At 41.9% G+C, this 1,153,433-nt stretch overlaps 6 protein-coding genes, 1 long non-coding RNA gene, 1 other non-coding gene and 2 pseudogenes across 27 annotated transcripts; 6 read left to right on the forward strand and 4 right to left on the reverse strand.

Moving 5' to 3' along the window:
* Nucleotides 1-42,782: 42,782 nt before the first annotated feature.
* On the reverse strand, nucleotides 42,783-153,445 carry CNKSR3 (CNKSR family member 3). Of its 5 annotated transcripts, none has more exons than XM_005211065.5 (13): nucleotides 152,922-153,445; nucleotides 84,390-84,553; nucleotides 75,910-76,112; nucleotides 75,377-75,464; nucleotides 68,839-68,880; nucleotides 65,047-65,166; nucleotides 63,408-63,467; nucleotides 58,207-58,275; nucleotides 57,793-57,939; nucleotides 51,071-51,195; nucleotides 48,329-48,534; nucleotides 47,773-47,862; nucleotides 42,783-44,307 (listed from the first exon to the last, which is right to left on the reverse strand). In XM_005211065.5, the coding sequence occupies exons 1-13, from the start codon at nucleotides 152,971-152,973 to the stop codon at nucleotides 44,009-44,011; spliced, it is 1,665 nt and encodes a 554-aa protein (XP_005211122.1). In that variant the 5' UTR covers nucleotides 152,974-153,445; the 3' UTR covers nucleotides 42,783-44,008. The 5 variants fall into 5 exon arrangements, with proteins under 5 accessions (XP_005211122.1, XP_005211121.1, NP_001179041.1 ...); XM_005211064.5 differs by lacking the exon at nucleotides 152,922-153,445 and adding an exon at nucleotides 147,827-148,457; NM_001192112.3 differs by lacking the exon at nucleotides 152,922-153,445 and adding an exon at nucleotides 116,108-116,393.
* A 7,517-nt stretch (nucleotides 153,446-160,962) lies between these two features.
* Nucleotides 160,963-161,340, forward strand: LOC783190 (non-histone chromosomal protein HMG-17-like; annotated as a pseudogene).
* Nucleotides 161,341-293,456: 132,116 nt separating this feature from the next.
* On the forward strand, nucleotides 293,457-317,534 carry LOC132346160 (mitochondrial import receptor subunit TOM5 homolog; annotated as a pseudogene).
* Nucleotides 317,535-351,198: 33,664 nt separating this feature from the next.
* SCAF8 (SR-related CTD associated factor 8) lies at nucleotides 351,199-572,548 on the forward strand. 8 transcript variants are annotated; one of them, XR_009495878.1, is made up of 27 exons: nucleotides 351,199-351,891; nucleotides 392,989-393,072; nucleotides 398,057-398,101; nucleotides 402,455-402,616; nucleotides 403,838-403,991; nucleotides 404,881-405,011; nucleotides 407,877-408,053; nucleotides 409,664-409,743; nucleotides 411,369-411,486; nucleotides 417,081-417,212; nucleotides 417,475-417,587; nucleotides 418,997-419,190; nucleotides 421,335-421,435; nucleotides 423,836-423,949; nucleotides 425,595-425,751; nucleotides 427,619-427,752; nucleotides 429,562-429,706; nucleotides 431,551-431,619; nucleotides 434,720-434,938; nucleotides 436,123-437,584; nucleotides 543,833-544,049; nucleotides 545,019-545,099; nucleotides 546,598-546,917; nucleotides 552,966-553,365; nucleotides 553,451-554,732; nucleotides 565,460-565,651; nucleotides 569,104-572,548. XR_009495878.1 is itself a non-coding variant. In XM_024997100.2 (21 exons), exons 1-21 carry the CDS (start codon nucleotides 351,323-351,325, stop codon nucleotides 437,568-437,570), a joined length of 4,044 nt encoding a protein of 1,347 aa, XP_024852868.1. In that variant the 3' UTR covers nucleotides 437,571-438,231. The 8 variants fall into 8 exon arrangements, 4 of the variants coding, with proteins under 4 accessions (XP_024852867.2, XP_059745947.1, XP_024852868.1 ...); XR_009495880.1 differs by lacking the exon at nucleotides 543,833-544,049 and having other exon boundaries at nucleotides 545,024-545,099; XR_009495879.1 differs by lacking the exons at nucleotides 546,598-546,917; nucleotides 552,966-553,365; nucleotides 553,451-554,732.
* A 1,638-nt stretch (nucleotides 572,549-574,186) lies between these two features.
* TIAM2 (TIAM Rac1 associated GEF 2) lies at nucleotides 574,187-810,953 on the forward strand. Of its 6 annotated transcripts, none has more exons than XM_015472916.3 (30): nucleotides 574,187-574,370; nucleotides 663,204-663,297; nucleotides 690,561-690,671; nucleotides 692,014-693,159; nucleotides 699,488-699,923; nucleotides 703,084-703,256; nucleotides 704,516-704,740; nucleotides 717,332-717,517; nucleotides 718,553-718,699; nucleotides 724,155-724,226; nucleotides 734,727-734,888; nucleotides 736,264-736,368; nucleotides 736,568-736,646; nucleotides 739,308-739,400; nucleotides 739,979-740,242; nucleotides 760,018-760,121; nucleotides 788,898-789,077; nucleotides 791,660-791,728; nucleotides 792,650-792,775; nucleotides 793,846-793,954; nucleotides 797,740-797,919; nucleotides 799,762-799,880; nucleotides 800,828-800,936; nucleotides 801,534-801,592; nucleotides 802,162-802,267; nucleotides 803,176-803,263; nucleotides 803,628-803,782; nucleotides 805,024-806,640; nucleotides 807,036-807,158; nucleotides 810,597-810,953. In XM_015472916.3, the coding sequence occupies exons 4-28, from the start codon at nucleotides 692,020-692,022 to the stop codon at nucleotides 805,617-805,619; spliced, it is 5,082 nt and encodes a 1,693-aa protein (XP_015328402.2). In that variant the 5' UTR covers nucleotides 574,187-574,370; nucleotides 663,204-663,297; nucleotides 690,561-690,671; nucleotides 692,014-692,019; the 3' UTR covers nucleotides 805,620-806,640; nucleotides 807,036-807,158; nucleotides 810,597-810,953. The 6 variants fall into 6 exon arrangements, with proteins under 6 accessions (XP_015328402.2, XP_059745946.1, XP_024852863.1 ...); XM_024997095.2 differs by lacking the exon at nucleotides 574,187-574,370 and adding an exon at nucleotides 650,464-650,640; XM_059889963.1 differs by lacking the exon at nucleotides 734,727-734,888.
* On the reverse strand, nucleotides 671,156-671,299 carry LOC112448163 (small nucleolar RNA SNORA67). Its single transcript, XR_003036556.1, has one exon. It is a non-coding gene; the product is annotated as a small nucleolar RNA SNORA67 (small nucleolar RNA).
* Nucleotides 804,486-871,850, reverse strand: TFB1M (transcription factor B1, mitochondrial). Of its 3 annotated transcripts, XM_024996707.2 has the most exons (8): nucleotides 871,664-871,850; nucleotides 868,253-868,404; nucleotides 850,376-850,484; nucleotides 848,951-849,102; nucleotides 839,926-840,045; nucleotides 809,418-809,545; nucleotides 806,200-806,461; nucleotides 804,486-805,666 (listed from the first exon to the last, which is right to left on the reverse strand). In XM_024996707.2, the coding sequence occupies exons 1-7, from the start codon at nucleotides 871,794-871,796 to the stop codon at nucleotides 806,230-806,232; spliced, it is 1,026 nt and encodes a 341-aa protein (XP_024852475.1). In that variant the 5' UTR covers nucleotides 871,797-871,850; the 3' UTR covers nucleotides 804,486-805,666; nucleotides 806,200-806,229. The 3 variants fall into 3 exon arrangements, with proteins under 3 accessions (XP_024852475.1, NP_001108082.1, NP_001070364.1); NM_001114610.1 differs by having other exon boundaries at nucleotides 804,865-806,461; NM_001076896.2 differs by lacking the exon at nucleotides 809,418-809,545 and having other exon boundaries at nucleotides 804,865-806,461.
* Nucleotides 824,824-827,789, forward strand: CLDN20 (claudin 20). The gene has a single exon (XM_005211069.5). The coding sequence runs from the start codon at nucleotides 825,525-825,527 to the stop codon at nucleotides 826,236-826,238; it is 714 nt and encodes a 237-aa protein (XP_005211126.1). The 5' UTR covers nucleotides 824,824-825,524; the 3' UTR covers nucleotides 826,239-827,789.
* Nucleotides 871,851-871,909: 59 nt separating the features above from the next.
* LOC132346141 (uncharacterized) lies at nucleotides 871,910-891,227 on the forward strand. Of its 2 annotated transcripts, XR_009495881.1 has the most exons (5): nucleotides 871,910-872,034; nucleotides 876,426-876,590; nucleotides 880,163-880,271; nucleotides 887,788-887,947; nucleotides 889,393-891,227. It is a non-coding gene; the product is annotated as an uncharacterized lncRNA (long non-coding RNA). The 2 variants fall into 2 exon arrangements; XR_009495882.1 differs by lacking the exons at nucleotides 887,788-887,947; nucleotides 889,393-891,227 and having other exon boundaries at nucleotides 880,163-883,740.
* A 46,811-nt stretch (nucleotides 891,228-938,038) lies between these two features.
* Nucleotides 938,039-1,004,104, reverse strand: NOX3 (NADPH oxidase 3). The gene is made up of 13 exons (NM_001191333.1): nucleotides 1,004,057-1,004,104; nucleotides 1,003,327-1,003,422; nucleotides 1,003,100-1,003,210; nucleotides 1,002,008-1,002,092; nucleotides 992,911-993,056; nucleotides 990,244-990,425; nucleotides 984,825-984,948; nucleotides 979,295-979,387; nucleotides 976,701-976,954; nucleotides 969,883-970,045; nucleotides 955,275-955,421; nucleotides 950,255-950,379; nucleotides 938,039-938,165 (listed from the first exon to the last, which is right to left on the reverse strand). The coding sequence occupies exons 1-13, from the start codon at nucleotides 1,004,102-1,004,104 to the stop codon at nucleotides 938,039-938,041; spliced, it is 1,701 nt and encodes a 566-aa protein (NP_001178262.1).
* Nucleotides 1,004,105-1,153,433: the final 149,329 nt, after the last annotated feature.

Consider the following 1,153,433-nt stretch of genomic DNA (forward strand, 5'->3'; position numbering starts at 1 on the left):
TTCTCAAGGGCAATAGGATTGATGACCTCGATTCAGTGCCAGCTGTTACCCCGTAGGTCTCCCTTCAGTCAGTTCAGGACATGGCGGCTGGCCTTATCAGAGCAAATAAGTGAGAGTGAAGGAGGATGGGAATGAGGAGTCCAGCTCCTCTTAAATCCCCATGTGTCACCTTTTAGACCTGATCACAGGCAATTATGAAGGCTCTCCCTGGAAGGTTTCATAGGGATACTGCCTTCCCCACACCAGACTTGGTGACAGCAGGACCTCACAGGATCTGAGGGGAGTGGTGGTCAAAGTCCCAGGCTCCCTGTCAGTCCTGCTCTGTGGCTTAGTTACATTCCAGAGTCATTTTACCTGAGGCCTTGGGGCAGGGTTCTCTTCTGGGGCCTCTGCTAGAGGCCTCCTTATGAAGGGAGGTAGGGAAATCCCCATTACTCAGTTAGGACCAGTCTATTCCTGGCCCTCCTCCCACAGACCTACTTGCACCTCAGGGGCCATAAAACTGCCAAGTCTTTCCTTTGGGGATGGCAAACAGATGGGGAAACAATGGAAACAGTGACAGACTTTATTTTCTTGGGCTCCAAGATCACTGTGAACAGTGACTGCAGCCTTTAAATTAAAAGACACTTGCTCCTTGGAAGAAAAGCTATGACAAACCAAGACAGCATATTAAAAAGCAGAGACATGACTTTGCCAACAAAAGTCCATTTGTCAAAGCCGTGGTTTTTCCAGTAGTCATGTATGGAAGTGAGAGTTGGACCATAAAGAAGGCTGAGCACTGACGAACTGAAGCTTTTGAACTGTGGTGTTGGAGAAGACTCTTGAGAGTCCCTTGGACTGCAAGGAAATCAAACTAGGCAATCCTAAAGGAAATCAATCCTGAATGTTCATTGGAAGGACTGATGCTGAAGCTGAAGTTCCAATACTTTGGCCAACTGATGCAAAGAATTGACTCATTGGAAAAGACCCTGATGCTGGGAAAGATTGAAGGGGGGATGAGAAGGGGACAACAGAGGATGAGATAGTTGGATGGCATCACCGACTCAGTAGACATGCGTTGAGCAAACTTCTGGAAATGGTGAAGGACAGGGAAGCCTGGCGTGCTGCAGTCAATGGGGTTGCAAAGAGTCGGACACAACTGAGCAAGCGAACCACAGCACATCAGTCCCAACCCTCCCCATGCACCTTCCTAAACCTTCCTCCAGTTGTAAACTCACCTGTGCCTTCACAGTGAGTGACCTTTCCTTTGTGGCTTGTTACTCCAACCCCTGACAACTCAGCTCTCCCTTGCCCAGCTCAGTGGACCTTCTGACAGAAAGAGTCTGTGAACAAGACAGAAGTCACAATCTTTTGTAACCTTTTCTCAGAAGTGATATCCTAATACTTTGTCACATTCTGCTTGTTAGAAGCTAAATTCTTGATCCAATCTACACTCTAGGGGACAGAACTCTATAAAGCATGCGTTCCAGGAGGTGGGGCTCACACAGGTTGTTCCTGTCCATCCAAATATTAACAAAAGGGAAGACTCACCTAAAGATATAATCTTCAGTATAGTCATACCAATAAGGGAAAATCTGAGACTTTCACCCAGGCAGTAAATCAGCCTGCTGCCCACTCCAGTCATTACCAAGATTACACTGCTCAGACCTGGACACCTAATGATCTTCATGATTCCATCTCCAAGAAACAAAGTACCACATAAGAACATCATAAATGACACTATAAAAGTAGCCTAGAATCTGGAAAGTAGCTGAAGCAATTTCAGTGGGAAAAAAAAAAGTATAACTTTTTACCTAACCACAGGCATGAGAAAACCTCAACACAAGCCCAGAGTTGGACCTTTCTGTAAGTTTATGTGGGTTTATATAATCACCTTAATCATTTGTCCCATTAGGATCAGAAGTCCCTGACACCTGGCCCTCTCCTCTTAAGGGTCAATGAATCTGCTCCTTCCAAGGATGACAAGGCAGAGTTTTATTGCATGGAGCCCCCACCAACCCCACCAGACACAAAAGCAGGTCACTCCTTCCATCTTCCTTTGTGAGCATGAACTACTTAGACCAGCACAAACAGAGGGTCTGTTTCCTAGTCCACAGCCACTGGGGATGAGGAGAGAAGGGTCATTCTGGGAGGAGAAGTAAATAATTCTAAGACCTAAATTGACTTTGGATCTTCCTCATGTGAAGAGGTGCTGATAACAGCTGACAGAGACCAGTGTCACTGGATTAAGAGCAACATTCTCAAAAGCAAAGTGGAAATCCTCTGTAAGGCATGGTTTGTGTCTCTGTTTTTTCAGAAGTTATTTAATTTATTGATTAAACATAGTCTGCATTCCAACACCTCCCATACCTCACCATCCAATGTCAATAAAAACTGTATTAAAAATAAATAAGTGTTGAAGGAATGAAGAAAGAGAATATATAACCAAGTTACTACCTCATTCAAAGCTTTGCCTTTGAGGAATAAATAAAGTTTGAAAACTAGTTCAGTTTCTGGTCTCAGACATCCTTTCATTTCTTTATATTAATTTCATGAGATGATAAAAATTAAATCAAATCTGTGGAGGAGTGACAGGATTATAAGAAGACGCTGTACATTTTCACCAGGGATACAATGAAAGTTCTCCCAGTGGCTTCTTGCTTTAGAAACATCTGTTTCTAGGCAGTTCTGCCTCATCTTTTCCCTGTGCTGAGTTGTCCTCTCGTGCTTTGCATCAGGCAACAGCAGTGCAAAAGTAACAGATGATATGGAAAGTATTTAGTCACATCAGTAGCAGGACCTTGTTTCTCATCAGGCTTTAAATGCCATCTTCAAAGACATCCTCAAAGGGCATGCAATTTACAACTGTGGGGACAGGATTGAAGCCACTTAAATCCTCCAAGCATAATCACCTGATTTATAGAAGTGGAATCCTCTAGTCCTTCCAATTCAAGATGGGTTTATCACAGATTTCTTTTTTTTTTTTTTTTGCCCCTTTCCCTCCTTCCCAAGACTCCATTAAAATGATAGGAAAAGTAGAAAAAACATATAAGGCCATACTACTACTTCTGCAGAAGCAGAAATGGAGGAAGAGCATTAGAGCTTGAGAGATCTCAACAAATTTCTGGAAGATGGGATGACGGAGGAGGGGAAAGAGACGAAGGAGGGCAGAGGAGTCACAGAATTCCATCCGTGAGTAGGACACCATGGTGAAGAAACAGGTCATCTGTGATGCAGAATGCCTGAGAGCATCAAAACTCAGTAAGCCAAGAGAAGGCGGAACATCTAAGTAAGCAAGGAGGATGAAAATTGGAAGATTCGTTGAAAATCTCTAAGAACCTAGCCTTCTCCCATACCCCTCTGCCAAATACCTCTATCGGCCCAGCCTTTACATATCAAGTACACACAGTCCTCCAGGCAGCATTTCACTCTACCCTGAGCAATATCATGAGGGATTCTTCTTTTAAAAAATTTAAAGTTATACAGAGAATACAGACCATATGTGCATATGGGTGCTTCAGAGGGAAAGCACCACATTCTGGAATGACAGTGTCACTCAGGATGTGCTGAGGCATACCATATCACCTTTTTGGGTAAACAAGAAATGTGAAGAAGAAGGGAAAATGATCTTCTGATAGGTATTCTTACAGATATTTATGAAGATGGTATATCCATAAAAAAATAAAAGGCTGTTGCTGCTGCTGCTCCTGCTGCTAAGTCACTTCAGTCGTGTCCGACTCTGTGTGACCCCATAGACGGCAGCCCACTAGGCTTCTCTGTCCCTGGGATTCTCCAGGCAAGAGTACTGGAGTGGGTTGCCATTTCCTTCTCCAGTGCATGAAAGTGAAAAGTGAAAGTGAAGTCACTCAGTCGTGCCTGACTCTTAGCAACCCCATGGACTGCAGCCTACCAGGCTCCACCGTCCATGGGATTTTCCAGGCAAGAGTACTGGAGTGGGGTGCCATTGCCTTCTCCAAAAGGCTGTTAAGAAAGATAAATAATCTGAGAACAAGAAAGAACCCCTCAGTTCAGTTCAGTTCAGTCGCTCAGTCGTGTCCGACTCTTGGCGACCCTGTGAATTGCACCACCCCAGGCCTCCCTGTCCATCACCAACTCCCGGACTTCACTCAGACTCACGTCCATCGAATCAGTGATGCCATCCAGCCATCTTATCCTCTGTCGTCCCTTCTCCTCCTGCCCCCAATCCCTCCAAGTATCACGGTCTTTTCCAATGAGTCAACTCTTCACATGAGGTGGCCAAGGTACTGGAGTTTCAGCTTTAGCATCATTCCTTCCAAAGAAATCACAGAGCTGATGTCTTTCAGAATGGACTGGTTGGATCTCCTTGCAGTCCAAGGGACTCTCAAGAGTCTTCTCCAACACCACAGTTCAAAAGCATCAATTCTTCGGCACTCAGCCTTCTTCACAGTCCAACTCTCACATCCATACATGACCACAGGAAAAACTAGAGCCTTGACTAGACGAACCTTTGTTGGCAAAGTAATATCTCTGCTTTTCAATATGCTATCTAGGTTGGTCATAACTTTCCTTCCAAGGAGTAAGCGTCTTTTAATTTCATGGCTGCAGTCACCATCTGTCGTGATTTTGGAGCCCAGAAAAATAAAGTCTGACACTGTTTCCACTGTTTCCCCCTCTATTTCCCAGGAAGTGATGGGATGGGATGCCATGATCTTCATTTTCTGAATGTTGAACTTTAAGCCAGCTTTTTCACTCTCCACTTCCACTTTCATCAAGAGGCTTTTTCGTTCCTCTTCACTTTCTGCCATTAAGGGTAGTGTCATCTGCATATCTGAGGTTATTGATATTTCTCCCAGCAATCTATTATAAATATGACTGCAAAATAAAGATTTTAATGGAAGGCTTGGATGATAAATTCAAGGAAATCTTTCAGGAAATGTTACTCAATGACTTCATCAAAGAAATAGCATGAAAGATTTCCAATAAGTGAGGTTCAAGAGTATTTGGATTAAAAAGCCTCATCGAGGGCCCAAGAGAAAGTTTCAACTCACAATCAAATTCCCAAACATAAAAAAGAAAAAATCCTAAAATCTCCCAAGTAGAAAAAAAAACAAGTTACTTCCACAGAAACTAGAAACAGAAGGGTTCCAGACTTCTCTGGAAGTAGAACTAAGGGTTAGAAGGCAAGTGAGTAAAACCTCTGAAGTTCTGCAGTATCTTAATTTTACACTATTTTCATTCATTCATACGATCAGCAAACATCTTGGTGCACCATTCCAATGGTTACAGCAGGGATTGAACGATAGAACGCTGCCTTCAGGAGCCTTCCAATCAGGATGGTGTGCTCTCTACACAAAATAAGCCACATCCAGCCTGGATGGAAAGGGAGTTTGGGGGAGAATGGAGACATGTATATGTATGGTTGACTCCATTTGCTGTCCACCTAAAATGATCACAACATTTTTAATTGGCTATACTCCAACACAAAATAAAAAGTTAAGGTTAAAAAAATAAGCCACGTCTAATGCATTAGGTAGTAATAAGTGCTAAGAAGGAAAAAGAAAAAGCAGGTTAAGAAATTTAAAAAAAGAAAAAAAAAGCAGAGACATTACTTTACTGACGAAGGTCCGTCTAGTCAAAGCTATAGTTCTTCCAGTAGTCATGTATGGATGTGAGAGTTGGACCATAAAGAAAGCTGAGGATCAAAGAATTGATGCTTTTGAACTGTGGTGTTGGAGAAGACTCTTGAGAGTCCCTTGGACTGCAAGGAGATCCAACCAGTCCATCCAAAAGGAAATCAGTCCTACATATTCACTGGAAGGACTGATGCTGAAGCTGTAACTCCAATACTTTGGCCACCTGATGTGAAAAGCCAACTCATTGGAGAAGACCCTGATGATGGGAAAGATTGAAGGGAGGATGAGAAGGAGACGACAGAGGATGAGATGGTTGGATGGCATCACTGACTCGATGAACATGAGTTTGAGTAATCTCCGGGAGTTGGTGATGGACAGAGAAGCCTGGCATGCTGCAGTCCATGGGGTAGCAAAGAGTCGAACATGACTGAGTGACTGAACTGAACTGAAGAAATACATAGGATACAGGGAGAGAATCAGGCTAAAAATTAGATGAGGTGTCCGGGGAAGAACTCACAAAGAAGATGACCTCTGGGTAAAGATCTGAAAGAAGTGGAGAGAACCAAGAGACATCTGAGGAAAGAGAATGACTGGAAGAGGGAAGGACAGATGTAGAAGTCCAGAGACCCTGTAGCCTGAGTGATGATAGGTGAGAGGAATAGCAAGGAGGTGAGTTTGACCAGAGTAGAGGAAAAGCATTCAGGAAAGTGCAGGAAGGCCATACAGAGTTATGGTTTGATTGCATCAAGTCAGTGAGAACTTGGCTTCTGACTCTGACCACCTAACTAGCAATCAGCAAGCTTTGTCTGTAAAGAGTTAAATAGTAAATATTTAGGTAATAAATGGTCACAGATCACTATTCACCTCTGCTGCAGCCTGAAGGCAGCCATAGACATACATCAAAGAATGAACAAGACTGTGTTACAATAAAACTTTATTTATGGTCACCAGAATTTGAATTGCATATCATTTTCATGTGTTACAAAATATTCTTATTCTTTTGATTTTTTTTTCATTCATTTAAGAATGTCAAACACTATCCTAACTTCTGAGCTGTACAAAAACTGGACAGCAGCTACGTTTGGCCCATGGCAGAAGCTTGTTGATCCTGAACTAAGCTATCAATTAAGCATGAAGGCAGAACGTGCCTATTTTCAGACCCAGAAAGGATGACTCAGAAAGATGACCTCCCACAACCCTTTCCTAGGAAGTTCTTTGGTGAGGTATCCTGGCAAATGGGGGGAGTAAACCAGACAACGAAGAGGTAGAATCCAGCAAAGAGGAGACCAAGCTAGCAATGGAGTGAAAAGAAGTGATGAAGTGGCTGATGTAGACAGCAATGCATCAGACTGAAGCAAGGGGGAAATGTCTTCAAAAGCAAACTTTCTGGGAGAAAAAAATGGAATCACAGATTGTGGTACTATCCTTGAAAATATGGAGTAAGCTAAGGGTCAGTAGAGAATTGAAAATACAAATTGAAAAAGTAATTAGAATACATCAAAAATAAAAACAGTGAAAGAACTGAACGTTGATTGCTCTATATAATTTGGCTGTAAAATAAGCAATACTTATATAGTCATGACAATGCAATACTCACAGCAGATTTCCAACACTGAGAATAAAGGTATTGAGAAAATATAAAATTAGGAAAGACAGTAAATAAGCCTTGATAATATAAAAGTTAAAACATGCTAGGCTATACAAAACAACAGCCACTAACTATTGAAATATAATTTCAGTTAACTAAGATGAAATGAAATTTAAAACTCCAGTTCCTCGGTCACACTAGCTGCATATCAAGTGCTCAAGATGACTTGCCAGTCGCTACCAGGCTGGACAGCACAAGTATGGAACATCTCCACTAATGCAGAAAGAGCCACTGGAGAATTTGGGAAGTGGAAGGAGAGCTTTGAGGTACTAACTATGTGAAGAGTCAGGAGATGCTACATAGGCATCTTTACAAAGTGTAAGCATATTGTTTAAAAAGGTCACCCAAGTTATAGCAGAAACTAACACAATATTATAAAACTATTTCTTTCCAATAAAAAAAAAGGGGGGGAAAGTGGGTGAACCTAGAGCCTATTATACAGGTAAGGGAAGTCACAAAGAGAAAAACAAATATTGTATATTAATGCATATATATGGAATCTAGAAAGATGGTACTGGTGAATCTATTTGCAGGGCAGCAATGGAGATGCAGACAGAGAGAATGGACTTATGGACAAGGGTGGGGGAGGAAGAAGAGGGTGAGATGAATGGAGAGGGTATCGTGGAAGCTTATACACCACCATATGTAAAACAGATAGCCAGTGGAAATTTGCTATATGACTCAGGGAACTCAAACTGGCCTCTGTAACAACCTACAGAGTGGTTGGGAAAGCGTAGGAGGTGGGAGGGAGGCTCAAGAAGGAGGGGACACATATACACCTATGGCTAATTCATGTTGATGTGTGGCAGAAAGCAAACCAATATTGTAAAACAATTAGCCTTCAATTAAAAATAAATAAAAATTTTTTAATGCATCTAAAACACACACACCAAAAAAAGGAGCAGGAGGAAGTCACCCAAGTAACCAACACTAAAGCACTGAAGATGGAGATTGTATTATCATGGGATGAGGAAGGTGTTCTCAAGTGAGCCAAACCCTCACCTCTTGTCCTCTGAGGTCAAAAGGTAACATTTGAAATTGACAGCAACAACAAAAAGACCAAGAACATGGTGTAAAGAAATCACAAGAAGGATTCAAAACAGAAGAGCTAAGTGGGAAGCCTATCTTCAGGTTGGAGTGGAGAGGGCTGACACAGAGGGCAAGTGCTGTCCCTTAGCTCCGCTTGACTGATCCCTCAGCCAGACCTAGCTACCATCCTTCAAGGTTCAGCCCACGAGTCATTTCCTCAGGGAAGCATTCCCCATCTTTCAGACTGAGCTATTCCCTCCTCGTTGCTCTCACAGCATTCTGTACAAAATCTCGAATTATGTTTTATTATAATTATGTTTATAAGCACATGTGACATGTGTCTTCTCAAGTCCTGGTCCTTAGAAAGGCCCCCATTCTGGTTTAACACTCACCCTTTCAAAATTCTCAATAATCCTCAGACAAGGGTTCCCCTGCTCTCAGTTTGAACTAGGACCTGCAAACTGTGCAGCTGCCCTGTTTGGAAGTTTTCTTCCTAACTGGACTGTCAGCTCTTCGAAAGCAGGGATGGATTACTGTTTTTTAAAATTGTATCCCCATAAACTAGCATAAGGCCCTCAGTAAATCACCATTCTCATAACTGATATTTATGCGTATTTTACTGGTGAGGGCTATAATTTTATACTCTAAGATCCAAGAACATAATCTATCTTTCAGGAAAGCTGTGATTTGTAGTATGCCAGGGGTCACCCTAACACCATCCATAAAACATCTCTGACTCTTTCTTGGGTGGCTGAAATGCCATAATTACAGTTTTATTCCTGTCTTTTTAAGACGTTTCCTTCTCTTCACTGTCAATCCCTCTGGGAGGGCAGCCTTTAAGCTCTACTAGTGAACCTGAACCAATATGAATTTGTTAGATCCTTTCAGTTCAGACAGAAACAACCCTATTCCAAAAGCAGGCAAATCATTTCAAGATCACATTTTGAACACAACCCTCAGCTGTGTTACTGATTTAGGGCCGTGTTGGTAAAACATATATACAAATAACTCAACTTTCTGAACCTCAGCCACTGCATATCAGTTAAGTGTGATACATAAAAATACATCAATATTCAAGATTCAAAAAAAAAAATACATCCATCTAAAACATATGCCATCATCTCTAATTTCTGCCTGACCTGAAATATTTTTTCAACCTTTTCCACTAGTCAATATAATTACCCTTACTTTATTTATTATTTATTACTATTATATACTATTCAAGATTGAAGGCAGAAGGAGAAGGGGGCAGCAGAGGATAACATGGTTAGACAGCATCTCTGACTCAATGGAGATGAGTTTGAGAAAACTCCAGGAGATGGTGAAGGACAGGGGAGCCTGGCATGCTGCAGTCCATGGGGTCGCGAAGAGTCAGACACAACTTAGAGGCTGAACAACAGCAGCGAACAGTATCTGACTCTGTGACCCTAGCCCACGAGGCTCCTCTGTCCATGGAATTCTCCAGGCAGGAATCCTGCAGTGTGTTGCCATTTCCTTCTCCAAAGGATCTTCCCAATCCAGGGATGGAACCCAAGTCTGCAGTGTCTCCCGCATTGCTAGGCAGATTCTTTACCACTGGGCCACCTGGGAAGCCCAGTTTACGAACAGATATTCATAGAGATGAATAGTATATTTTCACCTGAGTCTAGAAACAAAGTATTTTTGGCATGGCTTTAATATACTTTAAAGTATCATCACTTCCGAATGTATCCTATAAATCTCTTTCATTTAGAAGTTTATAAAGAACAAGTTACCATTTCAGAAAATCACAATAGCACTGGAAGGCTGGCTTATGGAATCAGTCTTTTGTACACTTGTGTTAGTAGCCATCAGGTTACACAGATTTGACATACGTATGAGGATACAGTGAGTTAGGTGTTCTTCAAAAGCCAGATATCCTTTCAAATGTCAACAATACTCAGTTGAATATCTTGCTTAAATAAAAACTTACTCCTTATGAATCGGAGTAAGGGTCTGACTATTTCATTTGTTTTGCTAATGTGATCATGTCTGAGCATTCATATATTAAAATATAAATTATTTTATTATAATCTACTTTTATTTCCTCCTTATATCTCACCGAGGACATTATGAGGTAACAGAGAGCTTATTGTGTGCCATATGTATTTTAAGAGCTGTACATATGACTCACTTGTGATCCTCACAATAACCCTTTGAGATGGGTATTCTTACCCCCATCTCATAGAGGAGAAACTAAAGCACAGAGAGGTCAGGTAACTTGCCCAAGGTCCCATGGCAGACACTGGATTTGAACCTGAGCAAGCTGGCTCTAGGCCTCCTGCCCTTAGTCAAATTACTGTACTGCGTTGTATGGTTTGTTTGTTTAAGTTTAAAGGTAAATAAGGATTTCCCGGTGGCTCAGATGGTGAAGAATCTGCCTACAATGCAGGTGACCTGGGTTTGATCCCTGGGTCGGGAAAATCCCCTGGAGAAGGGAATGGCAACCCACTCCAGTATTCTTGCCTGGAGAATCCCATGGACAGAGGAGCCTGGCGGGCTACAGTCCATGGGGTCTCAAAGAGTCGAACACAATTGAGCAACTAACACACACACAGGATTTTTTTTTAAGCTTATAAGTATGCTGTATCATTTATGAATCTCATTCCAAGCTAGTAAAGAGGACATTTCTACATATTTTTATCAAGAAAAGGAAAGCATTGAGCTGGGTAAGGAGGAGAATCAGTGGCACAGTTGATAATTGAAGCTGATGAGAAAGAAAAGTAACAAATAAAAGCAGAAGGACAGCTGGAACTGGGCACAGCTCACCTGCTAAGCCAAGGGGTGTGGGGTAAGTTGTATAGAAGGATCCCAGCCTCCTTGAATAAAAACCATCCTGAATATAATGTAATTTCTTAATATTCTATTATTTTTTCTGCAGAAATCTTCTCCTTGTTAAAATAAGGAAGATTTTGAAAGGCATGGATTTTTTTTAACTATAAACCCCAATATACAATGCGTATCTAATGATCAAGTAATGTTGGTTGAATTATTTATATGTAAAAGCTCGGTGCTTGGCCTCTCTCTCTCTTTCTCTCCCAATCCTCAGTCACTTGCTTAATAGGAAAATCAGTAGCTCCAACCTGATTCCTTTGGAGTCTTCCTCTTAGCCAGCAAAGATCCCCATATCAGTCTCACCTAATGGGTTGTTTTATCAGCTTTCAGAAACCCCTATGCTTGTGAATTAAAAGTTTAAAATAACCATTCCCTGTTTCGGTGAATGAATTGGTAAATGGGGCAATTTTAGCCTTTTAGCAAGCTGCTGACAAATCCCATGGAGTCTGCAATGCTATTGGTTGAGAACCTTATAAACCATCTTTGAATCAAGCAGTAATCAATAAGAAGAAGACCATGCCTAGGTGAGACACAACATCTCAGCCATACTTATCTTACTCAGTTTTGAGGACAGGACAAAACCAATATTCTGTAGGTGAGGCCAGGGCCCACCCAAGGCACACAGTAGCTGGTTGGCGAAGCAGGCCTTTGACAAGTGAGGGTCGCATCTCTCAGCCACAAATGCTTCTCCCGAAGGACTCCTTCTAACACTTCTGAGTACTCTTTACCCATCTCCTACATTTCCAGCCATGATTATGGCTCAGAGGCTCAGCGCCACTGGATTTTCCATGCCATGTATGAGTGCCATCCATCAGCAGACAGTCTGGAGCCTGCAAGGATGGACAGTGGTGGAGGCAGGGTAAGAGACTCTCACAAAACAGATGATCAAAAAATTTGACATACAAGCAATGGGGTAGGTGCTGGAAATATTTTTAAACATATATCTGTGGCAAGTTTTCTAGTATACATTGTTGAATTTTCAAGATGTTACTAGCAACTAGAGACAGTATAGAATGAAGACAGAAGTGTTGAAGAACAAAGTTTCGTCTAGACATAGGACTTACTGATAGTTTCTTCAAAACCTACAAGTCCAAAAATTCATGATACAGTAAATTGAAGTACTTCTATGATAATAATTCACTCTACACTATAAATTTCTAGAAGCCAAGGCCAGTCTCTTCTTCACTGATATATCTCACAATGCTCAGCACGTAGCAGACACTCCATAAATATTTGTTGAAAAAATGAAGGAAAAGAGGGACGAAGGAAAGAAACAATGTAAGTGGACGCGTCAGTTTTCCATTGTTCTTTTTTTGAATTTTTTCATGTGTTCCATTTTTAAAGTCTTCATTGAATTTATTACACTATTGCTTCTGTTTTATGTTTTGTTTTTTTGACCTTGAGGCACGTTGCAGCCCCATGGACTGTAGCCCACCAGGCTCCTCTGCCCATGGAATTTTCCAGGTAAGAATACTGGAGTGGCTTGCCATTTCCTACTCCAGGGGATCTTCCAGACTCAGGGATTAAACCCGTGTCTCTTGCATCTCCTGCACTGGCCGGAGGATTCTTTACCACTAACACCACCTGGGAAGCCCATTTTAAAGTCTTTATTGAATTTATTACAACACTACTTCTGCTTTATGTTCTGGTCTTTTGGCCCCGAGACATGTGGGATCTTACTTCCCTACCCAGGGATTGACCTCATACCCCCTGCATTAGAAAGCAAAGTCTCAACCACTAGACCACCAGGGAAGTCCCTCCCATTGCTTTTGTAACAAATCACCGGAAACTCAGAGACTTAAAGCATCACAGCCCTATTACTGTCCTACAGCTGTGAAGGACAGAAGTTCCAGACGGTCTGTCAGGGCTGGACTCCTTCTGGAGGCTCTAAGGAGAGCCACTTCTTTGCTTTTTCCACCTCTAAAGGCTGCCTTCACTTTCGGCCCACTGTCCCCATATCACTCCAACCTCCGCTTCTGTTGTCAAATCACCTCTTGCTCTGACCTTCCGACCTCCCTTTTGTAAGGACCCTGTGACTGCACCGGGCCCACTAGGATAATCCAAAATAATCTCGCCATCTCAAGATCCTTAACTTAATCATGTTTGCAACGTCCCTTTGCCAGGTGAAATAACATATTCATAGACTACTTCCCAGGTATGCTAGTAGTAAAGAACCCGCCTGCTAATGCAGGAGACATAAAATGATATGTGCACTGATCCCTGGGTCGGGGAGATCTCCTTCCTGGAGCAGGGAATGGCAACTCACTCCAGTATTCTTGCCTGGAGAATCCCATGAACCTCTAGAGAAGCCTGGCAGGCTACAGTTCATAGTGTCTCAAAGAGTTGGACATGACTGAAGCAACTTGGCACACACAAGGATTAGAATATGGACATTACTGGGCAACTCAGACAGTAAAGAATCTGCGGTTTCAATTCCTGAGTCAGGAAGGAAATGGCAACTGACTCCAGTATTTTCCAGCTGGGAAATCCATGGACAGAGGAGCCTGGCGGGCTACAGTCCATGGGGTCGCAAAGAGTTGGATACACCTAGCAACTAAACAACAGCAAGCCAAAGCAAGAGAGACACTAGATTTTTGTTTTCCAGATCCCTATCTATCCTCAGGAGTAAATCACCAAATTTTATTATTTTAATCTCCTTCCAGCTCTGCCAACCACCTCATTCCACGTGCAGCTCTCATCCTCAGCAGAGCTGTGATACCTTTCCGACCAACCCCCTCACCTCTAATGGGTCTCGCCAAGTCATCCTCCCTGATTCAAGTAACCCCTTAAAGACACACATCTGTCCCTCCCCAGGAGTTGCATATAACACCAAAGAAATATTTGCTGAAATAGTTGTTGAATATAATAACTGGTTATAATAGATACTGATTTGAAAAAAAAAAAAAATTCTTTGAAAACCAGATCCTATCATCTGGAATCTGCCACTTCTTTATTATTTTGATTTTGTGTGTGTGTGTGTGTGTGTGTGTGTGTGTGTGTGTGTGTGTTTGATCAGAGTGCAGTTTTTTTTTTTTAATTTATTTATTTTAATTGGAGGCTAATTACTTTACAATATTGTATTGGTTTTGCCATACATTAACATGAATCCGCCACGGGTGTACACGTGTTCCCAATCCTGAACCCCCCTCCCACCTCCCTCCCCATACCATCCCTCTGGGTCATCCCAGTGCACCAGCCCCAAGCAACCTGTGTCCTGCATCGAACCTGGACTGGTGATTCGTTTCTTATATGATATTATACATGTTTCAATGCCATTTTCCCAAATCATCCCACCCTCTCCCTCTCCCACAGTCCAAAAGACTGTTCTATACATCTGTGTCTTTTTTGCTGTCTCGCATACAGGGTGGATTTCACATGTTTCATTCTATAAGGAAGCCTGTCACTGGTCTATTAGTTTGTATGTAATTCACATGAGTGGATACTGCATATTTATACCATCAGATTTCCACGATCCAGATGAATCACAGGAGTCTGTGATCGACTCCTCAGGCAGGTCTGATCACTGCCACCATGTGGCAAATGCTGTCATTGAATCAGCGAGCCAGACACAGCAGCCTCTCAATCTTCCCATTAAGCCTTTGAAGCATAAGGAAGGTGGTGAAATATGTCTCAGACCTTCACCGGTCATGAGCTGAGACTTAGAATAGCAATTTGTGGGGTTTTTATATCACAGTAGGAAAAAAGATGTAAAAATTCTTTTGAGTGTCACCATAGAAATCAGTTTTTTCCTTCTGTTTTCCACATTCAACCTTGCAAAACACAGTAATGCCTCATTTTTTCTTGATATTAAAGGGAATATGACAAACTAGAAGGTTATTTTCAAGGTAACTTGTTTGTGTCTTCAAGAATTATTTTGACAATTTAACCATCTATAATGTTCTAACTTCGCTGTCACAGAAGTTAGAATAACAAGATGTGTCTGTTTCCCTTGGTGCAGCCATGAAAAGCCAGTCACTGCTTGGAGGGCTGGCTCCTGCTATTATTGTTCAGCTGCCCAGTCATGTCCGATTCTTTGTGATCTCATGTACTTCAGCATGTCAGACTCCTCTCCCAGAGTTTGCTTCACCATCTCCCAGAGTTTGCTCAAATTCATGTCCAGCGAGTCAGTGATGCCATCCAACCATCTCATCCTCTGTCGCCCCCTTCTCCTGCCCTCAATCTTTCCCATAATCGGGACCTTTTCCAGTGAGTCAGCTCTTTGAATCAAGTGGTCAAAATATTGCAGGTTTAGCTTCAGCAACAGTCCTTCTGATGAATATTCAGGGTTGATGTCCTTTAGGATTGACTGGTTGGATTTCCTTGCAGTCCAAAGGACTCTCAAGAGTCTTCTCCAGCACCATAGATGAAAAGTGTCAGTGCTTTGGGGTTCAGCCTTTTTTATGATCCAACTCTCACATCCATACATGACTACTGGAAAAACCATAGCTTTGACTATATGGACCTTTGTTGGCCGAGTGATATCTCTGCTTTTTAATATGCTGTCTAGGTTTGTTGTAGCTTTCCTTCCAAGAGGCAAGTGTCTTTTAATTTCATGCCTGTAACATTGTAAATTCACCAACGTCCAGGATCAGGCCCATCCTTATGACAAAGAAACTCCACTTTGTGCTTGCCTTGGGATTTTCCTGGACACAAGGATGCTGACTCACCTTAACCAAGTCACACACAGATTTATGCATTTGTTTGAGGAAAGAAATGCAACACATGACTTTAACCTAATTTTTCTTTTCTGTACCTGCAACAGGGATTGGGGTTCAGGGCAGGAGGAAAGAAGAGGGGGACACAAAGATGCCCCCCTAACAGAGAGAAGCAGGGAGCTGGGTTCCAAAGGCATTTTTCCTCCTATTCTAGTTCCCGTAGCGTAGCAATCTGTTCCCCTATTCCTGAGATAAATTACAAGAATCTCTGATCCTTGAAAACAAAAGAATGAGCTAAAAATAGTATCAATATTAAACCCGAAAGTCATTAGTGGGGATGTCTTGGTTTGCTTTTTTAAGTTTGGAGCACTGATCATTTTTTAATCATTGTTTTGCTATTTATCTCTAGATCTATCACAAAATAATAACTAGATTGTAAGATGTACAATTTATGCTATGTAAAATAGATTTGTATTATCTGAGTTTATGATTAATTATCATATATGTCCCATGAATGCTTTTTAAAAGGTCAGTTCTTTGTACTGTAAATAATTTACATCTATTATTTCTACTTTCAAATTATGTCATGCTTTTTAAACCTTTATTTACTTTGTCTGCTTGATCTGTCAAAGACTGAGGGACATTTGTTAACTTTGATGACATCGGGTATTTGTCAATTTCTTCTTATATATCCAGTAGATGTTGTATAATATGTTTCAGGTTCATGTACTTGGGATAGCATAGGTTTTTGAGTATTATGTCTTCCTTGTAGACTGTATCTTTCATCTAAAATGACATTCTGTCTTACCCAATGCTTTTGCCTTGAAATTTATCTTATCCGAAACTAATACCGTCATTACCCATTTTCTTGGGTCTGTTTTCTAATCTTTGCCCACCTTTTTTTTTCCCTGCACCTCTAAGCAATTTCATTTTAGGTGTTTTTTGTTGTTCATAGGATATTGTCTGATGCTTTGTAGAAACATACTTTAAGACTTTATGTCTGCTTCTGTTTCTTAAAACTGCTGTACCTACTCTTCTGTCAGCTTGTTTTATCCTTTATGCTCCTTTGTGTTTCATTAATGGTCCAGAGCCCAGGGCTAGAGCATGTGACTAGGCCTAAGCCAATCAGAGACTTCCTTGTGATCTGAGCAGGTCCAGTCAGCCAGCTTCCAGCATTTGCACAGGAGTTCTTGGAAAGAGAAGCTCTTTCATGCTGAACTTAAGTTTGTTAAGATGTGAGATTACAGTCACTATGGCCACCTTGCTGCAATGAAAACGGAGCCAACACAATAGAAAAATAGTTGAAAGGTAGAAAGAAATGAGTGTCAGAGGTTTTGTTCAAACACCCAAATTCAGTTATACTTGAGGAAAACTCTACCTCTAGTTTCTTCCTTCAACAGAATTTTCCTGCAAAGACAGAAATGTTTCATGATTTACAGTGTCCAGGATGGCAGCCACTAACCTCACTGTGACTATTCCACACCAGGAACTGAGATCCTACAGGCCGCAAGACCAAAAGAAACAAAGAAGAAGAAGCATCTTGACTACATTCACAGAATTAGTGGCAATGCCAAACTAGTGGCCAGGTGTCCTAGAATCTATTACTGTGGTCTGAATATATGAGCTGGGAGAGAAAGTGAAAGTGTTGGTCACTCATTGGTGTCTGACTCTGTGACCCCATGGACTACATGTAGCCCACCAGGCTCCTCTGTCCATGGATTCTCCAGGAAAGAATACTGGAGTGGGTGGCCACTCCCTTCTCCAGGGGATCGTCATGACCCAGAGATTGAACTCTGGTCTCCTGCACTGCAGATTCTTCACCCATATGAGTCACCAAGAACTTTGCGAGCTGAGATATGCAGTCATTAATTAACAAGGCAGCACTGAGGAACTAAAAATTAAGATTCTGTATTTGATCTGTGGACTTCTGACTTTTCTCTTCCGTTTTTTCCTTGGTTGTGGCCACTGGCATCAATCTAAACAACAGTCTTTGGAGGGAAATTATCTCTAATTATGACAAATATAAACAAATTGGTCTTATTATGTTTTCACCTATAAAGCTGATGTGCCAACTGTTTTTTAAAATATGGTTAGGAATCCTGTTCAGAAAACTTTAAATGATTCTGATTCCTCTTTTAGATCAAATATTTCTTCCGACATCTAAAATTACAGGATGGAAAATATGATTCTTGAAAAGAAGAGTTCTGGAATAGCCCCTCTAAGCTACTTAGAAGTATCTGATGCAAAGAACTGCTAATACATGCATACAGATGGGCCTAGTATCAGAATCACAACATGGTTCATTTTTCTTTTTATACAGGCACTGTCCATTATTTTTTGCCTTTGCCTTTCTCTTTTTTGAGTGCCTGGAGAATCCCAGGGATGAGGGAGCCTGATGGGTTGCCATCCATGGGGTCGCCAAGAGTCGGACATGACTGAAGTGACTTAGCAGAGATTTTTTTTTAATATTTATAATAATATTGTGGTATATTTAGATTATAATTCTTGGTAAAATGCCACCCCTCAATTATGTTTGAAACACAGCTATTAACTCAGGGAATTTCAGGAAATTTCTGAAGCCCAAAATATTCACTTACAACTTCTCAATCATTATGCTGTTACTGCCTTCCCTCTCTTTCTCTCTCTGCTCAGTCGTGTCTGACTCTCTGTGACCCTTTCAACTGCAGTCCACCAGGCCCCTCTGTCCATGGGATTCTCCAGGCAAGAATACTGGAGTGGGTTGCCATGCCCTCCTCCAGGGGATCTTCCTGACCCAGGGACTGAACCAGTGTCTTCTGCGTCTCCTGCACTACAGGCAGATTCTTTACCACAATATGTTCCGAACAGGTTCTTCACACCCAGGAAATCTAGGTAGCCACAAACATTGAAACAAGCTAAAATATAGCTGAGTCTTTTTTTTTTTTTTTTTAACGTGGCATTTCTGATTTAAATTTCTGCAGACCCAAGTAAAGTGGAGGAGATTTTCACATGTTGATTGTAATTGGGAGAAAAAATTGAACATCAGAGCCAAACCAGTTAGATTTAGGGCTCACACTATGACAGCCAGAGAGCAGAGAAGCATGAGAAACCCCAGAGACTGGATATTGAAAAGACTATTCTCCCCTACAAGTTGGGCAAAAAAACCACCCAGGGCTTAACATCATTCAACTCTCAAGTCAGCGATTTCTACAGTGAAAACTTTCATAGAAAAGTTCCACCGTTTATCATCAGTATCCTAGCTGTGGGGCAGATCTAACCCTGTTTGTTTTCCTACAGAGCTGACTGTGGCTCTAATCTCTGCTGGAGACAGAGATGGCAGCTCACTCCAGTATTCTTGCCTGGAGAACCCCATGGACAGAGGAGCCCGGCGGGCTGTAATCCATAGGCTGCAAAGAGTTGGACATGGCTGAAGTGACTTAGCACGCACACATGCTAAGCTCTGCATTTCATGGAGAAAATTCCAGGGCATCTTCCTGCAGGCTCACTGTTCTCAGCCTTGCATGACCCCCTGGGCCATGCTGCTCTGATATCCTTCCAGACAGCAAGCAGGGACAGAGAAGGAACCAAACGCGTGACTAAGCTCACAAAACATACCCCAAGCACCACCACTGAGCCAGACAGAACTCCAGTTCCCATCAAAGGCTGCGCAAGCCCCCTGGATCTGAGCAGCCAACACCAGACAGCCCTCCTGCAGAGTGGTCCAAGCATCTCTCTCTGGAATCTGCACATTTTGCTCCTGGCGGGAATTCACAGAAAAACCCTCACAGGCACTGGGAGAAGGAAAACAAAGCCAGAAAACCCTGGCTCTGTTTGAAAAACTGAGTCCAAACTAAGACTATAACTATAAGGCTGTGACTGGCAGCAAAGTGCATCTAAGAGTAAGTTAACATGAAGTTGAATGTGGAATTCAGGGTCACATCTGTAAGGGACACCTCAGTTTTTAAAATTATGAGCATGGGGGAAAATGCTACTGGGATCATTTGTGACCCAGAAAAAGAAGCCTGAAGAAATGGGCCTAAGGCCATACTACCCTGAACGCGCCTGATCTCATCTGATCCCAGAAGTTAAGCAGGGTAGGCCCTGGTTAGTATTTGGATGGAAGGAGAAATGGTGTCAGAGATTAACTTAACAGCAGCGATAGCATTTTATAAATAAACTTAAAATTTTGTATTAAGATGATAACATGTGCTTGCATGCTAAGTCGCTTCTGTCATGTCCACTCTTTGCGACCCTGTAGACTGTAGCCAGCCAGGGGTCTCTGTCCAGGGGGAGTCTCCAGGCAAGAACACTGGAGTGGGTTGCCATGCCCTCATCCAGGGGATCTTCCCGATCCAGGGGATCGAACCTGTGTCTCCTGTACTGTGGGTGGATTATTTACCGCTGAGCCACCAGGGAAGCCCCAAGGTGATAATATATGTGGTTTTATTGTGTTAATATGATTTTCCTTATCAAAAAGTAAGAAATAAAACACATCCAGATAAAGAAATTTTACATATACACAAAATTATATAATGCAACAGTTCCAATATGCCTAAACTTCTATGTTTTAATTAGATGACACCAGATGTGCAATTACATGGCACAAATAGCAGGTTACTGAAGTGTATTAACTGCGGGCGACTGCATAAACTTCACGGCTAGGCTTTCCGTCCCCTAATCACTACGTAACTAGCAGGCACACACCAAGAGCAGTGATCTGACTTCTACCACAGTCTTATCAATGAGGGTCACTGTGCATCTGTTGTTATTCAGATCACAAAGAGCCAGCAAGGTGTGTACCAAAGTGGACAGTGAAATGTGCAAACGCTAAAGTGCAGCAAAGAAATAAGAAGGAATAAGGCTGGAAGTCAATTTCCAAGCAAATGCAGGGTTAGAGAAGAAAGAGTCGATCATAGGAACATAGATGTGGCCTTGGTTCCTGAGACTTCAGACATGCAGCCAGAAGATTAAGGAGGATGAAGTTAGTCACGATGAGTGAGGACGCAGCTGAGACGCAAAACAGGGAAGCAAAGTGATGTAGGCAGAAAACAACAGCAATTGAAAGAACTCTGAGAGCTATTCCTCATTAACACACAAAGGATAAAATGCTGAGAGTTGCTTCAAATTTTAAAAGGAGTATAACAATTCTTTAAGACGGAGAAAAGATCCAAAGAAGGCAAGCCGTACAAACTATTCTTGACATAGCTTTTACAAAGAAATAAAATATTTTCATTCTCAATCTTTCTAACATTTGAAATTACTGGGTACTAAATATAAATATATATGTACCATACATACATACATCAATTTTACAATTTTTTTCGTTTCTCTATAGTCCGAGGGAAGCCACGGGACTTCCCTGGTGGCCCAGACAGTAAAGAATCTGCCTACAGTGCAGGAGACCCAGGTTCAATCCCTGGGTTGGGAAGATCTCCTGGAGAAGGGAATAGCAACCCACTCCAGTATCCTTGCCTGGAGAATCCCATGGACAGAGGAACCTGGCAGGCTACAGTCCACGGGGTCCCAAAGAGTTGGACATGATTGAGCAATCAATTGACAACATCAATATATTCATAACTTACAGAAAGGGAGCGTTTGATGTTCTGACAAATAAATTTGAGAGTTCACAGAAGAATTATAACTTTGCCCCTTGATTATTAAGATCACTTTGCAATGTGTCGGTCTACAAGATCGTACCTATGGTCCTGCACAAAGCAAGAACTGTCTACCCTATTTTAAATGGGAAAGTAAATTGCTCTTTTTGCCCAAGGCATTGATGCGTATGCTCTTGATGAGAATTCCGAAAGCAACATCACCTCCTGCCTACCTTGCATTGCCACATGTTCTCCCAAAAAGAAAAAAATAAATGGTCAGCAACATCATCCTTCCTCCAGATCAACAAAAACACACTGTTAGAGTGAAAACTCAATGCCCTTTTTCAGGGATCATCATCGTTATTTCACATATAAAGAAAACTATTTCAGTAACCACCCCTGGGTGACCATCTGCTATTCAAAGACAGATTGCTAAAACTTGGGGTGCCCCCCACCTCAAGCATCTTTCCCCATAACAAGCTGAATATACCTGGAATGTAGCTGCCATCTTCATGCCCATTCTTAGCCTCAAAATAAGGGATGTGCATGAATTTCTCCCCTCAGTCTAGTCTCACATATTACACTTTCACATATGCTGTTTCTATGCTGAATGCCAGCTGCTCACTCGAACACCTCTTTCTCTGATGGCCCAGATAGTCACAGAGTCATTTCCCCTCTAGAATGTCTGCCCTGCCCCCACTGTCCAATTGCCTCACTCAGAGGTCTGTCTGTTTATCTTTACAGCCTTAGCCTCTGCCACAGCCTAGCCAGTAGTACATGCCCAGTAAAATCTATTTTGAATAAATGAATGGATGACTGAGTCCTCAAGTCTCACCTCAGACAACACCTCCTCCGAGAAGCCTTCCCACCTCCTCCACCAAGTGGACCATGGACCAGCCCTCTCCTCGCCTCTGCAGCTCGTACTTCCATATCTTTGTACTCATCAATGCTTTGTCATCAAAAATGAGTTAAAATCATTGCATCTCTCCTGCATCCTCAATATCTCAGATAAAGTTCAAACTCCTTAGTTGACATTCTTCGTTTATTTCATTCTTTCACTCAACAAGGATGTTATCAGTCATTGGATGTGTCAGGAATAGGTTAAAGGTGATCTCAGAGTCAGCTGTTTGAACTAGCTGACAGATACACAAACAAATAATTACGGCCCAGTTCAGGGAGTGCAGTGTCAGAGATCTGCCCAGTGTATTTTAAAAACAGAGGGAGGGACATCTAATCCATCTTGAGAATGAATGGGAAGCACATGTATTTCCCTGAGAAGCAAGTGCTTGTTCAGTTCAGTTCAGTCGTTCAGTTGTGTCTGACTCTTTGTGACCCCATGGACTGGAGCACTCCAGTCTTCCCTGCCCATCACCAACTTCCGGAGCTTGCTCAGACTGATGCCATCCAACCGTCTTATCCTCTGTCATCCCCTTCTCCTCCTGCCTTCAATCTTCCCCAGCATCAGGGTCTTCTCCAATGAGTCAGTTCTTCGTATCAGTACGTAAAGTAGTGGAGCTTTAGCTCCAGTGAATATTCATCTTCCAATGATTATTCAGGACTGATTTCCTTTAGGATTGACTGGTTTGACCTCCTTGCAGTCCAAGGGACTCTCAGGAGTCTTCTCCAACACCACAGTTCAAAAGCATCAATTCTTCCGCGCTCAGCTTTCTTTATGGTCCTACTCTCACATCCATACATGACCACAGGAAAAACCATAGCTTTGACTAGACGGACCTGTGTCAGCAGAGCAATGTCTCTCCTTTTTAATATGCTGTCTAGGTTGGTCATAGCTTTTCTTCCAAGGAGCAAACATCTTTTAATTTCAAGGCTGAAGTCACCATCTGCAGTAATTTTGGAGCCCAAAAAAATAAAGTCTGTCACTGTTTCCGCTGTTTTCCCATCTATTTCCCATGAAATGATGGGACCAGATGCCATGATCTTAGTTTTATGAATGTTGAATTTTAAGCCAACTTTTTCACTCTCCTCTTTCAGTCTCTTGAAGAGGCTCTTTAGGTCTTCTTCACTTTCTACCACAAGGGTGGTGTCATCTGCATATCTGAGGTTACTGATATTTCTCCCAGCAATCTTGATTCCAGCTTGTGCTTCATCCAATCCAGCATTTCGCATAATGTACTCTGCATATAAGTTAAATAAGCAGGATGACAATAGACAGCCTTGACATACTCCTTTCCCAATTTGGAACCAGTCGTTGTTCCATGTCCAGTTCTAACTGTTGCTTCTTGGCCTGCACACAGGTTTCTCAAGAGGCAGGTAAGGTGGTCTGGTACTCCCGTCTCTTTAAGAATTTTCCTCAGTCTGTTGTGATCCACACAGTCAAAGGCTTTGGCATAGTCAATAATGCAGAAGTAGATGTTTTTCTGGAACTCTCTTGCTTTTTCAATGATCCAACGGATGTTGGCAATTTGATCTCAGGTTCCTCTGCCTTTTCTAAATCTTGCTTTAACATCTGGAAGTTCTCAGTTCACGTACTGTTGAAGCCTGGCTTGGAGAATTTTGAGCATTACTTTACTAGCATGTGAGATGAGTGTTATTGTGCAGTAGTTTGAGCATTCTTTGGCATTGCCTTTCTTTGGAATTGGAATGAAAACTGACCTTTTCCAGTCCTGTGGTTCTTGTTTGTGGGGACAGGTAAGGGAGGCATTTTATTTGGTTTAAATAAAAATGGTACACAATTACATGTGCAAACTCTAGGTAACTAATGATGTAAATGAAAACACAATCCATGCTGCAATTTAAAAGCTAGACTATCACAATATCCTTGAAGCTACCTGTGTGTTCTTACTTGATCCTCTCTCCTTTCTTTCCTTCAGGCCTCTGCCAAAGAGGGTGTGTGTTTGCTTTTGCTAAGAGCTGAGTGATGACTTGGGGCCACCTTTGCCTCCTCTGTGTCCTACTGGGTGAGACTCTGTGTTATACAGACAAGGCTTAGGCTCCACATGTCAGGACTAATGTAAGAGTTTGCCCTCAGGAACACTTCCTTGTCCATTCTCCTCATTCTGAGCTCACGCATCATTACAAATATTCCAGAGCCTTATAAAATATCTTCACGATGATGAATGCAAGATTTATTTGTTGTGTAGCAAGAGGGTTCTTCGTAGTAGCTAGGGGCCCAAACTGTTATGAGTGGAAGTCTGTGGTTTCATAATTCTAGGCTCTGGTCTTGCAATGGAATCTCCCTTCCTGGCTATATTCTAAGGAAGGATTACAACAAATCCTATTTCAAATTCTACTACCCCTTAAAAGCGTTATTATCTATGACAGTTTCGAATAGTTGGTAGTAGTTACCGGAAATTCTGTCTTGAAGGAGTTTGGATTGTTTTTTCTAAGCCCCTCAGGAATGCATGTTCAATTTCTACCGTGAGTAGGCATGCAATGAGTGACATCCCACCAAGAATTCAGCCTTGACAGCCTCAGTTGACAGCCTCTGCATTTTTCAGATGAATGTATGTTGGTTGGTATTTCACTCTTCAAGGATTAGTTTTTGATTACCTAAATCTACCTTCAGAGCCCAAGTTACTAATGAGATTGTAAGAATTTAAAAACCAAATGTCTTCTCTCCCTGTGCTGTGCTTAGTTGCTGCTCAGTCATGTCCGACTCTCTGTGACCCCATAGACTGTAGCCTGCCAGGCTCCTTTGTCCATGGGGATTCTCCAGGCAAGAATACTGGAGTGGGTTGCTGTGCCCTCCTCTAGAGGATCCCAACTCAGGGATTGAACCTAGGTTCTCCATATTGCAGGTGGATTCTTTACCATCTGAGCCACCAAGGAAGCCCAAGAACACTGGAGTGTACTGGGGTGGGTAGGCTATCCCTTCTCTGGGGGATCTTCCCAACCCAGGAATTGAAGTGGGGTCTCCTGCATTGCAGGTGGAGTCTTTACTAGCTGAGCTACCAGGGAAGTCCCTTCTCTCCCTACCCCATTTCTTATTTCATCCTTCACTCACTCAAGCCCTGCTGTAACTCACGCACTGCTTACAAAGCAGGCTTCTCAAACTCAAGAGCTTTGCATCCCCTTGATTTTTAAAATCCTAGTAAAAATTATGCAGTGAAGAAACACTTTTTATCTGAACTTGTGTCTCATCTCAGGTCCTATTCTCATTATTCTTAATGACTGACTCTAATTTCTAGCTCATAATCATCACTTAGTATCTGTTATCCATTGCTGTAGAACAAATCCTCTAAAATATAACAGTTTGGAAAAGCCATAACCATTTATTTTCTCATCCTGTTTATATTAGTCAGAAATCTGGGGATGAGCAGTTGAGGGACTCCAGATCTCATGTGGGGTTACCATCACAGTGTCAGCTGGGGCTGCGGTCATCTGAAGACTTGACTGGCCAGAGGATCCACCTCCTAACTGGCCCACTCTCATGGCTGGTGAGTCAGTGCTGAGTGCTGCTGGGAACCTCAGTTTCTCAGCACGTGGTCCTCTCTGTAACAGGACTGCTTGAGTATCCTCACAACATGGCAGCTGGCTTCCCCCAGGTTGAGTGGTCCAAGAGAGAAGAAGGTGGAAGCGTCCTCATCTCCAATGACCTACCTCAAAAACCACAAGCTGTCCTTTCCACTATATCACTATTGCTATCACAGGTCCTCTCTTTTCAGGGTGGGAGGAAATTACACATGGGGTTCAACACTTAGTGATGGAGATCACTGGAGGTCTCCCTTAGGCTGCCTACCAAGCCTGGCAAATATTTTTCCTGTAAAAGGGATTTAAAACCAAAGATCCACAAAACCTGAAGCTTGCTAACTTGTAAACTACTCCAGTATGCTGCATAAAGAGCAGAAAGAAAGCTGTTACATTTTCTGTGCAAAAGATGATGACTTTACATTTTTGCAAGAAACCTCATAGCTTTGGGGCTTATCTTATCACCTACATCTTTCTGAGATTCCAGAAATGAAATTACATTTCATGACTAAAGACTGAGGAGCAGCCAAGTTGACAGAAACAATAGGATCATGGCAGAAAGTTGTTATTGGAAGGTTCCTAAGTATGTCTCTTGAGAGTTTTGGGGGGTTGGTTATTTTTCCACAGAATAATAAGTTCCATTCAATGAAAAAAAAAATAGTCTTGCCCTTGTACTTCTGACAGTAACCGTAATTGTGGAATCATGGCCGACTCCATTTCTTTGTCTTGTTTTGCTTTCAGGAATTCTTGATAGGCTAGCACCTGCAGGGATTTTGGAATTTCCTTGCCTTAGTCTAAGGAGGTGGGAAGTCCTAAACCTAATTATAAAACAATGTTAGCCTTGTTACTGCTCGGTTAGCAAGCCAGAAATCTGCCAAAGTTCCACAAAGCAGTGGTTATAAAATATTTACATAAAACTGCAATTGCCAAACCCATAAAGAAGCGGTGGATCTTTCCACAAGGCACATCAACATTACTAATATCTTCTGAGCCCCTCCTCCTCCTGAATAATCAAATTCAAGAGATGTGTATGAAGCTACCACCAGAATGTGTCAGACAATTTTCTAGAATTCCAGGAGATAATAAGAAAGTTAAGACTTGCCTGCCCTTCAGGAGCCAACACATCACAGCTCAGTGTGGGAAACTCCTTTGACCTCGTGATGTGTGTTCATGATGTCCCCTCCCTTATCCACTTGTAAGAAGACATAAAATCTGGTGATATGGGAATTTAAGGACACCTCTGCCTTACTCTTGTATTCTATGCACCATGCCCCTCACTGTTCCTGGGAACAGCACACCTGGAGAGGGCTGGCTCTAGAAATATTTTTCCCTCCAAATTTTAGATGTTTGGAATCTGATTTTGTTTAAATCTTCCCCAAATCTGCTCAACATCTATTGTGAGCCTGTTTGAGCATTACTTTCAGATTTTAGACTTTTCGTCTTGCCAGTGTTTTGGTTTTATGATATAACAGTATCCAGAAGCAAGTCTCAGCCCCTGGTGATTTACACAGGAGGGTAGGTCCAGGGCTCCCCCACAGTCTTGTCTGCAAGGAACGCTGTCCAAGTGACAGAGAATGACAACCTTCTAGGGAAAGGAGAGTATGAGTGGCAGGAACAATGTCTTTCCAAATAGACTCTTTAGGTGGCTCAATGGTAAAGAATCTGCCTGCCAATGCAGGAGATGCAGGAGACACGGGTTCAATCCAGATGGCTCAGTGGTAAAGAATCTGCCTGCCAATGCAGGAGACACAGGAGACACAGGTTCAATCCCTGGGTTGGGAAGACCCCTTGGAAGATGAAACACCAAATAAACTCTTCAGGATACATACATCCTAGGAACTTTCTTCTTTTCTTGAGGAAGGAAAATAATCCTACCCCATCCAAACTAAAGACTCACTCAAATGCTTAATCCTGTTTATATGCATCTACTTCCCTCCATTTATCTAGCTCTCAGAATTCTTTGAAAAGAAAAATGCACAATGAAAAAGCAGCTAAGTTTATGGAACAGAGCTCTGCGTCTTTTCCATCTTGCAATATCTACATTTCTTAAAAACGGCATCTTTCTTCTTTGAAATATAATTGACATATGCCCTTATATTAGTTTTAGGTGTACAACGTGAGTCAGTATTTGTATGTATTATGAAACCATCACCACAGTAAGTCTAGTTAACACTCATCACCAACATAATTACAACATTTTTTTTCTCGAGAACTTTTCTGGGGGGCTCCAGAATTTCCCTGGTGGCTCAGATGGTAAAGTATCTGCCTGCAATGTGGGAGACCAGGGTTCAATCACTGGGTCAGGAAGATTTCCTGGAGAAGAAAATGGCAACCCACTCGAGTATTCTTGCTTGGAAAATTCCATGGATGGAGAAGCCTGGTAGGCTACAGTCCATGGGGCTGCAAAGAGTCTAACATGACTGAGTGACTTCACTCTCTCTCTCAAGAGCTTTTAAGATCTACATTCTTAGCAACTTTTAAATATGCAGTATAAGATTACTAACTATAGCTGTCATTAAATCCCAAGACTTACCTATTTTATAACTGAAAACTTGCGCCTTTTGATTCCCTTCACCCATTTTGCTCACCCTCAACTCTCCACCTCTGGGAACCACTGAATCTGTTCTCTACGTTTATCAGCTTGAGTTGTTTTTTGGTTTGTGTTATTTTAAGATTCTACATATAAGTGAGATCATATGGTATTTGCCAAATATACCTTGCTGCATTGCAGACTAGCAATCCCCAAACCTTCCATTTAAAACTAATTTTAAAGTCCTTATCATCATTGTTGTTAAGTCTCTCAGTCATGTCCGACTCTTTGGCCCCATGGACTGCAGCAAGCCAGGCTTCCCTGTCCATCACCATCTCCTGGAGCTTGCTCAAACTCATGTCCATTGAGTAGATGATGCCATCCAACCATCTCATCTTCAGCCGCTTCCATCTTTTGCCTTCAATCTTTCCCAGTACCAGGGTCACAAAGATTCATAAGAAATTATCAGCATCCCGCCCTCCTGTGTCCCTCCTCCCTAACAAAGAGCACATGTTTCAGACATCATCCTTCCACCTGTTTGTCCCCAGGATCAAACATGGTAACAACCGTCCCCTGAAGCCCAAAGGCAAGGTCCCCCTGGGGAGTGCTTCCCTTTTGAAATTGGACCAAGTCACTAAAACCTAAAATTTTAAAGGGGGAAAAAAAAGTCTCCTGACAAATATGGCAATTATCAAAACATGGAGAGTAAGGTACTTCTTGAATGATTAAAAATGTGTTTAGCCCTGGAGAACTGCCCTGTAAGTGTGTCAGACGCTTTCTGCTTGTCCCTTCAGTTCTACCCTGCGCTCCCTTGAACCTCCTACCAATGCCAAGAGCCAAGGAAGCTGCTCTCCATGGATCACTCCATCACTAGGGCTCTTCAGCCCTCTGGCTTCTGTTTGGGTCCTGCCAATCAGGGGGGAACTGACAGAAGGAGAGAAAGGTCAGGATTCATTTTCTCCCCTCTCTTTCTCTCTCTCTCTCCATCCACCTCCTCTGCACTGGCAGAGATCTTCTACCAAAGGTCATGGCTCCTGATGGGTATCCCCTACTCCAGCTGCCACATTCTCCCTGGGTTCCGGGGACCTGCCCCTCCCCTAACCCTCCATCCTCTTGCTGAGTCTGGGATGCTTCACCACCCCTTCTGGAATCTCTGCATCTACTGGCACTTCTGCAAATCACCCATTCATGAGACTCACCCGTGACCCTTTCAAGGGTGCCATCTGTTTCCTGCAATGACCATGACCAGCACTGGGCATCAATGACTTTTTTAGCCTTTGTATCAATACATCAAGTAGTCCACTCTCTTCCAAAGGAGAGTAAGTTAGAAAAGAATAAGCCAACCGCAGGGTGCACAGCTTTACATAACTCATGAAATAACGAAGGCACTGCTGCAAAGAAAATGAAAGAAAGCTGTTTCACTGTGTACATTACGAATCGAGGCAGTAGGAAAGGAATGTTAAGAAAAGTAGGAATGTTTGCCATGTTCAGGGTCCATGATAACCATGGATTGTTGCCTGTTGAAGGCATGTGAGTAATTCACAACAGACTTGAACGTGCACATGCAACAATTCTTGAGTTTTTAATGAAACATAAGAACCTGGCAAGCAGTGGAAATTAGGAACATATGTATTCGATTACTTTATTAGGCCTTATTTAATGACAAATATTTTCTATAATCAAATGTACATTCTTTTTTTAACATTGGGTGGGGGGTTTAGGAGAGAATGGATAAATGTATATGTATGGCTGAGTCCCTTTGCTGTTCACCAGAAACTACCATAACATTGTCAACTGGCTACATCCCAATAAAAAAAAATTGAAACTTTGGGAAACAATAAAATAATAAAATTAAATGAAAAAAAAAGAAAGAATAGCTCATGAATAAAACTGGTCAGAGACATAATAGTTGAATTTTTACCAGATATTTGACCCCTTTTGTCCCCCAAATAGGTTTAAATTAGCTTTTTAAAATAACCAACCAATTTCCTGGATGTAAGGAAGAGTAAGGGATTCTCAGAATTGAAAAGCAGCTGCTATTCTCTTTCGAACAGAAAAACACACATACTCAGAAACACAGGATTGAATTAAGCATCATTTAGCCTTTGATTCTTTGTACATCATCATTACCATCATTGTCCTCTTACTTTTTAGATTTTATTTTAAAAATAATAAAATGAATACCTACAGACCCACTATCCTAACCAAGGACTAGCATATGACTGATGAGTCACAAAATCCAACCCAGCTGGGCTCCTGGAGTCCCTTGTCCAGGGCCAGTCAGGGCAGAGCGTCTCCTTAACCACTGACCATGGCCAACCAGGCCAACCTCCTGCATATCCAGCTATTCTTGCCCTTTGTGGACTCAGGTGAAAGGCTACACTGCATGGCATGGGGGCTGGCATTTTGAGCACTCACTAAAGAGAAGTAGGTGACACAACAAAAAAGTACACGGACTTCCCACAGGCTGCCCTGACCCAGAAGATAAATCCTCCCTTCAGCCTCCCCCTTTAGAGATTCCAGATGAGCCTCACTGAGTGGAGCATAGTTGCCTGGAGACCTGCTGTGTGTCTTCTGGGGTAATCTGAGAAGTGACTGTGGGTATCTCTTTGTGTTTTAGTCTGCTCAGGATGCCTTAACAAAGTCCCACAGACTGGGCAACTTACGCAGCAGGAATTTATTGTCTCACAGTTCTGGAGCCCAGGAGTCTGAGATAAGGATGTCAGCGGGGTTGTTTTTTACTGAGGTCTCACCCCTTGGCTTGTAGACGGCCACCTTCTCCCTATGTCTTCACATGGTCCTTTCTCTGTGCACATACATGTCTGTGTCCAAATTCCCTCTTATAAGGACACAACACTGAGGGACCCAAGTAGGGTCATCCTACTTGGACCCTAACTGAGTAAGACCTCATTATTTCTTTGAAGATCTGATCCCCAAATCTAGTTCTGTTCTAAGATACTGGGGTTAGGACTTCAATACATGAATTTGTGGCGGAGACACAATTCAGCTCATAACACTGTGTTGCTTCACATCTTCTGCCTCCCTTCCTTTTCTTCTCACTCCAGTTGCCCTGAGCTTTAACTTGCAATTAAAGCATCAATACTTTCATCCTTGACTCCAGAGAGAGCTGAGTTAATACGAGAATTCATTATGTACATCTGCCAGTGGGTTCCTTCATTTCCTATGCTCTTGCCATCCCACAAAAGATAATCAACAGCTCAAACTAAATATTTTCATCCCCTCTCTTTTCTCTCTTCACTTATACATTATGTCTAAATAATATTTTCTTTGGTGTTGCCTGTCTTAGAATATGATAAGGAATGTTACACTATATGCTGCATTCTGGTACTTACTTTTTCCACTCAACATTACATTGATAAAATTCATCTCTTTGATGTGAACAGCTATCATTCATTCATTTTCACTGGCTGCAGACTGTTCCATTTTAAGAATAAGCCACAGTATAAACATTTTTTGCTGATGGACATCAGCTGGTGGTTCTGTAAACAAAGGCAGGTGGCCAAGCAAGCACGAACAGACCTTTTAGAGACCATGTGCTGAGGACCCTCAGGAAAAGCAGCAGAAGGAATGTGGGTCCTGCTGTCAGTTTCATGGAGAGCAGCAGACAGAGGTCCGACAGAGCCCACCCTCGGTCTCTGGAAGAGAGTCCTTAGATCTGTGGGCTTTCAAGCTTCATCTTTAAGGAAGCAGCAGGCCCTCCCTTGGCGTGATCAGGGTGCAGGATTGCAGCTGAGCCGCAGAGTTGCTCCCTTACCATCAGTGGTCAGGGAAGAACCCACCGTCCGTTCCCCTGGTAGACCCAGCTAAGTAGGTTCGAAGCCTTGCACATGATCAGATTTTACTGCCCTAAATGACAGGTCATAGTTAGCTTCTGTGGAGCTCTGCAGGAGCCCACCTCCTTTACTGGGATAAGAGCTTAGGAGGAATCAAGCTTTGACCTGTTAGTATTTATGTCTCCTGCGTGCATGTTTAGTCGCTCAGTCGTGTCTCTTTTGCAATCCAACTCCATGGAGTGTAGGCTCTCTGTCCATGAGATTCTCCAGATAAGACACTGGAGTGGGTTGCCTATCCCTCCTCCAGGGGATCTTCCCAACCCAGGGATCGAACCCAGGTCTCTGGAGTCTCCTGCATTGGCAAGTGGATTCTTAACCACTGAGCCACCTGGGAAGCCCATTCACATCTCAAGTAGTTAGCATTTGTTCTCCAGCATATATTCCCAGGAGTGAAACTGCTAGATCGACAGTATGAGCATTCACTGCTAAGTCAACCTCGTACCAGCCATGATCCTCTGAGTACATCCCCCTAGCATGTCTCAGTTACTCCATTTCTGATAATCAGTTAGATACGGAAGACTATCTCCCTGTGGTTTTGACTTAGACTTCCCTGATGAATAATGAGTAGCTTTTCACGTGCATGTGGATGATTTGCAGGGTTTTGTGTGAAATGTTTTTTGCTCATTTTTGTACTGATTTGTCTTTCTCTAACCAATTTGTAAGGATTATTCATATACTCTAGACTAATCTTTAAGATTTGCTATCTTCCCTCAATTTTTTATTTATTTTTGGCCAAGTTGTGTGGCATGTGGAATCTTAGTCCCTTGACCAGGGATCACATCTGTAGCCCCTGCTTTGGAAGCACAGAGTCTTAACCACTGGACCTCCAGGGAAGTCTCAATGTTGTCTTTTATAGTTGGCCTTTTTATTGTCTTATATAAGAAATCCTTCCCTATCTCAATGTCATAAAAATATATAAACCTAAAAATGATGTGTGGACCAAAGACTAAATAATAACAGAAATTTTAAATTAGTTGGAATTAAATGGTAATGAAAACATTACACACCAAACCTTGTAAAATGTAGCAAAAGTAATGCTTCGAAGGAAATTTATAGCCTTGAGTGTTAACATTAGACAAGAAAAATCATATATTAATGAACTAAGTATCCAACTTAGGGAACATGGCAGAGACCATTAGTTCTCACCAATATCCCTTTCCGAACCTCCCTTGTAGTAAGGTGGCCACGACTGTCATTTCTAGGCCAACATAGTTAACTACTCAGTTTCACTTTCTCATGTCTCATACCCCGGTCTACCAGATGGATAATGCCAGGGAAAGCTTGAAGCCCCAAGTTGGAAAAACCAGAGACAGAAGTGTGGCCTGAGTCCCTGAGTCATTGGTTGGAGCAGGGCCATGGTAGAGTGTTTTCCATCCTGGAACACCCACCATGGACTTTGCATGTGAGAAAATATAAACTCTTCGTGTGTTAAGTCAGTGAGATATTGACGGTGTTACGGTATGAATCTAAAACAAGAAATTAAAAAAAAAAAAAAAAAACAGCAAAACCCAAAGGAAATGGAAGGAGAAAATAAAAAAGCAAAGAGCAATGAAATGGAAAACAAAGAATCATCAAACTCAGCAGAGGAACAACTGTTCTTTCCTGAGCCTTAGAAAAGCCATCAGGTAATTGATTGCCCAACCCTGGCCTTGGACCCCTTGTCAAACGTGTTTCCATCTCTCCACACTATTCGAAAGAACACACTGAGAGCCGACATATATGAAACTGAATGGGCCGGAGTACTTGTTTCTTGTTCTTCCAATTGGCAAATAAATGTGCTATGTTTTCTCAATGTGGGAAGAAAGAGTTGAGGTGGACTGAGCAGACAGAGCAAATCCGAGGAACAGAGGTGGCCAGGGTTTGAACTGCATCAAGAAATCACAAAGGAAAAAAGCAGAAAAAGAGGCCAAAAGTAGAGGGTGAAGGTGAGGAAAAGGCAAGAAGAAGAAAGGCAAGCAGAGCAGGAAGCAGGGTTTCCTGGGGCACTCAGGGCAAGGGCTCCCCATGCAAGGAGAAGAGACAGAGTAGGTTCTGTCATTTGAGTGCACAAAGTATTTGCCACTGCCAAGAAGAGGATCCAATCCCACTTCCCATGTAATAAGCATAGTCCACATTTTCAGCTAATTCAACAAGAGCACTTTTGATCAAAGTGAAGAAAAGAAAAGTGAAAGTGAAAGTCTCTCAGTCGTGTCTGACTCTTTGCGACCCTGTGGACAGTTCATGGAATTCTCCAGGCCAGAATACTAGAGTTGGTAGCCTTTCCCTTCTCCAGGGGATCTTCCCAACTCAAAGTACATAGCTGTATTCATCGGCGCAAGCAGCCCTCCAGAGGCCCAGGCATCAGCACCATCACTAATTTTGGTCTGGAAAGGAGTTTACCTAATCATCTGATACTTCTTCCTTTTTCACTTTATTGTTGGTCTTTGAGCTACATCCTAGTGGAATGTCTCCTGCTACCTGTCATCCGTTTGGAGAGTCAGATTCCAGGAGGGAGCAGATTTTCTGCTTGTCTTCATACATCAACAGAGTAGATTTCCACAGGCTCAGGTGAGTCCCGTGTAGCCTCAAGCAGAGGACATTATTTTAAAGCTAGACTTTCAGGTCTGAAGACGGTATGGGCAGCATTTGCTGGTTGTCTCTAAAACACAGCAACAATATTCTCAGTAATTCTATCACTGAATCTCCTAGGATGAACTTCTAGACAGAATTCCACTGTCTCATCAACAGCTTTAATATTTATACACTTGATTTTCTCAGGTCAAACTACTCTCCTTTGACCAAACCTCACAACTGAAATTGTCCTCCATCTTGCCTGAATTTCTAAGAAGGTCCCCAACTCCCCACTACTAATTTTCCTATGGTTAATTTGAAACTGCCTGTACGATTCTTAAATGAGTCCTCTGTAGACTTCTGCAAGTGCTTACATTCTCAGCAGTTACTGTAATCCTGTAAGCAAAGGAGCTATTGCTGACAGCCTAGGTTTATTCTTCCTATAAATATGATGAAGTTCTGACACCTGGTATAATGTTTTCCTTTGGAATGAGAGCTTATGTCATGAAATTCTATATGTAGTAGTATGCAAAAAAATCTTAATATAAAATCTTTTTTCTCACCTAAAACTTCAATATTTTTTTAAATTTTTTCCCAACTGTACAGTCATTAATTTTACCATCTAGTTACTTCAATAATATTGACTCTACCTACCATGTGAGTTAAAGGGACCCTGCTTTAGGAAGGTTCATAATCCAAGCTGGAGAGCCAAACATTTAATAGGAGGAGTCAATGCTACAGAAAAACAGCAGAGACCAGTGAATTCTGTCCAGAGCAAGTTCAAGGAAGGCCTCATAGCAATGACCTTGGGAGTCACCTTGGGGGCTGGACCTAGAAGGACGAGTCCATCCTCAGGATGAAAACCCAGAAGGAAGTGCTAAGTCAGGGGTTTCAGGAATAGCATTAACTAAAAAAAACTAGTTGTTAACTAACACACAAACAAAAGCTTACACCCTGATCATTTGTATTTTATGTTATCTAAAGAGTAGCATTCAATTAACATCCATGAATGCCCTCTGGGCATGGTGGGTTCAATGACATTCCTTCCTTGAGGAGAAATCTGAAAAAAAGCAATAGCACTTTCAAGTAAAATACAGTATTCTAAACAAGACTGGCTTAAATATTTTTCTATTTATTAAACTGTCACAAGAGCTAAAAAGAGAAGTAAATATTGAAAGGTCTGGGTTAATTTCTTTTCTTCTCCAAAAATCAGGTTCCAGGGTGTTTGTTCTGTTTTGTTTTGTGTGCTTTTTTCTTTGTGTGTTAATTGCTCATCTGAGCTAAATAGCCATGGCCAACCCTTGCTTATCCTTGGCAGTGCCATGAGCATTATAATGTAAAAATGCCAGTTTAGTCATTCACCCATAATCGTCTCCCTTCTTCCTAGGAATTAAACAGATTATTTTCTAGGAAATAAACAGATAAGTAAAGTCAAATTTGAGGGTCATCTTCGGATGTTCAGGGCAATAGGGATGAGAGATCCACAGAGGCAGACAGTCATTACAAAGTGGAACTAACACAGGACACAGAACAGAGTTGAGTTTTGCCAGAAAGTAAAAAGAAACAAACATGATCTCTGATCTTGGGGCATCTGTAATCTACTAGATCAAATCAAACTGACTGCTGGCTCTGTAGGTTTTTATTCTAATATGGCCAAATAGTCACGACTCATATGATTCTGCTTAACAGGTGAGTGAGACAAACACGAGGATGGGCAGGAATGGAGCTGCAATGTCTGTATTAGCTGAACATCTATCTCTTGGTCTGTGTGCTCACTGATACATTTCATGCGTCCAGATGGTTGACAAGCAAAATGCCAAAAAAAAGAAAAGAAAGTAAGCCTAACAACCATTTTCTAGTTCCCCTTGACCCTCTCAAGGAATCTCTTTCCCTATGTCTCCCTGGACCTACCAGAGCATTAGTTGGGAGTAGCACGTGAGGACAATCCTTTTCACCTCCTACAGAGGCAGCACAGTCTCTTAGTTTTACATGTATGAAGGAGTCCTTTTTCATGAGACTTCAACACAGAAATCATTCCACATGATTCCCTTTTTTTTTCTAATTATATGAAACCCAGAAATAAATTTAGGGTGCTGCTTCAAACCAGGGATGGGAGGCAAAAGTCATTCAGTCAACTAGGAGATGGGGAAATGCTCAGATTTCCTTTATTTTATACATTATTCTGTTGAAGAAAGGTGGGGGGGGAGGTGCGGTTAAAGAGAAAATATGCTGATAAATCAAGCCAATATTAAAATAATACTCTATTATTCAACGTGCATCCAATCATAAACTTTTATCATTTTTTTAGTTTTGACCCATCCAAAACTTCTGAATAATTGAGATCTGTACCAGTAAAAGCCACATTTCCAGGCTGCAGACTACCTAGCAGCCTTCTAACAGTGTGGCCATAGCATAATTTTGCTGGTTATGGACAAAAGCCTATTGACCAGCTCTGAATGCCTTATTTAACTAGAGGTTAGGATAGAGCACGGAGAAGGCAACGCACCCCACTCCAGTACTCTTGCCTGGAAAATCCCATGGATGGAGGAGCCTGGTAGGCTGCAGTCCATGGGGTCGCTAAGACTCAGACACGACTGAGCGACTTCACTTTCACTTTTCACTTTCATGCCTTGGAGAAGGAAATGGCAACCCACTCCAGTATTCTTGCCTGGAGAATCCCAGGGACAGGGGAGCCTGGTGGGCTGCCGTCTAAGGGGTCGCACAGAGTCGGACACGACTAAAGCAACTTAGCAGCAGCAGCAGCAGGATAGAGCAAGGAGCTTCCCAGGTGGTTCAGTGGTAAAGATTGCACCTACCAATGCAGGAGACAGGTTCAATCCCTCAGTCTGGAAGATTCTCTGGAGAAGGAAATGGCATCCCACTCCAGTATTCTTGAATGGAAAATTCCATGGACAGAGGAGCCTGGTGGGCTACAGTCCACAGGGTCGAAAAGAGTCAGACATAACTGAGCATGCATGCAAGATGGAGCAAACACTGCTACTTGTGTTCCAACAAGAGTGGACATCTCCTAAGTGCTGGGTGCTGGAGGATCCTACAGGCCTTAGGAACACTATCTCATTTAATTCCCGTAAGCCTATGAATGAGATTCTATTTTTATCCCCACTTCATAGATAACTGAGGAGCAGAGAGATAAGTAACTTGTTTTGTGTCACAGAGCTTGTAAATGCTTCAGTGAGGCAGCTGGATTATCTAACTTTAAAAGCTGAGCCCTCAACTGCTTCTAACTACTGGATGCCAGCTTCCAAAGGTCAGCGACTTCTAAATTAACACTAATTCCTAAAATCCCTCCATTCTTACCCTGGCATGACCTCAGCTGGAAGGACACAGAAGTGCAGATGAGTAAGAAAACAGAACCCCACACTCACAAAATTAAAATGGACAATTTCTTACTTCAGACAAAATATTACTTTATATTAAAAGTTCATTTTTAAAGTCCTTCCTGTTTTCTTAAGATAAATCAAAATGTTCACCCAGAGATATGTCAAAATGTTGAAGGATCATCCTCAAATCCAGTCTTCGTCATCCAAAAAATAAAGTCAAATGGAAAATCCCTTTCAGTGGGTCTAGACAATGAAAGAACAAGGGAAAAAATACGATTTTTTTTATCCTCTGATGTTTTCTCTCCTTTTAATCATTCCTTTGCAAACATTTGAGGATTTACAATGCTCCTGGCAAGGGGAGAGAAAATGATAAGACTATCAATATCCCTGGATTTGAGGGGGTGATGGAGTCCTTCTTTTTAAAACACCTTTGAGGTTGATTTCTTAATTTTCTCCTACAGCTTCAGTTTCACAACTTTTCTGAGAAACAAGAAGCTTGGGAAAGGAGAGCATGTGTAATATTCAGCTGCAAGGCATGACATGAAGACCTCGGGCTGGGAATTGCCTTTCTCTGCACAGTGACTCCAGGGCGGTCAGATCCAGGAAAGAGTGAGGATTAACATCCTCTTCTTCAGGTGTTTCCTCACATGTTTTAACCCCTGCCGGCTGTTGTAAACTGGCATCCCATGAACAGTAAATGTTTGACTTAGAAGATGTGCTTCATAAACACTGCCACAGAGTTTTACCACACGCTGAGGAACGACCGGGTTACATCCAGAATCTAGACCTTAAAAGCTCAACCCCAGGTGCATTTCTAGGTAAGGGGAGCCCCAAAGGTTCTGAAATACTGTCTGTGACAGCCTGTTGACAGAGTGACATTATTTTGTTGCTTATAGACAACTCTTACCGCTTCTATTTCCAAAATCAATAGGTCATAGGACACCGTTTCAGGACTTTTGTAGTAGGAAAAAACTCTCTTAGAAGAAACAAGAAAAAATTTTCTCTTTATCTGTTTCTCTGTCTCTCTCTTACACACACACACACACACACAAAGGGTTTGGGACAGGCCTCAAGTTCCTAAAACTAGAGAAATACATGACCCTCCAGTAAATTCAAATTTGATGTAATCACTTTTTCCTTTACTTCTCTTTGCCAAACCTCAGTCACACACCAGAACACTTCTAGCAACAATTCTGGCCCCAAATAAAAAAATCCCTAAGTCAAAACTTAGCATTTGAGAAATTTCCAGAGAATTATAATTTTTACAATAAGATTAATAATTTTTTTTCTAATCTCAAATTCTACAGTTTATATAATCTACTTTATGAGTCCCTTTGTGAAATGAAAGTGTCTAAGTCGACCCCACAGACTGTAGCCCGCCAGATTCCTCTGTTGATGGCATTCTCCAGGCAAGAAGACTGGAGTAGGTTGCTATTTCCTTCTCCAGGGGATCTTCCCCACCCAGGAATCGAACCCAAGTCTCTTGCAATGCAGGCAGATTCCCTACCAACTGAGCTATGAGGGAAGCCCTATGAGTCCCTTTCAGTTCAGTTCAGTTCAGTTCAGTTCAGTCGCTCAGTCGTGTCCGACTCTTTGCGACCCCAGCACGCCAGGCCTCCCTGTCCATCACCATCTCCCGGAGTTCACTCAGACTCACGTCCATCGAGTCGGTGATGCCCTTTAGGTATCAGTAAACTTGCATTAAAGTCCTCCTGGGCTTGATTCGTCACACAAGGTCTTCCACATATGTGAAAAAACATCAGAAACGTCAGCTTTGTATGATCTTTACCGTCCGAGCCATCAGGGAAGCCCTGCTTTGCATACTCTTTAAGCCAGTTTTTCATCAGCAGATTTTTAAATACTCACCTTCCGGGTGATTAGCATGAACATATTTTTGAAAATAACACAAGAAGGAGGGCCTTGGGTCCTGGAGGATACCAGCTGGCATCACGGTGCAGAAACTTAAGTGCCACAAAGCAGAAGCTGCTGAAGGAGTTGGACTTCCCTGAACTGGGAGGTCAGGGATCACAACCTCCACGAGCTGCGTGTGTCGCGACGATGTCGCTGCAGCTGCGAGAGAACTACACGCTCCAAGCCGCGAGGTGGGGCGGGTCGCGAGCTTTGCACGGCGCCTGCGCAATCCTCGGCGCCTGCGCAATCCTCGGCGCCTGCGCAATCCTCGGCGCCTGACCCATTTTGAGTGCTTCTGCTGCCGGCTTCGTGCCCGCACGGGTCGGTGGAACCGTGCGATGTCCTCACGGCCTCGACCCTCTGCCCTGCCCAGTGTGCTCCTCAAGCTGCGCGTGACACAAGCACCTCCAGGCCACCGTGGCATTCCTGGAGCAGGGCCACGTGTGCGTGGGCCGCCACGTGGTCACTGACCCTTGTCTCGCGCAGCCTGGAGGGATTTCGTGTCCCCTGGGCCGACTCGTGTGAAACGTGCTGGACTATAATGACGACCTCGATCCAAAAGCTTAGAGGGTCTTCCCTCTCCAGGCCTACATGTTACAGATGGAGAAGCTGAGCTCCGCGAAGCCTGAGGTTCTGTGACGGCGCTCTCCCCGAAAAATGGGGTGTCAGCCAGTGGTCGGGTCTGAACAACTTGGCTCCTCAGCAACAGATCACACACGGAACCAAAGGGTACGCCCCTTTCCCACGAAATTTTCTTAGCCTTTGGCGATTGGTAATTAAATTACTGCCTTAAGAGACAATGGGAAGCGGTTTTGTACTGCACCGGGGAATTGTTAACATTCTTACAGCAGAAATACTGAAGTGTGAAAGTGAGGACTTTGGAAGGGGGGGGGGGGAGGGGGGGGAGGGAGGGGGTGTGCAGGGCATAAGCGGTCCCCCAGTTTTCATTTCCTTGTAGCAGGACAGTTTGGTTTAATTTATTTAACTCGACTTCTTGCTCTTGTTCATGATTAAGCTGTGTACAGATGCTAGAGAGTTTGGTCTCAAGTTTTCATAGACTGGGTGAGATTTTAGTGTTCAGAGTTCTTTCTTTTGTTTAAAGGAATGCTCTCCTAATGCTAGTAAATAGCCTAACTGCCTTATAAGTAGAAAACACACACACACACACACACAAGCAGGGGAACTACAAAGGTGAATGAAATCAAATGTCAGTGAAAGTGAAAGTTGCTCAGTCCTGTCCAACTCTTTGAAACCCCATGGACTATACAGTCTATGGAATTCTCCAGGCCAGAATACTGGAGTGAGTAGCCTTTCCGTTCTCCAGGGGATCTTCCCAACCCAAGGATCGAACCCGAGTCTCTTGCATTGCAGGCAGATTCTTTACCATCAGGGAAGCCCTCAAATGTCATTGGCCAACCCCATACCAAGAGGAGGTTTTTCCTTTTCAAGGTGCCCACCTTCCGTATAACCTCCAAGGAAGAATTGGGCAGAAGTCTCATCCCAAAGCAAACCATGCAGTGATTCTGTTCATAAGGGTGGAAGCAAAATGTGATCAATGTCTGGTGGCTCAGACAGTAAAGAATCTGCCTGCAATGCAGGAGACCTGGGTTCAATCCCTGGTCGGGAAGATCCCCTGTAGAAGGAATTGGCTACCCACTCCAGTATTCTTGCCTAGAGAATTCCAAGGATAGAGGAGTTTGGCGGGCTACAGTCCATGGGCTCACAGAGTCAGACACGACTGAGTGAGTTAACACTCTCTGCAAGTACTAACCACATATTCAACAGGTGGAAACAGCCACATTAGGCCTGCATGGTCATTCCATTTATGCCTGTGGTGGCAAAAAAGCAATATGCTCAAGTGTCAGAGATTTACTTATACCAGCTCTTTAGGGGGATGAAAAGGTAAGTATAAATACCTCTAAGAGTTCTCTGAGGGCTAATAAACTGAAATGTGGGAATACTGATGGTCTTCAGGCCAGGAGGCAACTGCTTTACTTTCAGGGAGGAAAAACAAAATGATAGTAAACCCCCACAAAACAGATACATTCAGTTTGGTGGAGAGAGACGTAGAGAGAGAAAGTCCCCATCTTAGGACTTCAGGGAACAGTCTGAGAAACACCAGTCTAATACAGCTACTTGAGTTGCGCACTGAAAATTCACTTGAGGATGGTCATTTGATCACAAAGGGCATTCAGTCCACAGCAAAGGAGCTGACCTGCAGCTAAGACCGCCACAGCCACTGAACTCATAACTCAGGGGATCTAAAGCTCCCCTAAAGCTAAGGAGTGAGAGGAAGAGTCGTCCCCTGCCCCCACTGTCTGGGCTTAAAGCCAGCCAAGCCAACATACAAAGGCCGGGCCTAGCGCTTCCCCTTTGCCACAGTCCTCCCATCACCCGTCCCCTAATTACCAGACACCCCCCCCCCACACTCTGCCCCTACACTGTGCTGTCAAGCACCCGTGAATCACGCACTCCACGCCTCTTCTTCCTTCCATTTGCCAAACCCCGTAACCCCCGTGAAACGGCTATATCTTCACTGCAGTTCCCTTGGGGGTTGGGTGACACCAAAACAGCCTGACTGAATTCATTCACACAAATACACAAGTGGTTGCCAGTTCCCTGAAGCTCACCAACTCCCTCAATCGCATCTAAAGGAAGATGTTTGCTAACTCCAAGAAATCTCTGATTTCAGGCAGTTCAGCAAAGTAGACAATTCAAGACAAATACCAGCTTTGTCCAGGGGTACAGCTCAGAAAAGTCCCCAAATGTAAACTCCACACATGCCCCCTCCATGTCCCCATTTCTAATCCATACAATTCTAAAATTGCTTCAGAGGGTTTATTTTTTTCTTTTTTAACAATAATGCCCACGGTGGCAACAGCCATGGTGGTCACTGGTAAACCTGAAAACATCTTGAACACTTTTTCATTAGCTTCCTGTAGGACACCAAACAGAAATATACCAATTACATGTGACTAAGGTAAGAAAAATATACAACTATATTTAAAACACTTAAATTAACAAGATAGTACTTTTCATTCTAACAAAGTATCATACATTCAGTTTAAACAAGAGTTAATACAGACACACTTTTCCAAAATACCATATGCTAGTTGAAAATGAGTGACCGTGAGATTTTTCCAAGAGGTTTCTAATTAGCAAAATGTACAATTTTGAAGAACTGTCCATTCTTTTCTGGAAGATAGTCACTGAACAGGTTAAAATGCAAATTGATGTCTCTCTCATAAACCTAAGTATGCTTGCTTCATTTTTCTGAATGAGACTTTGGGCTGTCAGCAAGTCTATTATAGCTTCTTTTCCCTTAAAGACAATAATATACACCATTAACAATGACACCCCTTACAAATAACCATAAACTTTGTGTGTAGTAAGCCCTATCTAAATGTTTTCACGTGTTTCTGTATTAACTGACCTACACTGATTGTTATGCAAACTGCGTTAAACAAGTGTAACAGGCCTACATTTATACCTCTGCTCTGAAAGAACATCAGATGCTGCCCACGTGTTATTTCAAGGTCAAGGCTGCTACACGTTTGCATGTGGTACAAAACAAAACTTTTCTCCACTGGCTTTTTCAGGTGAAGAGGTTGGACCAAAATCCAACACATCTGTGTGACAGCGGCCACCAATTGTAGTTCGACCCTCAAAACGAACAATGGCCTGTTCTCTGTAATGATCATACCATTCCTGGCCAAGGCTCTGCTTTACAGAATGTGTCTCTGTGTTCTGACTCTTAAGGAAGCAAAAAAAAAAAAAAAGGTGGGGGCGGGGGGCAGACTCTCCCCATTTCTCTCCTTTGGCCGCCACAAGTCAGCATCTGATCTAAGATTCTCTGGATTTATTCCCATCCAATGACTTCAAAATTCCAAGAAGTGCAATACACAACTTTCCAAAAAAGAAACCCACGAAATTGCAAAAGATGGCTACATAATACTGTGAATGAGAATCACAACAAGATTGCCAACCGAGGAAACAAGGCACTTGGTAGCAGGAGTCCAGGAGGCCCCAGGGAGCGTGGGGCTCAGTGAGTCAACAATTTCAGGCGAGTCAACCAGCTGACCAGCAGGGATGGTTCTGGAGACGAGGACTTGGCGGCCGAGGAGCCGGCTTTCTTTTTGGTCCCTTCTTCCGGGAACGGAATCGTGGCGCTGCTGTGGAGATCCGAAGTGATGTAGCACCTGCTGCCTCGGATGTAGTCTGCGCCTCGGACCAGCTGCCTCTCGGTCCCGGGCCTTGAGAAGCGGTACGTGGGCGAGGAGCTTTCTTCGAGGATGGGAGGGATACGCTCGTTACTGAAATACCGGCAGAGGGCATCCTCACCTGTTATCGGATAAAGCCCACAAGCGGTCCATTAAAATACCCATCATCCGCACACCCGCTGCTCAGACTTGCCCTGCTTCTGAAACAGACACCGCACCCTGCCTTCCACTCACGGATGGGCTACCAGGTCCCCCAGGCGGCTGGGCCCATCCCGCAGGGCTTTGAGAAAGCAGAAATGGAAGACATTCACACTTCAGGCTGCTTTTCTATCTGAGAGGTAACACGGGGGCAGAGAAGAATCAGTGAGCCTGCCCTTTTTAATCAGTATAGGATTTTCATAATTTCACTTGAGATCAAAAAACAAAGAAAATCTTGTAATGCTATCACTCCTTCCACACCTGTGCTTGTTCAATACCTGCACCCTGGAGCACCGGCCCTTGGAACCACGGTTCTTACGCAGGAGCATCCCTCAGGGGCATTCAGGAAGGTGGGGTGCCTTTGCTTGTCACCCTGACTGCAGGGCAGGCACTCTCCACCTTTAATGGGTGGGGTTCAAAGATTCTACTGCTCTGCAAGGCTTGGGACATTTCTGGAGAAGAAAGAATGATCCTACCCTAAAAGTCAGCCCCCCTGGGCTGGGGAGCAGGGCCGGGGAGGTAAACGTAAAATACAGGGTACCCTGGCAGCATGCAGCCTTCTTTTGATCAAGAAGTTCCACTTCTAAAAATGTATGAAGATTGGGACTTCCCTGGTTAGGGAACTAAACTCCCCTGGTTAGACTCTGCTCTTCCACTGCAGGGGTCACAGGTTCAATCCCTGGTTAGGGAACTAAAATCCCACATGCTGTGAGATTCAGCCAAAAAAAAAAAAAACATAGGAAGATCTATGTACAAGGTGTTTCTTGAAGCATTATTTACAATTGAGAGGAAAAAAACAGAAATAACCTAAATGTCCAACCATAGCAGACTGAATAAGTGGTTCAAATGGTAAAGAATCTGCCTGCAATGCAGGAGGCACAAGTTCAATCCCTGGGTCAGGAAGATCCCCTAGAGAAGGAATTGGTAACCGACTCCAGTATTCTTGCCTGGGAAATCCCATGGATAGAGGAGACTGGTGAGCTACAGTCCATGGGGTCATAGAAGAGTTGCACAGGACTTTGCAAATAAACCACCTACATTGATGAAAGTGAAAGAGTAGAGTGTAAAAGTTGGCTTAAAGCTCAACATTCAGAAAACGAAGATCATGGCATCTGTTCCCATCACTTCATGGGAAATAGATGGGGAAACAGTGGAAACAGTGTCAGACTTTATTTTTCTGGGCTCCAAAATCACTGCAGATGGTGATTGCAGCCATGAAATTAAAAGCTTACTCCTTGGAAGGAAAGTTATGACCAACCTAGATAGCATATTCAAAAGCAGAGATATTACTTTGCCAACAAAGGTCTGTCTAGTCAAGGCTATGGTTTTTCCAGTGGTCATGTATGGATGTGAGAGTTGGACTGTGAAGAAAGCTGAGCACTGAAGAATTGATGCTTTTGAACTGTGGTGTTGGAGAAGACTCTTGCAAGTCCCTTGGACTGCAAGGAAATCGAACCAGTCCATCCTAAAGGAGATCAGTCCTGGGTGTTCATTGGAAGGACTGATGCTGAGGCTGAAACTCCAATACTGTGGCCACCTCATGCAAAGACTTGACTCACTGGAAAAGACCCTGATGCTGGGAGGGATTGGGGGCAGGAGGAGAAGGGGACGACAGAGGATGAGATGGCTGGATGGCATCACCGACTCGATGCACATGAGTTTGGGTGAACTCCGGGAGTTGGTGATGGATAGGGAGGCCTGGCGTGCTGTGATTCATGGGGTCGCAAAGAGTAGGACACGACTGAGCAACTGAACTGAACTGAACTGATTGCCGTAAGACAGATTACTAACGCAATTATTACAAAAAATGCACGTGTTCCTCTTACATAGTATTTCTGAACATCTATCTATTCCATTTTGCATATTTTTCCTAAGTGTATAATATGTAAATACAGAAACAATTAGAAGATATACAGAACACTCAGAGTGATTATTTCTAGGTTGGGGAAGCAGATTACAGGAAGTTTTCTTATATTTTTTATTTGTTTTGCTTTTGTAATCAAAGGGGGAAAAAGTTACTTTTAAAAAGCGCCCGTAGGAGTCTATTCATATGAAATGCCTTAAATAGGTAAATCAAGAGATAGAAAGTAGATTTTTGGTTGCCAGGAGCTGAAGGAGGTGGGAATGAGGAATGACTGCTTACAGGGTTTTCTTGTTGAAGTGACAGAATATTCTGGAATTAGTACAACTCTATGAATATACTGAAACCCACTGAATTGTACATTTTAACAGGGTGAGCTTTATGGTATGTGAGTTGTCTCTCCAAAAAAAGGTCATGTTCTGTTTTGTTTTGTTTTCCTGAAGTATCCATTATTTTATGCAGATAACTTTCCTTCTAAAATGATAACACCAGGAAAATGTGGAAGGTGGGATAGAGGTCAGGTATCTTTCCATTTTCCCAACCTCACACTCCCCACCCCTACACCCCGTATCTCAAATATTAAAAGACTACATCTGGGGCGTCAAAGCCTAAAAAAGACTGGCAACAAGGCTGTGGACATCTCAGATCTAAACAAAGGACTGCCCTGCCCCCTGCTGTCTGCTCCACAGATTTTCCATGTCAGCTAAGGGTGTCTTGGACCTCAGATGGCATCTTCTTCCTTTTTCCAATTTAGTATCATCCAGGTAATTCAGCTACTTAGGTGACAAACTTTACCAAGTCCCAGGGAAATGTCAGGGGTTGAGCACTTTGGCAGTTGAGGCACCAGAATTTATTTCTTCTTCCTTTTCCTATCTCAGGCCAACCTGCTGTCTATCTTTTCAACAGCTCTTTGTTCTAGCACTGCAAAATCAATGTTAGGCTGTCTTGACAATCAAACGTAATCTGGGTCAACATTTCCCTTAAGAGAAGCATCATCATCAGTAACTTGGAATAGAGTGTAAATTAAACACAAGTTTCTTTTCCAATAGTAATTATTCTCTAATATAAGGACGGGGAAGAAAAAAAGCTACGCCTGTCCATCAAAAATAAGACAGACTCCAATAATGAAAAGCTAAAAATTGAGGATGGGATTGTTTAATGAATAAGGTATTTCTACTTGTTTAGAAATTGGACCATCGATGTCTACAGCCGGTGTAAAGCACACGAAACTAATTAGGAGATTTACAAGCACTAACTAGGATTCACTGATTCAATGGACCTGAGTTTGAGCAAACTCCCGGAGACCGTGAAGGACAGGGAAGCCTGGTGTGCTGCCATCCATGGGGTTGCACAGAGTCAGACATGACTGGGCAGCTGAACAAAGACATAGGTAGAAACTTAGAGGCCTTCAGCAGCCCTGATGTAGATGAGAAGATGACTTCTGTGGTCACTGACCACACTTAGGAAGAGGCCCGAGATGAAGGCCTGGGCTTTACGTTTGGTGCTTTTCCGTTTGCTTAAACTTACTTTTCCTCCCATGACCTCGAGGTCTAGCAAAAGGGTCCACGATGCCCATCCAGCTCGCGTCCGCAGGCATTGACAGAGGCCGGGGCTTGCCTTCAGAGGAAGGGGAAGAAAAAGGAGAAGTTGAGAGTTTCTGGACTCCAGAGAACCCTTTATTTAGAACTAGACCGTCCCGCACCCCAACACCACACTCACTGCAACGTAAGCAAAACCTAAAGTAAGGAAAAAGTGTTTTAAAGCGGTGGGTTTCCTCAGCACGCCATGAGGACAGAGGCGTGCTGAACTTGAGTCTGTGGGTCCCCGGAGCAAAACAACTGCAAGTTGAAATGCAGGCACTGAAAGTTAAAACCGTAACATGATCTCACCCCACTGGGCCTGGATGCCAGGCGGTGTGATGACTCAACCAGCCTTGGCTTTGGAGAGATGAATAAAGGTCTCATACTTGGAATTTCATTGAGGTTTATGTTTTCCTCAGATTACCCTGCAAGTCTGCCAAATTCATCCAACAGTCCCAAATAAGGAAGGGGGAGGGGAAGAGGACAAACACCCCGCAGCGTACCGTAAGATGGCGTTTTCTCTCTCATCTTTGCCGGCAGAATGTTGGTTTCCACGGAATAGCCAGGCAGCTGATCAGAATCCGCGATGGTGAATCTCCGTCTCCGGCTTTCCTGGTCCAGGAAGGAATTGGGGGACTCGGAACCCTTAGGACCAGGCTGTGGCTGTTTACATTTACTGAATCCGTAAACAGAACCCCCATTCTCTTCCCTGCAGGATGGAAGGCAATAATTAAGTTGCTTACAAAGATCCTCTCAAACAAAAGAATTATGAGGCATACTATTGCCAGCACACAGAAGACAACTTAAATTCTCCTTTTCCTCTGGAGGAAAGAGCAATACTTTTTCAAGCACAGCTGCTTCTCAAATACATAAAGATCCTATTAAATAAAAGTAAATATCATGATCCTACTAAATAAGGGGAAATGAGACTTTTTCGTATGTGTAGTTTAAAGGATACAAATATACCTTTGAAAAGCTAGCTCTGGTTTCCCTGTACACCTATCCTATAGTAGAACTGGATCTCCTGTTTACTACAGACACCACAAGTGAAGATATAACCAAACCTTTTTTCTCATGCCAAGATTAGTATCTTTGCCAAGATCAAGCAAAGAAGACACTTGAAGTATGGCAGTTGTTAGATTTGAAAATGATGTCAAAAACTACAAAGGGGCCTTTATAGTGACCAATGGAAACTGTCTATTTTCTGAACTAAGTACAGAAAATCAGCAAAAATTGGACCACTGCCTGCAACTTAATTCTTTCTGAATGCCAGCTTATACTAAGACTTATAAAATTAATTTTAGTTGAGTCCAAGTTACCAGCTGGTTAACTTTTTTGCATTTAGTAAATTCCATTAGGGGATCATTGCAAAACAACTATATAAATACAGAGTCTACTAAGTCCAAACAGTCTAAAGATCAGCCTGGCCTACTGGTATTCCCAGTGAGTCTGCTACTTGTACCCACCCTGACTGCCACCATGAATCTGTCTCCTTCTATACTTTTAAACCTGGAATACAGCTTCCCCATTTGCAACGCTTTCCACACTCACCGCTTGTCCTCTGTGACCATTTGCATGTTTCATTCCTAATAAAATATGCTTTATTAATGGTGTCTTTCAATATGTATGTGTCCCCACATGTCTTCTCCAAATACATTAAGAGCCCCAGTTCCCTCTTGCCCTTACTATGTGCATACTCTTTTTCTTGCCATGGCTCTTGTGACCCCCTCGCTGAGACTCAGGCAAGAATATTCAGGATTAGGGGTGTTGGGGTGATCCTCCCTACAGTTTCTGATAGAACAGTTCACATGCTGGTCATCAAAGCAACAAACAGCTCCTTATAGTTTTAAACACACTTAAGATCCAACAACCACAGGAACCCTTGTCTGTGAATACGGGGAAGAGTCTTATCTACCAACCGGAATGCCCTGATCACTGAGGTCACTGCTCCACCTGCTGTAATAAGTTCTGGGCAAACCAAGACTCAAGGAGGAGGATAATCATGTTACTTCTTTTTTGTGCCCAGGAAAGAAACACAGTGGATGCAAAGAGTTCAGCTTAAAACAAAAACAAATGAAAAACTCCAATATAAAGTGAAACATCACTACAGGTTCAGTCCAGACTTCTATCTTATGAAATATTACAGCATGATTACGTATTTCTCAATTTATTCTTGAACAGTTGACTAAGACACTGGCAGTTCTCTAGGGGCAAGAACTACATCTGTTTTGCATAAGATGGTAAATCAGGCCCAACTCTCAGGAAATATATGTTGAATAAATGAGCCAGATTCTCTAGTTTTACTAGCATATGTAAATATGTCAGATGGTATAAATAAGCCTGTATTTCATACCTCAATCACCCCCTATATAACATCTGGCATGACCATCCTCACTTCACCATAAACATTTAAAATAGCCATTAAGAAAGCAATGATCTTTAAGAATTCATAATAGATAAATACACATAAACACATATGGATGCACAAATACAGGCCATTCACACCTGTTTTCACGTTTTTTAACTCCTATGAAGAACACGTGTCTCTCTCAACAAGATAAAACTAACTTTGATCTTGCAGAAATATTTATTATCTTCCTCCCCAGAGTTAAGTTTACCATGTAGTTAATGAAACTTCAGCTTCAGAGAACCCCCAAACAGCCCATTCCACTGCCCAGTGAAGAATGAAAATGACATGACCCAAAAGCACATGCTTTAAGGACCACCCTCCTCCCCATCAAACTGTCTGACTATCTGGATCTATCCCTACACTTCCCCTTTAAGAATTACACTTCCGTCCCCCAGTTTTTCTGAGATATAATTGACATATAATGTCATATTCATTTCAGATGTGCAACATAATGATTTATGTATATATTGCAAAATGATCACCACAATAAGCTTAGGTAACATCCATCACCCCACACAATGACTAATTCCTTCTTTCTCCTGATGAGAACTTTTAAGATCTAGTCCCTTTGCAACTTTGAAGATACACAACACAGTATTGTTAACAGTCACCATGCTGTTGACCCCAACAGTCCATTCCCAGGACTCAGCCTGTAACTGGAAGTCTGTACTTTTCTGAACCCTTCACCCATTCCTGACCCCCACACTCAGGTCGACGCTTTCTGACAGTGGATTCGGGCCTCAGCCTCCTCTTGAGATGCTCGTGGTCTTCCCACCACCAGCAGCATCCCCAGGCCCAGGAGACGAGCACACCACGAAAATGGGCACGGACTTACCGGGGCGAGTAGGGAACACTTGGTGGAGGAGGAATATAAAGATCCAGGATGGCTGGCTTCTCCTTCTTCAGCGAGGCATCCATCGTGCTGTCCGGGGACTGGGTGGTCGTGGTGGGAGGTGAGGTCTGAAAGGGAGCAAGCGTAAAAGCTTGGAGGTTAACTCAGAGATCGTTCTCCACAAAACCAACCCCAGCCTCTGGGTAAACAGGGTCCTGGGTCATTTGCGTGTCTGCAGCTACTAGCAACATTCAACATATATTCTTCTTTGAGACACTTACAATCTCTTTGTTTCTTGATATGGTTGATTTACAATGTTGTCTTAGTTTCAGGTGTACAGCAAAGGGATTCAGTTATACGCATGTATGTATGTGTAACTGAATATATTTCTTTTCAGATGCTTTTCCATTATAGGCTATTACAAGATATTGAATATCGCTCCCTGTGCTACACAGTAGGTCCTGTTGGTTATTTTATGTATATTAGTGTGTATGTGTTTAATCCCAAGTTACTAATTTATCCCTCCTGCCCTTCCCCCTTTGGTGACCATAAATTCATTTTCTGCCTGTGAGTTTACGTTCTGTAAATAAGTGCATTTGTATCATTTTTAGACTCCAGATTAAGTGAAATCATATGATATGTGTCTGACTTACTTCACTTAGTACGACACTCTCGAGGTCCGTCCATGTTGCTGCAATGGCATTAGTTTATTGTTGCCTATGACTAATGTCCCATGGTATGTATAAACCATTTACCAAGAGTTTTGAAAGGCTAGATGCATTGTGAGAATCCGAGGCCTGGGAGTCAGGTAACCAGGAGGTTAGAATTCTGGCTCTGAGCAAAGCACCTAAACTCCCAATCCTCGGCTTCCTCCTCTGAAAAGCAATCATACTGACAGCACCTCTCACGGAGGGCTGCGGTGAGGACAGAATGAGTTAGTTCACACTGATCACTGACAGCACTGCCACTGACTAGGAGTGTGGCCTCGGAACTCGGACTCTCTGGGTGCAATCCTGGTTATACCTCTGATTCGCTGTGTGTCTCCAGGCAAATCACGCAACTTCTCTGTGCCTTATCTACAGAATGGGCATAAACAGGAACAAGCATAAAACTCCCATGGACAGAGGAGACTGGCAGGCTACAGTCCACAGGGCCACAAAGAGTCGGACACGACTCAGTGACTGAGTGTGCACGCACACACATGCACACGCACACACACACGCACACACACGCACACACGGTAGCAACAAAGGGCAGCTGTGAGAATTAGGTAACACATGTAACGGGCTTTAGCACAGGCTCATCACACAGTAAGTACACAACCTTATGCTGTTTGAGTATTCACGAGCTAATTTTTTAAATTTAAAATTCACATGGCTTCATTTTAATCGTGTTATTGGTCTCAGGGGACCTATTTTTTTTTTAAATCTTGTGAGACCTTCAATCGTATCTCTCCTATAGTCTAACAGTGACGATCAGCCCTTTCTGGTTGGTAAAAGAACAGTGAGAAGGCCATGGCAACCCACTCCAAAATTTTTGCCTGGGAAATCCATGGACAGAGGAGCCTGGCGGGCTACAGTCCATGAAGTTGCAAAGAGTCGGACATGACTTGGCAACTAAACAATAACAAAAGGAACAACAGCAAGGAAATCTGAGTCAAGGCACGAAGATATGTGGGGAAGGCCAGGGGGAAGCACCATGTGAGAACTGCGCTAGGCCCTGGGGAGACAGAGAGAGACACCGAAGCCCTGTCTGGCCCAGGTGATGATTGCTGGAGACCCTCCCAGAAGTGAGAGTGTGAAATGGAGTCTGAGGCTTGGCAGGATGGGAGTAGCAGTGCTCACAGAGTGACGGCCCCATTTGGGGGAGGACGTTGAGGCTCAGGGAAACAGACTCCCCAAGCATATACAGAGGGCCTGTGAGCTCTCTGCACCAAGGAATGGATCCACACCTCAGCCTGACCATCTTAGACGACATCTGAAGACACGGGGCCCAGGACCCAGGCTCTCCACAAACAGAAGTAGAAGGAAATGGGCATTTCCATAGAGCAGGTATTTCCCTAAACTCCAACACTGATCGTTACTTCTAAATCAATAACCTTCGTTTACCAGGGTGGTGGCCTAAAAACAGAGCACTGAATACCTTTCTAGTAATAACATTAATGATACGGACAAGAACTAGAGATGCTCCCTCCCAGCAGAGGTGGGCACCCAGGCATACAGACCCCTGAAGAACAACACAGAGGGCAAAACCCAGGATGGGGGCTGAGAAAGTGTACAGAGTACTGGTCTACCAGAGTTCTTGTTCTGAGAAAATCGTGGACTCAGTGCCAGGATACTAAGCTATAAAATGGCCTCTGAATTTTGTTTTTGGCTGCATCAAGTCTTAGCGGAGGCACAAGGGGTCTTTGCTGCAGTGTGCAGGCTTCTCTCTAGTTGTGCTCATGGACACACAGGCTCCAGAGTGTTTGGGTTCTGTAGTTTGTGACACATAGGCTCTTGAGTTGGTATTCTTGCCTGGGAAATCCCATGGGCAGAGGGGCCCCGCGGGCTATGGTCCATGGGGTTCCAAAGAGTTAGACGTGACTTAGCGATTAAACTGAAGAAGGCAATGGCAACCCACTCCTGTATTTTTGCCTGGAGAATCCTGTAGGCAGAGGAGCCTGGTGGGCTGCTGTCCATAAGGTTGCACAGAGTCAGTCACGACTGAAGCAACTTAGCATGCATGCATTGGAGAAGGAAATGGCGACCCAGTCCAGCATTCTTGCCTGGAGAATCCCAGGGACAGAGGAGCCTGGTGGGCTGCCATCTATGGGGTCACACAGAGTCGGACACGACTGAAGCGACTTAGCATGCATGCATACACTGGAGAAGGAAATGGCAACCCACTCCAGTATTCTTGGCTGGAGAATCCCAGGGACAGAGGAGCCTGGTGGGCTGCCGTCTATGGGGTCGCACAGAGTTGGACACAACTGAAGCAACTTAGCAGCAGCAGCAGCAGGCTCTTGAGTTGGGGGCTTGGTTTTCCTGTGGCATGTGGGATCTTAGTTCCCCAACCAGGGATCAAACCTGGGTCCCCTGCGTTGGAAGGCAGATTCTCAACCCCTGGACCTCCAGAGAAGTCCCCAGCATCTGCATTTTGATGGCTGTGCTCTAGCTGGGTTGGAAGTGAAGCTACATGTTTCATTCCTCACCTTCATCTCTTCCCCCAAACTGCACAGTGAGTGGAACCTGGCAGGAAGGTAGACAAAGGAAAAAGGAAGCATGTCCCTTTTTAAGTGAATTTCCAGAGGTCAAGGAACTGACTCTAGCCTATACTTAGAAATAATGTTCGCTTTCCTTCTGAACACATCCACCTGATTTTTCCTCTGTCATTTCAAACTCAGTGATGATCAGAAGACCTGCGTTCTCTGCTTCCTAGATGGTTCTCTTCTGATTGTGTGATTTCTGTCACTGGTATCACCACGCAAGGTCACTGCCACATTTCACATCTGCTTCTCACTTTCCCTGCCTGCCTACCCCTAACCCAAAGACTTTTCTAAAGGTTACTATGAATAATTAGAATTGAGATTTAGAAATACTAACTACTTGTCTGAGGTCTCACAGCTGAGATGAGTCAGAGATTGGATTTGAATGCAAGGAGTTCAGTTCTGGACCCCCTTCCTCTGTTTTGTGAGTCCTCTTGATACTTCTTCCAAAGGATCTCTTGAGTTAGTCTTTCACAGAATCGCCCCTGTCCCAGCCTCACCCAGAAGCCAGGTGGCTCAGTGGTAAAGAGCCTCCTGCCAGTGCAGGAGATGAAAGTTCGACTCCTGGGTCAGGAAGAAACCTGGAGAAGGAAATTGCATCACCCTCCAGTATTCTTGCTTGTGAAATCCATGGACAGAGGAGCCTGGTGAGCGATAGTCCATGGGGGTCACAAGAGTCAGACATGACTTAGCAACTAAAAATCAAAAACAACAAAAGACATGTAGCACCTCCCACCTGCTGTTTCAAGTTTAGATAGTGTCATGGGCTAAACTGTGTCCCCTGAGCCCCCAGTAGCTCACAATGTGACTGTACTTGCAGTCTTTAAAGATACGCTTAATTTAAAATAAGGTCACATGAGTGGACCCTAATCCAGTCTGACTGGTATCCCTGTAAGAAGAAGTGATTAGGACACAGACATACAGAGCAAGCTCCAATACTCTGGCCACTTAATGTGAACAGCCAACTCATTGGAAATGATCCTGACACTGGGAAAGACTGAGGGCAGGAGGAGAAGGGGGCAACAGAGGATGAGCTGGTTGGATGGCATCATCGACTCAATGAACATGAGTTTGAGCCAACTCTGGGAGATAGTAAAGGACAGGGAAGCCTGGAGTGCTGCAGTCCATGGGGTTGCAAAGAGTCAGGCACGACTTAGCGACTGAATAACAACATACAGAGCAAAGACCACATGAAGACACAAGGAGAAGATGGCCATCTGCAAGCCAAGGAAAGAGACGTTACAAGAAGCCAACCTTGCTCTCAGATCGCCAGCCCCCAGACTTCTGAAGGAATACACTTCATTTCAGTGACCTGGTCACTGGTACTTGGTTATGGCGGCCCTAGCAAACCAACCCAGACATTAGTGTAAAAAACCAACTGTCAACCTGTTGACATTACCTGCGGGATGAGGTCCGTGCTCCCTAGCCTAGAACTCTATACCCACCTGTCCAGCCCAGCCCACTGGTCCAGCTTTCTCTCCCACCCCCTGCCTGAGAGTCTGGTCTACTTATTCATGCCGGAGAGCTGTGATGTTCACCCAGAGCCCCTCTGGTTAGCCAGTGAACCCAGCTGCTGTGAGTATCTATTGCTAAAAGCTCACGGTCACCCCCTGCTCCATAGAATTGCTCTCAGCCGACAGCAGACACCCCTGCGTATAGCTGCCAGAGCCTGTGTTGTGTGGTTACACCTGGGTAACAGCCCAAGACTAGACTCTACCTGAGACAGCACCTTGCGGGCTTCCCCTCCTTCGTCTGCCTCCCTCCCTCCTTGCCAAGTTTTACGGGAAGTACCTGCCCTAAATCATTTCACAAGAACGTCTGCCACACTCTCTGCCTCCAGGAAATCCTATCTGGGCACCACCCGCCCTGACGGCAGTGTATCCTCCCTTGGTGGCTGTGTGAACAGCGTTCATCTACTCCACCAAGAGCCTCCCATCTGCCTACGAAATCCCATCGAGTTTTCCAGGCTCCCACCTCCTCGGAAGAGGTGCTTTCGCTCACCTGTTCATGCCCATCACCCCTTCCTCAGAACCCAACATTCACCCCCCTGCACCAAGGAGCTGGCAGAGCTGGCTGGCGGGAAGCCCTCCATCAACTACCGATGGTAAAGTAAGACCTCTTCTGTGTTAAGTAACACATTCTGAGAAATCCAGAAGTATTGAAAGACAGTGCCCTGTGTGCTGAGTGATGCAAGCAGAACAACAGGGAAGGCTGGCGAGCTGCAGTCCATGCAGTCGCAAAGAGTCGGACACGACTGAGCAACTGAACTGAACCGAAGCAAACAGAAGCTGCTGGAGTGTGATTGATACGTTCCCTTTTTATTTAAGAAGTGGCTTTAATTATGTGCCCCTCCTGGCTCCACTGTCCACATCCTGTTCTTTATTTTTATGGGTCCCCTGCCCCACTAAGGTACACACGCAGACAGATTTCCAGCGCTCTGTGCATCACGAAACAGCCATTGATAGTGTGAGGTACTGCCGTTCCTTCCATTTGAAGATGGACAGTAAAATCACAGAGAGTTACACATAAGTGGCAATCTCAATCTTATAAAAGAGCTTTAAAGTGTGCTGCTTTTCTTTCATGGTTTAGAAATTAAACACAAAGAACTGATGATATAAGGAGAGGGTTGGTGGGGTGCATGTCCACCCAAGTGTAAGCAGTAAGGAGTGCATTGTCTGTAGAGAATTCAAATAATAAAACTAAAAGCCAGTCAGCTTTTTATTCTCATCCAAGACTACTAAATCTAACAAAGGAGTGACGGAGCTCCCTGCCTGGTGGGTGGGTCTCACAGTCCCTACCCCTGCCTGGATAAACCGATGTTGAGGACTCTACCCCAGGCGGTCTCAGAGCAGTGTTCAAACTGGATTCCTTTATGGGAGTGTGTGTTTGAAACGGTAGAGGAGAAGGGCCAGAAGGGCCAGAAGTCTGCCACCGTCTGCAGCGATGACAGACAGTTGCCGCAAGCGGCTACCCAGCACCTGAAATGTGGCTGGTGAGACAGAGGAACTGAAGCTTTCCTTTTAATTATTGAAACAGTCACAGGTGGCTAGTGGCTGCCATATTAGTCAGTGCAAATCCAGCAAGTCTGCTCTCATGTACGTAGGATTATTGGATGGGCTTCCCAGGTGGCACAGTGGTAAAGAATCTACCTGCCAATGCAGGAGATGGGGGTTCGGTCCCTGGGTCGGGAAGATCCCCTGGAGGAGAAAATGGCAACCTGCTCCAGTATTCCTGCCTGGGAAATCCAATTGACAGAGAAGACTGGCAGGTTACAGTCTATGGAGTTGCAGAGTTGGACGCAACTGAGCAACTGAGCACCTGTACATACGGGATTATAGAATAATTATCCGTTCACAGATAATCCATACACTCCCGAAACCAATCAAACTGTAACCTTTTTTTTTTTTTTAGACAACTCAGGTATTATACATTGTTCCTGCACCAATGTCAAAGAAAGGCTTTCAACCAATAACAGTACCTGCACCAGAGGCGGCTTCCACCGTAGGTTTTTCAGCGGGGCAGGAGTGAAGTTGAAGGAACTCGTGGGGCGCTTCTTAAGCAGTAACACAACTCCAGTAGGATTCTCTCTCAACTTTCTCACCAGATTTTTTAGCTGCCATCCCACCTTCAAAGAAAGATAGTGAGGAGAGGGGACTTACTCATGAATAATGAAAACTCAAGCCTATTTGAGTTCAAGGAATTCAAATTTCCTTGAATTCATCTCAAGGAAATCAGCTATGAGCAAATAGGCAGATACAAATCTGTTCATTCTAGCACTGCTTAAAATTATGGAAAGCTGGATATAAACTGCAAATTTTTTAAATGCAAGCAAAATGGTTTAGAAGTTTTAGAAGGGGAAGATGAAGTCTGAAGCTTCAACGAACAAACTCACCACAGTTTGCTGATTAACCTGAATGACTTCATCACCAGCATGAATCTTCTGAGATCTGTCTGCAGGAGACTGTTAGAGACAAACAGAGAGAGACCTGTCTTATTTTTTAAGCCTCCTTTTTCTTTCTGCTTCTATTTCATCTCCCTTCTTTCTTCTACACAAAACAAGCAATGGGAATACAATTTTCTCAAGAACAGTTACACAGTGTGCTGGAGATTCCTAAAACTACACAGCCTGTAGAACTTGGCATGTGAATACACGTGTTATCTCCAGTGGTTTGTTACAACAGATAATCTGTCAGTAGGAACAGCCAAGGTTCATCTAACCTACCATGAAGAGTGGGACGCACTGTCCACCTAACAGGCTGATCAAAGCCACTGGTTCATCTAAAAAGTACCTTCCCTATATTCCTGTCAAAATTAATCTTGTAAAAGCTGACCAACTGCTTAACATGTAAAGATGGTCACTGTAACTCTGTCACATAATTGCTTTTTATGTGATTATTAAAACTAACTCTTTATTTTACTCAAACTTGTTTTACATGTTATCATCACATTGCTAAAATAGAAAGATAGTGAAAACAGAAGATATTTAGAAAAAATTTAAATTTTTTTTGTCTTCAGGTTGAATTCTAAATGGATGCATTTTCACAGTATCAAAACAAAGTCCAGACTTCGTGTGCTTCAAACAACAATTTGCTACAAATTTGCAAATATCTGTGTATGTATATATATATATTACAAATTTGCAAATATTGTATATATATATATATATATATATATATCTCCCCACATATGTGTGTATAGGCAGATAAATATATGTAATCTATTTGTCAAATATTTTCTCATGGTTTCTTGTTCATTTAATCAAATTGTAACTCAATGTGTAAGAAATTTCATACGATTTTAAAATATGTTTAAAAAATTCTGCCAACAAACTTTACAGATATCATTAGGCTTATTTTATGGAGTTTTGAGGAAACTGACATTCAGTGGTAAATAACTCAGTTATGGACACACAGTAAGTGAAAGATGCAGAATATAACTTTATGCTTATTAGGTGGTTTTTAACATGAAAGTAATACCTTAAAAATTTTCCCCTGATAAATTGTAACTATATGTCGAAGTATTATTTCATCTTAAAGGGAACCTGTGCCATAATTTCTTCTCAACTTTTTTTCTCTCATTAATACCTTTTACAGACTAAACATTTTGACAAAGAATTTGAAAAGTATTTTAGGATAAGTGTAATGTCTAATCCTACCTAGAAGTATAGGTTTATTATCATTATTTAATTGCAAAAACAATAAATTCATGGAATAAAATAAAACAGAATTATGCAAAAAAAAAGATACTTCATATGATTAAAAGAGAAGGAAAGGATGAAACTTTGATTTCAAATTCTAATCAACTGTTACTGAAGCCAGAATGTTTTATTTTGTGACTTATATAACTGAATCTTCAAGCAATTTACAACCATCCTTTATAAATAGCACCTTTGAACACAGTGATGGGGGTAGCAACTAAACTCAAGACACCCTTGCTGAACTTTCTCACTCAGCTGTTGTGATAGGCTCAACAAGAAATGAGCAGGGAAAAAAAAGAAATGAGCGAGTAGCATTAAACTATCGGAGAAGGCAATGGCACCCCACTCCAGTACTCTTGCCTGGAAAATCCCATGGATGGAGGAGCCTGGTAGGCTGCAGTCCCTGGGGTCGCAAGGAGTCAGACATGACTGAAACGACTTAGCAGCAGCAGCAGCAGCAGCATTAAACTGTAGAAACAGTCTCTTGGATTCTGGGCCAACACAAGGCACAGGTAACTAGGCCAGCTACTTTTGAAAACATTTAACTTGCCACCGTGACTACCGGCTGTGCCTCACCCGTGAGACCAGCATCGTGGGTACCACGGGGAGATAGTCTGTCTCCAATCCCCTGCTCCTGAGGCACTTCTTAAACAAACAAATGTGTCAATGCTCCTTTCTTGCCCCTAGTGTCAGATGCCGAACCCATGGTTACAGGTCAACTTTAGCAAGTCTGATCATAATCAGTCCAGTCCCAGTTAATCTTCCTGGGCTGGGGATTCATCTAAGGTAAGCGTCACTTTCTAAAAGATAGCCTTGAAGCCAGAAAGTCCCTGTTTACAGATAAGCAATCTTAAAAAAAAAAAAAAAAAGTCCCAGTGTCCTGAACTGACTTCCATTCCTAAGGATCTTCACATATTCATTTCTCCAATGTCCTACCAAATGATTAAGCGTTGTGCTTGGCAGAACACTGGTAAAGAGAAAGCCTGATACCAAAATTCTTCCTAGGGTAGTTGCTCTTGATGATCTTCACTGTGTGCTGGACTACTGAAAAATGACGCTTGATCTGGCCTACTGCAGAAGAGTGATGCCCTGGAGAAGAATGCATCCATTCTTCAGAGGCTCATCTATTTCCCAACTCATGTCAGGGGTAGGGAAGAGGAGTAGGGCTAAGATCCCATCAGACTTCTGTCAAGGTCCTGAGCAACATCAAAAAAAGAAGATAGACAATCACCAGATCCTGTTTGTCTGATCTTGGAATGATCCTGACTTCTCAGGTAACCTCAAAAAAAAAAAAAGGACTAAAGGCCTGAGATGACCTGCTGGCATTGCTGGCATTGCATCAACTGGAGTCCAAGATAGAGGAGTGTGGAGACAATTCACATGAGAAAGAAGTTGGTGAATTCTGTCCACTCTAACCCTCCAACACCAGGCTTTTATAAAAACATTCTGACTCTAAAATCATAGCAACCTTCAGTGATAGACAGAAAGCTGTCCTGGAACTGGCATTTTCTACTGGCATTTAACATTTAAGTGTAAAATATCCAGCACTAAGTATAAAATATTCAGATCAAGTCCTTGAGAAGTGGGCTCTTACCTAACTCCCCACTGTCATCGACAAGAATTACAGAGTATGTAGCATATTCCAGACAATGAACATAAGGTGACTGCAAGAATGAGGGACATTTTCCAGCAGATTACCAGACGGAATAAGACCAGTTTCCCCTTCTCTGATTTTGAACAAGAAGGAAACCATTTCTCTCTAGGATGACTTAGGTACCATCCTACGTGGAGGCACTAGGAGCAGCCACATCCAGGTAAATCCTGAATCTCTCACCCAGTCCTAAGAGTCTGGTAGGAATTCTACGGAATGTATCAGTAGACATTTGATTTGATTCAAAGCTGGTTTTCTTTAGCTTACAGTGCGTGGGGGGAAAGCAGGCTAGGGATGAGGTAGACAGTGAAAGGAAGTAACATTATAGTGTTCTATATGTTTATCCAAGATTGAAATTGGTTCAAAGACCTGACTGAGTCTGGAACTGCACAGGTCTGGGTTGTTAATGCAATCACCAAATTACTAGATGCAAAACTTCAACTGTTTAAAAGCTAAAATAGGACTTTCCTGGTGGTGCAGTGAATAAAAATCTGCCTGCCAATACAAGGGACATGGGTTCAATTCCTGGTCTGGGAAGATTCCACAACTAAGCCCGAGTGCTGCAACTACCGAAGCCGGCATGCCTAGAGCCCCGCTCTGCAACAAGGGAAGCCACCAAAATGAGAAGCTGGAGCAGCCAGCGAAGAGTAGCCCCGCTCACCACAGCTAGAGAAAGCCCGTGCAAAGCAACGAAGACCCAGTGCAGCCAAAAACAAAATAAATAAAATGTAAAAACTGAAGTGACATTCACCATCCCTCTGAATCTATCCAGCTTCAGAACAATGTACTGAGTGGTACATGAGCATATTCGTGTCATGGTGCGGCTAAATACACAAAGTCTCTGACAAGGATGAGGGAGGAACATTTGTTGTGATTTTTTTTTTGCACCGGCCCCAGCCTAAAAGGAGAGGATCCTGGGCCATTTTTGCCTCTCGGGTGCCACGGTATAAAAATTCCCAGTGGTCTGAGTGCTCTCACTGTAACTCAACAAACAATGCTTAAAGACACTACCAGCTTCCACTCACTTGTCTGCCAGAACCACACAACTTATTTGTAATTCATTGAATGCCTTACAGTGCCACTTTCTTTCTTATTATAAAAATCAAATGTGTCACAAACTCTCATCAAAGATCATGCCATTTTATTTTATCAACAGACCTAGCAGCTGAAGCTCAAACTTCGACACATATTTCCATCAGATCAGAAAAGTATTTCCCTGGTGGCTCAGTGGTAAAGAATCTGCCCACCAGTGAGGAGACCCAGGTTCAATCCCTAGGTCAGGAAGATCCCCTGGCGAAGGAATCTGCAACCCACTCCAACATTCTTGCCTGGAGAATTCCATGGACAGAGGAGCCTAGAGGGCTATAGTCCATGGGGTCGACAAGAGTCCGACATGACTCAGCGACTAAAACAACAACGATGAACAAAAGTAGTCACCAAGTTTCTTGTGTCTTGAATTACATCCTCTTGTCTTATTTGATTAAATAGCAATTAATTCCATAGACACATGCTATTTTTACACAGATGCAGAGAAGTTTTTCTGACATTTCAAGCTCTGTATCAATGTCATTCAAAAGCTAGCTGTATTGTAGGTGGCATAAAGAAAGCATTCAATTAGCTCTACTTTTCACAAATTCAAAATGTTTGAGGAACTAAGGGAAAACCTTTTATGTAGCAGAATTTTCTAAAGGATGATAACAGAGTACAAGTTCCTCACAACAGAAATGGCCCTGCTTTTTCTATTCAAATGATTAAGGGGGGAAAAACTAAATTTCAGTATCATGCAAGTATTATGAAATACAGCTCTATAAAAAGAAACTTCGTCATGCAAAAACCCGAAAATAGTTGCTTTGGTGACACATATAAATTCCACTTTAAAAAAAAAACACTATATTTAACACATATGGTCACCAATTCCAGCTCTTATAAGAGTGATTCTCAACAACAAAGAGATCACTGCTTTTGTATTTATGGGTTAACACTTCCAAGAGCGCAAAAAAAATAACACAGGATGGCAAAAGCTGGGCAAAGTGTGTGAATGAGAGCAATAAAGGACAATTTAAATAATACATTGATGACAGCTGGTGATGAGCAGCACACTAGCAACAGAAATAAACAAAACCGGCGCCCACACTCCCTTACAGATAATAGAACAACATACACATAGTTAAATGAAAGGAATAGGGACGCTGTCAAATCTGCTTGAAGGTACAATAGCTTTTGCATTAAATGGATATGCACTTACATTTTCTGTGGTTCCAGTAATCACGTGCAATCCATCATAGGTCGATTTGATGTACATACCCTAGAGTGAGTCACAAACATATTAACTCATTACTCCAACGTTTAGAAACAGAGCCACAAGTGAGACTTAGACTTGACAAAACATTAAAGGCAGTCATTTCTGAACACCCCTCATTCTTCAGCCTTCTGAAACACTGTAAAACGAGATCCAAAGAGCAGTGAAGGGGAACTAACCAAATACTAGTGAAGGAGATCAGAAACGAGATCTCTTTGATATTATAATTTGTGTACCAGGCACACAGAATTTTGCTCTATGTCTGAGGACTCAGAAGGAATGTTCTCAGATCTGCTGCATGAATGAGGCAGTTCAAACAAGGCCGGTCCTCTCCCGACCATCTCTCTGTGTAGTGACACAATATATTCACTTAATTTGGTCTCAGCAGTCACTGCACGGTGACTTATTCAAGCCACGAACAACCAAACCAGGATGTAAGAGCAGAGACTGCTCAGGAACACAATATAAGAAATAAATTAGAAACAGGCATTCCTGCATTTTAAGGGAGGCATAAATATTAATACACTCCATCCTTAAATGCCCAGTGGGCAAACTCAGAGGTGAACGCAGAGCCTGGAAGAAATATCTCTGCAGTTTGAGGCACTTTGTATTATTTTTAAAAAATGTTTATTAAACTTTTATAAGACGGGGAAAGAGCAAAAGGTAGAGAGAGCAAAGAGTGGTTGCTCACCCTGGTACCAATGCTGTAATAACACAGAACCTCCTCAGGAGTCATTTTGACAGTGAACTTGCCCTGCTCAGCAATCTACAAGCCTCTGGGGATGAGTATCTCACCCAACACTAACACCTTCGTTTCTGCCCAGGCTCTCTGTTCCTGCTATTCACTATCAGAGTAATCAGCCTCTCCCTCTGCATGGTATTCCTCTTCACAGAGCTTTGCTTGGGTAACTTCACCATTTGGAACGGCAACTCCACTTCTGCCCACTCGGGCACTTCTCCACTTCAATATGTGGATAAGCCCACCTCCAGGAAGCCTTCCATGTTTACTTCAGTATAACCAATCATTTACTTTGAATTGGAGCAGTCTCGGTATATACATTTCTCCTTACCAAGAATGTGGACCTAGGTGCTGATCTAGGTATCCACCTGCAGACTCTCGGGGCCTGTTACTACAGAGCTCATACATTATGTCTAAAACATTTCTGAACTTTTTTAAAACCATCATTTCTTTCAACCTGTCTCTTCTCACATAAAGCCTAAGTGCTAATAGAGACGTCATAGCAGACGTTGTTTCCTACCCAGAGACCATCTTTACTTTGTGGAAATGTGCTCTATCTCCTTGTATTGCTAAGACCTAAAAATAAAACTGTTAAGACAATTCCTCAAGACACGAGTTTACAGTTTTAAAACTGTATTTATTTTTATACTTTGAAGACGCTTTGATATAAAACATATCAACAGTTCAAGACGGCAAATTCTTAACCGCATAATGGAAATCAGTCTAATTCTACTATTCAGAATTCTAGTGAAAGCAATATGGAATTATTGTTTTTAAAAAAACACAGCAACTTTAATAAAACAATGATGCTATCCAAAAATAAACAAATGCTGTTAGACGCCTTACCAAACCTTCCCCAGGTTTAATGTTTGGTAGGTGAACTTCTTCCAGACACGCACACTGGCTCATTACAGGATCCGTGGTAGATCGGATGGTCTTGTCACAGATGCCATTTAAAACCTTGACCTAGAGTTGGAGAGGCAAATAGAGGTCAATCATTAACCAAGTTTATCTCCGGCTGAATTCTTTTTTAAAATGCACTTCACTGATCATCCTTAGCTCTGGCCGTAACACTGTGATAAAACCACCCAGTCCACGTGGCACGTGGCTTCCATATTTGCAACGTGTAGAATAGTGCCATGAGTCCAGCTTTGCTTTAAAAGTGCAGCTTTTAGATTAACTTATTTACAGCCACTGAAGTGCACAGGCTGGGCGGAAACCCCCTTTCAGCAGCTAAAGAGAACCATGTATTCCCAGCCATCTCTGCGTTTTTTTAAGAATGGCTCACATTCTCTGCATACCAACTACTGACAACATAAAAAAATAATCATCTTGTCCTGCACCTTTTTTGAAAAATGCATTTCATATTTTAAAATAGTTTTAAGGACTTCCCTGATGGTCCACTGGTTAAGACTCTGTGCTTCCAATGTGGGGGGTGTGGGTTCGATCCCTGGTCAGGAACTAAGATTCCACATGTCACTGGAGTGGTACAGCCAAAATATTAAGTAAGTAAATAAAATTAAAGCTGTTTTCATTTTAGAGAAAAAATAAGCAGAAATTACAGAGTTCCATCTATTTTCTTTTCCATCTCAACAGTTTCTAACACAGCTATATTATTATAATGGTTAATAATAAGATACTATTAACATCAGGACTTCCCTGGTGGCTCAGACAGTAAAGCGTCTTGCTTACAATGCAGGAGACCTGAGTTCGATCCCTGGGTTGGGGAGATCCTCTGGAGAAGGCAATGGCACCCCACTCCAGTACTCTAGCCTGGAAAATCCCATGGACAGAGGAGCATGGTAGGCTACAGTCCCCAGGGTCGCAAAGAATCAGACACAACTGAGCGACTTCACTTTCACTTTCATTAACATCTTGCATTAGTATGGTGTATTTGTTACAACTGATCAAGCAACAGTGACACATTATTGTTAACTAAGTTCCATAGTTTACATTAGAATTCACTCTTTAGGGTGTACAGTTCTACAGGTTTTGATAGATGCACAATGTCATATATTCACCATCACAGTGTCATAGAGAATAGCTTCACTACCCTAAAAATTCCCTCAGTTCCACCCACCTGTCTGTCCCTCCTCCCCCAGGATAAACCCCTAGCAATTACTGATCATTTTATTTTCTCCATAGGTTCTCTTTTTCTAAAATCTCATATGGTTAGAATCATACAGCATATAGATTTTGGATTTTCAGATCGGCTTCTTTCACTTGGTCACGTGCATTTCAGGGCCCTCCATATCTTTCCATGGCTCGATAGCTCGTTTCTTTCTATTGCTGAATAATATTCCATTGTCTGGATGTTCCAGGTTGTTTATCCAGTCACATACTGAAGGACACCTTGGCTACTTCCTAGTTTGGGCAGTTATGATTAAAGTGGCTAGAACAGTCCATGCAGCTTTTGGTGAATATTAGTTTCTTTCATTTGGGTAAACACCTAGGTGGATAACTGCTGGTTTGTAGGGTAACAGAATGCTTAGCTTTGTAAGGAAAAAAAATGCCACAACGTCTTCCAGTGCGGCTGCACCATTTTGCATTCCCACCAGCAATGAACGAGAGTTCCTCTTGCTCTACATTGGTGTCATCACGAGGTAGAGTTTAGTTACCCTATTAAGTGTGTAGTGGTACCTCACTGTTATTTTAATTTGAAATTCCTTAATGAAATGTGATGCTGAATATCTTTTCATATACTTACCTGCCAACCGGTATATCTTTTATCATGAGGTGTTTGTTCGGATCTTTCACCTGCTTTTTAATTAGGTTGTTTGCTTTCTTATTATTGAGTTTTGAAGAGTTCTTTGTGCATTTTGCACACAAGTTCTTTATCTGATGTGTGTTCTGAGAACAACTTCTCCCAGTCTGCGCCTTGTCTTTTTGTTCTCTTAACATTGCATTGATGGAGCAGAGATATTAATTTTAATGCAGTCTACCTTACCCATTTTTCTCTCATGGATCACACTTTTTTATTTTTTCACTCCTGAGTTTCCCAGTGGACTCAAACATCCAGATGTGCTCTCTAGCTGGGATTGGCTCCATCCTTCATTAGTAAAAAGAGTCAACAAGTTGATCTATCCATAATCCAAGGCATTCTTTTTTTTTTTTCAAGCAGACTATTCTAATCTTCTTATTTGTTTTTATTTATTTATATTTTGGTTGTGCTGGGTCTTTGTTGCTGCATGAGCTGGACCTTTCTCTAGTTGCAGTGAGAGGGGGGTGCTCTCCAGTTGCATTGCGAAGGCTTCTAACTGTAGCGATTTCTCTTGTTGCAGAGCATGGGCTCTGGGGTATGCAGGCTTCAGCACTTGCAACGCATGGGCTCAGTAGTTTCAGTGTCTGGACTCTAGAGCACAGGCTCAGTAGTGTGGTGTGTGGGATCTTCTCGGATAAGTGATATATCCCAAGTCCCCTGAGTTGGCAAGTGGATTCTTATCCACTGCACCACCAGGGAAGCCCATGGATCACACTTTTCACATCATATCTAAAAACTCATCATCAAACCCAAGGTCAGCAAGATTTTCTCCTGTTGCTGCTAAGTCGCTTCAGTCGTGTCCAACTCTGTGCGACCCCAGAGACAGCAGCCCACCAGGCTCCCCTGTCCCTGGGATTCTCCAGGCAAGAACACTGGAGTGGGTTGCCATTTCCTTTTCCAATGCATGAAAGTGAAAAGTGAAAGTGAAGTCGCTCAGTCATGTCCGACTCTTAGCGACCCCATGGACTGTAGCCTACCAGGCTCCTCCATCCATGGGATTTTCCAGGCAAGAGTACTGAAGTGGGGTGCCATTGCCTTCTCCTTTCTCCTGTTATTTCTAGGCATTTTATAGTTTTGCATTTTACATTTAGGTCTGTGAGCTTTACAGTGACCACTCACATTCTCTGAACACCAAACACTGACCAGATAAAATTACTGTAGAGACATGAGGATCCCTATTAAGTGGTCTCCATGTAGAAATCCTAGTGGCTACGTGTGGTTATTTCTCCCAATCCCAGATTCATCTAACCTTTCAAAATTAAACAACCAAAGAAATCAGGATTTTATAAAGAGTGATGTTTTTCTTCTAAGGGGGAAGAATCTAAGAAGTGACACTCTTTGCATGCCTCCAATGTGTTTAACCTCCCTATTTATGGAAAATATATTTATAGCGGTTTCATTGCTAAATTCCTCAACATCAGTAGGAAGAAGGCCTTATCAAAAGAGCACAGGCTGGCTTATGTCAAAAGGAGGAAGTGATGATGAATAGTTACAAAATGCTCTTTAAACAGTCACAGTACATCCCCCTTCCATCATAAGATTTTTGCCAAGATTTTTTTTAATTAAAAAAAAAAAGTGAAATTTGCACATCAGTTTAACCCTGAGAGCTGAGAGTTAGCTATCTAAATATAATTATACCTTGAAGAAGTGTTGGGGGGAGCAAAGCAGAGACCCTAATATACCCAATTTAGTTGGTCTTGTTGTTAAATAACTTGTATTCTTGCCTTTCTACCTAAATTAAGAGATTCATATCCCAAAAGTCAGTATTTCAAAGCATATCCCGAAATACCTAACCACAATACATTTACTTTAATTAATGTGATTCCCACTGTTTTGGGAAAAGGAATTTTACAGTAACTTTTAGAAGGTATACTTACTACAGCCAAAACTTTATCCTCCATTTCTGCTACAAGGCAATCCTAAAGGAAGAAAGAAGAAAATTAAGCTATAAGAGATAAAAACTTTCAGATACAATTGGCTTAGCTTGCTAGCTATTTCCTGGGACCCAAGGAGGTCCCTGACACACACACCCCCGACCCTGCAGCCTGTAGTCCTGAACTTCAGGGAAGAGAAGACTTCGAAAAGAGGGCAGACATTAGATTCCTCCTAAGACTCTACTGTCTCCAGATCCAGGATGCTAATCATCCAAGGAACCCATCTGACCAATTATTTAATCAGAAAGCCTATAGAAATCACCTGAACTAAACTCTACCCACTGTCCAGACTGTACAGAGAGTAGGAAGCCAGAAGTCAGAGTCCAGGAAAGTTGATGATGGTTCTCAAACCTGACCCCAGGCTGAGTTAGCACTGAGCCAACAAGCCGGGAGCCTTTAGTTCTGGGCCTGCCCATAAGAATAGCTTTCAAATAAGGGTTTGAGTAAACTTAGCCACAAAGTTTATTTTAAGCACCACTGAGATTAAATCAGATATTTCAGTCCTTAACGGATGAAAGAGGCTCAACAAAACATTCATTAACACGCTGCCAAAAAAGTGGTCTTGAAGTATGCTATTGATGACATTAAATAATGGGCCGGAATGCAAAGCATTGTTTACTCAGCTTAAGAACAAAAGACTCAGAACCCTATGAACCCAGTTAGCTGATTATAGGAATCACCATTGTCCTGACTGAAAGCAGCCAAAGTGAAACTGACAACGTGAAACTCTCCGTTAACCTTCTAGAACAGGATCTACAGCAGAAGAGCTCAAGCTACGCAGCACTGTGTATGCCGAACAAGAGGGAGACCAGTGAGGTCCTGAGAGTTTATCTGGCACCACTGCCCGCCAGTGATGAGAGATGGTGGTTCGCTCCCCAGTCTGGATGATCCCCTGGAGAAGGAAATGGGAACCCACTCCAGTATTCTTGCCCCATGGACAGAGGAGCCTGGCAGGTTACAGTCCATGGAGTTGCAAAGAGTCAGACACGACTGAAGCAGTTCAGCACCCAGCATGCACTAAATATAATCCCAAACTGCGGCACCCTAAGGAAAATTCAAAGTATTTCATGTACGGGAAGGACACTCATCAACTCTGTTGGAATGATCAAAGATTTTTGCTTCAGTCAAAATGTCCTTTTAGGTCATTTTTTTCTGCCACTGGGAATAGGGGTTAAAATGTACAGCATTCTACCCTATGATTTTATAATCAGATTTTAGTGCTTTCTGAAAATTTTGTTTAATTTTCTCTACTAGATAAAAATGTGGGAGATCATAGTCACTTTACTGCTCTTAAAATTTACACTGACTCTCAGGCAAAGAGCAGCCTGGAGAGAAAATACTTAAAAAAATAAATTCAGGAGTATGTTTTTGCACATGTGAGTCTGATGTAAATTCAAACTCCAGGAGCAACTTCTGTAAAATATGAGTGATGACAGCCCAAAAATGTGCTTTTCATCCTCCATCTTGTGCACGAAACCAAACCATCAAATACCATGACGACCCCTCCCCTAATTCAAACCAGCTGAAGGACAGAAATATTAAGTAAATGTCAACTTGAGCAAAACAGAATATTTACAAGGTCTTGTTCCGGAAATAAAACTAATGGTTTGTGTCTATGATTTTTCATTTTGTATACGTGTGTGCACGGTCGTGTCTGACTCTTTGCACCTCTGTTGACTGTAGCCCACCAGGATCCTCTGTCCCTGGGATTGTCCAGGCAAGAACACTGGAGTGGGTAGCCATGCCCTCCTTGAGGGGATCTTCCTGACCCAGGGATCGAACCCGTAAGTCTTACATCTCCTGCGTAGGCAGGCGGGCTCTTTACCACTGGCACCACCTGGGTAGCCCAGCATTACAAATCCCCAAATAACAGGAGGACTGTCATCCTGGTGAGGCAGAGAGCTCCTCTCCATACACCGGGGCCCAGACATCAAGGTGCATGTGTGACCTCGTGGTTCCTCACATTTGATTCTTTGACGGATCCAAAGAGCCACCAAGAAAGAAAACGGGCTCCCGTGGTGATGGAGCCAAGTTGGGTGAGGGGTGCTCCTGCATCCCCGAACCATCCAAGGCAGTGTGTGAAAGGGCGCGCTTTTTACCTTCCGCCCTCGGGGACGTGGGTTCCCACACCCATTCCTACCGGGAGGAAGCAGCTGCAGGCCTGACTTCATGCTGTTTGGCATGAAGGCAACGGAATGGAAAAGAGAAGCGCTGGAACCAAGTCAGGCCCTCGGGGCTCCGACAGCAGGGCTGAGGTCTGTCACATCCCTTGGTCAAGTGGATGAGCCGAGCCCCAGTTAAGGATAGCATCCGCTCCCCTCCCTCCTTATTCTCCCTTCTTACTGACTGAGGAGCCTTGGAAGATGGGTTTAACCTCTCCACACCTGAGCCTCCTCCTCTGCAAAGCCAGGAGGAGAACAGCTATCTCAGAGAATTGTTGAGAATTAAATGTGATAAGACACGTCAAGTGGGGTAGTCCACAGCTGAGACCCAACCAATAAAAGGCCCAATAAATGGTCCCCTGGCTCTCCGTTCTCTGAGGATGGTCCTCTCTCCTTCTCTGTTTCCTGGGCTCTCTAGGACTTCCCTGGTGGCTCACATGGTAAAGCGTCTGCTTAGAATGCAGGAGACCCAGATTCAATCCCTGGGTCAGGAAGATCTCCTGGAGAAGGAAATGGCAACCCACTCCAGTATTCTTGCCTGGAAAATCCCATGGATGGAGGAGCCTGGTGGGCTACAGTCCATGGGGTCACAGAGAGTTGGACATGATGAGCATCTTCACTTTCTAGGGCTCATTCCCCCATTTCGTTCTACACTGGGACCCAGCGACTGCCCTGACATTTTGTCCCTCGCCAGCACAACACGTGTTCACGTCCTCACAAAGAGGAGAGAAGGAAGATAGAGGTCAGAAGGCCTTCCCACCACAGGAGGCTTCCGCTGAAATACAGCCTGAAAACTGGATGGAAGGTCTCTCCGTGGACTCGGGTGGGGTGGCTGGGGACTCCAGCCCAAGCAGGCTTAAAAGAAGTGTGCAACAGGACTGAATCACTTTGCTACACACCTGAAACTAACATGACATGACAGATCAACTGCACTTCAATTAAAAAAAGAAAAGAAAAAAATTACTGAATACGCACACACAAAAGAAGTGTGCCGTTTCCTTGCAGGCGAAAAAAACAACTCTCTATCCTTCCAATCAGGAGAGACGCCCACTGTCATGGGAGGGAAGGATGCAGAGAAAGTTACAAGAGGACAGGAAAGAGGCAGCATGTGGAACAGAGGAACAAGAAAAGGGACAAACGCCTCTCTTCACAGACAGGAACACCAAAATAAAGACTCCAGGAGAACGTGTCCCTTGTCACTAGAAATAATAGAGACCCAGCTTTTACTCCTTCAATTCCCCAGGAAGAAAAAGCAATAAATGGAAAAGGCAGGCTTCTTCCTAAAGAGTCAAAAGATTCTCTGCCAAGAAGTTCTGAGAAAAACTGCACGTCCCCCAGTTGTGAGAGGGTGTGAAATCCCTGGCAAGGTGAGCCTTGCGGCTGCCATGACACCTCCCGTGGAAAAAGACAGTCCACACATCCTTCCACTGTGCACGCAAATTTTACCATTTGCCAAAGTACCTATGCGCTCTAATCTCTACAGAAAACACATGTTCCTCAGGAGCTAAACATGTTTTTTCAACCCAAGTTCATAAAATGGCATTCCATTTTATGATGTATATATTTATACATATATATATGTGTATATATATACATTTATATATATATAAATGTATATATTTTATACATTTCCAGTCTAATCTGTAACAATTGTTCAAATTTCAATAAGCTAGAAAATACCAGAAATATTAACATATGTGGTAACTTGGTCTCCTTCTTAAGCCAACAAGTTTGGTTCCAGAAAACTGGTACCAGAAAAGACTTTTATATTTCCTACTATAGGTTATTATTTCTTAAGTAGACATTGTGCTTTTCATATATCTTCTTTAATCTGCATAATCTTTTTGAGGTAGATTTACTATGTTTTAAATATTTTATATTTCTCTTCTAGATCCATTCTTACATGAATACATAAACATGATCACATACATGCTTTTTTGTAAATGACAAAATGTTTTCTTGTTTTTAGCTTGACTCATACATCATTCTCTCTCCACTTTTCTCCCTGCCAAAGTAAACCCAACTTTTCTTCCAAATTTCCCACTGTATTTAGATATTTCTTTGTATATAGGTTTTCAGATGTATATGTGTATTACAAATACACATACATTTTAAAATGTGTCTTCATATTACACTTTCTTCCTCCTTTGTTCTTATTCCACAATAAATTGTAGAAATTGAAGCAAATCATCTGGTAAGGTAATTGTTAGTATTCCCAATTAACACATGGGAAAATTGAGGTTCATAAGTTTTAAGTGAATTGTCCAAAGTCCCAGGGCTAATTAATGGTAGAGGGAGAATTTGAACCCACAGCTATCTATCTCTGAAGCATATGCTCAATGCGTACCAATGGGAAAACAAAATAAACACAAAAACAATACCTCTTGTGTCCCTTAAGTCTGGGTTAAATTTTTCATGTTAAGAAGTAAATTCTCATCAGCTTATTTGTCAAAAGCATTATCTCATTCATTTCAACACACATTTAGAAAGCGTCAATAATCATGGACCAGGCATCACATGGCCCCAGTGAACAAGGCCAAACGCAATGAGTGGGTACCCTTCTGAACAGGATCTGTACACCTGGGCACCCTCCACCAGAAATGCCAGGACATGATGGCTACATAATGAATACAGCATGACTGGTATCCGATTTTTTGTCAAAATTACTTTATACACCATAAAGAAAGAGCTGAAACTCAGCATCTCTCTATTGCTCTGGGCACTTTTCTAAAAACATGGCCTCAAAAGCATATGATGAAGTCACACATGCCTCAAGTTCAAGGGCCGCTCAGGACTGGACCCGAAACAACAGCCAAACTTCACTCTTCATGTTCCAGGAACAGTCAGAAAGCACGTGGCTTTTCAGAACTGCATCATTTTATGGCGTGGTTGGAACTGAGGAAAGGATGTTCTTTACTCTGCCAAATCAGCAGTGAGAACAAACGTGCAATCTCAGAATATCTGAACCAAGTGGGACATGAAAAAAGAACAAGCTCTTCCTTACATTTTTATGGCTTCAACTCAATTTAAGAATAATTTCACAAGAGTCTGCTACGTGCCAGTTAATATCTTCCTGGCCTTCACTAAGGTTTGAAAGTCTGGCCAATGAATGGTGCGTGAAACGTGTCACTTCCAAACCAGAACATCTGTCAGTGTGAAAATCACCCAGGTTCTCTATCCCTCTGCCCTGGGGAAAAACAACGTGAGATTCTGTCAGCCTACATCCTGAAGTGAGGAGAGCTGAAGCAGATCTCCCAGCTGACCCATATACACGTAGATAATCCAGGAATAAGTTGCTGAGGTGTGAGGGATGCTTGTTACTGCATCATCACTGACTGGTAAATCCAACTACCACAGCTCAAACCAAAAAGAAAATTAAGAAGCAGATACAATAACACTGCAGATGGTGACTGCAGCCATGAAATTAAAAGATGCTTACTCCTTGGAAGGAAAGTTATGACCAACCTAGATAGCATATTCAAAAGCAGAGACATTACTTTGCCAACAAAGGTCCCTCTAGTCAAGGCTATGGTTTTTCCTGTGGTCATGTATGGATGTGAGAGTTGGACTGTGAAGAAGGCTGAGCACCAAAGAATTGATGCTTTTGAACTGTGGTGTTGGAGAAGACTCTTGAGAGTCCCTTGGACTACAAGGAGATCCAACCAGTCCATTCTGAAGGAGATCAGCCCTGGGATTTCTTTGGAAGGAATGGTGCTAAAGCTGAAACTCCAGTACTTTGGCCACCTCATGTGAAGAGTTGACTCATTGGAAAAGACTCTGATGCTGGGAGGGATTGGGGGCAGGAGGAGAAGGGGACGACAGAGGATGAGATGGCTGGATGGCATCACCGACTCAATGGACGTGAGTCTGAGTGAACTCCAGGAGTTGGTGATGGACAGGGAGGCCTGGCGTGCTGCGATTCATGGGGTCACAGAGTCGGACACGACTGAGCGACTGAACTGAACTGAACTGAACAATAACATACTCAGAACAAAGATTAGGGTGAAATGTTGTTACTCCAGAATTTCTATTTTTTAAAAATTTAGTGTTCTAACATTTTAGAGAAAGCACAGGATTATTAGGTCAACTGTTTTGAAACAAAAGAAGGCAATCTTTGATGTAAAGGCCACTGGTCATTCTTTACAGAAACTATCTGTATAACACATCTAATTTAAAGCCTTTCATCTCTCCCTAGCTCTGATGGGGAATAGGGGGGAAGAAGGAGAGAAATACAGACTGGTACTTCATACCTGAATGTAAATCCTTTGAAGAAAAGGGAAAAGGAAAAAACTTTTAGAAAACAACAGTGATGCACTGACCTTCTGGACTGTAGTGGTCAGGTCCAAGCAAAGCTGAATAATTTTATTCTTCGTCACTGAGAAATCAGTGATCCCTGTAAATGGAGCCCTAGAAAGCAATAAAAATTCTCTTTAAAAAAAAAGTGAAAACACTGAAGCCACCAGGATCCCACACCGTGTATTAACAACCACAATATACAACAAGCCAGTTTAAATTGTTATGTAAGTTTCCTCCTAAGTAACACACAATATAGGAATCTGAATAGCAAAGAGACAGAGAAGTTCTAGATTAAAACCCAACCAAAAATGAGCCAAGGGAATGAACATCCCTTCAAAAGTCAACTAATAGCCTTCATGGAACCAGATAATCAGTAATGTTTAACCTCAGTAAAGCTCAAGTCTTCTCTAAGCTGAGGTTAATCGTTCCTGCTACTCACCTTCTCCAAAACTTCCAAAGGGACCCTAAAATGGACCCCGAACTCCTGAGGCAAAGGACAGACTTCTACGTGCCTCAGACCTCCTTTCACAGGACAGTAAAGCACACCATCACTTACCTGTCTAGCCAAGCTAACAAGGCCTTGGCAGCACCTATGAGCTCCACCACAGAAGTCAGGAACTCATTGGGGGGCTTGTGGGAGGTGTTCCCATCATAAGCTGGACTTTTCCTCCTGCTGCTTATGTAATTCTGTAAATTGTGGGAGGACGCTCGCAGTTTCAAAACCAAGTTCTTCATATTGTCAGTTTCAAGGCCATAATTCTGGAAAACAAAATCAAAGGGAAAAATTCAAAACAATCAACAATGTCCAAACTCTCATAATAACTCAAAACCCACTGAGTCACTTGAACAACTCCTATGTCAGCCACAAAACCCTACATGATTTACCCGCAGTATTGATCTCACCCACATGAGCCACACCAGCCTTCCCTCCGTTACTTCCATAGCCTACTCTTGCCTTAGGAACTTTATTCTCGATAGTTTCTCTTCCCAAAATGCTTCTCCCACAAATTTTGTCAAAGACAGCTCTTTCTTATCACTTCCATCTTGGGTGTTCAGTTGCTTAGTCATATCCAACTCTTGGTAACCCCATGGACTGTAGCCTGCCAGGCTCCTCTATCCATGGGATTCCCAGGCAAGAATACTGGAGTGAATTGTCATTTCCTTATCCAGGGAATCTTCCAGACCCAGGGATGAAACCTACATCTCCTAAGCATCCCCTGCACTACAGGCAGATTCTTTACCACTAAGCCACCAGGGAAGGCCATTAACATCCTAATTAGCTCAAATATGCCCTCCTCTTCAAAGCTTCCAGGACCATCTAGAGCAGGTTCTCAACCTGGACCCTACTGACATTTAAAATCTAATAATTCTCTGCTTGGATGGTAAGGTAGGATTCCTATAGCCATAGAATGTTTAGCTGGCTTCCACTTGTTAAAATCGGTAGTATCCCTTCTCCAGTTGTGACAAACAAAAATGTCTCCAGATATTGCCAAGTTTCTCCTGAGGTCACTCTCTAGCCCATCACCTCTCCGTCATCTCTAGACCACCTTGTTCACTGTCTTCCTCACTCAGATACATGGTCCACCAGAGCTTGGCTCTGCATACATCCCTCAGAACTGCTCTTCCAGGACAGCAGACATAAAGCAGTCAGTGAGTAGATAAATGTCCATCAAATGAAACTCACGCAGAAACACAGCAGCACTGTCGAAACACCAGTTCACCTGAAAGGTCATTTCTGTCCCATGAGCTTCTAATCTCTGTTCCCTCTGAACAACGTTCAACCTATGTGGGTGCTTTTAAAAAATTCATTGTGTATGACAATATTGCCCTAGACTACTCCTTTCTCTGCAAGGAGATCAAACCAGTCCACCCTCAAGGAAATCAACCCTGCCTATTCATTGGAAGGACTGTCACTGAAGCTGAAGCTCCAATACTTTGGCCACGTGATGCAAAGAGCCGACTCATTGGAATCTAATGCTGGGAAAGATTGAAGGCAAAAGGAGAAGGGCACGGCAGAGGATGAGATGGTTGGATGGCATCACCGACTCAATGGACATGAATCTGAGAAAACTCCTGGAGACAGTGATGGACAGGAAAGCCTGGCATGCTGTAGTCCATGGAGTCGCAAAGAGCTGGATAAGACTGTGTGACTGAACAACTCCCTTCCAGATAAAGAACAAATCCCAAGAGACAACATGAAGTTTGAGACAACCTTAGGGGGGAGGGATGAATTTCAGTATTTCATGTACATGTCCTAAATTGGTGTTCCATCACTCTTTAACAAAAATAAATAAATAAATATCTCTGGGGTATATTAAACTATGTCAATAGCATCCCAAAGCAAGAATGTGGTACCATGTAAAATTTGGTCATAATATATGGCCAACACTATCGAACATGTTATGCCAGAAACTGGGCTAAGTGCTTGGCAAACATTATCACAGGCAAACGGCTTATGAAGGTGGAAGTGGTATTATCTATATTCTGCAGGTAAGCAGACTGTGGCACAGGGACATTAAATAAATTCTCCGAAGGTACACAGCTAATCCGTGGAGGTGGTAGAATCTAACCAAGGTGATCTGCATCAAGGTACAAGCTTTGGATCCCAAAGCCATATATCCCCCCTTCCATACCCCCTGTCCAAGAAAGGGCAGAGTGATGAGGCAGAAAACAGGATGGATACGGGACAAGGAAAAAGAAGAGTGGCCAGTCACCCCGGATCCAGCCCAAACTTAACCTCTCTGAGTTCTATCCTGACCCGCTCCATTCCCTGTGATACGTTAGAAGCTTCCTTGGCAGGCTTCGGCCGTCCGGAACCTCACCCTTCTGGAAAGCCAGCAGATTTTCTTTGGATCTAACTGCTGCTTCTGTCCCCCCTGTATCTAGCCTGTCTTTTCGCCCCTCCTCTGTTACCGCCTTCATTTCTTTTTTTTTTCCACTTTTTTATTTTTTAAATTATGAAAGCATGACAACATTTACAGGAGACTTGGAAAACACAGAACAAAGTTACATATAGTTCCTCTATATATTATGATTATATTTTAAGTAGTAAAATAAGATTTTTTTTAGTTGGAGTTTCAATTTCAAAGTCTTAAAAATTAATAGAATTAATATACTGAAAAGTAGAAGGATATAGTAGACCTGAAAAGCACCATGAACCAATTCAACATAATTAAGATTTATACAATTTTCACACAACAGTAGGATACAAATTCCATTCTAGCTACCATAGACTATAAACCAGGAGACAGACACTGGAACATATCCAGGGACATTAAATAAGGTACAAAAAGTTCATGGTCTTAAGGTATTGAAATTATACAGTCTTTTTCTCTTACAGCCCTCATTTCTAATGTCTCCAGGAGGGGTGAGCAATGGCCCCAAGTCAAGATACATAAAGTATAAATATACCAGGGAGTCTGTGAGAACTTTTTCTTTTGGCAAAATGAGCAATAGCAAATAGTAACAGTAACAAAAGACAATACCCTGAATGAAAACATTTCTAACTCTAATTAGATTTTATGTGAAGTTTAAATTTATGTGGCATCTTACTTCTTAGTAAAATTTTTTAAAAATTTTAATTTAGATAGAGGGAATTCCCTGGTGGTCCAGTAATTAGAACTCCATGCTCCCACTATAGGGAGCATGGGCTCAGTCCCTGGTCAGGGAACTAAGATAAGATTCTGCATGCCACACAGCGCAGCCAAAAAAAATAAAAGAATTTAGATAGAAAAAAATTAAGAACAAATATAAAGACAAAAACTCTTCAGCTGCATTAACTGAAAACTCTTTGCAAGTTTTTACAAAAATCTAAATTTCGCAACAGAAATGAGTCTTCTGCATCAACAGGAATGTTCCATCTAAACCTTACATTCATCCATTCTTTTTTTTCACTGTCATTTTCTGGAAACCAAAACATGTCATCGTCCTTTAATAGAGAAGACGGAAATAAAAACATGGATTTTCACCGTGGCTTTTGAAATTCAGAGAATCAAAGACTCACAACTGAATGGATAAATAGCCACCTGACGCAGCCTGTTTGAAGGACCTGTGACTATGATTAAAAGGAACTGTCCCCTTATTCAGTTAATTACTCAGCCTGCCAACTTATGGCAGGAGTTCTGAACTAAGAGCAGGAAGCTCGGCTTTCTATGGCTAGTGTCACCATGAATTACTTGGAACCTTTATTACTGTACAGTATTTATTACTGTACAGCATTTATTTCTTTAATTCAAAGAGGATTAAATGCATTTTAGTGTTACAGAAAATTTTAAACCTCAATCTTCTATTAAGCAACCAGTTTTAATATTAAAGGAGGAATGTAGCTTGTTAACTGGTTCTTTTCATTTCCACTGAGATGAAAATTGTTTTTCATTTCCCACAAATCATGGGACTAGAAGGATGAACAGATGTAGTATGACAGATTATAATTCTATTTTTAAGGTACTTTAGATATTTTAATAGGCTTTATTAAGGTATACTTTGTGATCCATAATATTTACTAATCTTAAATGCACAACACAGTCACTTTTAACAAATGTATAACAAACAATTATAGAACACTTGCATCACTCCCAAACATCCTTCACACCACTTTACACTTTCCCTAACCCCTCGTCCCCAGCAACTTCTGATGTTCTTCCTGTCAGTCACTATAGTTCTGCTTTTCTTACATAGATTATGATTTTAAGAAGCAGTAAAGAAGGAACAAAGGAAGAAAGGAAAATGCCTTCCCCTTCCACCCTATTCCACAATAAGAAAACAAGAAACTGATTATTAGTTCCAAAGAACTACTGTAGAAACATAATCAGGAAAGGATTATTGACTTAAGTGCCCCACAATGAGAGTAAATGAACAATTTCCCAGACCAGATTTGATCATTTTCACTAACCTTTTCCTTAACGTCTATCTCCTTCAGAAACTGCTTAATTGAAGATAAGGTATCGAGAAGGTACAAACTAAGAAATGAAATGAATCTCCAGAAATTTAGACATGTACTAAACACTTTCCACCAAGATCCCACTTCATTAGAAGCTATCCATCAGGGGTCATTTCATGGTCTGGCCAGAGAAACAATAGATGAGACAGCGAGAAAGAGGCAGTCCGCTCTTCTGGTGTCATTAATTGCACACATTTTCACTATGGACAAATCTTGCACATCTTCTCTTCTACTTTCTTTTCCCATTCATAAGCAAGACCAAGGTAAACACAACAGCCAGCAAAGATTCCTCTTCTTGAGTGATTTCTCCCACAAAAAGGATATTTGGTGGGAGGGCGGGCGGTAATTCTCTGGTGGTCCAGTGGTTAAGAATCCGCTTTGCAATGCAGGGGACGTGGGTTCAATCCCTGGTTGGGGAACTAGCCTCCCACGTCTCAGAGCAATTAATTAAGCCCACTCACCACAACTAGAGTCCATGCACCCCAGTGAAAGACCCCACATGACACAAGAATCCTGCATGCCGCAACTAAGACCCCATGCACCAAAGAAATGAATACATATTGAAGCTTTAAAACATTGTTTTAAACTGTTTTGCTGAATGGTAAATGATGAATGATGGGTCATCTCTGGGGTACACAAGTGCACAGAAGCACCCTGGGCAGGTAGACACATCACAGGTATTCCGTTTTAAGCACATATGTAGATGGCATCACTTGATATGTGTATGACTTCCAACTCTGTTCACTTTCCTCAGCCTACTCCAACCTTAAAAATATATCTGTCCCTCTCTTGGTCTTCAGGAAACTAGGGTCTGGTTGATCTGGAAAGGAAATGGGTTTTACAGTTATATTAGTACCTTCTTATTCTTCATCCCACCCTAGAGATGAATGCTGTCCAACAGAACCTTCTGCAATGATGAAAATGTTCTCTGGCTGCACTGTCCAAATATGGTAGCCACTGGCCACAAGTACCTACCGAGCACTTGGAATGTAGCTGTGCGACTGAGCAACTGAATGTTACTCTTTCGTTTTAATTCATTTTCATTTAAACGGTCACATGTAGCAGCTACTGGACAAAAGCAGTTCTACAGCCTGTCCCAGTCACCCCCTGCCCCAGATAAGAGGGAGGAAAAGCTGGATTCTGAACTCAGTCCTGAGAAGTGGTCTTGGTTCTGCCTCAGAAAACAAGTCTCTCTCCTAAGCCACTCTAGCCAGCTAAGGCCAGTGTTCACAAAAGGGAGTTCTCCTTGTTCTGTATCCAGAACCAGAACCAGTGGCCCATCTGTTTGCTGGTTTCGGGATCTTAATAGCAATTCCTTACTTTAGGTTCAATAGATTCTATCTGCCCTTTTCTTTCCAAAACTTTCCAGTGTTTTTGTTTTTTCCTCCCTCTCTTGCTTCTAATTCTACTCATTTCCTGTCCATCATAAAATCAACATCCACTAAACTGTTTACATAGAAATGTCTCTCATAATACCAGGGACAATTGCAAATACATATTAACTGTCCCAGGGATGGACTAGTTAAGGCAAAGAAGTTATTTAAATATACGCTTATTAAATATACTCTTGTTTAAATATACAAAGATCTATATGGTGTAAATGGATTAAACATGGTATTGATATAATAAACAGATGTATTATAATAAGAATATTTTAAAAGGAGATTATAGCCAGGCTAAAGATATTTTACTGAATGCTCGAAAACCCTCCCTGACTCAAAATAGGCACATTCATTTAAGACCCTTCCATGACCCTCCTGTCAAATGCATTCACTGGCACTCTGCTACACGAAACATGCCCAGAAAGAGTCTGAGGTCAAAACTTTGTCTACAAAGGAAATTAGAAGGAAATTGTAGGAGATAAAACACAGCTTTAGGTTCTGGCATTTCTCCAGCTTTGTTCACTTTAGTCTAATATTTTAAGAGGTAGAGAAGGGAGGGGAAGCAGAGAGGCAGCTGTTATGTTAATTATCCTGCTTGATGTCCACAATGTGCCTGTAGTCCATCCTGCCTCCTCTCCTTCCATCTTGTGGATTTCAAAGTAATTTACCTGCCCTCCAAGCCCTACCGCAAAGCCAAAGAGATGATCTGAAACAGCAGAAAAAGACCAAAAAGCAATATTCCCAGAAAGCGCAACATGAGTAAACTCAAACATGTCTTACTGGATGAAACACGTAAGTTTTAATCATAAACAGGACTAGGACATCTTCTGGGCAGCGCAAAACACCTACGTGTTACTACACAGCTAAATGCTGGTTCTGCTGCCGTACTCTGTGGGGCAGGGAGGAAGTCTCCCCGACCCCGAACTCCCGCCCCCATCCCTCTGACCTCTCTTTGCCCAGATACACATGATCCTGTGTGATGAGCAGCTGTGTCTAAAAGCTCGCACCAGGCTCTAGAGAAGCAGACTGGCATGCTAGTACGGAGGATGGACACCTTGATCGAGCTGCTCAGCACTGTCCTGGGGCCATGGCCACTTCCAGAACCAAGCCAGAAGGCCATGTAGCAGCTGGACCCATCCAGGAAGAACCAGGCTACTTTCCCCAGGGATTGAAGTCAAAGACAATCTCCCTGCTGCTCCTGACGCAGCCCCACGCATGAAGCCCCCAAGGTGTGAGGACCACAGGGGGGCCCACCTTGGGGTGGATTGACTCCCTGATTGGTGGATGCTGGACAGGTCACCGGCTGAAGAAGGGAGGCTGGGGCCCATCTCCTACTGAGGCTCCAAACGGGAAATTGATCACCCCTGTCCCATATGCCCTCAGCAAAAACCTCCTCACTCTGCTGCTACAGAGTGTAGGCTTTCACATCTAAGGGAGTGTCACTGCACAAATGGGGAAAACAGACACTGCGGTCTCCCTGGAGGTCACAGAGCCAAGAGTGTGCAGCAGAGCCTGGATTAAAATGCAAAACCCTGCCTCCCAGGCCAGCGCTCACACCACTTGGCCACAGCGTGTCCCTGGTGGCAGCTCATTCATCAACCACAATTTCCCCCGTTACTTTCCTAAACAAGTGTAGGGCATCTCAGAGCAGAAGACAAGGCTCTGTCCATTTTAAGAAGAACACGCAGAATGCAGCAAGTGTTATGTAATCAACGGGACGCGGACTGCCAATGGCAAGCAATCGGCAGCACATTTTTTCCCACCATTCTCAGTGATGTAATTGTATATGCCCTTGGCTCAGGTTCACAGCAGAGCAGTCTGAATGCTGCCGACTTTGTCCAAAGCAAGACAGTTAAGGAAATGGCATCCTTTGCATGGCACCACAATTGACGTGGATCCCACCCTATGCCAGCCAGTTTATAAGCACGATGCCCTTGGAGGTGGTTTTAGCCCACGCCTAAAAGAGCTATAAATACTCGCCACATCACAGATGCAATGAAGAGTCAGAACCTGGCCAGATTTAACTCACTCATGTTCAAGCCAAAACTCAGTCAACTGCGAAATGTAACTAAGTTCACATTTCTTTTTCCCCATCCAGCTGCCATTTCATAGGCTGAATATTTCAAGCACCAGCATCAGTTATTAAACTATCAAAAATATCTGTAAAATATAAAAATGATTTTTACGTAACAAAAACAGACCAAAAAAATCAAACCCCATTTGTCATTTCAATGGAGAAGATGACATGTTCATTCAGGACCATCTTCATCTTTTTATTCTTTATAAAAGATAGGAAAATAAAATGAATACAGAATTTTTTCCATAAAAGGAAAACTTTTTCTGTAAAGGCCAAGAGAGCAAATATTTTCAGCTTTAAGTGGATACACTGTTCCTGAAACAACTACCCAACTCTACCACAGTAACACAAAAGTAGTCACAGATAACACTTAAATGAATGGGCATGGCTGTGTCCCAATAAAACTTTATTTACAAAAATAGACAGCAGGCCAGATTGAAGGTTCAGGCTATTGTTTGCCAGCTCTTCCTAGAAAATTATTTCTTTTCTTCCCTTCTGATATTATCTTCAGCTCATGCTCTACTTCAGCGGATCATTAAGAAAATGATGACAGCAAGATAGCAAAACCAAGGAGACTTAAAAGGTGAGACCCTTAAAAAACCATCATCGCAGTACAGATCACCTTTTCCTGAACTAACCAGTGCACAGAGAAGGTCGACAGCCTCCAGCACAAGTTCCTGGTGTCCAATGCGTGTGACACCCAGCTCCTCGAGATCCTGGTGGGAAATCTGTAGCAGCTGCTCTCCGTTAATCTTCTCTCGTTCAAACTTGTGGACATACTGCTGCAGGCAATCATCTAAGCCTACCGAGAAAGCAAAACAATCCATTATTGTCATTTTGTTCCCTTACTCCAAAAAATGCCCACATTTAAATCAACCTCAGGAATCACCGGTTACGCTCCACTATTTGATGGTCCACACAATCAAGTGTGTTCTCATCTTCTTAAACAAGTTTTAAATCTAAATTTTAAATTTAAATCACAGCTTAAATTTCCAGATGGATCCCACAATTTTGACAGTTATCTTTCCATTCCCTTTTAGCTAGAAGAATAAACACTAACCCCTGGTGGTTTGAAAAGCTAGTTATCTGTGCTACACATACATTTGTCTGTTGGCTAAGCAGTCTTTCTCTGGAACATCAGCCCTCTCCCAGCCCATGTGATTCCAGTGGACATGCCAATGAAGATGCTCTGCCACAGTGATTGGTCACACTATTCTATCCACCAGACAGTAATAGGTTCAGGGATGAACATGTGATTCAAGCAGAACCAATCAAAATCTCCCCTGAGATTTGATATGTGAACAAACGAAAACAAAGTCTCTCTCTTCTTTTCCAATTAGAAGTCATAAAGATACAGTCTTAGGGATTTTGGGAGTCACTTTTCTGATTTGTTTTTTTTTTTTTAATAAATCCATTTGAGGCAAAGAAGATGCCCCAGTAATATCCTACGTGTCCCTGGATCTAATCCTGTTTAAAGATACTTCTAACCCCAGAATATTTTTACTTATATCAAAATAAATTTCCGTTTTAGCTTAAGCTTATCTGTGTTGAATTTCTGTCCCTTGCAAATGAAAAGTTCTGATGAATACAGAACCCAGAGGAGAAGCTTTCAGGAGTGGAGCCAGACAAAGACAATGTTCAATGGGTTCACTTATGGGAATTTTTCCAGGTCAAATACTATGACCAACAGGGCTGTATTTTAATATTCTTATACAATGATTGAAATAGGTAAGCCCAATAGAACTTGGGATTCTTTATTCCTTTATAGAGAACTCTCTTGTCAATATGTTTTAATGGTTTTACTAGCATATTTCACTCTAAATCAGTTTATCTATTCAAGCCTAATAAAAGCCACCTGAGTGTTTTAAAAGACTAGATTTATATAAATTCAATCCCACACAAAGGAGGAAAACTCAATTTAACCTGAAAAAGTATGTGGAAGGCATGTTGCTCTCCCCTCCCCAGCTAAACACACACACACACACACACACACACACACACACACACACAAACTTCATTTACCCCTCCCGAAAGCTATGTGGGTACTCTGAACCAGGAAAGTAGACATAGGTCTGGCACTTACTTTTGGCAATACTAGAGTCCACGAATCTCAAAATCTAGAGTCCATTTAGCACTCAAAATGTGTTAAGTGATATCTCTGTCCCACTATTTTGAAAGTTTTTAAAGGGGCAAAAACTTTCACCATTTGCCTCCTGATAAGATGTAGAAAGAGAAACAGATGCTAACAAGTATGAAAGGAGAAATTAACAATAACACAATAATAGTGGGAGACTTTAATACCCCACTCACACCTATGGATAGATCAACTAAACAGAAAATTAACAAGGAAAAAAAAAAAAAGAGGTGTGTAAGGCAACTGGAAATTTAAACATCACTGGATATTTGATGATATTAAGAATTTATTCTTAAAAAAAAAAAAAAGAAAGAAACCAATATTCATTGCAATACTATTTACAATAGCCAAGAAATGAAAGCATGAATAAAGAAGATGTGGTACATGTATACAATGAAATATTACTCAACATTAAAAGGAGTGAAATAATGCCATTTGCAGCAACATGGATAGACCTAAAGATGATCATACTAAGTGAACAAAGTCAGAGAAAGACAAATACATATGATATCACATATGTGAAATCTTAAAAAATGATATAAATGAACTTATTTACAAAACGGACAGACCCAAAGACATAGAAAACAAACTTATGGTTCCCAAAGAGGAAAGAGGGAGAGGGATAAATTAGGGATATTAGATTAATAGATACACTCCTATATATAAATCAGAAAAGCAACAAAGTCCTACTGTATAGCACAGGGAACTCTACTCAGTATTCTGTAATAACCTATAAGGGAAAGAATCTGAAAATAATATGTGTAACTGAATCATTTTGGTGTATACCTGAAACTAAAGAACACTGTGAATCAATTATATTTCAATTAAAAAAAAAAAAAAAAGAAATACAGAGGACCATAAGAGACCACCGTGAGCAACTATAGGTGATAAAATGCACAACCTGAAAGAAATGGATGAAATTTTGGAGTGGTACAATCTTCCAAGACTAAACTAAGAAGAAACTGAAAATATGAACAGATCAATCACAAGCACTGACATTGAAACTGTAATTTAAAAACTCCTGACAAACATGCATCCAGGACATGATATATTCTCAGTTAAATTCTATCGAACATTAGAGAAGAGTAAACACCTATCCTTCTGAAACTTCCAAAAAACTGTAGAGGAAGGAAAACTTCCAAACTCATTCTTAGGCCACCATCACCCTGATGCCAAAACCAGCCAAAGATGTCACAAAAACAGTTAATTATAAGCCAATATCACTAATGAACATAGATTCAAAAATCCTCAACAAAATTCTACCAATCTGAAATCAACAGTACACTAAAAAGATCATACACCATGATCATGCAGGATTCATCTCAGGGATACAAGTATTTTTAAATATCTGAGAATCCATGTGATACACCACATCAGTAAATTGAAGAATATAAATCATGTGATCATCTCAATGCATGCAGAAAAATCTTCTGACAAAATTCAGCACCAATTTATGATAAAAATTCCAGAAAGCAGGCATAAAGGGAATATACCTCAACATAATACAGGTAATATATAAGAAACCTATAGCTAGCATCTTACTCAATGGAGAGAAGTTGAAAGAACTTCCTCTAAGATCAGGAACAAGACAAAGACATCTACTCTCACCACTTTTATTCAATAGAGTTTTGGAAATCCTAGCGAAAGCAATCAGAAAAGAAAAAGAAGTATAGGGAATCTAGATTGGAAAAAAAAGAAGTTAAACTGTCACTATTTGCAGATAACATGATACTATACATACATCTTTAGAAATACTAAAGATATTACAAGAAAACTACTAAAACTTATCAATGAATTTGGTAAAGTTGCAGGTTACAAAATTAATACACAGAAAGCTGTTGCATTTTTATACATTAACAACAAAAGATCAGAAAGAGAAACTCAAGAAACAATTCCATTTACCATCACATCAAAAAGAATAAAATACCTAAGAATAAAAAAAATAAAAATAAAAAAAAGAGAGAAACAGTCCTATTAACTATTTGGGACTTATATCTCTGAAGCAGAGATTAAGAAAAAATTAATTTTATGGTAACAAGTTACTATGGTAACTAGTAGTAACTAGTCTAACCCACCCTCCCTGAAGAGACATCTGTCTAACAGAGGGGTTCTGTCACACAGCAGCGAGGTTGTGGCAACTATATAAACCCACCTCCACTTTGATGGCCTCGGGGGCCTCCATTGCATGTGAGTCGAGCAGGTAGTGGAGGCCACACCAGCCAGCAGGTATCGAGGGTCACCGTCCAGGGTACCCAGGGCGGTCTGCAAGGGGGCAGAGTCTATCTGCAGGGCACAACAGTGACAGTTCTAGAGACAAGGAGAGCCTCCTTACAACTCCATTCCCATTTCATGGATGACTAGATCAAGGCTCATGGAGATTCTGTACCTTGTCCACGGTGACATAGCTGGTACCATGCCAAGAGGACGATTTTGTTAGCCATTTTCTTCAGCCCAATATGGAAGAAAAGAGCTCAAATTCAAATCAAGGTTTGTTGACACAAGCCCCAATCCTTTTGCATTCTACCCAGCAAACATGGGACTATAACAATTCCTCTCCACGCTTGCCCCTAAATAAGGAGTAAGGTCTAATCACAGCTATTAAAACAGAAGCATGGAAACCCAGGGGTCCTGAGAAGGTACTTCACATTTCATTGACCCCCAAAACTGGGAAAGTATGAACAAAAGACTAATCACTGTGAATTTTACCCTAAATTACTTAGCCAGTTTTAAGCCAGATTGATTCAATATCTTATACCCTCCCCTCCTTCAGAATGTTCTCTTTCCTTGCCTGCACTTAAGCTTTAAATAGATGTTTAGGACAATTATATTAAACATTTAAACCCTGTTACAGCTGAATCAATCTTCCCAAGATACATATGTTGAAGTTCTAATCAGCAGTACCTCAGAACATTACTGAACTTGGAGGTAATGTTTTTAAAGAGTTGATTAAGTCAAACGAGGTCATATGGGTGAGCCCAAACCCAATATGAAGGAGGAAATGGAAACTGACTCCAATATTCTTGCCTGGAAAATCCTATGAACAGAGGAGCCTGGTGGGCTACAGTTCCTGAGGTCACAAAGAGTCGGACACGACTGAGCAACTGAGCACACAAACCCAGTATGACTGGTGTTCTTATGAGAAAAGGAGACATACGTACCCAGAGAAGAGCATGTGAAGACATATAGGGGAAGGTCTCTACAAGCCAGGAAGAGAGGCCTCAGAAGAAACCATCTCTGCGAATACTATGATCTCAGACTTCTGGCCTCCAGAATTTGGAGAAATTAAATTCCTGTTGTTTCAGCCACCCAGTCTGTGGGGCTATGTTATGACAGCTCTAACAAACCAACACAAACCTAAGGATACTTTACTTCATGTTCATCCACACGTGATTAACTTTTTCCTAAAATAAGCAAGGCCCAGTGACCAACAGAATTACGATTCATGTTTACTGTGCCAAGCAAGTTATTTGCTCAAAATAGGAGAATGAGACCGGCTCACGTGACTTCTCATGTGGAGAATAAACTAGTCCATTACACTTAAAGTGCAGGACCACACGCACCACAGGTGTTCACAAAACTCCATCCTTTAATAGTAAGTAGAAAGAAAGATGAGGCCAGGTTTCTCTTTTAACTGCGAAAAGTTCCACTGAAGAAACAAGATTTCAGAAATAGCTTCAGAGCATTAAGTAAATATTTTGGACACAAAGAAGGAGGCTGACATGGGAGATGTAAAGACGTTTCTGGATAGGACGAGAGAAAAGTGAAGAAAACAGCAGAACATTTGCCTGCGAAAGGTCCAGCATCTCCTGGAGGATTCAGAGGACTATAAATGATTTGACCTCGACTAATCAAAAGATCCACAAGATGTAGTAGAATTACCAAGTAGAAACACCATGTGATTACCTGCCCAAATACAGAATCTAGAGCGACTTAAAGACTCCCCACTGTGGAAGCAATCTAAATGCCCATCAAAAGACAAATGGATAAAGATGTGATACACAACACACACACACACACACACACACACACACACACACACTGGGATATTCAGTTCAGTTCAGTTCAGTCGCTCATTCGTGTCCGACTCTTTGCGACCCCATGAATCGCAGCACGCCAGGCCTCCCTGTCCATCACCAACTCCCGGAGTTCACTCAAACTCATGTCCATCGAGTCGGTGATGCCATCCAGCCATCTCATCCTCTGGCGTCCCCTTCTCCTCTTGCCCCCAATCCCTCCCAGCATCAGAGTCTTTTCCAATGAGTCAACTCTTTGCATGAGGTGGCCAAAGTACTGGAGTTTCAGCTTTAGCATCATTCCTTCCAAAGAAATCCCAGGGCTGATCTCCTTTAGAATGGACTGGTTGGATCTCCTTGCAGTCCAAGGGACTCTCAAGAGTCTTCTTCAGCACCACAGTTCAAAAGCATCAATTCTTTGGTGCTCAGCTTTCTTCACAGTCCAACTCTCACATCCATACATGACCACTGGAAAAACTATAGCCTTGACTAGACAGACCTTTGTTGGCAAAGTAATGTCTCTGCTTTCAAATATGCTATCTGGGTTGGTCATAACTTTCCTTCCAAGGAGTAAGCGTCCTTTAATTTCATGGCTGCAATCACCATCTGCAGTGATTTTGGAGCCCCCAAAAATAAAGTCAGACACTGTTTCCACTCTTTCCCCTTACTCGGCCATAAAAAAGAATGAAACAATGTCATCTGCAGCAACATGGATGAACTTAGAGATACTAAGTGAAGTAAGTCAGAGAAAAGTAAATAAATAATATCACTTATATGTAGAATAAAAAAAAGATACGATGAACTTTGAAAGAGACTCATGAAGAAAACAAACTTATAGTTACCAAAGAGGAAGGGATAAATTAAGAATTTGGGATTAATAGACACAGTACTATAAATAAATAACCAAGAAGGACTTACTGTATAGCACAGGGAACTATATTCAATATCTTATGATAACCTACAATGGAAAAGACTCTGGAAAGGAATAGAAAAATACATATATATGTATAACTGAATCACTTTCCTGCATACTCGAGACTAACACACCATTGTAAATCAACTATACCTCAATAAAAAACTTCAAAAATAAAAAGACTTTCCCCTCAAGGGACACATATATTGAATATGCTATGTTTTAAATAGTATTGTCTCCAGTTTTATTATTCCAATACATCATGGCCTATTGTTCAGTTATCCTATTGTTTAGAATACAATTAAACATTCACAAACAGCCAAATCAAACTATTATGCAGTCCCACAAAGGAGGGGAAAATCCCCAATTTAAAATGAACCGGTTTTAGAATTTGTAATACACCTTGCACTTTAACTTATTTGTCAAATGTATCTATTTACCAGTTCTTTGCTTCAAGGAACTTACAGAAAGTCTAGCAGAGCTGAGAGAAAGACATAATTACACAAAATTAGATTAAAGACATTCCATTTATACAAATTAAATTAAACACACAATTCAATGTGAAAAGAACCACGAAGGAAAAGGATAGGGTTCCCACAGAATGGAAGCCGCAGGGAGAGACACCCAGACTCCCCCCATTCTTAAACCTGCAAATAATCCTACACTCTCAAAGAAATCCCAAAGGCAAAAAGGAAAAAAACAAACATCTCATGATTTTTAAAAATACTGTTCTCTGATTTATGTCAGAAAAGCCAAGAGGGCAGCGGTTAAGAGCCCGAGTCCAATCTCCGTCCACTTCCTGCTAACTGGGTACCTAGAACAAGTAGCCCAGTTGGCTCACTTGTAAAACAGAGATAATAACACTACCTACCACCCAACTCTATGCTTCTGGAATTACTGTTCTTTGTCACCCCGTTTTGTCAAGGTTTGTTGGCCTTAAGTTTAAAGCTGGTTGATACCAGTGGTTTAGGTAGAGCTGTCCGAGTTCCGGCAGTAACACCATGTTTGAAACACAGGGTGTGCTGAGTTTTAGCTCAGTTAAAGGACTGAGGAATACTTTTTGCTTTATCAGACAAGCCCTTGACCCACTGGCCTTTCTTAATGAGTCAAAAGAACAACCAGTGTCTCTAGAAGGAGAAAGGGAGGTGATTCTGTTGCTGACCACGGTGTTTGGCCTCCTTAATCAATAGAAATTGATAAGAGATCAGACAAGAAATTCAGGAAAGGCTTTACTGGGGCCCCTGTTGCAGCAAGGGGAGCAAAAACAGGTAACATGTCCCCTTACTCCCTCCCCGAGGCGGGCAAGCTGGTTCCTTATATGGAGGGAGGGTAGGGGCGGGTCCAGGGCTGGTTTGGTGGGGAGGCTTAGCGGTTTGCCCAGCACTTTGGTGCTCCTGTGTGCTGGGGGCAAGTGCAATACCCTGTTTTGCTCCCAGCTCTTCAGAAGTGGCAGTTGGGAGTTTTTGGTCTTTTTGTATCTTATTGTCCATAACTTGCCCCAATTGGGCATGCATATGCTTATTTTTGTCCCTTCTAGTTTCTTTGTATTCTGTTGCTCCAGGAGATGTTTGTCCAAGCACTGCAGCAAAGGGTCCCGGGTCCCAGCCTGGCTCAGCCCCAGGGACAGCCTGAGACAAAAGGGCACAGCCAGCCTTTGTACCTGCCGATGGAAGCACAGTTCCTCCCCTCAACCTGGAAGAAGCCGGTTTCCTCCCAAGCCATCCTCTTTCTCCCCATCATAATATCCCGTATCCACTCTAAGGAGAGAAACTACAGCCATGACTTCTCTTTTTCGGCTCAAGATCCTCTGTCTTCCCCTACTGATCTGAAAAGCAAGAAAAGCAGAATGAACTGCACACTGAAGGTAACCCAAGCACAAGCTAACTATTACAAGGGGTGAACTGATGCTTTTAACCTAATCATGACCAAATCTAAGAGAAATACAGTATCACATCTCATGTTAATGAATAGTCACACATTAAACAGGTATTTGTTTTGTGATTTAAAAAAAAAAAATATTTCTTACCCCTTTGGAAATGCCTATTTCTTATATTGGGGCTTCCCAGGTGGTACTAGTGGTAAAGAATCCACCTGCCAATGCGGGAGAAGAGGGTTCCATCCTTGAGTCAGGAAGATCCCCTGGAGGATGGCATGGTAACTCACTCCGGATTTCTAGCCTGGAGAAGCCCCATGGACAGAGGAGCCTGATGGGCTACAGTCCATAGGGTCCCAAAGAGTTGGATACGACTGAAGCAACTCAGCACACTTCTTATATTGAAGGCAAAAGGAGAAGGAGGCGGGAAAGGATGAGGTGGTTAGACAGCATCACTGACTCAATGAACATGAATCTGAGCAAACTCCAGGAGATAGCAGAGGATGGAGGGGCTGGCGTGCTACAGTCCATGTGGTCCCAAAGAGTCAGGAACAACTTAGCAACTGAACAATAAATTTCTTATATTAGGTTTCATAATATGCACACTAGTCCAGCAGAATGTGTGCATTGCTTATAGTTAAGTATCCATGTATTGCTGATGTGTGCCCTGGGAAAGCACCATCAAAAATCTCAAAGCTACAGGGGCTTTCCAGGAGGGCCAGTGGTGCTTCCACTGCAGGGGGCACAGGCCAATTCCTGGCTGGGGAACCTAAGACCCCGCATGCTGTCCACTGTGATAAAAAAAGGAAAAACAAAAAGCCTGAAAGCCACAGATCTCTACAGTGATGCCTCCCAGGTTCTTTTAACTAATCTAAAACTCAAAACAATTCAAACCTGAACTCCTCATCTTTCTCATCAAGCCTGCTTCTCCCCCACTTTGATCATTTTGGTCAATGACTCCAAGACTTACAGAGTTGTCCAAGCTAGAAAGTGGGAGCCATCCCCCTCCTCCTCCTCCAGATTCTTCCTCCCCAGGACTTCCAGTCTTCAGGCCTTTGCATTCTCGCCCTCTCAATGTTGAGTTGAGAGGGCCTCCACCAGAGCCCTCCATCTCATCTCATTGTCACAGCTGCCTGGGTGTCTACACTCATCTAGAAACTGGTTGCCCTGTGCAGTCCCTTCTTCCCCTTAGTTCAGCCTCCACAATCCCTGAGCAAAAACCATCCTCTGCTTAACAGATCCAAATCTGTGAGCTTAGCAGGGCATTCCAAGACTTTCAGGAACTGTCCTCTTCCAAACACCTCTACAATCCTACTTTTCTATAATATTCCTCCTTCTGCTGATGATGGAGAAAACACCCTGAGTTTCTCTGAAAGGAACAAAGGTGTAACTCAGAGACTGGCAAATACAACTGATGGGCCAAATCCAGCCCACTGCTCCGTTTGGGAGGTAAAGTTTCATGGGAACACAGCCACGCTCTTTTGTTTACATATTGTCTCTGGCTGCTTTCGAGATACAGTAACAGAACTGAGTAGTTGAGACAGAGACCAAATGCCTCCAAGGCCTAAAATATTTACTCTCTGGCCTTTGACAGAAAAGGTGCGCCAAGCCTTGGTATAACCAACAGCAGCAACGACTAAGTAGTTCTGAGGGATGATAAATCTGCCAACTGGAAAAACAAACAAGACTGGGAATGAGGTGACTCTGATTCCTTTCTTTTTGTATTTTTAGAAGAATCACTTGATATAATTACACCGAATTAAAAAGCAGGAAAAAAAAATGTTATCTCCCTTCCTCTCACCCCAAAAAAGTCCTGAACATGTTTTAGGAGACACTTTACAATTTTTTTTTAATAATTTTATTTTTATTTATCTGGCTGCACCAAATCTTAGTTGTGGCACGGGGAATCTTGAGTCTTCACTGCAGCGTGTGGGATCTAGCTCCCTGACCTAGAGATCAGGAACCCCTGCATTGGGAGCGTGAAGTATTAACCACTGGACCACCAGGGAAGTCCAGACCTCTTACAATTTCTATCCACTTTATATACAACAAAATTCACCCCTTTTCAGTTTACAAGTCAATGAATTTTGACAAATACATACAGCCATATAATGACACCTCAATCATGATGTGAACATTTCTATCACCCCAAACAGTTGCCTTGGGCCCTTTTGCTGGGTCAATTCTTTCTCCATGGCCCCTGGTAACCAATGCCTAATGGTTAAGGTTAATGCCTAAGGTTCCCTTCTAATGAAGGGAACCTGGTTTCTCACCTGGCTTTGGTCCCTGTCCTGCCATGCACAACACTAGCAAAATCACTTTATTTCCAGTTGTTGGGCCCCTCGTGTGAACTAACAGACTTCCATTAAGACTGACACCCCCACACTCACTTCTTTGATTTTCTCAGTCATCCTACCAGGCTTCTGGTTAAATATAATTTGAAAAAAGAGGACCAGAACTAAAGATAATGTCTGAAAAGAACTCTCAGGGGTGGGAGAGAGGTTCAAGTAGGAGGGGATATATGTACACACATGGCTGTTGTACAGCAGAAACTAATACAGCATCATAAACCAATTATCCTCCAATTAAAAATAAACTTAAAAAAAATAATAAATTTTTAAAAAGCTCTCTCGGTACTTTTCAGATCTAAAAGTCTACACTTCTCCACTTAGTACTGATACTTGCACTTACAGTTGCAGAGTATAAAGAAGGAAATAAACTGCTCAGGAACTGGAATCCCAAACCTCCTTAGGGCCAAAGACAATCATCAAAATGAAAGAATCTGGTCTTGAGAAAAACTCCATCAGGGTTTCTGCCCTCATTAGAACTCTGAGTATACGAAGTCATGCCCAAGGCTGCCGCCGCCCCGAAAGCAGAAGCTGCTTAAAATCCAAACACATCCAAAGATGCAGCCACAGGGATACTAGAAGCTCAACTGCGAACCAACAAAGCCTCTTCACTATGTTCATGGGATGGAGCAGCTTATTTTGAGGAGGAGGGACACTCTGCTGACTATCTAGGGTGGGGAGGAGGCGGGCAGGTACCAAGCTGAAAAAATAGAAATACTGAAGACAAAATAAAAGTCTGTGCTTTTCTGTTTACAATAGCTAGGGCATGGAAGCAACCTAGATGTCCATCGGCAGACAAATGGATAAGAAAGTTGTAGTACATATACACAATGGAATATTACTCAGCTATTAAAAAGAATGCATTTGAGTCAGTTCTAATGAGGTGGATGAAACTGGAGCCTTTTATACAGAGTGAAGTAAGTCAGTAAGAAAAACACCAATACAGTACATTAACGCATATATATGGAATTTAGAAAGATGGTAACGATGACCCTATATGCAAGACAGCAAAAGAGACACAGATGTAAAGAACAGACTTTTGGACTCTGTTGGGACTCTTTTGGACTTCTCTGTGGGAGAAGGCGAGGGTGTGATGATTTGAGAGAATAGCATTGAAACATGTATATTACCATATGTGAAATAGATCACCAGTCCAAGTTCAATGCATGAAATAGGACACGCAAAGCCGGTGTACTGGGACAACCCAGAGGGATGGGATGGGGAGGGAGGTAGGGGGTGGGGGGATTCGGGACAGGAGGACACGTGTACACCTGTGGCTGATTCATGCAGATGTATGGCAAAAACCACCACAATATTGTGAAGTAATTAGCCTCCAATTAAAATAAATAAATATTATTTTTTAAAGTCTGTGCTTTTAAACATTTAGGAGAGGCTGGTCCACACATCATGGAAGAGCTGCAAAAGAATGTAGCTTTGATGTCTTATGGAGAAGCAACCAAAGTTTCTAAAGCAAACCAAGTTTCTTGCTAGTAACCAACCTCTTCTAAGACTTACATCACTCTGAGGACATCAGAAGATGGAACCAAATAGCCAGCCAACTCCTTGGGTTTTACTATATACATGGATTTATGACTGAAACAAAACTTGGAAATAGCAAATATATCCATGCCAGGATAATTTAAGAAAGTGAAAATAGGAGTTCAAGGATTCAAGTTACCCAGAAAACAACAGTCAGATGAGCTGCCTTCATTTGAGGTTTATGAACTAGGAAAGAATGCAACTCAACCGAAGACTTTCACCAGGAAACTCTGGCTTCCAAGATGCAGGTCTGGCAACTCCTCCCCTGTCCCCTCCCCTGTCTGAAGTTGTGTCAGACTCTGCACAACTTCTGATGCTGTGAAAGGGCAGCCTGCTATGCCCCCAGCATCCTGAGTCCAGCCTCAAAGGGGAGACCAGAGTGGGGACAGGGGAAAGGACAGAAGTTACTGTTGTCTGAAACCATCGTTTGGGGAAGATATTTATACTGCTCTAAATCACTGAAAAAGCACTGACATGCGAATCAGAATCAACCAAAGAACTGATGGTCTACAGGGATGATGAAAATTCAGAATGTAATAAGAGCTCAGCACTGCATTCCCCTTCCCTTGCCCCCAACCCCCAAAAGTATGATAAACCTGAAAGATAACACCGAGGGCAGGAAAGAAATTCAACAGTGATGTAGACGTCTGCAGCTCTGTGTGTGCGTACACAGACATATAACCGTTGTTATTAAACAAAGACAGCAAGGCAAGTGTTCAGATGCTAAAAACAACAAAAAAAAAAATTGTGAAGATGAACACAAAGCAAGCCACAATACTCTGGGGTAAAAGAAATGTGAACTTTCCAAGGCCGGTGTTGTAATTCAGTAACCAAACCGCTGTATCCAATTCTGGAACCATGGACCGAGACGGGAGGGAGGGGGGCAACACGTGAAAGATGAGAAAAGAATTTACTGTCCTTTGCCCAGTGAATTATACTCTCCCCCACCCCCAGCACAGTTTATTTTTCCAAAACTATAAATTAGATTTGGTCTAAAAACCAAACATTGGCTAAAAACTATTGTCACTGGCATGCTTACCCTGAACCCAGTTTCCTGGACACACAGCAAGTTCAAGTTCATGGTGCTACAGACAAGCCACTCAAGAGTGTGGACCAGGTGGCGGCCACAGGAGCAACCTGGAAGCTGCGCTCATTGCTTGAGTGTCAATACCACCCAGGAGCACGTTCTACCTTGAGGAGATGAACACGCAACACAGTCACCTCCAGTTTGCCTGAGTCCATTGAGATATCCATGGAAAAACTACAGTCTGTCCGATCCTCTGGGATTCCCAGGTAGTGCAGTGGTAAAGTACTCTGCCTGCCAATGCAGGAGACACAGGAGACATGGCTTCGATCCCTGGTTCAGGAAGATCCCCTGGAGGAGGAAATGGCAACCCACTCCAGTATTCTTGCCTGGAGAGTCCCATGGACAGAGGAGCCTGGTGGGCTACAGTCCACAGGGCTGCAAAGAATTGGACATGACTGAGCAACTGAGCACATGTACACACACACTCACACACACATGTGAGCCATGTGAAAGGACAGTACGGAAGCCTGTATGAGATTGGAAGACCTGAGGGTTTTGTTACCCTCCAGAGTTCTTCGCCTCCTTCAACAGAAATTGATCAAAGGCCAGGCAAGAAATTCAGGCAAGGCCTTATCCCCCCTAATTCAGCAGGGGGAGTGAGAACAAGCACCAGGGTGAGAATGGGGTGTGTCCAGGGGTCGGGCTGGAAGGATGACAGGTGGCTTGACGACCCCTTAGGTGGTGTTGAGGGCGGGGGGCATGCGCAGTATCTGCTTTTGTTCCTGACCGCCTACTTTCACTCTGGACTCTTCAAAAGGGGCAGTTGGGTTTCTTGGTCTCTTTGTATCTTCTTGTCCATAATTTGGCCCAATTGCTCAAGCATGTAGTTATTTTTAGTCCCATACAGTTTCTTTGTATTTTGTTGCTGGAGGAGAGGTGTGTCCAGATGCAAACGTTGCAGCAAGGGGTCCCAGGTCCCAGCCTGTCTCAGTTTGATGCAAGAAGCTGACAATATCAGCAGCTGATGAAAGGGATGTTCACATACAAGGAGAGTGGAGAAAGGCCCGCACAGCTGCAAAGTTGGTGACAGATGCCTAGGACAATGGAGCAGGTTTGTCAGGCGGCATCAATCTTTTTTTAATAACAGCTTTATTGAACTAGCATGTACAGAACCTACAATTCACCTATATAGAGTGTACAATTCAATGAGTTCTGATATATTCTGCAACCATAACCACAACCAAATTTACATTTTCAATCCTACCCCCCCAAAAAAAAAATCTCTGGACCCTTAAAGTATTTACTGCCCATTTCACCACCCCACCCCCACCAGTAGGCCAAATGAACCTACTTTCTGTCTCTCTGGCTATAATGGAGTCTAGATATTGCACATAAATCGGGTCATATATGATTCTTGGTGCTTGACACCTTTCACGTAGACTAACATTCTCAACGCTCACTAAAACCTTCTCAACACACAGTTTAAACGTTACTCCCTTGCTCCAAGTCCTGCTGGCTCCCATGGCACCTGGGGTAAAATCTGCAACCAGCAAAGTTCAGACTGGTCTGTCTGGGTCCTGCCCACCTCTCCAACTTCATGTCCTGCATTATCCTCCTCAGACCACCATGCTCGACATGGAGGATATTTGGTCCTTTCTACCTCAACACCTGTCCCCATGATACTCCTTGAACCTGGAATGCGGATTCCTCCTCACCCCTCATCTCAGCTCAGATATCACATTACAGGGAGACCCCAGGAAGGTCTCCACTGAACATCACCATTGTTCATCACTGAATGTCCTGTCTGCTTCCTTCCTAGGACTTAGCGAGCCTGTGAGCACCTCTTTGTTCATTAGTCTGCATTTGCCTCTCTCTCTAAAACATGAGGCCCGTGCATGCTTCTGTTGATGGACCACCTCAGATACTGGCTGGATAAAATAGAAAACAGAAAAGAAATCCTGGCTGAGGTTGAAGACCCCAACTCCGAAGGGGTGAATGGTGAAGGCTGTAGGAGCCCACCTCCCTCCATCTGCCATCCTCCTCTGAGGGATGCCGTCTGGCTCTCACCTCCTCATCTTTCTTTCTGGAACCCCCTCAGACCAGAGCTGTGGACATTCCTGATATTCCTGATGGGAAAACCCATACAGAAGGTCCTAGCCCTTGCAGCTGTGATGTAGCAGGGGAAGAATCTTCTGGGTTCTTTCACACAAAATCCCCACAAGTTTTCCATAATCGTGGCTTGAGAAAATGTCCACTCTGGTTTCCTGAAGGATTAAAGTGACACTTTCTCCTCATCCTCCAGAAAAATCCCAATTTTCACTACTCTCTGGTAAAACATGAAACGTCCCACGTCCTGTGCTACTGAGTGGCACTGATCTCATAGTCGTCAGCCTGCAAAGTCACTTTTGTGTTGTGCGGAGTGAAGAGCATGCAGGCCTGTGACTCCAGGTCTCAGGAGCTGGGCGACCTCCAGCAGACTGTGTTGTCCATCCCTCAGCGTGCAAAGGCAGGGGCTGAGAAGCTGGCCCTGTGTCAGAAAAGCACCACATTCCTACAAGTCTCTAGTCTTTTGTTTTTGTCCTCAGGGCATGGCTTACAGGATCTCAGTTCCCCAACCTGGGATCGAACCCAAGCCCACAGCCATGTACTCACCGAGTTCTAACCACTGAACTGCCAGAGAATCCCCATACAATTCTGTAATCTTGGGGCTTTCCTGGTGGCTCAGACAGTGAGGAATCTGCCTACAGGGGACCCAGGTTTGATCCCTGGGTCAGGAAGAGCCCCTGGAGAAGGTAATGGCAACCCATTCCAGTATTCTTGCCTGGAGAATCCCATGGACAGAGGAGCCTGGCAGGCTAAACTACATGGAGTCCCATGGATCTTAGGTCACCAGCTCCTTCTTCCCATCCTCAAATTAGTAAAACACCACCATCATCCAACCCCCTGTTAAAAGAAAGGGCAAGGGCTCAAATACCAAAGCCAGTCCAGTCAGTCAGTTCGATCACTCAGTCATGTCCAACTCTTTGTGACCCCATGGACCGCAGCACCCCAGGCCTCCCTGTCCATCACCAACTCCTGGAGTTCACTCAAACTCATGTCCATTGAGTCGGTGATGCCATCCAGCCATCTCATCCTCTGTCGTCCCCTTCTCCTCCTGCCCTCAATCTTTCCTAGCATCAGGGTCTTTTCAAAGGAGTCAGCTCTTCACATCAGGTGGCCAAAGTATTGGAGTTGCAGCTTCAACATCAGTCCTTCCAAAGAACATTCAGGACTGATCTCCTTTAGGATGGACTGGTTGGATCTCCTTGCTGTCCAAGGGACTCTCAAGAGTCTTCTCCAACACCACAGTTCAAAAGCATCAATTCTTCTGCGCTCAGCTTTCTTTATAGTCCAACTCTCACATCCGTATATGACTACAGCTCCCATCCAAAGGACAGGCAGTTAGCACTATTAATACACAGTAACTAACATGGGGAAAAGAGTACTTTGTAATACCTTATAAGATCATATGGGCTTCCCTGATAGCTCAGTTGGTAAAGAATCCACCTGCAATGCAGGAAACCCCAGTTCGATTCCTGGGTCAGGATGATCCCCTGGAGAAGGGAATGGCAACCCACTCCAGTATTCTTGCCTAGAGAATTCCATGGACTGTATGTATAGTCCATGAGGTCACAAAGAGTCGGACACAACTGAGCAACTTTCACTTTCACAAGATCATAAGGACCAGAATGAAGGCGGAATTGTAAAGTGTATACTCCTTGCCTTTGTTTTGTATATAATTTAAGGACTGGCCCTGTGCTGGCTCAGTGAGGACTCATTCAGGACTCAGTGTAACCCACCTCCCTGGATCTACTCCCCACTCATGAAGCCGGGCCAGCCATGCCCACTCTGTTGATGTCTCATTTCCTAACAACACTCTAAGACACAAGTGAGACAAATTTGTACTTTTATCCTAAGAAATTTTAAGTCTTTTCTAGCTCTCCCATTTTTTAAAGTGACTCTGGAAACCAGCCTTTTAGGCCAGTGATGACCATAAGAGGGTAGCAATACACCAATAAAAATGACTGCCTTTAAAGAATTAAATATCTGTAGGATTCACCAAACTCAGAACACCTATATTTCTCAGATAACTTTTCAAAACCTTGAACTTAAGAAAGGCAAGCTATCTCTTTCTGAGATCAAATAAAAATAGGGAAGATCAGGCAGTATACTTCAAGTTTTCTGCATGCCATTAGCATCCCAGAAAAAGACAAAGGCAAAGAGAGTAAATACAACAAAAACAAAGAGAAAGAAAGAGAAGGGGAAAATGAGAAGCAGCTGTCAGTACAGGGCAACACTTAATTGTATATCCTAAGGGCGACAGAGAAAAAAAAAAGGTATGCACCCCAGTGTTCATAGCAGCACTGTTTACAACAGCCAAGACATAGAAATAACCTAAATGTCCATTAACAGAGGAATGGGTAAGGAAATATGGTATACATATACAATGGAATATTACTCAGCCATAAAAAAGAACAAAATAATGCCATTTGCAGCAACATGGATGGATGTAGAGACTGTCATACTATGAAGTAAGTCAGACAGAGCAACACAAATATCATATGATATCACTTACATGTGGACTCTAAAAAAGTGATACAGAGCACTGGGTTGAGCCCCCTGTGCTGTACAGCAACCTGCCGTTAGCCATTTATTTTACATGTGATAATGTGTGTGTTTCGGTGCTACTCTCTCCTTCCCCTGCTGTGTCCAAAGTCCGCTATGTCTCCATCTCTATTCCTGCCCTGCAAGGAGGTTCATCAGCACCACTTTTCTAGATTCCACCGTGACAACCTAGAGCAGTGGGATGGGTGGGGGTTGGGGGGAAGGTTCAAGAGAGGGGGACATACATACACTTATGGCTAATTCACACTGTTGTACGGCAGAAGCCAACACAATATGGTAAAGCAATTATTCTCCAATTAAAAATAATTTTTTTAAAAAACGGATACATTTCTCCAAAGAAGACATACAGATGGCTAACAAACACATGAAAAGATGCTCAACATCACTCATTATCAGAGAAATGCAAAGCAAAACCACTATGAGGTACCATTTCACGCCAGTCAGAATGGCTGCGATCCATAAGTCTACAAGCAATAAATGCTGGAGAGGGTGTGGAAAAAAGGGAAGCCTCTTACACTGTTGGTGGGAATGCAAACTAGTACAGCCACTATGGAGAAGAGTGTGGAGATTCCTTAAAAAACTGGAAATAGAACTGCCTTATGATCCAGCAATCCCAATGCTGGGCATACACACTGAGGAAACCAGAAGGGAAAGAGACACGTGTACCCCAAAGTTCATCGCAGCACTGTTTATTATAGCCAGGACATGGAAGCAACCTAGATGCCCATCAGCAGATGAATGGATCAGAAAGCTGTGGTACATATACACGATGGAGTATTACTCAGCCATTAAAAAGAATACATTTGAATCAGTTCTAATGAGATGGATGAAACTGGAATACAGAGTGAAGTAAGCCAGAAAGAAAAACACCAATACAGTATACTAACGCATATATATGGAATTTAGAAAGATGGTAACAATAACCCTGTGTACGAGACAGCAAAAGAGACACTGATGTATAGATCAGTCTTATGGACTCTGTGGGAGAGGGAGAGGGTGGGGAGATTTGGGAGAATAGCATTGAAACATGTATAATATCATGTATGAAACGAGTCGCCAGTCCAGGTTCGATGCACGATACTGGATGCTTGGGGCTGGTGCACTGGGACGACCCAGAGGGAGGGTAGAGGGAGGGAAGAGGGAGGAGGGTTCAGGATGGGGAACACAGGTATACCTGTGGCGGATTCATTTCGATATTTGGCAAAACTAATACAATATTGTAAAGTTTAAAAATAAAATAAAATTAAAAAAAAACTGATACAAATGAATTGATTTACAAAACAGAAATAGACTCATGGACATAAAAATCAAATTTACGGTTACTAAGGGGGACACTGTAAATTTGATTTTTATGTCCATGAGTCTATGTCTGTCTGTGGGGTCGCACAGAGTTGGACACGACTGAAGCGACTTAGCAGCAGCAGCAAAGGGGAAAGGCGGGTGGGGAGGGTAAATTAGTTGAGGATTAACAGATACACACAAGTACGTATAAAACAGATAAACAGCAAGGGCCTACTGCATAGCATGGGGATATATTCAGTGTCTTGTAGTAACCAATAATGGAAAAGAGTTTGAAAAAGAACAGAAGTTTATTTATATATGTATAACCGAATCACTTCTCTGCACACCTGAAACTAACATAACGCTGTAAATTGACTATACTCCAATTTAAAAAATCAGCCAAGTAAACCACAGGGATGGGGAGAGGGGGGAGCCTGTGTATGTTGCACTTTCTAAGCAGAGAACAGCTCAGTTCGCTGGACTCCTGTATGGACTTGCATCTACCACAGAATCAGAAACAAAGAGAAGCACCTGCCCTCCAGAAGCACGGGCAAGCACGAGCAAGGATGGTGCAAAAACTGGGGAACAGCACAAAAGTGGAGAGCTCTACCGCAGTCTGGGACCCAGGCTCTGCTCTCAGGGCAAGACTGGAGAACTCCCAGGAAGAAACCCTAGTGGGGAAGAAGAGGAAGAGGGAGAAAGGTGTCCTGAGCTGTTGTCTTGCACTTGTATTTTCTTACAACACCAAGAAAATGTAGGGGTGCTGCTCCATGAACAAGAGTTAACTCAAAGAGAAAAGCAGGACAGGGAGGCAAGCAGGCAGGCTCAGTGAGTTCCCTCCATACAAACGCGGGCCACTCCAAGAGCACATTTGTAAGCCCAACAGAGTTAGCCAAGGAATCCAACTTAACACAATCCTATCTATACAGTACTGCACTGTACCAGGTTTATAATAATTTTCACCTAAATAATACAGAAAGAACAAACAACCAGAAAAAAATAAAGAAGACATTTTTAATCTTACAGTCCAGCACAACAGCTGGCATACAGGGGCTGGCATCGAGTGAACAGACAAGAAGAGTTACTGCCTGGAGGACAGACAGGAGGTGGGAGATGTTAGAGCTGAAAGATCATCAGCGACGGAGAGCAAGTTGCATCTCACTCGTGCCTGACATTGATGGCACAGTTCTGGTTCCTTCCTGGATTCAATTCTATCTGCCCCCTGGAAAACACGATCAGGTGATGTCTGGGTAGCCCTGCACTCTATCCAGTCATCGCTGCCATTGTTTACTGTACAATAAAGTACACAAAAGCACAACCACTTGCCGAGGATGTACGTATGTGACAGACACGTGACCTGACTTACATGATTGAACTTGCAAACGCACGTTCACATCTTTGACAGTTTGCAACTTGAAGGTGCATATATAGGGGACTTGGGCTTTCCTGGTGGCTCAGACAGTAAAGACTCCGCCTGCAATGTGGGAGACCTGGATTCGATCCCTGGGTTGGGAAGATCTCCTGGAGGAAGGCATGGCAACCCAAGCCAGTATTCAGTATTCTTGCCTGGAGAATCCCCATGGACAAATGTGCCTGGCAGGCTACAGTCCATGGGGTCGCAAAGAGTCAGACACGACTGGGAAACTAAGCGCGCGCACACACACACACACACACACACACACACACACACTCTTGGGGACGTACGGTCCTGGAAAGTAAAGAGAGAGCTGAGGCTTTGAGAAAGAGGAACTGCAGATTCGATGGCTACTCTGTTTCCACTGAGAGCCCCCAAAAAGCCTTGACATTCATCATGGATACCAGACCTTAAAGACAACAATGGCTACTGAAATCCTTTTCAGGGGACCTCCTACCTCATCCTCCCCAAATCCCACCGCACCACCACTACCCACTGCTCGGAAGCTCACAGTATTTGACTCCAATCACCTCTATCCTTTCATCAGCCTGTTTCTTATTTTAGAAAAGCACGGTACTACCAACAAAACACGGGCTTCCCTGGTGGCTCAGATGGTAAAGAATCTGCCTGCAATATAAGAGACCCAGGTTTGATACCTGCGTCGGGAAGATACCCTGGAGAAGGGAATGGCACCCCACTCCAGTACTCTTGCCTGGAGAATTTCGTGAACAGAGGCACCTCATGTGCTGAGATCACAGAGTTGGCTACTACTGAGTGACTATCACACATACACACCAACAAAACACAAGCTTTCTGCTCGTAAGTCCTGAACGAGTGACATTTTCCTCAGAACAATGAGTTCATTCTATCTGAGCCAACTGTGATCTATTCATTTAGCATCAACTATTTGCTGCCTGGGGCTTCCCTGGTGGCTCAGATGGTAAAGAATCTCCCTGAAATGAGGGAGACCTGGGTTCAATCTCTGGGTTGGGAAGATCCCCTGGAGGAGGGCATGGCAACCTACTCCAGTATTCTTGCTTGGAGAATCCCTATGGACAGAGGAGCCGGGAAGGCCACAGTTCATGGGGTTGCAAAGAGTTGGACACAGTTGAGCGACTAAGCACAGCATAGCACATTCACTAGCACTGATGTATAGAGGGTTTGCAAATGCCTTCAGCGTGCAGGGGTTTTGGGGGGGGGTGTAGTCTCATGAAATATATGGTCAACAGGTGGTCCTGATGAGGGCCAGCAACTGGAGACATCACCTTCTTCCACACTCATCATGACAACTGTTCAGTCACCCAAGCAAAATCCATTGGTCAGATTCCTAAGAGGGAACCGCTTCAAGTGATTTCATAAAAGGCTTATGCCTGATGGGAAAATCACACCTCCAGATTATCTTTCTATTGAAAACATATTTAATTTGAAATTGATTTTTATAATTGTTTATTATTTATTCATTGATACTATATAGCATCAGATCAGATCAGATCAGTCACTCAGTCGTGTCCAACTCTTTGCGACCCCATGAATCGCAGCACACCAGGCCTCCCTGTCCATTACCAACTCCCGGAGTCCACTGAGACTCACGTCCATCGAGTCAGTGATGCCATCCAGCCATCTCATCCTCTGTCGTCCCCTTCTCCTCTTGCCCCCAATCCCTCCCAGCATCAGAGTCTTGATGCTTTTGAACTGTGGTGTTGGAGAAGACTCTTGAGAGTCCCTTGGACTGCAAGGAGATCCAACCAGTCCATTCTGAAGGAGATCAGCCCTGGGATTTCTTTGGAAGGAATGATGCTGGGGCTGAAGCTCCAGTACTTTGGCCACCTCATGCGAAGAGCTGACTCATTGGAAAAGACTATATAGCATACCATGTGTGTATATCTATAGATACACATGTAGATACACACACGTAAGTGACATCATATAGAGAGATATACACACATACACACACATATGTGTGCGTGCTCAGTCACTTCAGCTGTGTGAGACTCTTTACGAGTTTGTATATAGGTGTATACTTCTATCACTTTCTACTTTTTCGCAGTATAGATATACACACAGTATATCTGGCAGTATAGATATAGCCAGAAGACCAGAACAGTGGTCTGTCTCAGAACAGTGGCTCAGAATCTGCTTCCTAGAAGAGCACAGGAATGCTGAGGGTCTGCACTACACCGCATGTTCTATAGTCTTCTGCCAGATCTTTACCCAGCTGACTTTCTCAGGTCCTTCTGATCTCAACTTGATGTCACTTCTCAGAGAGGTCCTCCCTGACCACCTAATCTTTAAAAGTCCAGAGACGTGTCCCAGTCACTTCTATCTTACCATCTTATTTTCTTCTGAAGACATCACTCTGAAAGTGCCTGCTTTACTAGCTAATGGCCTCCCGTCAGTCTCCTCCCTCTAAACCATCTAAAGCCTAGGAGTTGGAGTCCTTATCTATCTTATCACCTGCATGACTCCACCTCCGAGAACATTTTTGCTCCTACGAGGCACTCAGTAACTGTCAAATGAATGAAGAATGCATGGATCCACACGCTCCAAACAAAACATGAGGAAAGAACAGAGAGACAAAACACAGCAGGCATAGAGTCAGACAAACCGGCTTAAAATCCAGCTTGACTCTGCCATGTGTCCAGGGCCAACTATTTAACTTTTAGACTTCAGTTAGCTTTGAACTAATACAACAAAAAGTACTGAGCTTGAGAGTACTTTGCAAATTATGAATTATTCTATCATTGTTATGAAAGACATCTTGAGTGAATATTTGTAGTGGCCCCAATGAAAAGGTTCATGAGAATACATCTGTAAATGAGTTAATCTGGCAAGAGAGAACTTTTCTCATCTTCTGAATTAATCATATTTTAATTAAAAATTTTAAAAGTGTAAAATTCAGTGATATTTAGTCTATTCAAAAGGTTGTGTGACCACCATCTAATTTGAGAACATTTCCATCACCCCAAAAAAAAATCCCACACACACTGGCAACCACTCTCCACCCTCCCTCTACCCAAATCCTGCAGTCACTAATCTATACTCTGACTCTATGGATGTGCCTTTTCTGGACAGTTCTTATAAATAGAACCCTACAAGATGTAGCCTTCTGTGTCTGGCTTATTTCACTTAGCACGTTTCCAAGGTTCATGCATGTTGCAGCATGCATCAATACTTCATTCCTTTTTATGGTTGAATAATAACCCATGGTATGGATATACTGTATATTATCTTTAATTGATTCAGCAGTTGATGGACAAATGGGTTGTTTCTACTTTTTGGCCATAATGAATAAGGCTGTCGTGAGCATTCATGCACAGGTGTCTACCTGAGCATATGCTTTCAAACCTCTTGAGTATATACCTAGGAGTGGAATTATTGAGTCATACCATGACTCTATATTTTAACTTTTTGAGAAATTGCCAAAATATGTCCCAAAGGAATTGCACCATTTTTCATTCTTACACTGAATTTATGAGGGTTTTAGTTTCTCCATATCTTCACCAACACTTAGTATTATCCATCTTGTTTTAGAGTCAAACTAGTCAGTGTGGTGTAATATTTTATTGTGTTATCAGATTTTAACATCCAAATTATTAATAAGTCCTCCAACACAGAATACAAATGCCAGATAGCAGGAAAAAGCCCAGATGATACCAAGGCAATGTTTCCTAACTTCAGTCATTCAAGAACCACCTTAATGATTTTGTCAACCCTGGGTGCCATTTCTACTATTTCATACTTCATTTTTTAAAAGTCAGTTCACTTTTCACTTCATTTTTTAAAAAGTCTGTAAATCACTACTATAAACTAGTATCACTTGCCACAAGCAGAAAGTATCATAAACATTATAAGGAAAACAAAAAGCAAAGTTAGCTAGCTATTAATCTCCGAGGGCTTGCTTCTTCATGTTAAAAGAGAACTTGCAAGGAACGGGTGTTGAAGAAAGGCTAGCTACAAAGACAGTTCCCTTGACCTGTCAGACTCTAAAATCATCTCTAAGACTATCATGAGCTCCTCACTTTGGAAAAGTCTACTGCAACTTTTCAGGAAATACCTCTCCTGAAAGAGGTCAGGAAATGAGTCCCATCACGATGATTAGATTGGAGGGGTGTTAAAAGACTGCTCCCTAACAGCTGTCATATTTCGGTAGCCTGTTACACTTGGTTGAGGGGTGTCCCTTCTCTGTGTTAACGAACTTCGTTCAAATTTCCAATAAGTTGGCCCATACTCCAGCTGCAAGCACCTGGCCCTCCAAGTTCCAACAAAAACAACTTTCCGAGCAAACAGACGTAATGCGAATTAGAACTAAAGAGCATCTGCCCCTGGGCAGACAAGTCCAGACAGCGCGACCAGTAATGTGACAAAGTGCCTGGAAGAGCCTGACTGACGGCGCTGGCCCCGAGTGCAATGAAAACACACGCCTGATTGCACTCAGGTACACTCAACCTCCCTCTCCCAGCCCGACACATGCACTATTTACGCACAAGTGAGATAAAAACAGTCAATGACAGCATATCCAGGCACCTCCAGGTTTGAACACTAATTATCATCCGTCATCATCCAAGCTTCCCAGAACACTAAATTGCATCTTACTTTAAGAGGAAACGAAGAAGCAGTCCATCTGAAGGTTTCCTCTGCCTCTTTGGGTACTCCGATTCACCCCTCAGATCTCAGTTGAAACATCTCTTCCAGCGGGAATATTTTCTTGGCCCTCAATACTGAATCCCCTTAGCACGCATCTCCCAGCACCTTCACTTGCCCCTCGTGACACATCTCGCTTTATCATTTAATATTTGCATGCTGGTGTCTGTCTCCCCAGCAGGATGAGCTCCAGGAGGACAGGAAGCAGGTTGGTTTTGTACATCATTATTCCCGCCACGGTTCAGCCAGTTCTTGGCACAAAGGAGGTGTTCGAGGATTATTTGTTGAATGAATGAGTTCAAACAATGTCAAAATTTTGCTATACAGTATAAGGCTTGCCTATGTTTACAAACATAAGGGGGAAAAGCAGAAGCAGTGATAGATTTTATTTTCTTCGGCTCCCAAATCACTGCAGACGGTGAATGCAATCATGAAATTAAGACACTTGCTCCTTGGAAGGAAAGTCAGGACAAACCTTGACAGTGTATTAAAAACCAGAAACATCACTTTGCCGACAAAGGCACGTAAAGTCAAAGCTATGGTTTTTCCATTAGTCATGTATGGATATGAGAGTTGGACTATAAAGAAAGCTGAGCACCAAAGAATTCATACTTTTGAACTGTGGTGCTGGTGAAGACTCTTAAGGATCCCTTGGACTGCAAGGAGATCCAACCAGTCAATCCTAAAGGAAATAAGTCCTGAATATTCATTAGAAGGACTGATGCTGAAGCTGAAGCTCCAATACTTTGGCCAACTGATGCGAAGAGTTGACTTACTAGAAAAGACACTGATGCTGGGAAAGACTGAAGGCTTCCAGGATAAGAGGGTGGCAGAGGATGAGATGGTTAGATGGCATCACTGACTCAATGGACATGAATTTGAGCAAACTCTGGGAGATACTGACTGACAGGGAAGCCTGGGTGGGCTGTAGTCCATGGGGTCGCAAAGAGCTGGACACGACTTAGTGACTGAACAACAACAACGTTTACAATGACCATCAAAACTGTGTTTCAAAAAGACCAAAGGGCTCAGGACAGATGTTCTTCAACTTCCTAGCATTTCCTGCTACTGGACTGCAATCCAGTTCTTTCCATACAATAGAAGCCTCTCTTTCTTTCACGTAACTTCCAAACAATGAAATTAGGACTGGAGTCTATCAATGAGCCTTTATGGGGACCTGTTGGTCAGTGGTGGAGGAACTGGCGACCAGGGAGGGGAAAAAAGGCACAAAAACTAAAATTTACAGAACGTTTACAATGTGTCACATACTTTCTTTAATATACAAAAAAATCCTTTTTATCACATGAGACAACTGAGACTTGTAAAATGTAGTAACTTGCTCAGTCACACAGCTAATAAATGGTCAAAAAGAAGCAAGTGTCTGGTTCTCTGTGAGCTGAAGAAGTTACGTAAGTGCCAGGTAGATGATGCAAACTGTGTGTGTGCTCAGTCGCTCAGTCGTGTCTGACTCTTTGAGACCCCAGAGACTGCAGCCCACCAGACTCTTCTGTCCATGGGATTTTCCAGGCAAGAATACTGGAGTGAGCTGCTATCTCCTCCAGGGGATCTTCCCGATCCCAGGACGGAACCCACATCTTCTGCACCTCCTGCACTGGCAGGCGGATTCTTGACCACTGCGCCACCTGCGAAGCCCAGTGCAAGTTGGAAAAGGCCTGAAAGAACAGACGAAAATGAGCTGAAAGAGGCAGAGGAGGGCACTTAATACAACTGCTTATAAGAGCTAATAGGTACAGACCCTTTTCCATATGCCAGGCACAGAACTAAAGCATCTGGCACACGTTATTTCACTGGTTCTTCATATCAGCTTTATGCAGTGGCATTACTATTATTCCCCTTTTATGGAGTACAACTGTGGTTTCAGAGAAGTGGCCTGACCAAGGTGAGACAGTGGGTACAATGTCTGAGAGCTGAATCTGGTTGTACGAGTTCATGTCAGAGCACTAACCCCTTCCTGAACTTCCTACCATGATACTGGGAGAGAACGGTGTGAACTAGGGCCCAGAGGAGGGAGGAGGAAGTCATGCAGTGAGTGCCTTCAGCGGTGTCTACTGTTTGTCAGGACACGGCATGGAGCATAGTGACCAGAGATGAATCGCATGGATCCTGCTCCCTAGGAGTTTATTTGGAAGGAAGACAGTGAAGGTCTTAAGGCAGGTTTTAAGGCAGGTCTTAAAAGTGTAGGGTCTGGAGCCAAGTTGCCTGGGTTCAAACACGGACTAAGTTGTGCAAAGTTGAGGGCTGAAATAAAGAAAATGGTCTAAGTCCTTAATACATACCTGGTTCACAAGCAGCATAAATCAATGTGAGCTATTATTACTCTAAGAGCTAATGAAAAGCAAAATTAGATGGAAAAGGTATGGCTACACCAAAGGACTGTGGAAGGACGGAGGTGTTCAGTGAAATCTAAAGGATGCAAACTGGACAGACTGACCAAAGTCAGAAAGCTTCTGAGAAATCCATTCGTGACCCGATGTGAGCCCAGCACAGATGGAGACAGTAACATCACAAGAGAAAGACATTAGCTTCGCTATAGATGTCATATGAGGAGGCTTACCTGGTGGTCCAGTGGCTAAGACTCCATGCTCCCAAGGCAGGGGGCCTGGGTTCTACCCCGAGGTGGGGGGCCTAGATCCCACATGCTGCAATTTAAAAAGTTCACAAGCTGCCACTAGGACCCAATAGAGCCAAATAAATAAATATTTTTTTAAAAGAAGAAGAAATGTCACATGAAAGGCAAAAATTAACCAAAGATGACACCAAGGGTTTGAGCTGGGTTAACTTGTAAGAACTCAAACTCTAAGGAGAAGGGGGTGACAGAGGACAAGATGGTTGGCTGGCATCACCGACTCAATGGACATGAGCTTGAACAAACTCTGGGAGATTGTGAAAGACAGGGAAGCCTGGCGTGCTACCGTCCTTGGGGTCACAAAGAGTTGACTACGACTGAGTGACTGAACAAGCAGATTAAAAAAAGAAAAAAAATCCCACCACAGAAAAGGGCAAATGGGAAAGACCTGATATGAGAGAGGAGACGTTTAGAAGACAACGTAATGCATTTTGTCCCGCACCGACTGAGTTGACTGCACCTACAAGGGAGTCAGCAAGTGGGCACAGCCTGTGGGCATCAGGAAGCCGCAGCGCAGGGCCCCGAGGAAGGGCTAGCCCAAGGAAACGAATAATGACTAAGCACATACTGTGCTTCTGTGGTGCACGGTCAAATATAAGGCTCATACTCTTCTGAAGAGTCCACAGACCAATCTTATTATCTCCCTTCCTCTTACAAGGAAGCTGATATTACAGGGATGAAGAAAGCTGCTGAAGGGGACGCAGCTGGAGAGTTGTAGAACTGGTCTTGGGACCAGTTCATCCAACTCCAGAACCCATTGTCTTTCCACTGGGAGGCTCAAAGAGAGAAGCCTTCTTCTTGAGCAGAACAGAGTCATGACACACACCTGGCCTTTCGACACCCCTCCCCTCCCCATCCTAGCCCTCTCCTCCTCTGGGCCAGCCCTCCCACTCCTGTGATTCAGCAACAGCACTCAAATCATCAAGATCCAGCAGTAACCCTCCTGGGAGAATGGACACAGGTATATGTGTACCTTCGCTGACCACCTCAAATTATCACAAGGTTGTAATCAGCAATGTCATTGTTCAGTCGCTAAGTCGGACTCTTTGTTATCCCATAGACTGCAGCATGTCAGGCCTCCCTGTCTTTCACTATCTCCTGGAGTTTTCTATACTTCCATATAAAGTAAAAAGTAAAACAAAAAAAACCCTCCCACTCCATGCAGGTTTCACGAACCACTCCCCGTGCAACGTGGACATGATCACCTCCCTCTGACTCCCGTGGCCCTCGCTGTTAACGCCACCCTCCAGGCACATGCAGACAAGCTTTAATTAGGTATGCTGACCTGGTCACTATGCACCACCCTGTTGATGGACATGGCCGATTGGCTGCCGAGCCTTATTCGGGGCTCTTCCTTCCCCTTGGCTCCATCTGAGTTGTCTTGTCAAGCTTCTGGAGACACGTCTCCTGTTCAGCCCTGGTCTTTCTAGGGGTACACCACACTGCTGCGTCCCCTTTCAACGTCCAAGAGCTGCAGTTGTTTATTCTCCACTACTTGCTCTTCCAAACTAGGGTTTAAATCTCTAGGAAGAAGGCACTTCCTGTGTTGTGTTGTTCGCAGTGCCTTATGTATGGTAGATGCCCAGAAAGTCATCAGAGATGATGACAACCTTTAGTACAGAAACACTTCAGTGACCTCATCTCACACACCTTCAACCTAAAGGAAGCAATGGGTTCTCTGGACAAACACTGTAAGAGGCTTGGGCATTTTTCTTTCCCTTTGCAAACCCAGTGTCGATACAGTGGAAGAGATAATATTATAATCTTTTTTTTTTCAGATATAGATTATTTGTTAGGAAAACTTGAAAAATAAAAAATGAGTCCTCTTTCTTTGAAATGTTAAAGCTATGATAAAGTCAGGACTTCCCTGGCTGTCCAGTGGTTAAAATTCTGTGTTTTCAAAGCAGTGGGTACAGGTTCAATCCCTGGTCGGGGAACGAAGATTCCACACGCCTTGTGGCATGGCCAAAAAAATAAAAATAAATGAATAAAATAAAATAGATAAGCAACGAGGATTTAGTGTATATCACAGCTATATTTTTTTAAGGATATGAGAAAGTCTGTGCAATAAAATCCACTCACTTGACCTATCCAGGTCTTCTGAGATGGAGCCCCACACACAGCCTATTTACTCTCATTTTACAAAGCAAATGAGCTATCTTGTCTCCCAGGCTTCAAGAGGAAGGTTGAATTAATTCAAGAAAGGCACACGTGGGTATGCTGCTGGGAGCACCCACTACCTAAAAAACAAGGATGGTAACTCTGAAAACCTGGCATTCTGGAGTCATTTGTCAGGACTCACAAGTGGCCAATATGTTGTTGTTGTTCAGTCACTAAGTCATGTCTGACTCTGCAACCCCATGGACTGCGGTATGCCAGGCCTTTCTGTCCCTCACTATGTCCCAGAGTTTGCCCAAGTTCATGTCCATTGGGTCAGTGATGCCATCCAACCATCTCATCCTCTGTAGCTCCCTTCTCCTCCTGCCTTCAATCTTTCCCAGCAGCAGGGTCTTTTCCAATGAGTCAGTTCTTCACCTCAGGTGGCCAAAGGATTGGAGCTTCAGCTCCAGCATCAGTCCTTCCAGTGAATATTCAGCCAATCAATTATCATTACAATAACCATGTGCCTCAATCATGGTGCAAAAATTCCTTCTTTCCCAAGAAAGGAATGCTGAATACACTCTGCTTATGAACACAAGAAAGTAAGTAATTTTAGGAAAATTTTCATCCAAAGTTGAAGAAAAAAATAAACATCCAGATCTTAAAGTGATGAAGTTATGTTACCAAGAAAAGTTATATATGGGGAACTGTTCACTCCTTCCTCAAGTCCAGTCAACAGGATGATACATCATATTAATGCTCTCAGAAGAACTGCAGAATGTCCTCTCTCTTGTTTTTTAACTTTCCAGACAATCTAACTGCAAGACACAAATAGCTATGAGGTCAGCTGTCTTGAAACTACTAAACCTATCTTTACATAAAGAATCCATTTCATATTAAAGCATTCAAGGCATTTCAAAGAAAGATAATTCATTAAGATTTCTCAAATGTATCATGGAAGTATAAATAAATGAAATAAATGATCACCATATTATGACATCAACCTATTTTTATTTTTATTTATTTATTTGGCTGCCCCAGGGTCTTAGTTGTGGCATGTATGATCCAGTTCCCTGACCAGGGATCGAACCCAGGCCCCCTGCATTGGGAGCCTGCAGTCTTAGTCACTGGACCACCAGGGAAGCCCTCAAACCTATTTTTACATAAAGAATTCATTTCACATCAAAGCATTCATGCATTTCAAAGAAAGATGCTTCAGTGAAGTATCAATAAAGAAAGAAAGTGATTACCATACTACTGTGATTATTATCATATTAGTGTGATTAAAGTGATTATCATTATCATATTATGACATCAGGACATCTATTGGAATGTTCAGGCAGCTACTGGGTTGTAAAGGAGGAAAAAGAAAATTCTTGGAGCTTCTCTGTAACATTTATTAAAGTTTCAAAACATCTGCTATAGAATGAGATCAATACTGTGGGTGTTAAGTCACTTCAGTTGCGTCCAACTCTTTGTGACCCTAGGGACTGTAGCCTGCCAGGCTCCTCTATCCATGGGTTCTCCAGGCAAGAATACTGGAGTGGGTTGCCATTTCCTCCTTCAGGAGATCCCGACTCAGGGATCGAACCCACGTCTCTTAAGCTTCCTGCACTGGCAGGCGAGTTCTTTACCACTAGCACCACCAACTGATAATTAACCAGGGCAGCAAAAGCTGGGCCCCATCCAAGGCAGCCGAGGAGCAGGATCACGGCTTCCTTCCCTTGCCCTCCGTATGCATCAAGGAGCTTCCTTCCTCACCTGTCATCAGCTGGACGTGACATTCACACTGCTCTTCCCAACACCCCGGTCACTTGTGTGACCCCACCCCACTCCTGGTCAGCATCTTCAGTGGTTCTCCAGCACTCAGAGGATGAAGTTCAAACTCTGTAACATCACTGGTGTCGGCACTGGGGACAGCCATCCATCCACACAGGAGGAAGCCCCTGCTCTCCTGGGGTCTCCATTTGAACAATGGGGCACAGGCAACAAACACACCAGCCTATGAGAGGTCAGCGGGTAAGAGCTGGGATGAAGGCAGGGAAAGGAAATCAGATAGGTACTAATCAGAGAAGGCCTCTCACGTGAGGGGAGCAAAGTCCAGAAGGCAACAGCAAGACCCTGTGACCTACAAAGGCCTTTGGAAGTAAGCCCTCAGGCTTCCTGACCAGGCCCCTCCCCTGCCTGCTGCCTCCCGCATCAGGCAGCTCAGGCCTCCCAGAGCTGGAGTTCCTTCTCCTAACACATCCTGCTGCTTCCTACGTTCATGCCTTCACATTTGCTCTCCTTCTGCCTGCAATGCCTCCCACACTCCTATGTGATCTGGCAAATTCTTCCCCATCTTCTGAGATTCACCTGAAGCTTCCCTTCCTTTATGAGGTCGTCTCTGGACACCAGCCACCCACCACCTCCCACCCCAGTAGAGTTCATCACTCCTAACTTCCTGCCATCTGGACGAGGTATTCTGACTCATGCCTCTGACTCCTGAGTAAAAGGGGCTTCTCTGATGGCTCAGATGGTAAAGAATCCACCTGCAACTCAGGAGGTGCGGGTTCAATCCCTGGATGGGGAATATCCCCTGGAGAAGGGAATGGCAACCCGCTCCAGTATTCTTGCCTGGAGAATCCCACGGACAGAGGAGCCAGGCAGGCTATAGTCCATGGGGTTACAAGAGTCAGATGCAAACTTAGCAATGAAACTGCCACCACCACCACTTAAAGGCCAAAATGACACTCATCCATACACTGCCAGCACCTGGCCCTTGGAGACAGCAGTACCTTAGGGACTCAGTGAATGAATGAATGAAATGTATGTCCTCCTTTAAGACTGTCATCTTTGAAAAGGTCTGCCCGTGAGCAAAGCATAAATCCACCAATACCCTTTTATTTAAAACTGTCTTTGTAAAACTGACTTATTTTTTCCCCTGAAAGCTGCATGCTTTAACAGTCTTTGGGGGGTTTTCCTCCCATAAAATGATCTTGACACCTCGCCATGCGTCATGGCACATGAAGCAGTTATAAATCTGCAGTTGGAAAAACAGTCTGCTGTGAAGGACGCGCCCCTATGTGCCAAGACACTTTACAAGGATTGCTAACGACGCGACGAGAATGTGGCGTTGGACCCAATGAGAGCAGCTAATCCTTTCTTTCATAGCCTGGAATCCTTCCTTATCACAAAACTTTCTTTTTCAGGAGGATCAAAACACACTCTTTTTCTGGTTTTTTCTCTTTGTACAACTAAACTCTGGACCTGTAACAACTCAGGCTATACCTTCCCCATCCTCATGGTACCCAAGCAGTTGAAGGAGAAGGCAAAAAAAAAAAAAAAAAAACAGCAGAGACCAAGACACAAGACATATGGGGCTTGATAAAAAAGACAGATTTTAGGGTAAAAAAACTTCTTCCATCAGTGCAGATTTCTCTACCACTATTTTAGCTTCCACTTTGTTTTCAGGGTTGGACACATCAGAGTTTTAGAAAGGAGGGCCTCCTGTTTTGGGGTAAGGATGCCGGATCCAAGGCCAGATCGCACGAAGACCAGCCTAAGCCACACTGCCAGCTGTCCCGCTCAAGCCCAGACTGGAATTCTGAAACTGAAGACCCTTTAAAAATAACAATGGAAAACAACTCAGCGGCTGTATCCCAACTCAAGCACAGAAGAAAGAGGGAGGAGAAATCGTTTCCATATTTCACATAAACACAGATCTTACTGCGGCCGCGAGGAATGCATGAGTCAAACCAGGGCTGACAGTGATCACCACACAAATCGAGCCCCCTGCGAAAGATTAATAGGAAGATGTGCAATTCAGAACTGTGACGGCTTTGTGAAATGGTCGTGTTCACGTGTTGCAAAATGGCTTTTTAAATAACCCAGTGTCTTTTTTCTGTGGAATTCTATCGTCTTTGGTCTGGAGGAAGCACCTGGAAGAGACTTACAAATGTAAAATTTGTGCCAAAGTCATAATTTGAGGTTGTGTGCTTGCAACTTACTGTAACTCTATATGGTAGGTTCCCCCACCCCCACATGCCTTCACACTGTGGTTAAAATTAGTTCTTCCCTTGAACAGACCTGGGGTTTACTGCACTGCAGTGGTCAGGCTGGGGGAGCAACAGAGGGAGACAGATGGCGGGATGGCTGCAACTCCAGGAGGGTGATTTTTAAAGAAATGAACTTTCGTTTTGTTGACTGTAAATCACAGAGAGTTATCCCTGATGAATGACAACCAAGCACCAGAATGTCCAGGGCCGGGGCCATCTCATTTAAGGACAGGGGAGTATGAAAGACAAAGAAAGAAATCACAAGTTCAATTTCTGGATCTTTCTGTATTCGTAACATAAGCTGGGCACTCACTCCCAGGGTCTGATTAATCCTCAGAAGAACGCTATGATGTATTATTATCTCCATCTTCTTTCTTCTCTCTCTTTTTTCAATTGGAGGAAAGTTGCTTTACAATGTTGTGTTGGTTTCTGCCATACTAGAAATCAGTCAGTCATAATTATACATATAATCAGTTATAAATATATACATATATCTCCTCTCCCTTTTGAGCCTCCTCCCCTCCCGCAGCCCACCCCTCCAGGTCATCACAGAGCAACCAAGATGTCCATCGACAGATGAATGGATAAAGAAGATGTGGTACATATATACCATGCAACGTCGCAGGCAGGCATGCTCAGTTGCTTCAGTTGTGTCCAACTCTGCGACCCTATGGACCATAGCCTGCCAGGCTCCTCTGTCCATGGGATTCTCCAGGCAAGAATGCTGGACTGAGTTGCCATGCCCTCCTCCAGAGGAATCTTCCCGACCCAGGGATCGAAACTGCATCTCCTGCGGCTCCTGCATTGCAAGCAGATTCTTTACTGCTGAGCCACCACGGAAACCCCACAATGGAATGCTACTCAGCCACAAAAGGAGCTGATCTGAGGCAGCTGTAGTGAGGTGGATGAACCTAGAGCCTCTACTACAGAGAGAAGTAAGTCAGAAAGAGAAAAACAAATATATGTTGAACACATATACATGGAATCTAGAAAAACGATACTGATGAACCTAGTTTCAGGGAAGCAACGGAGAGGCAGATGAAGAGAACGGACTTATTATCCCCATTTAAAAACATATACGTATTTGTTTAATTTTGGCTGCATCAGATCTTAGTTGCGGTGTGTGGGCTTCTCTCTGGTTGAGGCTCCCAGGCTCAGTAGCTTAGTCATTCTGAGACATGTGGGATCCTAGCTCCCTGACCAGGGATCAAACCTGTGTCCCCTGCAGTGGACGGTGGATTCTTAACCACTGGACCACCAGGGAAGTCCTTATTAGCCCCACTGGCACATGAGGAAGCACGCTCTGAAGGGCTCCACGTGTAAGGTTATCCCCCCAGGAAGCACCGGAGTGATAACTCCACACAGGGTTTTCCATTCCGCCCAACGCTGGCTCAGCCTTCTCCCTCCCTCCCTGTGGTGTGACCTCCCCGGGCAAGTACTGCCCTCAAGTGTGGGAGGATCACAAGAGCAGGAAGGATCCAGGCAAACAGAGCTGTCTCCCTGATTGGTCCTTCATGTGATCAAACTGGCTGATGCTTCATTAAGCAAAGGAAGGCAATGGGTGACAAAGAACAACACACGAGCCTGTTCCTCTCATCCACTGTGACATGACACCACAGAGCTGCAAAGCCGACGGAATACCACACTCCTAACCTCTTTATCTCCCACCAACCCCAATTTCCTTGAAAACCAGAGTAAAATAGTTAACTATGCACGTTCCCTTACAGCTAGAAATTAGGATTTCTTTATAAAGCCACCACATGGCCCCACATGGTCAAGAAATGTGAAGGTCACTGCAGTGCTTATTTGATAATAGCTAATTCCAGTAAAAGATCTAAGTAACTGTCCCATGAAAGTCCACCTCTCTTCTAGAATGTTCCCTTTAAGGCAGCAACTGGCCACATGAAATATGAGAGACTGATGCCGTCAAGAAAACAGATGAGGAAAATAGGCACCCATTGCCATGTGTCCTCTGTAATGCATCAGCGTCTTGGACTTTGTGATTTTACGCATGCCCATGTTGTTATTTTTACAAGAGGCCTGATGACCATGTTCTGGTCACTTTCAAAGCACTGAAGAAAAAGAATGACAGCAGGTGGCTGGCAAATTGTCAAGCCGAGCAGGCATCTTCCCCCTTTGTCTAAACAACATGCACAGAGGTCATAATGACAGCATTCCAACAGCTCCTGGGACAATTGCTGCTGTACTTTGGGGAACGGCCACAAATGCCCACAGTCTGTTTGGGTTTGGCAAGCTCAAATGAACAATTTTAGCAAGAGGTCATCAACTGCTTCCCATGATGTCAGCAGCCCATGAATGTATCATAACAATGACTGGTCCCATTTCCCCTTCCAAAGGTTTCCCTCTCATCATTTCTGGGTCCCAGTTCGCTGGGTTATAATTCAAAGTTCCCTTGTCCCTTGGGTCAACTTCTCTTAAATAAGCTCTGCAAAATTATGAAGCACGCTTTGAGGAAAGAGTCAAGTCCCACATTCTCTCGATGAAGTCAGAGATCTTAAAGACTGTATCAGCCATCTCTCACTTTAATATGATTCTGGCAAGAAAAGACCAACTGTGTGCTTAAAACCAAGCTGGTGTCACAGTAATAAACTCTCACAGCAGGAGATCAGTTTTCCCGTCAGGCTGACCCAAGATATTTTGCCAGGTGCCAGCCCGTCTGCCATAAAACATCCTGAATCCTTGTTGGGCACCAACATATAAGCCACCACAACCTCCTGTTCCTAAAAGACACCCAGATCTCTATACCTCCATTCCCAAGTTCCTGACAAAGTTAATTAAGTTTGATTGTATAAACAAATTACTTCTAAAATGGATTATCTAAATAGAGTGACAGACCTTTAAAACAGTATGAAATGTGAAAAAAAAAAAAAAAGAAAACATGGATCAGATTCAAACTATATGTAAATCCATTTACATAAATGAAAATAATTATACATGAACCTGTATAAACATGTATGTAAACGTCTAGGAAGGATTCTAGAAGGTGCTCACACCCAACTCTGACAAAGGAAAAGGGTTTAGCACAAAGGTGGAAGTTAGATATACTTTTTAATTATCTGGTGTGTGAGCTTAGTCTCTCAGTCGTGTCTGACTCTTTGTAAACCTCTGCACTGTAGCCTGCCAGGCTCCTCTGTCCATGGGATTTCCCAGGCAAGAATACTGGAGTGGGTAGCCATTCCCTTCTCCAGGGGATCTTCCCAACCCAGGGATGGAACCCAGGTCTCCTGCATTGCAGGTGGATCCTTTACCATCTGAGCCACCAGAGAAACCCTAATTATCGAGAGTCAGCTTGTTTAAATTTTTTTACAAGGAAACATTTCTGTGTTATTGGATGAATAAAAATAAAAGCTGCAAGCAACAGAAAGACAATGGGGGGAGGGGGTAAACAGACAAAAACAAGCCACATTCCACAGCTCCCAGTGTTTAATCAGAAAGGACTTCGCATGAATATTCTCGTGATGACCACGCTGCTCCATGAGGCTGCATTTCTGGCTGCCACGTTAGGAGCAGCTGTTTCCTATCACCCATTATCTGTTTCCTCCAAAGCCATGAAAACTGAAAGGCAACGGTGTCTGGTTCCAAAAGCTGAACGTGTAAACCTGAATCCACACCTTCACCCACCGGCCTCCTGGAGGAAGGGCAGGAAGGCTCTGGACACAACCTGCTGCCTTTCTGAGTCCAAAGCCAAGCACTGTTCCTGAACCTTCTTCCCTGATGACACCGGAGCCACAGAGCCCCCAGGGACCCGGCAGTCCACACTCGCCACCGCCTCTCCCGGGCACACCAACCGTCCTATTCAAAGACACTTCACGTTCTTTAGCCCAAAAGGAAACTCAGTCACTGATGAACTTTCCATATCTCTCTCCATTCTGAAACCGACTGGAGGAAGTGAACAATGTGAGTACCACCTAGAGACGTCTGCAGGCGGCCGTGGTCCCACCCCCAGTTCATCCTCCAGCGCCGCCAATGGACTGCTATTTAGTTCCCCAAAATCTTCACCTAGAAGACTCCATCCTCAACCTCCATCTGGCCGGCAAACTCCCCTTTATCCTTTAAAACCTTCACAAACAACTGTCTCCTAAACACACGCACACACACACACACACACACACACACACACACAATGCATTCTCTGCTTCTCTGTACAGCTTCTGGACCTGTAAACACCTGTAAATCACTGAATGCACTGCACCATATGGTATAATAATCAGTATTGCCACCTCCCTGCTAGACGGAAAGCTCCTCCCCACTGGACCCCCCGTAAGCCCACACTCAGTCTGCATCACAGATGGTTAACCAGGCTCACTGCCCTTGACTGCAATACAGACGGGCAAGTGACGTTCCACACCACTGCTGGTAGGTGGGACCTACAAGGTTATCAATTTTATAGGATTTGTGGGTAGAGGGCAATTAGGGTAAGGTTGTGGAAATACTATAATCAGAAACATCCAGAACTGGGAATCCAGAGAATTCCCTTTCTAGTCTAGGTCCTGCCGTTACATCTTAGCCATGGGACTCTCTGGGCCACAGTTTCTTTAGCTTTAAAATGAAACAACTTATTTATTCAAAAGAACATGTATTTGGACTGCATGACCTATGGTTATTGCCAACCCTCAATATTAGACAGCAATGGGGAAAAACAAACATGAAAATCAGAGTGCTGGAAGCACGGTAGTACATGTACGTGCTAAATCACTTCAGTTGAGTCCGACTCTGTGATTCTATGGACTGTAGCCCTCCAGCCTCCTCTGTCCATGGAATTTCCCAGGCAAAAATACTGCAGTGGGTTACTGTGCCCTCCTCCAGGGGATCTTCCTGACCCAGGGATCGAACCTGCATCTTCTGTGACTCCAGCACTGCAGGCGGATCCTTTACCGTGGAGCCACCAGGGATGCCCACTGGAACCATAACCCTAGGGAAAAAAAATACCCTTTTCTTTATACTCCCAGCTTTCCTGGTGGCTCAGGAGTAAAGAATCCACCTGCCAATGCAGGAGACGCAGGAGATGCAGGAGATGCGGGTTCAATCCCTGGGTTGGAAAGATACCCTAGAGAAGGAAATAGCAGCCCACTCCAGTATTCTTGGACAGAGGAGAAATTCCATGGACAGAGGAGCCTCAAGAGCTACAGTCCATGGGGTCGAAAAATCAGACACGATTGAGCGACTGAACACACACGTTCTCAAGGGGGAAAGGGCCTGATACAGATTTATCTGGTTTTAAGAGAACTCGTCTACATTCATCACTGCTGAAACCCTGTTCTGGAAGCAAGTAGAAATGGACTAAAACAAAAAGCACTCCCTCCACTCAAAGATGCCTGACAGAAAGTACTCTACCCATAGATAGGCAAGTGAGGTCAACTCCAAGCTTTCTCTTTAGCCCCCTGTGCCTTCCTAAGAAACATCAGGGATGGGTCTTGCCCATAAGTCCAGGTCTGCTCCAGCATGGTCCACCTCACTCCAGGTACCTACCTGCAAAGATGCCTCTTTGAGATCCATGGGGACTGTTCTTTCTCCCTCTGCACGGGTAACCCTAAAAATCCTTTGAAAAGTTTGCAACTTTCTGTGGTTCTCAAACTGAGGGAATCAACCCTGGGGACTAAAGAACACAAGCAATCACCATGCTGACAGCTATTCCCACAGTGCTTACAGGAGCACATCTTACGAAATAACTCCTTGGCTCCCAAGAAGAAACTGGGCCGGTTTCCTTAATTGGGGCTTGGCGAGACGGAGCACCTTCCATGTGCGGCTAATGGAGGTAGTTGATGACAGAAGACGATTAGTCAGTGGAATACACACTACGGCAGGGACACACCCAGGGATTACTGTCACACCCACCGGTTATCAAATGCCACAGCAGAGCAGGCAGTGGAGTAAGTCGTGGACTTCAATCGTGATAAAACAGAAAATACGAACTGAAAGGGCCCGTCGCCGGTGACAGCCTTTCTTCTGACTTTTGTGACCATATCCTACAGATTGCTATTGGAAGCTCTTAAGCCTCCCAACAAACGTTGGTGGAATAACTAGGGAGAAAGATTCATAAATCGCCCTATCTTAAAGTTTCAGAGGCAGAACTGGCATCTCCCATTTTCAGTGCCACCTGATATCAACACGCTCCCCAAGGGGTGTGTGGGCCAGTTTCTCTCTTCACCATTCTCCTCACTGAGTTGCAATTTACCATTTGTCAAAAGCAGAGTATGTGTTCATGCACGCATGCTAAGTCGCTTCAGTCATGTTCGACTCTTTGCGACCCTCTGCACTGTAGCCCGCCAGGCTCCTCTGTCCATGGAATTCTCCAGTCAAGAATACTGGAGTGGGTTGCCATTTCCTCCTCCAGGGGATCTTCCCAATCCAGGGATTGAACCTGAGTCTCCTGTGGCTCCTGCATTGCAGGTGGATTCTTTATCACTGAGCCACAGGGAAATTCTCTCAGAAATGTGAAAAATGTTTTCTCCAGGATATCCCTGTCACGTATGTAACAAAACAAGGGCTAGAGTATTTTTAAAGCACTGACTATATGCCATAGAGTTTATTTCATCATTTATTGTGGGAAATACTTTACCAGCATTATCTCACTGAATCCTCAACATAAACCCTAAGAGTTTACTAACAGCGTGATCCCAAACTTAAAAATAAGTTAGTTGAAGGATCTCTCAGGCGGTCCCAGCGGTGAAGATTCTGAGCTCCCAATGCAGGGGACATGGGTTCGATGCCTGGTCTGGTAACTAAGATTCCAGATGCCACGTGGTGTGGCCATGAAAACTAGAACAAACTAAAAATAAAAATAAGCTAGTTGACTAAACAAGGCAAAAAACTGGTGAACATCACACATCTCGTAAGTGACTGGTAGAGGATCCAGACGTAAGCAGCCCTCCCTGGTCTTAACCACCATGTATCGCTGGAGCAGCCACAAGTGTTTTTAGGATGAGAAATGGCCCAAACACAAACACACAAATTTAGACAATCATAACAGACAGAAAAGAGGGAGGCTATGAATGGGTACACGAATACATTTTCTCTCCGGGCAAACTCCTTAAAACAGTTATTCCTCTACCACAGGCAATTACTTACAGAGTAAACACATTCCATTGACAGCCATGATTTTTAAAAGCTGACTCCAACTTTGTTAGATTTTACCTTCTCCCCCATCCAAGTGCTGACCAAAGAGCTTTATTGCACAGGCAGGCCCTCATTTGAGTAGAAAAACACCACGCCTGACCACCTCAAGTGCAAATGTTAATCCTGTCATGGGGCTTTGGAATGAAACTGTGTTGTTATTTTTTAAAAGAGAAAAAGAATATTAACTGCATGAAACAAAAAACAAAACAACTCTACTCTTCACATCTCACTGCAACAATGTCACTTTCATTATACTTTTGGATCTATAAAAAGCAAACAAAACCAACAATTATAACAAGGTCTATGAATGAAGTCTGCTTTTACAAGAAAAATAGCCTAGCTATGTTTTTATAACATTATAGTTATCACCTATCCAAGTCTATGCCCCAACCAGCAACGCTGAAGAAGCTGAAGTTGAACGGTTCTATGAAGACCTACAAGACCTTTTAGAACTAACACCCAAAAAAGATGTCCTTTTCATTATAGGGGACTGGAATGCAAAAGTAGGAAGTCAAGAAACACCTGAAGTAACAGGTAAATTTGGCCTTGGAATACGGAATGAAGCAGGGCTAATAGAGTTTTGCCAAGAAAATGCACTGGTCATAACAAACACCCTCTTCCAACAACACAAGAGAAGACTCTATACATGGACATCACCAGATGGTCAACGACGAAGTCAGATTGATTATATTCTTTGCAGCCAAAGACGGAGAAGCTCTATACAATCAGCAAAAACAAGACCAGGAGCTGACTGTGGCTCAGATCATGAGCTCCTTATTGCCAAATTCAGACTTAAATTGAAGAAAGTAGGGAAAACCACTAGACCATTAAGGTATGACCTAGATCAAATCCCTTATGATTATACAGTGGAAGTGAGAAATAGATTTAAGGGCCTAGATCTGATACATAGAGTGCCTGATGAACTATGGAATGAGGTTCGTGACATTGTACAGGAGACAGGGATCAAGACCATTCCCATGGAAAAGAACTGCAAAAAAGCAAAATGGCTGTCTGGGGAGACCTTATAAATAGCTGTGAAAAGAAGAAAAGCGAAAAGCAAAGGAGAAAAGGAAAGATATAAACATCTGAATGCAGAGTTCCAAAGAATAGCAAGAAGAGATAAGAAAGCCTTCTTCAGCGATCAACGCAAAGAAATAGAGGAAAACAACAGAATGGGAAAGACTAGAGATCTCTTCAAGAAAATCAGAGATACCAAAAGAATATTTCATGCAAAGATGGGCTCGATAAAGGACAGAAATGGTATGGACCTAACAGAAGCAGAAGATATTAAGAAGAGATGGCAGGAATACACAGAAGAACTGTACTAAAAAGATCTTCACGACCCAGATAATCACGATGGTGTGATCACTGACCTAGAGCCAGACATCCTGGAATGTGAAGTCAAGTGGGCCTTAGAAAGCATCACTACAAACAAAGCTAGTGGAGGTGATGGAATTCCAGTTGAGCTATTCCAAATCCTGAAAGATGATGCTGCGAAAGTGCTACACTCAATATGCCAGCAAATTTGGAAAACTCAGCAGTGGCCACAGGACTGGAAAAGGTCCGTTTTCATTCCAATCCCAAAGAAAGGCAATGCCAAAGAATGCTCAAACTACCACACAATTGCACTCATCTCACACGCTAGTAAAGTAATGCTCAAAATTCTCCAAGCCTGGCTTCAGCAATATGTGAACTGTGAACTTCCTGATGTTCAAGCTGGTTTTAGAAAAGACAGAGGAACCAGAGATCAAATTGCCAACATCCGCTGGATCATGGAAAAAGCAAGAGAGTTCCAGAAAAACATCTATTTCTGCTTTATTGACTATGCCAAAGCCTTTGACGGTGTGGATCACAATAAACTGTGGAAAGTTCTGAAAGAGATGGGAATACCAGACCACCTGATCTGCCTCTTGAGAAATTTGTATGCAGGTCAGGAAGCAACAGTTAGAATTGGACATGGAACAACAGATTGGTTCCAAATAGGAAAAGGAGTCCGTCAAGGCTGTATATTGTCACCCTGTTTATTTAACTTATATGCAGAGTACATCATGAGAAACGCTGGACTGGAAGAACACAAGCTGGAATCAAGATTGCCGGGAGAAATATCAATAACCTCAGATATGCAGATGACACCACCCTTATGGCAGAAAGTAAAGAGGAACTCAAAAGCCTCTTGATGAAGGTGAAAGTGGAAAGTGAAAAAGTTGGCTTAAAGCTCAACATTCAGAAAACGAAGATCATGGCATCTGGTCCCATCACTTCATGGGAAATAGATGGGGAAACAGTGGAAACAGTGTCAGACTTTATTTTTCTGGGCTCCAAAATCACTGTAGATGGTGACTGCAGCCATGAAATTAAAAGACGCTTACTCTTTGGAAGGAAAGATATGACCAACCTAGATAGCATATTCAAAAGCAGAGATATTACTTTGACAACAAAGGTTTGTCTAGTCAAGGCTATGGTTTTTCCTGTGGTCATGTATATGAGAGTTGAACTGTGAAGAAGGTTGAGTGCCGAAGAATTGATGCTTTTGAACTGTGGTGTTGGAGAAGACTCTTGAGAGTCCCTTGGACTGCAAGGAGATCCAACCTGTCCATTCTGAAGGAGATGAGCCCTGGGATTTCTTTGGAAGGAATGATGCTAAAGCTGAAACTCCAGTACTTTGGCCACCTCATGGGAAGAGTTGACTCATCGGAAAAGACTCTGATGCTGGGAGGGATTGGGGGCAAGAGGAGAAGGGGACGACAGAGGATGAGATGGCTGGATGGCATCACTGACTCGATGGACGTTGAGTCTGAGTGAACTCCGGGAGTTGGTGATGGACTGGGAGGCCTGGCGTGCTGCGATTCATGGGGTCGCAAAGAGTCAGACATGACTGAGCGACTGATCTGATCTCATCTGATCCCTTCTCCATCGGATCTTCCCCATCCAGGAATGGAACTAGGGTCTCCTGCATTGCAGACAGATTTTTTTTTTTTTACCAACTGAGCTATCAGGGAAGCATAGTTACCAGCAAGAATGATAATTACCTTCATGGCGATGGTTTAGTTGCTAAGTCATGTCCAACTCTGCCACCCAATGGAGCCCACCAGGCTCCTCTGTCCATGGGATTTCCCAGGCAAGAATACTGGAGTGGATTGCCATTTCCTTCTCCAGAGGATCTTCCTGACCCAGGGGTTGAACTCACATCTCCTGCACTGTAGGCAGATTCGTTACGGCTGAGCCACCTGGGAAGCCCAATTACCTTCCTTAACCCATAAGACTGTTTTCAGATATTCTGATGACAATTATGTCATTACAAAAGATTGATTTCACTGCATTTACCACTTCCAGGAAGCCTACCACAGCTACTTTTAATGAGAGAGCTTTTCCTTAGTTCCTTTGCGTTCTCCCTGAATTTCTATGGTTGCTTCTAGGCATTTGTACTTTTCTTTTCTTTTGTCATTAGTCATAATGGTCATAAATGTTCCTTTTCTCCTTGATTCGTTATAACATGATTTTAGAAGCTGGAATTTCTATAGCAGAACTGGAACATTACATACTATCTCAAGGTAACTAGTTTTAAAACAGAAAATAGGAAAAAGGTATCTATATACATGCTACCTTAATAAAATGCTTTTTTAATTTTTATTTTATATTGAAGTGTAAGTGATTAACAATGTCTTATTAGTTTCAGGTGTTCAACAAAGTGATTCAGTTTTGCATACGCAAGTATCTGTTTTCAAATTCTTTTCCCATTTAGGTTATTACGAAATATTGAGCAGAGTTCCAGTGCTATACAGCAGCTAATAAAATACTTTTGCAATATCCATTCTAAGGCTTTTTTTTTTTAAGACGAAGGAGAAACAGGAACACCTTCAGTGATGCAAAAAGAATTGATATTACAGAACTTCCAATTGCTAAAACATATAGTGAACGATGTGAAATTGATTACAGTAAAAGCTGTAAAGATCTTCGAAGAGATCCCCATACTCAGAAATCAAAGGGAAGCAGGCAGGGAGGATAGAAGCAGAAAAACTGGCTGGGATTTTTAAGTGGTAACTATTAAAAACTAAAATTTTACCTTGTTAAATTATTTTTAAAACCACATTCCACTGAATGATCACTGTGGACTGTTGAAGATGGAAGCTTTCCCAGAACTGGGTATATGTTTAACCCTGGGAATGATGTGGCCACATCCACCACCCAGAACAATGCAGAGCAGGAGGAAGGGCAGCCACACCCTGCAGAGGTGGGTCCCCATTTGTTGTTCTTCACCCTACCATAATCAAGTCCCATTAGTTTTAAGTATAATCTGCGTGTCCTTCCAGAGTTCAGGACCTCAGAAATGAATACCCATGCAGCCGCTTCTGGTAGAGCCAGTGTGATTCATCTGGGCTTGCATCTGAAATGTTCGTAGTATGTACTGTTAAGGTTTCAGTGATCAACTGCACCAAACTAAAACTGTAATCGGGAGTAGGGGACAGTATTTCTTACATGCTCCAGCATACTTTTGGGTTGCAGGGATGGGGAGACTTGCAAACCCTTGGATGATATTTATGGCCACTTCTTTTTTTTCAAGGTTTTACTGTAAAAAAAAAAAAACTTTTTATTTTATATTGGACTATAATCGAAAACCAGTGTAATAGTTTCAGGTGTGTGTGTGCATGCTGAGTCACTTAAGTCGTATCTGACTCTTTGTGACCCCATGGACTGTAGCCCGCCAGGCTCCTCTGTCCATGGGATTTTCCAGACAAGAATACTGGAGTGCGTGGCCATGCCCTCCTCCAGGGGATCCTCCTGACCCAGGGATTGAAACCACGTCTCTTGCATCTTCTGCGTTGGCAGGCAGGTTTTTTACTACTAGTGCCACCTGGGAAGCCCCAGGTTTCAGGTGCACAGCACAGCAGGTCATCCATACACACACAAGTATCCATTTTCCCCCAAAACTCTTCTCCCACCCAGGCGGTCACATTATGACCACTTCTAGAGCGTAAATTCCTACAAATAACTCTGCTCTTGCTTTAGCTCACCCACTAGAGTGAAAACTCTGACTCACATAAAGACTACATTATATCAGAGCTAGGACGGATCGTTAATCATTAATCAGCCACGGGCAGCAGACTGCAGGTGATAACACACTGAACACCCACAGCTTGAGGTGTGACCTCCAGGCCACACCCCCTTAGCCTCACTTCCTCCTGCTCCCCGGCCCCCTCCTCCTCCTCAGACGCCTTTCCCCTCCAATCCTCACCACCTCCTCCCCTCTCCCACTGCCTTGCTGCCCAACTCCTATCTCTTTTTTCAATCAAGTCAATGTTTTAATAACTTCTTTTTTTTTTAATGAAGAGTTATGTTCCCTTGTGCTATAAAAGTCTGGTCTATTTCACATTTACAGATCAAAGGAAATAAATACCCAGGAAGTCAAGTTAATTTTTGTACAAAGGCTTTAACTGCTATTTCTCCTTGAGATTCAAGGGTTTCCCGTACATTTCGTGTGTGCTCAGTCATGTCCAACTCTTTGCAACCCCACAGACTGCAGCACGCCAGGCTTCCCTGTCCTTCATCATCTCCCGGAACTGACTCAAACTCATGTCCATCGAGTCGGTGATGCCACCCAACCATCTCATCCTCTGTCATCCCCTTCTCCTGCCTTCAGTCTTTCCCAGTATCAGGTCTTTTCAAATGAGTTGGCCCTTCGCATCAGGTGGCCAAAGGATTGGAGCTTCAGCTTCAGCACCGGTCCTTCCAAAGAATATTCAGGATTGATTTCCTTTAGGATTGACTGGTTTGATCCCCGTGCAATCCAAGGGACTCTCAAGAGTCTTCTCCAACAGCACAGTTTGAAAGCATCAATTCTTTGGAGCTCAGCTTTCTTTATGGTCCAACTCTCACATCCATGCATGACTACTGGAAAAACCACAGCTTTGACTAGACAGACCTTTGTCGGCAAAGTAACCTCTCTGCTCTCTAATATGCTGTCTAGGTTTGCCATAGCTTTTCTTTCAAGGAGCAAGCATCATTTAATTTCATGGCTGCACTCACCATCTGCAATGATTTGGACCCCAAGAAAATAAACTCTGTCACAGTTTCCATTGTTTCCCCATCTACTTGACACACTTCCTCCCAAAGGAAGGCCACTCCAAGACATAAAGTCCTCCATTGTCTTCCACCTGCTCAGAAGCATAAACAGGTCGCTGGGGACGCAGCCCACGTCACACACACCACTCCTCCAGGCTCATCTCTCGCCACACCATCTCTGGACAGACCCAACACAATCAAGTTCTTTCAGTTGCAAGTAAATGCCATGCCTCACTGGTCGCCCAGTTTTCTCCCAAATCTTCTCTTTCCCCTCCTCTCTTTCCTCTCCTCCCTCCTCTAGGCCTGGCTACCTTCTGCTCACCCTACAGGTCTGGACTTCAATGTGGTTTCCTCCAAGAGCCATCCACGCTGTGCCCATTCAAATACTCGATTACTCCTCTGCACTCCTAGGATGGCCTGGAGCTGAAGTGCCTATGGGCTTGCCTGTAAACTCCACTCAACAGAAGATGCCAAAGACACAGGGACCCCATCACTGCACCTACTAGAGACAAAGGATAGGTGCTTGATGAATGTTTGATGATTTACATTTAAAGTTGACTGGTTTATCTCTATTTGCACCAGTTCTCCTGCTAACAAATGGCTTCCACCTCCAGGCTGTAATAAACGTCATTTATACATGATTTCAGGACTTCCCTGGTGGCTCAGACAGTAAAGCGTCTGCCTACAACACAGGAGACCCAGGTTCAATCCCGGGTTCAGGACGATTTCCTGGAAAAGGAAATGGCAACCCACTCCAGTATTCTTGCTTGAAACATCCCATGGATGGAGGAGCCTGTGCGGCTACAGTCCATGGGGTCGCAAAGAGTCAGACACGACTGAGCGACTTAGCTTTCACTTTCATACATGATTTCACTGCATTCAAAACATTCATAAAAATCTTATATGAAGGTGAGTATCACCAACAAGGGATTCTTCTGAGGTCTTGGGTCCATCCATAACAAATATTTTCTACCTAAGTGGGTAAACTATGGAATAACACAAAACTATGGAATAACAAAAAATAACACAAAAATATGGAAAAACTTGAGGGATTCCCAGGAGGAACAGTGGTAAAGAATCCACCTGCCAATGCAGGTGATGCAAGAGACACAGATTCCGTCCCCGGGGAGGAGATCCCCTGGAGGAGGAAATCGCTACCCACTCCAGTCTTCTTGTCTGGAAAATTCCATAGACAGAGAAGCCTGGCAGGCTACAGTCCTTGGGGCCACAAAGAGTCAGACACAATTGAGCACGCATGCATGAAGCAGAGAGAGAGTTTCTGTGGAATAACTCTTCTCTATAGAAGCCACTGGTCCATAGTCATTCAGTGAATGAATAGCTTTGTTAGTATTAAAAGTTAAGAGACTCCATAATCTACAGTGTTCTGTTACCCAGTTCAGGGAGGGCAAAACATGTCTTAATTCATCAAATATCTAGTTACCAAGCAGTCACCTATTCCAAAAAATGGTTACAGATTTTAAACAATTAAAATGCATTCAGCCCTTAAGTCATACTCAGACTAAAACAGTGCTGTATTCATTTGGGAAGTCACTTTAACACTGCGTGGTCTCTCGGGACATCAATGCCTCTTCTTCCATTTGCTCTTGAGTTTATTCAGGCTTTTGCATCCATCAACCAACCAAAACTGTCAAGTTCACCAATATCTCCCACACACTAAATACTCTGGTCAACTTTCAGTCTCCCCTTATTGGCCCAGCAGCAGTACTGGGCCCAGCTGATCACTCTGTCCTGTACGTCACCCATCCACACACACACAAATGTCCTTCTATTTGCTGGCAGCAACTTGCTGGTTGCTCAACTCCTCCAGACTGGTTAAGGTGGGGATACCCTAGATTTCTTCTTTTCTCTTGTCTCCCTCTGCCCGCTCACTGGGTGATATCATCCAGCCTCAGAGATTTTAACACCACATCATATACCCCTGCTGCTGCTGCTGCTAAGTTACTTCAGTTGTGTCCGACTCTGTGCGACCCCATAGATGGCAGCCCACCAGGCTCTTCTGTCCACAGGATTCTCTAGGCAAGAATACTGGAGTGGGTTGCCATTTCCTTCTCCGATGTATACCCCAGTGGCCACCAAATGTTTTTCTAGTCCCAAGCTCCCCCATTAATGCACACACACTCATCCAACCACGGGCTTCATTCAGCAAACCAGTAAGCACTGGATATTTCAAATCCGGATATTCCCTTAACCACCTCCTCCCACATTCTCCCACCTCTCTGTGGACAGCAACTCTGTCCTTCCAACTCCCCAGACCAAAAACATCATGGGTATTCTCTCATACCACCACTCGATTTCTTGGTAAACCCACTGGCCTTTCACAACACCCAGGATATGGCCACCTCTTGCAGAGGGGCCACAGCTACCACTGGGTCCCAGCATCACCTTTCAGATGATTATTGCCCCAGTGTCTTTTTTTAGTATTATTATTTGGGGGCCATGCTAGGTCTTTGTTGCTGCATGGGCTTTTCTCTAGTTGCAGAGAGCAGGGGCTACTCTCTGGCTGCAGTGAGAGGGCCTCTCATTGCAGTGGCATCTCTTGTTGCAGAGCACGGACTCCAGGGTGCACGGGCTTCAGGAGTTGTGCCTCCCAAGCTCTAGAGCACAGGCTCAACAGTTGTGGTGCACAGGCTTAGTTGCTCCACAGCGTGTGGGATCTTCCCAGACCAGGAATGGAACCCGTGTCTCCTGTAATGGCAGGTGGATTCTTTATCACTGATCCACTAGGGAAGCCCACCCCAGTGTCTTAAGTAGCTCCCTGATCCCCGCACTTGCTCACTTCTGTCGACTCAACACAGCAACCACTGTAACCTTAAAAACATACATCTGATATCACTCTTTGGCTCCAAACCCTCCAAAGGCTCCTCAAACACCAAATTAAAGCCAAAGCATACACAACGATCCCTAAGGCTCTGCACGATGTGGGCCCCGCTCTCCTCTGACCTCATCTCCTGCTGCTCTCCTCCTGGCTCCCTCTGCTCGAGACACCCTGGCCTCCTTGCTCCCTCCACATGCCAGGACCTGGCCCGTCTCAGAGCATCTTCCCTCTGCCAAGAACATTCTTTCACCTGTTTAGCTGAGGTGCCCTCCCAAAGCTTTCCCCTGGTCATCCCAGCGAACGCTGCATCCCTGACTTCCCCTGCATCCACCTGTGGGCCTGGCCAGCAGCATGTGCCACACCCACATGCTACAAGTTTTACTTACTGTCTATCTGCCCATTAGAACGTCCGCTCCGGGAAGACAGGAACTACACTTTCTTCTCTTCGCTGCTGGACCCTCAGCTCTCAGAACAGCACCTGTACAGGGTAGGCACTCGATACAAATCTGCTGAATGACTGCCCGGTGACTAGCTACCCTCACCAAGCCTGGTGCATGTGCCAGCTAACAGGGCACTCGAGTTAATAGATGGAAAAGTTAAATGCAAAAGAGTTAGGGTTGTATTTCTCTTAACATGGCCTAGTGACACTACTTCATCCAAAACTTCATTTCCAGAGCTACACTTAATGTGAAAGACATGTGGCGTCATTTCAGAATACCAGGTAGGGCAGCTAGTATTTAAAAGTCACAGTTGAGAAATGAGTAGATTTTAAGAGAAATGTCAGGTGTGCAGAATACCAGGCGAGATGTTGTAAGAAAGATCGCCCATCATTTTATGGTGGTGTTAGTCGCTCAGTCATGTTCCACTCTTTGTGATCCCATGGATTGTAACCCACTAGGCTTCTCTGTCCAGAAGGATTCTCCAGGCAAGGATACTGGAGTGGGTTGTCATTCCCTTCTCCGGGAGATCTTCCCAACCCAGGAATCGAACTTGGGTCTCCCACATTGCAGGCAGATTCTTTACCATCTGAGCCACCAGGGAAGCCCCATCGTATTATAGTGGTTCCTGTTAAGTAAAGAATCTATTAGCTTTACCTGAAACTCACAGAAAAGATCATATTATTTCTAAGGGTTGGTAAAGCCAATGACGAATAAGAAAACAGGTCATGGCACGCCTGTGGAGGACAGACCTGTCATCCCCTTGAGTGCCAGGCCCTGGACAAGACCTACACACCCTTGGCGCTTTTCCAGCCGCTGTAATGCAAAGGAGCCACTAATCTCAGGGAACCGGCTCCTCAACCCACACAGGAATGGCAGCCAGAAACGCTGATCTCACTAAGCGTTGAACAAGACTGAAGGGATTACTCTAAGATGCCTTTTCTGCACTGAGCGCTGACTGTGTATCTCCACCGACATGCTGTCCTGTAGGACTCTCATCTTCTCTACTTCACTTCGTGTGCCATGTCTTAGACTGCGCCGTACTGAAATAATTCAGGGTGTCAAATTCATGTGTATTGCATCATTTCACACTCAAGGTGGAGGACCTAAATTTCCACTAACACTCTCCTATTTTAACACATTCTGTGTGCCAATCTGCATGATATTTACACCTCATTAAAACATGAGACGATCAGAGTGCCGCCGTGAGAGAGGGCACTCTGTTTTCCAGAGTGTTTGAATCATGCGAGATGCTGGTCCCGTGCAAAAGATGTCTCCTCCACAAACCAGAACGGCTTTTGAGGGTGGTCCCTGTAAGGTGCGCTCACTCCCAAACCCACAAAGCAGCTCTTCCCCAGAATTCCAGAGACTCCAGGGTGGCACTGCCATGCTAAGGCAGGGAGACACAAATGGTCCCCTTCTCTCCATCTCCAAGAGCAACCTTGCCAAGGCTTCAGGACCGCTCATGGGCCATGCCTCTCTCAGCAGCCCTTCCTCCCACCCCCCACAAGACCCCTGCTCTTACACAGGCCTCTTTAACTCTCTCCAAGAGGCCAGATCAAATGCCTCCTGGAGCTGGTCTCAGACTCCAACCACTCCTCCATCCAAAGCCCACCCCCACCCGGCAACATCCCACAGTTCTGCCAGCAATATGCCTTCTTTCAAACCCCTGTATTACTTCTCCATTATCCACTGAATTAAGAACAAACTTCCTAAAGGCCAGTGGCTCTCAAACTGTCGTTTATAATTGGTCTTTCTGTTCCTCGCATGAAGCAGAGGAACTAGTACCAAAAAGGAAATCTATATATTTTTTTCATTTTAAATTTTCAAAAAGAATAAATAGTAGAAATAAACACTTAATGAAAGTTTAACAAAAGATGATCCATGATGAATATGTGTATATATTTTTATAAATACAGCCTGTATACTTACATTTATGTGTGTGTGTTTATACACACATACATACACTGTTCATTTACAAATGGACTGTTTATTTACAAAGCAAGCTAGGACACTGAAATACCCTGAAATCTTTGTCGTGAAGTTTTGTGGACTGCATTTTGGGGTGAGTACTGCCCCAGCGTGAGCACTGACTACTGCTTTCCCTGTCTGTCTCCCAATTCAGCACACCGGGAAGACAGAAAGACCTTGAGTAGACTGGTAAATTTTCAAACACGACCACAAAAGCCCACAGAGAAGTTAGGAGCAAATGCCTTATTTCAGGGTGTATGTTTTATTTTATACATAAAATCTTACTGTACAGACAGAAACACTTTCTGTCAGGCACCAATACCACAAACCCAGTGGCAAAGTAAACTCAATCAAGAGAAGCCAAATTCCTGTTTTCACACTAAAGAGTAACTACTCCATGGTCTGCTGGGTTCATCAAGGCATTGGTATTTCTGGCTTAATAATACTTGTAGGGAATTACATATTACAATACTAGAAATAAGAGAATTCATAAAGTAGCAACACGAAATTAAAGATAACAGATTTGCTAAATCATGAATGGACCACTATGCAGCTAAGTGTATTCACATCTTATACGTCTTTTTCTCACTAAGACCATTAACATCTGACCACAACTGTCCACAGGCTTCCCAGATGGCTCAGCAGTAAAGAATCCACCTCCCAATGGAGGAGACATGGGTTCAATCCCTGGGTAGGGAAGATCCCCTGGAGTAGGAAAAGGCAACCCACTTCAGTATTCTTGTGTGCAAAGTTCCATAGACAGAGGAGCCTGGAGGGCTATAGTCCATGGGATCACAAAAGAGTCGGACACAACTGAGTGACTGAGTAGGCACCACAGCTATCTGCAGGAGAATCAACACACTAGCCCATAGCCCATGCCAAAAAAAAAAAATGTTGACAGATTCCTAAAAACTGGAAAATGACACAATAAAGCCAGACAGCCAGCTTCATTCGAAAACAAAAAGAACAACAAAAAAATCAGAAGATTCTGGAAAGTGTAGGTTCATGGTCAGCAGAGACTGAGTAGCACATGTATCTTGGGGTTTGCCACAGTCTCCACCACTCCCTATTGCTCACTTGCCCCCACATTTCAATCTCTGACATTGCCTCCAGGCCCCTGTAGGCATCTAAGTCTGCAACTCTTGTTGCAAGTCTCAGCACCACCCCTGGTCCTCAGGGTTCACTTCTGTAGCAGCTTTTTACTTCTGGATTCTCTGGGCCTTTGTCAACTGCAGGAGGGGGCTCTCAAACTGCACTGACTCATGTCCATGGACTAAAACAAAAGAGCTTTTCACCTTGGACTGCAACATGTTTGCCACTGTTTTCTGCTTTTTCTTTACCTCCCTGCCCTTTACAACTGCACGGCTTGTTCAAAACCAGCCCGCTCAATGAAAAAGAAAAACTATCCTCTCTCCCTCAAAGTGGAATGGGGGAGGAGGTGTCACATTCTGCTCCTGCCTGAGCACCAGGCCTGGAAATCCCATACAAAAACCTAAACAGGTGCTGCCTGGCCATAAAACATTCCCCTCATTCTGTGTTTTCCTGGGGCTGAACACTCACCTGGGTGAGTTACACAACCAAAGGATCCCCTGGGCCTGGGGTGGTGCAACTAGCTAGGAGCCCAGAGGTGCAAAGGCTTTGACCCTTCCCTGCCTACTCTGTGGAAAGGATGCTTACAGACCTCGTTGCCTTGACGCACCTACCGAAATACGTAACAATGGTCCCTGCTAGAAAAGTTCTCTTTCCTAATCAACCATGATGTACTAGCTGAAAACCAACTGGAGACAAGAATTATGGAGGATGGTCTGACATACATCATTTATGGTTCCACACGAGTGGTAAACATCGGTGGTTCTCAAATTTTAGCCGGCACCAGAATCACGGACAGATTGGTTAAAACAGAGCTTCCTGCATTCCACACCCAGAGTCTCTGAAACTGTGGGTCTCAGATAGGGCCTGAGAATTTACATGTCCAAGTTCTGATGTTGAAAAGGGAAGGCGAATGGATAAGCAACCAGGCCCTACTATATAGCACTGGAAATTATACTCAATATCCTGTAATAAACCTGAATGGAAAAGAATATGAAAAAATGTGTATATAGATACACCTGAGTCACTCTGCTGTACAGCAGAAATTTGCAAATCAACTATACGTCATTAAATTTTTTAAAAAAACCTTACGCTTAATTAAATTAAAACAGGATCCAGCTTTTAAATATATACACTTGTTTAAAACAAAAAGTAGATTGCAGTTTGTAAACACTAAAAAAGAAAAAAAAAAAGAAAGTTCAAGAGCAGTGGTGACAAGACATTGATCCACATTATGCCTACTTCTTGTAAATGTCAGGAACCACAGACAATTGTCACAGATTTACAGGTGTTCATTAAGTATCCCAACTAAGTGGCCCAGTGGTAAAGATTCTGCTGGCCAAGCAGGAGACCCAGGTTCGACCCCTGGGTTGGGAAAATACCCTGGAGTAGTAAATGGAAACCCATTCCAGTATTCTTGCCTGGGAAATCCCATGGACAGAGAAGCCTGGTGGGCGACAGTCCATGGGGTCCCAAAGAGTCGGACACGACTGAGTGACTAAGCACAAGTAAGAACTAGTGTTTCTCCACTTCCAAAAAGAGTCTTTCTTTGCATATCAGTTTTAGATGAGATTCTTAAACCTGGCTGAGGGGTTCAGTTTGGTCATTCAGTCAAGTCTGACTCTTTGTGACCCCATGGACCACAGCATGCCAGGCCTCCTTGTTCATCACCAACTCCCAGAGTTTACTCAAACTCATGTCCATTGAGTCGGTGATGCCATCCAACCATCTCATCCTCTGTCATCCCCCTCTTCTCCAGCTTTCAATCTTTCCCAGCATCAGGGTCTTTTCCAATGAGTCAGTTCTTTGCATCAGGTGGCCAAAGAATTAGAGTTACAGCTTCAACATCAGTCCTTCCAATGAATATTCAGGACTGATTTCCTTTAGGATGGACTGGTTAGATCTCCTTGCAGTCCAAGGGACTCTCAAGAGTCTTCTCCAACACCACAGTTCAAAAGCATCAGTTCTTTGGTGCTCAGCTTTCTTTATAGTCCAACTCTCACATCCATACATGACTACTGGAAAAATCATAGCTTTGACTAGACGATCCTTGTTGGCAAAGTAATGTTTCTGCTTTTTAATATGCTATCTAGGTTGGTCATAACTTTCCTTCCAAGGAGTAAGTGTCTTTTAATTTCATGGCTGCACTAACCATCTGCAGTGATTTTGGAGCCCAGAAAAATAAAGTCTCTCACTGTTTCCACTGTTTCCCCATCTATTTCCCATGAAGTGATGGGACCAGATGCCATGATCTTAGTTTTCTGAATGTTGAGTTTTTTGGGTTTTTTTTTTTGTTTTTTTTTATGCTTTCAATTTTTCACCATTGAGGATAATGTTTGCTGTGGGTTTGTCATATATAGCTTTTATTATGTTGAGGTATGTTCCTTCTATTCCTGCTTTCTGGAGAGTTTTTATCATAAATGGGTGTTGAATTTTGTCAAAGGCTTTCTCTGCATCTATTGAGATAATCATATGGTTTTTGTTTTTCAATTTGTTAATGTGGTGTATTACATTGATTGATTTGCGGATATTGAAGAATGCTTGCATCCCTGGGATAAAGCCCACTTGGTCATGGTGTATGATCTTTTTAATATGTTGTTGGATTCTGATTGCTAGAATTTTGTTAAGGATTTTTGCATCTATGTTCATCAGTGATATTGGCCTGTAGTTTTCTTTTTTTGTGGGATCTTTGTCAGGTTTTGGTATTAGGGTGATGGTGGCCTCATAGAATGAGTTTGGAAGTTTACCTTCCTCTGCAATTTTCTGGAAGAGTTTGAGCAGGATAGGTGTTAGCTCTTCTCTAAATTTTTGGTAGAATTCAGCTGTGAAGCCGTCTGGACCTGGGCTTTTGTTTGCTGGAAGATTTTTGATTACAGTTTCAATTTGTGCTTGTGATGGGTCTGTTAAGGTTTTCTATTTCTTCCTGATCGAGTTTTGGAAAGTTGTACTTTCCTAAGAATTTGTCCATTTCTTCCTCGTTGTCCATTTTATTGGCATATAATTGTTGATAATAGTCTCTTATGATCCTTTGTATTTCTGTGTTGTCTGTTGTGATCTCTCCATTTTCGTTTCTAATTTTATTGATTTGATTTTTCTCCCTTTGTTTCTTGATGAGTCTGGCTAATGGTTTGTCAATTTTATTTATCCTTTCAAAGAACCAGCTTTTGGCTTTGTTGATTTTTGCTATGGTCTCTTTTGTTTCTTTTGCATTTATTTCTGCTCTAATTTTTAAGATTTCTTTCCTTCTACTAACCCTGGGGTTCTTCATTTCTTCCTTTTCTAGTTGCTTTAGGTGTAAACGTAAATGGGTTGAATGCCCCACCCAAAAGACAAAGACTGGCTGAATGGATACAAAAACAAGACCCCTACATATGTTGTCTACAGGAGACCCACCTCAAAACAGGGGACACATACAGACTGAAAGTGAAGGGCTGGAAAAAGATTTTCCATGCAAATAGGGACCAAAAGAAAGCAGGAGTAGCAATACTCATATCAGATAAAATAGACTTTAAAACAAAGACTGTGAAAAGAGACAAAGAAGGTCACTACATAATGATCAAAGGATCAATCCAAGAAGAAGATATAACAATTATAAATATATATGCACCCAACATGGGAGCACCGCAGTATGTAAGACAAATGCTAACAAGTATGAAAGGAGAAATTAACAATAACACAATAATAGTGGGAGACTTTAATACCCCACTCACACCTATGGATAGATCAACTAAACAGAAAATTAACAAGGAAACACAAACTTTAAATGATACAATAGACCAGTTAGACCTAATTGATATCTATAGGACATTTCATCCCAAAACAATGAATTTCACCTTTTTCTCAAGCGCACATGGAACCTTCTCCAGGAGAGATCACATCCTGGGCCATAAAGCTAGCCTTGGTAAATTCAAAAAAATAGAAATCATTCCAAGCATCTTTTCTGACCACAACGCAGTAAAATTAGATCTCAATTACAGGAGAAAAACTGAATGTTGAGTTTTAAGCCAACTTTTTCACTCTCCTTTCACTTTCATCAAGAGGCTCTTTAGTTCTTCTTCACTTTCTGCCATAAAAGTGGTGTCATCTGCATATCTGAGGTTACTGATATTTCTCCTGGCAATCTTGATTCCAGCTTGTGCTTCATCCAGCCCAGCGTTTCTCATGATGTACTCTGCATGTAAGTTAAATAAGCAGGGTGACAATATACAGCCTTGACGGACTCCTTTCCCTATCTGGAACCGGTCTGTTGTTCCATGTCCCGTTCTAACTGTTGCTTCCTGACCTACATACAAGTTTCTCAAGAGGCAGGTCAGGTGGTCTGGTATTCCCATCTCTTTCAGAATTTTCCACTGTTTGTTGTGATCCACACAGTCAAAGGCTTTGGCATAGTCAATAAAGCAGAAATAGATGTTTTTCTGGAACTCTCTTGCTTTTTCCATGATCCAGCAGATGTTGGCAATTTGATCTCCAGTTCCTCTGCCTTTTCTAAATCCAGCTTCAACATATGGAAGTTCCACAGTTCACGTATTGTTGAAGTCTGGCTTGGAGAATATTGAGCGTTACTTCACTAGCGTGTGAGATGAGTGCAATTGTGCAGTAGGTTGAGCAACAGTATGAAAATGCCTAGGGGTGCTTGTAACCAAATCACTTCATACCATCTACCTCTGGATGTCTTACCAGCAAGGAGTATTTGTGTTTTTTATTTAATACTTATTACCAACAATTTTAGCTTCTGGTGTAGACAGTCATTTCATAAACTCTACTCACAGCTGTGTCATCTGCTCACAGCGAGTTTAAGACTCCAGTTGAAATCCATGCTAAGATGGTGCTGACGATATCAATGACGCTTCGTGACGTCTGGTCCCACTCTACATCGTGAGCTAGTTCTCCTGTTTCAAAGGTCATATTCCAGGTAGACTTTTGACTTGATTCTCTCCAAGACATGGTAATATAAAATTACTCTGAGAACACAAAAGTCTGTTCAATTAACATAGGTTAAAGTTAGAAACACATAAACACACACTTACTCACGTACACACACATCCACTCCTAAACCCCAAACTTCTGAATTTCCCCTCTGCTGCAAATCTCTGAAAATAGGAAATAGAATATTTCCTTTCACTAAAAGGTCTTCCTCAGGAAGGCATGATTCATATGGTCATGCTCACCGCCTTTTCTGACTGATGACACATAGGGGGGGTTTCCTCTAAAAGCCTGAGAGATACCCTCCTTAAAGGGGTGGGGCTGACATCAGGTGTGTGAGGTAAAGCTTCTAGGTTATTCTAATATAAACCTGTGCTGCTGTGCTAAGTCACTTCCTTCGGGTCCAACTCATTGTGACGCCATGGACCACAGCCCGCCAGGCTCCTGTGTCCGTGGAATTCTCCAGGCAAGAATACTGGAGTGGGTTGCCATTCCCTTCTCCAGGGGATCTCCCCAATAGAGAGAGCAAACCCACGTCTCTTATGTCTTCTGCACTGGCAGGTGGATTCTTTACCATTAGTACCAACTGGAAAGCCCCAGTATAAACTTGTGCTGTGCTGTGCTGTGCTTAGTAGCTCAGCCATGTCCGATTCTGTGTGACCCCCTTGGACTGTAGCCCACCAAGCTCCTCTGTTCATGGGATTCTGCAGGCAAGAATACTGGAGTGGGTTGCTGTGCCCTTCTCCAGGGGATCTTCCCAACCCAGGGATCAAACCTATGTCTCCTGCATTACAGGCGGATTCTTTACCATCTAAGCCACCAGGGAAGCCCAAGAATACTGGAGTGGGTAGCCTACCCCTTGTCCAGGAGATCTTCCTGACTCAGGGATCCAACTGGGGTCTCCTGCATTGCAGGTGGATTCTTTACCAGCTGAGCTACCAGGGAAGCCTCAGTATAAGCCTACTGACCTTCAGTTCTCTCCCACTCACTCCTTCACTGTTGGTAAGTGATGCATTGCAGTTTTTTTTTTTTTAATGTGTTCAACTCTCACCTGTTGAAAATTTCTCAAAATACCATCTGCTTAATCAAAAATATGGTGACTCAATTTTCTAAAGTAAAATTATGATAGTCTTTTGGTGGAGCAAAATATTTTCCATTAGATCTATTGATCAGCTTCCTTTGACTCAACTATTTTCAAGTTTTCATACAAAAAGCTTTCTGATTTTTTACAACCTACTGAATTTTAAGGAACTGTTTTGCTCTAGTAAACACAACTGCCTCTGCCCTCCTGATCCCAGGTTAAAAACTGTTCAGTCATTTGATGTCAAAGAAAACAAACTAGGCTAAGTCCACTTTCACAAAAACCCTATTCATAGATGGATAAACAGCCTCAGAAACTGTAGCTCCCAGCAAAATGTGCCAGAAGAAAACAATGACGTGAACGAAGCATGTGAACGCAGAGAGTAGCCCTGCACCTCCCTTTTAAATGACAGGAGAGTAATCAGGATGCGGGGAGCGGAGGGGAGCTCTTAACCCTGGCAGAGAAAGGAGAAAAAAAAAGAATCTACATCCCAGCTTCAAAGATAATTTTTAAATTATCCAGATGTGATGTTACCAGTGAACCAACGGTACCTAGACCTTGGCTTCTCAGATGCTGGAGTCACTAATACCTTCACCTAAGACAGTAATAACGTTATCTCCAGAATATCGCAGTGCCTTCCAGCGGGCCTCCCTAAACTCATTCTGCCTCGAGAATCCAGATACGATCATGTCACTCCACTGCCTTCCATAGTAACTAGAAAATATCGCAAACGACTAAGACCTGTAAGACCCTCCATGATCTGACTGCTGTGTCTCTCTCTCACCCCAATCCCATCCAGCACAGCCCCACTGTCCTTGCTCTTCATGACTCCACCGTGCTTCCACTCCTCAAAGGCTCCAAGCTCACCTCAGGGCCTTTGCACTGGCTGTTCCTTGGCCTACAATGGTCCTCCCCCTAATTTTCCAGTGACTGGTTCCTTCTTGCCTTTCATACCCAAGTATCGTGTTCTCAGAGGGAGACATCATCCAAAGAAGCCTACCAACCAGTCATGCTCCTTCACCTCTCTGCTTCACTCTCTTCTTAGCGCTGATCACGACTGGATATTTTCTTGTTCATCTGCTTTGTTCAGAGAAGGCAATGGCAAGCCACTCCAGTACTCTTGCCTGGAGATCCCCAGGGACGGGGGAGCCTGGTGGGCTGCCGTCTATGGGGTCGCACAGAGTCGGGCACAACAGAAGCGACTCAGCAGCAGCAGCACCTGCTTTGTTTGGGTGGTGGTTTTGTTACTGTTGTTTGTCATCCCTACTTCCACCCCATTAAAGCAGGCACCCAGCTGGACCCCCGCACCTAAAACACAGATGGACCTCCAGCACCTGGAACTGGAGGTGTAAGTTCCACAATGCCTGGAGCTTAATAGGTCCTCAGCAATCAGCTGCTGAACGAAAAAAAATTCTCTTTTTACTCAGCACGGAATTTGACATCAAGGAAAGTGTTCTTCCTGAGCTCTCTCCAAGAGAGCCACGACTAAACCTTTCCATGGTACCACCTTCCTACAGGACATGTGCTCAATTGTTCAGTCATGACCAACTCTTTGCAACCCCTTGGATTGTAGCCCACCAGGCTCATCTGTCCACAGGATTTTCCAGACAAGAATACTGGAGTGAGTTGCCACTTCCTCCTCCAAGGGATCTTCCCGACCCAGGGATCGAACCTGCACCTCCTGTGTCCCTGCATTGGCACATAGATTCTTTACCACTAAGCCCCCTGGGAAGCCCCCTACAGGACACACAAGGTCCCCAAAGGAAGTGAGAGAAAAGTGCCCAAGGAAATAACAAGGAGAAGGCAGAGAAAGAAGTTAACTCACCACCTGTCTATCAACACAGAGGAGGATGGAACTGTCATAAATTATTAGTAAGCATGAAAGGTGACGATCAGTCACAACAGAATAAAATATTTAAGCAATAATAACCCAATTATAGTACACATTAACTTGGGGGTTCAGATGGTAAAAGCATCTGCGTACAATGTGAGAGACCTGGGTTCAATCCCTGGGTCGGGAAGATCCCCTGGAGAAGGAAATGGCAACCTACTCCAGTATTCTTGCCTGGAAAATCCCATGGACGGATGGAGGAGCCTGTTAGGCTATAGTCCACGGGGTCGCAAAGAGTCAGACAGGACTGAATGACTTCACTTTCACTATTATGAATTAATCAGTAACAAGTTTGTGAACACATATACGCCATAGATTATGCAAAATGCTTTCCTTACATTACATGTTTTTAACTCTAACAAAAACACTGAGTTAATTAGCAGTCCCATTTCACAGATAAGAAAACTCAGGCAAGCTTCGGGAAGATAAGATACTTAACCAAGTTTTCAAATCAGTTACTGTCAAATACAGAATCTGAATCCAGCTCTATTTTATTCCAAACCATGCATATTATTCACCAGGCCTGATCTCTCCCATAGCAGTTACAATGAAAAAGCTGTGAAGAATCAAAGGCAAGCAGAAAATGAAGCCATAAAAATCACAGGTGCTGTTGAAGAAAGTTAAATGTATGGATGGATGGATGGATGTGGTTCCATCAAATAGAAATGTTAATTGTAGCAGACAAAAAAAAAAAAAAAAAAACTATCATATGACACTCAAAATAAAATAAAAATCAGATTAAGAGAATCAAAAAGTGAAATGATTCATTCCATTACAGAGCTGCATTCTGAAACATTACAACACAGTCAGCAAACTACAATAAAAATAAGTAACTGGCAAGAAGTGTCTCAAATGCTTAAAGGTCAGGTCCCAAATATGTAGGGTTCTGCTCAAGGTGTGAAATAAAGAAAGAAGGAAAGAGAAAGAAAAGGAATGCATCCCAAGAGCGGAAACCCTGAAGGGATCCTCAGGAAATACAAAAGTCCAAAGTTCTTTGAAGTTGCCCCTCTCATCACTTGTTGATGGAGAGAGAATGGAAAGCACCATCTTGACCAGAGGAGGCATAGGGGCTGCACAGAACAAGAGAACAAGAAGTCTGTGGGGTCTGGCCTTCTGACCTGGGACAACTCATTTCATGTCCGAAGCCTCTCTCCTCATCTGTGGTAGAGGGATACCTTCACTGTGCCCCTCTGGGGCTTGTACAAATGTCAGATGAGCACAAATATGGAAAAGCTTGGGTAAATAAAACCTGCTTGAAAGCCCCGCTAATGGCTAAACCCGGGGTGAAAACCCCAGAAACCTCATGAAATGAGAGCAAAGAGGAAAAAGAGGTGAGAACACGGATGTCCCGGAGCTGGAACACAACAAGCTAGGAATGGACAAACATCGAGGTGGTGACACAGAAGCAGCGAGACAGAAAAGAGGAGCGCCGCAGCTTTCCGCAATGATGTGATTGCAGAAGGGCGGCGTGCAGGTGCTGTGCGAAGTCTCCACCGTCACAGAGCTCAGACACCCGCCCTCGATGAGCTTCCAAATTTTGAGACCTGCCCTGAAATGACATTCAGTGTCATTTACCAGCAACAAAGAAGTCTCCCTTCAGAATCATCTAAGTTCGGTGAACCTGGTTCAGTAGCAAACGTTACGGCCCAGTGATTGGCTAAAAGGCCATCTCATCCTCCTGAGTCCACTTGAGGATCTTAAGAGCACACTTCAACCATACACACCCACGGCCACCCCACGACGCCCCCCAAAAAAAAATTAGGAAAAAAAGTGTTGTTATGAGAACGCTTCATGTCCCAAGAAATATGGAAGAAAGCTCAAGAGAAATGTCTATTCAGTTTGCGGAGAAACACCTGATGCTGTTGCTAGGTGGCGCTTATAAACATAAACACACACCCTAAGATTGCTTTTCTGCTTTAATTAGTGGCCAAGTCAAGCACCCTGAAGTTAAGTGTCATCCCTGGGGAACTTAAATGAAACAGATGGAGCCCAAGTCCGATCAGACCAGCAGGACCTACCAGCGAAGGGAGAAATTGCGTTTGCAGTGGCTGCTAGAACAGAGCTCTCCGGCGGCATTGAGCACAGGGATCACCAGGGCCTCTTGTTAAAATGCAGATTCTGAGTCAGCAGGCTTGTAGCTTCTGCATCTCTAACAAGCTCCCGGGTGATGCGGGTGCCACAAGTCTTGGACTAGGCGCCAGACAGGAGTCCACAGTCCAAAGCAAGAGCCAGTCCTAACGCCATGGTCAGTGGAAGTCCAGTTACTGCAAGGAAACAGTTGAGAAAACACAACTGAAACTTATTTACCCAAAGAAAGTGCATGACGTTGGCGAGAAGCACCTATTATCACACGGCCAACTAAGAATCTTCCCCTGATTAGTGATGTTGAGCATCTCTTCATATACTTGCTGGCATCTGTGTGTGTGTTGTCACTTTTTATTATTTCTGCATTTTAGTATTTTTAAAAGAAATTTGCCTAAGATGAATTAATAGTCTTTCATATGCTTTTTTCTAATATTTTTAAGGTTACTCTTCTTAATTAAGCTTTAGCTACACCTAGAATTTACTTTGCACATAGGAGGCAACAGTATTGTTATGAGTATAAAATGTAGAGAATTTCATAAAATATCAACTTAGAAAAAGCCAGTGGGGGAGGGGGCAAGAAACAAGAACCTTCTTAACCAGCTACAAGTCCCACCCCGGGTCCTCTGCGTGCCTGGCAGAGACATCTCCACGACACCGACTGGTGTCCCTGAATGGCAAGAATCAACGTTTTGACAGACAAGGCAGCTCAGAGAGAACAATTTATGTCCTGGAGCTATAGGATAAAAGAGGAGAGGAAGCAATAAAAACAAGGAGTAGTAATATAAGAGCTTATATAAGCTCATACAGGCAGAGGAGATACCAGGATACAAACCCAGAGTCTGATTCCACAGCCCCTGCTCTCTCTGTTCCAATACCTGGTATAAGCCACAGAAGTAATGAAATAATGGAGCATCACCGCCTATCAGCATGGGACCAAACACTCCCTCTCTCTGCTTTAGTTTCTTTGTCTTTACTAAGGGCTAATAATGGTTTATACCCCTCTCTGGGTTTTCTGAGGATGAAATGAAGAAGCCTAAATGAAGTATGTGGCCGACTGTCTGATACATAATAAATGAAGTATGTGGCCCACCGTCTGATACATAATAAATGCTTCAATGAATGTTTTTCTACTATTATGATTAAGAAAACTCTATGGCTGGAATCCAGGAGATAGAACTGGCAAGAAATTGGAATAAAGCAAAGAGTTCTTGACCCACGGCCAAATGGTAGACCTACAGCTGCCAAAAGAAAAGGACCTTCGTTTTTCAGCAACCCTAGAGGCTAAAGGAAGAAGAACAGCTAACCGGAACCAGGATGACAAAGAGCCTGGGATCCTGACAGCACCACAAAGCCCCCATGAAGTCCTAAATTCCCTATCCCCAGACTTCTTTTACAAGGAAAACCAAAACTCATTTGGTTAGTCCACCAAAAACTGGGTTTTCTGTTACACACAGTTGACCTTTTTTTGCCTGATACGTACTGTAAAAGCTCATTTGCTTTGCAAAATCCTTTACCAAATCATCTGGAAGGCATGGTGCCATGAAACGATGAATAGATATGACTTACAAATAACTTTCCTGACACATACAGAATACGGAAAATAAGACACACACAGCAGATGAGTCTTCCGCATTAACACACGACAGAGAACTCATGATGGGGCTTCTGATGGTCTCCTCATCAGCGTGGTAAAGATGCTGCCAGTCCTCTACAGGTGACCCTGGGAAGAACCTCCTGAGAAGATAGAAGGAAACAAAGCCAACCCGTCTGTGGTCAAACACTTCTCAGCTATGGTCAGGATACTTAACTTGCCTGTGCCTCAGTGTTCTCAATTGCAAAATGGAAATGACAGCTCCTGCCTCAAAGGGTGCTTACGTATTTAAGTGAGCTAACACAAGTACAATGCTTAGACCTGCGCTAACACTCACTGAGGATCTACTAATATTATGCTACAGTTTCCCTGGTGGCTCAGAAGGTAAAGAACCTGCCTGCAATGCGGAAGACTCAGGTTCGATCCCTGGGTTGGGAAGATCCCCTGGACAAGGGAATGGTAACCCACGTCAATATTCTTGCCTGGAGAATTCCATGGACAGAGGAGCCTGGGGGACTACAGTCCATGGGTGTGCAAAGAGTCAGACACGACTGAGCGACTAACACTTTCGTTTCATTTCACTTCACTACTAATATTGCAACACTGGTGGTGGTAGTGCTAGCGATTAACAAATAAAAATAGTAACAATAATAAAAACCAGATGAATTACTTCATTCTGTAGACATCAACCTTTTTCCTAGTGTATGCGTCTGCCTAATAACATCAGCATGAAAGCAAGCTGTAGATTGTGGTTGGATTTAGACAGTTTTAAATCTAAGGCTTTCTCCAGTGCTCACCATCACTGCCGCCACACTCATACGATGCCAAGAGTGGTAAAGTCTACACGAAGAGCTGCTTATCAGTAGGATGTATTTATAAAATGGGGGTTGGGTAGAAAGGTTAACAAAGACAGCTAAAAATAGTCCTATAAGCAAACAAGTTTGCATAAGCCAACAGTTCATTAAAAAGTCAATACTTTCACATCATGACTCTTGAGAAATATTCAAGTAATGTGTCACACAATTTGGGAGAATGTAGCCTCTTGTCTAAGAGTTGGCTACACACTTGCTCTTTTTATCTTTTCTAGATTCTAACAGGGAAAGTATCCGGGTAGTTCTATGGGGCTGCACCTAAGGGTCTAAAGGGCACAAGCATTTTGTATAAAGTTGCCACGTAGTAGCCACAGGTATGTACCCTAATCAGCACCCAATGCTCCAGACATCAAGACACTGAAAACTGAACCACCCATAACTGCTCTTGCAGGCCAATAGGAAACTTTCCCCCAGTGAAAGCAGTCTCAACTAAGTCACAATGTCAAGGCAGCAGGATCCCAAAAGCAGTTTAATCTGCTCTGCCTTTTAAATGCTAAACAAGCATAACAGATTGTGAATTTACACTTCTCTCCCAATCCCAAGGGGGATCAAAAAAAAAAAAAAAAAGACAAAAATCTTGAGAGTGTGAAGACCTCCAAAATCCCCCTGTGTGCCTGTTACTGCTTTTCTGGTTGTACATTATCAGGTAGGCTGGCAACTGCTCAGGAAAGCCAAAGACTGGTAAGTTTAACCCTTTCTTTCACTCCGGAGCAACACTGTCCACGGAAATACAATGGGAGCTACAGAAGTCAGCCACCTGTGTAACTTCACATTTTTCAGGAGCCACCTTTCAGAGGGTAAACATACACAGTCAAAACACTATCAACATGCAATGACTATAAAAAAAAACTAGTGATGAGATAGCTTATATGCTGTTTTCACCCTAGTATGTATTTCACACTTAGAGCACAGGGCATCGGACCAGCCATATGTCAAGAGCCCAAGGCCCATGAGTGACTACTGGCTACCATATTAGACAGAGCAGCTCTCCAGATCAAAAACTGATGTCTTCAGTTTTTTAGGTTGCTTCTCTGATGGACACAATGGTAAAACAGATCAACCAACTCAGACCAGGCAAGTCGCTAGACAAGGGACCTAGTAGTATCTTGGATGGGGGAACACATCCCATTTCAAAATAGCATCTGGGTCTCTACAGATTTTATGTTTTATATCAAGCACGGACATTGTTAGTTACACATTACTCCACATAGAAGTATTTGGTGTTTTCATCTTCGCTTTAAATAAGAGCCCCCAAAACTTTGGTCCCTGGACAAACCTCTTTTCAGGAGAGAGTGTATCCTGTCCCTTCTCCCAGAATGAATGGTCAGACATGCCCCCCACTGACACCCCACATCTCCCACAAGTCTGGGACACCCCATTGCACATGGTCTGTGTGTACTCGGCAGGCGGGAGAGATGAGATGCAGAGATGACCGGGGTTGGAGATGCTGCAGCCATGGGTGAGACAGAAAGATGACCTGATCTTACCCACATTACCTACCTCTCAGGCTTACGGATGACCAAGGGCAATAACAGAGACAGAGCTCTTAGCCAACTGTAAAGCGCTACACAATTCTAGTTATTATTATTGAGAAAGGACACCATTCCTCACCTGAAAGAGCAGATAGAAGAAAGAAAACAAAATAGTAACTTGACACAGAGAGATGCTGAGCTGGGCGGGGGGTGTGGAACCCACGAAAACACGGGTTGTTCTTGGCGGACCCGTTCTCTTGAAGGGTTCATAGAGGCTGGAGGAACCTCTATCACTTTTGCTTCGAAATCGTGGGAGGCACCTAACAGTAAGAGTGCCAGCTCAGAGTCCAAGCCCCCAGCCTTGGTCCAGCACCCGCGGCCTCTCCAACCCACGGCCTGTCCTCGTCCCCAAAAACGGCGTAACTCAGGATAATGGTTCCAAGCAGACTTCTTCCCAGGGTTTAAATGTGGCCTAAGACTGCGGCGCCAGCGCGGGGTACTGGCGCCTTCCCGGAGCAAAAGTCACCGAGTCCCGGGGAGTCTGGCTCCAGGTTTCTCGCCGGCGCGAACGCCTCAGTGTTGGCTCCGGTGCTGCCCTGTCTCCTTCTCCAACAAAAACAGAGGCTCGCCGGGCCGCCGGAGTCTCCCTGTACCTGTCCAACCGCCTCTTCATGCTGCGAACTGCTCTGGGCAGGCGGCGTTTTTACGAGGTCCGAGGGGAGTCACCCACACAAAGGCGCCTTGTGCTTCTGCGCTCCCGGGTGGGTACCCGGGCCTCCGGGCACCGCACCCGGGTAGGGCAGGGCGGGCGCCCCGGCCCGATATCCGCGCCCCCAACCCTCATCCTCCATTCAGAGGCCACCCGTACCCCCCGGGTTTAAAGATGAGGCTCCCCTCGGCTGGCCACAACCCTCACCCCCGAAAGCGGGCACCAGAGTGACAGGCGCAGAGAAGTTTGCAGGCTCACCGCGCTGTGCTCTCAAAGCTTCTCGCGGGCAGAGGGGCTGAGCGCCACCCCCCACCCCGGATCCCAGCTCCCCGCCGGCCCGATCCCCCGGGCTGGAGACGCCGGGGTACCCCCAGGCTCGCTCACCTCTAGTCCAGTCCACCACTTGCTTGGGGCTCCACTTGGTCACCGGTTCCATCTTGGAGGGCCGGGAACCCAGCGGAGCTGGAGTCGGCGGTGAAGTCCTGCTGCCCTCCCGGGAGGGCGCGCCCCGCGGCCGGTCCCCGCGCCCGAGCGCCCTGTCAAGGCTGCATGGCCGCCGCCGTCAGCGGGGCATCCCAGCGCGGCGCGGCCCGGGCGGCGCGGCCCGCTCCCCGGCGCACGGGACAGCGGCGCGGCTCCTCCTCCGGCTGCCACCGTCCGGCTGCAGCTCCTCCTCCTCGTCCCCCGCGGCCGCCGCCGCCGCCGGGACTCCAGACACAGCTGCCGCTCCTAGGCTACGGCCGCTGCGGGAACGCGGGGCAGGGAGTCCAGATTCCCCCGGGCTCAGTTCCGAGCGCGGGACCTTTCCTCCGCCCCTCTGCGCCCCCGGGCCGGGACCGCTGCCTCCGGTTCTCTGGCCGCACGCTCGGCTCCCAGTCCAGCTCCTCCTCTGGGCGGCTGAGCTCTCCGAGGTCCCCGATCCTCGTGCGCTGGCGTCCCGAGCCTTCCCGCCCGCAGGTCCCACCTCCTGCTCCTCCCCGGAGGGCCGCACCGGGGCGGGGAGGAGCGCAGAGCCAGCGCGCTCGGGTTACAAAGTTCCAGCTCCCGGTGGTGAGCGCGGAATAAAAGAGGGGGCGGGGCCGGACACCCGGCGAAACTCGTGGGAGGGGGCGGGGCTGCCCCGGTCGGCCGACTCCGGTTACTTTCGCCCTGGAAACCTGCGTTCGCTCACCCGGAGAGGTCCCTGCCGACTTTCCTTTTAAGGGGGCGCATTGTAGATGCGCGTGCATCCTGGAGAGCCCGTTGGGCTTGGGGGAGGCCAGGGTCTTATTTAGTACCTGTTCAGTTTGTCTGACTGTGAGCAGCAACACAATGAAAAATAATAAAGTCAAAAACTAAAGTTCAGATCTCCGTGTTTCAGTGTTTTGCGTCAATATTGCTCTGCGATCCCGACCTCCTCCTTTCACATTTCTTTAGGAAAAAATATTTTATTTATATCTTGGATGACATTGTGGCAATTTAACTCACTGCTCTTCTGTAAATTTATTTAAGTATGGTTGATCTGCTGCTGCTGCTGCTGCTGCTGCTGCTGCTAAGTCGCTTCAGTCGTGTCCAACTCCGTGCGACCCCGTAGACGGCAGCCCACCAGGCTCCCCCGTCCCTGGGATTCTCCAGGCAAGAATACTGGAGTGGGTTGCCATTTCCTTCTCCAATGCATGAAAGCGAAAAGTGAAAGTGAAGTCGCTCAGTCGTGTCCGACTCTTGGCGACCCCATGGACTGCAGCCCGCCATGCTCCTCCATCCATGGGACTTTCCAGGCAAGAGTACTGGAGTGGGGTACCATTGCCTTCTCTACCATGTGTTAATTTCTGCTGTGTGGTGCCATGGTAAAGAACATGCCTGCCAATACAGGAGACACAGGAGACTCTGGTTCAATTCCTGGGTGGGGAAGAGTCTCTGGAGGAGTAAATGGCAACCCACTCCAGTATTCTTGCCTGAAAAATTCCATGGACAGAGGAGTCTCGCTAGGTATAGTCCATGGGGTTGTACATTCTTTTTCATATTCTTTTCCACTATAGTTAATCCCAGGACGTTGAATATAGATCTCTGTGCTACACAGTAGACTCTTGCTTACCCCTTCTATGTATAATAGTTTGCATCTGCTAACCCCAAACTCCCAGTCTATTCCTCTTTCACCTCCTCACACCTGGGCAACCATAAGTCTCTGTCTGTAACTCCTCTTTTAACGCTGTTGCAATATTTCAACTTCGCAACTAAAATGAATCATAATAACCTGGTAGCGTTTAGCGTTCTATATTGCTGTATAGTAATACTCATCTTTGCGAAGCGAGCTAATGCTCATTTGAATTAGTCATCAATCGTGAAGGGAAAGTTGTTAGCCAGCTCTTTAAAAAAAAAAAAAAAAAAAAAAGCCTGTGCACAGTTTCAGCGACTGACAGAGGGCCCTTTTGCTTTCACGGACTCTGTCTGAGGCCAGAGTTAACCCGGAACTGGAAGTCCTAAATTGGAATATCTACCTCTCCTCCCTCAAGTCCCACTGCACGGCCCCCCACCCCAGTCCCTGTGTTCTCCACCTCCCACTCACAGAGATTCTTTGGCATTTAGTGATTCTTACCTTCAATTGCATTATTCATTCACGTCTTCCCCTTGGAGACTGGTAACTCCTTGTGGGGAAGGGGGGCAGAACTTACCTGATATTATATAGCGCTTTTCTCCTCTCCCTCTTCCTATCACTTGGCTGGTGGCACCTAGCAGGTGCTGGTGTTTATCCATTCACTTAATATGTATCTGTGAATGCCTCCTCGGTGCCAACCAGCCACTGCATTCATGAACTATCTGTTGAATTGGTGACATGTACTATTTATACAGGTCTGCTTTAATGCACATGTTGGAAGGATGACTAACAGAAGGCCTACGCTTCTGTTGTATGGTATGATGAGCTGGAGTCCCCAAGAAGAAAAAACATATTTGGAAAAGTGAAACATCAGACCCACCTTCCATGCAACTTACCTATAGGACAGAGAAGCCATAACAACACCGATATGCAGTTATCAAATATAGTGATTTTTGTTGTTGTTGTTTGAGCAAGAGTTACCGGTAGACCAGGAAACTTGGTAAAGGCAATGACAAAATTCCAAATCGAGTAGTTGTCTTTCAAAAAAAAATGACTTTTTAAAATTAATAACATCAGTTATTAACCATCTTTTCTTTATGGCAACAGATAAGGAGGCTCTCAACATTTGTCACTGAATTCACTGGAAAATGTAACCAATCTTATCCACAGCTTTATTTACAATAATCACTGAATTTTGTGACTTCTTTTAGTCATGATTAGCATGACCACACAATTTATCTCCAAACCAAGATATTCCTGAATCTGAAAGGGGATTTATCAGTACTTAAGATGGAATAACATGAATTAACTAAGCCATATGGTCCCTGTAATTATGAAGAAAACGTCAAATGATTTTACCATAGCGTCCTACTTGTTGTTTTCACAGTGTTTTCAAACTCGTTTGCATTTGTCACTACCAGAGAGTTAAAAGCTAAAATTCTGAGAGTCAAACAAGAGTTTGCAAAATTTCATCCCACACATTATCTGTGTGTTGATGATAAATACATCATTGCTGAAAAGGAAGGCCATGTGAAGATCTCTAACCCGGAAGACCAATTAACTACCTAAATGAATTAGCGTTCTGTTTACACTTCAAGTCCTGAAGGCTAATTGCTATTTAAATAAGGCCTTCTACCTTAATTACAGCTGTTAGCATGTGAAAGTTTGAGGGAGGCCTGCCTTTCTATCTGAAATGCAGACTTGAAGATGTCCAGTCACTAATGGCAGATAATAAAGGCAGAATCTTAGGTAAATAACTTTGGAAATTAAAGTGGATACAAAACGATCATTTATAAATGTGCCAATTTTTCTTCTCTGCTTGCTATAATCTTCACCATTCTATTACACTGTGCTTGCATGCACATTACCAAACAGCAGCCAGGCTAGATTCTTGAGAAGTAGAATTTCTCACCGGCAGCTTGATGTTTACCGCAATCCCTGACACAGAACAAAGAGCTAAATAGATCCTTTTTTTAATTGAATTTGTAGAACTGATACTAGAGCCCAGGCTCCCTAGATTTCTCTTTTCAGCGCCTTTATTTTTCTGCCTTGGGGTCGCCTTACACACATAGGTCATTTATTCAGTCAATGAGATATTTACTCTGTATTAGTAAAGCACAAAACTAGGCACAGAAACAAATGCCAAGTAGCCTTTGTCAGTTCAGTTCAGTCGCTCAGTCGTGTCCGACTCTTTGCGACCCCATGGACTGCAGGCTTCCCTGTCCAGGCTTCCTTGTCCATCATCCACTCCCGGACCTTGCTCAGACTCATGTACATTGAGTCAGTGATGCCATCCAACCATCCCATCCTCTGTTGTCCCCTTCTCCTCCTACCTTCAATCTTTCCCAGCATCAGGGTCTTTTCCAATGAGTCAGTTCTTCACAGCCTTTGTAGAATAAAGATATCATGTGATTTTCAGAGGGGGGAGTTTCTTCTCTAATCTTTAATCAGAGGAAAGTACCCTGCTTGACCCAAAGAGTTCTAAGGATCAATACGATATGAACATTTTTGACCTAGTCCATACATTATTAATTTTTTGAGAACTAGAGATGAAACAATTTGTGTTAGTAGTTATTACCATAATTTAGTTGATAAACACAAGAGAAGCAAAATAAGCAACCTGTGCAAATTAATCTGTAAAGACCCAGGCCCCTCCCCCAATCCAAAGCAATGCTTTCCAGAATGAGAGACAAAAAGTAATAAAGTGAGCTTCTCCAGTCTACTCTATGTCACAATTTACAATCCTTCTTTTGATTCATTTTTTCCTATCACATTGGTTTTTTTTTATTATTTTCAGAACATTTGAAATTACTTAATATTCTCTGCACATATAATTGTCTCATTATATCTCTTATGTTATCTTTCATCTTGAGAGATCCCAAACCATTCTTCAAAATGCTGCCTGGGAAGTATTCTACTTGGTTTGCATTGAGCATTCTTATCTGTGGCATGACCTCACTGCAAAGTCATTGGTTAAGTAAATTATCCAAGCTGTTGATGATCTTGTCTGTCAGTCAGTTCCATTTGGTCTGAACTTCACACCACAATCATGCAGTTACCCTCCTAAATATTCCGAGTTTCCTATCAGATATTTCAAGTAGGAAAGTCCTCCAACTTTTTTTGTTTTGTGTTTTTAGTTCTCACAAGGGCTGCCCTACTTATCCATATTCTTCTGATCAGTTACATTAACGCCTCCTACAGTAGGAAAGTTGATATTTGGCTTTCTTTTACTGAGCCCTATTTGTAACTCAGATCAATTTTGATTGGATAAATGTTCAGAAACCTCATCTTTTGAAATCAGAGTTGCAGAAATTGGTGACATTTTTCTAACACAAAAGAGAAGTGTTGACACTGTTAAATCCTCTTTTCCAGGACTTAGAGCTGTATTTTGAAAGAATTGTTACATGAGGCCATACTCAGAAAAAAAGTTCTTTATGTGCAACTATTAAATTAGCCATTAGGGGAGCTTGCTATAGACCAAGAAGAAACACTCAATCTTACACATTCCCCCACAAAATTTAATGCTACTTTTCCTTCCAGCTCTCAAGCCACCAAGAGTCCAGAAGGGAACCAAATGCCATTTGTATTAGTTGCTCTTGCAGTTTCCATTTAACTTTGTGAGACTCATCATCTCTGAACATGAAAATACAATGCCAAGAGTTTCAGATCCAGTGATTTCTGTTTCAAACACAAGTTCCCTCTTGATGATAACAGACAAAAGCTTAGGGTGAAAAAATACTTTTGTTTGTCATAATAAAACTTAAAAATAAAACTATAATTAAACAAACCAAGTAAAAACGTTTCTTTATATTTTTTAAATTGAGGTATAGTTGATTTACAATGTTTCAGGAATACAGCAAAGTGATTCAATTGTATGCACATATATTTGTATCTATATATTCTTTTCCAGATTCTTTTCCATTTTAGCTTATTATAAGATATTGAATATAATTCCCTGTGCTATATAGTCGGTCCTTATTGGTTTATATACAGTAATGTGTATACTAGTGTGTATACTATATACTATATACAGTGTGTGTACTATATAGTATATGTGTATAGTAGACCCATTTTATATATAGCAGTGTGTATCTATTAATCTCTTCCTAATTTATGCCTCTCCCCACCCCTCTTTCCCTTTGGATAACCATAGTTTGTCTTCTATGTCTCTGAGTCTCTTCTGCTTTGTAAATAAGTTAATTTGTGTCATTCTTTTAGATTCCACATATTAGTGATATCATGTGGTATGTTTCTTTCTCTGTCTGATTTATTTCACTTAGTATGATAATCTCTAGGTCTGTCCATCTTGCTATAAATGGCATTATTTCATTCTTTTTTACTGCTGTACAATATTTATTGTACATGTATACCACATCTTCTTTGTCCATTCATCTGTCAGTGGGCATTTATGTGGCTTCCTTGTCTTGGCTATCATAAACACTGCTGCTAAGAACATTGGGGTGCATATATCTTTCCTATTAATGTTTTGTCTTTTCTGGATATATGCCCGGGAATGGGATTGCTGGATCCCACTGGTAACTCTATTTTAGTTTTTCAGGGATCCTCCATATTGTTCTCCATAGCAAACCAAGTAAACTTTTAATGTTAGATATAAAACACAGATTTGAGAATCATAAACACACTATGCCACAATTTCACAAAAATCTCTAAAGTGTTAACAGGAAGGACATACAAGTAATTGTTTACTTACTATCTTATGTTTTCCTAAGTTGACTTTGGCATAACAGCGATATTTTATAATGTCATTTTACATCAAATAGAAATATAAATCCAAGTGCTCAGACTATAATTAAGCAGCTTTAATGAACTTTGAGTTCATTAAAGAAGTTTGCTGTTTCATTATATAGCTACAATTGCACACCAAAGAGGAAAATTTCTTCTAGTTGTAACCTATCAGAATATTTAAATTCTTCAGGCTCTGCTATTCAACACACCCAGATTTTCACTAAACGCACGTTTATGCCTTCTATTCGGGATCTTTTTTGAGGATCTGTAATGGGACCCTATCCCTTAATTTTCCACAACCAGGCCTTGTATTTGGAAATACTGTAGTCATTGGGGATGGAGGAAAGGTAGAAATAAAAGGAACATGTTAGAAAAGCAGGAAGTGTTTCAGGCTACTTCAGCATCAAAAGGGAAAGGATGAAAATTAATACCAATCAGTGTTTTCCTGGAGGGAATCAGATGATTCCACAGGATTTTAAGAGCACTCCCAAAGATCTAATTGAACAGGAAAACTCACACTTGCTGCCAAAAAGTCAGTAAAATGGTTGCTAAACCCACAACCAGCTCACAAATGCTAGCAACAATAATTGTTTTACAGTAATCATTTTACAGTATGCATGCCACTCTGGGGGAAAAAAAGAACCTCCCAGATCAAATCTCTTTTTCCATTTGAGTTCCGTATAAGTTTTGCTTCGAGTTACAAAGGAATGAGGTTGTATTTGTTCATTTTTCATGTTCTTTCCCTTCTTCTGGGTTTGGTCCCAGTGAAAGAGCTGTGGGGTGGGGGTGGGGGCTGATTCCAGAAGCTAAAGGAACCTCAGTTTAAGGGCCAACAGAAAGCCCTTTGCTGCTCGAGCTTGTGATGCCTGGGTCCTGGAAAATCCTTGGTGTTTGTAGGAAAGAAACAAAGGAAGGACCCGCATCACACCAGAGAGGCCTCACCTCTGTCCTGCTCCAAAGAATGTCCACTGTGGACGCCAGCTAGGTGGAGCAAGAGATAAGAACAGGAGAAATACGATGCTGGCCTCATGTGTGAGGACCCAGGCAACACGGTCAGGAGGCAGGGTTTGCCTGCCGTCTGCATCGCCTCTGCTTCCAAGGCCACCTCCTCCCACCGTGTGCCCATGTCCTGTGGTTAAAATAACCTCATCTCTACTAAGGTGCTGGCCCAGGATGGTCTTATTCTTAGTGAATCCACATCTTGAAGGGAAATTCTTTGAGATCCTAACTGACTTGATCACCCCAGTCCTGAAGCAGTCTATAAGCCACCCTGTAACCTTGAGCAAGCCAGCTTCTCTGGGCTTATGTATTGAAGATTTAGGTCTAAAGGAACTTTGGGGATCCTTCTAGCTTCTAAATTCTCTTTTCTCGGACTTCCCTGTGGCCCACCTTCCCATGCGGGGAACCCAGGTTTGATCTCTGGTCTGGGAACTAAGATCCCACTTGCCGTGGGGCAACAAACCCATGCACCACAACAGAGAAGCTTCCATGGCACAGTGAAGAGCCAGCACAGAAGAAGAGATGAGAGGGACCCCTGGACCGACCAGTGCCCACATGCCCCTGCATGTCCGGGTGCAGCATCTACCTCCCGCCACCGCCATCACCATGCCCAAGAGAAAGGTTGAAAGTAATGCTACAGGAGATTAAAGCCAAGGTGAAAGACGAACACAGAGAAGATCTGCTAAGGTTATCTGCTAAACCTGTTCCTCCAAAGCCAGAACCCAAGCCTGCAAAGGCCCCTGCAAAGGAGGAAGAGAAGGGACCCAAAGGGAAAAAGAGGAAAGCTGATGCTGGCAGGGATGAGAATAACCCTGCAGAAGATGGAGTTGACAAAACAGACCAGGCACAGAAAGCTGAAGGTGCTGGAGATGCCAAGTGAAGGGTGTGCATTTTTGTTAACTGTGTACTTCCGGTGACTGTACAACTGGAAATACGATTTTTTATGAAGTTTTATAAAAATGCAGAATTTTTTCAAGCTATGTTGTTAGCACAAAGATCACTTCATTGTTGTTTTGGGGGTTGTGGGGGTGGGGGAAGGATACATGTCACTAACGGAGCATCTCCAAGGCTGGGTTGACATGGGGGGGAGAAAAATCTTTCCCGTCTAGCTTTGAGAGACTTCTTGATTCCCAGGAAGGAGGGATTCCATGATGTTGGCACACATTAGCCATCTTGGCATATGCGCCTGGTGGTATGGAAAAGCTAGAGTTAGCTGTTATGTCCTCTTCTTCCACTCTACTTCAGCGCAGACTTGACTCCCCTAACCCCAGAGACCTGTGGAACCTGACCCCCCCCAAAATTGGTTGCCAGTATGTCAGGCAATTTGGACTTTCCAGTGTCAGCACTGAGATGGCATTCCTCGAAAGAGCAGGGGTTCCTTTTTTAGACTGTGGCTCCTCGGATTGATACCTCCCCCATTTTCATTCCCGTTTCCTGAAAGGCAGGGTCAGCTTGTGAAAAGCTGTTAAACAACATGCGAAATGTGAACTGTCAGCCCTCACTCTACACTTTCCCTGTTCAGAGCATCGCACAAAGACTTCACTGGGTTTTATAGTGGCTTTCTTATTTTGGTGGTCCATTGAAAAAGGGAGTTTGAAAGTTGTATGCTGTTAACGATTGCCCATGTCCTGCCTGAAATACCATGATTGTTTATGAAAAGTATCTTTAATAGAGCTAGATACAGTTTGGCTTGGGGAAAAAAAAAGGCCCAGAGCAGACAAAAAAAATTTTTTTTAATTTTGTTTAAATCATCAGAATTCTCTTTCCTAATGCTGCAGTATCAATTAGTCGGCAGATGAGAGGGAGGGCAGTTTGGCATGAGGAACCTGACACCCTGTTTCCTGGCTTCTATAAATCTGGACGACTCATCGTGATTGTGTAAACTGACTTGCTGACACTGAGTTTCAAAATAAGATATGAAGTAGTGATAAGAGGAGAAACAGAGGAGATTCAGTATTCTGTACATTGTTTATAGATTTTAACTCAGAGTGGAGATAGAAAAGTGAAAGAGGAGAGTGAAAAAGTTGGCTTAAAACTCAACATTCAGAAAACTAAGATCATGGCATCCAGTCGCATCACTTCATGGCAAATAGGTGGGTAAACAATGGAAACAATAAGAGACTTTATCTTTGGGGCTCCAAAATCACTGCAGATGGTGACTGCAGTCATGAAATTAAAACACGCTAAAGCTATGACCAACCTCAGTTCAGTTCAGTTCAGTCGCTCAGTCATGCTTGACCCTTTGCGACCCCATGAATCGCAGCACGCCAGGCCTCCCTGTCCATCACCAACTCCCAGAGTTCACTCAAACTCACGTCCATCAAGTCAGTGATGCCATCCAGCCATCTCGTTCTCTGTCGTTCCCTTCTCCTCTTGCCCCCAATCCCTCCCAGCATCAGAGTATTTTCCAATGAGTAAACTCTTCGCATGAGCTGGCCAAAGTACTGGAGTTTCAGCTTTAGCATCATTCCTTCCAAAGAACACCCAGGACTGATCTCCTTTAGAATGGACTGGTTGGATCTCCTTGCAGTCCAAGGGACTCTCAAGAGTCTTCTCCAACACCACACTTCAAAAGCATCAATTCTTCGGCACTCAGCTTTCTATATAGTCCAACTCTCACATCCATACATGACCACTGGAAAAACCATAGCCTTGACTAGATGGACCTTTGTTGGCAAAGTAATATCTCTGCTTTTGAATATGCTATCTAGGTTAGTCATAACTTTCCTTCCAAGGAGTAAGCGTCTTTTAATTTCATGGCTGCAGTCAACATCTGCAGTGATCTTGGAGCCCAAAAAAATAAAATCTGACACTGTTTCCACTGTTCCCCCATCTATTTCCCATGAAGTGATGGGACCAGATGCCATGATCTTCGTTTTCTGAATGTTGAGCTTTAAGCCAAGTTTTTCACTCTCCTCTTTCCCTTTCATCAAGAGGCTTTTGAGTTCCTCTTCACTTTCTGCCATAAGGGTGGTGTCATCTGCATATCTGAGGTTATTGATATTTCTCCTGGCAATCTTGATTCTAGCTTGTGCTTCTTCCAGTCCAGAGTTTCTCATGATGTACTCTGCGTATAAGTTAAATAAGCAGGGTGACACTATACAGCCTTGATGACAGCATATTAAAAAGCAAAGACATTACTTTGCCAACAAAGGTCTGTCTAGACAAGGCTATGGTTTTTCCCGTGGTCGTGCATGGATGTGAGAGTTGGACTATAAAGAAAGCTGAGCGCTGAAGAATTGATGCTTTTTGGTGGTGTTGGAGAAGACTCTTGAGAGTCCCTTGGATTGCTAGGAGATCCAACCAGTCCATCCTAAAGGAAATCAGTCCTAAATATTCATTGGAAGGACTGATGCTGAAGCTGCAACTCCAATACTTTGGCAACCTGATGCAAAGAACTGACTCACTAGAAAAGACCCTGATGCTGGGAAAGATTGAAGGTGGGAAGAGAAGGGGATGACAGAGGAGGAGATGGTTGGATGGCATCACTGACTCAATGGACATGAGTTTGAGTAAGCTCCGAGAATTGGTGATGGACAGGGAAGCCTGGGGTGCTGCAGTCCATGGTCACAGAGTCAGATATGACTGAGCAACTGAACTGACTGACTGGAGATATGCTGTTTGTCAGGATGAAGTTTGTGAGAAGCTATCAAAAATGTAATGATACAAATCATGCTTTTCGTGTTAAATTAGGGTCTCACTTGTGCAAGTATCAAAATAAAATAAATATTAAATGCACAGAAAAGTACTTACTACTATCAGATGCCCACTCTGGCCTCACCTTGAGGGTCTGGCTCCCCATGAAATAAATCACCTGGTGTGAAGCGAGTTACCCCAGTTTCATTTAGGACCCAAACTGCTGCCTTACTTCCTGCCCATTCACCCTATCTTCTTCCCAGCCCAGGAGGTCCCACAGGCAAACACTGTTTGAATTATGATTTCAATGGAATTTTTTTTTTTTTTTACAATTCCTGTTCTATTTAATTCTGTGGCTCTTGTTTCTTTTTCTTTCTCCCTCTCAGATGAAAACATATCCACACAATAGCCTCTAATTAAATTACTGTTTTATAAAATGTAAAAATCAAAAAATCAGTGGTTGGGTTTCTTCAGGAAAAAAGTGATGTACTGGAAGTTTCTAGAACTAGCTCTGACCACATCCCTTCACCAAGTAATGATTCATGAAATCATTCCATCTCTCTGGGGTCAGAATCAAACCCTCTACAAAGTCTCTCCCAGCTCTGGGTCATCATGAATTTAACCATCGCAACACTGTATAACGTTATTTAAAAACAAACATAAGTACTACATCTGAGGATTGCTTCATCTAATTCAAAAGAACCCTGGATCCAACTATGGCTTTATTCAGCACTTGTTTCCCGCCCCCCCCCACCCCCAAGGAACCATCTAACCTGAGTGAGAAGTCAGGGTTCTTTTGCGGGGGGCGGACAGGAGGCTATGCCAAGTCTTGGTTACTTTGCATGGGTTTTCTCTAGCTGCAGTGCATGGGCTTTTCATTGTGATGGCTTCTCTAGTTGTGGAGCACGGGCTCTAGGCATGCAAGCTTCAGTAGTTGTGGCTCATGGGCTCTAGAGCTCAAGCTCAGCAGTTGTGGCACACAGGCTTGGTTGCTCCACGGCATGTGGGATCTTAGTTCCCCAACCAGGATTCCAACTGGTGTCCCTTGCATTGCAAGGCAGATTCTTAACTACTGAACCACCCAGGGAGCTCCCCAAACCCTTAATATGGTTCATCATTTTGCTCTCAGGCTTTCCAGGTGTCGAAAGTGGTAAAGAACCCGCCTGCCAATGCAGGAGAGGTCAGAGGTGCAGTTTCAATTCCTGGATCGGGAAGACCCCCTGCAAGAGGGCATGGCCACGCACTCCAGTATTCTTGTCTGAAAAATCCCATGGACAGAGGAGCCTGGAGGGCTACAGTCCATAGGGTTGCAAAGAGTTGGACACGACCGAAGTGACTTAGCATGCCTACATATGTAAACTAGTATGTTTTTCTGAAACAAATAGCTTCCATCCTTCTCTACAATTAGAAATGTCTCAGATATTCAAGACAGTAAACTCCCACCAATACAGGGGGAGAAAAACTGCCTCTTTTGTTCCCCCTCTCCTCAGCACCTGACTCCATCAGTAGCTTCTTCTATCTGGGGCAGGATCTAGAAGTAGGGATGAAATCTTCACATAAATGATAAAGTCTGAAATTTGATCATCTTTTATTTGTTTTTCTCCTTCTGATGGCACTTGTTTCTGCCGTTATTTGTCGTAAAAGTGGGAAGAATTCAAAGAATGGTGCTATTTTCAGTTACTAATTAATCCACTAAGAAACTTAAGAGCATTCTTCCCTTCTGAGAAAAGGAGGCTTTAAACAGTTGACAAGAGTCTTTTATCTTTAAAGGTCCAAAGGCTAAATCATTGTCCATCTCCAATAGAGCTGCTGTACTTTTAAAGACTCACTAAAGGCTTCCCATGGAAGACTGCCCAAAGGGGAAGTCCAGTCACAGAGAAAAGTTAAGCTTGATGAATTCCAAATTTATCATTTCAAGTCATTAAGAGATAAGCCCTGGAACTGTCGCCACACACGGGCCACAAAGGGGTGCCTCTCATCTGTTCCAATCAAAATACAAATATTATACCACGTAGCCAGAGAATTACCCATGCTTATCTATATGTTATTTGCATCCTCTGAGCAACCATACACAATCTCTCACCAGGTTTCTAAGCTAAAGTGTTCAGTTCAGTTCAGTTCAGTCGCTCAGTCGTATCCGACTCTTTGCGACCCCATGAATCGCAGCACGCTAGGCCTCCCTGTCCATCACCAACTCCCAGAGTTCACTCAAACTCACGTCCATCGAGTCGGTGATGCCATCCAGCCATCTCATCCTCTGGCGTCCCCTTCTCCTCCTGCCCCCAATCCCTCCCAGCATCAGAGTCTTTTCCAATGAGTCAACTCTTCACATGAGGTGGCCAAAGTCCTGGAGTTTCAGCTTTAGCATCATTCCTTCCAAAGAAATCCCAGGGCTGATCTCCTTCAGAATGGACTGGTTGGATCTCCTTGTAGTCCAAGGGACTCTCAAGAGTCTTCTCCAACACCACACTTCAAAAGCATCAATTCTTCAGCACTCAGCTTTCTTCACAGTCCAACTCTCACATCCATACATGACCACTGGAAAAACCATAGCCTTGACTAGATGGACCTTTGTTGTCAAAGTAATGTCTCTGCTTTTGAATATGCTATCTAGGTTAGTCATAACTTTCCTTCCAAGGAGCAAGCTAAAGTGTAGCTGACCACAATTTTAAATTGTCGTCTCATGGTACAGCATTTATGGTTAGACAAGTTTATGTGGGTTCTATGTAGGAGTTATGTTTCCATAGACTTTATTTTTTTAATTAATTCATTTATTTGGGGCTGCTCTGGGTCTTTGCGACTACATGAGGCCTTTCTCTAGTTGTGACAATCGGGGGCTACTCTCCTGTTGCAGAGCACGTGCTCTTGACGTTCGGGTTCCATTACTTGAGGCACACAGGTTTCATTCCTCCGAGGCATGGCTTGTGGGATCTTCCCAGACCAGGGATCACACCTGTGTCCCCTGCACTGACAGGCGGATTCTCAACCACTGTGCTAGGGAAGTCCATGTTTCATAGACTTTAGATGCCCCACCAAAAGTAACTTATTTGAGAACCAAAGGGGATTTTAGTTTACTCTTGGGCCATGCAGCTCCAGTCTTCCAGTCATTTAGACAAATCATGTTCAATACAAATGTGGAGTAATATAAATAACCTTAAATTCATCAACTAATTCCAGAAATGAAAAAAAAAAAATCTAGAGTATTTTCATCTGTGGAACCCTAGACAGTGTTGACAGCATAGTAACAAAACAGCCAAAACAGTAAGAAAAAGGTAAAGTTCAGGAAACCTAAATTTTCAATGATTTTTTTTTGTCTAAAAATGATAGTAATAAACAATTTTTAAAAACCAACAGCTGCAAAATAAGGCACAACAAGGCATTATATACTGACAATGCATATTTAAAACGGCATAATTCATTGTGGAATAGCTCTGTAACATATTTAATTTGCTTAATTTGCTCTTCAATGTATCTAGGTAATTATGGTGGTTTTTAAAAAATGTACAAATTCTTAATACTACCCCTTTAAATGATAAACCCTAATTCTCCCTCCTTGAGTGAGTGACTCTCTTCTAACAGAATATGGCAGAGGTGATAATGTGTTATTTTGAGACCATGGCACTTTAAGGACATGTGGCTTCTGCCTCTTCCTCTTAGATCAGCCTCAATGGGGGATCTCCGTGTTGCGACGACCCCCAAGCCCTGCAGAGGGTCTACGTGGTCAGGAATTGAGGCAGCCTGCAGTCAAAGACCAGCACCAATTTGCCAGCCCTGGGAGCTTCCTTGGAAGGAGTTCTTCATGCCCAATTCACCTTCAGATAACTCCAGCCTTGGTCAGTATCTTTATCATGACCTCATGAGAGACTCTGGGCTGAACCATTACCTAAGCTAGTCCTGGATCCTGACTCATGGCAAGAGGGTAAGATAACCTTTAAATTATCAGCTAATTTAGGGTTAAGCTCTGTAGCAATAGATAACTCATACAGAATATTTAAACCATTTCTACACAGACTTCTTTCACATATACAGTGTGTAACTATCTCAAACTTTATTAATTTGCCCACTGTCAAACCCCTCTCAGCAGAATATAAGCTGCATGGAAGCAGAAAATTCTATTATGTGCTGTGCACTTACAGTGAAAAACAGTGTATGGCACAGAGTGGGTCCTCAATATATATTTCTTGAGTACACAGTTCATTTGATGAATTTGTCATAATCTCTATCCAATGAAGAGTGCAGGATTTTAAAAAAATGTTTTCAACTGCTGTTTCATCAGTAGTAAACTTAACTGTGGGCTTCCCAATTTAGTTTGGGAAGGTGGTGCAGTGGTAAAGAATCCGCTTGCCAATGAAGCAGATGCAGGAGACATGGGTTTGATCCCTGGGTCAGGAAGATCCCCTGGAGGAGGGCATGGCAACCCACTCCAGCATTCTTGTCTAGAAAATTACATAGACAGAAGAGCCTGGGGAGGTACAGCCCATGGGGTCTCACAGAGTCAGACACGGCTGAGAGACAGAACACACACACACTAAATAAATATCAGCAAAGGTGCTAAATGGTAATAATATTTATACTAAATATGGAATAACCTTTCTAATGTTCAGATAATTTTTATTTTATAGGCATAATATCTGTGAAGTCTATCTGTTGACAAAAGGAACAGGCTCAACTGGAGATAAATTCTATAATCTTTCCACATAATGTTAACCAACAAATAAGTATGAGAAGAGAGTTTAAAGAAACAAACGAAAACCAAAATAGTAACACACATGCACACCACACCCTAGAATCCAGTGTGGGAGAATGGACTAAAAGTTCTCTAGGTCATGTGATTAACTATTGATAACTTGAAAAGGCTGAGAGGCTGTAACATTACACAATGTGGTAAGTCTTCTCAGAACCAAAATAAATAGTACAGTGTTCATTTTCAACAATTACAAAGCAGCTGCTTTCCTGAGTTTACTACAGACTCAGAAAAATCCATTGGCTTTCTCCATTTCAACAGCTTTCCTATTTGCATCTAAAGACCCATCTAGTCAATCTAATTATTTTCCACTTGTGTCCAGCTAAATCTTTCTCTATTAAATTAACTCTTTATTAAAGTTGTACAATTTCTCTGTGCTCTTCCATGGCACTCATTGTGCCATTTTCTTTTTTTTATACTCACTAGACATAAAAGAGATGCTTAGTAAATGACTATGCTACATTTTTACCCTTCGGGTCTAAGACAGCTTTAAAAAGTCTATGCTTTATCTTATCATTAATTCATGAAGGAGGTGAGATTCTACCACCAGCCCCTACTGCTCTAAGTAATTTATTAAATGAAATAAGATTTTTTTAATTAAATAATCTTTTCTAAGAGGAAATAAAACCCACTCCCTGAAATGTTATTGTAATAGACAGGATTATCACACTAGTCTTCTGTTAGGCAATTGGAGAAATTGTATATTGATTAATTCAATTTCCTGACTGAATTATGTAACAGAAATGGAAACTATAGAAGCTTGGCAATATCAAAAATACATAAACACCACTGCAGTATTCTTGCCTGGAAAATCCCATGGACAGAGGAGCCTGGTGGGCTACAGTCCATAGGGTTGCAAAGAGTCAGACATGACTAAAGAGACTTAGAAAGCAGCAAAATGCAAATATAAGTATCTAGAAATCCTCTTTAAGATAAATAAGTAACATATAGTCATCAGTTTTTAGGTAATCTGGTATTGGCAAAAAGACATGGATTAGCAGTCTGAGGACTGGTTTGTTCAAGTACACGAGTGACTGGGCTCCGTCACTAATTGGCTATGAAGTGAAGTGGCTCAGTCTTGTCTGACTCTTTGCAACCCCATGGATTGTAGCCTACCACACTTCTCCGTCCATGGGATTTTCCAGGCAAGACTACTGGAGTGGGTTGCCATTTCCTTCTCCAGGGGATCTTCCAGACCCAGGGATCAAACCCAGGTCTCCCGCGTTGTAGGCAGACGCTTTACCGTCTGAGCCACCAGCTATGGGACCCTGATAAAACCTTTACCTCTCTGCCTTTATTGACAAATAGGAATCTATCATACAAGAACCACCCTGATGATTAAATGCTAAAGGTGCTTCATCAACCATAAAGCACTGCACAAACGTCAGTCATCTCTTGCACTGGAAGCTCCAGAGCCTGGTGTGAGACCTGACACAGAGCTAGAATTCAAAATTCACAGAGCTAAATGAGTAACTGATGAGCTGTGTGATCTCAGGCAACAAAAATCTGTCCTCCTCCTCTACTTCCTCCTCCTCCTCCAGTGATATCATTGTCACCCTTGTTCACTGCAGTACAGTCATACTGTCCTTTTTCCTGTCTTCCTAAACAGCAAGCTGCCCCCTGCCTCGGGGCCTTTGCACCTGCTGTTTCCTCTGCCTGGATCACTCTTCCCCAGCTCTTTGCACGGCCACTCCATTCTCATCAGTCAGGTCTTAAGCCAAATGTCATTTATTCAGAAGCTTTCTCTTACCACCGTGACTAATGTTCCTCTCCTATCATTCACCCAATATATATTCCTGTTTTATTTTCTCTACCTGTTGACATATTACATTGTCCTTCATATAATAAAAAAACACTCTACTAGGGAAAAAAAATACATAAACATTTCAGGAGAAAACTTTAATGCCAGGTCTTGTATGAGTTGTTCAAGCTAAAACCAAATTGTCTTACACATCTTGAAATAAACAATCTTAGAAAATAAAGAGAAAAAGAACCAACAGAGAAAAACAGTGGCATGCAAATCAGTTAGTTACATAAAAAGTAACTAAATAGTGAGATTCTTCCTTTAATAGAAAAATAACAATTGATTCTTTACTAATTATTGGTGCCAGAGGAAATAATGAAAATTGTTTTATGATCTTGTGTTGGGAAGAAGAGGGAGTGAGTTGAGGGGTGTGTAGGTAACCAGAGTGGTTCCTGGATGGGTATGGTCAGGAGACAACCACAGCTCTCTGTTGGTCAATTATTTTGGAAATGCAAACACCAATAAACATCATGAGCCGGGTGGAAACAGCTCTCAAATAACCATAATATTAGGGGGAAGGAAAATAATGGTAAAGACAGAATAAGATGATAAAATTCAGCATCACAAGTAATCTGATGTATGAACACTACTATCTATACATAGTATAGATATGGACAGAGGAACCTGGCGGGTTAGTGTCCACGGGGTCACAAAAAGCTGGACACAACTGAACGGGCACACACACACACATTCATAAAATAGATAACTAATAAGAACCCATTGTATAGCACAGGGAACTCTACTCAATACTCTGTAATGACCTATGTGGGAAAAGATTCTTTAAAAAAGTGGATGTGTGTATATGTATAGCTGATTGACTTTGCTATACAGTAGAAACTAACACACTGTAAACCAACTATACTCCAATAATATTTTTTTTAAAGTAACCTGAACTTGGCCTCCTCGCCTTCCTCCCCCGCCCCCTGAGTGCTGTCTTTCTCCCTCATCACCCACATTCCCAGATGGCACTGCTCAGCCTCCTGTGTGCCAGGCCCTGTGTTGGCTTGGGCACCCAGCAGTCAACCAAACAAACAAAAATCTCTGTATTCTTGGGGCTTACTCTTTAATGTGGAGGAAACAAACTAGATAAAATACATAAGAAAAAAAAATGTCTATATAGGACAATTCAATGTTATTTTTTCACATTAAACAAATACCTTTCAATGAAATTTTAAAATGGGGTGCAGGGGAAATCTGTGATAGTGACCTACATACTTACCCTTCCCACAGAATTATCCTTCCCAAAGAACTAAGAACTTCAGTATCTGTGTCCCAACCATCCTCGTCATGGGTTGAGGGCTGCTCCCCGGGGAGTGTTAGTTCCCTGGCACAGAGCAGGCTCCTTTAGCCAGAGATAACCTGCCGGCCAAGGGAGGTAGATGCTGGCAGTAGCTCATAGACCCAGCTTGCTCTGGAATGGCAAAGGCCAGAGGAAAAGGTGGGGCAGAGTTTGGTACAGTTTATAATTACATATTGGAGAAGGAAATGGCAACTCACTCCGGTACTCTTGCCTGGAAAATCCCATGGACAGAGAAGCCTAGTAGGCTACAGTTCGTGGGGTCACAAAGAGTTGGACACAACTGAGTAACTTCACTTTATAATTACATATGCTACATTACAGAGTACATTGTTCACAGGCACATTTCCCACTGGGCCCCTGTGGTCTTCCTCTGTATAGGTCCGGGACCTTCCTCTGCTAAGAGGACTTGGCCACATGGAACCTATAGACCCTTCTGGGCCATGCTCCATGGAATCCCAGGATTTCTGTCTGATAAGGGTAAATCACGTCCTTCAAACAAAAAGCAAGATGGGATCCTAATCCCCAGTACCACAGAATGTGCCCTCATTCGGAGACTGGGTCTTTACATAGATGAGTTAAAATGATGCCATTAGATATTTACATGTTTGTTTTATTTGTTTGGCTGCGCTGTGTGGCATGCAGGATCTTAGTTCCCTTACCAGGGACTGAGCCCATGCCCTTGCAATGGAAGCACCAAGTCTTAGCTACCAGACCACGAGGAAAACACCAAAATGACATCTTTAGACTGGACTCTACTCTAATACGACTGGTGCTCTTATTTAAAAAAAAAAAAAAAAAACAGGAAATTTGAGTACAGAAGCAAACCCAAGTAGAGCAGAGATGATGCAAAGACACCCAGGGACAAGATGGCCATCTACAAGCCAGGAGGAGGGGCCTCCCAGCCCTCAGAAGGAACCAATTTTGCCAACATCTTGATTCAGACTCCAAGCCTCCAAAACTATGAGGCAATAAGTTTGTGTTGTGTAAGCTGCCCAGTACCCAACATACCCAAATGGTACTTTGTTATACTGCCTTTTAGTTTAGGAAAATGTGTGAAAGTTGCTCAGTTGTGTCCGACTCATTGTGACCCCATGGGCTATACAGTCCATGGAATTCTCCAAGCCAGAATACTGGAGTGGGTAGCCTTTCCCCTCTCCAGAGGATTTTCCCAACCCAGGGATCAAACCCAAGTCTCCCGCATTGCAGGCAGATTCTTTACCAGCTGAGCCACAAGGGAAGCCCTTAAGAAAATAATACCGCCTCAATAGACCGAAGTCTGCGGTCAGTGCCTGTGCAAAGCTCTTCCTCAACTCCATCTTCCCAAGTGTGGAGAGGCTGCCGGCATGCTCCATCAAGTTGTAAAGTGGGCTATGTGTAGGGGGTGGAGATAAAGTTTGGGTATCCATATACTCACAGCGTTAGCCTGTAGGTGACAATAAAACAAAGCCAAACCCTCAGAGATTCCCCAAGCAGTTAGATTTCAGCTCTTTCTTTTTAAGGGATCTAATCACAAAACTAGATTCAAATAATAATTCTGTTCTCAATATTAATTATTATATATAATTTAAGAGCAATGGACAAAGGCAGAAACCATAATAGAAGCATTTAGGCTAAAAAAGATCTTCATGATCCAGATAATCACGATGGTATGATCACTGACCTAGAGCCAGACATCCTGGAATGTAAGTCAAGTGGGCCTTAGAAAGCATCACTACGAACAAAGCTAGTGGAGATGATGGAATTCCAGTGGAGCTATTTCAAATCCTGAAAGATGATGCTGTGAAAGTGCTGCACTCAATAAGCCAGCAAATTTGGAAAACTCGGCAGTGGCCACAGGACTGGAAAAGGTCCGTTTTCATTCCAATCCCAAAGAAAGGCAATGCCAAAGAATGCTCAAACTACTGCACAATTGCACGCATGTCACATGCTAGCAAAGTAATGCTCAAAATTCTCCAAGCCAGGCTTCAGCAATACGTGAACCATGAACTTCCTGATGTTCAAGCTGGTTTTAGAAAAGGTAGAGGAACCAGAGATCAAATTGCCAACGTCCTCTGGATCATGGAAAAAGCCAGAGAGTTCCAGAAAAACATCTATTTCTGCTTTATTGACTATGCCAAAGCCTTTGACTGTGTGGATCACAACAAACTGTGGAACATTCTTCAAGAGATGGGAATACCAGACCACCTGACCTGCCTCTTGAGAAATTTGTATGCAGGTCAGGAAGCAACAGTTAGAACTGGACATGGAACAACAGACTGGTTCCAAATAGGAAAAGGAGTACCTCAAGGCTGTATATTGTCACCCTGCTTATTTAACTTCTATGCAGAGTACATCATGAGAAACGCTGGGCTGGAAGAAGCACAAGCTGGAATCAAGATTGCCGGGAGAAATATCAATAACCTCAGATATGCAGATGACACCACCCTTATGGCAGAAAGTGAAGAAGAACTCAAAAGCCTCTTGATGAAAGTGAAAGAGGAGAGTGAAAAAGTTGGCTTAAAGCTCAACATTCAGAAAACAAAGATCATGGCATCTGGTCCCATCACTTCATGGGAAATAGATGGGAAACAGTGGAAAGAGTGTCAGACTTTATTTTTTTGGGCCCCAAAATCACTGCAGATGGTGACTGCAGCCATGAAATTAAAAGACACTTACTCCTTGAAAGGAAAGTTATGACCAACCTAGATAGCATATTGAAAAGCAGAGACATTACTTTGCCAACAAAGGTCCGTCCAGTCAAGGCTATGGTTTTTCCAGTGGTCATGTATGGATGTGAAATGGACTGTGAAGAAGGCTGGGCGCCAAAGAAGTGATGCCTTTGAACTGTGGTATTTGAGAAGACTCTTGAGAGTCCCTTGGACTGCAAGGAGATCCAACCAGTCCATTCTGAAGGAGATGAGCCCTGGGATTTCTTTGGAAGGAATGATGCTAAAGCTGAAACTCCAGTACTTTGGCCACCTCATATGAAGAGTTGCTTCATTGGAAAAGACTTTGATGCTGGGAGGGATTGGGGGCAGGAGGAGAAGGGGACGACAGAGGATGAGATGGCTGGATGGCATCACTGACTCGATGGACGTGAGTCTGAGTGAACTCCGGGAGTTGGTGATGGACAGGGAGGCCTGGCAAGCTGCGATTCATGGGGTCGCAAAGAGTCGGAAACGACTGAGCGACTGAACTGAACTGAATGGGTTGAAACGTGTCTGCCTAAAAGGTACACTGAAGTCCTAACCCCTGGTACCTTGAATGTGACTTTACTTGAGAACTGGGTCTTTGCAGATGTCATCAAGTTAAGATGAGGTCATTAGGGCAGGCTGTAATTCAATATGACTGTTGTCCTTTTAAGGTAAGAAGACACATAGAGACAGAGACATAAACCAGGAAGATCATGTAACAATGGACCTAGAAATTGGAGTGACACAGATAGTAGCTAAGGGACTCAAGGACTGCTGGCAAATATCAGAAGCTAGAAGAGGCAAGGAAGGATTCTCCCCTGCAGGTTTCAGAGAGAGCATGGCCCTGCCAGCACTTTGATTTCAGACTTCCAGCTTAAGAGCAAGTTCGGTTCAGTTCAGTTGCTCAATTGTGTCTGACTCTTTGCTACCCCATGAATCGCAGCACGCCAGGCCTCCCTGTCCATCACCAACTCCCAGAGTTCACTCAGACTCATGTCCATCGAGTCAGTGATGCCATCCAGCCATCTCATTCTCTGTCGTCCCCTTCTCCTCCTGCCCCCAATCCCTCCCAGCATCAGACTCTTTTCCAATGAGTCAACTCTTCACATGAGGTGGCCAAAGTACTGGAGTTTCAGCCTCAGCATCAGTCCTTCCAAAGAACACCCAGGGCTGATCTCCTTTAGGATGGACTGGTTGGATCTCCTTGCAGTCCAAGGGACTCTCAAGACTCTTCTCCAACACCACAGTTCAAAAGCATCAATTCCTCGGCGCTCAGCTTTCTTCACAGTCCAACTCTCACATTCATACATGACCACTGGAAAAACCATAGCCTTGACTGGACGGACCTTTGTTGGCAAAGTAATGTCTCTGCTTTTCAATATGCTATCTAGGTTAGTCATAACTTTCCCTCCAAGGAGTAAGCGTCTTTTAATTTCATGCCTGCAGTCACCATCTGCAGTGATTTTGGAGCCCAAAAAAATAAAGTCTGACACTGTTTCCACTGTTTCCCCATCTATTTCCCATGAAGTGATGGGACCAGATGCCATGATCTTCGTTTTCTGAATGTTGAGCTTTAAGCCAACTTTTTCACTCTCCTCTTTCACTTTCATCAAGAGGCTTTTGAGTTCTTCTTCACTTTCTGCCATAAGGGTGGTGTCATCTGCATATCTGAGGTTATTGATATTTCTCCCGGCAATCTTGATTCCAGCTTGTGCTTCTTCCAGCCCAGCATTTCTCATGATGTACTCTGCATAGAAGTTAAATAAACAGGGTGACAATATACAGCCTTGACGTACTCCTTTTCCTATTTGGAACCAATCTGTTGTTCCATGTCCAGTTCTAACTGTTGCTTCCTGACCTGCATACAAATTTCTCAAGAGGCAGGTCAGGTGGTCTGGTATTCCCATCTCTTAAAGAATTTTCTGCAGTTTGTTGTGATCCACACAGTCAAAGGTTTTGGCATAGTCAATAAAGCAGAAATAGATGTTTTTCTGGAACTCGCTTGCTTTTTCCATGATCCAGAGGATGTTGGCAATTTGATCTCTGGTTCCTCTGCCTTTCTAAAACCAGCTTGAACATCTGGAAGTTCACGGTTCATGTATTGCTGAAGCCTGGCTTGGAGAATTTTGAGCATTACTTTACTAGCGTGTGAGATGAATGCAATTGTGCAGTAGTTTGAGCATTCTTTGGCATTGCCTTTCTTTGTGATTGGAATGAAAACGGACCTTTTCCAGTCCTGTGGCCACTGCCGAGTTTTCCAAATTTGCTGGCTTATTGAGTGCAGCACTTTCACAGCATCATCTTTCAGGATTTGAAATAGCTCCACTGGAATTCCATCACCTCCATTAGCTTTGTTCGTAGTGATGCTTTCTAAGGCCCATTTGACTTCACATTCCAGGATGTCTGGCTCTAGATGAGTGATCATACCGTCATGATTATCTTGGTCAACACCGAAATCAGAGTGATTATATTTTTTGCAGGCAAAGATGGAGAAGCTCTATACAGTCAGCAAAAACAAGACCAGGAGCTGACTCTGGCTCAGACCATGAACTCCTTATTGCCAAATTCAGACTTAAATTGAAGAAAGTAGGCTAGTACTTCATACTTTTGTTTCAGCAGCCCTAGTAAAGTAACAGAAGAATCTTTCATGGTTCATCATTTCACCTAATAGGAAATGGCCAGCCAGTGAAATGAAAAGATTTGCCAGAGCTCCCACAGCAGAAGCAAGACTAGAAGAACCCAGAGTTTCTGACTCTTTTTCTAGTCTTGCATGAACTTCCTGCCTCCAATACAAGCATAAGAATTCATTCATTCACTCACTTCACAAATATTTATTAAGCACCTACCAAGTGACAGCCATTAGTATAGACAAGGACATACACTGGTCCAGAGAAAGTTTTTTTTTTCCCCCATGCCGTGTTTAGAAGCCCTGGGGAAAATAGATGACAATTAATACAGATAATCATAATAAAAAAACAATTACAAGAAAATGTAGCAAATGTATATAAAAATTCAGTATTCTGGTAAGGGAAACAAAAAGTGAAAGAATGAAAACAAAAAATTAACAATAATAAGATATTTTCGCAAAACGAAAAAATTGAAGAAGGAAATTAAGTCCAATATTCTTGCACCCATTTTGCTGAAAATTAAGTTAGACTAAACTGTTATAAATTTACAATGACAAGACCAACAGTCTTCAACAGGAGGTGATTTTCACCCCCAGAGGACATTTGGTAAAATCCGGAGATATCTGTGATCATCGTGGCTAAGGGCGTGCCATGGCACCCAGCAGGTTGGACCAAGGAAGCTGCTAACCACCTGACAATGCACAGAACAGCCCCCGACAACATTGAATTAGTTATCCACTCAAAACGTCAGTGGTGCTCAGGCTTAGAAACTGAACTAGACTAAAATAAAGGCTATTTTCTCAGCTATACTTCTTAAGCTTACCACCACCTCGTTATTGAAAAGGACCTAAAGATCGATATCTGAACCCATTATAAACCCATAAGAATTTAAGAAAGGTCTATAGGAAAAGTATATATTTCTCATTTCAAACTCAATAAATCCTTCTGTCTTCCCAGTAATTTCATAGCTATTATTTTATACATGTGTCTGGACTGGGTGAACTCATAACAGTTGCTACCAAGATTCTGGCAAACTCTAATATGTATCACCCTTTAGAGGGTGCTGTCTCAACCAAAGCCATCTCTGCTAGGGGACCCCATGTATTTCACTTGTATCAAGAATCTGCTTCTCACATAAATCTGTGCATTATTGAGATAGGCATGTTCAGATTTGTTGCTGCTGCTGCTGCTAAGTCGCTTCAGTCATGTCCGACTCTGTGCAACCCCGTTCCTGGGATTCTCCAGGCAAGAATACTGAAGTGGGTTGCCATTTCCTTCTCCGATGCATGAAAGTGAAAATTCAGGCACCAAGAACTAGCAGATGAAGCTTAGACACTTGTGAAGTGACCATCAAGGAGCCAACCCCAAAAAATTGGATGTGAGGAATGCAGAAAATAATCATATAGATATTAGGTTAAGTAGGAATGCATTAATACAGTACAGGAATGAACATACACAGAGGGACTTCCCTGGTGGTCCAGTGGTTAAGAATCCACCTTGAAATGCAAGGAGGCAAGTTCCACCCCTGGTTAGGGAACTAAGATCCCACAAGCTGCGGAGCAACTAAGCTTTGGCACTGCAGCTACTGAGCCCACTCACCACAACTAGAGAGTTTGTGCATCACGACGAAGGTTCTGCATGCCGCAACTAAGACCCAATGCAGCCAAATAAATACATAAATTAAACAAAAAGAGAATATATACGGAATCAAAATCAGAGGAGCGGGAACTTACAAATTTAGCCTAGTTGAGCAAGAATAATCAGGAAATTAAAAGTTTACTAAAAATAGATAGCTCCAAATCCCATACAGGAATAACAGGGCAGAATGAAGCACATTCAAGCATAGCACAGGCAAAAGGCAAGTTCAGACTGCTTGCCTGAGAGCTAGAGATTCTGCCTCAGAGTTAAGCAACCCTGGACTGATGAGCCAGGCCCAGCTTAAGCGTGACCAAGGACAGGAGTGAAACATAAGATGTATGGTCATGCACGAACAATATTAAGCATAAAGATAAGAAGATGTAGTCAAAAGTGATAGAATAATCTAGAATTTTGTAAATAATTTTGTATTTATTTATTTTTGTTTTTGTCTGTGCTGGGTCTTCGGTGCTGGGTAGGCTTTTCTCTAGTTGCAGTGAGCAGGGGCTACTTTCTAGTTGTGGTGTGAGGGTTTCTCTTATTGTGGAGCATGGGATCCAGGGCTCATGGGCTCAGTTGCAGTTCAAGAGCTCCAGAGCACAAATTCAATAGGTGTGACGCTCAGGCTTAGCCGCTCCACAGCACTCGGGATTTTCTTGGACCTGGGATCGAACCCTAGCTTCCCACATTGACAGGCAGCTTCTTTACCACTGAACCACCAGGGAAGCCCAATCTAGACTTTTTAACAAGTCTTCAATGAGCTGATCATGATTGCAATTATATTATCATAATTGTCTAATGAAACTTCAGAATCACCCAATAAAAGGAAAATTAAAGAATGATTAGCAACTTTCAAAATAAGTCTTTGATTCATAAAGTGATGATGATTATGATTAGCAATATGTAAAACATACGCTTCGATGGGCCAAGGATAAGATATTATTTTTACTTTCTCATTTAATAATCACAGTAGTCTTATGAGGTAGATACTAGCAGTAACTTCAACTTTCAGGTTAAAAAACTTGGTAAGAAACAGGTCAAGTAACTAGGTCAAAGTTGTGTGGCTTCCTGGTAGCTCAGACAGTTAAGAATCTGCCTGTAATACAGGAGATCAAGGTTTGATCCCTGGGTTAGGAAGATTCCCCTGGAGAAGGCGATGGCAATCACTCTCAGACTTTGTGTGGGTAATAAATGGTAGACTAAGGTTCTAAGTTGAAGGAGATCAAAACAGTCAATCCTAAAGGAAATCAGTCTTGAATATTCATTGCAAGGATTGATGCTGAAGCTGAAACTTCAATATTTTGGCCACCTGATGCGAAGAACTGACTCATTGGAAAAGACCCTGATGCTGGGAAAGATTGAAGGCAGGAGGAGAAGGGGATGACAGAAGATAAGATGGTTGGGTGGCATCACTGACTATATGAACATGAGTTTGGGCAAGCTCTGGGAGTTGGTGAAGGACAGGGAAGCCTGGCGTGCTGCAGTCCATGGGGTCGAGAATAGTGGGACATGACTGAGTGACTGAACTGAACTGAACTGAAGGTTCTAAGTTAAATCTTTCTCATTCTAAAGGTTTTGTTGTTTTTTCCTTTTGTTATTAGCTACATCTTTTAATTGAGAAACTATTACATGCATCTGGTTAAAAAATGGTGGGGACTTCCCTGGTGGGCCAGTGGTAAAAAGACTCTGTGCTTCCACTGCAGGGGGCACAGATTCAATCCCTGGTCAGGGAACAAAGATCCCCCCCATGCCACATGGCATGGACAAAAAAAATTTTAATAAAAAACAAATCATGAACCATAAATGGGAGGTTTGTGTGTTTGTGTGTGTGCGTGCGCACTCAGTCATATTCAACTCTTTGAGACCGCATGGACTGTAGCCGGCCACACTGCTCTGTCCATGGCATTTCCCTAGCAAGAATATTGGAGCGTGTCACCATTTCCTACTCCAAGGGATTTTCCTGACCTAGGGATTGAACTTGTGTCTCCTACATTGGCAGGTGGATTCTTTACCACTGTGCCACCTGGGAAGTCCATAAATAGGAGGTAATCATGCTTTTCTACTCCAAGATTCTGTTCCTAGGCATCACGCCAAAAAGAACCACTATTCCTAGTTTTTTATATATTCTTCTAGAAAGTCTATGAAAGTCTCTCTTCCTCACTCTTTACTTTTAACACAAAGGGGAGCACATAGTGCTCTGCACCTTGTAAAGCAATTTTTCTTAACCATTGCATTATGCTGTTTACTGCCAAGCATCAGGATTTTCTGAGAGCATGTAAATGATGAAATTCACACACACACACAAAAAAGGAAATCCTCAAATGCAGTCATGGAAAGGCACCGTACAAGCACACCTGTGGATAGCTAACATTTTGAAGGGGTTTACGGATGACTGTCAGACTTTACTTTTTTGGGCTCCAAAATCACTGCAGATGGTGACTGCAGCCATGAAATTAAAAGACGCTTACTCCTTGGAAGGAAAGTTATGACCAATCTAGATAGCATATTGAAAAGCAGAGACATTATTTTGACAACAAAGGTCCGTGTAGTCAAGGCTATGGTTTTTCCAGTGGTCATGTATGGATGTGAGAGTTGGACTGTGAAGAAGGCTGAGCGCCAAAGAATTGATGCCTTTGAACTGTGGTGTTGGAGAAGACTCTTGAGAGTCCCTTGGACTGCAAGGAGATCCAACCAGTCCATTCTGAAGGAGACCAGCCCTGGGATTTCTTTGGAAAGAATGATGCTAAAGCTGAAACTCCAGTACTTTGGCCACCTCATGCGAAGAGTTGACTCATCGGAAAAGACTCTGATGCTGGGAGGGATTGGGGGCAGGAGAAGGGGACGACAGAGAATGAGATGGCTGGATGGCATCACTGACTTGATGGACGTGAGTCTGGGTGAGCTCTGGGAGTTGGTGATGGACAGGGAGGCCTGGTGTGCTGCGATTCATGGGGTCGCAAAGAGTCGGACATGACTGAGCGACTGAACTGAACTGAACTGTACCTATTAGAAATAGCCTCTTAGGTTCTTCTAAGCCTTATCATGGTGGTTGAGTGTAGCTGTTATCAAAGTGTGGTTTGGAGACTATCATGGTCCCAAGACCCTCCTGGTGTTTCATGAAGTCAAACCATTTTCATAATAAAACAAAGTTATTTGGGCTTTTTGCAGTGGAATTTTCCAGAGGCTACATGATGTGTGATATTGCAACACATTGAAGCAGAAGCAGATATGAGAATTCAGCTGTCTTTTTAATTTATTTATTTTTAATTGAAGGATAATTGCTTTACAGTATCAACTGCCTTCTATTAAAGCAAATAGTGAAGTCATTTGCCAGAGTGTAAAACAATGCTGTTCTCACAAACTCTTTTGGTCTGGTATATTTTTTTATTAAAAAATAATGTTGCTTCAGTTAACATTATCATCGCTACTTTAAATGAATTATAAATAAACATATCACAATTTTCTCAGTTTTAATTTCCATTATGGGTAAACATTGGTGATCTTCCTGACTTCCCTGGTGGTCTAGTGGCTAAAATTCCTTGCCCCCAATGCAGGGAGCCTGGGTTCAATCCCTGGTTGGGAAAATAGATTCTACATGCCACAACAAAGATTGAAGATTCTGTGTGCTGCCACTAAGACCTAGCATAGCCAAATAAATAAATTAAGATATTAATAAACTTATTTTTTAATTGGTAGTTACATCCCATAAAAAAAACACATAAAAAGATCCCAAGACTAAAGAGTTTGAGAACCACTGATTTGGTCATTTAGAGACTTGCTTGTACCTTATAAGTAACATAAACCTCTCTCAACTTAGAGAAAAATGATCTGAACGTGAAATTCAGAAGGCAAGCTTAAAAAGCAAGAGAAAAGTCTTTAAGAGCAACTATTCCCCAGCTGTGAAGAGTGGGCTGAGAATATTTTGCCATCTAAAATCAACAGATTTTTAAAATCTCATTTAAAAATTAAATGAACTTTTTTTCTTATTTTAGAATTAGAAAAGCGTAGGATTAGCAGGGCAGCAGTTCAATATTTAATAAGCTATGGTGGAATGTTTTATACATGGAAGAAGGCTTCCTAAGATGACTCATAGATGCAACAGGCCAGATGTCAGCACAGTTGAGGATTTTTACGGTTCCTTCAAATTCAGAAGGATAAACAGAATGTGATAACATGATTCGAATGAAAACTGTAGGAAACAATCTCCAAAAATAGGGTAGTCTTTTTTTCATGGTTTGAAAATTGCAGTTAATAATCCTTGCTGAGATGAAAAAGTGGACCCGCCTCCGAGGGCCCAGTCTCCCTTTGTTACGGTTCTCCACGACTGCACAGAGATGCAAATGAACTGAGGCCAGGGCAACAAGAGGGGAGGGGAAGACAGGAATTTCCTTCTCAGGTCTCCACCTTCCCTTTTCTTTCCCTGCGCCTCACAGCATCTCCTCTAAGCCCCCCACTTCATGAGCCAGGGTTCTGGCTCAACCACCAGCTAGTTACAGGATGGCTGCTCTCTGAGTCCAAATGAATTGTTTAAAAATAGGTATAATTGAAATTTCTTAAGAGAGTAGACTTTATTTTCTTGAGCTCCAAAATCACTGCAGACAGTGATTGCAGCCATGAAATTAAAGACACTTGGCTCCTTGGAAGAAAAGCTACGCCAAGCCTTCAGTTCAGTTCAGTCACTCAGTCATGATTGACTCTTTGCGACCCCATGGACTGCAGCACACCAGGCTTTCCTGTCCATCACCAACTCCCGGAGCTTGCTCATACAGAAGCAGAGACATCGCTTTGCTGACAAAGGTACATCTCATCAAAGCTATGGTTTTTCCAGGAGTCATATGTGAGAATTGGACCATAGAGAAGGCTGAGCATCAAAGAACTGATGCTTTCAAACTGTGGTGCTGGTGAAAACTATTGAGAGTCCCTTGGACAGCAAAGAGATCAAACCAGTCAATCCTAAAGGAAATCAATCCTGAATGTTCATTGGAAGGACTGATGCTGAAGGCGAAGCTCCAATACTTTGGCCATATCTTTGGTGAAGAGCTGATTCATTGGAAAAGACCATGATGCTGGGAAAGACTGAGGGCAAGAGGAGAAGGGGGCAACAGAGGATGAGATGATCGGAGGGCATCAGTGACTCAATGGACATGAGTATGACCAAACCCTGGGTGACAGTGGACAGGGAAGCCTGACCTGCTGCAGTCCACGGGGTCTACTAACCAACAAAAACCAAGACAGTAGAACTTAAATGTTCTCACCGAGGAAAAAGAAAGATAAATATGTAAAGTGATAAACCTGTTAATTAACCAAATGGGGGAATTCCTTCACAATATTATGTTGCTGTTTAATTACTAAGTAGTGTCTGACTCTTTGCGACTCCATGGACCATAGCCCACCAGGTTTCTCTGTCCATGGGATTTCCCAGGCAAGAATACTGGAATGAGTTGACATTTCCTTCTCCAAGGGCTCTTTCCAACTCAGGGATTCAATCTGCATTTCCTGCACTGATAGGCAGATTCTTTACCACTGAGCCACCTGGGAATCCCTCACAATATATAAAAGTATATCAAATTATTGAGATGTACGGTTTAAATATCTTACAATTTTATATGTCTGTTATACCTCAATGAAGTTTACATTTTTAAAATTATTTTTAAATGGGAACAACAGTTATGCTTATCTGAAAACACTGGTTTTATAGTTCCAGACCCAACTGGCATGTTATTACTGGGTTGGCCCAAAAAGGTTGTTTGGGTTTTTCCATAATATTCTAGGGGGAAATGGACAAACTTTTTGGCCAACCTGCTGTCATTAACCTCCTTAAATTCAGTCCATGTAGAATATTCGCACTAGGCATGCAACATGGGGGTGTCAGAGACACTATGTGAGTCCTAATGGGAGATGGGTGAGAAGTCTGTGGCTTCAGATCGGGGTGGGGGATGGTGTTGAGCAGAGGGTGAATAAGGTGCTTATGAGGATTCTGGGGATTCAAGGATTCTGGGGAGCCAGGCTTCAGTCTCAAAATGGGCCCTCTTATTCCTATATGACTGTCCTTGAACTTCGGCTTCCTTCCCTATTATATCAGGTTGTTACTTTCTTACTCACCCTTTTATGATGGATTATTATCTTCTGGCTCACCCACCATAGAGTCCACAGGCCTCGTGCTCACCCCTTGGTTTCGGGGTCAGGAGGCGTGGTGTAAGGGCCCCCTAGTAACGGGTAGTGCAGCAGGATGGAGGAGGCTGGGGGAGGGTCCGAGTGTACAGGCAGGATGTTGGCTGGGGGAGACAGAAGGGATGCTGTAGAAGGCAAGGGGTCCCAAGTACTCCGTGAATAAATGTGGTTGGAGTTGGTGCTGATGATGACAAAAAGGAATGCCAGGTTTTACGGAGAACATTCTGGGCTGATTACAAATACACCAAAGAAGCAATTAAAAACCTCTGCTTTTTATTTAATAAAAAATTATTATTTTAGTAATTTATGTAAGATGCTAACCATCGCTGCTTGCTTACCATGTGTCTCTGCGGTGATTATATTTCTTGCTGGGCATATGCGAGCACACCTGTGTTGTTTTCTTTGACAATAGAGCTCAGCTGCATCTGGGTGTTCACGGGTCACCATGCGGTGTGCTCATCGGTTCCCGGTCCTGAGCAAGACAATGAAGGCCATAAAACACCGAATGAGCCTGCAGGGTGGTCACAGAGGCAGCTGTGTGTGTGTGTGTGTGTGTGTGTGTGTGTGTGTGCGCGCGCCCCTTCTTCTCTGTGTCTTCCATCTCTCCCTTTTATTGACTTGCTTTAGTTTGAAGAAGAGAAAAGGTTGGCAAGTCCTGAAAACTTGCCCACAATAACTGTGTCTCGGGTAGTGATTTAAGAGTTCTTTTAATGGTAGCAGCAAACTAAAACATTCAGACAAAAGGTCCTTGTGTGATTTTTCATCTATAAAAGAATTTGGAGAGACTGTCCTGATTTTATATTCCTTATTTGTTTTGCAATTTTTCATGCTATTGAAATAAATGACTAATTGGCACAAAATAAATTTTATCTTTTTTAGAAGGTATATACTTACAATGACCTTACTATTTTTTGTAAATCATCTTCCAGGAAGAAAAAAAAAAAAAACCAGTGATGAGAAACATTCTCCCCCTAATAATTTATTAAACATGTTAAAAGCCAAGGAGAAATGCAAAAATAAATAAAACTCTAGCCCTGATTTCAGAAGTATTACAACATAGTACCAGGGTCAAACACCCGCGGATACTGTAATTGTGATATAAGGAGACACTGTGGCCTTTTCCCTTTTAGCAATGCACTAGGAAACTGCAGAACAAAAAGCTTATGTTTTCATTAAAGTTTTAGGTTAAAAAAAAAAGAAGAGGAGGGCAAACAATGCTTAATTACAATATGTGATCAAAATCTGCTGAACAGATTTAGCAATAATCATGATAATTTTTTAAGCACTAAATCCTATATTAAGAAGCTCATCAGTGAAATGAGAGGGTTTTGTTTTGTTTTGTAGTATGTGTCTATTTGTCAATTTGTTTTTAGTTTTTAAATACTAAATTCCTTCCCCAGCCACACATTCCTTGATGCCATTATCAAGTACGGTGGACTCGCTTTACTAACTGTAGCATTTAGATCACAGCAAAGATTGCAAGAGACACAGGTTTGATCCCTGGGTCTGGAATGTCCCCTGGAGTAGGAAATGGCAACCTGCTCCAGTATTCTCGCCTAGAGAAGCCCATGGACCGAGGAGCCTGGTGGGCTAGAGTCCACGTGGTCACAAAGAGCCGGACACAGCTGAGACACACACAAGCAAAGCAGAAGCTGAGATTTTTGTGATCAAGTCAGGTGCAAACCTTGAACATAATGTGAGAGTTTATGGGAAAGCAAACCTGAGACTCAGAATGCTTACAGGGGCGAGAGAGATTCAGGCACGTTGGCAAGAAGTAATCATGAGCAGAGCTGGGCCTGTACAACCTGTATCCTGGTAGCAGTGAGGATAGGGCTTTGGGAAACTGAGAAATGACTAACTATACCAAACAGCTTTAGTAAAAGTTTCTCCAATTTTTTCCCATTGCAACTATTCAGGTCTGCACCTCCTGGGATCATATAAGGACCCCAGAGACCAGCATTCATAGCTCTAGAGTATGAAGCCAGAAGAGGCTCTGAACGTGTGACTGGAGAACCAGAAAGGGGGAAAACTATTAGGATCTATTTCATTATAGAGTAAATTGAATTTATTTAAAATCTTAGAAAAGAAGGAGAGAAAGAAAGCGCCTAGCTACAGTATATGACAAGAAATGGTCCCTTGAAAGTGACTCAGTCGTGTCCGACTCTTTGTGACCGCATGGACTATACAGTCCCTGGAATTCTCCAGGCCAGAATACTGGAGTGGGTAGCCTTTCCCTTCTCCAGGGGATCTTCCCAACCCAGGGATCGAACTCAGGTCTCCTGCATTGCAAGCAGATTCTTTACCAGCTGAGCCACAAGGGAAGCCCAAGAATACTAGAATGGGTAACCTATCCTTTCTCCAGGGGATCTTCCCAACCCAGGAACTGAACTGAGGTCTCCTGCATTGCAGGCGGATTCTTTACCAACTGAGCTATCAGGGAAGCCCCTGTACTCATTATTATTAATTTAACATGTATAAGATGCCACCAAAAACATTTTAATTTAGTGTATTATTTTCTTTATTTAAATGTAAAAATAGGCACAAGGGGCTGTACAGACTAAGTGAATTTTCAGCACACAAAGATTGTTACCAATCAGATCTTTGTCTGCTCTGTAAAGAATTAGTTTTGCTTTATACAGAGAAGCCATGCTGAGCCTCTGCTATAGAGACAGCAAACACTGGCATTCCAGTATTAACCGAACAGTGGTGAAAATGCCTCCACTATTTAAACACAAAGCAGATTGTTGATACTTGGTGCCTTCACCAAGTGTTAGGACTAAAAAAAGAGATTCACATCCCAGATATACATATAATATTTTTTAGGTATGATAGTGAAAACCATAAACCATTAGGTAGACATTGTATGCTTGTAGTAATGTTCTTAACAATACCGACTTTTACTTTAGCTATTTCCAACAATGCACTCTTGAAAAACTATGTTGGTTAAAAACCCAGCCATGATTCTTTTACAAAAAGTTCCTAATGTCAGTCTGCTAAGAAGAAGAATGTGCCACCTCGCAGCTGCCACTCTCTTCTCCCCAGGATTCTCCTCTCTTTTAGGGATGTCATCGAGACGTCTCCTGGTATTTAAACAGCCAGGTTGAGAGCGCCCAAACTAGCAGACCTGGTAATGATTCCGTTTGCCTCCATGTTTTGGAAGCATCTGTAGAGCATCATAATCTTCTGAGAAACTTTGCAAAATGTCCCAACTATAGATCTCCAACTACAGGGGATCTGTTTAAAAATCTGCACATATTTATTTACCTGGCTGCGCCAGGTCTTGGTTCTGGCACACAGGATCTTCAGTCTTCATCGCAGCACCTGGAATCTCCTTTGTTTCGGCCGGTGGGATCTAGTTCCCTGACCAGGGATCACACCTGGGCCTCCTGCATTAGGAATGTGGAGTCTTAGCCACTGGACCACCCTGGAAATCCCCAGCTACAAGTGATCTTACAACAGCTGCAGAAGTTTTTGGGTGCTTTTGTGCTGATTAATGTTCCAAGTTTGATTGTTATTAGCTAGAGTCGGTAAATCTGAGGAAAGAATTGATTGGCTTATGGCCCAGTCTCTGATCTCTATTTTGTTATCCCATAAGGTATTGCATTTCTGAAATGTGAATTCTTTCATATCTTCTGGAACTCTGGAATAAGGGGAACTTTAGATCAAGAAAGGCACAACCTGCTACTATGATCACAACTAACAGAAAGGATCTACAAGTGAGCCCCAGAGTCAAAGCACCTGCCCAAGCTACCATCAGGGGCAGGAGAAAACACTCCCGCCGAACACACTTTAAAGAAGAGGAAAACAAAGCTCTATTTTGGAATTTACGCTGCGCTCAGTGTACTGATTTTCATTGGTTTTTTTTTTTTTTTTTTGCCTTACCGTGAGGCTTGTGGGATTTTAATTCCCTGACCAGGGACTGAACCTCAGCCCTCGGCAGTCAAAGTACTGAGTCCTAACCACTGGACCACCAGGGAATTCCCTTCATTGTTTTTGAATGAAGCAAATAGGCCAGGCATAAAATTAAATTTTCTCATGATGGCCAAATTGTGTCCACTTGAAATACATAGGAATTAATGTCTCCATATACAATATTTTGGAGAAATAAATTCAATTCAAAACGACTCTCCTTAATCCCAAAGACTGGGAACACAGTTAAGCTAAACCAAAGAGTTTGGCTAAGGCTGTGCATTCACTTTACATATTCTCCTCAGGCCTAGGTCTCTTTCTTGGTTTTTAGGGATCTCTTTTCAACTAGGGTGACACTTCCTCATGATCGTGAAGCCAGAGACCACATCTTACTCATCTACAGCGATGACACTCATTTTATATGGCACAAAGTGCTATGCAATCATTCTTAATAACTTTTTATTAAATGAATTTCTTTAGTCACTTTTAAAATGAATCTTATTTATTCTTAATACGTTTTCTTGAGGGCTTGTCAGTCAAAAATCTTATGTGCTGTTTTTGTCCCATTTCACAGCTGAGGAAACTGAGGCTCAAAGAGGCTGAGTAATAAAAGCAAGGTCCCACGGGAAGAGTTGGGCCTGAATTCACAGTGATACAGAGGCTGTGCTCTTAATAACTTTACTGTATGCCTATTTCCTACTGGTTTGCTCAATTAAAAATACATAGAGGGATGGCAGAGCCTGGTGGGCTGCCGTCTATGGGGTCGCACAGAGTTGGACACGACTGAAGCGACTTAGCAGCAGCAGCAGTAGCAGAGTTCCTGCCACGTGCCAAACTCTGTCCCAGACGTTAGAGACAGAGCAACGACCAGACAGAGCAGGCCTGGACTGTTATGGAGCTTACACTCCAGGGATATGGGAAGAAGGGGGAAGGAGAGAGAGATGGGGGAGTGGAGCTCCCCAGTCACACAGGAACTCCGTGTTTACGCACTTACAAAGTGCCAGACTGTTTTCCAAAGGGGCTGCATCACTTTGCATCCCTTCAACAAAGTATGTGGGTTCCAATTTCTCTACATTCTCACCAGCATTTGTTATTATCTGACTTCCAAAAAATAACCATAATGAACCTCATTTTTAAACTGATATATTTACTTCTGAAACAAAATCACAGATAGTGTCACAAATCACCCAGATTAGGGGGAAAAGAGGGAGCTTCCCTGGTGGTCCAGTGGTTGAGACTCCACGCTTCCACTATAAGGGGCACAGGTTCAATTCCTAGTCGGGAAACGAAGATCCCACATGCTGCACACTGCAGCCAAAAAATAGAGAAAAGAAAGGAAGGAAGGAAGGAAGAAATTCTTGAATTCCGGAGCCCTGGTGAAGCCGGACACCGTCTCGCAGAGCTTCTCCGTGCTATGTGGGGCTACGCGGCTCAGCACTCGGTGTTCAGGAGGCCCACCGGCTATCTGCAGGCAGGTTTCCCAGATGGTCTTTAAAGGATCAATCAGGCTACCTTTCAACACAAGACCCTTTCTCACACAACTTGCTCCCTGCTGAGTCTGTGAAAAACCAAGTAAAACACGGCCTGTTATACAGCCAACAGAAAGCCAACTGGGAAGTATGGGTTCATTTTCTTTCTTTCCTTTGCATTTGTGTTTTATAAGGGTCATATCTCATTAGGACAAAAGCAGATCAATAGTGTATTCGATCTTTACCAGAAAAAGCAAGTCACCTCTTTTTAAGCGGCTTACATCAGACTTGAGGTTGTTTTAAAAGACATAAAAAATAAATTATTTTATTTATGGGGTGTATTTTTACACCTAAAAGTGCAACTTTTACCTTTTAAAAGACATGTTCCAACTCTTGGGAATATTTTAAAAGCTGGCCTAAGACAGTGTTTGAACAGTGTGTCCATTTGGCAATTACATTACATATGGTACAAAATGTACTATCTAAAACCTCAGCATAGCAACCTCAGCCAACATATATTCCTGCAAGAAGATGCTGCAATTTGTAATAGGCATGAAAACTTAGTACACATTTGGACTTCCCCATTTCTCTTTGTTATGATTAAAGAACTGCCAAACTCAATAGAACAACCAACAGTATTTGTACTAAAATTTGAGAAAGAAGTGGAGTGGGATTAAAACCATGACTTCATGCTCTTTTAACTCTGAAAAAACATCAATAAAATGTAACTGAAAATTCTTACCCTCAGAATTCTTTAGATAGAAGTTACATAAAATTCTTATTTCCTGGTTTTTCACTTCGTGCTTTGATCTTATAACTGTCTTTTCTTGTCGGGAACTCCCACTGACTCTAATTTAAATAAATAAGGTTTGTTATGAGCTTGGCTTCCTTGGGCAGGCACCCCTGAGAAGTGTGTGCTCAGTACCTATAGTACAGTCATTCCTTCCACAATTTTCTTTTGCCACTTACATAAAACATCTCACGCTCCTTTTCCTACAACATTTGTGACTTTCAAAATAATACTATTTTAAAATCATACTGAATATAACTTGTATCTTTCACTTGAAGACCTCACAAAACTTAATTTCTCATACGAATAAAATCTCTCCCTGCCCTTGTTTTCCAAGTGCCATGAATGTATAAACTTTTGTTTGTTGAGAAAGTTAAGGTAAGAAGGTTAAGAATTTTTCATGCAGGATCTATAGTGGAAAAGATCCCAAAAAAGAATATATATGTATATATAAAACTGAATCACTTTGCTTACACTTGAAAGCAATACAATGTTATAAACTAACTATACTTCAATGTAAAAACTGGTTAAAAAGAAAAAAGAAAATCACACTGACTTCAGCAGGGCATTGGGGAGCTTTTTGCCCTGATGGGAAAATCTTAATACCTTGCTTTTGGTGGTGATTACACGCATGAATATATTTGTCACAGCTCACTATTTCCTTAAGATTCATGCATTTCACTGCATATAAATTATACCTCAATAAAGTTGATTTAAAAAAAAAAAAGAATGCTTTTGTGCAGGAAAAGACCTTTAAAATTATCTCTAAGCCACTAGTTTTCAAAATGTGGTTCTCAGACGACCTGCAAACCTATCAGAAAGGCAAATTCTTGTGCCTCACCTGGACCTATCGAATCAGAAGCTTGGGGACTGAGCCTACACAGCTAGTTTTGAACACATTCTCCAGCTGATGCATGGTAAAGCTTTGAATCACTGATGTAGGTTAGCGCCCCCCCGCCTTTTTTTTTTAACAATTGAGGCATCTAAGCCTAAAATCATTAATGTCAAAATTGGGATTCAATTCCAAATCTCTTTCGGGCTTCAAGGTGTGAAACATAGCAAGGCGAATCTCATCTGCATTTCCCCCTGATAACTGCTTAGTTAGCTCCCTTTGGTTCAGAGTTGTGAGTTCCAAAAAGGCTGGACTTAGCAAAGAGAACTCGGTGCTAATTGCTTTCAAAATCCTGCCCAGCCCGCCTTATTCTTCCTACCTCCACTTACATGATTTGTGGGCTAATGTGGAGAACATTGAATCTGGAGGCCTGAGTTCAAAGCTGGCTCCAGGGCTACCACTAAAAACTAAACATCTTCAGACAAATCACCTCGTTCTTCTGCTTCCATCTTTATAAAAATAGGAGAGTTGTATTAGATCATATTAGAATTAAAGATTCTCCATACCTCAGAAATTTCATGATTCTCTGATCTGGACTTCCAAATTTTCTCCCCATCATCATGCTTGATGGGGGAAAAAAATATCCATTTCCTGGTGGCCAGAAAATCTAAATCCCCAGTGCTGTTACTTCATATTTACCCTCCATCCTAAGCCTATGTTCTTTAAAATAACATATAGGCTAGGGAATTCCCTGGCGGTCCAGTGGTTAGCACTCCATACTCTAATGGCCGGGACATGGGTTCAATCTCTGGTCAGGGAATTCCCACAAGCTGTGTGGTGCAGCCAAAAAATAAAAAAACTAATATGTTGTCTTGTTCAAATATCAAACTACATTTTGTTGTGATCACTAAAGCAGAATTTAAAGCCTAAATTATAAAACCATCAAGAGAAAACAATTGCCCAAAAGCAATGGCTATTTTAACTTTTCCAAGAGTGGAAATTTAACTTGCATAGAAATTTAGTCGAATATAATATTTGCATCATTTCCATTGAGAATTTGATTACAGTCCAAAGACAGCAAGAAAATTGTAAAAATACTTAAAGCAAATAGTGTTATAATATAAATTAAAGCATTGGTAATTGGCAAAGGCAGCTGCTTTTCAGTCATGTGGTGGCATATGTTTACAGACTTGATATTCAGTGCATAGATGCTATTTATTATATGTGTTTAGTCGCTCAGTCACGTTTGACCCTTTGTGACCCTTTGGACTGTAGCCCACCAGGCTCCTTTATCCAAGCAATTTTCCAGGCAAGAATACTGGAGTGGCTTGCTGTTCCCTTCTCCAGGGGATCTTCCCATCCCACAGACCGAACCTATGTTTCCTATGTCTCTTGCACTGCAGGTGGATTCTTTATCCACTGAGCCACTGAGGAAGCCAGATGCTATTCTATAGCTACATAAGACAACATACAACTTCAGTTAAAACTGAAGAGGAATAGTCCAGAAAGTGGAGCCACTTGGCCTGCCAAAAGGAGTCACAGCAGCAGTGAAGGGATCTAGATGGTACAAGGATTGCAATTACATTCAACTCTGGTCAGATTTTCAAACCAACATCTGAAATATTGATGTAAATTTCTTAGACTTAATATCAGGGAGCCTCATTAATAAACCCCGTGCAGTGTCTTTCCATCTCTTCTCATGACTCTCCTAATAATAGCCATTTAACAGGAAAAGGTCACTTTCTAAGAAAAGTCAAAGACAGCTACTTGTGTGAAGATCGTCCTTCTACTGATCAGCAATAGATGTGTGTGTGTGTGTGTGTTAGTTGCTCAGTCAAGTTAAACTCTTTGAGACCCCATAAACCATAGCCCTCCAGGCTCCTCTGTCCATGGAATTCTCCAGACAAGTATACTGGAATGTGTTGCCATTTCCTTCACCAAGGTATCTTCCCAACCCAGGGATTGAATCCAGGTCACCTGCATTGCGGGCAGATTCTTTACTGTCTGAGCCACCAGGTAAGTCCCAGCAATAGATACTGCCTCCTAACTTAAATGCAAGTCTAAAGCCATAAATATATTCTGGATTTTTAATTTCTGTGTAAGAAAACTTTTTTAAGGATAAGAACCTTAACAGTTAGCTACCAAAATAAAGATGCTGCTAACTTCCAAACTAAATTTGCAAGTACGTGAGAAAAAGGAAGAGAAAGAAAAATAACAGTACTTCAGGAAATTTCACAGGTTATTTCATTAAGACAAGCAACAGCAGTTTATAGAAAAGAAACATTATGAAATCAGTATCACAAAGGATTAAATTAACTTCTTTTATTAACAGCTACATGAAAATACTTGTATATTTTATTTTTTATATAAAGAAAACAAGACATGCAAAAGAAGTTTAATTCACGTAATGACTTCAAAGACAGTGGACATTAGGAAAATAAAAGCATAGTATTTGAATGGTGAAGTTACCTATTTTTGTTGAGCAAGGAAAACTAGTTACAAAGAAAAATAGCACAAAGTTTAAGTAATTTTTTAGGATAGGAGTATTATAGACATATTCTATGCTTTCAATTATGTTTTCAAATTGCAAAAAAAAAAAAAAAAAGAATGAACTGGGTATTTAAATCCATCAAAATATATCTTAATTGGATCTTCTACCATATAAACTGTATAGCAAAACATTACATATCAATGGCTACTCCTCAGGTTCTTACTGGATGTAACCAAATCGCATAGCTCTTCCCAGGTAGCTCAGCGGTAAAGAATCTGCCTCCAATGCAGGAGACTTGGGTTCGACCCCTGGGTGGGGAATAGCCCCTGGAGGAGGAAATGGCAACCCACTCCAGTCTTCTTGCTTGGGAAATTCCATGAACAGAGGAGCCTGGCAGGCTACAGTTCAAAGGGTTGAAGAGTCAGACACGATTGAGCGACTGATCAGGCACGACACACATATGGATGGGACCTAGATGTAAACTGGCATGGCCACCGTCAGCATCACCAAGGCCATCCTTTCCAAGGTGAGGTCCTGTTTCCAGGTACGAGTCTTCAGGTTGGACCAGACTCAGGTCAGCTTGGGGGATGAGCAGGGAGCCCCTCCCAAACATGTCCCCGGCCAGCTCTCTTGGGTACTGCTTTCCTGTCAAGTCTTATGATTGTAATATGACTTCTGTTGTTCTTGGAATCAGTACAGACAGACTTCACTTTTGGATACAACTGTTGGCTTAAAAAAATACTTCCAGGGAAAAAAACATCACTCAACCACAGAGCAACAAGAACCTTAGCAACCGTAGCAGTTCCTGACCCCCCTTGGCCTCCTCCCCAGCAGCTTTCTAAATGTTATCATTCTCCTCCTGGCCCCATCCTGCTCCTCCCTCCAGGCCCTCACTCTCAGAGAAGTCCCTCAAGTGGTTCTCCAGGACAATACTGTTCATAGCGGAAGAAGCCCTTCAGCTCCTTCTGCCCTGTTTCAGCATCTTTCTCCCCTGTATACAATCTTCCGGGTACCTGTCTGCTATGGTGCCAGGCATTATGCCAAGCCCTTAGCACTTGAAAGCCGAATTACCCAAGGGTAATTCTCTAATCTGTTGACTTCCCTGGTGGCTCAGACAGTAAAGCATCTGTCTACAATGCGGGAGACCTGGGTTTGATCCCTGGGTTGGGAAGATCCCCTGGAGAAGGAAATGGCAATCCACTCCAGGACTATTGACTGGAAAATCCCATGGACAGAGGAGGCTGGTAGGCTACAGCCCATGGAGTCGCAAAGAGTCGGACACGACTGAGCGACATCTACAAAAAAAGACTCAGAGAAGTTCAGGAATTCACCAGAGTTTCTTCATTTATGTATCCCTCCTCTAAGTCTAAAAAGAAGCATCCCATTGTTGTTAGCCCTGTGTTGCATAATTGCAATTTGCTAGAGCTTCCCTACACTACACTTGATTATAGAGTGCCTGATGAACTATGGACTTTGTTCGTGACATTGTACAGGAGACAGGGATCAAGACCATCCCCATGGAAAAGAAATGCAAAAAAAGCAAAATGACTGTCTGAGGAGGCCTTACAAATAGCTGTGAAAAGAAGGGAAGTGAAAAGCAAAGGAGAAAAGGAAAGATATAAGCATCTGAATGCAGAGTTCCAAAGAATAGCAAGAAGAGATAAGAAAGCCTCCCTCATTGATCAATGCAAAGAAGTAGAGGAAAACAACAGAATGGGAAAGACTAAAGACCTCTTCAAGAAAATTAGAGACACCAAGGGAACATTTCATGCAAAGATGGGCTCGATAAAGGACAGAAATTGTAGGGACCTAACAGAAGCAGAGGATATTAAGAAGAGGTGGCAAGAATACACAGAAGAACTGTACAAAAAAGGGCTTCACAACCCAGATAATCACGATGGTGTGATCACTCACTTAGAGCCAGACATCCTGGAATGTGAAGTCAAGTGGGCCTTAGAAAGCATCACTACGAACAAAGCTAGTGGAGGTGATGGAATTCCAGTTGAACTCTTTCAAATCCTAAAAGATGATGCTGCACTCAATATGCCAGCAAATTTGGGAAACTCAGCAGTGGCCACAGGACTGGAAAAGGTCAGTTTTCATTACAATCCCAAAGAAAGCCAATGCCAAAGAATGCTCAAACTACCGCACAGTTGCATTCATCTCACACGCTAGTAAAGTAATGCTCAAAATTCTCCAAGCCAGGCTTCAGCAATATGTGAACTGTGAACTTTCTCATGTTCAAGCCGGTTTTAGAAAAGGCAGAGGAACCAGCGATCAAATTGCCAACATCCGCTGGATCATCGAAAAAGCAAGAGAGTTCCAGAAAAACATCTATTTCTGCTTTATTGACTATGCCAAAGCCTTTGACTGTGTGGATCACAACAAACTGTGGAAAATTCTTCAAGAGATGGGGATACCAGACCACCTGACCTGCCTCTTGAGAAACCTATATGCAGGTCAGGAAGCAACAGTTAGAATTGGACATGGAACAACAGACTGGTTCCAAATTGGGAAAGGAGAATGTCAGGACTGTATATTGTCACCCTGCTTATTTAACTTCTCTGCAGAGTACATCATGAGAAATGTTGGGCTGGAAGAAGCACAAGCTGGAATCAAGATTGCCAGGAGAAATATCAATAACCTCAGATATGCAGATGACACCACCCTTATGGCAGAAAGTGAAGAAGAACTAAAGAGCCTCTTGATGAAAGTGAAAGAGGAGAGTGAAAAAGTTTGCTTAAAGCTCAACATTCAAAAAACGAAGATCATGACATCTGGTCCCATCACTTCATGGGATATAGATGGGGAAACAGTGGAAACAGTGTCAGACTTTATTTTGGGGGGTCCAAAATCACTGCAGATGGTGACTGCAGCCATGAAATTAAAAGACGCTTACTCCTTAGAGGGAAAGTTATGACCAAACTAAATAGCATGTTCAAAAGCAGAGACATTACTTTGCCAACAAAGGTCCGTCTAGTCAAGGCTATGGTTTTCTCAGTAGTCATGTATGGATGTGAGAGTTGGACTGTGAAGAAGCTGAGCGCTGAATAACTGATGCTTTTGAACTGTGGTGTTGGAGAAGACTCTTGAGAGTCCCTTGGACTGCAAGGAGATCCAACCAGTCCATTCTAAAGGATGTTTAGAATCCTGGGATTTCTTTGGAAGGAATGGTGCTAAAGCTGAAACTCCAGTACTTTGGCCACCTCATGCGAAGAGTTGACTCATTGGAAAAGACTCTGATGCTGGGAGGGATTGGGGGCAGGAGGACAAGGGGACGACAGAGGATGGGATGGCTGTATGGCATCACCGACTCGATGGACGTGAGTTTGGGTAAGCTCTGGGAGTTGGTGATAGACAGGGAGGCCTGGCGTGCTGCAATTCATGGGTTTGCAAAGAGTTGAACACGACTGAGCGACTAAACTGAACTGAACTGAGAGCTTCCCTGGTGGCTCAGATGGTAAAGTATCTGCCTGCAAGGCAGGAGACCTGGGTTCAGTCCCTGGGTTGGGAAGATCTCCTGGAGAAGGAAATGGCAACCCACTCCAATATTCTTGCCTGGAGAATCCCAGGGACAGAGGAGCCTGGTAGGCTACAGTCCATGGGGTCGCAAAGAGTCAGACATGACTAAGCGACTTCACTTCACTTCTTCAAGAGAGTAGAATAGAAATGTTCTCATCAGAACCCCCACCCCCGCAATAAGTAAATAAGTGAGGTGATGGCTGTGTTAACTCCATGGGGGGATATCTTTCACCATATATACACCTATCGAATTATCACATTGTGCACCTGAAGAACCTTACTTATATTTGTTCATTATATACCTCAACAAAGCTAGTCGGGCGGGGCGGGGAAGTTTTTAAATAAAATAAAACAGGACTTCCCTGATTAAGAATCTGCCTTCCAACTCAGGGGACATGGATTCGATCCCTGCCCTGGGGAGAGTCCACATGCCGAGAAGCAACTAAGCCCAGGTGCCACAACTCCTGCATGCTGCAAGGGTCCACATGCTGCAGCTACTGAAGCCCACCTGCCTGGAGCCTGTGCTCCGCAACAAAGAAGCCACGGCAATAAGCCCAGCCACCGAAACTGGAGAGTAGACCCCGCTCCCTGCAACTAGAGAAAACCTGCGCTCAGCATCGAAGACCAGATGGCCGAAAGGAAATAAATAAAATTATAGGGAAAAAAAAACAAAGCATCTCTATTATACACACACACACAAACACACCTGTGAATGCACACCCATGCCTCCCACCTCCTCTGGGGGCTTTATCGATTACTCCATCTGTGAGGATAAATTTTAATGTGTCAACTTGATTATGCTGAGGGATGCCCACATAGCTGGGAAAACGTTATTTCTGGGTGTGTGTGAGTGAGGCTGATTATCCAACAGTCCTTGCTGCTGCTAAGTCACTTCAGTCATGTCTGACTCTGTGCGACCCCACAGACGGCAGCCCACCAGGCTCCCCCGTCCCTGGGATTCTCCAGGCAAGAACACTGGAGTGGGTTGCCATTTCCTTCTCCACTGCATGAAAGTGAAGTCACTCAGTCGTGTCAGACTCTTCACAACCCCATGGACTGCAGCCTACCAGGCTCCTCCATCGTTGGGATTTTCTAGGCAAGAGTACTGGAGTGGCTTGCCATTGCCTTCTCCGAACAGTACTTGAATCTGTGTAAAGAGGAAAGACATGCACGTCCAGGTAAGGACGGCACCCTCAGCCTCCCAGGGGCCCCTAGAGAGCAGAAGCAGAAGGAAGGTGAATCTCCACTCACTGCCACCCTCAGCACATCAGCGCTGCTGCTTCTCCAGCCTTCGGGCTCTGGGCCTTAAACCAGCCCATGGGCTGGGACAGAACCCCACCTCTGACTTTCCCCGGTCTCCTGATGGCCTTCCATTCCAAAATGTCCTAAATGCCACCACTTGGCAACATCCTGGTGCCCAAAACCTGGGCCTGGTCCAGACCGGGCACTCAGGCCTCACCCACCATGCCTGCCTCCTAAGGGTTCTCACTGCCACGTCTCCTGTCCCAGTACTGGGGGAAACACACTGACTGGAATCACCTACCCTGGCCAGGCACCATAGTAACCATTCATGTGAGTTATTTTATGACAGGAGAACCTAGTAAGGAGCACGAAACTAAAAAGCCAGCGCCACCCCAAAGAGTTCAGGAAAGGTCAAAAGGAGACACCATGTGTCCTACCACCTCCCAGAATCCTTCTGGCTGGAATCTATCTTGTCTGAGCAAGGCGTGCACCACCAGGAAGGACCCTGAGTCAGAGTGATCGGTCAGAAGCAGCAACCCGGAAACTAATCCCGTGTGTGCATGCTAAGTCGCTTCACGGGTGTCCGACTCTGTGTGACACTATGGTGGACCGAAGCCTGGCAGGCTCCTCTGTCAGTGGGATTCTCCAGGCAAGAATGCCGGAGTGGGTTGCCATGCCCCCCTCCAGGGGATCTTCCTGACCTAAAGATGGAAACCACGTCTCTGACATCTCCTGCATTGGTAGGCAGGTTCTTTACCGCTGGCACCACTTGGGAAACCCAAGAACTGAAGCCACGTGGCTGCGCAGTCCTCCTGGGTTCCCTTACCGTGTTACTCTCTGCCCAGGTCTTCCTTCCCAATGAAGTCTGTTGCTTTGGCGGCACCTGTGTCTCCTCGGATAATTCATTTCTGAGTTAGACAAGAGCCCCCTCTTGGGCCCTGGAAGGGGTCCCCCTACCTGCAATACCAACAGACTCTTTCCATCAATAGCCAACAAGGAAAAACAATCCATCCTCTCTCTATTTCAAACCTCCAGTCATTTTCTACTGAAATTCAAACAAAAGCCAAACACTTTGTTTTGACTAGCCACGGGTGAGCTGACCCTGCCTGGGTTTTCACCTCCCCTCCTGTAGCCCTGCTCCTGCTTGTCCTTCCTTCTCTTCCACCCACCTCCCCGTCACCCCCAATCCCCTCCCCCCACTCCCTGGCTGCTCACCTGGGTGCCTGGGTGCTGCCCCTCCCCCTCATCCCAGCCTTGGCATCCACAGGGGTCCTAGCCTCTGGACAAAGGGCTCCTCTCCCACATCACCCGCCTTGCAGGTTGTTTATGCTGCTGCTGCTGCTGCTGCTGCAGCTAAGTCGCTTCAGTCGTGTCCGACTCTGTGCAACCCCATAGACGGCAGCCCACCAGGCTTCCCTGTCCCTGGGATTCTCCAGGCAAGAACACTGGAGTGGGTTGCCATTTCCTTCTCCAATGCATGAAAGTGAAAAATGAAAGTGAAGACGCTCAATCCTGTCCAACTCTAGCGACCCCATGGACTGCAGCCTACCAGGCTCCTCCATCCATGGGATTTTCCAGGCAAAAGTACTGGAGTGGGGTGCCATTGCCTTCTCCAAGGTTGTTTATAACCTTCCCCAAATCTGAAAATGTTTTCACATGTTCAGAGCATGTATCTGTCTCCCCCACTAGAATGGGGCCCCTAAGGGCAGGGTTTTGTTGTACTGCTCCATGCCCCCTCACCCAGTAACAGTATCTGACACAGGAAAGCTAGTCCATAAATATTCACTGCAAAAATCATATTCGATCCATTGCCTTATCCTCTCAGTTTACACACATGCTCTTGTTTCTTTTCCGAAGACATTCTGCCTCCCAATATGCATTCCACAGATCCCCACTGCTTTCCTGAATGCATGCTAAGTCACTTCAGTTGTGTCCAACTCTTTGTGACCCCATGGACTGTAGCCTGCCAGGCTCCTCTGTCCATGGGATTCTCCAGGCAAGAATACTGGAGTGGGTTGCCACTCCCTTCTCCAGGGGATCTTCCCGACCCAGGGATCAAACTCGCGTCTCTTTCTGTCTGCTGCATTGGCAAGTGGGCTCTTTGCCACTAGCGCCACCTAAGAAGCCCAGTGCTTTCCTGCATTTCACCCCAAATTGTCTTGAAGGAAGCTCTTCCCTTCCAGCCAGCCCTCAGCTGCTGTGGCTTTACCCCGATCCCATCACTTTGTTAAAACTGCATGAAGGAGAAGAGGGTGTCAGAGGATGAGATGGCTGGGTGGCATCACCAATGCAATGCACATGAAGTTGGGCAAATTCCGGGAGATGGTGAGGGACAGGGAGGCCTGGAGTGCTGCAGGATCCCAAAGGGTCAGACACGGTTGGGCGACTGAACAACAACAAACCTTCCTGGGGGCAAAATCCAGTGACCTCTCCCAAATTGGCAAGCCGCCAACGACTTTGCAGCCTTTGTCTTTTCATCTTTGTATCCCCGGAGCCTAATTCCCCGCCAGGCACAGGAAGAGCGCTTAATTGTTGTTGAATGAATTAATAATTAATTAACTAATTTGACCCAGGTTGTCACAGACCAATTCCTGCCTTCCACAACTTTGTCTTGCTTTCTCCCAACTGAACACTTTACGAGCAACATTCTTCTTTCTCAGTCTTTTTTACTGGTTGTCTCCTCCATCGTCAATATATATTCTTCTTATTGTCCGAAATGGAGTTTTAATCATGTTTCCCGTTTCAGATCCATTCTAATCTCGAGTGTGTTAGCAGCAGCCTCACCCAGTCAGTCGCCCAAATTTGGAGCCTCAGAACATCGCCCTCAGTTTTCTCCAGACTTTGTAAAACATTCAGAGCAGAAGAAAGGGGGGGAAATGAGAAAGGGGAACTGAGAATTGTACGTTGTACTCTTCTTCGTGCTTTACAAATACCAACAGTGAGTGGACTATTTCACACATTCCAACGGGGATGTGCAGAAAAAAATGTAATTTCTTTACACTGGTCTTTTTCATAAGTCTGGTTAATAAAAAAATAAATTCAGTTAATGTTCACATCTGTTAAAAGCATAGCTCAATGCAGTAATTGAAATAGCACGTGTAGGAATGCCAAGTCTCTCTTTGGAAAAGATACTTAAGACGCCTGCCCGTCTCCCGCTTCTTTCTTGAAGTGTTCTGGGTGAACAGAAGCAGAGGTATGGGACAGAGGTGTCTCTGAGGTTTGGGGGAGATACTGGGATTCCTCGATCCACACAGCATCATCCAGAGTTCCTCCGCATCCCAGGTGCTGGTGGGACCCGTGGTCGGGTCCTCTGGGCCTGGCCAGGACCAGACGTGGCTACCCCACCTCGTCCTGGGCTCCTGCCGCCACCTTCTCTGACCCGAGTGCCCTGGGCTCCCAGCCCCACAGCAGATTGCCCTGTTGCACCTCAGCACCCCAGGCTGACTTAGCTTCACCCTCACACAAAAAGGAGGCTGAACCTCAAAAAGTACCCACCCTACTGTATTTTTTCGAGGCCATACACCACAGTGGCTATGGCAATAGCTCCCCAACTTGCCCTCAGTGTAACCCACTGGTTTCATGGGTCCCTACCCTCTCAGAGGAGCTTCCCTAGTGGCTCAGACAGTAAAGAATCCTCCTGAAATGCTGGAGACCTGGATTCGATCCCTGGGTTGGGAAGATCCCCCGCAGAAGGGAATGGCTACCCACTCCAGTATTCTTGCCTGAAGATTTCCATGGACAGAGGAGCCTGGTGGGCTACAGTCCCTGGGGTCGCAAAGAGTTGGACATGACTGAGCGATTAACATTTCCACTTTCACCCTCTCAGAAGCTTGGGACTGACATCTGTCTCTCCTCCCTCTCCTTACGCTTCACACAGGTGGATCCTGAGACAGCAGGCAGCCCGTCTGTCTGATAAGACATCAATCAAAACAGGAGTTATCTGCTGACTCTTCCTTAACTCTGCCCTCCCAAGTGGCCCTGGGAAGCCTGGTGAACTCAAGACTCCTCTTCAGTCCACTCAGCTAAAACTCATCATGATCCCAGCTTTTCCAGCTAACAGTCAGTGGACCTGGTTTCAAAACACCTTTTTTTTTTTTTTAAAAAGGCCAGAGTTTATTTCTATTTAAATCATTAAAATATCCAAGTCCCAAGGATTTCCAGGTTTAAGATGATATTACAGTCAGGTGGCAACCGTTGGTTGTTTTTCTTTCTAAAGCCTTACAAGGATCCTGAGCAATTCTCCTCCTTGAAAATTTTTCTTGTGTGAAAGCTGATACCTTGTTTGCTTCACACAAGTACATCAGTCCAGTGAGGATGAAAAACACAATGCCGGTAGCAATCATTGTTGTTACCAGGGCGAAGGGTGGATGATCAGAGGACAAAGTGATGAAAACACCGCCGAGTAGCAGTGCTAACGTCACAGCGTAGGACAAATAGAAGCACAACCAGCATCTACGCGAGACCTCTTCTTGCGAGATTCTTTGAAACCAGGTCCACTGACTGTTAGCTGGAAAAGCTGGGATCATGATGAGTTTTAGCTGAGTGGACTGAAGAGGAGTCTTGAGTTCACCAGGCTTCCCAGGGCCACTTGGGAGGGCAGAACTCTAGGTCTCCCTTCTCCTCCCCATGCTCCCCAGGACCAGAAAACAGGTGGACTTTCCTCGTACTTTGCACCATCCTGTCCTCCTCTTTCTGACTCCATCTACAGTTGAGGTAGGAATCTCTCCTCTACACTGTGGGAGAGTTCTGTAAGCTCATTTCTCCAAGCTTAGTTAGTTGTTGGTATGCTAAAAAAAAAAAAGGCATTAAAAGAATTTGGAAAATATTTTCTCAAGATAGCCTGGCAAGTCTGATATAAATTAAAGCTGATGAAGCAAACTTAATCTGGCCAGCTAAAGGAATTTTGATTGATTGTAAAGGCAATATGAAGAGCCACTGACTGTTATAAACATGATTATATTTTCTTTTAAAGGTCACTTTGGCTGCAATGTAGAAAGCGGATTAGATGCTAGTGCTTTCCAGATTTTGTACCCATGACACTCGTGGAAAATAGTAATACTATAAGGCACAATGAGGGAACAGAAAGAGGTCACTCTAGGCCCTGCCGTGAGAGATGAAGAGATGAACACACCTGGAGTCTATTCATGGTTACACATTGATAAAGCAGGAAGTACAAGTCTGGAAGGTTCAAAGCAGTTAAAAGACAATTGCCATATGATCCAGCAGTCCATTCCTGGGCATATACTCTGAGAAAACTCAAATTTGCAAAGATACAGGTACCCCTATGTTCATAGCAGCACTATTTGCAATAGCCAAGACATGGAAACAAACTAAATATCCACTGACAGATGAATGGATAAAGAAGATATGGTACACATATACAGTGGAGTATTACACAGCCATAAAGAAGAATGGAATAATGCCATTTGCAGCAACATGGATAGATCTAGACAGGATCATACCAAGTGAAGTAAGTCAAACAGAGAAAGACAAATACCATATAATACCAAATATGTGGGAATCTAAAAAAGTGATGCAATTGAACCTCCTTATAAAAGTAAAACAGACTCACAGCCATAGAAAACAAACTTATGGTTACCAAAGGGGAAAGGACAGGAGGGATAAATTAGGAGTTTGGGATTAGCAGATGCAAACAACTATATATAAAATAAAAACAACAAGGTCCCACTGTATGGCATAAAGAGTTACATTCAATATCTTGTAATAAAATATAATGAAAAAGAATCTGAAAAAGAATATATATATCATATATGTATGAATAAATTAATATATATATGTATATATTATTGTTGTTATTCTGTAGTTAAGTCGTGTCTAATTCTTTGCAACCCCATGAACTGTAGCCTGCCAGGCTCCTCTGTCCATGGGGATTTCCCAGGCAAAAATACTAGAGTGGGTTGCCATTTCCTTCTCCAGAGAATCTTCCTGGATCAAGGATCAAAACTGTGTCTCCTGCATTGGCAGGTGTCAACCATATGGCTTCCCTCAGTGGTGAAGAATTATGTATACATATGGGCTTCCCTGGAGGCTCAGATGGTAAAGAATCTGCCAGCAATGTGGGAGACCTGGGTTTGATTGCAGGTTGGAAAGGTCCCCTGGAGGAAGGCATATCAACCGACCCCAGTATTCCTGCCTGGAGAATCCCCATGGACAGAGGAGTCTGGCAGGCTGCAGTCCATGGGGTCACAAAGAGTCAGACATGACTGAGCCACTAAGCACAGCACATTATTTTTGTGCTTATATATATGCTGAATATATATATGTATGTATATATATGTGTGTATGTATTTATATGTATACATGTGTACATATATGTATATATGTATGTGTATACATGTGTGTACATATATATACATATGTGTGAGTGCTGAATATATATATATGCTGAATCACTATGTTGTACACCTGAAACTAACACATTATAAATCAACTACACTTCAATTTTTTTTAAAAAAAGGCAATTGGAACAATTAATGCAAGAGATAATCATTTAAGTTTCAGACAGTTCTCAAAGTAAAACAAACAGGAAATTCAGTACTTTCATAAGTGGATGAAAGTTGGAAGAGAAACTTAGATTTCTAAATGAAATTTAACAGTTCATACACCAAAATGGCTTCGAACAGCATATAATCCTAGGCTATTAGATAGCAACTGACAAGATTAGTGGAGATGATGAAGAAAGGGGGGGGAAAGAGAGAGAAATGATATAAACAGTAGTTGTTTATGGCAGTGATGATTTGGGATAAAATGAATGGATTTGAGGGATACTATTAATACTATTAGTACTATTAATACCATTAGTACTATTAATTATTAGATGGAGGGCTTCCCCGGTGGCTCAGAGGTAGACTCTGCCTGCATTGCAGGAGAGACAGGTTCAATTCTTGGGTAGGGAAGATCCCCTGGAGGAGAAAATGGCAACCCACTCCAATATTCTCGCCTGGAAAATCCCATGGACAGAGAAGCCTGGTGACTCATAATCCATGGGGGTCGAAAGAGTTGGACACAACTTAGCTACTAAACCACCACCACCGATTAGATTATAAAAAGACATTGTGTCTGATTGAACAGCTAAATAAAAATGGCACCTATTAATGGAGGTTAGGAGTTTCCAAAGCAATGGGGAGCATGTTGTTGTTCTTGCAAAGTCTTAAGTAAGGAAGGTATTAATTACTATGGGGCAAAGGAGTTGCTGCTAACAAAGACCCTAGAGGTCATGTTACCCAACTTGTCCATATTGTAAATAATAAGATTTCTTATTGTTTACTGAGGACCTCCTACTTTTTAGGCAATAACTCGGTTGCACAACAGGTATCGTGGCATTAATTCACAGGAAACTCTATGAGGTAGTTGTTTTTATTTAAGAAGTAGTGGAATCCCTGAGAGAGTCCAAGGGTAACTTGCCTGGATGATTCAGAAATTCATTCCCAGAGCCAAGGTTCAGACCTGATCTCTCTGCCACCCAAACCACTCGTTGGTCCCCTTATCCTACATGATTTATTTTTAGAAGTTGCAAATCTACATATGTTTTATCACTTCTAAAATGCTCCCATTTTCTGCATAAAGTCATAGAGACAGTTCAAAGTGAGCCAGGATAAGACCCAGAGTTCTGCCTGCCCTTCAAGTTTCTGTCCTGGCCCTGTGCCTTTTGCTTCCTGAGCAAAAAGGAACGTTGGAAAAAATGAGACGGTTTTGTTTGTGACACATGGAGACTCAACATTTAACCCACAGCCACACAATTATCTCTAGACCCTCCCCACGGCCATCGTGTTACCATGCCAAGGCTCTCTGCAGAGACAGGAGTTCTAGGCATCAGCCACCCCCTTTTGTCACAGAATCCCATTTAGTGGTGTCAAGAGTATCAGAGGCAGATAAAGAATGGGGAAAGGTGGGCCACTTCAAATTTTCCCCTGATCCAGTTCACATATAGACAACTGCTTCATTGAGTCCAATTCTAGGAGCTCCAGTATGGGGGAGTGAGAGGGTTGGCTGCACCACGTGGCATGCCAGATCCTAGTTCCCCGACCAGGGAACCAATGCCCCTGCAGTGGAAGCCCAAAGTCTTAACCCCTAGATCGCCTGGGAAATCCAGGAAGCCCAGTTTGAAGACTTTGAAAATGATCTGCATTTAATTTGATTTAAACCTGACATCTTTCCCTCTCACGGTGAAAGACACAAGATAACGCTCTCCCTTATTAAGGATGCAAGCTGTACTACCCATGTGGCCAAATGCCCAAAGGAGAATAATGTCACTTCTCTGTTCAACCTAACCATGCCCTAGCCCAAGGGAATGACTCCTTCTACTCATGATAAAAAGTCACAGTTTTGCACCTGGGTTAAGCTATGCTCATCTGATATGATTTCACTTTTGAACCATGACATTTTCTAACACCTTACGTTCATGCCAACTTAAGCGGCTTAATGGTGTATGTTGTTGGTGTAAACAATGCCAAGCTTAGCACCAGCACTGTCGAATTCCTTAGATACCTCAGCACAATTAAGAGAACTAAGTTGCAAGGTAATTACATAGTCTGGATTAATGCGTAATCTTGGAGCCCAGTAATACCCACCGCAGGCAAGCAGGAACTCTGTTTTGTTACTGCGATGGGGGGAGGTGAGAAGTCAGAGGGGTCAGAGGTCGCTGATCTGAGCAGGCTGCAGTGAGGAGTTGGTGTTTTGGTAACAGGACATCTAACACTCCTGAATTCTTCAGCTGCAGCTGGAATGCCCTGGGAAACGCATTCCATCCGAGGCCTGGCACAATACTGAAAGGGTTTTTCCAACAGAAGAGAGGAGACAAGCATCCTTATAAAACTTATTCTAGGGTTTAAACTGGCAACTGTTCCTGTAACTCTCACTACTTATTTTCTGGGGAAGAGAAAGGATTTTTTGTATTTGTCTTTCTTTCATATGGACAAAAAAAAAAAAAAAGCTCTACAAATATTTGCTATCCCTGACCAGGTACAAGGACAGCAAATCAGAGTAAAAATTTGGTTATAATGTTCTGATGGAAGTGTTTTCCATTTTGCTACATGTAATGACTCTATAGAGGACAGGGTAAATAAACCACATTCCCCACATTTAAAAGCAGGGTTGAGGGACTTCCCTGGTGGCCCAATGTCTAAGACTGTGCTCTCAAGGCAGGGGACCCAGGTTCGATCCGTGGTCAGGGAACTAGATCCCATACGCTGCAGCTAAAGATCCTCCATGATGCAACTAAGACCCAGTGCAGCCAAATAAATTAATTAAAAAAAAAAAAAGGCAGGGTTGATGTGAGGGAGAAAACAATTACCTATATACAAAGCAGATTATCAGCTATTCAGAATAACTGTCTGGAAATTTACATCTTTGTGCCCCATTAGAACTTTTAGGAGCCTGGGGAAGAAAGTGTCCACAGACTGGTAGGTTACGAGTGGACAGGCCCACGGGTGACCTGCAGTGAGTGTGCTCCAGAGACTGACCAGGTTTCATGAGCTTGCCCCCTTTGTGGCCTCCCTGTGTGCCTACCCTGTGTGGCACTCTGTGTGGTCACTCTGACCACACCTGGCACGGCCAAATGGGGTAATCTTGGAAAGGGCTGCCTCCTTCCTGATGCTTCAGGGGACTGGGTGGCGGGGGGAGGCACAGATGTCTCCCTCAATTCACCCAAGCTCCCTGCATTCTCCTGTGCTCAGGGTCTAGCTACAACTCAGGATGAGCAATCGTGGAAATGACCCGAGAACTCAGACTGTCAGATGTGGAGAAAAGGCATTTTGAAATCCTGGGATAAGTTTAAAGCCAAACATGTGCTGTGCTCAGCCACTTCAGTCGTGTCTGAATCTTTGCGACCCCGTGGACTGTAGCCCACCAAGCTCCTCTGTCCATGGGATTTTCCAGGCAAGAACACTGGAGCGGGTTGCCATTTCTTTCTCCTGGGGATCTTCCCAACCCAGGGATCGAACTTGCAGCCCCTGCGGCTCCTGTATTGCAGGCAGAATCTTTAGCACTGAGCCACCAGGGAAGGTCAAAACTCAGACCCAGTTCACATATTCACCAGAACAAGCTGCAGGCAAGAACCAAGGAAACATGTCAGGAGACTGGTTTTGTCCTTTTCTGATTTCCTTATTTACCAGCTTCACTGCACTCATGTTTATAGTTATTTGTTCCTTCGTGACCGCTAGGTAGCTCCTGCTTATCTCCCCAAGTTCACCTCTTGCTCTGGGCACACTGCTGTTGTTCAGTCACTAAGTCGTGTCAACTCTTTGCAACCCCATGGACTGCAGCACACCAGGCTTCCCTGTCCATCACCATCTGCCAGAGTTTGCTCAAACTCATGTCCATTGAGTCAATGATGCTTTTCCCAGCATCACGGTCTTTTCCAATGAGTCGGCTCTTCATATCAGGTGGCCAAAGGATTGGAGCTTCAGCTTCAGCATCGGTCCTTTCAGTGAATATTCAGAGTTGATTTCCTCAAGGACTGACTAGTTCAATCTCCTCGCAAGGGCATACTGAACTGTTTGCAAATTCTCAAACACTCTCCTCTTCCCCTTCCTGTCCCCAGGGCATCCTCACTTGTTCAACTCTGAAATTAGCGTTCACTCTCTGCCACCAAGATGGGGGGACATTACTCCTTCAGTGCTCTGTGCTTCATGGACCAACCATGTTAAATTACACGTCTTTCTGTCGTTTAACAAAAAGCTCCATGAATTACAGGGACAGACAAAAAAGCTGTCCTTTTCATTATAGGGGACTGGAATGCAAAAGTAGGAAGTCAAGAAACACCTGGAGTAACAGGTAAATTTGGCCTGGGAGTACAGAATGAAGCAGGGCAAAGGCTAATAGAGTTTTGCCAAGAGAACACACTGGTCATAGCAAACACCCTCTTCCAACAACACAAGAGAAGACTACACATGGACATCACCAGATCGTCAACACCAAAATCAGACTGATTATATTCTTTGTAGCCAAAGATGAAGAAGCTGTATACAGTCAGCAAAAACAAGATCAGGAGCTGACTGTGGCACAGATCATGAACTCCTTATGGCCAAATTCAAACTTAAATTGAAGAAAGTAGGGGAAACCGCTAGATCATTCAGGTATGACCTAAATCAAATCCCTTACTATTAAACAGTGGAAGTGAGAAATAGACTCAAGGGAATAGATCTGATACACAGAGTACCTGAAGAACTATGGACAGAGGTTCGTGACATTGTACAGGAGACAGGGATCAAGATTATCCCCAAGAAAAAGAAATGCAAAAAAGCAAAATGGCTGTCTGAGGAGGCCTTACAAATAGCTGTGAAAAGTAGAGAAATGAAAAGCAAAGGAGAAAAGGAAAGATATACCCATTTGAATGCAGAGTTCCAAAGAATAGCAAGGAGAGATAAGATCAGTGCAAAGAAATAAAGGAAAACAATAGAATGGGAAAGACTAGAGATCTCTTCAAGAAAATTAGAGATACCAAGGGAACATTTCATGCAAAGGTGGGCACAATAAAGGACAGAAATGGGATGGACCTAACAGAAGCAGAAGATATTAAGAAGAGGTGGCAAAAATACACAGAAGAACTATACAAAAAAGATCTTCATGACCCAGATAATCACGATGGTATGATCACTCACTTAGAGCCAGACATCCTGGAATGTGAAGTCAAGTGGGCCTTAGGAAGCATCACTACGAACAAAGCTAGTGGAGGTGATGGAATTCCAGTGGAACTATTTCAAATCCTAAAAGATGATGCTGTGCAAGTGCTGCACTCAATATGCCAGCAAATTTGGGAAACTCAGCAGTGGCCACAGGACTGGAAAAGGTCCGTTTTCATTCCAATCCCAAAGAAAGCCAATGCCAAAGAACGTTCACACTACCGCACAGTTGCACTCATCTCACATGCTAGTAAAGTAATGCTCAAAATTCTCCAAACCAGACTTCAACAATAGGTGAACTGTGAACTTCCAGATGTTCAAGCTGGTTTTAGAAAAGGCAGAGGAACCAGAGATCAAATTGCCAACAACCCTTGGATCATATAAAAAGCAAGGGAGTTCCTGAAAAACATCTACTTCTGCTTTATTGACTATGCCAAAAAAGCCTTTGACTGTGTGGATCACAACAAACTGTGGAAAATTCTTCAAGAGATGGGGATACCAGACCACCTGACCTGCCTCTTGAGAAACCTGTATGCAGGTCAGGAAGCAACAGTTAGAACTGGACATGGAAAAACAGACTGGTTCCAAATTGGGAAAGGAGAACGTCAGGGCTGTATATTGTCACCCTGCTTATTTAACTTATATGCAGAGTACCAGATGAGAAATGCTGGGCTGGATGAAGCACAAGCTGGAATCAAGACTGCTGGGAGAAATATCAATAGCCTCAGATATGCAGATGACACCACCCTTATGGCAGAAAGTGAAGAAGAACTAAAGAGTCTCTTGATGAAAGTGAAAGAGGAGAGTGAAAAAGTTGGCCTAAAGCTCAACATTCAGAAAACCGAGATCATGGCATTTGGTCCCATCACTTCATGGCAAATAGATGTGGAAACAGTGGAAACAGTGACAGACTTTATTTGGAGTGTGGGGTGGGGGGGGGGGGGCTCCAAGATCACTGCAGATGGTGATTGCAGCCATGAAATTAAAAGACGCTTATTCCTTGGAAGAAAAGCTATGACCAACCTAGACAGCGTATTAAAAAGCAGAGACATTACTTTGCCAACAAAGGTCCATCTAGTCAAAGCTATGGTTTTTCCAGTAGTCATGTATGGATATGCTGAGCACAGAAGAATTGATGCTTTTGAACTGTGGTGTTGGAGAAGATTCTTGAGAGTCCCATGGACCGCAAGATCAAACCAGTCAATCCTAAAAGGAAATCGGTCCTGAACATTGAAAAAACTGATGCAGAAGCTGAAACTCCAGTTCTTTGGCCATCTGATGCAAAGAACTGACTCATTTGAAAAGTCCTTGATGCTGGGAAAGGTTGAAGGTGGGAGGAGAAGGAGAAGACAGAGGATGAGATGGTTGGATGGCTTCACTGACTCAATGGACATGAGTTTGGGTAGGCTCCAGGAGTTGGTGATGGACATGGAAGCCTAGCATGCTGCAGTCTATGGGGTCACAAAGAGTCGGACACAACTGAGCAACTGAACTGAACTGGACTGATACATATATATATAAAGAGTATTTGCTTTTGTGAGTGAGCAGATGGAGTTCTTCCTTGTGATCTGCAGTTTGTAGATGACATGAGCATGGGAGGCCTGTAGGTCAAGACCACCATGTCCCCTGTGCTGAAAGTGGTGAAAACAAAATTCTCAAGATCTTCTCTGGAAAAGAAGGTATTGCTCCCCATTGTTCTAAAGGAGGAAGACTGGAAGGTGTGTCTGGTCTTACAAATGGCTACAAGAGTTTCCAACAATTCTCTCCCCTCCTCCTTACCTCTCTATCTCTCTCTGTCTCTTCCCATATCTTATCTCTGCCCTGGATAAAGTAGGCAGCTTTCTCCAAAGATTAAGAGAAACAGGAACAATCACCAGAAACAATGAACTTGCATCCTGCCAACTTCCCAGGGAAAGCCATCTTCTTGTCTTGGTCCTGGTTTGTGTCCCGCATAGAGCCTCTTGCGGCTTGGGTCACGTGCTTCCCTGCATTTATTGCTGAGTCCTCAGTTTTCTAAATAATTCACCCCTCTCCTTCCATTCCCACCCCATCCCTTGTGTTCGCTGTTCTCTCAATAGTTAGGATAACTATTGATTGGTCCTCTAATTTCCTTTCCTCTTCCCTTTCTTTATTTCTTCCTTTTTTTTCCTTCTGTTTTCTATCCCAGTGTCTTTTTTACTTTGGGGAAGTTTTCTCAACTTCATTTTTCTTACCTTCTATTTAATTTTTTAGGAATGCCATCTTTGTTTTAATACCCAGGAGTCTCTTTCTTGTTCTCTGAATGATACTTTTTTTTTTTAAGTTTTCTCTTTTTTATAAGAACTTTGTCTCTCATCCTCTCCAAGTATATTAACTGACAGTGATTGGTTTATTTCTTTGCTTGTTTTCATGTTTCCTTCTGCTCTTTTTCCAAGTTGTCTTTATCTGGGATCACTCCTGTGTCTTAAAGACTGTCCTCAGATGCCTGGCCATCCCTGGCTGTCTGTTTATATTTGGGTATAAAACACTCAAATGCCTCTTAAAGGTTCTGAATGTTGCTGGACTTACAAATAGGGCGACTGTGATGGTTAATTTTATATGTCAATTGGCTGGGCCATAGGGTGCCCAATATTTGGTCAGTTATTATTCTGTGTATTTCTTAAGGGTGTCTTGGCATGTGATTAACATTTAAATGGATAAAATGAGTAAAGCAGACTGCCCTCCCTCATGTGGGTGGGCATCACTGACTCAGTTGAAGGCCTGCTTAGAACAAAAAGCTGACCTTACTCAGAATAAGAAGATTTCTGCTGCCTGACTACTTGCAAGGGGGTACATTGTTTTCTTCGAACTTCAGGGAGTCTTCAGCCTCAAACTGAAACATTACTTCTTCCTTTAAAAGTGTTTCAACCAGTTTCCAATCATCAGAGTTTAACCGCAGCCCCACCCAGCACCTCTACTTCCGGGTTGCTTCTGCCTCAAATTTCTGAGACTTCCTGGGGTCCTGCCATGGCAATTGGCTTGTTGCTGATTGGCTGCCACGTACCACCCCTGGCAGGTACTTAGAGTTCAGGGTTCTCTAGTCTGAGACATTTACACCTCGTCCATTCACAGTTCAGTTTCCAAAATCAGTTAGAATCATTTACTGTTATCTCCTCTCTTCTTTCTATTTGGTTTTACGCTTTAAATTTTTTTCTTTACTATTATTTTAGTGGGGTTTTGAAAAAAAGCAGAGATGAAAACATGTATTAATCTTCTACATTTAAGCAGAATTTACGGGGTTATACCAACCTAGGTAGCATATTAAAAAGCAGAGACATTATTTTGCCAACAAAGGTCCATCTAGTCAAGGCTATGGTTTTTCCAGTGGTCATGTATGGATGTGAGAGTTGGACTGTGAAGAAGGCTGAGCACCAAAGAATTGATGCTTTTGAACTGTGGTGTTGGAGAAGACTCTTGAGAGTCCCTTGGACTGCAAGGAGATCCAACCAGTCCATTCTGAAGGAGACCAGCCCTGGGATTTCTTTGGAAAGAATGATGCTAAAGCTGAAACTCCAGTACTTTGGCCACCTCATGCGAAGAGTTGACTCATTGGAAAAGACTCTGATGCTGGGAGGGATTGGGGGCAAGAGGAGAAGGGGACGACAGAGAATGAGATGGCTGGATGGCATCACTGACTTGATGGACGTGAGTCTGAGTGAACTCCGGGAGTTGGTGATGGACAGGGAGGCCTGGAGTGCTGCGATTCATGGGGTCGCAAAGAGACAGACACAACTGAGTGACTGAGCTGAACTGAACTGAACTGAATCACATACAGACGATTGTCCATGCACTGCTAATGAGTATGGGATTTCTTTTGAGGAGGATGAAATATTCTCAGATTGATTGTGGTTATGGTTGCACAACTCTGTAAATATACTAAAAACCACTGAATTTTATACTGCAAACAAGTGAATTGTATGGTATTTAAATTATATATCTATAAAGTCATTACAGTAAAAAAAAAAAAAAAACAAACAAACCAAGAAGGAAAGACTTCCTGTGTAGCTAAAGTCCTCAGTAATGACAAGAAGCAAAGCTGCATACACCACGTTCAAACATGGATCATGGACGAGTGAACAGATTAGTGGATCTATAAGAAAAGAAAGTGTAACGCAAAACCTTTTCTAAAATCCATTGTAATTCCTAAGAAAAGCACAGTAAGGCATCTCTATATTTTGTGACTGTAATACAAGACAAAAACTTGGGTTTGAAAATATGAACTCGAACAATAAATGAAATCAGGTGATTCAACAATAAATTCAATCCATCGATTTAAAAGATATAAAACTGAGGGTGCTTGAGTGGGTTCACTTTAGCTGCCTGTGTCCTAAACAGCTGTCAAAATAGCATTTGGGGGTGGGTACTTTTTCTGATAAATGTTATTGAGTGATATTTTCAGCTCTTTCTGTATACGCCAGCGGTTAGGTTTGTGGGGGGAAGCATCTTGTAATCTGAGGACATGTCAAAACCAGAAGGCAAGTTCATTTCATATTTCTGCATCAGTTAAACTGTTGCCAGGAAGTAGATGAGCGTCCAGGAAAATTTCAATCAGGTACCAGAAACCTACAGGGATAGCTTTGTGTTTCAGTAACCATTTTGTGGATACAATGAGGGGAAATAGCCCAACAGAAGAATAACATCTGGAGTGGTCCGAATGCACGACTCTAGACCTGGTCAGTTTAATGCCACCAGATGGATGATAGTATCATTTTAAAATACGTTTCTACTGAAGTGCCAAATGGGGTTGGACACAGTATTATTCTACGTGGCATGGAACATTTGCTCTCCTAACATCCTGGAAAGTGATATTTACTTTTTGGTTTGTGTTTTTATGACTGGCTGATACTATGTTCTTTGCGGGCCAAAACCTCATCTCCCAAGAAACAAAACAGGATCCCCCAAACCCAGCATTAAACAGGCCAGCTGGCCCTGAGTCTAGTGGAAATGAACTGAGAGACTCACATGACCTGGCTTCCAGCCGGTGGCACATTCACCACAGATGTGAGCTTACTGTGGTCATAAGGTCCCTGACCTTGAGTCTCCTCCTTTGTTAAACATGTGGAATCCAGGGTAAGGTCAAGGAGCCATAGAATAAGGTCTGCACATGTGATCTGTCAACAACACAGTGTTAGAAGTTATCATTTTAGGTGGACAGGAATATCGTATGTAGGAGAAAAAAAGAGGGGGGGAGAAACAGCAGGACCTGCCCAATAAAAAAAAATCTCACCTCTAATCCAAACCATTTTAGGGTAAAAGGGATACTTGGACATATTTCTTGGGAAAATTCTTGATGCCTGGTTGCTTTTAAATGTCTATTGGCCCTGATTCTCTCACACCATTTCAGACACACACATACAGAGGTCCCCCAAATGCAAGAGCCTCGTGTTGTTGTTCAGCTGCCAAGTCTTATCCAACTCATTGCGACCCCATGGACCACAGCACACCAGGCTTCCCTGTCCATCACCAGCTCCCAGAGTCTGCCCAAGTTCATGTCCATTGAATCGGTGATGCCATCCAACTATCTCATCCTCTGTCACCCCCTTTTCCTCCTGCCCTCAATCTTTCCCAGCATCAGGGTCTTTTCAAATGAGTCAGCTCTTCGCATCAGGTGGCCAAAGTATTGGAGCTTCAGCTTCAGCATCAGTCCTTCCAATGAGTATTCATGGTTGATTTCCTTTAAGATGACTGGTTTGATCTCCTTGCTGAGAGAAGGCTCTCAAGAGTCTTCTTTAAAAGATGGTAATGATGACCCTATAGGCAAGACAGCAAAAGAGACACAGATGTAAAAAACAGACTTTTGGACTCCATGGGAGAAGGCAAGGGTGGGATGATTTGAGAGAATAGCATTGAAACATGTATATTATCATATGTGAAATAGATTACTAGTCCAGATTCGATGCATGAGACAGGGTGCTCAGGGCTGGTGCACTGGGATGACCCTGAGGGATGGGATAAGGAGGGAGGTGGGAGGGGGGGTTCAGGATGGGGAACACATGTACACCCATGGCTGATTCATGTCAATGTATGGCAAAAACCACCACAATACTGTAAAGTAATTAGCCTCCAATTAAAATAAATTTTTTAAAAAAGAGTCTTCTTTAGCACCACAATTTGAAGTTTGCCAGATAGTCCACACAAAAACCCTAATCTTTACAGATGTTTTGATGATGGCTGCAACAAGCAAATCAACTTACAGAAAATGCTGTAGGATATAATTTTGTTTACCCAGTTCTGAACAGCCTGACACTACCCACACTGTATATCCTCTGAGGAACTAAGGGGATTCTTGTTTGCTGAGAGTTTAGGTACCTCAGTCATGTGAGAAAGGGCTGCTTGAGTCAACAGTGGGTGTGGTGGGCAGGAGGGAGCTTCCCAAGCCTAGGGCTCATGGCTACTGAGTTTCGGATTAGGCTCAAGGTGACTGATTTTGAAGTCTGCAGAGACACAGAAAATGTTTGCTGTATTGATTATAATCATGGTCAACCAAGAACTATATTTATTTTGTATTTAATAACTAAAACCTAATACCTCCAACAGTAGGGGAACTGTTTCATTGATCGAACTGGCCCCTTGATAATATCCATTAGGAAACAGGAGAAATAATGGCATTGTTATATTCTGTATCTGGTGCAGGAGTCATGGATGAGTCAGTCAAACTGTAGATGGTTCATGGAATACAGGTGATCAGGGGGACCCCCAAAGGCCCCTTGATTTAAAGCATCAGTGCCCTCCTGGGAGAATCAGGCAGCCTGAGTACAACGTTGGTGCAGGGGGGATGGGAGAGAAGGAGATCAGAAGAAGGTGACAAAATCGCATCATAAAATATTAGTAACAACATTGGAGATATTAATAATTGTCTATTGATAAATAATGTCATAATAATATTAATAACATATACTGAATAGAAGGTGACTTAGTGGCTAAGACTCCACACTCCCAGTGCAGGGAGCCTGGGTTCAATCCCTGGTCGGGGAACAAGATCCCATATGCTGCAACTGAGACCCAGAGCAGCCAAATAAATAAACGTGTGTGTGTTCTTAAAAGAGTTTAGAAAGGAATTACATTTTAAAAAATTAAAGATAACAAACAAGGACACTGGATACTGACGCTGCTCCTTCACCATCAAAGCTCAGTCTCCCACTGCCTGCTTTGCCACCTTCCCATGATTGCTACCTTTGACTTGAACAAGACTTCTACGAGATAAAAATGTCAGAAACAGGGACACGGGATTTCTCACCCGGTGTTATTTGGGAGTTTCCTTTAACCCTCTTTGGAATATTATAGGACTGTCTAGAAAAAGACCGTGTGGACTCACATCCCATCTTCCTCATTTCCACTCATTATTCAGATACTCAAGAGCAAGTCACTTAACTCACTCAAGCTTCATTTTCTTCATCTATAAAGAGGAGTCTGCACATTATAGTGCTCATCTTAGAAGGGGGTGTGTGTGTGTACATTAAATGACATATAACCCATTAGGCAAGTACTCGGTACATGTTCAGAGAAGGCAATGGCAACCCACTCCAGTACTTTTGCCTGGAAAATCCCATGGACGGAAGAGCCTGGTAGGCTGCAGTCCATGGGGTCGCTAGAGTCTGACATGACTGAGCAACTTCACTTTCACTTTTCACTTTCATGCATTGGAGAAGGAAATGGCAACCCACTCCAGTGTTCTTGCCTGGAGAATCCCAGGGACAGGGAAGCCTGGTGGGCTGCTGTCTATGGGGTCGCACAGAGTCAGACATGACTGAAGCGACTTAGCAGCAGCAGCAGTACATGTTAAGAGCTATTTTTTTTTTTTTGAGTTATTATTGTTCTTGCCTTTACTAATGGGCTTTGTATTAAGGGATTATTTTTTTCAGGAAAAAAAATTAGAGTGTTCAGGGACAGTTATGGTTTTCAAATTTAAAGACAAGTATCTTATTTGAGGGCTTATTAGCCTATTTTCTGTGAGTATGGTTTCAGTGTGTCTGCCCTCTGATGCCCTCTTGCAACACCTACCATCTTACTTGGGTTTCTCTTACCTTGGGTGTAGGGTATCTCTTCATGGCTGCTCCAGCAAAGCGCAGCCACTGCTCCTTACTTTGTCTGATTCAATGAAACTAAGCCATGGCCATGGGGCAACCGAAGACGGGCAGGTCATGGTGGAGAAATCTGACAGAATGTGGTCCACTGAAGAAGGGAATGGCAAACAACTTCAGTATCCTTGCCTTGAGAACCCCATGAACAGTGTGAAAAGGCAAAATGATAGGATACTGAAAGAGGAACTCCCCAGATCAGTAGGTGCCCAATATGCTACTGGACATCAGTGGAGAAATAACTCCAGAAAGAATGAAGGGATGGAGCCAAAGCAAAAACAATACCCAGCTGTGGATGTGACTGGTGATAGAAGCAAGGTCCGATGCTGTAAAGAGCAATATTGCATAGGAACCTGGAATGTCAGGTCCATGCATCAAGGCAAATTGGAATAGGTCAAACAAGAAATGGCAAGAGTGAATGTCGACATTCTAGGAATCACTGAACTAAAATGGACTGGGATGGGTGAATTTAACTCAGATGACCATTATATCTACTACTGCGGGCAGGAATCCCTCAGAAGAAATGGAGTAGCCATCATGGTCAACAAAAGAGTCCGAAATGCAGTACTTGGATGCAATTTCAAAAGCAACAGAATGATCTCTGTTCGTTTCCAAGGCAAACCATTCAATATCACAGTAATCCAAGTCTATGCCCCAACCAGTAATGCTGAAGAAGCTGAAGTCCAACGGTTCTATGAAGACCTACAAGACCTTTTAGAACTAACACCCAAAAAAGATGTCCTTTTCATTATAGGGGACTGGAATGCAAAAGTAGGAAGTCAAGAAACACCTGGAGTAACAGGCAAATTTGGCCTTGGAATATGGAATGAAGCAGGGCAAAGACTAATAGAGTTTTGCCAAGAAAATGCACTGGTCATAGCAAACACCCTCTTCCAACAACACAAGAGAAGACTCTACACATGGACATCACCAGATGGTCAACACCGAAGTCAGATTGATTATATTCTTTGCAGCCAAAGGTGGAGAAGCTCTATACAGTCAACAAAAACAAGACCAGGAGCTGACTGTGGCTCAGATCATGAACTCCTTATTGCCAAATTCAGACTTAAATTGAAGAAAGTAGGGAAAAGCACTAGACCATTCAGGTATGACCTAGATCAAATCCCTTATGATTATACAGTGGAAGTGAGAAATAGATTTAAGGGCCTAGATCTGATAGATAGAGTGCCTGATGAACTATGGAATGAGGTTCGTGACATTGTACAGGAGACAGGGATCAAGACCATCCCCATGGAAAAGAAATGCAAAAAAGCAAAATGGCTGTCTGGGGAGGCCTTACAAATAGTTGTGAAAAGAAGAGAAGTGAAAAGGAAAGATATAAGCATCTGAATGCAGAGTTCCAAAGAATGGAAAGAAGAGATAAGAAAGCCTTCCTCAGTGATCAATGCAAAGAAGTAGAGGAAAACAACAGAATGGGAAAGACTAGAGATCTCTTCAAGAAAATTAGAGACACTAAGGGAACATTTCATGCAAAGATGGGCTCGATAAAGGACAGAAATGGTATGGACCTAACAGAAGCAGAAGATATTAAGAATAGATGGCAAGAATACACAGAAGAACTGTACAAAAAAGATCTTCACAACCCAGATAATCACGATGGTGTGATCACTGATCTAGAGCCAGACATCCTGGAATGTGAAGTCAAGTAGGCCTTAGAAAGCATCACTACAAACAAAGCCAGTGGAGGTGATGGAATTCCAGTTGAGCTATTTCAAATCCTAAAAGATGATGCTGTGGAAGTGCTGCACTCAATAAGCCAGCAAACTTGGAAAACTCAGCAGTGGCCACAGGACTGGAAAAGGTCAGTCTTCATTCCAATCCCAAAGAAAGGCAATGCCAAAGAATGCTCAAACTACTGCACAATTGCACTCATCTCACACGCTAGTAAAGTAATGCTCAAAATTCTCCAAGCCAGACTTCAACAATACGTGAACTGTGAACTTCCAGATGTTCAAGCTGGTTTTAGAAAAGGCAGAGGAACCAGAGATCAAATTGCCAACATCCACTGGATCATGGAAAAAGCAAGAGAGTTCCAGAAAAACATCTATTTCTGCTTTACTGACTATGCCAAAGCCTTTGACTGTGTGGATCACAACAAACTGTGGAAAATTCTGAAAGAGATGGGAATCCCAGACCACCTGATCTGCCTCTTGAGAAATTTGTATGTGGGTCAGGAAGCAACAGTTAGAACTGGACATGGAACAACAGACTGGTTCCAAATAGGAAAAGGAGTACGTCAAGGCTGTTTATTGTCACCCTGCTTATTTAACTTATATGCAGAGTACATCATGAGAAACGCTGGACTGGAAGAAGCACAAGCTGGAATCAAGATTGCTGGGAGAAATATCACCTCAGATATGCAGATGACACCACCCTTATGGCAGAAAGTGAAGAGGAACTCAAAAGCCTCTTGATGAAAGTGAAAATGGAGAGTGAAAAAGTTTGCTTAAAGCTCAACATTCAGAAAACGAAGATCATGGCATCCGGTCCCATCACTTCATGGGAAATAGATGGGGAAACAGGGGAAAGAGTGTCAGACTTTATTTTTCTGGGCTCCAAAATCACTGCAGATGGTGACTGCAGCCATGAAATTAAAAGACGCTTACTCCTTGGAAGGAAAGTTATGACCAACCTAGATAGCATATTGAAAAGCAGAGACATTACTTTGCCAACAAAGGTTCGTCTAGTCAAGGCTATGGTTTTTCCTGTGGTCATGTATGGATGTGAGAGTTGGACTGTGAAGAAGGCTGAGTGCCGAAGAATTGATGCTTTTGAACTGTGGTGTTGGAGAAGACTCTTGAGAGTCCCTTGGACTGCAAGGAGATCCAACCAGTCCATTCTGAAGGAGATCAGCCCTGGGATTTCTTTGGAAGGAATGATGCTAAAGCTGAAACTCCAGTACTTTGGCCACCTCATACGAAGAGTTGACTCATTGGAAAAGACTCTGATGCTGGGAGGGATTGGGGGCAGGAGGAGAAGGGGACGACGGAGGATGAGATGGCTGGATGGCATCACTGACTCGATGGACATGAGTCTGAGTGAACTCTGGGATTTGGTGATGGACAGGGAGGCCTGGCGTGCTGTGATTCATGGGGTGGCAAAGAGTCGGACGTGACCGAGCGACTGGACTGAACTGAACTAGCCTATTTAGAGCTTCACTGGTGCCTCAGATGGTAAAGAATCTGCCTGCAATACTGGAAACTCAGGTTCGATCCTTGAGTCAGGAAGATCCCCTGGAGGAGGACATGGCAACCCACTCCAGTATTTTTGTGTGGAGAATCCCATGGACAGAGGAGTCTGGTGGGCTACAGTCCATGGGGTTGAAAAGAGTTGGACATGACTGAGACAGACTAATACTTTCACTTTCATCCTGTTTAAAAAGGCGGGTAATTCAACATGAGCTTTGTCAAGAGAGCTCTGTATATCACACAATCAGCTTCTTGTTCACTGCTGCTCTTCAGTAAAAGTACACAAAGTCCTTAGAGACCTGATAATAAGTAAGAATTTTCACCAGCTTCTTCCTAAAGCTCCTTTTAATGACTGACTCAATATTTGGGTGGTCTTTCAACTGGCTGCTTTTGTTGTTTTTAAATCTTCTCTAGTTCTCAGTCTGGAATAAATGGGGAAATTTCTAAATCAGAACATTCGTTACACCAGTGTCCTTTCCTATTCTGATTTCAATAGTGAGATGTTTTTATTCTAGACAAACCTTCTAGAAACTGAATACTGTTTCAAAATCTGCTTATTTATATTTTTCCTGGAACTTTCTGCAGCACGCTGTGTTCCGTAGGAAACATCTGTCTTCAGGGTTTTTATCACCGAGAGGCAGTTTAGCACAGGGCATGGCGGACCTGGGTGCAGGCAGATAACTCCCCCGCAGGGAGCAGCCCGCACACGTCCAGGGGCATCCACAGCTGTACCTTCTAGGGAGCACTGGTGCTCATGGGCTGAGAACACACCAGGGTGTGGTCCAAGAGGAAATGACCCCAAAGACTCCAAAAAAGTGTCTCTTAGTGATAAGAGACCAGCCTGTTGCTAGGAAGGAGTCCTCAGTACTTCCACGATGTGGTGACATTGGGTACTCTTCTTAAAATGAGCTTGGGTCCTTTGAGGGATGTGTGCTTTGGAAAATTCTGACTAATCAGACTACTGACTTTCCACTGAGATCTCTCATTTTGATGGGACTCCTGTGTAAGAAATATGATTAAAATCTTTTCTTGTTCTTTGTTTGCTTAGACCTGACCTTCACGTATTGGACTAACAAATGAAATCCACAATTTTTTAAGACCTGTAGTACCTTACAGAGGCCAAGGATTTAAGAGAAAAGGAAGAGTACAAAGACTGCTTCTGCTGCTGCTGCAAGTCTCTTCAGTCGTGTCCAACTCTGCGAGACCCCATAGACGGCAGCCCACCAGGCTCCCCCGTCCCTGGGATTCTCCAGGCAAGAACACTGGAGTGGGTTGCCATTTCCTTCTCCAATGCATGAAAATGAAAAGTGAAAGTGAAGTCGCTCAGTCATGTCCAACTCTTCGCAACCCCATGGACTGCAGCCTACCAGGCTCCTCTGTCCATGGGATTTTTCAGGCAAGAGTACTGGAGTGGGGTGCCATTGCCTTCTCTGTATTCAGAAGGCAAACCTTCCCAGATGGAGACCAATACTCATCAGATATTTTTTTACATCTATAGATGTTGTTAGTTTTTAATTGAATTGACTGATTAAAATTTCCCACTGTGATTGCCGTACATCCCTGATAATCTGGAGCAGTATTTGATAAAATAAAAAAATTAAATGAGCCTCTGCAGTTCTTTTTTTTTTTTTGGACGCACCACGTGGTACACGGGATCTTAGTCCCCTGAGTAGAACCCACGGTGCCTGGAGCGGAAGCACAGAGTCTAAACCAATGAACCGCCAGGGAAGTCCTCGAGCCTCTTCACTTCTAAAATGCTGTTACCAGCAGTGGCCTTTTGGAGCTGGCCCCACCACCGTCTCTTCCCCAAGCCACATTCTATGCATCCTATCAGAAGCTTGAAATCAACCTTGGCAGAAGTAGTTCTGCCATGGATATACGCATGATGCTGCAAATCAAGGCTTGCTCTTTCCCCAGACTGCCGGCTGTTAATGTTTCCAGGCACATCCCTGGTTGTAGGCCTCCTCTGTAAAGCTGAGGCCACGGGAAGCATGTCAACCACAGTGAGGCTGTGGAAACAGCTGAAACAAAGTTGTGTAAGATGTCAAGGATCACTTAGGATGTGGGAATCACCCTCTGCAATACCCAAGCTGCCTACTGAGCAACAACCACCAGAATGAGGGTTGGGTTATTTCTTCCCATTCTATGTATGTGTGTATAAGGTTATTGTTGGTTTTTGTTTTTTTTTTTAAGCCTAAGGCTTGTCTTTTTTTTTTTTTTAATACAGAGAATCTGGCTAGTATTTTATTTTTTTATTTACTTATTTATTTGGCTGCATCAGGTCTCAGCTGTGGCACCTGGGATCTTTCCTTGCTGTGCTCATATTCTCTAGTTGCAGCCCACAGGCCCAGAGCATGCAGGATTAATTAGTTGTCACACGTGGGCTTAGTTGCTCCATGACATGTGGATCTTAGTTCCCTGACCAAGGATTAAACCCACCTCCTGTGCATTGCAGGGCAGATTCTTAACCACTGGACCACTGGAGAAGTGCCAATCCTTGTCCTTTTATAGTTTTTCTTATTTGATTTCACATCTTGAATTTAGCTCATTTTTCAAGATACTTCAGTATTTTATTTGGCTTGTTATTCTGTGAGGCAACTTGTTAATCAGCCTAAGTTGAAGCATTTGGTACCTATAAAACACAGTGTAAACAAACAAGATTGCTAATATTCATGCAAATTTGACAGAGTCACTTCTGAATCCCTGACACTCGTATTGAAGAGGACCGTGCCTTGGTTTGGGTTTTCCTGATGCAAAGATTTGAGGGCAAATAGTTTAAAAGATGACCCAAGGATGCCCCATGGGGTCACAAAGCATCGGACATGATTGAGAGACTGAGCAACAGCAAGGACGCCAGAGCATGGAAGGCGGAGGGAACGCCATGAAGAGGGCTTCTGAGCTGCTCGCCGATGTGGACGCAGCCCTGCTGGAGACTCGGAGCAGCTCTGGAGAAGGGACTCGCTGTCCCTCTGAAGAAGGGCACCCTGGCACTTACCCCTGACTCCCTTCCTGGGGCTGGAGGATTGCCTCTGGGCTGTAACTCTCCCGTACTTCCAGGCTGTGAGGCAACTCCACACACAGTTTCTGAGAAAGCCTGATGCACAGAAACAGGGGACTCAGCCTGCAGGTGAAGTGAACCAGAGTCCACCTGCACAGAAATTCCACTCCCCCCACCCCACCCCCACCACAGCTATAGGCAGAGCTAGGCAGAAGGGTTGTGGCACAGCGTACCAGCAGTGTCTGCTGCTGATGGGATTGAAGGAGGCTTTTGTGAATTCAATAAATCTTAATTAAGTCATTTATTCATTGATTGGTGATGGTTTAGTCACTCAGTTGTGTCCAATTCTCTGTGACCCCATGGACTGTAGCCTGCCAGGCTCCTCTGTCCATGGGATTTCCCAGGCAAGAATACTGGAGTGGGTTGCCATTTTTTTTTCCAGGGCTTTCTTTCTCGACCCAGGAATCGAACCCAGGCCTCCTGCATTGCAGTTGTATTAATTGATTAGATCATCAAATATTTACTCAGCACCTACTATCTCCAGGCACAGTTTTAAGGACTACAGATTCAACAGGAAATAAAATAAGTCCCTTCCCTTGGTAAGCTTAGCAATCTAGTGAAGGAAGACAGACTTTTTTTGTAAGTAATAATATAACATATTATATCAGTCAGTGATTTGTGCTAGGAAAAGCAATTTTTAATTTAAAAAAAGCAAAGGATTCAGAAGTGATGGACTTGGGGGAGGGGCAGGGAGTGTCATTTTAGAAAGGGTGGTCAGGGAGGGCTCTTGAATAAGGGACATTTGAGCAGAATCTTGCATGAGATGAGAGAGGGGCATGCAGGCACAGTGGGGAGGAAGATGGCTTTCCAGGCAGAAGGAACAGTTGGCACAGATACCTGGAGTCAGGACCAAACCTGGTGTGTTAAAGAACTAGGGACCATTAAGTACAGGATTCAGGGCCAAACAAAAGAGAGATGCTCCCTGCCCATATGGAGCCTAGAGTCTATTGGGGGAAAGTGAAACTCACTCAGTCCTGTCCACCTCTTTGTGACCCCCATGGACTATACAGTCCGTGGAATTCTCCAGGCCAGAATATTTAAGTGGGTAGCTGTTTCCTTCTCTGGGGGATCTTCCCAACCCAGGGATCGAACCCAGGTCTCCCACATTGCAGGTGAATTTTTTACCAGCTAAGCCATATTGGGGGAGGCTGCCATTAACTTAAGAACAATGACACAGATGAAAGCAAATTTATACATTGTGGTCAAGGCATAATCAGACTTGTGTTTTTGAATGATTACTCTGGCTACTGAAAGGAGGTCTGAAGGGAGTCAGAACATGGAGTCCATCTACCATTTGATACTGTTCATGGTATTTGTGTTTGCTTCTCACTATCAATATTATCTGGACTAACTCTGGGTGTTTAGTGAAATTCATGACAATCTGCTTCATAGTGTGCTTTCTAGAAACATGTTGGTTTGTAAAATTTGAAACCACCTGTATCCTATCATCCAGCCCTGCACAGAGAAACTAAAAGGAATCTGAGCTTAAACTCAAAAGATAGTGATGATTTCCAATGCCATGCCAAAGAGTAACTAAAGATTCAAGATCCAGAATGATACAGTGAAAAGAATGTACTCTTGGATTTAAACCTACCTAGATTTCAATTCCAGGTCTAATAATTACTATGTAGATTTAAACAAACTGTTGTACCCTCTAAGCCTCATGGATAAAAGGGAGATAATAATGCCTACTCTGGAACATTATGGGCATTAAATCAGATCATGTGTATAAAACATCTGATTGACAATAGAATCTGGAAATGGATTATTATTTTATTATTATTGTATTGATGGAAGCATTACGATGTGTATACTTTTTTAAATCTAAACCAAAAAAAAAAGTATTAACATAGCACACACAGAATTGAAGTTTAGCAAACAAATAAACTAAAAGGAGCCTGTAAGTAGATCTGACACACCAGTTTAGTCCAATTAGCCTAAGATACATATTTACTATTCATGGGAAACCGCTGGTGGGTAGTGAGGAAGGGCTAACAGTAGGAAGTAAAAGTCAATAGCATGTTTACGACTTCTGGAAAAGCGTTTTTTCCAGATCTCTTGTTTGAGGACAGGTCGACTGACGATGAAACCCAGATGTTGAAGCCCCAGACCTAGGAGTAAGATTCTACAAGGTCCAGTCCCCAAAAGGGAAATAAATGCCTTTTGATGATCCAGCAAGAAATTCTTGTTAGCACAGGAACACATGCCTGCCATCTGTCAAGGGAGGCTGTCATCACGTTCCTGCCTCCCACACAGCGAGCAGGGCCATAATCATCTTTTACTGGCCAGCCGAGATCACAGGAGTAAGCATGCCCTCTTAGCCCCAGGACTGGCACCACCCTGCAAGGTAAGGAATTCACAGGGGTGTCTGGATCTCCTTCAGGTTGGCCAGTTTGTGGTAGCTACAAGGAACTACTTCCAACCCAGAGATGGAGGTCAGTCCTGGGCGGAAGCTCCCACAGCAATGAAGGAAGCTGGGTACCACATGCACCTACTTCTCTGTCTCTTGGGCATTGCTTAATCACATTTAGATCAGACCATAAGCAACGACTATAGATCCAAAAGGGACATGAAAACTGTGTGTTTTCAGTTTCAATACTCTGAAAAGAGTATTGAGAGCAAAAGTTTATAGTTGTTTGATCAGGAACAGCAGCAAAACATTACATTCAGATGTACTGGTCAGCACATTTCAGACCTTGGAGTCTTTCAACAGGCCCCCTGCCCTGCTCATCATCACTGGCCACAACAGCAATGCACACATGGATGGTGCGTGTAGGCACATGTGCATACGATGCTCTGCGGCTTACAACTCACTCTGACATACATTGCATTGTAATCCTTATATCAACTCATGAGCAAAGTTGTTATTGTCCTCATTTTAGGGTTGGAGTCATTGAGCCTCAGAAAACAATTAATTGGTTTTCCCCCAGGACCCATATGAAATAGATCTTGGGTCGGGCATTTGAACCTTGGGCTTCTAACAACAAGTTTTCTTTTTGTGGCTATACATTCCATAGAGTTGCAGATCCCAAATTTCCCATCACAGCCCCACGGTGGTATTGCAGCTACTTCACTGTCTGGAACATTGGATCTATAGTCATTGCTTACAGTCTAGTCTAAGTGTGATTAAGTACGATGCCCAAGAGACAGTGAAGGAGGTGTGTGTGGTACCCAGCTTTCCTTGGGGTTGGGGAGGGGGACAAAGTGCATTTTACATGAGGCCACATCAGAGAGTAAACCAGAGAATCCGTTCAAACAAGCCAAGCGGTCATCAATCCACAATTCAAATTTGCCAGATCTAAGGAATTGTGTTCTGAAAGTGGGATCCCAGCCAAACCAATAATTCTTCAAAAGCCAAGGTGATCCGGGGCAACTGGGTTCTGTGAGAGAGGAGTCTTTTTCCTCTTTCAGGAAAGCACCATGTGGATTGAGCAAGATTATTTTATAATCTCTTTGAATCTATTAATGTATTTGAAGCAAACATCAAAACTGGATTGGACACTCTGGTCTTCAGCTTTGGTTATGCACTTCTTCGGAGCCATGATTTTTTAAACATGGAATTTTTTTCAAAGATTTGGAAAGAAGCTTTTACTTCCATTTTGTAAACTCTAAAATTCTCATAACCTGTTTTACTAGTTAACGGGAAGTATGTGATGTGGAAACTCTGTCTTTAAATTTGAGGAATATGTGGGACTTCTTTGGGAGTCCAGTGGTTAAGAATTCACCTTGCAATGCAGGAGGTGCAGGTTAGATCCCTGGTTGGGGAACGAAGATCCCACATGCCACAGGGCAACTAAGCCTGCACAATGCAACTAGAGAAGAAACCGGCGTGCCACAATGGAGAGCTCATGAGCTGCAGCGAAGACCCAGCAGAGGCAAAAAACAAAAAAAGACACAGATTGTTAGATTGAAAATAGCAAGACCTAACTACAGTGCTGTCTATGAGAAAAGCACTTTAAAAAAAAAAACCTGCCAATGCAGGGGACACTGGTTTGATTCCTGGTCTGGTAAGTTCCCACATACCCAGGAGCAACTGAACCCATGTGCCACAGGTGGCTCACTGGTAAAGAATCCGCCTGCTAATGCAGGAGATGTAAGAGATACCAGTGCAATCCCTGGGTCAGGAGGCTCCCCTAGAGAAGCAAATGGCAACCCTTTCCAATATTCTTGCCTGGGAAATCTCTTGGACAGAGGAACCTGGTGGGCTACAGCCCATGGGGTGACAAAGAGCCGGACGTGACTTAGCGACTCAACAGCTTAAAGGTGGAATTATACAGTATTAGTGACTGGTTTGTTTCACTTAGCATAGTGTTCTCCAGGTTGATCCTCGCTGTCTCATATGTCAGAATTCCTTCCTTCTTTCCTTTTAGATTTTCTTTCATTGACTTATAAATCATAGTTTTCGTCTACTGTGGGATTGTTGTTTAGTTGCCAACTGAACACTGTTTCAACTCCATGGTTTTCTACACTTGTTCTAATGTGAACTCATTGAAAGTTTTCTTGAAGTTCATTAGAAAACATACTAAGATATATTCATTTGTGCTCATGTACACATCATTGGGAGAGCTTGCTTTCTATAAAGAAAGATTTCTATTTATCCTGCCAAAATGTCCCATATTTGTACAGTAAGTTCAGTGTTTCTAGCCTATATCTATTATAGGTGTTAGACAAATTAATGATGAAACTTCTAACAATCATAGCCTGCAATTTGTCATCTGATATTTATCTGAATGGGATGATTTTAGTATGGGTACATTTGAAGATGAAGAATAGACATTTTCTTTTGCTGCTTACAAAATTCAAAGATTAAGAAACAATTGAAAGTGTAATGGTAATAGGATAAAAGAAGCATTATTTGAGCTACAGTATTTTTTAAAATGAAGAAGATTTTTCATCAGGTTATAAATTCTCTAAAGGCAGAAACGCCATTCATTCAACAGAGATTTCTTGAGAGCCATTTCATGCCAGACCCATTTAATTGCTTGGAGTAAAATAATTTAATTCTAGAACCATAACCTTAATTTGTATCTAAGTCTAATGGTTTGCCTTTTTTTTTTTTTTTTTTACCTTATACCTCTTTCCTCAAAGGAAAGCTCACATAGAACTCCAATAAACCCGGTAGGTGTAAGTAAAACTGTGTCATTTGAGCAGGTACTATAGGATTCCAGAGCCCCAGGGTCCTTGTGCCCACTGCCTCCATCCCATGCGGAGGTCTCTAATAAGAGTACCCACAGTCACATCAAGGCTTTATAGTGCACAATTTGAAAACCATTGATCTATTTATCCCCTAGTTTACAGATAAGGAACTGAGAACTAAAGAGACAGAGGCCAAGAGATTCAGCTATCCAAGGCCAAACAGCAGATGAGTAATGAAATCGCCTAGAACACAGTCTCTGATGACAGAGGCTCATGGGATCATAGATGTAGCAGATCCTGGGTCTAAAGGGTTTCCAACTTCAAACCTGGCCAAAAGGAATCCAAGTTATATATAAGAGAGCAAGAATTTTTTTAATTAAAAAAAATGAGCTATTTTATATTTTGTATGGCATATCTGTTTACTCACTCTCATTTACAGATTTTTGTCATATTCATCAATTAGAATAGCTAATAAAAATGTGTTCAGTAAAGAGGTTTGTAAGAAATGAGTTTTAAAAAAACAAAGCTGGTATTTCATCTTGATATATGACTTGTTTGTAGTTAAATATAACATTTCTGTTTGGTTTCAGAGAAAATATACCAGATTTGTGGATTATAAGGATAGTTGGACATGTTTCCTATTTGGAGGTGAGTAAAGTTTTATCAGGCTGATCCTTAAGCTGAAACTCCAATATTTTGGCCACCTCATGAGACGAGTTGACTCATTGGAAAAGACTCTGATGCTGGGAGGGATTGGGGGCAGGAGGAGAAGGGGACGACAGAGGATGAGATGGCTGGATGCCATCACCGACTCAATGGACATGAGTTTGAGTGAACTCCAGGAGTTGGTGATGGACAGGGAGGCCTGGTGTGCTGCAATTCATGGGGTCGCAAGGAGTCAGACATGACTGAGCGACTGAACTGAACTGAACTGAAAGTTTTATCAAAATGTGAAAGTAATTTAAAATAATTTTTGTATGATATAATTAGAAATTTACTTTAAAATCATTACCATCTACTGAAACTTGCTCTATGTAGTAAGCTTTTAGTAAAATTTATATTATGCAGGCACATGAGCTAGAATTGCAATTATATGTAATCGACTTTGCCAATGTAACTGAAATGCGTAGCCTTACTGTATAATTTACAAATCTGTACACAATTAGTTCTGTGTGATCTTTTTGATCTCTTTTTACAATGCTATACTACTCTAAGTTATGTGAAATCCAAATGCCTATTACTAAGGTCATTTGTAGCTTAGTACATGTCTCTGCCACCCTTAATAAATCCATCCCTTTGCCATTCTGGCTCTTGGTTCAACTGATTAAGCAATAGCTCTAGTTAAGAGAGCCAAACTGGTTCTCTGCTTAGAAGAAATTATGTTCATCCTAATTATCTCCACTTTCTGTGTAATCCTCAACAGCCACCACTATCACACAAAGCATTGATTAAATATTTCTCTGTATATTTCATAAAGAAAAGCTTTACAAGTGCATATTTACTGCCTTCCAGAAAATAATACCTTAAATGGAATATATGTTAATAATCTGCCTGAACTTATCAATACTAGCCAAAACTTTAATGCCTCTAATTTACACTCAGATTACTTGGAATTTTAAACAACAATTCCAGAAAACCAAAAGCTTTTTGGCCATGTGTGTATATCATAGGGAAGGGACTTCCAACTCTCCTGTAACAGTTGATGTTATAACAATGTAAAAGGATTAAATAATTAGTAGAACTTCAATTTCTTTACCTTAGCCACACCCTGTTCAGTGATTTCAGTTACTCTTGGTATGGTCACTTTTGCATGGAGCCATCTAGGACTGGCTGGTTTGTTGTTGTTGTTCCGTCACTAGGTCATGTCCTACTCTTTTTGACCCATGAACTGCAGCATGCCAGACTTCCCTGTCCTTCACTATCTCCTGAAGTTTACTCAAACTCATGTCCATTGAGCCAGTGATGCCATCCAACCATCTCATCCTCTGTCGCCCTCTTCTCCTACCCTCAATTTTTCCCAGGATCATGGTCTTTTCCAATGAGTTGGCTCTTTGTATCAGGTGGCCAAAGTATTGGAACTTCAGTTTTAGCATCAGCCTTTCCAATCTGATTTCCTTTAGGATTGACTGATTTGATCTTCTTCAAGTCCGAGGGACTCTCAAGAGTCTTCTCCAGCACCACAATTTGAAAGCATCAATTCTTCAACAATCAGTCTTCTTTATGGTCCAACTCTCACATCCATACACGACTACTGGAAAAACTATAACTTTAACTAGATAGAACTTTGTCGGCAAAGTGATGTCTCTGCTTTTTAGTATGCTGTCATAGCTTTTCTTCCAAGGAGCAAGTGTCTTTTAATTTAATGACTGCAGTCACTGTTCACAGTGATTTTAGAGCACAAGAAAATAAAGTCTGTCACTGTTTCCATTTTTTCCACATCTATTTGCCATGAGGTGATGGGACTGGATGCCATGACCTTAGTTTTTTGAATGTTGAGCTTTAAGCCAGCTTTCTTACTCTTGTCTTTCACCTTCATCAAGAGGTTCTTTAGTTCCTCTTTGCTTTCTGCCATAAGGGTGGCCCTGGAATAAACCTTTCTCTGCTTCAAACTCCCATGTTTTAGTTTGTTTTCACTGTATGTCAGGCACGTGAACTTGGGTTTGGTAACAATCAAACTGCTTAACCTTGTCTTCTGCAATCAGAAATCAGGTTAGACTACCCTGCTTTCTGCTAACTTTCTAGTGTCATTAATTTAGGAAACATACAAACTTCAAGTCCTGATTCTCAGCTTTTGGAATAATATTTTTTTTAAGTTTACTACTTGAACATGTAATAACCACTAAGATTTCTGAAAGTTTAAAAACTAAATATATTTGAACTAATGATTAGTTTCTAATCATTTCTCCTCCATTCTTTTCAAACCCCTGCTACTTGGGATGATGTACTTCTTCAAAAATAAAGATGCTGTCCAACAATGTTCAGTGGTTTCTCAGTCAAAAAGGATACTGGAAAAATAAACCTTGCACTCTCATTAATAGCAGTTTGGAAGTAACACTTCCTACTCATTATAGTACCATCATTTTCCTTAAAAATGTGCAGTGAAATATGTGTTATTTCTCAGTTCCAAGAAAAAATGGAAACTGACATGAAATAAACAAGTAGCTAAAAACGAATCCAATATTGTGGGGTCAACAAAGCCTGTGTTATTTTGATCTGATGATAGCACCACTGCACTTAAATTCTATGCATCTGCTTCTATCAAATATGTTCACATATTTACTCTGAGGAAATGAGAAAGCAAAGCTGGCTCAAGAGCAGTTAAAGTAAACAGCATTGCACCTACTCTCGGCTGGAATCGTTTGCACACCTGTCCTTCCTGGAAATGTTTCAGCTGGTTGTTTTCTCAGGTTCGTGTACAATTTTATTAGGTTTTGGAAACACCTACTCTGCGTCAACCGTGCCAGCCATTAGAGAGACAGACAGAAAACATTCAATACTCGATTCAGTCTTCTAGATGCTTGTTCATGTACGTCGGACACAAATATAAAACCTTATAACTGTTACTGAATCCAAGCTCATACTGCTCCTCACATGGTCAACACACCAGTAGATCAAAAGACAAGTTGTTGGGGCAAGAAACAGTAGCTTTATTCAGAAAGCCAGCAGACAGAGAAGATGATGAACTCGTGTCCCAAAGAGCCATATTCCCTGAGTTAGAATTTAGACCTCTTTTTCACTAAAAGGGTAGGAGGTGTGGATGGTTGCTGCAAGCATCTTGGTGCTGGTGTTCTTTGCTCTTGCAGCTGTCCACATTGGTCTGGTCACAATGTTCCTATAAACCTCCAGCAAGATGGTATTATTCTCTGTTCTGCAACTTAATCTCTGTATAAATGGGAAAGTGTTATACCTTTAAAAGTCAGAACCTTGAGAATGGGCTTTCCTGGATATTTCAGGCTATAGACCACATTCTTAGCTTGTAGGAAAAACAATAGAATACAAAGGTCAGAGTAAAAAGAAACAGATTCAATATGGAGTCAGATTTGTTTTTCTCTATATATAACTATAAGATAAGACAACACATAGGAACAGAGAGTTGCATGCATATTAAGGAAGCAGAGAAAAGGAATCCTAAAGTAACTAAGGGAGAATTAAGGAAAAGAATTAGGAAAGGCTTCCTGGAAACAGTGACCACTGAATGTTTAAAGAGGAGGAATGAATTAGAAGAAAAGACATTTTCTAAAAAAGAACATAGCAACAAAAAGGACTGAGAGATAAAGAGCTGTTCAAAGTCTCTAAAATCTTCTCTGTGGGACACAGGGTACTACAAGATGTTTAATATTGCTAGAATTTAAAGTGTGAGTCAAGCAAGGATTGAGAGATGAAGCTAGCGAGATAAGCAAGACTAAAATCATACACAGCCTTGCACACCACCTTGTTTGGAAAAGGCTACATGTTAGGAAAAGCTGTTCAATACAATGTAATAAAAACTAATTATCATGGACTCATGAAAGCTTATCCAAGACACAACCTGTCATTTTAATACCCAGGCAGGATATTAAATATACTTTCATATTAAAAATCTTTGTAACTCTCATCTCTGTGATGTTGCCATCTCCTCTTTCATTTCCAAATTCTAGCTACTTAGAGCAGCTGGCATTAGGCAATGGCAACTTTAAGAGTGTAGGAAAAGGAAGTACAAGCTATTTTTTAAAAATTGTAATTAAAAAATCAATAAAAGAAATAACCAAAAGAGTCCACTTAAATTTTGCTTTCTGAATTGCAAAGATCATGGTAGATTTAGGAAGCTTAATTGAAGAAAAGTCCTATTTGTCCTAACCAACTTTTTCTCTAAATATGAGAGGCTGAATATGTTGCCATTGTGCAAGGATTTGCTTATATATAACTCTGATGTTTCTCAGGACAAAGGAATAAGAAAAGATTCACCCTAAGCTCTTACAGGGAGTAATCAATCCTTGTCACTGGTGGCTGACTTGGTCCTTGAAATCTCTGAGTAATCCCTGCCTTCCTTTCTTCACCTCCACTGTCCACTTCTCTTTCCAGCTCCAAGTAAAGCAAGTTCACCAGATGGACTGAGATCTAGCCACCTTGGTCTGTATGCACATTGCTTTACTCCCCAGCACACAGAAAGGGTGACCTGGGCTCATCAATTTCTACTTTTAGAAAGTCAAAGAGTCTTCTAGGAGGGTGACCAGGAACAGTCCTAGTTTATGTCTTTGCTGCCAACATAGATACCAATCAATAGTGGCTTTTTTAACTCTCAATATTGTCTCTGGGTAATAAATTACATGGTCACCCTGCTTCTAATCAATTTCAGTAGGTGCTCAGCCTCTGCTTCTGAGCCTCTCCCTCATTTATTCCACACAACAGCTGATAGGATGAAATCCCATGAATTCTTGTGAAACATAATTTGAGCAGTGCCTTAGATTTATGGTCAAAAGCTTGATCTATAATTCACACATTCCAAGAACCTTCAGATCAATTATAGAATTATGTTTAATAAACATAAATCCTTGCTGCAGTCCTCTGAAAAATAAATGGGTAATTTTTTTCAAACACAAGGAAGGCCCATCTCCTCTGTTAGGCAGAGATGATCAAGAAAGCCTAAGCAAAGAGTTTAGAGAAAGCAGACCCAAGAGGAGGCCTTTGGAAGTGCCACTCATAAGGAGATGGCAGTTGCTCGTGGTGTAGGTCTTCCGACCTGGTGATCACCTGTGAACTGAGTGGGCAGCTTTTTCAAAATAATGTTTTCCATATGCTCTCTGGTCATTTGGAAGAGTTTGGTCAGCAGAGTTTCTGATTCTTTGGCTTTCTCTCTTTCTCTAACTTTTTACACAGTCTTTTTGTGAAATGGTGTTTCATTTGTTTCATTTTTTATAAACAATCTTGTTGAGCTATAATTGACATAGAACAGACTGCACGTGCTTAAATCGTATGATTTAATTAGTTTTGAGGTATGTTTGCTCCTATCAGGATGATGAACATCCTCATCGCCCCCCAAAGTATCCTCCCACTCCTTGGTAATTCTTCCCACCACCCCTCCCACACCCCAACTTGCATCCCCAGGCATTGCTTAAAAACTAATAGAAATAAGCCAGAGTTCACCATTTTTCCTGTAACTATGGGAGCCTGTGAGCCCTTTCACTTTGGCTTCTTAGGACTGAACTACAAGAATCTTCAAAGTCTCCTCGAGAGACTTTGGCTTAAAAACAAAACAAAAGAAACAAAAAAAATTTTTTAAGTGATTCTTTACAAATACTCTTTTAATTGCTTCATCTAAACCTTCTGACACTCTAAGGCTTTTTGCTAATCCATGTGCAATTTACACGACAATCTGCCTAGTTGTCTGGCATGCTTCACCTTCAAAAACAAATAAAATACAAGAAAATTCCAAGGAAGCGAAGAACGTATTTGGCCCATTTAGCAAGCATCGGGGGGAAAAAAGTATTTGCTTTAGCTTAAAGCCATTAAAAGCATTCTTTCCTATGGAAAAGGGAATGCCAGGAACAGCTAGACACTCAAATGGTCCAAGTTTTTGTTAAAAAGTGAGAGATGGCATTGCTAAAGGAAATACCCACTCAGACAATAGAAATAAGCCAGACTTTGCCATTTTTCCAGTAACTATGGGAGCCTGGGAGCCCTTTCACTTTGGCTTATTGGGACTGAACTACAACTGTCTTCAAAGTCCCCTCAAGCTCCCAATTTTAGTGTGTGTGACCTATTCAGGAATATTTTTGTCCAACAAAGGGCTCAGTTGGCTCAGATTTACCCTGGAAGGGGAAGAAGTATTCAGTACTCTCCTACCTGGTTCCCCTCTCATAGACTTTCTGTGTTCTGTTACGGTACAGCTCTTCTGGAATGTTGACTGATTGAAACAGAAAATGAATCTATTAAAAAAATGTTTAAGTGTTAGCTGAAGGGATGAGAACTATGTTGCAGAAGTGATCCCGGGAGAAGACATTCCACCCAGGGCGACCCATGACCTGGTCTCTTGCAGCGACCATTGAGTCACAGAGAGAACCTCGGATTCCAAGGTCTCCGTAACTGTGCCACCAGATCCCAGTTCAGTTTCCTAGTCCAGTGTCTCACAGCTTTTTCATGCCACAGCCCTACAGAAAATTGTATTTTTACAGTGCCTGGGGTACAACGAGGATGCTGTAGCCAGAGGTGACGTGTCCAAGAGCTTTGACACTTCCAGGGACTGAGGAACTCCCTGTCTCGGGCTTCCTATGACCTGTTCACAATCTATCGCTTTGCCACAGCTTGGTGGTTGAGAAGCTCTGCTCTAGGTAGATGCGTCTGCTTGGCTGAGTATAGGTCATATTCCCCAGGTGCAAAGGAGTCTGGGAAAGCAAGTGTCAACTGTCATCTTTTACTTCTATAATAAGGGGCAGGTTCTCACAAACTGAGGAATTCCTCAAATAGATGCAAGCAGTTAAGGGGTGGGCAGGGATGGGACATGTTGCCCAAAACCTATTCGTGTACACATAGCTATTTCAATGGACCCTGCCATGACCAATGGTGGGCACCCTACTTGGGCTTAGAGACCTCACTTTAAGAGGGTTTAATATCTCATGATCATGAGATCTGGCTGCCTCCCTGGAGCTACTCAAAATAGCAACCCTGGATTTAGTGAGCCCTTTCCTTCAAGGTTATAATGCTAAGCTGCAGACTATAAAAGAAATGCCCCCATGGACCCAGGTTCTGGAGCCCTTGCTTTAGAGAGTCCTGTTCTGGCCCGTCTCTAGCCACACCCCTTCTGTTCAGATACACTCACATGGGCGCGCACACACACACAAGACAAAATAAAGCAAAAACACTTGATTTCACCTAAGCACCCTTGAATATGTCCAACTTGAAGCCCAGAGAAACTTAACTGGAAGTCTCTGCGGTTCAAAGTTGCCTTTCAAGATTCCGTTCATACAAAGCAATGTTCCCAATGTCTGCCATTCAAGTTCCACATTCATTCCATATGGAATGCATGAACCACCTCACCCTGATGACACTTGGCCCAGTGACCTTTGCTCATAGGATGATGGGTCACTGCCTTCCAACCCTGACTTTCCCTGAAACACCATCTATTTCCTCTACACTGAGATCCTGGCACAGAACACCCTCCATCACCCAGACAAGATCCCCCCAACACACATGCCACAGAAAAGAATGGAGTCTGGTCTTAGTATGGTTCCTCAGAGAATGGCTGCATCACACACCAGGCATCGTGCCATCAGCTCCTTCTCGAAGAACTGCCTGTTATACCCATTCCTCACACTGCACTCTGTCCTGCTTTAAGTACTCTAACTTTTTTTCTTTCGGCCACACTGAACAACTTGTGGGATCTTACTTACCTGACCAGAGATTAAACCCGGACCCTCAGCAGTGAGAGTGTAGAGTCCTAACCACTGGACCACCAGGGAATTCCTACAGTCCTTGAACTTCCAACTTTTCAAATGTATCTATTTCCACACTTTGATTTAACACCACGTGCTGCCCTTCTGGGCTTCCCAGGTGGCACAGTTGGTAAAGAACCCCTTGCCAGTGCAGGAGATGCAAGAGACACAGGTTTGATCCCTGTATCAGGAAGATCCTTTGAATAGGAAATGGCAACCTGCTCCAATACTCTTGCCTGGAAAATTCCATGGAGAGAGGAGCCTGGTGGTCTTCAGTCCTCAGGATCACAGTGACCACACATGCACACTATCCTTCTGGATACATCCTTGGCATCTCAATATTTAAAATCAGAGTTCACACCAGCTACTCTTCTCTGAACACCCTCTACAGACCCTCTGATCAATAGCAACCCTCTCCCATCCCTCCCTGATGGAAGTGTATTTCTCCAGTGTATTTCTCCAGTGTAACCCAGACCAGGAGGCAGGTACCAACCACCAGCCTTCACTCTTCCCTAGGCACAAAACTGATCATTTGTCTAAAACAGGAAAATCATTCCTGCAAAACTGTAGAGAATCAAAACCCTCTGAGTCACAGCTGTGCTGAACACTTCTCATACCAAACTTTAAAAAATCCCATTAGACACATAGCTTACACAAATTCACCTTTCAAATATAAGCTGTCACAATGAAGTTCACAGAAACAACAGTCCAGGGAGAATGTCATTATCTGCAGTTGAAGGTCTTAATCTGACTGGCGATGAGTGAAATTATCCACAAAGAGTAATTCTCCAGAGACAGCCTCTAGTGACCTGAGTTAAGCAGCCAAAGAGTCTTTTTTTTCCCCCCTGGTAGAAAAGCTAAACCTAAAAACTCCAATCACTGATGATTAAGGGCATGGCTCTTCTGAGCGATACCCAAAGGGATTCAAGGTTTATAGAGTTAAACAAACTGGCCCCCCAGGATCATCATTTCTCTGCTTTTCAACTGAAGCCTTCTGAAAGCTGCCAGCCATTCTTATCTAGGAACTCAAATTCTCCTGTAACACAGAGGCCACCTGAAAGCCGTGGAGGCTTTGGCCAGATCGATAAACCTGAAGCTCTTTGATGTTATCCAGAGGTGGGCACCTCCTCGCCCTTCCAGCTTTGTTCGCGCCACCAACCCTGGTTGTGGTTTCACCCCTCCTCTCCTCCTATTGAAACCCCAGCTCTTCTTCAAGGCCCAGCTCAGATTCCACACTATTCAGCAGTGATTTTCTCACAGCTGTGGGTTCTGATAGGGCTCGCTGCCCCTGCCGCTAATTTGGGATCTGTCCCGGATCGTGTTATGCTGCTGACTTTCAATGAAGTCAACTTTGTCCCTCCATTTCATTTCTTTGGAACTCTGGTATCTCTCGGCAGTCAGCCCTCTTTGTTCAGTGATATCAAGATAATTAGGGCTCCGTAAACTAATTTTGCCGTATATATCATGTCTATGTGGAATTTAAAATATGACACAAATGAACAGAAAAGACTCACAGACACTGAGAACTGACTTGTGGCTGCCAGGGGGAAGGGGACGCAGGAGACGGATGGGTGGGGAGCTTGAGATTAGCAGATGCAAACCGTTATATATAGGAGAGATAAAGTACAAGGTCCTATAGTATAGCACAGGGGACTATATTCAATATCTTGTTATATATCCCGATAGAAAAGAATATGAAAAAGAATGCGTATGTGCACAACGGGATCACTTTGCTGTACACCAGAAACGGACAGTCCACTGTAAATCAGCTCCATTTCAGTTTTTAAAAATTCATTTTGATTGATTGGAATAGAGTGTTAATGACATATAGGCTGATTTCTAAATATATCAAATTTTTATAAGGATTATTATAATGTTTAAGGACAAAGATTTAAGCTGATGAGCTTCAAAGCAGTACAAGAGCCTCAAGTATCAAAGAAAGATTTAATTCAATGGATCGTATAGACATAAAGCAGAAATGGATACAGGCATTTGAGAAAGATTTTGAGAAACAAGATTTGAAATAAATTGGTTTGTTCAAATCTTACTCTTGGGTTTGGAAGGGCCTCATAATATGTTGGTCAGTTGGAACATCCTCAATCCTGGGTCTGGCTGAACTGGGACAGGAGTTAAGCCAAAGCAGTCTGAGCAGGTGTAGATGGACAAAAGCTCTAACTGTGGCCCACAAGAACCCGGGGTCTGAACACCAAGTTCAAGTTTCAAGATTAATCCAGAGAATGGAAAAGCAGAAGGAGGAAAGAATGTCATGTATTGAATAGTTTAAGGCAACTGTTTCAAAATTATAGCTGTTAACCAGCTATAAAATTCTGCCGAACCTCTCCATTATGATGCCTGGCACCATGACTTGGCAATAGAAGTGGAGAATTGATGTAACCGTACAAGACTGGGCAATGATTCTTAAGTGTTAACACTCAAAGAAGCAGAAAACTGTCTTTACTGGTACTCACATTCTCCCCATCTGTGAATATATTCCATCATTCATGTATTTCCTATACAGCCAGAACTCGCTTTTTCCTTGGTGTATCTCCAGAGTACAGTTTAGTGCCTGGAACGCAGGAGGCCCTCAGTAATAATATATTTAGCTCCAACCCTAAACTTAGCTGCCTTCTTCACAGTTGTATGTTCAGCACCTGAAACATGCTTGACTCACAGTAGACTCGATAAATATTCCTTGAATGAATAAGAATGAATGAATTGGTGAATGAATGCTTGCCCATGTGCCAGACCTCTAGGATGGGGAACGCATGATTTTTCTCTAGTAGGTTAAAGGAATTCAATAATCATCATATATTTTATGGATGAGATGGATATATCATTAAATAGAGGTGAATGTGAAATAACTACTGAGTCATCTAAGACCAAATGCCCCCAGATGATCTAGGTCTAGTGCTATTAACAATTAAACAAAAGACTATGCAGTCATCAGCTCATGGCAGACATTCACAGTCAACATTACTATTTAATATACAGGACAATCAAATTTTAGTCACAGAAAGGCTGGGCTAGTCGTCATAGCTCACTCCCACAATATTAATGAGAACTAAACACTTCTCAGTAACAAACAGATGCCGTGAGTCAGGCTGATAACCACCACCCCCAAGGACCTCCAGATCAACTATAAAAACACTTGCACTTTTCTTCACATCTGTATCACTGGTGAAAATTAACTTCCAATGCAGTTTATACCTTGACATAGACAACAGCCATTAACCTCACCTTCAGCATGCATGTATGTGCACATACGGTCATGCACACATTCACACAAGTGTGCACACACACACACCAATATATCTCCTGAAGGCAGTCAAGTAGTACTTCTCTGAAAAAACATCAGCTTAAGGACTACTGAATTAAGATATATCAGTTAATTACTCACTTATTAATTCATTCACTTATTCTTTCTTCATTCATTAAACCATTATTGAGTCCCTTCTCTTGTCAAGTATATTTCTAGATAGTGGAGAAGATTCTAAGATAAAATTAAGATACCTTCCTTATCTTCAAGGAGACTGCAATCAGTTGGGAGAAAGAGACAATCAAAAACTCACTGTGGAGTGGGATCTGTGATCACACAGAGGACAGGAACCCACTTTTCCTGAGGGCATGCCCTGTGGGAGGTGCTTTTCTGAGGGTATATCATTCATTCTTACAACAATCTAATGAAGTAGGTATTATTACATTCATTTTCAAAGTTTCAAAAAGGAAACTTTGAAGAGTATTTGTTCATAGTCACACAGACACCAGAATTCAGAACCAGGATAACAGAAAGGATTCTAATCTAGTTGTATTTGACTCAAAATCTGATACCTGGAGTACTGCGGCATGGCCTCACTGAGCAGATGAAGCTTTAATCAAATATTGAAAGATGAAAATTCATTCACCAGGAAGGACTTGTGATTTGGTGAAGGGACAGTCCAGTGTAGGAACTGCATGTCTGGGGCCTCCAAGGAGGAAGACTAGTTACGGTCCAGCAAATAGACCCAGTGTAGCTGAAAAAAGGATCAGGTAAAAGATTGCACTTCATCTGGATCACCTCCCTACATTTCCTTGTTCCTTATGGAAGTTATTATTCTGGACCAAATATACCATCTCATCCTGCATAACGAATCTGAGTTTGCAAACTCGTGAGCATGGCTAGCCAAAGGAATTCTATTTCCCTCCCTTCGCTGTCAGCTTAGATATGTTTATTTTTCATCACTACCTCTAACTCATTAACCTCACTGGGAGGAATTCAAGCTCATCAAAGGAGCATTACCAATATTTACGTCAGTTTTGAAACTTAATTTCTCAGTGTGAAGGAGGAAACAATACTGCTGTGGGATGTTTTCATTTCATGAGCACAGAATTTCTAAAATTGCTTCTCATTTGGGCTGTGGTTACAGAGATGGCCCTGTGTTTCCAAATAGTAAACACTTCCTCGGACTTCCTGAATAAGAAGATAAATAATAATGACTCTAACAAATTTCATTACAATGATCCATATTTTAAAACTCATTGTAGACGCTATGTAGTACATCCTAGGTGAAATAAGATCGATGAAGAAAATGATGATTCATCTGACAGTCTAGTTCCACCGTATCCCCATCCCAGCGGCTGGGCCATCTCCAGCTACTTTCCACTTTCAGGTTGGGTGTTGATGGAGCCTGCAATGGCCTTAGCATTCCCGCACCTTTATTCAGCTCTCTCTCTTCACAGACTGTAAGCCCCCTGAGGGCAGGGTCTGCCCCCTTGTTACCGCCAGCATCTGTCATAATGCCTGATACACAGTAGGATCCTGGAATTTTTTAATATTTATTCATTTATTTGGCAGGACCAACTTTTAGTTGCGGTATCATCCATCTTCGTTGTGGCATGCAGGATCTTTTGATTGCTGCATACAGAATCTTGAGTTATAGCATGCACACTCGAGTTGTGTCACGTGTGTTCTCGTTCCCTGACCAAGCATCGAACCTGGGTCCCCTGTACTGACAGTACGGAGTCAGCCACTGGACCACCAGGAAAGTCCCAGATCCTGTCATTTTTTTTTGTTAAATGATTCAGTAAATTATCCCCAAGTGTCTCTTCTACCATTTGCTGGTGTTTGACAAAAAGTTATGTTAGTAACACATCGGAAGAATCTTATAGAGTAGTTAATTTAGGTCAACCTCCAAGAGGAAAAAGTCAGTTTTGATCAAGGGAGAATGAAAGAGAAACATGCTTGGACAAACTGTAAGACGTGACTACACCTGATTTCTACCTCCCTCTGCTTTTTACTGCATCATGAATAACATAGTCCTTTGTCTCTGATCCTGGAGTTTCATGTCTTCTGCCATTTATCTATAGAATTGTGACAGGCTAACTCACTAACTTGTAGGAGGGATAACACCTCAGACCCATCATAGTTCTTGACACTAGTTGGGAGCAGAGGCAGAAGGAGATGGCTGATACTCAATGAAGTGAATGATTGTACTGATTTCCTTAGTGGCCTTTGCATTTTATTTTTTTGTAAATTAATTTATTGATTTTAATTGAAGGCTAATTACTTTACAATATTGTGGTGGTTTTTGCCATACATTGACATGAATCAGCCATGCGCGTACTTGTGTCCCACATCCTGAAGCCTCTCCCACCTCCCTCCCCATCCCATCCCTCAGGGTCGTCCCAGTGCACCAGCCCTGAGCACCCTGTCTCATGCATCAAACCTGGACTGGTCATCTAATTCACATATGGTAACATACATGTTTCAATGCTATTCTCTCAAATCATCCTACTCTCGCCTTCTCCCACAGAGTCGAAAAGTCTGTTCTTTACATCTGTGTCTCTTTTGCTGTCTCACATATAGGGTCATCATTACTATCTTTCTAAATTCCATATATATGTGTTAATATACTATATTGGTGTTTTTCTTTCTGACTTACTTCACTTTGTATAATATGGCCTTTGCATTTTAAACAGGGGCTAGCTGAAGAGAGATCATTCTTATTAACCTTAAAAAAAGAGTCAAATAATGAAATTGCTATCAGTCTTCCCTGGTGGCTTAGTGGTAAAGAACCTACCTGCCAATGCAGGAGAAGGTGGATTCAATCCCTGGGTCCGAAAGATCCCCTGGAAAAGGAAATGGCAACCCACTCCAGTATTCTTGCCTGGGAAATCCTATGGACAGAGGAGTATGGTGGGGTACAGACCATATAATTGCAAAAGTGTTGGCACAACTTAGCAACTAAAGAACAACTGCACATTAAGAGGGTTGTTTGAGCATCCCTCAGGTGTAAGCATAACTTCATGCAAATGAATAGACTAGTTGTCATATAAGTCACCTAACCCTGATCTGGATGTCTCCCCACTGCTCACCTACTCTATCTGGAGAGAATCCATGCCCTGCCTCGAAGGTGAGGCCCTTAGCTTCAGTCTTCCTCCTGCAGCTGCCCAGCTCAGAGCCTAGAGGCTGCAGGACAGAAAAACAGAGCCGAGGAAGTCCTGTGCTTTCTGCGTCCCTTTCTGGGTCCCACTGCTGCTGCTAAGTCGCTTCAGTCATGTCTGACTCTGTGCGACCCCATAGACGGCAGCCCACCAGGCTCCACCGTCCCTGGGATTCTCCAGGTAACAACACTGGAGTGGGTTGCCATTTCCTTCTCCAATGCATGAAAGTGAGAAGTGAAAGTGAAGTCGCTCAGTCGTGTCCGACTCTTAGCGACCCCATGGACTGCAGCCCACCAGGCTCCTCCATCCATGGGGATTTTCCAGGCAAGAGTACTGGAGTGGGGTGCCATTGCCTTCTGGGTCCCACAACCACTGCTAAATGGCAAAATAGTGCTCCTTCCAGTCTCTCTCCCTTCCCCACGCGTGTCCCTCCCCGCTTCAGCCAGAGCCGGGCAGGTGGGGCTGCAGAGCAGTGCTCCCTCCCCCAGCCCCTGTCCTCCTGCTAAAGCCCTCATCTGGGCCACTTTGAATTGCAGTTGTTTTCCCATCTCTGTTTCCCTTATCAAGTTGTTAGCTCTTAAGGACTCCGCTTTACTTACCTCTTCTCAGTAAAGCTTAGTACAGCATTTCACTTGGGCAAGGCACTCTGTGACACAGACTGCATCACCTCAGACCTGGTCTTTATTGCTTTGGATCTGTGGCCATGCTGCACAGCTTGTGAGATTTTAGTTCCCCGACTGGGGATCAAACCATGCTCCTTCCCCTCCCCCCGCAACACACACACACACCCAGCAGCGAAAACACAGGAGTCCTAACCACTGGACCACCAGGGAATTTCCAAGCTACAGTTTACCATGACAACTACTGAGTTTACAGGAATAAACCTTCCGAGAAAACACTGGAAAGAACATAATAGCATTTGCAAGAAATGCATTAGCAGACATTCATCAGAGAAAAGAGAGGCTACAGCTGCCCAGAAAAGCCTGAAGAAGTCTGTGAAGGGCCGGAGTAGAAGAAAGTTACTTTGCCTTTTTCCCTAAGATGAAGCCAAGAGCCAACTTGTACTTGAGAGTGAGACCTCCCAGACGCCTCCTTCCTTTCGGCTAAGAGGAGCTGTCTAAGAAGCCAGTCTTCAATGTTTGTGTTTATTTTTCTCGCAAATCTAAACTCTGCTTTTTATCCTCTGGTTTTATCAGCTTTTCTCACTTTTGTCTTGTGTTTCTTTCTCCCAACAGAGGTAATGGTGAGGAAGCGTCCACATGAATCTTGCCTTGACTTCCCAATACCACCTCAATCTGGTATTGCAACAGCTTCCAAATTCCTTTGCTTCATTTTTATTCAGTGCTGCTTCTTCCATAGGTAGCAGTTTCTATTACAGCCATAAATCAGTCATTTGCAGATGGCCTGGCACCTTTTTCTTCATCATAAAATACCTTACACTAACAAGGTTAACATCATCCACTTGCTATTTTCACTGGGTGTATATATTTTAGCTCTGAGTCATAAGACAATAATATAGCCAGCAAAAGACACATTCCCTATGGCAGATGACAAAGAAGATTTTCAACGCAGATTTCATTGGGTTGAGCCAGCCCACTGCAGATACTAATAATCCCCTTTGGTAGACTATTTAAAGCCTATTTCTATGATTTTGAACCTGGAAAAAAAAATGGTAGAGTTAATCATTTTCTATCATTGAATTTTCCAAAAGAGAACACTTTTGAATTTGAATTGAATGTGAAATTTCCTGCCTGATGCTCGAAGCAAGGAAATGTCAGAGACAGGAGAGAAAGGCAGATATCTCCATTAAAAAAATATATATATATATATATACACACATACATACATATATTTGGCTGCACTGGGTCTTGGTTGCAGCACGTGGGATCTCTAGCTGTGAAACACAGGCTTAATTGCCCCACTGCATGTGGGATCTTAGTTCCCAGACCAGGGATGGAAACTCCATCCCCTGCATTAGAAGGCAGATTCTTGACCACTGGACCACCAGGGAAGTCCTCTCTTCATTTATAAACAAGTTGTTTCTGAGAAAACCAAAATGTTGTTCAGCAAAAATGTGTTATGAATGCTTTGCATTTAACAGGACTTCAATAAATATCATTTTACTGAGTACATGTTTCATGGTAAATGTTTAAAAAAAAATCACTGGTGATAAATCACTAAATGGAGAAGAGAAAAACCTTTTGCAGAAAAATTCCAAGTAATCTATAAGAAATTCTGTCCCCAGAGAGTTGGAGCATAACTTCCTATTGCTTAAGTATGGGCTACTCAAGAGTGACTTCCCTCCAAAGAGGACAACGGGGAAAGGCGCAGGGGAAACTAACAAATATGACCTCAGCCAGGATATCAAGGTCAACATCGACCACAGTGATAAGTCAGGTTGGTAGCAGGTACCTTGGATTTGATGTCATGAGAAGGATACTTCCTGTCTGTGCACTTCCTTGCCAAAAAACAACCCCCGGTCTAACCATGAGAAAAACATTAGATAAATCCCGATTGAAGGACCTTCTACAAAGCACCACACTAATACTTCTCCAAACTCTCTCAAACTAGGAAAATCTGAGAAACTGTTACAGCCAAGAAGAGTCTAAGAGGCATGACAAATCATCGCCACGTGCTCTTCGGATGGAGTCCTGGGACAGAACAAAGGCATTAGCTAGGGAGCTCCCTGGTGGTCTAGTGGTTTGGATTTGGTGCCTTTACTGCCAGGGTCTGGGTTCCTAGCATCGCATCACCGCCACCTCAACAGAATTAACACTGTTTGGTCCTACCTCAGCCCCTATTCTCTCCCTGATCACGAGGAGTTGTGTTTTTACATGTTTATCTTTGTTTCCTGTATTAGCCTGTGAGCTGCTCTTGAAGGTGGGAGCTTGGTATCACCCATCTCCATCTCCATCTCCACTGTCATCTCTAGCTCCATCTTCATCTCTGCCACCTCCTGCAGAGATGCCAAGGCCCAGTAAGTGCCTGTTGAATGGAATGGAACCAAAGTGTAATTAATCCCAGGTCAGATGACATGTTTTTCTAATAGCCCCAGTGTTGGCAAATTTAAATGTTCTGAGGATGGACACATGATGAGAAAAAGACTAAAGCCGTTTAGCTCCTAGCTTGATGAACAAAGTGGGTAATTGGGCTGAACAATGCTATGTAATACAAACCCAGAAATATCTACAAATAATGAGATTAATGCCTTTATATATTTCATAAGGTAAATAGATGCAAAAGTCAGTCTTAATATTTTATAAATAACTAAATCTGTACCTACTACAAAAATGCTTATGTATGTATATAATAGAGTCTAGTTGTTGCAATAATTCATTCATTCATTCAACAGAGTACTTTTTAAAAAAGTAATAAGAAAAGCATTGTCTAGGTCTGAGATACTGCAAGAATGCATTAAGACCTGGTCTCTGACCTAAGGAACTCACATTCAAGGGTAGAATAACCAAACATCTACCTGGTTATCACTCAAGTCAGATTGTGATCAGTAACAAATAAAGATGTGATCAAAATATACTTTGGAAACTCAGATTCTGGAGTAGGTCCTTTTTAAAATTTTGGTAATAATTAAAGATTCTATCTGGTTTAACTTTTTTATTGAGGAGAACACTTAACATACAATCTACCCTCTTAACCAAGTTTTATGTGTACAATACAATCTTGTTGACCAGAGGTACAATGTTCTTTAGAAGTTGTTCATCTTGCTTAACTGAAAAGTTGTGCCAATTTATTAGTAACTCCCCATTGCCTCCTCTCTCATCAGTCCTTGATAACCACCATTCCATTGTTTGATTCTATAAATATGACTGTTTTAGTTAACTCATGTAAGTGGAATCATACAATGTTTATCTTTCTGTGATTGGCCTATTTCATTTAGCAAATGTTCTGAAGATTTATTCATGTTGTCACATATTGTAAAATTTTCTTTCTTAAGACTGAATAAGATTCCACTGTATTTATAACACATTTCCTTTTTTTTACTATAAATTTATTTATTTTAATTGGAGGCTAATTACTTTACAATATTGTATTGTTTTTGCCATACATCAACATGAATCCACCATGGGTGTACACGTGTTCCCCATCCTGAACCCCCCTCCCACCTCCCTCCCCATACCATCCCTCTGGGTCATCCCAGTGCACCAGCCCCAAGCAACCTGTGTCCTGCATCGAACCTGGACTGGTGATCCATTTCACATATGATAATATACATGTTTCAAATGCCATTCTCCCAAACCATCCCACCCTCGCCCTCTCCCACAGAGTCCAAAAGACTGTTCTATACATCTGTGTCTCTTTTGCTGTCTCACATATAGGGTTATTGTTACCATCTTTCTAAATTACATATATATGTGTTAGTATACTGTATTGGTGTTTTTCTTTCTGGCTTACTTCACTCTGTATAATAGGCTCCAGTTTCATCCACCTCATTAGAACTAATTCAAATATATTCTTTTTAATGGCTGAGTAATATTCCATTGTGTATATGTACCACAGCTTTCTTATCCATTTGTCTGCTGATGGGCATCTAGGTTGCTTCCATGTCCTGGCTATTATGAACAGTGCTGCGATGCACACTGGGGCACACGTATAACACATTTTCTTTATCTATTCATCTATTAGTGGACGCTTAGGTTGTGCCCACATCTTGGCTATTGTGAGTAGTGCTGCAATGAACTTGAGAGCTGTGGGTTTTAGGAGGACTAGGAGAGCTTTCATTTTTTATGAGAGTAGTTCATTGACTAGGAGGATATTAAGGAAATACACCCAGTGAATTGTCATTCATCAGCCATCTTTGGCTCTGGATGTTTCGGGTGTAGGTGGTGTGGTATATGGTAGGAGATGGAACTAGAAAGGAAGATTTAGTCCAGATTGTGACAACATTTCAATGCTAGTATACGGTATCATTCAATTAATTAATAAATAAACAAAGCCATTGTAACTATCTAAGTTCAAGTCAACTAGTAGGCCTCTGTCTCAGGAAGAAGACTGTTGTTTGTGATCAGGGTAGGGACAAGTCTAGAGAAGCATGAGAAGTAAAGACATTCTTTGAGGCCGATAATTCTCATACTAATGACCTCAAGACCCCTTTACCATCTTAAAAATTATTAGAGACCCCAAAGAGCTTTCCTTTATGAGAGTTATATGTATCTAAATACTACTGTATTATAAATTTAAGAGAATTCTTAAATACAAGAATACAAGCACTCATTCTGTTAGCCATCATAAACATGATATCATCATAGTTTCTGTAACTTCTGAAAACCTCCACTTTCTACTCCTCAAAAAATGAAAGTGAAAGAAGATATTAATATTTCATAATTGCAATGAAAGTATTTTGATCTCACAGCTCTTCTGCAGGGGTTTTGGGGACCCCAGGGATCTTGAGAACCTACTTTGAGAACCCAAGGCACAGAAAGCGTGGATGAATAGAGAACAGACAGATAACACTTCAGAGGTGGACTCGGTGCGACTTGGGGACAGATTGAATTTCTGGTGGGGTTGAGTAGGGTGGTTTGGGAGCAAATGAAGGAGAGAAAAAAAGCTAGGACTTTTACTTGGAATACTGCATCGAAGTTGAGTCTCCCCATCCCCTTCACATTTAACAATTAATAGATAAACTGCAATAAATAAAAATTTTAAATGCACACATGCTTACGTAGTACTTTAATTTTTTAAAATCTTTCTCTTGAGATTCTGAAGCAAGCTTGTGACATCGACCCATGAGAATCTATGAATCTCTTCCTCCTACTGACTTAGTACCAAGTACAGTAAAGGTGAATGAATGGGCATTGACTAAACTAATTGAGTCTATTAAATAATTTTCTTAGCCCTCAGATGAAAAACATAAAAGTGCAAATGTTTGATCTTAAACAATGACTCACCTTTTAAATATTTATTGAAGTTATTTTCATAAGGGGACAGCCTTCAACACTGCCAGTCCAAGAACAATAGTGATAAACCAACTTTAAGAAACACCCATCCCTTAACTGTGCTTTTCTTTAAGTAGGGCATGTTCATTTAATTAGCTTTAATTTAAAGCCCAATTAATGAAGTTTCAACATAGAACAACAGGATAAAAGTCAACTTTTTCTTTCCCAAATTACTGAATCGGTCTCTGATGATTCTGACTGAACCTGAACTCCTTTTTTAAAATGTAATTTTTTAAATTGAAGTACAGTTGATTTACAATGTGGCATTAGTTTCAAGTATACAGCAAAGTGATTTGGTTATATGTATATACATATATGGGCTTCCCTGGTGGCTCAGATGGTGAAGAATCCACCTGCAATGCAGGTTCGATCCCTGGGTTGTGAAGATCCCCTGGAAGAGGCATGGCAACCCACTCCAGTATTCTTGCCTGGAGAATCATGTGGCCAGAGGAGCCTGGCAGACTACAGTCCATGGGGTTGAAACGAGTCAGACACAACTGAGCAACGAAGCACAGCACAGCATATGCAAGTGTATATCTATATTCTTTTCTCTATTCTTTTTCCGTTACAGTTTATCACAAATGTTGACTACAGTTCCCTGTGCTATACCATAAATTTAAAATAAAATTTTATAGCAGAATTTTTATGAAGCCCATTTTCAGTTAATCCTCCCCATATTCAGTTTCCCACCCCTCTTTTAGCCTATTAGCCTCAATAAGTGTGTTTGGTTTGGTATTTGACTCAATCAGCCACTTTAATCTGTTTTTTTCTGTCCTCCAACTGTAGTGTTCCAACAAACCCAGATACACTCCCAGAATCCCATGCTATATCTTGTGATGTGGTATAGTAATTAACATGTTTTTAAAATTCAGAAAATTTTTTGCTCAGAACGTGTAGAGCCATTATGAGGCCTTAGGTCACGTACATCTAAGTCCTCCTCCAGCTTTCCATGGGCCCTGCATGGACACAGACCCCTGTGTCCTGGGGGTCTTGTCACTCTGTGACCAGCTTATTCAAAGCACACTTCCGTGCCTTTCTTCATGCTGTCTCCTTCATCTCGTTGGCTTTTCCCTGCCCCTTATTTCTCTCCTTCAAGGGACAGTTCAACTGCTCCTTCCTCTGGAAAGCCTTTTCCACTCCTTTTGGCCTGGTCTAATCACTCACTTCCCCACAGTTCTTCTCTGGCAGTTTCACTGTCCTTTACCGCATGACTCATTTGGCTGTGGGCTGCTTTTATCCATAACATCCTCTGTATAATCAGCTCTTCAAAACTGTTGTTTGGATGGCATTGGACACCAAGCAAGGATAAGAGGAGATAAATGCAAACCTCGTGACTCAGCACATGTGTGGGAGTTTCCCCAAGTCCCTAGTCTGTATTCGATCTCTTTCCTTGTCTATAAGAAAAAGCATTTGCTGGGAGTCCCCTGTATGTTATTACAGACATATACATATATCTTTGACTACAGGGCATGCAGAATTTTAGCTCCCTTCCCAGGGATCCAACCCATGTCCCCCGCATGGAAGTACACAGTCCTAACTTCTGGACTGCCAGGGAATTCTTGTGTCATTATATTGTAAGACATTAAGACATTGTAAGACATCTCGTCATTAAATGATTAAATTTCCAATTCGCCTTCTCAGAGAGAAGATAAGATACTTTTAACTGGAGGGAAACCAGATTAGATGAGATCCAGAACGAGTGGGCTAAACACTGCCCTCCAAATCCTTTCTGTTTTGGCATTGCTCTCACCCTCTGTCTAAACTGTCCTGTACTTTGCTCTGTGAATGAACTTATGAGGTCTATTACGGACCCCAGGAACACAGCTCATCTGAACTCATCGCGGAGCTTAAATTACTCCCCTAATCTGAACTGCCGTTTCATAATTCCTTCACTTCTCCCTTCAAGATCAAGTTCTTATGATTTTCCCTCCAAACTTCCTTGATTAGAATCAGAAAATGTTAGCAATTCTACTTCTATTGCTCACACTCTTTTTTTTTGGCCACTCAGCACAGCAAGTGGGATCTTAGTTCCTCAGCAGGGATGAAACCTGAGCCCTTTGCAGTGGGAGCTGGGAGTCTTAATCACTGGACTGAAGTCCAAATTACTCACACTCTTTATTATTATTATGATTTATTTTTCAATTGAAGGATAACTGCTTTACAGAATTGTGTTGGTTTCTGCCAAATATTAACATGAATCAGCCATAGGTATACATATGTCCCCTCCTTCATGAACCTCCCTCCCATCCCACTCCTCTAGGTTGATACAGAGCCCCTATAAACACAGAATTATATAATTCTGACAGCATATTCCCATGGGCTATTTTACACGTGGTAATGTATGTTTCCACGTTACTCTCTCCGTGCTCACACTCCTGACTGACAAATGGGAGACTGAGTCCAATTAGGTGAAGTCACTCACCTAAGAGTACACAACTGCCTTGGAATCGAAGTCTCTGGATTTATCATCCTCCTCACCATTCCCAACTCAATCATTTCTCACCTTGTTCTTTTCTCAGCAGCTATATCTGGTAGAGTTTCTTTTTATGTGGGATAAATACTTGGATTTCCCACAAGCTGGTACGATTCTGGCCCTGGATTGTGGGGGTCAGTGTGATGCAGTGGAGAACACATGGCATTTGGAGTTAAACCCAGACTCCAAGCAGGCTCCATCAGACTCCAGGTATCAGACCTTGGGCAAGTGATGTAACTCTGAGCCTCGATTTCCTCATCAGTGAAGTAGAACTAAACGTGAGTAGGGCCCAGTATGGTGTCAGGACATTGGAGTAGCCATCCAAAGATCAACACCTACCAGAACCTGCAGTGGAGATGAGGGCAAATCCCTCATGATGGATGTCCTGGAGGTGCAGACCATAACCCTGTGGTCCCCTTTTGGTTCTAAACAGTTCCTTAACTCTGGGACCCAGGGTAATGTCTACTAACGCAAAACCCCAGCTTGTTTTCAAGAAGGGAAGTGTTTATGCTGCCTCTGCATAAGTCATCAGGAAAAACAACAGATAACCTTCCAAGGATGTGGTCCAGAGCATAAAAATAAAAAACTTCAGCTCTCTGCCAAAGTGACTTTGAAATATTCTTGAAGAGTCCAAAACGCTAAAGCCTGACCTCATGGTCAAGGGTGTCAACCTCCCAATGCAGCTCTTTTGATTCTCTTACCCTGACCAAGGGCCACGCTTCCTTCTTGACCGGATATGACATCCTGTAACCCTCGCCTCTGGGTCCCCGTGTGTGGAATTCAACTTTTTATGATTTTCAAGCAGAGCTAAGCACAAATGGTGCTTACTGAACCCTGTGCTGCAGTGTGTCATATGTCTACTTTTTTTTAGTTAATCCTTTTTATTTAAAAAGTAGAAAAAGAAACTTTAAGTGCTTCATGTTTTATGTGTTCAGGCTGGTTCAGAGACAGAAGAGACGAAATGACTGTCTCTTTGTTTAAATACCTTGCATACTCCAAATTGTACCATTAAACATGCATTTTATTTTGGCATTTAATAAAATAAATTATTATTTTTAAAGACATTCCTTTTAGTTTTTAATAAAATGGTGTCAAATGCTGTTTTTAATTCCAGCTATTGGTCACTTCCCTAAAGAGTTACAAAAGCAGTTTCAGAGATGGTGGACAATTTGATCAGGGCTTACCAGGTTCAGTGGCAAAGAATCTGCCTGCTTACGAAGGAGACACAGGAGACACGGGTTTAATCCCTGGATGGGGAAGATCCCCTGGAGAAGGAAATGGCAACCCACTCCAGTATGCTTGCCTGGAGAAATCTCATGGATAGAGGAGCCTGGTAGACTACAGTCCACGGGGTCACAAAGAATCAGACATGACGGAGCGACTAACACAATGAGGGACATTTATATAATTATATATGCCTTTATCCTAGAGGAGGAAATGGCAACCTAGTCCAGTATTCTTGCCTAAAGAAACCCTATGGACAGAGGAGCCTGGCCAGTTACAGTCCATGGGGTCACAAAGACTGAGCATGCACATACATGCACTTATAGTTAACATATAAATTTATGTAATTCATACAGTTAAAGGATTTCATAAAAAATTTTCATAAAATTGATAGTTGGTTGAATCCTAATTTTTTTAAATTTACAATGATTATAAAAAGCAATTAACTTCCTAACCCACTTAGGCAGGTGTGACAAAATCCAAAATGTTGTTTAGATTCATAGCAAGAACCAATGCTCCAAAGCAAAGAATTGAGGACCAAATGCAAGCCTGGTACCTGGCTCACATGATGGACGTTTCACATACACTTAACAATTGAAGACTTTTTTTTTTTGCCTAAATGTACTTGATTGAAAGAATGACAGTGACTGAAAACTGAATGTCTTTTAAAAATATTTTTGAGACTTATGAAATTTTTGGATCCCAGAACACTCGGTAACTGTATCCCTCAGGCAATAGATGAAAGGGAGTTTTGGCCACAATCTGATGTTCAGCTAGCCATTGCAGATTCCAATGTGATCCCAACTCCATTTCCTGCCCAGAATGGATCCTGTCTGGTCCCAAGAGAATCCTTTGTATCTCTAAGAGCACCTTGAGAATAGGGCTAACCACTATACAAAATCATTTTTGAAATCCACAAAAATGTATCAACTTTTTTTAAGAGAAAATTTTGTTTTTGTTTTTAATTTATTTTCATTTGTTTGTTTATTTGGTTGCACTAGGTCTTATTGCAGCATGGGGGATCCTTAGTTGTGGCATGCAAACTCTTCATTGTCGCATGTGGGATCCAGTTCCCTGACCAGGGAGCGAACTCTGGCCCCTTGCATTGCGAGCTTGGAGCCCTAGCCACTGGACCACCAGGGAAGTCCCAAAAGTGTATCAACGTTTTATAACTGAACTCTTTGAAATTTTAGTTGATAGATTAATAAAGTGAAACAAGAAAGAGAAAGAAAATGCTGACATACTGGTCAATTATTCAAATAGAAACTATTTTTTATTCATAGGGTAAGTTGGAATTTTCCCTTTTTTCAGGAGAATTATTTTATAGCATGATCTTGATCCAAAATAATTGCATATAAATAGGACTTTAGGATAGAAAAACAAATTATATTCTTACCCACTGTAGATTTAGAGTGATAATGCTAACAACCAAAGGAAAATCTATTATGTAATTTTTCATGAAGAATGCAAGCAAACGACAGAAATTTCATTTATTCCAAGGAAATGCCAACCCACTCCAGTATTCTTGCCTAGGAAACCCCATGAACAGAGGGGTCTGGCAGACTACAGTCCATGGAATCACAAGAGTCAGACATGACTTAGTGACTAAACCACCATCACCACCATGAGTTCTAAAGATAAAACAAGCCATATTTTAAAATATGTACTTATAACTTAAACATCTGAAGAGACTGTGTATGCTTGCAGGAGTCAGTCCAGGAAAATATATCCTTTTTCCCAGTGAGGTTGCCATTATTTAAGCAATTTAGACAGCTTCTTTTAGAATTACCTCTGCAGACTACAGCATATTCTCCTAAAAGTTTTCAATGATGATAAATCTTTGCCTTTGGAGGTTGGATTTGACCTTCAAAAACAAGCAACACCTATTTTCAGACAACCCTGAGGAAAACTGAATAACAGACAATCACAGATGTGTGGTAATTTACAAGAACATTCATGCAGAGGAGAAGTTAAAAGAGAGGTGGTCACTATACTCTTACCTTCTACATCCTGGCCCTGCTGTCTATCTCTGCATGTCTCCATGATATTCTTTTCCCAGATGGATGTTAAAATCTGTTGAGTTTTCTGTATAGCCATAAAATTCACATCTCAGGATATAAATCAAATCATAGAATATGCTAATACCATGCTCAGCAGAAATCTTTCCATGATACTAGCTTCGAGTTTGACTCCTTGCAGCCGATGTGCTAGTCAATTCCATCACCATAAATCTTTATGGGACCAGGATGTGTGCTAAAAGTATGGACCCAGGGTTGAAATCCCTGTTCCAATACTTGATATAAAGGCCAATTGCTTAACCTCTCTGGGCTTCCACTTCAGTCAGTCCAGTCTCTCAGTCGTGCCCAACTCTTTGCAACCCCATGGACTACAGCACTTGGACAGGCTTCCCTGTCCATCACCAGCTCCTGGAACTTGCTCAAACTCATGTCCATAGAATCGGTGATTCCATCCAACCATCTAATCCTCTGTTGTCCCCTTCTCCTCCCGCCTTCAATCTTTCCCAGCATCAGGGTCTTATCAAATAAGTCAGTTCTTTGCATCAGGTGGCCAAAGTATTGGAGCTTCAGCTTCAGCATCAGTCCTTCCAATGAATATTCAGGATTGATTTCCTTTAAGATTGACTGGTTTGACCTCCTTGCAGTCCACTTAATCCTCTGTTAAATGGAGTTAATAATTGTACTTCCCTTATGTTGTTCTTCTACTGTGAAAGCCATAGCTTTTCTTGTGAAGATTAAGTAACTTAATATCGCTCAAGTGCACACAACAGTGCCTGCTGCAAAGTCAACACTAAATATTTGTTGTTGTTTAGTCGCTAAGTTGTGTCCGACTCTTTTGCGACCCCATGGATTGTAGCCTGCCAGGCTCCTCTGTCCATGGGATTTCCCAAGCAAAAATACCAAAGTGGTGTGCCATTTAAATATTAGTTATCATTATTTATGTGATGGCTATAATAGGCAAAGAATGAGAAGCTAGCCTTCAAAAACAAAACAGAAAAACCAACCCTTTTTTGACTCAAACACTATATACTCTTAATCCAAGTCAGAGGACCTTAAGAAAATCAGAAGTATATAGGGAATGACAGGCCTCTGAATATACAGGACACAGACAGCTGTTGAGAGGGAGGAACATTAGATGCCATGAAACTATAGATTGCAGTGTAATTTTCAATTCAGTTCAGTTGCTCAGTCATGACCGACTCTTTGCGACCCCATGGACTGCAGCACAGCAGGCCTCACTGTCCATCACCAACTCCCAGAGTTTACTCAAACTCATGTCCATTGAGTTGGTGATGCCATCCAACCATCTCATCCTCTGTTATCCCTTCTCCTCCTGCCTTCAATATTTCCCAGCATCAGGGGCTTTTCAAATGAGTCAGCTCTTCACTCAGGTGGCCAGAGTATTGGAGTTTGGGTTCAACATCAGTCCTTCCAATGAACATTTAGGACTGATTTCCTTTAGGATGGACTGGTTAGATCTCCTTGCAGTCCAAGGGACTCTCAAGAGTCTTCTCCAACACCACGGTTCAAAAGCATCAATTCTTTGGCGCTCAGCTTTGTTTATAGTCCAACTCTCACATCCATACATGACCACTGGAAAAACCATAGCCTTGACTAGACAAGAGAAGACTCTACACATGGACATCACCAGATGGTCAACACTGAAATCAGATTGATTATATTCTTTACAGCCAAAGATGGAGAAGCTCTATACAGTCAGCAAAAACAAGACTGGGAGCTGACTGTGGCTCAGATCATGAACTCCTTATTACCAAATTCAGACTTAAATTGAAGAAAGTGGGGAAAAGCACTAGACCATTCAGGTATGACCTAAATCAAATCCCTTATGATTATACAGTGGAAGTGAGAAATAGATTTAAGGGCCTAGATCTGATAGACAGAGTGCCTGATGAACTATGGATGGAGTTTCGTGACATTATACAGGAGACAGGGATCAAGACCATCCCCAAGAAAAAGAAATGCAAAAAAGCAAAATGGCTGTCTGAGGAGGCCTTACAAATAGCTGTGAAAAGAAGAGAAGCCAAAAGCAAAGGAAAAAAGGAAAGATATATCCATTTGAATGCAGAGTTCCAAAGAATAGCAAGGAGAGATAAGAAAGCCTTCCTTAGTGATCAGTGGAAAGAAATAGGGGAAAACAATAGAATGGGAAAGACTACAGATCTCTTTAAGAAAATTAGAGATACCAAGGGAACATTTCATGCAAAGATGGGCTCAGTAAAGGACAGAAATGGTATGGACCTAACAGAAGCAGAAGATATTAAGAAGAGGTGGCAAGAATACACAAAAGAACTATACAAAAAAGATCTTCACGACCCAGATAATCACAATGGTGTGATCACTCACCTAGAGCCAGACATCCTGGAATGTGAAGTCAAGAGGGCCTTAGGAAGCATCACTACAAACAAAGCTAGTGGAGGTGATGGAATTCCAGTGGAGCTATTTCAAATCCTAAAAGATGATGCTGTGAAAGTACTGCACTCAATAAAACTCAGCAGTGGCCAAAGGACTAGAAAATGTCAGTTTAATTCCAATCCCAAAGAAAGGAAATGCCAAGGAATGCTCAAACTACCACACAAGTGTAATTTTAGGAACCTCTAAGGATATGTCATTACCACCATTTTCAGAAAGTGTGGGTCATGGGACTTCCCTGGTGGTCCAGTGGCTAAGAATCTGCCTGGCAATGCAGGGAACTCAGGTTCGATCCCTAGTCAGGGAACTAAGATCCCACATGCTGCCAAGCAACTAAGCCCAATCACTGCAACTCAAGAATCCATGCTCAAAAAAAAAAAAAAAAAGAATCCATGCTCACAACAGAAAGATCCCCCAAGTTGCAACGAAGATCCTGTGTGCTGCAACTAAGACTGGAAGCAGCCAAATAAATAAATAAAAATAAATAGGCAATAAATGCTGGAGAGGGTGTGGAGAAAAGGGAACCCTCTTACATTGTTGGTGGGAATGCAAACTAGTACAGCCACTATGGAGAACGGTGTGGAGATTCCTTAAAAAACTGGAAATAGAACTGCCATACAACCCAGCAATTCCACTGCTGGGCATACACACCGAGGAAACCAGAATTGAAAGAGACACATGTACCCCAATGTTCATCACAGCACTGTTTACAATAGCCAGGACATGGAAGCAACCTAGATCTCCATCGGCAGATGAATGGATAAGAAAGCTGTGGTACATATACACAATGCAGTATTACTCAGCCATTAAAAAGAATACTTTTGAATCAGTTGAATCAATTCTAATGAGGTGGATGAAACTGGAGCCGATTATACGGAGTGAAGTTAGCCAGAAATAAAAACACCAATACAGTATACTAACGCATATATATGGAATTTAGAAAGATGGTAATGATAACCCTGTATGGGAGACAGCAAAAGAGCCACAGATATATAGAACAGTCTTTTGGATTCTGTGGGAAAAGGAGGGGGGGATGATTTGGGAGAATGGCATTGAAACATGTATAATATCATATAAGAAACGAATCGCCAGTCCAGGTTCGATGCAGGATACAGGATACTTGGGGCTGGTGCACTGGGATGAACCAGAGGGATGAAATGTGGGGGGGAGGTGGGAGTGGGGTTCAGGATTGGGAACACATGTACACCCATGGCGGATTCATGTTGATGTATAGCAAAACCACTACAATATTGTAAAGTAATTAGCCTCTAATTAAAATAAATACATTTAATTTTTTTAAAGTAAAAAAAAAATACGTAAACATTTTCATTTTATAAAAAAGGAAGTATTGGTCATTACACTGTATTTTATTGAATATAAGATGACACAGATGGAAATAAGCGTCTCTGTGTCAGAAATACTGATAAGAAAAACTGTGTACCTCAGAATCAGTGAAGAAATAACAGAGGTTCAGAAAAGGATATTGTGCCTGCCAGCTTCAGCGGATTCTTCCCCATTCTAGGTGGAACCCCAGCCCCGCAAGGGAAACAGTTGCAAACGTCAGGACTGAGCTCTGACTTCAGCAGTGAGAAGGGGGAGGCCCTCAAGGGAAGGCTATATTTTATACAAGGTGAAAAAAATTGCAGAAGAAAGTGGACATTTTTGAATGAGCATAAATTGTTCTACTGCAGGTGTTAAAATCTATGCAAGTAGATTCTGAAATTCAGATCTAAATTTCCACCTGTGGAAAGAGTACATTGTTCCAGTAGGATGTGACACAGCCACCTGAGAGGGAAACTTTCAAACTTCTCAAGCTTCTCTTCCATGTTGCCCTTGGTTTTCTGGTAGCTCCAGGTTTGCACGGCAACCAGGATTACTCTTCCCCGGGCGGGCTAGTCTTCATCTAACAGCACCAGAGCCCAGAGACCTGGTAAGTAGCATTCAGTTCAGTTCAGTTCAGTCACTCAGTCGTGTCTGACTCTTTGCAACCCCATGAACTGTAGCACGCCAGGCCTCCCTGTCCATCACCAACTCCCAGAGTTCACCCAGACTCTTGTCCATCGAGTCGATGATGCCATCCAGCCATCATCCCAATCCCTCCCATCATCAGAGTCTTTTCCAATGAGTCAACTCTTCACATAAGGTGGCCAAAGTATTGGAATTTCAGCTTTAGCATCAGTCCTTTCAAAGAACACCCAGGACTGATCTCCTTTAGAATGGACTGGTTGGATCTCCTTGCAGTCCAAGGGAGTCTTAAGAGTCTTCTCCAACACCACAGTTCAAAAGCATCAATTCTTCAGCGCTCAGGTTAAATGAATGCAAATGTGTCAGGAGCCCCAAAGGCTCAGATCCCCTTTGTAACCAACTGTTTATATTCTGATTCAACAAATATTAATCAAAGCATCTGGACCACATGCAAGGTATTGTTTTAAAGATGGAGCCAGGTGCAGAGTATTTGGTCCTAAGGGACAAGAAAATGATTCAAATTTGGCATCCACCTGGAACTTCATTCCGTGCATGGAATGAAGGGAATGTGAACAGGGAGGGAGGTATTGGGGGGAAGAGGAGAGGGAGAGGTTGACATCTGTAAAAGGTCCAATTTTCCTAGTGTCTTACCCCTAAAAAGAACTTCACAGAAGTGTAAGGAAGCCTGCCTTCTGGTAATCCTTTGTGAAAGTTTTGGTCACTCAGTCGTGTTCTACCCTTTTTGACCCCACGAACTGTAGCCCTCCAGGCTCCTTTGTCCATGGAATTCTCCAGGCAAGAATAGTGGAGTGAGTAGCCATTCCCTTCCTTGTAATCCATCACAAATTTGTAAGAAACTGAAAAAGTAGTTCCAAGTTTCTTTGCATCTCATTCTCCACTACCCTCACAAGCCTATGACTGTCTCATTTTAAAATACATACCACATTCCCTATATAAGAATGTGACTTTTTTTATATACATACCACATTCCCTATATAAGAATGTGACTTTTTTTATATACATACCACATTCCCTATATAAGAATGTGACGTTTTTTATATACATACCACATTCCCTATATAAGAATGTGACTTTGGGATCCATTTCCCCAGCTGGTTTGGAGGCATTTTGGGCATAAAGTTTAATCTTCTGAGCAAGTCTCTGAGTGAACCTACTGCTATTTTGCAGACAAATGGAGTATCATTCAAGGTTGATTCATTCCTTAGTATGACAACTAGGAGATGATCAGCAGCATAATTTATCATCATTATAAAATTAGGGTAGAAAAAAGGTAACCTATTTTATCCATTCAAAAATAGCTTCTTTGTAAACTATATCCATACATTCAATGGAATATTATTCAGCCATGAAAAAGAACACTTTTGAGTCAGTTCTAATGAAGTGGATGAACCTAGAGCCTACTATACAGAGTGAAGTAAGTCAGAAACAGAAAAACAAATATCATATATTAACATATATATATGGAATCTAGAACGATGGTAGGGACAAAATTATTTTCAGGGCAGCAATGGAGACACAGACATAGAGAACAGACTTATGGACATGGGGGTTTTGGGGAGAAGGAGAGGGCGGGATGCACGGAGGAAGTAAGGAAACATATATCACCATATGTAATTAGATAGCCAATGGGAATTTGCTGTAGGACTCAAACCAGGGATCCGGAACAACCTGTGGGGGGAGGTGGGGAGGGAGGTGGAAGGGAGGTTCAAGAGGAAGGAGACATATGTATACCTATGGATGATTCTTGTTGATGTTTGGCAGAGACCAACACAATACTGTAAAGCAGTTATCCTTCAATTAAAAATAAATTTAAAAACAGAAAAATAGCTTCTTTGTAGAACAATTAATAGTTATGTTTCTGTACTTTCACAAAATAATAGTATTGCTCTTTCAGCTCAGTTCAGTTCAGTTGCTCAGTTGTGTCAGACTCTTTTCAACCCCATGGACTGCAGCACACCAGGCTTTCCTGTCCATCACCAACTCCCAAAGCTTGCACAGACTCACGTCCATTGAGTCAGTGATGCCACCCAACTATCTCATTGTCAACCCCTTCTCCTCCTGCCTTCAATCTTTTCCAGCATCAGGGTCTTTTCCAGGGAGTCAATTCTTCATATCAGGTGGCCAAAGTATTGGAGTTTCACCTTCAGCATCAGTCCTTCCAATGAATATTCAGGACTGATTTCCTTTAGGGTGGACTGGTTGGATCTCCTTGCAGTCCAAGGGACTCTCAAGAGTCTTCTCCAACACCTCAGTTCAAAAGCATCAATTCTTTGGCACTCAGCTTTCTTTATAGTCCAACTCTCACATCCATACATGACCACTGGAAAAACCATAGCCTTGACTGCTGCTGCTACTTAGTCACTTCAGTTGTGTCTGACTCTGTGGGACCCCATATACGGCAGCCCTCTAGGCTCCTCTGTCCCTGGGATTCTCCAGGCAAGAATACTGGAGTGGGTTACCATTTCCTTCTCTAATGCATGCATGAATGCTAAGTCGCTTCAGTTGTGTCTAACTGTGCGTGTCCCTAGGAACAGCAGCCCACCAGGCTCCTCCGTCCACAGGATTCTCTAGGCAAGATTACTGGAGTGGGTTGCTATTTCCTTCTCCTTGACTAGATGGACCTTTGTTGACAAAGTAATGTCTCTGCTTTTTAATATGCTGTCTAGGTTGGTCATAACTCTTCTCCCAAGGAGCAAGCATCTTTTAATTTCATGGCCACTGTCACCATCTGCAGTGATTTTGGAGCCCAAGAAAATAAACTCTCTCACTGTTTCCATTGCTTCCCCATCTATTTGCCACGAAGTGATGGGACCGGATGCCATGATCTTCATTTTATGAATGTTGAGTTTTAAACCATCTTTTTCACTCTCCTCTTTACTTTCATCAAGAGGCTCTTTAGTTCTTCTTCACTTTCTGCCATAAGGGTGGTGTCACCTGAATATCTGAGGTTATTGATATTTCTCCTGGAAATCTTAATTCCAGTTTGTGCTTCATCCAGCCCGGCATCTCACATAAGATACTCTGTATATAAGTTAAATAAGCAGGGTGACAATATACAGTCTTGCTCTTACCCTATTACAAATAATTTTAAATTGTTTAATGTCTTCCATTTATGAACTGGATCTAATGTTACTTGAATTAGATCACTGAACATCTGGGACTTGGAGATCTGATATTTATATAGAAATTTTTAGAAAGTAAGATTGGTGTTTATTGCATCAGGAATTGGCAGGCATCTATCAGGAGACTGTCTCAGATAATCATTATCTAACTCAAATTTTCCTTGATTTTTTCCCCCATCTTATGTATTTTTAAAAGACAACCGTACAAAAAATAGAAATGAATATGCTTGGTTAAATTGTCTCTAGTCTTTTTTTTTATAACTAACCTGTTGATGTCATTGTTAAAAGTTTTTGTTTCATGTTTTCCTCATTGGCAAACTGAGTAGTAACATATTCAGAGCCTGCCAGCTCTAATTTTTTTATTATCTCTCAAGTTTACTGACCTCATGGCAAAGAATTTGAAGTCTTCTCTACCACCCCCACACTTCCTGGTATTTTTCTGACATGCCTGAGTGCTAGGGTTTATGCCATTATGTCTGTGTATCTAAAAGATGGAAACGATGAAGCACATGACGTCATGTAAACTATGTAATTTTGACCTTTAAGTTTTCCTTCAGTATAAATCCTGGCCCAGGCTGCCAAGAGGTCTGACAAAGGTCAGCCTGGTTTTACTCTAAGTGGGTGAAACCGGAATTCCTTGGCCTTATAAATTCCTTTGGTCTCCACAAACATCTCCTCTTTTCTAACATCAAGTTCATATTCCATGTTTACTCAAATGTGTTTGGCCCACTAATACCTCTTTTAACGAGGATGCAGTTCTCTGCCAGAAATCCCATTTGGATCATTTACTTTTCCTTTGTTGATCATATCAAGCATCATTACAAATAATAATACTGTAATCACATAGTTCTTTCCAGGAAATGTCATCTTGCTGATGGCATCTAAGACTGGATATTATTAAAATCTGCTTTGTTTTTTCATCCTGACTGCACTGCACTTTAACACCCTTTGAAGAGAGACGACGTGGAGAGATTTTTCTGGCTTGCGATCAGCATTTCAGGTTGGTGGTCAGATGAAAGCTCTGTTAGAGTTCTTTCCAAGGATTTGTTGTGCACACTCAGATTTCTTGTTCTATGTTGACTCAACCTTTTTTTTTTTTTTACAAGATACCTCTATAAAAACAGGTCACAGAAGCAGTTCAGAATTAAATAGAATTTTTTCATTCTTTTTTAAATTTTTGGAACATGCATAATCCAAGTGAGTTTATTATCCCTTAATGAGAAATTAATGCAAAATATGCCAAGCTTCATGCAAAAACTTTCCAAAAATCTCCATTCTGAAATAAAAGCATTTGCCTCAATCTTATGTTTGAAGAGTCTCCTGAATGAAAGAGTGGAACACAGCCGGTTTCGATGAACCATACAAAATCTGTCCAAAGCAGTATTTGTTTCCAACAGAACTTTGTGGAGCACACTTGTAAATCACTTCTCAAAAAAATGGCAAGAAGTGCTTCTTTGGCAGTAGGTAGACAGCAAGAAAAAAAGAGTCTTGGGGGATAAAAAGCACATATAATCTTAATATCAGGATCTATTTGGCTATAATCACAGAATACTCAATCAAAAATGACAAATAATATAAGAATTTCTGTTTCATTTAACCAGAAGTCTGTTAAAGGATTGCTAGCACTGCTTAACCACATCAGAGCCCTGAGTCGACAACATCTGTTGAGTTCATTCATTCGTTCATCCAAAATGCCTTTCAGTATTCTCTTGGCCTCCTAGGCACCCGATCATGGATCAGGAGAAGGTGGCACCTGGTGCCCTGGACCAGTACCTTGCAGGACTCCCGGGCTGATACAAACAAAAAGCAAGGTAGGTCCTTCACAGTTTCAAAGTTAGCTTCCTCTTCATCAGGAAAAGGCTCATATAAATGAAACCAAAGTAAAACAGTTTGACATAGTACTCAGACATTTATCTGATTGTCACAAACAATATCCATCTAGGTATGGGTTCTAACAAACTTAAGGTAGAAGGATTTTCCAGAAGGTTATTGAGTGGCTCACAAAACTGACTAGAGGTTTGGAGGACTACATTTGGAAAACAGGACAAAACCAAAGGAATTCACAACTGGGATCAAGTGAAAAGAACTGCTTGGTTGCCAAGCCACCACCAGACTCCAGGTACAAGACAGCCACTGTCAGATGGGTTCTGAGTTTCTGTTTGGTTGCCCTGTTGGCCCCTTCACAGTAAGAGTTCACGTCTGCTGTGAGTTTACATTCTGTGAAGTCTGTTCTAAGCAAGTTAACACTATCTCATTTAATTGTCCTGATAACACTTGGAAGAAAATAATTGTCCCATTTTATACGTGAAAACTAAGATCACGGCATCCAGTCCCATCACATCATGGCAACAGAAACAGTGAGAAACTTTATTTTCTTGGGCTCCAAAATTACTGCAGATGGTGACTGTAGCCATGAAATTAAAAGATGCTTGCTCCTTGGAAGAAAAGCTATGACCAACCTAGACAGCATACCAAAAAGCAGAGACATTACTTTACCAGCAAACATCTGTCTAATCAAAGCTATGATTTTTCCAGTAGTCACGTATGGATGTCAGAATTAGACCATAAAGAAAGCTGAGTGCTGAAGAATTGATGCTTTTGAACTGTGGTGTTGGAGAAGACTCTTGAGAATCCCTTGGACTGCAAGGAGATCAAACCAGTCAATCCAAGGAAATGAGTCCTGAATACTCATTGGAAGGACTGATGATGAAGTTGAAATGCCAATCCTTTGCCACCTGAGGCCAAGAGCTCACTCATTAGAAAAGACCCCGATGCTGGGCAAGATTGAAGGCAGGAGGAGAAGGGGATGACAGAGGATGAGATGGTTGGATGGCGTCACCGACTCAATGGACATGAGTTTGAGCAAGCTCCTGGAGTTGGTGATGTTGTGGGAGACCTGGTGTGCTACAGTACACGGGGTCTCAAAGAGTCTAACATGACTGAGTGACTGAACTGACTGACTGCCGGGTGAAGCTACTGAGGCTCACAGAGACTGGGCACCTTGCCTAAGATCCTCAAACCCAGGCAGGCCAGCTACACCACTTCATCTGTCTCTCAAAGTCTAAATAGCAACCTCTGAATTCCTGAGCCAGTGGCCTCTATCCTAACTGCCAGAAGTCAGGAGAAGCACATACATGAACTTTTTGGCTTCCTAAACTTACACATGGCTGATTGCTGATTTTCCAACATGTGAAGGCAGGTCAAATGCTGACAGGGAAAGTTTTACAAATATCACTCCAAAGACTACAGAGAGAAACATAAAAAGCAAAATAAGTGAAACATCCAAACTGGGAAGAAATATCCTAATTATTCTCAGATTGTAATTTTCTATGTTTAGCTATATTCTGTGTGCTTCTTTCTGCTTAAGAATACCTCAAGGGAAGAAGGAGGAGGGTTCAGGATGGGGAGCACGTGTATACCTGTGGCGGATTCATGTTGATATATGGCAAAACCAATACAATGTTGTAAAGTTAAAAAATAAAATAAAAAAGATACTCAATGTTTTGTTATGTTTATGGAAAGACAAATTGAAGTCATGTATGACACTCTTCCTTTCGGCTCTCTTTAAATTATTCCAAGATAATTCTGGTAAAAATAGCTATCTAGTTTGGCTATTCAAATCAATGGAGATAAAAGTGTCCTTATTCCATCCTACTTCTCAAATACCTAAATGATTTTCAAGAAATCATATATGCAAGCATGAGCTCAGAGATGATCTTATTAAACACAAAAGAAAGAACAATGAGCAAAACCAAAGAAGCTTATATGTTTATTCTCCCCTATATCTTTGGCTCTGGAGTGGAAGGAAAGAATGACCATTTTATGGAGGGAAAGTTAAGCCAGCCAAGTTGAGGTCATATTTTCTTTCTAAGAGACAGAGTTAAACAGCTGTGACCAGAACTTGCTTTTGTCTCTCTGCTTAGCATTTTTCCCTGAATCTATGGACTGTTTCCGTTTACATTCTAATACTAGCACAGAAATGACCCAGACTGTCAGTGTTCACACAGATCAACCCTATTTGTTTCCAAATATAGAGAAAAAGAAATTGTGTTATTCCCAAATTACAGGCTGAATTTTTGTAACCAACATACAAGATATTGATGTGTTTTGATAGAAGAGATAGGGAATGCAAGAGATATCAAGGGAAATTTTAAACTCTTTAGAAAAATGGAGCCCTATTCCAAATCACAAGGACAAAATTTCAAAGCAAATGCTGTCTTCTTTGACAAAATTATATACATAGGTATCCAAAGTATATGTGTACTAAGTCACTCCAGTCGTGTTCAGCTCTTTGCGACTCCACTGACTGTAGCCAGCCAGGCTCCTCTGTCCGTGGGATTCTCCGGGTAAGAATATTAGAGTGCGTTGTTATGTCCTCCTCCAGGGGATCTTCCCGACCCAGGGATCAAACCTGAGTCTCCTGTGGCTCCTGCACTGCTGCTGGATTATTTACCACTGAGCCACAAGGGAAGTCCCATCCTGAGTATATGCTGCTGCTGAGTCGCTTCAGTCACGTCCGACTCTGTGCGACCCTAGAGATGACAGCCCACCAGGCTCCCCTGTCCCTGGGATTCTCCAGGCAAGAACACTGGAGTGGGTTGCCATTTCCTTCTCCAATGCATGAAAGTGAAAAGTGAAAGTGAAGTCACTCAGTCGTGTCCGACTCCTAGTGACCCCATGGACTGCAGCCCACCAGCCTCCTCTGTCCATGGGGTTTTCCAGGCAAGAGTACTGGAGTGGGGTGCCATTGCCTTCTCCATCCTGAGTATATAAGTACTCAGTATTCTACTCACAGAAGAAAGTCTGCTTGGCAAAAATCCCAAATGTAAACTTACAAGAACATGTGCCACAGGAGCTGGCTTAGCTAAGTTAGGAACACAATTCAGAAAGAATTCTGCTTCATATTTTCCTTTTCCACATTTTGCAGACAATCTATCCTCAATTTCCTAAAATGTAATTACTCTCCACTTCATTAATAACAGATAAAGAGCAAGTTTTGAAATCAGTGACAAATAGTCTTTATTTGATTTTTTTTAAACCCATAGTTACCTTTAAAGGTCATTTTGATTTTAAGCCTAGAGCCAGTGACTTTTTGAGAAGTTTCCTGTTTTCTTTTTAGAAGAAAAACAACCAGCATGAATGATAAGAATTTGTGGTGAATTCTAAACATAAAGCCTTTGGCATTTAAATATTTCTACAGATTTTAGTTCTCACCACAGGACTCTTGGCCTTCAAAACTTCAATTCTTTTTATAATTCCACAAATATGAATTTCCCTGAATCTGCTTCTTGAGAGATTTCTAATAGCCAAAATGGGCAATTGACTTTATTGTTTGTCTAATCACATGGACAGTTAGGACAAAGGAATTTCATTCATATCTGACTGTTCCTAATATTTGTTTTTCATTTAGAAGGACAGATATTCTGGAGGGAAGTTTTTGGTGACTGGGAGAGACATAATGTTATTTCTATTTAAACTGACGTTCACTAAGAAAACTTCCTACCGAGTTAAACCAACCTATTATCCTTTTCCTGACAGGGATGTATTCTGAAAAGCCATGGTTACCTTCCACGAAGTTAAACTCAAAAGGTTAAAAATGTACTCAGAAAAACTCTAGTTTTTTTTAATAATTATAATCATTCATAAACTTAATCTATTTGTAGTTTAACAGGGAGCACTTTCTGTGGAAATACGTTCCATGAACTTATTCTTCACGTAGAAAAATCATTTTTGTTTGCCCTAAAATGACACAGTTGAGCTTTTCAAGCAGCCCCTAAATCTTTCTAATATTTGAAAACTTATTTCAAGTAATTTATTTACAAGGCAATACATTTTACGTTCTCTTAGGAAGATTGATGAATTAAATGATTTTTATTTTCTCTCCCTATTTTCTGTATTTTTATGTATTCTTATAAACCAATGGTCTGCCTTGGTGTCTCAGTGGTAAAGAATCCACGTACCAACGAGGGTGACACGGGTTCAGTCCCTGGGTTGGGAAGATCCCCTGGAGGAGGAAATGGCAACCTACTCCAGTATTCTTGCCTGGAGAATTCCATGGACAGAGGAACCTGGTGGGCTTCAGTCCATGGGATCGCAAAAGAGTCAGACATGACTTAGCAACTAAAACAATAGCAAATACATCCATACATACTTTGTTTTAAGCCTAATAGCTAGTAATATGAAGTCTGTAGACCTGTTATCTGATCTTTTTGATCCTTGATTTCTTTCTTTTTTTTTTTAATTTGACTGTGCCACTTGGAATCTTATTTCTCTGACCAGGGGTCAAACCCACAGCTGCTGCATTTGAAGCACAGCGTCCAGGGAAGTCCCCATCCTTGATTTTTTAATCAGCAAAATGAAAAGATTGGCTAGAGATGGTCTCTAAAGTAACTTACAATGGTTAAACTAAAGTTTCAATGAAAGCTTAAACTTATTCACAATATGAGTTCTACTTCAGTCCTACATTGGCTTGAAAAACAAACAAACCAACCAACAAACAAACAAACAAAAAATGCACAATGTTAAGAGCTGTAAGTTGAGTCTATTCAGTGTCTTAAGAAGGTCTACAGCCTAGGAGACAGCCTCTCAGAGAGCTTGGAGAAACTGTTCCAAAGAAGTAAGTGTAAGAGTCAGCATATGTGTGATTTTGGAGAAGCAGGTACATGCAACCAAGCACACCTCTAACAGGTTCCTACTAGTCACAAGTAACAGATACCTTTGTTCTTGCTGTTCAGTCGCTCAGTCGTGTTGACTCTTTGCAGCCCCATAGACTGTAGCACACCAGGGCTCCCTGTCTTTCCTAAGTATGGGAAGATGCAAGAAACCAGGTTCATGAACCATGTCTTATGAAAATATGTAACTTTTTGAAAGCCTGTTCTGCCGGTTTTCCCAGAGTACAGAATGCCTCATTCCTGATTTCTGTCCTGAATTCCTTTCAGGGTGTGTTGAAGGTCAACGACTGCCCTGGCTAATGACTTAATTCTTGTAGAACTAGGCGGCAGCAGTGACCTTCTTTAGCTAGCACACTGGAACAAAAACAGCAAACCCCAACCAAGGTTACTTGGGTAGACACAAATCCAAAATGTTTTACTTAATTGAATTATCCATTTTTACTTCAAATTCCTTAATTTTGTTCAGTGAAACTTAGCAAAATGATAGAGAACATTAACAATTTTTCTTCTGTCTTTGGCCCTGAAATCTGTATATTGAAATTTACTATATTTCCATGGTGGTATCCTTGCAATGCCCCCATTTAGGCAAAGTTGAAAGTTGCTGAAACTTTCTGATGATCTGGCTTACAAAATGACCTTTCACATGGAAAACATCCTAAACACATCAATTAAAATTACTTTACCTAATATGTTAAACACTGAGTCTTTTGCAAGAAATATTTATTTTGAGAAGTGCAGTTAAGTTCAACCTCAAATGATGCAAATTACATTTTTCCCACCATAATATTAAGATTTTTTCAGGATATAATGGAAAACAATGTTTATATGGTTTGCAATCTACTAGGTAGTGCTTTCAATATTTCATAACTTTCAAGGGCACACTGATTTATTTCTTACTAGATTCAAGATTTTTCCTTCTAAAAGACTTTGTTGGTTCTATAAACGTCACTTATATGATAACTAAATTCATGACAGTGGGCATATCAACAGCAAAGTAATCATTTGATATGGCAACAAATTTAAGTTAAAAGATCTCACAAATTATACCAAAATAAATTTCATGTGGATCAAAGAGTTAAATGTAACTGAAGAGAGAAAAAGTCTTAAAACACAGTGAAGGTCTTTTTAAATATGACTCAAATATAGAAACCAGTGAAGAGTTGCTAATTTTGGCTACATGAAAGTAATACTAATCTGGAAAATACTTGCAATTCTTGTCACTGACAAAGAGCTCATTTTCCTAATATATAAAGATATCCCAGAATCAATATGAAAAAAACAAAACAATAGAAAAATAGATTAAAAACGTTACCAGATAGATCACAGAAAGAGAAATACAAATAGCTTTTTAGCATAGGGAAATGTAGGCTATCTCACCTGAAGTAAAGGAAATGTTAATTCAGCTTTTGCTGTTGTTCAGTCACTAAGTCATGTCCAACTCCTTTCAACCCCAAGGTCTACAGCACACCAGGCTCCCCTGTCCCTCACTATCTCCCAGAGTCTGCTCAAACTCATGTCCATTGAGTTGGTGATGCTATTCAACCATCCCATCTTCTGTCAGCCCCTTCTCCTACTGCCCTCAATCCTTCCCAGCATCAAGGTCTTTCCCAAGGAGTCAGCTCTTTGCATGATGTAGCCAAAATATTGGAGTTTCAGCTTCAGCATCAGTCCTTCCAATGAATATTCAGGGTTGATTCCCTTTAGGATTGACTTTTTTGATCTCCTATCTGTCCAAGGGACTCTCAAGGTCTTCTCCAGCACCACAGTTCAAAAGCATCAATTCTTTGGCAGTCAGCCCTCTTTATGGCCTCACATCTATACATGACTACTGGAAAAACCATAGCTTTGACTATATGGGCCTTTCTTGTGAAAGTGATGTCTACTTTTTAATATGCTGCCTAGGTTTGTTTTAGTTTTCCTTCCAAAGAACAAGCATCTTCCAATTTCATGTCTGCAGAAATCATCCACAGTGATTTTGGACCCCAAGAAAATAAAATCTGTCACTATTTCTCCACTTTCTACCCTTCTATTGGCCATGAAGTGATGGGACTGGATGCTATGATATTAGTGTTTTGTTTTTGGTGTTTTTTTTTTTAGTAGAAAGTATTTTTATTTATTTATTATTTATTTATTGGAGGCTAATTATTATACAATATTGTATTGGTTTCGCCATACATTGACATGAATCCACCATGGGTGCACATGTGTTCCCCATCCTGAAGCCCCCTTCATGTTAAGTTTCAAGGCAGCTTTTTCACTCTCCTCTTTCACTTTCATCAAGAGGCTCTTCACTTTCTGCCATAAGAGTGGTGTCATCTCATGATCCTCTACATAGAAAACCCTAAAGACACCACCAGAAAATTACTAGAGCTAATCAATGAATACAGTAAAGTTGCAGGATATAAAATTAATACACAGAAATCTCTTGCATTCCTATACACTAACAATGAGAAAACAGAGAAATTAAGGAAACAATTCCATTCACCATTGCAATGAAAAGAATAAAATACATAAGAATAAATCTACCTAAAGGAACAAAGATTCGGACACAGCTGAGCGAATTCACTCACTCACTCACTCAAAGAAACAAAAGATCTATATATAAAAAACTGTAAAACACTGGTGAAAGAAATCAAAGATAACACAATAGATGGAGAAATATACCATGTTCATGGATCAGAAGAATCAATATAGTGAAAATGAGTATACTACTCAAAGCAATCTATAGATTCAATACAATCCCTATCAAGCTACCAAAGGTATTTTTCACAGAACTAGAACAAATAAATTCACAATATGTATGGAAATACAAAAAACCTTGAATAGCCAAAGCAATCTTGAGAAAGAAGAATGGAACTGGAGGAATCAACCCACCTGACTTCAGACTATACTACAAAGCTACAGTCATCAAGCAGAACGGTACTGGCTCAAAGACAGACATATGGATCAATGGAACAAAATAGAAAGCCCAGAGATAAATCCACGCACCTATGGACACCTTATCTGTGACAAAGGAGGCAAAAATATACAATGGAGAAAAGACAATCTCTTTAACAAGTGGTGCTGGGGAAACTGGTCAACCACCTGTAAAAGAATGAAACTAGAACACTGTCTAACACCATACACAAAAATAAACTCAAAATGGATTAAAGATCTAAATGTAAGACCAGAAACCATACAACTCCTAGAGGAAAACATAGGTAAAACACTCTCTGACATAAATCACAGCAGGATCCTCTATGACCCACCTTCCAGAGTAATGGAAATAAAAGCAAAAATAAATAAATGGGATGTAATTAAACTTAAAAGCTTTTGCACAACACAGGAAACTAAAAGCAAGGTGAAAAGACAGCCTTCAGAATGGGAGGAAATAATAGCAAATGAAGCAACTGACAAAGAATTAATCTCAAAAATATATAAGCAGCTCATGCAGCTCAAGACCAGAAAAATAGAAGACCCAATCAAAAAATGGGCCAAAGAACTAAACAGACATTTCTCCAAAGAAGACATACAGATGGCTAACAAACAGGTGAAAAGATGCTCAATATTATCAGATCAGATCAGATCAGTCACTCAGTCCTGTCCGACTCTTTGCGACCCCATGAATAGCAGCACGCCAGGCCTCCCTGTCCATCACCAAATCCCAGAGTTCACTCAGACTCACGTCCATCAAGTCAGTGATGCCATCCAGCCATCTCATCCTCTGTCATCCCCTTCTCCTCTTGCCCCCAATCCCTCCCACCATCAGAGTCTTTTCCAATGAGTCAACTCATGAGGTGGCCAAAGTACTGGAGTTTCAGCTTTAGCATCATTCCTTCCAAAGAAATCCCAGGGCTGATCTCCTTCAGAATGGACTGGTTGGATCTCCTTGCAGTCCAAGGGACTCTCAAGAGTCTTCTCCAACACCACAGTTCAAAAGCATCAATATTATCAGAGCAATGCAAATAAAAACCACAATGAGGTACCATCTCACTCTGGTCAGAAAGACTATCAAAAATTCTACAAACAATAAATTCTGGAGAGGGTGTGGACAAAAGGGAACCCTCTTACACTGTTGGTGGGAATGCAAACTAGAACAGCCACTATGGAGAACAGTGTGAAGATTCCTTAAAAAACTGGAAATAGAACTGCCATAAGACCCAGCAATACCACTGCTGGGCATACACCAAGCAAACCAGAATTGAAAGAGACACATGTACCCCAATGTTCAGTGCAGCACTGTTTACAATAGCCAGGACATGGAAGCAGCCTAGATCTCCATTGGCAGACGAATGGATAAGAAAGCTGTGGTACATATACACAATGGAATATTACTCAGCTATTAAAAATAACCAGTTCTAACGAGGCGGATGAAACTGGAGCCTATTATACGGAGTGAAGTAAGTCAGAAAAAAGAACACCAATACAGTATATTAACACATATATATGGAATTTAGAAAGACGGTAACAATAACCTTATATGTGAGATAGCAAAAGAGACACAAAGAACAGACTTTCAGATTCTGTGGGATGATTTGAGAGAATAGCCTTGAAACATGTATATTACCATATGTGAAATAGATCACCAGTCCAAGTTTGAAACAGGGCACTCAAAGCCGGTGCACTGGGACCACCCTGAGGGCTGGGATGGGGAGGCAGGTAGGAGGGGGTTCACAATGGGGGACACATGTACACCCATGGCTGATTCATGTCAATGTATGGCAAAAATCACTACAATGTGGTAAAGAAATTAGCCTCCAATTAAAATAAATTAATTAATTTAAAAAAAGAGTGATATCTGCATAAATAAGGGTGTCAATATTTCTCCCAGCCAACTTGATCCCAGCCTGATTCATTCAGCACAGCATTTCTCATGATGTACTCTGCATATAAGTTAAATAAGCAGAGTGACAATATACAGCCATGTTGTACTCCTTTCCTAATTTTTACCTGCCCATTGTTCCATGTCCTATTTGACCTATTGCCTCTTGACCCAAATACAGGTTTCTCAGGAGGCGTGTGAGGTGGTCTGGTACTCCCATATCTTTAAGAATTTTCCACAGTTTGTTGTGATCCACACAGTCAAAGGCTTTAGTGTAGTCAGTGAAGCAGAAGTAGATGTTTTTCTGGAATTCCCTTGCTCTCCATGAGCCAATGAATGTTGGCAGCTTGATCTCTGGTTCCTTTGCTTCTTCAAAACTCAGTTTGTACATCTGAAAGTTCTCAGTTTATGTACTGCTGAAGTCTAGCTTGAAGGATTTTGAGCATTATTTCGCTAGCATGTGAAATGAGAGCAATTGTACAGTAGTTTGAGTATTGTTTAGCATTGCCCTTCTTTGGGACTGAATTTGAAAAAAACACTTTTTTCCAGTCCTGTGGTCATTGCTGAGTTTTCCAAATTTGCTGACATATCGAGTGTAGCTATTTAAGCATCATTTTTAAGGTTTTAAGTAGCTCAGCTGGAATTCCATCACCTCTACTAGTTTTGTTTATAGTAATGCTTCCTGAGGCCCACTTGACTTCACATCCCAGGATGTCTGGCTCTAAGTGAGCGATTATACCATTGTGGTAATCTCAGTCATTAAGACCTTTCCTACACAGCTCTGTATATTCTTGTGACCTCTTCTTAATATCTTTTGCTTCTATTAGGTCTTTCCTTTTCTGTCCTTTATTGTGCCCATGCTTGCTTGAAATGTTCCCTTGATATCTCAGTTTTTCTGAAAAGATCTCTAGTTTTTCCCATTCTATTGTTTTCCTCTATTTCTTTGCATTGTTCATTTAAGAAGGCTTTCTAATCTCTCCTTGCTATTCTCTGGAACTCTGCATTCAGTTGGGTATATTGTTCCCTTTCTCCTTTGTCTTTCAACTTCTCTTCTTCACTCAGTGATTTGTAAAGCCTCCTCAGACAACCACTTTGCCTTCTTGCTATTCCATTTCTTGGAGGGGTTTTTTTCCGACAGTAGTAAATAAAATGGTCATCTGAATTAAATTCTCCCATTCCCATCCATTTTTAGTGCACTGATTCCTAAGATATGGATGTTCATTCTTGCTGTCTTCTGTTTGACCATGTCCAGTTTACCTTGATTCATGGACCTGATATTTCAGGTTCCTTTGCAACATTGTCTGTTACAGAACTGGACTTTACTTTCACACCAGACACATTCATAACTGAACATCATGTCTGTCTTGGCCCAGCTGCTTCTTTCTTTCTGGAAAGTGGAAGTGTTAATCGCTCAGTCGAGTCTGACTCTTTGTAACCCTATAGCCCGCCAGGCTCCTCTGCCATGTAATTCTCCAGACAGGAATACGGGAGTGGGGTACCATTCCATTCTCCAGGAGATCTTCCCAACACAGGGATCAAACCCATGGCTCCTGCATTACAGGCGGATTCTTTACTGTCTGGAGTTATTTGTTATTGCCTTCCACTCTTCCCCAGTAGCATATTGGAAACTTTCTGACCTGGGGGAGTTCATCTTCTGGTATCAAGTCCTTTTGCCTTCTCGTACTCTTCACAGGGTTCTCCTGGCAAGAACACTGGAGTGGGTTGCCAATTCCTGCTCCAATGTATCAAGTTGTGTCAGAACTTTTCACTATGACCTGTCCATCTTGGGTAACCCTGCCTGCCATGGCTCATAGCTTCATTGCATGACTCAGAATGAGTTATGCAAGCTCCTTCACCACAACAAGGCTGTGATCCATGAAGGACAATTCTAATTTTACTGAGATATTTTTTCCAATCTTGTCAGATTTGTCAAGATGAAAATTTTAATGATTCCATGTGTTAGTGCATACATGAACAATAGTGACTTAGTTGTACTTGATGTTTCCATGGAAGGAATTTAGTAGTGACTACTAATATTTAAAATATGCATACCCTTTAACCTAGCCAGTTAGACATACACACTCTACATATATATTCACACCTCTGTAAGATGATATATTTTAGGCTATTTATTAATTACAGAAAGATATTAAATGACAAATGGCAGGCGTGCCATAAAAGTCAATCAAGGGTTGGTTGATTTGGGGGAATTTCTTGGCTGTCCAGTGGTTAGCACTCTGCACTTTCACTGCTGAGGGCTTGGATTCAATCCCAGGGGACTGCTGAGGGCTTGGATTCAATCCCAGGGGACTAAAGTCCCTCAAGCATGTGGGATCTTAGTTCGTTGACCAGGGATTGAACTCATGCCCCCTGCAGTGGAATGGTGAAGTCTTAACCACTAGATCACCAGGGAAGTCCTGAGAGTTGGCTGATTTAAAAAATTTGACACTCCCTGTGTTAGAATGGAATGCTTAAAGAATTATTTAGAGAAAGGATGAGGAAGCTCCTTATATTCTGAAGTGAAGCAAAAAAATCAAGATGTATTTTCAGATTAAAAAAAAAGCAAAGTGCAGAATATCTTTTGGGTGAAAATGAACGTGGGGGAACCGTACATGTAATTATTTGCATATGCAGTTTATCATTGGAAGGACATCCAAGAAAATGCTAATATACTCCTCTGAAGAGGGGAACTGTGTGGATGGGGAACAATGTAAAGTGAAACTTTCCAAAAGTTGGAGACCAGCTGAGTACTTATTGCTTGTATAGTACTGAAACCACACAACTCAGATGGGACTTGAATCCATGGCCCAGGACTCCAACCCTGCCAGAACCCAGGTTGGGACTTGAACTGTCTTCTAATTGAGATCACATACCTGGTGTCAGGACATAATGAAGCTTGAGTTCTTTATGTCTCATTATAGAAAGAATTCAGTCAGAGACTGAAATAGATAGATAAAAAGCAATAGATAAAAAGTGGATTTGTTTAGAGGGAAACAGACTGACTGTGTGCCATCTCAGAAGATAAGAGGCCCCAAAATATGGCATGGTTAGTTTTTATGGGCTGGGTAATTTCATAGGCTAACCTTCCACATATGAAAGTGAAAATGAAAGTCACTCTGCTGCTGCTGCTGCTGCTAAGTCGATTCAGCCGTGTCCGACTCTGTGCGACCCCATAGATGGCAGCCCATCAGGCTCCACCGTCCCTGGGATTCTCCAGGCAAGAACACTGGAGTGGGTTGCCATTTCCTTCTCCAGTGCATGAAAGTGAAAAATGAAAGTGAAGTTGCTCAGTCGTGTCTGACTCTTCGCGACCCCATAGACTGCAGCCTACCAGGCTCCTCTGTCCATGGGATTTTCCAGGCAAGAGCACTGGAGTGGGGTGACATTGCCTTGACACGTCCAAATCTTTGCAACCCGATGGACTATACAGTCCATGGAATTCTCCAGGCCAGAATACTGGAGTGGATAGCCTTTCCCTTCTCCAGGAGATCTTCCCAACCCAGGGATCAAACCCAGGTCTCCTGCATTGCAGGCAGATTCTTTACCAACTGAGCTATCAGGGAAGCCATGTATGTATCTATGTGGGTTATTCCAACTAGTTTGCAGAAAGGGGTGAAGATTTCCATGAGTTGGGCCACTGCCAATACTCTGGCCTTTTGTCATGGCACGCCACGTTATGCTGTGTCATGTCTCGGGACTGTCATGGCACTGGTGGGTGTGTCAGTTAGCTCATGCGAGTCTATTTCAATGATCGTGTAATGAGGCTCAAGGTGCCCTGGAAGTTGAATCATTCACCACCTTGGACCTAGGTTTCTTCTAACCAGTTTATGTCATACCCTCAAGGGTTATGTCATTCTTTTAAAGGTTATGCCCTCTCCACTTCCCTCCTGTTTCAGAATCACCAGGCACTGTGACACAGGGAGAATCTCTGCCCTTATGAAGATCGTTGTTGTTGTTTAGTTCTCAGTCGTGTCCAATTCTTTGCAACCCCATGAACTCCAGCACACCAGGCTTCCCTGTCCTTCACCATCTCCTGGAGCTTGCTCAAATTCATGTCCATTGAGTCAGTAACGCCATCCAACCATCTCATCCTCTGTCATCCCCTTCTCCTCCTGCCTTCAGTCTTTCAGAGCATCAGGATCTTTTCCCATGAGTCAGCTCTTCACATTAGGTGGCTTGAGCTACCTATTAGGTACTGGAGCTTGAGCTTCAGGATCAGTTCCTCCAATGAATATTCAGGATTGATTTCCTTTAGGATTGATTGGTTCGATCTCCTAAGTGTTCAAGGGACTCTCAAGAGTCTTCTCCAACACCACAGTTCAAAAGCATCAATTCTTTGGCACTCAACCTTCTTTATGGTCCAACTTTCACATCCATACATGACTACTGGAAAAACCATAGCTTTGACTATGTGGACCTTTGTAAGCAGAGTAATGTCTCTGCTTTTTACACTGCATAAGATACAGTGTATTAAAAAGAGAAGGCTAGCAAATATATTAGAAAAATACTATGTATTTAGTTCAGTTCAGTCTCTCAGTCATGTCAGACCCTTTGCGACCCCATGAACCGCAGCACACCAGGCCTCCCTGTCCATCACCAACTCCCGGAGTCCACCCAAACCCATGTCCATTGAGTTGGTGATGCCATCCAACCATCTCATCCTCTGTCATCCCCTTCTCCTCCTGCCCTCAATCTTTCCCAGCATCAGGGTCTTTTCAAATGAGTCAGCTCTTCGCATCAGGTGACCAAAGTATTGGAGTTTCAGCTTCAAAATCAATCCTACCAATGAACACCCAGGACCGATCTCCTTTAGGATGTACTAGTTGGATCTCCTTGCAGTAATGTCTCTGCTTTTTAATATGCTGTCTAGGTTGGTCATAGCTTTCCTTCCAAAGAATAAGCTTCTTTTAATTTCATGGCTACAATCACCATCTGCAGTGACTTTGGAGCCCAGAAAAATAAAGTCAGCCACTGTTTCCACTATTTCCCCATATATTTGCCATGAAGTGATGGGACCAGATGTCATGATCTTAGTTTTCTGAATGTTGAACTTTAAGCCAACTTTTTCACTCTCCTCTTTCACTTTCATCAAGAGGCTCTTTAGTTCTTCACTTTCTACCATAAGGGTGGTGTCATCTGCATATCTGAGGTTATTGATATTTCTCCTGGCAATCTTGATTCCAGCTTGTGCTTCCTCCAGCCCAGTGTTTCTCATGTATTAAACTACTTGTAAATGCAACTGATATGCAGAGAAGCTAGAGACAGAAACACTCAAGGAAAACATCTCTGTTGTCATAGAAGAGTCAATATTTCAGGCCAAGGTACTAGCTGAAAAATGTGGAGCCAGCCTACCTATGCCAGGAATTTGGCAACAACTACTAATACTTAAAATAGTGGGAATTGGTAATTTATTTCTTTTCTTCTTTCTTTCCTTTTCTTCCTTCCTTCCTTCTTTTCCTGGCCTGCTTCTGCCACTTTCTCCTCCTGCTCTTATTCTCCTTTCTTGTCCTCCATCTCCTTTTTCTTTTTCCTTCCCACCAATGGGGCTTTTCCCATTCATATTTCATGGCCATGGGTTTTTCAAGCACTTTAAGAGAGGTGAGTACAGGCCAGCCTCCAGTGATCTTGCCAGCACTTTCCAGGGAATAGAATGAGATCTTTATTTTTTGTGTGTTTTGAGTACATACTTATCCAATTGTCATGAGATCATTCTTATGTACCTAAAACATTGGATATGGCCAACTGCTACATACACACACACACACTCACACTCACACATACACACATATATATATGTGGGCTTCCCAGGTGGCTCATGGGTAAAGAATCCAACTGCCAATGCAAGAGATATCAGTTTGATCCCTGAGCTGGGAAGGTCCCCTGGAGGAGGAAATGTCAATCCACTCCAGTATCCTTGCCTGGAAAATCCCATGGACAGAGGAGCTTGGCAGGCTACAGTCTATGGAATCACACAACTGAGTGACTGAGAACACACACACATACACAAATACATAGTGAAAACAAATTAATTAAAAAGCAAGTATTAGGAAGTGTCCATATTTAATAACAACAAAATTATATTCACAGCAAACAAAAGTACAAGAGAAGCTTCTGTCTCTCCCACTCTTGTTCTGTCTCTCTCTCCCTCTGATAAGCTATTGTGAATGAGAAATTTAATTAAAATACGTGTATTTGGTATATGGAAGAGAAAGCAACACAGTTAAAACTTCACTGCTGGCTGTGATTCAGCAGGTTAGAGGAACCAAACTTCTGGGTTGTAGTCACTTTTCTCATCATAATATTTCTTCCATCTTCCCACGTCAATTCAGAATTGAAAGTTCCTAATAACTGTCCAAGTCTCCAACAGACATACACACACACACAGCTTGCTTCCTACTCTGGAAGTCTTTCTGTGCCCTTGGCTGGAAAGAAGGCAGCAATCAAAGCATTTCCTTGAATAGGGGAAGCCAAGATAAATCTACTTATTCTGAGAAACAATAGAATTTCCACTAGGATCAAACTCCACAGAGCTGATTAGCATTTCTTTCATGCTAAGTATTTGGCTTAGATGTCAGGTCAGGGGTTAGTAGAGGTGAGTCCATTAGCCATTATATCAAATAAGAACATTCACATTCAGCTTCCCTGGTGGCTCAGATGGTAAAGAATCCAACTGCAATGCAGGAGACTCAGGTTCGATCCCTGGGTTGGGAGGATGCCCTGTAGGAGGGCATGGCAACCCACTCCAGTATTCTTGCCTGGAGAATCCCCATGGACAGAGGAGCCTCACAGGCTACATGCAGTCCACGGGGCCACTAAGAGTCAGGCATGACTGAGCGACTAAGCACACCCACAATTCACATTCAATTAACTTGTGTTTTATTTCTTCAAATGCCCTTTCTCATTCTTAATGATAAGTATTATCTTATCTTGGGCCATATTTCTTGTTTAGTTCTTTCATTTTTCCAGTTTGACAGTAAGAGGCTTAATCTATGACAATCAACAAGCCAGACCACCCACCAACAGCCAACTGGTAATATTTTGTTGTATTTTATGTTGTGTGCTTTAATCCATCTTTAGGAGAATTTATATTCTGTTAATGAAAAGACTGAAGTTCCTTGCTGTTTTTTCTGTTCAACATGTAATCTAAGTGGACTGGAAGAGGAATCTAAGAAAATACCAGAAGATGTAATCTGTTCTTGGGGATGGGGGGAGAGGAGAAGTTTAGATAAATAACTTTGTTTATGCATCCTGTACCAGGTAATTAAAGCTTTTATCTTCTTTTCCATGAAGACGGTACTTCAAACAGAACCAAGTGCAGTCTATCTGGGTTTGCTGTTCTTGTGGGTTCTGTGCGTTTCAGAATTATATCACATTTCCTGCATTTATATTTTTTCATCTTGAGTGTCTGTTCATTATTGTTCCCCTGGCCATCTAACCACAAGTACTCAACCTTAATATCAAACCTCTGATGCCAGCAGTTACCAGTGCTTCATTTTATCCTTCTTCATTCTCTTTTAGGACATTTATCTCTCATCCCCTTCTACCCTGGATTCATCTCTGTTGCCCAGGTCTCACATTCCTGACTTCAAAACCTGACCTCTTTATCTTCTGCTGACTTGCTTCACCTTTTTAACCAACCTCCAAATTCCTCTCTCGGTTTATAGACCTGTGCTTTCCTTTGATCTTTCGAACTCTACACACTTCCTTCATTTTTGGCATCCATTGTTACCTCCTGTGAGATCCCCCTCGGGCAGCTCTCATCCTTGGGCAATCAGGGAATTAGGAAATACCCATCTCAGGAACTTGTTTTGAAAGGAGCAGTCTACACTCACCTTTACACTGAGGTCTGTGTTCACTGAGATCCAGTATAAACATCATGTTCATTATTGTATCTCCAGCATCCTATACAATGTTGCACCTATTAGATTCTCAACCAAAAAATTACCCACTGAATGAATTTCAAACATAACAACAAAAGCTCTTTCTGCCTTTTGCCCACAGAGTTAAACCTATGATTCTAATTTGTTGATAAGATTCAGGTTACTGTCCCTGACATTTATTTTTCTGCTTTATGAACATAGCTACATTGGGTGGCACAAAATCAAACACAGTGGATTCCATGGATTCAACTAGACCTCATTAAATGACCTTCCATCAAGAAAACTGTCTGAAGGAAATCATAACACTCCTCTGAAGTTGCAATAAAATTCTAAGATTCCCAAATTAATAGCAAGTAAGAAAATGAGAAAAGGCTCAGAAAATTGGCTTAAAGATAATAAAAAAATTTTTAAATAAGATTCATAATTTATCTGGGAGGCTGTGAGAAGAACTATTATTTTCTTTCCCTAAAGCCTCTATTTCCTTAAACCAGCTTTCATAAGTTTCTAAACTATAGCACCAAACATTCCTTGTCTGAGACAAAGATGTGTAAGAAACTATATTGCTATGGAAAGAATTTTTATTATCCTTTCAGGAATGACTTGTCAAAGCAGCATCAGTTCAGTTCAGTTCAGTCGCTCAGTCGTGTCCAACTCTTTGTGACCCCATGAATAGCAGCATGCCAGGCCTCCCTGTCCATCAGCAGCTCCCAGAGTTTACTCAAACTCATGTCCATTGAGTCGGTGATGTCATCCAGCCATCTCATCCTCTGTAATCCCCTTCTCCTCCTGCTCCCAATCTCTCCCAGCATCAGAGTCTTTTCTAATGAGTCAACTCTTCGCAAGAGGTGGCCAAAGTATTGGAGTTTCAGCTTTAGCATCAGTCCTTCCAATGAACACCCAGGACTGATCTTTAGAACGGACTGTTGGATCTCCTTGCAGTCCAAGGGACTCTCAAGAGTCTTCTCCAACACCACAGTTCAAAAGCATCAATTCTTCGGCGCTCAGCTTTCTTCACTGTCCAACTCTCACATCCATACATGACCACTGGAAAAACCATAGCCTTGACTAGACAGACCTTTGTTGGCAAAGTAATGTCTCTGCTTTTGAATATGCTATCTAGGTTGGTCATAACTTTCCTTCCAAGGAGTAAGCGTCTTTTAATTTCATGGCTGCAATCACCATCTGCAGTGATTTTGGAGCCCAAAAAAGTAAAGTCTGACACTGTTTCCCCGTCTATTTCCCATGAAGTGATGGGACCAGATGCCGTGATCTTAGATTTCTGAATGTTGAGCTTTAGGCCAACTTTTTCACTCTCCTCTTTCACTTTCATCAAGAGGCTGTTTAGTTCTTCTACATTTTCTGCCATAAGGGTGGTGTCATCTGCATATCTGAGGTTATTGATATTTCTCCCAGCAATCTTGATTCCAGCTTGTGCTTCTTCCAGTCCACCGTTTCTCATGATGTACTCTGCATATAAGTTAAATAAGCAGGGTGACAATAAACAGCCTTGATGTACTCCTTTTCCTATTTGGAACCAGTCTGTTGTTCCATGTCCAGTTCTAACTATTGCTTCCTGACCTGCATATAGGTTTCTCAAGAGGCAAGTCAGGTGGTCTGGTATCCCCATCTCTTTCAGAATTTTCCACAGTTTGTTGTGATCCACACAGTCTAAGGCTTTGGCATAGTCAATAAAGCAGAAATAGATGCTTTTCTGGAACTTGCTTGCTTTTTCCATGATCCAGCGGATGTTGGCAATTTGATCTCTGGTTCCTCTGCCTTTTCTAAAACCAGCTTGAACATCTGGAAGTTCACGGTTCACATATTGCTGAAGCCTGGCTTGGAGAATTTTGAGCATTACTTTACTAGCATTTACTTTACTAGTGAGATGAGTGCAATTGTGCAGTAGTTTGAGCATTCTTTGGCATTGGCTTTCTTTGGGATTGGAATGAAAACTGACCTTTTCCAGTCCTGTGGCCACTGCTCAGTTTTCCAAATTTGCTGGCATATTGAGTGCAGCACTTGCACAGCATCATCTTTCAGGATCTGAAATAGCTCAACTGGAATTCCATCACCTCTACTAGCTTTGTTCGTAGTGATGCTTTCTAAGGCCCACTTGACTTCACATTCCAGGATGTCTGGCTCTAGGTCAGTGACCACACCATCATGATTATCTGGGTTGTGAAGATCTTTTTTGTACAGTTCATCTGTGTATTCTTGCCACCTCTTCTTACTATCTTCTGCTTCTGTTAGGTCCATACCACTTCTGTCCTTTATCGAGCCCATCTTTGCATGAAATGTTCCCTTGGTATCTCTAATTTTCTTGAAGAGATCTCTAGTCTTTCCCATTCTGTTGTTTTCCTCTATTTCTTTGCATTGATCGCTGAGGAAGGCTTTCTTATCTCTTCTTGCTATTCTTTGGAACTCTGCATTCAGATGCTTATATCTTTCCTTTTCTCCTTTGCTTTTCGCTTCTCTTCTTTTCACAGCTATTTGTAAGGCCTCCCCAGACAGCCATTTTGCTTTTTTGCATTTCTTTTCCATGGGGATGGTCTTGATCCCTGTCTCCTGTACAATGTCACGAACCTCTGTCCATAGTTCTTTAGGCACTCTATCAGATCTAATCCCTTAAATCTATTTCTCACTTCCACTGTATAATCATAAGGGATTTGATTTAGGTCAGACCTGAATGGTCTAGTGGTTTTCCCGACTTTCTTCAATTTAAGTCTGAATTTGGCAATAAGGAGTTCACGATCTGAGCCACAGTCAGCTCCCAGTCTTGTTTTTGCTGACTGTATAGAGCTTCTCCATCTTTGGCTGCAAAGAATATAATCAATCTGATTTCGGTGTTGACCATCTGGTGATGTCCATGTGTAGAGTCTTCTCTTGTGTTGTTGGAAGAGGGTATTTGCTATGACCAGTGCGTTCTCTTGGCAAAACTCTATTAGCCTTTGCCCTGCTTCATTCCTTACTTCAAGGCCAAATTTGCCTGTTGCTCCAGGTGTTTCTTGACTTTCTGCTTCTATAAAATTTACAGAGGAAAATATGTGGAAAAGTTTAAAATTGATATGTAAAATATATATACAGCTAAGTGCACAAATCTCATACAGGTTGATGAATTTTTAATTTGTATACACCCATGTGACTACACTAATCACATAAAATTCCAGGACATTCCCAGGACTCCAAAAGACTCCCTCGGGCCCTTTCTCTGAAGTGTGTGTGTGCTCAGTTGTGTCCGACTCTTAGCAGCCCCATGGACTGTAGCCAAGCAGGTTCCTCTGTCCATGGAATTCTCCAGGCAAGAATACTGGAGAGGCTTGCTATTTCCTTCTCCAAGGGATCTTCCTGACCCAGGGATTGAACCCATGTCTTTTACATTGCAGGCAGATTCTTTACCACTGATGCCTCCTGGGAAGCCCTGTTCTCTGAAAAATGTTTCCCAAGACATTGAGTGGGCATTCTACTGAAGGAATTTTAGGGGATTTTCAACTTTCTTCTCTACACTGTTCTGTTGCTAGGGTTTTCTGTATTAGTATTACCTATATAATCAGAAAAATAACAACACCATTTTCCTTGTTGACTTTTGGAGCAGCAGAACTACTAAGGAACCAATCTCAAGGAAAGAGACTTGAGGCATCCCAGTTCCTGACACCAGCATTTACCTAGCTTTCATTATTTAACTATTATTTTTGTGCTTTTTTATATGTTCCTTTTTTTAAATTTTTTGCAGTCTGAAAGGTTACACTTCATTTACAGGTATTACAGATCATTGGCTTTAGTCCCTATGTTGTATGATACTTCCTTATAACCTTATACTCAGTAGTTCATACCTTCCACCCCTCAACTCCTTTCCTGCCTGTCCCCACTGATAACCATAGTCTGTTTTCTATACCTGTGAGTCTGTTTCTTCTTTAAGTATTCATTAATTTGTTTTATTTTTAGATTACACGTATAAGTGACATCAGCTTCCCAGGTGGCACTAATGGTAAAGAGTCCACCTGCCAATGCAGGAGATGAAAGATTTGCGGGTTCAATCCCTGGGTCAGGAAGACTCCCTGGAGTAGGAAATGCACCCCATTCCAGAATTCTTGCTTGGAAAATCCCATGGACAGAGGAGCCTGGTGGGCTACAGTCCATGGGGTCACAAAGAATCAGATATGACCAAGCAACAGAGCACAAGATCACAAAACTAAGTGATATCATACAGTATCTCTTTTGCATATTTCTTGCATTCCTTTTCTGATCTCTCCTTAAAACTTAGCAAAGCTTTCTTTTTAGTCTAACAATCTAATCTGTTCAACTGTTCAGGGCCATAGGGCCCTGGTTTCTGAGCCTCGCAGGAAGAACAGCACACTCCTGGACGCTGTGTGATGCTACAGACTGAATGTTTGTGTTTTCCAAAATTCATGTGTTAAATTCTAGCTCCCGATGTGATGGTTAGGGTTAGGTATTTGGAAGGCGGAGCTTTGGGAGGTTGATTAGGTCCTGTGGGCAGAGCCCCCATGAGGGAGATTAATGCCCTTTTACAGAGAACCCCGAAAATTGCCTTGCCCTTTGCAGCATGTGACAGGACAGCCCTTACCAGACATCAAATCTACTGGACACTTGACCTTGGACTTCCCAGCCTCCAAAACTGTAAAAAATAAATTCCTGTTCTTTATAAGCTACCCAGTTCGCGATTTCATGATAGCAGCCTGAACACACCAAGAAACGCAACCATTTGAAATCAAGGTAGAATAAGACCAATTAAGAAAGAGACGGAGTCAGAGAGAAAAACAATCAAAGTATAAGATAATTGCTGTGTGTGTGTTACTAGATCAGTCGTGTCCAACTCTTTGTGACCCCACGGACTGTAGCCCGCCAGGTTCCAGGGTCCATGGGATTCTCCAGGCAAAAATACTCAAGTGTGTAGCCATGCCCTTCCAGGGTATCTTCCCAACCCAGGGATCAAACTCTGGTCTCCTGCATTGCAGGTGGATTCTTTACCATCTGAGCCACCAGGGAAGCCAGATTTATTACTGACGAAAGCATATTGAAGGAGACAGCCTGGACCCATAACCACAATCAACTTCCTGGTGCCTATGGCCAGGAGTTCAGCTTATACTCCCACAAGCCCACCCTCTGCAGAGCCAGCACCATCTTAAGGAAGGGCTGCATCAGATGAGAGATAACGCCAACAGCCACAGGACCCACGGCTCTGAGAGAGACAGGGAACCAAGGCACTGAGGACTCCGAGTTCTCTTCCAGTCTCATCAAGCAGATAAGTCATCAAGTGCAGGTGGATGACGGAAGAGCAGGTTCCTTCCAAGAAACTAGAGGGGAAGTTCTTCTTTATGGAAACAAAGATTTGGCCATATGGCCAAATGGTCCCCTCAACTCTCTGCACACATGATTGACTGAATGATCCTTAAGGACTCCCTCAATCGAGATTCTGCGATTCCTAAGGAAAGAAACGTAGTCTTCCTTTTCGGTCTTCCACTATGTGCATGTCAGCCACTCGGTTGTGTCTGACTGTTTGCAACTCTGTGGACTGTAATCCCCCAGTCTCCTATGTCCATGGGATTCTCCAGACAAGAATACTGGAGTGGGTTGCCATTTCCTCATCCAGGGGAACTTCCCAATCCAGGGATCTAACCATCATCTCCTGCATTGGCAGGCAGATTCTTTACTGGCAAGCCACTGGGGAAGCCATCTTTCACTACAGGCTTTTTAGAGCAAGTTCTTCTCTGTTTACTTGGCTGTGTTGGGTCTTAGTTGCAGCATGTGGGATTTTCCTTGTGTCATGCAGTGTCTTTTCCTGCAGTGCACAGACTCCAGTTGTAACGTGGGGGCTCCAGAGCACATGGGTTTAGTAGCTGGGGTATGCGGGCTTATTTGTTCCATGGTACATGGCATCTTCATTTCCTGACCAGGGATCGAACCCACATCCCTTGCATTGCAAGGTGGATTCTTAACTACTAGACCACAGGGAAGTTCCTTAAGCAAGTGTATAAACAAGTAAACAAGCAATTTCAGGGAGTTAAAAAGAAACACTCAAGAACTTGTGGAGTCTTATATTCGGAGCACACCTTCAGCCATGCAGACGGCTGAAAGCCATCTGCATCTGAGAATACCTGCATTATTGAAAAGACAAAACAGAGAGAAACTAGTTTACCACTAACTGATCCCCTCTGTGTCTGAACGTCCAGACTCACCTTAATGTCATTGTCACAACCTGAAATGATGAGTCACCGGAGTGTCTCTGTCAAGTGCAGTTGGCAGTAGATTAAATGCTGAGGCTGAAAATCCCACCATGCCTGTTTTTGTAACCCATGAAACACATTCAATTTAGGACCCATTTCCGGAAAGGATTTTCTCAACTTTCCAGCTACTCTGCTAACTTAAAATTGGAACCAGCTTTCAGCTGAAGAGTATGAGGACCCTGAAAAGGAAACAATTCTTTTCTTCAAGTAAAAAACTACAGGGTGGGGTAGGAAAGGGAAAAGGTCACAAGATAATGACTTGCTTCCCCTTCAAAGATTTCTCAAAAAGACTCCAAAGTCGAAGTGTTAGTTGCTCAGTTGTGTCTGACTCTTTTCGACCCCATGAACAGTAGACCACCAAGCTCCTCTGTCCATGAGATTTCCCAGGCAAGAATACTGGAGTGGGTTGCCATTTCTTTTTCCACGGAATCGTCCCCACCCGGGGATTGAACCCAGGTCTCTTGCATGGCAGACTGATTCTTTACCACCTGAGCCACCAGGGAAGCCTCCCACAAAACACTCCATGCATTTACTTATTTTGTAAGTTCATTTCATTTCACTGAAGTATAGCATGCCTGTAAGAACGTTCATAAGCCATGAGAGCTTGTTGCATGCTTTAGAATGAATACCTGTGTGTAACCAGCCCCAGATCAAGATCTAGAGCATCATCAACACTGCCAAAACTTCCCATGCCCTCTCCTGCCCATTACCATCCCCAAAAGGACCGCTATTCTGGCTTCTAACGCCATACAGTAATTTTGCCTAACTCTGAGCTTTGTGTAGTGGAATCAGACAGTATGTACTCTGCATTACTCTGTGTTACATTTGAGAGATTCAGTCGTGTAGTTACATGGAGTAATAATAGTAGTTCCTTCATTCTCATTGCTGTAGTTATAAATAAATAATATTTACTTTATTATTACAGTTTATTTATTTATTCTACTGCTGCTGGACATTTGGATGGCTCCAGTCTGGAGCTATTCTGAATAGTGCTACTCTGTGGATTCTAGCACATGTCTCTTGATGAGTATTGGTACACATTTCTGTTGGATTTATTCCAAGGAATCAGGCATAGATTTATCAGAAAGACTCCATACCTGTTTCTGTAATTATTTAATAAGTTAACTTTATTTCACTGAAGTATAGCATACATGTAGGAAAGTTCACAAGCTTTGAGAGTTTGTTGTGTGTTTTAGAGTGAATGCTCACTAAGCTTGTGGCAACTTGTTACAGCAACAATTGGAAGCTCATGTAATAACCTTTTCATGTGTTTATTGCCTATATGAGTGAGTGAGTAAAAGTCACACATTTGTGTCCAACTCTTTGCAATCCCATGGACTGTAGGCCACCAGGCTCCTCTGTCCTTGGAATTCTCCAGGCAAGAATACTGGAGTGGGTAGCCATTTCCTTCTCCTGGGTATCTTCCCAACCCAGGGATCGAAACTGGGTCTCCTGTATTGCAGGCAGATTCTTTTGTGCCACTAGGGAAGCCCCATATGTATTCCTTTTTTGGCCATGTGGATACGTTTTTTTATGAAGAGGCTATCTGGTTAAGTCCTTTGTCCATTTTTTTAAACTGTTTGTTTTGATTTGTGGGAATTCCTTATATATTCTGCATTCAAGATCTTTGTAAATTACAATATTTATTATGCTTTCTCTCACTTCATGGCTTATGTCTTTTATTCATTGCTAGATTTTGGTGAAACAAAGTTTCCAATTTTAATCATGTCCAACGTATCTATCCTTTTCTTTTTGGTTACCCCTTTGGGGGAATTTTCAAGAACACTTTGCCTATAAGCTCCTGATGACATTTTTCAAGTTGTCTTCTATAAGCATTATCATTTTGACCCGTCTGGAACTGATATTTGGATAACACATAAAGAAGGGGTCCAAATCTACTTTTGTCCATTTAGATAACCACATGATCCAGCATCATTTACTAAAAATTCTGTCTTTTCCTTACTGTATCACAGTGACACCTTTGTCATATATCGGGGGTGTGTGTAGATCAATTTCTGGACTTCCTTTCCCATTCTATTGTTCTATTTACTCATCTTTGCACCTGTTCAGAAAAGATTTAACAAAACAGGCCTGGGGATGCTATTCTTTGAGAGGCCAGAGGTCGTTGGCTGGAGTGTGGGAACTCAGATTTGGGGAGAGTTTCTATCACTCCCAGAAGTAAGGAGTGCCTCACTGTGTCAAAAATGTTTGTACCAACAGTATGGTTTTCTGTTATCTTTGTCTGTTTGCTTGGCTGCATCTGATCCTGCATGTGGCTCACAGGATCTTTTGCTGTGCTTCACGGGCCTGTCTCTAGCTGTGGAGCACGGGCCCAGTAGCTGCAGCACACAGGCTTAGTTGCCCCACTGTATGTGGGATCTTAGTTCTCCAATCAGGAACCGAATCCCCATGCCCTGCACTGGAAGGTAGATTGTAAGCCACTGGACCACCAGGGAAGTCTTCAAACGATACGGCTTATGCTGAACCCTTCTAGGTGTTTGGAACTTGGGTGTATGCTTGGCAGAATATGCATACATGACAAGCCCCCAATAAAACCCTGGGCAGTGGATCTCTGAAGGCTTCTGTGCAAGACGACATCTCACACGTGTTGTCATCCTTTGCTGGGGGACTTAAACGTGACTCCACTGGGAGAAGACTTCTGGAAGCTTGCCCCGACTTCCTCTAGACTTCATCTCCTGTGCCTTTTCCCACATCTGATTTTGTTTATATCTTTATGTGGGTATGTGATAAACCATACCCATGCTGAGTCATATGTGCGTCCCCTAAAAATCTTCAAACCTCAGGATGGTCTTGGGGACCCTTGATGCAGTGCAAACTACTACAGCTTTACAGTCATGATATCTAGTAACATAAGTTTGTCAAATTTGTTCTTCACTATGCTCTTAGCTATTTTTCACCCTTTGAATTTTTATATAAATTTAAAGATCAACTCAAAGTCCACAAAATTAAATGTGCAGTAATTTTTTTATTGGGATTTTATTTGACCTACAGATCTACTAGGGAGAATTGATATTTCTGCTATATTGAATCATTTATGTGATACAGTTACATCTTCTTTCATTTCCTCTAATTTTCTAAACAGCGTTTTGTAGTTGCATTTTTTTTTTAGGTAAAAATGTTTTCGTGCATCATTTATCAGATTTGTTATTATGAATTTGGTGGTCTTGATACTAATAAATCATATTTTAATGTCTATACTCTTTTTTGCTATTTTATAGAAATACAATGATTTTTATACATAAACTTTATATCCAGCAGCTTAAATAAATTCATACATTAATTCTAATAGTTTAACCATAGAGCCTTTATCTGCTGTGTAAACAATCATGTCACCCATGGATAACAGGAGTTTTGTTTCTTCCTTTCTAATCATTGTTATGGACTGAATTATGTCCTTCCAAAATTTACATGCTGAGGAGGCCGCTGAGAACAGAGTGGGTCTGCCGGAAGCCGTGCGGCAGAACTGGAATGTTCCGGACAGAGGGCCTTTCACCCAAGCTGGACCCCGAGGAGATGAAATGAAAGATGTGCAAGGATGTGATCTCCACCAGATGCAAATTCCTCATCTGTGTGGCCCTGCTGCAAGTCACTCCTGTTATTGGACAGCGTGTGAAGAGTGGGCATCATGGGTAAATGCATGATGCGAAGAGCCTGGTTACAGTTTCTGCTCCTATCTGTGAATGAATGGGCCCAGAAGGACGTAAGAGACTCTTTGAATGGATGTAAAAATTCTATTTGTTAAGAACAAGTTTGGCTCTGGTAACTGAACTTTATAACTAAAAGATAAAACAATTTGGGAAGTGTCAAGAGTCATTTTATGGTCATGGTACTCCATCATGGCTGTGATATTCAGCCTCTATGAAAGTTGGTGCAATTGTACATGATGTCAAACTCCATTTTCTAGCAAGCAATAATTATAACGGAAGGATATCTGCAATGGCACTGTCTTCTGAGTCATTTCTGTGTGCTTTTTCACTTCTGTCTGGAGTATATTTGTTGAAGAGTTCCTTTCCATTAGTTATGTTTTATGGCAGCCAGCGCACAACCGTGTCATTTAAGCACGAAATCATTAGTCTATATTTTTAATAAATGTACCAACTAAGGAAAATAGGGCTTTTGTTTTTCTTAACCCACTTTTTGCTGCAAACCAACCATCACTGGTGAGACTACTATAATCTTGTGATTATTACAAACTGCAGTAAATTGAGTTTGTCTTGTTTTGGACTGGAAAAAAAAATTTTTAGGAGCTGAAATCCTAACCACCAATACCTCAGAATGTGACCATATTTGGAGACAAGGCCTTTCAAGAGATAATTAAGTTAAAATGAGTAGCGCTGGAGAAGACTCCTGATAGTCCCTCGGACAGCAAGGAGATCAAACCAGCCAATCCAAATGAAATCAACTCTGAATATTCACTGGAAGGACAGATGCTAGTAGCTGAAGCTCCAATACTTTGGCCACCTGATACGAAGAGCCAACTCATTGGAAAAGACCCTGATGCTGGGAAAGATTGAAGGCAGGAGGAGAAGGGGGTGACAGAGGATGAGATGGTTGAATGGCATCCCTAACTCAATGGACATGAGTTTGAGCAAACTCAGGGAGATAGTGAAGGACAGAGAAGCCTGGCCTGTTGCAGTCCATGGGGTGACAAAGAGTTGGACACGAGTTAGCTACTGAACAACAACAGAAGGGTGGACCCTTATTCAGAATGACTACTTCTTAGAAGAGCTTAGAACACATGTAGAGAGGAAAAATCATGTGAAGACAGGGAGAAGGTGGATGTCTACAAGCCAACCCTGCCAACACCTTGATCTTAGACTTCTAACCTCCATAAAAGCCACCCATGGAAAGCAAATGTGCACTTACATTGTGCTGTAATACGATAGCTTTAACTGAATGTATTGGGTTGTGAAATCATCACCACAATCTAGTTTTAGAACATTTCCATCACCCTAACAAGTTCCCTGGTGCCTGTTTACAGTCAAACCCCACTCCCACACTCAGTCTCAGGTAACCGCTGTCAAACCTATAGATTTTCCTTTTCTAAACATTTTTATATAAGTGGACTCATACAGTACATAGCCTTTTGCACCTTACCTTTTTAGCTTAGCATAACATTTTTAGATATAATGTTCCTCAGTGCTATAGCATGTGTTGTTTTCTAGTCACTAAGTTGTGTCCGACTCTTTGTGACCCAGTGGATTGTAGCCTGTCAGGCTCCTCTGTCCATGGGATTTCCCAGATAAGAATACTGGAATGGGTTGCCATTTCCTTCTCCAGGGGATCTTCCCGAGCCAGGGATCAAACCCGAGTTTCCTGCATTGGCAGTCGGATATTTTACCACTGAGTCATCAAGGAAGTCCCCCTATACCAGGTAACAGTAATTTAGTCCTTTTTATTACTGAATTGCCTTTCATTGCATGGATATATTACATTTCCAGCAGGCACATAGAAAGATGCTTCATATCACTAATCATCAGAGAAGTGAAAATCAAATGAGTTATCACTTCACATTTGTCAGAATGACTATCATCAAAAAGACCACAGATAACAAATGTTAGAGAGGATGTGGAGAAAAGGAACCCTTACATACTGTTGGTAAGAATGTAAATTGGTATATTCACTGTGGAAAACAGTATGGTGATTCCTCAAAAAACTAAAAGTAGAATTACCATATGATCCAGCAATTCCACTCCAGGTTGTATATCCAGAGAAAATGGAAACATTCTAAAAATTCTAAAAGATATGTGCACCCCAGTGTACATCAGATCAGATCAGATCAGTCGCTCAGTCCTGTCCGACTCTTTGCGACCCCATGAATTGCAGCACGCCAGGTCTCCCTGTCCATCACCAACTCCCGGAGTTCACTCAGACTCACGTCCATCGTGTCAGTGATGCCATCCAGCCATCTCATCCTCTGTCGTCCCCTTCTCCTCTTGCCCCCAATCCCTCCCAGCATCAGAGTCTTTTCCAATGAGTCAACTCTTCGCATGAGGTGGCCAAAGTACTGGAGTTTCAGTTTTAGCATCATTACTTCCAAAGAAATCCCAGGGCTGATCTCCTTCAGAATGGACTGGTTGGATCTCCTTGCAGTCCAAGGGACTCTCAAGAGTCTTCTCCAACACCACAGTTCAAAAGCATCAATTCTTCGGCACTCAGCCTTCTTCACAGTCCAACTCTCACATCCATACATGACCACAGGAAAAACCATAGCACTATTTACAACAGCCAAGAAATGGAAGCCACCTAAGTGTCCACCAGCAGGTGAATGGATAAAGATTTGATATATAGATATAGATGTACTGGAATACTGCTGCTGCTGCTAAGTCGCTTCAGTCGTGTCCGACTCTGTGCGACCCCAGAGACGGCAGCCCACCAGGCTCCCCCGTCCCTTGGATTCTCCAGGCAAGAACACTGGAGGCGGTTGCCATTTCCTGGAATACAATTCAGCCCTAAAAAGAAGGAAATTTTGCCATTTGCAACATGGATGGACTTGGAGGGTGTTACGTGTAATCAGACGGAGAAAGACAAACACTATGTGATATCAGTCATATGTGGAATCTCTACAAAAATCTAATGAATATAACAAAAAAGAAACAGACTCAGAGACATAGAGAACAAACCAGCGGTTACCAGCAGGGCAAGAGAAGGGTGAGGGACAATACAGGGATGGGGATTGAGAGGTACAAACTACTGTGCATAAAATAAACAAGCCACAAGGATACATTATAAACAGCACAGGGGTCACAGCCAATATTGTATGATGACTGCAAATGAAATATAGCTTTAAAAACTATGACTCAGTATTATTATATACCTGAAACCATTATATAATATTGTACATCAGCTAATACCTCAACTAAAAAACCACTGTATTACCATTCAATGTAAGTGCAGTGGGTGAATTTATACCTCAATAATACTGTAAGAAAAATAACCAACACAGGATTAGAGGTAGGGACATACCATTAAAATAAGATAGATGATGGGTAATGGTGTTTCGTTAGTCTATTCCTTCTACTTTTATGTACATTTGAAATTTGTCTAAGTTAAAGCATTAATAAAGGTAATGAGAGATTAAGCTAAAATTTCTTTATAAAGACATACTTTATTAAATACTTAATATAACTCAAAATATATTTACTTTTCAAACCATTCCATTAAATGTGGGAATATTTAAGAGAAACTTGGCCAAGGAGATGCAAATGACCAACATGTTAGCCAGATCTGTATTTGTATGTTGCATCCAACATCCTTAACTGACTTCATACAACTCAAAAATCATGTCAAGAAACCATGAAGCTTAAAGAGACTTAGAGAAGTCATCATATGGCCTCTGCTTCTTAAAAAGTTTCACACAATAACGTTATCTTTTTAAGTATTCAGAGATACACATAGAAGAGTTATTCAAAATCCCTTTGGTATTTTATTAATTGTTGTTATTGTTGTTTAGTCACTAAGTCACATCAGACTCTTTGTGACCCCATGGACTGTAGCCCACCAGGCTCCTCTGTCCATGGAATGCTCCAGGCAAGAATACTGGAGTGGGTTGCCCTTTCCTCCTTTAGGGGATCTTCCCAACCCAAGGATCGAACCTGTGTCTCCTCCATTGGCAGGCGGATTCTTTACCACTGAGCCACCAAAGAAGCATTTTGTTAATAGGTCAACACAATCCAGCTGTGTTAATAAATACCTTGCTTTAATCTACTGACAGCCAAGTCAATAGAACTAAGTTGTGCACCCATTATATGTCTGGCTTTCAATAAAGAGAAGAGGCTCATATAGGAAAACTACTGAGAAATTAAACACATGTATTATTAGAGAGTTTTTAAGAGACTTTTTTCTGAAGCTATTATGATACTGGATTGGCTCATGGGGCAAAGGTACCTGAACCAGTGGTTGATAAGTGGAGAAAGGGATTTATTTTATTTATCTGAAGGGTTTGTCCTGGAATAGTTGGCAGTAAGATAGCACCATCTGTTGGAAAGATGCAATGTCAATCATCAGTTAAGCATTTTTGATACATGAAAAAAATGTTTGTCTTTCCAAAGTGCTTGATAAAGAACCATATTAGGATCAGAAGCCACAAGTTCAGTGGAACAAGTAATAAATTGCGTTTATATATCACATCCCCCATGGAAACAGTCTATTTGTGTAAGCTGGGCTGTTAAACGTACACAAAATATAAATTATTTTATACATAATAAATAACTGTATATAATTCACGTATTGTTTATATGTAATATACAAAGTCTTCATTAACTGTTGTAGCCTTGTAGATCTCTTTGAAAGTTACCACCTTTACTTCCTCCCACTTCTTTAAACTCTTAAACAATTCCACTTGTCACACAGAATCTGTTCCCCTGACTTCTTGGAAATTTCTGGTTTAGATAATTCCTACAAACCATGACCAGATTTGAAGGGACTCAATATTATTTTGCACAGTATATTAAAACCCTCTTTCCAAAACAAATTAAAACATAGACACTTCCATTGCAATACCAGTTCTTAGGAAAGATGATATGTTTATTTTGTATTTTGAACAAAATTCCTGGCCTATTACAATGCATCAAGATCTAAACACCAGAGTACCTGATCTTCCCACTTGAGTTCAGTAAGTAAAAGAAGGAAAGAAAATGCATTATCACTAGTCACAGTGATCTAGAAGTCCGTCTTTTAGATCCAAATTCTCTCCTCAACCTTTCAAGGTCCCTGAAAACTCAGTGCTTCTAAAATCACTTTCTATGATAAAGATAGATAAAACTTGGGTAGTTCCAACCATGAACACAGAAAGTTCTCCAGTAATTTTCTGAATGATATTAACTATTATGCGAAAAACCTAGTAGCTTCTGTCCTTCAAATTTATGATTCCTAAGCTTATAATTAGTTTTGATAGGAAATGTTGTAGATGAGTCAAAGCGCATTTACTACAAAAAGTTCAGGCATCTTTCATATTGTAGAAACAATGTATGAAATCTTACAGATGCTATTTATAGTTTCTGGATCCAATTTGCTAACTGTTCTGTAACAGCTTGCAGTTGTGAACTTGCAGATGCTTGTAGATTCCTCTGTGCAGTTATCCACTTGATCCAGCTTAGGAAAAACCAGCTTGAAAGAGTCAAGGAAGAGTTGTCAAGGGGTGTAATTTAGCATGACCTACAAATGGAGACCTGGGGTGGGATGTCTTGTGATAATAGGAAAGACACAAAAATGAATGTCGAGTAGCCAACTCTTGCAAGAAAATCCTAACTCTAATCATTGATGTCAACCATCTGGAGCATATATCGTTCTCCCTTTGCTTGACAGATATTGCTACTCAGTAAGAACTGAGCCTTAATCTGACCTGAGAATCCAGTTCAACAAGTGCTAAAGAACTGTTGTGTCCAAAGTGGACAGATAAGGTGGTTTTTAATGGGGTAGGAAGAAAATATCAGATTGCTTATTTCTAGTTTTAATTTCTATTCTGTCAATGACTTTCAGCATATGCGATAGATAGTGTACACGTTTAGTTGCTCAGTTGTGTCTGTTTCTTTGCCCACCAGGGTCCTCTGTCCATGGAATTCTCCAGGAAAGAATACTGGAGTGGGTTACCATTCCCCTCTCCCAGAGCTCTTCCCAACCCAGGGATCAAACCCCAGTCTCTGCATTGCAGGCAGATTCTCTACCATCTGAGTTACCATGGAATAATTAAATATATATTGCATTTCTTACTCCAGGGGATCTTCCTGACTCAGGGATTGAACTCACGTCTCTTGAGTCTCCTGTATTGACAGGCAGATTCTTTCCAACTGCACCACCTAGGAAGCCTATAGGGATGTGAAAGTAAATAAGTTACATGTTTTGCCAATAGAAGGAAGAAATCAAAGAAGTTTGGAGTCTGCTATTTTAAGGTGCCATACCAATAAATTAAAATATTTATAGAAGAAAAATCTAGTTGCCATCACTACTCTAGAATCTCCCTAATATACTACCACATCTTCCACACACACACAAAAAAAATATGGCTTACTACTTTACTTCCTGTTCAAAAAAAGAGCTTCCTTTCCCCTAAGCTCATGACCAACATCTAACGATTATGTTAACATTCCGTTTTTCTCCCAACCTTGAACCATACTTCTCATTTAGTTATTATAGCTATGAACAAGCATCTTGGAATAGTTCATTTTTCAGATAATTGTATCCTCAACATCACTAGGAAAAAAGATGTGATTTACCAGGGTCGCATCTATTTATCTGTGGAGTGTGATAGCCATTAGCACTATTTACCAGTATTTCCAGTTCTCTGCCTTCTGGGCACAAGGCAGAACTGGACTTTCTGTTCTCGGTAACTATGGAGCCACACCACTGATCTGGCCAGTGGACTATGAGCAATGTCACTTTTCTAGAGCACTTGATTTTCAGTGTGAAATTTCCTGGGTTCTCTCTTTACCCTCCCCCCACCCCACCCCCACTGTCACAGTGACCTTCTCCATCGGCGTGAATATTTGAAGGACCACTGGAAGCGAAGTCCCTCTGCCAACCTACTAGAACATGAAACACAGGTGAGAAAGAAACCTTTGCTGTTTTCAGCCACTGAGATTCAGGGGTTGATTGTTACCAGAGCATGATCTGGTCTGCCCCCATGACAGCCTCAGAGATACCTGAAATTCCACTCAAAACCCAACAAGCCATAACTCAAAGTTTTGGTCAATAAGCTATTGTATATTACAAGAGATCTAGTCTTAATATAAAAACTACAGGAGGTTCTATCAATAAATCCCCAAAGAGACAAGTGGGTCCTACCTCTTCCTGTGGTTTGAAGGGAATTTCTCCCTTTCAAATTGCAAACAGGAGTCTTTGGTAGCAGGTGCCAGGTTGGTCTGCTCAGAGAGCAGCAAAGCAGGAAACTGTCCTGTTTGACCCCAACTTGGAATTTTCAACCTTGAGACCTCATGTCTCAAGGTGAGAGCAGATAAGATTTGCAGAATTTTCAGAACCGGTTCTTCTTCCGCATTTTTCCTTGATGTCACTTTACGTGAAAAGAGAATTAATCTGGTGAAATCAATTCCTCCCCCCAAAGCCCATCTCTATTTCACAGGGGATTAGTGTCTAAATATACTCTTGAGAGTCTCTTGGACTGCAAGGAGATCAAATCAGTCAAATCTGAAGGAAATCAGTCCTGAATAATTGAAAGGACTGATGCTGAAGCTGAAGCTCCAGTACTTTGGCCACCTGATGCAAAGAATTGACTCATTGGAAAAGAGCCTGATGCTGGGAAAGATTGAAGGCAGGAGGAGAAGGGGTCGACAGAGGATGAGACGGTTGGATGGCATCACTGACTCAATGGGCATGAGTTTGAGCAAACTCTGGGAGATAGTGAAGGACAGGGAAGTCTGTTGTGCTGCAGTCTATAGGGTTGCAAAGAGTTGGACATGACTGAGCAAGTGAACAACAGATATTCTCATATGGACTTTTCTGGTGGCTCAGCAGTAAAGAATCCACCTGCCAATGCAGGAGACATGAGTTTGGTCTCTGGGTCAGGAAGTTCTCCTGGAGAAGGAAATGGCAACCCACTCCAGTTCTCTTGCCTGGAGAATACCATGGACAGAGGAGCCTGGTGGGTTGCAAAGCCACAGGGTTGCAAAGAGTCAGACATGGCTTAGAGACTAAACAACAAGGCATATTCTCATGGTGTTTTATTTTCATCCTAGGTCACTATGTTTCTTTCACCCCAGGAGAAGAGGAAAGAAGAGATCTGTGCTAGGCTTTTCCCCAGAGTTTCACTTAGACATAGGAGGCAGAACCACACGGTGGGTGAGGACTGAACTCAGCACCTACGTGTTCAGGTCATAGCTCTGTCACTAGCTGTGTGGGTTCAGACGCCCACTTGTGTCCGACTCTTTGTGACCCCATGGACTACATCCGCCAGGCCCTTCTGTCCATGGGATTCTCCAGGCAAGAATACTGGAGTGGGTTGCCATTTCCTTCTCCAGGAGATCTTCCCAACCCAGGGATCAAACCCACATCTCTTATGCCTCCTGCATCGGCAGGTGTGTTTTTTACTACAAGCACCACCTGGAAGCCCAGCCAGCTATATGACTGCTGAAGTCTCTCAACCTCTATCGGACCATCTTGTCTTGTGAAAAAGCTACTCTTAAAAACATCTCTGCCTAGCTTTGAGACTTGTCAGTTTCTAAAGAGCCTTTACATCTGAAAACAAACAGTTGAGCTACATTATTGGAAGGATCATCTGTTTGTGGATATTTACTTTGTATCAACACAGATTTACCATCTTCTCTTAACATTTTAAGTGAAATTGTTCCTGACACTGCTCTATGGTTGCTAATGTTGTATTTCTCCTTTCTAACACTTCTCATCTCTGTCTACAGGGCCAGACATTCTGGTTTATCCCCTAAGCAGGAGAGGTTGGGTCAAGGCAAAATGGAAAGCTTCAAGCTCTCAGATGCCACCACCTCCTTCTTCTTCTGGGTACCTTCCTTTGTGCTCCGCTGTACTTAGTTGCTTCAGTCGTGTCCGACTCTTTGAGACCCCATGGACTGAAGCCCACCAGGCTCCTCCATCCATGGAATTCTCCAGGGAAGAATACCAAACTGGGTTGCCATGCCCTCCTCCAGGGAATCTTCCTAACCCAGGGATTGAACCCAGGTCTCCCGCATTGTAGGTAGATTCTTTATTGTCTAAGCCACTGGGGAAGCCAAAGAATACTGGAGTGGGTAGCCTACCCCTTCTCCAGGGGATCTTCCTGACCCAGGAATCAAACCGGGGTCTCCCGGTTTGATTCATCGCAGGCGGATTCTTCACCAGCTAAGCTGCTAGGGAGCCCTCCTTTGCTTTGGTTCAGTTTCAGGTGCGGACAGTCACCTGAAGTTTTTCCTGTCTGTCCGTTGTCCTTACACCTTGGGATGTGACTTTCTGTATTTGCCCACTTGCCAGTCAGTTGACCTGACAGGATCACGTGTTAACGAAGCCTCTCCTGCCTCCAGGGTGGCATTCTGCCCCCAACTGCCTCACTAACAAGAAAAGCAATTCTGTGGTTCGGGTTTGGGAGCAGATGGAAGGGCAGAACAGTATTTGGAGAAAGGAGAATTTGAATCACATTCTTCAGATCACTGTGTTCACAGCCCATAAACAGGGGACACTGGCTAAGCCAGTTTGAGACATGAGCTGGAAGCCTGGGCCAGACCCAGGAAACAGGCAGGCGTCAAGCTCTGTACCAGTCACTGCTGGAAACAGAAAGAATAACCCCAGGGACTCCGAGAACGCAAAGGAAAATAGTGCTTCTTGTTTCTTTCTGTAAGAGATGGAAACTGTATCTTTGGTGTCTGCCTGCCAAAGGAAACTTCTGGAGTTTGCGCGGCTGGCCTTGAGCAGCAGAATGTCAAAGGAGTGAAGGGGATGCGCTTGTTTGATTTTTAAATGATCGCCACGGGCTGGTTAAGAATTCCTGATTTTGTGATGCGGTGTCCTGCTGTCATTTGTTTTGTTTTTTAACGACGTGGAAAACGTGCCATTTTCAGGGAGGAGGGTCTGGATAATAGGGAGGTTCATGGAAAAGAAATCAAAACAAGATTGGAAACTCCCCGAATGTTCAAGCATCTCAAAGCACATGACCGCAGAAGCAGCGGCAGCTGAGGAATCAAGGCGGCCTTTCCCATGAATCATGTATTTCTTTGTGATCACAACAGCGCTTCCTGTCCGAGTCAACAGTGCATTCAGGGTGGAGTTCACAAGAAAATCTGTCTTAGTCACGAAATATCAGTTTTCAGCTCTTTAATACAGCCAGGCAACATCCCTGGAAGAATATTGTGTCCAGAGTTTGCCAAAAAGGTTTTTGAAGAAGTCTTGAATCTTATGTCCAGCACAGAAGGGGTTACAAAGTTATTAATAATTCAAGGCACGTCCCCTGCCCGGAAAGAGCTGTTGGAGGCCTTCTGGGAAGGGCGGCCCTACTGAGAACTGCGACGGGAGGATGAAGCGCAGAACCACAGCGAAAGGCATTGGGCCTGACGCGGTTTCAATAGCCCCCATTGAACCATCAGTCTCTCTGGAGCCAGACCCGCTGAGCGCATCCACTCGGCCTGCCGGTCCTCTGGTTTGCTTTCTCAGCAGACAAGGGCAGGATAGTTCAGCTGTCACTACAAATGGTCTCACAAGCATTTGCCTGCCTGGATGACAAAGTGGAAGCTGGGAGGGCTCCCTGCCCAAAATACCAGCCCCTCACCTATTATAGCATCTGAGATGCTATAGAGAGTTCTTCCGGTAGGCAGTGTGATGAAACAGAAAGAGCCTGGACTCCAATTTTAAGCAGACTCGAGCTCAAGCCTCAGCGCTTCTGCACACTATGGACCTTTAGCAGGCCACTTCTTCTGTGACCCCTTGTTTCCACATCTGTTACCTTAGGATAATGTATGTGAGAATGGTGAGACAAGAGGAACTTAAAATATACTATTTCCCTTTCTATCTTTTCTGAGTCTAATAGGGTAAACACGCCAGAGCTGAGTGACATCCTAAGCTCTTGCTGCTGCTGCTGCTGCTGCTAAGTCGCTTCAGTCGTATCCGACTCCATGCGACCCCATAGACGGCAGCCCATCAGGCTCCCCCATCCCTGGGATTCTCCAGGCAAGAACTCTGGAGTGGGTTGCCATTTCCTTCTCCAATGCATGAAAGTGAAAAGTGAAAGTGAAGTCACTCGGTGGTGTCCAACCCTCAGCGACCCCATGGACTGCAGCCTTCCAGGCTCCTCCGTCCATGGGGTTTTCCAGGCAAGAGTACGTTGTGGCAAATTGGAAGTCCCTGTAGGGAAATTACTTACTACCTTCAGCTGTTATCCACATACTGGTACTCTAACCACTCAAGGATGTAATACCTTTGGCAAAGATTTCTCTCTTGTGGTTTTTTCCCCCTTATTGTCATAATCTTCTCACTTCATTAGACCATCCTGGAGACCAAAGACTATCTCTTCTTCATTTTTGTTCCTGATGCATGGCATAGAACGTGCTCAATACGTGTCTGCTGGATGAATGAATACATGTATGGAAATGACTTCTAGGGAAAAGAGTCAAAGGGAGGCAATATTAGTTAAAGGAGAAAGGAACCCAGGACTAAGAAGAGGAAGGTGAGAAAGTCCCCAAACAAAACCTTTTTTTTTTTTTTTTTTGCCTAATCTAAACTTTTATCCAGAATAAGAACTGCTGCTGCTTACTAAGTAAAACAGCTAGGACATGGAAGCAATCTAGATGTCTATCACCAGATGAATGGATAAGAAGTTGTGGTACATATACACAAGGGAATATTACTCAGCTATAAAAAGGAAGTCGTTTGAGTCTGTTCTAATGAGGTGGAGGAACCTAGAGCCTGTTATACAGAGCAAAGTAGGTCAGAAAGAGAAAGACAAATACTGTATATTAACACATATATATGGAATTTAGAAAGATGGTACTGACGATCCTACATGGAGGGCAGTAAAGGAGACACAGGGATAAAGAACAGCCTTTTGAACTCAGTGGGAGAAGGAAAGGATGGGATGATTTGAGAGAATAGCATTGAATCATATACATTACCATATGTAAAATAGATAGCCAGTGCGAGTTCGATGTATGATGCAGGGCACCCAAACCCGGGGCTCTGTGACAACCTGAAGGGATGTAGGGGCAGGGGCGATTCAGGATGGAGGGACACATGTATGCCTATGTCAGATTCATGTTGATGTATGGCAAAACCATCACAATACTGTAAAGTAGTTATCCTCCAATTAAAAGTGTCTAAAAATTGCTGCTGCTGCTTTAAAGAGTAGTTATATCACTTCTCCAACTCCCCTCCCCCCAGACAACCCCCTGCAGGGTCACAGGTGCTGCTAAGTGTGATGATGATATGGTGGAACTGGACTAGGAAATCACCTTTTCTGAAAATGACTTTGGCAATTTTTGCAACTATTTTGCTGTTGATTTTAGGAAGCCTTTTAAGCTACACTTGCTTTCTAAGCCACACCTGCTTTCAATATCTTGACTACACTAAGTACAGAACAGGTTGCTGCTGCTAAGTCACTTCAGTCGTGTCCGATTCTGTGCGACCCCATAGACGGCAGCCCACCAGGCTCCCCCGTCCCTGGGATTCTCCAGGAAAGAACACTGGAGTGGGTTGCCATGTCCTTCTCCAATGCATGAAAGTGAAAAGTGAAAGTGAAGTCGCTCAGTGGTGTCCAACCCTCAGCAACCCCATGGACTGCGGCCCACCAGGCTCCTCCATCCATGGGATTTTCCAGGCAAGAGCACTGGAGTGGGGTGCCATTGCTTTCTCCAACAGAACAGGTAGGACTTATTATAATACAAATCCAGGCTCCCTGGGGATGGGATGAGTGCCTAAGGGGGCGTGCAGCATCTCTCTCAGGCTTCATGAGCTGTCCCGCTGCCCCTGGGGCACCCAAAGGTGCATCAGTGCAGGCTGACCTGTGTCCTGTGTTGAGTGCCAGAGCCTCATTCTATTTCTGATGGTGACGGCCAGTCAGACATTACATCCCAAGACAAAACTTAAAACAAAGCTTCCCACCCGTCATCAGAATGATCTGTATCTCCACCTGAGTCACAGATCAATGTGGTCGTATTTTATAAACACGGCCATCTCATGGACATGCCCTGCATGCAGGAACTGGAACTGTGACTTCCCTCTCTGAGCACCACTTCACTTTAAAACTCAAGTGATGGGAGGCAGGATGGAATAGACTATGCGATGGAATCAGTACCCCTAAAGTCCGGGGACTTGAAAGCCCCAGAAGTTTATTTCTTACAACATACTCTGATGCCGGTTGCATGGCTCTCTCTCAAGGGGTGAATCAAGAACATATATATGCTATGGGACTTCCCATGTGGTCCAGTGGTTAAGAATCCATCTGCCAAGTCAGGGGCCACGGGTTCAGTCCCTGGTCCGGGAAGATTCCACATGCCGAGGGGCAACTAAGTCCAGCACCACAACTGCTGAAGCCCAGGTGCCTACAGCCTGTGAGCCTAGCTCCTGCTCACTGCAACTAGAGAAAGCCTGGACAACAGACACCCAACACAGCCAAAAATAAATAAACAAATAGTGTAAGAGGAACATGTACATTCTATACAAATTAGTGGTTTCAAGCTATCTCCTATTGATGCTTTTACAAACAATCCTGCATTTTCCAGAAGGGGAAGGGGGCAATAGGGAGGAAGAGGAGAATGGAAGCTAGATATCTCTGGGTAATTTTTATAAGTGACCTTTATTAAAAGTCTATGTAAAAAAAAAAAATCCTACAAAAATGACCATTGTCTCAGCGATGGAGTTAGCTTTGCTAACGAGGGAGAAGGCAGATGAACAATGGGTGAGCGAATATATTTGTGATTCAGTGTGTCAAGTCTTCATGGGAAGGTCATCTAGTGGTGACGCTAGGCGGCAGTTTGGACCTGGCAATGCAGTGAATGCGAAATTCAGCCCCCACCTTCCATCCTCAAGCCTCAGTGAAGATTGAGCGAGACTTCATGGAGGTCCACGCCCCACCTCATGTGGCTCAGTGGCCGTTAGCAATAAAGGTTTTTATTTATAATGAGAAAGAGCTGAAATATGGAAGGAAATGACAGAATGACAGGATTTCCTGTAAAGTGCATGCACAAAGCAATAATACACAAGGTACCTTTACAAACAGCTCTAATAAGTTTTACATAAACGCCTGACATGACCTTCCGTGCATCTGAATTTCTTCAGTTACAGTAACATCAGAGACAGAGGACAAAGCATTTACTCTAAATTTAAATTTACCATAGATTCAAATGATGTCCTAGTAATGGGAATCAGTGTATGAAAATCAATGCATACTTCATGTTTAGACACACTCAGAAACGGTAGGCACACACACAGGGGGAAGAGAGTACCAGTGCCCTGATCTCGTTTTCTTTGAAAATGTTACACTCAAGGAGCACCAGCAGACTGGTGCTCAGCAAACTGTAGACTTCATTAAGCAATTAAGAAATGCAAGTTGACAAATCAGCATTCCTAAATCGTCTGGGAATGACTTCACTGAGGTTTTCCCAAATAATTAACAAGCCCAACACTTTTTCCTTAAGAGCCAAGAACTCTGCAGTATTAAAGAATCATTTCATTAGTTGACTTTTTAAGATTCTCGGACGTCTCATTTATAAACGTATTTGTCTGTAAAACTCTTTTTGGTTCAGCTGCTAAGTCATGTCCCACTCTTTTTTTACGTGTAAAGCATTTTAAGTTTAAATTATTTAATTTTTAGAAATAAAGGGGAGATAATCTCATTCCAGTCTTCACTCTCAAAGCTTTTTTTCTTCCTTTACATTAGTCAACTGATCGCTATCAAAGAAAGCAATTTCCTAAAACATTTTATTCTACTCTCAGATGATTTTCCAGTACTTTATCTGGAATAGATATCTTGCTGTTGCCTCAGCACCCACATCAGAGTGACTGGAAGGCAAGACATTGATGAAAGGGGCCAGGTGAGAATAAGGAGAAGGGTAAGCCTTAGGGTCTTGGTGTATCAGAATAACATGAATCGCTATTCAAAATGCATGTCCGGGGCTCACTCTCCGAGGTTCTAGTTCACTACAAAGCGCATGATGGGCACACATTTCTTCGCCACAGGGACTGTCCGAACACTCTGGGGTTCACCTCCTTCCGTGTGCAGAAGTAGCCAGCATTGCGCATGCCTCCATCAACGTCCCTCCTGGCCCCGCCTCTTTCCTCCCCACGTTTTCTATTCCCCTACATTTCCTTACTTATTTTCAGTTGATCTTGATAAATGATGTGCATCTTTATAAGAAGACTTGAATTCCTTTCATTGGATAATTTTTAAGTAAAAATTATTCAGTGCATAATTTTTAAGTAAGTGAATAAATAATAATGATGCTGGGCACGCTTTTCCCTAGGCAGAGTTTCTATTCGCTATTACAATTCTGTCCTTTCCATGACCGTTTGGGTCGTCATTACAAAATTCCACCCTTGTGGTTGCCTCCTCACACCCTCAACACTGTTCTCCGCAGAGCACCTCAGACTCGTCATTTATACTCAGAATAAACTTAAATCAACATACTACCCCTCCCACGGGTATTTGCTTTTTCTCTAATTGCAAACTAAGATGTACTACCTCGAATGGATTTTAGATATTGAGGCAATGGGCGAAAATAGAGAAAACCATCATGAACCAAAAGGTGTCTTCTCAAGATTGCAAAATAATTTCACCCACATAGGATTATTTTTGCTTGTGACTTTTTCTGATGTGGATCCTTTTTAAAGTCTTTATTGAATTTGTTACAATGTTGCTTCAGTTGATGTTCTAGCTTTTGGGCCAAAAGGCCTATGGGATCTTACTTCCCCAACCAGGGATTAAACTCTCAACCCCTGCATTGGAAGGCGAAGTCTTAGCCACTGGCTCACCAGGGAAGTCCCACTTGTGATAGTTTAAAGCAAAATGCATTGTCATGTGGGTTCTATACCACTCACGCCATATACCCCTCTGTGTAATTCCAGCTGGACACCTCGAGAAGATAATGACAATATCTGAGGACCTACAGGGCAGGCGTCCAGTCCTAGCCCTCTCCAATGACTAATCACTTCATGGCGTTTTATCACTGCCCACCCAATAACCATACACATTAATCCAAGGCCATCCTTGTGACTGCACCTTCACTCACAACAACCGGACTTCCTGTGATAGCCAGAACCAGCCCATTGGTAGCGCTAGGATGTCTTCGTCTCCATGGAGTCTCCATCTAGGTGGTATGAGGTGACAAGCACAAACGTGAATCCCCCCTTTTGTAGAATGGCTCCCTCATCCTTGTGATGAGTCATCTGTCCTCCACTTATTCCTGCCAAAGAGATTGCTAAGAGATTATTTTATCACAGAATGATAGAAACTACAGGGACTGTCGTGTTGGAGAAGACTCTTGAGAGTCCCTTGCACTGCAAGGAGATCCAACCAGTCCATCCTAAAGGAGATCAGTCCTGAGTGTTCATTGGAAGGACTGATGTTGAAGCTGAAACACCAATACTTTGGCCACCTCATGCTGACTCACTTGAAAAGACCCTGATGCTGGGAAAGATTGAAGGCAGGAGGAGAAAGGGATGACAGAGGATGAGATGGTTGGATGGCATCACTGACTCAATGGACATGATTTTGGGTAAACTCTGGGAGTTGGTGATGGACAGGAAGGCCTGGCATGGTGCGGTCCAGGAGGTCGCAAAGAGTCGGACATGACTGAGCAACTGAACTGAACTGAACAGGGACTGTATTTATTCTTGTAATAAAAATGCTGACACTTGTTGAGATTTTACTTCCTGTCCGGCAGTGTTCTCATCTCTCTGATGTAGGTACAGTCGTTCACATTTTAAGCCTGGGAAACCAAGTCACAGGAAAGTTAAATAACCTGCTCAGGGCCAAAAATTTAGAAAGTGACAAATCCTGTGTTTTAACCCTGGCTCTGACTCCAGAGCCTTTGCTCCAAACGACTAAATTATGTAGCTTTCAGTATAAAACAACACGTGAATGCAAAACGATAAATCCATAAAACAGGCTACAATCATTAAAATTGAATTCTAGTACATTCTCTTCACAGGGAAAAGAACTGAACATCACTGATGAGTTTGAATATGCTCAGTACTTACACTCTCACCCTTCTTCCTTCTAATTGCATATTGTCCCAATGGTATTCTGAACCTTTACACATTCAATGACAAAGAACATTTCCAAGGCTTTCTCACTAGAGGTCACTCTCCTGTGGGGTATGGGTGTCTTATTCAATGTGTCCAGCAGGTGTCAGCAGAGTCCCACAGATCCTGAGGTTGCTTTTTTTCACCAAATACACTTCACTGATAACTAAATAAAGCATCTCACTTCTGTAAAGAGAGATAATGCTGTTTATTCTTTTAATAAAGTTTGAACTTGGTTGTCAAGCTGTCTGTCTGTGTTAGTTGGTCAATCCTGTCTGACTCTGAAATCCCATGGACTGTAGCCCACCAGGCTCCTCTGTCCATTTGATTCTCCAGGCAAGAATACTGGAGTGCGTTGCCATTTCCTTCTCCAGGGGATCTTCCTGACCCAGGGATTGAACCCAGGTCTCCTGCATTGCAGGCAGATTCTTTATCATCTGAGCTATAGTCTACCCAAAACTCAAACACAACTCACTTATCTTCTGGCAACACAAAATAGGATATCTTGTTTGCAATCACAAGGTAATGGAGGGAAAGATAAGAGGGTTAATGGACAGGAATGACAGCTCAAGCTGGGTTCAAGGTTGTTTTCTCAATAGCTTTCACCAAAAACCACCCTACACCTCAGACCACAGACACAAATGAGCGCTCCAACATTTCCATTGTTCTCTCAACAAGGTGCTCCCAAGCGTCAGTTTGGGCTGCTGTAACCAAACACCATAGGCTTAACAACAGAATTTATTTCTCAGGGTTCTGGATACCAGGAAATTCAAGATCAAGTTGACAGCCAACTCAGTTCCTGGTAAGGACTCATCCTGGCTTGTACACAGCCGCCTTCTTGATGCATTCTCACCCAAGAGAGAGAGGAAGAGAGCCCTCTGAAAGCTCTTCTTACTAGGGCACCGATCCTGTCCTGAAGGTCCTGCCCTCATAAACCTCATCTTTGTTGTTCAGTCGCCCAGTCATGTCTGACTCTTTGCGACCCCATGGACTGCAGCACGCCAGGCTTCCCTGTCCTTCACTATCTCCTGGAGCTTGCTCAAACTCATGTCTATTGAGTTGGTGATGCCATCCAACCATCTCATCCTCTGTCACCTCCTTCTCCTCTTGCCCTTAGTCTTTCCCAGAATTAGTGTCTTTTCTAATGAGTCAGTTCTTTGCATCAGGTGGCCGAATGATTGGAGCTTTAGCTTCAGCATCAGTCCTTCCAATGAATATTCTGCCAAGGACCCATCTCCAAATACCGCCACATTGGAGACTAAGGCTTTAACATGTCAATGGGGGAAAGGGGAGAAGGGACACAATTCAGTCGATAGCACCAAGTTAAGTGGTCAACAGAGGTGGTCAGTGCAGCCCAGGTTAAGTAAGGACTTGGCCGTGTCAGAGGAACCCAGAACGCAAGTTCACGGTCTTTTACGCCATGTATGAATGAGGCCAGGTCAGCCTGGAAGGACCAACCCTATTACCTTATAAGGAGCGTCTTGTGGCACCAAGTGCTTGCTTTCGAGTTCTAGCCCCATGCCTTCAGCATACCAACAGCAGCTCTACCCACACAGTTCCTCCTGGACTTGACTTGACATCTCTGGAGAGCTACCTCGGTTTACCACATCATATGCAGATGCAGCCTATATGAGACATTCGTGAAGGTCCCTTGTCAACAGCCCCCGGAGTCTGGTGAATCTCACCCTATTCTATTTACCGCTCATTTCGTAAATACATAAATATGACATTCCAAGAACAAAAGTCTCTCCAGTAAGGATGGGCATGGAGATAATCATTAACATCTTTTTTTTAAATTATGACAGCCTTTTAAATTATTATTTTATTACAATAAAAATATTTTATTTTTTATTATTATGACAGTTTTATTATTAAAACTTCTAGTCCCAGTTACAAAGACTCTTTTACCTGAGGTACTATCTACCCCAATTTATCAGTGCTGTGGCTTAGAAGAACCAAGTACTAAGAAAGACATGGCCAAAACAGTGAACAAGGGCTTCCATGGGTATGTTTACTCATTTTAGTTTTAAAAACATGAAGTATATTAAAACATATATCTATGAATCTTGAACTATTAAGATGAGAGAGGAGAAAGCCCTGAGGAAAAGTGGACTTTTTAGGCAGGCTGGGACATTGAGAATAGATCGTTCATAGGTAAAGGGTTAAAGGAACTGGAGAACTCACCCAAAAGACAGAACACATTTCTGGAATATTCCGTGCCCATCTTTTGAGTGACTTTTCAGAGACTATCTCTTTTGTTTGAACTGTCCTCTCTATTTATAAATCATATTCATCATTTAAGGTTAAGTTCAAATAGTTCTACCATTGTAAAATATTCCCCAACTGCCTCAATCACGGTCAAAATCAACAGCTCTGACCTCCTTCCATATATTTCACAATCAGCCATCAGGAAAGAGCTTGTCGAATTAAGTCACTCAAGGTAACTTGAGGCAGTGTGTGTAGTGCTGAGAAACACGGGCTCCAGAGCAGACTCTGGTGTTGATGCTTGCTTCTTCCACATTCTGATGCTCTAGACTGGTTCAGTCACTCAGTGGTGTCCGACTCTGCAACCCCATGGACTGCAGCACTCCAGGCTTCCCTGTCCATCACCATCTCCCGGAGTTTACTCAAACTCACGTCCATCGAGTCAGTGATGCCATCTAACCATCTCATCCTCTGTTGTCCCCTTCTGTTCCTGCCTTCAGTCTTTCCCAGCATCAGGGTCTTTTCCAATGAGTTGGCTCTTACACATCGGGTGGCCAAAAGATTGGAGCTTCAGCTTCAGCATCAGTCCTTGCAATGAGTATTCAGGGTTGAATTCCTTTAGGATTGACTGGTTTGATCTTGCTGTGCAAGGGACTCTCAGTAGCCTTAGATATGTCATTAAACTTTGTCCTGATTTGTTTGATCATTCATAAATGGAAGTTACAGTATATTCATCCTATTAGGTTATTGGAAGAATAAAATGATATAAAATATGGAAAAAGAATAATGCCTGGCATAAAGCAGTCCTCAATAAATGTTAAGTTGTATTAGCTCACCTATTAGGTTAATTGGTCTTCACCATATATTATTAATAGAATCACCTGGGGAGCTTTTGAAAAAAATACTGATGCCCAGACTCCACCCAAGACATATTTTTTAAAAAAGATTTTGAATGTAGCAGCTCAGGTATTGATATGCTTTGGCCTCTCCAAGTAAGCAGCATGCCCTAGGTTTGGGAATCATTGCCTTATATTGTTACCACTGACAACAGAAACGACTCATCTTTGCATCTCCATCACTTGGGTTAACATTGCACATATGGAAGAAATCGATAATGTTTGTTGAACTGAACTAATATGAGAAGATCCAGAAGGACATCAAATCAAAAATATATCCTCAAGGCACCTCCCAAGACCTAGAAATGGTTTTACATGTCACTATTTCCCAAGGCCACACCTATGTACCCAGGAGTGGAAGGTTTACCAGAGTACGTTTAAGGACATTCAGGGAATAAGGAAGGGAGGGAAAACATTGATCAGGTGCAAAGTTTTCCATACCAAAACTTTCATACCAAACCCAGAATTCACACTGATGGAATGCTAACAATTGTAAGGCTAAGTTAAACCCTCATTTGGAGGGCTTCGGCATAGTAAAGATACTGTCCAGTCTCCGGAACTACTCACTAGTCGTCTCCTGATTCTTCCAGCGGGACTGGCTGTACCCCGAACAAGCAAAATGTTCTACCCCTGGGTGCAGGATGGCTGATAGAGCTAACTAGCTCAACAGAAAAACACTGACTATTAAAGGAAAGACAAAGGACGTGGATTTTAGGAGCTGAAAACAAAATCACCCGGAGTTTTCCCTCAAGAATTTAGATGCTGTTAAGACTATTGAGGGAATCACAGGGGAATTTTTATACTGCTTCACAAAAGGTAGATGCTGGGAACCATGCAAACTGAAAGATAAAGGCTCAGATTGCTGAAATCAGGAGCTATTATGAGGTCCTCTTCTTTCTTGTGTGTCTGCTTTGCAATGGTTATTGTAACCACAAAGGAGACAGCATTTTGAATCACTTTGTTGTTTTTGAGTGTTCTTTCACCTGACTATCCCCAATTCAATAGAGCTCAGTTTTAGTAGTACAGAATTGTGCTAAAGATTTCCTTGGAATCAATCAAAAAGCATTTATTAAGTACCTATATACTCAAAGCACGGTACTAGATACTTCAGAGATTGGATTACATACATGATACAAGCTCTCAAGTGTTTCATAATATCAATAATTCAACTGCAAAATGGTTCAACTAACAACTCAGAGCTTGAACAGACTGTGATAATACATGTAGCACTTTGTGCTTACGTGGCAATTTCTTTGGCTTCACGCTGAGGGAATTCCAGAGTGTCTCAAACCACGTACCACTTATTATAAGCCTGAAAACATATTTCAGTGGGAACACCGAAGACCATACACTTTTTTTCCCCTCACCTAAAAGCTCTATTAACAGCTGGCCATGGATATGCCAACCAAGTGAGTAAATCAGATGACTGTACATGAACTGAGTGAAAGATTATTCCTAATAAACTGATGGAGAGCTATCGCATTATCATCTGCAGTGAAATAAACATCCAAGCTCTTTCACTCTTAACCCTGAGGCCTGTACCACCTTCTTGCCCCCGTGCAAACCTCTTCATTATCTTTATATGGTCACCAGCCAGAGGCAGAAATCCAGACTTCCCTTCTAGAAAGTGAAAAGTATCAAGTGAAACTCTGGATGCTGTCATCTTCGGCATTTTCTTGTTTCCTCCTAAGTCTCTAAATGTAAGAGGCTGGAATCTGGGGACCTCAGATGGCACGATTTCTATTTAGTCATTACAGGGAAGAATTTCAGAGTAAGGAATAGGGAATGAACAATACAATTACTTGGCAATGAATCATTTTATTCAAATCTAAATCACGCTCATTGGGCGTTGCTGTCCTAACTTTCTTCAGTAATTTAAAATGTGTAGGAAGCCCACGTCTAGTATCTTCTAGCGACCTGTGGGTTCTTTGCTCTGCCTCAGGTTTAAATTGTAACTTAAATCATGGCTAATCAGCTCACCAATCTGGAGATGTGGGTGTATTCAAACTTGTTCGGGTCGATCCTTCCAGTAGCCATGACCTAGACTTTAACATAGACCATATATTCTCCTTTTAATCATCTGAGAGCACATCAAGGGGGCTCAGATCCACCTTCTCATTGTTGAAATCCCTTACATATTTGTTTCTGCCTTCTCCCATTTCTAACCTAAGTAGTATCTGCCTCTCCTTTTTCCTCTGATTTTCTTATGAGCTATGACTCAATTATAATTTACAAATGAAACTTTAAATACATTTGCATCTACTTGTGACTGCATATAATAATCAAGTCACAGAACATAGCAAAAAAAAAAAAAACCACATTTACTTACAAGAGTAATTTTTAAACACATACACAGGGACATTCCTGGCAGTCCAATGGTTAAGACACTGCACTGTCGGTTCACAAGGCACAGGTTAGATTCTAATGGGGGAATTAAGTTGCCACAATCCACACTGCTCAGTCTAAAAAAATAAGTAAATTTTAAAAATGTAAATACATACATATATATATATATACACACATACAAGCAGCAGTGGGGAAAAGAATCTGTCTTTTCAGTAAATGATGCTGGGTCAGTTAGGCAACTAAATGGAGCAATCAAAGTTTTCCATACCTCACACCGTTCACAAAAATTAATTCCAGGTGGATTATAGATCTAACTATGGAATACAAAGCAATAAAGTTACTAGAAGATAGCAGAGGAAAAAATTCATTACCTTGGGATATAAAAATCTTTCTTAAACAGGATACAGAAAACACTTTCAATTGAGAAAAATGATAGAAAAATTATTTATTAAATAATTAAAATCAAATTAATAATTAAATTAATAATATTATTAAATAATTATTAATTAAGTTATTAATAATTAATTATTCTCCATAAGCAGTTTTATCCAAGGAAAGTATTTCTTAAAAATTTGGTCCTGAAATTGCCTGTAAAACATAAGCAAAAAACTTTCTGCATTTCTTTTTTTAAAACTTTTTAAAGGAACTTTTTAAAAGATTTTTTTCATGTGGATCATTTTTTAAAGTCTTTATTGACTTTGTTACAATATTGCTTCTGATTTATGTTTGGGTTTTTTGATCATGAGGTATGTAGGATCTTAGCTCCTTGACCAGGGATTGAACCCACGCCCCCTGAATTGGAAGCACAGTCTTCCCTGGACCAACAGGCAAGGCCCAATAGAATTCTATATTTGTGATGCAAAATAGAATTGCTGCTGCTGCTAAGTCGCTTCAGTCGTGTCCGACTCTATGTGACCCCATAGACGACAGCCCACCAGGCTCCCCTGTCCCTGGGATTCTCCAGGCAAGAACACTGGAGTGGGTTGCCATTTCCTTCTCCAATGCATGAAAGTGAGAAGTGAAAGTGAAGTCGCTCAGTCATGTCCGACTCAGCGACCCCATGGACTGCAGCCCACCAGGCTCCTCTGTCCATGGGATTTTCCAGGCAAGAGTACTGGAGTGGGGTGCCATTGCCTAAATACACTAGCTGAATAATAGAAATGAAAATAATCTCTTTAGCCTCAATGCTCTGAAAGTTTACAGTGCTGTGTTTGCGTGTTGGCTTTTGCTGGCCCTCCCACGACTCCTATAAGTCTGAAGACGCACACTATCACTCTGGGAAGCTCTCCTTTCCTCGCCCCTGTTGTTTCTAATCTCTTATTTCAGGTCCATCTTGAATGTCCCGTACACGCTGTGGACCGCACAAGCCGCACAACGACAGACAACTCGCCTGTTGTTGGACCCGCTGCAGTGATTCTCACCCTTACCTTATTTTTTCCATCTGGTTTTACTCAACTTCCTGAGATTTCTCTTCAGCTTCCCCGCCCCCCACCCCACCCTCAGGTATTCCATAGCATTTTCGTTAAGAAAATCTTTCTTCTGATTGTCGCTTTTTCAGGGTATCTTTCCCTTGTTACAAACCTAGGATTTTAAAGAGACTAGTCATTAGAGAAAAATAAAATCATGTTCTAGTATGTTTCCTGTGTCCATTTGTTTCGTCTCAGATCAGTTTTCCTGCTTGCTATCTTGTTCTTCCTCATTCATTTCCATGATCTTGAGTCATCGTATTTAAGACTAGAGAACTGGAAAAGCTGATGGGATGTTCTGAATCTATGGCTGAGTCTGCCAACCGGCAGGTGTTGCTTAAAGATGGACACGGAGGAAGCCCCATGTTCCAGAATGCCAAAGGTGCCCTGATTTTGCCCAGACATTTCTTCTCCTCCAGATTGTGTCCACTTTATTTACTGTCTCCAGAAAAAAAAAAAAAAGAAGACCCTCCATTATTCCTCACATTACTTTCGCTGCTGTTAGCATCCCCTACCGTGCATGGTGGGGTTTCCCTGGTGGCTCAGTTGGTAAAGAATTTGCCTGCGATGCAGGAGATCCAGGTTTGATTCCTGGCTTGGGAAAAACCCCTGGAGAAAGGGATGGCAACCCATTCCAGTATTTTTGCCTGGAGAATCCCATGGACAGAGGAGCCTGGTGGTGGGCTGCAGTCCATGGGGTTGCAAAGAGTCAGACACAACCAAGTGACTAATACATACACACGCTGCGCATGGTGTCTGCAAATTCTGAGTGTCTGCAACGTTCAGCATGGCCAGTAGGCCGTCTTATGACAGCAATGTACATTGTTTTAGGCGATGGGCCACCTATTCTACATGATCAGCTGTTGTTTCACCTGTTTCCCATCTTACCTAATAGGTTAAAATCCTTGTCCATCTTTCCTCTCCTTTGCTGTGATGATTTTACACATTTTTTTCATTATTACAAGTTTTCACTGGGATGGAAGAAAGAAAAGTTAAAAGGCATGAGCTCAGCTCAGCTACTTGAAACCAGAAATCTTGAAATTAATTTGAATATTAAAAGGAAATTTGTATCCCAAACTAGACTACATTATTTGTACATAATTAAGGTAACATGTTGGAACTTCCTAATTGATAACCCATCATGTAATGAGCACAAACAAATAGAATCTAAACTTTTTTCTGATTTTATGTAGAGAAGAATACCAGGAAATGAAAGTAGTGCCTGAAGAAGGGGGATCCATGAAGACACTGGGGAACTGCTCAGAAAATCAGGGCTGGAAAGACGGACAAACTGTCAGACAGCTCTCCTTAGGGTTGGCCTCACTGGTTTCCAATCCTATAATGACACCACACTTAGGGAAAATATTTTCATATGATTTTGGAAGTTTCTTTTTTTAATATGGAAAATATTATAGAGGTTCTTGGTTACCAGGGCACTTATGGATCACCAATGGTTTCTAATTTCCATTCATTCACAATCTATTTCTTGATGACTTCTTACTGTTGGACAAGTGCAACTAACTGCTCTAGATACCAAAAAGAGCAAGACCAATAAAAACCAAAAAACAAACAAATTCCCCCCTCACATTCTAGACCTATAATTGTTTTACAGTCTTATGGTAAAATGGAGAGATTAAAATAGACACATTTACCTCAAGACACGCCATGAGACCATGGAAGAGGAAGCTCCGGAAGTTTATCTTGAGATAAGGAAATAATTGTGGGCAACCCAGGTGGCTCCGGAGAAGGCAATGGCAGCTCCCACTCCAGTACTCTTGCCTGGAAAATCCCATGGACAGAGTCGGACATGACTGAGTGACTTCACTTTCACTTTTCACGTTCATGCATTGGAGAAGGAAATGGCAACCCACTCCAGTGTTCTTGCCTGGAGAATCCCAGGGACGGGGGAGCCTGGTAGGCTGCCGTCTGTGGGGTTGCACAGAGTCGGACATGACTGAAGCGACTTAGCAGCAGCAGCAGCAGCAGCAGCAGGAGGTGGCTCAGTGATAAAGAATCCACCTGCTAATGCTGAAACTGCAAGAGACACGGATTCAATCCCTGGGTTGGAAAGATCCCTTTAGAGAAGGAAATAGCAACCCACTCCAGTATTCTTACCTGGAAAATTCCATGGACAGAGAAGCCTGGCCGGCTAGAGTCCATGTGGCTGCGAAGAGTTGGACACGACTGGGTGACTGAGCACACGCATGCACACACAAGGAAATAATTGTAGAGGCCATAATATTTCAGCCTAGACTTAGAAGAGCAGGAATCTGCAACATGTAAGCTGGGACGGACATACCAAACAGCGCTGGAGAAACGCGATGTGCTGGCTGAGCACGTTACACTTGCAGACTTACAAGTGGTTTGATATTTCTGGAGCATGAAGTGTAACGAGAAGAATTCTATTTGGCACTACATATAGCAAATGCAAATTAGTGTGATATGGACCGTTGCTGTCACAAAAGTGTTTATAAAGTAGATTGTTATCAAGTGTATAAAAATACTTTGCAAATAGTACAGAAACCCTGGCATTTCCTCCTAAGCCAAACTCATATTTCAGCTTCTTTAAAATCTCCTTAGGTTATCTCTTAGTTTCTTCTATTAATAGCAAATTATCTGGCACAAAAACAGAAATACAGACCAATGGAACAAGATAGAAAGTCTGAAGATACATCCACTCACCTATGGACACCTTATCTTTGACAAAGGAGACAAAATATACAATGGAGAAAAGACAGTCTCTTCAACAAGTGGTGCTGGGTCAACTGGTCAACTATGTGTAAAAGAATGAAATTTGAAACTTCGTAACACCATACACAAAAATAAACTCAAAATGGATTAAAGACCTAAATATAAGACCAGAAACTATTATACTCTTAGAGGAAAACATAAGCAGAGCACTCTCTGACATAAATCACAGTAAGATCTTCTATAGCCCACCTACTAAAGTAAAGGAAATAAAAACAAAAATAAACAAATGGGATCTTATTAAACTTAAAAACTTTACACAACAAAGGAAATCATAAGCAAGGTGAAAAGACAATCCTCAGAATGGGAGAAAATAATAGCAAATCAAACAACAGACAAAGAGTTAATCTCCAAAATATACAAGGAGCTCATGCAGCTCAATACCAGAAAAACAAACAATTCAATCAAAAAGTGGACAGAAGACCTAAACAGACATTTCTGCGAAGAAGACATAATAAGCACATGAAAAGATGCTTAAAATTGCTCATTACTAGAGAAATGCAAAAAAAAAAATTACAATGAGGTATCATCTCACATCAGTAGAATGGGCATCATTAAAAAATCTACAAACATGAAGTGCAGAGAAAAGGGTCCCACCTTACACTCTTCGTGGGAATGCAAACTGATGCAAGCGCTATGGAGAACAATATGCAGATTCCTTTAAAAGCTAGGGATAAAACTACCATATGACCCAGCAATCCCACTACTGGGCATATACCCTGAGGAAACCAGAATTGTAAAAGATACATGTACCCCAATGTTCATTGCAGCTCTATTTATGATAGCTAGGACATGGAAGCAACCTAGATGCCCACCAGCAGATGAATGGATAAAGAAGTGGTCGTACATATGCACAATGGAATATTACTCAGCTATAAAAAGGAACACATTTGAGTCGATTCTAATGAGGTGGATGAACCTAGAATCTATCATACAGAGTGAAGTAAATCAGAAAGAGAAAGACAAATATCGTATATTAACACATTTAGAATCTAAAAGGATAGTACTGATGACCCTATGTGCAGGGCAGCAAAAAGATAGAGACATAAAGAATAGACTTCTGGACTCAGTGGGAGAAGGAGAGGGTGGGATGACTTGAGAGAACAGCATTGAAACATAGACATTACCATATGTAGAACAGATAGCCAGTGGGAGTTAGACATATGACTCAGGGAGCCCAAAGCTGATGCTCTGTTACAATCTGGAAGGATGGGGTGGGGAGGGAGGTGGGAGGGGGGTTCAGGAGGGAGGGGTCACATGTATGCCTATGGCCAATCCATGTTGACATACGGCAAAGACCATCACAATATTGTAAAATAATTACAATATTAATATTAATATTAATCTATATATATAATATATATTATATATAGTTAATATATATAATTAATATAAATATATATAAATTATAATATATAAATATATATATTATATTTATATAATATAAATAAATAAAGTTTTTAAAAAAATAGCAAATCATATTGGTCAGGTTTTCTTCTCTCCTAGAAATGCAGTTTTCTCCTCCTCTTAAGAAATTCATTGACGCTAAAACTAACCGCTTATACACCCATCCTTTATCAGACAGTCAAGGGTGTATACCTATAAAACTTTGTAAACAGCTATTTATTGTGTCATTTTCATCAGATCAATGGCACATAGAGTGGTTGAACAGAACACTTAATTCTATTTCAAGCTGGCGAATAGGAGCTATATGTACCTTTAACATCTTACGAAACCAGAGGTAACTTCTATTTTCTCATTTTATACAGGGAACACATGAATTATGAAGATCAACAAATTCACAAAAAGACACCCAATAGTAAAGACTTTCAAAATAAAATGAAGTACCGGTACAACTCAAACTGAAGAAGACGCTTTAGTGTTAAACCAAGGTTCCATTCACTAAACTTTTTCTTTAAATATCAAAACTGATCATGTAATTTAAGATGTTTGACTCCAGTTTCAAAGGCCTCACTTTTCCATTTCACATTTCTGGCATACTTAAGTACTCATGGAGGATTTTTTAAAATTTATTCTTGAATTTGTTCTAACATTGTGCTTAAATATAGAATCTCTGGTGAGTAAGTATTTCACCACAGTTTACTCCTAAACAAGCCCATATGCCCTTTTTCATTTTTAACATTGAATCTGTATATATTTAGATTCTTTTCTTATCTAAATAAAAAGGAATGGTTTAAGCTAGAAAGTGTTTGTTCTTCACAAATACTTCTATTAGGGACCAATGTTGCAATTAGGGACTAATATTGCACATTAAAAAATTTTTTTGTTTTGTATTGGGGTACAGCTGATTAACAGACAATGTTATGATAGTTTCAGGTGAATAGCAAAGGGACTCAGCCATACACAGACACGTATTCATTTTCCCCCAAACTCCCCTCCCATCCAGGCTGCCATGTAATATTGAGCAGAGTTCCATGTGCTGTACAGTAGGTCTTTGTTGGTTATCCATTTTAAATGTAGCAGCGTGTACATGTCCATCCCAAACTTCCTAACTATCCCTTTCCCGCTTCCCTCCCCCACCCCCTTCCCAACTATAAGTTCATTCTCTAAATCCGTGAGTCTCTTTCTACATTTTAAGTAAGTCCAGAAAATCACATTTTAAAAAAACATTTGCCTTGGCAAAATCTTTACTGGATGATCCGTTCAAATAACAGGAACTGGTAAATCATCTATCATCAGCATAATGTTCAGCATGGAAGAGTAAAAAGAATGAACATAAATATAATCCCTATGCATTAAGAGCAGGCTTCCCGGGTAGTTCAGCTGATAAAGAATTCGCCTGCAATGCTGGAGACCCGGGTTTGATTCCTGGGTCAGGAAGTTCCCCTGGAGAAGGGACAGGCTACCCACTCCAGTGAGTATTCTTGGGCTTCTCTGGTGGCTCAGACGGTAAAGAATCGGCCTGCAATGTGGGAGACCTGGGGTCGATCCCTGGATTGGGAAAATACCCTGGAGGAGGACATGGCAACCCACTCCAGTATTCTTGCCTGGAGAATCCCTGAGGACAGAGGAGCCTGGTGGGCTGCAGCCCACGGGGTCGCAAAGAGTGAGACATGACTGAGGAACTAAGCACGCACGTACATCTTCCTGAGGAGACAGACAGGTAACAATAAAAGGCTATCAATGATTCCAGGACAAAGGAAAGCGTGATATGTCAGTTTCCTAAACTTTCCAGTCAAAAGTATCTCCCGGAGGAAATTTCCAGAATCCTCCTCTGGAGAGCTTATTGATTAGGTCTCGGGAAGAGTCAAGTCGTCTGCATTTGTAAGAGCCAGATATTGACGATTGTTAAGATAAAAGCAAGAGCAAAGCAAGCTGCTATGCCCAATGAGTTTTCATGAAGACAATAAGCGCCCCACAGAAGCTGACAGGATGCTTTAATTAGGTTTGAGAGGTGGGACAGGTTGTGGATGTGCGCGCGCGCATGTGTATTTTAAGAAGTGTGCTAAATAACGTGGTTGGCTGGGGCAAGAGGACTCATTTATTTTAGAAGTAGCAATAATTAAAACAGGATTTTGTTCAGGCCAACATTTTTAATTTGAGTCAATAGATAATGCAAGGGTATTTGAGCAGAGGAGTGACGCGATGAAATCAGCTTTTTAGCGATATTAATACAACAGGGGCATTTAAGATAGGTGCCTGGTGAAAGCCAGGAGACCTAGCCATTCATTCCCATAGCAAGTATACATGGAACAACCAAATATTGTGAAATGCCCCGGGCTTAGTGGGTAGAATGCACAGCTGTAGGCCCCAACGGCCAGAACTACAGCACCAATTCTGTGAATTCTCTACGTTTAATCTTTTTTGTTCACTAAAATTTCCTTTTGTTGCCTGACTTAAGTTAGGACCATCCTAACGGCTTTCACTTCTGTATTTATGCTAATTTGCCTAGCTATTTGGAGTGGCTGCATTTGCAATTAAAATGTTTTATGTCGTTGTTAGAAAACTACTCTGGAAGTGAGATGAAAAACAAATTTGTTCCATCCAAAATACACTTTAAAGACTCTGAGGAAAAAAAACTAAATCCGTATTGATGGGTAGCCAGATCTTGAAATACAGAGAATAGGTAAGGAAACTGGTTTAATGCTAATAATGCACTTATCAGAACAAAAAGGAATCAATCAGTATTTATAATCATGACTAGTGAACTGAAAAAGATTTAAGTTTATAAGCCTGGTGAATCACATTCTGATTGGAGACTTGGTCTCTGGGATAGAGCTTAGTAAACATCAGGTATCTCACGCAGAACTTTTGAACTCAGTAAGAAGAGGCACCATCAGATACCAAAGTATTATTTGTGTAATGAGTTACTGTATCACACATGCCAACCTGTAAGAAATAGCAAATTTCTCCATTTTCTTTTAATCAATTTAAATCTCATCCTGAAAACCCCATCCCCACCCCATTAAATGATGGGAAATTTAATCTGAATTATCTTGCCTGGTCAGACTCAGAAGGTATTTATTTTCATTGGAGTATAATTGCCTTACGATGTATTAGTTTCTTCTGTACAGTGAAATGAATCAGCTATATGTGTACCCATATCCCCTCCCTCTTGGACCTCCCTCTCACCTCACCCCTCCATCCCACCCACCTCGGTCATTGCGGAGCACAGGACTGAGCTCCCTGTGCTACTGAGCACGTTCCCACTAGGTATCAGTTTTACACATGGTGGTTTATTTATGTCAAACCTAATCTCCCAATTTATCCCACCCTATCCTTCCTTCTTTGTGTCCACAGGTCCTCACTTTATGTCCGCATATCTATTCATGCCCTGGAACTAGGTTCACCTGCACCATTTTTCTAGATTTCCACATACATGCATTAATATGTGATGCGCGTTCATGCTCCCTCACTTGTGTCCAACTCTTTGCAACCCCAGGAACTATAGCCCACCGGGCTCCTCTATCCAGGGGATTATCGAGGGCAAGAATATTGGAGTGGGTTGCCATTTCTTCCTCCAAGGGATCTTCCTGACCCAGGGATCGAACCTGCATCTCCTGCATCGGCAGGCAGATTCTTTACCACTGAGCCATCTGGGAGGCCCAAGGTGTGGTACATATGTGCAATGGAATATTTCTCAACCATAAAAAGGAACAAAATTGGGTCATTTGTACAGATGGACCTAGAATTTGTCATACAGACTAAAGTCAGAAAGAAAACAAAGATGGTGTGTTAACACTTGTATGTCAGAAGGTATTGAGCGCTGAAGAATTGATGCTTTTGAACAGTGGTGTTGGAGAAAACTCTTGAGAGTCCCTTGGACTGCAAGGAGATCCAACCAGTCCATTCTGAAGGAGATCAGCCCTGGGATTTCTTTGGAAGGAATGATGGTAAACCTGAAACTCCAGTACTTTGGCCACCTCACGCGAAGAGTTGACTCATTGGAAAAGACTCTGATGCTGGGAGGGATTGAGGGCAGGAGGAGAAGGGGACGACAGAGGATGAGATGGCTGGATGGCATCACTGACTCGATGGATGTGAGTCTGAGTGAACTCCGGGAGTTGGTGATGGACAGGGAGGTCTGGCGTGCTGCAATTCATGGGGTCGCAAAGAGTCAGACATGATTGAGCGACTGAACTGAACTGATCTGATCTGATGCAACGGAGGTCGCAAATTGGTACCCACTGGCTTGGATTTAGTTCACTGGTGTGTTCTGTTGGCCTTCTAAGCATATATATTATAAATAAATAAAATTTGTAGATACTAAAATGTTTCTAAGTATCAATAGTTGCAAAAATTGACACAGGAAGTATTCATGTAAAATTTGTATTTGGGGCTTCTCTTACAAAGTCATAAGATCTCGCAATATTTGCAAACAGTTTTTGGCCACAACTGCCCAGAGGTGGAAAAACCCTATCCCTCTTACAAAGGGTATTTTTTTGTGTGATCGCCACAAACCCAGCCTCCTTCATTAGCTCACTCACAGTGCCTCAGTCATTGTTTTACCTCCAGACCCTTATAGGCATTAGATTTTTGCCACTGTGGCGTAGTGGGATTTTGGGGAGAAATGTGACCTGTGTTCCTTGACTAGGTGCTCTGAAAACAGGACCCTAATACATGAGAATTGTTTCTGAAATCTTTATGTTGTTAAACCACTGAAGTCAGCATGAGAAATGCCAGAATTGTATTGGGTCTCCCAATGTCTATTTTACAGTTTAGGATTTTTTTTAATTAAATGGAGAAGGGGCATATTGATGATTTTTCAGCACTAGGACAGTAAAAAAATCATGACAAGGACCCTAAGTTGGGATTCAGGAAATTTTCTTGCCCCAAGATTCTCAGGTATGTTGAATCAGAAATTATAGCCTATACAGTTGAAATCACTTGGAGTCCTTTGCCAGAGATCACAAATAAAATTAGTCCTGTGCCATGAACTCCCATATTCAGTGGTACGGGTATAAAAATACCCAAGGGTTGGTGGCAAGAAGCTCTTAATTTTGTTCTTCATTAATTGGGGTCAACGTGAAATATATATGAAACACCCAAAGCTATGCCTAATCCCTTTGATCTTAGCCTGTAGTCATATCTTCCCTCATATTTTAGTAAGATTTAAAGTTGCTTTTTGCTTCATGCCCAGACAAAGCAGCCTTCAGGGCACAATAATGAGTGGTAAGAACTGAAACAAGCTAAAATATGCAAAAATAGAAAACTTAAATTCACTATAGAACAAAACACATATTAAAGATTGCTCTCAAAATGAGATTAGCTAATATTAAAAGTAACTTTATTTTATTACTTTTATTAATTATTTTATTATTAAATGTATCTAAATTAATTTAAATTATTAAAACAAGAAGAAAAGAAGAAAAGAGGGAAGGGGAGAAGACTGAACAACTTATACTGAAATTGCTTGCCAGAAATGAAAGGGATTCAAAAGATTTTTCTTTCATGATTGATGTTGACCATTATAGAAGTATTGATTAAGGACTGCTTTTGAAAAAAAAAAAAGGTCACTAATGGTCAGAGAAGGTGGGAGGACTAGGGGATGACAGAGGATGAGATGGTTGGATGGCATCACCAACTCGATGGACATGAGTTTGAGTAAGCTCTGGAGTTGGTGATGGACAGGGAAGCCTGGTGTGCTGCAGTCCATTGGGTCACAAAGAGTCAGACACAACTGAGCAACTGAACTGAACTGAACTGAATGGTCAGAGACCTAAAAAAAGTATTATAGATATATTTAAAAGAGCAAGTACCCTACATCAGTAAGTTTTAAGTATTTTTGGAATATTTATAAAATGTTCTATCTTAAGCCATGAAGAGCCTCTCATGGTATAGGCCAACCTCCCAGTTCCAGAAATGATGGCAAACTCACTCAGCTTTAAAGGCAAATGGAGCATTAAGGCTAAGAGTATAACCAAGAAACAATTTCTAACGTCTTAAGAGATATGTAGCAATAATTGGTAAAATTACAGGGGAAGATTGGTAAATTGATAAACATAGCTGAGATTTTAACAGATCTTCTCAGAAATTTAATAACAGCATAGGAAAAGTAAGTGAAGACACAGATTCTTTAACATGATTAATAATTTCACATAGTTATATAACCAACCAGCAAACAAAACTTCTTTTGGAGCATACAGGAAACTTGGACCAAGTTCCGCAGAAGTATCTTCAGCAGGTCTTTGCCTACCTCTCACTGACAGACAGGTGTCTGAGGGCCACTCCCTAGCTGTACAAAGCTTATAAGCAGGCACTGGGATTTACCAGCCTCTGTTTGGTGCAGTGGTGAGGAATCCATCTGCCAGTGCAGGAGATGCAAGAGATGAAGGTTTGATCCCTGGGTTGAGAAGATCCCTACTAGCAGGAAATGACAACCCACTCCACTATTCTGGAAAATTCCATAGACAGAGGAGGCTGCCGGGCTACAGACCATGGGGTAGCAGAGTCAGACACGACTTAGCATGCATGTGCGTATGCACACACACACACACATTGGAAAGGCAGGTGGGAATGGAAATGTTATCAGCCAAACTTCAATGTCTGTCACACCTTAGTTATGTCTTGGACCTACCCTGACTTGAATGATCAAGAGTAACTGGATCTAAAAATTCACGTCCTAAGTGTTTACACGCAGAATTTCGAAGGCATTGCCTGCTAGCATCCAATCCATCTAATAGAAATGTTATATATGTCTCTTTCAAACTCTTTTGCAGTCGTCCTACTTTTTACTCTCTGGAAGCTTTTAGGATCTTTATATTTACTCATTTTCTAGCATTCTGAAATTGCGTGTGAATGTGTCTAGAAGTGAGCCTTTTAAAAATTCATCCTACTCAGTAATGATCCCTTTTAATCTGATGACTTGAATCCCTTTCCAATTCTAGAAGGTTTCTTCTATTATTTCTGTGACACATATTATCCATTTTCTTTTCCTGCCACTTTAATTAGTTCCATATGTTGGCTCTCCGAGATTGTCTTTCTGTCCTCTTTTTTTAAAAAATTGTATTCTTCATTCATGTGGCTGCGTTAGGTCTTAGCTGCACACACGGAATCTTTCGTTGCAGCACACTGGCTCTCCACTTGTGGCGCTTGGGCTCCAAAGCACACAGGCTTTAGTAGTTGCGGCTCGCGGGCTCAGTTGCTCCACAGCATGTAGGATCGTAGTTGCCTGACCAGGGATCGAACCTGCATCCCCTGCAAAGTGGATTCTTAACCACCGGATCACCAGGGAAGTTCCTCTCTTCTTTTTCTTGTTTCATAATTTTGGACTCTCTCTCATTTTTTAAAACTTCTATACCTATGGCCTTTCTACTCAAAGTGTGTTCATGGCCCAGCAGCATTGGCCTCACCTGGGAGCTTGTTAGAAATGTAAAGCTTCAGGTCTCACCTCAGAACTACCGAATTAGACTCTTTGCTAATAAGATCCCCGGGTGATTCTTATGCACGTTAATCCTTGAGAGGTACATGGGATAATTTTCAACTTTTATCTTCTAGTTCTGTTGAAATACTTTTATTGTCGCATTCCTATTATTAGTTAATAGTAGCTCCTTCTTGTAGTGTTTCTTTTTCAAAGCCTTCTGTTTTGTTTTATCTATATAATATTTCTGAGACTAATTATTTTATTTCAAGCCCTTTTTTGTTTCTTGAATTATCTATTTCCTCTGGGATTAATTTTTTCTTGTGTATGTTGATCTAGCTCATTCATGTGTTTTTTTTTTTTCCCTGATAAATCTGTTGATCCTTGTTAGTTCCTTTATTGTTGTTGTCGTTTACAATATCAGTAAGTCGTATCCGACTCTTTGCGACCTCATGGACGGTAGCCCACCAGGCTCCTCTCCGTCCATGGGATTTTCTAGGCAAGAATACTGGAGCAGGTTGCCATTTCCTCCTCCAGAGTATCTTCCTGACCCAGGGATCAAACCTGCGTCTCCTGCATTGGCAGGTAGATTCTTGACCACTGAACCACCAGGGAAGCCCTAGTTGCCTTATATTTAAGGATAAAAGAGGTGATGGATTATTTCATCTCACGGGGTGAGTTTCTCCTTCTACTGCCTCCTGTTATGCCTCTTTCCCTAAATGGGAAGCTGTTATGTATTGGAGAGACATTTAGTGTGGCTGCTGTACTTCTTCTTTAGGGAGTCCAACCCAGTACTTATAGTGGAAAACATAGCCTTCAAACAATTTAATTTCCTTAGGTATCAGGATATTTTTTTTTTTTTCTTTTGGTGATGCAGCCTCTGGCAGGTAAGGCAGAAAAGCTAGGAGTAGATTAGCACAACTCTTTCATATTTTCAGCCCCACTCTGCTTTCCTATTCTCTGATTCACAGATTCTGACTGGTCTCCTAACTACACAGCTACCCCACCTGAGGGGCTTCCTTGGTGGCTCAGCGGTAAAGAATCCCCCTTACAATGCAGGAGCTGCAGTTTCGATTCCTGGGTTGGGAAGATCCCTTGGAGGAGGGCATGGCAACCCACTCCAGTATTCTTGCCTGGAGAATCCCACAGACAGAGGAGCCTGGGGCTACAGTCCATAAGGTCACAAAGAGTCAGAATCGGCTGAAACAACTTAGCTCACACCCCAAAACCGAACTGCGGTTTGAGCTCCACTCACCCATTACGTTAAGACGCTTCTGTCCACTTTGGCCTTCCGGATTTGTTTGACATTTCCTATCTGCTGATAAATCCCCTCACCATTTCCCCTCTTACAGTGTTCATATGACTTTTTACAATTTCATAGTGAAATATCAGTGGAGTCTCTGAAGGAACATGAGGCAATTGCTCGTGTTCAGTCCATTATCTTGAGGCAGAGGTTTTCAAAGCACTCTGTGGTACTGTGCAGTATTTCAGTCATAAAAGGGAGGTCTTTAGCTGTAGGCTTAAAGCCATGGTACCCACCATGGAGTTGTACTTAAAGATGATTTCTGAAAAGAGTACTACAGCATTTAGAAGGAATGTCAAGCATCCCACGATGCTTTTGTAGACAAGATGATGTGACGTGGGTGGATCTGTATTCAGTGAAGTAATCAGAAAAGGCTGAAACAAGGGCTGAGAGACGGCTTTAAAGCTAAAGAGCAGACTGCTTAGTAATCAGACTTTTTATATCATTATTGACATAATGACATTGAGAATGCACTGATTACATCCTTAGATAAAGTAAATGTAGAAGGCTAATAGATTTGACAGAATGACAGTCAAAAAGGTAGTAGGTTGAAATGATGGGCTTAATCCAGGAGAACAAAGTTTAATATAGACAAATGTAATGGCTGGAACTTGGCCCAGGAAACCAACCACACAGGAGTACAGTTTAAGAGCAACAAATGCAATGTGATACAGATGCTATAAATAGCAAATGGGATTTTAAGTCCGAATGGAAGTATAATAGAGGCCTTCCTAGGTCTGGTCTTCTCTGAGGTGGGCCATCCTTATTTGTAGTACTGTGTTGGGGGCCACTGTCGAGGAGGTAAACCACCCTCTGGAGCTGATCTGAGGACAAGGGTTTGGCTCGTGAGAGGATCATATGAAGAATGACTAAAAGAAGTGAGGAAAAGTATAGCTGTTTATGTCAAGTAAAAAGTGTGGCCGTTTTTTAAAACATTCTTTGAAGGATTATACTGTGGGAGAGGAGTAAAATCTATGGAGTGTGACTGTGGGTACAAGCCTGAGACAAATGGGTGAAAATTTTTATGGCAGCGTATTTGGGCTCAGTTTGAGACAGAACTTTATAGCAAGCAGAGCTGAAATCAAATGGACAATCAATCGGACTTCTCTACCACTGGCACTGTATGACTCCTTGTCAAATTCCACATAGGGGCCGAGCACTGGTGTATGTTTACACTCTTTTCAACTCTGAGATTTTATGAAGAATGGAAGGAAATACAGGAGGAGGAGGAGGAGGAGGAGGAAAGGAAATACAGGTTTGATGCTTTATTGAGTTAGAAATGAAAAAAAGTCAGCTTAACTATATCTCGACAATGAATCAGTACTTTATAAATTATGGCCTTGTTTTCAGAGAGGCCTAGGATTTCTCAGATCCCTTGCAAGGGAAGAAGGAATATAAAATGGTGATTAATCAGATTTGCTATCTGGTATATCAAAAATCAAAAAGGCTTGGGCTTCCAATGGAGCACTTATCTTAACTGTTCTCCAAAATTTTCCCACTTTATGTGAATTAAAAATTTTTTTTTTTATTATTTCATTTTTCTTCATCTGTGTCCCACAGCATGTGGGATCCTAGTTCCCCAAGCAGAGATCAAAGCCATGCCCCTCACATTGGAAGCATGGAGTCTTAACCACTAGACTGCTCGGGAAATCCCCACCTTCTGTCAATTTTAATTACTCGCTCCAGGCCTGTATTTAACATCATAAATCACCAAGAATTATTTGAGTATTACAAAGATCAAGTTCCTTTGATGATTGATGTTGAAGTTTAATAAGAGAATCTTTAACCATTGTTATATTCTTGGTTATATGATAACTTCTAGGGATAGGTTTGTAAGAGTACTAATAATTAAGTTTTTTAATTCATTCAAATAATTAATGACCTCTTCACAGAAATTATAGTTTGAAGGATAATCTCTAAAAAGATAGTTTTACAGTATACATTTTACAAAATAATTCTGATGGGCTAGTTTAAAAGACTTAAGAAAGGTCACGGTCCCTTGCCTCCTTCTGTCCTACTTCTCTCCTTATCTGGTGGAAATTGCACGGTCACTGTTTCCGTATTCCCAAACACTTCATCCTCCGTTTTCTTGTCCTTCTGTTGCCTTGTGATTCCTTCTTGGTTAAATCACAACCCTGAATAAGTCCACCTCTTGCCTCCTCCGAGCCTCTACCCACATGGTTGAATGTGGCTGAGAACTGAGCACAATTCTTACTGTGAATTCACAGTCACTAGTCTTGAATAGGCCCTTCATGCCACCTGTTAGAAAGACCACGGTCCCCTTCTCCTCTTTGTATTCTTTTATTTTTGGCTGTGCTGGGTCTCCGTTGCTACATGTGGACTTGTCTCTAGCGACCAGGGGCTCCTCTTGAGTTGTGGTGCAGGGGCTTTTCTTGTTGCAGAGCACAGATTCTAGAGCTGAGGGCTTCAGGAGTTGTGGTGCACGACATTAGTTGCTCCTCTTCATGTGGGATCTTCCTGGACCAGGGATCGAACCTGTGTCCCCTGCATTGCAAGGCAGATTCTTAACCACTGGACCACCAGCAAAGTCCTTCCCTTCTCCTCTTAACACTGCCTTTCAGATCCTCATTCTGCCCAGCTTTCTATTTCACCTAGAAAACAGGAGACTGTCTACCCCAGCCTACCACTGCATCTACCCATCAAACTGCGTCTCGGCAGGACCCTCTGCCTTGTCTCCTGCAACTATGGGTGAGCTGTTTGTGTTCCTAGCTGAAATCAATCCCTGAGGGCCTTTGAACTTGCCACTCCCTTTATCTGGAACATGAACTCCCTTCCTCACTTCATTAGAGTCTATACTAAAATATCATCGGGGGACTTGCCTGGTGGTCCAGTGGCTAAGACTCCATGTTCCCAATGTAGGGGGCCTGGTTCTGACCCCTGGTCAGGGAACTAGACTCCACACGCTGCAATTAAGAGTTCACATACCGCAACTAAAGATCCCGCATGAGGCAATGAAGAGGGAAGGTCCCATGTGCTGCAACTAAGACCCAGCATGGCCAAATTAATTAATTAATTAGAAAAAATATCAATAAGTCTATCATTTAGAATATCAGCCTCTATCCCCACCATCTGGTCTCATTCTCTGACTTATTTAGCACTAATCATCAAAAAATATGTCTATCTTATTTTGATTATTATCTATCTATACACAGAAGACTAAATTTAAAAAGGATGTCAGTTCCTTTTGAACTTATTTGTAAATTTAATAGGATCCCAATAAAAACATCTATGGATATGTATGAGAGTAGGTAAATGACTTCCAGTTTCATATATAAAAAGAATCAAGAAATAAGACAGTCAATCTTTTAAACAGAAGAGCAATAAGGTGGAACCAACATACCATGTAATGATATATAAAAGCCTAAAATATTAGAATAGTATTATGCTCTTCAGTAGCCAAGTCGTGTCCAACTCTTTGCTATCCCATGGACTGTAGCCCGACAGGCTCTTCTGTCCATGGGATTCTCTGGGCAAGAATACTGAAGTGGGTTGCCATTCCCTTCTCCAGGGGATCTTCCCAACCCAGGGATCCAACCCAGGTCTCCAGCATTGCAGGCAGATTCTTTACCATCTGAGCCACCAGAGAAGTCCATAGGCATACATACATACGTAATAAATCTGTAGGGGAAAATACCAAGGACACAGTAAATGCTCATTAACTGAGTGGTTACTCGATGGATGGAGGGTGAGTGTTCGGGATGGAGGTTTCAGGATTTGGAATGCGCATAAACAGAAAGTGCATACCAGAATAAATCGCAGGCCTGGGATGCTATCCTTAGAAAGACCTGCCTGCAAGTTTGACCTTGGCTGGTGTCTGGGAGGTTAGATTTCATCTTGAGGGGAGGGGTTCCCACCACTGCCTGGTAAGAGTGGCTCACTGTGCCTAGACAATATGGTTTATCCCAGACACTTGCTTTCCATCCAGAAGTCTTGAATTTTGGTTTTCAATATATGCTGGGCAGAGGGAGCCTGCATGTCCAGTTCCCAGGGAAAACTCTTGGGGCTGAGTCTCTAATGAGCTTCCCTGGTAGGCAACATTTTATATGTGTTGTTACAACTCATTGTTGGAAGAGTTAATCACATCTATAAGACTCCCCTGGGAGTGGACTCTTAGAAGCTTGCAACTGGCTTCCTTGTGCCTTTTCTCTTTGCTGATTTTGTTTTGTATCCTTGCTCAACCACTCAGTCATGTCCAATCCTTTGTGACCCCATGCACTGCAGCCTACCAAGCTCCTCTGTCCATGGGAATTCCCAGGCAAGAATACTGGAGCGGATTGCCATTACCTCCTCCAGAGGATCTTCCTGACCGAGGGATCAAACCCACGTCTGTTGCATCTCCTGCAATTGCATGTGGGTTACTACTCTCACTTTGTTTACCACTAGTGTTACCTGGGAAGCCCCTTACACTGTAATAAATCATACTACGAAAATGACCATATTCTGAGTGTTTGAGTTCTCCTACTGCCAAGTTATTTCCGTCGTGTCCGACTCTGTGTGACCCCATAGACGGCAGCCCACCAGGATCCCCCCTCCCTGGGATGCTCCAGGCAAGAACACTGGAGTGGGTTGCCATTTCCTTCTCCAATGCACGAAAGTGAAAAGTGAAAGGGAAGTTGCTCAGTCGTGTCTGACCCTCAGTGACCCCATGGACTGCAGCCTTCCAGGCTCCTCCATCCATGGGATTTTCCAGGCAAGAGTACTGGAGTGGGGTGCCATTGCCTTCTGAGTTCTCCTAGCTAATACCAAAGCTAGGGTTGATTTTAGAAATCTCTTTCAGTGAGGGTTACACAGGTGTTCTTTCAAAAAATTCTTTAATATATTATAAATATTGTAATGTGAAAAGGTTAGTCGATTAGTCGTGTCTGACTCTTTGCAACTTCATGGACTGTAGCCCACCAGGCTCCTCTGTCCATGGACTTCTCCAGGCAAGAATACTGGAGTGGGTAGCCATTCCCTTCTCCAGGAGGTCTTCCTGACCCAGGGATCGCACCCTGGTCTCCTGGGTGTCAGGCAGATTCTTTACTATCTGAGCCACAAGAGAAGCCATAAATAATGTATGTATTTGCTGATTAATCAAAAGAAAACTAGAAGAAATATAGGAGTTACCCAAATAAAGAATAAATGTGATTGTGTAGAAAGCATTTCAGTAAAATGAAATAGCATGGCATTATCTAGAATCAAACCATAGAATATCTCATTCAAGGAGCTGGAATTATAGACAGAGTAATCAGAGGAAATGGTGAAACTGGAGAAGTAACCAGAAGTAGCCATCGTTGTGACTTCCATGAAATGATCTTCCCAGTTCTCCCCAATCCCATCCTCCCTCCATGTACTGTTCCATCTCCTCCTAATTTTTATCTATTTTTAATATTGAGGCACATTTCCTCTCATATGGATCCCCCTTTTTTCCACTGCTATTTCTTGGAAAGACGATGAATTACGTTGATACCTTTGTTGAAAATAATAAACTGGACTTCCCTGGTAGCACAGTGAATAAGAATCTGCCTGCCAATGCAGGAGACACAGGTTCAATCCCCGATCCAGGGAGATCCCACATGCTGCAGAGCAACTGAGGCCCAGCACCGTAACTACTAAGCCCGAGAGCCCACGAGCTCTAGAGCCCACGAGCCGCAGCTGCTGAAGCCCATGTGCCCTGGAGCGCATGCCCTGCAACAAGAGAAGCCACGTCAGTGAGAAGCCCTGGTCACTGCAACCAGAAAAAGGCCCATGCGGCAATGAAGACCCGGAACAGCCAAAAGTAAATAAATAACTCTAAAAAAAAAGAATAAACTGTATATGTGTGGGAATATGTATATACAACATCTATTTCCAAATTTTCTAATCCCTTCTAGTGAAATATTGATATATAGATTTATACCACACTACCACATTGCCTTGAAGCTGTAGCTTTATAATAATATTTATTTATTTATTTTGGCCACACCAGACGACTTGTGGGATCTTAGTTCCCCAAGCAGGGATTGAACCTGGCCACAGCAGTGAAAGTTCCAAGGCCTAACCACTCTCAGGGAAATACCCTTCCTCTTTTTTAGATCATGTAGTAGCTGTCCTTCCAATTTTCCTTAAAATTGTTGTAGTATTCTAAATCCTTTTCATCTCCATATAATATTTGGAATCAGCCTGTCTATTTCTAGGGGAAAAAAGACCCTGCTTTTTTAGAAAAGTGCGTTGAACATTTAAAACATTTTGAGAACTGATATCTTAACAATACTACCTTCACTCCTTGAATGGGGTTATCACTCTTGGATTATAATTCAATAATATTTTATTTTGTGTAAACTGTTCCTGCTTTGGCATTGGGAACTCTCTCAGTTGGTTCCTGTGTTACTTGGATACACACCATCATTGTGTGTGCATGTGGGTGTGTATTTGTGTGTCTATAGTTTTTCCCAGCTTTTCAGTAAGGTTTCTCTGCTCTGGTTGATGAGAATTCAGTATCTCCTAGTTCCGCGAATTATTCAGCTTTGAGCTCCCAAAAGCTTTGCTTTGCCTGACCTTGTAGTGTTTTCTCTAGACACGTGTTGCTTTGTGTTCAGCCGAAACTCAAGGTGACCTTTATGTGAATTTCTGGAGCCCTTTCTGCACATAGCTCTCTCCTCTCGAGTATCCCGCCCTCCAAACTCCAGCCGCTTTTTGAAAACCTGAACTCCGTCTACTCAACTCAGTAAGACTCTCATGCTGTTTGGGCTCCTCATCCCCCCATTGTGGTTCAGAAAGAGCCACCAGGAAGAAACTAGAGGTATTGCTGGATAACTGTTTTAAAAAGATTAAAATATATTTATGTATTTGGCTGTGCCGGGCCTTAGACGCAGCAGTTGGGATTTCATCTCTGTTGCGGCATGCAGGACCTAGTTCCCTGATCAAGGATTGAACCCAGGACCCCTGCCTTGGTAGCAGTGTCTTATGCACTGGACCATCAGGGACATTCAGGATAATATTTTTACTATCCTTCTCTATTGCCCAATGTCTGAAAACAAGTGTTGCTTATATTTTGTACATCCTTTAGTTGTTACTATAAAAAGCCAAGTGTGGTTCCAATATTCCATTACAGCAGGAAGCACAACAGCCTCTACTGTTTGGGTTGCTATTTTACATGGTATATATTTCTGTAACTTATTACAGTTGCTAATATAATCCACATATGCACATATAGAAACACAATTGACTTAAACTATTATTAATTCTATAACTTATCTGGAGATGTTCTTAAAGTTTTCCATTCAGATAGTTATTTTAAAATAATATTTTTGTTTTTCTTTTCAGTTCTTAGAATTCTTATGTCTTTATCTTGCAGTGTTGGTTTGGGCTTCTGGGATAATGTAAACAGAAGTGGTAATAATGGGCATCCATTCCTATTCCTGGTTTTAAAAGGAATGATTAATATTAGCTTTAGCTACTGTTTTTAGATCCTGATTAAAATACAAGTTAAGGAAGTTGTCTTTTATAATTCCTTTGTGGTTTGTTTTGTGGTATGCTGAAAAAAGTGTCTCCTCCCCCCCAAGTTATATTTACTTCCTAATTGCTGGACCATGTGAATATCATCTGATGCAGCAAGAGTGAAAATTAATTTATATGGCAAAAGATGTGATTAAGGATCTTGACTGGAATTTATCTTGAATTATCAGGGTTGGCCCTAAAAGCAATCACATGTATCCTTAAAAGAAAGAGGGAGAGGGCGATTTTATAGACAGACACAGAGGAGGGGTCCACGTGAAGACACACTGAGGTCAGAATGATGTCACCATCAGTGAAAAAACACCATCAATGACAAAAGTCGTGAGAGGCAAGAACCAACCCTCCTCAAGAACCTGAGTGGAGCCTGACCCTACTGACGCTTAGGTCTTTTATTTACAGCCTTCAGAACTGTGAGAGAATTATTGCTTTAAGCCATGAAAATCAGGGTAATTTGTTATAGGAGCCATTGGAATCTAATGTTTTTATTTAATTGTGATACTGAATCACAGGCTTCCCAGGTGGCACTAAGTGGTATAGAATCTGCCTGCCAGGAGACGTAAGAGACGTGGGTTGGGAAGATTCCCCTGGGGTAGGAAATGGCAACCCACTCCATTACTTTTGCCTGGAGAATCCCATGGACAGAGGAGCCTGGTGGGCTACAGTCCATAGGGTTGCAAAGAATCAGATACGACAGAAGCGACTTAGCACATTCAACTACCTCAAAGGTTTTTTTTTTTTTTAATCCACTGGAACAAGCATATAGTTTTTCTCTTTTAATCTCTCAAAATGTGAATTACACTAATGAGATTCTCTGATGTTAAGCCATGTTAAACCAACCCCCCATTCCTACAATAAACCCAACTGGTTCATGATATATCAATATATGTGCAGGCATGTATGTTTCATCTGTCTTTTCTGCTGATTCTCATTCATGGTCTATAATTTTCAAATGTTGCCCCTAGAGTCTCTAGCTAGAAGAAACATAGCCCTGTTCAGTTCAGTTGCTCAGTTGTGTCCGACTTTGCGACTCCATGGACTGTAGCACCCAGGTTTCCCTGTCCATCACCAACTCCTGGAGCTTGCTCAAACTCATGTCCATCGAGTAGATGACACTCGCTGTAGACACCTTGATTTTAGCACAGTGAGACCCATCATTGACTTCTGACCTCTGGAACCGTAAGACAATAAATTTGTGTTATAAGCCTCGACCAAGTTTGCAGTAACTTGTCACAGCAGCAATGGGAAACAAATACACTCATTTGCCTTATGAATTCATTTGAAGGATTTCCTTGAGGCCTTAGAGGAAGGACCAGTCTTTCAACGAGGACTTGTGTTTGTTTCTCCTAGTCGTTTCGGGGCACTAGCCTGGAAATGCTTCAAACTACATTAAGGGCTTAAGGTAATGTGTTTTGAGCAAGTCCATGTAAAGGCTAAGCTATGTTATACTTTTCACTATTTTCTTTCTCTTTTTTTGGCTGCACCATATGGCACTCAGGATCTTAGTTCCCCAACGAGGGATGGAACCTGTGCCCACTGTATGGAAAGCATGGAATCTCAACCACTGGACCACCAGGGAAGTCCCTCCTCTCTCTTCTCGCTCTGTTAGACAAGGAAAAATTTCTCAGAGTCCCTGGGTGGAGAAAGAGAGAGTGAGTTTACTTCTGTTTCACCCTAATCCTGAGTTGTCACTCTCTGCGGGTCCAGCTCAGTGTAGTGAGACCCTCCTCTTAGACTCCTCAACTTGGGGCCACCAGGCTTTGATTTCTGCCCCTTCTACCCCAGAAGGCTGTCAAAATCCAAAGTTCAAGTTTGCCCAGAATAGAAAATGCACCCAAGGCAAAAGCAATTTCAAGGTTCTTTCTGGTTCTCTTTCTTTAAGCCTTGTCCTGTTTGCAATGCTTTCAGAGTTTTTCTCACTTACCTTTCTTTTAACCAGCATTCACTGCGGTTTTTAGTGATGGGGCTGATCTGAATCACCTGGCCCAAAATATTCCTGGACACCTGTTAAAACTTTGTTTCTTCCGAATCTGTCAATTCCACCATCTAAACTTTTGGCTGGTCTGATTTTGCTGTCTTGTATTTCTGTTGGCTCCCACTCCTGATGTTCTGTTTTCCTGTTCATTCGTTTGTTCATTTAATTATAATCTCATTTTAAAAGACTTTATTAAATTTGTTACAATATTGCTTCTATTTTATATTTTGGTTTTATTTCTTTTATTTATTTTTTTTGGCTACAAGGTATGTGGGATCTTAGCTTCCCAACCAGGGATTAAAGCTGCAATCCCTGCATTGGAAGGCGAAACCTTCTGGACCACTGGACCATCAGAGAAGTCCCCATAGACCTGGGTTCAATCCCTGGGTCGGGAAGATCCCCTGGAGAAGGAAATGGCAACCCATTCCAGTATTCTTGCCTGGAAAGTCCCATGGACGGAGAAGCCTGTTAGGCTACACAGTCCGTGGGGTCACAAAGAGTCGGACAAGACTGAACGACTTCACTTTCACTTTGATTATCCTCAGTAAACCTGTATTTGTCAAACTTCTTGGAAGGTTACATTCATGTCACTTTCCCGCAGAAAAAAAGGACTGCTGTTGTGCTTTCAGTTGCCTGGAGGCAGGCCAACACAGTTCCGATTTAAAACAATTCCTTTGCTTGAGGTTTTTCACATTACCCAGGTATTATGAGTTAGACCACAAACATGCAAGAAGTTTGACTTGTGGTTATACATTCTCAGGGGAAGTTTTTTCCTCTCTTCACTCAGTTCCTGTTGATACAGATGCAGGAATGTCTGTGCTTTTCCCTCGTCCCTATAATTGTGTACAGTTATCAAAAGCAAAGCTTAGTGACTAGAGATTGGCAGAGCTCTACCATTACAGTGCTCATTAGTTTTCTAACTACAATGGTGTGAAACTAGAAATTAATTACATAAAGAAAACTGGAAAATTCATAAGTATGTGGAGATTAAACAACATGCTACTGAACAACCAATGGGTCACTATGTTTTATGTCTGAAACATATAATATTGTACATCAACTATTTCACAATTTATATACATGTCCCCCAAGTTCATCCATGTTGTTGCAAATAGCAGGATTTCCTTCTTTTTTTTTTTTTTAATTTTTTTTTGCATGTATACGCAAAGAATACCTAAAAAATAAAAAGAAGGAAATTCTGCTATTTGCAACAACATGGATGAACTTGGGGGACACTCTGAAGTGAAATAACCTAGACATAGAAACAAATATGCAATCTTACTTATCTGTGAATTTTTTTTTTTTAAAGTTAAACTCACAGTAACACAGAGTAGAATGGTTATTACCAAAGGCTGGGGGTTGGGGGAGGGGGGAGAGGATACAAACTTTTAGTTACAAAAATGAATAGGTTCTGGAGATAGCATGATGACTGTAGTTAATAATATTGTAATACTATAGTATTAGTATTTATTAATTAATAGTGTATAATATAAATTATAATTAATATATTAATTATATATATAATGTATATATTAATAATATAATAAAGTATAATTAATAGTGTATACTATAAATTACACTTGAAATTTGCTGAGAGTAAATCTCAGGTGTTTCCATTTCCCCAAAAAAGTGGTTTTTTTCCCCAAAAAGATAGCATGATGACTGTAGTTAATAATAATGTAATACTATAGTATTAGTATTTATTAATCAATAGTGTATACTATAAATTATAATATATTAATTATATACATTAATGTAATAATATATATAATATATAATATTAATATTATAATAAAGTATAATTAATAGTGTATACTATAAATTATACTTGAAATTTGCTGAGAGTAAATCTCACGTGTTTCCATTTCCCCAAAAAAGTGGTTACTGTGGGAAGTGATGGATATGTTAATTAGCTTGATTGTGGCATGCATTTCACAATGTACATCTAAACCACCTTGAAACTTTAAATATATGTAATTTTGTCAATTATGCCTCAAGCTGGGGTGCAGGAAAGACCTTATTTCCACATACAGCCACACTCTGAAGTACTGGGGGTTAGGTCTTCACATATGCATTTTGGGGAGACACAATATAGTGTATTAGTTAGTTAGTTCAGTCGCTCAGTCATGTCTGACTCTTTGCGACCCCATGAATCGCAGCACGCCAGGCCTCCCTGTCCATCACCAACTCCTGGAGTTCACTCAGACTCAGGTCCATTGAGTCAGTGATGCCATCCAGACATCTCATCCTCTGTCATCCCCTTCTCCTCCTGCCCCCAATCCCTCCCAGCATCAGAGTCTTTTCCAATGAGTCAACTCTTCGCATGAGGTGGCCAAAGTACTGGAGTTTCAGCTTTAGCATCATTCCTTCCAAAGAAATCCCAGGGCTGATCTCCTTCAGAATGGACTGGTTGGATTTCCTTGCAGTCCAAGGGACTCTCAAGAGTCTTCTCCAACACTACAGTTCAAAAGCATCAATTCTTTAGCGCTCAGCTTTCTTCACAGTGCAACACTCACATCCATACATGACCACAGGAAAAACCATAGCCTTGACCAGACGGACCTTTATTGGCAAAGCAATGTCTCTGCTTTTCAATATGCTATCTAGGTTGGTCATAACTTTCCTTCCAAGGAGTAAGCATCTTTTAATTTCATGGCTGCAATCACCATGCAGTGATTTTGGAGCCCAGAAAAATAAAGTCTGACACTGTTTCCCCTGTTTCCCCATCTATTTCCCATGAAGTGATGGGACCAGATGCCATGATCTTCGTTTTCTGAATGTTGAGTTCTAAGCCAACTTTTTCACTCTCCTCTTTCACCTTCATCAAGAGGCTTTTTAGTTCCTCTTCACTTTCTGCCATAAGGGTGGTATCATCTGCATATCTGAGGTTATTGATATTTCTCCCGGCAATCTTGATTCCAGCTTGTGCTTCTTCCAGTCCAGCATTTCTCATGATGTACTCTGCATGTAAGTTAAATAAGCAGGGTGACAATATACAGCCTTCACGGACTCCTTTTCCTATTTGGAACCAGTCTGTTGTTTCATGTCCAGTTCTAACTGTTGCTTCCTGACCTGCATACAAATTTCTCAAGAGGCAGGTCAGGTGGTCTGGTATTCCCATCTCTTTCAGAATTTTCCAGTTTATTGTGATCCACACAGTCAAAGGCTTTGGTATAGTCAATAAAGCAGAAATAGATGTTTTTCTGGAACTCTCTTGCTTTTTTGATGATCCAGCAGATGTTGGCAATTTGGTCTCTGGTTCCTCTGCCTTTTCTAAAACCAGCTTGAACATCTGGAAGTTCATGGTTCACGTATTGCTGAAGCCTGAAGCTAAGCTAAGCCTGAAGCTATATAGTGTATAACACTGGAAAAGGCAATGGCACCCCACTCCAGTACTCTTGCCTGGAGAATTCCATGGATGGAGAAGCCTAGTAAGCTGCAGTCCATGGGGTCGCACAGAGTCGGACACGACTGAAGTGACTTAGCAGCAGCAGCAGCAGCAGTGTATAACACCACCCAAAATTGATTTTTAAAATCTGCCTTGAAGGGCTTCCCCTGTGGCTCTGCCTGCCAATGCAGGAGACATGGGTTCAGTCTTTGATCCTTGAAGATCCTCCATGCTTGCTGAACAACTAAGTCCATGTGCTACAACTATTGAGTCTGTGCTCACCTGGGAACCCCAACTACTGAACATACACGCTGCAACTACGGAAGCCTGTTCACCTGGAGCCCATGCTCTGCAGCGAGAAGCCACCACCGTGAGAAGCCCACACACTGCAACCAGAGAGTAGCCCCACCGCTTGCGGCTGGAGAAAAGCCCACGCGGCAGCGAAGACTCAGCACAGCCAAGATAAACTAAAAACATTTCTTTTTTAAAGTGTCTTGAAACTTTTGGATTTAGATTAAAATCTATACAAATTAATATATAAGGAATAAAGTCAAATCGTCAGAAAGCCATGGTTTTGCTTGTCGTATTATAGGCTTTGAATTTAGCCAAAAGATATTAGCGTAAAAACAAAAGAGGTATCAGAGAGATGTTTGCAGTGTTATTCAACATGGTGTAGGAAAAAGAAAAACTGATGCTGGGGTATAAATCAGGGGGAAGGATATAAAAGTTCTAGTCACTAAAATTTTCTTTTTTACAACTTAATAATTCAAAGCAACTGTCAGATTATTAGTTTCCCAGGTACCTTGGTGTAGAAGACTTTGACCTGAATAGCTGACATGAGAATTCTAGTCACTTGAATGAGATAAATGATACAGCAAATTAATAGACTTGCATTCTGGGGGGCATACATCAGCGTCTTGTGTTTGGTTGTTGTTGGTTTGTCCATGAGGCTCTGATCTAATCTGGGTGAATTACATTGGGTTACTAGTCCACCAACATATGAGGAATACAATGGTCACAAGATATTGTCACCACGTGAAGCATTATTTGGACAGCCACCTTGATGCCACTTGTCATAATGCCTTCAATTTATAACAGCTGTTTGTACCAGGAAGTTAAACTGAGTCTAGGAATGTAAGGCAATGCCTTCTGGCCGATATAACTTCTTTCGTTACACCCTGAGTCTTCTCTCATTCTATTGCAACAAAATAATTTGGTCTCCTTTTCAATGATCTGAAATGAATGAAAATTTCTATAGTCAGAAAATTCCTGTCATTTCACAATAGCTGCATAAAACTTTAAGGCACGCAAAACAGCTTCCTCTCACCAGCAACTTGAAGTAGTGTCCATTTGGAAAGTCTGGGGAAACACTGAAGGATGTGTATGTGGGTTGGGCAAATATATTGGGTCAGGAGTGTGTCCAAGAAGTAAGAAAAGATTCATCGTGAACGAGAAAAAGACACAGATCTGTTGGTTTACTCATTGAGGAGCAAATGTTATGCTTAAATCAATATTCAAACTACAAAGCCTGAAAATCTAGAGGTTTTTTTTTAATCGTTGATCACTATTACTGACAATGTGTGATGTTTTACTTTTAGCTGTTTGAAGAACCACTTCTTTAACGCGCAATAAAACACACCTGCCAAAATCAAAATTTCTAAAAGTGAAACTGGTAGAAGTAAAATATTTACTACGTACCTTTAACATGTTGTGATTCTTTCAGGAAATATACTTGGTTTCAGTATCAAGTTTGGTGAGTTATTTTGGGTCCATCTAAAATAATAAGATTGGGAATTCCCGGTGGTCCAGTGGTTAGGACTTCATGCTTTCACTGTGTGGGTCTGGGTTCAATCCCTGGTTGGGAATAAGATTCCACAAAATGCATGGCACAGGCAAAAAGAATAAAAATAAAATGTATGTGTGTGTTAGTCTCTCAGTCATTTCTGGCTCTTTGTGACCCCATTGACTGTAGCCCACCAGGCTCCTCTGTCCATGGGATTTCCAGTTCCTTCTCCAGAGGATCGTCCCAACCCAGGGATCGAACCCAGCTCTCCTGCATTGCAGACAGATTCTTTACTGTCTGAGCCACCAAGGAAGCCCAAAAGATACAAATTACTGAATTACTGAAACCAGGCAAAAATATTTTTTAAAAAACCTTTGCCAACTCAGCACGCTAATATAACTATTTTTGTATCATTTTCAATCTTTGCATATATATTCTTAAAACTAAAATATATTAGTGATTTGATTCACATTCCTTTGTATTTAATAACATAAGTATTTAACATATGCATTTATCCTTTCCTATATTTCTAATCTTTTTCTAACCATTAAAATATTTTAAAAATTGTAATTAAATATCAATAACCTCAGATATGCAGATGACACCACCCTTATAGCAGAAAGTGAAGAGGAACTAAAGAGCCTCTTGATGAAAGTGGAAGAGGAGAGTGAAAAAGTTGGCTTAAAGCTCAACATTCAGAAAACTAAGACCATGGCATCTGGTCCCATCACTACACGGGAAATAGATGGGGAAACAGTGGAAACAGTGTCAGACTTTATTTTTTCAGGCTCCAAAATCACTGCAGATGGTGACTGCAGCCATGAAATTAAAAGACGCTTACTCCTTGGAAGGAAAGTTATGACCAACCTAGATAGCATATTCAAAAGCAGAGACATTACTTTGCCAACAAAGGTCCGTCTAGTCAAGGCTATGTGAGAGTTGGACTGTGAAGAAAGCTGAGCGCCAAAGAATTGATGCTTTTGAACTGTGGCGTTGGAGAATACTCTTGAGAGTCTCTTGGACTGCAAGGAGATCCAACCAGTCCATTCTAAAGGAGGTCAGTCCTGGGTGTTCATTGGAAGGACTGGTGCTGAAGCTGAAACTCCAATACTGTGGCCACCTCATGAGAAGAGTTGACTCATTGGAAAAGCCCCTGATGCTGGGAGGGACTAGGGGCAGGAAGAGAAGGGGACAACAGAGGATGAGATGGGTGGATGGCATCACCAACTCAATCGATGGACACGAGTCTGGGTGAACTCCGGGAGTTGGTGATGGACAGGGAGGCCTGGCGTGCTGCGATTCATGGGGTCACAAAGAGTCGGACACGACTGAGCGACTGAACTGAGCTGAACATAGTATTTACCATTTTAACTATTTTTAAGTGTACAGTCATATAACACTAAATATAAATACTTCATACTCTTGTGCAACCATCATCACCATTCATTTATAGAACTTTATCATCTTCCCAAAATGAACTCTATGCCCATCGAGTACTAATTCCCCATTTCTCCTCCTCTGGCAACCACCATTCTACTTTCTGCCTTCATGAATGTGACTATTCTAGGTACCCCATGTAAGTGGAATCATACAATATTTGCCTTTAAGTGAAATAAGCCAGAGGCAGATATTGTAGGATTCCAACTTATATGGGGTACCTAGAATAGTCTTCAAGTTTCATTCATGTTGTAGGGTACATCATTATTCCTTTCATGTTAAGGCTTAGTGATATTACATTGTATGCATATACCCTAGTCTGCTTTGTTTATATAAATGTATATACTTACATAAATGTATCTGGCAGTAGTGGCTTTCCTGGTGGCTCAGTGGTAAAGAATCTACCTGACAAAGCAGGAGACTTGGGTTTGATCCCTGGGTTGGGAAGATGCCCTGGAGATGGAAATGCCAACACACTCCAGTATCTTGCCTGGGAAATCCCATGAAGAGAGGAGACTGGTGGGCTATAGTCCATGACGTTGCAAAAGAGTCGGACACGACTTAGCAACTAAACAATGTCTGTCAATGGACACTGGGGGTGCTGCTGCCTTTTTCAGTTCTTTTGGATGAATACCAGGAGTGGAATAGCTGGAGCATAGGCTAATTCTATTAAAATTTTGAGGAACCATCCTGTTGTTTCTCATAGTCTCATCATTTTATTGGCTGTATAATATTCCATTTTGTTTCTATGCCCTAATACTAAACCACTCCAGAAGTGTTTCCTGAGGAATCTCAAGTTTTCATTTTCTCTGTTGGATGGAAGTTAGTTCTGGCTTAGACAATGCTTCAGATTTTTTTGCCCTAGTTTAAAAATAACTCATATACATACATTTTACTGAAACGGAGCAGGACCCTATGGTTCTTGCCCCCACCCCCCAGCCCCCAATGTCCTCTGCCTGTCTTTCATCTATGGAAACTTTAGTCAAAGAATATGTTTGATCAGAGACATGAGAACGTGCAAAAGAAAACTAAAAAAATAGAAAAACTGTCAAAGACCAAATAATAATAACATAGTCATTTCAGTTCAGTCGCTCAGTCATGTCCAACTCTTTGCAACTCCGTGGACTGTAGCATGCCAGGCCTCCCTGTCCATCACCAACTCCCAAAGTTTACTCAAACTCATGCCCACTGAGTCATTGATGCCATCCAACCACCTTATCCTCTGTCGTCCCCTTCTCCTCCTACCTTCAATCTTTCCCAGCATCAGGGTCTTTTAGCATAGTCAAAGACCTTTAGTTCCTTCTCAAGGGCTATCAATAATATTCTGAGCCATATCCAGTGAGCTGTCCTAAAAGTGATCCCCGTCCCCACTCTGCAAGGGTGAAGAAGTTAACTACATGATGATCAGACTGTACCTGAGACATAAGCTGCCACAGTTCCAAGAACTGGCCTCAAGGACATGGAAACAAACTGACCCTGGAACTGAAGAATTAACTGTACAATCAAGATGAGGGTGGTCAGACCATCAGTGATCAATCTGATGACTGTCAGAGCTGACTGTGCTGTTTCTGCATGTAGCCCACCCCACCCCCGACTAGAAAAGCTCTTGCACAATTGATCGTCAGTGGAGAGAGCTGGCCTTTGAACACATGTCTGCCCTCCCTACTGGTTGCTGGTAACTGAAATAAAGCAAATCTTTCTTTCTACCAGCCTGGCCTGCTTACTGGCTTTTGAGTGGCAAGCAGCTGCCTCCCACCTTCTGGTAACATTACCCCTGATAGCTGATAACTGTTTTTGCTTACTGCCACCTCAAAATGACTCCCCTTCTCAAGGATGTGCCCCATTGATGGGAGTAAATCCTGTCTAGCTTGATCTCTGCTTTCCCATGTGGGGGCCACTAGCATATATTTAAACTTGAGTCAATTAGAGGGAAATAAAATTAAAAACTCATTTTCTCAGTCGCACCTGACATATTTCAAGTACATGACAGTCACAAGGAGCTTGTGCTACTGAATTGGGCATCATGGATACAGAACATTTCCACCATCTCAGAAAGCTCTATGGCGAGTGCTGCTCCAGACTGTTTTTGACTCTGACCACTTTGTTAGCTGAATCAGAGCCTATGAGTTACTCCCCCAAATGATTAAATCCTAGGAGAAAGGCCAATGTTAAACACATTCAGAAGAGAATACCATAAACTCTGGAATGTGAGTTTCAAAATTCACCACTGGGAATATCTCTTCCAGTGGCTGGACTACCCCTGCCTGCTGTTTCCCACGTCAAGTGTTCTTCAGAGTATGAATTCCTGGTCTTAAATTTGTTACTGATGGTCGCCTAATCCAAGCTGGGTCAATCCAGTTCCTTACTTTTCCCTTAAGGTATTTGGAACTGGGAGAGATTGTCAGTCAGGTGGTCCTCCAGCTGTTTAGAACTATAAATTTAGGAGAAACAGTCATATCCCACTATGTAAAACTGAGCTGGATATAGCAATGGAAAGAAAGCTCAAGCAGGTAAGCGGAGATTAAATTGCTTTGGACTTTCAAATTCTGGGTTCAGGTTCCTTTCTCAGGCCCATCAGCATCCATAACTTTGCGTTACAGGAGACAAGTCTGCATCCTAACAGTAAATTATTTAATGCTTAAGCTAGCTCCAACTGGCTTATTATCTGGGACCCAAGAGTCCTAACATACATGCATCCGTAAACTACACACACAGGCATCGACATACAACACAGAGGTGTGCATAGTTGTACACAAACTTTGCATTAAGTCATCACACTGGGCTCCCAGACTACTTTTCCTTTTCCTACTTTTAACCTCCTTCTCACTCAAAGTGTGCTTAGGTTGTCCTCTGCTTTCTTAATTCTTTTCCTTCCCTTGATCAAAATATGCCTTCTGCAATTCTGGCTATGGAAGCTTTAGGAAATCAAGTCCTGTACTACTGTTAACAATGGATTTAAATCTTTTTTTTTTTTAATGTAATTCTTCAGCTTGTATAGCACTTTAATCTCTCAGGCCTAAATAATTCAGTCAACATTCATCAACGACTGAATCGATAATCCCTCACAGGCCAGAGCAGCAAATGGTGAGTGTTAGGATCCCACGGGACCAGAACTGAGTGGGCACCTCTGCAAGTCCCAGCATGCTACTGCAGATGAACTATTAGGAGAAACCTCCTCTGGCAGGAGGGAAGAGGATGAGGAGTCAGGTAGTAAAGAACAGAGCAATAGCACCCGAGGGCAAAGGCACATCCCGTGGCCTAGGTAGGAAAGCGCTCAGTGTGGTCAAGCAACAAAGGAAACCAGAGTGGCCAGAGTAGACAGCAGGGGGAAAAGTAGTGTGAGCTGATAGGCAGGGCCTTTAAGCCAAGGTAACTGGATAAGATAAAACCTGAAGTGCAATGGGAAAGTCTTAAAAAAGATTTAAAACAGGGAGTGAGCTGATCTGATTTGGGTCTTAAAAAAGAATTACCCATTCTGGCTAGAGGAGGGATAGGGACCAGTTTAGGAGGCTACTGCAATTGTTGGCAAGAGATCACAACGGCTTAGCCTATGAGGATGGGAGGCAAAAGGAGCTCTGGAAAGTATCTGAGATTTTTTAAGGTGGAAATAGAAGCTCTTAAGAAGTTTTCCATTTTACCTTCTAAGTAGCCAGCGGCCATATTAAAGTTGTCAATGAAGAAGACTCATAAAAACTAGGCCCTACCAAGTGAAGAAGGGTCTGTCTCCCTGTTTCACAGGGCTCAGGGCTCAGCTCTTACCTTGATTCCAATAATCCTATAGAGAAAAATCCCGCAGTCATCTATCTCCCTTTCCTTTGACGAGCAGCAACTGCTGAAAAACGACTCCCAGCAAAACGACAGTGGTGTCTGGGGTTCACTGATACACACCTAACTTTTCATTTAAATGCTCACTTTTAATTTGGTATCGGTTATCTTACATCGCATCAAGTGACAGAGGAGGCATTTTGCTAGCAGCATCTCCTACTTCATCTAGAAAAACTGTATTCACCATCTGATTCTCAGCAACCTGGGGCAAAATTCCTTTAGAATAATTAACTGTTTATAGAGGACGGGTGCCCTTTCGCCTATGCAGATCTCGTGCGTTCTGGGCACCGCTTCCCGCCGCGCAGACAAATGCACTCATTGTCTGCACCACGCCAGTCCCCCCCGGATTTTATGCAGCGTGCATTTCCTGCACCGAGAAGCTGGCTGCAGGCGTGCTTCCCTCGTTCCCCTGCCCCCGCCCGAATCCCAAGCTTTTGTTTCTAAACGTTTTCTCCCGACGCTATTAAAAATGCTTGGGCACATCGTTCCCAAATAAGTGACCAACTAGGAAGTTTTCTGCCTGTTAACCTCGAGGCCAACGTCCAGTAAAGTTTTGAAAAAATCAACTAAACCTCGTGTAAAGAGGCCAGTCCCTATGGAAACAACGGAAACGCGGATATTATTGCCTAAACTTGCCAGGAGGGCAGTGGGGGCGGGATTTGGGTTTTTCTTAACATCTACGCTTTGCAGTGGCTCTCTCCCCCTGCAAGGGCGCTCCAAGGGGCTGCAGCCCGCATTCCCGCAGCGGCGAGGAGGTGGTGTGTGGGGGGGACGCGGGGGTGGGGGTGGGTAGAGCTGAGCCCGGCCTCCCGGCGGCGACGCTCTGGCCCGCCCGCGCGCGCGCGCGCGCTCGATGGTTCCGCGCGGCGGCCCAGGCCCGCGCGGTCCCGACGCCAGGGGGCGCGCTGGCCGGCGCCGCGGATCTCCGAGCTGCGCGGCCCGACTCGCGTCCGCCATATTGGATGCCGCAGCCGCCGCTGCCAGCGCTTCCTCCTCCGTCTTCGCGGCGCGCCGCTGGTTCCTACGGGCCCCGAGCGGCGGGGAGGCGAAACAGGAGCCCGCCGGAGGAAAGAGGAAGGAGGGGGTGGAAAGAAGTCGGGGACCGGGGCTAGAGGGTGGAAGCCCGAGACCGAGTGGGGCGGAGAAGAGAAGGCGCCGCGGCCCGGCCCCTCCCCCCCCGTCCGCCGCCGCCGACCCGCCCCGGCAGCGCCTCTGTTCCCCTGCCCGGCGCTCCGCCTGCCCTAGCGGCCATGCCGGGGCCTCGCCGCCCCTAAGGGAGAGCCCTTCCCCACCAGTGCTTGCCTCGCCTTTTCCCTCGGGCCCGGGGGGGTCGCAGCGGCCCGGCCCCCCACCCCCCGTCCCCGCCGCCGTCGGCGCGCCCGCCCCCTCACACCCCCCACCCTCCTCGCGGCGCCGCCGCCGTCCCCGTCTCGCTCTCCCCACCCAGTGCAGTGGCCGCCGCCTCTTCCGCCGCCGGGCTCCGGGCCTCCGCACCGACAACATGGAGGCTGTGAAAACCTTCAATAGCGAGGTTGGTATTGCAGTCTTCGCCTCTCCTCTCCCCCTCCCCCGCTCCTGCCCACGCTCCCCACCCCGACCTCCGACCCTCGACCCCCGGCCCAGGACGAGGCCCGCCGCGGGAGGACTGGGCACGGGCCCGCAGGGCTTTCTCCAGGGTGGGGCGAGCGGCTGCCTGGCCGTGCCCGTGGGGGAGGGGTGTTTCTCGGTCCCGGCGCCCCTCCCCCGATCCCGGGGTGGTGGTGGGGGCGGGGGAGGTTCCGGTGTCTCCAGCACCTACTCCCGAGTGGCTGCGGGGGTGGAAGGGGAGGCCACCGGTTGGGCCCTCCCCCGGAGGCTCCCGACGGGTCTCTCTGCGGGTCAGTTCCGCCGAGGCCTGGCCCGCCCACCTCTTTTCCTGGGCCTGCGGGATTTTTAACTTGGAGGCCAGGCATCCCCACTTCAGGCCTTCCCCCGGTCCTTAATGAGGCAGGCACTGATGGGGGTAGTAGGGGGTGGGAAGTGGTGGAAAAGCACCTCCTGGGATGATCGTCTGTGGTCACATTGCAAGCAGTGTTTGTTTATAACCGAGATATTGTTGGCTAGGTAACCTGCCAACCGGGGACTTAAGCTTAAGGGGATGGTTGGTCGGGAGGCGAGGTTATTCTGCAAATTTCCCCTGTCCTTACCCGCCCCCCCCCCCCCAAACTCTTCTCATCATCACGACATAAAGCAACAGAGCTGTGCATGCCGAGAGGAAAGATGTGGGAGAGGCATTTCCCACGGGTTCCTTCACGTGTCATACATAAGGCTAGATTTTAAATAAGCAGCTGTCCAGTTTTCACTATTTGATTGAGTTTGCTAGTCTGAAGGGAGACACGTTTCGATAAAAATAGTCGTGTCCGACTCTGCGATCCCATGGGCTGCCAGGCTCTATCCAGTCAAGATTACTGGAATAGATAGTTATTTCGTTTTCCAGGGATCTTCCCCACCCAGGGATCAAACCCGGGTCTCCTGCATTGCAGGCAGCTTCTTTACTGTGTAGCCACCCTGGAAGCCCTAAAATATTTTAAAACCTTTTAAACACTCTAATGTGAATAGACTTAATTATGTTAAACATTTAACAAGTAGATGTCTACACAGCTTATCCGTACTTGTATGCCTTAGATACAAATATTTTAATATGATGTTAATTAGATTTGCATCAATTTTATGAACTTTTCATGTGGAGGCACTAATACTCTGTTCAGTATAGTCTAATAGTGATAGTCTAAACAATTCTTCTTTTCTTCTTCCCTCCTCCCTCCCTCCCTTCTATCCTTCCTTCCTTCTTTGGAGAATTAGCATTTGAGAAACTTAGAAGAGGCTAAAAGTTAGATCTAACAATCATGTGAATTAGACTTTCCATATTAAAGCAGATAGCTGTGACAGTTATATGAAAGAAGCCTTTTTTTTTTGAAAGGATTTTCATTTGAATACAAGGTTTTCTTTACTGCTTTTTGATAGAGATTAGAGTGTAAACTTCGGAATCTTTTCCATTTTATTTATGAATTTGTAGCTGATAATTTGGATCAAATTTATAAAATCTGCTTTCACTTGTCCTTAAAATCTGAAATAAAAAATAAGCATACTATATGAAATTTATTGTTGATAATTTCACAGCTCTGCAGGGGAGGGGGAAAAACAGGTCTGTGTAGCTTTTTTATTTGCTACATGTAGTGCTACAAGCACTAAGTAGTGGTCTTCATTTAAATTATATATAAAAAAGGTTTCTCCTGTTTCCTTCCAATTATTTGATGTACCCTAGACTTTTTTGATGGGTGTCTCCTGTTTATCTTGGGGTTCCTAATATGTACCCTCCATTCTCAGCCCTCCCTGCCATGTGATAGATACAAACAAGTGGTTAGTACACTGTGGTTGATCACAATGGAGCAGGGAGGAGTAGAAATGTTACAGTTGGTTTTATTTATTTTACTATTGACATGAAGGATAAGGAGCCTAATATTTACATGACTAGCTTGATGTTTCAGCTCTTTTCTCATCTAATCTTCACAAGAACTTGAGATTTGTAGTGGTATTCCCACTTTAGTTTATGTAACACTGTCTCCTTTCCCCGTATGTATTTTTTCCCCCTTATATATTTTCAAAGAACTTAAACCATCTTTTTACTCTCTTGTTTACTAGTATTATGCTCACACCTCTGAAAATGGGGTTGGCGCACAGCATAGTTATAGAATTGAGGAAGGGAAATATATTTTGAAGAAGATTCAGAAGAATGTACTTTTTAAGGGGGTTTAAACTCAAAATAGATAATTTTTTTTCCTGATTTTTGAAAAAAGTTTCTGTGAATATCTATGCTTGCTAGTATAGTAAAAATTTGTGGTTGAAAGTATATAGTGGGAAATAGTTCAGTAATATTTTTCCATTAAATCATATGTTACAAAGTGCAAAAATAAAGGAATCTGAATTACAGAATTAGGAGACAAGGATGTTTTAGAATGTTTCCTTAAAATTAATTTGGCTTTTAAAGGCATTTATCCTTGGGCTGAGCCCAACAAAACTTTCTCTGGCAAATTTAAAATTATCTTTGAAGCACTGAATTGTCAAATGCCACGTACTTGATAAGGCAACACAATTTATCTGTAAGCATAATGTTCAAAATATGAAATGCTTAGCTTTTATGACTTGCTTAAAAAAACAAGCGAACATTGGCTTGAAAACAGAAATGTGCCATGGATTTGTAAAGTTAAGAATATAGGTCTTTAATCTGAAAATTGTGGCTAAGTTTCGGTCCGAAAATCTGGTCTTATGCATAACGCTAGGAAGCAGTCATGATTGGTATGTCTTCCTGCCTGCCAGCCTTCCCTCCCCTTTTGTCAAAGGCGCTTTATGGCCTCCCCACCCCACTTTCACATTCACTGTCGGAGGATCTTTTTTTGTGTGTGGTAAATTCCTCTTAATTGTCATCAGTGAAATGAGATGGAGGCTCAGGAATTGATTAAGTGCCCTCTGTGCTGGTTTTGTGGGGAAACTTTAATTTCCAGTTAAGCATCATTGTGATGAAAGTTTAATCCCATGACCACTAATGTCAGTTCTGAAATGATGAAAGAATATTGTCCAGATTGAAATACAGGATTCCCTAAGGGTCAGTGCTTGACCCGAGCAGTTGACTCCAGAAGAGTTATCATCATTACAAGGTATCGCAGTTGCTGCTGCTCAGAGATGGTGGCGCTTACTTGTTAGGATCGTTTAGAGCCCTCACCTCGGTTGGAAGGGTCTCCTGTTCATCTTTTTAAATCTGTGTATTCACCTTAGGACCAGTTTATTACTGGAATGCAGCAGTTTTATACGTGAGTTGCATATCTGTACTCAGTCCTTAAGAATGCTTCTTTATGGAGGTCATTATGGTAGGTTTTTTTTTTTTAAAGAAGGAAAATACAAAATCAGTTCATAACCCTTTTCTTAGAAAATTATAACTTAATTGGCGAGGGCACTTTAGTAATATAGGAACTCTTAATATGTGGAAAATATAAGAATTATTACATTAAGAATATAAGAATCTGTTATGCTTGTGTGTGTAAAATTATTGCAGATTAATTTTTGGATTTACCTTGGTTCTTAAATTCTTTACTCATCTGTAGGATATCTAAATTATTAGTGTCTTTTGTTCTTAGGATCCTTTGGTTAGTCACATAGCTCACCCTTTAAACTGTCAGGTTGTAGACTTTCCAGAGTCAGTTTAACACCCAGTATATTTTCCTCTTCTCTGCCTTGTCTTGACACCAGTAGTGAAATCCCTTCTTTGTTTTATTCCATTTCCAAGTTTGTATCCAGGGTATTCGTTTGCCTATCTAGAGGACTTAGAGTCTTTCCACCAGTATCTGGTAGTAGGCATGGGGTGGTAGAGGACAGTGGCAAAGGTAGTGGAAGTAATAAAAGCGTGTGAAGTGTGATTTTATACTTTCCCCTTGCGGTTCAGGAAGGGGAGGTTATGTGAAGCAGCTGTAGAACATTGCCTTTTTCTTTGATTTTCATGTATCAGGGAATATCTCTGTCTCTTCTGGTTTAACTTTCCAGTGGGAGTTTTGGTTAATTGTAACGATTAGAAGATTGTTTTGGTTTCTACTTTGTGAAAATCTCTTAAAGATGTAGCAGTCTTAGTATTAGAAAAGAAGCCTTCACTGCCCTCTCCCTGCCCCGGTGTTCAGGTTAGGGATCCTCAGCCTGGGCTTTGTTGGTCTTTTCCGCTGGATAATCGTTTGCTGTGAGGAGCTGATTTGTGCACTGCAGGCTGTTCAGCAGCAGCCCTGGTCTCTACCCACTAGAGTCCCTTGTTGTGACAACCAGAAATGGCTCCAGATAGTACCAGGTGTCCCTTGGGGGCCAAAGTCAACCGTGGTTGAGAATCACTGATTTAGGTCCCCTGTTAAACTGCCTTGAAACATTGTGTTTTTCCTTGTAATGATGACTACAGTTTTAAGTAATTAGGAGTAATTTCCCCCACCTTATAAGTTCCATGAGGACAGTGACCACATAATTTCATTGCTTCATATCCTTGGTACATAGCATAATGCCTTGGTATATGCTAAATAAAGATTCTCAAATGCATGGATTGATGATATAGTAGGCAGCTGAATGGCTTGGACCAAGGCAGTTAACATTTTTGAACATTTGGTTTTCTCTGGTGTAAAATAAATGATATGAGATTTTTAGGTTTCCTATTAGTTGCAAGATTCACTGACTAAATATGAAATTAATACTTTGGAGGACTTAGTAGGTATAAGCATTGTTTTGAGGGTCATTTTATGAAATTGTAGGTTTATAGTAGTTTAGATGGAAAATTTAAAATAAAAACTCTGCTTACGATTCTTACTAAGGGGAGAGCAGGGAGGGGACTATTTCATTGAAAGTTCCAGTTAGGCTGAATCAGTCCTAAGTTTTATATTGTAATTATGGTATTTTCAAGCCCTTTATGCTTTGTTTTTTCATTTTAGAACAACATATGGTAAAAGTTTTTTTAATGAATAAAGTTAGAGTACAAGCATAATTGAGGTTGATAATGATTTGGGGGACTGTATGATTTGAGAGTGTTTTAGTCATTTTCAGGATTAAGCATAAAATTTTTTTGGCAACATTGAAATTCATGAGATATATATAGTTCAGTCATTTTTATTTTAGGCTAGCAGTGAGTTTGTTACAGTAATTTGATTGGCATTTGGGGGACAGTATTCCCCAGTCTTCTAAATAGTCATATTTTATGATCACTTGCTCCTCTTTTTTTAGAACTATAGTTGGCATAGAATTAATGCTGATATTGCTGCTTGTACATGAAATTTTAGGTATTTCTTTCTAGGGCCAGTTTTCCTGTACTGGACAACTGCTAACTCGTAATGGTATGAGAGAATGTAATCAACCTTGACCTTGAACACTGGCTGGGCTCCTGAACTCTTGAGTGAGCGCACTTTATCTGGTTTTGTTTTCTCAACATCTTTCTCTGCTCCTTTCTCTCAGGATTGTGCCTCTCTACTCCTGCTTGTACAGACTGCTTTCCAGCAGCATGGACACAAGAAGCATAGTAAGATGATTATAACCCACATAAGGCAGGCCCTTTGGAAAATGATGAGGTTTAAATTGGTAGTCAAATGATGTCTTGATTGTATGGGAAGTGCTTGGGAAGCAGAATGAAGTTGTCACTTAGAATATATTGGTAAGCTTAAAGCAAGCATGTAGGGAATGAGTTGAATTTCTTCACAAAAAATAGGTGAAGTGAAAAAAAAGTTGTGCTTACGAGTGAGCATCAATCATATCTAAACTCTTGTGCATTTACTTGCATTCTGCTCCACGTAATTTTTTGTAAAAGAAATATTACTTATGTGAGATGGGTGAATTGCTAATTTCTGAATTTGATGGTTGGAAATGAAATACATCTTATATTTTGAGGAAGTTCTTCAAACTATAAGATGATAACTGGCAGATACTCTGTAGTATTGGAGACACAAGACTAAATCAAATTTTGGATTTTCTAATTATAGAGGAGCAGATTTTGTTAGAGGTACTATTATAAGACATAAATGCCCGTGAGAAATGTTACCATGGCTTCTGATTCCTTGTCTGAGTTAGTTCTCTTAAGTTTGGTGGTAAACACGATGTGTTTGGTCTCTCTGATTTTGATTTTATGCGTTTATTTCATCTTTCTATTTCTGCTGTACCAGTTTCTGATACACCATATTTTAAACTCAAGGAAGAGTATGTAAATATGCTATCTACTATAGGTCAGGAGATACATTAGGAACTCTGACATTGCTGTAGTTAGTCAGAATGGGGAATAGAGATGATTTGTTCATGTTTTTAAAAAAAGTTTATGGCTTTTAATTCAATGTATGTTAAATTCATTAAGATAATTCTGCAACTTAGTATGATTTGTAGAGGCTGACTTGAAAGACCTAGGATTTGATTTTGTTTATTCATTTAACCAATACTTAATGAATACTTACTATTTACCAGGCACTTTTCTATCTGCTGAGGTACAGTTGTCAACAAGACTGGCAAAAAGCACACCGTCTTGGAGCTTATGCACTTGTCATCCTTTCTCTTCCACCTCATCAGCGTTGAGCGCAGTGCCCTTGCTGCAGAGCCAGTGCGGCTGCGCAGGCGTCACTGACTCCGGGCTCGCTTCTTCGCTAGGGCCGGGGTGGCTGCAGCACTTCTCTCTATGCTCAGTTCTGCCTGGTCTACTCTCAGTATCTCACTTTTACAGAGTCCAGGTTGCTTGTCTACTGTTCAAAATAGAGATTGAGGGAGTAGACTTCTTAAACATGAATGTGATCTGATCTTTTCAACAATGGGGAAGGGAGACAAGCTACACTGTTCCGTTGTATACTAATTTGCCTATCCTGTTGAATCTCCATTTGGTATTTTGGAATCATAACTGTTTTTAGAAAGTATAGCTTTAGGGGTATTTTCTTTTGTCATGATATATTAATTAGTCTCTGCAAATATTAAATAATTTTAAGTGGTGATCAAACCCTTATGAATTGGGGAGGATTGATTATTTTTATTTCTAAAACTTTTTCTTTAATTAAGTACATGAGAAAAATTTGGTGTCTCTTTCTCTTTTATGAACACTGTTTTCTGAATTTGATTTGATTCCTTGGGGCTGATTTGAGTAGCTTGTAAGTGCAGGATGAAAGTTTGGATTATGTATTTTATGATTTTGGAAACTTGGGAAATGATATAATGGTCTTTTTATTTTGGGTCATGGTATCTAAAAGATTGACCAGTACCCTTGACACTAATACAGGTTTTATGTCAACTGTATCTTATTTTTTTTTTTAAAAAGGTTGATAATGCCTTGGTTAATTACTTTCTTTAGTAATGTCTTGCTACTATAAAGTTTTATGGTTTAAAAAAGATACAGGTATTTGAATTTATTGAAATGGTAAGAAGAATGTTGGATAAGTTAAAAATTTTTCCAAACCAAAACACATAGCAAATGTCTAGTTTCTAAAACAGCCGCTTGCTGTGATGAAAAAAAAAAATGTCTGGCTTGGGTAATTTTAAAGTACTTTTTATTTACCAAACATTTTAAAAAGCGAACCACTTTATAATATATGGTGTTTTATATGTGCTTATTTTCCCCAGCCATTATTATGTTTCAGTGGGTCTTAGGATAAACTTGTGAGAAAGGTAGGATAGGTGCTGTCCTCATTTCACAAACGAGGACTCTGAGGCCGGCCAGTGTGACCTTCCCAAGGAAGCGCCGCTTGTGTTAGAGCCGAGACTGGAAGGACCAGGTCTCACTCAGCTCCTGGTTGAGATGTAAAGGACAGCCAGCTGTGTACAGGGGAGCCATCACGCGATCTTTCACAATTCTGTTTGCTGGTATGATGTCCAAATATAAATTAACGGTTCTTCCCCACTTTTTAAACTTTATTTGTACAACTTCAGATTTACAGAAGAGTTGCAAGAATGATAAAGAATTTTTATATACACTTCATCCTGATTTCACTATTTAGTACATGTAATCATATTTGCTTTCTTATTCTCTTTGCAGTGCACATAAATGACTTGTAAACCTTGTTTCTGAACATTTGGGGAGTAAATTGCAATTAATGCCTTTTATTTCTAAATATTAACTGTATTTTCTGAAAACAACCACAGTACAGGTATCAAAATCAGGAAGTTGATGCAGTTGTCTGCAGACCTTCAGATTTCACTAATTGTATCAGTTAAGTCTTGAGTAGAAAGGAAATCTAAATCACATCACACTTGTCTCTCTAGTGTCCTTTAATCTGGAGCAGTTGGTTATTTGTCTTTTATGCCCTTTGATGATTGATGAGAATGGGCCAGTTATTTTTAGAATTCCCTCAATCTGGAATTGTCCTCTGATGCTTCATGATTAGTTTCAGGTTAGGCGTTTTTGGCAGGAGTAATCCAAAAGAGATACTGTGTCCTCAGGAAGCGCATGACGTATCCCATTAAAAAGGATGTTAACTTTTTTCTGCAAGGTTTTTCTGTTGTAAAATGTCTTTTTTCCTTTTGTAACAAATATTTCTTTAAAAAATGGATTTATTTATTTTTGGCCATGCTGCAAGGCTTGCAGGATCTTACTTCCCTGACCAGGGATTGAACCTGTGCTCCCTGTAGTGGAAATGTGGAGTCCTAACCACTGAACTGTTAGGGAATTACCTGTAACAAATATCTTATGGGAAGTCATTTTTGAAACTATACAAATAGCTTGTTACTCATCAACTTTCACCCTTTATTTTTTTAAGCATCCAATTCTTGCCTGAATCAGTACTCAGATGGTCATTTTCTGAGTCTATTGTTTAATTATCGGCCTCCTACAATAGCTTTTTCTTCTCCCCGTTTATGTATGTATGCATATCAGTATGAATTCAAAGATTATTTTTTATTCATTGGGGTCTTTTGATGGCACAGCTCCTTCACGCTGGCTCCTGTATCTTCAACATGTGCTCATCAGTTTTTGGGTATTCACTTCTTGTATAATAAGATATTCCCACCCCAACTCTAGAATCAGCCATTTCTCTGAGGAACCTTAGTTTCTTTTGGTGGTTATTGAGCTAGAAATTGTGTATTTGTTTGAACATGCTTATATATATATATATATATATATATATATATATATATATTATATCAATATACAAGAAATTTTTTTGTCCATCTGTGTCTCTAAAATGCCATGAATTCATCCTGTCTCCAGTAACAGTCCAACACTGTTCACTGGTTCATTCTAGTCTTTCCCCTTTGCAGATTTGTGATTCCTTTTTCGGTAGTGAGAAAACACTAGTTTCCGTTGTCCACAATATATTTGTGTATTGTTTGATCCTAAAATACACAGAAAGTAGTTTCAGAGTTGCTAACCCATGTATCTCAAAACAAGCCTATTAACTACAATTGAGTATTTGTTCATCTTTTTTAGCCTGAGGGTATAAAGTCAAAATGCTGCGTTCAAAGTTGCTTGGTTAGTTTTTTCCCTCTTAATGTATTCTTGCTACTCCTTTGAAATATAATTTGGCTTCTTTTTTTCTTTTTCTGTTTGTATTCCATTTTGTTTTTTTATCCATTTTTATGTTTTAGTATGTAAAATATTAAATGTAAATCAACTGTAATCCTTCTTTACTTATTATCTTTGTCATTATAACCACTTATCCTCTGGTTAAAAAAAAAAACAAAGGTCATTTCCTTGGTATTCTTCAAATCAAATAAGCTAATTTAGAGATTTAGACAATGGAGGTCTTAAGTGAAAGATGTTTCTGGTAACACAGATTTTCAGTTCATAGGTGAAAGTAAGTTAAAGCTTTCATTCTCTCTCTCTCTCTTTTTTTTTTTTTAATTTTTTGCTGCACTGTCTAACATGCAGAATCTTAGCTCCCTAACCAGGGTTTGAACCCTTGCCCCATGCAGGGAAGCATGGGATCTTAATCACTGGACTATCAGGAAAGTCCCAACTTTGGTTTTCTTTTGAATGAAATCTCAATTCACAGGGTCAGTAGACTTTCTGTAGAGGGTCAGATGGTAAAAATTAGGTTTAATGGGCTGCTTAAGGTCTCTTTTGCATAATCTTGTTTTTTTCACAATTCTTTTAAAATGTAAACCAGTCTTGGCCTGAGGGGCTACAGAAATGGGCCCTGGGCCATAATTTTTATGACCCTGCTTTAATCTGAAACCTGAGAACTTGGTTAATAGTATACTATTTGCAAATCAGAATTATAATTGAGCTTTATAAGCCTTATTTTAACATCAAAAACAGAAACAAAATACTTTTAAAAGCTGCCTTAGTGAAAATATTTATTCAACATGGTTTTTTGAACACCTGCCACCATGTACACATGTGCAGACACTTACTCTAGGCTCTAGAGATGTAAGTGTACAAAACAGACCCAAAAAAAAAAAAAGCCTCCGCCCTCGTGGAATTTGTACTAAGTTTTGGTGTGTGGGTGTGTACTGGAAACGCATGTTTCTTATTTTTCAGCACGTAGTGAGATTGAGCAACTAAATTCTTTTTCATATTAACTGCAGAGCGAGCATTCTTTCTTGAAAACGTGACAAACAATGCAGCCAAAGGGGCAAACTTTGAAAAGCTTCGTTCCTTTCTTCTGATCTCCCATTTGTGACACTTTCATTATGTAGCTACACTGACTCATTAAAGGAAGAGAAGAGAAACCCCATTAACTGGGCACAGAACGCAGACCTCATTTAGTGATAAGGACACATGTATTCTCCTTGGCTTAGTGGTAAAGAATCCGTCTGCCAGTGCAGGAGATGCAGGTTCAATCCCTGGGTCAGGAAGATCCCCTGGAGGAGGAAATGGCAGCTCATGCCAGTGTTCTTGCCTGGGAAATCCTATGGACGGAGGAGCCTCCGTGGACTACAGTCCTTGGGACTGCAAAGAGTTGGACGCGACTGAGCATTCATGCAAACATGTACAATGGACTCTTAAGAAAATACTGTTTAAAAATATTACCCACAGTTGAGGGACTCTGAAAGTAGTTGGCTTGTGTAGTTTTCTTGAAATAGGAAGTTTCCTGATAATGCTAATGTGCATTTACCTAATAAAATCTTAAAAACTATATGCAGGTTATTTATCTTGTACCTGGCTAAATGTCAACCCCTTTGAATAAAAATCATCAAAGTGAGTTTTTTTTTCCATATTGCATGTTAGTTGCTGAAATGACTTCTTTCTCTGAGTAGTTTTTCTGTAAGCATTTAACAAGCCAGCAAGTGCCCTCCACCTTTAAATGCTTTATTGAGGTTTGTGTGTGAGTCGCTTAGTCATGTCCGACTCTGCAACAACATGGATTGGGGCCCTGCCAGGCTCCTCGGTCTGTGGGATTTTCCAGGCAAGAATACTGGAGTGGGTTGCCATTTCCTTCTCCAGGGGATCTTTCAGACTCCAGGATCTAATTTGGATCTCCCACATTGCAGGCAGGCTCTTTACTATCTGAGCCACAAGGGAAGATTATTGAGCTGTAATAGTGACTGCTTTTTGTTAGGATCCTTAGCATATTTGGCTTTTTTTTTTTTAATATGCCATGTAACAATTTCTCTTATTGGACAGGAGTTTCTCAATCCCAGTTCATGTTCTTGTTCTGTCAGAGCACTCAGAACCTCTCATAGAGATCTATCTCTGCTTTGGTAGTTCAGATAGTTCAGTTCAGTCGCTGAGTCGTGTCTGACTCTTTGTGACCCCATGGACTGCAGCACGCCAGTCCTCTGTCTATCACCAACTACCAGAGTTTACTCAAACTCATGTCCATTGAGTTGGTGATGCCATCCAACCATCTCATCCTCTTTCGTCCCCTTCTCTCTCACCTTCAATCTTTCCCAGCATCAGGGTCTTTTCAAGTGAGTTACCTCTTCGCATCAGGTGGACAAAGTATTGGAACTTCAGCTTCAATATCAGTCCCTCCAGTGAACATTCAGAACTGATTTCCTTTAGGATGGACTGGTTGGATCTCCTTGCAGTCCAAGGGACTCTCAAGAGTCTTCTCCAGCACCACAGTTCAAAAGCATCAATTCATCGGGGCTCAGCTTTCTTCACAGTCCAACTCTCACATCCATACATGACCACTAGAAAAACCATAGCCTTGACTAGACGGACCTTTGTTGGCAAAGTAATGTCTCTGCTTTTTAATATGCTGTCTAGGTTGGTCATAACTTCTCTTCCAAGGAGTAAGCGTTTTTAATTTCATGGCTACAGTCACCATCTGCAGTGATTTTGGAGACCCCCAAAATAGTCTGCCACTGTTTCCCCATCTATTTGCCATGAAGTGATGGGAACGGATTCCATGATCCTTGTTTAAGTCAATTTTTTCACTCTTCTCTTTCACTTTCATCAAGAGGCTCTTTAGTTCTTCATTTTCTGCCATAAGGGTGGTGTCATCTGCATATCTGAGGTTATTGATATTTCTCCTGGCAATCTTGATTCCAGCTTGTGCTTCATCCAGCCCAGCGTTTCTCATGATGTACTCTGCATGTAAGTTATATAAGCAGTGTGACGATTTACAGCCTTGACGTACTCCTTTTCCCATTTGGAACCAGTCTGTTGTTTCATGTCCAGTTCTAACTGTTGCTTCCTGACCTGCATGCAGGGTGTCTCAAGAGGCAGGTCAGGTGGTCTGGTATTCCCATCTCTTTCAGAATTTTCCACAGATTATTGTGATCCACATAAAGGCTTTGGCATAGTCAATAAAGCAGTCAAAGGCTTTGGCATAGTCAGTAAAGCAGAAATAGATGTTTTTCTGGAACTTGCTTGCTTTTTCCAGGATCCAGCGGATCTTGGCAATTTGATCTCTGGTTCCTCTGCCTTTTCTAAAACCAGCTTGAACATCTGGAAGTTCACGGTTCACGTATTGCTGAAGCCTGGCTTAGAGAGTTTTGAGCATTACTTTACTAGCGTGTGACATGGGTGCAATTGTGCAGTAGTTTGAGCATTCTTTGGTATTGCTTTTCTTAGGGATTGGAATGAAAACTGACCTTTTCCAGTCCTGTGGCCACTGCTGAGTTTTCCAAATTTGCTAGCATATTGAGTGCACCACTTACACAGCATCATCTTTTAGAATTTGAAATAGCTCAGCTGGAATTCCGTCACCTCCGCAAGCTTTGTTCATAGTGATGCTTTCTAGGGCCCGCTTGACTTCACATTCCAGGATGTCTGGCTCTAGGTCAGTGATCACACTATTGTGATTATCTGGGTCATTAATATCTTTTTTGTATAGTTCTTCTGTGTATTCTTGCCACCTCTTCTTAACATCTGCTTCTGTTAGGTCTGTACTGTTTCTGTCCTTTATTGTACCCATCTTTGCATGAGATGTTCCCTTGGTGTATCTAATTTTCTTGAAGAGATCTCTAGTCTTTCCCATTCTATTGTTTTCCTCTATTTCTTTGCAGTGATCACTGAGGAATACTTTAGTATTCCTGCCTTGAGAACCCCATGAACAGTATGAAAAGGCCTTGGTAGTGATTACAAGAAAAAGGGTTGTGACGAACTTAGCTGAAGACAATTAATATTCTAAAGGAGTTGCCCTAAAGGAGGCTACCACTACCGCAATTTTGTTGCTAGTACAAAATTTCCCAGTCAGTACTTGGGTTGATTTGATCCTTTGCAAAAATCAAAAGATTAGCTATCTCAGACCTCTTAGAGCTGTTAAGCAGGGAGTAATTCCAAATAATTCTGTGAGTGCTTACTTTGTTTTGCTAGTCCTTCAAGATTGGAGGAGAAAGGGGCGACAGGATGAGATGGTTGGATGGCATCATCGATTGAATGGACATGAGTTTGAGTAAACTCCAGGAGATTGTGAAGGACAGGGAAGCCTGGCATGCTGCAGTCCATGGGGTTGCAGAGTCAGACATGACTGAGCGACAGAACAACAGGATTGTCAGACTAATTTTTTCATTCTATTTTAATTATAATACAGTTGTCAAATTGCTAGAACACAGTAATAACCCATGAAAGTTCTAATGTAATAGCAACTAGTGGTTGGAAGGAATACTAGAATGTAGTTGGCAGGTCCTTTGAGCTTTGTTATTTATGCGTGTTTGCCATCTATCAGGCATTGCAGAGTGGTTACCATGTTTATTACATCCTTTTTCTCAGCTCATATTTTAAAAGGGTTGGGGTTGTGAATGGATTATCACAAAGAATAAAGATAATATGAATCCTGTGATACAAAGAGTAGTGGTGTAGACATTTGTAGTATGTGTACACTATTCTCTGTATATAATGTTGGACAGAGTATGAGACATGTATAAGGCAAAGTCAAAAGATCTTTTTCAGGGAAATGGGTAAGGATCTTCAGATGAAGGGTCTTTGTATATACAATGCCCGAGATTTCCTTTTTAATCAGGAGAATGGAGATTCTGAAGGGTTTTAAGGAAGAGTGTGGTGCCAGGGCTTTGAGTTACAGGGTAGATAAGATGATGTGGTCCAGTTACAGTGATGGTAAATCAGGAGGAGCAAAACGTTTGAGGAGGAAGGTAATTTGGCAGGATGGGTCAGATGAGGGGGCATTTTTTTCCCACCTAGAATAAAAGAGTTGGGGTGGGGAGAATTGAAATCACCCATATATCTCAACCCCCAAAGACCACTGGTTTGTTAAATACAACAGTAGTTCCATGCATCTGGACAATTTGATGTCATCAGGGTGGAGGTGGATATAGGTCAAGTACTTAAAGAATAGGCTAGAGATGGAGATTAGGGGGAGATGATGAAGACAAAAAGGCTTAAGGCAAAATGTTGTAGACTCTTTTAGTCAGTTTTTGTTTGTTTTTTAGGCTTGACCTTTTCTATCATTTTGTGTTTGTGAATATAAGGACATCTTAAAGCAACTCTGCTTGGAATTTGCTTGATTTTAAATTCTGTTTATACAAGCATCTGATTCTTATATATAATTAAAAGTTAAGTAGTGAATTGTGTGAACTAGAAGTAAAGATTTAAATTTTGTTCAATGAGATTTTATTAGAATTCCTTAACATTGAGCCTACTCATATGATCACGTGTTTCATTAGCTCCTCTTGGTTACATAGTTTTTTATTTTAACCCTGTCTACAATAACCAGTTTATTGTGAGCATGGAATTGTGGTGAATTTAAATGCTATATTATTAGAAATAGAACCCAGTAAACTGAAGTTATTTTTATATATGTGTGTGTGTGTTTATACCTTTTGTTTTCTCCCATGGAGAATCATTTCTGTTCTCTGATTTTTAAAAATGAATTATATTTATTTTTGGCTGTGCTGGGTCTTTGTTGCTGTGCACAGGCTATCTCTAGTTGAAGCAAGTGGAGGCTACTACTCTTCCTTCACTGCACAGGCTTCTCACTGTGGTGACTTCTCCTTTTGTGGCACGTGGGCTCTGGGGCACGTGAGCTTCAGTAATTGCAGTGTGGGCTCTTTCTGGGCTCGGTGGTTGTGTTGCATGGATTTGGTTGCTCGACAACATGTGGAATCTTCCTGGATCAGGCATAGAACCCACATCTCCTGCATTGGCAGGTCTTATCAACTGTACCACTGGGAAAGTCCTGTTCTCTTTGATTTTAGAATGATGTAGCTAGAGACCCTTGGCTTCCCAGGTGGCACAGTGGTAAAGAATTTGCCTGCCAATGCAAGAGATGGGTTCAGTCCCTGGATCAGGAAGATCCCCTGGAGGAGGAAATGACAATACCCTCCAGTATTCTTGTCTGGAAAATTCCATGGACGGAGAAGCTTGGTGGAATACAGTCCACGGGGTTGCAGAGTCAGACGGGACTGAGCACAGCACCCAGCAGAGACCCTTACACTCATGTTACACATTTGTAGTTATCAGTTCTATGATTGGGTTCCTTGTTTACTTCCTTGTTAATGCTTCAACTTGATTTCCAGAAATTACAAGTTTTAGACCAGAAACACTTGTGATAGTATATCATTTAATAGATGGGTGAAGAATCAAGACCCAAAGATGATGAAATTTGTTGAGTCACAGCTTATGAGAGGCACATAGTTAGCAGCCAAATTAGAAGTTTCTGCTCTCTGTCTTGGTTCATTGTTTTCACTTTTTCAGTATAACTGAGTGAGATTTTTCTGTATGTTGTAGGTGGAGGCGGAATAGGAATTGGTGATTTGTAGTAAATTATTATTGCATTATGCTGAACTTGGACCAGAATGAGCAACAAACTCCTGGGCTGCTGCTTTCCTGCTCATAGAATAAGATGCCATAGGAAACCTGCATTCCTTGGCAAAGACGTATTATACAACAGGCAGTACACCCTCTGCAGAAAAGTGAAGGGAAAAAACCCTTTGAGTAACATACCTTGTAGCTTCCTTGTAGGAGAAGGATACAGTTACTCTGTAAGCCTGTATTGGTAGCACGTTTTTGATTTTAATAATGTGACTACTCTGTAACTTCTTTCTTAATTTTTCACAGACTGCTGTTTAGAAAGCTGCTAGTACAGGTATTTTAAAGCACAACAATGCTACAAAATTAATAATAGCTGTTTTCAAAGTAGAGTCAGACAGGACTGAAGCAACTCAGCCTAGCAAGAAAACTGCCTTTTTTTTTTTTTTTTTAAAGAAACAAATCTGGGACCATTTAGTGTCATTGTGGATGTCTTTGCGGCCCTGGAAAGTATTTTAATATTGTAATATTTTGATAATGGGTAAAAGTTTTGGAAAATATGAGCTATAAAGAGCTAGATTATATTCGGCATATTTTCCAAGTTGGAGAAATACTTGAACAAAACTTTTGAATGTCAGACACTAACAAAATACAGACCATGATGTATTTTGGATCAGTGTTATTATTGGTCTTCATTTATAAGAGTTTCAGTGTTGTACTAAATCCAGCAAGGCTTTTAAGAGAATCAATTATTAAGTAGTTAATAGTATAATTTTGCACCAGATTGTATTTAAAGTATGTATGTCGCATACATACATGTATACATTTACCTTTATACACACACACATACATACATAGATGCCTATAGAAAATTCTGATAAGTAGCCTGTCAGCCTTTAGCAGTGGTTATTTCTTAGGAGAGAAGCAGGTGTTTAGGAGAATGAGAGTTTTCAATGTTTGGAATTTTTCACATTCCATGTTTATTGCCATGTTAGTTTTGTAATATTGCCTTCAAACCCAAAATATCTTGTGTCTTAGCTTTGGTGAGAAAGATGGAGTTGGTCTGTGATAATGTTAATTGACTTAAATCTTTTAGAGAAAGTGAGCTTCCTTGTTAAGGGTTGGACGACTTAAAACTTAGCTGTTATTTGATCAGTAGACATATAAGCTTCGTAATGTGTTGTCTTCAGATCTTCTTGGTTATCAGTTAGGTTGATGCTGTTACGTGGTTGTCTCCACAGTTGTCTACCATCAACTCCATGACTCAGTTGTGTATATCTAGTTGGTTGCTACCTGGTGGACTTTGCTTTATTTTGGAAACTGAATGTTGGGGGGTTAGCCAGAATAATTGGGTTTGAGACATGCTTCTGAAGCTTAATACCAGTTTGAATTTTGTTAGGTCAGTTACCATAAGTTTATATATCTATAAAGTGACAAAATGAGAATAATTAAATACTAATCTTACTGGGCCATTCTGAAGCTAAAAGCGATACAGTACATATGATCGTGCGTAAGAGTTAACAGCGTGCCATAGAAGTAAAAAGTGATTACTCCCCTCCTTTGTTACACTACTGCCTGTCTCTCTGTTTCAGTCTTTGTATTTGTTGCTCATATTTCAGAAATGATTTTACTCTAAGGCCTAGTATGCTTTTGGTCTATTCTTTTTCTGATATTTAGTTTTCATTATTTATTCTTCATCGCTTCAACTCTTAGCTCTTTAGGAAAGACTGTGTTTTTTGCTTTTCTCTGAATTCTTAGGGAGTTTAGTCCCATATCTTCTGAGTACTGTGTGTACATAAAATGATACTGTTATCCCCCAATCTAAACTTCTCTTTCTTCTAAAACTTACTTTTAGATCTCCTCTTTATGTTAGTAGTAAAAATGTGTTCCTGACACTCAGACCTGAAAACTTGGATTTTTCATAGGTGCCTCTCTTTGATTTGTATCTTTTCAGTTGTGAAATTCTATGAATTACTTTTAAAAACACATTTTCTGTGCTTCCCTTCCTTTTTCTTCTTAGTACGAATACTTTAGTACAGGTTCTCATGGCTCTCTGCTTGGTTTAATTGGTTTTTAATGTATTATTCTTTGTTCTCTTCAGTTCATACAGTAGGAGTACATTTTTTTAGATTACTAAATTAATCTCAACAACTTAGCTTTTAATCACCTTGTATTTTGAGAAACCTTCTAGGTTCCTTTGCCTTCAAGTGTACAGATTTTATTTTCTTAATATATATATTTTACTGAAGTGTAGTTGATTTACAGTGTTTCAAGTGCACAGCAAGGTGATTCAGTTATTCAAATACACATGTTATTTTTAAAATTATTTTCCGTCATGTTATTACAAGATATTGACTGTATTTCCGTTTTATACAGTAAACCTTTGTTGCTTGTTGCATATCTGTTTTTTAATTAAAAATCTAGCATTCTACTCATACTGAGTCAAACAAGTAGAATCAAAAGTCATAATTTTTTTAGTTAGGCAAAAATTAATGTTTTCTAAAATACATATATTACACATATTTATATGTCCGTATCGGAGAAGGCAATGGCACCCCACTCCAGTACTCTTGCCTGGAAAATCCCATGGACGGAGGAGCCTGGTAGGCCACAGTCCATGGTGTCGTGAAGAGTCGGACACGACTGAGCAACTTCACTTTCACTTTTCACTTTCATGCATTGGAGAAGGAAATGGCAACCCACTCCAGTGTTCTTGCCTGGAGAATCCCAGGGACGCGGGAGCCTGATGGGCTGCCGTCTATGGGGTCGCAGAGTTGAACACGACTGAAGTAACTTAGCAGCAGCAGCATGTATCCATATACAAAAGCTTTTCTACTACACTTGATAAAATAAAGGTTTGAGAAAGAACATCAGAAAAGAAGGAGTTGGAAAATATTGGAAAAAAATTGGAAAACTTAATGAAATGGGAGCACTGAATATGAAATAGAAAAAGTGAAACAAACTAGATAAAAGTAAAAGATCATCATACAGTTTAGTGGTTTTTAAACATGGCTGCTCATTGGAAACATATGGAGCTCTGGAGAGAGCTATACCTGGGCATCTGTATTTTTCAACAAATTTCAAGATAATTCTGGTATGCATCTGGATTTTAAAAAGTGATTACAGGTTTTTCTAGTAAATCATATAATTTTTCTATTGACCAGTCATGATACAGTAGTTTTAAGTAATAGTTGCATAATCACAATAGTAAAAGATTTATCAGTTTTAAAAGTTTATCAGCTTTCACAGTCAAGAGCCGGACAAAAAATAAAAGATAATTACAATTACAAGCCATAATGGGAACATGATTAACTTAACAATGTAAAATAATTACATACAGTGTGAGGGGGGTCAAGCAGAGTGATGTGATAAATGAAAGAGCTTGTGCTGTGCTTAGATGCTCAGTGATGTCTTACTCTTTGCAACTCCATGGACTGTAGTGCGCCAGGCTCCTCCTCCAGGCAAAAATACTGGGGTGGGTTGCCATGCCTTCCTCCAGGGGATCTTCCCAACCCAGGGATCAAACCCAGGTCTCCCACATTGCAGTCAGATTCTTTTTACCATCTGAGCCACCAGGGAAGCCCGTGGAAAGTGCATACGTGCATATTTTTCATCCACCCAGCCAGTCTACATCTTTTGGTTGGTGCATTTAATCCATTTACCTGTAATTATCGATTTGTTGTTGTTGTTCACTCAGTCATGTTCCACTCTTTGCGACCCCATGGACTGCAGCGCGCCAACCTTCCCTGTTCTTTACTATCTCCCAGAACTTGGTAAAACTCACGTGCATTGAGTTGGTGATGCCATCCAACCATCTCGTCCTCTGTCATCCCCTTCTCCTCCTACCTTCACTCTTTCCTGGCATCAGGGTCTTTTCCAGTGAATTGGCTCTTAGCATCAGATGGCCAAAGTATTGGAGCTTCGGCCTCAGCCTCAACATCAGTCCTTCCAATGAATATTCAGGACTGATTTCCTTTAGGATTGACTGGTTTGATCTCTTTTCAGTCCAATGGACTCTCAAGAGTCTTCTCCAACACCACAGTTCAGAAGCATCAGTTCTTCGGCGCTCAACTTTCTTTATGGTCCAACTCTCACATCCATACATAATTACAGGAAAAACCACAGCTTTGACTAGATGGACTTTGTCTGCAAAGTAATGTCCCTGCTTTTTAACACGCTGTCTAGGTTGGCCATAGCTTCTTTGATTTCATGGCTGGAGTCGCCATCTGTAGTGATTTTGGAGCCCAAGAAAATAAAGTCTGTCACTGTTTGCTTTTTTTCCCATCTCTTTGTCATGAAGTGATGGGACCTGATGCCACAGTCTTAGTTTTTTGAATGTTGAGTTTTAAGCCAGCTTTTTCACTTTCACGTTAATTAAGAGGCTTTTTAGTTCCTCTTGGGTTTCTGCCAGAATGGTGGTGTCATCTGCATTTCTGAGGTTATTGATATTTCTCCCAGCAATCTTGATTCCAGCTTGTGCTGGAATCAATAAGGATGCTGGATGAATCTTCACTCCAGCTTCTGCATACAAGTTATATAAGCAGGGTGACAATATACAATCTTGACGTATTCCTTTCCCAATTTTGAACCGTATTATTGATATATATCCCATTTTCTTAATTGTTTTGGGTTTATTTTCTGTAGGTAGGTCTTTTCCTTCTCTTGTTTTTCTACCTAGAGATGTTCCTTTAGCTTTGTTGTAAAGCTGATTTGGTGGTGCTGAATTCTCTTAAATTTTCCTTGTCTGAAAAGCTTGATTTTTCCATCAAATCTGAAGGAAAGTTGCTGGGTAGAGTATTATTGGTTTTAGGTTATTTCCTTTCATCACTTTAAGTATATTATGTCATTCCCTTCTGGCTTGTAGAGTTTCTGTTGAGAAATCAGCTGATAGCCTGAGTGATGTTTCCTTGTGAAACCATTTACCAGGGATTGAGATTTGAACCCATGTGCTAGAACTCGAACCCAGCCGAAACCCAGTTTGGGACTCAAACCCACGTGACTGGGACTCGAACCCAGCCAAAACCCACAGTACTTGGTTTCAGGACCTAATGAAGCTCAGGTTCTTAATGTCTCACCACAGAAACAATTAAATGAGAGAGAAAATGAAAGGTGAGAACTGGATTTTTTCAGATTAAGAGAGAAGCACACTCCACAGACAGTGTGGGCCATCTCAGAGGGTGGCCAGGAAATGTGGCGTGGTTAGTTTTTATAGGCTGAGTAATTTCATACTAATGAGCGGGAGGATTATTCCAACTGTTTTTGGGAAGGGGCGGAAATTTCCAGAATTTGGGCCACCGCCCACTCCTTGGTCTTTTAACAGTGCCTTGGAACTGTCATGGCACCTCTGAGTGTGTCATTTCACTTGCTGAATTGAGGATCAAGGTCTAGTTTTGTCTGCTATCTTCAGCTCAGTCATATCTGACTCTTTGCGATCCCATGGACTGCAATACCCCAGGCTTCCCTGTCCTTCACTATCTCCCAGAGCTTGCTCAAACTCATGTCCATCGAGTCAGTGATGCCATCCAACCATCTCATCCTCTGTCGTCCCCTTCTCCTCCTGCCTTCAGTCTTTCCCAGCATCAGGGTCTTTCCAGTGAGTCAGTTCTTTGCATCAGGTGGCCAAAGGATCGGAGCTGCAGTCTGCCATCTTGGTCCCGATCGATTCCAATCAGTTTATGTTCTGTCCTGGACTGTGTCATTCTTTGAAAAGCTGTGCTCTGCCCCTTTCCCTTTTGTTACACTTGCACATTATTTGTCATTTCCCCCTTGTTGCTTTTAATATTTTATCTCTGTCTTTAATTTTTGTCAGTTTGATTACTGTGTATCTTGGTGTGTTCCTCTTTTGGTTTATCCTTCCTGGGAGACTCTGCTTCCTGGATTTGGTTCACCATTTCCTTTCCCATGTTAGGGAAGTTTTCAGCTGTTACCTCTTCAAATATTTTCTCAGGTCCTTTCTCTCTTCTCTTTCTGGGACCCGTATAATGTAAATGTTGGTGTGTTTAATGTTGTCCCAGATGTCTCTTAGGCTGTCATTATTTCTTTTCATTCTTTTCTGTATATTCTGTCCTGTGGCAGTGATTTCTACCATTCTGTCCTCCAGGTCATTTATCTGTTCTTCTGCCTCAGTTATTCTGCTATGGATGCCTTCTAGTGTATTATTCGTCTTTATTATTCATCTCTGTATGGTTCTTTAATTCCTGTAGGTCTTTGGTGAACATTTCTTGCATCTTCTCAATCTTTGCCTCCATTCCTTTTCTGAGACCCAGAATTATCTTCATTATCATTATCCTGAATTCTTTTTCTGGAAGTTTGCCTGTCTCCATTTCATTTGATTGTTTTTCTGGGGTTTTATCTTGTCCCTTCATCTGGAACATAACTTTCTGCTTTTTCATCATGATTAACTTCCCGTAATATGGTTTTTGCTTCAGCCTCTGTGAGGCTGTGCAGATTCTTCTGTCTGCCTTCTGATGGATGAGGCTAAGAAGCTTGTGTAAGCTTGTTGACGGGAGGGACTGGCAATGGGAAAAACTATTTTTTGCTCTAGTGGGCAGGGCCTTGCTCAGTAAAACTTCACTCCAGTTATCTGCTGATGGGTTGGGTTGTTCTCCCTCCCTGGTAGTTGTTTGGCCCAAGATGACCCAGACTGTGGTAGGGTTAGGAACTCCAAGAGGATTTACGCCAAGGGAAACCTTTCTGGCCTCATCCCTGTGGCAGCCCCTACTGACCCTTGCCTCCAATAGGAAGGCCCTCCAACACAGCAGGTAGTTTTGGTTCGGTCTCCTCTGGGTACACTGCTCCTTTCCTCTGGGTCTTGGTGCGTGCAAAATTTTGTTTGTGGCCATCAAGACTGGAGTCTCTTTCCTCCAGTCCTCTGAAAGTCCTATAATCAAATCCCACTGACCTTCAAGGTCAGATTCCCTGGGGATTCCCAGTCCCTTTTTTGAATCCCCAGGCCTGGAAGACTGGGATTCAGAACCTTCAGAACAGTGCTAGAACTTTTGTATTATTGTTCTCCAGTTTGTGGGTCACCCACCCGGTGGTTATGGGATTTGATTTTATCGTGATTGTGCTCCTCCTACCAACTCACTGCTGTTTCTTCTTTGTCTTTGGACCTGGGGTGTCTTTGATGGTTTCCCATGTCGTCCTGTTGATGGTCGTTCAACAGCTAATTGGAATTTTGGTGCTCTCAGAGGAGATGAGCGCACATCCTTCTACTCCACCATCTTGAACCAGAACTTGTACAGATTTTTAACTGTGGATTCAAGGTGTCCACTGAAAAGAGCACAATTTGAGAGTTGTGAGTTCAGTTTATCTGGGGCAAAATGATTGATTGCAGCCAGGGAGGCAGCACATCAGATAGCTCTGAGAGACTGCTCCAAAGAGGCAGTGGGAGGACCATCAATACATGAGGTTTTGGTGAAGGTTGAGTTCAGTACCGTTAAGCACTCATTTTACAAAAGGTTTTCTGCTAGTTCCAGAGCATCAGATGTTACCATGAAGGGGTTTAGTGCTTTTCTAGGTATGAGGGGCCGAAAGGATTGAGATTATAATGTTCCTAGAAACTAAAGACACAGTGCGTCACTCCCCTGAATTCCCTCAGGGGATGTTGAGGGTCAGCAGCTGCAGCAGCACAGGGTTCAGTCTCTGCAGAGGCAGATGGCAAGTACCCTTGCTCAGCTGTTGGCAGTGTAATTGGTAAGTGCCAATTTGTAGCTGACAAAGGCTTTTTATAAGACCCTTATAAATAAGTTATTTACATGTAAATGTACTTATCATATTGGAGAAGGCAATGGCACCCCACTCCAGTACTCTTGCCTGGAAAATCCCATGGACGGAGGAGCCTGGTAGGCTGCAGTCCATGGGGTTGCTGAGAGTCAGACACGACTGAGCAACTTCACTTTCACTTTACACTTTCATGCATTGGAGAAGGAAATGGCAACCCACTCCAGTGTTCTTGCCTGGAGAATCCCAGGGACGGGGGAGCCTGGTAGGCTGCCGTCTGTGGGGTCGCACAGAGTCGGACATGACTGAAGCGACTTAGCAGCAGCAGCATACTTATCATATGCAATGCATATTTGCAAATGCTGTGAAATGGGAAGATTTACCATATCCAAAGCTATACAGTATATATTCCCATCCTTGTGTCTTATTTTTGGCACTTAGTGATCCTCCAGTAGGAAAGCACGCAGTCTGTTGAGATTTTAATGCATTCCCATTAGAAAATAGCCACTTCTTCAGTCCTTTGTGAACATTACTGCTTGTCAGGAGAGGTTTGTTGATGAATATGCTGTACATGTAAACCGTTTAGAAGCAGAATCATAGCTGTCACAGGCATGCTCTCTTTTCCAGTCCATTTCACTTCCATTTTCTTTTTTTTTTTTAATTTTATTTTATTTTTAAACTTTACAATATTGTATTAGTTTTGCCAAACGTCGAAATGAATCCGCCACAGATATACCTGTGTTCCCCATCCTGAACCCTCCTCCCTCCTCCCTCCCCATACCCTCCCTCTGGGTCGTCCCAGTGCGCCAGCCCCAAGCATCCAGTATCATGCATCGAACCTGGACTGGCGACTTGTCTCATACATGATATTATACATGTTTCAATGCCATTCTCCCAAATCTCCCCACCCTCTCCCTCTCCCACAGAGTCCATAAGACTTATCTATACATCAGTGTCTCTTTTGCTGTCTCGTACACAGGGTTATTGTTACCATCTTTCTAAATTCCACATATATTCGTTAGTATACTGTATTGGTGTTTTTCTTTCTGGCTTACTTCACTCTGTACAATCAGTTCCATTTTCTTTATTAAACCTTTTGTTATTTCTGACTACATTTCATTTGTCTGAATGCCCTTCCCAGTAGCATTTTTTATTTTGGCACTGAAATATATTCCCTGTGTTCTTATTTTCATGAGGCAAAGTCTTAAGGTTCTCATGGATCCCGCAGTTTCTGAATACTATTTTAGTAAGTTACTCTTTTTTAAAATGCATGTGGGAACATGAGAGGGGAAAAAATAAAGGTGCTCAGGCACTAATTGTTGACCTTACACAACTTTTTAATATATGCATTTCAAATTAGTGTCTCCAAAAAATTACCTGTGAGTCAGACACGACTGAGCAGCTGAACATCACCACCACATTTCAGAGACCTTTGAAATCATTAGTGAACTATCAGAGCTGACAATGGTAAATCTCAGAATATCGAGAATCTATTGTTGTTGTTCAGTCACTCAGTCGTGTCTGACTCTTTGTGGCCCCATGGACTGCAGCACACCAGGCTTCCCTGTCTTTTCACTATCTCCTGGAGTCTGCTCAAACTCATGTCCATTGAGTTGATGATCCATCCAACCATCTCATCCTCTGTCGCCCCCTTCTCCTCCTGCCCTCTATCTTTCCCAGCATCAGGTCTTTTCCATTGAGTCAGCTCTTGGCACAAGGTTACCAGAGTATTGGAGTTTCAGTCTCAGCATCACTCCTTCCAATGAATATTCAGGACTGATTTCCTTTAGGATTGACTGGTTTGATCTCCCTGCTGTCCAGCTGTCCAAGGGACTCTTCAAGAGTCCTCTCCAGCCACCACAGTTCTAAAGCACCAGTTCTTCAGTGCAGTATGCAGCCTTTTTTATTGTCCAGCTCTCACCTCCATACATGAATACTGGAAAAACCATAGCTTTGACTAGACGGACATTTGTAGGTGAAGTAATGTCTCTACTTTTTAATATGCTATCTAGGTTTGTCATAACTTTTCTTCCAAGGATGAAGCGTGTTTTAATTTCATGGCTGCAGTCACCATCTACAATTATTTTGAAGCCCAAGAAAATAAAGTCTTACTGTTTCCATTGTTTCCTCATCTGTTTGCCAAGAAGTGATGGGACTGGATGCTATAATCTTAGTTTTTTAAATGTTGAGTTTTAAGCCAGCTTTTTCACTCTTTTCTTTCACCTTCAAGAGGCTCTTTAATTCCTCTTTGCTTTCTGCCATAAGGATGGTGTTGTATAATACTACAGCAATTGTGTGTCTATTACCCTCCCTTTCCACTGTAGTAGATTGTTAGATAGTTGGGGTGAAGGTCTTCATGTTACCTTTTATCCCCTCAAGAGCTTAATGTATTGTGCATATCTACAGTGGCTTATCAGTGGATATTGATTTAAGTCACTGATTAGCTTTGACCTGTTAATTGGTTCAGTTTGGCTTCATATTTCTCAGTTCTTTGTTTTAGTTGGTTTTACCTGGAAAAAACTTAGTGATCTGAGAAAGGTTATTTTGTGAGTGCTTATGATTAACTCTCAAAGTAAATTTGAAAATAAGTATACAAGGGTGATTATGATACATCAGTCATAAATTATGTTGGAGATTGTTTCAGAGACATTCTGCTTCTTTGAAATAATTCTTTATTTCCATGGATACTGGCATAGGGTTGTAGATACAGGGTTGCAAAGATTATTAAAAGTAAAGTTTGGGGGAATGGCGAGTTAAGAAATGTACACCATCAGTCTGGCCTTGGCATTCTGCTCCTTTGAGCAAAATAGATCTGTTGCATTCAGGTGCATTTAGATATGAAGAAGCTGGATACATTTCTTTTTCTAGCTGGAATTTGTTTACATGATTATCTTTAGAACCTAGTAAGCTAATTTATCATTTAAATCAGTTTCTATCTGACTGATGTGTGCAAGGAACTACTTTAGACATTGCAGAGGATATAAAAAAAGACTGATATTGGTAACTGTTTATTGAGAATTTGTAGTATGTAATGTCATTGTTTTCTGAAGTGGATGGATGAATGGAGATATTGGGAAATGGACCAAACAGGAAACAGATTATGGGCAAAACAATTTTACATTGTGATTAAGTTGCCATGAAGAGAGTGAGCAGGGTGTATAACACTTACAGGAGGAGAAGGATCTGTGTCTATTTTGTCTGCACACATATATAAATACATACATAGCACTGTTGGCGGGGTATGGTTTTATTTTATTTATTTTTTAGGGTATGATTTTAGATACGAAAATTTCTCCCATTCCCATTCTTCTGATTACAACTAAGAAAAACAACTCTGAATTTTATACTTGTGTCTTTTGCATCTTTAGATCTTTGCTAATCTTTTAAAAAAAGAAAGAAAACAAAGATTGCCCTTTAAGCCTATCTTTTGGCAAGCTGAATTATCCAGAGAGAAGTTAATCATGTTTTATTTTCTGTATAATTAATTTTAGTATTACTTTCTACCTACAAGTGTGAGCTAGAGCAGTGCTTCTCAAAATTATTTTTTTTGCTGCAGCCCATTGTAAGAAATATAGTTTGTATCATGAGCCAGTAGTTACATATGTAAATATATAACAGGGAAAAAAATCTCATCAGGGATTAGTCATTGTGCTTTATTATTTTCCATTTTGTTCTGTTTTGTTTGAATTGGACTAGAATTACCTTGAGAACCTTTTTATTTAGTAGGTTAAATTATAACTTGAAGGAAAGTAAAAGATGAAGAAAAGATATATTCTATGGTGGAAGGAATGGTGTGAAATGGAAAAAGAAATGTGTGATAAGACTAAAAAATTGTCTATGTCGAATAAATTGTATTCAGTTTTTAGAAATTTTTCTGAACATTTTTCCTGGTCTTGTTTTTGCACTTCTTTTATTTATGAAGTTGCAATTATATAAAGTGAAAGTGAAGTTGCTGAGTTGTGTCCGACTCTTTGCGACCCCATGGACTGTAGCCTACCAGGCTCCTCCATCCATGGGATTTTCCAGGCAAGAGTGCTTAGTAAAATTTACAGCTATTGGATACAATGGTATACTATCATTTCCCTCAAGATATTGTATTTTTCACTTCTGACATTTTCATTTGGTTCTTTTTTGTAGTTTCTCATTCTTTGCTGAAAACATAGCATTTATTGGAAGAGTTTTCTCCTTTACCTTATTTGTAATGATTATAACTTCTTTAAAGTTCTTAGTGATAATTGCAACAGAAGCATTATCTTGTTGTTAGCATCTGTTGGTTATTTTTTTTCCCTTGATCAGTGTGGACAGATTTTCTGGGAGAGTGGGTGAGTGAGTGAGAGCGAGACAGAGTGTGTGTGTGTGTTTTGCTGTGTCAAATACATTTGGCTCATATACTGGATATTTTCAGTATTGTGTTACTTTATTCTCTGAAAAATGTTGATTTTTGTTTAGCAGACATTTAGGTTGGTTTGATTCAGGATGCAAGTTCTGTCTTGCCTTGTTCAGTTCAGTTCAGTCCCTCAGTCATGTCCCAACTCTTTGCTACCCCATGGACTGCAGCACGCCAGGCCTCACTGTCCATCACCAACTCCCAGAGTTTACTCAGACTCATGTCGATTGAGTCAGTGATGCCATCCAACCATCTCATCCTGTCGTCCCCTTCTCCTCTTGCCTTCAATCTTTCCCAGCATCAGGGTCTTTTCAGATGAGTCAGCTCTTCGCATCAGGTGGACAAAGTATTGGAGTTTCAGCTTCAACCTCAGGCCTTCCAATGAACATTCAGGACTCATTTCCTTGGATTGACTGGTTGGATCTCCTTGCAGTCCAAGGGACTCTCAAGAGTCTTCTCCAACACCACAGTTCAAAAGCATCAATTCTTCTGCGATCAGCTTTCTTTATAGTCCAGCTCTCACATCCATACATGACCACTGGAAAAACCATAGCCTTGACTAGACGGACCTTTTTGGCAAAGTACTATCTCTGCTTTTCAATATGCTATCTAGGTAGGTCATAACTTTCCTTCCAAGGAGTAAGCGGCTTTTAATTTCATGGCTGCAGTCTCCATCTGCAGTGATTTTGGAGCCCCCCCAAAATAAAGTCAGCCACTGTTTACCCCATCTATTTGCCATGAAGTGATGGGACCGGATGCCATGATCTTCGTTTTCTGAATGTTGAGCTTTAAGCAAACTTTTTCACTCTCCATTTTCACTTTCATCAAGAGGCTTTTTAGTTCCTCTTCACTTTCTGCCATAAGGGTGGTGTCATCTGCATATCTGAGGTGATTGATATTTCTCCCAGCAATCTTGATTCCAGCTTGTGCTTCTTCCAGTCCAGCGTTTCTCATGATGTACTCTGCATATAAGTTAAATAAGTAGAGTAACAATATACAGCCTTGACATACTCCTTTCCCTATTTGGAACCAGTCTGTTGTTCCATGTCCAGTTCTAACTGTTGCTTCCTGACTTGCGTACAGGTTTCTCAAGAGGCAGGTCAGGTGGTCTGGTATTCCCATCTCTTTCAGAATTTTCCACAGTTTATTGTGATCCACACAGTCAAAGGCTTTGACATGGCCAATAAAGCAGAAATAGATGTTTTTCTGGAACTCTCTTGCTTTTTCAATGATCGAATGTCAGTTCAGTTTTCAAAGCATTTCTTACGCTGTTTGGATGTGCTCAGCATTTGTGCCACTCAGTTGTCTGGGTTCTGGGTAGTGGTTTACATAGGTATTAATTCTCAAAGCCTTTTCACGGCTTCTTTGGGTCTGTTTCACGCAGGCGCATTTCGGATGAGTCCAGGACTTCAGTTGGTGCACAGATTCAGGGGCGCCCCTTCTCTAGTTCTCTCTGGGATTCCCCTTCTCTCTCCAGATCCCAGTGCATCCTTTTCCCTGTTCTCTGGCCAGAAAGTTAGCCTTCAGAGAGAAGTGACAAGAAAAAGAAAATGGTGTTTTTTGGGTAGTATGGGCCTTTTTTCCTGTCTGGAGATGGCTTTTCTCTTGGGTTTTTGGTGCTGAAGTGGCACCAGTGGCTCACCTTTAACACTTAGCAGGGCCTGGGAAGATCAGGGGGAGCAGGAGTTTTTCTTCCCTCACCCCAGCCTCCCCCCAGTAGCAGGGAAGATTCCTTTTACCTAGTCTTTTGGGTGGCTGAAGGGGATTTCCCTTCAGTGCTTTTGATTGTAGTATGGGCTTCCCTGGTGGCTCAGAGGGTAAAGCGTCTGCCCGCAATGCGGGAGACCTGGGTTCGATCCCTGGGTCAGGAAGATCCTGTGGAGAAGGCAGTGGCAACCCACTCCAGTACTTTTGCCTGGAACATCCCATGGATGGAGGAGCTTGGTAGGCTACAGTCCATGGGGTTGCAAAGAGTTGGACACAACTGAGCGACTTCACTTTTTGATTATAGTATTGTCTGCACCATTTGATAACGCCAGCTCTGGGATCAAAGCCAGAGACAACAGAGGAACACAGAAGACCGTGAAATTTACTTCAACATCCACACGCAGCTCCCTCCCCCGCTGTAACTAGTCATTATTCAAGTTTAACTCCAGTCGGTCTGGTGTCCCCTTTTCAGAGTTCTCGTGTAGCTAGTTACTTTTTTATATTAGTCTGTAGGGTTTACTTTTGACAGTAGGGGAGAGACACCACAGTTGCTTACTCCGTTTTGACTAACTCCTGTGTACTTTTTTAACTTAAACTTTTTATTTTGTACTGGAGTAGAGCCGATTGACAGTATTGTGGTAGTTTTAGGTGAACAGTGGAGGGACTCAGCCATGCATATGCATGTACCCATGCTCCCCCAACTCCCCTCCCATCCAGGCTGCCACAGAACATTGAGCAGAGTTCCGTGTACTATATGGTAGGTCCTTGTTGGTTATCCATTTTAAACATAGCAGTGTATATATATATTCATTGGGCTTTCCTGGTAGCTCAGTGGTAAAGAATCCACCTGTCAATGCAGGAGACCTGGGTTCGATCCCTGGATCAGGAAGATTCCCTGGAGGAGGAAATGGCAACCCACTCTAGTATTCTTGCCTGGGAATCCCATGGACAGAGAGGAGCCTGGAGGAGCCTACAGTTCTTGGGGTCGCAAAAGAGTCAGACGCAACTTAGCAACTAAATAACATGTCTATTATAAACTCCCTAACCATCCCTTCCCCACACCCCCCCAACTGCAAACCCTAAGTTCCTTCTCTAAGTCTATGAGTCTTTTTCTGTTGGTAAGTTCATTTGTATCATTTCTTTTTAGATTCCACATGAAAGGGATGTCATAGGTTATTTCTCCTTCTCTTTTTTTTAAGAGTGTTTTTTAACCCCATTTATTCCAGGCACTTGGAAAGGTTGTATAAATTTGAATGTTGAATGAAAGGACCATGCAGATAAGTTCTTGTGGCCTGTATTTAGTTTTCTAAAGGATAACCTTTTGGGGGAGAGTTGATAGTTTTTCTTCGTTACTAATGCAGTGTTAAGTGTTCCTTTTTGACAGTATTCAGAACTGTAATATTAACCTTAGATGTCTGTCATGCTTGAGAAATGAGGTATTCTGCTTTCATGCATTGGAGAAGGAAATGGCAGCCCACTCCAGTGTTCTTGCCTGGAGAATCCCGGGGACGGCAGAGCCTGGTGGGCTGCCATCTGTGGGGTTGCACAGAGTCGGACACGACTAGCAGCAGCAGCAGCTTAATAATAAGCTAATTATTTATGTGAAACTGCTTGTAGCTGATAGTTAAAGATAATTATTATGAAGGATATAAACATTTGTGTTCGTTACAGTACTCTTGTTGGCACCTTTATATATATATGACCAAATTCTGGCCCCGCCCCCCGCCATTTTTTAAACTAGAGAATTTCTCCTTCTCTCTCCAAAAGCTTGGTATATAGATTTGATCTTATTGGACAGATTTTTGCATAATTCAGATTTAAAAATTTTTAAATAGGCGTTTCCTTTTTATAATATCTTATAATTTAAAGGGATTCTGGTTTTGACATTCTGAGAAAGATGTACAATACTCTTCCCCATGTCACGTTGTTACCTTCATTGTTTACTCAACTATACTGTCCAAGGTGTGTCTGTTTGTTCATTGGAACGTTGTCCATCTCCAGAAGCAGCCCGGCAGTTCGTGAGAAGGGACTATATATACTTGCGCTCTATTGGACCCATAGTGCCTGGCATTAATTGAGTATCTTTGGAATGAGTGATGAATTGTTGGATTATGGGTGATTTCAGAGAAGGCAATGGCACCCCACTCCAGTACTCTTGCCTGGAAAATCCCATGGATGGGGGAGCCTGGTGGGCAGCAGTCCACGGGGTCGCTAAGAGTCAGACACGACTGAGCGACTTCACTTTCACTTTTCACTTTCATGAATTGGAGAAGGAAATGGCAACCCACTCCAGTGTTCTTGCCTGGAGAATCCCAGGGACGGGGGAGCCTGGTGGGCTGCCGTCTATGGGGTCACACAGAGTCAGACACAACTGAAATGACTTAGCAGCATGGGTGATGTGCATATTTTGCCGTCTACATGCTTTTTTTTGCATTTTTCAGTTTTTCCATTCTAAAATATTTTTATAACCAGAAAAAAAACTTATTAAGACTTTTTTTTAATATTATTTTTTATGTTCTCTCACTGGTTTTTAGATGTCACATCTCAGGTTTTGTGCTTTGATGTTTGCAATTATTTTAAGGGCCCCCCCCCTTTTTTTTTTCTTCCTTTAAGATGCATTTGAAACTTTGTTCTGAAGTTGTCATAGTGTGTTAATGTTAGTCCCTCAGTCTTGTCCGACTCTTTGTGACCCCATGGACTGTAGCCCAACAGTCTTCTCTGTCTTTGGACTTATCCAGGCAGGAATACTGGGGTGGGTAACCATTCTCTTCTCCATTTGAACCACCAGGGAAGTTTCCATACTGTCACAGGATTCAGTATAAAATTGGGAGTGCTGCCTTGGTTAAAAGCCTGATGTGATGGTCCTCACAGAATCTGTGATATGTCTTTTACTTAGCCTTTGCTCTTTAAAACATTCTGTTTGCTCAAGAATATTGCTGCTTCAGTAGAAATTAACCCAAGTTTTTGGAGAGTTTTGTTTTACTTTTTACAGAGATATGCTTTCAGAACCTTAGGAAAAAGTCAATATTGTTCACATTATTCTTGCAGAATATGATTTTCTTCATGTTGAATCTACTACTGTTAGTCTAATGTTAGTGTTCTCTGGTCACATTTTGTTATGTCCTGTGTGTCTGATTTTATATGTCACTTTGTTACATGCTTCTGGTATCAAACTTTTTTTTTTTTTTTGGTATCAAACATTTTTATGTTGTGTTCCAAACCAAAATTAATATGGAAGATTGTGTCATATAAAGAAAGGAGACCTTATATATTAGGGAGTGAGAAATTTTGGATATAGAGAATATATAATTTTTGATTTGTTGAGGCAGAATTTGTAATGAAGTGTATTGATTTTCAGGTATTAAAGTTGGTGAATATTATGCTCTTTAAAATGACTATCAGTGAAACTAGACTGTTACTCAACTTTTCATTCCTATATGCAGAATACTGAGTTTCTGTTTTTTAAAGTTATTTAGGAAAAGGCAGAGAAGTTTTTTATTTTGAAGTTATAGTTTCTGCTTTGAATTATAAAAATGATTTTTTTTGCAAAAATATTTATGTAAAGTAAAAAGTCTGTACAGTCAAGTTAGAAAACTTCAGATAATCACTCACAGCTTTCTTCTGCTTTATTCATTTTCTGTTGCTGTGTGACACATTGCCACAAATTCAGCTCGAGGCTTAAAGCACCATGTGTTTATTTCACAGTTTCCATGGATCAGAACCAGGTACGGGTTAGCTGGATCCTCTGCTTATGGTCTCAGCAGGGCGAGGTCAATGCGTCAGCAGGGTTGTGCTCTCATTTAAGATTTGTGCTCTCCTCTCCCCCGGTTCATTCACATTGTTGGGAATATGGTTTCTTAGCGTTGTAGATGGATCGAGGCCTCATTGTATTTGCTGGGTGGGGGTGGAGGAGTCCCTGAGTTCCTAGCAGCCACCCTCGGGTCCTGCTTGTCATGTAGCCTTCTCACGTGTGTATTCACATGGCCATAACGGGGTTAGTTCTCTGGTGTCTCTCGTGTGCATGTGCTAAGTCGCTTCAGTTGTGCCGGACTCTGTGTGACTTTATGGACTGTAGCCTGTCAGTCTCCTCTGTCCATGGGATTCTCCAGGCAAGAATACTGGAGTGGGTTGCCGTTTCCTCCTCCAGGGAATCTTCCTGACCCAGGGATTGAACCTGTGTCCCTTATGTCTCCTGGATCGGCAGGTGGGTTCTTTACCACCAGTGCCACTTAGGAGGCCCAGGAGTCTCTTCTTAGGAGGGCATAGTTCTGTTGGATGAGGACTTCACTCTCAAGACCACGTGCCTGTGTGCTTGCTCACTCGCTGAGCTGTGTCTGAGTCTCTGCGACCCTGTGGACTGTACCCCACCAGGCTCCTCTATCTTCGGGATTTCCCAGGGAAGAGTACGGGAGTGAGTTGCCGTTTCCTTCTCCAGGAGTTCTTCCTGACCCAGGGATCAAACCCTGCATCTCCTGCATTGGCAGGCAGATTCTGTACCACTGCATTGCCTGGGAAGCCCACCCCTCCATCAAGGCTGTTTCCAAGTACAGTTGACTTTAACAACATAGGTTTGAACTGTGAGGGTTCACTTACATGTGGAAATTTTTCAGTGGTAAATAGTACAGTACTATGCAACCTGTGGTTGGTTGAACCCATAGATGTAGGACCTTAGGTAGTAAGGACTGACTATAAGTTGTGTGTGGATTTTTGACCATGTGGAGGGTCATCATCCGTAACTCTTGGGTTGTTCAGTGGTCACTACACAGTCACACTAGGGGTTGGGACTTCAACATATGAGTTTTGGGGACAGATACACTCTGGAAGGCCAGGATTGGCCTTAGAATTAGAACAGGGTTGTATTAAAATATAATTGTTATATTTTTCAGAATAATGTATGCATGTAATTTTTTTTCAAGTACAAAAGAGATTTTATTGGAATCTCTTCCTTCTCATCCTATGGTGGATCTCCAAACAACTTCAGTTCTTCTGATAATGTTCATATCACTAACCAATAATTTTATATGTGTTTCTTTAATGTTCAGTTTTAGACATTATTTATTGACGTTTTGGATGAGGTGTTAGTTCATTGTGCTGCTCATGCTCTCTGAGTACCTTGATTTTAATGGATGAGACTCTGGATTTTTGCAGAGCAAGTTATTTCCCTCTTTGGCTGTATCTTGTGTATATTGTGGCTTGTGGTTTCCCCTTTGTTTCATCAGTTAACCAGTCCTCATCACGTTTCCACTTTCTGGAAGTAGGTGACAGCTTAACCTTTTCCCCTACTCGTAACACCTGTAAGAGATTATTCCTTTTTTACCGTGCCAGTAAGGGGAAGAAAAGGAAAAAGTGGTTAGCATGCTATCTTGGATCGAAAGTACTAAAATTGCGTCAGTTCCAGGAACTTCTGTGATTTCTGATTTCTAAGGGCATTTGAAGGATCCTGACTAGTATCCTCAAGGCCTAACGGACCACTGTTGGGAAGAATAAATTGGGTTGATTAACATCTTAGGTTCACACTTAAGTTTAATTCCTATTAGACCTAGAATCAGCAGTCTTGAAGCATAAGATTGATCTGTAAATGAGCAATACTTCACCCTAATTTGCTGGTTCTCTTGGATTTTTCATGTCATAAGTTTTTTGTTGCATTCTTTTCAGGGTCATAGTAGAATTCATTTACTATTGCTTAAATTGGAAAGGCACTAAACTTTTTGTAGTGAAGCGTTTGCTTGAAATAGCAAGCATGAAGTACAACATTTTGTTGAATTTTGGGTAATGAGCATTACTCAGTACATAGATGAGGGAGCACCTGAATACACTTTGCAGGACATGAGATCGTTGTGTTTATTCAAAGGTAGACAAGTGAACGAAACTGTTTATAAGATTAAGAAATAAAATTGCCTGCTGTCTTGCCATTTCCACCACATCTGCAGTTAGCTTCCTCCATGAAGTCTTGAACCCCTCAAAGTCAAATACCATGAGGGTTGAAATCAACTTCTTTCAGACCCCTGTTAACATTGCTATGTTGACCCCTCCTATGAACCATGAGTGTTCTCAGTGGCACCAAGAATGGTGAATCCTTTCCAGTAGGTGTTCCGTTTACTTTGCCTAGAACCATTAGAGGAATCACTATCTGTTGCAGCTATAACCTTACTAAATATATTTCTTATTAAGACTTGAAAGTTGAAATGAATCCTTGGTCGAAAGTTGAAATGAATCCTTGATCTATGAGCTACAGAATGGATGTTGTGTTAGCAGTCATGTGAACACCAATCTCCATCAGAGCTCTGGCATGATCAGATGTGTTGTTGATGAGCAGTAATATCTTGAAAGGGTTTTTTTCCTGAGCAGTAGATCTCAACGATGGATTTAAAGTATTTTCAGTCAGCCACATTGTACATAGATGTGCTGTCATCCAAGTGTTGTTGTTCCAGTTAGAGAGCCCAGGCATAGAGGATTGAGCATGATCCTTCAAGGCGGTAGAATTTTCACAGGGTGGATGAGTATTGGCTTCTACTAGTCATTGGCTGCATTGGCCCCTTACCAGAGTGTCAGCCTGTCTTTTGAAACTTTGAAGGCAGGCATTGATTTCTCGTTAGCTATGAAAGTCTACCTGACTTCTTCCAGCTTAAGGCTGTTTTGTTTACACTGAAAATGTGTTGTTTATGGAGATACCTTCATTAATTATTGGAGCTAGATCCTCTGCATAACTTGCTGCATCTTCTCCATCAGCATTTGGTGCTTCACTTGCGCTTTTATGTTGCGAGATGACTTCTTTGCTTAAATCTCATGAATCAGCTCTGCTAGCTTCACACTTCTGCAGCCTCCTCACCTCTCAGCCTTCAGAGAATTGAGCAGAGTAGAAACTTGCTCTGGCTTTGGCTTTCCGGAATGTGGCAGCTGGTTTACTCTTCTCTCCAGACTAAAACTTTCTCTGTATCCGCAGTAAGGCCACTTTGCTGGCTCATCATTTGTGTGTTCATTGGAGTCGCACTTAATGTCCTTCAAGAACTTTTCCTTTGCATTTACAGCTTAACTGGTGCAGGAGGCTTATTAGCATGTCCTCTTCACTAACTAACCCAGAGTTGCCACAGCCTTCAGTATGTCTGCAAAACACAGTGAAGTGAAAGATGCCTCTTATGTGATAGCAGCTGTGTAGCCTTCAAAGACTAAAATACGTGCTGTGCTGAACCCTGGCCTACTCAGTAGTGGACAACTTTAAAAGTCTTTGTTAGAAATAAGCTTTTTGGTGGGGTAGCCAGACAGCAACTAAGAAACTGTTTAGGTTAAAGATTCCTCAGGCCTTGATTAAAGTCATTAGAAACGGATTTGATTTGAAGTTATTTTCAGATCTAAAAATACTCATTTCATATGGTGCCTACAAGTGATAAAGTAGAAAATTTAAATGTTACTGATTCTTCAGTGTACCTGAAGGGAGTTGGAAAAACAAAAGAATACCTGAATTGGACTGAAAAGCCAGGCTGCTGTTTAGTATCTTTCCTGTGAATCAATAAGTCAATCTTTCCTGTGAATCAATAAGCCAAAGAAAGGGCAATACTGGGATGTTGTTAAATCTGAGTAAAGGCATTCTGTGAAGAATTAGATGACATGATCTATGCCTCTTCTCTGGTGATTAGATTTTAAGAAGAAGTGAGATTTTAGAGAATCTTGTTGGATAGTTAGTTGAAAGCATATGTATTAAGTGAACCTTTGAAAAGTACTTACTAATTGCTTAGTATTTCTCTAAGTAGTACTTTTAAGTTTTTGCAGTAGGTACATTTTTTAAAAGAGCGTCTCTGATAAGAGCTGACTTTTGACACTGTTGAAATGTTTTGTAAGTCTAAATTACATTTCCCCTACTTGGTTCTTCCCACCCCACCCCCAGCGCCTCCCTCCCTCCCAAAAAGAAGAAAGCTTTTGATCTGCTAGAATATGGACTAGTGCTTGATTGAAACTCTAGGGTGATTGAGACTTTAGGGCTTTACCACACAAAATGAAGTGAATTGTCAGCTCTGGGAAGACCTTGAGGCGTCTTCGTTGTCCCAGTAATATAAATTAGCGTGGAATGTCCCTTCAGGAACCTGAGGGAATAGGTGTTTGATGCACACTTGAATATTGTTCATTTAAATGGAAAATGCCTACCAAAGATAATTTTAATAATGGCTAACCCTGTTGAGTGATTTAAGTGTGTTTTAAAGCTTTATATGCAGTGTTTCTGTGAAATTAATATTTTTTCTATTTTGTAAATGAGAAAACTAAGGTTCAGAGGTTTGGCAGCTTGTAACATAGTTGGAATTCAAATTCAGGTGTTTCTGTGCAAAGCTTGTACAATCCTGTGTCTTATATGTATTTGTCCGCTTAAATTTATTCTTAACAAATTCTTATTCTCTATCAGACACTGAGGATAAAGAGTGGATAAAGGGAAACAAAGATGTAAGCAGAAAAGGCAGAGTTTCAGTTCTTAGAGCTTGTTTTCTAGTAGAGTAGTAGCAGCAGAAGTAGAGTGGTGCTCAGTCATGTCTGACTCTTTGCGACCCCCTGGATTGTAAACTGCCAGGCTCCTGACTGTCCATGGAATTATCCAGGCAGGAATACTGAAGTGGGTTGCCATTTCCTTTTCCAGGGGATCTTCCCAACCCAGGGATTAAACCCAGGGCTCCCACATTGCAGGTGGATTCTTTACCACTTAGGAGAGGGCAGGTCTGGATCTCAGATGGGCTGCAGTCTGTACCTGCCAACAATTTCTGGGAAATTGAACTTTGCTTTACACAGTTTACTGTAGATACTGCAGAACGTGTTCATGTTATTTTGCTCCTGGCGAGTTGACTTGCATGCAGTTAGATTTTATAAAACAGTCAAGTAGAAATTGAGGCCATGAGCATATTAAAATTTGGTGTGAGTTTAACAGAGGAGGCTTCTTAAAGGATATGATGAGATTGTGACCCTGGTTAGGATTACATCAACAAGTGGACACCTCTGTGGGAACTTAAAGGGAAAGATGTTTATATTTCTACCAGGGTTCATTTCAGCTTGCATAGTTCTTGGGGTACAGTTCACCTCTTACTGCTTAAACTCCTTTTAAAGGAACTTATATCATTTGTCTCATGATTGTCAGTCTTTGTCATCCTTTGGAACAGTCCTTTTAAAAATCAGATATTTGTTAAATAATCATACAAGTGTCACATAACTGTGATGAATGTTTCAAAGGTGAATGACAGTACAGTGAGGGTATAAAGGAGACAGTTCTGATTGGGCACATGTAGGGAAGGCTTTCCTCATTAGGAAAACCAGTGGGGATACCCTGGTTCTGTACCAAATAGAGGAAGGCTCTGTGGTAGGGAACTGAAAAAAGGCCATTGTGCCCAGGGCAAAGAGCTGGGGAAGGGCGCATGGCAGGAGATGAGACAGAAATTAAACCAGGCACGGGCATTGTTTACTTAGATTTTTGTTTGTGTAGCAAGTGGAAAATCATTGAACTTTTTAAGGTGGTAGAGGAGGTGGGTGAGTATCAGTCACCTGATCAGATCAGTTTTTGAAAAGATAGGCATGCTATCTCCATGTGAGAGCTGAAGGTAATTTGGATGTGGGTCATGGTGGTGGATGGAGGAAGAAGAGATAAATATGGGGAAAACTGGGTAAAATTCAGTAGAATTCAGTGATAAATAGGTTATAAGGGGTGCTGGAGCAAATACGTTAGAGGACTACCTAGTTGGTTAACCAGCTAAAGCTGTTTTGAATTGCTTTCATAGTCTGTTCCAGTTTTTTTTTTTGGCTGCGCTGGGTCTTTTTGGAGAGGGCTTTTCTCTTGTTTGGCGAGTGGGGCTGCTCTAGTTGCAGTGTGCAGGCTGCTCATTGCTGTTGTCTTGTTGGGGAGCACAAGGGCTTTAGCAGTTTGGGCTCGTGGGCTCAGTCATCGTGGGTCCTGGGCTTCTAGAGCGCAGGCTCAGTAGTTGTGGCGGACGGATTTAGTTGCTCGGCGGCATGTCACATCTTCCAGACCAGGGACTGAACCTGTGTCTCCTGCTTTGGCAGGCAGATTCTCTACCACTGAGCCACCAGGGAAGCCCTGTTCAGGTTGGTTTTTCAGGATCATGATGGCCAAAGCTTGGTCTCTCGACTTCTAGTTAATTGTAGTTAAATTCCTAGCATTACCTAGTACCCACTTTTCATCCAGATTTGTTTAAGCTTAGTTGTCTTTTGGTTAATTCCCCTACCTTGTCTTCAATTGTTTTCTCTCTAAGCAGTAGTATTCTTTGCTTATATGAGAAATTTTAAAACAAATTTTGGGGGGAATGGTGGGATTGTTGCTAAACATGAGGTCTCTTGACTTCTGAAAGCAATTATATGGAGACATCCTTCACATACCACACAATTAACCAATTGAAAGTGTGTAATTCAGTGGGTTTTGGTATGGTTGTGCAGTCTTCACCTCAGTCCATTTTAGAATATTTTCATCACCTGAAAAAGAAATGCTGTACTCATAATCATCACTCCTCATTTCTCCCCAACTGGCCCAGCTGTGGACAGTCCCCAGTAGATTTCTTTTTCTGGACATTTCATATAAATGCGTTTCTATAACGTGGTCTTTTAAGTGCGACTTTTTTAACTGAGCCTGTTTTCAAGGTTCATCTGTGCTGTAGCATGCATCAGTACCTCATTCCATTTTCATGGTTAATATTTCATTAATTCGGTAGAACACATTTTGCTTATTCATTCCTCATCTGATGGACATTTAGCTACTTTCCAATTTTTAAATGAATTTTTAATAATGCTGCAGTGACTGTATACAACTTTTTATGGGAACATATATTTTCACATCTGTTGGGTATATACCTGGGAGTGGAATTGTTGCCTCATACTGCATATTATTATGTTTAATTTTTTTAAGAACTGTCAAACTGTTTTCCAAAGCTGCTGTACCATTTTGCATTCCATTAGGGATATGTCAGGGTTCCAATTTCTCTACATTCTTGCTAACACTTGTCTGTCTCTTTGATTATAAGCAAGTAAGTGTAAAGTGATAATCTCATAGTGGTTTTAATTTGTATTTGCTTGATGGCTAATGATGCTGAACTTGACTTTTAAAAGAAAAGCAGCACTTTTAATTTCACTGAGGATGTAAAAATAGAAATGTTTGGTAATTTCATGTAATTGCATAGAGACCATTAGTTCTACTGTGTTTAAAATTTGTTCTTTTTCATCAGTTGTATTCCCTGAATGACTACAAGCCACCCATTTCTAAAGCGAAAATGACCCAAATTACTAAGGCAGCCATCAAAGCTATAAAGGTGAGTAACACTTTTTACTCTGCTGTTTTCAAAAGGAAATACTCCACTGATATTTTGGAGGAAGGTTAATTTTTACAGATTATGTATTTTCTTCATCTTTACAAAGTTAGTACATGTTCCAAGGTTGGAAAAACACAAAAATGAAAATCTGTCACGTACATACCCTCCCAACTAGAGATAAACATTTAATATTTTCATAAATATTCTTACATAAACTTTGAAGCAGTCATTTTCCCTTTTCATAGGTAAGATTTTGGATTCAGGCACATTGTGGAGAATGTGTTTAACACTGTTATTTGTCACACTGACTTTATAGAATCTTGAAATACTAGTTAAGAAGAGTTTTCTAAATAAAACTTAATGTGTTGGTTTTTTTATCCTATTGATTATACTATAGATTTGAAAATGGACCTTTATGGAAAATAATTGGATTACATTGTACATAGGACATTTAAACTCTGGGAAGAGGCCACAGGTATTTAGCTGTTACTTTGACACAGTAGTTTTGAACCTGTGTTGATATATGGGTACTGCTACTGCTTTGTCGCTTCAGTCGTGTCCGACTCTCTGCGACCCTGAAGACGGCAGCCCACCAGGTCCCCCGTCCCTGGGATTCTCCAGGCAAGAACACTGGAGTGGGTTGCCATTTCCTTCTCCAATGCATGAAAGTGAAAAGTGAAAGTGAAGTCGCTCAGTCGTGTCCAACTCTTAGCAACCCCATAGACTGCAGCCTACCGGGCTCCTCCATCCATGGGATTTTCCAGGCAAGGGTACTGGAGTGGGTCGGCATTGCCTTCTCTGTGACTTATGGATACTTCTGAAAATCTCAGACAATTGGACTGTCCAGAGAAATACACACATATAAAAAATTTTGCCTCAGAAGGTTGGACTGTTTCTAGAGAAATGCACATATGTACAAAATTGTGAATAGAAGTTCTTGGCTTTAGGGACCTTCTGAAGCTCAGCCATAGACACCTCTCCACAATGTCCTTGTCCCCAAAGCTAAGACTCCCTATTCTAGTCTGGTTGTTAAAAGTGAGTATGAGTGAGTGCTTATTTTTAATTAAGTAGATCTGCTGTAGATTTTCAGTGATATGTTTTTCTACTCTGTGTAAGAACATCAGCCATAACCAGAGGCACCATTATTTAAGTAAGTTACCTTTATTTTTTTGTTTTTGTTTGTGTTTTTGGCCTCACAGAGGAGCTTTTTGAATTTTGGTTCCTCAACCAGGGATCCAGCCCTCGGCTCCCAGCAGTGAAAGCGCTAAGTCCTACCCACTGAACTGCCAGGGAATTCCCTGGATAAGTTATCTTTGAATAACAGCATTATCTGTTAGATTTAACAGATGATTCTTCATAGACAGTCTCTATTAGGAGAAAATTTAGATAGTTGATTTTGCAGCATTCTAACGGCCAAACCTTAGTTTTCATACTTGTAATCAATGTCTAAACAGTATTAGAGTTCAAATGTAGAATATGAAAGAGAGATAAGGACAGTGAGCAATAAACACGTTTAACCTGGAGAATTTTCTTCAAAGAAGTGATTTTTCAGGGACTCTGATGAGTAATAGTTTCTTGTGCTTTCTTTTTGTTCTCCATCTTTGTGGTCTGATTTCTGTGTGATCCTGAGAGTGTGCAGCATACATATTATCATTTTTGTTCTGTTAAATGGTTGATGCATTTTTTTTTTTCCGAGTTTTCATTCTCTGAGTGGTTGATGCATTTTAATAAAAGCTTTTGTTGGACAGAATACTTTTTAATTCATGACCTTTAAGGAATAGGTATTAACATTGTTTACATTTTTCAGATGTTGGAAGTGTCTAAGAAAATTAATTTGCAACAGTCAGAATAAAAACAGCTAGATTTTAATTTTTCTCTTAGTCAAGAGAGAAAGCATGGTTTACAGTCTAAACATGGTTTACTGTACTATTTTGATTTACTGGTCTTAGTTTTTTTAATTTTGAAAAAATAAAAGCATGTTGCAAAATACAGTGAGCAGTACATAGCCGCTTAGCATTGCCAGGTATTAGCATCTTGGCTAGTATATTTAGTTAGTTCTCTGCATGTACACACAGACACACACACATACTTTGTCAGGTTTTTTTGACTGAGTCATTTGAGAACTCATTTCAGAATTCATTTAGAATAGTACATAATCCCTAAATACTAGAATTTTAATGTCCTAAAACAAAGAGATTTCATAGATCAGCAAAACACATCCCATGCAAGAAATTTTACTTTGATGCAACATTATTATCTAATATAATCTACACTTTGATTTATCAGTTGTCTCAATACTAACTTTAGTAGCTAATCCCTGCACTTGTGCATTTTCTGGATCCGGTCAAGATCCTGTCCTGTATTTGTCCTTTACCCAGCCTTTTGCTGTGTTTTTCTTTTGTTTTTCATTGACATTTTTGAAGAGTTTAGACCAACGGTTTTGCAGTACTGCATTACTTTAAACTGAATTTGATGCATATATAAATTGATATTTGAACTGCCTTTTTCAGTTAAATGACACTGTGTTTCATGTTAAGGTAAGTCATTGGTTTTTTGTCAGTGTTAAGAGATGATTATTTTGATGGGTGTTTGTTACCATTGCACGCTGTCAACAAAACCTCTGATCACCTGTTATGGAAAAAGACCTATGTGAATAGAATCTTCGAATTAACATTTAGTAAGCTAACATTGGAAAAGGCAATGGCACCCAACTCCAGTACTCTTGCCTGGAAAATCCCATGGACGGAGGAGCCTGGTAGGCTGCAGTCCATGGGGTCGCTCAGTCGGACACGACTGAGTGACTTTACTTTCACTTTTTACTTTCATGCATTGGAGAAGGAAATAGCAACCCACTCCAGTATTCTTGCCCGGAGAATCCCAGGGACAGAGGAACCTAATGGGCTGCTGTCTGTGGGGTCACACAGAGTCAGACACGACTGAAGCGACTTAGCAGTAGCAGTAGCAGCAAGCTAACATGGCAGAAAGTGAAGAGGAACTAAAAAGCCTCTTGATGAAAGTGAAAGAGGAGAGTGAAAAGGTTGGCTTAAAGCTCAACATTCAGAGAACGAAGATCATGGCATCTGGTCCCATCACATCATGGGAAATAGATGGGGAAACAGTGGAAACAGTGTCAGACTTTATTTTTCTGGGCTCCAAAATCACTGCAGATGGTGACTGCAGCCATGCAATTAAAAGATGCTTACTCCTTGGAAGGAAAGTTATGACCAACCTAGAGAGCATATTCAAAAGCAGAGACATTACTTTGCCAACAAAGGTCCGTCTAGTCAAGGCTATGGTTTTTCCTGTGGTCATGTATGGATGTGAGAGTTGGACTGTGAAGAAAGCTGAGTGCCGAAGAATTGATGCTTTTGAACTGTGGTGTTGGAGAAGACTCTTGAGAGTCCCTTGGACTGCAAGGAGATCCAACCAGTCCATCCTAAAGGAGATCAGCCCTGGGTGTTCTTTGGAAGGAATGATGCTGAAGCTGAAACTCCAAGACTTTGGCCACCTCATGTGAAGAGTTGACTCATTGGAAAAGACTCTGATGCTGGGAAAGATTGGGGGCAGGAGGAGAAGGGGACAGCAGAGGATGAGATGGTTGGATGGCATCACCGACTTGATGGACATGAGTCTGAGCAAGCTTTGGGAGTTGGTGATGGACAGGGAGTCCTGGTGTGCTGCGATTCATGGGGTCACAAAGAGTCGAACACAACTGAGCGACTGAACTGAACTGAAGCTAACATTTAGTTTTAGTCTGAATTACAAATCATACATAAAGTAACTAGAAGTAAGAAGCTCTGGCAAGGTATTTTCCAGAAGAATTATTATTTAATAAAAACCACTCAGTGTGTAAATAACATTTTATATATTGATTTAAAATATTTAGTTATTTATAAAGTGCCTGCTAACTTTTAAGTAGTTGTTTTGGCAGGTTTTTTTTTTTTGCTTAACTTTCTGTTGAGTAGACTGTTACTTTGCAGTAAGGAAACTGTATTGTAGATTTTGATTTGGTGAATATGATTAATGAGGGTTTCCTATGTTTTTTACTTTATAAATGTTGGATTTTATGCTGCAGTTGAATGGTCTTGTGTCTCAGTCTAAGTGGATGCGCCTTAAAAGCCTAAATTATGGGATCACACATATAAAACAAAGCACAATTGAGGCTAGTTTTTTAAACAGAAATATGTTGATTATGCGATTGCCACTGAGCTATTAGGTACAAATTCCAGATAGTTTTTGTTTAACCTATAATTTTTATTTTTTCATTTTCAAGTTTATTCATAGTGTTGTTTTATAAAACTTAAACATAAAGGGTTTTCTCAAAATTAATAAAAGCTCATTTCTGATTTTTAATCCATGTGCTCCCTTCTCTTCTGCTGAATTCATTTTGACTGATCCATTCAAACATTGTACATCTCTATATTTTGTTATATATACTTGCTAGCTTAATATTCTAGGAGAAGCAGAAGATAATGAAGTTGAAGGCAACTCCCTTGCATACATTTATTAATGTTCTTTATTTTCAGTTATTTGATTTTTCTATGGCAACCCACTCGAGTATTCTTGCCTGGAGGATCCCAGGGACTGGGAGCCTGGTGGGGTGCCGTCTATGGGGTCGCAGAGTCGGATACGACTGACGCAACTTAGCAGCACTAACCTAATTTAGCCAATAAAACGTTACTACAGGAGATCTTTACTTTTCCTTCCAGGAAGGAAGAGTGTATATCTACCAGTGGCCTACCACCGTATTTTGCATGTAACACACTTTGGGTATATTGACTGTATACCTGCTTCAAGGACCTTTACTGACCATAGCTGGTGCCCATGTTTATGTTTGTTTATGTTACGTTTATCTCAGAATTCATGATTAAAATTCATTGCTTTGTTGATAATGAATTTTGAAGACCTTTGAAGCTTTTTTAAACCGTAAATTTAGCAGGAAAGTTCTAATCAAACATTTAAAACCTCTTTTTTTTTCTTTTAGTTCTATAAACATGTGGTACAGAGTGTTGAGAAATTCATTCAGAAAGTAAGTATATAGTTTTCCATGTACATGCTAAAGTTCTGTAACTGTAGACTAACACCTTGTGCTATTCTGTTTTCAAATACCCAACTTTAAATTGTTTTGATGACTGTTCAAAAGTGATTCCATTTGTTTTAATTTCTAATTAAGAAATAAAATGAAACTGCCTTTCAAATAATTCTAAAAACGAAAGCTTTCAGGTAGATGTGTTTGTTAATTTGCATTGCCATAGTGAGCATCTGTTCCATGAAGAAAATATTTCAGTATGATTTTTTTAATGAAATTTTAGATTCATTGCTTTTTATATAGCCTTTAGAGAAATTCTCCTTATTCATTTCAAGCTTAATGCCTAGAGAGCAGTCTTCCTTGTAGATAAGATGTAGTAAATGTAGTAAAAATGCTAGCCGCTTTTCTTCTGCTGATTCATTTTGTTCATCCGTTAGGACAGTATGCATCTCTACTTCTTATTATTAGACCTGAAGTTCCATTTTCCAGGGTAAGCAGAGGGAGACAAAGTTGAAAACAGCTGTTTTTGCATACATTTAGTAATTTTTTTGGTAACCAAAGCCCAAGGTGGCTAGGTTATATTTCTTTGCCCCTTGTGATCAGTGCCTTATCTCTGCCGCTTTTTTTGGGCAGGAGTACCATAAGACTTAGGATTTGTAAAATGATACTGTAGGAAATCTGTCACTGAATTGAGGTTTAGTATTCTGCCCTTTGTTCACTTGCCTAGATGTGAGCAGAACCAGTGTGACAATCAGAGGTGAATCAAAGGACGTAAATTGCAGTGTGTTTCTTGAGTGAAAATAGCTGACCGGAGGAGGGTGCGTGGATCAGAGTAGTGTTACTGCGTCTCCAAACTATCTGGATAATCTTGAATAAATCAGTTAACTTTTATTTGATTCAGCTTTTTTCCCCTCTTAATATCTTGTTTTCTCAAAACTTAAAGTATTGATAAAACATATTTTGAGATGAACAGCTAGTGAATTGAAGCTTAAGGTATGGGGTAAAATAACAGGTATGCTGTATGACTAAGGTAAATCTAGCTGTAAGATAGAAATGTTGGTGGTTAGAAAGTTTCATTGTTATAAAACTTTAAAAAGATTCAAATGTCTAAACAGTGTGTCTTAAACTTTTTTTGTGCATAAGAAACTTGCACAGATTACCTAGGGATCTTGTTGAAATGCAGGTTCTGATTCCCTGAGGGTGGGTCATTTAGACTCTGGAAAACCAAAGCAGATCAGGCTCTGATTAAGTGTGTCCTGAGAGTTGTTCAGTCTCTCATTGGTATCCAACTCTGTGCGACCCTATGACTGCAGCACACCAGGCTTCCCTGAGAGTAGACCTTGTTAAAGCCCTGGATGCTCTGACTCTCTTGGAAAGGTTCCTTTTCCTCTCCTTCTGTTGGAAGCATGCAGTATTCACTTCAGAATTCGTTTGGTATCAGGTATAACTGTGTCCTGAGACAGCCCTCTTTTCTTACATGCTGCTGTCAGCATCATTTAGTGCTTTGTAAGTGCCACAATTAATTCAAAGTATAAAAAAATCCCTCATGATATTGGAGGCTTAGGAATTCTTGTGTTTTTGCTGATAGAACTTGAACAGTTGAAAAACATTTCAGATTTTTTTAGTCTTAATTCTTCTCTCAAGTTTCTAGTTGGTAACGTAACCAAGTTTACCAAATACTGTTCTTTTAAAGCTTTTCTACATTTAAATCATACATAAGTTTTTTTTTTTTTTTTTTGCCATTTTATGTGGCAGGCACATAAAAATACCTAGTGTTACCAGTGAAGGAAATTCCGTACTGTAACATCATAATATGGTGTTTCTAAAGGTTATTGTGAAAGAAGTGTTCATCTTTATAGCTTAATACTAAAACCCCTGACACTTTTGAAGCTTTGGAATCTTCATAGTAGGGAAGAAAGGCCCATTCATTGTGTTGTGTACTCATGATTCTTATGTACTGTGAGTTTATAATCAAGAATTTTTGTTATAAATCAAAGAAAAAGGTGTATTTGTTTTTTTTTTAAACTCACTACACTAATCGCTTTTATTACTTACCACTCAGTATTTAAAAACTCTTACCAGCAACTTAGCAATTTTATTTAGCCTTACTCTCAAGATAATCATTTCTATAAAATAATACATTAAATATGAGATTATTTTGTCTGTTTTTTCAGCATTGAGGAATAGATGACTTTTAACAAAGAAATGTGTTGGGTTTTCATTAAATTTAAACAATTTTTTTAGTGGATGTATTATTTGCCTGGCTAGGTAGATAATTATTTGCTTGTATACCACCTTATGACAGAAAGTGAAGAGGAACTAAAAAGCCTCTTGATGAAAGTGAAAGAGGAGAGTGAAAAAGTTAGCTTAAAGCTCAACATTTCAGAAAACTGAGAACATGGCATCTGGTCCCATCACTTCATGGGAAATAGATGGGGAAACAGTGTCAGACTTTCTTTTTTGGGCTCCAAAATCACTGCAGATGGTGATTGCAGCCATGAAATTAAAAGACGCTTACTCCTTGGAAGGAAAGTTATGACCAGCCTAGACAGCATATTCAAAAGCATAGACATTACTTTGCCAACAGAGGTCCGTCTAGTCAAGGCTATGGTTTTTCCTGTGGTCATGTATGGATGTGAGAGTTGGACTGTGAAGAAAGCTGAGCGCCAAAGAATTGATGCTTTTGAACTGTGGTGTTGGAGAAGACTCTTGAGAGTCCCTTGGACTGCAAGGAGATCCAACTAGTCCATTCTAAAGGAGATCGGTCCTGGGTGTTCTTTGAAAGGACTGATGCTAAAGCTGAAGCTCCAATACTTTGGCCACCTCATGCAAAGAGTTGACTCATTGGAAAAGACTCTGATGCTGGGAGGGATTGGGGGCAGGAGGAGAAGAGGACGACAGAGGATGAGATGGCTGGATGGCGTCACCAACTTGATGGACATGAGTTTGAGTGAACTCCGGGAGTTGGTGATGGACAGGGAGTCCTGGTGTGCTGCACTTCATGGTGTCGCAAAGAGTCAGACGTGACTGAGTGACTGAACTGAACTGAACGGTAGTCAAAGGAAAATAAGTCAGATATATGAACTGAGGAACAAATATGCTAGATTTGGGGGGAACATCAGTGAAAACTATTTCAGACTTCTAAAACAATAACTTTGAACAGAGCAGACAGTTTTGAACCTTTGGTTGGTTAAACCTAAAACTTTAATGTCCACACATCAACATTACTGCCCTTTTATTAAATATTTCAAGTACTAAACAGCCAGAACCTTGCAATAGATACTTATAAATTGGTGGTATCAGTCTCTTCATTTTTTTAATAATGACCTTAAGAAGAAGGGATTTGAAGGAACAAGTGATGGATCATCTAGTCTTTTTGCAGAATGAAGTCACTCATTGTCTTGACTGAAAATACTGTTTAGAAACATGTATCTGTGTGTTGGAGGTGGATTGAAGATCCTTTACTCACTGGTCCTTGGGTCTAAGAAATTTTTCAAGAATGCAGTTTTGATTTAGTGCTATATATGATTTCTATGAAATGATTCTGGGTGAAATGCTTACCTAATTACACTCAAAATTTGAACCTGCTTTTAGCAGCCATAATTTCATTTTAATTAGTATGTATTTGGGAGGCAGGTTTTCTCATGCTTCTGGACATGGAAAAAATTGAAGCAGTGAAGTTGATGGTGAAGGGTTCTTCGTTGTGCTTAGGGAAGGTCCCAGAAGACTGTCATGTTCTTCAGACTATAAGAAGGATAAGAAACACTGATCAGTGAAGCAGCTAAAACATATTTTCGTAGGACAGATTTTTAGAATCATAATGGTAGTGTCTTATCTTTCATATAGGTTTGCATTTGAGAAAAGTTTTAAAACTTCAGGCTCACTGTGTTTAGAATGTTGTAATTTGCCATTTGATTCCTTCCTTCATTCATATAGAGATCCTTTTCCTGTGTGTTTTTTGGATGAAGTCTAAGGCTTGTTGGCAGTAGTTTTTTACCAGAGCTTTTCTTTCTTGAATTCACTGCTTGAATTCACAAGTCATTAAACTATATATATATATATATATATATTTAATTTTAACCACACCTTTTATTTGTTATTGTTCAAGCCAGTTACACAGGGCTGTTTTGGAACTTAGGTGATTGGCAGTTGAACTGAATATGTAGAGTAGCCAAAGTAGAGTCTTTCAAATGCCATTCCAGAGACAGATGGTGTGGAATGGTCAACCTCTGAGTGTTCATCACCTCAGTGTGAGCAGTGTGTTTGTGTTTTTATAGATTTATGGTGACATTTGTCTGTTGAGAATTTTAACCTTCTCATTTGCTTCCTTTCCCATTCTTCTTTTTTCATCAGTGTAAACCAGAATATAAGGTGCCTGGACTTTATGTTATTGACTCTATTGTACGACAATCTCGACATCAATTTGGTCAAGAAAAGGATGTGTTTGCACCCAGATTTAGTAATAACATCATTAGCACTTTCCAGAATTTATACCGTTGCCCTGGAGATGACAAGGTATGCTGCCTAAGTTGGTGAAGTAATTACCTTTTTGGTCTTAATAAGACTTTACATTATCATAATTTATCATTTTATATTACCATTTGTTATCCTGAATTTGAATAGTTATTGCACTGTCCATGTTTCTTTTTGTTATTAGACTTTTCTTAAACAGAATGAAAGATATAGTTGATTTTGCCACTTTTTAATTTATTAAAGCCATTGGTATTAAAGAAACTGGCTCTAATAAGCATTTTTAATTATCCTAAAATCTTATTTACTTACATGCACAACCAATTCATAATTTTGGTCATTTGACATTAGCTGATATTTACCTACTTAGTTGTCTGTGGAAAATGATTTTACCAAGTAATTAGTAGACCATAACTGCATATCAAAATTCCTTTGTTATGGAAGCGTTTTCTTAGTGCTGGAAACCGGGATAGTAGAAGGTTACATTTCTTGGATGCTGACTTGGAAATTTAGCGTCCTTATTCTGACAGACTTGATTGCAGTGTTGATTGTGTAGAAAAGTAAGAACAGGTGAAGACTTACTCTGAAGAAGAGCAACCAGACTTAAAAGCTTACCACAGATCTTTTACCTCCTCTCAAGTACAACAAGATTAGGTAGTTTTTATTTTTAATAACTGTTATACAGTCTGCAATCAGAACAAAGTCTTGTTAGAGTGGATCGATGTGGAGAAAACACGTTATTGTGTCAGGAGTTGTAAATTGTTCTTGGATATGCCTCTAAAGTCAGGTTTTTTCCTTCTGATTAACCTTGGTACGTTGATTCTTTGCAGGCAGAAAGAATGCTTCCAGTTTTAATGTGATCCATCATGATTGAGTCTTAAATACCTTAGAACGCCACCTAAAATAACTCATTTGAGATTTTATATAAACATTTTTGAAGTAACTTAGACACTTTGATTTAGGAATTTCACTAATTTGGACTTGGATTTATGTCAGTTACAATGAATAAGTCAGTCTTGAATTTGTAAACTTCATAATAATAATATTTGTCATTTATAATGAAGTTTAGTGTTTAGGGATTTTTTGATAATCAGAGTCGGAAAGATTATACTGATACTGTAATCTCAGTGCCTGAACTCCATTAAGTGCCCAAGAAGTATTTTAATCCATCCTTCCTGTCCATGGCCTGAGGAGCCTCTATGATATGACTGTTCTGAAGTTTTGAAAGCAAAAAAATAAAAATAATCGTTTTCTTTTTTCCTCTAGAGTAAAATAGTGAGAGTATTAAACTTATGGCAGAAGAATAATGTATTTAAGAGTGAGATTATTCAGCCTCTTCTGGATATGGCAGCAGGGATTCCTCCTCCAGTTGTCACACCTGTTCTGGCCAGTACTACTGCTGCTATGAGCAATACTCCAGGTATGTTGCTTTGAGAGAGATTTTCTGAGTGTTCTACTCATGCATTTCAGGCAATTATTCATATATGAAATAATAATTTGACAGTGCAGGATAATTTGTTTCACTTTAAGTAAATGAAAGGAAGTCTTAATTTGAAGGAAAAATAAAATCAGAAATTATATTTGTGTTTCATTCTTTTCAAAAAAATTAAAAAGCTAAGCTTTTAAAGTTCCTAGAAACATAACATAATCATCTTGGGAAGTTGGTATTTCAGTTAAATTTTTCCTGATATAGACTGTAATCTTCTAAACTTGCATATATATCAACTTGATATTCATAGTGAGCTAAGTGTACTTAATATATAAAGAGAACCCTGAAAAGATTTATTTAGTGGATCCAAGAATGAGTAATAATCTCAAAATCATGGAGGTTTTTTTGAGGTATTTAAATGACATTTGAATTTTTTTTTTTTAACCACAGTCTAAGAATTATATTTGTTATCATTTTGATGTATGTTTATTTTGGAGTATGTACATATACATTTTGGAACAATAATAATTTTATGTACACTTTTATAATACTTTTTTCATCAGAGATTGAATATTTCCTTATGTCATTGAATTTTCTTCTTTAGTAAAGTATTTAATGATTTCCGAGGATTGTAAGCTCCTTTAAAATGGTAGCTTAGTTAATTGAAAATAAGTATGAAAAGCTCTTTTTGGTCATTTTTGTTGTTGCCATTTTGTTTTATTTAATGAACCTAATTCTGTAATGGTTTTTAAAGATGAAGACAGTAAAATTATATAAATTTGTACATATTTTTTAAAAGTGACAGAACAAATCTAATTTTCTACATCTTATTTATGTACTTACATATTTATTGGGGATGGGTTTGATGTCTTTCTAAAAGGAACTCCTGTGACACCTGTTACTCCAGCCAATGTGGTCCAAGGTTTACCTGATCCGTGGGTGTCTCAGATAACAAATACAGATACACTTGCAGCAGTAGCTCAGATCTTACAAAGTCCTCAAGGCCAACAGGTGAGCAGCTTTTTTTTGTTATGTCAACATGATTTAGAACTCATTGTTTTCCTAATGCATTGTTTGATTATGTACCACCTAAAGAGTGTTTTTTTTTTTTAAGTTTTTTTAAAATGACCACCCTACATACAATACTTTGTAACTTGCTTTTTTAAATTTAATAGTGTATCATGTACATTTGTATCATTGAAGATTATTTTACAAATAATTCATTCTACACCAGAATAATTGATTTAGTTTAGCACATAGTTTTACCAAGCATTATTAGGTGCTATTGTTAATCCAGTAATGAGACTGGGAAGCCTTCTGCCTTGGAGAAGATAGCTTTCTGTTTAGGGGAGACAGACAATAAAGAAGTATAAAACATTATTTAGATAGAGATATATGACTTAAAGGGACTTCCCAGGTGGCGCTAGCAGTAAGGAACCTGCCTGCCTGCAATGCAGGAGATGTAATGAGATATAGGTTCGATCCCCGGGTTGGGAAGACCCCCTGGAATAGGAAATGCAACCCATGCCAGTGTTCTTGCCTGGAGAATCACATGGACAGAGGAGCCTGGCAGGCTACAGTCCATAGGGTTGCGCAGAGTCGGACACTACTGAAGCGACTTAGCACAGATGACTTAAAACGGCAGATCTTTAGAGTGACTAGGTTTGGAGGAAGGGGTCAGAGTTAGGGTAACCAAGAGAAAGCATCTTTGACAAAGTGACATTTGAAGAACCTGTTACGGCAGATATGAGATTGTCTTTCCTTAGCATCTGTGGTTTTTTGTTTGTTTGTTTTTAAGCTTATCCTTTAAACCCAGGTTAATTGTGATCTATATAGTAAAACTCCCCGAGCTGTCCTTCCCGCATGTTCACACATTTCAGCCTCCTGTCTTTGTTTAAATGCTAGCCCAGTAAGGCCTTCAGACAGCTATTTAAAACTGCAAATGCTGCCTTTCATCTGGTCTGCTCCCTTTCTTTGTCACCTGCCTTCTTTTCTTCCTAGCACCTAATATCTCATGTACCTTCCTCATTTGTTCCATTCACTGTCTCTTTCCACTGTAATGTATGCTGTACACGGGCAAGGGGTTTTTCTGTTTTGCTCACTCCTGTATTTTCAGTGTCTAGGTTATAGCAGGTATTCAGTATATTTTGTGAAACGAATGACTGATGTATAGAGGCATAACAATGTTGGGGTATAGAGAAGATATCTTAGAATTGAGTTTTCTAGAGGATAAGATAGTCTACGTATGTAAGTTACTAGTCATGACATTGAAGTGGTAAACCTAAGTGTGGGACCTGGGCTGAGAAGTGAAGGATTCATGTACTAAGCAGGGAGGAGTTGCCAGAGATTTTTATGTTGAAGTCACATGATCTGAAGAGTACTTGAATGGATGGGAAAAAGGAGAAATCTAGAGATAAGGAGTATATTTGTTGGTAACAATGATAATAGAAAGGCAGTAATACACATGTGAAAAATAGTACAGTTGTGGACTCTTTAAAAAGACAATCTTTAAACAAATGGAACCAGTTCATTTATTTAGCCTTAGATTGGATCCCGTTTCTACATTTTTGGGACAGCTGTGAAATCAAATTGAATATTAGATTAAATTGTAGAATTTACTAACTTTCTGTGATTATGATATTTTGAAAAGAACCCATAAAAGCAAATCTAATTTTAAAATGTATCTATTAAAAAGTGCTTTTGGCAGGAGAATCGGTATTCCAGAAAAATAGTACAAAGAGTCAGGGGGACACAGTAATCTGAGATGTGAAGTCAGAGTAGAGGAAGAAGTAGGACGCTGCAGCCTTCGAACCTGGGTGACGGAAAGGATACTGCTGTGGGGGCGTGGAGGGGGGTGCAGGTGTCAGGAGGAGCGTTTAGAAGGTGTGAAGACGTTTCCTTCCTTCCTTCTTTCCTCCCTATAATGTTCCATCTTTTAGTCACCCATCCTGTCTGGCTTGGAGCTGCTTTGGTGCAGTAGCTCAGCTATCATATACTTTTGTACTTTGTTTCCTATCACAATTAGTACTTTGTAGTAAATGTTGATTGATAGGTGGAGACTGGTTTGTTTTCCAATGTTCCTTTTTGGCGATAGGCAAGGAATTGTTTCACTACTGTCATCATGCATATTTTTATCTTCTCTCACTGTAAATTGAACTTAATACAGATGTCTTGTTTAGCAGTAGCTTTGCTATTTTTATATTCCAAACTGATAATTTTCAGATTTAACTTCGGTTTACATCTTAAGTAGAAAAGTAATTACTTGTGGGATATATGTAGGGCTTACTTACCTGAAATATCTTTAGGATTTTATTATTATTTCTATTTTTTAAGAGAGAAGGTGAATAGAGGGGGGACAGGGGTTGCTTTCAACTCTTATTGACACTATTTGTCTTTAATTTCCTTAGTTTCAGACTGCTCCAAGGGAAAGATTCCTTATTTTCTTTCCTCCTTTCAGGAATGTGTTGTCAGATGGTAAATTTGAATGATAGCAAAAGCAGTTGTTGTAAGTGCTTGTCGTTTTACATAGATTGAGTTCATTGAAGAAGGGAATGAAAAGCCTAGTGAAAAAAAAATTAAGTCTGCTTGCGATGAGTTTTTATTTTGTTGTTTGTTATGGTATGGTCATTTTATTTTGTTTAAAGTTCCTTGACTTTCCAGAAGTAAAGACAAACCTATTTAGAACTGTTCCATAGGGCACACACACAAATCTTATTTTAAAAATGAATTGTGTTGAGTCAGTATATATTTTTTCTTGGTCTCTAGACTGTAGAACGATAAATTTTATTGACTAAAAGTTTAGATGAGCATTCTTATGGGTAAAACCCAACACCTGTTTGTAACAATTTTCTTTTCTCTCCCCGCACCCCGCTGCAGCTTCAGCAGTTAATACAGACTTTACAGATACAGCAGCAGAAGCCTCAGCCCTCCATCCTGCAAGCCCTGGATGCTGGTCTTGTCGTCCAGCTGCAGGCTCTTACAGCACAGCTTACAGCAGCAGCTGCAGCAGCCAACACCCTTAATCCCCTAGAACAGGGGGTGTCTTTTAACAAGGTAGAAATTAGGATAACCAATCTGTTCTATATGAATAACTGAATTTTCTATACTATCATGTAGATTGCAATTATGTAAACTACATTTTACCGTAAAACTGTTTTATGTTCTAACATCCATTGTACTCTATAAGGGTTTTCCTGGTGGCTTAGACAGTAAAGAACCCACCTGCAGTGTGGGAGCCCTGGGTTCAATCCCTGAGGGTTGAGAAGATCCCCTGGAGAAGGAAATGGCAACCTTCTCCAGTATTCTTACTTGGAGAATCCCCATGGGCAGAGCAGCCTGGCAGGGTACAGTCCATGGGGTTGAAAAGAGTCGGTCGGACATGACTGAGCGACTAAACACAGCACTGTATAAGGGGCTTCCCAGATGGCTGCCAGTGTAGGTGACATAAGACGTGCAGGTTCATTCCCTGAATTGGGAAGATCCCCTGGAGGAGGGCATGGCAACCACTCGAGTACTCTTGCCTGGAGAATCCTATGGATAGAGGAGCTTGGCGGGCTACAGTCCATAGGGTTGCAAAGAGTCAGACATGACTTAAGCGACTTAGCACATGTGCATGTACTGTTATTAAGTAAATGTTACTTAATAACTTAACAATTATTAAGTAAATATTACTGTTTATTAAGAAATACATTTTACAAAAGATTCAAATTTCTGAAAGGAATTTAAGTAATTTTATAAATCCACTTGAAACATTTATTTTCTTTTGACTAAAGAAAACTAGTCAGTAAAATTGTATATTCACTATTGAGGCAAATGATTGTTTTTGAGCTGATTTTTATGGATGTTACAAATTAATTAATTATAGTGTCTAGCCTGTAATTTTAACCTGCTAAAAGTAAAATTGTAAAGTATGTGAAAGTTCAAAGGAAAGCTTCTTTATAAGTTGCTACTATAATATGATAAATTGAGATATAACTGGAAAGAATAGTGTTTTCAAAGTTGAAAATCTTGGCTGTTTAACTCGGGTGATATCCTCAGTATTCTTGCTGATTATAGGAATATTATCCCTTGGAAATGTTATCTATATTCTTTTTATTTCTGCTGTTATTTTCATAGAAATATAAATATTGATTTATTAGATTATATTACTTAGGCTTGTTTAGCCCACAGCTTTCAAAAAGCCTTTATATTGATCATTTAAAAGACAGTGGAGCATTCTGAGAGAACTGTACTAGTAGTAGATCTGTTGATTATAGTTCTGTAGATTATAGTTCTAGATTTTTTTTTTTAATAAAATTGTTTTACATTTGACAAGCCACTCAGTTATTTAAACCCTAATCTTCTCTTCTATAAAGTTAAAGTATTGGTAATTATCCTATGTGTCATGATTGTTCTGCTTCATAAGACAACGTCTGTCAGAATTCTTTGAAGAGAAGTAAAGGTCCATTCAAAATGTTTTTATAGTATAACAATAAACAATAAAATTATATGAAATAAACAGCATGTAACAATAAAATTATATGAAAGAAATAGTTACATTTTAAATGATAGAGATAAGTTAATGGAATGTCAATGATCTTTAGAATAGCATTTGTAACTTGTATTTGTGTAAAGTACTTTTAAATTTATCTCTTTCTCTCCCTCTTTTTTTTTTCCCCACTTAGAAGTTGATGGATAGGTTTGATTTTGGAGAAGATTCTGAGCATAGTGAAGAACCCAAAAAGGAAATTCCAGCTTCTCAACTGTAAGCGTTGCTATGTTTTTCTTCATAAACCATAACTTTTTTCTGTTATCTTTATAAATATTGCCATCTGAGCTACTCAGTATACTTTGAGCATTGTTTCAGGCTCTCACATAGGAAGATGGGGGAGTTGCTGCTTGTTGCCTCCCTATATTGTTTTGACTCTAAGAACTTTGCAGATAGTTGGGATATATAAAAATTCTTTACTGGAAAATTGATAAGTACTGATAAACTTGGTTGTAACATTTGCTGTTGATATAGTAAGCTTTAGGTTATTTAGCTCAGTTGAAATAGTAGGAGAAAGAAGTTGCTTCTAGTGTCCATGGCTGCTTCTAGGAAGTATATAGTAAATTCTGGGAATGTATCAGACTGATTAGAAGTAAGGAACAGGGTTGTAGGGATTTTGTTTGTTAAAGAAATAGATTGTGAGTTTTGATTTAAATCAGTGATTCCCCTGCTTCCTCACCCGAAACAATTGTGCAGAGCCTTGGGTTCTGTGAGGGTTCAGGAGAGGACCAGTGGGAAGGAGGATGTTGGAGAGGAAGGTGGAAGGTGGGAGAATAGGAAAGAGGTGATGAGTGGGGAAAGCCTCTGGATGTCTTATTTCAGCAGTTATTAGTTTTCTATATTGTGATAATATATTAAAATATATATATATAAATGTAGTTATATGCTGATGATAAAGAGATTCTACTTGAAAAATTAAGAACTAATGTTTTAGACTACAAAGCATTTGAGATCATGTAGATCAGTGTCCTGAGCAATGTAAGAATCTCCTGTAACAGTCCTGATAGGTTTTTTAATCTGTTGTTTTAATGCCTCCTATGACAGAGTTAAGTAGTTGTTAATATACGGTTTGATCTTTTGTTACTGAATCCTACGGGATTTGCTTTCTACACACTGATCCATTTTGCTTTCTGAAGCAAGGAAGCAAATTTGCTCCATAATCTATTGAGACATAGCCATTCAGTATTTGAAGATAGGTATCATTCTTCCCCTTAGGTTTATTTGCTCCAGATGAAGTACACTTTTTTCCAACTGTTTCAAGACTTCTCACCATCCTGATTGCCCCTTTTGGGGTGCCCTCTTTTTTGTTCATGTCTTACCTTGTGGCACCCAGAATTCCAGGTGTATTCCAGGTGTGAATTTCCCAGAGTATAGTTAAATTATTATTTCCTCTTATCTAAACACTCTTTCTGTTAACATGCCTAATAATGTGAAAGCAGATTAGTTTTTTTTTAAGTGTATGATCAGTTTTGATTGTAGATTGCATATATACTGATTGATGGAACATTTTTCCCATTGTGTCATGGTTTATAAGTGTTTCATTAAGATTTTCTTAAAATGCTCTAATGTAAAAAGGTACTAATTTATAGACAGTAATAGCAGATTTTCATCAGAGTATGTCTAACATGTAGTCAATCTGTTGAAACTATTGAAGAAGTATATTTCTATTTCAACATATTAATGTTCCGAGTTACTCTGTTTTCTGTATTAATATTAAAAGTAAACGCTGTAATAGAGTATATTCCATTTGTTGGCATTTTGGGGTGTTTTTGAATATTCTTTTACTTTCATATTATCTTTATTGAGTTTTAAAATATATTAACACTTTTTTTTCATTGTAGTTCTCATGTTTCGGAATCTGTGAACAATTCCATCTTTCATCAGATAGCAGAACAATTGCAGCAGCAAAACCTTGAACATCTCAGACAGCAACTCCTGGAACAGCAGCAGCCTCAAAAGGTTGGTAACCCCACCTTGTGGTCTTTCTTGTTACTGCTGTCTGCTGTCTGTCACCTGGTGATTTTTCTTCAGCTGGTTGTTACTCGGAAGATGAGTCTTTTCAGGACCTTTACAGTTTTTGTTTGTTCTGTTTTTTTTTGTAATCTTGAAATGTGTTCTGGCAGCTTATATATCTGTTGAGAAATTATAGAAATTATTTTCAGTATACTGGAAGGAATTAGAGGACAGAAGACATGGTGGTGTTTCAGTATTACAGTGTGAAACTTTTCTTTCCTCTCAGTTACCTGTTAAGCAAGATCATGGTGATTTTGCTGTTGTTGTTGTTGATGATGACAAAGTAGGTTGCTATCTTTAATTAGACTCTTGGTAGATGGCAAGAGCTTTATTAGGCATGATTACAGTTAATGCTTATCAGATAGTTTTTTTACAGTTCATTTTTATCTTTCATTTGATCCTTTTCTTTAAAAAGGTATAGTTTCTTTGACCACATCTTTTATATGCTATCATATAGGTATTTTGAGTCTCATTTACACTGTAGGAAATTGAAGCTTAGTGAAATGAAGCATCCACTGTTAAAGTGCACTGCTAGTATGAAATACCTTCTGTCCTAAGACTCACCATTATTTTATATATACCCAAGAAGTTTAGAATATTTCTGAAGTATATGTAGGCTTCCCAGGTTGCACAGTGGTAAAGAGTCCACTTGCCGACGCAGGAGACACAAGAAATGGAGGTTCAGTCTCTGAGTCAGGAAGATTCACTGCTCCAGAATTCTTGCCTGGAAAATTCCATGGACAGAGAAGCCTGGCAAGCTACAGTCCATGGGGTTGCAAAGAGTCAAACAGAACTGAGTGAATGGACACACACACACACAAATTACATGTAACATTCCGTATAGTTTTAAGAATCTTCTAAATTTCAGGCATGATGAAATGTAAAGTTGTACCTTAGAATGGATAACATGTCAAATTATTGTGAAGCTAAGGTTAAATCCATTGCAAAGCCTGATTTTTCTCTATTTGAGAAATAGTTATGGATGTAAAACTCTTTACATTATGAGTTTCTGGGAATCTCATACTTCTTCTAATCAAATCTTTCTGGCGCTAATGAATTTAATACAATACCACAAATGTTTTTAAAGTATGAGCATTGTTAGACTGATGATACATCCAGAGAAGAACAGAGAAGCATTTTGCCTCAAGTAAGCTCTTCTCTAGTAGAGCATGTATATCTGTTTGATTACAAGGCAGGATACTGGTTTCGTAATAGAGGTATAAATGAAGGACTATGGGAATATGGAAGAGGGAAGATTAGTTTCGATAGCAAACCTTAGACGCTGTTAGGGTCTGACATTGTCCTTTCAATGCAAATGGTAATGGATTTTGTTGATATTTGTATGTTGGAACTTGTACCTGGAATCATGAGAATGAAATTCCATACCTTGTTTTGAAGAAATAATTCTGATAGAAGTAGGTGCATTATTTTATGTCAGGAAAATAAAATATATCTGCTTGAGAATTTAGGAACTTGAGGACAAAGAGTAAAAAACATTTGAATATTATTTAAAAGCACAAGTTGTGATTCAAGGAAAGGAAACAGATTGTCAGTGATATAAGAAACTTCAGAGCTATTACAGAGCCAAGAGGTAGTAGTAATGGACGTTTACTCACCTATAAATGTGACACCTTTGAATTTCCTTAGTTCTAATTTCATTTCAGAAGTTTTAGCAGAAACAATAAAATGAAGGTTTAACAGAAAAAGAAAAAAAAGAATTCTGGTCATAGTTGATTGCCTTATATATCATCTCCACAATTTTAGAAGGTATAGTAATAGAATCTCTTTGAAAGGAGTAAATGTTCTTAAAAGTTTCCTTGTTCAAAAATGGCAGTGAAGAAAAAAAGCAACTTTTCTTAGGCATAAGATGAATAGTGTTTAAAACCTATCACAAATTTAAAATTGAAGAGTAAACATCAACAGAGTAGCAGTTAAATTCAATCAGTTGTGTAATTGGCTCTACCAAACCAGTTATGTATTTAAGATGGGGTGGAATATGCAGAAAAGCTAAGTGTTTCTAGTCACCGCTAAGCTCAGTGTGGCTACCTGAAAGTTTCCATAGTCTCAGAGTGAAGAGGGTATTAGGATTGCTAGTGCTGCTCTGTTTCTCGCAGCCCTGACCACACTGGGGTAAGGGCTTGAAGTCTTTTGTCTAATGATGGAAGGCTGGTGGAAGATGGGAGAACTTTCTGAAACTGGTTGAATCATGAGGAACTAACAATCATGTCATAAAAGGAATGGTTTCTGTTGTCTTGAGTAGGTTAGAGTTGTGCTTTTGATAATTGTTTTATCAGATATCCAAAAGATGTCAGATAACTCAGAATGAAATGCTCATGATGAAAGTGATAAGACTAATAAAAGAACTTTAAACAAAGTGTTAGAAATAAAAAGATTAGAAAAGATTCAGCCAATTAATAATACAGCGCTATCAGTGGGATATCAGCAATATGTAACTTAACTTTGCTTCAGTAGTTTTGTACTGTTGTTTTTGGTCGTTGTCTTTTCCAGCACTTTGCGACCCCATGGTCTGCAGCACACCAGGCTTCCCTGTCCTTCACCGTCTCCCGGAGTTTGCTCATATTCATGTCAGTTGAGTCAGTGATATTATCTAACCATCTTATCCTCCGTCGCCTGCTTCTCCTCTTGCGCTCAGTCTTTCCCAGCATCAGGGTCTTTTCCAGTGAGTTGACTCTTTGCATCAGGTGGCCATAGTATTGGAGCTTCAGCTTCAGCATCAATCCTTCCAGTGAATATCCAGGGTTGATTTCCTTTAGGATTGACTATCCAAGGGACTTCCAAGAATCTTCTCCAGCACCACAGTTTGAAAGCATCCATTCTTCGGCTCTCTGCTTGCTTTATGGTCCAACTGTCACATCCATACATGACTACTGGAAAAAACATAGCTTTGACTAGATGGACCTTTGTCAGCCAAGTGATGTGTCTGTTCTTTAATATGCTGTCTAGGTTTGTCATAGTTTTTCCTCCATAGCTTAGACCTTAGATGTAGTTAAGGGTCCAGTTGTCCTAATGCTAATTGCAAGATCATAAAATAAATTATAGTTGAATTTTATTGTAATTTTTAAATACAGTTTTATTTTTTGGCTGTCCTGGGGCTTCCTTGCTGCTTGGACTTTTCTCTGGTTGGGATGAGCTAGCTTCTCATTGCAGCAGCTTCCCTTGTTGCGGAGCAGAGGCTCTAGGACACTCGAGCTTCAGAAGTTGCAGCACATGGGCTCAGAAGTTGCTACTTCCCGGGCTCCAGAACACAGGCTAAATAGTTGTGGCGCACGTGGAATCTTCCTAGATAAGGGATCCAACCTGTGTCTCCTGCATTGGCAGGTAGATTCTTACCACTGAGCCACCTGGGAAGCTCTGTAGTTGAATTTTTAAAGTAAATTTTCTCTTTGTTCTTCATAAGATTTCAAAGAAAAAATAGAGTCATGAACCGCAGCCTTTTCAAATAGGTAAAACTGCTCAAAAAGAACCTCAGAATCTAACATTGGTTGCAGTGGATTCTGCTGGTTATACCAAGCAGACTATTACACAGAAAATCAGAGATGAAAGACAGAGGTGGGGTGGATGGTAGATGGGATGCTCCAGGTGGGTGGCGAGCTAAGAAGTACATTATGTGAGGGGTGTAGCAGTACTGAATTAGGGCCAAACAGTAGGGCTCGGGATAAAATGGAATATAGTCTTGCTGTGTTAAGAATTTTATTTTTATTGTACCACTTTGAAGGCTGGGACTGTGCTTAAAACACACTTTGATTTGTTCTCAAAAGTATACTAATTTACCAACTTTTTGGTCAATAGTGTGGAATAAAGCAGGCATTTAATTAACAAGTTTTTTAGCTTTAATTTATTTCTAAACCTTGAAAATGTTACTTGTCTTTGGGGAGCCTGTTCCTTCATAAATTAATACATTGGAATGGTTATTTTATGCTTTTTTGACTCAGTTTTTCTACTGCTTGCTTTTCTTTCAGTTTAAATGTCGTTAGAATAAGAGTAATTAAAAATTTTTTTATGAGATATAATTGACATAACATTGTGTGAGTTTAAGGTGAACAACATATTGATTTGATATGATTATATATTGAGATATGATTACCTCTATTGTTAGCTAACACCTCTATCTTGTCAAATAATTATTTCTTTTTTGCGATGAGAACAATTAAGATTTAGTCTCTTAGCAACTTTGAAATTTATAGTATTCTCTGTAATCACTGTACTGTATTCCTTTTACACACAGAGACAAATTCATAGCAAGAGTAGCTTTGTTCTTCGTAATAGATTTGTAGGAAGGGAACAGTAGTTTGAGTTATCCTTTTCTGTTAATAATTATGATATTCAATAGTTCCCAACTTGTGTACTACCAGGGACTCTCTTTATTCATTTTTAGCACCTGTGAGATCATGTTTTAGGATGTTTAATTAGGGAGTCATTTTTTTTTTCCATAATAATCAATTTCTCAGTTTTAGTTAACATCATCAGTCAGTTCAGTTCAGTTGCTCAGTTGTGTCCGACTCTTTGCGACCCTATGAATCGCAGCACGCCAGGCCTCCCTATCCATCACCAACTCCTGGAGTTCACTCAAACTCATGTCCATCAAGGCGGTGATGCCATCCAGCCATCTCATCCTCTGTCATCCCCTCCTCCTCCTGCCCCCAATTCCTCCCAGCATCAGAGTCTTTTCCAGTGAGTCAACTCTTCTCATGAGGTGGCCAAAGTATTGGAGTTTCAGCTTTACCATCATTCCTTCCAAAGAACACTCAGTTCTTTGGAAGGAGCAGCAGCAGCAGCATATAAGCAGAGTCCCTGTATCAAGTTGCTGTAATTGTAGTCCCAGGTTGGGGGGTGGGGCGGGGATTTAAATTTGTTTTTTTCCTATAGTTAGGCTTCATTGCCTAACTTTTGTTTAGTCTTTCTAAAATGTTTTACATATCTGCTGCTGCTGCTGCTGCTGCTAAGTCGCTTCAGTTGCGTCCGACTCTGTGCAACCCCATAGATGGCAGCCCACCAGGCTCCTCCATCCATGGGATTTTCCAGGCAAGAGTACTGGAGTGGGGTGCCATTGCACCTCCTAATACTGTTTTGTGAATTCGTAGAAGTGGAGGTTGAAAAAGACCCAAGTTCTAAACTGATTTTACTGGATCAGTGATTTTGATATTCAGGTTTGAGCTTTGCTTTTGCTTGTGTATATATAGTGGGTGACTTAGTTCTTTATATATCATTCATGATACAGTCCCTTTATTCACGATAGTTTATCTTTCTCACAATGAAAAATTTTGTTTGGAGACTTTCTTAATCTTACCAGTCTCTTCTAGTGTTACAGTATCCCCCTTTATGGAGGTATTCTGTGCTTTCAAGTAAACTTGGATTTATACAAAAGAGCCATTTTAGATTGATCATTAAGGATGTAACAGAATTTTTTTGGTATTGGGTTTCTTTTTAAAAATTTGATTGTGATGTTTGCATGTAAATTTTCATTTATAATGTTATTCATTATTTCCCAATGCTTGTGTGTTTGTGTACATACTCAACAGGCAACTCCTCAGGATAGTCAAGAAGGAACATTTGGGTCAGAACATTCTGCATCACCGTCACAAGGGAGCAGTCAGCAGCATTTCCTTGAACCTGAAGCAAATTTGGATGATTCTATAGATATTCAGCAACAGGTAAAAAGTAAATGTTTCCTTGGGTCATAAAGTTCTAAAATTGATTTCAGAAAAAAGTCTTAAAATATGGTAATATTTTTTATTTTATGTAAAATAATATAAATGTGAATGTTTTTTCCTCCATGTTAAGCTGTTCATTGTAACCATTTTACTGTTAGGCATTAATGTTATTATAATAAGGTGAATATTTTGGAATGCAGAAATAATCAGTAAAAACTGAATCTCAACCAGGCATTTTGTTTGTGTTCCTTTGACTTTCAAGGATATGGATATAGATGAAGTGCAAGATGCAGTGGAAGAGGAGATCTTTGAACAGGAAGCAAAGAAAGTGGCTGTTCGTTCAAGATCAAGAACACACTCCCGATCTCGTTCAAGGTTCTGTAGTACTATTTAAAAATAGCTGTGTGCAAACTTTTAAAATGTTGGCTTTTTCTTTTTTTGCATCCTTTGTTTCTTTGCATCAAGGTAAAAGAAAATGTTTCTCTCAATATGTTTTGAGAGAAAAGAAAATGTTACTCTCAGTATGTTTGAGAGTAACATATTGTCTCATGAGAAAGTAGCTCAGAACTTCAAAAACCGAAAATATGTTCTGTTTTGTTTTCAGTTGGACATGTCTGTGGCTTTTTATTTGAATTATTTACATGAGTCACAGCAATATCGTGAGTCTTGGATTTGGGGTTATATATGGTTGCAGTTAATAATAATATGATGATAGTCAGCTTAGGACGTAATTGTCCCTGAACAGCAGTTAAATCACATGATAGAGGAATAGTATTAGAAATTCCATTGTTTTTTTTACATTCTGTTTCATCTTGTAATACCAAAAATGATCATGAAAATCAAACTATAAAAATTGTTTTTATTAACAGTAAGCATATCGGACTCTCAAAAAACATATCCTAGAAATGGTTTTCTCTGTGGGCTTAGCCATGTTAAGGCCCATTAATGTACATGCTCAATCAAATTTGAGTTAAGGTACATTATTCTTAATCTGGTAAATTTTCTTGTTTTTGTTTTGAACTGTCTTAAATATATGTTGTATTTGCTATAAATTAAAACTTTAAGTCATTAATCTGTAACATTTTTATGCTGTGTTTTCCGCACATGAATGCCCCACGAAGTCTGAACAGTAAATGCTGGAAGAGGGACAGTATCTTTGATGTTTTTTTCAGTCATTTCTTGTGTGTTTTAAGAACTTCCTTGTATTTACTTGAAAGTTTCAGGAATTTATTTTCAAGAATTTCCTTGCAAGTGAGAGCTTGTCAGTTCATCTTTCTCTAAACTGACTTCTCTCCAGGGAATTACAGTGCTAGTCCTGAAAACATCTTTGTCTTAGCAAATTCTTTGTCTTTGCAACACAGGAGTATTTTGAATAGAGTTCAGTGGCATATGACTAATAGGAAAAAGGAAACAGTATTTCAGTATCACATTATAAAGTCAAGTACTATGAGATTTTAGATGAAAACCTATAAACTGAATTGTTTAGTGGTCTACTGTTGAAAACACTGTTTCCTAATTTTAAGAATGCAACATCTTTGTCACCTAAAGAATCTGTTTTCTTTCATCCCTGTTCTTGACCTCTTGTTTGTAAATTAGACACTAAGAGAAAGTGAGGTCCTAACTAGATTCTCTTTCTCTTCCTTGTATCACCCAGACTCAATAAGAATCATTGCAGACACACATCTGTGTCTAATGTGGACCTAAGCAGTATAGAGATTTAAGTGCATGTTTGATGCTTTAACATTGTCGTTAGTAAAATAAGCGTTTTTTTTGGTTACTGTTAGATCACCAAGAAAACGAAGGTCTAGGTCACGATCTGGTTCTCGAAAGCGTAAGCACAGAAAGCGATCACGCTCCCGCTCTAGAGAAAGAAAAAGGAAATCATCACGTTCATACTCAAGTGAAAGGAGAGCTAGAGAAAGGGAGAAAGAACGGCAGAAGAAGGGATTACCTCCAATTAGATCTAAAACATTAAGTGGTAAGTGATGTACTTTATGAGCTTTGGTTTCAGTAACATTGAGAAAATAGTTACCTGCTGTTAATACACAATCTGTCAACCTGATTTTTCAGACTGAGAAGTTGAAAACTGGTTTGGTTTTTGTAATGTGACAGAGGAGGAAGATAAGTAATAGGTTTCTACTCAAATACTAAAGTCGTTGAGAGTTGATTTTTTTTTTTGATACTAGTTTAAAAATATGACTTGACTAATGATTTACAAAGCAGAATAGGCCTTGTATCTATAATGTTTCACTGACACCATGATTTCCACGTGTGGTGTCCTAACCAGTTTTGAACACCAGGTCTATAGGAGTAATTATTATGGGAAGCATGCCAATTTAAAGCTAATTATAAACTTGATCAGTACTCAAAGAGAGAGTTCTGTCGTAAAATCTTTCCCTCCTTTATAGTTAATCTATAATGTATGATTAGACCAAATTTGGTACTAGTGGGGGTTTGTTTTGGGAGAAACCTCCAGGAGAATTGACTTGACAGGCACGTGAAGTGTAGTAAAGTAAGTCATACTCAGTGTGGGATTCTGCCTAAACGATATTTAGAGGGGTATGACTTTTAGGGTAAACGAACAGGTTGCAGATGGGTGAAGTACATAAAGTGGAGCAAATTGTCATTCTTTGCCAAGAGCTGAGCACTGATCAGGTTATCTAATTTCTGAAGATCTCCAAATTCTTTCTGCCATGGAGATAGATGGGTAACTGGTACAGCTTACATTGCTGAAGCATCCTGGAAACCCAGGCATTTACATGGCATTTACATGGCATTTACGTGGCATTAAAGGTGACAGCATCTTCTTAGTACATTCCAGCAATCTGAACCAGCCTTGGCTGTCTTTCCAGAATCTTACCTGATTATGAGAACCAGTAGTAAATGATTAATAATGTTGGTGCTCGTAACCCTGATTCAAACATGAGGGTTGGGATCATGAGCGGAGGAATGCAGATAACTTGTAGAAGCTAGCCAGCAAAGGTAGGAAACAGATTTGCTCTGAGGGCCTCCAGAAGGAGGGCAACTTGTTCACTGATTTTAGACCACCAGAGGTGTAGAAGACTACCTTTTTGTGTTTTAAGGTACTGATTTTGTGGTGTTTTGTTACAGTAGCAAAAGAAAACTAATACATTGCCCTTTGAGACTTCGGTTGAATGGACAGGTGAACTGCATGAGACCCAGAACAAACAGCAGGGAGAGAACAGTCTTTAGGATCTATTAACTGAATGATTCCCAAAGCTCTCTTAGGTCTGGAAGACATTCATGTTCTGACCAGCCAGAGTAGAGAGGCCTGATTGAAATCCACATTTAGTAGATATCTTGCAATGGTCATATTTTAATGTAGGGCTGAATTAGCTTTAGAGTAAAGCAGTAACCCAAAAGCTGGAGACTTTTTTTAAATAACCTTGACACAAATCCAAATATAATAAAACTCTGCAAATATATCAGCTGTAAGTATTTTTAAAATAAATGTTTTCGGGGAAAGGAGATGTTTCTGAAGGCATGAACAGTGCAGCCAAAAATAGGCCAGATGTGTCTCCTGTGTAGGACTTATTAAAGGGAGGTGGCTTCTGGCTTTTAGTATCCCTGGGTCTTTCATGGTAACAAGTTAAGTTCTGAATCAGCCTTTTCCTTTTTTTTTTTTTTTTTAATCTAATTATTCTTTTCTTAAGGGTAAGATACTGTTTTCATATTTAACTGTTCATTTCAGCACAGAAAGATACTTAAAAGGTTCCCAAATAGGACTGCAGTGAAAAGGGATTTTGAAACTTTGTTGCACATTAGAATCACCTACAGAATTTTTAAACTACCCCAGTTCCCAATTTTCTGTACCACGTATCTTGGATTATCTTTTAGAGTGTGTCTCAGATATCCACAAATGTGTGCTGTCAAGCTTGAGAATATGTGATAATAATGCAAGATGTTGTCTTGGCATAGATGTACATGGGTACCTGGCATTTTAGTTGATTTTAAACATAACAAATAAAAATATCAGTTAATAAGTATTTAAAATATGCTATCTTAAATTTTAATTTATTACTGTTCCTAGTGCTTTTCCTTAGCTACTTGAAAGAGTAACTTCTCTGCGATTTAGGTAATCTGTCTCTTCTGTCTTGGCAGTATGCAGTACTACTCTGTGGGTCGGTCAGGTGGACAAGAAGGCAACACAGCAGGATTTAACCAACCTGTTTGAAGAGTTTGGACAGATTGAGTCCATTAATGTAAGTATCAATTCTTAAATATAATAGTGTAGGGTTTGGAAAAATATAGGGAGTTTTTAGTCACTTTGCATCTGCCTTTAATCACATTTTTGTGAGGATTATTTGACTCTGATCATTTTTGTGTTTATTCTCCTGCTGTCTCCATAATTAATTTTTCTTTTTTTAATGGAATTCTTAACAAAATATTTTTAGGGGCCTTACTACAGTGTGGTAGTACTTGATTGCTAAAAACATCAAATGAGTTAGCAGGAACCATATGTATGATCTGGTTTAATTCTTTTTTTCCCTTTTTTAATGAAAATGGAGAAACTGAGTTAGAATTATCATTATTTGCACCTGAGCATGTCGGTGATGGTGGAGACACAGCTGGACGGGAGGTCCCAGTCTTCTGCCAGCCTCCTTCCTCCCCTTCCCCACCTCGCCCTCTCAGAGCAAACCCCGAGGCAAGAGAACCTATGTGGCCTGAGCACAGTTCCCTCTCTCCTCAGTGTGATTCTTTCCCTGTACCCAGTCCCCTTCTTTGAATATTTTCTTCTTCCTGAAGGACTAGTGTTTCTCCTTGGAGCTAAAACTAAGCCATGAAATGTTTTGTAGTCATTTGTTTGAGGAGACTTCAATCCTGATTTTATTCACTGTTACTGTACATTAATGTCTTTTGGACATTTTTCATCATTATTTACCAGGAAATTAACTGGTTTTTCCTTTCTAGTCTTAGAGTTCTTACAGTCTCAATGTTCCTTATATGGCCAAATTTGACTTTCTGGTATAAGTAACAGCAGTGTTTATTTAAATTGAATTAGACCATTTTGAATTTTACTTTCAGTGGAGTGTGACCACATTGGAGCCTCACAGGAAGCTGGTTAATAATTATTCATATATTGTTACTTTACCAGGGAGGAACCTAAATGATTTGACTGAGTTACATGGATAGTAAATAACTGATTAGTTAATAAATAATAAATAATTGGTTGAATGTTTCAACTTAGGTATTTCAGATTCCTCTTTTTATACCATAAAAGTGTTGAAGGCTTCTCTTTTTGTCTTTTTAAATTTCACCTGTCAGAATTTAAGTAATCTTTCAGAGTTTGTAATCATGTAACCTCTCAAATTTTTTCCTGATTTTGTACTACGTTTAAACTAATGGTTCTCAGCTCTAGCTGCATATCAGACATGGGCTGACATTTGAAAAAATATGATGCCCATGATCAGTATCTTTAGATTCTTATCAAAGTGCCAAAATTACACGGGTGAATTTGATACAAAACCAGGAATCATTGCTCTGCACAGATCCTGAATCCAAGTGGCGTGCTGTATTTCACATTGTGTATGCCATGTCTAGGCTTTCTCGCACCACAGTCATTTGGACATCAGTGTGTCTCCCTCTTCTTCTGTCTTACCTTATAATAGTGTATTATTTACAAGTAATAGGCATTAAGTTATTTTGTGAAGTGAAGTGTACTAAATGGCTAGTGATAAAATCCAGGATTTGAAACACTGATGGAAGACTTAATAAACCTTTCAGTTGGTTTGGGGGGAATTTGAAGACTGAGAAGAGTCCATTAGATTTAGAATTTAGTAGGTCATTAGCTTGAAGAAAATATTTTTGGTGGTTTGGGGAGGGTTTGGATCTACATTGCGAAAGATGAAGAATTATGTAAGGGGTTAGATAAGCTTCTCTTTTGAGAAGTTTGGAATTAAGAGTTGATAGCAGCAGCAGCAGCAGCTTGAGATATTAGCAAGACTGAGGGAAAGGTTATTTTCACAGCGAAAGCTTATGTGATGACTACTAATAAAGGGGTAGAAGACCTTGTAAGTTCTTTATAAACTGAAATACTCCATGTATTTTTCTGAATTAATACGTTAAAGATAATTTTATGATTTGGCAGTTCATAGAGTAGTTAAATGCTACAAAAATTGAGATCCTTATGGTGAGGCTATCTTCCTATTCATACTAAAATCTTTGGAAGTAGTTGGGCAAAGTAAAGTTTTATAAAATTGAAAAGCTTTCATTTTATTGTTGTAGATTTTGGACTTTAATATTAAAGATAAAATATTTTGGCCAAACAAAAATCCTTCTCACAATACCCAACATAACATTTGTAAAATTATAAATACTACTGTAAATAAATTACATGCTTCAAATATTCATTGTGTAGTGAAACTTTGATTGATATGTGATATTTAAGATTTCGTGTATATTAGGCTTAGAATGAGTCCCAGCTAGCTTCTGAACTTTTCTTTTTAAGTAATTGTATATGAATTGTACCAATAAACAGCCAGAGGAAGAAAGGGGGAAAATGATTCATCAGTAATCAATGTTCTGTTCTATTAAAACCATAAAATGCCAGAAATGACTTGCCCTCCTAATACCGTTTCTAAAGAAAAAAAATTTTTTAACAGATGATTCCTCCCAGAGGCTGTGCGTATGTCTGCATGGTTCATCGACAAGATGCATTTCGAGCTCTTCAGAAACTTAGTTCCGGCTCGTATAAAATTGGATCCAAGGTCATTAAGGTGAGACTGGGGGACACATGCTCTTGTTTTATTAGATTGTAGAATTCTGTTTCCTGTATTGGATCCTTTCTTAGCATTATGGGTAAACCTTGACAGAAATTTATTATTTCAGTATTATTAAAGTATAGAATTAGCTTGAGGTTAAACAACAACCAAACAAAACCTTATTCAAGCAGTTCTTTGAAATCGCACCTGCACAGTGCTCTTTAGTCGACCAGGACCCCATTTTATGAGCAGAGCTTTATCAGGCTTGTCTTTCATTCCTTTCTTGCCAGTGCTTCCTAATCCTAACCCAAAATTATACTATTGATGTCTCCTTTTTAACATCTTGTAATTCACATTTTATTTCTCCTATTTTGAAGATAATTTATTTTATCAATTTCTGTAACTGAATTAATAAATTTAAAATTACTTTCAAAGGAGTTAATACACCCATACTTTGTCCTTTTATGGCAGAGAGTTTCTCTTTGTAAGCTGAAGTGTCACTGGTCTCTTTCATGGAGTACCAAGATTTTGTTTAGCTAATTATCTAAGTATCTAATTGCTTAATTATAAGATTTTTTCTAAATAATTATATCTAAGTTGAGATTTTTATGGTGAAAAGTAGATTTGGATTATATTGAGGAATGTATTGTTTTAGGATCATACTAAGAAGTGTCAGAAAGTGAAGAGGAACTGAAAAGCCTCTTGATGAAAGTGGATGAGTGAAAAAGTTGGCTTAAAGCTCAACATTCAGAAAACTAAGATCATGGCATCTGGTCCCATCACTTCATAGGAAATAAATGGGGAAACAGTGGAAACAGTGTCAGACTTTATTCTTTCGGGCTCCAAAATCATTGCAGATGGTGATTGCAGCCGTGAAATTAAAAGACGCTTACTCCTTGGAAGGAAAGTTATGACCAACCTAGATAACATATTCAAAAGCAGAGACATTACTTTGCCAACAAAGGTCTGTCTAGTCAAGGCTATGGTTTTTCCAGTGGTCATGTATGGATGTGAAAGTTGGACTGTGAAGAAGGCTGAGCGCCGAAGAATTGATGCTTTTGAACTGTGGTGTTGGAGAAGACTCCTGAGAGTCCCTTGGACTGCAAGGGGATCCAACCAGTCCATTCTGAAGGAGATCAGTCCTGGGTGTTCATTGGAAGGACTGATGCTGAAGCTGAAACTCGAATACTTTGGCCACCTCATGTGAAGAGTTGACTCATTGGAAAAGACTGATGCTGGGAGGGATTGTGGGCAGGAAGAAAAGAGGACGACAGAGGATGAGATGGTTGGATGGCATCACTGCCTCAATGGACATGAGTTTGAGTAAATTCTGGGAGTTGGTGATGGACAGGGAGGCCTGGCGTGCTGCGATTCATGGGGTCACAAAGAGTTGGACACGACTGAGCGGCTGAACTGAAGAAGTGGAAATAAACCCCATATTACAGACACCGTCACTGTCTAATGCAGGTTTCATTTTACAAACAAAATCAGGAAACACATGGGAAAAAATTCTTTGATTATTATTATTCCAGCAGTGATTTTTGTCCAGCTGATTTTTGAAACTAATTTTATTTGTATTTACATCATTAGCTTATAATTTTGTATGTTTTAGCTTTTTTTTTTAATAGTATAAATGCACTTTTTTTTTCTTCTCTTATAGATTGCTTGGGCTTTAAACAAAGGTGTGAAAACAGAATACAAACAATTCTGGGATGTGGATCTTGGAGTTACGTATATACCATGGGAGAAAGTTAAAGTGGATGACTTGGAAGGTTTTGCAGAAGGAGGCATGATTGATCAGGAAACTGTAAATACTGGTAAGAACCCTATGGGGAGTTTTATTGTTTAAAAAGTACGCTGAAAGTGTAACTGCTAAACATTTTGCATGATGGGGTGAATTGTGTTATTTCCTGGATTTTTTCCCCCTTGCACACAAGTGGGGAAAAAAATGAACCATTACCCTGTTCCATGTATATGCTTACTGTGATCTATTCATAAGTGTCAAAGTGTAGTGTTCTAAAACTCTGAATGTAGCATTTCTTATGTATGCCTTTTTCTAAAGCTTCAGTCTTTGAGAGAGTTGTGAATATGGAGGCATCTTTAGACTAATTATTTTATTTACTTGAGTTTAAATAAGAACTGGGGATTTAGGATGGTGTTTCTTTAAAAAAAATCTTCCAAGATTATAATACTTTGATTAGTATCTGTGTTGAGAATGGCAGGAATAGAACCTTGGTTTAGAGAGCTGTAGTTCAGATTGATGGAGCTCTATAAAGCTTATAACCAAGTGATAATCTGACCTGTTCTTTTTAAAAATTTGTCTTTTTAGTTTTAAAAAATTCACAGGATAATGGATACTTGGGAAAGAGTCGAAATATGATATACCTCATTTCTTGACATCTTAGCTCTTTACTAAAGTTAGCTTAATTTTAGGAGTAGTGTTTTTGTTCTCTGGCCAGTGCACATGTTTTCAAACACTTTTTTTCAGTTGTTGTATTCTTGCAATTTCCTTCTCTCTCTCATTTGGATAGCTGCTCTTCCAGAACATTTATTCATTCAAAGCATGTTTCAGTTCCTGCTGTGTGCCAGGCATGATTTTAGGAACTGTGATTATAGCAGGGAGATAGACAACAGTCCTTCCTCTCAGAGTGCGCACTGTAGTACAGGGATGGACAGCAGTCCTTGGGCCAGATCTTACTGGCTGCCTGTTCTGTAAATGAAGTTTTATTGAAACATAACCATGGTCAGTTGTGTTTACCTATTGTATATGACTTTAAAATTCAACAACAGTTGAGTCATTGTAATGGAGAACACATGCCTGCACTGTCTAGAATACTTACAGCAAGAAGTGTTTGCCAACCCATGTTCTAGTGGGGAAAAATGGATAATAAACAAAGTAAATAAACTTAATAGTATTTCACTGTTGGTAAGCCCTAAGAAAAAACAGAGCAAGGGAGAGGCAGCATGATTGTGGTGCTTTTGCAGTTTTAAGTGAATGAAGAGGGTCTAGTGGAGCAGGTGATTTTCAGAGGGATGAGATGTGCAGCTTTCTGGGAAAGAGTGGTTCGTACAGAGAGAATGCAAAGTCTATTAAATGGTTACAAGAGCAGAATGGCTTGAGTATAGTGAGAAGTGAGTAGTAGGAGATGAAGTCAGAGAGGCAGAGTGGCAAGGTCATGTGAAGTCTTACTAGCATTTTGATTACTGATGGGTGTGCTCTAAGGGAGATGAAGAACCTTTAGAGGACCCGTTGGAGCTTCTTTGTGCTGCTTTTGCATTTTTCAGTATTTTCAGGAAGATTTTTCTATATTGGGTTAATGCTTTCCTTGTTGGCTCCCCTTGTACTTTGTGACAAAATATAGAATAAGGTTGGTTCCTCTTATATCAGGCAGCCTTGGAGATATGTCTCTTATTTCCCTTTTATGTGTTTTCTCTAGACTAAATATTTTAGCATCTTTGATTTGTGCCTCATTTCATGTTGTTTTGAACTCCTTAGTATCCTAATTGGATTTATCTCAGCAGAACCAAATAGTTTGTCCACAACACCTAGAGTTGTGGACACTTCTGGAAGATGAGCCGTGGTACAGGAAGGACCATTTGGACCTGGAGTAAATGTATTCATAGTAATAGAAAATGAAAAAGTGCATCCACTCAAAGGAAATCAATTTCAAATATTTTATTTAGAGTGGGAAACGGTGAAAAGCTCAGAACCTGTTAAAGAGACGGTCCAGACAACTCAGAGCCCACCTCCAGCTGAAAAGGAGACAGTGGTCACAACCCAGGCAGAGGTTTTCCCTCCACCTGTTGCTATGTTACAGGTTAGTGCTGGGTGTTTTTTTTAACTGTTCAAGGTGTTGTTTTACATTTCTGTTTTTACTCATTTTTTTATTTTATAAAACTTGGGAGAAATTGTGCAAAATAGATTAACATTAAAATATAAGTATTTTGAAAATTTTCATTTAGGTAAGAAGTAATTCATATTTAAATGTTTATTTACTGAACAAATTTATCGAGTGCCTGCTCTGTGACATTCACTGTTCAAGTCACCTGGGATAGGGGAGACCTCAGGGAAAGAAAACACGCATAAATCCCTACCCTTCTGGAGCATTTGTTCTCATTATGAGAGACAGAAACTAGGAAATTAGTAAGTTTATAAGATACTGTGCAAGGGAGAAGGTAGTATAAAACTATGATGTCAGGAGTGCCTCGGTAGGAGTTTAAAATTTAAAATAGGGTAGACTTTATTGAGAATGACATTTGAGCACCACTTACAGTTGCTGAGGCAGTTAATCATGTGGCTATCTCAAGAAAGCTTTGGAGGCAGAGGGAACAACCAGTGCAAAGGCCACAGCTGGGGACATTATGGGTGTGTTCCAGGAAAAACAAGTGAGCAAGAATAGTGAGTGAGAGGCAGCTTAGTGAAAGTGAGACTTCTTGGAGGACTTTGGTTTCACTCTCAGATGGGGGACCCCTTATTTTGAAGAAAGAAGTGACTCTATCTGGCTTTAAAGGATTGCGCTGGCAACTGCTTTGAGAATAGAATAGTGGGCACTTATTAAAGCAGAGACAAGTTAAAAGACAATTGCAGCAATTCAGACAAGAGATGATGGTGGCTCGGACGAGACTGATGGCAGTGAAGTCAACAAGAGGCTGACAGATGCTAAGGCTGACAGATACTAAGTGTATTGTCATGGTATAACCAGTGCACATAATTGGATTTGAGTTGTGAGAAAGAACAGAGGCAAGGTTTTGGTCTGAGAAATTGGAGAGATGGAGTTACCATTACCTGAGAATGTGAGACTCTGGAAGTGTGGTTTTGGGAAGGACAGAGGGAGTTCAGTTTTGTGTGTGTGAAAGTTTGAACTGTCTTTCTGGACAACAAAATTGAGGTGTTGAATAGACCATTGATATAATGTGAACTTCAGGAGAGAGGTGGGCTTCCCTGCTGGCTCAGCTGGTAAAGAATCCACTTGCAATGTGGGAGACCTGGGTTCGATCCCTGGGTTGGGATGATCCCCTGGAGAAGGGAATGGCTACCCACTCCAGTATTCTGGCCTGGAGAATTCCATGGACTGTATAGTCCCTGGGGTCGCAAAGGGTCAGACATGACTGAGAGACTTTAACTTTTCTTCAGGAGAGAAGTACAGCCAGCCATGCCAAAATGCAGATAAATATTTGGGAATTATTGTACCTATTATGAGTAAAAGAATTTATGGTTAGGAGTAGAAAGCAAGTTAATGAGAAATTGCAGCCATTTTAAAGCTGATAGTGAGTGATGTGCTTCCTAATGGTGATTAGAGTGCATAACATAGTTAGGTGTTACAAACTTAGTGGGAGATGGCAGTTTAAAATTGAGCATGATATTCACTGTTGAGGAGGTGCCCATATTTTTGCATCACCTGACTATAAGGTAGATTTCACAATCTCCACATACACTCTGTTGAAAAATACTGTCTTCTACTTCAAGTAGGTTTACTTGTAAGAATACAGAAAGAAAAAAAGCAACTTAATATGATGATGTTTTTACCTTTCTGTGAAACAGAAATCATTTACCTTGGTTGTCCTAAGATGTAATCGTTGCAGATGGATAACATGGTGCATGGACTTTTTTATTTTCTACCCCCAAGATTCCGGTAGCTCCAGCAGTGCCTGCAGTTAATTTAGTACCACCAACATTTCCTGTGTCAATGCCAGTTCCTCCTCCCGGCTTCAGTCCAATCCCTCCGCCTCCTTTTCTCCGAGCAAGTTTCAACCCTTCACAACCACCGCCTGGTAAGAATTCATTTTGTATATGAACTCTGTTGAGAATTCTGTCATTTAAATTGTTCTGTTTCGAAGTTCAAATGCTGTAAGAGCAGTGATTCTCAAACCAGAGCTTACATCCGAATCACCTGTAAGGTGTGTTGAAGCACAGATTGCTGGGCCGAGCCACCTTCTGAATCAGTGGAACTGAAGTGGGGCAGGACAGTTCCATTTCTAACAAGTTCCCAGCTGATGCTTGTTGTTCACAGACCACACTTAAGAAGCATTTGACAGAGAAAAGATTTAAATGAATCTTTTAAAATCATTGAAATACTTCAAAATAATTTAACATTTATGTTGAAGTTTTTTATATAGAAGTCTACAGTTATCACCCATTTGTCAGAAAGTATGCATCAAATATATATAGATTGAAAAAAGTGAAAGTGTTAGTTGCTCAACTGCGACCCCGTGGATTCTAGCCTGCCAGGCTCCTCTGTCCATGGAATTCTCCAGGCAAGTATACTGGAGTGGGTTGCCATTCCGTTCTCCAGGGGTTCTTCCCTACCTAGAGATTGAACCCAGGTCTCCTGCATTGCAGGCAGATTCTTTACCATCTGAGCCACTCTGGATCTAATAATATGTAGATTATTTCCAGTTTGACATTAGAAATTAAAGTATATCTTAAAGTGCTAATTGAATTTGTAGTAATTCTTTTGACCTAATTAATTTTGGTAAACAAAAAGGCCCTTAAATCATTGTTTCCATGTAAAAACTATGGATTACCTAACACATATCAATTAAATATGATTAGTTGCTTATATGTAAGAGATACAGAGAGCTTAGAGCTTTTTATTATTAGATCATGGGAGGTTTAGAAGAATAAGGGATCAAATGATATATGTTGTTTTTAAAATTGTTTCTTTTTTTTGAACTTTATGAATTATTTGTATATTATGAAAAGAATGACTGAATTGATTTCTGTAATTTAAATCCTTAGCCATTGTTGAATACAGTTCTAAAAACTGGAAACAAACCAAAAATTAAACTCATTGTCTGTTGTAATTTATCATGTAATGTAAAATTTTTAAATTATAGTTTAATATATAACTTGAAGTTGATGAAGATTTTAGTAAGAACTGTACCTTTTTATATTTTAAATATTAGAGAATTACTCATAAAATATCTTCTGTATTTGTCATTGAAAATTAAACTTAGATTTGTTTTCTCAGAAGAAATACATGGTATTTCAAAAACCATATACACGTTTGCATTCACTTGTTGAAAATCATATTTTTTTCCCCATTATTTTTAGCCACTTTTTCTAATGGAATATAATGATAGCTCTGTATTTTAAAAATACAGAGAAGCAGGTTTATAGTTGGATCATGTGATATTATTTTTATTAAGGTTTGTTTCAGTGCTAAAAACAGAATCTATATATATATCAGAGAGATACAGGAGCACATTTTACAGGTGACATTATTGCACATAATATTACAGCAGCTTGAAATACAGTGCTTAACTCCCCCTCATGCAGTCATCAAGCTAACATAGAAACAGACTGCCTGGCTTGAATTAATGTTTGATTTGAGAGTATCACAGCGCGTGCCACAGGATTTAGACGAATGAGTAAACAAATAGTATATGTTCATGACAGGGATCTCTGTGCTTTTACTTTTTAGCCTACTGAGTGTCAAATAAGGTTGTGTGTATAAAAATAATTATTTAAATGGAAAATATATTCATAAATATGAGGTTGTAGTAAGGATTATATAATGAATGTAGAATTTCATTTATAGCTATTGAAATCTTTGATTTAAAAGAAAGTAACTTTTTTGTTATTTTATTTTTGGTCTTTTTTTTCCCCCATGCAGGTTTCATGCCTCCTCCAGTTCCACCCCCTGTTGTACCACCACCTACTATCCCACCAGTAGTACCAACATGTGAGTTTTCTACATTAAAAATTATGTGTTGGTTCTCATTCCTGTGAATTATTAATTTTTTTATTCTGAAAGTTGTCAGATAGTTGCATTTTTTTGGTTTTTTGGGTTAAATGATTTCTGACAAATCAGCAGTATTCTATGACAGTCCAGATTTGCTCTATTGTATCAAGATTTTTTATAATTGTTTTATTTTAATCAAAAGTTCTCATTGTTTTTTTGTTTTGTTTTATGTATAAAATGTCTTAATCTGGAGCAGCTCCACCCACATTCCCTTTTTAAAAATCCTTCATGTCTTTGACTTGTTGAAAAGTAGTTCATTTTTATGTGCCTGTGTGCTCAGTAGCTTTAGTCGTGTCCAGCTCTTTTCAGCCCTATGGACTGTAGCCCACCAGGCTCCTCTCTCCAAGGGATTCTCCAGGCAACAGTCTGGAGTGGGTTGCCACACCCTGTTCCAGGGGCCTTTCTGACCCAGGGATTGAACCCCATCTCTTACATCTCCACATTGGCAGGCAGATTGTTTACCACCAGCAGCACCTTGGAATTCCTCCCTTCTCTATATAGGATCCCAAATAATGGATTTGGGTTTTTTGCTTCTTTGTGGTATCGAATTTGTTATTTTGTCTTCTTGAACCTCCTGCAGATAGAAAGTTTTTAGCACCATAGGCTTGTTTAGAACATGCTTCAACTTTTTTGGTAAGAAAACTTAACAAGTGGGGTTCTGTGGACTTGATATCACTTCACATCAAGAGCCATGCATGCAGTGCCTTCTTGTTCATGTTAAATGATGTCAGAATGGGTCAGAGCATTCAGATGGTGGAACCTGGTCATTAAAAGTCGCCTTTCACATTGTCGTCTGATGCTTTCATCCTTTGATTATTATTGCCAGAATCTACCTTTTATTAGTTGCAAAGTGATCTTCTAAATTTTATGATCCCTTCCACATTTCTTAGCAAGAATTTGTTCTGTAAATTATATTTCATTACCTTGAAGGACAGGAGACCCAGGGTAGATGCTAAATTCTTTACTGCAAGTGCCATCTTTCAGAGTAACGAATTCTATTATCCGTGATACCCAGTGGCTGAAGGTAGGGGAGAATTTCTCTTATTTCTTCTCTACTCCCTTCCCTCTATGTTTTCCCCCTGCGTTTTTAGTAACATGTATGGATTCATGGATTTATGCTTTCAAATAGTTAAATTCACTTTTCTTTTTGAAGTTCAGTTTGTTCATCTTTGTACAATGAGACCTTTCATGTTACTGCTCTATCCTTTTGGGATGACTGTTATCAGTTTTGGGGAGCTTCTTAGCTTTTTGGCATAATATTGGACCAAAGGACTTTATTGTAAAGAGAGTATATTATAGAGCCTACCTTTTGATATTGTAACTCATTTTTATTATATTTTTAAACTCCTTTTTCTCCTGGTGCTGTTAGACAACACGAGGATCCTTTTTATGTTACTGTTGATTAATTAGGAAGAACTGTTCATTTTTTCTGAAAATTAGAAAAATGTTCAGAAGCCATTTCTGAATTCACTGTTTACAGAGACTTATCCTACTTACTTAAGAGCCCCTCTACCAAGTTTACTTCTCCTTATTTTAATTATTTTGGAAAATCTGGGATCAATTAAAGGAAAAAAAGAAATACCATGTGTGCCAGATACTCACCTGATTGTTCACACTGTCTCATTTAATTCTCACAATTCCCATATGGGATCTCAGGTCATTTTATCCCTGTTTTACAGCTTTGTTCTATGTTAACGGTTTGTCTAGGTAGTCTGGAGTTAAATGTGAGGATAAAACATTTTTTAGAATCCCAGAGTACATGACTAAATAGTGTTGTGACATAAATTTGACTAGAATTTCTAATTGTTCAATTGTAATTTTAATATTCCTCTAGCTTAGTTTTTAACATACACGTGACATATAAACAGGACATTTCTACCCATTCTTTAAAACGAAATCTTTGTACCTTTTTATTTGTAGTTCTAATCTGATGAGTTTCTAACCTCATTTGACGAAAAGTAGTGAATGTAAAAGACCCTAGTACTTAGAATTTCTAGAGAATTGGGCAGGTTTTCACTCTCATTTGTTCGTCTTTGTATTTACACCAATCATTTCTGTACATTTAGATAGTCGCGTACTGACATCCGTGAAAAATTACTAGGTTTTGTTTTCATTGATTCACTTTTGGCTGTGCTGGGTCTTCCTTCATTGCTGAATGAGCGTTTCTCTAGTTGTGGCAATACTCTCTAGTTCTCGTAGGTGGACTTCTTGTTGCAGTGGCATCTCTCGTTGCAGAGGACAGGCTCGCGGGCTGTAGAGCACAGGCTCAAATAGTTGTGGTGTACAGGCTTAGTTGCTCCATGGCATGTGGGATCTTCCTGGATCAGGGATTGAACCAGTGTCTCCTGCATTGGCAGGTGGATTCTTTACCATTGAGCCACGAGGGAAGCCCCATCTTTGAAAAATTATGATTTTAAGTGTGGGTCCTTCTCTACTAAATATTTCTAAAATATTTTTAGAAATTTCTTTTTTTTAGAACCTATTTTTTTAAAAGAGGTTTCTAAGTATAATTTAGCCTCTTCATGGTGTCTTATTTATCATTTTGAGTATCAGTTACTATATTTATAATGTGCTGGGTAATACAGTTCAGTTCAGTCACTTAGTCATGTCCAACTCTTTGCAACCTCACGGACTGCAGTGCGCCAGGTTTCCCTGTCTATCACCAACTCCCAGAGCTTGCTCAAACTCATGTCCATTGAGTTGGTGATGCCATCCAACCATCTCATCCTCTATTGTCCCCTTCTCCTCCTGACTTCAATCTTTCCCAGCATCAGCGTCTTTTCCAGTGATACAGAGATGCCATTAAATGAAACACTCAGGCTCCCAGAGGTTAGTTTTCATCATAAATGAAATAAAGGGACCAGAAGAGAATTCACATAATGTCATGTCAACTGAGCAGTCTCACCATATAATTGGGAGAAGAGGCTAGGAGGTGATTTAAAACTTCAAGACCAGTGTTGGTCATGCTTAATATTTTAACTTGGCACATTAATTGATTAGCTAATTAAATCTGAACTGTATATTCTCCTTCTTTAAACAGCTTTAGTGCAGCCGCCATTATCTATGACTCCAGAAACTGTGAAAGATGTTGGATTTGGTAGCCTTGTTTTACCAGGTGGTTCTGTTGCCAGCAGTCTTGCTACTGCCACTCTGCCAGCTGGAAATGTTTTTAATCCTCCAACGAAACAAGCAGAGCCTGAAGAAAAAGTACCTCATCTTATTGATCACCAGATTTCTTCTGCAGAAAACACCAGATCAGGTAAAAAAAAAAAAAAGTAAAAAGAAATTCCCAGAAAGACATAGTTAAATCATAAGTACTACTTCTCTGTATTGGTGTTTAATTCTGAGGTGTCATGCATATGTAACCGATTCAGTGCATGGATATTGCAGCTTTTAAAAAAAGAAAAAAAAACACTGTCCCCTAAAATTTCTATTAAAAACAAATTTGGCATTCTATTCAGGATAGTATATATTTTGACACCTTTTTGTTAAGACTTCTCAGTTTTTTTGGCCTATTGGGACTTTTTTAATGTGTTGTTATCAAAATAAGATTGCACAAAATATGTATACCAACAGAAAGATTAAAACAAACCAAAGGTATAGCTTCTATCAGATATTCAGCTAGGTCTAGAAGATAAGTGTGTTGTTTGAAAGCGGCAAGTCTTTTTTCTTTTTAATGACATTACTGTTAGAAATGCTTTTGTTAAATAAAGGTGGAGGATTGATATAAAACCTGACGTTTTAGTTTAACTTAAAAAGATATTATATAAAGATTTTAGGTAAGAGGTCCACTTTGTTTTCATATTTAAATTTTACTATGTGTGGTATTTATAATTTTAGCTTTAATTTTTATTTAATATCTGGTATACCTTGATTCTTGGGGAGATACAAGTAGCTGACTACTGGAAATTATAGCATGAATAATTATAAATAAAGTAAGTCTTCTGTATACAAATGAGTTCTGTTCTGAGAGCACGTTTGTAAGTCCAACAAAAGTTAGCCTAGGTACCCAACCAGCACCATTGGCTACATAGTACTGTACTGTAATAGGTTTATAATACTTTGTACACAAATAATACATAAAAAGTAAACACTGAAAATGTTTTTAATCTTACAGTACAGTACCTTGAAAAGTACAATAGTACAGCATAACAGCTGGCCGACAGGGGCTGGCTTGAGTGAACAGGCAAGAAGCGTTACTGCCTAGAGGAGGATGGAGGGATAGTGCTGCCCTCTGTATGCAGCACTGGGCATTCAGGTACACGGGGGTGCATGCAGGTGACCATGCTAGACGTGTGAATGAACCTAGTGACTGGGCGTGAACACACGTTGACATCTTTGAAAGTTCCCACCTTAAAGGTTCGTATGTAGGGGACTGAAGTGTATCATTTCTTTTTCACACCAGGGTGATTGATTATGTTATTGTTTTCCTTTCCATTTTAGTGATTCCAAATGATATTTCAAGTGGCCCTGCGATTTTAGGACAGCCGCCAAATGTGACAAGCAATTCTGGAATTCTGGGAGTCCAAAGACCAAACGTATCCAGTAATAATGAAATTCTTGGAGTCCGGCCATCTAACGTTTCCAGTAGTTCTGGGATTATTGGACCCCAGCCACCAAATATTCTAAATAACTCTGGAATTTTGGGATTACAGCCACCAAATGTGTCAAGTAGTTCTGGACTTTTGGGAGTGCTCCCCCCAAATATGCCTAATAATTCCGGACTTATCGGAGTACAGCCACCTGGTATCCCAAGTACTTCTGGGCTTTTGGGAACACAACCACCAGCTGGGCCTCAAAACTTACCCCCTTTAAATCTTCCTAATCAAAGGATGCCTGCAATGCCAATGTTAGACATTCGTCCAGGACTGATCCCACAGACGCCTGGACCACGATTCCCTTTAATACAGCCTGGAATTCCACCCCAGCGGGGACTCCCTCCCCCAGCAGTACTTGATTCAGCTCTGCATCCACCACCCCGTGGTCCTTTTCCTCCAGGAGATATTTTTAGTCCACCTGAAAGACCTTTTCTAGTTCCTGGAAGACAAAATGTAGACAATGTTCCTAACCCAGAGAAAAGGATACCACTTGGGAATGATAACATTCAGCAGGAAGGTGACAGAGATTACCGGTTTCCTCCCATTGAACCCAGGGAAGCCATCAGTAGACCTCCCCCGGTGGATGTTAGGGATGTGGTTGGACGACCTGTTGATCCACGAGAAGGTCCTGGAAGGCCTCCGTTAGACGCTAGAGATCATTTTGGAAGACCTCCTGTAGATATCAGGGAGAATCTCGTGAGGCCAGGCATAGATCATCTTGGCCGAAGAGACCACTTTGGCTTTAATCCAGAGAAGCCCTGGGGGCCCAGAGATTTTGATGAGCGAGAGCATCGAGTTCTACCTGTCTATGGCGGTCCGAAAGGCTTACATGAAGAAAGAGGTAGATTTCGGTCTGGAAACTACCGGTTTGATCCTCGAAGTGGTCCTTGGAACAGAGGATTCGGACAAGAGGTTCACAGAGATTTTGATGACCGCAGAAGACCCTGGGAGAGGCAGAGGGACAGGGATGACAGAGATTTTGATTTCTGCAGAGAAATGAATGGGAATCGTCTTGGACGAGATAGAATTCAGAACACCTGGATCCCGCCTCCTCATGCTCGGGTTTTTGAGTTTTTTGAAGGGGCCACTTCTCAACGAAAAGGTGATAACGTGCCTCAGGTTAATGGTGAAAACACTGAGAGACACGCCCAGCCACCGCCTTTGCCAGCGCAGAGTGATCCTGAACTGTATGAGAAACTGGCCTCCTCAAGTGAGGTAAACAAGAAGAGTGACACAGTTGCTGATGTAGAGAGTGAACCAGTGGTAGAAAGCACAGAAACTGAGGGGACATAATCATCACTCAGTAGGTAAAAGATACATTTTGTAAAGTTGTCATCTCTCTGTAATAGATTAATGGCTGACCGGACCATAGTTGCTCACTTTCGTCCGCCAGAATTAAGTTAATCTGATGTTCATGTTCACCTTTCTCTTAAAATAATTGTACAACTGACTTGTATAGACATTGTTCTTAATATGAACATGGTAGGTAAACATTTTTTTATTTTTCTGATAAAATATAAATGTTGCCCCCTGATTCTTTTAACTTCAAGGAAACGAATAACAGCTTGTCAGAGACTTCCTATGGAAGAAAGAATTTTTTTTAGATACTACCATTAGGTTGGATATGGTAATAGATATATTTCAGAATAGCAAGTGATGGTATATCTTACCCATATCTTTAGGCTGCTGCAGAATTTTAAGGTAATAGACAAAGCTGTGATATTTTATGCAAAGACTGGCTCTAAATATTTGAGGAGCACAATACAGAGATTTTAAAAAGTGATTTTGTAAAATCTACACTCTGGTCTCTGTTTCTCCAAAGTAAGTGTTTGTCATTTGTTCCTCATACTGCAGTGAGTTCAAAAGAAAAAGAAAACAACATCAATATTAAAGTACGTTTCAATGTTGGGTGAACTTTGTTTTTAGATGCCAATAAAACTTCTTTGTTTGATAACAGTGTTCTAGGAATTGTATTTTTTTAACCTACAAATTCTTAAAACCATGAATCATTGGCAGCATGTGCTTAGTTGTTGCAGAAGTTTTCTATTACTCTTAGTAACAACAAAGAACCATGTGTGGAAAAAGCATGTACTTTGATATAAAAAAATCATGCAGTCTCATTAGTATATGTGTAATACCTGTGCATTTTTATTGTGTAAGTCATATGTAGATTTTTCTGTTTCTCTGTATGTCTGTTTCATGCACATACAGAGAAAAATAGAAAGTTGATAGTTCAGATAATAAAATATTCTTTAAAACTAGGTAGAAAATCAGAGAAATTTGGCTGACATTGCTCATAGTTACAGCTCCTAGCCTCTATGATGGTAAAATAAGAAATATTGTAAAGAGATAACACTGACAGTATGGCAGTTCTTTTTTAGTACAGTGAAGCATGAAGTCAGATTTAGCATGGAGCCGAATTTCACCTAAATGCTTGCATTGCTTTCTTTCACATTATATTTGCTATTCTGCATAGATAGTGCTTGTACTTACTGATACTTACTGGTCACTTGCCTAAAGTGAATTCCTTAATTGCACAAAATGTAGAGTTGTGGGTGTTGATGGATTTAAAAACATTCATTTGTATTCCAGAAACAGTGTGTCCATCATGGGTTTTGTAGGCTCTGGGTGACACTGTTTCAGATTAGCCTCCAAGGTAAACCCGAGTAGCAGAAAAATTGGGGATTAGTTTCCTGTTATATTTATTATTATTTGCTTTTGCATTTCATTTATTTGCTGATTGTTTCTCCTTTGGGTTTTACATATATACACACATATATAAAACCATTGGTGTTTTTTTGTTTCTAATGAAGGCTTTCATTTGGTCCTGTGAATAGTCATTTGTTTCCTCTTCCGATAATTCATCATTGGTTTTATCTAAAATTCTTCAGTTATGCTTGTCAAGCTTCCCCCAGAAATGATAGCCAGACACCAGCCATTTAAAATTGGGTGGTTTTGCTTACCTCTTGTGATCTAGAGATCCTTAAGGTTCCTCACCAGAAATATTCTTTTCTTCTTACATGTTCTGAAATAGAAATAGTATGTTATTTATTTTGTTTTTTTGGAAAAGTAGATGAGAATGGAAATCTGATGTTTATTTCTAAGGTCATTGAATTCAGTCCAGTAATTTGAGTTGGTTTCCTGTCATTTCCTTGGGGTAGTGGGGAGAACTGACACTGGTACAAAGTTTTAATGTTCTGGAAAGATTTGTCTTGCCCTTAAGGAAATTATATTAAGTGGAATTTCTTTCAAACTGCTCAGTACTTTGGTTGCATTTATCATTATTAAAATTGACATTGTATTAAGTAGCCACAAAAAAAGTGAGACTTTTCAGTGAATTTTGATCCCAAGCTTTTTTCACCCTTGGGCTTTCATGTGCAAACTTGAAAACAAAATGTGTACAAGTATTGCCCTGGCTTGAAGATTCTGATGGTGGAAGTTTGCTGATCAGCTGTCAGTACTGTTATCTTCGAGACCCATCTTGAAAGTGTGCGACACTCTTAAAACAGCTGAAAAACATTTATGTCTAGTTATGCTCACTTTATCTTTTATTGTCGTGTAATGTTTGAGTGAAAGGATAGTATTCATCCTGATACCAAATTTCCAAAACTGATACTTTCACTGTTTTTTTTAAGGTGATGGAGAGAAAAGTTAATTGTCTTACTTTGCTAAATTTGACTTAAGACCTATCACATTTTTGACCCTTTTGTTCACAGTACTGCTGTCACTAGAATGCTAGCAATTCGAAACGGGCAAGGAGTAACCTAAATATATCAGTAAAATAGTTTGAACTGCCACAGGCAGTAATTACGTCAGACATGAGGTCACATAGTTTTTATTTGTGATAGAGAATGATACGGCTTCCTGTGGTGTTAGTAGATTGCAACATTAATAGATATTCATCTTTAAATTTTCGTCTTTAAACATTCCATTGAACATTGGCTTCTGTTAGCATGAATGCATATACTGCACTTTGATCATCTCTGTTGTAGGTAGAAACTTCTTTTAGAGCAGGTAGTCTTTATAGCTTATCATCAGTGAAATGTTACTTTAATTTTATTTCATTGTATAGGGTGGACAGAAGACTAGGAAAGCATTGTAAGATGGAATAGTATAAAGTTGCTTGTTTAAAACTCTGGAAATCACTTCCTATAATAATTAATGTAGTTATTATTTAAGCTATACATTCTTACCAGGGCAGTTTCCTTTGTTCTGATAATTTAGTTGCTTCCACAAATTTGTTGGCCATTTTTCACTCAAACAAAATACAGCTTTATGGAGTGACACATTTGGGATTGTTTTGGGAATGGGGCAGTTTCGTTACATTTAAAAAGAATAAGTTGCCTCTTTTAACTAGTTTTAAATAAACACTAGTTCATCAGATCTAAGGTGCCATTAATTGTAAGAAACACCATTCAAAAATTTAAAAATGCTTCCAATATGACATGTCAGTGATTATAAGATGCATTCGTAATTCAGGAATGTCAAATGTAAAACGGGTCTTAGAATCAAAGAAATACGGTATTTCTTTGGTATGTGTATATATATATATATGGAATATATATGTGTGTGTGTATATATATTCTTTTACTCATTAATGATTTAGGAAAATTTTTGATTTTTTTGTCATTGTATATATTTTAGATGGGCACAACATTTAGTGAAAAAATTTAACATTCAGTTAAAAATAACTTTGTTATACCTTATGTGCCTTCATCATTATTATTGGGTGCTATGTTAATAAAATGTTTTAAGGGCTTTTAACTCTTTCAAAGAAAAGCATTAACATATTACTCTTTAAATATAGGAGAGGAGAGCAAGTGTATGTTCATTTTTAAGATAGGCAAAATAAATTAAAATTATGTAAGCAATCTTAAATATTACAGTGTGGCAGAGAATTATAAATGTTTCCTTAATTGATAATGCTGTGGTTTTATAGGAAACATATTTTAAACCATAAGTAGGCTCTAAATAATTTATTTTCTACTAATGAAAAGTCAGGTTACTACATTTTTTAATGGGGGATTTAAAAACAAGATACCTTGATGCAAACTTTCTGGAACTAGAATTTAAAATTAATGGCCCAGATGGTTTTCTTTGGGGGGCATACTTTAAATAGAGGGCATGGGTACTGAAAGCTGTTTGAAATGCACTTTCTCTGTGGCTCTTAGCCAGGAAATGTGTGACAGAGTCGCCTGTGGAGCTCTTTGAAAATACGGGGTTGAGGGGTGGTCACTGCAGACTTACTAATGCAGAATCTCCTGGGGAGATACATGTTTATACACATACACAAAGACACACACACACCTTCCATGTATTACCACTTTAGATATGTTAAAATCTGTAAACACTTAATGTACCATACACTTGAGATTTTTAAGGTTTTGTTTTTTTTTTTTAAAGTAAAACAGTGATACAGAGTTTTTACTGTTTCAATAAAGTATATACTTAATTGTGGTAATTGGTATTGGCGGATGAATAAAGTCCATCATCACAAATGTTTTACATTCGAGTTAATCTAAAAATGAATTATAGCAAGGGATGGACGGAAGTATATAGGAGATGGTTTTATAAGAAGTATTTTTGACTCAACTGAAACCTTGGTATAGGATACCTCTAGATACCATGTAATTAAATGCTTTGCTTATAGAAAGTGCCCCTTTGGAACAAAAGTCCTGGTCTTATCAGGGAATAGGAGAAAGGTTTCTGGTAGGACTACTTAGACGTGGGTTGCACATCAAAAGCTAATGCGATCCAGTGCTTTGTTTTGGCATGAGCTTTGCTCATTTTTCTTCCCTCTACTTCATTCTCTTTTTCACCAGGAGGCTCTTTGCCTCATATGGACACTTAGAATCACTCTGCCTTGTTCTAGTCAAAATGCAGAACAGATATTCCAAGTAATTTATAAAAAATACATGCAGGGTGTCACAGGGTGAAATGGTGCTCGTGGGCTAACTTTAGATTGTGTGAGAAGCATTAGGTGCTTCAGGCAGTAGGATGACCTACTGTCTGAGAAGCCAGAAACCTGGAGGTGGTGGAGTGCGCTCTTGGAACTCGTGACCTTGGGCCCTTAGTTCAGTGAGAATAGAGGAGTTCGTTTCATGAGCATATTGAACTTACACAGCAGTGGCAGGATGTAGAACTTGGCTGGCCTGTGATGCTTGTCCTTGCACCACTATCTCACATACACACCACACCCTTACAGCAGCCACAGGCTGCTGTCACTGTTTCGTCTTATTTTCTCTGCCTTTCTCAGAATTCTTATCCTTCTCATAGTGCCTCCCATCCTCCTTTTTAACCCATCATTCCAAGCAGAGACCATCAGTTTGGGTTTGTCTGTTGAAAGCAGTTTGCTGCTCCTTTGCTTAGTGATTTCTAAGGTCATTTCCAGCATTTAAATACCTTGAGTCATTAAGTTTTGTCTTCTGTAAAAGACTAGCTGAGGAAGCAGGCTGGACAGAGAGAAAGGCTAATAATATTGGAACACTTTTGAAGAGAACACAGTTCTTACTACCTTTAGGTTTTTGTAACTGGCTTTTAATGTTTCTAGATGTCTGTCTTTGGCCAAGTGATTGCATCTCTCTCAGCATCATTTCTTAACAGCTAGCCTGCAGGCTGTCTTGTTTTTTTTTTAAGTTGATAATATTAGGTAATATTTAATAGATATACACCATGTGACAAGAACCGGGGTGATTTTATTAGCGTCATAATGTAATTCTCATTGACAGTCCAATGAGGTATTTGTTATTTTAATATCTCTTACAAAAGAGAGGCACAGATTTAATATCCTCAGATCTCACAGCTCGCAAATGTTTCAGCAAAGACTGAAACCCAAGTCTGTCAGATTAAAAACTTAACCACTTAATAAAGTGCCAGACACATGCGGCAGAGGCTCACCAACTATTAGTTCCTCTTCTCTTTAGAAAAGGCAGATAAATTTGGTGCAGAGGAATGTAAACTTGAACAGCCCTACCAGGCTTATCCTTAAGTAGGGAAAGGCTGCAGGGAAGCACTCAGCTGGTGTTTGCATTGTTCAAGTGTCTGTGGCGCTTTCCTCTCTTCCAGCGGCTGAAGGTTCACTTCAGGTTCATTTGCTTAGATTCTGCTTTCAGGATTTTTTTTTTCCTGAAGTGGTACCATAGCATAATATTGTTAACTTTTAAGTAACTTGCTACTCCGGAGGCAGGTTTGTATTGCATTGATATTTAAGATTTCTTTTTGAAAGCACCTTTTCCCACAAATTAAATAAAATTTCAAAACTTTTTTATTTTAATGTTTTAATGTATGTAAAGCAGAACCAGTGATAGGTTGCAAATTTATATTTTAGGTTGTGGCTTTGGCAGCTCCTTTCTGAACTGTGCCAGTTATACACTGTATATTTAGCCAAAACTTAGTACTCAGTTTTCTTGTGTATAAAACTCCTAATTAGGAATATTTTGTGACTTGAAATAAATGAAATATGTAAAGTTAGTTTTAGACATATATAGTAAGCGTTCAGTGTTAGTCTTTTATTCACTTGAATTCATGTAGTCTAGAGGTTAGCTGTTGTCTTTGGTAGCAGTGGATAATTTGCAGTTATTTTACTTTCTTAGAATATATATAACCTGATTCTAGGTTTTCTTCAAGTCACTAAATTTGGATTCTTGTGAGGTTTAATCCACAGCACGTCATGGTGCTGGTCTTTGATGACCTTTTCCAGGCTTTGCTCATGTGGTTCTAAACACTGTGGCCATATTACTGCCTGATGCACACATCAGGGGAACATGCTTACCATGTCTGTGAATTATTCTCCTATTTCTACTAATCTTGCCAAAGTTAATTACCATTTTGCTTATGTTATTATTTGAAATAAAAAGTTCTTGCTTTTGAACAATTGATTTTTAGTGACATGAGTCTTGTGTTTATTACTGAAGTCGGGTCAGTTGGCACATTAGTAAGGATATTAGTAAAATCAGAAGACTTGTACTAAAAAATAAAATAATCTTTGAAAGTACAAAAGATAACTTAGGTAAGAATTGTTCTTTCCTTCTCTGGTGATTGAAACTGCTTTGAGCTTTTTAGATAGGTGAGGGTAGCATTTACCATCCTATAAAACTCTGAGATAATCACATCATATAGCACTGTGGTCATACCCACCACAGGAAAGATTTAGAGATTTCTAAGTAGTGAAGCTATTGGGGCTTCATGTAGAAAAGCGTTTTTTTTTTTTTTTTGTAGAATATGTATTTAACAATATATGAATTACAGCCTTTATTTTTTTTTAATCATATTACTTTCTGCATTGTTAGCCAAATAGTCTGTTGACCATATGTTAAAACTCCTTCTCATTACAGGGAGAAGGGTTTGAGAGTGGAGAGAGAAAAATTTTAACCTCTGTGTCATGGACATTCTGAATCATTTATCTTCAGAAACATACCATTCTGTAGGAGCCATTTCCCTTCTTTACAAATAAGCAAACTGAAGTCCCCAGTCACACAGCTTTTGATTTGTACAGGTATTTGAACTCAGGTTTTTGCTGACCAGGCAAAGCTGTGCTTTACTTTAAAAGATACTCTTGGACGTGTGCTAAGTCACTTTAGTTGCGTCCAACTCTTCAGGACGCTATGGACTGTAGCCCCCCCAGGCTTCTCTGTCCATGAGATTCTCCAGTCAAGAATACTGGAGTTGGTTGCCATGCCCTCCTCCGGAGGACCTTCCCGACCCAGGGATCAAACCAACGTTACGTCTGCTGCATTGCCGGTGGATTCTTTAGCACTAGCGCCACAGATTTTAATTTTAACACGTGGTCTGTGTAATTCCATAGAGTTGCTGTAACAACATACCGAAAAGTGTGTGACTTAGAACAACAGAAACGGAATCTCTAGATTCTGTTCTAGAGGCGAAAATCTGAAATCGAGCTGTTGGCAGGACTGTGCTCTCTCTGAACACTCTAGAGGAGAGCCTCTCTTGTCTCTTCCCAACTTGTGGAAGTTCTCAGCAGTCCTTGTCATTCTCGGCTTATAGACGCATCACTTCAGTCTCTGCCTCTGTCGTCAGGTTGCTGTCTTCGATCACGTGTCTTCATATCACCTTCCTTTTATGTCTGTAAATTTTCTTCTTCAATTAGATACTAGTTATATTGGATTAGGGGCCCACCCTACTCCAGCATGACCTCTTCTTAACTAATGATATTTATAATGACTCTGTTTCCAAACAAGGTCCCATTCTGAGGTACTGGAAGTTGGAACTTACACATTTTGGGAGGACACATTTCGTTAACAGCCTATGACTGAATTCTGTGACTATTTAAGATCTAAGTAAATAAACCTTGGTGGCTCAGATGGTAAAGCATCTGCTCCAATGCAGGAAACCCGGGTTCAACCCCTGGGTTGGGAAGATCCCCTGGAGAAGGGAATGCTACCCACTCCAGTTTTCTTGCCTGGAGAATTCCATGGACAGAGGAGCCTGGCAGGCTACAGTCCTTGATTTCCCAAAGAGTTGGAAACGACTAAGCGACTGACACTTCCACTTTCAAACAGACGTTGAATAGTTTAAAACATACTTAGGGAAAATAGTCATATTTTAGAGTGATGAAACGCATCTTTATAGAATTTCATTGTTAAATATGATAAGACACTGCCTAGCTTTTTAGGTGAATTTGTAATACCCATAATTTTATGTTTTTTAGTCATACTTGAACTAACAAATCAGCAAAGAAGATCCAATAATATTAACATTATATAGCAAAGCATCTCCTGCAATTTTTTCTTGCACTTAAAATGATTCATGCTGACTTTTAAATATGAAGGTTTTTTTAGACTTTATTAAATATAGCTCACTGAAAATATGCAGTGTGTTTCATTTCTACTGTTTCTTTTTTATAGTATGTTAGTATTTTTTGTTTTGTCCAGACTTTCTGTTAAGCAAGTGATAATGACTATCATTTTGCTATTTCAGTGGTTTGTTAGAAATAGCTTTCTCATTTACCAAATAAGTTAACAATTTGTTATTTTCATTTAGTAGTATAACCTTAATATATTTCTCTTTTTTTTTCATATAATTATTCAGCAAAATCTTTGTTGAAAAACAGCTTTGTAGCTGACTGAATCCAAGTTGTCTGAATATATAGGTCTTTACTAAATAGGTCTTTTAACAGTGTTCCCTATGACTTGTGGACACTTGAACAGGCAATTCCCTGATTTTCATTTGAAGAGCACCAAAGCACTTAGAACACTGCCTGGCTTGTAGAGTACATTGGTGTTGGCTATTGTTATAATTGTCCAAAATGGCTGAGACTTTGTGCCTGTTAAGTCGCTTCAGTCATGTCTGACTCCGAAACCCTATGGACTGTAGCCTGCCAGGCTCCTCTGTCCGTGGGATTCTTCATTACAAGAATACTGGAGTGGGTTGCCATTTCCTCCTCCAGGAGAGCCGCTCAACCCAGGGAATCGAATTTCTTACCTCTCCTGCATTGGAAAGCAGGATCTTTACCACTAGCACCACCTGAGAAACCCAATAGAGACTTTGGGGGCATGCAAATCAGTGGTTTATATTAATTGCAGATAATGAAGGGATAATTTATGCAGGTTTTGTATTACAACCCCATATCAGGGAGGGAATGGGTGAAGTTACAAGTTCTTGGAGCTTTAACGCTCCAGAGTTTTCCTGCCTCTAAAGCTTACTTAGTTATTCGAGCTGTATTTGTGTTTCTGATCCAGTCTTGAAACACAGGAGGTCTGATTCACTAGGCCAGTGGCAAGCCTGCTGGCTCACCTGGCTCACCAATCAGGAAGTGATGGCGGTTTTCTAAGAACAGTTAGAAAGCTTCCTTTCTTTGGTGGTGGTTCTGTTGCTAAGTTCACGTGCGACTCTGTGACCCCACAGACTGCAGCACACTAGGTTTCTCTGCCCTTCCCCCTCTCCCAGAGTTTGCTCAGATTCATGTCTGTTGAGTAGGTGATGCTGTCTAACCATCTCATCCTCTGCTGCCCTCTTATTTTGCCTTGAATCTTTCCCAGCATCAAAGTCTGTTCCAGTGAGTCAACTCTTTGCATCAGGTGGCCAAAGTACTGGAGCTTCATTTTCAGCATCTTTTGTTGATTGTCTAAATATAGGAAGGGATACAGAGACCAGGGAGAAACAAATAGACTAGAGTAGCCTTGGGGCAAGGTCCTGTTTGCCCATCAATACACACAACAGTATCTTCGAGCTATTCAGCAGATACTGAAACCCCTTCCAGGTGGGAGAAGTTAACAATGGTAATGCAACCCACAAGCATGTAGAGCCCAGGCCAGTTAGACCTGTGTCCAGATAGGAAGAATTCAGTGGCTAAAAAGTGTTCCTGATTTTCTTATTCAATGAAGTAGAAACTCAAGTTTTAAGAGTAGATATTTTTTCATGAGACTTGAAAAAGGCTGATTAAGGTGAAAAAAAGATTTATACTTTTCCCATGAATGTATTCATACTAAAAAAATGTTGAGAATTCCTTGGCTGTCCAGTGGTTAACACTGTGCTTTCACTGCTGAGGGCAAGGGTTCTATCCCTGGTTGGACAACTAAGATCCCACAAGCCACACCATTCAGCCATTTGACCAAAAAAAAAAAAAAAAGTTGTTAATTGCGGAAATAAACGAATTAGCTTCCTAAAAATTGTGTGTGACTCAATCCATTATATGGGGAAACCACATTTAGAAAAATGATTTGAAAACATTTCTATTAGACCTCTTTGTATAATATACTGAGAATTTTAAAAACACGTTTAGTGTTATTTTATCCCAAATGAAGTCTGTCAAATAAAATTTGAGATCTCAGAAGAGATTATCTATTTGAGAGAAAGAAGTGAGGTTATTTTGGTCATTCATAGCAACCAGTTTAGGAAGACCTAGTAGGGATCTTGGTTTCGTTGGAAATCATGAAACGCCACCATAGCCATAGTTACCTGTACTTCCAAGTGTAAAGCAGTAATTTAATTTCTCATCAGAGCTTTAAAAAAATAATAGCTAGACTCTTAAGAGGATAATGTAAAATTGAATTGTTGATGTAGAAAGTTCACCTTGGAATGCAGCAACCCCTTCATCTGTGTTACAGCCGTACTCTTTCCTTGCCACGCGCTACACACACACAGATCTAGGACTCACAGAGGTCTAAGGACAAAGTGTAGTTGTCACCAGGTTCACAGTTCAAAGCCTTTGTTGTAACTTGAGCTGTGTGTGAAATGCTCTCTTCATAACGTGACTCTTAGACTCTGAGCAAATAGCATCAGTAGTGTACGCTTTAGTTAATGGTAGATGCGGAGTGATTTCTAAACTAGTGTCAGTGTTCAAAGGGCTTCCTTCACACCGTATTTTTCATTTAACTGATAGTAAAAGTAGGGTATGTGGGAATGTTTATGGATGAACAAGAATTCTGATTCATGGGGGATTCGGCTGAGAAGCTATGGGAATAAAGGCACTGACTAGCCTTTAGATCTCATGAACCTCCAGGTGTGATTATTCTAATTCTCCAAGGATTGTAGAGTAGGGTATGGCCTTGACTGTTTCTAAAGCACTAAATATCAGATGGAAATTATTTTAAGAGTATATGGTGGTGGTTTAGTCGTGAAGTCCTGTCCGCCTCTTGTGATCTCGTGGACTGTAGCCTGTCAGGCTCCTCTGTCAGTGGGATTCTCCAGGCAAGAATCCTGGAGTGGGTTGCCAATTCCTTCTCCAATTAAGAGTATACAGAAGTAGTATAACCAGGTCTTGAAAACTGTCATGACATCTAAGTTGAGAGAGTTGAATAAGGCTGACATTTTGTGATGACTTATTAAGCCCTTTCAAGGTGTGAGTTTCTAAATTTCTCCAAAGGAATACTTTGCTACTTTTCCCTTTGTTCCTAAAAGTTTAGATAGCTCTGTATTCCTTTTTGTAGCTCTAGTGGTTGGTGGTCTGGTGGAAAAAGAAAGTGAGTTATTGACTACTTACTCCTTGTTGTTGGGATTGTTGTCAGATACCTACTTTGGCACCTTAAACAAAGCACCTCTTCTGGCTGGACGTGGTGGAGCCAACTTGATTTTTAACAGTAATTTTTTTTTTTCCATTGCTCAATGAGTAGTCTTACTTTGCTTTTGTTTCTGTCTTGACTGTTTACAGTTTTAACATTTGGAAATGGTTTCCAATAATCTAATACAGCTTACAGTCTAACACAGTATACACACATAAATATATGCACAAGCATATGTGTATATATCAGACACCTTCTCAAAGAACCTTTTTTAGCAAGCCTTGTAGATTTTCTTTTGATCCTTTGTAATGGTACTTGAATATTCTTTCAGGAATCAGACAACTTAAAACCATTCCTTTTTCTGCTTTGAGTCACATCTGCTTATCAAACTTGTAGTTCCTAGGAATTAGATCTTTAAAGCTGGATACATCCTCATCAGATTCAACCCAGTCTTGAAAAAAAAAAAAAGACTCCTTTAATTGCCCCAAGAAGAGGAAATTAATATGTGTGTGTGTGTCTGTGTGTGTGCATGCACACGCACATGCGTGCTTAGTCACTCAGTCGTGTCTAACTCTTTGGGATCCAGTGGACTGTAGCCCACCAGGCTCCTCTGTCCATAGGATTTTACTCAATACTACATGTATTCTCAGAGACCAAGAGTGAATAAGAGAACTGCCTTTAATTTTTAAAGCAGTAATATTTCTGATAGCTGGCTTAAAAAGAAAAAGCAGTAACTTTAAATGATTTTTGAGTTAATGATTCATCTTCTGGTTTACTATAACTTAATCAGTTCAGTTCAGTCGCTCAGTCATGTCTGACTCTGCAACCCCATGAACTGCAGCACACCAGGCCTCCCTGTCCATCACCAACTCCCAGAGTTCACTCAAACTCATGTCCATCAAATTCAGTGATGCCATCCAGCCATCTCATCCTCTGTCATCCCCTTCTCCTCCTGCCCCCAATCCCTCCCAGCATCAGAGTCTTTTCCAGTGAGTCACCTCTTCGCATGAGGTGGCCAAAGTACTGGAGTTTCAACTTTAGCATCAGTCCTTCCAAAGAAATCCCAGGGCTAATCTCCTTTAGAATGGACTGGTTGGATATCCTTGTAGTCCAAGGGACTCTGAGTGAGTGAGTGAAGTCGCTCAGTCGTGTCCAACTCTTTGCGAACACGACTAAAATTATCAGGACTGTCCACTGCTCTCCATACCATCAGTACTGTGGTTCACTTTGTGGGTTTTCTCCAGCTTCTTTGGACTAGCTGGTTCCAAATAATGCCAAAAGTTAATTGAGACTGAACGACTTCAGAGAGAAGACAGAGGAGTGAGAGGAATACAGCAGTGGGCACACATGTGCCCCTTCTTGGCCTTCTGACTTGTTTGATATTCACTGTTCTGCCAAAAAGAAACCTTTTATTTTTCTTTTTTGTTAATTTTCTGAAGGCTGTTTTATGGCTGTTCTTTAGGATGTTGTAACTTGTGAACCACCATTCTGAACTCCTTTTTATCAAACTGATAAATTCAGAGTAAAATACATGATTTCATTGAGCCATTGGTGCATAGCAAGGATTGATAGGAATAAGGACAGTATGTTTGACTCATCATGTATTTAGAGTTAGCATTTGAAACCCAAGCGGTAGACCTCTTGGGGTGATGATAAACATGCAAAACCCCAGACATTTACATGGTTTTAGAATTTAGCCCAGGAAAGAGAACTTCACAGGTGCTCCTACACACAGTCTGATGTACACCCTTTGCGTGCTAAGTCGCTGCAGTTGTCTCTGACTCTGCGACCCTGTGGACTGTAGCCTGCCAGACTCCTCTGTCCATGGGATTCTCCAGGCAAGAATACTGGAGTGGGTTGCCATGCCCTCCTCCAGGGGATCTTCCCCACCCAGGGATTGAAGACTCATCTCTTAGTCTCCTGCATTGGCAGACGGGTTCTTTACCACCAGCATCACCACACCCTAGGGCCCTCTTTAACATTACAACTTATCCTAGTAGATGAGAACTGGTAGTGTTTTCAATGGTTCTTCCCACACCCCTCTGCTCTAAGCATTTTACAGTGTGGAATTCACTTCTGTTAACGGGATTGCTGAGGACTTAGCAGCCTTCTTGCTTCTGGCTTTCATGTATTCTTCTGATCTTAAAGCTTTCATTGTTAATTAAAAATCTGTGAAGCCCCAGGAGCAGGACTTGACGTATTTTAGAGTGCCTTTTTCCTGTAACTTGCACAATACAAAGAACCCTGAGTCTGGGAAAAGTTAGCATTGTAATCCTCTTCAGTGACAGAATTTGTTACCGTGCATTGGTGCTCTAATTTTTATCTAGAGCAAGGTTAAAAAGTATGGAAGGTGTACCAGCATTTTCCTTTTTTCCTCAAAAGACACACATATTTAACAGGTATAACTATGACAGATACTGTTAATCTATCCAGGGAGTCTTTCCTGCTAAGCCGTGAGTTTTCCACTTCTCTCTCGGCAGCCACTGCTAGTCACGGTTGTTAGCGTTAGAACTGAAACCACTTCATTGTGGCACTGAAATATTTTAACATTGAAAACTATGTGCCTGACTTGGATAGTTACCCCAGGTCCTCTCAGTTCGCTGTGTGCGGTTTTTAGTTCTTAAGTGACATTGCATGATGTTACTTTCCATTGATTAACGCTGTTCAGATATTATTCTGTTTGTGGCCTCATTTGAGATACAGTCACATCTTGTATCATTTAGTCAATTAGCTGTTCTGTTGCTGAATTTTAAGTAGCTTACAACAAAAATAGTACTATAGATAAGATTATTGACTCTCTTGAATCTTAAAGTGTACAGTGAAGTTTTATCTGCTTAATGTTCCTCATGAAATAATTATTGATGCAGTAGCTTGCAGCAATAAATAGATGATAAGGGTTGTTTCATCAATAGCTGAGTTTTGAGCCAGGTATTGAAACCCTTAGATTTGTTAAATATAATTGAATTGTTTGTATCTAGGCTGTTTTTTGAACGTCCTTACATTGCCTTTCTCAATTCTTAACACCTCTCAGCATGTTTCCAGATCATGTGCGCTTTTCATGTGTATTTGGAGGAATAAAAACATAACCTGACAGCTTTAGAGATAACCCTGATTGCTGTATGAACATGTTTGCCTCCAGTAAATGTTTTTGCTCACTTGGCTGTAGGCTTATGTACCATTTGTAGTCAGGTTTTGGGTGAAGTGCATGGGCTTTTCCATATGTTAATGCCCATTATCAGAGCTCATCATACAGAGACCTCAAATGTGCAGAAAGTGAAAGTGTTGGTTGCTCAGTCTTGTCCAACTCTTTGCAATCCCATGGCCTCTAGCCCGCCAGGCTCCTCTGTCCATGGAATCCTCCAGGCAAGAGCACTGGAGTGGGTTGCCATGCTGGGCTCCCTGATCTGTTTACCTTTCCCTGGCCCCCTATCTGATATCTGCCATATTCACCATGTGGTATGGCAATTTGATGTAATCTACAGTTCCTCGAGAGTGCTTTACAGCCTGTCTTGCTGTACCTTCTGCCTGAGTAGGAATGCCCATTTTCTCCACTCTGCAGACTCCTTTTTATCTCCAAGTCTCTGTACAAGGGCCACAGCTTCAGCCTTTTCTGCTTCCCCTGGGAAAGTAGCCCTTCTCTTCCGTAAGAGCTGAGATCAGATCTTATTTATCCTCCTAGTGAATTGCCTGCCTCATAATACACATTCAGTAAAAACTTCGTTGAAAGAATAAGTGAACGTTGAAAAGAAGTTAGAGTCAAAACAAAAAAAATCACTGAAATCTATAGTGAAATCAGTTCTCAGCTATACAAAGCCTTAGACCTGCAACTGCAGTAACACTCTTGGAAGCTTGGTAGAAACTCAGAATCCCTACTGACCAGCAGGTTCCCTCCCAGACCTGCTTACTCATCAGTTCCTTAGGTGATTTGTAGTAATTATAAAATTTGAGAAATAGGATTCTAGGTCATTTTTTCCCCCCAAAATGTGGGATTTCCTATGTTCAAACGGAATACATACATACATATATATATATATATATACACACATACATACACACACACATATATATATACATACACACACACATATATATATATACACACACACACACATATATATGTGTGTGTGTGTGAGCTCAGTCATGTCGGACTCTTTGGGACCCCATGGGCTGTAGCCCACCAGGCTCCTTTGTCCATGGAATTCTCCAGGCAAAAATACTGGAGTGGATTGCCATGTCCTTCTCCAGGGGATCTTCCTGACCCAGGGTTTCCGGGTCTCCTGCACTGGAGGCAGATTCTTTACCATCTGAGCCACCAGGAAAGACTGTGTGTGTGTGTATATAATGTATAATATATATATAAATCTTGGGATGAGGGTGGGCCTATGGATGTACGGAATTGGATCAATTCCTTGATTCCTTTCGGCCCTTTCTGATTGGGAAGGGGGAGGTCCCAAAGTTTATCTTGGCCTCACTTTACCCTGTAGGTACTGGCAATGTGCCGCATAAGGAATGGATGTAATAAATTATGAAAGGCTTAAAAAAGAAAAGTCATTGGTAAATGAGATGAAAAGATTGAAAACTATCAAGGCTTTATTTAAACGTTACTGTAAGCAGTGTGACTCTGCTCTAAGATGAACACACAAAGGTGAATCGTGTTAAATAACACAATTTTGTGTAATAGGACTTCAGTTGTAGTATTAAATTTTTTATAGCATAATTTCCAAAAGTTTTGGGAAATCTGATAGTTTTGAATAATGGTTCTAAAAAGAAAAACCATGAAGGCTCAAAGTTAGATGTTTTGACCAGACATCTAAATTTCCGAGTTTCCTTGCCAGATTCTTTGAAACTGTTTTCAAAACTTTAAATGCTAAAATTTAAATTGGACTCTATTCAGAGCCCTCATCTGTGGATTTAAAGGAGGCTCTCTAAAGTTTTTAGAAGTCAGGTGTAGATTTCTTTGGAAGTTCGTTTTCCTTCATTGTTCTCCTCCTTCATTATAAATAACCCCAGTCTGTCTCACTTTTTAAAAGTTTCCATAATATTAGTGGTGTGGCCCTTTTATGGAACATTGCCTCTCATTCAACATCTGCACTGTCCAACAAGGAAGTGCTTAGTCATATGTGGCTATTTAAGTTACTAAAAATTTAAAATTCTCTTGGCCAGTCACACCACCCACACTTAAAAATGTCCAGGAACCACGTGTGGCTGTGGCTCCCGAATTGGACAGCCAGAAAGTTCTGTTTTGTAGTGCTCTTCTAAAAAATGGTGATTGCTGATCGTAGTGGACCCAAAAAGTGGGCTCTTTATTTCCTTGAAGTTTTAAGAGAAAACTTTTAGACATCTTTAAAATGCTATTTCTGATAACAGACAACAATGTTGCATTAAATTAAATATATTCAGTATTCATTTAGAGTTTTCATACTGCAACTAGGGCTTCCCAGGCGGTGCTAGTGGTAAAGAATCCGCCTGCGAGTGTAGGAGGTGCTGCAGACGTGGGTTCGATTCCTGGGTCTGGAATATCCTCTGGAGAAGGAAATGGCAACCCACTCTAGTATTTTTGTCCGGGAAATCCCATGGACAGAGGAGCCTGGTAGGCTGCAGTCCATGGCGTTGCAAAGATTTGGACACAACTGAGCATGCACACATATACCCTTTACATTATTATTATGGCAGACACATCAACAGATATGCTGTGATTTTGAATAAACCAGCCAAAATAACAAAAAGGCTAAAAAGTTTCTCTACTGACTGCTTCTGGCAAATTTACAGTGAATAGAAGTAGTCAGTTATACAAACATTCCAGATTGATTTGCCAAGAACCAAACTATAAATCATCCCAGAAATTTCCACATGAGTGCTTATCAGGATCTTCCTTTTTTAAAAAAGTTCTGGAGCCCCCAAAATGATACTTCTTATTTGCTGATTTGTTTTTATAAAAGCAAATTGGGTTTATAGATATAAGTAAATGCCGAGTTCATTTTCATAGTATGAAATCTATTATTACTATTGTTGCCCCATTTAGTTTACTGTATAATTCCTGATATGAAGCCATATTCTCTAGAATATGGAGAGATAGCAACTGTAAGTAGTAAATGTAGTTGTAGGACTTATTCTGAGAGATTGGGAATCAGATAAAAATTGAAGAGAAAGTAAATAATCCCCTGTTGTTTAGTCGATAAGTCAGGTCCGACTTCTCTGTGATCCCATGGACTGTAGCCCGCCAGGCTCCTCTGTCCATGGGATTTTCCAGGCGAAAATACTGAAGTGGGTTGCCGTTTCCTTCTCCAGGGGATCTTCTCCAACCCAGGGATGGAACCCTTGTCTCCTGCATTGGCAGGCAGATTCTTTACTGTCTGAGCCACCAGGGAAGCCCCTTAATGCTTTTGAAAACAGCTTGAATGAAGATCATTGGCTGTATTTTTAAAACATGACAAAATTTAGAAGATTATGACTTTTACCCATGATAGCGGACAGAGGTGGCAGTTTTTAAAAAAAAAAAATACATGTGTAGCTGACCCTTGGAAAATCCCATGGACAGAGGAGCATGGTAGGCTGCAGTCCATGGGGTTGCTAAGAGTCGGATATGACTGAGCGTCTTCACTTTCACTTTTCACTTTCATGCGTTGGAGAAGGAAATGGCAACCCACTCCAGTGTTCTTGCCTGGAGAATCCCAGGGACGGGGGAGCCTGGTGGGCTGCCATCTATGGGGTCTCACAGGGTCGGACACGACTGAAGCAACGTAGCAGCAGCAGCAGCAGCTGACCCTTGAACAAAAAAAAGGGGTTTCCATACATTCAAAGATTTGTGTGTAACCTATAATAGGCTCCCCATATTTGCAGTGCCACACTGGTGGATTCAACCAACCTCAGGTCACACAGTATTGTGTTTATCTATTATTGCAAGAAATCTGAGTATAAATAGACCCGTGCAGTTCAAGGGTCAACTCTAGTTGCTTCCATATAGAAAGTTTGTATATAATTCTCATAGTGTTTATACTTTCTACATCTCCACTGAGGCAGTGAACTAATTAGAATTCAAAGAGGATCAAGAAGGGCAAGTTATTTCATCTCTCAGTCTAAGTTCTTTTGTGTACCAGAGCCAGTTGAATCTGCCTCAGGTGTTTACTTTGAGGTCTTAAAACGTAATGCTTGGTACTAATACAGGCTACAATATGGTTGAATCTGGAAAATACCCCGTGAGTGCACAGTTGCTCAGTTGTGTCTGACTCTTTGTAACCCCACAGACTGTAGCCGACCAGGCTCCTCTCCGTGGGATTTTCCCAGGCAAGAATACAGGAGTGGGTTGCCATTTCCTCCTCCAGGGGATCTTCCCAACCCAGGGATATTACTGTGTCTCTTGCATTTCCTGCATTGGCAGGCGGATTCTTTACCATTGAGCCAGCTGGGAAACCCCTTGGAAAATATTATGCTTACGTAAAATAAGTCAGATGCAAAAGACCACATAGTGTATTTATTCTTGTGAAATGGCCAGAGCAGGCTAATCAGTAGAAACAGAAAGTGGATTAGTAGTTGCTAGTGGCTGAGGGGGAACGGAGGGTGACTACTGGTGGGTGCTAGTTTATTTTTGGAATGATGAAAATGTTCTAAAATTAGATAATGGTGATGGTTGCACAACTTTGTGAATATGCTTCAGACTACTGAATTGCCCACTTAAAAGGGTGAGTTTTATAGTCTGTGAATTATACCTCAGTAAGAAAACAAAAATCTGAAATGCATGTAAAGTGCATTATTAGCAGGACCTGAAACATACTCTAAAGAGTATCTGCTACTGTTACTAGGAACCATTTGTGAATTTGAAGAAAAATGCAGGAAATCTAGCAGGTATAACACTTAGCATTTTATTTTACTCCTAAAACATTTATAGGTGACTTAACCATTCAATAGTGTATTTTAATTTTTTTTGTCAGCAGTAATAGTATGTATAATGTGAAGGAGGTTTTTGCTAACACTAGATTCCAAATTCAGATGTTGTAACAACAGGAAAAAATTCCACATTTTAGTCAGTATTATTTCAACAGTTTTCTTAGTATAAGAATAAATGTCATTAAAATGGTAAAATTTAATATTCTGTGTATTTTATACCACAATTTAGAAGATGATAAATACCAAGCCTAATAATGATTTTTCTATCCTTGGATAGTCTCCATTTACCATGTTTATAGACCTATTCTTTTTATTAATTCAAAAAAGATAATCATAGAGATAAAAATCTTTAATGATGACAGATGGTATGTATCCTTAGTTTTGAAACTGTAAAACCAAAATCATTAGCAGCTAACACCTCATGATCATATATGCCAGGTACTGCATAGGGCACACAGGAAATAAACTCCTTACCTTAAATTCATCTCCAAGTGTTATATGATTTAAAAAAACAGATTCCGTGCTTTTGGTTCTGGGCCAGGGGGTGGGCGGGGAGGGAGCGCATAATGCCCTAACTTCTCCTATTAGTTGTAGTATCAGTATTAAGAACTTCTACAAGTAGAAAACTCTGACTTTCAGAGAAGAAGTATTATAAAACTTCATGTAATGCCAGAAATGGGAAAAAATCATTTTGTTTTAAAAGACTCAGCTAAGAGGGGATTGAGGACACAGACAATTTACTAAGTGAAGCTGTAGTGCCTACAAATACTCAGATTATCTGTGTGGTGATTTGCAGGTATTCCTTCAGGAAAACATGAAATTGTGGTAACTATTATCCGGTTGATTATATGACTGGTATTTTGTTTGAGTGGAAGTTGAGCGGGTTGGGATGGAGACAGTGAGAAATTCTTTCAGTGTTACTGCATTCAGGGAACTGGAAAGTCACCAGGGGACGGAAGGGTGTGGAACTCTACAGAGCAGCTGTAGTAGACGCTTCGCTATTTGGTGAAGGTGTTTGACATGCTGCAGCTAATCAGAAAAGGGATGCAGTGCAGACTGAAGTCACGGTAGTCAACCGTTCAGAGGCTGATAAGATGTAGAATCACCCCATGAGTCAGGTGACTTACGGTTTGGTTGCTTAAGTGAGACTGGGTTACGCAGAATCTTTAGCATCAGGAGCTGAGAGGTTCCTATTTCATCACTTAGCTTGTGGGGAACCACTTAGTATAGGTTCTCAAACTGAAAAATGGTCTGATGAAGTGGTGTTTCAGGAGAGGGTGATTTCGGTAGTCGCGTGTCGAGAAGGCGAATGGTAGTGGACAGACCTGAAGAGTCACTCCGCAGTGCCCCGTGTGGGTGCTGGTCACTGCTCTGTGACACAGAAATCTGGTCCCAGCAGAATTCTAAGTGGGTTGTCAGCTTTCTTTTTTTTCACTTTTTCCTTTCACGACAATTTGCTGTTATTTATTAAGTTGGTAATTAACAAAAAAATTACTTTCGTAAGTGAATTTTATAAACAGAGCTTTCTTTGTCATATTTTCGTTGGACAAGGCTAATGATAAAATGGTAGGAAATTCATACTTTTGGACAGGGCTCACTGCTCAGTGGAGTCACAGTAAAGAAGGGACCACATGTCACTTTTTAAGGTCAGTGCTTCTCAAAATGTGGACCAAGGGTAACCTGAATTAGAACATCTGCAAGGATTGTTCAAAATGCAAACTAGCTCCTCCCAAGACCTATGCTATGCTATGCTAAGTCACTTCAGTCGTGTCCGACTCTCTGTGACCCCAGAGATGGCAGCCCACCAGGCTCCCCCGTCCCTGGGATTCTCCAGGCAGGAACACTGGAGTGGGTTGCCATTTCCTTCTCCAGTGCATGAAAGTGAAAAGAGAAAGTCGTGTCCGACTCCTAGCAACCCCATGGACTGTAGCCCACCAGGCTCCTCCATCCATGGGATTTTCCAGGCAAGTGTACTGGAGTGGGGTGCCATTGCCTTCTCCGTCCCAAGACCTAGCGGAGCTAAAAGCTTTGGGAACAGGTAGAGGAAACCTGCCTTTTAAACCAGCAATCCAGGTATATTAAAGGCATAACTAAATTTTGAGAACCACAGATTAAAGAATTGTAACTTTTTATGGAATTATTCTATCAGGTAGTCTTAGATTTCATTTCCTTCAGATCAGTTTCTGTCTTAATGGAACATTTCTCAGTAGACCAAGTTATGTGTGGCATCTTACTCTCAGCTGGAAGCTAAATGAACATTAAATAATCTAATTTGGGGGACACAGTTCTGCAGTTTTTCCTAGAGTGTAAGCAAGTTTTTGTTGCGTAGTAAAGCTAAACAGTTCCCCCTTGGAAGGACTGACTGCTAGCAACATAAGCAGCCTTTCTGGTGTTGCTGGTGTCTGGTTTGTCAAAGCTCGTTAAATCAAATTCCTTTTCTATAATAATGTCAGTGTTACCAGTGTTTGGAGTTGAATGATTCCTATTCTACCTGTTAGATTGTTTACTTCAAAAGTGAAAAAGTGAAAGTGTTAGTCTCTCAGTTGGGTCCAACGTTTTGTGATCCCATGGAATGTAGGCCACCAGGTTTCTCTGTCCATGAGATTCTCCAGGCAAAAATAGTAGAGTGGGTAGCTATTCCCTTCTCCAAGGTATCTTCTCTTCCCAGAGATCGAACCCATCCTCTGTAATTATTAGGTTCCAACTTAGAGTGTGTTATAGTAACCACTGAATATGTATTCTTCAGTTCAGTTCAGTCGCTCGGTTGTGTCCAGCTCTTTGCGACCCCATGAATCGCAGCACGCCAGGCCTCCCTGTCCATCACCAACTCCTGGAGTTCACCCAAACTCATGTGCATCGAGTTGGTGATGCCATCCAGCCATCCCAGCATCAGGGTCTTTTCCAATATGTCAGCTCTTCACATCAGGTGGCCAAAGTATTGGAGTTTCAGCTTTAGCATCAGTCCTTCCAATGAACACCCAGGGCTGATCTCCTTTAGGATGAACTGGTTGGATCTCCTTGCAGTCCAAGGGACTCTCAAGAGTCTTCTCCAGCACCATGGTTCAAAAGCATCAATTCTTCGGTGCTCAGCTTTCTTCACAGTCCAACTCTCACATCCATACATGACCACTGGAAAAACCATAGCCTTGACTAGACGGACCTTTGTTGGCAAAGTAATATCTCTGCTTTTGAATATGCTATCTAGGTTGGTCATAACTTTCCTTCCAAGGAGTAAGCGTCTTTTAATTTCGTGGCTGCAGTCACCATCTGCAGTGATTTTGGAGCCACTAAAAAAAAAGTCTGACACTGTTTCCACTGTTTCCTCCATCTATTTCCCATGAAGTGATGGGACCAGATGCTATGATCTTAGTTTTCTGAATGTTGAGCTTTAAGCCAACTTTTTCACTCTCCTCTTTCATTTTCATCAAGGGGCTTTTTAGTTCCTCTTCACTTTCTACCATAATGGTGGTGTTATCTGCATATCTGAGGTTCTTGATATTTCTCCCGGCAGTCTTGATTCCAGCGTTTGCTTCCTCCAGCCCAGCGTTTCTCATGATGTACTCTGCATATAAGTTAAATAAGCAGGGTGACAATATACAGCCTTGATGTACTCTTTTTCCTATTTGGAACTAGTCTGTTGTTCCATGTCCAGTTCTAGCTGTTGCTTCCTGACCCTGTATACAGGTTTCTCAAGAGGCAGGTCAGGTGGTCTGCTCTGCCCTTCTCTTTCAGAATTTTCCACAGTTTATTGTGATCCACACAGTCAAAGGCTTTGGCATAGTCAATATGTATTCTTAAATTCTAGTAATTTAAATTGCCAGAGTTGGGGGAAAAATAAAAGGTTAAAGCAGGAATTCCAAAACATTGCCTCAGAAGTTACAGGAATAACTGAAATTAGCTTGCTGTTTGCTGGTAAAAATTTCAACAGTTGACCTTTTTTATTGCACGTGGCTTCCTCTTTACCCTTATTGACCTCTGTTTACTATAAGTATGAATAAATCTAAACTATTATCATTTTATTACTTACTTGACTGAAAAGCAAATTAAACACTACTTGAGAAATACTACTAAGATAAGTGGATTTCTTTATGTTCATTTTTAGGTGGGTTTAGGTTTGGAACTAGAAATGTTTGTTTGTTCCCCATGAATGTAATACATAGTATGTTATTTTCCATTTTGGTTTCTGATAACATTGAAACTAAAATATTTCTTTCTAATGTGTCCAGGCAGATAGTCATCCTTATACTGGAACCTCTTATTTATAGTGTGAGAAGGAAGGAAGCAATTTATTTACTTATATTCTAATTAACCTGCAAAGTCTGAGAGTAGTATTTTAAGAAGATAGATATATCTTCTTAAATATAGCAATCACATGTTTTGCATTTTGGGTGGATCAGTTATCATCTAAGATGCAAGCGTGCATCCTGTCTTTTTTCCTGAGGGAAGCATTTTCACAAGGCAGATTTGTCCCTGACTGCCCCCCACCCCCACCCACACACACACCTTTTCTTCTCTATGTCTCCTATAATAATTTTTAATTTGGATTGTTTTCTGCTAGCCTAAAAATATGTTTTTTAAAGTACGAAAAGGGGTTTTGTAGTTAAGTGTTTTGGGAGTCCGTCATAATACAGATTCATTGTATTATACATCAGACTATAGTAGAGACTACAGTGTTGTAGTTTGCAGCTTAGTTGTGTATTTAAATGAAGAGTAAGAAGCTGACCAGGTCCATGAAGGTGAGTGTTAGAGCTTCTCCATTAAAGGGCTAATCAATCAGTTTCCCTGGAGAAGAGAATAGCAACCCACTCCAGTAGTCTTGCCTGGAGAATCCCATGGACAGAGGAGCCTGGCGGGCTACACCCCATGGGGTTGCAAAGAGTTGAACACAACTGAGCAATGGCACCCCACTCCAGTACTCTTGCCTGGAGAATCCCATGGGCGGAGGAGCCTGGAAGGCTGCAGTCCATGGGGTCGCTAAGAGTCGGACACGGCTGAGCGACTTCACTTTCACTTTTCACTTTCATGCATTGGAGAAGGAAATGGCAACCCACTCCATTGTTCTTGCCTGGAGAATCCCAGGGACAGCAGAGCCTGGTGGGCTGCCGTCTATGGGGTCGCACAGAGTCGGACACGACTGAAGCGACTTAGCAGCAGCAGCAGCAGAGCAACTAACACACACAATCAGTTTCAACAAGAAGGGAGAATTTTGAAATTCCAATCAGTTGTCAAAAAAAAGTGCTCATGACACAGCGTTGCTGCTGCTGCTGCTAAGTCGCTCGATGCAACCCCAGAGACGGTAGCCCACCAGGCTCCCCCATCCCTGGGATTCTCCACTGGAGTGGGTTGCCATTTCCTTCTCCAATGCATGAAAGTGAAAAGGGAAAGTGACATCATCGCTCAGTCGTGTCCGACTCCCAGCAACCCCATGGGCTGCCCCATGGACTGAAGCCTACCAGGCTCCTCCGTCCATGGGATTTTCCAGGCAAGAGTACTGGAGTGGGGTGCCATTGCCTTCTCCGGACACAGCGTTACTATACAGTAAAAAAAATGTCATTGCCATAGCAAAAATTAATTTTCAGTTTTTCCAGAGATCTTTTGATTTTTAAATCTACTGTGAGGTTACGTTGTGCTGTTAGTTATTAAGATAGAGGAACTATTCCCTGGTCAGAAATGAAGATGTCTCCATTTCAATTTGGTACTAGAGCAAGAGAGCTCCTAGCTGAATATAAAATATTTTAAACTCTTTAAAAGATAAATCTTCATTTCTTCAGGATTGTCAGGTCATTTGGCTGTTTATATGGTGCTGGTATACCCCTTTGGGTCATACCATCGTTTCTAATTTAAAGTTGGGTTGTTTTTTTTTTTTTAATTTGAGAGGACTTAGCTTGGAGAGTTATTAACATTCCTCTCATTTTGTAAGCTTCAGCAGAATTTTGCCATTGCCAGATGAAGTGATGTTGAATTTGACTCTAATAAATAGTCATGAGGAGCAGATTTTTTAATCATTTGGTGATAAGCTTTGCCAGAAGATGAAGAATGTTTTAGTCTCCCGAGATGATAAATCTAAAAGTGGGCAAGTGAATTGACTTTAAAAATCAGAGTCACAAAAACACCTGCATTGTAAACTTACTCTCATGCTGACGAAATTGACTGTTTTTTTAAGATCAGTAAGGACTCAGTAACAGGTTTGCTTTTGCTTCCATCGTGCACATGGTTTTCATACAGCTTCTAAGGGGCATGCACACACGTACACACGGACACTTGGGGAATTTAATCTGTTAAATACATAGTTAGCCTCCGGTGATGTTGTAAAATCAGTGAAGTTTGCCTTTTCCTATCTTTCTTTTTTTTGCTTTCCTCTGTTGATTTTTAAATTAATCTAACCCTGAACCTTTCAAGAATTAAAAAAAAAAAGTTACTCTTCACACCCCTCAGTGAATTGTCAGTGTCGCAAGCACATTTGTATACAGAGCAAATCTCCCTTGACTAAAATGAATGACTAATGAATGATCAGCAGCTCACAAGTTCAAACTGCAGTTGCTGGTGATCACCAGACCTGCTTCATTCTCTCTTCGCGCACAGACAAGGGAGCATAAAGTATCTTTTAGCCACAAGTCTACCCAAGTTTTGTTTTCTTCCTCCTGGTTGCTTTCTCCAGTTAATCTCTACCTATCATGTGTGTGCGCGCTCCGTCGTGTCTGACTCTTTGCAACCCCATGGACGGTAGCCCACCAGGCTCCTCTATATCCATGGGATTTTCCAGGCAAGAATACTGGAGTGGGTTGCATTTCCTCCTCACAGGGATCTTCCTGACCCAGGGATCAAACCTGCATTTCCTGTATCTGCTGCACTGAAGGCAGATTCTCTACCTGTTGAGCCATCAGGGAAGCTCAAACCTCTACCTATACTAGTTGGTAAATTAAAAATTTGTATTGTGAAATTTCATACTAGGTAACATAGTTGCTTTTGTTGTTGCTTGGTTTTTTTTTTTTTCTTCTTCCTACAATATTTTCAAAAAGCAAAGGAGGAAATGATCTCTCAGTTATGACATCTTGGAGCCTTCAAATTTGATCTACATTTAAAAGCAGTGTTTGGTGTTTCTGAATTGTGGTCGTTTTCAAAACCATTTTTACTGCCTTCTTAGTCCCCATAGAGAATTCTGTCCCGGGGGTAGAATCTGTCACAGAATTTACTGCAAGGACTTACACAAATTCTTCACGCTGTGTTACTGTGTTTACCATTCTGAAGTGTTTGCAGCAAAAGCTTCCTCAGGGTGAGGAGTATGGAGCACTGCTCACAACTTAATTCTTGGAGTGTTAACATTTGGAGCAAAGTGTTGAATAAAGCAAACAAACAAGAAAAACTTGTGAGGATAACTGTGGAAATAGGAAATATTTTATAAACCATTATAACCAGGTGGCTCAGAGGTTAAAGTGTCTGCCTGCAATGTGGGAGACCTGGGTTCGATCCCTGGGTCAGGAAGATCCTGTGGAGAAGGAAATGGCAACCCACTCCAGTACTCTTGCCTGGAGAATCCCATGGACGGAGGAGCCTGGTGGGCTGCAGTCCACGGGGTCGCAAAGAGTCAGACATAACACTCCCACACTCAGTACCTCTCGTGTAAAGGTTTATTTCCTTTTAGGAATACTGGTACATTACTGAATCAGGTTATTGGGTGTTTTGTTTTTGTTTTTTGTTTTTAATTTGACATTAGTTTATATAGATGAATGAATTTATTAGAGTATTCACTTGACAAAAAAGTTATGTATTATATGTTGTTTATTTTTTTTATTGTTGTGAAGATCTCTCACACTCCTGTTTTCATTCCACTCCTCACAGAACTGTGGTTGGGCTTTTGTCATTCAAAAGAGTATTTATTATTTTTTTCTATTTTTTGAATACTGCATCTTTATCATGAAAAATTCAACAAGTACGAAAGCATATGAAATAAAAAATATAAAATTAGTAAGCTAGCCAGTTGTATGTATCCTTCCAGACACTTGAGTGCAGGAAAGCATATCATTCTCTTTAATACATCTATAATACTCCAGTTTAGTTACCTGTAATTTAATTAACCAGTCTTCTGAGGAACATTGCAGCCATCTCCTGTTTTTCTTTTAGTCTCAGCAGAGTTTTAAATGACCTTTCAGTACTCTCCTGAGGAATATTTCAGTTGTTTCTTGTTTCTCTCTTTTACACACGGTTTTGGTAGAGTTTTAAATGACTGTATTGCTTTTGGGGACATGCTGTTTTAGAGTACTGTCAAGACTTTAGTATTTACATAGAATTTTGTGACATAATGTTTATGATTTTGAAAACCATGAATCCTTTCAGTGAGTTAGAGCTACCTTTTAGGAAACTGCTTTTCTGTAGCGTCATTGGCTATCCTGATGTGAGTTAGCATTGTCCTGTAGGCTGAGAGCAGAGACTGTGACGGACTCACGATGGGTTTTCACTTCCTGCTTAGTCTTTCTCTACTAAAAATGACGCCTCCGTTCAGTCTGTAATTCCAGGCATCCATTCAGTATTTGATACCAGGGCATATTTTATGGGTATGATTGGTTGAACAGGAGGAGCATTACATGGTAGGAATTGCTTGAACAACTGTGTATATGGACAGATGTTGGTCCAGACGCATAATTTCCATCTAATCCCCCAAAGAAGAGAGGCAGCAGAAGCAGCCCTCTCAGGTGGCTGCAGGTACTGCTGTATGTGGTGGGAGTGTGGAGTTCTACAAAAGTCTTAGATAGCTTTTGAGGATAAACTTCATATTTAAAGACCAAATTATTTAAAATGTCTTTATAATTGTATGTAGCAATCCTCTTTTCCCACTAACTGCTAGTTCCTTAAAGCAAGAATAGTGCCGTGCGTGTGTTAGTCCCTCAGTTGTGTCAGACTGTTTGTACCCCCGTGGACTGTAGCCCACCAGGCTCCTCTGTCCTTGGAATTCTCCAGGAAAGAATACTGGAGTGGGTTGTCGTTCCTTTCTCCAGTGGATCTTCCCGACCCAGGGATCAAACCCAGGTTTCCTGCACTGCAGGCAGATTCTTGACCATCTGAGCCACCAGGGAAGCCCCAATAGTGCCATATTCACCTTTTTATTCTTGATTGTGCCTTAAACATGGACTACAACAAATACTGACTGATCAATTAATAAGTAGAAATAAGGAAGTATAGTGTACAAATATTTAAATCCTAGTTATCCAAGTTAAATAAAATGTCTTCATTTTTCCTAACCCATTCATTACTCTTACTTAAGCAATAGATAACATTTCTTGAAAAACAACTCTCCATTTAATCTGTGTATATGTTTTGTGTAAAACCCAACTTACTCACCAGCCCTCAACTGTTTTTATTAAGCTCGGTTAAAAAGAAAGAATATGAGCAAGATTAGAGAAGTTGTATTTCCCTGTCATTGGAATAAAATTTGGTTTGCGAATTCATCACTGAAAAGTACCATTTTGAATTTTTTCCTGCTTCATTTTCTGCATTGGAAATTTATGGAAATGAAGTTTCAAGGAAATTGTTTCAGCCTACAAGAATTCATATTGGTTTTTTCAAATTCTTACTTTTGTACGAAGTTGTGTACAGTATTTCCATCATAATTGCATGTGTGCCTGTTACGTAACAAAGCATATTAAGGCTGCCTTTAAGGTCAAGTGCAATTGACCCTTGAACAACACGGAGCTTAGGGATGCCTACCCTCCCACGTGTAACTTTCAGTTGCTTCTAGTTGGCTGAGGCTCTGTATCTAAAATTCAGTCAACCTTAGATTGTGTAGTTCTGTAGTATTTACTCTTGAAAAGAATGTGTGAAAATTCCATGTATTAACTGAATCTGTCCAGTTCAAACCCGTATTGTTCAAGGATCAACTGTATTATTTGACATTTTTTCACATGTAGTAAAATTTTCTCATTGGAAGTTTTTATAAACTTAATAAGCCTGATCTATAACTAATTTTATTTCGGATAATCCTTGAGACTTAAAAAAAAAAAAAAGCTTCAAGTTTTATTTCGGAAACAACAAAGCAAAATAGTCATGGGAATGTGGGCCATGTAATATTTGACAGCTGAAAGTTTCAATTTCTTATCCTGTAATCGGTGCCTTTAATAACTTTTGGGTTTATTAGAGGTATTTCCAAGAAGTTATTTTTTTATAAGAGCTTTGATATCATGACACTTAAATTGTATTGCTATCACCAGCAGGGTTAATTTTTTAATGAAAATACTGTTTAGTTCTTTCCATTCTGTGATATTGTATATGTGGTCTGTTTTAATTGGAATGTTTAATACTAGTAGAGGAGGAAATTTCTTTTTTAATTAAAAATTTTAAAAGGTTCCCAAAGGATAAGTATTCTTAATTGTGCCTCTGAAAATGTACGGAGAAAATTGCCTTTCAAGATTCCGCATTCACACCAGCAGAGGCCACTGTGCACCCATGAGAGGAATGCAGTGCTCTATTCTTGTGATGAGCTGGTCATCTTGGAACTAGGATTTACCAGTTGGCACTTCTGGGAACCTAAGCACATTCCTCCTTTCCCCTTCAAGTCACTTGCCTGTTATCTACGAGATGGTCCCTTGTTTTCCCCATGAAAGGAGCATATCCTGATGGTGTTTAGTGGAGTCCTGACACACCTTCCTGTCAGATGCTTGGGTACAACATCCACTAAATCACTAGAAAGTATGATTTCACAAAATCATGACATCTCTGAGTTTAAAGGAACTTTAGTATTCATCAGACGCAGCATCTATTTTAACATTTAATTTGCTAGTTGAAAATAGTCTGAAAACAATTATTTTCGGCTACAGTCATCTGCTAGTTAGTAGTATGGAACTTTACTTGTTAAAACTGCTCGTACCTTTACACCATTATGATGTTCTTATTACATAATGTTTCATTCCCTGTAAATAAGATAAACAGATTATTTCACAGGGGAATATTATTCTTAATGTTATTCCACAGATGTGTCTGCTCACTGTAACAGAGGAGAATTAAAGACTTAAAAAAAAAAAACTAGTTATCAGTCAGAGAACACCTTTAGCCTGTATACTGATCCAAGTCACTGTGAAGGTGGTCATAGCAGGTGATAAGGAGTCTTGTGAAAGGAGCAAGCGGGTAGGAATCAAGGATCACTTTGTAGACCTGTGTGACGAGGCCTCAGTTTATAGGATGTGAGAATATTGTTCTCGATGCTTTTACAGGTTCTTTTAGTGCTAACATTCTAGTTGTTCATGGTCAGTGTATACTGCAGTGGATCCTGGAGGGTGATCACCTTTCCTGACTCTTCCACTTGCCAGTTCTTAGGTTATCGTGTAGTTGCCCTCGCTGCCCCTCAGCTTCCTCGTCTATAAAGTGGGCTTCTTTTGACAGCAGCTGTAGTATGTAGTTATTAGGTTAATTGGTGTAAAGTACTTAGAATAGTAAGGACCTGCTGCTGCTGCTAAGTCACCTCAGTTGTGTCCAACTCTGTGCAACCCCATAGACAGCAGCCCCCTGGCTTCTCTGTCCCTGGGATTCTCCAGGCAAGAACACCGGAGTGGGTTGCCATTTCCTTCTCCAATGCATGAGAGTGAAAAGTGAAAGTGAAGTTGCTCAGTCCATGTCCCACTCTTAGCGACCCCATGGACCGCAGCCTTCCAGGCTCCTCCGTCCGTGGGATTTTCCAGGCAAGAGTACTGGAGTAGGGTGCCATTGCCTTCTCCAGTAAGGACCTAGAGCATAGTAAATGCTAAAGCGCTCAGTTTTTCTTCAGAGAACCCATGCTGTAATATGATAACTGAATTCTTGGACCTTACTCTGTTCTTAACTGCTCCCTGAGGCTCAAAATAAGAATTTATTCTGTGTTTTCTCTAATTGAAAGTGAATGTCACTCCATCACATCCAACTCTTTGGGACCCCATGTACTAAACAGTTCATGGAATTCTCCAGACAGGAATACTGGAGTGAGTAGCCTTTCCCTTCTCCAGGAGATCTTCCCAACCCAGGGATCAAACCCAGGTCGACCCACATTGTAGGCAGATTCTTTACCAGCTGAGCCACAAAGGAAACCCAAGAATACAGGAATGGGTAGCCTATCCCTTCTCCATTGGATCTTCCTGACCCAGGGTCAGGGTCAAACCAGGGTGGATTCTTTACGAACTGAGCTTTAGCCCTCAATTAATGGCATCTATATCAAGGAACTAGCCATCTATATAATTTCTAATGATTTAAGCTTTCTCCTTTGTTTTCTTTAAATTTGTTCTCATATTAATTTAGTGAGTTTCCTTCTTTTGATCCAGTATTTTGGTCTGGAATTTTTCTTGTGGTGTATATAGTCACATTTCAGTTGGTGTTTTAATGATTCAGAGCTTCACTTTTTAAATATTTAAATGTCCTAATTTCCTGAAAATCATAAGACACAAGTTTCTTTTAAACAGAATTTCTCTGTAACATTCATATGTTTACAGAATGTTTTTGTCAAAATCCATTATGTTGTTTATGAGGCATTTGTATTCAATCAATTTATTAAAAATTTTACAACTGTGATCTGACCATTTATCTGTTCAGATAAATCTATTAACTTTCCAATTCTTATATAATAAAAATATATACCCACATATCAGTTCTGAGTGAGGGAACCAGTATCTGGCACATAGATTTTTACAGGTAGAGATTTTTGATCTTGAAAGGTGAGACCAATAAATGGCACTACTGTAGGGGAGGAGTGGAAGGAATTCCCTCCTAGATAGAAGGCCATAACTAGACTTTCTCCATTAACCCAAGAACCATCTATGTTTTTGAGCTTCCCAGGTGGCTTAGTGGTAAAGAATCCTCCTGTCAGTGCCGAGACACAGGAGACACGGATTCAGTCCCTAGATCGGGAAGATCCCCTGGAGAAGGAAATTGCAACCCACTCCAGTATTCCTGCCTGGAGAATCCCATGGATGGAGGAGCTAGAGGGTTACAGTCCACGGGGTTGCAACGACTAGGACACCACTGAGTACACCACAGACAGACAGACAGACAGACACACACACACACACACACACACACACACACACACGCCACTGGAGGAGGAGGCAGCCTTCTTTCCTTACATTTCTTCCAGTGATATTGGCATCTGCTGTGTGTGATGAACTCAGTATGTTGAATTAATTTAATGGTAGGAGACAGAGGGAACTTTTGCCTGAAGATAACATGCTCTGTTTTGTTCAGTTACAAGCCTTTTTTTTTTTTTTTAAAGTAAAAGTAATCATTCTTTTTTTTTAAACATTTTCATGCATGAGTTTAATCCATAAGACTGTTATAGATACGTTTTAAGTTTCCTAATTTCTGTTAGTATTCCAGAATGACATGGTGTCAAGGTTTGTTTTGTGAACTATTCTTTTGTGGAAACTCAAGAAATAGCCAAGAATACTATTTAGGTCCCTTTTCATTATTATTTTTTTCCTCACCATACTCTTTTCCTTCTATCCAGACCTATCATCCATGTGAAAGTTTAGCTCAGCAATTTTAAATTAGGGCATCAGGACGATGCAGAGGTGAAGAACATAACTCTGGAGCCAGCTTCTCCTTTTCCCCAGGTTATGTGACACTGAGCAGGTTACTCCATTTCCCCCTTCCTCATCTGTGTCAGAGGGTTTATGACGGCACTTCACAGGGCATGTGGCGTTTAGAGTAGGATTGGCACCTGGTGCATCCGTGCAGCTCTTATTTTCATTGTTATCCAGATCCTAGAGAAAAGGATTTTTTCTTTTTCTTTTTTTGAGAAAAAGATTTTGAGACTGCAGACATTAGGAGTACCAGGCCCTCTTCACTCATAATTCATTCTTAAGAGAAAGTTTCCTGTAAAATATATGGAAATAACGTGGGGCAGGGGTATGTTTAAGTCTCGCTCGCTTTGTCGCAGCATTTTGCCTTCAGACCATATATTTTTTACAAGACGTGTGTGATAACATGCTGGATATGAGATAAGGCCAATAAAAGCTCTAGCCTCTGCCATTTTGTCTTATTTATTCAAAAGCGGATAGCATGATTGTTCATAAAGATGTAGGAAAGAAGGGAGGTAAAAGGCAGCCGTTCAGGAAATAACCCAGCACCCAGAACTCAATGGGCATAGCGGTAAGAATACTCTTTGAGAGTATTACTCTCGAAGTTCATGCATTGTTTTTTACTCTGCCTGCAAAGGCAGAGGTGGAGACCTGTGTCTGCAGAGGGAAGGGAGGCTGCTGTGTGTAGAGGGAAGCCACATGGCCTTCAGAGATCCGGCTCTAGGGAGACCGGTGATGGGGAAGGAAATGATGAGCCAGAGCGTCACCTGCACCCGCAGGGAAGCTGGGGTCTGAAGCTGACTGCAGGTGACACGCCGCTCGGCTGCAGTGAAAGGTTCTGACAGGCTCCATGGGAACCTGGCATTCCTTTAGTGCAGTGCAGCTTGTCTTGCAGGCTGTGACGATGCAGCGTGTGGAGGTACAAATTCCGTTTGAGATTCTCAAAACAAACAGACCTTGGGACCTAGCAATTTCACGGGTCATAGATCAAAGAAAATTAGAGACGATCTAGTCTGTGAATGAGCATTTGGGTATGTGAAATTGAAGAGAACAGGAGGGAGTTGGGAAAGCATGTTTAATCTGCTTTGGGTCCTAATGCAAAAGTCTTCAAATATTCTCGACTGAGGGAAGGACCGTAGAATCTGATGATGTGCCAAGGATCGGGGTGGGCTTGGGATGACAGCCGTGTCTCTGCCGTGGTTTCTCATCCACAAAGCAGAGTGCAGGTACCAGGTGTTTAGAATGAGGATCCAATAACATCCCAGTCAGAATTCCTTGGAAGCTTGGGGAAACATAGAAAAACTTTTGTATATGAACGATGCTGTTTGTTGCCCTGCTAGAAACCATCTTCTCAAGTCTCTGGGAATTGAAGATAAAGGCTCCCCTTAGTTGAATTAAGAGAAAAGAGGCAGTAGAAATAGAGTTGCCAGGTTTTGCAAATAAAAATACAGGAAACCCAATTGAAATTTGAATTTCAGGCAAACAGTGAATGCTTTTTTTTCATATAGGTGCGGTATGTCTAAGATTCAGACTTAACTGGGCATCCTGTGTTTTTTGTTCCATCCCTAATTAATTAGATACGTAGAATCACAGCAGAGCCAAGACCCTGGCTGAAAGCTTGATGTCCTGGTATGTGTGGGGATTTCACTGGTGGTCTTGGTCTCCTTGGATTTTTCTAGATTCCTAGGAATAATGTCTCATTTCCTTTCTTCTTGCTCCTTCCTCCTTGTCCCCAGATGGGGAGTGTTGGGATGAGCACCTTGATCGCATTATTGAGCCATGTGTGTTTGTGAGTGTTACAATAGAACGTGCTGTGTGCTAAGTCACTTCAGTTGTGGCCAGCTGTTTGTGACGCCATAGATTGTAGCTCTCTAGGCTCCTCTGTCCATGAGATTCCCCAGGCAAGAATACTCGAGTGGGTTGCCATACCCTCCTTCAGGGCATCTTCCCGACCCAGGGATCGAACCCGCATCTCTTATGTCTCCTGTATTGGCAGGCAGGTATTGATCACTAATAGTAATGATTTTCCTATAGTGAAAACCTGCTATTCTAGACCTTTTACATAAATGATTTATTCTGCAAGAATATTATTTCACTTCGCAGATCAAATAAGCAATTCAGTCCAAGCTATGCAGCTAATTTGGGCAGAAGTTGGGTTCTAAAGCCAGCGGTGTGTGATGATAAATCCTGCGTCCTTCACAGCCTCTCTGTGTCCTTCGGGTCAGAATGATTCATAGCCAAATCTAGGCCAGAAAATTACCAAGAGCTCTTTTTGTGTTCCCCCGCTGTCTGTCGTGTGAACCCTCTTCGGAACTGTGTCCTGTGTGCTCAGAGGCCTTGCTCTGTCACGTGTCTCTTCACGTCTAGACTTGGTTCACTCCGTTTGCCTAAAATAGTGTTTCATCTTGGTAATTAAAAGAGCACACTTTGATCCCCACAGGAATGTTTGGGATCTGTCCTCACGTCTGTAGAGATCAGCGGGAGATAAATGAATTCGTGGCAGGCATCACATGTGACAACCTGGAGAGAGGCATACAGGGGCCTGCAGCATCACGTGGGGCTGTGATCAGCATTTTATCGATTCGCTCTACACAGCTTCTAAATGAGTTCCATCCACTTAAAGGATGGAAATCCACGGTTGAAAGATATTTTATCAATCAGATTATGTTTTAAGTCATTTTTGTCTTCTTTCAGCTCTCACACACAGCCCCCTTCTCCATCTGATTTCACTTCTGCCATTTTCTCGGCGACAGAGATTTTAGAAGCATGACAGTTGGTCGACTATGAAATGTAGAGTCTATTTGTATTCACGATTATTAAGATCATTGATTTAAGTGTGACAAACTAATGTTCTATTCATTTACATGATCAGTACCTGCCCAGTGAGTTCTTCTAATCTAGCAAAGTTTCCATTTTTCTGGTGAATAAAGATTAAGTTTTGACCTAAGTGAATGTCAGGAGATTTTAGTTACAGGAATAAAACTCATTTGCAGCCTGACCAGCTTTCACCTCGTGGGCCCACTTTTCCCTGGATAGCTTGACTCTTACCTGTGTGCTGTGTCCTGTAAAGACTTATCTTTGTCATCATTCGCAATTTTTAACCCACTTTTGACCGCTGAGTGTGACGTTTGGGGAATTGCTTTCATAATTGCTTTTGGGTTTTATTAGTCTATTAACCACATCTTTTATATATTTAAAGTTGAAGGCATTTGCATTCAAAATTTTTAAAATAAGAAATGGAGTGAATAAACAGTGATAAAAAGGATCCAGTTTTATTAAGTATATTTCAGTAACACTTTAGGCTAAGGGACATGGAAAATACTCAAATTCACTGAATTCATACAGTACTCCAGTAGAAACTCAAAATATAACCATTAATAGCAGTAAATTGAAATTCGTTTAATTTTGAAATCTAGTTAAAACATTTAAGTTAGGATATTTTGCGGAACACTTTTTTAAAAATGGAGAGAAGAAAAGAGTGGCTTGATTTCTTTGCCAGGCAAAGGGGGAACCCACAATAGGCTAGCAGAACCCATTTATATGTGGATTCTTAAGTAGAATTATGTTAAGTAATGATCATTGCTGTGACACAAATGATCAGGAGAGAGATTTTGCAAGATACTGACAGCAGAACAAGTGTAGGAATCCCACCACGTGAGCATGTTGGTAACTGTTCGTCACAGTCAGAGGTATTTGCCCGTGATCACTTTGCTGGGTCATGTCTGCCTACTGATTATTTGTTAGATAATTTCCACCGATTACCGTATTATCAATCTGGGAAATTATGGAGCCAGCTTTTTTGAGTTTGGTGTTATTGATATCCTTGAGCTGATTTTATTTAATCATATGATACTACTGGTATGCAGTTTGTTTTTTTTTTTATCTCTGGTACTTAGCAAAATGCCAGGCCATGCCTGGCTCTCAGTAAATATTTGTTGAGTTGAAATTAAATTGCCCGGCTGGGGTGTTCATGTTTATTACTTTTAACAGGGAAATAGAAAATATCCTTTATTTGTTTCACTTTACATGTTCCCCTTATTGTTAAGGAATATGGAAACAGAAAATTTGAGGTTCTAAAATGTTTTAGTGAACAACCAAGACAGGTAACATTTTTCGAAATATTACAAATAACAAAATTATTTGTATTTTTAAAATAAAATATTATTCTATTTTTCTCAAAAAGCATTTAAATGTACTCACCTCTTCGTATGTGTTGTTGCTTAGTTGCTAAGTCAAGTCCAATTCTTTTGCGACCCCATGGATTGTAGGGGTCCCCACTCGGCTTCTATGTCTATGGGATTTTTTGGGCAAGAATACTGGAGTGGGTTGCCATTTCCTCCTCCAGGGGATCTTCCAGACCCAGGAATCAAACTCAGGTCTCCTGCATTGACAGGTGTATTCTTTACCACTGAGCCACCAGGGAAGCCCAGTGAACATCTATATACACTGCTGCTGCTAAGTCGCTTCAGTCGTGTCCGACTCCGTGCGACCCCATAGATGGCAGCCCACCAGGCTCCCCGCCCCTGGGATTCTCCAGGCAAAAACACTGGAGTGGGGTGCCATTGCCTTCTCCAGCTATGTTTAAAATGGATAACCAACAAGGACCTACCATATAGTACACAGAGCTCTGCTCAATGTTCTGTGGCAGGCTGGATGGCAGGGGAGTTGGGGGGAGCGTGGGTACATGCATATGTATGGCTGAGTCCCTCCACTGTTCACCTGAAACTCACAATACTGTCAATTGGCTCTACTCCAGTACAAAATAAAAAGTTTAAATTTAAAAAGTACACAGGAGTTAGTCAAAACAGAGTAAGCAACTGTAGCCTCTCCCCCAGTGTCACAAGTAAACCCTACAGACTAATATAAAAAAGTAACTAGCAAAAAAAAAAAGTAACTAGCTACATGAGAACTCTGAAAAAGGGAACACCAGACCTGCTGGAGTTAAACTTGAATAATGATCAGTTGGAAAAGACAGTGGCACCCCAGTCCAGTACTCTTGCCTGGAAAATCCCATGGGTGGAGGAGCCTGGTGGGCTGCAGTCCATGGGGTCGTTAAGAGTCGGACACGACTGAGCGACTTCCCTTTCACTTTTCACTTTCATGCATTGGAGAAGGAAATGGCAACCCTCTCCAGTGTTCTTGCCTGGAGAATCCCAGGGACGGGGGAGCCTGGTGGGCTGCCATCTACGGGGTTGCACAGAGTTGGAGGTGACATAGCAGCAGCAGCAGCAGCAATCAGTTACAGCGGGGCAGGGAGCTGCGTGTGGATGTTAAAGTAAATTTCACAGTATTTAGTGTTCCTCTGTTGTCTCTGGGCTTTGATCCTCTGGAAGAGGAAAGTGCAGATGGATTCTTTATCACTGAGCCACTAGGGAAGCCCCTCTTCATATATATATATACATGTTTATTTTCATCAGTATCTTTTGCATTGTTTACCCATTTTTTTCCTGGTTTCCCAAAACACATACGATAGAATGCTCTAGGTAGTGTTATATAGTATAATGATAAATATTCTGCTCAGAAGGCAAAGCTTCCTGTCCTTAAAAATTTGGTCTTATATATAAACTATATCTCAGATTTTAAAAACTTGCTCTTAAAAGCAAGAGTCATAGAATAGCATTAGCTTCATATTTGAACATTCCTTCAAGTGGTATTTTTGGACCCCGTAACAGTTAACATCTCTATTCTGTGACTGGGCACCTAAGTCACATCCTGTGCCCAGTGACATAACAGTAAAACTTTATGACTAACAAACAGTATAGCTTTTTCATCCAAATATTAGCTAAAAGTCATCTCGCAGACTTGTCCACTGTATTCCACTTGTTTCACTGTATTTTTTTAAATAGAAGAAATCCCATTTTTTAAAAATTTAAATGAGTAAAAAAAATGAGTAAAAATTTGAAGCATAACAAGTTTTTGATAGAATTTTTTTTCTCCTAAGAGTTATGCCTGTAAAACAGAAGTGAAAGTGAAGTCGCTCAGTCCTGTCCGATTCTTTGCGACCCCATAGGCTGTAGTCTACCAGGCTCCTCCATCCATGGAATTTTCCAGGCAAGAATACTGGAGTGGGTTGCCATTTCCTTCTCCAAGAGATCTTCCCAACCCAGGGATTGAACCCCAGTCTCTCCCACATTGTAAAACAAAGTAACTGACTAAAAATAGGCCCACTGAGTATAAATAGAAAAGCATTTTAGAAAACCGTGTTTCTGCTCAGTTTTACTTAGTAACTAACAACGTTGAGTCCAGTTCTCCTGACTTGACTGTTAATCTTCCTAATAATTTAACTTCAATGAGGGGATTGTAGAGGGAAGTTTTGGGCTGAAAGGTTCTGGCCTAGGTATCTTACCTTATTACTGAGACAAGTATAAGGTTCTGTGGGGAAAATGTTGTAACAGAATTCTCTAAAAAATATTTTATACTTGCAGTCAAATGCAAATTGTTTTCTTCTTAAGCCGTCTTGTAGCAGTTCCCTTAGAATCTGCCAGTCTTCCCATCTTGTAACAGTTTTGCTCTGATGGTATCCTTGTCATGTTTAACTTTGCGTCAGAATTGCTCTAGTCCAAGATACATAGTTGGGAGTCACTTGGCCAAGCAGAGATTCTCTGTCCTCTTACTTAGTGTGACAGTATGCCTGGTTTGCCCCAGAGAGCCTCAGCTCGTGCCTGCTGTCCCAGTGTATTGCTGGTGCTACTTTTCACTTTTCCATGGATGATAAATTCTGAATTCATCATGCTTTTAACTGTGATCTTGAATGAATACAATGCATTCATCACAAGTCACACAGCAGCACGTGAATTCTGAAAGATTTACAAGGGAGAGTGGGACTTGACAGAATTTGGCCCGTTAATCTCCCATGTCTGAAATGGAAGGAATAGCCACTTTCAGATGTGTTTGAGGAGGATTGATGCTAGATGGCTGAGGCCCCAGACTGGCTTCTAATCTTGAATTAAACGTTGCTGTCACCAAACGTTGGCTGAGTCCCTGCTGTGTGCCCGGTGCCACGGGGAGCCTTGGGAATATGACAGAGACCTGGCTTATCCTCAAGGAATTGCCCTGTTAGGTCCTGTCCAGCTCATGTAAACAGGTCACCACAGAACTCGGCTTTCCCTTTGTAAACCACAGACGTAGGCTGTATGTGTGTAGTCGGCAGACTTTGTGATATTCCAGCCTCGTGGCCTCGTATGCTCTTTTATTGGCTCAGACATGCAATGTGGAGCTTCTGTGTGAAGAAACCCCTGTAGGAACTCGGGATCCCTGGGTCAGTTCGGCATCTGCAGCGCCTGAACTTGGGGTACTAGTATCATAGCAGTTCCTTCAGAGAGACGGTCAGAACGTCCCTGCTGAGAAACCCTGAGAACGAAACCAACTGATGATTTTACTTCCAGAACCATTTAAATCGAGTTCAGTTCACTTCAGTACAGTTGCTCAGTCATGTCCGACTCTTTGCGACCCCATGAACTGCAGCACGCCAGGCCTCCGTGTCCAACTCCCGGAGTCCACCCAAACTCATGTCCATCGAGTTGATGATGCCATCCAACCATCTCATCCTCTCTCGTCCCCTTCTCCTCCTGCCCTCAATCTTTCCCAGCATCAGGGTCTTTTCCAGTGAGTCAGCTCTTTGCATCAGGTAGCCAAAGTATTGGAGTTTCAGCTTTAGCATCAGTCCTTCCAATGAACACCCAGGACTGATCTCCTTTAGGATGAACTGGTTGGATCTCCTTGCAGTCCAAGGGACTGTCAAGAGTCTTCTCCAACACCACAGTTGAAAAGTATCAGTTCTTCGGTGCTCAGCTTTCTTTTAGTCCAACTCTCACATCCGTACATGACCACAGGAAAAACCATAGCCTTGACTAGACGGACCTTTGTTGGCAAAGTAATGTCTCTGCTTTTGAATATGCTATCTAGGTTGGTCATAATTTTCCTTCCAAGGAGTAAGCGTCTTTTAATATCATGGCTGCAGTCACCATCTGCAGTGATTTTGGAGCCCAGAAAAATAAAGTCAGCCACTGTTTCCACTGTTTCCCCATCTATCTGCCATGAAGTGATGCGACCAGATGCCATGATCTTCATTTTCTGAATGTTGAGCTTTAAGCCAACTTTTTCACTCTCCTCTTTCACTTTCATCAAGAGGCTCTTTAGTTCTTCCTCACTTTCTACCATAAGGGTGGTGTCATCTTCATATCTGAGGTTATTGATATTTCTCCTGGCAATCTTGATTCCAGCTTGTGCTTCATCCAGCCCAGCATTTCTCATCTGGTACTCTGCATTTAAGTTAAATAAGCAGGGTGACAATATACAGCCTTGACGTACTCCATTTCCTATTTGGAACCAGTCTGTTGTTTCATGTCCAGTTCTAACTGTTGCTTCCTGACCTGCATACAGGTTTCTCAAGAGGCAGGTCAGGTGGTCTGGTATTCCCATCTCTTTCAGAATTTTCCACAGTTTATTGTGATCCACACAGTCAAAGGCTTTGGCGTAGTCAAGAAAGCAGAAATAGATGTTTTTCTGGAACTCTTGCTTTTGATGATCCATCAGATGTTGGCAATTTGATCTCTGGTTCCTCTGCCTTTTCTTAAATTGAGTACTTCTAAAAAAATCCTGACTTATTTATAAGTCTCTTATGCAGTACCTTCCACTGTTCCTAAACCCAACCACTAAAAACCAGGAAGTGAGGCATAGGGGCCCCTGAGTGGCCCAGGCTCTTGAGACAAGGTCTGTTTTGGAGGATTACTTAGACCTCGAAGGGCTAGGCTGGCGTGTGTGGCTTGGGCAGGCAGTCATGGTGGGTGTGGTCAGCCAAGTCTTCGTTTAGGGGGCATCAGGCTTCCTGCAAGTCAGGTGTGTGTTTGTAGGCAGGTTGAAGGGCAGGGCCCATGGGTCCAGACCAGCTGTGGTCTGCTTAAGTGCAGACAGCTTGCCTATGAAGCCCTTGTGTGACGTCAGGGAGTAAATTCAGGTTCCTATCTCATTCACAGCTATAAGAATCTCCATTCTCTGGTTGTCTGCTCCACAATGATTGCAGAGGTGAGGCTGACAGGTGTTCTACTAGATGAAGAAATTCCGCTCTAGTCCAGCAACGAGACCAGCCTCTGGTGTGGAGCTGACAGCAGCAGGCAGTGGCAGCTGGTAGCCATAAGGCAGAAAACACTTAGTGAAGAGCAAAAACCGGCCAGAGGTCATGCCCTGTATCCAAATATGCCACTGCAGACTGAGTCGAATTTATGTTTCATGTGCAATTATAGTTCTGGAAAAATACCTTGTGTGAAATATCTCATTTCTCAACACTGTAGATAACTGAGATTTAGTGTTTATTGTAGGCAAGTCATCTGTTTTCCCTCTAAGTTCTTATGTCTGAACACAACCATAAATTCACATTTAATCTGAAGTCTGGGGTTGGGAGGTATTGTTTTTGGTTGTTGTTTCATTTTTTTCTGGTTGATTTTCAAGGGACCAGCTTGCTTTCTTTTTTTTTTTAACTTTAGGCATATGAGGGGTTACAGCTATGGCCTTGAATTTTTCTTGCGTATGTAGAACACTGAGGATCATTCTTTTTCCTCTCAGCCCCAAATGGCTTTCTGACTATATGCTGCTTTGTTGTTTTCATTTAAAAACACTTTGAAGTTCTTCCAGTGTAATGAAGAAAGTTTTCATTGTTGAATGAAAACAGTAGCAAGCCTGCTTTTATTTGAAACTAAGTGCAAAGGTTGTCCCGTGTAAAACTTGCAGGATTATGTCATTTTAAAAGCAAGGCTGATTTTGAGTGTTGATCTGATTCGAAGCCAGGATCTCGCATGAACACTGCTGAGACGGCGGGGAAGACACATGGCTTCTCCAAGCCCCGGTTCCCGTGTGTGGAACAGGTGAGCTGGTGATGGTGCCTTCCTCAGGGAGCCCTCTGGGAATTGTAGGACATAATATATGTCCAGTCTTAGCGCAGTGCCTGGCATGTTCTTGAGTGCTCGTGACTCATTCTTGTGTTTAGATGTTTCTTTCGAAGGCTCCTGTATGCTTTGTTGCTGTTGTTCGGTCGCTAAGCCCATGACTGACTCTTGGACTGCTCTGTGGACTGCAGCACGCCAGGCTTCTCTGTCCTCCACTATCCCCCAGAGTTTGCTCAAATTCAAATATAGACTTAAAAAATCCCTTTAAATAGCAGGCAGTGTGTGCCTGCAGGAATCCACCGCTGTTGCCAAGTCACGAGCTGACCCTGACTTGAGGAAGGACAGGAAGTAGAGCATCGCTGTGATGCCTTTGGACGCGGGGATCTGGGCCACAGGGAAAGCCGTGAGGTGTTCGGGAGAGTTCAGTGGGTGCCTGGGAAAATGCACATTCGATTACCTGGTCAAGGAAGAGCTTGGTTTTTCCTCTGAAGGATGAAAAACACTGAAGCACACTTGAGTTTTCCCTAGAAAAATCACTTCTGACCATCAGCAGTTCTGTCTGGAAGCAATCGTTCCCCCCGCCCCCCTGACTCCCATCCCCGCATACACACACTTAGGTCTTACATAGCTCTCTAACAGTTATTTGGGTGGATATTTCATTTTTCATTTTATGGCAGCCTTCGAGTGTGTATGCGTACGTTGTATGTATTTCTGTCTGAGGCGCCAACAGAAGGCATCTTGTATTTATTGGACTTGATGGTTCTTCAAGAATCTAAATGGGAAATGGGTGTGGGTTGCATGCTGACTTGTTTCCAAAGTCCACATAGCTCTGGTCCCCCGAGCAGGCTCTTAGGGATCAGCACCGCCCACCCTTAGTGGGGAGAGCCCTGGGCAGAAAGCAGTTTATTAAAGACACGTTTTTGGAAAGCCCTGAACATTCCTTATATTCCCCAAGGAAATTCTATTCAGAATGGCCAGTCTTCATTATACTTTGTTGAAAATATTCATCACCTATCATCGTAAGTGCTCAATTAGGTTGAATATTTATGTGCATTAAAACTTAGCCTTGACTCTATTTATCCAGTGTAAAGGGAGCACTGAGTAAACAGTCTCTTCGCTTCCACTCCACTGTGGAAAGGAAGCACCGTGCACGTTCGTGTTTGGGGGTGGGAAAGTCTGTCTCTTCTGCTCACGTGGTGTTGCACTTCCCTTGTGGAATGCAAACACCGGGCCCAGTGGAGCAGGGAGCAGGGTCCCCCTGGGGGTAGGAACCCAGGGCAGGTGATGTGGGTGGAGCCGGGAGAGTATCCGGGGAGGACTGCCGCTGGAAAGCGGTCCCCCTCACAGGAAAGGTGGGAACAGTGGGGTGAGGACCGACCGGAAGTGGATGCAGGTGTCCGTCAGGAGGTCATTGGGAGCCCGCGGGACAGTAAGCCTTGAGGGCAGGGCTGGAAGAGTGAGGGGAGCACGGGCCATGGATGTGTTCAGCGTCAGCCCGGAGACTTAGATGTGGCAGTGTCGGCTTTCTGTTCTAGCGGAAGGAGCCATTCCGGGGAAGGTTGGTGGTGAACTGACTGAGAATTCTCATTACTCCGCCTGCTTTTCAAGTGATAGTACTTTTTAGCCGTATGCTTCTAGTTTGGGGGAAGGAGTTAGTGTATAGTTTTAATTAGTAGTTTCCTGCCGGGCAGAGGTGGGAAGGTGGTCCGGTAACTGGGATAGAGGGGAAAGAGCGTCGGACGGTCAGGGTTTGAATCCTGGCTCTGACAACCTGCCTTACGCTGTATGCACACCCGAGACTGTCCTCCTCCTTGGGCCCGCCTTCACACCTGCCTCACGCTGCATCCGTACCCAAGAGGTACGTGTTCTCCTCCACGAGGCTGCCTTCACACCTGCCTTGGAGAACCGTGAGGCTCACAGGAGGCTTTGTGCTGGAGACAGGCCTGGCCTGTGCTCTGCTAGTGTTCCATCAGTGGTGTTGCCTGTGATGAGACCATCATCACCCAGGTTCTTCCATGTGGCCAGCATGTCAGCATTAACCCTGTGGTTTGTCTGATTGGGGTCACAAGGACAGAGAGCTGTCCTTTCCTGTGGCAGTAGAGCTTAGGGAGGCTCCCATCATGGCCAGCTGAAGCAGGCAGAGAGCATCCTCAGTGTTAAGGACTTCGTACGAAACCATTCACTCAGCACATAGACACTGAGTACCCGCCTCACACTGCAGCATTTCAGCAGACACACATGCTCCTGTAATGGTAAAAAGGCATATCCCAACTTGGACTTAAGAAACAGTGAAGGAGACCTCACATCTGTTCTGTGCTGCTGTGGTGTTAGAGAGCAACTTCACCTGCAGCAAATCTGACCAAAATGGTTGACGGTTTTTAGCAGCCTGTGTATATCTGGGCTCCTACAGTACCAGTGTCATGCTGAGAGCTGTAGGCATGTGACTGTCCCGAAGACCACCTGACCAGTGACCTACAATATCTGCCCTCCCCACCTCTCCCTAAAGCCACTTGTGCTGTCCACAGTGGCCTGGATCAGTGTGTAAAAGAGATAATCCTCACTTCCTGCTTTTTCTTTCCAAGAGGTTAATAACACACACCGTGCTTCCCATTTCCTCCGTCTTTCACTGCTTGTACTTGTGCTAATTGTAGTCATAGTCTCTTGTGTATACACATATTCTCTTTATCTTCTTCTCTGTGTTCTCTTTCCTATCCAAGGAAAGCAAAGAACATCCTGCTCAGCCTTCTAGGCATTCCCCCAAATAATTATTGAGATCTCATGCATGGCAATATACTGGCTTTAAAGCTGATACGAGGTTGAGTATAACCTTACTCCCATATGCGCAAAATGGATAGCCCCATAGAGCTGATGATTTCTAAACCAGAAGCTCTAGGGCAAGGTAGAAAGCCAGTGCCAGAGGGTGAGGCTTTTTTCAATCATATTTTCAGTTTTCAAATGAAAAAACAAAACTGCATTAGTATAAACTTTCAGATGTTCTATGTTATCGTTCGAACTCGTACAGGAAAAGGAAAAGTTGTTAACTATACAGAATGAGTACGTGTTAGTCATCAGTTTGGCTTTAGGCTTTGTTTACTTATTTATTCACCCAACAGATAAGTGGGCGGCCAGGCCCTGCTGTCCTTTTAGAAGCTTTGTGTAGTAGTGACAGGAGGCAGGAAAGGACAGAAACCAAATATGTACCCTGTGCGTCTCATGTGACTTCACGGGATCCAGGTCTGATGGCTAAGGGGTTTATCTGAAAGGTGTCGTAAGGACCGTTCACCTCAGGACTTTTGACGAGGGTAGGGGCTGCGATTTTACAGACAGATGGGTGACTGGAGACAAGGGAGCCAGCCTCTGAAAACCACGTGAGCCGCTTTAGGAGGGTGAATGTTTGTAAAGTCCGATTCCAAGTTTGCCACAGGCAGAACACAAGGGAAATTGTGTAATTCTAAAAAAGGGAATGATGTAAATATAATGTGATGTGGTTTTAAGTGTTTTTATGACTTGATCCAATAGGTTAGGAAAGATTAAAGGCAGGTTACCTATTACAGAGTCTCAGTTAAGCTTTTTTAGAAATGCAGACAAAACGTTTTTCAAGACATTCTGCTTATTAACCTTTTAGATGTGAAAGATTTATAAAAGGCAAAAACTACACTGATGCTTCGTATAACCAAATCCCAGAAAAATCTTGGCTCTGGTTCTAAAAATCTTGAAATAAAAATGTTTTCTGGAACATTAATTGGAAGACAGCTTGCTATCACCAAATTGTTAGTCTGCGGTAGAAACTCAAAACCACGAACAGATGCACCCCACAGATTTTTAAAATATGGAATTATTTCAGCCAGCTGCCAAACCATTGATCTATATAGCTTTCTTAAGCTATGAAATATGCATCTAAATCTCCATAACTGTTCAACTGAGAAAAAGGCTTCCTCTTTATACTGTAAACATCTGATTCCCAAACGGCCTTGCCTTCACTAGAATTAAGCTGTTGGAATTAACTCAGAAGTTTATCTAAAAATAACTTAGATTAAATTCAGGTTTTAAAAATTAGAACTTAGGTTCTAGTCCTTGACTCTGTCAGTAACTGTGTATGTAACCTTGTATAGCTTTCTCAGCATGTCTACAAAATTTCCAGATTCCTTTAAGTCCTCATTTCTGGTTTGTGTACTTGAGATCAGTATAATGCGCCTATAATCAATATATGTTGTTGGACTATATTTAGGAAAACTCCCAAGGATTTGCTTTAGTTAATGAAGTTACTAGGGCGTGGGAGCTCAGGTCCACTCTCTACCCATCTGGGTTAGTCCTCCTTGCTCCCATGTAGACGTTGAAAAGGGTGGGAGAAGTAAACAGAAGGCTTTTGAGAGTTAGACTCCACTTCTCGGCACACCTGCCAGTGAGCTCGGAGTGGGAGCTCCAAGGAAGCCAGCAACAGAGCCTCCCTGGACCAAGGGTGGTGGAGAGTGAAGCCCTGGCCTCTGCAGCAGGAGAATGTGGTTCAGGCTGAGATACGTGATCACCCTGGGTGGAGTCCTCCTGCCCCACACAAATCTCACCGCGTCTGAAGTTTTAAATTCAGTTCTGGTTTCCACGCATTGAGGGACACATTTTGAATGTGTCCCTTGGAGAATGACCCAGATTCGAGGGGCAGGGTATATGTCAGATGAGAGTTAATGGGCTTGTCCTGGAGAACATTTTGTTGGTTGTATGGCCACTGGCTTATGCGAAGCGCAGTTGGAGGGTTGCCTACCCCTTGGCACAAACCTGGGCTTCCTGCCCTTGGAGATGTCCAAGAAGCAGCAGAAACATCAGGAGAGAGGCCCAGCCACTGGGGAGGCTGCTGGACACAGGCCATTTTCAGAGACTTTAGACAATTTGGGGGTCCAGGTGGACATCCGTCTGACGACATGTAAGACCCTCATAGGCTTGAGAGTCTGCTTCTGGTTCTCTCATACTTTCCTGTAGTTGTGGTCACCCGCAGTTGTGTGTGCCCGTTTCGAACTGTTGCTGTCAACGTGTGCTGTTCGAGAGTGTCTCCTCCTTGTTAGGAGTATGGCTCAAAGCTGAAAAGTCTGGGTTGTCTTGTATGAAAAGGACCTCAGTTTCAACCTGGTCCATTTCACGGGACCCATTGTTATCCTTCAGGGCGGTGGAACTGGACTGAAAGTCAGAGGGAGGTGTAGTGACCCTGCAGGGCCTCGTCATCTGTGCTTCTCAGTGCCAGGGAGCGGAGCAGTGCTTACAGGGTAAAGGGAGCTGCGGTTTTCCCTTAATTCTTAAGCAAGTTATTAAGAAGAGATGTGTTCATATATTTTGAATTTTTTTTTTTAATGATTTATTGTAAATGTAAAAGGAAGACCTTCCTTAGAACTTTGGGTGCAAGCCAGAAGCCCAGTGTCCTTAACTCTGATGGCCGGCTCCCTAGTTCTGGACTCTGCTATGTGTCCCTGTCCTTTTGAACAGGGGAACGGATTCCAAAGCCATGGGAGCCTTGTCTCCAGCGTGTTCCCAAGTGGAGACAACAATCCGCCAGTTGCTCCGATGCGGAGTGTTGGTCCCCTTAGTGACCTTCTTCCTGGTTACACATTCCTCCCCACCCAAACTGGACATGCCCTTCTGGTCACAGATGCATTTTTAAAATTTTTATTTTCAGTACATTAAATTTACTCATAAAAACATTCTAAAACCGTACAAGTTTTCCTTTTTAACAAAGTATAATAAAACATAAAAACCCAAAGTGTAAGAAGACATAAACCAGCAGGGCGTAAAAGTATCGCCTTGCTAGTTTTATACACTGATAACAGATGCACTTTCTTAACGCAGTCTGTCATCAAGGTTAACTGTTGACTTCCCCCAAATACACTGTAGATGCTCAGTTCAGTCGCTCAGTCGTGTCCAACTCTTTGCGACTCCATGAATTGCAGCATGCCAGGCCTCCCTGTCCATCACCAACTCCCAGAGTTCCTTAAACAGAGCAGATGCTGTCTCCTCCATAACGTGGGGTGCTGGGTTCAGATGCTGTAAATTTGCCCCAAACGCTCTCGCTTTTCTGCACTAAGTGGCTGCAGAGTGTTTTGTTCTGGGAATGTTAGATCATGTCTCTGTCTTCCTCCCCTGCCCCTGCCACACACCCTCTCTCTCACTTTTCCATACTCCACATCCTCTCTAAACACACATTCCTCTCTGTACTGATTTAGAAATGGCCAGAAGGGCATCCTGTCTGAAACAGTGCCCATCCCTAGGCCCCGAGACTCTCTTTCTTCCTACCCTGCTTGCTTTAACAGCACATGTCTGTTCACTTGTCCATTCAGTTCTTCTTGAGGTTCCCTGGTAGTCCAGTGGCTAAGACTCGCCGCTCCCAATGCAGGGAGCCTGGGTTCGATTCCTGGTCAGGGAACTGGATCCTACATGCTGCAACTAAAGATCCAGAGTGCTGCAGCTAAGATCTGGTGTAGCCAAATAAATATAAGTTTTTTTTTTTTTTTAATCTCCCTCTCTGGATATGCAAGCTCCCTGAAGAGAGAGGCTGTGCTTTATTTACTGCCTCATCTCCACTTCTAGAGCATCCAAGGCCCATGGGAAGCTCGCAGTAATTCTCAGAGAGAGACAAAGGAGAGAACTTTTAAGGGGATTATTCTCAGCATCCTGACAGACATGCAGTGTTAGGGAGCCCACCTCGCTGTGGACCTGAAACAACCTGTTATGTCAGCTCAGCGTCTCTGAGGTCCCCACCCTCACTCCACTCCCTGGTAGGATGCTAGATAAGAAGCAGGATGCCCAGTTAAACTGAATTTGGGGTACACAAGAGATCTTAGTATAAATACATCCTGTGAAATATTTGGGACATATGGATACTGAACATTACTTCTTGTGTATTTTCATTTGCTCCGTTTGACAACCATAACCCCTCATTCCCTGATATGTATTGATTTGCCTTAAGTCAGGCTGTTTCCATATTCTTCACGGTTTTCCTAAAAGAAATCGCTTCTAGTGTCAGCTTCCCCTGGTGATGGAGCACCGATGATGGAGCCGTGGTTCATTCAGAACCTTTCTTTGACTGAAATATGCATGAAGAGTGATACTCATGTGTGCAACCCACCCCCACCAACTTCTCCCCTCCCCCCTCACCCACTCTAAAAATCTTATTGAATATAAATGATAAGGACTGTTAGTAGGGAGAACTTTGAGTCCTTTCTGATTGATTGTTTAAAACAAGTAACTTGCAGATTTGGACTTAATTATTGTAACTCCACCTAAGAAATGATGTAGGTACGTCTCTTAGCTCACTGCAGATTTACTGTGAGGTTAAGGATGAATGGGCTAGAATTTCATGTTAAAAAAGAAGATTGAGGAGTTTATTTTCTTTGAAAGGAAAAAAAAATCTTGGACTCAAAGAGGACCTTTCTGAAGTGCGAGAGATGGCTCAGTAAAAGCCCACCTACCTGCTAGGATGGATGTCCTTGATACTGAGATGACAGCTTCCTTTTTACATGTAACAAGACAAAACAGGACTCCGTCTAACCCCACTGGCAGGGCCATTGAAGTAGCTGAATGAAAAGCTTTTTGAAAACACGGAGGGCCACATAAACGAGAAACGAGAATATCTTTTCTCAGTTTATAGTCACCACCAAATGTTCAGTTGTTACTTAGCTGTAAAAATTGCCTGAGTAATTTAAGAAACAGCAGAGATTTATCAGCGGCCCGAGGCCAATTGAAATAAACCAAAAACAAAGAATATGCCTTAGTGCCCATTGGGATAGTTTTTAAATGTAATTTAAAGTAGTTTTTCAGAATGTAATTGAGTATTGATGTGAATTTAAAAAAAATAAGAAAAACCTCTAATATACTACCACAAACTATCAAAATGTCGCTCAGCTTCATTTCTTGTTCTGAAGAGATAAGTGAATAGACATTTATTTGGATCCTTCGGTTGCAGTCAGGTATCCATCATTAGTGCTCTTTATGGAATTTATCTATCTTTGGCTGTGCTGGGTCTCCATTGCTACATGGGCTCTTCTCTAGTTGCAGCAAGCAGGGGGTGCTCTTTGTTGCAATGACTTCTGTTGTTGCAGAGCAGACTCTAGGGCTCACCGGCTTCAGTAGCTAAGGTGTGTGGGCTCGGTTGCTCCGAGGCATGTGAGATCTTCCCAGATGCGGAATCAAACCCGTGTCTCCTGCCCTGGCAAGCGGATTCTTCACCACTGAGCCACCAGGGAAGCCCCTATCGTTAGCAGTGTTGAGACCCCTGAAGCGTGGTTACTTTGAGTATAAGGCAAATGAAAAAGTGGCACGTGACGCCCATCGTGTTACCTGGGACGTCCTGGTTTTACGTCTTTGTCCCCTGTGTTACGACCCTGTTCTGATGTGTTGGTGTAAGTCCAGCTACTACTCTGTAAACCTTGGACCGCTTCTCTAGAGTGACATTCTGTTAAGCATCCTCAGAGACGTTCCAAGGAGTGGATTATAGAAATTTAAAAAAAAAAAAAAATCGAAATTTGTCCTAGTTCCAGAAAGAAGGAAAGCCAGAAATTTTGACAAAATTTTTGGCAAGCAGATCTTCTCCGGATGATTGGCTCACATGTGCTTCGCTGGCATCACAAACCCAACCATGGGTCATCAGTGCAGAGAAAGGCTTTATCCGGCTGGGTTCATCTGACAGCCCGGCAGAAGTTTCCTGGCACTTGACCTGTACTTAAAGCCATCAGCCACCACACAGTCCCCTGTTGGGTTGAAATGCAGTCCTCTATGGAGGAAACATCCCAGGGAAGAGACTGGACTCATTAAGCGTGGGCTCCAGCTTACAGTAGCAACACGAGCTGAGGAGCTCACGGTCTCTAGGAGCTGACGGTCTCCAAGAGTTGATCGTTAGGTCCATGGCAGCTGCTGGAATGTCAAGAGAAGGACCAAGGCCCAGCCCCCACCTCACACCTGGCATGTGCCTGCACGCTCAGTCACTTAGTTGTGTCTGAGTCTTGCGACCCCATGGATTATAGCCCTTGAGGCTCCTCTGTCCGTGGGATTTCCCAGGCAAAGCGGGTTGCCAGTTCCTTCTCCAGGGGATCCTCCCAACCTAGGGATCGAACCTGTGTCTCTTGCATCTCCTGGGTTGGCACGTGGGTTCTTTACCACCAAGCCACCTGGGAAGCCCCAGCCCTGGGCACAGGTGACACAGACCCGCGTTTCTTCCCCTCCTTGCTGCCATGAGAAGGGTTTACAAACCCATGTTGGCTCCCTTGCCAGGGTTTATGAAGGCTTGCCAAGTTCAAGCAGTCATTGAAGGAGAAGAACAACTAATTAGGGCAAGGTTGTCCCAAAGAGACAGGGATATTTTCTCGGAAGTTGCCAGAGAGGATGCAGGTGTTTGGATGTGTTTCGTGGCGAGTGGTTTGAAAAGTAAGTAGTAATTTCTTTTGAAGATGTAAAGAGATAACTGAATTGCAAACTCATGAAATTGGCTGTCTCAAAACGGACATCGTTTTCTTGTTGTGTAATACTTTCTTATAAATAGTCGATAGTCAGGACTCTGCTCAGACTGTCCTGGGACCTGTTAGAGTTTGGTTTTTAGTCCCCCTGTCTCCCAGCCAAGCCACTTAGGTGAAGAACACTGAGCCCTGTCCTAACTTCAATCAGCTTTACTCTGCTTTGTATCCATCATTATCAGCAGGGCTGGCCAAGTGCCGTTGTTCTCAGGGGCCACAAGAGTTCATTTACTTTCATAGTTCCTTTACCCACTGTATACAAATGATAAATGGACCTACAACTTGGAAGTTTTCAGTGACCTCTTTCTCAGTGTATGTGTGATTAGGGGGAAAGGAGGGAGATACTTGAAGAGAAAGAGGTGATTTAGGATCAGCTTGTGTAAACCCTGATATTTGTATCGTGACTAACACTGGATGGAAGAGGTTATTCCATCTTGAATTATTATTTGTAGTGCAGATCAAGCTTTCCTTCAACACCCATTGTAATTGCAGGGAGAGATCCGTTCCCAGGGCAACATTTCAGTTTCCCAAAATGTGGTGCTTGATGTTGACAAGAATCTGGCTCTTCAGAGGTCTTAAGAAATCTCGAAGGGCCTCAGACGTCAATCAGGAAGGTGGCCCCTGAGTTAACAGGAAGTGGGGTTGACTGTAGAGAGTTTCTTTCCAGGGAGTTCTCGTGCAGATCCAGAGGAGGTGGTATCTGGCACACCCCTCATCTAGCCTGACTCGTTGGTAGTGCTTAAAATTGTTTCAGCACAAGGCTTTCCAAACAAAAGCTGTATATATTAGGTTTGAGTCTTTTCAGACTCTGTCCATGGGGCAGAGGGCCGCAGGGTCCCCTCGGGGATGGGGAAAACCTGACTTCTATTCAGTTTTCTACTAGTACGGGTTTCTACTAGTCCATCTCACTTGACGGATCCTCATGGGGATGAGTTACAAGCTAACTCTGGGGTTCCTTGGTGCTAACATGTCTGGTTTGGGCTGTTCAGGCCAACTTATAGCATGTTATAATCTGTTGTTTCGCTAAGACACAGGTATGAACAGCCTTGACCGCAAGGCAGATGGGTGGCCGTGTGTCTTAGGTGGTGAGTGGGGTCTGGGGACTGCAGTCACCGTTTCCCCGTTCAGCTTTTTTCTACTCATCACCACATACCTGCCTTAGGGTAAATTATATACGATCATGAGGCTTGTAATTTGGGGGTTTGCTGAAATGTGCCATCACCAACGTCTGAGGTCTTCTGTGAAAAGGCCCAGGACTCGACAACTGGATGAAATGTGGATGCCATGGGTCCCATTTTGTGAGACGGGTCCTGAGAGCGTCCATGTCACACTCCCTGGTGAGCACACGAGGGGTCTCTGGTGGGGTACACGTCAGCTCTCAAGCACTGCAGGTCAGGGACATCCTTATCCCAGATCCTGGGCTTCCGAGGAGTATGATTATGGAAAACCACACAGCTTTCAGATACAATCGCCTCCCTTTCTCCTGTGCTTTCGGATCTGCCCAGGCCAACACAAACGCTCCTGAGATTGTGCTGTGTATGTAGACAAAGAATGTCTATTAGTGGCTCATTATCTTGGGTCATGTTCAAAAATCTCTGTGAGCTTGTTAAAATAAGACACTGTGCCTTCCTGAAAACTGCTATTCTGTTAAAACAAACCAAAAAAACCGACATGCAGTACAAGTGTCGTGTTTCTCCCTGACCTCAGAGTTGTGACTTGAGGCGCTGAGGGGAACCCAGGCCCAGGTTGGTGTAGATTGGGTATGGACTAGCTGGTGGGGGTCTCAGTGGGTCCTCTCTGCTCTGGGGGTTGAATTGTAATGTGACCCGAGTTGTTGCCTTTCCTGCCACCTCTGTGGCGGTGGAGCCCCACTTCCTGTCTTTATCATTTTAAGAGCTCGTGAGAGAGAGATTGAAATGAAAATAGACGGATGTAACTGAGATAACCTATCAAAATAGGCATGAAAGCAGTTTCTAGTTGTTGTTTAGTTGCTAAGTTGTGTCCGACTCTTTGTGACCCCAAGGACTGTAGCCCACCAAGCTCCTCTGTCCATGGGATTCTCCAGGCAAGAATACTGGAGTGGGTAGCTAGTTCCTTCTCCAGGAGGATTTCCCAATTCAGGAATCGAACCCACGTCTCCTGCGTTGGCAGGTGAATTCTTCACTGCTGAGCCACCAGGGGAGCCCTAGTTTCCAGTTGCGTGCGTGCATGCTAAGTCTCTTCAGTCATGTCTGACTTATTGCGACCCTGTGGACTGTAGCCTGTCAGGCTCTTCTGTCCGTGGGATTCTCCAGGCAAGAATACTGGAGTGGGTTGCCATGCCCTCCTGCAGGCGACTTTCTAGTTCAGTTCAGTTCAGTTGCTCAGTCGTGTCCAACTCTTTTCGACCCCATGAATTGCAGCTCGCCAGGCCTCCCTGTCCATCACCAACTCCCGGAGTTCACTCAAACTCATGTCCATTGAGTGGGTGATGCCATCCAGCCATCTCATCCTCTGTCGTCCCCTTTTCCTCCTTCCCCCAATCCCTCCCAGTATCAAGGGTCTTTTCCAATGAGTCAACTCTTCGCATGAGGTGGCCAAAGTACTGGAGTTTCAGCTTTAGCATCAGTCCTTCCAGTGAACACCCAGGACTGATCTCCTTTAAAATGGACTGGTTAGATCTCCTTGCAGTCCAAGGGACTCTCAAGAGTCTTCTCCAACACCACAGTTAAAGAGGATCAATTCTTCGGTGCTCAGCTTTCTTCACAGTCCAACTCTCACATCCATACATAGCCACTGGAAAAACCACAGCCTTGACTAGGCGGACCTTTGTTGGCAAAGTAATACCTCTGCTTTTGAGTATGTTATCTAGATTGGTCATAACTTTCCTTCCAAGGGGTAAGTGTCTTTTAATTTCTGGCTGTAATCACCATCTGCAGTGATTTTATGCCCCTCCAAATGCACATGAGGAGTAAAAGTCTTTTCTTCTTTCTTTAATTTTATTTCACTTTTCCTGGTGATGCTTTGAAATAGCCAATTCCTGATTTTAAATGTTAATTCTGGATAAGGAGATAAAGCATATAGAAAGTGAAGTCACTCAGTCGTGTCCGACTCTTTGAGACCCCATGGACTGTAGGCTACCAGGCTCCTCCGTGCATGGGATTTTCCAGGCAAGAGTACTGGAGTGGGTAGCCATTGCCTTCTCCAGATAGCATATGCATGCATGCAAAGTAAAGACCTCAGGGAGGGCAGCTGAGCCCACTCAGAGGGGCAGCCTATGTAGGAGGCCAGGCGGGGTCCCAGGTGTGTTTTTTCCAGCTGCCTCTCCCCTTCAACCTTGGGGCTGGGAGCTGGGTGTTCCTGTCCTGAGAATCTCCATGGTCACCTTTCCTGGGTTCGTATGTTTTGGCATCCAAGGAACGTGAGGGGCTCATCATGTCGTTGACTAAGTCACGTCAATTCACTTCCACTGGTCCAGTTTGCAAATTAAAACGAAGAAAAGCATCTGCTCAACTGAGTGGCCATCTAGTCTGTCCAATTGTCAGACAGCTGAGGGCACCAGATTGAATTTCCCTGAAGCAAAATGGATATGTGAAACTTGAAAATTTCTAAAATGGATGATTGTTCACTTTTCAAAAGTTCCTTTGCCCTATAAAAGATGAACAGGAGGATTTCTTTGAACAGCAGCTTATTCCAGTACTCTAAAAATAAGATGTAATTAAGGTCCCATCTTTCTGGAGCATATGTGATACATAAAGCTGGCATGCTGGTAAAAAATGTTGAAAGTCTTTTTAAATTCATTTTTTCAGTTAGTAGAATTTTTTATCTGATGGGTTCAATTTTGCTAGTAGATATATACCTATCTAGTAGATACAGTTTTTGCTCTGGACTGGGGGAGGGGAAGAATACATCCTACTAGTTTGAAGATGAAAAAGTTAACAGTGAGGGCGGTTGCATCATGTGACCTGCCGCTCATTAATCTCACAGTATCTCTTCTTGGGGAAAAAAATGTCAAAACCTTTTAACCTTTAAGCTAGCAGGAGTGACGTGTTGAGCAAGCTGTTGCATAAAATTCATAAGCATTTAGCGTCAGCCCCCAGCCTAAGGGCTTCCAAGCAGTTGAGCTGATTTTTGCCAACGGAATGAATGTCATAGGACGGTTTTATATAAGTTGTCTAGAATGATTGAAGGTTTAGCTGGTAGACATTATACTTCCAGGATGACTGTGTGGACTTCTTTCCCTTATGTTCATGCAGCCCTTCATTCAATGTTGAACGTCCATGGAGAAGCCCCAGGCCAAGGAGTCGAGATTTCACAGCAGCAAAGACAGGCCTTGGCCCCGCTCACCCGGAGCCCACACACCCGGCAGTGCACAGGCTCCTTTGACAGCCCTTTCTTTTCCTCTTTCTCCTTCCTCTGCTTGTTGTCTCTCCTACCCACTGTCCCAAAGCTCAAGGGGTCAAAGTGCAGACTTGTCACATGTAGGTTGTTAACACAATTTGGTTTTGTTTTTGTTGTAGCTCAGCAAGGGCATCAGCTTTGACTTGAAATATATGGAAGTCCTGATTCCTTGCTGTTTCTAACTTTTACTGGAGTATAGTAGCTTTACAATGTTGTGTTCGTTTCTGCCGGACAGCTAAGTGAAGTAGTATACGTGCCGATTCCTTGTTGGCTTGTGGTGATTCTGTTTGAGTAGGAGTGGCCCAGGGAGAGAGAAAGGTGTGGTGGGGAGAACATTGGGAGGTGGAGGAAAAAGGAGGCTAATTAATAATTTGGCTGATGGGAGCAGGTGGAGAAGGGAAGGGTCCTGACTTTGTCGTGGCCAGAGTAGCACGGAGCCTGGGGTAGAATCACTGCTGCCTCCATGAGCAAGGCGAAAGGGAGCAGGCCTCTTTCATTTACTTTTTCAGTCAATCACAGAGGTGCTCATAATCCAGACAAGGAGGGCGAAGGCGATGATTAGGCCAAGGCTCTGCCAGGGTTGTGGAACTGGGGGCCTCAGCCAATGGAGAACCTTCCAGGGAGGCAGCCGTCAAGTAGAGTGTTTTCGATGGCTGCCTAAGCACCATCAGGTGGAGAAGAGTGAAGAGCATTCCGCACAGAGGGGATGGCAGACGGCAGCCTGGTTCCCAGGGCCTGAGCATCGGTGAACATCTCTGCTCTCCGCTTGTGTTCCCGGGGTTCCCTGAGAACGTGGCTGGCAGAAGGGAGACTCCATGCCCTTCCTGCCCCTTCTGCGATGGACACTTCCAATGCAGTCCCGAATGCCCTCCCCACGGTTAGCCTGGCTGGTGGGCAGGAATCTCCATTTTACAGTTGAAACTCTCAGTAGCTAAGGAACTTGCCCAAGGATTGCATATTCAGTGGAGAGCAGCTTCAGAGCTTCCAGGGCAAGTGTCAGGTTCCAAAGGGCACACTTTAAACCAGAATTCTGAACCACCTTGCCATAAATGAACTCTCTGGAGGGTTCTGCCAGACCCTGGGCCCGGGGACCCTGTGCCTCCCACCCGCCAGCTCCCAGGAAGTTGGATTTCAGCACTGTTTGCAACAGCTCAGTCCGTCTGTGATGGTGCAGAAATCTCTGTTATATTTGGATCATTCATGCCAAGTGGCACAGTTTTTCAGGATTTAGTATCTGAGAGACTTGATTTAAATGAATGCGAGACATCGTGGGGTATACAGGGTATGGAAGCACAGGAAACCTGAACATTGTCTAGACGCCCAGCCTTTGTGTGCCCCGGGCCAGTGTGAAGTCCCTGCGCTTCCGGTTTCTGATGTTCAAGGATTTTGTGCCCTGCCTTTCCCAGGGTCTGTTTTAGCGCTAATATGATATATATGATCCTTCTTTCCATCACATTGGAATTAAGAAGCTTCTTTGGGGAATCCAAAAAATTTGTATGCATCGTATATGTGTGGGCATGACACATGAAGCAAAACGTGATCTCAGTTTAAGAGAGGAGCCTTGCATATCCCCCGTCATAGGAATGAACTTCTCTAATAGGAAGGTTTTTTATTTTTATCTATCTTTTATTTTAATTATGCTTGGTTCTTGGGAAGACCTGACTTCATACTGTTCTACCCTAATAGGACGCGTGTGGCTCCACACATTTTTAGTAGGCTTTTAACTACAGAACAATAAAACATTTAGCAGATTATGGTAGAACATGTCTGCACACACTGCTCCTTTTAGATCTGTGCCAGCCATCCTGCTCCCATATGGGCTGACCAAGTGGATCAGCTGGACGAGGCAGATGGGGGCCTGGCATCCCTGAATAACTCTGGCACCTTCCCTTCAGCGTGGTAGGGCAGGCTGGCTGAGGTCTGGATCTGAGAGTGTTTTCAAAGGGCCTGGTTTTCTTGGTATTGCTCCATCTCCTCCTTATTTAGCCCACTGGTGGTTAAGCCATGAGTATCAGTGCCAGGACAGAGCACTTCCTGGGTAGGTTTTCTGTCCTGTGGTTTCACAATCGCGTGCCTCCTGCTTTGGGGGAGAACAGCAGACAGGACGGTGGATTCCAGTGTGCCAGCTTGGCTGATCACTGAGCTGCTCTGGTGAGAGCTTTACTGGGGGAAGAAATGAAGGCCTCAGAGCCTCTGTTATAGACGCTCTTTCTCAACTGTAATTTATAGAGAAGTGATTCTTCAGGCTGTAGGCAGGTTTCAGCTTGCTGCTGTTAGTAGGTCATTTGGAATCCTGTGTACTAAGTCACTTCAGTCGTGTCCAACTCTTTTGCAATCCTATGGGCTGCAGCCTGCCAGGCTCCTCTGTCCATGGCATTCTCTAGGCAAGAACACTGGATTGGGTTGCCATTTCCTTCTCCAGGGGATCTTCCCGACCCAGGGATCGAACCGGCATCTCTTAAAGTCTCCCGCGTTGGCAGGTGGGAGCTCAGATCACATTTACTTAAGGAGGAAAAAATGGGAGATAGAACAGAAGCCTCAACACTGAAGTTGACCTAATTCCTGTTTCTCCGTGCCGTTGGCCCACCTGTGGTCATTCCTGCTTGTCCTTACCGCACCCCCCACCCTCATTCTGTGGCCCTGCATTCATGGAAGCCTGGCCCCTATTTCCAGAGCCAGGTTTCCATGAATAAGAAAGGGCGTGGCTGCTTTGGGAGCCCTGGGCCTCCCTGCAGGGCTGGTCCCTCTGCAGCCTCGTGACCCACGGGCCCTGGTACGGGGTGGCCATTTGCTGTGTGGAGCTCAGGTATGTGGGGGATGCATTCTGCATGAGGTATGAGTAGAAAGGCAAGTAATTGGGGGCAACACACACGTAACTTCAAAGTCAGTCTCGGCCACTATGTAGCTGTGTTGTCTTTGGGAGGTTATTTCACTTCCTTGAACCTCATTTGCTAGTATGCATCATGGCATTAATGAGTTTGCCAGACTGTTTGCACAGATTGAGACCTGGACTTGGACTCACATATCCAAGGCCTGGACTTACATATGCAAGATCTCACTTGCCCATGTGAGTGACCTGGAACCCAGTGGGTTTCTGCTGGGTGAGGGTTGCCTCCCAGTCAGCTCACCTTCATTGTGCCCAGTTTATAAAAGATTGCATTTCAAAATTAAGGACAGTTGCAGCAAATGCATCATTTATGGCAGCTTGAGCTACAGAAGCTCAGATGGTAAAGAATCTGCCTGCAATGTAGGAGACCCAGGTTCGATCCCTGGGTTGGGAAGATCCCCTGGAGGAGGAAATGGCAGCCCACTCCAGCTCTCTTACCTGGAGAATCCCATGGACAGAGGAGCCTGGCGGGCTACAGTCCATGGGGTCACAAAGAGTCGGATACGACTGAGTGGCTGACACTACTAGGACTTTCACAGTATATGACCTTCCAGGTATAACTTACACCTCCAGGCACTGCTGTCTCTCAGTTTACTTACAAAAAAAAAGAAGATCTTTGCACCATATTCTCATTGAAAACTATGGTGCTTGGCCTCCTACTCTATGAAATTATAGCCAGTGTTAAGGGTGATCATGCAGCCCACTGGTAACTGTAAAGAGTGATCCCCGAACGAGCAAGAATGTGGTTCACAAAAACTCTCTGTTTAAGGAGTTTGGAGTAAGCGTACCTGCCTGCAGTGTCTCTTGGTTGTTGGTCTCTGGAGTGGCCGGTGTCTGTCTGTGTTGACTAGGTTTTAGATGCAGGAGCTCGTTTTGGATTTGACACGTAAAGATGGGGATGCATCGCACGCATAGACACTTCTGCCAGTGGGCACCGCAGCGGTGTGGCCGGGAAATGAGCGGGAACTGGGGAACCACAGATGCCAAGGCTCTGAGTTCTGGCTCTGCTATTTGCTGGCTGCTTTGTAAATGACACTGGGCAACGCGCTTCTCCCAACCCAGCTGCTTTGTGGAGGCGCTTCGATCTAGTTTGTAGGGTGTTGTTTATGAGACAGTCTATGAGGCGTAATTGTAGGAGCAGAAGAGATGAATAATAGATGAATAGTGCGTTCATCCATGTCAGCGTTACCAGCCAGAGGCAGCACGTGGAGGAGAAAAGGCTGGTCCTCCTTCTACCAGTGACTTGGTGACTCACATACCCGTGCAACGCCAAGCAGGTCCCTAACCCTCAAACTGCAGCCACCTCTCGTGTCAGCAGGGCTCCCCACCGTGTGAAGGGGCTTTGCAAATTAAAGCGCTTTCCAAACATGAGCTCTGTGGCCATCCTCTGGTCTCTCTGTACTGTTCCTTGATGTTTCCTTTTTCATCTTGACCTTCACCAGTGGATGGATCGGGTTACAGGCTCTTGAAACAATTCTATCAGACGCTTATGATCTATGCTAACACATCCCAGAAATCCATGGTCGTGAAAATACTTGCCAGAACACCATAATAAATTTCACTCACTGTTTGTTTACTTCAAGTTTGTTTGTTAAGACAGAAATATTTATTTCTCTTACTTGGCAACAAAGAAACCCAGAAATTTAGTCTGTAGATGTATGTACATGTGTTACTAGATCATTCTCATGGGTCTACACTGGACGATTTGAAGAATTTTGTGTCTTTTTCCCTTTTGCTTCCTATTGTGGGTCTCCGTGCCTTTTATTCTCCAAATGCTGATTTGCTCCAGATAGCAACCCTATTGTGTTACAATCTGGCAAATCTTACCCAGATTTAAGAACACAGCTCTGTCCCTTTAGAACTTGTAGCTTATTTTCATTGTCATTTTTCATTCTTGAGTAGCTTTTAAGTCAGTTTGAAGGATAAACTCATTAGCAAAATACTTGGAATACTCCAATAGATGATATCTCGATGCCAGTTTTGTGTGAATCATTCACACATTTCATAAAGTTGTATCTCCCCTTATGCCAAAGCCACAGTAGAAAGATTAAAAAAAAATTATTGAGCTATTTTTTGTCATGCATATAATGCCATGATGCCTTAATATATTTATATACATATATATTTATAATGTAATAATGACATACTGTAATAGTACTGTAATAGTACTGTAATAGTATGAAATGATATAAACAGTTGTTTCAGCATCATCTAAGTTTTACCAGCCACAAAGACACAAAGATCAAATCAAAATTGCTAAATACAGTCTTTCAATTACTGAAGCTTTTCATTTTGTTGCTAATAGCCCTAAATTTCCAAATATTGACCCTAATTTCTGGTTGAACCTAAGACAGCTGTGCAAGTCACAGTAAACTTTCCAGCCCCAATTCACTATTGTTTTAACAAGGCGTGGTAAGGTGATTTGCATGGTGGTTAAATGCATCAGTTTTAGGGTCAGACTTTCTGTGTCAGGGTCCCATGTCTGTTCACCAGTGTGGATATCTTTGTAAACCTATTTGACATATTTACTTAACTAGTCCAACTAATTGGATTTTAGGTTAGGTACTGTGCTTCTGAGCTTCCCCAGTGGTTCAGTGGTAAAGAACCTGCCCGCCAATGTAGAAGACACAGGAGACAGTCCCTGGGTTGGAAAAATCCCAGTCCAGTATTCTTGTATTCCTTTTTTTTTTTAATATTTATTTAGCTGTATCAAGTCTTAGTGATGGCACTCAGGCTTAATTGCCCTGCAGCATGTGGAATCTTCCAGGAACAGAGATTGAAACTGCATTCCCCACATTGCAAGGATTCCTCACCACTGGGCCACCAGGGGAGTCCCACTCCAATATTCTTGCCTGGGAAATCCCATGGACAGAAGAGCCTGCAGGTTACAGTCCATGGGGCCGCCAAGAGTCAGACATGACTGAGCAACTGCAACAATAACAACTATGCTCTTACAGAATGCATGCATGTTGTTATATTTATTAATGATTTTTTTCAACTTTTACAAAGCTATGTCTTAATTTAAGAAAACCAATAGGTACCAAAAAAAAAAAAAAAGACACTTCGTAGATTTTAAGACCGTAAATGATGTGGAAATGTGTATTTCCAGAATTTTACACCCCTCACATCACCATTTAGGAAGATTTAATTGACTGTAGATATTAACATATATGTTGAAAAATTCCCCAGTGGTTCATCGGGTTCTCATCACCAATCTAAACCAAGACGGTAGGCACCCCAGGCATAGATATTTTGAAGCCGACCCATTGCCCACAGACTGAAATGGTTCTGTCTGGTTCTGCTGTTTAAGGACCTGGGAGGGCAAGACCACATGGACCCACTCAAAGTTAGTTAGTGGCTTTCTCGTTAGACTGCATCCGTTGAAGTCCTCTTAGTCTACATGTGACGAAACTAAGGCCCAGCAAATTTAGGTGACCTTAGTTACTGGCAGAATCACGTCTGGAGCTTGGGCAAGCTGACCTCCGAGACAGGGTCTCTCCTAAACCATTCCCCTACGAGGAGAGAGCTGAACACCCTAGTTCTTCCTGCTCCACTGGAGAAAGACATGGCATTTTAGAGCACAGAAATTCCTCAAACATTGAACCATGGGCTGTTTTATTCACTCCATCTCTTCTTTAGGAATTATCTTGGGAAAAAAAAATAGAAAAAGTTATTCCGTTGACCAGTGATGACCAGTTATTGTTCCTTCTGTCAACAGGCAAGATGATGAATGAAGTCCTGGCAGCTTCCAGTGTCCCAGGCCTTGTAGACATAAGTGAGACGTGCTTCAAAGTTCCCATGTGCACCACATCGGATCTTGTTTAAGGAAGCGTTAAAAGGAACCCACCGTTACTTTTGAAGGCTCTGTGCTCTCAGACATTGTTTCTGATTGAATCCAGAGGTTGCAAGCATGCCTCCCTGTATTACCTGTTGGAGCAGGTTTAATTTTATAAATTTTAAACACAAACTCTATGAGTTTCTAGTCCATAATTGTTCTTTTTGAGGATCCACTCAGATGAACAGTATTGCATCTGTAAGAGATATGCACTTCCACAGGACCAGAATTTTTTTTGTTTTTTTTTTGGAATATAAATGGCAACAAACTCCAGCTGTAGCATCATCCCGTACCAGTGATGAGAAGGACAGATTGCAAGGAAACTGTTCAGGGAGAAAATGTCATGTTGTGTTGGAACTACAGATTACTGGAACCATAGCTGTAGTAAACTAAGGCTTTTTTGCTTAAACACAACGTGCAAAAACTGTGGTTCTTGACTGGTGGCTTTCATCCATCGTTATGAGTCATCTCCTTGGACACGCAAACGTTGAACTCTTCCGTTTTTATTAAAAAGGAAAAGAGATGCAGTTTGAGAAAATCCAGGTTCAATGTAGTCTTCCAGGTATCTCACCCCAGCTTTCGTGTCCTGATCTTATGAACAGCAGGTACCTGGTGGTAGGGGAGAAGCCTAGGGAGAGAGGAGGGAAGGGAGTCATCCCACTGTATCATAAACATACTTTATAAGTACGTTTTTTAATCACTTCTTATTCAGGCAGAGATTATAAAAATTTGTTGCAAGTATTCAGACCAGGTTCTGGGTTTTGGAAATTATCAGTGTTCACAATACCTGCAAGGGGTGGGGGGTTGAAAAAAAAACCCACAAACTCGAATATGAACACTCTTTACACTTAAAAGAATATTTTTATCATTCTTTTATTTGTTTTGGCTCTGTCACGAATTAAAGTGCTTGGAATGCTGTATCTGTGGTCTCTTGACATTTAATCAATGAGAACCTAACACTTTCACAGTATGCTGTCGCTTTGGACATTCATAATAAAAATTGAAACGGATTCTGGTCGGTAGTCGTTTATTTTGCTCTGTAGCTTAGTGCCTCTTTCGTGGTTTGTCTCTGCCTGTCATCCGAGCGCTTTGTGTGGCCGCATACCTTGACATAGATACACGTACATAGTAAGGCTTTCAGTCTTCATCAGATCACTGTTCTCTGTATTTTAACAATCACTCTCTCTTTGTCGAAAGGCTGGGATATTTTTGAATGCTAAGTTAGATTATGCATTCTACAACACAGATTAAAGGTAATTCTTGAGGACTCTTAGCTTTCTGCAGTTTCTGATTATACCACATTTTCTATTAAATGCATTATAATATATTTTGATATTTTCTCTTAAATAAGTAGGTGATTGGAGAAGGCTGTGGGCAATCCAGCTATGAGCTTTTCAGTCACATCTTGTTGGTTTGGCTCTGCCCCATGTGTTGTGTGTTAGAGTATATTTTTATGTATTCCATAATATTATAGTAAATTAAGAAACTCCAGTGAAACCCACACACGTGAGCCTGCGTAGAAGACTCAGACCTTGCCTGGCACTTTCACGGCATTTGATATGGAAATAAGAAGAAAAGGTCTCTTTCCTTTTTCTCTTTTGTAACTAAACCTGCAGGTGGCAGATACGCCATTCATCTGTCTCCCACCTACCATCATCCCCCCAGAAAGGAACAGCAAGGGTTGGGAGATAAATGTGGACGTTCGAGTGCATATTTGAGCGAATGACGTTGGGACTCTTCAATTAGGGGAAGGGAAACCTAACAGGAGGTTCTGGGTTCTTTGCAGTGGGTGGGTGGCAGGAGAAGGAGTGGAATAGTGAACCAGCTTAAAAATAGGATCATTCCTTTAGACTGAGTTTTGTACAGTGTTCTCACTTAGCTGGAGGTGCATTTCTGTGATCAGGCGTCCATCCAGGACCCAGCTGTTACAAGAGTCGTCTTTTCTAAAGTCCCAAGACACTATAATAAGGTCAGAGGTTGATGCTTTTGTTCCATGGATGAATTCCCTTTTCCGAAGCCTCTACTACCCTCTCTCTTCTGAGCATCTGGACCTGCATCTCTCTTTGTGAATCAGCGTGAATATTTACCAGTCCACACTGCATCCCTACCTTCAGTCAGCGGCAAAGGGAAGCTTTCAAAAGTCACTATTCTCTAGGGACCTAATACATTTTGAGCTGGTTTTAAAGACAGTATTAGGTGACTTTGACAAACTGAAGCTATTCTGTATTTACACGATTAGAAAGAATCCTTGATGTGGGTTGTTTAGTTTTATCAGTAGATGCTGGATTCTCATGTGAATTCTAATACTCTCGTTCAGATGAGACGGGTGGTCTTAAGCAATGTCTTTGTGGTTAATAAATTCTTCAGAAAGAGGGGAAAAAAAACCCTAAACGTCTGTTTCAGAATGGTTCCCTGCATGGGAATTACACATAGATGATTACTTATTTTCAAAGCAATCTGTGTTTTAAATGATTGAAGAACACAAGTAGTTAAGAAAGCAGTTGAGTTTGATGCTTTAGAAGAAAGCCTCTTTCTGGTCATTTTTAGTGATTTTTCCTAAATCTGCTATTTCTACATCCATTTGTTAAAATTGGGGAATATTCCACACTGTTGTGGATGGCATCAAATCACATCATTTTTACGGCTGGAGTTTCCCTCGGGGGACCGCTTCACTATGACCAGGAGAGGAGCCTGGTGCAGTGTTTAGACTGGGCATATTTATTGTTTTATAGATTCTCACTGCACCTTCTGGTGTCTAGAAATGTTATGTTTACTTCTTTTATTTCTTCTGAGGTATACATCTCTTTCAAACATTTTTAAAAATACCATAGCAAATGAGTCCACCTGTGGGCTATCAGGAAATAAAATGAGGGACTTCCCTAAAGGTCCAATGATTAGGACTCCGAGCTTTCACTTCAAGGGCGCAGGTTCAATCCCTGGTTAGAGAACTAGACCCTCCAAACTGCACAGTGCAGTCAAAAAAAAATGAAGCTTATTTTCACGTTCTGGTGTTACTGAAAAAATAAATTATGTATTTTTTAATCCAAACATATACAAATCAAATATAAACGGTTTAGGAAAGAAAATTGTAAACTAGAAAATATATATATACACATTTAATTATCTAAACTGTTTATATACAGGCCCAAGTATAATAGTATATTTTCTAAAAAGATAATATGAATACAAATTTTTAAATCCACTGTACAATCCACAATCTAGAAGTAAATGTGGCTGAGTCTAACAGCTTGTGTGGCTGGGAAAGAAATTGATACGCCTTTTAGAATTTTGCTTGGATAATCATGTGTGGGAAGATTATTACTGAGTAGAAGCAATTGCCATTCCAAAGATTTTTAAAAAATTATATGAAGACTGAGCCAAATTCTTATTTTATATCATCTTAAAGGATCCTTCCTGAAGAGTTGCATTAATATTTAAAAGTCTCCCACAAAATATCAAGCAAATGAAAAGCCACAGCAAACAAGACAGTCAGTGGTGGGCACCTCCCTCCTTCCCACCACATCATTCCTGCCCTTCCATTACAGACAGGAAAAAGAAATAAGCTAAGAAGGAAGAGGAAGTCATTTTCACCAGAAAATATCCATGTTACCCAGAGTTTTGCTGTGCCTGTGTAGATATAAGCATGTGTACACACTTCACGGGCCTGGAGGCCAGGGCAGAGAGAACTGGATTCATCTAGACCACAGAGAAGTTAAACTTGCCAAGAGGAGGCCTGGCTGGGCAAGTTCAGGAGGCCCTGGGCAAGGAGACAAGCTAGGGTCCTGCCACGAGAGCTGGTGGGGAGACGTCTCCCCAGAAAACGACCAGCAGCTCCAGAGATGGAGGCCCCCACTTGTGTGCTTCGGCCAAACTGCAGCTGAAGCCCTACCTCCTTCACACTGTCTGACTCCAACTAAGTTGGCTTTTTACTAGAATGTTAGACATGTGTGCCTGCTTAGTTGCTCAGTCATGCCCAACTCGTTTGCAACCCCATGAACAGTAGCCCACCACGTTCCTCTGTCCATGGGATTTCCCAGGCAAGAATACTGGAGCAGGTTGCCATTTCCTTCTCCAGGGGATCTTCCTGACCCAGAGATCGAACCTTAAAAGGATATTTTTATTTGCCAACATCTCCTGCGTTGGCAGGCAGATTCTTCACCACTGAGCCACCTGGGAAGCCCAGAATGTTATACATTTGTCCCCAAATACGAATACTCCTTTGTGATCCAATGCGTATTTATTCAGTGCTCACAGAACTGATTAGTGATCAGAGGTGAAGGGATGAATGAAAATGACGCTTCTGCCCATCACTCAGATCTGCCAGTTAGGAAGGCAGGCAGGTGTGCATTGTCTTTTAAACAGAAGCTGAATGAAAAAGAGGCCCACATGGGTGGGTTTCAGCCAAGAGTTTCCCTAAAAATGACCACTTTTTTTGTTAGCTCAACTTTGCACTGAAGAAGAAAGAAAATAGTTCTTACAATTTATCTTTTGCTGTTTTCTAGCCAGTGATAAGCTTATTGTTTATTTGGTTTTGAGAATCTTGGGTTTATATTTGCTTATAACAGTGAGCCATGCCTAGTCAGAAATATACTGTTTCTAAGGACTTACCTGATTTCTGTGGCCTGGCAGCAATGTTTGACGTTTTGGTTTGAGATTGAGATTTCACAAATAGGTTCTCCAGCTGGAGACTCCTCACAGCAGATCCTAAACACGATCATTCTTTTTTAAAATCCCTAAACTTTAGCAAAGAAAAGTGACACCATCCACGGATGCAGTCATTAAATTTGACCCAAGAAGTGGCAGGTTTCAGCTGTCAGTAGACGGGGCGAAAAACTCAAACTACTCTCAGTGACTTTGGCTTTACAAAGTGACAGAACTGACTATGCAAAATGACCTTGAGAAAGTATACATAGAGCACGAGAAGCTGTTTCTGCATTCAGATTCAGAGTTTCTTGAGAGATCTCTCTTATTTCCAAAATATATGTATATTTCATGAAAGGAGGACAGACTATAATGAGAGGGTGGGTGGAGTACGTGGATTCTTCACCCACGTCTTCCCTGGAGGGGGTTTGATCTCCCTGGGCCATCTGAGCTGTACACAAACAACACGCCTGGCCTTCCCGGGTCCTTGTCACCGTCAACAGACACACGGAAGTAAGTTGACTCAGAGTTCTCAGTCCAGTGAGAGCATGCTTAAGAAGATGTTGTTATTAAATACAAAAGAGGAAAACAAAACCAATAGCAAATCAGTGAATTGTGGATGCCATCCATCATTAGCTCACGTCTTTATCTGAGGCAGGAAAGTGAAAGTGTTAGTCACTCAGTCATCTCCGACTTTTTGCGACCCCAGGGACTGTAGCCCACCAGGTGCCGTCTGCCGCCCTCTTCTCTGTTTACAGTCCGACTAAAATTCCGCAGGATGCTTAACTGGGCCATCAAAATTTTCACACTGAGGTTCTGCAAGATGGTATCACAATAAGCTCTCATTTCCTAGCATAGTAGGGTATTGAGGCTTTTCCAATGAACCTCCTGTTTTTAAGGAATTTGAATGTATTTGTTAAATGTGCTGTGCTTAGTTGCTCAGTCATGCCCAACTCTTTGTGACCCCAGAGACTATAGCCTGCCAGGCTTCTCTGTCCGTGGGGATTCTCCATCCAAGAATACTGGAGTGGGTTGCCATGCCCTCCTCCAGGGGATCTTACTGACTCAGGGATGGAACTCGGGTCTCCTTCACACATATGCCCTACTGGCTATAACCCTACTGTCTTTGCTGATGCAAATGGCCAGCAGAGGGCTCACCTTGCCAGTGATGCCAGCCACAGAGCCTGGTATACAGCCTGGTATACAGCTTCTAACATAAATAGAAAATAACAAAACAGTCACTCCCCTAAAAGCAAAAAGGAACCCCCCTTTAAAAGAAGAGTTTTACTTAGTGCATTTTTGTTCAGCCCTTACACATGGAGTCACTAAACACCAGCATCCCATTGGAGTTAGTTGTGCTTGCATTAAGAAAGCTTCTCCTCTTATCGAATCTCTTCCTTTGCCTGCAGAGAAGATTGTGTGTTTCCTTATCTTGTGTCTCCTCAGCTACTTTCAGTTCAGTCTTCACTTTGCTCCATCTTAGTCATTGCTTGATTTTCACGTAGCTTATTTGGCACCTGTACTGGCAAGCCGAAGGTGCCCCCAGATGCTAACATGGCAGTTCCCAAACGTGTCTGCACTTTACAATCACCTGGGGGGCTTAAAAAAATTAGCTGAGGCCCGCAGCCATTCCTGAGATCTGATTTGTAGGGTGTGCCCTGGGCACTGGGAGTTTTAAAAAAGATCCCCAGGGGTTCCTACTGTGCAGACACGTTTGGGAACTGCTGGGCTACAGGGAAGGAAGGAAAGGATTGGTGAGCCGGAGCCTGAATCCGAGCCCTGACTCCTGTCTGTTGTGCGAGCTGGGGTAAGTTACCTAACCTCGCCCAGCCCTGACTTCCTCGTCTGCAGAGTGGAGATAATCATGATGGTGATTTTCTCATCTGTGTAGTGAAAATATCATGTACGTTACACCATCAGTGACAATGCGCATGATGTGTCTGGCACAGGAAATAGTAGTTGGCGTCATCTCTCCCAAGGGTAAAATAACGTTTAGTCCACTTCAAAGACAGTGAAATGCCCTGTGGATGATTAAGTGAGGTTGGCTTTATGAAAGTGAGAATAGGTAGGGTGACAGGCTCGCTGCCCTCACACTTGCCTTTTTTTTTTTTAACCCCCCACCACCCACAATTGAATTGTTCATCTGTTGCTAGCTTGTTGGAAAGAATGATGCAACCTTATACTCAGAGATAAGGCCATTGTGTTTGTCTGTTTTCCCAGGATGGGGTGAGTCGCCCTAGAGTTTTGTGACTAGGATCTGCCCGGCAGATCAATCTGAGAAAAACTGGGAAGTGAATGTTTTTGGAAAGGCCAGCTGGACTCCCTGGGTTGGGTGGGCACATTCACTGATTAGAGCTGGCCCCGACGTGGTGGGAAGTAAGGGGGTGGGTCTGTCATTATGTCCCCACACCGTGCCTGTCAGCTCCTTGGTCCTCAGCGAGTTAGAGTCTAACCCCTGATTGTAATTTTTAATCTAAGAACTCTCTTCCACTCCTTCAATCTTTATTCACTTCTTTTTTGTTTTGCCTTCATCTCAAGAAAACAAAAATTAACTTCACAGAGAAAGTAAAGATCAATCATGTGAATGTATGGCAAAAACCACTACAATAAAGTAATTAGCCTCCAATTAAAATAAATAATTTCCAAAAAAAAAGAAAAGAACCACAAACACAATGCCTATTGAGATGAACGTGGTTCCTGCATGCAGACCCCAGGGGCCGGAATGGGGCGGGGAGAGAAAGACTGTCTTATTTTGCCAGGTGGCCCCGGGGAGGTGGTCTTTGTGGAGGGAAGGGGAGGTGAGTGGTGTGCATTCCCCCGAGATAAAAATCAGAGGAAGATTGAATGTCAGAGCCCAAAGGAGCCTGAACAATCATCTGAACCCCAGGGGTCCCTAACTGGGAGCAGTCTGAAAGTATACCGGCATCATAGGCAGATGGAAATGTGTCTTTGATGGGGGCCATGGCTTTTCAGCAGATTTGCAAAGAGCTTGGTAACCCTCCAGTGTGAACCAATTTTACTAATAGGAGAATGGAAACAAAGAAAGCTGTTCAAAGCTCCCAGGCCATCACAGTGGGCACAGACTGGCCCATGGACACAGGTGGCCATCCTTCTCCCCCAGCTCCGTTCCCAGGTTTCACAGCAGGTTTTAAGCGTCATTGGTGGGGGGCGGGGGGTGTGCATGTGGTGGGGGGAATGTTTTAGCCACAGGTTCTGCTTGTTCCCCATTTAGTACAACCCGAGCCAGCACCAATGTGATACACAATGAGGTTCCCACTTTCCTGTAACCAGGGACGTTGTGTCCCAAAGGCACTTAAGGAAGAAGTCAGGGCTGCTGGAGCTGCTGAAAGCCCCTATTTAACCTGCAGGAAAAGATTCGGTCTGGCTCAGAGTTTTAGCAGAAATCAGGCCTAAAGGAATTCAGCCCACAAATAGGGGGAAGTAGGTGTCTTGGTCTGTCCTGCTCCTATGGATAAAATAATACCATCGACTAGGGGGTTATAAACAACAGAAATGTATTTCTAACCGTTCAGGAGGCTGGGGAGTCTTAAGATCAAGGTGGTGGCAGGTTTGGTGTCTGATCAGGGTCATCTCGCTGAGCTCTCATGTGGGAAAAGGGAGAAGGCAGCTCTCTGGGGTTTCTTGTTCATTTGTAAGGGCTCCACACTCACAACCTCATCACCCCCCAAAGGGCCTCCATCACAATGGGGATTAGGTTTGTTTTTTAAAATGCCAATATCATTTTAATAGACATAAAGGTGAATTTATTTTTTTAATTATTTTTAATTGGAAGATGTGTGTTAGTCACTCAGTCCAACTCTTTGCAACCCCATGGACTGTAGTCTGTCTGGCTCTCCTGTCCATGGAATTCCCCAGGCAAGAATACTGGAGGGGGTTGCCATTCCCTTCTCCAGGGGATCTTTCTGACCCAGGGATCAAACCTGCATCTTCTGCATTGCAGGCAGATTCTTTACCGCCTGAGCTACCAGGGAAGCCCCAGTTGGAAGATCATTGCTTTATAGTGTTATGTTGGTTTCTGCCATACATCAACGTGGCTCAACCGTAGGTATGTCTCCTCCCTCTTAAACCTCCCTCCTGCCTCCCACCCCATCCCACCCCTCCAGGTTTTCACAGAGCACCGGGTTTAAGCTCCCTGTGTCATACAGCAAATTCCCACCCGCTATTAATATAATCTATTAACATATAATTGATGTGATATAAAAATGTATATAATATCTATTTTACGTATGGTAATGTGTATGTTTCAATGCTACCCTCTCAAATCGCCCACCCTCTCCTTCCCCCCCATATATTAATGCACTTATATGGTATCTAGGAAGACGGCACTGATGAACCTATCTGCAGGGCTTAGGTCTGTAATTTATGAATTTGGGGGATCCAAACGCGTGGTCAATCACAGTAGGCAAAGACCTATAAGAAAAGGGTGTTTTGTGTTTCCTTTTTCCTTCTTTCTGTAGTTTCACGAGGGCTCCTTAGTCACACAGGTTTGGCAGGATGGAGCCGTCTGACACCTCTCTGTGGGGTTCTGTTAGACCAGATACCAGCAGGACTACCCGGTTATAGTAAGACTGTGGTTAGAGAGGAAATGTGAGCACACCGTCAGTACTCCCTTCTTGTGGTTGGAGCTGTAGGTGGGAGGATTTCATGGGATCCAGAGAATGCCTTGTGGGAAAGGCTTTGAGGGGACCCTGTGCCCCCCAGGAGAGAGTACAGCCTAGTGGTCAGCAATGCAGGCTCCGAAGTCGATTTTGCGGAGGTTGTAAATCCCAGCTCCCACATGCACTCGTGTTTAACTTATCTTCCTGTGGGCCCTCGCCTGTCTGTCAAATGGGAACAACTGTGCCTAACTTAATGGGACTATCTTGAGGACGAAATGGGAAAATGATTGAAAGTGGATTCTGGGTCTGACAGATCCCATCTGTTTATTCTGTTGAATGTATTCTGCATTGTAAGATTATATTGTCACTTTCAAATTATCTTGAAAACGAATACTTCTAACTACATGAGGAAGGAAATCAGGTCTGATCATTCAAGTTCCAAGTTGATGATGAAAATAGGAGACTCTTGAATGACCGCCTCCTATTTTACCTCTTATATCAGCTGCTGTGTCATATGATTGACCTCAAACTTCTTTTTCTTTCTTTTTAATATATGTATTTATTTGGCTACACTGGTTCTTAGATGCGGCATGTGGGATCAAGTTCCCCAATCAGGGATCAAACACAAGGCCCCTGCATTGGGAGCATGGAGTCTTAGCCACTGGACCACCAGGGAAGTCCCTCAAACTTTTCCTGATTTGTTTTTTATTTTCTCAAGTCAAGAAAGAATATATGCTTGTTATAAATGATTCTAACCAGTACAGGAGCTTATAGACTAGTCCATATTTTTCTAAAACAGCTACTCATAAACTTTCTAGGTAGACTGGTCTGGCCCAGCCCTCCGTGTGGAAAAGCCTAGAAAATATCCTTGATGTGCATCATTTTTACACGTGCCTCCTGACCTAGCCGCATATCATGGTTTCCTTGTGACACATGTTTGAGGAGTTTTGCGCTCCAGGAAATAGTGTATCAACAGGATTACTTCCTGCTTTAGAACGTGTCATAGCCGCTCCAGCTGTGTTGAGCACAGGAAGCGGACTTTGACGGGAAAGGAAGACCTGTGCCCCAGTCGGGATGTGGAAGGAAGGAGCGGGGAGATGCAGAAAGCTCTGGGGCGTGGAGAGTTCTCATGGAGGCAGAGAATTTTGTGTTAGGTCGCTGGAGACAGTAGGAGCTGACTGGGAATGTGGTGGTGGGGACCGAGGCCAGGCTATCCCCAGAGAGGGCTGGGCTGCTCCTAGCACGACCTGAGCCTTGTACAGATACAGAGGGAGCCCCATTGCCTTGAGGATACACAGCACAGTGAGAGGAACCAGAGCTGGATTTCAGTCCTTGCTCACCCGGCACAGGTGCTCTTGTGCAGTGTGCAACGTGAGCAACTGTGCTCAGCAGCCCCAGGAGAGATGCGCGAATTCAGTCATTTCCACCCCCACCCCCCTAGTCAGGGAGAACAAGGGTAACCCTGAGGATCAGGATCCTGTTCGCTTAGGCCCAGGTTGTGGAAAGGATGTGGGAGGGTGGAGAAGGTGCTGGAAAGATGGAGAGGTTGTGGATCTTCCTGTCCAGAATCTGGAGAGCATCCCCTTCAAGCTTCTCCAGGGCTCTATGGACATTCATAGCCTCTGTCCCCGCCTTCCCAGCTGCCCTCGCACATTCTTTGTACGTCCAGGCCCTCCTCCCCTCCTCATTCGAAGTCCCCTCACTCCCTGAGCCCTGGGATCTTGATCTTGGCTGTGAATGGCCACAGAGTGACCTTCCACAGGTTGGGGCGGGAGAGGCTTGTCTGGAGCCCAGCAGAGGGAACACCGGTCTCAGCTTCCTGATGCCCAGCCTTGTGTTGGGGGCCCTCTGGGATGTTACGAGTAAATGAAGACAAGGAGCAGAGTTTGGGTCCCCGCCCCGCCCAGAGCAGCCTTCTCAGCCTCTGGTTCGGGGTACACCAGCTGTCAGTTTCCCAGGCTGCCTCTGTCTTTGATGCCTGCCTCCTCTTATGTGTCATCTCCCCTCTGTCTCTTATGAGGACTCTCGTCTTTAGATATAAAGCCCACCCAGATAATCCAGAATGATCCTATCTAGAAACCCTTAGCTTCCCTACAGCTGCAAAAACCCTTTTTGAAAATATGATCCCATTCAAGGGTTTCAGAGGTTAGGACATGGATGTATCTTTTGGGAGCTACCATTCAACCCATAGCAACCATGATCCCAAGCCTGCCTTTGGTCCTGATGTATTTCTTGTATTTTCCTTAGGTCGGCCACTGCCTTGACCCCTGCACTAGGTAGAATATGAAGTATTCTAGAATATCGCTTGAACGGTGCTAGGACACATTGACTGTGGAATAGAATTCCGTAGAAGGGGAGGGTCTAAGCTCAGGCCCAAGAAGTTGGTTTAAGGAAAACCTTAAATTTCTTGTTTTCCATCCTGGTTCCTAATCCAGACGACCTCCGTCTCTTACCTGAGTTACTACAGTACCTTCCTAACAGGCTTCCTGCCTCCAGCTTTGCCTCCTTCAATTTCCCTCCACACCACCGTCAAAGTAGTGATCCTTCCAAAATGTAAGTCTGACTGTGCAAAGACAAACACATCACACACAGAGACAACCCGCATGCCCGTTCCCATTGCTCGTAAGAATAAAGCCCGGATCCTTGACCTGCCCTGCACTGGCCGCCTTCCATCCCCCGACCCCAACCCCGAGCTTAAGCTGCACTGAGGTTCCCCAGCCTGCGAAGATGCTGTACCCCGGGCGCTGGGTTGAGGCTTGGAGGCTCATATTTTTATTTTGAAGGCTCCCAGCTTGTATCCTATCAAACATTAAAATGCACCCACGTGCCACATTGAATATTTTGGGGTGCAAAAAATATTTAAAAGGTTTTCATATTTCAAGTAATTTTGGAAAGGTTGGATTCTGAGTGACTCCTTTGAGTGCATCAGATTTCTCAGTCGTCTTGGGGAGTCTGATCAAGCGAGATAATCTAAACCTGCACGTTGCTTTCCAGATACAGTTGAAGATTTATGACTGCTAGGCCCTAAGGCGGTTGCCAGAATGCTTTGTTTCATTTGCATTTTATTAAACAGAAAAGTCAACTTGGCAGTTTCCTCGCATATTTGGGGGGACAGTATATTTTTTCAGGCCTCACCCCTTTCTCTAACCCTAGCCTGGCCACCTTCTGCTCCATCTTCAGATCTCGCCTTAAATGTTAGTGCCCTGCAGGGAGCCTTCCTGACCCTCCTTCTGGGTCAGTTCCCCCGTCCCATTGTCTCATAGCATGGAGTCACTTTCCTGCAGAGCACACCTCAGACTTTAATTTCAGGACTATCTGTGTGACCTGCTCTTCAGAGTGTCTTTCTAGCGCCAGACAGACGGTGAGTGCCACAGGTCAAAGGTCATGGCTGGCCTGTCCCCATCCCACCCGGCACCTACCTCGAATGGTGGTGACTCAAAAAAATTGTTAGCGTTCTTTTCCTTACGTGCCCAAACTGTCTGACCACACTCTGAGCATCCCTCTTGACCTTTTGTTACATTAGAAGAGAATCTGACACTATTCATGACCCTCTGGAGCGACTTAAAATGATCCTGTGTATGTGTGCTCAGTCGACTCTGTGACCCCATGGACTGTAGCCTGCCAGGCTCCTCTGTCCATGGGATTCTCCAGGCAAGAATACTGGAGTGGGCTGCCATGCCCTCCTCCATGGGATCTTCCTGCATCTCTTAATGAGGGGTCAAATCCACACTGACAAGCTGGTTCTTCACCCCTCGCGCCACCTGGGAAGCCCCTAAGGGCACACAGCTTGAAAGTTCAAACCAGGAAGACGTGTGATCTAGAGGTTTATTCAGTCTCAACTGTCTGAACATGGACACTTCCGCAGAGAGAGTACACGTCCCTGGTCGTGGCAGATTGGTCACCGTTAGCCTGAACCCCAAGCCCGGGGCTGACTATCTTACAGAATTCTCGTTCATCCCCATCAGTCATCTCCTGTGAGCAATCCTGAGAGGCAGGGTGTGGAAGGGACGTGCCCTCTACACAGTGACTTGTGAGGCACGAGCTGTGTGCTGTCTGGGGAGGACTTAGCTCTGGACCTGGAGCACGGGAGCCTGTAGACCTTTGCGGCTGCGGTGCCCTTGGGCAGTTCATACGGAGAGCGCCTGCATGTCGGTTTAGTCAGGGAGTGCCTGATACTCAGTCCCAAATGCACTGACATCACTTGGTACCTTGGCCTCTGTGTGGCCCAAATACATGCCAAGAGCCTTGGAAAGCCAGTAGAACTTCCCGTTTGTAATCTGGAGTCTAACCCTGTAAAACACGGTTCAGTCATCAGCCAAACTGCTTATTTTAACTGTTTCTAGAGAAAAAGCCAGGCTCTGTAAGTGATGTTACATAACCATGTCATCTCATTGAACATTGAGAGTTTCACTGAGAGTATCTTCCTGGGGTCCTTCTGGGCCCAGCACGCTGGTCCTCCCCTTATAGAAACTGCTTCCACGTGTTCTCTGCTTCTCACTGATCAAGTTCCTACTAAGAGCTCCACTTGCCGTGTAAGAGAATAAAATGCTGAAATAAGCAAATGATTGCTTGTATTTTAGTCAGGGTTTGTAAGTTTAGATGGTCAAATTTATATACCCTGGTGATGGAAAGTTCTTTTTTATTTTTCAGTATTAAAAAGGCTCTGTATTATGGTGGGGCTATGTAAATAGTCTTTAAAACTATGGCCCTATTAATCTTACAAGTGTTAGTTACAGGTCAAGCAGTGGAAACTGTATAAATGTAAAAACAAACAAACAAAAATCTCCCCACATGTTCCCCTGGAGAGAGTGGTCTTGTTCTGGAGATGTTGGGAAGAGCAGCAGAGAGCTTCTGAAGGCAGGATGAGGTCAGTGATTGAATGTTGCTGTGCAGTTGCTCAGTCGCGTCCAACTCTTTGCGACCCCATGGACTGCAGCACGCCAGGCCTCCCTGTCCATCACCAACTCCCAGAGTTTACTCAAACTCATGTTCATTGAGTTGGTGATGCCATCCAACCATCTCATCCTCTGTGATCCCCTTCTCCTCCCGCCTTCAATCTTTCTCAGCATCAGAGTCTTTTCCAATGAGTCAGTTCTTCCCATCAGATGGCCAAAGTATACGAGTTTCAGCACCAGTCCTTCCAGTGAATATTCAGTGATTGGACAGAGGAACAAGAAGCATTGTGCTGCAGAGGAGAGTGATTATCCTGAAGGCAGAGGACAGGGTGGAGGGGAGTTAGGGACGAGCTGGGCTCTAAGCTGATCTCTGGCTTGCAGGTAGGGGTGGAATGGGATTCCGAGGTAAGGAAACCCAACAGTAAAGGCAGTGAGTAGCTCTCGGGTAGAGGATGGAGTCTGTGCACGGATGTGTTTAATGGGAGCCAATGGTCTGAGCCTGGAGGGTTGGGAACGCTGTACCAGGCAACCCCACATCTGCTCTCTTTGCCTGTAGGGCACATTTTGTTCATTTTAAGGTTTCAACAAATGTATTCACTTATTTAATAAGTCACATCTGTTATGGACCAGATGCTGTCTAGAACCAGAAATACAACAATGTCCAGAACAAAGTCCATGATTTCATAGCTCTTTTAATCTAGTAAAAAGAGATGGGTGACATTAATATAACATCTTGGGTTGTTACACAGAGATGAATTGGGGTGAGGAGGGCAGAATAGAAAGTGGGGGGCATGGCCAACACTTTACGTGTAGTGGTCAAAAGGATATAGGAAGCAAGCTATGGTTGACTAGCTGAAAAAAATTAATGAGAAAATGGGTTAAGTCGGATATTTGACACAATTGAGTCAGTTTCCATGGCTTATGGGTTTCTTTTTCCGTTGCCGCAAGAATATCTTAAACACATCACTGAGAGTTCAACTTTGGAAGAAGGGGAATAGTTATGACTTAAGTGCATTTCTGGGAAGTCTGTTGCTGTCCTGAGTGTTTATAAGTTGTAAGAGTTCTAGCTTTGGAGTCACCCGGACCCCCTGGAGGAGGAAATAGCAACCCACTCCAGTATTCTTGCCTGGAGAATCCTATGGACAGAGGAGCCTGGAGGGCCACAGTCCATAGGGTCACAAAGAGTTGGACACGACTGAAGGGATGAATGCAGACATGGTCTCAATTCCGTCTCTGCCACTGACTAGCTCTGTGACCAGGGACATGTGATTTAACCTTCATGAGCCTGTTTCTCTAAAATGGGGATAAATAAGATCCATACATACAAAGCACTCAGCTATGATAAAAGCCATTTCCAATAAATGTTGGTCCGTAACCATGGCAGCAGCTGTCCAGTGAGGGTAGTGCCCAAAGCAGGGGTTGCCCTGTATGTGTTTGTGTCCAGAAGTTACTTATATCCCCGTGGTTGATCTATGGCCCCTTTCCTTGAGCAGCCGGGGGTCCTGATGAGGACAAAATATGAGCCTGACCTTTGCATTCCAACAATGCTCTTGACACACAGTCAAAGCTAAGTAGCCATTTGATGGAGAAGTGAATTATTGACGATAATGTAACCAAGCTGCTGCTGCTGCTGCTGCTAAGTCACTTCAGTCATGTCCAACTCTGTGCGACCCTATGGACAGCAGCCCTCCAGGCTCCTCTGTCCACAGGATTCTCTAGGCAAGGATACTGGAGTGGGTTGCCGTTTCCTTCTCCAAGAAAGGACCACAATGGAGAAAGTTATCTAGTAGGGAAAAATGTCTTATCAAAATCTCAGTAAATGAATTTCTTTTTTATCAACTCTGTTTCCCTAAATTTTTCATCATTGCTTCCAAATGGTTTTTCATCATTGCTTTCAAATGATTTTTTGTCATTGCTTTCAAATGAGTAGCATTTTTAAATGTTACTCTCCTTAATGTAATGAGAGTAACATTAAAAAGAAATAAGAATTAAGGATAATCAGTTTTTTGCTGGGAAGGATCGAAAGGCGGGAGGAGAAGGGGATGACAGAGGATGAGATGGTTGGATGGCATCATCGACTCAGTGGATGAGTTTGAGTAAGCTCTAGGAGTTGGTGAGGGACAGGGAGCCCTGGCGTGCTGCACTCCGTGGGGTCGCAAAGAGTCGGACACGACTGAGCAACTGAACTGAACTGAACTGAGCTCTGGATTTTAGTGGTAAAACATGCCCAGCATATTTGACCAAAATCCACCGTGTGGCAGAAGAAAGAGGCGAAAGACACCCTGCCTCTGTCTGGTTCATGGCCTCGGCCCCCACCTTTGCTGCTGGTCTAGTTGGGAATCTTTGAGGCAGAAGCATCAACCTCAGAGTTTTTAAACAATCACTAAGAGTTTTTAAACTTCCATGTAAAGGGCCCTTTCCTTTGAGATCCTTAGATGAGGGTGGCGTGGGAGCTCCACCTGTCTTATGATGATGACTTTTAAAGCCTCTGGGCCCAACTCTGGCATTGGGCATCAGGGGACAGATGCTGCCTAGGGTTACCCGGACCCCTGGCCTGAAAGCAAGGCAGGGAGGGGGACCTGATGGCACAGACAGGCCAGGCCTTGAGAGTGCCTCCTGTGGGCAGTCAAGGGAGCCAGACCGACTATTTCCTGCCCTTGTGGGGATGACTTAGGATCAGGCCAGCCAAGAGGAGTCGAGATCTTTTCACACAAGTCAGGTCACTCTCAGCCATGTGTGACCAGGGCTGTGACAAGACTCTGACATGCTGTGGGGGAAACAGTGCCTGCTTGTGAACCAGCCACCAGAGTGCTTGGATGAAATGTCAGAGGAAGGCAGCTCTTTTTCTTCCTCTCTCCATGCCTGCAGTGTGTTTCCCTTTTTCAGCACAACTGTTAGGAAGCGAGTGCACACAAAGTATGCATTTGAGGTGTCAGCAGCTCCTCTTTGCCAGAAAAGCCACGATCATTCCTCTCCTTGGACTGAACAAAGCCTGTGGGTAGGTAGGACTGAGGGAGAACACGGGTGTCTGTAATCGAAAGTGGTCATCTCTCAGTCGTATCCAACTCTTTGAGACCCTATGGACTTGCCCTGTAGCTCGCCAGGCTCCTCTGTCCATGGGATTCTCCAGGCAAGAATACCAGAGTGGGTTGCCATTCCCTTCGCCTAGGGGGTCTTTCTGAGCCAGGGATCGAACCTGGGTCTCCTGCATTGCAGGCAGATTCTTTATAGTCTGAGCCATCTTAAGGGGAGATTGAAAACCTTGCTTTTAGTCAACATCAAAAAAAAATTTTTTTTTTAACTTTTTTTAGATTTCACGTTTTCATTTACTCATCCCAGTACATAGAGAAATGTTTAGGAAGTAGGAGGTGGGCGGATGGAGGGGGATGGATATAAGCGGCCCTCGCTCAGAATCTTGGAGCGATCAGGGCCGGTCGTGTGAGCCGCAGCCAGGCTGGGTGGCATTTTCTTTTCACAGTCACTGGACTGTCATGCATTGGCCTCCTGTCAACTTTGATTTAAGAAGTTCCACCATCTTTAGAGAATCAGCATGTTACATTCCAGTAACAGAATGTAAATAAAGACGCATAGTGATTCAGTGTTAGTATTTTATGAACCCAAAGCGCTGGAGAGGTCACCAAAGCAAAATCCACCCTCCCCCATCCTCGTCCATATCATCCCCAGTGTTCTGAGGACACTGAGAAAGGCACACTCGTCAAATTCACGAGGACCTTGACTCAGCGAGACCCTTCAGAAGACTTCACTAAAAATCCAGATGACCTCTACTAGCTTATGAAATGTTCACCCGGAATGAAATTCTGTAGGATAAATGCCAGGTGATTGGTCACAGTGAAACCCTTCCCTTCCCTCTGCCCCCGCTTCCCCACCGAAGGAAAGGACGGGCAAGTGGCCAGCCAGAGGGGACTGTGGGACCCCTTGGGGTGGCTGACCCTGATAGGGATCAGCCTCCTGCAATCATAGGCTCAGGATGGAGGTCCCCAGGGTCGGGGTCTTCCAGTGAAAGAATGCATCCACCTCCCCTCCCACCCCTCACACATACCTGGCTAGTGACACACACAAGGAACAGCTCTTGTTTGTGGAGTAACTTCTGTGTGCCAGGCTCCACCCCAAGCCCTTTGGATACGTTTTCTCCCTTAATTCTCACAGCTTATCTAGCAAATATTCTCTCTGTGTGTGACAGCATTTAGAAAGATAAGGTAACTCACCCGTGTCTGCCTCCCTACCTATCTACCTGCTCCCCCCACCCACCAGGATCACCCAGACAGACCGAAAAAAATAAGTGGTGTCATTTCCCTGCTCAAAGCCCCAGTAGACCAGGAGCCAGGTGGAGGGGAGCAGGGCTTTCATGCACTCGGGCGAGTTCCCAGCCAGGATTAACCTACTTCCTCTCCTGAGATTCTTCAGCCATATATTTCAGCAACCTGGTAAAGAAAATGAAGAACGTGCTGTTGGTTTAAAAAAAAAAAAAAGTTCAAGCCCCATGAATCATAGGAAGCTCTTTATCATTCTGGGGCCTCCTGTTTCAGGATTGCTGGTAACTTGTCTCTTGAAGCTGCCTTGAGCAGACAGAAACGTAGCCCAGGAATTCCACCTCCGGCTTTAGACACAGCAGTTCTTGAGGCAAGTGCTCAGGGAGGTGGGAACAGGAAGCAAAGGTCTTCAGTGGGATGTCTGATCTCCTTCCTTTGGCAGGAAGGCTACCGGGGGAATGTTTCGCTAACACCAAGCGAGCTGAAAAGTAGAGAGTTAAAAGAGTTACTGGGGGAAGCAGGGAAGGGGCAGGACAAAATTCAAGTACCCAACAGGTTGATTATTCAGCCTTTGTGTGTGTGTGTTGCTCAGTCGTGTCCGACTCTTTGTGACCCCATGCAGTGTAGCCCGCCAGGGTCCTCTGTCCATGGAATTCTCCAGGCAAGAACACTGGAGTGGATTGTCATTTCCTCTTCCAGCGGATTTTCTGGATCCAGGAATCGATCCCTGGTCTCCTGAATTGGCGGGTAGATTCTTTACCTTCTGAACCTTAAGGAACTCCATTCAACCTTTAACAAATACTTATCAAGGCCCTGGGATAGTCGTGAAGAAACAAGCACGCTTCTCACGTAGGACGTAGGTTCTGATGCATGAGCTATGTGCATGGTCTGCCTGTTCCAAGACAGAAAGCCACAAACAAGTGGCTAAGATCATTTCAGTTGTAACAAGTGCAATGTTGAAAGTCAGAGTCTGAGGGAGAGAGTTTAAGGGGCGGGGTGAGAGGGAATATAAAGTACTGACAATCACTTCAGCTGCCCTTCGAGGAAAAGATGGAAGAGGGCCCAGCGTGTTGGCTGGGAGACCAGCCCCAAGTCTCTCCCTGAGGTCAGGGAGACTGCAGGAGGATGAGAAAAGGAGAAATGAGAGAAGCGGGGGGTTCTGTATTTTTAGAGACAGCCTCAGTAGTACTTCTTAGTGGACTGGGGATGAGAGTGCGTGGTGGGGGTAGGGGAGCAAAAGGTATCTGTCTGCATAGACGTGGTGCCATTTTTCTAGTTGGGAAAAGTAGCCATCTAAGCAAAGGGGCCCTGGGGTGGCTGTATGGGGTCTTGGAGAGCCAGGGGGATGCAAAGCTGGGGAGCACTGAGGGGCCACTGGTCAGGGGTGATGTGCGTGAAAAGCAGGGGTGGGAGTTCGTGAGAGGGTTGTTCAACTGCGGTAAGTTAGATAAGACCATCAGCATAGCGCCGGGAGCATCGTGATGACTCGGGAGCTGTTATTTCACTAGGAACAGGCCAAGTCCCTTGTAGAAGCCAGGAGAGGACAGGGGCGAGGCGGCAGGGTCATGTGTACCAAGGGTTGGTATTAGGGCTCAGCAGTGCCTGTCTTCTTAACCAGAAATTGAGGGTAATTCTACTTACTTGTTTCACAGGAGCTGAGCTGCAATCATGGAAAACTAATGTTTTAAAAAACAGAACTTGAGGTTTCCTGAGGGATGCTTTTAAACTCAGTCTGTTTTAACACACACTCATGTGTCAGCTCAGATGGTAAAGGGTCTGCCTGCAATGTGGGAGACCTGGGTTCGATCCCTGGGTTGGGAAGATCTCCTGGAGGAGGAAATGGCAACCCACTCCAGTATTCTTGCCTGGAAAAATCCCATGGCCGGAGGAGCCTGGCGGGCTGCAGTCCCTGGGGTCGCAAAGAATCGGACACGACTGAGCGCCTTCACTTTCATGTGTCCACACACACTCTCTTACCCCTTCTCATGAGACCACATACACCTCCACGAGGTTCACTAACCATCCTAATGAAAATGGCTCAAAGCGGCCGTGACCTCGCAGAAACAAAGGCCAGAGCCGCCAGCTTTAAGGTGTGTGTCCCTGATTTTAAAAGCTGACGGCTTATCACCTTCCTTTCTCAGTTTTCCCTCGAGGACAAATCAAGACCTGAAAAGATGTCACAGTGGGGAAATTGGGAAATGCGACGCGTGGCTTCTGTTGTCACTTTGGGGGAACTTCCCAGACCTTCCTGGGTCCCAGGAGGCAGGTGGGAAAGTGCACAGCCTGCCCCCAGTTCCAGCCCATCCTTCACTGGGCAGGAAGCCCAGTCTGCCCCTAGACCCTGATCCCCAAGACCCCTGGAGCCGGGTGGGGTAGAGGAGTTGGGGTGCCCCACATGGGTGCTGCCGGAAGGTTCTGAGCATCTTCCTTGTACACCTGGTCCCCAAGTGAAGACTGCCACTGGGAGGCACTTTGCAAGGCCAGCCGGGCAGTTTAAAAAGAGGTTTCACAAAACCCAAATGGCAATGCGGGCCTTTTCCAGATGTTCTTAGGATAGGACGCCATGTTCTTTCCCATCCAGTTAATGATAAAGGGGAAAAAGTAAATCCACATCCCCCAGGGGCCAAGGACACAGCAGTGATCATCACAGGCACTGAAACAGCTTGTTTTATCACAGAACTCCTGGGTGACCATAAAAACGTGCCGACTCTGTACCGTATTCTGACTGTAGGTTTGATTAATTACACAAATCATGGTTTGTACTGTGTCAAACCACCTGACTCTCTGACTGCCCCTCCCCTTGGTCTTGAAATAAAATCAAGGCTCTACTTGAGTGTTCTATTGCTTCTCCTAGGGAGAAGGCAATGGCACCCCACTCCAGTACTCTTGCCTGGAAAATCCCATGGATGGAGGAGCCTGGTAGGCTGCCATCCATGGGGTTGCTAGAGTCGGACACGACTGAGTGACTTCACTTTCACTTTTCACTTTCATGCATTGGAGGAGGAAATGGCAACCGACTCCAGTGTTCTTGCCTGGAGAATCCCAGGGACGGCAGAGCCTGGTGGGCTGCCATCTTTGGGGTTGCACAGAGTCAGACACGACTGAAGTGACTTAGCAGTAGCAGCAGCAGGGCTCAGGGTGCCCTGACTGACCCTGTTTGCACTGCTGAGCTGTGGCCCTGAGCCCCCCAGTGGGGGGTCTGTCCTGTGGGGACAAGGAGGCCGGGCTGCTTACAGAGTTGTGTCTATACTGTCCCCTGGACCTCCCTGACTCCTAACTCAGGGATCTTGTTTTCTCCCTCAGGCTTTCTCCAGCAATGACCTTTCCCCTACACATTCCGTTTACTCTGTTGGAAATGGAGATCCTTACCTCCAGGTCTCCTTTTCCTTCTCGTTTTCCTGAGACTGTTCAGATCTTATGGACTTTCTTGCCAGCTTCCCAGCTTTGTTTACTTTTGGAATCTATATGGGCAGAGGGGGAGACAAAAAACAGAAAAATAAACAAAAATAAGTAGGAGACCGATGAGTAAGTTCCCAAGAGTATTTCATTGGCGGCTACATTAGCAGAAGAGTATGCATGACCTCTGTTCTGTGCCAGGTTGGGAGATGGAGGGAGTTAGAGGAGCTTCAGAGATTGCAGATAGAGTCTGTTCCTTCTCCGTCTCCATCATGTCAGGAAGTTCATTGCAGCTTCAGGAGGAGATACAGCACAATGCCCTTGTCGATCAATAGGTTTAGTTGAACCATGAAAATCAGGCAAGTGACTTAACTGACTCTTCCACTGAACTGACTGTCCAAGAATCTTATGTACACTGCCTTAAAGAAGTTCAGTGATTATTGTTTGAATTCAGCAGATCATGCCCCAAATGATAAAAAACCTAGGAAAAATACTTTTTTCTTAGCTAAAATAGGAAAGCAAGAAGCATCCTGGTGAGTTTTTAAATGGTATCCTGCCCTTCATTTGAGGGTCTTATAAACGTGGGTAACAGGGATGCTCAGCCCCCAAGCCTTTCCTGTGCACTGCGCCCTGTGCTGAGGGCCCTCCTGCTGCCCCCTGCTTTCTTCCCTTCACACCTCCCGGGTAGATTCTTCTATCACTCTCATTTTGCACATGGCCTGTTGTTGTTCAGCCACCAAGTCCTTTGTGATCCTGTGAACTGCAGCACTTGCCAATCCTTCACTATCTCCCAGAGTTTACTCAAACTCATGTCCGTTGAGTCAGTGATGCCATCCAACCATCTCATCCTCTGTCGCCCCCTTCTCCCTTTGTCCTCAATCTTTCCCAGCACCAGGGTCTTTTCTAATGAGTCTGCTCTTCGCATCAGATGGCCAAAGTATTGGAGCTTCAGTTTCAGCATCAATCCTTCCAATTCAGGACTGACTGGTTTGATCTCCTTGCTGTCCAGGGGATTCTCAAGAGTCTTCTCCAGTACCACACAGATGGCTTTAAAAACTTCCCCCAGACTCACACAGCTGCTGAGTAGCCGAGTCAGTCTCTGTACCCTGGTCTCTCTGACTCAGCAGACGCACCCAAACCCATAGCCAGCACCCCTCTCTCTGGAGAAAGCTTTCCTTTCCGCAAGATAAGGAATAATATCTAAAACCAACAGCTAAAACCAGAACTCCAGAACCACGTTTATCTTTCTGATCGCTAGTGTATTTTATATTTAGGGCGTGCATTTAGTGAGGCACGGTGTTTATTTTTCTGCCGGAGGTTATATGGTCTTTTAGGAGATAGAATTACCTATAATGAGATATTTGCTTCCATAATTTAGCTGACATATCTTCTGGATTAATTTTATTAGCTCCTGAAGCTGAAACTGCTGCCAATTCATACAAAGGCAAAGTTTTCAACATCTTTATCAAGACGACCTCAAGAGGGCGCTCCTAGCAAGCCTTTGATTTATTGTTTTCCCAGGCCTGAAGCTTGATTTTAAAGCATATTTTCAGAGAATGGATTGCAATCCTGTATAAATAGAAAATTCATGGCAGAGACTCAAAAAAACACAAAACAGAAGTTCAGGAATTAGAATTTCTAGGTTGGTGGCAATGAAGATCCAGGGATTTAAATTTTATAAAAATTGTATCAAGAGAAATTAAAAACTTCTACAGTCTTTCAGAATGTAGAATCATAGCACTAGAAGAGATCTAAGAAAACAGGGAGATAAGGACTTGGGGGTGATGGGATGGTGGGGGCAAGATTCTCAACCCTCGTCAGCAACCGATAATGTAGTTTCACATACTGATACAATATCCTGAGTTAGAGGGCATCAGGGCATTTTAAAAATATATATTTACTTATTTATTTGGCTCTGCTGGGTCTTAGTTGTAGCATATGGGATCTACTTCCCTGACTAGGAATAGAACCAGAGTCCCCTGGATTGGGAGCGTAGAGTCTTAGCCACTGTACCACAGGGTAAATCCCATCAGGGTATTTGGTTTTATTCTCTATAAAGTTGTATTAGCACTTCCAAAGGAAATATAGTGAGGCATAGTTAAAAGACAAAGTAAATGAGAATGGAAATCTAAAAAAAAAATTTAATTATTCCAGAAAAAAAAATAAAGGAGGGGCAGTGCCTGGAAAATCCCATGGACAGAGGAGCCTGGAAGGCTGCAGTCCATGGGGTCGCTGAGGGTCGGACTCGACTGAGCGACTTCACTTTCATGCATTGGAGAAGGAAATGGCAACCCACTCCAGTGTTCTTGCCCGTAGAATCCCAGGGATGGGGGAGCCTGGTGGGCTGCCGTCTATGGGGTCGCACAGAGTCGGACGCGACTGAAGTGACTTAGCGGCAATAGCAGTGGAATAAAAAAAAACCAAAACACCCAGATGGGGCCAACAGAAAATAAATCAGAGCAGCAGACTTTAATCTAGTCACATCAGTTATGTATAGTAAATGTGACTGGACTAAATGCTCTAATTTAAAGGCAGAGCTTATTAAACTGGAGAAAAGAAGGACCCAAGGATATGCTGCCTTTAAGTATAAATGTAAGTAGATCAAAAGTGAAAAGATGGAGTTAGTATGTCTTACAAGCAGTATGCTTTAGAAAGCTGGAGTGGCCATATTAATATAAGATAGAGTACATTTAAGGATGATGGATATTGCCTGAGATAAACGGGTGGATTCTCCTGGAACACATAACAATCATACATCTGTAAACGTCTAGTAATAGAGGTTAAGATATAAGAAACAAATATTGACAGAATTTAAGGCAGTAATAGACACATCTGCAATTACAGCTTTAGCATCTCTGTCAGTAACTGATAGAAGAATTCAACAAGAAAAGCATTTCCATTCATCTAGATTGGCCATCCACCAGGGACTGAGCTGGTGTCAGCTGATGGGTGCTCTGCTCACGATAGGTTTTTATTTAATTTTCTCAGCTAATGAAGAAGCAGCTGTTTCTGCATCCTCTGCTGCCCAGATGCTGTCTCGAGATGGATTGTAATTGCTGTGAGTGTGAACCTGAGGTCTTTACCTTGGCAAGTGGGCTCCCAAGGATTTCCTCATCACTCGTACGCTGGAGAGCAACCCTGTAGTCTAGACAGGATGCGTTTCTCGTGAACAGAGTAAATTACTTCTGCCCAAATAAGGCGAGGCCCCTTTTCTCTAAGGAGCATTTTGTAACTGCTCCAATACCAGGCTATCAGGGAAGCGGGCACCATCAAGGGTCCTCATGTTCCATGCTTGATTATGCTGATGAGTTTGGCATTGGAGTTTTACCTCGACAGCTAAATGACTCTTAAAGACTCATTCATTATCTTGCAGCCACTTCAAGCCCAGACTGTGTTGTGCCGGGAGCTGCTTAATAGGATTATTGCAAGACAAGGAGCAGTCTTGCTCTCAGGGCTCCAGGCTGATCCCTGTCTCACCCTATCGCTTACCAATTCTCAGCCTAGCCGTCTCCTAAGAAGAGAAATTTTCAATTTCCTGCAGTGATCGGAACTAACAGTTTTCCCAGCCTGCAGGAAAACACAGATTGAAAACTGTGGATATGCAATCAGGATAACAGAGGAGTTATTTAGGTTAAAGCATCTTGTGTTCCTGGATCACTTAAGATACATGTAGTTGTAAGTACTAGATTCCCTGGACTGGTCTGAAAGTAATTCTTATTTCGAATTTAAGTTTTTTGAGTTCAACTTAAGCTTTATTTCCTTATTTTCTAAATTAAGGGGAGTTAGCTTCCCTGATCGGAGAAGGCAATGGCACCCCACTCCAGTACTCTTGCCTGGAAAATCCCATGGACGGAGGAGCCTGGTAGGCTGCATTCCATGGGGTCGCTAAGAGTCGGACACGACTGAGCGCCTTCACTTTCACTTTTGACTTTCATGCATTGGAGAAGGAAATGGCAACCCACTCTAGTGCTCTTGCCTGGAGAATCCCAGGGATGAGAGAGCCTGGTGGGCTGCCATCTATAGGGTCTCACAGAGTCGGACATGACTGAAGCGACTTAGCAGCAGCAGCAGCAGCAGCTTCCCGATGGCTCAGACAGTAAAGAATCTGCCTGCCAATACAGGAGACCAGGGGTCGATTTCTGGGTCAGGAAGATCCCCTGGAGAAGGGCAGGGCAACCCACTCCAGTATTCTTGCCTGGAGAATCCCCATGGACAGAAGAGCCTGGGGGGCTACAGTTCATAGGGTCGCAAAGAATGGGACACAACTGAGCAACTAACACACAGAATAGATCGGTCGTCCAGCTCTATGGTGGCAATAAGTGCATTCAACCTGAAGTTGAACTAAGAAGCCAAATGAAAGTACACATGTTTGGTGGTAGGCAGAAAATATCCTAGATCAAAATTTTTTCAAAAAAAATGGTTCAAATGAACCTGTTTACAGGGCAAGAATAGAGACTCAGACATAGAGAATGGATATGTGGACACTGAGTGGGAAGGGGAGGTGGGACGAATTGGGAGAGCGGCATTGACCTATGTACATTATTACCATGTGTAAAATAGACAGCTAGTGGGCAGGTGCTGTATAGGGCATAGACCTCAGCTCTGTGCTCTGGGATGACCTAGAGGGGCGGGAGTGGGTGGAGGTGGAAGGGAGGCCCAAGAGGAAGGGGATATGCATGTATACATAGAGCTGATTCCCTTCGTTGTACAGCAGAAACCAACACAACACTGTAAAGCAGTTAGAGTCCAATAAATAAAAAATAATTTTGTCAGGCAAAGGAAAGTAGTCCTGCTGCTGCTGCTACTGCTGCTAAGTCGCTTCAGTTGCGTCCGACTCTGCTCGACCCCATAGACGGCAGCCCACCAGGCTCCCCCGTCCCTGGGATTCTCCAGGCAAGAACACTGGAGTGGGTTGCCATTTCCTTCTCTAATGCATGAAAGTGAAAAGTGAAAGTGAAGTCGCTCAGTCGTGTCTGACTCTTAGCGACCCCATGGACTGCGGCCCACCAGGCTCCTCCGTCCATGGGATTTTCCAGGCAAGAGTGCTGGAGTCGGGTGCCATTGCCTTCTCTGAAAGTAGTCCTAAAATGTGTTTAATAAATAGGGAACTGGTTTCCAATGAGTTTTCATTTATAGACCAATAACATATATTATGTACAGTCTCACCCAGAGCAGGAAAAAGTCAGAAAGACATTAGGGATTAATCCATGGAAAAGAGATAAGACTGAGTATTCAGCCTAGTCTATGAATCATTCAATCCCTTTGCCCTGAGACGCTTGGGTTCCCAAGTCAATTCTTTTATTTTTAGAATCAAGATTGTGGTAAATGCAATATGCGTTTCTTTTGTACAGTAGTACATTTTGCATGCATTGTTCCTTCTATCTGGTTTCCTCAGATGGCTTAGTAACTCTACCTGATGCCAAAGAAAGCCTTTGAGTGCTCCTTCAGTCCTGGTTGGTCCCAGTGGTGGGTCCCCAAATAGAAAATGGCATTTTTTTCCATTTTGTCTTTAGTGAAAGAAACAGAACATGAAAGAAAGGCTTTTCACTCCAGTCTCTTAAAAGGCCCTACCGTTTCCCCCTAACTTTTATTGTCGTTTAGATAATAAGGGGGTAGGATGGGTGGTTAATGGTATTGTTTCAGAAATATTCTGACAGATCATCTAAACTAGTTGCTTTTCTTCTAATGGTTTAAATGCATCTTCTAAAGAGGAGCAAGACATTTGGAGTCTATTTATTTTTATGTAATAGAGGTAGGAAAGGGGGAAAAGGTGACAAACTGCTTTTACTTTTTCCTTTGAGCTCTTTAATGGAAAAAGAGCATAGGACTTGAGTCAAGTAGGTCACCAGTTATTAATTTAATCCTGTGCCCTTGGGCATGCAATTCCCTTCTGAGTCCGTCTCCTTGTCTCTAGATAGGAGGATATGGGATATACACGGGAGAGGCTGACACAGTGAGAGGCCTCATGGATGGTCAGACAAGCCTGATTTACAAGTTTTCATTATAATCTGTCCACTTGGTTATCCCTTCCCCTTGCTAATTTTTCTTTGCCCTAATTTCAGGCCATTATTCTTACTATGGCTACTTCCTACTTTGCTTTCTTTTATTTACTTTGGCAAATCAGCTATTGTGTTTTTCACTATCACGTAACCAAGCTTCATTTGATTTTATCATCATTTAAAAAATTGAAGTACAGATAGTTGATTTGCAATACTGTGTAAGTTTCAGGCCCAAAACATAGTGATCCACCATTTTTAAAGGTTATATTCCGTTTATAGTTACTATAAAGCATTGGCTGTATTCCCTGTGCTCTATCACACATCCTTGTAGCTTCTTCATCTTATACATAGTAGTTTGTACCTCCTAACCCCCTATCCTTATCTGTCCCCTCCCCCTCCCTCTTGCTATTAGTAACCACTGGCTTGTTCTTTATGTCTGTGAGTCTGTTATTATATTCATTAGCTTGTTTTACTTTTCAGATTCTGTATATAAGGAATATTATTTCTTATTGTCTGTGTCTGACTTATTTTGCTTCATACAATACGCTCCAAATCCATCCATGCTGTTGCACGTGGTAAAGTGTCATCCCTTTTTGTGACTGAGTGCTATCCCATTGTATGTGTGTGTATGCCACATCTTCTTTATTGAGTCATCTGTCGATGGACACTTAGGTTGCTTCTGTATCTTGGCCACTGTAAATAATGCTGCTACGAACACTGAGAGGTGCATATATCTTTTAAGTTAACGTCTTAGTGTCACCAAGCTTTAAATATGAAATTCTTGTCTCCAAAACTATCTTTAAACATTTCACAATAGCCGTCCGATCACCTTCCTGTTTTAAGGGATGAATTCTTGGGACTTCCCTGGCCGTCCAGTAATTGGGACTCCATGCTTCCATGGCAGGGGTCTGGGTTCAATCCCTGGTATGGGAACCAAGATTCTGCAAGCCACATAGAGTAGCCCCCCTACCCCACCGGCAAAAGGATATATTCTCCACATTTATTCTGCAGTTTTCTAATCTTAACGTTCTGTGGGTTTGCATTTGGTACTGAGAACCCAGGATTTGGTCTCTGGTTAGGGCTTCCCTGGTGACTCAGATGGTAAAGCATCTGCCTGCAATGTGGGAGACCTGGGTTCGATCCCTGGGTTGGGAAAATCCCCTGGAAAAGGAAATGGCAACCCACTCCAGTATTCTTGCCTGGAAAATCCCATGGATGGAGGAGCCTCTAGGGCTACAGTTCATGGGATCACAGAGTCAGACATGACTGAGCGTCAACTTCACTATACTTTCCTTTGGGAACTTGACTAATGACCTAAGGACATTTCTTACCCCCTCTTTTCCCTGGGGGCGCTGGGTGCCTCTGACTTCATCTTGGGTTAGCAGGACTTCTGCCTCCAGCAACAAACTAACACTCACTGGATTCCAAAGCTCCTTTTTTTTTTCTTCTAGCTCCAGATGAAGGTCTCTTTTCAAAGGATGTTAACACCTGATTTGTTGTAAGACATTCTGGAAAGTAGTCTTATCCTACACTGCTCTTACTCTCTAGTGTTTGAGGGTTGGTGGCCTAATTCTTCTTTTGAGGCCGTGTCTCACTGATGTAATTCTAAAACAATTTTAAACCCACAGATTAAGAACATGTGTTTCTTCATGTCACATGTTAAGAGAGACTTTAATTCATTCTGAAATCTATATTGAAGAGTGTCTTAAAGCAAAATTGCAACTTTACAGCTATATTAACTACAAATTGCATAGAGTCTGAGTTTAGTGATACAGAGACTCAAAGCCAACTAGAATTCTCCTTTGACAAAGGCCTCAAGCTTTTCATTGTTGTACAGGAGGGTAGGTGAAATGGGCCATGTGATAAGGTGGAAAGATATGTTTTCCTTCTCTGGTCTCAGTCTCAGAATGTCTGGAATGTTCTTCAAAGGTGGATCTGTCAGCATGACCTTTGCTGGCTCCTTCTTGAATCCCTTTATATTTTATCTACTATCTCTCGGGACACAAGTTTCATATTTTTATTATCTACAGTAACACAGTACTTCCTTTTTTTGTCCTAAAATTACCTCTTTCAAGCTTTAAGGAGTGCCCTCTGCCTTTAGGACTGGGAAGCAATGATTCCATCTGCATTTTCTCCCTTCAGTTCCACCCGATCCTGGAGGCTTTGATGGTATCTGCTGAGCCTTTGTTGTCAAGACAGAGAAAGCTAATTTGGGTTCAGAAAACAGAACAGTTTCAAAGGAGCCTACCTCCAAGAGCCAAACAGTTTTTGAGCCAGGGTGCAGTGGTCCTCACTGTTGAAATGCAGGAACACATTGTGGTGACTGTTGACAAAGGGTTAAGCATCACAGACAGTCTTCGTAGAAGCAGAAAACAGGACTGATCCAAAACATATAACGTATACTCCAAAATAAGCCAGGCTCGCCCCTCTTAATGGGATCGCTACAGACATGCCAAATGCTACAGCTAGTCAATTGTATACATATGGTAAAACTTTTCATACCATTCAGCGTTTGCCACAATATGATTTTAATTACGTACAGATTGGGTAGCTGGAAGAAAGCACTGGAATTGAATAAAGTTAAACACAAGCCCTTTTATAAATGGCCCTGGTTTAGGTTAGAACGTATGCAAATGACCACCAGGGATGGTAGGAGGAGTGTGTGGTCTGGGACAGTCTCTGGGGACAGGACGTGACTCGTCTTCAAGCTGGGAACCTGGTTCGTCTGCAAGGAGAGAATTTACAGAACGGTGGTTATACTCCTTTTGAAGTCGGGACTTAACGCGAATGCTTGCGCCCTGTTACTCACATTCTTCCTGCCCCGGGACAGGGTTTGTCTCTACAAAAAGAAATTGCTGTCTGGGCAAACATCACCTTCAACTTGAAAGACTCTGGGGTTGGATACGCAGAGATCAGTATTTTTGAAACTTTTTTTTCTTCTTCTTTCCTAATGGTACTTTTGTGGGCTGTGTTCTTTGTTTCTCTGAAGTCAATTTGACATAGCAAATTCAAAAGCAGTGCTGTTTACCTCATTCAAGAAAAGAAACAGGGGGCAATTTTGCTTGAGCCAGGCCTTGGCTGTGCAGAGGAGAAAACCGCGGGCTTTGGAATGTGCTTTCCTCAAACTTGAACAGCCTAGTTTTGGTTTTCCTCAGAACTTACCAGAAGAGCTTGGACTTACTGAATATCTTTTGGGTAAGCCGCTCTGAATTCCAGCTTCTCTTTTCTGAAATGAAGATACACCCTGTGCACCCCCCGCCCCACCCTACCTTGCAAAAGCCAACCTACTGAGGTTTCAGGACCCAAAACCTGGCCCCTCACAGACCCTGTCCACAGGGCTGTTGGACATCCCTGAGGAGAGAGGATGGAGTTAGTGTAATAGGGCTAAAAATGACACCTGACTTTTTGGGAGCCTCTTGGATGATATCAGACCATTCCAAGAATGGGCAAACCCGTATTCTGTGTCTTTGCTGGTGAGATGGGAGTACCAGGAATTGAACCTGTTGCAAGACGGGGGGCCCCTTCCAGGGCCCAAGAGTGGGCTTTTGTCTAACACTAGGAAATGGATTGTCTGAGGAGACACATGTGCTGGCAGAGCAGAAGGCTTTATTGGGAAGGGGCACCCGGGCGGAGAGAAGCGGGCTGAGGGAACCCAGGAGAACTGCTCTGCCACACGGCTCACAGTCTCTGGTTTTATGGTAACGGGTGAGTTTTCAGGTTGTCTCTGGCCAGTCATCTTGCTTGATATTTTTGGTCTTAGGGTCCTTCCTGGTGGTGCAGACCTCGTTCAGCCAAGATGGATTCCAGCACAAAGGGTGCTGGGACGTTGGTAGGACAATACTATTGGCTGGCATCTCCCCCTCCTCTTGGCTCCTCCTGAATTCTCCTGGTTAGTTTTCGGTGGCAGCACCTTGTTCCTTATCAGGACTTCCTGTTGTGAGACAACTCATGCATGGGGTTATCATTGTGCCTGGCCAAGGCAAGTGGTTTTGGTCAGTGGTTCCCTAACAAACCTATTATAGGAGCAGGGTGAGGCCTGGATCATGCATGGAAAGGTCTTCTCCCCTAATACCCATGAAGAAGGAGGCAGAATGAAGGGAACCCCCAGGTCATGGGGAGAGGGCGATGGACTGCGGGATCCCTATTATTCGAGAGGAAACCACACCCCTCCAGCACTCCTTTTGGCCTTGCAAGCAGCAGTGATTTCCATATGCTCCCAGCCCCTGGGCTGATCAGGATGGTGGCCACGGCAGCCATGGGAAAAGACTGTCATGTGCCAGCCCCTTCTCTTTGTATCTGTGAATATTTGTATACAGACACTAATCTGTAGACATACACACTTGAGTTCTAGTTTTCTACTCTTTGGGCTTTGGTTCAGTAACTTTTCTTGGGAAAGTCACTGATTTTAGCCTAGAGGGAGTTTTGAGCTAATTAATTAATTAGCTAATTAAAGTTCTTTGGTAATAACTATCTATGGATTGAAATGTCTCACTCTGGGGAGAAAAGGCAGGGCTACCAGTGAACTAGACTTGACCTCTAGACTGTGAATTTCTTGAGGGCACCTTTCACATCTTACCCTCTTTTGTGGGATAAATGAAGACCAAGTGAATGACTCTAAAATTAATTAATTTCACTTCGTTGAAATGGACTTTGTTAATGGACCGTTTAATAACGCGTTCAGATATACAGAAACGACATCTGTAGTACAAGTACAGTCATATAAGTTAGTTCCTCCATGTTTAGGAAGGAAGAAAGGGGAGAGGGAAGAAGGAAGGTCATTTGTACTTAATTTCAAATACTGATTCCTCATTTCTTCTTTGATGTTTACTTCAGTGGCCTTAAAATATTGGCTCCCCAGATAAAGTTTACTGCATCTTGAAGTCACTTCCATTCTTAGTTACCAAAATCAGAGGAAGCATAAATACTAGGGTTAGCTGCAGGGGATCTTTACTGCGCTGGGCAGCCCAAAAAATCAACCTTATTCCTAGAGTGATGCAGTCCTTTCCCAGCTGCTGCCCGACTCCATCCCCTGTTGAGACCACAGCCCTTGGTGGCCTTGGATGAGCTCAACCACAAAGGAAACATCCCCCGCCCCCCCAACACTAGGAAGTGGACAAGATCATAGGAGTGAGACAGGGGCTTGGGTAACACAGAGAGGGTGACTTCTTTAGGTGGGGTCTGGCTCAGGCCCTTCACTCTGGGGGCTGATATTCTCTGGCTGACCCTTTGCCACTCTGCATTTAGTTCTTAATCCACTTGTGTGCCCAGTGGTAGAGGAGGAGCTAGAAAAGCCACAACTCCTTGAGATATAGGGGCTGCCATCAACGTAGTAGGAAGCACAGTCATTTAAATGATGGTTGCAGTTTGTACAATGTAATACTTTGATAGAGTTGAGTTATAAACTAAGAAGCTGCTAAGTTGCTTCAGTCGTGTCCGACTCTGTGCGACCCCATAGACGGAAGCCCACCAGGCTCCCCCATCCCTGGGATTCTCCAGGCAAGAACACTGGAGTGGGTTGCCATTTCCTTCTCCAATGCATGAAAGTGAAAAGTGAAAGGGGAAGTTGCTCGGTCATGTCTGACTCTTAGCGACCCCATGGACTGCTGCCCACCAGGCTCCTCCGCCCATGGGATTTTCCAGGCAAGAGTACTGGAGTAGAGACAGCCCTAAAAAAAACCTAACATTTATGCCTGAGAGTATCAGGGAAGGCTTTATGCAGGATCTTGAAGGATGAATAGGGGTTCACTTGGTAGAGACTCAGTGAGGGCATTCGAAGCTCTGCAGATAAGGTAAAGATACACAGGTATCAAAAACGTGGCACATTTCTAAACAGCAAAAAGTTCAACGTGGTCAAAATACAGGAAAAATGGGTGAGTGGAGATTCACTGGATATGAGACTGTTATACCAGATTGGGATCAAATTGCCATCAAAATGGTTGATTATAATTATATATATGTCTGTATCTCCTGCCCAAGTGTCTGCATCCTCAGATCAGGGATTAGGTTTTACTGACTTTCTTCAGACAAGGTTGGGTACTTCTGTGGTGATATGACTGTAAATTTACTGACTTTCCTCAGTCTTCCTGAATCTGACAGTGTTTTTAAAAGGGCCCCATGAATTTTCATTGAATGGATATTGGGTGATATTGGAAGTTATTTTAGCCTAGGCTGAGGAATTGGTCATATATCACAGTAATTTGTTTAGACTTTACCTCTTGGGGAATATAGAACCATTAAATAAGAATGATCTAAATCTGCAATCTGTGTTTGACAAAGTAATTCTGACTATAATGTGACAGATTCATTGAGAGAGACTGGATGTTGGAAGGCCAGTTATAAAACTACTGTAATGATCTGGAGGAAATATTAGAAGGTTTGGGAGGGTGGAAACTTGAGAGATATTTATAAGGTAGCATTGACAGTCCATTCTGAAGGAGATCAGCCCTGGGATTTCTTTGGAAGGAATGATGCTAAAGCTGAAACTCCAGTACTTTGGCCACCTCATGCAAAGAGTTGACTCATTGGAAAAGACTCTGATGCTGGGAGGGATTGGGGGAAGGAGGAGAAGGGGATGACAGAGGATGAGATGGCTGGATGGCATCACTGACCCGATGGACATGAGTCTGAGTGAACTCCGGGAGTTGGTGATGGACAGGGAGGCCTGGCGTGCTGCGATTCATGGGGTCGCAAAGAGTTGGACACGACTGAGCAACTGATCTGATCTGATCTGATGATTGACAGCTAACCCCAATTTTTGGTGACCAGTGGAATAGGAGGGGGAAAAATTGAAGATCACTGTTGACTCAAAACAAACTAAATCTGACTTTCAAGTGGATTTATACTCAAACATGAAAAGGAAAAGAATATCCTAATACTTGGGCACTGAATGTAATTAGCTTACTGATATCTATTTAGAATAATGAAATTAACAGTTGACTAACCAATAAGATTTACATAGACATTGGAGAGAAGGAACTGATTTATATAGCATATGTAATATACATATTGGTTTTGTAACACACATAAGATGTAAATACAAAGTAAAGAGTGTGTTCTGATGTCATAAATATAATCAGGGCTGCCACGTGTGGTCTCACAGGTTGTGTACTGCACAAATCAAGGAAGTAGCACCAATAATCGGAGAAGGCAATGGCAACCCACTCCAGTGTTCTTGCTGGAGAATCCCAGGGACAGGGGAGCCTGGTGGGCTGCCGTCTCTGGGGTCACAGAGTCAGACACGACTGAAGTGACTTAGCAGCAGCACACCTGCTGTGTAGCAACAGGTCACCCTGCAAAGCTACTGTCATGTCCGTCTTGGCCTTCACCTCAACAGATTCAGAGACTGTAGCCACAAAAGAAGTTTAAGATGGGAACTTGATAGACTTGCAAGGTTTAATCATCTGATGGAGGCCCTTCTAGAGCTGGGTAATTAGTTAGTTAGATGTGTGTTAAATGAGAGAAGTTTTTCTCCTTTTAAAGGACTTAAGCTATGTTCTTATCTCGCCTTCTGACAGCAGTGGGAAAACCCAGCTGTTCGTACGTGGTGATGTTTTAAAGCCTCCTAGAATGTGATGTGTCCCACTCCACGGTGCTCAGTGTTTCTGAGTCTTGTTCATAATGAATGATGCAACATGACACGTGGATTCAGCCTTTAGAAGGGATAAACTCACGGAAGCAGATGAAGAAAGTACAGTCCTTTATATTCTTTCACAACAATCCAGTGTTGCTTTAAAATTGTTGTGGATTTTGCTCACATGCTTCAGGGGACATAGCTTCCAACGGTGGCAGGCCAGACTGTAGGTTAGGCTTGTCTCTGCTGTGACCTGGCTTGCCATGGCTGGGGTTTCTAAACCATCAGAGCAGTTCTCCGCGGCCAAGACTCAGTTTGGGGGAAGTGGGAGGCTCTGTAGAACATGTCAGAGAAGAGCATCCTCTTACAGGTCAGACTGCCTAGGGCTCCCAGAAAGCAGCCCAGACGACTGCGTCATACACAATCTCCAGATGCTCGGGCCCTTGGGACCCAGTTGTCAAACTGAGTTCTGGACCAGGGCCTGGGCAAGCGCAGGTAGGGTGTACAGCGGTGCCTGCTTTCCCGCACTTATTCATCTAATGGAAACATGTCAGGCTGCCTCCTCCAGGGCCTGGCATTTATTTTAAAGAACGTTAGAAAGGAAGCAGATCGCTTCCCATCTTCCTCCCTCTTTGGGCGTGTTTATTGTGATTGGAAATCATTCTCGGCCACGTGGTTGTGGCTTTCACCCCACTCTTTGTGCTCCTAGGTTAAACAGCCCTCTGTGCAAATAAACAGAAAAGGCGAGGGATTTTATTCAGCGACAGAAAAAGGAGCGAAGTGAGAGCCTGGAGAAGTGGGAGGGGAGGTCCACGGGCTCGGGTCCTCTGCAGTGAGCGTTTTCCTCGCTCGGCTCGCGGAGCCAGCCCGGCGGCAGGGTAGAGGCCCTGGCGGGGAGCCCAGCCCCAGGTGTTGGGCAGGAAACCGGACTGCCGGCCCAAGGCTGTTGTTTGCTAGGACTTACTTGGGGCTTATCTTGAGTATTCCTGTTGCGGGGGGGGGGGGGGGGGGGCGGGGGGGGGGAATTTGGAGCTGCTCTCAACTTGATTAAAACCTGGAAGCAAGAAATAAAGCTGAAGAATTTCTGCAGTTTTGGATCACGTATATTTCAAAATTTCGTTCCAAAGCTCATAAAACCTCCAGCTGTTGGCACAACTGATGAGACTTATTTGCCATCAAAATCGTTTTGAACACATTCCTTTTTTATATATATCTTTTAAAACTTTTATTTATTTTTGGCGGCACTGGGTCCCTGTTGCTGCGTGCAGGGTTTCTCTAGTTGCGGGGAATGGGGACTACTCCTAGTTGCGGTGAGCGGGCTTCTCTGCAGTAGCTCCTTGTGTTGCTGAGCTCAAGCTCTAGGGTGCACGGGCTTCAGTAGCTGCAGCTCTCGGGCTTAGCTGCCCCTTGGCATGTGGAATCGTCCCAGACCAGGGACTGAACGCATGTCCCCTGCATTGGCAGGCAGATTCTTAACCACTGGACCACCAGGAAGTCCCTGGACACATTCTTAGAAGGAGCCACATACAACCTAAGACCACTCAGTGACTGACACAGCATGCACTGCGTCAGAGCCCCTCAAAACTCGGCTTTTTGTGTCCGAGGGACCGTAGGCTTAAATTTTCATTCTTCTTGTCCTACTAGACCTGGAAAAGACTATTTATTGTTAGTTAGTTCCCTATTTCAAGCCAATACACGCTTCATGAAAATCACTTTAAAAAGAAAAAGACTTCCACAGATACAGAAAGCCAGCACAAGTCAAGTGGATGGCTTAATGAATTACTGAGGTCAAAAAATAAAACCTGACTCCTGCCCCCTGCGGTCCCCATCTCAGACCCTCTTCTCCCCCAGGAATAACCTCTCTTCCAAACTTCTATGGTGACTGCTTTCCTGTGTCTAACTTTATTTCTTTAATTAAATGCTCTTTCTTTGTTGCTTTGGTGCCCAATGTTATATGAAGCTCCCCAACCCAACAAGTCAGCCCCTTCATCACTCTTAGCTAAGGCAGCCTTGGGCCGGGAGGTCTTCTACCCAACCTTCTTTCTGGAACCATTCTCTATAGGCCCCTTCATAGTTCCGAGCCCCTTTGTATCCAAGGTTCCAGGCCAACTGTGTGGCTTGTAAGCCCCGCCTGCCCACCCGACAGAAGAAAATGAGATTCTCGTCTTCTGGCTTTGGCTTCTCAAAGGAGTACAAAGCCTTGAAAGCAGTTGGCTCCATCTGCTGGGCACTTTCCAACCCTGACCACCTCCACCGAGGGTGCTCTATGCGCTCCGGAGGCCACACGTTGGCCTAGACCGGATCCCAGGTCTCCCCTGCTGGTACCTCCAGCCATGGTGCGCACAGCAAATGTGAGTTTCAGGAACGTGGCCCTGGCCCACCCCCTGGGAGCGGGCTGTGTGTTTAACTTTAAAAAGTTATTTTATATAAAATTATTATATAAAGTATTATATATTATTATATAAAAATTTTGTATTACAGTTATTTTATAGAAATAAATTTTTATTTTTGGCTGCACTGGGTCTTCTTGCTGCACACGAGCTTTCTCTAGTTGCAGCAAGAAGGGCTACTCTCTAGTTGCAGAATTTGGGCTTCTCACTGTGGTGGCCTCTCTCATTTAGGAGCACAAGCTCTAGAGTGCAGGCTTCAGTAAGTTGTGGCACACGGATTTAGTTGCTCCGTGGCATGTGGGATATTCCCAAAGCAGGGATTGAACCCATGTGCCCTGCATTGGCAGGCAGATTCTTAACCCCTGGACCACCAGGGGTGTCCCTGGGTTTAACTTTTAATAGTTTTATCACTCAATTGTGCATCATCTCTAGACTCAAAAATTTGATCTTGCCTGTTTCAGTTCAGTTCAGTTCAGTTGCTCAGTTGTGTCCGACTCTTTGCCACCCCATGGACTGCAACACGCCAGGCTTCCCTGTCCATCACCAACTGCCGGAGCCTGCTCAAACTCATGTCCATCGTGACAGTGATGCCATCCAACCATCTCATCCTCTGTCATCCCCTTCTTCTCCTGCCTTCATCTTTCCCATCATCAGAGTCTTTTCCAGTGAGTCAGCTCTTTGCATCAGGTGGCCAAAGTATTGGAGCTTCAGCTTCAGCATCAGTCCTTTCAGTGAATATTCAGGACTGATTTCCTTTAGGATTGACGGTTTGGATCTCCTTGCAGTCCAAGGGACTCTCAAGAGTCTTCTCCAACACCACAGTTCAAAAGCATCAGTTCTTTGGCACTCAGCTTTCTTTATAGTCCAAATCTCACATCCATACATGACTACTGGAAAAACGATACCTTTGACTTGATGGACCTTTTTTGGTAAATAATATCACTGCTTTTTAATATGCTGTCTAGGTTGGTCATAGCTTTTCTTCCAAGGAGCAAGCATCTTTTAATTTCATGGCTGCAGTCACCACCTGCAGTGATTTTGGAGCCCAATTTCATGGCTGCAGTCACCACCTGCAGTGATTTTGGAGCCCAAGAAATAAAGTCTTTCACTGTTCCATTGTTTCCCCATTTATTTGCCATGAAGTGATGGGACCAGATGCGATGATCTTAGGTTTCTGAATGTTGAGTTTTAAGCCAACTTTTTGACTCTCCTCTTTCACTTTCATCAAGAGGCTCTTTAGTTCTTCTTCACTTTCTGCCATAAGGGTGGTGTCATCTGCGTATCTGAGGTTATTGATATTTCTCCCGGCAATCTTGATTCCAGCTTGTGCTTCATCTAGCCTGGCATTTCTCATGATGTACTCTGCATAGAAGTTAAATAAGCAGGGTGACAATATACAGCCTTAACTTACTCCTTTCCCGATTTGGAATTAGTTTGTTGTCCCACGTCCAACAGTTCTAACTGTTGCTTCTTGACGTGCATACAGATTTCTCAGGAGGCAGGTCAGGTAGTCTGGTATTCTCATCTCTTTCAGAATTTTCCAGTTTGTTGTGATCCACACAGTCAAAGGCTTTAGCGTAGTCAATAAAGCAAAACTAGATGTTTTTCTGGAACTCTCTGGAGTTTTTGATGATCCAGTGGATGTTGACAATTTGATCTCTGGTTCCCTTGCCTTTTCTAAATCCAAAAATTTGATCTTGCCTGTTTAGAAATGTTTAAAGTACCTTTTAATTATTTTAAAAACTACAGATGCTTCCTTTAACTCCTTAAAATTTACCTATTGAACGACATTTAAGTAGGACTTAAAGTATTTAAGCCAAATTACACTAGCAACACATTCAATTACCTTGTGTAAGCTATGATTTTAAGATTTTTTTTTTTTTTTGCAAACACAGTGGTAATACCTAATTTTAATTGAAATGTGGTAAAACCTGAAAACAGACATAATTTAAAATGCTAAGAAGCCAGAAAGTTGCATTTGAATCTATACTAGTGGTTGAAAGGTTGAGGTTATCTGAGTAATGTACAGGGGAGCTTTTCATTTTCTGATACCATTGATCTTGTGATGTGTGCTTATATACAGGGTTCCAGGTGGTGCTAGTGGTAAAGAACCCACCTGCCAATGCAAGAGACATAAGAAAAGCAGGTTTGATCCCTGGGTCAGGAAGATCCCCTGGAGAACAGCATGGCAACCCACTCCAGTATTTTTGCCTGGAGAATCACATGGACAGAGGAGCCTGGTGGGCCACAGTCCAGAGGGTCTTAAAGAGTCGGACACAACTGAAGCAACTTAGCATGCGTGCGTGTGCTTATATAATCATTACATCACATAGCAAAAGTGAAAGTCGTCCAGTTGTGTCTGACTCTTTGTGACCTCATGGACTGTCCCTGGAATTCTCCAGGCCAGAATACTGGAGTGGGTAGCCTTTCCCTACTCCAGGGGATCTTCCCAACCCAGGGATCGAACCCAGGTCTCCTGTATATTGCAGGCGAAATCTTTACCAGCTGAGCCACCAGGGAAGCCCTATGTCACATATGATTATCTCTATTCTAGGCAAAGAATAGAAAAACAGCTATGGCTTTGTAAGAAAAGCCCCAAACCAAAATCACAAGCAAGCTTAGAAGTTAAAGTGACAGGATCTGCCTTTCAGTTCTGGTTCTGCCACCATGGAATGCTGGGCACGGCAACAATCTCTCTGCGCCTGATTCTCACAGTCCATCCACACTTTTGTTATGAAAAATGATTTATTTATTAAACTCTCTACCTTATTATTAATCTTGATTCTGGAAAAAGTTAAATCTGAGTCTTTGGTGTGAAAAATAAAAAGGGGTGAAAAAAACATGTACTCCCAGGGTTCATCAAATATAATTTCATTTACTTGCGGGTACTAATATTTTGCATTTTTACCTGATAATAGTTTATTAGCGTTGGTAATAGTAACTAAAATGGCAGGTACTTGCAGACTAACTTTTAGTTCATGAGATGCTCTTTCTTATGAACTGTCTGTGTTTTTATAGAATAAAACCATCCCACACAAAGTATCTCTTCTGCTGTCATCGTATGCTTGTGTTCTCTCTTCAGCCGGCAGCGGAGAGGAACTTATTAAAGTCATAGGTGTTGAGTGAAAAAACATAAATTATAAACATCTAGTCATTATTTTTTTTATACATTTCTGGAGTTGTTTATTTTGTATAATAGCCAATTCTTAAGTCTGTACCATGAAAAATATGAGTTAAATAATGGATAATTAATCTTTACATAATCTCATGGCATTGCTTCTTTAAAAAAAAAAAAAAAATGTAAAAACCAAGTCACCAGGATGACACCGAGAATTTAACTGCTGTCCTGAGCTGCCTTATTGCACAGTCACTTAAACCCACATGAGAGAGGTTTACAATATGAGTCACTCAGGTTCCTCTACAGGAAGATCATTTTTCTCTTGCCTTGAGTCCGTACTCAGATACCATGTGGCCATCTGGTGGATTGCCACAAATCCTGTATCTGTAAGCATAGTATCTAGGATACATCTGAAGGAAATGTATTAAAAGGAAAGAAAATTGAGTCACTGTTTTATCCTGATCAGGAAGGTGACAGTAACCTGTTGTCCCAAAGGAGGCACTATTCTTGAGAAAATTACAGGGGGATGGCGGGGGTTAAGAGGCCTCCCAGCAGTTCCCACAGTCTAGCAATCAGGCTAGATTTGGGTTCCATCTCCTTGAATACCCTCTTCTGGCTCCATTGGCGTTACTGTGTCTTGTGTCTTCACAGGTGCCGTCTTCTTTCCCAGACTATGCAAGAGGGGGACTCTGCTCTGTTTTCCTTGCTAGTCCTGGAAAATTCACACCAGCCCTTCTCAAGCTCTTCCTAGCTCTGAGCGTTAGGTGTGAGCATTCCATCCTTAAGAGATGTGTCTTTCATGAGGAACCAAAATTGTCCCCAGCTTACTCTGGAACTAAGTGAAAATTAATCTGCGGGCAAACACTTCCTCTTGTTCACACTTACCATTCTGTATAGCCTTCTAACAGAGCACTTGTCACTTTGCTCTGTAATTTGAGAGCTTTCACATTTCCTCTCACCATCACCTACAAAAGAAAATGTATTTTCCATTGCAAACCATCACACACAGATGTGTGTGTGTGTGTGTGTGTATATATATGTATATATATATATATGATTGATACAGAGATATAGACACATATCCATGTGAGTTGCCTTACCTTGACTGCTCGCTCTCTGATATTTTCCATTCTGTGCTACTCTGTTCTACTTTGTTTGTTCATTTTTGTCTGCGCTGGGTCTTCATTGCTGTGTGGGGGCTTTCTCTGGTTGTAATGAGTGGGTGCTACTCTTCATTGCAGTGTTCGGGCTTCTCACCGTGGTGGCTTCTCTTGTTGCAGAGTGTGGACTCTGCAGGTGTGGTGTACAGACTTTCTGCATATGGGATCTTCCCAGACTAGGGATCGAATCTGGTTCCCCTGCATTGGCTGGCAGATTCTTAACCACTGGACTCCCAGGGAAGCCCCTATCTATTTATTCTGAGTGCTGATCAAGACCCATTAAACTGGTTTCATGATTCTGTCTGTTTGGGTCACACGTTGCTGTTGGAACCACACAGTTCTGGTTAATGTGCCTGACACCCCTGGCCCCATCCCTGCTAGACTCTGATCTCCCTGTGGGCAGAAAGTGAAGCTTGTCCCTTCCTCTGCATACTGAACATCCACCTTGGTGCCTGGCAGGTAGCAGATGCTCAGGTTAATATTAGTTCCACCAAAGAACTCAGCCTCATTTGTAAAATCTGTGAAACGGAGAGGTGCCCAGGCATACCCGGGGGGCAGTTGTGAGAACAGAATGAGATCATATATTTAAAGCACAGAACATAGGGCCTAGTACCAACAGATGCTCAGTTAACACTTGCTTCTCTCTGATTTTCTAGAACTGGCTCTCCCTTTAATGGAGCATCGGAACTGTGCTGCACTTTAAGTATAATGAGATGTTTGAATTCCGTTAACCTAAGGCCTTCAGCCACTCGGGCATGCTGAGATTTTCCAGGATGCCATGAAGCCAGGGACGGATAGCCTTCAGGGAGCGCAGTTTCTTCTGGGGTTTAGCACAGGCCAGGCCTTGGCTGGAAATAGGGAAAGGTCACAGGGGTGAGTTGGTTTGCCATATTCTGTGTGTGCATGCTCAGTCGCTTCAGTCATGTCCGACCCTTTGGGACCCCATGGACTGTAGCCCCCCGAGGCTCCTCTGTCCATTGAATTCTACAGGCAAGAATACTGGAGTGGGTTGCGTTGCTCTCCTTCAGGGGATCTTCCAACCCAGGGATCAAACCCACATCTCTTATGTCCCCTGCATTGGCAGATGGGTTCTTTAGCATTAATGCCACCTGGGAATCCATTGCCATACCCTAGTGGGACTCATTTCTCCATAAAGAGTGGGATGAAATCATTATTAGAATTTCATGGCAAAAATGAAAGTGACTTCCACATTTAAAAAGACTATGCATTTAAAATCAATGTGAAATTTAGAGTATTTTGTAACTCAGAGGTCTTCATAAGAACTACTATATTAGAAAGACTACTCCTAAATAAAGTCTGATGTAGCAGAGAGGGCACTAGTGGGAGAACTTCTGGTTTGATCCACAGTATCTGGCCACCAGACTGTGAGTGGGACAGCCTCTCTGGATCTTATTTCTTCATCTATGAAAGGAAACCCCTCTCCATTCCCAAAATCCTGTGATTACAAATATGGGCTTTCAAATCCATTTTACATTCACTGGATCATATTAATCAACAGGGAGATAACATTTCACTTTTCTCAGCTGCAGAGTCTGAATCAGATACAGTGCCTGCAAGCTTTTCTCGATAATTGTTGCTTGCCACTCTCAGAAGTGCCGAACGGTGCTTAACTGACCTGATCACCAAAATGAAGTCAGATTATCTGTTATCTTCAGAGATAGAACTTCAAAAATCAGAATTTTGCATGCATCATCACAGTAATAGTTTGTTCTAAATTGTATGTTACTTGGTCCATGAAATGTAACCTCTTCATTTAATGTGTTGTGAATTGATCATTCACATATGAGTAATGTAATGAGCCTGCTTGCTGTTTTCTTCTAGGACAGAATGACTCAGAAGATAATGGAGCTTTGAAGTCTAGCAGAATATGAAGTCTTTCCTCTTCTGGTTTAAATTTAAAAGGTCAGTAGTGAGTTTCTTTTGCTACCAGCTGATACTTGCCCATCTTCCCCAGTTCTTAACAAGCAGGCTGTCCTGAAGTTAGCAGGGCGGTTAGGAAGGCCTTCGCTGCATCGGTATGGAAGTCAGGATTTTTTCAGATGTCTGGGAGTAAAATGCTTAGTGTGGAGAGGTTCTCAGCGCAGTTCTGTGCCACCAGCTCCCTAATACAGAGCTTCTCTTTTGTTTCTTCGCAGTACTACCCTCCCAGGTACCCCCCACCAAGGCTCTGATGCAAACGAAAATCAGATAATAAGTGACTCAGCTTGAAAGGTCAAGCTCCTCACCAGAAATGTCAAAAAGGACTCCGTTACCTTTGCTGTTTTCACAATGAACAGAGTCAGCTTCCACAGGGCACCAGGGTGGTGGCACATTAGTTCTTAAATAAAGAAAAAAAGGAGTTGGTGTCAGAAGCGGTCTTTTTCTGACTCATTTGCTCTCCATTTTTTGCTCCTGTTTGGCTGATTATGTTAACCTTCTGCTCAGTCTCCATGCCCTATCTAATTTTGCCACTTTCCACCTAAAATTAAATGCATGTCCAACCCTGTCACTGCTCTGAGCAGCCCTCTATCTGATTAAACCCAGCCCCCCTGCCTGGCTTCCAAGGTTCTGTGGCCTGACATCCACCCCCATCCTCATCTCGCGATGCTCCTTCCTCACTCCTAGACCTGTTGGGTCCATGTCTTTGCTCTTGGCTGTTCTCTGTCTGACATTAAGCCTCCTCTTCCCCTGACTGCATTGTAAGACGCACTCAGGGATCAGCCCCTCTGAGCAGCCTTTCCGGGACCCCCACCCCCACCCCCATAGTGGGCAGCAGGCCTCTCCATGATCCCGTGATCCCTGCACACACACCTCCATACCTACACTCACCACTTCATGTCCATTTAACAGTTTTACTTTTCTCTCTCTCCTGCTGGAGGGAGAGAATTTTAAGTCATTATTGCTGAAAATTCGGGGACTCTCCAGCAAGATCAGATTTCTGAAAGATGTACAAAAACATAGAAAGAGAAGGATGAATAACCAAGGGTGAACATGAGAAGAGATTTAGGACAGCAGAAGCCTTAAATGAGCTTTGACTTGCAAAGATGCAAAAGCTGGTATTAATAGAAAAGACTTTGAAAACTATTTCTAGCCAAAAGAAGAGAGAATAGGGGCTAACAAGTCAGGCTGGAGAAATTGAGCATGATCAGGCCACTATCTTTGTAGATATCACAGGGGGCATTTTAATGAGCAAAAGCTGCTGGACCCCTCCAGCCCTGAGAGGTTGATTCTATAAAACAGGTTATTGATTCTATAAAAACAGATGTTGAAATTCTGTATGAGGTCCACACACGTCCCAGGACGTGAGCTAGTAAGATAATTCTAGAGTTGGAAAGACAGCCTGCTGAAGAGTTAACAATAATTACTGCCTTTCACCTAAAATGTTGAAAGCAGCTTCTAGAGTTAATGAGTTTGTCCCCAGGACACGGCTTACTCTCTGGGATGATCTGACTCGTCACGTGTGCACCATCGTTAGTGATAATGCTCTGCACTCAAACAGCCCCGTTCATCTGTGGATCCCAAAGACTTTTGCAAGCATCCATTAGTTCTCACACATAACTCTGAATTCGCCTGCACACTTGTGAAGTGGTTGTAAACACTGTTACAACCCGGGCAAAGCCAGACCACTGTGACGGCATCTCCTGGGTGTCCAGTTGTTGCTGGCGGCTGAGATACCTCAATGAACTCCAACCTCCTCCCGCCACTGATGTCCGATCTTCTGACATTCAACTATCAAATAAGGTACGAAATTTGCAGGAGATTTCTTGACTTCTAATCAGCATATGAGTTTGAGAATGGTATATCCCGTCTGGCTTTGTCTTGTGTTCTGTCCCCCTACACAAACTCACACACAAAGGGAGAGCTGTCTGGAAGGTTCTGGGACAAGGTTGACCACTTTACTGTTGACTTGCCATCCACCCTGCCCCCCAGCCCATGGCCCACCAGCTCCAGATCCAGTTAACACTTAACACCATTTAACTAGTAACAGGGAATTCCTCTGGGGTTGGAGATGAAGGGAAAAGCTTACCTCCCACCCCCTGTGGTTCTGACTTTGACACATTTTAATAGTTAAAAGCTAAAGAAAACCTGATGCCTTCATTTCCTCTCCATCTGTCCCTTCATAACCCCCTACAGTCTAGCTTGCATCCTCTCCCCTCTTCTGAAGTCACTTTTTTAAAAGTCTTCAAGGACCTCCTTGTGGAATTCCACAAGGCATTTCTGGGGGTCGTTCCACTTGACCTCCCTGGTAATTCTACCCACCCTGCCCTCCTCCGAAGTCTCTTTCCTCTTGACCTCTGTGGCCCTGGGATCCCCACTTTCCTTTCCCCTCTCTGGTCATTTCTCTTTCCTGTTAGGAGGATATCCGTCATTCCTGTGGTCCCTGAGCATCTCTGAACCTCCTGTAGAATAACCCTTATCTCCCATGGGATAGAGACTGGAAAACGTCCCAGACTGGAAAACCCAGAGACCACGTTCTTTCCTCTCTTCCTCTGGTTTTCTATATCCAGTGGCTCCCGGAGGTCCTACTTTTTCTCTGAAGTAGTTCTTAGTACTCACTGCCTTCTTGGTTGGGCCCCAGCACCCAGAGCCTGGCTGCCCAGACTCTTTTGATCCTGTGCATTAACAAGATATGTTTGTACAATTCCCTCTTCCAGTTTTTGATGGTTTCCATATAATGTGCTGGACTGGGTGGCTTAAACAGTAGAATTTTATCTTCTCACAGTTCTGGAGGCCAGAAGTCCAAGATGAAGGTTCCATCAGGGGTTGGTTTCTGATGAGACTCTTCTGTCTTGTAGACGGCCACTTCCCTGTGTCCTCACATGGCCTCTTTGTGTTTGCAGAGAGAGACAGAGAGAAACAAGGAAGACAGAGAGAGAGGAAAGAGAGAGAAAGAGAGGCCTGGTGTCTATTCTTCTTTTCTTCTTTCTTCTATCAAAATCAGGGTGAACACTTATGACCCTATTTAATCTTTATTACCCCCTTAAGGACCCATCTCCAACTACAAGTCACATTGGAGCTTAGGACCTCAACATACAAATTTGGAGGTGATGCACAAGTCAGTCTATAGTATATATTTTTTCTATTACACTGGTATGTTTATATAAAATATACTCAAAAAAAAAAAGATGAGAATTTAAAAAGCAAGTACAAATACAAACTCTGCTGTTTTCTCCCCATATCCCAGGGCATCACCTCAGTGTACCTGGGCTACATTCCCCCTCTTCAAAACTGCGGACCTGGGCAATGCCTGCAGTGTCCTGACGCTCAGTCCACGTCAGGCTTTCACATCGTCTTCCCATCCGGTTCAGCCTCTGTATCAGCCTTTGTGAAACACTGGTTCCTTCTCCTCCCCTCCCTCTGAGAGCACTGGTACCCTGGGTTGCCCAGGAGAGGCCAGGCCACTGCCAGCTTGAACCTCAGGGTCCTCCCCGTCCCAACACGACGTCTGCTTCAAGCCGTCGTTCCTCTCACCGCCTCCCTTGGAACGCGCATCCTCCTCCTCTGCAGGTCCGGGGCCTCCAGCTCACATCCTCACCACGCTCCCCGTTCACTCCCACCTGTTCGTCTCTCCCTCCCTGAAGCTCCGTCCCATCCTCTGGTTCAGGGGCCCCAGCGGCTCAGCAGTGTTAACTTCCGCATTCACGGGCGCCATCTTTCCTCTCGAATGGATTACAGGCTCCAAGAGCTCTTGGAGGCTTCTTGCAGGCTTCTTCCTCATTTCACGTCCTCCACTGAGCACAGCCTCTGAGCTTGCCTCTGTCGCTGCCGTGCTTCTCTGGCCTTCCAGGGGTGGTGGTTGGGCAGAGACCACCGTGGAGGCCTTGGAAGCAGCAAGGCCATCTGACTTACTGATCGCGGGTATGCTTGTGGCCCAGATGTGTTTGGGGCAGACAGCTTAACACGATTGAGTTCCTAAACGTACTCCAGCTCAGCTTCTTGCCAATGGTATTTCCCAGAACTTGGTAATATAGTCTCCTAAAAATTTAATAGAAGAAAAGTTGGCTGCTTATTGAGAAGTGGACTCTTGACTGTCGACTCAGATTACCTTAAATGAATGTTGACAAATGCAAGATTTATTAGGAAAAGCATCCCTCTATTTAGTGCCCAGTGGGGTTCAGGACATGCGTGTAAATCATTCAGATAACAATATTTCTGGGTTGAGCACTTGGCATTCGCCCACCAGAAGTCACCTATAAATAGAGCACCTGTTCACAGATGGCAGAGCTGGGATGCTGGCAGTAAACACTCAGGAAAAGAATGGCTTTGAACTCTGAAAAGGCAGCAAGCCTGGAGCTGTTTCCAGATCTCGAATTCCCCTGTAAAACTCACCAGCTCATGCTGACCTGAGAATTTCAAACCAGTGCACTAAAGTGAAGATACCAACTCACTTCCTGAACTTTATGGCCCCGTGGCTGCGATCCAGTTTCCAGATACGTATTTGGGGGCCATGCCATTACTGAGATGAACAGCCTTGGAGACCCTTTAGCTGAAACTCACTCTTCTCTGTGCCATGAATATGTGCTGGCTGCAGATTGATTTCCTGATCCCCTTGTGGGTCCAATTGCTCTGCAAATTGAATTGTTTAAGGTTTAAACTATGTATTTTTTCCCCTCATCTACAAGGTGAACTTGGCAGACTCAGTGTGTGTCATAATTGTGTTCAGAGTCCACAAGTCATTGCATATGTGTTTCAGGTATGAGGTTGTTCAGGGTCCTGAACCAGGATTATCTCTCCAGCCTCTTTGAGTGATAGTTGGTTGCCAAGGATACTAACTGGCACTGTGGGTGACACCCACTTAATCTGCAGAGACCATGCAGGTAACCTTCAGACCACGTTGCTCAGATTAAAGTGTAGCTGTGGCTCTCCTCTAATGGTTCATTGTTGGATTTTCCTCTTGGTTTCTTTTTACTTTTGCATAGGAGCTACCTATGTCTCTGATGTGGAAAGCAAAGGTCTGAGTTGGAAAGAGAGACGGACCTGGGAGAGGCCAGTGCTGGCCACAGAAATGTCTGCTTCATGAATATTTCTTTGAGATTTTTGAGCCTTTTCTTTTCACAAGAGACCCACAGAGAGGGATTTCCCTGACGATCCAGTAGTTAGGACTCTGTTCTTCCATGGCTTAGGGCTCCGGGTTCAGTCCTAGGTTGGGGAACTAAGATGCTGCATACTGTGAGGTGAGGCCAAAAAACATTTTTTTCTTTCAAATAAAAATTTAAAAATAAAAAGAGAGACCTGCAGAGAAAGAAGGAGGGCACAGGAGGGGAGAGAGGAAGGGAAAGATCAAGAAAAGAAGAAAGGAAAAGGAAGAAGGGAGAAAGAAAGCAGTCTCCCCGTGGGTCGCGTGTGGTTTTGTGAACCCGCCTCTCTGAGCAGAGTTTAACTCGGGACACAGCCTCCCCTAGCAGCCTCCCTCCACTGTGGCTGCTGGCAGGGGCCGCGGGGACATCACAGATGGCACTGGGGAAGGATGCAAGGGCCGGCCTTCTCCCTTCCCCGGGCGCTGGGCTGAGGCCCATGTGGGAATACCCACGTGGGTTGCCAAGTCAAGCATTTTCATGGCCTGAGTCACACAGACAAGAGTTTTACTCTGTGAACACAGACCAGGCGAATAAAGAACCAAACGCCAATCCCAGAAGGCAAGGAAATGATCATTAAGTGCCATTCTGTGCACTCAGGGTAATTGTCCATGCCACTCTTCGGTGGCTCTGTTCTGGGCAAGGGCAACGCACGCTTCCAAGGCCTTGTTGAGCATCAGGCCCCCTCACTGTTTTCTTTCAACCCGGCTTTGAAGCTGGACGGTGCAAACCAGGACGGAGTTTGGAAAGTCTGTGTTCATCGCTGGGGTTTAATTAAAATACACTGAGCCTTGCAAAAACTTGTGGTTTGGAGTAATGGAAACTTTAGGGAATCAGAAACAGAGACTGATCCATGGAAGAAAGGTCTGATTTTCTCCTCAAGCTTTGGGTTTCTTGCCATCCATTTCCTCCCAGACTTGTAGTTGACGCCTTCTTAAACATATGAATTATTTTTCTTTATTTTTTTTAAACATGTGAATAGTTTTTTAAAAATTTATTTTAAAATTGGAGTATAATTGCTTTACTTGTGTGTGTGCTAAGTCACTTTAGTCATGTCTGACTCCTTGCGACCCTATGGACCATAGCCCAGCAGGCACCTCTGTCCATGGGATTCTCCAGGCAAGAATAAGGGAGTGGTCGCCATGCCCTCCTTCAGGGATCTTCCCAGCCCAGGGATGGAACCCAAGTTTGTGTCTCCTGTGTTGGCGGGTGGGTTTTTTACCACTACCACCACCTGGGAAGCCCCATAATTGCTTTACAATGCTGTGCTTGTTTCTGCTGTTCAACAGTGTGAATCAGCCGTATGTATATATTATATCCCCTTCCTCTTGATGAATTATTTTTCCAGTAAGAGACCAACCAACTGTATTATCACAAGTAATCACTTATACAGAAGAATTATGCAAATATTCATACTATTTCATATTCCCCTTCTGTTGGATTGATTTATAAATATATATTTATCACATACCTATTATGTGCAGAGCATGTGAGAGGTGCAAGGGGTACAATTGTGAGCGCCGCTGGACCAGCCTGGCCTCTTTCCTCATGGAGCTCCTGACAGCTTTCGGTGCCTCTTGGTCTTTCTATGTTAAGAGCATGGCATTTAGCTTGGTCTTGAGGAGTGAACTTGACGTTCACAAAGTGTCAGTTAGTTAAGAAAAAGAAATGACTTTGAATATAGACCTTGTCACCAACATACAGTTGTATATAACTGAATATATATCTCTAGTAGTGATGACATAGCAGTGTTCTTCAAAGCACGATTTACACGTTTCTCCCACATGTCAAACTTCATTTCAGCAGCTCTGTAAATCTGTCAGAGGGGGGCTTTCCATGGCTGTTGCTGAGAGGCGGGTCTTGACTGACCTCAGGCTCTTGAGAACGGTGCTTCTCAAAGTAATTTTTTGCATCCAAGTCACATGGATGTGTTTGTTAAAATTCAGATTCTTTAGCCTCACTCCAGATCCACAGAATTAGACTCTCAGGAGTTCAGGATCAGAAAGATGCATTTCTTTTCTTTTTTTTATTTTAATTTTTTTTAAACACCAAAAACATTTTCCATTGGGGTATAGCTAATTAACAATATTATAGTTTCAAGTGAACAGCGAAGGGACTCAGCCATACATATACATGTATCCATTCTCCCCCAAACCCCTGCTCCCATCCAGGTGGCACATAACATTGAGCCGAGTTCCATGTGCTATACAATAGGTCTTTGTTGGTTATCCATTTTAAATATAGCAGTGCGTACATGACCTTCCCAAACTCCCTATCTATCCCTTCCCCCTGGCAACCATTAAGTTCGTTCTCTAACTCTGAGAGTTTTAGAAATCCATTTCTAACAGGCATTGCCCCAGTCATTTTTGTGCAAAGTAAAGTTTTAAGAACATTATTTTCCTAGCATTCTTATCAAAATCAACGTAAAAACTATCAGTGGATTGGTCAAACCAAAGAAACTCCATCCAATATTTGGGGGTGGGGAGCTGATATCAGGCAGGTCTATGATAAGTTTATTTAGCATCATATAGCCCCTCCCCCCAAAGCAATAAATAATAAAATGATACTCCTTACATTTAGCTGGCTATGCCTATGACCTTAGTCAAGTCATTTGATTTCTTGCTTTCCTCATCTGCAAAATGAGAAGCTGGTCTTCATGATCTTTAAGCACATTTTCTTTCTTCTTTTTTACTAATATCAACAAACTAAGTAGGTACCTGAAGCTGAAACTCCAATACTTTGGCCACCTGATGTAAAGAAATGACTCACTGGAAAACACTCTGATGCTGGGAAAGATTGCAGGCAGGAGGAGAAGGGGACGCCAGAGAATGAGATGGCTGGATGGCATCACTGACTGAATGGACATGGGTTTGAGCAAGCTCTGGTAGTTGGTGATGGACCAGAAGGCCTGGTGTGCTGCAGTCCGTGGGGTCACAAAGAGTCAGACATGACTGAGTGACTGAACAACAACAACAAAATAGGTGTCTGCAGTGGCGGCTAGTACTTTTACCCTTTCCCGTCCATGCACCCTCCCACGTGTGATGCAAATACTGGTCACCAGGAGATTAAAGGCAGAGACAAAGAAAAAGATTAGCACAGCAGAAACAGGTCAAGTAAGTGTTCAGACTCTAATTTTAATTGTTTTCTCTTGTCTTCCTTCTTCTACTGAATAATATTCTTTTTTCTTCTGTTATATAGTGATTGAATTCATCATCTTTAAGTCATTGATCCACTTATGTAATGCTTAAGGAGCATCCAGTATATTCCAGGACAAGGCTGTATGTTGAGCACGTGGACATGAACAGTCTGACCTCATATGGTTTTCCCTCTACTAAAATCAGTACATTTGAACCCAAATAGTTCATTGATACCTTTTCAATTTAAAGTTCCTTCTCCTGAAAGGATAATGTAGAAAAATTGTTAAAAACATAATGACCAAAAAACAAAAAAAGACAAGGGTATTTTTTTTTTTTTTTGAGCTATATCTAAGCTATGGTTTTTCCAGTGGTCATGTATGGATGTGAGAGTTGGACTGTGAAGAAAGCTGAGCACCAAAGAATTGATGCTTTTGAACTGTGGTTTTGGAGAAGACCCTTGAGAGTCCCTTGGACTGCAAGGAGATCCAACCAGTCCATTCTGAAGGAGATCAGCCCTGGGATTTCTTTGGAAGGAATGATGCTAAAACTGAAACTCCAGTACTTTGGCCACCTCATGCGAAGAGTTGACTCATTGTAAAAGACTCTGATGCTGGGAGGGATTGGGGGCAGGAGGAGAAGGGGACGACAGAGGGTGAGATGGCTGGATGGTATCACTGACTCGATGGACATGAGTCTGAGTGAACTCCGGGAGTTGGTGATGGACAGGGAGGCCTGGCGTGCTGCGATTCATGGGGTCGCAAAGAGTCGGACACAACTGAGCGACTAAACTGAACTGCTTACATTTGAAACTTAAATTTTTGAAAGACAAACCCTATACAGTCATATATTACTCCTGTCCATGTGAGTAAACAAACAAAACCCACAGTTGTATCATTGTATGTGCTGTCCCATCCTCTATAATGTTCCCTGGGAAGAAGGGAAGACAGGTGGGTTCTTTAAGGTTTTTGAATCTTTAGTGACAGAGGTGCTTATGCTCATTTTATATTAATAACACCTCCTATATAACAGATAATAACTGTATGCTGATTTGTTTTCTATTTTTGTTATCTTTCAGAGAATGGCAATAAATCTTTATAGAGTGATAGATGAAGAACCTTCCTTTAAAAAGACTATTTCAAACTAATCTCCCCCTAATTATATTGGAAGGCTTTTCATGATAAAATTCCTGGAAGGGTCACTGAAGTGCAGTGAAAGTCGCTCGGTCATGTCCGACTCTTCAACCCCGTGGCCTGCAGCCCGCCAGGCTCCTCTGTGCATGCACTCCTAGAGGCAAGAGTACTGCAGTGGGTCACTGGAGTTCAGAAATTCTCCTCACTCCGTAGGTATGATTTAAATGTTTAAATTAAGAGTTAGTCGCTCAGTCATGTCTGACTCTTTGCAACCCCATGGACTGTAGCCCACCAGGCTCCTCCATCCATGGGATTTTCCAGGCAGGAATACTGCAGTGGGTAGCCCTTTCCTTCTCCAGAGGATCTTCCAAGCCCAGGGATCAGACCTGTGTCACCTGCATTATAGGTGGATTCTTTACCATCTGAGCCACTAGCGAAGCCCTTCAACTAAGAGGGTCCCTGGATTTATGAGCTTCTGCCTACGTCTTGGATTTAAGAGGAAAAAGGGTATTTACACTTATCTTTGTGATCTATTTTATATTCAGGAGAGGACTCTGTCATGAGGTTGCTTTCTTCAACTATTGGCCATTCTACACAATTTGAAGAGATTTCAAAAAATGTATCTTATTCAAGTAGAGTTGGTTGACAGTATTGCATTATGAACAGATTTTTAATTAAGGTTTATAGGTGAGTCACCATAAAAATGATGCAAACTTTCTCCCTCCACTCCTGCCCCTGGAGAAGCCACTGAAGGATGCTTCCCTTGTCTCGTGTGAAGAGACCACGGGTGTCGTAAGGCCCTTTCCCCTGACCTTAGGTCTGAGAAGGGCCTTCTCTGCCATTCCTCCTCCTCAGTTTGGAAAGATCCTTCTTGATCTTGTAAAGATCAAGTTTGGAAAGATCATTCCCCATCACTGAGACGCTCACCTGTCTTTATTGTGTTTTTCAAACAGGTAGGATTTATTAAGCAAGCAGCCTGCAGCCCACCCTCGAGACATGAGAGCAGATGAAGCCCAGTAGGACTGGTCTCATCTGTTTTTTGTTTTTTAATATATAATTTTATTTATTACTTTCTTTTACTTTTGGTTGTCCTGGGCCTTTGTTGCTGTGTGGGCTTTCTCTCCAGTTGCCGCGTGTGGGCTTCTCAATTGTGGTGACTTCCCTTGTTAGGGAGCACGGGCTCCAGGGCACACAGGCTTCAGTGGGCTCAGTGGTTGCGGCTCACGGGCTCTAGAACACAGGCTCACTAAGTTGTGCTGCACACAGCTTAGTGGCCCCACCGCCTGTGGGATCTTCCCGGATCAGGGATTAAACCCGTGTCTCCTGCATTGGCAGGCAGATCCTTTACCACTGAGCCACCAGAGAACCGCCCTGCTCTCATCCGTACTGAGGACTAAATGAAGACAACCGGAAGAATTGTATTGGCTTCTTTGTTTGCATCAAGTCGCACCCCAAGACCTTGCGGGGAGAGTTTGAGGTGTGCTAAACTGCACATCCTAAAGGAGATCAGTCCTGGGTGTTCATTGGAAGGACTGATGTTGAAGCTGATGCTTCAGCTTTGGCCACCTGATGCAAAGAGCTGACTCATTTGAAGACTCTGATGCTGGGAAAGATTGAGGGCAGGAGGAGAAGGGGACGACAGAGGATGAGAGGGTTGGATGGCATCACCGACTCCATGGACATGGGTTTGGGTGAACTCCGGGAGTTGGTGACGGACAGAGAAGCCTGGCATGCTGCGGTTCATGGGTTTGCAAAGAGTCGGACACGACTGAGTGACTGAACTGAACTGAAACCACACATGTGACAGCCAGACAGAGGGGCAGGTCTCCTGTAGCGTTTTCCCCAGAAGGTCAGCAGAAACCTGAACTCATGGCGGCTTCAAGAGACAAGCTGTTGTGTCTCAGAGGAAGAAACAGCACAGCTTTCAGCCTCTCTGGGCCCCGAGATGCTGGGTGGGCGGCACCCGGGCTCACGGTGCTCCTGGTGCCCAGTATCACGCCTGCTTCCTGCCTCTGATTTCAGGCCTTTCAGAAAGCTTTCTGTGAAATGGAAATCCTGAGTGGTCTTTTCTGATGCTTTCTTCCTTTGTGGTAAAGAGCTAATTTCATATACTTGAGGAAGCTTTTTCCAAAGGGACTAAAACTGGGCTGCTGGAGAAAGAATCAAAACACATGTGCGGGAGACAGATGAGCATTTAGGTACTGGAAGACTGTGAACACTTCACACTCCACAGAGAAGGTCGGGGGCCCCGGCTCCAAGCCCTGTGCAGGGCACCTCTCAAAAGCTGGGGTGGGCCACTTCTTTTTACTTTGAAAATCACCTCCTGGTCTCCCCCATATCACAGTGGATAGTACAGCGCAGGGGACACAATCCGATCTCTAGTCTGGGAAGATCCCCCCACCCAGGCCGCAGAGCAACTAAGCCCGTGCACCCCAACTCCTGAGCCTGGACACCCGAGAACCCATGCTCCGCAACAAGCACGGCTGTAGGTGCTGGTGCCCTTCTACACCCCACCGCCCCGGGACTGCGGCCCCACCGCAGCGCCACCCAGCTCTGCCACGTCTCCTTGCCAGGGAGTCAGGGTGGTGTGCCGACAGGTTTGTGTCTGGAAGCCTTCAGTCACTTGATTGTGACAAGTTCTTTTTTTTTTTTAATTTTGTGTATTTATTTATAGTGAAGTATCGTTGATTCGCGATGCTGTGTTCGTTTCCGGTGTCCAGTACCATGATTCAGCTACACATTTATACATGTTTGTACCTGTAGTTTCTTTATTCTTTTCCATTATAGTTTATTGTCAGTCTCTCCGTCGTGTCTGACTCTTTGTGACCCCACGGACTGTAGCCTGCTGGGCTCCTCTGCCCATGGGATTCTCCAGGCAAGAATACTGGAGTGGGTTGCCATGTCCTCCTCCAGGGGATCTTCCCGACCCAGGGATCAAACCCAGGTCTCCCGCACCGCAGGCATATTCTTTACTATCTGAGCCATCAGGGAAGCCCATTATCGTTTATTACAAGATAGAAAATATAATCCCCTGTGTTAGACAATAAATCCTTGTTGTTTATCTATTTTATGTGCATTTATTAATCCCTATACCTACTCTATCCCTCCTCTCCTTCCTCTTCCGTAACCATCAGTTTCTTTTCTCTATCTATGAGTCTGTTTCTGGGTTGTAAATAAGTTTATTTGTGTCATTAAAAAAAATTTTTTTTTTGTATTTCTGTATTTGGCTACATCTGGTCTCAGTTGCTGCACGTGGGATCTTTAGTTGTGGCAAGTGGAATCTAGTGCCCTGACCAGGGACCAAATCCTGGCCCCCTGCATTGAGAGCTCAGGGTTGTAGCCACTGGACCCCTCGGGACGTCCCTGTATCATTTTTTTAGATTTCACTATTAAGGAATTTGATATATTTATCTCTCTCTCTCTCTGACGTACTCCACCTAGTATGATAATCTCTAGGTCCATTCATGTTGCTGCAAATGGCATTATTTCATTCTTTGTTTTTTATAGCTGAGTAGTATTCTATTGTGTATATATATCACAACTTCTCTATCCATTCCTCTGTTGATGGACACTTAGGTTATTTCCATGGAGTGTAACAAGTTCTTATATTAAAAATATTCAGCTAACCTAGAAATTGTGGAAAATTCTTAAAGAGATGGGAATACCAGACCACCTTACCTTCCTCCTGAGAAATCTGTATGCAGGTCAAGAAGCAACAATTAGAACTGGATATGGAACAACAGACTGGTCCCAAATTGGGAAAGGAGTACATCAAGGCTGCATATTGTCACCCTGCTTATTTAACTTATATGTAGAGTACATCATGAGAAATGCTAGGCTGGATGAAGCATAAGCTGGAATCAAGATTGCTGGGAGAAATATCAATATCTCAGATATGCAGGTGACACTACTTTTAATGGCAGAAAGTGAAGAGGAACTAAAAAGTCTCTTGATGAAACTGAAAGAGGAGAGTGAAAAACTTGGCTTAAAAACTCAACATTCAGAAAACTAAGATCATGGCATCTGGTCCCATCACTTCATGACAAATATATAGGGAAACAATGGAAACAGTGAGAGAGTTTATTTTCTTGGGCTCCAAAGTCACTGCAGATGGTGATTGCAGCCATGAAATTAAAAGACGCTTACTCCTTGGGACAAAAGCTATGACAAACCTAGACAGCATATTAACAGAGACATTACTTTACCAACAAAGGTCCATCTAGTTAAAGCTATGGTTTTTCCAGTGGTCATGTATGGATGTGAGAGTTAGACCATAAAGAAAGCTGAGCACCAAAGAATCGATGCTTTTGAACTGTGGTGTTGGAGAAGACTCTTGAGAGTCCCTTGGACTGCAAGGAGATCCTAAAGGAAATCAGTCCTGAATATTCATTGGAAGGACTGATGCTGAAGCTGAAAGTCCAATACTTTGGGCACCTGATGCAAAGAACCAACTCATTGGAAAAGACCCTGATGCCAGGAAAGATTGAAGTCAGGAGGAGAAGGGGATGACACAGGATGAGATGGCTGGATGGCATCACCGATGTGATGGACATGAGTTTGAATGAACTCCGGGAGATGGTGATGGACAGGGAAGCCTGTCATGTTGTAGTCCATGGGGTCGCAGAGTCAGACACGACTGAGCGACTGAACTGACTGACCTAATTAAAACAAGCGAAGTCTGGAGCTGAGCTCAACTAGGTGAAGTGATTTGAGTGATCAACTTGAGCAGAACTTGCCTGAAGGCAAATATTACCTAGTCGAATTATTAGACCTAAAAAGCAATTCCAATCTTAATAAAGTTTATATCCCATTTAACACAAAGATGAAATGTATGAGGAGTGATAGCTCTACATTTCAGTGTCAGGAGTCTATCTGAGAAATGTTTGTTTTAATGATATTTTTATTACAGTTGCATAAATACAGCAAAATGCACTGAACACATGTTACAGTTTTGTGGGTTTACTCAAATAAACACACCTGTGTAACCACAGTCCTCTTTAAGAAACAGAACATAACCATAATATTTCCCTCCCTGCTGCCCTCCCCACCCTGACCCCCGACATAGTCACCACAAGTAACCGCTAGCCAGCCAATGCAGGAGACACAGGTTCAATCCCTGGGGCAGGAAGATCCCTTCGAGGAGGAAATGGCAATCCAGTCTAGCATTCTTGCCTGGAGAATCTGGTGGACTACAGTTCATGGGGTCACACAGAGTCGGACATGACTGAATGACTGAGCCATACACACACACACATTTTTGAACTTTACATCAATGGAACCACATAGTACCTAATAATTTATTTCTGCTGTCTTTCTCACAATGGTATGCTTGTAAGATTCTGGTAGGAATTGATTCCCTTACTGTGCTGTATAGTAATAATTATAGTAACTCCATAATATGAATATGCTATACTTGATGTAGCCTTTCTACTGTGGAGGGACATTTGAGTTGTTTCTCCTTTGGGCTCTTTCAAATAATGACTCCAGAAACATTTTTATACCAGTGGTGTGCACATTTAAGTGTACTTCCATTGACTGTATACACTGGGGAAGAATTGTTGGGTCATGGCATCTATTCAGTTTTTGTGGTTACTGTCAAAAAGTTTTTCCAAAGTGACTATATGTATTTACACTCCCACGGGCAATTTATGAGATTCATACATATCCTTGCTAACACAATGTTGTCGTCTTTTTTGTTTTAGCCATTTGGAGGGGACGTGGTGGGGTCTCTTTGTGGTCTTATATATTATTTTTTATTATTATTATTTCCCTGATGACTGAGGTGTAGCATCTTTTCTAAATGTTTATTAGCTTTTAGAACATCTTCTTTTATATAGTAACACTTCAATCTTTTGCCTATTTTTAAATTGCAATGAGGGCTTTTTTGAATTGATTCCTCAGAGTTTATCTGGGTGCCAGACCCTTATGGGGTCCATTATCACAGACACTTCTCTGACTGTTTTGGCAGTCAAAATGATGATGGGGAAACACCTCAAAGGGAAGAGGAATTCAAACGCTGGGCTCCTCTCTCCAGAATCCCCTTTCTCAGGGATTTTGGTTTAAGACTTCAGTGTCTGGGCAGCTTTTTGATGACTCCCAAGCAAAGAAGAGAAGCGAAAAGCAAAGGAGAAAAGGAAAGATATAAGCATCTGAATGCACAGTTCCAAAGAATAGCAAGAAGAGATAAGAAAGCCTTCCTCAGCGATCAATGCAAAGAAATAGAGGAAAACAACAGAATGGGAAAGACTAGAGATCTCTTCAAGAAAATTAAAGATACCAAGGGAACATTTCATGCAAAGATGGGCTCGATAAAGGACAGAAATGGTATGGACCTAACAGAAGCAGAAGATATTAAGAAGAGGTGGCAAGAATACACAGAAGAACTGTACAAAAAAGATCTGCACGACCCAGATAATCACGACGGTGTGATCACTGACCTAGAGCCAGACATCCTGGAATGTGAAGTCAAGTGGGCCATAGAAAGCATCACTACGAACAAAGCTAGTGGAGGTGATAGAATTCCAGTTGAGCTATTCCAAATCCTCAAAGATGATGCTGTGAAAGTGTTGCACTCAATATACCAGCAAATTTGGGAAACTCAGCAGTGGCCACAGGACTGGAAAAGGTCAGTTTTCATTCCAATCCCAAAGAAAGGCAATGCCAAAGAATGCTCAAATTACCGCACAATTGCACTCATCTCACATGCTAGTAAAGTAATGCTCAAAATTCTCCAAGCCAGGCTTCAGCAATACGTGAACCGTGAACTTCCTGATGTTCAAGCTGGTTTTAGAAAAGGCAGAGGAACCAGAGATCAAATTGCCAACATCCACTGAATCATGGAAAAAGGAAGAGGGTTCCAGAAAAACATCTATTTCTGCTTTATTGACTATGCTAAAGCCTTTGACTGTGTGAATCACAATAACTGTGGAAAATTCTGGAAGAGATGGGAATACCAGACCACCTGTTCTGCCTCTTGAGAAATCTGTATGCAGGTCAGGAAGCAACAGTTAGAACTGGACATGAAACAACAGACTGGTTCCAAATAGGAAAAGGAGTATGTCAAGGCTGTATATTGTCACCCTGTTTATTTAACTTATATGCAGAGTACATCATGAGAAACGCTGGGCTGGAAGAAACACAAGCTGGAATCAAGATTGCCAGGAGAAATATCAATCACCTCAGATATGCAGATGACACCACCCTTATGGCAGAAAGTGAAGAGGAACTCAAAAGCCTCTTGATGAAAGTGAAAGTGGAGAGTGAAAAAGTTGGCTTAAAGCTCAACATTCAGAAAACAAAGATCATGGCATCCGGTCCCATCACTTCATGGGAAATAGATGGGGAAACAGCGGAAACAGTGTCAGACTTTATTTTCTGGGGCTCCAAAATCACTGCAGATGGTGCATGCAGCCACGAAATTAAAAGACGCTTACTCCTTGGAAGGAAAGTTATGACCAACCTAGATAGCATATTCAAAAGCAGAGACATGACTTTGCCAACAAATGTCCGTCTAGTCAAGGCTATGGTTTTCCTGTGGTCATGTATGGATGTGAGAGTTGGACGGTGAAGAAGGCTGAGCGCCGAAGAATTGATGCTTTTGAACTGTGGTGTTGGAGAAGACTCTTGAGAGTCCCTTGGACTGCAAGGAGATCCAACCAGTCCATTCTGAAGGAGATCAGTCCTGGGATTTCTTTGGAGGGAATGATGCTGAAGCTGAAACTCCAGTACTTTGGCCACCTCATGTGAAGAGTTGACTCATTGGAAAAGACTCTGATTCTTTGAGGGATTGTGGGCAGGAGGAGAAGGGGACGACAGAGGATGAGATGGCTGGATGGCATCACTGACTTGATGGACGTGAGTCTGAGTGAACTCCGGGAGTTGGTGATGGACAGGGAGGCCTGGTGTGCTGCGATTCATGGGGTCGCAAAGAGTCGGAGACAACTGAGCGACTGAACTGAAGCATATGAGTGTGTGTGCATAAAGTTTCATCTGGATATCCTGCTAGCTTTATTTTTTTTTTTTTGGCCATCACAAGGGCTGGTCTAGTATAAGCCGTTCCTTTATATTCTGAAGCCTAAGTCAAGGATGAGACTGTTGATTTGGGGGCAGTTCCGAAGGAAACTGTAGAATGAGAAGCATGTCTGGTGGCCTGAAGGCCAGCCCCAAGCACTGAGCAGAGACAGCCTTTCCTGGGCTGAGCTGGGATGAAGGGAGGATGTGCGGTGCTGGGTGAGGTTCTGCCCTCTGACCGTCGGGCCTTGTCCCTGGAGACAGGGATAAGAGCTTGGGGATCTCAAAGTGTGTCCATCCGGTTCAGTCCACAGAAACTTTTGGAAGCCCCCTGCCAGTGAGTGGAACAGTGAACTGAAAATAAATGAAGGCCAGTGCTAGACTGACAGAGGTCAGCTCTTCAGTCCCATGTGCCCCAGAGGTTCCAAGCGCAGTGGGGGGTGAGGGGGGAACCTTCCCAAATCTGTCTGTTCATCTTTGTGTCTGCAAGGCTTAGAGCCAGGCTGAAAACAGCCCTGCAGACAGGAGGCCTCCCAGTTGAGAGAAGGAGGACACAGCCTGTGGAGTCCTAACAATGCGGGCCCAGGGTGGGACAGGATGGCAGTATCTGCAACAAAGACCAAGGTCCACTAGGTCCAGGCAAGAGGGACCTGCGGAAGACTGGGGCCAGCATGCCTCACCCAGGCGGGCTCCAACCTGCTTCTCACCTGGCCCGACCCACGCCCAGCCTCCTCCAGAGAGAAGAAAAGGGATCAGAACGGGGGAAACTCTGAAACAGACAAAATATGGGAAGGTTTTTTAAACTGGAAGGGACTACATTTCTTGGGAGGGGTGAGATTTCCTTTTCCATGACTGTTCTGGATTGAATCACGTCTCCTTAAAAGGTATGTTGAAGGGCTGGTACCTACGAATGTGCCCTTATTGGAAAGAGAGTCTTTGCAGAGGTAGTCAAGCTGAGATAAGGTCATTAGAGGCGGCCCTAACCCAATATGACTGATGTCTCTTTAAGAAGAGGAGAAGAGGGGGAGTTCTCTGGTGGTCCAGGGGTTTGGACTCCAGGTTTCCACTGCAGAGGACACAGGTTCCATCCCTGCTTGCTATGCTCAGTCACTCAGTTGTATCTGACTCTCTGCAGCTCCATGAACTGTAGCCCGCCAGGCTCCTCTGTCCATGAAATTTTCCAGGCAAGAACACTGGAGTGGGTTGCCATTTCCTACTCCAGGGGATCTTCCTGATCCAGGAATCGAACACTCGCCTCCTGCATTAGAAGGTGGACTCTTTACCATTCACTGAGCCACCTGGGAAGCCTGAATACGGTGGGGCAAAAAAAATAAAAAAATACAGGAGAACAGAGACAGAGACCCAATAAGAGACGCCGCATGATGACAGAGGCAGAGATGGGAGTGATGTATCTGCAAGCCAAGCAACTCTGAGGATTTCTGGAAACACCAGAAGCTACCAGTGTGAAAGAGATTCTCTCCTTGAGCCTTCACAGAGGCCTGGCCCTGTGGACACTCATTTCAGGCTTCCGGCCCCTAGAACCATGGGACGTAAGTTTCTGTTGTTTAAAACCACCCAGTGTGTGGACATTTTCCCAGGGCAGCCCTCGGGAACGAATACAACTGCAAACTGGAAATGGGGGCTGGTACACCAAGTTGAGTCCAGTTATGGAAAAGGAAAGACATTAGGTTTCTGTATATGTCTTCACATTTTATATGGAACTCAGGCATTGAGCTCATATTATATTCCTTTCAACGTTACCTTTCATGTTCCCTTTACATCTGGGCAGCCCTCATCTGCTTCTCTCCATGTGGGAATTCCCTGAGTTCATATTGCATCAGTTGCCCTCTGTGAAAGTGAAAGTCACTTAGTCGTGGGCATCTCTTTACGACCCCATGGACTACACAGTCCATGGAATTCTCCAGGCCAGAATGCTGGAGTGGGTAGCCTTTCCCTTCTCCAGGGGATCTTCCCAAGCCAGGGATCAAACCCAGGTCTCCCGCATTGCAAGCGGATTCTTTACCAGCTGAGCCACCAGGGAGGCCCAAGCTCTACATCAGTACACAAGGCAACTGCCAGAAAGCTTTTGCTTTCCTGGTTCTTGTTTCATTAAGCTAGCCTGAATTAGCTTGAGTCAGAATTCACAGCAACTGAGGAAATATATACAGTTTACCACCAAGTGTACTTTGCAGTTAAATAACAGCTCAGGTCAAGGTGTCAACAGGAAAGGAATTAGTGACAGCTACAGTGTTTTCTCATATAAATGTGTACCATCAGGGTGGACCTGTTGGGAGCATTGAAGAGCTCCAGAGAGGTCTCCTCAGTCAGATTGCCTCCTTGCTTCTATGAGTGTCTGTGATCCATTGGGTAGCATCATTCCTCTGCTTCTCGAAGGCATTATTAGGTTTACAATTAAAGTACAAATATCTCCCAAGAAAGTTCACAGCTTAAGTTCTTAGCAACAGATGACCGTTATTGATTGTGTGATTTCTGGGACTGGGAAGAGATGAGGATGGAAGGAGGAAGGCCATGTCCTGCTTCCAGTATGCCCAAGGACAAGGTCATTGTAATCATCAAGAGCCAGTATTCAATGAGCATTCATGTCACGGTTGATGGTTTAGTCTCTAAGTCGTGTCCAACTCCTGCGACCCCATGGACTGTAGCCTGCCAGACTCCTCTGTCTATGGGATTCTCCAGGCAAGAATACTGGAGTGGGCTGCCATTTCCTTCTCCAGGGGATCTTCCCAACCTAGGAATCAAACCCCGGTCTCCTGCACTGCAGGCAGATTCTTTACTGACTGAGCTATGAGGGAAGCCTCATCCATGTCATAATAATGACAGTTAGAAAGCATGAACTACATTTTCAAAGCAGAAAGGAGTTCATGAATGGCTCGTAGACTTATGGCTTGTTCTTTGGCTTGCTTTCACAGGAGCTGGTAGACAGATAAGCTGACAGCAGGTCTCCACCACTGCCGTCGATCACTGCTGTGTTCACCTTGCCCTCGGGATGGTGCTGGGGAGACACAGAAGTCCCCCTAGTACTTCTTCAGGACGGCATGTTTCTCATTCCCTCATCATAATGAAAAGAAGATGGATTTCTCAACCACTTCCTCCGGGAGGAGGTAAATCTGGCATGTCCTTGGGTTTCTCTGCAAGCTGGTAGCCACGAGAACACTGCTGGTTAACAAGAGTCGTCAGGACTGGGTGCCTTTCTCAGTTAAATTTCAGGTCCATGTAGGACTCTGCACAAATTGATGCTATCCTGTTGTAGGAAATGGTACTTGAAGCAAGAAATTGTCAAAACCATGTGACAAATTAAGTCCCTCTATTTCAAAGAATCCAAAATTGCTTTATACGGACTTCCCTAATGGTCCTGTGGCTAAGACTCCATGCTCCCAATGCAGGGGACTCGGGTTCAATCACTGGTCAGGGAACTAGATCCCACATGCCACAACTAAGACCCAGCATAGCCAAATAAATAATAAATATTTTTGAAAACTTGCTTTGTAAGTTCTCTCATGGCCCTGGGGGCTGGGAGTGTATATTCAGATGATAAAGACATCTGTGAGGCAAGAGGAAAAACCCAGTCAGCTCCTGCACCAGCTTCTGCTGCTTCTCCTGTTCCAGAGGCTGCTTGTTCAAAACAAGCTGTCTGTTTTTATTAGGGAATTCCACAAGAGAAAGTGTGTTTGCTGAGACTCTCATTCCAATGACGTGAAATAATAATAAAATATGCAAACAGAGTTCCCATCCCTTGTTGGGAGAGGGGGAAGGAAGGTGGGAGTGAGCAGGGTATTCCAGAAGCATGAAGAGTAGACAACAACAAAGTTCTTTTTTTTTTCTTTCTTCTCCTTTAAAAAAAAATGGTAAAATAGGAATGTTTTTAAAACTCTTAACCCAATAGCAGGGAAAAGACTTCATTAATCCTGTAACTTTGGGGAACCACTGCAGATGGTGGTGGTAGTTTTAAAATCTAGAAGAGAACACTGCAATGCCAAAATGATTTAAAAAAAAAAATTTTTTTTAATGGAGATGTATTCTTTACAGTATAAAGATACAGACCTAACTTGTTATAGAAAGGTTATACATAGTCCTATCAAAAACTATATCTGATTTAAAAGCCTGGCATGTGAATTTTAAAGCTTATGGCTTATTTAACCTTTCTTTTTTTTTTTATTTTATTTTTTTTTATTTAACCTTTCTAATGAGAAAGTTTGGGTGAAAAACCAAACAGTAGCCATGAAATCAGGGTATTATTGTCCTGATTAAATAATAAAGATTTATTAATTTATGTGTCTGTTAATTTAATAAGTATTTATGTAATGTGCTAGACAAAAGCCAGATGTTTTTCTGCATGACATAATTTCCTCATTCTATTACTAAAGTTTGTAAATTTCTTTTTAAAAATGCATTGGAATGAAGCTGTTTAAAAGAATCAAATTGTCTATATGTATTGGCATGCCCATATGTTTATTTCATATCTATGTAAGTGTGCAGAGTATAGGGTGCATTTGATAAACATTTACTATAGTTGTTATAGGATACCCTAAGACTTTCTTTTTCTTCCTTTTGAGATATATTGGACCAAGGAGAAGTTGGCAAACATGTAAATCTGAGCTCAAGGTCACATTTTAGCTCATTTAATACCCTAGCTTTGAAACTGAAACCCACAAATTATATATCATCGTCAAATAGTAACTTTTAGTAACAAATTATATATCATCATCAAATAGTAACTTTTAATAACATAACAGTTAATGTGATTTATTCTCACTACTCACAGGTATGGGCTTCCCAGGCTCAAATGGTAAAGAACCCACCTGTCAGTATAGGACACCTGGCTTTGATCCCTGAGTCAGGAAGATCCCCTGGAGAAGGGCATGGCAACCCACTCTTGCCTGAGAAATCTCATGGACAGAGGAGCCTGGCGTGCCACAGTCCATGGGGTTGTAAAAGTGTTGGATATGACTTAGTGACTAAACAATAAACACCACCACCACACCTGTATACCTAAATGGATTTCATAGCTCCACTTACGAGGAGAAAGCTGCTAGTTCTAACATAATGGTGGAAATCCATTCTCTACGTAGTTTAAGTTCAAAACTCACTTCCCATGTGAAGATCTTGTCCGTATACCAGATGGCTCCATGCCAACAACCCTCAACTTCAGACGTGGCTTAAATTGTCTTAGCCCGTGAACGGAAGTTGATCTGTTTTTCCTCCCTTCCCAACTCACTCAGAACTGTGACATCCAAACTCCAAACCCCGAATACTTTCAATAATAATAATAATAATAAGCAGCACTTATATAACAGAAAGTTACGAAGACAGTGCTGTTGAGGGGCAAATGGAAATGACCCAACATAGTGAACAGGGCTGGGAGGAAGTACAAGGAATTCAGGAAGAGTCCAACTAGAGATCCTGCGACGAAGTCCAAGAACAAGTTTAATGGGACGAGGGAATTGAAAACATGGAACTCAGGGCCATAAAGGGGAACTGGAGAGAAAAGGCGTGCTCTTGTTTTGTATGTCTTGCATTTCATGGAAAGTTTATGGGTTCAGCAAACACATTTCCTTGGCTGAGGGCTCCAGTGAAAATAAAGGCTGGCTACATAACCATCTGTCACTCAAGAATTGACTGGACCTCTTTAAGGTATAGAAGCATTAAAATTGATATTTTATGTTGATTCAGAAAATGCTTTTACATTTTCAGATATGCTTATCAGATTTCATAAGTTATGGAAAATGAAACAAACTTACAATAACATGAGTTTTATCAACGTAGAACAATCAGGGAATTCCCTGGTGGTCTGGTGGTTACAGTTCCATCCTTCCACTGCAGATGGTATGGGTTTGATCCCTGGTAAGGGAACTCAGATCCTGCATGCTGCACCACTAGGCCAAGAGAACAAGACAAAACCCAAAGCAACAAGATCAACAAAAACAGTCAATACCACAGGCATGTTTTTCCCCAAGGGTATGTCTTTTGAGGGGGAAGCCCAAGATTGCCCACATGTAAGTTACACGGAAGCCAGACCAGGGCCTTGGTAACTCGGGCTGATCACTCAAAGCTCACTCACAAATGTAGGAGTAGCATGCTTTCCAGGAAGCACTGAGGACCTCTGTCTCCTTTTTGGGGATACGGGGAGATGCTTTCCATCTCAGGGCTAGAGCAGAGACAGTGTCAGCCCTGGCCAAGACAGATCCTCTGCAGGATTAAATGTGTTTTTTTAGACCTGGAATCTTGAGCAACCTTCTAAACAAGCATTGACCTTTTATTATGGGGTAGTAAAATTACCTTTTGTTTTTTAACAAAGTAATCTTACCATTTTTTTCTTTCAAGAATAAATTAGTTCCAGTCTATACTTACTTGTCAGTGGGAAGGAAAAAATGGGTCAGATGAATCCAAGAGAAAGAAAAGTCCATCACCAGTGTGAGCGGGTGTGCCGCCCCACCCCACTCCACATCAGACACACATGCAGCTGGTTTGCAGGCAGTGCAGGGTGGATCCAGATTATCAGAGTACACACAGCTTTTGGGAATTGTAATCAGGCCTAATGCCTTCTTTCTTTCAGGAGTTGGAAAAGTACTGTGAAGTGGCTCGTGCAAGCTCCTGGAACGGCTGAAAGAAACTATTTGCATTGGGCCAGTGATCTTCAGAAAGCAAGGCTGCAGCCTCCCTTGAAAAGGCTACCCGACCTCCACCCCCCCACCCCCACCCCTGACCCCCTGCCCTGGGAAATCTCGACTTTTCCAAACTTAGCCTGACCTACTGGCAACACACTGCCTGCAGTGCTGGAGACGCTGGGCTGGAGTCAGTGTGGTCTTTGTCTGTTTAGTGGGTCCTGGGGCGCTGGGAGGGAGGCTGTATGGAGCCTGTTAATTTGGGGCGTGAAGCAATAGAAAAGCTCTTAGAGGAAGTAACCATCGCTCGAATCCTCCTTCTTGCCCACAAACAGGCCGTAAAAGTGAATTTGAGCTCCGTGGAGACAGGTATTAAATGCAGCCGTTCTTGAGTGGTATTACCATTGTGTGTGTGTCTAATGTCATTTCTGTAACCAGCGGGGCCCAGGCTGAGGCGGAGAGTTTACTTGGCAAAGAAGACTCTCTTCCCTTAGGTTCTGGGAAAGGGAGAAAAGAGAACAAAAAACTGCAACTTCCAAAACACACAGAAAAGTTCCAAAAGCTAGAAAGGTGTTTTAAGAAAACTCTTTCTGACATAGAACAGGGGAAGGATGACTTGTTTGTTGGAGCTGTCGACTCAATGTTGCTACCAGAAAGTCCAACGGAAGATTCTGGCAACAAATTTCAATTCTGCGAACACTGCTACACACCCTTTAGGTGCCAGAAAACATACAAAATCACTGGGGGTAAAAAGATGAATTGGGTTGATCCCTTCAAGAAAATTAGGTTTGAGTAATTTAAGTATGAAAAGTCTGCAAAAGAATATGACAGAAGAGTTTTCTTTTTCCTAGGGAGTGGGGTTATAGCTAATATTATTTTTAACTTTCTAGTAAATACTTGGATGCTATAACTGAAGCATCTTGGTGGGGATGATATGAGTGGACAGTGAGAACACTGGGGCTTGCCTCTTTTTTTAAAACCAGGCTGTTCTGTTCTTTGCGGGGATTCAGTTTGAATACTTCTTTGCGAGTAGGTAGATTTGCTTTAATTGGGCCTTGGGTATTTCTAAAGGGAAGTGATCTTGCTTCTCATCGAAGATGATAACTTCCTGATGGTTTCCCAGGCCCCTGGCTCTCTCCCCTCAGCTTTCGTTGCTGATTGCACTCTATCTCACAAGAGTCCTGTCTCTGCCCAGTCTTTGCCAGCGGAATCTCAGCCAGGCCCTGGGTTAGACCTTCTTTCTCCCGGCCAGTTAGTTCTCTGTCTTCGTCTCCAGGTCCAAACGGTTCTGAACACTAGTCTCATATATTCTCCACATGCTCTTCCTCCAATTTCTTCTCCACCCCCCGCCCCACCCTCCACCCTCCAGCTACACTGGTGCTTAAAACCTTCAGAAGGTTCTCATTGTTCTAAGGATAAAATCCAAAATTCTTAACATGCCTACGAGAGCATGCGTGACTGGCTCTTCTTTGGCCTCCTGTCTGGTTGTTCTTTCTTTGGCCATCTCTTACATTGGAAAAGATTCATGCTGGGAGGGATTGGGGGCAGGAGGAGAAGGGGATGACAGAGGATGAGATAGATGGCTGGATGGCATCACTGACTCGATGGACGTGAGTCTGAGTGAACTCCGGGAGTTGGTGATGGACAGGGAGGCCTGGTGTGCTGCGATTCATGGGGTCGCAAAGAGTCAGACACGACTGAGCGACTGAACTGAACTGGTTGTTCTGTCCGTTCTCCCTTCCTTTCCGCCGGGCTCAGCTCTGTCCCACGTCAGAGCTTCAAATTAACCGCTCCCTTCACCCGGATTGATGGAGCCAACTCAGTCGTCCCTTAGAGCTGGATTAACTCATTATTCTATGCTCTGCATCTTAGCAGAGACACAAAAAGCAGTGTTTGTAGAATGATTTATTTACTATGCATCTCCCTCACATTGTAACGATGACATTGATTATATACCCACGACCTGCTACAGGGCCAAGTGCTAAGTAAATTCTCCATAAATGGATTAAAAGTCTCCATAAATGGATTAATAACTGAGAAGGTTTTAGTCCTGGAGGGTAAAATTTCTCTCCCTAACGATGTGAATGCTCACCTTTACTACAGATAGAACTTCATCTCTGCAGATTGATTATTTTTTTACTGAATGGAGTGGGACTAAGATTGAGACCCCTCTCACTAGGCCCTGATAGCATTGCAGCCTGGATTCTGCTGGGGGTCCTGTTGGGGGGTTTGGGCCCAGGAGAGAGATGCTCTGGATGGTTTCACATCTTTGGGATCATTAGTTGGTTTCAGTTCTTTTATTTTCCCCTTCTGCAATTCCCTTTCTGTTGCCCCAAAATGTCTGTTCAATTTTGTTGACCCTCTCAATGTGGTCACAGCTGTGGTGTGAGAAGCTGGGCGAGGAAGCTAGCCTCCCCCTTGTAAAGCCATAGGAGAAAATGCTGAGCCAACTTGCAGCGGAGGGAGTGGGAGTCAGGAACAAAACGTCAGGCCGAGGGGAGAAAGGGCAGTAGGGTGGGATTCGGAGAGATAACAGTGGCCACCGGGAACGTGCGGGCATGTGTGGGGAGGGGAAACCAGACAAGGCCTGGACTCTGCTGAGGTTACATAGTGTGCCCGTCCCTGTCAGCTCCAAATTCACCCTTTTCGCCTTCTTTGCAAAAAGGGGTCTGGGCCTTTTGCGTAGCTTTCTCTGCCAGCTGGCTTGTGGTTTAGCGTTATCAGTGCAGGGTGTCAGGGAGGCCTTGTGAGAGGGCACAACTCTGCCTGTTGGTTGCTGTGACCTCTCTTGACTGGTTCCTGCAGTACCAGGGTTCTGCAGCGCCAGGTGGCATCCAGTGACCACCGGCTCCTTCTGACACCTCTTTTGGGTAGTTTTTGCAGGGAAGTGCTTTTCCATAAGACACTTCCTTTTGAACAGCTTCCCCACACCCAAGGGGGTCGATATTCAGTAAGTTTTAGGGGGTGGATTTCCAGCAAGTCGCACTGGCATGAGACCACAGTGATTTCCCTACACTCGGTGAGCCAGAGCCACCTTCTCCCAGCAGGGTCTGGGCTCAGGCTGGGATAGGGGAAGGCTCTATCACAGTCCCAAGGGTTGCGGCTGCCTAAGAAAATATTTATATCTGCTGTCCCTATTCTGAGTTCTCTTTACTTCTAACTAATCAACCCTTCATTGCTCCAAATCCTGTCATATAGTAAATAATTTGCTTTTCCTATTTATTAGCCTGCACAGGACCTTTAGTTGTGGCATGCGAATGCTTCATTTGGCATGTGGGATCTAGTTGCCTGACGGGGGATCGAACCTGGGCCCCCTGCATTGAGAACACAGAGTCTTAGCCACTGGACCACCATGGAAGTCCCATTAATTCTTTATATTAAACTTCTACTGCTGAATTACTGTGTGGTTTCTCTTTCCTGATTAGACCCAGACTGGAACACATAGGTTGGGGCTCAAATTCTGATTATCCTGGGAAGGTGTCTCTTGAAGGGGGGTTGTGGGGAGGAGTTGGAGACATTTGGGTTACATGTACTTTCCCAAGTCTGCAGTAATCAGAAAAAAAATTTTTTTGGAAAAAGTGTGAAAAAACATGACACAAGAAGCCAGGGTGACAAGCATGTAAAGATCCCAGGGTGGTAGGCCTGTGCTAAGATGATGCTTGAGTTGGGAACTGGAGAGTGAGTGGGGTGGGAGATGTTTCCCCGGGCAGAGTCACGTCAGCCCCAGTGGAGACAGGACCAGGGAGGGTCTATGCAGGGAAGAGGGGTCCATGTGAGCAGAGCCTGTGGCAGTTGAAAATGGACAGCCAGGTGTGTCTGAGAGCAGGAAATCCTTGGGACCTCATTTAAAAGTTGCAGCTGTGTGTGGGAAGGTTGCTTCCACCTGTCTTTAAGCCTGGCGCCAGCTGGCAGAAGCTTCCTTGAAGATCTCGGACCCTCTCCAGCTTTCTGGAGTTTAACTGAGGAAGGGCCCTGGCTGGTGTGCCCTGAAATTCATGTCTGGGTTTGTGCACAAGGCCACACTTCTTGTCTGCCTGCTCCCAGCTAACCACTGGTGGAGACACGGGTATTAAGGCAGGTGGGTGCCAAGGAGAACTGGGCCCCCTGGGATGGGTCACTTTGGAGTAGGACTCGCCCACAATCTTCCGGAGGCTGCCAGGAGGTCAGGACGGTTGCTGCTGTCTCCTTAACTGGGGTCAGACTTGCAGGACGCCTGCCTCTCCGGGATCCCTTCACATTTCATCCCACCGCCATCCCCCCTAAGCAAATCCTTCAGTATCTACCCCTGCTTTGGTGCCTGCTTTTTGAAGGACCCACACTAGTACACGGACTAAATCTTCCCCCTTCCTTCTCTCTCCGGGACAGCCTTTGTAAAGGCAGAGACACCGATCATGGCAACAAAGCCTTCATTCCTGGTTCTCCCGAGCGTCCTACCCCTTTCTCCATCACCCCGGCCCTCTGGATTCCTCAGGTTTCTCTAATAAACTCTACAGCTTTCACCTGGAAGGTCCGAATTCTCCTGAACCCCCGCCCCCGCCCCCCCCCCCCCCCCCCCCGTCTCCTCCCTCTCGCTCTTTTGGGAAGGTTAGGAGACTAGCAGTCTCTCCTGTCTGCACGGGGCTTCGGATACCGCCTGCTCCTGCCCTCAGTGGTACCCAAGTTAGCACTTTCCCTCTCTTGGCTCTATGGGGAAGGAACTGGATCTTAACGCTTCGCATCCTCCGAGCAGGCAGAGCACGGAGTTCACAGGAAGGCGCTTACTCGAAGCTCGCGGAGTTCTCGCTGTTGATTAGTTGGGGACGTCCTAGAAAGAAAGGGCAGTAGGCGATCGCGAGGTACGGGGGCGGGAGCGGGTGAAGGAGGGTCGGGGGGCTGGTTTGGTGGGCGCAGCTGCGGATGCGCGCCGGCCTGGGGCTGAGGTGGGGGCTTTTGCTGGGGAGATGGTGGGGGGTGGGCTGGGCTGGGCTGGGCGGCGGGGGCGGGGAGGAGGCGGGCCCAGCGGCCCCGGAGGAAGGTGCGGCTCCTCTCGCCACCAAAGGCGCTGCGCGCGGGGCGAGGGGTAGTCGCGGCTGCCGGAGGCTGAGCGCCCGCGCGTGGACGAAGTGACCCCGGCAACTTCTCCAACTCGGCCGGCGCCGCCCCGCGCGCACACGGGACCCCGGGGGAACGGCCGTGTCGCCGATCGGGGGCCCGGGCGGCTGTCGGGCTCTCCACCCAGGTAAGGGGGGCGATGGGGAGGGGTGGCGTGGGGGCGAGTCCAGACGCCCGGGGCTCGGGGCGGGCGGCCCACCGCCTCGGCTTTGTTCCCCGCGCCTTCCTCCGCCTGCCCCGGGCAGGGAGCCCAGGGTGGCGGCTGCGGTCGCCTAGCCGGCGGTGCCCGGAGCACCGGGAGCGGCGCCCTGGCGCGCCCGGGACCCCGCGCAGGCTGGCGGCGCGGAGGAAACGCTTTCCCGACCCCCGCGGTAGGGCGTCGGGGCCTCGGGGGTGAGGCGGCCCAGCGCCCGGAAGGTCCTGGGAGAGCGGCCCCCCGCGCCCACGGCTCGGATCTCCGAACTCAGGGTCCCCCGAGCCCCGGGGCCGCCGAGCGGAAGGGCTGGAGTCCCGCCGCCGCGCCCCCGCCCGGCTCCGCTCCGAGGGGCCCAGGTGCCAAGTTTCTGGGAAAACCGACACGTCGTGTCGCAAACGGATCATATTTACCAAAAACAGTTTGGAAAGAAAAGAGGCCATTCTTCCAACAATTGACGGCCGGGCCGCCGCCGCAAAGGTGAGGGGGGTACGATTGCACCGGGGTCGTTTCTCTTTAAGACACGGTGAAACTTAATATGTTGAGCTTCCCTGTGCTTAACTTTTTAAAATAGCAAAGTGGGGTAACTTTACTTAACTAGGGGGAGGGGAGTCGGCTTGGTCCTGAAGATCATTCCCTTCGCGTTGCTTCTGCGGAGGCCCCGGAGAGGCTGCCTGGTGACAGTTGTAATCTACGCAGCCTTGGGTCGCGATAAGACCTTTATTCACCACGTGGCCAAGGTCTTGGGGTTCTCTTCTCATGCTCATTCAATCCGTTCTACCTCCCCTTCCTCAAAGGCCGCTGAAAAATTATTTTAACCGACAGCACCTGGTTATCTCCAATCCCTCTCAGATAGATTTAAGCTGGAGGGTGGCTAATAAGTCCTTAAGTCTTCCTAGTCTTACAGGTGCTATACATATTTCAGCCCTAGGCTCTCAATAAAATTTCAATTTCTGGTCTTATCATTTGAGCATAACCAATAGATCTTGTGTACATACACACTTACAAAACATTGGTGTTCTTTGAGGTTTTTTTATGTTCTAAAAATGTAGTATTAAGATTGGTGCAGTTCTAAAAGCAAACTTCTTTTCCATTGACCTTTACCTGTTCAGTTTATAGGATGAAACTTCTTACTTTGGAATCAGAGTCCCTAATTATCTTGTGATTGGTAAATGTTAAAAACAGGGCAAGGTATAATTGAAGAGTTTATTATGTATAGTGGCAAAAGGAGCCCCTAATGGTGTCGGAATCAATTTCAGCACCTTAATTTGCCTATGTATAAGATGCTTCATCATCTCACTCTCTCTCACACACACACACACACACACACACACACACACGTCTCTCCCTCCCTCACACACACACACACACACACCTCTCTCCCTCCCTCTCCCCTTATACCCACACACAGACTCATCAGACGCTTTCCAAGTTGTCGTTTCCAGACCACTGTCTGGAATGAATGAGCATTCTGTTTATACTGCGCTCACTCCATTCATCCATCTGTTGATTACCCACACGTCCGTCATGTGTCAGTCACATCCCTTCTCGGGCAGGCTGTCCTCCCTCCTCCTTGCTGGGCAGTTAAGCTCTTTCTTCTCTAGTAGTCAGTATCTCTATTAGAACAGCTTGTTTTTTGTGACACCTCTGGCCACGCACATGTGCATGCATGTTAGCTGCTCAGTTGTGTCTGACTCTTTGCAACCTCATTAACTGTAGCCTCTCAGGCTCCTCTGTCCATGGAATTCTCCAGGCAAGAATACTGGAGTGGGTTGCCATTTCCTATTCTAGGGGTCTTCCTGACCCAGGGATCGAACCCAGGTCTCTTGCATTGCAGGCAGATTCTTTACTGTCTGAACCAACAGGGAAGTGACCTTGTAAAATTGTGTGAGTTGTTCACTGTATGAGGTCATCCTGTCCAATGGGCAAGTGGAGGCTGAAATCCAATTTGCACGCCACTTCCCAAGCCTCTGGTGCCTGCCTCTCCACTGGAAGAAGTCACTTTCTTTAATTTATCTGAACGTCCAGGGTGGGCTAGCTGTGGCCCTACTTCACCCTCTCTCCACTACTAAACTCAGCACCCACCATGGAGACTGACTGGCCAGGAGCTCAGTTAAGTCTCCTTAAATGAGAGAAAAGAAAGCATCTCTACAGACATCTAGGAAGCGGGAGTTTGGGGGCAGATTTCTCATATAAGTCAGGATATAGGAATGGGCTTTAGTTTGCTCTGATGTCTGGCTCTTCAAGTGATTCTTAGAAGTCGTCTTGATTACAGGGGAGAATCTGGGGGAATGAATTCACACGTGGGCATCAAAGATGTGTGCCAGCACGTGGTGGGCCTCCTCAACTGACTCCCTTTCAAGGCAATAAGTATCCATCTAATCATGATGTGCTGAGAGAGAGTACAGGACTCTTAAAAGTAAGGCTATAAAGAGCTCGGCTCACATGAACATGTGTTAGTACATTGGATGAAGTGCCATGTTGTACATAAGCACTACAGTCATCTTAAAGTGACATATCACAGAGTTGAAAGAAGGAAGAAACAAGGCTTTGAATCAGATTTATTTAAATTCTCCGATTGAGATCAGCATTTAGGGTTGCAATTTGCATGCGAAAAAATGGAGTTTGTATGTGGGACAGTTTGCAAACTCAGTTGGCTGTAAGATTCTTAAAAATGCTCCAAATTTGTGTGGTGTTAAAAACTTCTAACCATTTGTGGGCAATCTGGAGATATTTTTCAAGCTAAAGTCAATATGTGGATCATCTCACCAAGATTTATAAAATTGTGTAAAATCATATCCCGTTACATATCAAAAGAACTTGAGAATCATATAGAATCCTGGAATCTCTAGAATTCATTGCATAGAACTTTAAAGACAATATGGACCAGTTTCCCCGTTTTATAGGTAAGGAAAGTTAGGACTAGGAGCCTGTCCCAGGTCATAGAGCTCAGCTAGGGGCACAGCCAAGACAGGCGCTCAGGTTTTCTGGCTCTCAGTTCATTGCTTTATTGATTCAAGTGCTCTTTGTATTCGAGCTTCTATATCTTCCAGTATTGGCTTCAGTTGGGAGATCTTAAAGGCATAGACTAATTATTATAGCTCAGGGAAAGGGAGGATTCCCATCACCAAACACAATGCCTTGTTGAAGTTAGGCAGGTGATACATGTTTGCTGGATGATGAATGGACGAGCTAGTTGAAAGCTTGCTTATTTAAAGTAATTATTTGATATAGCACAGACTGAAGTCCTTTGGAATCCATTATAGTGGAATTTGGCCCACGTGTTTGTGTTTCTTAAATTCAATAACAGTGTTGGATAAACTTGATGGAGGAGATGGGTAGGAATTGCTTTCTATAAAAGAAGCCAGAACTCCTGACCCAAGAGGCATCAGTAGAAAAAGTAAGGGTTTGGAATCAGTAGGTCTGTCCACCAACTAGCCTTCTTTGTGATAACCTTGAACATCACCAACCTCAGTTTCTTTCTGGAACCTCCTGAGTCTCAGAGTTGGTAGCAGGGGCAAGTGAGCTCACACATATGAACCCATTTTGCAAACTTTGGAACACTGAGGAGTAAGAAGAGTTAGAATCGACGGCAGGAGGTGCTTCCTAGGCACTGTGCTGAGCTCTCTGTCCATCACCCAGTTTATTCCTCCAGTAGAACAGCAAGGCTCTTGTGTAGTGAGGAAGAAACCGAAGCCTAAACAGCTACCCTACTACTCTCCCCATGAGATAAGTATTTGGTGACCCCTGAAATGCTTCCCAGGTGGCGCTAGTGGTAAAGAACCAGCCTGTCCATGTGGGAGATGTAAGAGATGTGAGTTCAAAATTCCTGAGTTGGGAAGATCCCCTGGAGGAGGGCATGGCAACCCCGCCCAGTATTCTTGCCCAGAGCCCCATGGAAAGAGGAGCCTGGTGGGCTACAGTCAGTGGGGTTGCAGAGAGTCAGAAACGACTGAGAGACTTAGCACTGATGCACATAGTAATGGTTACTTTGGGTTTAGGATTCCCTGGTGGCTCAGACAGTCAAGAATCTGCCTGCAATGCAGAAGACCTGGGTTCAATCCCTGGGTCAGGAAGACCCCCTGGAGAAGGGAATGGCGACCCACCCCAGTATTCTTGCCTGGAAAATTCCCTGGACAGAGGAGCCTGGCAGGCTAGAGTTTGTGGGGGTCACAAAGAGCTGAACATGACTAAGCAACTAACACAAGCACAAAATGTATTGAGTATTTTTAGTCTCTGAAGGCCAGTAAGAGAACTGCACATCGGAAAGAAAGGCAAGTGATGGAAAAGCAAGTGTGGCGAGTGGATTTAAGAAAACCAGACTGGCAGAAAAATGATCAGTCATAACTGGGTATATGGTCACAGGCAGTGTAAGGTGGTGGAAACGCAAGGGGACAGAGTCCTGAGATTTGAAGGGGGGTGGGATGGACTTGGCAGGTAAGAGTGCAGGGGGCAGTGCATTCAGCTAAGAACCATCACAGACCTCGCATCACAGCCTCAGCAATGCAGGAGGAGAAGGTTGGGGGCCTGCAGGGGACCCCTCACCCAGGTTCACACAGGAAGTCACACTGCTGAGATTTGAGCCTGGGTGTCCGACTGTGTGTTCCTTCTTCTTGCCCGCCCTCTCTCAACTGTTCACGTGCCTGTAATGGTAAAGGAATCGAGGATTTTTAATAAAAACAGTGTAGAATCTGAAAGCTTTTATGAGTTCAGAGTTTTAAGAAAGAACAAAAAGTGCCCTATATGAAGCCCTCTCAACAGACTGAGGCCAGTAGATGCAGGCTGGTGCCCGAGAAGGTTCCTTGCCAGGACCGTCTAATGTATTTCCTATCTTGGACTTGGTCTGGTCTGGGATCCAGCCCGCTCCTCTCTGGGCGTCCTGTCCAGCTGGAAATGGGTCTGCTTTGTTTCCAGTTAGGAGGTTTGCAGATTGAGGAACAGAATCTGGGCTGCAGCTTTCATTGTGTTGCAGGTGGCGTTGGGTTACAAGGTTTCTTTTAAATCCACCGGTTACATTTCTGAGCTTGTCTCTTGGACATGGTTCTTTAAGAGTTCCCACTACTAAGTGACTTTTTGCATTGGGAATAGGGTGAGAAACTAGAATTTTGGATTTTGGCATCCATAGTTTGGGAAATGGCATAGTAAATAAGCTTGGAAAGCTTCTCAAACTGGTAAAAGTTAAGGATTTCCAAAATCCTTTAAAGAGTCTTCATGGTGATGAATTTTTGTGCAACATTTTGTTGTTTTTTAAATTCAAAATAGCTTTTTGTCTTGTGAAAAGTGTTCTCTGTGTTAGGATTTTCATCTACAAGGAAGGTAACAGTAGTGCTTTCTTCATAGAAGATTATTTGGAGAACTGAGAAATTGATGAAGTAATTAACATAGGGTGCTTAGAACCCTGCCTGCCAGGATGCGAGTTCAGGAAGCGTTAGTTCTTCCTTCCCTGTGGATGGGATCAGCTTTATCAAATGATGTAAAACGAGGATGATGAGCATGGAGCTGTGAGTTGGGCTGCAAAGTGGAGTTCACAGTCCACTCGTTTTCCATGAGTTTACCTCTCTCTGTCCTTCCCTCTGATGCTTCTTCCCTGTTTGGCCAATGATTCCTCATCATTCACTGAGACTCAGCAAAGCGTTTTCTCGGAGCACTATGCACTCTGTCTTGTGCTTCCAGGCACTTTGTCTGTATGTGGTCTGTATCAGCTGAGGCGTTCATTGTGGGATATTTAGTTGTGGGTGACTTCTCCATCACATGGGGAGGGCTTACTTACTTTTCGTACCTCTTCCAGAGCCAACATGGTGCCTTGAAAGGCCGTTCTTAAATGGTGGTTGATAGAATGCATGAAGTGTCCATTAAAATTGTTCTCATATTTCTTCATGTTTGACATTATACCATGATTATGAAGTTGAGTGATCCTTTGCCGAATATTTGACTCTCTAAGTGGACTTTATGAATAATAAAGTGCTAAAAAACAGTAGTTTTCTCCATCTTAAGTGTGCAATAGTAACAACATCATTATACTGTGTATTAATCTAGACCCTTGTCTGGAATACACTTTTTACTCATTTTGCAACTTGGCTAAATATTGGAGGGCCTTAGATTCTTCAAGGAGAAAATAAAATTTTTCTCCAGTGATTGCCAGTGTCTTCTATCAGCGGAGGTGTCAAATTCCTCTCATGGACTTTCCTCTTCAGGAGGAAGTGCTAGGAGATGGTTGATAGAATAATAGTCATATTTACCCTCACCACTATGGCTAGCCATGAGACTGATTTAAAATGGATTTTACTATGCTCTCAGAGAGTGTTTATACATATAAACAGAAACCAAGGAGGACCATATCTGGAATGTGCTGAAATGAATTAACTTATCAAGTGTGTTGGTGGCATTTGAACTTGGGGATCAGTACCTACCATATGAAGGCATGAAACCCTGATGAATGTTAGCCAAACCGGAACCGAGATACTTACTCATTAAACGGTTCCTTTTTGAACTTTCCCTCTGGAAGATCCTAATCATTCTATGGAACTGTAGTCATCGGTTGTAATTCTCCCTTCATGACTGTCTGTCGAACTTCTTGTTGGGAAGTGCACTGCATGTCATGTGGGGAAATTACTTCATTGTACATGAGATGTGGAAGATGAGAAATACCACAGAATGGATGCATTCATTATGTATACTTCCAACCCCCGAGAGCAGCTCACTTAAAAAAAAAAAAACTGTCTTCTGTATCAGAATTCTGTTGTTATAACTAGAGAGCACTGGTCTCCTCCAGGCCCCAGGCTCACCTCACATGTCATCCTTCTGAGGCTCTCCCTGGCCTTTTCCTAACACCTCATCTTTTCTTGAAATGTTACCACTCCGTCCTCACCATTTTTGGAATTCATCTTCCGAATGGCTGTGTTGCCAAACAGCGGTTGTATGTGTATCTGCATCCTTAATCCCTTCTCAGTTGGAGTCCTTATTAATAAAGTAAAAGTGATCAATCCATAAGGTTTACTTTTTGAAGTGTTCTGGAACATACATGACTTTTATCAATGCCTTCACTTTTCTCCATTCTGATAAACAACAAGGATTAACTGTTTGAAAGATACTTGTATGTGTTTGTTTGAACGATTCTTGTATTGTCCAGTCAGAGATGATAATCATACTATATTGAAAAAAAACTGGGGTTCTGGATTTTGGATAGATTTAAGAGCTCTGCATTTTGGGTAGTTTTGCCAAAAATAGCTGTGTGATCTTGAACAAAACAGGACATTCTCTCTGGGTTTCTGTTTCCTAATTTGCAACTTTGGTGGCCAGGGAAGTCACATTGGACTAAATGACTTTTTGAGATCCTTTCAGCTACAAAACTCAATGATTCTGTGCCGTGATAGGATATAAGAAAGCAGAAGAAAAATGTATAAAATTTTAAAAATAGTCCTTATATTATGCTATTATGCTCACTAGCATTTGGGCCTTTCTAGATGACGGGTAACCATCACCCTGCACTAGTAAGGAAGGCAAGATCTGTGAACCTGTTCGTCAAGAATATATATATCCAGAATGTGTAATTAGACATTGCTGACCCACTCCAGTACTCTTGCCTGGAAAACCCCATGGACGGAGGAGCCTGGTGGGCTGCAGTCCATGGGGTCACTAAGAGTCAGACATGACTGAGCAACTTCACTTTCACTTTCCTGCATTGGAGAAGGAAATGGCAACCCACTCCAGTGTTCTTGCCTGGAGAATCCCGGGGACAGGGGAGCCTGGTGGGCTGCCTTCTATGGGGTCGCACGGTTGGACATGACTGAAGTGACTTAGCAGGAGCAGCAGCAGCCATGTAGAATAGATGTAGCACAAAGTCCCCAGGTAGAATATAAGTAGGAGGTGTATACACTGGGTCAAGGTTAAGCTATATGAGAATGTTGATAAATGATGGCACTGCTGAGTCTTAGTAGGACAGACTGTGAAGAGAAGCCAGAAGAGACTTTAGAGAGAACGGTCAAGTCTTGTTACCGTCTCTTCCAGATGGAGAAAGACAGACAGGAGTTCTCAAGCTTGAGTTTGTATAAATACCCCTTTGGCAGTGCACGTTCCTGAAAGTCACTCTGAGATGATGTTTCTGGAAATTGAAGGTGCAGTTATTGAAGCACATTGAGCTGTGGCTGGTGGCTCTTTGATTGTACCTCGACAAACTCTGCCCTTCAGGGGAGATTTGTACTCTTAGGACAGTTGACTTGGAAAGGGAGCATGGAGAGCTGAACCCATGCTTTCCCTACATCTTTCTGCTGCAGGATTCTCATATGACATGACTTGTATAAGGCTGTGCGTACCTAACCATGTTGGTTAGTTTTTGCTAAGGTTGGGCAAGAGATTTGGAGATTATCCACAGAGAAATGCAGTACAGTTTTACTTATTTCAGATTGGATCTATGATGTGTGGTTTGCCGGGCGTTATGGTGGCTCAGTGGTAAAGGACCTGCCTGCCAGTGCAGGAGTTGCAGGTTCGATCCCTGGGTCAGGAAGATGGATCCCCTGGAGGAAGAAATGGCAACCTACTCCAGTATTCTTGCCTGAAAAATCCCAGGTAAAGGAGGAGCCTGGTGTCCATAGGGTTGCAAAAGAGTTGGACATGATGTGACTAAACGAAGGAAACAAATTTTTAGAAAGGAACTCAAGGGCTCTAAAGAAAAAAATTTGTTAATATATTAACTATAAGCATATTAATAGTAAGTGTGTTAATGATAAGATATTAATAATGAAAGGTAGGGAAAATTTCAGTCTACATAGACCCATCTAAATATTTTGTAATAACTATGAACAAGGAAGCATTTTTGCCTTTTCAGTAAGCCATTTTCTAAGAAATACTAATAGGCAGTGTTTTGCTTAGTTCCATTTCAGTTTTCTATGTAATTGGAATTTTTAGATGACCTGTCTTTAGAAATTTCAAGATGTCACTAAATCCAACTGTAATAAGTTCTACCTTGGCTGTTAGTCTAAATATGTGAGGAAATTGAGTCCAGAAGGATGTCAATGTTACTGGAGTTTTGGTGTATGTTGAGAGGAGAATGTCATTGCAATATGGCATTTTCTGAAAAGCTATCTGTCACAGAAGCTAAATTTTGATGGCTTGATAAATCTCATTAGTTAGAAAATTCACTAAAACTTGAATGATATATACAGAGCTGGCAGCCAGCACTTGGAATTTTCAGCAAATCAGTTAATGAGTAAATCTGAAAATAGATGGGCACATTCATATTTTATTGTCAACATTAAATAACAACCCATACAATCTTCCTGTGATCTAAAGAAAAACCTTTAAACATTTATGTGCAAAGTTGCTACAGTCATGTCTGACTTTTTGCGACCCCTTGGACTGTAGCCCACCAGGCTCCTCTGTCCATGGGATTCTTCAGGCAAGAATACTGGAGTGGGTTGCCATTTCCTTCTCCATTAAACATTTATAGAGTGCATTAAAATTTCTTGAATAATTTCAAAATATAAAAGTACATTTATATTTGTGTGGAATAGAAGAGATGACAAACTTTAAAAGAATATGTAAAAAGTAGCGATACAGTCATGAGGATTATACTTACATATGCATATTCAGAATGTCGGTCCCATATCACAAATTGTGCTGTATTCCTTTAATAGTTGTCATGTATCAGTAAGCATTCTAGAACAGAATAACCTTTAGAAATCTAATTCAACCCATGTTTCAGAAGAGAAATTTGGTGTTTTGGGAAAGTTAAATGACCTGCTTTAATTCCCCATCATAAGAAATGAATGGCAAGCAGAACAAGGTCTACCTCCCAGATTCTTTAGACCTTTTTCTCTGTCCTTAAAAATTAGAAGGACCTACTAGGAAGACTGCATCAAAAAGCCAGGAAATGTTTTAGATTTTCCATGAGAAAGGAAACTAAACCTCTGAATTTTTGGAATTAGCAAAGGCAATAACAACTTCTTGGCTTGTGTATTTTGTTGCAGTTGTTCAGCCGCTAATTCGTATCCCACTCTTCGCGACCTCATGGGCTGCAGCACGCCAGGCTTCCCTGTCCTGCACTACTTCCCACAGTTTGCTCAAATTCTTGTCCATTGAGGCAGTGATGCTATCTAACCATCTCATCCTCTGTTGCCCTCTTCTCCTTTTGCCTTCAGTCTTTGCCTGCATCAAGGTCATGTTCAAAGAGCTGATTCTTCACATCAGGTGGCCAGAGTACTGGAGCTTCATTTTCAGCACCAGTCCTTCCAGTGAACATTCAGGGTTGATTTTCCTTTCGCATTGACTGGTTTGATTTCCTTGCAGTCCAAGAGACTCCCGGGAGTCTTTTCCAGTACCACAGTTTGAAAGCATCAATTCGTTGGTGCCCAGGCTTTTTTATGGTCCAACTCACATCCATACATGACCACTGGAAGAACCATAGCTTTGACCATATGGACCTTTGCTGGCAAAATGATGTCTCTGCTTTTTATTACGCTGTCTAGGTTTGTCATAGCTTTTCTCCCAAGGAGCAAGCGTCTTTTAATTTCATGGTTGCAGTCACCATCCATGGTGATTTTGGAGCCCCCAAAAAATCTGTCACTGCTTCTACTTTTTCCCCATTTATTTGCCATTATATGATGGGACTGGATGCCATGATATTAGTTTTTGAATGTTGCGTTTTAAGCCAGCATTTTCATTCTCCTCTTTCACCCTCATCATGAGACTCTTCAGTTCCTCTTCACTTTTTGCCATTGGAGTGGTATCATCTGCATATCTGAGGTTGTTGATATTTCTGACAATCTAGAGCCTACTCAAAGGAATGTACAACTTTACATTGTACATGGAGAGGACAGCCTACAACTCAAGCTTATTTTGTGGGTTACAGCAGATTGTGTCATCTGCACAAAGATAAATAGGCCTTTTCCTAATGAAGTGTGAGTGGGAGATTTGAGGGTAGTACTATATACATTATTTGAGTTGAAAGGAATCTTAGTTTACTCCTTTATTTTCTGTCAGGGGGAAACATAGCTTTGTCCCAACTCTATGTTATAAATAGTGAAGTGAATCTTGCTCAGTTGTGTCTGACTCTTCGCAACCCCATGGACTATGGAATTTTCCAGGCTAGAATACTGGAGTGGGTAGCTGTTCCCTTCTCCTAGGGGATCTTCCCAAGCCAGGGATCAAACCCAGGTCTCCTGCACTGCAGGTGGATTCTTTACCAGCTGAGCCACCAGGGAAGCCCATGTTATGAATGACTATGATGTTTTTGTTAATAATTGTTTTAAAATGAAATAACATCTTTCAAGTCTATCAACTTGTATTATAAGCAAAATAATTATAAAGCGCATGTCCATGAAGTTCAAAATACTTTTTGGTTTTGATTATAGCCAAACTAATGGAAGAGGTTAGTAATGTGTCTATAAAGATGGTAGTTTGGGGCCTATGACTGATTTTCTGTTGGAAGACAGTGGGCCATGCTCCCAGACACACCCTCAATTTTAAGGGCAGCCTTGCAATGACAGCATCCAAGAAAAGAAACACTGAAAGTGAAACTCAGTTGTGTCCGACTCTTTGCAACGCTATGGATTATGCAGTCCATGGAATTCTCTAGGCCAGAATACTGGAGTGGGTAGCCTTTCCCTTCTCCAGGGGATCTTCCCAACCCAGGGATCGAACCCAGGTCTCCTGCATTGCAGGTGGATTCTTTACTAGCTGAGCCACAAGGGAAACCCAAGAAAAGAAAACTTACTGTTTCTTTTTAAATAAATTTATCTTCCAGTGTAAGCATTGTCCATTTTTGATCAGTTTAACCATTTATTTTTGACTCTGCTGGGTCTTCGTTGCTGCGGGCCGGTTTTCTCTAGCTGTGGTGTGCAGGCTTCTCGCGGTGGTGCCTTCTCTTACTGCACAGCAGGGACTCTGAGTGCGGGCTTCTGTAGTTGTAGCCCATGGGCTTAGTCGCCCGGCGACATGTGGAATCTTCCTAGGCCATGGATTGAACCTGTGTCCTGTATATTGGTGGGCATCAGATTCTTCACCTCTGGACCTCCAGGGAAGTCCAAAACTTACCGTTTGGTCAAATAGAAAGCATGCTTAAATTGTGGTCTGAAGTCTGGTTTTCAAGTCTGTCTTCACTGAATTTGTATGTAAGCTTTGGCAAGTATAGCTAGATTTATGTGAACAGGTAGGACCTTGGGTAGAGTGGGAGTGGGGAGATGCTGCTAAGAGACGAAGAAGGTTCTACATATTACAGCATCATTATTGCAAGTGTGTGTGTGTGTGTGTTAGTCACTCAGTCATGTCCTACTCTTTGCGACCCCATGAACTGTAGCCTGCCAGGCTTCTCTGTCTATGGGAATCTCCAAGCAAGAATACTGGAGTGGATTGCCATTCCCTTCTCCAGAGGATCCTCCTGACCCAGAGATCAAACTCTGGTCTCCTGAATTGCAGACAGATTCTTTACCATTTGAGCTACAGGGAAGTCTTTCATTATTGCAAGGTATCCTGTTAATCCAAATGAATTAACAGAGGATGTGGCAATGTCTATGTTCTTTTTTTAAGCCAATCACACTATTCATATTATTCAAGAAATTAGCCAAAAAGCCCCTTCTCCCTTATGGAACACCCCTGTCTCCACCCTGCAAGCCTCTCTACGTTAGTGTATTCTTACTTTTCAAGATGAAGGTTCATCTAGTGAGTGCTTAGTAGGGACTAGTTGAAAATCTTTTCCTAAAGGAAAAAGGAAGTCCTAAAGGAAAACCAAGTAGCAGGTTCAATAGGTTGATTCTCACAGTGTCTCAGTTTTTGATGTTGAAGCTTCATGTAGTTTTTTATTTGGGATCCTTGAAAATTGTTAAAATAGCATTAAATTGAGATGTGGCTTATAATTGACAGCTAGCCAGCATGGCGGCTCTTCCCTGGTTTGTCGAAGGTCAGCGAGTTCACCCGGGGAGATGGCTGACCTGTGCCATGAACCATACAGAGAATGTGGTGAAATCAATTATCAAAGGCTGGGGCCCCTGCACTGGGAGCTCATCTTAATCACTGGACCATCAGGGAAGTCCTATGAGCAATAGTCTTATTCCTGCTTATTTGAAGGTATCCAAGCCAGGTTTTCCTGGAAAGAGCTGTCTCATAGTTTAATAATCTTCCTGTTTGGTCACTTTGCTTCTTCAGTCCTCTTTTCAGTGGATATTGGTCACTGACAGCCCAGGGTACCATGATCCTGGTTTTCTGGAAATAAGTTTCTTGGCACTGCTCCATCCTTTTGAGGTTTAATTTCTGAAATATTGGTAAATTCTGCCTTCTTGAATTATTCATTGAAAGCATTAAGACTTTTGACTGTGGATGTGTGTCTTATAGTGAGAAAAGAAATGTATAGCCTACACTGCTGCTGCTGCTGCTGCTAAGTCGCTTCAGTCGTGTCTGACTCTCTGCGACCCCATAGACGGCAGCCCACCAGGCTCCCCCGTCCCTGGGATTCTCCAGGCAAGAACACTGGAGTGGGTTGCCATTTCCTTCTCCAATGCATGAAAGTGAAAAGTGAAAGTCACTAGCAGTGAGTAAATACTTTCTCATGGCATCTTGACTTTTTCAGTGGGTGACTCTCCAGTTAGATTCAGCGTTTCTGGGGCAGTGGCTGAATGTTTACTGCGGTTAGGATGTTGGACTAGAATAAGAAGAGAAAGAGAATAATGGAAAAATATTGGGACTGCTCCAGGGTTCTCAAACTTTAGGGTATCAATATAACGTGGAGGGCTTGTTAAAACACAGATTGCTCAGCATCCCCTCGTGGTTGCTGGTTCAGTAGATCTGGGATCAGCCGGAGAATTTTCATTTCTAAGAAGTTCCCAGGGGATGATGCTTCTGTTGATCCTGGACCACATTTGGAGAACAGCTGCCCTGGAGATTCGGTGAATGGGGATGTAGCTCTGTGGATACCAGTCTGCTTCTCAGGGGCTCTGTTTTCCTATATCTGAGAAATGGTACAATATTTGTGGTTTTCAAGTATTTGAAATCAGAGGAGTCTTTTGTTCCAAACTACATATTGTGTGAAACTCCAAAATGCAAAAGAGAGAAACTGGAATTATGTTACAGCAGAGGTAGAGAATAAAAAGATTTGTGTATTTTGTGTATCTTTGGAGTGGAGAGGGGGGACAGCCCTGGGCTCTCTCTGAAGAACCTAAAACAGTGATAAATCCAATGGAAGAGATGATTTCTGAGGCTTCTGGCATTTGTCATTTTCCCTTTGATTGTGCATGCTCTTGAAACTGGAGACTATTACCTCAATAGCTGGACAAATCTGATCCAGAGACTTAACTGTAAGGTTGTGCCTGTGAGAGACTATGTTTAGTCTATATAAATAGGAATTGAGTCTGTATAAATAGGAATTTATATTGCCACTCAATTCTCATGGTACTATAAAAAAAACAAAAAAAAAAACCCGAGCAGTTCATTTCAGGCAAGAAATGGGGAAATTCTAATGAAAAAGGAAATGGGTGGAGGGTCAGGGGACATGTCTTCCTGCCTTTGGTTTCAGCAGGAGTGTGTAATTCAGTTGAAAGGCTATTCTGGTAAGCCTGGCGGTCAAGCCTAAAATTGGATTTCCTAAGCTTTAGTGGAATCTTTCCTGGAAAATAGATAAAAAGGAGAATAGCAGTACCAACTTTTTAATCAAAGAATGAAACATCTCAGACATCACAGATGTCCAGAGAAGATGTCTGCCTATTGCTCTTGGTTTGTTTTGTCAGCTACTTTATGGAAGCCCTGAAACCAGCCTTAAGCAAAATTATTAATTAGTTTAAACTTGACTTTGGTACTCAATGAGTCCCTGTTCTGGGTTTCTTCAAACCTTTATTTTCTCTCTTCTTCTTTGGCTCATCCTCCTTATAAGAAAAAGTTTAGATATTAATAAAAAGAAGCAAAATGCCCATAAGTATGGAACAATCTCCGTGGTTTATTAAGTGAGAAATCCAGGTGCAGACACTGTAGAAGTGCTCAGCCTTTTGAAGGAAAGTGTTTTTCAGACAATGAATCACAGGTAGTGACCTCTGTTTGGTGGTGGATTTGTTTTTAATTCTAGTGATAGACTTAAAAAGATTCCAATACCTTTCTGACTTTTTTTTTTCTTTACTAAGACCCATATTCAGGCACACATGAGATGGAATGACATAGCCTAACATGGAATAGAAAGTGTCTAAATACATTGCATGTAGTAAGGATATTGTTTCTTGAAACTTGAGTTTGATACAGACCTGTATATACATGCACACTTTAGATGTATGTAGGATATGTATGCAATATCATATGGTATAGATAGGTAGAAAGATAGGAATATATGGTATATATTATATATATATATAGTATTAGTTAAACTTCTTCAGAAAGACAAAATCAATAGGAGATGTATATATGCAGAAAGAGTTTGTAGGAGGGAAATGGCTCATGTGATTATGGAGGCCGGCAAATCCAAAATCTCAATGCGGGCAGACAGCCTGGAGACTCAGGAGGGGTGATGATTCAGACAAAGTCTGAAGGCAGTCTGCTGGAGAATTCCCTCTTGATCTGACTGGTCTTTCTGTTCTAGTCAAGTCCTCAACGGATTGGATAAGGCCCACCCATATTACGGCGAGCAGTTTGTTTTATTCATGGTTCACTGATTTAAATGTTAGTCTCATTCTCAAACACCTTCCAGGTTGGCAAAATTAACCATCATGTAGATATAAGTCACAAGGCAAAATGTCTTACTTATCAAAGTTATACACAATATAACTATGGATATCTATATGGATATCTATATCTATATCTGTATGGATATCTATAAACAAATTTACACACACCCCACACAGGTGTGCGTGTGTGTGCGCATACAAGTATATCCATTCTAGGGATCTCTCTCTTCCTGTCTCTTGATATTCCTAGAAAGGTTGGTAGATAAATTAGGTAGGTAGATACAGATGGATGAATAGCTAGCTAGATACCCCTAGAATCTCTCTGAAGCAGAGGTTCTGAGTCTGGGGAGGAGTCTTTTTCATCACCTGGGGAGTTTTTCTATAATGAATATGTTGTGCTGCTACCTCTTCCTGCTTCTTTAAGAATAAATTCTAAAATGGTGGAGGGGAAGGAAGACGGGAAACAGCAAACTGTTTTTGAAAAAGTTTGGACTGAAGCAAAGAAAAGACTAGTGCTCTGAAAGTGGATTTCTAGGCGTCAGTAATCAGCTGGGAGGTGATGAGCTCTTGGGGGCTCTGGGCTGAGGTCCCTGAGATCTCAGGAGCTTGGATAGCCAGCCAGGGTACCTGATGCTCCTGCTGAGGTTTGCTTTGCTCTTCACCCTTTAGAAACAAGTGCCGCTTTACAACCCTCCACATTGACCAACACGTTGATGTTCCTACTAAGTGACTGAAAATACAGTTGACCCTTGAACTGCATGGGTTTGAACTGCACAGGTCCGTTTCTCTGCAGCTTGTTTTTCAATCAACGTGTACTACACTCTCCATGGCTGGTTGACTCTCTGGATGTGGAATCACAGGTGAAGGGCTGACTGTAAAGTTACACAGGAAGTTTGACTGTGTTGGGCTTGGTGCCCTTCACCCTCACACTGTTCAAGGCTCAACTGTGTATGTGATGATAATGCCTAAGGTTTCTGTAAGCCCGTGCTTGCTTCTGGGAGACCCACGACTCCCCTTCCAATGTTACTATTGTGTTACTGTAACAAATCTTGTGAAATGCCATAGACGTACCCTTTGAATCACACACAGGTGACCGGCTTTGTTCTAGATGGAGTTTCCCTAAAGATGGGGTCTGGGGGATCTGGGACATATGGTTATATACATAAATCGACAGGTTTTTCATTTTCTTAAGTCTGGGAAGGAGGTTAAAAAAATTAATTTGGGAGCAGTTCTTTTCAGGTCATGTTTCTGTTGGGACAGCACTGCATGACGCCCTTAGATACTGCAGGAACCACTCGATCTGTAAGACACGGCTGTCATTAAGGGATGAGAGTGTCCTTATGGAACTGACATTTGTTAGAAAACCTTTTGGACAGGTGATGGTTTAGTCTGTGCTCTCTCCCTTGATCATAGATAAAACTGGTGCATTCTGAGTGTCAACTTGAAATTCAGAGGAACCGAACAGAGATTGTATGACTTTTCAGATGTTCTTATAGTAAAATGGGTATGAAATATTTATTTTGAAAAATGTGGATGGTCGTCAGTCACTCCCAGGACTGGACTGAAATGGCCTATCTTCAGAGCAAACTTCCTTGGGTCATTTGATCTATCTTTCTCCTCAGAGGTGTGTCTGACAGTGGTTTGCCTTATGATGAGTATATTATTTAAACATGTGCTATGCATAAGCTTCGTTCCTTTGGGATCACCCTCGGTTTTTAATACCTTATCTGGCTCTCAGAAATCCATTTAATTACAAGCTATTTTGATATTTGGCCAAGTCACTAAAACCAGTGAACTCTCCTTGGGGAGACAGTAAATTTTTGATAGGCATGCCAGTAAAAATGGAATTCTTCTGCAAACAGACACTTCTTCAAGATTAGTCTCATAAATTTGTGGAGAAACTGGCAGCCTTGTGATATTTTCGGAGACGTTCTGGTGGGTACCAAATGGTGCATAGCTACCGTGTGCTTGGGAAATGTTAACAAGAGGCTCAGCTTTTCTGAATGTGTGTTTTGGCTTTTTGAGATAGCTTCTATGCAGGAAGAACCTTCTTTTAAAACCAAATGTAGACTCTGGACTTTCTCCAAGAGGGATATTGTAAATATATCAAAGCTGATACTGTACTGAATTTCTTTATACAAAGAAAAAAAAGGAGTGGTTCATAAATAATATATAGTGCTTGAATAGAGCCTGCAAATTCAAAGAGATCATCTTTTCTTCTGGCCAGCTTATTGCAAACATTTTTTGTTCAAGTCCTGTTTCTTCCTCCCCACACCCCAGCCCCCGTTTCATCCTGCTCACTTTACACTGTCCAGATTCTCACCTGGGCCTCGCTGCTTACCCTGTTCTTTACTGTGAGAGTCCACTGACGAAGGGGAAGTTCACAGAACAGGAAGAAAAGGAGAATTCTGCTTTGATCTTTGCCCCCTTTGAGATTTACACCGAATATACACCTAACACACACACATTTTTTCTGCCCTTATGTTAGGTGAGTATGAAGTGATACGAAGTTAAAGGCTTTCAGTCATGTCCGACTATTTGCGACCCCATGGGCTGTAGCCTGCCAGGTTCCTCTGTCCATGGGATTCTTCAGGCGACAATACTAGAGTGGGTAGCTGTTCCCTTTTCCCAGGGGATCTTCCCAACCCTTCCCACCTTGCTGTGCACCCGAAACAGTCTAAGTCAACTATGCTGTGTTGAGTCGCTCAGCCGTGTTCAACTCCTTACGAACCCATGGACTGCAGCTCGCCTGGCTCCTCTGTTCATGGGGATTCTCCAGGCAAGAATACTGGAGTGGGTTGCCTATTCCTTCGCCAGGGGAACTCTCCGACTCCAGGGATCAAACCAGGGTCTCCTGCCTTGCAGGTGGATTCTATACCAGCCGAGCTACCAGGGGAGCCCATAAGTCAACTATACGTCAATAAAATAGATATATTAAGGAAAAAATAATCCAAAGACGCTGTCCTTTCTGATCGATGGTAGTTTCAAAATATCTATGATTCTGCCATGCATGTGAGCGCGCTAAGTCACTTCAGTAGTGTCCAACTCTTGCAACCCTATGGACCATAGTCCACCAGGCTCCTCTGTCCACAGGATTCTCCAGGCAAGAATACTGGAGTGGGTTGCCATGCCCTTCTCCAGGGGATCTTCCCAACCAGGGATCAGACCCAAATCTCTTATGTCTCCTGGATGGATATTTAATTTGTATTAAAAAGATAAAACTGTAGCCTAAGTTCTCAGAGAGCAGCACTCTCACACATGTCCACTAATAAGCCTCACAAGTGTCCTGTGCTATAAGTCACTTTTTACCTCTCATTTTGCCTCTTGCCGAATTTTTTCTGCGCAGAAACAGAACTGAAGCTCCTCAGAGCCTCTAGAATGCCAGCCACCTAGCCATTTCAAAACCATCTTAACCATCTGCCGACCTGCAAACCCCAGCTGCACTAGCGGAATGGGAGAGGCGTCTTATGCTCAGAGAAAGCCTGGGGCCACCAGCATGAAATGGGGAGTGCACCAAGGCCGAGCACAACTCAGCAGCCCTAGAGGGCTGTCCACACTCACCTGGCGGGAGAAGCTGGGCAGGGAGCTTACCTCTCTCCTCTCCATCTACCTGAATCAGAGCTCATTCAAAGGTCTCTCCTGTTATTTTAACATTTGAATAGATCAGGGACTCCAGTGTTGTGGTGTGAGATTTTAAGGTAGGGTGTGTGTGTGTTAGTTGCTCAGTCATGTCCAACTCTGCAACCTCATGGATTGTAGCCTGACAGGCTCCTCTGTCCATGAGATTCTCCAGGCAAGAATACTGGAATGGGCTGCCATGCCCTTTTCCAGGGGATCTTCCCGATCCAGGGATCGAACCTGGGTCTCCTGCATTGCATGCAGAGTCTCTACTATCTGACCCACCAGGGAAGCACTTTAAAGTTGCGGGGCGGGGGGGTGGGGGTGTATATATTTCCATGACAGCTTTGCAAACTGACCTGTGGTGAATTCTGTGAAATATCATTGTGTATATCATATTAATATTATAGAATCACGACTTCGAAAGCCTGGTTGATGAGTATGCTTTTGTTTTTTAACATCCCCCACTAACCTAACATGGTGACTCAGATGGTAAGGAATCCGCCTGCAAGGCAGGAGACCCTGGTCTGATCCCTGGCGAAGGAATAGGCAACCCGCTCCGGTATTCTTGCCTGGAGAATCCCCATGAACAGAGGAGCCAAGGCGAGCTGCAGTCCATGGGTTCATAAAGAGTTGGACACAGCTGAGCGACTCAACACAGCATAGTTGACTTAGAGTGTTTCGGGTGCATAGCAAGGTGATTCAGTTAAGAAAAAAAAGGTTTTCTGATCAAAGGAAAAGTGGGGAGGGGGAAAGAGACCACCATCTTCCTCATCCTTGAATAGATCAGCCGTTCCTCCTCCACATGGGGCTGGGGAGTTTTGTCCCTATGTGGTCAAGCTGGGATTGTCATAGTGCAATAAAAATGAGCCAAAAGGGGGTAACATATGCTAAAAATGGTAAGTCATCTCAGGTTTTAGTATGTCACCTTTCCTTATATTTCTGCTTTTAATGTGTGCAGAGGAGCGTGTCCTAGAAACCATTCATTCACTGAGCTCACTGGGCAGGGTGTGGGTTTCATGCCATCATTGTTTTCTTGTTGAGGGGGATGTCTCATACTTCTGTTGCATGACTTTGTGATGAAGAAAACCTGCTTTCTTGAGTGACCATTAATTCACAGGGGTCTCCCATACTATTTTCTTTACTTAGGATCCCCTAGTGGGATTAGCTATTTAATCACCTACTTTGTCCCTTTGCTCTGCACCGCCAAAGGTGTGTGCACGCCATAGGTAAGCCACAAAGCAGATCCTAAAAAACCTCTACAAATTCCCCATTGGCACAGAGTTTTCTGTCTTTTGCTTTAGAATGTGTGCCCGAGAGAGCTCTCTGTTCTGCACATGGCATGCCATGAGAGGTGGGAGGAGCTGAGGGAAGAGAAGAAAGCCCTGGTTGCTAACATTTCCTGCATCTCTTGTGTTGAGCACTGTGCTCGGGCTTTTAAAAATTCATGCTCCCCAGGACTATGTGGAAAGGCTATTGGAAATCCATACTGTAGAGGTGAAGAAGGCATAGAGCTGGGAGTGGGTCCTAGTCTGCCTGACTTCATACCTTTCCTCCTGATTCTTTCTTAGGAAGGGGGCAGGGTGAGCGCACATGTGCGTTTTACAAGCCATATGGAATTCTGAAGCGCCACTCGGCTCTGACAGCTGTTTAAATTATCTGGGACACTGCATCCAACATTAGCATGTATGATTGATTGTTGACAGTTCCCATCAGAAGAGGCTGGAGGCCTGGTCGCTGGAGCAGTGCTCACAGAATCTTTCCAAAGTGCTATAAGTGTGATTGAAACTTGGATTCTAGTCATTTTCGCTGGGCTGGAAAACACTGAAGATACTGTTCGGCAGACTTTTTTTTTTTAACAACTTAGGTGGAGCAGATCATTATTCTGTTCGCTTTGACACAAAGAATGTGGGGATCTTTTTTCATGTGCCAGAGTTCAGGAAATCCATTTTCACTAATCTCAGGCTATTCATATTCCATTTGTATTGACTTTTTTGCCCTTGAAAATTTGTTTCATCATCTCTTATCTCATTTCCTAGATGTATTAATATGTTTCATCTTTTAGTATTTGTACTCTCTGAGGTCACTGAGCTTATCTCTCTGTTTTTAAAAATCCTCAATTATTCAGGACAAAATTTAACTCATAAGCATCAACTGAAGGTTTATTAAGTAGTCATTTTCATTGTTTTTCAAATGGCTAGTCTAAACGTGAATTATTGTGCCAAATACTTTGAGTTTTGTCTCTTCAAGTTTCATTTAGTAAGTTTTATTTAGTTCACTCTAGTGAATTTTTTTTATACTATAGTATAATATAATAGAACTCTGCTCGCTTGCTGAGTTTTATTGCCAGCCATTTATGAATATCAAATTCATGAAACTCTATCATGAGACAGATGTGATTGTAAAATGATTCTATGGTATTAGGATAAATGTAGGATGTTCTTGACATGGTGGATGGTTTTCCTGTTCTGTCTTTGAAGTGAAAGTCGCTCAGTCGCGTCCAACTCTTTGTGACCCCATGGACTGTAGCCTGCCAGGCTCCACTGTCCATGGAATTCTCCAGGCAAGAATCCTGGAGTGGGTAGCCATTCCCTTCTCCAGGGTATCTTCCCAACCCAGGGATTGAACCCAGGTCTCCCACTTTGCAGGCGGATTCTTCAGTGTTTGAGCCACCGGAGCAGGCCTCTTCGTCTTCAGTTTGGGGCCTTGTGGAGTGTACCCATGCATCTTATTATAGTTCTGTCAGTTTATATTATGTTTCATTTACTTAGTTTCTTTTCCTAATATTTTTCCTCTTTAAAGCTGAGAGAGAGAGACATTTCCTTGGCAGTGCCAGGGCAGCAGAGGGAATTCCAGTAAGCATCTGTTGACTGTTTCTGTCCCTTCTCCACAAATTCTTCTCCTATCAGAAAAAGATCTTCCTCGAGGCTACCAGACTTTGCTCCTGTTGAGTTTGGAGTATAAGGGGTTGTCAGCAGAAAGGCTGGAGAGTAGACTGGAACAGAGCTTAGAAGATCGTGAGAATGTGGTAAGGTTGAGCTCAACTTAGTGAGCAGCTGGGGAGGTGTTGGCAGGGTCAGGGACCCCTGCTGAAACTACGGTCCTGATGATCTGAGGAGATTCTGTACCCACTGAATAAGAGAACAGAGAACTACCCAAACTAGGCACCTGCCTGGACATGGGAGCGAAGTGTCAGAAAGAGTCAACTATGATGTCCAGGTCTAGGTACCTGTGATGAAGATGGTGCTGCTAAGAGCATGGGGAGACGGGATGGGGGGAAAGTTGGGAGCAAGTCAAGGAGAGTTTGGAGACAGTCTTCCTGATTTTTGAAACTTTTGAGTTTTGAGGTGTCAGTAGGCACTGTGTCCCATGAACAGTTAGAAATATCCTCCAAAGAGTTAGAAATCTGGAGCTCCAGAGAGAGGTCTTGGGTGCGTTTGTCGATCTGGATTCAGCTTCTAGAAATAATGGCTAAACCCTGTGCAAGAATGAGGTTGTCAGGCAAGTACATGTGAAAAGAGAGGAGAAAATGACAGGGATGCAGCCTTGTTTGGGGTTTAATTTTTTGAGGGAAAAAGACTAGGAGACTAAGGTAGCTCAGAAATGCCCTCAGAGAGGGGAGTTAATTTCCTGAATGCCATGGACTGGGATGGGTGGTGAGGGAGAGTTTCTCAACTGTATGTATAGTAGATCGTCAGACTGGCAAACAGTTTTAAAGTGACACTATCTCTTGCTGGCAGACACGCTGGGGAAAGCCACTATGAAAAGAGTCTGGCAGAGTCTCTTAAAATGTAAAATGCACACAGCCTTTGACCCAGCAGTGCTTCCCCTGGGACTCCATCCCATAGAAGTAAAAGCAGCTGTGTGTAATTTGTTTGTACAAGAATATTTAATACAGCATTGTTTGTAGTGGCAAAGAACTGGAAGCTAAGTGGGTGCTTTCAACAAGGGGTGGTTGGATAAAACGAGGCGCGTCCATGCCTTGGGTTTCTGGACTACTCAGAAGGATTCCCACGAGAAAAGAAGAGGCAAAGCACCATGTATAATAGGATCCTGGTTGTGTCGGTTATAAAATGACTTAAAAAATCTTGTATATATGTTAACGCTGCTTGGGAAGAGAGAAGTTGACACTATGGGAGGTGGGTGGTGGTCAGTTGCTCACTCGTGTCCAACTCTTTGCGACCCCATGGACTACAGGGCGCCAGGCTTCTCTGTCCTTCACTATCTCTCACAGTTTGCTCATCTCATGTCCATTGAGTCGATGGTGCCATCCAACCATCTCATCCTCTGTTGCCCCCTTGTCCTCCTGCCCTCAATCTTTTCCAGCATCAGGGTCTTTTCCAATGACTCAGTTCTTTGCATCAGGTGGCCAAAGTATTGGAGCTTCAGCATCAGTCCTTCCGATGAATATTCAGGACTGATTTCCATTAGGATTGACTGGTTTGATTTCTTCGCTGTCCAAGGGACTCCCAAGAGTCTTCTCCAGCACAGTTCAAAAAGCATCAATTCTTTGGTGCTTAGCCATCTGTATGGCCCAACTGTCACATCCATACATAACCACTGGAAAAACCATAGCTTTGACTGGACGGACCTTTGTTGGCAAAGTGATGTCTCTGCTTTTTAATATGCTGTCTAGGTTTGTCATACTTTTTCTTCCAAGGAGCAAGTGTCTTTTAATTTCATGGCTGCAGTTGTCATCCGCAGTGATTTTGGAGCCCAAGAAGATTAAGTCTGTCACTGTTTCCATTTTTTCCTTATCACTTTGCCATAAAGTGATGGGACTGGAATCCATGCCACCTGGAGGTGGGTGGGAAGAAAATAAAGAACAGGACTACTTACAAAATATCTAAGATGAAACATCATGAAACATCACTTGTATGTATGTATAGACAGATACGGGAAGGATGGTCACCAGCATGTTATAGGTGAGTATCTCACGGTGTGGAGATTTTTTCTTTTTTGCTTTTTTCCTTATAACTTCTTCATGTTGCAAATCAATGAGAAAAGGCCATTGAATTTAGAGTTTAGAAATTGCTGGAAACTTTTCTGAGAGTAATTGGGAGTGGAAGCTCCATTTCTTGCTGTGAAGAGTAGTAACAAAGTAGGGATAGTACAGGTGTGATTTTTTTTAAAAAGAAATTTTGAAGGGGAAAAAATCTTTGGTGGCAAAAAAGAAAACTGGCAGCTTGAGAGGGTGACAGTGCTGAGAGAGGCTAGTGCAGTGCAGGGGAGATCCAGGCGAGTTTGGAAGCAGGTGCAGTGGAAGTGGAGGGGCTGAACTGAAGATGCCCTCCGGCGCGGATGGCGGTTCATCCGGGCCAGCAGCGCAGGCGGATAGCTGGGGGGCAGTGAGGACGTGACTCTGGGGCTGACTGGCAGGCAGGACCAGGTGAAGACAGCTTTGGAGGAAAGAAGTTGAGGGAAAGGGTTTTTGAAATACAGGAGACGGGGTTATTGGCCAAGCATCAGAAGCTTTTAGGGTGGTTTTGGATATTTTGATAGATGCAGAAGTTTGAAACAGCCTCTGTAGGAGATGCTAGAAAATTCATAACATGTCAAGAAAAAGAGTGGAAAGCTACAGGGGGTCTGTAGTAAAGTTAGAGAGCTGGACCCCTAGGTAGTCCCCTCCCTGACCTCCAATGCAGTAACATTTAAGGCAGTCTGCAGGGGCTCCGGCCAGTCCCAGGAGCAGGGGTTAAAAGTGTTTTAAAAAGCAGAGACATCACTTTGCTGACAAAAGCCCATATAGTCAAAACTATGATTTTTCCAGTCGTCGTGTATGGATGTGAGTTGGACCATAAAAAAGGCTAAGCACTGAAGAATGGATGCTTTCGAATTGTGATGCTGGAGAAGACTCTTGTGAGTCCCTGGGAGTGATCTCCCAAGGAGATCAAACCAGTCAATATGGGAGGAAATCAACCCTGACTATTCATTGGATGCTGAAGCTCCAATACTTTGGCCACTTGATTGGAAGACCCAACTCATTGGAAAAGACCTAGATGCTGGGATAGATTGAGGGCAAGAGGAGAAGGGGGTGGCAGAGGATGAGATGGTTGGATGGCATCACTGACGCATTGAGATGTGTTGGAACAAACTCCGGGAGACGGTGGAGGACAGAGGAGCCTGGCATGCTACAGTCTATGGGGTCATGAGGAGTCGTATGCAACTTAGCGACTGAACAGCAAAACAACAAGGAAAATTAAGGGGCCAAAGGACTTCCGGTTTGTTATGACATCATCGTGGGAATGACTGGGAATGAATAGTGTCCAAGTGATAGAGAAGAGGTGGTCAGCGGGGCCCCTTAGTAAGGGCCTGCGGGAGAGAGACCTTGGGAGGAAGGTTGGGGAGGGGAATCCCGAGAGTCTGAGGTCTTGGGTGTGGGGCAGTAGCTTCAGTGTTCGGTACAAGACTTGACTTCATGTCCTCTGTTCTATAACATCACCATCTTCCTTTCACTCCTGGACAGATAGAGTTCAAACCCTGCCTGACTGTTTAAACCCTGTCTTTAGGATTTCTCCTGAAGTCCTTGCTTTGACGTCATTGGTCTAGTCACTGCCTTCCAAAAACAAACAAACAAACCCCAAACCCACACCTGGGTGATTTGCCTCTGGGCATGTGTGTCTTCTTGCATGTGGCTGTTGAGCCCTGGATATGGCCAGTGCAGCTAAGCTGTTAAGTGCAAAATCCACACCCACTGAGTTCTGAGACCTTTGCACAAACTCAATTATAAGCTCATTAATAATTTTATGTTGTTTTCATGTTACCGTGACAGTAATGTGGGTATATTGGATTCCAATACATTATTTAAATTAATCTCATCTGTATCTTGCTTTACCAAAGTAGTCACTGGAAGAGTTACTTACACACATCAGTTCAGTCGCTCAGTCGTGTCCAACTCTTTGCGACCCCATGGACTGCAGCATTCCAGGCCTCCCTGTCCATCACCAACTCCTGGAGCCTATTCAAACTCATGTCCGTTGAGTCAGTGATGCCATCCAACTATCTCATCCTCTGTCATCCCCTTCTCCTCCCACCTTTAATCTTTCCTAGCATCAGGGTCTTCTCAAATGAGTCAGTTCTTTGCATCAGGTGGCCAAAGTATTGGAGTTTCAGCTTCAGCATCAGTCCTTCCAATGAATATTCAGGACTAATTTCCTTTAGGATGAACTGGTTGGATCTCCTTGCAGTCCAAGGGACTCTCAAGAGTCTTCTCCAACACAACAGTTCAAAAGCATCAATTCTTCAATGCTTAGCTTTCTTTATAGTCCAACTCTCACATCCATACATGACTGCTGGGAAAACCACAGCCTTGACTAGACAGACCATTGTTGACAAAGTAATATCTCTGCTTTTTAATATGCTGTCTAGGTTGGTCATAACTTTTCTTACAAGGAGTAAGCGGCTTTTAATTTCATGGCTGCAGTCACCATTTGCAGTGATTTTGGAGCCCCCCAAAATAAAGTCTGACACTGTTTTCATTGTTTCCCCATCTATTTGCCATAAAGTGATGAGACCAGATGCCATGATCTTAGTTTTCTGAAGGTTGAATTTTAAGCCAAGTTTTTCACTCTCCTCTTTCACTTTCATCAAGAGGCTCTTTACTTCTTCACTTTGTGCCATAAGGGTGGTGTCATCTGCATATCTGAGGTTACTGATATTTCTCCCAGCAATCTTGATTCCAGCTTGTGCTTCATCCAGTCCAGCATTTCTCATGATGTACTCTGCGTAGCTGACATCTGCATAGCTGACTTACATGCATAGATGACATTTTATTTCTATGAGTCACCCAGCTCTAGACAGGGGTAGATGGGGTTACCCTGAAAAGTGAATGTGAATGTGAAGTCACTCAGTCATGTCCGACTCTTTGTGACCCCATGGACTGTAGACTACCAGCTCCTCCATCCATGGGATTTTCCAGGCATGAATACTGGAGTGGGTTGCCATTTCCTTCTCCAGGAGATCTTCCCTGACCCAGGGATTTAACCTGGGTCTTCTGCATTGTAGGCAGACGCTTTATTGTCTGAGCCACCAGGGAAATCCTAGGGTTACCCTAGGTTGAAGCTTTCCTCGTTGTCATCCACTTCTCCATATCTTCATGTCTCAAGGCCAACTTCAGTCTCCTTTCTCATCTGTGACACTTAATGTCTTACCTCTTGTCACTTATTTCTAGCTTAGGTTGGGAATGTCCCAGGTTTCCAGTTTTGTATCTTTATTTGAAATCTGCTTGCAAGCATCTCTTATCTTGTTTCCTAGGAGATAAGATTGATATTGCCTTTACTGGACGGTAATCCCCTTGCAAGCAGGACTGATAAAATAAGTGTGGTTTTAAAATATGAGTAGTTTTTTCTTGCTTCTGGCTGTTTCTATTTTGGGGCTCTGTCCCTGTAAGGAGCTCAAAGTTTTGTTGAATGAGTAAATAGATAATACATCCACATTTCCACCAGTCTTAACAAAATACACATGTTAAATCCAAATGAGTCAGCCATGGGCATCACTGACTTTCAGATAGACCTGTGATTGAATCTAGAATGGTCATTCTTGCTCTGACCTTCACAAATTATTGAATTCTTTGTACCTTCGCATCCTTTGTAATTGAGGCACTGATACTTATCGCATACAGTTGCTTTGAGAAAAGTCCAAGTGCTGTGCTGTGTAAATGCTTAGTGGTGCCTAGTCCCTGTTACTAGGAAAGCTTGTTTGGAATGTTGAAATTGTGAGTGAAAGCTGCTGGTGAATTTACATGGACTTTCTCCTCTTGAGCTGGTAAAACTTATCTGTGGTGCCATGCATCATCTCTTGGCTGTGTTCTGATGGTGTTTTTGTTTGCCTGCTTTGTGATATTTCTGAATAGTGGCAATGGTTGAGGATCCCTCTGTCTTTGCCGGAAACACATGTTAATAGCATCCAAATTAGTAGATGACCGAGTAAATAAATATTTGCTGACTGAGTAATGAATGGATTGCTTTTAAGGGAGAATGTGTGTGCAGGTGACTTTTTTTTTTTTTTTTAAAGAAAAACTAAGTCCTTATAAATGATTTGTTGAATGAATGAAAGTGAAAAGTGAAATTGCTCAGTCGTGTCCAACTCTTTGTGACCCCATGGACTGTAGCCTACCAGGCCCTCTCTGTCCATGGGATTTTCCAGGCAAGAGTACCGGAGTGGGTTACCATTTCCTTCTCCAGGGATCTTCCCGACCCAGGGATCGAACCCGGGTCTCCCACATTGCAGGCAGATGCCTTATCCTCTGAGCCACCAGGGAAGACCGAATGAATGAGAAAATGAGAAAACAAGTGATTTAAATAAAATTGAAAATTAAGTAAGCAAAGTAAATGGAAAATGATGGAATGAAAGTCCTTCCTGGGAGAAGGTTGAAAACGATGGAGGTGGCCTGCCTTGAATATGCCATGGGCTCCAGAGGTACTCTTTCTCCCCAGATGTGACTTTCTCTGATATTTGGAGAGAATAGCAGACTGATAACTGGTTGGTCTGACTTCTTGCCTTGAGCCTCCTGACCAGCTGTGGAATCCTGGGGAAATGACTTAACCTTTCTGAGCCCCTGCTTCCTCGATTGCAGAGCAGGGCAGGCAGATTAGAGAAGTTAGCAAAGTGGATGGTCAGACATGGCTGGGAGTCTGACCCAGGGATTGAACCTGGTCTCCCGCTTTGCAGGCAGAAGCTTTGCCATCTGAGCCACCAGGAAAGCCCGTAGGTATTAACCTATGCTTTTTATTTTCTAGTTATGTTTATCGTCTAAGAATATATTTAAACAATTTCTACCAAAAAAAAAAAAACTGAACAGAGTTGGGCATGCTGTGTGATGCGTGTACCTGGCCAGTTCTTGAAGAGCTCATTGACCTCTGGAATCTTTAATGCTGAGGAGAGACATAAACAACCACCGAGCCTGAGCTGAGTTAGTGCAGCTTTCCCTCGCAGGGAAAACCACCTGGGGCTGTCTTGCAGAAGCAATACAATGTCTTTTGTTGTCAAATTCCTTGAGTTATGAGAAGTTAAAGCTTACTCTGATGGTAGAATATGGTTACTGCTTAAGTTTAAGCTCCCCTCAGTGACCTTGGAACTGAGTTGGTTTTTTCAGGCCTTACTGGGCTTACTTGTGTCATGTTCTGGGTTTGGTTTTGGCTCTGCAGCTGTGGATATGTATAAAGTGAATTCATTTCCATATCCATCTTAGGTTTCTTCATTTCTGGCTTCTGTTTTGAAGGAGTGGTTTTGCAAACAAAGGGATTGAGAGAGAAAAAGGAATCCAGTTTTTGCTCCTCACCCCCCCAAACCCCCGGCATATAAATTTATTTTGAGATCTGCATTCTTTTCCTCTTTGTTCAAGATGTCTGAATTTGACTTGGATTTACTTGCAGCTACTGCAGGAAATGGACTTTGGAGGAAAATCTGAGCCCAGGGGTGGATCTCAGCTAGAGATGCTGTCTGTACTTGGCACCTGGCACTCTTGAAGACAAATCTTAGCCTGGAATGAGGTCCGAGGTGCCACACTCTGCCAAGATGCAGAGTGTTGAGGGGTTGGTGTGAGGGATCTTTATGATTTAGAAGTGAAAGAATTCTTAGGAAAATGTGCAGTTGAGTAACTGAGAGTTATCTTTCCATCATAAGCCTGTGTTCTTTTCAGCTACTCCCGTCCAAGACCGCCTGGTTGGTGCGCAGGACCACGTGCAGGTAGAAATGGCGCCATGTCTGTGTATCCTCTGTTGCTCTTGCAGTGTGATGTGTTGGGCGACCTCCCAGCCTGAGAGCAACTAGAAGTGAATGGTCATAAGCAGCCAAGCAAAGATGAAGAGAGATTTGAAGTCAATAAAGGCAGGTGTTGGAGAGGGAAATGGCAACCCACTCCAGTATTCTTGCCTGGAGAATCCCATGGAGGGAGGAGCCTGGTGGGCTACAGTCCACGGGGTCATAAAGAGTCGGACACGACTGAGCGACTGAGCACACAGCACAAAGGCGGGTGTTACCCATCAGTCTTTGGAGGCCTTCTTTTGTGGGGACAGTTCTTGTTTTGCTATACACTTGGCAGTAGTGAGATTTGGCCAGCCTTCCTGGAAGGCAAAGCTCCTCGTGAACGTGAATAGTTTTGTGCTTTTGTTCATCACATCTAAAAGTCCTTAGTGAGGCCTGAGACTGTCCTGCTCCATAAACCACTTCCTGAGATGCAGACTGTTGGGTTGTGTGGTAATTTCTCTGGTCCTCACTTATCTTCATCTGAGAAATGAAAGGATAGGAGAAAGTATTTCCATGACTCTTCATCATCAGCAACATCCTCATCTCGTTGACTCGTAGGAATCTGCGATGCCGTTGTCTCAGTCCTGCCAGGAGGACATGAGCTTGGAGAGGGTGAGGAATTCAGCAGTGGGGCTGGGGTTTGACCCAGGCTAATTCCAGAGCACGTGTTCTTTGTACCACGCCAAGCTTTTGTTTCCTGGGTAGCTCAGCTGGTAAAGAATCCGCCTGCGATGCAGGACACCCTAGTTTGATTCCTGGGTTGGAAAGTTCCCCTGGAGAAGGGATAGGATACCCACTCCAGTATTCTTGGGCTTCCCTGGTGGCTCAGACGGTAAAGAATCTGCCTGCAATGTGGGAGATCTGGGTTCGATCCCTGGGTTGGGAAGATCCCCTGGAGGAGGGCATGACAACCCACTCCAGTATTCTTGCCTGGAGAATCCCATGGTCAGAGAAGCCTACTGGCCTACAGTCCATGAGATTGCTAAGAGTCGGACGTGACTGAATTGACTTAGCATGCACATGGGCTTTTGTGACCTTCAATTACATGATTCTGGGGAAATGACTTATTACTGTTTTCCTTTACTATGAGGTATAAGTGAAGAATGAAAAGTGAATTCTATATCTGTTTTCTGAGAATTGATAGACATCTAGAATAACTGCTTTTCTAACTGTTAGATTTAAGTACCAATATCTGAACCAGAGAATATAAGAGCTCACAGACATAAACCAACATGATATAATTTTTTAATCTCAGATTTTTCAGACCACAAATTTCCAGGAAGAGATTGTACATTTTTTTTGAGAGTATCATAAAAGCTGGGTTTAGGAATTGTCTTTAGGTGGCAGATGGATATGTTATGTTTGATCACTTTAATATTTTTGCTTTATAGGAAAGAATCCTATCCCTAAATTGCTGTTATATTTAGGTCTTCAGGGGTGGGATCTTATGAATTTGCTATTATAGTAGACCGAAATCTATATATAGGGGCATTCAAATTAAATGTGGTGTAAATCCATGCCTTTAAAAAAAGAAAGCAATTACTATGTTGGAAAGCCAAGCTATAAAAAGTAAGTGAAATCATAGGAGAGCCAAGACAGGATTTCATTTTACTAAGCCAGTGGCCCTGACTTTCTTTTCTCTCTGAGTCCTGCGGGGACAGAGTAGAGAATACAAATATTTCGGAATTAGGATCTTAGACCTTTATAGGTGGTCGAACCTTGGGGGGCTTCCTTGCTGGCCCTCACCCTGCAGATTAAGATGGATCTGGCAGGATGAAGGGCTCAGATACTCAGCTTGTACTTTGGTAAATGTCATTTTAGTTACCGAGCACCCCATAGAAACTTTTTTCTTTAAAAAGGCTATTTTTTATTTAATGTGTCTCAAACACATTGTAACACTTTGTTGTCAAATTAAAATTAATTTCCTGGACAGTGTATGCATCTTTAGCCACTGGAGCTAGATTCGTACCAGCCCATTTTACTGACCACATTTAAAAATCTCTTTCCAGTGCAAGTACACAAATGCATGTGGCCCCTTGCTCTTGCCTGCTTCCACCCCCACTCCCAAAGGAGAAAAGGGAGGGAGAAGAAAGACTTGGGGAGCCTTCTGAAAAGTACCTGGACCTTTCCCTGTTGGGTGGTTTGGAAGGCAGCCTCTTTGGCAGTTGTGAGAATGAAGGACATTGAGCATTAACTGGTCTGTACATTCTCAGTGATCCTGTCTCAGAATATAACCGGCTTCTTTTATAGGACTTTCCTCCACAGAGGCGCCTCGCAGCCCTGTTAGAGCTCTGATAACAATAGGTTGGATTTCCACCTGGGAACATAAGAGCTCCTATCCAGCATTTTGCTTTGTCCTCTGATGGTGCTCCATGGCCTTGGCTGGGTACTGGATGAAAAAGAGCCTCTAACGAGGGGAATACTTAAGACTGGGGGAAGCTGTCACATCACAAAAGTCTTTCCCTTGAGGACATGTTCCACATTTCAGATAATAAAAACCTTCATTTATTCCAAATGCAGATGATCTTGGCATCCTTTCTGACCTGCTTTCCCCAGGCTCTTCCCAAGCTTCGCATTAAGGACCATCATCCTTTTGTGATGGGAATTGATTATTTCTCACCATTCTCTGCCCCACCCCACCCCTCCCCGATCCTCTCTGGAGTAGAATATGACTTTTCCTTGCAGAATTCACTGTGGTTAACTGTTACACTCGAAAGGGAACAGACGAGTGCTGAGAGAGTACTGGAAGTGTTTTTGTAACAAAGAGGCTGCCCGCTGGAGGTGGAGGCGTCCAGGAAGGGCTGGTAGGCTTCACAGGACTGACTCAGCCATGACTCAGATGGCAGCCTGTGTGGCCCCTTGGCCCCAGTGCCAGTCTCTGCCAGTGGAGAGGTGTTATCTTGGCTGCTCCCGTGAGAACCTAAAGGTTAAAATGAACGACTATGATGCTGGCTTTGGTTTAAGTGTGCATTCGTCTCTCCTTAGGGACTTGGTAGGAAGCTCTTGGACTTCCCTGGTGGCTTAGACGGTAAAAGCGTCTGCCTGCAATGCGGGAGACCTGGGTTCGATCCCTGGGTTAGTAAGATGCCCCTGGAGAAGCCAATAGCACCCCACTCCAGTACTGTTGCCTGGAAAATCCCATGGATGGAGGAGCCTGGTGGGCTACAGTCCATGGGATCGCTAAGAGTTGGACACGAGTGAGCGACTTCACTTTCACTTTTCACTTTCATGCACTGGAGACGGAAATGGCAACCCACTCCAGTGTTCTTGCCTGGAGAATCCCAGGGACGGGGGAGCCTGGTGGCTGCCATCTATGGGGTCGCACGGAGTCGGACACGACTGAGGCAACTTAGCAGCAGCAGCAGCAGCAGTGTGCTGCTGGGTTTTCACTAGTGAAGCTATTTAATTCAGTAGAGAGTTGGGAAGAAAGCAATCTGGTTGTTCAAACATTGGTTGTTTTAATGCCTCTTTGTTTCCTTGAAATGCCACCTCATGTTTCTGAGTCTCCATACAAGTTTGTATCTATTTCTGGACTCTGAATGTTTCTGTTTGGTAGCAAGCTACTACGATTACGGTAAATTTATATCAATAGAATATTGTGCTGTCTGATAGGGCCAATACTCTCATGTTTGTTTTTTGTTTTTTTTCCTCAAAATATTTTTCTGGGCTATTCTTTACAAAATTAGTCATCCAGATGAACTTTAGGATGAACTTTAAAAAATCTATTTGTGATTGCTCTGCGTATATCGTAATTTCAGAGTTTGAGCTCTTGTGATTTGAATCTTCCTACCAAGACTGTCAGAATTTTTCAGGTCTTCTTTGTGCTCTTTAGTAAAAATTTAATAGGTTTTTATTATAGATATTATGCATTCCTACTAATTTACAATTATTTAGTAATTTTTGCTGGTGATGGAAAAGGATTTTTCCTCACTTTTTTTTTTTTTTTAACACCTAATGACTTTAATATTAGGTATTATTGTTTTAAATGAATGAAAGTGACAGTCATTCAGTCATGTCTGACTCTTTGTGACCACATGGACTATATAGTTCATGGAATTCTTCAGGCCAGAATACTGGAGTGAGTAGCCTCTCCCTTCTCCAGGAGATGTTTCCAACCCAGGGATTGAACCCAGGTCTCCTGCAATGCAGGTGGATTATTTACTAGCTGAGCCACAGTAATTTCTAAATCTCTTCAACTTTAAATTCCAAGAAGGTAAATAGCAAGACACAGAAACTCCTTGGGGCCTCAGTTAATGACAAGGCCCTGGAGTTTGGGATCCTCTTGCCTTTTAAGTGGTTATTACTCATATGTAGAGCCTACTCATTTTGTCTCTTCACGGTATGGTCCTCTTATTGAACTTGCTTAATAATTTCAACACATTTTCATCTGACTATCTTGAATTTTCCAGACTATCATATCATTCATTAAAGTAGGAATAATAATCATTCCTCATTTCCCTGGTGGCTCAGGTGGTAAAGAGTCTGCCTTCAATGCAGAAGACCTGGGTTTGATCCCTGGGTTGGGAAGATCCCCTGGAGAAGGAAATAGCAACCCACTCCAGTATTTTTGCCTGGAAAAATCACATGGATGTAGGAACTTGGTGGGCTATGTTCATGGGGTCTCAGAATCGAACACGACTGAGCAACTCATTTCTCAATGGTTGCTTTAGGGTTCATGAAAGGAATTGGTAGCCTTTCTATCTTTTTCTATACTCAGGAACTGGATATAGCATAAAGATTTGCTGCTCTTTGAGAGTTTCTTCCTTATTGCCCATTAGAAGCAAATGGGGTCGAAGTGATTTTTATATTACTTTATAATAACTTTCTAAAGTTAGAGCTTGAGAAAAGGAAAGCAATGGGCTGGTAGCTGGAGAGGGATGATGAAAGATTGGGGATGGGATATGAGGCCGGTTCTGATCCAGAGGGAGAAGCTGGTAAATTGTTTCTAAGGAGCCTTTGGGAGACTGGTTGTAATATGCAAGTAGAGAGATGGTCCAGGAATAAGACCCGCCCCTCACCAGACCATCACCCTCTCCGGCAGTTCCCACTCCTCACCCCCCACCCCCCTGTCTGTCCAAACCCCTTCTGGCCCTTGAACTTCTTTGAATGTCATTTCACATAGAGGAGAAAATCCACAACATCTACTTTATGCCTCAGTTGCTTACAGCCAACTTGCGATGAATCTTAGGGTTTTTTCGTAGACAACAAAATAGAATATGAAGGTGTAAAAGTTAAAACTGAACCTTCTTCTGTAGGTAAGAACTTGATTTTTCAAAAGTCTTAGGATGACTGCTCAGATTTTGTTACTCTGACCCCTGAAGGTTCAGTTGGAGCAGGAGTGCTGACTAAGGCTCTGACCCTGGCCAGCGTGAGAAGAATTTAGGTGATGATCTCTGCTTTTGTCCTGCCTGCAAGCCCCAGGTCTCTGGGTACTGTCTGTCTGCTGCTCAGAGGCTGTCGGTGGAGGCCCTGGGCGCCACTGGGAATGCTCGCCATGATTTCATCTGATTCATCACGTGCTTGTGGAAAAATCTGTTAGCTAACTTGCCCTCATTTCTGTGGAATAATGCTCATTTGTAAGTCTTGGAAGAAAGCTATGTTTCTATAAGAGGGGAACATTAGATTTTGGATTCCACTATTCACAATGAGTGTTTTTGTTAAGTGTGGCCTTGAGTTTAGGGCTCAACCAGGGAGAGTCCAAGCTTCCAAATAATGAGATCAAACCTTTCATTTCAGTTTTTGGATCAAGATCCGTGCTGTCTCTTTTTAAAAGACCAGGGAAATAAGTCATCTCTGGTCTGGTCATGTTGTGCAGTAGACTGCCATAAGATTTAAAATGTGAGAATGCATTCATGGCTTTGGTAAAGTGAGTTCCCAGGAGGGTTTTGTCCTCCCCGACAGTTGTGATTTCTTTCTCATATGTGGCTAAGAGTTTTATTGATTTATTTAGCTACTTCTAAGGTCCTGTTTTTTTTTTTTTTTTAATTAAAAGATAATCGCTTTACAATGTTGTGTTGGTTTTTGCCTGGACAGCGTGAATAAGCCATAGGTATACCAATGTCCCCTCCCTCTTAAACTTTCCCTCCTATCCCCTACTCAAGAGTTTTCATGAAATGCCAAACAATTGTATTCACAGGATACCTTGTTCTTACATATTTAACCCTTTGGCAGTGTGCTGGAAATTCTAGTGTGAAAATGCACATTCATAAATACTTCCTGTTGTTAACTAAGTTAGCTGATTATAGGTGGTACTTGATTGTTCTGTTGATTTCTTTGTTTTTGAATGCGTGTGTTAGGTATGTATTAGAATTAGTCAAGTCAAATCCAACTGCATTTTTGTAAATAATCTAATCACTGCTGCTGGTATGTTGAATCATTTTTTCTTACAATTTATCTCCAATTTTTAATTCGTTGTCTCAAGTTACAAAAGAGTTTTTGTTTTTGAAAATAAAGAGATGGTTCATCTGGATATGATTGTGACTCTCTAGCCTTTTAAAAGTAAGAACTGCATAGCATTTATTTAAATAAAAAGAATTAAATGTTTCAGATTTCTGTATCATAGACTTAACACAATATTATTAATTTGAATTCTCTAATTCACTTTTCTTTTGATGGAGTTGAGAGAAGGAAAGTTGCTAGGAGTAAATATCAATATATATTTATTAATAATGTTAGTGATCTATGAAAATTTATTTTAATTCATATTTTAAAAGAGTATGGGGAGATCAGGGGCTATATTAATTCAGATAGAAAGTTCACTGCTCTTATAAATCCTGGAGAAGACAGAAGAGTCTCTCAAAACATAGAATATATTTTATATATGTCATATTCTTTATAAAGAATATGAAATATACTTTATAGCCATAGAAGATCCATGCTGCTGCTGCTGCTGCTAAGTCGCGTCAGTCGTGTCCGACTTTGTGGGACCCCATAGATGGTAGCCCACCAGGCTCCCCCATCCCTGGGATTCTCCAGACAAGAACACTGGAATGGGTTGCCATTTCCTTCTCCAGTGCATGAAAGTGAAGTCGCTAAGTCGTGTCTGACTCTTAGCGACCCCATGGACTGCAGCCTACCAGGCTCCTCCGTCCATGGGATTTCCCAGGGAAGGTCCATGGAGTGGAGGGAAATGTGTGATTTAGTGAAATTTTGCTAATGTGAGAAAGGAAGTTATGTTCAGGTAGAACAATCTAAGCCATTTTGCTAAAATGTTTTCCAGTTCCTGTGTGTTTTTTCCTCGTACACATGTGTCTTAAACCTGTGTGAACCTGCTTTTCTGTGGACAGGAATTAAAGCTTGGAAAGATTGCACTGTGGTCCTTTCTTCACCACCCACTCACCATGTGGTCCATCAAATGGACCACTCAGTGGGTTGCCATCAGAAAAACGCAGATGCTGACAGTAATCTATGTCATGAGTGGCGTTAGTCATTAAATCTTCGTTTACACAAAAATGACATAAAATGGAGTATTGAGGCATTGGCCAAAATAATTTAGGGAGAATTCTTTGAGGATGAGAATTTTTTCCCTTCATCTCTGCATTTCTTTATCTCTTTGGGATGCAGGAGATTTTATTCTTAATCTTTGTTATATATGGACTAAAGAAATTTTTGACATAGAATCATTTCCCCTAAAATTTTCTGTCTTTGCATTTAAGAAAGCCTATGTGTTAAGTTATTGTTGTTTGAAATTCCAGAACTGGAGTGTATTTGCCTTTCCTCTTTGTGTTGGTCGTGTTGGCTGTCTTGCAGGTGTGGCTGTTACACTGTATCTTAAACACACATTTGGTCATGCCAGTTTTGATTGTACCTTGTGCCCAGGTCTTTTGGTTCCCTTACTGGGAATAGGCTAGTACAACTGGGTCCCATTTTGAGTACACACTGGTGGCCGCAGGACCTCTGGCACTGCCTAAGCCCTGCTTGAATGCAGCCCCAAGAGACCAAATATTGTGTTGTGACCACTGTGCCCCTTCTGTGACCTTTCAGGAATTGTGGCTAAGTTTTCTAATCCTTAGGGACTTTCTCATACACCAGGGGGTTCCCTGGTGGCTCAGAGGTTAAAGCGTCTGCCTTCAATGCAGGAGACCCAGGTTTGAGTCGTGGGTCGGGAAGATCCCCTGTAGAAGGAAATGGTAACCCACTCCAGTATTCTTGCCTGGAGAGTCCCATGGACAGAGAAGCCTGGTAGGCTACAGTCCATGAGGTCACAGTCAGTCAGACAGGACTGAGCAACTTCACTTTCTTTATACTACTACTAATTCCCTCAGGGCAACTGTCTTCTCTCTTCCAGGCAACAGTTAAAAAGATAAAATGTAGCCTTATGTTTCTGAGCAACCTTATCTTTGGCCTCTAGTATCTGTGGCTTAAAATATCCATTTTATTGTGCGAGACTCCCTAATCCTGTAATTTCCATAGCCCCTTGGTTCTGAAATCCAAAATAGAAGACCAGCAAGTGCTTCAAGTTTAAAGATAACAAGTTAAAGCATAGAAAGCCTTAACTTCTTATTCAAAACTGTGCCAGATATGAGTTATACTCAGAACAAGAAATTTTATGCAGAAGGTTGTTTCCATGCATCTTTCTCAGAGCAGCTCTGTCTACTTCTTTGAGTACTCTTTATCTCTTTTCTGCTCCTTTTTTGTTTTTAATTTTATTTATTTTATTTTTGAGCGTGCTGGGTCTTCATTGCATGCAGGTTTTTTATCTAGTTGCGGTGAGCGGGGGCTGCCCTCCAGGAGGGCTTCTCGTTGTGGTGGCTTCTCTTGTTGAGAGCATGGGCAAGGTTTCAATAGTTGTAGCTCCCGGGCTCTGTAGCACCGGCTCAATAGCTGTGGCACACGGGCTTAGATGCTCTGTGGCATGTTGGGTCTTCCCAGATCAGGGATTGAACCCGTGTCTCCTGCATTGGCAGGCAGATTCTTTACCACTAAACCACCAGGGAAGCTACCTCTTTTCTTCTCCTTGAAGCGTCTTCTGCCGTTGGCTTTAGGGTCAGCCCCTTTCTCCTGGCTTTCTTCTGTATTTGCTCATCATTCCTTTCCTGCTGCCTTCAGTTTGTCCTTCCAATTCTCACTGTCAAATTGACGTTCTCTGCAGGGAACCATCCCGTATCCTCTTCAGTGAATAAGCATGTTTTTGCCAAACTTCACCCACCATTTATGCATGTCATTATTGCCCAGTTAATACACCTCTAGTTAAGACTTCTCTTCTGGGTTCAGTGATTTTAGTTTCCAGCTGGATATCATTATTTGAATGTTTGCGACACTCCTATGCTTCCCTGGTGGCTCAGACAGTAAAAAATCTGCCTGCAATGTGGGAGACCTGGGTTCGATCCCTGGGTCAGGAAGATCCCTTGGAGAAGGGAATGGCAACCCACTCCAGTATTCTTGTTTGGAGAATTCCAGTCCATGGGGTCGCAAAGAGTCAGACACGACTGAGCAACTAACACGTTCACTTTTCACTTTCTTTTACACTCCTACAACTCAGTGTGTCAAAAAAAAAAAAAAAGCCTTTTTTCTTTCAGAGTTCTTTCTTTTCATGGAGCTTCTGCTTCAGAGCGTAATGGAGTCTGAGAGTCCCATGTTTGAATTCTGCCTTAGTTAGTTAACCAATTTTTCCTCCCTTATCATATTGGCTAGCACCTACAAGAAGATAATGTTGCCTTGTTCCCGTTCTTGGGTAGAAAGCATTCAGTTTTCACCATTAAGTGTGATGTTATCTGTAAATGTTTTTGTATATGCTCTTCATTATGAAGACTTTTACATAAATTTAAAAACATTTTTATTAGCTAATTATGAATCAATATTTTTAATATTTAGAGAACCTCCACTGACAACAACAAAGCCAAAATCCACTGGAAGGAAATTTAAGGAAGTTTAAAATTGTATTTCAGTGAAACTGGCAGGGGTCAAAGAAACTGTCACCAATGAAGGAAAAAAGATAAAATATGGTTTGGAAGAAATGAGCCTATAATGCTGCTGCTGCTGCTAAGTCGCTTCACTCGTGTCCGACTCTGTGCGACCCCATAGACGGCCTCCTACCAGCCTCCTCTGTCCCTGGGATTCTCCAGGGAAGAACACTGGAGTGGGTTGACATTTCCTTCTCCAATGCATGAAAGTGAAAAGGGAAAGTGAAGTCGCTCAGTCCTGTCCGACTCTTAGTGACCCCATGGACTGTAGCCCACCAGGCTCCTTCGTCCATGGGATTTTCCAGGCAAGAGGACTGGAGTGGGGTGCCATTGCTTTCTCCGATAATAATAGGTGCTAATTCTTCATTTGCTGAATGGGTGTGCAAATGATGCAAATTTAATTTGGCTAACATTTTATTCTTTGCATTAAATCTTTCTGCTCATAATTTAAATAAATCAGGAGAGACAATAATTTTGGAATGTTGCAAATACTGTGTTATTCCTGTGTGCATGTATAAACAGCATCACTGGAATTGTAATATCTGAGAAATTTGGAGTTTAATTTAGCTCCCTTCTTTCATTATTAGGAAAATTAAACCGGATTTAGTCCCCAAAGAGGCCTCTGGGACAGCCTGAAAATTCTTGTCCTCATCAGAATCATATGTTAAAACGTGAATCTTGTTAATACAAATGACCATTCAGTGGACCGTGGTTAATTCTGGGACAAGGTCATATACACAGACCTTGCTTGATTGGTGTAGGTGACCTTTGGAAGGCTATGATGGTAGCAAGAATGTACTTTGTTAAAATAAGAACATTTTTGTAGTTAGAATTGTAATTTTCCTAGAACTTTAGAGCTTATGTTCAGTGTTTCTTAAATTGTTGATTATTATTATTATTTGTTTTTGTAAATTTATCTGGGCAGGTGAAAGAAAGAATAACTGTCTACAGAGTGTGCATTATTTAGGTCTTTTAGGTGGAAAGTTAAGGGAGATGATTAATTAGAATGTTAAAGATGCTCTAGAGTATACTATGTACTCAGCAAACTTTTATTAACACAATGCTGAATGAAAAAAAGTGTTGGCGGGTGGGCAGGGAATGACTTGTGTTGAAATATATAATTCTGTCCTTTTTTTTTCCCCCATCAAAAATGAGTTGGTCCCTGTTAGCCCTAAAATTCTTTGAGTTCTGAAATAAGAAATTATTAGTTGTTCAGGGCTTTATTCCAAGAGATTTGCTTTCATCCTTAAGCAAGACTTTGCTATAACTCTTTCCATTCCTTCTTGACCTAATTGTTATCTATAACTTTTCTCCATTAACTGTTTATTGTAAATATCGCTCACTTTTCTCGTGCAATAAAACACATATCTCAAATATCATGAGCCTTAATGATGAGCTTGGCACTATACATGGCATATATTGGGTTCTAAGTAAACTGAAGATTAACCATCTTTACTTTCCCCTTAGTCAAATAACTGCAATTATCTTTTTCCAATGATTGAAACTGTAATTTCTCTGGGTCTCTATTGTCCTAAAAAAAAATTTCAGCCCACTCTTGTTACCCACAACTAAATACTCTTTTCCCCTGATGTGGTAGGTCGGCACGAAGGAATAGTTTTCTCTGTGTTCTTCAGGATTTGTTTCTGAGTCCTTACTTCTGTATCCATTATGGTTCTGCATCTTTATCTGAGCTGTGGTTGGCTGGGTCTTTGTCGTCTATCCTGTTTTTTATGATACCTAGCTGGCCCAAAGGAATTCTTTGTTTCTCCATTTTTACTTTTAGGAACAAAAGAGCAGTCTTTTTCTCCAGTCATAGGGGAAAAGAGAAGCTTGGTTTGGAGAGTGTTCTCTCTTGCTGAATTACTAAGGGAAGGGCACATGGAAAACTTTTTCTTCAAATGTAAAGGGCACACATCGTAGTGGGGAGCTTGGTGCATTTTCCTAAAGTGAACATGGCCGTGTAATAGGGGTCCTAGTAAGTTCCAGAGAAGTCTCGAACTGCTCTGAGCTGCATTAAGCCTTCTTCCCTCCTCATCCTTCCGACTACCCACCTGTTGTGAGAAGCATTTCAGCCCCCTGATGCCCTCTGACCTGCCATCTGCCAGCTGGTTCTGTGTGGACCGGGTTTTGCCTGCCCTGCCCTGTCTCCTTTGTCCCTAAGATGAGAAGTTTGGCGTTTAAGAGACAGGCTCTTTGTTCTTATTGCCGCCTGCCTTTGAGTAGATGGCAGAAAGGGAGAGACAGAAAGCTGCGTTTCCACTTTGCCTTAAACAGTCTTCCCTTGTGGCCAACTGGAGATGCGATGCACGAGGCAGAGACAATGCTGAGTGGAACCCTGGCTGACTGCCTGTTTCCTTTGCTTTCTTCTCTGTTCAGTATAGCATTGAAGATGAGTCACATGGCAGTGTGAAAGTCAGAAGCTAGTGCGGAAAAAAAACAAACCATGTGATTTTTATGAGTAAGGTTAAAAAAGCCTAAATTAGACTTTAGAAATGTAGAGTAAATGGAAGTGTTATGAATGGTGGGAGGAGGGTTATATGGTCTCTAAGTGCAGAGGTCAGAAGGAAATGGACTAAGGGAAGAGGGATATAGGTTATGTTAAGAGGAACTTCCTGAGAGGGGCTCTGAGATATTGGAATGAGGAGTCACTGAGATTTTTTTTAGCTCTCTCCTGGATGGATGGGGCTGTGTGTCTATAGCTGCTGCTAAGTCACATCAGTGGTGTCCGACTCTGTGCCACCCCACAGATGGCAGCCCACCAGGCTCTGCCGTCCCTGGGATTCTCCAGGCAAGAACACTGGAGTGGGTTGCCATTTCCTTCTCCAATGCATGAAAATGAAAAGTGAAAGTGAAGTCGCTCAGTCGTGTCCGACTCTTAGCGACCCCATGGACTGTAGCCTACCAGGCTCCTCTGTCCAGGCAAAAGTACTGGAATGGGGTGCCATTGCCTTCTCTATAACAGCCACCAGCGAAGGTTGGAGTTGACCTTCTGATTTTCATTCTTTCATTTTAGGTGGTTTCCTAAATATGATTACAGATACCAGTACTTTTTTTTTTTTTTTTAACTGCCATTCATTTAATGAGAAGAAATGGATTATTCAGGTATTCTGGTATGGATTGGATATCTTTCAAAAGTGATATGCTAAATATTTTCAAACTAAGATATGAGTTTACATCCTAGCTTCCCTACTTAGCAGTTGCAGGACTTCAAAAAGAGGATTGTTGAGAATACTTAAGAGATATTATTTATGAAGGACTTTATAAATTGCACATTTGCTGCATGCTACAGTGGGCTCTTAGACTTTCGGGAGAATTTCCACGTGAGTGTTGACCTCACATCTTCTCTGCCTTCTCTTTGACTTCCAGACCTCCTTGTCTCTAGTGTCGCTTGGGGCAGTGGAGGAGAAGGATCTTGTTTATATTCTCCTGTTTGTTCTAATTTTCAGAGCTCCCCCCGCCCCTCCCGAAGATAGTGAAGGTGGGGAGGTGTGGGGAGGTTTTGCATTATTGGAAAGTAAAGTTGATTTTGAGAAAGTATAGGTTTAGAGAAGAAGGAGAGGTGGAAAACAAAGCTGGGAAACATAAACAGGCTGCCATGATCGTGTAGGTGTGGGGTGCATCAATAAAATCGATTTCAAATTTAATGTATATGTGTGTGTACATCATGTTCTGTAACTACTCAAAAATGTACTGATGGTTCTTCCATCCATCCCTCTGTGTGAGATGCATTTTTCAGAGCAGCAGAGCTTAGGGAAAGGCAGTTGCAAGTAGCTTCCTGGAAGGTGTTGAAGATAAAAATTTGGTCTGTTTTTCTCTTAATGTAAGTAATGAGAAGAAATGTAAGCCTTTTTGATTTGACTCATTGCCTTTGTTAAATTAAGTCTGTATGTTGCATTTAGGGAAGGACCATGGATTCTCCAACTGTTTTGGTGGAGGGTAGTAGGTCAGGCTGAGTGCTGTGCTTCTTCTGCACCAAACACCACCCTGACCCCTTACAAACTCTTACTCCCTGACCCCTTTACAAACGGTGAGCAAGGCCCCCAGGCTCTCTGGGCCGGCCTGGCCAGGGCCCTGCCTTAGGCCTGGCCAGCTGCACGCTCGTCTCTGTTGCCAGGGCACTGACTCAGGAGCTGGATGGCCAACTGGGGCCCCTATGACCCCGACTCACTTGCTGCTGTGAGTTGGGAGCGATGGCGCGGGTCTCGGGGCCCACCTCGGTCCACCTTCTGGAGGCCTGACCCTGGTGCTGCTGGGTCTCCTTCAGCGGTTTGTCCCCGGCCGCCTAGATTGTGATCTTGGTCTCAATGCCAAAACAAGCTGCTTCTGCCTTGGCTAGATGATCAGATCTGTTTTCAGTGACCTTATCACATTTTGTGTCCTAAAGTGTGGCCTATCGGAAGTAAGTTTTGTTTTCACTGATGGTGTTGACAACATAAATGTTTTCTCTCTGTTCTGGAGCCTGAAATTCTAAGATCAAGGAGCTGGCAGGGCCGGCTTCATCTGAGGCTCTCCCTGGTATGCTCCATCCTCACATGGTCCTCCCTCTGTATGGGCGCAGCCTGGTGTGTGTCTGTGTATCCTGATCTCTTCTCACTGTTCTTCTTTTTCTCCTTTGAATCAACTTTTATTAAATTCAGTTCTTTGTTTGCAACATTCACACAACATAAGTTAACTATTCAGTTCCGCAAGATAAAGAGTATTTCAAAGGCAGAAATGTAAATTTGCACACTGAAAGAAATATAAGCCTTGTATTTTGATAATGTTTTAAAAGGGCAACTATTATTGTTGTTGTTCAGTCGCCAAGTCCTGTCCCACTATCTGCGATCCCATGGACTGCAGGACGCCAGACTTCCCTGTCCTACACCATCTCCCAGAGTTTGCTCAAACTCATGTGCATTGAGTCAGTGATACCATCCAACCATCTCATCGTCTGTCGTCCCCTTCTCCCTCCTTCAGTCTTTCCCAGCATAAGGATCTCTTCTAATGAGCTGGCTTCTTGCATTAGGTGGCCAAAGTATTGGAGTTTGGCATCGGTCCTTCTAATGAAAATTCAGGACTGATTTCCTTTAGGATGAACTTGTTTGATCTCCTTGCAGCCCCAGGGACTCTCAAGAGTCTTCTCCAACACCATGATTCAAAAGCTTCCAGTTCTTTGGTGCTCAGCCTTCTTCTTTATGGTCCAATTCTCACATCCGTTCATGACTACTGGAAAAACCATAGCCCTGACTATTCAGACCTTTGTCGGCAAAGTGATGTCTCTGCTTTTTAATACACTACATTTGTCATAGTTTTTCTTCCAAGGAGCAAGGGTCTTTTAATTTCATGACTGCAGTCACCATCCTCAGGGGTTTTGAAGCCCAAGAAAATAAAAGTCTGTCACTATTTCTATTGCTTTCCCATTTATTTGCCATGAAGGGATGGGACCAGATGCTGTGATCTTCATTTTTTGAATGTTGAGTTTTAAGCCAGCTTTTTCACTCTACTCTTTCACTTTCATCAAGAGGCCCTTTAGTTCCTCTTCACTTCCTGCCATTAGGGTGGTACTATCTGTATATCTGAGGTTGTCGATGTTTCTCCTGGCAATCTTGATTCCAGCCTATGAGTCATCCAACCTGGCATTTCACATGATCTACTCTGCATATAACTTAAATAAGCAGAGTGATAGTGTACAGTCTTGACATACTCCTTTCCCAGTTTGGAACCAATCTGGTTCCATGACTGGTTCTAACTGCTGCTTCCTGACCTGCATCCAGGTTTCTCAAGAAGCAGGTCAGGTGGTCTGCTCCCGTCTCTTGAAGAATTTTCCACAGTTTGTTTTGATTCACACAGTCAAAGGTTATTGGGTAGTCAATGAAGCAGAAGCAGATGTTTTTCTGGAATACTTCTCTTTCTTTTTCTATGATTATTTTTCTACTGCTGTGTAGCAAATGGCTAGTTCTTCTCACAGTTTCTGTGAGTCTGGTGTCATAGCCCAGGGTCTCTGGGAGGCTTTTGCTCCAGTCTGTTGGCCAGAGATGCTGCCATCTCAGAGTTCAACTGGGAGAGGACCCATTTCCAAGTTTACTTGCATGGTTGATGGCAATTAGAATCATACTTTAAATGATGTAGGAAATCTATCTCTATTTAGAGATCTTGATATGAAGTGTAGACTTCTTTTGTGTAAATCTGCAGTTTGATATTGGAACTTGCTCAAAGATGGCTGTACTTTAAAAGAAACACACACCCAATTTTATCGAGGTATACTTTGTTGTTGTTGAGTCGCTAAGTTGTGTCCACCTCTTTTGCAAACCTGTGGACGATAGACTGTCATGTTCCTATTTCCAAGAAATTTTCCAGGCCAGGCAAGGATACTGGAGTGAGTTGACAACTCCTTCTCCAAGGAGTCTTCCTGACCCAGGGATCGAACCCCCATCTCCTGCTTGGCAGGTGGATTCTTTACCACAGAAGCTCTAGGGTTTGAAATGTATGGGTATACTTAAAAAAATATGGTTTTAATTCTGATCTTACTGAAGCCAATGAGAAGAAAAAACTGCTCCCAACTACTTACTCTCATGTAATTACAGCCGTTATTATATCATAGCATTCTTTACCTGAATAGAGTGTCTTGATTCCTAAGTATTTTGTATTTGTCAAGCTAAGTTCTGAAAAAATTGACTCATTTTGATCGGTAGAATTTAGAGCATGGATTTTCAAACTGTGCTTCTCTGGAAAGAAAGTGGCACTCAAACAGGACCAGGCTGTTTCTCCGTCCTTTCCTCATGTACTCATTACACAAGCTTCAGTTTCACATACTGTCATGGTACACATTTACAGAGTGTCATGGTACACGCTTACAAAGATATATATTTATAGGGAAATATAATCTACACATATAACATACATAATCTATTATCATATGTAAAACTTTATGTATAGACTGCATAGAATCCTCTGTTACGTATTACATATATGTAGTAGAAGTACAGTTAGTTGCTCCTTCATGTCCAACTCTTTGTGACCCCATGGACTGTAGCCTGCCAGGCTCCTCTGTCCATGAAAGACAAGCACACTGGAGTGGGTTGCTAGTCCTTTCTCCAGGGCATCTTCTCAACCCAGGGACTGAACTTTGGTCTCCTGCATTGCAGGCAGATTCTTTATGGTTTGAACCACTGCTGCTGCTGCTAAGTTTCTTCAGTCGTGTCCAACCCTGTGTGACCCCACAGACGGCAGCCCACCAGGCTCCACCGTCCCTGCGATTCTCCAGGCAAGAACAGGAGTGGGTTGCCATTTCCTTCTCCAATGCATGAAAGTGAAAAGTGAAATGCAAGTCGCTCAGTCGTGTCCAACTCTTTGCGACCCCATGGACTGCAGCCTACCAGGCTCCTCCATCCATGGGATTTTCCAGGCAAGAGTACTGGAGTGGGGTGCCATTGCCTTCTCCGTTGAACCACTGGGGAAACCCCATTTTACATATACTATTTTCTACAATTATCTAAATAAAATACATAATCTATTATATAATCTATTATCTAGTTCTCCTATATATGATGTATGATCTATTATATGTGATATAAAATCTATTATGTATAATCTTCTACTACAGATAATGTCAATATATGTATAATATTCCTATCTGAAATATAAGCTGATGGGAAGCAGATGTCATAAATCACTCTCATACCCTGTAGCACCCAGAACAGTAAGTTTTTTTTCCCTCAGCAAATACTTAGAAGTTTGATTGCAGTTGATTTGGGGATGGACACTGTGTTTCTCAGCTATAGGTGACTGGGGGAAATGGGATGCAGGTTCTCCTGGGCTTAGTGATGCCCAAAGGCAGCCAGGCCACCGTGCACCCCGGGTCACCCCATCTACGACTCGGGGGCACTGCTCACATTTGCTTCTGCTGAACCCCTCTGACCCACACGGAAGGATTAGAGAGCATGAAGTGGGCATAAGGTGACGAGAAGGTTCTTGTTTGTTCAGTCACCTCGGCTGCAGTTCCCTCCTGGGCTGGTCCTGGACGTGAGGACCTCCTGCTGGGCTGTGTGTGGCGGCCTGCTCTTCACTAGACGTGCCTCTGTCCCCTGACTGTGATGAGATTGGAACAGAGCACCGTGACTGGTGTTTCTGTAGGTTGTGTAGTTACTTTCCCTTGATAAAAAAGCCTTGATTTTGATGCCTGAGCTGTCTGGCTTTATTAAAATTTCCCTTCTGTTTTCTGGAAAACCCTTCATGATGCTGCTTCTAAGTGGGTCTAATGGTCATTTCTTGGCTCTTTGGGAGCCCAGGTGGAGGTTGTCCAGGCTGGGCATGGAGCTTAGGACGGTCCAGGTCATTAGAGAAAGGCTTGGGAAGAACGAGATGAAGAGCTGTAGGCAGCCATAGTAGGTGATGTCTTAGTTTGGGCTGTGACCCAAATGCCATAACTAGGTGACCTAAACATGTATTTCATAAAGCTCCAAAGGCCTGAAAGTTGAAGATCAAAGCACCAACAGATTCCAAGTCTGGTGAGAGCCTGCTTCCTGGTCCATAGACTGCGGTCTCCTCACTGTCCTCAGGTGAGGGTGAGAGTTATCTGGACTTTTATAAGTGTACTAATTCCATTTGTAAGGGCTCCATCCTCATCACCTATCCACATGTCAAAGGCCCGGATTTCTAATACCATCATCTTGGGGTTAGCGTTTCAACATATGAGTTGGAGGGGCCCTCAAACATTCATTCATAAATTTGCCCTCGTCCCTTCCCCAAAGTCATGTCCTTCTTGTCCGCATAATATACTCATTCATCCCAACAGTTTCTGAAGTTTTCACTCTTTTCAGCATCAGCTTTAAAGTCTAAGTCCAAAATCTCATCTGAACAGCATGTAAATCAGATACGAGTGAGACTCAGGTACCATTTTATGCAGAGCAAATTCCTCTTCAGCTGTGAGTCTGTGAAACCAAATGAATTATGTGTTTTTCAGACATAATGGTGTCACAGGCAAAGGGTAGACATTCCCGTTCTAAAGGAGAAATAGGAAAGAAGAAAAGGGTAACAAGTCCCATGTCATCATGTCATAACAGTTCAACCTTAAGGCTGGGGAGTAATCCTCTTTGACTTGATGCTCTGCCTCCCAGGTGCAGTGGCTGTCTGTTGGGGCCCCTCTCTTGTGGTGATTCTCTGCCCCCAAGGTGGCTCTCTGCTGGGGCCCTCAGGTTCTCCTGGGTTGAGATGGCTGCCCCGTGGCTCCATTCAGCCCTGTCCCTTGATATATAGGTGGAGGCATATATGGTATGCTTGTGTGCTCAGTCGTCTCAGATTCTTTGTGACCCCATGGACTGTAGCCCACCAGGTTCCTCTGTCCATGGGATTTCCAAGGCAAGAATACTGGAGTGGGTTGCCATTTCCTCCTCCAGGGGATCTTCCTGGCATAGGGATTGAACTCATGTCTTTTGTATCTCCTGCTTTGGCAGGCGAATTCTTTACCATTGCATCACCTGGGAAGCCCCCATAGGTGGAGGAGACCATGTTTTCCTCTCCCACCCTGGGCCCCTGCTCTCAGGACCTGGGGATCTCTGAATTGTCTTTGAGGTTGTGCTTCCACTGTCTTGATAGGGTCAATACTAGAATCTCCTTATCAAAGGGTGACTTGACCTTCCCTCAGTGCTCTCACTTTTTGCAGTATAGATCGACTGAGAGACTTTGTGCCCTCCAAGAATCTGTTTCCCCCAGTCCTGTGGAAGTTCTCTAATCAAATCCTGCTGTCTTTCAGAGTCAGATTCCCTTGGGATTCCTAGTTCCTTTGCCAAATACCCAGGTTCGGAAGTCTGATGTGGGGCCTAGAATGTTTGCAACAGTGTGAGAACTTCTTTGGTATTCTTGTTCTTCAGTTTGTGGGTCGCCCACCTGGTGGGTGTGGGATTTGATTTTAATGTGATCTTGCCCTTCCTGCCACCTCATTGTGGCTTCTGCTTTGTCCTTGGATGTGGGGTATCTTTTTCTTGGTGGGTTCCAGCATCCTCCTGTTGATGGTTTTTCAGCAGCTAGTTGCGATTTTGGTGTTCTCACAGGAGAAGATGAGTGCATGTCCTTCCCTGATGGTCTAGGGGCTAAGACTGCCAGTACAGAAAGCCCAGGTTTTGATCACTGGTTAGGGAACTAGATCTCATATGCTGCCATGAGAATTGGCATGGCACAACCAAAACAGGATTCTACCTGCCGCAACTAAGACTCGGTGCAGTCAAATCAGTGAATAATAAATAAAAGAAAATACATTGGTAGGAGGAGAATTTTCCAACTCTCTAAGTCCTTCTTCCTTTTCTTGTTTAACAATTCCATGGAAGTCTTTTACCTCTTGCATTTTACTGTAAACCATCAGGAGCAGTCAAGATGTACCTTCAATCATTTACTTAGAAATCACTCTAGCTAAATGTCCAATTTTGTTGCTCCCAAATTCAACCATGAAACACTGGAACAGGAGCACAGTTTATCCAAGTTCTTTGTCCTTTTATGATAAGGATTGTCTTTTCCTCATCTCTGTCTGAGACCACATCAGATTGCCTTTTACTGTTCATATTTCCACCAGCATTCTGTTTGTGATAACTTAAGTAGTCTCTAGGAAGATGGGATCTGCCTGTCTTGGTCTTGAGGAGTGGCAGTGGGAGGTGGGGAGGGAGGCAAGAATGCTGGAGTGGTTTGCCATTCCCTCCTCTAGGAAAGATTGAAGACAAAAGGAAAAGAGGGTGGCAGGGGATGAGATGGTCAGATAGCATCACACTCAGTGGACATGGATTTGAGCCAATTCCAGGAGAGTGTGAAGGACAGAGAAACCTGGTGTGCTGCAGTCCATGGGGTCACAAAGAGTGAAACACGGCTTAGTGACTGAGCAACAACTGTACAGAGGACTCAAGGATGGGCAAATGGCCATTAAGCACATAAAAAGATGCTCAACATCACTGGTTACTAGGGAAATGCAAATCAAAACCACAGTGAGATACCTCTTCACACCCATCAAGATAGTATTACCAAAAAAATCCCCCCAAATCAAAAACAGAAAGCCAGAAAACAGTAAGTGTTGGCGAAGATATGGAGAATTTTGTATCCTTGTACACTGTTGCTGGACTTCCCTGGTGGCTCAGATGGTAAAGCGTCTGTCTACAATGTGGGAGACCTGGGTTCGATCCCTGGGTCGGGAAGATTCCCTGGAGAAGGCAATGGCAACCCACGCCAGTACTCTTCCTGGAAAATCCCATGGACGGAGGAGCTTGGTGAAGGCTACTGTCCATGGGGTCGCAAAGAGTCGTGCACGACTGAGCGACTTCACTTTCTTTCACTTTCACACTGTTGCTGGAAATGTAAAATGATGCAGTTGCTATAGAGTAGCATTATTGTGGAGTAGAGTTACTATATCATCCAGCAACTCCACTTCTCAGTATATACCCAAAAGACTTGAGAGCAGGGATTCAGACAAGTATTTTTGTGTCCACATTCATAGCAGTGTTATTCACAATAGCTGAAAGGTGGAAGCAAACCAACTGTCCATGGGCAGATAAATGAATAAACAACATGTGGTGTATACAGACAGTGGAGTTTTATTCCACCTTAAAAAAGAAGAAAATTCTGACGTTTGCTACAACATGAATGCACCTTGAAGACATTATGCTCAGTAAATTAAGCCAGTCACAAGACAGATACTGTTTAATTTCACACACTTGCATGCCTGTGCTGTGTGTGTGTTAAGTTGCACAGTCGTGTTCAACTCTTTGCAACCCCATGGACTGTAGCCAGCTCAGCTCCTCTGTCCATGGCATTCTCCAGGCAAGAATACTGGAGTTTGATCCCAACCAGGGATCAAACCTGTGTCTCCTGCCTTGGCTGTTGGATTCTTTACCACTGAGCCACCTGGGAGGCCCCATGAGGTACCTTGAGTTGTCAGATTCATAGAGACAGAAAGTATTGGGTTGGCCCCAAAAGTTTGTAAGGTGAAGTGAGTTCTGGCAGTTGGTGGTGACGATTGCTCAACAGAGTACATGTGCTTAATGCCATTAAGCTATATTTTAATAATGGTTAAAATGGCAAATTTTATGTTGTGTATGATTTACCACCATTTAAAAAATTCATTGGAAAAAAAAGCCATGTCCCCCGTACGCTGTTTACCATGGGGAGTTAAACTGACATATACTGAGTTTTCAATTTAAGAATAATGTTCAGGTCAGTTCTATGAGAAAGTTGAGATCACCAGAATTTCGTTTTCATCCACTTTAGCAATAATCAAGTCTCCCTCTTTTCTCTGCCCTCCTCCCTATCTGAGAAATAAGGCTGTTCTTGAGGTCAGCCTGGGCCCCGTCTGGAAGGTGAAGTCCTGACAGCCATAGTGGAGTCCTGAGTAGTGTGCTGCTTTGTGTGTGTGTGTGTCTAACATTTGCAGAAGCTGTTGGATAAAGAGGTGAAGGCTGAAGAGGAGAGGGGTTGTAGGTCTGGGAGAATCCAGGTTTTGTTGGATATGAAGCTCATACAATTTGGTATTCTCCTTAAAAAAGAAGATGAAAAGATCTTTCTTCCAAAACTTGTACAAGAGTACTGGTAAACATGTGTTGGGGCCTGTCCCAGGATTTTAGAAGGAGCCCTGAAGCTTAAGCATCGTTAATTTAATGTAACTTGTCTTTGTTGAGGAATAGAGTAGAGAGTGTCCAGAGCAAACCACTCACCACCTCTGACCTTTATCCTCGGAAGCAAAAAGATTTGGCAAGACGTGTCACATCCAGAAGACGGACAAGTAATTAGAAAGCCCCTAGGGATGGAAAAGGGTTTATTCCATTTAAACTCACTCTGGTCCACATTTACTTTAAGCATCTTCCCAGATAACCGTTTCTACTGTAATTTACCATGACAAAGTGACCTTTGACCAAAATCAATTAACTTTTAATTTCTCGCCTAGACTGTTGCCTGATAAAATTTTAGAAGCACTTTCTGAGGAATTGGATAAAATTTCCATGATAATTATGACCTTGAGGTAGTCTTGTGTCAAAAAAGATGCATACTCTTCTTTGGCTAATTCCTTTCTCATCTTTCCCCCAACTCTGATTAGTCTCCGTATCTGTTTCGGACTTAGATAAATACTTCATCAATCAGAGATTAGAAGAATCTCATTACCTCTGGGAATTCCTCAGTGCCACTCAGGCCTTTAATGAAGCTGTTAGGAGCCTTTGTCATTGAAAGCAGGGCTTAAGTGACCAGATGGACTCCTTGGAAGCAACTTGTACAAATGTCAGGCGAGAAGACTTTTAATGAGGCTTAACATGTGCAGCGGAAGGCAGAGTGGGTCCTGAGTTTCTTCTTGTTGAGTTCTATCACCTTCAGTAATAGCCTAATTTCTTCTTTTTGTAGGAGAAATGGAACTTTCAGAAGTAAAACGATATGAGTTTATTCCATATCAAGAAAGCGAAAATGAAAGCAAAAAATCACAGCATGCTTCACACTTTCTTTTGTGGCAGGACGCATTATCCTGAGGGAGTGCAGACCTTGTACTGCCAAACAGGGTAAGGGCAACCGCCATCCAGGCTTCTCAACTTGGCCAGATCCCTGATTTTCAGATGTAGATTTCAGGGTCCAGATTGCTCATTGTCCAAATGCCAGTTGGGCACTGGGATGGATTTGCCAGATTCATTTTCACTTCTTAGACAAAGCTGGAATTTGAATCTGAAATTAAAGGTGAAAAACAAGGTCTCTAAATCAATCAAACCCCATTATCATTCGAGTGGGGCTTTTATACTGTTTCCGGCCTTTTGAATAATAGAAAACTGTTGGCAAAAAAATCGTCCCTCCCCTTCCCTGGAGACTTCGGGGAAACTTTATAAAACTTCATGTTAGTCATGAATCGAAGGCTGCTTTGCATTATTTTGATCTCTGAAAAGATGAAAGGAGGAGGAGCTCCAAATCTGTTGAGAATAGCCGTTCTTTCCATGGGTTTGAATGTAGCCAGATTATTTTTGGCTTTATCCTAGTATTCCAAAGAAAAGGGTGTGGTTGAAAAAAATGGTATTGAGAATTTGTAAAACAAAGAGGAACTTTGTATTGTTCTGAGTTTTTTTGTTTTTTTTTGTTTTTTTTTTTTTTTGGTCGTGCCTCGTGGCTTAGGGGAATCTTAGCTCCCTGACCCAAGATTAAACCCGGGCTGTTTGCAATGAAAGCACAGAGTCCTAACCACTAGACCACCAGGGAATTAATTCCCTATTCTGAGTTTTAGTGTGATCAGTGAAAAAAAAGGAAGAAATTTTTAAAAGAAATAATGCCAGCTAAAAAATAGTTTTCATGTTCATTTCACAGCTTTGGTCATGACTGTTTTCATATGCATGCCTAAAATGTATAGGCTTCATTACTACCAAATAGTTGGTTTGTAGGCATTCTCTCATCTAAATGATGCTGAAAACTCAGCTCCTTTGTACAGTGGTGCCAAATCAAATAGTGGGGTTTTTGAGTGAAGTAGAGAAGGCAATGGCACCCCACTCCAGTACTCTTGCCTGGAAAATCCCATGGTCGGGGGAGCCTGGTGGGCTGCAGTCCATGGGGTCGCTAAGAGTCGGACGTGACTGGGCAACTTCGCTTTCACTTTTCACTTTCATGCATTGGAGAAGGAAATGGCCACCCACTCCAGTGTTCTTGCCTGGAGAATCCCATGGTCGGGGGAGCCTGGTGGGCTGCAGTCCATGGGGTCGCTAAGAGTCGGACATGACTGGGCAACTTCGCTTTCACTTTTCACTTTCATGCATTGGAGAAGGAAATGGCCACCCACTCCAGTGTTCTTGCCTGGAGAATCCCAGGGACGGGGGAGCCTGATGGGCTGCCATCTATGGGGTCGCACAGAGTCGGACATGACTGAAGTGACTTAGCAGCAGCAGCAGCAGAAAAGGATAGCTTTATTACTTTGCCAAGCAAAGGGGGCCACAGTAGACTATCCCCTCAAAACCACGTGTCTTTCCTTGGAGAAGACAGCAAGAAGTTTTATGGTAATTGTTCAAAGAGAGGGTGATCAGCTGGTGGACATTCTTCTGCTGGGTTGGTGATGAGGTTAAGTCGGAGTCAGCATCATCAACCTTCAGGTCCAACTGGTCTGGGGTCTCCATGCTTGTGCGCAGCATACCATCATTAAGTTAATCATTAACGTCTCCCACCTGGAGGGGGTTTCAGCATTTGCAAAACAGCTCAAAGATAAAGGCTGTTCTTGACTGTTTCACCCTCTTCTCACATTCCCTCCCTTCCCTAATTAACTGTTTGAATCTGCCCATTGGAATTCGGGAAAGGTCATGGAGGCTCAGTGAAGGCTGTTCCCTATGATCAAAGAAATGAGGGACACAGGAGGGCTTTGTGCCCAGGAGCCCCAGAGGCCCCCTGTATGGTATCATAAATTCTTGTAACCCTTCGGTGAAAGTAAGAACAATAAGGTTGGTTTTAAAATTAACTTCTTCACACTTTTCCCTTCTTCATCTGAGACAGATCCATATTGCCTGTGTGATGTTAGTTCCAATTAGGGCAGTTTGGAAACTTTTATTTTTAGTGTGAGAGAAAAAGTAGCTTGCTTTGAAATAAATTAACAGATAGACTCGGTTGAAACAGTTTTGTATGGGAAATGCGTTCCCTCACCCTGGCAAATTGGCCAGAAGCCAGCGTTTACAGCTTTATTCTGTTTCTTTCTTTTTTTTCCCTAACTTTTTATCTACAGCGTTTGTTCATTGAGGGAGAGGAAAGCCTTTTCCTGTGGTTCCCCCACCCGTCCTGTTGCAGGCGGTTGCCCGGCCCCCATCCCCCTGCCCTCCAGGGCTTGGTCCACTTGCACGGCACTTGGGCCTCTCAGCTCTTTTATTAGCAATTGCCTCCTCAGCAGGGTTGAATGCAGGCAGGATCCCACTGGTCATCCTATGTCAGGGGGGAGCTTAAGGATGTAGTACTTCCCTGGTGGCTCAGATGGTAAAGAATCTGTCTGCAATGCAAAAGACCCGGCTTCCATCCCTGAATTGGGAAGATTCCCTGGAGGAGGGCATGGCAACCCACTCCAGTATTCTTACCTGGAGAATCCCACAGTCAGAGGAGCCTGGTGGGCTACAGTCCATGGGATCGCAAAGAGTCGGACATGACTAAGACTTAAGGATGTCTCTGACGTTTTTAGCTCACTCATCCCGTAGTTACATTAAACACTGGTGACTGTATTCGGGTTCTTCCCCTGCATGATTTTATTTCCACCTCATAACATTATGGAGGAAGCATTGTCATCTACATGATCAGATGAGGAAGGCGTGACTCTGGCAGGAGAGAGACCTACCCAGAGTAACATGGACAAAAAGGGGGTGGAAAGTGGGTTTAAAACCAGGTTCTGTTGACTGCTCTCCCCACGTCCTCTGCTGCCTTCATAGAGCTGGAGGGGCTTTTAGAGACCTTCTTGTCCAGTGGTCTCAGCACTGGCAGTACAAGAGAGCCACCTGGAGAATTTAAAATGAAGACACCATTGGGCTCGTCCCTGGCTGGCTAGATGGAGTCTCTGGAGGTGGATCTCAAAGTGGGCGGGGTGGGGGGGGCTCCTGGGGTGATTGTGCTATGCAGGTCTCGCTGCTCTAGTCCAACTCCCTCGGCTTTCGGAGGAACCTGAAGCCCAGCAATTTCTCCTTGCTCTAGTTTGCAAGGAGGGAGGGCTCTTTGCCCTGTCTGTAGTCTAGAACTGCAAGGGAGACGGGCTGGAGAATGCGAGTGTGAGGAATTGGCTCACACATTGTTCTCCAGGGTTTCTGCTCTTCTCAGAGCTTCCCCTGGGAACCCCGTGCCTCTCTGGGATGGAGAGGGGGATGTGTGGACTCTGACTCTGCAGGACAGTCCCCTCTTCTGTGTGGCAGATCCCCCCAACCAGCCCTGCCTCCATTGCCACTGGCGTTTGGATTTGTTGCTATGGCTTATTCTTGTTGGAAACGCAACATGAGCTAGCGATGGCTCTCAGACTTGTAGGGGGTCTGTGAGATGCATCTCGAGAGAGATTTTCTGGTCAGACTTGTGAAGTCGTGGGGTGAGCAGGGGAGATGGGGAGATGGCGGGGGTGCTGAGCTCCCGATGGGTCTGGGGTCGGGATACCCAGGTTCTTCTCTCCTTTGTCGCCCATCCACCTCCTACCTGTGCTGTTTGTCCTTCTCAGGGTTCCTTGTCCCAGGTTTGCCCATGAGGCAGCAGTGAGTGGCTGTCCAGCCCCCAAAGGTCTTTCTGTGCCCCACTCCAACCTGAGCTTAGTGAGGGCAAGAAGTCCCAGCCACCTCACCTCCTCCTCCTCCTCCTCTTCTGTCTTTTCAGCCCGGCCCCGAGGCCCAGTGATTGAAAACACAGGGGGTAAAGAGAGTGGACGGTGAAGGAAAGCACTCAGTCTTGTGAGGCAGAGAGGAGAGGGGTGTCGGCACACAGACGCTCTTGGTGCCTTCTCGTTCAGGCAGCGAGGGAAACAGAAGCAACCGGCAGATGAGCACTGTTAAACACAAACCCAGTGCTACCAGTTGAGTCACATAGAACTGGACGGGAGACATGGGCATTAGGTGGGCCAAGCCGGCATGCTTGAAAAATTCTCACTGGGGGGACTTCCTGGTGGTCCAGTGGTTAAGAATCCACCTTGCAGAGCAGAGGACACAGGTTTGATCCTGGTCGGGGAACTAAGTTCCCACGTGAGGAGAAGCAACTAAGCCTGCACAATGAGAGAGTCCATGCTCTGCAAATGGAGATCCCAAGTGCCACAGCCGAGACCCGACACAGCCAAATAAGTAAAAAAAAATAATTCTGATTTTTGTGGTTTGCTGCTGTCCGTTGTGATGAGAGAGATTGTTGGAGCAGATCATGCACAGAGAAGAAAAGAGCAAATGAATGAACAAGGCTGCGAGGAAAAAAGTGGGACCCAGACGGGAGGAGGAAGACGTAGGAGAAGGGAGGATGTGAGCATAGGTGAGTTTGGGATAAGGGAGTCAGAAAACAGCACCATGAGGCAGGGTCAGAGGCGGTAACCAGAGCCACAAGGGAGCCTGGAAGGCCCGCATGTCTCTGTGGGAGATTGGCTGTATTGCTCCAGAGTATTTTTACAAGGTGATATAAACGGTGCAACAAACAAACAGGCGTGCCTGAACAGAAAGTGCTCCGAAACGCTCCATCCACTCGTTGAGGGAGCCCCCGGCGCCTTGTCTGAGCCCCAGACACACCTGTGAACTCCAAACGGGGCCTTTTATCACCTTGACCTTGGAGACCCTGGCCTTGGACGCCAGGGCTGCTTTTCTGCCTGGGGAACCCAGAGAGAGGTTTCCAGGGTGGAGTCTGGGAAGGGAGTGCGTTTTCAGGTCGTTCGTTTCATACCTAGATTTTGTCGAACTCTTAAAAAAGAAATCAAAAAGATAATGGGAAATGGCCTGGTTTAGTCTCTGTGTTTTCCTGATTTACACCTACTTTAGTTGCCAAGCTTGTTCATTAGCGACGGGTCATTAGTGCTGTAATTACTAGATTTGTCTGTGGCTGGAAAGTTCGTCTGACTTTACTTGCAGTTGAATCTTGGCGTGTCTGTTGTGTTGGCAGCAGCTAACCTTGTTTAGAGTGTGTGTTTTAACCGCCTGTTCTGACCTTCTGTTTTATAATTGGTGCACTGATCAGAATAGTTCTCATTTGAAGCAATAACTGTCCTTAAAAAACAACACGAATTAAAAAAATCTGGTATAAACATATGTTTGGAAAGGAAATTTGAAAGATTGATTTCTGGACAAACAAGATGCTTTCATTTCAATTTTTTTCTTAAATTACAAAAAATTCGAGTTTGCCTGAAAATTATGTGGTAGTTGTAGGAAAATATTTGTTTTAAATATATATCATGATAAGAGAAATGACACTATGATGAGTGTCTGATTTAGGCAAAAGCTAAGTCGTTTTTTTGAACTGTGGTGTTGGAGAAGACTCTTGAGAGTCCCTTGGACTGCAAGCAGATCCAGCTAGTCCATCTTAAAGGAAATCAGTCCTGAATATTCATTGGAAGGACTGATGCTGAAGCTGAAACTCCAGTACTTTGGCCACCTGATTCAAAGAACCGACTCAATTGGAAAAGACCCTGATGCTGGGAAAGATTGAAGGCTGGAGGAGAAGGGGATGGCAGAGGATGAGATGGTTGGATGGCATCACCGATGTGATGGACGTGAGTTTGAGCAAGCTCTGAGAGTTGGTGATGGACAGGGAAGCCTGGAATGCTGCAGTCCATGGGGTTGCATAGAGTTGGACACGACTGAGTGACTGAACTGAAGTTTTTGGTAGTTTTAGTAATGTTACACTTTCTCAACATACTGCTTCATTCTCTGTAACTGAAGCAAATGTTCGCCAGTGGAGAATAAGAAAACTGGGGATTTTGGATTCAAAGACAGTCTGGACGGAAGACCCCAGCGAGGGTATAAATACACAACCAGGAGGGAGAGCTGTCTAGAGGCTCCATGCCCCCGGGAGGAGACCCCATCGGGACTCCTCTACTGGTCCTGGTTTGCTATATTTCATCTTTTTACCAATTCAAGTTAGGTTTTATTCTCCACATTTATTTTACTTAGGGAAGGAAAGCATCTCAGGAACTTGCCCAAGGGCAGAAATGCACTATTAGTAACCAGTAAGCCAGGAAGGAGACCCGAGTCCACCTGGTTCCAAAGCACATGTTCTTTCTACTAAACCATTGTTTCCTGGATGTCTCCTGGCAAGGTGTTCTTGGCCTAGAATGCCCTCGTTTCAGTGATGGGTCTTTTCTATCAGATGTTTTCTGAAATCTTACCTCTTTCAAAGACTTTAGCAAAGCAATTTAAAATGAGATGGTAGTTTCCCCCCTGCTGTTCTATTTAAAGGTGTAGTTCTCACAGCTTATTTAGCAGTTGCCGCCCGTGGAAAGTGCATTTACTTTTTTAACTTGTCACCTGTGGCTCACGCAGGAAAGGAGAGATAGGAGGGATGAGGGGAGGAGGTGTGTGGGGAAAGATTAGTGCTCCTCTACATGAAAAACTAAGATGCACACAGATGCAGGATGTGGTTTGAACTCCTCTGTCTATTATGGTGACTTTACTTGTACCATTAAAAATAATACCAGTGATTGATTTTACAAGACAATATTTCACATTAACATGCCATTTGTAATGATACACAAGCTACTCGATCTATTGATTAGTCACAGATAGAACTTTTACATACTCTGTCTCCTGACTCCGCTTAACAAATATTAAGTTTTTGAAGGATTATGGGATTGATTGTGTGATATGTAACATGGGAATATCTCTATCCTCCTTGACCTGCCTAGCCACAAATTCTATGACAAAAGTCAATCTTAGGAAAATAGTTCGTAAGGTCCGTTAAGTGCGGGACTGCTTGTTGGCTCTTATAGATTTAGTATCTGTCAGAATAGAGTCGAGACTATCCTGCTATTACTTCAAATTCTTTTCAATCTTCTGTACCTTTTATGGTATAATGAAAATGGGTTGTTACCATGACATTGGGCATCCAAAGTACTGAAACTTTAAGGAGATATTGTTTACATTTAGAAAGTTCAGTTGATAAGAATGCAATATATTTATCAAGATAACTACTCTGAAGCTTGCATACAAAGAGGGAGAGAGAACACAAAAATGGTAAAATGATGATACTTGGAGAAACTGGGTATCTGGATGAGGGGTGTGTGGGAGTTCTTTAACTGTTCTTACAACTTTTTTTTGTTTTTTTGAGCCATGCTGTGTGGCATGCAGGATCTTAGCTCTCCAATCAAGAATCAAACTCTTAATATGCTTATCTGAGAAAAATCATTGTGTAAAGAGACAGAAAATTTTGGGTTGATAATGAACCCCAGAGAAGGCAATGGCACCCCACTCCAGTACTGTTGCCTGGAAAATCCCATGGATGGAGGAGCCTGGTAGGCTGCAGTCTTGGGGTCGCTAAGAGTCGGACACGACTGAATGACTTCCCTTTCACTTTTCACTTTCATGCATTGGAGAAGGAAATGGCAACCCACTCCAGTGTTCTTGCCTGGAGAATCCCAGGGATGGGGGAGCCTGGTGGGCTGCCATCTATGGGGTCGCACAGAGTCGGACACGACTGAAATGACTTAGCAGCAGCAGCAATGAATGAACCCATTAGAGAGAAAATGTTAGAGAATTGAGCCTATATGGCCATAAAAGCTAATCAAAACGAACTGTGTTCTTCCAGTCTCTCTATTTCACCAGTTGTTGAGTCAAACAATCCTTTGGATTTTTCCTGTACGCCCTGACTAGTTCTGATGGAGCTCCATGTTACTGCTTTCCTGGGTCCTGTTTGTTCATACCTGCCTTTCCCTATATCTCAGTCCTACCCTTTTATGAAAATTTTCATGACTCTTCAGTTTCTTTGCACTTTAATGACAATGTCAAGATACCATCCCCTCACCTCTTGATTGGCTTTTGTTTTCTTTTAATAAACTTTTTGTTATGGGACGGTTTTAGATTTACAGAATTATTGCGAAGATGGTATAGAGAGTTCCTGTATACCCCACACCCATTTTCAACACCTTTCACTGTTATGGTGTATTTTTTTTTTTTATAACAAATGAAACAATATTGATACATTACTAACATCACTCCCCCTAGTCAGAATTTCTGTTTTTCCCTAATGTCCTTTTTCTATTTTAGGATCCCACACAGGATACCACTTTACATTTTTGTCATCACGTCTCATTAGCCTCCTCTTAGCTGTGACAGTTTTTTCTGACTTGACTTGTTTTCAATGGCCTTGACAGTTTGGAGGAGTTCTAGTCAGATGCAATGGCACCCCACTCCAGTACTCTTGCCTGGAAAATCCCATGGACAGAGGAGCCTGGTAGGCTGCCGTCCATGGGGTCGCTAAGAGTCGGACACGACTGAGCGACTTCCCTTTCACTTTTCACTTTCATGCATTGGAGAAGGAAATGGCAACCCACTCCAGTGTTCTTGCCTGGAGAATCTCAGGGATGGGGGAGCCTGGTGGGATGCCATCTTATGGGGTCACACAGAGTTGGGCACTGCTGAAGCGACTTAGCGGCAGCAGCAGTCAGATGTTTTAGAAAATGTTTCTTAATTTTCTGATTAGACTGGGTTCATGTGTTTTGGGGAAGAAGATTACAGAGATAAGAGGCCATAATTATCACATGCTATTGTACATACTATCAATATGACTTTTCACTGTTCTTGTTAACCTTGACCATCTGGCTTGAAGTAGTATTTGGCAGCTTTCTCCACTGGAAAGTTACTCCTTTTCCCTCTCTCTTTTCAAACTATACTCTTTGGAAGAAAGTTACTTTACATAGCCTTGCCTTAAAGTGTGGGAGTTATGCTCCACTTCCTAGGGGTCAAATGATCTACATAAATTCTTTTAATTCTGCATGGGAGAGTTTCTGTTTTCTTACATTTACTTATTCATTCAATCATTTATATCAGTATGGATTCATGTATATTTATTTCATACTTTAGGTTATAATCCAATACTACTTTATTTTGTTGCTTAAATTATTCCAGATGTGGCCGTTGGAAATGCTTTTAGTGGGCTTTTATATTCCTACGACACACCCTCATCATGGTGAATTTTCCTTGTACCAGATCTAGAATTGGCCATTTCTCTAAGAAGCCCTGGTTTCTTGGCATTAGAAATCAAGACCCGGGTGCTGGATGTGCGTACTGCTACTGGGGTACTATTACTTCTTTATATGTATTTTAAAGTTTATGTTCTGGTCCTCCAACTAGATGAGTTTTTCAACCTGTCACATTTCAGACCAGTTAAGATAGAATTTCTGAGTGTAGGGCTTGGGTATTAATATATTGTTAACATTCCCCAGGTGATTTTAATGTGTAGCCAGAGAAGCAATTCTAGCCTGTAAAACCCTTGAAGATAAAGACTATTAATATGTGAAATAGATATTGCATAAATGTTTATTACTGTTAATAAGTAATTACTAACTTTGGTTCAGTTGCTCAGTCATGTCGACTCTTTGTGACCCCATGGACTGCAGCATGCTAGGATTCCCTGTCCATCACCAACTCCCAGAGCTTGCTCAAACTCATGTCTATCGAGTCTGTGATGCCATCCAACCATCTCATCCTCTTTCGTCCCCTTCTCCTCCTGCCCTCAATCTTTCCGAGCATCAGGGTCTTTTCTAATGAGTCAGTTCTTTGCATCAGGTGGCCTAAGTCTTGGAGTTTCAGCTTCAGCATCAGTCCTTCCAATGAATATTCAGGTCTGATTTCCTTTAGGATTGACTGGTTTGATCTCCTTGCAGTCCAAGGGACTCTCAAGAGTCTTCTCTAACATCACAGTTCAAAAGCATCAATTCTTCGGACCACAGTTTCTTTGTGGTCCAACTCTCACATCTATACATGACTACTGGAAAAACCATAACTTAGAAAATAATTAAATATATTCTAATTAATAATTAATAATCATGTAGGAAAAAAATCACCTACTAGGCACTATACCGGAGAAGGCAATAGCACCCCACTCCAGTACTCTTGCCTGGAAAATCCCATGGATGGAGGAGTCTGGAAGGCTGCAGTCCATGGGGTCAATGAGGGTCGGACACGACTGAGCGACTTCACTTTGACTTTTCACTTTCATGCACTGGAGAAGGAAATGGCAGCCCACTCTAGTGTTCTTGCCTGGAGAATCCCAGGGACAGGGAAGCCTGCTGGGCTGCTGTCTATGGGGTCTAGCAAGTCAGACACGACTGAAGTGACTTAGCAGCAGCAGCAGCAGGCACTATACAGATCACTGAAATAAAAGTGTTAGTCATTGACATTGATAAAAGTGACAGCAATTGATATTGTTACTGAAAACATACTATATGCAAGCACTAAGCTAATCACCTTATGTGTACTATTTCATTAAGTGCTCAAACAATTTATTGTCCTAGATCTGTTTTACCAATGTGCACAACCACTCCAATAGTTTTGCCCAGAGAATGGCTAACCACTCCAGTGTTTTTGCCTGGAGAATCCATGGGCAGATGATTCTGGATGGTTACAGTCCATGGAGTTACAAATAGTTGGACACAACTGAGCGGTTTTTGTTTCCAAGTCCAGACTCTCTTTGCTCGCCCCAGAATGGGCCAATGAATCTGAGAGACAATATGTTGAGTCACGGAAGAGACGTCATTCGGGGAGCTGGCTGACGGAGAAGATGATGGCAGGCTAACACCTCAAAACAACCATCTTCTCAGGGTCTGGATGCCAGGTTCTTTGATAAATCAGAGATGCAGGGCAGGGCAGGGGAGGTGAGGAAGCAAAGGCCATTTATCTTGCACACATCTCCTAGAATGGCAAGCCTCAGGCAGAGGATGTGTTAATTTCTTCCTGCCATCTACAGTGGACAGGGTTCTGAACAAAGGCAGTTTAGTTTAACAGTCAGGCAGAGGGGCAGGATTCTCTGAGGCTGGCCCTTCTGTATGGTTATAATAGCAAAAGCAAGGAAAAGCAAGTCAAACGGTTCCAACATGGAGTCAGAATTGGCTTCTTCTCTGCAACACTTTCACTCACTCACACACTCACATGCAAAATGGAGAGGAAGAAGATATTTCAGGCAGCCATGCTCTGAAATTAACATTGATACAGTACTATAATTAAATGAGAGACATTTTCCCACTAATACTTGTTTTCTGTTCCAAGATCCAGTTCAGGACTGTACCTTCCATTTAGTTGTCATGGCTCTTAGTGTTCCCCAGTCTATGACTGTTTCTTGGTTTTTCCTTGTTTTTTTTAATGACTTTGACATTTTTGGTGAGTAATGATCAAGAATCTCATGGAACCTCCCTCCCTCTGTGTTGGCCTGATTTTTTTTTTTCATATTAGACTGAGGTCATGGATTTTGGGCAGAATAGCTTAAAGGTGATGATGTTCCCTTTTCTTTGCATCATTTTAGGGACACATGATGTCAATGTGATTTATACTTTGATCACTTGTTTAAAGTCATGTCAGCCAGCTTTCTCCATAGTGTAATAATTATCTTTTACTTTCTGTATTCTGTTAGAAGCAAGTTATCATGTCCAGCTCCTGTCAAGGGGAGGGGATTTAGCTCCACCTTCTGGAGGGAGGAGTATCAATTGATTTGTGGTCATATCTGCAAGTTAGCACAGTGTTTAATAAATTTGGCGTGATGTACTTTGAGGCATTGAAAATCCCTGTTTCTCTATAGTGTTACTTACTGCCCACTGCGTTTAGTATTTATCTACCCTGAGCCGAATGCATGTGCAGTTCTACTGAAGATTTTTCATATCCCTCATTCTTGTAATTCTTTTGTCAGGAAGATTTGTTCCTTCTCTGTTTGTTATTCAGTTACTATGTTGGTATGGACTCATAGTCATTTACTTTATTCTTTGGGTTATAACCGAATACTGTCATTATTGTTCAAATTGTTCCAGATATGGGGACTGAAAACTCTTTCAGCTTGGCTCCTGTTCCCTTTTGGCGTTCTGGCTCTATAGGATATGCCTGGTTCATCTGCGGTGTTCCCTACTCCAGCTCAGAATTTTAGTTGAGAATGGCATTTAGAAACCAAGACCTGGGTACTGAGTGTGCTCATTGCTAGGGGATGTCACTACTTTTCTTGGGCACTCTCAATGAACAGAGCTAGGAAATAAGTGTTTACATACTAATCCATATAGATATCTGTATTTCTTTCTCCATCTTAAACATGAGTTCATACTGATATCACAGAATCTACATGCATGTCTGTATTTGTTTTTATAGCTATTTGCCTGTTTATGTACATCTATAATCCAGAAATACAAGGTTCATTTTATTCTTTTCCCTTTCCTTCTTCTTGGTTTCTGTTTTTGACAGTGAAAATCCTGGCTTCCCTTTCACAGTTTATGTATGAATCTGTTCAGTCCTAGTTTATGTATAGTTGCAGAATTGCCAACTGGCTCTCCTGAGAGCAACAGATTCAACAATCACAACACAGTGTTTAGTGTTTATGTACTTTTAAAAAAATCTCGCCATGAGCTTATAGCGTCAGGTGGAATACTAGGCTCCAGAGTTACTCAGAGCAGCTCCTTTCCCCTACCCGCTGCAGTGAAGTTGTGTCACCCATTGATTCCTTTCTTACAGTCTTCAAGTCATCCTGAGATCCACTGACACCCTGGTCGATTTTTTGAAAATATTGCATAAGAGTTTATTTCACTCTTTGTGATGTAGTTGTATGTGTGTGTTTGAAAGTCACTCAGTTGAGTTGTGCCCAACTCTTTGTGATGCCATGGACTGTAGCCTGCCAGGCTCCTCTGTCCATGGAATTCTCCAGATCAGAATACTGGCGTGGGTTGCCATTCCCTTCTCCAGGGCATCTTTTCAACCCAGGGACTGAACCTGGGTCTCCTGCATTGGAGGCAGATTCCTTACCATCTGAGCCACCAGGGAAGCCCAGTGTAGTTGTATGGGTTCTGACAAAGGCATAGGGTCGTATGTCCACCACCCTCGTGTCATAATGAACGGTTCCATCATCCTGAAACTCTGTGTGGTCCCCTACTCCCTGGCAACATTTGATTCTCCTTCTAGAATTTTGTGTTTTCTTGAATGTCATATAAACAGGGCTATAAAATACACAGCTCTTTTCTTGGAGAGGGTCTGGCTGCTTTAACCACTGTTGAATTTTCCAAATTTGCTGGCATATTGAACACAGCACTTTAATAGCATCATCTCTTAGGATTTGAAATAGCTTAGCTGGAATTCCATCACTTCCACTCGCTTTGTTTGTGGTAATGCTTCCAAAAGCCCACTTGACTTCACACTCCAAGATGCCCAGATCTAGGTGAGTGACAACACTATCGTGATTGTCTGGGTCATTAAGACTTTTTTGTATAGTTCTGTGTATTCTTGCCACTTAATCTCTTCTGTTTCTGTTAGGTCCTTATCATTTGTATCCTTTGTTGCGCTCATCCTTGCATGAAATGTTCACTTGATATCTCCAGTTTTGTTGAAGAGATCTCTAGTCTTTTCTGTTGTTTTCCACTACTACTTTGCATTGTTCATTTAAGAAGGTCTGCTTACTTCTGCTCAATACTCTCTGAAACTCTGCTGTCGATTGGGTATACCTTGCCTTTTCTCCTTTGCCTTTCACTTCTCTTCTTTCCTCGGCTATTTGTAAGGCCTCCTCAGACAACCACTTTGTGTTCTTTTGTTTCTTTTTCTTTGGGATGGCTTTGGTCACCATATAAAGGGGGTTACATGGCAGATGTGTGTTTAGCTTTATAAGAAACTGTGCAACTGTTCCAAACTGGCCATCACTTTGCATCCCTACGGCTCCATATCCTGACCAGCTTTTGTGTTATTCGTTAGTTTTACTTTTTGAAAATTTTAGCCACTTTCCTAGTATACAGTAATATCTCCTGATGGCTTTAATTTGCATTTCCTGAATGACTAATAGTGAGCCTCTCTTCATGTGCTTATTTGCCATCTATGTATCTTTTTTGGTGAGGTGTCTGTTCAAGTCTTTTTCTCATTTAAAAAAACTGGGTTGTTTAGTGTTTGGTTTTGACAACTTTTTGTACATATTTTGGAGACAAATTCTTTATTGGATATGTGATCTGCAAATATTTTCTTCCACTCTGAGATTTGTAACTTTTTTTTTTTCTTAAGAGAATAACTGGTTCAGATTTAGTGGCAAGGCAACATAATTTAATAAAGGGTAATGATTCAAGACTTAGAAATGCAGTAACAGCCTCTCTGCATCAAATTTAAGTGATACTTTGAATACTTTTTTTTTCTGCAGTCAACTAAAAAGCATTGTTTTAGCAGTTGATCATATTGTGGTTGACCTGTTTTCTGTTTGCTTATACCACAGCTGTAATGTGACCCCTAGGATGGAGGCAGTGTGTGGGTGTGTGTGCACATCTGTGTATGAAGGGGAACAATCGTATGTACATTTCTTGAAATATATCTTGATCTGAATGATAGTTTCATGAGTATATACATATGTAAAATTTGTGGAGAGGTGCACTTAAGGTTTGTGCCCTTCAATGCATGCAGGTTATAACTGAATAAAAAATAAACAATGTAGATGTGGATATGATGTGGAGAGGTCTTGGGTAAAGGGGTAAGTGAAAGACAAAATGATGTAGAAATGGTGGATAAATACAAACAGCAAAAATATTTATTATCTGGAATACCGAACAACTGTCCTTGGAAGATAGACGCTTAGAAGGAAAATAATAGACTAGCCTCATGCATAAAGGCTAGATATCCTACAGGCTGGAAAATGGATTATTTTCTCTTGATAATGTGAATAAGTAGCTTAGTGTCCTGGTTGTAGGATTTTAATAATGATCTACAAATTTACCTGTACATTTTTAAAAATACTTTGTGTTGTGCCGATTTGGTAATTCCTGAGTTCCTTAGCCAGTGTGGGAATATTGATAACGTTGGTGAGTGTTAGGATCACATAATGTGAGATACAGTACCGTACTTTTAAGAACTAAGCCTGAAACTTGTCTAGCTTTTACAGCCTTAAGACATGAAAATCACATAATTCAGAGAAAAGCGTATCGTCTCATGAACATTGCTGAAACATTAAACCCAGAGTTTATGTATCTGGCTTGCCTATGCTCTAATTGTGAATTGTGACTATATTTTGGGCTGGGATTTGAAGAGCTGACTTCCTCAGAACTTTCCATTTGGCCCGGAACCAAATGCAGCATAAGAGCTGGCAGATACCACAGAGAAGCCCTGGTTCTGGAATTTTATTCCTGAGTCGAGACTTGATTTCTTTGTTTCTCAATGGGGGCAAACTGCTTTTGAGTAACTCCAGGTGGAGGCTTGACAGGGTTCGAACATTAAAGCTGAGTTCCATAATTATACTTCATGGCCAGTGTAATTAATAACTTGTGTGCGAGCATATTGAAAGTAAACAAAACATTCTTCTGTTAGGTTCTTTATTTCTCCCCAAGTCTAGTTTCTATCACGGTGAAGATAAACATCTCATTTTCCTTCCCTTCTCCATCTTATACCCCCTACTTCTTCGCCTCTAACTCCTTTTCCTCCAACCCTCCCCTCTCCAGAGCCCAGCTCAGTTCAGTTCAGTAACTCAGTCATGTCTGACTCTTTGAGACCCCATGGACTGCAGCACGCCAGGCTTCCCTGTCCAGGCACACCAACTCCCGGAGCCTACTCAAACTCATGTCCATTGTGTCGGTGATGCCATCCAACCATCTCATCCTCTGTCGTCCCCTTCTCCTCCTGCCTTTGGACTGGCAAAATTAATTTTGTTCATAGACACACAATTAAACCATTTCTTTCTAATTCTTCTTATATTGCAACAATGCAAATTCTGGTACTACACATAACCCTGTGCAAATAATTGTCTATTTCCTTTCTCTTGCACTTGTGTGACCTTCTTATTTTCAAGGGAGAATAACCTTTTTTTTTTTTTTTTGATAATACAAAAGCAGAACTTCCCTTTCACGCATTCAAGTGCAAATTTATATTTGAAGTCAAATAATGATCTAGTGCGAAGGAGAAACAGCTTCTTTCTTGGCGTGGTGACTCTGGCTTGAAATCTGGGCAGGAGCAGGCGCTAAGCGGATTTGGCAGCTGGTCAGGCTGCTAATTTGTGTTTATAACCTGGCCCCCTAAGGCCAACCCGGTATGGGTGATGTGGAGACAAGTTACTGGATGTGTGTCTGACAGTCCTGCTGCTGTCCTTTAGACGGGGGAGCATTAAACTTTGGAAACCCCAGCTGCTCTCTGAAGGGGTTCCAGAGTATTGAGCTATCTCGTGGCATCCATCGTGGGTTCTGGGCCCTTGGGAGGAGGATGCCTCCCTGCAGCCTCCATGCCCGCCATCACTTTCAGCCTCACCGTGAAGATGCCACTGTTTCCAGTTCTGAGCTTCTCTGTCAGGCTCCTGTTTACATATTTTGTTGGTATTTGTTGTTCACTGGTCACATCACATCAAACATGAGACCGTGAAGGCCTCGAGCATGGGCAGAAATCAAAGCGGTGCGGTGCGCCTAGGCCCTGCCAGAGCCCGGAGCTTTTCCTCCGTGCGACGCTGCCGTGTGTGCCTGTGCGGACTTACAGAGGGGACCCACCAGGGATGCTCTGGGTGGACAGGCTTCAATATTTGATGGGACTTCTGCATATTTCTGGTGTGTCTTTCCTGTTTGGCCCTGGGTTTCCTTTAGTTTTTATCCTTTGTAATAGACTTTGATTTCAGAAATGGGAAGCAAGCCCAGATTGTAACAATAGACTCAGAAAAAAATATTTGGTGAAATTCTTCTTTGCATACCTTCCTGAGGCCTAATGGTTACACTGAAGTAGAACATTTTTTTGGTTAGTTCTTTACCAGTATTTCCATTTATGATCTTCCCAGCCTGCTGGAGCTGCAGAGTTCTCAGAAAAGGACGCCCACTGTGTCTTAGGATGCGCTGCCACACCATACGACTCCAGTTAGCCGGGCCAGGGGAAAACCCAGTTGGACTGTGGGAACTCCCTCGAGGCTCTAGATCTGGCACAGAGGTTAGTTTCTGCCTTGTTCACAGGCAGCAGTGTGACGTCTTGATGTCGAAGTTTGCATTGTCAGTTGTTCTTAGAGACCTCTGGCTATCCCACAGCGGGGATTTTAAAGCTCCCAGGCTCTTGCCTGGGGTGGATACCCTGTTGTCCACAGCGTCGACCTTGGTAACTCACCCTCCTTCCCTGTTCCACTCTCCCTGCTCCCTCTCATTCCTTCTTTCCGAGTGACCTCCATGATGACCCAGCTCAAGTCCTGCTCTTAGGCTCTGTTTCAGAAACACCAAACTAAGATAGTGGCAAGACTTGTTAGTCTCTGCCTGCCTTTGAGTTTAGAGTGAAGTACAAGAGAGATACCTTGATTAATCATACATTGATTAATCATGTAAGTAAAAATATACTATCTCAACTGTAGAACGTTCTTTGAGGAACAAAGTATTTAATTCGTTGCAAGGTGGGCCTGACCTAGCCTTGAGGATCAGGAAAGGTAGTAATTAGGCTGGGTGTGGAGTTGGGAATAGGAAAGATCCCCCACTTCAAGCAAGGAGTGGGGTGTGCAAAGGCCTGAGGTAGGAGGCAGTGTGCTGCAGTGTCAGGAGTGAGGGGGTGAGGGTCACCCTTGTAAGCCGTTGCAGAGCCTAATGAGGATCTTGGTTTTCATCCAAGAGCAGGGGGAAGACTCCAAAGGGGTTTTAAAGGTAGATTCAGGGAAGCTAGTGGGGAGGCTGTTGCATTAGCCTAGGAGAGAGTTTTGGTGTTGTGGACTGAATGGCAGCAGAGGAGATGGAGGGAGGTGGAAGCACTGGGAAAATACTGAGGAGGAGCCATCAGCAGGCCTTGGAGGGGAGCAGTGGGTGAAGGAGTATTGAGCTCTGATTGCCTGGTGGAAGTGGCAGGTAGACTTTCTGGAGCTTGGAAGACGGGTCTGTGTTGGGTGCTTAATATACACTGACCATCTAATCATCTCAGCCCTGAGGTAGGAAATCTCAGTCCTGATTAAGAAAGTGGGGGAGGCAAGATGTGAATCCAGGACTGCCCTTCCTTGGAGAGCACTGTTCTCTTCTTCTGACTTCACAGTTGCAAGCTACTCTATTTTGGTTCCATTTTCCCCTTTAGGAAATTTTGTGAGTGAGAAGAATCTGCCTAGTATCTTACCATCCTTTATAGCCACTTTATAGCTATTAGTAAACATTATAGCCTGATTTTCTATTGTTTGATTCAAGTTCAATCTGAGAAGAACTAGAGCTCCATTCAGTTCAGTTCAGTCCACTTTAGTTGCTCAGTTGTGTCCAACTCTTTGCGACCCCATGAATTGCAGCACGCCAGGCCTCCCTGTTCATCATCATCTCCCAGAGTTCACTCAAACTCACGTCCACCAAGTTGGTGATGCCATCAAGCCATCTCATCCTCTGTCGTCCCCTTCTCCTCCTGCCCCCAATCCCTCCCAGCATCAGAGTCTTTTCCAGTGAGTCAACTCTTTGCATGAAGTGGCCAAAGTCCTGGAGTTTCAGCTTTAGCATCAGTCCTTCCAAAGAGCACCCAGGGCTGATCTCCTTTAGAATGGACTGATTGGATCTCCTTGCAGTCCAAGGGACTCTCAAGAGTCTTCTCCAACACCACAGTTCAAAAGCATCAATTCTTTGGTGCTCAGCTTTCTTCACAGTCCAACTCTCACATCCATACATGACTACTGGAAAAACCATAGCCTTGACTAGACGGACCTTTGTTGGCAAAGTAATGTCTCTGCTTTTCAATATGCTATCTAGGTTGTTCATGAATTGTGTCTCACTCTTTGTGACCTCATGGACTGTAGCATGCCAGGCTTCCCTGTCCATCAACTCCTGGAGGCTACTCAAACTCATGTCCATTGAGTCGGTGATGCCATCCAACCATCTTATCCTCTGCTGTCTCCTTCTCTTCCTGTCCTCAATCTTTCCCAGCATCAGAGTCTTTTCAAATGAGTTAGCACTTCTCATCAGGTGGCCAAAGTATTGGAGTTTCAGCTTCAGCATCAGTCCTTCCAATGAACACCCAGGACTGATCTCCTTTAGGATGGACTGGTTGGATCTCCTTTCAGTCCAAGGGAATCCCAAGAGTCTTCTCCAACACCACAGTTCAAAAGCATCAATTCTTCGGCACTCAGCTTTCTTGATAGTCCGGCTCTCACATCCATACATGACTACTGGAAAAACAATAGCCTTGACTAGATGGACCTTTGGTCGGCAAACTAATGTCTCTGCTTTTTAATATGCTGTCTAGGTTGGTCATGGATTTTCATCCAAGGAATAAGCATTTTTTAATTTCATGGCTGCAATCACCATCTGCTGTGATCTTGGAACCCCCACCCCACCCCACCCCCCGCCAAAATAAAGTCAGCCACTGTTTCCACTGTTACCCCATCTATTTGCCATGAAGTGATGGGACCGGATGCCATGATTTCAGTTTTCTGAATGTTGAGCTTTAAGCCAACTTTTTCACTCTCCTCTTTCACTTTCATCAAGAGACTCTTTAGTTCTTCACTTTCTGCCATAAGGGTGGTGTCATCTGCATATCTGAGGCTATTGATATTTCTCCCGGCAACCTTGATTCCAGCTTGAGCTTCATCCAGCCCAGCGTTTCTCATGATGTACTCTGCATATGAGTTAAATAAGCAGGGTGACAGTATACAACCCATTTGTCCTCCTTTCCCAATTTGGAACCAGTCCATGTCCAGTTCTAACTGTTGCTTCTTGACCTGAATACAGATTTCTCAGGAGGCAGGTCAGATGGTCTGTTATAACCATCTCTTGAAGAATTTTCCAGTTTGTTGTGATCCACACTGTCAAAGGCTTTGGCATAGTCAATAAAGCAGAAGTAGATGCTCCATTCAGTGGAAGATAATAATGGCGCAGTTTGTGCCTTATGACCCAGCAATCCCACTGCTGGGCATACACACTGAGGAAACCAGAATTGAAAGAGACACGTGTACCCCAATGTTCATCACAGCACTGTTTATAATAGCCAGGACATGGAAGCAACCTAGATGTCCATCAGCAGATGAATGGATAAGAAAGCTGTGGTACATATACATAATGGAGTATTACTCAGCCATTAAAAAGAATACATTTGAATCAGTTTTAATGAGGTGAATGAAACTGGAGCCTATTATAGAGTAAAGTAAGCCAGAAAGAAAAACACCAATACAGTATACTAACGCATATATATGGAATTTAGAAAGATGGTAACAATAACCCTGTATGTGAGACAGCAAAAGAGACAGTGATGTATAGAACAGTCTTTTGGACTCTGTGGGAGAGGGAGAGGGTGGGATGATTTGGGAGAATGGCATTGAAATATGTATAATATCATATATGGAACGAGTCGCCAGTCCAGGTTCGATGCACGATACTGGATGCTTGGGGCTAGTGCACTGGGACGACCCAGAGGGATGGTATGGGAAGGGAGGAGGGAGGAGGGTTCAGGATGGGGAACACATGTATACCTGTGGTGGATTCATTTTGATATATGGCAAAACCAATACAATATTGTAAAGTTAAAGAAAATAAACAAAAAAACAGAAAAATAATGGCGCAGTTTGGGGGAAATAGTTATCAAAGATTATGTAAATTAGCATATATTTGCATATAATCTTTGTAACCACCTGTGCCTGTTTGAAGTTTAGACACAAAAAGAAAATAAGAAATGTACATAACAAAGAATTATGTTGTAAAAGCATAGAAAGAGATTGGCCTGTGTAGTTGTACACAGTAATTTTAGTATAGAAGAGACACCCTATTTTACATTAATCTTGTGTATAGCAGCTAAAATATATTAGAAAAATAAAACAAGTGCAGATGATTTGCTTTGTTATCGCTTCCCACTATGATTTAAGTAAAGAAAATTGAAACAACAGAGACATTGAAGAAATTGTCTTGCTGTTTTCTAACTGCCCTGTGAGTTCTGCCACCAATGTGTTGTCTGGAGTTTGCTGTTTGGACAGTTCTTTCTTAAGTTGAAATTTGGCTTACTGTAGTTCTTAAAAAAAAAAAAAAGCCTATAACCATGTAGTCAGTATTCATTGAAACGTGTTTCTGGTAAGCATATTCTTCCTGACTTGAAGGCAGTACCTCAGGAATTTCTTTAAGATGAGTTAAACAGGGAAATGATAAATAACAAAGGGCAAAAGGTCTTAAAAACACTAGGGCAAATTGATTGTCTTACTCTTTAAAGGGAAATTTATGTTGGGATGATGATGTCCTGAGGTGGGGGTGGAGACTCAGTTCCCAAGAAATCACCTTTATTCATTTGTCTTCACTATGAGCTTTGTGGTTCAGCTTGGCCTTTGAAACATATAAGAAATATTTTCTGAACGTGAGTTTATGTGCTATAGAAATGAATTGGGATGCCCTGGCTTTTCAGACAACTTGGGGGCATATTTGCATCTAATCTTCAAAAAGATGGGGAGACTGTTGTGTCAGAAATAACTGGATGTATAGATGATAGGAAGAAAGTGGAAGCATTTCAGAATGGATTTATACCTTAGGACAGCTATCTGCTGGAACTTGACTGTTTGTTAGTTTGTTCATTCAGCAGATACTCTGTGTTCATGTCACTTTTTTTTTTTAAGTAAGTCAGAATCCAAGATTCTTTTTTCATTTAAAAACTTGTTTATTTTTGGCTGTGCTGGGTCTTCCTTGCTGGTTTTCTCTGGTTGTAGTGAGGGGGCGTGGGCTTCTGGTGGCTTCCCTTGTTTCAGAGCACAGACTCTTGGCACGTGGGCCTCAGCAGTTGCAGCGCGTGGGCTCAGTAGATGTGGTGGACAGGCTTAGATGCCCTGTGGCATGTGGGATCTTCCCAGACGTGGGATCGAACCCATGACCCTTGCATTGGCAGGAGGATTCTTATCCACTCGCCCACCAGGGAACCCCTCATGTAGTGTTCACCATGCCCTGTGTTAGGTGATGCTGTGGTAAGAACAGACAGCTCAGAGTTTGTGCCCTAGTAGAACAGATAGGCATATGAGCAAAGAATTTGTGTAGTGTGATAAGTGCTTAAACAGAGATTTGTACAATATGCAGTGATGCATCTGAAAGGAAAGATTTATTAGCCCTTGTCTGTGATGTTAGGGAAGACATCTCAGAAGAACCATGTAGGCTGATTTTGAGAATGAGAAATGTGCTGAACAGTCACAGGAGAGGGGAGCACTCTGGTTGCAGGAAAGGCGCTTAGGCATGGAGAATATAGGATGTCATGGGCCCTGAGGAGTCTGCATTGGCGACTGGCAGGACAGAAGCTGGAAGCAGCGGTTGAGTTTCGTGTGCCCAAAGAAGTTTGGGGTTTTTAATTGTAATGGATGAAGCGTCTCAGAATCTGATTTTTGCTTTAGAGTTTTCTTCTGACTACTGGAGAAGACATTTGTGGATGGAGGAGGCCTGGAGTATTCCTGTAGGAAACAGGAGGGTCATCTGGAGTATATATGAATGCAGAACATCAGAGAGGAAACACACATGGAAGAGACACGAGGGAAGCAAAGGGCTTACTGAGACCTGCATGTGCTAACTGAGGGAGGGGCCTGGCAAGCCTAGGGTGGCTGATGGGTTGCATCTGGTGAGACTGGCCTGCTGGAGGGGCTGTTACCTCAGCTTGGGCACCCAGACCCAGGTAACTTGGGTTCAGCGCAGGCCTGGAGCAATGAATAGCTGTTGTTTGGGTCATACTGAGTTTGAAATAGCACATCCAGTAAGTCCCTCAGTGTGTCTGGAGCTGAGACGAGCCATCTCTTCCATTTAAGCTGGAGAAGGAGACTCGGTGTTGATCCGTGAGAGTGGAAGCCATGACGTCATCAGAAAGAAGATCAAAGGTGAGGAGATGAAGACTCAGCCTGGGACTGAGGAACATCCAGGGAGGTGGGTGGAGGTGGAGGAGCTCAAGGAAAAGGCAGAGAATTGAAATTGAGCAGGGGAGTCAATACAGCAGAGGATGGAGGGTCCAGAAGTTTCTAACAGAGTGTTTCTTACAGATTCCGTGGTAAATGAACAAAATCCATATTCCCTATTAGGAACTAAACCTTTTTGATACCTCTCATAAGGTGATATTGGTTATGCCTAAAGTTTGTCACTAAAATTTAGAAGTTAAAGGACTTTAGAAAGACCCTGTAGTAGATTGTATTATCCGTTTTTGGTTCTACATGGTCCTTTTCCTATTTCCGATTGGCTCCTTTCATAGAAGGGCCTAAACTATAGCCAAGCCCCATTGTGTAACTGATAGTATACACGTTTCCATTCCAGTTCAGCTTCTGTAGCCACTCTGTGTACTTAAGCTGGATTCCCAAGAGCAAGAGGGTGAGGCTCAAGGCCACACCCAGTGTGGCACCTGAGGGAAAATTAGAATCGAAGGGTCGATGGTCTCTGCCTGCAGTGAGCAGCCCTACCTCCCGATGATTAAAAGTCCATCATCAATTCCACCTCAAAGGTAACCTTTTCCCACCTGCGGTCAACGCCCTTGGCAGAATTCTGAATCTCCTCGAAGGGCATGTGTGGGAGTGCTTCCCAGCAAATACTCATCAGCACCTTTCATCTCCAGAGATGAAAGATTTTCAGACACCAGAAATCCCTGCCAAGTCCTTTGGGGCTAGTAGGTAGAAAACACAAAGTGATTTTGGACAGAGGAAGAGACTTATGTTTTTCCCAAAGCAACTTGTTAGTTGATCCACCTAGAACCAAAATACTAATTTAAGTGTCTGAAAGACGACCCACTGCAGGTGCCACCCTGTATGGAGGAAACCATCAAGACACCAGGTCCTATGCAGATCTTATTCCTTCATGTCCCATCAGCAACTGATACTATTATCGACTCTCTGATGTGGATAGAAGGTTCTAACTGGAAGACAATGCCTAATGATAGACTTAGTCATGAGCTCCTCTCTATAACAGAGTTAATTTACTTCTGAAGTTAGTCTTTTGTAAAATAGTTAATGTACCATGACTGTATAGCATCTGGAAAAGGTTTAAGCATATCTGGCTCAGCAGACATAAGTTTGAGCAAACTCCGGGAGATGGTGAAGGACAGGGAAGCCTGGCGTGCTGCAGTCTATGGGGTTGCAAAGAGTTGGACACGACTTAGCGACTAAACAACAACAAAAAATCTTAAACGTTGAGTCTGTTGATATGTTTTATTTAATTTTTTTTCCAAAGTATTACCAATACATCTTTTTAGAATTTTTACATTTTTATTGAAATGTCGATTTACAATGTTGTGTTTCAGATGTACATCAAAATTATTCAGTTATACATATATATATGTATCTACTTTTTAAATTCTTTTCCATTATAGGTTATTATGAGATATTGAGTGTAGTTCCGTGTGCTACACAGTAGGCTCTTGTTGGTATGATACACCTTTTCTTGTATGTTAAGTGCTTCCGAAGGGACTAAGGAGTTGGTGATAGGAAGCCTGGCGTACTGCAGTCCATGGGGTGGCAAAGAGTTGAACACGACTGAGTGACTGAACTGAAGGGACTAAGACTGTTACTGCTTAAACTGTGATTGATGTACTTTTCTATCTTGAGGACTGATCCCAGGGCTGGTTAAAATGTTATTCCAATCTTAGAGGATTGTCAGTAGAGCTGGAGATGGATCCCCAGTGTCCATCTCATGAGCAGGGCCTTGGGGAGTGGAGGATGGAGTGGGTATCTGGTAAAATGACAGAGATGCTTTGGATCTCAGCAGTCTAGACAGGGATGCTAGAACAGCCGCAGCTCTGGATGCGGACAGCAGGGTGCCTGCAGGATATGGAGCAGAGCACACAGGCTCGGGGATGTGATTCCAGCTCCTCCCAGATTGCCCTCTGCTCCTACTGTGGGGAGGGAAGGAGTGGAAGGTAGAAAGGCAAGACTGAGTTGATAAAGAACCTTCTGGGTCATTCATACAGAAGATTTTCAAGAGCATGCTTACTGCATTAGAAATATTTTTTAACGATGTCAAGGCCTGTTATAGCAACAAGATGAGACGTAAGCTAAATAGAATATTGGCTTTTTTGTGTCACTACATTAGAACTAAAAAAAAAAAAAAAAAATCCAGCAACCAACTGTTGAAGAAAACTTTCATCTTTGTCTTTGTCTTTTTGTTTCCTTGGGAGTTGAGACTATAATGACTCTACCTCTTCTTTCCTTTCCTAGTGTCAGTTGGGGTCCCTAGGGTTTCACCTGAAGTGAGAACAAGACTTGATAATGGAATTCAGCATAAAATGCTGGTGAAGGAGAGAATACAGATAATAGTGGGGCCAGGAGAGGCAGGACACCTGAGGCATTAGAAGTGAGGTGGAGAGCAAGGCTGGGCGGCAGCCAGCAGTTTAGGTTCCAGCCAGAAGGAGGTATGTTTTAAAAACATTTATTCTGGACGGTGCCCAGTCTGTGTTGCTTTGTGTGGGCTATCTCTAGTTGCGGTGCCCAGCCTTCTCTCTGCGGTGGCTTTTCTTGTTGTGGAGCCCAGGCTTCGAAGCTTGGGCTCAGTAGTTGTGACACAAGGGCTTAGTCGCCCTGAGGTGTGCAGGATCTTCCTGGACCAGGAATTGAACCCGTGTCCCTTGCGTTGGCAGGCAGATTCTTAGCCACTGGACCACCAGGGAAGTCTTGGAAGGAGTTATTCATAGTAGTTGGGTTGAGTTCTGAGGCCTGGGCAGTGGCATTCCTATGGGTGCTCTAAGAGGTAGAAGGGGAATAGAACATTCATTATGGGCCCTGAAATTTTGATTCAAATTATATTCCTAGACTGTGTCCCTGTAAATGTGTTTCACGTGGTGAAAACCCGTACATGTGTATGTCATCATCCTCTGTCCAACCCTCCCCACGTATAGCCCTCTTCTAATTGACATTTTGGTTGTTCATCCACATGAAAAGAACAGGTAATAAAATACCTGTGGGAAATAATGTTGCTGATTCCATGCTGAAGTAATTATAATTAAATGTCTGCAGTACCTCCAGTCTAAGGAAATTCCGTGATTATGGTTGTTCAGGGATGTACAGATAGTTTAGAGCTGGTAACTGTAATTTGATGCTAATTGGACTCTGATTCGGTCCTGGGAGAGAAGGTGGAGCTTGATTGCTGGATGGTTGGCCATAGAAGAGCAAAATTAGGAGAAGAGCATAGCTATGCCCTCAGTCACATCCACCTGCTGAGAATTTGAAATTCATGTCCTTTCCCCAAATCCTTGTTATCTTGCATACCCAGAATTCACATTTAATAAATTTGCCATAATTTATGCTCATTTCTCAACAATCCCCATAGATTATTGTACATTGGGCCCAAAGGACCAGAAGGTGATTATTCTATAAACTCCGAATGTGTGCTGAGCCCCTTTCGTGGTGATGGGTAATTATTTCTAGAGAAGAGAAGCCCTGTAGGGCTCAGTCTTGCACTAAACTCAGACACAGACCTACAATTACCTGCCTGTTCAGAGGCTGCCTTGCTGGTCTGGGGTTGGAGAAGGCCTCTCTGCCCTAATTATTTACTCTTGATTTTAGAATATTGTGAAAAAAATTTCAGAATATTACCATTGATATTGAAACACAATAATCACCAAGTCAAATTGTGCCAGTTTCTTAATTGACATTTTCCTTTTGATTTTTAATTTACCCACTTACTCAGTTCCTGGAGAGAGACTTCTTTTTAAATGTTTTACAGTATTTGTTAGTAACGGACATTGAGGCCTGGCCTTGGTATTACTGAGTCATCTCGCTAGCCTTGTGCTTGGTAAAAATAATTCAAAGTTTTTTTTTATTCACGCTGCTCCCTTGGACAAGTCTACATTTCTTTCTGTATCCTAGAAACTGGGACAAGAAGAATTAACATCTAATATTTAACATTTATTGACTTGGACTAAGCCCCGTGTCAGGTAATTGAAAGATATACTTTCTTATTTTGCTTTTGCAACAGTCCCGGGAGGTGGGATCATCACCTCCATCTTGCATGGAGGGGAATCACATATGGAGAGGTCGATAAATGACCCCAAGTCAGGGATTACGGAGGGGTTTGCTCCTGACTCCAGCCTTCTTGTGAATGAACGCTCTTGTATTTGACAAACACTTTAGGATTTCCCTGTGAATTTTCGTCATCATGTGCTACAGTTACTGCTTGTTCCACACTGGTGGATGGTGCTGGGCTAGTGCTGGTGGGTGGCTGGCTTGTGACGTCTGCTGCTGTCTCATCACGAAAGGGCAGGTGGCAGCCTGGACTTGGAGGAGCTCCATGCTCACCTGCCTGTCTGTCCACCTTCACTCCATGCTATGCTTCATCACACTGGATGCTTCTCTGTGTCTTGTGTCTCCGGCCTCCTGGTCTCTCTGTCCTTCATCTGTGCTGTCGTCCTTATAACAGTGCAGGGCCTCCCTGGTTCCACGTCCAAGTCAGACAGTCCTTGAAGTCCGGGTCCCTAGGCAAGGCTGTCTTGCTCTACGCAGCCTGGTGTCATGTCCTTCTTGTCCGAGCTGCTCCCCAGTGGTATCTGGTGATGCTCTGGGGGGTGTGACCCCTGGATGGTCTTCCTTGATCCCCACCTGCTCTCATCTGGGGATGCAGGGTCCGCTGTTATCTTTGCAAACAGATGCTCTGCAACCTCCAAACATTTTTAAAAAGGTCTGTAGTTTCTCTTGTAGAGGTTAATGTTTTTGGTTTTTTTCCTTTTTTTTTGGTTTTGTTTTAGGTGTGCTTGTTTGCTTCTCCTTTTAAGCTGGACTCCAACTCTTTCTTCCTCTAGTTTGGCTTGCTGACCTGAGTGGCTTTGCTTCTGAGAATGCCTGTTTTGGATAGATTTAATGGATTTTGGTTTTCTTTGGTGATTTTTCCTTTACTTTTTAAACCAAAGGAAGTTTCTGGCATTCTTCACAGTGTCGTCTTGCTCCCATCCCAGATGGGCAGGTTATCCTGCCCCTTTATATGACGTATGAGGGCTTTGCTGTCCTTTCTCCCCTACTAACTCTAGGCCCTTGGATGGGTGGAGCTGGGTCTGATTCATCTTTGGTTCATTCATGGCACCCTGAATCACACTTTGCGGCTATTGGGACTTAACTGTTACTGAAGGTGAATGAGTTCTTTGTCAGCTACAGTCGGTCCAGCCACAATCATCCAGATGGCCTCCACTCCACACTGTGTTAAGTTCCTTTTGTACGAGGTGGTTGCCTGACTGTCTCTAGGTGCCTATGACACCTAGGGTTGTGTCATAAAGGGGGTGCGAGCCCACCCTGATTGCTGAATGTAATTTGTGATGCACAGATGCCGTGGTTTTGGGGGTGATTAGGGCTTCCCTGATAGCTCAGTTGGTAAAGAATCCGCCTGCAATGCGGGAGACCTGGGTTCGATCCCTGGGTTGGGAAGATCCCCTAGAGAAGGGAAAGGCTACCCACTCTAGTATTCTGGCCTGGAGAATTCCATGGCCTTTCCATGGGGTCACAAAGAGTTGGACACGACTAAGCGACTTTTTCACTTTCAGGGCCTGTTAACTTGCAGTTATCTCTTGAAGATAGTCGCTCTCCACGTGACCGTCAGGCAACTGGATGAAGGTCATCTCTTCGTCTAGAAGCCAAAATCCAGTGATGGCTCTAAGACAACGATGCTTAATCAGTTTCTGTTGCCTTAGCAACAAGTGGGCTGGGATGCTTGGTAGCGTCTTCTCATGAGCCACCCCTGTGGGCTTCCGTAGCATCTGCCCCTCTGGACCATGATCGTCTCCACACTGAGTGGTGGCTGGTGGCCTGTTTGTTCACAGGCTGGTGAGACTGTCTGTAGGCTTTCGATCACCATCGTACTCCCGACACTTAGCGTGGTACCTCGAACACAAGTGCTGTTCATCAGATACTTCCTGAATTGAGTTAACTTAATAAAGGTCCTGCACATAGGCATTCAAGGTATAATGTGCCAACTTTTGCATCCTTGGGTTTTGTCCCTGGAAACATGAACTTTGTGGGAATCCCAGGGAACACTTATTCTAACCAGGGACCAGATTGGCTGACAGGGTCACCACCCTGGGGAATACAGTGACCCCAGAGGGATATGCCTTGTCCTTCTTCTAGCTGCTTTTTGGTTTTGTTTGTTTGTTTTTGGTGTTTCACATGAGTTGTTTTATAAATAACAGGGGACTTGCGGTGACTTGGTGCATGGTAAGCGCTGTGCTCCGTGGGTGCAGAAGTCTGCCATTTGAGGAAGACTGACTGAAACTTCCCATTTTCATTGTAATCAGCCATCCCTTTGTCAAGAGGATGGATTCTCTAACAAGCTATATAGCCCCTGGGCGGCGGTACCTGCTGCTTTTGTTAAGGGCGGCATTCGACTGCATGGGTTCTCTGTGTGGGAACAGTGTGTTCGTGTCAGTGTGAGAAACTGGTGACAACTGTCACTTAGTGAAGGTCTCCAGCACACCCCTCCTCCCGCCTTGGAGTGGGAGTCAAACAGGGGTTTTGTTCATTATGGCTCTGAAGTCTCTGTGGGCCCAAGAGACACAGGTCAGAAATAATTCCCCTGTGACGGAGATGCTGCTGGGCTCGGCCAGGGTCACACGAGGAGTTCACGGAGACAGGATTCCCTTCACTCCAGGACCCTTTCTGCCTCTTGGGAAACCTCCCATGGGCTGTATTGTTTTAGCACAAACGCCAGGCGGAGACTGTTTCGATAAGCTGCCTCGCTGATAGATAGCAAGGCCAAAGGAAACCCGGAAACTTGCAGACGTGAGTGTAGTCAGAGAGATGGTGGTTACAAAGCGGATTTAATTTGAAGAAGTCATGAGTTTTGGAGAGTTTTTCAGCGGGGGACTTCTCTAGGGGTCTAGTGATTAAGAATCCACCTACCAGTGCAGGGGCCACAGGTTTGATCAGTAGCCTGGGAAGCTCCCACGTGCTGCGGAGCCCATGCACCGCAACTGTTGAGCCCACACTCCACAACAAGAGAAGCTGCCACTTGAGAAGCCCACACACCGCAATCAGAGAGTAGCCCCCGATCGCTGCAACTAGAGAGAGAGCTCGTGCAGCAACAAAGACCCAACACAGCCAAACATAAATGAATAAAATTATATATATAATAAATATTAATATGCATGCACGCATGCTAAGTCACTTCAGTTGTGTCCGACTCTGTGCTACCCCATAGATGGCAGCCCACCAGGCTCCTCTGTCCATGGGATTCTCCAGGCAAGAATCCTGGAGTGGGTTGCCATTTCCTTCTCCAAATATAAATATATAAAGGAAATTTCTCAGCAAGAAATGCACTCTTCTTACCAAGCTGGGCAGCAGGCAGCCTATTCCCAGGGCATGGTGAAGTAGTCATCTCTTTCTTCCCCAGCACTTTCTCCTTGCCCTGGTTGGCCCAGCAGTGAAAGTTTTATAAACACTGGGCACTGTGCACTTAGGCCAGAGCTTGACCACAGACTTCTCGATTGATGAATGCTGTAGCCATTCTTTAGATGTGGGCCCCTCCCTTTTTTTTTTTTTTTTTAACTGATACAGCTGAAGGTTCAACTACATTCAGCTTCTAGGGAAGGCATGAGGCCAGCTTTACATCATAAAATTCAAGAGAGAAAAGTGTAAGCCATATTCATTTAAATTAAAATGATGTCATGGTGGCAAGCAGGCAGCTCAGGGACTCTAGGATAGCAGGATTTCATGCTGAAAGAGCGTGAGTGGATCTGCTGATGGACAGTTCTGTCCACACAGGCTGCCTACGTTTGGTCATCGGTAATTAGCATACTGTGTGTAACTAATAATATAGAATCACTAGAGTTTTATGGTAGGTGTGATCTACCCAGCAGTGCCTAGAATCGCACAGACTACACACAGCACCTCTCAGACCTTTCTGGAGTTGCAGGAGATTGTGATACCTGTCCCATTGTTGACTCATCTGAAAACATGACACTCACGGGCAGCTGAATCCAGTCTACGCTGTTGAGAGCTTATCCACTTATCGAAGGTAGTTGAGGTCCACCCAGCTAAATCAAAGTGAACTGTTCGTGTGGCCCTGGAATTCGTACAGAAAGGGAAAAAGGTCAGGCGGGTCCCTGGGATCGAAGGAAGAGTGCTTTGGTGACCGCTGGTTTGTCACTGTGACAAGACCAGTGTCGTCCGTTCTGGGACCAGAACTGAGGCAGTTGTTTGGGGATCTGAGCTCTCGTCCAAGTTCGTTCCCATGCTCTGAGTGACAGGTCTGATTTATCCTTTCTAGGCCTCTCTTTCTTCCATCTGCAAAGTGAACAGAGTTTAAACTGATGTACTCTGAACTTAAGCATCCTATAATCCTGCCTTAAATCATTTCAATCCAAAATGATTAGTAATTATATTAATCAGGATATTCAGAGAAACAGAACCAACAGGCTTCATTTGCTGTGTGTGTGTGTGTTTAGTTGCTCAGTCGTGTCCGATTCTTTGCGACCCCGTGGACTATAGCCCACCAGGGATTTTTCAGGCAAGAATACTGAAGCAGGTTGCCATTTCCTGCTCTGGGGGATCTTCTGACACAGGGATTGAATCTGTGTCTCTTCAGGAGTGAAAAATCTGATCAAGAGATTTGAAGTTCTGTACTTCTGTTCCTCAGTCTGTCCGGATGTTACCAGATCACAGACCCTGGGCTTAGGGTTTTGACTCTGGGAGAAGGGCTGCTTTATTTGGAGCACTTTAATCTCTCTGGTTGTCTTACTGTGACTGGTGCAGGCCTGTAGGATTTGGTTTCAGCATGTCCTTCTGTAAGTGATGAATACTGTTACTACTGTGACAATGTTAACGATTCTCATGCTGACACCACCAGTGGATGCTAGAATTCACAGTGTGATTTTCGAGCCTGCTGCTGCTCTGATGAAGCACCCATCTCTCTCTCTCTCTCTCTCTATCATATATTCATATATGTATCAGTTCAGTTCATTCGCTCAGTCATGTCCAACTCTTTGAAACCCCATAGACTGTAGCATGCCAGGCTTCCTGTCCATCACCAACTCCTGGAGCTTGCTCAAACTCATGTCCATAGAGTTGGTGATGCCATCCAACCATCTCATCCTCTTTCGTCCCCTTCTCCTCCTGCCCTCAATCTTTCCCAGCATCAGAGTCTTTTCCAATGGGTCAGTTCTTCGCATCAGGTGGCCAAAGTATTGGAGTTTCAGCTTCAGCATCAGTCCTTCCAATGAACCCCAGGACTGATCTCCTTTAGGATGGACTGGTTGGATCTCCTTGCAGTCCAAGGGACTCTCAAGGGTCTTCTCCAACACCGCAGTTCAAAAGGATCAATTCTTCTGTGCTCAGCTTTCTTTATAGTCCAACTCTCACATCCATAAGTATACACACACACACACACACACACACACACATATATACACACACCTTTATGTCAATTTTAAGGAACTGTTTCACCCGATTGGGAGAGTTGGCAAGTCTGAAATCCACAGGGCAGGCCAACTGTCTGGAATTTTAGGCAAAAATTGATGTTGCAGCCATGGGTCCAAAGTTCAGCATGACAGGAGCCCGGAAACCCAGGCTGGGTTTCCATGTTGCAGTTTGGAGGCAAAATTCCTTCTTCAGGAAACCCCTGTCTTTGCTTTAACACATTCAACTGATTGGCTGAGGCCCTCCCACCTTATGGAAGATAATCTGTTTTACTCAAAGTCTGTTGATTTCCGTGTTGATTCCACCTAAAAAATGACCTTTACAGCAACATCTAGACTGATATTTGAACAGGCATCTGGGTACCATAGCCTAGTTGAGCTGACCCATACTGTTAACTATTACAGAAGTCAAGCTGTAAACTTTTTATTTGTAATCTAAGTCATGGCTATGAACTAGAAAAAAACACTAGTCTGAAATTAAATCATGTTGTCTTAGTATAATGTGTCAGTTCTTGCATTGAACCATTCGTTGGGTGTTATTAAGCACCCATGTGTAAGGCACTGTGCTTTAGAGCGGGAAAACAAAGACAAGCCCTTTACTTTCAAAGCAGTCAGCATCTACTCCAGAGGACAGACAGACGAAAAAAGAGATGATTGCAACGTGGTTGTCTATACTAGAGCAGTGAGGTGAGGTAGGGGGTGGTCTTGGCGGGAGAAAGGTGGATCAGGGAAGGCTCCGTGGAAGAGGAGACACTTAAGCTCGATCTTGAGGGGTAATTCCGAGTTCTCCAGGGAGACATTCCCAGCAGGACACAATGTATGCAAAGGTGTAGGCAATAAAAGGCTATCACACTCATGAAATGGCCAAGTATTCAGAATGTTTGGAGACTTCTGTCACATAGTAGGTGCTTGAGACTCAGTATCTGTTGTTATCATCGAAAAAAATTAAGGTGTGGCAGGTGTTATATTTTATAGTTTCCTGGTTAGGAAATAACCATCACTATCAGGCCATCAGTAAGGTATGATAATTCTCGGCCTTTAAAAATTGTCAGTATAATGTATTTAGATGGAGTCTATCAAAACTTGTTTAATTTTCCATTCTACCTAAAAATATTTTCTTGTCCATACTGGATTAATTACAAAGAGAATTAGAAGTTTATGTCTCTTTAGGATTTATCTTATAAGGTAGGGACTCTAGACCAAGTCTATTATTTAGGTTTCTAAGATTTTTCTCTGAACCAGTGATGTCACCTTGAGCGAATCAGTCTACTTCTTCAAGCTTTAAATTCTCCTCTTTAGAGAAGGGAGTTGGGCTGGTTTTTAAAGGTCCACCAGAGGCTATTCTATGATCTCTAAAAGGAAATTGTTATCTCCACTGTGCCTGGTTATACAGGCGGATTTCTGCAACATAAATCGTTGATAACCACACCTTTCTCAATAGTTACTGGTTGCAATGCAAGTCTCACCACTTTGAGTATTACACATTTTTCAACCACTTTATTAAGTATTTTCTCTGTGTGTATGTAGAATAACCCTGCAAAGTAGATATCATTTCCATTTTATGGTTGAAGAAAACAGAGGCTCAGACAACTTTAATAATGTCACTCAGGTGGTCATGGGGAAGTTGGGTTGAATTCTGACCCTTGGGCACCAAAGTCTGCATTCTTTATCAAGGATTGTGAACTGTGAGCCGTGGTATATGGTTATTACTATAAGAGAGTGTCTTGTGTATATAGCAGGGGTGAAATGACGTTTTGTAAAAAGACAAGTCTCCACCTGAAACTTACAGTGTTGTAAATCAACTATAGGTCATTAAAAAAAAAAAGTCTCATTCTCTGAAAGCCATCTGTGCAACATTTTAAATGGTGAAAGAAAAGAGGTACTTTTTGGTATGTTGACCAACAGGGCCATGAGTTCTAATGTCACTGTGCAGCATTTCAACCATGGGAAGAAAATACTATTTCCATTATAGGAGAAGAGCCGGAAGCCACCTGCTGAATAAGTAACAAAACTCTGATCCTTTGACTCCATGCGCTTGCATGCAGCTTCTGCCCACAGTCCATGATAATTCCTCTTGACACCTGCTTCTTCTTGGGGTCTTGGCTGCTCCCTCTGTCTGGGGGATCATTTCACTAACTTTGAAACAGCATTCAGGTCTCAACTTAGTTGCCGTCTTGAAAGGCTGTTTCTTGGTCTTCCAGTTTACATTAGACACTTGTCCCTCACAAGCTCGTCATCCTGTTTTATGTCTCTGTTACTCTAGGATATTTTTCCTTGTTTATTTACCTGTTTGTTTGACTGATTCCTCCCATCTGAGTAAAGCTCAGTGAGAGCAGAGACTTTTGCTCTTCTTTACTGCTCTAGCCTCAGCATGTGGAGTAGCGGCCTGTCCTGTCTGTTTAACCATCCATCCAACCATCTCCCCTCACTTCTCTTCCTCCCTCCTTCCTTCCCCACTTTTCCCCTCCCTCCATATATCTGTCTATAAAATGGTTTGGCTTTATATTTATAGGATGAAGCAGTATAGCTGCTTCTCCAATTAGAATGTAGGAAGACCCTCACATTTCCTTTATGGTTAACCACTTAATAGCTGGGGCTTCCCTGGTGGCTCAGTAGTAAAGAATCAAGAATCTGCCTGAAATGCAGGAGACATGGGTTCGATCCCTGGTTTGGGAAGATTCCCTGGTTTGGGAAGATTCCATGCAAGGGCATGGAGTCAAAGGATCAGAGTTTTGTTACTTATTCAGCAGGTGGCTTCCGGCTCTTCTCCTATAATGGAAATAGTATTTTCTTCCCATGGTTGAATAGCAACCCACTCTAGTATTGCTTGGAGAATCTCATGGACAGAAAAGCCTGGCGGGCTACAGGTCATAGGGTCGCCAAGAGTTGGATACAACTGAAGCAACGGAGCACACACACACTTAATACTTGTGTTTTTCTCAGATGCTCCCTTTTTGTATTAAGTCCAAGATAGGGCAGAATGCTGAGAAATTGAGCTTTAGTTATAAAACTCTGATTTTTGAAAACTTGTTTCTCACCACCTATTTTTTTGTCTTGCTTTGTTTATCTTGCCAGGGTTCTGTGCCTGAATTACAAAGACAGCTCTTCAGCCAGCTCATTCCAGATGAATGAATGATTACGTGAAGTGTGGTCTACACTTCCTCTGGGGGTAAGTTCAAGGCCCTTGTACATCTCGAGAGCGATAAGGTCTGGTGGTGTTTATGTGCCTGTTTCCCATGTCGCTCTATTAACTGCTCTTTGTGTGCAGACCTGAGCAGGAAAAGCTGGTGTGGATTCCTTTAGTGGCTGGTGGCCAAGGTTTCTGCAAGCAGCGGGCACCAAATCTGAGTGGCTTTTTACAAATGCCCCTTAATTTGATGTGCTGACTGATCCTGTCTCTGTGGAAAAGCGTATGTCCATCTTTGCTGAGAGTTTAGGTAGAGAAACTGAAGTCAGGGAAGTTTGAACTCCAAACCAACTAGGACCTCCTGCTGAAGAACAGATTGTGCATGCTAAGTAGCCTCAGTCATGTCCGACTCTTTGCAATACTATAGGCTGTAGCCCACCAGACTCCTCTGTCCATGGGATTCTCCAGGCAAGAATACTGAGTGGGTTGCCATGATTTTCCAACTGAGGGATCAAATCCATGTCTCTTACCTCTCCTACACTGGCAGGCAGGTTCTTTACCACTAGGACCACCTGGGAAGCCCTGAGAGCAGACTAGAGAGTATCATTTCTCATGGCAGTTGTAAGATCTGGACAGCTCAGAGGACTTGGGCACTGGGAAGCCACCGAGGAGAGGTCAGGTCTCACCCCCGGTGTTGAGGCTGTTTTCGTTCTGACTGGTGCATCTTACTAGTTGGTGTATTGGTTGTTGCAGGGTAAATGTTACAGCGGGAAATCTGAGCAGTTCCCAAAGCCCTGTTTGGAATGATTGCAGGTAGTTCCTTGGAAAGGTGTGCAGTGTCTGCAGTTCATGCTTGTTTTGGTAAAACACACACACAGGCAAAGCTCCCCAGGCTGAAGTCTGTCTCATCTCTCCTGGGCCCCTTTGTGCCTTGTGGGTCTCAACTCAGGGTGCTGCCTCCAGAGACTGTCCCCGAGCACCCAATATGTGGTGGCCACTCAGCCACCTGCTAAACTATTACTTTTTTATTTACTTTTATATTTACTGAAATGTTTTTTAAATTGAAGGGGGCTTCCCAGGTGGCTCAGTGGTAAAGAATCCGCCTGCCAAAGCAGGAGACGCGGGTTCGATCTGTGGGTCAGGATGTGTATGAACATACTTAATCACCATCACTCCATGAGAAAAATGTTTTTCTTATTCCCATCTTACAGAAGAAACTGACCCAGGAAAGGTCAAAGGCAGGATTCAAAAACTCAGGCCATGTCACTCCCCCAAAATCTAAACTTTAGGCTTTTCAAACAGGTGTCTTTCAGTCCTGGCTTTTGAACTTCGTGGAAACATAAGTGAAACACCCCTCCGAGGCTAAGTGGATATTCCTTCTGAATATTCTAATGTAGATGACACAAAGGCTGGTCAATACAAAGGTTACCAGCTGCTATTAAAATGTGTACCTTTAGTGTGTGCTGTATTTGTAAATAAACCCAGAAATGTTAGAAAACTTCCTGCTTGCAGGGAACATAGTGTAAAACATGATAATTGTGCGAAGGAGCATTTCACATTTTTAAAACAGTAAGAAGCAAATTGAATCTTCAAAATCTCCTCCAGAGCACAAATTTCTCACCATGTGACACTAACTGTGCCTCTGGTGTCCTAGGCAAGTTGGTTGTGCAGACGGATGCCCCTCGAGACCTAGGATTTAGCCTTCCCAAGTCAGGGAGTCGGGACTGTTGCTTAAGTGAAATTGTCTTCTTTGTGGTTTATCATTTACATCCAATATTGCAAAGTGGGGGGCTTCTGGCTGGTTCTGGGCTGTGGATAAGCTCTGGTTGGCCTGCAAAATATGTCCCTGACAAGTATTTTCAGGTTATGTAAGTTAGCTGCTGACCTGTAAAAAGTGGAAAAATTTACATGAAAGCAGCATTTTCAGTGTTTCTTGAAAAGGAGTTTCGGCTGGCGCATCCCCAGGCTTCTGCATTCCCAGATGGCAGTGATGAGCTGGCCCTTCGGGATGGGTTGTCATGGGCCAGATGGCCACAGTCCCCGCTGCTGTGCACAGTCTCAAGGCACTGAGTGTCAATTGCCATTTTTCATTGACTTAAGTAGTTTTATTTCTAGTAGAATTGGGAGAAAAGTGAAAAAAGTGCAATCTACTTCTGTATCTGTAATGGAAAAATAGAAGATGTTTCTGGAGAGTTCCTTTTTTTTTTGGCCACACCTTGCAACATGTGGGATCTTAGTTCCCCAACCAGAGATCAAACCCGTGCCCTCTGAGTTGGAAGCAAAGTCTTAACCACTGGATGGCCGGGGAAGTTCCTAGAGCTTCTTATTTTAAGGAAAATAGAACAGAGCATTTGTGTGTGTGTGCTGAAGGATACTTGTACACATTTCATTTGCTGACAAATGGTTTCTGTTTCTTAAGAATGTAGCTCTGAGTCCTGCTTCACTCATACATTTCAAACAGCCCTGTTAGGAGACTGATCCGTCCTCTGGACGGTAAAAAATTTCCTTCTGCATTCAGACACCATTCTTTTGCTTCATTTTAGGTCCTTTCTTTCGGCAGCAAATTCTCCCTCACCTTCCTTGAGCTCAGTTCTTGGGCCTCCTGGCTGGTGGACTGGGAACCGTCTATACATGCGTGGGGACTCGGGAAGTAGGTTCCATCCTGCCTTCGCCCCTGGGGCCCCAACGTTTCCCAGACTTCGTGGCACCAGAGAGGGCCTGTGGCCTCTTTTACTCTGAGCGGGGTGACGCAGACTGAAGCCTTTAGGACTGTCTTCCATGTGCATTTGATTTTTAGCGAAAAACATAATCTGGTGGTGTCCATCTGTTCTGTTTTACACGGTGGCTCTGGCTTCATTGTGAAGATGGTCTAAAAGGAGGGGAGAGCCGGGAAGAACCGTGAACCTGACTGCTGCTGTTTGTAGGGTGACTGGGTAGAAGGGGGGTGTAGAATGTGTGTGCGGATAATGATGGAAAGGCTGAACTTAATTAGTGGAAGTTTTAGGATGACTCATCTGAAGTCCGGGGAAGGAGTTCTCATCTATCAATTGGTGACTTAACAGTGGAATGTGCTTTCTAATAGAGCTGGGAACTTCCCATCCCTCCGTGTATTTAGGGAGAAGGGAGGGGTCCATCTATCAGGATCCTGGAGACGGTTCTCAAATTGGAAGCGGGACCAGGACCAGGCTTGATAGATGGATGACCCGCAGGGTCTCTTCAAAAACTCAGATTCAATTATTCTGAGTTAAACTGATTAGGAACCTTTCAGCTAAAACAGTTTCACTTTAGTCCACGAAAAGAAAATATTGTGAGTGGAGTGAGAGGCAGAATTTAACACTTTTTAATTACATTGAGTTCTGGGCAGATTACTTGTATTTTCTTAACTTCCAACATAACCCTTCAAAAATGTTGTAAACAGATGTGTCTAGTGATTAGTATTTATAAGACAGGATTTTACAAGCATAGTTCCTATTAATGATTTTTTTCTACTAAAATTTTTTATTTTAATAATACCTTATCTGAAACTCATTTTGTAGTTTTATTTCCATTGGTAGCATGATTTTTAATACACATTTTGTCATTTATATAAAATATTACCTGTTAGTTGGTACAAAGTATTCTATTTAGTTTCAAAACTTAGGATTTGGGGGAATTCCCTGGTTGCCCAATGGTTAGGACTCCATGCTGTCACTGCCGAGGGTCTAGGTTCAATTCCTGGTCAGAGAACTAAGGTCCAGCAAGCTGAGCACTGCAATCAAAAAGAGGAAAAAAAAAAATTAACTCCCCAAATTTAGAATTTTATACATTGTCAATAATTGTTAAACGTTAAAGTGTATTTAATTTGGATATGGGGACTCAGAGAAAAAAGATCCTTTAAAGGAAAGCTTTTTTAAAGAATTTGCTCTAAATCTTAATTTTTATGTCACTTAATATTTGCTCATTCTTAAAGTAACTAACGGCTCATTTGGTTAAATTGTTAGGGCTTAATTGTTATGAAATATAAGGTACTACTTGGATTTCATAAATATTTACACTGTAAAATCTTTCATTTTCATGATAACTATCTTCATTAATTTTATTTTTTTTGCACATTTGATGCCTTCAAAACACTTAGAAAAAGATTGTATTATGAAATTTAGATGTTCTGTGGTTTTAAAGCAACCACATACCATGTTAGTATTGCATCTTGAATTATCTTAACATTGACTATAGATTTTGTAGGCACCTCCAGTTTGCTTTTGAAAAACTTGAAAGTTAATTTTGCTCTCTATTTTGTCCTCATTTTGTAAATACTAAGTTTTTCATTGATTTACAGGAACACTGTTGTCTTCTTAATCCACACTTGTGAAGTTGTGGTTTTAAAGCAACACTTTACCATGCTGGCATTGCATTTGGAATTGTCTTAGAGTTGACTGTTGACTTGAAAGGTGCATGACCGTGGGCTGTTCACGCATCTCTGTGAGGCTAAGGCAGCCTGGAATATGCAATGCTACAGGAGAACAGCTGGACAGTTTCAAGTACAATCTCTCTGGAAGATGTGCTTGGTGGGCATTTATAATGTGTGAATGGCTTATTTTAAATGGGTTTTAGAGTCTTCTGACACAAATATGTAGACTGCACTGGATGCTCCTTTTTAAAAAAAGTTTTTATTTTTATTTTATCTGTTTGTTTGTTTATTGGCTGTACTGTGCAGCTGGCAGGATCTTAGTTCCCTGACCTGGGATTGAACCCCGGGCCCTCAGCAGTGAAAGTGTGGAGTCCTACCCTTGGACTGCGGGGGAATTTCCAATGTTCTTTTCTTTGCCTGTTCACCCCCACTGCCATCATCATCATCACTCCATTCACTCACTCACTCATTCACTGACTCAATGGATATTTATTGATTTATTAGGTATTCACCATGTGCCAGGTACTTTTTATAGTACTAGACATAACAGTAGGCACTTCACAAGATCTCTGCTCTGCATTCTCTGGAAGGTCTTGTATTACACAGTCTGCACGTATTATTTTACTTAATCCTGACAACAGCCCAGTGAGGTAGGTAGTAGTATCTCCCTTTCGCAGATTGAGAAGCTGAAAAGTGATGAGTCTCGTGTCACGCCACAGGGTCTGAGGTCAAGGAAGAGGGACCCTAAGGTCTGGGGCCTGAGCTGCTTTGCTGGCGCCTGGGAGCAGTGGCTGGGTTGCAGAGGAGTTCCGTGTGTCAGTTGTGTGGGTCTCCCGTGTCCCACGTGGGAGGGAAACCTTTCAAACTGTGGGAGTTTGGATATGAAGGCCAGCCACGTACAGTTTCACTCAGCTCTGGGCTAATTCAGTTGCGTTTGGTTTTAGAAACAGACTTGTTAAGATTTTTGCCTTTTGATGAAATGGGGAGGAAGGCCACCTCAGGTGGATTTTATTTGGATTTATTTGGATTTTAGGGTTTTCACATGAATATTTTGCATGTTTCCTTTTCTTCTGGTGTGGCCTTCATCTAGGACATTTTTGCAAAGGTATCGCTCAATTCCGTGTCTTTTCAGCCCATGTTATTTGAAATACTGCTTTTCCATCATGACGAAGGAGCAGACTGAAAGCTCTTTTAGCACGTTAGCGTATGGTGGAGGTTTTCCACATTTGTGTTATTTCCTCAAAGATGGATGTTTCTATTTCTGAGAGATTCTTCTATCTTTTCGGAGAAGGCAATGGCACCCCACTCCAGTACTCTTGCCTGGAAAATCCCATGGACGGAGGAGCCTGGAAGGCTGCGGTCCATGGGGTCGCTGAGGCTCGGACACGACTGAGCGACTTCACTTTCACTTTTCACTTGCATGCATTGGAGAAGGAAATGGCAACCCACTCCAGTGTTCTTGCCTGGAGAATCCCAGGGACGGCAGAGCCTGGTGGACTGCCGTCTATGGGGTCGCACAGAGTTGGACACGACTGAAGTGACTTAGCAGCAGCAGCATTCTATCTTTTGTGATCCTGTTTGGATAAAAGTAATTTATGTTTTTAGTCTTTATTATTACTACTATACATGTGTGTGTGTGTTTACTCATGTGTGCATAGTCATGTCTGACTCTTTGCGACCCTAAGGACTGTAGTGCACCAGGCTCCTCTGTCCATCGAACTTTCCAGTCAAGATTACTGGAGTGGGTTGCCACAAGCCCGCATCTCTTAAGTCTCCTGCATTGGCAGGCAGATTCTTTATCAACTGTACCTCCTGGGAAGGCAGTATGTGTGTATGTGTGTATATGCTTTTTTTTTAAACCAGGTGAAGCCCTTAGAATTGACTATAGATTATTAATAAAAAATGATGCTTGATGGGATATTCTTTCTGTATCATTGTGTGTTTGATGTCAGAAGTGAAGAATATGGCAGGAATTGAGTGTCTTGATTTTTAAGCGGAGAGGTTATTTCTGAGAGTTCATATTCCTTTTTTTTGTTCCTGACTTTCTTTTATTGTTGCTATTATTATTTTAATTTATTGGAAGTGTAGACACATGTTGTGTTAATTTCTGTCACAGAACAAAGTGAATCAGTCATATGTATTCATGTATCCCCTCTCTCTTGGATTGCCCCTGTCCCAGCATACTCCTTTTAAAATCGTATTCTTAATGTCAGTTTTTCTGTAACTACTTATAGATTAACTACTTATATCTTTTTATGTTTTTATTCTAGATAGACATTATTATCCACCCCATTTTATGGTGAGGGTAATGGGATTTCAGTTCAGTTCAGTCACTCAGTCGTGTTCAGCTCTTTGCGACCCCATGGACTGCAGCACGCCAGGCCTCCCTGTCCATCACCAACTCCCGGAGCTTGCTTAGACCTATGTCCATTGAGTCAGTGATGCCATCCAACCATCTCATCCTCTGTTGTCCCCTTCTTCTCCTCCTGCCTTCAATCTTTTCTAGCATCAGGGTCTTTAGAAGGCTTCTGAGTCACTAAGAGATGAATTTCTAACTCATGTCTCCTGTGAAATCTGAGATATTTCCACTACATTTTATGTTTATTAAACATTTCTTATTAGCTGAAAGTTTGTTCCCTTTTACCAACCTCTCCTATTTCTCCTTCCTCCATCCTGGCAACCATCTTTCTACTTTGTGAGTGTGTTTGTGTCACTTCCTTCTAACCTTTTATTAGGAATATCTGCAAAAATACAGAAAAGTTCAAAGAATTGTATAGTGAATAGTAGACCTAGACAGCATATTAAAAAGCAGAAACCTAGAGACATTACTTTGCCGACAAAGGTCCGTCTAGTCAAACCTATGGTTTTTCCATTGGTCATGTATGGATGTGAGAGTTGGACCATAAAGAAAGCTGAGCACCAAAGAATTGATGCTTTTGAGCTATGGTGTTGGAGAAGCCTCTTGAGAGTCCTGTGGACTGCAAGGAGATCCAACCAGTCCATCCTTAAGGAGATCAGTCCTGGGTGTTCATTGGAAGGACTGATGCTGAAGCTGAAACTCCAACACTTTGGCCACCTGATGCAAAGAACTGACTCACTGGAAAAGACCCTGATGCTGGGAAGGATTGAAGGCAGGAGGAGAAGGGGACAACAGAGGATGAGATGGTTGGATGGCATCACCAATTCGATGGATGTGAGTTTGAGCAAGCTCTGGGAGTTGGTGATGGACAGGGAAGCCTGGTGTGCCGCAGTCCATGGGGTCTCGAAGAGTCGGACATGCCTGAGTGACTGAACTGAATAGACCCATAACTTAAATTCTACTCTGTAATTGTTACAATTTTGCTATATTTGCTTTTACATGTGTCATTTTGCACTGTGTGTTTGCAGACAGAATATTTCTTTAGTAATTTACATAATGCTCAGATCTTTGCCAAGGAATTCAGTTTTAATGACTATTAATGCATATATCCTGTTATATTATAATATTTTTTTTTTTCTTTTTTTTTTTTCCATACATGTAGGCAGCCAAAGGCAGGCAAAGGAAATAAACACCCCCTTTTCCTCAGAAGCCTGAGGCGTGCCAGATTTTATTCCAAGTTGCTACTTTCCTGAAGAGGGGCACTAGTAGGCCCCTTGGAAGAGGGAATCAACTTGGATTATATTATAATATTATGTCAGAATGAAGCATTAGATAAAGTCTAGGTTTTATGATGTGGAAATAATGCTGGGTTTTGTAATTTGGGGATGAAGTACTAAACTGAGAATATTTTGCTGTAGTTGGACGAAGTCTAAGGAACTTGAAAAATCTAACATAGTTTCAAACCCCAAGTGACTCTATAAATTCATAGAACAAAAGTTACTTGGGTGACCTCAGTGATAAAAAATGGAATCAGACAATGCAAACCCATTGGAAGTGTCTGAGGAATGTTGGAGATAAGTCAGTCTTCTGAGCAGTTCTGACTCGGAGTGATCTGTGTGTATACAGAATATCAAAAGGTCAGAATTGCCTTAATAGGGATACAAAAATATTTCCTTGGAATTACTTGTTCTTCTGATAAGTTTTCCACCTCAGAAACATATTCGTTCTGATGTAATTCCCTTTCTCTCCTTTGTATCAAGGAGTAGTTGTTCTGTCTCAGGGTTGTTTGGAAGAAACATGCTTGTTTTCTGTTGGCTGATACTTTATTTTTTGGGTAACAGAAATGATGGTGCTGGGTCTAAAGGAATAGGAGCTCAGTGACTTAAACTGCACCCTTCTTTTGTATTTATCTAGACTTTTTTTTTTAATACAGACACAGGTCAAATGAACATTTTGGGAATTCCCATGTTTTCTGTTATATGACTTGGCTTCCGTGGCAACCTTCTGACTTCAGTCCCAGGGCTTGTGGTTACTTGGGTGGCAGGTCTTGGTGTGGCCTTAAGCGAGTCACTTGAAGCCTTGTTTCTGATGAGGGGCTTGGAGAAGGGAATTTTTTATTCTTCTTTCTCCACCAGCACTAAAAATTCCTTGGTTCTGTGTTCACTAATACAAATTTTTGTGGAGGTTAGATGGCTTTTTATAACTATTGGGCTATTGACGTTTTGTGATGGCTCTTATTATGTGTCAACTAAGGTTAGAAAATTTATCTTCAAACGTGTATGAACTACATGGAAACTGTGTGGAAACAGAATTCAGTTTGCGTGTGTGTGAGTGTGTACCTGGGTGTGTTGATGTATGTATGTGTACATAAATACTCATTTTTTCATGCAAGATGAGGAATTAAAAGCTTGTGTGTCTAAAGCAGAATCTTGTCTTTAGTATTACTTAAAAATCTTGTCTGCTGCATGTATGGATCCACTCATATTTTTTTAAAACAGGTCTTTTTAAAACAAATTTTTGCTTTTTAAAAAATATTTATTTGGCTCTACTGGGCCTTCGTTGTGGCACACGGGATGTTTGGTCTTTAGTTGTGACGTGTAGAATCTTATATGCAACTTGTAGGATCTGGTTCCCCAATCAGTGATCGAACCAGGGCCCCTGTTTGGGATGGTCACCCACTGGGTGACCACTTAGCCACTGAGTCACCGGTGAAGTCCTTCATTCACATTTTTCATGAGAAGTGCTTTCTGAAAAAAACTGTTGTCATGTGTTTGTCCAGAATAACTGGGAAACCTCTGTTTAAACTGTTTTCTTCTATGAACTATAATTTCAAAGATTGAAACTTAAAATGGAAAATCTTACTGCAGAGATGGAATCTTATTCTCTCATTCAGCACCCCCTCTCCAATACCTCACCTTATCTTTTGGGGATTCTTGAAATGGGGGGTCTTTTTTCAAAAGCTACAGCAAGACTTCAAAACCTGTGAAACTCTGGTTTAACACTTTTTTTTTTAAGGGCAGTTAAATGCATTTTTTTTTTTTGGAGAAAATAGCCACCTTTTGGAATAACAGGGACTTCTAGTGTAAGGCTCTGTAGTTTTCAGCTCTCTGGAAAACGAAGTAACTCCAGCAAGGCACAGAGAGTGCACACCCTCTATTTTGCAAATCACAAAATGATTTTGAACGGCTGCTCTTGAGGCAGGGTTTTTATGGCCGACATTCCAGCTGTGGTTTTGGAGACAGAATGTTTACTACCGCTCAAACACCAGGATGGTAGGTGTATATTCTTCCTGCCAAGGGGCTTAAAAAAGCAGCTGAGGCACCCTTCGAGTGAGTAAACCTTTATTCAGCAAACTGGGGAGCCGCGTTCTTATGGAACTTTGGTGGTAATTCTGGAATGCGGAGCCCACAGCAGCGTAGTCATGGGCGAGCCCGGCGGCTCCAGGCCTGATGGCAGGCTGTTCTGGCTAATCGCTGCCGGCAGCCCATGGAAAACCACTTTCTGGTTAAGCCTGCATCATACTCTTCCACCAATGGAAAAAATTGAACATGATGAGGGTGTGTAGCTAGCAGACAAAAATATATCCAGCATTGCACAGAATCTGTTTTTAGCTCTTAACAGCCGAGCATTTGAAGTGTTAGAACGTTGTTTCCTGCCTTACCATGGGCAGAAAGAAGAGGGAGTCTGTGGATGTATAGAGAGACCCTAATTAAAAGAGCCTGAGAAGCACTGGCTACATCCAGAGTTCTGGCAAAGGTAAGGCTATAAATGTTCATTTCCCCCCTTTTGCAGTTGAGGCTTCATTTTATGCGTGAGAGATCAGCGTTGCTTGAAATATTCCTTTTTATTTCATTGGGTGCTGTACTTGGGCAGCCCACGTTGGTAGGCACAAGGGAACAGGCCCTTTCAAGCTGGAGTGTGTGGCTGCTTTCACTCACCTATTGGTGATTGATGGCAGTTTCCCTACCTGTTTTACTACTGAACTCTCCCAAAGTGGATGGGTATATGCTGTAGGGATTTCTTTTTTCTGATATGTCAAGGAAGTTCCATTTCTCAGTCTGATCACGTTAAAGCATTAATGGCCATGACCTTATCTTTACCAGTTACTTCTTTGAGGGCCCAGAAAGAAATGAAAAGTGTGCAGAGATTATATTTTACAGTTTCCTGGTTATTACATAACTTTATCAGGCCTTACTTTGGAGCTGAGTAAGCTCTTTCATTGAAGAATTTCTTTTCAAACTTGTAATTGGATGTTCACTCTTTATTCATGTTTATCCTTAACTTTTCCTCAAACTTTCTGAAAAAGAAATAGAATCCCTTGTAATCTGTGTGTGTTGGGAGGGGAACCTTATTGTAAGTAGAAGACTGATTCATGTCATAATCCCTCCAAGGTGGCTCATTCATCGGGCATTTGTCTGAGCTCTGAATTTATCAGCAGCACTGGAGGGATGGATTCGGCAGAGTACCTCTCTCAGCTTTATGTTAATTTGGGCAAGCGTGTAATTCTCAGAAAATTGGTAGGTGGAGAGACAGAAATAGGAAGCTTTACTGAAGTCACTGTAAATTTGGAAGGTTATTTATAGAATTTCTGAAAAGTCAGTATGCTGCAGAACAGCGACTGGAGTTTTCCCTAACTCGTTTTCATCATTTCACCATGGCCCTCTGTCCATCACACTCAGGAATTCTAAAGTTTTATACTTTCAGTAGAATGAGATAGTGCTATGAGTTATTTCAGGGAGGGTAATGTGTGGGCCTCTTCAGTGGGTGTCTTCCTTTGTAGAGAAGTGTTTGGGGGCTGGAGGAATGTGAGTGTTGCCCAGGTAGGTTAGAATTAATAGGGACGTTGGTAGAAACGTAGTAATAAAGGTTTTATTTATTACGCTTCCTTTGCATGTAGAAAGTGAAGCTTTGGCAGGGCTGGCAACCATTCAGAGCGGGGAAGAAGGAAGCCCCAGCTGCCGTCTTGTGTAGTCACATTAACACTTGTCAGCCCCTTGATTTTCACCAGAGCTTGTAGACAGAAGCTGAAGTCTGTTGAAGAGCCTTCTGACTCTAATCCATACCGACGTGGTGTTTTGAAGGCAAGCAGATAACACCTTCCTTTGGGTACTTTTAGTGCAGGGGGAGTGACTCACAAAGCCGCCTTCTTACCCCAGGCCTGGTCTGGGAGGCTTGGAAGTGCAAGATAAGGGCTGGGCTCCTTGCCAAGAGATTATCCTTCCGAAGTGGTCCTTCACTTAACCACTAAGTAGAATAGATGATGCTGTCTTGGTGGTCCAAGATTGTGCTTGAGAAGAGCCATGTTGCCCTTTTCCAGAAATCTGAAGTTGGTGCAGGGCCCTACAGCCTCTTCCTACAACAGCTTTTGAATGGATGTGGGAACAATATAGAGAGAAACTCACACTCCTTAAATATCTGTGGGGGGAGGGCACTTTTCTGTGTCTGTCTGTGTGCCTCCAGGTTTAGCCCACTTTGTAAGACTAATTTATGTAGGGAAAACAAATAAATATGAGCTGAGATTCCTTAGCTCAACTGTTAAAGAAAAAGCATTTTCTTTTGACGGAACATTCAGAACAAGGTCTTTTTGGACACATTCAACTGGAAAAAAATTTTCTATTAAGCCCTTAAAAATGTATTTATTGGTTGCTCTGGGTCCTTGTTGCTGTGTGCAGGCGTAATCTGGCTGCGGCGAGTGGGGACTGCTCTTCACTCTGGTGCGTGGGCTTCTCATCTTGGTGACTTTTGTTGCGGAGCACAGGCTCAGTAGCCGTGGGGCATGGGCTTAGTTGCTCATGACACGTGGAATCTTCCTAGTGAGTGAGTGAGTGAAGTCGCTCAGTCATGTCCGATTTTTCACGACCCCATGGACCGCAGCCTACCATGCTCCTCTGTCCATGGGATTTTCCAGGCAAGAGTACTGGAGTGGGTTGCCATGTCCTTCTCCAGAGGATCTTCCTGACCAGGGATCAAATCCATGTCCCCTCCCTTGGCAAGTGGATTCTTATTCACTGTACTATCTGAGATGTGTCGTGGTTGTATTTTTTAGTTTTTAGTGATAATTTGTGTTTGTCCTTTGAAATTGTGTACCTTAAATAAAGGCCAAGGTAAAAATGGCTTTGCTAGAAAGACATAAAAAAAAAAAAGGATTAAGGTATGGAATCAGAGAAACAGCAATAATAAAAGAGGCAGGGAAAATAAAGTAGATAAACCTGAATTTTTGACTCTTGAAAAGTACTAAGCACTATGTTTGTAGTAGTTTGGATTTTAGTGATGGTGTGTTGAGTGTCTTTTGATTATTCAGTTCCATGTTAGATGGACTCCCAAATGCTAGGAGGTGTTAATGTCAGTGTCTCAAGGACTATATCTCAGACTCTAATGTTAGCTATTTATAGTCTGTGGTGTTGTGGAACTGAAAAGGGCCTTAGGCAGTTTTTCAAATGGGAAAGCTGAAAACCTACAAAACTGAAATGACTTGTCCAGAGTTACTGAGATAGTTAGTTGCTGAGCTGAGATGCGATACCAGTTGTCTTGTTGATCTTTCTTTATACTATCTGCTTATTTAATTGGGAATATTTTGGCTCATCCTAGTGGTGCAGTGGTAAAGAATCCACCTGCCAATGCAGGAGATGCAAGAGACAGTGATTCAATCCTTGGGTTGGGAAAATCCCCTGGAGGAGGAAATGGCAGTCCACTCCAGTATTCTTGCCTGAAAAATCCCATGGACAGAGGAACCTGGTGGACTACAGTCCATGGAGTCACAAGAGTCAGGCATGACTGAGCATGCAGCACGCACACATTCATAGCTCATCTTGATATCTTTATAAACTGATAGAGACATGTATACATACATATATGTACACATACACATATCCATCTGTTTTCCCCCTTCACTTCCTTCCTGTCTCTCTCTGACTTACATACCTATTTACTTACCTACTTACCAAACCAGACAAGCTTAAAGCTATAGTCAAAGACAAGACAAAGACTTGTTTTTCTTGGATCCTAATCAAGTTCAGAGCCATACACTCAGTCAGTGGTCATCATTCCCATTAACTATTGCCAGAGAGTTTTTGGTGCCCACATATTAACCTGTGTGATAAGGCAGCTTTGGCTAGACTTCACCTGTCAGTCTGTTCCTGTTTTGGCCTTAGATTAAGATGTTTTTTTTCCATGATCCCATTCTGGTATGAGACTGCCGTTTTCCTTAGTTCTGGGCCTGACAAGAGAGGCTCTGGAGGGGAACAGAAGACAGCAGATGGACTCTCGCTTTGGTGCCAAGGTAATGTAAGGCCGCTTCGGAAAAATAAACTTTACGTGTGAAGTGATAGACCAGGTTATCATTTCGTCCTAGGAAAGGGATGTGGCCAGTGCTACAGATAGTGTCAGGAAGAAGTCGGTCCAGGGCGTTCCTAAACCTTAAAGATAGGTTTGGAGATCCTGGGTATCTTTAGGACAACACTGGAAAGTGATAATGGTCCCCATCCTGTTTTTGTACTTGACCGTGACACATCTCTCATTGCAGAATTGTTAGAGTAGGATTGCTGAGATGGAAAGAGCTCAAGGGATATGTGGAGGGTAGGGGCTGGGAAGGACAAAAGCTAAAAAGCCATATCATTCGAGCCCCTGAAGAGAAACTGAGTGGATAGACTTGTTTTCAAGTCGTCTGTGGCCACTTGTGGAAGGTGGAGTGACAAGTGAAAAGAAGCATTGTTCACAGACAGTCATAAATAAGCCAGGAAAATCCATGATATCAAGAGGTCATAGCGAGTAAAGAACTCCATGAAAGCAGACACACGTTCACAGAACAACACACACAGACACACACACACACTGTCACATACATGTATCTGCATATATATTCTGTTGATGGTTGATAGGATGGTCACAAATGGATCAAAAGTTAAGTACAAAACAGGAAACCCCCAAACTTAGAAGTAACTGCAACCTGGCGAAAACCTTCATGATAAATCGTCAGAGTTCCTTACTAGAGTTGATGCCCTTTTGTCCTGGTGCCTTATCTCACGTGTGTATTATCAGTGGTTCTCAGATGCTTTCCTGAAGTCTAATAGTGGAGGGTCATGGCTCCAGGGTCCATTCCCCTTCTGATGCCTGAGCAGTCCTGGGAGGAAGCCTCCTTCCCCTTTGGCTGATGAAGGACCGCGCAGGTCTCCCCTCTCTCCTGCCACAGCTGATTCTCTGCAGTCACCCCCATTCACGTGCTGGGGTTTCTCCTGAAGACAGACAGACACCCACCCACCCTACCCATCCACCCACGCTCTTTAGGATTCCTAGCAACCACGGGGTTCTCTGCTCTTCATGGTAGAACTCCTGGCCAAGTTGTCTCTATTCACCATCTTCAATTTCATGGACCTCACCTTCAGACTCATGTCAACCCAGGTTTCTCCACCTGGACCTGCTCAGGTCAGGTTCACTGAGAGCCTCCACGTTGCTAACTTCAGAAGGGCTCTGTTCTCAGTCCTTATTACATGAACCATCAAATGCTCACAGTCTCCTCCCTGAAAAGCCTTTTTTCAATGGGGCTTTGTGGGCAACATATTTTCTTGGTTTCCTAATTTTTTTTTAAATGTTTTATTGGTGGACAATTGCTTTACAGTATTGTGCTGGTTTCTGCCACATATCAACATGAATCAGCCACTGGCATACATATATCCCCTCCCTCTGGAACCTCCCTCCCATCTCCCACTGCATCCCACCCCTCTAGGTTGTCTCAGAGCCCTGGTTTGAGTTCCTGAGTCATGCAGCAAATTCCCACTGGCTATCTGTCTTACACATGGTAATGTGTATGCTTCCATGCTTCTCTCTCAATTCATCCCGCCTTCTCCTTGGTTTCCTCTTAACTGGATTCACTGACTTCTGTTTCTCCTGATTTCTTGGCCTTTTGGTCCTGGGGCGCTTTGGCTCTTCTCTTCCCTTGGTTTACTTATCCCCTCGGGGAGCTCATCCACTGTGTGTTTATCAGGCATCCCCACGTGGTGAGAGCAGGTTTGCACCCAGGCCCATCTCTTCCTACAATTCTGGGCTCCTAAAGCCCAGTGTTCACTCAGCGTTGGCACTTGAACATCCAGGGGGCATCTCCCACCCGAGACATGTGGAACACACCTCCTCGTCTTTCTTCTAAGGGAGGGAGAGACTGTCTTCCCCATTCTGGGAGCTTAGACTGAAGATCAAATTGTGGTGTCGTTTCTGACTGTACCACTCACTCCCATCCACCTGGGCCTCCCATTGGCTCTCCTTTCACCTGTCTCTAGACTCCCCACCGGAGTCTGACCCCCCATCACCTCTCATCTGCAAGACCCTCCCAGCCCGACAGGCCCCGGCTTCCCCCTTGCTGCCTGCAGTCCAGATCAGCCTCTTGAAATATACCCCATGAGGAGGCACCTCTATTCACAGCCCTCTATTAGAAAATTTCCATCTCAATGTGAAAGCCAGAGTCCTTACAGTGTCCCTTAGGGCTGGACCCTGTGGCTCCTTGTCCCCTTTCTGACCCCTCCTGCTCCAGCCATGCTGGCTTGCTGCACGTTCACCACTCTGGGCATTTGCACCTCTGTCTTCTGTTTCCGCAAAATCACTGTGGATGGTGACTGCAGCCATGAAATTAAAAGATGCTTGCTCCTTGGAAGGAAAGTTATGACCAACCTAGACAGCATATTAAAAAGCAGAGACATTACTTTGTCAACAAAGGTCCGTCTAGTCAAGGCTATGGTTTTTCTAGAAGTCGTGTATGGATGTGGCAGTTGGACTATAAAGAAAGCTGAGTGCTGAAGAATTGATGCTTTTGAACTGTGGTGTTGGAGAAGACTCTTGAGAGTCCCTTGGACTGCAAGGAGATCCAACCAGTTCATCCTAAAGGAGATCACTCCTGGGTGTTCATTGGAGGGACCAATGTTGAAGCTGAAACTCCAGTACTTTGGCCACCTCATGTGAAGAGCTGACTCATTTGAAAAGACCCTGATGCTGGGAAAGATTGAGGGCAGGAGGAGAAGGGGACGACAGAGGATGAGATGATTGGATGGCATCACCGACTCAATGGACATGGGTTTGGGTGGACTCCGGGAGTTGGTGATAGACAGGGAGGCCTGGCGTGCTGCGGTTCATGGGATTGCAAAGAGTCGGACACGACTGAGTGACTGAACTGAACTTCTGTTTCCAGTGTTCTTTCTTTCCCCAGAATCTGCACAGTCTCCTTCTCCTGCAAGTCCTCACTTAATGTCACAGCCATGAGGTCTTTTCTGCTCTCCTTTCTGAACCTATAGCTCCCCTCCCCCCACATTACCTGGTTTCCCCCATCACCCTTTATTTTTTTGCCCTGAAGGAGGAAATGACAACCCACTCCAGTGTTCTTGCCTGGAGAATCCCGTGGATAGAGGAACCTGGCAGGCTAGAGTCCATGGGGCCATAAAGAGTTGGATACAACTGAGTGTCTGAGCACGCACTTACTCACCTTATAACTTATTTACTGTCATGGTTTATTGTTTAGTCTCCCCACTATAATATAAGCTCCATAAAAGGGATATTCTGGGGGGAGGAGATGTGTTTATTGCTATATTCCAGGGCGTAGAACAGTTCTAGCACAGACTAGGTGCTCAGGAAACACTGATCACATTATGGAAATGTATCCTACTTAAGATACCTGATGATGTAACTAAAGCACCTAAAGTATGCTAAATACCATGGAGCCCCTGTATTTTATCTGAAAATGTAAATTTCATATTTTACTTCATGATCTATGTTTTTTTTATTATGGCAGCAACGTTTAGAATACTTAGCACTGGATGAAATGGAAGCTTCGGGAAGATTCCCCCTTGATTATTCTGTGTACCGCTCCCCAAACCCCGCCACCCAACCAACACACATACATTGTCTTGGTTGTCATGTCCCACCCCACAGCCTTCAGGAGGCATATTCTAAGTTATAATTGGTATTTAGAATAATGACCATGCACCTTACACTATCAAGAAAAGAAAATTCTCATTTGTGAAGTGTTCTCGGTAAGCAGTAGCATATAATAAGTACATTTGAACCTTCCAGCTCCTTAGTTAACATTTCAGTTCTTCATTTCATTCTCATGTCCCGATCCCCAACTGCGGAAGCCTCTGCTGCCTGGAGAAAGGGTACTCATGCATGCATGCTAAGTCACTTCAGTCGTGTCTGACTCTGTGCGACCCCATAGACGGCAGCCCACCAGGCTCCCCCGTCCCTGGGATTCTCCAGGTAAGAATACTGGAGTGGGTTGCCATTTCCTTCTCCAGGGGTACCCATAGGGAAAGGTATTTATGAAAGGGACATGAGTCACAACCATTCTTCTTATTAGAGGAGCCTGAAAGTTAAGTTGGATGTTTTAAAAAAAGATATGGAGGGACTTCCCTGGTGGTCCAGTGGTTAAGACTCCATGCCCCCAAGGCAGGGGGCCCGGATTTGATCCTACATGTTGCAACTAAGAGCTGGCACAGCTAAATCAATAATAAGTAAATATTAAAAGATATAGGATATTTTCATATTTCAAAAGTACAGGAAAATTTAAAATTGGTAGAAATACATCTATGCGACCCCATGGACTGTAGCCCCCTAGGCTCCTCTGTCCATGGAATTCTCCAGGCAAGAATACTAGAGTGGGTTGCCATGCCCTCCTCTAGGGGATCTTCCCTACCCAGGGATTGAACCCAGGTCTGCCCCATTGCAGGCGGATTCTTTACCATCTGAGTCACCAGGGAAGCAACAAAAATGAAAGAAATCCAGAATTCCCTACCTTTGGATTCTTACCTGTGCTCCTTAGGGATCTTGGTCAAAGTATTTAATCCATGGAGGCTAACACTCCCTTTCCTGTAAATCAAGGATGGTTATGTCAGCTGTTGGGCTCTTGTGCCCTGGGGAGCCCTGACACACAGAAGCTCAGGACATGTTAAACTCTCCCCCTTCTGTCTGTACACCCATCTCCTTGAGGTGACAAACGTTCTCAATTCCTGTAAATTATAAAAGGTAAGTTATCAGTGCTAATATTAGTCCTTTTTTTCCCTCCCCTGAAAGTTTCTGTAATGTTACTAGCTAAAATCGTACCAGGTTTGTTTTGAATAATGCATGTTCTATGGAAAAGTTCAGCAGTGATTGGCTGAATTATACGTTCAAGCCCAAGAACAACTTATATTGTGACTTTCAGATACAGACTTTAACAGAAATGAATGCTTCAATCAGGCTGTAAGCCGGATGGGAATAAAATAGTTACACATTTATGAGGGTGAGAAAAGCCCCTGTTTAAATGAGGGGAAAACCGTGTGGATTAAGCCTGTTCATTTTTTTAACTTAAATGGAACAGTAATATAATGAAGAAATACTTTGCCAAGAATAACCTGGTACAGTCACCAAGGTATATTTCGGTCACAGAACGTGACTGGGGTTCAGGCTCACGATGCCTGCTTCTGATTTACGGAAGCACGTGCCGCACAGACAAGTCTCAGAGTCAGTGAGAGGCTGTGTGTTTACAGACTGGGGTTCTGATGCCTGCTCTTCTGTTTTCATCTTGGTTTGAATCTTGGGAGGTGCCTGCCCGTGTCTGAACTCGCTGGTTGTAGAATGGCTCGTGTTCCTTACAGTTAAAACAGAGAGGTTATTTGAAAGTCACGCGAACCACTTTGAATCCCATATTCATAAAAATTCCAAGAGAGGGTTATTTAAAAGTCGTGTTAACCATTTTGAGTCTTGAGCATCTTTGTTTCCGGCTGTCACCAAAGCAGTACTAGGTCTGCAGAGATCAGGCTCCTGACTGACTTTTGGATGAGACTTGTACACTTGGGGGACAAATGCAGAGTGGAATTCAACATTTGGTACTAAAAAAGAAAAAGAGAAATATCCATGCTACCGAGCAAAAAGAGCATGGATGGAAATGCGTGAGATGCATTTTGATAATTTCTGAAAGAAAAATAAGAAAAAAGGTTTATCTTTAGATGGATTAGACTATATTATTATAGTCTATATAATATGTAGACTATGTTATTTTAGGCTATATTCTGTAAATTTTTCTGGAAAAGGTGATTAAAAAAAAGAAACACACCCTGAAATACTTGCAGTTTCTGTGATGGCTCAGATGTAGCTGGGCCTCTCAATTCACTGACATTCCAGAAACATACCAGTAATATTTGTGGGACTGTTGGGCTCACCACACCTCTCAGAAACTCAATGCCGTTAACGTGGTTGGGAACTTGCTTATTGATTCTACAAATGTTTTCATGTTAATTTTTGCATCCCCTTCCTACACAAGCTCATAAGGCTTCTGGGGAAGCGTTCAGATCATAAGTGGCTGTTCTTTCTCTCCAGTGCCCGGTCCATGGGGGGCTTGGGGGATGTATAGGTGTGTGCAAAAATTCACACTGAACTGGTGAGTGGAGCTCTTCTTTTACTTCAGTTCCCCAAGTTTCTGTCAAGACTAAGAACATTTTCTTTTTTTGCCAACTCTGCCTCCCACATGAATATTTGAGCTATTGCTTGCTGGGGACACCTTCCGAGGTGGTGTCCCAAAGTGTCCCTAGGAGATGGCTCACATGTGATGCTTCTGGGGACGGGGTAGGGGGAGGGCACGAAGGTGAAGGTGATGGCAGTGACCAGCAAGATTTCGCCCAGCCTCCTCACTCTCATCCCACCTCTTCCTCTTATCTCTTGCTTCTCATCCCTCGCAACATTGTCCCTGACACTTGTGCCCAGTCCTTGCTGCCCCGTCACCTTTCCTGAACAAGCTGGGGACTTTCTTGTCCACTTGTTGATTCGGTCACTTGCGGATTCAGTAGGTGGCCCTGGAGTGCCCATGTCTTTGGATGTGCCCTTTCCTATTCCTTGGATCGTCCTTCTCTTTCTTCATTCAGCAGAATCCCACACATCCTCTAGACCCAGTTCTTCATCTGACTTTTTTAATGGGGTCATTTTTAACTTTCATAGGAAGGATTTGAATGTCCAATGAGGGTTTGTCTTAATTTGTGGCCTGCAGAAAGGTGAAGGCCTCACGTGTGGCACATGCTTGACAGAGAGTCCTTTTCTCTTTTGATCTTCTTCTCTCAGGCTGAAATGTTTCCCTTGGGTGATAATTTGTTGGACGCTTCGAGACTCTCTAGACCTGGGTTGCTATCGGATCTTATTAGAATGGATGTGTCATTCTGATGAAATTACCACTTGGCAGTTTTATGAATCATTGTTTTTGAGCTTTTTTTTAACCATTACTCAAGGAGATGTAAATTTAATTCACAACCCAGTGTATAGGCAAACATAAGCACGCAAAAAACTTTAATGTCATAGGACAATTTTTACCCTTACTGGGATGTAACCCTCTTACCCGCCCCCCGCCAAAATTCCTTGCTCCATTTCCATCCTATTCATTTAAAAATACTGGTATCAAATCATTGCATAAATGTCATGACCCAACAATGGTTCATGAACCCTTGGACAAACACTTCTGTTAGCAATGCTGCAGATGTTAATTTTTTCTTTTTTTATAAAAATGGGTGTGAGCGTTGAGACACTACTTGTGATAAATTGGCTTACTAAGGTGATGAACTGTGCAAAAAGCTGGGCTGTTGTCTCTGTGGAATTTATTGCTTTTCCTTTACTGAATACCAGCCATGCTTGTCTTCTGAGGTCCTATTCCGGGCATCCCTTGCTGCAGATTGGTTTGTCTTTTCATCTGTTAATATGCATTTGGAAGGAGCCCCATAGAATTGAAATAGACCCAGTGGGACTCCACAATGGATGCTTAGCTTTCGAGGCCTTAGGAACAGTCTGCATTCTGTCCACTTTTTAAGGATTACTCTCCCCAAGCACTATTCCTATGGAGATCAGGTGTTCCTTTCGCTTGCGTCTTCATACTGATTGGGGTCAAATTTTCTTAAGATTAGGAATGAGTTCCTTCCGGTCCTGTTACCCGTGCATTCGGAGTGCAGCTCATGGACTGAAGAGGGCAGACGCCAGTCTGGGCCGTACTGACAGAGTTCGTTAGGGTTAGGTCCTTAGTTCAGTGCTGTGGTTTTAGATGTTTAGGCATAGTTGTTCTTCAGTTTCAGTGTTTTTAATGAGACAGGCAATAAAAGTTTAAGGCCGGGTTTCTCAACCTCAACACCAATGATGTATGGAGCCAACTAATTCTTTATTGTGGAAACTGTCCTTGCCTTATAAGATGTTTAGTAGCATCTCTGAACACTGCCCACTAGAGCCAGTGCCCTAGTGTGATAACCAAAGATGTGTTTTGAGATTGCCAAATGTCCCCTGGGGACCAAAGTCGCAGTGGTTGAGATCAGCTGGGTAAACACGATGCCAATTGTTCAGTGAGCACTTAGGTTATTTTCTTACATTTTCTAATATGTAATATAGGTACATGACTTGTGTCATTGCCTTTTTTGACATTTGACACATTTGACAAATTAGTTTTATGTGCTGTAACTATTGGGGAATTGATCAAATTCAGATAAATACTAAGACTGGAAGTTGAAAAATTCCAAGTTTGTGTGTGTATATATCTATACATATATAATGTATTAACAGTTAACAAAATGTTTGAAACAGCTGGCTGTTATAATATTGATATTATAATGCACCAAGTTAAATTTATAACTAAAAATTAATAATAGTACTGTGTATTAGTGTTGCATTTCACAGTTTTTTTGGGTGGTTTCACATGTATTTCTACATTCAATTCTCAACTCACGGAGTAGGTATGACAGCTATTTTTATCCTTAAGCTGCAGATGGGGAAAATGAGATGCAGAAAGCACAAGTAATTCACCCTGAAACTCACATGCTGTTTAAGAACTGGAAGCAGGGCTTAAACTCAAGTTCTGTGACACAAACCAGTCTGGGATTCTGAGGCTTGTCTCCTTAATGAGTCAAGCTCCCCCTGGCCCCACAGCCCCCACCCCTAAATAAAGGGAACTAAGTAGATATTGTTAGGGTTAATGGTGCATCCTTATCTTTTATTTTTCCAGCTCTTATCAGTATCTGAAATGTTTGCCTTGTCCAGTGATGGGGTTCCTCTTTCATTATAAAAAATCTTTCTGAAATTATATAGGAAGCCTTGTTGATATCTCATGGTTGGGAGAACTTGAGCTCGCCTTAACCGCCTCACCCAGCCATAAATCTGGCTTTTGTGCAGAGTCCCCACGCCTCTGTTCTGCTTGCTACATCAGTTAGCCCCCAGCCCTCCTCACAGCACCATCTGGTCCCCTGGGGTCGCCCTTGACTTCCCTGTGGTCGCTCCATCTGGGCAGTCGGTGCTGGCGGAGACAAAGCACGGCTGGAGGAGTTTAGTTCCCTTTGCTCTGAACTCTATACTATGGGAAAGTGGAGACGCTGGCATTTTTGATGCATCAGTTCAAGACCAAGCTCAAGGCAAATGAAGAAAAGGTAAAGCTTGAATTTCCTCCTAAAAGATGATTTACTGTGAGATTCAGTAGGTCATGGGGGTTGCTGGGATTCTGATGACATACTTGTGAAATTCCTCCACATTGCTGGGCGTTTCTGGGGTGGTAATGGATTACAATTTTAAAAAGTTAGTTTAAGTTAGGTGTTTGGGGTTAATATATATGCACTATTATATATAAAATAGATAATCAACAAGGTACTGAATAGCAGAGGGAATTATACTCAATATTTTGTAATAACCTATAAGGGAAAAGAATCTGAAAAAGAATATATGTGTATCATATGTATATATATACATGAATATATATTCACATATATACACACATTCATGTATATAAACATTCATGTATATATACATGTATATATACGTGAATATACATACACATATATATGAATCATGTGAATCATGTATATGTATATATGAATCACATGTACTTTGCTGTACACCTGAACTCACTCAACATTGTAAATCAATTATACTTCAATTTAAAAAAAGAAACGAAAAAAGTTCCATTCTTATTTGTGATTTTAGCTTAAAAAGCTACATAGCACATTCATAAGGTTGGGGATTGGAAGGGAATGCAGGCAACAAAATACAAAGGCTTTTTTTTCAGGTTCATGAGATTGTGATTAATTTTTTAAAATCCCAGTATTTTATGATAATTATAAAAAAATAATTGTAGAAATAAATGTATCCACAGCATAGGATATTTGTGAAGTACACACAGCCTTAGCACCATCTCATTTCATTCCTAAGAAACTTAAAATTTCTCCTGGCCAGCTGTGGGCCTTATGGAACCTGAGTATACCTGATATGTATTTCTGCAGATTATGTACTCAATGTGCATGTTTTTATCTACAGGGGGCTTTTAACTATTTCTTTTCCTTTTAAAAAAATGTCTCAGGAAATCTGTCATTTTGATATTGTCAGCCAGCTTTCTATCAATCAATTTTTTTTTAACTTGGATACCATAAAGTGCTTTTAGTAAAGGATTTCAGAGACTCAGGGTTGCAGAAAATCTGACTTGTTTATTCTCTTGCCTTCAGACAAAAGTCCCAGCTGAAACTTGACAGATAAATATCTGTTCAATTTGCTAAACTCCTCAGGGACAGTTCTAAAGTTGTCCTCTGAGATTACCCTTCCTTGTCAATAAATTCCTAGTAAATATTAGATAAATTCTTCTTGCCACAGTTGAGGGCTGTTTTCTTTCTGCAGGAGTGATTGGCTGGGGATGTTGAACAGCTGGTCAGCATCACCCACGTGTCATAATGTATGTCATATCCACCTTTGGGGTTTTCTCTAGGCAGGACTGTGTTCATTCTTGAGACATGGCCTCATGAGTTTATACATCAATCTTTCAGCCAGTTCCTGTTAGGATGATTCCTGCTTATAGTCTGTGCCCAGATCAGTCTTCTTACATGTGAAGCTGCTTTCATTCAACAGGTATCAATTAAATGCTTCTGTGAGCTCAAGATGCAGACCTTAGCGGATCGAACCTTGGAAAGGATAGGGTCCGGGGCTGTGTGTTTTGAAATAGGACATGAAATTTTAAATTAAGCTATTTAACTTTAGAAGGAGTCAGACAAGGTGAGGTTACAATCTGCCACAGGGGCATAAGCTTCCAAGCTCAAGCCATTCTGCACCTTTGAACCCCTCCTCCCCAAACTCCACCATCTCTGTGTGTCCTTGAGTGGCCAACACAGCGGGCCCCTCTCCCAGTGGCAGCTTTGTGCCCATGGGTTGAGGGGCTTGAGTGGTGCTGTGTGTGCGCGTCTTCGGGCATGTGACCCTCCGATCAGAAGGGCCTGACAAAGAGTCGCTGGGAGACTTTCACCTGTGGGTCATCACCAGACCTTGGTATTGAGGAAAGCAAGCACAAAGGCTCACTCCCTTCAGCTTGTGGTGGGAGCGGCAGCTGGAAGCTTCTCTGACTTTTAGCTTCTACTAAAATGTAGCTGAGAAAAGACAACGTAGGTATTGAACTTTAAAGAGGTAGGGTGCTGCTGTTCCAGCTCCCATGTCACATGTGTCATGGGTAACTCACTCAGTGGCTCTTCCGCCTTTTAGATGTTCGGGAGAGCTGCCCATGGAAAGATGTGATCAGTAGTGGGCTGGGTACCACTCTAACCTCATTGGTTAGAGATGCTGGCTTCAGTCTTTATAGACTCACATGAGCGGTTAGATTTCCTGCTGATGCCTAAGTGGGAAGTCTTTTTGACTTTTTTTTTTTAATTTAAATTGTGTGTGTGTGGATCATCCTAGGTAGACTTGTGTCTTTGGATTTATTGGGGATACTTATGTCTTGTACCCAGAGAAGGCGATGGCACCCTACTTCAGTACTCTTGCCTGGAAAGTCCCATGGACAGAGGAGCCTGGTAGGCTGCAGTCCATGGGGTCGCCAAGAGTCAGACACGACTGAGCAACTTCACTTTCACTTTTCACTTTCATGCATTGGAGAAGGAAATGGCAACCCACTCCAGTGTTCTTGCCTGGAGAATCCCAGGGACGGAGGGGCCTGGTGGGCTGCTGTCTATGGGGTGGCACAGAGTCAGACACAACTGAAGCAACTTAGCAGCATGTCCTGTACCAGTGCTCTGTGAATTTTAGAAGTGACCATCAAACCATCCAAAGAGGCTATACAAGTGGCTAACAAGCCATGAAAAGATGTTCAACATCACTAATCATCAGAGAAGTGTAAATCAAAGCCACAGTAAGATATCATCTCACACTATAGGATGGCCACTATATTAAAAAAAAAAAAACAAATAGGAAATCACAAGTGTTCCTGAGGATGCAGAGAAAAATTAGAACCTATACTCCATTGATAGGAATGTAAAATGGTGCGGCTGCTATGGGAAACAGTATGGTGGGTCCTCAGAAAAATGAACAATGGAAAAATCATATGATCAAGCAATTCCACTTCTGAGTATATACCTCAAAGAATTGCAGGCAGGGTCTCAAAGAGATACGTGTACACCTGTGTTCTTAGCAGCATTACTCACAATAGACAAGAGGTGGAAAGCAGTTTCTAAGGGTCTGTTTACAGATAAATGGATAAACAGAATGTGAATAATGGAATATTATGCAGCCTTAAAAAGGAAGGAAATTTTGACACATGCTACAACACAAAGGAGCCTTGAAGACATTACGCTAAACGAAAAAAGCCAATGATAAATGTCAAATCCGGTGCGATTCCACTTGCATGGTGTACCTAGAGCAGTCAAATTCGTTAGACAAAAGAGAATGGTTGTTACCAGCGGCTGGGGAGATGGAGGAGAGAGTGAGGTGAGGAGTTTAATGCAAGAGGTTTAGTTTTGCAAGATGAAAAGAGTTCGGGAGACGAATTGCATAACAGTGTGAACATACTTCACACTACTGTCTGACCACTTAAAAATGGTTCAGATGGTAAATGTTATGTGCATTGTACTGCAATTACAAATATAGTTTGTTTGTTTTAAAGAGGAAAAAGGTCACTATTGAGCCCTCACTGCTTTGCTCTCTCTGTCTGCAGAGAAAATAAAGGCTTTGTGTCCCGGCCGTGAACACAGCCAGATGGCAGCACCCCCATCTTTCCCTCAAAGGTGGGCTTCCTGCCGCTGGCCTCTTGCAGCGGGGCCCACGCATGTGCTGGAGAAAACCTTTTTCATCTCATCTCTGGGGTTGGCATCTCTGACACGTGTTATTTTAGCCAAGGGCTATTTCTCTGTGATTCTACATTTTGGGTTTTGTTTTCGCTGCTTCATCAGCTGAGGAACAGTGACCTGTTGTTGCCGTGCCGGGACGCTGCTCCTGTGATCTTGCCAGGGCGGCGGGTCTGGGAGTTGTTTTCCGAGCGGTGGTGACAGACGAGCTGTGACTCAGGGCAGCACGCTCACCTGCTCTCCCCCGAAACAAAGGCATGCGTTTGCCTGAGGACAGAGTGAAAGGCCTTTCGCAAGGTTGCTGGGGGCGGTCCTGGCTTCCTTCACATCTTCCAGACAACCCTGATGAATCACACAGCTCACAGATGTGCCGTTTATTATTTTCACAGCGATTCTGGACACCCATTGTTTCTCCACGTAATTTACGGCAAGCCTTCCTTTTGACTTTTGGGGGGACCGGGTGTAAAGTGCTTGACAGAGTTTTCTCCTGTTTCTTGTTTTTCAGGATCCTTTCATGGATCCACTGCCTGGACTTCCTAACCACGCTGCCTTGCTCCTGGGACCCTGTCAAGTCGACTGACCATTAATCTCCCTCAGTGCACAAACCAGACTGCAGGTGAGTCCGGCCCGTGGGAGCTGTGGTTCCTGTCCAGTGCCACGGCTGTGTTAGTAAGGGTTTAATTATTTGTTGCCATTATTTGTGTTTTAAACTGAGCTTGATCATTGCCTCCAAAGAAATGTCAGCCCTTTTGACTTCTGTGGCTGTACATTCTTACATATAAAAGAATGGAAATTAAAAACCAACTTCATGTATTAGAAGTAGGTAACCCACTCCAGTATTCTTGCCTGGAGAATCCCATGGACAGAGGAGGCTGGCGGGCTACATACAGTCCATGGGGTCGCAAGAGTTGGACACAACTGATTGACTAAACCTAACCTCATATATCAGAAACATAACTGGAAGCATCATTTCTGACTTGCCTCAAACACTGATACATTGGTTAGAATAAAAAAAACATAACTGAGGAGGTGGGGTGGTTTGGATCATCCCCTGGAATTTTGCTTAACTAACAGACTCTCTAAACAAATTGGAGTTTTAAAGGAAATCAATAGAATCTAAGTTTGGGTATGTTTTTTTTTTTTTTGGATGCTCACATTCTTTTTTTTTTTTTAATTAAAAAAATTTAAATATTTCTTTCTAGGATGCTCACATTCTAACAAGTCAGCTTCAGACTTTTATCAGTTTCTAAAGTGAGGACCCTTAAAGTCTTTAGAAAAGCACGAGAGATTAGTTTCATTAAAATGTTTTTCTGTTCCAAAGGAGAGCTTTTATTTTCTCCCTCTGTTTTTCACCTCAGCCTAGTTTTTGAGAACATTTAGTCTTTATCCTTTGAGGTATGCTATTCTGTGTGACAAATGAAAGCTCCAACACAGTGCAGTACCCGGAGTCATATTACCACAAACATGGTCATTTTTCAGCAGTAACCACTTATATTGGAGTGCAATATGAGCTCTTTCAGTCGTTCATGTATAAAGGAAAGGTGCCTCTGTGGTCACTGAAAAATCAGTGTATTGCAGTGACAGAGTAAAGGGATTTTCTCATTTTGCTCTTTAGAATCATTGATTCAAAACCTCCCAACACCCAGCCTATAGGAGGTCTCTGTCTTAAGCTGATTGCTATGCCTGTTCGGTTTCTGAATTAACATCAGACAACAGATAATGTGCTTAAACTCACTAGCACAGGAATGTGCAGTGCTGTCTACTTGGCTGATGACCTGCAATGCAGAAGGAGAACCAATTCCGCAAGTCACGCTTGTCCCTACGTCTCTGAGTTGTGTCAGGCCCAGAAAGAGGTTGCTTGGTTTCTCTGTCACCTGAACATAGCTTGTAGAAAGTTCTGTCCTAGTGGAATGTAGTTTAGGTCATGACTCTTACTGACACTGCTGTTCTTAATTCAGGTGACGATGGGAAACTCCGAGAGTCAGTACACCCTACAAGGACCTAAAAATCATAGCAATACTATTACTGGTGCTAAACAAAAGCCTTGCTCCCTGAAAATCCGTGGCCTTCATGCCAAGGATGACAAGTCATTGCACGGATGGGGTCATGGAAGCAGCGGAGCGGGGTACAAGTCCAGGTCGTTGGCCCGAAGCTGCCTTTCTCACTTTAAGAGCAATCAGCCTTACGCATCCCGACCAGGGGGCCCCACGTGCAAAGCCTCCAAAGGCAGTGCCTACGCCAAGCATAGGACAGGTGCCGCAGGGTCAGATTTCCAGGGCACCGATGCCGCTTTCTCGCCCGAGAACGGCTTCCACTATGTCGGACGCCCGCCCGAGGAGAACCACTCGGCTTCGAGGGACTGCCGCAATGGGCACCTTCTCAACTGCTACGGCGGGAACGAGAGCATCGCATCCACCCCGCCTGGCGAGGACCGCAAGAGCCCCCGGGTGCTCATCAAGACGCTGGGCAAGCTGGACGGGTGCCTGCGGGTAGAGTTCCACAGCGGCGCCGCGCCCCCGGGGGCCTCCCCATCGGGCGGCCCGGTGCAGCTGCTGCGCTACTCGGCCGGTTCCGCGCCCAGCCCCAGCGCCTCCCCGGCAGCCGCCGCGCGCCCCCGCTCCAGCAAGGGCAGCTCGCTCAGCTCCGAGTCCTCCTGGTACGACTCGCCCTGGGGCCCGGCCGGCGAGGTCAGTGAGGCTGAGGGCTCCTTCGTGGCGCCAGACACGCCTGAGCCCGGCCTCCACACTGGCTTCCCGACCAGGGATGCTCCAAAGCCTTTCAGCCAAAGCGCCTCCCTCTCATCCCTCCGGGACCCCTACCCCAACGCCTCCCTTGGGAGCCTGGCCCCCGCGGCCCTGCGGCTTTCCGATGACTACATGGGCACCCGCGCCAGCCTCAGTGCCCGCGTCTCCTTCGCCTCCGACATGGACGTGCCGGCCCGCGTGGAGCGCGGGGAGCCCGGGCAGTTCGCGTCCTTCACCCTCCCTTGCCGCAAGTCCAGGGCCCTGGGCGAGGAGTCCTCCAAGAAGGACACCCTGAAAGCCAGGATGCGCCGCATCAGCGACTGGACGGGAAGCCTCTCCAGAAAGAAAAGAAGACTCCAGGTGAGTCAGGCTGGAGTGCCGGGAGAGATGCTCTTCGATTGGTTTTCTATCTGCAAAACGGGAAGGCTAGCAGAAGGTACTGCAGAGAGCATTCTGAGACTTAGATGAGCTGCTGAGAGTGGTTAGCCTAAGACTTGGCACTCCTTGTTTTCGGGTGTGTGTGTGCGTGTCTGTATGTGTGTGTATCTGTGTGTGGTGTGTGTGTGTGTGTGTGTGTTTTCCTTTTGCTTCAGACATGCATTTTCACTCTGAACCCTCCACTCCAGTCATTCCCATTCTGTCCAATCTTGTGCCTCCTGGATTCTGGAGTAAAATCCACAGGCCTCATCCAAGACCTAGTCAAACTGTTCTTAGAAAGAACAGCCTAAGGGAGACTCCCCAGTGAATTGGTTATCTGAGTACTCAGCTAAAACTCATTCTCAAAGCCTAGAACGAAAGGAAGAGAGAGAAGCTGTTGTCGTTTTGGGATGAGTAGCCTTCCTGGATGAGTAGCCTTCCTGAACTCGATATTACTTTAGGGAGATTAAAATTCCTATTGTTCATTGAGTACAATGGGGAAAAAAAATGGGTATAATCTTACCACCTCCTCATGGGGACAGCTAACGGTGTTGAAAACATCTTGACCTGAACACATGGAATCACAAAAACACAATGTTGATGAAACAAGAATCATGATGGTGACAGTAATACTTTTAATGGGCGTATAAAGTTTGAACAGGGGAGACAAAATGACTTCAGTGCCAGCGAGGAAAGTAAGACTTTGCCCTCTTTGGTAATGAGAGGCGATTGCTAGGTATTTTTAATTGCTCTTTTGTATTGTTTGTTTTTGTGTGTTTTTGCTTTTAATTATTTATAGAAAGGAGAAAGTATATATATACATATTTTAACTCACCTTAAGTCATATTGTTGAAGGAAATTTAAGTGACTTTGGGAATTTGTTGAAGGAAATTTAAGTGACTTTAGGAATTTGTCTCTAGTAGAGTGACATTTTGACCATCCTTCCCTGAGCAGATTGTTTCAGATCTGTAAAATTTGCCATTAGTTACTTCCTTCCTAGGCACAAAGTCCAAGCCCCCTGCCCCAATATTTTCCTTTGTCCCTTTCTTCCTCCTCTCAGGAGGAGACTAAGGATAGATGATCAGTGTCCTGTTACAGAACTCTTCATATCCCTGAGTGCAGTAATTTGCTTCCTCCTGACTCATTACTTGTTCAGGTCAAACCATTAAGTAGTAAAGATTTCTTTGACCTTTCTCTCAGCTGCCAAGTACACTTGACAACTGACAGCAATCAAACATAAAGGGAAAGATAGCTCCTACTTTCTGGGGACCCGCAGTCCTATGCAGACAACTTTCTCATCTTCTTGATGCAAGTGCTGTGTTGTCGACTTGTGTTCAGCACTCATCTCCCGGGACCCCTGAGCCTGTTCCTCCACATCTCTCATTTGCATAGAGCATGTTCTCTTCTGTGTGTGTGGCCTGGCTTATACATGGTCAGTTCCCATTCAGTTCGAAAGCAGACCTTTGCCACTGTGGACTGACCACATTCCATCCTATGCAGACCCCTGCCGCCCAGCCACCCCTGGGAAGTGAAGCTCCTTCAAGTCTGGATCATCCAAGACTTAACTGGATGATTTGTAAGTCCATGGAGTTAAGAACAGAATGGTTACAAGATCAAAGAGCCCGAATCTGAAAGGACTTCCCCTCATCTGGGCTTCCCAGGTGGCACTAGTGGTAAAGAGTCCGCCTGCCAATGTAGGAGATGCAGGGTTGATCCCTGGGTCAGGAAGATCCCCTGGAGGAGGAATGGCAACCCACTCCAGTATCCATGGACAGAGGAGCCTGGTGGGCTGCAGCCCACAGGGTTGCAAAGAATCGATTTAGCATGCACACGGACCCTCTCATTTTAAAATGAAGAAACTAATGTTAAAGGAGTTTGACGATTTATGGCTAGTTAGTGGACATGACTGAAGTGACTTAGCAGCAGCAGCAGCAGTGGAGAAGCTGGGGCCAAAGCCATTTGTGCTAAAGCTCAGATGTGTGTCTTTTCCACTTGGCTGCATGGCCAAGGTACTCTTGGTACTCTAGTAATTTCGTGGGGGTTATTGAACATTAACATAACAAATTATCTTGGATTTTTAAAAAGTGGCCTACGAAGGCAGCTTTTTGCCTTTTGCTTGTGTCCGATTTTGATAATTTATAAAGGTGAACAACGTTTTGGTAGGTGTGCCACTTCCACTGGCCTTGCCTTTGTTTTCCTTCGTTCTCTTTTTTTATTTTCCAGCTGGGTTTTGTCTTTGGCCATACTGTGTAGCTGGTGGGATCTCAGTTCCCTGACCAGGGATCGAACCGGGGCCACTGGGGGACTCCTGCCTTCGCTTTTCTTTTACAATTGAAGGTGAAGACAAAGTTTGGGTCTTTAAAAATACAGTCAGTGGGTAGGAGCAGCAAAGTGTGTGACAGTGTACCATAGTTAAGGTACCAAATGCTTATTCTCTTACACAGACTTCTGTATGCCAGTACAGCTAAGACTCAGAAGGTCTTCCCATGATGGGCAGACATATTTGTTTTGACTTCTAAAAAAAAGTGATGTGAAAAGAGCCATCCTTTCTTTAGAGGGTTTTCAACCACTCTGGGGAGTTACAGCCTGAAAGCAAATTCATCAGTGAAGATACTTAGTAGCTGAAAAAGGATATTCAAACATAGAGGGTGGGGGGATGGGTGTGCAGGAGGAGAGCGTGTGTTTGAAGCTGGTGGACGACTTGTAGCGATGCAGCTGTTCTGAGACGGGTCCTTGGTAAACTTTCCATCCTGTGAGTCAGGTGGGCCAGGTTACACCGAGGGAACAAAAGCCCTCAGTTCTCCGAGGTTGAGCACAAATCAGTCTGCGTCGTTCTCAAGCTGCAACTCTGTTCTGCATTGATCCCCTCTGGGCCCCCAGGTCCATGGAGTAGTTTCCCTCCAGGACACCCCAAGCCTCCGGGACAGAGGGAGAAGAAACCTATTGATGGTTTTTGAAGCGCCCGCTCAGAAGCCACGCCTTTCACATCTGTTCGCGTTTATTGGGCAAAGCGGGTCACGAGACCACGCCGAACTCCAAGGGATGGGGGTTGGGAGCAGGGAATGGTCTTGCCAGGGGCCCTAGGGGTGAGTCCTGACCACTGCTGCAGAGTTTCTTAGCGAGAGTCAGGACACAGAGACCCCGGCTTTCTGACCCTCTTCATTTTAGACTCTTGCTGCCCCTTGAGGGCCCCACAGTCCCAGGGAATTTCTGCAGAGGACCAGTGGGCTTTACTATGAAAAGAAGGACAGTGGCATGTGAAGAACAACACGGTGAATTTGGTGCTTTTTCCCATAAAGTGAGGAATGGAGATGAGTTTTCTTTTAGCTCCCAAGGAATTTAGTGACGTCTCTTGAGTTCCTCTTCACTCTGCTGTAATGCTATAATGTCAAGTTATGGTACCTGTCATTTATGATTATCTGATGCAGATAGGAATGAAAATTAGACTTCTTTATGTACATGACTAACACAGCACCTTAGCGTCACACACACAGCACAGTGATCAGGAAATCCAGCTGAATCTCCCACATTCCTTCCTTCCTATTAACCTGAAAATGAGTCACTAGCTATTAGGATTCTAGATAGAAAGCTTTACACATTTGTTACAGACCAGGGAAATTGATATCTGTGTATATGAATCAGTTATAAATGCTAAAATATGTGATCTTTTCTCCATTTTTCAAGGAGGAAAATTTGTCTTTTGCTCTGGTTGAACAGTTAAAAGTTAGCACTATGACTTAAGTCTACCTCTTGTGAGAACCAATGTCAGGAGGGCTGACAAGTTACACTTCGGTTTGACACTTGATGCTTTTCTCTGGCAGGTCTCTGCTGGGTTTGAAACACCCCATCACAGCTCTTGCTGGCTATCAGAGGCAATCCCAGTGTCCTGGGGCTATGAGTCAGAGAGTCCTATTCATAGCTGAAATAATGTCAATATGAGCTAAATGAGAAATATTCCTTCATCTCCTAGGAACGTTTGAAGAGCAACACAGTGACAATTGAGGGGGAAAAAAAAAAAAAAAAACAACCCTTAAACTATTTTGAAAGTTTCCTGTCCAAGTGACTCACCATAGCTGGCTTATTTGCTCAGTTCTTGCATAAGCATCAGGGTATAAATAAATCTGACTATGGGATATCGTATAAACACAGTGGAAGATAATATTTTCATTAGTAATAGCTATGTTTGGGGCTCAGTTGTTTGTAGCCCTTGGGTATTTAGAAGCACTTGTCTAATTGATGATTTTCCTACAAAAGATACCAGGTAATTGCTGCTTGATTTCCGGATGAAATTTCTGGAAAGAAAACCCCTCCAAACAGGGCAATATTCACCATAAAGTCTTTAGTCAGTGGTCCTTGACCTCATTTTCCCTCCTCTTTATTTTAATGGAGAAGGAAATCTAATTGAAAATTCACTAGCCTGTGAGTTAGAGTGTGTTAAGAGTCTCTGCAGAATTACCTTAACCTAAGCTGTAAATTTGAAATGTCAGAGTCTTTTAAGTCATAAATCAAGCTTACTTTCTTTATTTTTTAAAAGATTTGTTTGTTTATTTATTTTTGGCTACATCGGGTCTTGGTTGCCGCACTCAGGATCTTGGTTACATGCAGGATCTTTCACGGTGGGCTCCTCTTCAGCTGAGGCATGTGGAATCTCCAGTTGTGGCTTGTGGGCTTCGTTACCTCTTGACATGTGGGCTTCCCAGATGGTGCTAGTGGTAAAGAACCCACCTGCCAATGCAGAACAGGTAAGAAAAGCAGATTTGATCCCTGGGTCAGGAAGATCCCCTGGAGGAGGGCACGGCAACCCACTCCAGTATTCTTGCCTGGGGAATCCCATGGACAGAGGAGCCTGGCTACGGTCCATGGGATCACGAAGAGTTGGACACGACTGAGGTAACTTAGCATGCAGCATGCACATGTGGGATCTTAGTTCCCTGGCCAGGGATTGAACCTGCATCCCTTGCACTGGAAGGCAGATTCTTAACCATTGGACCACCAGGGAAGTCCTCCTAAGCTCACTCTCTGCTCAGAAATTTACTTACTGCTATTGACCAATGAATGGCCTCTATGCAAGTTATTCTTCTTAAATGGCTAGACCTCTAGTCTAGGTGTTAGAGGAAACCTTCTTGTTTTCAGCTCTGTGCACGGCCAGTTCAGTATTCAGTGCGTGTTGTCTTAAGTAGGGCAGTGGTTATTAGATAAACCTAATTTTATTTAGAAATGCTTATGTCTCATTTTGTGTCAGAATAAATATTAAAGAATCTTGCTTTGGTATTCCCAGTGCTTGGAATAAAATGAGTGCTCAAATAAAACAATGGGAATGAGTAAACAGTATATTCTTTTCATGAAAAAATTCCCAAATTAAGTAAAATATATTAGTTATGAAATAACTACAGTGAAATAGCTATGGTTCTTAACAAGAACCCTTTGTGGATAAGGAGCCCAGGTGCATGGTTTTTACTATCCAAAGAGGGAAAATATTAATATGATGCTAACGATCTTAATGTCTAGACCTGAGCAGGGGTTCAGAAGCTGAAACTGTTCACTGTGGGGAGTGGAAGAAACGTTTATATATAATAACACCCTCCTTGACCCTGAAATTAGTGCTTCTCCTGTTTAGCTTAAAAATGATCCAGAAAGAAAACAAGACTGCAAGAACATGAATTCTTTCCTGGAAGATCCTGATTCATAGTTAGCCAAGAAATTAGCCAGAAATCTTCACTAGTATGTTTTGAATATACTAACTCATTTTTTGATGCCAAGTGTGGGTTAGATTTAGGATGTGTGCATGCTAAGTTGCTTCAGTTGTGACCAACTCTTTGCCACCCTATGGACTGTAGCCCACCAGGCTCCTCTGTCTAAAGGATTCTCCAGGTGAGAATACTGGAGTGGGTTGCCATTTCCTCCTCCAGAGGATCTTCCTGACCCAGGGATCAAACCTGTGTCTCTTACATCTCCTGGCAGGCAGGTTCTTTACCAATAGTGCCATCTGGGAAGCCCTAGATTTAGGATGCTCAGGAATGATTGGTTTACACTTTTTAAGCATTGACTCCCCTGCCTATACACTGGTTTGGACTGTATTGTCTCTATGATTCTTTCTGGTTTGCAGACTTGCTGCATTAAAAAAAATTTGCTTTGCAGCATTTCTATTAGCGAGCCACACTATTATATTTGTGCATATTTGTGCATATTATATTATATGCACGCCATGTGGGGGAAGAGGTGCTTTGGCTATACATAACCTCTGATGGGTGGTCATCTGCGTTGCTCACAGGAGCCGAGGTCCAAGGAGGGCAGTGACTACTTTGACAGCCGTTCGGATGGGCTGAACGTGGACACGCAAGGGCCCTCCCAAGGGTCTGTGTCCCTGTGGTCAGGGGGCTCTGCTCAGATCCTGTCCCATAGAAGTGAATCTGCTCATGCGATCGGCAGCGACCCCCTCCAGCAGAACATTTATGAGAATTTCATGCGAGAGCTGGAGATGAGCAGGACCAACACGGAGAACCTCGAGACGTCCACGGAGACGGCCGAGTCCAGCAGCGAGTCGCTCAGCTCTTTGGAGCAACTGGACCTGCTCTTTGAGAAGGAACAAGGGGTGGTGCGCAAAGCCGGGTGGCTCTTCTTCAAACCCCTCGTCACTCTGCAGAAGGAAAGGAAGCTGGAACTGGTGGCCCGGAGGAAATGGAAGCAGTATTGGGTGACACTTAAAGGTATGTGGTCTTCACCACCCAGGGGGTCCCAGGAGTTCTTTCCTCTGCTCTCCTCTTTCCTAGGAAATGTCAGCGAGTCCAGGCTGGACTGGAGTTCATGTGCAGGCATCTGATCCAGAACCGTCCAGCCTGCTTTCCTAAAATACCTTCTCAAACCTGTATAATATGTTCACTTAACAGTCGTATGCATCTTTCATTCTACTGAGTGATGATTGAATGTAACAACTATTGCTTATTATTTTATAGGGGTTTCCGTACCACTCTTTAATACTTGTCCTGCATTTGGGGGATGGGAGGGGAGCCCCGGATAAGTAACCAGGTGTAGTTGAGTTATTTGGAACGTTGAGCATGGATTGTGCACATGTTCAGAACCCCAGAGAGGCAGTCCTCCCCAGCTTGTACAGTGAAGAGTTTCATCCGCATCATTTGGTTTGTGTCACCCCACGTTGATGAGCTAAGAGTGTCTTATTGTCATCACAAACATGTGCTTTGTTTTTGTTTTGTTTTGTTTTTCTGATGCAGAAGAAATAGGAGAAAGCCTTTGCTTTGTGAGGATGATAAAAGTTTTTCACAAGCCTTACCGTTTAAAAATTATAATTGCCTCTCTCATTGTGGATGGATAGATTATTTGATGCGATCTGAGGCTTTGAGTCAGCATCGCGTTGACTGATATAGATGTGAACGCCGAGCAACCCCACAGACCCGGGCATTTCTGCACAGCTGTCCTGAGACTCTTTGTCAGAGGAACCTGGTGTGGTTCCTCAGTAGCAGCTGGCACCCTTCCTTGTCATGGGAGAAGGCAGAAACGGGGGTCACGCTGGACAAAGTGCAGGTGAAAGGCCCAGAGCTATCTGCAGTGCTCCCCATATTTAGAAATTGTGAGTTTTGGGGAGCTGGCATCAACTCATTACCCAGCACCCTCTGGGAAAGGGACACGGAGAAGCCATCTCTTCTCTAGGTAACACCTTCCCCCAGCAAACTGGAGGTTTTATGCAAGTTGAGACCCGGAATCCCTCACAGATGCAGCCCTCTTTTCCAGTTCTCGATTGGATCCTCGTGGTATCTTGTGGCTCAGGAAGGCAAAGGGCGACCCCCTGGGGGAGGCGGGGTCTTCTGTGGGAGGACGGAAGAGATTTGGAAAGCTGGAATAATGGATTGGATCCAGCAAGATAACATTTTTAAGGGATAAGTTGATGCTTTTAAGGTTTAATGATCAAAGAACTACCCAAGTGCGGGAGAGGGAGGTGTGTCTCTAGAGCATGTCAGACACTTTTCTTCAACGTGAAGTTTGTTTACTAAAATGGGTGCTTTGGGACACTGAAAGCAGGATGCTTTCCCTGCTTGCCTTGTGGCTTTGAAAGCCCCAGAGCACACCCCATGGGGTGGTGGTGGTGTGCGTTTGTGTGTCCATATCCTGCTTCGAGAAGCACAGCCATCGGTGACACCGAGGGGCTGTAGAGCTGTGCAGTATGGAAGATGACAACGATTTAGCAACATTTAACCTGGAGGACTGAGAACTGGGGTGACCGTGAGTATAGTGGTCTTCGGGAAGAGACACTGAGTTTATTCTGGTTTATCAAGGTTGGGACAGGACTAATAGGTAGAAGACAAGCTGATGGTGAATTAGTATAAAAAATACACGAAGGGAAAACCCAAAAACCTAGTGCTTTCCAGAGTTTGTGCTCCCGGAGATGTTTGTAGTGCCAGGTGCTTGGAGGCCCCTGGGGAGGTGTGGGCAGGTGTCATTTAAGGTTGAAAGAGGACGTCTCTAGAACACTGTCTCCCATCCTGGCAGCTGTCCAGGGAACCTCTGGCTGCTGGCTTCAGGGGCACAGATTGTCCTGACTTGTCTCTGACCTTTGTAAGATCCATGGGCCTGCCCGGGCCCTTGCTTGTTAAGCATTTGAAGCCCCGTGGATAAAGGATGCTCTCTGGGTGACAGTGTTATAAAGCACACATCCCTTTGTTTCCTTGGCAGCCCAAGAAAGGGTTGGCATGAAGATGTTTTTTTCCCTCCATCATAACCTATCCCATGTGCTTTTCTATGCCTCTTTCCTCTGGGAATTCAGTATTGATGAGTTCAGCTTTCTTGGCTTAGAATCCAAGCTGTAATATTTGGGCTTAACTGTTTGATTTAATTGGCTTAACTGTTTGATTTAATTGTAGTTAAAAACATATATATATATATATATAGGTATACACACACACACACACACACACATATACATTTAAGCAGAGTTTTAAAATTATCCTTGAAGTGTCTCTGTAAATAAAGTCGAAGCAGTGCTTTTAAGAGAGCAGCTATCAGCCAACCATCTGGTTGCCCACCTACACTGAATGTCTAGGTATGCTAATGGCACACATGTTTTTTAGGGTTTGGAGGATGTAATAAAACTTTAACAAGGGTGATTCTGCTTTCCAGCTGTCTTTTCCAATGAGTGGATTTACGCGTGGTTCACAGGGGACTTCCCGGGCAGAATGTTGGCAGGGCGGATATACTGTCCCTCAGAATGCACAATACGTGGGATGCTAAGGCTGGCAGCATCTTGGTATCTGCCCGAAATGAATTTTACTTCCTCTAGATAGAATGATTCAAGCCCCGGCCACTGGGAGCTCAGTGTTAAGGGAACCATTGCAAAGAATTTGGACTAGGGTGGAGCTGGCACCGCTACCCTGGTCCTCAGGACCCCGGGTCATGGGATGTTGTATGTGCAGCGGTAGCATCAGTCAGACGTTTCCTGATGGAAAGATGGGAGGATTATTTCTAAGTACATCAGTGGCTGGAACAAAGGACTGGCTCAGGCCTGCAGCAGTGGCTCAGGCCATAAACCTCATGCCCCTTCCCCTTATTCTAAGAGGCTCTCACAGCCTCTGCCTTTGGATGCGGGTTGATTGTGGGAGGAGAGATTGCTCAGTGCCCCACTCAGAGTACTCAGAGATCAGAGAGTACCGGGGAGGGAGAAAGCGCTGCCTCAGGGATGCCATCCCCGGGGGCAGAGCTGGGGTCGTGCACTTTTTTTCTCCTGATTTCTATGCTGTGCTGGGTTCCATTGTAAACTTGTGTGACCATGTTTCCCTCATGTCCCTTCTTCTCGTTCCTTTCCTACATGGGTCCTCAGGACCTGTGACAGGGGCCGTACTGTGCTTTTCTCTTTCACAGGATGCACGCTGCTGTTTTACGAGACCTACGGGAAGAATTCTATGGATCAGAGCAGTGCCCCCCGCTGTGCCCTCTTTGCAGAAGACAGCATAGTGCAGTCTGTCCCGGAACATCCCAAGAAGGAAAATGTCTTCTGCCTCAGCAACTCCTTCGGGGATGTCTACCTATTCCAGGTACCGCTGAGCTTTCTAAATGGAGGGTGTGGGGGGGGGAGGAGGGAGGGAGAGGGTGGGAAGATTTGGGAGAATGGCATTGAAACATGTGAAACGTCATGTATGAAATGAGATGCCAGTCCAGGTTCAATGCACGATGCTGGATGCTTGGGGCTGGTGCACTGGGACGACCCAGAGGGATGGTGTGGGGAGGGAGGAGGGTTCAGGATGGGGAACACATGTATACTAATTAAATAATTTTCTATTAAAGGAAAAAATAAATAAATAAATAAATGGAGGGTGGAGGCGAGATCTCATGTCCTGTTAGGACGAGAAGGATCCGAATTAAGAGGCATGACTTAGCAATAAAATAGAGTAAAAGCCGTTAAACTTTGGGTTAAAGTTTAAGCAAGAGAACTGGCCTCTGCTGACTGCCAGGCACCATGGGGCTATCACCATTCAGTCATTCACCCAGCAAGCATTTCTTGGGTGCCTCTGTGCCTGCATGTGTGCTAAGTCGATTCAGTCATGTCCGACTCTTTGAGACCCCATGAGGTGTATCCCGCCAGGCTCCTCTGTCCATGGGATTCTCCAGACAAGAGTACAAGAGTACTGGAGTGGGTTGCCGCGCCCTCTTCCAGGGGATCTTCCTGACGTAGGGATCAAACCCGTGTCTCTTACATCTCCTTCATTGGCAGGCAGGTTCTTTACCACTAATGCCATCTGGGAAGCCCCGTATTTCCAATATTCCACTCAAATTCTCAGTATTTACAGACAACTGTTTTAATATTATTGTGCCCTCCCGGAAAAGTTCTTTTATTATAGTTTTTCGTAAATGAGTCCATACCATGGATGTAATTTCATATCCAGGTTTCAAAATGTAGCATTTTGCTCCTAACATTTCCTCGTCTTATTAAAATTATGAAGGTAGCCTGCTTTTTTAGAGAGCGACGAGATGTACACTGCATGAATATACTGTTTTTTTCTTTTTTTGTATTTTTGTTACTCTCGCTGCTGGTGAACAGCTTGATTCTGGTTTGTCTTCCCATCCTATCTGGGGCCATGTGACACCCTTGATGCTCTCACAGGCCCCCTGGAGTCACGGAAGCCTGCAGATCTGTGTTGAGTGTGTTTTTTAAACTTAAACAGTTTTTTATGAAGTGGAGGTATTTGGGGGTTTTACACATCCAAGCCCAGGCTGCCACTTGGGAGAACACTTTTGTGGAGAAACAGTTCCAAATCGCTTCTCCCTCCCTACCCCCCGTCCCCTCTGTGTTTAGGCCACCAGCCAGACAGACCTGGAGAACTGGGTCACCGCCATCCACTCGGCCTGCGCATCCCTCTTCGCAAAGAAACACGGCAAAGAGGACACTGTCCGGCTGCTGAAGAACCAGACCAGAAACCTCCTCCAGAAGATAGACATGGACAGCAAGATGAAGAAGATGGCAGAGTTGCAGCTGTCCGTGGTGAGCGACCCAAAGAACAGGAAGGCCATAGAGAACCAGGTACAGATGACCTATGAGTGTCTCCTCCCGTTACTCACCTCCCTGGCGGCAAACTCAGATGTGGGAGCTGGTTCTTACACTTCCGGCGGAAATAGTTTCTGTGGTCTCTTGGTTCAAGTACTTAAGTGGCTGCACTTTTGTCATATGGGAAATACGATCTGCTTTGGTGGCTGTATAGGTATAGTGGAACATTTTATGACCAGATCTTGTTTCCTCGTATTGAGGAGCTCCTGCTTGCCTAGCTGATTCTGTGAATATTGTCACGTTTGGAACAAAATTTGTATAATAAAACTACTGGAAGATGAGACAGGTATGATTCTAATACAGAGGATGGCTTCAAAAACGGTAGTCTGGTTGTTGTTCAATTGCTATGTCGTGTCTGATTCTTTGCAACCTCACGACCTGCAACACATAAGCTTTCTTGTGTTTCGCTATCTCCCGGAGTTTGCGCAAACTCATGTCCATTGAACGTGTTGGTGATGCTATCCAACTATCTCCTCCTCTGTCACCCCCTTTTCCTCCTGCCCTCAATCTTTCCCAGCATCAGGGTCTTTTCCAGTGAGTTGGCTCCTTGCATCAGGGGGCCAAAGTCAGTATCAGTCTTTCCAATGAATGTTCAGGGTTGATTTCCTTTAGGATTGACTGGTTTGATGTCCTTGCTGTCCAAGGGACTCTCAAGGGTCTTCTCCAGCACCACAGTGAGAAAGCACTGGTTCTTTGGTGCTCAGCCTTCAGTGGTTTGGTATAACACAGCTATTCCTGTATCCGTGGCTTTGGGGGAAAAACACTATTTTTTTGGCTTGTTTTTTCTAACAGATGAGGTGCTAAAGAAAATGCTTTCTTTGGCCTGTTTCCACATTCATCTAGTAATTAGGCAGCTACTGTCTATGCTGCTTGCATTTTACAGGACGGGAAGCAGCTTAGTGTCAGTCTTCCTTTGCTCAGACGACCTGAACACTTAGACAAGTGTCAGTGAATCTCTTCAGTCAGGTTCCCTGGGAAACACACTGAGAGATTTGCATGTGAGGAGTTTTATTAGGAATGCTCTCAGGAGTAAGGGAGTGAAGTGAAGTCGCTCAGTCGTGTCCGACTCTTTGCGACCCTGTGAACTGTAGCCTACCAGGCTTCTCTGTCCATGGGATTCTCCAGGCAAGAATACTGGAGTGGGTTGCCATTACCTTCTCCAGTGGATCTTCCCGACCCAGGGATCAAATGTGGGTCTCCCGCATTGCAGGCAGATGCTTTACCCTCTGAGCTATCAGGGAATTAAGGAGAGACTCTGGTTCTGAATTGTGCGGAGCTGGTTCCACAGGGGGCTTAGCAGCTGGGATGGCCATTCAGAGTTGCTTGCTTCTAGTGGGGCATGCCATGACAACTGATCAAGGTAGCTGCCGTCAGAGGGGGCTGATTCCCAAAGAGAGACCTATTTGTGAGCCATGAGCAGCTAAGGGGAAGAATGCCTTTGTCTTCAAAGGGGAATCAGGTGGTACACAACAGTATCTACTACAGTCCCCTTCAAAATCAGTGTCCAGTGATTTGGGAACTTGAAGAGGGATAGGCTGAAGATGGGTTGGCGTGTGCCTGAATCTTTCGTCCTTTTCACTTTGTAAATTATTATAGAGAGACTAGGTTCTTTTAAAAAAAATTCCATGGCAACACAACAATTTAGATTCCCCATAGAAATAATTTTGTCTGCAGCATTTGACTTAAATCACAAATAGTCTTCTCTCTGTGTCTGAATATTTAACCTTGCTTAGAATTTTTTTTCTGTCTGCATATACATGAAGAACTTAGAATGTGTGGAAAGAAATTCCTAGCTGTAAATAAGAAACTGATGAAAGGCTTGCATTCAAATGATATATTTGTGACACATTAAGAATTTGGAATCTGTCAGTTGGCAATAGTAAAATAACCAAGTAATTCCCATCTCCTGCCCCCTCATCAAGTGTTTCTAAATGACAGTGCAGTTGAATGGATTTTCTGGTGAGACCTGGATCTGTCTTTGCTTCTCTTTTTCTGGTATCTTGTGTTGTCTTTCTCCCTACCCAATCCTTCCCTCTCACTGTTTGTCCATCTGGCCTGGCGTGCTGCGATTCATGGGGTCGCAAAGAGTCGGACACGACTGAGCGACTGATCTGATCTGAACAGATGCCTATAGCTTCAACAAATAAACATAATTTTAAAATACAGATCCCGTTTCTAAGAAATGTATCATTTAGTTAGAAAGCAGGCCTCATAAGCATGAAACTGATGAATATTCTAGAATGATGTAGATTAGGGCATAGTCATCAGATGCTGTGAGGGATCATGGGTTGAGCTTGTGCTGTAATTTTGAGGAGGTGGAGGAAACTTCCTGGAAGAATAGGGCCTTAAAAAATTGGCAAGAGATGTGTAAGTATGAAAGCCAAACCCTATTGGGAAGAGAGTGTAGTACATGGTAGGCAATTTGGTAGTCTAGTTGACCCTTGAGTAACACCAGGGTTATGGGCTCTGACCCTCTGGCAGTCGAAAAGCCACATGTAACTTATAGTTGGCCCTCTGTTTTCAACTAACCACAGTCATATAGTACTGTAGTATTTACTTAAAATCTGTGTGTAAGTGGACGCGTGCAGTTCACATCCTTATTGTTCAAGGGTCACGTGTAGGAGTAACAGAGTGGGGCTTGGGTCTCCTGAGCACACGGGAGCTGAGATGTGGGCTGGGAAGGGATGAAGAGATGGAGGTTTGGTGGGGCAGGGACTGGTGTAGCTTTTTCAGGGTCTGTGAGATAACACTGGGAGGTAAGCCTCTAGACCTAAGGGAGGAACATGCGTTTTAAAATTGTGATGAAAGCATGGTGAATGCATCCTCTTTGGAAGATTAATCTGGCAGTGGCTTGGATAGGGGTAAGAATGACCCTGGTCTGCGTGTGCAGCTGTGAAGGTCTGGACCAGAGTAACACGACAGAAGTTTAACAATTTTTATGGAAGATGTTTCTCCCAATGCATCATTTTTGATAATTTTATAGAGTATTAAAGATAGTTTCCTATGCACCTGAATTGAAATGTTCCTCAAACAGACAATTGATTTATAGTGTGGCATGTGGGATCTTAGTTCCCCAGTCAGGGATTGAACCTGTGCCCCCTGCAGTGGAAAGTCTTAACCCCTGGATTGTCAAGGAAGTTCCAAAATATGCTCTTTATTTAAAGAGTGACAGCTCGCAAACTACAAACTAGAACATATTGATAGTTTTGCCAAGGAACTGAAAAGGAAGTTGAAGCCGCCAAGGAGAACCGTGGGAGTGGACGGTTTTGGGGGTTTTGACAAGGCCGCATCTGCGGGGGACAGACACATCTCTGCCCTTGGCCACTTCATTCCCAGAGCCTGGCCCGGCTCCTGTCTGGGAAGAGATCTGGCCTGCGGGCAGGCCCTGACCTCTCAGCTTTCTGTCTGGGGCAGGCAGGGATGTGATGCTGTAACGCAATTCACACGACAAGCGGAAAGGCCTGAGGAGGAGGAGAAAGGTTTTCTTCATGTTTTCTCCACACCATGTCTCCCTCGTGGTCCTGAATTTCCAGGATCCAAAAGCCACGGTAGTCTGTCTGTCATCAGAGATGCTGCTCGTGGGCTCAAGTGCCAGAGTTAGAATCTCATACTGATTGTAGTGGGAGAAGGTGTGGTTTTAACTGGCTCACTAACATTTAAAGCCATACTTTAGTCTCCTGGACACCCAACTTGGAGTTTTCAGGTCCTTATGTGTTGTCAAATGTTTAGGTCAGGGAGAGGAAAGGGAAATTGGGCAACATTGAGCTGGTCCTGGCCCTTTTTTTTTTTTTTTGGCTTCTTGTTTTCTTTCTCTGTTTATGGCCACAAGAAGTCCAAGCAAACATTTTTTTTTAATTTGAATTTTCATTAATTTTTAAAATTTTCATTAATTAAAACTAAATTTTCATTAATTTTTTTCATTGTTGGTAAATGCTTCATTTATGATGTCAAAATTGGTGCTGTTTTTTTCTTGGGAGAGGGGAATTACTTTCATATGCCCCCCTACACAGATCCAAGGGTCTCTGGTGGTTGGATGGCCCAGAGAGGAACTCTTTTAAAGAATTAGGGTAATTATAACTTGTGACCAATGTGCATTCTTTGGCAGAATCATTGCATGAGTATTTAAAGCACTGCGCTAATACTACTGATTTTTCATTTTGGTTTTCCCCTCTCCCACCCCCCTCCCCCTTGCTCGCACCCCTTCCCCCACACCCTTCCCTTGATCCCCTCCCCTGCACACAATCACCTTCTCATATTATGCTGCTGAATTTCTGGTAAGAAACAATTGGGTTGATCTTTAGGCATTCCACCTGAAAATATTCTCCGTACCAGAGCCACAGTTTTTAAGGTTGTAATGTATTCATGTTTTCCCAGAGGGCTTTGCGGCAGGTAACGTGAGCTACATTCGCTGTGCCCACTGTTCTTAACTCACTTGCCAGATGGTTGTAAAGAAAGCTATTTTTCTCTATACTTGCAGACACAGAGTATGAAGCATTAAGCGGGGGGGAAGCAGGCACATGCTTAGGATTACTTTTATGAGATGGTTTTGGACTAGAGAATGTTCTATGACATATAAAGGCAAAGGTATTTACAAATCAAATCAATAAGAACATGATCTCCTAAATATCCCAGAAGTATATAGTTTTCTCTAAAGTGCCTTTTAAAAACATCTTTAAAAGAGCAGTGCTTTATCAATTACCATTGAAAACTCTCAACCTCACTCTATTTTATTTTACATACAAGGAAATAATTTATTTACGCAGCACTTTCCCCCAGAGATCCGAAGAACCCCAGAACTAGTCAACTTGTTGCCTAATGAGAGCTGAACTGAGAGAGTACATTACATCATGCGAGATAAAGTCTCTGGAACAGGTTTTCTTTGAAGAGCTTTGGTTGGAGGAGCTCCTTGTCGATTCCCTTTTCAGATAAAGTCGCTATTGCAGTAATAACAGCCGAGTGTCAAGCCGTCATGTGGGGACATGCTTGGCTTAGAAGAGACCATCATGTGCTCTTGTCCCCAGGCCTTCTGGGGACTGTGGGGCAGGATGACACCACTTGCATTTGGGCATGTCCAATTGGGAGCAGACTGTCCACAGGGCAGTTCCCTTTGAAGTTCTGAGGGAGGAAGAGCTGTAAATTAAGTCCATTAGTACTTGATTTTCCTTTCCATTTATTATTTTAAACAAGTGAACAAAACAAGTGAATAAAACCTCCCCACCCTAAGGCGATCTTGGCCTCTTCCCAGATGGCTCCCTCTCCCCATTCTGACTCTCTCTGGGCCTTTCTCACCTCCTGGGGTCAGTTAGGAGCAGGGAGGTGATGCCCTGAAGGAGCAAACTGTCAGCTGGTGGGATTGGGACTGCACTGGGTTTTGTGAACCATGGGCTCTGTTTTCAATATTTACTTAGTTTTTTTATTTAAAAATATTTATTTATTTATGGCTGGGCTGGGTCTTCACTGCCATGCAGGCTTTGCTCTGGTTGCAGAGCAGGGCCTACTCTCTAGTTGCGGTGCAAGGCCTTCTCAGCGTGGTGGCTTCTCTCGTTGCAGGAGCACATGGGCTCAGTAGTTGCGGCTCACAGGCTCGAGAGCACAAGCTCAGTAGCTGTGGCACACGGGCTTAGTTGCTTTGCAATGTGTGGTATCTTCCTAGACCAGGGATCGAACCTATGTCTCCTGCATCCGCAGGCAGACTTTTCACCATTAAGCCACTAGGCAAGCCCTTGTGTAAAGTTTTAAAATAAAAAAGAGGATGGATTGAGCTCAGACCACTGGAAACTGCAGTGAAGGGAACAAAAGGAACAAAAGCTTGAGGGAAATATGATCTAGGGCACGTGGGTGGAAGCAGAACGGGGAACAGAGCGTTGGAGTATTTGTGAAGGGGGTTTGAGGGAGACAAGGCCAGATTACCAGGGGCTAGGCAGGACAAGGCATCCTGCAGCAGGCCGGAGGGGGTGGCACGTACAGGAGGTGCTGAGGATGGGAAGTTCACATTCAGTTAGTTCAGACTCCGGGCCAGGTGAGCGTGCAAACTGGGAATTTGAAGAAGATGCTGTCTTTGCCCTCAGGGTGCTCCTAGTCAAGCAGGCTGATAGACAGCTAAGCACATAATTTTGACATAATAGAATGAATTGGGAGTAGATGATATTCCAGAGTGTTGTGAAAGACACATGGGGAGTTCAGCCTCATATGTAGTCAGGGAGGACTTCCTGGAGGAGTGATGCTCGAATTGCTTCTCAAAGAATGAGGAGTTAATCAGGAGAGGAATAGCAAAGGGAATTCCAGGCCAGGGGTTGGCGTGAGCCAAGGCAGAGTGCTCTGAAATGATGCGGTCATCCTGGCAGTTTGAATTTTCAGCACATGATGGGTAGGTTGTGAGAGGTGAGGTGTAGCAGAACTGTCTTCTCTCTTCTCTCTAAGGCTGCAGGTTTTGCCCTTCCTCAGGTGCTTGGGCCACACAAGGCCAGAGTGGTTTGCATCTAACAAGAGAATCTGACCATCGGATTCCTGGGATTAAAAATCGTGCAGTGGCTCCCTGTTGCTTACAAGATAAAGTCTCTGATGACAGCTCCCCTCCTTGACCTTTAGCTGCAACGTCAAGCTTCCTGTGGGTTCCACTTCTTTCTTTGGATTTTCCCTCAGGCAGAGAGGACCCACGTGGACCACATGCCTGCTTGCAGACTGCCCCGTCCCCTCCCCCATCATTGGACTCATCCTTGCCTGTCTGTGATGAAGGGTTTAGCTCTTCCCAGGAGCTGCCCTTGACCGCCCTCCCCACCCCTCCATCAGGGACCTACTATGCTCCGATAATTCTCAGGGTCGCTCTTTATCTCACACACTGTTTTGTAATTATCCCTTTGCGTATAAGGTCATTCCTAGAATGAAATAAGAGCTCCTAAGGGATGAGTAACTGCCCCTCCCCACCATCTGTTTCCCTGGTACTTGGTTCCAGGTAGATCGTGGACACTCCTGTGTTTCCTTCCCTCTTCCCTGGGCTGGTCCCCACCTCAGCCCCTCACCAGCTCCTGCTCCTTTGCTTGGGGCTTCACTCTTACATTCACCAGTGAGCATCTCCTTTCCTGTTTCACTCTTCATCCTCATGGTTTCCAAGGCTACCACTCAGGACTCCTCAGGCCAGGATTCTGTGTGATTCTACAGTCACTCCACATGGTCAGGTTGTCTGTATCACCCATCTGATGGATGAGTGTGTAGACGCTGGGACAGATGCAGGAAACGGTCCAATGTCATCACACAGTGTCAAGTGTCCGAGCTTGAACACAAATCCTCACTTCTAATGGGATCCAGCCTCGCAAAAAGATTTGTGAATCAGATTGTGCTTTGCTCACTAAGGAACCAGGTGATGCACAGTTTTGTGTCAAGTAGAAATTAATCTTTAATTTGCTTGTTTTCTTAACTTGAATGTTTGAGCTTGATATGATGGGAAATATATTTATTATGAATGCATTTGGCAAATGAATTTGATGGCATGTGAACATCTCAAAGGGAAAAATAAAACATAACCAATATTCTAAACCAGTAGCTGGTTGCTCTAACTACCAGTTAACTCCAGTGTTTTCTGTGTTACTAGCTGGGTTCTTCTGTGGAGGTCGGTTTTAGTGCTTGGAAAATATTGTATGGGAGGTTTTCAACTTACTCTGCCAAAAAAGGAAAAACTAATTATCTTTTAGGACCAACTTAGAAATGGACAAATGACTGAATACTGTGATCAAATGGCCAAATGGTAGAAAATATTTTTCTAGGAGTGTTGGGTGTGGCAGGAATGTACTTGTCATCTTTTTAATGCATCACTTATTCATCTGTTATTTTTAGCATTAGCCTTCATCTCCTTTCCCTCCCACTTTCTAGAGTGGACCATAGCCTTTCTGAGCTCATTAAATAAATATAGATATATTAGCCATAAAGAGGAAATTTTTGCATTGTGTTTGTATCAGTGCTAAATAATGGGAGTTTTCCTCAATTTTTTTTATTAATAATTTTTCTTTTACAAATGAAAGATAAAACTTCCTTTGCATTCATATTAATTTTGTGTTTTGTGCTAAGAAATGAAAGCTCAAGCTACATAGCAGTTGAGTTTTAATTTTCATGTCCAGATGAAATAAAAAAATGTCTAGGCACAATTCTCAGTAGAATGTAGAAAGAAGGGGGGAAACTGTCTTGGTTTAAGGGAACTGATTTGGGGCATTTTCATTTTTGATCATATTAGGAAAAAATCTCTAGAAATTCCCTGATAAATGTGAGATTGGATGATATTACTGTTTTCATAATGATGAAGACATTTTCTGAGGTAGCATGTATGATAGATACAAAACTGTCTTCTGTTTCTCTCTTTCGTTTAAAAAGAATGTATCTTTATCTCATTGTTTGCAGGATAAAGGGATAAAATACATGTTTTCCTTTTAGTTAATGTTACGTTGAATTTGGGCCAAACTTGAATATCAAGGCTGATAGGAAATTGAGAGGCAAGATGTTCACCCAAATGAGAGAGCAGATAGTCTTACAGCTTCTCTATAGAACACCTGGGAATTTGTGGGGAGAAATGTGATTGATGATTAGATGAAAATTTAAATGAAAGTTGCAAAGTAATTACTAGACAGTGTACAACACCAGCCTTATGAGCAAGAAGACCTGGGCTCGGGGGCTGTGTTCCAAGTGCTCTGTGGAAGCCTGTTCCCACGTGTTGTTCCCATTAGGATCAGCTTTGGGCCTTGGCCAGCCTGGAAGGGCAGCATATTGTGTGACCCTGGTCAAGTCACCTCCTTCCTGAGCCTCAGTGTCCTCTGCTGAGGAATGACGGCCTGGCAGCCCTCACTGCCTGTGTCCACTGGCATTCCCGGTATTACAAGATCTGTATTGAGCTCGTGGGTCTGGTGTTTGTACTTCTCTCTTCTTTCCAATTAACCCAAGCACCTGAATCCATGTCCTTACCAGACTTTTACCTGCATATTCTCCCATGTCCTTCTCTACAACTGTGGTGAGTCTATGGAAAGAAAAATCATTGTTACTTATCCAACCTCAGATCCTCATTTAACTTCTCTGACTGATTCTGTCCATAAAGAACCATGACCTTTAAAACAAGATAAATATTGTCCTTACACATGCACTAGATGTGTGACTAATGATGGCTAACTCTGCCACAGAGCACTTTGGGAATGAAGGCGGTATTAGTCAGGGTTCCCCAGAGAAACAGGACCAATACGATGTGTAAAAAATATATTCATAAAGAGAGTCATTATAAGGAATTGGCTCGTGTGAGTATGGAGATGGGCAGGTCCCAAGGTCTGCAGTGAGTCAGCCCGCTACAGACCTAGGAGAGTGGACAGTGTGGTTTGCATCTGAAGCCTGGCAGGCCTGAGACCCAGGATGAGCCAATATTTCAGTTCTAGTCATCAAAAGCCAGGAAAAAAGCTGACACCCCAGTTTGGAGGCCCATCACGGAGGAGGAATTCTCCCTTGCTTGGGGAAGGTCAGACCTTTTGTTCTAGCCAGGCCTTCAACTGATTGGATGAGGCCCACCCACATGAGGGAGGGCAGTCTGCTTTACTCAGTCTATCCACTTAAGTGTTAAACTCATCCCTAAACTCTCTCATAGAAACACCCAGATTAGTGCTTGACCACACATCTGGGCACCTTGTGGCCCAGTCAAGTGGATGCATAGAATTAACCATTACAAAGGATGACGGCAGGAAACATCATTGAAATGGAAGTAAAGTCCCTTCTCAATTGCATTTTCTACTAAGTTCAGATTAAAAATGCTCTCCATAATGTGCAGTATTGATTGAGATACTAGGTCTCTTGAAACATAGTCACATATATTAACAAAATTCTTGATCTTTGTAGGATCTGCTTTGGGCTATTGGAGTCTCCCAGCCCCTTCTTTCTTTCAACAAGCCTAAGCATCAGAATCCATATTCCTCCTATGAACTTACCTGCATTTTGTCCCAGGGTTTTGAGCAGAGAGGTCTGGGTGTGCTCAAGATTACAAAATGTTTCTGACGGAATTTGGAGGTTCCCTGTGTATTGTTTAGGATGGAGCTGTCTTTTCTTTCCAGTAATGCTTTGATGTATAGTCATTTAAATACATTCAGTGATGCCTTTTAAAAAAAGCTTTGTAAACTGCAGAAGTCAGTGATAATATGAGATTGTCACCTTCCCTGATCTAAAGTGTTTGGCCTGGACCTGGGTTTTATTTTATTTGCTATTTTGTCTTTTTGTTCCTCTGTGGATGCTGTGGGCTTCTGTATTGTCTGGTACCCAATAACTCACTGGTTTCTTTGACTTTCATACCTCCGCTCTCTCCAGAATGCCTAAAAAGTATCTCATTAGCTGTTTCACATGGAGTTATAAATGAGAGATAGGCTTGAATACATTACCCAACCGAGAAATATCTGCATGTTATTAAAAGACAAAAGAATGTGCCTACAAGTGTGGATTTTCAGGTATTAGCTTGTAAAGATATTTGTGAGACAGAACTGGGAGTATAGTTTTTTCTGGGTATTATAGTTTCCAGTCGATGTAGTTTGTGGTTACATAATACCCATCCATTACTGCTGGAATCTAGAATTCTCTAATATAAGACTACAGAGAGATTTGCTGTTCAATTTGATCTGCCATGTTAATCTGAAACAGTGGTCCTCACTCAGGCTGGGCACCAGAATTGCTACAGATGCTTTTAAATTAAATGTCTGCTTTCCTGGACCTCATACCTAATGAGTAGGCTCATCAGGTAAAAACCTGGGGATTTTCGTTTTTAAAAGCCATCAGGTCATACTGGTATTGATTCAAGGCTGACGTCAGTGGGCTATTACATCACTAGCAAGGTCATACAGTGTCTTCAGTGAAGTTAGATTAGAGATTGAGGTTTTTCAGTGCACTCTGGGAGATTTTGTTGTTTTGCTGACAAACTATGATAAATCAACAAATTACTTGTTTAGATCTTGTAGCCATCATATTTCTTTCATGTAGAAAGGTGTGCAGTGATCTTCCTAAGAAACAGATACAGAGAACTTAGAGGGACTCTAAAGAGCACCCAGAATTTGTTCTGCCTTTCTCTGGAGAGAGATGAGGGAAACAGAGTGTTCATTGTCAGAGATCCTTCAAAATATCATTTATCCAGGATCAGGGATTGACCTGGAAAGTGTACTGTGAAAGGTTAGGATCTATTTGGGTGCAAAGCTCGGCAAAACAGGAGATGCAGTTGCTGCAAATGAAATGACACAGTTCTCATGGGAAATAGTTGTTAAGTCTTCACTACAGACCTTCCCTTGAATTTCGAGATTCCTCTGAACATTCTGTGAAGCCCAACTTCTTGTTCTGTTCTGAATCTCTGTGTTGGCAACTTTCTAGAGCCTTTCTTTGCCTATTCGTTTATGTCTAAATGAAGATAATGCTTACATATAATATACTTTGACATCCTTGGAAGAAAGGAGAGTGGCCCCCAGAGTTTTTATTTCTTTACCAATTTATGAATTCACTTTTGAAGAATACATAGAAAGTTTTATATTGTAAATAATTATATATGTCTTAAATTAAAAAAAAAATTTTTTTTTGGCTGTGCTGAGTCGTCACTGACGCACAGGCCTTTTTTTTTTTTTTTTTTCCTCTCTCGTTGTGGAGAGTGAGGGCACGTCTGTAGTTGGGATACATGAGCTTCTGATTGTGGTGACTTCTCTTGTTTCAGGGCACAGATTCCAGGGTGCGTGGGCTTTAGTAATTATTCCCAGGCTCAATAGCTGTGGCATATGGGTTTTTGTTGCTCCGAGGCATATGGGGTCTTTCCAGATTAGGGATTGAACCTGTGTCTCCTGAACTGTCAGGCAACTTCTTTACCACTGAGCCACCAGGGAAGCCCTGTGTTAGTCACTCAGTCGTGTCCGACTCTTTGCGATCCCATGGACTGTAGCCCGCCAGGCTTCTCTGTCCATGGAGATTTTCCAGGCAAGAATACTGGAGTGGGTTGCCATTTCCTCCTCCAGGGAAGCCCTATAAGTGTCTTAATAAAGCTGTATAGACGGTGATTCTTCCCCAGAATACTTAAAGTAGGAGTAAAAGCTCTGTTTGTCCTTATGCCTGAAGTTCATCTGTTTTTTCTTGTTTCGTGAGTCATTCTGAGAATGTACAGAAATGTGCAGACACTGCCTCCATTCATCCCGCATCTGTTTGTGTGCAATTCGGTTATTCTGGTTTAAGATCAGAGGCTGTGAATGTAAATGTAACAAAGTGAAGTAACTGACTTAGAGTTGGGCATCCTGCCTTAAGCCAGCATGGTTTTCAGCGCTGGAGTTCTCCAAAGGTCGTGCCCCGGCACTGTATCGGGACCACTGATTTGGTTTTGTCTTTGGCCATCCTGAGGAAGTACAGTGCTATCTGACCCCATTGGTTTTGGCGGGAGGGCTTGAGATGGGGCAAGGAGGGAAGGCTCATTTGAGCCATGCAACACCAGCTAAAATGATTTTTTTCCTTAAAGTTGCTGAAAGGGGTCACATTTTCAATTTGACCTGTGAAAACACTTCATTTTTATTTAAATTAATCCTATTCTTGATTAAACAGATCCAGCAATGGGAGCAGAACCTGGAGAAGTTTCACATGGATCTGTTCAGGATGCGCTGCTATCTGGCCAGCCTGCAGGGCGGGGAGTTGCCGAACCCCAAGAGCCTCCTTGCTGCCGCCAGCCGCCCCTCCAAGCTGGCCCTGGGCCGGCTGGGCATCTTGTCAGTTTCCTCTTTCCATGCTCTGGTAAGTTTCCAAGGAAGGCGGTTCGGCGGCATGCAGGGAGCGCTGCGGAAGCTCACCTTTCTCCAGCTGGTTGACACTGGGCTCTGCTGTGACTTAACCCAGTAACTGACCAGGGCCACCCAGGGACCCGGTGCTGGGGGAGGGAGGGTTGGCTTCCTGCTGTAGAGTGTCAGCTTCTCTGCTGCTCGTTCGTGGAATCCAGCTTCCCAGGTGGTGCAATGGGAAGAATCTGCCTGTAAAACAGGAGACACAGGAGATGCAGGTTCAATCCCTGGGTCGGGAAGATCCCCTGGAGAAGGAAATGGCAACCCACTCCAGTATTCTTGCCTGGGAAATCCCGTGAATGGAGGAGCCAGGGGGTCCTGGGGGTCACAAAGAGTCGGACACAATTGAGCATGCAAGCAAGTACCCAGCTACTAAATATTCCCGTCTGCGTCTGCCCTTCTGTCTGTCCCACCTCGTACAGTCAGAAGGGTGGAATCCCTGAGGAACAGCGACAGTGGTGTGAAGAATTGAAGGGCTGATTGAAGGTGTTTTGATCTGTTCTGCCGAGAGTTCCCCTGGGTTTTGTGAGATTGTTTCTGCGTGGGTGGCTTCTGTGGATAGCATTGGCTCAGTCTGGAGTCTGAAGGTGATTCTGCCAACCCTACTGCCCACCCTGGAGAGATGTGACTGTGGTAGCTAGACTTACGTTATCTCGATAAGAGATCTCTGGTGAATGTGCCTCTGCTATGTCAGACTTGGAATAACTCTGGGGACTGCTCAGAACACCTGGCGGCTCAGATGGTAGAAAACCTGCCTGCAGTGAGGGAGGCCTGGGTTCGATCTCTGGGTCGGGAAGATCCCCTGGAGGAGGAAATGGCAACCCACTCCAGTATTCTTGCCTGGACAATTCCATGGCCAGAGGAACCTAGAGGGCTACAGTCCATGGGGTTGCAAAGAGCAGCTGATCAACTAACATTTATAGCAAGCAGGGCTTATTCATGTTAGGACATAACGCACTTTATGATGTTTCTAAACTGTGTTTTAAATCAGGTGTGTTCTAGAGACGACTCTGCCCTTCGGAAAAGAACTCTCTCGCTGACTCAGCGGGGAAGACACAAGAAGGGGTTGTTTTCTTCATTAAAAGGCCTGGACACACTTGCAAGAAAAGGGAAGGAGAAAAGACCGTCTATAACTCAGGTGAGTTGCTCAGCATGGGAGGGACAATAGACCAAGTGGGAAATCCCTGATATGCTGTGAATCATAAATGTTCACCAGCCTTCACAATGAGATCAAAGTTGCTTCAAAGGGATGCAGTCTCAGCATTAACTGTTTTTCCCCAAAAGAAAACACTCAAGTTGCTCACTCTCTTTTTTGGCACTCCCAAAGAGGTATTCACACCCTACATCTGCAGTGCGTGGGAACGCAAAGGTAAGGCTCATCAGAAAAGCATCTGCACTTGTCATTGCCCTTAAGTAATTGTCATAGATTTTCTGTTATAATCAACATGGAAAATTAATAATAGAATAACAGCAACTGAACTCTGTTGATAGTGCCGGACGCTTTGCTGACTTCATCTATATGACACGAAGTAGGCGTTGTGTCATCACTTATCACAGATGAGAAGGCAGAGACAGGGAGAGGTGAGGTCACTTCCTTTCCTTGTTCCTGAGGCAGCTGAGAGTCAAGGCTGGGGCTTGGTCTACCTAGATCCTCCAGCACTGGATCACTGTTGCTGCCTATTATCCTAGAAAGAGGATGAGCGGCTATTTAAACATGCCAAATAAAAATAGCCTGAGCACATATTGTTGAAAGGTGGCCCATGGATAGTGAATTGTTTTGGGAATGTTTTGATTACTCATGTCTGAAATATTTCCTAATGCTGCTAATACAGTATGTGATAACGGTTTTTACGTTGCTGAGCGGTATGTTTTAGGATTATTATTTTTTGTAAGACTCTTGGAAAGATAAATTATCACAAAATGAGCTGTTCGTTTAAGTGAATGGGGAAAATGTGATGAAGTCCAAGGAAGTTCTTGTTTTTATTTCTGACAGCTGTTATTCTGAATATGCTGGCAGAGAGAGTCATGTTTTATGAACTTTATTCTCTAATTTTATATAGATATACACATTTAACTTGTGAAACAGTTTCATGAAACAGGTGAATACCAGGGAGAGAATCAACTTCTATGACTTATCTATAACCCTAAAGCAATAAAGGTGGAAGTGGTAGGGAGTGGATTGGTTGATTGAAAGCAAAAATACATGCAGTCCTTTACTTGGCCACTATTTTTGTATGCTCACAATCAGAAAGGATATCATGTTTAAAAATTGTGATTCTATTTGTACTTCAATTGTGAAATTAATCATTTGTTGGTTATAAATGAAAACATTTCTTCATTATAGATTATGGTTAAAATCACTGCAGATAGTGATTGCATCCATGAAGTTAAAAGACGCTCACTCCTTGGAAGGAAAGTTATGACCAACCTAGATAGCATATTCAAAAGCAGAGACATTACTTTGCCAGCAAAGGTCCATCTAGTCAAGGCTATGGTTTTTCCAGTGGTCATGTATGGATGTGAGAGTTGGACTGTGAAGAAAGCTGAGCATGGAAGAATTGATGCTTTTGAACTGTGGTGTTGGAGAAGACTCTTGAGAGTCCCTTGGACTGCAAGGAGATCCAACCAGTCCATTCTAAAGGAGATCAGTTCTGGTTGTTCTTTGGAAGGACTGATGCTGAAGCTGAAACTCCAATACTTCGGCCACCTCATGTGATGAGTTGATTCATTGGAAAAGACACTGATGCTGGGAGGGATTGGGAGCAGGAGGAAAAGGGGACGACAGAGGATGAGATGGCTGGATGGCATCACCGACTTAATGGACATGAGTTTGGGCGAACTCCGGGAGTTGGTGATGGACAGGGAGGCCTGGCATGCTGCAGTTCATGGGGTCGCAAGGAGTCAGACATGACTGAGCAACTGAACTGATACACCGTTAGCTAATGCTGGGCTCATCTTTTTGAATTCAAGTTCTATGAAGTTTAAATAATGTCTTTAGACAAATTCTCATTTTAATCAAGACAGCAAATTCTATATAATTAAATGACAATAAGTATCTTGGTAATTTGCTTATAAAATGTTGATGTTTAGCTAATTTGATATAAGCCTAATATAGTCTTTACCCCATCATATATGGTAAATGTCCTTAATGTAAAATTTTATGAAGCAAAAGCATTTGCTTGAACATTTTTGTTTTAAAAAGATATGAAGCTAGTTGTAGTGTTGGTATTTATATAACTCCAGGATGTCTGGCTGTAGGGGAGCGATCACACCATCGTGGTTGTTTGGGTCAGTAAGACTTTTTTGTACAGTTTTTCTGTGTAATTCTTGCCACCTCTGCTTAATATCTGTTTCTGTTAGGTCCATACCCTTTCTGACCTTTATTGTGCCCGTCTTTGCATGAAATGTTCCCTTGGCATTTATAATTTCCTTGAAGAAATATCTACTTTTTCCCATTCTATTGTTTTCCTCTATTTCTTTGCATTGTTCACTTAAGGCTTTAAAAAAAATTTTTTTGTAATTGGAGGATAATTACAATATTGTGATGGTTTTTGCCATACGTTGACATGAATCAGCCATAGGTGCAAATGTGTCCCCTGCCTTGAATCTCTTCGCACCTCCCTCCCCACCTCATCCCTCTGAGTTGTCCCAGAGCACAGGCTTTGAGTGCCCTGCTTCATGCACTGAGCTTGCACTGGTCATCTATTTTATATATGGTAATATACATGTTTCAGTGCTAGTCTCTCAAATCTTTCTTATTTCTCCTTGCTGTTCTTTGGAACTCTGCATTCAGAAGGGTATATATTTTCTTTTCTCCTTTGCTTTTCACTTCTCTTCTTTTCAAAGCTATTTGTAAGGCCTCCTCAGACAATCATTTTACCATTTTGCATTTCTTCTTCTTGGGGATGGTTTTGATCACTGCCTCCTGTGCAGTATTAGGAAATGTACAATGTAAAGTCAGTGGGCCTTAGGAAGCATTACTACAAACAAAGCTAGTGGAGGCGATGGAATTACAGCTGAGTTATTTCAAATCCTAAAAGATGATGCTGTTAAAGACTTGCGCTCAATATGCCAGCAAATTTGGAAATTCAGCAATGGCCACAAGACTGGAAAAGAACAGTTTTCATTCCAATTCCAAAGAAGGACAATGCCAAAGAATATTCAAACTACCACACAATTGCATTATTTCACATGCTAGAAAGGTCATGCTTAAAATTCTCCAAGCCAGGCTTCAACGGTACATGAACCGAGAACTTCCGTACATAAAAACTGGATTTAGAAAAGGCAGAGGAACCGGAGATCAAATTGCCAACATCTGTGGGATCATAGGAAAAGCAAGGGGAATTTCAGGAGAACATCTGCTTCATTGACTGCCCGAAGAGCCTTTGACTATGTGGATCACAACAGACTCTGGAAAACTCTTTAAAGAGATGGGAATACCAGAGCACCTTACCTGCCTCTTGAGAAACCTGTATGCATGACAAGAAGCAACAGTTAGAATGGACATGGAACAATGAACTGGTTCCAAATTGGGAAAGGGGTACGTCAAGACTGTATATTGTCACCCTGCTTATTTAACTTAAATGCAGAGTACATCATGCGAAATGCAAAACTGGAGGAAGCACAAGCTGGAAACAAGATTGCCGGGAGAAATATCAATAACCTGAGACATGCCCGTGATACCATCCTTATGGCAGAAAGTGAGGAGGAACTAAAGAGCCTCTTGATGAAGGTGAAAGAGAAGAGTGAAAAAACTGGCTTAAAACTCAACATTCAAATACTTAAATCACGGCAACTGGCCCCATCACTGCATGGCAAATAGATGAGGAAACAGTGGAAACAATGACAGACTTTATTTTCTTGGGCTCCAAAATCACTGCAGATGGTGACTGCAGCCATGAAATTAAAAGACACTTGCTCCTTGGAAGAAAAGCTCTGACAAAGGTACACAACATATTATAAAGCTGACAAAGGTCAGTATAGTCAAAGCTATGGTTTTTCTAGTAGTCATATATGGATGTGAGAGTTGGACAATAAAGAAGGCTGAGCGCTTCTTTCAGAAGAATTGATGCTTTTGAACTGTGGTTTTGGAGAAGACTCTTGAGAGTCCCTTTGGACTGCAAGGAGATCAAACCAGTCAATCCTAAAGGAAACCAACCCTGAGCATTCACTGGGAGTACTGATGCTGTAGCTGAAGTTTCAATACTTGGCCGCTTGATGCAAAGAGCTGATTCATTGGAAAAGACCCTGATGCTGGGAAAGATTGAGGGCAGTAGGAGAAAGAGGGTGACAAAGGATGAGATGGTTGGATGACATCACTGACTCAATGGACATGAGTTTGAGCAAATGCTGGCAGATAGTGATGGACAAGGAAGCCTGGCGTGCTGCAGTTTATTGCAAAGAGTTGGGCATGAACTGAGCGACTGAACAACGAATTTACATAACTGAATGCAGTTGATATTGTGTGTGCTAATTTGCTTCAGTTGTGTCCTACTCTTTGCAACCCTATGGACTGTAGCCTGCTAGGCTCCTCTGTCTATGGGATTCTCCAGGGAAGAATACTGGAGTGGGTTGCCATGCCCTTCTCCAGGGAATCTTTCTGACCCAGGGATCGAACTGAGCCTTGTGTGTCTCCTGCCTTGGCAGGCAGGTTCTTTACCACTAGTACTGCCTGGGCTGAGAGCTGATGTACTTGGTATAAATGTTTAAATGGCCTATTCTTTAATGTTTAGTATTCCACTATAAAATCTAGAAGATAAAAATTGGAAAAAGAAATTATTCCTAGTTCCTCTACCCAGACACAACCATGTTTAATATTAGCTCTATTTCTTCCTAATATTTTTTCTATGCACATTTAAAAAATAGTTATAAACTTGATTTTGGTGGCTTTGCCAACTCTGATTTCTGCATCTTCAGAAATGTGTAAGTAAAGTAAAGTAAAAAGTTGCTCAGTCGTATCCGACTTTTTGTGACCCCTTGGACTATAGCCTACCAGGCTCCTCCATCCATGGGATTCTCCAGGCAAGGATACTGGAGTGGGTTGCCATTTCCTTCTCCAGGGGAGAAGTTATTGCTGCTGCTAAGTCACTTCGGTAGTGTCCGACTCTGTGCGACCCCATAGACAGCAGCCCACCAGGCTCCCCCATCCCTGGGATTCTCCAGGCGAGAACACTGTAGTGGGTTGCCATTTCCTTCTCCAATGCATGAAAGTGAAAGTGAAGTTGCTCAGTCATGTCCGACTCTTAGCGACCCCATGGACTGCAGCCTACTAGGCTCCTCCATCCATGGGATTTTCCAGGCAAGAGTACTGGAGTGGGGTGCCATTGCCTTCTCCAACATCAAGAAGATCTAGGATGACCTGAACAATATGTATCATAGAAAAGTAATATATATAACCATATGGGAAGGAAAAAAAAGCAAGTTTAATCTAAGTTAAAACTTTAGATGTAGTAGAGTCGTAAATAATACACATTGTGATAGGAAGATCTTGTCAAATGTTATAGAACTTAAATTTTTAAATACTGAGAAAGTAACTGCCAAACGAATATTGCAGAGCCACTTCATTAGTCTTTTTTTCTCCTGCTGTCTATCAGATATTCGATTCCAGTGGCAGCCATGGATTTTCCGGAACTCAGCTACCTCAAAGCTCCAATAACTCCAGTGAGGTAAGCGAGGTTGCAGACAGCAGCCGTCTTATTTTCCTTGGATGACAGAAATGCTAAGTTAAATGGGGCATGCTTAATCTTTATCTGAACCTGTTGAAAATAATCTTTACCTGAACCTGTTGAAAATAAATTTGGAGCTCAAATGGTGCCGAGTAGGTAAAAGGTGTTTTCAGAATGCCAGTTATTTTTGAAGGTGTCTTAAACTAATGATAACTCCATCTTCAAAGTGGTATCAGTCAGGTCAGTTGCTCAGTCGTGTCAATTCTTTCAGCCCCCTGGACTGCAACATGCCAGGCTTCCCTGTCCGTCACCATCTCCCGGAGCTTACTCAAACTCACGTCCATTGATTGAGTTGGTGATGCCATCCAACCATCTCATCCTTTGTCATCCGCTTCTCCTCCCACCTTCAATCTTTCCCAGCATCAGGGTCTTTTCAAATGAGTCATTTCTTTGCATCAAATGGCCAAAGTATTGGTGTTTCAGCTTCAGCATCAGTCCTTCCCATGAATATAGCTAGATTGAAGTGGTATATAGCTAGACTGAAGTCAAAATAGCAACTTTTATTTATCCCTGTTCCTCGGGTAGTACTTACTGTCATCAGTATTCCTCGGGTAGTACTTACTGTCATCAGAGTTTAGTGGATCTCTGCGTTTTCCTCTCAGAGTGTCAGGGGTCTTCACACACACAGTGCTTCACACTGTGAATCAGCAGCCTTTGGTGCCTTCAGTAGAGCTGAGCACAGGGGCTCCGTCTAGTCCCCAGGACAGTTTCTGACTAAGCAAAGCCCAGAACCATTGCTGGATGGAATTCTGAGGTGGGTGAAGGTGGTCTGGGTGAGCTCACGCCTCTTCTTTGTGTCTTTTTCAAATCCACACCTTCCAATTAAAGCTGTCTTTTGTGTTACTATTTCTCTTATCTCCTTCCTCACTAAATCATTGTATCTTGGGGTTTTATGTCCAATAACCCTCTAAACTATTTGTTGAGGCTCCAACCTGATTTTAAGGGCTTAGACACAATTTAATGTGTTTTTACAGAAGTAGGCAATATTACATAACAAATTAATTGGGGTAATTCAGTGAATTGGCGATAGTTTGAAAGACCTGAGGAATGGCGGAGTGTTTAAGACCCTGTGATGGGTCTGGAGGGAGGTAAATGAGGAAATTTCTGGTGATCTTAAAATATACTCCATAGACAGCCACCTCTTCCGCCTCCATGGGAAGTGGACCCAACTGTGGGTAGTGAGCAGGGGCTCAGTTCCATGGTTATTGTTGAACCACCCCTCATAGTTAAGCCCTGCCCATGGTGTCCTGAGATGGGGTAGAGAACCTCTGCTCAAAACCCTGCCCTCACCTCCCATACTCACAGCACAGGGGCTGCCAGAGGGCAGGTCAAGTGAGCTAGGGTGGCTATTCCAGGAGGCCAGGTCATGGGCACTGCTCCTGGCTGGTCTTCTTTTGCTGCATGTGTGCTAAGTGGCTTCAGTCATGTCTGACTTTTTGTGACCCTATGGACTGTAGCCCGCCAGGATCCTCTGTCCATGGGATTCTCCAGGCAAGAATAATACTGGAGTGGGTTGCCATGCCCTCTTCCGGGGGATCTTCCTGACCCAGGGATCAAACCTGCAATCTCTCATGTCTTCTGCGTTGGCAGATGGGTTCTTTTCCACTAGCGCCACCTGATTTGACTAAGTGGAACTCTGAGGAAGCCACATCCAAACCTTCCTCTTTATAGATCATACCATCAAAATGGTAGACTTTTCATAATAAATGATTTCCATTCTCTGCCCTGTTATTTCTATATACACTCAGAGCTTTTTTCAAAATCCAGATCAAATTACACAGTCGACGAGACATTTTACTTGATTAAAAAAATTGTTTGCGAGAAGTTGGACCCGACTTAGCGACTGAACAGCAACAGCATCAAATTATATCATTATTATTTGCTTGCTTCTTATTCTCTTTTACTGTTAGTCATCCCACCAAGTACACATGTCATATCTCCCAGGCAAGTTTATGACTAGGACCTTTGATTATGTGTTGGGCTTCCCTGGTAGCTCAGCTGGTAAAGAATCCCCCTGTAACGCAGGAGACCTAGGTTCAATCCCTGGGTTGAGAAGGTCCGCTGGAGAAGGAAAAGGCTACCCACTCCAGTATTCTTGGGCTTCCCTGGTGGCTCAGCTGGTAAAGAATCTACCTGCAATGCGGGAGACCTGGGTTCGATCCCTGAGTCGGGAAGATCCACTGGAGAAGGGAAAGGCTACCCACTCCAGTATTCCGGCCTGGAGAATTGCAAAGAGTGAGACACAACTGAGCTGCTTTCACTTTCACTTTTGACTATGTGTATATTCTTAACCCATGACCCACTGCTAAGGATATAGTATTGCTTAGTAAATTTGCTTATTACTTGTCTGTATTAGATGTAGCCCTTTAATGGTTGAGAAGAACTGTTTGATCTGCAATAAAAGCCACATGGTTTTAAGGTTATATCTCTTCCAGCATTGTGATAATTTAAATTTCCTACTTTGAGAGTTTAGAAATTGTATCATCAAAACACTTTCTATTAACAGAACTTACGTTGAACACTGAAAATAAATTTTGGTAGTCATTAATGATTAGAATTAAGCTTAGTCTTATTTAAATTGGGTTCAAGTGACCAAATCATCTTCTTGTGATTTAATTAACAAGCCCCATTGGTGCTATAACCAGTGAGAGGAAAGTATTATTGCATTTGCTATTATTTTTTTTTAAAGCATGTATATTTAAACATTTATCCCTATTTGTTTTAACTAAACATTGCTTCTGGATAGCAACAGTGAAGAAATTCCTTTGACATAGAGGGCTATTTTAATGGCGTGTCAATTATTTCTGTCCTGTAGTACTCAGATAACTAGGTTTAAATTGAGTAGCAGACAGAATGAAGGGTATTTGATTTTTTTTTTAATATCTCTGGGACTTAAGATTCTGCCTGTAGCTGGTTGAATAATTAATATTTCATTCCACTCGTTTTTTTTTCCTGCTAACCATTCTTGGAGAATATTTATAACTTGCACAAACCATCTATTTGTGAATAGTGTGTTATGTCCACCAGTGTAACACAGAAAGGCAGTCATTCCTGAGTGCTGGGAGGGAGGAGGGTCACGGGTATTTAAAAATATTCCATTCTAATCGGTGCATCGTGTAACAGTCCAACTGTGAGTCACCCTAATTTGAAATCTGTTAATGTTGGAATCCAGCCAGTCTTATTTGAGCGGTTTTTTTAAAGGACACTTTGGCCCGCCAAAAAAAGTGAAAGCTTTTCATAGGGTACTTCTTGGTGAGTAATAATACGTCTCAGTCAGAGTTTGAAGGGATGTGTTTGTTATGGAGATAGTGACAACAAATCCCCCGCTGAGGCTCTGGAAGGGAGCTACCCCAGAAGCATCATTGCAGATACCCTGGCGCCCTGGGCCTTGGCTCTCACTCCTGGAAAATTGGCCTGGGGTGTCCCAACTTTCTGTGGCAGTGAGTGAATGAAGCATTGTCACACTAGTCCTGAGCTCCAAACTGGGGGGGGAAAATGCTAATTTTTTTTTTTTTTTTAATGGAAACTATGAATGAAACCGCTTACTCTTGACCATCACTCTGGTCTGTTTAAATAGAACGTTTAGTCTGGAGCCATACACAACTGTCGTACGTGCACAGATGGATGGTACATAGATAGGTCTTTGTTTCCCTTTCATATCAACTGATGTTTGGGCATCCACCCAAGAAGGGAATGAACACCTCCTCCTCTGTGACATGTTGCTGCTGTTAAGACAGCCAAGAGCACGAACGTCTTTTGTGCTCTTCCCTCATCTCACTTGCTAATAGACCTTCCTTTTATCAGCAACTGTGGTGTGGGCCCGTTTTGTGATGGCCAGATTGTGATTTTGCCACTCACTTCCCTTCAGAGATCCAAGTAGTAATTACGAGCCATTTGATCCAAAAGCATCTGCTGTGAGAGCCCTCGGAGTTTCAATTTTCTCTCCTTGAGGCACACTGAGCAGAAGTAATTTGACATGTGCTTCCAAGGCCATTAATGTGATGGTAATAAGAAATGCTTCTGTAGAAGCTGCCCTACCTGGAGGGCGGAAGTGATTTGCACACCTTAACGGAAGTGGCCATGGCTGCAGTTCAGTGATGTTACCCTTTGGTGGATGGCCACTCAGCACCGGGCCACATGGTGGTCTGGGCACCAGTAGTCACCACGGTTCCCTTGGGTTTTGGAGCAAGGGGTGATTCTCATTCGGTTTTTTATAGTGGCCACTGTTGAATTACAGTGGTCAAGCCTTTATTTAGTCGTGTCTGACTCTTTGCGACCCCATGGACTGCAGCTTAGCCTGCCAGGCCTCTCTGTCCCTCACCATCTCCCAAAGTTTGCCCAAGTTCATGTCCGTTGCATCAGTGACGCCATCCAGCCATTTCATCCTCTATCGCCCTCTTCTCCTCCTGCCTTCAATATTTCCCAGCATCAGGGACTTCTCCAGTGAGTCAGCTCTTCTCATCAGGTGGCCAAAGTATTGGAGCTTCAGCATCAGTCCTTCCAATGAGTGTTCAGAGTTGATTTCCCTTAAGATTGACTGGTTTGATCTCCTTGCTGTCCAAGGGACTTTCAGGAGTCTTCTCCAGCACCACAGTTCAAAGGCATCAATTCTTTGGTACTCTGTCTTCTTTACCATCCAATTCTCACAACCATACATGACCACTGGGAAGTCCATAGCCTTGACCTTTGTCAGCAGAATCATGTCTCTGCTTTTCAGCACACTGTCGAGGTTTGTCATAGCTTTCATGTCTAGAAGCAGTCTTCTGATTTCAGGGCTGCAGTCACCATCCACGGTGATTTGACTTGACTTGATTTGCTGGCCAAGCCTAGTATGGTGTAATTCCATAATCCACACCGAACTTCAAAAGTGATCTTCTACATTGTTGATGGCCCTTTACAGTTTATGTAGTCCCTTCAAATGCCCTTTCTCATGCCAGTCTCCTGATTTCTCTGTGGGGCTGGTGTGCTTCAGCCCCTTGTAAATGTGAGGAAATTGAAGCCCAGAGACATGAGCTAACCAGCCCTGACAAGGCTGGGATTTGACCCAGATTATCTGTTTATTGTATTTTTGCTTGTTTGTCTGTCTCCTCTGAGAACTGGAAACCTTGAACTGGTTGACTGGAAGCTAATTTTGTGGGGAGGGAGGGATGGAGCGGGTGAAGGGGTATATGATAGTCTTGACAGGGGTAGCCAGCCAAGGACTTCTGGGTGGGGGTTTAAAAGATTAACGTAGCATCTTTAAGGATAAGCAGAGAAAAGGGTTTTCCAGACACGTCAAGTTGCTGGGCTTGTTTTCATGATTCTCTATTCCTTTTATGAAAAAGAAGGTAAGAGAATATCTTATCTGACTCACTGAAAATGAAGCGTGTGATTTCAGTGTAGATAACAGTGACCCTTAAAAGGATCAATCCAGTTTTTTTTTTCCCCATGTAGGCAAGTCTTCCAACAGCCTAGGAGATGTATAAGCACCAAGTAGTCTTTTCTTTCTCTACTTCTAATGAATCACTTCTGCATCCTTGGCATTCTTTTTGAATAGCCATATTTCACCTTTCTTTAATTTCTTAAACTTCTAGGCTGTGTGTATGTTACACATAGGAAAAAAACTACACGTAAATTTTCACTCTAGGATCTCTTGAGAGAATCTGAACCTCCCCTAGCCTTGGTGTTGATAGACCTCGATCATTCAGTTGACTTTAGGTCAGCAGTGTAGACTCAGGGAATGTTTCCTCAGAGCACATGTAGGCACAAAACCTTGTTTAATTGAATAGAATGTGAATGTTTCTTTGGTCCTTCGTCGTATCTTCTCATTTGCCTGCATAGTTTTCTCTAGCCTAGAATTTCTCCATAGTAATCCTCTTTTAGTTTTTCTTCTTGAAACTCTAGAGAGGCTTAAGAACTTAACACTGTGGAAACAGATTCTACATAAGACAATGAAAATGGGCAGCTCTTACCCTACAAGCCCATACGTGACTGAATTTCTCATTGCATCCAGTTCAACACCCATGGATTAGGTATGTTCTTGGTGCAGGATACACTGTGTGAAAGGCTAAAGGATACACCATGTGAAGGGCTGAAGGATATACACTGTGTGAAGGGCTGAAGGACACACTGTGTGAAGGGCTGAAGGATACAGACTGTGTGAAGGGCTGAAGGGTATACACTGTGTGAAGGGCTGAAGGACACACTGTGAGGAGGCCTGAAGGATACACTGTGTGAAGGGCTGAAGGATACAGACTGTGTGAAGGGCTGAAGGATACACTGTGAGGAGGCCTGAAGGATACACTCTGTGAAGGGCTGAAGGATACACTGTGTGAAGGGCTGAAGGATACACTCTGTGAAGGGCTGAAGGATACACTCTGAAGGGCTGAAGGATACACTGTGTGAAGGGCTGAAGGACACACTGTGAGGAGGCCTGAAGGATACACTGTGTGAAGGGCTGAAGGATACAGACTGTGTGAAGGGCTGAAGGATACACTGTGTGAAGGGCTGAAGGATACACACTGTGTGAAGGGCTGAAGGATACACTGTGTGAAGGGCTGAAGGATACAGACTGTGTGAAGGGCTGAAGGATACACTGTGAGGAGGCCTGAAGGATACACTGTGTGAAGGGCTGAAGGATACAGACTGTGTGAAGGGCTGAAGGATACACTGTGTGAAGGGCTGAAGGATACACACTGTGTGAAGGGCTGAAGGATACACTGTGTGAAGGGCTGAAGGATACAGACTGTGAAGGGCTGAAGGATACACTGTGAGGAGGCCTGAAGAATACACTGTTTGAAGGGCTGAAGGATACACTGTGTGAAGGGCTGAAGGATACAGACTGTGTGAAGGGCTGAGGGATACACTGTGAGGAGGGCTGAGGGATACAGACTGTGTGAAGGGCTGAAGGATACAGACTGTGTGAAGGGCTGAAGGATACACTGTGAGGAGGCCTGAAGGATACAGACTGTGTGGAGGGCTGAAGGATACACTGTGAAGGGCTGAAGGATACACTGTGAGGAGGCCTGAAGGATACAGACTGTGTGGAGGGCTGAAGGATACACTGTGTGAAGGGCTGAAGGATACACTGTGAGGAGGCCTGAAGGATACAGACTGTGTGAAGGGCTGAAGGATACACTGTGAGGAGGCCTGAAGGATACACTGTGTGAAGGGCTGAAGGATACACTGTGTGAAGGGCTGAAGGATACACTGTGAGGAGGCCTGAAGGATACACTGTGTGAAGGGCTGAAGGATACACTGTGTGAAGGGCTGAGGATACACTGTGTGAAGGGCTGAAGGATACAGACTGTGAGGAGGCCTGAAGGATACACTGTGAGGAGGGCTGAAGGATACACTGTGTGAAGGGCTGAAGGATACACTGTGTGAAGGGCTGAAGGATACACTGTGAGGAGGCCTGAAGGATACAGACTGTGTGAAGGGCTGAAGGACACACTGTGTGAAGGGCTGAAGGATACACTGTGTGAAGGGTTGAAGGATACACTGTGTGAAGGGCTGAAGGATACAGACTGTGTGAAAGGCTGAAGGAAACACTGTGTGAAGGGCTGAAGGATACACTGTGAGGAGGCCTGAAGGATACACTGTGAGGAGGCCTGAAGGATACACTGTGTGAAGGGCTGAAGGACACACTGTGTGAAGGCCTGAAGGAGACACTGTGTGAAGGGCTGAAGGATACACTGTGTGAAGGGCTGAAGGATACAGACTGTGTGAAGGGCTGAAGGACACACTGTGTGAAGGGCTGAAAGATACACTGTGTGAAGGGTTGAAGGATACACTGTGTGAAGGGCTGAAGGATACAGACTGTGTGAAAGGCTGAAGGAAACACTGTGTGAAGGGCTGAAGGATACACTGTGAGGAGGCCTGAAGGATACACTGTGAGGAGGCCTGAAGGATACACTGTGTGAAGGGCTGAAGGACACACTGTGTGAAGGCCTGAAGGACACACTGTGTGAAGGGCTGAAGGAGACTGAGAATGAGAAAGACAGCATCTCTGCTGTTATTCATTCATCTCAGCACCTGGGGGACCTAAGAAACAGCCTGGAAATGCCTATCAAGCTGGCTGGACTTCACTGCAGGGACATCAGAGTGTAGACACATCTAACTGAGTGGAATTGGTATTGGGGGAGGGCATGGGAGACTTCCTAAGAAAGAGGGTAGCACTTGAAATAAGGTTGAAGAATATATGTGAATTCAGGACAGGAGCTCTGGGGAGGGTAAAGCAGGCGAAAGAAGTGGAGGTCACCCGGGTCTGGAGGCAGGAGAGTGCTCATGTGGGGAGTTGGGGGAGCCGGAACATGGTGTGCCTCGTGGAGTAACCAAAAGGAATCAGACAGCTGGCCCTTGTCCCTTTTGTGAGAGGTGACTAACTGCCAGGCTGATGTTCCTATAGAGCAGTGGTGGGAGCCCAGGCTCACACTGGGGTCCAGGGTTCAAATTCCCACAGTATGTCAGTCGTAGCTCTATGTGGGAGCTGGGGCAAGTTTCTAGAATTTTCTGAGCCCCCCTCTTTTCACTGTTAGAGAGTTGGGACAGCGCCTGCCTCAGAGGGCTGTGAGTGGTGAGTGAACTGGCGAGGAGTTGTGAGGTCTCTCTGGATGAGGGGAGGGTAGTTGTGGATTTGCGTTCCCGTGTCCCTCCCTCGCTTGTCATCCTCCATCAGGTTTTCCCGGCTCTGCTCTGAAAGTACAGCCCTGAATTGCTGTGCAGCAGCAGTCAGCATGGGCTCACGTCCCCTGGTCCTGGCTCCTTGTGGTTTCTTACTCCACAGTGACCTCTGCCGGGGTTTTGGTTTGATTCTGAGCATGCATTGTTGGAGAGGCGGGGCCTGTGCCTTTGAGCCCGTACCTGCTCGTTGCTGATGCCCCTGGTTGAAATTCCTGCTTAGGTGGACGGAAGTGCCTGAGGCTTAACCTCAGAAGAAAATGGGACCCACGTGAGATGTGACCCTGCAGGGGACACAGGGGTCCGTGCTGCTTGCCTGAGTCCTTGGCTCTGGGCATCTGCTTCTCTCTCTCTCTTGCTCGCTGTCTTTTTCTTTGGCAAGTGTGTTCATGTGCATTCTGGGCTGTGACCATCTTTTCAGGAAAATATACAGGAAGTGACAGAGCCAGAAATGTCACTTCAAAGATGAGTACCACATTTAAAAAGACAGCACAGGAAAATTGATTCTTCCCTTTGCCTAAATCTGTTTTTGTTTTTTTTTAATTACTGTACATATTCTAGTATTTTAATCCTATGGTGTAGGGGAATCTTGGAGAAGGGCATGGCAACCCACTTCAGTATTCTTACCTGGAGAATCCCATGGACAGAGGAGCCTGGTGGGCTGTAGTCCATGGGGTTGTGAAGAGTCGGACACGACTGAAGCGACTTAGTACATAGGGGAATCTTGTGTGTGTATGTGCGTGTGTTTTAAATGCATGAAATTCAAAGTAAAAAACCTGTCATTGACAACTCTCATGTATGATAGGTGGGGTATACGTGATGTATTGATGATGAATCTGTGTGTAACATTTTCTGGTGTGTGAGGTGTTTTCACATATATGATTTCTTTTCACAAAATTTGTATTATTGATTGGTGAACTTAAACAATTGTGTTGTATTAATAACATCCCTGTTTACAAAATAGGAGGTGAGGTTGAACACAGGAAATGCCCTGCTCTACTGCTTCTTAAGTGGTGTGACTTGAACCTCAGTCTTTTGATTTCAAATCCTCAAGTCTTGTCTTTACTACCAGACTAATATGAGAGCCTAACCAGAAGGGAACATTTCTGAGTTGCTTAATATTTAATGTTAACTATTTTTATTTATGAATCATAGAAGAACATATTAGCATGAGGTCATGGAGTTACTGTGAGGGTGAAGTTTAGGAAACAAAGCTTCCTTGGGAAAACCTTCTGAAACATGGTATGTTTGGGGATGATTTCTGAATGAGTGTCTAGCTGAAGATGGAAAAACACTTAGTCCAGGATTAGGGGGTAATTTTTAAAAACAAGTAGAAAGAAGAGAAACATGCTTGGATTAAGTGCAGTTCATGGTTAGTATGCAGGCAGGCGTCAGAGGCCATGGCCGAGTGTATCTGAAATTCACTGGGATCGTGGCTTAGACATAGACTTCATGGAGTTCCTGATCATCTGGACAATTCTAGAGCAGTAAGAGTGGGTACTGAGCAGCCCTTCTTTGACTGCATTGTGCTAACTTGGGCTAAGAGGCAAAGTGGCTAGAACACAGGAGGAGGAGTTGATGGACTCCAGTCAGCCTCCCAAGGCGTCAGTTGCGTGTGGGTTAAACAAATGAGGAAACTCCAGGCTTGTCTGCCCCAGAGGGTCATGAGAAGCCCTAGATGTGAGGAGCGCAAAAGTGCTAACTCTAAACTCAGGGGCATTTTCCCACGGCCTCCCTCATTTGCTCGTCAAGCCCACCCTTTCTTTTGGGACCTCAAAACAGGTGGATGACCTGCTACACTTATACGGGTCAGCAGTGGATGGCGTTCCCCGAGACGGCACGTGGGAGAGCCAGGTTGACGTTCACTTTCCGGATCGTCAAGTCGTGACTGTGATGGTCAAGCCGGAAACCAGGGTAGAAGATGTTCTGACTCTGGCCTGCAAGGTAGTGGATTTTGCTGTAGAAATACACTTCTGAATGGGATAATCATTAATGTTGCCCTCCTTTGCCTGCTTAATTTGGGTGGTGTTGAAGACCTCACTTTCTACAGGAAGGAACAAATTTGTTAATTAACATATTCATTATAGCATTCTCTTTCTCCATGTTTTAGAGGAATAAGTTGAGTCATGGCCCAATGCCTTCATGAAGAACTTCAGCTATTTTACTGAAATTCTGTATATACACCTTTGTATCTGGGATAATTATGAAGTCTCTTTTGTTATTTAAGGTACTTATAGATGGTATTCTGTGAGAAAGTGGCATGAACTTTGCGGTGGTTTGATTTGATGCTAGTTTTATCAAGTTTCTCCGGATTAAATGAGTCACTCAATACCACTCACAGTTGCTTCATGGAGATTGTTATGAGATGGTGTTTCATTCATTATTCAAACTGGGTTTTATTTCTGAGAAGAAAGTTTATGATATATTTTCAAGAGAGCCCTCTGAGATCCATGAAACCGACTCAGCAGCATCAGATAATATGCTTTCAGACCACCAGATGGCGCAGTAGAGCTGAAATATTTTTAAGTTTTCAGAGAAAATGCAAACATATGAAATGGTTAAAAAACTGTCGAGTTTGGTAGCTCTTTACCACAAATGCTTATTAGATAATCTTTCATTTTAGTCCTCCTTTTTCACTTTGACTTACGCCCTAGGATTCCAGATATTTGTATATGCAGCTTATACTGTTAATGAATTTAATTTTCTTTTGCTCCATTATGTCAGGTGATTATTCAGGCAGTCAATAATATTATTCAGTAACAATAATATCAAGTTGGTAAATATTCTGATAGAGGAGGTCAGATGTAGTGGGTGAGTTAGATCCAGTTAGAACATAGGCTTGAGATAATTTCTCATTGTTGAAAATGTGTCTGAGACAGAATGTGTGGGTGTATATATATATTTATGTGTCTGTATATATATTTATATATACCTTTTCCTTGTGAAAAATGGTTGGAACAGGAAATCGTAATTCTGAAGTCTGCAGAGTATGAGATGGTTGACATTTCACAAATTAGTAACAGGAAACAATTTAAATTTAGGTACCTGTCTATTAAAAGAGAGCAGTTCTGACCACCATCACTGCTTCAAAATACATCTCTTGCTTTTAGTGATAAGTGGTATCATTTAGAGAAAATCTTCTTAAAAATAATTTCCCTTTTTTCTTTTTTGCACACTGAAACTTGAGCTCTTGTATATACTTAAACTCAGCATATTATAGAAGATATTTTTAAAAGAAATTTCCACTTTTATTTTTAGTGAACAATGGTGCATTTAGAAAGAACATTTAACATCTGAATAGCTGTCTTTTTCTCCCTAGATGAGGCAGTTGGAACCCAGCCATTATGGCCTACAACTTCGGAAGTTAGTGGACGAGAACGTTGAGTACTGTATTCCTGCACCCTACGAATATATGCAGGACCAGGTGAGTGTTCTTCGGCTTTGGTAAGGGACCGATCCATGGGCCAAGGAAACCCATCCATGGCCCCTTAATTTAAAAAAATAGTGTCATTCGGGGGAAAAAATTCTGTTTAAATTGTCATTTAGCTTGGAAACAATCAAAATAAATTTGCAAGATACTGTGACTTCAGATCCTCTGATTTTGCGGGTCTTCCCTTTTGTAGGTTTATGATGAGATAGAAGTCTTTCCACTAAGCGTGTATGATGTGCAGCTGACAAAGACCGGGGGTGTGTCTGACTTCGGTAAGGAGGAGGAACGTACTCAGCAGAGAACCGTCTGGTCCATCCTTGCCTGGTTTGCCCCAGTATCTTTGGACCTAATATTCTTTTCTTCCCATTTTCAGAAACTATGACAAGAGATTCTGAGCTTCCTTTCTCTTCCCTCATGCCTATTAATTTATATTAGCAGACTAAAAATATATGTATTATTATTGGGGGGAAATGCCAAAACACTTAAGAGGAACGAATGTAAAAACCGAAGGGAAACTTGAAGTGATGGTGATAACAACCACGCAATGAGTTTATTGTGTGCTGGGCACAGTTCTTAGCTGATTAACGTATGATTCATGTAACAGTTCTTTCATCTCCGCCTCTTTGCTCTTAGCGCTTCACCTGCCTGAACTGGCCCCCATTTTTCCCCTCCCTTACTCCCTTCTTTCTGAGTGTATAAATCCAACTTGTCCTTCAAAGGCTGACTAAAGGTCTCACTTCCTTGAAGAAACCTTACCCATTGCTTTACCTTCAGTTTAATAATTAAGGGTCAGTATTATCCATATCACTTCATAATATTTAATTCTTGCATTTCTGTTCATCTGTGTTTAAACTTGGCTCTTTATAAACTGTGCTCGTGTCTTAAAGTTCCTTCCTGTCTCTTGCTTTGTCTTGTTCCAGAGAAACTTGATAATTAGATGATGGTGCTTGTGGTTTAGTCTTGTATCGGACTCTTGTGATCCCATGGACTGTAGCCTGCCAGTTAATGATCAGTAGATATCTCCATAGAAAGACTATTTCTTGTTAGATATATTGATATAATTATTTCCCTTAAAATGACACAACCTGATCGTAATATGTTAAAAATTTCCTTTTTATGATTTGTTGGGGTTTTTTGGTAAAATGATGTTCCTTGTTTCTAAATTTTATGGCATCTGTCTGGCCCCAGATGTTATGTTGGTTTTCCTCTCAAGGCCTCTGAGCATTTTGTCTATGTTTCTGTTGGTCTCGCTCTATTCTCCAAGGTCTCCTTTGGTCAGTCTTCTTTGCATTTGAATGACTGATGGGAGATACTTGGAAAAATACCCTTTGGTGACCATAATCTCCCAGGCTCTGTGTGAGGCACAGAAGAAATAAGGGACATGCCTTTCTTCCTGCTGTCAAAGACCTCCCAGGATTATGGGACCAAGACATGAAAATGTGTATTCCCACCGTGGAATCACAGATGAGGGCACTTTTGGAGGATGGAGGGAGACACATTCAGAGAAGGGCCATCTCACCTGGGTGTCCCATGCAATCCTATTTAGGGCAAGAAGTATCCACTCAAGTATTTTTCCACCTGCTCAAAGTGCCTAGCTCCATACAGAGTTGTTTCTTAACAAATATTATATTGAAGTGAACTTAATTTATTTTAATAAGACTTTTTTGATCTCAATTAAAAAAAAAAAATTAAATTGTGGCAAAATACACATAATATAGGGCTTCCCTGGTGGCTCACATGATAAAGAATCTGCCTGCAATGCGGGAGATCCAGGTTTGATCCCTGGGTTGGGAAGATCCCCTGGGGAAAGGGAATGGGTGGCTACTCATTCACTTCATGGCAAATGAGGAAACAGTGGAAACTGTGACAGACTTTGTTTTGGGGAGCTCCAAAATCACTGCAGATGGGGACTGCAGCCATGAAATTAAAAGACACGTGCTCCTTGGAAGAAAAGGTATGACAAACCTAGAGAGCATATTAAAAAGCAGAGACATCACTTCACTGACAAAAGTCCATCTAGTCAAAGCTAAGGTTTTTCCTGTAGTCATGTATAGATGTGAGAGTTGGACCCTAAAGAAGGCTGAGCACCGAAGAGTTGATGCTTTCTATCCATGGTGCTGGAGAAGACTCTTGAGAGTTCTTTGGACAGCAAGGAGATCAAACCAATCAATCCTAAAGGAAATCAGTCCTGAATATTCATTGAAAGTGCTGATGCTGAAGCTCCAATACTTTGACCACTTGATGCAAAGTCTACTCATTGCAAAAGACCCTGCTGCTGGGAAAGATTGAAGGCAGGAGGAGAAGGGGTGACAGAGGATGAGATGGTTGGATGGCATCACTGAGTTTGAACAAACTCCGGCAGATGGTGAAGGACAGGGAAGCCTGGCATGCTGGAGTCCGTGGAGTTGCAGAGTTGGACATGACTTAGTGACTGAAAATCAACACCACGTATCATAATTTCCCTTCATAGCAGTTAAGACAGGTTAAAATGACAACTCAGCGCCATTAAATACATTCATACTGTTGTGCAACCATTAACATCACCTAGTTCCAGAAATGTTTTTATCTTGCAAAACCGGGACTCTTGTAAAACAGTAACTTCCCATTCTCTCCTCTTCCACAGCCTCTGGCAACCACTCTTTTATTTTCTGTCTCTTTAAATCTGACTGCTCTAGTACCTCAGAGAAGTGGAATCCTGTAGTCCTTTGTCTACTGGGGCTGACTTTTTCATGTAGCATAAAGTCCTAAACCTTTAGATCTGATACACTCTCCCCCTTTTCTGCCCTTCCTAGATATCTGTGCTTTCAAAATAGCTGTCGTTTAGCCTTTCTACATACCCTGCTTATGTATAATGTCGGGAATATGTAGATGGTCAAGGAAATACTTAGTGTCAGGAACTTAGTCTTGTTTCCTCCTTTTATTTTTCTTCCTAGGGTTTGCAGTGACTGCTCAGGTGGACGAGCACCAGCATCTCAGCCGCATCTTTATAAGTGACGTCCTCCCTGACGGCCTGGCGTATGGGGAAGGTCCGTGTGGCAGGCGGTATCTCTCTTCTCTCTTAATTCTGTGCAGTGCAGTCTGGCTAGTGAAATTTGCTCATGATTTTGTCAGAAAACAGTTTCTCCTAGAATTTTAAAGAAAGTGATTTTGAATGCCAAGGCATATGTACACACACACACACACACACACACACACACGTATATGGGTATACAGTGAGAGAGTTTGTGCGTGTGGTTTTGAAAGAGACAGTATATATACAGAGTACCTGTGCACGTGTCCAGGTAGATGGAGAAAGAGACGGTGAGGGCCAGCCAGGCAGGCAGACACACCAAAGGTTATTTCCCAGCACGTTGAACATCACTTAGAGGACTAATTAAATTGAGTGACTCTTAAACTATTTCTTCTAATGCTAGTCTTGAGAGAGTTGAAATTTGTTATCAGTGGAATCTGATTACTACAGGGTTTGTTGCTATCTTTGAAGGTAGCAACAGAAGAGCCCTTGAGAACACTAAGCGGGTCAAATTTGCAATCGTCTTTCATCTTAAAATATTCCTCTCAGTCATCTCTCTCTCTTCTTCCTCTGTGTCCCCTTCCTCCTCCTCAGGGTTGAGAAAGGGCAATGAAATCATGACCTTAAATGGGGAAGCCGTGTCTGATCTTGACCTCAAGCAGATGGAGGCTCTGTTTTCTGAGAAGAGTGTCGGGCTCACTCTGATTGCCAGGCCACCAGACACAAAAGCGACTCTGTGTTCTTCCTGGTCAGACAGTGACCTGTTCTCCCGGGACCAGAAGGGTCTGCTGCCCCCTCCTAACCAGTCCCAACTTCTGGAGGAATTCCTGGATCACTTTAAAAAGGATACGGCAAATGGTAAGGTTCTGTTATTTCTCCCTTTCTTCACGGCTGGTATCACCAGATAATATTTTTAGGCTGTGTTTGCTTGCAAACTGAGATTATTTAGCTCTGTTCAAAGAATATTTTCTCATTTCTTAGGGGAAGAACACAGATGCCAAGCAAACTGATTTGATACAGAATTCCATGCATTTTAGTAATTATAACACTTTTAGTGAAAATAGAAAATAATTGTTCTTGCACAAAGTAATATTCCTTAAAATTACAGTCTTAAAAAAAAATCACCCATGATATTTAGTGTCGTAATTATTTGGTTATTCAGGGAGACAAAAGCCAACATAAATGCCGAAGTTGATTTTTCTGTTTAGTTGAGTGTAAGGCAAAAGCATTTTGCAGTCATTTATTGGGTTTTAAGAACAGTTCATGCAATTCAGTTCTTAATCTGTTTGGTTGAGTACTACTTTTTCAATAAATGGCAAATTTTTCACATAGGTCATGAATTTTAAAATTTTGTAATTTTTTCATTTTTTGAAAATGAAAAAATTGTATGCCAGTTTACTTTTTTAAAGGTGAGATTTCCATTTGAGGCAGTTATTTGAAGGTTTGACTTCCTGGGCCTATTATTGGTACACATTTCGTATTTTTACAGTCTGGTAAATGAGAGACTCCAGCTCACACTGAAAGCCCGTGGTCCCTTCTGTACCTGGGAGGGAGCCTGCCAAGCCCCCGCAGGCGACTGAGCATGACAAGCACATGCAGTCATTTTTATTCTTAATTACAATCATAACAGATTTCTAATGGAAATCTCTGCATGATCACCAAAAATGAATAAAAAAACACAGAAGTTGTTAAGATCGATTTAATTATAAAGCAGGTTTATTAGGTCATTTTGGTATTAAAACATCAGATGGTAAGATTTGTGATTCAATAAGGTATATGCTGCCTTTTCCTCCTCTCTAGAGATTTCCCTCCAATTTAAAATGCCATTACATTGACTATTGGCATATAAAAGTCAGTGTCATAAAACCAAAAATGTGATGGAGCTAATTAATTACCTGGTTATCTTAGGGATGCCATTCAAGTCCCCCTGGGCTGCTTTACAGGCCTGTGTTCCACACAAGACATGGTGTGTCCATTCGTTGGACTCATTATTCTTGAGGGATACATTCACGGCCTGTTATCTCTCTCTGTATTTTATCATAATAAGAAATCACTGCGGAGTCTATGATAACTTTTGGTACTTGCCGGAATGGATTTCTACAGAAAGCAGCAAAAGAGGCCAAATTGACTCCTTTTTTCCCCCTCCCCTACCAGTTGAAAATCAAGCAGGTCAGTTAATCTTGTTTTTTTACTTTTTCTTTTGGTGCAAGGATACAGCATAAGAAGAGGGCTTGGATATGTTAGGTGGTCGTTAAGTACCTGCCTAGGGACCCCTTCTTACAGGCTACAGCTGTGTAACTAAGGACACCCATGTCTGTGTGCACAGGTGCCTTAGCTTAGTCAGACTGTTGTTGTTCAGTCGCTCAGTCCTGTCCGACTCTGCAACCCCATGGACTGCAGCATGCCAGGCTTCCCTGTCCTTCACCATCTCCCGGAGTTTACTCCGACTCATGTCCATTGAGTCGGTGATGCCATCCAACCGTCTCATCCTCTGTGACCCCCCTTCTCCTGCCCTCATCTTTCCCAGTATCAGGGTCTTTTCCAATGAGTCGGCTCTTCACATCAGGTACCGAGTGCTGAAGCTTCTGCCTCAGCATCCGTCCTTCCAGTGAGTGTCCAGACTGTGGCAGTGCTTGTCGGTCTTGCTCCAGGTGCCCCCGCGGCTGCAGCGTATATCTCTCCTTATCCTTCCTTGGATGGTTTATCACCACCCTGTTTCCTGGTGAGACTGTGCTCCTTGGGGCTGAGACTGCTCCCCAGGGATCCTCTGTCTTTCCCCTCCACTGCTCCACAGTAATGCGCTTGTGTTGGAGACAAAACAGCCATGAGGGGCTGCTTTCCCAAAGGCTTGGCAAATATGGAATTTATTCCCCCACCCCCATCAATTTCTGATTTTTTTAAATTGAATTACAGTGGATTTACAATACTGTGTTGGCAAAGTGACTCAGTCATATACATACGTACCTTCTTTCTTATGTTCTTTTCCTTTATGGTTTATCACAGGATGCTGAGTATAGCGCCCTGAGCTGTTTGTTGATTATCCATCCTATGTATGGTAGTGGGGGCATCTGCTAATCCCAGACTCCCAATCCATCCCTCCTCCACCACCCTTCCCCCTTGGTTTATTGTCTCTTTTGAAGTAGCTGTGTAGCCTGTGAAGAAAGTTAAATGCCTGTGAGTGAATGTCTCCAAGGGAAGCCTGTCTGTTTTGAAGGTTGGGGGAGAAGAAATTAAGGGAGGGGAGAGAGGAGGAAAAAGAGGCAACTTGTTAGCTGAGCCTGACATGAGAAGTCGTGTTTGTGGAAATGTAAGGTGGGGGTGGTGTGGTGATCAGGGTGGGGGAGTGGGGTGGGGGTGATGATGGGGGTGGGGTGGGTGTGATGGGGGTGATGGGGTGGGGGTGATGGGGTGGGGGTGGGGTAATGGGGGATGGGGTAGGGGTGGTGGGGATGATGGAGGTAGGGGTGATGGTGATGGTGGGGGTGATGGGGTTGGGGTGATGGGGGTGGGGTGGGGGTGGGCTGAGTGGCTAGGTGACAGGCACTCAGGCTTTGAGTCCCACCCCATCTGGGCTTGAGTTTGGGCCTGCCCTTTACAGGTTATGTGACCTTGGGGGCAGCGCTCAGCCAGGGAGGGGTGGACGTCGGTGGATGATACCCCAGCCTCCCTGTCCACTGCTGAGACGGTTCTGGGGTGCGCCCCACAGTTCTTCCAGATACAAGGGCAGTCGGTTTCTTATCTCACGCCTTTCACACGCTTTCTGCCCTCTCGCTGGCCGCTGTCCCTCACTTGGGCTTCCTGGGATCACCTTCTAGATAAGCTTCTGTACCCACAACTTGGCTTGGGCTCTGCGTCTGGGGGAGCTCAAATGAGGACTCTGAACCTGGATTCCTCATCTGGACGACGAGGCTTATTTTGGCCCATGGGGCTGCCGTGAGCCTGAGCCAGTCTGAGTCTCTGCACCTCCAGCCCGGCTCCTTGGGGGCAGGAAGTCTGAACACGGGGGTCTCCCATCCCCTTCCCCACCGTGAGCTCGCTGTCTCGTTACAGGTTACCTTGACTTGCCTTGGTGATGAATTAGGAAACAGTAGTCCCATTTTTTATGCTTAAGTTTTTAAATTACACACATAAAGTAATTTAAATGATTTTGAAAAACAATTTTTCATACAACTTTGAGTGTTACTGAAGAGTGGTCATTTCAGAGTCTGCCTTTCCCTAAATTTCGCTTGCTCCCAGCGCTGCCAGAGGCAGCCTGGCACTCAAAGGAAACTGTTTTGTTTCCCCAAGAAACCAGTCTTTTGCTTGTTAATAAAAACCACACAGCGGGCTCTCTGGAAGGGAAGACCTGCCTTTGTTTTTGTTAATGGAAACTGAAAGAACATCAGAAAGTGGAGGAAGAAGTCTCCCTAAGCAACTGTTCTGGGTATATTTTAACTGTCTGGGCTGAATATTCACTGAACCTTTCTGGGTACTTGAAATACGGGAGGCCCTGGGGTAAGCAACGTGAGTTCAGAACTTCCTGTCTACTTGAGGTGTGATTCAGGTATCCAGAATATATGTACTAAATTTAGCTTTAGTCTCTTGATCAGGTTTGAGCTGGGGAAAAAAATAAAAAACCTTCTTTATATATATATATATAGGCTTCCCAAGTGGGCAGTAGTGGTAGAGAACCTGCCTGGCAACACAGGACACATACAAGATATGGATTTGATCCCGGGGTTGGGAATATTGCCTTGGAGGAGGGCATGGCAACCCTGTCCAGTATTCCTGCCTGGAGAATCCCATAGACAGAGGAGCCTGGGCTACGGTACATAGGGTTGCAAAGGTCAGACACGACTGAAGTGACTTGGCATGCATATGTACATGAGACTGTCCCATGAAAGTTGGGAAATAATAGAGTTTCTGTTCAGGTTTCATGCTTTTCTAGAAAAGAAGCATCCTGGTGGCCTTCTTGACACTCATGATGTGTATAGTGTTTAGGGAAGTGGTTCTCAGACTTAACAGTGTTTAAGACTCACTTTAAGACCTTGTGGAAATTCAAATTCCTGGGTCCTGTGGCCAGAGAGCCCCCTTCAGGCTGGACCAGGGCTCGCTCACACTGCCAAGGCCAGTGGCCTGAAGGATGTGGTCTGCTCCCCAGCAGTACGACCCCCTCCTTTCCTGAACCCCTCTGTGCCCAGGTCTTGAGGATTAAATGAGATAAATGTATATAAAGTTCCCCAAAATGACTACACTTGTACCTGTGTGTTGGTATTCTCATTCGGGGATCCCATGCCCCCAGCCCCGAGCCAGTCCTCAGCGCACTCAGGAGGCAGCAGACTGGTTTGTTAGTTCCCCTTATTGGGTCTCAGCTCACCCTTGGGAGACAGTCCTCAATCAGTGGATTGATACACTGAGAACTAGAGAACTTCCATCAGTCACTGGCTTTGCTGTGATATTCCCATGATGCTGTGAAGAGTGGAATGGGCAGGGATACCCTGAGAAGTGTTGGGTGCTCAGTACTAAGTTCCGTTGTATCCTTAGGGTTGAATGACTGTTTGATTCCTGCCGGTAAGGGTTTGAATTTTTGTTCTGGTTATCCACAGTAGAGGGGGAGAGAGAGAGAAGAAATGTCTAGAGGCTGTTTTTGACTTGAACAGTAATATCATCTGGAAAGACTTCTTATACAGAGAATTAGTTTTACCGCTGGAATTCCCCAGATAAGTCACTGTTATTTTTGAGCCAACAAGGCCACCATTGAAGTCATCGGACATGCCAGCCCTGTTGATACTGGCTTCCTGTTATTGCTGTTTCTGATTTATATTGAAAAGTCCCTTTTCCAGTGTATGCCATCTTTTGAAACATTTCAGTAGCTTTTAAGAGTGTCTTATTGGGCATAGACTTCCTGAATAAAGTCTTTATGTAAACATTGAATTTGATGTGGCATTCATGTATTCTCCATCTATAAACAGCTATTCATTTGGCCTCATTAGGGTTGGGGTATATTTAACAGGAGACAAAATAGAAAAGACCTATGTTCCTCCTTCCATGTAGATAATGTCAACCCAGCCAATGCTTCTCACAGGATGATGAAGCTAATTGCAGCCTGAGGCTCTTTTTTTAATTCCCCACCCTACTTTGAATCAGTCCCTTTTTAAATTGCTGTATAAGTAGTGTAGACTGTCAAGCTACCAGAAGACACTTAGATGCAAATTTGCTCTTTGGAATGAATTGCCCCTGGGAATGTATGTATCCGTTATACAGCTTTCCACCAGGGGAAGAATTATAGAGCCAGCTCTGATGTGGCAAACCCGCTTATTTCCTGTTTATGACAGTGAGGGCATTTCGGCTTCCATAGACTGGTTTAGGATGACTAACAACATTGAGCTCAGAAAATGCCCTGTTTGTGTGTGAAAATACTATTACCAGGTCTGTCTGGCTGACACCCCAGATACCCAGATGTCAGAACAAAGTCAAGTTTCTAAAGATGGTGGGTGCATGTAAAAATTTTCTTAAAAATCTGAGTGGGAAGTACTGATTTTACCAGGACACAGAGAACTTTGGTCTCCGAGTTCATAGTTTCTTCCAATGGTGCTGAAGACAGTTTTCAGTTTTATTAGCGGGAGTGAGCAATGTAGCTTTCTGTTAGCAGTAAGTAGGGTCCTTGGGTGCTAATCTCCTTATAAAGCCTAATGTTGTTGGCGAATTCGTTTTCATTTTCCCATATCCATTCATTTGTTTATTCACTTGTTTATTTAACAAATAAACAATAACATAAAACATTGCAGGTATATAACAATGAGTCAGACATTATTTTCTACCCTCAAGGCGCTTATAGTTGAGGAGAAAAAGTACAATACTTTTAGATAATAGTTCACGTTAAAAAAAAAAAAAAGCTTTTCAATGAAGAGACTTAGAGGTCCAGTTCAGAGGTAGAATTCCAAACACTGATCTTCTGTTAATTTTGAGCAAAGGAGTCCAAAGAGAGAGGTGTGAGGACTGGAGGAAGGTGAGTGTTTGGTCTGAGTGCCAAACTCAGATGGGTCAGATGGGCATTTTGTGGACTGGGAGGTGTGTGGTGGGAGCTGGGAGGGCGTTCCATAGAGTGTGTGGCCTGGGACACAGCCCAGAGCAGAGGCCACCTGGCTCTGTGCGAATGGGAAATAACATTGTAAAGTCTATTGGGACCAGATTGTATACAACCCTGAATTCCTGGAATTTATAACAAATATATCATGGCAAGTAAGTGGAGAAAGGAGCAAGTATTGGCCTTACTTTTCCCTGCCTTACAGAAAATACAGAGCGTTTGTCTGGTCACTTAAGGAGCACCAAAGTGTGGCTTGAAATCCTTCCAGAGTAGATACTCTTACCTTCTGCATATTGGCTTTATTATTTCACTCTTAGAGCTTTGTTCCTTTGGCTTGCACAGTGTTGTTTTTAATGATCAGAAGTCCCTTGTAAAATACAGACTCAAATACATGTTTTTTGGGGAAAGAAAGAACAAGTGAATTACTGTTGGTTCCTATAAAAGCAAAGTACTCCTCAGCACTGTAATGCTATGTCCACTAATGGTGTGGTCCTCGCAGATCCCCTTTAGAGGTTTGACTAGCCTGGCATCAGGACAGCTGGGGGTGAGGAGGTGCCTGTAGCCCTGAGGATGAGGCAATGTTGGAGCTGAGGGAGAAGCTGGTAAATTAAATTTGCCAGCATTTTGAGTAGAACCAGTCCTATTTTCTCTCTCCTAACATGGTATGCAAATTCATTTTTCAGGTTAAAATCTACAGAATTTCTCTAAAGAACAGGGCATGTAATTTCTGTTAGATATGTCACTTTTAAAATAGCCATTTGAGACTTTGGAATGACTGGATCAAATGCAGTCACCTGTGCATGTAGAGTGAGCCAGATCTCTGTGAGGCAGCAGTTCTGTGAAGCTGTTAGCTATTATCGGAAAGAGGAAACATTATATAGCCGGTTACACACGAGGGGAAAAAAAGGTCTGACCCTTCCTGTGGATGTTACAAGTACTGATTGCCAAATGGTGCTTGTCTGCATTTCCAGTTTTGTTCCCCTTCTTTGCAAATGAATTATGTTCCTGACTTAATTCTTCCCCAGGGAGGAATTGGACTCAGGAAGAACCAAGTATGGACATCTCGTTTTTAGCTCTTACTTCTAGAGACAGCTCTGTCATGGCTATATCTTTAGTTTTTCAGATCTTTAATACATATATGGGCATGGTGTGAAATTCCAGCAGGATAAAAAGTTAAACTGTGATAGGTAAGTCCCTCTAAGCTGTTTAGAAATGGTAGTTAAGAGCAAGTAGCCAGACTTGCTCAAGCCTTGACTCCAGGCTTACCCATTTATTAACTGGATGGATTTGGTTGTGCAAGTCACTTACGCTGTCTATGCTGAGTTTTTAACAATGGTAAAATAGTCTAGTCTGTTTTTATGGGCTCAATGAACTAATAGCTGGAAACAATGAGACTGTGCCTGGCCATGTCATGTAGACGTCAGCATGTAGATGTTAGTTAAGCAAGTAAGAGAAATTTCTCCCACTCTGTCCTTGGCCACCCAGTTTCTCTCCCAAAGTAATCACTGTCCCTTGTGTCTTTCTCATCCTGGCCTGGAGACTCTTAAATGTTGGGGGACATGGTGGGGTAATTTTCTTCTTGGTTTTTACTTCATACATGTTGGGATAGACAGAATAATAGGCCCCCTTGGAATGTCTACCTCTGGATCCTGTGAATAGGGCAAAAGGAGCTTACCTGGCCAAAGGGACTTCAGAGGTGTGATTCAGTTAAGGGTCTGGAGATGGGGGGATTATCCTGGATTGTTTGGATGAGTCTGAAGTCATCACAGGGTCTTTGTAACAGCAGGTGGAGAGTCAGAAGTAGAGATGTGAGGACATCAGCAGAGGTTGAAGTGATGCGAGCTTGTGAGCCGAGGAATGCAGGAGGCTTCTGGAAGTTGGAAAAGGCCTGGAAACACTCTCCCCTTGAACCTGCCGGTGGAATGCAGCCCCGCTGTGACCAAGTTCAGTTTCCTGGCCTCCAGAACACCAAGATGATGCATGGTGTTTATGTGCCAAGCACTGTGTTCGCTGGCAGAGAGACAAAAATAAAGAACCACAGCTCCCATGGGGTGGGCAGCTCCAGCCTTCATGCTTGGCTTTGGGCATATTCTAATTCCTCATCTTCTAATGCCTCTAAAAGTGAAGGATTGGATGAGACAGTTTAGCATTTTTTCGTTTTCAAAAATTCAGTTATTTAATATGATTAAAGCACCAAGTTAAACAATTATAGGAATGTGCATTTATCACACAAGCTTATGAAGCGAAAAAAGCGAAGTAATGGATCAAGCATTCCATTTGGTTTTGCAACAAATCTCATTAAATTACGTCTTTAAATAGAATCAGGTCTTGACTGCTGGAGAGAAGGTGTTCGTTAAGGCTTCGTCATAATAGCAGGCTGTCTCAAATATAAAGATCACCAAGACCCTTAAGAGCACTAATTACCCCTTACATCACCCTATGTAGCAGAGATGTGTTATTAGTGTTTTTCTTTCACAGCTGGGTAAGTCAAGGCACAGAGACACATTAAGTTGCTGGTAACTTGGACAAGGTCACGGTCAGTGACCTTGGGCGAGAACTGTTTCTTCTTGTTTTTCCCTTCCATGTAGGGGAACAGGATTTTAACCACTTTTTCCCCCCCTTTTAAATATTCCTCTATTAACACACATGGAGTAAAACCCAATAATAATATATCCTGCAGTAAAGCAAATTTAGGTGTAATTGGATTGATAACGGCCCTTGCCTCCTTATCTGGGTTTTTTTCTGGGGGCTGGGGCTTGCAATTAGGAATTAACTGCCTTGTGATCATTTGGGGCTTGTTTAGTGCAAGGAAAGCTTGATGGTTTAGTAATCATCTTACTAATCTTTGTTCTTACACTTTTCTTCCTTCCTTCCTATTTCTCCCTCTCCCTCTCTTTCTCTATAATTCACATTGATTTTCATTCACCTTGTAGCAATGCAAGCGTATATTTCGTGTGACTCGGTTCTTTGAAACCTACTTATGGTGGCATTTTCCTGTAACTAATTTCTCTCCTGTAAAATCTGCACTGACATTTTTACCTTTTAAAAAAGTTAAGTATAATTCATATACCATAAAAGTCACCTCTGAAAGTGTACAAATCACTGGTTTTTAGTATATTGACGAAGTTCTGCAACTGTCACCACTATCTAATTTCAGAACATTTTCATCACCACAAAAAAAAAATGGAAAGAAAAGAAACTCTTGTGCCCATCAGCAGTCTCCCCTCCTCTCTGCTCCTCCCAGCCCTCGACAATTGCTTCTCTGCTTTCTGTTTCCATGGACTTGCCTGTTCAGCTGTTTCACAGAAATGGATTGTACAATATGTAGCCTGTTGTGTCTGCCTTTTGTTTAGCATGATGTTTTCTAGCTTTATCCATGTTGTTGCATGAAGCACTCATCCTTTTTATGGCTGAATAATGCTCTTTGTAAACCCTCTTTAATCCTACCGTACAGTAGGAGGTGATCTTCAGGTTTCCTTTTTCTTACAGCACATCCCCCAGTAGAAACTTGTGAGTAATTTGTTGCTAGGATTCTTCTTCAGGGTCTTTAAGTTTGTAAATTATTTATTTATGGCTGCCCCGGGTCTTCGCTGCTTTGCTTGGGCTTTCTCTAGTCGCAGCAAGTGGGGGCTGCTTGCCAGTTGCTCAGGCCTCTCACTGGGTGGCTTCTCGTTGCAGAGCACAAGCTCTGGGCACTCAGGTTTCAGTAGTTGAAGGGTACGTGGGCGTTGTTGCCCCGTGGCATGTGGAATCTCCCCAGACTAGAGATCAGACCCGTGTTACCTGCCTTGGACTTCTTAACCACTGGGGAAGTCCTCAGGGTCTTGAATAGAATTCCAGCTAAATAGCTTGTCAGGGTTTTGAACTTACATACTTCTTTATCAAAGTTCTTTAAGTATCAGAAATGCAGTGGTGTATGTTACATGCCTCTGAATATAACTGGGACATCTGGGTGGTCCTCCCAGCTCTGCAGGGATCAGGTTCTGGTGGAACAAAAGCTTTGGCTGAACATCCTGTTGCCATGGACTTTGTACTTTCCACCAAGGACCCGGATAATGTGCCATGGAAGGCCCCCCTCCCTCCCCCCCAGCCAGAGCCTCCTGGAGCACCAGAGCATGGGCACACCTGTGTTCCTTCCCCCTCCTCCAGGAAGGCCTCCGAAGCCACCCCATTGTAATGCGCATGGAGGTGGCCTGCAGCACATGCCTGCCTTGGAAACACCCGCCACAGTCCTGTTCCTCTAAATGTCCTTTCAGATGCTGAGAATATTTATCACAAGATAAGTGAATCAAATCATGGCAGCCTGCTATTAAGAAACATTTAGTACCAGTATTTACTTCTCTCTGTTTATCGCCAGAGACCTTGCATTGTCAAGAACGTCACCAATTGGAATGACCTGAGGTCAAGTGCACTTGGAAGATTTGTGAAATTGCATTTTTCTGGATGGCATTTCTGTTATGATAGAATTTCCTTCTCTACAAGCTTAATGATGATATTCAAACTGCTGCCTTGAATTTCCTTGACACAAGAATAATAACAATAAAGAAATGTAGAGTCCCAGATACCTTCTGAAAAGTAGATTATTTTTTATCTTTGTCAGAAGAACATAAAGTAATAGTGATCTGTTTGTTAATGGTGCAGGTTAGGACTTGACTAGCCTTTGAATATAGTCAACAAATATAGCTATTTTTTCTCTCACTGTATAGTCCTTCTGTTTTTTATTTAAATAGTTTGATTTCATTGTCTTTCACTGATCGATGACAATTAATATTTGCCTGAATGACAGTGCACATCAATATCATTAATGAAAGATGTCGCAAACCATTGCATTTTTAAGTAAAAGCATGAGCAAAATGTAGGGAAATCTGAGTTAATTAAAAATGATGAATGGTATACAAAGCCTGCAAGTTGAAATTAAAAAGTGAGCGACGTTAAGCTTTTCTGTGCAAATGAAGTCGATGCTCAATGTGTGTTGGAAACGTTAGTTTAGAATTTTATATAGTGGGTGAAGCTTGGAGAACTGAAAAAATATTGTAATTTTGAATTTACGAAATGCTGTTTCCTTCTACGGGCAGCCTTCATTTACCAAAATCTTTACCTTTTCCTAAAATGGTAGGTACTCATGGTGTTTTAAATAACAAGATACGGGATAAGATGAAGATAAGATGAAGGAATTGGATACTTTTTAAGATTCTTTTCAGATGTAAAATTCATTGATTCTTTATAAGCTGTTCATTTATGAAATTACAGAGTAGAAATTCTGAGAAACTGAATAAATTGAGTAGATTAAGAATATAATTGACACGAGCTGTATACCTGACAAGATCGAGCACATTATGGGTGGTGTGGCTCTAGACCAAATTGTGTTGCCTGACCGTAACTACAGTTGGCCCTCTTTACTTGTAAGTTCTGAATCCTCGGATTTAATCAACCGTGAATGGAAAATAACTATTCTGTGCTGTAAAGGACTTGAACATCCTCGAATTTGATTTCCCTGAGGGTCCTAGAACTGGCCCCCCTCTGATACTGAGGGATGAATGTAGAGATAAAACTGTTAACTGTCAAGGATGTACAGCTTTCATGCCACAGGAGATTCTGTGGTTGAAAACTTGATTAAACCATTTATTATTTACTTGTAACTTCTTTGATATTATTTTTTAGATTTTTCTTTCCATCATCTTCATAGAAGATTATCGTTCTGTAGTTTTCAACTCAGAGCAAGTCGAAGGGCTAATGATCAATCAGACAAGACATTTTTTATCCCAAGACGAAAATCCCAGTTAAATATTCTACATTATTTATCAGAGTGCTGTCCTTTAAATTGCTCTAGTGCGTGTATGTCCTCTTTCTTAAGGAAGTGAGGAGCTAGCATGCCCTTTGCACTGGCTGTGAACTGTGTGGTTTTTGGTATAGGTGGTATTCTCTGATGTCACTGACCCTCCCAGAGGTGAAGTTGAAGTCCCAGGCATCGAGAGAGGCAGGGGCAGTTCTCAGCCATCAAGGCGCTGCCCATCAGTGATATTTTGTAAGCGTATGGGTCTGTTTTTGGTTTTCATATGAACTGGAGGAAGGTGCTTTTTACTGCTTGGGGTTGTGGTACAGGATGTCCTGCCTGTTCAGATCAGCCGCTACCTCTGCAGAGATGAGCTCCTGGACATTCACATGGTGAGAACCACATGAACCAGGTCCATTTTACAAACGGACACAGATTATTTCTTCCCCACGGCTATAGGGTACTGTGCTGCTGCTGCTAAGTCGCTTCAGTCGTGTCTGACTCTGTGCGACCCCATAGACGGCAGCCCACCAGGTTCCCCCATCCCTGGGATTCTCCAGGCAAGAACACTGCAGTGGGTTGACATTTCCTTCTCCAGTGCATGAAAGTGAAAAGTGAAAGTGAAGTCGCTCAGTCATGTCCGACCCTCAGCGACCCCATGGACTGCAGCCTTCCAGGCTCCTCCATCCATGGGATTTTCCAGGCAAGAGTACTGGAGTGGGGTGCCATTGCCTTCTCCGTAGGGTACTGTGGGTACTTTGAATTTTCTAGGAGTGCAACACCTCAGTACATCAAGGGAAGTTTGATCTTTGTTTTGTTCAGAACTTTGTCAAGAGTTTTTGCCCACTTGGAAAAATCAGGTCCATGGGATTCTCCAGGCAAGAATACTGGAGCGGTTTGCCATGCCCTCCCCCAGAGGATCTTCCCGACCCAAGGATGAAACCTCCGTCTCTTATATCTCCTGCATTGACAAGTGGGTTCTTTACCACTAGCACCGCCTAGGAAGCCCAAGGCCCCACATGCCATGGGGCAACTAAACCCCCATGCCACAGCTAGAGGCATCTAGTTGGCAGTGCCCTACAGGCATTTAAATCTCCACCAAGACATGCTGCCATTGGTCTTTGATGAAGTGGAGACGTTCCCTGTGAATCTCTGTGGGCAGGCTTCTCACAGCTTCATCACAGCTGCTAGACTGGTTGTGTCCAAGCATTTACATATTGAGACATGTATTTAAACAAAAGTGTGTTACTTTCCATTAATTTTTTTCCCTTGTGGTGGATGTTTTTATTTTTTCAATTTCACTGGGTGGCATGGGGCTTAGTTGCCCCGTGGCATGTGGGGCCTTGGGCTTCCCAGGTGTTGCTAGTGGTAAAGAACGCGCTTGCCAATGCAGGAGACAGAAGAGACGCAAGTTCCGTTGCTGGATCGGGACGATCCCCTGGAGGAGGACGTGGCAAACCACTCTAGTATTCTTGCCTGGAGAATCCCATGGATAGAGGAGCCTGGCGGGCTGCAGTCCATGGGGTCACACGGAGCTGGATGCAACTCAAGTGACTTAGCAGGCACACACGCATGTGGGATCTTAGTTCCCCAAGCAGGGATCGCACCCGTATTCCCTGCGTTGGAAGGAAGATTCTTAACCACTGGACCACCAGGGAATTTCCTTTGTTGCTGTTATTGGCCTTGCTGAGTAGCTTCTGGGATCTTAGTCCCTGACCAGGAATTGAACCCACACCCTTGGGCAGTGGAAACAGAGTCCTAACCACTGAGCCACCAGGGAATTACTTCTTATGTTGCTGTTAAGGCATTTATTATTTTTTTGTGAAATTAGATGTGGGGGTAGCCTATGTTAGAGAATTTTATTTCAATATAGTAAAAGTATGTATCATCAAAAGGGGGGCTTTGGAGCTTGAGAAATGAGAATCAGTATATAATATGCTTTCAAGCACAAAAAGCACATTTTTGAAATAATTCCCATCCTCATTGCTTATCCTTTCAATCTCCTTCAAATCACTCCTCAGCCCACAAACCAAAGCAGAGCTTGTCCTGATGCTATGACTACCATTAATTCTTTTTTTTTTTTTTTTTAAGTCTTATTGTATTAAATAGGGGAAAACAAATGTTCTCCTCTCATGTGAGTTTATTTCTGGCCTTGGGATTGATATAATACTGAGTTTTTAACTCGATTCCTCTTAGAGTTGCTGTTCCTGAGAATGCAGGCGGCCTGCTCAGACTTTCTGGATCTCTCTTTTCTGGGAACCAGCTGAGGTCTGGGCAGAGCACCTCGCCCACCCTCCTACAGCCGGGAGCCGCCGGGTGTCTCTGGGCGCTGCTGACAGCCACCTGGGTGGGTGTCAGAGACTGGGAGGAACTTGTTGCCTGGTTGGGTAAGGAGGAGGCAGCCGGCAAGACCAGGCTGGTGGGGAGGCATCAGTCATATGAGCCGACATCCTGGTTGCTGGCTGAGCAGAGTGAAGGTTCCTGAAGGGAGTAAGCAGCCAGAGAGATTGGCAGGGCCACCCCCGCCCCGCCAAGACCTCCAAGCCCTCCTCCTGGCCCCCAGTATTACCTGTTTCATGAGAGTCCCCTTTGTGCACATCAGAGTTAGTACCCAGATAGCCTATTGCTTCTTATGGGCCCAGGGGAAATGAATGTCCAAGCTCACACTCCTGCATATTAACTGTTCAACTCAATTTGGAAGTGATGGAAATATAAACTTGGAATTTAGATTACAGGCCGAGTGGGCGAAGTGACCTTAACTTTAACATTTATTCTGATGTTTCTGTTTTTTTAAATAATGTATGTATTTGGCTGTGCTGGGTCTTCATCGCTGCACAGTCTCTTCTCTAGCTGCAGCGAGTGGGGCTACTCTGTAGTTGCAGTGCATGAGCTTCTCACGGCTGTGTCTCCTCTTGTTGTGGAGCACAGGCTCGAGAGCGCTCAGGCTGCAGTAGTTGCGGCACGTAGGCTCAGTGGTTGCGGTTCTTGGACTCTAGAACAGAGGCTCAGTAATTGTGGCGCACAAGCTTAGTTGCTCTACAGCATGTGGAGTCTTCCTGGACCAGGGATCAAACCCCTGTCTCCTGCATTGGCAGCTGGACTCTTCACCATTGAGCCACCAGGGAAGCCCTAACATTTCTGATTTTAAGTAAGTACCCAGGATGTTATTGAACACAGGTGTTTGCCCTTTATTATAAAGAGTTTGGGGTTGCCAGTTACTTGGCTGACTGTGTTACCTGTGGGGTCTGTACTGATGCTCAGAACTGGAAGATACTGAGTTTCCAGGGGTCTCATACCTGAAGTCCCATGTTTCCCTCAGTCCCCCACAGACACGATAGAGAGTGCAAGAAAGCAGGGGACAGTCAACTCCTGGTATAGCCTGCCCAGGATGTCATTACTCTCTAAAAATGTGTGTTTTTAAGAGAGAGGTGTCTGGGGCTGGGCTCGTGTGCCACACGGACATAGGGCCTGGTGCCCGACGAATGTGCAGTGCCCATCTGACCAGGGAATGAATAAATGGAATTCGTGGTCCACACGGAGGAATGGAGCCTAAGACTTGAGACATCTCTGCTCACCATTGAGCAGAAGCTCGTGTCAGCCAATTAGATGTTGTTGTTTAGTCACTAAGTCATGTCTGACTCTTTGCGACCCCATGGACTGCAGCATGCCAAGCTTCTCTGTCCTTCACTATCTCCCGGAATTTGCACAAACTCACGTCCATTCAGTCAGTCATGCCATCCAACCATCTCATCCTCTTTTGTCCTCTTCTCCTCCCGCCTTCAATATCTCCCAGCATCAGGGTCTTTTCCAATGGGTCGGCTTCTTCTCATCAGGTGGCCAAAATATTGGAGCTTCAGCATCAGTCCTTCCAATGAATAGTCAGGGTCGATTTCCTTTAGGAATGACTGGTTTGATCTCCTTGCTGTCCAAGGGACTCTCAAGAGGCTTCTCCAGCACCAGATGTTAGATACTTTGAATTGCTAGACCTCACCCCAAATTATTAATTTCCATAGGGAATAAGGTGAGAAAAACAAGAGAGTGTATTTACTGGTTATAAATAAATGTCTTGACTTGAGTTTGCAACTTGGTTGTCTTTCATTATTTACAACCACAGTGGCTAAGGACTCCTGTGCAGTGCGTCTGAACATCTGTTCTGCAGCGGCAGAGCCTGGGGTGGGCAGGAAGCACGTGCCTGGGGTTCTGTGATAGGGATCCAGTGATCCAACTCAGTGTCAAGGGGGCAGGACCGCATGGAGGCTCTCCCAAGGTGGGAGGGGAAGGATATATTTACTCACTTTAGCAGCTGGTGCTCAGGCTGTGGGCAGAGTGTAAGTGGGGCTATACACAGGCGTTTGGCACCCAGGACAGGATGTCAACGCGGTGCCTGTTTAAAACCACTTTGTAAATCAGCATTCGAATTGTACCGGCCTACACTTCTTTTTAGCCGGTCTGCTCTTCTTCCAGAACCTACTTTGTTCTCATTTCTCCTCTAGTCAGAATACCAAGGGCATGCTGCTTTTTTTTTTTTCTTTTTACAGACAGGGACCAAGGTTCAGTTGAAATCCGAGGCTCCTGGACCCAGATCCAAGGTGGAGGACACTTGTCAAGCTGGGCTTCCTTGTGCTTTGTCACCTCCAGGACAGAGCTGGCTCATTGTCGGGGGGCTGGTGAAAGAGTCAGTCACCCCAGAGAGTCTGTGGATCCAGATACCAGTCACCCTCTTGCAATTCGGGCAGCAGAACAGCTCCAAGACTTCCTGTCTTGGCAGAGCTGTGTCCTCCTCTGGGATCCCAGGGTCCAGCCTTGGTGGGAACTGGATCCTGTGATCCTTCCTGTTCAGGTCTTGCCTCAGAGAGGATGCCAGCTGCACCCAGGGGCTCCATGCAATTAAGTGGCACCTCTCTGATTCATAGTAAAGCCTTTTGTCCTGGGATGGGCTGGCTTTGGAGAGGAAGGGCATGAAATATGTTCTGTTAGCAGGTAAGCACTTTGCCTTTGTAAGAGATAAAAGGTGGTTCTGGGAGTTTCCAGCATCTAAGTTCCAAAATTTTGTGAATATGTTGAAGAGATGACTCAGAACTCAAACTTGGCACCCGCTTTTGACATCAGCCGTGTTATTTTCTCCAGCATCCATCTGGCGCCTCGGGGCTCCAAGGCTCCTTGTGGCCGTGATGTCTCTGAGATCTTCAGGGGACTTGAGGTCACCTTCATCTTTGTGTCCCCAGAACTTAGTGCGTACCTGACACAGAGTAGGTGCTGTAGAAATCATCATCATGGATAAATGCGTTGATTGCGTGACCTGTATTTAATACAACTCTTTGGAAATATTGGAGCTTTTTATTTTTAAGATAAAGGCAGACATAAAGCAAATTTGACTCTGTTGCCTAGGTAATGTACATTTTTATCTCATGGCGTCTGTGACATTGCTCTTGATTCCCTTGTACTTCTCTGTGACTTCTCTCTAAAGAAAGAGTTCTCCTCCCCTGTGCACAGTGGCTTGGTGGTTCCAGGGTTCTCTCCTTGGTTCTGTTCTTGTCCCACTCTGCACATTCTCCCCGGGGAGCACCATCCATCCCTGTGGCTTCACGGCCAAGTGCATGATGATGGCTCCAAAGCCGCATTCCTGTGCAGACCTTTCTTGCACTACCAGACACCTGGGTGCCGCATTCCTGTGCAGACCTTTCTTGCACTACCAGACACCTGGGTGTGTTGCGATGGATGGTCCACGTGCATCTCAGGTTCAGCTCTGGCAAAGCCAATCTTGGGTTGCCCACTCCTGCCCCATCCTGTACCCATCCACCCTGTCACCTGAGACATGAAAGCCACACTCTGCCTTCATGCCTTCCTTGTCTGCATATCCTTTCATGAAATAGGTGGCAAAGAGGAGACCCGTGGAGTTGACTTGCACAGACTCTCTGTTCACTTGACTTCCGTGTGTTCATGCTATTCTGCATTCATTTGGATCCTTCTTCCTCGTTCCCTCTCTGTTGCTGTGACTTCTGGCCTGTTTTTCTGCCCAAGTCCCGCCTTCCATTCAATTCCTCTACCCTTGGGCTACCTTCCCCTCCCTGGCCCCCACTATCCCCTCTTAAGACTTTGCTGAGGTGTCTGCTTTGCTCTGAACGCTGTTAGGGCCCCAGGGAGAATTAACTTCCTCCCAGAGTGGCCCTACTCAGCCCGTGTGGCTTCTTCTCACGTCATCTCTGGTAGTTTGCTGTGCTTGTTTTCTGTCTCCCCTCTCCAGCATCAGAAGCACATCCTGAGAGCAGGGACTGCGTCTCATCATCTTTGTATATCCAGCACCTTGCACAGTGCCTGGAAAAGGGCCTGTTCTCAGAAAGTGCGTGTTGAATGCATGGATGGAGAGGTGCGTTTGTGCTGAATACAGTAGGAATGTGGCCTGTTTTCGCTTGGTTGGTCTTCCTTACACAGAGGTGCGTGTAGCAGCCTCAGTGGTGGAGGACCAGTGGTGCATCACGTTTGGTCTAGAGTCTGACCTTGCTTCTCACGTGGTCAGCCTGTTGGTGAGTGGACTGTTCTCTGGTGCGGTGTTAGGGGCCTGGAGAGGTGAGTTCGGTATCCCCATCTGTCGTTGCTTCCTAAAATTTGCTCGGGGATGGCTCATGCTTTTGTGATCAGCACTGCATTATGGGGCTAACTTACTCTACAGCCACCAACAATGAAGTGTGGCTTAGACAATGTGGTCCTTTTCTGGGTGGAGTTGGGGTGTTAGAAGAAGAAAAAGGAAGAAGAAATAAGAGCTCTAGAATTCTGTAGACCATTAAGACATTTTCTTTAGGTCTCCTCTTGTGTAGTGATTGGTAATATCAGCCTGGATCATGGACCAGCATTTCTGTCCATGAGTTCCATCAACCTCCCAGGGCTCCCATAGCTTCTAAGGGTCTACTAGGGCCCACTGTCCTTGCCCCCCACATGCTGGATGGTTTGCCAGCGTCTATCCCTGTGTTTTATGCCTAGATCAACTCAGACAGGTATGAGTTTTATGGCTTGTTATAGTTAACTGGAATCAGAAACCATATGGTTTTGCCTACTTGAGGGGAAAGTCTACTAAACACAAAAATTAGAATGAAAACCTGTGTGTGGTTTTGATAGAAGCTGGTCATTTCATCTTTCTTGAGTTTAATTTGAGAACCCCTGGAAAGAACTGTTGAAAATAGTGTACATGTATAAGTGCAGATTGGAAAACCACATGCTCTGCTTAACCTTTTATATCATTTCTTAACCTTTTATATTATTTCTTAACCCTGACTCTGGAAGTTAAGAAGATTTGCTCTTCCTCTTGGGACTTTCGATTTACATTGCAATTGTGGTTGATGCCAGAAAAAGAACAATTATGCTTGCAAATGAGCAGGTTGTGGGTTGTAATAAGAATCTATGGTGCTACATCCCTGGTTTACCCAGTTATCCTTTACCATCACTTAGCCAAAAATAAAGGGAAGTGAGCAACACTTTATATAAAGTACTTAGTGAAGTTTGCACAACAGTCAAGTTTGACAAAATCAGCCAGGCATTTAAGTTATTGTTTTGATTGGTCATTGGCCTTCTTTGAGCAAACAGTCAGATGATGCTGCTTCCATTAGCCAGGGCCCAGGTCTATTTCAGAAGCCCAGCTGTGCATATGCTAACTACTGTATCACTGAAAACCATGATGTCCTGCCTTCTAGGTTTTCATTTTTTCCTTTGCTCTCTTTGTCTATCTGAGCCTTTAAGCTAGTCACTACCATTCTGTGCAGATGGCCAAACTCGCCTATGTTTTTGTCACTTTTCATGCAGATTTCAGCAACGTCCCCGATGTCACAACTGGCCTGAAAAGGAGTCAGACTGATGGCACACTGGATCAGGTTTCCCACAGGGAGAAGAAGGAGCAGACATTCAGGGTAAGACTGTCCCAAATCTTAAAGAAGGACATAGCAGGCAGGTATTAATTCCTGCCTGCACCTGAGGTGGGGGAAGAAAAGATGGAGTTATCCTACCCCTAGGTCCAATGGCCAACACACTTTTTTTTTTTTTTTTTTTTTTAAAGAAAATAGTTTCCTTCTTTATTGAAAGTGAAGTTCTAGTAGGAATCCTTGACTCTGAAGAGCAGGGCAAATGTGGCCATTCATACATTAGGGTGGTTTGACAAGGAGAATCTGTGTTCAGGTATTCTGAAGGTCACATAAAATGACTAAAATTTTCCTTTACTACTTTTATTTTGCTGAAGGTTATTTTAAGGATGTTGTCTTTTTGTTGTGGTAAAATACACAAAACATATGACGGTTTCCGGTCATAGCCATTTTGAAGTGTGTGTCAGTGGCATTAAGTGCATTCACGGTGTTGTGTAAGCCATCACCATTTCCAGATCTTTTTCATCCTGCCAGGTAGAAACCCTGTACCTGTTAGACAATAACTGCCTATTGATACCACCCACTGATCCCATGGTAACCCCCATTATACTTTCTCATTTGCCTGTTCTGGTTACCGCATAGAAGTGTGGTCATATAATATTTGTCCTTTTGTTTCTGTGTAATGTTTCTGAGGTTCCTCCGTGTGGTAGCCTGTATCAGAACGTTACTCCTTTTATGGCCAATTAATATTCCATTGTATGTATATACTACATTTTGTTTATCCACTCATCTACTGATTGGATCACCATTAGACTGTTGTGAGTAATGCTGCAGTGACACCGCCATACAAATATCTGTTTCAAAGCTTGTTTTCACTCCTTTTGGGTATGCCACTCGGAGTGGAATTGCTGGGTCATGTGGTAATTCTCTGTTTAGCTTTCTGCGGAGCAGTCCGACTGTTGAGCTCAGATCACTCTGCACCCGTTTCCTGTTCCCACCAGCAATGTACGACGGCTCCTATTTCTCCACATCCTCACCAATGCTTGTCACATTCCTTTCCTGCATTTTTAACTGTTCTTAGCTCTCCAGAGAAGACAGTGACAACCCACTCCAGCACTCTTGCCTGGAAAATCCCATGGACAGAGGATCCTGGTGGGCTGCAGTCCATGGGGTCTCAAAGAGTCGGACACGACTGAGCGACTTCACTTTCACTTTTCACTTGCACGCATTGGAGAAGGAAATGGCAACCCACTCCAGTGTTCTTGCCTGGAGAATCCCAGGGATGGCGGAGCCTGGTGGGCTGCCGTCTATGGGGTCGCACAGTTGGACACGACTGAAGCAACTTAGCAGCAGCAGCAGTCAGCTTTCCTTTCAGGAGTGGTCTGTCTGACATGATGTCTTTTAGTACAGAGTCCAGTTTTAACTGACTTTGAGATTATTCATGTTTTTTCTCTCTCACTTTCATCTTAAATACAAAGCAAGAATGGAGGAAATATAAACCATCACAGGCATTTGAATAAAATATATAGCCTGGCCACACCCCGGTTGGGTTTCAACTAATGCTGCCAGGAGCTGGTCCCTTTGTCATGGCCAGTGGCACAGCCTCGGGTGACTGGTGGCCTTCGTAGTGGGGCTGGGGGGATGGGGTTAGAGCTTACCAGCTTCAGGGCCGATTCTGGTGGCTCCTGGCACCTGGTCCTTACCTCTCTTCCCTGTTTTTCTTTCTCACCCCCTGAATTCCTCTTCCTACCCCATTCCCTATCCACTTCCTCCAAAATCTCCCTTCTCTTTCTTCCCAATTCCTCATGCAAACCAATTCCTAAACTGCTTTCACTGGTCTGGTTATACCCAGGAGGCAATTTCTTTTACTAAACTGAAGTCATACGGATTTTTAGTCTTTCTGCTCTGTTCCAACTCCGGTTGGTTATTTACTTTTGGGGATCCAGTGTTACAGCTCAAATTCGTCATGCGTGTGTATGTATGAAGCAGTGGATCCTAGAGCATCAAATGGATGTGTTTGGCTTGCATTGTCTTAAATTTAAAGAAAAATTAATTTATACTTGGCTGTGCTGTGTCTTGGTTGCTGCATGTGGGCTTTCTCTAGCTGTGGCCAGTAGGGACTACTCTTTATTGTGGTGCCTGGGCTTCTCCTTGCCGTAGCTTCTTCTTGCGGAGCTGGGGCTCTAGGCACATGGGCTTAAGTAGTTGCAGTATAGGGGCTCAGTCTTCCCAGACCAGGGATCGAACCTGTGTCCCCTGTGTTGGCAGAAAGATTCTCATCCATTGTACCTCTGGGGAAATTTCTCTTAAATTTTTTAAACAAGGCAAATGCTAAGGAAACCCTCAAGAAGCTAGGCTGTCTAAGATCGTGTGCCTGGGGGCACTGGCACAGGGTGGCAGCCTGGGGGTGGGGGAGAGTCATTGATGCCATTAGGGATAATGGTTTCCTCTCTGCTATAATCTGTTTGAGTTCCATGTTACAGTTCTTAAGAAGGAAATGCTTTTCCAAGTTTTATGTTAAGATTCAGTCCAATAAATCTGCAGAAAGTTACCATGTTGAGGCTATTTCCATTACTTAACAGCACTTACCATAACTAAGCAAAGGTTTATAAAATGAGCATCGGGGCATCAGTTAGAAACTTAGAAGAGGAGTGAAAGATGCGGTTCAGCTTGAAATTGGAGCCCTCTGAGCTCATTTTCATTTTGCTAAAATGGTTCAAGGATAAAGCGAAGGAATGCCAAGGAATACAAAAGAAAGAAATATTAAAAAAGAATATTAGCATGTTAAGCACTTGCCGTCAAATTCCTCTCAAGTCTAGAGCAGTTATCATCTCATCTTTTTCAAATCTGAAGATATCTACCAATAATAATGGATGTCAGTACATTTTTAAAACATTCTGGCAAATGCATTGCAGCTACTGAGTTTACATATTCTTTGTTCCTTGGCAGAGAAGAATCTGTGATCATCAGAAGTGATCACTGCGATGGATGGTAGTGAAAAGGAGGTTTTGAACTGAAGAATTAAAAAATAAAATTTCTGTTATTTTTAGCCGCCTAGGAAACAGTGGGTTACATCCAACAGCAATGCTTGTCTGTTTTTCAAATGGTGATCTGGGAGTTCGATGATGCGTGCCCAGTGTCTGATGGCCCTAGCAATGTCCCCTGGTGCCCACAGGAGGTGGTCACTCCCCAGAGGGGAGACCTCCTTGTTTCCTGGGCTTCCCACACTGGCCCATTAGCCCTCTCGGGGGTCATTAACTTCTGTACAGATAAGACCCTGGTGGAACCTGGGCTGTTGGGGGTATTTTACTCACCGTATACTAGATTTGAGAATAAGGAATAATTTCCCTTGAAAATCAAACGCAGCCTGGCTTGATGAAGCGCAGCTGTAAGTAGGGCTTTTGACAGCCCCGCAATTTCTGCAAATGGGTTATAATTGATTGCCTTCTTTCTCCTCAAGGGTGCCTATTACTGTCACGGCTCTTTGTGTGCCCCGTCACCCTCCCCTGTGTGGGGGCCTCCCCCCCCACCGCCCCCCAGTATTGTTAGCAATTAGCTCGCACTATTATAACAGTTTGGAGTTTGAAAGGAATAAACAGTTTCTTTGGGGGGTGAGGGGGTTGAAGGAGTTTCTGGTTTGTTCTGGGAACTTGAGGTGTGTGAAGCGGTCCCCACAGAAGGGCTGCTGGTGAGGTTTGCTGCCTCTGAGCTGGCTGGGAAGATGCAGCACTGGTGGGTGGTGGTTCTACCGTCTCCCTATGTGTCCTGACCTGGCACCTTTCCAGAGCCAGCGGGCTCAGGGCGTGAGGTGGAAATCCACAGCCACCCCCACCCCCCCAGCTGCCTTGGAGGAAGAGCTTGGTGGCGCTAGGATGCCCTTGTGAATGTGACTTGAAAGAGCAGTTTGGGATTTTTTTTCCCCCTCCGCCTGGGATGAGAGTGAGAGAGAACGCTTGTCATACTCACTTCCCAACAGCCGACTGTAGATGGAATCGTTGCTCCCAGAGGGAGCAGATTTCTCTGAACTTTTCCTGTCTAAGTACAGCACGTAAGTAAACCGAGGGATCTGATTCTCAGGCATGTGGGTTCCGGATCCAAACGCAGGCATGCGTGCGTGGTTTTCTTTTCTCTGTCTTGAAAGTTCATTTTTCCTCTGAAATGTTTCAAGGCGGTTAGGCAGAGAAGATAAGCCTTTCTTTCCAGAAGGATCCTGGCAGTACTCTCCAAGCACTCTTTATAGCTCAGGTTAAGAGAATCCTCAGATAGTCGTTATTTGGTGGCATTATCAATTTGTCCTCTCTCTTTCCAGGGTCGCATAGGTCTCTAAATGGATGTCTGAAATAATAGTCCTGTCTTTTTGAAATATAAAGAAATCAGAAAGAACTAGGGAAATTTTGAATATTTGCTCTGTAAAAGATGTTTGAAAAGAGAGAAGGATAATTTGAAGACAGTAAATAATTTTAGGCTTTGTCAAATTTTCTTGGAGCATTGTGCATACTTGTATTGGGCTTAATGCTTTGAAAGAAAACCCACAAGACTGAAACCTGTTTTCTACAAGGTAAGCAGCGTTATTACTTTCATTGTTCATGATTAAGTAATCTTTTTCAGCTTTTTAGAATAATTTTATGTAATCACCTAGGGCAGCTTTGGCAGTGATTATTTTTGCAGTTTGTAGGCGTTGTTTTGGTAGAACAGCGAGCTTTGAGAATCTGGAGACATAGAGCCTTGACAACTGTGTGTTGTGCTCTTTGCAATTTAATCGCTTTAGTTTGTATTGTGTCCTGTTTAGTTTTTCAAGGTAGAAAAAGGGCCATGCACTGATGATTAGGTTTTGGTACCCGGCATGATCTTAACTTGCATTTAGTATTTAATGCCTGCTCACCCATTTAGCTTAACCTTTTGAGTTTCTCACATGGTTTGCTTTTAAGAGCTTGCATTTCTTTCTTTTTTTTTTTTTTTTTAGTAGAGCTTGCATTTCTAAGAAGCTAAAGGAAAAGGATTCGTGGGTCACATGATTTGTTTTCCAGCATTTTAAATTATATGTCTTTTTTACCTTTCTCTGAGTAGCCTGTGTTATTTCAGGATCTCCTGGTTGTAAGATGCTTTGGTTAAAAAGTCAAGCGCAAGTAGAACTTATTTATAAATAGTCTTTCCACATGGCTGCTATTCAATAGATTAATATAATCGTGATCCTTTTTCAGAAACTAAACACACCAATGTCTAAATGCATGCCATCTGACATAATTCTTAAAGGATGAACAGAGAGGTAGCATCTTTGAAGCAAACTGGTCCCTGAGAAATGAATTGGGGTCTGATTAGTGAGACAGTTATTTTTTTGCAGAGATTCAGTTCCAGGTAGACAGGCAGTGGTACAATGGAAAGAACTCTTCATTTCATTGTAAGAAACTGGAATTTGTGTTCTGAGCCACCAGGCTTTAACCACTGTGTACCCTGGGGCAAGGTACCCAGCCTTTCTAATAAGCCTGTGTGTCTTCATCTGTAAGTAAAAATAACAGTAGTCCTAAACCTGTGTTGCAGAAAGGATCTTAGATGACTGGAAGCCCAGACATGAGGGATTATTGGGAGAGCAGTCCCCCTCCCCAACCGGTTCATATATTTGCATGTTCTGAATGCTTTTCCATTCTACTCATCTAATGCGAGACAGTCACCAGGCTGCCTCCCGAGTCTTCCTGAAGTTAGTGTCTGTGGTCAAAGCCTGCTGAGCTGTCCCATGAGATAAAAAAGAATGGGAAACCAAGGGCCTTGACCCTTGAGTCCTCTTAGCTCTTTGTCACCTGCATGGAGACAGAACCTGCCCATCTTTAGCTTAATTTTCTTAGGTAGAGTATTTTGAATTGATGACCTTTTCTAAAGGGTTGTTCAAGTGACTGAATAAAAATGGTGTATGTTAGGTTTGCCTTTATCCTTAGCAGGCATGAGCTGTGAGTGTGAGATGCTTAGAGGGTCTCGTAGACTGTTCGCTCTTTGCAAGAGAAGCATCGCTTCAGGGTAGAGGGAGGCGCCGAGGACACAGAGGACTCAGGCTGAGAAGGATCAAAGTTGAGTTGAGTTTCCCATCAGCCCTCAAGCACATCATTCTGCATTTCTAACACCTGCTTCCTTTCAGCAGGCACTTGGTGGCAAGTTGGTGAACTCGTTTGAAATGACTGGGGTTCATTTTCATTGGCTTCTGCAAGGCCGTTTGATCTCTTTGTAGTTTGTTGGATTTTTTTGTGGGGGAATTTCCCATTTTCCTAGCTTCAGGATATTAGCCCCCCACTTTTCTTGGTCTGTCCTTGATCATTCGGGCTGATATGCCCGGGAGATGCTGAGTCTCTGCTGGGAGTGGCTGGAAGGGACATAGCTGACCCTTTGTGGCCACGGATCATTCATACTCTCTGTCCCGCTGGGTTCGATGCCACCCACAGTGTCAAAGGAGAGAAGGCAAGGAAGAAAGGTAACCAGATCTCAGTGCTAGGGCGATGCTTAGGCACAGGGCATCGCCCAGTGATGATGCCCATGAGCTGGGCAGCGTCATGCCCAGAGCGGGCTGCTGTCTGGCCCAGTCTGGGACAGGAGGGCATGTCCAGTGGGCGAAGAAATCTCACTGGTGGTGGCCTCTCCCTTTCCATCCCTGCGGCCATGGGCTGGGGTCCTCAAGGGGTCCGTGTCAGGAACACATCCCTGGACAGAGCCCCTTGGCCAGTGGCAGTCACAGCTGGCTGAGCTGTGGGCCACCTGGAACCAGAGACTCCTTTCGGCTGGGGGATGCCCAACAAGTGCCCAGCGGCCCAAACGCCTTGCTGGGAACCTGGGCTGGGATGGGGGGCCCACCAGATGCTGCAAGCTGGCTGGGGGGTACTTCATGACCCTGGGGCCCTGTGCACACAGGGGAGGTGAGGCGCCACGTGCAGGCAGCAGGGTGTGTGGGGCCCCCAAAGACATGGATCTCAGCTCGGGGAGTCCTGGGGCCACCCCTGCTTTCCTGGTTCCATATATGAGGTGGGGACCCTGAGCCCCAGTGGAGCTGCAGGTGCAGGCTTCCTCCAGCTGCTCCCCCTTGTGCCCTTGCGTTGTTGAGGGCGCTCCTGTGGGCACTCTGACTCAGTTTCCCTCTGGGCCTCCCTTTGCTCCTCTGCTGTCCCCCAGCCTCCCCTTCCTCCCACCTGTCCCCTGCTTTCTCCCTCCCCTCCAGGCTCTCCATTTCATCCTGTTTTTTTTTTTTTTTTTTCTGGAAAGAAGTAAAAGGTGTCACGGTGAGGCATCTGCAGTCACACAAGGAGGACGAGAGAGGAGGGGCTGGGGTGGCGGCGGCTGAGTCACCCGTGGGCGGGCCTGCCAGGTGGATGTGGCTCTGGATCCACGGGCTGACGGGGTGATGACACCCGCGGCCTCACACTGCAGGGTAATGACTCACAGGAGAGCGACTTGAAGACGCCCCAGGGCCCAGCCACCCAGAGTTGACCCTGACGACAGAGGCTGCAGGGACGGGCGGCCTGGTCTTAGGCTCATGACCGACCAGCCACCCTGGATTCTGTTCCGGGCACCTCCTTCCTTGTCCTGCCCTTTGGAACAGCAGGGCCATGGTTTTGCTCCCGTGTTCTCCACGGTGAGATTGCAGAGGGCTGTGTTGGTCCTTCCGAGGCAGACAGAGTAGCCCGCTGGCCACCCCCACCTCGGGGGGGTGGACAGGGCGCTCGGCCTGCTCCTCGAGGTCTCTCCCTTGAGCCTGGTGCCTGGACGAGTCCAGGAGGGCTGTGACAAGTTCCCTGTGTTTGTGCTGGTTGAGGAGGGGCCATGCGCTTTTGGATACGGTCGTGGGAGAAGTTGTAGCAGTTGTAGCCTCCCTGAAGCTCGCAGCCTCATCCTCCTTGGCGTTTAGCTACTTTTCTCCATCTTTACTTTCTTTCTCGGTCTCCCAGATTGGACAAGGACTTACGGAGACTTGAGTATAGCTTTGGTGTTTGGAGAGAAGGGAGGGAGTCTGAGTTTCTCAGGCCAACCCCTAACCTCCGTAAACAGCGCTGGTAGGCTCCCAGCGGAAGCCTCCTGGACATGGGGTGGCCTCACGCTGAAGTCCCTTTGTTCTCGGACCGGTCATCTCATGCCTGCATCTGTGCAGCTGAGGGGCGGGTCTGTCCGTCTTGGCGGCCCATCCTGGCTCCGGGCGTCTGTAGTCCCTGACACCCATCCCAGTCTTTCTGTCCAAACATGTGACCTAAAGTGGTCTTTTGTTTGACAGTCTTTTCTTCTCATGAAGACAGAAAGCCGCTTAAAAGAAAAAGAAGTTTTAGAAGAATCCACGTAGACTGAATACTGGGGACTTAATGGTCTTGTACACAGTTATTGATGTTATTTAAGGTAATGGTAAGTGAAGGTGGGGGGGTCGTCAGAGACTTTATTCCCGTATCCGCTCTAAGCTTTCCCTCTCTTACTTTGTTTAGGAAATTATTTAGAGCAGACCATTGGAGAATCTGCTGAAAGCTATCAATTCAGTTCAGTCACTCAGTTGTGTCCAATCTTTGTGACCCCATGAAGCAGCACACCAGGTCTCCCTGTCCATCACCAACTCCTGGACTTCACTCAAACTCACGTCCATCGAGTCGGTGATGCCATCCAGCCATCTGATCGTCTGTCGTCCCCTTTTCCTCCTGCCCCCAATCCCTCCCAGCATCAGAGTCTTTTCCAATGAGTCAATATAGACACTTAGAAAATTGCGTCTTAGAAAAATGCATATCATACAGATACATATGTAAAAAGTCACCCATGATTCTAGGGAGCTCCTTGATCTTACGACATTTATCTGTGGATTCCCCACTTAGGAACTGATGAACTCTGGGTTCGTGATTCTATTTATTGATATATTTGGGGTTTTCATGGCTGCTTGGGCTCTCCTCTAGTTACCGCAAGAGGAGGCTACTCTTCATTGTGGGGCACGGGCTTCTCACTCCGGTGGCTTCTCTTACTGTGGAGCACCAGGTCTAGGGCGCTCTGGCTCCACTAGCTGTGACCCGTGGCCTTAATTGTCCCACAGCAAGTGGAATCTTCCCAGACCAGGGATCGAACCTATGTCTCCTGCATGGCAGACTGGTTCTTTACCACTGAGCTACCAGGGAAGCCCTCGGAGTAACATCTGAATCATCTAGCTTGTCTTGACTTAATACGGTGAACATTACAGAATCAAACATCAAGTACCTACAATAAGACAAGCACTGTGTTTGTGTCGTCAAGTGGCACTTGAAGTTTGTTTTCGTCTTCAAGCCTGATAGGTTGTGTGGGGCTGGCTCTCAGTGCTCTAGTGTTTCAATGTGTTAAGAGACTGAGGAGCATCGGATGAATGACCGCCCCTCCCTGGATTGCACGCATCGCTAGGTTGAGGCGAGGAGACCACGTTGATGGTGGTGGGTGGATGTTGCTAGATGCCCACCAGCTGTAATGTTGTGTGCTGGGTGTCGGAGCATTTCAAAAAGTTTTATTTTCTGTAATTAGTGGGGAAAAAAGTGAAGTTGGGGGGGACAAGCATTTAAATTTTGATTCCAAAGCAGAATTGTGTGAGACTCATTTTTGTAAAATGAATAGCTGTCTGGAGGGGCCAGGAGGCAGTGGTTTGAATGCTCAGTTTTAGGGGGGGCATCAGGCAGCTCGGGTGTGTCTCTTTTGAGAACATCACCCCGGCCACTTCTGCATTAGCAGGGGAGCTGGTCACAACTGCTGCGTTCTCCTTCCTTTTCTTTTGAAGGAATAACAGCCGCAATTATCATCTAATTTTGACTGGCCACTGTTTGGGCACCAGGGATCTTTATCCATCTTATCTTTAATATCTGCCAGGAGTGGGGGTATCATCACACTGATTCTTCATCCCTTTACTGAAATCTCCTTCACAAAGGTGCTCTCAGCTGTTAGCTCTTGTTGAGAGCTCTGAGCTAGGCCTTTACTTGTTCTGTGTGTGTGGAGATGGTTGAATGAACACTGATTGTGCTGCGTCAGGGACAGTGTATTTGAGTCTCAGTGCTTTTTCATGTCTTTCATCACTCATAGCAGATTTCTCACCTTTGGATAAAAGTCCCAGCCCCACGGCGTCACCTCTTTCACTCTAAAGAAAAAAAAAAGGTTCTGAGAAATTGTTTCGAATCATTTGGCGATTTCCCCCGTGCTGTCTTCTTTGATAGGATTTCTTTGCCACATCCTTGGGGCTGGGCGGCTGAAGGCATGGAGGTCAGGGGCTGGGGAGGGACTCTGCCTGGGATCCCTTCACACAAACAGATATTTGTGTCTTTGGCATCTTCCATCCCAGGTTCCTAACTGCTGAGAGCAAAGATGGGATTATTAATTTTGTAAACCAGTCTCCTGCTTTTCTTGATAATCACATGAGGAACATGGCAGCAGAAAATGTATGTGTCATATAAGATGTTAACGTCAGGGGAAAGGGAATGAAAGATATACAGAAACTGTCCTTGACAGCTCTTTGGTAAATCTCATGCTTGTTGTTGTTTAGCCTCTAGTTGTTTCTGACTCTTTGCGACCCCGTGGACCTTTGTCCATGGGATTTCCCAGGCAAGTGTTTTGGAGTGGGTCACCATTTCCTTCTCCAGAGGATCTTCCCGGCCCAGGGTTTGAACCTGTGTCTCCTAAATTGGCAGGTGGGTTCTTTAGTACTGAGCCACCAGGGAAGCCCAAATCTCACATTATTTCAAAGTGAAAATATATTAAATGTCCAAAAAATATATTTGTCACTAATAACGGAGCCAGAAGAAAACCGGAGGTATGTTTTTACAGATGCCCTCAATTCTTTCCGTCTTTTCTCCCTCACGTTCTTTTGTACATCACCACCTTCTTCTCTCTCTTCTTGTTTGTTCAGCCTCCAGTGCCTCCCTCGGTCCCATGACTCACTTTCCTTCACACCCTCGAATCCTTGGCCGTCACCTAAGTTCTCTAGTGTTTGCAGAAGACAGATGTCAGATGAGAAAACTCTTTGAGCAATTGCTTAAGAAGTCCTGGCCTGGCATTGCACTGGCTGGGGGTTTCATGCCAACTGCTTAGAAGCTACCAGTGTTGCATAGCTTGAGGAGTCCTGCTGTCTTCCTCCTCTCAAGCTGTTTTGAGCTGGCTTTGGAGACTAGAAGCCATTTCCTTCTCAGTTCAGCAACCATAAGATAAAGGACAGTCAGATGAGAAGCCTGTCCCAACCCCCCCACATGGCCTGGGGGCTCTGGGCATCCGGGTGGGTCCAGGCATCCTCTGCTCGCCTCTTAGTAGCTTTGCGAGATGCGAGACGTTGAATGTCATGATTTTATAGACGATTTTCCAAGATGGAAAGACTGATGATCAAATCAGTAATCTCGGGTGAGACTTAAAAACAATTTTCTATGTCTGAGGCTTTTAAAAAAAGTTTTATTATTGAAGGATAGTTGATTTACTGTGCTGTGTGAGTTTCAGGTATACCACAGAGTGAGTCAGTTATACAGAAATGTTTTATATTTACATTGAATAATAGTCACGCCGTCTCTGTCTCTCGCTTTTGCATGAGTGTCTGTCTGTCTGTACGCCCCTTCCCTGTGTCACCTGTTCTCCTCACCCCGGGGAAGCATGGCTTTGGTTACTTTGTATTTACCAGCTTGTATTTTCTAGAAGTTTGATCAGAATTGCTAAACCATTTGTTAACATGGACATCGTCCCCGTTTATGTGTTATTACTTCATTTCTGTTACTTAGGGCTAGATTTTTGAGATGAAAGTGTAGTCGCTCAGTTGTGTCCGACTCTTTGGGATCACATGGACTCTAGCCCAGCAGGCTCCTCTGTCCATGGAATTCTCTAGGCAGTAATACTGAAGTGGATTGCCATGGCCTGCTCCAGGGGATCCTCCTGACCCAGGGTTCCAACCTGGGTCTCCTGCACTGCAGGCAGATACTCTACCATCTGAGCTACAAGGGATTTTAGGCATAGGTTGGTGCTAAAGTCTCAGATAAATGTGTATGAGGTGGGCACTGTTCCATATGAGATGACTATTTTGAGACCCTGTTAATAAGAAGCAATCCAGAGTAATGTAACAGACTGGATGATCACATTGCTAAAATCCAGCAAAAAAAATTTAAACTACAAGTAAGAGGAGAAGGCAATGGCACCCCACTCCAGTACACTTGCCTGGAAAATCCCATGGATGGAGGAGCCTGGTAGGCTGCAGTCCATGGGGTCGCTGAGGGTCGGACACGACTGAGCGACTTCACTTTCACTTTTCACTTCCATGCATTGGAGAAGGGAATGGCAGCCCACTCCAGTGTTCTTGCCTGGAGAATCCCAGGGACGGGGGAGCCTGGTGGGCTGCCGTCTATGGGGTCACACAGAGTCGGACACGACTGAAGTGACTTAGCAGCAGCAGCAAGAGGCCACAGAAGTGTGTGCCTGTGTGCACTCAAGACAGATGGTTCTATCATTACTTGTGTCCAATCAAGGTTATCAGGATTTTAACAAATACTTTGATTTTTTTTTTTTTTTACATTTTTATTATTTTTTTCGCCCCAAGTGTACAACTTTTTGGAAACCAAATTTCAAGCGTTATTTTCAGGCAAACGTTAGAATTGAAAATCTAGGCCTTTTTATGCAAAAGGGGATGCAGCAGGTTTCAGACAAATTCTAGCACCTGGACCCTCTCTCCGTAAGTCCCTACCCATGTTCATGAGTGAGTGTGGGGTGTCCTGGATGATGAAACCTCGTGGAGTCGCTGTCATTGGAAGTCAGTGTCAGAAGGCACCGGCCTTCGTGCGGGACAGGGGGCATATGGGGAGGGGGCGGGCTGCCCCTCCTGAAGCTGCAGTGGGGCCACCTCGGTTTGCTGTGCATCTGTGTCAGCTCTGATGGACACAGCAAGATTGTCAGTGATGAAGTGGAAATGCCCAGAGAAGGTCTTTAGGATTCATAATTTGCACCAAATTCAGGCAAGAAAGTGGTTCCTTCATTCCCCCAAATCAGCTCACGGCCCCTTTGCCTGTCCCGATCGGAGCAGCCACGGCTCAGTTCCTCCTGGAGAAGGTTACAGCGTTCTGCCCGTCTCAGGCTCCTCCCTCCGCTGAGAGTTGCTGTCACCGTCAGTTGGATCTGATCATCCCTGGGGCCAAGGCTATTCCAACCACATGTTTGCAGTTCACATTAGGAGGGTGGGATATATAAGAAAAATAAGGAGATTCCCTATCAGAATTCCATCCCCTGCTGAGCTCATTTGAAGAGCAGAGGTGATCTCTTGCTCTTGCAGGGGGAGACAGGAGGTAGATCTGAGTGCCGGAGACTAGCTCCATCTCCCCGGTCTGTGGGCTTTGGGAAAACCACCTTACCCCGAGTCCTTATATCCTTATTTGCTTAAAAAAAAAAAAATAAATAAGATTATATTTCCATGACAGGTTCATGGAAGTGAAATGACTTTGTGAACTGCCCTCGGCATGCGATAACTTGGCTCTTCGTGTCACTGTGAATTTTATACACAGCATCTCATTGAGACCCCTTTTCTCCGCAGCAGCCCTACTGGTTAGATATCATGAGCCCCTTTTACTCTGAGAGAACTGAGATGGGAGAAGTTAGTTGAAGGTCCAGTTAGTGGGGGCCAGCGTTCATACCCAGCTCTGTCATTTTCTAAAGCCTGTTCTTTCTACCACACCCAGTAAGGGGAATGGTGCTGATTAGAGGTGAAAGGGGAAAACCAGATAAATTAACAGTGCCTCTAAATACAAGAGATTTAAAAGCAGAGCAACTCTCTTTGTTCAGTTGCAGGTATGACATTAGAAATCCGGACACAACTTTTTAGTTCTTTGGCTTAATTTACAAACACGGTTAAGCAGCGTAGATGTGTTATTTTTGATATTGTTTTTGATTTTGGCTTTTAAACACTATTTCATAGAGTTATAATGAAATTCCCATAGTTGTTAATGTCAGCAAATTTGAAATCTGTTGCAGAAGAGTTCTCAAGTCCCAGAATTCCGAGTACTAGTATCTGATATTTGCATCTGACTAGTAATTAGTTTGATAATTTATTATCAAATTAAAAAATTTGTGCGGTTTTGTACTAGGGGCAGGCCATATGTGAATATTTTTACCTCCAAAAATTATTTCAGTAGATACAATTCATGTTTTAAAATCTGCCACTGTATGATAACCTTAACATTAAAATCATACAGTATAAAAAGTAGATATTGGTCTTTAGGAAAAAATCTTTAAAAGTATATCGTGAAGGTGTAAGTAAGTACAGAGAGAAGACCACTTATATCTAAACAGAAACCCTCTGCTCTCCCAGGGCTGGTTAGGTGATTTCTTCCTGAATCTTCAGTACCTTGATAGCTGAGAGTTCCTACCTTGGGTATATCTGCATAAAGCAGAGAGTCTAGTGAGTTATTTTCATCAGTAAAGCCTAGAGAACATTTCTCCAGTAATTTGTAACTTTGCTGATCTGAACATACCTTTTCATGTTGGATTTTTCCATTGGAGCTCACTCCTTGTAGAGTTTATGTAGACCCAAAATAAAACCCATCCTCAAAAGGTTAAAAGAAACAGTTTATTTGTAAATAAACAATAAATGCAATAAATTGCTTCTCCTTTATTTGCTATTTTTCCTGCTGTCTTTCTTTGGTGTTGGGAGAAACATTGCAGGAAAAAACGGTGCTCTTGTCTATCTTGTGGATTCCTACAAAAATATTTCCTGAGATAAAATTATCATATGGCAACAGTAATGATATTTAATAAAAGGACTAGTTGGACATTGGCGGGGTAACATGAATTAAAAGCAATGAAGTGCATGGAACTTCCCTGGTGGTCCAGTGGTTAAGAACGGTGGTCCCTTCTTCTACTGCAGGGGCCACTGGTTCAATCCCTGGTCAGGGAACTAAGAGTCCACATGGCACACGGTGTGGTTAAAAAAAAAAATTAAAAAAAGAGCAGTGAAGGGCAGATTACAAGATGATGGTATTGGTCCTTGCTCTGTGAAGTCCCCCAGCCCCCCCACTTCCCTACAGATAAGAGGGGTCTGTAAGAGTGTGGAGGCCCAAGAAGGTAGACCAGGCTAACCAGTTAGAGCCAGCTAAGATGTAACACTACGATAGGAAGCTGATCTAAGATGCCTAAGGAATGTCATCAGGGAACTGTAATAGGAGCAACTGAATTGTAGCTTCCTGACCATCTTAGAATGGCTCTTAGGCCTTGGTCTGCAGCTGGGGAGCAGGTATTGCCCAGCTTTTTGTTTTTCTAGGTGAGGCAACCGGGGACCCATGTGGATTCCAACTAGAAATCCACAGAGAGGGCTTGGCTGGGGGACAGTCCAGGCTGGGTAGCTGGGCAGAGCTGTCCGCAGCAGTGAGACCCAGCCTGAGCTGTTGAACAGCAGTGTGCAGGGTCCCCTTCCAGATTCAGCTGTGTCATCCTCAGTCTTCTGTTTATAGTAGAGACTCTGCCTGCCCAGGAAACTAGAGGCTAACAAAGATTTGTCAAAGCTCTAGTCTGTCCAGAATTGGATTACAACTGGTGTTGTTATTGACACATTTTCTCTTTAAATACAGCAACAAAGTTAGAAAAATATCTCAGTACGTTCTTGGACTGTATAGCACTTAAAGACCTTTGCTGCAAAAAATGCTCAGTAATATATTATCGGTGGCCAGGAATAAAGTTAGAGACACAACTCTTGAATAGAAATGTTGGGTTTGGAAAAATCATCTGTAAGCAAAACCAACTAGAATAATAGTGTTCAATGAAAACGTTAACCACTAGAGGGAGAGTTACTGTAAATATACAAGTTTAAATGAATTTATGTGATTATCAGAACAAAAGAGAGAGAAAATAAAGGGAAGAGAATTAAGAGGGAGCTAAGACCTGAGATAAATACCTCTGGTTGGGAACGTGGGCGAGGGTAGTGTTGATGGATAAGTCATAGGCAAGTGTGTGTGTTCCCAAAAAATGAGTTGAAAGATAGGGGTTGAGAGACTTCTTGAGTTAGACTAACATATTTAGAATGAATGTTAAGTGGTAAAATCATAGAAAGAAATGAAATATAGGTTTTAATGCCCCAAGTCACAGGAAAAGCAGACTGAATTCTCCCATCCATCAAAAAGCCACACAAAAGAAAGCAAAAACTGTTAAAGAGAATCTGAGTCATTTTTCCAAGCCTGGATCTGAGCCAGGTGAGCACGCAGGTGTTGTTCCCTTGGTTTTTGACACAGTTGAAAGCATATTATACAAGACAGTTTATATCTTATGGGAATTAAGGTGCTATTTGGAGTCTCCAGAAAATTGCCATGTAGAAGTCATTTTAAAAATATACATTTTAGTTTACTCACTGAAAATTTAGAATAAAGTTTGAGAGGATTTTTTCAAGTTTGAATTCAGACCTAATTTCAGAAGAGGAGTCTTCCTCCTTTGGATTCATCTCTCTATATCAGGGATTGGCAGACTTTTCCTGTCAAGGGCCAGGTAGTAAGTAAGTTAGGCTCTGGCAGCCACTGACCTCTGCATCTCAGTGTATAAGCAGCGATTGACCATAGGCCGATGAAGGAGCAAGGCTGAGTGCTAATAAAATTGTATCCTCAGTGGCAGCGAGCAGGGTGGGTTTGGCCTGAAGGTTTGCTGACCCCTGCATCTGTTTGGTTCAGAGTGAGGTCGTTGCAGTCTCTTTGCAGTCAAGCCCCTGACATATGAATGACTTTCTTTCCAAGAGCATCTTAAATCCAACAGAGTTAGTCTAGGTACCCAACTAACACACTTGGCTATATAATACTGGACTATAATAAATGGCAACCCACTCCAGTAGTCTTGCCTGGAGAATCCCATGGACAGAGGAGCCTGGCAGGCTACAGTTCATAGGGCCGCAGAGTCTGACACGACTAAAGTGAAATAGCATGCAGTCTACTATAATAGGCTTATAATACCTTTCACCCAAATCATGCATAAAAAAACAAACACAAAAAGTAAAGCATTTTTAATCTTACAGGACAGTACCTTGAAAAGTTCAGCAATACAGTACAATGGCTGGTCAACAGGGGCTGGCACCGAGTGAACAGGCAAGGAGAGTTACTGACTGCCGGAGGGAGAGGATGTGGGAGATGGTAGAGCCGAAGGAGCGTCAGCAATAGGAGACGGAGGGCCGGCTGCAGTGTCACTCACAGGGGACGCCGATGGCACAGGCTCTGGTTCCTTGGCCGGAAATAGATGCATGTTCGCCTCTTTGAACGTCTTAGCTGGGAGGTTCGTATGTAGGAGACTTTACCATCTTTGCACTCAGAAGTGAAGGAAAATTTCTGGCTTCCATGCATCTTCCTTGATGGACAAGTTTAACTATGTATCAGAAGTAAGCCTTATCTCTCTGGGTGAGAAATGGAAATGAGAGAATGCAGTACTTGGCATATAATCTATTGGATAGGATGAACCGTTTTTTTTTTTTTTTTTTTTTTGGTAAATTACTGGGTGGGCCAAAAAGTCTGTTTAGGCTTTCCAAAATTTTTTGGCCAACCCAATACGTAAGCGATATTGAAACACCCAATATTTTATGTGAAAGAAGTGCTTGGTTGTGTCGAAATGCTGCCCTGGCCCTTGAAGCATCCTTGGCTGAGACAGCGTGCATCTTTTTCGTTTCTGAATTCAGATCAAACTCCAGTTTTAAATAAGGAAACCAAGCAGAAGGCAGGCAGCCGGCCTGTTTCGCAAAGGCTCTGGATCAGCAGCTCCCTCCCCGAGGGGGTGACTCTGGCCTGGGAGCCCCATAGCCACACGCGGGGCGCTTACCCACCTCCGGGCGGGGGATCGGACCTGCCTTTCCCGGGGTGTGCCGCCTGAGGACAGGCCCTTACCGCTGGGTACACACGTGCCACGCAGACGCTCTCTGCCTTCTCAAAGGCTGCTCTTCCCGCTGGTCGGCCACTCCCTCTCTCCCTCCGATCTTTGAAGGTGAAGTTCATCTCCTCTGCCCACTTGTTAAAGCGGCTACCCAGCCTACTGGCCCTCCATAGCCTCCCTGGTTTGGTTTTCTCCTGGCTTCCCTGGTGGCTAAGATGGTAAGGAATCTGCGTACCATGATGGAGATCCAGGTTCAATCCTTGGGTCAGGAAGATCCCTTGGAGAAGGGAACAGCTACCCACTCCAGTGTTCTTGCCCGGAGAATCCCATGGACAGAAGAACCTGGTGGGCTACAGTCCATGGGGTCACAAAAGAGTCAGACACGACTGAGTGACTAACACTTTCAACTTCTGGTTTTCTTCAGGGCCCTCCGCCTCTGTCCAGACGCTGTGGGTGCCACTTTTTGTCATCTGTAGAGTCCTTGTCACCTCTCTCTGCCCTTCCTCTTGTGTGAAGGTCAGGGTTTTCCTCTGTTGTGTTCAGGCTTCATCTCTAGCACCTAGAGCCAAGCATGGCATGGAGGAGGAGCTCAGTAAAAAGTTAACAAATAAACCATTTGATTTTTCTGGTCTTCCCTTCAGGGAACTCAGAGGAAGTTTCTCTTCCTACCTTTGTAAAAATAACAGAACTTAGAAAGTTAAACTGCCTGTGCCTGATAGAACTCTTTGGAGGCCCTCTGCATCCCTTGCCCTCTTGTCAAGTATTTTCACAACCTTAAAATGACCTCATGGAATCCTCTCAACGACCCTGTGAAACACGACCCCTGATTTACAGGTACCCAAAACTGCGTCAGGGAGGAGTTAATCAGTGCTGGGGATTGCCCATGTTGGTCACCCAGGGACTATGGGTTTAAGGCTCCAGTCTTGGAAGAAGTAACTGTCTCAGAAAGCATTGCCCAGAGCGTATGCTGAGGCCCTTGGTGGGAGCTTCCCACTCAGGTAGGGCTGAGCTCAGGTGGCCCTCTCTGAGCCATCATAGCCCCTCACCTTGCTGCCTGCTGTAGGGTGTGTGCCCAGGAGGTGACAGGGTCGGCCTGGGGGCCATGTCAGGACCCTTTGCACACGTTCCAAGTGGGTCTCCTCTGTCCCCCAGTCCCTGACAGCAAGGCCCCCACCTCTGGCTCCTGCCACATCCCACATGACCTGACTCAGCCGTGGGCCATGGCTGGACTGGCCTTCAGTTCCTGGCACCCTCCCCAGCCCTGAACTTCGCTTAGCATGGGTAACTTTGTTTCCCTTGAGGTCATCCTGATTTCCACCTTGGCCTTCCCTGACCTTGCTCCGACCAGAGAAGGCCGCCCCGTTCTGTTCCCATAGACCCCACGCCGTTGGGTACCAATTGCTCTTGACTGATTCACTCCCAGATTGTCTTCCCAGCCGATCTCTGGGCACCCTGAGTTCAGGGACTGTGTCAGTCTTTCCATTACCCTGTCCTCTTAGAAACGGAACGGTTTTCAGCCCGCGTCTGCCTTAAATCACTTTTTGAAAGCATCAGGAAAGGATTCTATTAAGAAATTTCTTTAAAAAATTAAACCACTTTTAGAAAATGAGAAAATATAGATAAGACAGAAATTAAAATAAGTTGAAATGTGCTGTTAACAACTGAATTTATGACCTGAGTGTGTGGTTAGTCACTCAGTCGTGTCCGACTCTTTGCGACCCTATGGATTGTAGTCCGCCAGGCTCCTCTGTCCATGGGATTCTCCAGGCAAGAGTACTGGAGTGGGTTGCCATTTCCTTCTCCATCATGACCTATATTTTTCCATTAAAAAAATCCACACACGGATGTTTACATGTGGTGCTCCGTTGCTCAGTCGTGTCCGATTCTGTGCCCCATGGACTGCAGCCCACAAGGCTCCTCTGTCCGTGGAATTTTCCAGGCAAGAATACTGGAGTGGGTTGCCATGTAGTAGATATACATACAAGTTACTTTAAAAAATGCAGACTGACTTCTTCCCTTTCCAGTAAACCATGTCCTCTTTTGGTCAACAGATGCCAGTCCTTCCCGTCATTGGTAACTGCTGCATAGATTTCATTGCATTTTTGCACCATCATTTATTTAGGTTAATTCTTTTACCTTTCAGTATAAAACAACACTCATCTGACACACTTACATTTAATTTTATGTTTTACCTTTCCATTCTGCCTTTAGAAATAGAACTATCTGGTCTAGAAAATAAAGGTTGTGAGCATTTTCTCATCCTTTTTGTATCATTTTGAGGGAAGTACGAGGAAATCGCAGGTCATTTCTCTAGAGTTTTTAATCCAAGGATTGTATCTCTATAAAGTGAATGTACTGTGCTCAGTCGCTTCAGTCGTGTCTGACTCTTTGGGACTCCATGGACCCTAGCCCGCCAGGTTCCTCTATCCATGGGATTCTCCAGGCAGGAATACTGGAGTGGGTTGCCTTGCCCTCCTCCAGGGGATCTTCCTGACCCAGGGATTGGACCCGCATCACGTCTGCTTTGGCAAGCAGGTTCTTTACCATTAATGCCACCTGGGAAACCCCATAAAGTGAATGATTGTCCCCAAATATAAAAATAATCGTCTCACTTCACTCTGCACAGTGCTGAATACACCCCTCTTCTCCCCTTCCTCTCTCGCCCTCTGCTGAGACCCTCCCTAGGCTAGACTGGACTGGACTGCCCTCGCTCCTGCCTGTGGGCCCTGCCAGCCGCCTCTGAGCGTGGAGCAGAGTGTGGCCCTGGAATCCTGACCTGGCAGAGGTGGGGTGGCACAGGATGTCTGTGGTTGGACCTGCCCGTGGGGGACCCAGCTCACCTGGGGTCCGTCGTCTGACTCTGTCCATCAGCGTTGCTTCTGGGTTCTCTCTGAGAGCATTTGGGATTAATGTCAGAGCTTTCTGTAAGTTAGAGACTAAAGTCGATTAAAGCATGAATTGAAAAGTCCTCTGTACTATTTTTAGATTTTTTTTTTTCCACCAAGGGAGCATTTCTGATTTAACTGATTGCTGGGCTGGGACAGTTGACTCCCTAGCTGCACTCTGAGATGATTTACTGATGCAACCTTCCAGACAGTGAACCGGGACATCTGTTTGAGCGCATTGAGCATGCGCCACTCAGCCACGCCTCTCCAGACCTGGACTGTCCCCGAGGACCGCTGGTGACTGACCCAGGGCTGACAGCAGGGCCTGTGGAAGAACCTCTGGTTCTCCTGCTTAGTGTTCTGGTAGGATGAGACTCTCCCTGGAGGAGGGCATGGCAACCCACTCCAGCATTCTTTCCTGGAGAATCCCACGGACAGAGGAGCCTGGTGGGCTATAGGCTATAGAGTCACAAAGAGTTGGACACAACTGAAGCGACTTAGCAGGCAGGCAGGATGAGACTCTGTGGGCATGACTCAGACTAGGATTTAGGTCCACGTCAGTGGCCCAGCATAGAGCTGATCTGTACGGCTGGAGGGAGAGGTGGACGTGGGTGGCAGCTGGGGGTCTGCCACGTTGATCACATTGTGTGTGACCAGTTAACCAGTTAAGCAGCGTGAGGTGTCCTCCCGTTTAGGAGCAGGTTGACTGTGTCTGTTACTGATTCCCCCTGAAGTTAACGTCCTTTTCCTCTGAACCAGGCCTTCAGAAGTGAAGCACGCTGCAAGTGTTGTCATTCACCTTGGAGCGCTTCCCTATGAACTATTCCCCAAATTACGTAGCACCTTCAGACCTTTTTTCTTTGGCTGGAAGTGTTTCTGGAGTCTAAGTCATACAAACAGGTGCCTTTGACAAACGAGTTTGTGGTACCTGAAGCCTCTAAATGAGGACAGGATTGAAACCTGAGCCCAGAAAGGTGGGGTGGAGCTCAGCTGCTGGCAAGGCACAGGGCAGTGAAATTTCATGGAGTTCAGTCCTATAGGAGATCAGTCCTGAACATTCAGTGGAAGAACTGATGTGGAAGCTGAAGCTCCAATACTTTGGCCACCTGATGTGAAGAGCCAACTCATTGGAGAAGACCCTGATGCTGGGAAAGATTGAGGGCAGGAGGAGAAGGGGATGATAGAGGATGAGATGGTTGGATGGCATCACCAACTTGATGGACATGAGTTTGTGCAAACTCCGGGAGATAGTGAAGGAAAAGGAAGCCTGGCGTGCTGCGGTAGACGGGGTCATAAAACACGACTGACTTAGTGACTGAACAACAAAACGAAACCACAGCCATTGTCCTGGAATAATGTTCCGGAATAACTGGATAATGTGATGTACTTATCCCATCTTAGGTTCCAAAACCCACAGGGAAATGGAAAAGCCTCAGGTAGTAATGTCTTCAAACAAGGGCAAAGCAGACATCAGAGTGGTTATGCTCTGGGGTTGGGGGGTGGGGGCGGGAGCTGATCTTAACTAATCCAGGCCAGGAGGAGCACTGGTGTGTCGGATGAAAAGCACTGAGCTGGATCAAGGTTAAAAAGGGCACCTGTGGGATTCAAGCTTGTTTGAGAAAGAGGCTTCAGCCCTGCCTTCCTCCAAAGAGAATCTAGGGCCAGGGCACTTCATTACCCTGAGCGATTTTATTGCCATTCCCAAGAAATGGGGCTCCTCAAAAAAAAAAAAAACACATCACACAGCTAATCCAGGATAGCAAGTGTCCTTATTCACACACTGAAGACCCAAAACCAAGGATAACTGTTTTAGCTGTCTTCCCCTCCCCAATTTTATCAAGGTATAGTTGACAATTAAAAATTATATATATGTAAGGTATACAACGGGATTTGATATGTGATGATTATCACAGCCAAATTAACACACCCGTCACCTCACATAGTTACTCTTTTGTTTTTGTTGCAAACACAGAAGAGTGACTTAATTGAGAGGTCCTGACTGAGGTTCCTTATCTATGTGTATGTCTTAGCACTGTGTCGTGTCCGACTCTTTGTGACCCCATGGACTGTAGCCCACCAGGCTCTTCTGTCCAGGAAATTCTCCAGGCAAGAATATTGGAGTGGGTCGCCACTCCCTTTTCTAATTCCTTATTTATGTTTGCTGTTTAGTGCTCAGTCGTGTCTGACACTTTGTGACCTCATCGTCTGTCCGTGGAATTCTCTAGGCAAGAATACTGGAGGGGGTTGCCATTTCCTTCTCCAGGGGATCTTCCAGACCCAGGGATTGAGCCCCGTTCTTCCACATTACAGGCAGACTCTTTACCATTTCTTTCAAGCAGGGATCAGCTTACTGAAACCTTAAAAACCTGAAAAGAAACTTTTTTGGGGGGTCAATATCACTACCTTTTTAAACAACATAGTTTTAGAGGGAACTTTTCATTAAGTTTTAAAAGTGAATTCATAAACAAAAGATCAGTTTCATGCTCTCTTATAAAAGGCAAGGCCCCTGATGAACCCAAGGTTCTCAGCACTGATCACTGTTGTTCAGTTGCTCAGTCGTGTCTGACTGTTTTGTGACCCCATTGTCTGTAGCCCTCCAGGCTCCTCTGTCCATGGGATTTCCCAGCCAAGACTACTGGAGTGGGCTGCCATTTGCTACTCCACGGCATCCTCCCAACCGAGTCTCCTGCATTGGCAGGCAGATTCTTTACCACTGAGCCACCAGGGAAGGTCTTATTGATCACTCTGAACTGGAGAATACTAGTGAAGTGAAGTGAAAGTCGCTCAGTCGTGTCCGACGTTTGTGACCCCATGGACTCTAGAGTCCATGGCATTCTCCAGGCCAGAATACTGGAGTGGGTAGCCTTTCCCTTCTCCAGGGGATCTTCCCAACCCAGGGATCTAACCCAGGTCTCCCACATTGCAGGTGGCTTCTTTACCAGCTTAGCCACAAGGGAAGCCCAAGAATACTGGAGTGGGTAGCCTATCCCTTCTCCAGCAGATCTTCCCAACCCAGGAATCAAACCAGGGTCTCCTGCATTGCAGGCAGACTCTTTACCAGCTGAGTTATCAGGGAAGCCCCAGAGAATACTAGAATGAGTTTCAAAGTCCAGTGTTGTTTTTGTTCTGAACAAGCACACACTGTCCAGCTGCTGAATCCACATGCACACTCAGCCCTGATGTGTGAACATCTGTCCCTACTTTCAAGGCAGAATTCCTAGGGGTGGAGGGGAGTGGGGACCAGCCTACCAGAAATCACAGTTGTGTGCAGATGTGGGGGAGCAGAGGCGACCTCCGGAGGGCTGTGGCTGCATCCTGGGCACGCCCGGGGTGTGTTTGGATTCTCCTGGGGCCAGGAGAGCCCTGACTGCATGGTGGGCAGAGGCCACCAGAGGAGCAAGTCTGTTTTGCCCATGATCTGCCTGCTACTCCGGGATCGGTCAGCACTGTGCAGACAGCTCCAGAGGATGCGGGTCCTGTGCCATCAAGGTCCTGTCCCCCACCCCCCACCCTTCAGCTGTTGTCTCGTGTGTCACACGGTGAAGACTCAATGCCCGTGAGTTCCGCGAGAACCCCTCACCCCCTTGCATACACCAAGTGCTCAACAAATGTGAGTTCCCTTTCCTCCTTGGCCTGACTGGCAACTGGAGGGGTCACTTGATGGGTGAGTTGTAATGCTTCTTCTCTTTCATCATGAAGGAAATTGAAGAGAGAAATGTTTTATCCCCGATGCTTGGAGGACTCAGGGCAGAGCCAGGGCTAGAACTCAGCTCCTCTCCATCTTGTCTGAGCTTCCTACCTCCATTACCACGTGTACATGTGAAAATACCCCAACTGGAGTAGTCACTCTTTCTAGAAACTGCTCATCAAATTCACCCAGAATCCTACCTTTTAACAGTTTGATTTTATAATTGTTGCTAAGAACAGAGGAAGTGAAATATAACCAACCAGGAGACTCTTTCAGAACAATCTACAAACACAGTTATAGTGATCCTTCCCCTTTTAGTGGCTCAGCCTCCTTTTGATCCCAGATAATACTCCTAGCCTTCCCCTTGTTCAGTTGCTAAGTTGTGTCTGACTCTTTATGACCCCAAGGACTGCAGCATGCTAGGCTTCCCTGTCCTTCACAATCTCCCAGAGTTTGCTCAAATCCATGTTCATTGAGTCAGTGATGCCATCCAATCATCTAATCCTTTGTCGTCCCCTTCTCCTCCTGCCCTCAGTCTTTGCCAGCATCAGAGTCTTTTCCAATGAGTCGGCTCTTCACATCAGGTAGCCAAAGTACTGAAGCTTTAGCATCAATCCTTCCAATGAATATTCAGGACTGATTTCCTTTAGGATTGGCTGATTTGATCTCCTTGCTGGCCAAGGGATTCTCAAGAGTCTTCTCCAGCACCACAGTTTGAAAGCATCAGTTCTTTGGCCCTGAGCCTTCTTGATGGTCCAACTCACATCCGTACATGACTTCCCTAGACGATACCTGAGGTGACTTTGTAGCACTTCATTGTGGTATCTTCAGAAGTACATTTTCTATGAAACTCTCAGCTAACATTTGCTTTTCCAACTTAGACTCACCAGAAGTATTCTTAAAATGAATTCTGATTTTCTAAGATGGCAAGATACTTTATTTTTAAAATCTCGTTATTTTAACACTGCATTGTTAGGTGTGAGTTTCGACATCCCAGCAAGGAAAGCTGCAATCTCACCAGCTGCCATTTCACTTATGGTGCATTTTGTCAGATCTTATTTTATACGGTATATGCGAGCTATTAATGTGGATTCTACAGCCCCCAAAACTGTTATTTTTCAGGGTTGCAAAATTGTATTGTCAGAGCTTGTGGTGCAAATAACAGTATAGAGATTTCAAATAAGTGAACTTGAGAGTCTCAGTATTATTATCTTGGGCTGTTTAGCTGTTAGTGGAGCCAGACGCAGAACACCAGGGTCACAGGTTTGATCTATTTCCTCTTATCTGTGAGCTCGGTCCACACACGCTTTACGTGGCCATCCTTCAGTGCAGAGCCTTGGGGCAGCGTGATCCTCCCAGGAACTGCAAGCAGAAGGCTCGCTCTACTAATGGGTAGACCAGTAGTTCTCATGCAAGCCACACATCAGCATCACTTGAGGAGCTTTTAAAAAATACTCCTACCTGGGGCCCCAAATATTTGGATTCCTTTGGTCCAGCCATGAGTATTTCTTATGTGCTGTGCTAAGTCACTTCAGTCATGTCCAACTCTGTGCGACCCTATGGACTTTACAGCCCGCCAGGCTCCTCTGTGCATGAAATTCTCCAGGCAGGAATACTGGAGTGGGTTGCCATCTCCTTTTGAAAACTGCCTTTTGGCTGCATTGCTCTGTTTGGCTTTTGCTGTGTCGTTAGGCTTCTAGGGCATGACCGAACAGTTAGGAGTTTCTTCAGTAACCTTGAGATCTGGTTGTTTCAAACATGATATGAGACATTTTGAGAGATCAAGTTGCATTCTAATCAATGCCTTAAGATCCACATCTGTTTTCTTTTTCTTTTAAAATTGATTTTGAATTGGAGGATAATTTCTTTGCAATATTGTATTGGCGTCTGCCATACAGCAACATGAATCAGCCCTAAGTATACATATGTCGCCCTGCTCTTGAATCTCCCTCCCATCCCCTACTCCATCTTACCCTTCTAGGTCATCACAGAGTACAGGACTGGGCTGCTTGTGTTTTACAGCATCTTCCCTTCAGCCGTCTGTTTTATATATGTTAATGTGTGTGTCTCAATGCTCCTCTCTCAGTTCATCCCACCCTCTCCTTCCCCCACTGTGCCCACACGTCTGTGCTCTGTATCTGCATCTCTATTCCTGCCCTGCAAATAGGTTTATGAATACCGTTTTGCTAGTCTGTTTCCTTGTTCTTTCAAAGTTTACCCTGAATGTGAACATCTTCTGACAGGTGTTGCCAGCAATATGCTTGTGTTACAGTTAAGGACAGAAACAAGGGGTGCTGTGTATATCCAAGGAGACTCGTTAGTGCTTACACGTGCTTGAACTGTTTTAGAAGTGAATTACTTCAGATGTGTCGGTGTGTCTGGTTGGAGGCTTAGTATCTGCCACTTGGTTCATTTAACTTTTGCACCAAGATTCATGTCAAAATACGAGAGAAGTGGTTACTTGAAAGAGGCCAGCAGTCTGGGCGTTCTCCTCGTAGACATCTGAGGGGGCCTCGCTTTCACCCCCACCTTGAGTTGGGTTCTACGTTACTGGGCTCCATCTTCCTCGTGCCTTTGGCTTGTTCTCTGGTTCTCCCTTGGAACATGCTCCTTCCAGGAGCATTTACAATCCGCTCTTCACTGACGCCTTCCAGACAGCCTGTTTCAACGTGGCGCTCTCATTCATTTCACGGATGTCACATTTCTTGTTTGTTCCACACAAGCTTGTGCTGGTTCCCAGTCTGCCGCAGGCTGAGCTTCGGCATTTCTTACCTTGGCGAGTCTTGTCTTCCTGTGCAGGGGGTGGTTTCTATTTCTCTGGAGACAGAGCAGGTCCTCGGTTGGTTCCCACTGGATTTAGTTGAAAGTCTAGCCAGAAGATCAGTGTTGTGTGTCAATGTTGATTGTCTTATTTCCATCATATAAAGACACTGTTTTGGGGGGAGGTGGGTGTAGAATAGGGAAGCAGAGCAGAAGGGAGGGCAGGTGTCCTGCTGTTACTTTGAGCCACTTCAGCGGGTCAGGTGACAGTTTTCGTAACAAATTGGCCACTGACGTTGACCTGTATGCTTGTGTGAGTTGTTAGCGTTCTGAAATATCCAAGCAAAGAAAATGAACTCAGTGAGAATGAAGAGGGGCTTCCGACGGGTTCACCTTTTTACCTGAGACAGTGATGGAGATCAGGTATGGAGACGTCTAGCTGAAGAAAGCAGTTTTAGTTGAGCTGTTAAGGATGGGTGGATATTGACCACGCATATTAGGACTAAGCTGCTTTGTTACTCAGTCCCTACATCAGTGCCAACAGCCGTGGACTCAACACCGAGCCCTTGCGGGTGATGAGAAAGAAAGGCAGGCTCCTGCCCTTGACTAGTTGCCAGGCTGGCAGGTGGTAAATTGGGCTGGATCTTGTGTGTTGCAGGAATGGAAAGAAAGAGAAGTAAAAGAGAGATTTTGTGTGTAATCTGATGATGCTCCAGGCAGGTGGTGGCAAAAAGGAAGAGACATATTTGAGAATTTAAACCACTAGCTTCTGGCAGGAATATACAAATGGGTTCTCCCAGAGAAGCCTTTGCATGCTGAGCTTAAACCCAAGCAGGAACTCTTATAGAAGGCTGTTCATCCTCACAGACATTCCAACTCCTCCTTGTCTTTTAATCTGTGTGATTCTCTTCCCGCATCCTGGAATGAGAAGCCTTTCTTCCCCCATGTCCTGAGTTCGGCACATGACTACTTCCTGCTGAGAATATGCTCAAGGTTCCCTCCTCCCTGAAGGTTCCCATGGACCTCAGCAGGCTTTGCTGTATCGCTTTCTTCCCACCTGTGCGCTCTGGTGGGCTCTGTGCCCCGTCGGAATAGGGACATTATCTTTCCTACATGACCTGACCTCTACTCCCATTCCTAGCAGAGGCAGCAGCTCACACTTTAACTCCTCACACTGGGACTTGGCTCAAGGCTACATAACTCCAAGGGGGGATTTGTGGGGAGCACTCCAAGCTCCCTGTGATCCAGCCTTCCTGACACTGCTGTCCCTTTCCTGGGTCTCCCAGGGCTGTTTAGTATGGGTGACTGAGCTCCGTTCCATCAACCATGGAGGGGACAGAGTGGACCAAAGGAGTCTGTCTGCATGGTGCTCTCACAGAGCCTTGACCTTGATTGTAGAGCAGAGGGTTAGCTCAGTGCTTTATTCTCTAGTCTCAACACTAAAGAAGTGTCTGTCACACAGCTTCTGTGAAAGTGGAAAAGTGTCATGGGTAAGTACTGAACAAGTGTAAGTTTGTATCTTCACGACTGGAACCTTGAGTGGTAGCCAGCAGGGTTTGAGATGACCGAAGCTGGATGCCCCCGATCAATGTCCTGTGAGACTCCCAAGAGGGCACTGGGCGAAGAGAGCCCCCGTGTCCCTGGTGGGTGGCAGGTAATGATGGAGAACGTCCTGTGCCTCTTGTTCCCTCCCAGAGTGCTGAGCAGATCACTGCGCTGTGTAGGAATTTTAACGACACCCAGGCCAACGGCATGGAAGGGCCAAGGGAGGGTCAGGACCCTGCTCCAAGGCCACTGGCTCGCCACCTCTCTGATGCAGATCGCCTCCGGAAAGTCATCCAGGAGCTCATGGACACAGAGAAGTCCTATGTGAAGGTAACAGAAGATGCCGTCCTGATTCCCTGCTCCCCTCTTGTGATGGCCAGCTGTATGTTGGCAGGGGCTCCTGGCTGTATTTACCCGGGACCCTGCCACTCACCAGGGAGATGCCTGCTCCTTGAAGTGGCAAATTGCTGCCGGGGAGGGCGAGAGGGTGGAGGAGCTGAGCGGGCTTGCAGAATTTAGAATCCCCGCTCATTCTGTTACCAAGGTAGCGTTCACTATGGAAACAGATGTTCTAGTTTGTCATTTGCAATCTGTGGGAAGGGAACCTGCACTGGTTTAGGGAAAGGGGGACGGAGATCACTTTAGGTGATGAGGAACCAGGGAGCAGTGTGTTCGCAAGCGGCTGCTGGCATGGGCCCCAGAGGACAGGCATCACTGTGCAGGCCAGAGCCCCACAGGGGAGGCACTGGGCATCACTTGGGCATCCCCAGCCACCACACAGAGCAGCGGCTGGGCCTTTCACAACCCAGGGAGATCATTTATTTATCTCAGGGGCTCCAGTTAGTAGTTTGGGAAACATTTTACAAAAAAATGCGGGTGCCTGAGAAGACAGAGTTCTTTTGCTTGAAGTATTTGCTGAAACGATTTTAAACTCGCTTCCTCGGCCACTTGCTGGCAGCAGAGAGGCGCAGAATCCAGGCCTGGCCTTGCCTCCACCTGCCGGTGTGGCCTTGGGCGGCCTGCTCCGAGCCCCTCATGGGGTCTGAGACCAGGGGCATTCTTGTCCCAGGTCTAACACACTGAGTTCTGAATTAGGCTTTGGCACATGTGCCAGCGTGCACACACACGCTCTCACCTTTCTGCACAGACATATCTGAGCTTCTGCCATTTATTAACATCACTATCATTTTATCTGAACTTTGCCAGAGCCTCACCCAGGGCCTTTGGGAGAACGAACGAGGCAGCCTGGGAGAAGCGCAGGGGACAAAGGAGAGCGGCAGAGATGGCAGTTTCATGGCCTTTCCTGTCATGTCTCATCCTGCATCGAATGGGGGGAGATGAAGTGCATGTCCAGGGAGTTGACAGTGGCCATGCCCAGCAGGGCGGGCACTGTGGCCACTTGATGATGTTTGAGGAGCGCCCACCCGCAGGGCCGAGGGCACAGTTGAGAGTGGAATCCAAGCCCCTTTTTATTCCTGTTGTTGTCGGTATATTTAACTGCTAGAGCACTGGATCCAGGAGGGTCACTGCATCGTGACCCTAGTCTGGGACCGAAATGGATGCTGTGGGCCAAGCGAATAAAAAGGGCGGCTCTCCTTTCTTTCTGCGAGAACCCCGCCTGTCGTCTCCCCTGGGCCCCCGTGTTGCAGCTCAGGGCGGCCGGCCTCAGTGTGTCACTGCTCATGGGCACGAGTGACCTCGGCCCAGCACCGCCTCTGATGAAAGACCCAGCACCTGGTACCTACTGTGATTCGTGCGTGTGCACGCACACACATGTGCGTGCACACACACATTATTTTTTAACTTCTTTTTGTTGCTGACATTGAACATGGACTTCTACTTGTCCTGTAACCTGCACCTCTGCACTTGACTTGGAGTTTGCAGCGCTCATGTGTTCCCTGAGAGACGCTCCAGGAACTTGCCCACCTCTCTCTGCTCTGAAGCAGCTGCTGTGGGGTTCTTGGAGGCTGGTTAGACCAGGGCCGTTTGATTGTGAAACCCTCAGGGTCACTTGCTCCCAGGACCTGCACCACAAGGTTCTGGAGGCTTCTAACCTTAGCAAGCTCTCCAGAACTGGATTTCTCGATTGTAAGAGGAGTCAGATGTAGTCACCTACTTCTAATACTCTGTGACTCAAAATTCTTCAGAATCACTGAACAAGAAAAAAAAAATCTTTCCCATCTCTAGAGAGGCCTGGCGTGCTGCGATTCATGGGGTCGCAAAGAGTCGGACATGACTGAGCAACTGAACTGAACTGAACTTGGCTTCAAATTATTAAAAACAAAACAAAACTTATCTAAAGAGTTTTGTAAATACATCAACTCCCACTATTCTGTGCTGTCAGAGCCCAGGTTTAGTGAAGACTCAAAGATGGCCTAGATGGTAAACATCATGATGTTCATCTCTGGAAAATTTTTCTTGCACTTGAGTTTGGGAGTTTGAAATTCTGATAATGCGTGAAGCTGAAGAGCTCCCAAGACCTCGTCCTGTCCTCCTCAGCTCAGCTGTCCACGCTGGAGCCGTCGCCCGGCTCCCTGAGGCAGAGGAGGAAGCCGGGTTGGCCGGCAGACATGGGCACGCCTGACAGAAGTTCCTGGCCAAACCTCAGTTCTCTGCAGGGAAAGGAGTGTTCCTGCTGGAGCAGCTGAAAGATCCTGGCTCTGCCAGTAAAACATTCAAATACGCAGAGTAGGTGATCGAGCCATAAAGAAAAATGTGGAATGCAGACGCTGATTGTATTGTGCTGTTAACCTCTTTGAATTAGGTGAGCAAGGAACCACCAGCTTCAGGGCCAAGTCTCTCAACCAGACATAAGCGTCATTGTTCTTAATACCAGTGCAAGGTGCGGCCAGAGCAATGCTTGGGTGTTTTGGAGACTCACGGGTTAAAGACTGTCATCTTTTGTCTTTCAGGATCTGAGCTGCCTCTTCGACTTATATTTGGAGCCACTTCAGAGTGAGACCTTTCTTACCCAAGATGAGGTAAATAACTTCCTTCACTCAGTCCACCGACCCACAGGTTAGTCTCTGCTTGCCTTTAGTTCAGGGGTCACCCAACTCCTGGGCCATGGTACCGGTACTGGTCCACGGCCTGTTAGGAACTGGGCCACACAGCAGGAGTGAGCAGCAGGTGAGCGAGTGAAGTTTCATCCGTATTGACAGCCACTTCCCATTGCTTGCATTACCGCCTGAGCTCCGCCTCCTGAAGGATGAGTGGGGCATTCGATTCTCATAGACATGAGAACCCTACTGTGAACTGCGCATGCGAGAGATTGAGATTGTTCACGCCTTGTGAGAATCATCCTGGAACCATCCCCTCCCTTCCACCCCTGGCTGTGCAAAAATTGTCTCCCGTGAAATTGGTCCCCCCAAAAGGCTGGGGACTGTAGTAGACCTCCTAGATTTTATCTAGTGGTCCCAAAGGAACGTAGAGACTTAGGGATCTTTGGAGAGACCTAGGCGTGGCCTCCTGCAGAGCTGTTTATGTGGCTTCTGTCCCCTGAAGCACAGTGGCAGCAGTTAAGAGCGACTGTGCCCTATTTGTAGTAGAAGGTGTGACCCAAATTACCTTTTAATATGTGACTTTTTAGTGTTAACTCACAGTTATTAATTCTTTCTTACTGACTTCCATTCCCCGCCAACCCCACACCCCACCCCTCAATTTGAATTCTGAAAACTTGACATCCCCTTAAAAACGTATTCTAGAATTACAGGGACCAGAGATGTATATGACCCTCTGTGTATGAACTCTGTCCCCTCATGAATACGCTGTCTTCTTTAAAGGATTTACTTCTGTCTCCTTCTTGGTGAATGACTGTGGTTCGTTTGTACATCTGGGAGTTCAGAGCGGTGTCTAGATCTTCATCGCTAACACCCTCTTTTCAAATCCTGGTCTTCACTCAGATGGAGTCACTTTTTGGAAGCTTGCCAGAGATGCTTGAATTTCAAAAGGTGTTTCTCGAGACCCTGGAGGATGGGATTTCAGCGTCGTCTGACTTTAACATACTTGAAACCCCCTCGCAGTTCAGAGTAAGTATTGTAGATGTAGGTTTAAAGCAAATAGAGGTGGGTACGGTGCAGAGTTCTCCCCTGGAAGAGAAAGCGGTGTCCCTTGACTGTTGAAAAGATAAGTTCTGTGTTGCCATTCCTCTGGCAGGTGGCAAAAAAAGGCTCTGCTTTTCCCTCGAGTAAATGCTCTGGGAATCAGGTGTCTGGGCAGTCCAGCTTTTATGGAGTCTGCCTGCTGTTGACAAGTCCGGGCTCCCTATTCAGCTCTGCCCAAGGCTCTGCAGGGCAAGTGCTGCTGAGGAAAGAGCACCTCCTGCATCTGATTCTGCATCTCTGTGGTCATGTGACTTTGGGAGGAGAGCATAGGTTTTCGCTTGTTGCGAGAGAGCATCCTTTTCTATGGAGCCCTGTCTCCAAGCAGGCATTGGTGACTGGCAAGAGGACTCCCCTGTGGCTCAGACGGTGAAGAGTCTGCCTGCGATGCAGGAGACCCAGGTTTGATCCCTAGGTCGGGAAGATCCTCTGGAGGAGGAAATGGCAATCCACTCCAGTATTCTTGCCTGGAAAATCCCACAGACGGAGGAGCCTGGGGGGTTATAGTCAGTCCATGGGGTCACAAAAAGTTGGACATGACTGGAGCCACTTCATTTTTTTTTCCATGAGGTCCTTCTAGGGAGGGAAAGGCAGAAGACAGTAGAAAGGGACTAAGGAAATACACGGCGAGCATCATTTGTCCTAAGTAAGGCAGAGCTGGCTTTATTAATGAGCCTCTCAGATTATTATATCCTGTCATGTCGGATGTATTTTTTTAGATAGAACTTTCTTTCTTGTCCTTGCCTGCACACTGTGTCAAGAGGCTCTGCTGCCAGAAACTTTTCAGTCAGACTGAAGATCTACTAGAGGCATGCCTGGGCTGTCGTCCATCAGCTGGGCAAATGGCGCTCCCTGGCTTCAGTCAATGCCTTCCTGAAGCACAGTGCCCTGGTGTCTGAAAGACGAATACCGTGGAGACAGCAAAGCGGTCAGATGCCAAGCTGAGCCAGCAGACATCGAATGAACCACGTCTGATGTAACTTTCCCTCTCTTTCTAGAAACTGCTGTTTTCCCTCGGAGGCTCTTTCCTTTATTATGCGGACCACTTTAAACTGTATAGCGGATTCTGTGCTAATCATATTAAAGTACAGAAGGTTCTAGAGCGAGGTAAGTGGCTCACGTTTTATAGCTATACTTTTGAAATTGTTAGAGTAAATTTGTATTCATTAAGGATAAGTGTGATTTTAATGGGGTGTGCTCCATTGTTGGCCTTGAAATGAACAAACATTAGAGGGGGAGGTTCCAAACTTATCTCAGTTTTCTGGTAACAGTGAATGTGTGTGCCTGAGAGCCGAGATGTTGCTTGGCTATCACTTTGCTGTTAAATTACATCTGCATTCTTTTTTCACCAACTCTTTTTTTCTTGCTCTAAAAACTTTTAACCAACCATATAAGCCCCTGGAGGGAGTAGAAAGAGATGTATGGTGTTTTCTTTCTTGTTAACCTTTTTCTTAAGCCTGAGGATCCACTGCAAAAAACCACCACGAGATAACTACTACTAAACTCACAGGACGTGTGTTAACTAAAATGAAAACCTCTTAAGTGAAGCTGGTTTTTATCACAGCCCCTAGCTTGTCACTGAAGTACCTTTTATCTCTCTGCATTGTTATCCTCTTATTTTATTTGACTGACTTTAACCGAAGACTTTTACATTTTTGAAGTCCAAGTAGACAGCGGTAGCAAACCCGTCTCGCTCTTCCCCTTCATGTCAACAGCAAACAGTACTCTTGGAGCTGGAGAGATGCCTGAATTTTGGCCCCTGACTTGCAGTGGGTCAGCTTGGGCCAGACGGTCAGTGCACTGATCCTCCTGGGTTTTCAGTGGCCAGCCAGCCCGTCATCTCAGCCTGGGAAGTCTGTCCAGAGATTTGATGGCCGCAGTGACCTTCTTCATGTGTAGGATATTGGAGGGAGTATCTGTGTCACAGTCACCATCATCAAGTCAACAACCCTATGTCCAAGCTATTCCTGTAATACCTATTGATGAAAATAATAAACAGACAATAACAGGAATAGGAGAAAGTTTTATTTGAGCCAAACTGAGTAGGGTCTTAAACAGCCAGACACGACCGAGCACAAGGAGCCTAGCCCAGAAGACAGCTTCTGTGATTACTCTCTCAGGGTGTGCTCCAAAGCAGGGCTGCCAGCAGTTTTCTGTCTTGTCAGAACAAAGAATATCAAATAAGTCAAGAATACATTGCTTCAAGGTTCCAAGAAAATCAGATTGGCACGTACAGAGCCAGTCAGTATGGCCTTGGCACCTGGGAAGGGAGTTTTATCATGGAAGGAGGACCCACATTGGTGTCCCAGGTTGGGAGGCATTTAATCTTTATTTTTAACACAGATCATCTTTTCTTCTGGTCAGTGCACCCTTTTCTTTAATAATTAAAGAAGATGCACAATGTCTGTTTGATAGTTCACAAACAGGCTGTTTTCGTTGGTATAAAATTCAAGTTAACTCAGGTATAAGCCAGGATGACTTCCCCACACATTTCTTTTATTATTCCCTGAACCAGAAATGCTTAAATGTTATTACCAAAAGCTTCTTTCAGTCATCACATAACTCGTTAGGCATGGGATTAGAATTCTCAAATTTGTCTCTCTCAGAAGATAGGTTTCTATCTCGTTCTTCGGAATTCTCATTTCTGGTGGCAGAGATGAGAGGACGCCTTTAAGCTCAAGGTCATGAGCAGCAGTAATTCAGTCTGCATGGAGACCGTCAAACAGAAACAGGTCCCCAGGGGTTGCTCCTGTTCTGCGCGGGTCCTATAGAGGAAGGCATCTTATGAGAATATGTCATCCTAGTTAAGGTCATCTGAACTGTCTCCAGGAAAGGTCACCAGGCTACCTGCATTCTCTCAAGTGTACTTGCAGATCCTTTAGGATCTGAACCCACTGACTCTTGAACTCATAATATAAAATTCCCGGGAGAAAGAAATGATTCCCGCGAGAGGTGAATGCTGCCTTTGGAGTTAAGGTTGCCCTCGTGTGCTTACTCTTGTGAAGATCTGCCACCTGTCTGGAAGCCAGTGAATCAGGGCTGTTGTCCGTGACAGTGGCAAGCATTTGAGAGGCTTTTGTATTGGAACGTTTTTAGTTGTGTCAACAGGATAGGAGCAGCCAAGCTGCATTTCAAGTCCCTTTTCTCTCTCATCAAATGCTTCCTAATGGCATTGCCATGAAGAATCGAGTGTGTGCTTCCATATGTCTATTTCAGAACCGGGGAGTGGTCTCTCTGTGGTGTCACGAGGGTGTGGAGGGTTCCTTCAGATACTGCGAGTGTTCAGTCACGTCCACGGATGCAGTTCTGCCCTTCAGTTTAAAACCCAGAACTTCATAGCATCTTAGAATAGGCTCAAGTTGAAAAATGGAGTCTTAGAGTGCTACCCTCTAGATGAAGTCTTAGAGGTTAACAAGACACAGCCCAAATCTATCTTGTCTAGTTCTTTAAACCAGAGACAACTACTTTCCTCTGAGGAATGCCTTCTTGGCAGTATAATAAACTAAAAGCATACAGATGGTTTACTCAGTTTCTTGTCGCAGAGATGAACGGTCATCTCACCATCCACGCTGTCTTGTAGCCATTTTCAAAATGGTACTGCACCTCCTACAAGTTGTATTTTGCCTTTTGTATAAAACCCCAAATAAAGGTTTGTCTTCCTTCAAATTGGCTGAATTCCAGCGGCTGGTGGACCAGTGCCAGCATGTGGAATCCAAAGCAACAGCTGAGGTGTCCACAAGCACTCTGAAACATTAAATGCACTTGGGCTCACGAGTGTACCTTCATGACACTGCACAGAGACGGGGTTTTCACTGCCCAGGGGGGTCTGAATCTGGTGGAAGACATAGACTGCTCGGAGCTGTGGAGATGGAAGCTGCAGTGCTTGTCAACTTATTTTTAAAAGAAAAGAAAAAAAAAAAGATCTCGCTTTAAAAATAGCCCTTAAGTATACAGAATAAGTAGCAATCTGTCCTAGGTCAGTGGAAAAAAAAAATACTGGTTTGTTTTGCTCTATGAATTTTGTGAATGGTATGGTGTAGGTTCTAAAATGTCTTGTAGGTCTTCATAGAACCATTCAACTTCAGCTTCTTCAGCGTTACTGGTTGGGGCATAGACTTGGATTACTGTGATATTGAATGGTTTGCTTGGAAATGAACAGAGATCATTCTGTTGTTTTTGATCTCCATTCTGAAGATCAGCCCTGGGATTTCTTTGGAAGGAATGATGCTAAAGCTGAAACTCCAGTACTTTGGCCACCTCATTCGAAGAGTTGACTCATTGGAAAAGACTCTGACGCTGGGAGGGATTGGGGGCAGGAGGAGAAGGGGACGACAGAGGATGAGATGGCTGGATGGCATGACTGACTCGATGGACGTGAGTCTGAGTGAACTCTGGGAGTTGGTGATGGACAGGGAGGCCTGGCGTGCTGCGATTCATGGGGTCGCAAAGAGTCAGACACGACTGAGCGACTGAACTGAACTGAACTGATGGTGTAGGTTTGGATAGTACTGTTTTGTGGCTTTATGAATTATTTGGTATAGACGCTGAAAAAGTGAGTTTCAATCTGTCTTGTGGGTCTGCAGGTGAACGTGCCTTTAAAGTCAGACTCCATTGCATTTTGACTCCATGTTCTTCTTTGGTCTGTGGCTGGGGCCCTTCTGGCAGCCCAGTAAGCTCCCTTTGTTTGTGGGATTCGTCACCAAGCGATGATGCTGAGTCCTTGTTGACAGTGGGTGCATGACCCACTGGTGCAGGTGGTTTTTTCCTGGAAGGGTGTCATTAGGAGGGCTGTAGCAGTGGATCATCTGTAATTCCATTAAAACCTAAAGGAAGTGGAATTTACATCATCCTGCTGTGCTCTTCTAAGGGTCTTTTAATCCATCTGCTTGCAGCTAAAACTGATAAAGCCTTTAAGGCTTTTCTGGATGCCCGGAACCCCACCAAGCAGCACTCCTCCACGCTGGAGTCTTACCTCATCAAGCCAGTTCAGAGGGTGCTCAAGTACCCGCTGCTGCTCAAGGAGCTGGTGTCCCTGACGGACCACGAGAGCGAGGAGCACTATCATCTGACGGGTAAGAAGCGGGGGCCGAGGGGGGACCTGACAGCTGCCTGGTGTCACGTTCGGAATGCTTCTCAGCATCGTGATTATTCACCTTTAGGTACCATTTAGTGTGTGCAAATAGCTAGGCATTATGGCCACCCCTGTAGATGGGCACAGCATTTCCAATTATCTCATTGGAATAGCCCTTTGGAGGGACGATTCCATTTTCAAAGAACATAATTTAAGCTCAGGGAGTTGAAATAAATTGCTTCAGGTCACGTGTCTAACAAATAGTGCTGCCAGGACCTGTGCCCGGGCCTGTTCCCCCACAACTTTGTGAGGTTCTGTGTTGTTTACTGATCCATTCTGCTGTGTGAGGCTCCACCTTGTGGACAGCTGCGAGTGGAGACTGAACTCGCAAGGACAGATGAAGCTTTACCAGCTGACGCCGATGTGTCTTCGTAACCTCAGAAATGATCAGCCTAAGTTTGTCAAATACACAGGGCCCCTCACTTTGATAGTAATTAGAGTGGAAGGACTGATGCTGAAGCTCCAATCCTTTGGCCACCTGATGAGAAGAGCTGACTCACTGGAAAAGACCCTGATGTAGGAAAGATTGAAGGCAGGAGGAGAAGGGGATGACTCAGGATGAGATGGCTGGATGGCATCACCGACTCGACATGAGCTTGAGCAATCTGCAGGAGATAGTAAAAGATTGGGAAGCCTAGCGTGCTGCAGTCCACGGGGTTTCAGAGTCTGGTACGACTTAGTAACTGAACAGCAATGAGTATCCCTTAAAGAGATGCTGTTTGGAGAGTAAAAGGGATTTGTTCTCCATGTGTCAGAACTAGGAGATCCAGTTAAGCTGCACATAATAAGCACATGGAGAGGGAAACAAACTTACTAGTAAATATTAGTATTACTGAATAGCAAACAGTGCAGTGTAAATGAAACGGTTTTTCTGTGACAAGCATATTGTATCATAAGTAATAAGGATAAACTTTTTGGTTTGAAAGTTAAAACTTATAAATGGTACAAATTATGATTAGGATTCAATTGCTGTGTGAATAGTTCACTTTGCACTGAGGTGGTCTTTAAAAGGGGTCTGTTAAAAAAAATTGCCTGCTTAAAGTCCCTCTTCTAAAGATGGAATTAAAATCCTGAATCAGAAGAAGATATGAAAAATAGTGAGTTTGGAGGTGACTTGAAACTTTGCTTTTTGACCTTGACAAAAATCACTTTGTCCCTCACATGCCCATGTATAAAGTTCAAATTAACACCAAACATAAATGCAAACAGTTGCTCTGGAAAGGGGATATTTATGGAGGCTTTTGTAAGTTCTTGTTCAAGAACTGTCATTGATCACTATTCCAGTTAAGTGGTCCGGGAGGAGGGCAAAATTTAACAGCAGGTATCCTGTGGCTAATCAGCCTTGGGTTTAATTCTGGCTCCTCCTCATGTCTGGCAAAAACCCCCTTTGCACCTGAATTTTCTCATCTGTAAAATGGGATCAATAATAGGTCCTATTCTGATTGCACTGCTGTGGGGATTAAATGAGATGCCTCATGTAAATCACCTAGGAGAATATGCCAGATAGAAAGTGCTCAATAGGTGGGAGCTGTTATTGTTAGTGATGCTTTTTACTTGTACTCTGCCTCATTTCAAGGAGAATTTGAGGTGGAAGATAATTTTGCTGTTCTTCATTATAACTAGATTACCATAGGCTATTTAAGCCCTATCTGAATGATGCTACTGTTAGTTAAGAACTGGTCTCGAATTCTGGCTTGAATCTTAAGGTTTTTTATTATTGCTGTTGGGTAGGATTTCAAACAAATCAAAACTGTAAAACAAATTATGACTGCGTATCTTGCAGAAGCACTAAAGGCAATGGAAAAAGTAGCCAGCCACATCAATGAGATGCAGAAGATATATGAAGATTATGGGACCGTATTTGACCAGCTTGTAGCAGAGCAGAGTGGAACAGAGAAGGAGGTCAGTAGGACTTTCGGATTCCAAGAGGCTGAATGCCTGTGACCGTGGGTCTGGAGGTGACCTCCAGGCCAGGCCACCCAGTTAGGGCTTTCCTACAGGAGAAATTGCCTAAAATTTTCTTTTTGATCCTAATGCTTATTATAAGATTTAGATGTAAATATAACATAAAATTGACTGCATTGGCCTAAAGGCGTAATCATCTGTTCTGTTAATAACTACTGTACCCAAAGAACTAGTTCTTAGCTCGTATCCGTACCTCTTCCTCCTCTTCCTGTGGAGCGTGAGGTCAGGACAAATCCCAGAGGCTAGACTATAAATGGAGAGCTGGGGCTGTGGGAGGGGAGGGGAGGGATAAAGGCAGTGGGAGTCAGCGTGTGGGAAGAGAATTGAAGGCTTTTCCTTTTTTCCCTTTTCTAACCTCAAGTATTGGTGGCTACCTCCTTACTTATAAAAGCAGTTTAAGTGGAATTTGACAATTTCCCTACTTTTCTTCTCTGGCTGGATTACCAAATTTAGCATCTCTAGCTTTAAAAAGTCTACACATAAGGAGCAATGTAGTTTAAGTAGAAAAAGGCAAGAACAGGAAACGGTTTTTTTTTTTTTTAATTACAGTCAGTTTCAATGTTGGTACCTCTTTTATTAGCAGGCCTCATGTGGTTTCAAAGGCACTTGGGATGAACTTTGACCCTGGGGTGGGAGGAATGTCATCCCACAGGTCACAGTGTGTGTGCCTTGGGGCAAAATGCCTTCACCTTTATTTTTCAGTGTGGTGCTTAGCTCATATTTTCAAACCTGCTATTTAAGGCCCTGTGTTCATGGGAACCATAAAAATGGAACATACTTGAGTTTTAGCAATGACCATATGTGTGTGATCCCTCTGTCCTGAGCCACCCCCGCCCCCTGCCCCTGGATTTCCATGTCTCCTTGATCTTGTTTTTACCATTCAGGTCACAGAACTTTCAATGGGGGAGCTTCTGATGCACTCTACAGTGTCCTGGTTGAATCCATTTCTGTCTCTAGGAAAAGCCAGAAAGGACCTTGAACTCACAGTATTTGGTTAGTATTCCATTCACAAGAATGTAAATTTGAGGGGCTGGCAAGAATGAAGAACCTCCTAAACCCACAAACTCCTGATTTCCAGAAGGACTTAAGAGTCACTGCGCTAATGGCTTTGACTTCACATGGGCAGCTTCCAGCTCTTTAGAAGCCTTGCCCTGTACACACACGACCTTCTCCTCCCTTCTGCTGCTTGGTTTGGTGGATCTGGCCAAGTGTTACAGGAACAGAGCTCCTGGGTCTATTTTTGAAATCTGCCATCTTAGTTTGCTGCACTTCAAAGTGTCTTAATTCCCACTGAGAGCTGGGAGAGGGGGCATAGACTGTGTGTTCTCATTGAGATGAACCCCATGTCCTCAGCTTCTGATAAAACACGAATTCAAAAAACAAAATGCCAGGATCTCATTCAAACAATAGCTTTTAAATAAGCAAGTACTTGTGCATGATTCAAATATGAACAGAAGGAAGTACTATTTATTCTCCCGTGTGTCAGCATTGTGGAATCTTGAAGAGCTTTGTTCTATTAAAATACTCAGCTTCAGTTCAATGTTAGGAGAGTGTGTATTGAATAATGACATTTCTTTCTCTTCTCTTTAGTTTTTAAGAGAGCTGTCATATTGGTTTATAAAGAAAACTGCAAACTGAAAAAGAAATTGGTAAGACATGAATTAACTTTCGTTAAAGCAAACTTTTTGAACTGTACCTTCCTGTTACTGAACTGGGAAGCCTGCTAAGGACCAAGGCCTGGCCAACTGATGTGGCTTATTCCTGGGGTAACTGAGCGAATCAGATACTTGGGGTATTTCTTATTCTCCCCATCAAAGCTGTCTGTCTGAAAAGATGGACACAAATACCCGTGCTGGGGGCCTACCTAGAAAAGCAGCTTTTCTGTCCCTAAAAATGACCCATGTCTGCTCCATAGAAGTCCGTCTATATAATTTTGGTTTCTCTTTAGAGGTGGTAACATGAGATCATAGAAGGCTTGCTTGTCATTATTGCTTAGAAGCCTAGGACTTCTGCTCCCCAAACCACAACGCTGCCCTGTCCGCAGCCCATCGAGAGCTTCCTCAGAGCTGGGGCTCACCTGACCCGATTCCCTTCTGTACCCCGAGCCCCACACAGCGGCGGGTCTGCACCAGGGAGAGCGCCCAGTTCCCGCCTTGCGCACATGTACCCTGGGAGCCAGCTTGCTCTAACCTGCTCTTGGGGGGTTTTCACCTTACAGCCCTCAAATTCCCGGCCTGCACACAGCAATGCTGACCTGGATCCGTTTAAGTTCCGCTGGTTGATCCCCATATCCGCGCTTCAAGTCAGACTGGGAAATACAGCAGGTAATGGTTGCATGTTGTACAAATGCCAGAAAAAAAAGACATCTTCAGGGAATTTTCAAACTATGGAATGAAAAAGTAGGAGGAAAGAACCTGGGGATAATTTCTGGTATTTTACAGGCAAGGAAAATGAGGACGAGAGAGTGTTGTGATGTCTCTTTACAGGCTTTGGAGGAAGTAAATGCTAGAGGATGACTTTTCTTTGCTAAATACTTCTCTTCATTGTTTTCAACATTTTCCTAATATCCTAATATCTAACATTTCTAGTTATTCTAATAATTTTAGGGTAGTATCTATCCCTAAAATTTGTTAAAGAAACACAGGTCCACAAATTTTTACAAAATTTGAAATACCAGAAAATTCCTTAAGATTCAGCAGTATTACAAGTGATACAGAAAAAAATTTTCCATGCAAAATGTTCAGAGATCCTTCTAGAATAACCCTGTTCCGGTGCCAGTGCCACTGGTGATGGAAAAGACCACCAGGCTGAGGCCCACGGTGACGGTATGGGTCCCTGTTCGGTTTTTGCAGGAAGTACTCACGTTTCCGGAACCATGACTGAGTGTGGTGCTGGCTGCCTTTACCTAAAGTGCCTGAGCACACTCCTTCCAAGGGATGAGGCTGAAAAATGGGGTTCACTTACCTCTTTCCCAGAGATGGGATCCAGAGGTAGGGCAGAAGCACCAAGGTGGATGGGAAATGTCAGCACGAAATGTACAAAAAGTAACTAAAACATATTTAACTTTTTTAACTATTGTGGAAGTCATACACAGAATTGAGCCCCAGAAGAAAATGAGGAGAGTCAGAATTGGGAATACTGAACTCTTTAGATTGTGGGTTTAAAGTTTCATGGGTGTCCTTTATCACAGCATCTTTGGCAGAGTTGCAGCCCCTGGTTTCTTTTTACACAGGGACAGAAAATAATTCCTTATGGGAGCTGATCCACACCAAGTCAGAAATAGAAGGACGGCCAGAGACCATCTTTCAGTTGTGCTGCAGGTATTACTCCCTTCCAAAAATGAAAGCCAATGGGAATAAGATAGAATGATAGTCTCTTAAAAATGGGTTTATTTTTAGTGCCCTCTTGAATTTTGATGACTTCAGGATCACACCCACCCTCTCCAAACTGGCAATTGCGGCTCTAGTAGAATAATACATTGATTAAATATACATCCAAATCTTAGTGCCTGCAGGAAGTTCAAGAACCATCAATCCTCACTCCTTTTGTAAGCGACAAGAGGCCGCGGCATACAGAGGCTGGGCAACTTGCTGTCAGTCTGCCCTCATGTACCACGGGAGGGCAGGAGACAAGGGCAAGCTGGATGAGACAGCAGGAACAACCAGTGTTTTCTCTCCCCTCTAGTGACAATGAAAGCAAAACCAACATCGTCAAGGTGATTCGATCTATTCTGAGGGAAAATTTCAGGCGTCACATAAAGTGTGAATTACCCCTGGAGAAAACATGTAAGGATCGCCTGGTACCCCTTAAGAACCGCGTTCCTGTCTCAGCCAAATTAGGTGAGAACTTGTCTAGCCTTGGGTGTACTCAGGAGACTATGATAAACTTCTCTGCAAGCATGTATGCTCTTCGAACAGGGCAGCCAGTCATCACTTTGTAAATGATCTGCAGTAGCTTTCTAAGCTGTAAACCAGACCCCAACATGCAGGATGGATGAGGTGGGCACTGCCATGCTGTTTCCTTTAAGAAACCTACAACACGCCTCTCCCCACTTTGTAAAGCACAACCACCCCAACCCTCGTCTCCACTGGCTGACAGTCTGCACTTACCATCTTCTCTCGTCCACTGAAATGTACCGGAGTCGAGGGACTTGTTTCTGCTCATTGTCATGTTCCAGTGCTCGCAACAGTGCAAAGCCTCTAGAGAAGGTCAATTCTAAGTGAATAAAGGTCAAAAAGTCGAATACACCCACTCTCAGTAAACCCACTGTATAGATAAACTTTCTGCCTGTTTTTTTAAACTTTCAGCTTTCTATATAACTGTTTCGTTAATATCATTGATCTAGTTTTTAGTCTTGCAAAATGTATCTCTCATTTTTGGTAGTTTGACCACTTCAAATTTACCATATATTTTCTATTTTTTCCTCCACTGGCAAAATAAGCTACAGCCATCAAAAATATACTATTGTCTGCAGAAACACAATTGAACTCCCCCTCTTCCTTTCAACCCAAGAGAAAGGAGTTAAACACAAATACACGTGTGTGCAACTCAATGTTCTTGTTAAATCTCAAAGTTGATGAGAAATCCAACAGACAGTTCTCATGAGAAAAAGAGCATTTTCCAATCTTTACCTGAGCAACAATGGAAATAAACAGGTGAGAAGGTGGGCAAAGAAATAATGTAATCTTAGTTCTGAAACTACAAAGTACTTTAGTAAAAGAAAGGAACCTAGATTTTATTAGCCACTAACTTTTAAATTTATTCATTAGCAAAATAAGAATCCTAGCCCTTATGACACTTGATAACTTATTCTATTTCAGTAATTAAGTTCTGATAACTTATCATCCAAAAATGCCAAATTCCCCAACTTAAAATTTCAACTACACATAAGTAAAAAATGTCCATATTTGCAGTATCTACATTTTTTTTTTTTTTGCTCAAGTCCCAGGACAGTTAGTAATTTCAGTGAGATGAAAAAATTTTAATTAAGATGTTAACTCTCATAACCTCCAAGGCCAACGTTACACATTGTGGAAACAGTTCCTCTGTCATAAGGGAACGTGTGCTTTTCTCGTTGCAGCTTCATCCAGGTCCTTAAAAGTCCTTAAGAATTCCTCCAGCAGCGAGTGGCCGGGGGAGCCGGGCAAGGGCAGCTCCCTGGACTCGGACGAGGGCAGCCTGAGCAGCAGCACCCAGAGCAGCGGCTGCCCCCCTGCCGGAAGGGGGCAGGACACCCAGCAGCACCCCCACGCGGGCCTGGCCGACTTCTCCGACAGTCTCATCAAAGAGAGCGACATTCTGAGCGACGACGAGGACGACTACCCCCAGGCTCGGAGGCAGGGCAGCCCCACCAAAGACATCGAGATCCAGTTCCAGAGACTGAGGATCTCTGAGGACCCCGATGCTCACCCGGCTGAAGAGCCGCCCAGCAAGGATGGGCAGCCCAAGCTGGTGCGGGGGCACTTCTGCGCCATCAAACGCAAGGCCAACAGCACCAAGCGGGACAGGGGCACCCTGCTGAAGGCGCAGACGCGTCACCAGTCCCTGGACAGTCATCCTGGAAACGCCAACCTTGATCTCAGCTCTGTCCTTGAGCGAGAATTCAGCGTCCAGAGCTTAACATCGGTTGTCAACGAAGAGTGCTTTTATGAAACAGAGAGCCATGGAAAGTCCTAGCACAGTCCAACCCAGATACGGCTTACATTGCTGGTTTCACTTTTAAACTGGTGGCAAAATGAAAATTGCAGAAACACTATTCATTATTAGGTTTTGTGCAGGATACATTTTCCCACAAATAGTTGTAAAGACTTAAGTTATTTTAATTTATTGTGGATCAGAAAACTAGCTTAAACTGGTCAGAATTTGTAAATTACTTAGTTTATATCCCTTTTGAGCAGGTATCAAAATGATTTAGAATCCTTAAGATGAATGCATTCTAATTTATGTAGAAAAAGGTGGGGAAGTTGTGATTAATAGCTTTTAAAAGGTCATTTTTTCTCCAATACTTTCAGCTATTAGGTTTCACTTTATTTAAAGCATATTTAAATTATTTTAATGTGGGTTAGGGGTACAATGTGCAGATACTTCATTTTTGTAAGGTTGTAATAGATGCTGTTTATACTAAACATGTCACATCTATGCAGTATATATATGTATATTAAAGCTTGTACTCTATCTTACTTGATATTTATTCTCTTTACCAAGCTGTAAAAGGGGAGTAAGTCACAGTCGTGCGCACACATGAGAAGTTCAGCACCTGGCAGGCTGGCAGCCCCTTGAGTAGCAGCTACAGTCTGCAGCTCTGCTTGTCATCCTCTTTTTTTGACTTTTGCCTGAGTTCTTCTCTGAAATTGTAAGCAAAGAGGTGTGGGTCTTCATCACACATTTTTCGGTACACATCGCAGAGGCTCTTAAAATGTGAGACAGTGAGTTGGGTAGGTCGGAGAGTCGGGTCCACATCTGCCAACTCTAACAGTTTTCCCGTGCTTTCTAATCGCCGAGCTTCAGGGAATAACATTCTGAAAGAAGAGGAAAAAAATCAGAATTTCATTTTAATTCTACAAACGATGCTGCTCCTTCTCTCCTCCTCTGAAAACGGCATGGTTCCAACAACATTAGGGAGTGGAAGAAGAGCCTCTGCAGAGACCTGCGGGCCCCAAGCCCGTGGAGGAGGCTCTGCTTACACCACCGGCAACAGGTATGAACCACTACTGAGGGCAGAGCTAATCTGCCCATGTGAGAAGAGAGTTCTAAAGCCAAATCAGTACGTGCATCTCTAAGGGAAATTTATCATATGCTCAGCTGCATTCTCAGAGAAATACAAGTTTGTGCCTCACATTTTAAATATAAAAATTGCGTATTATTTCTGGTGCATTTTTGATTCTCTGTCACTTGAATTTACCAGCCTAAAGTTAGAAAACATGTGAAAATAGAAAGTTATTTTCCTCTTTAAGATAACTGAAGCATCTTTAAAATTGACTCAAGTATAAATTGTAAATTTCATCTATCAATCAGATTATTGTTTTAAAATGAATAGTGAAACTGACTGAAATATTGCAAAGCTACACCTGGATTCTGTTTTCTTCTCTCAAGTCTCAGAGGTGCAACAGAACTTGTCTCAAAGGGCTTGGAAGACGTCGTGGCAAGAGACGACAGAGTTTTCTTACAGGCTGATGGTCTTCTCAACTAGGAATGCCAGGTCCCCACATTTTCAGGGTGAGTTGACTGCGTTCAGTTTCATGGCAAGCAGGGGTCCGATCATAATTTCTGTGATCTGAGACTGCCGTGTGGTGTGATGTGACTGAGGGTCACCAAAAAGTCAAAGACGGTCACAAGACTTGGTCCATCTCGGCACAGGGGACGGCGTTGTGATGTGAAAGGAGCTCATTACTTAGCTGCGGGTGGTCTTGGAGATGCCAGGGCCAACTCTGGGCTCAGGCCTGTTCCAGGACTGCTACACATAGGATGTACTTTCTGTGATTTTTTTTCCCCTCCCTGACCCTGTGTGACCTCCAGCTTGCGTCCAACTTGTGGCAGTGCATCCTGGCTGTGGTGGGGGCGGGGGCAGGGGGGTGCGGGGAGCTGGGGTGAACCAGAAGGGTGCCTTCACTTATTGGTACCAGGACAGCCAGCAGCATCACCAACTAGAGTAGTAGTAGCATGAACACTGGCCTAACTCCAACGGCAGGCTGGGGATTCTACCTGTCCTGTCAGATCCTCAAGGGTGGGTCTGTGGATTCCAATGGTTTCAGGAGGCAGCTGTCCAGCTGGGCCTGAAGTAATTTCACATGCTAAGGGGACTCTTCACAGAACCAGAATGAGAGAACTGAAATGGAGCTAGCTAATCTTAGAAAATAATGTGTTCCAAGTCGCTTCAGTCATGTCTGACTCTCTGCAACCCCATGGACTGGAGCCTGCCAGGCTCCTCTGTCCATGGGATTCTCTAGGCAAGAATACTGGAGTGGGCTGCCATGCCCTCCTCCAGGGAATCCTTCTGGCCCAGGGCTCGAACCTGTGTCTCTCTACATCTGCATTGGCAGGCAGGTTCTTTACCACTAGCGCCACCTGGGAAGCCCTAGAAAATAGTATGTGCCTCTAAAGCTAAACTGATGTAAAGAACTACAGTTGACTGTATTAGGTGGATATCTTAAAAACACACATTTGCTTTCCTGCCTCCTTAGACTATGTTGGGCCTAGTCACATGTTTTCCTGACTGTCACTGGCTATCAAGCATCACTGGTGACCTTGAGGCCTTTCAGGCTCACACACAGGAGCTCTCTGTTAATAAAAACAGATACACACGGATCTCACGGATACGCCAGACGTTTTTCTGGCTACTCAGAAGTTATCTTTGCTTCCTAATTTTAAACATGTCCTTAAAATCTTCAAGATATAGCAACCTGATGGAAAGAGGGCATTAAAAAACCCACTTAGTGTGTGATAGGAGATACACATATTTGGTCTCTGTCCTGAGACAGAGCTTCTAAAATCTTTGGAATTTCCTGTGTAAGGGGTGACAGGAACATCGTTTGTTATTCATAACAAGCCCCTTTTGATCATATCTGAATTCTGTGCGAATGAGGTGATTCTTGGTGGCCCCTGGAAAGCATCAGGCTAGGGGACTCAATTATATGACTGAAGGATGCACCTACCACTGCTCGTCTGAGGAGGGAAGAGCTGGAGAACTGAGCTTGATCGCCAGTGGCCAATGCTTTACTCAGTCCTGCTTGGGTAATGAACTTCATAAAACCCCCAAATGATAGGGTTAGGAGAGCTTCAAGGCTGGTGGACACACGAGGTGCTGGGAAGGAAGAAACCTCGAGAGGGCATCCCGCCCCCAAACCATGTCCTGGACCTCTCCTCCAACTTTGGCAGTTCCTGAGTTATAGCTTTTAAAACCAATACATGAAAGTAAGTGTACTGTGAGCCATTCTAGCAGATTGCTGAGGCTGAAGATGGACGAGATCATGGAAACTGCCGATTTACAGCCAGTCAGAAAATATCAGCAGCAACCTGGGACTTGCCACTAGTGTCTGCGTTAATGCCAGGCAGTGAGTTATCAGACTTGAATTAAATTGCACGACACCCAGGTGGTGGTCAGAGAATTAGGGAATCTTCTTGCGTTGGAGAGACCACCACATGTGTAGTGGCAGAAGTGTCAAGAGTAACAACAGCTCAGATGGTTTGAGTCCTGAGTGAAATGATGACCACCCAGTACAGCCTCACTGCAAACTGTGTGATGTCAGTTTTAGTTTGTACTTATGACCAAACCAAACAGAACCTGCCGGTGGCATATGCGGTTAAGACAACGTATTGCTTTCTCCTCAGTGGCTGTTAAGTTTGTTCATCTCAGGATCTGAACTAAGAGTAATATTTACGGCAGTTTGAACAACTGTAAAAACATCAGTTCCTAATCTTGGAAGGTGATTGAGGAGTTTGTAAAAAGTGCTACCAAGCAGGAAAAAGCATTCTTACCCGAGCCCTCGATGGCAGTATTTCCTTCGGAACTGAAAGGCATTCTGAACCACCTTCTCCACCAGCTTGAAGGGCTGCTTGATCCTGGGCCGGGTCAGGGGGGTGAAGTGCACCACCCCCGAGTCCACCTTCATCGTCAGAACACACACAGGATTTTACTGCCTGCTATAGTACATTAAACGGTTTATCTTCGTACAGCACAGGAGGATAGATCAGCAGGAGCACGGCAGATCTCCTCCAGGCATGTAAGACGATACACTCGCCTCTGAGCTGCCGCAGGGAACTCCCAGTTGGCTGTATCTGTTCTGTAACGGCAGCCACTAGGCCTGTGCTTAATAGTCACTTAATTTTAGAATGTGGTTTTACAATGGCCATTTAAGATTAAAGTCTGTAGGCAGGTAACAGCATAAGAATATTTAGCTTTTGAATGAGTAAAAAATAAGCTGCAGCAGAAGTTCCGAGTGTAAGTCTGGACTTCAAAAGCCTGAGACATGGGAGCTGGGCCCCCAGGGACTACTCAGCACTGAACTCCCCATAAAGGGAATCAATTAAGACACCAATTCTTTCAGATATAGATACTGATTAATCAGCTGGATTGAATTTATGCTCGTCTGCATGGCCACATAACTTTCTGCTAACAACTTTAAACGTCCCACGAGGCAAAGGCAGGAACCAAATGTAATGGAAACCACCAAAAATACTACTGTTTAAGTGTTAAGCTACTACCAGCTGTTGAGATTCTTTATCAGAAAATAAAAATATCCCTATTCTAAAAATGGACTCACAGTGGTTCACAAGGATATATTCAGAACAACACTAGAAAAATACTGAAAGTAAAGACTAGGAGAGGAAATGGAGTCAAAGCAGCTATGACACACACACAAGCCTGACACAGATGTGGTCTGGGAAATGGGAAGTCTACTCGTAATTTACAAAAGCTTCAGGCTCTAAGGGATTATTGCTAAACCTGCTCCTTAGAACATCATACACTCTAAGAAAGTCCAACAATTTATGAAGTGTGGGCCATATCACTACTTGTCCAAAGGAACCCTATGTTTTAAAACTCAAAGGGGTTATCGCATTCTCTCGGGAGGACATGCTCCTAAATATCCTTGTAGCTGCAAAATTATTCCTTCAAATGGGCCTGTAATATATAAGGCAACTTTTGTTTGTTTTTAGGTTGGAGGAAAAGTATTTGCACGTGATGTGAGGATGTTTGGATAAGAAAGACCCAAGAAGACCAACCTGGATGGGCTTTCAGAGGCGCCAGAAGGGTTTCTCCTGCTAGGTGGGGGTCTGAGCTGCCTGGAACCGCCCCGCTGACCTCCCCCATCACTGAGGCTGGCAAATGCTGAGAATGTTCTAAGCTGGAGAGTGAAAGCTGGCAATGGAGAGACTTTGCACCTGAAAATGCTCCCTAAAATGTCCATCTTCAGACTGTTTTAGTGACGATTATACACTTTGGGTGGAACAGTTATTCTCCCACTGCAGAGTGACTATCTCAATGTGCTTATTAAATTTGAATAGTTTTTTCAAGTTGTGCTCTGTGTGTTTCTCCAAGTTCACTAACAAGCACTTCCTAAGTTCTTGTTTTAGTGAACTTCCAAGTTCACTTTTAGCACTTTCAGCTAAAAGGCCAGGACTTTCCTTAGAGCTTCACAAAAACACCACGAAACAGGATCCAGGCGCCCCAGAGGGCCTGTGGTCAACACAGAGGAGAGAGGCACGGGACAGCACATGGGACTGGGGATCAAGTGAACTCAACTGTTCTAGACCGTTCTCTCAACTTTGCCCACCCCTTTCTCCCACCTGTGCTCACTGGCATTCCGGTCCTGACCGCTCATTCTGCCAACCCTCTATGACTCAGCCCCTTGAATCCTTTCCATCCAATCCTTCCAAATTAGTTCTGAAAGGATTCTTCCAGGCAGCAGCCTGCCAGTCTCCAGAGAAAATAATTTTTTATTAAACTGAGATAAAATTAAACCCTACCCAACCCTAAACCCACACAATATTATCAAAACTCTAATGTTCAAATACTATTAAGACCAAAGGCACGAAAACAGGGATAGATGCATTCTCCTTCCAGTAAGAAACTGCCACTCCTAGAATCCTTGGATTTAAAAATTTGGCCTCATCTTTATTTGCCTGATTTTATGTCCGACTCTGTGCAACCCCATAGACGGCAGCCCACCAGGCTCCCCTGTCCCTAGGATTCTCCAGGCAAGAACACTGGACTGGGTTGCCATTTCCTTCTCCAATGCATGAAAGTGAAAAGTGAAAGTGAAGTCGCTCAGTCGTGTCCGACTCTTAGTGGCCCCATGGACTGCAGCCCACCAGGCTCCTCCATCCATGGGATTTTCCAGGCAAGAGTACTGGAGTGGGGTGCCACTGCCTTCTCTGTTTGAGATATAGCTAGTATTTACAAATACAGGCAACGTCTGTTTTTTATTTTTTAAAAAGTTTAAAACCCTGTATAAATATAGCAGCACTCCATATAAACTGTAGCAGTAGACTTCTAAAGTTTGAATTTAACTCTGATACCCAGTTAAGTTGGCTAATAGTATGTTTCAGATAAAAGGAAATCTCCACTCACAATCAAATACAGTCACTGTTTAGCAGAGGATCACAGAAAACTCAGGCAAAAAGGCTCTTCGGGGAACGTGTCCTGCTTCTCTGGAAGACCTACACCACCCTCTTTTCTACACCTGCCTCCAAACACACTTCTCGAATCACGCTGTAGGATGGAGCCCATTTTCTGTAGAACCACAGGGAAGCTACTTGGTAACTATGGTAATAGATTCAAAAATGCTTTTTACTTATAAATGAATGCTTATTTAAAATTACAACCATTAAATTTCCTTGCCTGAGTTTTAAGTCTGTTAAAGGGTTTGATTCCAAAAAAGAAGTCAGTGCGTGGGCACTAGACGCAGCTAAAACTCCTGGATGAAACGCCGCCGTCCCGTTCCGAAATCAGCCGGTCAGTGTACTAAAATGACCTACTGAAACTTCAAACTAGAGCATTTACAACGGTAAATATTTGCCTCTCCAACCCACCGCAAGGTCAATGCTGCACAAAGTGGAGGTTCTGCTTCTCAACATGAGCAGGCTGGAGGCCAGCGTGTCTAGGACGTGACTGGTTATGAGCTCAGAGCAGCACTTTGGCCTCACGGGAGAACTGGGGTAAGAAGCTATTAAATCTCAGACATTGCCAGCTCAGATCCTGAATCAACACGGTCCAAGGAACACTGAAGACTGTACAGCCCTGTTTCTTTGAGATGATCATCATAACATGTCAAAGAGCTCAATAATTACCCCCACGGAAAGGTACAGACAGAATATTGGCCATTATCTAAGAAAAGGTCTTCAACAGCTCCCATGGTGTTCAGGACCATTAAAGGATAAGCCACTGGAGAAGAAAAACGCTTAGGAAGTTACAGTTCACTTAGCCAAGATATGACCACAACTGGGAGAGGACGGAAGGAGTGATGCGAACAAAGGATGACTACAGGGAATAATGAGGCTCCAGAAACAACACAGGGATTCAACCTTCAAGGGAGGACTGTCTCAGATTCGTGTAGACGGCATGAAGGGTCCAGAGATCCTGAGGTAGGAGAGTCACGTTCGGCATCAGGTGAAATCAGAGTCGGGTGAGCGCCCTGAGGATGCTTGGTTCCTCCCTAACCAGTGCTGGCTCACTCCCTCAGGGTTCCCACGCCCACGTCTCCATCAGAACGTCCTGGGCCCTGCGGCTGCATCTGCCCCCAAGAAGGGGAGCGGTCACAGTCACTACTGCCTGTGATAGTATAGTTAAGCAGCTTGGAGAATGCCAGAGTGTTTTCCCTCTCTTTTCCTTCTTAGAATGATACAAAAAGAACAGATTTTAAACAGTCACAGTGTTTACTCTGGGAGCATAAGCATGTAAGAAGAGTGAGCGAGCTGAGGGCACGATAAGAAATAAGTCCAAGAGGCAGCCAAAGTGAGGGCAGAGGATGGAGAGGGCTTTTTACTGGGTATATCATGTAAATAAAAGTATGTATGTAAATTAGGCCTACCAGCAACAAGACATATGAGGGTTTCTTGGTCCCAAGGATGGGAACAATTTTGGGGAGATGAATGCTTAATTTTAAACAAATACAAGACGGACACCCAAAAAAGATGTCCTGTTCATTATAGGGGACTGGAATGCAAAAGTAGGAAGTCAAGAAACACCTGGAGTAACAGGCAAATTTGGCCTTGGAATACGGAATGAAGCAGGGCAAAGACTAATCGAGTTTTGCCAAGAAAATGCACTGGTCATAACAAACACCCTCTTCCAATAACACAAGAGAAGACTCTATACATGGACATCACCAGATGGTCAACACCGAAATCAGACTGATTATATTCTTTGCAGCCAAAGACGGAGAAGCTCTATACAGTCAGCAAAAACAAGACCAAGAGCTGACTGTGGCTCAGATCATGAACTCCTTATTGCCAAATTCAGACTTAAAGTGAAGAAAGTAGGGAAAACCACTAGACCATTCAGGTATGACCTAAATCAAATCCCTTATGATTACACAGTGGAAGTGAGAAATAGATTTAAGGGCCTAGATCTGATAGAGTGCCTGATGAACTATGGAATGAGGTTCATGACATTGTACAGGAGATAGGGATCAAGACCATCCCCATGGAAAAGAAATGCAAAAAAGCAAAATGGCTGTCTGGGGAGGCCCTACAAATAGCTGTGAGAAGAAGAGAAGCAAAAAGCAAAGGAGAAAAGGAAAGATACAAGCATCTGAATGCAGAGTTCCAAAGAATAGCAAGAAGAGATAAGAAAGCCTTCTTCAGCGATCAATGCAAAGAAATAGAGGAGAACAACAGAATGGGAAAGACTAGAGATCTCTTCAAGAAAATTAGAGATACCAAGGGAACATTTCATGCAAAGATGGGCTCGATAAAGGAAAGAAATGGTATGGATCTGCAGAAGATATTAAGAAGTGGCAAGAATACACAGAAGAACTGTACAAAACAGAGCTTCATGACCCAGATAATCACGATGGTGTGATCACTGACCTAGAGCCAGACATCCTGGAATGTGAAGTCAAGTGGGCCTTAGAAAGCATCACCATGAACAAAACTAGTGGAGGTGATGGAATTCCAGTTGAACTATTTCAAATCCTGAAAGATGATGCTGTGAAAGTGCTGCACTCAATATGCCAGCAAATTTGGAAAACTCAGCAGTGGCCACAGGACTGGAAAAGGTCAATTTTCATTCCAATCCCAAAGAAAGGCAATGCCAAAGAATGCTCAAACTACTGCACAATTGCACTCATCTCACACGCTAGTAAAGTAATGCTCAAAATTCTCCAAGCCAGGCTTCAGCAATACGTGAACCGTGAACTTCCACTTCCTCATGTTCAAGCTGGTTTTAGAAAAGGCAGAGGAACCAGAGATCCAATTGCCAACATCCGCTGGATCATGGAAAAAGCAAGAGAGTTCCAGAAAAACATCTATTTCTGCTTTATTCACTATGCCAAAGCCTTTGACTGTGTGGATCACAAGAAACTGTGGGAAATTCTGAAAGAGATGGGAATACCAGACCACCTGACCTGCCTCTTGAGAAACCTGTATGCAGGTCAGGAAGCAACAGTTAGAACTGGACATGGAACAACAGACTGGTTCCAAATAGGAAAAGGAGTACGCCAAGGCTGTATATTGTCACCCTGCTTATTTAACTTATATGCAGAGTACATCATGAGAAACGCTGGGCTGGAAGAAGCACAAGCTGGAATCAAGATTGCCGGGAGAAATATCAGTAACCTCAGATATGCAGATGACACCACCCTATGGCAGAAAATGAAGAGGAACTAAAAAGCCTCTTGATCAAAGTGAAAGCGGAGAGTGAAAAAGTTGGCTTAAAGCTCAACATTCAGAAAACGAATATCATAGCATCTGGTCCCATCACTTCATGGGAAATAGATGGGGAAACAGTGTCAGACTTTATTTGTTGGGGCTCCAAAATCACTGCAGATTGTGACTGCAGCCATGAAATTAAAAGACGCTTACTCCTTGGAAGGAAAGTTATGACCAACCTAGATAGCATATTCAAAAGCAGAGACATTACTTTGCCAACAAAGGTCCGTCTAGTCAAGGCTATGGTTTTTCCTGTGGTCATGTATGTATGTGAGAGTTGGACTGTGAAGAAGGCCGAGTGCCGAAGAATTGATGCTTTTGAACTGTGGTGTTGGAGAAGACTCTTGAGAGTCCCCTGGACTGCAAGGAGATCCAACCAGTCCATTCTGAAGGAGATCAGCCCTGGGATTTCTTTGGAAGGAATGATGCTGAAGCTGAAACTCCAGTACTTTGGCCACCTCATGAGAAGAGTTGACTCACTGGAAAAGACCCTGATGCTGGGAGGGATTGGGGGCAGGAGGAGAAGGGGACGACGGAGGATGAGATGGCTGGATGGCATCACTGACTCGATGGATGTGAGTCTGGGTGAACTCCGAGAGTTGGTGATGGACAGGGAGGCCTGGTGTGCTGCGATTCATGGGGTCGAAAAGAGTCGAACATGACTGAGCGACTGAACTGAACTGAACTGACAAGAGGCACAAGAATGCACAAATACTGGATCAGGATATTCTGTTATACTTGGAGGTACTGAATGATCATAGGGAAAACACCTTTCTAAAACCACAACCTTTTCCACAAACCATGACTTTAGTGATTGTGTAACAGTGGCCCCTGGAGGTACCTGGGGACAGAGGAGGTTCCTGCTTGGGGCAGGGCTCTTGCAGCAGAGGGGGCTGCGGCCAGGGCCTGACCTCTGGTTTTGTTTCATGGCTCCAGAGGAACTTGAGCACCTCTGAATCAGTCAGCTCCCCGGGGGCTGGCTTCAATCTATACAAACTCACCAGGTAGTCAATAATTGCTGCTGCTATAAAAATTACCATTACTATACTGAGAAGATGGATAAATGAACATGGATGCAAATCTACTAATTCATAATGAGTCACAACTGTCAAAGAGACATGCAAGCTGACTCGTCAGTACATTCCCTTCCCAAGAAAACTACCTAAGGTGCAAGCTCTTATGCTGAGAAGGCTTGCGGAGGCATGGAGCAGGAACAAGCTCATGCAGATGCTGTCGCCATGGTCACTGGTGCTCAGCCCGCGGGCCTGGCCACTCATGGGCACAGGTACGGGGTGCTGGATTCTCCCAGGCCCTGTGCTCTCAGCACCCAGACCCGCTCTCCTTTGGCAGAGGTGCCCTCTAACTGTTCACGCTGTCCTGCTCTTCCTACTTCTGACTTGAAAGACAGTCTGTCTTTGTAAAGACGAATTCCATAGCTACTGGATCTCTTCCTTCATATGCTGATTTTACCAGTTTAACTCACGGAGTTTTGGGGGACCTCCTATGAATGTAACCAGAGGTATAACAATAAATAAAGAGAAATGATGGAAACTGATGTAAGCTCTCTATTTGGCAACATCACAAAGTCCACACGAACCCACCCAGGACGGCAGAGCGTGGGCCAGGACTGGGCCAGGACTGAAACGCAGGAGACCCAGTGGGCAGAGAGGGAGAAGCACAAGGCAGGCAGGCAAAGGCGGGGAGGAGGAGGGGCGGTGAGCCGAGAGCCAGGCTGGGACGAGGGGCGCTCAGGCCACAACCTGACACACTACCAGCAAGTGAGTATGTTTTAAAAAAAATGTCCTGGTTTTCAAAATAACATGCAAAGCGAACAACAGGTGTACAGGTTGATTACAGGTTGATCTCCAGGTGTCACTGCAAAATCCAAAGACTGCCTTAATATTCTAAAATAATGTGATAAAGACATAGAAAGCAAATCCTCAAGATCCTTTCACATGAAGACATTAAAAGGAGCAACAAAATGTTGGAAAAATAAGGTAGTAAGTAACAGAGAAATGGCAGTGTAAGCCACATCAGAAACACGTGTTTGTCGCACAGAGCCGTGGAGCCGGGTGGCCTCATTAGACGTTCGGGAGCACACAGTGACCACAGAACAGCCATCTTCATTTAAACAGTCCTCACTGTAATCGACTAGTCCACAAACCACCAATTCTAAAGGATCAAGTGTTCAGGGCAGCCTAAAGCATTATTTTAAATAAAATGACCATAAAGGCGGAGGAAAATAAAGCAGTGATTGTGCTCATAGCTGATACTGTTAATACTCCATGATGGAGTCAAGAAGAGAAACATTCTTTTAGGATTAAGTCAGTCGCTTTAAATCTGTGGGACTGGAACAGGTAAATTATCTTAATCTTAACCTAAACTTAAATTATTTTTTAAGGTTGAAGAGAAAATAAATGAGAAAAGACACTTAAAAAAAAATCAGAACCTCAACTTTCCATTGGAATTAAGTGGGCAGCATTTTAAACACACAGGGACTGGGCATCATCCCCGACAACAGAGCTGAGGGCCCCGGGGCGGGGCCTGGGCCCCAAGGCTTTTCTAAAGCGGGATGATGCTCGTGTGTGGGCAGAAGTGAGAGACGCTGGTCTGGAGAACCGCCTCCCCCAAAGGCTTGGTATCGCTATTTCTTCTCCAACATTCAGTCAAACTACTGATTCTTTAAACAAAAGCTTGTCTGAATATCCAGAATACTGTCACTGAGAACAATACACCAAGGGAATCACATGTCATTTTTTCTTAAAAAACAGATAAATGAAAACATTTTAAAGAAAACAGTTGGGTCTGCTGAGTCACTTGTGGACTTGGCATGAATGAGAAGCAAATGTTTCTATTTCAGGCTACAGAGGTGTCAGGGTTCATTCATTTCCAGAGCTTAACCCAGACCACCACAGAAAGGAGCGACTCCTATTATGAGACTTGAAAACACATTCTGTTCTAAATGGGACAGGGCAGGGCTGTGTGTACAGAGCTTCAAAAATCACGGTATTCTGGGCCTGAGTCCCACATTCCTGCTACTTACTCATTTTATGGACCTTATGTAACTTCTCAGGAGTTCAGTTTTCTCACCTCTAAAAATGAGATGATTTCTTCTCTCTCATAGACTTGGTTTAAGAATTAAATACCAGGACTTCCCTGGTGGTACAGTGGATGGGATCCTGCCTGCCAATCCAGGGGACCCAGGTTTGATCCCTGGTCCGGGAAAATTCCACATGCCGCTGAGCAACTGGGCTCGTGTGCCACAACTAGTGAAACTCACACACGTAAAGCCCGTGCTCCACATCAAGAGAAGCCAACTCAACGAGAAGCCCCCGCTCACTGAAACTGGAGAAAGCCCACGCAGCAAAGACCCAGCACGGCCAGATATAAAAAATATTAAATAAATACCACATTACCTCAGATAGTACTGAAGAACTGCAAAATTAACAAAATGACAGTCTCATTTAAAAATTACACTTTTAATCATGTAAAGGTAATGTATTATTGTTATTTTATATACTCAAAATCAGTTTCTGAACTCATTCAACAAATATCTGTCGCACCTTGAAAATAAGCCAGGCACCATTCCTGGCACAGCACTGGCAATTAACAGGATAGCAGGAAGTCCTTGCCCTTGTGAGGTTTACATTCTAGAGGTCTTAAGCCAGAGTAAGCAGGGGAGGGGCTCAGAGGTGGTAGGTTTCTTGATTTATTTTCAAGTTTTGGAACAAAAGAATTTGTTGACTGAATGGATATTGGGTATTGAAACAAAGGATTCTTTTAAGATCCAGGGATGCGTTTGCTGTTAACAGACACTGGGAAAGTGGGGAGAATCGCTGTGGGGAAGATCAGGAGTTCAGTCCTGTCCCTGACAGATCTGAGACGCCTATCAGTGAGTCACGTCGCCAGCTGGATATACAAAACTTGGGTGTTCAGTGGGGAAGGGCTGGAAAGAGAGATGTACTAAGATAAACAAAGATAAGGTTTACCTAGAGAAGCCTCTGGACTTAAAAAGATTTCTCTGTACTCTCTACATTGGCAGTGCATAATTATGTCAATGAATTAATTTCCCTGAGATTCCCTGGTGGCTCAGATGGTAAAGCGTCTGCCTGCAATGCGGGAGACCCGGGTTCGATCCCTGGGTGGGGAAGATCTCCTGGAGACGGAAATGGCAACCCAGTCCAGTACTCTTGCCTGGAGAATCCCACGGACAGAGGAGCCTGGTAGGCTATAGTCCATGGGGTTGCAAAGAGTCCGGCACGACTGAGTGACTTTACTTTCACTTTCTATGCGCTTTTACTTTCTAGCTCCTTTTCCTTGGGCCTCACTGTGCGGCTTGTGGGATCTTAGTTCCCCAACCAGGGATCCAACCGGCCTGGGCCATGTCAGTGAAAGCACCGAATCCTAACCTCTGGACCACCAGGGAAGTCCCTCTGGCTCTTTCTTTATATAAGAAATTCTGCCTTGTGTTAAAGGTCTACAGTTAATCAAAGTTATTTACATTTCAGAAGTTTGCCTTTTAAAAACAGGTGGTTAAGGGACTTCCCTGGTGGTCCAGTGGTTAAGATTCTGTGCTTTCTTTCAATGCAGGGGGTGAGGTTTTGATCGCTGGCTAGGGAACTAAGATTCCAAGACAGTGAGGTGTGGCTGGGGGGTGGGAGACAGGCAGTTAATACATTATAGGATAAGTGTACTCATCAAGACAGAAGAAAAACCCAAAAAGTTCTTGAAAACACTAAAGTACAGGGACTTCCCTGGTGGTCCAGTGGTTAAGAATCTGCCTGCGAGTGAAGGGGACACAGGTCTGATCTCTGGCCCGGGAAGGTCCCACATGCTGCGGAGCAACTAAGCCCAGGTGCCACGACTACTGACGCCTGCGTGCCCTAGAGCCCATGTGCTCCACAAGAGAAGCCACTGCGATGAGAAGCCCTAGCGCCACGACAAAGAGTAGCCCCCACCTGCCACAACTAGAGAAAGCCCACGCTCAGCAACAAAGACGCAGTGCGGCCAAAACTAAATAAATTACTTAAAAAAAAAAACAAAAAACCCAACAACGCAAGGTACATTAAAGCATGCTTAAGCCATTTATCCTCAGGAGGCTGTGTTATACTGGAGGCCAGAGCAGGGAGCAGTCACCGGCCCCTCCCTCCACCGGCCCCCAGTCAGCCTCAGCACAGGTGAGCGTGCACACCACCAACCACACGGGGAGCGGAACAAGCCGAGACACTGAAGGCATCTGGTGGACTCCTGACACAGCAGTGACAGCAATGCTGGGAGTGTCAGTGCCTGAGATTCAGCTCTACTCCATCCAGTACTTACACAGAGAACTGCTTATATATCTCATGAAATAAAAGAAGGAAGTTACGTTTATGTATCAGAATTACAACACTATGGCTAAAAAACAAAGGCAAAGACATTCGACTTCAAAGAGGAGGAAACAATACGTATCTTGCTAAATGCCAGACTTAGAGAAGATTAAAACCAACCAACAAAAAACTGAGAAAGATACAGATAACTGAAACATGGCTTTTTATTAGTCACTGCTTTTTAAAGAAATGAATAACATCTAACATGGCTATTAGCAGTAGTAAAAATTTAAACATCCAACCACACGTAAAATTATCTTCCGTTCTCATAATGGTTATAAACACACAGCTTGTAGAATTAAAATTACTGAGGTAGAAAAAAATGAGAACCCAAAGTAGATGAAGATGAAATATGTCTGTACCATTATTCATGGTGCAGCACCTCAGTGTTTGCTTTTGGTTTCATCTAAAATGTTTCATCACATTATTTCGATGTAATTTCTTTACAACATTTTCTAAAATCTATTAAGTGATACTTTAGAAATCTTTCTCAGTGTAAAGGCTAACAGAAGAAAATTCAGGATACCCACCTCTTACCCTTCCTAGAAAAACACTTGTAGGTTTACTGATCAGATTCTAGTCATCAGCTGGTACTGGATTTTCTTTTTACTTTTATCAAAATATATATGTTTAAACCTGTCTTTTGAATTTTTAGTCTGAAAGCTACCAATTTTGTAAATCTTGATTTCACACAAGTCAGAAGCACCAGGATAAAAAGAAAGTCTCACTGAACTATCATTTGCAAAGCACAATCTAGTTAAAAATATTTCAGACCACATTGTTTAATTGGGGACATTAAGTAATAAACTGTATCTCCCAACATAGATAAAAATTCAAAAATAAATTATAACTATGGACTAAAACATAATATTAAAAGAAAAGAAAGTCTTTCTGTCAGCACCCAAATAATTCCTCCTCTGTATACTGTGACACAAGAGCATTTTCAGCTTTCAGGTTTCGACAAATCCTGTTTTAACAACAACTCCCTCCCTTCCCCGCCTCTCTTGTCTTAATTCTCCCACAGCTCAAAAAATGAGATGGAGAACCTGGTATTTATCTTCTAGCACCATCAGCAGTTTTCACCTCTCCAGATTTCTGTGTTGCTCGTTGCTATCTGCAAGTTAACTTGGTGGAGTTTTATCATTAATATTCAGAAGCTGTGAACTGAGCCTCATGAATGTGGTGTCTCCTCATCAGACCTTGTTGGGGTTCAACTGAAGGCGACTGACAGAAGAGAGTTAAGATACTGAAGGCTGCTGACAAAAGGTATGGAAAATGAGGAGCTTCCATAATGCTTGGGGATCTAAATATAGACCTTCGTGTATAACTTGGTTTGAATTATAAGTTGTAAAGCTGTTTTTAAATGCTAGATTTGATATAAATAAATCTTGTCTGGAAAACTGACTTTACATTTTCATGAAATCCAGTTCAGAATTTCTTTGGGAAATAGCTTATGAATTTAACATTATAGGTTCTGTTCTATATGCAGCAGATTTTGGAAGCACGAGAGCGCTATTTAGAACTAAGTTTTCACATGTGACCTCTCTGCTTTTGCCTACTTTCACAGTATTTCACCACCACAACCACTGAAACAAAGTATTCCTTTATTCTCTATGAGACAGAAATGTGAAAGAACAGGCCACAAACTGTACCATGCTTATGGCTGGAGACAGAGAGGAAAAAAAAGATTTCACAGCAATAGCTAAGATGCCAGTATATTTTATGAAAGGAAAAGAGTGACCTTCATTTTGGAGAATGAATTCTAAGCTTTTTATGCAGAGGAAAGCACTTAAGAGTCCAACATTCACTAGTAAGTGAGCACTGTGCTAACTTAATGCAGTGTCATATTGTTTATACTGATTTTGGCCGTCTGTAATTTATCACTGCCAGCACTTGTTAATTAAGATGAACAGGCTGTCTGCAAGTCTGAGATACACTGTAATTTATAAAATGTATTGGTTAATGGGAAGAAAAGAGTTATAATTGGGAAGCTGAGCACAGACTGCACAGACTGATCAACACATAAAGGTTACTCAACCAAAGTGAAAAAAAAGAAAAAAGAAATGAGATGCTGATAGGGAATGCTAACAGCAGTCTCACTCTTAAAGAATCCCTTAAGCTGAGAGTGGTCTGAGAAGGCAGTACCTGAGTGAGCTGGCTGGAGTCTGAAATGCTAGAACTCAAACCTGAAAACAGCTGTTATGAAACTACAGACATGTGCTTTACTTTTTTTTTCTAGAAACCATAACTTTTATTTTGGTCTCAGATATGAAAAGAAATTTGGAAAACAGAGAAAGAATGAACTGTAGGATGGAAGGCAAAGCCGAGGTACTCTGATGCTACTGACTCTAAGAATTCAAAATCTCAGAGAAATATCCTGAAACGGTAGAATTTACATTTTAAGATTATGAACAAAAATAGAACAATCGAATTCAGACAGCCCAGGATTTAACCTCTTGGGGAATCAATGTTATTATAACTATACTGAACTATACAACTATATTCGCGGGAACACAGGCATGGAGTCGCATTACCGTAGATATCTCACAAAAGCCAGACATGATGGACCTCAGTGAGTCTCTGAAGCTAAGCCATTTGCTCGTTTGCCTTATTACTTCCCTCTGGAGTCTCTCTCTCTCTTGGTGAGAAAGGGAGTGAGGGAAGTTGACCATTAACAGTGGTTTTTGCCTCCAGATGCAGTAGCATTGTCCCTGCTTCCCACGGGAAACACACACGAGGATTTCACCAGGAATTACTGTGGTAGGCAGAGGCGGACAGGGTGAGGACGCTGAGAGGGGCAGAAGCGGGAAGCGGGCACTGCCGATCTACTGCTAAGGCGATCTACCACCTAAGTGTCCTAATCTGAAACAATGGTGATGGCCAAGATTATAGACCTATGGTTTCCTTCACCTTTAAGAGTCTATGAAAATGAATGGAATCGGCCTAAGGAAGGAAGAGGGAAAAAAACAGGGAAAAAAACACCATTAAATATTGGTGCCATTAAATATCAACTGTCACATGACATAAAATTTAAAAATACTAATAACAATGTCAGTTATAGTTTACTGAGTACCTTCCACAGGTTAGATAACTTCACTACTGTATGTACCTCCATGATACAGACACTATAATCCTCCCACCTTCCAGAAGAGGATATGAGGCACAGCAGGGTTCTGGAAAGCCAGGATGTGACCCAGGTATCTTATTAGATTCAGAGCTCATACTGCCTTGTGTGAAACAGATATGAATCATTATAGAACCATTCTAACACATCATTCAAAAGTTAATTAGGAAATGCACAAAAGTCAGTGTTGCTGTATTTCAGAAACTATTATATTTTCCTCAAAGAAGGCAATAAATATTGTCAGATTAAAACACAGCAAGCACTATCTTTTCCCTCTTATAAAAAAAAAGGGAGGGTGGTGCAAAGAAAAGTGTGAATTATTTTTCTTACTTTCTCAAATACAAATGATGTGGTTACTTCTGCTTTGTACTTTCAAGATCCTATGTCACTACTTCTGAATCATTTAGAATAACCGGTTTTGCAGCAGACTTCATTTGGGTCAGGGAACGGTTCTGGTCCCCACTAGAAAGGATCTCACATTCTTAAAAGCAAAAGACACTGGCTCAGTTGTTTCAGTTTTGAATAACTTATACCTGAAGGGAGGCAATGGCATACCTTGCTGCTAAGTCGCTTCAGTCGTGTCCGACTCTGTGTGACCCCATAGACAGCAGCCCACCAGGCTCCCCCGTCCCTGGGATTCTCCAGGCAAGAACACTGGAGTGGGTTGCCATTTCCTTCTCCACTGCATGAAAGTGAAGTTGCTCAGTCGTGTCCGACTCTTAGCGACCCCATGGACTGCAGCCTACCAGGCTCTCCGTCCATAGGATTTTCCAGGCAAGAGTACTGGAGTGGGGTGCCATTGCCTTCTCCGAATGGCATGCCTTAGGTAAAGATTTTCCAAATTGGAAATCAGAGATATCATGCTAGTGAGTTTGAGTTCTTTCTATTACTTTCTTCTCCTTCTTTAACAATTCACTTGGGTCATGTGAATGGCATGAAGAGTGTTTAACAGATTTTTAAAATAATCATTTTTCAGTACTGAAAATTTTTCTAATATATATTTATAAATCAATTTTAACAGATGGGTTTAAACTATTCTTATTACTAATAGGGTATTTTAATTAGAAATAACATTTTTAAAACCTGTCATACTATTAAAATCCTTTATCACCTATCCTACGGCTGGAATTCAATGCCTAAATTTCCTAACAAGGTACAGGCCTACCCTATAGACAACTTCAGCAGGGTTTAAATTTTAAGTAAAACTACTATATATAAAATAACTGACAAGAACCTACTGTATAGCACAGGGAATGCTACTCAATATTCTGTAATGACTTACAGAGAATAGAATCCAAAAAAGAGTGGACGTACGTATAACTGATTGACTTTGCTGTACAGCAGAAGCTGTAACATGTTATAAATTAATTACACTCCAATAAACACTTTTTAAAATTTTAAGTCAAGAAACAAAGTGGACATCTCCTTCCTTGACTCCATGCACCAAGCACCACCTGACCAAAATCACTGAGGAAACGGCAGCCCCGGGGGCCTGGTGTGAGCTTCTCTCCTGGGAAGCGGTGACCTCGTCCCCTGTGGAGGCCTCGTCAGGTGTGTCTCAGTTTTCACTGTTCACAGAAGTCTTTGTTTGTCCTTTCTTTCAGTCCTGATCTTGTCTTCTTTCCCCAGCCTTTTGTTACTTGGTTTTCTACTGTGCAGAAATAGCTACAATTCTGACCGAGAGCCATCAGGGTTTTCTGGGAGGACAGAGGTCGCAGCGACGTCATGGCCACAGCGGGTGTCCAGCTCCTGGCTTTCGCCCTGGCCTTATCTGGGGTCTCTGGAGTCCTCGCGGCCACGCTGCTACCCAACTGGAAGGTGAACATGGATGCGGGCTCCAACATCATCACGACCATCGAGCGGCTGGAAGGGCTGTGGATGGACTGCATGTGGTACAGCACCGGGATGTTCAGCTGCACTCTGAAGTACTCCGTCCTGGCCCTCCCCAGCCACGAGCAGGCCGCGAGGGCCGCCATGATCCTGGCCTGCATCCTGTCTGCAGTGGGGATCTGCACTTCCACAGTGGGGATGGAGTGCACTCGCTTAGGAGGGGACCTGGAAACCAAGAGGCATGCCTGTTTTGCTGGAGGAGTTTGTTTCCTGTCTGCAGGGACCTCTGGTTTAATACCAACTGTGTGGTACACAAAGGAGATCATAGCAAACTTTCTGGACTTGACGGTTCCACAAAGCAACAAACATGAGCCTGGAGGAGCTGTCTACCTTGGAATCATTTCGGCCGTGCTGCTGGTGATCTCCGGCATGATCTTCTGCACATCCTGTCTGAAGAAGAATTCGGGAGCTTTGCTCCACCCATGCAAGCAGCCGCCCGTCTCCACCGCACAGCCAGAGGACAGTTCGGCATACAGCCTGAAGGACTGTGTGAAGAACTGTGTGATGCACGTGGAATTTTTAGGTGCCTGCTGTGACTTTTGTCTTTAAATACCAGAATTGTGCTTAACTTTCTCTACAAAGAATGTGAAATACTTTAAAAATGAAGTTTTTCAAAATGCTAGATTTTGTGTATATCTGTTTTACATTACTTTCCCATTATTATCATGTTTTACCTGAAGATTTATAAAAGAAACCGGTTCTGATTATATTAATAAGGCAATTATTTTACAGCCTTTTCTTCTTAAAGATAAACTGTTGATACATCTTACTGCTGCTGCTAAGTCACTTCAGTCGTGTCCGACTCTGTGCAACCCCATAGACAGCAGCCCACCAGGCTCCCCCTTCCCTGGGGTTCTCCAGGCAAGAGCACTGGAGTGGGCTGCCATTACATCTTACTAACCGGTATTTAATTGGACTTCATAAAAGAACTAAGTATAAAAAGCACCTTGTCCTGGTGTTAATTCAGGTATCATCTGCTTTTGCTATCTCTGCCTGACGACAGTAACTTACTTCTGTTTTCAAGCTCCATTGTATGACTGCACCTTACGCACAGAAGATGTCCACTTGTTTCAGAGGCGGCCCAAACCTCGAGTCCCCATCCACTGTGGCCTCCCGGCAGAGGACATTTTTTACACTTTAGGAAATATAATCTCCATACAATATGGCATTCAAAGATTAGGTGGAAATAAAGGAAATTGGTAAATGCTACCACAGCAAAGCAAAATCAAACTAAACCCAAAGTGAAATCTCTAGGACTTTTAAAGCATTATGTATAAGCTAAGTGAAAACAAGAAGAATCTGTTTTAAAATGCTTATGAACTGCCCTCTTGTGGCTGCTAACAAGAGGACTCTCCAGATTAGGTTCATTTACCTCTAGCGTTTTTGATTTGCCCCTATCATTTAATATCACACTGATTAGTATTTGAATGCTAAAGGTTACTTTCAAGTTGTCATTTTTTCTTAAGTTTGATTCATGTTAAAAACGTTTTTACAAATGAGGTGCTTCAATTAATGGTTATGAAAATGTTTTAAAGAACAAAGAATGCTTTAAAAGTTAGATTATCTTATATGTAATTCAAATATTTAAAGAAAATAAAAACTGGATTTTCCAATGTGCAAAAGAAACACCGCACACAGCTGTTTCTAATAATTTATTCATTTAAGCTTAGTTATTGTTCATAACATAATGGTAAAGGGGGAAAGGCTACTTCATTATGCATTAATAGTGGGAAGTTATCTTTTATGTGAATAAATAAGTTTGAATTGTGCATATGAAGTACAGACTAAAATATTTTACAGCTGTTTTATTTGATAGATCATTCTCTCCTGTATCATCAAAGATCTAAAATAAAGATATGATTTCACATGGGTATTAGGAATGCATTTATGTATATATTCCTTTTGAGTGGTCAAAATATCTTCTAAGCAAATGTCATCTGTATTTTTAGCTATATGACTTGAGAATATACTAACTTTATTGACTTTAAAGGATTTCCATCATAGTGTGTAATTTTGCAAAATTTGTTGCATATTTCTGTTTACCTCCAACAATTTTGTTCATTTCATTGTGTTTTATAAATAAAAAGTATCATCTGCAAAAAAGCAATTTTGTTTCCTCCCTGGATTTATATTTATTGCTTATTTTACTCTTGAGTACATATGAAAGCATAACTAATTAAGTTGAATTATAATTAAGCATAATTAAAATGGATTATAATTGTAAATACTTTTTTTTCTATTCAACACTTGTTTTATCTGATTTTTAAGGAGGACAATGCTGGTATTTTTCTAATTATAAAACTGACTTTTAATTTACACATTTTTCTTTTAGACTCATCCACTTCCAAAAAGCATTTGAGGCAATTGAAAATAAAACTGCTGGCCCAATAAATACAAAAACCAAAAGATAAAGAAGACAGGCTAAAATCACAAAGAAAAGGAAGACAGGAATAATCCTGGTTTACAGTTGTTAAAGCAATTAAATATGAACTTTAGTTTTGAACTTCCCAGGTAACCAGGTCAGAGAAGGCCACATAAGGAATGTGACAGCTTTGTCTAGTGGCAGAAACCAGAGCTGTGGGTGGCACCATACCCCTAACCCCGCTCCCCCAGCTGTTGTGGGTACTGGATGCTAATGGCTCATGGATCAGGGGCTGACTCTACTGAAGGTCAGGGCACCACTGCTTCCAGGAGGTGGAGTCAGACTGACTGACAGTGGTACATCAAGGTACTCCCCTGTATCTTCTGTGGACTCATCCATTGACTAAGCTTAAGATTATTTTACCAGAGGTTGAGGCCTCAAGAGCTGCGGGCAAGTGCAGCTGAAAGCCTCTAAACTGCTGCTGTTCTCAAAGGTCACGTGTGGATGCCCCAAAGTGCTGACCTTTATGTCAGGGGTGTAACATCTTTAATTCATCTAAGATTGTACTGACACAGTTTTATGCTTTCAATCTGTACTATGTTAGGGTGTTACTTGCTCCATATACCATACTTCTAAATAGACAAGATATAAATTATATGTCTTAAAAGTTATAATCCACATTACTTTATTAGGATATTACAACTAGTCCATAAATAATTGTTTATAACCATAACAGTAAGCCTCTTGATGAAAGTGAAAGAGAAGAGTAAAAAAGTTGGCTTAAAACTCAACATTCAGAAAACTAAGATCATGGCATCCGGTCCCATCACTTCATGGCAAACAGATGGGGAAAGTGACAGACTTTATTTTTTGGGCTCCAAAATCACTGCAGATGGTGACTGAAGACATGAAATTAAAAGACCCTTGCTCCTTGGAAGAAAAGCTATGACCAACCTAGACAGCATATTAAAAAGCAGAGGCATTACTTTGCCAACAAAGGTTCGTCTAGTCAAAGCTCAGGCTTTTCCAGTAGTCATGTATAGATGCGAGAGTTGGACTATAAAGAAAGCTGAGCGCCAAAGAATTGATGCATTTGAACTGTTGTGTTGGAGAAGACTCTTGAAGAGTCCCTTGGACTTCAGGTAGATCAAGCCAGTCCATCCTAAAGGAAATCAATCCTGAACATTCAAGGGAAGGCTGATGCTGAAGCTGAAACTCCAAAACTCTGGCCACCTGAAGTGAAGAACTGACTCACTGGAAAAGACTCTGATGCTGGGAAAGATTGAGGGCAGGAGGAGAAGCGGGCGACGGAGGATGAGATGGTTGGATGGCATCACCGACTCAATGGACATGAGTTTGAGCAAGCTCCAGGAGTTGGGGATGGACAGGGAGGCCTGGCATGCTGCAGCTCATGGGCTCACAAAGAGTCGGACACGACTAAGTGACTGAACTGATAACAGTAAGATTTACCTTTAACTGTCTCCTTGTGTGAGCTACTCCTGTTAGGCACTGCATCTCGATTATTTCTATTCCTCACCAACAACACTAAGGGTGACATTACTACCCTATTTGATGTATTAAAACTCAGCCTATTAACATGACCAAGTTCTCAGAACTAGGAGCACTGGAATTCCAGGAGGACCAGCTGACTTGAAAGCACTTCTAGCTCTTCTACCAGTGTCTGTGTCACATCAATCAGAAGGGCCTGCTGCAATTCTCAGATTGTATCTAAGTGTCTTTTCTGCTACCTTGGAGTATAGGACAGTGATGTGGAAAGGATGTTAAAGCAGCAGATCCACAACCACAATTTATAACAGAAAAAAGGTGACATAAAATTTTGAGGGAATAGCTAATGGCTCAGGATTTCTCACACTTGAGTACGGCAGTCTCTCAGTATCTGTGGGGCACTGGTTCTAGGACCCCCATGGATTCCAAAAATCAAAGGACACTCAAGTAAGTCCCTTATACAATGTGGCACAGCATTCGCACAGATCCTACATACATCCTCCCAAATACTTTCAATCATCTCCGATTACTTATAATACCTAATACAAAGTAAATGGTATGTAAATAGATGACAATAAGTGGCAAATTCAAGCTTTCCTTTTTGGAATGTTCTGGAATTTTTTTCTATTTTTAATCTGGGTGTTGACTAAGTCTACCAATGTGGAACCATGGATATGGAGACTGACGACAATGTGCAGTCTAATTGAAAAAAATTACTGTGGAACCCCAGAAATGTATGGATTCTCAGGGGTTTTCAGATGCCAGCTTGAGAGACTTAAACTAATCTTATGTTCTCATGGAAGCATTTTTCAACTGTGAATCTGTACTGCAAAAGAGATTTTGTCTTCTAATTGGTAAAATAATGTTATTAACTCAGTGAAAGAAAAATACAAAATTATAAAAAATTCTAACTTAAAAATCCATTTACTACAAATTGTAAGAAAAATTAGAATAGACAAATTAGTCTAATTTTAAGAACCTAAGAGATTGTGTTTTCTGTAAATAGAAAAGAATTTGGGGTTCAAACTTTGGGGACTGCGCTAGAGAAGTTAATGAGAGGGAAGAGTCTGGCAAGAGTGAGCCAGGTGTAGCTGTAATAGGTTTACAGCAGTGAAAGTTCTGTCATTAAAGCTTGATTTTGATTAAGTTAGTTAAAGACTGATTATTAGAAGGGTTAATTGATTCTCGCAGGAAAAATCCTAAGATGGTTGTAAGTAAGCCTTTCTTGTTATATCAAAAGAATTTCTCCAAATCTAATTCTTAGAATTTGATTAAGAACACGTATTGAATTTTAGTAAATTTCTTCTGAGCATATACAGAGAATTAACCTCCCCCTTTCAACTCTTTCAGGAATCTGCCTGCACCTCTATTTTAGCACTGAGCATATTTTGTCTGTGTTGTGCTTGAGACGTTCTCTTCTTCTGTTTAGAAGGATTTAGCCAGCAGGACCGCCATATACTGTTATTTTTTATCAATTCTGTAAAAACTCTTCCCCTTTCTTATGAAAACGAATTCTTAAAGATTTGCTCAATGTTAACGATCAGTCAAATATTTTCTGGCTTTCCTCAGAGTACTCCTGATTTGCCCTAATATGGTAAAACTACTTTAGAGAAGTAGCATATTCTTTTACAACTAAAATTTAATCATTTGTTTCCTTTCTAATAATACATTCTCTCTCCCTTGATTACCATTTGCTTAGGTTACAAATAAATTACCTACATGTATTATTTATAACACAATAAAAACTAAGCAAAGAAAACTTCTGCATGCTTAGTTTGCCAAAAAAGCAAACATCCTCAGTGGGGGAAAAAACAATCAAAGACACAGCTAGCTATTTTACAAATAATACTTTCATAAGGCCTTAGTCCTGGAGGGGAAAGTACTTTTAGTTAACTACATGCGTGTTCAGTCACTCAGTTGTGTCTGACTCTTTGCGACCCCATAGATTGCAGCCTACCAGGTTCCTCTATGGAATTTTCCAGGCAAGAATACTGGAGTGGGTTGCCATTTCCTTCTCCAGGGGATCTTCCTGAGTCAGGGGTCGAGCCCAGGTCCTCTGCATTGGCAGGTGGATTCTTCACCACTAAGTCACCTGCGAAGTGCTTTAATAAACTACATGTGGATCTTATCCTTTTAAATAAAAGACAAAGTTGATAATAACCTCCAAATACCATCAATTACTCTCAACTAGGTAACTAAAACAAAGAAAAACCTTCCAGTAAAATACTCTAATACCCACTCTAAGAAACCTCTGGTAAAAAGCCTGAAGATTCTGGATGACAATGATAACCACCAATATAAAAGCCTAAAGTAAAGATCTTGGTTCCTGATATAACTGGGTCTTATACTATTGAAAGTCTTGTACACACACATATATATGCCTTATAAGAAGAGAGAAAGCTCTATGGTGACTTGGTCTTCATTACAGTGGCCACCTGTTCTAGGGCAAAAAATCCCTGAGAGCACCAATGTGTTAAATCTGATGAGCCAAAAGGTATCTTCAAACAAATTCTGTCTAGGATCTAAAAGGATCTATTATTTTGGAAGAAGTTATTTACAATGTCTGAAAGCTTGACATGCTGAAGGAAGGTAATACTGAGTTTGATTAAGAAAAAGATGACAATTAAGTCTGCTATAAAAGTGGAAGACGGACTGAATTCCTAAAGGCCCCGGAAAGCTTGGGTAACTGTGACTGACGTGGCAGAGGAAGTAGAAGCTGGCAGCAAAGGCCATGGAGATGCCTCAGATCATGATTCAGTAGGTACAAACAGGTCGAATGCTACTGGTCAGGGGCTCCATTCTAAACCAATAACATACACCTACACCTAAATCTAAAAACCACATAACACAACTTTTCATGATATCTACTTATATCAGTGAATGTCAAAGAATCCAAAGGAAGCTTTGCAAGACTTTATACTTGCGTTTCAACAAGAAGAAAACTGCTCCTCACTAGCTGTGAACTCCTGAAGGGAGATGTCTGATTTGTCATTCCTGTTACCACCACCTCTCTGCCTAGCTTAGGGCTTTTCATGCAGTTGGGGCTCAGTGTACCTTCAATGAAGAAATAAGATTTTATACTACATGTATGTCCTGTAGTAATTCATCCAGCAGTGGTTTTGTTAAACTAGACACTGGCTTATTGGTTTGTATTTCTGGCAAAGAAGCTTTGTTTCTGTACTTAGCTTTTATTCTTCTGTGATTAGCATATAATAGTCACAGCCTAGTTTAATATCCAACTATTTTTCCACAGATGACTCATCACAAGCAAAGCTGTCAAAACAAAGTTTCTCCAAAAAGTGGGGGAAATCATTACAAATAAAAAACATTTGGATTCTGAGAGTGGCATCAGCACCTTGGCAGCAATGAGCCGCTTCTTTCAGTCCTCTCACTTACAGCTCATCATTCGCACCAGACCAACCAGCAGACTTTCTGCGCTGCACAAAGGAGACAGGATCCTGGAGGGGGCTTTGGGCCCAAAGATGGTGGTGAGCCGACCCTACCCCGAGTGACTGATGGGGGCAGGGCTGGGGGAAGCAAAACTGGAGACTGAAATCCATGGCGGACATGCAGGGCACTGAGAACTTGTGGAGGTCAGCCAGACAAAGGGAGAACCAGGCACGCCACTGGAGCACAAGAGAGACCAGCCTGGAGGCGAGGAGGAGGAACTCGAGGAGTCAGTCCCTCTCCCTGCCTAGGGCTGAGTTTTCATCAGGACAGTGAGAACGTGCCTCACAGAGGAGATGGAAAGAGAAAGGGGCGAGTGGCTGACTGCCCAGCTGTACAGGTTACAACTGGAGGGACCTGATTCTCTCCAGCAGCATCTGGATTTTTGAGAAACCTCTATGACTGAGGGGAGGGAGAGGAAAGGGAACGAGGCAGACGAGTATAACAGGGCAGGGAAGGTACTGTTACCTGCTGTCTGCCTTGGACCCCTGGAAGCATCCCCACTTGAGGGTGTCCTCACTGGGCTGTGAGCATGCAAAGCCTCCAGCACTGAGCCCAAACCTCCCTCCACTCTGCCACCAGCTTTTCCTACAGCACTTTTTTTTTTTTTTAAAAAACACTCCCCACCACTGCCCCCCATCCAGAGTGTAGCCCCAAAACCAGATCAGAAACAGACACCAAAAACCTGAGCTACAGCGCCACTGTCTGGAAAACAAGGGTTTCTATTACGTTTACCAAAGTAAACAAGTAAGTGTATCACTTTAAAAGCAACGGCAGAGGCACATTCCAGTCAAACACCATGAAAATCAGGGTAATACGGTATCACAAAAAGAAAATGATTGTTCTCCAGTAACTAAACTCAAAGGCGCAGGATACTGTAATCGAACTTATAAAGAACTGAAAATAGCTGTTATGATGAAACTCAATGGGCCACAAGTAAACTCAGAGCTTTCCCCTGGTGGCTCAGATGGTAAAGAATCTGCCTGTAATGCAGGAGAACCAGGTTCGATCCCTGGGTTGGAAAGATGCCCTGGAGAAGGAAACGGCAACCCATTCCAGTATTCTTGCCTGGAGAACTCCATGGACAGAGGAGCCTGGGGGGCCTACATCCAATGGGGTCACAATGAGTCAGATACGACTGAGTGACTGACACTTTCACTTTCAAACTCAGAAAGGCAATTTGATGAACTCAAGAATAAAATTAATGAACAGAATGAGGTCTTTACCAAAGAGACTGAAATTTTAAAAAATAACCCAATTCTGGAGCTGAAAAATTCAATGAATGAGATGAAAAATACATTAGAAAGCTTAAGAAAGGGCAGATCAGACTGAAAAATACATTAGAAAGCTTAAGAAAGGGCAGATAAGACTGAAGAAGGAATTAGGAACTTGAAAGACGGGAATTTAGGAATGACTCAGGAGTGAGATAAAATTTTTAAAAGTGAAGAAACCCTGAGACCTATCAGGTATGAGGAGAAAGCCAAATATAAGAATAATTGATCTATGTTGAGGAGAAGAGAGCAGAGGGTATATTTAGAAAAATAATTGCTGACAGCTTCTCAAACCTGGGGAAAGAACCTAGTATACATGTCCAAGAAGCTAAAAGAACATCCTATCACCTCAATACAAAAGACCTTATCCAAGATACATTATAATGAAACTGTCAAAAATCAATGATAGAGAAAGAATCTTAACAGCATGGGGTGGGGGCATGGGGAGGAAGTAACCTACAAAGAAACTCTCTCTGAGCTAACAGCAGATTTCTCAGCAGAAATATTACAGGCCAGGAGAGAGTGGAATGACATATTCAAAGTGTTAAAAGATAAAAATCGCCAGCCAATTATCTGTCAAAGTTATCCTTCAAATATGAAGAAGAAATAAAGGCTTTCCCAGAAAACAAAAACTGAGGGAGTTCACACCACTATACCTCCTTGAAAGAAATGGTAAAAGGAATTCTTCAAACTGAAATAAGAATACATTATTTACTGACAATAAAAGTTCACAATACCCTGGAAAAGGTGAAAAATAGTCAGAATTAGAAAACTTTAACCCTATTAGAATGGTATGTTAACCACTTACTTATAGCATAAAGGCTTAAGGAAAGCTATTACAATTTCTCAATGAATTCACAGCACTAAAAGAGATAAATTGTGATAAAGATATATAAGTGGAAGAGTAAAAGGGTAGAATCTTTATAGACAAATAAAGATAAGGTGATATCAGCATAAGAAGAACCATTTTATTTCTGAGATTTTTTTAGGTAAGCCATATGTTAAACACAAAGCCAAACTCTAGAGTCATGAAAGATAGAAAAGGAAAGACTGAGTAAATGACTATGGAAACCCACCACATTAGAAAGATAGACAGACACAGAGAGGGAAAAAACAGTGTGATACAAAATAACCAGAAGGCATAAGGAAGAGAGCAGTGGTAAATCCTCTGTCAATAATCTAATATAAATGAACTGAATTCACCAATCAAAAAACACACAATGACTAGATGGATTAAAAAACAAAAAAAAACAAACCAACACTGCTCATGAAATACAAATCAAAACCTCAATGAGGTATCATCTCACACTGGTCAGAATGGGCATCATCAAAAAGTCTACAAACAATAAATGCTGGAGAGGGTGAGGAGAAAAGGGAATCCTTGTACACTGTTGGTGGGAATGCAAACTGATACAACCACTATGGAGAACAGTATGGAGATTCTTAAAAAACCAGGAATAAAACTACAATAGAAACCAGCAATCCCACTACTGGGCACATACCCCCAGGAAACCAGAACTGAAGAAGATACCCAATGTTAACTGCAGCACTATGTACAACAGCTAGGACATGGAAGCAACCTAGATGTCCATTAGCAGATGACTGGATAAGGAAGTTGTGGTACACATACCCAATGGAATACTACTCAGCTATAAAAAAGAAAGGCATTTGAGTCAGTTCTAATGAGGTGGATGAACCTAGAGCCTATTATACTGAGTGAAGTCCGAAAGAGAAAGACAAATACCATATATTAACGCATATATATGTAATCTAGAAAGACGGTACCGAAAATCCTATGTACAGGGCAGCAAAGGAGACACAGACATAAAGAAAAGAATTTTGGACTCAGCAGGAGGAGGGGAGGGTGGGATGATTTGAGAAAAAAGAAACACATACCTTATCACAGGTGAAACAGGTAACCAGTGCGAGTTTGATGTATGAAGCAGGGCACCCAAAGCTGGTGCTCCATGACAACACAGGGGAGAGGGTGGGGACAAGGGTAGGCGAGGGAGGGAGGGTTCATGGATGCCCACAGCCAATTCACACTGACGTGTGGCAGAACCATCACAGTAAAGTAATTATCCTCCAATTGAAATTAAAACAACAACAACAACAACTATATGCTACCTACAAGAAGCTCACTTCAACTCTAAAGACACACATAGGCTCAAAGTGTAGGGTTGGAAGTTGAAATCAAAAGAAAAGGGGCCGAGCCATTTGTGTATCAGATAAGAGAGACTTCAAGCCAAAAACTGGTTAACAAGAGACAAACAAGGTTGTTACATAATGATAAAAGGGTCACTACATCTTTAAAATACTACAGTAGTAAATATATATACACTCAACATTGGAGTACTTTAATATATTAAGCAAATCCTAAGGGAGAAATAGATGACAACGCAGTTAAGAGTAACAAACTTCAATATGCCACTGTCAGCAACAGACAGATCATCCAGACAGAAAATCAACAATGAAATTGTTGGAATTAAATCGTACTCTAGAGTAAATGGACTTAAGCATATAAAGAACATTCCACACAACAGCAGAGAATACACATTCTTCAAATGCACATGGGACATTTTCTAGTATAGATCATGATAAGGCACAAATCTCAGAAAATTAAAGATGGAAATCACACCTATTATCTTTTCTGACCACAATGGTATTGAAAGTAGAAATCAACAAGAGGAAAGCTGGAAAATCTACAAATATGTGGAAACTAAATAACAGACTTCTGAACAACCAACTGGTCAAAGAAGAAGTCAAAAGAGAAATAAATCTCACATAATAAATGAAAATACAACATATTGAAAAACTATAGAATGTAGCAAAAGCAGTTCTGAGATGTTTACAGCAATACATACATATATTAAGAACTTAAAAAAATCTCAAACAACCTAACTTTATACCTCAAGAAATTAGAAAAAGAACAAGGTTAGCAGAAGGAAATAAAGACCAGAGTGGAAATAAATGGAGTTTATTGAAAAATAAAAAAGCAAAACCAAAAGCTGGTTCTTTGAAAAATTAAAAGTGACAAACCTTTAGCCAGACTAAGAAAAAAGAAGACTCAGAATCAGAAATGAAAAAGGAGACATTACAACTGAGACTAAAGAAACACACAGGAACAGACAAGACAACCATGAACAAATTATATGCCAACAAATGAGACAACTCAGAGGAAACGGATACGTTCTTAGAAACACACAACCAACCAAGGCTGAATAAGGAAGAAACAGAAAATCTGAACAGACCAATGGCAAGCAGAAATTGAATCAGTAATCAAAAGCCTCCCAACACAGAAAACCCCAGGACCAGACGGCTTAACTAAAAAATTCTACCGTTCAAAGAAGAATTAAAATCAATCCTTCTCAAACACTTCCGAAAAACTGTGGAGGATGGGATATTTCCAAACTCATTCTATGAAAACAGCATTTACCTGAAAACAAGGCCAGATAAGGCTACCACAAGAAAACTGTAGACCAATATCCCTAATGAATACAGATGAAAAATTCTCACCAAATATTAGCAAACCAAATTTGAGAACACAAAAGGATTATATACCATGATGATGTGGGACTCATTCCTGGGATGTAAAGATGATTCAACATATGCTAATCAATAAATGTAACACATGACACATCAATTAAATGAAAGAAAATCATGTGATGATCTCACTAGATGCAGAAAAGGCAGTGGACAAAATACAACTTCAAGATGAAAACATTTATAGTAATGATAATACCACCATCAGGGTAACACATATAAACCTAGATGTTTGGTCATTCTGTTTAAGGAGAAGAAAAATCAGATTAAGAGCTAACTATCCACTCAGAAAAATTAGAGACACCAAGGGAACATTTCATGCAAAGATGGGCTCAATACAGGACAAAAATGGTATGGACCTAACAGAAGCAGAAGATATTAAGAAAAGGTGGCAAGAATACACAGAAGAACTATACAAAAAAGATCTTCACGACCCAGATAATCATGATGGTATGATCACTCACCTAGAGCCAGACATCCTGGAATGTGAAGTCAAAGTGGGCCTTAGGAAGCATCACTATGAACAAAGCCAGCAGAGGTGATGGAATTCCAGTTGAGCTATTTCAAATCCTAAAAGATGATGCTGTGAAAGTGCTGCACTCAATATGCCAGCAAATTTGGAAAACTCAGCAGTGGCCACAGGATTGGAAAAGGTCAGTTTTCATTCCAATCCCAAGGAAAGGTAAAGCCAAAGAGTGTTCAAACTACTGCACAATTCTCCAGGCAGGCTTCAATGGTATGAGAACTGTGAACTTCCAGATGTTCAAGCTGGTTTTAGAAAAGGCAGAGGAACCAGAGATCAAATTGCCAACATCCACTGGATCACCGAAAAAGCAACAGAGTTCCAGAAAAACATCTATTTCTGCTTTATTGACTATGCCAAAACCTTTGACTGTGTGGATCACAACAAACTGGAAAATTCTGAAAGAGATGGGAATACCAGACCACCTGATCTGCCTCCTGAGAAATCTGTATGCAGATCAGAAAGCAACAGTTAGAACTGGACATGGAACAACAGACTGGTTCCAAATAGGAAAAGGAGTTCGTCAAGGCTGTATATTGTTACCCTGCTTATTTAACTTACATGCAGAGCACATCTTGAGAAACGCTGGGCTGGATGAAGCACAAGCTGGAATCAAGATTGCTGGGCGAATTATCAATAACCTCAGATATGCAGATAATACCACCCTTAAGGCAGAAAACAAAGAACTAAAGAGCCTCTTGAAGAAAGTGAAAGAGGAGAGTGAAAGAGTGGCTTAAAGCTCAACATTCAGAAAACTAAGATCATGGTATCCAGTCCCATCACTTCATGGCAAATAGATGGGGAAACAGTGGCAACAGTGGCTGACTTTATTTTTTGGGGCTCCAAAATCACTGCAGATGGTTGACTGCAGCCATGAAATTCAAAGACACTTACTCCTTGGAAGGAAAGTTATGACCAACCTAGACAGCATATTAAAAAGCAGAGACATTACTTCTCCAACAAAGGTCCGTCTAGTCAAGGCTATGGTTTTTCCAGTAGTCATATATGGATGTGAGTGTTGGACTATAAAGAAGCTGAGCACCGAAGAATTGATGCTTTTGAAGTATGGTGTTGGCGAAGACTCTTGAGAGTCCCTTGGACTGCAAGGAGATCCAACCAGTTCATCCTAAAGGAAATCAGTCCTGAATATTCATTGGAAGGGCTGATGTTGAAGCTGAAACTCGAATACTTTGGCCACCTCATGTGAAGAGCTGACTTACTGGAAAAGACCCCGATGCTGGAAAAGATTGAAGGTGGAAGGAGAAGGGGATGACAGAGGATGAGATAGTTGGATGGCATCACTGACTCAACGGACATGAGTTTAACTAAACTCTGGGAGTTGGTGATGGACAGGGAGGCCTTACGTCCTGCAGTCCATGGGGTCGCAAAGAGTTAGATGCGACTGACTGACTGAACTGAACTGATCCACCACTGTGATTTTTATGGTTTTAGGAGAGGGAAGGAAAAAGTTATGGTACAGTTTGCATAGAAGATCAGATTCTAGAGATAATTTTCTATGACACATCCTCACACATCCTAGTCCTCGTATACTATACTGTTTAAAACAAATAATCAGAAACTCACCTCTGGTTTGGGCACAAAAGCCTGACCTGGAATTGTCAAGATGTGCTGAACGTCGCAGAGGTACTGGGCCATGATGGAGAGGCGACTTCGCTGTTTGCTTCCAGTAGTAGCTGTAAGTCTCTGCAGAAGGACAAAGAGGAATTTTGGCAAAAAACTCATTCATCATCTATGAACACAGGTACATTGTTTTGAGGTAAATTTTAAAAGCATGGGCTATCTATCTAACATGATACATAGCCAACACGGGGAACATTTTCCTTCGACACTAACTGAGGTACATCTATGAAGTATGAGTTATACACACAATGCACTTAAAAGAAATCAAATTAGAAAATTTCCCTACCACTGGCTATTGGGATTTTCAAGGTAGAAGATACTGTATGAAACAAGTAATCCATAAATATAGACAGGTGAAAACAGCAAGAATAATGAATTCAAGATGCTTTAGTTTTATGAACTACCCCCAAGTCTCAATGAACATTTCCAATGGTATGTCCTTTATTTAAATGTAATACAACCATGAATATTTAGAACTCTTGAATTGGCTGATTTTGAGAACTTTTTTTTTTAAACAAAAAACTTATTTTCTTTTAAGCACCCAAACATTTTTATTTTAAAAGTAGACATGTGAATTAACTCATAAATATATACAATTCAATCAACATCCCCAAAGGATTTTTAAAAAGAACTTTAAATTCCATATAAACATTATATGAAAAAGTAAAGGGCCAAGAATACCCCAGGGCACTCCAGAAGAACGTCAACAATGCGGGGCAGGGGGCTGCTCTGTGGAGGTGACATGGGGGCATTCACCTTGCCAGATATCAAAATTAAGGCAGTATCATATTGTTAGAGGCACAAATATACCCATGGAACAAAAACCTCAGAGACCCAAGCACATGTGGACTGCTAGAGGGAGGAGGATGGATCATTTGGTGACTGTGGTATAAGCAGGAATCGACAAAGAGGACTGTGTAGGCCCATATCTCATCAACCAAAAATAAATTCCAAGTGAATTAACAGTAAGTGAAAACTAAAATTTTAAAATTTTATGAGTAAATATCTACGACTCCCATGGCAGGAAGACTTTAATAATGCAAAAGCAGTAGTCACAAAAGACTGATATATATTGTTCTACTTAAGAACTTTTTGTATAATGAAAACACTATAAAGATAGGTCACAGACTGAGAGAAGGTATTTGAAACTCTTATGTGACAAAGGATTTGCTGCTGCGTCGCTTCAGTCGTGTCTGACTCTGTGTGACCCCATAGACAGCAGCCCACCAGGCTTCTCGTCCCTGGGATTCTCCAGGCAAGAACACTGGAGTGGGTTGCCATTTCCTTCTCCAATGTATGAAAGTGAAAAGTGAAAGTGAAGTTGCTCAGTCGTGTCCGACTCTAGCGACCCCATGGACTGCAGCCTACCAGGCTCCTCTGTTCATGGGATTTTCTAGGCAAAAGAACTGGAGTGGGGTGCCATTGCCTTCTCCGGACAAAGGATTAGTGCTCAGAATATAGAAGAAACTCCTACAGATCAATAATCAAAAGATAAACTAATAGAAAATACGAAGAGAAACATTGTAGCAACCCAAACGAACTATAATCATAAACTAAGCTCAAGTAAATTACAGATCAGGGATATGCATATTAAAACCATTTTAGATACAATTTCGTATTTCATGAAATAAAACTTACACACAGAGAAACGACTTAACAGAACCTAGTACTGGGGAGTATATGGAGCAATAGGAATTCTCATATGCTACTAGTGAGTGGGAACTGGTACAAGCATTTTGGACTATAATCTGGCAATATACAGTAAAGCTAAAGTTGAGTAAACTGCTGTAATCCGTCAGGTTTACCTTTATGACTATATTCTAGAGACCTGCTTCGCAGGAGATATTTATAAGGATATTCACTGCAACACTGTATGTAGTATCCAAAAAACAAAGATCCATCAATAGGTGAATGAATAATTAAACTGTGGTAATTCTGACAATGGACTAAATAATATTTACAATGAATAACAAGGGTTTCCAACATAAATCCCCAAATAGAGCAAATAACTGACAGAAGACAGGTACAGTGTGACTGCACTCACAGGAAAACGTCAAAAGATTATTTATCGTTTACTCTCCATGTGCATGTGTGTATCTATCTATATCTGCAGAGCAAGCAAAACATATTCATGGCAATACTGAGTATCGATTTTTAGACAGGTCAATTCACAGGAGGGAAAAAGGGGTTCCAAACATATTTATAATGTTTTATTTCTTAAAAAAGATATGAAAAATATGGTATGTTAGACAAAGCTGAGTGATGCATAAAATAATTCTACACTTATTTTTCTAAAATGCGGAGATAGCAATGGCACTCTACTCCAGTACTCTTGCCTGGAAAATCCCATGGACAGAGGAGCCTGGTAGGCTGCAGTCCATGAGGTCGCCAAGAGTCGGATGTGACTGAGCGACTTCACTTTCACTTTTCACTTTCACGCATTGCAGAAGGAAATGGCAACCCACTCCAGTGTTCTTGCCTGGAGAATCCCAGGGATGGGGGAGCCTAGTGGGCTGCCGTCTATGGGGTCGCACAGAGTCGGACACGACTGAAGTGACTTACAGTTACAGTTTTCTAAAATGCATCCTGTTCCTAGAGCTCCCTGGACCTCTTCAGAATGACACAGAGTCAACATTGCAGATAGCAATGATTACTGGAATAATCCTGGGCCAAGTGTGCCTGTGGCATGCCTTACTACTCAACAGTCAGAGTTGGAGTAATTCTTTAAGTTCTATTTACTGGGCTGGGTGGTCTCCTTCCTGTTTCAGTGTGTGTGTTAACCTCTAATAGTCCCTTTTACTTTGCTGCTTCTAACCAACCGTGGGCATGAAAATCATGTAATTTGACTTGTAAAAGCTTTTCCTTTAGTAAGATTTAAACACAGGCTTTAATATGAGATGCTAAGAAAATTTCCTATAGGCAAAGCTAACTGTAGATTTTATAGTACATTTTGTTACTCAGAAACCAGACCTCATCTCAGCCTTTTTTACTTAAATTTACCTGGCTCTTGTCTCTATTTGGACAGTTAAAATTACTGGGAAGTTAATTTCAGACAAGTGATACAGCATATACAACAAAATCAATTCTTTCTTAGTAAAACCAAGAATTGTACATATTCTCAAGCAAGTAACAAAAAATAGAAGTACATATTTAAGTTAAAGAATAATCTCATGGATCAAATGGTCAAAAATATTTCTAGCTCTTCATAAAGGAAAATAAGAAACTTAATTTTACCAACGCCATTAAGATTCAAATTTTCTAAAATGCATTGTATAAACTGGCACAATTCAAAGCAGTTGCGCAAAACTAAAATCTAGCATGAACGTAATCATAAAATTAGAAAATAAACCAAAAGAAATGCCTGGACTTAAATTTTTTCATCCTGGATTTTCTTCCAGTATTTTACTTTACATCTGAAAAGTATGTCCCCATTGATAAAAGGAAGAGAATTTAAAAATCACTTTAACCAAAAGCAAAACAGAGAGGCATGGAGGGAAACCTAATTCGCTATAAAGACACATTAAAGTATATTTCACTGAAGAGTGGTATGTATCCACTTCTGCCAGAAGAAAGGAGTATCCTGACCCATGAATGTTACCCTCCTATCTCTGGGCTTCCCTGGTGGCCAGTGCGGGAGATGACGGTTCCATCTCTGGGCTGGGAAGATCCGCTGGAGGAGGGCATGACAAGCCACTCCAGTATTCTTGCCTGGGAAATTCCATGGACAGAGGAGCCTGGTGGGCTACGGTCCATGGACGCAGACATGGACTCAGTGACTGAACAACAACAATCCCATCTTTGCAACAAATACACAAAGGCTTTGGAGATGAAAACATGTCAATCTCATAACGTAGAAGAAAGCAGCACAAATACCTGTCCCTCATTTATTAAGGAAGAATTCAATCCACAGACCAGAAAGCTCTGCAAAAGACTTCATTAAACGCTAGCCTAAGAGTTCAATGTTTGATCCAACCACTCAAACATTTGATGTTTCTTTGATATATTACCGGTAAAGCTATGAAAATTCAAACACCGTTACAAGATATATTTGAAGAGCAGAAGTTCAAGGAACCAAACCAGGTAATTTTTCAGTAAAAGGAAACCTCTAACCCTTGAGCTTTTAAAAAATTCTGATTGAGTGTAAGAAAAACAAGGGGTCAACGAATTCACAAGAACAGTTTTGTTTTTTTTCTATTCATGTAAAATAATTTTAAGTAGAAAAATTAGACTTATGCTTGAGAAACCACAGAGCCAAATATCAGGGACAATGAGACTAGATAATTTATGGGAAGGCAATTCCCTTAACCAGCCATGGTCCCCTGGAGATGGTAGATGAAGAGGTTGATGCTGGACCCAGAAAGAAAAGACTGCAGATGCAGTCACACAAAGAACTGGAACATCATAATTTCAGCAGAAAACATGACCTCTGTTCAGGTTCAGTTTTCCCTGCAGCTAGCTCCACGACCTTCGGAAGACGTTAAACTGCGTTGAGTCTCAGTTTCACCACCTGTAGTGTGAGGTTAGATGAGATTTGTTAAGCTCTCATTTACTGCTACACAGTCTGATTCTATTTTATGAGCTGCAACTTTCAAGTGTCTAGAAGCCCCTTAATGTGTATGAGCTGAATTCTTACATCTACACCCTGTCGTCTTAGAGAGAAAGGAACAAGACAAACATGCTTGTTTCTGCCCTGTAACTCACAAAGCAAGCCAAGCAAATCTTCTAAGTGCTTTCTGTGGCTAAAATTCAAAATGCAAATATGACAGTGTCAAGAACAAAGAGAGGGAAAATAGGAGAATGTGGCTATATAGTCTTCCACTGAAACTCGCACTTGCAAAAATGTGAAAATCAGTCAGAGGACCAGTGTTATCTACACTTTTAAAGCATTCCATAAATTATAGACTGAATATAAACTCTTCTCAATATTCAAACTAAAATTTAACTAAAATCAACTTTTTGTTAGAGAAAAATAACTGCATATGGTAAACTGGAAACAACACTATTATTAATAACAAGTGACAATGAGTCATTGAAAATGTTACTCCACCTCTTCAGCCTCTGTTCCTTTGCTCTTTCCCCCAAAAGAATGAGTATTTTTGCATTTCTATTGTGCTACTGAAGAGTAGAAATACCGTAATAATCGTATCAGCTGAGGAAAATAACCCAAGGACAAATTCAAAAGTTGAGAAAAGCAACAAAGAGAACTATCAGCGTGGCCTCAGTTCAAAGCAACAGAAAAGCACCAATAAGAGTCACAAGATGACTAGGGTCTCAGGACAAAAGGATGTCCTCTTAAGAGTTTCTAACAAACACAAAAGTGTTCTACATTTTCGTGATGGATGTTATGGCCCAATACTCTAAAACGGAAATTTTCAACTTTGGTGGTTTTGACATCTTGGGCTAGTTAGTGCTGAGTTGTTCTTTGCTACGGGGACTGTCCTGTGCACTGAAGGACGTTTACCAGCTGCCCTGAACTCTATCCACTGGGTGCCAGAAGCACCCCCAGCTGGGACAACCCCAAGTGTCCCGGGAGTGAGGGATGGGGCAAAACTGCTGTTGAAAACCAGCACCTCTGGAAGGGAACGTGGAGACAGAGGGATGGATGCAAGAAAAAATTTCTTATAATACATTCATAAATTATTCGAGAGGAAGACACTGGAAGAGTTGAACTAAGGTAGTCATCCAGTGTCTACTTTCAGAGCAACTCTGATATTAAGTTGTATTGCTTTATTTTTTTTTACAGAAACAACCATGAAGCTGACTAAAATACACAAAACAACAGGTTTTCTAAACTGGACACGATGCAGTAAGGGACTGTGATCACTGCCAGAAGAGAAAGGAGGTAAGTCTCGGGACTGCCCAGCTTACAGCTGCAGCACAAGGAGAGCAAAGAAACAGAGGCCAGAGAAGACCTGGAGTTCAGGAGACAGGCTGATGTTCTGGGAGGCCGAGGCAGCTAGAATCCGTGGGGCAGGCTGCTGGAGAAGTGGAACACAGAGCTGGAGAGGTCTTAGGGAAAGGAGGTAGAGACAGGAAGGCAGTGAGTGGAGACACACTGTCTTTCAAGTCTTTGGCAGACCAAGGATCTGCAAGGGGTGTATGAGGTTAACTCCTCAAGGCTAGGAAGGCTGGACAAAGTACCACTGGAAAGCTGTCGGACAAAATGGAGCTCATACAGGGCTGGAAATAGTCTGCATTCCCAACAGCTAAAGTAAAGAGCCCATGAAATACACAGGACACAGGGTGGTTCCTCAGAAACACCATGGCTTAGTAGTAGGACTTAGCCCCCGATCAAAGGCTGCTTTGGACCCATCATAACAAAGCTTGAAAGGCAAACCTCAAACCAATTTGTAAGTACTTTATCTACGTGCCAGAACAAAACCCACTACTCAACCCTATACAACAAAATCTGACCCTTAACAACACTGGAAAAAAAAAAAAAAACAAGCCTCACAATAGCCACTATTGTAACAAAAATTACCAGGCTTGAAAAGCAGAAAAATGGGACCCAGAACAAAGAGGGTGGGAAACATCAACTGGTAAACTAGTACAGAAATGACAGAGGCAGTGGAATTAGTAGGCAAAGATCTTAAAATAGCTATTACAAATATTATACATATGTATAAGGATGCCAAGAACAGCATAAACATGAGAAAAAGGGAAGATAGAATAAGACTCAAACGGAACTTTTAGAGATAAAAGTACAGAATCTGAAATGGAAAATACAATTATCAACAGATTAGACACTGCAGAAAAGAGTGGTAAATTTGAAGTGGCAAGCCTTATGTCCCAGCACTGCCACCCTGAGGTCTGTACCCTAGAGTAATCTCATCTATGTGTACTAGCCTAGATCATCATAAGAATGGTTGTGACTGTTTGTAATAATGAAACACTGAAACTAATGTGGGGTCCCCAAACAGGAAGACAGACAGAGAAGCCTGACAGACCAACAGTCAGTGGATAGTAAATAGCTGTATAAATAAGCTACAGCTATGGACAATATGAGCACATCAGGATAAAAAGAATATACACTGTATGAACCCATTTGTATAAAGTTGAAAAATGGACAAAACTGAAATATATTATTATACAGGTAAGAATCTGATAAACTATGTAGGGAATAATAAATTGCAAATGCATGGTATAGATTATCCTGGTAATAGATGGAAAACAGGAGATGCAATCAGAAAGAGGCATACAAGAGGGTGTCAGAGATGTTAGTAATCTAATTATTAACTTAACTTTAATTGGATTTAAAGATTTAATGGGATTAAAGACTTTAGTTGGATTAAAGATTTACTGAGCATGACCATGCCCACCAGAGCAAGACCCGTTTTCCAAACCATAGCTAGTACCTCCCATTGGGAAGCTTCCACGAGCCTCTTGCCCTCATCCATCAGAGGGCAGACAGAATGAAAACCACAATCACAGAAAACTTATCAAAATGATCACATGGACCACAGCTTTGTGCAACTTACTGAAACTTTGAGCCACTCTGTGTAGGGGGCCACCCAGATGGACAGGTCATGGTGGAGAGTTCTGACAAAAAGTGGTCCACTGGAGAAGGAAACAGCAAACCACCTTGGCATTCTCACCTTGAGAACCCCATGAAGAATATGAAAAGGCAAAAAGGTATGGCACTGAAAGAAGAACCCCTTAGGTCAGTAGGTGTCCAATATGCTACTAGAGAAGAGCAGAGAAATAACTCCAGAAGGAATGAAGAGGCTGAGCCAAAGGGGAAACGACGCCCAGCTGTGGATGTGGCTGGTGGTGAAAGTAATGTCCGATGCTGTAAACGAGAGTACTCCATAGGAACCTGGAACGCTAGGTCCATGAATCAAGGTAAACCAGATATGGTCAAACAGGAGATGGCAAGAGGGAACATCAACATTTTAGGAATCAGTGAACTAAAATGGATGTGAACGGGTAAATTTAATTCAGATGACCATTGTATCTATCACTGTGGGCAAGAACCCCTTAAAAGAAATGGGAGTAGCCCTCACAGTCAATGAAAGAATCTGAAATGCAGTACCTGAATGCGATCTCAAATATGACAGAATGATCTTTCATTTCCTTCATCAGAAGAATCAGAAATAATCCTTCATTTCTAAGGCAAACAATTCAATATTATAGTAATCAAGTCTATGCCCCAACTACTAATGCCAAAGAAGCTGAAGGGTTCTATGAAGACCTACAAGATCTTCTAGAACTAACACCAAAAAAAGATGTCATTTTTATCACAGGGGGACTAGAATGCAAAAGTAGGAAGTCAAGAGACACCTGGAATAACAGGCAAGTTTGGCCTTGGAGTACAAAATGAAGCAGGGCAAAAGTTAACAATTTTGCCAAGAGAACACACTGGTCACAGCAAATACCGTCTTTCAACAACATAAGAGACGACGCTATACATGGACATCGCTAGATGGTCAATACCACAGTGAAGAGGACCACGGAGGGCGAGATGGTTGGATGGCATCACTGATTCAATGGACACGAGTCTGAGCAGACTCCAGGAGATTGTGAAGGACAGGGAAGCCTGGTGAGCTCCAGTCCATGGGGTTGCAAAGAGTCAGATGCAATTGAACAACAACAGTTTGACTTGGGTGGTGGGGATTCGGCTGCTCTTTTGATTAAGCCATACACACACAAAGCCGTGAATATACATGACACACTCTTCTATATTCATATGTCATAAAAAAGAACTGCTTATAGCCTGCAGATTCCCTCCTTAAACCTCTTTGCTTCAAAAACTGCTTTCACTGCTCTGAGGGTTTACTTTTTAGAGACAAACTTGGAACACTCCAATCATGAGAATGCCTAGCAGGCTTATGTGAGCCAAAGTCTATATACTGAATAATGAGACACCAAACCCCCTTACCTTTCTCAACTCCAAACTGATAATATTCTTTTTATTTTGTTCTGGTAATTTGATCTTGTGATAAAACAACCATAAAAAGTTAAAACTTACCTCTGCCACTTCCTTTTGAAAAGTCAACATCATCCGGGTTCTACCATATGCAAATGGTCCATTTCTTTGAGAAACATTTTCAAGCCATTTGATAATCAGTGGAGTTGATACACTAAAAGGCAGATTTCCAATAATATGTACATTTGGAGGATCTGGTTGGCATAAGAAAAAACTTGGTATGATTATTTCATAAATGTATTATGAATACAATTTTAGTTAAGAGTAAAATCAAACTGGCTATTAATAGCATCAAACAAAAGCATACAAAAAGATAACGGCTGAGTATTTTTCAGTCTGTTTATTCTTCAGAAGCAATGTTTGCTCACAATCAGCTTTGAATTAAAGGGAAAAAACCCCACCTAATTAGTATTCAGTTAAATTCCCCAGGTTTTGGCTTAGGAAAACGTGAAAAAGAACTGGTTTGAGGGAAAAGATCATTTAGCCTTGGACATGAGGTCAAAGTTCTTGTGGGACACCAGAGAATCTGTCAGATGCCCACAAAGGGGGATACAGGCTGGACATGAAAATTGTGTATAATATTTATGTGATAAGTGAAGTCATGGTAGGAGAAACAAGATTTAAGATGTGGGTGGAAAAATAACCACCAGCAAAGTCAGAGAAAGCTCAAAACAAGGTGAAAGGAAGAATAGGTGGGCCTGGTATCAGGGAAAACAGAAGCAGAGAAATCTTTTAGTGAGAGTAACAGTTTAACACTGGGAAACATAGAGAAGGTTTGCGGCAGGCAGTTAGGTGGGTCATCCCTGTTGTCTGTGGCTGGCTGGGCAGGGCAGAAAACTGAAGATGGTCACTGAGAAGAGCCAGTTGGAAGGGGGAGACGGGCAGAGCCAGCCACTCTGAAGGAGCCTGGTGTGGAGCAGTGAGAGACTCAAGGGCAGCTGTGGAGGCACCCCCAAATCGCTTCTCCAACTGCTCTGAGGGGGGTTTATGGGCAAGAAACACTTCTGTGTGTTCCAAGGAGCTGGCACATAGCAGGTACCCAATAAACTGTCCATGAATGAAGAGTGCCTTGGAAGGTTACTGAATGTAAAAGACAGAGGAAATAAAGTCAAAAGAAAGGGGGGGTATGGCTTTGTTCACCAAAACACTTTTTTCACCATTGGGAAAACACTTTCTAGCTCATTCCATCTTTATATGGTATCATGAAAATGGCAAGTTTATATGAACAGACCCCAAAATATTTGAAAAATATTGGTATCAGATAAATTTGGATGAAGAGAAAGCAATTTGATTTTTATTTTGGAAGAAAGTGGAAAAGCAGAAAAAATTGCAATGCACCTTACCTATTTAATTATCTAATTTAATATACATATATAATAAATATTTACAATGTATGACAAATAATACAAATATTTGTAATTAAATAATTACAAAAGAAAATAAGAAAACCAACCCAAAGACACTTACCATCCTCCCACTGTCTTTTGAGACTTTCTGGAAAAGCCCTTTCTATCTTAAACGTCAAGACATCTCCATGAACAATTCTCAGTTTTCCAGGTGCTGCATCAGAAAGCATCTAGTTTACAAAAAGGGCAATAAAATGAGCTCATACGCTTTAGAGAACAGTGGAATTCATTTTTTCTCTGGCAAATCTGTGCATCATTAAATTAATATGAAAAGTCAGAAACTAAGAATGATCGTTAACGAACTAATAGCATGCTGCGTCCACTGCAACAGACATCTGTGGTGTTCGACTTCAACACAAGAATGACTGGGAATGGCGGCAGATGATAGTATAACAACAACAACAGCCTATTAACATCACAAATATTGACATAATTTTGACCCTCAAGATGGCTTGTATTTCGGTATAGATTTGGCAAACACTGAACTCCTGCATTTTTAAACTGGAGACTAGTCTCCCAAGGCAATAGAAATAAAAACAAAAATAAACAAATGGGATCTAATTAAACTTACAACCTTTTGCACAGCAAAGGAAATCATAAACAAAAATACAACCTATAGAATGGAAGAAAATATATGCAAACAATGCAACTGACAGGGCTTAATTTCCAAAATATACAAACAGCTCATACAACTCAACAACAAAAAATCCTATCAAAAATGGGCAAAGGAACTAAACAGACATTTCGACAAAGACAAACAGATGGCCAAAAGGCACAAGAAAAGATGCTCAATATTGCTAATCATTAGAGAAACACAAAACTACAATGGGTACCACTTCACACTGCTCAGAATAGCCATCATTAAAAAGTCCATAAATAACAATCGCTGGAGAGGGTGTGGAGAAAAGGGAACCCTTCTACACAGTAGGTGGGAATGTAAGTTGGTGCAGTCACTGTGGAAAACAGTACGGAGGTACCTTAGAAAATTAAAAACAGAATTACCAAATGATCCAGCAAACCCACTCCTGGACACATACCCAGATAAAACTATAATTCAAAAAGATACCTGTATGCAGGTCAGGAAGCAACAGTTAGAACTGGACATGGAACAACAGACTGGTTCCAAATAGGAAAAGGAGTACGTCAAGGCTGTATATTGTCACCCTGCTTATTTAACTTCTATGCAGAGTACATCATGAGAAACGCTGGCCTGGAGGAAGCACAAGCTGGAATCAAGATCGCCAGGAGAAATATCAATAACCTCAGATATGCAGACTACACCACCCTTATGGCAGAAAGTGAAGAACTAAAGAGCCTCTTGATGAAAGTGAAAGAGGACAGTGAAAAAGTTGGCTTAAAGCTCAACATTCAGAAAACTAAGATCATGGCATCCAGTCCCATCACTTCATGGCAAATAGATGGGAAACAGTGGCTGACTTTATTTTTCTGGGCTCCAAAATCACTGCAGGTGGTGATTGCAGCCATGAAATTAAAAGACGCTTACTTCTTGGAAGTTATGACCAACCTAGACAGCATATTAAAAAGCAGAAACATTACTTTGTCAACAAAGGTCCGTCTAGTCAAGGCTATGGTTTTTCCAGTGGTCACATATGGATGTGAGAGTTGGACTATAAAGAAAGCCGAGTGCCAAAGAATTGATGCTTTTGAACTGTGGTGTTGAAGAAGATTCTTGAGAGTCCCTTGGACTGCAAGGAGATCCAACCAGTCCATCCTAAAGGAGATCAGTCCTGGGTGTTCATTGGAAGGACTGATGTTGAAGCTGAAACTCCAATATTTTGGCCACTTGATGCAAAGAGCTGACTCATTTGAAAAGACCCTGATGCTGGGAAAGATTGAGGGGGCAGGAGGAGAAGGGGACAACAGAAGATGAGATGGTTGGATGGCATCGCTGACTTGATGGACATGGGTTTGGGTGGACTCTGGGAGTTGGTGATGGACAGGGAGGCCTGGCGTGCTGCAGTTCATGGGGTCACAAAGAATCAGACATGACTGAGCAACTGAACTGAGCATGTCCCCTAATGTTTTTAGTGGCAGTATTCACATTACCAAGATGTGAAACAACCTGACGTCCATCGACAAATGAATGGATAAAGATGTGATACATATGTACAATGGAATATCGTTGTTCAGTCACTAAGTCTGACTCTTTGTGATCCCACTGACTGCAGTCTGCAGGCTCCTCTGTCCATTGGGTTCTCCAGGCAAGAATACCAGAGTAGGCTGCCATTTCCTTCTCTACAATGGAATATTACTCAGCTATTAAAAAAGAAGGAAACAATGCCATTTGCAGTTACATGGATGCGACTAGAGATTATCAATATGAAGCAAAATAAGTCAGAAACAGAAAGGCAAATATCATATGATATCACAAATATACATGGAATCTAAAAAACAACACAAATGCATTTACCTATGAAACAGAAACAGAATCATGGATGAGTCAGAGAACAGACTGCTGGCTGCCAGGGAGGAGGAGGTTCGGGAAGGACCAAGTAGGAGGCTGGGGTTAGCAGATATAAGCTTGTATATATAGGATGAATAAACAAGATCCTACTATATAGCACTGGAGAAGAAAATGGCAACCCACTCCAGTATTCTTACCTGGGAAATCCCATGGACAGAGAAGTCTACCAGGCTATAGTTCATGGGGTCACAAAAGAGTCGGATGTGACTTGGTGACCAAACAACCATAAAGCACAGAGACCTATATTCAATGTTCTACAAAAAACCATAATGGAACAGCAGAAATCAAAACAGTAGAAGGCAACTATATGTCAATAAAAAAATTAACAAACAGAAACTAAAGACATAACGAAATACTGAGAATTAGGAGAAATCAAATGAAAGATGAACTTAATTTAACTAAATCTTTATATCTTAAGTACATACAAAGGATTGATTCTACGTATTACCAAGATCTTTAACTAAATCTGCGAGTAGAGTCAACCAGGCAGAAAAGTTATATGTCACTGCCAAGCTATACGTGGCACTCTGAGACACTCTCTTGACCAGAGTGCTCCTGAAGTAATTCTGATCCATAGGCACTTTCAACCTAATGAATTATCCTGCATGTTTTAACAAAAGCTACTTCCTGGCCAATTTCTACCTTCCACTCTTTGTTGTCCTTCCTTTCTTCAGTTTTTCTGAGTGAAAAAGAGAAGTACTTCTTTCCTTTATCTTTTTTTCCCTCCTTCTCATCCACCTTAACATCACACCTTAAGAAATGCTCTCATAGTACTGACGTGTTGGCACCTAACTAAAAGGAGGCTTACAGGTAAGCCATCTATAAATGTGAATGTGTTAAGTGCCCTAGACTCAAAACCAAACTTGATTCTTAAAGTCCTTAATAAAAAACCAACAGCCAGATGCAACCCATGAGCTTATAAAGTTAACATGCAAGAGAGTAAAATCAATGAAAACAAGCACATCTAAAGAACAGTGTGGGGAAGACATAGGGGGTTTGGTACCGACATGTACACACTGCAATATTTAAAGTGGACAACCACAAGGTCCCCCTACTGTAGAGCACAGGGAACTTTGCTCAATGTTACTGGCAGCCTGGATGGGAGGGAGTCGGGGAAAATGGATACGTGTATAAGTATATGTATGGCTGAGTCCCTTTGCTATCCACCTGAAACTATTATTGTTATTGGCTATTCTCCAATATAAAATAAAAAGTTAAAAAAATAAAGTAGGTTACAAAAGGAAGAAAAGAAGAGGTGACCCTCTTCCCATATTAAATCTCAGTTCAGGGAACTCAGAGAACCTTGGCTCCAATTCAACGAACTTTTGCCCTTAGCATCCCCCAGATCATCTTCTCATCCTATCTCTCCTCTGACTAATTCAGGCAACTGAGGAAGGATGAAAGCACCATCACAAAAGCCATGGAGGAGACAGGGACCAAGGCACCTAGCTGTAGATCACTCACACCTCTGGGTCAACAATGTGCCTTGCACACGCTTCTTTATAGCGTTGTGTATTATAATCATGGATATACAGGTTTCTTTCCCCTGTAACAACAGAGGCCCCTTAAGGGCACCTGTTTCTTATCTACTTCAATATCCCCTGCGGCTGCAACCATACACAGTAGGTGCTTTATATGTATTTGACAAGTGAATGAATAAATGTATGATCAAATGGCATTCAGTTTTCTATGATGCTGGAAAACTCCTCTCCTAGCCTACAATATTCGGGGCCCCTAAAATTTGAAAGGTTCAGAAACTTGCAAAGACTTACTTCACTGATAAGTCAATTATACATGTGATGTTGGAGAAATGCGTAGCTGAAATGCATATGCTGATTAAAGGCTAAACATTTTAAGTTATGGGAATCATCTAGTTTGATCTGTTTAGCCACGGTAGTTTAGCAAAAATAATTGTGTACCTCTGATATTAATGTACTTATGGATTATTTTAAGTTGCCATGATTTGCTAAAACTTACCTGATGAGTTCCAGACAAACTTAGAAAATATAATAACTTAGACATATTACAAAAAAAGGGGGATCTCGCTCTATAGGACAGGCTTTTACCGTATAAAAATTGTATTTAATGGCAGCATTTACCATCAATGAAGAACATTAAATTTTCTTCTGTAATTATGCTTCACATAATTAAAACAAAACAAATAAGCATACCAAAAACAAAGAGGCAGAATTAAAAGCTTATGTTTCACAATGTCAATATATAGAAAGTAACGAGTAATTAAGGCTAAAATAAAACAAGGTAAATTTGGCTCTGTGGCATTAATTACATGCTCTGATAACTTCAACCATGTTTAAAATATTATTTTCCACCTTGACACACGCAGCTACATACCAGGAAACTGGTAAAAATACACATTTACCTTCCTTTCCCAAGTTTAAAGTGCTAGTTTTTTGGATTCCCCTTCTGGTTTATGTGTCAGTCAATGACACACCAGGTCCTCCTGTTCTTTAAGAGGTCTACTTTTTCCAGGACAGCTCTGCAGCTCGAGCTTTCCCCTTCCCACTCCCCACTGCAGAAGGAATGAATGCTGCTGTTCACAGGTTTATGTGAAGGCCCTGAGCAATTATGGAGGCCAAAAAAAAAAGTTGTACAAACAGAAATGACAGTATAATTATGGACAGAAGCCATTTCAACACCTAACAATAATCAGCAACGACACAGAAAGACCCCGTAACCCACGAAGAGAAGAAAATGTCCGCATTATCATAATGATACTAGGGGAATGACGAAAGGGCGGGACAGATCACTTTTACAGCCCTCAGGAACAACACTGGAGCCTGTTACACCTCAGAACTCTGGGAGTGTTGCCTCATATTGACCTCAAAGGCACCACCGATGATCCATGCAGGCACTAATGATAGCCAAATGAGTAATTTTATAGACACTCAAATTGTTCTACCATTTTCAATCCTGTATTTTCCCAAAACGAGACATAAGCAGGCTTTGAGTAAAAAGCATTCATTAAATAAGGCTGTAAAAGAAGAAAACCAAACTGTGATAAAGGAAGCATACAAAGTATGTAGATTGTGAGAGCTTTACATTGTACCAATCCTAGAGATGTCAGATCCTGAAGCCAACATACTGAACTATATCATTTTTACTCAGTGTTGGAAGTAATTACAGCCAGTTTCCAAGACAGTACATGTGCTTTTCTGGTATTAAGTTCTATAAAGGGTACAAGGAAGAAACAGAGAATGCCTTTGATAAAACTAAGAAAACAAATGCAGAAGTGTTCTTCACAGTCACCTAAAAAATCTCTCTCCTCTTACAAGTCAAGTACTTAGTGAATGCTGTCCTGCATGTGTGTGTCACGGGGTGGGGGGCGGGTGGAGGGGAAGCTATAGTCTTAACTAGGTAGTTTGCTGGTGATCTAATTTGATGAGGAAAGAATCTGTGCAATTTCTAGAACCTATGCCCATTTATAAATCCCTTCAGTGCAAAAAACTAACAGCCATTTGATATGTTTTACGCCACCTTCTCACGGTGACTTCCCTGGTGGCTCAGACAGTAAAGCGTCTGCCTACAATGCAGGAGACCCAGGTTCGATCCCTGGGTCGGGTCGATCCTTCCAGGCAGTACTCTTGCCTGGAAAATCCCATAGATGGAGGAATGTGGTGGGCTACAGTCCATGGGATTGCAGAGAGTCCGACACAACTGAGCGACTTCACTTTCACTTTTTCATGGTGAGGGGCTCATGACAGCCAACACTGCACAGTGGGCTAAGCAGTCATCACACAGCCCGGTAATACTGCCTTCTTTCTAACCTGCCACAGACTGCCTTTTCATACTGTTCATGGGGTTCTTGAGGCAAGGATACTGAAGTGATTTGCCACTCCCTTTTCCAGTGGACCACGTTTTTTAAGATTTCTCCACCATGACCCGTCCGTTTTGGGAGGCCCTGTATGGCATGGCTTATAGCTTCATTGGGTTACACAAGGCTATGATCCATGTGACCATTTTGGTTAGCTTGCTGTGACTGTGGTTTTCATTCTGGAGGTTGTGGGATTGTACTTCTTGCTTCTTCTGTCTGCCCTCTGATGGATGAGGATAAAAGGCTTGTACAAGCTTCCTGAGGGACTGGCTGTGAGGAAAACTGGGTCTTGCTCTGGCAGGCAGGGCCATGCTCGCTAAATATTTAATTTTCTGCTGATGGGTGGGGCTGTGCACCCTGCCTTTAGAGGCAGTCCAGTTCTAGAGCTTACAGGCTCTATGGTAGGGCTAAAGGTGACTTCCAAAAGGACTTATACCAATATGGACCTCCCAGGACGGCTTCTGCCAGTGCTCCTGCTGACCCGTGCCTCCACAGGAGACCCTCAAACACAGGCAAGTCTGGCTCAGTCTCTCACGGGGTTAACTGCTCCTTTCCCCTGGGACCCAGTGTGTACAAGGTTTTGAATGTACCCTCCAAGAGTCTGTTTTCCCTAGTCCTGTGGAAGTTCTATAATCAAATCCCATAGACCTGCAAAGTCAGATTCCCTGGGGATTCCCATTCCCTTTGCCACATGCCCAGGTTGGGAAGCCTGATGTGGGGCCTAGAACATTCGCAACAGTCTAAGAACTTCTTTGGTATTATTGTTCTCTAGTTTGTGGGTTGGAGGTTCATAAAAATGTAAGGAGGTTATAACAAAAACCATCCCCCCAAAAAAGAAATGCAAGAAGTCAAAAGTGGTTATATGAGATAGCTTTTGGCTGTGCTTTGCTGGAGCAACTGTGAAGAGATACCCCACGCCCAAGGTAAGAGAAACCCAAGTAAGACGGTAGGTGTTGCAAGAGGGCATCAGAGGGCAAACACACTGAAACCATACTCACAGAAAACTAGTCAATCTAATCGCACTAGGACCACAGCCTTGTCTAACTCAATGAAACTAAGCCATGCCCATGGGGCAACCCAAGATGGGCGGGTCATAGTGGACAGATCTGACAGAACGTGGTCTGCTGGAGAAGGGAATGGCAAATCACTTCAGTATTCTTGCCTTGAGAACCCCATGAACACTATGAAAAGGCAAAATGATAGGATACTGAAAGAGAAACTCCCCAGGTCAGTAGGTGCCCAATATGCTACTGGAGATCAGTGGAGAAATGACTCCAGAAAGAATGAAGGGATGGAGCCAAAGCAAAAAGAATACCCAGCTGAGGATGTGACTGGTGATAGAAGCAAGGTCTGATGCTGTAAAGAGCAATATTGCATAGGAACCTGGAATGTCAGGTCCATGAATCGAGGCAAATTGGAAGTGGTCAAACAAGAGATGGCAAGAGTGAATGTCGACATTCTAGGAATCAGCGAACTGAAATGGACTGGAATGGGTGAATTTAACTCAGATGACCATTATATCTACTACTGTGGGCAGGAATTCCTCAGAAGAAATGGAGTGACAGTCATGGTCAACAAGAGAGTCCGAAATGCAGTACTTGGATGCAATCTCAAAAACGACAGAACGATCTCTGTTCATTTCCAAGGCAAACCATTCAATATCACAGTAATCCAAGTCTATTCCCCAACCAGTAATGCTGAAGAAGCTGAAGTTGAACGGTTCTATGAAGACCTACAAGACCTTTTAGAACTAACACCCAAAAAAGATGTCCTTTTCATTAGAGGGGACTGGAATGCAAAAGTAGGAAGTCAAGAAACACCTGGAGTAACAGGCAAATTTGGCCTTGGAATACAGAATGAAGCAGGGCAAAGACTAATAGAGTTTTGCCAAGAAAATGCACTGGTCATAACAAACACCCTCTTCCAACAACACAAGAGAAGACTCTATACATGGACATCACCAGATGGTCAACACCGAAATCAGATTGATTATATTCTTTGCAGCCAAAGACGGAGAAGCTCTATATAGTCAGCAAAAACAAGACCAGGAGCTGACTGTGGCTCAGACCATGAACTCCTTATTGCCAAATTCAGACAGAAATTGAAGAAAGTAGGGAAAACCACTAGACCATTCAGGTATGACCTAAATCAAATCCCTTATGATTATACAGTGGAAGTGAGAAATAGATTTAAGGGCCTAGATCTGATAGAATGCCTGATGAACGATGGAATGAGGTTTGTGACACTGTACAGGAGATAGGGATCAAGACCATCCCCAAGGAAAAGAAATGCAAAAAAGCAAAATGGCTGTCTGGGGAGGCCTTACAAATAGCTGTGAAAAGAAGAGAAGCGAAAAGCAAAGGAAAAAAGGAAAGATATAAACATCTGAATGCAAAGTTCCAAAGAATAGCAAGAAGAGATAAGAAAGCCTTCTTCAGCGATCAATGCAAAGAAATAGAGGAAAACAACAGAATGGGAAAGACTAGGGATCTCTTCAAGAAAATTAGAGATACCAAGGGAACATTTCATGCAAAGACTGGCTCGATAAAGGACAGAAATGGTATGGACCTAACAGAAGCAGAAGATATTAAGAAGAGATGGCAAGAATACACAGAAGAACTGTATAAAAAAGATCTTCACGACCCAGATAATCACGATGGTGTCATCACTGACCTAGAGCCAGACATCCTGGAATGTGAAGTTAAGTGGGCCTTAGAAAGCATCACTACGAACAAAGCTAGTGGAGGTGATGGAATTCCAGTTGAGCTATTCCAAATCCTGAAAGATGATGCTGTGAAAGTGCTGCACTCAATATGCAAGCAAATTTGGAAAACTCAGCAGTGGCCACAGGACTGGAAAAGGTCAGTTTTCATTCCAATCCCAAAGAAAGGCAATGCCAAAGAATGCTCAAACTACTGCACAATTGCACTCATCTCACACGCTAGTAAAGTAATGCTCAAAATTCTCCAAGCCAGGCTTCAGCAATATGTGAACCGTGAACTTCCAGATGTTCAAGCTGGTTTTAGAAAAGGCAGAGGAACCAGAGATCCAATTGCCAACATCCGCTGGATCATGGATAAAGCAAGAGAGTTCCAGAAAAACATCTATTTCTGCTTTACTGACTATGCCAAGGCCTTTGACTGTGTGGATCACAATAAACTGGAAAATTCTGAAAGAGATGGGAATACCAGACCACCTGATCTGCCTCTTGAGAAATCTGTATGCAGGTCAGGAAGCAACAGTTAGAGCTGGACATGGAACAACAGACTGGTTCCAAATAGGAAAAGGAGTTCGTCAAGGCTGTATATTGTCACCCTGCTTATTTAACTTCTATGCAGAATACATCATGAGAAACGTTGGACTGGAAGAAACACAAGCTGGAATCAAGATTGCCAGGAGAAATATCAATCACCTCAGATATGCAGATGACACCACCCTTATGGCAGAAAGTGAAGAGGAACTCAAAAGCCTCTTGATGAAAGTGAAAGTGGAAAGTGAAAAAGTTGGCTTAAAGCTCAACATTCAGAAGACGAAGATCATGGCATCTGGTCCCATCACTTCATGGCAAATAGATGGGGAAACAGTGGAAACAGTGTCAGACTTTAGTTTCCTGGGCTCCAAAATCACTACAGATGGTGACTGCAGCCATGAAATTAAAAGACGCTTACTCCTTGGAAGGAAAGTTATGACCAACCTAGACAGCATATTCAAAAGCAGAGACATTACTTTGCTAACAAAGGTTCGTCTAGTCAAGGCTATGGATTTTCCAGTGGTCATGTATGGATGTGAGAGTTAGACTGTGACGAAGGCTGAGCACCGAAGAATTGAAGCTTTTTAACTGTGGTGTTGGAGAAGACTCTTGAGAGTCCCTTGGACTGCAAGGAGATCCAACCAGTCCATTCTGAAGGAGATCAGCCCTGGGACTTCTTTGGAAGGAATGATATTAAAGCTGAAACTCCAGTACTTTGGCCACCTCATGCGAAGAGTTGACTCATTGGAAAAGACTGATGCTGGGAGGGATTGGGGGCAAGAAGAGAAGGGGACGACAGAGGATGAGATGGCTGGATGGCATCACTGACTCGATGGATATGAGTCTGAGTGAACTCCGGTTGGTGATGGACAGGGAGGCCTGGCGTGCTGCGATTCATGGGGTAGTGAAGAGTCGGACACGACTGAGCAACTGATCTGATCTTACAAATAGCTGAGAAGAGAAAGGCAAAGGAGAAAGGGAAAGACATATTCAAATGAATGCAGAGTTCCAGAGAATAACAAGGAGAGATAAGAAAGCCTTCCTCAGTGATCAATGCAAAGAAATAGAGGAAAACAACAGAATGGGAAAGACTAGAGACCTCAAGAGAATTGGAGATACCAAGGAACGTTTCACGAAAAGATGGGCACAATGAAGGACAGAAACAGCATGGATCTTATAGAAGCAGGAGATATTAAAGACAAGGTGGCAAGAATACACAGAAGAACTATACAATAAAGGTCTTAATGACCCAGATAACCATAATGATGTGATCACTTACCTAGAGTCAGATATCCTGGAATGTGAAGTCAAGAAGCCCTTAGGAAACATTACTACAAACAAGTTAGTGGAAGTGACAGAATTCCAATTGAGCTATGTCAAATCCTAAAAGATGATGCTGTTTAAGTGCTGCACTCAATATGCCAGCAAATTTGGAAAACTCAGAGGTGGCCCTGGACAAGGAAATGGCAGCCCACTCCAGTCTTCCTGCCTGGAAAATCCCATGGAGAGACGAGCCTGGTGGGCTACAGTCCACCATGGGGATGCAAAGAGTTGCACATGACTGCGAGACTGAGCACTGCCGTGGCCACAGGACTGAAAAAGGCCAGCTTTCATTCCAGTCCCAAAAAGGCAATGCTGAAGAATGTTCAAACTACCACACAATTGCACTCATTTCACATGGCAGCAAGGTCATCCTCAAAATCCTTCAAGCTAGACTTCAACAGTACATGAACCGAGACCTTCCAGATGTACAAGCTTGATTTAGAAAAGGCAGAGGTGCCAGAGATCAAATTGCCAACATCCACTGGATCACAGAGAAAGCAAGGGAATTCCAGAAAAACATCTACTTCTGCTTCACTGACTACACTAAAGCCTTTGATGTGTGGATCACAAACTGTGGAAAATTCTTAAAGAGATGGGAATACCAGACCACTTTACCTGCCTCCTAAGAAATCTGTATGCAGGTCAAGAAGCAACAGTTAGAATCGGACAGGGATGTTTATTTACCTTTTATGCAGAGTATATCATGTGAAATGTCAGGTGGATGAATCACAAGCTGGAATTAAGACTGCCTGGAAAGGTATCAATAACCTCAGATATGCAAAACCACCCTTACGGCAGAAAGCAAAGAGAAACTAAAGAGCCTCTTGATGAAAGTGTAAGAGAAGAATGAAAAAGCTGGCTTAAAACTCAACATTCAAAAAACAAAGATCATGGCATCCAGTCCCATCATTTCATGGTGAATCAGATCAGTTCTTGGGGGAAAAAGAGGAAATGGGCAGATTTTATTTTCTTAGGCTTCAACATGACTGCAGCTGTGAAATTAAAAGATGCTTATTCCTTGGAAGAAAAGCTATGACAAACCTAGAGAGCATATTAAAAAGCAGAGACAACATTTTGCTGAGAAAGGTCCATACAGTCAAAGCTATGTTATCTTCCAGTCATCATGTACATATGAGAGAGTTGGACCATAAAGACGACTGAGCACAGAAGAACTGAATTTTTTTCAAACTATGGTGCTGGAGAAGACTCTTTGAGAGTCCCTGGACAGCAAGGATATCAAACCAGTCAATCCTAAAGGAAACCAAGCCTGAATATTCACTGAAAGACTGATACTGAAGCTCCAATACTTGTGGTCATCTGATGCGAAGAGGTGACTCATCAGGAAAAAGACCCTGATGCTAGGAAAGATTGGGGACAGGAAGAGAAGGGGATGACAGAGGATGAGACGGTTGGATGCCATCACTGAGTCAATAGACATGAGCCTGGGCAAACTCTGGGAGATAGTGAAGGACAAGGAAGCCTGGCGTGCTGCAGTTCATGGGGTCGCAAAGAGTTAGACACAACTGAGCGACTAAACAACAAACAATAAGAACAGGTACAGTAGAAACCCACTCAGACTCACCAAGTGATTAGATATTTGATTTAGTAAATTTTCTACTCAATCCGGGGTTTTCCTTGGTGGTTCACATGTAAAGAATCTGCCTGCAGTGCAGGAGACCCAGGTTCGATCCCTGTGGGAAGATCCCCTGGAGTACGTAATGGCAACCCACTCCAGAATTCCTAACTGGAGAACTCCATGAACAGAGGAGCCTGGTGAGCTGCAGTCCACTGGTCACTTAAGAGTCAGACACCACTGAGCAACTAAGACTTTTTCTATTCAACCAATGTAACTCCTTTAATTGTCAACATTTCTTAAAAATAAACTTATAGAATTCTTGATGACCTGGATCACTGTTGACTATAGAGTAACGGCCTCAATAGCTATGGACCCCTCCCTATTGTGCTTTCGCTTCTTGTAGCTCTTCTGCCACAGTAATAACTGTTACTTCTTGCTGTAGTCAGTGGGTCTGCTTCCAGCATTCTCTGTACTTACTTGTAGTGGACTAGGAGATCACTTTGGCTGTGAATCAGCTTTTGCTAACTGACTGAGTGTTGTCCATGTTATGATTAACTGTGGTCATAGCTGTATCAAGTAAGTTACATGTATACGTATGTAGTCATCACAACAGGAAGTCCTATTTAAAATTTGCTATAAAGAATTTCAAACATTTACTACCTCTGATTAAAAACAAGTCCTGTTGTTAGGATGACCAGATTACTTTATATCTCCCTTTGCAAGAAGATGGGGAAGGGGAAGAATTGTAAGAGCAGCCATTTACTGACTATGGGCAACAGACCAATCTCTTTACATAAATTTCTATCCTTATAATAACCACAAAAGAAAACTAACATTCCCATGCTGCAGATGAGAAAGCTGAAGCTAAAAAAGGTTCAAAGGCAAGCCCAGGGTCACAAAGCTAGTAAGTGCCATATATGATATCTGAAAACCAATCTATTTGATTCTCAATCCCATGAAGTCTACATTGCCTATCAAGTAGAAATACTGTTTTCAGTTCAGTTGCTCAGTCATGTCCGACTCTTTGCGACCCCATGAATTGCAGCACACCAGGCCTCCCTGTCCATCACCAACTCCCGGAGTTCACTCAGACTCACGTCCATCGAGTCAGTGATGCCATCCAGCCATCTCATCCTCTGTCGTCCCCTTCTCCTCCTGCCCCCAATCCCTCCCAGCATCAGTCTTCTCCAATGAGTCAACTCTTCGCATGAGGTGGCCAAAGTACTGGAATTTCAGCTTTAGCATCAATCCTTCCAAAGAAATCCCAGGGCTGATCCAGGAAGCTCTCACTGGCCCATGGGCAAGAAACATGAAGAAAAGGACACCAAGGCACATCATGATGAAAAGACTCAAAGCCAATGATATAGAAAAAATCATCAGCTATAAAAAGGGACACATTCCAGTCAGTTCTAATGAGGTGGATGAACCTGGAGCCTATTATACAGAGTGAAGTAAGTCAAGTATCATATACTAATGCATATATATGGAATCTAAAAAGACAGTACTGATGAACCCGTTTGCAGGGCAGCAAAGGAGACACAGACACTGAGAACACACTCACACAGACGTGGGAAGGAAGCAGAGGGTGAGCTGTACGGACAGTACCCTGGAAACACACATCACTGTATGTGACACGCACAGCCATTTTGCTGTATGACTCAGGGAACTCAACCTGGGGTTCTATAACCACCTAGGGAGGTAGGATGGGGAGGGAGGTGCAAGAGGGAGGGGACATACGTATACCTATGGCTGATTCGTGCTGATGTTTGGCCAAAACCAACATAATACTGTAAAGCAATTATCCTTAAATTACAAATAAAATTATAAAAAAAAGAAAAAATCATAAAAACAGCCCAAGAAAAAAGACAGAAGCAAAGAACAGATTTGTCAGAAACAACATAAGTAATAAGATAGCAGAGCAACATCTGAAGAGTACTGGAGAAAAACTCCAAAACCTGACAGCATGTTTTTAAACACATTTAAACCATAACAATCCTATGAGCAAACTGAGGCACAGTGAGAGTTTCCTGCCCAGTCATACGAATAGTAAACGGTAGAGCCAGACATCAAACACAGGTCATCTGACGCTAAGAGTCTGTTCTTTACTACAAAAATCACACTACAATGCTTTCACGTATTAAACACGTTTTCTTACATTACAACATGCTAACAGTGAAAAACCTGTATGTTATCACTATGTTCTTTTCCCTAGGCTGCCTCGTGATAATATTTTAAGAACTTGAATTAAGCTACAAATGACATACTTCCAGCTAGCAGACATTTTATAAATTATTATATGAATAGTAAACGGTAGAGCCAGACATCAAACACAGGTCATCTGACGCTAAGAGTCTGTTCTTTACTACAAAAATCACACTACAATGCTTTCACGTATTAAACACGTTTTCTTACATTACAACATGCTAACAGTGAAAAACCTGTATGTTATCACTATGTTCTTTTCCCTAGGCTGCCTCGTGATAATATTTTAAGAACTTGAATTAAGCTACAAATGACATACTTCCAGCTAGCAGACATTTTATAAATTATTACAATTTCTTTAAAAAGTAATTCTATTAGCTTAGATATCACTAAAATGGAATCCTTAAAATAGACCACTCTTTCTGCTTTTACTCAGTTTTATGATTAATTTAGCACCTCTAAAAGAACGTGGTTTTACATATTGAAACATTCTTTACAAGAAAAAGAAGTCTATTTGATATTTTAGTACCCAACATTCCTTTTTAAGGCAAATTCCTTTCCTGCATATGCGACACTAAAAATTAATTTTACTTCTTCTACAGAAACAGAAGTCAAATATATACTTCCTGCACAGCAATTTACCTTGAAATCAACCTTCATATTTAGGGAAAAAGCACATAACTTTGATAATTAATGATACCCAATTATTCGGTTTCACCATTAAATAACACATTTATTTAATCAGCTAATTAGATATCTACAAAGAGTCAACCTTTCTATCTCCATGTGAAACGTTACCAAACATCTGGTATGCACCAGGCACTCTTAGATGCTGTGGAGATACAGCAGGGAACAAAACAGACAAAAACATCTACCCTCATGGCACTTAACATTCCAGAGGGGTGAAGAAGTGTTAAGTTGCTCAGCTGTGTCTGACTCTTTGCAACTCTGTGGACTGTAGCCAAACCAGGCTTCTCTGTCTATGGGGTTTTCCAGGCAAGACTTCTGGAGAGGGGAGCCATTCCCTTCTCCAGAGGATCTTTCCTACCCAGGGATCGAACCCCGGTCTTCTGCATCGTCAGGAGGATTCTTTACTTTCTGAGCCACGAGGGAAGACCTCAAAGATGTGAGACTGACAACAAATAAGAACATGCAGTGGGTCAGATAATAATAAATCTCATGAGACAAATAAAACAAGGCAGAAGTTAGGAGTGCAGGGATATGGGAGGGGCAGTGAAAAGAGTGTGGCTGTCTATTGGTCTGTCTTCAAAACATCTTTCGTTGAGATCAGAGAGGAGGATATGTAAATTAGGCTGGTGATGCGAAATGTGATTCACCTGCCTGCCTAATAAGAAAAAATTACACATAATAGAGGGTGAGATTTAGGGTTAAGACATCCCTTTAAGATGAAAAGAAGTCACAAGTGTCTTCTCTATGCCTGCAGAAAGGCCAGATGAATAAACCTGCAGGGAACTGTGTAATGTTATTCAGTTTCTTTTTATCATCTTATGCTCCCACCAAAAATAACACTGTTTCCACCTCCAACTGATACACCATTCTGGAAAGAAACTGGTTCAGAGCAAAAATCACTATTAAATTCCATATTTAATCAAGGAATATTGCACTATGTGCTGCTGCTAAGTCACTTCAGTCGTGTCCGACTCTGTGCGACCCCATGGATGGCAGCCCACCAGGCTCCCCCGTCCCTGGGATTCTCCAGGCAAGAACAGTGGAGTGGGTTGCCATTTCCTTCTCCACTGCATGAAAGTGCATTGCACCACGTAATAATCCCCAAATAAAGTTATAAATCTGAAACCAATTCTATCAAGGCTGGCAAAATTAGGTGGAACTAAATATATAATTTTTTTAAAGCATAAAGGCTGGATATAGCAAAATAATGAGAAGAAAACTCACTGGGTTCTAAAAATATCCAGAGGCATAAACACAAGCTCTAGATTTTCTCAAATTTTCTCAAACTGTTCTGGCAGAAATTAAACATTTATCCCTTAATATACGTAAAAGTTTTAGAATGCACTAATTTTAAACTGATTTGTCCTCCTATATGAAAATAACAATGTAGCTAATTTTATTATTCTATTGGACTCACTAAATAAATTGCTACTCTTATGAACCAAAGGCTAAGGACTCTCTTAAAGTTTCAGAATTACAGAGGAGTCAAACAAAGGCCCTTAAGCCATTAGGTATAAGTGCCCCGATGAAGAATCCCTTTATAAGATCCCTTATATAATCTGTTCCACTGTATTATACTGTTTTAAAAATTTAACTTTCTCCTCATTTTTAAATCCACCTGCCTCCCTCAATTCTTATCTGTTTTAGTTCTCTTCTAGAGAAGATCAAAACAAACTGATCCTCCCCACCACAGCTTTGGAGAGGCAGCTATGAATCCCCTCACTCAAGGCTTCTCTCCCACTGAAATACAACCAGTTTCTTCAAACACTTCTCATAGGACATCACCTACTGTTCTAAAGATACATTTATCATTTCATTCCGGCTTCCCAGGTGGCTCAGTGGGAATCTGCCTGTAGGCGGATTTAGGAAATGTAGGCGACTCAGGTTTGATCCCTGGGTCAGGAAGATTTCCTGGAGAAGGAAATGGCAACTCACTCCAGTATTCTTGCCTGGGAAATCCCATGGACAGAGCAGCCTGGTGGGCTATAGTCCATGGGATCGCACAAAAGTTGGACATGACTTAGTGACTAAAGAAAAACAACGATCATTTTATTCAAACCTCATTTTAAACCTATGGCACAACTTAATTTTTTCACTTAAAAAATCCTTACACAAATGCCTAAGCTTAACAATTACTTTCTCTCAATGAGGCGTGTATCTTCTCTACCTTGTGCTTGTGGAAATGATTTTCTGAACTTAAAGGAGGTTCTCAGAAGCCATGCCAGTAACTGAGACATCGTTAGCATTTCTTAGTTTTACTTATTTTTGAAGGAATGGGGTACTATGGCATGCACAGCTATTAGTAGCCAAAAAGTCACACAATTAGCTTGCTTAGCATCAATGCATAAAGCTGGTTCATTCAAGCTTTGGCCAACAATTCATGTGAGAATGGTGATTAGAAATGCAGATTCCTAGACCACTCCTAGACCACTGTAATCAGAATCTCTGGAATGAGGCCTGGAGAACTGCAGTTTGAGGAGCAAACTGTAGAAGTCTTATATACCCTGAGGTTTAAGAATCGTGACCTGAAGATTTAAACTGGGTTTTTACCTCCTAAGTAAGGTACTTTCAGCAACTCACCTGTAATCCAGGAATAAATCGACTATCCTTTTCAACCACCAGAAGTTCAGCAACACCGGCATTGAGAATGGATCTTGTGATTCCCCCAGGCCCAGGGCCCACTTCATATACATAAGCATTTGTCAGATTGCCAGCTTTCCTTACAATTTTATCTAGAGAAAAGAAAGTTTGAATCAATTACCTTGGCAAATGTCAACATATGGAATTCAAAATGAAAAATAATCTACACAAATTCTTATCAGCATTACTTAACCAACTAATCTTTTATACATAGTATTTATCAGATTATTTAACTCAGCCTAAACCAATGTATAGTAGCCATTCAATAGTCTACCATATAACTGTTGAATTCTACCGGACCCTTAATAAAAATAGGATTACCATGACAAATTTCCTTAACTTAAATAAACATGGTATTTTCTGAGAGCTTCCTTGGTGGTGCAGTGGTAAAGAATCTGCCTGCCAATGCAGGAGATGCAAGAGACAAGGGTTCAATCTCTGGGTTGGGAAGATCCCCTGGAGAAGGAAATGGCAACCCATGCCAGTATTCTTGCCTGGAAAATCCCATGGACAGTGGAGCCTTGTAGACTACAGTCCACCAGAGAGTCGGACACGACTGAGTGCACGTGCACGAAAGCATACGCACACACGGTATTTTTCACCTGTTTCTCTGCCAAACCAATCAATATAAGAAGTGATGGAAAAACACAAACCACTTCTCTACAGTTGTTGAATATCAATTATGTGAATAAGCAAGGCGAGCTTCCCATTCAGAATTTCCAACGTTGTAAGTTAGAAATTCAGAAGCAGAAAGTGCTGGCAGTATTCACTTTTATCTACAGACATCTAACTGGTGGTCAACGTGGCAATGGTACCAAGTTCCTAGCTAACAGGATTTGCAGAAATTGAGATTCTTGATTATTTTTAGGAAAAAGTTAAATTTAGGAGTGAAGGTTTTTTGAGCTTTGCAAACATGCAAGTTGATACAAGAAAATTAATTTTTTAATCAATCTAAGTTAGCAGACCTTAAGAAAGCACGGAAAAGCACATTACTGAGGATTCATTGCAACCAACCTTCTGGAAAAACAATGGACTAATCATATTGACTGAGATGTTAAAATCCAAGCAACTGGGCCTCTTGGGATGGTAGAAATTTAGCCACTGAAAACGTACTAAGCACTTTACACTGTTCACTGACAGTGTACAGTCTCATTTTTGCTTGTTATTGATAACCTACCTTTGTAAGCTTAGAGGCAAAAACAATCTCTCAATTATCCAAGAATAGTTTTCTCTTCAATGGGTGCCAGGAGAAAATGAGCATACACTGACCATGTTACAGGTGTTTAACATGCTTTCTCACAGCAAATCTTTACAACATATTAAGGAAGAACTGTGCTGTATGTGCTGTGCTAAGTCACTTCAGTAGCACCTGATTCTGCGATCCCATGGATTGCAGCCCACCAGGCTCCTCTGACCATGGACTTTTCCAGGCAAGAATACTGGAGTGCATTGCCATTCCCTTCTCCAGGGAATCTTCCCGACCCAGGGATTGAACCCATGTCTCTTATAAAGTCTCCTGATTTGGCAGGCAGGTGCTTTACGAGTAACGCCACCTGTGAAGCCCTAACTTAAGAATTACTACCCCATTTTGACTTCTCTGAACTTTTTTCTTCATCTATTATTTGAGTGAGGTTACCTGGAAAACAAATGGACGACACCAGCTCAGGTTTAAGTCCTAAAAGCCAACCCTTTCTCCACTAAAGAGCACTGTCTCTCAGAGGGAACAGAGAGGTTGCCTTAAGTGCAGATATTACAGAGTGATTTTAACAGTCTCTCTCTTTTTTTAAAATGGAAAGCTACGACAGTAGATAGGACAGTCTTTTCACCTTAAACTTTTCAGAAACATTCAAACACAAATGGATATCAAAGAGCACAGTCAATTCACTATGCCTGGGGTTCCATCTTGCTCTGTTCACACCTGAGCTTCTCACCTCACACAAGTACCTTATTTGTCTTCATTTTGGTTCCTGTAGAAGAGGGGACAATAGTATCTAGATTCTGGAATTGATTCCTGAAGGTGAATAAAGGCTCACATGAGAAAGGACATATGAAGGATTTTTTTTTCAATATAAAGACCTCTATTTTCAGTCCCCGGAACGGTGCCTTGTATCTAGAATGCAGCTAATGACTACCCGAAAAGGCTGGCTCTAGTTACTATTCAGTCACGGCGGACTCTTTGTGACCCGTGGACTGCAGCAGGCCAGGCTTCCCTGTCCATCACCAACTCCCGGAGCCCATTCAAACTCCATTGAGTCGGTGATGCCATCCAACCATCTCAGGACCAAAGAATTTTCGAGGTGGATGACCTTTTAATGCTCTTGTGGTAGAGCTCTCGTCCAATTAAATAAAAAAACTGAAAACAGGTTAAGTTTTTTTACCCCGTTACATCGCTACTGGCTTGCCCACGCTTTTACTCTAAGTTCAAGAAATAAAACCACCCATCCCTGCTGTTGGACTGTACTTCACAACTTTCGAAATATGTGATTTACTGACTCAGTTTCTTAAGAGGGGCCAAATAGAATGAAATATCAAAACCCCAGAAATGTTACATACTCCAACTGTGAACTGCCATATTTCTAATAATCTTTTTCTTGCAGTATCATCTTTCAGAAAGACCAGCACGAAAAAACGCTGGTAGAGGTTAAACGACAATATATATATATTTGCAAAATTTATCCAACTGTGCGCTTCAAACAGGTGAATTTTTTTGTGTCTAAATTTTACTTCATAAAACGTGACTTAGGGAGTGGGAAAGCAAACTGACTAAAATGTAAGCTCCTTGGGGACAGACTTGGCCTTGTTCATTCACTCTCATATCCCACTTCAGCTCTAGTACAAAGGGGCTGGTTTCATGAGTGTTTACAGAATGAATATCTGCACCCTCGAGGGTGAGACTCAACAAGTAAACTTTTAAATATCGAACGCCATGAAATGGATACTCTTCCAACCTGTTTACCAATAAAGTCCCGGCAAGTTTAACTGCATAAAAAGCCAAATCAGTCAGCACGTGCATGTATTCCTTATTGGTAACACACCAAGATTTGGAATTCCACAAGCGCCTTTCAGGAGACGCGAAGCCTTCCAAAGCCAGTGTTTGCTCGGCGTCCGCACAGCCTGCCTTCCAAAGCCCACGGCAAACACCCCTCAGCAAACGACACACTCTACACACCCCCTGGGCGGTGGGGCTCCGGAGTTCTCTCAGAGCAAAGAGGCAGAAGGGTCTGACCTACGGCCACCGCACACCTTTGTGCCTGAACCCCATCGCCCGCCCGCAGGGTCCGCGCGAAACCCCCTCGACCCCACTCCCCCAGGGACGCGAGGGAGACGCCGGGGAAACACTTGATAAGGCACCTGTCAGCCTTAAGTCCAGAAGAAAATTCTGGGATAGCTGCTTCACGGCTTGCAGTCTAAACAACTTAATGATTTCTCGAATCGTGGGTAACGGCGGGAGACGGAAAGTGCCGAGCGTCCTGGAGGAAGCCATGAACCCTGAACTGGCTGTACAGATCCCACGCCGGACGTTCCTCCAAGGCTCCTCAAGTGAGAGCAGGGGGAGGAGCCTGGGAGAACTCTGGCCCACCTCCGAGCCTACGTGATTGGTTAGACGTACCCCGTCGGAAGCGAAGGACGCGAACAGGAAATCCAGGCGCACAGAAAGCGCATGCTCCCCGTCCTGCTAAGTGCAGGGCAGGCTGGGTAACCGCGCCGTGTTTGCACGTGAGGTGGGCGGAGGCCGGAGCGATGGCGGGGCGGGGAGAGGCGGGGCCTGGGCCTGAACGAGGAGGGGCGGACCCAAGGATTGGTGAATGAAGTTCACCTGGTGGAGGATTTGTTTTGAGTTTGACTCCAAAGTGAAAGTCGCTTAGTCGTATCCGACTCTTTGCGATCCCATGGACTGCACAGTCCGTGGAATTCTCCAGGCCAGAATACTGGACTGGGTAGCTGTTCCCTTCTCCAGGGGATCTTCGCAACCCAGGGATCGAACCCAGGTCTTCCGCTTGGCGGGCGGATTCCTTATCAGCTGAGCCGCAGGGAAGCCCCACCTGGCAGATGGGCGGTCCTAAAAGCGCCTCTGTGGAGGGTTACGGGATAGCAGGTTGTTAACGGCAAAACTGTTGATTGCTAACAATTCTCTTATGGTGGATGTTTTTAGACTCTCAGCACAGCAGGTGTGGCATGGCAGGTTTCTAACTTCTCTTAGCCTTATTGTTATTTTAAAAAAATCTGTTAAGTGAACGTAATGTTTGCTTTAAAGTTGTGGAACTGAGAGAGGTCGTCTGGTGTGTAAATCCAGAACGTAGTTCAAGTGCATGGTATATGGTAAAGCCGCTATCAAAGATGGCCGTTACTGCTATAATTACTTGCAGGTGAATGCGGCCCAGGGGGTTAAACGACATCTGCATATTTGCTGCTACTGCTAAGTCACTTCAGCCGTGTCCGATCCTGTGCGACCCCATAGACGGCAGCCCACCAGGCTCCCCCGTCCCTGGGATTCTCCAGGCAAGAACACTGGAGTGGGTTGCCATTTCCTTCTCCAATGCATGAAAGTGAAAAGTGAAAGTGAAGTCGCTCAGTCGTGTCCGATCTTCAGCGACCCCATGGACTGCAGCCTACGAGGCTTTGCTAGAGAGCCAGAACAGAACCCAACTCCTGTTCCTTCAAAATGTAGTCAGTGAGAAAAGCCGCTTTGTTTAGCGCTTTAGGCTTTGGGAAGCGTTTTCTGGTATATATCAAATACTTGGTTATACCGCCTTTCTAAAGATATTGTTTCCTCCACCCTAAACAGAAGTTAGCAATATTTATCCTATTTTTGAAAGTCTAGACTCAGAACCCTTATTTTCCGCAAGAGATAGGTGTTCATTCTCAGGTTATACTCATTGTTTTATTTACTCCTCCCAACAGTCCTATGTGGTGAGATTATCATCCTTAGTTTGTTGTTGTTTTAGTCTCTGAGGCATGTCCGATTCCTCTGTGACCCCATGGACTGTAAGCCTCCAGGATCCTCTGTCCATGAGATTCCCCAGGCAAGAATATTGGAGTGGGTTGACATTTCCTTCTCCAGAGGATCTTCCTGACCCAGGGATCCAACCTACCTCTCTTGTAAAGGTGGATTCTTTGCCACTGAGCCAACCCATCCTTATCCTTACTGTGAAGAAGTAGAGGGAGATGAGGTCATTTGAGTTAGAAGACTTTAATCTGAGTTATTTCTTTTCTGAGTTCCAATTTTGGCCACACCCCTCAAGTAATAGATTATTTTAAAGTTAATGATTTAATTAATGTATGTTCATTTTTATTTTTATGATGCTATTTAATATATAGATTCTGAATCTTGACTATAAACTTGTTTACTATTTTCATATGACTAAAATACAATTTAGTAAATACATTTCTATAGCTACAAAACCAAAACAAATGGTGTGTGATGTTAAATTACTGGTCTTAATGCAGACTGACAGGATTCTTTTATTTAAAGTTCAGCTTACCAAATATTATAGTGTGCCATGTAATGACTGAATTTTCTAATCAGTTTTCTGGATCCAGACTACCACCAAATCTTCATTTGGGGTTTTTGCCATTGTGGCTTGCCTTTCTCTTGGAGTAACATGAGAGCTATACTTTAAGTCAACCTGTAGCTGTTTTCATTAGCTTAGAAACAAAGGTCAAATTACTTGACAGTAATGCCGGCATGTTTCATTGAATACACTAAATCCTTTGACTATATGGATCACAACAAACTGTGGAAAATTCTTCAAGAGATGAGAATACCAGACACCTTACCTGTATGTGTGGCAAGAAGCAGCAGTTAGAACCAAACATGGAATGACAGACTGGTTCAAAATTGGAAAAGAAGTACGTCAAGGCTATATATTGTCACTCTGTTAATTTAACTGATGTGCAGAATACATCTTGAGAAATGCTGGGCTGAATGACTCACAAGCTAGGATCAAGATTTCTGGGAGAAGCATCAACAACCTCAGATATGCAGATGACACTACTCTGATAGCAAAAAGGGAATAGGAACTAAAGAGCCTCTTAGATGAAGGTGAAAGAGAAAAGTGAAAAAGCTAGCTTAAAACTCAACATTCAAAAAACTAAGATCATGGCATCTGGTCTCATCACTCCATGGTAAATAGATGGGGGAAAAGTCAAAGCAGTGACCGATTTTATTTTCTTGAGTTCCAAAATCACTGCAGGCAGTAACTGCAGCCAGTACGTTAAAAGATGTTTGCTCCCTGAAAGAACAGCTATGACAAAGCTGGACAGCGTATTAAAAAGCAGAGACATCACTTTGCTGACAAAGGTCCATATAGTCAAAGCTATGGTTTTTCCAGTAGTCATGTACGGGTGTGAGAATTGTACCATAAAGAAGGCTGCACCCTGAAGAATTGATGCTTTCGAATTGTGGTGCTGGAAAAGACCGTTGAGAGTCCCTGTACAGCAAGGGGGGGAATCAAACCAGTCAACTCTAAAGAAAACCCTGAATATTCACTGAAAGGACTGATGCTGAACCCTGAATATTCTTTGAAAGGACTGATGCTGAAACTGAAGCTCCATTACTTTGGCCACCTGATGTGAAGGCCGACTCATTGGAAGGGACCCTGATGCAGGGAAAGATTGAGGGCAAGAGGAGAAGGGGGTGACAGAGGATGAGATGATTGGATGGCGTGGTTGACTCAATGGGTATGAGCTTGAGCAAGCTCCAGGAGATAGTAAAGGACTGGGAAGCCTGGAGTGCTGCAGTTCATGGCATCGAAAAGAATCGGACACCACCTAGCAACTGAACAATGACAACAATGCTGTCATGAGTGTGTATATATATATATGTGTGTGTGTGTGTGTGTGTGTGTGTGTGTGTGTGTGTGCAGTTAGAAGGAGAGTATTCAGATGCTTCAGAATATGCTCACATGAACTTTTAAAAGATTAACACCAACATAAAAAATAAAAACACAAAAGCAAAAGCACAGTTATACGGAGAATTGGTGGGTTCTTAAGAAACTCTCACATCTAAATACAAGAATTATTGTCTTACGCCATGCTGTCTTCAGTAATCAGTATTTGAGAGCAGATGATCTTTTATTCTCAAAACAGTTACTTCAGTTAATTTTGATTTCAATTCTGTGCTGGAAGTTTACAAAGATATTCAATATATACTGCTGCAGTGCTAGCAAGGGCACAGCTGAGTCCCGAACTCCAATCTTCTGACTCTGCAAGTCTCTCGAGGGAATGGCTACCCACTCCAGTATTGTTGCCCGGAGAATCCCATGGACAGCAGAGCCTAGCAGGCTAAAGTCCATAGGGTCGTGAAGAGTTGGACACGACTGAAATGACTTAGCATGCATGCATACATATGTTAAATAGTTGTTGAACTGAATTTTAAAAATTCCACCTTAAGAGACTCTTCCAAGTTTTTAAAAGTTATTGAGATCTAATTTTTATCACCATAAATATCTGATCCTCAGTCTTTTAATTTTCAGAAAATTATGCATAACTCCCTGCAAAGCCTGTGAAATCAGCAGGGGGTGTTTTAGTAGTGTATTTCACATATTAATGCAAACAGTTTTATCCCTTAAAAGAGAAGTATGCAGTTTCATCAGTTTTGAAGCTTTGAAGTATCTGCTTCATCTAGATATAAATTTTAATATGCTAAAATATTATAATTAATACAGAAATTCCTAGCCCCACCTATCAGTGGAGATGAAGAACTGCAAGTTCTAACCTAGTTTGTACTAAACTAAAATGCAGAATTCTAAACCTCATAAATCCCAGGATGGTTATATAGGAAAGCTACTTATTATTTTAGTATTTATGTTAATGAAAATACACAGGTGACTTTATTTGGTATAAGTAATTTAGTGTTTATTTATGGATGAAGTGCTAATTCTAAAAGGTTGTCATTTTACAGTTCCCCGAAAGAGACTTGAAAGCCACAAAGACCAATATCTTCTCTGCCATGTGGGAATTTTCAGAGAAAATTAAATGTGGCTTGGAATTGCCAAACTGAACTTTATATAATGACTATTATGGTATATAAAGTGCCCTTTTCTGATAGTATTTTATAATTCTAACTCTAGAGAAATATTGAGACATATTTTGCTCTATTTATTTTTTTTAGTGACTGTTTGATGCTCACTGTTCACAAAGGAATATAGTGACCTACCTAGAGGGAAGACGGAAATACATGATAATTCTGAGCAGAGAGACCAAATGCTTATTCTTTCGGGACGGAAGCAAAACAACTAGTGGCAAGCAACACAGGCTAATTGCTTGAGGGAACCATGTAAGAGTTACACTATTTAAATATATATATTTTTTACATTTATATAAATATAATATTTATATTTAATTTATATTTATATTTAATATAGGATATATTCATATAATATATACACATTATATATGATATAATTTGTATACATATAATATATACTTATATATATAATTTATATAATAATACACATTATATATGATAATGTGATATATTACACTATTATATATATTACATGGAATTATACATGGAATCATATTACATGGAATTATAAAATACTATCAGAAAATGGTGCTTTATATACCATAATATAAAGTTCAGTTTGGCAATTCCAAGCCACATTTAATAATAGTGTAATATATATATAGTGTGTGTATATATATATATATATATGATATTTATCACCATTCCAGGCAGTGTCTGAGAGCCTGCTGACTCCCTAAAGATCTGTGAATTATTGTCAAGTATCCTAATAAAGTGGTGAGAACAGGCAACACTCACCACTTAGGATGACTCAGAGTAGGGGGTAGGATTTTTTCTGCAAATAAAGCAGATCTTTTTGCAAATGAAGAAAAAGTTAACACATGCTAAAGGCATTGTAAAAATAATTAGCCTCCACCTGCAATGCAGGAGCAGAGAAGGCAATGGCACCCCACTCCAGTACTCTTGCCTGGAAAATCCCATGGATGGAGGAGCCTGGTGGGCTGCAGTCCATGGGGTCGCTAAGAGTCGGACATGACTGAGCGACTTCACTTTCACTTTCCACTTTCATGCATTGGAGAAGGAAATGGCAAGCCACTCCAGTGTTCTTGCCTGGAGAATCCCATGGATGGAGAAGCCTAGTAGGCTGCAGTCCATGGGATTGCACAGAGTCAGACACGACTGAAGCGACTTAGCAGCAGCAGCAGCAGCAATGCAGGAGACACAGAAAATGTTGGAAAGATCCCCTGGAGGAGAGCATGGCAACTCATTCCAGCATTCTTGCCTGGAGAATCCCATGGACAGAGGAGCCTGGCGGGCTACAGTCCATAGCATCTCAAAGAGTTGGACATGACTGAAGTGAATGAGCACAACACAGATTATATCAATAGTTTATTAATTTAAAACTCCACATTCAATTGAAAAACAAAGGTTAAAAATAAAACTGTGACTATGAGTACCTTTGCATCTAAGTCTTTCCCATGCATTTAAAAATCTATGTGGGAACAAGTTGCTCTGTGAATGGGGAGACTCTATTCAACAAGTAAATGGATCTCCCTGGGCCTCTTGGTGACAGCTCCCTGGGCCTCTTGGTGACAGCCCCATGTCCCTCAACAAAGAGACTATGAGGTGAACTAGATACTCAGTCAAGCCATGTCTATGCCTTCTTTCTCTGTCCTAGGTCCCCTGCCTTGCCCATCTCTAGCCCAAGCCCCAAAGACCAAAGTGGCTGTGCCTGTGGGCACACACCCAACCTGGGATTCGCATTCCTGCCAGTACAGGTTAGTGAGTTGTAACTCATTCACAGCGATGGGCTGCCTGTTCTCTAGTTGAGAAGGGCTAGGTGAAGACAGCAGAAAGAAGGATAGGGAGGCTTGGTCAGAAGAGGAGGGCCAGTGCAGGTTATTTGGTGCCCTCTCATTTCCCTTGGGGCCCACCTGGAGCCCAGTGTCTTCAGACTGCTGTTGGATCTACCATATCCATCTATCATGCTATCCCCTCCCTCCCCTAAATCATCCAATTGTGGATTATCTGGGTGAGCCCGGTGTGACCCCAAAGGCCTTTAACAGTGGAAAAGGGAACTGAAAACCAGAGAAAGCACATGACAAGGACTTAGTCGAATGTTGTTAACTTTGAAGATGGAGGAAGAATGTCAAGCGACGAGGGGGTAAAACCTCCAAGGTGTGGGGAGCCTCTAGGAGATGGAAAAGCAAGGCACAGCGTCCTTCCCTAGAGGCCCTGGAAAAGAACCTGGCATAGTCCTGGCAACATCTTGATTTTAGGCTCCCCCCATTTCACCTTCCTGAACTACAGAAGCGGAAGACAAATTTATGTTCTGAGCCAACAAAGGTATGGTAAAGTTGTTAACAACACAGAGACAGAACACCAGTAGTTTCTTTATAACATGAGAATAGTAATAGATAGGGAGAAGGCAATAGCACCCCACTCCAGTACTCTTGCCTGGAAAATCCCATGGATGGAGGAGCCTGGTGGGCTGCAGTCCATGGGGTCGCTAAGAGTCGGACACGACTGAGCGACTTCACTTTGACTTTTCATTTTCATGCATTGGAGAAGGAAATGGCAACCCACTCCAATGTTCTCGCCTGGAGAATCCCAGGGACGGGGGAGCCTGGTGGGCTGCAGTCTATGGGGTCACACAGAGTCGGACACAACTGAAGTGACTTAGCAGTAGCAGCAGTAATAGATAACATCGTGTTAGAAAAATTTTTGCAATATTAAGATATCATATATCATTATACCTCATATATCATATATCGTTATACCTCATAAAATAAGGCATGTATTGTGTGTGCTTAGTCAGTCATGTCTGGCTCTTTGTGACCCCATGGACTGTAGCCCACCTGGCTCCTCTGTCTATGGGATTCTCCAGGCAAGAATACTGGACTGGGTAACCATTCCCTTCTCCAAAGGATCTTCCCAATACAGGGATCAAACCTGGGTTTCCTATGTTTCAGGTGGATTCTTTACCATTTGAGCCACCAGGGAAGCCTGAGATAAGGCATGCTGCTGCTGCTAAGTTGCTGAATTCAGTCGTGTCCGACTCTGCGCGACCCCATAGACAGCAGCCCACCAGGCTCCACCATCCCTGGGATTCTCCAGGCAAGAACACTGGAGTGGGTTGCCATTTCCTTCTCCGGTGCATGAAAGTGAAAAGTGAAAATGAAGTCGCTCAGCCGTGTCCGACTCTTCGAGACCCCATGGACTGCAGCCCACCAGGCTCCTCCGTCCATGGGATTTTCCAGGCAAGAGTACTGGAGTGGGGTGCCACCGCCTTCTCCGAGATAAGGCATATAATGGACCAAATATAGTGCCCAATCCTATTGACATTCATCAATGTTAATACTCTTCCCCTTCTCTCTTTCTATCTGAATACACTCATAAGATCTATATCCAGTTGTATATAATCAACATACACGTTGTTAATACTCTTATGGTGTGTGCCTGTGAAGTCACTTCAGTCATGCCTGGCTCTTAGTGACCCTATGGACCATAGCCTGCCAGGCTCTTCTGTCCATGGGATTGAAGAATCCTGGCAAGAATACTGGAGTAGGTTGCCATTTTCTTCTCCAGGGGATCTTCCTGATCCAGGGATTGAACCCTCGTCTCTTAAATCTCCTGCATTGGCTGGTGGGTTTGTTACCACTAGTGCCACCTGGGAAGCTCCTTGTGGTACTGAAGTCAAAAAAACCATTAGAATGTAGTTCCCTTATCATTGTTGTAACATATGACAAAGTAAGCTCAGAGGATCACTTGCCCATTTATTATTCTATGGTGCTTCATGAAAGATGACTTTCCCTTCTGCAGATTTTTATTGGGCTTGGCTGTTGCATATTGACTTTTTATTCTGTCACTTCATTATTTAGAGACATTGACAGTGTTACCATCAGAGGATTGTCTTAAGGCTGGAATTACAAGTGTTACACCTGAAAACAAATGTGTCATTTGATCTTACTGTTACCCAGTTCAAAAAAGGTATTCCTTTTAGCCTATTCAGTACTCTGTTGTTCTTTTGGGGGAGGTGAAGGCAAAGAAGGGTGAGTGGTTCTAATTAGGCAAAAAGGTTTAGGAAACAGTTATGTTAAATCAAGTGGTAGTGTAAAACAAAATATTAAATTATCATTACAGACTGTTATATTGTGTTTTGAAATGTATACACATAATATTGTGCCTGAAATCCTATAATTGTAGACTATCTAAAACCAGTATGCTCATGAGTCTTACAAATGAGAGAGACAGTGGGGAGGAAAATGGGAGTGCTGGCTTAGGGCCATAATAACTACAATTGTTCATTTAAGTTGTATTGTGTTCATTATATTACATCGTGTCATTATGTTAACCATACCATATTTTATCACATGGTATCATATCATACTATAATTTATATATTGTATTTTGAGTCAATAAGCTTTTGTGGTTTCATTCCAGAATCCAATCATGACTATTGCTTCTGTTTAAAAAATGCCTCCCCAATTTTAGTGAATTTATAATCTGCTACAGATTTCCAAACTGAATTCTGCTGTTTCTGTCATTCTTATTCTCTTGTGCTTGAATCTGCAACCACTCAATGTTCCTTATACATACTTTTCAAACTTTTTAGGCCGAAGGCAATGGCACCCCACTCCAGTACTCTTGCCTGGAAAATCCCATGGATGGAGGAGCCTGGTGGGCTGTAGTCCATGGGGTCGCTAAGAGTCGGACATGACTGAGCGACTTCACTTTCACTTTTCACTTTCATCCATTGGAGAAGGAAATGGCAACCCACTCCAGTGTTCTTGCCTGGAGAAGCCCAGGGACCGGGGAGCCTGGTGGGCTGCAGTCTATGGGGTCACACAGAGTCGGTCATGACTGAAGTGACTTAGCAGCAGCAGCAGTGATTAGTGAGGAGAAGGCAATGGCAACCTACTCCAGTACTCTTGCCTGGAAAGTCCCATGGATGGAGGAGCCTGGTGGGCTGCAGTCCATGGGGTCGTGAAGAGTTGGACATGACTGAGCAACTTCCCTTTCCCTTTCCCTTTCATAGCAAAAATTCCTTTTATACTTTAACCCTATACACACCCCTTCATACACAGATGCTTCTTGAAACCCTTAATATAACTATGTGTGAGCCAATGTGTTTTCTAAATTAGTCTATTCTTTTTAAACCATTTCTTTTTTTTTTCTAAAATAATTGTTACAATATATTAGTTTCTGCTGCTCAGTGATGGATTCTGACCTGCAGGTTTTAACACACTGTCTTATTTTCTTTATGGTCCCTAAGCCTGAGAAATGGAACAGGCTCCAGTTTTCCGAGGTCTCTGTCAGTTTTCTTTCGTTCCCCTGTGATGACTGCCTCTGTAATTTATGTGACAGTTTTCTTTCTATGTTTTGGAAATGTCAGCAGGGTAGGTCACTATCACATATAGTAGATGGTAATGCCTTTCTTGAGTAAATGTATATACTCCTAACTTTATTGTGAAATGTAACGATCCATGACATATCAGAAAGATCATTTGCTGTTTTCCCACTCTCTTTACATGCATCGATTTGGGGACTCTCATGCTTCATACCCATTCCTAGCATATTCAGCAGACGTTAGAGCATCTTCCTTCTTTCCCTGGTAGGATTAAGGCCTGGTGTACTATATTCAGGCTTCCCAGGTGGCACTAGTGGTAAAGAACTTGCCTGCCAGTGCCAGCAACGTAAGAAACGCCAGCAGGGAAGATCTCTTGGAGGAGGGCATGGTAACCCACTCCAGTATTCTTGCCTGGAAAACTCCATGGACAGAAGAGCCTGACAGCCTACAAAGAGTCAGACACAACTGAGGGACTGAGCACGCATGCATACATACATTACATTCGTTAGAGGAAACCTTGGGAAGATATGGAAGCTTATACAATTTGGGAGGCTCTCTGTAAGAAAAAGAATACAAAATTGGATACGAAAATCATTTTTTTGGAATAAGGAAAGAAATTATAAGTCATGACAAATAGCACAAACATCACAACATCTGGAAAAGTAATGTTTTTTATTAAATGTTTTATTAAATGTTTATTAAATGTTTTTTATTATTTTGTATTTTCATTACAAACTCGTTTGATAATTTTCCCCCAACATTTTGGGGAGCACACTCCTTGGTTGTTTTTTCATATGAGAATATTTTGAGATTATTTTCCACAGAGAGCATAGAAAGATAAATTTAGTATTTCCTCTACTCTGACTGATTAAAATTTGGTTTTTATTTTTGATAGTTTAGAAACATTTCTTTCAGCTTGAAGCTCATGATTGGCAATGGCACATAAGTTGTTAGGATTGTTGTCAAAGTTGGAAATTCTCTTTTAAGCTTTTGGTGTATATGATCTGTATGTTTTTAGGGCACTTCAGGGTTTTTTTTGGTACAGTGTCTAATTTTAAATACTTCAAATTTATGACACTCATTCACCAATTTGTCACGGGCATCCTCATTGTACTGATGTATCATGAGTTTATATTACAGTCATTGATGTCAGTTCAGTTCAGTTCAGTTCAGTCGCTCAGTCATGTCTGACTCTTTGCAACCCCGTGAATCGCAGCACGCCAGGCCTCCCTGTCCATCACCAACTCCCGGAGTTCACTCAGACTCACGTCCATCGAGTCAGTGATACCATCCAGCCATCTCATCCTCTGTCGTCCCCTTCTCCTGCCCACAATCCCTCCCAGCATCAGAGTCTTTTCCAATGAGTCAACTCTTCACATGAGGTGGCCAAAATACTGGAGTTTCAGCTTTAGCATCATTCCTTCCAAAGAAATCCCAGGACTGATCTCCTTCAGAATGGACTGGTTGAATCTCCTTGCAGTCCAAGGGACTCTCAAGAGTCTTCTCCAACACCACAGTTCAAAAGCATCAATTCTTCGGCACTCAGCTTTCTTCACAATCCAACTCTCACATCCATACATGACTACTGGAAAAACCATAGCCTTGACTAGACGGACCTTTGTTGGCAAAGTAATGTCTCTGCTTTTGAATATGCTGTCTAGGTTGGTCATAACTTTCCTTCCAAAGAGTAAGCATCTTTTAATTTCATGGCTGCAGTCACCATCTGCAGTGATTTTGGAGCCCAAAAAAGTAAAGTCTGTTTCCACTGTTTCCCCATCTATCTGCCATGAAGTGATGGGACCAGATGCCATGATCTTAGTTTTCTGAATGCTGAGCTTTAAGCCAACTTTTTCACTCTCCTCTTTCACTTTCATTAAGAGGCTTTTTAGTTCCTCTTCACTATCTGCCGTAAGGGTGGTGTCATCTGCATATCTGAGGTTATTGATGTCAGTATGTGGTGTCAAATAATCAAGATATTTAATTTTTTTCCAATGTATTCATATGATTCACTTCTCTTTATTAATTAGGTTATCAAATAGTTCATGAACCCGTTCCTTACTTCTACTCAATGTATTTATTCCTCTTAATAAATTACTGCATTTGATATGAATTTTTTTGGTTGCAATTCACTTCTTGATGTAAGAATAATTTTATTGACTTTATTGCTCCATTTATCACTCTACTGCTTGTTTCTTACCCATTAGTTTTTAGTCTAAATTTTCTTTCCATTCTTTAAATACATAAATTTAAAGATATGCTATGCTAAGTCACTTCAGTCGTGTCTGACTCTGTGCGACCCCAGAGACGGCAGCCTACCAGGCTCCTCTGTCCCTGGGATTCTCCAGGCAAGAACACTGGAGTGGGTTGCCAGATAGCAGAAAGCATATTCCATATTCACACAAACCAGGAGTCTATAATTTTGCATTTATTTTACTGAAATGTTCTAAATCATCTTTCCAAAGTTCAACTAAAATGTGTTCCTAGCTCAATTTCCACCTGCGTCAGACTCACAAAGTGGTCTCTGCCTCCAGATGTCACCTGGACAGAAACAGTTGTCTTAACTGTGGTTAAAATGCCCTACTTTTGCAAATTTTACAAAAACATACAACCATATGAGTATATTTCCAGTGACCCTCAAGCCTTGCAAGAGGCTTGTTCAAGTGAAGGCCCGTCACTTTAACTTCTCAAGCTTAATGGTTCATCTGCCCATGTGCAGGAGCGAGGGCCAGGCTGAACCACCTCCGGTGGACACGCTTTTTAGAGGATCACACTTATTCTATCACCAAGGCAGAAACCTGGCTTGGGTACAGTGTCAGCCTTGTGGTTGTATCACCTCAAGATCAGACCCTGAGGCAAAGCTCTGGATGCAGGTACTTTACCTGGGAGGTGATCCCAGGAGATACAGAGGAGGAAAGGGGAAACATGCAGTGGGAAATGGAGAAAAGTCACTAAACGTGGTTAGAGAGTAGTTTAATGCTAGGGCTCTAGGACAACCAGGCCTCAACCTCCCTGAGGACCCATTGAAAAACTTGGTGAAATCCAACTCAGAGCTTTCCCACCAGAAGCCGAGGAGGCACCCGAAAGCCCTAAGAACGGAGAACAGAAGAGGGGGTAGGGAGGGGAGAGCCGTCAGTCCGCCCAGCATCATAGCTGCAGGAAAACTCAGGAGGGTATGTGACACAGGCTGGGGCAAGAATGCGTAGCACCTGCCGCCCGATGCAGATTCCTCTTCCCCCTGAGAACCGAGGAACTCAGATTACTCAGAGTGATGAGGAATCTTCAGTGTTGTGGACCTTTCTACTTTTGTTACAATGACTCAAGTTAGATGGAAGGGAATTCAAAGACAATGAGCAGTTATCTCAGTTTACCAAAGAAAGTTCTCTAATCCAGGCAGTCAAACCTTAGAATCAAGACGTTCTGAGCTAGAGATAAGTCTTTTCCCTAAGTCAAAAGAGTATAGTTGGAATTTCTAATTACCTTCGCTCAAATTCATCACCTCCTAAATATAAACAAAAGTGGTAAAATATGTTTTCTATCTGTTCACAAGGAACAATTCATCCGCGAGAATGAAATTTGCCTTTTTCAAAAGGCTTCTCTGGGAGGTGGAGCTCAGCGGTTGCTCATGGGTGGCTCCAAGGTACAGAGATCGCCTGCCGATGTGGGAGACACCGGTTTGATCCCTGGTCAGGGAAGATCCCACATGCCTGCCTCAGAGCAAACAAGCCCATGTGCCACAACTACTGAGCCTGTGCTCCAGAGCCGGGGAACTGCAGCTACTGAAGTCCACGCACCCTAGAGCCTGTGCTCCACAGCGAAGGAACCACCGCAGTGAGAAGCCCCGGCACTGCAATAGAGAGCAGCCCTGGCTCACCACAGCCAGAGAAAGCCCGCAAAGCAATAAAGACCCAGCACAGTCAAAAATAAATAAAATTGTCAGAAAAGAAAGGGCTCCTCTGGTGTAGCCTTATTTATTTCGAAGAAGAAAAAATTTGAGTACTTTATTTTCAGATACTGTGGCCACCTCTTTAGAGTTATAATTTATGGGGGCAAAAAAAAAAAAAAAAAAAAACCCACAACATTTCAAATGGGGCTGGTCTAGTAGGAGGATGAATGCCAGGCTACGTATGATTAAAGCTGGGTTCTTGTACAAATCTGATCAGCTCTCTGAACCTTGAGAAGGCATTTTCTTTCTCCATGTCTCAGTTTCCCCATCTATATGATTTGTTGTTTAGTTGCTAAGTCGTGTCCAGTGCTTTTGCAATCCCATGGACACTAGCCTGCCAGGCTCCTCTGTCCATGGGATTTCCCAGGCAAGAATACTGGAGTGGGTTGCCATTGCCTTCTCCAGGCGATCTTCCTGACCCAGGGACCGAACCCTGTCTCCTGAATTGGCGGGTAGGTTCTTTACCACTGAGCCACCAGGGAAGCCATCTATCTACATGACAGAGGATTGGATTGGTTGACCCTGAAGTTCAATCCCAGTTTCAAGACATTGTCATTGAAAAAATGCAGACTACAGCATGTTATGAGACATCATGGCCTTGATCAAAGAAATTCATCTTTCTGACCTTCAGTTTTCTCATTTGAAGAGCATAGGAGCTGGATTAGTTATCTTTAAGGACACTTCTGCTGTGTATAATCCAATGAAATAAAAATGTGGGGCAAAATCTGAAAAGATGCACAGAAAGAAGCACACCCAGCCTGGCCACTTGGTGGTGATCTTGTTCCATGTTCCAGCCTTTTCCAATCGTGCCAAAGTTTGAGTTAACTAAGCATAGTGAAGATAGATTTTCCAAAGGATACTGAAATAAAATCAGGTCAGCAAAGAAAAAAAGAAAAAAACAACCCAGAATTATGGAGGAATGACAGTAAACAGCAATGCCAAATAAGGGACATAAAATCTCTGTAGTCAAGGCAGTAAAAAACACAGAGGGGGATGTAAGAGTTGTGTTTTGGGTATTATTTAAAGGAATAGAGGGAGAGGAGCACATTGTAAATGTATATAGTTTTTGAAAAACATGGTTTAAAAGTTAACTCTAACATTTAAAGATTTAACTTGTAAAATAACCCAATACCTTCTAACTGCACCAGAAGATAAAAATCTAAACCTTCAAAATCTAAACCAAATGAGCGCTTTATTTCTTCTGTCTAAAGGAAACAAACACATAAGGGAGTTGTAATCCTGTTCCAGTATTTTAATATAAAAGGAATGAATCTACAAGTTTCAAGCTTTTCCATATTTTATTGGAGAATGTGATTCTATCGGGCTACCTGTTGTTTAATCACTAAGTCACGCCTGACTTTTTTGCAATCCCATGGACTGTAGCCCTTCAGGCTCCTCTGTCCATGGGATTTCCCAGCAAGAACTGGAGTGGGTTGCCATTTCCTTCTCCAGGGGTCTTTCCCACCCAGGAATTAAACATGCCTGTCCTGCATTTCAGGCAGATTATTTACCACTGAGCTGCCTGGGAAGCCCCATCAGGCTACCTAGCTTACCTTAAAAACCTTTGGGTGATTGCTCTGGGAGTTAATGAACTGGACTGGTATCTGCCGGGCTTCAAGTCAAGGTCCATTTCTGTGGAGATAATTGAGCATCGGTAGGAATGCAGGGAAGGATAAAGGCTTTCTGATCACAGCTCTGTCCATCTCTATCCCTAGAAAAGGTTTTATTCAAAAGAAGAACAATCTCCCCAGCATCAGTGAACATGAAGGGACTTGTGGAAGAGGGCAACAATGGAGAGATGGAGAAACTTGACTCTTGCCTAAATCCTCCTCCCTCCCAAATAGCGCACATGGTGTCTTGCACTGTAAGCCGAGAGATGATGGAAGGAGGAGGTCCAGCCCTGGCCTGCCATTTTCCACCACTGACCCCTCTGCCTGCCTTCTCCTCTGGTTTTCTTCTTATTCTCCTGGTGAGGTGGACATCAGTTTCTTCTGAAGGCTGAAGCATGGGCCTCGTGGCTCTGGTTGCCATGGTGGCTTCTTTTCTCCCCTTTCCTTTGATACATTAGCTATTAGCTTACATAATCCTCTCACAGGAGGATGTCCCTATTCAAAAGAAAAAAAAAAGTTAAATTGCTAAGTAACCTTTAACAATGAATAGCATTCATTATGCATTTGCTTAATGATACAGAGGCATTGTTTGCTCTATTTCAGGTGATAACAGCAGATCAAAGGCATCGAGACCAGAGTGTACTTTCGAAGAGCCAGTTGAGACTGTGTGGAAACAATGCTTAGCATTTATGTCGCACTTTAGACTCTCAAAGGATTCTACAATTATTAATTAATTATCCCACACAATAGCTCTAGGAGGAAGGTCAGTGTCATTAGCTCTATTTTACAGATGAAGAATCAGATAGCAGTTAAGTGATTCTCTCTGCCACCCCCCACCCCCCCGCAACATTTAAAGATCTCATGTCAAAGTAGACTCAGGGGTAGGGGGTGCAGGTAGATTATGAAGCGGCTGAAGGCTAAACATGCCAGAGCTACCCCTGGTGGGGGTTTCGCTTCCTTTGATCTATCTTTTGAAAACCCTCTGAACAGAATTATGTTCTGGGCTTGTGCACTGCTTCCTCATGGTTCCTCCTGTGTCTTGTCTTTTCTATTGAGTTTGCCAAAAACATCTTACAGATGTAAAATGCACCCATGTTGTTTTCTATGTAATTTCATTTCCCTTTCATTCATTCATTCATTCTGAACCTTAATCGGGTACTTAATGTAGTTGATATGGGCAGGAATAATGGAAATGGACAACAGCTGACTTTTCAAATGATTCCTGCTTTCAGGCAAACACACAGTTAGCAGACACTCGTTTCTGTTCATAAGGGCCACGGAGACAAAAGATCCTTGATATCTGGTCCTGTCCAGAATCTTTGGGCATGGTGGGAAGGAATCCCCCAAAAAGGGTACATATGTATACATATAGCTGATTCACTTTTCTGTACAGTAGAAACTAACACAACATTATAAAGCAACTATAATAAAAATTTAGAAAAAAGAAAAAAAAACCCCTTTGGGCATGGACTAAATAAGCTCGGATATTTTGGACAGGAAACAATTTCAAGGACCTTTGGTGTGGACCCAATGTCTTATGGACGTTTTGCACAGGACCAAAAGTCCTGCCGGGATACACACACACACACACACACACACACGCACACACACACACACACCCTCCTAGAGGACAATGGAGAAGGAAGTAGAGTCCCCCTTGTGGACAGAGGAAGGACTGTACTGAGGAGGAGTGGAGAGGCCTGTGTCTCCATATCACCTCTTGTGTCCTTGTCTTTTCTAGTCCAGCAGTAGGGCTCCTGAGGGATCCCAGGGGAGGGAAGATATAAATAAGGTGCCCTGAATATTGGTTACTTCACCTTTTTTTGCCTTGAGTGAGTGGTGAGTGAGTACGTGTTCAATTGTGTCCAACTCTTTGTAACCCCATGGACTGTAGTCCACTGGGCTCCTCTGTCCATGGGATTTTCCAGGCAAGAATACTGGAGTGGGAAGCCATTCCCTTCTCCAGGGGCTCTTCATGATTCAGGGATTGAACCCGTGTCTTCTGGGTCTCCTGCATTGTCAGGTGGATTCTTTACCACTGAGCCACCTGGGAAGTCCTTTTTGCCTTAGGCTAGGCCTTCTATTGGCTAATCTGATAAGCTCATATTCTGCAGTGTTTTAATTATTTGTGCGAATGACTTCCTATTTTTGTAGGACTACAAGCAGTTTGAAAATAGAGACTAATTCTCGTCGCTCATGTTATTGCAGGAAATAATGCGCTGAGTGCTTAGTGCTTTACAATGCTGCTTTTACTTAAGCCTCACAATGACTTTTGAGGTAGGTATTGTTATTATCCTTTTTTTAACAGTTGAGGAAAGAGACTAAGAAAATTTAAGTAATCTACTCAAAGCCACACGTTTCTTTCAGTCATTGTAAAGGAATTTAGTGAACTATGCTTTGTGCTAAGCACAAGAATCCAAACGGTGAGCAAAACAGACATGGTCATTCCCAATTTTTGACTTTCTGTCCACTGGGGAAGGCAGATGTTAATCAATTGGTAACTGTATGTGTGCGTGCGTGCATGCTAAGTTTCTTCAGTCCTGTCTGACTCTTTGTGACCCCATGGACTATAGGAGGCCAGACTCCTCTGTCCATGGGATTCTCTAGGCAAGAATACTGGAGTGGGTTGCCATTTCCTACTCCTCCAGGGGATCTTCCTAACCCAGGGATTGAACCTGCATCTCCTGTGTCTCCTGCATTGACAGGCAGATTCTTTACCACTGAGCCACCTGGGAAGCCCTCCTGTGATAAAGACCATGAAAGACAAACAAAAGGTTGAATATAGGAGAAACTAGCGAAGGGTAACTGATCTGATCAGCAGCCAATGTGGGGGTAGGGACAGATAAGGGGGAAAGGTCAAGGTCAGGAAGGCACGTCTGGAGGCTCTGATGCTTAAGGTGAGTTTTGAAAGGTAAATGGGTGTTAAGGAGGCCAAAGTGAACAGCTCGTGCAAAGGGGGAGGGTTGAGAACCTTTGAGAATCTGAACCAGGTCTGCTGAGTAGAAGAGGGGAGGTGTGTCAAGCAGGGAAGTTGACTGGGGAAGGAGGTGGGACCTGACCTTGAGTGACCTTGTAGGCTAGAGTAGAATTTGATGTTGAGGAATAATAGATATTCCAAGGTTGTAAGTAAATACCTGATTTTGATGAGATGAAAATGGGGAGAATAAATTGAAGAGGAGTCAGAATATAAAAAGGGAGATTGGAGAAGAGGGGTTACAGTAACTGGTGTGAGATGATGGTGAGACCAGGGTGACCGTGGTAGAGATGGTGAGGAAACAGGCTAGTTTGTGAGATATTTAGAAAATAACTTTATGGCTCTTAGAATGGTTGGGAAGAGGTGGGGTGGTGAGGGAAAGACTGATTCCCAGGGTCCTGGCTTGGACAAGTGAATGCCTGGAGAGGGATACTGGAGGGGACCAAGGGTTTGGTGGGTAGTTCTTGAGTAAGCGGCAGAGGCAGAATTGGAATCTAAATCTGCTTCTCATCAAACTGTGCTCTCTCCCCACACCAAGCACATGTTTTTGGAGATCCAGCGTTTGACTGCACTTCTGGCTTGTTCCTCGTGGTCAACTTCCATTGCCGTTGCTGTCACCTTCTGGAAGAACAGACTTCACCTTTGTGGTCCAGTTGGTGACGTCACTGAAAGAAGGGTCTAGTCAGGCAGGAACCCGAAGGAGGCCCTTTTTAAAGAAGGGAGATCTGCAATTTCCCAAACCCTGCAGTTCAGCAGTCTGGCTCTGTCTCAAAGTGTTAGAATTTGACTCTTGCCTTCATAACTTGCTATCTCTGACACTGAGCAAATTATTTAAGATTTCTAAGCCTCTCTTTCCTCATGTGTGAAGAGGGAAAAATAATAGTATCTTCTCCATCGTAGTGCTGGAGGAATCAGGGCTGCTGCTAACTGACAGGGCATTTTGGCATAAATTAGAGACAGCTTTCTATTGTCAAGTAAAACATCTCTTTGAAGTTAGTATGTTATATATTCCCCATTAATTACAGTGATGCAAACATAAGATAATTGTGAATAAATAATAGAAATACAATTATTAAACACAATACATGATTTGAATTTTTAATCATAATAATTAGAAAATTAAATTTAAAAATAAGAGATAGGTAACAAGCCCCAAATTTTAATAGCAGTTAATTATGAAATTTCCATAGCAACAAATAAACAAGTGCTATAATGTAATTAGCAGATCATTACGTAGTAATGTCTAATTTATGTCAAGTTAGTGCTTACTTTGTACGTTATTAATGCTAAATTAATATTAGTGACTGCCTAGTTATTTGTATCATAATGAAAGTGCCTGTGTATTTAAAATAGGAACTCTGCAATCCCACTTGGTAGGAAAAACAGGGCAGAGTACATGAACTACAGTGTATTGCTGCTGATAGAAATTTTTTTTTTTGAGAATATATTTTGTCAGTTTTTTTTTCTTTTTTTAATTGAATGATAATTGCTTTACAGAATTTTGTGGTTTTCTGTCATATACCAACAAAATCAGCCATAGGTACATCCTTGTCCCCTCCCTCCCAAATCTCCCTCCCATCTCCCTCCCCATTCCACCATTCTAGATTGTCACAGACCCCCTCTTTGAGTTCCCTGAGTCATACAGCAAATTCCCATTGGCTGTCTATTTTATGTGTGATATTGTAAATTTCCATGTTACTCTGTCTGTACATGATGCTGATAGAGATTTTTAAAAAATGTTAAGATTCTAATCAGTTCTTCAGTGAGAAAAGCAACTTCTTATTTAGAAATACAGGTTATTTTGAATGTTGTTATATTATCAAGATATTGTAATAATCAAACATATTTTTATTTCATAAGTCTGATCAGAAAGTAATAATATACCAATCTTATTGAAGAAAGACTTTTTATAGTCATTTACCACAAAACTCATTCATCTCTGAAGTTAACAAAGTTATTATAAAAGTACAAAAAAAATTTACAGAATCATAAGATGGCTATGACGTGATAGTCTCCTTGAATATGCCACTTTTGTGCAGTGTGCAACCGAAACCACACGGGGAGTGGTTTGGGGCAGGCTTGCAAGAGATCATTTTAGAAAGTTTTTAGCATTCATAGGAACTATCCTACATAGAGCAGTCAGTGTTAGTTTTTAATTTTCAGTTGTTTAACCTACCACCTACCCAGTAGTTGAAGTGCTGTGGGATTAAAATCCTATTGCCCAAGACATAGTTCTCTTTATGACTAGTGAGTGAGTGAGTGAGTGAGTGAAAGTCATTCAGTCATGTCCGATTCTTTGCGACCCCATGGACTATACAGTTCATGGAATTCTCTAGGCCAGAATACTGGAGTGAGTAGCCTTTCCCTTCTCCAGGGGATCTTCCCAACCCAGCAATCGAACCCAGGTCTCCCACATTGCAGGCAGATTCTTTATTAGCTTAACCACAAGGGAAGCCCAAGAATACTTGGGTAGCCTATCCCTCCTCCAGGGGATCTTCCTGACTTAGGAATCGAACCAGGGTCTCCTGCATTGCAGGCAGAATCTTCACCAGCTTAGACACAAGGGAAGCCCAAGAATACTGGAGTGGGTAGCCTATCCCTTCTCCAGGGGATCTTCCTGACTCAGGAATCGAACCAGAGTCTCCTGCATTGCAGGAAGATTCTTGACCAACTGAGCTATTAGGGAAGCCCTTTGACTAGTAGTGAATGCATATCATCAGTTTGGATACTGCTGTTTAAAGAGTGATGTTAACTAAATTGCATAAAAATTTGCTCAGTTGACTCCATCTCTTCCCTGCACCAGCACTGCATTTCAGCAGGTTTAACTGTAATTATGGACTGTGTGGTCTTTGTTATCAGCTGATCGCTTGGTCTCAGATTCACTACAGAGAAAAATTCACATTGTAGTTTGTTTCAACATTCTGCTTTAGTTCTCCTAATGGCAGCAGGCTGGGAAAGGAACCCCAATGCTGACTGCTAGAATATAAATAACCCGTAGCACCAGTAGGTATTCTATATATACAGGGATAGTCAAGGGAAAGAAGTGGGAGTTCTTTAATGCTCAGAGGTAAGTATATTTAAAGAAAACATAAAAATAGAACCTTGTGATGTGATTTAAAATGATTTAGGAGAAAAAAGGAGACAAAGGTATGGGAGAGATTTTTAGATAGAGAAGATTTAGCTAAAATGCTTCCATTATGATCAGGAGACTATGAAAATGGGAAGGAATGGAAGCAGCAGGAAGTGATGTGGGGAAGGTCAGGGGCACGGGTTTGGGAAGCAGTGCAGCAGATAAAGATGAAAACTGAAAGCTTAAATTTAAGGTTGAAAGCGTGAGAATGAGGTGAAAGCAGAGAAACAAGTTGAAGTCAATCATGACATTTCTACCCACTGAGGTGAGTGGTGTGGATCTGGGAGCTTCTGCAGGATGTTGAAAGAAACAGAACTAGTTGAAGAGAGACAAAGTTCCTCCATTTTGGTTTTATTTGCTTTATTTTTAAAAAGCTACTTTGTTTTAAAGACGGTGTCAGTATTTTCAAAGATCTTTGTATTTTTAAAGAAAAATATCATAGCAATTCAAAGCATCAATAGTTATATGGGGTTAATTACAGGCATATTTACAAGAAAGATAGACTTAAGAGAGAAAACAGTAGACCCAAAGTGAAGCAATAGGAAAAATCTTTTAAGAAAAGTAAGACGTGATTGCCATAATGAGTAACAAAACTGCTAGAGAAGCAGAGAGAGAGAGACTGGGAAACAATGAGAAGCCTAAACTCTAAGAAAGTGAAGTCACCAAGAACAGGAACATTTCTTATATTGTATATATGGATTTCCATACTTGTGTGTCTGTCTATATCGGTAAAATCGAGAATAATTAAGTCAGGTAAGGGCAAACATTTTCCTGCAAAGTAGTAAATATTCTATCACCTAAAAATATTTTAGGCTTTGTGCGCCATAAAGTGTCTGTTATAACTACTCAGCTTCCATTGTAGACGAAAAGCAGTCATGGAAACATGTCAACGGCTAAGGGTGTCTATGTTCCCAATAAAACTTTATTCACAAAAACAGATGCTGGGCTGGATTTGGCCTGTGAGTTATAGTGTATTGATCCCTGATCTAAGGAGTTTGATCCCCTCATTTCCAGATGAGATTTGGAAATCCAGAACATTTTGGGAAGCTACCCCAAGCATCACAACTCAGTAGTACGGAGTTCAAATGGGAAATAAGAAGTATTTAGGTATATGATTGGAGAAGGTGATGGCACCCCACTCCAGTATTTTTGCCTGGAAAATCCCATGGATGGAGGAGCCTGGTAGGCTGCAGTCCATGGGGTCGTGAAGAATAGGACACGACTAAGCGACTTCACTTTCACTTTTTACTTTCATGCATTGGAGAAGGAAATGGCAATCCATTCCAGTGCTCTTGCCTGGAGAATCCCAGGGATGGGGGAGCCTGGTGGGCTGCCGTCTATGGGGTCACACAGAGTCGGGCACAACTGAAGTGACTTAGCAGCCGCAGCAGCAGGTATATGATAATTTTGCAGAGATCCTAATCTTTTAAAGCAAAACAATACTCTGTTGCACTGAAATCAGGGCTCTCAGACATGTTTGAGTGCTTTGCTCTGGATGAATGAAGCTTCTAAGTAGCTCAGGCGTCTTACTTTTGAAGCAAATTCTTTCCCATGTTAATTATTTTGGCTAGATTATCCTTTAAGATCTATTGTATATAGCCACACCTTTAAAAACAGCATATAATTAACCTTAAAAGAAGATTAAAGTTTGCCATTTAAAACCAATTTTAGAAATAGGAAGCCCTGGTGACTCAGTGATAAAGAATCTGCCTGTCAATGCAGGAGACACTGGTTCAATCCCTGGTCTGGGAAGATCCTACCTGCCTTGAAGCCACTAGGCCCATGCACCACAACTATTGAGCCTGTGCTCTAGAGCCCAAGATCCACGATTACTGAAACCTTCACACCCTAGAGCCCATGTCTGCAACAAGAGAATCCACTGCGTTGAGAAGCCCTCACATCGCAACTGGAGAAGGCAATGGCAACCCACTCCAGTACTCTTGCCTGGAAAATCCCATGGACGGAGGAGCCTGGTAGGCTGCTCTCCATGGAGTTGCTAAGAGTCGGACACAACTGAGTGACTTCACTTTCACTTTTCACTTTCACGCATTGGAGAAGGAAATGGCAATCCACTCCAGTGTTCTTGCCTGGAGAATCCCAGGGACGGGGGAGCCTGGTGGGCTGCCGTCTCTGGGGTCGCACAGAGTTGGACACGACTGAAGTGACTTAGCAGCAGCAGCAGCACATCACAACTAGAGGGTAGTCCCCACTCTTGGCAGCTACAGAAAAGTCTGTGCAGCAATGAAGACCCGGCATGGTCAAAAGTAAAAATAAAAATAAAAAATAAAAATGTTATTAAAAAAAAAAAGAATAAGAATCCCATTAGATACCATCTAACCAAATGCCCTTTTGGCTCAGCTGGTAAAGAATTCGCTGGCAATGCGGGAGACCTGGGTTCGATCCCTGGGTTGGGAAGATCCCTTGGAGAAGGGAACGGCTACCCACTCCAGTATTCTGGCCAGGAGAATTCCATGGACTATATAGTCCATGGGGTCGCAAAGAGTCTGACACGACTGAGTGAATTTCACTTTCACTTTCAACCAAGTGCCTCATGAACTGCTGGGACTCAGAATCCTGCTTAACCCATTCAGGTCTCTGTTTACTCATTCAAGGGCATCTCCTTCTTCCCAGAAGTCAGCAGGTCCCTGACTGTGACAGTACCTGAGTCCAGCAGCAACCCATTTCCCCCCTGTTCTTGGTATCCAAGATGATCAGATGATGAACTGGTCAGATATGAGGTTCCTTCCTATGAGACTCTGTTCTTCCTTTCTTCTTTCTGAAGATCTTCCCCTAGCTGCCAGCCTAGCAGAAAGTAGAAGCCTCACTCCTGGGTTTAGTTTTAGCACTCAAAATCTGACCTTGGTCCTCAGGTCCCTGCTCTGATGAATGTTCCCAGAGCCCTGGCTTCCTCTAAGCTCCCACCACACACGTCTGGTCTGTATCCCTAATTGCTTTTTGCAGCTCTTGTTAAGTTCTGTTCCTCTCCATTGGGATTGGGGATTGCTTTGAACTTTACCTCTTTTTTCCAGACTTACCTTCTTGACTTTTGCTATCTTTATCCTCATCGTTTCTTATTATCCCTCCTGAACAATCCCGGTAGCCAAAATACAGAGCAGTTGCTTGCTGGAAACATTAGGGAGCAAAGCTCTGACATCAGGACTCTTCCATTGCCTGACTCAGAGTCTGAGCACTATGTTTGACCTTAGGACTGACTGGACATTTGATGTGCCCTGGTGATTGTGATTTGGTATATGTGTGTGTGTTAGTCACTCAGTCATGTCCTACCATTTGCGACCACATGGGCTGCAGCCCCCCAGGCTCCTTTGTCCATAGAAGTCTCCAGGCAATAACCTAGATAGAACCTAGTTCTCCTGCATTGTGGGCTTCCCTGATAGCTCAGTTGGTAAAGGATACCCTGGTTCAATTCCTGGGTCGGGAAGATCCCCTGGAGAAGGGATAGGCTACCTATTACAGCATTCTCGGGCTTCCCTTGTGGCTGATAAAGAATCTTCCATGCAATGTGGGAGACCTGGGTTTGATCCCTAGGTTAGGAAGATCCCCTGGAGAAGGGAAAGGCTACCCTCTCCAGTATTCTGGCCTGGAGAATTCATGGACCAACTGTATAGTCCATGGAGTCGCAAAGTCAGACACGACTGAGCGACTTTCACTTTCACTCCTGCATTGCAGGCAGATTCTTTACCGTCTGAGCCATTGGCTCATGTGACCATCGGCCCCGGTCAGCCCTGCCCTTCTAGGCTGAATCTGTATGGTTCACCTGTCAGCTGCAGGTAGCGTCTTGCCTCTTGGGGGAGGCGCAACAGCTATTCCAGGGAGCAAATAAACTCTAAGAGAAGGACTGAGGGACTTGTGCACTTAGGAACACGGCTTTGTGCCCTCATGTTTCCAGGGTGACCGCAGGTCCCAGTGTGCCTAGGGTCATCCCAGTTTATGTTGCTGTCCTGCCATCATTATCAACAAGGCCCCAATCACTGTCCCGATTTGGACAAAATCTTATATGGTAACCCTTCATTTCTCATCTGAAAAATATGGATAATATTGCCAAGCCTTTCTTTTCTTGCAGTATTGTTAAAAATAACCAAATGAGATTATATTTATGAAGGTATTTCAAAATGATTTAAAGAAAATCCTCTCTGGCAACTTGAGGTGCTGGTATTATTTTTTGTTGTCATCTGTTTTGGCTCTAATAGACTTATTAGTTCAATTTCATTTTCTTGGGTATGTTTTAGATTGTTGAGGTCACGAAACAAGTTATCTTCTGATTAGAAAGGTGTTATTACATATACAGTTCCATTAACAGTAAAAAAAATCTCATTTTTTCAAGTTAACACTTCATTTAAAAATACAATTGATTTTTTACAAAATAGAAATATGCTAGTGCTATAAATTTCCCCAACTATTCATGTTGGACTCAGATTAAAAAAGATATAGAAACAGAACTTTAAGCAAAAGATAAGCAATAAAGCACTCATTACTGCAATAATACAAATAAGAAAAAAAAAAAACTCCACAGAATATCTGAAGCTGTATATATTCTGTATGTGTGTGTATTTTTAGCTCAACTTAAGATATATAAACTTGATAAGTCTGCATTTGCCAGCATCTGGTGGTTCAGATGGTAAAGAATCCACCTGCAATGCAGGAGACCTGGGTTCAATCCCTGGGTTGGGAAGATTCCCTAGAAGGAGGGCTTGGCAACCCACTCCTTGTCTGGAGAATCCCCATGGACAGAGGAGCCTGGTTGGCTACAGTCTATGGGGTTGCAAAGAGCAACTAAGCCCAGCACATTAGTACTGAAATAGACACATATTTCTAAGCAAGAAAGGACAAAATTTGGGGTTGAATAACCAATAAAATGGTGAATCAGATCCTAAACACCTGAGAATTGACTGTCTTTTAAGTATTGACATTACTTGTTTTAGTTAAAACAGGCCAACAACCCACCTGTAATTAAACTCTGGCCTGACTATGCTGTTCTAAGTGTTGCCTCTGGTGCAATAATGTGTTTTCTCAAATGGGATTGTTCTTCTATTGCTGTTGATTCCTAAATGACCTGGTATTTCCTAAATAGGGAGAAAATGTGCTTATTTAAATGAAAGAATCCTTTCTTTCAGAGTCCAACAGTATCATTTGGTATGTGATCTATTTTGGGGCTTCTGATGATGCCTCCAGGCAATGAAGGAGTTAATGTTCCTCAGATGGACACTGTGGGTTCCTTCAAAGGGAGGAAAGCATTTATGGATTTCACAGGAGGATCCTTGTTTGCTCCATTAGCGTCCTTTGTCCTGACTGCTCACAGCAATTTTGTTTGAAAGTGGAGTAATGTCATCTGTACTAGAATGCCTCTGAAGTTGAAAACTGGTTACCTATATGTTCTGCTTGACAGGTGGCATTAAATTTTTTTAAAATATGAAACTTCATACAGAAATATAGAATTTTAGCTTCTCAAGAAATGGAATACTTCATGTCAATGAGTTGGCTGCAAGCTGAGCACCAAGAAGCTGTTCTAATGCTGCCCTCAGTGGATGCCTGGCATATTTGACAAACCCCTCTCCTCTGAGACTTCGATTTTTGAAGTCTTAATCTACATCTTAATTTATTAAACAAAGTATAAAGACTTCAGTTCAGTTCAGTTTAGTCACTCAGTCGTGTCTGACTCTTTGTGACCCCATGGACAGCAGCACGCCAGGCCTCCCTGTCCATCGTCAACTCTTGGAGTTTACTCAGACTCATGTCCATTGAGTCGGTGATGCCATCCAACCATCTCATCCTCTGTCGTCCCCTTCTCCTCCTGCCTTCAATATTTCCCACCATCATGGTCTTTTCCAAGGAGTCAATTCTTCGCATTAGGTGGCCAAAGGATTGGAGTTTCAGCTTCAGCATCAGTCATTCCAATGAATATTCAGGACTGACTTCCTTTAGGATGGATTGGTTGGATCTCCTTGCAGTCCAAGGGACTCTCAAGAGTCTTCTCCAACACCACAGTTCAAAAGCATCAATTCTTCAGCACTCAGCTTTCTTCACAGTCCAACTCTCACACCCATACATGACTACTGGAAAAACCATAGCTTTGACTAGACGGACCTTTGTTGGCAATGTAATGTCTCTGCTTTTGAATATGCTGTCTAGGTTGGTCATAGCTTTTCTTCCAAGGACCAAGTGTCTTTTAATTTCATGGCTGCAGTCACCATCTGCAGTGATTTTGGAGCCCCCCAAAAATATAGTCTGACATTGATTCTGCTGTCTCCCCATCTATTTGCCATGCAGTGATGGGAATAGATGCCATTATCTTAATTTTCTGAATGTTAAGCCTCAAGCCAACTTTTTCACTCTCCTCTTTCACTTTCATCAAGAGGCTCTTTAGTTCTTCGCTTTCTGCCATGAGGGTTTCATGCCAAACCCTGTTCAAGGAACTGAGTCAATATGTGTATGGTTCTTTACCCAAAAGTTCTTGTGGAATCTCTGAGATGTTCAAGGAAGGCATTCCATGGACGCATGAGATGGGATGTGTTACCTATTTCTGTCTTTGAAATTCATAATGGATTTTTGTTGTTCAGTTGCTAAATCATGTCCGATTCTTTGTGACCCCATGGACTGCAGCATGCCAGGCTTCCCTGTCCCTCATCATCTCCCAGAATTCACCAAAGTTCATGTCCATTGAATTGGCAATGCCATCCAACCATCTCATCCTCCTGCTGCCCTCTTCTATGCCTTCAATATTTTCATAATGCCTATTGGCATATAAAAGACTCTGAAAAGGCTTTCAGTAGAGAAACGTGTTGAATATTGCTTAACCATTGTTTATTTACTAAAAAATATGTATTTAAAGTAAAAACTGGGCTTTCCTCATGGTTCAGTGGTTAAGAATCTGGGGACACAGGATTCTTGTGCAACGCTGAGGACACAAGTTCAATCCCTGTTTAGGGAAAATCCCACATCCCAAGCAACTAAGTCCTTGGACAACAATAAAGACCCAGCACAGTCAAAAACAATTAAAAATAAATTACTTTCTTTAAAAAAGTAAGAGCTATTATTTCTACAAAGGCTGATTCTGGGGAACACACTTTAAAAAAGAGTGATCTGTAGCTTGGATTATAAATTGAAGGCTGTTAACATTTACATATTAATAAGTGTAGGGAATAAATTAGAAACTTGGGAAAGTCTCTAGCAAAAATATTCAAAGGGAAAAAATAACTGAATTAAAGACTATTTGTAACCTGAAATAAGGCTCATAAGATATAAAGACTCATGCCTTTTTTTCATAAAACACTAATATTGGATGTACTTTTTCCTTCTCTTTTTAAAAATTACCATTTGTATAGAGAAGTTTTTAAAATTCAGTCAATGTGGCAAGTAGGAAGAGTAAATAAATGTGAACTATTTTGAGGACTGATTCATTAATACATTCATGTATTTGTTTAACAAAACCAGTTCTTGTAGGTTTTACCTTCTGAATGTCTCCGGAATGCATACACTCCTCTCTAACTCACTGGTACCCTTATAGTAGCTACTCCTGTCACCCGTTTCAGGTCAACAGATCTGAAAGGTGTCCTCACTCTAATTCACTGTACACAGGACGAGCTATTAAAAATGTGAATCTGGAAAACTGAATGGCTTACAGTTGCTTTTGAAGATCAAACTTCTTAGGAGGTCTGCACAGACACACATACGTTGGGTCCAGCTCCCTCCAGCCTCTGGTAATCTGACCCTCTCACTCTTTTTCCGTGGTACACTCTCTCAGGCCTTTCGGTTCTTCAATGTGCACTCTCTCTTGCTCCAGGGCCTTTGCACATGTTTTTATTTGCCTGTAACTTTCTCCTCTCCCTCTTGACCCTCCCTCCCAAATTCTGCTGGGTTGGGAAGACCCCCTGAAAGGGAAATGGCAGCTCATGTTTTTGCCTGGGAAATCTCATGGATAGAGGAGCCTGGTGGGCTACAGTCTATGGGGTTGCAAAAGAGTTGGACACTACTTTAGCGACTAAACAACAACAATGTCCATTTACTAAACTCTCAGTTCAAATAGTGCTTCTTTCCTGACCCATCACCACCTCAGTCCTGCGATTATATAAGATTCCCCTGTTTCATCCTTTCATGCAGCACCTTCTACAGCTATCAGGTTTTGTAATTCATGCTTTTTATGATTATTTAATCAAAATTTGTCGCCTTTTGTTTACTAGTTTCCTAGCACCTGGCACAATGAGAAACATTCAGTAAATATAATTGAAAAGGTATGTGACAGAAGATAGAATTTTCATGCTTATTGGCAAAAGAAGTGGCAGAATCTACCTTTTGGAGATTTGAAAATAAACCAAGATTGTTTATAAGCTGGAACATTAATCCATATATTTTGACATAAACTTTTTTTTCTTTTCTTTCTGCTGGTGGAGGGGAGGGAGGTAGGATAAGACTAATGCAGCAGCAAAGAAAAACAGTTTTTTTTTTCCGGTGAAATAAGTAATGGTTTTCTGGATGGATAATTCTACATGCAGAAAATGATTGATTAAAACTTCCTGCAAGCTTGGGCTATGCAAATAAAGCAGGTGTCTATGTATATGCTGGGCTTGAATGCAGTCTTCAATTATATTTTGGAAAAATTGCCCTGGTTGAGCTTTGAATCATACTTCCACATCTGTCAATGTGTTCCAGTCACTACCCAAATAGGAAGCAGACATGGCCAACTAGGCCAAAAATGATAAAATAATATAAATAAATACAGTTTGGCTTCCCAGTATGGGGTGACTGTTCCAACTTACTTATTTCTGTTTCAATGAAAAACAAAGATAGAATGATCATGAAGGCATAAGTATTGCCTAACAAATCCCTTGGCGTCACCATAAATATGTGTTACATTAGCCGAAAGAATGAGTGAATGAGTGACTTTCACCAGGGAAAGCGATCTGAGGACCTTTTCCTATGATCTGTGGCACTTTTCCCTCAATACTATGGTGATCTTCTATAACCAAAATCGCTTTTGAGAGTTAGCTCCTCACTTACAACCTTCTAATACACCAGGATTTCTTTGAAAAACACTTTTTATGTAGCATTGAAGAGTGCCATAAAGAAGGCTGAGCGCCAAAGTATTGATGCTTTCAAATTATGGTGCTGGAGAGGACTCTTGAAAGTCCCTTGGACTGCAAAGAGATCAAACCAGTCAATTCTAAAGGAAATCAGTCCTGAATATTCACTGGAAAGACTGAACCTGAAGCTCCAATACTTTGGCCACCTAATTTGAAGAGCCGACTCATTGGAAAAGACCCTGATGCTGGGAAAGACTGAAGGCAGCAGGAGAAGGGGGCGACAGAAGTTGAGATAGTTGGATGACATCACCGACTCGATGAACATGAGTTTGAGTAAACTCCAGGAGACAGTGAAGGACAGGGAAGCCTGGCGTGCTGCAGTCCCTGGGGTAGCAAAGAGTCAAACATGACCAGGTGACTGAGAGACAACAGAGTGCCCTAAGGAGCTCTTAAACAGTTGATGAGAAAGGATCCACTCTGTTGCATGGAATGTTTTACTTCTCAGGTAGGTCAGTGGATCAGTGTTTCTGGTCCATTTCAGCCTAACTGCATTCCATTTGCAGAATCACTTTTTTATGATCATCTTCTGATCTTTTATCCTCATAGGTCTCATTAAAAGTCTCCTCAAATCACTGAAGAGTGATTTCTAGCAATGGATTCAACAGCAAAAATTCATTCAGACTCTTGAACACGTTATCGCCTAGTTCCGCTTTATCTTACACAGCAACACAACAACAAAAACCCAGTTTGACCATTTAAATAGGAATTGATGAAAATAGCCAATGCTTAAGATGGATTCACATATAGCTGACAGTGTTTTTCAAAATTCATTTTTTTCATTGTAAGTAACATTTTCCAATTGACATATTTATTAAGCACCTTCGATGATTACCAAGATTCCTTCCAATTACAAGACATTCTATTATTCTTTTCTTATATAAACCATCTTCACTTGTGAGTCTGTGACCCTGATTTGTATGTGAATCTGAACTCAAACTCTGCTCGATTGAAGAGAATAATAATATCCATTTCCAGTAGCACAAGCTTAGAAAATGAGTCATATTATATAAATTAAATAATTGTATTCACTTTAGAAACTAATATTAATATTTTCACGTTTTAAAGTTAGGATAGTAACAGTACACCACTAGCTCTCTCAACAACTGGAATTCTTCAGATCTGAAGAAAGCAGATGTGAAAGGAAACCCTTTATTCTCAAACAAAGAAGAAACTTGATAGTATACATGACACCTTCAATAATTAACACCATTAGTGTGAACAACTCTTTAAAGTCCTATTTAAAATATTTCCCAATTTAATATATATTTTTAAAAGGACAAGTCTATGGTACTTATCTAATGGATTTCTTGGCCATTTAAAATGAACATAGACTGTATGTGTGCATGTGTGCCATTGCTTCAATCGTGTCCAATTCTGTGTGACCCTATGGACTGTAGCTCTCCAGGCTCCCCTGTCCATGGGATTCTTCAGGCAAGAAGACTGGATTGGGTTGCCATGCCCTTCTCCAGGGGGTCTTCCCAACTCAGGGATTGAACCAGCATTTCTTACATCTCCTGCGTTAGAATGTGGATTCTTTACCACTAGCGCCACCTGGGAAGCCCCCAAAGACAGCTTACTATGCCATAATTTTATTTATTTATTTTTATTTTTCACTTCTTTTTTTTTTTTGGCTGCACTGTGTGGCATGTGAGGTTTTAGTTCCAAGACCAGGGATTAAACCTGCACCCCCTGCTTTGGAAGCTCAGAGTCTTAACCACTGGACTGCCAGGGAAGTCCAACCATGTCATGATTTTGAATACATTTATTTAAAAATGCTATACTTAATACGCAACTTGAAAATCTCTGGGCTGACATAAAAAACATATTTGTCTAGTTCTGATTTGCTCTTCTGAAGCCTGGCCATACTTCTTGGCCTTGCTTTTCTGGCTCTCGAGTAAATGATGGAAAATTCCCCAGGTCTTAGGATTACTTCCTGCAATACAAACTCTATTTGTAACTATCCTTTGCAGTTGTATAATTTCAACTTTGAGACTGATATGCATCATTTTAAATTATTGCCTAGTGTCTAGGTTTATTTCTAGGTTTATCACAATATTTGCCTTATAAAGGGTAACCCTTAAAAGAACAAAAGCCTTTAAATTTAGTAGTAGGCTTTGTTAGATAGGAAGTAGATTTCATTATGAAAACAGTTGAAATGAATGGAGTTTTGGGGTCCTCATTCAAAAGGCCACTTAAGTGGCATTAGAATTCTACTTTAAGTGTGATTGTGTGTGCACATGCGTGTGTGTTTTCCATTCCCTAGTCTAATGTCCTCAAGCCCTGTTTGTTTTTTTTTCAAATTTTAAAACCCAACTAATGTCTTACTTTTTCAAAGACATCCTGAGTGAAGCTAAATTGTCTCCATCCACAGTGGTTCTGAAATCTCTCTCATTTAGGTGTCATAAGATGTTATGATTTAACTCTTCTTATCAGGAAGCAACAGTTAGAACTGGATATGGAACAACAGACTGGTTCCAAATAGGAAAAGGAGTATGTCAAGGCTGTATATTGTCACCCTGCTTATTTAACTTATATGCAGAGTACATCATGAGAAATGCTGGGCTGGAAGAAGCACAAGCTGGAATCAGGATTGCTGGGAGAAATATCGATAACCTCAGATGTGCAGATGACACACCACCTTTATGGCAGAAAGTGAAGAACTAAAGAGCCTCTTGATGAAAGTGAAAGAGAAGAGTGAAAAATTTGACTTAAAGCTCAACATTCAGAAAACTAAGATCATGGCATCCGGTCCTATCACTTCATGGCAAATAGATGGGGAAACAGTGGCTGACTTTATTTTTTGGGGCTCCACTGCAGATGCTGACTGCAGTCAGGAAATTAAAAGATGCTTGCTCCTTGGAAGAAAAGTTATGACCAACTTAGACAGCATATTAAAAAGCAGAGACATTACTTTGCCAACAAAGGTCCATCTAGTCAAGGCTATGGTTTTTCCAGTGGTCATGTATGGATGTGAAATTTGAATTGTAAAGAAAGCTGAGTGCTGAAGAATTGGTGCTTTGAACTGTAGTGTTGAAGACTCTTGAGAGTCCTTTGGACAGCAAGGAGATCCAACCAGTCCATCCTAAAGGAGATCAGTCCTAGGTGTTCTTTGGAAGGACTGATGCTGAAGCTGAAACTCCAATACTTTGGCCACCTGATGTGAAGAGCTGACTCATTTGAAAAGACCCTGATGCTGGGAAAGATTGAGGGCAGGAGGAGAAGGGGACAACAGAGGATGAGATGGTTGGGTGGCATCACCGACTTGATGAACATGAGTTTGGGTAAACTCCGGGAGTTGGTGATGGACAGGGAGGCCTGGTGTGCTGTGGTTCATAGGGTCGAAAAGAGTCAGACATGACTGAACGACTGAACTGAACTAAACTGATCTCATGACCTATATGGTTCTCTTTTTCTGGGATCATTAAAATAACCACTAGACTTCTCAAAGTTGATGTTAATGAAAGATAATCATTGTCTCACTCAACTGGCCAGGGTTAAAATGAGCTATTCTAGAAATGCTTTGCAAAGTTAAAAACTTTTACCATTTCCCTTTTCCCCTGCTAATGGGAAATAGGCCTGGTATGACCCCCTGATGAGTAGACTGTGGATCACAGGCATCTTGTCATTTTTGCTGGTAGGACAAAGGAGGAAGAGAAGTTTCCATATTAGGGTGGGACAGACATTTGGGAGCAGAGAATGTTTTTTTGTCATCAGAAGCCATAGACACATAGGCTTCTGAAAACTCCTGAAGCTCCACAGGTTCATCCATCCATTCATTCATTTATTCATTCAGTTCATTCATTCATTCCACAGAGACTTTTGGAATGCCTTCTCTGTGTCAGGTGATGGGATAAAAGACTGATTTGTGTGCCCTGGAGCTTTTACTTCAGGTTAGCTACTCTTGTTTTCCGATTTGTCTTGCTTCCTCTTTAAAGGGTCTCTCTGTTCTCTCTACCTGTGTTTGCCAGGTTCAAAGTGATTTCAATACATGCTTTTTATTGAAGATGATGTTTGCAAAAGGCTTTTAACATAATTTAGCTGTTGAAAATTTCTTATATAAGAGTCTCTCTTTTGCCAAAATCTGTTGTCTCCTTCCTTCCTTGGTCTCTTCTTTAATATCATTTAATTTCTTATACGACTGCTTGTCATTCCTTTTCTTATCTCCCTATCCCCTTGAATTCATTTTCTTCCTTGGCTAACTAAATAAAAATGCTTGGAGGATTTTTTTACCCCCATTTAAGAAAAATCTCTTTTATCTCTACATGACATTTTTCCTTTCTGATAGCTCTTTCATTTTAGTGCTTTTTTCTTTTGCCTTTTGTTTGGCATTGCTTTTTATTCCTGTGCTCAGTAAAGTCAGTTTTTTTTTACACGTTCTTCCATTTCTTTTCAAATTGGCCTGTATCTGCTCTCAGTTTCTCTTTTTTTCTTCTCAATAAATGTCTTTTTCTCTGTCTGATGTCTTCCTCTTTCCTCTTCTTATTCCTCCTTCCTCTTTTTCCAAATGTTCCGGTATACCTTCATCTTTTTATTTTCCTCGATTATTTCCTTCTTCCTTTTTTTCAGTTCTTTTATTCTCACTTAGTATTTTAAAGGGAAGAACAATTTGGAAACTTTTGTTTTCTTTTCTTTTTTTTTACACTATTATCAGGAAACGGTACACATTTCCAGCCTGCCTTTCCAAGCACAGCAACAACACGGGGGAGGTGATGGGTTTGAGAACCTGCCCTCCCCAGTCCTGCAGTCAGAGCATCACAGAGCTGAAGAGGCAGCCAGGAACCCACACCTCAGCCTTTAGGCAAAAGTGCTCTTTCATCTCAAATATTGGAGAAGGAAATGGCAACCCACTCTAGTATTCTTGCCTGGAGAATCCCAGGGACAGGGCTGCCGTCTATGGAGTCGCACAGAGTTGGACACAACTGAAGCGACTTAGCAGCAGCAGCATCTCAAATATAGAGCTCTTTACTCCTTTCTGAGAAAGTACAGTTTACTACCTTTTTCAACTTTTCAAAGTACCTATGGCCTCCTTTTACCCAAGCTGAATGAAGCACGAGGGCCATCTCCATCGGATGAACAGGGCAGCTGAGGCAGAGTGAGGAAGCGTGTGTTTCCTGAGATCTCCCAGTCCTGCAGCAGCTCCATGGCACCTGGGGATGACCCAGAACGTGCTGTGGTCGAAGGCCTTACCCTCTAGATTCCGGGGGGCCTTTTCAGTACTTCTCCCTGCCTCTCCCAGCAAGGCAGGCGGTGCTTGTGGCTCTGCTTCGCCTCCTGCCTGTGCTTCTCTTCCTCTGCATCTTCTGAGGAGGAGGCTAATGATTCAGGTAGTTCTCCACCTGTGGATTGGGAGGCATTGCCCTGCAGCCTCACTCATCAAATTCCGGTCTGTCATCCTCTCGTCAGAAACGCCATAGAACGGATTCCTGACCTTTTGGCTGGAGGGAGGAGATGGGATTCAGAACCATGTGTTTTCCAAGTCCCTTCTCGAGGACCATGTAATTCATTCATTTTTGCTGTTTAGTCACTCAGTCGTGTCCGACCGGTAATTCTGTGTTGTGCATGGAAATACCTGTTGTTGAGATCTTTAAAAATGCACATCCCTCTTCAGATCAGATCAGATCAGATCATATCAGTCGCCCAGTCATGTCCGACTCTTTGCGACCCCATGAATCACAACACGCTAGGCCTCCCTGTCCATCACCAACTCCCGGAGTTCACATCCCTCTTACTCTTACTAAAATAGAAAATTCCTTTCATATTTTCTTTCCCTGTGTTCACTTTTCCTCTATTTCACAAATAATCATCCATAATTACATATGCTTGGATGTAGACTGTCGACAGTTCCCGGCCTTTTCTTCCCTAGGTCCTAACCCCTAATAATACAGATTTCAAGTTAGAATGAGAAGGCCCCATAGATAGGTTTCAGACTGCTTTCACCTTGGAGACTGAATACAGTAATGTAGAGGTAGCAAGGATCTGTTTTCACCTTTAAAAGGGGGAATATTTACCAATGATAAATTGTTTAGACTATAAAAATGTAATTTTCAGCTCTTAATTGTATCGACTTAGCGTGTTAACACTGGTTGCCTCAAAGGAAAACTGCACAGGATTGCCTAATGAAGGGGGTTTGGCAGCCCAGTATATTTTTGTGGCATGATCCTAACGTGGGAAGGAGTGATAAATGTGGTCCTTTGTTTTCAAAAGCTGAGGGACGCCTCACTGGAACTTATGCAGTGAGTGGTGGAATGGGTTTTAGAACGCAGGGGTGTTGACTCCTACTCAGGTGCTTCAGACTGAAAAACAGCGTTAATTTGTCCTCTCTTTCAACAAACATTGAATGAGTGCTTACTATAGGTCAGCTAGGTAGAAAATGGGAACACATAAGAACACATGAAGATACTCAGCCGAGCAGGAAGACAGCCCTGAAACTCAACAGAAAGTGACTCACGGTGGGTGACACCACAGGGCTATGTGCTCTGCCGTAGTCAGCAGAGGGGCTGGGGGACCCTCAAACCTTAGCGTTACTGCTTTTATTGCCTACTTAGTGTCTGTGTGTTATACATGTCACATGTGCCTATTTCATGTTTATTTGTGTCTGTTAACTTAGGGTATTGAATTTCTCTATGATCAGCCCGGTTACTACTTTTAAACCTCTTACCCACAGTCGTATATTCCTTAGCTTGATGAGCACTCAGGTAATACTTCTTTGATAATAGGTGGTTTGTTCTTCTTTGAGCTGACAATCTCATCATAAATCCCTACTGAATCTCTGTTGAGATCTGTCCACTTTTCCAGATCCTTATTAACTTTAACCAAGATTTGAAAGTTGTGGAACATCCCCTACAAATTTAATTAGCATCTTCTCAGTTCACTTATGAGTGTAAAATGGAACCCCACCCAAGGCCAACACTGCGCCCTGCTCAAGTTCGTGCTCACCAGCTGGCTTTGTAAGGAGGCTCAGCTCACCCTAAAGCTCCCTAGAAAGTTTTTCTGAAGTCAAGGACAGCAAATAAAATTATTGTTAATTACATGTTTAATATCCATTATAGATACATTAACTTTTGGTCAAATTTATGGCAAGTTAGAGCTGTATTTTTATGTGATCAATGTACTTAATAGCAGGTTAGGGTTCTTTCATAATCACCATGCCTGTTCTATTTTTGTTCATTTATAAGACCTGGGGCCAAATTTTACTATTTCAAATGACTATAAAATTTTATTGTTGTGTCTTTTCCTTTATGACTTATTGTTGCTCATATCTATGATTTATTGGATTTAAGTCCTTGATCAAGAACACAACCCCTAATTACAAACTTGTTTCTAGGGGACAATACAATCTGCTTTTCAATTGTATGTTTTGCGATGAAGCTTTTTAGGAATTCTTTGTGGTGACAGTTGTGGATTTTTTACACTTAAAACTGCTTTCAGTTAAAATTCTCACCAAGGGCTTCTGACATAAAAAAATGATCATTACATTAAATAAACCAACCTAACTTCATTTTAAGAGAGATTTGTAAATCTTTTTTGTTTATATGCTTTAAGAACAGGGAGTCTAAAACCTTATTTTGTGTAGGAAATATTGAAGTGTTTTGATTTACTACAATGACCATTTAAAGGGAAAGGGAGAGGAATGATTTTAAAAGGGTGAGATAAGGAAGGACGTCCAAAGGAAAGAAAGAGGGTTTGCTAAAGGGGGTAAAAAATTGAAGAAATGCCTAGACCAAGGAAAGAAAGGTTAAGAAAAAGAGGCAGGCTGAGGAGCAGGATGAAGTAAACTAAACACAAGACCCTGTCGGTCACTGATCCCATTTTTCTTGTCTGCTTTGACAAGAAAGTAGTGAGCTAGTGATGAAAGTAGTGAACTAGTTCAGCGCTTTGAACTAGTGATGACCAGGGACTGCTGTGCTCAGACCTTCAGGGACACCTGAGGGTCTGGGTGGAACGACTCAAACCATCATTCTTCCCAGTGTCACCCAGTGGCAGCTGGGTGAGACTGAGGTGGGACCAGGTTCTCAATCAGTGAGGCTCTCACCCACTTTTCTCTAGCAAGGAAGCCACTGGAAGGATATTTTTTATAGGTACCAAACCCCTAACACTGTAAGTTCTGGAAGGTTGTTGGAATCCAGAGTCAGACAGAGATAGTTTCTACAAAGCCAATCCCCTTCATATAGCCTCCTGCAAGTCAAACTGCCCCCTTCCACAGACCCTGACCCCCCAAACATTGAGCAGAAGTCTTCCCAAATTATCCCACAACTGCCCAAGTGAGCGTGCTCATTCTTGTGTGAGCTGAGCTCAATCTCAACATAAATAAATACATGCCACTGGTTGTAGAGAATTGCTAATAACTGCCATTAGCATAACACTAAAATTTCACAAAAATTTTTTAGCTACATTATCTTATGAATCCCTATAGCAACTTTGTAATGGATGCATTATAATTACTCTTCCCATTTTACTGATAAATGAATAGGCTCAGATGCTGGGAAAGATTGAGGGTAAGAGGAGAAGGGGACGACAGAGGATGAGATGGTTGGATGGCATCACCAACTCAATGGACATGGGTTTGGGTGGACTCCAGGAGTTGGCGATGGACAGGGAGGCCTGGCATGCTGCAATTCATGGGGTTGCAAAGAGTCGTACATGACTGAGCAACTGAACTGAGCTGAATAGGCTCAGAAGGATTTGGAATAAAAAAAAAAAAAGAAAAAACAAACAAAAAAACAGGCTTAAAGAGGTTAAATAACTTGCTTCATACCACACAGCCAGGAAGTAGCAGACAGACAATAAAACCCTCTGGTTCTAATTCTAGCAATGTTCCTATTACACCTTGAGAACTTTCCACTTACATTCAAAATAAATATTTGATAATATGTCACAGCAGAGATGGTGCAAATAGTTCTTTGAAGTGAGAAATACAGGGATTTCATTCTTCAAAAAGTTAATATTGAGTTGGCCAAAAAGTTTGCTTGGGTTTTTCTGTTAAATGTTCCATAAGATGGTTGTTCTACTGGAGACCCCTACAACTTTGTTCTTTTTTCATCTCAAACACACACATTCTTTCTTCCACTTTTGTCTCATGAGTGGAGTTCCATACGACCGTCTTCTGCCTTATACTGATAGATCTGACTTTGCCCTGAGTGTGCAGAGTGAAGAACCATTTATCTGTGATAGCTCTGTATTCCAACTATCCTGAGGATTCACTTTCAGTCTGAGATTGACTTCAGGTCACGAGTAGCTGAGAGCCATGGAGAGGAAAACTGGAGAACCTCCTTCCTAGATCACCAGAGCTACCAGCAGTAAGGTCCTACCATAAACGACTCTACAGGAAAGCCAAAATCAAATTAAATTTATATCCTTAGGTATCCCTCTCTTTTCTATTACACACCTATTTCTATTTCTTCCCGCATTTGGTTTTACTGTTGTATTTGTGTCATAAATGAATATCATTAGAAAAGTTGGTTTAGCAAATGTTAGCATCAACTACATTGATAATATCATTTATAACTCTGTGATTGAAAAAATGTTTTAGATTTGAGTGACATCAACTTTTACAACCACTAAGACATATATGTTATAGCCTACCCTGCAGAAAAATACACCATTATAATATATTGATAGTAATATATTAGCATACATGTTACATATATGTATTATACCAAAATATACCCAATTTATATCCAGAGAAGCTCATTATTCTAACATAAAACACTTGCACTTGGTATTGAGCTCTGAATTTTGTCCTACTGGGATGCAGGAATATCTGGATAGGGACTTCCCTGGTGGTCCAGTGGGTAAGATGCTGTGCTTCAGAAGCAGGGGGCCAGGGTTTGATCCCTCATCAGGGAACTAAATCCCACATGCTGCAACTAAGACCTGGCACAGCAAAAAAAAAGAATATCTGGATAGTTCTTTTTCACTATGATATGTTTGATATCAAGATTAGAAGAGGAAAGACAAAAAGAAGAAAACATGTTTCTTTTTGATGGTGAGTGTTTTGGTTCATTGTTCTTTGATTTACTATGTGGGTAGATGTGTGTATCCTCACTGGAGCTCCAGAACTATCTACCTGCCCCTGAGGATTGACAACACTGGGTACTCTTGTGGCCCAAGAGATAACAGGGGTTGGATACAGGATCTGTGCAATTGTCCTTGATAGATGGTAGGAAAGAGAACTGAAACTTGTGCCTTAAGTTACTCAAGGTTTCTGGGGAAGATTGGTGGTGAGCACAGCACAAAAAATGACTCTTAGAAGCATCGGACCTTGGAAGGGACAGGGGCAGATTTGGGAAGATGAAAATACAATACAGCTGGATGAGACACGCTGAGTCTACCTACATAGTTCAGGAAATCCCAGGTTGCAGGGAGTCAACATGCATTCAGAAAAGGATCTTCAACTAAGGGCCACATCCAATGGAAAGAGAAAGAAAACTAGGAAAATACAACTCAGCTAATCAGGGCAGATGAACACCCACCTGAAATTCATTTCTCTCATCTCTGCTTGTATTCTCCAGCAGGCACGCTCTTCCAAGGGGATTAGAATACCAGACCACCTGACCTGCCTCTTGAGAAACCTATATGCAGGTCAGGAAGCAACAATTAGAACTGGACATGGAACAACAGACTGGTTCCAAATAGGAAAAGGAGTTCGTCAAGGCTGTATATTGTCACCCTGCTTATTTAACTTATATGCAGAGTACATCATGAGAAACGCTGGGCTGGAAGAAGCACAAGCTGGAATCAAGATTGCCGGGAGAAATATCAGTCACCTCAGATGTGCAGATGACACCACCCTTATGGCAGAAAGTGAAGAGGAACTAAAAAGCCTCTTGATGAAAGTGAAAGAGAAGACTGAAAAGGTTGACTTAAAGCTCAACATTCAGAAAACGAAGATCATGGTATCTGGTCCCATCACTTCATGGGAAATAGATGGGGAAACAGTGGAAACAGCATCAGACTTTATTTTTTTGGGCTCTAAAATTACTGCAGATGGTGACTGCAGCCATGAAATTAAAAGACACTTACTCCTTGGAAGGAAAGTTATGATCAACCTAGACAGCATATTGAAAAGCAGAGACATTACTTTGCCAACAAAGGTCCGTCTAGTGTCAAGGCTATGGTTTTTCCAGTAGTCATGTATGGATGTGAGAGTTGGACTGTGAAGAAAGCTGAGTGCTGAAGAATTGATGCTTTTGAACTGTGGTGTTGGAGAAGACTCTTGAGAGTCCCTTGGACTGCAAGGAGATCCAACCAGTCCATTCTAAAGGGGATCAGCCCTGGGTGTTCTTTGGAAGGAATGATGCTAAAGCTGAAACTCCAGTACTTTGGCCACCTCATGTGAAGAGTTGACTCATTGGAAAAGACTCTGATGCTGGGAGGGATTGGGGCCAGGAGGAAAAGGGGATGATAGAGGTTGAGATGGCTGGATGGCATCACCGACTTGATGGACGTGAGTTTGGGTGAACTCCGGGAGTTGGTGATGGACAGGGAGGCCTGGCATGCTGCGATTCATGGGGTCGCAAAGAGTGACACGACTGAGCGACTGGATTGAACTGAATTGAGAAGAACAAAAAACTATTTAATGCCGGAAACAAATGCTTGGTTCTGAGTAACCAGGTCACCTCAAGACTCAGCCCTCAGTCCTCCACTCCCCCGTACACTTCCTGTTTGCCCCCATCTGCTCCTTTGCTGAAATACTAATAACTTCAGAGAGTGTGCCTCCTGCCTGGCGTGCAGCTCGCACCAGGCATGACTCCATGATATTTCCCTTGGATGGCTTCTGCTCATCACAAACTCCACATTGCAAGCTGACTCTGTTCAGTCCTGGCCGCACTTCCTCTTCTAGAAATATTTTCCTCTCTTTATTCACAGGGATACCGTGCTCCTGGCCACAAAAGCTTACAGTCTTCTTTGGGTCATTTTGCTCATTTGCGTATCCAGTCAATCTTGAAGTTCTGTCCAGTCTTCCTCAAATAACTTTTTTCTTTTTTTCTCTCCATTTCTACTGTTGATCCCTGCTGACTTGGATTACACTTCAATCTCTTAACAGTTTTCTCTATGACCTTGCTCACTCCATTTTGCCTACCTACTGATGCCAGGACATTATTCTTTAAACACTTAAAAAGATCATGTTGAAAAACTTCCAGAGACTTTATTTTGCCAATGGAATAATGACTGCATAAGACCACACATTTCATTAGGGACACAGTTTATGGCTGGAGCCCAGGATTTTTAAACCTCAGTTCCAGTACATTTTTTACTAAAATATATACACTGAGTCCTAAGAATTCCAGCAAGAATGCATTATCTGTCCTATTTTCTCCCAAACTGCTTTAGTTTTTTTGTACTTTGTTTCAATCTGAATCTGTCTTAATTCTTTTCAGAAGTAGGAGGGATGTTAAAATTTAAGTAAAACAAAACAAATATTGGTCAAAATAAAATTCCTGCATTCATAGACAGCCAAAACTACATCAAACAGGTGGACCCACCCCTTCTTTTTTTCAGAGACAAGTTATACTGAATTTGGTTTCATATGTCCATTCCTGATGATTTCTGACTGGGGATTCTCTCTTCATTGACCCCTGCTTTCCAGAGAGAGAGCGTCTATTCTGAACGCTCAAGCTGGAGCTAGCTCTTGGTGCTGAGCTCTGACTCTTGTCCTATTGGGATTCAAGAATATCTGGATGGTTCAATATCTCACCATTGTAGAAGAATGGAATTCCATCTATCCAAGGAAGGTTGGCTAAAATCTCATCTTAACAAATTTCAGATTGAACTTAGGAACTTCTAACAAAATTATTTATAAATTCTTCACTTGGCCTTAAGAAACCTCCTGCAAGGAGCCTGTAGCAGGGGGATTGGCTAGCAAAAGCAGGGAACTGCAAGGATAGGAACTCTAGAGCTGGGACCTCACAGACACTTGGGGAAGATGCTCTCCCCAAATCCTAAAGCAGAGCTACACTGGGCTCAGTCTTCTGAGAGCCAAAGACCTTATATAGCCCATCTTGGACATAATAGTTGTCTTAACTATTAGTGGACTTATTTCTTATGCCACTCACTTATAACAAATGAGAAACCAGTTCAATATACAAAGCCCTTATTTGGCAATTTTCATCTTCAGTGCACTTTCCAAATGTTAACCAATTAATCTGCTTGACAGTGCTCCACTTAACAGTGGTACATGTTTTATGTTCATAAGCTCTTTGATATTTCATTTCTGGGTCTTTTTTTCCTGTCTTCTTCCAAGGCCAAAGTAGTGAGGTTCTTTGCTCATGTGGTACCTGTTCTCTTTTTACAACCTAGATGCCCTCATGGTGGTAGATGATCAAGTGAGAAGAAGAGATGAGGACGTCGGAAGGAGAGAAAGAGGGAAAGAGCCTCACTCTTATGAATATCAGAAATGCCACCCAGCAAAAGACCCTCCTTCAGGGAGCCGCTGCCTCTGATGGCGCCACCAGGATTCCCCTAGCTCCTGAGTGGTCAACAAGTATTTAGTGCGTGCCTACCGTGTGCCAGGCCCCTGTTCTAAGGCCTAGGCATAGAGCAGCAAACAAGAGCTCCGTCTTTGCCCTCCTGGAGCCCCAATATGAGAAACTTAGAGATCTACCTTGCATATCTCCCTCAGGCAGTTTCATAACTTTGTCTTCTTCTTCTATGGCATTTCTCAGGGAAATGAACTCCTCACATTTATTTTTCATGGAGTAAACACAACTTAATTAATTCTAAAGCTTTCTTTTGCAAGCCTCAATACCTACTCCCAGGAATTAGTGTCTGAATCTGCACCCTTACCCTCTAGATAACTAGTTCTGGAGATTTTAGGGTTATGAACACTGTTAAGAATCTGATGATAACTATGCATCTAATCAACAGAAGGAACATATATGTGTCATAAACATATACTCTCTCTCTGTCTATATATATATATATATATGTGTGTGTGTGTGTGTTTCCCTGGTGGCTCAGTGGTAAAGAAGCTGCCCACCAATGCAGGAGACCAGATTCAATCCTTAGGTCAGGAAGATCCCCTGGAGAAGGAAATGGCAGCCAACTCCAGTATTCTTGCCAAGAAAATTCCATGGACAGAGGAGCCGCATGGGCTACAGTCCAAGGGGTCACAGGGAACTCTATACAACTGAGTGACTGAGCATGCATGCATATACATACAAATATACACATATATAAACGTGCATGCCATGCTAAAGCCCATGCACTCCAGGTTAAAAAGCATGATCTAATCTAGCAATATTACTATTTTAAATATTTCATTTTATTTAGATTTCAGCTACCACAATTAGATTTTACACTTTGGAGAATGCCAGTTATAATCATCACTGCTTCTCATAGGCAAGTGTTTCCACTTCTTTGACCTTTTAGAGCATTTTAAAAAAATGAAGTATGGTTGATTTATAGTACTGTATTAGTTTCAGGTGTACAATATAGTGATTCAAAATTTTTATAGACTATATTTAATTTACAGTTATTATAAAATAGTGGCTATATTCCTGTGCTGTTCGATATATCATTGTAACTTATTTATTTTATTCATAGTATATACCTCTTAATTCCCTACCCCTATCTTGCTTTGATTATTTGTTATTTTAGCTTTTATTATGGCAGGACTAAAAATGCACAGAGCTGTGGATATACTGTTCTTTTTGAGAATATAATATTGGCTTCTGCATCATTTTAAATCTTTTAGTTGAATCTGTACATTGTCTTTAAGGTATAGTCTATAATGATGGCATGCTCCATGTTCTAGATGGTGATTAAAACTGTGGAATCCATCATTTTTCTAGGATAATTGGTCTTACAGTCCCCTGAATATATTCTCTTACACTTGCATATAAGGAGTTTCATCTGCCAGTTTTCTGCTCCCATATGCAGTCTTGTGAAAATTCCAGTTTCCCTTGCATAAATGGTATAATATTTCATTATTAAAAAGAACTTAGTGTCATGTGCAAACCTGAGGATTTTACTGTAAACAGTCTCTTGTTAACATCTTAGCATTCATTTGTGAGTTGGTACAATTTAAAAAATATTTTTCCTTTCCCCTTTCTCCTTTTTTTGGAGCCAGTGTCAGTTCTCTTCTAAGATAAAACAGTTAATTAAATTCTGTGTTCGGTCCCAAATAATTTATGGCAGAATATCAACAGTGGACTTTTCTGGTTAGCTGGATTATGGATGATTTTAATTGAATTCATTTTGCTTCTCTATTTTCCACATTTTCTACAAAGAATATATATTGCTTTTGTAATTAGAAATAATAAACAGGCAGTTTTTCATGGAATTGTAACCCACCCGGGCTTACTGAGCATTTAAATAGAGGACATTTCCCACATGCTTCCTTCAAAATATTAGGCAGGTGTAGTCTCGCTTTCATAAACTGTCTTGCCTTACTCTGTAGATTGTCTTATTCTTAAATGTACAGTGAATCGTATCCTTCGGTCTTTACTTGTAAATGCTTGTCACATTAGCAGCCCGCTAGTCCTCCATTAAATTGGCCTGTCTACACAAGTTTCAATGGATCCCAAATTTCACCCTTGAATGTCTTCTAAACTCTTGGGTAGAGCCCATTTATTTCCAGTGATTACTCAAGTTCAGGAAAGAAAATTGTGACAAAATGCATTATTGATTCAGCCACGACATCTAGTTTATTTATTGCTATTTGATTTTGTACTTGTGACTGATCTGCTTCAGAAGTTAATTTAGGAGTGAGACTGTCACTAATGCTTTCCTTTATAAGCTGATTCATTCTTCTATCTCCTTTTCAGACCTGCATGGACTTTTTATACTGTGATCATCAATCAATTGGTCTCATTGATTCTCCTGCTATCTCTCTGGCTCCCCTGTTTCTAACAAGTATTTTAATACTGGGGTTGAATCCTCAGATACGTGCCCTGGTTCTTTTTGAGCTTAAAACATTTTTTCTGCTATATATTATGCATATATATTGTGTTTTTTTTTCTGCTATTTATTATGTCACTTATATTTTTCTATTCAGGCACATTTATTTTCCATATGATGCCTTTAAAACAATATATTTTTTATTTTTAAACTTCATTTAGATTGCAGGTTATATAGAAATAAGCTGTGGGTTGGATTTGGCCTACAGGCTGTAATCTGATCTGCCAAAGTCTTATCTAGATATTTAAGTATGATATTTTCTACCCCCGGTGATTCTATCATATTTCCTTGGTCCATAAATTCCTGCAACTTGTTTTCATTTAAGAGGCCCTAAAGTACAAAGCCACATCCCCTCCTGTGTGCCTGCACCATATCCTTCCTAGACAGAGTTTTTGTTTGGCAGCAGGAGGCTATCTGATTCCTTCTTTGCTAATTACATCATATCTCTCATTTGCTGTCAACGTAGTTCCTTCTGGCCATTTGGTCTTATAAGTCTTTATTGTTTATTTGAAACGGTTTTGCATGCTGAATTGATCTTTCACCACTTCTCCCATCCACTAGTTCTTAGATTACACCATCCTTTTTTATTATCCTTATTTTTCTCAGATATGTTCTCCACTTCCTCCTTGATTGCTTTATTTGAATCTTGGATAATTCAAGTATGTTTTCAGCCATTTCCCTCTCTATTATTTAATTTTAAACTTTCTGAAATTTGAAAAGTATTCTTAACAGTCTGATGCTATTTTACCTCAGATACTAGCCCATTATTTATTTATTATTTTTTTTCCTGTGTGGATTCTGACTTTCCAAAAGATATCCTGGTTCTTGGTGAATCTATAAATCTCTTTCTTATACCATTATTTTATCTATATGTTCTGGCTCTGGACGTCTGCTCTCTTGAAAATTCATCATAGAATCTACCTTACTTCAGGATATTGGACTGAAGCTGGATGTTTTGTAACTTAAATTTGACTCAGGTGTGATTCAAATTGAGTCCCTACAACTATTATTATTAATTATTTATTGTCCCAAGAAATTGCAGCTCGTTTTACGAAGGTCACTGTAAGTGTTAGAGTGGGTATTTTAGTACATGGATCATGGCCAACACAATCTATTTTTGAGTCAGTGTCTAATCTACTAATGAAACTAGCTTCTGTCCATTCAGTTAGCATTCCTCATCCTGGAGAAGTTTGGTCAGGGCAAGACAACTCTGGAAATTTCTTAGGAATTGGATTCTAACTAAAGATCAACTTCTTTTCTCATAATTTAGATATTTTTATTTGGTGTGATGAAAATAGCATTGAAATAAGATTCAAGAGATTGGAATTTTTATTCTAGTTACATGAACTTAACTGGGTGAAACCAGTCTGGAGCTAAAGTTTCCTCAACTGAAAAATGAAGAATTTGTTGTAGTTGGCTTCCCAGTCTGTCTCCAGCATTCTGAGGCTCTGTAACAAACTGTGTATTAGGCATAATGATGTGCCTAAGTGGTATAAGAACTGGCACATAGAGATACGACCTTCAGGACCATGACACTTTCATGTGAAGTAGAATCTGAAGTTTTAATTGCTTAATTCTTTGATGGAAGATTTTTTTTCAGTGATTGTGAAAATGACTATGTCTGTCAGGACTATAACTTTGAACTTGGAAACTTGAACTTTGAAAATTGCTCCCTTGACTAGGTATGTGATGAATCTGAGGCACTGAACAGCAGAAAGCAGACTCTTCCCAAAATGAGAAATAATTAATTCTTCCAGGACCCAGAATTAATTACAAAATTTTACTACAGTAATATCAGTTTAAAAAATACAGGATTATTAGTTTCTGAACACTATTTCTAATTATGGTTTCGTGATATTCAGTGTATGCTAATTCAGTTCCAAAGTTCAAACTGGTTTTGACTTCTTATTCCCAGAGTCACACTTCATAAGAGAAACAACAATCCATCAGAAAAGATCTCTCTTTCCTCTGGGTCCTCAGACCCAGGATTTTGTTTCTTAATATAAAGCAAGGTGTTTATGTGGAAGAAATAAGACTTGAATTAAGTAAGGTTTCATTCGGTTTTTGTATTTGGTATCTCTGCTGGTAGAAATGAGATGATTAAGAAATATGATTTCTAGTTTATTTTAATATTAATGTACTTAATAATCCCAAATTCTACCCTTAATAAAAATAGAAAATATAGAATGTTTTCTTAATATGTCTTATGCACTGGACACATTTTGCTGGTAACCGGCAGCCTCTGACATATGTGTCATCTCCATGTACACCAGCAGTGCTACTGAAAACGCACAGTGGGTCTTCGGTTGAGACTTCATCTGTGATGTTGCGTATTGACGTTCATCTTCTGTTGATGGTTTTGCCTCCAGACTCCTGACAGCTTACTTTTGTTCTCTGAGTCCAGCTTTGGTCCCCCTTTTTGGGGTCTGATGCCTATGACCCAGGCCGATACCACACCCAGAGACTGGTGCAGACCGACAGGAGAGTGTTCTGATCTTACAAATTTAACTTTGAGCAAAGGAAACATGTTATGACACAGACGCTTTATCTGACATGGTGACTGCTAGATGCGAAAGTCAAGTAGAAAGAGGTGGTCTTCTGAATGTAAAGTTGCTTGGCTTATGTGCAGGGACGATTGTTGGGTGAATCACTGGGCAAATATCCATTCAAGGCATATACAAGTGATGATAAGAGGACAGAAAAGAAGCTACTTAAAATAATAAATATGATTTCACCTACAGGACGGACCTAGATTAGTCAAATTCATAAAGACAGAAAGTAAAATGGTGGCTGCAGGGGGTGGGGAACAGGAGGGAGCGAGGAACTATTTAATGGGGACAGAATTTCAGTTTTACAAGATGAAAGGGTTCTGGAGATGAATGGTGGTGATTGTTGTACAATAATGTGAATTTACTAATAATCCTGAACTCTACCCTTAAAAGTAGCTAAGGTGATACAGTTTTTGTATATCTCACCACAATGAAAAATATTAAAAATCATTGTCTTTAGTTTATTTGGCTTTGGGTAGGTGTTTTCTGCTCTTATAAAAATCCATTCCTATAAAAATCCATTGTATCAATTCTTTTATCTTATAAACTTGGTGACTTATTCTCCTAGGAAATGGATCTCCTGATTGTTGAAATTATTAGGCAAGAAGGGGTGAGATGGTTACTGGAAGGGTGTCCAGTATGTCATAGACATTTCAACTTCAAGGTTAACTTTAGCATTTCCCCAAACCATAGAAAAAAATTAATTACCAAAGGACTTACTAATTCTATACTTGTAGCATATGGAACTTTGTTCTCTTTCTCTTTTTAATTTGAAATATTAAAATACCTGGGAAAACTAATAGCAATTTCCTATTTCATCAGCTTCATTCAGAATGTTCTCCATCTTAAAATGTCTTATAACTCATATAAAACTCATTTGCCCAGCTCTTTAAGTTTGATAGCTATTAATCACCAGTATAATGAACTTATTTAAAACGCATAGAACAGAAATCCCGAATCAACTGTATTTTCTCAAAATTCAGGTATTTCTGGGCACATCTGCATGACTCAGAGTGTAGAACATGTACCTAGTTATTTCAAGGACCGGAGAAGGAACCTGGAAAGTTAGAAGCTCAAGTTGTTTGGTCCAGGATGTTGGCATTTGAGGAAGTAGATACATAACACTCCTTTTCTCTTCCATTTGGTTTGAAACCAAATAATAAAGTGAAGTAAGGAGCTGGAGGAGAAAATAGCAGTTCTGGGGGTGTTTTGTTGTTTGTTTTTTGTTGCTGGAGAACATGGCTTAGGAGCAGCAATGTGAACTTCCATCCTGAATCTCAGAATCAGACAAACACCCACCCAATCACAGGGAACATTGCAGGGTCCCTGTGTAGGCATAAAGCTTTTGTGGCAAGGCTTAGCACATTGAAGGCATACCACATGTGTTTTGTATCAGCAGAGGCTGTCCATGACTAGTGCCTATTCCCAAACTTGCCAATAAGATAACACAAGCCTCCTTCTTAAAGAAGAGTGAGTGAGGAAGTACAGGGTATCCAAACCCACCATTGTCCCTGCATGGGGAAGGTGAAGCTGGGGGAGGACCTTCTCTCTGCAGCTGCAGCACAGGGGGCTGATCAGTATCTTCAAAGCTGTTTCTGAATTGAGCCCAGCACTTGCCACACAGACTCTTCTCTGGTCCAGTTTCCAGTGACCAAAATCTAAAAATCGAGCCAAACAAAACAATGTGGGTTATTGAGAACACAGGCCTCAGCAACACTGGCTTTTGTGCTTAGGCAGGAACTGGTGGCTGCAGTCCACAATGACACCAGCAGTCTGGCCTTTGGGGGCAGCGGCCTTCATGGTAATGTTGGCAGACACATCAGTAGCAGCAGTGACAGCTGGAAATAATAACAAACAATAATCATTGGAAAAGCCAATATTAATAAGCCTATACTGTGTGCCAGGAATTCTGTTCAACAAGTCACAGGTATTGTATCATCCTTTCAGATTCTCCTTTTTTATGAAAATTTACATCCTAAAAAGTAGAGAGTCTGAATAAGGATCATCCATAAGCCCATCATCTACATTTTCTATATTTGCATCTGTTTTATTTTGGTGGAAGTAATTTAAGTTACAGATATCATGACACTACACTCTTAAGTACTTCAGTATGCACCTCCAAAATATAAGGACATTTTCTACATAATTGTAAATTATTATCATCCTTGACAATTCCCTAATATCTAAAACTTAGTGTATATTCAAATTTCCCCAGTTCTTTCCCATAAATAACTTTATAGCTCTTTTGTTTAAATCAGAATTAAATTGTCACACTTACTATATTTCTTTAAATATCTCTTGATCTAGAAAAATCCTCCCATCCTCCATTTCATTTTATTTATTTATTTTTACAGTTCAACATTGCTTTTCTTTTTTTAACAATCATGACTCTGGCTTGAAGAGACCAGGTCCATTATCTTTAAAATGTCCCTCCTTCTGTATGTGTCTGATTGTTTCTGTGGTGCCATCTAACCTATTCTCTATGCCCTGTATGGAAAGACCCAATCAGATTTACGTTAAACATTCTGGCAAGAATACGTCATAGGTGTCGTTGTGTATTTCATTTTAATTACAATGGGTGGTAGCTAATTTCTGGTTGGTGCACCGTGAGTGATACTAAAATTTATCACTGGGTTAAGGTGGTAACAATCTGATCTTCCTACGGAGGCATTTATCATCTGAGCCTCACAACTGTGGTCATTTTACAAATTTGACTGGCATCTGAATGGTAGAATGGGACCCCAGATTCTGTGCTTCAATCCCTCTTATCCTGCCTCCTATCAGCCATGTCTTTAGCTCAGGTCAGAGGCGTGATCTTTTACAAGTAATACATTGTCACCACAGTGAGCTGGCACAAGAAGAGAGGAAAACGGCTGAGAATCCAGACCCATCTGATACAAATTTATAAGTGCAAAATCAGAAAAAAAAAAAGTGTACACTGGAATCAGAAATTTAAAGTTTTTGCTTACATTCCTACTCTTAGGTTATTTTGGCCTGGAAAAACATGGGTAGACAAAACCAAGTGTGCTAGTAATTACTTTCCTCCCCTTTATGGTATAGACGAGAGAGTGAGTGGGTCACCAGCTACTGCCAGATAAAGGATGCTGGCACAGCCTGCCTCAGGCTGTTTGTGAAGTGTTGTTTCCCTATTTGATGGTAAGCCCTCTGAGATCAGGCTTAGGTCTTTTGTCTTTAAGCAATGATATTTATGTGGAAAGAAGCTGGTCTTTGGAGTCAGACCTAATTAACCTTGAATGTGGGTAATTGTCTCCATGTGTTGTGTGACCACGTGCAGATGGTTCAATCTTTGAGTTGAAGTTTCATTGCCAGAAAGATGGGATCATGATACATGCTTCACCGATTTTGCTATAAAGATCCATTCATTCATCCATTCATTGAACAGATGTTTACTGAGCATGTTCTATCTGCCAAGCCCAGAACGAGGAAAAGAGGATAGAGTATTGATTATAAGATAAGATCCCTGCTCTTGTGGAAATTCTATGTTGAGATGTGATAACAAGTGAAACATTCAGCATCATCCCATGGTTCTAGCACAGAGTGACGCTCAGAGCTGATTATTTTCTTTGCCTTCCTCTGAGCCGTACTCAGTGCCCAGCACTGCACTGGCCCACACCATTCAGGGCAAGGGGTGGGCTGGGGGGAGTCAATTATGACTTGAATTGACAAGGAAAACATCCAGAGGCTCCTCTACACTGCTGAGAGTGGGACGTGGAGACAAAGGCCTCTGCTAGCTCAGTTCTGTGGTCCAGAGTGTAGCTTTGACATGGAGAAAGTCGTAGAAATAAGGAAATTGAGACTTCCTAATTGAGTGTGTTAGGAAAAGAAGGTAAAATATATATCATCTATGTAAATAAAATGTTAATATAGAGATAAATACACATACTCACAGACATTCTGGAGAGAGTGGCTAAATTCCTAGAACATTTCCCACTAGACCCTAATAGCTCAGATGGTCAAGAATCTGCCTACAATGCAGGAGACCCCAGTTCGATTCCTGGGTCAGGAAGATCTGCTGGGGAAGGGATAGGCTATCCACTCCAGTATTCTTGGGCTTCCCTGTGGCTCAACTGGTAAGGAATCTGCCTGCGATGTGGGAGACCTGGGTTTGATCCTTGGGTTGGGAAGATCCCCTAGAGAAGGGAAAGGCTACCCACTCCAGTATTCTGGCCTGGAGAATTCTATGGGCTGTATAGTCCACAGGGTCGCAAAGAGTCAGACACGACTGACTTTTACTTCACTTCACTTCCTATTAGAATCTGAATCATTGCAGCAACTCATTTGAAATCCACACCTTCTCCCTACAATTTTAATTCTCTCTTTAGAAGTGTTTTTCCTGCCCAACTGGACTATAGTCTCCTTGCAGACAGCATTGCTGTCTTACACATCATTTTGCCCAACTCAGCAGCTGCAGGCATAATTCATGCTCAGGGAGTACTTAGACCCACGTCATAATACAGGATTAACTATTCCAAGGAGGCGAGGGTCTGGTCAGCATGTCATTTGTTTCAGATGGATATGTGACTTTAACATAAGCCTGCATGGTTCTTTGAGACTCTGCATTTTGGCCACTGTTACTATTCCACACCTCCAAGCGTTTTCTGCTAAAGAAGCTGACTGAGCAAACCCATGGAGATATTTTTCATTTCCTTTGATGGAGCATAATGCCTTCGTATATAAACACAATAACACAGTCATCACATATGCACTCACATTATTGTAGCAGCTGTGTACTCAGCAACACTCTCGGCCAGGCAAGGAGCCCAGGCGTTTTATTTTCCATTCTGATCTAAATTATGTTCATAAGAAAAGAGTTTTCAATCAAGGTAAATACAATTTCATCCCAGCCTAACATCTAGATTCCTGCTCTCTCTCAGTCTCTCTCTCCCTCACTTTTTTTTCCCCTTTAATTCTAGGTCACTCACCCTGCCACGTGGGAGATTCTCCTCTGGTGGGGATAACAGCCTGCCTCCTCAATGAACTATAACAACAGCTCTAAATGCATCTCCTGTAACATACCTCTGTGATTTGCAAAAGTGGGAATAAATCAAAGCCGGGAAGAGATGCCACGTTAAGCCAGAAGCTAAATGTTACATCATGTAGCGTGAGGCTAGGGGAAGAGAGAACCTGCTTTTTCCTGGCAGCACAATATCTTTGTGCTTGTTACCTCCACCACAGCCCCATTAAAACAATCATTTGGAATCTGCGGGAAATTGTCACCTCTTTCTTTCCTGCCATGGCAGCTGGTACTGGAGGTTGCAGACAAAGCTCATTCCCTTCAAGGTTCTTAACACACACGCGAAAAGGAAAATGAAGCTTAATTTGTTAAAAAAAGAAAAAAAAGTGTCAGCTTACCCTCAGGCTCAGCGCAGGCACCAGGGGAAAGAAAAAAAAAAAAAACAAAGATAAATGCCTCGAGGTGAACTGGCACCAACTCTAATTCTCCACTCACTCGGCTGCTCTTCTGTATGTATCACATTAATCATGCCGGATGGAGAGACATTTCCAAAACTTAAGCAATTTTCAAACCAAGATGCACCATTAAGGAAAAATACAATAGCATGACTTTATTTTGGGATGCTTTCTTTGTACCAGCAGTGAATCTCAAAAATGTGCTGCAGATGTTAGTACAAATAATGACTACCTGGGTGGGGATGGGAGGGAGAGGCGGGAGGAAATTGACAAATGTAAGAAGAGGAAAGGCAACTGCCCTCCCTTTTCTCTTCCTGTGACCTTCCCCAGGTCACAGGAGCTGGGCTGGGTCTTGCCATTCACTGACATCTGCCCTGGTTCTTGGACCGAATCAGACAAGAGACGGGCTGAATATTGCAGCTTCCCAGAGCCCTGTGACGTCTCTGGGCTCCCATGTGCTTCACTGCTGAGACCTGAGCGCTGTTTTGGTTCTCACCACCTTGCCATCCTCAAGTGAGTCCAGGCATCTCTGCTTCTGACACCCAATCCTGCAGCCACTGCCCTGGTTGCTAGGTTTGAAGCTTCCTGTTGATGACACTTGTCATCCTCAATCCAATGTGCTACCCATCTGGGTTTTCCACTACCTTGGTCTACTTTCCTTCCCTGGATGTGTCTATCTCTTGGAAGTCTTAATGTCCACTGTTGCCTGACCTATGGCCCTTCTTTGGGCATGACTCTTGTCTTCTTGCCTAGCTGCTCTTTGTAGACTGAGCCTGCCTTCTAGCTTGCTATCTGCTGTAGTTTTAGAGGTTTGTGCCAGATCTTGTCTCATATTTTCTTTCCATATTGTGTTTTTGCCATACTCTGATCCTTACTTCAAAATTTAAAGACAGTAAGTGACTAGAAGCAGAGTGGGAGGTCCTAGAACTCGATGTGACAGTAGCTATGTGATGGTGGCTAAGACAGAGCATTTGGAGGATTAGCAAATGACATCCTTGTGAACTGGAGGTGTGTCTTCTTAAAAATCCAAATCTCACATGACTGAGCAAGTGATCATGTGTGTTGGGAGATGGCAGTGATGGGAGACACTGAGTGTCTGGGTCTCTTTCATCACAGACTTTTGGAAATTTTATAGACAGTTATTGTCGAGATGAAAGCCAAGCTTCCTTGACACAGGCACAATGATGAATTGAACATGCTTTCCTGGGTTCCAGAAAACCAAGTTTTTTCAAACCCTCACTTTTAATATATGGGACAAGTGTATAAACCCTGAAGAAGGATGAACCTGGGAACCTACTGTCCATCCATTGAGGACAATCCATACATCCCTTGATAACTTGAGGAGTCATCCCTTGCTTAGCAGAGAAAAAAAAATCTACCAAGAAAGTTTTAATATTATAAAATATGTCAAGTGCATGCAAAATTACAGTTTATGAAATACACATTAAAAATCCAATTTAAGCAATAAATATAACCAAGATTATTGAGGTCCTTCCTTGTTTTCCTATTATCAGAAATAATTAGTGTTCTGAGTTTGGATGTGTAATTTAATTTCTGTACATTTACATCTATCTGATTATGTGTGTATATGAGTAAATAATATTGTTTTGTATGTTTTTTAATCTTGTTGAATAGTTCCTCACTATATCTATTCTTCAATAACTTTTTTTCCCTCAATATGATTGTGAGGCTTATTCATGTTCTAATTCTGGCATCAGCAAACTATGGCCCATAGGCCAAATCTAGTTGGTGTTTGTTTTTATACACCCCTTGAGAAATCACAAAATAGTGGATATATTTCCCTTTTCTGAATAATATATCCTTGTTGCTTGCCTATTTTATACATAGTACTTTGCATCTTTTAATCCCATAACCCTATCTTGTGATCTTGTATGTTTTTAGGTCAAACTCCAACACGAGTCTCACAGAACAAAATCAGGGTGTTGGCAAGGCTATGTTCCCTTCTGAAGGCTCTGAGGAGAATCTGTATCCTTGTCTCTCCCAGCTTCTAGGGGAGGCCCACATCCTTTGGCTTGCAGCCCCTTCCTCCTTCAAAGCCATCCATCACATTCCAACTTCCGCTTCTTGACTCTGACCTTTCTGTCTCCCTCTTCTACTTTTAAACTCCCTATGATAAAATGTGGCCTGTCCAGGTAATCTAAGATGATCTTCCCATTTCAAGAGGATCATCTCAAGGCAACCATCATTCCATTTAGAATTTTAATTGCCCTTTGCCAAAACACCTCACAAGTTCCAGGGATTAAGATGTGGACATTTTCAGGTCCTTATCTTACTTACCACAAGTCATCTAGTGAGCTTTTCCTTCAGTTATTATATTTTTAAATTCTGAAATTTGCATTGGGTTCTTTTTGTATCTTTTATGTCTTTGCTGAGATTATTTATTCTTCCATTTGTTTCAGAGTGATTGCAGTTGCCTGTTGGATCCTTTTGATGATAGCTGCTTTAAAATTCTTGTTAGATAATTCCAACATTTGTGTCATCTTGGTGTTGGCATCTGTTGATTTTCTTTTCTCATTTGAGTTGAGATTTTCCTAGCTCTCCGTATGACAAAAATTTTGGATTGTGTCCTGCACATTTTGAGTATAATGTTATGACACTCTGGTTCTTATTTAGATCTTCTATTTTAGCTGGCAGTTAACAGGTTTAGGTTCAGAACACACAGCCTGGCCCACTTCTGTGGTTTGTGGTTCCAATATCAATTTAGTTTTTAAAGCCTTTGCAATTCTATTCTGGTATGCTTCATGTGTGCGACCTAGAGGCTGATGTGAAACCTGGATGATATTCCTCACCAGAGTTCAAATCTCAAGTCATCTGCTGTTGTTTCTGGTTGGTTTTACATATTGACCTCTTGGGAATTTTCCCAGGACTTCATACATAGATTTTTTTTAAAAAGTGAACAGATCCCCATTGGAGAAAGGTCCTGACTTTAATTGTTTTTACGGTTTTATTTTTTTGATGTGGACCATTTCTAAAGTCTTTATTGAATTTGTTATAATGTTGCTTTTATTGTTTTTATGGTTTTGAGCCTTGAGGCATGTGGGATCTTAGCCCCCTGACCAGGAATCAAACTTGTACCTTCTGCATTGGAAGATGAAGTCTTAACCACTGGTCCACCAGGGAAGTCCCTTGTATATAGATTTACAAATCCTTTTCTTCAGCATTCTTAGTTCTATAATACTCCCCTTCCCACCCTCTTCCCAGACCCTTCCTCTCAACCTTTCCTAGATTTTTGTTTAGGATAGGACAAGAATACTTGACAAGTCCCCACCACACAGTCTCAAGGTGGGGGTGAGACAGTAGAGGAGCACCCCCATTCATGTTAGTGTGAGAAGGAAGTGGTTGATAGAGTTCTATGATTTTCTTTGTAAAGTTTTCATATATTTTGCTAGGATCATTTGTGGGTACCACATATTGTTGATTATAGCCCTACACTGCAAACATTTTTTAAAAATTTGAATTTTGAGGTAAATTGGCTTGAGATTTGGAGGAAATGGCACAAGACTGTTGTATAAAAAATGTAATGGTGACAGTCCTTTCCTTAGTTGGCATAATTAGTTAAATCAGTAAACTGAGACTGGATCATTACTGAGCTGTTTTCTTTAAGATCAATTAGGAAGTTTTGAAGGTGTTTGAAATTGATAAAGAATTCTTAAAATAGCTTTTCTTTTGTTCAGAGGGACAGAACCGAGAAAAAGCAACTTAGAGATGCAGAATTCTTATAATAATTTGATAGGGAAAACAATTTCAGAATTAAAGAAAAGAAAAAGAAAAGAGAAAAAAATCCAGCATAATAATTACTGCTGTGTCTAAGAAAACTTTCTATTATTTGATAATGAGATGATCTATGAAGATGAAACACATAACTAGGATGCCAACCATCTCTTAGTGAAGGGACAGACTAGTTACCCTGATGAGCAGTCCTTTGTTTTTGCCTATTTGTGGATCAGATTTGCTATACAGATTGCCTGAAGTTGGACTACCCATAAACGTTCACTTGGAAATTTCTATTGTACATATCCAAGGTCACCAAAGCTTGACATATGCTTTAGTGTACTATTTTTAGGAATATGTAGAAGAAATAAGATGATGAAACAGTGGTTTGGGATAGGGATTTGAGAGGACTGGTGAGAAAAAGAGAAGAATTAAAGATAACTCTGATGTATTTAGTGTTTTTAGTATAGGTATTTTGGTAGATGATGGTGACATTCAGTTCAGTCGCTCAGTTGTGTCTGACTCTTTGTGACCCCAAGGACTGTAGCATGCCAGGCTTCCCTGTCCTTCACCAACTCCCGGAGCTTACTCAAATTCATGTGCATCGAGTCGGTGATGCCACCGAACCATCTCATCCTCTGTCATCCCCTTCTCATCCCGCCTTCAATCTTTCCCAGTATCAGAGTCTTTTCCAATAGTCATTTCTTTGAATCAGGTGGCCAAAGTATTGCAGTTTCAGCTTCAGCATCAGTCCTTCCAATGAATATTCAGGACTGATGTCCTTTAGGATAGACTGGTTGGATCTCCTTGCAGTTCAAGGGACTCTCAAGAGTCTTCTCCAATACCACAGTTCAAAGCATCCATGCTTTGGTGCTCAGCTTTCTTTATAGTCCAACTCTCACATCCATACATGACTACTGGAAAAACCATAGCTTTGACTAGATGGACCTTTGTTGGCAAAGTAATGCCTCTGCTTTTTAATATGCTGCCTAGGTTGGTCATAGCTTTTCTTCTAAGAAGCAAGTGTCTTTTAATTTCATGGCTGCAGTCAGCATCTGCAGTGATTTTGGAGCCCCCCAAAATAAGGTCTGTTAATGTTTCCATTGTTTCCCCATCTATTTGCCATCAAGTGATGGGACAGGATGCCATGATCTTAGTTTTCTGAAAGTTGAGTTTTAAGCCAACTTTTTTACTCTCCTCTTTCACTTACTTCAAGAGGCTCTTTAGTTCTTCTCATTCTGCCATAAGGGTGGTGTCATCTGCATATCTGAGGTTATTGATATTTCTCCCAGCAATCTTGATTCCAGCTTTTGCTTCATCTGGCCAGGCATGTCTTATGATGTACTCATAATAAGTTAAACAAAGAGGGTGACAGTATACAGCCTTGATATACTCCTTTCCTGATTTGGAACCAGTCTGTTGTTTCATGTCCAAGTCTAACTGTTGCTTCTTGACCTGCATACAGATTTCTCAGTACTGAAACAAAAAACAACAACAACAAAAACGGAGGAATAGCAGGTTTATGAGGAGAAAAAGAGTCTGGTTGTGGATATGTAAAATTTGAGATGCTTATTATATTTTGGTGGTGGAGTAAGCAGTTGTATATATCAGACTGGAATCCAGAGGAGAAATATATGCTGGAGTTTTAGATCTGGAACTCATTGGTTCAAAATCATGGAAATGTGTGCTTCCAGTCAAGAGTAAAGGGTAGACATGTGAAGACAAGAACTGTGACCAAGCCCTAGGACACTCTGACATTTTAAAGTTGAACAGAGGAGCCTGAGAAGAAAACTAAGGGTCAGTATGACATCAGAGTCAAAAGAAGGGAGAAGGAGTCAACTGTTTTAGTTGCTGCTAACAATAAAAAAGAGTTGAATTTCATGTTTTGGAGATACACACTTTGAAAATAGTTATAGTTGTGGAGATAACAATAAATTGGAGATAACAATAAATTAAGAGAGACCATTGTGGGCAATTAACCATGGAGAGTAGACTGATATTGCAATGGACACACAAACATTCGTCAATAGACAAAATAAAGGAAAAATATCATCTAATAAGTTTTAAAAACCTGTGGACAAGAAAAGGCACCAGAACTTCCCTGGTGGTACTGTGGATCAGAATTCCTCTGCCAATGTAGGGGATAGGAGTTTGATCCCTGGTCCAGAAAGATCTCCACACACTGTGTGTATCACAAATACTGATGCATCACGCTCAGAGCCCGAGAGCCTGAGAGTAGCTGCAGCTACTGAGTCTATGTGCTGCTACTACTGAAGCTTGCCTGCTTAGAGCCTGTGCTCTACAGCAAGAGAAGCCACTGCACACCATAACCAGAGAGTAGCCCCCACTCGCCACAATTAGAGAAAGCCCACATACAGCAATGAAGGCCCAGGCAATGAAAAATAATCAATAAGTGAAATATTTATTTTTATACATGTGAACAGCTTATTCAGATTCATAAATAATTCCAAAATCTTAAAAGTAGGAAGTAAACATCTGGTCTGATGACTGAACAACTTTAAAGGCCATAAATACACATCCCAGGGTCATCAGCATGAGATTTTTTTCTGGGAAGATGGCTCTGTCTGGAAAGTAATATACAAACAAGGTAGGAAATGAATGTGGCTTAATTTAGTTGTGTTGCTGCATTTAACTCACCTGATGGAAGCATATTTATTGTTTAGTGGTTAGCAGAACGGCAGCACGTTGATCTGTTCTTTTGATTACATTCAGTTCTATAACCATATAGAAGCTAAGCTAGTAGCCTATGGCTGAAATATGTCAGCCATATTTCTTGAGATTTTGATCAGCATTGTTATTATTTTAAGATCTATCTATCTCTCTATTTCTCCATCTCTTTCTCTGTCAACTTTCTATCATCTACCTACTCATGTCTACTTTGTGTCACTCTTTTTTTAAAAAAAATTTTTATTTATTTTAATTGGAGGATAATTACAATACTGTGATGGCCTCAGCCATAGATCAACATGAAATGGCCATGGGCATACATGCGACCCCTCCCTCCTGAACCCCCCTCCTATGTTCCTCCCCAGCCCTCCAGGTAGTCACAGAGTACCTACCGGCTTTGGGTTCCCTGCAGCATGCATCAAACTCCCACTGGCTATCTGTTTTACATATGATAACGTATATGTTTCGATACTATTCTCCCAAATCATCCCACCGTCTTCTCCCACCGAGTCCAAAAGTCTGTTCTTTATGTCTCTGTCTCGTTTGTTGCTCTGCGTGTAGGAGTGTCAGTATGATCTTTCTAGATTCCAGATATATGCATTAATACATGATATTTGTCTTTCTCTTTCTGACTTCACTCTGTATAATAGGCTCTAGGTTCATTCACCTCATTAGAACTGACTTAAATGCATTCCTTTTTATAGCTGAGTAATATTCCATTGTGTATAGTACCGCAACTTCCTTATCTATTCATCTGCTGATGAACATATCTAGGTTGCTTCCATGTCCTAGCTATTGTAAATAGTGCTTCACTGAACACTGGGGTACAAGTGTCTTTTTCAATTATGATTTCCTCAGGGTATATGCCCAGTAGAAGGATTGCTGGGTCATATGGTAGTTTTATTCCTAGTTTTTAAAGGAATCTCCATATTGTTCTCCAGAGTGGTTGTATCAGTTTGCATTCCCACCAGCAGTGCAAGAGGGTTCCCTTTTCTATACACCCTCTCCAGCGTTTATTGTTTGTAGACTCTTTGGTGATGGTCATTCTGAGTGGTGTGAGATACTGAGAGAGTTGATTCTTAGGTACATTGATAAGGTGTTGGGGGCCCTCAAGGAGGGAGGGGTCCAGGGCTCTCAAGGAGGAGAAAGGGACAAACATTTTTTTCCTACATTCCTTCGTCTTAGTCACATAAGACTTTTCTTTAAGACCAGAGCTAATGATTATGCAACAAAACAACTGTCTTGCTCAAGGGTATGTTTTTCCTTAAGCTCTGTACTAATGATTATATGATAACAATGTATCTTGCTTGAGGACATGTTTCTCCTTAGTCAGGAACCTTCTGACTAATCTTGTTGTATTAGAATGTATGTTGTGGGAGTGAGTCTGGTAGTGAGGGGGGCATTCTCCATCCCTCTTCTGATGTCTGTGTCAGAAGTTTTCTCTGTCCTTCTTCACTGGAATAAAACTTTTCCACATAAAAGCTCTGAGTAATCAAGCCTGGTCCCTGATCCAGAAGCTAAATCTTCTTTGGAGATCATGAATCCAATATTGTTCACCCTAAGCTATCAATACCTCACGGTAATTTTGATTTGCATTTCTCTGATAATGAGCATGTGTTTATTAGCCAACTGTATGACTTTGGTGAAATGTCTATTTAGATCTTCTGCCCACTTTTTGGTTGGGTTATCTGTTTTTCTGGTATTGAACTGCATGAGCTACTTGTATTTTTAGAAATTAATTCTTTGGCAGTTGTTTCATTTGCTATTATTTTCTTCCATTCTGAAGGCTGTCTTTTCATCTTGCTTATAGTTTCCTTCGTTGTGCAAAAACTTTTAAGTTTAATAGGTCCCATTTGCTTGTTTTTGTTTTTATTTCCACTACTCTAGAAGGTGGGTCATAGAGGATCTTGCTGTGATTTATGTCAGAGAGTTTTCTGCCTATGTTTTCCTCTAAGAGTTTTATAATTTCTGGTCTTACATTTAGGTCTTTAATCCACTTTATTTTTGTATATGGTGTTAGGAAGTGTTCTAATTTCATTCTTTCATATATAGTTGACCACTTTTTCCAGCACAACTTGCTGAAGGGACTCTTTTCTCTACTGTATATTTTTGCTTCCTTTGTCAAAGATAAGATGTCCACAGGTGTGTGGATTTATCTCTGGGCTTTCTATCTTGTTCCATTGGTCTATATTTCTATTTCTGTGCCAGTACCATACTGTTTTGATCTTTATAGTAAAATAAAAATCTAAAAAAAAAAGCACAGAGAATTCTGAAGCAGAAAGGAGATCAGTGGTTTGACTCAAATTCTACCTTGCTCTACTCCTCTGAAGCTCCATTCTGAGTCATTCTTTTGTTTGAAAATATCTGTTATTTTGCCTTCACTTTTGTTTTTTGGCCTCCACTTTTGCCCAATAACTTCACTAAGCACAAAAATCTCAATTTATAGTTATGTTCCTTCAGCACATTGAAGATATTACTTCATTATCATTTGGTCTCTACTTCTGCTTCTGAGAAGGCAGCTGTCAAATTTATTGTTGTTTATTTGTAAGTAATTTAGTGTTATCTTTCTGGTTACTTTATGATCTTAGGTTTTACAATGATGCTTCTGGATGCTGAATTTCCTTTTCTCTTTCTTATCTTCTCTTTCTTTCTGTTCTGTTCTTCTTTCTTTCTTCTCCTTTTTTCTTTCTTTCTTCTCTTTTCCTTTTCACTTTTTTTTTGCTTCTTCTTGCTTATATATTCTTCTAGGTAAACTTTAGCATATCTAGTATTTCAAAAAGTTTTAAAGAGAATTTAAATTTTGATTGTAATTTTATTTAATCTATTAATTAACTTGGAACAAATCAATATTTTTGGTATGCTTAATATTCCTATTTAGGAACATGTTATTTCTACCAAATTAAAAATGTCTCTTTGTAAATGTTTGCTAATTATCAAATCACCTTACATAATTCTTGTCAGGTAAGTTTATGTTTGCTATATCTTTGTTTCTATTTTGATTAGACAATATCCTTTTTTAAAAAATCTGTATTTTCTATTTGATTATTGCTGCATTAAAGAAATCGACTGATTTTTTTTCGTATTTTTACTATTGAGATAGGTCAGATTCTACATGGTGTTTAAAGAAATAACCTAAAGCTCAAAACTAAAAATGGATGCAAACAGGAAAGATTTTTTCAAATGCAGCAAAATCTTTTTTTTAAATTTTTCTATGTTTTGAACAATTTTAGGTTTATAACAAAATTAAAAGAAATCTACAGAGACTGAAACCTATTTTTAATGACAAGTATATTTATTAGACAAGTTTAGTTGACTAGAGAGTACATTTTATTTACAAATAGACAGGAAAAGAAAAGTAAGAATTGAATATAATCAAGAGAAAATATTTTAATATATTTATTTTCCTGCTAAAGGTTAGATAAACATATTTGACTACAGAAATGCCTAGTTGTAAAGGCTAATCAAATTTAAATGGGGAAATAAATACACAGAAAGATTTGGTGTACTAAAATTTGTAGAATTTGGATGATATTCTCCAAGGAATAATTAAAGATACTAATAAATTACAATGCAGAGTTAGTAGAAATAATTTTTGAGACATCAGGATATACCTAACTTTTCCCCTAGAATATAGTTAAGTGTATACCCTAGAAATTACAGAATCAGCATTATTATTTGAGGATAAAGTAAAACAAATGATCAATTTACAATTTAGAAATACTTGGAAGAGCTTAAGTGGCTGCCTAACTTTGTAGGAACAAATCAGGTCAGACCAATTAAATTCTGTTCTATGGCAGAATGGCCACCTAAAAAGATAAGAAGCATTTGTAAAACATAATCTGTTTTAATTTCAATAAGTGTTTTTGTTTCATTGTATATGATATCTTATTTTTAAGCTAAGACAGTATAGGGCGATGTGCCATTCTCAATGGTTAGTTATCTTTAATGTGTTCCCAACTGGGTGCTCATATTAACAGGCAGTAACAAAAATTCATCATGGAGTCCTTGATCTTGAATCTAAAGAATCTTAGAATCTAAAGAACTTGAATCTAAAGAAAGGAGTCTAAACTTGAACACTGAACAAAAGATTGGAGATAAACTGAGCTAAATATTAGTATTAGTATCTGGTGATAGACTTAAAAACAATATTGAAATATTAGAAAGAAAAATTCTAAAAAAAGAATTGATACCAGTAGAGAAAACTATACAATATGAAAAGTATTTTTTGAACATTTTTGGGATAAAACAGTTGCATGGCATGGAAATACTGGCTCAATAAGAGTATAAAATTAAAAAAAAAAAATCCAGTATGTTTGTGGGGTAGAAGTTGAGCTGAGGTGTAAGTATCAAGATGATCATAGATCAAAATGTGATAGTAACAAAAAGTACTTATTAAAAGAGAGAAAGAAAGAAATGTGGAAAGAAAGAAAGAAAGAGATGCAAACAGAATTTAGTTGTATTGAAAAGCATATGGCATCCAAGCTCTAAAAAAAATCACTCTTTTATACACTACTAGTCATGCTTAGATTAGAATGTTACATCTCATTTTAGTCAACACATTTTAAAAGGATGTGAAGAATGAAAATGGATTTGAAGAAGGGCAACAAGAATGATTGAAGTGCTAGGGTATATATCCTTGGATGAAAAGTTAAGAGTTCAGTATTGTTTGGACTAGAAAAGGGATAGGTAAAGGATGGTTTTATTATCATTTTCAAGTTAGAAAGGATTTTTGTGAAAGATAACCCCCATTGGTGATTTCTCAGATCTATAGAGGATGAAAAAAGCACAAAGGAGCTTAAGTTTAAAGCAGAAAAGATCAGGTTTGGATACAAGGCAGATGTCTCTGCCATCAGGGAGATGAAATTTGAAATGACTTCTAAAGGAGGCTATGAGCCAAGCAGCCATGCCGGTCTCCATTTGGGCGTATTGTTAAGCATGAAAACAAGCTTGGGAAAGATGACCTATATCAGGGCTCAGCAAACTACTGCCTACAAGTCAAATCTGGCCCACCACCCATTTTTGGACAACCCATGAGCTAAGAATGTCTTACATTTTAAAATTGTTGAGAACAAATCAAAAGAAGAATATTTTATGACAGAAGAAAATTATATGAAATTTGGTTTCACTGTCCATAAATAAAGTTTTGCTGGAACTCAGCCACCTCCATTTGTTAAGATACATGGGCTACTTTGGTGCTTGCAACGGCAGAGTTGAGTAGTTGCAACTGAGACCATACGGTCCACAAAATCTAAAATAATTATTATCTGGCACTTTTGGGGAAAAGTTTCCTGACGCTTGACCTATATGATTGTAGCCACTTATACAACATGTGGATTTTTTTTTTTCCCTCCGAAGTCTAGAAGCTTTCTCTGTTGTAATAGAAGTGAACCCCCCTGGGGTCAGCGGATGAATATACGCGGCACATTTTTTGAAGTATCTTTGAGAGAGCTTTGGGTCCACAGAAGAACACGCCGATGTTGCTGCTGCGGTGGAGGTGAGACAAGAAGAGAATATGTTACACAGGGCAAGGCCAGCCAGCAGCCAAGACAGAAGGGTACAGTTAGCGAGTAGCCGCGGTTGTGACTTTACATATTTTTCTCCACCCACTTTCTTTTTTCCTTGAAATCTTTTCTCCTACTTTTAGCACCATGTTCTCTCACAGGTTCCCAGAATCCTGTTAAGCTCTGTATCACAAGATGCTGTGGGATATAGATAGGTGATGTAAAGAAGGTTGAGGTTGGCAGGTGCAATGATGACAGATGAAGGCGTTTCATTATAGAGGTGATATTGGGTGGAATTTTGGTCGTGACCTTGATTAGCATTCTCTTGGATTGCTGACTACAATGTCACCTCCCTCAGAGCAAGAACCTGGTCTGTCTTACTCATCTCTGTAATCCTGGGTAGACAACCAATATTTGTTTGCTGAAGAAATGAATAAATGGCTCTGTTCCCTATTATCTGCATGGTCTTGAGCAAGACTATGAACCTCAATCTCAACATGAGTTGAACTAAGATTATAGTGACTACTTGGTATGTTTTATCCAAAGCAAAATGAGATAATGCATTCCAAAAGGTTTAAAAAGTGTTAGTTATTGCTATTTTTCAACTCTGCCTATTCATAGTTAAGATCATCTATACAAAAGTTCTAGCAACGTTTGCTTACTTCTCCTGTTGGAATTACTTTAATTTTCAAAGAAGGCCAAAAAAAAGAGTTGGAAAGGAAAATCACATGGCTGAAAATGAGGTCACCTCAAAGTTGTCCTCTCTAACTATGGCATTTCAGAATAATGTCCCAGGGCTGCTCCAATCTCTTGAAAACACAACTGCTGGCTCTCCTTAATATAATGAGTTAGCACCAGGATTCAGGTTGTCTCTGAAAAGTGGGAGTGGCCAGTCTCTACAGGGACTTATAGAAACCTCAATTTCCCTTATCTTGCATTGTACTATTCCTTGTAACATTTTCTAATCTCTGGCACAAGCTTAATTAGAGGGTTGGAGTCTGGGTCAAAAGTCCTCATACTTTGCTAGGCATAAGATTATCTAGGCAGATTATTAAAACAGAGTCTCAGGCTCGAATCCAAGGAGTCATTTTTAGCAAGCCTCCCAGGAGCTATTAAAGCACATGGGCCCCATGAGCTACCCTCTGAGAAACACTGTCTTAGAAACACTTCAGGACCAGCCCTCCGCACCACCTTTACCTCCTCATATCGTGTTTGTTGCGGAACTCCTCTATAACCTCATTCTTCTTAGCTCGTGTGTTAACATGATTCTCTGCCATGTACTGAATCCACATTTAATTATGTGATCCTGAACAATAATAGCCATGGTAGGAATTGATGGTTCAACGACATTTCAAACTCTAGCTTCAAAGGAACTTATCAAGTGGATTCGTTGTAAATGACAATATGTTTAAAATGTTTAAGTATTATTTTTAAAGAGATTATTCCTATGGCTAAATTCGAGAAAACACTTTTTCAGGAAACATTTCCCACTGAAAAAAATATGAGTTTATGACTTAATGAAGTAATTTAAAGGTGTTTATGGGCTTCCCTAGTGGCTCAGACAATAAAGACTCTACTTTCAATGCAAGAGACCTGAATTCGATCCCTGGATTGGGACGATCCCCTGGAGAAGGGAATGGCAACCCACTCCGGTATTCTTGCCTTAAGAATTTCATGGACAGGGAGCCTGGTGGGCTAAAGTTCATGGGGTCTCAAAGAGTCAGACACGACTGAGCAACTAACACACATGGAAATATCAGCCAATGGTTGAGAGCTGTTGATTCATCACTTCATTGATGGGCATGTTAATTAGCTTCCCAAAGTCCTCCTTTGGGGACTTTGTCCATGGTGACAGTTCTATACCAAACTCCTAAGTGCCTCTGTGAGGGTTAGATCAGACTTAGCACATAGTGAGCTGTCAAGAATGGTTAGCTTACATTACAACCTACATTATGTCTTCCTGCTCCATGAAGCTGACCACAGGATGTGTGTGTGATGTGTGCTGTTAACCGAGCAGTGATTACAGACTTCCTGGATCAGCACTCTTGCACTAGGATTTTTTTTTAATCTGAAGTGTTCATCTTTTTTTTTTTCTTAGTTTTTTTACTTTGTATTGGGGTATAGCTGGCTATAATGTTGTGATAGTTTCAGATGAACAGTGAAGGGGCTCAGCCATACATATACATGTGTCCATTCTCCCCTGTACTCCCCTCCCGCCCAGGCTTGTACTAGGTTTTTTGAGTTCTGGACTGCCGCAGTTTGAATGATAGATGGGTCAGGCAAAAGCCTTCCCCTTGAGGAGTCTGATGCCCAGAGGCAACCTTGCATCTATGTTCAAAGACACTGTTATGGGTGGTGATATTTTTCCATTAGTGTAGGTGTCACCAAAGAGGTTGCCCACTGGTCCATTCCCAACAGGCTAAGATTGCCCTTTCGTTTGCAGCCGCGTGTGACTGTTTGCAGATCATGAAGATGCTCTTTGATGCTCTGCCTTTAAGACTCCATTTCAAAGGATTCTGATTGCTGGCTGCCAGGTGTACCCCTGGTGTCCCCAGCAGTTCACAGCTACCCTGCCTCTTTTGAAGCTGCGGCTATAACACTGCACAGCTGAGTACACATGTTTCTGTATTTATGTAACTGTCATGGTTATGTAATCTCCAAAAAGTCTCACAAAGGCCCTTCATCACCTACCTTCCACGAAGGCAGAAAGGCCAGTCCTTCCTTAGCTCTCTGTGCATTATGGGCCCCACACATGGCATTCTTTTGTGTGCCTTTCTTCCCTGCCTCGGCGTTTGTAATTTCAACTATGGAGCTTTCTCATCACGAAGCCTCACTGGGAAGCAAGGAGCCAAGAGGCCTCACAAAGTAGAAAAGGCACTGATGTGGCAGCGTTTTTTTTTTTTCTTTTATGAGGCAGTGGACAAGTGCAACAGAACCTTAATGGGGTTGCTAAAGAAAAAACATTCTTCTATAAAGTTTAATTACCCACGAATGCTCAGAATGAAAAAAAAAAAGATTCTCTGTAAAAGAAGTATAAAAACACAAGGCATTATTCTTCAGTTTACAGCCTGCAAGTTGCAGAGTTTGCACACACGGGAGGCATTGGATTGGGGACAACATTAGCAGCATTGATCAGTCTGGGCATCTGACTTTGATGGGGAAAGGACAAATTTTACACAAGCTGCAGAGATGGTTAACATTAACAGCATTTTTAGCTCTGATAAACAATAAAGAAAATTTTCTTCGTCCCCTCTTATTTGCTAAATGACTATTGTGCTCATTTTTTTTGTGGGCTTGATGCATTTTTCAAAACAATTTGGTGATGCCATGCATGAAAGGCAGCCAAAATGTCACTCCCCGGGAGGTTTCTGGCCAGCAGATATATGGGGGAGCGAGGGTAATCCCACCACCTTGCTCTCTTCCCAGGTTCTCCCATCTTGAGCCCTGCTCTCTTTAAATTGCATGTTTGTTTTTATGTGTTGGCTCTTATGCTTGGTAAGTTATAACCCTATAGGGGCAGACCCTAAACCCCATTTAAAAAAAATCAAATTACTTTATGCCCTGAGTGCACTCTGCAAATAAAATCGATAAACAGAAGCTTCCTGTGGATTTATGGAGGCTTAGAAAGACAATGAGAACGACAAGCTCACTATCAGACAATGGACTCACTATCAGACTTCTATTTAATCTTTTCTAGAGAATGCTTTTCATTAGAGAAGCCTCCAAATAATTCATCTCATAATTACATTTTGTACACCTTCCTTTTTGTAACCTGAGATGATAACTGCGTTGGGCATTTTTTTTTTTTTAAACCCGCCTCCCGATTATTTGTAGCGGCCTCCTCTGCTACTTTTCGTTGAGACCTAATTACTCGGGGGTTGATTAGGGGCTACAGGCGTCCCTAACGGTGTTTGCACGTGGCTGACACACTTCCCTAGCTCTTCCCACCAACTCCATCCTCTTTGGTGAGTCAGCACTCTTGTCCCAGATTCCTCATCCTTCTCATGGTCCCTTCACTAGCTAAAGCTCGTGACTGGACTTGGCTCTTGGCTCTGAGGAGCACAAAGTTGCTGCCTCTGAGAGCATCATGGTTACAAATGTGTGTTGTTGTTTTGTGTTCGCTCAGTCATGTTCAACTCTTTGCAACCCCATGGACTGTAGCCCACCAGGCTTCTCTGTCCATGGAATTTTCCAGGTAAGAATACTGGAGTGGGTTTCCATTTCCTTCTCCAGGGGATCTTCCTGACCCAGGGATCAAACCTGCATTTCTTGGGTCTCCTGCATTGGCAGGCAGATTCTTTACCACTGCGCCACCTGGGAAGCCCCTCATGATTAAAATAGGGGAGAGAAATGAAAGCAACTGACTTGTAGTATTGGATCCCCATGGCAGAGCTATGTTTCTGCCAATTGGGTCCTCTCCTTCCTCTGATAAAACTTTGAAAACATACACCTCACACAGAAATACATCACACAGAAATATCCTAATATTTTTGCTGTATCACCTGATGCGAAGACCTGACTCATTTGAAAAGACCCTGATGTTGGGAAAGATTGAAGGCAGGAGGAGAAGGGGACGACAGAGGATGAGATGGTTGGATGGCATCACTGACTCAATGGACATGGGTTTGGGTGGACTCCGGGAGTTGGTGATGGACAGGGAGGCCTGGCGTGCTGTGGTTCATGGGGTCATAAAGAGTTGGACACTCCTCAGTGACTGAACTGAACTGAATGCTTCAATAGATAACTCCCAAAGAGAACTGAAGAATAATGATAAATTTACCTTGTGCTCACCCACCTCCCTAATCCCACCTCCCACAAATGGAATAGTTCCACCAATTTTCCGTGAATCTTCCCTTGATCTTAACAGGAGGACTGGATGTCTTCTGATGGAAAGACATTATTTATGTATGCTAACAATGCCCAGTCATAAGATTATGGTGGCTTTCTTCTTCTCTTGAAGCTATAATTTGTTTTGTGTGGAATTTCTACCAAAGTCTACTTCTTTGAATATTCTGAGCAATTTAGTCATATAAGGAGTATTTAGGATATCCTTTTAGACAGACAGACTTGTGTGCTATAATCAGAATGTTAATTTCTCAAAAATATTATTCAAAAACATTTTGTGCATCAGATCAGATCAGATCAGTCACTCAATAGTGTCCGACTCTTTGTGACCCCATGAATCGCAGCACGCCAGGCCTCCCTGTCCATCACCAACTCCCGGAGTTCACTGAGACTCACGTCCATCGAGTCAGTGATGCCATCCAGCCATCTCATCCTCTGTCGTCCCCTTCTCCTCCTGCCCCCAATCCCTCCCAGCATCAGAGTCTTTTCCAATGAGTCAACTCTTCACATGAGGTGGCCAAAATACTGGAGTTTCAGCTTTAGCATCATTCCTTCCAAAGAAATCCCAGGGCTGATCTCCTTCAGAATGGACTGGTTGGATCTCCTTGCAGTCCAAGGGACTCTCAAGAGTCTTCTCCAACACCACAGTTCAAAAGCATCAATTCTTTGGCGCTCAGCCTTCTTCACAGTCCAACTCTCACATCCATACATGACCACAGGAAAAACCATAGCCTTGACTAGACGGACCTTTGTTGGCAAAGTAATGTCTCTGCTTTTGAATATGCTATCTAGGTTTGTACATATGTACACACAAATGAGAATCGGGAGGGTGTGCACACAAGCAAATGTGGCTCCAGGTGGACACATTTACTCAATTTAGTAGAAAGGTATTTTTACATTTCTGAAAACAATGGGTGGTCTAAAATGCATTCAGGTAGCATGGATCAGAAGCTCCCAGTCATATGGTAAGTCGGCATCTTTCTTCACTTTGGGGTTGTACTGTTCTAACAAATGGTAGTATTCTTCTATTCTTTATTTTTTCTTCCAGAGAAAAGAAACACTTCTACTGAAGCAATGAAAAAATGGTCAGATCTTCTAAGTTTTTAATCATAATTAATTGCATAAAGTTTTACGCCTACAAGGCATGGTGAAGTTATTAGTAGATAAGTCAAAAGTGGCAAACTATAAATATTATGTGAAAAGTAAGATCAAAAATCGAAGTCTTATGGAATATCATTTTATTCAATTAATTAAAAACAACAGACCTACAAATCCAGAAGGTTGAGCACACACATAATATGTGTTTATCAAAAAGTAGCTAGATGTGATAAAGATATATTTATTTTCATTCTGTCTACCTTCTTGGAAACAATTTCCTGATTTTCTGAATATTTGCCTAAAGCTTGGAATCACAATAACATCTACAAATAATGATATGTAGCTCCCATTTTTGTATAAGACATGCATTTCTAAAGATTAATAAGACACAGATATAAATGTGTGTATTTAATTAACATTTATATTTTAATGAAGAGAATAGTTTCCATTGTGAGTTTAGAGTAGTTTTCTGTGCTTGTCTGACTTAAGCAACGGACAACAATAGTTCCATGAATGTCAGTTTGGCCATGTCAATAAAAGACTTACTTTTTCCATGTCCACTTATTATTTGTTGATCTTCTTTTAAAATTATACTTGTGCTTTTGTTATACAGCTGATACAATTATGAAAATTAATTGCACATAAAAACAACAGAGTATGCTTCCCTATTTTCTACTTTCTGTCTTTGATCTCTTTAAAATTTTTTCTTTCCCTTTTCTTATTTGTATTCATTTTGATGCCCATCAATTTGTTTCTCTATTACTGTTATTTTTGCAATTTTCTGCTTCCTTTATAGCTTGCACTGTTCTCTTTGATCTGCTTCCCTTCAAGCTTTATTTTTGGTGCTGTTTTTCATGTTCTGTAAAAAAATATTTTTGCCCCTCTTCCCTTTATTCTTTTGATTTAACTCCTTCTTCTTAGAACAAGAACAGACTCCTGCTTTAAATGAACAGGTAAATGTTTTTAAAAGAGTAAGCCCTAAGAATACTCCGCTTTGCACAGATGAATGGAAATGGTTGAGAGCCTACTTCAAAGACCCTCAAGAACAAAGAACCTTTTCTGAGGCCATGAACAAATCCACCAATTCTTTCTGGCCCATCTTTGCCAAAAGATATGAGCTAATGACAGGACAGACCTGTCTTGTATGAGTAGCCAATGAGGCTTGGGAACAAACATCTCCTTGACATAATTGGGGGGGAAACATACTGTTTATCTCTTTAATAACCATCTTGAGGAAAATTAATGTGACTTTGTTCTTTGTGCAGGACAATAATTGAATTGTGTGTTTTATTTATAACTTGGCAAAGGCCAGGATATTGAAATACTTCTTAATATTAGATTTTCTTGTTTAAAAATTAGATTCTATTGGCATTCTCTTTCTGTGATGTCTTCATTAAAAGCTTCATTAAACATAAATCTTCTTTTACACAGCAGAAAACAAAATTACTTTAAGGAGGTCATTTAAAAAGTCTTTTGGAAGAGTAGTGCTAAGCCTTCTACTGGTGACTTGTCTTTTCCCAGGAATCTGGCATTCCATGAATAAAAGGATAATTGAGCTTTCCTAACCAGTGAATCCCAAAGGAAATCAACCCTAAATGTTCACTGGAGGGACTGATGCTGAATCTGAAGCTTCAATACTTTGGCCACTTGCTGTGAAGAGCCAACTCATTGGAAAAGACCATGATGCTGGGAAAGATTGAGGGTAGGAGGAGAAGGGGATGACAGAGGATGAGATGGATGGCATCACCAACTCAATGGACGTGAATGTGAACAAACTCTAGGAGGCAGTGAAGGACAGAGAAGCCTGGTGGGCTACAGTCCTTGCAGTGGCAAGGAGTAGGACATGACTTAGTGACCGGACAATAGCAGCAGCAACAGTGATGCATGTCTAATGTTAATTACATTGATAGTTGAAGTTGTATAATAAGTTGCGGTGTTAGAGAGTCTAAGGTTGTTACAGATACACTATTTTTAGAATTATAGAGGCTTGATTCAGTGACATCCAAACCTTGGTTTTGTTTTTTTGTTTTTTGTTTTTTTTAAACTTTGGAAGAGATGAAGTCTTCTGTTGAGAAGAGAGAGTTTCCATAAGTCTTGTGCTGAAAAATTCAACTGGGCTTTAAGTACATGTATATACTATACTTCGATTATGGCTTTTGAAAAGGAATGAGCACATGGTTCCCAAGGCAATGAGAAAAGTGACAGCTATATGATTTTCCCACTTTCAAAATGTTCCCTACTCCTCACTCCCTGCAAAATCAGACAGACTCAATTCTCAGCACAATGCAATGTGATTTTGGAGGTAGAGTTTGTGCAAACACAGTTCTACCCTCCATCTCTTGATGCTGTGTTTCTGGTTTACACCTTTCTGAGGGAAGGGAGATAATTAAATGGTTTGTTCTGAAAGGTCTTCTTACTGGGATGTAAACTTCATGTGTAACACAAATAAACAAATACAGTGTGAAGCATCAATAAGGGACAATCAAAGCTATGGTTTTTCCAGTAGTAATGTATGAAAGTGAGAGTTGGACCATAAAGTTGGAGCACTGAAGAACTGACGCTTTTGAACTTTGGTGTTGGAGAAGACTCTCGAGAGTCCCTTGGACAGCAAGGAGATCAAACCAGTCAATCCTAAAGAAAGTCAACTCTGAATATTCATTGGAAGGACTGATGCTGAAGCTGAATCTCCAATACTTTGCCACCTGATGCGAAGAACCAATTTATTGGAAAAGACCCTGATGCTGGGAAAGATTGAAAGAGAAGTGGGCAGCAAGAGGAGAAGAGGGCAGCAGAGGATGAGATGGTTAGAGAGCATCACTCACTCGATGGACATGAATTTGAGCAAACTCTGGGAGATGGGGAGGACAGAAGAACCTAGTATGCTACAGTCCAAGGAGTCACAGAGAGTCAAACATGACTTAACAATTGAACAACAACAAAAACAGCACAGAAAAGAGCAGTCTTATCTATAAAAGCTTAAAGACAAAGATACACATGTCCCTGTCAAAAGTCTACAGTGTGGGAATGTTAGTTCCAAGATAATTGAAAACTGAGTGTAAAACATTTATCAGATGAATAATTTTTTTTCCAAAGGAAGAACATAGCAACCTGATCCATGGCCTCCTGGATCATGCCAGGAACAGTGTCTGCAGTCTCAGGGCCTTGGTACATGCTGCCCTTTTGCTTTTTCCCAGTTGCCCACATGGCACACTTGCCAGCTCCTTACCTCCTTCAGGTCTTTCCTCAAAAGTGGAAACTATTCTTTAAACAAAAACAATATTAGGACATGCTACTTCCAAGACCTGTAGATGATGTGGGTTCAGAACAATGACTGATTTAGACAATATATATAAATAACAACAAAATCTTTGTATTAGTGCTTTGTACTTCACCAAGTTTTTCAACATACTATGCATTTTTAAATTATGAAAATAAAAATGTGAATGTATAGAATCATGCATGTTTTACACTGGGCCCCAAAAGCTCAAACAAACTCCCTTGTTTGTCACATAGTCAGTATCTTCCAGAATCAGAAAACACAGCCTTCACTCTTGTCTTATGGTCCGAAAGCAAATGCTCTTCCTCTTCTACGATGAAGTTTATCATATAGTAGTCATACTTAAGTTTTTTTTTATTAAAACTCATCTCACACACTAGCAAAGTAATGCTCAAAATTCTCCACGCTAGGCTTCAACAGTATGTGAACCATGAACTTCCAGATGTTCAAGCTGGATTTAGAAAAAGCAGAGGAACCAGAGATCAAATTGCCAACATCTGTTGGATCATTGAAAAAGCAAGAGAGTTCCAGAAAAACATCTACTGTGCCTCATTGACTATGCCAAAGCCTTTGACTATGTGGATCACAGAAAACTGTAAAATTCTTAAAGAGATGGGAATACCAGACCACCTTACCTGCCTCCTGAGAAATCTATATTCAGGTCAAGAAGCAACAGTTAGAACTTTACATGGAACAAGAGACTGGTTCCAAATCAGGAAAGGAGTATGTCAACGCTGTATTGTCACCCTGCTTATTTAACTTATATGCAGAGTACATCATGCGAAATGCTGGGCTGGACAAAGCAGAAGCTGGAGTCAAGATTGCTGGGAGAAATATCAGTAACCTCAGATACACAGATGACACCACCTTTATGGCAGAAAGTGAAGAAGAACTGAAGAGCCTCTTGATGAAAGTGAAAGAGGATAATGAAAAAGCTGAGACATTACCTTGCCAACAAAAGTCCATCTAGTCAAAGCTATGGTTTTTCCAGTAGTCATGTATGGATGTGAGAGTTGGACTACAAAGAAAGCTGAGCAACAAAGAATGGATGCTTTTGAACTGTGGTGTTGGAGAAGACTCTTGAGAGTCCCTTGGACTGCAAGGAGATCAAACCAGTCCATCTTAAAGGAGATCAGTCCTGAATATTCATTGGAAGGACTGATGCTGAAGCTGGAACTCCAATACTTTGGCCACCTGATACGAAGAACTGACTCATTGGAAAAGAACCTGGGAAAAGATGCTTGGAAAGGTTGAAGGCAGAAGGAGAAGGGGACAACAGAGAATGAGATGGTTGAATGGCATCACTGACTCAATGGACATGAGTTTAGCAAGCTCTGGGAGTTGGTGATGGACAGGGATGTCTGGTGTGCTGCAGTCCATGGGGTTGCAGGGAGTCGGACACAACTGAGAGACTGAACTGAACTGAGTTGAACTAATAGTTGATAATGATAGCAGCTAACACTGAACTCAGAGCAGTGTTTTAGGCCCTTTAAAATTCACACAGTTAATCCTCACAGAAGCCTAGGAGGTAAACAGTTTTACTATTTGCAGTTTACGGAGAAGGGGATAGTCAGAGCCAAGTTAAATAATCTGTTCAAGGTAAATTGGTATTAATGATGGAGCCAGGATTTACAATCAGGTTCTCAGACTCCTAAATTCCTGCTTGGTTTTAGAATATTTTTTTCTGCTTTGCAAGATATGCTTTAGGTACAGTTTACAGTTTGGCATAAGTGAATTCTCCAGTTGAGTAATCACAGATCAATTGTGTTTACCCAAGATTTCTTGAAGGCATGGGCAGTTTAAGAAATACCATCTTCTGGACCTAGAGATTATCATGCTAGGTGAAGTAAGTCAGAAAGAGAAAGACAAATACCATATGCTAGCATTTGTATGTAGAACCTAAAATACGACACAAATGAACATACCTATGAAACAGGAACAACTCACAGATGCAGAGAACAGATTTCTGGTTGCCAAAGAGTAGGAAGATGGGGAATGGAAGGTTTGCTAGTTAGGGATTAGCAGATGCAAACTACTATATGTGTAGTATGAATAAACCACAAGGTCCTACTCTATGGTACAGGGAACTATATTTAGTAGCCTGTGACAATCCATAATGGAAAAGATTATGAAACAGAATGTATATATATAACTGAGACACTTTGCTATACAGCAGAAACTAACACAACATTGTGCATCAACTGTACTCCAATAACAATTAATTTAAAAAATAAATAAAGATAAGTATAATCCCTAAATTTTTTTCAGCTCTATTTCTTTCGGCCCACAAATAATCCATCCTAAAAATCTAATGCAAAGACATAGTAGAGGCTGGTTTGATAAGTAAATAAATAAATCAAAATTAAAAAGGGATACCATCTTCAATTGAGTTTACGTATTAAAAATTTTAGGGCTTCCCTGGTAGCTCAGTGGTAAAGAATCCACCTGCTAATGCAGGTGACGTGGGTTTGATCCCTGGATTGGGAAGATCCCCTGGAGAAGGAAATGGCAACCCACTCCAGTATTCTTGCCTGGGAAATGCCATGGACAGAGAGCTACAGTCTACGGGGTTGTCAAAGATTCAGATCTGACTTAACGACCAAACAACAACAATGGAAATTTCAATGCAGTTGACACTTGCCAGATGTTGTAAGATGGTCATGCATAGGTTTGTGCTTCCTGAAATATCCCACGATTACTTTTTCTAAGGTCAATGTTTTACCTCTAAACAAGAGGCCCACTGCTGTGGATTAACTGGTTTGTGCTCGAGAGCTGCTTTCCATTCCCGCAGTGATGGAGACTGTGTCTCTCCTGGAGACTCCCAAGAAGCAGAGGAGAGAGAGCTGCTCACCTGGGGTGACTGAAGGCGACCTGCTGGAACTCATGATTCCAGTTGGGTCTTCCATAGTAGGTTTTCTGCCTTAATCCTGTAATCACATCAGCATTTTCATCCCAATGTAAAGCTATGTGAAAGGCCTAAAGTAAAAATTGTGGTATCAGATGGGTGTTCAGAGGGGGAAAAAAATCTTTAATAAATAAGGATGATGTAATTATGCTCATTTGTAGATTTAACACACAATTATTTTTTATGGGAAATTCTTTGTATTCCACCTGGGCACTATTGAAACAAAGTGCCTTCTATGTGGTTGACATGCAGAAATGTGAGCCTGGAAAGATTTTTCTTGAGAGGATGCAGGTAATACAGTGAAAAGGGGTAAGGGAAAGCAGACACTAAGCTACCTTTTTCCTGCCAAATTTCTCAAAAATTAATCTATAGCTCTGCCCCTGTTCACTTCACAGTAAACCTTAGGGATCTGAGAAGGGCCCTGACAGATTAAAGTGATAGAAAATGCCTAGAGTGAAGCTGGATTTTACAGTTAGATCTGCCTTTTGGAGTGAAATGATCTGTGTTCAAGTTCAAATGCTAGGAGGATGTTGAGTCTGGCAGGCAGAGCAGGTTGCCAGACCTAGTAAGGGGCAAGATTAGAGCTCTGTGGCCAACAGTTTGTCTTTAAATTGCACAAAAGCACCCAGGCATCAAGCAGTTGATAAGTAAGAGCCTGGGGCATAGCCATGCCTAGTGATGAGTTTATAAATTGCTATCATCTGTTTCAGCCCATGCTGAACTCTGATAGGTAAGAAGGATTCTTGCTTCCTAACTCCTGAGATCTGTGTTTGCTCTGCTCAGGCCCCTCCAAAACTCTTGAGCTCATGGGTTTTACCCTTGGGTACTTCATTTGTTCAATTCCTCTGACCAGTTGGAGTAGCAGCACTGCAGGGCCCAACTCTTACCCCATGATCCTGCAAGACTGGCTTCCCTGGCATGTTTCTCATCAGTCTAGAAAGCAGACAGGGATAAGGAGGCTGGGCCCTAACAAGCCAGTAGATGATGGAGACTTTGGTGGAGTCACAGAAATCCAGGCTGCAAGGAGTTGCCATTAGGTAAGTCTGAGCCCAGGTAGCAGGGCTACTGTAGGAATTGAGCTTGGGAAGAGGACTTCAGGCAAGAGAGGGAAAACTGGCAAACATCAGGCAGTGCCCTCTTCTTAGGCAGGTTTAGACAGAGAGTAAAGCATAAAATAGAAGACAAGGGTTCAAGGCTAAGAACAGAAGTGGTAGTTGAGGACTGGGTCTTGGAAACTGGCAGAAGTCCCATTATTAGAACTGGAACTCAAGGTCAGAGTTGTATCGGCCTCCAGATTAGAATGGAATTTTTGTGTCCCCACAGCCCTTTTGCTAACCCTAGAGGAAAGTGGTTCCAGCAGTGGGTGGAAGAATAAGCAGGGACAGTCGATTCCCTTTTTGACTAAGTGCCAAATCTAATGAGCAACTCAGGCCTTATTCTTCTTGGCTTCTCTACCATGTGGCCAAGCACTGCTTCTTGATTCTATTTTCATTACAAAATCCTAGTTCTTCTACTTCTCTCTTGTTCTTGTTCTGATTGAAGAAACAGTAATTGTTATTTTGTTATCCTATTCCCCTGTCTCCATATGGGAAGACTGCCTTCCCAGTCTCTAGCTCAGCTCTCTGAATCTCCTTCAGACCACTACTCCCCAAAGAACTTCCATTTTCACAACCCAATTAGCATCACCTACATAGGTGAATCAAACTTTCTCTCCCAAACTGTCATCTTCCTACCCGAGTAGAGGACTGCATCTTAAACTCCCCAAACTTATTTCTGTGTAGAATTCTTCCTGTACCTTCAAATTGGCTGTCCTAGCTAAAAATGAATTATTACACTTTGCAAATAATTTGTGACCTCAAGTTACTTCCACCTACAATCGTTAAGTGATTGCCCTAGGCAGGCAGAATGTTATGAATCTGAGTACAAAGAAGAAAGAGAGAAGGTCTCTGCTCTGTGAGGAACTGGTCATTGGAGGAAGGGACAGACCATGTGCACAATTGTGCTTAGTCATTTCAGTAGTGTCCGACTCTTTGTGACCCCATGGAGTGTAGCTGCCTCCTCTCTTCCGCAGGCTCCTCTGTCCACGGGGATTCTCCAGGTTAGAATATGGGAGTGGGTTGTCATGCCTTCCTCCAGGGGATCTTCCCAACCCAGGGATGGAACCCAGGTCTCCCGCATTGCAGGTGGCTTCTTTACCAGCTGAGCCCCCAGGGAAGCCCATGTGCACAAATACTATGATCTGAACCACCCGCAGTGAACTGGAGACCTAAGTTAACCTCAAATAATTTTAACTAAGAGAACTGGGGAAGGCCTTTGTGGGAACTGGGCTTTAAAGGATGATTCCGTGCAGTAGGCAGCAGGAGAGACAGACAGGTGGTGCTAGTGATAAAGAATCCACCTGCCAATGCAGGAGACTCAAGGGACGTGGGCTCAATCCCTGACGGGGGAAGATCCCCTGGAGAAGGGAATGGCAACCCACTCCAGTATTCTTGCCTGGAGAATCCCATGGACAGAGGAGCCTGGCAGGCTATAGTCCCTGGGGTCTCAAAGAGTCAGACATGACTGAGGCGCTTTAACATTGCATTGGAGGGAAAGGAAAGAGTGTGAGGGGAGATGGAAGCAAGAAAGTCCTTGGTGTGATTGGAGAACACACACTTTTTGGTGGCTCTGGGGCCAGTGGCGAATGACAGGAATTGTATAGAACAAGGGGGTTGCTGTCAGGTCAGGGTCAGGGGGTGCCTGGAGGTATTTGCTAAGTTTGGGTATTGTTCAATAGAAAAAAGATTTTTTTCATTTCCGACCATAATACTCTCCAGCTACCCATCACTGGTGTTCAACATTTGGAATTATATTTGCTCCATATTTCTCTTCCCAATGTTCAATTAATCTCCAAACACTGTTGATTTGCCCTTCATAATACCTTTTCCATCTGTCCCTTCTGTTCTTGTCATTCTGCCACTTTGAGGTTGTTGAATTCAGTTTAACAATTGGCTGTTTCTAAAACAGCCTCTTGATTCCTGACTGACAGCATGTACCAATTATTTTGTCCTGAAATTTAAGCATCTCGAGAATTTCCAACATGTCATGGCAAAAATTTAAGAACGTGTCGATTTTAGTTTACTATTTTCAGAAGAAAAGTATCTCTTACAGTGTACTTTTGGAAGTGGCAGCCATGCGATGGGGCAGAGCTGTGTTGTCACAGAATCAAACAGAGCCTGCATCTTGCACCTTCCAAATGACTGGGATTGCCTAGGTGGACACTCAAAATCAATCCACCATAGAAGCAGAAGAGCAAGCACCGGACCAGAAAGCAGAAGACAAAGGCTGTGTTTGCACTTCACCAAACGGATCACTAGTCAAAAATCCCACTTGAAAGAAAAGTGTTTTTCTGGAAAATATAATTTACATTATTTAATTCATGAAGGTGTTTCGAGTCTAGTTCCCAAGAAATCTCTATTTCAAAGTACCCCAGAGGAATAAATATTTAAGGCTGACTGCAAATAAGACCCTATAAAAACATTTAGCAACTGAATTTCAAGCAAAATCTTATTCATTTTCAGAAACACAGAGTCAAATTACAGTGATATTCTATAGGGCCAAAGTGTGTGTGTGTGTGTGTGTGTGTGTGTGTGTGAGAGAGAGAGAGAGAGAGAGAGAGAGAGAGAGAGACAAAGAATCAGGAGTGCATTCATTTGTAAATTTAGTGACTAATGCAAATCTCTGGCTCAAACATGCTTTCCTTAAATATCTACAGTAACTGTCACAGAAGTGCTGATTAGGACATAGATGTCATAGCCTAGTAATCACTTCATCACATTACTGTTGGCTTCCACATTAACGAAGTTTCAGCCTTAATAGTATTGAATAATAACTGCTACATTTTAAATGTTTTCTAACTTCCCTCATAGCTCAGTTGGTAAAGAATCTGCCTGCAATGCAGGAGATCTGGGTTGGGAAGATCCTCTGGAAAAGGAAATGGCAACCCACTCCAGTATTCTCACCTGGAGAATCCCATGGACAGAGGAGCAGGCTATAGTCCATGGGATCGCAAGAGCTGGACATGACTTAGAGACTAAACCACCACTACAGTAATCACTTCATCACTTCGTTGTTAGCTTTCACATTAGAGAAGTTACAAAACATTTAAAATGTAGCAGTTATCATTCAATACTATTAGCACTGAAACACTACAATAGTGCAATATTTTGATATATAGTACATTACTTTTGGTAAACCTAACTTTAATATGGCGTACCCACTCCAGTGTTCTTGCCTGGAGAATCCCAGGGACAGAGGAGCCTGGTGGGCTGCCGTCTATGGGGTCGCACAGAGTCGGACACGACTGAAGTGACTTAGCAGCAGCAGCAATACGTATTAATGGACAAGGCAGAACATCTGTTCTAACAGAAGATCATTTTGATCTTAGGTGTATAAACATACATGCAAGCAATTTCTAAGAATGCCTTAAGAAAAATAAATCTCTAGATAAATCATATATTCATATTTATTTTCTGTAGGAACAATTATTTTTTGTAGGAACTCACAAGTTTTACAATACAAAATGCTGAATGTCAACATCTGCGAATTTTTTCTGTTTGAACAGCTCAAAGCATAGAATTAGAACCAATTGAGAGCTCAGGACAATAGAGCTAATCCACAATGTCTGCTTGACAATACTAAATTTCAAAGGCAATTTCCAATGACGTAATTTTTCTTGAGTTTCCAAACTTGGAATCTTCTCACCTTGATCAAGTTCTTTTCTAATCTCCTTTTCTATTCCTTTTATTGCTATAATGTGAATAGCTCTACTCTGGCTTTATTTTATTCTCCTCTTTTCTTTTAAAGAACATAAAAACAATACTTTCAGGCTACCTGATAATCGTAGAGCTTACTACTGAAATTATTCATCTTTGCTCTATCATAACACAAATTAGATAATATTGCCCATTCTGAATCTTATCAATACCTGGTTTTCATCCCAGCCAGTAAGGAATATATGATAACTCAGAAAGTGAGCTTTCCCTTGCTCACTCATCTTTGTTTCCAGTGCGAGTAAGAGATCAGCAAACCACTCAAAGGCTCCTGGATCTCTGCAAATCCAATAGAAATACACCTGTCAAGAGAGAGAGCAAGAAAACAGATTGGTCTATCTTTTCACAACATGCCAATAATCACAGACTACTTAGCCTCCATTAAATTATTTGAGTCCAAATGGGCACTTCTACAAAATAACATGCTTCTCTCTGCCAGTGAACAGTTACACTGTGATTTCTTTAGAGAACACTCACCTTGTGTTTGAAAAGGCCCAGAATGAATTCAGAGTCAGGCGCCTGTGGGTTGTTGCCGGTTTCTCTGGATGAGGATCAATTTACCCCATTCTTACATATGTGCTGAGTCTGAACGAGGTTAATAATCATAACTAGCTGTGCCTTTCACTGCTTCATAAAGGGGGATAAACCATTAGACCAATCCTATTCATCTTTACTTGTGGTCTAAGTTCTGGATTTAGACCTTCTTCTCCAGAGACACAAAGGCTTGTTCACTAATTGACTTCACCAGTCATGACCTCTAGAGGGTGAAGATTATGGTAACTGCAGAATCAACCTTGCAGACCAGAAGTTTGCTCTCAACCAGACATATTAGTGTCCAAGGAGGCTGGTGGGTGGCGTCAGTGGTCTTGTGTCAACTGCTATAATGAAATGATGTTGAAGAACATTTTTTCTTTCTTTAACTCTCTGTATTTAGCAAAGGGCGTGTGACAGGTAGCAGTTTGAGTTTGCTAAAACCAAGGCTCAGCCTTGTACTTTGGGTTTCAGATAATTATATCTAGAAGAAACCATAGGAGATAGGTCTATTAATTCTCCTATTTTTCTCACACTCCTACCCACTACTGCCTACTGCTCTTTGCTGCACCCCCTCCCCAAAGAGATGCTGCTTAACAAGATAGAGGAGAGGGCCAGCCTGATCTCCACCAGGAAATATCGCCTCCAATAGCCAGTGTTCTCGCCCTCCCCTCCCTGCATCTCACCATCATCACATTATGAAACTTCCAGACAAGATTTAATTAGCAGATCATATTCATGAGGAAAAGAAAAATCACAGAATGTGTTTCAAGGCTAAGCATCTTGCCTATTCTCTCCAGGTCTGTGCAGGAATTTATTAAATTAATAGTCAGGAACAAAAGTTCAGAGCCTCCCTATTTGTTGGACAGTTGCTGCTTGGAAGGGCACTTGGAATCTTAACCTCAGGACAAACAGTAGCTCCTAGGCGTGTTCCCCCCTCCCAGCCCAAGACGAGCTTCTTCTCATTTTTGTCTCAGTCCACCGGCCCCTCTGGTGATCGTTCATCTACCAATGCCTACTCTATGTCAAGAGTGTTCTTGGCTCTGGAACTAGAAGAGCAGACAAAAGAGCCAATAATTCCCTGTCCTCGTGGAGTATGCATTTTAGAGGGAGAAAAATATGATGGTGATAAGTGAATAAGTGAAATATAGGCCACATCAGAGGGTGATTGGTCCTACAGAGAAACGAAGACAGGCTGGAACATCCTGCGGTATTAAGTCAAGGACAGGGGACATTTGAGCCCGGCCATGGAGGAAGTTGAAGGGTTGGGAGAGCAACAGAGTACAGAGGTCCAGGGCAGGAGCTCTTGGGTGGGCGGGGGGTGGGGGTAAAGTGAGGCTGCTGGAGGCAGCAAGAGGTGAGGTCTGAGGGGGAGGCAGGAGGTGCAGGCGGGGGGCTGTAGGGCCATCTTGACTTTTACTCTGAGTCACAGGGCAAGACACTGCAGGCTGCTCAGGGGGGAAGACGTCATCTGAGGAAGGGCCCGGGAAGGACCACTCTGGCGGCATCTTGAGGATGGACTGGGGGGTGTATGGGGGCGAGGGAGCGGAAGGAAGGGAGAATGGAGGCCGGGAAGCTGACTTTATGTCCTATGAGGCTGATACTGCTATCTTCTTTCCACTTTGTGAGGTGCCTCATTTAAATTATTATTTCCAAACCTCGGCCCCCAGCCTTTGGCTCACTGGGCTCCCCATGGAAACGAAAACCCTGACTGAATTTAATGCCATTCTCATCTATGATCCTTCTCCTCCCTGCCCCCTGGTAGGTTGTTTTATCTGAGAACATTAATGGTGGCATTTGGTATAAAACAAACATCATTGACGTATTTTCTACTATTTTCACTCTTTAAGAAACATGCTAAAAATATACTCATCTAGGAAATAAACAAAAGTATCATTTAAAAAAAAAGAGAACTTCTCATTTCAAATCCAGTTCCAATCACCCTTACTTGAAAAACAGTCACATCTCAGCTTCCTCCACTTACTGACCCTTATTCTTTCAAACAGAAATCATTCCTGTCCTTGCTTTTTTGTGGCTTAGCTGTGTGTCAGTGTTCTGAGGGTTTGCCAAGCCTTTTATACTTTTTTGCTTCCTTGTAATGGCTTTGTGTGTTTTTCCCTCTGTAATTGACTCATCGGTGACACTGGGCGGCTTTGGTGCAGGAGGCAATGGAAGGGCACTGAATGGGCCCAGGAGAAGTGCTTCAGGCAGAGAAAGGAGAAGACGGACTTTGAACGGAGGCAAAGCGTATTTACTTTGCTTCCCTTTCATCTTTCTAATGTTGAGGGACGCTCGCTGTGAAGGGACAAACGGTCCCACCTCTGCATTTCCTCCCGTAGGAAGGGTCTGGTCAACGCTAGAACAAATGTCCCAAACAATAGGCTGCACGTCTGTGATCTGTGCTTCCCAACCCTCACCCCGCCCCAGTCTCCAAAAATAAAACCACCCTAAAATCAGTTACCCGAATAAAGCACGGCTTTCAGGATTCTACAGTGAATAACAGAGGCCTAAAATACCTCAGGTAACTTTAAAAGGTTTTGTTACACAGAAAGTCGTCCTCGGTAAAATGATGAAAGTTCTGAACTTTTGTAGTAATGAAGTTCTTTCTTTTACAGGACTCAGCCCACACATTTCTGTGGACCTAACGGATCCCCAGACGTGATAGGGGACGGCTCCAGGATGGTGTCACAGAGTTGGGGAACTCTGTGCGCATGTGGCCTGTCACAGGCCTCTGCTTCCACTTTGTTCCCGGCGTGAGCCACCAGACAAACTCCGTTGCAGCCAATCTTGGGGTGCCTGGGTCCCAGCTCCAGCCCATCCCCAGCTTCCCTGCAGCCTGGGCTTCTCTTTAAGAGTGTTTGACCCAGGTCATCTGGACCCAGTGGGAAATGGCCCTGTGCTATTTTTGGATACACAGTTCTAGAAAATGTATTAAGGAAAGCTACTTGTCTATTTTACTACCAGAGCTCCAGACTCTTCCATCAGAGGTTCTCGTGCCATGGCCTGGTTAGTTACTCACAGACACGGAACACGGCAGAGGACACACCCTCAAATACAACCTTTAGACCCAAATCGATTTCCTGAGGGTGGAATGGGGCTAAAAATTATCTATCTATGACCCAGGGTCCCTCCAAGGGGCTTTTTCCTTTCCAAGAAAGGAAACTAAACATGGTAACCAAACATTGTGAACCCGGGAGTCCTGCAAGCTGCCCTGTTTCCTGACTTCACTACCTTCAAGCTGTGTAACTGGGAGCAGATTATGTAATTTGAGCCTAGATGATCACATACTAAAATGGCAAAAAACAAACAAACAAACAAACAAAAAACACTCAGACAAAAACACTGAACAATCATTCACAAGATTATTTTGAAGATGAAAGGGTAGGTTTCACCGAAGCATTTAGCTCTAAGTCTAATGGATACAGGAAGTGCTCTGCCGTGTGAGATGTGAGCTGAGATACTGCCGCCATCTCAATGGCATCTGGCCTAGCTTACGGAATGAATACCACATGATGATATTAGAGAGCAAAGGGGTCATCTGCCTTACTTAGGGGTCTGTGTCCCCACCGTCACTCCTGAATTATAAAGATGGTGGTCATCCACAGGAAGTGCAACCAAATTTTATCTCCAGCACCAGTCTCAAAGCCTCAGCAGTGCTCATCATCACGCAGTTCTGAAAGAGGAACACATTCACTAGTGAAACGTGCCTCAGGCTCCACGTGCTCAACACACAGTAAGGTGATTTATAGGGCCTGGGTTGACCTCCTCCCCCAGGAGGCCAGGGGAATTGCACTCTGAACTTGCCTCCTCCTGGGCAGCACCCTATGTTCCCTACTGTTGTGGACTGACTGTCTCTCTCCCAAATTCATGTGTTGAAAGCTTAACCCAATGTGATAATTGTGTGGCCCTTAAGAGGTGGCTAGATTTAGATGAGGTCAGGAGGGTGGGCCCCCGTGATGGGATTAGTGCCCTCATAGGAAGAGGAAGAGACCTGAGCTCCCTTTCTCTGTCATGTGAGGACACAATAAGAAGGTGGTCATCTGCAAGCCAGGAAGAGTCCTCCCAGAACCCCATCACCCTGGGCTCTGATTTCAGACTTCCAGCAAAATCCCGATCATCCTGGACTTTGATTTCAGGCTCTCAGCCTCCAGACATGTGAGAAACGTTTGTTGTTTTAAGCCACTTAGCCTTGGTGTTTTGTTACAGTAATCTGAGCTAACATTCCACACTTCATGAAATATTAACAGAACTGGTAGAAGCTCCAATGGAGGAGGGTGATGGAGACTTTTCACGGAGGGACTCATGACTGTTTTTCAAAAAGAGAACTATTGTCTCTGAAAAGATAAAGACTGAGACTGATATTTAGAAAACATAATACCTCCTCAATAAATGGTAACTATTATTGTCCTGGTTTTTATTTTGTGGTTTCTTTCGCCAAGGTCATCCTGGATGAAGACAATAGCAAACAGATTTTGAAGCAACTCGTTTTTATTGAGAAGCTTCCCTAACGTGGCTTCCACATCAAGTTTTAAAGAAGTAAAGTTATAGGATTGTTTTTCCCATTATCCATTATAAGACTAAGACCAGCCTTTGTTAATCATGTTAGCTCTTGAAAGCGAAAGTGTTAGTTGCTCAGTTGTGTCCGACTCTGTGACCTCATGAACTGTAGCCCACCAGGCTCCTCTGTCTGTGGGATTTTCCAGGAAAGGATACTGGAGTGGGTAATCATTCCCTTCTCCAGGGGCTCTTCCTGACCCAGGGATCGGACCCAGGTTTCCCGCACTGCAGGCAGATTCTTTACCATCTGAGCCAACAGGGAAGCCCATAAGAGTTTTTCTGAAAGCCATTACTGTTATTGTTAACTGTTTCATGGCCATGCTGCTGCTTTGCCTTGTGAATGGGGACTGAACTTCATTGTGCCTCAGTTTGTTCTAATACTTGTTAGACAACCAAAATGTTCATTAATACTAGAATGATTAAATCAATTGTGAGACAGTTATACTACAGAATTCACTGAAGGCACTAAATAAAATAAAATCAATAAATAGGCATTGACACCTGAAGGAGCTCCAGGCCATGTTAGAATGAGAAACAGAAACATAAATTGCGCATCTTTCTCTCTCTCCTTCCTTCCCCAACCCCACATCCCTATTGTAATACTATAAAAAATAAACATATGTGTGTAGGTGTGTATGTGTACACAAATGTGCAGGAAAGGAACGGAATAAAAGGTGCTCGACTGTTTCAGATGAGAACCCTGGAGAGTCAAGTGGTTAGTTTGGGAAGGAAGGTGAATAAAGGGAGATTTTTGGTTTTTTCAAATCGCTAAACCAATTTATTTTTAAGCAGAAATGAGTTTTTAAAAAACCAGCTAAATGAAGATGATGTGTTTCATCTTAAGGGTTCCCAGAACAGTGTACTTTCCTCTCTTTAAAGCCATACTTACATTTGTTTTTTAAAAATTGAAGTACATATATATATCTATGTACTCCTGGAGAAGGAAATAGCAACCCACTGCAGTATTCCAGTATTCTTGCCTGGAGAATCCCATGGACAGAGGAGCCAAAGAGGCTACAGTTCATGGGGTCACAAAGAATTGGACATGACTGAGCAACTAACACACACACACACACACACATATGTATATATATATTTTGGATTCTTTTCCATTATGGTTTATCTAAGGATAATGACTGAATATAGTTCTCCATGCTATACAGTAGGACCTTGTTTTTTATCCATTCTATATGTAATAGCTTACATCTGCTAACCTCTCAAATCCTAGTCCAGTCCAGCTCTCCTCCAACTCCCTTGGCAACCACTGATCTGTTCTGAAGGGGGAGTTTTTTTTTTTTTTTTTGAAGGGAGATTTTTCAGTGAGTATTTTCTTTGAATCTTTTACAGTAACCCTGTAGTCATGTATAGCTTGTGTGGTTAATAAACCAAGATATTAAAAATATTAATACTGGTCACTTCCCCCACAGGGCAGTGGAGAAGGCTTCTGGGGAACTGGACTCTTTTGAGGCTGCCTAGTGAAAGATGAGATGCACGTGTGTCTCCTGGAGATGCAAGCTGGCTTCGTGCTCCCTGGTTCAATTTATCAGAACACTCAGCAGTTCTCAGAGATGATCAATTCCAGGAGTAGCCAGAGCACCAGGGTGAGGGAAAGTGAAAGTAAATAATTTCTCAAGCTAAACAGATTAAATTAAATGCATTTTTCATTCATTAGAAAAGGGAGCAGGCCCTCCTTTGTTTTATTAATATATTTAAGGAGAGTATGGATTTTTGCCTTTCTTGGCCTCTTTGCCTTGTTCCCACTGGCCCATGCTGTCTTTTTATTTGAATTATCTGTTTATTATATTAGGTTAAGAACCCAAAGGCCATTTTGCATGGGACACACTATAAATACCCATTATCACAGTTATGTATTATTGAGCTGATGAAGGAAGACAATTTATGAAGAGATTAGATTATCTCAGTTTTTCTAGAATCTATTTTATTATCATCTGAAGATTACATATGCACTTAAGAAAATGAACCACATCCTTCCGTTGGCCGTCCTCTCGCCTGACTGCACGGATGTGATACCAGGAAAACCAAATGTAGAGGCCAAAGCATTTATGTCAGCACTTGCCCCCTCCCTCCCTGTTTGTACACACCTATTCCATTCATCATTTTGACAGTTTGTACAAGCAAACTGTCCTAATTTTTTTCAAGAGCTCTTTTCACAAATTGAGTGTGATGTAGAATTAATCATCCCAGTTGGGCAGGAGTTGGGGGGCGTCTACTGCCAAGGGGCATTTTTACCCTCAGCTTCCTCCATATTGTATCACAGAGACTTCCTAGCCGCTTACACCCCCTTCCCTCATTCCCTCATCCTAAAGGAGCACTGCGTTCTCATCTGCCTCCAACTAAGTGAAGTTGGCTCTTACTGTCGGGTTGAAAATATTCCTTTAATATATTACAACTTTTACCCATTTTCTTCACAGCAGAGCATCATTATACTTATTGCTATTTTGCTTCCTTGGGACGTCTCCTCATAATCACATCTCTCTCTTCCTCTGCCCGTTCTTCCCACTATTTTAAATAAAAAACATAGCAGGAAAGAAATTTGAAAAATCCCAGCATCAAACAAAAAGTGCTACCTATGACCAAAGAAGAAGCAGGAGTTCTACTGGCTATTCTCTCACATTTTACTTAGAAGTGTTCTGGAATAGTGTATCAGAGGAGAAGGATAAAGAGATGCAGCTTGCAATGGTCACAACTAAAATAGCATTCGTGCAAATTTTTGACTATAGACTTGCAACACAAGGCTTCTATGTAAAAAAAGTCTGCTTTTATGCCAACCGGTGTTTTACACAAAAAAGAAGAAAATCTCCACCAATCACATTTAATTATTTAAGCTTAAAATTTCAGCTTTACATCTCTCTGCTGTTTTTTCCCCTTTCCTTGTTGCAAAACAGAACACTGAAAACTATGGCCCAGATCTATAATTGTGAAGATGTAGTTAGATAAGAATGCACTGCTTTGCTCTGCTGCACTCAAAAAATTATAGAGATGCTGACAGTTTAGTGGAAGGAGTAGTATTTATATCTCAAAGGCATGTGGGTGGCCCTGATGAATATTAGTTACATAAGCCTAATGATAGCTGTATTCAAACAAACACAGCATTGCTTTAAAACAGAGCAATTTCCTAAACTTTTCTCAAGCATGCAGATTTTGAGGAAGTAGATCTCAAGTGTTATTTTCAGTTTAAACTTTCAATAGCATGAAACCTCACTTCTTTCCTAAAAGAGCTTTGAAATCAAAAGCACAGTCTCCTATCCTGATCCAGTAGCTAGCCAGGTAGGGACTTTGGACCAGTCACTTGCCACTCTAAGTATTGTCAGATGCCAAGCTGAGAGGTTGAACCCTTCAGTTGCTTTTAGCTTCTTTTCTCCCATATACTACAACCTTTACATTGATTTTCAGCGGATTGTCTCAATATTACCCTCAACTTTTATAAGTCATGAAACAATTGTGTTTTATTTCCAATTCCATGGTTTCTATTCTTTGGAATAAAGATCAAAGTTCCTGTTTTATGGTTTCATGATCACTCCTTTGCCTTCCCACTGAAACAGCCTTAAGAAAATCCGTAAACAAAACCCATAAACGGAGCCCATGAGTAATAATGGAATGGTGAGTGAGGAGACAGTATTAAGATTTTGTGGGATCCTATAAGGACTTTAAGATTCTGTGGATTCTTAGAAGAATTTTTTCTATTTATGATAAAATAATCAGAATGCATTATTTTAATTATAAAGTTACTAAACATTTTGTTTAAATAAAAAAATTATTCTCAGTAACCTAGAATTTTACAGAAAATTGTGAAGAAGGCATTTTTTAATTTTGGGGGGCATGTAGACACTTATTTACTCATTGGTTTATTTAAAATTTATAGTGTATATGCATGTATAAATATATATATGTGTATATATGTACATATATACACACATATCTAATTATGAAGATATCCAGAGGAGACACACTCAAGGACTTCAGAATCTGTTAAGGGAAATAAGGTAATTTGTGAACCTTAATACAAAAAGGAAAGATAAATCATATAAAAGGGGAGCAGAGGGGTAATGGATGTTGAGAGAAGGGTCTGGCGTTGCGAGTCTGATACGAGGACGGGGTAGGCTTTTCATGTCAGCATGAGAGGGCCTGGCATGAAGTTGCTGTTGTTCAGTCGCTCAGTCACATCTGACTCCTTGTGACTCCATGGACTGCAGCACAACAGGCCTCACTGTCTTTCACCATCTCCCAGAGCTTGCTCAAACTCATGTTCATTGATCTGGTGATGCCATCCAACCATCTTATCCTCTGCAGTCCCCTTCTCCTCCTGCCTTCAATCTTTCCCAGCATCAGGGTCTTTTCTAATGAGTCAGCTCTGCATCAGGTGGCCAAAGTATTGGAACTTCAGCTTCAGCATCAGTCCTTCCAATGAATATTCAGAGTTGATTCCCTTTAGGATTGACTGGTTTGATATCTTTGCAGTCTAAGGAGCTCTCAAAAGTCTTATCCAACGCCACAGTTCAAAAGCATCAATTCTTTGGCACCCAGCCTTCTTTATGGTCTGACTCTCACATTATACATAACTATTGGAAAACCATAGCTTTGCCTATGGCACATAGTAGAGGCTGAATAAATACTCATTGAGTGAATAAGTGAATGCAAGTGAGACATACAATCCCATCACGTTCTGCATGTGAAGCATAATATGACCTTTAGTGTTATGAGAACAATGAAGCAATGAGCCTTCTGAATAAATCAGTTTGACTTGGTAGACAGTAAGAGCAAAGAGTTTACAGAGATGGAAATCAGCATAAACAATAACAAAGCTTTGCAGTGGGGTTCACATGTGTAAACAGTATCTGTTTTGCTTGCTTTATGCCCTAGGCTGAGTGTTTGTGCCCCCTCCCCCAAATTCAAATGTTGAAACCTACCCCCCGCCCCCACCCCCCGCTCCCATTTGGAGGTGAGGACTTTGGGAGGTGATTAGGTCAGGATGGTGGAGCCCTCTTGAATGACATTAGTGCCTATCAGTGTCCAAGAAACTCCCTTGCCCACTTCTGCAGTGGGAAGTTAGAGCTAGAAGATAACCTTTCATAAACCAGGAACTGGGCTCTCATCAGGCACCAAGTCTGTCAATGTGTTAACTTTGGACTTCCCAGCCTCCAGAACTGTGAGAAATACATTTCTGTTGCTTAAAGCCACCCCACCTATGGCATTTTGTTATAGAAGGTCAAACAGAGCAAGACACTTAGTTAAACTTAACTGTGGTATAAAGAGAAGAAGATGGGATTTAATAGCTTAAGAAGAAAAGTTATGACCAACCTAGATAGCATATTGAAAAGCAGAAACATTACTTTGCCAACAAAGGTCCGTCTAGTCAAGGCTATGGTTTTTCCAGTGGTCATATATGGATGTGAGAGTTGGATTGTGAAGAAAGCTGAGTGCCGAAGAATTGATGCTTTTGAACTGTGGTGTTGGAGAAGACTCTTGAGAGTCCCTTGGACCGCAAGGAGATCTAACCAGGAGATCAGCTCTGGGATTTCTTTGGAAGGAATGATGCTAAAGCTGAAACTCCAGGACTTTGGCCACCTCATGCGAAGAGTTGACTCATTGGAGAAGACTCTGATGCTGGGAGGGATTGGGGGCAGGAGGAAAAGGGGACGACAGAGGATGAGATGGCTGGATGGCATCACCGACCTGATGGACGTGAGTTTGAGTGAATTCCAGAAGTTGGTGATGGACAGGGAGGCCTGACATGCTGCGATTCATGGGGTCGCAAAGAGTCGGACACAAGTGAGTGACTGAACTGAACTGAACTGACCTAAGAAGAACCAGGATTCAAGCTTTTATTCTGTTATTGACTAGCTTTCTGTGCTTCTGCTTTCTCATTGGTAATCTGAGGACAGTACTCATCTGAAAGAGGTATTATAATTTTCTCATCTGTAAAATGGAATGAAAGTGTAAGTCCCTGTTACTCCCTGCCTTCTAGAAGTAAGAGATTGTTGAACCTAGGCTATTAGTATTAGTAGTAGTACTAGTAATCTAGTAATGACAAACCTAGACAGCATATTAAAAAGCAGAGACATTACTTTGTCAACAAAGTTCTGTATAGTCAAAGCTATGTTTTTTTCCCAGTAGTTATGTATGGGGCTTCCCTTATTGCTCAGCTGGTAAAGAATCCACCTGCATTGTGGGAGACCTGGGTTTGATCCCTGGGTTGGGAGATCCTTGGAGAAGGTAAAGGCTTCCCACTCCAGTATTCTGGCCTGGAGAATTCCATGGACTATAGGGATCACAAAATGTCAGACATGACTGAGAGACTTTCACGTATGGCTGTGAAAGTTGGACCATAAAGAAGGCTGAGTACTAAAGAATTGATGCTTTTGAACTGTGGTTTTGGAGAAGACTCTTGACAGTCCGTTGGACTGCAAGGAGATCCAACCAGTCAATCCTAAAGGAAACCAACTCTGAATATTCATTGGAAGGACTGATGCTGAAGCTGAAGTTCCAATACTTTGGCCACTTGATGAGAAGAGTTGACTCACTGGAAAAGACCTTAATGCTGGGAAAGATTGAAGGCAGGAGGAGAAGGGGATGATGAAGGATAAGATGGTTATGTGGCATCACTGATTCAATGGACATGAGTTTGAGCAAACTCTGGGAGATAGTGAAGGACACGGAAGCCTGGCATGCTGCAGTCCATGGGGTCACAATGAGTCAGACACAACTGAATGACTGACATGAACTAGTAATCTTTTTATATGTCTGGCAGATATAGTACACATTTAATATAATTTTATAGCTATTTGCAGGCTTCCCTGGTAGCTCAGCTGGTAAAGAATCTGCCTACAATGCAGGAGATCCCAGTTTGATTCTTGGGTCAGGAAGATCCCCTGGAGAAGGGGTAGGCTACCCCACTCCAGTATTCTTGGGCTTCCCTGTTGTCTCAAACAGAAAAGAATCCACCTGCAATGCAGGAGACCTGGATTCAATCCCTGGGTTGGGAAGATCCCCTGGAGAAGGGAACTGCTACAGTACAGGAACTGCACGCCAGTATTCTTGCCTGTAGAATTCCATGGACAGAGGAGCCTGGTGGGCTACAGTCCATGGGGTCGCAAACAGCTGGACATGACTGAGTGACCATCACTTTCTTTTCATACACATTTACAATGAAATATTTCTACATCATTTATTTGTCTTATTTGTTACTAAAACTATCTGGTTGAATATATAATCTTATTTCTCTGTTGTGTGGATCAGGAAATAGCTCAGAGAGGTGAACTGATGCACTGATGCTTCTGGTGAGGGTGGAATCAAGCTGAGGTAGATTCTCTGGCCAGGAATTCCACTGTCTTCCTACAATACGGCAGGTGGCAGTCATGTTTACCATGTACTGTGTATGTCAAACCAGAGAGCCAGATGGACTTGAGTTTGAATGCTGGTATTATCTTTCATTAGCAGTGTGTTTTCAGGAAAGTGAGTGTAGTCTCTTCAAAGCTTTGGAGTCCTTTGGAAAACAGAGATTATGCTACCTACTTTCTAAGGTTGCTGGGACGATTATAAAAATAGAACGAGAAAGCATTTGTCAAGCGCCTGTCACTTGGAAACTCATGAGATGGGAGCTTATTTTACTTTAACTTCTTAGTTGAGAATTTGCCACCTCCAGATATCTTCCAGTCTGGCTTTTCCCCAGTGCTTCAGAGTGCCATTTCTTTCTTTTTTAAATTTTAATTGGAGGCTAATTACTTTACAATATTGTGGTGGTTTTGCCATATATTCATATGAATCAGCCATGGGTGTACATATGTTCCCTGTCCTGACCCTCGCTCCCACCTCCCTCCCCATCCCATCTCTCAGGGTCATCCCAGTGCACCAGCCCTGAACACCCTGTCTCATGTATCAAACCTGGACTGGTGATCTATTTCACATATGATAATATACATGTTTCAATGCTATTCTCTCAAATCATCCTATACTCGCCTTCTCCCACAGAGTCCTAAAGTTTGTTCTTTACATCTGTGTCTCTTTTGCTGTCTCACATATAGGGTCATTGTTACCATCTTTCTAAGTTCCATATATATGTGTTAATATACTGTATTGGTGTTTTTCTTTCTGACTTACTTCATTCTGTATAATAGGCTCCAGTTTCATCCACCTCATTAGAACTGATTCAATTGCATTCTTTTTAATAGCTGAGTAATATTCCATTGTGTATATGTACCACAGCTTTCTTATCCATCTATCTGCTGATGGACATCTAGGTTGCTTCCATGTCCTGGCTATTATAAACAGTGCTGCGATGAACATTGGGGTACCATGTGTCTCTTTCAATTCTGGTTTACTCAGTGTGTATCCCCAGCAGTGGGATTGCTGGGTCGTATCAGAGAAGGCAATTGCAACCCACTCCAGTACTCTTGCCTGGAAAATCCCATGGATGGAGGAGCCTGGTAGGCTGTAGTCCATGGGGTCGCTAAGAGTCGGGCATGACTGAGTGACTTTACTTTCACTTTTCACTTTCATGCATTGGAAAAGGAAATGGCAAGCCACTCCAGTGTTCTTGCCTGGAGAATCCCATGGACAGAGGAGCCTAGTGGGCTGCCGTCTATGGGGTTGCACAGAGTTGGACACGACTGAAGTGACTTAGCAGCAGCAGCAGCATGGCAGTTCTATTTCCAGTTTTTAAAGGAATCTCCATGCTGTTCTCCATATTGAGAGTGCCATTTCTTAAAGATGGGAAGTGAAGAAAATTTCCATGGGTAAATATGCTTGAGAAGGGTGGGTGAAACAAAACTGAATGATGTTCTTTTTTACAGAACTTATTTAATAGGCGAATAGAAGATGTGACTCGTCTAAAGAGGGATTTATCATAGCATTTCTGGAATCCTTTGGCTACAGAATTCTCTTCAGTGGACCCCATTATATGAAGACATGGAGACACGCTGACCTAATCAAGCCTCTTCCTTGGATAGATGAGGAAACTACAGCCAAAGTGTCAACCAGAGAAGTGGCAGGGTAAGGACCAGAACCAAGTTCATCAGGCGTCCTGGGTCCTCCGGAGTTGACACCATTCAACTTGACATCCCTTTCTCTGGCTGCTCCAGTGTCTGTTGCTAACCCTAAGAGGGTTCAGGTGAGAAATGGAAAAAGGGAGGAAGGGAACTATGGAGGAAGTTAGTCTGAGAACATTCAAGAAATGACAAAAGAGAGACTTGGATTTGGATGACAACAACCAGCAAGCAGACAAATGAATCCCCACTGTGCCATTTTTGCTTCTCAATTAAGACTCTGAGTCTACGAGATGAAGATATTGAATCATACCCTTAAACCACAGTAACAAGCCCAAGAGTCAAAGCCTGCCTGTTAATATTACTCACTGCAGCCCAGTCACATAGCCGTTTGCAGCCTGTCCATATTTTACTGACATGAGCAATTACATGTCCTGTAACGGCAATGAAGCAATAAAATTTATGTCTTGTCATCTTTAACAAGATTAGACATAACCCTTCTCATAAATGTAATACTGAATGGAGATTTTTAAGAACATAAGTATAGTTAAGGATCCTTGAGTTTATCCCTCATAGTTAATTAAAACCCTCCCCAGGAATCAGCAGATGATAGATAGAAGGATGTTGAACTTTTGAATTCATGGAAGGGTGAGCTGATGATTTTTTTCCATACCTTGTTCAGCTTGCACTGCGTTTGTGCCTCACAACATTGGTACCAGATAGATTTCAGAAGAGCTGCAAAGGGAGTGACCCCTATTCCCGCAGCAATGCACATGCTCACTCGATAGTGAAATACATCAGTCAGTGCAGCTCCGAACGGCCCATCCACAGCCAGCCTGCAATCACAAAGTGCGCGGTTTGACTTTCAGATTACTCTACTCTTAAAAACAAAGCCATCCTAAACCAGTGCTTTGGATAGGATGTGTTGGCATAAGTGTGCGGGGAGGTTAGCTCTGTGCTCGAGAATGCCTTGTTTGAACACACAGAGTGTAGAGATATGGTGGCCAGCCTCACAGCACAGCTCCTTTTACAGTTCTTAGAAGCTTATTTTGCATCACGAAGACTGATAAAAGATGCCTTTTCTTTATTCTTTTCTCTCCCCAGCTGCCATAAGGGGAAAAAGAAGAAGTATCAAGGTGGTTTAGAAGGCTTATCTCTCCTTTTGCTAATGTAACTCCCCCCTGTTTTTATTTATTCCATCCCACTTCTTAGTATGTTTATATAATTTTAGTCTAATGGAAGCTATTCATTTGGAATAAATATAATTTTGGAATAATTTGTCAGTTATGTTGAATTTCTAAAACTCATTATTTTAGATTATGCAAACTTAAAAATCTGTGATAATCAGGCCAGGGGCAGGTAGGTGGTCTTTGTGTAGGCAAATTTTTTCTTTGTAAGAATAATGCATATTCATTGAATAAATATAATTGTCTTTTTGTGAGCTTGGTCGCTCAGTTGTGTCCAACTCTTTGCAACCCCATGGACTGTAGCCCACCAGGCTCTTCTGTCCATGAGAGTCTCCAGGCAAGAATACTGGAATGGGTTAGCCATTCCCTTCTCCTGAGGATCTTCCTGATCCAGGGATCAAATCCACATTTCTTGCACTGCAGACAGATTCTTTACCATCTGAGCAATCGGGGAGCCCGTAATTGTCTTTAATAGGGTCCTAAATGGACTGACCCCCCTGGATTCTACTTCATCTCTCATGACCAGTTCTCACACTGGTTTTTCTTTTGTTTCTTAGGGAACACAGGACCCTCTTTGGCCATGGAGCCTCTGCCCATGATAATCCAACTAATCACTTGGAAAACTCTGCCCCGAGTTCTCCTCTATCTTCTTATGTAGTTCACAGTTATCCTCCCATAATATCTCAGTAATCATTTCCCCGGGGAAGTCTTCATGGATCCCTGAGACTAGGTTAAATACCGTATTAGATGGTTTATAACACCATGTATCTATCCCCTAGTTCTATGATCACCTACAAGACTTTCTAGAACTAACACCCAAAAAAGATGTCCTTTTCCTCATAGGGGACCAGAATGCAAAAGTAGGAAGTCAAAAAACACCTGGAGTAACAGGAAAGTTTGGCCTTGGAGTACAGAATGAAGCTGGGCAAAGGTTATGAGAATTTTGCCAAGAGAACGCACTGGTCATAGCAAACACCCTCTTCCAACAATACAAGAGATGACTCTACACATGGACATCACCAGATGGTCAATACTGAAATCAGATTGATTATATCCTTTGCAGCCAAAGATGGAGAAGCTCTATATAGTCAGAAAAAACAAGACCAGGAGCTGACTGTGGCTCAGATCATGAACTCCTTATTGCCAAATTCAGACTTAAATTGAAGAAAGCAGAGAAAACCACTAGACCATTCAGGTATGACCTAAATCAAATCCCTTACAATTTTACAGTGGAAATGACAGATAGATTCAAGGGATTAGATCTGATGGACAGAGTACCTGAAGAACTGGATGGAGGTTCATGACATGGTACAGGAGACAGGGATCAAGACCAAACCCAAGGAAAAGAAATGCAAAAAGGCAAAATGGATGTCTGAGGAGGCCTTACAAATAGCTGAGAAAAGAAGAGAAGCTAAAGGCAAAGGAGAAAAGGAAAGATATATCTATCTAAATGCAGAGTTGTGAAGAATAGCAAGGAGAGATAAAACAGACTTCCTCAGTGATCAATGCAAAGAAATAGAGGAAAGCAATAGTATGGGAAAGACTAGAGATCTCTTCAAGAAAATTAGAGATACCAAGGGAACATTTCATGCAAAGATGGGCTCGATAAAGGACAGAAATGGTACAGACCTAACAGAAGCAGCAGAGATTAAGGAGAGGTGGCAAAAATACACGGAAGAACTATACAAAAAAGATCTTAGTGACCCAGATAACTGCAATGGTGTGATCACTCACCTAGTGAGCCAGACATCCTGGAATTCAAAGTCAAGTGGGCCTTAGGAAGCATCACTATGAGCAAAGCTAGTGGAGGTGATGGAATTCCAACTGAGTTATTTCAAATCCTAAAAGATGATGCTGTGAAAGCACTGCACTCAATATGCAAGCAAATTTGGAAAACTCAGCAGTGGTCACAAGACTGGGAAAAGGTCAGTTTTAATTCCAATCCCAAAGAAAGGCAACGCCAAAAAATGTTCAAACTACCACACAGTTGCACTCATCTCACATGCGAGCAAAGTAATGCTCAAAATTCTCCAGACTAGGCTTCAACAGTTTGTGAACCAAGAACTTCCAGATGTTCAAGCTGGATTTTAAAAAGACAGAGGAACCAGAGGTCAAATTGCCAGCATCTGTTGGATCATCGAAAAAGCAAGAGAGTTCCAGAAAAGCATCTACTTCTGCTTTATTGACTACGCTAAAGCCTTTGACTCTGTGGATCACCACAAACTGTGGAAAATTCTTTAAGAAATGGGAATACCAGACCTGAAAAATCTGTATTCAGGTCAAGAAGCAACAGTTAGAACTGGACATGGAACAACAGACTGGTTGAAAATCCAGATTTGAAAATCAGGAAAGGAGTATGTCAAGGCTATATATTGTCACTCTGCTGATTTAACTTATATGCAGAGTACATCATGAGAAATGTTGGGCTGGATGAAGCACAAGTTGGAATCAAGATTGCCAGGAGAAATATCATTAACTCAGATATGCAGATGACACCACCCTTATGGCAGAAAGCAAAGAGGAACTAAAGAGCCTCTTGATGAAAGTGAAAGAGGAGAGTGAAAAAGCTGGCTTAAAACTGAATATTCAAAAAATGAAGATCATGGCATCTGGTCCCATCACTTCATGGCAAATAGATGTGGAAACAATGGAAACAGTGACAGATTTTATTTTCTTGGGCTCCAAAATCACTGCAGATGGTGACTGCAACCATGAAATTAAAAGACGCTTGCTCCTTACAAGAAAAGCTATGACCAACCTAGACAGCATATTAAAAGCAGAGACATTACTTTGCCAACAAAGGTCCGTCTAATCAACAATATGGTTTTTCTGTAGTCATGTATGGATGTGACAGTTGGACCATAAGGAAAGCTGAAGGCTGAAGAATTGGTGCATTTGAACTGTTGTGTTGGAGAAGATTCTTGAGAATCCCTTGGACTGCAAGGAGATCAAATCAGTCCATCCTAAAGGAAATCAGTCCTGAATATTCATTGGAAGGACTGATGTTAAAGCTGAAGCTTCAATACTTTGCTCACCTGATGTGAATTGATGCATTAGAAAACACGCTGATGCTGGGAAAGATTGAAGGCAGGAGGAGAAGCGCATGACAGAGTGTGAGATGGTGGATGCGTCACAGACTCGATGGACGTGAGTTTGAGCAAATTCAGGGGGTTGTTGATAGACAGGGAAACCTGGTGTGCTGCAGTCCATTGCATTGCGAATAGTCGGACATAACTGAGTGACTGAACTGAACTGATCTCTCCTCTGCAGTCCTCATCATTCGTGTAATTTTAAAGCTGTTTTGGGTGGTGTGTGTGTGTGTGTGTGTGTGTGTGTGTGTGTGTGTGTGTGTGTGTTTGCGGCACCACGCAGCATGTGGGGTCTTTGTTCCCTACGTGTGTGTCTGACTCTGTGACCCCATGGACTGTAGCCCTCCAGGTTCCTCTGTCCATAGGATTTCCTAGGCAAGAATAGTGAAGTGGGTTGCCATTTCCTTCTCCAGGGGGTCTTCCTGACTCAGGGATTGAACCCGAGTCTCCTGTGTCTCCTGCATTGGCAGGTGGGTTTGGTGTGTGTGCACGACTTGATTTGCACCTGTTTGGTCACTAGACTGTAAGTTCTGAGGAGGGAGGGGCCGTATCTGTCTTAGCCCACCACTGCAAGCCAGCACCTTACAAGGCGTGGATTGTTCAATAACAATTTGTTGAGTAGATTGTGAATGTTTAAAATACTTCAATCAACAGAATGTATTAAATAACCTCAACTATTCCAAAAGCACACATTTACATACGAACAAAGCTATGCTAATTAAAAAGCTTCTAAGTTATTCATAACCATTCCCTAAGGAGTGTCTATTGAAGGCACCCGGGGTTGGCCCATTTGGGCTTACTATGTGTTCATGAAAGTTCAATTGGGTTTATTTTAAAATATTCCATATACCAAACCTCCTCATAATTCAAATTAACTCTCCTCAAATTAATATTAATTAATAAGGCTTTTATTACATATTGATGTATGGAAATAGAAGAATAAAAATAAAAAGGCCTTAATCAGAAAGGGTTTGTATCTCAGCCCATGGTAGATTCTTTTGTAAATAATTAGATAAAGGGAATTGAGAGAGAGAGAAAAACAGAAACTGTCCACAACTAAAACGTCTTATGGTTATTTTTATACTTCATTGTATTTGGGATTTATTTGACACTGATGATAAAAGATAACAATTAAACCCAAAGAAGAATTGTGTCATAATTCGTAGAAATGCACAATAAATACATTTCTACATAAAACTGAGAATCTAAGCTGGAGCAGCGGGAGGAAATATTAGATCCCATCTCCCTGCTGATACAGTGATCCCTCCTTTCACATTCCTGATTGCTGATTACTTTCCCACGTGAAATTGCAGAGCCCCATGTTCCATCAAGGGGCTGGTCTAGTTTTTCCTCCTGTCTCACTGGGATCTGCCTTCTGACAACTCACGGGCTTTTACCTTCCTGAGAAACACAAACCAGGTCTTTCCCCGTCCCTGTGTCTCGAGCCTTTAACCAGCCGAATCTAGCCCTCACGACACTCTGATGGTTCTTTTTGTGGACCAAAACACCTCCGTTTCTCTCAACGTTGAACTGGCTGCCTTTGCACAAATTCTTGTTTATCAAGTTCACTCAGGTACTTCCTGTCTGATGTAGATCCAGTTTCTGATAACATCTTAGAAACAAGTTCCCTCTCCAGCAGTCACATCACACTGTCCCTATTGCTTCTCATCAGCATCGCCCATCAGCCTTCGGTCTTGTCTCTGAACCCAAGACCTTTTTTATCTACATTGCCCTCCCTTTCTCATCAGCATGTTCATTGTCATCTCTGTGGTAGATGACCTTTCTTATTTTGCTAATAGCAAGGGTAGCTAACTGTTTTTTTTTTTTTTTTACTATGCATTATGCAAAGAGCATCATACTGACTATCATATTTAATCCTCAACAGAACCTATGTTCTATTATTATCATTTTCATCTTACAGAGGAGGAAACTGAGGCAGGTGTTACATACATCTTCCAAGATCACATGCAAAATTAGGCTTTGAACCCAGGTTGTCAAATGCCGAGGCCCTTGGCTTTGGGTTGTAGATATAAGTTGCTGAGAACTCTAGTACCAATGTCGAGAAATTCCTGCATTTTACCTCAGAAGGCAAAGTCTTTTATTCATTTATTTATTTTTATTGAAGTATAGGTGATTTATATTGTTTCAGGTGTACAGCAAAGCAATTCTGTGATCCATACATATGTTAGTGTTAGTGACTCAGTCACGTCCAGCTCTGCGACTTCATGGACTGCAGCCCACCAGGCTCCTCTGTCCATGGCATTCTCCAGGCAAGAATACTGGAGTGGGTTGCCATTTCCTCCTCCAGGGGATCTTGCCGACCTAAGGATTGAACCCTGGTCTCCCTCAAGTGGGCAGATTCTTCACCATCTGAGCCATATATCTATTGTTTTCCTGATTCTTTTCCATTACAGGTTATTGCAAGGTACTGATTAGAGTTCCCTGTGCTACACAGCAGACCCTTGTAATCTTTTTTATATATAGTAGTGTATATCTGTTAATGTGAAAATTTTAAAAAAGAGGTCTTGTTCTCTCTTTTTCCTGAGTTTAGAGGAAGAGTTTTCTTCCTCTTCACGAGGCTGTGCTTCTCCTCTTGGACTCCTTAGTCACTGCTTGTCTCAGAGATTCCTGGGGTTGTATTACATTCTTTCTGTGCCCAAAGCAGTGAAAAATTATGGTTTTCTCAAATTTCTTCACAATGTATATCCCAACATTTTTTGTCTGTGTCCCTGTTTTTCTGGAGCCCTAAACATAGGCTTTGAGTTCTTATTGGGTAATCCTGTAGCAAGAGGGGGAATCAATTTTAAGCCATTGATTACTAAAAGGAACCAAGGCGTGGTGACTATACTAAACTCTGTTGCATACTGAGGCTTTTCTAAATAGGGTGTTGTTTTGGACTGACTTGTCCAACAACAAACTATGACAGCAAAAAGTGCACAGTGCTGCGTTAGGCATCACAAGTGGCTTGTAATTCGCCAAAGTGATGTTTTAGACCCGGGAAAGCAAAACGTTTCCTGTTCCTGGATCATGACCTGCCTTTATCGATCATTTGATTTTTAAAGAAATGTACTTGTTCGTACTCAAATTTTAAAAATGGTTTCAAATTTACCATCTAGAATTAAGATACTGCAGAAGCTCTCAGCATGTTGATGCACTAAAGGACCTTGCTTTTTATAATATGGTAACTTATACATAAAAAAGAAATGGGCTCCCACCTTGGCAGGCTCCAGGGCTCCTTCAGGGGCTGTCCTTCTACTCCAAAGGCCTTACATAGAGCTTCTGTCCAGTCTCCAGCTGCCCGGATGTGCACACTGAAGAAGTCCTCCTGGGGAGCGGAGGTGAGGGTGAAGGGGTGCCACTCCAGCGTGGATATGGATGGGCACTGGATCAACACATACTGCCCTGGTGCCATTTTAAAGTCACGCTTTTTCATGCAAAGTTCTAGCACTCCAGATGGATGGCTTACCACCTAAATCACAGCAAGAGAGTCATTGGTTCTTTCACTTAGGTTAAATAATAAGACAATGGCCTTCATCCCATCAAAGCTTTTTCAATTTTTATATCAACTCTTTTGAGGTGTAATTAACATAGACCATTAATTATGAGTTTCCAAGGATCATTGCCACAACTTTCATGTCTGAGTTGGCAACTTCAGCCAGAAAGACATTAATCTTCTTCAGGGGCTAGGCCAGAAATTTGTGCGGCTGCATCAGGGGCAAAGTAATGTCTAGCACATGATTTTTTGTCTCAGTGACCATGTTTTCGGTAGCACAGTTAATTTCAGGCTGGTTAATTTCAAGAGAATATAAGCTAGCATTTCATCCATAGCACATAATTAGCCTTAAAGTTATTGAAATAGCCACAGAATTAACTTCATGTTGTTTTAAGATGTAGGTCTAGTTTGTTACCATTTTCAATGATGTGTATCTTTTCTTTATCCTTTGTGAACTAACCCTGGTATTTCTTCATTCTAAGTATGAAACAATCTTCAAACTCTGAAATGTTTTGTTGGTTTGGTTTGGTGTTATTCAAACCTTGTCCAGTCTCCTACTTAGGCTCTGTGTTTTAGATGTAAGAAAGCATGATGCAAAATCTATTGCTTTGTAAAGTGCTCTATAACTTGCTACTTATCAGAGACAAAGAATTAATTTTCCTCCTTAGACATATCTCTTTTTTCCAGGCTCCCATGTCTTCTTTTTTGACAGGAGTTATATGGGACCAAAATCTAGTGTCGGGATCCTGTGACAGTACTTTTCCATTCAGAAGAGAATTTCACAGCATTTTAATCATTAGTTTCTCCTCTCCCTACTGATCTCGTTCTGATTCAGCTGTTAAATGGTCTCCCTAGTAACAGCTTGAGTAGATTTCCAGAAGTTTTACGGTCTGGCTTTTGATACAGCTTGATATTCTTTGGTGCTTAACTTAAAAACAGCAACACAGAAGCAGCTTAAAACAGAAATATGAAGGAATTTCTGTGCATTTGCTTTCGTGAAGACAGTTAAAGAGATAGAGTATTCTGTTAATATTGTATTAGCAAAGCTGCATGGGTTTGGTTAGCAGAGAATTTCTTCTAAGACATTAAAACATCCGAGGGGAGATTTTGGGGTAAATTTTCAGTCTCCCAGGCATGTGTTCATTTTTCCTTCATTCATTCATTTAGTCAACAAATGCTTTTTGAATGTATATTCTATTCCAGACTTATTCTAGGACTGGGGATATAGTATATAATATGAAGCCAAAAAAAGTCCTCACTCTCAAGTAGCATATATCTTAGCTGGGGTAGAGAAGATTTTATTTTATTGCAAATAATAACATATATAAGAAATGTATTTGGAGATGACACATGCTATGAAGAAAGTAAAACAACACAATATGTTGCAGAATGACACGGGAGTTCTACTCTTATTAATCAAAAGCAGAGTTATTATTACACTACTATTATTGCCAGGGCTTTCCTGGTGGCTCAGATAGTAAAGAACCTGCCTGCAATGTAAGAGACACAGGTTCCATCCCTGGGTTGCTAAGGAAATGGAGAAGGAAATGGCAGTCCACTCCAGTATTCTTACCTGGAGAATTCTGTGGACAGAGGAGTCTGGCGGGCTATAGTCCATGGTGTCTCAGAGTCAGACATGACCGAGTGACTAACAATTTCACACTTTCGCTTTTACTGCTTGGGCATGTATTTTTGACCTATCTGCTGAGACCTTCCTCCAGCTCAAGGTAAAAATTGGGGAGCAAGGATGAGATATGTCAAGATTGGAAAATACTACCTTCTTGCCTTCATTCACTAGGGCAAGTCCCCTTCCTCTCCATTTTGAACTCCCCCCCAGTGCCCCTTCTCCATCTAAACCCAAGGGCAACTGTTCCCCCATCTTCTGCTCAGCAGTTCCAAATGTGAGTGTGTGTACTTGAAAATATATATACATTATTTTTGTGTTTGCAATGTCCATGTTTTTATGTGGTGGAGGAAGCTATTATACTCTAAGACACTGTGATCCATGTAAAGCATACTCAGCCCTCCTGCCTTTTCCCCTAGAGGACACCAAAATAAAGGGAAATACAGATGATTCCAGGGCTGTAGTATAACCTTTATCAGAATTCTGTGTACCAGTCGGGAGCCCTGATCCCTGTCTTCAGTAAAATTAGTCTCACTAAAAGATGCACAGGATACAAGCAATTATTAGAACAGAAGATGAGCCTCTAAATTACACACGGTTCTGCAATAAAAATGGCAAATTAAAAACTTGGGCCAATAAAAAATTTTCATCTACACTCAGGTTTTTATTCAGACATAAACCTACATGCATACCTTGGTAATGATAACTTCTTGCTGAAATCGCCAGAACCTAATTATTCTTTCACACGCATACAAGACCATGGGGCCTAAAACCCATTTCCAAGCCTGCAGAGAGCGGCAAAGAGAGAAGAAAAGGAAATGAAAATGGAATCCAAATATTTTCAATTTGAACCAATCAATATATAACGCGACGGGGTTTAGACATTTTCCTTTAACTTTGGGCCAGTTACCAACAACAAAGATGTCTCCTTGTATTAAATACTATAACATTCAATTATGCCTTGAAGTCTACAAGCTTATTTAAGAGATTAAACTCTTCTGTATTGGTTTTTATGCTTACTTGATCAATGATGCCTTTATGTAATTAGAAATAATTGAATTTGCAAAGAAATAGAAAGTAGATTGATGTTTATGTTATATATGATAGGGTCATAAATGCTCCCAAACTCAACCAAAGTCAAAGGCTTACAAACTACATTACTGAGTCAATACAGGACATGAGAAATTCAACAAAAAACATTTCAAATAGTAATTTTGGGGGCCAAGAATGCATCATAACTTTGCGGGTCTGCCTAAAACAACTCACACTCTCACACCACGCATGCACCCATGTACTCACACACACATATACACACTTTCACACACATGGGCATAGTCTGTGTCATCTGAAATAAAGCAAAGTTAGTTTCACAGTATTGTAAATCTAGATTAACAGAATCAGAACAAAAGCCTCAATACTTGTCTGGAGAATTGTGACAGGGAACATTTCCATTCTGTGTTAGCCTTTTCTGAGTATAATCTGCCGTATTAAGGTTCCACGGGGCTACCCTTGTACCAGGGGTTGGGTTACAACCTAAGGTGTCTGCTTCCTTAAAAGAGAAGGAATGGGAACTTAAAAATTTTGAAGATTTAATCTTCAAATTTAATCAAACAACCTTCTGAGGCATATAATATTCTCTTTATTTTGCAGAAGAGGGGACTGCGGCTCAACAAGATGACACAAATTGTCCAGGTCACAAAGGTGATAAACAAGGTTCACAGTGAAGATGTGAACCCAGATGGCCTTGACTACCCAGCCTTTGCTCTTCCCAAGTAATCGTGCTTCTTTCTGTTCAATGAAGAACAGACACTTGATTCACACTAGAGACTCATTAATTCATTGAATTTTAGGATGATCAAGGTTCTTGGAAATCTAGCCTAGTTCTTTTAAAGAAGAAAAAGCAACATTCCAAGAATGGGTATAAATTGTCAGGGACACGGGGTGAGGTCGCAGAGAGCCAGGAGTAGAACCCAAGCCTTCTCCTCATTTCCCTCAGTTCTCTCCCTGGAATTCTAAATCCACTGGACCTTACTCTTAGAATCCTATCTTAATAGCAATAAGGGCGTCCCTTTCTCCTGAACACGGATATTCACTAAACCTTCACCAACCGACTCCTCATCTTCCTTGTTCATTACTCCCCTGCTCATTAGCCTTCTCTGTCTTGTCTGTCTGTTGGCAGGTCACAAGCCCTTCAGCATTATTTTTGCTTTTGTTGTCTTTCTTGTTTCTTCGAAGCTCTTTTGTTTATTTCTAGGTCTGTTTGCATGGCACCTCTTCTCACCTACATCAACCTTCTGTGCTTTTTCCCTGGGAGCCTCTTGTTTGCCTGATAAAGGCTCCATTTATGGAGGCAACACAAAGCAATTTGACCCACTTATTCTTTTCTGCCTCAGTGGGATTCAGCAACGTGTTCAGAACAGCCCAGAGAATAAAACCTTTTGTCCACCTATGCTGTGGGTGAGGCGGGCATGATGATCAGAGAAGGGAAAAAGGCCGGAAGGGATAGACACGAAGGATGGGGTTGGACCAAAGCAGTGAGTCCGTAGGTCTCTTATGCTTGAATGAACCAGAAAGTATTTTGAGAATAAGCTTGGATATTTACAGAAAAGAGAGCAAGGATGCAATTCTTTCTGTATGAGCTTAGAGAGAGATTTGCAAAAAACACTCCCATGGTCTCTATGTATTTTTACAAATAATCTTCCACACCCATTTTAGAAAGTTTGAGACATCACACACTTCATTTTGTTGGTGTCAAGTCAATCATGGTCTCTGCTTTTTCCATGTTGATAAAATGGAATGGATTATTTTTCTTTGTACGGTTAGTCAGGAAGGTGAATGTAAGCTATTAATCCTCACCTCTACCTCTGTCTAGTATATAAATTGCTCCAGGAGGAGAAAGCCTAGTTTAGTTATACTGTGATATTCTTGGAGCCCTTGGAAATTAGAGATGGAGGAGAAGATGGCCAGAGATGAATATTCAAAGATATATTTCCCAACAGGGGTGACCAGGATAGGCAAGAGCGAGTGAAAACAAGAAACAGCCAGAGCAGGAGGGACGTGTGATGGGGTGAGTCTTGGAATGGGTCTCAGAAGACCTGGATTCTGGTCTTGGGATTACCCTCCCTTATCCTATGCCTTTAGGAAAATCTTGGGCTCTTTTATGCTCAACTTTTCTGCCTTATAAAATGGGAGCGTCAAAGGAAGTTATTATTTGGGTTCCCTCCAAGCTCTTAAATGTTTCAATTTTGCTCACAGAAGTGAGTACAATGTTGGGGGCATATACTTGTGGATAGCAGCAGAGAGCTGGCAAAATGAGGAGTGGGAAAAGGCCAGATATTCAAAATGAATGCTGAAGAGCATAGAGGTGAAAGTTCACAGCCAGAGAGTGAGAAGCTCTGGCTCCTTGATGTGATTTTGCTTGGAATGCCCTCTGTGACCATAGGTAAGAAATGAAAACTCCTTGGATCTCAATTTTTCCATCTAATAAATAAAGGGCCAGGGCTATTTAGTATCTAAGTTTCTTTAATGTTAAGAGACTCTGTGGATTTTTAGCTTTATATTTTCTTCTCTAAAAAATACTGAAAAAGTCACGGTACAGTGAGTGTTTTATGGTAGAAATAAAACCATGTTGATTTAAAAGCTGCAGTACTGAAACTTGTTTCCTCCACTTTCACTCCTGGTTTTTCATTCCTACCAGAAAATAAGAACATGCTGGCTTTGATTTGATTTGATGTGTGTGTTTATGAATGGTCTCTTTTTCGAGACAATAGGATTTCCAGGGGGTGGGAACCACATCCTTGAATCTTGCATCTAGCGCAGTGCCAAGTGTATAACAGCCACTTGGCAAGAGTTTGCTGAATTAACTCTACCTCAGTTAGAGCTTTTCCCTATACTGTTGACATCATGCTTTAGTAATTAAAAAGTGCCAGACATTATCATCATTATTTGTTAAAGCTGCAGTTAAATGAAATAGGCTAAGGAAGACCAGGCATCTTTTGAGATGGATGGCGTGAGGAATTCTAGAGTCTGGAGTCTTGCAGCATGTGTCTGTGAGTTTGGGAAGAAAGAGAGAAAAGTAGGGGAAAAGGGGATTGTGAAATAATAATATAATTGGTTCCTTTGAGCAGTTCAGTTCGTAGAGGTGATGCATGCAGCACCATCGGCTTTGGGAGGAGTGGGAGAGTAGGTGCACCCCTAAAGGTGAACTGATAAATATTTTCTTGAGAAAAGCACCATGAAAATGCACTGAGTCAAGAGAGGCAGAGAGGACGCGATGGAGGCCTGAGAAGACAGGGAAGGGGTGGCGCGGTGAGGCGCAGGAACCCTTCCTTGTCCTTGGGATGCCTTTTGGATTCGGTGTCTCTCAGACAACAGAAAGAATATTGTGCAGCTCAGCCAAGCGGTAATTGCACAGCCCACACACGCTTTGAATCAGGATCCATTAAAAATAATGGGAAAGAGTGACAACACGAGTTTGGGTGTGCAAGGAGGTAAAGCAGGGGAGAGTGAACAGAGAGGTGGGTACGTGCCCCCTTCTCATGATAATTAATGTCAGCAAACGCTGCTGGGAGCAGGCTCTAGTCTGTATTCATGAGGTGTGGGAGAGCATTGATTTTTTTATGGAGACACTGTAGCTGAACATTTGAGAGAGGCATTCATGTTCCTCATTAATATGCAGGCTGGGTAGTGGCTCCTGATAGTTGAGTTTAAGACAGAGACAATCTATACTGGCCATTAAAAGAACCACAGTCTAATGGGCACATCTATTCCACTTCTCTTGGTTTTAAACATTCCTCCTAGCAGTTTTCATCCTTAAAATCCAGTGCTTAATTAAATGAGTTGAAGATTTTTGAAAAAGTCAATCATTATATTCTTCATATGCTGATGACTTAATTTCCTGAATCCTCACCATTTATATACTATTATCCCATTTTTAAATATCTTTTGGCTTCCCAGGTGGCTCAGGGGTAAAGAATCTGCCTGCTAATTCAGGAGATTCAAGGGATGCAGGTTCAATCCTTGGGAGGCGGGGAAGATCCCCTGGAGAAGGGAATAACAACCCACTCCAGTGTTCTTGCCTGGGAAATCCCATAGACAGAGGAGCCTGGTGGCTATAGCCCATAGAGTCGCAAAAGAGTCAGACATGACTGAGCACAACCATGCACTTTTTTGTCCCTTGTTTCCTCCTTGTTTTAATCTGCTGGCTTCATTCACTTTCTTTTACACATTACCCAGCTGTCCCAAGGTTTGCATTGTTCTGAGACACATGATAAGACCGAAGAAAATTGTTATTTCTATTTATCTATGCCATCAATTGGGAGAAGGAAATGGCAACCCACTCCAGTATTCTTCCCTAGAGAATCCTGTGGACAGAGGAACCTGATGGGCTGCTGTCCATGGGGTCGCAGAGTGGGACACGACTCAAGCGACTTAGCATGCATGAATGCATTGGGGAAGGAAATGGTGACCCACTCCAGTATTCTTGCCTGGAGAATCTCAGGGACAGAGGAGCCTGGTGGGCTGCCATCTATGGGGTCACAGAGTTGGACACGACTGAAGTGACTTAGCAGCAGCAGCAGCAGCATGTCATCAACTGTCATCCTGACAGCATACCCAGGAAATCTTACTTTTGAGATTTTGGACACTATTATCTACTCTAATTAAGTCTATTTTGGTCTAATATTGTCATTATTTCAGGAATAGAAGCTTAATTAGAACAGGAAGTAAATGTATGTACTTTCAATTTCTTTCTGTCTCGTAAGTTGTGGAAAGAAAGAAGGCAAGCTTGCAAAGGTGGCCTGATTCTCACTTGGGCACTGCCTGACATTCATTGAGAAGGGATGCTCTTAGTCCTCAGGATGGAGTGGGCAGTCGCCCAGGGCATCAGGGAGCCGACTGTGCGGAGAGCAGAGGGTGGCTAACCCACCACTTTCTGACTCCTCCAGAGACAGGGCTGTGCGTGTGGGGCTCTGAATCCCATGCTCTCAGACATCCATATTTAAATGTAAGTGGAAGAACACGTTTCAAAACGAACAGAGTGCTTTTGGCAGGGGATCTCTTTTGAAATTATCCATAACTCGAGTCCTCCATTAGCACTCTTAATAAAGAGTTGGCTTTGTCTCGTGGTGACACGGGGCTGTTCTTTTTTTCAAGCATGTAAAAGCTCTAGCTATTTTAACTGTGGCGACAGCTATTTTTAAAAGCTCCTGGGCTCGTTCTTACCGAAGGTTCCTTGCCAGAAAATTGAGGCACGGGGCACCGGACCTGCCACTCCTCCGGGTGGTCTCTGCAGAGGGTGATGTTGTGCAGCAGGAGACTCTCGGGGGTTTGGCCTCGAACAATCCGGCTTGTTATTAAAAAAAATAATAATAAAGCCCTCAGATTCGAAAGTGATTTTGTGCCTTGTGATTGCCACGGATACATAGACTATGACGGACTCTACAATAACACTTTCACTGTCTTGCAATCTGGGCTGGGGTGCATTTCCCTGAGCTTCTTTAAAAATAGGAATTTAAGAAGCTTCAAGCAACTTTGAAGAGCCCAGAAAAGAAGTGCCCCTCGGTGGTATCCTGTGTTAAATTGAAAGTGTCTACATTAGAGAATTCATAATGAAGGAAATTGTTTGAACACATCCTTTTGTAGACTGTTGAATCTAATTAGGTTACATCTTGTCCTGATTGCTGATTCGGGCTAATTGGCTAACTGTACTATTTGGGTCTTTTGTGAATTTATTGAACTTCTTCCCTTCCTGGTTTGTTTCTGAGCACCTTCAAGTTGTCAAGTGAAGAAGTCAAAAGAAGTGCCTTGAATAATGGTATGTGTTCCCCCAGTGACCCAGAGCAGGCTTAGTATTTGACGGGGTCCAGAAAGGTCGATGTAAAATGTGCCTTTTAAGATGATATTGTTGAATTGGAGACTGAAAGAAGAAGTTGGCCTTCGTGAATGGAGCACTGGATCAAGAGTCCTGTGATCCTCCTATATTAGATTTCCTACACATGCAGTATCAACTGACCCCGGACAATTTGCTTCGGGGCAAATTCCTTCCTTTATCTACTGGTGCACAGGCTGTGACGCGTGGGGTACTGAGGTCATACAACCTAGGCGTTGCTCACTTTCTAGGTGTTTTGAGTAAAATACATGGGTTTATTTTTTGAGGAACATGGTCCTTGCAGAGAAAGCTTAGCATCACATGAAGCTTTAGTGTGTGCTTCGCATCACACTAGGCTGCTCAGGTCCTGGGTAGCCTGTGGAGTAACACAGCCGCTTTTGCCTGGGAGGAGGGTGCAGCAACGCCCTTGGAAGTGGCCTGGAGAACTGCCGTCCTGGCCTCTGTCCTAGTCTGTTTTATGGAAGTCATCCAAACTTGGTAACATCCCTTTGAGTTAGATGAGCAAAACTATCTGTGAATCTCCCATGAGCAAACGATGCCCAGACATAGGAAGAGTGAATAAAATAGACGCCAGATGAAAAGAATCTGTAAATTTTAACACCTTCCTTCTCAGGCCTCAGACAATTCTTCTTGTATCCCAAGGGACCTCAGAACATTTCTCAAATGCAGTAAGCATCTTTTTAAAAAATTTTAAACTTTTTATGTCTTCATCCATGCCATCCCATAATAAGAAGATTAGTGGGCTTTAACACATTGCAATAATCCTACTTTACTTGGCATTTTTGTATAGAATTTGCAAATTACTTTTTGCTGTAAACAGTAGCTGTAGAATACTTCAAGCTGAGAAGATTAAATGAGGCCCTTATCCCAAAATAAGCCTTTCAACTAAGTTAAAATGACTAAAAAAAAAAATTTCATCTTGTGAAATGTTATTTGGATATTAAAAAATATCTCCAGTGAAACACTGCCCATTGAAATCCTCTTGTGCTCCTACAATGCACCATGGAGTGAATGTGGAGGAGGAAGGATCAGGGCGATGCATGCATAATTTTTGTGAAGAGGTCTTCTAGACGCACGTGAATTATGAAGAGCTCTCAAGTGAACTCCAGGGGTTAACACTCTGGCATCGGCAGAAGAGCTCAGAGAGAAAGGAAGGCCTGACAGCCTTTGGGGTGGAAGGCTTGGGGACTACATACCACACACCCCATCCCCCAAATACAGTCAGGGTGAAGGATGACACATTCAGGAGAGTCAAGTGCAGCTATTTTAAAGTTAAAAGAGGCTAGAAAGCCCTTAGCCAAGCAGCAGCATCAACGTGAACATTGACAACTAGGTTTCCAAAGACTAGCCGAGGGATGGCTAGTTGATTTAGGGTTAAATATGCTGCCGGGGGCAATTTTCCCTTCTGTGTTTGTGTGTTGGACAAGCTAATGGATGATGGGGAAGCTCTTAACCAGGCAGAGCCAGTGGAAGGCACACAGCCCCCTTGCAAGAAGGGGAGGCTAAGATTGGGGGTACATCTAGGATGGGGTGGGAGGTTGGAGGAGGCGGCTGACTTGCTGGGAGGTGCAAACTGAGAAGAACTGCCAGAGGGCCCCACATGGGACCCAGAGTCACCACGAGGTGGGTGACCTTTTCGGCCGGCCATCCGGTCTCCATCGCCGTGTGCTTGCCCTTCCAGACCTGGGCAGAAACAGAGCCCACCTCTGAGACCAGCCCCCTGCACTCAACAGCTACTAGGGCAGGAGAATGGGTGCAGGACAGAGTATCCAGCGAGCGTGGGTAGCAGAAGAGGAGCTTCTGGCAAGCCATGCAGGGCTTTGCAGTATCACCAATCACATTCTCACAAGTGTCGAGGAATGTTTTATTCATGTAAGCAGAGACTGATCTCCAGGGCTTGTTACCACTAAAGGGTGGGTTGTCTGAAAGCCAGTGTCTTGCATCTGACTCTGTCATTTACTTGTCCTTGGATTTTGAGTGAATCACTTAACCCTCTGAGCATCTATTTCCTCCTTATGAAATGGGAATACTGGCGCCGTCTTCATTGGACAGGACTGTTGTTGGGGTCAAACTGATTATCTGCTTATATGAATGTGCTTTAAAATTTTAACGTGGGAAAAAAACATCAATTTATGAAATAATTAATATGGGACAAACTAGTTTGTTGTTGTTGTTCAGTCATGTTTGACTCTTTGTGACCTTGTGGACTGCAGCACTCAATGCTTTCCTATCCATCACCATCTCCCAGAGTTGCTCAAATGCATGTCCATTGAGTCAGTGACACCATCCAACCATCTTATCCTCTGCCGTCCCCTTCTCCTCCCAATCTTTCCCAGCATCAGGGTCTTCACCAATGCATTGTTTTTTTTCACACAAGGTGGCCAAAGTATTGGAGCTTCAGTTTCAGCATCAGTCCTTCCAATGAATATTCAGGACTGATTTCTTTTAGGATTGATTGATTTGATCTCCTTGCTGTCCAAGGGACTCTCAAGAGTCTTCTCCAACACCACAGTTCAAAAGCATTAATTCTTTGATGCTTAGCCTTCTTTATGGTCCAACTATCACATCCACACATGACTACTGTAAAAACAATAGCCTTGATTATTTGGACCTTTGTTGGCAAAGTAATGTCTTTGCTTTTTAATATGCTGTCTAGGTTGGTCATAGCTTTTCTTCCAAGGAGCAAGCTTTAATTTCATGGTTGCAGTCACCATCTGCAGTGATTTTGGAGCCCAAGAAAACAAAGTCTGACACTGTTTCCCCATCTATTTGCCATGATGTGATGGGACCAGATACCAGGATCTTAGTTTTTTTAGTGTTGAGTTTTAAGCCAGCCTTTTTACTCTCCTCTTTCACTTTCATCAAGAGGCTCTTTAGTTCTTCACTTTCTGCCATAAGGATGGTGTCATCTGCATATCTGAGGTTATTGATATTTCTCCCGGCAATCTTGATTCCAGCTTGTGCTTCATCGCACAAGCATGATGTACTCTGCATATAAGTTAAATAAGCAGGGTGACAATATATAGCCTTGATGTACTCCTTCCCCAATTTGGAACCGGTCTGTTGTTCCATGTCCAGTTCTAACTGTTGCTTCTTGACCTGCATACAGATTTCTCAGGAAGCAGGTAAGGCAGTCTGGTATTCCCATTTCTTTCAGAATTTTCCACAGTTTATTATGATCCACAGTCAAAGGCTTTAGCATTCTCAATGAAGTAGAAGTTGATGTTTTTCTGAAATTCTCTTTTGACTTTTCTGTGATCCGGCGAATGTTGCTAATTTGATCTCTGGTTCCTCTACTTTTTCTAAATCCAGCTTGAACATTTGAAAGCTCTTGGTTCATGTACTGTTGAAGCCTAGCCTGGAGGATTTTGAGCATTACTTTACTAGTGTGTGAAATGAGTGCAATTGTGCAGTAGTTTGAACATTTTTTGGCATTGCCCTTCTTTGGAATTGGAATGAAAACTGACCTTTTCCAATCCTGTTGCCACTGCTGAGTTTTCCAAATTTGCTGACATATTGAATGCAACACTTTCACAGCATCATCTTTTAGTATTTAAAACAGCTCAAATGGAATTCCATCACCTCCACTAGCTTTGTTCGTGGTGATGCTTCCTAAGGCCCTCTTGACTTTGCACTCCAGGATGTCTGGCTCTAGGTGAGTGCTCAACCATCATGATTATCCAGGTCATTAAGATATTTTTTTTGTATAGTTCTATGTATTCTTGCCACCTCTTCTTAATTTCTGCTGCTTCTGATAGGTCCATACCATTTCTGTCCTTTATTGTGCCATCTTTGCATGAAATGCCCCCTTGGTATCTTTAATTTTCTTGAAGAGATCTCTAGTATTTCCCATTCTATTGTTTTCCTCTATTTCTTTGCACTGATCACTGAGGAGGGTTTTCTTATCTCTCCTTGCTATTCTTTGGAACTCTGCATTCAGATTATATCTTATCTTTCCTTTTCTCCTTTGCCTTTCACTCTCTTCTTTTCTCAGCTATTTGTACAGCTACTCAGACAACCATTTTGCCTTTTTGCATTTATTTTTCTTGGGGATGGTTTTCATCACTGCCTCCTGCACAATTCTGGTAACATGTAAAGACTTAAAAACATTATCTTTGAAGGTCCTATATTTCAGATGATGCTACTCTAGCTTCCTGATGAAAGAATTAAGAATATCAGGTGGGTGTTGAATGCCAGAACAGCATTTTATGGGATGTTTGAGCAAAAAGGAATCCTAGATGCCAGATGGGGAAACTGAGGTTCAAAAAATTGAAATGGCTTGCAAGTGGTCACTCTGGTGACTAGTGGCACAGCCTAGATCAGGTTGGTCATCTCACACTCTGTCCCTCCACCACACGGGGTTTCCTAATGGATTATTTTAGTCCAGCAAAAGTAAAATCTGAGTATCAAAAATATATATCCCAAGGATTCCCATATAAATTGGATTGTGGAAATAGATTCTAAATAAAATATAGATCTATTGTTATCCAGCTTTCATTAAAATTCCCATATACCTGTCAAAATTTCCCAACAGAATTGGTTAGAAAAAATGAAGTCCTTAACCATCTATATTGCTTTTTTTCCCAGCATAACTAAAAAATTCACTATGTTTGGCATAGTGAATTTGCTTTTTCATACGTTCTCTGCATCCATCTGTCCTGCATGTCATGCTCCTCCATCCAAAAGACTTTCTAGACTATTCTGAGATTCACAGAGATAAAATCTTACTCACTGAGTGTCAAAGGGACTCACCCCGCTCCGTGGATAGCCAGACCGATAAAGAAGATGATGAAAACATGGTGCGTATACCAGAACAATTCATAGGACACCTGCCGGATGAACTCGGTGGAAGAGGTCATGATCAAGATCAAAGCCAGAGAGATCAATAGGCCAGTAATGCCTGCGATTGTAGTTAGCAACTCAGTGATTGTGTTCTAAAAGAAACAAACACCATCACATTAATGACTCAGTTCTGTTTTTCCATTTTAGGATCAACATTTGAGAATCCAAACAGGGAGCAATACACAATGTACTAGTCAGAAGCACATTAACCTTGGGAAGGGTCCCCATACACTTCTAACAAGGCACTTCTTATCCTTTCCTCTGCCACCGGAGGGTGGAATTCACTATGCTCAAATTTTGTCCAATGTCATTTTGTTAACTATTTTTTTCCCCATCTGTATAAATCAGCCAGCATGCCAAAGTTGATGATGTTGAATTGTAATTAGGACAATATATGAAAATGCATTTTAGGATACAATACTGCAAAAAAAAACCCGAGTTTCAAGTTTTTAATTTTTAAAATAAAAATGAGACTCACCATGCTTAATTGCATCTTAACATTAATAAACACTTTTCTGGAGAGGTCCCTCAGGGGCATCCCTAATAAAGCAGCTGCACACTCTGTTCCCCTGGCAGTTATTCCTTGCTCTCGATTTTTAATTGGAAGGACCATGACTTGCATTTCTTTCATGCCACCTCATGAGGCTTGGAATACGGCTTTGTAAATCCTAGGTGATCAATAAAGATACAGCTATTCTTATTAGATAGACCCTGCCACAAGGCCAGAATTCTGACCTGTTAGTGTAGAGGATGGTTAAATAGCTTTTCAGAATATGAATCATACAACATTTTGTTTTATTGGGAGTTTGCCATATTCTGGTCAAGTCATTAGTATTCACACACTGTGTTTCTATCTTTGAGACAACTATGAGCTCCATAAACGCACACTGTATTTTTTGTCAGTAAAATCTCATTGATTTGGGCCGCTTTGAGATCTTGAGGTAATTTAAACAGGGACTTCTCTGTTGTTTACTTTTTCCTTTGTAGAGCAAACAGTGGAAATAAAACTGAAAGGGTTATGTCTAAAACATTTAAAAGACCTTTTTTTTTTTTTTTTTCCCCACTGTACTCAGGCATTTTAGAAATCCATTGATATCACATGGTGTGCTAATTTCAAATCATTCTTCTTTGCTTATTAAAGCAAATCCCCACTTCCCTCTTCTTGTGACATATTTATAGACTGGTTTGAGTTGCAAGGGATCATCTAAACCAATTCCTCTGTGTCTCATTAGAAATGCTCTATAATGTACATGTTGTGTTATGGGTACCCATCTTTCTCTAAATATCCTAGATTAGAAGGTTTCTTGACCTTAATTAGTACTTACATAGTATATTGCCTTTAAAATTTTGAAATAGCCATATGGGGAGTAGTTTAATCATGTTTAATTTGCTTCAAATTACTTTAAAAGTATTTGTAATAAATACAAGTTATTGTATAGTCTCTTCAAAATCTTGAGATTTATTCTTGGTTATGTATCACAACAGATTTCCCAGAGTCTTAATGGGGGACAGAGTTAACCCCAGTAGGTGCCCAGATAAATCCTGCAGCTCCAATAAGTACAGCAAAGGCCTTCCATTCCCATAGGCTTAGGGCCTCTGTAGCTTCTAATTGTTGTCAGCTAAGAAAATGTAGCTCTACTAGATCAATGGCCTGATTTTCAAAATCACTGTAGGATAATTAGAAGACATGACATGGAAGAATTTCCCCAGAAAGAGACTTTGAATATTGCTTCTTCAAGTAAGGCTAATGGGCAAAAGGGTCACTTAAAGAGATGGCCCAGACAGTACTGGAGGAATTTCCATTTTGGAGAGTATTGTCTTAGGCTCTTCTTGGACAATACAGATTTTTGATCTTGGTCAACATGCAGCATACATTTTCCAATATGATAGGCAGTACATGGCAAAAGTTTAGATCAACCAGGAAAACAGGCAGGAGGTGAATTAAAGGAAAGAAATGTCTTTTTAGGAGGATTTCTGAGGCTACACATTGGGTTTTCTTTTTGTTTCTTATATGTACACACAACTAATTAGCATTAATGATGTCACTGGCCATGCAGGTCTCATTATGGAATTTGCTGCTCTGTCCAGCATCAGATTTGGCAAACTAGCTAGTCATTTGTGTGCCAAAAATGGCACAGGAAAAGCAATCCAGAAAACAATTTGCAAACTGAAAATAAAGACATCCAATTCATCATCCCTGAATTTAGATGGCACTTCACATTCTTTATGATTCTAATATTGGCAAAAAATATCTAATCATGAGCTACTTTAAAAACTTAAAGTAAGGTTTAATAGGTTATTTCATTCCTTGTTTAGGTGTATTTATTTATTTATTTTTGCTATAAACTAATTAAGTGGCATCAAATTTTCTTGCTCATAACCTCTTAGCAATGATGATGGCAGAAGAAAAAGAACTTCTTTTAAAAGGTGAAATTGATGTTACCATTTGGCAGAAACTGGCTCTCTAGCTTTTAAAAAATTTTTATCAAAAGCTTTTGAAATACAGGATTCCTTATAAAGGGATCATAAAAGGAAGGATTTAGGGGATGAGAAAGGAGGTAATATGCAAGAACTCACTGTGTGGAAGGTCCGGATGGGGTTGAGGTAGGTCTCGTTCGGGGTGTCACCAAGTTTGGAAAGTGCAGCCACGAGTCCCTCTGCCTCTGGCGACTGGCTCCAGTAGTAGTGCTCCAGGTTAAACAAATGCGCCCCGACGTGGATGGCTGCGGGCAGGGGACGCCGCGGAACAGGCACCATGTTAATTCCTTCCTTTGCGCTTACTTCCCTGGTGGCTCAGACAGCAAAGTGTCTGGCTGCAGTGCAGGAGACCGGGATTCAATCCCTGAGTTGGAAAGGTCCCCTGGAGAAGGAAATGGTAACCCACTCTAGCACTCTTGCCTGGAAAATTCCATGGATGGAGGAGCCTGGTGGACTACAGTCCATGGGGTTGCAAAGAGTCAGACACGACTGAGTGGCTTCACCCACTCATGGGTAGGGGACGACTCGGAACACGAACCATGTTAATTTCTTCCTTTGAGGTTACTCAAAAACTCAATGTCTATCTGGTCGTTTCTCTGTTCTGGTTTTTGTAACCTCCAAGCAAGATTAATCTGTGCATCTTTCCTAGTGTCTTGAATGAAGTGAACTGAATACTTTTGAAGATACTGTATGATTCAGCACATTCATGTTTTTTAAAAATTTGGCTGTGCAACCCATCACCATATTCATTTTAACTATATTAAGACATAAAGTAAATTTCAATTCACCATAATTTAATTATAAATACATAATCATTCTGGAAATAGAATAGATATTATGATATACAAGCTAGGTATATATATATTCCACCCTATACATATATATAAGAAGATAGACATACACACACATCTCTTATTTCCCAAGAAATCAGAAAGTATTTTTCTAGAATACTGTATGTCAAACACACATATATATGCATATAACATATGATATAGATACCAGAAGAGACAGTGGTGTTTTTGTTCTCTTTCAGACATTACGTGTTTTATTCTTACTTTATACATTTTAGTGTATATATATGTATATATACACATACACATATATGTACACATACACACATATACTTACATGTGTTATTCCCAGTGGACCAAAATAAATATTTATGAAACTAAACCTCTCAGTATATTCTTAAGAAGAAACTTTAGTTTTCTAATTCTGGGAATTGGTGATGTCTAAATTCCAAGTGAAGAGAATAAGCTCAGATCACAGAATCCTCTGGCCTAAGGAGTCTATGCCCACTGCTACTTTCTTGTCTTCTGAAATCTGTGGGCATGCCAGCAGCCACAACATTCAGACGAGAATATCCTGAGGCTCTTCCTGCCAATGGGAGCCCTGCTGGGTGGCCAGTTGATACTCGCCATTGAGATCACATTCAAGTGTGAAATGAGAACTCATTACCAAGAAGATAGGTAATTTCCAGGTTGACATCCCACCCCCCACCCCCGCATCCACAGTGAAAAGTCACAGAGGCTGCTACTATTCTAAGTCTCTACAGTTGTGGGTGAGTTCTGGGGTCACCGTGGTTGTACACTGTGAGTTGAGGTATGGTTGTTATTTAGTAGCTCAGTCGTGTCCGACTCTTTGTGACCCCATGGACTGTAGCCCACCAGGCTCCTCTCTCCATGGAATTTCCCGGGCAAGAATACTGGAGTGGGTGAGGGGAGTGAGGGAAAAGGAAACAGCAGGAGTTTCTGTGAAGTTGGTGGCCTTTGGTTCTAGTAGCAGATATATTTAGAAACGTCATCTCCTATTTGTCCTCTTCTCTCTGTCATCTGAGTTCCATTTAACAGAGCCATTCCCTTTTTTGCCCTGCAAAGCAGTCTTCCTGTTTTAAGACCCAATTCAAAAGTTGTTTTCTCAAGCATTCTTCAGTTCCACAGTCATGGATGGTGCCTTGATTACATTTCCCAGATATTATGGTTCTGATGATCTTTTACCTGCGTTGCTTGATGGATTTTGACCCCCCAAGACTTGATCATCTTGAAATCTCAACACCTGTCACTTGCTTAGCACCAGCCTATCTTTAGTAAGGGCTTCCCTGATGGCTCAGTGGTAAAGAATATGCCTGCCAATGGGGGAGACAGAGGAGACTCAGGTTCAGTCCGTGGGTGAGGAAGATCCCCTGGAGAAGGGCATGGCAACCCACTCCAGTATTCTTACCTGCAGAATCTCATGGACAGAGGAGCCTGGTGGGTTACAGTCCATGGAGTAACAAAGAGTCAGACACAACTGAAGCGACTGAGCATGAACGTCCTTAGTGATGATTGCAGAGTGAGATTACAGAAAGGGAGAAAGGTCCAGAGAGGCAATCTATGTGCAGTTAGAGTAGCATTTTCTCTGCTAATATGTATTTTTGCACTTCTACAGGCTTTAAGTTGGAAATCAATTCAACTATACTTTTGGTTGAAGCTTTTACTTAGGAATGCAAAGCATGTGAGTGTTTCTGAGTCTATGATGTTGACTATCTCCTTAAGGATTCAGTGAGGTGAGCACCCAAGAGGTAGTGTCTTTCCTTAAATGTTCTATTTGTCAACATATGCGGCCGTGTCCCTGAAGGGGCTGCCTTGTTTGGTCTCAGCATCCATGGAGCTAGAAAAGCTTACCCGGCAGCAGTCTCTTGCAATATGTCGTATATAAAAAGGAAACTATTTTCTTAGTTCCACATAGACATTGTCTAGTATTTTTTAATAGCTGTTTTCTAACAATTATCTTAAAGTTTTGAAAAACAAGTAATCTTTTTCCTAGCTAACATATACTGAATACTTATTATACTCCAAATGCTGTTATTAATTCTTTAGGCATATGATCTCATGTAATCCTCATATACTAGTCTTATTTCCATTTTACAGATAAGTGTTTAATAAATTAAGAGTGGTCCATTGATGGAAAAGGTAGGATAAAACTGCCTATGCCAGAGCCTGATCTTTTGACCTTTAAGTTATATTGCTTCTTTTCTCTAATCAATAATGGCTATACTTTACTGAAGATGAATTTCTCCTAAGGGCTTAGCTAGACTCTTTGAATAGCTCACTTGGTGTCTTTAATCTAGAGTCAAAGAGCTCCTACGACTGATGACTGATCATTGTCTTTGGAGTCTTCTTTGTAGGTGGGTGTGAATCCTCTGTCTGCATTTTATCCCTCTCCCTCACACCTGTGCTCATGTCTCTCTTCCATTCTCCCTCTGTGGACTAACGCACACCAGAGAGAGAGGAGTTATTCCCATTTTACAGAAATAGACACTGAGCTTCAAGCCCCAAATTAAGTAATGTATTTACCATTACATAACCTACATGTGATGGTCAGAAAAGGAACACTGGGTAAAATCTAGGTCGTTTATAGTCTACATCTATAGCTTCTTTCTCCCATGTAATGAGCTGTTGGTCACAATCTACTTTGTATTAGGTTGATTTCCACATGAACTTGCCACTGATAAACTAAATTTAAGTACATTTATTGAATGAGCAAAGATATTGAGCTCTTCATCTATTCCTATTGCCAGGTTTCCCATAACAAGTCTGAAGAAATTAATGAGGTAGAGTATGAAAACCCAAGATGCTTTTCACAAGGTAGCTCTTTAGGGAATGTATTGAAAGCTATTCTTTCCATTTTTTTCTAAGTACTTTAAAATTCGCATCTTAAATGTTTCATTTCTCCAGCTATCTCCATGTCGTTTTATTTTCAGGTGGTACAGTGAGAATCCACCTGCCAATGCAGGAAATGCAAGAGACACCGGTTTGAACCTGGAGAAGGAAATGGCAACCCACTCCAGTATTCTTGCCTGGAATATACCATAGACAGAGTAGCCTGGGGGGCTACAGTGCATGTGATCATAAAGCATCAGACACGATTGATCACAGCACAGCCGCGATGGGGCCTGTGCGCACCCTCAGCTCCTCAGTCACGCCTGACTCTTTGTGACCCCACGGACTGTAGCCTGCCAGGCTCCTCTGTCCATGGAATCTTCCAGGCTAGAATTCTGGAGCCAGTTGCAATTTCTCCAGGGGATCTTCCTGACCCAGGGATTGAACCTGCATCTCCTGCATCTTCTGCACTGGCAGGTGGATCCTTTACCACTGAGCTACCTGGGGATCCATTTTCTCCTAGATTGTACCCTGATTTTATTGTGATCTTGCCTTGGAACCAAAGGTATTCCAGCTACCACATCCAGGGTTGCTGGGACTTGATAGATATCAGGGGAGAGATGGATTTTGTTCTTTTTCGGACATTATATTTTCTATTCTTCCATTTATACATTTTAGTTATTTTAATATGAATAGCTGTGCTATCTATGTTTACAGTGACAGTTGCTTCAAGTATATGATAAAATAGTGACACGCTTTTATTTTTTCTTTCTTAGTCATCAAAATCATGTTACTAGATTTGGTATGAGCATGTGGGAGAAAGAATACTGAAGAGGATATGTCTCAGTTACTTAACTTCTTTTAGTCCCTGTTTTCTCATCTGTAAAAGGGGTGGGTTGAACTAAACCATGATATCTAGGCTCCCTTCCAGCTGTCTGGCTCCTATGTCTCCATTTGAAGTTAACTGGGAACATTTGTCATCTGAAAGGGAGCTGCAGTCCAATACAAGAGCAAACATGAAACTTACCGTTTTAAAACATTTTAAAAATCAACACGGTCTTAAAGGAGCTTCTTCAGTCTTACAGCAAATCCAGTGTCACCAGCTACATGGGTTCTCTCCTCATGGTATTTCAGGGGACCAATCGCTTGGAAGATCCCAAGGTACACATTTGCAGAACTAACTCGAGTTCCATGCTAAAAAATGCTATGGCTCAGTCTTTCCATTATTTTTTCTTACAAAAAATATTTTTTACAGTTAAAAAAGAGCTGCAATCTTGGACACACTACAAATGCACATTTAATTGCTGTGTGAACTTTGGAGTTCAACTAAGGAGCTTTTATTGAAGAGTGAACAGAAAAAAAATTCATAAAGGCTACAATTAGAGCCAGTTGCCCTGAGAAAGTTCCTTTTTCTCCCTTCTTTCCTTCTTTTTCTTTTTCAGGAGATCAAAGGGAGCGTAATTGAGGGAGAATCTTGGAAGTGTGGTCAGTTCTATGCTATCTCTCTGCCTGCCTGTCAGTGATAACAGTCATTTTGGAGTTAGTCACCTCCTAATTAAGCAGCCTTTAGAAAGAAGGACCCAGGGACAAATTCTGGCTGTGTTTCTTGCAGCCAGAATTTGGCCCCAAACTTTCAAATTTTGTGGTCTTATTTCTGCAAGAATATACATATTCTCTGGCACTCTGTGCATGCCAATCATTTGAAAATCACATTAAATTGTGTGAGGCAAGACAGGGGAGACGCCTACTTGGAACTCTCCATGCCTCAAGCAGAACTAGATCAGTAGCCATCCCTTTGGGATCAGGTCTGAAAGCATTTGGGCCTCTGGGATTGTTCTCTGTGGTGGCGCCTCCAAATCATTTTTTCTCAGCGTCCCGATTCTGAGGTCACTTCTCTCAACCTGTCTCTATTGTGTTTCTTGAGGTTTACAAACTAATCAACGCATCAGGAGCTGCCTGTGGGTCATTATCCACCCCTAGAACCTAGCAGATGCCAACTGCAGGGACAGACAGAGCTGCCAGGGTCACTATTCACAGCCCCTTGGAAGGAAGCTCAGGCTTAAAGTACTACTATTCAATTGGAAGGGTCTTCAAGGTCTACTGTGGGCCAGAGTCCAGAAAGATCTGCATTAACAAGAACAGAGAGGCTGCAAAACTACGATTTTTATACCAGGGAGGTTATGGAGCTCTGAAAATGATTTATTAGTGGTTGAAGAAGGCTCCGGCAGCTCTTATCGTAGGCAAGCAAGCAGGAAGGCAGGAAGCCAAAAGAAGAGTTCCTGTCACTGCATTTTCGGTGATGCCCTTGATCATAGATACCATTGTTTGCCTCTTCCCTCCTCCTCCCCAGCCTGCTTTCACCAGGCTCTAATTACCTCCTTTAATGATTTGACCAATTAAAGCCTGCAGTTCAACTTATAGGGGAACGGATGAGAAATTAGAGGCTGGCACGCAAACTTCGACGAGGATGCACTTCTTCCAAGGTTACACACCTCTATTAAGCCAGTCGGCTATTTGAAAAGCAGCATAATGGGCGATGCTAATAAAGCAAGCATGGGGACATTTTCAGCAGCTCCCAAGTGAATACACCAGAAGGACAAAATGGGAAAAGCAAAGGTATATCTATGAAACCAGGGCTTAGCATTTTTCTCCTCCTAAAAGCACAGTTGCCAGCCGCGTTTCTTCGTCAATGTGAAATGTAATAATTGCTTTGTCAGGGTTTGGGAGAAGCAGAGCGCTCTCTCTCCACCCTCCTGCCTCTGCCTGGAATGGAAACAACTGCTGGGCTGCTGGTTGCCATGGCGGTGGGAGATGAGGAGCCTCTGCTCTCAAAAGCAGTCAGACCCTGCTGGCACAGCCCCGGGAGACGTTTGGGAGCCTGGCAAACAGTGGGGATTCAAGGAGAAGAGGGCCAGGGAGAAGACTTCATTCTCTCCAGGGATTTGTGAGGGAAAGCCGGAGAACAGGCATCCTGCTTTGTCTTGTCATAGCAGAATGTGAATTAATTATCGTGGATGACTGGCATCATTTTGAGTCTCTTTGCTGCCCACACACTATCTTTTGTCCACCCCAAAACACTCCCGGTTCCTTGGCAACTCCTGAACGCTTACATCTAGCACCTTGTCCCAAGAAATCCCTCGATCTATCTCTTTTTTCCTGCTGGCCAACTTTCCTACTCATCCTCAGGTTTGACCAGATTTATTGAGGTTGTATGCCGCAACCAGGAGAGGGAAGAGGCATAAGGCACAGTCTCACATTTTAAGGTGATCAGAATCTGAGAAATTGTACTGTGTGGTAGGAGGGGTGCCTGGGGCCCAGAGATAAGGAAGCTCAACAGCCCAGATCTGGCAGCTCAGGGAGAAGCTGGCTAAGCATGGAGCCCTGGATATGGTGACAATTTATCCAGTGAAGAAGGAGAGAGCAAGCATTTCAGACAGAGCCAATAGCAAGGGCAAATGCACAGCCTGCTCAGGGACCACCAGAAGCTAGGAAAAGGCAAGGGGGTGTGGTGAAGGATGAGCTGGTGTGCAGTGGGCGGGACTTGGTGATGGGAGCCTGCCCACCAGGCTACGCTTGATCTGATTCTCTTTGCAGTGGCAGCAGTAAGGGACTTGAAGTCTGTAGGTTTCTAAGAGATCCACTCCTGACACCTAGTCTGCACATCTCATAAGAATGGATAGATTGTGTTATTGGTGTGTGTGTTTTTTTTTTAATTCCACGGAGTAGAACATAAGGAACTTATTTGAGATCACACAACCCATCAGTAGCAGGGGTATAAAATAACTTGGTCATCTGCTTCTAGTCAACTGCTGTCCCTGTGAATTATGCTCCATCCTGAAACCATTACTGACTGTACCAGTTTCAGGAGGTTATATATAGTTCCTATCATGGTATCTTGGGCACAGGAGGCAGATATTCAACACGCATCACTGATATATATATATACACACATACATACATACTATTGATATATGATTCTGCATGAAGAAATATACATACTCAAAGGTTTAAGGAGAAAAAAATCATTGCATAACACATATTTTCCTTTATTCTTTGATTCCTTTTCTGACATGTTTTGATGCTCTGGGGTTTTTTTGTTCCTTCTCTCTATTATATCTTTATAACTTTCTCTTAGAGTCCAATTCTGCCTTAAAGCTATTGCAGAGTGAGCATTCTTCCTGACATTGTAGTGTGTTTTATCTCCTCTTTTAAAACAGAATTAAAGGTTCTTAGGCTTTAAAGGAAGCCTAGAGTTTCCTTGAATTCCTTCTCTGAAGCACTTTCCAAGATGCAGTCTGGATTCCACTAGAACAGCTCCCCCAACAGGGAACTCAGCCCTCTCAGGGGACCCTCATTCTAATTTTAGATAATTTTCAAGGTCTGGCAAAGGCTTCCATTTCTGAGCTTAAATCTGCTTCCCTGAGTCTTCATTCCTTCCTGTATTTACTCATTCATCAAAGATTATTGGCATCTACATATACTCTGCACCATTGCAGGCCTTGGAACACAAAGATGAATTAGCCCTGCTCTTTGTCCTCCAAACTTTCTCTGGTTTTCTCTAGGACATGCTGTAGATTTACCCTTAATTCTTAACAAATGCCAAAGAACTTTTCCAAACATTTCCTGGGTTGGCTTAATCTGGCGTTGAAGACAGCCGGTAGGGAGCTCTCCCTGCTTGTCTTAGCACACACCCAAAATTGTGCTAATTGGCACCGGGGCACCGTCTGTCATGTCTTGTTGCTTAATTAAATCTACATTTGTTTTGAATGTTCTTTTTATTCTGCTATTTTTTATGCATGAGAGGATAAAAACAAAAGAGAAAAACATTTTATAGTTAAATTAGTTTGAGGAAAACAGTCCTGAATCATAACTCTTTATTGTTCAGATAGCCTTTTATTTCAATGTCTTTGTTGTCCAACAAAACCACAAGCCAATTGGTTGTTGCCCCTCTTCATTTCTTCCTGATCAGAGTTTAACCTTGACCTTGGATGCTAATTTCTAGTGCTTTTATCTTGAACTCTCTTGTTTTCTAATTCAAGAAATGGTGATAACAATTTATATGGCTATAAAGCTTCAGATCTTTTCAAGATCCTTTTATATCCACTAGCTCAATACTATTCAAAACCTCGTTCACATGATCTTGCTTTTCTCCTTTTTATTGCCCATGATACCAGTTGATAGTCATTTTCCCATGACTGAATGGGATTTTGAGTATAGGTCAATTTTATTTCTGATGTGAATTATATTGAATAACAAAGTGCTTATTTTTCAAGTGGGTCTTTACCACGGTATTATCAACAAGCTTAATGATTCAGAAATGAAAATGAAGTTTCATAAACTTTTCCTTGACAAATTGAAGGCTTGGTAAAGAAGAGAAGGCATGAATGTAAATTAGAAACTTAAAAATCCATTTGTATAAGGTTTGCATGGTCAGATGGAAGACAAAGATTTCTTTCACCTAAGGGTGAGTCTTTGGCAGGGAAGGAATAAACAAAACTATTAAATGAATGTGCAGTATTATAAAATTAATCAGATAATTAATAATAAGCACTTACTTGCATTAATGACTATTCCATAGGCAACCAGTTTGTGGAATTTGAGATTTTTGTCTAATTGCCTCCTCCACGGTCCTCTGAAGCACTAGAGTAACAAAAATTAGAAAGTCTTATTCAGGGAAAATCATAGCAATAGCAGTGTCATGAGAGTTAAGAGAGCAAGACTCAGGCTCTGCCTCTAAATTACTAAAGGTGGGCCTACCTGAGACAAAAATTAGTGGCCATTAATTAGTCAAACAGGCAAAATCAAATGGTTATTACTAGCTTTGCTGAAATTCCAACTCAATAAAAGTGATTGAGTTAGTAGTTCCCTGGCTACAAGTCAAAACTCTAGAATAAACCTGCTAATAATCATGCACTGGCTAATTTAGAAAATGAAGATGATAACCATCATCCTCAGTGATGTGGTTTAAGTGGTCTATAAATTATTCCTTATTACACCAAGAAAGGCTGTATATTCATCTACATCTAAATATTCATAACATTATGAAGATTGTATGATAAAGTATTTAGTCTGGAAGGGTTATTGAGGTCTCATTTTTCTGTACAGTGCGCTATTCTGTTTGGCAGGAAACACAGGTAAGTACTCAACGCAGTGAAATCTACATAATTAGGAAATGCCCCATTGTGTCTGCTAGGGGTTAAAATTTACATATTAAAATCTATGTACACTAATTGTGTTTTCCTGGGCTGAAAACTCAGAGAGACGCTTCTTTAGTGGCATTTGACTCATCTACGTATCTATTTCCTTTTAATCAGAAATGGTAATAGTTCAAGCTGTTATAATGCTTCCATCTTCATGAGTCAGGTCAATCTTATTAGCCTTTCTTTTCCGATGAAGCAGATGCATCAGGGGAAGGTTGAGCAATGAGTCCAATGTCATGTAAGGTGTCAATGGCAAAAGGAAAACACAAATCAAGTGTACCAATTTCCGATTTTCAGTTTTAGCCATTGTGTCCTCTCTACAAAGAAGCATATGTCAATCTAAACAGGATTATTGGGAATTTCATAGTGAAGTACATCTTTGTTTTCAATAGCACTTATATTAATAGATCATAACAACGGAAATTATTTCAATAACTTAGTACTTACAGCACTTGTCCCTCTCATGAATGAAATAAGGTTTCGACTGACGGGTAATAGAATTAGCATGCAGTTAAAATTCAGGCACACTGCAGATGCGCGAGCCCAAGCCAGGGTAGACTGTCCATGTATAAAGACATAAGAAAGAGATACAGTGAAACAGGGAAGCTGGGGGAAATAGAATGCATTTTGTTTTCTGAAATGATAATTAATGCATAGTACCCAAATCTACTTACACCCAGAATAACTCGTGTATAAAGGAAAGACTCTTCCTCTTCATACCAATAGAATGTGTTGATAAACAGATATAAATTCACTCCCAGCCATGAGAGCTAGAGCAGAATGGAAAAAAGGGCCAGTCAATACTGTCTTCAACCTTTCCTTCTTCTCAAAATCATTTGGGGTTCTTGGGGTCTTTTTTTTTTAAGTGAAATGAAAAGCTTTTCAATATCAATCAGAATCATTCCATATACTTATTTCTTATAGGTTAGTTTTGTAACAGTTATCAGCATGTTAAGAAATTGTTAACTTTATTAAAAAAGATTTGAAATACATAGGGGTATACTTTAAGGAATTTAATGAAAAATACAGAACCCTCCTAATCAACATTGCTATAATCTTTCAAGTCAGTGATGTCAAGAAGGAGGAAACCCTTAAAAATCAACTCAGAAAACACTTTAGAAAAATTCCAATGTCATAGTCTAATTCAAACACTTCCTTCGATTTACAGAAACATTCATACCTGATGCAAATGGAAACCACTTGACTTTAAAAATAATGATTTGCATGATTCTGCAAGAGTAAATTAAGATTTACCAAGGTGTATCTACTGAATGTTTTCTAACAAGTTTTAGTCTTTTAAGCCGGGCAATACTTCACGTTACTTAGTATTCCTATACAAGTTATCTGAAGAATCAAGGTATGCAGTGTATATGTTTAGAGCTGAATAACAAAAATGATACTTACTACTAATATGATGGAGAGACTCTCATTCAAAATCCAGCATCCCATCATGACAGCCTTGCTCGTTTGCAGTTAGCAAATTATTTTTTTCATTCAGCTCAGCCTGGTTGTTGTATCCTTAGCAAGGGCTTTTTTGCTATGTTATTTTATCTTTTTGTCTTAGGAAGCACCTACTGGGAGCAGCTCTCGAGGAATTTCTAATTAAGGACTTCTTGCCAAAGGCACATCTCCAAGTTGACATGCCTCATGACCTGGGTGAAAACAAGGCAAGTCTCTGTCTAATGATTCCTTTCTTCAAAGATTTCACAAGAAAAGAAGGCTCGTTTTATTAAATTAGCCTGATGTACTTTATACCCCATTCATTTTCTACATGATTGCAGTCAGGATGATAATAAGTCCTTATGTAAATTTGAAAAATAACCTAACTGCTGAAGGCTGGATACAGCAAAACATTTTAATAGAGTTTTTGCCACGTTCTTTATTTTAGTTTCTTCACTTCCTTTCTTCCTCTTTGGAAAAAGCTTTTTATAGAAAACATAGAATGATGGGTAAATAAATATAAGTTAATCTTTCAGAAGATGATGAAGAAAACCAGAGAAGAATCTCTAAAAAAAAACACAGATGGAGGAACTTTCATAAACTTAAACTGTGGGTGGGACTTCCCTGGTGGTCTGGTGGTTAAGACGTCATGCTCCCAATGCAGGGGACCCAGTTCTGATTCCTGGTTCAGGGAACTAGATGCTGCATGCCACAACTAAGACCTGATGTAGCCAAATAAGTAAATATTTTAAAAATATGTGACTATAAAGAATGAAGGAGACAGTTGTGGGATTACAGAATAAATTGTATTTTTCCCCTGTAATCCCACTTGGTGTACCCATGAGGTCAGTGAGAATATTCTTTCATACTTTAGTGATCCAAGGAGTGGCTGTCTGGGCCTGGTCCATTCTCTGATTTTGTGTAAGTTACAGTTATTAAATGGGGCTTCCCAGGAGGTGTGGCGGTAAAGAATCTGCCTGCCAATGCGGGAGATGCAAGAGACGTGGGTTTGATCCCTGGGTTGGGAAGATCCCCTGGAGTAGGAAATGGCAATCCATTCCAGTATTGTTGCCTGGAAAATTCCATGGACAGAGGATCCTGGAGGGCTACAGTGTTTGAGGTTGCAAAGAATCAGGCACAACTCAGCGACTGAGCACACAGACACATGGTTATTAAATGCAGTGACTGCGACTGCTCTGCTTTTGAATATGCTGTCTAGGTTGCTCATAACTTTCCTTCCAAGGAGTAAGCGTCTTTTAATTTCATGGCTGCAATCACCATCTGCAGTGATTTTGGAGCCCAGAAAAATAAAGTCTGACACTGTTTCCACTGTTTCCCCGTCTATTTCCCATGAAGTGATGGGACCAGATGCCATGATCTTCGTTTTCTGAATGTTGAGCTTTAAGCCAACTTTTTCACTCTCCACTTTCACCTTCATCAAGAGGCTTTTGAGTTCCTCTTCACTTTCTGCCATAAGGGTGGTGTCATCTGCATATCTGAGGTGATTGATATTTCTCCCAGCAATCTTGATTCCAGCTTGTGTTTCTTCCAGCCCAGCGTTTCTCATGATGTACTCTGCATATAAGTTAAATAAGCAGGGTGACAGTATACAGTCTTGATGTACTCCTTTTCCTATTTGGAACCAGTCTGTTGTTCCATGTCCAGTTCTAACTGTTGCTTCCTGACCTGCATATAGGTTTCAGGTCAGGTGGTCTGGTTTTCCCATCTCTTACAGAATTTTCCACAGTTTATTGTGATCCACACAATCAAAGGCTTTGGCATAGTCAATAAAGCAGAAATAGATGTTTTTCTGGAACTCTCTTGCTTTTTTGATGATCCAGCAGATGTTGGCAATTTGATCTCTGGTTCCTCTGCCTTTTCTAAAACCAGCTTGAACATCAGGAAGTTCACGGTTCACGTATGGCTGAAGCCTGGCTTGGAGAATTTTGAGCATTACTTTACTAGTGTGTGAGATGAGTGCAATTGTGCAGTAGTTTGAGCATTTTAATATATGAAATACAGATATTTTGGCAGATTAACCCGAGGTAAGAGCGCAGTTAGTGAAATATCCTCAGTAGCTTTTTTAACAGTGAGGCATATAAAGATGTAAAGTCTTCATATTCATTTCTTTAAGCCAATAATCTTCCATGATGAAATGATTTGTTATTTCTGAAGTGTTTAGGATTTACATATCTTAGAGGCATTATTCAGTTGGGTTATAAAAATTAATTCAGAAAGACTACCTCCAGAATTTTATACTATCTTCTCTATTTTAGATTCAGTGAGTGTGAGACAGAGCTGGAGTTTTCTAGCCTTCTGTATTCTTCACACAGCGTTACAAATGAGAGGCATATATTGCTGAATAATAATGTGTGGTCACATTTCTGTTGTTGTTAATTGCCTAGACTATTTCTAGTGCTATAATAAAAATAAAATTTAAAAGTTTAGAAAATTTAGAAACAACACTGCATCTTTGCATGTTCTATTCTTATTTCTAAAATGTGATGTGTTTGTTCCTCATCTTGACACTCATGCAGAGACACTATGTGTTAAATCTATTATTCATTCATAGCGTAAAAGACGGTTCATAGTTGTGTTATAAGAGTATAAATCATGACAGCTTCTGCATTTTTCTCCACAGATTTTATTTTTGTAGAACTTACCATGTTTAGTTTACTCATATTAAAAAATACGTGACTTTCAAATTATATTCAGTTTATTCAGAGCTCAGCACTATTGTACAATTGATGGACATGCTTTTTCTTCTCAAATTCTGTATATTCATATATAAGAATAATCTGTTGACACCACTGGTTGGTTTACAATATTGGAATTAGATTTTATAAAACACAAAATATCGTATCTTATATCACACACACACAAGTTCAACTCAGTCCAGCCTCTGCACTCCCCAGAAGTCCTCAGTTTTGAGAAATATGATATTGTGATTTCTCTCTTTATTTTTGATTTATCTGGGGAAATTTGAGGATGCCTATCCAGCCCCCAGTGGCTGCCTTAGTTTTTACTGCAATGAAGAGATTTGTGCAGATCAGAATTTAAATCAAAGCAATCTGAATCATTTCCTAAGAATTCAGGTCAACTGAATGGAGTTGCATCTAAAGAGAGGAAATTGTACAAAATCTACTAAAATGATATGAATGCTCAGCATTCAATCTAGCTTCATCTAATTGTTCTTTGTTGCTAATAAGTTGTGCTCATTTCATTTCTCAGGATTTTCTCAGAAAAAAATGAAGTGAAGTTTGTTCTGTGTGTTTCTAAGGCAGATATAGTCCTTCTAATTAAATGGATACACCCACTGGTTCTTCCAGCTCAACACAAAATATGTGGATTTTTTTTCCCTTGTAAAGATGACCAGTAACAGACTTTCTGTAGTGGAGAAAGTAGGAAGGAAACCAAACAGATATGTTTACAAAGGCAGGTTAATTGCGTGTATATAAAACAGAAACTCCATACTACCCACACTACATTTCTGGACTAGATTTACTCCATTATATTTTTTGTTCTTTTTAGTTTCTTAGTTGAACAGTTGACCCAACAAAAAAACACTTTGATCCTCAAGGGCAAGATTGATCATCCAGTAGCTTTTTTGCTGCTGCATACTAAAATCTAAGTTCCCTGTAGACATAGCAGAGTTCACAGTGCATAAAAATAGCATTGCCAAATCTTCTAAGCATTAGACATGTTTTTACCCCTTTTCCTAAAAGCAAAAGTGAAAAGAGATGAAAAAAGTAAATTAAAAACTATAGACACATATAGTATCAGATATTTATATAGTTATTTTGAGGAGCATTTGTTGTAAAAATTATGAAACTCTGTTAGATAAATCATATGTTGAATGAATTCATTTTTTAAAGAAAAAGTAGAACAAAAGAAAAGAGTTCAGAAAGGCCATGCATTGAAATATACCTGATTTTTAAAATAAAATAAAATTAAATATATCACCAACATCTTGCTGTTTGCTGAATTAAGTATATTGTATTTTTGTTTTAGGAAAGGTTGTGCTCTCTGAATATTGTATAAAAATAGCTTATTTCACAAACTTATATTGGCATTAGTCGGTTCAAACCTTTTTTCCCCACTTAGGCATAATTTATTCATCCAAGTCTCCCAGTTTCAAATGAAGGCTAACTGAGACCACAGCACTCATCACACGATGCTCGGCTCAGAGGGTGTTAGAGTTTGGGTTCCACTATTTAGAAGCTTACAGGGTAGCAGGGAAGTGGCAGGACATCTGTGGCAATAAAATAATCATTTAAAGGTGAGTACATTCTGGAGTGGCCGAGATTGTCCACCTGGGGGCCACTGAAGCACAAAGAGATCTTGCTAAAGGATTTACTGTAGGGAGAATGCTCTCTACATGGGGATCAAACTGACTTTTGTCAAAAATTACATGGCATGAAGAAGAAAAGGAGGAAAATAAGTTTGAATTTCTGTGTCTCTCAAAGGGTCAATTGAATCAGCTCCCAAAACATCAAACAGCAAGGAAAAACGACTCCTGCTTCCAATCTTCTTCCTGCAGTCACTTCTGATGCGGTCTGCTAAGCCCAGAGGGCTTTGTGCTTTGTTTGGTGTCCATTTTCCTGCCTTCATCTTTCTCATTGCTCACGTAAGTTTGCAGCACGTTTCATCTTTACATTTATGGAGTCACCTAAAATCTTTTTGAGAGTTATTTAGAAAGCTACTTCTTACAGGGCACTGATGCTGATAGCCTCAGGACCACAGTTCAGAAGTGAGCAGAGAGACTAACTCATCATTTCTTATCCCCAAACCAAGTGGCACAGTTCAAAGTCTCCTGTTTTGCCAATTTTAACTTTTTGGTTTTAGGAATCTGGGAAAGTCAGAATTATCATGCTTTTTATATTTTATATCATGCCCAGCATACACAGAAATGTAATAAATATTAAATAACAAACACAGAAATACATTCATTTCTCTGCTTCTTAAAACATAAGACAGTTCTATACAAATCCATACACAGATACATTTGCAGGATTTTCGAGCAGTGTTTTCCCTTAAAGTTTAAAACTGAGAGGAAAGTTTTCCTGTCTAGGTCGTGAATTATTTAACTTCTGAGTTTAGGAAAATTTAAAGTTTAAGAAGGCTAGTCTGGAAATCCCTTCTTTGCATATCCAAGCTGTTCATCTCTCAAAAGTCAAAGTGGATGCCAGAATTCCATAGATTTCATTTTTCAAGATGAACATTCATATTTGAACATATTTCAAAGCAGATGGTTTACAGTTCATGTATTTGTTGCTGTTTTCCTGCCACAACAACTAAATATTGAAGACACATATTTGTGATGAGGAGAGCACTTCCAAACCGTCTCTCCCGCTGCTCTCTCACACTGCGTGCTCTAATCCCCTGTGTGCTGCAGGGAAAGGCGCTGAGGAATGAAGCAGTGAATTACATCCATTTGATTTAATAGACAGCAGAGGGGTGCAATAACATAAAACAAGCTTCCTAAAAATAAATACTTTTTTTTTGTAGCAGTCATGAATTTTCTGGTAGCAAATAAGAAATCAAATGAACACGTATTGAAATATTCTGTTTTCATGATCCATTTAGATGAACTGGAAAGTTTTAAGCCCTCTACTATCTTATAAGGCAGTTTGCCAAACTGTGGGACTGTTTGATCACAGTTAAGAAAGAAGAGGAAAATCAAATGAAGGTTTAGTTTTTTTTTTTAAAGTAAAGCCATCAGATAAGAAAGTATCAGCTGGAGAAAGCATTGGATGTTTGTACTGAAGGATGCCAATGTCCCTCAACAGGCTCAGTGATCTCTCTTCCAGGATGAAATGATGTGCTGCTCGTTTGTCATCTCATTTGCAATTTGCTATTATTCTACTCAACCATCAATGTTTGCATTCTTACAACTCTGAAGATTCATTTTGTTGACAAAGGGTTCAGTTAGGAATTGGAACCAAAATAATACAAGCTTTTGAAAAATGGAAAATAGAAGAAAGAATTGTAAGCACAGAAAAGAGTAGGTTCGCTTGCTACTTTAACAAAATCTCTGTGACTATTCAATAACCTCTAACTAAGAAACTGACAAAAAGGGAAAAACCTGTCCACAGTTATCATGACCATCATCCAGCAACACGGGACATGCACACACAAAGACTTAGGAATACCTTTTTAGGAGACGGTTTGTAGAGCTTCATACTAAGAATCGAAATTGCCTAGATTCATCTGGAGTCTCGCCCCACTACCAGTACCCCACAGCAGCTGTGGTCAGGTCCTGTGGCCTTTCTGGGGGCCAGGCACGTCCACCAGCATGCCACAGGAGCCATAGGTAGTCCCTGCATCTGGTCCAGGGGCCAGCCTTGCCTAGGTATCATCAAAAATATAAAATGAGATGGAGGGGGAGTAAAAAGATAAAACTATGGAATTTAATTTTTTTAAAGTTTGTAAAAACGGCAGTAAATACATACATATCAACACTTACTTGAGAAGTACATAAACTAAATTTGGCAATCAAAAACAGAATGGCTGAATGGAGTTTTCCAAAAAGATCAATCTATATGTTGCCTACAAGAGACTCACTTTAGAAAGAAGAACAGACAGACAGGAAGTGAGGGGATAGAAAGAGATATTTCATGCAAAAGGTAATGAAAAGAGAGCTGGAGTAGTTATATTAGACAAAACAGACTTTGAGGCAAAGGCTGTAATAAAACACAAAGAAGAGCATTACATAATGACAAAGGGGTCAATCTAGCAAGAAGATATACACTTGAAATGTATGCATCCAACAGATGAGTACCAAGAAATATAAAACAAATATTAATGGACTTAAAGGGAAAAATTGAAAGCAATACAACAATGGTAGGGTACTCTAATATCCCACTTACAACAATGGATAGGTCATCCAGACAGAAAATCAATAAGAAAACATTGGACTTAAATACCACATTAGAGCAGATGAATTTATAATAGATTTATGTAGAACATTCCATCCAAAAGCAGCAGAATATACATTCTTGAATTCATACAGAATGTTCTACAGGATCAGATCAGATCAGATCAGTCGCTCAGTCGTGGCCGACTCTTTGCGACCCCAAGAATCACAGCACACCTGGCCTCCCTGTCCATCACCAACTCCCGGAGTTCACTCAGACTCACATCCATCGAGTCAGTGATGCCATCCAGCCATCTCATCCTCTGTCGTCCCCTTCTCCTCCTGCACCCAATCCCTCCCAGCATCAGAGTCTTTTCCAATAAGTCAACTCTTCGCATGAGGTGGCCAAAGTACTGGAGTTTCAGCTTTAGCATCATTCCTTCCAAAGAAATCCTAGAGCTGATCTCCTTCAGAATGGACTGGTTGGATCTCCTTGCAATCCAAGGGACTCTCAAGAGTCTTCTCCAACACCACAGTTCAAAAGCATCAATTCTTCAGCTCTCAGCCTTCTTCACAGTCCAACTCTCACATCCATACATGACCACAGGAAAAACCATAGCCTTGACTAGACGAACCTTTGTTGGCAAAGTAATGTCTCTGCTTTTGAATATGCTATCTAGGTTGGTCATAACTTTCCTTCCAAGGAGTAAGCATCTTTTAATTTCATGGCTGCAATCACCATCTGTAGTGATTTTGGAGCCCAGAAAAATAAAGTCTGACACTGTTTCCACTGTTTCCCTATCTATTTGCCATGAAGTGATGGGACCAGATGCCATGATCTTCGTTTTCTGAATGTTGAGCTTTAAGCCAACTTTTTCACCTCCACTTTCACTTTCACCAGGAGGCTTTTTAGTTCCTCTTCACTTTCTGCCATAAGGGTGGTGTCATCTGCATATCTGAGGTTATTGATATTTCTCCTGGCAATCTTGATTCCAGCTTGTGTTTCTTCCAGTCCAGCATTTCTCATGATGTACTCTGCATATAAGTTAAATAAACAGGGTGACAATATACAGCCTTGACGAACTCCTTTTCCTATTTGGAACCAGTCTGTTATTCCATGTCCAGCTCTAACTGTTGCTTCCTAACCTGCATACAAATTTCTCAAGAGGCAGATCAGGTGGTCTGGGATTCCCATCTCTTTCAGAATTTTCCACAATTTATTGTGATCCACACAGTCAAAGGCTTTGGCATAGTCAATAAAGCAGAAATAGATGTTTTCCTGGAACTCTCTTGCTTTTTCTATGATCCAGTGGATGTTGGCAATTTGATCTCTGGTTCCTCTGCCTTTTCTAAAACCAGCTTGAACATCTGGAAGTTCACGGTTCACATATTGCTGAAGCCTGGCTTGGAGAATTTTGAGCATTACTTTACTAGCGTGTGAGATGAGTGCAATTGTGCAGTAGTTTGAGCATTCTTTGGCATTGCCTTTCTTTGGGATTGGAATGAAAACTGCCATTTTCCAGTCCTGTGGCCACTGCTGAGTTTTCCAAATTTGCTTGCATATTGAGTGCAGCACTTTCACAGCATCATCTTTCAGGATTTGGAATAGCTCAACTGGAATTCCATCATCTCCACTAGCTTTGTTCGTAGTGATGCTTTCTAAGGCCCACTTGACTTCACATTCCAGGATGTCTGGCTCTGGGTCAGTGATCACACCATCGTGATTATCTGGGTCATGAAGATCTTTTTTGTACAGTTCTTCTGTGTATTCTTGCCATCTCTTCTTAATATCTTCTGCTTCTGTTAGGTCCATACCATTTCTGTCCTTTATCGAGCTCATCTTTGCATAAAATGTTCCTTTGGTATCTCTGATTTTCTTGAAGAGATCCCTAGTCTTTCCCATTCTATTGTTTTCCTCTATTTCTTTGCATTGATTGCTGAAGAAGGCTTTCTTATCTCTTCTTTGGAACTCTGCATTCAGATGTTTATATCTTTCCTTTTCTCCTTTGCTTTTCGCTTCTCTTCTTTTCACAGCTATTTGTAAGGCCTCCCCATTCAGCCATTTTGCTTTTTTGCATTTCTTTTCTATGGGAATAGTCTTGATCTCTGTCTCCTGTACAATGTCACGAACCTCATTCCATAGTTCATCAGGCACTCTATGTATCAGATCTAGGCCCTTAAATCTATTTCTCACTTCCACTGTATAATCATAAGGGATTTGATTTAGGTCATACCTGAATGGTCTAGTGGTTTTCCCTACTTTCTTCAATTTAAGTCTGAATTTGGCAATAAGGAGTTCATGATCTGAGCCACAGTCAGCTCCTGGTCTTGTTTTTGCTGACTATACAGCTTCTCCATCTTTGGCTGCAAAGAATATAATCAATCTGATTTTGGTGTTGACCATCTGGTGATGTCCATGTATAGAGTCTTCTCTTGTGTTGTTGGAAGAGGCTGTTTGTTATGACCAGTGCATTTTCTTGGCAAAACTCTATTAGTCTTTGTCCTGCTTCATTCCGTATTCCAAGGCCAAATTTGCCTGTTACTCTAGGTGTTTCTTGACTTCCTACTTTTGCATTCCAGTCCCCTCTAATGAAAAGGACATCTTTTTTGGGTGTTAGTTCTAAAAGGTCTTGTAGGTCTTCATAGAACCGTTCAACTTCAGCTTCTTCAGCATTACTGGTTGGGGAATAGACTTGGATTACTGTGATATTGAATGGTTTGCCTTGGAAATGAACAGAGATCATTCTGTCGTTTTGAGATTGCATCCAAGTACTGCATTTCGGACTCTTGTTGACCATGATGGCTACTCCATTTCTTCTGAGGGATTCCTGCCCACAGTAGTAGATATAATGGTCATCTGAGTTAAATTCACCCATTCCAGTCCATTTCAGTTCGCTGATTCCTAGAATGTCGACATTCACTCTTGCCATCTCTTGTTTGACCACTTCCAATTTGCCTTGATTCATGGACCTGACATTCCAGGTTCCTATGCAATATTGCTCTTTACAGCATCGGACCTTGCTTCTATCACCAGACCCATCCACAGCTGGGTATTCTTTTTGCTTTGGCTCCATCCCTTCATTCTTTCTGGAGTTATTTCTCCACTGATCTCCAGTAGCATATTGGGCACCTACTGACCTGGGGAGTTCCTCTTTCAGTATCCTATCATTTTGCCTTTTCATACTGTTCATGGGGTTCTCAAGGTAAGAATACTGCAGTGGTTTGCCATTCCCTTCTCCAGTGGACCACATTCTGTCAAATCTCTCCACCATGACCCACCGGTCTTGGGTTGCCCCACGGGCATGGCTTAGTTTCATTGAGTTAGACAAGGCTATGGTCCTAGTGTGATTAGATTGACTAGTTTTCTGTGAGTATGGTTTCAGTGTGTTTGCCCTCTGATGCCCTCTTGCAACACCTACCATCTTACTTGGGTTTCTCTTACCTTGGGCATGGGGTATCTTTTCACAGCTGCTCCAGCAAAGCGCAGCCATTGCTTCTTACCTTGGACGAGGGGTATCTCCTTACCGCCGCCCTTCCTGACCTTCAATGTGGGATAGCTCCTCTAGGCCCTCCTAGATAACACATTAGTTCACAAAACTGGTCTCAGTAAATTCAAGAAGACTGAAATCATATCAAACATCTTTTCTCAATACAATGGCACGAAACTGGAAATGGATCACAAGAAAAATATGGGAAAAGCCACAAAAATACAGAAACTAAATAATGTGCTACTGAAAAACCACTGGGTCATCAAAGAAGGATTTTAAAAATACTTAGAGACAAATGAAAACAGAAACACAAAATACCAAAAACAATGAGATGCAGCAAAAATGCTTCTAAGAAGGTAGTTAATAACAGTATCAGCCTACCTCAAGAAATAGGAAAAATCTTAAATAAGAAATTTCACTTTATACCAAGAGGAAGTAGAAAATAAAGAACAAATGAAACCCCAAATTAGTATAAGGAAGGAAATACAATCAGAGTGAAATAGAGACTGAAAAAGCAATAGGAAAAATCAATGAAACTAACAGCTTGTTCTTTGAAAAGATAAATGAAATTGAAAAACCTTTAGCCAGACTAAGAAAAAAAGGAGAGCAGACTTAAATAAATAAAATCAGAAATGAAAGAATAGACATTATGGCAGAACCCACAGAAGTAGAAAGGATCATAAGAGACTATAAGAACAATTATACACCAACAAATTGTATAGCAAATAAAAGAAATGGCTTAGTTCCTAGAGATATACACTCTCCCCAGACTGTATCAAGAAGAAACAGAAAATTTGAATAGACAGTTACTAAAACAGCAATCAAAGATGTCCCAAGAAAGAAAAGCCCAGGGCCAAACAACTTCATTGGCAAATTCTACAAAATATTTGAAGTTTAATACCTATCCTTATCAAACTCTTCCAAAATGTTGAAGAGGGGAGAAAACTTTCAGACACATTTTACAAAATCAACATTACTCTGATACCAAAACCAGATGAAGATATTATGAAAGAAGAAATTATAGGCCAATACCACTGCACATGGTGACTGCAGCTGTGAAATTAAAAGGTGCTTGCTCCTTGGAAGAAAAGCTATGACCAGCCTAGATAGCATATTTAAAAGCAGAGACATTACTTTGCCAACAGAGGTCTGTCTAGTCAAAACTGTGGTTTTTCCAGTAGTCATGTATGGATGTGATAGTTGGACTATAAAGCTGAATGCTGAAGAATTGATGCTTTTTTGACCTGTGGTATTAAAGAAGACTCTTGAAAGTCTCTTGGATTGCAAGGAGATCAAACCAGTCAATCCTAAAGAAAATCAGTCCTGAATATTCATTGGAAGGACTGATGCTGAAGCTGAAACTCCAATACTTTGGCCACCTGATGCGAAGAACTCACTGGAAAAGATGCTGATGCTGGGAAAGATCGAAGGCGGGAGAAGAAGGGGATGACAGAGGATGAGATGGTTGGATGGCATTACTGACTCATTGGACATGAGTTTGAGCAAGCTTCAAGAGTTGGTGATAGACAGGGAAGCCTGGGGTGTTGCAGTTCATGGGGTTGCAAAGAGTCGGACATGACTGAGTGACTAAATGGAACTAATTCTTGATATACATGCAAAAATCTTCAACAAAATATTAGCAAATCAGATCCAACAATACAGTAAGAAAATCATACACTATGAAATCCTGACATTAGTGACAACACGGATAAAAGTTAAAGATACTTGGCTAAGTCAAGTAAGTAAGACAGAGAAAGACAAATACTGTGATTTCATTCATACATGGAATCTAAAAATAAATGAGCAAACAAAATAAAACAAAAACAGATACAGAGAACAGATTCGTGGTTATCACAGGGGGGCAAGCTAATGGGTGGAGGGAGTCAGCTGTGAGGTAACTAGACTGTGGTGGTGATCATTTTGTAGTGTGTACAGATATATTATCATATTTCACAACCAAAATTCATGTACTCAAAATATTGCTTAACATCCTAATACTCAAGAACTGAGGGGACTCATAGGGATCAAATAGAGCAATATTCTCATTTTATGAAGGAGAAAACAGAAACAAGGAGCTTAAGCAACTAATTTAAAGTAATATTGCAGGTTAGTAGAAAAACAGAACTAGAGTCCAGGTGCTCAAGTCCACTGGCTCTTCCATTACATCACTTATTACACTCAGGTTTTTGCATTTTTCCAGGCTACAGTATAGAAAGGTGAAAGAATTAGCAAAAAGCTTCAACGAGTTCATTGCAAGAGCCTGGGTCCTAGACAATGCAGCCTGGAAATGCTATTGCTGCTGCTGCTAAGTCACTTCAGTTGTGTCCGACTCTATGCAACCCCATAGACGTCAGCCCACCAGGCTCCGCCGTCCCTGGGGTTCTCCAGGCAAGGACACCGCAGTGGGTTGCTATTTCCTTTTCCAATGCATGAAAGTGAAAAGTGAAAGTGAAGTCGCTCTGTCCTGTCTGACTCTTCGCGACCCCATGGACTGCAGCCTACCAGGCTCCTCTGTCCATGGAATTTTCCAGGCAAGAGTACTGGAGTGGGGTGCCATTGCCTTCTTTGGCTTAATGGCTCAGTTGTGTCCAACTCTGGACCGTAATCCAATGGACTGTGGCCTGCCAGGCTCCTCTGTCTGAGGGATTTCCCAGGAAGTAATATTGGAGTGGGGTATCACTTCCTACTCCAGGGAATCCTCCCAACCCAGATATCTGGGAAGCCTGGAAGTGCTAATAGGGAAGGTGTATTTACTCTGCAAAAGCCCCGAGAATGGATATTTCCAGAGACCTTCCCAGGTGCCAGGCATTTCATACACTGTGATACTTAATCCTGCAGACATATGAGGGTGGTAAAGGCATTCTTTCTGGAAAAGGAGGAGGCAACGAGACTCAGAAAACATCCTAAGATCTCCTAGTTGGTAAACGTGGCTGAGCTGCGCATGCCCAACCCCAGTCCTGTGATCTACCTGTTAGACTATGTTACCTTGGAGACCAATACACAGATGCACTTCCTAAACCACCAATGAAAGCTTCCCCTATGTGCACGGATGCTTCTGTCTGACTGGTGTCCACAGCTAGATGCATTTTACGATGGTCTGCCTAATTGAACCAATAAAGAAAAAAAAATTATTCGGAATGACCACAGCCATTAAGCTGTGTTTTAGACACATGGAAAGATGGGGTCGGTCATCTAGTGCTCCTCTGACCCACCTCACTGATAACATAGCTCTTGAGAGAGCGTGAATTTCGTGTCAAAGTTTAAAAGTTTATACTTAAAGCCTAAATTTTCCTGGGAAGAGTACAACCGAATAGGACAATATCCTAAAGTGCTTTGTTACTTGTAGATGATTTAAAAGTAAAATCTATTTTTTCCATTGTGATATTTTTAGCAATACTTTTGGCCATGTAGAGAAAACAAGATAGTTACTCAGGGACTTCCCTGATGGTCCAGTGGTTAAGACTCTGTGCGTTCACTGCAGGGGGCACAGGTTCAATCCCTGGTCAGGGAACTAAGGTTCCACAGGCCATGTGGGGTGGCCAAACAAAAATAATTGCTCGGAATCCATGTCAGAGTGCTTTTTAAAAGATGGATCTTCGGTAAGAACAATGAATTCTTTAGAGTATGTTGAAAATCAGTATACTGGTCCATTGTCACTTTTGATGTCTGGTTCTTCTCCTTTCTACGTGGCCTCAGTCATCCCAGCTGATTTCAGTGTCAACTGAAGCTGCAGGTGCCACAGTGCTGCAGTCTCTACTATAACTATTCCATTTTTCAGTTTAAAGTCCCTTCCAGGAGGTAAGACCAATGGATCCAGTATCCTGACTGCACGTCATTTGATTGATTGATGCTAGTTGTGAATAAATCCATCTTCCCTTTGTACTTTATCCTTTTTATAACCCAACTCCAATTTTCCCTCCTTACCCCATCCTGTGTTAGCAGTACAAACTTTCAGATACCTTCCTGATATTTCCCCAGGTGGAGCTACCTCAGCCATAGATATTTCATCTGTAATTAACATTTACATAATTTGCAAGTGCTTTTCTTGGTATGATATTATTGTCTTAAGAAAGAGGATTTGTTGTCAAGGTGACCAAGAAGGTGCAACGTACAATATGGATTTTCTCGAAACTGCTTTGTTAGACTCTGACTCTGTTTAGAAGGTTTTGTCAGATGACTGCAAAGTACCCGATGGTGGCTTGACATCTTCTGAATTTTCTGCCTCTTCGCATTGCTTAGGTAGGCCCTGACCACCTATCCATTTCCCCTAAAGTTTACTAACACAGCAGTTTTTCCAACCAACCTTGATTCTACTTCCACTAAATTCAATCTCCTCACTGGTCACACTCAGCAATCACATCTCATACATTTCAGGCTCCAAAGCGTACAAAGTAAAACCGGAGGAAGGAAAAACAGAGGAGATTAGAGGTAAGGCTCAAGGGGTAAGAAGTTTTTTGCAAAACTAAATCCACACTGTTCTTTATTATTTTTAGATCATACAGATTTTTGAGGATGGGCAAGAAGTAGAGAAATAGAGCTTTTAAAAGGTGCTGAAAGGAAAAAAGAATAGATATTGTGATGTAGAGGCACCAGGGCTATCTTTAAATATTTCATCATTCTCCTCCTGTTTATTCTTCCATTCATCCCTCATTTGATAAGTTATCGTGTGCTGGGTCCTGGGTGCCAAGAGGAATAAGAAATAAGCTGATTTCAAGAAAGTATAGCGCGGCAAACCAGCTGTCAGTTCATGTCATTTGATTCTGGCTCTGATTCTTAATCTGCCCCCACTTCCTTCCAGTCCCTCACTACATGCCTTTACTATATTTTACTTGCATTTTTGCAACATTTTGCTTCCACCCCAGTGCTGCAACCAAAGTAGCTACTTTGCTAAAGCAGACAGAACAAGTCCTAACTCTGCTTATGTGTCTGAAATGACCCCCGCAAGAGGCTGGTCCCCAGCTCCCCTTCTAGCTTTGCCTCTTTCTGTGTCTCAGTATTCTCCATGATCCAGCCACACCTGACTCCACCAGCACATCTGTATTATTTTGTTTGTGCTTTCTGGAATGTTCTTCTTTCTCTTTTCTGTCTGGTGTTAATCAGGTGTCTTCAGAGAAACAGAACCAGTAGAATACACACACACACACACACCAGCTATTTATTTATTTTAAGGACTTGTCTCACACTATTATAGGAGCTGGCAAGTTTTCAATTGTGCTGTAGGCTGGAAAGTCAGGAGAGGGTTGTAGTCTGGAGTCCAAAGTACACAGGGGAGCAGACTGAACACCCAGGCAGGGTTTCTTATTTTTTATACTTCAGTCTTGAGGAAAATTTATTCTATTTTGGGAAACCTCAGCCTTTGCTCTCAATACTTTCAGCTGATTGGACAAGGCCCACCCACATTGTGGAGGGTAATCTGCTTTACTCAAAGTCTACTGATTTAAATGTTAAGTACATCTTAAAAAATACCTTCATAGCAGCATGTAGACTGGAGTTTGACCAAACAGCTTTGTCACAGCTTAGTGAAGTTGACACATAAAATTAACCATCACATGCCTCAAACCTTCACCTCTTTGAAAGATTAGTTCAAATAAGACCTCTGATGGAAGCTTTCTTACCTTGGCATAGTTTAGCCAGGTGTAGCCTGGTGCTAAAAGGAGTTGTAGATCAGGGATCGATATTGGCACCAGGGGGCAGCAATCTGTTCATTTTCCCAGCTAAGGAGGCGTGGTTCTCCAAGGAGTTTGCCTTCTGACATGTGCCTTAAACAGTGAACTGAAATTCAACAGGAAGAAAGAGATAAGAGTTTTCTAGGCAAGGGGAGCAGCCAGTTCAAAGACAGAATCACAAAATCACACAGCTGTGAGGGAGCAGCAAGCAAGTATCGGGGTGGAGACTAGAGAGCTAGGCCAGACCCAGATCACAGAGGGGCTTTTTTAATTTCCTGGGGCTGCTGTAACAAACTACCACAAGTTGGAAGTTTAAACCACAAAAAGTTGTCCTGCGCTGCTGGTGGCTGACACCTTCCTCTCTCCTTAGCTTGAAGCTGCGTGATTCCAACCTCAGCCTCCATCTTCACTCAGCCTTCTTCTCTCTGTGTGTCTTTGTCGTCTCCTTTTCTGTCTCTTATGAAGACAGCCCATCTTCATATTTAAAAGGCCCATCCTATCCAGGATAATCTCATCTCAGATGTGTGTGCATGCTCAGTCGTTCAGTCGTGTGTACTCTTTTGTGACTGCATGTACTGTAGCTCCCCAGGCTCCTCTGTCCATGGCGTTTTCCTGACAAGGAAACTGGAGAGGGTTGCCATTTCCTCCTCCAGGGTATCTTCCCAACCCAGGGATCGAACCCATGTCTCCTGCATAGGCAGGCGGATTCTTTACTGATGAGCCACCTGGGAAGCCCCAATCTCATCTCAGATACTTCCCTTTATTATACCAGCGAAGACGCTTATTCCAAATCAAGTCACATTCTGACATTCCAGGTGGACCTATCCTTTGGGGAGACACAATTTAATCCACTATAGCCTTGTGGGAAAAATGACAGATGTGGATCTGAGCCTGCATTCAAGGACCACAGATTCAGGTTTCAGGTGGTTAACATCAGTGAGTGGGGGCCGAGGTGCCTGCTGTGACCAGCCTCATCTGAGAGGAGCAGCCGCTGCTCAGCTCCTGAAGGAATGTGGGCCAACACTGTCACATCACTTCAAGTTTTGAAGAAAACTCAGATTTCTAGAATTTTACCTAAAATCTCATTTTAAAATTTGGAAACAAATCGAAGTGAAAACAAAACCAAGACTGACATCACAGTATGAGTGCAAGAAATGAGTCTGTTGCCTGGGGATGGCCCATGGATGCTTGGTTTACAAGAGTCACTGTAATAGATGATCAGCCCCATAGAAGTGTGAAACACAGCGAGCAGGGTACAGGCCCCAGGTGGCTTCACGAGAAGACAATCTTGGTGTCAGAGTGGAGGATGGATCAGAGGGACTGAGTCTCAAAGCCAGAAGGCAAAGTAGGAGGTCATTGCAGTAGGCCAGGAGAGGCTACCGGAGAAGGCAATGGCACCCCACTCCAGTACTCTTGCCTGGAAAATCCCATGGATGGAGGAGCCTGGTGGGCTGCAGTCCATGGGGTCACTAGGAGTTGGACACAACTGAGCGACTTTACTTTCACTTTTCACTTTCATGCATTGGAGAACGAAATGGCAACCCACTCCAGTGTTCTTGCCTGGAGAATCCCAGGGACGAGGGAGCCTAGTGGGCTGCTGTCTATTTTGTCACACAGAGTTGGACACGACTGAAGCGACTTAGCAGCAGTAGCAGCAGCAGGAGAGGCTACATTCAGTTAACTCAAGGATTGGCAGTCTAAATGCACCACTGAGGCTCTATGAACACTTATTGAATGATCCAGAAATTAGCTGGCACTTAAAATAACTAGGATGTATGAAATAGTAAAACCCAAGGAGACAAAAATGTTTTCCTATAGAGTTAAAATATCAAAGAACTCTTTTTTCTCTTTTTTAAGAACTAGATCTATCGACAACCATTCTGCTTTCATTTTCAAATGAAAAATATAACCGCATACACAACTAATTAAATTAATATAGCTTATTATGACAAAAATAATTTTCTTTTAACTTTGTGGACAGCACCACATTTTATATTAAGCTGCTAATACTCATAACCATATGATATCAAAATCAGCCAAGCTTGAAAAATTATTGTCTCTGACATTCCCCATGATCAAAGCAACCCCAATTATAATATTATATTAACCAAGCTAAAAAATAGGATTACAATTTCTAACCTTTCTGAATGGTAATTAGTCATCTAACTATGTATCCACATTTATTTGATATATTTGCATAGTTAATTAATTATGATTTATTTAAAAGTATTCCATTTGTAAAACTTTGCTCTCCTTAGCCTACAAATCAAATTGTCAAGGGATAAATTTAATTTTAAAATATCTTTTAAAAATCGTGTTAAGATATGTTTAAGTCATAGGAAAAGAAAGTGCTAAAAATATGTGATTTTTCTCTTTTGAAAAAATTAAACTTTTAAGAAGAGATGGGGCTGAGTTTGAGGAAGCTAATAACTTAAATGCAAATGAAGTCTCCTTCCGAACAATTGAGTAAATGATGAACTAGAAAATACAATGTCTCTAAACAGTGCTGGGTGTACACCCAAAGAGAAAGCTTTCAAATCTTTAGGATCTATTAGGCTGTAGTACATCAGTGCATGAGTTAAATTACATGATCTCGAACACTCAGAGAGACGCATCCCCACTGAGTCACTCAAGGTGAATCAAGGTCAAACTACTACAGAGCATAGATTAAAAGGTTAAAAACCATTTAAAATGAGTACCACAAATTAAAATGGATGTGCACCTACATGAACTTAACTGACCAGGTGAAAAATTCAATTATTCAGTTGTTTATAAATATCAAAATATCTGGATGGAGAAAGCTTCCAGATTTGACCTGGATTTTCTGGACTGTGTGAATGTATCTGTACAAGTTTAATTTCTGGGACTTCTGATCAAGGCTGTGGCATCCACAGATGCAGAGAACTCCACTACTACTTATAATGCACAGAAATTGTCACCAAAACTACTCCTAAATATTAACAAAGAAATTTACGATGAAAATAGAAAACTTCAGGTAGCAAAATGAAGTGGCACAGTAAGCAAAGAAGTGGGACGCAGGTTCCAGTGTGGAAACTCACCTCAGGACCTACAGGTCAGGAAAGAGGCCCCACGCACACCCAAGAGATGATCCAGGCTCCCTTCCCAGAGGAAGAAGCTGTGACATCACTATTCTATCAATAAGAACTGAAAGATCTTTGCTTGTAATCCTGGAAGACCAGTTCATACCTTACTGTGGGAGGAAACAATTGCCTTGAGAGTGGAACCTGAATTTGTGCTGAAAGGCAATAAAACATGGAGCTATGAATTAATATAAACACGGTTCATAAACAGGGAAACTTTTAGGATCTTGGTAGAGACACTGAAAAATGTTTCACGGAAAGTAGAACTCAATTTTTGGGTTTCCCTTAAGACTGAGAGATAAACTTTCATAGGGAAATTTCTAATACAGTCAAGGTTTTGTACAAAGCAAGACAATCCACAGACATTAAATTAGTTACCATCTCAATTATTAGGAATAAAGGAGCAATAGCTACATAAAGAGAAATTATTCCAGCTTATTTTTAAAAGTAATTGAACTACATCTGAGGCATTATCTGTAAAGACTAAAAGAACTAAAATATACTTTTAGCAGTAATATTACTGTAAGACTGTTGTGTCCATTGAAGGATAAAGAAAATGAATATTTATATTTGAGTCATTGAGAACCAAGGATTTCAATGTGGGAAAAAATGATACAGATATGAGCTCAATGAGGCTAAGTAGAAACTCTATAATTATGGATTTGAACTAGAAATAGTTCAAATGTAAAGTTCAGTACAAAGTCTTGATAGATTTATCTACTTCTTGTCCAGTCACCGAGTCATGTCCAACTCTTTGGGACCCCATGAGCCGCAGCATGCCAGGCTTTTCTGTCCTTCACTGTCTCCCAGAATTTGCTCAAACTCATGTCCATTGAATCAGTGATGCCACCCAATCGTCTCATCCTCTGCTTCCCCCTTCTTCTCTTGCCCTCAGTCTCTCCCAGCATCAGGATCTTTTCCAATGAGTCAGCTCTTCACTATGCTAGTAACACACACACACACACACACCAAAAAGCAAAAACAGTCATGAGGGTGGGAAGGGTCCAAATAGCAATGGGCAATGAACATCTCTTGGTTCAGGTTGTGGTTTTAAATACCATTCACTAAACAAAGAAGCCACAAATCCATGGATAAGTGCTTAGGTTCTGGAACAGGAAGTTTTTAAGAGCCCGGACTACCTTGTCATACCCGAAATCAAGGGAATTATCAAAGACTCTAAGTTACATGTCAAAGCGACTTAAAAGCCGAGTTGAGAAAGTTCCCACAGGTCAGAGATGGGACACTTTGAAGACCAAGAAAGACAGCAGCATATCAAATATTTCTAAATGCATGGGTTCGTGAAGGTATTAAAAGGAAGCACTTCCTTTGTCATCTTTTGAAGCGGTTGGGGCACCAACTCATTTGAAAACTCTTAAATAAAAGAAAAAAGTCAAATATTTTTACATTCTTATCCTTTCTGTTTGAACTGTACCTGGGGTAACCAAATAATTGATGAAGAAAATTTCTGTCTCTAGGAGGATTGGTTTCAAGCTTATGAATACAAAAGGAATAATAATATTAAAACAGTTATTTGGAAATTCAACTTGAGTGAATTTAGGCAATTTTAGGACTTCCCAAGTGGCACTAGTGGTAAAGACCCGCCTGCAAATGCAGGAGACAGAAGAGACATGGGTTCAGGAAGATCCCCTGGAGAAGGGTATGGCAACCCACTCCAGCATCCCTGCCTGGAGAATTCCATGGACAGAGGAGCCTAGTGGGCTAGAGTGTCACAAAGAGCTGGACAAAACTGAAATGACTTAGCACATAGCACAGGCATTTTTATCACTAGCTGGTAACATCAAAAAAAGAAATTCAACCAGGCATTATGAATCTCTTCATGGTATATAACATTATAAAATATTTTTGCCAAACAAAATAATGAATATGATCAGGTTTCTAGGTCTAACTACCAATTTTCAGGAAATGGTATATAGAAGAGTATTTAAAATAGTAAATAATTGCATGAATTAATAAAAGATAAGTAAAACAACATAATAAAGATAAAACTGAAGCAATGAACCCAACAACAGTTTAAAAAAAATGGGAATAGTATGAATAACTAAAATTTAAAGTATCAGAGAATAGTATGAATGACTAAAATAGATAAACATATGACTTTCAAGAAAAATATACATTGGTGCAATGTACTCAAGGAGAAACAGAAGACTGAGTAGAAAAATAATTATTAAAGAAATGGATTAAAAGCCAAAATCCTACCCTGTCCTTTCCCAGGGCAGTGATAAGACAAAGGCCTGGGAAGTTTTAGAAGAAAGTGTTATGGAAACTTTACAAGTGCTCTCTCTTTTATAAAAGCAATTTTATGCTAGTATAATCTTGATAATCAAACAACAAAATAAATTATAGACATACCTTATTTTGAAATGATGTAAAAATACTAAGTAAAATATTAGAAAATTGACTATCCGGGTTATAGAAAAAATTGTTAGGACCAACTATGGTTTATTTAAGGAATTCAATAATTTTTTTTAAAAGATTAGACATCTCTAAATATTATTCACAGTACTAATAAATTCAGATTAAAGCCAATATAACTGTCTCAATGATTAGAGAAAAATTATTTTAGAAAAATTATTCTATAAAAGTCCTTTATGATGAAAGCTCTTATTAAGCTACGAACATGAAATAGAGTTCTTAAGCTAAAGGAGGGCATCTAAAAAAAAGTTATAATGATCCTCACACTTACATAACTTAAAAGAATTTCCATTAATGTGCTTTATAAAACAAGGATGGTCATTATAGTCATCCAACCTTGTTCTCATGGAACTAACCAACAAGATAATAAAAGAAATAGAGACATCCCTGGAGGTCCAGCGGTTAAAACTCCAGGCTTCCACAGGGACATGGGTTCGATACCTGGTCAGGGAACATGCCATTCAGTGCTGCCACCTAAAATAATAATAATAATAAATAAATAGATGAATAAATTCTTATTAAAAAAGGTAATAAAGAAATCAACTACAATTTACAGGATTATAAAGAAGAAGGCAGACTGCAAATGATGATCTACATATGTGATCCAAGAGAACCAACTGACAGAATATTACAGCTATTAATATAAAAGATTTTAGGAACGTTAGTATATAAAAATTAACACAGAGAACTCATAGATTTTCTATTTCTAAAATATAATCGATTTTAAAACCCTATTCACGGTGGCAATGAAATTTGTGAGGTAGCCAGGAACAAATTTAGCAAAAGATATGTTCAATTGTTATGAAGAAATTTTACTCTGTTGCAGAACATTGAAATAGATTTAAAGTAATAAATATATCGTTTTCATGAATGAGAAGACTCACAATAATGAAGATACCATTTCCCTACCAAATAAAATTTGAAATTGAATGCAGTTGGAATTAAAATCCCATCACTAAGTTTTTAGAGTTTGTGAAGGAGATTCAAAGCTTAAAATGGAAGAAAAAAAAAATTGAAAACGAAGTGAAGTGAAGTGAAGTGAAAGTCGCTGAGTTGTGTCTGACTCTTTGCAACTATAGAGTCCATGGAATTTGAAAACTATCTAATTCTAAAAACAAAATTAAACAATGGAAATAGGCACAAACAAAGGAAAGATAACTATTCTATAAGGTACCAAGATAATATAAAGCTTAATTTAAAATATGGTGTAATATAAAGCAATATAAAATGATATGCTTTTTGAATAAGAAAAAAATTGCTGAATAGTACAGAATATAATGTCTAATGGCAGATTTGTCTTATGTGGGAACTTATGTGAAAGGTGATATTACAACTCAGTGGGCAGAAAATAGACTGTTAATATGTGATAAGGCAATAAATGGCTCTCAGTATGGAAAAAATAGACGTGACTCCCTTTCTCACCATATTACATACAAATGAATTCTGTGTGGATTAAATGCCTAAAAGAGAAAACCAAAAATTTGAAACTAGTAGAAGAAAATACAGGTGGTAGTTTTATCAACTGAGAATAAAAAAATGGATGTCTTAACCAAGGAGATTTATACATTTGACCACATCACAATTAAAGCTCTAATTTATGCAGTAATAAACACAAACCTGTAGTTAAAGGTATGTGAAAACTGAAAAAAATTTAACATATATTAATTATATATTATATATATAATTTATTGTTTTATTATTTATGTTTATCATTATACATAATATAATAATGATATATAATATATATATTATATATAATAGTGGCTTTCCTGGTGGCTCAAATGGTAAAGCATCTGCCTGCAATGCAGGAGACCCAGGTTCAATCCGAGTCAGGAAGATACCCTGGAGAAGGAAATGGCAACCCACTTCAGTACTCTTGCCTGGAAAATCCCACGGACAGACAAACCTGATAGGTTACAATCCATGGGGTCGCAAAGAGTTGGACATGACTGAGCAACTTCACTTTATTTAATGATATATAATTAATATCTTTAATATAAGGAAGATAGGAGGAAATTCTAGAAATCTATAAGAAAGAGAAAACTCTCTAGAAAACTAAACACATGAAATTGGACAGCTATGAGAAGAGGAAATTAAATTGGTTAAAACACCAATAAAAGGAAATCTAGCTTTATTAATAATTGGAGAAATACAAACTGAAGAAACAAAGTACCATTTCTGGCTCATTTGATTTGCAAAAATTAAAATGCCAGAGTCTATTGAGTTGGCATTAAGGAAAAGGAACTCCTCCAAACTGATAATTCTTAAAACCACCCTGAAAAGCCATCGAGTAGTACATAGTCATCTGGAATATTTTTACACTATACCTAGCAACTCTGCTAGGTACCTGCTTTAAAGAAACTCTCAGTCATGTATCTAAGAAGATATGTACAAGAAGTTTGTTGCAGCTTTTTTTTTTTAAAGGATTAAAATATAAACTATCTCATGTCTACAACTAGGAGAATGTATGCTGCTGCTGCTAAGTCGTGTGACCCCATAGATGGCAGCCCACCAGGCTCCTCCGTCCCTGGGATTCTCCAGGCAAGAACACTGGAGTGGGTTTTCCGTTTCCTTCTCCAATGCATGCATGCATGCTAAGACGCTTCAGTCGTGTCTGACTCTATGCGACCCTATGGTCAGCAGCCCACCAGGTTCCTCTGTCGACAGGATTCTCCAGGCAAGAATACTGGAGTGGGTTGCCATTTCCTCCTCCAAGAGAACATATAAAAGGCACTTAATTCTGAACTATGTTCGCTATTATAATTCTGGGTATTATCTTTATGATTCTTAATGGCATTCATCTCTTGCCCTGAGTTTTGTCATTGATTTAGGGTACAAAATTTTGTGACCTCCCCATCCTCAGTGATTTTCTGTGATTGCATTTCTGTATGTTTTTATGGATCCTTGACTAGGGAAAAAATGGACCAGATATTTAAAATAACAAAGCTTGGTTTTGGAGGATGGCCCTCAATAACAAATGAAAACTCAGGAGAAAGAAGAAACTTAGAGCTGAATGGAAGAGGATGTGACTGAAGAAGGCTTTGGGGTGGTGAGTGATTGGAGTTCATGGGACCTGGAGAATATGAAGGGGGCTGTGAACCAGTTTAAAAACCAGACGCTGTATCCGTCCAGTACTAAGTTCTAGGTCAAATTTTCTGGCTGAAATTAAAAAAATGATTGAGCAAATATTTTATTAAAAAATGTTATCTTCATTAAAATATTTTTATAAGCATACACAGCCTTTTTAATACAGTCTTGTTGTTGACTTTGGGGCATGGATGCTATGAGACTATCTTCTTCTTTTATGATTATATGTTAATTACATATTCTGATTACATTACACAGCAATTACATATTCCCTTGCTTCAGCCTTTCCAAAGGCAGTGGTTTAGATGATCTTGAAGTAGTCTTTCATAAATTATCACTTAATAAAAGAAAAGACGCGTAGCCAATTATAATTAAGTGTTCAAGAGCTAACATTTTTTTTTTTTTCTTTGTGAAAATAAGTTCTGGGAAATTTGTGCAGCCTCGTGTTCTGAGAGACTAAAAAACCTGATAGCAACTGAAAAATGACATTGTTAAATAAATGAGGTGCAAAATTTGATTTACCTAATATTGTTACAGTCTGGTGGGGAAAATCCACAATATTCTTCATCCTGTCACTTACAAATTAAAAAAGTATCCATTGTTTACTTAGTCCTAAAGTGCTGTGGCTGTTAGCACAGTTGTAGAAGCTGGGGTTGGCCCAAGCGGTTCCATGTTGGGGCACATGTGAGTACTGCACGCCTGAACACACATGCTAACATATTTATGTCTACTTCTGGAGGACAGGTGTGATTTCTGTGTGTGTGCCATGACATGAATATTAGTTACAATGAGTTACAGTTTAAGGTGCCTGGTGATACTCTTCTGCTCACCTCTCTTGAATAGTTTACAAACTTTCACTTATGTGCAAATTTAGGACTCTCTATCATGCAGATCATTTCGGAGAAAATTTTAAACTTTTGGTAATTGCTCTACTAAATCATTATTTAGGTTTATGTCACTGCATCCATTCGGTTTTGGGTCACTTAGGAAGGTGGAATAGAAGGGCCATTCAGGTTCAGGTTTAGTTTAAACAAAATTAATTATCTGTCTAGTGGTTTATCTGGATTGTGTTGGACCTGTTAATTAAATTTCAGCAGTATAGAGTTAGCCAAGTAAATGATGGAGGGATAATTTTGGAAACGGACAATATGGTATTCCTGAATATTCTAGTAGAACCCTCAGGAGAGTTAGTGTGGTTAGTCTTAAGTTTTCACTTCTGGTTTTTAGCTTTTGTCTGTATAGTCACAGAAATGAATTATTTGATTATTCTGTGATGCCAGCCACAGTGCTTTTGTGTGGGCTACCCGGGTGGCTCAGAGGGTAAAGCGTCTGCCTGCAATGCGGGAGGCCCAGGTTCAATCCCTAGGTCAGGAAGATCCCCTGGAGAAGGAAATGGCAACCCACTCCAGTATCCTTGCCTGGAAAATCCATGGACAGAGAAGCCTGGTAGGCTACAGTCCATGGGGTCGCAAAGAGTTGGACACAACTGAGCGACTTCACTTGGTTACTTGGTTGAGCAGGTTAGGCATACAGGGAACCAGATTCAACAGACTGAGTTCCTGTGAATCCTGGCTTTGCTCTCACCAGCTGGCTAACATTGGGTAAAATTCCAACCTTCCTGAGCCTCAGTTTCCACAGCCACACAATGGGATGATCATCACACTCATAAGGTGATTCCAAGGATACATTAAGATAGTATACATCAATTCCTGGGCACGGTGCAGTGTAAATGCATAAAACATAATAGTTAGTGTTACTCAAAGTCCCTGCTGTGTAACAGGATTTTCTGCTCACATCTTTCATGAGATAACCAGGAGGCTTGTAATTGGTTTCTTGCTTGTTGCCCACTTAAACCTGGCTGCAAATTCGAATCACTTTTGAAGCTTTAAAACAATATCAATGTCGTATTTACTTCAAAATCATTTGGATAAGAATTTTGGCACTTGGCCTGGGTGTCATTTTTTTTCTTAAATTATCCTGAAATGATTCTAAATAGGAGCCAGGGTTGAAAGCCACTGACCAATGAAGTCTTTCTGAAAAAAAAAAAATTCAACTTCTGGCTGAGTGGAGATGCAGGAGTGGGAATAGAGGGATTTATCTCTTCATTTTTATCAAGAAGCACCTAGAAATATAGCCCATAACCCTGCTTCCATTTTCTCACTTCCCATTTTCTTTTGTAGCTGTTGTGGTTAGGTTTCTACCCTCACCAGGGCACACATTACTGTTGGCTTTCTCGTTGCAGGGTCTGCTTACTTATGTGGTTGACAACATCTTCCTTCCTTGCGTCTTCCTCCTTGTCTTTAATATCAGTCTTGTCTGTTCCCATTCAATTTCTCCTGATTGGTCTTTCTAATTTCCTTCATGGACTCTTCTTCCTTTGTCTATCCCTATCAATACCAGATGCTGATAATCCCAAAGGTTTTATTCTTGACCCTCTTCCCTCCTCAAGCTTCATGTTCTCCATCAGCAATCTCAACCATGCCCATGGTTTCACCCTAATGGTGATGAACTCCAAACCATTTCTCATTCAGAACTTTGTCCTGAACTCTAGACATTGAATTACCAAGTTTGCTGTTGTTTTTGTGACGCATGTAGAATAGTTCCTAGCACATAGGATGGACTTACTTATTTTTAAAATTAAATTAATCTACCAATGGATGGCCTATAAGGTTAGTACCAGACTAAGAGATTTGGATTTCATCCTGGATGCAATGAGAAATCACTGGAAATTTTTAAAGCAGCAAACTGAAATGATGACATATGGTTTTTTTGGAAAGATTCACTCTAGCCATATTTCAAGAGGTGGAAAACAGAGGAGACAGATCATAAAAAAGATGAGATAAGAAGATGGCAAAACTGATATTCATTGAGTTGATACAATGTGCCAGGTAAACAGTACTGAGCTATATACTTTACATGTATTATCTTATTCAATGCATATACTAGCCTTGAAACAGGTTTTATTGTCCTGTTCACTTCTCTAATAGGAAAACTGAGGATTAGAGAGGGATGTAATACTTTGCATGGCAGCATTAAGTGAGTTACATTGGAGCATGAATCTAAGAAAAATATTGCATAGCTGGGAACTATGGAGATGGAGGTGAAACTTTTGGAGATGGAGGTGAAAGGGAGAACACATATTCAAATGGGAACAGAATTTGGTGCCATTAACTAAGGGCTGATATGGAAGGGGAGGATGGTGGTTCATCTCTATGTTGCCATCTTGAGCACATCCATTGGTCTCGGTAGACTTATGGACCCAAAGCTTCCATCCCATTAAATTATCTGCTCCTAGGCAGATCTCATCATTTCATATAAATTTGCATTTGACATTTTTGGATTTACTATCCCCTGCTTTCACTTTGATGTGATCAATTCTTTCCTCTATTTATTCAAGTAATATACATCATGCCCACACTTCAAGATTGGTATCTCAAGTTTTGCCTCTTCCATGTCACTTAAAAATTAATTTTAGCCCAAACAAAATCTCCATTCCTTAAAGTGTATTACCTGCATCCAAAAATTTAGGCAGTGATCAGGGGTGGTAGAACCAAATGTTTAAGTGTATGAATTTAGGAGTGAGAAAGACCATTGATTCAAATTAATTGCTGATGACTTTGGCAAATTATTTAACTGTTCTTTATTATTAACTGTTTTGGGCTGAGCTTTCTTAGCTATAAAACAAGTATTTCAATGGCATGAATATAAAGTACTGTGTGTGTATAAATTACAGTGAACATTAAATAAAGTAATGCATGTATAATGCTTGGCCCCTTGACCGACACATAGTAAGCACTTACTAAATACTGGCTAATATTGCCTTTATCATTAAATGCTTATATTTATCTCTATGTTCTCCCAGTGTTCTGTTTTACACTTGCATGCTCTGGCTTCCCAGGAACAATATAATTATCTCAAGGGCAGGAAAGTGTTCAACACATCTGGCAAATTACTAAATAGTCAATAAATGCTGAATGAATGTATGATTGCACAACTTCTTTTGCTTTTCTTTCAGTGTTTAGCATAATATCAGACCATGCTAAATACTTAATAAACACTATTTGAGTATTTTAAAATTACTATTCAAAAACAATGAACAGTATGATCTTAATTAAATATAAATCCAAGTACACTGTAACCAGAGGAATTTTCTCTAAGTTTCATAGCAGCAGAACATTATGATGATGTCCTTTCTTGGTATCACTTGTATCTGTGTGAATATCTTCATCGAGAATTTCACATTTTCTTTGTATATGTGTCATTGTGGGGACTACAAGGATGGAGCCTGTTAGTTTATGAAGAGGATACAGCAGAATTCATTCCTGTCTCCTCTCTTCCTTCCTTCTTTCTTCCTTCCCTCCTGCTCTCCCTCCCTTCCACCACTCTTTTCATCTCTCCCTCTTTTCTTCCTTTCTTCATTCCTCAAATGGATATCACACGCCTACTGTTTTCAAGATACGTGCCAGCACTGGAAATCCAAAGAGGAATATGAAGATTCAAAGAGGAAGAAGACTCAGTCATCATCTCAAGGAGCTTATAATTAGGCAGAGGGGGAGATAGACAGTAAATAGATAATACAGACCAATAAGAAGAAAACAGGGTTATGGGGCAAACCTGAGGATCGCAAACTTAAGGTTCATCACACCATTTCCTGTCATCTTAGATGTATCCAAGACACAATTGAGCACACTAAGTGAATGTGGAAACACATAACTGTGACCCTCAGTCTAGAAGACATAGTGCAAAATTAGGCTGCAGCATCTTTTCTGACATTACGTATTTGATTTCATTGATACATAGAACACAATTACTTGAAACACATGTCCACAAAAGTCCATAAAAATCAAGTGATCTTTCAGTATATAACAAAGGTAAAGGGTTACTGTCATCACTCTATGAATCACCTCATTATCAATATTTTAGATTTTTGAAGTAAAATAATGCCATCAGGTAATTAAGCCATTCTTTGGTTTTTAATACCAATGTTTCATAGGTAGGACTCCAGAGTATTTCCGGATATCATTCTTCACTTCATAACTACATTGATATAAATAGTTCTCTTCACAGGAGGGGTGACTGTGGGTGGTGACATTTGTCACTCTGATATTAACTTAAAGCATAGCACAAATGGATAAATATAGAGGTAGCAAGACAAAAATTACAAAATGTATAACAACATTTCATTTGTATGTTACAATTCATGGTCCACCATATTTACTTCATATTTGATGCTTTAATTTGTGACATTAAACAAATGTCCCCATAAATTCATAAATATGTTTCATAATGTTATTGCTAGGGAATACTTCACAATGTATCGGACTTGTTACAAATGAACAGCTACATATGTCTTGTGTTGTCATCCATGTGACAAGCTACAAACTTGGTATCACTACAGTAGCCATTTATGGGAAATAGAATAATTATGCCTCTGTTGTAAATTACAAGAAGATTTCTCATTGGAACCATAGGCTATTAATAAGAGTTGCACTCATTACAGATTTATCAGGTTTGCATTTCTGCTGTGAGTTGGCATTTATGTATTTGTAAATTCATTTGCATAAGAAATTGAGAGCAATTGATGAGTCTAATGGAAGAAGAGCTTTCAAATCTTGTGAAGTTGTTTGTCTTGTGAAGACAGACCAGTCCTAAATCTTGCCCAAGTCAGAGTCTTAATGAGTTTCCCTTGGACTCCTTCTGTGCAAAGGCTCTAGAACAAGATTGCCAGGATCTGAACCTTGACCTATCTTTGGATAGCAATAAGATTTTTTTTTTTTAAATATATATGTAAATATATATTTGAGCAGAGAAGTGTTTATTGCAGTACCAAGCAAGGGTAACAGGGGGCTCTTGCTCAAACTCCCTGAATTCCCCAGCAATATGATCTTGATCAAGTTGATCAAGTTCTCTTTGACCTTCTCTTTCTTCAGCTGCATACTGGAATAATAAATACTATCCACCTTGTAGCTTTGTGCTAAAAATTAAATGGGGGAAAAAAATGGCCCTTTACAAGGGCTTGGCACACAATAGGTGCTCCATAAATTTTAACTACTGGCACACCATGGGTGCTCAATTAATTTTAAATACACATACATTTTAATTTTAAAAATGGAGATATAATTGATACATAACATTAGATTAGTTTTAGGTATAAAACCTAATGGTTTATTGCATGTATTTATTGTGGAATGCTTTCCACAATAATTTTAGTAAACATTCATCATCAGACAAGAGTTTGAATTTTTTTCTCATGATAAGAACTTTTCAGACTCACTCCCTTAGCAAGTTTCAAATATACAATGCAATATTGGTAGCTATCATCACCACGCTATGCCCGGCACCCTCAGGGCATCGCATAGCTGGGAGTTTGTACCTTTGACCACCTTCACCCATTTTGCCGGATCCTGACCCTTCCTCTGGCAATCACTAATCTGTTCTCTGTGTCTAGGAATTCTATTTTTTTTTAAAGTTCCACATGTAAGTGAGATTATACAAGGATTTGTCTTTGTCTGCCTGACCTGTTTCGCATAGCATAATGTTTCAAGATCCACTCCTCATGCTGTCACAAATAGCAGAGTTTTCTTCTTTTTATGGTCGAATATATACGTATACATACTACATTCTCTTTGTCCATTTATTTGTCAGTGGACACTGAGGTTGTTTCCACGTCTTGGCTATTATAAGTTAGGTTGCAATTAACACGGAAGGGCAGATACCTCTTTGAGACAATGATCTCTTTTCCTTTAGATAAATACCCAGAAGTTGAATTGTTGGGCCACATGGTAGGTCTATTTTCAGTTTTTGGAGGAATCTCCATACTATTTTTCATAGTGATGCACCAATTTACATTTCCACGAACAGTGCAACCTTATAATCTTTAACAGTGATATAAATACAATGATTGGATTTGACCTCTTGATGCTCATTCTGGTAGTCTTAATCACATCCTTAGGTTTAAAATGAAAATTTATTTGTCTAATAGAGTAATTTGATGGTATAGAGGTGAACGCTCTGATTAGTTTTATAAAAATGTCTCAAGAGATGGCAAGTAATTTCATACACACACAACAGCTTTGATTTTCTGTGATCGTGTAGACATGAGATGGTCTGGTGGAAAGCATATTGTCGTAGAAGACAGTTCTGCATCTTTATGTAATCTCTTTTTTTCAAGCAGCTTTGTGATAATCCACTTACCCACTCAGATATGTCCAGTATAAAATAAGGGTACTAGACTAGTTTATCTTTCATGGTTCCTTTAGTCTCTGACGTCTTGTGAACTAAGAAATGTGTTAGAAAATCCAGGTAGATTTGCAGTTGCAGAAAGCCCATATTTGTGGAAGTTTTCTTTTCTACGGTGGTGTAATGGTATATTTGCACTAACTGGTTTTTATCCATACATTTGCAGCATTACTTATTTCAGGAGAGTTAAGAAAATCCTTCATACCAGAAATAGTCAAAATTAGAGCTTACTTAAAATAATTAAATAACAGTTCTGTGTTTTGCCATTGTGTTTATATTTAGGATAAAATAGCTACATAATCTATATAATAATTTGAAACTAACGATGGTTGAATCACCTAATACTCCTTGATACCAATGCAAATTAATTTGAAATTTAACTCCATTTGTTGGAGCCCTAGCATCTCCAGGCACTTGTATTAGATCTCCTCCAGGAAATAATTTAAAAACATTCTAACATCAAATCCTTCTTGACTTTGGGGACGACATCTCAAAGTGCAAGAATTTTTCATATTGGATCATAAATCTACTCCATAGGAATTTGATCTCCTTAGATTCTAGCTTTTGCCGTGTGCTTCTAAAAACAATTATACTAATAAACAATGTCTAAGCAGGGGACGAACTGAAGTAGCAAGTACATTAGATGTCAAAACAGGATTTTTTTTCTTGTCAAAGAGGGAGACACCTCTCTGGCATTCACCATTATGAAACACAAGATTAATGCAGTTCTCAATAAGAAGGCTAAGTGCATAAACTAAAAAAGCACAGCCATTATCCATCTCAATGGATATGCCTCCCACTTATGAATCCCAAGAATACATAAAAAATACATGATGTTATTAGGTGGTGGAAGCTGGCAATATATTGTCCATAACTTATTTATATAAGGCTGTCCTGAGAAGAAGTGTTTAACTCTGCTGGCTGGGCAGATAGGAGCTGGAACTTGAGCCGCTGTTTACTGAGAGTCAGAGGGGAGCCAACAAGCTCTCCTTGAAAACAGATGAAACGCAAGGCGTCTTAACACTTCTGTCCTTATCTTCTGGACCAGTTCTCAGTTTTCTTTTAAGCTTCTACTGATCTCGCAAAACAAGGGTCCTCTTACTTTGTCTAAATATTGCTCTCAGTTGCTTATCTCATTAGTGGATTTATTACAGTAATAAATGCCACTTAAATTAGGCTGCAGCCAATCATGGAGTTATTTCACGGGAGGACCACCATCCCAGTTAATGTAGTTTGTGGCCTGGTTTGTGTTTCCATGGGACTAGGATGGCTTGGATTTCCCCAGTCAGGGGTCTCTAGAGAGGGCATCTCTTAGCAATAGGTTGTACAGTCACGTAGGGAGGTCCACTGGCCTCCGTATGAAATTTAATAGAAACAAATTTCAGCTGTAGGAAGGGAACTTTTGAATCTGGATGTTCTGAGATCCTGGGCCCCTAACAGACAGAAAGCCACGGCCACTTGTGGGACGTGAATTCATTCGGTCATTGCGACAATTCATGGTGACAGCCTCTGTTGTCTGTGTCTACATTCTGAAGACTGTCTCCATGACGACCTTTCAAGTTTGTCTAGAGGAAACCACTTTCACCATTTTTTCCCCCAAAGAGAAAATGTATTCCTTTCAAAATAAAGACTTTAATCAAATAGTGAATTGAATTTTTATTTAAGTGATCAAAACAATGAGTGAGTGAGGCCAAAATTGTGTTTATAAAAATTGCTGTGTTTCTCTGGAGAACCAGACTCAGAGCTGACTCTCAGTGTTCATCCCTCTTTCGGTGGAGACTCAAAGACTTCCCCATCAGGACTTAAGAGGCTGTCATTGAACTTGAACCATGCAAATGCTCTCCCAATATATTTGGTAGAGATGGCACATGTCATTTAAGGTCATCAATTTATAGGGAAGTTAGATCATCTTTTTGCCTGGGATACTACACAATTGATTTCTCAAAGGTCACCAATGAACTCCTTCAAGTGAACTGAATTTAAAATTTAGTTTAACCTTAAAGCACATTGCAGTTCAATGGTCTAAATCGGAGATTGACAACTAAAATTCTGAACCCTGCTTCTCTGGTATATTGGTGACAGGAGTGACTTCATGGATGCCCAGTGTTAGCAATGGGCTGAAAACTCTTGCTCTTGATCATGTGTTCTTTCCTTGTACATGATGTAGGATATATTTATATACATGTAAATAAGCCTGGAGAATTTTAAGGTTATTGGATTTCATAACTTAGTGTAACGTATTCTAATCAGCTAATTAGAATACGGTTTCCCTGCTGAGTCTGGTTGCACTAGGGTAGGCAATCTTAACCAAGAGTACGCAGATGAAGCATCTATTTATGAATCCATGGGTGCAGACCCCATCCAGAGAAATTCTAATTTAGACTTAGGACACTGGAAAGTATCTATATATTTTATTTTAATTTATTTTATTGAAGTATAGTTGAACTGCAATGTTGTTATTAATTTTTGTTGTACAGCAAAGTGATTCAGCTACACTAATACATATATGTATATCCACATTCTTTTTTATATTTTTTTCTATTCTGGTTTATCACAGGATATTGGATCTAGTTCTCTGTGCTATACAGTAGGATCTTGTTCTTTCTTCATCCTATATATAATAGTATCTGTGAATCCCAAACTCCCAAATTATCTCCCTCTACCCGGCAACCACAAGTCTGTTCTCTGTCTGTGAGGCTCTTTCTGGTTAGTTCATTTGCGTTGTGATTTAGATTCCACATATAAGTGATATCATATGGTATCTGTCTTTCTCTTTCTGATTTACTTCACTTAGTATCATAATATCTAGGTTCATCCATATTGCTGCCATTTCATTCTTTTTTAGTTGCATTAAATGCATTTAATTGCATTTCGTTCTTCATTCATGGCATTATTTCATTCCTTTTTAAGGGCTAAGTAGTATGGAACATATATTTTTGACCACATTCCCTGGTGATTAAAAAAGCAAACAATAGAACCACACACATATAGGTACATATGTATATAAACTTATGCATACACTTAAATAGGTATCTTTCGCCTAACAATATACTGTGGAAGTCAGACAGTATCAATACACATTGTCAGTTTATTCTTTTTGATGGTTGCTCTGACTCATTAACTTGAAGCACATTTTAAGTGCTAGTTTCTTTACTTCTTTGTGCCTCAATTTATTTTTTATAATCAGTAAAGTGAGAGTAAATAGCACCTGCCCTACAATGTTTTAAGGATTAAATGTGTTAATATACATAAAAGCCTTAGAAGTATATCTGGAAGCTAAGAGGCATGATAAAGGAGTTTGATATTATCATCACTATTATTTTTAACCACAATCTGACAGTATTTTTAAGACGTATTTAAATGTCTAAAGAGAGTTTGTTGTGTCTTCCCATAATGGCAATTGTGTAAGTATCAGATAACTTTTCCCAAACTTTTGTATGAGGTTCCATTTCGAATTTAATTTTAAATGGACTAACGGAAGAATTAGGTGGACAATGGGAGGATTACACGTCCCCTAGGAGGCAGGAGAACTTGGTTCTCATTTCAATCTGCTGCTGGAAGTGTGTGACTTTGGACAAGTCAGAGAGAAATCCTGGGACTGAAGTTCTTCACGGAGAAAATGAAGGTGTTGGAAGAAGTGATCTCTAAGGTTTCAACAGCATAAACTGTGACTTGGTGTCATGGAAACAAAGAGAGGGTGGGCACGTGCAGTGTAAGTTTTCCCCAGACTGTAAGCCCTGAAGGAAGGTAGCTCACGCCTTATCCAGAGTGAAAGTCACAATGCCTATAGTGCAACACTTTGCTCAGAGTAAATGTTCAAAACATTCTGTTGAAAAAACTGTTTAATAAAGGATAATCAAAATGCAAAATGAATATCAGATACAAAGTGAGTCTTCATATCCATTTCTTCTTTCTTCAAAAAAATTTTTTGGAACTTCTCAGGTGGCGTTGGTGGTAAAGAATCTGCCTGCCAATGCAGGAGACATTAGAGATGAGGGTTTGACCCCTGGGTCGGGATGATTCCCCTGGAGGCAGGCATGGCAGCCCACTCCAGTATTCTTGCTTGGAGAATCGCAAGGATGAGGTGCCTGGAGGACTACACTCCACAGGTCTCAGAGAGTCAGACATGACTGAAGAGACTGAGCATGCAGTGCTCACATGCATATGAAAATGGAATCACTTTGCTGCACATCTGAAACATTGTAAATCAACTAAATTTCAATTTTAAAAAAGAATTCATACCTACTTATTTTTTTCAACTGATTATCTGAGTTCCTCTGTAGGAGTCTCTCTAGAAATTTGACTGAAATGTATTTCTTATCTTTCTTTTCTTTTTTTAAAATTTATTTATTTTAATTAGAGGCTAATTACTTTACAATATTGTATTGGTTTTTCCATACATCAACATGAATCCGCCACAGGTGTACACGTGTTCCCCATCCTGAACCCCCCTCCCACCTCCCTCCCCATACCATCCCTCTGGGTCATCCCAGTGCACCAGCCCCAAGCATCCTGTATCCTGCATCAAACCTGGACTGGCGATTCATTTCTTATATGATATTATACATGTTTCAATGCCATTCTCCCAAATCATCCCCCCCTCCCTCTCCCACAGAGTCCAAAAGACTGTTCCATACATCTGTGTCTCTTTTGCTGTCTCGCATACAGGGTTATCATTACCATCTTTCTAAATTCCATATATATGCACTAGTATACTGTATTCAGAGAAGGCAATGGCACCCCACTCCAGTACTCTTGCCTGGAAAATCCCATGGATGGAGGAGCCTGGTAGGCTGCAGTCCATGGGGTTGCTAAGAGTTGGACACGACTGAGCGACTTCACTTTCACTTTTCATTTTCATGCATTGGAGAAGGAAATGGCAACCCACTCCAGTATTCTTGCCTGGAGAATTCCAGGGACGGGGGAGCCTGTTGGGCTGCTGTCTATGGGGTCGCACAGAGTCGGACACGACTGAAGTGACTTAGCAGCAGCAGCAGCAGTATACTGTATTGGCGTTTTTTTTTCTGGCTTACTTCACTCTGTATAATAGGCTCCAGTTTCAACCACCTCATTAAAACTGATTCAAATGTATTCTTTTTAATGGCTGAGTAATACTCCATTGTGTATATGTACCACGGCTTTCTTATCCATTCATCTGCTGATGGACATCTAGGTTGCTTCCATGTCCTGGCTATTATAAACAGTGCTGTGATGAACATTGGGGTACACGTGTCTCTTTCAATTCTGGTTTCCTCGGTGTGTATGCCCAGCAGTGGGATTGCTGGGTCGTATGGCAGTTCTATTTCCAGTTTTTTAAGGAATCTCCACACTGTTCTCCATAGTGGCTGTACTAGTTTGCATTCTCACCAACAGACTAAGAGGGTTCCCTTTTCTCCACATCCTCCCCAGCATTTATTGCTTGTAGACTTTTGGATCACAGCCATTCTGACTGGCATGAAATGGTACCTCACAGTGGTTTTGATTTGCATTTCTCTGATAATGAGTGATGTTGAGCATCTTTTCATGTCTTTGTTAGCCATCTTTATGTCTTCTTTGGAGAAATGTCTATTTAGTTCTTTGGCCCATTTTTTGATTGGGTCATTTATTTTTCTGGAGTTGAGCTGTAGGAGTTGCTTGTATATTTTTGAGATTAGTTGTTTGTCAGTTGCATCATTTGCTATTATTTTCTCCCATTCTGAAGGCTGTCTTTTCACCTTGCTTATAGTTTCTTTTGTTGTGCAGAAGCTTTTAATTTTAATTAGATCCTATTTGTTTATTTTTGCTTTTATTTCCAATATTCTGGGAGGTGGGTCATAGAGGATCCTGCTGTGATTTATGTCGGAGAGTGTTTTGCCTATGTTCTCCTCTAAGAGTTTTATAGTTTCTGGTCTTATGTTTATATCTTTAATCCATTTTGAGTTTATTTTTGTGTATGGTGTTAGAAAGTGTTCTAGTTTCATTCTGTTACAAGTGGTTGACCAGTTTTCCCAGCACCACTTGTTAAAGAGATTGTCTTTAATCCATTATATGCCTCCTTTGTCAAAGATAAGGTGTCCATAGGTGCTTGGGTTTATCTCTGGGCTTTCTATTTTGTTCCATTGATCTACATTTCTGTCTTTGTGCCAGTACCATACTGTCTTGATGACTGTGGCTTTGTAGTACAGCCTGAAGTCAGGCAGGTTCCATTCTTCTTTCTCAAGATTGCTTTGGCTATTCGAGGTTTTTTGTATTTCCATACAGATTGTGAAATTATTTGTTCTAGCTCTGTGAAAAATACCGTTGGTAGCTTGATAGGGATTGCATTGAATCTATAGATTGCTTTGGGTAGTATACTCATTTTCACTATATTGATTCTTCCAATCCATGAACATGGTATATTTCTCCATCTATTAGTGTCCTCTTTGATTTCTTTCACCAGTGTTTTATAGTTTTCTATATATAGGTCTTTAGTTTCTTTAGGTAGATATATTCCTAAGTATTTTATTCTTTTTATTGCAATGGTGAATGGGATTGTTTCCTTAATTTCTCTTTTTATTTTCTCATTATTAGTGTATAGGAATTCAAGGGATTCCTGTGTGTTGATTTTATATCCTGCAACTTTACTATATTCATTGATTAGCTATAGTAATTTTCTGGTGGAGTCTTTAGGGTTTTCTATGTAGAGGATCATGTCATCTGCAAACAGTGAGAGTTTTACTTCTTCTTTTCCAATTTGGATTCCTTTTATTTCTTTTTCTGCTCTGATTGCTGTGGCCAAAACTTCCAAAACTATGTTGAATAGTAATGGTGAAAGTGGGCACCCTTGTCTTGTTCCTGACTTTAGAGGAAATGCTTTCAATTTTTCACCATTGAGGATAATGTTTGCTGTGGGTTTGTCATATATAGCTTTTATTATGTTGAGGTATGTTCCTTCTATTCCTGCTTTCTGGAGAGTTTTTGTCATAAATGGATGTTGAATTTTGTCAAAGGCTTTCTCTGCATCTATTGAGATAATGATATGTCTTTTATTTTTCAATTTGTTGATGTGGTGTATTACATTGATTGATCTGTGGATATTGAAGAATCTTTGCATCCCTGGATAAAGCCCACTTGGTCATGGTGTATGATCTTTTTAATGTGTTGTTGGATTCTGATTGCTAGAATTTTGTTAAGGATTTTTGCATTTAATTTCGTCAGTGATATTGGCCTGTAGTTTTCTTTTTTTGTGGGATCTTTGTCAGGTTTTGGGATTAGGGTGATGGTGGCCTCATAGAATGAGTTTGGAAGTTTACCTTCCTCTGCAATTTTCTGGAAGAGTTTGAGTAGGCTAGATGTTAGCTTTTCTCTAAATTTTTGGTAGAATTCAGCTGTGAAGCCATCTGGACCTGGGCTTTTGTTTGCCGGAAGATTTCTGATTACAGTTTCAATTTCCATGCTTGTGATGGGTCTGTTAAGATTTTCTATTACTTCCTGGTCCAGTTTTGGAAAGTTGTACTTTTCTAAGAATTTGTCCATTTCTTCCACGTTGTCCATTTTATTGGCATATAATTGCTGATAGTAGTCTCTTATGATCCTTTGTATTTCTGTGTTGTCTGTTGTGATCTCTCCATTTTCATTTCTAATTTTATTGATTTGATTTTTCTCCCTTTGTTTCTTGATGAGTCTGGCTAATGGTTTGTCAATTTTATTTATCCTTTCAAAGAACCAGCTTTTGGCTTTGTTGATTTTTGCTATGGTCTCCTTTATTTCTTTTGCATTTATTTCTGCCCTAATTTTTAAGATTTCTTTCCTTCTACTAACCCTGGGGTTCTTCATTTCTTCCTTTTCTAGTTGCTTTAGGTGTAGAGATAGGTTATTTATTTGACTTTTTTCTTGTTTCTTGAGGTGTGCCTGTATTGCTATGAACTTTCCCCTTAGCACTGCTTTTATAGTGTCCCATAGGTTTGGGGTTGTTGTGTTTTCATTTTCATTCATTTCTATGCATATTTTGAGTTCTTTTTTGATTTCCTCTGTGATTTGTTGGTTATTCAGCAGCATGTTGTTCAGCCTCCATATGTTGGAATTTTTAATAGTTTTTCTCCTGTGATTGAGATCTAATCTTACTGCATTGTGGTCAGAAAAGATGCTTGCAATGATTTCAGTTTTTTTGAATTTACCAAGACTAGATTTATGGCCCAGAATGTGATCTATCCTGGAGAAGGTTACCTGTGTGCTTGAGAAAAAGGTGAAATTCATTGTTTTGGGGTGAAATGTCTTATAGATATCAATTAGGTCTAACTGGTCTATTGTATCATTTAAAGTTTGTGTTTCCTTGTTAATTTCTGTTTAGTTGATCTATCCATAGGTGTGAGTGGGGTATTAAAGTCTCCCACTATTATTGTGTTATTGTTAATTTCCCCTTTCATACTTGTTAGCATTTGTCTTACATATTGCAGTGCTCCGATGTTGGGTGCATATATATTTATAATTGTTATATCTTCTTCTTGGATTGATCCTTTGACCATTATGTAGTGCCCTTCTTTGTCTCTTTTCACAGTCTTTGTTTTAAAGTCTATTTTATCTGATATGAGTATTGCTACTCCTGCTTTCTTTTGGTCCCTATTTGCATGGAAAATCTTTTTCCTGCCCTTCACTTTCAGTCTGTATGTGTCCCCTGTTTTGAGGTGGGTCTCTTGTAGACAACATATGTAGGGGTCTTGTTTTTGTATCCATTCAGCCAGTCTTTGTCTTTTGGTTGGGGCATTCAACCCATTTATGTTTAAGGTAATTATTGATAAGTATGATCCCATTGCCATTTACTTTATTGTTTTGGGTTCGAGTTTATACACCATTTTTGTGTCTCCTATCTAGAGACTATCCTTTAGCATTTGTTGGAGAGCTGGTTTGGTGGTGCTGAATTCTCTCAGCTTTTGCTTGTCTGTAAAGCTTTTGATTTCTCCTTCATATTTGAATGAGATCCTTGCTGGGTACAGTGATCTGGGCTGTAGATTATTTTCTTTCATCACTTTAAGTATGTCTTGCCATTCCCTCCTGGCCTGAAGAGTTTCTATTGAAATATCAGCTGTTATCCTTATGGGAATCCCCTTGTGTGTTATTTGTTGTTTTTCCCTTGCTGCTTTTAATATTTGTTCTTTGTGTTTGATCTTTGTTAATTTGATTAATATGTGTCTTGGGGTGTTTTGCCTTGGGTTTATCCTGTTTGGGACTCTCTGGGTTTCTTGGACTTAGGTGATTATTTTCTTCCCCATTTTAGGGAAGTTTTCCACTATTATCTCCTCAAGTATTTTCTCATGGTCTTTCTTTTTGTCTTCTTCTTCTGGGAGTCCTATAATTCGAATGTTGGAGCATTTAACACTGTCCTGGAGGTCTCTGAGATTGTCCTCATTTCTTTTAATTCGTTTTTCTTTTTTCCTCTCTGATTCATTTATTTCTACCATTCTGTCTTCTACTTCACTAATCCTATCTTCTGCCTCTGTTATTCTACTATTTGTTGCCTCCAGAGTGTTTTTGATCTCATTTATTGCATTATTCATTATATATTGACTCTTTTTTATTTCTTCTAGGTCCTTGTTAAACCTTTCTTGCATCTTCTCAATCCTTGTCTCCAGGCTATTTATCTGTGATTCCATTTTGATTTCAAGATTTTGGATCATTTTCACTATCATTATTTGGAATTCTTTATCAGATAAATTCCCTATCTCTTCCTCTTTTGTTTGGTTTTGTGGGCATTTATCCTGTTCCTTTACCTGCTGGGTATTCCTCTGTCTCTTCATCTTGTTTATATTGCTGAGTTTGGGGTGGCCTTTCTGTATTCTGGCAGTTTGTGGAGTTCTCTTTATTACGGAGTTTCCTCACTGTGGGTGGGGTTGTATCGGTGGCTTGTCAAGGTTTCTTGGTTAGGGAAGCTTGTTTCGGTGTTCTGGTGGGTGGAGCTGGATTTCTTCTCTCTGGAGTGCAATGAAGTGTCTAGTAATGAGTTATGAGATGTCAGTGGTTTTGGAGTAACTTTGGGCAGCCTGTATGTTGAAGCTCAGGGCTGTGTTCCTTGTTGCTGGAGAATTTGTGTGGTATGTCTTGCTCTGGAACTTGTTGGCCCTTGGGTGGTGCTTGGTTTCAGTGTAGGTATGGAGGCGTTTGATGAGCTCCTATTGATTAATGTTCCCTGGAGTCAGGAGTTCTCTGATGTTCTCAGGATTTGGACTTAAGTCTCCTGCTTCTGGTTTTCAGTTTTATTTTTACAGTAGTCTCAAGACTTCTCCTTATATATAGCACCATTGATAAAACATCTAGGTTAAAGATGAAAAGTTTCTCCACAGTGAGGTGGAGTGAACCTCCCAGAGAGGTTCACAGTGTTACATGGAGAAGAGAAGAGGGAGGAGGGAGTTAGAGGTGACCCAAATGAGATGAGGTGGAATCAAAAGAGGAGGGTGCAAGCTATCCAGTAATCACTTCCTTATGTGTGCTCCACAGTCTGGACCGCTCAAAGATGTTCATGGAGTTATACAGAGAAGAGAAGAGGGAGGAAGGAGACAGAGGTGGCCAGGAGGATAAAAGGGGGGAATGAAAAGGAGGGAGACAGATCCAGCCAGTAATCAGTTCCCTAAGTGTTCTCCACTGTCTGGAACACACAGAGATTCATAGAGTTGGGTAGAAAAGAGAAGGGGGAGGGAGGAAACAGGGGTGACCTGGTGGAGAAAAAGAAGAATCCAAAGGGGGAGAGAGCAATCAAGTCAGTAATCTCGCTCCCAAGTAAAAATGGGTACTGAAGATTGTGTTCTTAAAGGTACAAAATTGATAACAAATACCAAAAAGGAAATATTAAAATTCTGGAGTATAGTTTGGATTTTCAAATATACAATATTAAAGAAAAGAAGAAGAAGAAGAAAAAAGTCACACAAATTACTTTAAAAAAGATATGAAGTTTGCTTTAAAAAATAGTCTTTTTTTTTTGAAAAGTAATAGTAGGTTATAAAAATGAAAATTAAAGGAGTAATAGAGGACTTAAAAATTAAAAAAAGTTAAAAAAAAGAAAAAAGAAAAAAAGAACAGAATGATCTTAAAAATAGTAAAAATATATCTAGGACTTTCTCTGGTATTGTTGTGGGCAGTGTGGGGTCAGTTCATTTTCAGATAGTTCCTTGGTCCGGCTTATATTTCTCAAGATCTATAGGCCCCTTCCTATGTAGTCAGTACTAACTACAGGGTTTTAATCTATTGCACCTGTCACTTCCAAGGTGGTTCCCTCGGTTTTAGCATCTTCTGTTTGCTGGTCTCTTCAGTGTCTGATTTCTGCCCTGACACAAGGAGGGTGGTGGTGGACGCTTTTTTTTTTTTTTTTTTAGGCTCACTTGTTCAGTCGCGCTGTGGGGAGGGAGGGATGCTGCAAACAAACGCCCACACTGGGCCTGCCCCCGCTCACTGCACGTGCACCCTCCCTGCCCACATAGCTCAGGCTCTAGGTTCCTCTGCAGGTAACCGTTGGAGGCCGGCCCCAGGCTGCATGCACCTCCCAGGTCTAAGCCTCTCAGGTTCAGGCATTCGGGTAGTCCTCGGAGGCGCAGACTCCGTTGGGTCTGTCTTTTGTGCCCTTCCCAGCTCCAAGCAGCTCAGGTGATGAGGTGTTTGGCGATCGCGGTCACTGTGACTTATCGCCTCCCCCGTCCCTGCTGCTCGGTTTTCTGGGTGTACAACAGGCACACCTTCTCAGGCGGATGATGACTCTCCAGAACCCCAAGAAGTCTTAGTTAGCAAAGAAGCCTGCTTGCGGTTAGGCAGGTAATGTCTCTCTGGGGCTGCGATTGCCCCCTTCCAGCTCTGGCTGCCTGTCACGAGAGGGGGATGGTCTGCAGCCGGCTAGTTCTGTTCAGCCCTTTGTTCTGTGCACGGGCCTGGCGGCGTCTTAAGCATGGTAGCTATCCCACAGTCTGATTTGCTAGCCCAAATTACTTCGCTCTGATTATCCTCGGGGCATTCAGGCCTGATCCTTACTCTAAGCAATGCAGCCCGCACCTCCCTGCCCAGCCCCTGCTTGCTAGTGGTGGGTGCAGGTGTCTGCGCTGCTTCTCCGCTGGGGGAGTGACCATTGGGCTCATAATCTGTGGGTTTTAATTGTTTACTTATTTTTCCTCCCTATTATGTTGCCCTCTGTGCTTCCAAGGCTCGCCACAGACTCGGCAGTGAGAGTGTTTCCTGGTGTTTGGAAACTTCTCTCTTTTTAACACTCCCTTCCCGGGACGGAGCTCCGTCCCTCCCTCTTTGTCTCTTTTTTTGTTTTTTATATTTTTCCTACCTCCTTTCAAAGACAATGGGCTGCTTTTCTGGGTGCCTGATGTCCTCTGCCGGCGTTCACAAGTTGTTTTGTGGAATATACTCAGCGTTTAAATGTTCTTTGGATGAATTTGTGGGGGAGAAAGTGGTCTCCCCGTCCTATTCCTCTGCCATCTTAGGATCACCTCTCCTATCTTATCTTTAAACAGCAGAAAAAAAAAATTAAATCTATTTCATTTTATTCTTGGCACATCAGTGCATATCTGTTTCTATTACCACATTAAAATAGCCTAAGTGAACCACTGACAGTTGTGAAATGCTCTGTCTAGAATACTTTGTTAAACTAAAGGATGGAAGATCTCATGGAACAAATGCCATGTGTACTTAGTGTGTACAAGGACAGCACATCTGAAAAGCAGGTCTCCTCTTAGGAAAGAGATTTAAATGTAGCAGCAAAGGACCTACGGACCATTAATTAGAGTGATCCTTTTCACGTGATGAATGAGGATAAGTTTTTATAAAGCAGCACAATTGGATGTAGTTGCATTATACGTTTATAACATTAGGATTTGTCACTGATTGGAAAAGAGCCCAAAGGTGTTGGAGGGTAAGAAACGGGCCCCTCAAATCCATTAGCCTTACTTTCTTTGATGATTTTCAGTCACTATTTCCAAAGATTCTGAGGCATGTGTGTTTCTTTGTACTTAGAAGTCTCAGAAATAGAATTAATTTTTTCATACTGTGGTATGGATTTTTAAAATGCCAAGTTTCATTTAATTAAACAATGGAACCAAACCACACTTCTTAATCAGAAATATTGTGGGGGGCAAAGTTTGGAAAGCCAATAAATTATAAAAAATAATGGTGAGTTTTAATATAAAACTCACTGAAAGATGCAACAGGTCAACCAATCTATGAACCTCTGGAGGGTAACAAGACAGTAAAGTTGACATTGCACGGTATTTGACATACTGTGGTATTTGACGTACAGTGAATCATTATTTACATTTTATCCAAAAACATTTACCTGAGAAAAGGTCATGACGTTAAATTTGGAGACATTTACAGCAATTGCCAAATGTTTACTATCTACATGAATGTCATGCTTCTCAGTCAAAAGCAGGTTGATGTGCTAAATGTCAATTATTTCAACTTGTTTGATGGTAGCACAGATTGCCAAGCAACATAAAAAGGGGTTTAATAAATATTATATACACTGCTAACCATTCATCTTGCCTAGCAGGGGCTGGCGTTTTGCATATAGAGGATTTATGACCAGCAACAGCTCAGGACATTAAAACTCAATTATTGCAGCCCTGGATGGCGGCACCATCATTAGCTTTTGGAAGCTGTACCTTGTCTCTTCTGTTTCTGCTGTCACTTTTGCGAAGGGATCTGGGAGAACGGAATTATTTCAGGAAATAGCCCTTTGATGTTTTCTTTGTGTTTTCCTGTCCTTTCCAGAATTAGCAGCAAAGGAAGATTACCTAGAGTTATGTTGCTGGGAAATGGACCTATTCCATTTTTCTCACTGATTACAAGAAACAGTGGTATTCTGCAGCGACTCTAAGAACTTTAAGACAAGAGCACAGAAATGTTAAAAGGAATGAAGGGCATCAGTGGAATACAATGTTGTGACAGAGCCCAGCAAAGAATGAAACATAAAAGAGTTTACAGGATGGTTTAACAGTACTAAAACCTGATGTGAGCAAGTGATGAGCATGTTCATTTTCTTCTAACAGTAACACACACACACACACACACACACACACATATATATAACGGAGGATTTAGTGATTCAATCACAAAAATGCCTTGGATCTAGTGCCTGAGGTCAAGATTCTAAAACACTGGTCTTGGGCCTGAAATGAACATGTGTATGTGCCATTTATATATCTATTTTGTATTTCTTTTTCATTGGAATCTGAGTTTATGAATAAGCTTGAGTTACTAGCTTAAGCTTGATGCCATCTGATAAGCACCAAATGCCACGGGAGTCAAACACAGAACTAGGTGCTGGTGTAAGATGTTATTATAGGCAGGTAGGAAGATGATAAAATCATGCAAGCTGGGTTGTATGTAAGTACCACAAAAAAGTAATAAAGCCAATTCCCTGAATGTTTAGAAGGAAGTGTTAGGAGCAGTATAAAAGAACCCTTAAGAGAAGCATTACTGTCTGAAGGGCAGGAGAATATATTCCTTTGGAAACAAGTAGCAAAGGGCAATGGCATCCCACTCCAGTACTCTTGCCTGGAAAATCCCATGGACGGAGGAGCCTGGTAGGCTCCAGTCCATGGGGTTGCTAAGAGTTGGGCAAGACTGAGCGACTTCACTTTCACTTTTCACTTTCATGCATTGGAGAAGGAAATGGAAACCCGCTCCAGTGTTCTTGCCTGGAGAATCCCAGGGACGGTGGAACCTGATGGGCTGCCGTCTATGGGGTTGTACAGAGTTGGACACGACTGAAGCAACTTAGCAGCAGCAAAGGGCATTTCAGGCGGAAAGGACATCAAGGGCTGGTGTGAAAGTGTCTGTGTATCTGAAAGTTAAAGTGTTAGTCACTCAGTCATCTCTGACTCTTCATAATCCCATGGAGTTTGTATCAGGCTCCTCTGTCCATGGAATTCTCCAGGCAAGATTACTGGAATGGGTTGCTGTTCCCTTCTCCAGGGGAATCTTCTCAACCCAGGGATTGAACCCGGGTCTCCTGCATTGTAGGCAGATTCTTTACCTCCTGAACCACCATGAAAGGTAGGTCCAATGATGAATTCTGCCTAAGTCAGAGGATTTGTGAAGGGAATGTGGGAGATCAGCCCAGAAAAGCAGGAGAAGCCTGACTCATGAAGAATCTATAAGACCTGGTTAGAATTTGACTTTTATTCTGGAAGCAAATGGAACCGGGTTTCTTTGAGGTGAGAGCTGACCTGGCAAAGATTAATACCTGTGGTGGATTCATTTTGATATTTGGCAAAACTAATACAATATTGTAAAGTTTAAAAATAAAATAAAATTTAAAAAAAAAAACAAAACAGAAAACTAAAAAAAAAAAAAAAGAAGGGTCAGGAGAATCCAAATGCCTTCATGGGAGGAACAAAAAAAGGTGAGGAGAGGGTTTTGAATTGGGAAGGACAGGGAGACATACTGGTGTATTTTAGTGCCATGCTGGCAAAGGTAACCACAGGATGCTTCCTTCCTGGGAGACCTTTAACTTCTTATCAGTCAGAGTCCTGCTGAACTAATGGGTATCTCCATCCACAGAATGAAGAGATTTCTAGGAATCTAGAATTCCTAGATTAGAGGGTAGAGATACAGTCAAGACTTTCTTCCCTTGAATATATGAGTAATCAGGGGAGAATGCTCATGGTAAGCTTCTTACTTTCCAGGTGTAAACGCAATTCAGCTGAGCTGATTTACAGCTTATGCCAGAAGTGTTGAGTCATCTCCCCAAACAAATAACATAAGCAGTTCTTTCAAAGTTGAAATGGAGGTTTATTCCAGAACCTGAAGCACATTACTATTACTCTCCAGCACTGAGCCCTAGGCTAGACAAATGGTTTACATTTAAAAGGATCAAAATTCCTTCCCAAAGCTCAGGATCTCACTCCTTTCAAACTACCGGGTCATCTGATATTTCCAACATCCTGTACTTATTTGTGATAAATATTGGTGGTCTCAGGCTTCCAGGTGGCTCAGGAGGTAAAGAATCTGCCTGCCAATGCAAGAGACACAGGAGACACGGGTTCAATCCCTGGTTTAGGAAGATCCCCTGGAGAAGGAAGTGGCAACTCACTTCAGTATTCTTGCCTAGAAAATCCCGTGGACAGAGGAACCTGGCGGGCTTTATAGTCCATGGGGTCTCAAAGAATTAGACACTACTGAATGACTGAGCATGCATGACTTGGTGGTCTCTTATAAGTCTCTTATAAAATGATGTAATCAGAAAAGGCTAAATCATTCTGTCATATTGACTTGTTAGTTCATATTCACATATTAGATTTTTAACCACCTAGTAAGGACTTAAGGCGGAGAAGGCAATGGCACCCCACTCCAGTACTCTTGCCTGGAAAATCCCATGGATGGAGGAGTCTGGTAGGCTGCAGTCCATGGGGTTGCTAGGAGTCGGACACGACTGAGCAACTTCACTTTCACTTTTCACTTTCATGCATTGGAGAAGGAAATGGCAACCCACTCCAGTGTTCTTGCCTGAAGAATCCCAGGGACAGGGGAGCCTGGTGGGCTGCCGTCTCTGGCATTACACAGAGTCGGACGTGACTGAAGCGACTTAGCAGCAGCAGCAGCAGCAAGGACTTAAGGAGAATATAGGTAAATGATGGGGAAAATGTAAAGGAAGGGCTCTTCAGGGAGAACATGCAGGATACACTGACCAAAACAAGGCACATGGAAGATGGAAACTCAGGAAGAAACACTTGGATGCTTTCTTTGTGTTTTTCCCCGTGATAAGTAAATAGGTAAGCAAATTGCTTACTTCATAGTTAAATTTAATGTGTGCCCTCTTACCTGACCTTAGCTAGAGTCTTGGGGATATTCAATGAGCTTGAAACTTGTTTTCAATACTTGATTGGCTGCATATGTGAAGAGTAGATTTCTGTTTATTGCCAAAAGCATAGACAATAGTTGGAAGCTATAATTTTTTTTCTCCCCACCAGAACAGCAACAACAAAAGAACAAAAAATACATCTCATCTGGGCAAAGAAAAAGTTACTTCACAAGGTACTAAATTACATGAGGGCTGAGTAGCCATTGGGGGTATTCTTATTGGTCTTCTGGGAGAATGAGATTTAGATATTAATTAGGCGGCCAGACTAAGGATGATCTTTAAAATTCCTTCCAACTTTGCGATCTTCTGCCAGAAAAGTGCTGGGGACAATAAAGAGATCATATTAAGCATTTAATCCTGAAAAAGGTGGCTAAAATAACTCACTATGCTTTATATGTCTTAGCTAAGTGATAAATTGGAGAGATGCAATAACTCTTGACTGCCATCTGAAGGGTAAGAAGAAGGGTAGGATTATATATAGTGCCAAGAGGAAGTATAACGAGAAATAATACTGTGAAATTTACTAAAGGAAACTGGAGGATCTGAATTAGAAACATTTTTTCAAATTAGAGCTTCAAAATCTAATGTGTTTTGGCACCATCTCCCAAGGGCAGCCACAGAAGCCCCTTTGAAGAGCTGTGCACAGCCTTGGTTGGAACGATTTAAGCATCATGCCCTTTAGAAAATAAAAAGCCTTTTCTGGAGGACAGGGAGGGGGAAGGATCGTACAATTTCTTTTCAACACAAAGTATTCTGCGATGTGATGATTTCTCCTTAGGTTTATCCCCCACAGACCATTTCTTCTGTCAACAGGCTGCAGGCAGACCCAGGCTTCCTTGTGTCTGACATATGCAGGCTGCATATTAATGAACAATGGTAGGGAACACCTGAAACGGTCTGCAAACCTGCTCGCCTGTGGTCATGGGAGCAGCTACCTCTTGGGATAGCTTTCTGCTATCCATCCTTTTGGAAAATGGTTTGGGAAGCCCAGGCCGCTCTGTCTAACAAGTCCCTCCTCTTTCTCCTGAGCTAGCAGTTCAGACATTTTGCCTGGGGACCATCAGCCCAGCAGAGGTGGGGGGATGGGAAGCACACCGTTTCCCAACCTGGTTGGAGTTTGTACTGCCTAAACATTCCTGAATATTGCAGCCTATTTACCTTACTGATTTTCTTCCCTCCCTCCTAGGATTGAATTTTCTCCTAACTCCTTGGGCAAATCTACCCTCCATCCTTACCTTTCTTTTCTTAATCGAAATGCCACAATTTCTTTTCATTAAAATAAGTCAGTTCAGTTCAGTTCAGTTGATCAGTCACATGTGACTCTTTGTGACCCCATGGACTGCAGTATGCCAGGCTTCCCTGTCCATCACCAACTCCCAGAGCTTGCTCAGACTCACGTTCATTGAGTCAGTGACACCATCCAACCATTTTGTCCTCTGTCATCCCCTTCTCCTCCCACCTTCAATCTTTCCCAGCATCAGGGTCTTTTCAAATGAGTCAGTTCTTCACATCTTCAGCTTCAGCATCAGTCCTTCCAATGAATATTCAGGACTGATTACCCTTAGGATGGACTGATTGGATCTTCTTGCTGTCCAAGGGACTCTCAAGAGTCTCCTCCAACACCACAGTTCAAAAGCATTAATTCTTCAGTGCTCAGCTTTCTTTATAGTCCAACTCTCACATCTACACATGACTACTGGAAGAACCATAGTTTGACTAGATGGACCTTTGTTGGCAAAGTAATGTCTCTGCTTTTTAATATGCTGTCTGGGTTGGTCACAACTTTTCTTCTGAGGAGCAAGCATCTTTTAATTTCATGGCTGCAGTCATCATCTGCAGTAATTTTGGAGCCCAAAAAAATAAAGTCTCTCACTGTTTTCACTGTTTCCCCATCTATTTGCCATGAAGTGACGGGACTGGATGCCATGATCTTCGTTTTCTGAATGTTGAGCTTTAAGCCAACTTTTTCACTGTCCTCTTTCACTTTCATCAAGAGGCTCTTTAGTTCTTTGCTTTCTGCCATCAGGGTGGTGTCATCTGCATATCTGAGGTTATTGATATTTCTCTTGGCAATCTTGATTCTAGCTTGTGCATCATCCAGCCCAGCATTTCTCATGATGTATTCTGCATACAAGTTAAATAAGCAGGGTGACAGTATACAGCTTTGACGTACTCCTTTCCCAGTTTGGAACTAGTTTGTTATTCCACATCCAGTTCTAACTGTTGCTTCTTGAGCTGCATACAGATTTCTCAGGAGGCAGTCAGGTGGTCTGGTATTCCCATCTCTTTAAGCATTTTCCACAGTTTGTTGTGATCAAAGGTTTTGGGATAGTCAATAAAGCAGAAGTAGATGTTTTTCTGGAACTCTCTTGCTTTTTCAATGATCCAACGGATGTTGACAATTTGATCTCTGGTTCCTCTGCCTTTTCTAAAACCAGCTTGAACATCTGGAAGTTCATGGTTCATGTACTGTTGAAGCCTGGCTTGGAGAATTTGGGGCATTACTTTGTTAGCATGTGAGATGAGTGGAATTGTGCGGTAGTTTGAGCATTCTCTGGCATTGCCTTTCTTTGGGATTGGAATGAAAACTGCCCTTTTCCAGTCCTGTGGCCACTGCTGAGTTTTCAAAATTTGTTGGCATATTGAGCACAGCACTTTCACAGCATCATGTTTTAGGATTTGAAATAGCTCAACTGGAATTCCATCACTAATGCTAGCTATGTTCGTAGTGATGCTCCCTAAGGCCCACTTGACTTCACATTCCAGGATGTCTGTTTTTAGGTGAGTGATCACAGCATCGTGGTTATCTGGGTCATAAAGATCTTTTTTGTACAGTTCTTCTGTGTATTCTTGCCACCTCTTCTTAATATCATCTGCTTCTGTTAGGTCCCTACCATTTCTGTCCTTTATTGAGCCCATCTTTGCATGAAATGTTCCCTTGGTATCTCTAATTTTCTTGAAGATCTCTAGTCTTTCCCATTCTATGTTTTCCCTCTTTTCTTTGCATTGATCACCGAGGAAGGCTTTCTTATCTCTCCTTGCTATTCTTTGGAGCTCTGCATTCAAATGGATATTTTTTTCTTTTCTCCTTTGCCTTTCATTTCTCTTCTTTTCTTAGCTATTTATAAGGCCTCCTCAGACAGCCATTTTGACTCTTTGCATTTCTTTTTCTTGGGGGTGGTCTCGCCTCCTGTACAATGCTTCGAACCTCTGCCTATAGTTCTTCAGGCACTCTGTCTATCAGATCTAATCCCTTGAATCTATTGTCACTTCCACTGTATAGTCGGAAAGGATTTGATTTAGGTCATACCTGAATGGTCAGTACTATGTGTAAAACAGATAGCTAGTGCAAATTTGATGTATAACACAGAGAGCTCAGCCTGGTGCTCTGTGACAATCTAGAGGGTTGGGATGGGCTGTGGGGGGGTTGGAAGGGAAGTTCAAGAGGGAGGGGATATATATATATATATATGGTTGAAATTGATGTTGTATAGCAGATACCCAGAATATTGTAAAGCAATTATTCTCCGATTAAAAATTTAAAATAATAATAATAAGGATGAACTTCCATAAGATATTTAAACAGTAGAGAAGAGTATTTTCACTTATGTCAGGGGTGATAGGGAAATCTTAGGGCTTCCCTGATGGCTCAGTGGGTAAAGAATCCGCCTGCAATGCAGGAGACACAGGAGATGCAGGCTCAATCCCTAAGTCGGGAAGATCCCTAGGAGAAGAAAATCGCAACCCACTCCAATATTCTTGCCTGGAGAATCTCATGGTCAGAGGAGCCTGGTGGGTTACAATCCACAGAGTTGCAAAGAGTCGGATTTCACAAGACTGAGCAACAGAAGCAGAGGAACTCATAACAAGTTACACGCTAGATATAAGTAATTCTTATGGATCTATTAAAATGTTTTTGTTTCCTAAAAATAAATAAATAAATAAAATAACTAGGTACTAACTTGGAATATTTGAGTAATATCAGGAACAAATAACCCCAAGTCTTTGTTAGAGCTGTAGGATTTTTCTGGCTGTATAACCTAGTTGTAAAATCTTTAGCAAAATCACTTAAACACTTTAAATCTCAGTTTCTTCATTTGCACACTGAAGATGATCTATTTTTCTCAGAGACTACCATGGGGATCAAAAGTGATAACATATGTATATGTATATCTTGGTGACAATGTTCTATGTTAATGTTCCTGTTAACTAACAGTAAAATGGGCTTCCCTAGTAGCTCAAATGGTAAAGAATCTGACTGCAGTGCAGGAGACCTGGATTTGATCCCTGGGTCAGAAAGATCCCCTGGAGAAGGGAATGACAATCCACTCTATTATTCTTGCCTGGAAAATTCCATGGAGAGACCACAGAGTCACAAAAGCACAACTGAGCAACTAAACAACAACAACAAAACAGTAAAATAGACAAATCTTTCTTCCATCCATTGTGTATACAAAGACCTCTTCTAGTATAGCTATGTGTTCTAACAAGATTTAAGTTCTGAAAGAGGGAAAGAATATTTATTACACATGTTTTAAACCTATAAAAATCTTCAGGTGGCTATGAGCATGCTTTATGGCTGGGAGAAAGAGCCTGGGAGAAGAAAGAAAGAAAGAAGCTGGGAGATTTGTTCTGTTCTTTGGTAGACTAGAATGAGAAGAAATCCAGATTCTACACAGCTGGTGGAAAGGGAAATGGACAGCACAGGTCCATAGATAGGTGAACAAGAGGAAAAGGAAAAATATAGGGGCTGGTTTTACACTTAAGAGTCTCTGGGTTTTCTCTGAGAGAAGTTATCATGGGCTAATTGTATTCAAATTCATATGTTGACACCTTAACCCCTAGTACCTCAGACTGTGACAATTTGGAGACAGAGTCTTTAAATGTTAAAACTAAACTGAGGTCATTAGTGTAGGCTCTAATCTAATATGGTTCAGTGGTAAAGAATCCGCCTGCCAATGCCAAAGAAATAGGAGATGTGGATTCACTCCCTGTGTCAGGAAGATCCCCAGGAGAAGGAAATGTCAACCCACTCCAGTATTCCTGGAAAATTCCATGGACAGAGGAGCCTGGCAGGCTATAGTCCATGGGGTCATAGAGTCAGATGCGACTGAGGGACTGAGCACAGTCTAATATGACAGGTATTTTTATAAGAAGGAACTTGGACACAGACTCATAGAGAAAATCATGTAAAGACATGGGGAGAAGACAGTTATCTGCAAGTCAAGGAGAGAGGTCTTGGAAGAAATCAACTGTGTTGACACCCTTGATGTTATCTCCTGCACTGTGAGAAAATAAATTTTTATTGTTTAAGTCTCCCAGTCTGTGGCAACAGCCCTAGCAAAGTAATCCAGAAGTCTCGGAATGTTGTAGCTCCCCATTCCCTGGCTGCATGAACCCCTTTCCACTCTCAAGAGTCAGTCATCACCAAAGGTATGGAATCAGCAGTCTGTCTTCTTCTTGGTCAGCTGAATGCCTGCTGGAAGTGTGCTTCTCATACTTTAGGTTGTAACAATGGAAAAGATTTCTCTTTGAACTAGCACCCTCTGCCCGTGTTGTTTAGTCCTACAAGTCTATAAGGACAGCACTGTGCTCTAGGTACATCATGATAGACCGGGAGTTGACGATGTACAGCTTTCTGCTCCAGTCTGGTCTGCTGCCTATTTTTATAAACAAAGTTTTGTTGGAACACAGGCACATTAATTTGTTTATGTATTGTCTGTGACTGCTTTTGCTACAATGGTGGGACTGTTATAATAGTTGTAACAGAGGACAGATAGCCTGCAAAGTCTGACATATTTGATATTTGATCTTTTAACAAAAAGAAATGTTGACCACTGCTGTTGACTGAAGAGGCTTCTTGTGCCTAAGTCCCTGGCCATTATGGATGTCTAGGTTTCTGGAGGTAGGAAAAAAGTGTATAAGCCACAGAATTTGCTATACAGCCAAAGAGCATTTGTAAATCAGGGACTGCATATTTTGCCTTCAGCAACCACTCCTTGGGTGACTTTCTTCAGTATCTTTTGGCATGTTGTCTTCATTTCCATGTTCATGATCATTTGCTCATTCAGCTCAAACAATATGTAATAAATTGATTTTCAGTAAAAGTTATTTATTCAACACTTATAAATTAACTTCTTATGGAGTATCTTATACTTTAACCAGGTACTATGTATAGATGTGGGAGTTGGACTGTGAAGAAGGCTGAATGCTGAAGAATTGATGCTTTTGAACTGTGGTGTTGGAGAAGACTCTTGAGAGTCCCTTGGACGCAAGGAGATCCAACCAGTCCATTCTGAAGGAGATCAGCCCTGGGATTTCTTTGGAAGGAATGATGCTAAAGCTGAAACTCCAGTACTTTGGCCACCTCATGCAAAGAGTTGACTCATTGGAAAAGACTCTGATGCTGGGAGGGATTGGGGGCAAGAGGAGAAGGGGACGACAGAGGATGACATGGCTGGATGGCATCACTGACTCAATGGACGTGAGCCTGAGTGAACTCTGGGAGTTGGTGATGGACAGGGAGGCCAGGCGTGCTGCGATTCATGGGGTCACAAAGAGTCGGACACGACTGAGCAACTGAACTGAACTGAACTGAACTGTGGGAGATTCAGAGTCAACAGAAAACAGAATTCATAGCTTTGAAGAACATTTGTACATGATTCAAAATGCTTGGTCAGTAGGCACAGTGATAGTTAACTTATGAAACTGATTGTAAAAACAAATTAATGAAAGGAATTCAGAACATATGACTGCAAACTGTGAAACAGAGGCTTAATATTGTTAAAATGGCAATACTTCCCCAATGGATTTACTGATTGAACACAATTTTGTATCAAAATTCTAGCTGCTTTTTTGTGTTTGTAAAAACTGATAAGGTGATTCTAAAATCTGTGGGATCTCAAGGGGGCCAGAAGAGCAAAATCTATCTTGAAAAAGAAGAAGTAACAGGGCTCACATTTCCCAATTTTGAATCTTACTACAGAGCTACACTAATCACAGCACTGTGGTACTTGCAAATAAAAATAAACATAGATCAATAAGATATAATTCAGGGTTAAGAAATAAACCAATACATTTATGGTGAATTGATTTTTGACAAATTTCAAGATAATTCAACAGGGAAAGAAATAGTATTTTCAACAAACGATACCATCAAAGAAATGAAAAGACAACCCACAGAAAGGGAGAAAATATTTCAAAATCATGTATCTTATAAAATATTTGTATCTAGAATATATTAAGAACTGTTACAACTCAATAATAGAAAAGATAGTCCAATTGATATATGGATAAAGTATTAGAATAGACAGTTATCAAATAAGATACAATAAATGGCTAAATATCACAGGAAATGAAGATCAACATAATAGTTAATTGTGAAAATACAAATTAAAATCACAATGAGATATTATTAAGTATCAACTAGTATGGCTATAAGAAAGAAGATACTCACAAGTATGGGAGGATGTGTAGGATATTGCTGGTGGGAATGTGACACTGTTCAGCCACTTTGGGAAACAGTTTGGTGAGCCCTCAAATGTTAATCGTACCATGTGATCCATTATTTCCAGTATATATCTAAGAGAAATGAAAACATACATCCACAGAAAGACCTGTGAGATGAATGATTATAGAGGCATTATTCATAGTGACCAAAGAGTGGAAATAACCCAAATGTCCATCAACTGATAAATGGATAAATAACATGTGATATATTCATAGAGTGGAATATTATTCAGCCATAAAAAGGAATGGTAAATTGATACATACTTCAGTGTGCATGAACCTTGAAACATCATGCTAAGTGAAAAAAAATCATAAAAGATATGATTCCATATATTTATCAAATATCCAAGATGTGTACTCAGTTGCTTCAGTTGGGTTTGACTCTTTGTGACCCCATAGACTGTAGCTCACCAAGTTCCTCTGTCCATGGGATTATACAGGCAAGAATACTGGAGTGGGTTGCCATTTCCTTCTCCAGGGGGATCTTACTGATCCAGGGATCAAACCCATGTCTCCTGTGGCTCCTACATTGCAGGCAGTATCTTTATTTCTGAGCCACCTGGAGAGCCCAACAACTATCCCAGATAAGCAAATCTATCAATACAGAAAGCAGATCAATGGTTACCAGTGGCTGGGGAAAGGAAGAATGCTGAAAAGACTTTTAATGGGTTTCTTTCTGGACTGACAGAAATGTTCTAAGCAAATTATGAGTGATGGCTGTACAACTCTGAATACACAAAAACCATTTAAAAAACTCTTTAAATGGGTGATTTGGAGTATGTGAATTATAGCTCAATAATCTTGTTAAAATATGAGAAAGGAAGAATCAGACAGTGGTAGGTACTTAATAAATATTGATTGAACGATTTTTCAAGAAGAAGCAGACTTCAACAGCTGGATTATATGTGATAATAAATGTTCCAAAAAATGCCGTATCAATGAGTTGTCATAGGACCATGGGAAATTCCCCTTGCTGGAGGACTTTTTCAAATCAGGGAAGTTTTAATCCACTTGAGATTATATTGTCCTTCTTAAAAAAGAGGATATATTACATGATATTTAGTCCTTAAGCTCTGCTTTGAGTTTGCCCTTTACAGATGTCTGGGTACAATTTAAAAATAAATGTTGACTCGATAAAAAATATTTCCCCTCAATTTTTCTGATACTTCTTTATTGGGGACCATACACTGTAGTGAGATACCATGTATGCTTATTATCAGAATGAAATTTCTCCTGGTGGGAGCTCAGTGCCTCCTACCACGTTCTGCTGTCCAGGACATTTTCTACAGCGGCACCAGCATCTTTCCTATTATAGTTCTGTTGTTGATATAAGAAGACAGAAAATAGACTCTTCTGTTTCTGAGGTTTATTTTTGAAAAGAGGTAATTGGTAATTTGTTATTACTAGTCAATGTACCTTAATATTAAATGAAAGGTTAGAGAGAAGCCATGTGAAGTGTTAAGACCTTGTTAATGATCCTAAAAAGCATTCCCTCCCCAGGAGCACTGACACAGAGTTACCAAATAAATAATTGGGATCTTTGCAAACCACTCACTGTATCCCAGAGAGATCCTGCCTCTCTTTTCAGTTCTTTAGTACTAATCTTGTGTTGTTAATAAAGATAACTTTCTGTGAGTTAACTAATGGTCAGTTATATTACGATCTCCCCAAAGCACAGGCTACAACACTCCAATTCTACTGTTTAGATTGTTAAAGGATTTTATTCTCAGAGAAAAGTTAGCTTCCCTCGTTCAAAGGAATGAGAAAGATCATTTTAGAAGGATTAGGTCATTTACTGGGCAAGATGCAAATACTAACCTATGTGCTTCACTAACCTACAGTGACCACATGTGCAAACGCCTAAAAGAGTAACTCAAAGGAAGCTTTCCAACCTTCACTGTCAGCCTGGTAGCATTGACACTGTGGTCACAGTGGAAGAGTTAAATAAATTCAGGAGAGACATATTTATTTAAACTCTCTGAGAATGATATTGTTATTCTCTTTTGTTACTGAATAATTGAAAAGGTATCAAATAGCAAAGTTTCAATTATTCATCGAGTTATTTCATTTACTAGATAAATGTCTGTAGGCAAATAAATGACACTGGAATTAAAAACTGGCAACATCTCCATAGGTTTGCTTATCAGATCATCACTGCTTGAATCCTCAAATATAAAAGCTTCAGAAAAATTGTCCATTGGAGTTATAGGGGGAGTTTAGTGTTGCATTAATTTCTATTTCTGTCATAACAAATTACCACAAATTGAGCACTTAAAAATATACCCACTTATTATCACACAGTTCTAAAGATCAACATTTCTAGATATAGATTAGCTTAGCTGAGTCTTCAGCTTAAAGGATCTTAAGGCAGAGATCAACGTGATGGCAGAGTCATACTCATTTCTGAAGGTTCTGGGGGTGAATCTACTTCTAATCTCATTCCAGTCGTTGGCTGAATTCAGTTCCATGTGGTTATAGGACTGAGGTCTCCATTCTCTTGCTGACGGTCAGCAAAGGTCTTTGCCCCCAGCTGGTCTTTTCTCCTAGAGGCTGCCCACATTCCTGCTGTAGTGCCCCTCCAACAACAAATAGTCGAGTCCCTCTCATGCTTCACACCTCCCTGACTTTTTCACTATTGTATCTTTCCTGTCTCTAGCTGGAAAAGAAATCTGTCCACTTTCAGGGGTTTTAGTGATTAGACTGGTTCGCCCAAACAATCCAGAATAATCTCCCCATTTTCAAGTTTGTAACCTTGACTGTATCTGAAAGGTTTCTTTTGCCATGTATTGCAACTTATTTTTAAAGGTTTGGAGGATTGAGGCATGGATATTTATGGGATTATTATTCTGCCTATCACAGTATTGGATAATAAGACCCAGAATTTCATCATACAAAACTTTGGGGGTTTTGGTCCTAGAAGAATAAAATGGAGACAATGGTATAGGAACAACTTGTAGATGCTAACCATGAATGTAGACAGCAGGATCTTATTTCTCTCATTCTAGAGCATTTATTTTCCTGTAATGTTCTGCTTGAAGCTTGTCCTTATCCCAGGGTACCTACCCTTCAAATCCTTTCTTTCATTCTACAATTTCAAGCATGAAGTATGTATTCTGATCATGCCAGGGCAACCAAAATAAGATGTACTAGAATTTACACATGGAACTATTTTAGCTTTTTATTTTTTTGCAGACCTATAAAATAAACTTGTCCTGCCTCTTCTAGATTCTACCTTCCTATCTTCCTTTTCCGTTTGTAAACCATAACCTGTGTAGAAGTACAGCTGGACCATGAAAACAAAATCACCATGTCCTGAAATTCTGCCTCTATCATATTCATTCTGACTTTTCATTGTGTCTTACATTGATCGTCTCTGGGAACCAATGCTATATATTTGATTCTCTTGATAAGACTAAGCCTTCTTACTACTCCGTCTTGTGTTCTTCAATCTTCCACTGACATCTTCAAACTTTTATTGCTGTTATATGGGAAGATATCCATCAGTGTAAATGTTAAAGCTTCAAGAACTATGAAAAGTCTGAGCCTTTATCCTATTTGCAAGCTAATAAGTTACTGTCACAGTTTCATGGATGCTTACTGAAGGCATGAGACACCTGGGTCAGAGGCAAAGGATATTATTACTCATGGCACAGCAGGAAGCATGAACTTCGTGTTCACAATGTTTATCTCGCACCAGGAAGCCCATTCATGATGTGGAATAGCCCAGGTGGACAATCCAGTGCAGTGGGTTCATCTCATGGCTGAGAAGCTCTGAGCGTTTAAATGAAGCTCAGGGACAAAACTTTTAAAGGAATCACTCTTTTGAAGGGAACTGCTAACAAACCTGCCCAACACTTGTCCAGAGTCCTGTACCCCAGAGGGAGACCTGGTATCTTCCAAGACTGTTTGCTATATGGTTGTCCTTCAAAAGAGAGTTCTGAAAAAACTGTCAGTGCCTCTGGTCATAAGACACACAGAAATAGGAAAGATCCATGGAGAATTGTCTTCTAACAACTGATTAGTGCTTAAAAACTGTCCCTTTGCAGATAAGTGGGTATGCCTATCTAATATAAAGCAGACTGGCTTTGCCGAAGTTTAGAAAATGTTAGAGCCATTCATAATTAACTAAACTATATACATACAAATAGCTGAGTAAAGAAGAGAAGCTAAAAAGCAAAGGAGAAAAGGAAAGATATACCCATCTGAATGCAGAGTTCCAAAGAATAGCAAGGAGAGAAAAGAAACCGTTCCTCAGTGATCAATGCAAAGAAACAAAGGAAAACAGTAGAATGGGAATGACTAGAGATCTCTTCAAGAAAATTGGAGATCCAAGGGAATATTTCATGCAGAAATGGGCACAATAAAGGACAGAAATGGTATGGGCCTAACAGAAGCAGAAGATATTAAGAAGAGGTGGCAAGAATATACAGAAGAACCATACAAAAAAGATCTTTATGACCCAGACAACCATGATGGTGTGATCACTCACCTAAAAACAGACATCCTGGAATGTGAAGTCAAGTGGGCCTTACAGAGCACCACAACAAACTAAGCTAGTATATATAGGTGATGGAATTCCAGTTGAGCTATTTCAAATCCTAAAAGATGATGCTGTGAAAGTGCTGTGCTCAATATCCAAGCAAATCTGGAAAACTCAGCAGTCATCACAGGACTGGATAAGGGCAGTTTTCATTCCAGCCCCTAAGAAAGGCAATGCCAAAGAATGCTCAAACTACCACACAGCTGCACTCATCTCACATGCTAACAAAGTGATGCTCAAAATTCTCCAAGCCAGGCTTCAACAGTACATGAAGCATGAACCTCCAGATGTCCAAGCTGGATTTAGAAAAGGCAGAGAAACCAGAGATCAAATTACCAACATCCACTGGATCATCGAAAAAGTGAGAAAGTTCCAGAAAAATATCTACTTCTGCTTTATTGACTATGCCAAAACCTTTGACTGTGTGGATCACAACAAACTGTGGAAAATTCTTCAAGATATGGGAATACCAGACCACTTGACCTGCCTCCTGAGAAATCTGTATGAAGATTGAGAAGCAATAGTTAGAACCAGACCTATTAGAACTATTAGTTCTAACTAGTAGTTAGAACTAGAATAGTTAGCAATAGTTAGGATGTGGAACAATAGACTGGTTCTAAATTGGAAAAGGAGTTCGTCAAGGCTGCATATTGTCACCCTGCTTATTTAACTTATATGCAGAGTACATCATGTGAAATGGTGGGTGGGGTGGAGGAAGTACAAGCTGGAGTTGCCGGGAGAAATATCAATAACCTCAGATATGCAACGACATCACCCTTATGGCAGAAAGTGAAGAACTAAAGAGCCCCTTGATGAAAGTGAAAGAGGACAGTGAAAAAGTTGGCTTAAAACTCAACATTCAGAAAATGAAGATCATGGCATCCAGTCCCATCACTTCATGGTAAATAGATGGGCAAACAGTGGAAACAGTGAGAGACTTTATTTTGGGGAGCTGCAAAATCACTGCAGATGGTGACTGCAGCCATGAAATTAAAAGATGCTTGCTCCTTGGAAGAAAAGTTATGACCAACCTAGACAGCATATAATAAAGCAGAGACATTACTTTGCCAACAAAGGTCTGTCTAGTCAAAGCTATGGTTTTTCCAGTGGTCATGTATGGATGTGAGAGTTGGACTATAAAGAAAGCTGAGCACTGAAGAATTGATGCTTTTGAACTGTGGTGTTGGAGAAGATTCCTGAGAGTCCCTTGGACTGCAAGGAGATCCAACCAGTCCATCCTAAAGGAAATGTCCTGAATATTCATTGAAAGGACTGATGCTGAAGCTGAAACTCCAATACTTTGGCCACCTGATGCGAAGAACTGACTCATTTGAAAAGGCCCTGATGCTGGGAAAGATTGAGGGCAGGAGGAGAAGGGGATGACAGAGGATGAGATGGTTGGATGACATCACTGACTTGATGGACATGAGTTTGAGTGAACTCTGGGAGTTGGTGATGGACAGGGAAGCCTGGCATGCTGCAGTCCATGGGGTGGCAAAGAGTCAGACGTGACTGAATGACTAAACTGAGCTGATGCATATATTTTATAATTATTTACCTATTGAAAATTGCATGAACATTCCCAAGAGACTGTTAAAAAACAAGAAACAAGTAATTATTTATTTCTGAAATTTATGAAGAAGAACTAATAAGACAACATACCCATTAAAAGACTAAATGAGATGCAGCTTAGAGAACTGTGCTCTCACATGTGTAAGAATTTCTCTGGGAAAATAAGTACCATTTAGGTCATCTTTCCCAAAGTTTGTTTTTCAGATATGAACTCCAGAAGCTGATCCTGGATAAAAGATTTCATAGTCAGGTACGTGTAACTTTCTCCAGTAAGAATGCCCATGCAGATTAGTATATTAAAGGTTCTGAGATATCCTGATATGAGAAAGTATTGGTTTCATTTTGTTTAATTCAATATTATTGAGCTTGGTTTGATAATGAACTCATGGTGTGTGTGTGTGCGTGCGTGTGTGTGCGTGTGTGTGTGTGTGTGTGTGTTTGTCCAAGACAAACCTTCTGCAGAGCATACTCGAGGTGTTGCCAATTTAAAGTGATTAAGATTTACCAGGTTCTCTTTTCTCATTCAGCATAGGCTATTTAAAATCTGGAAGCATACCTTTGAATTTGATTTATTCTGCACATTGCACATTCAAACACTATATTTTTATTGAGCTTGATTATCTGGAAATGTCATTAACTTATTCTCAGTGTCCTTCTGCTTTCTCTGATCTATTTATAAGGTCAGTCCCTGAAGTCTAATTTTCATATTGATGAGGAAAAGTGCTTAATGCTACAGGATTGATTACAATGAATTTGAAAGCCAAGTAGAGGAAATCTATTCCCATCAATGAATTTGTTTTTCAAATTTTTGCAAAATAGTCTAGAACTGAAACTGCAAAAGGGTAAACATGATGGTATCCCAAAGCTATTTTCATTACAACTATATGTGAAAAGTAACAACTTACTGGTTTTAAAAATTAGAATGCTCTAAATGAAGTGAATTCAAATGAAGTACTAAAAGTAGTAAATATTGAGATTTAAGTAGATCCATCAAACCACTTAATAAATCATAATGAAGGGAAACATCCAATATGTCTATTATGGCTGATTCCCTTTGCTGTACAGCAAAAACTAGCACAGCATTATAAACCAACTATATTCTGATAGAAATTAATTATAAAAGAGATAAGCACTCATGTGTGTTCTTTACACTTCTAAAATATATCTTAAAAACCATAAGTTAGTTATTATAAAGTCTTCTAATTTTAATATAAATATATTTATAACTTGAAATTCTTTTGACATAGTTAATCTCAGATTTAAATAGCTTTGTTTTCCCCCTTTTCAATACAAGATAAAACACACACCAGGACATACAATAATAGGAAAAAGACAGCAACATCATTTCATATAGAATTTTTAATAAATGAGGATGGCTTCTTTTTATTATATTTCCTTCCATATTTTTAAAGAATAAGCTTTATTAATGAATAATTAAGCAGTAAATTTAATCAATTTTGATGTATAATTTTGGCAAATGTATACTGCTGCATAAACATCACCTCAATCAAAATATAAAACATTTTTATCATCCCTAAAACCCCCCTATGACCTTTGCATTCTGTCTCTCCTTGGCTTTAGATTCTGGAAACTTCTGATTTTTCTATAACATTATGCTTGTCTTTGTCATACAGCATGTAGTTCTCTATGTCTGACTTCTTTCAGTTGCATCATTCATTTAAGAATCATCATTCAATTCTAGCAGTATTTTTTATGACTAGGTAATAGTGCCCTGCAGAGACATTATTTTACCAGCAAAGGTCTATCTAGTCAAAGCTTTGGTTTTTCCAGTAGTCATGTACAGATGTGAGAGTTCGACTATAAAGAAAGCTGAATACTGAAGAATTGATGCTTTTGGACTATGGTGTTGGAGAAGACTCCTGAGAGTCCCTTGGACTGCAAGGAGATCCAACCAGTCCATCATCTTAAAGGAAATCAGTCCTGAATATTCATTGAAAGGACTGATGCTGAGGCTGACACGCCAATACTTTGGCCACCTGATGTGAAGAGTTGACTCATTTGAAAAGACCTGGTGCTGGGAAAGATTGAGGGCATGAGGAGAAGGGGACGACAGAGGATGAGATGGTTGGATGACATCACTGACTTGATGGACATGAGTTTGAGTGAACTCCGGGAGTTGGTGATGGACAGGGAGGCCTGATGTGCTGCGATTCATGGGGTCGCAAAGAGTCGGACACGACTGAGCGACAGAACTGAACTTAATAGTGCCCTGTACAGTTATACTGTTTGTTCATTCATTCTTTACTTGCAGCACATTTGATTTGTTTACAGTTTGGAGCTATTATAAATAAAATTGCTATGAACCTTCAGATACAGTTTTGCATGATATATATTTTCATTATCTTAAATGAATATGTAGGAGTGGGATTTCTGGGTAGTATGGTAAAAGAACTTTTAGCGTTTGTAAGAAGCTGCCAAACTGTTTTCCATAGTGGCTATATCATTTTATTCATACATTGAAGCAGTGTATGAAAGTTCAGTTAATTCACAGCCTCTACAACATTTGGTTGGGTCAGTCTTTAGTATTAGCCAATATAATGGGCATCAGTAGCATTTGTACTTCTCTGGTGACTGATGACATTGATGATCTACTTATGTGCTTATTTGCCATTTGTATATTTTCTTTCAGGAAGTGTTTTGCCCAGTCTTTAATGGACTATCTTCTTTTCAAATTAGCAGTCATTTTGATATTCTGGGTACAAGTCCTTTACCAGATACATGATTTGAAAATATTTCCTTCCAGTGTGGTCTACCTTCTTTACAGTGTATTTTGTAGTGTTTTTTGTAGATTTCTTTTTATCACATTGAGCAACTATTTTTCTTTTCATAGTTCATGAACTGTTTTTGTTATGAGTTTTGTTGAATTATTTTCAAATTCTCTTTCCATGTCTATTGAAATAACCAGATAGTTTTTCTTTTTTAATGTCTTAATATGATAAATTACACTGATTTTTTTCAGTTTTTTATCTTATACTGGAGTATAGTTGGTTAACAATGTAGTGTTCGTTTCAGGTGTACAGCAGAGTGATTCAGTTATACACATGCATGAATGTATTCTTTTTTGAATTCTTTCCCCACATAGGTCATTACAGAGTATTGAAGAGGATTCCCTGTGCTATACAGTAGGTCCTTGTTCATTTACTTTAAATATAGTAGTGTGTACACTACATTGACTATTTTTATTTAAATTTATTTATTATTTATTTTTTATTCATTGAGTGATAGTTTTATTTTATTTTTTTTTAATTTTATTTTTAAACTTTACATAATTGTATTAGTTTTGCCAAATATCAAAATGAATCCGCCACAGGTATACATGTGTTCCCCACATGTATTTATTTTTTATTGAAGGATAATTGCTTCATAGAATTTTGTTGTTTTCTGTCAAACCTCAACATGAATCAGCCATAGGTATACATATATCCCCTCCCTTTTGAAACTGCCTCCCATCTCCCTCCCCATCCCACCCCTCTAGGTTGATAAAGAGCCCTGTTTGAATTTCCTGAGCCATACAGCAAATTCCTATCGGCTATATATTTTACATATTGTAATGTAAGTTTCCATGTTTCTCTTTCTATACATCTCACCCTCTCTTCCCCTCTCCCCATGTCCATAAGTCTATTCTCTATGTCTTTTTCTCCACTGCTGCCCTGTAAATAAATTCTTCAGTACCATTTTTCTAGATTACGTATATATGTGTTAGAATATGATATTTATCTTTCTCTTTCTGACTTACTTCACTCTGTATAATAGGTTCTAGGTTCATCCACCTCATTAGAACTGACTCAAATCATTCCTTTTTATGGCTGAGTAATATTCCATTGTATATACGTACCATAATTATTTTATCCATTCATCTGTTGATGGACATTTATGCTGTTTCCGTGTTCTAGCTATTGTAAATAATGCTGCAATGAGCAATGGGATACATGTGTCTTTTTCAATTTTGATTTCCTCAGGGTATATGCCTAGGAGTGGGATTGCTGGGTCATATGGTGGTTTTATTCCTCGTTTTTTACATTGACTTTTGAATGTTGCATTCCTGAAACAAATCCCACTTGGTCATGGTACATTGTCTTTTTATATATGGCTGGCTTTGTTTTGCTAATATTTTGTTAAAACATTTTATCTCTATGTTTGTGAAAGATCTTCAACTGTAGTTTTCTTTTCCCTGTAAAGCTTTTTTTCTTGTTTTGGCATCAGGATATTGTTTCTGTGTAGCTCCATCTTCTCCAATACTCTGTCCTGTGGATTTTAGACAATCTGGCTTAGACAACCAAACTGCAAACCTGATATCCTCAGCTCAGTGACAACTTTGGCCTCTTTTTGTTTTCTCCCTCACTGCTTTTGGTCCTGGTATCTGTCCCCAGGCAGTAAACAAAGACAATTTTAAGATTTACTTCATTTTCTCCTTCTCTTAGGAACCACTGACTTATAATGCCAGTTGTCCACTCTTTGGAAACATTCATTTCATATACATTGTCTGGTTTTCTGGTTCTGGATACTTGTGGATAACAGGCAGCAATTTTCATAGCAGTTAATTCTTCATGAGTGAAATCTTCATCCTGCTTTCCTTACTCTGTAGATACAGAAGTTGTTCACGTAAAATTTCAGAGCCATTTTGTATGTGAGTGAATGATGTTGACCTTGGAAATTAGTCCCCACTGTGGAAGAATGACCTCCATCTTCTCTTCCTAAACTTCATTCTCCAAACCATAATCCTTTCTCATGAAAGAATTTTCTATTGAATTGAATTTGCATTTTTTAGCTGGAGTTGTTTAGGAAATAGAAAAAAGTTTCCTGAAATGTTATTAATCTGTTCTTCACTAGGTTGATTTTGGTATCTTCAAGGATATGTTCTTGCCAATTTTGAAGGAGACTAAAACTTTTTTTCCTGCATTTACAAAGTATCAGTTCAGTTCAGTTCAGTCACTCAGTCGTGTCCGACTCTTTGGGACCCCATGAATCACAGCACGCCAGGCCTCCCTGTCCATCACCAACTCCCGGAGTTCACTCAGACTCACATCCATCGAGTCAGTGATGCCATCTAGCCATCTCATCCTCTGTCTTCCCCTTCTCCTCCTGCCCCCAATCCCTCCCAGCATCAAAGTCTTTTCCAATGAGTCAACTCTTCGCATGAGGTGGCCAAAGTACTGGAGTTTCAGCTTTAGCATCATTCCTTCCAAAGAAATCCCAGGGCTGATCTCCTTCAGAATGGACTGGTTGGATCTCCTTGCAGTCCAAGGGACTCTCAAGAGTCTTCTCCAACACCACAGTTCAAAAGCATCAATTCTTCGGCACTCAGCTTTCTTCACATTCCAACTCTCACATCCATACATGACCACAGGAAAAACCATAGCCTTGACTAGATGGACCTTTGTCGGCAAAGTAATGTCTCTGCTTTTCAATATGCTATCTAGGTTGGTCATAACTTTTCTTCCAAGGAGTAAGCATCTTTTAATTTCATGGCTGCAGTCACCATCTGCAGTGATTTTGGAGCCCAGAAAAATAAAGTCTGACACTGTTTCCACTGTTTCCCCATCTATTTCCCATGAAATGATGGGACCAGATGCCATGATCTTCGTTTTCTGAATGTTGAGCTTTAAGCCAACTTTTTCACTCTCCACTTTCACTTTCATCAAGAGGCTTTTTAGTTCTTCTTCACTTTCTGCCATAAGGGTGGTGTCATCTGCATATCTGAGGTTATTGATATTTCTCCTGGCAATCTTGATTCCAGCTTGTGCTTCTTCCAGTCCAGTGTTTCTCATGATGTACTCTGCATATAAGTTAAATAAGCAGGGTGACAATATATAGCCTTGATGTACTCCTTTTCCTATTTGGAACCAGTCTGTTGTTCCATGTCCATTTCTAACTGTTGCCCCCTGACCTGCATATAGGTTTCTCAAGAGGCAGGTCAGGTGGTCTGGTATTCCCATCTCTTTCAGAATTTTCCACAGTTTATTGTGACCCACACAGTCAAAGGCTTTGGCCTAGTCAATAAAGCAGAAATAGATGTTTTTCTGGAACTCTCTTGCTTTTTCCATGATCCAGCGGATGTTGGCAATTTGATCTCTATGGTTACATATTTTAAAAAATGCTCATATAGTCCTTTATGGGGCTGGAGAATACATGAAATAAATTGGAAACATGAAAAGGGATAAATTGACTAACTATCAAAATCACCCATGTATAAAAACAACTTACTCTCTTCCTTGGCCTTGAAAATGAACCTGGGACACATTTTGTGAAGAAAAAGAAGGGACAATTGATATAGGAACAGGAAGAGGAAAATCACAGCTAGAGAAATCTAGGACGGACAGGATCTGTATCTTCTGTGATAGAGCGTTTGACATCCCCCACATGGGTCAAAAGTTGACATGGGGCCTATAGGGAGGGGTGGGGAGTTTCCCAGCCTTCTCATGCTGCTGCATCTCAGTCCTTTGTGCAAACTTCTAGGTACTTCTTCTCAGGTATGGCAGACAGAAGGTTCCGAATTGAATTCTCTTTTCTTTTCAGTGAGGAGATCTCATTGACGGGAGAATTGTGGATTTCGTTAGTGACAATGCAACCCAACCTGTTGGAAGACAGCATTTTTTTCTAGAAAAATAACCAGCCAGCACCATCAGATTCCTGCCTAGAAGAGTGCAAGCAGGCTTTTCAAAGGTGCTTCCACACTGCTTGCGCTTTGTAAATCAACATTTGCAGTTTGGCTTGAGGAAAAAGCTACTAAAACATGCTCACTGGAAAAGCTCTTCTGAAACTCTCCCTTTTCACAGTCATTTCAAGAATGAAGCCTAATGATTTTGGCATCAAGGATATTCAATTATTTTCATATTATACTTCAAGAAGAAAGAGTAAATATGCTCATTTTTCTGTATAAGTGAAGGGTGCCCAGTCGTGTCCGACTCTTTGCGATCCCATGGACTATTCACTCCATGGAATTCTCCAGGCCAGAATACTGGAGTAGGTAGCCTTTCCCTTCTCCAGGGGATCTTCCCAACCCAGGGATCGAACCCACGTCTCCTGCATTGCAGGTGGATTCTTTACCCACTGAGCCACAAGGGATAAAGTATCCTTATTTTTGTATCTCACAGAGATGTGCTTAGACTGCCCTTTGGCATATTGTGTAGAGCAGCTACACAGCTTCCTTGCTAAAACCTTCTGTTTTGGCTTTCTCATCTGTCACTGGAGGACCCAAAGGTCCTATGAGCTGCTGCCAAAGGATTGGTTGGTTACACTTCATGGGGCCTCAGATGAAAATGTCAGTCATTAGACATAGAAAGCTGACATAGTCAAATGCCTAGTCACTGCAGTTTAACCAGTAAACACAAGCTATGTGATCTTCTAGGTGACATGCTGTTATAGCTTGAGGCTGGGGACACAAAGATGAATAATATAAATGTCTTATTCTTGTAGAGCTTACCATGCATTCATTCACATGATATTCAGATTAATATCAATACAGTGGGTTATGTGCCAAGATCAAGGTCAAGAGAACCACAGGAGCAACAAGGAGAGGTGTGGTCTCATGGAGCAAGGAGATGCCCAGCTCAAGTCCCTCCAGAATCTTCACACAAGTAATGCTTACATTGTGTGACGTAACTACTATGGAGGGAAAGGTCTAAAATTCAGTATAATGAATCATCTATCTTTGCAATTCTCCAGCACAGGAACTGGGATGTCAGAGAAGGCTTGCAGTCATGGATTTGCTGGAGTAATACTGTGACTGTTGTTGCTGCTGCTAAGTTGCTTCAGTCGTGTCTGACTCTGTGCAACTGCATAGACAGTTGGTTAGTTGCTAAGTCATGTCCAACTCTTTTGTGACCCTAACATATGGTAGCCTGCCAGGTTCCTCTGTTCATGGGTTTTCCCAGGTGAGAATACTGGAGTGGGTTGCCTTTCCTACTCTAGGGGATTTTTCCCAACCCACGGATTGAACCTGCATCTCCTGTGTTGGCAGGCAGATTCTTTACCTCTGAGTCACCGAGGCTACCACTGTAACTGTAAGTACAATAACAGGTTTTAGACAACATCAGTTTCACTGGAAAGTCTCTAAAGGCTACTGGACCAAACTTTGTAAACAAAGACTTTGGAAAGAATTATAATCATATTCTTCTTTTAAAGTTAACAAACTACTACTGTTCATTTGATTGTACTACCCATATATTTAAATACTTTTTCTTGACATTTGTACCAATGATTTCATACCTAAATTTCAGTGCAACTGATTATATCAAGTTTTTTTGTGAGAACAAACATCTTTCTTCTGATGAAAGTGTCTATAAGGTTTTACCCAGTAATAAATTAACTTTGAGCAGTCACATTTATAAGTGACCCTCCTCAAGGCTTGAGACCTATAGCTATTTTTCATTTTTCTGAGAAAGCACTTGGAATCCCATGCACTGGAGTTCCATGCATTCTTACTTCTGCATGGTTGGTGCTCTAGCTAGGGAGTGAGTCTAGATGACTTTCCTAAATCTGAATATTGCTTTGTTTTTCTCTACCTGTTACAATATTCAAGGCGACTCTTTGGAGCAATTGAAGATATCATTTATGTTTGATTTTCAGATATAACTCTCTTCTATAGAAAACTTTATAAGGTATGTTGAAGTGAAAGTGAAATGAAAGTGTTAGTCATTCAGCTATGTCTGACTCTTTGTGACCCCATGAACTGTAGCCCACCAGGCTCCTCTGTCCATCTTCCTGACCCATTGGCAGGCAGACTCTCCACCTTCTGAGCCACCAGGGAAGACCCATTATGTGTCCATAACAATGTCCAAACATCGAAAACGGTGCATGATTTTGGCTTTCTTCCTCTTCCAAGTGCCTACAAGGTTGATTGGAAACAATGCACCCTACATGTGAATTTTGACATTCCCACAGATGCTCTGCTAACCTGTACTGTTGCATATGGAAAGCAAATGTGCCAGCTAGCAGCCACTTGCATCTCCCCGAAGTTAATGCCTTTAGTAGGAGCTGCTGTGCTGTTAGAGATGGCTCTAAGTTATGGGACCAGACTCCACAAACCAGTGTCTAATCTATCTTGCAGTTAAGTGTATAGCAACAAGATGGTACTGCCTAGCTTGATATGCTAAATGCCTTGCATAGGTGGTGTTACAGTTCTACTCTAAATAAAGCAATCAATCAATATTTCTTCTCTGCTTACATTCCAATCTTCAGAACTGCTTGTTACGCTAGCTAGATGGATTTACTTAGAGCGGTGAAAGGCATTCAGCAAGTCCATCCAATTTCTTGATTTATTTGCTATTGATGCATAAAATAAGCTTGTCTGTGAAATAGCCAGGTTGAAATTGCTGTTCTCATGCATTTTCATTGTTATTATTTGGCTAGACTGACTCTTGAGGGTCAAATTAAAACTCATTCATCCAGAGCTACATGAATGACAATAGATAGCTTCTTAAGTTAAAATAAGTACTAGTACTATATTTGAATAAAACTGTTGAAGAATCACAGTTAGGATCTGAATTTACCAAATATTCTAAAAGCTAAAAAGAAAGTATTTATATGAACTGGTTGTTTTAGAAACCTGCTTGGAATTTAACGTCTAGATTTTATTGTCACTAAAAGTGTAAAAGAAATAAGCCATAAATCTAAGAACTCAGCAGCATATGTAGAATTTTCTAGCACCAATGATAATAATAACCGTGATATGTATATTTTGTATTGCCTTTCAGTTGATAAAAGATTTTCACAGGTATCATGTCTTCTGATATCATATCTCAAGATATTTTAAAAATTAACTATTGTCAACTTGTTTGTAGACTGGGTAACTTAAAAATTTTTAGAGACAGGCAGCTATTATTTAGAAACACTTTGGGTCCCACCTGCCTTTCCAATTTTTAATAATGCAAAGTTCTTTGGAAAAACATCATAGATGTCTTTTTTTTTACAGAAATTTTTTTTTGCTAAAAGAAACCATATTTAGTCAAAACTCCTTCCAAAATAGGTGTTTCAAGATTTTGATTCCTAGCACTTAAAAAGCATATTTCCTATTGTGTAGAGCTTAGAAACAATTCTAGTTTAAGGCCTTTATTTGGAGAAGGAAATGGCAACCCACTCCAGTATTCTTCCTGGGAGAATTCCATGGACAGAGGAATCTGGTAGGCTACAATTCATGGGATCACAAAAGAGTTGGACAGGACTGAGCGACTAACATCCACACACAAGGCCTTTATTGTTTGCATGAGTAAATTAAGACTTACAAAGTTAAGTGACTTGCTCAAGGTCACACATTTACTTTCAGCTGACATCAGAAACCTCATTTTATTACTCTTAGTCTCCTATTTGTTTTCAAAACAGTAGATCTCCTTAAATAGTGCCATAGTTTCTAAACAGGATTTTATAGTGCACAGCAAGTCTTAAGAGGTAAGACATGCTATGCTAAATATTCCATGTAAATCATTACTTCCTTTCGCCAATGGTGACTCTTGTTTTCCTTCTCTTCTATTTCTCTCTTCTTCTCTTTATAATCTTTTGCATCACTGAGCAATTTGCTATGCTGGTTGCACTGTTCAGTTTCCTTAAAACAGGGAAAGTATTTCGGGAGTCAGCTGAATTAAGCTTTGTATGTATTTTTTCAAAAGTTGGCGCAGAACTTTAGATTTTAGAATTTTAGATAATAACCTTGTTGAATTAGAAGTGCTTTTGTTATGCGCTGCTCTTCCCAAATTTTTCAGACTTGGGTTCCCCAGGTTTGCCTATGTCCTTCACATATACCACCATGTCCTGGCAGAAAGGGAATAATATACTGACTTAGAGACATTTGGGTCTTCAAATACTTATACATGCTTTGCACCCACTAGTTTAAGGCATTTTGTTCTTCTAGGTTTAAACAATCTGATCCATAAGAGTTGAAATCTCAACAGCCTCCTCTGTTTTGGTACTCAAAATTAAATACGGCATAAGACGAGGACTGTCACTGAAAATAAATTGCAGCATTAGGCAAGGAGGTTTGGTGTCCCTCATTGGGAGCTGAATGCAAGATTGCCTTCTTGGCTTCAAGGAAACTGAGTGGATCCCAAGAAGCTTAAACTGACTAGTGAATGGTAGTGCAGGATCTGGTCTTATTTTTCTGTTAGGTATGCATCGGCCAAAAGTAGTTTGTCCAAGATGATAACGATGATTTTTCAATTAAATCATGAGTTTTCAATTAAATAATGATTTTTCAACTAAATAGGTCATTTGATTATTTTTAAAAATATGCTTTTCATCTCAATGGGCTGAATAATGCACCTTAGTTTTCCACAGGAATCAAATGAACTTCACTTAATGGTACTGCTGCTGCTGCTAAGTCGCTTCAGTCGTGTCCGACTCTGTTCGACCCCATAGACGGAAGCCCACCAGGCTCCCCTGTCCCTGGGATTCTCCAGGCAAGAACACTGGAGTGGGTTGCCCTTTCCTTCTCCAATGCATGAAAGTGAAAAGTGAAAGTGAAGTCATTCAGTCGTGTCCGACTCTTAGCGACCTCATGGACTGCAGCCTACCAGGCTCCTCCGTCCATGGGATTTTCCAGACAAGAGTACTGGAGTTGGGTGCCATTGACAATTCTAATATGATGACTGTTACATTAATTTCTTCATTTCTTCACATAGAAATGTGCCACTTCTAAGGCCACCAGACAGAAGAGACAGGTAGGTGACAAGGATAGCCAATGGGATCCACACCGCTGACTCCTCTTTGGAAGTTTTTCTTGTCATTTCTTCCTTTTAATCTAAACATTCTTCCTGGACCCTCAAACACTATTTCTTTCCTACATCTGAATAATGCTTAACAAGAGTATTTTCTTGTATTGTTGTATTTTTTTTTCTAGGAAAAAATATATTGTGTGTTTTTTTTTTAATTTAAGAATTTAAATTTAACTTAAGAATTTGGATACTATTATATTTTATCTAGAAAAAAATTCTTTTTGTTTAAGAATTTTGATCAGGAACATGAGCTATTCTACATATTCTGTTTCCTTTGGCAATAAAATTAAGTCTGGAGTGAAAGAATCTGCAGCATGTCTATTTGTCAGTGTAACGTACTGAGTAGCACACTTTAAACTTTTAAGCATATACATTTTAAAAAGATTTCCCTATAAATAGCTAATGGGGAAAATCTTAATGTATGAAAGCTCTGAGTCATCTATCTCACCCACCACCTCTGTCACAAGAGAGGGAATAGAATTTGTCATTCAGCTTGTGGGGCGTTTTCTTCCTGAATTTGAAAATGGTTGTAGGTGTACTGCAAACATGGTTTACATACACTAAGCAGCTTGCATCTAAGGAACATGATTTGTTTGTTATAGTTTAGAAAAAATACTTGAGTAATTAAAATAATAAATGAGGATTACCACTGAAAAATTTTGAGAACTCTAGATGCGTCATTTTCGGTCCAACTGTTTAACACTGTCTTTCTACAAGTGGACACAAGTGTCCCAGACCAAGGTACGGATCATGCTTCTGTTACCTAATGATCAGATAAAATCTCTCTTCTTTGAGATGAAAATGAAATAAACTTGAACAACCACACATGCCTATAAAAGTGAGTGAGGGTGGGAAGGCAGGGGGACTTAAATTTTTATGGGCAAATTTGATTCTCTTTTGCCTTGGCTGAGCTATTATTCACTCATTAGCTCACAGCTATTCCCACATCTCTGTCCTGCTGTTGATGCAAAGAGGGAACATGTGTTCTTTCCCATGATTCTCTATCAATTCTAGAGCAATGTTAATACAGATTAAGCACATAATTTAGGACTTTTACTAGTGGTTTTTGGTTTGCCTTGGTGGAATCCATCATTTCACTACTATAATAAATAACATAACATTGTTTATTACTTAGTCCTTAACTTTTATTAACCAAAGTTATTTTCTTCAGCTTATTTTTATATAAACTTAAAAATAACTAATTAGTGCATGTGTTAATTTTTTTAAGAGCATGGAAGGGTAGACACTGAAGTGATTTTCATACCAGATCCCCAGTTACCCTCATCAGAAATACTGTTAATGATTTGTGTAGTCTTCTGTGACATTTTTGTATACATATACAAGCTTATGTATGTATCTCAATTCATTTTTATAAATAAAATAGTATGTCTTCTTTTTTCATCCTTTTTCTTTCAACCTACCTATGCCATTGAATTTGAAGTAAATTTCCTGTAAGCAGCATGTAGTTAAATCATTTAAAACAATTCCGTTTGCCAATTTCTGCTTTCCAGTTGGCATATTTGAACCATTTATGATACGTTAACCTTAACTCTAACAATTATTTGTTTTCTGTTTATTTCCAGTTTCTCATTCTTCTTTTTTTTTTCTCCCTCTTGACTTCCTGTGGGTTACTTGAAAATGTTTTAAAGATTCCACCTTGATGTAGTTTTAGTATTTTTGAGTAATTCGCTTTGCATAGTTTTCTTGGCTGCTCTGGGTATGACAATACACATACTTTATCACTGACTACTGTATCAGCATTTTGCTGCTTCCAGCTAAGTGTGGAAACTTTACTTCCATTAACCCTTTACCTTCTCCACTTTAAATACTGTCTTAAGTACTAGATGATGTTATAATTTTAATTTTAGTCACAGCACATATTTTAGAAAACTCATGTGGAGAAGGCACATACAATACACTGTATTGTATTCTTTTTCTCGCCGTTTTTTCTTCCTTCTTCATGGCATGAAAGCTTTCTTTTTCACGTCATTTCTGTTCTATGAACTTCCTTTGGCTGTTCTTTAAGGTCAGCCATGGAGCTCCAACAGGTCTTGAAGGGGTGGAAGAAATATCACTTGGCATGTCACCTGTCTTGAGTCTCTGGGTGAGACAGTGACGTCTCTGGCTTATGGAGACAGCGAAGGCTGCCTGGGGGCGAGTGCTTGTGGTGGAATCCACTTTGTGGGTGTCCAGTGCCCTAGAAGCGGTGTCTCTGAGTGGAAGAGGGGGGTCCCAGGACCATCAAGGAAGGAGAATGTTTCCCCAGGTAACCTGTTTTCAATGGGGCTTTGATCCATCCCTTGTGGATTACCTGGACACCTTCTGTTGTTAGTTTTGGGGGTTGGGAAGTGCAACCATGTGGCCTTCTGTTGGGCAAGAGATTGTAAGATGCCCAGACATAATGCTGTTTCTTCAATCATTGTTGTTCGGTTGCTCAGTCCTGTCTGACTCTTTGCAACCCCATGGACTGCAGCATGCCAGGCCTCCCTGTCCTTCACCATCTCCTAGAGTTTGTTCAAACTTATGTCCATTGAGTCAATGATGCCATCCAACCATTTCATCCTCTGTTACCCCTTTCTCTTTGGTTGTGGGCTTCTTAAATCAGTTTGCCTTCCTCCCTCCTCCTTTGAGAGTTCTCCTTGATTTTCTCCTGCACTATTTCCAGTGTTTATTGTTATCCTCCAGAGGGAGAAGTAGGGAGAGATGAGTCTATACCAGTTAACTTGTTTGGACAGAAGTCCCTCTTGTTAGCTTTTTAAAGGTAGGATTGCCAGGTTCATAGATATGTTTAAGCCACCACAGACCAAGGGCTTTCTCACTGGCCATGGTTGCCCCAGATAACCCCTGGACTCTTGACTTCCCTACTCCATCCCTATCTTGCTCCCATTCTCATCCAGGTTTTCCAGTGAATCAGAGATTTCCAATTATGCAGAGAACTCTACTCTCTCCTGTACCTCTGCTTTAAGTCCTTTTGTCTATCTCACACCCATCAATGGGCTCAGTTGAACAAACGAGCCTTCTACTCTTTTGAGAAGAGACCCAGGGCAAGGGATAGACCCCGTCACAGTAGGCTTTGTCCTTTGAAGGCACTCACTGTTTTAAATAGCATCTCCAATCACCCCATGTGGTTAACACTTATGTAGATGGAACATTTTTGCTTCACCTTTTGACCAAAGCTTGTGATCTCCTTAAAGGTTGAAATTATGTTTCTAGCACCAAGCAGAGTGCTGAGCACAGATAGGGTCTGTAATAAATGTGTGTTAAGTGTAGGAAGAAAAGGCAGGCTCTTAGAGTCTTTCTTTCATGGTGCGAATAGGTTCAGCATGATGATAAAAGGTCTGGAGAGACTCTGAAAGGTCAATGAGTCCGTCTTTCTGCTTCTGCCCAAGAGCACGTATCAGATAACTAGGTAGCCAGTCTGATTTTAAGCACTTTACAAGAAAAGACAACTATAGTTTCCTCTAGTAATCCTTGCAGTGTTTAATAACTCTCATTGTCAGCCAGATTTTCTTTCCATCTAGCCTAAGTCTCCCCAGCTGTGTTCTGAAACCCTAGCAGGTAGCAACTGTGAGTGATAATTACAGTACTGCATATTCAGTGAGGCCAAAAATGGGGTCATGGCTGAACCAGAACATTCTCGAGGCCTTTTCTGCCATTTGTGCTGGGTGTGCTGTGCTCTGCTAAGTCTCTTCCGTCGTGTCCCACTCTTTGTGACCCCATGGACCACAGCCCACCAGGCTCCTCGGTCCATGGGATTCTCCAGGCAAGAATACTGGAGTGGGCTGCCATTTCCTCCTCAAGGGGATCTTCCGACCCAGGGACGGAACCACACCTCTTGCATCTCCTGCATTGGCAGGTAAGTTCTTTACCACTAGAGCCACCTGGGAAGCCCTTCTGCCATATTTATTTCCATGTTTACTATGCTGACTGGCTGAGCAGAGATATGCACAGAAAAAAATGATATAATAAATTTGTTTAGAAAGATTTTTCTGTAAAATTATTATCAAAGGATACTATTATTAGTAAGGGATAAAACTAATAAGAAATCAAGGAAATGGGCAGTGTTTTTCATAAAGTGAATTTAAAGGTCATTTTAGTGCTGAATTATACTAACTTTAAATGTATTTACGCTTTTGCTCAGTAGTCTTTGTGTCTTTCTCATATTAATTTCCCAATTATTTCAGAAGAAAGCTCATCATATTCCTGTAGCCCCATTCCACTTACTCCTTTCAGTGGTAAAGAATTTGCCTGTTAATGCAGCAGCCACAGGTTTGATCCCTGGGTGGGGAAGAACCCTTGGAGAAGGAAATGCCACGGTACTCCAGCATTATTGCCTGGGAAATCCCAAGGACAGAGGAGCTTGGCAGGCTCCGTAGGATCGACAAACAGTTGGATATGACTTAGAGACTAAACAACACCAACAAATGTCATTTATATTAACTCTGATTAAGCTATGTACTCAAAATAAAATAATGACCAACAACTTGTGAAATCCAGTGACCTCTTGCCAGTGTTCTTACTTTTGTGTTTTCTTGAATATTTAATGCTATTTGGCACCCCTACCCCTTTCCCAAGTCATTCTCTTGTCTTTGGCTTCTGTACTAATGCATTTGACTGTGACCACTCCTCTTATTAGCCCTTCATGGCTCTTTTCTCTTCCCATTCCTAAGTATACAATTTTCCTGAAGCTAAGTCCTTGGCTCTGTCTTTCTTTATACTTTCTTCCATAACACATTCCTTGGGCCCTCAATGTGTCCCACCTATTTCACTCCAATACACATAGGGTTCAACCTATTACAATGTCCTTCCCACCCACAGAGCATGTGCTTCAATATTCAGGCAAATCACATTGACCTTAACAACTCTTAAAGAATAAGTCATTTTTTTCTCCTCAGTATTCAATTTGATGTGTCATAGCCAAAATCATTTTGTCTAGAGCTATGATGATATAAGGCCCATAAATTATGTTTTGTTATTTGAACAAGGAAGTCGGACCTTGAAAGTGCCAAATTCAAAGGTCTATGAGTCTTCTTTGTACTGTAGATGGATGAATTTGCTGTTTTCTGATACACTCAAATCTATGCCAACTTATATTTCTGATCAGTCAATTAGGAAAATAACTCTTTGACTTTGCTTCCTTTTGGAACCCTGCATGATTCAGTCAATGACTTCAGGAAGCCCCTCATATTAGAGAAAATTCAAAGGGCCCGGAAGCACATGAAAAGATGCTCAATAGCATTATTTATCATGAGAATTCCATAAACCCAAAGGATTAGGACTTTCCTGGTAGTCCAGTGGTTAAGAATCTGCCTGCCAATGCAGGAGACATAGGTTTGATCCCTGGTCCAGAAAGATTCCACATGCTGTGGAGCAAATAAGCCCGTGTGCCACAACTACCGAGCCTGCACGCTGTAGCTACTGAAATTCCGTGTGCACCAGAGCCCGCGTTCCACAGCAGAAGAAGCCACTGTAATAGAAGGGTGTGCATCACAGCTCGAGAGCAGCGCCAGCTTACCTCAAGTAGAGAAAAGCCTGTGCAAAGCAACAAGATTCAGCATAGCCAAAAATAAATAAAATTATGCATATATATACATGATTATGTATATATATGTCTACATATGTTTATATATATATTTAATCATATATATATATATATATATATATATATATATATAGCTTTGTCTGGGGTTGTTACTGTGAATCTTAAAGTCTCACAGTAACAACCCCAGACTGAGCATCAGTGATTCATGCTTGCAACAGAAAGAGAGCTTGAACTATATTGCACTAATAAAATAATGATTTCTTCCCATAATATAATCATGGTGTTTCAATGAGTGAACAATGATCCAAGGGCCTGCTAAAGTCACTTTTTGCCTTGACCTAATTTGTGTGGATGGTTTCTTTCCCGTTTAGGGGAACAGGCCTTTTGTTAGCGTGTTTGAAAACATTGTTACTTGAAAAAAAAAAAAAAAGAAAACATTGTTACTTGAAGTGTAATCTGTGGGCCTCCAGCATCAGCACCACATGGGACTTGTTAGAAATGCAGAATCTGTCCCAATACTGGTCCACTGAACAAAAAACTTGCATTAAAAAAAAAACCCTCAGGTGATATGTGGGCGCTTTCAATTTTGAAAACATTCTCAGGTCTTACGTCCATTTTTTCTAAATTTCACTTATTGATACTTCAATCTAGTAACCTTCCTTCCTTACTTATATTTTCTTTTTTCCTTTCTTTCTATGTTTTTGAGAGAACCTCACCCAATCACATATGTTTAGTTGAGTTCAGGACTTCTTGGTCACACTGAGTAGTGTTAATATCAGTCAGGTCATGTTTAAATGATCTGAATGCAAACCAGTGAGAAACTATTTCTAATTCCTGATTGACCAATTCAGTAAGCCAGCTCTGAGTATGTTCTCTTTTTCTCTCATTTTCTCTCTCTCTATCACACACACACACATACTGCCAATGGGCACATGAAAGTCCAGTTTTCTGGTCCCAAGTAGAGAGCTAGTTAAACATTACATGTCTGAGATACTCTTATTTGACACAGTAATTTCAGGAGCCTGAATGTCAAGAATAGAAATGGAATAAAATAAAATAAAATAAAATTCCATTTAAAATAGAAATAAAATTCTATTGCTAGATTACCTGGTTTAGGAAAATTGTTTCTCAATACACCACTGTTCTTGCAGTGATATCTTATCCAGCAAGAGATATGTTTGATCAAATACACAACTACAACTCAACATACTGAAGTGAAACTCAAAGATAAGTCTTGGGATAACCTTGTTTCCACCTTCCTCAGTGGCTCAGGGGTAAAGAATCTATTTGCCAAGGCAGGAGAGGCAGGTTTGATCCCTGGGTCAGGAAGATCCCCTGGAGGAGGAAAGGACTACCCATTCCAATATTCTTGCCTGGAGAATCCCGTGGACAGAGGAGCATGGTGGGCTACAGTCCATGGGGTCTCAGAAGACTTGGATATGACTTAGTGACTAAACAATGACAATAAAACAAGGTTGTTTATATAGAAGGAGCAAAATGTCATTGATAATTGACTATTAAGCACATCCTTTTTTGTCTGTATCTGTGAGAAGAACATCTTAGGGGAAATTCGAAGCACTAACAGTGCTCAAGCCTTGCTTCTCTCCACATCCTAAGGCCCTGAGCTTGTACACTGAGCTGGAGGCTGAACTGAAGTAAGGTTTCTCCTCTAGGGGATGAGTTAAAAATAATTCACTGTGTTCAGGCCCAGCAGTCTTTAGGGAGAGACATCTGTACTGACTGCAGATTCAAACATCACAGAGGAAGTGACCCTTCCATCATCAGGGATTGACTGGTTTCCTGACTGCACTTCAAGACCTTGGTTAGAAGTCATAGAAGGTTTCTAAAAAATAATCAGGACATTTAATCAGAACCTGGGGATGCTGTATGGAAATTCTTTCAATATGACTATTTATTCCTTTGCTCATTTATGTATTTATTCAATAAGTAATTATTAAGGGCCTCTTATCTTTTTGGCATTCTTCTACATACTAAGTTTATAGCAGTGATCAAAACAGACAAAGATACCTGACATCTATGGTGTAATAACTTTCTAGTGGGAAGTCATTGGAGGTGTGACAGAATTTAGCTTATATCTTAAGAACATCCCTCTGGCTGATTTGTTGAAAATAGATTTATAATGTGTTTATTGAATAGAATGGACTGATGAACTACCACAAATAGCAATGTGAGACTTTATCCATGAACATCAAGTCTATGAGTATAGATTCTCAGATCCTATTTGCTTAAGACGCTAGGACAACTTATTTTGAAAACTTTTTGGTTTAATACATATGTTAAAGATAAAGACAAGGAAACTCTTCTCCAGAAAGCATTATTTAAATCTTATTTTCGGTGGCAAACTCGTCTTCATGTAGGGTAGCTTCAGGTCAAATATCTGGGATAAACTACTGTAAAATACTATAAAAAACTTATAACTGTAGTGACTATTGAAGATCTCCTGACACTATCAGGTTTTTATTAAAAATTTTGGTTTTGATCTCTTCATACATTAACTTGCATGAGAAATGGATTTGGGGATTAAACAAAAAGAAGCTAGCATTTGTTGATAGCATATTATGTGGCAGACACTTTACGTACATCCTTTCATTCAATCCTCATGTCAACAATGTACAGTGCAGCAGATATCATTATTCCCAATTCAAGAAAGTGGGCAATGAGCTCACTGCTGCTGCTGCTAAGTCGCTTCAGTCGTGTCCGAGTCTGTGTGACCCCATAGACGGCAGTCCACCAGGCTCCCCCGTCCCTGGGATTCTCCAGGCAAGAACACTGGAGTGGGTTGCCATTTCCTGCTCCAATGCATGAAAGTGAAAAGTGAAAGTGAAGTCGCTCAGTCACGTCCGACTCTTAGCGACCCCATGGATTGCAGCCTACCAGGCTCCTCCATCTGTGGATTTTCCAGGCAAGAGTACTGGAGTGGGTTGCCATTGCCTTCTCCAAATGAGCTCACAGTGGTTACGAATTTTCCCACTACCCACACCTTGATAGTGGCAGGAGCAGGATTGGGAGGCCTGAGCTGTCTTCTTCTGACCGAATTATACTACATCATCGAAGGTTGCCTCGTCAACACAGCCCACTGCCGTCTAGTGGGAGCACTGCTATTTGATTACTCACCATCATCAAACCATTTCAAACTAAGTGTATAGATTTAGGACTGTTGGAATCTTTAAAATTCTGTGATTCAGGCATCTAAACAGCCTCCATCTTGAATTGCTTGCTATCCCATATTCCCATCAAGAGACTGGCTGGCACAGTTGATATTTGATAGGGCAACATAGCAGTTGGCCATTCGGATGCCAGTAACAAAAGAAAAGGCAGGTGTTGACAAAGCTACTGTTGTTGTTCCGCTGCTCAGTCGTGTCTGACTCTTTGAGACCCCATGGACAGCAGCATACCAGGCTTCCCTGTCCTTCACCATCTCCCGGAGCTTGCTCAAACTCATGTCCATTGAGTCAGTGATGCCATCCAACCATCTCATTCTCTGTCGTCCCCTTCTCCTCCTGCCTTCAATCTTTCCCAGCATCAGGGTCTTTTCTAACGAGTTGGCTATTTGCATCAGGTGGCCAAAGGATTGGAGCTTCAGCTTCAGCATCAGTTCTTCCAATGAATATTCAGAACTGATTTCCTTTAGGATTGACAAGGTTATAGGAATATTGAAACCCTTGTGCACCATTTGTGGGAATGTAAATGTTGCATCCATTATGTAAAATAGTATGGAGGCTCCTCAAAAAAATTAAAAATAGAAATACCAAGTGACCCAGAAATCCCACTTCTGGGTATATATTCAAAACAATTCAAAGCAAGATTTTAGGGAGATATTTGCATTATCAAGTTCATTGGGGTATTATTCATAATAGCCAAGAGGTAAAAGCAACTTAAATGTCCATTAATAGATAAATGGGTTAAGGAAATGTAGTATATACATATACTTAAAATGAAAGAGGAGAGTGAAAAAGCTCTGGCTTAAAACTCAACATTCAGATAACTAAGATCATGGCATCCAGTCCCATCACTTCATGGCAAATAGATGAGGAAACAATGGAAACAATGACAGACTTTACTTTCTTGGGCTCCAAAATCACTGCAGATGGTGACTGCAGCCATGAAATTAAAAGACGCTTGCTTCTGCTGCTGCTGCTAAGTCGCTTCAGTCGTGTCCGACTCTGTGAGACCCCATAGACGGCAGCCCACCAGGCTCCCCCATCCCTGGGATTCTCCAGGCAAGAACACTGGAGTGGGTTGCCATTTCCTTCTCCAGTGCATGAAAGTGAAAAGTGAAAGTGAAGTTGCTCAGTCGTGCCCGACTCCTAGTGACCCCATGGACTGCAGCCTACCAGGCTCCTCCATCCATGGGATTTTCCAGGCAAGAGTGCTGGAGTGGGGTGCCATTGCCTTCATCACTATTAACCATTATATTTTTACTTTGTATTTTATTGTGAATGAACTTGAACCTTGTTATGTGTTTAACCAAATGAAATTTCTGGACTTGTAGACCTTATTCACAAGGTCGAGCAAGCCTCTAAAACTGTCACTGGGAGGCTTTCACTCATGTGCAGTTGCCCACTGAAGCATTTCTTAAATGCATAAAAACTGTCCTTAAATGCAGAAGGAATGAATGAGAACTCGTGAAGGGATTTGGGAGTGTATCTCAAAGAGGTCACAACAGGCATGATATTCCTTTGCAGCTTCATGTTTTATCTTGTTCATAACAGGTCTGCATTTTTAAAGATAAAAGGATAATTTTAAAATCACTTACTAGTCAAAGTCCTTAACTTTTCTTTCTCACATCTTTGAATAAAATTAATACTCAAGGTGAATGTACTATCTTTTATCCTGTAACTTTGAAACCCCTTGAATTCCTAAAACCGCATATGATACAAGAGATAAATTTAGAGCTGAAAGTAAACTTCCATATAACCTTTCTCAATCTTTCATTTTCCATGGAACAAAAGTTAGGTACAGGAAAGTTTAACCAAGATGACCCAGGACAGAATTTGTTTCTGGAGTCCTGTCTGTTTTGTTCCTCGGCTCATTCTTTGGTCCTGTCTCCTAATGAATCGCACCAGGAGGTTGGAGCAGATGATCCCCAGGTTCCTTTTCAGTTCTGTTATTTTGTTTCTGTGTTTCTGAAACAAGGACCGTGTTGGGCTTCAATAATGTAAGTAAAGTTTAAAAAATACTGGATGACAATGAATGCTCTGAAGATGTCCAAAATTTTATACTGTGAACACTGGTCCAGGTATGTATATTTCACAAGATATTAATGTTCCTGTGTATACACTGTACACAAGCCTGTGTGAAAATTCACATTTTCATTTCAACATTCTGTCATTTCTATTTCCACTTCAGAATGTATGTGTCACAGCAAAAGATACTGATAGGGTATATGATTTCTATATACCAGGTCCTGGAAATATATCTAGGTCTCTACTATCCTTCAGGCAGTGCTATCAGATAGAAAGAATTTCATGTGTTGATGTGAATGCTCAGTATGGCTCAGTGCCATGTTGCCAGCCATTAGCCTCGAGTGGCTATTGGAGAACTGAATTTTGAGTTTTATTTAACTTTAATTAATTAAAATTTAAGTTACACACATGGCTACTGATGACTGAACTGCCCAATCTCAGAATCTTATCACAGAAGAAAAACACAGAAGCCCAAGGAATGAGGGGATCAACTTTCAAACCAGAGATACAAAGAAGTTTTAGGTAAGGGAGGCTCTTTTATAGCAGGGCTTTCAGGAATATAATCACTGTTAACCATATGAAAACTATCTCTCATCAGAGGAAAACTTTTTATCCTTTTCTTAAAGAAAAGACAATTAAATGACTGTTGTAAAATCAACTTCCCTAAAAAGAGGGGGGAAAAAAAAAACACAAGTGAACACTACTGCCATCTTGTGGATTCTGGCTGCTGGGACAGTTCAGATTCTGAGAACATGTGCTCTCTGAGGACCTGAGTTACGCGATTGAGGCAGTGTTCACGAGAACCTTGAAGTTGCACCTTTTGAATGGGTTTGAGGTGAATTCTAGTCACAGGGCATCAAAGAATACCTGCATGACACGAATCAATTTTAGAAAAACTTTTAGCCTTGAAAGACTGATAGAGTTTGGGTAACTATCTAAATTCAGTAACTGAGTCTTAAAAAAAAAAATTGTTGGCTCTTATTTTGCTTCATTTCTACAATAAGCCATTAAAAAAATCACCCAGTGTCCTCCTTTACTTCTTCAAATATCCAGGAAAAGGAGATACAATCACGTAGTTAGTTTTCAGGATTCTTGAATCAAAATAAAAATATATCTCTGTGTATGTTTCTGTTTTAAATTTCTAAAAATGTGTCTGAATGTCATCCATGCTCTATTTGCTTACCCAAACACACACGTGCACACATAACCTTGCAGTGATTCATTTTCCTTTCTCTTATTCCATATTCTTTGCATTAAAAGAATTTTAGGAACCTTTAAGGCAGGAATTCTGTCCTTGCTAACATGGTGCTGGTCAAATATTGCTTATAATTTGCATTTATTAACTGATTTATTTCCTGGATCTCCTTTTACTAAGGCTCTCACAGATCTTCCCTTGGTACAAATGAGAATATGGGTATTGCTTTTATTCTAGACAGTGCTTATCTCACAGAGTAAAGATTAATAAAATAAAAATGGTCTTGTGCTTCATCTAAATTATTTCATCTGATTGATGACATGGCATTTATAATTTTATTGCTACTTCTGTCTTGGGTATTCCTTTGGAAAAGGTGTATGGATTCATTACATATTCTAATGTATTGTCTATAGTTTATAAGATAAAGTCAAGCATGTATCTGCTGATAATTTTTAAGTTGACCTGTCTTTATACTTAGAAATGTCTCTTAATAGTAGGCTTCCCTGGTGGCTCAGATGGTAAAGACTCTCCTGCAATGCAGGATCCCTGGGTCTGGAAGATACCCTGGAAAAGGAGATGGCAACCTACTCCAGTAATCTAACCTGGAGAATTCCATGGACAGAGGAGCCTGGCAGGCTACTTGGGGTTGCAAAGAGTCAGGCATGACTGAGCAACTATCACTCACTGATGGGGATGAGGAGAAATAATCCTGAATGTATAATTATGACAGGTATGGGAAAGAACACAGGTGAATTTGCATATTTTATTCATTTTCATTTGGCTCTGGAATGGGACTAATGTATGGCATTGGAGACATCTTTTTAAATAAAGTACCAAAAATTAGCTTAATTTTTAAAAAAATTTGACAATATCAAATTGACACATTAGGTCATTCTATAAACTTGAATTCAAAGGGAAGGGGAAAAGAGGGAAAGGAAGAAATGAAAATAGATGGAAAACCTTGAATTCAGAATTCTGGAAATTTGATCGAGGACATAATAATCATGTACATTAATATATACACGAGGCAGAGACTGAAGAGAAGAGGGCAGGGAACATGGGCACTTAAGGACCTCAGGCATCAGAAGATCATTTGTTTCCAAAAGAAGAACTATTTGATGTCATAAAGTGGAACAGGGAGACTATATTCTGTTCTGGCTTCCTTGGTAGCTCAGTGGGTAAAGAATCTGCCTTCAGTTCAGGAGACCTGGGTTTGATCCCTGGGCCAGGAAGATTCCTTGGAGAAGGAAATGGCAAACCACTCCAGTATCCTTGCCTGAAAAATCCCACTGAAGAGAGGAGCCTGGTGGGCTGCAGTCCATGGGATCGCACAGAGTTGGGCACGACTGAGTGACTAATACTTTCTATTCTGTTCTATAGAAAGAAGTAACAGGATTTTGAATCTATCATGATGAACAAAAAGTACAGCGTGTGCTCTGTGTCGGTGTCAGTCATTCAGTTGTGTCTGACTCGCTCAGTCGCTCTGTGTGTGACCTGGATTGAGCCCAGGTCTCCTGTACTGGAGGCAGAATCTTTACCATCTGAGCCATCAGGGAAGCCTACAATGTGCTGTAAAAGATGCAAATACTGAGACTGCGGCAGCAGGCCCAGTAGAGCTACATTAGGTCATTTCAACGAACTGGTGGAATCTGTAATGATTCGCCTAGTAGCTCCAGCTCTAATAATAGACCCGGGCATTTCAGTCAACTAGTGGAGTCAGAAGCGGAAAAGTTTCCTGAATCACTGACTTAAAAAGAGAAAGGAAGGCTTACCTTTCAGTGGAATAGGTAAAAATCGGAGAACATATAGGTACCTAAGAAACTGGGAAATCAGAGACAAATCAAATATAATTCCCAAGGAATAGAAAAGACAGCACTATCAAAGCTATTAAAGCTGAAAAATAATAAAAATGAACATATGAAAACCAGGAGCACTTCAAATGAAAGAAGACGGAGCTTCCCTTGCCTAATTTCCATTTTCAACAATAAATTTATTGACCAAATGTAGGTCAAGGAAGTAACAGTAGCAGATTTTGAAGATTTATACATGAGGAACTTCAGAGGAACATAACATCCTGGGAGATGTTCACGAAAGAGGATTCCAATGTTAGGATGTACACATTCAATTTTCCTTCTGGAATTTAAGTAAAAAATTTTAAGGGCAATAAGGAAAAGTTATGTTATGTAAGTTTAAAGGGAAAAAAACCCAAAATTAATATGTCTCTTTCTGGCATTATAGCAGACGAGATAATCTAAAAACTCACCTGTAGCTAAATCTAGAAATGCAGGATGAAATATAACAAAAATCCTTGAAATTTAAAGATAGGCTACAAAGGGAGCAAGATATCGGAACCAAAAAGGAAGAGGGGATGAGAGCCACTGTTGTGAGTTGTGTGAGCTGAAACAGTACAACTCTGGAGTATTTGATTTTGATAGAAATACTCATATAAAGAGAAATTGGGGCTTAGCAAGGAAGAGAGGAGGAACTGATATAGCTTACAGCTTCATAAAGCCAAGATTCTCAAAGGGCTACATACTCAGTGAAAAGGAATCTTAGAAAATTTCTGCATATCAGCTGGGGAAAATGACAAAAATAATTGGGTGTCTCAGCCTTGATTCAGGGAATTGACAAGCGCAGATACACCCTCAGCATAATTTAAGGGCTAAATTTATGTGGCCAGAATTGTCTGGAAATTTTTAAACTGAGAGTAACATAAAATTATCCTAGGCTATTGATAGCTCTGGGGCTCCTAGTAGAGAAAAAATGTCACTAGGAATACTTTTATAACCCAGATCATAAAAGGTTTCATTAATAAAAACCCTATCTTCCAAATAACAGGCTTATAATACAATATTTCAAATCTCAAGATCAAAATTCAGCATATATATTATAAAATAAAGAAATTAAACGTAAAAATTTCAGATAACATGATTTCAGTATGACATGTAATATAAACATGTTTGATGTGCATAAATACTGATTCTGCTAGAAAACTGAACCAGTGTTATGTCATGCATGCTTAATTGTGTCTGACTCTTTGCAACCCCTCCAGGCTCCTCTGTCCATGGTATTTTCCAGGCAAGAATACCGGAATGGGTTGCCATTTCCTCATCCAGGAGATCTTCCTGATGCAGGGATTGAATCTGCATCTCCTGTCTCCTGCATTAGCAGCAGATTCTTTACCACTGAGCCACCAAGGACACTAATAGATTTTCATAAAATTAAAAATATAGCCTTCAAAATGAAAAATCTAGTAGACAGGTTGAACAACTGAACATAGAATTAGTGAACCGTAAGATATATTTGAAGGAATTGTGCAATTTTCATCATGAAGAAACATAGAGAGGAAAATATGAAAAGTTAAGAGACATGGAGAACAGAATGACAAGGTTCAACATAGTAAATAGCAGATGCATTAAGAGGAACTATGAAGATGTAGAAAAGGTGATATTTAAAGGTACCACGTAAAAGATTTTCCAGAACTTTTAAAAGACATGAATTTTTATTCTTTTAAAATTTCACTGAAGTATGATTGCCTTGCAGTGTTGTTTTTAATTTCTCAGTTCAGTTCAGTTGCTCAGTCATGTCCAACTCTTTGTGACCCCATGGACTGCAGCAGCATGCCAGGCTTCCATGTCTATCACCAATCTCTGGAGCTTTCTCAAACTCATGTCCATCGAGTTGATGATCTATCCAACCATTTCATCCTATGTCATCCCCTTCTCCTCCTGCTTTCAATCTTTCCCAGCATCAGGGTCTTTTCCAATGACTCAGTTCTTTGCATCAGGTGGCCAAAGTATTGGAGCTTCAGCATCAGTCCTTCCAGTGAATATTCAGGACTGAATATTCCCCTCCTCTTTGTCAACCACAAGTCTGTTCTCTATGTCTATAAGTCTGTTTTTCTTTCATAGATACGTTCAATTGTGTCATATTTTAGATTTCACATATAGGTAATATCATATGGTATTTGTCTTTCTCTTTCTGACTTACTTAGCTTATATTGATAATCTCTAAATCCATCCATGTTGTAAATGGCATTATTTTATTCTTTTTTATGGCAGAGTAATATTCCATTGTCTATATATGCCACATCTTCTTTATCCATTCATCTGTTGATGGACATTTAGATTTTTTCCTTGTCTTGGCTATTGTAAATAGTGCTGTAATGAACATATGGGTGCATGTATCTTTTTGAATTATAGCTTTCTCTGGGTATATGCCCAGGAGTGAGATTGCTGGATCATGCAGTAACTTTATTTTTAGTTTTTTGAGGAAACTTCATACTGTTTTCCACAGTACTTTCACTAATTTACAAATCTACCAACAATGTATGGGGGTTCCCTTTTCTCTACACTCTCTCCAGTGTTTATTATTTGTGGACTTCTTAATGATGGCCATTCTGACTGGCATGAGGTGGTACTTCATTGTTGTTTTGATTTGCATTTCTCTAATAATTAGCTATGATGAGCATCTTTTCATGAGCCTATTAACCATTTGTGAGCTTCCCTGGTGGCTCAGTGGTAAAGAATCTGCCTGCCAATGCAGGAGACAGTGCAGGGTTGATCCCTGGGTTAGAAAGATCCACTGGAGAAAGGAATGACAACCCATTCCAGTATTCTTGCCTGGGAAATCCCATGGGCAAAAGAGTCTGGCATTCTACTGTCCATGGGATTGCAAAAGAGTCGGACATGACTTGGTGACTAAACAACAACAATTGACCATATGTAGAAAGACGTGAATTCTTAGATTCAGTGAACACAATTAATTCATGGTAGGATAAAGAAAATTTCATATATAAAAGTATTTAATGGAAAAACAGAGCACCAAAAAATAATTGCTACAAATTAATAATAATTAGGTTGTCTGCACACTTTCCAACTGCAACAAAAGTAAGCAGGAAACAAGCAAATAAGATCTGAAGGAGTTTTGAGAAATAATCTTCAACTAGATTTCTATACCCAGATCAACTATGATTTAAAGATGGGAGATAAATAAGGGCATTTTCAAATAAAATATATTGAGAGAGTTTACCAATTACGAAATGATACAGAAAGAACTATCAAAGAATGAAGTACAGGAAGAAGAGTTGTGAACTTACAGGATACAAGAAGAAATGATTATCCAGAAAAATGCAAATGTAGGAAATCTAAATATGATGGTGATGATGTCATTGATAATGATGGTGCAACTGATTTAGAGGATATAAACACAAACTTTAAACTTCGGAGTGAAAACACTTAACATAAAAGGCATAGGATTAGCATTAAAGCTTTCTCTAGGGTCTTATATTGTCTGTGAAGAGTGTAGGGCAAACTGATTAACTTTAGACATTATTATTTATTTAACACTTACTATTGAACTAAAAAGCCTCTTGATGAAAGTGAAAGTGGAGAGTGAAAATGTTGGCTTAAAGCTCAACATTCAGAAAACGAAGATCATGGCATCCGGTCCCATCACTTCATGGGAAATAGATGGGGAAACAGTGGAAATAGCGTCAGACTTTATTTTTTTGGGCTCCAAAATCACTGTAGATGGTGATTGCAGCCACGAAATTAAAAGACGCTTACTCCTTGGAAGGAAAGTTATGACCAACCTAGGTAGCATATTGAAAAGAAGAGATATTACTTTGCCAACAAAGGTCCATCTAGTCAAAGCTATGGTTTTTCTAGTGGTCATGTATGGATGTGAGAGTTGGACTATAAAGAAAGCTGAGCACAGAAGAATTGATGTTTTTAAACTGTGGTGTTGGAGAAGACTCTTGAGAGTCCCTTGGACTGCAAGGAGATCCAACCAGTCCATCCTAAAGGAGATCAGTCCTGGGTGTTCATTGGAAGGACTGATGTTGAAGCTGAAACTCCAGTACTTTGGCCACCTCATGCGAAGAGTTGACTCATTGGAAAAGACTCTGATGCTGGGAGGGATTGGGGGCAGGAGGAGAAGGAGATGACAGAGGATGAGATGGCTGGATGGCATCACTGACTCGATGGACATGAGTCTGAGTGAACTCCGGGAGTTGGTGATGGACAGGGAGGCCTGGTGTGCTGTGATTCATGGAGTCGCAAAGAGTTGGACACGACTGAGCAACTGAACTGAACTCATTGTCTATATTAAAATTTAAAGGGCTAACAATAAAGAAAAATATGATGCAAGAAAATATAATGTATATATAGTATATTAAATATACATATACATTATATTTCTTTTATATTCTCTTATACTTGCATAAAATAACCATTTTTACCTAAAAAATAAAATCTACTTCTATAGTAAAGAAGACTGATATCACAGAAAAGTAAAGACATGAGGAATATGCTGCATTTGTTTATACAGTCATTATTTTATTACTTTATCTTTTTCTACTTAGGATTGCTTCTTAAAACTGGGAATGTTTCATTATATATCCAAAATAACATTATCATATATTGCAAATTTCTCAATATCTCTTGATACTCATACAAAAAATCCTTGAGTCGATATTTCTTCCTAAATAGAATCCTGTTTTGTCTCTCTTATGAAGGCATAATGTTCCTTTGGTATCAAAGAGATATTCAGCTCCTCACTAACATTTACTTAATGTTAGCAACAATTGATGGAGAAGGCAATGGCACCCCACTCCAGTACTCTTGCCTGGAAAATCCCATGGACAGAGGAGCCTGGTAGGCTGCAGTCCATGGGGTCGCTGGGAGTCGGACACAACTGAGTGACTTCATTTTCACTTTCATGCATTGGAGAAGGAAATGGCAACCCACTCCAGTGTTCTTACCTGGAGAATCCCAGGGACGGGGAGCCTGGTGGGCTGCAGTCTACGGGGTCGCACAGAGTCGGACACGACTCAAGAGACTTAGCAGCAGCAGCAGCAACAATTGATAATCTTTTTATGAATCAATTAAGGCTGTAAAGTGGTGATTCTCTAATTCTATCTTTGTTCTAAATATATTACCTGGCATTTTCTATAAGGTGGACCTTTTTAATATTTTATTTGTTTCATCAATTGAGACTGTTTGGTTACCCTAAAATAAGATTCTTATTTGAAAGACAGAGTAAATAGTTTCTGCCCTTTAGTTAACATTTTTCAAAGCAAGGAATTACTTTAAGAGTGGCCTCAATTGACCACAAATGATTTTTTTGGCTTTCTCTTTTTTTAGTATCATTATAAACAGATGGATTTCCATAAATGCCAAGTGGTTCAATCAATTACAATCATTATATTTTCATTCTCTAATTGACATAATTCTGGCCATAGAAGAGCTCCATTAGGTTGGCTCCTGTGTCCTTTGACATACCCCATTAATCTTGAAAATGTTCTTGCCTTTTTGGCAGGACAAGATATTCCAGGCTTGTGTAGTACCTTCTTCACTCAGACCTGTACTCAGTCATTTCCTCAAGGGCCCTTGTTTCTTTTAGTCATGAATTATATTAAGGATGAGAATCTGAGCAATGATTCATTATTGGTGTGACAACATCCTTCTAGGCCACTGGAGTGAACAATATGATGCATTAGCAGCCTTATTTTACCTTTTCACCTTCTAGTCCCCTTTTCTCTTTTTTTCCCTCCTTTGTTGTGCTAATTCTACACTGTTAAATAAAAGGTATGTTCTTTATCCACCAATATTCTCTACTATATCAGTGATCATAGTAAATGAAAATAGACAAAAATTGCCAGTTAGAATGAGGAGAATCTCTCAAAAAGTCACAGACCCACTAATTACAAGCAATATATCTAAAACATAACTACAAAGAATGAGAGTAAAGGAGATTAAAAAATACACGCAGGGAAAACACTAACCATGAAAAAGGCACAGTGGCTGTATTAATATCATAACAATCGATTTAAGGCAAAAATTTTATTAGGAATAATGAGGACTGTTACATAATACAAGAGCAATAAATCTTGCACAAACTATAACAATTCTGCAATTGTATGTATATAGTTACATAGCCTCAAATTTCATAATGTAAAATTGTTAGCATTATGTATCTGGAATGTTCTTACATGTAAAGCAAAAGCTTAATATAGCCATAGAAGTTGAAACAAAACAGTGGGCAAGCTTTTTGTCTAGTGGATATATATGGAACCTTGTAGTCCAAAGTTTCAGGATGTATTTCCAAGAATACATGGAATAAGTGCAAAACTATCACTCACTGGGATGCAAAATAGTATCGTCAAAACCAAAGAGCCAATATAGGGTCCACATTCTCTGACCAATAAAGTGGGAACTCAGAATCAAAATGACAAGATAATAAAATGTGTCTTTCTAAATAACTCAGAAACAAAAAATTAATGAAAATATTACATATCAAAACTTGTGGGATGCAATTCAATTAGCTCTCAGAAGGACAGGTACAACCTCTAAATATGTCTTTAGAAAGACTGAAAATTAAAGAACCAAGCAGACAACTCAAGAAGTTAGACAAAGAAACAGCAGGGTATGTGCAAAGAAAGCAGAAGGAAAAAATAATAAATTCTCCAAATTAATTAATTAAATAGAAAACAAAGTTTAATGAACAGCATTGATAGAAGTAAAAACCCTTCCTTTAAAAAGAACATCGTAGAAAACCCTGTGGGGTTAAATACCTAAATGTAAGATTGGATGCTATAAAACTCTTAGAGGAAAACATAGGCACAACACTCTCTGACATAAATCACAGCAATATTTTTCTAGATCCATCTCTTTGAGTAATGGAAACAAAAGCAAAAATTAACAAATGAGACCTAATTAAACTTAAAAAGTTTTGCAGAGCAAAGGAAATCATAAACAAAACAGAAAGACAACCTAGGAGATGGGAGACAATATTTGCCAATGATGCAACTGACAAGGAATTCATATATATAAACAACTCATGCAACTCAATATCAAACAAAGAAACAAACAGCCCGACTGAGAAAGTGAGCAGAAGACCTAAACAGATACTTCTCCAAAGAAGACATATCGATAGTCAACAGGCATATGAAAAAACGCTCAGCATCACTAATTATTAGAGAAATGTAAATCAAAACTACCATGAGGTATCACTTCACACCAGTCAGAATGCTAAGTACTAAATCGCCGCAGTTGTGTCCGACTCTTTGCAAGTTGGACCAACCCCATGGGCTATAGCTCACCAGGCTCCTCTGTTCATGGTATTCTCCAGGCAAGAATACTGGAGTGGGTTGTCATGCCTTTCCCCACCAGTCAGAACGGCCATCATCAGAAAGTCTTTAATAAATGCTGGAGAGAGTGTAGAGAAAAGGGAATCCTCCTACATGGGTAGGAACATAAACTGGTATAGCCACTATGGAGAACACTATGAAGGTTCCTCCAAAAACTAAAAATAGAGTTGCCATATGATCCAGCAATCTCTTTCCTGGGCATATGTCCAGAAAAAAATGAAAAACTCTGATTTCAAAAGATACATACATCCCAGTGTTCATGACAGCACTATTAACAATAGGCAAGGCACGGAAGCAGCCAAAATGCTGAAAGACTGAGGAATGGATAAAGATGTGGTGTATGTACACAATAAGTATTACTCAGCCATTAAAAAGAATGAAATAATGCCATTTGCAGCAACACAGATGAACCTAGAGATTATCATGCTAAGTGAAGTAAGACAGAGACAGATATAATATATCTCTTACATGTGTATTCTTAAAAAAATTATACAGATGAAGTTATTTACAAAACAGAATCACAGGCAAAGAAAGAACTTACAGCTACCAAAGGGGAAAAGGCAGGAGGGATAAATTAGGAGTTTGGGATTGATAGATACACATTGCTGTTGTTGTTCAGTCCCTAAGTTGTGTCCAACTCTTTCGCAACCCCATGGACTGTAGCCCACCAGGCTCCTCTGTCCATAGGATTTCTCAGGCAAGAATATTGGAGTGGGTTGCCATTTCCTTCTCCAGGGGATCTTCCTGACCCAGGGATCAATCCTGCGGCTCCTTTGCCACTGAGCCACCAGAGAAGCCCCCAGATACACATTACTGTATATAAAATAGACAAATAAGGATCGACTATATAGCACAAGGGACTATATTAAATATTTTATAATATTTTCTAATGAAAAATAATATGAAAAATACATATACATGTTTATGTGAATATATTACAGGAATCACTTTGCTGAACACCCGAAACTAATACGGTATTATAAATCAACTGTATCTCAATTGGAAAAAAAAGAAAGAAAACCTTGCTGGTAAGGCTGATCAAGAGGGAAAAAAAAGAAGAAAAATAACAAAACAAAAAATATTAGGAATGACGAAGGGCATGTGACCAGAACTCCCATAGAAGATAATCCCCGTGTATCTTGCTTCCAAGCTGTGTTTTCCATGAGCACAGAGTGCTTATGCAGTGCTGAATGGGCACTCAACAATATTTGCTGAGCAATTGTTAAATATATGGACCAGGCAAATGTCCTCGACAGTTGTGACATCTTAATCACTAATTAATGGACAAAGCAATTTATTAGTTTTTTGTTTTCATGACAAGAGACAGCTGAGGGGGAGAGAAGTTTTCTAAGGAATGTGTGGCAATTTAGGGGAAACTTAGGATAGGACTGAGGGAGAAATAGGGCAATGAAGTCATAAGGCCAAATAGAAGTCAACCTCTGCATGCCTGTAAGTTAATGAGCACTCACTAGCTTTGGGGAGATTTCACCCTAAAGTTGAATGTTAAGGAGTTTTCAGAGGTTTGATCACACTTTTAAGGTAGTAGGCTCACAGTTTAACTTTTAAAAATTAAATTCACAACAAAGAGAGACATTTTAAATGACATAGCTCTACATGAACACAGAGATAAAAGCCCTCCACAGGACTAGGTGCTCAGTACACTGTATCCAGCAAAGGTTTCAAGAGGGGGAAACCCTGCCAATGAATACATGCGACTTCAAATAAATTATTATTGAAGGATATTCCCTAAAGACATTTTTTTTCCTTTCCCTAATTATTTGAAGTGTTGTCAAGTTCCAGCAAAAAGAACATGAAAAGGAAACGCTGAATAACACACACAGTATACATATTTATAACACTTCCAAAAATATATACTCATTTTGGACTCTGACATATTAATACTCAATGCCTCCTTTATTGTTTATTTCTGGAAACAGATGTGGTATTAAATGAGTATTTATTTGAATATGATCTTACTGTTCATTGCAAATTTTATGTAAGAGAATCAAACATTATTTGATTGTTCTCTGAGGAGACTGGTCCTTATCTAGCTTTGATTAAGACAAATCTGGATACATGTTTTTGTCAAGTGGTCAGAGAGTTAAACCTTAATGTGAAAAGTTCCCTGTTTTAATTGTTAGGTTCAGGAGATAGTACAGGATGGGAAGAAGGATGCATGTTCCAAATTATTAATAGAAAAAAAGACTTCAGTCATTAAAGACATTTCTTCTCTTGATGTTCTGACATTAATTGTCAAGTGATTGGCTCCTGGTGTTGTAGGCATAGGAACTGAGAAAAGCAAAGTTATTGTTGCTCTCAACTCTCTCATAAGATTTTTGGTTGTGGAATTAGGTGGTGGGAGGGCCACAAGTGAAGGCCAACAATTAAAATTTCACAGACTTTCTTTCAGTTAAGTAAAATTTGCATCTTGCACAAATTAATTGGACTTTTATAACAGATGGAGCCAGATCTAGGGTCAGCGGAAAGAAAGTTTTCAGTTGATTGATGAGACTTGATGAAAACGTCTTACCTCCTTTAAAGAATACAAGAATTTTACAGAGATAATTCAAGTCCATCCATGAGCACAGGCATCATGGTGAAAATATATTAGGACCAATTCAGTGTCTGTTTTGAATCAGCCCAGCTAACACTTTTCCAATAGGAAGGTTTTTTTTTTTTTTTTTTCTCTCAATTGTGTTGGCTAAGGGACAGCACTGAGGACGTGGACTTCTCTCACTAAGCATAGCTGGGTGCATCGTACCATTTACAGACAGTTATTTCAGCTTTGTGAGATAAGAATCTCAAAGTGGGATCTGGGAATAGACTTCATGATCTCTATTAAAAAACATTACACCCAACCAACCACCACATGAGGTAATGTAAAAATCTCATCGTTTGAATGAGTTAAATTTGTATAAAATTTTGTTAGAAAGTATCTTAGGCAATCTAGCTATTTCTTTTTAAGAGATGCAATTTTTTATATATATATATATATATGATTCAAGGAAAACAACTTTACATGCTTCTCAAAGATTGAAAAGACTGAAGATAGATGCAATTTCAGACGCCTGTAGACACATTTTTCTGAACATTTTTCTGACGTACCTACTCAGTTTGTTGTCCTTTGGTGACCTGCATTGTGGGCTGCAACTCACAGCAGTGGTTGAATATACATTTGTCATTGAAGGGACTAAAAGATCCCCAAAGTGTTCCTGGCCTGGGTATAATAAAACAGACAGCTGAACTCGAACTGACTGAAATGCTGTCTAGCCTACAGCTACAGGCAAAGTTAAGGACACGAGCATGGCAATGCTTATAAATTGACTGAGCTATGACCACCGGCTCCATGGAGTGTCCACCATCCTTGTATGTGACTTCCTGAACTTGAGGTTATCCTGAGAAAGATCTTCACCAGGAAGAGCTTAACAGTCCAAAAGATCTTCCCCAAATCAGCAGCATAAACTGTGCATTTATACACGTTCTGAGTATGTGTTTTTGTGTGTGTGTGCACATGCATACACACAGTGACATAATGACTATGGAAAATGAACGTCTAAGGGCAAAAAACGAATAATGATAGTTCTTTGTATTGACTCATTTAATAGAATCTTCAAGTTCCAGTGTGTGGGAGGCATTTGTAATCCAGAATAAGGGTTAAATGTCTGTATTTGCATCTGAGAATGGAAATTAGGCTCTGCCAGAAACACAATGAACAGCATCAGTTTCTCATCTGTAAAAGTGCACAGGATATGCTAGCAATCTCTCCAAAGCCATCTGTACTGACTCTCTCATGACAGGGCATCACCCTGAGAAACAAGCAAGGTAGCTGCTATTATTGATTTCCAAGGCTTGATCGCAGTGCATGGGGCTTGAAGTCCAGTGTCATTTATAGATGTGACCATGAAGCAATGTGATTAGATGCCAGTTTGATTTCAGAAATCCTCATAGATCTGCCTCCCAACCCTGTAAGGACAACTCTCTGTCATTCCAAGTCCCTTGCATTTATGTTCATGTAAAAGATGCTCAAGCAATGAAATAAGGAATGAATATGAATACACAGGCCCAGGCAGAGTCCTGTTTCTATTGGTCTTAAGTTGAAAAGAGAGGGAAGGTCTGTTGAAAACAGAACAGGAAAGATAAATTAGTACGTAATGAATCATAGTACTCAGCTGGTTAATTTAAGACACTTTTCATGGTATCCTATTGGATAGCGAGCAAGTTGCCCTTGTTCTTGTCTAAGAGAATCACATAAGGACTGAGAACATGACTCATGTCCGAGGAGAGACATGAGACCATGGCTTAGGCGGAGGAAAAGGGAAGATCTCAACCTCATAAGATAAAGTGTGTGAGCTGGTGGTCGGACTTCTCACAGAGTGTATATTTCAAGTCTAAACTAATATTCTAGCACATTTCATAAGCCCGAATGACAACCGGGGAAGAGAATTAGAAACCGGATAAAAGTCATACAGCATCCTCACTTGAAATATGGTTACTGAAGATGTTTTCAAAGAAGAATTCCCCTCCCCTACCCCGGGGGCCACTGACCCTTTTCTCCTTACCTCTTCCTTAAATCAGAAGGAGAGAGGGTGCGGGGATTTTTTTCTTACAACATTAAACATTGTTTATTTCTATAGTTGCCTCTCTAATTAGTCATTTGCACAGTTTACATGCAAATAAAGTAACGATACAGGTTTATGTGTGAACCGCTTGTACTTGTCCCTGTAAGTGATTACAGCTAATTTTGGTAAATAATTTATATTGCACTTGGAGGCATAAAATGAATTTACAAATGAGAAAAAAATTAAAACAATTGTTTCACACCCTCTGACATTTCTTCACATCTTGAATCTGAAGGTTTTTATCTCCCTGGTTGGCCTTAATTATCCTGGTGTTGTAGTAATTCTTTTAGAAGTGATTATCAGAAAATCATCTTCTTGCTTTTCATCATATTGATGACACTGAAAATAGTTTTTACCATTACGCTTTTATAGGCTACATTATTACAGTTGGTCTTGAAAATATCTTATTATTGTGCATGCAACTTGGCAATTGAATTTAACGTTAGTAAGGATAATTCAGCCATTTGCTTCAATTTTGGAGACATAACTGATCAAATACTCTGTTCCTCTGCATTTCCCATGTGAAATGAAACTCCTTTGGAGTATGTAAGGCATTTCTTATTGGATTACTATTATTATTTTTTAATGGCAAGATTAGCATTTTAGTCACACATGTCAACTTCAGGACCACGGAGAACAAGCAGCTGATGACTGGCCCATGGCATGACCTGGACATATGCATTTCAGACAATGAGTGCACCGCCCCTTCCTATGTTATACACATCATTCCCCTCCCCACTTCTCATCCAGTTTTATTGAGAAATAATTGGCATAGAGGACTCTAAGTTTAAGGTGTGCAGCATAATGATTTGACTTGTACCATGAAATGATACAATGAAATGATACATGAAATGATACATGAAATGATACATTGGCACCCCACTCCAGTACTCTTGCCTGGAAAACCCCATGGATGGAGGAGCCTGGTAGGCTGCGGTCCATGGGGTCGCTAGGAGTCGAACATGACTGAGCGACTTCACTTTCACTTTTCACTTTCATGCATTGGAGAAGGAAATGGCAACCCACTCCAGTATTCTTGCCTGGAAAATCCCAGGGACAGAGGAGTTTAGTGGGCTGCAGTCTATGGGGTCGCACAGAGTCAGACATGACAGAAGCAATTTAGCAGCAGCAGCATGAAATGATTACTGCAAAAGGTTTAGTGAACATTCACCATCTCATGTAAATACAAAAGTTAAAGAAATAGAAAAAAGATACTTTTTTCCCCTATGATAAGAACTCTTAGAATCTGCTCTCTTAAAAGCTTTCATATACAACGTACAGCAGTGTTAATTATATTCATTACCTTGTACATTACATTCCCAGTACTTACTTACCTTTTAACTGGAAGGTTGTACCCTTTCACTAGTTTCCTCCAATTCCTCTCCACCCACTCCCTGCCTCTGGGAACCACACATCTGATCTCTTTTTCTGTGTGTGTTTGTTTGCTTTTGAAGTATAATTGACCCACAATGCTGTGTTCGTTTCTGGTATACAATAGTGATTTGGTATTTCTATTTAAAAATGATCACCTAGGTTTTGCTCTTGGATTATTTTTATTCCTGTTTGTTTATTTAGTTTTGGCTGTACTGGGTCTTGGTTGCTGCAAATGGGCTTTCTCTATCTGTGGCGAGCAGGGGCTACTCTCTCGTCGTGGTGCACGGGTTTTTCCACTGTTGTTTGTGGTGGCTTCTCTCTTTTGTGGAGCACAGGGCATGCGGGCTGCAGGGGTTGTGGTGCACAGGCTCAGTTGCCCCATGGCATGGGGCATCTTCTTGGATCAGGGGTTGAATCCACGTTCCCTGCATCGGCAGGCAAATTCTTAGTCACTGGACCTCCAGGGAAGGCTTAGTGCTTGGATTTTAACATAGAGATTCAAACACAGGCTTTACTTTCGTGGAAACTATTAATGATCCAACAACTATTAGAGAATGTCTGTTATGTACTAAGTCTAAGCAAGTTCTTGGAGATATACATATGGTTAAGAGCCCTACTTTTAGGAACCTCAAAATCTAGAGGAAAAGTCAACATGTTAACAAACACTTCATATATAATTATATGCCAGCTGTAATAGAGTTCATCATAAGAGGTACTGGCAGTGGAGTGGAAAAGTAAGCACACTGCCAAGAAGACTGACTAGGGGCAATGCTCTGGAACCAGTCTCCTGGGATCTGAATCTTAACTCTGCCCTTTGCTAGCTGTGTGACAGATCTGCTTATAAATGAGGCACAAATAATAGCACACAACACATAGAGCTATCGTAAGGAAAAAGTGAGATGATATTTAAAAAATAGGATAAGACATCATAGAGCACTGGTAATAATATGTGCTTTGAAAGTGTCTGTTTAATTAATTCTGCTAGAGAGTTGGAAGTTAGGTACAGAAATCTTCACAGAGGTGATGTATTAATTGAACCTTGAGGAATGGGTGGGGATTTGTCATTGTAGATAAGGGGACTGATCAGATGGGCAGCTTTTGAGGGTGCCATTCTACATGGGGTGCTAAAACATCATTTGAAAATTAAAAGATGGTGCAATTGTATTTATTGAAGCTCCTCCCAGGGAGAGCACTGACTGTAGTCGTAAGGAATGAGATGAAAAGACGGTTGGAGTAGAGGAGGGGGACTCCCAAGGGCTATGCTTATATTACAGCAGATGGTCACTAAGTGGCTTCCTGGGAGATGGGTCTGCTTAATTGCTTGATGGTTATTAGGATGAGTTCTTACCCCACAATGCTTTCAGTCTTTTCTCTAGATTACTATTAATTTGACACAGTGCTTCTTGCTAACTTGCCTTGAAATGACGTTATATGGTTCTCCTATGGCAGGGATGCATAAGGGTGGGGCAAGAAACCTCCCAAGAGTAGCAGGCAGTGATGATGGGAGAACAGATGGGACCATAGTGTGAAGGGCCTCAGACATATGCTATGAGTCTGGACTTAATTCTTGAGGCAATGAGTAGCCATTGATGGCATACAAGCTGGGGATGATATAAACAGATTCAAATTTTAGTAAGATGGCTCTGGTTACAAGGGGAGACAAGGAAATACTACAGGAGGCATTTGAAATCATCCAGGAGCTAGAGGATGAACATCTGAAATAAGTGAGTCATTGTGGATGGAAAGGGATTAGACTCAAAAATAAAGAGAGGACAGCAGCTATAGAACTTGGTGACCAAAGAGATGCAGAAGGTGCTTATTTTATTATTGTTATTACTATTTGCATATTTATTGTAAAAAAGAAAAGATTCCTAAGCATGTTACAGAGTCCTGCCAAATCAAATTTGAGTATATGTATTGGAATCAGGAGCAGCTACCACCATGTCAGAGCAGCCAGGGCACTTGGGTGTTCTGAGGGATGCACATTTCCTGAAAGAATTCAAATCAATGATGGACTATTGTCATTGTGAAATGTAATTAATTATAAAGATAATTATTAATAAATGATATGTCTGTGCTTTCAAAGAATAAATAATCAATGCAACCTCCTTCAGCACAAAAGATGTCAATGTACAAACACAAAAGACTGTAATACAAAACTTTGTTCTTTTTTTTTTTTTGCTTCAGTTATGTTAAAGTTTCCTTCAGAATTTTATTTATGTCTGTCACTCTCTATGACTGCTAGTGAGTTCTCTTGTCATCTTCTCTGAAAGGAATTTGACAGAAGTCTACATATCCTTTGAACTTTAAAACCCTTGGCTTTACAGTAGCTTAATTAAGGATTCTTTAGCTTAACTAGGTTATATATATATATCTTTGTTCAGTCCTAATTGGGCTCTGAGCTAGTCTCTTAGCATTTCTTGACTAACATTTCTGACATTTTTTTTTTATTGCCACTTCATTGTAATTTCTCCCAGCCTTCCTTTCTTATCCTAAAAGGAGAAGGAATTCTGCCTTCAATAGATTTCATGCAGGAAAGACTGGAACTTCTTTATTACATAAACTACATAATCCTGCATGCAACAGAGATTTTATTAAACTCAAAACACTAATAGAAAACATGTATACTGTCGTGATTAGAGCAATGAAATAATGGCAGGCCTAACACCCAGAATGTATAGAGAACTTCTTTGTAGAGCTTTTTCAGTGCTCAGAGGACCCACATGGTGGTGCCACCTGGCTCAGGCTGAAAGAGAAGAGCCCACACTTTTTAAACTGCTGCTCTTCAAGAATGAATCCCACAGGGAAAACTTGCAAATATAGAAACACTGCTTCAAGCAGCCCCTGTGTTTCAGTAGATCCCAGGAAAATTATCCTCTCAGATAAAAAAAAAAAGATACAGAAGAAAGGCTAATAATGTTTATTCTGTGCATGTGCTTAGCCGCTCACTCATGTCTGACTCTGCGATCCCATGGACCGTAGCCCACCAGGCTCCTCGGTCCATGGGATTCTCTAGGCAAGAATACTGGAGTGGGTTGCCATGCCTTCCTCCAGGGGAGCTTCCTGACCCAGAAATCAAACTCAGATCTCCAGCAATGCAGGCATATTCTTTACCGTCGGGCCACCAGTGAAGCCGTGATAATGTTTACTGACCAGCACTTATTGTGCATGATGTACTTCCCTACTGTGTGTGATGTGTAATTCCCATGGCAAATCTACAAGGTGGATGCTATTCTCCCCACTTTACAGTTGAGGAAACTGAGGTTTCCAGGGGGTTAATGCACTCGAGATCATCAGCTGGTAAGCAGTAGAATCTGGGTTCAGTCCTTTGACATGATGCAGAAGCCCTTGTTCCTCCTACTGGCCCATCCTGTGTTTTTAATTGAATTTTGCTTTGATTTTTTAGAATTTAGTTTGTAAATATTAAATATTTAATATGTCAATATTAACCACACATACATTTTCAGTATGTGATTATGGGAAATATTCACATTTTAATGACTCCTCTCCTTAAAAAGTTTTTTATAAGTTCATTGCATGAGACTTGAAGCAGGTTTTGCAAAGTAAATGGGAGACAGAAATGGGGTTAGATTCCAAGACTAACCCCCTGCTAATCTCTAGCCTGGGATCCAATCAAGGGGCCAGTTGGGATAGTAATTAAACCTACTCCAGTACTCTTGCCTGGAAAATTCCCTGGGCTACAATCCACGGGGTCACAAAGAGTCAGACACAACTGAATGACTTCAATTTCACTTTAAAGAGAACTCAAAAAAAAAAAAAAAAGTGCTCTGGTTCTGACAGAAGAAGAGTATTTAAGAAAGGACAAAGATGGAAGAGAGTGTCCCCTGCCCCAGGTTGGGTTTCCAGCCTTGTTGGGGAAGTTACGATTGTAGCCAATGGGTGGTGTGGAAATTCACTTGATTGCCCCAGCCAGAGCTGATCCAGTCCCTGGGAAACCAGGAAGCAATCTTGTGAGAGTGTAGAGAATCCCAGTGGGCAACAGTCCACAGGTTGCAAAGAGTCGGATACAACTGAAGTGACTTAGCATGAATGCACAGGGCGCTGTGAGTCTGGGGTGTGAGTGCGCTGCAGATGGTGGTGGGTATTCAGAAGGGTCAGAGTGCTATTGTGGGCACCAGCCAAGAACGTGTGGTGAGTGCCCCGGGATGACTAGAGGAAGGTGGTCACTGGACTCAGGCCAGGGATGTGGTGTCATCAAAGGATGACTGTGAGTAGTGAGATAGAATAGCCCTGGACGTCTCACACAGACCCACAGCACTGTTGAAGCAACAACAGTAGTAACGATAATAAACAGCACACAGAACCAGGACAGGGAGCCACTTCTTTCAATATCCCCTTTACTGACAAAGCCTCACAACATGCTCACTGTGAAAGGAGAAATGCTGGCAGTCTAGCCCGGCAGCACAGTGCAGGTAGTGAGGAGTGAATCTGGACCTCGGAGGCGATAAATTGACAGGTGGCCCATTTCTAATCAGGGGAGTACATTCTTATTCTCAAACCATCAATTGGGTTGGCCAAAAAGTTCTTTTGAGTTTTTTCCATAGCATCTCAGTTTCCTCCTTATCCATGTATACAGTAAACTTTTTCCTCAGTGAAAGTAATTTCACACTTAAACCAATTAAGAAAAAGCAAATAAATTTAAATAATTTTTACTAATTGTAAATGGCTGATTATATATCATCATCCCCCAATGTGTCAGTTTTTTTCCTCTTTCTTTTTTTCTTTTTTTACTGCTATGTTGCCAGCGCAGCACCTGGCATTTGGTAGGTTTCAATCAACGTTCATTGAATGAATGAGTCCTAGAAATATTTACATGTGCAAAGAAGAGGTATTAACAAATACTGATAATTGCCAAGTGGTAGAAATTTAGATAGTGAAAATGAGTGAAGTGAGAAAGGAGGTATTGCAGGACATATAGCATTGGTAAGGAGTGATTTTCGGACAAGTAAGTAAATGATCTGTTTCATTCATAGCTGGAGGATGGGCACTGGGTAAATGCCCTACCTATAGCTTCCTCCCTTCTTCAGTTTTGAAATTACAGATTCACTAGACCCTCTAAACAGTTTCATTAAGTGTTTCTAAATAGAGAGAGGAGATAGATGGAGCCTCTGCACTTGGGGTTATAAGCAGGAGCAGTAGGAATTATTTTCTTGATTAGGATTAATTTTAATTGGAGAATTGTCCTCATTAGCAGAAATGAACAAGTGTTTTATTGAAGATGTGTGAAAAATCTAGTTCATATTGATAGTTTTTGCTTTTTTTTCTCCTTGTCACTTAAAAGTGATTTAAATTTTGTTATTGCCAAGGGAATCAGCAAGCCTCAGATGTATCGTCTATTTAAGTGTCTGTCTATTTATTAATTTATTTATGATACTCCACCTTTTTCAAAAAGTGATTTAAAGCAAACATAATTAAACCACATAAAAGATTAATTAAAAGTCCAGAAAGAAGGATTAGAAACACATAAAAGAAGGGGGGAAAAAATCTATAACCCAAATGAGAATAATACAGTTACTGTGGAGAATGAAATTGTAGGGTGCCATATGTTGGGTGCGTAAAATATTTGTTTAGTCAGAAAAATAATTGATTTGAGATCTAAATATCCAGAATCAGCCTCTCACTTTGCCATATGCTAGCTCAATGGCCTTGGCAATCTCTTTCTAGAGTCTCAATTTTTTCATCTGTAAAACAAAGGTAGTATTGATGTTACTATGATGATTACGAGTTTTCATACGCGTACATGTTTTGCAAAGATACTTACACATCTGAAATGTTACTATGAGAGAAACAATAGCCATATGCTCGTCATATTAAATATGTGAGTAATAAAATTGGCATTAATCAGCGAGCGATTTGGGGCTTCCTTGGTGACTCAGCAGTATAGAATCCATCTGCCAGTGCTGGAGACATAGGTTCAACCCCTGGGCCAGGAAGATCACCTGGAGAAGAAAATGGCAACCCGCTCCAGTATTATTGCCTGGGGATTCTGTCTGGGGTCTCATCTCTTCTTTCTCCTCATGGTCTCCCTGTGTGGTTACAGCAACACCTTTGATGTCATCACAGTCTCTTGTGCTCAAGGCTTGGGGCCTCTCTCTGGGATTCCCACCTGCCCACCATATATCCAACTAAGACAGTTCCCACTGCATGTCTCACAGGCAGCTCAGATTCAACATTTATCAAACTCATTATTTTAATCTTCAAACTTCCCCTCCAACAAAACTGACCTCAGTAGTAAAATCCAGCATTTGGGGACTCATTCTTGACATTCCCCTGTTCCTCACTTGTCCCTCATTTCCAGTCAATTATCAAGTTTTTTTCATTTCATTCTCTCCCCTGAACATCTCTCAATTCAGTCTCCTCTCTCCATTCTCACTCCTGCTACCACAGTTCATCATCACTCTTCGCCCTGATTATGTTTACTAGGTCGTCAAACTACAACTCTAGGCTTCCTCATTCCTGTCCAGTATTCAGCCCAGAGGATTATTCTAAAACCCAGATCTGGTTCTCCTACCCATCCTTCAGTCTCAGTATGCAAGTCACTTGTTTTGAAAAGACTTGTCTGTTTGCCAGTGGATTAGATATGAAAAGTGTGACTCATTCATGGGAAGTATTTTTTAAAAACATTGAAATGGATCCTACCTAATAAAGGAATGTGCTAAAGCCCTCTTTATGAGTTAGGCCTGTTGAAAATACAAAAGGACCTTATATCAGAGTTAGTAAAAGTTATTAAATATCTTACAAAATAAACATTCTTGAAACCGCAGAGGAATCATGCTGCTTTTCTAGCACTGAATTCTAATTCCATCTCCACCTCTTTAAGTCCATCTTAAACTTTCACTATTTCTACTTAGAACCATCAAATCACTTGCCACCATCACTGAGGAGAATCTCTTGACCACTGGTAAATTGTTACCAGATTATTCTGTCTTCTTCCTCCTGGCTTGCTTTCACTGTGCAGTTGTGTTTTTTTTAAGTTATTTTGCACGGTATGATAAATCTCTATTTCAGGCCTGAAGCCTTGATTATATCTCTCAGTTCTTTCCAACTCTTTCGGGAAGTCCCACTGTCTTCTGAATCAAATATAGTCTTCTAATAATAGCCTTGAAAGTTTTCCATTACACAGGCTCCTTCTCCAGGCCAGCTCTTATAGAGTTGTAAATCAGCTGTGGCAGTATACCTCTCCATGGCTCTCCTTCTCTTCTAAGTCCCCAACATACAAAAAACAGCCTTAAATCAGCAGTGCTAGCATTAATTTGTATCAGAATCATTTACCTACTCAAAGAAACTTCTTCCTATTGAACGTTTTTCTTTTGCAATCTACAGTAGTATTCTCCAATACCTTAACAGTATCCTTAACTCATTAGAGAATCATATTTATTTGAATACACTCTTCATGTTGGTCATATTTTCCTGCCTTAGAAAATCCTTTAGAATAGGAATAATTTCTCTGTCTATTTCTACATACTGTGGAATCCTAAGGGCTTAGAAATGGCACTATTTGCTCCATGGGGCCTCAGTAAATATTTGCTGATTTAGTGATTAATCTATGTGTTTGTAACTGATTGAGGCTTGTATGTGGGAAGAATGAGATATCCAGATTCTTCTCCAAGTGCCAGTTGTTATTTAGGAATGGAGTGCAAATATAATTGAATTTGTGTTATAAAGATTTTGAATATATTCAAATCCTTGGAAGCTACATCTCATAAAACCTAGGAAAAGGGAATTTAGACATAAATTAATATTAAGAAATAAAAGTCAGTTATGACTGAATATATCCATTTGAAATATTTAAAGAGTATCTTATATATTAGAAATACAAAGAAATATTTGGAACTTTTTCATCATTGGTCACACCAATTTTTGATACAAAGAGGGACTTTATGATATCGGTCACATGATGGCCTTTGAAGATTATAAACGATTTGCGGCCAATTCTGATAAAACTTCTTGAAATATCACCCTGAGCTACTCACTTGTGGTGATTTGTAGAAATTTAATGGCTTTCATCATTTCAGTTTTTCAAAAATTTCTAGTCACTCCGTAAAGACATATTGTGGTGGGTAGAATTCTGAAGATGTCAACTCCAGATTCCCACCTCTTGGCTTTTCAGTCAAACAGTAAGTAGATGCTATTGTGAAGGTACTTTCCAATGGAATTAAGGTCACCTATTAGCTGATCTGTGACCGGCGCACTAAGCACCGCCAAGAGGAGCAACCCCACGTCCGAGGTCAGGGGCAGAAGCTGGGAGGACCCCATGCCCAAAGGGTGGTGGCCAAGAGGAGTTACCCCATGTCCGAGGTCAGGGGTAGTGGTGGAGAGTGCCAGACTGCAACCACACAGGAAAGGCAGAGAGGAGCTACCCCATGTCTGAGGTCAGGGGGGGCGACCGAGAGGACATACCCCATCCCCCTAAGCCCGAGGCCAGGGGCAGCGGGAGGGAGGAGCTACCCCATGCCCCTAAGCCCAAGGCCAGGGGCAGCGGCCGGGAGGAACAACCCATGTCCAAGGAGCCGTGGCTGCGCGGGCACAGGAGGGCCTTGAGGAGCTATCCCACGTTGAAGGTCAGGAAGACTGGCGGTGAGGACATACCCCTTGTCCAAGGTAAGGAGCAATGGCTGCGCTTTGCTGGAGCAGCCGTGAAGAGATACCCCATGCCCAAGGTAAGAGAAACCCAAGTAAGATGGTAGGTGTTGCAAGAGGGCATCAGAGGGCAGACACACTGAAACCATACTCACAGAAAACTAGTCAATCTAATCACACTAGGACCACAGCCTTGTCTAACTGAATAAAACTAAGCCATGCTCGTGGGGAAACCCTAGATGGGCGGGTCATGGTGGAGAGATCTGATAGAATGTGGTCCACTGGAGAAGGGAATGGCAAACCACTTCAGTATTCTTGCCTTGAGAACCCCATGAACAGTATGAAAAGGCAAAATGATAGGGTACTGAAAGAGAAACTCCCCAGGTCAGTAGGTGCCCAATATGCTACTGGAGATCAGTGGAGAAATAACTCCAGAAAGAATGAAGGGATGGAGCCAAAGCAAAAAGAATACCCAGCTGTGGATGTGTCTGGTGATAGAAGCAAGGTCCGATGCTGTAAAGAGCAATATTGCATAGGAACCTGGAATGTCAGGTCCATGAATCAAGGCAAATTGGAAGTGGTCAAACAAGACATGGCAAGAGTGAACGTTGACATTCTAGGAATCAGCTAACTGAAATGGACTGGAATGGGTGAATTTAACTCAGATGACCGTTATATCTACTACTGTGGGCAGGAATCCCTCAGAAGAAATGGAGTGGCCATCATGGTCAACAAAAGAGTCCGAAATGCAGTACTTGGATGCAATCTCAAAAACAACAGAATGTTCTCTGTTCGTTTCCAAGGCAAACCATTCAATATCACAGTAATCCAAGCCTATTCCCCAACCAGTAATGCTGAAGAAGCTGAAGTTGAACGGTTCTATGAAGACCTACAAGACCTTTTAGAACTAACACCCAAAAAGGATGTCCGTTTCCTTATAGGGGACTGGAATGCAAAAGTAGGAAGTCAAGAAATACCTGGAGTAACAGGCAAAATTTGGCCTTGGAATGTGGAATGAAGCAGGGCAAAGACTAATAGAGTTTTGCCAAGAAAATGCACTGGTCATAACAAACACCCTCTTCCAACAATACAGGAGAAGACTCTATACATGGACATCACCAGATGGTCAACATCGAAATCAGATTGATGATATTATTTGCAGCCAAAGATGGAGAAGCTCTATACAGTCAGCAAAAGCAAGACCAGGAGCTGACTGTGGCTCAGACCATGAACTCCTTATTGCCAAATTCAGACTTAATTTGAAGAAAGTAGGGAAAAACACTAGACCATTCAGATATGACCTAAATCAAATCCCTTATGATTATACAGTGGAAGTGAGAAATAGATTTAAGGGCCTAGATCTGATAGATAGAGTGCCTGATGAACTATGGACAGAGGTTCATGACATTGTACAGGAGACAGGGATCAATACCATCCCCATGGAAAAGAAATGCAAAAAAGCAAAAGGCTGTTGGGGGAGGCTTTACAAATAGCTGTGAAAAGAAGAGAAGTGAAAAGCAAAGGAGAAAAGGAAAGACATAAACATCTGAATGCAGAGTTCCGAAGAATAGCAAGAAGAGATAAGAAAGCCTTCTTCAGCGATCAATGCAAAGAAATAGAGGAAAACAACAGAATGGGAAAGACTAGAGATCTCTTCAAGAAAATCAGAGATACCAAAGGAACATTTCATGCAAAGATGGGCTCGATAAAGGACAGAAATGGTATGGACCTAACAGAAGCAGAAGATATTAAGAAGAGATGGCAAGAATACACAGAAGAACTGTACAAAAAAGATCTTCATGACTCAGATAATCATGATGGTGTGATCACCTGGAATCCTAGACATCCTGGAATGTGAAGTCAAGTGGGCCTTAGAAAGTATCACTATGAACAAATCTAGTGGAGGTGATAGAATTCCAGTTGAGCTATTCCAAATCCTGAAAGATGATGCTGTGAAAGTGCTGCACTCAATATGCAAGCAAATTTGGAAAACTCGGCAGTGGCCACAGGACTGGAAAAGGTCAGTTTTCATTCCAATCCCAAAGAAAGGCAATGCCAAAGAATGCTCAAACTACCGCACAATTGCACTCATCTCACACGCTAGTAAAGTAATGCTCAAAATTCTCCAAGCCAGGCTTCAGCAATACGTGAACCGTGAACTTCCTGATGTTCAAGCTGGCTTTAGGAAAGGCAGAGGAACCAGAGATCAAATTGCCAACATCCGCTGGATCATGGAAAAAGCAAGAGAGTTCCAGAAAAACATCTATTTCTGCTTTATTGACTATGCCAAAGCCTTTGACTGTGTGGATCACAATAAACTGTGGAAAATTCTGAAAGAGATGGGAATCCCAGACCACCTGATCTGCCTCTTGAGAAATTTGTATGCAGGTCAGGAAGCAACAGTTAGAACTGGACATGGAACAACAGACTGATTCCAAATAGGAAAGGGAGTACGTCAAGGCTGTATATTGTCACCCTGTTTATTTAACTTATATGCAGAGTACATCATGAGAAACTCTGGACTGGAAGAAACACAAGCTGGAATCAAGATTGCTGGGAGAAATATCAATCACCTCAGATATGCAGATGACACCACCCTTATGGCAGAAAGTGAAGAGGAACTCAAAAGCCTCCTGATGAAAGTGAAAGTGGAGAGTGAAAAAGTTGGCTTAAAACTCAACATTCAGAAAATGAAGATCATGGCATCCGGTCCCATCACTTCATGGGAAATAGATGGGGAAACAGTGGAAATAAGTGTCAGACTTTATTTTTCTGGGCTCCAAAATCAGTGCAGATGGTGACTGCAGCCATGAAATTAAATGACGCTTACTCCTTGGAAGAAAAGTTATGACCAACCTAGATAGCATATTGAAAAGCAGAGACATTACTTTGCCAAATAAGATTCGTCTAGTCAAGGCTATGGTTTTTCCTGTAGTCATGTATGGATGTGAGAGTTGGACTGTGAAGAAGGCTGAGCGCCAAAGAATTGATGCTTTTGAACTGTGGTGTTGGAGAAGACTCTTGAGAGTCCCTTGGGCTGCAAGGAGATCCAACCAGTCCATTCTAAAGGAGATCAGCCCTGGGATTTCTTTGGAAGGAATGATACTAAAGCTGAAACTCCAGTACTTTGGCCACCTCATGGGAAGAATTGACTCATTGGAAAAGACTCTGATGCTGGGAGGGATTGGGGGCAAGAGGAGAAGGGGACGACAGAGGATGAGATGGCTGGATGGCATCATTGACTCGATGGACGTGAGTCTCAGTGAACTCTGGGAGTTGGTGATGGACAGGGAGGCCTGGCGTGCTGCCATTCATGGGGTCGCAAAGAGTCGGACACGACTGAGCGGCTGATCTGATCTGATTCGCTGATCTTAAGAGAATAGTTCCAAGGAGGCCCAATAAAATCACGTGAATCTTTAAAAGTAGAAAAAGGAGGGAGAAGAGAGAGTAAGCCAGAGAGAGATTAAGCAGAGGAGGAATGCAGAAATTCTAAGCATGTGATGAATTCTACTCACTGTTTCTGCTTTTGAGGTGTAGGGGGTTAAGTGTAAAATATGGAGGAGGCCTCTAGAAGCTCAGAATGATTTCTAGCTCACTGCCGGCAAGGAAACCAGATACTTCAGTCCTACAACCCCAAGGAACTGCATTCTGCCCACCTCCAGAATCAGCACAGAAGCTTACTTTTTCCAGAGCATCCCAATAAGAGACTAGCCAGCCAACACTTTGATTTTGGCCTTGTGAAACCTGGGGTAGAGAAATCATCCACGCCAACCCAGACGTCTAACTTTATAACTATGAGACAATAGATGGGTGTTAATTTAAACTGCTAAATTTGTAGTAACTTGTTAGAGCAGCAGTAGAATACTAATACACATATCAAAGACAAACAAAGATTATTGTACTATTTCCGGATTTTAGGAGAAATTTTAACTTATTTTGGGTGGGGCCCTTCCAGGGAACATCCTGAAATTCACAGTGCTCTATGGGTGACTGCTTCAAGGTTTGCTTCAAACCACTGTGATAGAGCAAAACATGACTTTAATTCAAGATTACCCTGGGCCTCCCTGGAGAATACAGGCTCCATTCTCTTAAGATCAGCTGATATGTGGTCTTAATTCCATTGGAAAGTGCCTTCGTAGTGGCACCTACTTACTGTTTGACTGAATAGCCAGAGGTGGGAATCTTGAATGGACATCTTCAGAATTCCACCTACCACAATATGTCTTTAGTGGGTAACCGGAAATTTTTGAAAAACTGGAGTGATAAAAGCCATTAAATTTCTATAAAGCCTAACAAATGAGTAGCTCAGAGTGATTATTTCATTTAGAAAGATTTGTGCAAATTAAAGCCAGTAAGACCTTATTTTGATGGAAGTTGCCCCTGTAGAACATTATTTGTAATGCACTATTTGTGGTAGTATTCAAATTCTACCTCAGCAGTAAAATGACCATGTGTTACATATTTATGTGGTAGGACCTGAAAAAGAGTCAAATGAAATTTTCCTATCCTGAGAAAAACATTTTTTTCATTAGCTTGTCTGAAAATTTAAACTTTAGACATCAGGTATTAAATAGAGATCATGGCATCTGGTCCCATCACTTCACGGGAAATAGATGGGGAAACAGTGGAAACAGTGTCAGATTTTATTTTGGGGGGCTCCAAAATCACTGCAGATGGTGACTGCAGCCATGAAATTAAAAGATGCTTACTCCTTGGAAGGAATGTTTTGATCAACCTAGATAGCATATTGTAAAGCAGAGACATTACTTTGCCAACAAAAGTCCATCTAATTAAGGCTATGGTTTTTCCAGTGGTCATGTATGGATGTGAGAGTTGGACTGTGAAGAAAGCTGAGTGCAGAAGAATTGATGCTTTTGAACTGTGGTGTTGGAGAAGACTCTTGAGATTCCCTTGGACTGCAAGGAGATCCAACCAGTCCATTCTAAAGGAGATCAGTCCTGGGTGTTCATTGGAAGGACTGATGCTAATGCTGAAACTTCGATACTTTGGCCACTTCATGCGAAGGGTTGACTCATTGGAAAAGACTCTGATGCTGCGAGGAGAAGGGGACGACAGAGGATGAGATGGCTGGATGGCATCACTGACTCGATGGATGTGAGTCTGAGTGAACTCCGGAAGTTGGTGATGGACAGGGAGGCCTGGTGTGCTGTGATTCATGGGGTGGCAAAGAACTGGACACAACTGAGCGACTGAAATGAACTGAACTGAACTGATTAAATAGAGTTGTTACAATGTTACCTTAAAGAAGTAATACTTCATCAAAATGCCTTTGTATAGTTCCTTGTTGTTCTTCAGTCACTAAGTTGGTCTGATTCCTTGTCTACATGTCTGATCCCATGAACTACAGCACAACTTCATCAAAATGCCTTTGTATAGTTCCTTGTTGTTCTTCAGTCACTAAGTTGGTCTGATTCCTTGCCTACATGTCTGACCCCATGAACTACAGCACACCAGGCTTCCCTGTCCTTCACTATCTGGGATTTGCTCAAACTCACATTCCACTGGGTCAGTGATGCTGTCTAACCATTTCATCCTCTGTTGCCCCCTTCTCCTCCCACCTTCAATCTTTCCCAGCATCAGGGTCTTTTCCAATGAGTCAGCTCTTCACATCAGGTAGCCAAAGTATGGAGCTTCAGCTTTAGCATCAGTCCTTCCAATGAATATTCAGTTGATTTCCTTTAGGATTGACTGGTTTGATTTCCTTGCTGTCATAATTTACAAAGCACTTTTACATATGTTACTTAATTACCTCATTATGGCAATTTTATGAGATGGATGGGGTGAGTGGGGTAGATAATTTTTTCCTCACAGCACTTTTTAATCCCCATCTTGTTACCAGCACCTTTATTTCCTTATGGGGAATTGCCTTCTTCCCTGCTGGCTGCTCTGGGTTAGGACCCTGAATCAGGTATGTGGCTCTCTGCCAGCCAAGTAGGCATGAGATACCTTCGTGTCCCCACATGATTTTGCTCCCTTTCTGGAATATGCTGATTGAAAGCAGTTGATACTCATGTTCATGAAGGCACAGACCTGCCACTCTGCTGTACCCACAGATGGAGCTGCCCTGGGGTGCTCAGCTCCAGCCCCCAGGGGCTTCCTTCACACTTCTGGCTTTCTAGCTTGATCTTCAGATCCAAAGATTTTTGAGCTTTGTTTTTAAAGACTTTTTTTTTGTAATGTGGACCATTTTTTAAGTCTTTATTGAATTTGTTGCAATATTGCTTTTGTTTCATGTTTTATTTTTTTTGGCCATGAGGCTCCCTGACTAGGGATTGAACCCTCACCCCCTGCATTGGGAGGTGAAGTGTCCACCCTGGGCCACCAGAAAAGTCCCCTGTGAGCTCTTAGTATCCTTTCAATAATTCTCTTTTGCTCAGCATATCCAGAGCTGGTCAAACTGCCCTTGTCTTGTATGTCGTGTTCCCCCTTCTTTAAAATGATTTTGAAGGCTATTCAGTGTTATATAAAGAGCACTAGACTGGAAGTTAGGAGATCCAGACTCTAGCCCTGACTTTCCATTTAATTAGCTACAGATAAGGCTGTTTCTAGGGTGGGGGAACCACCCAAAACATTAAAAATTAGGCTAAAATACCTTCTCAGTTTCTTACAGGCTGAGATAATCAGGCTGTTGGGAGCACTAAAAGCAAGGAAAAGAAATTCTGCTAAATTAAACCCAACAAACATTTATTTAAGACCAATTTAAAAAACATTTAGAAAGAGGAGATAGGAAGAGAGAAAGACTTTGGAAAAAAACAGGATACGCTGCTTGGTAAGAGGTTTAGCTCTGAAACAAAAGCGGGACTTCTGACCCTGGGGTTTGCAAAATGGGTGCTAAAGAATAGGATTAACATGGCAAGTCTTCTCAGTGGTCCTTCATAACAATTTCCAGGGAGACAATTTCTGAGTACTTGTCTATTTCTAAATAGACACTTTCTATTTATATTAAAATCGATGCAAGTTTCATAATATAAAATTTGAATATATTTGAAGATAAAATATGTTTCAAAGATAATTTATTATTGTGACTACATCTTAGAATGTTACTGTAGGTGTCCTGGCTGTCTCTTACTGAACACACCAGTGGGAGAGTTTGAAAATTACTGAAAATGGAAAACAAAGGAGAAAGTTAATTATCAAATGTTGTGGGCATGGCTTAGGCAACATTGGCTATCTGCCCAGTTTAAGAAGGAAGGAGAATGCATTAGTAGAAGAAAAGAATAAATGGTTAAATACAGTTCTGATTTTCAGGAAAGAGTAGACATACATGCCATAAATATATGCAAATCATCTTAGCACCAGGGTCATCAAAGTGTTTTTCTGCTGCTTTGGACTTCTTACCTTTCATTTTTGACATCATTGAATGTTTCATTTTTGCCTAAAAAATTTAGTTTCCTTTTGTATTAGTAAGAAATGCATACTCAGGGAGCAACTCCATCAATACGAATTGTTGAAAGAAGTTATTTCTCCTCCACTTTTCCAATTTTGCCCTCAGGGAGAAGATGGCCATTATTTGGCTGTGTGGAATTTCGGTTATCTTTGTTTCTGAACTCTTTATTCTAATTGTTTGACAGTTGATTTTATAAGATTTTTATATCATTGTCAAATGTGATATTTGTCAATTGTCATATTTATCAATTTGTCAATTGTGATATTTGTTCTTCCCTTCTGATATTTCTGTCTTTTTAGTTTTTTTTTTCTCTTGTAGAAACTTCAGTGTAAGGAATTGCTGGGCACAGCTATAGTCTTTTCTTTAACTGGAGTCCTAATGTTTTGTGATATAGCATATTTATGGTAGGAAATGTACTGATTTGAGAAGTTGTCTCTATTTTTCCTTGATTTAGAAAACATTAAAAAATATGGGAAATTTCTGTCGCTTAAAAATTTGTTAGAATTCTACCATAAAGCTATCCACTCCTAGTTGTTCCAGTGGTCGTATCTTTATCTGTGGTTTTAATTCCTTCTGTAGAGATGGTCCATGCCAGATTTTATTCTTGGAGCTATTTTGAGAAACTTCTTACTTTAAGTTGCTTACAAATTTATTAATATACATTTGTTCTTATAAATAAACTTCTTCACATAGTTTCCCTTTTCATTCTCAATTTTCTTTGTGCTTTTGAAAAAAAAAAGTATTGTGCTTACTAGTTTTTTTTTTAAAGGCATTTTTTATAACTTTTTACTGGGGGAAAATTCCAAACATATACAAATGTAGAAAAAATGGTTACTAATACAACATATCTATCATTCAGGTTCAACAATTATCAACATAGGCCATCTTTTCTCATTCATACCTCTCTCCAAATCCCCTTACCATACCCCCCAGATTATTTTAAGCAAATTCTAGACATCACATCAGGTCGAATATAAATATTTGTATAAATATTTCAGTTTATATCTCTAAACAATATTTACATTGAAAAGTACATAGCAGCAATACTATTACACCTAAATATTGATGTAAGAATTTATTACTGTCAGATATTAATAATGTTCATGTTTGCATAGTATCTTGAATGCACGTGTACACATACACTTCTTGAATTAGGATTCAAACAAATTTATTGCAACTGTTTGAATATATGTTAAATCTTTAATCTACAGATTCTCTTTCTTTTCTTTTTCTGCAGCTTGTTCATTAAACAACCTACACGATTTGTCTGATAGAGTTTCTCACATTTTAAATTTTGCTGACTATGTTCTCATATCACATTTCTCTGTCCCTTTAAATCCTGTAAGTTGTAGTAAGACCTATGAGCTTGATGAGACTCAGTTTTTTTATTTATTAAATTTTGGCAAGCCTATTTCAGAGTGTGGAGAAGGCAATGGCACCCCACTCCAGAACTCTTGCCTGGAAAATCCCACGGACGGAGGAGCCTGGTAGGCTGAAGTCCATGGGGTCGCTAAGAGTCGGACATGACTGAGCGACTTCACTTTCTCTTTTCACTTTCATGCATTGGAGAAGGAAATGGCAACCCACTCCGGTGTTCTTGCCTGGAGAATCCCAGGGATGGGGAAGCCTGGTGGGCTGCCATCTATGGGGTCACACAGAGTCAGACACAACTGAAGTGACTTAGCATTAGCATTTCAGAGTGTGTGTTCTTCCATCAGTACTATCTCGTCTCTTTTTAAAAATTTATTTACTTATAATTGAAAGATAACTACAACAGTTTGTTGGTTTCTGCTGTACATCAACATGGACCTTCTCTTTATGTGATGTTGTCAGTTACTGATCACAGTTGGTGATTCCTGTGTAATCTAATTCCCATAGGCTCTGAGGTTATATCCTAGAGGACAAGCAGGATAAATATTTGATGCTTCCTCTTTGTTTACTAGTTTTCAAAATAATGAATTTGTAAATGTGTTTAATGAGTTTTTAAAAATATCATTATAAGTTCATAGATTTAAACATATTTGTGTTTCAATTGATTGCAGTTGTTATTATTGATGTTCCAATCGACTCACTTTTAACCAGAGGGAGCTTAACCAGGTGGGATTCTACATCTTCCCATGACCCTGGTACATGTCCTCATCTTGTACATTTTCTGCCCCTTACTTGGAATCAGCTACTTGTTCAGGAAATCCTGGTTCTTTTTAGTGAGAAACACACTTAAGGATCACAGTCTTGGTGGTAGGGATGTTCTCTGCTACTGCGTTGGTGATTATTTCCAGGGTCCTTTAGTGGCAAGAACTAGAAAATGTTTTTTAAAATAAATTCATCATGAGTTTATAATGATACTTTGAAGTTAAATTTTAAATACTTGGTTTCAAAATCAAAACTGAAAAAAAGATATTAAAGGAGATAAAAGTCAGTATATAGCTACATTCCTTATAATCATTATTTATCCTTAATTTTGGCTTCCCAGGTGGCTTAGTGGTGAAGAATCCACCCGCCAATGCAGGAGATGCAGGTTTTACCCCTGGGTCAGGAAGATCAACTGGAGAAGGAAATGGCAAACCATTCTAGTATTCTTGTCTGGGAATCCCAGGGACAGAGGATCCTGGCAGGCTACAGTCTTTGAGGTTGCAGAAGAACTGGACACAACTTAGTGACTAAACAACAACAAGCCTTAATTTTACAGATTTTAACATATATTATCAAAGTCTGATGTTTTCCATATAAGTGATTTGGCTTTTTTGCCTGGACACCCAGACAGGTGTGTGTGTTTATTTTTTTCCTTCTGTTTTTCTGCCTGTGTGTCTTTCTGATTGTTTTGCTAGAATGTCTTGATGTTGGTCATTTGGGCCAATCTTCAAAGACATGTGGTGGCTCTTTAATATACAGCTTTAAATCATCTTTTGTTTCTGAAAACTTTTCTTGAATTAGTTTTACTGTTAGTTTTGGTCTTTGGGGACTCTTATTATATGTATGTTAGCTTTGATTTACCCATAGCCCAAATCCATCCATTTCTTTCAAGTCCTATTTATCTCTCTCATATCTTTCAGGTTTAAAGAATTTCCTCTTTTCCATCTCTTTTTCTTAAGACATTATCTATTATGTTTACTAGCTCATATATTCTTTCTAGTTTTTTCTTCACTTATGATATGACTTAAAGAAATTTTAAAAATTCTTTCATGATTTATGTCACCTTTTTATAACACTATTTCCTCAATATCCTCATTGGTGATTTTTTTTCTAATTTGGATTTATATTGTTCTTTCATAGCATCTGACATAGCTTGTGCTAACATATGAGGTTCCAGTTTTATCTGTAGGATTTGCCTTTGACATGTTTGCATTGCTTGTAAAGGTATTATTCTGTTCCCTTTCTTCCTTTTGCTTATAGAAACTTTCTATGGCATTTGACTGATTCTTTTCTGTTCCTCATTTATTATATAACGTAGATATTCTTTTCCTTATAGAAGGGAGATGGGGATGTGAGCAAGGATAAATGTTTTATCTTTTTTTTTTAAGCTTCACAGCTCTGGAAATCTTCTTTAAAAAATGGTGAGAAAAATTGCCTCATTTTTTCTGAGCTCTGCTTTCACTGCTTTCCTTCCCAGCTTTTTATGGACTTTTACTTTTTTCTTTTTCTTTTGGAATATGTTTGCCTGGCTCAATTTGGATTCTACTCCCAGCAAATTCTCTTCAGTATAAGGCTTCATCTTGAAACGGAGCTAGTTTAGAGTCTAAATGGTTCCAAACCGTGAGACCTCTGGTTTCATAGTTCTTCGCACACACTTGTGAGTAGATCCTACAGATCACCTCTGATTTCTACTGCCGTTCTCAGGTTGCCATGTGAAGCTTTTACAGGGAGTGTGTCCCGGCTTTGGGGAACTGTAAGAGCCCTGGTGATGTGTCCGCTGCTTCCTCCCGCACAGATGCACTTGCAGTCTCGCTGCTAGTGTTTTGTCTTTGTTGCTTGTATTTAGGGATTCATCGGTTAACTTATTACCCAGCTTGATACATTTTAGGTTTTGTTCTGTTTTCATGGTGGTTTTTGGAGATCAAAAGACAGAGTCTCTCCCAATATCATATCTTCCATCCAGTTCTGGGCTTTATCGATCAATTTTATTTTTTTCTATATCATACATTTTTGTCTTTAATAATTCATTCACACACACTTAATCACTTATCTGGTATAGATCCCTGTATTCCAAGTTATAAGAGTCTGGAGATACTATCCTTTGTCTTCTTACACTGCTGATAGGAAAACATTTGTATCTGATTTCAAAAATTTTCTTTCTTACAGCATTTAAGATTTTTCTGTCCATTCATAATAACCCCAAATTCAGTGATGATACACCTAGGGTATGTGCGTGCCTGTGTGTTCTCAGATTCTACTCAAGACTAGAGGAACTGCTTTAATCTAAGGATTTTTATTCTTCTGTAACTGGGGAAATATTCTCCATTATTTCTTAGAATTTTTATCCTCCATTCTTTCTATTTTTCTCTTTCAGAAATCGTATGGGTCAGGACTTCTGGGCCTTGCTCCTTGTCCCTTGCCTCATACTTTATAATATAATTTTAACCTTTTAATCCTTTTATTTGACATTCTGAAATAACTTTTTCGTCCCTGTCTTTCAACTCAATTATTTTTCTTTTTAACTGATTTTTTTAAACTATTGAACTTAATTGAATTTTATTTTCTTAAAAAGAAATTTGATTTATTTTACTTGATTTTTAAAAAAAAATAAATAAAAATAAACAGTCTCACAAATGTGAGGCTCTTAAATGTAGCTATAAAATGTACTCATATTACATGTAGAATCTAATGGAACTTTACATGTGGAAAAAGCCATCTACTGAGATCAAGATTACACAGAACATTTCCAGCTACACCAGAAGGCTCCTTATGTCCTTCATAGTAAATTATTCTTAATCTCTGAACATAAATGCAGTTCTGACTTTGCCTGGTCTTAAACATCACATAAGTGGAATCATATAGCACATAATCTGTGTTTGGTTTATTATGCACAACATTACTTTTCTGAAAACCATCTATGTTTTGGCATGTAGCAGTAGCTTAATTTTTTATTTGCTGAACTGAGTGCTATTGTTGGTGAACGTCATGAACATTTGGATTATTTAATATTTCCAGATTTTTACTTTAATGAATAAAGATGCATTTTTATGCAGTATACACAATAAAGATGTGTATGAAGATTCTCATGCAGACTTTTGTTTAATGTTCTTGGTTCTTTGTGTGTCTTTTGTTTCTCTCTCAAAACTGAAGGAAAAAAACAAATATTCCGAAAGTCTTACAAAATTTTATTATGTACCTTTAGTATGAACTTCTTTTTTCTTTGTATTGGAAAGATATTTAAGTTGTGCAGGAAGATTTCTTTAGCACTTTTTACCCCCCTGCATTTTTCTCTATTTATTTCTAGAATGTCTACTGATAGAAGTTTTGAATTCATTGATGTGATCATCTAATTTTCAGTTTTTCTAGTTTATTATCTACATATGTCTTTTTGTTTTCCTTTATGGCAGATTTCCAAAACCTTATTTTTATCTTACTGTTGAAATTTATTTTCAGTGTATTTTCAATCTCCAAGGGTGTTTTTTTGTTGTTTTCTTCCATTTCTTAGAGAAATGTGGGAAACAAGGATTAAGTTCTACTGTAACTTAGAATTTCACTTGGTCCTTCTGTTTTGCTCTTCAGTCTTCAACACCATTCTTTGCCATGTGTGGTATATGGGAGTCTGTTTCTCTCTGAGTTTGTTTCATTGAATTTTAGTGGCTTCTGTTCCTTTGTGCCCATGTATGGTGGAAAGGAGTTGTCTCTGAATGTGCAGAATGAGGGGATACTTAGGAATCTTGTTATTTAGTTGCTCATTTGTATCTGACTTTTTGCAACTCTATGGACTGTAGCCCATAAGGCTCCTCTGTCCATGGGATTTCCCTGGCAAGGATATTGGAGTGGATTGCCATTTCCTACTCCAGGGGATCTTCCTGACCCAGGTATTGAACCCTCGTCTCCCATGTCTCCTGCATTGCAGGCAGATTCTTTATCACTGCGCCACCTGGGAAGCCCACTTAGGAGTCTAATTATACCATATATACTCTTATAACTAGAATCCCGGGCTTATCAGACAGGCATCATCTCTACCCTGTTCAATTCCCAGCTCTTCCCCTCCCTGACTTCTCAGATTCCTGTGGGGTCTATTGACACCTTTCTCATTGATATTCCAGTTTGTAAGCTCTTGGGTTATAGATTCTTAGGTTTTACTAAGTCATCTACTTTTTGTCTTCCAAATGACAGCTTTACTTACTGTTTTGTCTTCTCTTATTTTCTTGGTTCTTATAGTTTTATAGCTTTTTATACCTTTAGCTGTATTTTGTTGAGTTTCTCTGAGGGAGAAGAGATGGAAGTATGTGGTCCCAGACATATTTCAAAATATGTATCTGTATTTTTCTAGCCTATGATCAATTGCTTTGATATCATCCGTTTTTCTATCTTCAAATTTATTTTTGTGAATTTATATATTATTTTGTGGTTTCTTGTAAATCTTTTTTGGTTGGTGGCTATATTTGAAGTAAGATTTTACATTCAGAGTAAAGGGCTTGATTGTGAGAACCTGGACAAGGAAATGATGATCTCTAATAATCAACATGCACTTACTAAATAAAATTTCTATCCAATCAAGTTTATTTTATTCTTTTGACAGTGCAATACCTATGTCAAAATTTTCTGTTTCTGACAAAACTGTAGTATTCTTTTTATTATAAATATTGAAACCAAGAATTGAGAACTTGTTAATTTTAATTTTCAATTCTATGCATTTAGCACAAAAATTATTTTGAATCAGATGAGCAGAAGAGTTATTACTATTGTGGAGAGAAGAGTGCATTCTTGCACATGGAACATTTATACCTCACGAACACAAGTAAATCAGGACACATTTATGTTCGAGACTTTGCAATAAATATGTTCCTACAGAGTTGAGTTTTGTCATAATCAATTGATGATTAGAGAAAACTCTCAGTGGAAGACAATAGGGTGGCCATTCATTAAAACAGCTCACAGTAATACGTCTTCTTAAGAAATCACACAAAGCCTGAGAATGTTTCTTTTTCATTCTTTCCATGTAAACGTCCTCTTATTGTTTGAGAATTACTGTTGAATCTCTAGAGATTTCAAAGAAAATGTTGAAAAACTATTCTGAATGAACAGCGGACTGAATACCTGAGTGAACTTGTGCAAACCACATCAAATTTGAACATCATGAAATTTCCTGATATGCAAAGGAGTTGGATAGTGTTTGATAACTGTAACAAACTTACCTCTTAGTTTTGTAGGGTTTTTTTTTTCCCTAAATTTTAATTGTTATTAAATAAACTTTAGAATTATCTTTGTCCAAATTTATGCAACCAAATTAATGCTAGTAAAATGTTTCAAAGAGACTAGGTTATATGTGTCTTTTCAAATTCTTTTTTTTTTCCTGATATGAAAAATTTATAATTCCCTTACAAAACAATTTGAGAGAAAACTGTAGTTACGGTGCATTTATGAGGCTTTTAAAAATTAGTTTATTAGCTGTTTTATAACTCATAACTTTTCATGTAGATAGGTCTGGTTTATATTTTTAGGATGTGGAATTAGTTACTTTAAATTTAAACCTTGGGTTCTCATCTGAAAAATTGGAAGGTTTGTGGTTGAAATGAAATACTGTAAGCCAATTATTTAGCTCAGTATTTAGAACTCAGTGATGTTATTATTTCTCTAGTTATTATAACTTTATAAGACCTAATAAAGCTTGGAAATATATGTTACTAGTAGAACGAGAACAACACTCTGCTCCTAATGAAGAAAATGAGAAGTAATATTTAGAAATATGGAATGATTAAATCAGAATACTTTGGGAATTCTGGGAAGTTTTACAAACTATTCAATTTTAGGAGTAAAATGGGTTAAGACAAGTTTCATGTCATTATACAGATTTTATTAGCTACCAATATACAGAATATTATAAAATTACCAATGTAAAATTATTTTATACCATTCATTATTTACTTTTCAGGAACATTAAAAACATACACAAGTATCTTACAGTTTTATTATCTAATGGATATTTAAATAGATTAACAAATTATGGTCTGATAGATAACAGGAAGAAATTGCCAAAAAAAAATTGTTTTATGAGTCATAAAATTTTCAGCCTGGAATTTATTAAGCAGGTTTATTTTCACTTGTTCTTATACATTTCTTTCATCAGGTTACTGACAAGTCCCTCTCTTTCAGCTATGTTGTCTCTGGTTGCAAATAACAGGAAACCTGAGTAAAAACAAAAAGCAGAAAGAAATTCTTTCCTCACATAAGGAATCCTGATGGTAGAGCAGTTCCAGGATCCATGAATTTTTGTTTAGATCCTTCAACATCCCAGTGATGTTTAGGCCAAGAAGGGGTGAGTTCTGTGTTAGGCATTTCTTTCTTTCTTTCTTTCTTTCTTTTTTTTAATTGGAATATGCTGGCTTTACAATGTTGTGTTAGTTTCTTCTGTACAGCAAAGTGAATCAACCACGTGTATACATATATTCTTTCCCTCTTCAACCTCCCTCCCATCCCCCCATCCCCCACTCTAGGTCATCAAAGAACAATGTGCTGAGCTCCCTGTGCTATACAGCAGGTTCCTGCTATCTGTTTTACAAACGGTGGTGTATATATGTCAGTTCTACTCCTTCAATTTGTCCACCCTCTCCTTCCTCCGCTGTGTTCACAAGTCTGTTCTGTAGGTCTGTGCCTCTATTCCTGCCCTCCAAATAGGCTCATCAATACCATTTTTCTTTTTTCTTTTTTTAAAAATTTTATTTTATTTTTAAACTTTACAATATTGTACTGGTTTTGCCAAATATTGAAATGAATCCACCACAGGCATATATGTGTTCCCCATCCTGAACCCTCGTCCCTCCTCCCTCCCCATACCATCCCTCTGGGTTGTCCCAGTGCACCAGCCCCAAGCATCCAGTATCGTACATCAAACCTGGACGGGCGACTCGTTTCTTACATGATATTCTACATGTTTCAGTGTCATTCTCCCAAATCTTCCCACCCTCTCCCTCTCCCACAGAGTCCATAAAACTGTTCTATACATCAGTGTCTCTTTTGCTATCTCGTATACAGGGTTATTGTTACCAGCTTTCTAAATTCCATATATATGCATTAGTATACTGTATTGGTGTTTTTCTTTCTGGCTTACTTCACTCTGTATAATAGGCTCCAGTTTCATCCACCTCATTAGAACTGATTCAAATGTATTCTTTTTAATGGTTGAGTAATACTCCATTGTGTTTATGTACCACAGCTTTCTTATCCATTCATCTGCTGATGAACATCTAGGTTGCTTCCATGTCCTGGCTATTATAAACAGTGCTGCAATGAACATTGGGGTACACGTGTCTCTTTCTGTTCTGGTTTCCTCAGTGTGTATGCCCAGCAGTGGGATTGCTGGATCATAAGGCAGTTCTGTTTCCAGTTTTTTAAGGGATCTCCACACTGTTCTCCATAGTGGCTGTACTAGTTTGCATTCCCACCAACAGTGTAAGAGAGTTCCCTTCTCTCCACACCCTCTCCAGCATTTATTGCTTGTAGACTTTTGGATCGCAGCCGTTCTGACTGGCGTGAAATGGTACCTCATAGTGGTTTTGATTTGCATTTCTCTGATAATGAGTGATGTTGAGCATCTTTTCATGTGTTTGTTAGCCATCTGTATGTCTTCTTTGGAGAAATGTCTATTTAGTTCTTTGGCCCATTTTTTGATTGGGTCACTTATTTTTCTGGAACTGAGCTGCAGGAGTTGCTTGTATATTTTTGAGATTAGTTGTTTGTCTGTTGCTTCCTTTGCTATTATTTTCTCCTATTTTGAAGGCTGTCATTTCACCTTGCTAATAGTTTCCTTTGTTGTGCAGAAGCTTTTAAGTTTAATTAGGTCCCATTTGTTTATTTTTGCTTTTATTTCCAATATTCTGGGAGGTGGGTCATAGAGGATCCTGCTGTGATTTACGTTGGAGAGTGTTTTGCCTATGTTCTCCTCTAGGAGTTTTATAGTTTCTGGTCTTATGTTTAGATCTTTGATCCATTTTGAGTTTATTTTTGTGTATGGTGTTAGAAAGTGTTCTAGTTTCATTCTTTTACAAGTGGTTGACCAGTTTTCCCAGCACCACTTGTTAAAGAGATTGTCTTTAATCCATTGTATATTCTTGCCTCCTTTGTCAAAGATAAGGTGTCCATACGTGCACGGATTTATCTCTGGGCTTTCTATTTTGTTCCATTGATCTATATTTCTGTCTTTGTGCCAGTACCATACTGTCTTGATGACTGTGGCTTTGTAGTAGAGCCTGAAGTCAGGTGGGTTGATTCCTCAAGTTCCATTCTTCTTTATCAAGATAGCTTTGGCTATTTGAGGTTTTTTGTATTTCCATACAAATTGTGAAATTATTTGTTCTAGCTCTGTGAAAAATACCGTTGGTAGCTTGATAGGGATTGCATTGAATCTATAAATTGCTTTGGGTAGTATACTCATTTTCACCAAATTGATTCTTCCAATCCATGAACATGGTATATTTCTCCATCTATTAGTGTCCTCTTTGATTTCTTTCACCAGTGTTTTATAGTTTTCTATATATAGGTCTTTAGTTTCTTTAGGTAGATATATTCCTAAGTATTTTATTCTTTCCATTGCAATGGTGAATGGGATTGTTTCCTTAATTTCTCTTTTTATTTTCTCATTATTAGTGTATAGGAATGCAAGGGATTCCTGTGTGTTGATTTTATATCCTGCAACTTTACTATATTCATTGATTAGCTCTAGTAATTTTCTGGTGGAGTCTTTAGGGTTTTCTATGTAGAGGATCATGTCATCTGCAAACAGTGAGAGTTTTACTTCTTCTTTTCCAGTTTGGATTCCTTTTATTTCTTTTTCTGCTCTGATTGCTGTGGCCAAAACTTTCAAAACTATGCTGAATAGTAATGGTGAAAGTGGGCATCTTTGTTTTGTTCCTGACTTTAGGGGAAATGCTTTCAATTTTCCACCATTGAGGATAATGTTTGCTGTGGGTTTGTCATATATAGCTTTTATTATGTTGAGGTATGTTCCTTCTATTCCTGCTTTCTGGAGAGTTTTTGTCATAAATGGATGTTGAATTTTGTCAAAGGCTTTCTCTACATCTATTGAGATAATCATACGTCTTTTATTTTTCAATTTGTTGATGTGGTGTATTACATTGATTGATCTGTGGATATTGAAGAATCTTTGTATCCCTGGATAAAGCCCACTTGGTTGTGGTGTATGATCTTTTTAATGTGTTGTTGGATTCTGATTGCTAGAATTTTGTTAAGGATTTTTGCATCTAATTTCATCAGTGATATTGGCCTGTAGTTTTCTTTTTTTGTGGGATCTTTGTCAGGTTTTGGGATTAGGGTGATGGTGGCCTCATAGAATGAGTTTGAAAGTTTACCTTCCTCTGCAATTTTCTGGAAGAGTTTGAGTAGGATAGGTGTTAGCTCTTTTCTAAATTTTTGGTAGAATTCAGCTGTGAAGCCATCTGGACCTGGGCTTTTGTTTGCTGGAAGATTTTTGATTACAGTTTCAATTTCCATGCTTGTGATGAGTCTGTTAAGATTTTCTGTTTCTTCCTGGTCCAGTTTTGGAAAGTTGTACTTTTCTAAGAATTTGTCCATTTCTTCCACGTTGTCCATTTTATTGGCATATAATTGCTGATAGTAGTCTCTTATGATCCTTTGTATTTCTGTGTTGTCTGTTGTGATCTCTCCATTTTCATTTCTAATTTTATTGATTTGATTTTTCTCCCTTTGTTTCTTGATGAGTCTGGCTAATGGTTTGTCAATTTTATTTATCCTTTCAAAGAACCAGCTTTTGGCTTTGTTGATTTTTGCTATGGTCTCCTTTGTTTCTTTTGCATTTATTTCTGCCCTAATTTTTAAGATTTCTTTCCTTCTACTAATCCTGGGGTTCTTCATTTCTTCCTTTTCTAGTTGCTTTAGGTGTAGGGTTAGGTTATTTATTTGACTTTTTTCTTGTTTCTTGAGGTATGCCTGTATTGCTATGAACTTTCCCCTTAGGACTGCTTTTACAGTGTCCCACAGGTTTGGGGTTGTTGTGTTTTCATTTTCATTTGTTTCTATGCAAATTTTGATTTCTTTTTTGATTTCTTCTGTGATTTGTTGGTTATTCAGCAGCGTGTTGTTCAGCCTCCATATGTTGGAATTTTTAATAGTTTTTCTTCTGTAATTGAGATCTAATCTTACTGCATTGTGGTCAGAGAAGATGCTTGGAATGATTTCTATTTTTTTGAATTTACCAAGGCTAGATTTATGGCCCAGGATGTGATCTATCCTGGAGAAGGTTCCATGTGCACTTGAGAAAAAGGTGAAATTCATTGTTTTGGGATGAAATGTCCTATAGATATCAATTAGGTCTAACTGGTCTATTGTATCATTTAAAGTTTGTGTTTCCTTGTTAATTTCTGTTTAGTTGATCTATCCATAGGTGTGAGTGGGGTATTAAAGTCTCCCACTATTATTGTGTTATTGTTAATTTCTCCTTTCATACTTGTTAGCATTTGTCTTACATATTGCAGTGCTCCTGTGTTGGGTGCATATATATTTATAATTGTTATATCTTCTTCTTGGATTTATCCTTTGATCATTATGTAGTGACCGTCTTTGTCTCTTTTCACTACTTTTGTTTTAAAGTCTATTTTATCTGATATGAGTATTGCTACTCCTGCTTTCTTTTGGTCCCAATTTGCATGGAAAATCTTTTTCCAGCCCTTCACTTTCAGTCTGTATGTGTCCCCTGTTTTGAGGTGGGTCTCTTGTAGACAACATATGTAGGGGTCTTGTTTTTGTATCCATTCAGCCAGTCTTTGTCTTTTGGTTGGGGCATTCAACCCATTTATGTTTAAGGTAATTACTGATAAGTATGATCCTACTGCCATTTACTTTATTGTTTTGGGTTCGAATTTTATACCATTTTTGTGTTTCCTGTCTAGAGAATATCCTTTAGCATTTGTTGGAGAGCTGGTTTGGTGGTGCTGAATTCTCTCAGCTTTTGCTTGTCTGTAAAGCTTTTGACTTCTCCTTCATATTTGAATGAGATCCTTGCTGGGTACAATAATCTGGGCTGTAGGTTATTTTCTTCCATCACTTTAAGTATGTCTTGCCATTCCCTCCTGGCCTGAAGAGTTTCTATTGAAAGATCAGCTGTTATCCTTATGGGAATTCCCTTGTGTGTTATTTGTTGTTTTTCCCTTGCTGCTTTTAATATTTGTTCTTTGTGTTTGATCTTTGTTAATTTGATTAACATGTGTCTTGGGGTGTTTTGCCTTGGGTTTGGGACTCTCTGGGTTACTTGGACTTGAGTGATTATTTCCTTCCCCATTTTAGGGAAGTTTTCAACTATTATCTCCTCAAGTATTTTCTCATGGTCTTTCTTTTTGTCTTCTTCTGGGACCCCTATGATTTGAATGTTGTAGCGTTTAATATTGTCCTGGAGTTCTCTGAGATTGTCCTCATTTCTTTTAATTCATTTTTCTTTTTTCCTCTCTGATTCATTTATTTCTACCATTCTATCTTCTAATTCACGAATCCTATCTTCTGCTGTTATTCTGTTATTCTACTATTCGTTGCCTCCAGAGTGTTTTTGATCTCATTTATTGCATTATTCATTATATATTGACTCTTTTTTATTTCTTCTAGGTCCTTGTTAAACCTTTCTTGCATCTTCTCAATCCTTGTCTCCAGGCTATTTATCTGTGATTCCATTTTGATTTCAAGATTTTGGATCAATTTCACTATCATTATTTGGAATTCTTTATCAGGTAGATTCCCTATCTCTTCCTCTTTTGTTTGGTTTTGTGGGCATTTATCCTGTTCCTTTATCTGCTGGGTATTCCTCTGTCTCTTCATCTTGTTTAAATTGCTGAGTTTGGGGTGTCCTTTCTGTATTCTGGCAGTTTGTGGAGTTCTCTTTATTGTGGCGTTTCCTCACTGTGTGTGGGTTTGTACAGGTGGCTTGTCAAGGTTTCTTGGTTAGGGAAGCTTGTATTGGTGTTCTGGTGGGTGGAGCTGTATTTCTTCTCTCTGGAGTGCAATGAAGTGTTCAGTAATGAGTTATGAGATGTCTGTGGTTTTGGGGTGACTTTGGGCAGCCTGTATCTTGGAGCTCAGGGCTGTGTTCCTTTGTTGCTGGAGAATTTGCTTGGTGTGTCTTGCCCTGGAACTTGTTGGCCCTTGTGTGGTGCTTGGTTTCAGTGTAGGTATGGAGGCGTTTGATGAGCTCCTGTCAATTAATGTTCCCTGGAGTCAGGAGTTCCCTGGAGTCAGGGTTTGGACTTAAGCCTCCTGCTTCCAGTTATCGGTCCTATTTTTACAGTCATTTCAAAACTTCTCCTTCTATATAGCACCATTGATAAAACATCTACGTTAAAGATGAAAAGTTTCTCCACCATGAGGGTCACCCAGAGAGGTTCACAGTGTTACATGGAGAAGAGAAGAGGGAGGAGGGAGTTAGAGGTGATCTGAGTGAGATGAGGTGGAATCAATAGAGGAGAGAGTGGGCTATCCAGTAATCACTTCCTCATGTGCACTCCACAACTGGACTGCTCAGAGATGTTCACGGAGTTATAGAGAGAAGAGAAGAAGGAGGAAGGAGACAGAGGTGGCCAGGAGGATAAAAGGGGGGAATGAAAAGGAGGGAGACAGATCCAGCCAGTAATCAGTTCCCTAAGTGTTCTCCACCATCTGGAACACACAGAAATTCACAGAGTTGGGTAGAGTAGAGAGGGGTTAGGGAGGAGACACAGGCGACCTGGTGGAGAAAAAGGAGAGTCCAGAGGGAGAGAGAGCATTCAAGCCAGTAATCTCGCTCCCTAGTGAAAAATGAGTACTGAAGATTGGGTTCTTAAAGGTACAAAATTGGTAACAAATACATAAAAGCAGAAATTAAAAATCTAGAGTAGAGTTTGGAATTTCCAAAATACAATGTGAAAGAAAAGAAGAAGGAAAAGAAAGAGAGAAAACAAACAAAGTCACAAAAATTATAAAGAAAATATAGGTACAAAATTGATAACAAATACCAAAAAGCAAAAGTTAAAAATCTAGGGTAGAGTTTGGAATTTCAAAAGTACAATGTTAAAAAAAAGAAGGAGAAAAAGAAGAGAGAAAAAACAAAAACAAACAAAGTCGCAAAAATTATAAAGAAAGTATAGGTACAAATTTGATAACAAATACCAAAAAGCATAAATTAAAAATCTAGAGTAGAGTTAGTTTGGAATTTCAGATATACAATGTTATATAAAAGAAGAGAAAGAAAGAGAGAAAAAAAAAGTCACAAAAATTATATTAAAAAATGTATAGGTACAAAATTGATAACAAATACCAAAAAGCTAAAATTAAAAATCTAGAGTAGAGTTTGGAATTTCAAAAATGCAATGTGAAAGAAAAGAAAAAAAAAAGTCAAAAAAATTATAAAAAAAAAATACATGAAGTTTGCTTTTAAAAAAATAGGTTTTTTTTTTTTTTTGCTAAGTAATAGTAGGTTATAAAAGTGAAAATGAAAGGAATAATAGAGGACTTAAAATTCTTTAAAATATTTAAAAAAAAAGAAAGAAAGAAAGAATGATCGTAAAAATAGTAAAAATATATCTAGGACTTTCTCTAGTTTTGTTGTGGGTATTGTGGGTTCAGTTCATTTTCGGCTAATTCCTTGGTCCGACTTATATTTCTCAAGATCTATAGGCCCCTTCCTGTGCAGTCGGTACTAACCACAGGGTTTTAATCTATTGCCTGTAGCTTCCAAGGCAGTTCCCTCTGTTATAGATTCTTCTGTTTGCTGGTTTCTTCAGTGTCTGGTTTCCGCCCTGACACAAAGGGGACGGTGGAGGACACTTTTTTTTTTAGGCTCACTTGTTCAGTCGCACTGTGGGGTGGGAGGGACGCTGCAAACAAATAACACTGGCGTGCGCTCGCAGTGCCTCAGCCACACTGGGTCTGCCCCTGCTCACGGCGCGTGTAGCCTCCCTGCCCACACTGCTCAGGCTCTAGGTTGCTCCGCCGGGAACTATCCGTGGCCGGCCCTGGGCTGCTTGCACCTCCCAGGTCCAAGCCGCTCAGGTTCAGGCACTTGGGTAGTCCTCAGAGGCGCAGACTCGGTCGGGCCTGCGTTTTGTGCCCTTCCCAGGTCCGAGCAGCTCAGGTGATGAGGTGTTTGGCGAGTGCGATTGCTGCGACTTATCACCTCCCCGCCATTCGGTTATCTAGGTGTACAACCGGCACACCTTCTCAGGCGGATGTTGACTGTCCAGACCTCCAAGAAGTCTTAGTTAGCAAAGAAGCCTGCTTACAGTTTTATAGATAATGTCTCTCTGGGGCTGCGATTGCCCCCTTCCGGCTCTGGCTGCCTGTCACCAGAGGGGGATGGTCTGCAGCCAGCTATCTCTGTTCAGTCCTTTGTTCTGTGCGCGGGCCTGGCGGTGTCTTAGGTTAGGGCTGGCTTTTCGGTGGTAGATATCCCACAGTCTGGTTTGCTAGCCCAAATTACTTTGCTCAGATAGTGCTCAGGGTATTCAGGCCAGATCCTTATTCTAAGTGATGCAGCCTGTGCCACGCCTCCCTGCCCAGCCCCGCTTGCTAGTGGTGTGTGCAGGCGTCTGCGCTGCTTCTCTGCTGGGGGAGTTACCATAGGGCTCGTAATCTGTGGTTTTTAATTGTTTATTTTTCTCCCTGTTATGTTGCCCTCTGTGCTTCCAAGGCTCGGCACAGATTCGGCAGTGAGAAGGTTTCCTGGTGTTTGGAAACTTCTCTCTTTTTAACAGTCCCTTCCCGGGATGGAACTTCATCCCTCCCTCTTTTGTCCCTTTTTTTTCTTTTATATTTTTTCCTACCTCCTTTCAAAGACTTGGGTTGCTTTTCTGGGTGCCTGATGTCCTCTGCTGGCATTCAGAAGTTGTTTTGTGGAATTTACTCGGCATTTAAATGTTCTTTTGATGAATTTGTTGGGGAGAAAGTGTTCTCCCTGTCCTACTCCTCCGCCACCTTAGCTCCTCCCCCAATACCATTTTTCTAGATTCCACATATATCATGTGATACTCGCTTTTTTCTTTTTAACTTCATTCTGTATGACAGGCTCTAGGTTTATCTACATCACTACATTTCTTTGTTAACCACTTGTTCAGGAGCACTGGTCCTGGCACATGCTCATACCTTTGTCTAACTAGTCAGGAACAAAGAAAACAGTGGTGGACTTAATATTATTTCTTGCCTGAGTCTTGAGAGTGGCCCATGAAATGCAAGAGTACCAGATACCTGAACAAAACAAGCTCTGTTGAGACGAAGAAGGGAATAACTAGGATTCTGCCATAGGGCTGTAGAAATACTTAGAAGTGAACCTTGGTTGTCTGATTCTTAAATTGTTTCCAGTTTCCAGATCAGAGTCTTCTCCTGGTCCCTTTTTTTCTTAAGGTGCCTGGACTCCTTTCCCTCATATCCTTGATTTCTCTCTCCTCCTCTCTCCACTCCTTCTCCACCATCCCTTCCCAGAAGCAAAAGTAATCTGTTTTCATGTAAAATAGCTTACCCATAATGCCTTGTTGGCTTGGTACTTTCCAATAGGGTCTCACTTTTCCCTTTTGGAAATTCATCAAGATGTATTCCCAAACAAAAACAGAATGTTTCCTAAAAAAGTACTCAGTGAGAGTTGGTATAGTAATTCACTCTTCTCATTCTTTACACAGTGGATTAACATAAGAATAGAATGAGAAATTTCATTTAAAAAATTATTAGAAATCTTTATAACTGTAGTAGTTAGGATTCTCCATATAAATAGTATCATATACTGGATGTATGTATGAGAATTGGCTCACATGGTTACGGAGGCTGGGAATTTCCAAGATCTACAGGGTGAGGTGCCCATTGGGAACCTGGGCGGTGGAGGCTGATGATGTAAGGTCCAGTCTGAGTCTGAAGGCCTGGGAACAGGAGAGCTGATGATGTAGTTTTGGTCCCAAGGCCAGTAGCCTCAAGACACAGGAAGAGCTCATGTTTCAGTTCCAGACTGAAGGCAAGAAGAATCTCATGTTCTAGTTTGAAGGCTGTCAGGAATGTCAGGAAGAATTTTTTTTTTTTAACTTTGGGAGTGGGGAGGTCAACCTTTTTGTTTAATTCAGCTCTTTAATTAAATGAGGCCTATACACAGTAGGGAGGAGAAGGCAACGGCAACCCACTCCAGTGTTCTTGCCTGGAGAATCTCAAGGATGGAGGAGCCTGGTGGGCTGCAGTCCATGAGGTCACTAAGGGTCGGACACGACTGAGTGACTTCACTTTCGCTTTCATGCATTGGAGAAGGAAATGGCAACCCACTCCAGTGTTCTTGCATGGAGAATCCCAGGGATGGGGGAGCCTGGTGGGAGGCCATCTATGGGGTCGCACAGAGTTGGACACGACTGAAGTGACTTAGCAGCATACACAGTAGGGAGGACAATGTGCTTTACTCTCTACTGACTTTAATGTGAATCTCACATCATGTTTGACCAAATATCTGGATACTCTATGGTCCAGTCCAGTTGACACATAACAATAACCATCACAGCAATAACCTATTGGTTGTAAGAATTCAGAGACCTGAAAGAAAAATGAAGGACTATTCCAATCTTCTTACCTTGAATGTCACTGTCCAAGGAGCAGGCATGTCATGGTTAAGGTTAATCTTGAGTCATGGTTAAGGTTTCTGGTACTGTGGGAAGCCAGCCTATCCAGATTCTACTTTTCCTTCAGTCTTCTTCTCCCAGAAATGCCTTCTCTGACTTTCTGGATAAGGTCAGTCTCCTAAGTATTCTAACAGCTTCACATAGTAGTTGTAATGCAGTGTTAGTCACTCAGCCCTGTCTGACTCTTTGCAACCAGGCTCTTCTGTTGATGGAGTTCTGCAGGCAAGAATACTGGAGTGGGTAGCCATTCCCTTCTCCAGGAGATCTTTATGAGTCAGGGATCAAACACAGGTCTCCTGCATTGCAGGCAGATTCTTTACCATCTGGGCCACCAGGGAAGCCCCAACCATATCACATATATATTCTTTATTCTATAAAGCTTTCGTCTATTTTTAATCAAATAATCACAAACAAATGATGAAAAATATCACTCCTGGTATATTTAATATCACAATTTCAATGCTAGGAATATCTGGTGCATGTTAAACACTGCATGAGTGCCTGCATGCTAAGTTGCTCAGCTGTATCTGACTCTTTGGGACCCGATGGACCATAACCCACCAGGCTCCTCTGTCCGTGGGGTTCTCCAGGAAGAATAGTGGAATGGGTTGCCATGCCTTCCTCCGTGGGATCTTCCTAACCTAAGGATGGAACCCACATCTCTTGCATCTCCTGCATTGGGAGGTAGATTCTTTACCACTATCACCACCTGGGAAGCTTCAAACACTGCATAGGTATCTGCTAAATAAATAAATGAGTAAAACAAAGAGTTGTCTGAGGTAGCAGACACTAGTGCCTATCTAAGAAACCAGTGGTGAGCCCAAACTGGCATCTTCTGATTGGGAAAAAAAGTTATCCATGGAAACTATAAGATTAAACAGAAGTATTAGCAAGGCAGAAGTTAAGTGATGTTGCTTCCATATCACATATGAGGGTTGGTAGAATATTTAGATGGAGATGGATTTGCAGCCAGCAGTTGGTCATGAAGAATTTGAGTAATGAAGGCAGAGAGATGGATTGGAGGAGGTTTGTGGTCATCTAGGAGAGACTGGAGGAAGATCTGTATAGGAGCTAGGAAGAAATGTCTGTATCAAGAGAATGGGAGGATGAAGATATGTCAGTGGAAGAGGATGAGGAAGTATAATCAGAGACCTATAGAGAGAACTAGGAATTTTAAAACCAGGAAAGGAAAGGGGAAGAAGGTATAAATGAAGTGGAATAGAGTTACAGCTTAAAAGGCAGCAAAAAAAACAAAAGTCAAGGAGAGAGTGTCCTGAGAAAAGGCTTTCAGGATGGCAGCTATCTCTGTGGCTCCTGAGAGCAGAGCAGTGGTAAGGTAGATTGCAAAGGATTTAGGAGGAGCTAGGAAAATAGCAAGTGTGACCACGTCATTTGAATATGATGGTAATAAACAAAGTGAAAGATTGTGTGAAAACCAAAGGCATCTCCTTGAAGAAGTAAGAAATTTTTAGATAGAAAAGGTGAATATGTCAGTCCATGGAAAGGAAAAGTGAAAATGTTAGTCACTTAGTCATGTCCAACTCTTTGCAACCCCATGGACTATAGCCTGTCAGGCTCTTCTGTCCCTGGGATTCTCAAGGCAAGAATATTGGAGTGGGTTGCCATGCCCTTCTCCAGGGAATCTTCCTGACTCAGGGATCAAAATGGGGTCTCCCGTACTGCAGGCAGATTCTTCACTGTCTGAGCCACCAGGGAAGCCCCCATGTAAGGGAAGGATGCAATAAATTGAAGCTAAACATAGTTCTTACAAATAAAGTATTTTGATGTATTAAGAATCTTACTTTTTCAGGCCTTGTTTGTGTTTTATGGAAGATGAGAATACCTGAACAAGTCTCCTTTTCATCTCCGCTGCCTTCTTTGTAACAAATCAACCATGTCAGTTCAGCTTGTAAAATGGTTTTCCCTCTTGCCCAGAATCGGTGACCTTGAGATAATTTCAATTGATATTTTCTTTAACCTCATGTTGTTTGTGGTAGTAGGATTATTCTGTGTTCATTCTCAAACTCATTTCTTTTTTCATAAATTCTTGGGACTAAAAAATATCATAGGAAGGCAAGACAAGTCACGGTGCTCAGGGAAGGAGATTTCTTAGAGCTCTGGCCTCTTCCCATGTTTCCCATTGTTCTACTGTGGCCCACCCTTTGCTCGGACGCTGGTGGCATTCCTCCATTACCGTGCTCTTTCCAATCTTCTGACCCAATTCAGAGTGATCATTGTGTTAACCAACCAAGATCTTTGATCAAGAGAGACACTAAGGAGTTGTCGCTTTAATGTATTAATAGTTCTTTTTCTCCTAAGAAATTTGTGGAATAGAGATAATTTTGGAACGTGTGCCCTTGTAACCTCAAGACCTAAATTCAGCAAGTTCTAACCTGTCCGGTACCCAGGGTTCTCTGATCTCCTCTCTAGATGTAAGGTGATTGGTTTTCCCCTTTTCTTTCTCCCCTATGTTTCTCACTGTAAATAAAATTCCTTTTGCCTTTCTTTCTGAACCATTGATTTAAGTCCTTCACAAAATTTTAACTTAAAACCATCCTTGGGGTATTCAGTGAATGGCCTTTGAAGTAGTTTGGTAATTCTGAATTTTGTGGGAGTAGATTTTATTCAAATAAAAATGGTTTGCTGTTCTTTTATTGTGCTTCTGAAAAAAGTTATTAGACTTAAAATTCAATGGATCCATGCAATAGCCTGCCTAAGGCCTGAATTTTCTTCAGTTGGTCTTTTCTAAAGTGAATTACAGGAATGAGTTCTGTGTTAGCCTCTGCTTTGGTGTGCCGGTAGGTAAGACAGTTACTGGAACTCTTCTGATTTTTGTTATATGTTAAGATACAGACAAAATAAAGCTTTGGGGGAGTATTAAGTGTTTCAAATATGAACACTTAAACAACAAACTACCACAAAATCATAAATAAATTGCAAGAAAGTCAGTCTCCTGGAGAAGAAAGTTGGCTCTAAAGTTCTTGGTGGGAGCAAGGGAGAAGTGAACAAACATATGTGCCTTATGCTCCAGAAACTTTTTTTCTCCTTACAATATGTGTAGGATATGATACACAAGATGGATGTAAGACTGTTTCAATGCCCCTTACAATCATGGCCTCCTTGATTCTCAGCAATTATGTTGGTGTCATATGTTTTACCCATTTTAGTATTTACTTGATTTTATTATAACTGTATCCCTTTGTTATTACAATATTTGTATATTGAAATTGCTAGCTGTATGACTTTTCTGTAACAGGTATCAAAAGCAATTTTAATTATTGTTATAAAAATATTTCCTGAACTACTTCTCAAAGCCTTATTCATAATTCTTTAAGATTAGAGTGACCAGGAAATGCTGGTCCAGGAAAAGACACCAGGTCCATATCACACCAAAAAAGCTTATAGGATTGTGTATATTTATATAGTGAAGAGAAATCTATGGATACGTATTGACATGCAGAATAAAATACAGCCTGATAGTGACTTTGGTAGGAAAGCAACTAGTTTAAGATAATAAAATTTTCTCTAGTTTAATATTAACCAGGAAAAAATATGTTAGGTTTCATTTCTGGTATCTCACACTGTGTTGATTTGAAGAATTAGATGCAAGTAAGAATGAAAAGTTAGCTACTTATATTAGAGCTATGGGGAGAATTGTGCCCCCCAGAAAAGAGAGCCTGGAGTCCTAACCTCCAGTACCTCAGAATGGGGCCTTAATTGGAGATCGTCTTTATAGGGGTAATCAAGTCAGGTGGTGGTAGTGGTAAAGAATCAGCCTGCCAACACAGGAGACCTAAGAGACGCAAGTTTGATCCCTGGGTTGGAAACGCGAGTTTCCCCCAAGAGGAGAAAATGGCAACCCACTCCAATAATCTTGCCTGGAAAATCCCATGGACAGAGGAGCCCGGTGGGCTACAGTCCACAGGGTGGCAAAGTGTCAGACACGACTCAGCGACACAGCACACACGTTTAAAATGAGGGCATGAGAGTGGGCCCTAATCCAGTAAGATCAGTGTTCTTATGAAAGGAAAAACTTTGGCTACAAACACACATTCTTCGTGTGGCACTGTGAGGCTTGGAATTCACATGAAAACTGGAGTTCAGGGAACTTCCAGAAGCCAGGAGACATGCCTAGAACACACCCTTCCCTAGGTGCTTCAGAGGGAGCCTGGCTCTGCCGTACCTTGATCTCAGACTTCTCGCTTCCAGAACTATAAGAAAACAGGTTTGTTGTTAAGCCACTCAGTTGTGGGACTCTGTTACTGCAGTCTTGCAAACCCATACAATTAGGGTGGGTAACATCAGATAGCATAACATGTAAGCCTGCAAATTTCATGCATAGATGCGGTAGAAACTTGTTTCTTTCTCATGCAGATGTTAATGACTTTGACTGCAGGACAGCCTTCCCCACAGATGTTCAACGGCCCGACTTCTTCCTATGCTAAGGCCTCATGGTTCCCAGAACCTTGAGCCTTTTGCTGGATCCTCTAAATGGGGCTAATCTAAAGAACCCACCTGCCAATGTAGGAGATGTAAAGAGACTTGGGTTTGAATCTTTGGTCAGGAAGATCCCCTGGAGTAGGGCATGGAAACCCACTCCAGTATTCTTGACCGGAGAATTCCTCGGGAAAAGGAGCCTGGAGGGCTATAGTCCATAGCATTGCAAAGAGTCGGACCTGACTGAAGCGACTTAGCTCGCCTCCACTGTATCCAAACAACTGAGGTGGGGATGGAAGAGTATAGGAGGGAGGAAGCTTATATTTCATCTAGAACAGAAGAACATGATCCTAAGAGTTTACCTTGGAGCTCAGAAATGTATTAGTAATGCAAAAACATTATCAACAAACAATGTTGAGATGTTTTAAAGCACTTGAAGTGCTTTACATGTAACAGCATATTTGTTTTATCTAACTGTAAGTAGTTGGTACTATTATTAACTTCATTTATAATGAAGAAACCAAGGATCAGAGAGAAACTTGTCCAAGATCACACAGGTGACAGCAGAATCTGTCTTTAACTCCTGCACTGTGGTGTCTCCATAACACATACCAATGTCCTTATGAGTATTTACAGGGTCCTCAGTCATGCCTGCCTGTGGTCATCATTCAAACTAAAGTGAATGAATTCAGCCTTGGGAATAGCAGCTGGAATACCATCTCATGGGGAAGACGACATTTGAAGACCCTCAGGAGAGGAGGAAGGGGCACAAGACAGAACCTTTGTTCACAGGCACGCTTTGCCTCAAAACACTTGAGCAGCCCAGCGATTTGTTTTTAGAGTTTCCACCTTTCCTTTTACCCTCCTCCTTTTCTCTCCTTGTCATTTCCAATTTTTATTGAAGTTCCCAAAGCCTTTCTTCTCCTGCCCTCCACCATCTGAAAGAGTAAAAATCTCCACTGTGCTATTTTGTGAAATTCATCCTTATTTGGTCTATTAACCCCTTCGAGTAATTGCACATCTAGGTTTTTCTAATTTAGAAATAGATTTGGCTGCAGATAAGAGTAACCCCCTCAGGGAAGCTCCTATCTTCTTTAAGTTTCTTTGATTTCTCTTTGCTATAAAGACTGGAGGTAGGCACTTAGGGCTGCTTTGAAGGCTCTACTCCATGAAAACCTCAGGCAGCCTGGTTCCTTTTCTCTCATTCCTCTGCTGTGTGTGGCCATTTCCAAGGGCATGTCCTGTGCCAGACAGCCACTCTGAGTCCAGCTGGCACATATGCATCCCAGCCAGCAGCAAAGAGGGAAGAGGAAGGGAGGACAAACCTCTATTTCAGGACCTTCCTGTAGTTACCCACTTCACATGTAATCATATTGTCCAGAACTTGGTCAAATGGCCATTCCTAAAGCAAGGCCCCCAGCTAAAAACTAGGGGTTCCATTATAGCAGGAAAATGAAGAGAATCAAGTAGATATTGGGGGATAAATAACTGTCTCTGCCACAGGCTTAAAAATTCTAACTGTGGAATCAAAATTTATTGTTCTGCTAAAGAAATATCAGGCGTTGCTTTGGAAGAACGCACTGTCTATAAGTTGCCTTATGCTTAGCTCTGACTCATGGCTGCACTTAAAGTGGAACTTAGGATTCATCTTCTCATGCTGTGGAGGTTTAGGTTTAGTTAATAGGACCGATCGTTTTTTCTTTCTTTCTCTTTAAGTACTGTTTGTTGTTGCTGTTCAGTCCCTAAGTCATGTCTGACTCTTTGTGACCCCATGGACTGGAGCCCACCAGGCTCCTCTGTCCATGGGATTTCCCAGGCAAGAATATTAGGTTGGGTTGCTTTTTCCTTCTCCAGGGGATCTTCCCGACCCAGAAATCGAAACCGTGTCTCCTGCGTTGGCAGGCATCTTCTTTATTCTTTACTACTGAGCCACCAGGGATGCCCAACATTAAGTACTCTTACATTCCTGCAAAGATTCTCAGGTTTGCAGATGTAAGGGTCTTTCCTATTTGTCTTTTCCAAGCCTGTACCACCACCTCCATCCTACATAAGCCCACCTCCCCTCACTGCCCAGGAAGACTGGTGCTTGAAAGGCATTTCCATCATTCCTGTAGTGCAGTGTTTACTCAGGTTAGAAAGTCAAAGGAAAACATCTAAGCCATACCTGGGAGGTCCATGGTGGCAGTTAGAAGTGGGAAAGCAGCTCACAAGCTTAGGTCCACAATGATGTGTTCTATGTCATGCTCACTGTCACAATATTTTCATTACTTTATCCCCCATCTTTATGCTTTTTTTCTGCTCTTTTCATTAATAAGATTTATATATCACCCTAGGTGTGAGTAATATGCACTGAGGACGTAATTAGCATATCAATATAAGGTAATTTGTCTGACCAGTGAATACTGAATCTTAACTGATATGGAAATGAGGAATGTTTATTTATTTATTTTTTTGCCTTTTCCTGAAGAATACGAATTAAAATAAATTTCAAGTTGCGTGATCCTTGGCCACTGTTTTCTCTGGAGACCCATTATTTTTATTAGTATGAGTTATAACATTTGTATAAATGTATTTTGTTTATACAAATTATCCTATATATCTGTGAAGCAAAAGGAAAAAAAATTAAATTCTCTTAAAAGACACAAAGGGAGACAGAATTCATTATTGAAAATTTTGTTTCATTACAGGATTTTGATATATCTAATTGTCTGGTTGTGAGTATAAAATAGGTCATTTATAAAATAGGCCAAAATAATGCCCACAGAATGTGAAGAGGGAAGAGAATGTTTTCAGTTTAATAAAGTTAACATCTGGACACTAAATAGAAGTGCTGTTTTTACCAGGGATTTTTTTTTTTTTTTCTTGCAGGAAAATAATGCCAAGTTGTTTAGCTCTGATACACTCACACTGACTATTCTAATTGCAAAATGAGTCGTGGTTGCAATGTTCCTGTTGGATATATAAACCGAATGGACCTTCTGAGTAAAAGCTGAGCCAAAACAATAAACCACTGATGTGAATGTTTTAACCAGTGGCTTTATTTTGTTTGCATAATTGAGAAAAATAGAATATGTCTCTTTAATGACAATTTATTTTGGTTATTTCATCAGACTCTTTAATATATATTTTTGTTATCTCGGTTATACTGGATTCTTTTTGTTCAGGACAAGGTAGATAATAGGTATTTTCCAACATGAGTAATTTGCATGCAATAAACTGCATATATATGTGTGTGTATATATATATATATAATTTTTAATTATACGAGTTCCAGTTGCTCCCTCTATCTGCCTTTACTATGTGTTCTCAGACTTTTAGCTTTAAAGAGTATTGTATTTTGATTTGAATTTATATTTTCCTGATTAATAATACTGAATATCTTTTCATGTGTTTCTTGACTATTCCTGTATTGCCTTTAGGGGCATGTCTTATTTTTTGTTCATTTTTTAAAAAACTAGTCTGATTAATTTATTACTGAATGTAAGTGTTCTTTATTCTACATGTTTTCTAAATAGTTTCTCCAATACTGTGGCTTGACTGTTTGATGGTGTCATTTATTTGAAGATCAAAAGCTTTTAATTTTGATGAGGTTGAATTTTCAGAAAATCTTTTATGGAATTCATGACCTAAGAAATTTTTACCTATCCAGAGGTCACAAAGATCTTCTCCCATGTTTCTTGTAGAAGTTTCATATTAGGTTTTAGATTTAGGTCTATGACCTATGTTAAATTGATTTTTATGCATCGTGGGAAGTAAAGTTCAATTGCTAATTGTAAAGATATGAGTTATCCAGTCATTCAAGTGCCATTGAATGAAAAGACTCTCCTTTCTCCATTGAATTGCTTTGGCAATTTTACCAAAAATTAATTGACTATACATGTGGATATACTTTTGCATTCTTTATTGAATTTTATTATCTGTTCATATGTTTACTGATTCTAAGCTGTTTTATTTTTTGGGGCTCCAAAATCACTGCAGATGGTGATTGCAGCCATGAAATTAAAAGATGCTTACTCCTTGGAACAAAAGTTTTGACCAACCTAGATAGCATATTGAAAAGCAGAGACATTACTTTGCCAACAAAGGTCCGTCTAGTCAAGGCTACGGTTTTTCCTGTGGTCATGTATGGATGTGAGAGTTGGACTGTGAAGAAGGCTGAGCACCGAAGAATCGATGCTTTTGAACTGTGGTGTTGGAGAAGACTCTTGAGAGTCCCTTGGACTGCAAGGAGATCTAACCAGTCCATTCTGAAGGAGATCAGCCCTGGGATTTCTTTGGAAGGGATGGTGCTAAAGCTGAAACTCCAGTACTTTGGCCACCTCATGCGAAGAGTTGACTCATTGGAAAAGACTCTGATGCTGGGAGGGACTGGGGGCAGGAGGAGAAGGGGATGACAGAGGATGAGGTGGCTGGATGGCATCACTGACTCGATAGACGTGAGTCTGAGTGAATTCCAGGAGTTGGTGATGGACAGGGAGGCCTGGTGTGCTGCAATTCATGGGGTTGCACAGAGTCGGACATGACTGAGCAACTGAACTGAACTGAACTAAGCTGTCTTGATTATTATAGCAAAAAGTTTTTTTTTATAGTAGTAAGTCTTCCAACTTTGTTCTTCTTTTAAATAATTCCCTAGGCTATACTAGGTTCTTTTATTGTCATATATACTTTAAAAATTAGTTGAACAACTACTACAAAATAAAGCATTAATTAAAATTGTGTTAAAGTCATAGATCAGTTTTCTTATAACTAGCATCTTAATGATATTGGATTTTCCAGCCATCAGTTCAGTTGCTCAGTTATGTCCAACTCTTTGTGATCCCATGGACTGCAGCATGCCAGGCTTCCCTGTCCATCAGCAACTCCCAGAGCTTGCTCAAACTCATGTCCATCAAGTTGATGATGATATCCAATCCTTCCATCCTCTGTCATCCTCTTCTCCTCCTGCCTTCCATCTCTCCCACCAGCATGGTCTTTTCCAATGAGTCAGTTCTTTGCATCAAGTGGCCAAAGTATTGGAGTTTCAGCTTCAGCATCAGTCCCTCCAATGATTTTTCAGGACTGATTTCCTTTAGGATTGACTGGTGTGATCTCCATACTGTCCAAGGGACTCTCAGAAGTCTTCTCCAACACCACAGTTCAAAAGCATCAATTCTTTGGTGCTCAGCTTTCTTTATGGTTCAATTCTGACATCCATGCATGATTATTGGAAAAACCATAGCTTTGACTAGACGGACCTTTGTCGGTAAAGTAATCTCTCTGTTTTTTAATATGCTGCCTAGGTTGATCATAACTTTTCTTCCAAGGAGCAAGTGTCTTTTAATTTCATAGCTGCAGTCACCATCTGTGGTGATTTTGGAGCCCAAGAAAATAAAGTCTATCACTGTTTCCCCATCTATTTGCCATGAAGTGATGGGATCAGATGCCATGATCTTCATTTTTTGAATGTTGAGTTTTATGCCAACTTTTTCACTCTCCTCTTTCACCTTCATCAAGAGGCTCTTTATTTCCTCTTCATTTTCTGACGTAAAGGTGATGTCATCTGTATATCTGAAGTTATTGATATGTCTCCTGGCAATCTTGATTCCATCTTGTGCTTCATCCACCCCAGCATTTTTCATGATGTACTCTGCGTATAAGTTAAATAACCAGGGTGACAATATACATCCCTGATGTAGTCCTTTCCCAATTTGGAACCAGTCCATTGTTGCATGTCCAGTTCTAACTGTTGCTTCTTGACCTGCGTACAGATTTCTCAGGAGGCAGGTAAGGTGGTCTGGTATTCCTATCTCTTGAAGAATTTTCCACAGTTCGTTGTGATCCACACAAAGGCTTTAGCATACACAATAAAGAAGTAGATGGTCTTCTGGAATTCCCTTGCTTTTTTGATGATCCAACAGATGTTGGCAATTTGATCTCTGGTTCCTCTGCCTTTTCTAAATCCAGCTTGACTATCTGAAAGTTCTCGGTTCACGTATTGTTGAAGCCTGGCTTGGAGGATTTTGAGCATTACTTTACTAGCGGGTGAGGTGAGTGCAATTGTGTGGTAGTTTGAGCATTCTTTGGCATTGCCTTTGCCTGGGATTGGAATGAAAACTGACCTTTTCCAGTCCTTTGGCTACTGCTGAGTTTTCCAAATTTGCTGGCATTTTGAGTGTGGCACTTTCACAGCATCATCTTTTAGGATTTGAAATAGCTCAAATGGAATTCCATCACCTTCATTATCTTTGTTTGCAGTGATGCTTCCTAAGACCCATTTGACTTCTCACTCCATGGTGTCTAATCCACGAACGTGTTCTATTTATCCACTTAGGTGTACAAGAGATTTGTAGATTCACTGAGATTTTTGCAAACAAGCATTTTATTTTCCCCTTCTGATTGAAATACCTTATAGTTCTGTTTTTTTGCCTTACTACAATAGCTAAGACTTCAATTATAAAGTTAATTAGAAGTGGTGAATATAGCAGTGTTGCCTTAATGATTTTAGGGGAAAATGTTTCAATATTTTCCCATTAATTATGATATTAGCTATGTATTTTTAAGTTGATTGATGAAAATCTTTCTATTTCCAGTTTGCTAAAAATTTTAATTGTGAATGTGTTAAATTCCATCAGCTACTTTTTTTGCATCTACTGAAATTATTTGAGGTTTCTCTTTTGCTATTTCAATAGACTAAATTACATGTTTAAATGTTCAACCAGCCTTGAATTCCTGTGATAAAGCATACTTAGTAGCAATGCATTACATATATAGATTCTATTTGCTAATATTTTGCAAAGAATTTTTACATCTGAGTTTTATAAAATTTAGGGTTTATAGACCAGAAAATAGCCCAGTTTGTCAATATTTCTTCCCTCTTTTTTAACAATATATAAGGTGAGTATAATTTTTTTCCTTGAATGTTTGATAGAGTTCACCAGCAAAACTATTCTATTGTCATTGCTGAAATTTTTTTTGATAACAAATTCAATTTCTTAATTGATGTAAGGATATTAAAATTTCCTGTTTTGTTTTTTGTCATGGCATTTTTCAAGGCATTTATCCTTTTAATCTAAGCTGTCAGATATTGAAAAATTCCTTATTTAGTATTAGTAAGATCTAAATTGATCCTTTTTTTATTCCTGATATTAGTAATTAGAGAGCTTTTTGAACTATATTTTCATATTCAAAATATATCTCTTATTGGAAATATTTTCTGGTGGGTGGTGATTTTGCTTTTGAATCCACTGTGACAATCTCTGACTTGTAATTAGAGTGTTTGTATTATTGCCATTTAATATAATTATTTATATGCTTAGATGATATTTTCCATTTAATTTTTTTCTGCTTATATCCTTTGCTTTTATTGTTTTTATGTTCCCCCTTTCTTTCTTAAAATTTTGTATATTAGACTTTTTTAGTTTTTTTTAAATATAAACTTTTATGTTTTAGACTTTCTTTTTATATATCAACTTATATATTGTTATACCTCTTTGACATACTATCTATATATTTTTACAGGTTCTTAAATTTTTTTTTGGAGAAAACAGTATAATACATAGTCTTTCTCAGATTACTTAGAGTTAGTATTGCATCATTTAATGTAAAATTAGAAAGCTTGCAATTATATAGATCTCAAGGTAATGGCACCCCACTCCAGTACTCCTGCCTGGAAAATCCCATGGATGGAGGAGCCTGGAAGGCTGCAGTCCATGGGGTCACTGAGGGTTGAACACGACTGAGCAACTTCACTTTCACTTCAATATGTATACAATGACAATGTTTGTTTGTGGTAAAATATTACTACAGCAAACATTGAAAACATCACAAAACAATGCTTTAATTTTTATTTTAAAAAGCTATATGTATTTTGTGGAAATTGAGAAAAATCAGTCAGATATTTACCAAGCATTTCCAATGCTTCTATTTTTTTCCCTGAAGACCAGATTTTTCTCTGCAAACTTTTCTTTGAGCCTAAAGTAGTGCGTGAAGTATTTCTTATAGTGAGATCTGCCTTTGAAATATTTGGTTGGCTTTTATCTTAAAATTCCTTTTCTTCACCTTCATTTCTAAGGATATTTTTCACTTGGCATAGAATTTTTCATTGACAACTTAAAAAAAAAATTCAGTTCTTTAAATACATTGTTCCACTGTCTCTAGTTTCCATGGTTTCTAATGAGGAATCTCTGATTATTTGCACTGTGGTTCCACTGTAAGCATTGCATCTTTTCTTCTTCTGACTAATTTCAAGTTTCTTTCCTTACCTTTGGTGTTTTGCATTTTGAACTTTGATATAAATAGGCATTTTTTCTTTGAATTTTCCTTTTTGGGGAATTTTCTGACCTTCTTTGAATATATAAATTTAAAACATTCATGTAACCTGGGAGGTGTTTGGACATTTTAAATTTAAACATCTTTTTCCTTCCCTATTTTCCTTTCTTTTCTTCTGAGGTAGAACTGGTATCTAGAGCAACTCTCCCCAGCTGCTTGTGGTGGACAGAAATGGCCAATGAAACAAATTCCTTTTGTTGCAGCATTCCACCTAGGGTGGGCTGTGTTAGAGGGTCTCACGTAGGGTAGTATGAGGGATGCCCTATCTTTGGGCTTCCCAGGTGGCTCTAGTGGTAAAGAACCTGCCTGCCAATGCAGGCAACATAAGAGTCGCGGGTTTAATCCCTGGGTCAGGAAGATACCACAGAGGAGAACACGGGAACCCACCCCAGTACTCTTACCTGGAAAATCCTGTGGACAGAGGAACCTGGCAGGCTATAGTCCATGTGGTCGGAAAGAGTGGGACATGACCGAAGTGACTTAGCACATACTCATTATCTTATTCTGCATTGATCACATCTTTACATTGTCCAGGTATAAGTTCCAGAAATAAAGGAAAATGTGGAAAACTTTAAGAAAATTTAGAATAACCTGTGACAACTGAAAAATACAGAAAAAGAAGGTACTGCTTATAAGTCAGAAGCATGGGCTATTTAGCCTGGACAGAGAATAGTCCCTGAAGGAAAGGAAACAATGCAGGCTGACC

Source organism: Bos taurus, chromosome 9 (assembly GCF_002263795.3).
Source record: "Bos taurus isolate L1 Dominette 01449 registration number 42190680 breed Hereford chromosome 9, ARS-UCD2.0, whole genome shotgun sequence".
NCBI lineage: Eukaryota > Metazoa > Chordata > Mammalia > Artiodactyla > Bovidae > Bos > Bos taurus.

What these genes read in the sequence shown, in the direction of transcription:
- CLDN20 (XM_005211069.5), top strand. Translation starts at nt 825,525, where the DNA reads ATGGCCACAGCGGGTGTCCAGCTCCTGGCTTTCGCCCTGGCCTTATCT.
- TIAM2 (XM_015472916.3), top strand. Translation starts at nt 692,020, where the DNA reads ATGGGAAACTCCGAGAGTCAGTACACCCTACAAGGACCTAAAAATCAT. An exon ending in GCTCCAATAACTCCAGTGAG is followed by an intron (nt 724,227 to 734,726) that starts GTAAGCGAGGTT and finishes ACCTCAAAACAG; the next exon opens with GTGGATGACCTGCTACACTT. An exon ending in CGGGGGTGTGTCTGACTTCG is followed by an intron (nt 736,647 to 739,307) that starts GTAAGGAGGAGG and finishes TTTTCTTCCTAG; the next exon opens with GGTTTGCAGTGACTGCTCAG.
- NOX3 (NM_001191333.1), bottom strand. Translation starts at nt 1,004,104, where the DNA reads ATGATGGGATGCTGGATTTTGAATGAGAGTCTCTCCATCATATTAGTA. An exon ending in CCATCCGGACCTTCCACACA is followed by an intron (nt 990,426 to 992,910) that starts GTGAGTTCTTGC and finishes TGTTTCTTTTAG; the next exon opens with AACACAATCACTGAGTTGCT. An exon ending in GTCGCCTTCAGTCACCCCAG is followed by an intron (nt 938,166 to 950,254) that starts GTGAGCAGCTCT and finishes CCTCCACCGCAG; the next exon opens with CAGCAACATCGGCGTGTTCT.
- CNKSR3 (XM_005211064.5), bottom strand. Translation starts at nt 147,884, where the DNA reads ATGCCGCCGGAGAGCTCTGTTCTAGCAGCCACTGCAAACGCAATTTCT. An exon ending in CGCAATTTCTCCCTTCGCTG is followed by an intron (nt 84,554 to 147,826) that starts GTAGGTCCTGCT and finishes CTTTCTCGGTAG; the next exon opens with GCTTAGATGATTGCCTGCAG. An exon ending in TTGTTAGCTTGGCTAGACAG is followed by an intron (nt 75,465 to 75,909) that starts GTAAGTGATGGT and finishes ATTGCTTTCTAG; the next exon opens with GGCTCCATTTACAGGGATCA.
- SCAF8 (XM_024997099.2), top strand. Translation starts at nt 351,214, where the DNA reads ATGGTTCCGCGCGGCGGCCCAGGCCCGCGCGGTCCCGACGCCAGGGGG. An exon ending in AAAGTCCTCAAGGCCAACAG is followed by an intron (nt 405,012 to 407,876) that starts GTGAGCAGCTTT and finishes ACCCCGCTGCAG; the next exon opens with CTTCAGCAGTTAATACAGAC. An exon ending in CCCACCAGTAGTACCAACAT is followed by an intron (nt 431,620 to 434,719) that starts GTGAGTTTTCTA and finishes TTCTTTAAACAG; the next exon opens with CTTTAGTGCAGCCGCCATTA.
- TFB1M (XM_024996707.2), bottom strand. Translation starts at nt 871,796, where the DNA reads ATGGCTTCCTCCAGGACGCTCGGCACTTTCCGTCTCCCGCCGTTACCC. An exon ending in GATTTATTCCTGGATTACAG is followed by an intron (nt 850,485 to 868,252) that starts GTGAGTTGCTGA and finishes TTTGTAAACTAG; the next exon opens with ATGCTTTCTGATGCAGCACC. An exon ending in TACTGCCATCGAGGGCTCGG is followed by an intron (nt 806,462 to 809,417) that starts GTAAGAATGCTT and finishes CTCTTCTTTCAG; the next exon opens with AATGTTATTCCCTGAAGCTC.